This window comes from Anabrus simplex, chromosome 2, assembly GCF_040414725.1.
Source record: "Anabrus simplex isolate iqAnaSimp1 chromosome 2, ASM4041472v1, whole genome shotgun sequence".
Taxonomy (NCBI): Eukaryota; Metazoa; Arthropoda; class Insecta; order Orthoptera; family Tettigoniidae; genus Anabrus; species Anabrus simplex.
In genome coordinates, this window is record NC_090266.1 from 44,701,239 (window position 1) to 45,854,671 (window position 1,153,433).

The 1,153,433-nt window shown below is 40.3% G+C and overlaps 3 protein-coding genes across 17 annotated transcripts in view; 1 reads left to right on the forward strand and 2 right to left on the reverse strand.

The window, feature by feature from the left end:
- Window positions 1-16,470: 16,470 nt before the first annotated feature.
- DPCoAC (dephosphocoenzyme A carrier) lies at window positions 16,471-586,102 on the reverse strand. Of its 14 annotated transcripts, none has more exons than XM_067140249.2 (11): window positions 586,085-586,102; window positions 547,623-547,671; window positions 228,746-228,794; window positions 187,107-187,414; window positions 159,236-159,349; window positions 153,806-153,999; window positions 129,377-129,509; window positions 104,287-104,419; window positions 66,315-66,492; window positions 42,175-42,327; window positions 16,471-19,661 (listed from the first exon to the last, which is right to left on the reverse strand). In XM_067140249.2, exons 4-10 carry the CDS (start codon window positions 187,398-187,400, stop codon window positions 42,186-42,188), a joined length of 1,188 nt encoding a protein of 395 aa, XP_066996350.1. In that variant the 5' UTR covers window positions 187,401-187,414; window positions 228,746-228,794; window positions 547,623-547,671; window positions 586,085-586,102; the 3' UTR covers window positions 16,471-19,661; window positions 42,175-42,185. The 14 variants fall into 14 exon arrangements, with proteins under 14 accessions (XP_066996350.1, XP_066996345.1, XP_066996356.1 ...); XM_067140244.2 differs by lacking the exons at window positions 547,623-547,671; window positions 586,085-586,102 and adding exons at window positions 563,760-563,804; window positions 585,833-586,068; XM_067140255.2 differs by lacking the exon at window positions 586,085-586,102 and adding an exon at window positions 585,833-585,988 and having other exon boundaries at window positions 187,107-187,403.
- A 20,047-nt stretch (window positions 586,103-606,149) lies between these two features.
- On the forward strand, window positions 606,150-655,891 carry LOC136863877 (calmodulin-like protein 4). 2 transcript variants are annotated; one of them, XM_067140258.1, is made up of 5 exons: window positions 606,150-606,335; window positions 606,587-606,617; window positions 626,156-626,287; window positions 638,816-638,998; window positions 655,623-655,891. In XM_067140258.1, exons 1-5 carry the CDS (start codon window positions 606,165-606,167, stop codon window positions 655,721-655,723), a joined length of 618 nt encoding a protein of 205 aa, XP_066996359.1. In that variant the 5' UTR covers window positions 606,150-606,164; the 3' UTR covers window positions 655,724-655,891. The 2 variants fall into 2 exon arrangements, with proteins under 2 accessions (XP_066996359.1, XP_066996360.1); XM_067140259.1 differs by having other exon boundaries at window positions 606,233-606,366.
- A 46,726-nt stretch (window positions 655,892-702,617) lies between these two features.
- The window catches only part of LOC136864935 (neuronal acetylcholine receptor subunit alpha-7), a 1,331,175-nt gene continuing 880,359 nt past the window's right edge, over window positions 702,618-1,153,433 (reverse strand). The window contains exons 4-9 of the mRNA XM_067142346.2: window positions 857,055-857,238; window positions 855,365-855,581; window positions 801,154-801,288; window positions 763,530-763,726; window positions 720,319-720,460; window positions 702,618-702,917 (exon numbers count right to left, since the gene is read on the reverse strand). Of these exons, the coding sequence (XP_066998447.1) occupies window positions 702,700-702,917; window positions 720,319-720,460; window positions 763,530-763,726; window positions 801,154-801,288; window positions 855,365-855,581; window positions 857,055-857,238 (1,093 nt within the window). The 3' untranslated portion in view covers window positions 702,618-702,699. The remainder of the gene's footprint in view (window positions 702,918-720,318; window positions 720,461-763,529; window positions 763,727-801,153; window positions 801,289-855,364; window positions 855,582-857,054; window positions 857,239-1,153,433) is intronic.

A 1,153,433-nucleotide genomic window follows, 5' to 3' on the forward strand; every position in this document is an offset into this window, starting at 1 on the left:
CGCACGCCACGTCAACCGCCATTCTTCAGCATGTGCAAGACACCCTGGCTGTTCCAATATCGACCAGAACAATTTCCCATCGATTGGTTGAAGGAGGCCTGCACTCCCGGCGTCCGCTCAGAAGACTACCATTGACTCCACAGCATAGACGTGCACGCCTGGCATGGTGCCGGGCTAGAGCGATTTGGATGAGGGAATGGTGGAACGTCGTGTTCTCCGATGAGTCACGCTTCTGTTCTGTCAGTGATAGTCACCGCAGACGAGTGTGGCGTCGGCGTGGAGAAAGGTCAAATCCGGCAGTAAATGTGGAGCGCCCTACCGCTAGACAACGCGACATCATGGTTTGGGGCGCTATTGCGTATGATTCCACGTCACCTCCAGTGCGTATTCAAGGCACGTTAAATGCCCACCGCTACGTGCAGCATGTGCTGTGGCCGGTGGCACTCCCGTACCTTCAGGGGCTGCCCAATGCTCTGTTTCAACAGGATAATGCCCGCCCACACACTGCTCGCATCTCCCAACAGGCTCTACGAGGTGTACAGATGCTTCCGTGGCCAGCGTACTCTCCGGATCTCTCACCAATCGAACACGTGTGGGATCTCATTGGACGCCGTTTGCAAACTCTGACCCAGCCTCGTACGGACGGCCAACTGTGGCAAATGGTTGACAGAGAATGGAGAACCATCCCTCAGGACACCATCCGCACTCTTATTGACTCTGTACCTCGACGTGTTTCTCCGTGCATCGCCGCTCGCGGTGGTCCTACATCTTATTGAGTCGATGCCGTGCGCATTGTGTAACCTGCATATCGGTTTGAAATAAACATCAATTATTCGTCCGTGCCGTCTCTGTTTTTCCCTCAATTTTCATCCCTTTCAAACCACTCCTTCTTGGTGTTGCATTTGCTCTGTCAGTCAGTATATAATACTCATAATATATTTTGATGTAGAATATTAACTATACAAATACGGAATATGTGGACAATAGGATTGCCCCACTTCCCTGACCACAATGAGTCCAGTTCTAAGCCCCTGCTCCTATGGCATCGCAAATGTGCAGTATAGCAAAACAGGCTTCCATCTCCTCAATTTTTAGAGACCATTCATCTGACATCAGTACACATTGATGTACATTACCCTGCATATTTTTTATTTGTGAGAATGGCACTTCACACAATGCACACGTTGAGAATACATAATATTTCTTCGCTGTACACATGCCACAAATATTTATTTTCCTTTTTGCAGCAGATAGGGAACAAAGAAATAACAGCTGGGTTACAAATGACCCAGCCCCGGTTCGAGTGTTAAACAATACTGGTACATGAATGAGCACGACTTGGTTATCTCTTCCTGCCACATTTAAAGACTTAGCTACTCCAGCAAATAAACTATGCATGTACTTTTGTGATCTTGCTTCTTGAGTCGATTCAATTTCTAACAACTTTTACTTCTCAGGACCAAATTTTGTTAATAATTTATTAATGTATGTACAAACACCAACAGTTATTCTAAGGACAACAGTGATGAAAAAGGAGAACAGAGCCTGAGAATTTCCTATGTTCTTATGCCTTCACTTACAGAAAAGTAAAATCGCAATAATGTACTGTACTAGGAACGCTGGTCCAAGATAGTCCCCGCACTTCGAACTTGAATTACGTGCTGCACGCCGACTCAGCAGGCTACAGTATGAAGTTCGTATGCGACGTGGAGCTTATGACGTCACAGCCTATCAACCCTTGCGACAGAAAGATTGCATCAGCCAGATAACATTCTAAATGTTCTACGCCTAATAACTTTCCTTAGGATAAGAATTAAATTATGAGAACATCATCATCGTGTTAACAAATATTTTGTCTTCATTTCCACCAAGTTTGGTGCAAATCCGATGAAAACTACAACAAATATTCAATGAAATAAAATTACTGCTATCTTGTCCGGCTCCATGGCTAAATGGTTAGCGTGCTGGCCTTTGGTCACAGGGGTCCCGGGTTCGATTCCCGGCAGAGTCGGGAATTTTAACCTTAATTGGTTAATTTCGCTGGCACCGGGGCTGGGTGTCTGTGTCGTCTTCATCATCATTTCATCCTCATCACGACGCGCAGGTCACCTACGGGTGTCAAATCAAAAGACCTGCATCTGGCGAGCCGAACATGTCCTCGGACACTCCCGGCACTAAAAGCCATACGCCATTTCACTGGTATCTTCACGATTTGCGTACCGTATATAAGGAGGGCTAATTCCCAAGGCAGATCAGTGTATCTATTACCACGGTCGAACCTGGTTGGTCGCCTCGTGGCAATCGCGATGGAGCATCGAGTGACAGTTTAATTTCTACGGTGTTGAGAAGTAGAACTTACAAATTTCCTCTTGTTCGAGAGTGACTGAATATAACTTGTGCTTCGCCGACTTTAACATTTACAAGTGATTGATTATTTAGGACGACTGTTTATGAGACTTGTGTTAATTTCCTGAGTGCTCATATTTGAAAGTAAATGACACGTTCTAATCAGTGATAGATTTGTATTTTGTCAAGTGATTGAAATATTCCGAGAGTTTTCATTGCCATAATGGTGCATTAAGACTTAGAATTTCTCATATGTTGAACATTGACAAGTGATTGAATATAACGTTAACTTAAACTCGCTATCTACGTCACCAGACTTGCAATTTTCCCGTGTTTAAATAATTCTCAAACACTTAGAAATAATTTTGTAGGTGATAGGCTGCGACTGTATATTGGAACTTGTATCCACCAATTTTATGAGTGATCGAATCAAGGACTGTTAATGAACAGAGCCAGGTTCAGTTTATTTTCAATTGACACGTGTGAACAGGAATAATTTCACGAGTGAAACATTTTGTTTCCTTCCGATCAAAGTGATTACTTTCAAAACTGTGTAAAAACTTAGAAATATTTCTCAAGTGAGAAAACTTAAACTTATGCCAAGTGTCACATTCTTCGAACTTACTAAGTCGATTTCATTGACATTCGACAATGTGAAGTTACATTACCATATAATTCCAAGTGGCTATTTATTTCGCGAGTTCGCTTTTATTGACATTCGACTCCGCTTACTTATCTTTCAAGTGTTAAGACTGAAATGCGTGTTCGATTTTATTGACATTCGGCCGCATTAAACGATTAGTGTTGGAACACGGAGTAGATTCCAGTACAATCTACCGTGTGACACACCGAAGAAAATGGAAATTGCAACACTCAGAAGGAGTGGTGCTACATTGCTGCAATTGAATATGCAGGACGTGTTCGGTTGTGATTCGATGATTACACTTTCAGGTCCCTCTGACCGCAAGTTTGGACAACAATCAATACAAGATGTGCCCACCACGAGCTGCAATACATTGATGAATTCGTCGAGGCATGGAGTCAATAAGGCCCTGGATCGCTTCCTGAGGAATTGTTTCCCATGCTTGCTGCACTGCACGGGTCACTTGTTCCAGAGTTGTGGATGGCTGAGGGACGGTTGGCCAGTTGTCGACCCATCATGTCCCACACATGCTCAATAGGACTGAGGTCCGGGGATCTGGCGGGCCATTCTAAGGTTGTGATGTCGTGGAGAGCTTCTCTGAAGATGCGTGCAGTGTGAACCCGGGCATTGTCCTGCTGAAACATCCCATTAGCAATTTTCGCCATCATAGGGACAACCACTGGTTTGAGTACCCTATCAACGTACTGTCGAACAGTCATAGTGCCCTCAACAAGCACTAATGGTGATTTCACATTAAAGCCAATAGCTCCCCAGACCATAATGCTTGGTGTTGGCCCTGTGTGCCTCTCGACAATAAGATCTGGGCGGCCCCTCTCCCCGGTACGTCGGCGCACACGATTCCGACGATCACTGCGGGCAATGCAGAAGCCCGATTCATCACTAAAGACGACCCACGTCGATCTTTCTCGACACCAGGCTAGCCTTACACGTCGCTGTTGTGGGGTCAATAGAACACCTTCTGCAGGGACAAGGGCTCGTAAGCCAGCTGCACGCAGGCGATTACCAACTGTTTGTTGTGTAACGTGGGGTGCCACAGCTGCTCGAATTTGCGCTGCTGTTGCATGGGGTTCCATCCGGGGCATCCGAATGATGCGGCGATCCTCTCTCACAGTTGTCTGTCGCGCTGGGCCTGTGCCAGGTCTACGAGTGTGGGTACCTCCATTTGACCACTGCTGCCATACACGTTGTATCGTAGATGCCTGTCGGCCAACATGTGCAGCATCAGTCCTTAGCGATAATCCAGCCTCACACAGCCCAATTATCCGAGCCCTCTCAAACGGCGACAGTTGTTGATAGCGTGCTCTTCTCTGTCGTCGAGGCATGTTTGACGGGGAACACTTCACTGCATAGACTGCAAATCAACTACGCTACATCAGAGTCCCTATACTGGAGTTGATTCCTCCGCGACTAATCACGTGGAGAGACCTGTAGCAACAATCCAATGGGTCTGAAACTTTGATCGTTTACATACCTATATGGCATCGTTCCATATCTTGAAAATCAACACAAACGACCAAATGCCTTCATGGTGTTGCAATTTCCATTTTCTTAAGTGTAGTTATTGATTCAATCTTTTGAGTACATGATTTCTACGTGCTATAAACTTTGTTTAAGATCATTATTATATCTCTTTCTCATCTGTGCAGAAGCCGCGTTCCAAATTAAGACGTCCAGGGCATAAGTGCTTGTATTCATGTTCGTCCTATACGTGACCGATATGGACGCCCATTCTACTAGAACGCCCAGACCGGCTCGAACTTCTAGAAATTCCAGAACGTCTAGAATTTCCATTGAGAGAGGAATCATGGTTCCATGGTGCAGAGAGGAGACCCAGGGTAGAACGAGAGTAACAGCCGGACTTCACAGAACATCGCCAGCCGTAGGATAAAAAAACACTTACCAGTATTTCTTCTGTACAGAGGTGATATGGAATTTGAACTTTTGATAATAAACTCGGTTTTCTTTGAATCAGACATGATTTCGACAAACCTCTCTCCCTCTGTAGCACTCCATTTCTGTACCTACACGCCCTGCGTTGAATCTTATGCTCTTCTGGCACAAGTACGGCATTTACGTTTACAGCACACAGAGTGAAACAGGTCCATCAAACCCACAAATTTTAAAATGCTTTTCCTTAAATACCTGAGACAGGACCAATGAATGAATCAATCAATCAATCAATCACTACTGATCTGCATTTAGGGCAGGCGCTCAGGTAGCAGATTCCCTGTCTGTTTATTTCCTAGCCTTTTCCTAAATGATTTCAAAGAAATTGGAAATTTATCGAACATCTCTCTTGGCAAGTTATTCCAATACCTAACGTCCCTTCCTATAAACGAATATTTGCCCTAATTTGTCCTCTCTAATTCCAAATTTATCTTCATATTGTGATCTTTGCTACTTTTAAAGACACCACTCAAAATTATTCGTCTACTGATGTCATTCCATGCCATCTCTCCACTGACAGCTCAGAACATACCACTTAGTCGAGCAGATCGTCTCCTTTCTCCCAAGTCTTCCAAGCTCAAATTTTGCAACATTTTTGTAACACTACTCTTTTGTCAGAAATCACCCAGAACAAATCGAGCTGCTTTTCTTTGGATTTTTTCCAGTTCTTGAATTAAGTAATTCTGGTGAGGGTCCCATACACAGGAACCTTACTCTAGTTGTGGTCTTACCAGAGACTTATATGCCCTCTCCTTTACATCCTTCCCACAACCCCTAAATACCTTCATAACCATGTGCAGAGATCTGTACCCCTTATTTACAACCATATATTTGCGATTACCCCAATGAAGACCTTTCCTTATATTAAGCCCTAGGTACTTACAATGATCCTCAAAGGGAACTTTCACCCCATCAACACAGTAATTAAAACTGAGAGGACTTTTCCTATTTGTGAAACTCACAACCTGACTTTTAACCCCATTTATCATCATACCATTGCCTACTGTGCATCTCACAACATTATCGAGGTCAATTTGCAGTTGTTCACAATCTTGTAACTTATTTATTACTCTATAGAGAATAACATCATCCACAAAAAGCCTTACCTCTGATTCCACTCCTTTACTCAAATCATTTATATATATAAGAAAACATAAAGGTCCAATAATATTGCCTTGAGGAATTCCCCTCTTACTTATTACAGGGTCAGATAAAGCTTCACTTACTCTGATTCTCTGAGATCTATTTTCTAGAAATATAGCAACCCATTCAGTCACTCTTTTGTCTAGTCCAATTGCACTCATTTTTCCCAGTAGTCTCCCATGATCCATCCTATCAAATGCTTTAGACAGTTCAATAGCGATACAGTCCATTTGACCTCTATAATCCAAAATATCTGCTATATCTTGCTGGAATCCTGCAAGTTGATCTTCAGTGGAGTAACCTTTCCGAAAACTGAATTGGCTTCTATCGAACCAGTTATTAATATCGCAAACATGTCTAATGTAATCATAATGAAATCAGAAAGAATGCCTTCCCAAGGCTTACATGCAATGCATGTCAAACTAACTGGCCTGTAATTTTCAGCTTTATGTCTATCAGCCTTTCCTTTATACACAGGGGCTACTATAGCAACTCTCCTTTCATTTGGTACAGCTCCTTCAACCAAACAATAATCAAATAATTAACTTATTGTCAGTGGCGGCTCGTCTGGGAGGCGCTAAGGCGCGCGCCCCCCCACGGGGTTCCATTAAAATGGGGAATTTTAATCTTAAATGTTAACAAGGTAAATATTTTACTATAAGATTATTATCAAGGGCGCGAGTTGTACTGTACTGCGGCCTGATACGCTGCTGGCCCTGCGCAGGAGGGCGCTCTCTCATAGCGGACCAAAAGCTCCGAGTCTCGCTTGACTGGCCTTGAGGGAGCCAATCAGAGGCACGGTAGAGATGTGCTGTTCTAACGGAGAATCCGGCGCGTTTCTGCCGCGGCCCATCGTTGCAGCCAACCTACCCGAAGCATTGGTGATTTGATTTCTATTTAACAGGGGTCAATTTGTGTCATTTTTCTCCTAAAACTAGGAACTATTTTACTGAAGCACTTACCTGAGTTAAATATGCCGGTATATATTTAAAACAGTCTTGTAATTTTTAGGATTATTAACTAACGAAACGAGTAACGACTGTAACTACTGTCTCTTCGCACTTGACTCATGTTGGCCATACTCACTGGAGAGCGCGATGTTTAACTTTGTGTTGATGAATGATCTCGTGAGGTGACTGTGACAAGGTGAAATTAGGAGAAAGGTTGTGATTTATATGTATTATGTTTGCACTTCGTACAGTATGATTACCGTCGAACATATTAAAGAACTAACGTTTTCTTCTCTTTCTATCGAGAAGAAAGTCGAACTGAAGGAGTGTGGTAGGCCGACACCAGACTTCTCGTTGAAAAAATCGGAGACCAAGAAAAATGAAAATAGGGCTTTCTAAAGACAAATTAATTCTCCTGATGTATATAACAAGAACCCGTGGATATGTGGAAGTGATATCTCAGAAACCTTTTACTGCTTTCCTTGCCTGCTATTCTCCCACTCTAGGAAAGGAGATAAATGGATCACCACAGGGGTAAGTGATATCAAGCATATTAATGAGAAAATTGAAAAGCATGAAAGATCCCAAGAACATATCACTAGTACTATGGACTTTGAAATGCTTGGTAAAGTCAATGTCGTTTCTTGTTTAAGTGATCACTACAGTGAAACTATTCGTAAACATAATTCGATCGTGGACAAGAACAGGCAAATATTAAAGAGACTCATCACTTGCGTACGTTTTTGTGCGGAATTTGAATTGCCGCTCCGAGGCCACAATGAAGAAGATAATTCTTTAAATCCAGGTGTATTTAAGGGATTAGTTAACTTCACGGCTGACCTGGATAGCGTAATGAAGCAACACTTAGAAACAGCTAGTGTATTTAAGGAACGTCAAAGATGATTCAAAATGACATTTTAAGTTGCATGCTGGCAGTGTGTAGGGAGAAAATATCTCAACAGATTAAAGAGGCTGAATATTTTGGTATACAGTGTGATGAAACAACCGACATCTCGAACCATTGTCAGTTGGTCATTGTTTTAAGATACCTTCACGACGGCTCGGTACATGAAAGATTATGGGGATTCTTTTATCCATCTGACAAATCGGCGAATGGAATAACAGAAACTTTACTGGAACAGATTAATCCCCTGGTAGGCCATTCTCGCGATAAGTTGATTGCACAGAGCTATGATGGGGCCCATGTTTTTAGCGGCTCTCTTGGTGGAGTTCAGGCAAAGGTTCGTGAGCACTATCCGTACGCATATTATGTACATTGCTATGCCCATAAGCTTAATCTTATCATGGAACAATCAACAAATCATATTTCTAAAGTGAGGATTTTCTTTTCAAATTTATCAGCGATACCTGCATTCTTTTCGAATTCGTCTCAGAGATCGGATTTCCTCGAAAATATCGTTAAGAAGAAAATGCCGAAAGTTGTACCCACGCGCTGGAATTTTAACATAAGAACTGTGAACGTGGTGTACGAAAACAGAGAAAATCTAATAGATTGCCTTGAAGAAATTGGAGAGAAATGTACAAACAAGATCACATTAAATGAAGCAAGTGGCTTAAGACGTATTCTTTGTGATCCTGAATTTGTTTTCTAGCTATATGTGTTCCATAGTCTGTTTCCTCACGTTGATCTTCTATATAATCAAATTCAGTCCCAAAACAAAGACAGTGTTCAAATAAGAAATTACATTGATTCTTTCGATAAACACGTAATGAGAGAAAGAGCACAAGTTGATGTAATTCACAAGGAAATTGAACAAAACTTTCCAGAACCGGATCGAAAGAGGAAAAAGGATGATATTTTTCCACATTGTAGACGAATAGTGTCGGCCAAAGGAATATGCGACGTGGTTTCTATGCAAGTAAGAGAGAGATTTTCATTTACTGGCCATTTGAAAGTTTCTGTTTTATTGAATGATGTTCACTTCGAGGCACATTCTTCCAAGTTCCCACAGGAATCTTTTAACCATGTCTGTTCATTTTATCCCATGCTTGAAAGAGAAAACTCAAAACAGAACTTCAAGTTATGTACCGAAGAGAAGATTTCCGGAGTATTAGAGGAGCAATTAATTTGTTTCATTTTCTGAGGGAAAATAGATTGTCAATTGTTTTTAGTGAAGTTCATAAACTTGTCAAAATTATCATTACCAGACCCATGACAACGGCTGAATCAGAAAGATATTTCTCCACGTTGAAACGCATAAAATCGTTTCTTAGGAACACAATGAAAAACGAGAGGTTGAACGCTTTGGCAATGATGTCTATAAGCAAAGATATGATACAATCAACTCCAAACTTTGACAAGAAATTGTTGGACAAATTAGAGAAATTGAAAGAGCGGCGAATGGATTTTTCCTATAGAAATTAGGGTTAGAGAATTAGGTCTGTGTAAATAATTTAATTAAATCAACATCATCAACATCTGTTTACCCTCCAGGTTCGGTTTTTCCCTCGGACTGAGCGAGGGATCCCACCTCTACCGCCTCAAGGGCAGTGTCCTGGAGCTTCAGACTCTTGGTCGGGGATACAACTGGGGAGTGTGACCAGTACCTCGCCCAGGCGGCCTCACCTGCTATGCTGAACAGGGGCCTTGTGGAGGGATGGGAAGATTGGAAGGGATAGGCAAGGAAGAGAGAAGGAAGCGGCCGTGGCCTTATGTTAGGTACCATCCCGGCATTCGCCTGGAGGAGAAGTGGGAAACCACGGAAAACCACTTCCAGGATGGCTGAGGTGGGAATCGAACCCACCTCTACTCAGTTGACCTCCCGAGGCTGAGTGGACCCCGTTTCAGCCCTCGTACCACTTTTCAAATTTCGTGGCAGAGCCGGGAATCGAACCCGGGCCTCCGGGGGTGGCCGCTAATCACGCTAACCACTACACCACAGAGGCGGCAATATTTAATTAAATATCAAACCATATGTTCACGTTAATTATGTTAGGAAAAAGTGTTGTGATTTTATTGTGAAATTGTGAAATAGAAATAACCTCTTCGCGAGACGTTGGAAATTTCTCAGCAAGTATCTTCATACTGAGTGCCAGGAATCGGAACAAGAGACATGCAGAGAACAGGCATCCTGTGCAGGACTTTATTTGCGGCAGGGTGGTCAGTTCTTCTACGCTCTTCCACCCACAGCATTAGGTGATTTTCTACTTCTTATGTCGAGGATGGGGTAGCAGGAACTAAATGCTATCAATGCTTCATATTTCTCTGGCTGAGTTGGGCATCAAACCCGGGACCTCCTGTAGAGCAACCAAAAAACGGTAACCGCTGGACCAGAACGTGATCAGAGGATGAAGGTATGAACTATATTGTACTAAATTGCATTAATAATAATAATAATAATAATAATAATAATAATAATAATAATAATAATAATGCCTTTGCCAGCAGGACCTAGTGTTTACAGTGCACTATGTCTTCTGGTATGGGCTAGAGTAATTTTGTTACTTTCATTGATCTGTGTCTGTCTTGTCCTTGGCTTTGACAATATGAAAGTGACTGAGGTATGAGCGATGCTAGTAATGCCATTCCTTCTGCAGCCAGTACCTGCTATGAATGGTGTAAAAATGTTGCTCATAGGGTCGGTTGGTGCATGCATTTCAGTGGGCTTGGCAGACTGATATGTAATAGCAACTTCTGGCCCGGTGAGGAAAGCAACGGGAAACTACCTCACTCCTCATTTCCCTAGTACGCCTCTTCAGTGATGCCTAGGCCATCTGTGACAGCTGATGGTGGAGCTGTTGAGGATCCAACCAGCCTTAGGGCTGACGACTGAACATACGTACATACATACATACATACATACATACATACATACAATAATAATAATAATAATAATAATAATAATAATAATAATAATAATAATAATAATAATCAACATCATCATCATCATCATCATAATTGCATATGTGTTCGAAGTGTGTATCTTGATAAAATAGTGTGAAGAACTTGAGATATTTGTGGAATTATGAAACTAAGGCGCGCCCCCCACTGCTGATATCCACGAGCCGCCACTGCTTATTGTACTATATCCCAACCCATTGTCTTTAGTATATCCCCTGAAACCTTATCAATTCCAGCTGTTTTTCTAGTTTTCAACTTTTGTAGCATACTCTAAATGTCATTGTTGTCATAGGTAAATTTCAATACTTCTTTAGCATTAGTCACCTCCTCTATCTGGACATTATCCTTGTAACCAACAATATTTACTTACTGCTGGCTGAATACTTCTGCCTTTTGAAGATCTTTGCATACACACTCCCCTTGTTCATTAATGATTCCTGGAATATTCTTCTTGGTACCTGTTTCTGCCTTGAAGTACCTATACATACTCTTCTTAACACATGTGGAAAGCTGGGATTTGTCAGTCATAGTTTACAAACATTTTTATGACTTTTGACACTGTTGAATCCATTCATTTCATACCTCTGGGAGTTATCACAGCAGCAGTTTACATCACAAATGGACGTTGTGGTTGTTAAGGAAGCACTGTAAATTATGCACTTGATCCTCAAGATACAATGTGAATACAGGAAAAACTAATCTGTTACAAAAATTACAAGAAGCATTTGGATCTTGATGCAACAAAAAGATGAACTTATATTTCTGCAAATATTTTACTAGATTTCTCAAAACTGTAGTGACTATTATTGATCCTTATATGTTTTCATAAGCTAAGCAATTTCATTGCTGATTAATTAAGAGAAAGGACATTTAGCCAATATCTACTGCAGTTGTGCAAGTTTGGCACGATGCTAGTCGTATGGTGATCTCATCATGCAGAACCACAACAGCGAAGTTATCTGCAGCCTCAGGCTGACAGCTGATATGCAAGACTCATGAATTAAGTCACCGCATTGACAGGAGTTTAGTATCGTTGCTATTTTGGCCGTATAGTTTCTGTAAGAATGTTTTTAGTACACTGTTGGCAAAAAAAAAGTGATGTTCTAATGTAAACAACATGTTGTTATTGTAGAGTGCTATGCAAAGAATTCATCCATCAAGGAGAGCCAGTTTCAATTCATTTGCAGATTTCCTTATGTCCATCTTCCAAATGAAATACGGTACATAATTTAGTGAGAACTTCTGCACCACTGGATCTATTATAAAAATAAAAAAGATAAACTGAGTTAACAGAGGAGAAGCTCAATGAAATAGGTGCACTCTTGGAAAACAGCCGCTCTTTATCTGTCTAGTCCCAAGTACAGGCTGTTTGTCACAACCAAAATATTAAAAGCAAGACTGTATAAACTCACAGAGAGCTTGACAGTGGTGTAAGGATTTAGTTTTCTTACTGGTTTTTCAAGCAGAGTAGCATCCAAATACGGCCTCTAGATGAGTGTCAATGCGGCAACTTGCTGTGGCTTGAATGGAACTATTGCACAGTTATAAAATAAAGACCCTATAGATTTCCACAGCTCATGAAGTAAAAATGGTGATGGGTATTCACCCAGAAGTCAGGTTTGATCCTCCACAGCTCTGCCACCAGCTGTCATAGATAGCCTAGGAGTGACTGAAGAGGCATACTAGGGAAATGAGGAGGTAGTTTCCCGCTGTTTTCCTCAGAAGTAAGAATAGTGAGTTTAGAAAACTCAAATGACCTCTCGGCTCCAATTAAATGTATAACAATCACAACAGTTTCATTAACTTCATATCACTTCAAACTTGGCTACTTCCTCAAATAAAATGGTCATAAATGAAGTATTCTCAAATTTGGCAATGGTGTGCACCACTTCTTGGTGGAAAGGCTTCATTGTTACCTTGGTGTTAAAAGAGAAAAACCATATTGGTAGGTAATACATGGGAGGCATTTCTTTAGTAATACAATATTTCTTCATATAAAACCAGTAGCGGCGAAGGGGGGAAGTCGCCCCCAATTTTTTTAGAAAATATTACATTTTAATTTGCATTTTAGCTGGCTGGTACTAGGAATTATAAGAATTATTTAAAAAAAGCAATTTGTACAAGGCCTGTTTTCTTATTAGCTAATTCTTCCCTTTATTTTCTTTAATTATTAACAAAATCGTTAGCGGAAATACGCACAAAACGTCGTTTGTCCCGGCTAATGGATTTGTATAACACCACAGCAAGTAGTGGAGACTTTGCACATGCTTGTGAGGAAGGGTAGCAGGGGTATTTTCTTCTTTCGTTTCACCCTCTTTGGGGTACGTAGAATCGATCATTTCTGTGTGATGTTCTTTTCTTAGTGCCCAGTACTTCTTCATTCTTTCTTTCTGATTCTTACTTTCCCCTCATCTTACCAGATAATAGATTTGGTTTATGGAACCTTATGTTTCATCTTTAGTTACCGTATTACTTTAGCTGTTCGATCAAATAGTGAATTTTCTGTAATTTTTAATTCTACTAGTTCTTTTTCAGTTTCTTTGAACCAGTTGGGTTTTGCAGTTACGAAAAAATTAAAAAATCAGGGGTACAGTATCTATATATATAAAATAAGAGTTTTGTCTGTACATTGCTCAAAATTTGAAAGAATTGTATTTCTGTATCGGTCATGTCCATAGTAACAAGAAAATGTACTTTTTACTTTTCTGTAATTTCTGTCTGTCTGTATGTATGTACACGCATCACGAGAAAACGGCTGAAGAGAATTTAATGAAAATCGGTATGTAAAGTCGGGGGATGAGCCGCTACAATCTAGGCTATAAATCATTTTATTCACGCTGAGTGAAATGGTAGTTTAGGGGAAAGCCTTAAATTTAATTATCGAATATTTATATTATTAGCGGTCCTATCGATAAATACCATATAACTAAAGTTATATAGAATTACATTTCCAATCAATTATGTTCTTATGCATTTTTACCGTACTGGCTCTGATAACACAGATATTAATGAATTTGCATTTTTGTTGCTAAGTCCATATCAGCGCCGAGCCACAAGAAAATGCTTTAACAGAATTTAATGAAAACCGCTATATGGAGTCTAGGAATAAGAAACTACAGTCTAGGCTGTAAATAATTTTATTCACCCGAGATGAAATGGTAGTTTAGGGGAAGGCGCCTAAAATTTAATTTTTAAATACCGGTACCTATGTTATTGGTGATATTGAAAAGTACTACATAACAAAAGTTATAGACAATACAATTTCCGATCATTTATGTTTCATTCAGTTTTACTGTACCGACTATGATAAAAGTGGTATTTCAGAAGGCCTACAATATCGAAAGCGCATAACACTGATCAACAAACACTTTACATTGACCATTGTTTGTTACCGATAAATAATTACCTTCTCATTGACCATTGTTTGTTGTGATTTCTTCTTTTCTTATGGTGCCGCTCAACTGCGATAGATGGGATTACTAATGCGTACCGAGTATTACAGCCCGACTGAACATTGGCGGGAAATAGATGGGGAGTTGGAAAACTTTCTTCTTTAGCATGCCATTCTCTGGTTCATACATTTTCTGATACTGCAGGTACGTATTATAACACACTGGTTCATCATAGTACTCCAGCTATTCGGATCCCTACTCTGACGCGCTGTTTTGAATGAGCTGTGTTGCACACTTAGGCAGAGTCTCACTTAGTAGTAGTAGTAGTAGTAGTAGTAGTAGTAGTAGTAGTAGTAGTAGTAGCAGTAGCAGTATGACCTGGCCTAGAATTACAATTTAAGCTTATTTCAAATTATAGCACTACAATTCACTACATAACTCAAAAGTTAACCCTGAAAAGAGCCGTTTCTTAAGAAAAGCTTCTTCCTCTCCACTTCTATTAAATTCTACATTCATTTAATTCCAAATTACCAGTGAAGATGGGGCTTCCCCTCTGGCTTGGAGGAAAAAATTGCCTCCAAGTCATATAGATTTTTTCGTTACCAGTGTAGTAAATTGAGATTTTCCGACTTATCGGGTACTCCTAGGAAACAGGTTAGTAAAAGGGCATAGTTTTTTCCCTGGGACTCTCCACTATTCACCTCCCCCCCACTTCCTGCACCGCCGAAAAAAGACGAAGAGTGTACACGGATCACAGCTGTCTGCGGCTTGGTCATTCCAGCTCTGGAATTCCAGCATAGTACTTACTGTTCGTTAAAAGTGAGAAAGTATGTGGTCTTCCATTTGATGGAGTATTTCATATGAAAGCATTGCTTTTAATCGCGCCATTCCTACTGACATCATTGCAATGACCTATGTTCATTTCAGTTGGGAAAACCACTAAGACAGTCTTTCTGAGGATGTAAAATGGCTGGTGGAGAGTGAGTGTCTACAATTATAATGAAAACTCCCCAACCTGGTGGTGAAAGAATATGGTAGGCAAGCGGGCCTATCATTACAATGAAAATTCCCTAACACAGTATTCATATTAGAAAAGACGTTTGGTGATTTCTCCGTCGCGTTTCTAGGGTAACGTTAAGAGCTATGCAATTTAATACAATCTTGCTCACAACGTATACACTACCTAGCCTAGAATTCTGCATACAATGTAGAATTCCGTAGCGAAGCACTGGTACATCAGCTAGTATACACATATAATTATTTGCCAAGGTCATGGACACTGAGGTATGATTCACCCGCATGACGCGCGCATTCGTCAGTCTGACAGTTCCTTTAGTGTCTCTTAGATTTTTAGTGTGTAGTCAAATAGTAAATGATTTTAATTGTATAATCACGCCGTACTTCTATTTAATTGTAATAAATGCTTAATATTGTTCCTTTGGTGAAAGTTTTATTGTGTAGTATTGAATCAAAATCTTTAAAATATATTATAAACCACACTTAAATTGGTAAATTGTCAACCTTTACCTCTCTGTCGAAATTCGCTCAGAGAGCACCTAGAAACTTATAATGTTGTAGATTGCTTCTTCAGTTTTGATTTATATACCCCCCCCCGGCGCCGCTACATCCCACAAACCCGGGTACTGCTTGTTGTCTGTGTATTTGTTTGCCCCCGCACTTTTAATTCCCAATTGCCGCTACTGTATAAAACTACTAACCAAGGGAATCCTCAGTGAAATGTGGTGATGAAATTTTTCTCACTGAGTGTTAGCCTTTCAGATGAATATTTTGTTTCACTGCAAAATAGTGTAAATAAATATACAAGATCTGAGATGATTTTGTCGACCTAGAATATGCAATATATCTAATTCAATACTGTATATTACAACTGGATGGTGCAAGAATTCCCATGACTTGACAACACTAGCTTCTTCAGTAACATTTTGCCAGAAACCTAACATGCAGGAAATGTCTGTATCATGTGGCACTTTGAAGGAGTGTCTCTACTGCTTGTCAGTGCCACAAATGATATCCCAGATGCAGATGTGTTACATTCCATATCAAGGGATAAAACTGCAGCAATGTGGGTTTTTGGATAAATGAGATGTTTGGAGTTGGATAGTGGACACCTGGAGCAAATATTTTGATTGGTTGTTGAAGGTAACATATTTTTAAATTAATTTTTATTCCATTACTTCATTTTAAGTTATTCAGTGTACTTCATTTCTGGTCAAACTATATTTGATATTCAGTACAGATAATGAACAAAATAATTACTATAGCTAACTGAAGTCAGTACCAACTAATTTTTATAAACTTCACTAACAAACACTTTTTCCCAATTCTGCCACATTTTCATTTACACTGAGCAAATATTTTTAATAACTAAATCAAAAGCATGAAGCAATAACAACATAAAGTAACTTTTGAAAGTTCTGAAATGGCATACAAACAGTATTTATCTACCAAAGCGCAAGGTGCTCCATATATGCTGCAGTCAATTGCAAGTTTCAGCCTATGGCCTGCTTAGGAGCACACAAATGAAACCTCTTGTACATATTCATATAGCTAATAAATAAATATCAATTAATTTAGGAATAAATACCATTAAGCTTCTGTTACAACCATTCAGTCTCAGAGGTCAAAGAATTAAAATACTGGGCCTGTATTGTGAAAAAAAAAAAAGAGAACTACTCAAAAGGATATACATGTTATGTAGAAGAGGCTTCATTATTAAATGAAGTAAAAAGGCAAGTAAATTTCTGAGAACTCTTCAGGATCTCATAATAGTTTTATGTTGCATACATATTAACCTGAGGATACACAATGGCAGCAATTAACCTCTGGTTACATTCTCTAACAAAATTTTATTTACATGAATGAAAACAGTACTTCTTTTGGTTGTGACATTCACAGCCTGGAATACAAGACTTACATCAGAAACTGAAAAGGCCACCAAGGCCATAAAATTAAAGTACGGTTCTACAGAGATTATGACTTAACAGAAGTAGTAGGAACACAAATTCCTATTTTTAGTAGCAGGACACTAGGGTAAAGCGTTTACTACATACTTCTCCTAGGTCACCAATTATTGAGACTATGACATAATGAGTAAAATATCTTACACTAAATACTACAAACAAGTAATAAAGCAGTAATGACAGCATCTTCATAAGCCTTTGAATAGAAATGAATAAAATTGATCATTATTAAAATTAAATCTTTCTTTTTTTCAAGTAAAAAGTATTTCTTTCAATGAGCAGGGGGGGAAAAATCTTACACAAAGTTTTGTAAACATGTAGACTTTTTATCAACCTCACTGAAGAACAGAAAGCAGGCGTTCAATGAACATGTGGAAAGCTAAAATGGATTACACCCACTCATTGAGATACATAATGTAGCAACACATTTTTTAATAAATGATGACGATTCATTTGAATGTGCCATCCTGTGTGCTAGGAGATTAGTCTGAGATAACAGTTCTAATATTATATTTTTAAATGGAACTGCAGTATTTTCAACATCTATCAGAGAATTGAGCGTTGCAAATTCAGGGGTATAATTATTTTCAAAATTTGGTAAGTACTGAAGAAAATGAAATGTTTTAAAATGTCATGAAGCATAAGAAAGGTACTATTTTATGACAGTTTTTTAAGAAGAAGAAGAAAATTATCTGTAATTTCATCTAAGCAATGTTATGTAGATGTTCCTAAGGAATGAAACATGTCTACAAATAATTAATTTGCTTCAAGCGAATATACAGGGTGAACCAAAATTTGCACACTCGGGCATCACAGCGTGACTCCTTACATACCAGCAATAAAGAAATGTCTCTCACAAAAGTTCATCCTGCAAGTATATCCGGCAGAGAAAGAACGTTGAAGAGTGGCAATCTGGCAACACTGTAACCACATATAGGGTAACTACCTCTGTCAGCACATATTAGTCGTGCTGTACAGTTGGTGCAGTGGATAGAGTTCTGCGTTAGCATGCAGGAGGTCGTGGGGTCGATCCTGGGTTGAGGCGTATGTTTTTTATTTCATAAATGTAGTCCAGGTGGTATGGTATCTGGCGTCTTAATCATCAACAGTGAATAAATTCAGGTCCACGATGTGGAAAGGGCATCTTTAAAAGATGACCATTGGAAACAATTGTTCGTCCATTTCTAGGATCGTAGAATGTAAGTGCAAATGGTTTCTAGAGGACCCGCTACAATCACTGTTGATGATTAAGATGCCAGATACCATACCACCTGGACTACATTTATGAAATAAAAAACATACGCCTCAACCCAGGATCTACCCCTTGACCTCCTGCATCCTAACACGAAACTCTATCCACTGCACCAACTGTACAGCACGACTAATATGTGCTGATAGAGGTAGTTACCCTACATGTGGTTGCAGTGTTGCCAGATTGCCACTCTTCAACGTCCTTTTTCTGCCGGATATACTCGCAGGACGAACTTTTGTGAGAGACTTTTTTTGCTGCTGGCATGTGAGGAGTAGCGCTGCGACGTCCGAGTACGTGAATTTCGGTTCACTCTGTATAATATTGAACGGTGGAAGTTTACTTTTACTGATTTAATGTAAGTGGTATGTTCTGAGCTGTCGGTGGAGAGATGGCGTGGAATGACATCAGTAGATGAATAAGTTTGAGTGGTGTTTAAAAGTAAGAAAGATACAATATGAAGATAAAGTTGGAATTCAAGAGGGCAAATTGGGGCAAATATTCGTTTATAGGAAGGGAAGTTAGGGATTGGAATAATTTATCATGGGAGATGTTCAATGCATTTCCATACATACTCTCCTTCTATGTTTCACAATGAATGGGAAGAATCTTAAAGTACGTATGAATATAAAATTTCTCGCTTTCTAAACTGCATTGAGCTATTTGTGACCATCATTAAGAAATAAAATACCCCTATTAACTTTGATTTAGTCAAATTTACACAGTACCTGACATGATATAAAATAGGAAAAAAATACTTTCCTTATCAATACCTCATCAAGAAATATCAAGAAAAACTAAAGATGATTGAAAATCAAGCAAAAGGAAATCTACTTACTGCAAAATAAAATATATCATGCAATGAAAGTTATAGCTAAGAAAAGTATTCAAGAAAACATACTGAATATGACTAGGAATAGGGTCCAATTAAAAAATCAATGTTCATACAACTAAAAATTAATGCTAATTACCTCTATATAAGAAATTTCTAAAATTACAAAAATAGCTACCACATAAGCCAACTACATGGCAACAAGGATCACAGATATATCTTCAAAACGGGTGTCCATACATATGGCTCGCTGAAGAATAAAAGGTATTTTTTAGCACCAATACAGCTTAGGCACCTGAAAAAAAGAAATCCCCATTGTTAACACTTAATATATTTGAATTACTTTAATGTGAACATTACGTTGATGTTACAATCTACAGCAGTTATCATTTACAGTAGTCCCATCAAATGCGGTGAAGTTGGCTGATTTTACATTTCACATTTAAATATTTCTAGAAAGAAAAATGATAGGAACCTCATTTTCCTTTTAAAATTTATGTCTATGCCACTACTAAGAATATTCATGGTCTTTGCAAATGTTAAATGTCACAGATGAAGAGGAAACGGTCTAAGTGCCCTGGTCAAGTTAACCCTACTATTAGGTGAAGCTGACCGGCTATTTGTTTTGCATTAAATTTGGTTTTATAGTAATGTGGTATTAATGTGACTGGTCTAAATCTATGATAATCAATATGAAGAATATGAATAAACTTAAAACAAAGGTTTAATATGCATAAACAACCAACAAATACTACAAATAAAGAATTTTAACACAAGTTTTTACAAATAAAGCCTCCTGTTCTTTCACACTAAAAACAGTTTGACTGTGTTGATATATCTTCATTTCTGCTCGTTACACCGGTTTAGGTAATCGACTTATACCATAGAAACACCAGCTTCATTACACACATCTTTTTATTTCGAGCTGTTGACTACAACTGAGCATCACACACACAAAGCAGTCCAAATGTTCAAAGAACAAAAGCAAATGAAGATAAACCACTCCACTAAAATTATATGAGTTACCAACACATAACCTCAATGTTGTTTTCCTTAAGATATATACAAGATATGATACATGACATTTTATTTTTATGAGAAAACCACAAAATTCCAACACTCCCCCTTTTCTCAAAAAAATAAAAAACTACACTTCAATCAACTGTCCTCTCATTGCAAACCTATAAGCTTATACAAACTCTTAAGCATGTTGCTTGATAAATTCTTTGTGAACAAGTCTGCAGCATTTCTCTCTGATGCTACATATACAAACTCAATGAACCCCTTTTCTACTAGCTCTCTACATACATGGTACATGATGTCAATATGTTTTGTCCTTTCACTCACAATATCATTTTTACTCAATTTAATTGCTGCTGCATTGTCAGCACAAACATTACAATGTATATCCATAAACCTTTCCAGCCCTGTCTCTGATAGCAAATCTTTCATCCAAGTTACTTCTCAAGATACCTCTGCCATTGCCATGTATTCAGCATCCATGGTAGATCTAGCAATACAACTCTGTTTCGTACTATACCATGATACTGCTCCCCCTGCCATTATGGTTACATACTCACTCACTGATCTTCTAGACTCAATATCTCCTCCCCAATCTGCATCACAGAACACTTGTACTAACTCCTCACAATTTTTGAAACACAACTTTAAATCTCTAGTACCACATAGATATCTCATGATATGCTTCACTTCTTTCCAATCTTTAATCTTATGTTTTTGACAAATTTGACGAACTTTACTTATGGTACCGCAAATGCAATGTCAGGTCTAGTATTATTTGACAAATATAGTAAACTTCCTACTGCACTGCGATAAATAGTACAATCAAATTCCTGCTCATCATTTTCAGCTGCTGAATACCCCCTTGGTAAAATAGTCTGCTCAGTTTACAGTCACTCATGGAAAAATCAGCAAGTAATTTGTCAATGTACAAACTTTGACTGATCATAACCCCTTCATTTGTCTGTTCCATTTTTATTGACAGTAAGTTTGTTGCTTTCCCTACATCTTTAATCTCTAACTCATCAGCCAACCTTATCTTAACCAACTTAACAACCTCTTTGTGGTTTCCCATTTTCACACCAGGCAAATGCCGGGGCTGTACCTTAATTAACACCACGGCCGCTTCCTTCCAATTCCTAGGCCTTTCCTATCCCATCGTCACCGTAAGACATATCTGTGTCGGTGCGACGTTAAAAAAAAAAAAAAAAAAGCATTCGAATGTCTAACTTCCATCACTGCCTTACAATCGGCTTACCTTTCCTCAGTCTTACTGACCTCAGATCATTCCCTGGCTCTTGTATTGCTATAGACTCAACCTCTAGTTGTTCCTCTCCGGTCGTTGACTCAACAGCCAATGTTTCCTCTCTGTCCTCCTCTGTGTCTAACTCAGTCCCTAATTTTATCTCTGGATCTTCAGTGCACAGTATTTCAAAGTATGATCACTACCCTCTGCCTTTGGTACATTTATCTTTTCCATGATATCAATTCCAGGACTTTTCACCTTAAAGGGAAATATCTGCTCCTCAAATACCACACTTCTCCTCACTATTACCTTTTTCCTTTCAAGATTCCATAATCTATATCCATCTTTAGTACTTGCTTTGTACCTTATCATAACGCATGACTCTGCTTTGGGATCTAACTTCCTACTGTCTGCTCTCACAGCCCCCGCCTGACATCCAAATATTTTCAATCTACCTATTTCTTCCTCATCTAACTTCCTATTGAACCACAGTTCCTACGGTATCTGAAAATTGACTGCTGAGGATGGGCACCTATTTCTTAAGTACACTGCAGTCATTACCGCTTCTCCCCAGAATTCCTTTGGTAACCCTGACTGGATCAACAGACATCTAACAGTATCAAAAATCGTTCTATTCTGCCTCTCTGCTAATCCATTTTGTTGTGGAGTGTACAGTACAGACCTCCTATGAGTAATACCACATTTTTGCAATTGTGCTTGAAACCCGCTACATGTATACTCTGTACCATTGTCAGATTGCACTACCTTAATTCCTACACCCTGTAACTTTTCTGCCTTTGCCTGATACCTATTAAACACCTCCAATACTTCATCCTTATTTTACACACATACAGCCACATTATATCTGGAGTATTCGTCAATCATTGTTACAACATATTGAGCATTCCCAAGTGATGGTGAAGTAATTTTTCCAATTACATCAGCGTGCACAACATCAAGTGGTCTTTCTGCCTTACACTCACAAGACTTAGGTACTCTCTTGTTACTTAGTTTCCCCTGAATGCATACAGAACAAGTATTAACACGTTGAGTGCCAAGCGACCCCATATGGGTACGTGAGAGTGGTCAAGTTTTTGAACTTCACGTCCCCATATGGGGTCGTACATTCGTTCTAAATCGAGAACTGTGCGAACCCATTTGGGTGCGCAGTAAGTATGTGTTTCAAAGCTGCCTAAGTTCTCTTCCTGCCATCTGCTGGTCATCTATTTAAGTACGTGCATAGTTCACCTTCCATTCCTCAATTCCTGTTTTGGCGCGACCCATATGGGTACATCAAGAGTGCTTTGTAGGATGACAAAGTCATTGTTTATCTTGCACACGGATTGTTTATGTAAGTGTGCAGTGCTGTGAGTTTCCTTTTCATTTTTAAGTCGTTACTAGTAAATCGAGCAGTAAAATACTTAGTGCAGATAGTCTGGACGATATATCGAACAAGTCGGACAATGATGTAATCTAAGTATATAGTTACAGTGATTTTGAACCTAGTACAGAGCAAATAGCGATCTCGCACGTTCATCCATATTGATAAATTACAGTCTTCAGCATACACATCGCTGCTGTATTCCGGGTTTCCAAGCCAGCTATAGCAACAATTATGACCGTCTTCAACGATACAGTCACTGGTTTCACATGTTGCACAATCATCGCCGCTAGGTTCTCTTACTCAAATTAAAATGGTATACAAATAAAATTATATACTTATTCAATATTCCGTAACTACTAATTCTTCTTATAATAATATTCTCTTACATCCTAATTAACCAAATTTACATGAATTACATGAATTTATATAAGAATTATTTTCATATGAAAATTTCCTAACCTAAAATCGGAAGATCGTCATTTACAAACATTTCCTGACCTAAAATCGGGGATCGTACATTTTTATGGCTCCAATATGAACAAGCTAACACATCTCTCATTATCAACAGCATATAACGCGTTCCTGCAAAGGAAAAGGTAAGTATGACCGAGCGTCGGGACAGTAACTAATGTATAAGTGCGACCCCATATGGGGGTGCGTGTTCGTGTACAATTCGTAATGATCAATACGACCCCATATGGGGTCGCAATATTTTACCTAATATACATAATAAGTTGACCTAATATATCATAAATACAACGTCATTTCAGCGATCATTTGCTTGGTTAAGCCTGTGAACGTTTTGGCACCACGGAGTAACACGATGTTATTAGCTCACGGCACTAGACTGCAGTCCTATGAAATTCGGTCTGGCACTCAACGTGTTAATATCATTACTCCTTTTCAATTCTAACATAGGCAATTTAAACAATGCTTCAGAATGAACATGTCCATATCTCTCATGCCACAACCTAACCTGCCCAACACTTTTAAATGCTACATTGTCATTACATTCTTGATCTATTATTTGATCACAATCACTCACAGCTACAATATCATTTCTTCCCTCTATTTGTACTACATACACATCATTCCTCCTGTTTGCAACAAACAATGTTTCATCTCCATTCTTATCTACAACCACTGATTTCTCACCTGCAAATCCTACTTTGAAACCTTTGCTGGTTAACTTACCAACTGATATTAAATTCGCACCTAAGTTTTGTACATGTAAATGTAATTGTCCATCCTGTGGACATTTTTACTTTCACCTTACCTATATCATTGATATCCAGCTTACTGTTATCTCCTATTTCTACATTCCCGGTTACATTTGTGGACATGTATATAAACATCTCCTTTGTTGGACACATATGATGGGACGCACCTGAATCGAACAGCCAATCTCTAATTTTCTCAGTTCCTACAGAAACTACCATGCTCATTGCTTTATCTACTACATGTATAATTTCTGAGCTTACCACTTTTCCACTCGCATTCACTGATTAACTCTCCTGTGATGATTCGTCACTCTTCATTGTTGGAAATACTTCTGAATAATGTCCTGACTTACCACAATTGAAGCACTTTTGGGTACTGCGACAATATTTAGATACATGTCCCTGTTTACCGCAATTGTAGCAACTATATTTTCCTCGTCCCACATCTTCCTTCTTGATATCTCGCATATGTTGAACAACCATGGCTTGAGCTTCATCCTCCTCATGCTTTCCAGTGTTGTAAGCCTTTCCTCCATTTTGCTGAAGTTTCCTTCTGCTTTCCTCAGTGAGTAATCTCGCCTTCACCTTCAAGATGGTCAGTTTTGCCAAATCAGCTTCCAAGGAAGGTATACAAACTGGATATTCCTCTGTAAGATTTCCGATGATCATTCCTGCAACTTGTTGATTTGTGAACTCGTATCCAGCTTTGCTCGTTCTCCTCCACAGTTGGTTTATTCTTCCACAGTATTCTTGAACACTCATATCCATGGGCTTCACAAAATGAGTTAACTGTTTTAGGGTCATAGCACCATTCACTAGCCCTCCGTCATTACACAACTTGTCCAGTTTCTCCCATGCCTTTTTCGCTGATTTAGTATCTGCAATGTCACTTTCAAAATCTTCACCCACATATTTCAAAAGAACCGCTAACGCGATCACATTGTTTTGCGCTCGTCGTCTAGTTTCTATCTGAGACAGCTGACAACTTGGCATATCCTCATACCCTATTACTGATTTTCATACACCTTTCAACAACAGCTCTTGTTTCACCGTTAATGCCCACGAAAAATAGTTCTCCACTGTAAGCTTGGTTACATTCTTACTCAGTGTTTCTTCACCGGTCCAGGAGGTCGCCATTTTCCCCGTCAATAATGTCACAACTTGCTTCGTCTGTTAATTCTCGTTACTCCATTTCAACTCATATTGTCCGAAATTTACTGCGGCGTTTTGGTGCTCTGGAGCTCTGGGCATATAACCTGTTGATATATCTTCATTTCTGCTCGTTACACCAGTTTAGGTAATCGACTTATACCATAGAAACACCAGCTTCATTACACATATCCTTTTATTTCGAGCTGTTGACTACAACTGAGCATCACAAACACGAAGCAGTTCAAATGTTCAAAGAACAAAAGCAAACAAAGATAAACCACTCCACTAAAATTACATGAGTTACCAACACATAACCTCAATGTTGTTTTCCTTAAGATATATACAAGATATGATACATGACATTTTATTTTTATGAGAAAACCACAACATTCCAACAGACCACCTTGATTTCTACCACGGTGACTGTGAATTCGGTTCATGAGAGTTCGTTTAGGGATACTGTACACTTTGCTTCCTTTATTGATACTTACCGTATTAGTAGACCCCCCTTGCATATTAGACACCCGTTGGCTTTTCGAGATGAAGAAAATGAAAAAATAAATCTTGCGTACAAGACCCCCTAACATAATTCATCAAAGAAGAACAACAATTCCGCTTCAAGGCAGGTATAAGCCTTATTGCAGCTCTGATGACATCACACAAATTTGTGAACAGTTTCGTCTATACGAACCACACAATGAAAACACGAATCGAAGTCATGCGGTACATGCGTGTTTCATAGTTAACAAATTTCCGCCTCTATAGCGTAGGCCTACTGCAGCTCTGATGACGTCGCACAAATAGGTGAATAATTTTGTGTCCGACCCACGCATTGCAAGCATGCATCAGTCATGTACTGCATGTATGTCTGTGTTTTGTAGTTAAGAATGTCCACCAACGTAAGGGTTAGCACAATTAGCTACCGTTCTTGGGAACCTGAGTTCAATTCCCAGCACCGTATTGCCAGAGATTTACAAATGGCAGGAAGGTCGATATGCGGTAAAAATGGTACATGCAACTCCCTTCCACTGGGGGCCTGTCTAAAAAGATCTGCACTGCCTTGGAATAAAGAAAAGTTTATTTTAGTTAAGAAATATTCATGGTTGTTGCTATTAAAATAGCAGGCGAGATCATTAACAAAGTGAGAAGTAGGTTCAAAACATAATAAAACAATCCAATCATAACGATTGTCTTACTTGCCAAAGTATCTCATGAATAATAATACATACATACATACATACATACATACATTTTCATTATAGACTGTTATGCCTTTCAGCGTTCAGTCCGCAAGCCTCTGTGAATTTATTAAATGTCACCACAATCCTCAATTTGCAACGAGTGTTGTGGCCTCATTTAGTTCTATACCTCTTATCTTTAAATCATTAGAAACCGAGTCTAAACATCGTCGTCTTGGTCTACCTCTACTTCTCTTACCCTCCATAACAGAGTCCATTATACCCTTAGGTAACCTATCCTCCTCCATTCGCCTCACATGACCCCACCACCAAAGCCGGTTTGTGCGTACAGCTTCATCCATCAAGTTCATTCCTAAATTAGCCTTTATCTCCTCATTCCAAGTACCCTCCTGCCATTGTTCCTACCTGTTTGTACCAGCAATCATTCTAGCTACTTTCATGTCTGTTACTTCTAACTTATGAATAAGATATCCTGATTCCACCCAGCTTTCGCTCCTGTAAAGCAAAGTTAGTCTGAAAACAGATCGATGTAAAGATAGTTTTGTCTGAGAGCTGGCTTCCTTCTTACAGAATACTGTTGATTGCAACTACGACCTCACTGCATTAGCTTTATGACACCTTGATTCAATCTCACTTATTATATTACCATCCTGGGAGAACACACAACCTAAATACTTGAAATTATCTACCTGTTCTGGCTTTGTATCACCAATCTGACATTCAATTCTGTTGGATTTCTTACCTACTGACATCAATTTAGTCTTCGAGAGGCTAATTTTCATACCATACTCATTACACCTATTTTCAAGTTCCAAGATATTAGACTGCAGGCTTTCGGCACAATCTGCTATTAAGACCAAGTCATCAGCATAGGCTAGACTGCTTACTACATTTCCACCTAACTGAATCCCTCCCTGCCATTTTATACCTATCAGCAGATGATCCATGTAAACTACGAACAGCAAAGGTGAAAGATTACAGCCTTGTCTAACCCCTGTAAGTAACCTGAACCAAGAACTCATTCTAACATCAATTCTTACTGAAGCCCAATTGTCAACATAAATGCCTTTGATTGATTTTAATAATCTACCTTTAATTCCATAGTCCCCCAGTATAGCGAACACCTTTTCCCTCGGTACCCTGTCATATGTTTTCTCTAGATCTACGAAACATAAACACAACTGCCTGTTCCTCTCGTAGCATTTTTCAATTACCTGGCGCATACTGAAAAATCTGATTCTGACAGCCCCTCTGTGGTCTGAAACCACACTGGTTTTCATCCAACTTCCTTTCAATGACTGATCGCACCCTACCTTCCAAGATGCCAGTGAATACATTGCCTAGTATACTAATCAATGAGATACCTCGATAGTTGTTGTAATCCTTCCTATTCCCTTGCTTATACATAGGTGCAATGACTACTTTTGTCCAATCTGAAGGTATCTTACCAACACTCCATGCTTATCTTATTACTCTATGAAGCCATTTCATCCCTGCCTTCCCACTATATTTCACCATTTCAGGTCTAATTTCATCTATTCCTGCTGCTTCATGACAATGGAGTTTATTTACCATCCTTTCCACTTCCTCAAGCGTAATTTCACCAACATCACTTTCCTCCTCCCCTTGAGCTTGGCTGTTCGCAACACCACAAGGATGATTTCCTTTTACATTGAGAAGATGTTCAAAATATTCCCTCCACCTCTCCAGTGATTCCCTGGGATCTGTTATGAGTTCACCTGAATTACTCAAAACACTGTTCATTTCCTTTTTCCCTCCCTTCCTAAGATTCTTTATTACAGTCCAGAAAGGTTTCCCTGCTGTTTGACCTAGCCTTTCCAGGTTATTACCAAAATCTTCCCACGACTTATTTTTGAATTCAACAATTATTTGTTTCACTCTGTTTCTTTCATCTACGTACAAATCCCTGTCTGCCTCGGCCCTTGTTTGGAGCCATTTCTGATAAGCCTTCTTTTTACGTTTACAATCTGCTCTCACTTCATCATTCCACCAAGATGTTCGCCTTTTCCCATCTTTGCACACAGTTGTTCCTAGGCATTCCCTTGCTATTTCTACTACAGCATCCCTGTATGCCACCCATTCACATTCTATATCCTGAACCTGCTTACTGTCTACTGTTTGAAACTTCTCACTAATCATATCCATGTACTTCTGTCTAATTTCCTCATCCTGGAGATTTTCTACCCTTATTCGTTTGCAGACAGATTTCACTTTCTCTACGCTAGGCCTAGAGATACTTAGTTCACTACAGATCAGATAGTGGTCTGTATCATCGAAAAATCCCTGGAAAATGAGTACATTTCTAACAGATTTCCTAAATTCGAAGTCGGTTAAGATATAGTCTATTATGGATCTGGTACCCCTAGCCTCCCATGTGTAGCAGTGAATAGCCTTATGCTTGAAGAATGTATTCGTAACTGCTAAACCCATACTAGCACAGAAGCACAAACACTTCCCATTCCCATTAGCTTCCCATTCCCACATCGCCCATTAGCACTATTCTATCCTTGCAGTTGACCCTGACCACCATGTCACTCAATGCTTCATAAAACTTGTCAACTTCATCCTCATCTGCACCCTCACATGGTGAATACATGGAGACAATTCTAGTCCTAATTCCTCCAACTGACAGATCTACCCACATCATTCACTCATTTACGTGCCTAACAGAAACTATGTTGTGTGCAATGCAACGAGCTAGAAAGAGGACTATAGAGTGGCTAACATGGCTGCTACAGCGCTCTGGGTGGTGCCAAGGCGAAATAGCGACTCCATAGTTTAAGCGCCTTTCTTCCGCTTACGATGCGTTACTTTTAATAGATTAGATTGAATAAATTATGCTCTCTACGTGTGTGGCAAGCTAATGCATAAATTGTAGAAAAAACACGACGAATGTAATCATATTTCAAATAAGATTTTTTTTCACTAAAGTACACAGTTATGGGCGATTAGCAGAATTACGTTGCCTGTGTAGCACAATCCAGCACATGTAGGGTAGGCCTACTTTTATTTTCTTGTAGTAATAATAATGCTATTTGCTTTACGTCCCACTAACTACTTTTACGGTCTTCGGAGACGCCGCGGTGCCGGAATTTAGTCCCGCAGGAGTTCTTTTACTTGCCAGTAAATCTACCGACACGCGGCTGTCGTATTTGAGCACCTTCAAATACCACCGGACTGAGCCAGGATCGAACCTGCCAAGTTGGGGTTAGAAGGCCAGCGCCTTAACCGTCTGAGCCACTCAGCCCGGCAGTTATTTATTTTCTTGTAGGAACTGACCAGACAGCCAGACACGATAAACCGTATTCTGCCTGGCTGAGTGGCTCAGACGGTAGAGCGCTGGATTTCTGAGCTATGTTGCCATATTTGGTATTTGAAGGTGCTCAGATACGTCACCCTTCTATCAGTAGATTTACTAGCACGTAAGGGAACTCCGGCGGGACATATGTCCGCCACTTCAGCGTCTCCGAAAACCGTACGAAGTAGTTGGTAGGACGAAAAACTAATAACACTATTTATTATTACATTGTATCCTACAGAGCACATTTCCCCAGCATTTTGAAAAAGAAGTAATGTGAACAAATACTTATTTTTCGTAAATTATTATTAGTTTTACGTCCTACTAACTACTTTTTCTGATAAGCCGAGGTGCCTGAATGTAGTCCCGCAGGAGTTCTTTTGCGTGCCAGTAAATCTACTGACACGAGGCTGAGGGATTTGAGCACCGTCAGATACCATCGTATTGAGCTAGGCTCGAATCTGCCAAGTTGCTTTGTGTCCGGCTCCTTGGCTGAATGATCAGCGTGCTGGCCTTTGGTTCAGAGGATCCCGGATTCGACCGAGTTGAGGATTTTTACCGGGTAGTTGACAGTTAATTCCTCTGGATCGGCGACTGGAAAACCTTCTTAGTCTACACACAACAGAACATACTACAAACCACCACAGAAACACGTAATAGTAAATACATCACTCCACCTAGGGTTGGCGTCGTCGTCAGGAAGGGCATCCGGTCGTAGAATTAGGCTAAATCCATATAAATGCCAAATCCAGGTAACTGGCAAAATACCAGGATTTATTATTATTATTATTATTATTAAAGTTATAGGAGCCTCCGTGGCTCAGACGGCAGCGCGTCGGCCTCTCACCGCTGGATACCGTGGTTCAAATCCCGGTCACACCATGTGAGATTTGTGCTGGACAAAGCGGAGGCGGGACAGGTTTTTCTCCGGGTACTCCGGTTTTCCCTGTCATCTTTCATTCCAGCAACACTCTCCATTCTCATTTCATAGCATCCATCAGTCATTAATAAATCACTTTGGGAGTGGCGACCCCATCGCACTAACAGCCTACATCTGCTTCATTCATTACATTCCTGACCCGGTCTATGACTGGAAAACAGGTTGTAGGTTTTCATATTCATTAAAGTTATATGAATTATTTCTCGATGTTGTTATATTACTTTGTTCAAGGTTTTCTGTTCTATATTTTCATTCCCTGCATGTAGGTCTAAATTTGTTTAATAGCAATGTACTATTGTGATATGTTTTGTAATTAGGGCTACCGTACTGGAAATGCACTAATTTTCTTTCTTTATACAATATGTAAGACGGAGCTCGATAGCTGCAGTCGCTTAAGTGCTTCCAGTATCCAGTATTCGGGTGATAGTAGGTTAGAACCCCACTATCGGCAGCCCTGAAGAAGGTTTTCTGTAGTTTCCCATTTTCACACCAGGCAAATGCTGCGGTTGTACCTTAATTAAGGCCACGGGCGATTCCTTCCTATTCGTACCCCTTTCCTGTCCCATCGTCGCCATAAGACTTATCTGTGTCGATGCGTCGTAAAACCAATAGCAAAAAAAAAAAAAAATTGTAGGTATGTAGTCTGTACCTTGTATTTTTAATGTCCTTTTAAACAGGCATTATGCATCTTTGAGTGCTTCTCTAATAAAGAAAACTGTGAAACTTATTTATTCCCGCAGCGTCTGTACTTGCTTCATCACACGCGCACTCGATTTGATCGCTTACAATATGGTGGACGTGGCTTTCAAGTAGATTCAAATATGGCGGTCCAATAGCCACTCTATAGTCCTCTTTCTGGCTCGTTGGTGCAATGGTATTCCTCATAAAGAGTCCTACCCCAGACTCTGCCCTTCCCTTTCCATACTTGCCAACTTTTAGAAACCAAAAATAGGAAGATTTTTTAATTCCTGGATTTCATCACATATATTCCACCACGGTCTAGGTGAAAAAAGGTCAAGATAAAAGGCATACATATCTACAGTTACAATGCGAATTGACCGTCAAATTTCAAATCTTCAACTACCAAAACATAAAAATGGTTACAAGAAAATGTACCTTATCATTATCATTTATGACACTTAAACGAATAATAATATTTATGTCACACCGACACACGCAACAAAATGCATAATATCGTATTTTCTCGCGTAATTAACGCACTTTTTGACGAAAAATACAGGCGAAAACTTCGGATGCGTAAATTATTCAAGGAATTAAGATATTTACAATTCATTTACATTTAAAAGATACATCAAATATAATATAAAAACACAACTGGTTCAACTCGTTTGCGGTTATCGTCATTTGGCGTAAAATTCCGGAGTGAGATTTTTCCTGAAAATTCAAATAGGGTACATCAGGTAAGTTAGACACGTGGGATTGAAGTACCAACTGGAAAATATTCTTCCCATTACGAGCTGACAATACGACCTGGAGTGAAAACATGAACTAATAAAAGTACAATTCATGTAATGCCATAACAATGACATACCGGCAAAAATATTGTCCAACACGAGAAGGGCCGGGCATCGAAGGAGGGACCCTGCTACATTACTCCAAACCGTTCGTATCCAATCTTGTACGAGTGACGTGTCCATCCATCCTTCTTCTTGAATACGAACGTGGATCACTCGCGGAAATTTTGCTTTGGGCATTGTTTTTCGTTTTAGATCAATGTAAGGTGTAAGCTTTCTGAGATCAGCTGTTATAGCAAGCATTGCAGTACATCGTTGTTTTTTGCTTCCGGTAGCGCGTACGATAACACTGTATGATCCTTTCTTATCGATTGTTCGACTTTGTGGCATGTGGAAACTGATTGGCGTCTGATCTGCGGTTCCTATAAGGGAGATCAAATATTCCTCACTTTACGCTTCTCAATCACAAAACGATGAAAATGGTTTAAATAATTCGTCATTTTTTGGCATGATGATGTTCTTCGCCGAAGAGGAAGTCCATTTCTCTTCATAAAATTAATCAAGACTCGGCTAACCTTCAAATCCGGGACACTGATTCCATGTGCAGCGGTTATTTCACATTCTTTAAAATACAGCATTTCGTGAGAAACTGCTTATCCAACGTTGCGTCACAAAATCATATATTTAAGCAGATCCTTCTCTACTTGCGGAAACTTGCCGCTTTTTGGTCCGCGAAATGCTTTGCGAGACATGTTGGCCGCTTGACGTGCACATCTGTTACCGCGGAAGCGCAAGTTTTTCATTTGGGCATCGAATACTTGTTGCCCGCTGCCCTAGTCCCGTATGTTTCGGCGTAACTGATTACCGCGAGTTAGTAGGATGCAGTATTACTCGAATACTGTGAACTGACAAACAATTCTGAGCTCACAGAATTTCCCGTACCCGAAACACTCGTAAAACTAGTGCAGTGGGATTTCCTGCCCGCTAATAACAGCACGTTACCCTGTATTTAGAATGCCCGTTTTCGCAATAGGAAGGCTGCTACTTGAGTAGTTGACATCTTTATTTCGAAACGCATCCGGAGCTGCGTGATGGATGTTCGAAGTTGTGGGTGCGTCAAATACGTGAACATTTATTTTTCTCCACTTTGGACCCAAAAATATTGGGATGCGTAAATTATGCAAGGGCGTTAATTACGCGAAAGAATATGGTAGTTTCTTTATCAGACGGTAAAATGAACGGAAATTTATAGGTATCTCTGAACACTTGGAGATAACGTTTGTTATATTTTTGGCCTTAACGAGAAAATAAACTACCTGAAACTGTCACCGACACATCCCCCTTAAAAACATTCAACTCATTAAAATGATACACTTAAATACGCGAAACTACCACATACAAAACAATTCTGTATGTCCCATACATTATTAACATACGACTTTGGCAGTGGGGGAAAGCACACAAATGCAAGAAAAAAGGGGCCTAAAACTCCGACGAAACTACGCACAGAAACGATGTTAACAGCGCGCGAACAACAATAATAAACTCATTCTTTCATCCCGATTAACTGAGTCGCTAGCGCGCGCCAGCCTGTCTTGCTTGCAGGACAATATTGCCGCCCCGAATCCCCAGCTGTAAAAAGCGGACACGCTGCTGTGGTGAGCAGGAAACACGATACACGAAGGCGCAGGACGAAATACTCACGAAATAAAGCATCAAATAAATACTCTTGAAAATGAGGTTTCGTAAATTACACAAACACATAAGAATTTATCGTAGCGGAAGAGTACTGGCCGTACTAGAAGTTATATTGGTCAAAAATAGGAAGAAGTAAAAATAAATCGGAAAATCGGAAGACGAGTTAAAAACCGGAAAGTTTCCGGGTAAATCGGAAGGGTTGGCAGGTATGGCCTTTCTAACACCCGTCAAGTACACTTTATAATCTCCCATCTCTTCCTCGTTATCTCCCCTTACCCAAATATCACTTATTCCTTGCACATCTAGATGCATCCTCTTTGCTGACTCAGCCAGTTCTACTTTCTTTCTTCCATAAGCTCCATTAATATTGGTAGCTCCCCATGGAATTCCATTTTATTCGCCAAGTTGTTTCCAAGGAGTCCCTCGCGTGTCAAATGGGAGTGGGACTCAGTTACTCCCAAGGTCCGAGGCTGGCTTAAAATGTTCTGAGCTCGGTAAATTCATGAAGCAGGATGCTACCCTACTTGCACATAGTCCAAGTGAGGATCTCTCCTCTAACGGGTTATGGACCACTGGTGAATTGTATAGTCCTAGCCGCCTGAGCACAAGGAGGGCCATGACTCAGAATATGTCCGAGATGCCCACTCCCATTCCATAGCAACTGGTATCCCAACTCTCAGGACCACTTACTATGCCACTCAGCCGTTGCCCATGGTTCACGAACTAGGACGTGACTACAGTAACCCACACCATTAATAATAATAATAATAATAATAATAATAATAATAATAATAATAATAATAATAATAATAATAATAATTTTAAGTCCCCACTTAATGATTTTCGAAGACGCCAACAAAACATAGTATGGTAGGCGTTAATAAAAAAAATGGAGACAACGATCGTACGAAATTAAACATTATGATAATAAAACGCATTACTGCCACACCTGTAGATATCCATAAATGCAGCAAACTTTCCTGTTATGTACTTTTATCTTCCCTTCGTCGAACTTCTGGCACTTGATAGCATACCTAACCTAAACAGTGTGGTCTCTCTTATACCATTTACAGCAGCTTAGGTAAATCCTGATGTGATAAATGTGGAGAACAAGCATGAAACATACTCAAAAATAAGGGTTTGGCTTTCAACAGCAGCAGTTATCCGAAGAATGCTTCCAGTCACTATGTATTACATTCGGAAGAACAACTCGTAACATACGCTAGTTATCGGCTGTTGTTTGGCACGCTTTCTACCAAAGCACGGCTTTATTCAGAAGGAGTGGCTTCTGCTACACATACACCAAGCGGAAATATCAAAGACCATCTCCAGAAACCATTTCAGAATAGATTTTCACTGTTGGACTCTATAGTCGGGAACAAAGCTATTTTTAAAAGTTTCAAAAAAGACGGGAACCTCGAATGCTCTCGATCAATTGTCTCGATGCATGGCTGGGTGGCTGATGAGATAGCAGCGAAGATGGTGTCATTTGGAACGTCATGCCAGTAGCAGGGAAAATGATGGCACAAGATGATAATTCAAATGAAATCAGTGATTAGGTTTATTCAAGTTAACTGTGTGGTAGGCCTACTGCTCAACTGACAGAGACAAATGACTCGCCATTAAGTAGTTTTGTATCAATACTGCATAATATAATACAATACCCTTATCTGTTTTCTCTGCGGGGTCAAGTATGAAGTGAGATGAATTTTCGTAACTAGTTTTTACAACCGTATGCCCTTCCTATCAAAGGAATTAATAAGACGAAACAAATGACGTGATATATGAGTAACTAAAACTGACTATATTTATTTTATGTAGAGGCTTAAAAGTTGTGTTCACCATCTACTGTCTTTAAGTCTGTTAAAGAATAGTGCAGAATGTTTACATGTTGCCTAGAAGCCATGTGTTTGCTTAACATAATTTGAGGTTATCACATACTGGACCCCCCTTAATTTCTTGGGATGAAAAAAAGTGGAGAGAAAAGGGTCTAATACACGAGTAAATATGGTATTTTTCCTTCTAAGACTTCTTTTAAACACTTTTTCTAAAACATTATTTTATTACTTTTTCACTGTAGATTTTAGTTCATAAAAGTGGAATTTTCACACTCTGAATAGCTATGAACTAAACTGCACAAAAGAACACAAACAAATGCAACACTGACAGAAAATCACTACAGGTGCCAACTGAACCCGTCAAACAGGTTTTCCGCTTCCCACAGCAGATCCATTGTTGTGCTGATAGATCACTTGTGAAAATAATCATATTATTGTTGTTAAAATCAATCCTATTGCTACTTTCCTGACGAGTGGAAAATCGCTAACATCACTCCGGTATTTAAAAGTGGAAAAAGGTCTGATGTCAGAAACTATCACCTGATTTCTATAATACTCACCCTGTCACTCATCTGTCAAAAGATTATCCACCAGTGTCTTCTTTCTTTCACCTTTCCTTATATATCGTCCCAGCAGCATGGTTTTCTTCCTGGTAGCTCCTGCCTAACTAATCTGGCTGTTCTTCTCCATTGTGCAACATCTGCTCTTAAAGCCAGTTCTCAGCTGGATGTGTGCTACATTAATATTGTAAAGGCTTTTGATACCGTAGACCACGCACTTCTTTCCTATAAACTCTCAGAACATTTTAATATCCATGGTCGCTTCCTAACTCTCCTGCAGAGCTTCCTCAATACCAGAATCAGCGTGTGGTTCCTGAAGGGTTCAGTTAGACTCTTGTTATGGTATATTCTGGCGTCCCACAGAGCAGTCTCCTAGGTCCCCTTCTTTTTGTTCTATTTATTGACGATCTCATTAATACTATATCCTCCGTTTCTTGTAAAATTTGACTATTTGCAGATGACTGTAAAATGTTCAAACAAATAGATTATTTATCAGACGTAAACTCCTTACAGAGTGGGCTTAACTCACTCTCTGAATGGTGCTCCACATGGCATCTTAAGCCTAATCCTACCAAGTGCTCCTCTATTTTGATCATGCTTTGTAAATCCCCCATTCGTAGTAAATACTCCCTCCTCGGTAACCCGTTCCCAACTCTAACAATCTAAATGACTTAGGCGTGTTGTTTGATGGTAAATTCTTATTTGATCCCCATATACAAAACATAACCCCATGAGCAATGTCACTTCTCAGTTTGTTGTATAGATTTTCTGACATCACCAATACCCACACCCTCAGAGCCTACTATGTATCTTGCATCCTACCAATTATTGAATTCGCATCTCCCATTTGGTCTACTTCTTCACCCACTAACCTAAATCACACTGACCGTGTGCAGTCATTCTTCTGTGCCGTTGGTAGAGCCACAGTATCTGACTGTCAAAACATTTAACAGTAATCAGATACCGGATAAGTTAAACCTTCGCCCGTTATCTAGTTGCAGGAAAGTAGCAGACCTTAGATTCCTATATAACGCTGTTAACGGTTTATTTCGTTCTCCTGAACCTGCATCCTTCTTTTCCCTACATGTTCCAACTCGCAAAACCAGGATTAATTCACCCCTCCATATTCCGTATTCCCGCCTCTCTGTGTATGTAAATGGTGATGAGAATCTAATTGTGATGGGAGACTGGAATCCAGTGGTAGGCCCAGGAAGATAAGTTAATGCAGTAGGAAAATTCAGATTGGGGTAAAAGAATGGGGTCGATTGTGCTGATCACTACTGCTCATCTTATGTTTTTGTAGTGAAAAGTTTGAAGTGGTGGGGAAAATTGTACTTCTGGGTGTTGGAGGTAGCTTTGGTGAACAGTTTTCACCTATATAACTTGCAACAAATGGCAGAAAATAAGCCAGAGGTGAATCACAAGACTTTCAGGGACCGAGTTATTATGGGGCTTGTTGGGGATGTTAGGAACAAAAATGCCCGTAAGCGCGGCCAACGGAGCAGCTGTGATGAAGAACTTAGACTGAACGGGAAGCTACACATCATAGATGCTTGTCAGGACAAAAAAACCAAGGACTGTGCCGTGTGTTCCAACAGGAAAGTGAAAGGAGACATCATCTTTTTGTGAGACCTGTCCAGGGAACCCAGGACTACACCCGAACAAATGCTTCCAGAAGTACCATACTTTGAAAAAATATCGCTGATAATGTGGTTAACTTGACTGATAATAAATAAATTTGCAGTTTGTATTATTAATGTAAAAATTCAGCTTTTTACTTATGTGAGTACTTCAGTCCCATATTTGCCTAATGCCAAATTGAACCTGTGCAGAATGCAGGTGGGAAATCAATTGGACCCCAAAGGGTTAAGAGACATGGGGTGAAACAGACTATTTTGGCTAATAAATTAATTAGATATTTTACAATTTGATTTCAACAATAGATAGAATTGTATAAGTAATTCCTTAATTTATTTATTTATTTATTTATTTATTTATTTAAAACAGAGAGAAGCCAAATTACATAGTTCCACAATGATAAAGAAATTTACATTGGAGTAGCACAATGCAAACATTAAAAAATAAGTGGAAGAACAATGCGGAAAAAACATATGATAAAAATAGAGGAAAAATTTAAAAACTAACAAAATTACTATAGAGACAACAATTAACAACAAAACATAAAGGCAAAAGAAACAACGATGAAAATTATTGACGTAAAACAAAGAGAAAACATATAGCTAGGCACAGTATGATAAATACAGATATAACACATAAGTAATGGTATAGTAGAGTAAAAAATGAATAAATAAATATTACAATATGTACAAAAGATGGGACAGCAATGAGGAGAGAATAAAGGAATATGAGGAAAATGAACTAGGTTAAGGAAGAATCGATTAAAGGAGGCATACAAAGAAAAACCGTACAACTTTCTGTCAGAAGATAACGAGTTAAGGAGGTATGGTATGCGGATAAATATGCACTTTTCCTCAGACTTCAAAGTTTTCACCAAAACAAACGCAGAGTTCCCTATCATCAGATCACAATTGTCTTTTTGATTTGCTGGAGTATGACAATCTATATCAAGGAGAGAGGAGGACTTTTAATATGGTGTGGTTTCACAAACCTTGCCATCATATTCTTCAACATTTCCTCCAAAATTGACTTCAATAAGTGGATGTGCGGCATACTTGACTGAAGAGCTACGTTTGGATTCTGAAAGATGTCCATAAAACTTGAGAGAAAAAGGCAAAAAAATTTATGTAAATTTAATGAAAGGAACATGAACAGCCGTTCTTCACGTGATAAAGCATGGCTTTTAGTATCATCAGTAGCTTCATTTTTTAAAAGTGAAACTGATGACTGGGTTTTCCTTTTAACTGTGGAGTATGGTGAAATGTTATGAGAATGCTTCACCTTTTCAGACAAACAAGACACATCTGTACTTGGACTGTGCTTAGGAATTTTGTAAGTCTTCAAAGTTCCCATCTGAGAATCCGTACTCACAATTTCGCTCCTGAATAAAGTAACCAATGGGTCCCACTGCAGCAAAATCCTATCTAAACACCTTCTTAGTGATAACCATGGAGTAGGCACATGCTTCAGAATTTTCCTGATCTCTGTGTTGCGTAAAGCCTGATGTTCTCTGAACTTTTCTTTCCTCTTTGCACTCCTTTCCAGATAATAAAATACTGTATATCAGTTATATTTTCATCTCCATTTGCAGGCAAGCACGTCACACCCTTCTCTGCAGCAAGATTAATTAGGTGACAAGAGCAGCCTACGATGATTATATTACTATTTTCCTGCTTCAAACATCCTGCCACACCATTCTTTAATCCTACCATTACCGGAGCATTATCAGTTCCAAGAGCTAGGTGGTTCTTTAATGGAATCCGGAATTCCTGAAAACTTGAGAGCAAAAGATTGGGATTGCTAGCTCCAGTAGCATCCCCATCTAAATTGGACACAGAGAGTAGACAACTCTGAATTTCATCGAGTTCAGGCCTAAAAAATATTACAACAACAGGATATATTTTCAAGTTGTTTTTATTGCTACCATCAGTAGCAACAGAAAATGTATTTACTTGCAAATGTGATACAATTTTTGCCCTTCCTTTCATGAGCATTTCTGTAATGATAGCCGCTGTTTTCGTTCTAGCACACCCATATTGTTTAGCAATTTCCGAATCAGGAAGCATTTTTCGCGTGGTTGGCGAATTTTACAGGCAGGTTATGTTCTATGATGACGTAAATAAAGCCTCGGCATTCGTCACGATTTACATCTTGGTTTTTACATGAAAAGTTCAGTTTCTGGTTTCTTTCTACACACTGGACACTCTCCTTATGTTTTTTCATTTGCACGTGTTTGAGTATATTGCACTTCCCGCCATGCGCAACTGAAAAATCACACCTACATATAGTACAGAATGTGAACGTTAGTCCCTTCCTAGATTCACTGAAACAGGAAACTCGTCCCTATAAGCCCTTTTAAACATTGCATCATATTTTTTTTTTTTTTTTTTTTTAACATTTTGGCCAAAACAAATAGTAAGGCATACAACCAAGAAGCACTACTACGTGACATAACACGAGCACTTATGCAGGTCATGGCCCGGGTAGACGTCCATGCTGTACTACTTCTGAGGTTAGGTTACTCGCTTGCGATTTCTGCTTCATATTATTATTAAGCTATTTGAGTATTTGACTATATTATAGACCAAAGTGGAGCACATGGTTAGCCACCATACCCTGTACTGCCATCCGGTTGTGATTATTAGAACTACTATCGACCAGCCATACTCAGCCATATATCGATAAAACAAGGAAACGTGCGGGAGTTAAATATATTATGAAAATTACTGAAACAGCTCTGAAAATCAGGGGATCGGTCCTGGCGATCGGGAAGAATGATGAAAAACTGCGAGAGACGTCTGCATACTGTGTTATATCTTCTATTATCATCATCATTATTCACAATCATCATCAGTGTCCCACTCCGGTCGCCCGGGTGTGGTTTATATCTTCTATCTCTTCATATATTCTTTTGATTTCTTCACCATCTGCTTTACTAGTAAGCATACAGACCTGCACTATTGTGATGGCATTGGCCCGGTGTCTATCTTGACAACAATAATCCTTTCACTTTGCTGGTTGTAGTAGCTTACCTGCTGCCCTATCTTCTTATTTGTTATCAGGCCAACTCCTGCATTACCCGTTTGATTTTTGTCGATAATTTCCTTGAAATCATTTAGGAAAAGGCTAGGAAAGCAACAAATAGGGAATCTGCCACCTGGGCGACTGCCCTAAATACAGATCAATATTGATTGATTGATTGATTGATTGATTGATTGATTGATTGATTGATTGATTGATTCTGCAGTTGCCTGGCCAGATATCCTGGTGCTCCTGCCAATGTACTTCACTTATACCAACTATATCTAACTTTAGTCTAACTGTTTCCCTTTACAGACTCTCTAACCTACCACAACAATTCCAAGTTCTAACTTGCCATGCCCCAACTTGTCAGTATCCATCTTCCTGATGATTGCCCCCTCTCGTGTAGTCTCCACCCGGAGATCCGAATGGGGACCATTTTACCTCCAGAATATTTTACCCGGGAGGAAGCCTTCATCAGTATATCATTTGCACAGAGAGCTTCACATCCTCGGGAGTTAGTTACGGCTGTGTTTCCCGTTACTTTCAGCCGCGTAGCAGTATCAACACAGCTAAACAATGTTAAGTATTATTACAAGGCCACATCAGTCAATCATCTATACTGCCACCCTTGCAACTTCCAAAATGCTGCTACCACATTTTCGATGAACCATTCGTTAGCTTTTGTCTCTTGGCTCGGCTCTCTTCTTCACTGGGATGAACAAGCCTCCCCATTGCGCCAAGGTCACATGGTTCGGAGGGGTGGGATTATGTTATATATATATTAGATATATGGTATCCACTTTCTACAAACAAATCAGGAAAAGTTCGAACAATCTTGTTCTTAGGAATTTTTATAGAGAACTGGTGATGAAACATTTTATGTACTATCAGCAGGAAGAAAAGTGCTTGTTGCTGCTTGTTGTTTTACAGGGACTAACATCGAAGGTCATCGGCCCTGGGAGGAAGAAAAGTAAACACACTGAAGGACAGATAACAATACTGGACATAGTTAAAGCATCTTCATTATTTTCTATTTCTACAATATTTGGATCCATTTTAATTGAATGTTTATTATCAGAGCTGAAACACACTAACCTCCCTGGGGATCACTTGTGATGCAGAGCGATCAATTCCCTTAGGAAATGACGGATGTAGTCGTATGTTGCAAAGCTGATTCCTACAGCTACTGGACCCTTCACCCAATTCATACTGAGACCCTTGAAGAATCCTCGGCGAATCCCCTCTTCCCTGCAGAAGCACAGAAATTTCATTATCACATGATATATTGTACATCATTTGGAAGCACTAAGAATAAGACAGGTTCAGTAGCATTTATATATATTGCACACATTGTTTAAAATACACAGCACAAACAAACTGGCATTCAAAGGAGTATCATGAGTATCAGCAGAGCTCATGTAAGGAAGAGAGAAGTAGGGATTGAGTCAATAAATGGTACAGGCTTGAATGTGAGATGTTCAGGTTTGAGAAGAAAAACAACAAGGCAGTTGGGAATTGGAAGATACCACTTAACTGGTCTCCAAAGAGACAGTGCAGAGAGAGACTTTTCATTAGTAAAACAACAATTAGCAAGATACTGATACACAATCAATCACAAGTGTTCTGCATTTATAGGGCTGGGTCCCTATCAGTTGTTTACCTGAATTTTTCCTAAATTTTTTAAAAGAACATGGAAAATTATTGAACATCGCCCTTGGTAAATTATTCCACCCCTAATTCCCCTTCCCATAAACAAATACAGTCGAACCTCGATATCTCAAACCTCCATTACTCCAAGTAACTTAAGTAACTTCAATTTCCCAGCCGTTTGTCCTATTTTTCACGTGTATTTATTTCCCTATTACTCAAAATTCGGTTACATGAATTTCTCGATTTCTCAAAGCACACATTTCCTCCCTTGAAGCAAAATAAAGCCTGTAACTCGAAGCTTGTGCAACATTAACTATACAATACAGCATTTGTGGTATGTGAGGAACAGTTAACAAGTGAAGAAAAGTTTATAGTGATGCTGGGAGCTAATATGATGGGAACTAAAAAAGTAAAACTTCTAATGATCGAAAAATCGGCGAAGCCTCGCTGTTTCTCGGGTGCAAATTAATTACCAGTCATGTACAAAAGCAACCCCCAAAGTTGCGGATGAGAAGTTCCGTTTATGAATCTCGGCAGCGTCGTATTGACGAGAAGCTTCAACGCGAAGGAAGGAAAGGTTAACAGTAACAAATAGAAGAGACTAACGGATTTTTCTCAAAGGTGTTAACCGAGGTATGTTTCTTGTTACACTACTGTATGTACTGTATCCTGTCTTCTAAAAAGTTACCATAATAAGGGTTATAATTAAGTGATGCTGTAAAATAGAGTTTGTTTGTAGATTCTTAACTACTATTAAAAATAATGTATTCAGTACAAGCCCGTAGATACATATGATTCAAATATGTGCTATACATGCTCGACTCCTTCATGCAAACACTCATCAGATAAGTATTTCAGATAGGAGACTATACCCCAACCCAATTGCCTTTAGTATATCCCCAGAAATATTCTTAATTCCACTTGCTTTTCTAGTTTTTAACTTTTGTATCTTTCTGTAAATATCTTTGTTTTAGTAGGAAAATGTCAGTATTACATTAGTATTAGTTTCTTCCTCTTACTTATATCCAACTATCTTTACCTACTGCAGAATAAATACTCCTGCCTTCTGTAAATCCTCACATATGTACCCCTATTGTACTGAAGTACATTAATGATTCCTGAAATGTACTTCCTGGAACCTATTTCTGCCTGAAAGTATCTACACATACTGTACCATTATTTTTGTTTGTGCTAAAATTCATATGACTACCAATTGTGCTTGCCATCCGATTACCCTCAGCTGAATTCTTCACTATATTGAATTTCCTGGTAAGTTCCTTGCCCCATCACAATTTCCTAGAAGGAATGACTGAGCTCCCTGTCTGAGAGCATGTGATAACCTCTGCTTCTATTGTACTTTTTGTAATCTCCCCTTAATTTCACAACCACTCCTAACTCTATTTATTTTCAACCTGCACCTCACTTTTAATCTCTTTATTTCTGTATTATAATATGGTTCATGGTGTGGGTTACTGTAGTCACATCCTAGTTTATGAACCACGGGCAATGGCTGAGTGACCTTGTAAGTGGTCCTCGGAGTTGGGATACCAGTTGCTACGGAATGGGAGTGGGCATCTCAGACATATTCGGGGTCATGGACCTCTTTGCGCTCAGGCGGCTAGGACTATACAATCCACCGTGGTCTCTAACCCGTTAGAGAAGAGATCCCCAATTGGACTATGTGTAAGCAGAGTAGCATTCTGCTTCACAACTTTACCGAGCTCAGAATATTTTGAGCAAGGCTCGGACCTATAGGAGAAACGAGGTCCCATCCCATTTGACAGGCGAGGAACTCCTTGGAAACAACTTGGTGAACGAAGTGGAATTTGATTGGGATCTATCAACATTAATGGGGCTTATGGAAGAAAGAAAGTAAACCTGGCTTAGTCAGCAAATAGGATACATCCGGAAGTGCTAGGAGTTAATGACATTAGTGTGGGGTAGTGCTATTCATCAGGAATACATTTTCTGTTCTTTTTTTTTTTTTTTTTCAGTGGCTTTATGTCACACTGACACAGATAGGTCTTATGGCGATGGTGGAATGGGAAAGGCCTAGAAATGGGAAGGAAGCGGCCGTGGCCTCATAGTTTCTGTTAGGCAAGTAAATGAACAAATGATATGGGGTAGATTTGAGAGTTAGAGCAATTAGGATGAGAACTGTCTCAGTGTATTCATCATGTGAGGGTGCAGATGAGAACGAAGTTGATGAGTTTTATGAAACACTGAGTGACAAGTCAGGGTCAACAGCAAGGACAGGATAGAGCTAATGGGCAATAGAACTGAAGGATATGAAAGGATGATTGGTAAATGTGGGGAAGATATGGAAGCTAATAGGAATGGGAAGCATTTGCTGGACTTCTGTGCTGGTATGCGTTTAGCAGTTATGAATACATTCTTCAAGCATAAGGCTATTCACCGCTACACATGGGAGGGTAGGGGTACCAGATTCATAATAGACTGTATCTTAACCGACTTTGAATTCAGTAAATCTGTTAGGAATGAACAGGTTTTCTGGGGATTTTTCGATGATGCAGACCACTATCTGATCTGTAGTGAACTAAGCATATCTAGGCCTAAGACAGAGAAAGTGAAACCTGTTTGCAAATGAAAAAGGGTAGAAAACCTCCAGGATGAGGAAATTACACATAAGTACATGGATATGATTGGTGAGAAATTCTGAACAGTAGACAGTAAGCAGGTTCAAGAAAGAGAATGGGTGGCATACAGGGATGCTGTAATAGAAACAGCAAGGGAATGCCTAGGAATGACTGTGTGTAAAGACAGAAAAAAGCGAACATCTTGCTGAAATGATGAAATGAGAGCAGCTTGTAAACGTAAACAGAGGCCTATCAGAAATGGCTCCAAACAAGGGCTCATGCAGACAAGGAACTGTACGTACGTGAAAGAAACAGAGCAAAACAAAGAGTTATTGAATCCAAAAAGAGGTCATGAGAAGATTTTGGTAATAACCTGGAAAGGCTATGTCATGCAGCAGGGAAACCTTTTCTGGACAGTAATAAATAATCTTAGGAAAGGAGGCAAAAAGGAAATGAACGGTGTTTTGGGTGATTCCGGTGAACTCATAATAGATCCCAGAGAATCACTGGACAGGTGGAGGGGATAATTTGAAAATCTTCTCAACGTAAAAGGAAATCTTCCTGGTGGTGTCACCAAGAACCAAGCTCATGGGGAGGAGGAAAATGATGTTGATGTAATTACGCCTGAGGAAGTGTAAAGGATGGTAAATAAACTCCACTGTCATACAGCAGCAGGAATAGATGAAATTAGACCTGAAATGGTGAAGTATATTGGGAAGGCAGGGATGAGATGGCTTCACAGAATAATTTATTATTTATTTATTTATTCCTGACTTACATTTGTGGCGAAGTTAGGGCTCACGGCCCTCTCTTACACTTAACCTCCATAAACAATAAAATTTAAAAATGTAAACATAAAAGCAAGACATAGAAATTCTAAAAGGACATAATACTACGGACAGATAATTCTAAGACTAAGTTAGGCCTACATATCATTACGGCAATTAGTGTGACAATAATAATAATAATAATAATAATAATAATAATAATAATAATAAATGAAGAAAACCCATTCACAAAACAAACACATACTGATTCACACAACTCAGTTTTATGTTCCCAGGAAAAACTTTCGGCAGGCAGATTTGAATTTATGAGAGGAAGTAAGGTGCCAAATGTCCATTGGGAGTGCATTCCAGAGTCTCGATGCAGTAACTAAAAAGGAATGATTGTAGGAATTTGTTCGACTTAGTGGAATTTCAAGTAGGGAACCAGAATGGGTACTAATTTCATGGAATGAGGTAAGGAAACGAAAATTAGAAGAGAGGTAAGTAGGAGTGTTCGTCGAGAGCACTTGGTAAACAAGTGTCATTAGGTGAAAATTCCTTCGTTCATTTATGCGTAGCCATCCCAATGTTTTGAAATATGGTGTGACATGAGCGTCATGTCGCAGTTGGAAGGCATATCGTATGCATGAGTTTTGTGCTCGCTGAAGTCTCAAAGCTTGTTCAGCATTTAGATTGACTAGTACCATATCACAGTAGTCTAGAATTGGGAATAGTAGTGCTTGGATTAATTTTAATTTAAGTTTTTGAGGAAAAGAATTCTTGTGACATTTCAGGGCATATAGAGCTGCATGAACCTGTCTACATACATTTGTTACATGTTCATTCCAGGTCAGATTCTCATTCATGGAGATTCCAAGGTTAGTTACATTTTTTTAAAACGGTACAGCAATGTCATTGATTATGATTGGAGGAGGATTGATACTGCTTATTACATATAATAATTTAGAGTTTCCTATGATAATACTTTGTGTTTTACAAGGATTTAGGATTAAGTGGTTGTTTTTAGCATAGGTGGTAAGCCTTTCAATATCCGAATTAATACGCTGAACTGTTTCATGTAAATTGTTTGTAGTGGTGTGTTTGTATATCTGCAGATCATCAGCATATAAGTGGTAGTTGTAATACTGAAGTGTGGAAGATATGTCATTAATATGCAAGACGAACAGTAAAGGTCCTAGAACAGACCCTTGAGGGACACCGGATGATTTTACAGCCCATTGGGATCTTTGAGTGTTTACCACAATGCACTGACGACGATTTGTAAGGCACGACTTCCATTTCTGAAGCCAGATTGCAATGGGACAAAAAGAGAATGTCTGGTTAAGAATTCTACTAGCTGCTCGTGTACAACTCGTTCAAGAACTTTCGAGAGAGGGGTAAGAATCAAAAAAGGCAGGTAATCAGATGGCGCATTTGCAATGGTACCAGTATGCTTTAATATTGGGGTTACTAGAGCATCCTTCCATGCAGTTGGAAACGTCCCTGTGGTGAGACAGTGGTTTACAATGTGGCTAATAATTGGTAGGACCGCGCCAATAATATTTTTTATAAAGCCTATTGGGATGTTATCTGTTCCTTTAGCTTGTGACTTAATTGAATTCAAAATACGCTTTACATCATTTACACTGACATAGTGAAAAGATAAATTATGTTCGTTTTCTGTAGGGTCACTGTTTCTTTTATTTTGATTGATACGATTTTGAGGTTGAGATTCCTTTATTGGGTTAGTTACGAAGTGAGAGTTAAGTGTATCGAGAGATATAGTTGGCACATGTGGCTCTTCCAACTCCCATACCCAAAGTTCATTCCAGGTTTCACGTGCATTTAAGTTCCTTGTTACATTTTTAATGTGATTAAATTTGCTATTGCGAATTAATTGCTTTGTTCTGTTACGTAAAAGACGATACTGTTAAAAATCTAGTTCATTATTTGTTTCCTTGTATCGGCGAAACATAGCGTCACAGCGAGCCATTGTTGCTTTTATATCACTTGTTAACCACGATGCAGGTGAGCGAGTGACTCTAGCTTGCCTAACTGGAGCATGTTTGTCATATAGTCCTATGAGTAGAGAGTTAAATGTGTCATGCAACTGCTTTATATCTTCCCAAGGTAAAGTGTACGCATCGTTTTGGAGTTGTTGTAGATCAATATTTTTCAGATCCCTGTAACTAATGTATATAGCTTTGTATTTTGGTACACGTAGAGAGTAGCACAGGTAAATTAAGTCATGAGTTGAGATGCCAGGTACAGGAAATTGACCATACTTAAGAACTTTATGCTGGTTATTTTGTAATCAGGAGGTCAATTCCAGTATGGCTTGTATATCTAAGTGTATGAACGTTATTAGTTGCGTCCAGTGGTAAGATGGTCATGTCGATGGAGGTAAATAGGTTGCTGATTTGGTCTGATTTGCCAGTCGGGGCTAAGATATTTGAGTTAAAGTCACCAAGAAGTAGTATATGCTCGTAGGTTGGTACTAGTTTGAGAAGGTCAGATATGTTAGTATCATTCGGTGGTTTATAGACAACTCCTATCAATACTTTTTGACGGTTAATTATGGTGTCAGCAAACATATATTCCATATGTGGAGTGATGCCAGATGATGATTTGATAATAATTCTACATTTAATATCATCTCTACAATATACTACTACACCACCACCACGCCTGGCAGTGCGATCATGCTGATAGAGAGTATATCCTTCTAGTTTTACAAGGGTAGAGCTAATTTTATCGGACAACCAGGTTTCAGTAATACACATAATATGCATGTTACAGGTTGATATTATTGAATGAACTTCATCTATGTGACTGAGGAGTGAGAGAGAATTGATATGGCAACACGGCAGACTTCTCGAGAACTGAGAGAGAGATTGTTTCAATAGCAGTTCAGTAGGCTGAGGGTTGGGGACAGTTGGTGAAGGAGGTTTATTTTCGTCTTGGAATACACTCGGATCAATGACACTCAGGAATGCCTCATCTACTGTAACAGTAGTTTCAAGGACACCAGCTGCTGACATGTTTAAAGGGTAGGTAACAAATTCAATCAATCAATCAATCAATACTGATCTGCATTTAGGGCAGTCGCCCAGGTGGCAGATTCCCTATCTGTTGCTTTCCTAGCCTTATCCGAAATGATTTCAAAGAAATTGGTAATTTATTGAACATCTCCCTTGGTAAGTTATTCCAATCCCTAACTCCCCTTCCTATAAATGAATATTTGCCCCAGTTTGTCCTCTTGAATTCCAACTTTATCTTCATATTGTGATCTTTCCTATTTTTATAGACGCCATTCAAACCTATTCGTCTACTAATGTCATTCCACGCCATCTCTCCGCTGACAGCTCGGAACATACCACTTAGTCTAGCAGCTCTTCTTCTTTCTCTCAATTCTTCCCAACCCAAACATTGCAACATTTTTGTAACGCTACTCTTTTGTCGGAAATCACCCAGAACAAATCGAGCTGCTTTTCTTTGGATTTTTTCCAGTTCTTGAATCAGGTAATCCTGGTGAGGGTCCCATACACTGGAACCATACTCTAGTTGGGGTCTTACCAGAGACTTATATGCACTCTCCTTTACATCCTTACTACAACCCCTAAACACCCTCATAACCATGTGCAGAGATCGGTACCCTTTATTTACAATCCCATTTATGTGATTACCCCAGTGAAGATCTTTCCTTATATTAACACCTAGATACTTACAATGATCCCCAAAAGGAACTTTCACCCCATCAACGCAGTAATTAAAACTGAGAGGACTTTTCCTATTTGTGAAACTCACAACCTGACTTTTAGCCCCGTTTATCAACATACCATTGCCTGCTGTCCATCTCACAATATTTTCGAGGTCACGTTGCAGTTGCTGACAATCTTGTAACTTACTTATCACTCTATAGAGAATAACATCATCCGCAAAAAGCCTTACCTCCGATTCCACTCCTTTACTCATATCATTTATATATATAAGAAAACATAAAGGTCCGATAACACTGCCCTGAGGAACTCCCCTCTCAACTATTACAGGGTCAGACAAAGCTTCACCTACTCTAACTCTCTGAGATCTATTTTCTAGAAATATAGCAACCCATTCAGTCAATCTTTTGTCTAGTCCAATTGCACTCATTTTTGCCAGTAGTCTCCCATGATCCACCCTATCAAATGCTTTAGACATGTCAATCGCGATACAGTCCATTTGACCTCCAGAATCCAAGATATCTGCTATATCTTGCTGGAATCCTACAAGTTGAGCTTCAGTGGAATAACCTTTCCTAAAACCGAATTGCCTTCTATCGAACCAGTTATTAATTTCACAAACATGTCTAATATAATCAGAAAGAATGCCTTCCAAAAGCTTACATACAATGCATGTCAAACTTACTGGCCTGTAATTTTCAGCTTTATGTCTATCACCCTTTCCTTTATACACAGGAGCTGCTATAGCAACTCTCCATTCATCTGGTATAGCTCCTTCGGTCAAACAATAATCAAATAAGTACTTCAGATATGGTACTATATCCCAACCCATTGTCTTTACTATATCCCCAGAAATCTGATCAATTCCAGCCGCTTGTCTAGTTTTCAACTTTTGTATCTTATTGTAAATGTCATTGTTATCATATGTAAATTTTATTACTTCTTTGGCCTTAGTCTCTTCCTCTATCTCGACATTATCCTTGTAACCAACAATCTTTACATACTGCTGACTGAATACTTCTGCCTTTTGAAGATCCTCACATACACACTCCCCTTGTTCATTAATTATTCCTGGAATGTCCTTCTTGGAACCTGTTTCTGCCTTAAAATACCTATACATACCCTTCCATTTTTCACTGGAACAAACACTGATAATACACACACACTGACAGACACACGCAGATAATTACGTATACTTAGCATATGTTTGAACATTTATTTCTCTATTATAATAAGGTGGGTCTTTACCATTTCCTACCACCTTTAAAGGTACAAACCTGTTTTCACATTCCTCAATAATTGCTTTAAACCCATCCCAGAGTCTATTTACATTTTTATTTACCGTTTTCCACCGAACATAGTTACTTCTTAAAAACTGCCTCATGCCTGCTTTATCAGCCATATGGTACTGCCTAATAGTCCTACTTTTAAGACCTTCCTTTCTAACACATTTATTTTTAACTACGACAAAAACAGCTTCAAGATCACTAACACCATCTATTACTTCGGTTTCTCTACAGAGCTCATCTGGTTTTACCAGCACCACATCCAGGATATTTTTCCCTCTAGTTGGTTCCATCACTTTCTGAATCAGCTGTCCTTCCCATATTAGCTTATTTCCCATTTGTTGGTCATGATTCCTGTCGTTCGCATTTCCTTTCCAATTGACATTTGGTAAATTCAGATCCCCTTTCCCGAAGGTCTCACCACCTTGACGAAGGCAAAATATATTTTGCCGGGTGTTTATTGGAGGCTTGCATGGTCAAATGATCCTTAGAGCTATGCTGGCAGGAGCATCTGCTCCTGGTAGGGCCACCCAAGTTGGACAGGTCTAAGGTGATGATCCAGACTAAGAGTGATACCCTGGTCCGCCAGGTTGGGGGTTGAGCGTAGGGTTAACTCCCCTACCTCATAAAAAAACAACTGTTACGGATACCTTAAGAATGAATAAAGCAGCACTGGAAAATTGGTGATGAACCGGAGAGAAAAACGGCTAAAGAGAAGGAAAAAGGATATTATATTAGCAATGTGGAATGTTAAGACACGGAAGAGACCTGGCAAGTTGAAAGAATTAAGTAATGAAATGTATAAGTATGGAGTGAAAATAGCAGCTCTACAGGAACTAAGATGGAAAGGGCAAGGGATGATGATGTCTGGACAACATATCTTGATGTACAGTGGAGAAGAAGCAGGCAGTAATGGCACAGGATTCCTCACACATAAGTTGGTAAAGCAAAGCGTGATCAACTTTACTCCAATCAATGATAGGATGTGCTCTGTGAGAATTAGGGCAAAATTCTTGAACGTAACTGTGTTTTGTGTGTACGCCCCTACTGAGGAGGCAGAAGATGAGAAGAAAGATGCATTTTATACTAAATTGGAGGAAGAAATTAATAAAGTTCAAAGACATGATGTGAAAATTATCCTTGGAGATTTAAATGCAAAAATTGGAAGAGAGGAGGTGTACAAACACTTAGTAGGGAAAGAAAGCCTGCATGAAGTAAGTAATGATACCGGATTGAGATTGATTGATTTTGTGAGTGGAAAGCAGATGATAATTAAAAGTACTTGGCATCCTAAGAAAAACATTCACAATGAGACCTGGATTTCACCAGATGGTGTGACAAGAAATCAAATGGACCATGTTATCATAGACAGGCAACAAGCATCAGATATTATGGATGTTAGAAGCTGCAGAGGTGCTGATGCAGATACAGACCACTATCTTGTTAGAGTCAACTACAGACAAAAAATAGATTTGGCAAGAACGGAAAGTAAGAAGAAAGGCAAAGCACAATATTGAAGGTCTAAAAAATGAGGAATTGCAAGAGAAATACAAAAAGAAAATGGCTGAATCTTTGGAAATAAAAAGCGAATTATAGGAGAAAGGAGAAGTGGAAGATAAATGGGAGATACTGAAAACAACTATCAGTGAAGTTGCAGATAGTACCCTGGGAAAGAAGAAATTGGTAAAGAGAGCAGAATGGTTTGGTGAGGAATGTTCAACATTAATCCAAGAGAGGAATGATGCTAGGAACAGAATGCTTCAAAGGAGAACAAGACAAACAGTAGAAGAGTATAGAGAGAAATGAAGAAGAGCAGATAAGATATGCATATATAAGAAAAGAGCTTTTGAAAGAAAGAAAATTGAAGAACTGGATGAAATGAAGGATAGAAAGGAGGTTCGAAAGTTCTATGAAAGAACAAAAGACCTTAAGAGAGGATTTCAACCAAGAGCTGTTTTCTTCAAGGATAAAGATGGAAACCTTCTGGGTGATAAAAGCAAAGTGCTTGGAAGATGGGTTGAAGAAAATAATATGAAGGTTAATGGAGGCAAATCAACTGTTACAACTTTTACAAAAAGGAACTTTAAAACTGAATTTGAATATACTTTGGATGAGGTAGTTATCCCAAAAGATGGCAAGTGCAAATACTTAGGTGTGAGATTTGAAAGTAATTTGCACTGGAAGGGTCATATTGATGACATTGTTGGGAAAGCATACAGATCGTTACATGTCATAATGAGGCTACTTAAAAGATGCAACAAAGAATTAAAAGAAAAAAGTTACTTGAGTATGGTTCGTCCATTATTGGAATATGCAAACAGTGTTTGGGATCCTCACCAAGAATACCTAATAAAAGAAATAGATAGTATGCAGAGGAAAGCAGCAAGATTTGTAACAGGGGATTTCAGGAGAAAAAGTAGTGTATCAGAAATGTTAAAGGAACTTGGGTGGGAAACTTTAAGTAAGAGAAGGGAGAAAACTAGACTTATAGGATTATATAGAGCCTATACAGGAGAAGAAGCATGGGGAAATATCCGTGAGAGGCTTCAGTTGGAAAATAATTATATCGGCAGGACTGACCACAAATATAAAATTAGAAGGAATTTTAGCAGAAGCGATTGGGGTAAATTTTCATTCATTGGGAAGGGTGTGAAGGAGTGGAACAGTTTACCAGGGGTAGTGTTTGATCCTTTTCCAAAATCTGTACAGATATTCAAGAAGAGAATAAACAGCAACAGAGAAAATAAATGAAGTGTTAGAGGGCATTCGACCAGTGCAGGGTATTGTAAATAAAAAAAATGTGTGTGAATAAATTAATTCCATCCCCTGGTCTAAGGAGTTTGGACAGCCAAAGTAGGGGACTGCCTGTAGGGGTGAAGTACAGTGGGGACTTCGAGGGCCCTGGGACCGCTACGGTAGCTGTGAAGGCCCTTCAGGAACTCTGAAAAGTGGTGGCGAAAGGGGCTCTGGTTAAGACGCAGCAGGTCGTTATGCTACTTAGGATCCAAAACGGGTAAAAAAAAAAAAAAATAGTAAATAAATAAATGCAATGTAAATATTAATCTTATACCAGTTGTATAGTATCAATTAAAGTAATTCCACATACTGTATATCAGTTGACTATATTTGTAAGTAGTACAGGAGATATTATAAGTAGAATTTTGTAAACAATATAAATTTATTAAGGATGAGCTGCGTGTTTAATAGAAAACATTGTTAGCATAAATTGTATAATATTGTATTATAGGAAAATTTTCTTCTCTTGTTAATTTAATATTTAGTGCTTGACAATAATGTATTTTAGTGTACCATTTGCCACCGAGGTAGACACCTCATTTGCAAATAAAGAGATTTTGATTTTGATTTGATTTGAAAAGACTCTTAAGATAAGTGATGTAAGGATAGGTCCGCCGATCACTCAGGCTGCTCAAGGTTCCTCAACCCATATTGAAGTGGGAATTAATTCTTTGGATCTTACCAAGTTCATGTTTACGTTTATTTTCCGGAACCAAACTACAGAACACACATAGTGTCAACTTCATATGACAATAAACCTCACAGCATAATTTAACAGTTTTAGAAAACTAAAGTTATATATAAGCTGGACAAACCGCCATGGGTATACAACAATGGAGTCATCATTTTAACGGATTTTAAAATGGAATGCAACTTCATCTACCATATTTTATTTTATATTCACCTGTGCAAATGTTATAGTGTGTTTTTAAAGTTGTTTTAAAGTCATATTTCATATTCATCCATGCAGATGTTATAGTGTGTATAAAGTTGTTTTAGGGTTTTATTGTGTTTGCCCGATTTGACTTTGTGGCTGATGATGGCACATATCTGGTGCCGAAACTAGTACCTCATTTGAATGATATATGATTCTTTCACGTTAACAAATATCTTTGTATTGAATAGGAGGAACCCTCTTTTTAAATATTGTAACTATTTAGGTATCTGGAGAGTGCTACTTGTAATATAATCTTCCACCCATGTGCACCAAATGTCAGCCTGGATTCTGTTATACTGCTATACCAAGGAACTTACGATCCTTAAAAGACTCTGTTGTCATTGCTCCAAATGACGAACCGACCCCCCACTCACCCACCCACCCACCCACCACTGATCTGCATTTAGGTGCAAGAGTCTCTATCTGTTGTTTGCCTAGTCTTTTCTTAAATAACTGCAAAGAATTTGGAAATTTATTGAACATCTCCCTTGGTAAATTATTCCAATCCCTAACTCCTCTTCCTGTAAACGAAACTTGTGCCAATTTGTCCTCTTGAATTCCAACTTTATCTTCATATTGTGATCTTTCCTACTTTCAAAGACAGCACTCCCTTATTCATCTACTGCATGTCCTTGTTGAAATAATCTAGTGTTAGTTACAATAAAAACTACTTTCCCTCCTTACCGAATGACTGTTGGTTTGGACTGTTTTCCAACACTGACTTCTCTTCAGTATTGTGCCAATTTTTGCAGGATAGAGATTCAAGGCAGACATGGGAAAAAGGCTAGCATATATGAACAAAAGCGTGCTATGGCATGTGCTTACAAGATTTGCTTGGTCAAACCAGCAGCAAGCTGAAAAATTAGGAATTTCTGAATTTGGTGTTCGCTCTGCCTTGAAGTGAATACAACAGACAGGCACTCTCAAGGATAGAGTATGAGGTGAACATACTAGAAGAACATTTGCTGCTGAAGATAAATACATATTGATCTTAAACAAGCATTGCACGTTCCAATGAAGCAGATAGCCCAGCCAAAGGTACAACCATACTGGATGAGTATCTGTTGAGAGACCAGACTAATTAGTTGTTCATCGAAATGTGGGGGTAGCAGCCTTTGGGAAGTTGCAAGGGCAGCAGTTCGAACAATTGACTAATACGGCCTTGTAATTATATTTAACATGGTTTGGCTGCATTGATACTGATAAATGAATGAAAGCAATGGGAAACTACAGCTGTAACTAACTCCTGAGGACATGCAGCTCTCTCTGTATGAATGAATGATATACTGTTGATGGCTTCCTCCCAGGTAAAATATTACAGAGGTAAAACAGTCTCCAGTCAGGTCTCTGGGTGGGTTAGAAGTTTGAATTGTTGTGGTAGGTTAGAGAATCTGGAAAGGGAAATGGATAGACTAGAGTTAGATGTAATCAGTGTATGTTAAGTAGGTTGGCAGGAAGAGCAGGATTTTTCGTCAGACGACTACAGAATTATCAACACAAAATCAAACAGGGGAAACGCAGGTGTTGGTCTGATAACAAATTAAAAAAAAAAAATGGGCAACAGGTTTGCTACTATGACAAGCGTAGTGAACGAATTATTGTTATCAAGATATTGTAATATTCACCACAACAGTGCAGCTCTATATGCCTACTAGTTTAACAGTTGATAAAGAAATTGAAATAATATATCAAGAGATAGAAGATTTAATACAATACATAAAAGGAGACGATAATTTAATTGTGATTGGAGACTGGAATCTAGTGGTAGGCCAAGGAAGGGAATGCCGTAGGAGAATTTGGACTGGGACAAAGGAATGAAAGAGAAAGTCAGCTGGTTGAATTCAGCACTGATCTTAATTTAGTCCTTGCTAATACTGGTTCAAACACCACAAACAATGGCTGCATATGTGGACTAGACCTGGAGACACAGGAGGGTATTGAATAGACTTCATCATGAATTAGGCAGAGATTCAAAAACCAGGTTCTGGATTGCTAAACCTTTCCAGGAGCAGATGTGAACTCTGACCAATACTTGGTGGTCATGAAATGTCATCTGAAGTTGGAGAAATTGAAGAATGGAAGGAATACAAGAAGATGGGATCTAGATATTTTGAAAGAAGAAGGTGTGAGGGATTGTTTGGATCGTTTCAAAGAACATGTTGCACAAGGACTAAAAGAAAATGCTCAATGAAACACAATAGATGAAGAGTGGGCAGTCATGAAGAATGAGATCAGTAGGGCTGCTGAAGGCAAGTTAGGAAGAAAGGTAAGACCAAGTGAAGAATCAGTGATATCACATCTGACTGATGAATGGCAAAAATACAAGAATGCAAACAATGAGGAAGGCAGAAAAGAACACAGGAGATTAAACAATGAAGTAGATAGAAAGTGCAGGACAGCTAAGGAAGAATGGCTGAAGGAGAAGTGCAGGGATATTGATGGTTGCATGGTCCTAGGAAAGGTAGATGCTGCATACAGGGAATTCAAGGAAGTCTTTGGAGAAAGAAAAACTAGGTCTATGAATATTAAAGAGTACAGATGGAAAACCACTTCTAGGGAAAGAAGACATGGCAGAAAGGTGGCAGGAACATATTCAACAATTGTATAAGGTAAAGACATAGATGATACAGTTCTGAAACAAGAAGAGGCTGTTGATGCTGATGAACTGGGAGACCCAATTTTGAGGTCAGAATTCGACAGATCTTTGAGGGACCTAAATAGAAAAAAGGCACTGATGGCATATGCTGAGAATTACTGACTGCCTGAGGACAAACCAGCATGGCGAGGTTATACCATTTAGTGTGTAAGACGTATGAGAGAGGAGGTTTTTTGTTAAGGATTAAGCCATATTTTTCAGTGTCAACTTAGCTAAATACAACAAAAGCATAGTCAGTCAAACACACAGCAATTACAATATAAATTATAACATGATAAACATACAGTACCTGTAAAAATACACACTATTATACAAAGAATGACATGTTTCGTTCTATAAGAACAGCCTCAGATTCTATCAAATCACTTAAAACGTACTTATATACTATATTTACGTGAATAAGCCCCGCACCCTAACTTTAGGAAGGCTGATTTTGAAAAAAAAAAATGCCAACATTGACTGAAATAAAACCTGCACCCCAATTTCATGCCTCAATAAAATAAAAAATGTGGGTATTATTCACGTAAATACGGTATGTACAGTGCTGTTTACATTGTGTAAACTTGTCAATGATAGAGAGTTTAGTGATACCATGAAACATTAACGACAAAAAATAAATTTACAAGTATTAATATAATGAAAAACTTGCGTACTTATCTAGACTGCCGATGCTAAGACCATTGTCACCAAACACTATTTCAGGACTGTGGTCATGGAAAGTTTGGGGTAAAGCACACTGCTCGTGGAGAACGGAGGGGAAGCATGGGAGGGGCCTTGTGGAGCGTTGTGGATCTCTCATATTGGATGATGAAATCGAGTATACTGTGCCGTGGAGAGAGGAGGGGATGGGGTAGTAGGGCGAAGCAAGTGGAGCGCTTTGGAACCTTCTATCAAAACTGGAGAGGGGAGAGAAGGTTATTGACCTACTTTATGTTAAAATGTACTTTTATGAAATGGATGAATGCAAATTAATGATTTTAGGTGAATAAAGTAAGGAATTGAAATACAGACTAACTATTAAATGTTAAATATTATGATAAAAGCCAATTTAATGAGTAAGTGTTGACCGGATGTTATGTGAGTAGAGCGAAGAGGGGGTAATTTTTTAAGTGTGTATGGTCACTTAGTTTATTTACATTAGCATTTCTTGCGATGTTAATTTCTGTTGCTTCCTTTATTTTCAAAGATTTACTTTTATTATTGATGTGTAAAATTTTTAGATCTGTCTTGATGTCTGTGAAATGGTGTGAACAGTCGTATATGTGCTCCCTAAAGGCTGAATGCTGATTATATCTGATCGCGTTTTTTGTGTTCTTTGTGTCTTGTGTGGAAATTACGTTTTATTTGACCTATATATGAACTCAAGTGCCAAGAACCTAACTGCAATGCCACATGTATAGGTCAAACAGAACGTAATTCACACACAAGATACAAAGAACATCAAAATGCGATCAGATATAATCGGCATTCAGCCTTCGGGGAGCACAATTATGATTGTTCACACCATTTCACAGACATCAACACAGATCTAAAAATTTTACACATCGAAAATAAAAGTAAATCTGTGAATATAAAGTAAGCAATAGAAATTTACATCACAAAAAATGCTAATGTAACTAACCTAAATGAGCATACAAACTTAAAATATTCCTCCCCTCTTTGCTCTACTCACATAAGATCTGGACAACACTTACTTGTTAAATTAGCTTTTATCATAATACAGTAAAACCTGCCTTAACGGACACCTCTCACCGGTGGACACCCCTCATTGGCAGATGATTTTCTAGGTCTGTAATTAAATGCCATGTTGTGTATGAGTAATTTACCCCTCTTATACGGACACCCTATATTACGGACGCAGACATACCATAGCCACGAGAAACTCCAATTAAACCTCTCCTAACGGACACTTTCTTTTTTAAAAAATACTGTATTTGTGACCTGTACAGTATGTATTCACTTACTTTTTGCACAGGCGGTACTTCCAAGAATCGCAGACACCGTAACTTTTGATCCACACTGTACACATTCTTGGAAGGCAACACTAAGCTACGCTATCACTTCCGGAAGTTGTGTGATCTCTCATGCTCGACAGCGCTGGAATTCGTACCTTCGCTGTCAGGTTACCTTTCATTGACTCGTGGGCTTTTGATGTGTTCAATTTTATGTTAGTAAGTTGGTGTAAACATGGCACCGAGGAAGTTTTTAACTTTAAAAGAAAAGGCAGGCATAATAGACTATCATAAACGTGAGAAGTGTGGTGTGCATAAACTGTCCGAAGTGTTTAAGATTGGAAAGACACAGGCAGCTGAAATTGTGAAAAAGCAAGAGGAACTAGTGAAAGAATGGCATTTAAATGGCAACAAACAGCACATTAAACTGTTTCAAAGTGGTAGTGGAGCTCTCATTGACAGGGCAACGCTAGAGTGGTTTGCGAAAATAAGAAGTCAGAATGTCCCTGTGTCAGGACCAATGATACAAGCAAAAGTGTTAGAATTCGCGACAGAATTAGGTATTGGAGATTTCAAAGCCTCGAATGGCTGGCTAGAAAGATTCAGAAAGCGACATGGTATCAACTTCAGAGTGATTTGCGGAGAATCATCCAGTGTTAATACGGAGATTGTTGAAAACTGGCAAGAAAAAAACCTTCAATCATAGACGGGTATGCTCCGGAAAATATTTTGAATGCCGATGAAACTGGATTACTTTTTCCATGCTTTACCCGACAAAACTTTGTGTTTCAAAGGAGAACATTGTACTGGTGGAAAAGTTGTGAAAGAACGTCTTACGGTCTTGTTATGTGCAAGTATGAGGGAAGAACAGGAGGAGCCCCTTGTGATAGGAAAACCTGCAAAACCAAGGTGTTTTAAGAATGTGGACGTTAGAAGTTTGGCATTGAATGGAAAGCGAATACGGAAACAGAGATGACCAGAGAAATAATGAGAGAATGGCTAGAACAATTGGGCAGAAAAATTATATGCCAGGAGCGAAAAGTGTTATTATAATAAGAAATTATTATGTTAATAAAAACCACCTTTCCAATACTCAATGTCCTTTATATTAGGATAAAACCATTTAATTACAAGTAGACATGTTTCGCTCAATCATAGTGAGCATCATCAGCTATAGATAACATAAACCATGGTGGGTCAGGGCCCTGATCCTGGTATATATAACGAAAAAATGTCTAATATACATTGATAAAATATGAATTTTAACAATTTAAAAATAATCAATAAGATTATATTATGTCTATTAAAACAAATTGATCATTAAAATTACTTAAAATGTAAACTGGAATGAATGACTTAAAATGTTAATATAGTATGTAGTGATTAGATGATGGTTCATGTTTGTGGGTTACTGTAGTCACGTCCTAGTTCGTGAACCATGGGCAACGGCTGAGTGGCCTAGTAAGTGGTCCTGAGAGTCAGGATACCAGTTGCTATGGAATGGGAGTGGGCATCTCGGACATATTCTGAGTCCTGGCCCTCCTTATGCTCAGGCGGCTAGGACTACACAATCCACCGGTGGTCCATAACCTGTTAGAGGAGAGATCCTCACTTGGACTATGTGCAAGTAGGGTAGCATCCTGCTTCATGAATCTACCGAGCTCAGAACCTTTTAAGCAAGCCTCGGACCTATGGGAGTAACGGAGTCCCACACCCATTTGACAGGCGAGGGACTCCTTGGAAACAACTTGGCGAACGAAATGGAATTCGATGGGGAGCTATCAATATTAATGGGGCTTATGGAAGAAAGAAAGTAGAACTGGCTAAGTCAGCAAAGAGGATGCATCTGGATGTGCTAGGAGTAAGTGATATTCGGGTAAGGGGAGATAACGAGGAAGATATAGGAGATTATAAAGTGTACTTGACGGGTGTTAGAAAGGGAAGGGCAGAGTCTGGGGTAGGGCTCTTTATCAGGAATACCATTGCACGGAACATAGTTTCTGTTAGGCACGTAAATGAGCGAATGATGTGGGTAGATTTGTTATTTGGAGGAATTAGGACAAGAATTGTGTCCGTGTATTCACCATGTGAGGGTGCGGATGAGGATGAAGTTCACATGTTTTATGAAGCATTGAGTGACATCGTGGTCAGGGTCAACAGCAAGGATAGAATAGTGCAAATGGGCGATTTCAATGTGAGAGTTGGAAATAGAACTGAAGGATACGAAAGGGTGATTGGTAAATGTGGGGAAGATATGGAAGCTAATGGGAATGGGAAGCGTTTGCTGGACTTCTGTGCTAGTATGGGTTTAGCTGTTACAAATACATTCTTCAAGCATAAGGCTATTCACCGCTACACATGGGAGGCTAGGGGTACCAGATCCATAATAGACTATATCTTAACAGACTTCGAATTCAGGAAATCTGTTAGGAATGTACGAGTTTTTCGCGGATTTTTCGATGATACAGACCACTATCTGATCTGTAGTGAACTAAGTATCTCTAGGCCTAGGGTAGAGAAAATGAAATCTGTCTGCAAACGAATAAGGGTAGAAAATCTCCAGGATGAAGATAGACAGAAGTACATGGATATGATTAGTGAGAAGTTTCAAACAGTAGACAGTAAGCAGGTTCAGGATATAGAAAGTGAATGGGTGGCATACAGGGATGTTGTAGTAGAAACAGCAAGGGAATGCCTAGGAATAACTGTGTGTAAAGATGGGAAAAGGCGAACATCTTGGTCGAATGATGAAGTGAGAGCAGCTTGTAAACGTAAAAAGAAGGCTTATCAGAAACGGCTCCAAACAAGGGCCAAGGCAGACAGGGATTTGTACGTAGATGAAAGAAACAGAGCGAAACAAATAGTTGTTGAATACAAAAAGAAGTCCTGGGAAGATTTTGGTAACAACCTGGAAAGGCTAGGTCAAGCAGCAGGGAAACCTTTCTGGACAGTAATAAAGAATCTTAGGAAGGGAGGGAAAAAGGAAATGAACAGTTTTTTGAGTAATTCAGGTGAACTCATAATAGATCCAGGGGAATCACTGGAGAGGTGGAGGGAATATTTTGAACATCTTCTCAATGTAAAAGGAAATCATCCTGGTGGTGTTGTGAACAGCCAAGCTCATGGGGAGGAGGAAAATGATGTTGGTGAAATTATGCTTGAGGAAGTGGAAAGGATGGTAAATAAACTCCATTGTCATAAGGCAGCAGGAATAGATGAAATTAGACCTGAAATGGTGAAGTATAGTGGGAAGGCAGGGATGAAATGGCTTCATAGAGTAGTAAAATTAGCATGGAGTGTTGGTAAGGTACCTTCAGATTGGGCAAAAGCAGTAATTGCACCTATCTATAAGCAAGGGAATAGGAAGGATTGCAACAACTATCGAGGTATCTCATTGATTAGTATACCAGGCAAAGTATTCACTGGCATCTTGGAATGGAGGGTGCGATCCGTCGTTGAGAGGAAGTTGGATGAAAACCAGTGTGGTTTCAGACCACAGAGAGGCTGTCAGGATCTGATTTTCAGTATGTGCCAGGTAATTGAAAAATGCTACGAGAGGAATAGGCAGTTGTGTTTATGTTTCGTCGATCTAGAGAAAGCATATGACAGGGTACCGAGGGAAAAGATGTTCGTCATACTGGGGGACTATGGAATTAAAGGCAGATTATTAAAACAATCAAAGGCATTTATGTTGACAATTGGGCTTCAGTGAGAATTGATGGTAGAATGAGTTCTTGGTTCAGGGTACTTACAGGGGTTAGACAAGGCTGTAATCTTTCACCTTTGCTGTTCGTAGTTTACATGGATTATCTGCTGAAAGGTATAAAATGGCAGGGAGGGATTCAGTTAGGTAGAACTGTAGTAAGCAGTCTGGCCTATGCTGACGATTTGGTCTTAATGGCAGATTGTGCCGAAAGCCTACAGTCTAATATCTTGGAACTAGCAAATAGGTGCAATGAGTATGGTATGAAAATTAGCCTCTCGAAGACTAAATTGATGTCAGTAGGTAAGAAATTCAACAGAATTGAATGTCAGATTGGTGATACAATGCTAGAACAGGTTGATAATTTCAAGTATTTAGGTTGTGTGTTCTCCCAGGATGGTAATATAGTAAGTGAGATTGAATCAAGATGTCGTAAAGCTAATGCAGTGAGCTCGCAGCTGCGAATAACAGTATTCTGTAAGAAGGAAGTGAGCTCCCAGACGAAACTATCTTTACATCGGTCTGTTTTCAGACCAACTTTGCTTTACGGGAGCGAAAGCTGGGTGGACTCAGGATATCTTATTCATAAGTTAGAAGTAACAGACATGAAAGTAGCTAGAATGATTGCTGGGACAAACAGGTGGGAACAATGGCAGGAGGGTATTCGGAATGAGGAGATAAAGGCTAATTTAGGAATGAACTTGATGGATGAAGCTATACGCATAAACCGGCTTTGGTGGTGGGCTCATGTGAGGCGAATGGTGGAGGATAGGCTACCTAGGAGAATAATGGACTCCGCTATGGAAGGTAAAAGAAGTAGAGGTAGACCAAGACGACGATGGTTTGACTCGGTTTCTAACGATTTAAAGATAAGAGGTATAGAACTAAATGAGGCCACAACACTAGTTGGAAATCGAGGATTGTGGCGATGTTTAGTAAAATCACAGAGGCTTGTAGACTGAACGCTGAAAGGCATAACAGTCTATAATGATAATGTATGTATGTATGTATGTATGTATGTATGTATGTATGTATGTATGTATGTATGTATGTATGTATGTATGTATGTATGTATGTATGTGATTACATGTTCGTATAAATCGTTGACCATTATATGTTCGCTCAGTTGCATTAGACTGTTTATGGTAAACACAGTTATTCACATAAGGGTGACCTCTTGTAATAAACTATGATGTTGTTTTTTAAAAATAAACATGATGAGAAATACTAAAATCACATATAATGGTTGAAAAACAAACTTCACTGATGATAAAACGTCGTCTGGATCGGCGTAAATTAATCTTTATGGGACTTCCTTGCGTTGTGTTTCAAACATTTTTGTGTGTAGTAATGTGTCAATATTGGTCTCCTAATGGAGAACTACTGATCTCGTAGGTGAAATTTAAATCAGGTGTATCCTCTAAAAGAAGAAAAAGGGAGAATAGTATGTGTGTCAGCTGGTGGAATTTAAAGGCTGTATGTATGTATGTATGTGATTAGATGTTCGTATAAATCGTTGACCATTATATCTTCGCTCAGTTGCATTAGACTGTTTATGGTAAACACAGTTATTCACGTAAGGGTGACCTCTTGTAATAACAGAAAGTGCTTACCCGTGTGTGATTGATGAGAGATTAGTCCCATGGTTGTTTACTGAGGTTTGATGGTCACTGACTTGCTGCTACATGTGTTGTACAAATGCGGTCATGGAGGCGGGGAAGGTAGCGGGAAGGGGAAGGGAGGCAGGGCGTTACGCGAGTTGTCGGCCAATGGAGGGGATGCAGTGCTAGGAGGCGTTGTAGGAGTGGCTACTGTTGCTGTTGTTACTACAGGAGGATTGAAAGCATGTTTATAACGGAAAATCTTCATGAAATTATTAGCATTAATTCAAAATTTAGCAATTAGATTGGGGATTTGCTCAATTATGGGGCTGTTAATGTCCGAGACATCATTTAAATTACTATTTTTATTAAAGTACTGGTCCAAGGAAATGTAAGCATTTTCATACCCGGTCAGTAACAACAGCAACAGTAGCCACTCCTACCATGCCTCCTAGCACTGCATCCCCTCCATTGGCCGACAACTCGCGTAACGCCCCGCCTCCCTTCCCCGCCTTCACGACCGCATTCGTACAACACACGTAGCAGCAAGTCAGTGACCATCAAACCTCAGTAAACAACCAGGGACTAATCTCCCATCAATCACACATGGGTAAGCGCTTTCTGTTATTATTTCCTTACAGTGGTACAACGAACGATAGATGCGAGGAAATTTAACACTGGTTTATATGGAACATTTTTGGGACGAATAAATTGAACAGTAAATACGGGAAAACGACAGTTCCGGGAACGATGCATCGAGGTTCTACTGTAGTGTAATTATTTATATTTACTTGTGTGATTGACAGACTGAAAAGCTTTTAAGTTATATTTGATCTCTGACAATGCCTTTTGCAAGCTTGGGGAAATATAACCACCAAGATGTTGGAAAAATTAACCACAAGAATCCCACGTACTTGACAAGCAGTAATGAGAGCAAAAGGGGATCACATAGACGAGCATCGAGTTTGAACAGTGTAGCTTTTAAAGATATTGTTTTTTAATTATTTGAAGCACAAATTGCTTTATAGTGTGTCACTTTGTGTATGATGGATGTCTATGTTTGTATTTTGATTAAAAATATATGTCATTTGAAATATTACTAAACTGCTGCCTAATAAATAACAAGAACTGGTGTTTACTTAAGGGGAGTTTAAACTTTTTGACGCTAGTGTATGTTAGAGAAGATAAATATTAAGAAAAGAAGACAGAGACGAAAAATAAAGGTAGAAAAGTTGCAAGATAAAATGGAAAACAACTGACTAAGATTGATTGGACATATTAAATGGATGAGTCAGAAAAGAATGGCGAAAAAAAAAAGAGGTGAAGGAGAACCCAGTTATGATAGATGGCTCTAGTTAAGAATGACCTGAATCAGAACACAGTGGTGAATGAGGAACAGTGGAGATGGTACAATGGACAGGAACTGTATTTGCCTCGACTCCGCTGCTCTGGATGACAGGTAATGATGATAATGTTTCTCACATTTTTGCAGCCGTTTTCTTCAGTCTTATTAAACACAGTACACACATTTTCATTACTTTCAATTTTCAAACAAATGAGAAGAGCCTTACCGATATATCTTCGTAAGGGTCCCATATATTGTAGCATACTGTGTACCGGCCATAGGAGAAGTCTGCATGCGCCGCCGGACTATATCCAATGGATATGACGAAGACTGGCCAAGCATTCCAGCGGTGGCCCCAAAAACTAGATTAGCAACAGGATTGGGTGTTGACGTCCCTGTGTACTCTGGAATATAAAGAGAATTTAATTACTAAGAGCCTTTGTATTCAGTTGAACTTACTCTCCTCTGAATACCAGGAATCTACAGTAGGATACATCCAATAGGTACAATATACAGTACTTCAAAGATTACACTGAAAACAATACACACACACTGCCAATATGAAGCAAACAAAGCCTGTTCCATAGCACAGAGTGAAAGACAATGGAAATAACTAATTACAATATCCAGGCCATTAACTTGAACTACGGACTGATAATCTCATTAGTACAAGGTCATACCATCCTCAACGTGGAGACAAGGACGGGGAGGTAAATCACTGAAACAAATAATATGGTCTCTGTAGGAGAAATTGCATTTGCGCCCATGATCCCGATCACTACTGATCTGCATTTAGGGCAGTCGCCCAGGTGGCAGATTCCCAATCTGTTGTTTTCCTAGCCTTTTCTTAAATGATTTAAAAGAAATTGGAAATTTAATGAACATCTCCATTCGTAAGTTATTCCAATCGGTAACTCCCCTTCCTATAAATGAATATTTGCCCCAATTTGTCCTCTTGAATTCCAACTTTAAATGACCTTTCCTACTTTTAAAGACACCACGCAAACTTATTCGTCTACTAATGTCGTTCCACGCAATCTCCCCACTGACAGCTTGGAACATACCACTTACGATACAGATGTTGATTCCCATACGGAACCTGAAATATTTGTCCTGAATGAATAAATTTATAATACCAAAGTAGTTGGTCCATTATTGGACATTATAAATTTTCCAGCTAACTCATTCCTGGTTGCCAGCGTTTCGCCCCAGTATGCTAAATTGGGCTCATCAGTTGGTAAATAGTACACCTACCAAGACACATGGCTAGTGCATACCATGGAGGCTATTTACCAACTGATGAGCTCAATTTAGCACACTGGGGCAAAACGCTGGCAACCAGGAATGAGTTACCTGGAAAATTTATAATGTCCAATAATGGACCAACTTTATTGTTATTATTAACAAACCACTTAGATGAGCAGCTCGTCTCCTTTCTCCCAAGTCTTCCTGGCCCAAAATTTGCAACATTTTTGTAATGCTACTCTTTTGTCGGAAATCGCCCAGAACAAATCGAGCTGCTTTTCTTAGGATTTTCTCTAGTTCTCGAATCAAGTAATCCTGGTGAGGGTCCCATACACTGCAACCATGCTCTAGTTGGAATCTTACCAGAGATGTATATGCCCTCTCCTTTACATCCTTACTACAACCCCTCAACTCCCTCATAACAATGTGCAGAAATCTGTACGCTTTATTTACAATCCTATTTATGTGATTACCCCAATGAAGATCTTTCCGTATACAGTATTATCACCTAGGCACTAACAATGATTCCCATAAGTAACTTTCATCCCATGAACGCAGTAATTAAAACTGAGAGGACTCTTACTATTTATGATACTCACAACTTGACTTTTAACCCTGTTTATCATCACACCATTGCGTACTGTCCATCTCAGAACATTATCAAGGTCATTTTGCAGTTGCTCAAAATATTGTAATATATGTATTACTCTATACAGAATAACATCATCTGCAAAAAGCCTTATCTCTGATTCCACTTCTTTACTCATATCATTTATATATATAAGAAAACATAAAGGTCCAAAAATACTGCCTTGAGGAATTCCCCTCTTAATCATTACAGGGTCAGATAAAGCTTTGCCTACTCTAATTCTCTGAGATCAAAATATAGCCACCCATTCAGTCACTTTCTTGTCTAGTCCTATTGCACTCATTTTTGCCAGTAGTCTCCTATGTTCAACCCTATCAAATGCCTTAGACAGGTCAATCGCGATACAGTCCATTTGACCTCCTGAATCCACGATATCTGCTATATCTTGCTGGAATCCTACAAGTTGAGCTTCATTGGAATAACCTTTCCTAAACCTGAACTGCCTTCTATCAATTCAGCTATTAATTTCGTAAACATGTTTAATATAATCAGAAAGAATGTTTTCCCAAAGTTTACATGCAATGCATGTCAAACTGACTGGTCTGTAATTTTCAGCTTTATTTATGTCTATAAACCTTTCCTTTATACAGAGGTGCTACACACAAGGCACACAATAAACAACATTCTGTAATAACAAATTCTATAAATTAATAACATATTGCAATCACACACATTATGAATGACAATACCAGTAATATACCCTGCAGGTAAACATGTCTCCTCAATGATGACTTGTACATCTACATGAAGTTCAAATGACTATCATAAAATTTATTATATTATCAACAGATGGATTTTCTGAGAAATATATAATGTCAACAGTGTGAGAATTAAGACAAAAAGAATATTTTAAATATATGTTATTCCGAGTTCAAGTTCTGCACCTTGAATTCTAATAGCATAACATCCTGAATGGCAATCATGATGATTGACAATGATGGTTATGATGAGCTTCAACCATTCATCAAAAGAGCAGATCTTCAACCTCTAGTCCACAGAACATACTAAATGGCAGAACTAGGATCTGGTTTAGAGGAAGTCAGTTTCGGGTACTACAACCAATTCAACAACAATAAAGGTGTTTTAATTTAATCCACCTATTCAATACTTTTATTTTCACTTATAGTGGTTACATAAATAGACTATCAGTTAAATGGGACATGTTTCACCCTCAATTAAAGGCATCTTCAGCCTAAAAACAACCATCAAGAAAGAGTACAACTAATATTAAAAGTGGAAGCTAAAAGTTTAGCCAGTTATTAAAATTCGGGACATAAAAATGTGAAAAATGATACAATATATATTTTAATAACTGGCTAAACTTTTAGCTTCAACTTTTAATATTAGTTGTACTTTTTTTTTATGGTTGTTTTAGGCTGAAGATGCCCTTAATTAAGGGCGAAACATGTCCCATTTAACTGATAGTCTATTTATGTAACCACTATAAGTGAAAATAAAAGTATTGAATAGGTGGATTAAATTAAAACACCTTTATTGTTGTTAAACTGTAAATTTTCAATACGGACCAAAAATGAGATTTATAACATGTAATACTACAACCAAGGAGAAAATGTCAAAAAGTAAGGAGATACCTCAAATAATTTTGAGTCTAGTGGCTAAATAATTGAGGCTGTAAACCTATGCTGATTTCGAGGTTTAATCTATTCTAGAAAGCACTCACTGAAACCCTTGTTAGAAAGCCAGTTAGCACATTGGAGACGGCCATATTTGAATATGCTACCATTGAGAAATCGGAGGTTTTTTAAATGGTTTTTTGAAATTCATTCAAGGCTGAGGAAAGCAATGATTGTAAAAACTTTTGGAATATTTAAAAAAATCATACATCTCTCTACACAAGAATGAGTTTTAATTATCATTATAGTACAGCAATTTATTTTATATAAATCTATGAAGAAATAAGTTCTACTATTTCTGATGCAGCTATGGATGGCAGTCAGGTTAATATTTTGAAAGCTGACAAATACTGGGACACACCTACTAAAATATACTAATTAAATATACAGAGTCTAATCTAAATGGTCAATTGGCATGGGTATTCTTATTACTTGGCATGTAATTTTCATCCTCATCCTCAATTCTGAAAACAAGTTTTCCAAAAGAACTTTTGGTTTGGATTAATCATCTAAATTTCATGCACTTGAATTAGACATGCTAAATATTCACAAGAATGACACTTACAAGACTGCCTCTCGAACACACTCTCTTCCTCTTTACATGCAGGAACTTTGCCTCTCATTTCACAGCCAGGAACGAAAGATGATGCAGCCACAAATTATGTAGGAACGCAGCTGTGTTATCAATGCCTTGAAAAAAAGAGCTCTCGCCTTATGCTCGTAACTAGTACATCTTATGCTTACTAGAAGTATCCAACAATATTCCGGTGAAATCAAAGCTCACTGAAATGGCAGCTTATATTTTTAGCCACAGTGAAAACATGTGGCCGTAGATTCTCCGAGCTTCGTCAGCAGCAATGAAATAATGCGCCTGTAGTTTCAAGGGGCTGGCTGACCAACTTTTTCAATGCCATAGTTGACTCTGAGTCTGTTCCCAGTGATTGGGCTACAAGCATCACTGTGCCTATCTTTAAGCAAAAAGGTGACCCTGCAGAATGTGCAAATTACTATGCAATACGCCACCTGTTGCACACAATGAAAATTTTTGAGAGAATCCTCCATCAATGACTGTGTGACATTGTCAGCATTAGTACCAACCAGTGCGGCTTCATCAAGGGTACTGGAACAACTGACACCATCTGTACTGCCAGAATGCTAGTTGGAAAGCACCGAGAGAAACAATGGCCAATGCATATTGCCTTCCATTAACTCGAAAAGGCTTTCGACCGTGTTCCACATCATGTAATCTGGTATGCATTTTGTAACCATGGTGTACCAGAATTGCTTATCAATTGGATCAAGATGCTTTACATGAACACCACAAGTCGTGTACGTTGCACTGTCGGCATCTTGGAGAGCTTCCCAGTGAAAGTCGGTGTACACCAAGGCAGGTTATAAACTTCATTTTCCTTGTCCGTATTGAAGATCGACTTGTGATACAATTCCTTTAGTTTTGCCAATTGCCACCTGTTCAATACAATAAAAATATAGTACAAACTTACATATTTATTATGATGTTTATATGGTACATGTTTCGCGCCATTTCATGAGCATCATCAGCCAAACTATCATTAATCTAAGATTGTATAAGATCATAAAACAATTCTTTTGGTTCAAGATTGCTCCTATAAAACTAATTGATAATCTTATAACATTTTAAAAGTCACACAACAATAAAACTATGTCTTAAGTTAACACTTTTTGTCTAAAATCTTCTTCAGTCTAACATTTTATTGCTGAAACTCATCTGGTGAACATCTTTTAAAATTGTATAAAAATAAGAATAAAATAAAAAACTTTTGATATCTGGCTAGTTGTGTTGATTCCTGTTGCTTAACTTGTATAATTGTCATTAAAACTTCATAACAGTATTGAATATTTTCTGCAGTTGATAATTGTCATTATGGTCGATAGACTTGTTCTCGTTGCTGGAGTAACATTTATAAAATGTATTGGTATTAATTTATATTGTCAATGGGGTAAAACTGTTCGTGAACAAACTTGTTGATGAAACACTTTCTGATGTGATAATGGATTTAAAATGTTCTCGAACGTTCCATAATGGCTCGTTGGTATATTTTCCTCTCTGCTGCGTAATTGTTTGGTGTTACTCCTAGCCTCTATGGATGCTCATACAACACAAGAAGTGCAAACAGGACAACAAGTAGTTCTCAAGCCTAAGCCTGCACTTGCCCCTTCAAACAATCCCCCTCCCACATTAACATTGACATGTAAGACTCTGCCCACCTCCGCTTCCCCTCAGCATGCCCCTCTTCCTCTATCACATCGTTACAACACGCGAAATATGAACTCCAGACAGACGAACGCTGCTAATACAGTAAGAAAGATATATAAGGCATATGAGTAAGTACCCACTTTACATAATACACAATTCTTGGACATTAACATACGACATAAACACACACGTCAAACACGTCTTTTTGTTCTTTTGCAGTATAACCACATTCCATTCATCGATGTTCCACATCTTCTAGAAGGACTATATTTTCACATGAAAATCAAACATAACCTGTCAAATACTTTGAAGAAAAAAAAAAAACTCATCCCAAAGCAGCTTCAACCAGCACACTAACGTCTGTTTGCAACAGTTATATCAGATAATATTTTAGGCCAATCAACTTTATGAGGATAACATCATAACATTTGCCTTTTCTTTTAGCCAATCTTTTAATGTCGGAATGCAAAATATAAACAAAATTCACCCTCAAGTTCTCAACCATTTTAGTCTATTGAAAACTTACGTTGACAACTGCCCCAGCAAATGTATACTGACTTTTATAACGTAGAGGATCCACTCCAGTACCAGACATGTGCCATTTTTAGAACTTTATATTGACACAAAAAATTTTTTAGACAAGATTTTAAATTAGTTTACAATAATTTTAACATGTGTTGTACATGTCATGTCCCAACATCATATTTGATAACCACTATTCTGTAAAGTTAAAATCATAAGAAATCACAGTTCAATTTTTACAAATTATAAATGCCATTGTCCTCTAAACAAAATTTGTTTTAAGATTAAATTAATATGGCTGATGATGCCCAATAGAGAAGGGGAAAACATGTCCCCATAATATTTAGATTTTCTATGTCTAATTAACCACATAACGTGGTACTGATTGTATTGAATAGGTGGAAAAATAAATGTACTCCTTTTGTAAACTAAGTGAGATCGCTGTTTACAATATGCATCAAAAATGAGTGTGATGGTTTGTCGATATTCTGGAAGTGAAATGTTTTGTTTGTGATAACATGATTAAGGTTATGTGTGTGTTAATTTGTAAATACATGTGAATAAATAACTGTACTGACTGACAGTATTTCTTGTGCATCTTCGCGGATACATTAACTGGTGACCATGGGACAGGACGTAAAAAAATTTACGAGCAAATATGAGTGTAGCAGATCAAAATGCAAGTGATACTAGTGAATATGTCACAGAAACAGCTCAAAGACGACCATACCAAGAGGAATCTCCCTATGAACGGGAAGAAGAAATTGCTGCAGACGCGGCTACGATAAGATCTCATGGAAAAAGGAGAAGATCCCAAAAAGTTTTTCATCTAACTTGACAAAGATTCAGAGACAGAAGAAGAGGTAAATATAACCAAAATGTGTTCTAACCTAATGACCATGATGCAGGTACTAAATAACAAAATTTCAGGTGTAAATTATAAAATTTCATGTATCAATTCCGGCCTAACAGGAAAAATTACAGACGTAAATGACAAACTTTCAGGCAAAATTTCAGACGAAATTTCTCAAGCTAACTCAGTTTTAACCGGACAAATATCACGAGTGTATACGCAGGTTCACAAAATTGAACAGGACCTAGAATCGAAAATTTGAAGAGTAAATGATGAAATTTCATCCCAAATTAGCGACGTCACCAATAGATTAACACAGCAGATATCAGACATCAGGTCGAAATAGGACAGGTTGACCAAATCGATAGTAGAGTAAGCCAGCTGGAAGGGGATATCTTTCACCTCATGGAGGAGGTGTAAATCCAGGTTTCCGGCATAAAGTAACAGGTTGAAGGGAGAATCTCTACCGTTGAGGGAAATTTTGAAAGCCATATCTCTGCCGTCGATGGAAATTTTGGGAACCTTATTTCTGCTGTTGATGGAAGGATAGAAAACCAGATTTCGACCATCAAGGGAAATGTACAGAATATAAGGGAAAGCATCCTGCATGCAGTAGAAAGTAGATTAACTCGAGCAGGACGTACCGCCACACCTCTAATCCCCTCAAATCTAACCAGCAATATAGGACACCTAGACCCGAAGTTGATTATAGAAAACCTTCAGGAATTACACAGGCGACTGGAAGAGAACCCGACTAGCTTCACTGAGGAATCGGTCAGCCTATTACGAAGGACTAATTTACCAGAGGACATCTTCGTGCAACTAATCACACCACCATTAAAGGGGCAAGCCGCTACTTGGTGGAACAACCTAAAGGGTTTAAATCTAAACTGTATTGACTTCAAGAGGGAATTCATTGCGCGGTTTAATTCCGAAAGGGTGAAGAGCTTCGCGAAAAGGAAGCTACTGACTGAGGCGCAACCTACTGCCATGAGAGCTAGTGCCTTTGTCCTACAGAAGTACCAACTCATCAAGCTCTGCACCTGGAAGAAAGTAAAAACGAGATCTTACCAGATATCGCACAACTACTCCATGATAAGATTCGACCCCTAGTGAAAGTATCACAACCCAGATTCTTTGATGATCTACGCAGAATCATTGCCCAGCTGGAGGAGGAACACAAGAGCAAAGCTACGGAAGAGCCCAGCGCAGTTAGGAAGTGCTACCAGTGTGAAAGCACAAGGAACCTGAAGAACAAGTGCCCAACCTTGACGTCGGAGAAACTAGGTCCGGCCCATTCTGGATTAAGGGGGGGTGGGACCGAGAAGAGGAAGGTGCCTCAAGACCTGACAAACGAGCAAACCTGGTCAAGTAGGAGAGGGATTGGTCAGACTGTGAGTAGAATAGGCCAGCCCCGCCCAGCTATCATCTTAAGGATTGGCAACGAGAATTTTTCAGCCATACACGACAGCCAAGCAAGCCATTCATTTTGTCAATGGGACTGTTGCCAGATTACTACCATCTATGAAGTCTCACCACCTGGGAAGGGTAGTGGGAGGAGTGAACGGGGTAACCTATTCCATCCAAGGATGGACAAACCTAACTGCTAAATGCATGAACATGCCTATTGTAATTGATGTTGCAGTGATTCAGAACCTGATACCTGACATCATATTAGGTCATGACTTTCTGGTGGAATACAAGGTGATCCTAGGCTATGCAGCTCATGAAGACCTTTTGGGAAAAGACAGACATCTGAGGGTCGCCTTGCACGATGGTAATCTCCGGACTCGCAAGGATATGGAAGTTGACGTAAACCTGGGAGATATCCAGTTAACACATCTTCGACCGAGTGAAGAAGAGGAGCTGAAACACACCTTAAAGAACTTTCTGGAAGTCATCCCCAATAAAATAGGATGGACTACCATGGTAACGCACACCATTGAATGCAGTGCTTCATCACCCATCAAGCAACATCCACATCTAATCAACCCGGTAAGCGCAACTTCATCATCCAGAAGATTCAAGAGATGGAAGGGCAAGGTCTCATCAAACCGTCCACATCCTGTTGGGCTTAACCTATCGTCCTACCGAAGAAGGAGAAGAAGAAGAATTGGGAGTATCGACTGTGTGTGGACTCCGCAGGTTGAACAAGAAGACCGTCAGTGATGCCTACCCCATGCCTGACCTCAAAGACTGGCTGAAACAAGTAAGTGGGTCTAGGATTTTCAGTACGCTGGATCTCAGCTCTGGATACTGGCAAGTGGAGGTCGAGGAAAGTTCTAGATCACTGACCGCCTTCATGACACAGAGAGGATTGTACAGGTTTGCAGTAATGACCTTTGGATTGAAAAATGCTCCGGCCATCTTCATGCGACTGATGGATAAGGTATTATCAGGATATGTTGGAGATTTTTGCCAAATGTATCTCGACGAGATTTTAATTCACAGCAAGAATTTTCAAGAACACCTTGTACATCTGAGGAAAGTGCTGGAACGACGGAAGATTCATGGACTGACTTGCCAACTGGAGAAGTGCCACTTTGCCCAGTCCCATGTTGAATATTCTGGCCATGTCCTAACCTCTGAAGGCTTAGAAAGGCAACCGGAGGAGAACCGAGCTATCGAAGAAGCTGAACGCGTCAGTTCCTTGGCTTGTGTGGATGGTATAACAGCTTCGTGCCACACTTTGAAGAGAAGGCAATACCACTCACTGATCTACTCCATAACAACCACCCGCTCCGATGAAGAGGCAGCATTCCAAGGCATTAAGGCTGCGATATGCAATGCTCCCGGTCTAGCCCATCCCGACCCTCAATGGAAGATGTGCCTGCAGACGGATGCCAGCGACTCTGGTTTAGGAGCAGTGTTATTCCAGGAGAGGAGGAATGGTGGGAGGGACATAATCGGGTATGCCAGCAGGAAGCTATCTCCTACCGAACAACGCTAGTGCACTGCCGTGAAGGAAGCCTTAGCTGTGGTGTGGGCCATGGATGAATTCAGAGGCTACTTGGAGGGAGGGAAGATCCAACTCTACACCAATAATGCCGCTCTCAAATGGTTGAACTCTGTCTCTGCCTCAAAATCCAAATTGATGCGATGGGCTCTGTTAATAGTAGAATTTGATTTCGATGTGTGTCACATCCCAGGACCGATGAACATGGGAGCAGACAGCCTATCTAGGCACCCGGCGATGGAACCTGAAGCTAGGAGTACCATTGTCGAGAGGGAGTTCCCACAAAAACACCAGAGGGAGCCTAGGGAACCCGTCCTTATGACCATCAAGAAGGAACTTGATCTACGAGTGATCAAACAGTGGCAGGAACAAGACAAGCCCTGTAGAACCATGACGCAGTGGATTAGGAGGCAGAACACTGATAGTCGACTTGTCCCGAGGAAATTCAAGACGTGCTACAAGAATTTCTGGGTTGACATAGGACTCTTGATGTACAGGTCGCACCTCTCCAACACACCTGCAGTAGTGGTGATTCACAGAGAGCACACGACGGACATCCTCGAGAAGTTCCACGACAGCACTGAAGCCAGACATTCAGGAGGTGAAATGAAGAGACATATCAGTGTATCCGACGAAGATCCTTCTGGGTCAACATGTGGAAAGACATCCTGGACTACATGAAGGGGTGCTAACATCTGTGTGTGCACCAAGGCGAGCAACAGGAAGGCAGATTCCAGTCAAGGAAGATGGCCACAACGCCTGTGGTAGGTCATAGCCCTGGACTTGTTGGGTCCTTACCCTAGAACACCGAGGGGAAAATCAGAACTAATAATCACCGACCTCTTCACAAGATGGATTGAGGCCTTTCCGATACCTGAAGCCACGACGGGACGCATCACCAGCCTGCTACAAGAAGAGGTATTTAGCCGCTACGATCATCCACAGTGCATTCTGTCAGACAACAGGAGTCAGTTCACATCGAGGAAGTAGCAGCAAATGATGACAGAATGGGGTGTGGAGCACTGGACCACCCCTATCTACAATCCAAGGGCCAATCCAACGGAACGACGGAACCAGGAGCTGAAAAGGATGCTACGAGTCCACCTGATAGAAAAAGAACATAGACTGTGGGACCGTCAGATACCGCAGTCAATTTTTGCCCTGCGACGACGCATCAACCGTGACACTAGCTACTGCCCAGCGGAGCTGTTCCTTGGTCGACAGCTAAACGGCACAGGGGATTGGGAGATTCGTCCACCACCCACTTCAGGTCAAGATGATGCAGCTGTTTCCCTGGCAGAGTGGCAGCAGCAAAAGAACATCAAGGAGAAGCAAGCTTTGGCCGAGAAGAGATCCCTTACCCAGGCCAAGGCTCAAGATGTCGAAGAGATGCACATCTTCCTACCAGGCCAACAAGTACTGAGACGTAACCACCCAGTCAGTAATAAGATTGGAGGGTTTCACACACGTCTCGCACCTAAGTAGGTTGGTCCCATTGAGGTGGATAAACAGCTGGGCCATGGGGTCTACTTACTAAAGACAAACCCTCCAGTCATGGTCCATGCATCGGAGTTGCGGCGAGTCACCCAACCGCTGCGCATACAGAGTAAGCCTGGAGGAGAGGCAACTAATGACACAGCACCATCTGGTCATCGTGAGGAGAACACATCAACTATCATCGAGGAAGAGGCTGGCAGAGAGGCAACCCTGACCCCCGACACGGAACAAGCTGGTCAAGAGAAGGAGAGCACATCCAGCGACATCGAGGAAGAAAGGACATTTAATCTACATCCAAGGCAAAGTCGATGAGTGTGACAAAGTGTGGAAATTGTTTCAAGTTATAGGCGAGATATTGATGCAAGTGTGATAAACAGTTGAAAACAATATTCTCACCCATGGGTAAATAATACAAGTATTGAGCTTGAATTATTATTATTATTATTATTATTATTATTATTATTATTATTATTATTATTATTATTATTTACGTAGTCAAATGATCGTACTGTATGTGAGGTTATGCCATGAAACATGTGCTGTACATAAATATTTATATGAGTTCAGTTATTGTAATGTAAATAACTGTAAATTAGGATTATATAATTTATTCTTACCTGTATATATAATTTGTAATCCACTATGTAATTTTGAAACACACTGTAACTTCCAGAAAGGCACTAGATGATGGTAGAATATTCCGTACATTATAATCTATGTATTAGGCACTCTAGAATTTTTGGGTAGTTATTTTCTGTAATGTAGCTTTTTAGAAGCCTGGCCAGGCACGTACATAACGAGATGGTCTTGATGGTAATGATGAGTTATTATTTAGTAGAGTTATGGTGTAGCAGGAATATACGTGTGAACTTGTGTTGACATGCAGTAGTTGCAGTTTCCATGTTGAAGCGATAGGCCACTGTTTTAAAATGGTGGTTTTGTTGATATTTTCGAAGTGAAATGTTTTGTTTGTGATACTGTGATTAAGGTTGTGTGTTTGTGTGTTAATTTGTAAATACTTGTGAATAAATATCTGTACCAACTGACAGCATTTCTTGTGCATCTTTGTGGATACGTTAAGGGCTGCCAACAGTGGGATTTGAACCCACTATTTCCCGGATGCAAGCTCACAGCCACGCACCCCTAACCGCATGGCCAACTCGCCCTCAAGACCTGATAAATAGTGTGTGTTCATAAATGAAAAAATATCACTGAATTTTTGTTGTATGTATTCAGTGGTCCTGAAGTTGAATTCACCTCGGGCAAGAAAGATGTAATATCCTATTCAGTGCTCCATGAAGTACGCAGGTGGATCAAAAGGTTAGTTGCATTAACACGCCGCAACAGCGCGCTGTGTGTTGCAAACGTGGGCACAGTGGAGAAAGAGACAGACACTGCCCATATGTCTGTTAGGCAGGTCTCTGTGGTGTCTTGTCTAGTATTGTATGAATAGCGGTCAAATGCAATGGCGCGTCAACTGGACATTCACTCCAAATATGAGGTGCATGCAACAATCCGATTCCTATGGGTCAAAAGGAAGAATTGCACGGACATTCATCATGAAATTAGTGCTGTGTATGGGGAACGGGCCATCTCCCAGCAAGGTATCGTAATGTGGTGTCAGCAATTCGAAGCCAGATGCACGGATATCACGGACAACCATCGCGAAGGCAGGCCCGCAACGTCCAGGGCTTGTGCAAAGGTCAACAGTGTGAATGCGATCATTAGACAGAACCGGCGCATTAAACTGAGAGAAATCACGACGCACCTGAACATGTCATATGGCAGTGTGTTCGCCATTGTTCACGAGGACCTTGGATATCGTAAGCTGTGTCAAAGATGCGTCCCACGTCTTCTCACCGATGAGCACAAGGAACAACGTTTCCAATCCTCCCTGGCATTTTTGCAACGCTATACCCCAGACGGCAACAGGTTTCTGTGGCGAATCTTCACAGGGGACGAAACGTGGGTCCACCACTTCACCCCCGAAATGAAGCGAACATCAATGGAATGGGTGCACCCCTCATCACCACAACAAAAGAAGGCCAAGGTTCAACCTTCATCCAGTAAGGTTATGGTGAGAGTGTTCTTTGACATGGAGGGTTTGCTGCACATGGAATTCATGCCGAAAGGAACGACGATCAACGCGGTGTCGTATTGTTAAACGTTGCACCGGTTGTGTAAAGCGATTAAAGAGAAGCACCGGGGAAAATTGAGCGCTGGTGTGATTTTGTTGCACGATAACGCAACACCTCACAAGGCCCGCCAAAGATCTGGAAACATCCACCCTACAGTCCCGACCTAGCGCCATGTGACTTTCATCTGTTCGGTAAGCTCAAAACAGAGCTCGGTGGTCAACGTTCCCAGACCGATGAGAAGGTGAAGGCCGCTGTCTCCAAGTGGTTGCAGAACACTGGAGGAAATTTCTATGCATCCATCATCGACAAGTTGGTTGTGCGTTCACAGAAATGTTTGGAGTCTCTTGGAAACTATGTGGAAAAGTGACGTTACAGTGTATGTCATTATAGTCGTGTTGCTGTTGTATAGGTGGTGTAATAAGTGGCCATAACTGGGAAGTGCAACTTATTTTCTGATCTGTCCTCGTAACACTACGCAGATGGAAACGGTGGTGATTACTATTGTAAGGGGAAGTATAACTAGAGAACCACCCCTCAAATACTATACAGAGATGCTGTCTGTTTATAGCCACGTGATCATGAACAATGTCACTATATTGAAACTAAAAAGGTGAACCATTCAAACATATGTGTTTGTGAGCGTTCTCTATCATTTCTGAGATACCATTTGCAGATTTGTTGAGAAGCAAGCACAATATTAATTGCTGCATGCTGCACGAACTTTTAGTCCTCACTGTAAATATGTACAGTGAACATCAAAAAAATTGTACACGCCTCCCGAGTTACATGTGCACTTCAAATCAAATCAAATCAAAATCTCTTTATTTGCAAATGAGGTGTCTACCTCGGTGGCAAATGGTACACTAAAATACATTATTGTCAAGCACTAAATATTAAATTAACAACAGAAGAAAATTTTTCCTATAATACAATATTATTCAATTTACGCTAACAATGTTTTCTATTAAACACACAGCTCATCCTCAATCAATTTAGATTGTTTACAAAATTCTAATTATAATATCTCCTGTACTACTTACAAATATAGTCAACTGATATACAGTATGTGGAATTGCTTCAAATGATACTATAAAACTGGTATAACATTAATATTTACATTGCATTTATTTATTTACTTTTTTTTTTACCCGTTCTGGATCCTAAGTAGCATAACGACCTGCTGCGTCTTAACCAGAGCCCCTTTTGCCACCACTTTTCAGAGTTCCTGAAGGGCCTTCACAGCTACCGTAGCGCTCCCAGGGCCCTCGAAGTCCCCACTGTACTTCACCCCTACAGGCAGTCCCCTACTTTGGCTGTCCAAACTCCTTAGACCAGGGGATGGAATTAATTTATTCACACACATTTTTTTTTTTATTTACAATAACCTGCACCGGTCGAATGCCCTCTAACACTTCATTTATTTTCTCTGTTGCTGTTTATTCTCTTCTTGAATATCTGTACAGATTTTGGAAAAGGATCAAACACTACCCCTGGTAAACTGTTCCACTCCTTCACACCCTTCCCAATGAATGAAAATTTACCCCAATCGCTTCTGCTAAAATTCCTCCTAATTTTATATTTGTGGTCAGTCCTGCCGATATAATTATTTTCCATCTGAAGCCTCTCACGGATATCTCCCCATGCTTCTTCTCCTGTATAGGCTCTATATAATCCTGTAAGTCTAGTTTCCTCCCTTCTCTTACTTAAAGTTTCCCACCCAAGTTCCTTTAACATTTCTGATACACTACTCTTTCTCCTGAAATCCCCTGTTACAAATCTTGCTGCTTTCCTCTGCACACTATCTATTTCTTTTATTAGGTATTCTTGGTGAGGATCCCAAACACTGTTTGCATATTCCAATAATGGACGAACCATACTCAAGTAACTTTTTTCTTTTAATTCTTTGTTGCATCCTTTAAGTAGCCTCATTATGACATGTAATGATCTGTATGCTTTCCCAACAATGTCATCAATATGACCCTTCCAGTGCAAATTACTTTCAAATCTCACACCTAAGTATTTGCACTTGCCATCTTTTGGGATAACTACCTCATCCAAAGTATATCCAAATTCAGTTTTAAAGCTCCTGTTTGTAAAAGTTGTAACAGTTTATTTGCCTCCATTAACCTTCATATTATTTTCTTCAACCCATTGTTGGATACTTTCAAGGTCCCTTTGTAATTCTGAACAATCCTCAATGTTGTTTATTTCTCTATAAACAATTATGTCATCTGCATACAATCTTATTTTTGATGTTATATTGTTCCCTAAATCATTTGCGTATATTAAGAAAAGTAATGGACCGATTATACTACCCTGTGCAATTCCCTTCCAAACTTTCTCTTCCTGCGATACATTATTTCCTACTTTGACTTTCTGAACCCTTGAATTTAGAAATGCTTTTATCCAACGTGTAACCCTTACGTCCAATCCTATTCCCTCCAATTTCTTTAATAATATTCCATGTTCCACTCTATCAAAGGCTTTGGAAAGGTCTATGGCTATGCAATCTAACTGACCTCCTGAATCCAACTGATCTGATATGTCCTGCTGAAATCCCACCAGTTGTGCCTCACAAGAAAATTTCTTTCTAAATCCATACTGGCTCCTCATGAACCAATTTTTATCATCACATATCCCTCTGATGTACTTCGATATTAAACTCTCCAGAATTTTACAAACTATACTGGCCAGGCTGATTGGTCTGTAGTTCTCTGGTTTCCTTTTATCACCCTTTCCTTTATAAATTGGTATTATTATAGATTCCTTCCATTCCTTTGGTATTACACTATTATTTATGACATAGTCAAAGATAAATTTTAAATAAGGCACTATGTACCACCCCACTGTCTTTAATACCTCCCCAGTAATTTGATCACTTCCTGCAGCTTTTCCTTGCTGAAGCAGTTGGATTTCTCTGAAAATATCTTCGTTTGTGAATGAGAAGCTTCTTGTTTCCCTCTGTCTGTCTCCCTCTCTATCTTCTGTTTCGGTTTCCAACTCTTGACAATCATCTACTGAATCTCTAAATTCCCTACTAAATAGGTTTGCTTTCTCAGTATCTGTTAAATAGTGTTCACCCCCTTCTCCCACCATTGTAGGAATTTGGACACCTTTTCCTTTTTGATTCCTGATATATGAATACAGCTTTTTCCATTTCCCTTTGTGGTCATTACCCTCTTGAAGTATGCCATTCATATAATTCTCTTTTGCTTCCTTTTTCACTCTATTCAGTTCCCTCATTAGCTGTTTTCTAGTTTCTCTACTCTCCCTACCCTCTTTGATTTTCCTGTTTACTATTCTACATTTTCTTTTTAATTTTCTTATTTCCCTTGTATAATAAACAGGGTCTGAGGTCATTTTACCCTTCTTAACAGGTACAAATCTCTTCTCTCCTTCCCAAATAATTCCTTTAAGTTTAGCCCAAAGTGTATCCACGTTACTCCCTTCACTTATCCAACAACTGAATTGTGATTTAAGGTAAGTCCCAAATTCATCAACTTTAGTATTTCTGTACAATTTCTTGTCTTGTGTAACCCTCTTATTAAGCCTTTTTGGTACGAGTCCTACATCCATTATTACAGCCTTATGGTCTCCTATTCCTTCAATTACCTCAGTTTTATCAACAATTTCCCATGGTTTAACCAAGAATACATCTAGTAAGTTATTGAGACGAGTCGGTTCTTGTACTACTTGTGTAAATCCTCCCTCCCAAATTAACTTATTTGCCAGTTTCTGTTCATGGGCTTCACTTGCAGCTCCTTTCCATTCAACTTCAGGCAAATTTAGATCTCCCCCAATTATTACCATAGCATTAGTATTGTTTTTATGAGTATAATCTATTATTTTTTCAAAGATTTCCATGTCTCTTTCCTCTCTTCCAGGCCTGTATGTTCCTATAATTCCCACCTCCTTCATATTATCACAAACTAATTTTATCCCTATTCATAGAAACAGACAGACAATGCTAGTTGACATGTCATGGTGGTGAGCAAAGTTTCATAGTCTGTGTTCTACCACTACTAGACACGGTGTGGGTGCATCACACAAGAAAGAGTATCTAACAGGGTGTGAGCATAGCACAATTTTTAGTAGTACATTGATTCTTATTCTGCAACACTGACAGAGTTTCAAAGGGCAACATGCCATGAATGCTCTGTAAAAGGACGAATCAGCATTAAACATTCAGCAGCAAGGCACTCTCCAGTAGTAAAATGAAGGTAGTTGGAAGGGGCCAGAAATAATCCAGAAAAAGAGGATGGCAACAACTTCAAAAGTGTCTGGTAGTAATGACAGCATCCCTAACTGCTCGTCACTGTCTGTTAAATATTACCATAGGTTATGCCAGCAAAAGTTGGACAGGATTCTTTATTAAGAGATTTGAACAAGAAACATCACTTGTAATTTGCTAAGGGTATTTCAACTGGACCACTGAATAATAGAAGGAAGTCATAAGGTTTACACTCTACCATGCTGACAGGAGGCTACAAATGGCTAATAAAAAAATTAAAAAATAATTTTAAAAAAGGGCCACTTTGGTGTCATGCATCACATGCTGTGGGTGATGATGGAAGTGTTATGATGTAGATACTGTTTCCACTAAATACATACAGATACCAGTAGATATTTGTAACTTGTTGGTGACTACATATACTCATTGAAGCAAGTACCACTTCCAAATGAGTTTTTATGTCACGAGTATGAGAAGGAAAAGTTATCCTTTCTCCTGTTTAATTCCCTTTCTGCAAAATATATCATTGGTAAATCTATACAGTAGAAGTCCGCTATAGCGAGTACGGCATATAACGAGAACTCCGTTATAGCGACGCCTTTTTCTGTCCCTTCGAAAATCCTATATTAAACTGTGTATCGTCCTTCGGTTACAGCGAGAACCCTGTCACTGACGCATCCGTTATTACGAGTGCACCCCAGCGATGATATTGCATGCGATCGATTACCTTCGGCATCGTTTCCTCACTACGTGCACTAGCGATTTCTCTCGTCGACATTCGAAGGCGATGTCAGAGTCGATTAGTAATACCCATCGACAGCTGTTCCGTAAAGAAAATTTGAAATGAAAGAGAACATATTTTCGTAATAAATGCGTAAATAACGTGTCCGATAACGGTTGTTAACTCGTTAAAAATTAGGGCTGATTAAACGACCGCTTACTTTTGAGGCCAAATACTGCAATTAAGTAAGAATGGGATACACCTCGAGATATGGCAGAGTGCTTAATTGATTTCAGAGGTTAGTTTATATTTTGTCGCATCTGATTAAATTACGGAAAGGCTATTATGAAAATTTATAGCGAGAAAGTTATAATTTCTCTACTGGCGCTTGAAGTGTGTTTTCATCATACGTATAGTACGGTTAAGTTAGGATACGTGACGCTGTTTGAATAAGAAAACTGAAACGTTTGCAACAAAATGCGATCGATCATCTTCGGTACGGTATCGTTTTCTCACTTTGTGCATTTGCGAGCTCTCTCGTTGACATTCAAAGGTGATGTAGGAGTTGATTAATAATACCCATCGACTGCTGTTCTCTAGAGAAAATTCGAAATGAAAGAGGATAACACGTTTTTGTAATAAATGCGTAAATAACGTGGCCGATAGCAGCTGTTAACTCGTTAAAAGTAAAGACTGAAGTAAACGAGATCTCAATTTTAATGTTATTACGTAAATTAAGTAAGAATGTGATACATCTCAAGATATGGCAGAGTACATCACTGATTTCAGAGGATATTCCATATCTTCTCGCGTCTAGTTACGGCAATTTACATGTAAATTTTTCGCGAGGAGGTTATTTCTCTACATGCGTTTCAAATATGTTTTCATGATACATATACAGTTAGATAAGGTGACGCTGTTTGAAGAAGAAAGCTGAGGTGTTTGCCACAGAAATCTCTGGAGTGATACCATATTTCTCCGAATCCAAGACCTTTTTCCTCAGAATCTCATGCGAAAACACAAGGGTTGTTGCATTCGCGGCCTAACAGTAAGTTAATGGATACCACTGACAACTACCGCGGTATCCATGCTGCTTCTTTTCACACGCGCACAGAACTCATTGACAAGAAACGACCGCCTCTTTACTATACATCGCTAGTCGCAACAACCGGTTGTACAGTGCCTGAGTTTTTCTCAAATCTGCAGAATAGCATCAAAACATGCGACCCTTCAAATTCTTAGAAAAGCCATGGCTACTCAGTGGCAGAGTTATAACGCGTCTATTGTACTCGACGCATAGTAAAATTAATGTTTGTAGACAGCAGGAATATTTTCGTGATAGATAGTCGTATTGTAAAGATACGAGAAAAAGGTATTGCCGGCAAATTTTCAACGGGTTCTAGTCGATATTATGATGCCAATTTTAAGTTAATTGTTATTAAACACTCGGAAATGTAGAATAATTGTGTAGCCGCAAGAAAATACGGCATAGGCCTAACCAAAGCCAATATTTGATGTTAGTGTGAATACAAAGAGCTAAAAAATGCGTACTGTACAAAAAATGCATTCAGTGCTCCGCAACAAGGACGCTTTAAAGAAGTTGAAGATGAAATTGTGAGGTGTGTACACGAAAAACGCAAGGGCAAAATGGCCAAACCGTGGCGATATAAATTCGTTCGCTGACTTTCAACGTCCGCGATTAGGCCTATATATCGCTAGCCACTGAATTTGGCCGAACCCGGCAAGTGAGACGCGTGTGTAGCGGTAGCCGGTTATATCTGACGTTGCGTAAAAGTAATAGTTTTATAGACAGCAAGAATAATTTCCTGATGGATCATTGTATTGTAGAGACGCATGGAATAGGTATTGCCGGAAAATTTTCAACGGGTTCTATTCGGTATTATGAAGCCGAGGTTGATTTAATGGTCCTCAAACCTGCGGAAATGAAGAATAATTGTGCACCCGCATAAAAAAAGACGAAAATCAATGCTCGGTGTCTAAAAATGCGTAGGCCTACTGTACAACAAGGCATTCATATGATTTTACAAATTTCTTTTTGAGCCTGATTTAAATTTTGTGAAGGAAAGAGTGGGGTTCATCTTGGATTCGGAGAAATACGGTACTATATTTTATTCAGAATGAAATTAAACATACTTTCACGTAGTATCGGATTACGAAAAATAACAAACAAGTAAGCCGTAGTGTGGATATCATCTGCGGAAACACAAGTTTTGAACAAACTGATCGCTGTTTCATACTGATTTTAATGTGCATGGGGGGTTTTCCGACTTTTATTCAAAAATCGGATATAACGACAATCCGTTATAGCGAGCAATTTTTCTCTGTTATGAATTCTCACTATAACGGACTTCTACTGTATATATAAAATAAGAGTTTTGTCTGTACATTGCTCAGAATTTGAAAAGAATGGTATTTCTGTATCGATCATGTCCACAATAACAAGAAAATTCAGTTTTTACTTTTCCGTAATTTCTGTCTGTCTGTCTGTCTATATGTACACACATCATGAGAAAACGGCTGAAGAGAATTTAATAAAAATCGGTATGTAGAGTCGGGGCATGAGCCGCTACAATCTAGCCTATAAATTATTTTATTCACGCTGACTGAAATGGTAGTTTATGGGAAGGCCTAAAATTCAATTCTCAAATATTTATATTATTAGTGGTCATATCGATAAATACTACATAACCAAAGTTATCTACAATTAAATTTCTGATCATTTACGTCTGATGCATTTTTACTGTACCAGCTATGATAACAGATATTCATAAATTTGGATTTTTGTTGCTAAGTCCGTATCAACGCCGAGCCCCGACAAAATGGGTAAACAGAATTTAATGAAAATCGGTATATAGAGTCAGGGAATAAGAAACTACCCTGGGTGAAATGGTAGTTTAGGGGAAGGCACCTAAAATTTAATTTTTCAATACCTATGTTCTTGGTCCTATGGAAAATTACTACATAACAAAAGTTATAGAGAATATAATTTCCGATCATTTATGTTTTATTCAGTTTTACCGTACCGACTATGATAAGAGTGGTATGTCAGAACTGGAAGACAATTGTGTGAAGGCCTACAATATCGAAAGAGCGAACAGATCAACAATAACATTACACTGACCGTTGTTTGTTGTAATGTTCTTTGTCTCTTATGCTGACATTCAACTCCGATAGATGGGATTACTGCTGCATGCCGAGTATAACAGCCTAACTGAATATTGGCAGGAAATAGCTGAGGAATTAGATATCTTTCTTCTTTAGCATTCCAATCCTCTGGTTCATACATTTTCTGATACTGCTGGTACATAACACACTGGTTCATCATAGTATGCCAGCTATTCGATACCTACCCTGACGCGCTGTTTTGAATGAGCAGTGTGTGCACTTACGTCAGATGCTCAGTTAGTAGTAGTAGTAGTAGTAGTAGGAGTAGTATGAACTGGTCTGGAATTACAATTTAGCCCTATTCCAAATTATAGTACCACAATTCACTAAACAACTCAAAATTCAACCCTGAAAAGAGCCGTTTCTTAGGAAAAGCTTCTTCCTCTTCACTTTCATTAAATCTACATTAATTTAATTCCAAATTAGCAGGGAAGATGTGGTTTCTTCTCTGGCTTGGAGGAAAAATTGCCTCCACGTCAGATAGTACTTTCCGCCGCCAGTGTAGTGAATTGAGATTTACCGATTCATCGGGTACTCCCCAGAAACAGATAAGTAAATGGGCATAGTTTTTGCCCTGGGACTATCCACTATTTGAAACCCCCTCCCCCAGCCGAAAAAAAGGACGAAGTTTGTTCATGGAATACGGATGTCTGCGTCTTGGTCATTAAAGCTCTGTAGCTTTGGACTGTTAGTTCGGCAGCACAGTACTGTTCGTTAAAAGTGAGAAAATGGGTGGTTTTTCATTTGATCAAGTATTTCATATGAAGGCATTGCTTTTAATCGCGCCATTCCTACTGACGTCATTGTAATGACCCATGTTCATTTCAGTTGGGAAAACCACTAAGAGAGTCTTTTTGAGAATCTATAAAGTCAGGCGGAGAGTGAGTGTCTGCCATTATAATGAAAACTCCCCAACCTGATTGTGACTGACGATAGGCAAGCTGGCCTACCATTACAATGAAAATTCCCTAACCCAGTCTTCATATGAGAAAAGACGTTGGTGACTTGCCCGTCGTGCTTCTAGGGCAACTTTAAGAGCTATGCAACTTAATACAATCTTGCTCACAACATTTACACTACCTGACCCAGAATTCTGTATAAAATTTAGAATTCCGTAGCAAAGCACGGGTACATCAGCTAGTGACTGTATATGTGCAGAGTGCAGTCTGCTATGTACAAATGTGCTCGAAGTAGCAAATAAAAAGTGATTTGTAAGAATGCATATACTGACCCATTCTAATAATAATATTATTTGCTTTACATCCCACTAGATTTTGGTAATAAGCTGGAAAGGCTAGGTCAAGCAGGAGGGAAACCTTTCTGGACAGTAATAAAGAATCTTAGGAAGGGAGGGAAAAAGGAAATGAACAGTGTTTTGAGTAATTCAGGTGAACTCATTGAAATAAATGCGAACTAAGCTTTCCGACATCTTGTATTTTTAATAATGTACACATTTTTACACAGCTGCCAACCTACAAGACAAAGTATACAGTACTATAGTGATTAAATTTACCTAACATACCGCCCCACCAAAAGGCATTGGCCTTTTGCAGAAAAATAATAAAATGAAACATATGCACACAAAAATGCACTAGTCAAAAATAGGGCAAAGACGATTTTTATAACAATACGTTGATAATGTTCAAGCGTTTTGTAGTTTGATGATCAGTCCCAGCTCGTTTCTGGTAATATACACAACTTGTTGATAGGACGTATCAACAGCTTTATCTTGTTTGAGGCAGAGTCTCTTTGATAAGAGACCGATTGTACGATTTTGATACAGACCCTAAAGGCCTTATTTACCTCTTGAGGTTTCAGTGGTGATGTATCGCGCTCACTGCGAGTTTCCTTGCAGTTGGAAGAGAATCTGAGACACTGACCAACTGTTCTGAGTAATCTGTTTAAGGATGAAAATCTATTCAGGAATGTATCATCGTGTTTTATGACAATAAGTGATGTTATAATTCTTTGGTCAGGGATCTTCGAGGTGTCGCATCCTGATTGTGATGGCCATGATGCAGGGTCTAGACGCAGCCAGCTGGAGCCTTCCCACCATAGTGCACTGTATTGAAGAAGCAGTGGCTGTACTCCTCGTGATGCAAGATCTGCAGGCTTGTCCAGTGATCCAACATGACGCCAATGGCAGGCTGGTACAGTGTCTTGAATTTCTGCCACCCTGTTTGCCACGAATGTTTTCCATTTTGTAGGACATGCATATAACCAAGCTAATATGATTGCTGAATCAGTCCAAAGTAGTACACCATCGGGGGTAGTGCGTAGAGTTTCAAGCGTTTCCTTGATGAGGCGAGCCAAAATTAAGGCACCACATAATTCGAGACGGGGGATTGAAATCTGTTCTAGAGGTGTAACCCTTGATTTTGCACAAAGAAGTCTCGTGAGAACCTCGGCTTTGTGGTTGACAGAACTTATATATACGGTAGCTCCGTAAGCAGTCTTTGAAGCATTGCAGAAGCCATATATCTCACCATTCTTCCCTATTCCTTCACTGAGGGCCAGTCTTGGAATTTTGAAGTTATTAAGTAGTGATATTTGTTGACATAGGTCAGTCCAGGTATCGAGCAAATTCCCGAGCAGTTGATCATCCCATCCTGAACCTTCTTGCCACAGGCGTTGCATGAAGTATTTGAAGAGAACAACTACGGGAGTTATCAGCCATAGTGGGTCAAATATTAATGATATTATGGGCAGCACCATACGTTTTGAGCACTTGGATTCCCTTGAGATCGACTGATGTGGCTTCAGGCTACAGTTGATTTGAAATTGTTCCGTTGAAGGGTGCCAAGTTAAACCCAACATTTTTACTACGCTGCTCTCACCGTCAGTCAATGAATGTTTATATTCTCGTAAGTTCTCTGGGATTGATTCAAGGAGTTCTGGGCTATTTGTGCACCACTTTCTCAGCAGAAATCCAAGCTGAATAAGGTCTTGAAGTTCGATTCGCAACCTTAGAGCTTCATCCAAAGTATCTGTTCCTGAGATGCAATCATCCACATAAAAATCATGGCGAAGGACTGAAGCCGCTCAAGCGAATCTGGTTGCTTCATCCGTAGCCAGCTGCACCAGGCATCTTGTAGCTAAGTAAGCTGCTAATGATGTGCCATACGTGACGGTAGTGAGGGCGTAGGCTTTTAGTTCGTCCTGAGGGCTTTCTAGCCATAATACGCATTGCAGGGGTTGACGTTTTGGGTGCACTCTTACTTGTCGGTACATTTTCTCTGTGTCAGCTGTAAAGGCTATTCTATGCATACGAAACCTCATGACCAATGAGCATAAGTTGTCTTGTATTGTTGGTCCTACCATTAAAATGTCATTTAGTGCCGCGCCATTGTCGGTTCTTGTAGAGGCATCAAAAACCACCCTTGTCTTGGTAGTACTGCTCGAATGCTTCTGAACCGCGTGATGAGGAAGGTAATATTCTGTTTGTCTTAGTGTAGAATTTGGTTGAAGTTCGACCATGTGTCCAAATGCTTCATATTCCCTCATAAACTCGGCATAATCTTGATGAAGGTTGCTCTGCACTTGCGATTTTCCTTCCAGGAAATGAAAGCGTTGTCTTGCAATCTCCTTTGAGCTTCCTAGGTTAATTTCCTTTCTCATGGGTAGTTCTACTACATATCTTCCACTCTCATCGCTTAAGGTAGTATCGATGAATTTTTTATCACATTCCGCATGCTCTGGTGAACAAATTTCATGACTTATTTCCTCTATGGACCAGAATCGTTGTATTTCATTCTTAAGACTGAGGTCAGACCTAATGAAGAATGAATTAGATCTTTGTCCATTGTCCTTTCCTTCATTCATTTGCCGTGGATACTCCCCGCTTAGAATCCATCCTAGCTGAGTGTTCTGCAGTGTTGGGTATCCTGAGCGAAATTTCCTCCCCTCCTTCATGAGATGCAAAAGGAACTGAGCTCCGATTAGTAAGTGAATACCCTGAGGGAGGTGGAAATCTAGATCAGCGAGGATTATATCTTTTGGGATATTCCATTCCTTGAGGTCGATGTTTGATGCAGGGATATTGCCAGTTATCCTAGATAGTACTATACATTCCATATTGAAATGAAAGTCACTGATCGTCGAGTGCACTTCTACGTTTACTGATGAATCAGCTTCGGAAGTCAGTTCACCGAATGCTTTCAGGGATATAACGGTCGTTCTTTTATTCTTAAGTTTAAGTTGTTCTACTGCCTGCTCGGATATGAAGTTGCTTTGGGAGCCGCTGTCTAATACGCCTCGCATGCGATGATATCTTCCGTTTGAGTCCTTGATTTTAACCATGACTGTGCTTAGAAGAACCTGAGTGTTGGAGTACTTCTGAGAGATTGATATGACGATTGAAGTGTGTCGTTACCCTGTGGGTTTTGTGCCATAGTGTTCTTTATGTTAGTTTTTTCCTCATTCTGATCGTTTTGGTGTAGCAACGTGTGGTTGTATTACTTGCATACCTTACATGCGGTACTGCATCTGCATGCTTTCCAAGTGTGTGATGGACTAAGGCAGTTACTGCAGTGCTTGCTATCTTTGATCAATTTGAACCTTTCATCAAAACTCAAATTGAGGAAATCAGGGCATTTATACAGTCTGTGCTCTTCTGAGCAGATGTAACATCTCTCTGCTGTCGAGATGTTTGATTGTTGTTGTGTTATCAAGCGTGGCGCTGATTTTGGATAATTGTTAAGACTGACTGCAGGTGGTGGGGTAATAGAGCAGAGTTGTTGTGTCTGACAGCGTCTCTCCAAGAAGCTAATGAGCTCCTCGAATTTAACTGCATCAGAAAGAGAATGCTCCTTTTCAAATTCTAACCTTAGTTTTTTGTCTAGTCGAGAGAGTAGGAGTTCATTAAGAAGTAAATCTAGGATACTTGGTTGGGCGTTTAGGGCATTAAGAGCATCTATACTGCCCTTGAATACATTGATCAGCTTGCGTATTTCACTCTCCGTTGAACCTATTTTATGTGAAGTTTCCGTAATTTGCCTAATGTGTTCAGCTGCAATTAATTTGGGTGAATGATAACGATTGACCAGAATGTTGTAGGCTACTTGAAAGTTGGCGTCAGAAATGCTAATATTTCTTATGGTGTCCTTGGTTTCGCCTTTCAGAGAGGAGAGCAAATAGTGGAACTTCTCTATGTTTAATAGGTCATTATTGTTGACCACCAGGCCTTCAAACGTGTCTTTGAAATGCAGCCAGGTAATTAGAGACCCACTAAAGGTAGGGAGATTTATTTTCGGTAATTTGATATTTCTAGGCATATCATGTGATGACTGAGTGAGCACTTCAACATTACCTGACATGTTTTGTAGATTGATGGCCTTCCTTAATTTAGCCTCAAGCAAGTCGATTGTGTCTTCGAATTCTTCTCGGTAGATCGTGTTAGATTCGTCATTTTCTTGATCATACGACTCTAGTTGGCTTTGAATTCGCTTGAATTCTTCGTTGGTGGAGAGCAATCCGTTTAATTTAACCTGAATGAGGTTGATATCGGCAGAATTTATTTCTGACTCAACGAAGTGTTGAATGCGATTTACACAAGCCTTCAAGGTTGCTCTCCTTTTGGTTAATGTTCGTTTGTTGGAGTCTTCCATATTTATAGAATATCGTGGTGCTATAAATTGAGTAAGATTTCGATAAGTTATCACAGTGTAGCGGATAATAATTATTCCGAGGTAACACGTAACTTTCTGGATGAACGGAAGAGTAAGTAAGAACTAATTACAATATTTTATATAAAGGTTCGTGAATTTGTTAATAGATGGTACTAGCCAGGGTAGTTGTAGCAGTGGATGGTTGTGGACCTTGTAAGAAGTTATGACTTTGGGCGAAAGGTAGCGCTAGTTGTACCATAATCTAGCTGCAAGTTCCTTGATAAGTTGTGACTTTGGGCGAAGTTTGTGCTAGGTTAACTTGGTCAAGCATCTAATATTCGTTTGAATTCGATCAGAAACATGAAATTTTATACTTAAATGACTGTAATCAAATGGTTGCGTTAATTACCTTACATAGGATGGTGGATTGTAGGAGCTTGAGGCAAGTTCATCCGAGCTGCGAGGACCATGAAATAAATGCGAACTAAGCTTTCCGAAATCTTGTATTTTTAATAATGTACACATTTTTATACAGCTGCCAACCTACAAGACAAAGTATACTATAGTGATTAAATTTACCTACCACTCATAATATATCCCAGGGAATCACTGGAGAGGTGGAGGGAATATTTTGAACATCATCTCAATGTAAAAGGAAATCATCCTGGTGGTGTTGCAAACAGCCAAGCTCGTGGGGAGGAGGAAAATTATGTTGGTGAAATTATGCTTGAGGAAGTGGAGAGGATGGTAATAAAACTCCATTGTCATAAGGCAACAGGAACAGATGAAATTAGACCTGAAATGGTGAAGTATAGTGGGAAGGCAGGGATGAAATGGCTTCATAGAGTAGTAAAATTGGCGTGGAGTGTTGGTAAGGTACCTTCAGATTAGACAAAAGCAGTAATTGCACCTATCTATAAGCAAGGGAACAGGAAGGATTGCAACAACTATCGAGGTATCTCACTGATTAGTACACCAAGCAAAGTATTCACTGGCATCTTGGAATGGAGGGTGCGATCCGTCATTGAGAGGAAGTTGGATGAAAACCAGTGTGGTTTCAGACCACAGAGAGGCTGTCATGATCAGATTTTCAGTATGCGCCAGGTAACTGAAAAATGCTACGAGAAGAATAGGCAGTTGTGTTTATGTTTCGTAGATCTAGAGAAAGCATATGACAGGGTACCGAGGGAGAAGATGTTCACTATACTGGGGGACTATGGAATTAAAGGTAGATTATTAAAATCAATCAAAGGCATTTATGTTGACAATTGGGCTTCAGTGAGAATTGATGGTAGAATGAGTTCTTGGTTCAGGGTACTTACAGGGGTTAGACAAGGCTGTAATCTTTCACCTTTGCTGTTCGTAGTTTACATGGATCATCTGCTGAAAGGTATAAAATGGCAGGGAGGGATTCACTTAGGTGGAAATGTAGTAAGCAGTTTGGCCTATGCTGACGACTTGGTCTTAATAGTAGACTGTGCCGAAAGCCTGCAGTCTATCATCTTGGAACCTGAAAATAGGTGCAATTAGTATGGAATGAAAATTAGCCCCTCGAAGACTAAATTGATGTCAGTAGGTAAGAAATTCAACAGAATTGAATGTCAGATTGGTGATACAAAGCTAGAACAGGTTGATAATTTCAAATATTTAGATTGTATGTTCTCCCAGGATGGTAATATAGTAAGTGAGATTGAATCAAGGTGTAATAAAGCTAACGCAGTGAGCTCGCAGTTGCGATCAGCAGTATTCTGTAAGAAGGAAGTCAGCTCCCAGACGAAACTATCTTTACATTGGTCTGTTTTCAGACCAACTTTGCTTTACGGGAGCGAAAGCTGGGTGGACTCAGGATATCTTATTCATAAGTTAGAAGTAACAGACATGAAAGTAGCAAGAATGATTGCTGGTACAAACAGGTGGGAACAATGGCAGGAGGGCATTCGGAATGAGGAGATAAAGTCTAATTTAGGAATGAACTCGATGGATGAAGCTGTACGCATAAACCGGCTTCGGTGGTGGGGTCATGTGAGGCGAATGGAGGAGGATAGGTTACCTAGGAGAATAATGGACTCTGCTATGAATGGTAAGAGAAGTAGACGGAGACCAAGACTTCATCCATACCATTCAGCAACTTCTCGAGATCTTCTGCAGTCTCAGATAAAATAACAATATCATCGGCAAATCTCAAGGTTTTGATTTCCTCTCCTTGGACTGTGATTCCCTTTCCAAATTTCTCTTTGATTTCCTTTACTGCCTGTTCTATGTAAACATTGAAAAGGAGAGGGGACAAACTGCAGCCTTGCCTCACTCCTTTCTGGATTGCTGCTTCTTTTTCAAAGCCCTCGATTCTTATCACTGCAGACTGATTTTTATACAGGTTGTAGATAATTCTTCGTTCTCGGTATCTGATCCCTATCATCTTCAGAATCATAAATAGCCTGGTCCAATCAACATTATCGAATGCCTTTTCTAGATCTACGAATGCCATGTACGTGGGCTTGTCCTTCTTGATTCGATCCTCTAAGATCAGACGTAAAGTCAGGATTGCTTCACGTGTTCCTACATTTCTTCTGAAGCCAAATTGATCTTCCCCCAACTCAGCTTCAACTTGTTTTTCCATTCTTCTGTAAATAATACGTGTTAAAATTTTGCAGGCATGAGATACTAAACTAATAGTGCGGTAGTTTTCACACCTGTCAGCACCGGCTTTCTTGGGAATAGGTATAACAACATTCTGCTGAAAATCGGATGGGACTTCTCCTGTCTCATACATTTTGCACACTAAATGAAATAACCTTACCATGCTGGTTTCTCCTAAGGCAGTCAGTAATTCAGAGGGAATATCATCAATTCCAGGTGCCTTGTTCCTATTTAGGTCACTCACAGCTCTGTCAAACTCTGACCTCAAAATTGGGTCTCCCATTTCATCAGCATCAACAGCCTCTTCATGTTCCAAAACGAAATTATCTACATCGTTACCTTGATACAACTGTTGGATATGCTCCTGCCATCTTTCTGCTTTGTCTTTTTTCCCTAGAAGTGGCTTTCCATCTGAGCTCTTAATATTCATGCACCTAGATTTCCTTTCTCCAAAGGTTTCCTTGATTTTCCTGTATGCAGCATCTACCTTTCCCAGGACCATACAGCCTTCGACATCCTTGCACTTCTCCTTCAGCCATTCTTCCTTAGCTACCTTGCACTTTCTATCCACTTCATTCTTTAATTGCCTGTATTCTTTTCTGCCCTCTTCATTTCTAGCATTCTTGTATTTTTGTCGTTCATCAATCAGGTCTAGTATCTCCTGAGTTATCCACTGATTCTTAGTTGATTTTTTTTCCTTCCTAACATTTCTTCAGCAGCCCTACTGACTTCATTTTTCATGACTCTCCACTCTTCCTCTACTGTGTTTCCTTCGGCCTTTTCATTTAGTCCTTGTGCAACATGTTCCTTGAAACAATCCATCACACTCTTTTCTTTCAACTTGTCTAGATCCCATCTTTTTGCATTCTTTCCTTTCTTCAATTTCTTCAATTTCAGATGGCATTTCATGACCAACAAGTTGTGGTCAGAGTCCACGTCTGCTCCTGGGAAAGTTTTGCAATCCAACACCTGGTTTCTGAATCTCTGCCTAATCATAATGAAGTCTATTTGATACCTTCCAGTGTCTCCAGGTCTCGTCCACGTATACAGCCGTCGTTTGTGGTGTTTGAACCAAGTATTGACGAGGACTAAATTATGGTCAGTGCAGAATTCAACCAGCCGACTTCCTCTTTCGTTCCTTTGTCCCAATCCAAATTCTCCTACCGTGCTACCTTCTCTTCCTTGGCCTACCACTGCGTTCCAGTCTCCCATCACAATTAGATTCTCGTCACCTTTGACATATTGTATTAAATCTTCTATCTCCTCATATATTCTTTCAATTTCTTCATCATCCGTTGAACTAGTAGGCATATAGACCTGCACTATTGTGGTGGGCATTGGTTTGGTGTCTATCTTGGCGACAATAATTCTTTCACTATGCTGGTCGTAGTAGCTTATCCGCTGCCCTATTTTCTTATTCATTATTAAACCAACTCCTGCATTACCCCTGTTTGATTTCATGATAATTCGGTAGTCGCCTGACCAAAAATCCTGTTCTTCCTGCCAACGTACTTCACTTATTCCAACTACATCTAACTTTAGCCTATCCATCTCCCTTTTCAGATTCTCTAACCTACCACAACTATTCAAACTTCTAACATTCCACGCTCCGACTCGCAGAATGTCAGTATCCATCTTCCTGATGATCGCCCCCTCTCGTGTAGTCCCCACCCGGAGATCCGAATGGGGGACTAGTTTACCTCCGGAATATTTTACCCGGGAGGAATCCATCATCAGTACATCATTCATACAGAGAGAGCTGCATGTCCTCGGGAGGTGGTTACGGCTGTAGTTTCCCGTTGCTTTCAGCCGTGTAGCAGTATCAACACAGCTAAGCCATGTTGAGTATTATTACAAGGCCGTATCAGTCAATCATCTAGACTGCCGCCCTTGCAACTACCGAAAGGCTGCTACCCCCCTTTCGATGAACCATTCGTTAGTCTGGTCTCTCAACAGATACCCATCCGATATGGTTGCACCTGCGGCTCGGCTATCTGCATCATTGGGACACGCAAGCCTCCCCACCGCGGCAAGGTCACATGGTTCGCAGAGGAGAACATTTAATTTATCTGTTAATAAACGGATAACTACATTCTGTGCATGACCCTTACCACCACAATCATCTAACAAACCAGTATACAGGGTGATTTTTTCCACCGTGTGCAAACTCTAGGGATTGATCGAGGAGAAGATACAGAACAGAAATGGTCTAATGAATGTATGTCTGAAAATGCATGGTTTGTTTGTTAGGGACCATTTATTCAATCATCCTTTGTTACAGAGACGGCTGTCTTATACGTGTTGTACCATGCAGCCACTGTTACAGTATATGTAGAAAATGGTTTCCATGTGCCTCCACGCATGCGTGTACACGCCGTACCATGTTCTGTCTCACACATTCACATCGGCCAGGCTGCGTCCGAACAGTGTCAAAGGCAGCATGAATTCGCTGCTCCAGTGTCTTCCCATCTGGAATGGGCAATGCATACACGATAATTTGGAGATGGCCCCATAACCAGAAATCACACAGGTTGAGATCTGGTGAACGAGCAGGCCATGCAACTGGACCTCCCATCCGATCCATCGTCCAGGGAAGACACGGCTGAGATGCACCCGGACGTTCACGGCGAAGTGGGCTGGAACACCATCATGTAGCAGCCACATAACCCTGCGAATCATCAATGGTACTTCTTCTAGCAGGGGATGCAAAGTCACCCGCAAGAAAGGCTGATAGTTCCGGCCTATTAGGCAACGTGGAAGGAAGACCATTTCCAAAACAAGGTAGCCAATTATCCCATTCCACACATTCCGGCTGAACCGCTGCTGATGATTCGCTGGTATCAAGCCATGGGGGTTCTGCATACAATCCCACAGATGACTGTTACGAAAGTTGAAGATACCACTCCGCATAAAGGTGGCCTCATCTGCGAATAGGATGGATGCCACAAATCCCGGAATCGTGGTTGCCTGGTAAATAAACCAGTGACGAAACCACTCCCAATGTGGAAAGTCTGTCACTAGTAAGCCCTGCACACACTGTAAGTGATAACAGTAGAAACAATTGTCATGGGGAATGTTCCACATGGTCGTCTGGCTTAACCTGACTGGTGGGCTAACTGCCTGGTACTGACATGGTGGTTGCCTTCCACAGTGTTAATCACATTTTCCTCCACGGCTCGTGTCTGAATAGGGCAGGTATGTCCTTCATGAATTCCTGCTTCCTTAACCCTTTCCCGCCCACATTTTCATTCCACTTATCCCCAGGTTTCAACCTATAATTTAGGAAGAATTGAAGCAGAGCACATTGTTTCAGATAAAGTTAAATATAATAAAAGTAACTGATCACAATGCATTCAAATTTTCAATAATATTAGAAAAAATTATCATCACATCCATTTCTCTGTTCATTGAGCCGTAAGGTTGTTGGTTCAAACCTCTGCCCCCCTAATGGTGATACTCGACACAGAGGTAGGCTGTATTTATCACATTCTCATGTTGTCTGAATCCCTCTAAACCTATAACCACGTGGTTCTGGAAGTGGAATGATGCCCATATACTGTATATCAGCTTCTATTTACCCTGAGCAAGTGTCTTCCCATTCCATATCTATGTCGCCGGAATGTGCCTGTTTGAATGCCGCATTGATATATATATATATATATATATGCAAGTGGCTATGTCACTGAATTATTATTTATAAGTTTGCACGTATACAGACAAGAAATGTGTTCCACCTATCAATACTTTATTTATTATAAACGGATTCACATCAGTACAGGTTTCGGCCTTCCATGGCCTTAATCAGCTGGTATATTACAATATTGTAGCCATCAGACACATGTCACAAAGATGCTATTATGATTAGATTATCTGGATGTCTAATGGGGTTAAAAATAAAATATATTTTAGTAGTAATGTTTTGTCTATGTGGGATTAAAATAGTATCTATGATCAATGTGGCAGTGAAGGCTACAGTAAGCTAAAACTTATTAAGCGTACATTAGACATATTGAGCATATTAAACATATTAAAATACATAAAGCACTGTATAAAACACTTGTTAAAATTTGAGAGTTCGTGTTGTGTGGAGTTCCTTCTTCAAGCTTCCTTATAGTTCTTGCACTTCTATGTCTATGTTAATTTAGTTGCATAAAGTGATCTTCGAGAATATTCTATTTGGATAATATATGTCATGTTCATTCGTGGTGAACACTTTTGTCGTAAAAATTTTTCAAGTACTGTTGTGATTCAACCGTTGATATACTTCAGTAAGTTTTATGACAGACTGCAAAGTCTTGAGTTTAAAAAATTTTCATTATAGGAGCTGTTGGTAGCGACCTCGTCTCGTCTGTATTCGTGTTGTAGATATTGCTGTTATTGTTGTTGTTGTTGTGGAGGTCGTGTAGTGTTGTGTTAGGAAGCTTGCTGTACACAGCAGTACACAACACGATTGTGTGTTTTTCTCTTAGGCATGATGAACATTCTATGTTTCTTCACACTAGTTTTAAGCCTATTTGATTTTCTAAATGTAAATGTTGATTCTTAGGGTACCATATATTTTAAGGACACTAGGTTTGGGGCCCTGACCTAACTTTAGCCTAAGATTTATTTCGGCTGATGATGCTTACGACAGTTAAGCGAAACATGTCCCATCTTACAACGCCTGTTATGTTTATATCCTAAATATAAGGAAAGATAAGTATTGGAAAGGTGGTGTAAACTATTATTCTTATTTTAATGAAATAAATCTTCAATAAAAGACGGAAGTAGTCAATAGGCTGGTTACCGTCTGTGCAAATAAGAAGGAATTCTTAGTAAATGGGAAACAAGTCATTCCTATTGGATCATCTACACAATTAATTTCCTCTTCATTTGCAGATGTTGACTGCATATTTTCACAAACACTGTCGTCTTCATTTAGCGCCCTATTGTCAATTTCACTATCAGAATTCCTCCACTCATCGTCTTCACTGACTGACAATATATCAGATTCGCTGTCAGAAACCTCTAATATTTTAATTAAACCTTCATTTGTATAAAATTGTCTCTCATACTACTTCTTAGGATGAGACGGACTGAGCTCTGACCTGTTCTTCTCCATTTCAAAGCAATACTGATTGTCACCTTGTACCGGGCGGTACACCTCCGCTCCGCTAATTCGAACTTTGCGCCAGTTGAAACTCCTCTACTGGAGGAAGCCTGAACTCTAACAACCATGTTAATTCTCAAGTTTCTCAGAAGATGTCCCTACTTGTAAATTTTGAAGTGTTCTGAACTGTGTCGTTTTCGATGTATTTTTGTTTTCCCTGTAGCAAGAAGTGTGAACATTCTCTTCTAGATGGCACCTCTTAAAAACTACAATTGTGCACTCTAGTGCAAAGTGTAGGAACCTTTTTTTTTGAAGAAATTTAGTATTTATAAGTTGGTTCCTTATTCAATTTCTTTCTGCCATTGTTTAAGTTGGCAATGTTAACCCTTTCTTTCCGCCAGTTTTGAAATAGGCCAATCGCAAATTTCTGTAATTAATTTCCCACCAATCCCGGTTTTCTTCTTCAGTTTTGACATGTAATCTTTTGGCCGTCCAATAAAAAGCTTGTGGGCGGGTGTTCTTATTCTTGAAAGGTCTCGAATGTTCCACGAGGGTATATAAACTGCTGATTTTCGGGTCTCCGGGCCACTTCAGTAACATCTATCATAGTGTAAATTATGTAGCAGGGGGTGGGAAGCGCCTCTTTCGTCGGGCAGCAGTTCTTCAATAAGGTAATGGTCTTTTAATAACTTCTTTTCTTGCTAGCTCAGCAGTCTAACTCTAAGGGCAGGTTCGAAGCCTTTACCATGTAACTTTCCTCTAACATGTAAAAGACACTTGGTAAAAATTCTATCTCTTTAAACTACATATTGGGATAGAGAGTGATTAACCCTCTCGAGCTCCCACTCCTATTGCTTTGAGGTGAACTACCGTTTCTTCCCTTCCTAATGTAATATTATTTTTTTTATATAAGTCACCTCTGTAGTATGGGATTAGCCCTTGCATAAGCGGCCTAGAGCCAAATAGTTTTTAATAGAGTATATTCAGAGTGCAAGTTACGCCTCCACTCAAGTTTGTATTTTGGGGCCATGTAATTGTCCTGTTTCTTTGGTGAATAGGCCTCAGTAGGTTGGGTATTTTTACCCCTGTGTCTATGTCCTTGGAGGACAGCTTGAAGGTGGAATTTGGTGTGGCCTTTGATAGGCTGGAACTTTGAGAGCGGGTTGCTCTTCCCAAAAAATTTGTTTCCGCGTGCCTCGAGGAGGCTTTACTGTGTAATTGGGAGCAAGAGCTCCTGGGCATGATTGGGGTCTCCTGCCCCTTTGTTGAATCTTGTATATGGGTAAAGTTGGGCTTATAGCTCAAGAATTGTGTGTCTGGGTCTCGGAGCCCAAATCCTGTAACCACTGTAATTGTACATTCTCGATTTGTTGCTAGGCTACTAAGTACCTGTTATATTTGTTATTTCTTGATCTTGAAAAAAAAATATATAACCTTGTTAAATTTTAAATTAACTTTAATTTCGTAGATTGAGACCTATTCATCCCAGCACCTTCTTTCACCTCTGCTGATCCACCAAACCACGGTAACAACCTAATTGCTCAACAATGGAACTGCAGGCAGTAAATTGTTTTAAAGGTAACCTTCCTGCAGTGCCAGCATAACTACAAGCATAAATCGCCAAGCCAGCGCATCTCTATGTAGCTTTAGAAACATAGGGCTCTGTAACGCAGTGAACGTTAAGACATAAATCTTTCTTCCGAGAAAAGCAGCTTAGAAAGTTTTCAGTTTTTCATTACCAGCATCTGCTCTCAGAATAAGAATATTGCAATGGGTTTGTTCTAGAATAGTTCTGTGTAGGTGAAATTGCATGAATAATGTTACTGGTTTTTACATTTTTTGGAGATGCCAAGGTGCCGCAATTTTGTTCCGCAGGAGTTCTTTAATGTGCCAGTAAATCTGTCGACACAAGGCTGACATATTTGAGCACCTTCAAATACTAACGGACTGAGCCAGGATCGAACTTACCAAGTTGGGGTCAGAAGGCCAGTGCCTCAACCATCTGAGCCACTCAGCACAGCAGGTGAAATTGTATTAATGAATTTTACTTGAATTAAATTTAGAAAGCAACTCAGATGCCCTAATCAAATACTTTCAAACACGAGAGTGTAATGTGCCGAGCTGTAATCCTCAGTGAGTATCAACAGTTGTAAGTGGAGGTGACTGATGGTTTGTCTAATGCCACAATCTGTTTCATTTGCTCTGTTCCTAGTTCAAATTTCCAACAAATTCCTCACCCTGATGAAGAGCTGATGTCTTACAGTAATTGTAAATAAATTACAGTTATTTGGTGGCTCCTCTATTCACTGAACTTAATCCCCCTGAGAACTTATGGGATAAACGAGCACGTTTATAGTGCTATCTCCACCAACTAATCTGCAGAAACTGCTATGCGCTATCTCACTGGAGTTCTATAGTATTCCTTGAGATCGCCACACAGGACATGTAGAAACATTACCATAGAAAATCTAGATTGTTGTGAAATCCTGTAATAGTGCAACATAATACTAAGTAAATGTTTCTAATCCTTTTGATGTTCTGTATTTATGAGAACAGTAACCTCTTCCCACTGCAAAGTTTCAGATTAGTGATGCATACTGTACTGCCAGGTCAAACGTCTACATAACAGCAACTGAGAAATGCTACCACTCATACACTCAAAGGAAAACAAACAAGTCCCATTATTTTGTGACATACCCCCATAATGATTATTAATTTAAGTAAACAGGAGATGTCAATTTACTAGCCTATCTTTAGGAATGGAAGGTTTCACCCAGTTAATGTTTGAACATCTACATCCTGCACATCTACATACAAATGATGCAGAAGACAACACTTACAGCTAGTGATGACTGTATCACACGTGAAAGACCTGTCCAATTCAAAAACAAGGTCCAAATCAAATTTAGCTACAAACTTAACCAGCCATTCATAATACCAAAAGACTACTGTATATTATTTTCATAATGTGAAGTAACACACTATAAAAGATACCTACCTGAGTAGAACTTTTTCAAGGAGTCGTAGGTGAAAAAGCTCACTCCAGCATATGGAATCACTCCAAGGACAGTTGGCACGTATCCTCGGTAGAATGTTCGTGGCCCTTCTTCGGTCCATATCTTGACGAATACCTAAACAGTAAATTAAAGTTTTCCTATAGGATGCTTTAGAAAGAGGTATTCAAAACTAATGAAAAGTAAGTACAGAAAAGAAAGTTGCAGGAATATAACATATGGTACATGAGAACTACAGTACATCATAAGCAATAGTACACTTCCTTAGGAAAAAAACAAAAATGAAGCAGTGTCAAACTTCGAATACCTTGTCCTGTGCTCTTACTAAGGCCACAGTCGCTTTCTTCCAAGTCCTAGCCCATTCCTATGACAAAATAAAATCTGCCTGAATGGTGTGACGTCAAGCCACAAGCATAAATAAATAATGTCTTACTATGACTTACACATTTTGTCCAATATAGTGTTTGCCAATAAGCCTGCAGCATTCTGTTGTGTTAGGAAAGTGATAAGCACCATTTAGGGCAACTTGTAGGAAACGATACCATTAAACTAAGAGCAGAGAAGTGCGTGAAGGGTAAATGAATCTCCTTCACGCTATATGTCCCACTAACTACTTTTACGGTTTTCAGAGATGCCAAGGTGCCGGAATTTAGTCCCGCGGGAGTTCTTGAACGTGCCAGTAAATCTACCGACACGAGGCTGATGTATTTGAGCACCTTCAAATACCACTGCTTTGAGCTAGGATCGAACTTGCCAAGTTGGGGTCAGAAGGCCAGTGCCTGGTATTTTACATGTTGAATAATGTTTAGTGTAGCACTTTTTTCCTAATTACCATATTCACTCACGTATTAGACCCCTTTCTTCCCCACTTTTACAGCCAAAAATGGTAAAGGGGGTCCAATATGCGATAACCTCAAATTTTATGCAGTGAACACATGACCTCTAGGCTATAAAGAGCTATAAATTGTACATGTAAACATTCTACACTGTTCTTTAAGAAACTTAATGAAGTATTTGAGTTATACTGGCTATTTTTGTTGGAAGGCAGTAATTCTAAATATAAAAGTACATAAATAGTGAACATGACTTTTAGGCCTACATATAAAGTAAACGTAATCCATTTTATTTACTCATGTCACGTAATTCGTTTCATCTCATTAATTCCTCCGATGAGGTCGATGTGAGGAAGGGCATACAGTGGTAAAAACTTGCTATGAAAATTCGTCTCACTTCATACTCGACCCCAAAGAGAAAAGGGATAAGGGTATCATATTATCATATTACACAATGTTGATATAAAATAACTCAATGGCCAGTCATTTGTCCCTGTCAGTTTAGCAGTAGGCCTACCACACAGTAAACCTGATCACTGCTTTCATTTTAATTGTCTTGCACTGCTAACTTCCCTGCTATTGGCGTGTCGTCATTCCAAGTGACGTCATCTTCACTGCCATCTTGTCAGCTATGCAATGCAATCGAGACCGAGAGCATTCAAGGTCCCGTCTTTTTGAACCTTTTAAAAATAGTTTCGTTCCTAACTATGGAGTCCAAACTGTGTGAAGCTATTCCCAAATGGTTTCTGGAGATGGTCTCTGATATTCCCAGCTGGTGTATGTGTAGCAGAAGCCACTCCTTCTGAATAAAGCCATGTTGTTGAAAGCGTGCCAAACCACCAGCTGATAACTAGGGTATGTTACGAGTTGTATTTCCAAATGTAATACATAGTGACTGGAAGCATTCTTTTGATAACTGTTGCTGTTGAAAGCCAGACCCTTATTTTTAAATACATTTCATGCTCGTTCTCTACATTTATCGCATCAGGATTTACCTAAACATCTGTAAACGAGATAAGAGAGACCGAATTGTTTAGGTTAGGTATGCTATCGCCCGGATAGTGCCAAAAGTTCCACGATGGAAAGAATAAAAATAAATAACAGGAAAGTTTGCTGCATTTATGGATATTTACATGTATGGAGGTAATGCGTTTTATTATCATAATGTTTAATTTCATACGTTAGTTTTGTTCCACTTTTTATTAATGCATACCCTAGTATGTTTCTTTAGGCTTCTCTGAAAATTGTTGAAAGTAAGTAGGGACTGTACCGGTATGACCTGTACATGCCATATTTTTTGTACTTCATCATCACGCAAGACGTTCAGAGTGAACTTGGCTTGTTTACGTTCGGAGGAGCGAACAGGCGAGCCAGCGACAGCTGTGTGTGTGACATAGCTGCCGGGACAGGATAGACTACCTGCCTGACACCACGTGTAGCCTGCATGGCCTGGTATGTTCTGGATATGAACATCACGCCTTTGCGAACATTCATTTTAAAAAATTTAAAACTTCTGTAATAGTAATTGCAGCAACTTGAGCGATACGTCATTTTGAAGAGGATAACATAAACGTCTCAAATTGTGATTCTCAAGTATGTCCGTCGAGGGATTCGCGAGATAATCAGCCTCAAGAGATAACATCATCTGATGACGTAGGAGCCCCAAACTGAATATACAGTAAGGAGAGCTCACATTACCCAGATCAGACAGTCATAGCTGGTTGTCCAGCCTGAATCTCCACGCTGCAGTGTTCATCGAAGTGCTGATAGAGGCTGTCATCGAATATTAAAAGTATTCGTGTGGGACTTACACTCTGACAGTCCAGTTAAAATTATAAATTGTGCGCGTGTGACCTCTAATATATAACAAAGTCTTTATAATGAACAGTGAGTCTATCAGTTAAAATGAATTTGTAATTTTTGCAAGTGTTGAAGATCAAATTATTCAAAGTCTTTGTAGTAGACTTGGAATATATCCGTCAAGTTGAACTTATCATCTGTGCACGTCTTTGAACTCTGATTTTGACAAGTCGTGTATTGGACTTACGTGACAACAGTCAAGTCGAACTTATATTCTGCGCGCATGTAGAAACTTCTCGATATAACTTACTTTCGTTCTTGTGGAACTGAGTTTATTACCACGTTACCTGTGTGAAACTTAGCGTTTGAACAAACATGTCATTAATTACAATGTGACACTACTACGTTATACTATTAACTGTGATATTTTTGTTAAATCTCAGTCAGCATAATCTCCTTAATAAACAAGAGTGTTTATGAAAGTATTCTAACTTTCTCATGAATGTTAACACAAGTGATTACCATGATAAAATATAATCGTGTGCTACGACACGAGTGTTTCAAGAATGGATGTAGGACTGGTACCAAAAAGGCTTAATAAGAGGGTCACACAAGACAAGAAATTGTACAGAAAAACTAAAGTTGATGAATTTGGGACTTACCTTAAAACACAATTCAGTTGTTGGATAAGTGAAGGGAGTAATGTGGATACACTTTGGGCTAAATTTAAAGGAATCATTTGGGAAGGAGAGAAGAGATTTGTACCTGTTAAGAAGGGTAAAATGACCTCAGACCCTGTTTTTTATACAAGGGAGATAAGAAAATTAAAAAGAAAATGTAGAATAGTAAACAGGAAAATCAAAGAGGGTAGGGAGAGTACAGAAACTAGAAAACAGCTAATGAGGGAACTGAATAGAGTGAAAAAGGAAGCAAAAGAGAATTATATGAATGGCATACTTCAAGAGGGTAATGACCACAAAGGAAAATGGAAAAGGCTATATTCATATCAGGAATCAAAAAGGAAAAGGAATCCAAATTCCTACAATGGCGGGAGAAGGGGTTGAACACTATTTAACAGATACTGAGAACTACAATCTATTAGTTTCATGGTCCGTATTGATAGTTCAAGTACAAGTATGAAGGATGAGTTCTCCACCTAATCAATACTTCATTTTACATAGTGTCAATATTATTTACATAAAAAAACAGTACCGGTTTCGACCTGTAAATAGGTCATTCTAAAAAATACTTAATATTAAGATATATACGTATGGTACAGTTATGGGGTTGAAGGGTTTTACACTGGCCCCATGATTACCACATATTACAAAAGTTCCGTTTGCTGAGGTTGAAACTGGATACAATTCTTAGGGTTTATGGAGAATCATTGACATACTGGTGTCAGGCTCAGATATCCAATGTTAAATGCCAGTACCATGTCCAACATTTATTCAAGGTGCATTGTTAGAATAGTGGCACTCACTAACATATTTTTCAGCAGTGATATAGACTGAGTACAAGCTATGTGTCCGTGAACAGGTTGCTGTACCTCTTATTCTAAGGAACACAACACCCCCGAATATTTTCAGCACAAAAATGCACTTCAAGGATCTCATAAACCATTGGATATAACAGTGGCATTTAACACAGATAACTTGAAATCTGAATATCAGTGATTCTTGATTAACTCTAAGAACTGCATTCAGTTCCAGCCTCAGTAAATGTAATATTTGAAAATAACCCCCTTAACCCCAAAACTGTACCATATGTATATATCTTAACATTAAGTAATTTTAGAATAGTGGTATCATGTTTATTTAATGACATTCTTGTTTAATATTAATTTTACTAGTATTTATTCTGTACAGTCGCTATTAAGTAGGTCCTCTAGCAGCTGAAGATGACATATTTACGGGTCGAAACAGGTACTGTTTTTTTATGTAAATAATATTGACACTATGTAAAATAAAGTATGGATTAGGTGGAGAACTCATCCTTCATACTTGTAGATACTGAGAAAGCAAACCTCTTTAGTAGGGAATTCAGAGATTCAGTAGATGATTGTCAGGAGTTGGAAACCAAAACAGAAGATAGAGAGGGAGAGACACAGAGGGAAACAAGAAGCTTCTCATTCACAAATGAAGATATTTTCAGAGAAATCCAACTGCTTCAGCAAGGAAAAGCAGCAGGAAAAGATCAAATTACTGGGGAGGTGTTAAAGACAATGGGGGGTACATAGTGCCTTATTTAAAATTTCTCTTTGACTATGTCATAAATAATAGTGTAATACCAAAGGAATGGAAGGAATCTATAATAATACCAATATATAAAGGAAAGGGTGATAAAAGGAAACCAGAGAACTACAGACCAATTAGCCTGACCAGTATAGTTTGTAAAATACTGGAAAGTTTAATATCAAAGTACATCAGAGGGATATGTGATGATAAAAATTGGTTCATGAGGAGCCAGTATGGATTTAGAAAGAAATTTTCTTGTGAGGCACAACTGGTGGGATTTCAGCAGGACATATCAGATCAATTGGATTCAGGAGGCCAGTTAGATTGCATAGCCATAGATCTTTCCAAAGCCTTTGATAGAGTGGAACATGGAATATTATTAAAGAAATTGGAGGGAATAGGATTGGACGTAAGGGTTACACGTTGGATAAAAACAAATCTAAATTCAAGGGTTCAGAAAGTCAAAGTAGGAAATAATGTATCGCAGGAAGAGAAAGTTTGGAAGGGAATTGCACAGGGTAGTATAATCGGTCCGTTACTTTTCTTAATATACGTAAATGATTTAGGGAATAATATAACGTCAAAAATAAGATTGTATGCAGATGACATAATTGTTCATAGGGAAATAAATAACATTCAGGATTGTTCAGAATTACGAAGGGACCTTGAGAGTATCCAACGATGGGTTGAAGAGAATAATATGAAGGTTAATGGAGGCAAATCAACTGTTACAACATTTACAAACAGGAGTTTTAAAACTGAATTTGAATATACTTTGGATGAGGTAGTTATCCCAAAAGATGGCACGTGCAAATACTTAGATGTGAGATTTGAAAGTGATTTGCACTGAAAGGGTCATGTGGATGACATTGTTGGGAAAGCATACAGATCGTTACATGTCATAACGAGGCTACTTAAAGGATGCAACAAGGAATTAAAAGAGAAAAGTTACTTAAGTATGGTTCGTCCATTATTGGAATATGCAAACAGTGTTTGGGATCCTCACCAAGAATACCTAATAAAAGAAATAGATAGTGTGCAGAGGAAAGCAGCAATATTTGTAACAGGGGATTTCAGGAGAAAGAGTAGTGTATCTGAAATGTTAAAGGAACTTGGGTGGGAAACTTTAAGTAAGAGAAGGGAGAAAACTAGACTTATAGGATTATATAGAGCCTATACAGGAGAAGAAGCAGGGGGGGGGGGGATAACCGTGAGAGGTTTCAGTTGGAAAATAATTATACCAGCAGGACTGACCACAAATATAAAATTAGAAGGAATTTTAGCAGAAGCTATTGGGGTAAATTTTCATTCATTGGGAAGGGTGTGAGGGAGTGGAACAGTTTACCAGGGGTAGTGTTTGATCCTTTTCCAAAATCTGTACAGATATACAAGAAGAGAATAAACAGCAACAGAGAAAATAAATGAAATGTTAAAGGGCATTCGACCAGTGCAGGTTAATGTAAATAAAAAATGTGTGTGAATAAATTAATTCCATCCCCTGGTCTAAGGAGTTTGGATAGCCAAAGTAGGGGACTGCCTGTAGGGGTGAAGTACAGTGGGGAATTCGAGGGCCCTGGGACCTCTACGGTAGCTGTGAAGAACCTTCAGGCACTCTTAAAAGTGGTGGCAAAAGGGGCTCTGGTTAAGACGCAGCAGGTCGTTATGCTACTTAGATTCCAGACCGACCGACCGACCGACCGACCGACCGACCGACCGACCAACTAACTAACTAACTAACTAACTTTAATCTTATACCAGTTTTATAGTATCATTTGAAGTAATTCCACATACTGTACTGAGCCGTATCCTACCGGCCAATAATAATAATTAGAATATTATTTGACCCAATATGTAAAATTTATTCATAAAAGTTACAGTGTAACATGTTAAAGCATCGTACCCTAAGATAGTTGATACCGGTTGTTGAGCAAGACAGTGGCTCGCTGGATATTGCTACATATTTCCGTATGACCGTGAGAAAGGATAGCGTACCCAAGCGCTGGCAAGGATCGACACGTGTATTAGATGCTGACCAAGCAAGATATTTCAGCCAATGGAAACTTAAGGATTTGGCGAACCTGGAGGCCACGCCGCGCCAAATCTTAATTCCAGGATGACCAACGTGCTCAGTTGATAAAGTCAGTTTCTGTAGGAAATCGGTTTTCCACAGTTTCTGAAGTCAGATATATTTGGAAATGTATTATAAAAATTGGTGGAAGAGATTTGCTAGTGTTTGAGCTGTGTTTTGTAAATATATCACAATAAGTATTGTGTCATCATATATGACGAACTCTCTGATTGGTGGTTGGTTCAGACACCCGGGAACCCCAGCATTAATGGCGTCACCGAAGCCTCCTCAGTAACCTTAGCTCTGGAGAGCGTCACTCCGTGTCAAAGACTTGGATAGTGCGGCAGCACCAACTCTGTATCTCTGTGTTAAATGCTTGGATAGTGCGGAAGCACAAACTTTGATTGGTGATCGTGATTAACGTAGTGTTATTCCAGTAACAGTAACTGGTTCTCAATGATACTTTAAATTGTGCAGTTGCAATATTTTACAGTACTTGAGTAAATGGAATAGTAAATTTTGGCAGAGTTTACTTTCAATTGATAAAGACGGTGTTTAGTGACCGCTGAGTAACAAGTGTAGTGGAAACGTGTTATTGTTTCACTATTCCGCGACGGGCGCGTTTCGCGATGAACTTCCGTAGCGAACCGTGTGCTGCTTTTTAAACTGTATTTTTACCCTTTAAGTGAAGTGTGTAATATATATGTGAATCAGTGTGTTTAGCTGATCTTGTAAAGAGAAAGGGCATTTCAGCTCGCAGCATTAAGCAGCAAAGATATTATCAATTATAGTCTTCTGTGTTCCAGTGGATTAATTTCCAGCAAGATGATGGATATGCCTGCAGAGGAAGGAAGTGCATTCCCACATGTTAATGCTGTGATTAACATGGTGTAGATCCCTAAATCAGTGGGGATGTAAGCTGCTATCCTGGTATCTCGAGAGTCGTCATGTAAAATACAGTAAGGCGCATGTGTTATTTATGGCATGATATGTAAATTATGTTAAGGTATTAGGGCAGTGTAGATAGAATTTTTATTTTCATGTAAAGTAAGCCTGACGGCATGTGTTTGTTTTATTTTGTTATTATGATAGATTCGGATATGAGAATAATGCATGTTTATTTTATTTTCATTTTGCTTTATGATTAGATGTTTGGGAAAATGAGGGATTGATAGGATCAGTTGTTGTTTATTTGTGTATGTTACTTAGCGTAGGATATTCCGAGTTTTCCTAAATATATGCTAGAAGGGCTAGATGGACAGGTTCATTTTTATACAACGTTAAACACGTATTAGTTCATTTTATTTCGGTTATTCAGAGAGACGGGTATAGCTATTCTGCATGATGCATGACTTTACAGAAGCTGATTGAAGGAGCTGCAGAACGTCGTCGTTAAAATAAGATCTTTGAAGTTAAGTTGGATTCTGTTTGCCTGATGGTCTGCCAAGGACACGAACTGCGTCTCATTATGTGGAAAGGCCAGTGGGATTCATGAGAAATAATGAGATAAAAATTGCATGCTGAATTATAATGTATTGGTGCAGGCTGATTGTATGCCTGACAAGATAAAGAGTATTGTGCAGATGTGTGTGCCTGCCTAGTGTCTTCTGAGTGTATACTGTGATCAGAATGGACAGTGTTAATTCCAGACTAGTGAGTTTGATGTTGTTAAATGGCCCAAGCATGCTAAGAAGGAATGAATATACGTGAGTTTCTGTGTAGCCGATGAAAGGCGTTATCTCATGGCAAGCTGATTTCTGGCCTGTGTTTATCTGTAAGTGTGAAGGAGACAGTATTTCCTTGTGGCGGCCTCGGGAGACAAAATCCAACCTTTAGCATAGTGGAGTTCAACATTTCTTTTCAGCTCGTAATCTACCCGGAAGTACATGACGGATGACCGCGCTGTTGAGCGCTCAAGCGCAGCAGGAGGCAATGTTGCCCATTGCTTTCTTCGTGATATGAAGGGTTATTTATATGTTTTTCCCTTACAGGATGATATTTTACATCGTTATTTGTGATTGTATACCTTGTCTCGTTGTTTTTAAAGGGAACAGCCCGAGTGCTGAAATATTGTTGGTTTATCTAGTTCTGTCTAGATCTTTTGCAGTGAAACAGGATTCACATTAGAAGCAGTGTAGCATTTAAGATTTTACTCGATATCCGATGTATATATATGTTTAGTTTGATTATTTGAATTGTTGTAAATATAGTGTAGGATTTGCCCCTAGTATTTTGCATAACTTACATAGCGACCATTGCGTCTTAATTATTTTTCTTTCCGTCGTAATTTTTCTTTATTATGTAACTTTTATTTTACGGAAATAGTTTGATGACTCTCGGGATTAACTTAACTTTGAAACCGTATCGTTGGGATGCAATAGTGTGAAACTCCATACGGAAATACCACATGTCAGTGTTTGCGTACACTTGTTGCCATACAATATAAACATTGGACTATAATAAGAATCTCAATCTTGATTTATATAAATGTTCTTTGTTGAACTTGTTTTTTTTTAATGTCAAATTTGGTATAATCATTCAATTAACGTCTCTAATTTCGACTTATTTCAATACTTTGAGTTCATTTTTTTTACAAATCATTCTTATATTTTTCTTGATTTAATTATTTTCTTGTGATTTGATCGGGGATATTTATTAATAAATCCATTTTACCCCCTATAATTGTTTCTCATTCGTGTTATACCTCCATTTCCTGTCATTGATTGCTATTTTAGTGTAGAACTTCGACTTTTTATCCTGACCCAATCGACAACCAACCCACACTCTGCCCAACCCTGAGTTAGTCGGATGTTCATACAGGAATGGAGGCATCGTCCTAGAGGGTATTTACCCCTGGGTACGGTATATATATGTGGCGCCGCAAGTAAGGGCAAATAGACACTTTGGCGTATGTTCGTATCCTGCTGGGAGTATTTTTGTGTTACCCAAAGATGTCTAGGTTGTTCTTACAAACTTGGGCAGGTCAAATTAAGATTTACGAGAGTGAATGTGATTTGACAAGCTATTCCGAAGGCTAGATAGGATTAGGATCATGGTTCGAAAGCTGGAAGAGACCAATAATTGGTATCCAGATAATGATTAAATTTTAAGAATGGTAGATAGGTAATTTCGAACCATAGGCGCAATTTAGGAATCTGGCAACCTAACGTTCAGACAACTTGAGTCTAGAGTCCTATGTTCAGTACTACGAATGATAGTAGGCGGACATGAAAGGGCAAGATTTCATCGGAAATCATGTGTTTAGAAAATAGAGTAAAATCTAAATGCATTGCGTTAGGGACATCGGCAAAAAGTTTGATTTAAATCATGTTAGGAAGAATGAGAAACACATAGCCGATAAGTAAGGCGTGTCGTAGTAATAAAGGAACTATATTTGAGTCAGAGAACTATAAAAAGATTCCTCTAATGAGGTAGAGTGGTCAATGACGTGTCCTTCAGACATGTGTTGATCTTGACATAGCCTGGAATTTGTGTGCAGATCAAATTTCAATTGCCAGTAATGATAATTTTATTTGATTCAGAGTAAGGCTAGGAACTTAAGAGCGCCTCAGTCTGAAGAAAATGGTGGTGATATTTGCAATGAATGGTGATGATTCGAGACAGGTAAACCTATGCTGGAATATTAGTCTGGAGTCGGAGGTATTTATCGTAAATATGGTCCAGTACTGTTGTCTAGTACTTAGATTAGAGCCCAAAAGACAGGAAAATTAATAATGTTTGGATTAAAAGAATTTGGGGCCACAATATTAGTAATTTCTTTTTAAAGTTATGATAATGTGTTTGTTTGTTATGCGCGGTAGAAGATAAATATCCCAAATCATAGGAAGCTTCTATGTGGCGAATTTTGAGGCCATGTTTTCTTGGTATATGATTAACGTAAATCATAGAAGCTTTTCAGTAAAGTAAATGGTTTTCGTATGGAGTACACAAGATACGGTATAGGATACTAGGTAGTGGCGAGCATCCCTGCGTTTTCTTGAATACGTATTTGGTATGGCGTTGACGATGAAGGAGTTGTTGGAGGAGATGGACAAGAGGGCAGAGCAGGCCGAGATGAGGGAGCAGGAGCGTATGAATGAACTTTCGAGTAAGTTGGAGGAACAGTCCAGAGAGACTAGACAATTGTTTAAGCAGGAAGAAGATAGGACGGACGAACAATTTAAACAAGCTGCAGATAGGACTGAGGAACAATTAACACAGACGGCGGAGAACACTGAGGAGCAACTTAAGGTGGCGACCAATGAGTTACAGGGGAAAATTGACTTTGTTCGTACATGCTGTTTAGAAGGCATGGGAAAATGAGAGAAACAGCTAGAGACAGTAGAACTTAAAAAACAGACGCAAATTGAAAAGATTAGAGATTCTGTTGAGGAAATCGCCGATCGGGTGACAGAACACATGACTAGCACAGATAAGCGGCTGGGAGACTTATCGTATACATTAGAAGAAGCTACAGCAGAGATTACACTCCAGCGAGGCGCGACTGATAAGTTATGGATTGACACGGAGACGAGGTTGGAAGAGTTCACCGTGGACATCAGTAAACAAATTACTGAAGCTCAGCAGAAAACTGAAGACAAAATTGATCTGAAACTTAAGATGAAGCAAAAGGAGACTAAGGAAAGAATGAAGGAAATAGAAACTCAGATTCGATTGGAAATGAAGGAGGACATCACGGAGACAGGCAAAGAAGTCAAAGATATGATAATGGCTGATAGGGAAAGGAACAAGGAAGATCTACAGGTACTTGGTTCGAGTCTGGAGATGTGGACAGAAGCTTCACAGAAAAATCAAGTGAAGATAGAGGTTGTTGAGAAGGAAATCGCCTACATGAAGGATAAATTAGAATTGTTGGATTTACGAACAGACAAAGAACTTAGTAAATTGAAATGTTCAGTTCAACAAACCATAATAGAGAAGGCATCAAGTCAAGTTAGCGATAACGTTGCGTTCAGCGATCTTTTACAGTTACCGCATCAGGAGGTCCACTGTTCAACTCCAAATGAAACACATAACGTTCCTATTTACAATATCCTGCGGAGCAATGAAGAAAAACCACGGAAGTTTACAGGAAATGATGAGAGAACACCTAAAGCTTTTTTGCGTGAAATTGATGACTTCTTGGCAGATTACAAGGTACCACCGGAGCGTAAATTGAGGACAGTAGAAAGATTTCTAGGTGATTCAGTGGCTGAATGGGCGAATGCTTTTCGTTATACATTTACTACGTATGAGGAGTTTAAGGAGGCATTTCTTAAAAAGTTCTGGGACGTATCTACGCAGCAATCATTGAGAATGGAATTGTATTCACGTAGATATCCGGCCAGGACGCCAACAAAGTATTCTCCTTTTTTCATTTCTCAGATGCTCAAATTTCGGGACTTAGACATGCCCCCGAGTGAGAGCGAAATTATAGCAGCTATCTCTCGGCAACTACCTCTTGAAGTGCAGAGGACATTAATTGCGGCTAATGTCAAGACTGCAGCAGAGGCGGAATTGACTTTAAGACAGTTAGACTTAACGTCTAGTCAAAACCAGCCAAGGTTGAGGCATGTTGAGGCTATCCATACGGTAGGGGTGGAAGAAGGAAGCAATCCACCGAAAGTAAGGAAGCGAAATGATTATCAAAGCTTAGGGACTCAAACAGCGACACATGAGCAAACCAACAGGAGTGATGTACATCAGGATGGTAATTGGCAGCGGAGAGACAGAGGAGATCAGTTTCGAAGAAATAATTATCAAGGTAATAGCCTAAATCAGTGAGGATACAGCTATCCAAGCGGAAATAACGTGAGGACATATAGATACAAGTATCGAAATTATGGTGGACCCAGAAGACCATATTATCATTGGGACGAGAAAGAGCGAAACCCCAGAGGAGGAAGAGGCAATTACCAGGAGAACCATGACCAAAGAAGATAAGAGTCAAGACAGTACGTTGAAGAGTTGAGAGGAAAAAGGCAGGAGGAAGACCGGTAGAGAGGAGCCATACAAGCCAGTGGTAATGAAGAATGTCATGGGGCTGAAAGTGTTGCGTACAGGGAATACCGTGTAAGGCAACAGGAAAATAGGTTGAATCCCAATGCTCCTAATTATGAGAGTAGAGAAAATAGTGGAAGCAAAGCCCAATGACGATTACAGAAGAAGGAGAGATGGCAGAAGATGAGAGTGAAGATGATGGAGAAGAAGAGGAAAACCCGAATGATGAACCCGTGATGGTGGAAGCAGATGACCATGAACAAGACCCGGAGAATGTCAACTTTGCGCAGATGGAAAGAAATAATTATTCAGAGGAAGAAGATTGTGAAGAGTGTGGTGGTGTGCAGCGACGTTTTCACGCGTTACTTGATATCTACTACAACATTCGCCGAGATAATGATAGACTATGGGAAGAGAATACAAATTTGCGAGACGGCAAATAGTACTAAAGGAAAGAGATTGCATATATCCTGATGATAATAAATAGTCAAATAATACATTTAAAAAAAAAATACTACATATTCATTTTTTTTCCCTGGGTAAGAGAGGGATGAGCCGTATCCTGCCGGCCCATAATAATAATTAGAATATTATTTGACCCAATCTGTAAAATTTATTCATAAAAGTTACAGTCTAGCATGTTAAAGCATCGTACCCTAAGATAGTTAATACCGGATGTTGAGCAAGACAGTGGTTCGCTGGATATTGCTTCATATTTCCGTATGACCGTAAGAAAGGATAGCGTACCCAAGCGCTGGCAAGGATCGACACGTGTATTAGATGCTGACCAAGCAAGATATTTCAGCCAATGGGAACTTAAGGATTTGGCAAACCTGGAGGCCACACCGCGCCAAATCTTAATTCCAGGATGACCAACGTGCTCAGTTGATAAAAGTCAGTTTCTGTAGGAAATCGGTTTTCCACAGTTTCTGAAGTCAGATATATTTGGAAATGTATTATAAAAATTGGTGGAAGAGATTTGCTAGTGTTTGAGCTGTGTTTTGTAAATATATCACAATAAGTATTGTGTCATCATATATGACGAACTCTCTGATTGGTGGTTGGTTCAGACACCCGGGAACCCCAGCATTAATGGCGTCACCAAAGCCTCCTCAGTAACCTTAGCTCTGGAGAGCGTCACTCTGTGTTAAAGACTTGGATAGTGCGGAAGCACCAACTCTGTATCTCTGTGTTAAATGCTTGGATAGTGCGGAAGCACAAACTTTGATTGGTGATCGTGATTAACGTGGTGTTATTCCAGTAACAGTAACTGGTTCTCAATGATACTTTAAATTGTGCAGTTGCAATATTTTACAGTACTTGAGTAAATGGAATAGTAAATTTTGGCAGAGTTTACTTTCAATTGATAAAGACGGTGTTTAGTGACTGCTGAGTAACAAGTGTAGTGGAAACGTGTTATTGTTTCACTATTCCACGACGGGCGCGTTTCGCGATGAACTTCCGTAGCGAACCGTGTGCTGCTTTTTAAACTGTATTTTTACCCTTTAAGTGAAGTGTGTAATATATATGTGAATCAGTGTGTTTAGCTGATCTTGTAAAGAGAAAGGGCATTTCGGCTCGCAGCATTAAGCAGCGAAGATATTATCAACTATAGTCTTCTGTGTTCCAGTGGATTAATTTCCAGCAAGATGATGGATACGCCTGCAGAGGAAGGAAGTGCATTCCCACATGTTAATGCTGTGATTAACATGGTGTAGATCCCTAAATCAGTGGGGATGTAAGCTGCTATCCTGGTATCTCGAGAGTCGTCATGTAAAATACAGTAAGGCGCATGTGTTATTTATGGCATGATATGTAAATTATGTTAAGGTATTAGGGCAGTGTAGATAGAATTTTTATTTTCATGTAAAGTAAGCCTGACGGCATGTGTTTGTTTAATTTTATTATGATAGATTCGGATACGAGAATAATGCATGTTTATTTTATTTTCATTTTGCTTTATGATTAGATGTTTGGGAAAATGAGGGATTGATAGGATCAGTTGTTGTTTATTTGTGTATGTTACTTAGCGTAGGATATTCCGAGTTTTCCTAAATATATGCTAGAAGGGCTAGATGGACAGGTTCATTTTTATACAACGTTAAACACGTATTAGTTCATTTTATTTCGGTTATTCAGAGAGATGGGTATAGCTATTCTGCATGATGCATGATTTTACAGAAGCTGATTGAAGGAGCTGCAGAACGTCGTCGTTAAAATAAGATCTTTGAAGTTAAGTTGGATTCTGTTTGCCTGATGGTCTGCCAAGGACACGAACTGCATCTCATTATGTGGAAAGGCCAGTGGGATTCATGAGAAATAATGAGATAAAAATTGCATGCTGAATTATAATGTGTTGGTTCAGGCTGATTGTATGCCTGACAAGATAAAGTGTATTGTGCAGATGTGTGTGCCTGCCTAGTGTGTTCTGAGTGTATATTGTGATCAGAATGGACAGTGTTAATTCCAGACTAGTGAGGCTGATGTTGTTAAATGGCCCAAGCATGCTAAGAAGGAATGAATATACGTGAGTTTCCGTGTAGCCGATGAAAGGCGTTATCTCATGGCAAGCTGATTTCTGGCCTGTGTTTATCTGTAAGTGTGAAGGAGACAGTATTTCCTTGTGGCGGCCTCGGGAGACAAAATCCAATCTTTAGCATAGTGGAGTTCAACATTTCTTTTCAGCTCGTAATCTACCCGGAAGTACATGACGGATGACCGCGCTGTTGAGCGCTCAAACGTAGCAGGAGGAGGCAATGTTGCCCATTGCTTTCTTCGTGATATGAAGGGTTATTTATATGTTTTTCCCTTACAGGATGATATTTTACATCGTTATTTGTGATTGTATACCTTGTCTCGTTGTTTTTAAAGGGAACAGCCCGAGTGCTGAAATATTGTTGGTTTATCTAGTTCTGTCTAGATCTTTTGCAGTGAACCGGGATTCACATTAGAAGCAGTGTAGCATTTAAGATTTTACTCGATATCCGATGTATATATATGTTTAGTTTGATTATTTGAATTGTTGTAAATATAGTGTAGGATTTGCCCCTAGTATTTTGCATAACTTACATAGCGTCCATTGCGTCTTAATTATTTTTCTTTCCGTCGTAATTTTTCTTTATTATGTAACTTTTATTTTACGGAAATAGTTTGATGACTCTCGGGATTAACTTAACTTTGAAACCGTATCGTTGGGATGCGATAGTGTGAAACTCCATACGGAAATACCACATGTCAGTGTTGCGTACACTTGTTGCCATACAATATAAACATTGGACTATAAGAAGAATCTCAATCTTGATTTATATAAATGTTCTTTGTTGAACTTGTTTTTTTTTTTTTTTTAATGTCAAATTTGGTATAATCATTCAATTAACGTCTCTAATTTCGACTTATTTCAATACTTTGAGTTCATTTTTTTTACAAATCATTCTTATATTTTTCTTGATTTAATTATTTTCTTGTGATATGATCGGGGATATTTATTAATAAATCCATTTTACCCCCTATGATTGTTTCTCATTCGTGTTATACCTCCATTTCCTGTCATTGATTGCTATTTTAGTGTAGAACTTCGACTTTTTATCCTGACCCAATCGACAACCAACCCACACTCTGCCCAACTCTGAGTTAGTCGGATGTTCATACAGGAATGGAGGCATCGTCCTAGAGGGTATTTACCCCTGGGTACGATACAGTACATCAGTTGACTATATTTGTAAGTAGTACAGGAGATATTATAAGTAGTATTTTGTAAACAATATAAATTTATTAAGGATGAGCTGTGTGTTTAATAGAAAAAATGTTAGCATAAATTGTATAATAATGTATTATAGGAAAATTTTCTTCTCTTGTTAATTTAATATTTAGTGCTTGACAATAATGTATTTTTGTGTACCATTTGCCACCGGGGTAGACACCTCATTTGCAAATAAAGAGATTTTGATTTTGTTTTTTGATTTGTTTCACCCCGAATTCAAAATGTTTTTTTTTTTCAATTCAATTTGTGCATTATTTCTTCTGAACAGTGTATAAATTATTTGTATGTGACTGACAGTAGTGTCTTTGATACACTCTCGAACAGTCACCTATTTTATTTACTGTCAAGTGCGCCTAACAACGAACTGCGCTTTTCATTTCAACCTTATTTCTACGTCAAAGTGTTTAGTATTGTTTCATGACTGACAGCAGTGTCTTTGATAAACTCTAGAGCAGTCATACATTTCTTTCAATGTCAAGTGCTACTTTATTTACTGGAAAATAACCACAAACTGTGCCAAGTGTGTGAACAATTTTCAGTTTCGTTATTTTTATTCATGAACTGTTCTTTATTTTCTTCCAATATCGATGCTACTCGCATCTTCATCTTTAGTGAACTTATAAATTCTATCTACAAGATTAAGAGTGAATTCGGCGGTATACCCAACCATATTAAATGAAACAGTGCTGTTAAACTAAAGTGTCAGGGGACTGTGTAAATTCGGACACTCGTGTAAGTTATGTGATGAGTGATTACCCCGCAACATCGTTGGAGATCGTCGGAGACCGTCCTGAACGTTGAAAGTTCGAGACTCAAACCCATATCAAACCGACCTGGGTGTTCCGGCCTTACCTCAACGTAATATTGGCAACTTCCAGAACGTGTTCCAGTCCCATTCAGCCTGGTGAACTGGAAGCACGGTCATCAAAAGGCGATGCTGAAGACAGCGACTATCAACAGTAAGGTGATATGCACTTATGCATTTTATGAATAAAAAAACTACGATTTAATCTAATTAAAAATTTTCTTGTAGATAGGACCCTGCCTCCTGTACCAAGCCCTAGCTAGAAATTACCCAGTATTGCCCTGAGAACTACTTCGTGCTAACTTAAAAATTAATTCATAAAGTCGGGCTATTTTACTGGTACAGGACATAAAAATGCAATAATATTTTATTATTATTTGTTAGGTACGTTGGCGAGTAAAACAACTGTGACGATTGTTTTTTTTTATCACGTTTTGAATCTACTTCTCTCCCAAAAACCATATACTGGCCCGAGTCATGAGATATGAAATGACCACTTTGTTAATGATCTCGTCTGCCTATATTAATGGGCCTAGCAACAACCGTGAATATTTCACTAAAGTACACCCATTTTCTCATTCCCAGGTGGTGCAGCTCTTTTTCAGACAGGCCCCCAGTGGAAGCGAGTTGCATGTACCATTTTTACCGCATATCGACCTTCCTGCCATTCGTAAATCTCTGGCAATATGGTACCGGGAATCGAACTCAGGCTGACGAGAACGGCAGCTAATTGTGCTAACCATTATGCTGGCGGACATTCTTAACCACAAAACACAGACATATATACATGACTGATGCGTGCTTGCAATGTGCGGGTCGGACACAAAACTATTCACCTATTTGTACGATGTCACCAGAGCTGCAGTAGACCTACGCTACAGAGGCAGACATTTCTTAACTACGAAACACAGATGTACCGCATGACTTTGATGCGTGTTTTCACTGCGTGGGTCATACGGACGAAACTATTCACAAATTTATGTGATGTAATCAGAGCTGCATAAGGCTTGTACCCCTTTCGAAGCAGAATTGTTGTTCTTCTCTGACGAATTAAGGCATGTATGCAAGATTTATTTTTTACATTTTCTTCACCTCAAAAAGCCAAGGCATACACGAGTAAATATGGTAACTATAAAAGCAAAAAATGGATTTACTGTAAGAAAATTAAAAGCACTACATGCACTCTGTAATAACACCCTGAAACTAGATGTGTTGCTCTCACCAATTACTCATATAAAGACGGAAGTTTGGATTTGCCCAGCTGGCAGCTTTTTATCGCTTAATTTTTATTGCCTTAACTGTCCTCTGGCAATTATCAAACAATTTTCATGCTTCTTGGAGAGCCCATACTAGGTAGACCAATGACATGTTATACAAGTCAATAAATTGGCCAGATGTTCGCTGCCAGCTAATGACAAGTGGTGCTATAACGAGGACCAGCATAGTACCACGAACCCTTAACAGTTCTGTGTGCAAATTTAAAACTGCATGCATCAGCTCTATCTCCTGCTCCATTCACACAGAAAGAGAATTGAGGACAAGTTGGTGAAGGGCAAGTGATGTGTGAAAATGACAAGAATACCCCAGCGTCACATCATGAAACTTTGCTGAACTACAGATGTTTACTTGTTTGTGCGAGAATTTCAACAGGTTTTAATAACCTTTTCTGTTCTTTGGTTTAACAGAGAGAATAAACAGCTCAGCTGAACGAATGCAATGGTCGGCACAAACAGTGTAAGCAATGCACACATTAAATTCATGGAGGATCCATAGCCTGGCAGGAAAGTATTGTAATGAAGAGATACAGGTTAAGTTAGAATAATGATTTTGATTGGTGAAGTTATACACATGAACTGGAATTAGTGGTGTGGTTATGTGAAGCAAATGGAGGAGGATACATTACCCACTTGGCCATGTGGATAAGAGAAGCAAAGTGCAGTCACGGCAATTATGGTTAAACTCAGTTTTTAATTATGTAGACAAAGTTAAGAAGTGTGGAACTAAATTATGACACAGAACTAGTTGGTAACAAAGTAAGAAAATTTAGGTCATATAAATAAACATCTGTAAGGCTGCTAAAGAAAGGTTAGGAAGAAAGGAAAGATCAACTATGAAACAATGGATAACTCAGGAGATACTAGACCTAACTCATGAACGACGAAAGTACAAGAATGCAAAAAATGAGGAGGGCAGAAAAGAATACAGACAAATAAAGAATGAAGTAGATAGGAAGTGCAGGACAGCTAAGGATGAATGTATGATACAGGAGAAGTGCCATCTGATTTTCGACAGAATATTACTATATCTATTCCCAAGAAAGCCAGTGTTGACAAGTGTGGAAACTACTGCACCATTAGTTTAGTATTTCATGCCTGAAAAATTTTAACACGTATTATTTACAGAAGAATGGAAAGACAAGGTAAAAATGAGTTAGGCTTCCGAAGAAATCTAGGAACACATGAAGCAATCCTGACTTTACGTCTGATCTGAGAGAACTGAATTAAGAAAGATAAGCCCATGTACATGGCATTTGTAGAATTAGAAAAGGCATTTAGGGCGGAATTCATAGACAGCACTTATACATAAGTGCCCCTTATAAGCCAGGTTTCATTTCATATTACTTACTTAAGTGTCCCACTTATTACTATAAGTGGACCTCCCACACAACTTAAGTGACTCGCTTATGTTGCAGCAAGATGGAGGATGATTTTGCTGAATATGTTGCATTTCATTCACAGAATACTTTCCGTGCACACAGTAGAGATGGAAAATCCTGTTGAAATGTAATGTGACCAACAATTTAAAGAAGGTTTCGTTTTAGTAAAGTGAGAGTTATGAATATTCTTGTTCCTTTGATTGAGAGAGTGAACATAACCTCTAGAGGACTCACTATCTCACCATTAATGAAGATATTGTTTTGAGATTTTATGCCACCTCTCAATTTCAGGTTATTATTATTATTGATAATATCATCACCACCAACATCATTACCGGTATTTCGCTTAATTAACTGGAAATGTGTTACAAGTTGATAAGTTACCAAGGCTGTAGGGCTATGGAATAGTAAAGAACTATACTGAGTTATAAGAAAAATGAACGCGTTGCACTACTACCATTTATTTTAAGGTTGATTTGTGCTAATTAATCAGGTTGGTCAACCAATTGTTTGCCGGTATATATCAGAAGTTTCTGAAATTATGGCATTGCACATCAAAACATACTAATTACATTTTATTGGGGAAGTAATTAGGTCTATTACAACGTAACGGCTACGGATATATTTGTCAAATCATTAAAAGCGTTGTAAGGCTAGATATTCTACATTTGGATGAATATTTGTATCTGTTCAAGTGCCTGGATAACTATAAACATATTATATTAAGAAGAAAATTAGACTCTGAGCATTTTCGTAGTTTGCATTGTCCACAACAAGTTTTTCTCACGTCATTCATATTCTGATGAGAAACTGTGTTGGTCTACTTGTTCTATATTATGTGCATGTACTGTACTTCGACACAAGTTCTTGCAGGTGCCGTCTCAGCTCACTGTTTTGTTATCCATTCTGATAATCAAATCCAATATAGACGATCTTTTAACCTCAAAAATTTCGTGCACGTACGCGCGATGTCCTTCGATAAACAAAACACAATAGATCATCCCACTATTCGGTAGCCAGAACTACACGATCCAGGAAGCATGAGCATAATATACAGCATTGCCACATCTCCAGTGATACTTACTGTATCAATGAGTGTGCTCTATAAGTGCTGTCTATGAAATATAAACTCATATAAGTGATCCCTTATTACTTAAGGGTTCCACTTATATACAAGTGCTGACTATGAATTCGACCCTTGATAATGTTGATTGGACCAAGCTATGCGAGATTCTGAATATGATCGGGATCAGATACTGACAAAGGAAAATTATCTACTATCTGTACAAAAATCAGTCTGCAGTGATAAGAATCGAGGGCTTTGAAAAAGAGGCAGCAATCCACAAAGGAGTGAGGCAAGGCTGCAATTGGACCCTCTCCTCTTCAATGTTTACACAGAACAGGCAATAAAGGAAATCAAAGAGGAATTTGGAAAGGGAATCACAATCCAAGGAGAGGAAATCAAAACCCTGAGATTTGCCGACAATATTTTTATTTTATCTGAGACTGCAGAAGATCTGGTAAAACTGCTGAATGGTATGGACAGAGTTTTGGGGAAGGAGCACAAGATGAAAAGATATAAGTGAAAAACAAAAGTAATGGAGTGCAGTCAAACAAAGGTGATGAAGAAACTATTAGATTAGGAAATGAAGTCTTCAATGAAGTAGATGAATATTGACATGATATAGGCTTTTGGGCTTATTCTGGGTCAAGAAAATAAGGTGAAATTCGTTACATTTCGCAGAGTACTGTGCTCTGCATCACCTTCTTTTAAAGAAGCCTTTCTCGTGGACAGTCAAGATTTTCTTCTGATGATGCAGAGCACAGTTCTCTGCAAAACGTAAAGAATTTCACCTTATTTTCTTGACACGGCATAAGCACAAAAGCCTATATGAGGCGTCTAGTATCAAAACCGGCCAAGTCACAAAATTTACAAAAATGAGTTACGGTTATCAATTTGAAGTAGAAGTATAGCACTATCAGGTGAAACAAGAATATGCTTTAAGATCGTCCATGTCTTCATGTTACAGAGCACTGAATTCTCGGTCGTGCAACAGAATCGGCCAAGTCATGCAGCCAGTGAATTCAAAACTGGCCAAGTCAAGGAACGAGCGACAATCTTTATGATGCAGCATTATTGTCTGGAACCTTGTGTGATAATATCAGTAGGCAAAATCGTTCCTTGTAATGTATATTCTTTGAAGTCATAATATTTTGTCTTTTGTTCGTTTGCAACACTGATTTACATACTCGCGGGATTCTTACCGTCACTGGCGCCAAAGCAATCCTATTTCCGGTGTGTTCGTATTTTGTCATTATTGTGTGCTGTAACGTGGATATTGTTCCGAGTGGTGAACTGAAAAATGTACTTTCATACCTTGTGCCACATAATGGAAACATCAACAAATGAAACCCCCAGAAAGAGAACAAGAGATACGTCACAGTGGAAATCACAAGAACGAAAACGAGAGCAGTAAGAATAATATTTCATTTAATTTTACTACAGATTATCGAAGTTTCTCGTTCGATTCTTGAAGCAGTTAGGTTGATTTTAGGTTGATGTGTTTTCAGAAATTAGCCTCGCAGAACTGTCAAACCTAAAATATGGGTTTCTATGTTTCATTTTTCGAGATTAAAAAAGAATTCAAATGAGCACATTTGAGAAGAAAATAAGATGATCTAACTATGCATGTTTGTGTGAGTGTGTGTTCTAACTCACATTAAAAACCATACCAATAATAATAATAATAATAATAATAATAATAATAATAATAATAATAATAGTAATAATATAGCGTCAGAAATCTTCCAGCACTGCAGTTTTATAAAACTGTAATATTAGCAAGTGAAACAGCTTTCATTGGTCATGATAGTTCCAACACCATCTCTGAAGTCTGCATCAACAGTCCACGAGAAATGCCTGATATTGTATTATAAATGAGAGCAAATTGAAGACTTTCAACAACAATATTACTTAGTATGTTTGAACAGTACCTATCTTAATAATGATTCTATTAACATAAGTGACTATTATTGACGATCGTTTTACTTTACTGTGTTCAAGATCTAAGTAAACTATAAATTTTTAATGAGAGAAATCCTATTTTGTATTCTCCTCAGCTTTATGATGTTCTTCTTCGTTTATTATTATCTCATTTATGCTGAAATGCTTTTTTAAATTGCAATAAATAAAAGTAATTAAAATGTCAATTCATTTTCATTTAATTGCCTTTTTTCACAAGCATTTGGAATTTAAAAAGAATACAGTTTTACAAAAACAGACTGAAATTGTACAAAACTGCAACAAAAACGGCCAAGTCAAAATTTAAATTAACAAAAAAAATGGGTTAATTATGAGTTAGATTTCTCAAAACAGTGGAACTTAAATATTAAATCATTAAGGATATAACTGTGAAAAAAAATATTTTCTGACCATCATTGCTTTGTCTCTACAGGTTTTTCGTCCATATTGAAAAATATGCCTTGAGTGACTTGGCCGGTTTTGATACTAGACGCCTCATATCATGTCTATAAGCACAGGCTGTGAAAGCATCAATAGATGAATGTTGTTACTATGATAGTAATATAACTATCAATGGTAGAAGTAAGGAGGATATAAAATGCAGACTTGCATAAGCAAGAAAAGAAATTTGCTCACCTCGAACACTGATACAGGAATTAGAAAGATGTTTCTGAAGACTTTTGTCTGCAGCATGGCATTTGTATGGAAGTGAAACATGGATGATAACTAGCTCAGAAAGAAGAAAACAGAAGCTTTTGAAATGTGGTGCTAGAGAAGAATGCTGAAAGTCAGATGGGTAGATCGAATCACAAAAGAAGAGATACTAAATTGGATTGGTGATTTGGCTGAATTTGATGAGAAGAACAGCTAGTATGATAGGGCACATCTTAAGACACCCAAGACTTGTAGTTGGTTTTTGAGGGAAGTGTGGGCGTTAGGAACAGTACGGGTGGACCAAGGTAAGAATATGACAAGCAGATTAGAGCTGATGTATGATGCAGTAGTTAAGTAGAAATGAAAAGTTTGGCACAGGATAGGATGGCATGGAAGAATGCATCAAACCAGTCTATCGACTGACGATTCGAGCAACAACAAATAACGGTGGTGAAAGAGCAGAGGTGAATGTCCAATATTTTTCTCCAGAGAGACGTGTGCAGGTTAAGTACTGAAAGACTATTTAAAAAATGTTGTATGTATGTATGTATGTATGTATGTATGTATGTATGTATGTATGTAATCTGAATTCCTCAGACAGAGAGAACTTAATTATTTCTTCAAGAAAAGTTCTTCTATTAGTACGATGGCAACTAGTGGGACTTAAACTATGATGTCTTGCTGCTAGAAATATAAGTGCATGGCCTGAAAAGGGTATACCCATTTTTTCTACAGGAAATTCATTTTGACGATCATCATACAATTATAACTAAGTAAAATTTAGCATGTGCACTAAAATACCCATCTGCTTGATATACAGTACATAAATGGACCAAGTAAATACTAGTGTGATACATATTTGTTTATGCTCAACTTCAAATAAGAAATATCTTTATTAATGAAGGGTGATGTCTTCACAACTGATTTTGATGGCAAGCAAGTTGCCTCAAAGGAGTAGTTATGATCAATTCTGTTCAGTCGTATTTAGCTGCAGAAGGTTACTTGTTTGTTGATTCTTATTGTGACTTTTCTTGACGTTCCTACAAAAAGATTTATATAATTTTCTATAATTCTTTAGCAAGTATATATTTGAGAATATTCACTTGCACTTCACACATGCCTTTATCGGAAGAGATAATTTTGCATTCTTGAATAGCTATTTATCTAAGACAAGCAGGGAAGCATATAAGAGAAAACAGAGGGAACTTGTAAAATGCATGATGAAGCTAAATACTTTACCTGTCCCAACGTCCTGTACTGTTCCTTGTGAGTGACAGCCATACGAGCTCTCGCAAGATCCAGAGGGTAGGTGAGCGACTGTGATGTCACACCCGCAAGAGACCCAGACAGGAACCTTATGAATGGAGGTGTTCTAAGAAAACATGTAATCAGATATGAGTGAGACCAACATATTTTTAAAAAATAAAAAACATGCACCAAGTAGGAGTCACATGAAACTTAATAAGGGCGATGATAACATTGGGTAATATGATTACAACATCAGAGCAGAAAGGTAGTTTATTTGTGGAAAACTAAATACTTAATGGAAGACTCTAATAGGCCTACTGCCACTAGCTTGGATATAAGATGTGAAACAATTGGGCATACAGGCAAACAGTTTTCGTATCGTATCCAGTGGCATATCTGTCTGCAAACAGTCCTCTAGATCGGTGGTATTCAAAGTGTGGTACACGGAGTCATCCTGGCTTCTGTTTTCAGTGAGCAGTTGAGGCTGCTCACTTTCAATAAAATCTCGTTTTGATTTAGTGTTTTTGTTTACCACTGCACAGAGTCCCATGTGTCAGTTTATACCTCCCATTGACTAGTTATGTAAAATGCTTACTTATGCTGCACTGTCCATTTTTGTTTGTTTGTTGTAAAATCCACTCAATCACTTCAAATCTTTTCAGCAGCAATACAAAGATACAATAGTAATTGCTGCATTAATAATTATATTCATATATATATTTTGTATAAGATTAAAACAGAATTGATTATTTTAACCATGTTGGTTAATCCTGTCCGTATTGACTTATATTCAATTTCTATAGAACACTTTCCCGCCTTGTCAATACTTTACATACTTTATTCTACTTAATTGCCATACATGTCTCAAGAGCTAACTACTCTCTTCTTCGACAGTGTGCCAAAACATCAAAACACCAGGCGAGTTGACTGTGCAGTTAGGACCGCGAGCTGTGAGCTTGCATCCGGGAGACAGTGGGTTCGAATCCCACAGTCGGCAGCCCTGAAGATGGTTTTCTGTGGTTTCCCATTTTCACACCAGGCAAATGCTGGGGCTGTACCTTAATTAAGGCCACGGCTGCTTCCTTCCAACTCCTAGCCCTTTCCTGTCCCATCATCGCCAAAAGACCTATCTGTGTCGGTGCGACGTAAAGCCACTAGTCACAAAGAAATATTTTAACAATTTCAAGATTTATATATAATTGTTCTGTTGATAACTATATTTGTACAAATGTATCAAGTCCAAAGATTTAGTTTCGATGTTTTAGTACTGCTGAAGAAGAGAGTTGTTAGCTCTTGAAACATGTACAGTAATTAAGTATAATAAAATATGTAAAGTACTGACAAGGCAAGAAAGTGTTTGATAGAAATTTAAGATTAAAATAGTCGACCCTGAACCAGCAGGAAAACACCAGGAAGAAGAAACATCACTGCTAGACAATGAAAACCTCATGATTCCACTCACAAGAAAACAACGTTTTTACACCTTTCCTGTGAAAGGTTGCTGTGCTGCATGAGAAGGGAACAGAAGACTATTGGGCTATTGTTAAACAATGAAAATGTCAGGAACAGTTGTTCAGCCATTGCTGATTGCTCAGTTCTGTAAACTTTACTCCAAAGGAGTTAAGAGGTTACCTTTGCCCAGCGATGATATATATACATTATTCTCATTATTGGAGAACAGGGTGGTGTAGCAGCTTAGCTGCTTGCCTGTCATCCCGGCGACCATGGTTTGATTCTCAGTCTTCCTGGGGTGGGATTTTCAGTTGAAAATTCCGTGGTGTCAGGAAGGGGATGCGAACTTAAATCCCTGGCCACAACTCTTTGCAGGAACCCGAGCAAGTGGGATAAACTGCAGAAGACTATAACGATTATATCAAAAATGGCTTTCACGGCCGCAGATCTTACAATCACATGAAATGTTCATAGCTGATGGCTTTGCCACCTTTTTTGGATTGGTATATTCGAAACCTCCACCAACCTATGATATTCCTGATTCATCTGATGTATATGTTAATTATCCATTATCTTTAGAATTAGTGGATGAAAAGGAATATATGTTAGCTGTTAAAAAATTAAAACCTAAAAGGTCATGTGGTGTTGATGGTATACCGCCGTATGTACTGAAAGCTTGTTCTAATGTGTTGGATTTTCCCTTACGAGCCTTATATAACATTGTGGTAAAAACGCAAACCTTTCCAAAAGTATGGAAGATAGCGAAAGTGTGTCCAGTTTTTAAATGTGGGGACAGTAAAAATATTGAAAACTATCGCCCTGTTTGTATTTTATGTGCACCGGCTAAAGTATTTGAGCAAATAATGTACACACGTATATTTAATCATGTGAGGGTCGGTATCCATATCAATCAGCATGGTTTTATGCCAGGTAGATCAACTACGACTAATCTATTAAAATTTATACAATACGCATATGCCGTTTTGAATAATCAAGGACAGGTCGACGTAATATACACAGATTTTTCCAAAGCCTTCGACAAATTAGATCACGGCATTTTAATGAAAAAGTTGTCATGCTTTGGTCTAACACCTCCTTGGTTAAAACTGCTTGCATCTTATCTTAGTGCACGGAAACAATATGTTTACTATCATCAACATGAGTCTTTCGCATACAATGTTACTTCTGGTGTACCACAAGGGTCTAACCTTGGTCCTTTATTCTTTATTTTATATATTAATGATCTGCCCACTAGAATTAGGTTTTCTCAGTGTTTATTATATGTTGATGATGTCAAACTTTATAAAGAGATAAAAAATGATGACATGTTGAAATTACAATATGATTTGGATTACTTATACGCATGGAGTATTGAAAACTGTTTGCAACTTAATATAAATAAATTCTGTTTCCTTCAGATTTCAAATAAGAAAAATACATTGAATTATAAATATAAAATTAATAATGAAGAACTCAATGTTGTTCACTCTGTTAATGACTTAGGGGTAATTGTTACAAGAAATTTATCTTTCAAGGAGCATATTAATACAATGGTTAATGATTCCTATAAGAAATTTGGTTTTATAATTAGAAATTCAAGAGATTTTTCTAACACGTATGCACTCACCTTATTATTCAATAGTATTGTCCGATCAAAACTTGAGTATTCATGTATAATTTGGTCTCCATGTTATAAATCTTATCAAAATCAAATTGAAAGGGTGCAGAAATGCTTTTTAAGATATATTTATTATAAAAAATATAAGATATTCCCCTTTACAAATTATGTTTCATATGGATTTTTGTTGAATGAATTTAAATATGTATCGCTAGCCAGTAGGCGTGTAATAGCTCAACAAATTTATCTCTATAAGGTGGTTAATGCATTAATTGACGATAATAGTTCGCTTCACGAGTTATGCTTTAATGTTAGAAAAGGAAATTTAAGATTTCGGCAATTGTTTATTACTCCAGTCTCCAAAACTGTATTTTTTAAGAACTCTCCATTTATCAATATGTGTGAAACATAAAATAACTTAATTAATAAGTATCATATAGATCTTGACTTTGCTTATGAATATGACACATATGTAAATATATTAAAAGAATTTTTCTCGTCGAAGTGATTTGTTTATATGTATAATATTTACATGATTTTGTTACATTTTTTTGTTTGATTTATTAGCAGGCTTCTGTATATGATATATTGTTTCATCCATTTCATACAGAGCATTATCATCTCATTTACATAGAGTTTTCACATTTTCTTCTTTTTGGTATTTCTATGTTATTTGTTCAAATAATTTGTAAAAGCCACCTATAATTGGAGCGTGTCTCTGTTGGTGGCACATTTATTAAATAAATAAATAAATAAATAAATAAATAAATAAATAAATAAATAAATAAATAAATAAATAAGTAAATAAATAATGATTATGATTATAGTTAATATCATTTGCATTCCGGCAACAATTATTTTTTGTATAATCGCAATATACTCGTACTTCAGGGGTACAAAAGTAAAACCATTGGATTTTGGGGGTACGCCAACCAAAAAGTTTGAATACCACTGCCCTGGATCGTGTAAACTTCTAAGATGTTGAAATTGGCAGCCAGGTGGTCGCAAACGTGTTCTATGGGCGATAAATATGACAGGCTACGGAAGTGTGGCAATGTTGTGGAGGCCCACCCACGATACCCTTATTGCATGTGGCCAAGCATTATCCTGCTGGGAAATGGCTCTTGGAAGCCTTGCCATGAGATCGACAAGGCCGCAAGATCTCGTGTACATTACATGTGATAAATATCATTTTTGATCCGTATTGATGATATTGATTGAAAATAATAACAATAAGTTATTTTATTAATTTGGCCATCCAATCAATACACTAAATACCGAGCTCGATAGCTGCAGTCACTTAAGTGTGGCCAGTATCCAGTAATCGGGAGATAGTGGGTTCGAGCCCCACTGTCGGCAGCCCTGAAGATGGTTTTCCGTGGTTTCCCATTTTTACACCAGGCAAATGCCGGGGCTGTACCTTAATTAAGGCCACGGCTGCTTCCTTCCAATTCCTAGGCCTTTCCTATCCCATCGTCGCCATAAGACCTACAGTATCTGTGTCGGCGCGACGTAAAGCAAAAAAAATATATATATATATATACAATAAATCTTGTCTTTGTTGAATTTCATTGACATATTAATTAAAATGGTACATGTTTCGCCTTACATATAGGCATCATCAGCCATGGGTTTAACCTTGAATTAAAATCAGGCACCTGATTTACATATAAATAAAATAAAACTAATTTATAAAAAAACCTTGAAGAGACTTGAACGAAAATTAAGATATGGTAAGAGACTAGTACAAAGTTCGTTTTAAAGACTATGCTATGAGTGAGATGTTTACATTTGGTGAAAGTATTTGCAATAGTTACTTTGGATGACTACTATTATAAGTAAAATGAATAAAGCAACAGTTCGTTATAGATAAGTGGTAAAATTGCTACAAAATGAAGTTGACGGACTAACGGTTAGAACTAGAAAATAATGAGAAATGACGATCAAAATCGTATTTTTAAAACTTAATGTTGAATAAAATAATGTTGAAAAATGGTCAAGTGACCTGTAATTATTTGTTTATGTAAGATAAAAGTCAAAAGTCAATAGCATATGGTGATGTTGTGGTTCACTTTAAGGAAGGAAGTACGGGGTTGTAGCTGAAGGACCTCTATGGACCATCTCATTTGATATGATGCTATAACGTTGTTATGACATGTAGGTTTGTTGACATGCTGGTTAAAAAGGTAATGTGACAGTTGAATGTAGCTAACATGTTGAATGTTGGATCAAAAGTAGAATCTGTAAAAGGAAACCAGAAACGTGGTGTTAATTTTATGAAAAAAAATTGTAATAAATTTTAGGTGGAAATCGTGTACACTTACCATTTGATGATGGTGAGAGTAACTTGTTTTGTTATGTTATGAGCTAAAAGTTGTTGACGACTGTCGAGCTCTTACTACGTGTGTTATAGCTGAAGGTTTGTATTGGAGGGGGATCTGTTTGCAAAGGTGTGACTATGGGATTGTTTGTAATACTTGGAGGGGAGCTACTAGCGGTGGGGGAGAAGGAGGAATGTGTATTGCTGCGCATATTGTATCGGTGGACTGCCATTGGAAGGAGTGGTGTTAGAGTGAGTATGGCTATGGATCTATTGGTTGTACTTAAATCGGTGGTACTAGCAGCAGGGGGAAGGGAGGGGAGTGCATTACTTATAGAAGAGGTAGGAGTGCTTATTAATTTAAGGTTGAAAATTTTTAAGAATATATTGGTGAGGGGAAATTGATTCTTGTAATAGTAATAAAATCTGTTCGTACATGGGACTTTCTTCTATAACTCATACACTCCCCTCCCTTCCCCTGCTGTTAGTACCTCCCAATCAAGTACAACCAATAGATCCATAGCCACACCCACTCTAACACCGCTCCCTCCAACGGCATCCCACCAATACAATATGCACAGCAATACACTTTCCTCCTTCTCCCCCACCGCTAGTAGCTCCCCTCCAAGTATTACAAACAAGCCCATAGTCACACCTTTGCAAACAGATCCCCCTCCAATACAAACCTTCAGCTATAACACACGTAGTAAGAGCTCGACAGTCGTCAACAACTCTTAGCTCATAACATAACAAGTTACTCTCACCAACATCAAATGGTAAGTGTACACGATATCCACCTAAAATTTATTACGATTTTTTTTTTTTTTTCTTCATAAAATTAACACCACGTTTCTGGTTTCCTTTTACAGATTCTACTTTTGATCCAACATTCAACTGTCACATTGCCCTTTCGACCAGCATGTCAACAAACCTACATGTTATTACAATGTTATAGCATCATATCAAATGAGATGGTCTACAGAAGTCCAATACCAACATCGTATATTAACCTTCAGCTACAACCTCGTACTTCCTTCATTAAAGTGAACCACAACATCACCGTATGCTATTGACTTTTGACTTACGTAAACAAATAATTACAGGTCACTTGACCATCTTCCAACATTCTTTTATTCAACGTTAAGTTTCAAAAATACGATTTTGATCGTCATTTCTCATTATTTTCTAGTTCTAATTGCTAGTCAGTCAACTTCATTTTATAGCAATTTTACCACTTGTCTATAACAAACTGTTGCTTTATTCATTTTACTTATAATGGTAGTTGTTCAAAGTCACTATTGCAAATACTTTCACCAAATGTAAACTTCTCACTCATAGCATAGTCTTTAAAACCAACTTTGTACTAGTCTCTTACCATATGTTAAATTTCATTCAATTCTCTTCAAGGCTTTTTATAAATTAAACCGAGCTTGATAGCTGCAGTCGCTTAAGTGCGGCCAGTATCCAGTAATCGGGAGATAGTGGGTTCGAGCCCCACTGTCGGCAGCCCTGAAGATGGTTTTCCATGGTTTCCCATTTTCACACCAGGCAAATGCCGGGGCTGTACCTTAATTAAGGCTACAGCCACTTCCTTCCAATTCCTAAGCCTTTCCTATCCCATCGTCACCATAAGACGTATCTGTGTCGGTGCGACATAAAGCAAATAGCATTTATAAATTAGTTTTATTTTATTTATATGTAAATCAGGTGCCTGATTTTAATTCAAGGTTAAACCCATGGCTGATGATGCCTATATGTAAGGCGAAACATGTACCATTTTAATTAATATGTCAATGTAATTCAACAAAGACGAGATTTATTGTATTGATTGGGTGGCCAACTTAATCAAATAACTTATTATTATTTTCAATCTCGTGTACGTATCGCTGTGCTGTCAATGTCCCTCATGTCACTACTAAGGGTGACCAACCATTACATGCGATGGCCCCTCACATCAGCACACCAGCAGTGGGCACATCCTTACACAACCACTGGTCCCAGCACACACTAACAGTCTAATCAGAATGGCCTAGTTGATGGGTGATTTGTTGATATGACCTTCCAGCATCACGAATTCTTAAGATGACACATCTCAAACTCTGATAGCTTTGACTGCATCACAGAGACATGTCGAGCGGTTGAATAGCTATTGACAACCGGAAAGTGATCTACTGTGTACAAGTACCCTCTGCGAACCTTTACATAGGCCATGGGTGGCAGCAGGTTTAGAGCCTCTGGTGGCAAGACCATTCAACTAATCACATAACTATGCTAATCATTTGACTATCTGCATGCCAAGTTTGGCAGTAAAATGGCAACTCCTTGGTGAGTGACTTATATTTAAATGAGTGTAGGACTGAATGAGACACTAAATTTTAACTGTCACAGTACTAAAAGGGTTATATAGTGGTTTTTACAGATTATATAAGCTCTGTACTAAAAATCTGATTAACATGTACTCAATATACATTCATCATCATCATCATCATCATCATCATCATCATCATCATCATCATCATCATCATCATCAGGATTTCCTTCCAGCAAGCCGGGTACGAACTTTGTGAACGATATGCCTCCACTGAATTCTCTCCTGGTATAGTTTTTTCCTCTCAACTGCATCCCATGTTACTCCTCTCCTCTCGAGATCTTCATTAACCTGGTCTGTCCATCTATTTCTAGGCCGTCCAACAGGTCTTCTTCCAGGCACCGCCATCTCCAGATATAGGCATGTAGTTCAAGTTGGGTGCATTAGCTTAACATGACCTAACCTATTTAATCTCGCAGCACCTATCCTTTCCTCCATGGTCAAGTTTGCCTGCAGGTATCTCCTTACATATTCATTCTTGATGCTGCCTCTTCTGGTTTTTTGTAGAGCTGACCTAAGGAACTTCATTCCACATGCTTGCATTTGACTCACTTCTCTCTTATTTATGACACAGGTCTCCAGACTATACGTCATAATTGGCAGGAGATAGGCTTTATACATTGTCTGTTACAAGATATTAGAATCATTCTGTATTGACGGTTTTCACTTTACAAAGAAAAAATTTAATGTATCCTCCTATTCAATACATAATTCCATCATTAGATGGAGTAATAAAATTCAAAGGTTTTATATATTGTCTGTTACAAGATATTAGAATCATTCTCTATTGACGGTTTTCACTTTATGAAGAAAAAATTTAATGGATCCTCCCATTCAATACATGACATAATTCCACCATTAGATGGAGTAATAAAATTCAAACATGTTTCGACTCGTTTGAGCCATCTTCAGTGAAATGGGGGGGGGGGGTTAAAGTTGTTTACATAATACAAGCTTAAAATGTGCTAAAAACATAATGAAGGAACAAATGAAAAGCAAAAGAGACATTACAGAAATAGAAAACAATACAATATAGAACATTTCCATCATTAGATGGAGCAACAAATAACTCATTGAGACAAATTCAGTGAAAAAAAGGTTAATATTATACATAATTGAATCTAAAAAAGTGTGTTAAACCTAAGAAGAAAAGAAATGAAAACAAATGATACAGACGGAAACAAACAATAAGTGCTTATAATGAGGTTGCGGACCTCTTAGTCTAAACATTTTGCAGTTTGGTACAATTCAAAAACAGAACATGTTCACTGTGTTGAAAATTCAGAACTGACAGTCCGTCTTAGTAGTCACCATCACCACGAATGGCTAGGAGGGGAGAGAAAAAGCTTGAGAACCCAAGTTTGGGAGAAGACAATGTGCCGGTTGAAATGTATGTGACACGTGATGGAAAAGCGCCGATGAATTTCAAATTGTAGAATGCTCTTAGAGGGAATCCCTTGTCCCAGATTAGGTTTCGTACTTGGTGGAAGAAGCTGGATCCTTTTGCTACTCTGTTTAATCCAGTTGGTGGAATGATAGAGTAAAAGATACAATTGACCCGATGAGTGCTACGCCTGCCTATAGACGGGCTGGTGCGGCCGGTCCAGCAATGCTACACCCGTCTATAGACGGTGCATGAGAACTTTAATTTCTTTGAGTTTCCCAGTTCACTCTCAAGTACCGATTCGATCACTGGCATGTTCTGCCATCTATTGGGCATTATGTACAACTAACTGATCATGGCTTATAGCTTCGGGAAGTAACTTACAGAGCTTTTTGTAGACGTCTGCGGAATTCATCTATGATGTTAAAAAAACATGGCGGAACAACAAGCTACAGTTGCTCTTGGAGCAATGTTATTACGGATCAAATAATTTTTCAGTTATTAACCACAGCGGAAAGTGATGGTGAAGATGATGATTTTAATGAATTGTTAAGAGATTTTGAAAGTTAGAGTGATACACAGAGTGCTGAAAATATTTTAAGTGAGAAAGTAACAGAGCCTCCTTCTAAACAAAAGAAGAAAGCATGGCGAGTTAAAAAGCTATTTCATCACTATTTTCATGGTGGATTGATGATTTTTCTCCACCAGACTTTCAAGTAACTGTGACAGATTCTGGGAGCCAAGTAGTGTTTGATGACAACCCCAAAATCATTGATTATTCTAAAACTTTTCTGCCAGTGCAGTTGGTGCAGCTGGTTGAACAAATCGGTAATACAAACAACCGGTGGAAAACATGAGCTCTTACCACATTCCAGGTGTAGAAAGTATTTTAAAATATCAACGTATGTACTTCTATGGCGTTACATGTATTAGTTGCCTACAGATTTTAGGAAATCATTTTATTTTGGACTCTTTTACTGTGTATAAATGTGATGTACTCAAGGGCACAAAAAGTGTAAGTTTGTTTCTCTCAAAATGATATTGAACAAAAGGGTACGATCTTTCATTTGCATTTAGATTTATAAAGAACCAACATTTGTAAACATTTCAAGCTGATCACCCCACTGATAAGTTAAAAATTGAGGCTTCTACACACTTTTTTTACATAGGAAGAAAAAACTCAGCACTGAGGTACCAAACAGTCAACTGGTAACTCAGCACTTAAAAGGTTAAAAAATGTAATATAGCAAAGAACATGGAGGTTGAGAAGAGAAATCAGAAACAAGGGCTGGTACCAAAAGATGAACAAGGTGAAAACACTGGACCAGGAATACCGACTGAAGAAATTACGTACAAAGAGAGTAGTGAAAGAAGAAAAGGAGAAGAGTTAGGAAATATTCACCTAGAAAATAGAGGAAGACAACAAAGGGAATCCAAAACTGTTATATGGGTTGTTGAAAAGTAAGAGGTCTGATAGAGAAGATATAAAAGCAATTGAAACAAAGATGGGGATATTGTTAGGGACATGGAAGACATCAGGGAAGAGACGCAGAATTATTTTGAAAGCTTAATGAATGTTGAAAATGAACAAGAAAAAGACACTGAAGTCATTGAAGTAGAGGGAAAACAGTATCCAATTTCTTGGGCAGAAACTGAAAATGCCCTAAAACAGATGAAAGGTGGGAAGACGGCAAGAGTAAATGAGCTGACAGTGGATATGATTAAGGCAGCTGGAAACCATGGAATACAATGGTTGCATCGGATACTGGGGGTGATATGGAAAAAGAATAAAGTGCCGGATGAATGGAAAAAACCGAGCTCGATAGCTGCAGTCGCTTAAGTGCAGCCAGTATCCAGTATTCGGGAGATAGTAGGTTCGAACCCCACTATCGGCAGCCCTGAAGATGGTTTTCCGTGGTTTCCCATTTTCACACCAGGCAAATGCTGGGGCTGTACCTTAATTAAGGCCATAGCCACTCCCTTTCCACTCCTAGTCCTTTTCCTGTCCCATCATCGCCAAAAGACCTATCTGTGTCGGTGCGACGTAAAGCAACTAGCAAAAAAAAAAAAAAAAAAAAAAAAAAAAAATAGAAAAAGGGAATTATAATACCACTATTCAAGAAGGACGTAAAGAGAAGTACACCAACTGCCGAGGAATCACACTACCACACTACTATCACACTGCCTTAAGATAATGGAAAAGATAACAGAAAAGAGATTGAATAAAATACTAGAACACCAATTTGAGGAACAGCACAGATGCAGAAGTAATTCAGGAATGATAGACCTCAATTTTTTTCCTCTATCAGTTAATGGAGAAACATTGGGAGAAAAGAAAGGACTTGATAGTAGTGTACCTGGATTTGGAAAAGGCATATGACAGTGTGCCAAAGGATAAAATAGGGCAATGCTTGAGGAAGCATAATGTCCTGATTCATTAATAAAAAAGTTCAAATACTGTATGAAGGTTGTGAGACCAGTGTAGAAGTGGGAGGTGGAAGATCAAAATGGTTTAAGACAAAGAGGGGTGTTCAGCAAGGTTACTCAATATACGTTATGCAATCAAAGAGCCATAAAGCCCAACGTGAATGTTAGGAGGAAATCACAAGTACTCTACAACTAAAATAGACAATTCCATTGCTTAAATGAATTATTATGGGCAAATAGAGTGGAACCTCGATTCTTCGTTTTAGGAGGGACCACCGTAAAAAAAACATACAACACGGGAAAACGGAAAATCCGGGAATGAATGAACCATGAACAATTTGGCTAAATATTACAAAAAGAGATATATGTATACTTAAAATCTTACAAACACCCCTAAACCAAACCAAACTACACCCCCAATGGGCCTTCCGCCTACCAAGCGACCGCTGCTCGGTCTGAACGCCTGCAGAATACGAGGTGACGCATGGTAAGTGTGACGAATCCTCTCGGCCCTTATTCCTGGCTCTCTAGACCAGGGTCACCATCTCACCATTAAATACCCCCTTAATTAAAGGTAATCGTCGAATGAATGAACCTGGAACCAGCCCTCATATCCAGGTAAAAACGCCTGACCTAGCCGGGAATCGAACCTGGGTCCTCTATGTGAGAGGCAGGTAAGTTCGACCGTGGGGCCAGCTTCAAACATTAATTACCAGTACGCGACTTAAAAAGTTTCGCAACTTTACATTCAGTTTTACCGGGGAAACTTCGTCGGTTTCCTCTGAAAACTTCTTTCGGTTCAGCAACTCTGATCGGTCAAACTGTTCGAAAAACCAAATAACATCAAGCCAAACAATCGACCATAAGTATTTTTTTATTCTCTAATCTAATAAAATAAAGCACATTGGATACAAAAGCGCCCAACATGATGGCGAAATCCCTAATTCTTTAAACATTCAATTGTAATTTGATCACCGGTATACTGTTCATAGTCAGTGTGTGGAAATCTTGTACCATGTAAATTAGGCCTACGACCTACATCGACTTTTAAAGGTCGTGTTGAACTCAAGAACATTGTTTCAAATGTAAGTATCGATTCTCAAGTTTTCGAATTCATTATATTCAATTATGTCCGTCACTAATCACGATTAAATTGGAAAGAGAAAAGGTATCATCAAAACTTCTGAATTTATGGTTATTCGCGACGTTGAGCGCAGCTCAGAAACGCGCTCCGCTGTCCAAGTCGGTACGAGTGCGAAATGATGCAAAGGTTTTTACATGTAACATGCGCAAATAAAACGACTGCGGTTTTAACATTTTAACCCAATAACGTGGAATTCCTAGTCTTACATTAGAACCAAAACAGTAATAGGCAATCCCAAAACCTCCCATGGCTTTATGTATGTAAGGTGCAACATCTGTTCTGGTCTTGATAACGTAATCATATACAATAATATTAAAATACTAAATTTGTGTTACATAAGGAGAAGGAGTTTAGATTCCTGCCTGAAAGCTCAGTGACTATACAGTGCCCTGAGGGAAGTGCCGAAAACCTGTTCGGCGATACACTCGGAAAAAGCAAAAAAAGTAAACATCTAACCCTGGACATAATGTAGACGCTTTGCAAGTACGAACATTTGACGAAACTTGCTCCGTCTTCAAGTAGAGCTGTCGAAATACGCTCTGTCTCCTTCCAATTGTTGTGGACATCTCTGCTTCATGATTTCAATTCTCTAAACAATACTACGCGAATGTGATGCTAAGATGGTCCCTTATGGAAGTTCACCGCCGATCGTTTTTCCGCTTCCTCAAATTACCGCAGTGACTGGATGTTAACACCAAGATCCGCCAAGTATGCCGTAGCCGTCCTTTCGTGAGATACAGTTTCTTGAAAAACACGTGATTGAGGATTTAGCGTTGATAGGACTGAAATTTCTGAACGGTTGATACAGGAAATCGTTTCTTCGAGGAACAGATAATGCGGGATTTTTACAATTAGGATGCTCGTGGGACCATGTAATTTGAACAGATAATACGGTAAAACGTAGTTTCCGGGAACATATAATCGAGGTTCTACTGTAGACAAAAAAGCAAGAAATTACCAATTACAAATAATTTAATAAAATAAACTGATGATTCTTTTGCTAAATAGACTATATACCATGAAGTAGGATGGATTCTGCTTAAAACAAATCATTACGTCTGAGTTAATGAGTAGGAAAACTGCACGAGAGATTATCTCCCATAATTTAGTAGTTAGCATTGCATACTGTTGTCTGGAAGATGCAGGGTTTGACATCCTGCCCCGGCATGAATTTCAGGTAAATTTGAGAATCTGGAATAGGATTCACTAAGCTTTATGAAGACAACTGAGGAACTATCTAACCTGAAATGGTAGCAACTCCAGTCACAAAAAATGGCATTTACATCACAAGGGACCAGTGCATTGATGAAACATCATCCAGTTCTGCCCCAAGGGAGATAACCAGCAGCCAGATGCCAACGGACGTCTGAGGCATGTTAGGTTTATAGTGACATTTTAAATGTCACATTGGGCCGATGACCTTCGATGTTAGGCCCCTTTAAACAACAAGCAGTAAATGTCACATTTGGCACACTAACTTTACCATTGGACTCTCCTCTTCTATCCTACTACATCCTATGGATTACTGCACTTCATGTTATCTTTTGAAATTAAAATATATGAGAAGGCAGGATTATTAGGCATCACCATATGGTTTATAGGACAGGGATGAAAGAGTTTTTAAAAACTAATTATGATCAGTGGTAAATGAGTCTCCCAGAAGAACAACCCATTGTCCACGTCATGGAAAACAGGCAACGACATGAAATAGGAGATGGCCTGTAGGGGTGATGTACTTGTGTACCCTGGAACTGACACGGTAGCTGTGAAGGCTGTACAGGAACCCTGAAAACTGATGGCTAAAAGGGCTCTGATGAAGACCTCTACAGCAGGGATGGCAGAGAAAATAGGCTTTGGTATGGCATAACTGATGTTGGAGGCAAAACGCTGCCCTAACTAACGCAACTAACTCGTTCACATGAGTTGTCCCTTATTACAAGTGAAAAACCAAAATACACCCGCCAGGCTGAGTGGCTCAGACGGTTGAGGCGCCGGCCTTATGATCCCAACTTGGCAGCTTCGATCCTGGCACAGTCTGATGGTATTTGAAGGTGATTAAATACGTCAGCCTCGTTCCAGTAGATTTACTGGCACTTAAAAGAACCCTTGCAGGTCTAAATTCCGGCACCTCGGCGTCTCTGAAAACTGTCATAATTAGTTAGTGGGATGTAAAAAACAATAACATTACTATTAGACATACAACTGACAGATTCTACGATGATGAAACTGGCATGGATTGCTGGCTTCGAATTTTTGTACATGGAATGGTCGGAGTATAAGTGGAAAAGAGATCAAATTAGGAAATGCTGAAGACGAATGTGAAATATCTCGATGTGACTGAGACGGACAAGAAAAGCAAAGGAAGCGAGACATTGGAAAGTGGTGTCACTTTTCTGTACAGTGGAATACATATGGGTGAAACAACAGGAGTAGGTTGTTTTTTTTATTATCTATTAACTTCATTTTGCGTATTGATGATTCTAATGATCACAAATATAAAGATAGGAACTTTCCACCTAATCAATACAATTATTTATTATAAAGTACTTAAAATAATTAACATTGCAGTACTGGTTTTGACCCTATGTATGGATCTTCTTCACCTGCTGAAGAACATTAGTCTTATTAAAAACAACATATAATATTATAACACTACTTATACTAATTATAAATGACTAATGCTAAATTACAATGATGTACTGTGGTGTTAAAATATGCTTGGAAGAGTAGTTTGAAAGTCAAAATGTTCACCAGTCCGTTGATGTTCACTCACATACTCATTCATTTGATTGCAGTGTTACAATGTTGATACTCTTATTTTAAATTTCAAAAATGTCTTAATACCAAGTTAATAGGTACTGTGTTTTGTAAAATCTGCATCAACAGGAAATTTGGTAATAAATTATCATAGTCTTGATGAGTTTGTACAATGAGAAAGGCGTGAGTCGTATATTTTGAACAATAAATTTAAGATCTTCTTATGGTTTGCTCATGGTCAAGTTGTTCGGGTTTGATGTCAAATTAATTAAAGTGCGAATGTTCCCCTCTTCATAACTGCGATCTGTTGGACTGTGCCAGATTGTTTACTTGTTGTCTTGGCCTAACATTTGTGTGCTTGTCAGGAGCGTGCCGTTCAGTGTCTAAGTATTTACTTCCCATCTATACTTTCTGCGTGCGGTTTGTCAAAAATTCCCAGATCCACAGATGCACCCTTTTATCAATGTTTGTTTCCACCAATTTCACAACCCAGCATGATTTTTGCAGCAAAGCATAATCCTAAGTGATTTTAACTAAATAAGATCTGATGTCAGAAATGTCATTGCTTCTTTTGTAACATGTCTAGTTTTCTTGTTAATTGCCATTTACTCTCTGAAATTGGGTCATTGCATTTCAATGGTGCTTTGTGAAAACAGAGAATCACCTGCTGTTAGTGTGGCCGCAGTTTGCCTTTTTAATGTTGTGGTCGCTTGTCAATTCAAACATCCTTCACTGACTTTGTCACCTCCATTGAATTCGTCTGATAACAGAGTCTATTCTTAGCTCGTGGTAGCGGCAATGTGGTGATGTCCTGTGACAGTCGGTCGCGTCGTGTGTATGGTGGAAGTCTGACCTTATTTTATACTGTGTTGTGTCACAGAGAGTTACAATAATTAAAAATCTTCCACGTTTTTGATACTTTTTATTTGCCTTTTAGCAAATTTTTATTTGTAAACAGTACATGTTTCGTTCTCACTTGGGAACATCTTCAGCTGTTGTTAAAGCTTAGGTGAATCGCTAAGTTTTTAAAACATTATTTGCAAGTACATTGATTCTCTTAAAAACTACTAGAATACCAATAAATTAAATGATGTTAAAACAATGTGGGGGTTAATGAAATGGGAATGGATGATTACATAGTTGGTCAGCTTAAAAACTATATCTATTCATTGGAATAGTTGTTAAAAGTTTCACTTTGTTACATTAAAAATGTTTGTCTGTCTTCCGGTTAAAAGGTTTTAAAAATGATTGACATCATGACACTGTTCAAATTGTTGTTGAATGTTTTTTCTCTTTCACTCCTTCCAGGTAAGCTTTTATTTATTATGAGCTTGCTTAAAGTGCCCTAAATTGAGTCTAATTGGGAACTTTGAAGCTGATTGCTGGTCAATTTTTGGGAAGGGAGTTTCATCTCAATTTCTGAAATGAAATGAAATAAGGAAATAGGAATTTGTTTTTGTAATGAAAACATGTGTCTTTACATAATAACTTAATATATAAAATGGTTCTTTACCTTGCTGTTGTTAGACTCCAATTCTACTGTGACCCTGGAGGGACGTTCGATGCTGCTTTACGTCTAGTATAGTAATGGTGTGTGTGTTCCGTTGTTTGTTCCTCCTTTCGGGGAGGCAAGGCTGCGAAGAGGGGAGGAGGCGTGTCGCTTACTGTCACGGCTTCGCCTTTAGAAGTGATGGGGAGAGGGGATGTACAAAATGGCGGAGGCTCGGTCTTATTTATCCTTTTACTGTCTGTGTTGTGTCTTTTGCCTAAAGCTTCAAGACTTGATAATATCCCTTCAAATATAGGATTTCTATTGTCACTTGTTTCATTCAGGTTATTGTCCTGATTGCTTTTTTATTCTATATAAATATATAGATTTTCTAATGTATTTAGAAGAGCTCCTTTGTTTATTTTATGCAATATAGTTAAATCCTGCTCTATGGTTGTGAACTGATGTTCGGTTGAACTCATGTGTTGGTCCATCGCGGAAATTTTTTTATGACTTTCAGCATTGACATGCTCTAGGTATCTTACAGTAAAACTGCGCCCTGTTTGTCCGACATAACCTTTTCCACATTGATGACACTTCAATTTGGAAACTCCTGATACAGAATGTTTGTTTTTTCCTAGGGAATTAACACTATTGTAATTAAATAATTTTTGCTTTGTGTTATTGCTGGTTGAATACGCGATCTTATAGTTATATTTTCTAAACAATATAAGTTGGGGTTATTAAACGTCAACTTGGCGTATTTGTCTTTCTTTTTTGTTTCAGGTGTTAGATTAGTTTGTAATTTCTGTTTGAATTTACCGATTATTTTGTTTATTATTTTTAGTTCAAAACCGTTGTATTGGGCTTGTTTGCACATAAAGAGCAGTTCTTTTTCTCGTTCTGTGTGTGTAAGGGGTATATTAAATGCTCTATATATGTAACTGTAGTAAGCTGACCTTTTTTGTGATTCCGGGTGCAATGAGTAGTTTTTTATTGTAATGGGAGTAAAAGTGGGTTTTCTGTGTATCTGTGTATATAACACGGAAAAAGGAAAAGTTTGTCTTCAAGATACAAAGAAAACCCACTTTTACTCCCATTACAATAAAGAACTACTCATTGCACACGGAATCACAAAAAAGGCCAGCTTACTACAGTTACATATATAGAGCGTTTTTAATATACCCCTTACACACACAGAACGAGAAAAAGAACTGCTCTTTATGTGCAAACAAGCCCAATACAACGGTTTTGAACTAAAAATAATAAACAAAATAATCGGTAAATTCAAACAGAAATTACAAACTAATCTAACACCTGAAACAAAAAAGAAAGACAAATACGCCAAGTTGACGTTCAATAACCCCAACTTATATACAGTAGCCAATTTGTTTAGAAAATATAACTATAAGATCGCGTATTCAACCAGCAATAAGACAAAGCAAAAATTATTTAATTAAAATAGTGTTAATTCCCTAGGAAAAAACAAACATTCTGAATCAGGAGTTTACAAATTGAAGTGTCATCAATGTGAAAAAAGTTATGTCGGACAAACAGGGCGCAGTTTTACTGTAAGATACCTAGAGCATGTCAATGCTGAAAGACATAAAAAAAAAAATCCGTGATGGGCCAACACATGAGTTCAACCGGACATCAGTTCACAACCATAGAGCAGGATTTAACTATATTGCATAAAATAAACAAAGGAGCTCTTCTAAATACATTAGAAAATCTATATATTTATATAGAATAAAAAAGCAATCAGGACAATAACCTGAATGAAACAAGTGACAATAGAAATCCTATATTTGAAGGGATATTATCAAGTCTTGAAACTTTAGGCAAAAGACACAACACAGACAGTAAAAGGATAAATAAGATCGAGCCTCCGCCATTTTGTACATCCCCTCTCCCCACCACTTCTAAAGGCGAAGCCGTGACAGTAAGCGACACGCCTCCTCCCCTCTTCGCAGCCTTGCCTCCCCGAAAGGAGGAACAAACAACAGAACACACACACCATTACTATACTAGACGTAAAGCAGCATCGAACGTCCCTCCATGGTCACAGTAGAATTGGAGTCTAACAACAGCAAGGTAAAGAACCATTTTATACATTAAGTTATTATGTAAAGACACATGTTTTCATTACAAAAACAAATTCCTATTTCCTTATTTCATTTCATTTCATTTCAGAAATTGAGATGAAACTCCCTTCCCAAAAATTGACCAGCAATCAGCTTCAAAGTTCCCAATTAGACTCAATTTAGGGCACTTTAAGCAAGCTCATAATAAATAAAAGCTTACCTGGAAGGAGTGAAAGAGAAAAAACATTCAACAACAATTTGAACAGTGTCATGATGTCAATCATTTTTAAAACCTTTTAACCGGAAGAAAAACAGACATTTTTAATGTAACAAAGTGAAACTTTTAACAACTATTCCAATGAATAGATATAGTTTTTAAGCTGACCAACTATGTAATCATCCAGTCCCATTTCATTAACCCCCACATTGTTTTAATATCATTTAATTTATTGGTATTCTAGTAGTTTTTAAGAGAATCAATGTACTTGCAAATAATGTTTTAAAAACTTAGCGATTCACCTAAGCTTTAACAACAGCTGAAGATGTTCCCAAGTGAGAACGAAACATGTACTGTTTACAAATAAAAATTTGCTAAAAGGCAAATAAAAAGTATCAAAAACATGGAAGATTTTTAATTATTGTAACTCTCTGTGTTTAGATTTTGATACGGAAAATGAAGCTGATTACTTGCAAACTGTGTTGTGTTGCGAAAGTGGAAAGTGTGTAGGAATTAGAAGAAGATGAGTGAATAAGTCAGACTCATTCTGTTCCCTTTGTAGGTGTTATATTAGGAAGACACAGAGTAGTCCAATAACTGCATCGGTGAAATGTTGATATTATGCATATTTTAAAATTAGGAGACTTGGAAAAGTCATGGATTCCCCATGTCATTTTTAAAACGAGCCTAGAAAGCCTACGACAGTGGAGCACTGGGAAACGTAAGGCCCTTCCATTTGGGATAGGGATGGTCTAGCGCGAGGCCCAGGACCATAGCAGTGACTGTTACTTTTGCATGTGTAAAGTAGCAGGATTCAATAAGAGAAACAAGGACTGTATTGTATACCCAAATTTAAAGTCAGCGATGAGACCTGTTCCTCATGGACCGGAAATTCCAATACCTTCATCTCCCACCAGTTTACCTGACTGTGACTCTGAGGGTTCCTCAAATTCCAATGACAAGTTGATATGGCTTTTTCACCATCCGAAGATGCAAGAAGTCCACAATTGTTTAAACAGTCGGAGTTGAGTGACCTGGTATGAGACCTTTGTCTCAAGAAGGAAAAATGTGAACTGCTAGGGTCACGGTTGAAAGAAAAAATCTTCTTGTGCCTGGAACTACCTTTTCTTGGTATAGACATGAGAGATAAGGAGTTAAGGAAGTATTTCCAGACGGAACATTACCTGACCTACTACTGTGACATTCCAGGATATCTAGAACAGCTAAGGAGGGATTACAATCCTGAAGAATGCAGATTGTTTGTGGATTCATCTAAGAGGAGTTTAAAGGCTGTACTACTTCATAATACAAACATTCTAGCTTTGATTCCTGTGGCACATTTCGTTTCACTAAAAGAAATTTATATGACAGTGCAAACTGATTTAGAAAAATCAAATATCATGAGCACTGGTGGGATGTGTGTAGTGACTTGAAGGTGTGGGGTATTCTATTAGGACAACAAGCAGGCTTTACTAAATTCCCTTGTTATTTATCGCAATGGGACAGCAGGGCTAGGGACAAACATTGGTCTACACCTTTCTGGCCCAAGAGGCAAGTTTTTACACCTGCTGTTAAAAAAGGTTACAAATGTTGCCTTAGTTGACCCACAAAACCTTATTTTGCCACCGCTACACATCAAACTGGGAATCATGAATCATGAAGCAGTTTGTTAAGGCCTTAGACAAAAGTAACCTCTGTTTCAAGTACACTGCAGTCAATTTTCCACATTTATCTGATGCAAAGGTCAAGGAAGGCATTTTTAATCGACCATAAATTAGAAAGCTTCTGAAAGACAGAAACTTCGAACAGATGATGAATCCCGTGGAACTTGCTGCATGGATTTCAATAAAGGACATCATGATGAAGTTTCTAGGAAATGTAAAGGATGAACAGTATGAAATAACAGTGCAAATGATGTTGAATCACATGAAAGAGTTGGGGTGCAGAATGAGTCTGAAACTGCACTTCCTTCATTCTCATCTCGATCACTTTCTGGAAAATCTCGGGGCTGTTAGTGAAGAGATGAGAGAGAGGTTCCACTAGGACATCCAGGAGGCAGAAAGTAGATACCAGGGGAGGTGGGATGTACCAATGATGGCCGACAACGGTTTTTTTTTTTTTTTGCTAGGGGCTTTACGTCGCTCCGACACAGATAGGTCTTATGGCGACGATGGAATAGGAAAGGCCTAGGAGTTGGAAGGAAGTGGCCGTGGCCTTAATTAAGGTACAGCCCCAGCATTTGCCTGGTGTGAAAATGGGAAACCACGGAAAACCATCTTCAGGGCTGCCGATAGTGGGATTCGAACCTACTATCTCCCGGATGCAAGCTCACAGCCGCGCGCCTCAACGCGCACGGCCAACTCGCCCGGTCGACAACTGTTGGTGTTTGAAAAGAGAAGACAAACATGATGCAGTCAGACGCTGGGCAGCCAAGCGTTCATTCCGAGGGAACATCTAGGACCGCTAATTGTTTTTCACATTTATGAATTCATAAAGATACTGAATAAAAGTTATATTTTTCACTTGTAAATCACAATGAATTGTCAAAATAAATTGTTGAAGTGTCATTGCCTAAGAGTTGTTTATGTGTTTTTGTGCAAATCACTATTATATATAAAGGCTAAATACTTTGCTGTAATTTTATACTCAATAATTATTCATTGTATATAATAATTCAAGACAAAATTCAACTATTTCTAAATATAAATAATATAAAAAAATATAAATAAATATTTCCAAAATTATCAACATTTGTCAGTACTTTTTATATGCAATATTCAAGTCTATTTCTTATTTTGCTATACCTATTGTGAGAAAATGTGACATGATATGCAGAAATGGACAAAGAATTCGTGTTCAGTGACCCAAAATTAGTTAAGATCACCTATCACACCTCTTGCTCCAAAGAAAAAATTAAAATGCTGGGTTATGTTTTTGGACCAGAATGTCATATGGTACTACATCAAATGCTTAAGCAAAATCAATTACAATAGCATCAACTTGCACATCTTTATCCAATGACTCGCTAATCATTTGAACGAGTGACAACATCTGGCTATCACAGGAGAAACCTTTCCTAAAACCGTGTTGACGGCCATTAATCCATGAACTTTTCGGGGTGTGATATATGTACTATCACATAACGCCCCCTAGGTGAATCGATGATATCACGTATTATGACTTTCTCCCATTGTTTCTCTTATATATTCTGAAATGAGGTGATCCATTTGTTTGAATACAATGGACGTAAGGTTACTGGGTCTATAGTTGTCCATTAGCAGCCTGTTACCCCCTTTAAAAATTGGGACAATAGATGCTTTCTTCCAGTCATCTGGAATTTGCATATTGTTGTGAGACACGGTAAATAGTATTTCCAAATAGCGTACAATAGCTCTACCTCTCAGTTTCAGAATAACCCTAGCAATATCATCACGCCCTGTCGACTTAGTTTTCCTTAAGATCAATTCTTTCCTGAATTTTTCTACAGCTAATTTGGAAGAGAGAATAATCAGTGTTATTGATAACGTCTTTCACCAGGCTATTCTGCTCATTAAATATGAAGGTCAATCAAATATAAACAGAATTTTTGTTCCGAACACCAACAGTTGGTAGGACTGGCTACACACTTCTGCTATGATTAGGCGGAACCGTTAGGAATGGGGAGAGCATGCTGTTAAATATTTCCCGCCTTTCCATCAGTAACGCTCACGATGTCGGAGCAACAGGTGCACCCCTGCATTGTGCAACACATAATTATAAAATTTCTTGTTCAAGGAGTTACAGTGGCGGAAATTCGCCAGAGATTGACTACACAGTTCGGTCATCAAACACTGTCAAGGACGCGCGTTTGCCTGCCATAAAAAGTTCAAGGAAGGATGAGAACGTGTGGAAAATCAGCAACACAATCGCTGTCCTCAGACCAGCATTACAGATGAAAACATTTGTGCGGTTAAAGACATTATTGACAATTGATTTTTTGCATGAGCAACACACAATCAATGCTGCTTACTACTGCAAGCTTTTGAACAAGGCAAGGGTTGCATATCGCCAGAAAAGACGAGACCAACCAATTCAACAGCTCATCCTCCTCCACAACAATGCCCGGCTCCATTCTGCAGTTCTAACTCTCTCCAAGGTACAGGAAATGCACTGGATTACACTTGATCATCCTCCTTACAGCCCAGACTTATCGCCCTCCGATTTTCATTTGTTCGAACCACTTAAAGAAGATCTAGGAGGGCAACGATATGAAGATGACAAGTGTAGGAAGACTTTGTGCGCAACTGGCTGGTGACACGACCCTGTTCTTTTTATGATGAGGGCATCAGAAAGCTACCCATACGCTGGGACAAATGCATTTCCAAAGCAGTAAACTATGTGGGAAAAAAATTATAATTGCCTTGTGTTTTTCAATAAATGAATTTAAATACAAAAATAAAAACCTGTTTATATTTCATCCCCCCTCATACGTTCCCATACAATGATTTAATTCATTAGCTATTAGTAAATCGTCAGTAATTACCTCACCTTCTCTGGATATTATCACTGACACATCTTGAAGTCTAAAGGAAGTCGCTGAATATTGTTACGTGGATAGTAAAATTACTAACGATGGCAGAAGTGAGGACGACATAAACTGCAGACTAGCACAAGCAAGGAAGGACTTTCTTAAGGAAATAAATTTGCTCACTTCGAACACTGATATAGGAATTTGAAAGGTATTTTTTAAGACTTTCGTCTGGAGCGTGGCACTCTGACAAAGTGAAAGGAGAACAATCTGGCTAAATTTGACAAGAAGGAGAGATAGAATGGTAGGACATGTCTTAAAGACACCCAGGACTTGTTTACTTGGTTTTTGAGGGAAGTATGGGCAGTAAGAACAGTAGGAGTAGCCTAAGGTATGAATAAGACAAGCAGATTAGAGCAGTTGTAGGATGTAGTAGTTACATAGAAATGAAAATGTTAGCACAGGGCAGGGTGGCATGGAGAGCTGCATCAAACCAGTCTATAAACTGATGACTCAAACAATAACAATCTGTACTAGGAAGGATTATACTTTATATCAAGCTTCCTTGATTTAATTAAAACGGAAAGGATCTAACAAAGCAAGATGTAAAATAACAATTTATTTTGAAGTCATTCACATGCATGTGTTCTTACGTTTTGTTTTTGTCGGTGTCCACATGGAGTATTCTCTTCCACTGCTCATGTGCAGTGAACTGGATTGCTGCATAAGGCACGATACGTGCCATTGTGGCAGAGTTACCACGCCACAGACTAAGTAGCCCCTCCCTCTTGTAAGTGTTTTCTAGGAAACGCAAAGCCCCTCGAGCGGAATATGGACTATTTGAGATCTGGAAAACAAAATACACAATGTTAGATATGAACAAGAATTCACAATATGCATTGTTACATGCTCTCAAAACAAATGTGTTCTTTATTCTTTCCAAAAGTAGGTCTGCATACATAGTATTTGTGTTTCAGTTACCTGAAGGCACTTTAAGCAAAGTAGTTTCCAGGGTAAAGACACCCTCCAAGGAACATCCATTAACTGCACAACAGACGCCATGGCAGAAAAAGTGAGGTCTCCTCAAAGAGTTGATTGGTGTCTAAGCTTTATGTGGTTCAGGTGCTCTAATGTAATACGTAAAAGGAGAGAAAAATCTTAATTATAATGGGAGAGGAGAGTGAAGTGGTAGGCCAGAGAAGAGAAAGTAATATGGTGGGACAAGGTAATGAAAGAGGAAGCTGGCTGGTAGAATTCTGTACTGATCATAATTTAATCCTTGCTAACATTTGATTCAAAAACCACAAATGACGGCAAGTCTGAAATACAGGAAGATATCAAAATACGTTCCATTACAGTTAGGCAAAGATCAAGAAACCTGTTGTTGGACTGGAAGACCTCCCCAGAAGCAGATATGGACTTTGAACACAACTTGGTGGTCATGAACTGCCAAATGAAATTGAAGAAATTGATAGTAAAGTAAACTTGTGTCCTCGTCCTTAGATTGTGCACCCCCAATGGAGGTGCACTCCATGCATCATTTTAGACACATACCAGCCCTCCTGCCTTCCATAAATCTATATCTGTACCAGGAATTGAGCCCAGGCCACATAAGATGGCAGCTAATAGTACTAACCATCTCACCATTGAGGCAGACAAGGAAATGATGAAAGGAAGGAATGCAAAGAGACGGGAATCCGTCCGTCCGTCCATCCATCCATCCATCCATCCATCCATCCATCCATCCATCCTGATCTGCATTTAGGGCAGTCGCCCAGGTGGCAGATTCCCTATCTGTTGTTTTGCTAGCTTTTCCTTAAATGATTTCAAAGAAATTGGAAATTTATTGAACATCTCCCTTGGTAAGTTATTCCAATCCGTAACTCCCCTTCCTATAAATGAATATTTCCCCAATTTGTCCTCTTGAATTCCAACTTTATCTCATATTGTGATCTTTCCTATTTTTAAAGACGCCACTCAAACTTATTCGTCTTCTAATATCATTCCACGCCATCTCTCCGCTGACAGCTCGGAACATACCACTTATTACATGTAACTAATCTCATACCACTAAATGATATGAGTAATGAAGTGGAATCACAGGTTAGGCTTTTTGGGGATGATGTTATTCTGTATAGAGTAATAAATAAGTTACAAGATTCTGAGCAACTGCAACGTGACCTCGATAATGTTGTGAGATGGACAGCAGGCAGTGGTATGTTGATAAACAGGGTTAAAAGTCAGGTTGTGAGTTTCACAAGTAGGAAAAGTCTCTGGTAAGACCCCAACTAGAGTATGATTCCAGTGTATGGGAACCTCACCAGGATTACTTGATTCAACCTGACTTTTAACCCAGTTTATCAACATACCACTGCCTGCTGTCAATCTCACAACATTATCGAGGTCACGTTGCAGTTGCTCAGAATCTTGTAACTTATTTATTACTCTATACAGAATAACATCATCCCCGAAAAGCCTTACCTCTGATTCCACTTCATTACTCATATCATTTATATATATAAGAAAACAGAAAGGTCCAATAATACTGCCCTGAGGAATTCCCTTCTTAATTATTACAGTGTCAGATACGGCTTCGCCTATTCTAATTCTCTGAGATCCACTTTCTAGAAATAGAGCAACCCATTCAGTCACTCTTTTGTCTAGTCCAGTTGCACTCATTTTTGCCAGTAGTCTCCCATGAGTGAGTTTCACAAATAGGAAAAGTCCTCTCAGTTTTAATTACTGTGTTGATGGGGTGAAAGTTCCCTTTGGGGATCATTGTAAATACCTAGGTATTAATATAAGGAAAGATCTTCATTGGGAAAATCACATAAATGGAGTTGTAAATAAAGGGTACAGATCTCTGCACATGGTTATGAGAGTATTTAGGGGTTGTAGTAAGGATGTAAAGTAGAGAGCATATTTGTCTCTGGTGAGAACCCAACTGGAGTAGGGTTCTAGTGTATGGGACCCTTACCAGGATTACTTGATTCAGGAACTGGAAAAAATCCAAAGAAAAGCAGCTCGATTTGTTCTGGGCGATTTCCGACAAAAGAGTAGCGTTACAAAAATGTTGCAAAGTTTGGGCTGGGAAAACTTGGGAGAAAGGAGGCGAGCTGCTCGATTAAGTGGTATGTTCCGAGCTGTTAGTGGAGAGATACCGTGGGAGGACATCAGTAGACGAATAAGTTTGAATGGTGTCTTTAAAAGTAGGAAAGATCACAATATGAAGATAAAGTTGGAATTCAAGAGGACAAATTGGGGCAAATATTCGTTTATAGGAAGGGGAGTTAGTGATTGGAATAACTTACCAAGGGAGATGTTCAATAAATTTCCAATTTCTTTGGAATTATTTAAGAAAAGGCTAGGAAAACAACAGATGGGGAATCTGCCACCTGGGTGACTGCCCTAAATGCAGATCAGTAGTGATTGATTGATTGATCCACCCTATCAAATACTTTAGACAGGTCAATCACAATACAATCCATTTGACCTCCTAAATCCAAGAAATCTGCTATGTCTTGCAGGAATCCTACAAGTTGAGCTTCAGTGGAATAACCTTTCCTAAAACCGAACTGCCTTCTATGGAACCATTCATTAATTTTGCAAACATGTCTAATACACTGACTGACAGAGCAAATGCAACACCAAGAAGGAGTGGTCAGAACTTTATGCCAATTGCAGGGTAGACTGACGTCACTGAGGTATGCTCATGATGTGAAATGCACCGCTGTGCCGCGCACGTAGCGAACGATAAATGGGACACGGCGTTGGCGAATGGCCCACTTCGTACCGTGATTTCTCAGCCGACAGTCATTGTAGAACGTGTTGTCGTGTGCCACAGGACACGTGTATAGCTAAGAATGCCAGGCCGCCGTCAACGGAGGCATTTCCAGCAGACAGACGACTTTACGAGGGGTATGGTGATCGGGCAGAGAAGGGCAGGTTGGTCGCTTCGTCAAATCGCAGCCGATACCCATAGGGATGTGTCCACGGTGCAGCGCCTGTGGCGAAGATGGTTGGCGCAGGGACATGTGGCACGTGCGAGGGGTCCAGGCGCAGCCCGAGTGACGTCAGCACGCGAGGATCGGCGCATCCGCCGCCAAGCGGTGGCAGCCCCGCACGCCATGTCAACCGCCATTCTTCAGCATGTGCAAGACACCCTGGCTGTTCCAATATCGACCAGAACAATTTCCCGTCGATTGGTTGAAGGAGGCCTGCACTCCCGGCGTCCGCTCAGAAGACTACCATTGACTCCACAGCATAGACGTGCACGCCTGGCATGGTGCCGGGCTAGAGCGACTTGGATGAGGGAATGGCGGAACGTCGTGTTCTCCGATGAGTCACGCTTCTGTTCTGTCAGTGATAGTCACCGCAGACGAGCGTGGCGTCGGCGTGGAGAAAGGTCAAAACCGGCAGTAACTGTGGAGCGCCCTACCGCTAGACAACGCGGCATCATGGTTTGGGGCGCTATTGCGTATGATTCCACGTCACCTCTAGTGTGTATTCAAGGCACGTTAAATGCCCACCGCTACGTGCAGCATGTGCTGCGGCCGGTGGCACTCCCATACCTTCAGGGGCTGCCCAATGCTCTGTTTCAGCAGGATAATGCCCGCCCACACACTGCTCGCATCTCCCAACAGGCTCTACGAGGTGTACAGATGCTTCCGTGGCCAGCGTACTCTCCGGATCTCTCACCAATCGAACACGTGTGGGATCTCATTGGACGCCGTTTGCTAACTCTGCCCCAGCCTTGTATGGACGACCAACTGTGGCAAATGGTTGACAGAGAATGGAGAACCATCCCTCAGGACACCATCCGCACTCTTATTGACTCTGTACCTCGATGTGTTTCTGCGTGCATCGCTGCTCGTGGTGGTCCTACATCCTACTGAGTCGATGCCGTGCGCATTGTGTAACCTGCATATCGGTTTGAAATAAACATCAATTATTCTTCCGTGCCGACTCTGTTTTTTCCCCAACTTTCATCCCTTTCGAACCACTCCTCCTTGGTGTTGCATTGTCACTGTCAGTCAGTGTATAATCAGAAAGAATGCTTTCTCAAAGCTTACATGCAATGCATGTCAAACTGACTGACCTGTAACTTAAAGGTTTATGTCCATCACCCTTTTCTTTGTACACAGCGGCTACTATAGCAACTCTCCATTCATTTGGTATAGCTCCTTTGTGCAAACAATAATCAAATAAGTACTTCAGATATGGTACTATATCCCAACCCATTGTCATTAGTATATCTCCGGAAATCTTATTTCCAGCTGCTTTTCTAGTTTCAGTTCTAGTTTGATGTCTAGAAGAGAGAAGATTGATTGCAGCATTACCCAACCCAGAAATAGTTTGGATAAATGCTGGACTGCACCTGTACAAGCAGCATTGCATAACTACTAGCGGAGCACAGACAGGAAAACTGCAAACATTAGCACTGGTGCTATGCATATCAGCAGTAGAATGTACAGCTTCTGTTCAAGTCACATTCCTGTTGCATTCAATGAAACTGCCTGGATCATCACAGGATGCCTTAAACCAACACCTGTTCACAAACTCTACTCACTCATAGGAATCGCATCCCCCTGATGTCCGAAGGAAGATACTAACAGATGCTCAGCACAAATGCATATGGAAGTAAAACGCCACCCCACTGTATGGACTTCACAAACTTCACTGCTGCCTGAAGACTAGGAAGAGCTTCTTCACTATATCCCAGACTCTTCAAGAATCTCATGAAATCATTTCATTAAGTCGTGAAAGGAGAAGTTGAATGATCCAAAAATGTAGTTCAGAAAAGAGGAAAGCTCCCTTACACCATCTGGGGATATGTCAAGAGGCTGAGAACTGGTGTTTCAAGATGAAACGAAAAGTGGGGATTACTCCCAGCAGGAAGAACCACAAATTGTGAGTGTGGAGCCATTCAGGACCAACAGGACCAAGCACATCATCTGGTCTATGGGAGTCTTAGTGAGCACCGCCCAGCTTAAGATATCTTGGAAGTAAATGGTTAAGACCCAATCGATCACTGAATTCTGGAAACAATGCATTTGACCTAGATAAAGTAAGTAAGTACTCACCTGGAAATTAATTTTTGTCCGATCAAGAGGGGCTATTGTAGTCTTCGCAGCTGCACCAGCAATAGCTCCTGCCATCAGGCTTGTCAACACGATCTCCGTATTGGAGAAGTTGCGCTACAGAAGAAAAATATGACCATTTAATTGGTTTCCATTAGAACTATGGAGGGCTTGGGGGCATACATTCTAATGGTTTACAAAAAGAGCTTCAAAAAGCATAGAATAGGGAAAAAATATGTTTTTCCAAAATATTTGCATTACATAATCAACTTTTACCCTTTAAATTCACATATTGGCTACTCTGAGCATAACTGCAATTTACACATGTCAATATCACCCCCTCCTTTCCTGCTAAATTCTGAAAAAGAAAGATCTGAAGCACCAAAAATATTTCATTAGTTATTTTAACACATTAGCTTACTTTTCTCTTTTTGCATTGGGCCTGTTTCTGGTATTTTATCACCTTTATTCATCTTTTCCCTTTTGTCTCTTCTCTTTTGCTGTGTTTATACAGCTTTCTTCTTATCCCACACTTACCATACCAAGACAAGATCTGCCAAATGCACCCTCCTGGTGAAGCGAGGAAACGGGAATGAGCATATTGAGAGGCTGACAAGAAATGGATGGAGAAGAATTTGTGTTGATACGAAAGACAAGCTCAGAAACGTGGCATTCACAGATCTAAAAATGGCACTCTATGTTTATTGGACCAAGCTATTTGAGATTCTGAAAGTGATTGGGTTCAGATACCGAGAACAAAGAATTATCTGCAATCTCATTAAAAATCAGTCTGCAGTGATAAGAATTGAGGGCATTGAAAAAGAAGCAGGAATCCAGAAAGGAATGAGGCAAGGCTGCAGTTTGCCCTCCCCCCATGTTTTCAATATTAACATAGAACAGGCAGTAAAAGAAATCAAAGAGGGATTTGGAAAGGGAATCACAATCCAAGGAGAGGAAATGAAAACCCTGAGATTTGCCAATGATATTGTTATTTTATCTGAGACTGGAGAAGAACTCGAGAAGTTACTGAATGGTATAGATGGAGTCTTGGGTAAGGAGTACAACATGAAAATAAATAAGTCCAAAACAGAGGTAATGGAGTGCAGTCGAACAAAAGTAGATAATGCAGGTAATATTAGATTAGGAAACGAAGTAGATGAATATTGCTACCTGGGCTGTAAAATAACTCACAATGGTAGAAGTAATGAGGACATAAAATGCAGACTAGCACAAGCAAGGAAAAGCTTTCTTAAGAAAATAAATTTGCTTATTTCTAACATTTATATAGGAATTAGAAAGATGTTTCTGAAGACTTTCGTCTGGAATGTGGCATTGTATGGAAGTGAAACATGGACGATAACTAGCTCAGGAGGAAAGAGAATAGAAGCTTCTGAAATGTGGTGTTACAAAGAATGCTGAAGGTGAGATAGATACATCGAATCAAGAATGAAGGGATACTGAATTGAACAGGTGAAAGGAGATTGATATGGTTAAATTTGATAACAAGAAGGACACATCATAAGCCTTCATGGGTGATGCTCATTTATAGCCGTAGGTGGCAAAGAAAATAAAAATGCATGCAAAATTTTGGGGAATTTAATAAAACCATGAATATATGCCTAAATATACCACATACGTTGTTTAGGAGTGCAAACCCAAATTGGAAGCAGTTTGAAGGCAAAATAAAAATTGTAAAATCAGTTTTTCATTGAAAGAACGGCACAAGGCACACTCCACTTTATGATGTGAGAGTGGTTAACTTGAAGTACATTGTAGTCCGCTATTATGAAATATATGTACAAAAAGCTATTTTCAATGATATTTTGCTTTAATTTTCTGTCTTTGTCCATCAAAAAGTGAAAAAAATCTTTCAGAAAATAGTCATAGCAGTTGAACCTATGCTGTACACTAATAATACCCTGAATTTGTAAGTGTCAAGGTGATGGATCCTCTAAACTCCAATAAATGTCTTTATGTCATGCAATGTTGGGTGGTGCAAATTTCTCATTCTACTTTTTTTTTTTTTTTTTTTGTGGTTGATGTTGCCTGTATTTTCATTTTGTCCCCATGTAGTTTCACTGAGAATATCATCAAATATTTTGTCATCAAAAAATAGATGAAAAAATTCTACAGGGGGTGTATCGGTATCAAAGTGTGTTGGTAATATTGGCCTTTGATCAATATTACGAACGGGAATAATATTTGTTGGCCCAGGGTCGCTGTTACTCACGTCTGTCCGTCCAGTTGTCTGCTCTGTTGTTATCTGTGTCAGCATCACTTGTGTCGTTGCATTCAGACGAGCTGGAGAAAGAATTTTCGTCCTCAGACTCGCATTCACTAAAATCAGACACTTCTTAGTCCGTATCATTCAATATTGACACTATGTCTGTATCACTGATCAGTTTTTGCGATGCCATTTTACTGGAAAACCGTGAAAATACGAAAGAAGTATGCACACGAGAAAACTGTGTCACGCAAAGTACGTGTTATGTAACTCCCACAAACAGGAGAACAAATTCAGCAAGATACTGCGGGCATTTCCCTCACCAGAAGAGTTGAGAGAACAGCTCCTGCCATCTCTGAGCATATTTGGATACCTCTTCGGCTAATAAACCCGTGATTTTCGAATGGAACATGTATATATGTTTCCGCCCGGAGCGTAAGAAAAGTCGACCATAGTTAAGACACCCAGGACTTGTTCTGTTGGTTTTTGAAGGAAGTGTAGGCAGTAGGAATGGTAAGGGTAGACAAGGGTATGAATATGACAAGCAGATTAGAGCAGATGTAGGATGCGGAAGTTACATAGAAATGAAAATGTTAGCACCAGATAGGCTGGCATGGAGAGCTGCATCAAACCAGTCTATGGACTGATGACTCAAACAACAACAACAACAACAACAACAACAACAACAACAACAACAACAACAACAACAACAACAACAACAACAACAACAACAACAACAACAACAACAACAACAACAACAACAACAACAACAACAACAACAACAACAACAACAACAACAACAACAACAACAACAACAACAACAACAACAACAACAACAACAACAACAACAACAACAACAACAACAACAACAACAACAACAACAACAACAACAACAACAACAACAACACAACAAGGAGAGAGCCTTTGTATCTGCAGACAGCTGTGTAAAAAGATATACAGATTGTCCTTGTGCTTTTGTGTTTCCATGTTTGCCCTCATCTACCTTTCTATTGCTCCCTCTTCTGATGCTTACTCATTATTGTGTTTATCCTGTTATGTGTTCCTATCCTTCTCCTCTACGAACCATGTGACCTTGCCGCGGTGGGGAGGCTTGCGTGTCCCAATGATGCAGATAGCCGAGCCGCAGGTGCAACCATATCGGATGGGTATCTGTTGAGAGACCAGACTAACGAATGGTTCAACGAAAGGGGGGTAGCAGCCTTTCGGTAGTTACAAGGGCGGCAGTCTAGATGATTGACTGAGACGGCCTTGTAATAATACTCAACATGGCTTAGCTGTGTTGATACTGCTACACGGCTGAAAGCAACGGGAAACTACAGCCGTAACCACCTCCCGAGGACATGCAGCTCTCTCTGTATGAATGATGTACTGATGATGGCTTCCTCCCGGGTAAAATATTCCGGAGGTAAACTAGTCCCCCATTCGGATCTCCGGGTGGGGACTACACGAGAGGGGGCGATCATCAGGAAGATGGATACTGACATTCTGCGAGTCGGAGCGTGGAATGTTAGAAGTTTGAATCGTTGTGGTAGGTTAGAGAATCTGAAAAGGGAGATGGATAGGCTAAAGTTAGATGTAGTTGGTATAAGTGAAGTACGTTGGCAGGAAGAACAGGATTTTTGGTCAGGCGACTACCGAATTATCAACACGAAATCAAACAGGGGTAATGCAGGAGTTGGTTTAATAATGAATAAGAAAATAGGGCAGCGGATAAGCTACTACGACCAGCATAGTGAAAGAATTATTGTCGCCAAGATAGACACCAAACCAATGCCCACCACAATAGTGCAGGTCTATATGCCTACTAGTTCAGCGGATGATGAAGAAATTGAAAGAATATATGAGGAGATAGAAGATTTAATACAATATGTCAAAGGTGACGAGAATCTAATTGTGATGGGAGACTGGAACGCAGTGGTAGGCCAAGGAAGAGAAGGTAGCACAGTAGGAGAATTTGGATTGGGACAAAGGAACGAAAGAGGAAGTCGGCTGGTTGAATTCTGCACTGACCATAATTTAGTCCTCGTCAATACTTGGTTCAAACACCACAAACGACGGCTGTATACGTGGACGAGACCTGGAGACACTGGAAGGTATCAAATAGACTTCATTATGATTAGGCAGAGATTCAGAAACCAGGTGTTGGATTGCAAAACTTTCCCAGAAGCAGACGTGGACTCTGACCACAACTTGTTGGTCATGAAATGCCATCTGAAGTTGAAGAAATTGAAGAAAGGAAAGAATGCAAAAAGATGGGATCTAGACAAGTTGAAAGAAAAGAGTGTGATGGATTGTTTCAAGGAACATGTTGCACAAGGACTAAATGAAAAGGCTGAAGGAAACACAGTAGAGGAAGAGTGGAGAGTCATGAAAAATGAAGTCAGTAGGGCTGCTGAAGAAATGTTAGGAAGGAAGAAAAGATCAACTAAGAATCAGTGGATAACTCAGGAGATACTAGACCTGATTGATGAACGACGAAAATACAAGAATGCTAGAAATGAAGAGGGCAGAAAAGAATACAGGCGATTAAAGAATGAAGTGGATAGAAAGTGCAAGGTAGCTAAGGAAGAATGGCTGAAGGAGAAGTGCAAGGATGTCGAAGGCTGTATGGTCCTGGGAAAGGTAGATGCTGCATACAGGAAAATCAAGAAAACCTTTGGAGAAAGGAAATCTAGGTGCATGAATATTAAGAGCTCAGATGGAAAGCCACTTCTAGGGAAAGAAGACAAAGCAGAAAGATGGCAGGAGCATATCCAACAGTTGTATCAAGGTAACGATGTAGATAATTTCGTTCTGGAACATGAAGGGGCTGTTGATGCTGATGAAATGGGAGACCCAATTTTGAGGTCTGAGTTTGACAGAGCTGTGAGTGACCTAAATAGGAACAAGGCACCTGGAATTGATGATATTCCCTCTGAATTACTGACTGCCTTAGGAGAAACCAGCATGGTAAGGTTATTTCATTTAGTGTGCAAGATGTATGAGACAGGAGAAGTCCCATCCGATTTTCGGCAGAATGTTGTTATACCTATTCCCAAGAAAGCCGGTGCTGACAGGTGTGAAAACTACCGCACCATTAGTTTAGTATCTCATGCCTGCAAAATTTTAACACGTATTATTTACAGAAGAATGGAAAAACAAGTTGAAGCTGAGTTGGGGGAAGATCAATTTGGCTTCAGAAGAAATGTAGGAACACGTGAAGCAATCCTGACTTTACGTCTGATCTTAGAGGATCGAATCAAGAAGGATAAGCCCACGTACATGGCATTCGTAGATCTAGAAAAGGCATTCGATAATGTTGATTGGACCAGGCTATTTATGATTCTGAAGATGATAGGGATCAGATACCGAGAACAAAGAATTATCTACAACCTGTATAAAAATCAGTCTGCAGTGATAAGAATCAAGGGCTTTGAAAAAGAAGCAGCAATCCAGAAAGGAGTGAGACAAGGCTGCAGTTTGTCCCCTCTCCTTTTCAATGTTTACATAGAACAGGCAGTAAAGGAAATCAAAGAGAAATTTGGAAAGGGAATCACAGTCCAAGGAGAGAAAATCAAAACCTTGAGATTTGCCGATGATATTGTTATTTTATCTGAGACTGCAGAAGATCTCGAGAAGTTGCTGAATGGTATGGATGAAGTCTTAGGTAAGGAGTACAAGATGAAAATAAAGAAGTCCAAAACAAAAGTAATGGAGTGCAGTCGAACGAAGGCAGGTGATGTAGGAAATATTAGATTAGGAAACGAAGTCTTAAAGGAAGTAGATGAATATTGTTACTTGGGTAGTAAAATAACCAACGATGGCAGAAGTAAGGAGGACATAAAATGCAGACTAGCACAAGCAAGGAAGAGCTTTCTTAAGAAAAGAAATTTGCTCACTTCAAACATTGATATCGGAATTAGAAAGATGTTTTTGAAGAGTTTTGTCTGGAGCGTGGCATTGTATGGAAGTGAAACATGGACGATAACTAGCTCAGAAAGAAAGAGAATAGAAGCTTTTGAAATGTGGTGTTACAGAAGAATGCTGAAGGTGAGATGGATAGATCGAATCACGAATGAAGAGATACTGAATCGAATTGGTGAGAGGAGATCGATTTGGCTAAATTTGACGAGAAGAAGAGATAGAATGATAGGACACATCTTAAGACACCCAGGACTTGTTCAGTTAGTTTTTGAAGGAAGTGTAGGTGGCAAGAACGGTAGGGGTAGACCAAGGTATGAATATGACAAGCAGATTAGAGCAGATGTAGGATGCAGTAGTTACGTAGAAATGAAAAGGTTATCACAGGATAGGGTATCATGGAGAGCTGCATCAAACCAGTCTATGGACTGATGACTCAAACAACAACAACATCTTTCTTTATAAGAATTGATTGCATTTGTTTCTTCCTTTCCTTCACTAACTAAAGAAGACCGACCGACCGACTAATCAATGCTTTAAATTTAGGGCAGTGTCCCAGGTGGCAGATTTCCCGTCAGTTTACTTAGATTATCCTTAAATAATTTTGAAGAAGTTTGAAGTTTATAAAAAGTCTCTCTTGGTAAATTATTCCAATCCCCAAATCCTTTTCCAATAAACAAATATTTGTCCCAATTTGTCCTCTTCAGTTCCAAATTTACCTTCATATTTTGATCCTTTCTACTTCTAAAAACACCACTCAACCTTATTCATCTACTAATGTCATTCAATGCCATCTCTCCAATGACAGCTCAGAACATACCACTTAGTCAACCAGCTCGTCTCCTTTCTCTTAAAATCTTAAAACACAAAGTTGGCAATATTTTCGTAACGCTACTCTTTTGTTGTAAATCACCAAGAATAAATCACCTGAATAATCATTTTATCTCAATCCCTGCCACACTATCTTCAAATATTGTTCCACATCCTGAACATACTGCTACAATCAATAATCATCCTAATTCCCTTTTCCTAGAACCATGTTCTCCAGAAGAAGTGTCTGCAATAATCAATTCTCTCAAACATGCTCGCTCAGTTGCTAGTGATGGTATTTCCAGTAAACTTCTCAAAATCCGTAATCAAGCACTCTCTGGTCCAATATCTGAATTTATCAACTGCTCTTTGGCAAAAGGCATTGTCCCTGATTCGTTAAAGATCTCTAGAGTGGTTCCTATACACAAACAGAATGATAGATCCGACCCTGGAAACTACTGACCCATCTCAGTACCACCTGAATTATCTAAAATCTTAGAAACTGTTGTCAAAGTTAGGCTTATTAGTTACCTCGAAAAATGCAATTATTTTTATCCAGATTTCAATATGGCTTCAGAGAAAAGGCTGGGGTAAATCCTGCTTTAATGGACATTATAATTGAGCTTCAAAATTATATTGATAAAGGTTACAAGACTGCTGGGTTGTTTATTGACTTAAAAAATGCTTTTGATACTGTTAGCCATGAACTTATGATATACAAACTGGAAAAGGCAGGTGTGAGAGGTCCCTTGCTGCTCTGGCTTAAGGATTTCTTATCAAATCGACAACAATATGTTCAGATTGGCATGAATAAAAGCGAACTGCAAAAGATCTGCTTTGGTGTACCACAAGGTTCCATATTGGCTCCAATTTTGTTTCTCATATATATTAATGACATAGCCCTGTGTTCTTTTAAGGGTAAAATATCACTTTTGGCAGATGATACTTCACTGTTCTATTCATAAAATTCTGAAGATGAAATAGTTGCAGATATCCAGCATGACTGTCATATCTTAGATGAATGGCTGAGAAAAAATCTTCTAACAGCCAATTACTCGAAAACTGTCTGTATGATGTTCGATAAATCACAAAATGACCTAAATGCAACTACAAATATATTATTTGGGACTACGAAGTTGCAATGGGTTAAAGAAGTTAAATATCTTGGACTAATAATTGATAGCGCCCTCTCCTGGACACCGCATATATGAAATGTAAAAAATGAAATCTCTGTCTTGGTTATTATCATTGGCAAGATTAAGTACCTACTAACAATTGACACTCTTCGTCTAATTTATTTCACAATGATACAATCTCGACTTTCTTACTTGTGTTTCATTTGGGGCAAAGCAACCCAAAATAACTTAAATACTTTGGAGGTCTTACAAAACAGAGTTATTAGATTTATGTATGGATTTCATCAACTATATTCTCGAAATAAAATGTACGCTGAAACAAATATATTACCTCTTAAGAAATTAATCTCATTAAATTCATCACTTCTTATCCATAAAGTCTTGCATAATAAAATGTTCACCAACTCTGAATTTTCTAAAGTCACTGACATCCATTCATATAAGACAAGGCAAAAAAATAAATTACATATTCATCAAAATTATACAACAAGGTTTGGCACTAAGGGAGTGCAACACTTACTAATATCTGAATATAACAGCATTCCTGACAACATAGCAATCATCTCTAAAACTGTGCCATTTCGTAATAAGCTTAAGAAATACCTGTTAGGCACTATAAATGTGTAACAGTTATTTCTCTGATATTTCCATTTCCAAATCTTAAAAGTCAAAAAGTTGTTCCTCCTGTATTGTTACTCTTATAATAATCCATTTAATATAATCCTATCCATTAGGTAAATTGTGATACTTAAAGTATATGTAAAACCACTATAATTACTCTTTCACGTTTAGACCTTTTGCGTTAATCTGCCATTGTTGTGATTATCTATGTATTGTTCCTCTTGACAGAGCTCTTGCTCTCTGGAACCCTATTTATCAATAAATCAAATCAAATCAAATCAAAATCGAGCTGCTTTTCTTTGGATTTTTTGGAAGCTCTTGAATCAAGTAATCCTCTACTCCAATGAATACACTACATACACTAAATATATACATCATCATTACAGACCGTTATGCCTTTCAGCATTCAGTCTGCAAGCCTCTGTGAATTTACTAAATGTCACCACAATCCTCTATTTGCAACTAGTGCTGTGGCCTCATTTACTTCTATGCCTCTTATCTTTAAATTGTTAGAAAATGAGTCTAACCGTCATCGTCTTGGCCTCCCTCAATTTCTCTTACCCTCCATAACTGAGTCCATTATTCTCCTAGGTAGCCTATCCTCCTCCATTCGCCTCACATGACCCACCATCAAAGCCGGTTTATGCGTACAGCTTCATCCATTGAGTTCGTTCCTAACTTAGCATTTATCTCCTCATTCTGAGTACCCTACTGCCATTGTTCCCACTTGTTTGTACCAGCAATCATTCTCGCTACTTTCATGTCGGTTACTTCTAACTTATGAACAAGATACCCTGAGTCCACCCAGCTTTCGCTCCCGTAAAGCAAAGTTGGTCTGGTGTAAAGATAATTTCGTCCAGGAGCTGAATTCCTTCTTACAGGATACTGTTAATGCAACTGCGAGCTCACTGCATTAGCTTTAGTGCACCTTGATTCAATTTCACTTACTATATTACCATCCTGGGACAACACACAACCTAAATACTTGAAATTATCTACCACCATACTCTCTCTGGATCTGGCACCTGCTGACTTCATTTAGTTTCCCCTCATCAAGGGAATCCTGAAAGGCACACACTGTGCTGACATACCAGACATCCAAAGACGTACGACATCAGTGCATTGATGCCTTTGCAGCCAGTTTCCAGCAGCAGTATACAGGTGGCCAATGGAGAGTATTTTGCTTGCAAATTCTGTTTTCTTTCCATTATGGTATCACTCACCAAGATTTCTTTTTAGATTCACCTTGTATTAACACCATTGTACTTACCTAAACACTCTCTTCATTTTTTCACTAAAACTTCTACGACTGCCAATTATGTTTACTATCATGTTGCCATTACCTGAATTCTTTGTTAGATTCGATTTCCTAGCACTGAGCAAGTGGCTGCACGGTTAGCATGTATTCAGGAGATAGTGGTTTCAAACCGTGCGGATGGTTTTCCACGGTTTCCCATTTTCACACAAGGCAAATGCTGCGGCTGTATCTTAATTAAGGCCATAGCCATTTCCTTCCCACTCCCAGCACTTTCCTATCCCATCGTCACTATAACCTATCTGTGTTCTTTCAATTTCTCCTCATTTCCACAAGCATTCCTAATTAGAGAGGAACCTCAATTCTCAGTTTCTGGAGGGACCATGAAAAAAAAAAGTACAACACGGGAAAACGAAAAATCCAGGAACGAATGAACTATCAACAATTTGGCTAAACATCCCAAAAATGAAATATGTATACTTACAATCTTACAAACACCCCTAAACCAAACCAAACCAAACCACAGCTTCAATTGGCCTTCCGTCTGCCAAGCAACTGGAGCTCAGTCCAAAGGCCTGCAGATTACAACGTGATGCATAGTCAGTGTGACAAATCCTCTCGGCCGTTATTCCTGGCTCTCTAGATCAGGGTCGCCATCTCACCATTAAACAGCTCCTCAATTAAAGATAATCGTAGAATGAGTAAACCTGAATCCAGCCCTCATATCCAGGTAAAAATGCCTGACCTGGCGGGGAATCAAACCCGGGCCCTCTAGGTGAGAGGTAGGCAAGTTAGACTGAGGGGAGAGCTTCAAATATTAATTACCAGTACGCGACTTTAAAATCTCAAAAAATTACATTCAGTTTTACCGGGGAAACTTCATCAGTTTCCTCCGACAACTTCTTTCAGGTCAGCAACTTTGATCAGCTAAACTCTTCGAAAAATCTATTTTAAAAACTAATACCCGTAATGTCAAGCCAAACAACAATCAACACAAGTAGTTTTTCATTCTCTAATCTAATAAAATAAGAAACATTTAGATACAAAAGTGCCCAACTTGATGGCAAAATCCCTTTTTTTATCTTCCATTGTAATTTGGTACCGGTATACTGCTCGTTGTCAGTTTATGGAAATCTTGTACCACGTAAATTAGGCCTACATCGAGTTTTAAAGGTTATGTTGAATTCAAGAGTATGGTTTTGGATGTAAGTATCGATTCTCAAGTTCTCGAATGCATTATATTCAATTCTGCCCGTCACTAATCACAATCAAATGGAAGGAGAAAATATATCATTAACACTTTGGAAATTACGGTTATTCGCGACCTTGAGCTCAGCTGGAAAGCATGCTCATTGTACAAGTCGGTACGAGTGTGAAATGATACAAAATTTTTAAATGTAATGTGCACAAATAAAACGACTGCAGTTTCTATAACATTTCAACACAAAAACGTGAAATTCCCATTTTAATATTAGGACCAAAACAGCAATAGGCAATCCCAAAACCTCCCATGGCTTTATGTACCTTATGTAAGATGCAACATCTGTTCTGGTCTCGATAACATAATCGTATACGATAATATTGAAATACAGTGAAACCTCGGAATGCGAGTAACTTGGTCTACGAGTGTTTTGCAAGACGAGCAAACATTTTTTTTTTTTTTTTTTATTTTTTTTTTTTTTGCTATTTGCTTTACGTCGCACCGACACAGTAAGGTCTTATGGCGACGAGCAAACATTTTAAATAAACTGTAACTTGATAAGCGAGTAAGGTTCCACAATACGAGCGTCACGTGAGCCTATGTTTTCCCCCTCCCCTGTTCTTTTGTTGAATGGATGAACGATGCCGCTCAAAGTCTTGCTGGTTATACAATGCTCCTGCTCATCCTCCAGGCCTTGAGGCCTTGAGGATGACTTACTGGAGGAATTCAAGTTCGTTAAGGTTAATTTCATTCCTCCCAATATTACTCCACTACTCCAGCTTATGGATCAGCAAGTCATTTTGAACTTCAAGAAGCTATACACCAAAGCACTATTTGAGTGATGTTTCGAAGTGACCGAAGAAACAAACCTTACCCTCCGAGAGTTTGGGAGAAATCATTTCCCCATCGTGAACTGCCTGAAGATCATCGATAAAGCCTGGGATGGAGTCACCAAGAGAACTCTCAGTTCCGCTTGGGGAAAGCTGTGGTCTGACTGTGTTCTTGGACATGACTTTAAGGGGATTGTTGGTGACAATGAGCCGCCGATTGTCGATGAAGTTGTGTCCTGAGGGAAGACCCTGGGGCTGGAGGTGAATGACGTGGACATTCAAGAGCTGGTGGAAGAACATAGCCAGGAACTGACCACCAACGAACAGATGTACCTGCATCGTGAACAATAGGAGGAGTTGTGGAGATCTCGTCTGGAGAAGAGGAGGAGGAAAAGTCAATGGAATCTCTCACTTCAACTGAGATTAGGGAGAAGTGCAAACTGTGGGAAATGGTGCAAAATTTTGTAGAAAAACACCACTCGAATAAAGCTGTAGCAGTGCGAGCGATGAATCAGTTCAATGATAATGCAATGTCACATTTTTGGGAAATCCTCAAAAAGAGGCAAAAAGCAACAGTCAGTGGACAGCCTGGTTAAAGATGCACGAAAAGGAAACAATTCCAGTGAGCTAACAGACAGCAGTGATTCCGTTAATGAAATTCGCGCTACACAGTAACCCCTCTCATGTCATCTCTCGCCTCCCTCACACCAACAACGAGTCTATTGTAAGAAAGAGTGCACTTTCATTTGTTTTACGTTATATTTTGTTTTAGAAATGGTATGCGAATAAATATTTTTGTGTTGTGGACGAATCATCCGCGTTTCAATTGTTTCTTATGGGAAAACTTGCTTTGATATACGAGCGCTTTGGATTACAAGCATGTAATTGATTGGAATAATAACAATAAGCTATTTATTAAATAGACCACCTAATCAATACATGTAATAACAAGCATGTAGCCGGAACGAATTATGCTCGCAATCCAAGGTTCCACTGTACTAAATTTGTGTTGCTGGAGCAGTTTCGATTCCTGCCTGAGAGCCCAGTGACTATACAGTGCCCAAAGGGAAGTGCCGAAAACCTGTTCGGCAATACAGTAAAAAGAAGTAAAACAATAAAAAACTAACCCTGGACATAATGTAGACGTTTTGCAAGTATGAATATTTGAAGAAAACAATTGATTTAAAATCTTATAGGTGCCACCTTTTTCAATACAAATACAATGTTGTCAGATATTTTTTTCAACATATCTTTAATTACAGAACAGGTTTTGTCGTTCATGCCACCATCATCAGCTGCATAACAAGTGAAGAGAAACTTGGCGATACAAAAATATGAGTGAATAATACCGCATAACATAGTTTCCAGGAACATATAATCGAGGGTCTACTGTATTTCTTTCCAACTGGCACATCCTTCTTAGTCTCTTAATTTCTCTGTTATAATATAGCTGTTCTTTCCTCAACAGTTCCTTCAAACCCGTCCCATAAGCTGTTTACATTATCTCTTGCCATTTTCCACTTTCTAAGAACTCACTCATGCCATTCTTATAAAACATATAGTACTGCCTAATATTTCTACATTTACAACCCTTCTTTATATCACATTATTTTTAACTACTACAATGACAGCTTTGTGATCACTTATTTTATTGTTCATGCTTCCTGTCATTCGCATTACCCTCCCAAATTAACATTTGGTAAATTGAGATCACCCGCTACAATCACATTCCTTCTTTGTTGTTCCCCACATAGATGATTATCTCATCAAATAATTCTGCATCAGCATCAGCATCACACTTTCCAGGTCTGGGCACCTCAAAAACATCAAGCTACCTATTTTTCAAGATGAGCCTTACACCCAGAATTTCACATTCCTCATCTTTAACATTTTCATGGATTAAAAATCCTCCTTTCATCAGTGTGAATACATTCCTTGCTACCGTTCCTATCCTGTCTCTACAATAAACACTCCAGTTCGGTGAAAAATTTTTTGCATCCGTAATATCATTTCTCAGCCATTATTCAACTGTTATTACAATATTTGGTAAACATATACACAGCTCAAAAAAATTAGGGGAACATGTTTTGCAACATCTGGTATGTGAACGTTAATGTGGTAGATGGGGTTCCAATGGTCATACAGCATACCTTGAGACCTTCGCTACTCAGGGTATGTCAAATCGAAGTTATACTCCATCTGTAGGCATAGCCATACATTAAACTGTAAGGTGAACCCTCAAAACAAAGTGAATAGCGGTGCATCTGTATGTCGTTGCGAGGTACACAGACTACTGAGGTCATTTGAGCACATTGTACATAAATCAGAGCATCCCATGAGACATCTTAATGAAGTTCAAGTCGCAAGGGCTGTCACTTTGATCCAGGAAGGGTGGATTTTTCGTCGTGTTGCTGTGGATCTCAATGTCTCTCCGTTGGTTATTCAACGCTTGTGGAATCGCTACAGTGAGACAGGCCAGTTCACAAGCAGGGATGGACAAGGTCGTGGACGCATGACAACCCCACAGGATGACCGATATCTGACCATCTGTGTGTTGCAGTGACGTTCAGCAACTGCCAGAGAACTGCAACAAGACCTCAGGAGGGTCAATGGAGTCACAGTGTCTGACCAGACAGTAAGGAACAGGTTAAGAGAAGTGTCCTTATGACCCAGAAGTCCTGTTTGAGTGTGCCGTTTCATGCAACAACATCGCGCAGCTCGTCTTCTGTTTGCCCGTACCCATGTCAACTGGCAACTTCACCAATGGAGATCCGTGTTGTTCACAGATGAGTCCAGATTTGCCCTGACACAGCGTGATGGACATCAATGTGTATGGATACGTGGTGAGCAGTACATGCCAAATGTTGTCCAGGAAGGCGACTGATTCAGACAAGGTTCTGTGATGGTGTGGGATGGCATCGGTATTGATGGCCATATGGATCTTGTCGTCGTCCATGGTAATCTTACCGCTGTGGGGTACAACAAGCAGATACTGCTACAGCATGTGTTGGTTGCTGCATACGGTGTTACCCCTGCATTCATACTCATGCACGACAACACCAAGGCTAGAGGTGCCAACCTCTGAAGTGGCTTTTCAGTAATCCCCACCTCCCATCAGAAAGTTTTCGAGTCAAATTCAAACCATTCCTCGATAATGACACCCCTTCTTCCCTTCCCGACAGAAATCTATTCTAAATTATATCATAGTATACAATAAAAGTTGCACATTACAGTCAGTTCTGTCATAAAACATTCTTTACAGCTTTATTTTCACAAACAGCAGCTACTTTTCAATGTGGGTTTTCTAGATGCGTCCTTCCCCCTGTGATGACATTTTCGTCTTGTGAACAATAAGCGATTTCAATGTAGATGTTCTTAATGTAGGCCTGAAATCCTTTAGTTTTTCCTATTAACACTGAGGACTCATTCTGTGGGAGAGTTACTGTCAAGTACTCTTAATACTGAAATAATACAACATTACATTTCATAGTGGAGAAGAACAGAGTACAGCTCCTTCATTTACAATGAATGTCACAACGATCATGGGTAGCAATCTGAACTGATGACTGAAGTATTATTGCCAACTCACAAGCACTCAAACGAGGAGGATTGAGCAGTAATCCACGAAACGATGATTTTTTTTCCTTTTTCCCGTAGAAATTATTTTTTGTGACAATATGGCTTTTCTGTAATAATTTCCCCTTTGACCATAATACCGTAAATGTGAGGAGAAACTTGTAAAAATTACGGATAATCCATAATAGTTGGCACCTCTGCAGGGCTCATGTAGTGCGTATCACCAGAGCTGTTTTGCGAGAACAGGACGTTCAAGAAATGGAATGGCTAGCAGTGAATCCCGACCTTAATCCCATCGAGCATGTGTGGGATAGGCTTGACGGAAGTGTTTGTGGGCATCCTGTTCCACCACAGACTCTCCAAGACCTGGAACAGGCTCTCATTGAAGAATGGGACCCAATACCGCAACGTGACCTCCGTTGACTTATGCGGAGTATGCCACATAGGTGCCAAGCTGTGATAAATGCTCGTGGAGGACATACACCATACTGAAGCTCTCAAACTGTGATAAAAATCCACCCCAGAGGACTGTTATCACTTTGTTTTTTCGCCTATTTGGACACTTCTATTTGTGTTCTGAAAATGAATGTGAATCCATTGATGTTCTTTTATATACTACAACGGTAAAGAATAAAGGTTTAGTTGGTAATATACCTGGGTGTGAGGTATTGTTTTGTGGAGCATGGCATACGTTTAAAAACATGTTCCCCTAAATTTTTAACTGTGTATCTATTAAGTTACTTACATCTATTCCTTTCTTTATAATACTATCATTTAACACTATGGGTAATATCAAATGTTATAACCCAGAAATACAGAAAAAATGTTTATGTGAGTACCTTTGAATCAATGCTAAGAAGATGATTATTATTTAACTAAGATCAAACAAACAACATACACATTAGCAAACAGGAAGGTTCAAAGGACGTGAGCTTATGTGCAGCCATATTTGGGTGGTAGATTACAGTCCGCCACAACACTAACAACTTTATATTATATTATATTATATTATATTATATTATATTATATTATATTATATTATATTATTCTTACCTGACCTCTCTGTACTTTTTTTTGTAATATCTGAGGCCATCCCTTTTTTCAGTTTCAACTCAGTCTACCAAAACTAATTTTTTGAGTAATAAACGTATAAACTACCTAAGAAGGAAAAACATATGATAACAGTATTATACCTGAAAAAGAAACAACTTAAAACAGAATAACATCATCAGATTCTATCAAATTACATTCAAATATGAACTGTTATGTTTATTTTTGTTTTAATACTTATGAACTTTATATCTGGAAATTATCTTAATGAAGTCTCCTTTTGTCCCTACACAAGCATAGAATGCAAGCATATCTTAATTTCAACATGTTGACAGAAATGTAGTTAAAAATAAATACTTAGATTATTACAGTTGGTAGGCTAATAATAATAATAATAATAATAATAATAATAATAATAATAATAATAATAATAATATGTCCTATAGGTAGGGACACAGATGAAGAATACGACCACGGTACACTCTATTTGTCATAAGAGATTACTAAAAGGGGCCCCAGAGTCTCTTCTCAACTTGGGAGCGTGGGTTGGCAACCACGGGCTCCTTAGCTGACTCCTGACATTGCTTCCAATTACTTGTGCCTGGCTCCTCAGTTTCATCTATCCTGTCAGACCTCCCTTGGTCAACTCTTGTTCTTTTCTGACCCCGATGGTACTAGAGTCTCAATCAATCAATCAATCAATCAATCAATCAATCAATCAATCAATCAATCAATCAATCAATCAATCAATCAATCAATACTGATCTGCATTTAGGGCAGTCGCCCAGGTGGCAGATTCCCTATCTGTTGTTTTCCTAGCATTTTCTTAAAATGATTTCAGTGACATTGGAAATTTATTGAACATCTCCCTTGGTAAGTTATTCCAATCCCTAACTTCCCTTCCTATAAAATAATATTTGCCCCAATCTGTCCTCTTGAATTCCAACTTTATCTTCATATTGTGATCTTTCCTACATTTAAAGACACTATCCAAACTTATTCATCTACTGATGTCCTCCGACGCCATCTCTCTACTGACAGCTCGGAAGATACCATTTAGTCGAGCAGCACGTCTCCTTTCTACCAAGTCTTCCCAGCCCAAACTTTGCAACATTTTTGTAACGCTACTCTTTTGTCGGAAATCGCCCAGAACAAATCGAGCTGCTTTTCTTTGGATTTTTTCCAGTTCCTGAATCAAGTAATCCTGGTAAGGGTCCCATACACTAGAACCATACTCCAGTTGGGTTCTCACCAGAGACAAATATGCTCTCTACTTTACATCCTTACTACAACCCCTAAATACTCTCATAACCATGTGCAGAGATCTGTACCCTTTATTTACAATCATATTTATGTGATTACCCCAATGAAGATCTTTCCTTATATTTATACCTAGGTATTTACAATGATCTCCAAAGGGAACTTTCCCCCCATCAATGCAGTAATTAAAACTGAGAGGATTTTTCCTATTTGTGAAACTCACAACCTGACTTTTATCCCCATTTATCATCCTACCATTGCCTACTGCCCATCTCACAACATTATCGAGGTCATTTTGCAGGTGCTCACAATCTTGTAACTTATTTATTACTCTGTACAGAATAACATCATCTGCGTAAAGCCTTATCTCTGATTCCACTTCTTTACACATATCATTGATATATATAAGAAAACATAAAGGTCCAATAATACTGCCTTGAGGAATTCCCCTCTTAATTTTTACAGGGAGAGATAAAGCTTCACCTACTCTAATTCTCTGAGTTCTATTTTCTAGAAACAGAGCCACCCATTCAGTCACTCTTTTGTCAAGTCCAATTGCACTCATTTTGGGCAGTAGTTTCCCATGATCTACGCTATCAAATGCCTTAGATAAGTCAAACACAATACAGTCCAAATGACCTCCTGAATCCAGGATATCTGCTATATCTTGCTGGAATCCTACAAGTTGGGCTTCAGTGGAATAACCTTTCCTAAAACCAAACTGCCTTCTGTCAAACCAATTATTAATTTTGCAAACATGTCTTATATAATCAGAAAGAATGTTTTCCCAAAGCTTACATACAATGCATGTCAAACTGACTGGCCTGTAATTTTCAGCCTTATGCCTATCACCCTTTCCTTTATATACAGGGGCTACTATAGCATCTCTCCATTCATTTGGTAAAGTTCCTTCATGCAAACAAAAATCAAACAAGTACTTCAGATATGGTATTATATCCCAACCCATTGTCTTTAGTATATCGCCCGAAACCTTATCAATTCCAGCAGCTTTTGTATCTTACTGTAAATGTCATTGCTGTCATAAGTAAATTTTAATACTTCTTTAGTATTAGTCACCTCCTCTATCTGGACATTATCCTTGTAACCAACAATCTCTACATACTGCTGACTGAATACTTCTGCTTTTTGAAGATCCTCACATACACACTCCCCTTGTTCATTAATTATTCCTGGAATGTCCTTCTTGGAACCTGTTTCTGCCTTAAAGTACCTATACATACCCTTCCATTTTTCACTAAAATTAGTGTGGCCACCAATTATGCTTGCCATCATGTTATCCTTAGCTGACTTCTCTGCTAGATTCAATTTCCTAGTAAGTTCCTTCAATTTCTCCTTACTTACACAGCCATTTCTAACTCTTTTTCTTTCCAACCTGCACCTCCTTCTTAGTCTCTTTACTTCCCTGTTATAATATAGTGGATCTTTACCATTCCTTACCACCTTTAAGGGTACAAACCAATTTTCACATTCCTCAACAATAGCTTTAAACCCATCCCAGACTCTGTTTACATTTTTATTTACCGTTTTCCACCGATCATAGTTGCTTATTAAAAACTCCCTCATGCCTGTTTTATCAGCCATATGGTACTGCCTAACAGTCCTAATTTTAATCTCTTCCTTTCTTTCACATTTACTTTTAATTCCGATAAAAACAGCTTCGTGATCACTAATACCATCTATTACTTCGGTTTCTCTATACAATTCATCTGGTTTTACCAGCACCACATCCAGAATATTCTTCCCTCTAGTTGGTTCCATCACTTTCTGAATCAGGTGCCCTTCCCATATTAACTGATTTGCAATTTGTTGGTCATGCTTCCTGTCGTTCGCATTACCTTCCCAATTGACATTTGGTAATTTGAGATCACCCGCTACGATCACGTTCCTTTCCTTATAATTTCCCACATAGCTGATTATCTTGTCAAGTAATTCTGAATCAGCATCTGGGCTACCCTTTTCTGGTCTGTAAACTCCAAAGACATCTAGTTGCCTATTATCTTCAGAAATGAATCTTAACCCTAGAATTTCGTGCTTGTCATCTTTAACTTTTTTGTAGCTTACAAATTCTTCTTTCACGAGAATGAATACTCCCCCTCCTACCTTTCCTATCTCTACGATACACCCTCCAGTTCCGTGAGAAAATTTCTGCATCCATTATATCATTTCTCAGCCATGATTCAACTCCTATTACAATATCTGGTAAGTATATATCTATTAAATTACTTAATTCTATTCCTTTCTTTACAATACTTCTACAGTTGAGCACTAACAGTTTTATGTCATCCCTACTTGATTTCCAGTTCCCTGTTCCCTTAACACCGCTGCCTAGTGCACCCTGTTTCCCCAGGACCTAGGGAGTCTTTCATTTCCACACCCTTCATGGCCCTTGTCCTTCTTTGTCCTGTACTTCATTTTTCAAAGTGTCAGATCCCTTCCATCTTCTCTGACTCCCTGTGGGTGGGCGACACAAATGAAGAATAGACCCACAGTATACCCTGCCTGTTGTAAGAGATGACCAAAACGGGCAACCAAGGGATGACGTACTTAGAACAATGAGACTACTTGCAAATTAGTTCCATTACGTGAGGAACACCATAGGTCGACATTACTTGTGATTAGTACCACCATATCAGGAACACTCTTTCTAAAATTTGTTTTATGTCACAATAATGCAGATAGGCCTGGGAGTGGGAAAGAAGCGGCCATGCCCTAGTTTAGTACAACCCCAGCATTTGCCTGGTGTGAAAATGAGAAAACACAGAAAACCATCTTCAGGGCTGCTGACAGTGAGGTTGGAACCCACTATCTCCCGGATGCAAGCTCACAGCTGCACGCCTCTAACCGCATGGCCAGCTCATCCGGTGTGAGGAGCACTACGAGTCTACATTACCTAGGCGCAGTACCATTATGTGAGCAGCACCACGGTTCAGGCCATTGCCTGTGATTAGTACCATCATGTGTATTCCACCGAGGTGGGGGAGCGGGCATTATGTTGCATAGACAAGTATTTAGCACAAGTAGGTGCCGAGTGCTGTGCTTGAATGTGTTCATTCCATTGTGTTCAGAATGGGAGTAATACCAATATATGAGGAATACCATGGGTCTACCTTGCCTGTGATTAGTACCACTATGTGAGGAACACCATGGGTTTGAGCGTTGCCCATGATTAGTACCACTATGTAAGGAACACCATGGGTCTGCGTTGCCTGATAGTAGTACCATTATGGGAGGAACAACATGGGTCTGTATTGTCTGTGGGTGGTACCGTAATGTGTGATACACAGTGGGTATACATTGCCTGTGATTAGTTCCACTATGTGAGGAACACCATGGGAATACCAGTACCCGTGATTAGTCTCACTATATGAGGTACACCATGGGTCTGCATTGCTTGTGAGTAGTACCCTTATGTGCAAAACACCATGGGTTTGTGTAACTTGTAAGTGGTGAAATTATGTGTGACATACCAAGGGTCTACATTACCTGTGATTAGTACCACCATGCAAGGAACAGCATGAGTCTATGTTAACTTTGATTAGTAGCACTATACAAGGAACACCATGGTTCTGTTTTACCAGTGATTAGTACTATTATGAGGGGCCGGTGACCTGGATTTTGGACCCGTCTGGAACATAACCATCATCTCCGAAAATACAGAATTGTGATTGGATGCACTGATTGTTTTGGATTCATAGTCATTATGATCATTCGTTGAAGATCCTAGTGAGTGGATACATTTTGAAGTTTTAATTTTCATATCAGTTCGTTGCACCTCGTACCATTAGGGGCTGATGACCTAGCTGTTAGGTCCCTTTAAACAACAAACATCATCAATATTATTTTTGCCCTATTACATACATGCATAGATCCATCACAGATCATCATTATAGACTGTTATGCCTTTCAGCGTTCAGTCTGCAAGCCTCTGAGAATTTACTATATATCGCCACAATCCTATATATGCAATTAGTGCTGTGGCCTCATTTAGTTCTATACCTCTTATCTTTAAAATGTTAGGAACTAAGTCTAACCAACGTCGTCTTAGCTTCTCTCTACTTCTCTTACCCTCCATAACAGAGTCCATTATTTTCACCCTCCATATCAGAGTCCATTATTTTCCTAGGTAACCTATTCTTCTCCATTTGTCTCACATGGCCCCAACACCCAAGCCGGTTTCTGCGTACAGCTTCATCCATAGATTCATTCCTAACTAAGCCTTTATCTCCTCATTGTGAGTACCCTCCTGCCACTGTTCTCACCTGTTTGTAACAGCAATAGTTCTCGCTACTATCATGTCTGTTACTTCTAACTTACGAATAAGATATCCTGAGTCCATCCAGCTTTCACTCCAGTAAAGTAAAGTTGGTCTGAAAACACACCGATGTAAAGATAGTTTCGTCCGAGAGCTGATTTCCTACTTACAGAATACTGGTGATCGCAACTGCGAGCTCACTGCATTAGGTTTTTTGCGCCTTGATTCAATCTCACTTACTTTATTACCAACCTGGGAGAACACACATCCTAAATACTTGAAATTATCTACCTGTTCCAGCTTTGTATCACCAATCTGACATTCAATTCTGTTGAATTTCTTACCTACTGACATCAATTTAGTCTTCGAAAGGATAATTTTCATACCATACTCATTGCAACTATTTTCAAGTTGCAAGATATTACACTGCAGGCTTTCGGTATAATCTATTAAGACCAAATCGTCAGCATAGGACAGAGTGCTTACTACCTTTCCACCTAACTGAATCCCTCCCTGCCACTTTATACCTTTCAGCAGATGATCCATATAAACTACGAACAACATAGGTGAAAGATAACAGTCTTGTCTAACCTCTATATGTACCATGAACCAAGAACTCATTCTACTATCAATTCTCACTGCAGCCCAATTGTCAACATAAATGCCTTTGATTGATTTGAATAAACATAAAATACTCTTGATCCCATAGCCCCCTGTATGGTCAACATCTTTTCCCTCAGTATCCTGTCATATGCTTTCTCTATATCTACGAAACATAAACACAACTGTCTACTCCTCCCGTAACATCTTTCAGTTACCTGGCGCATACTGAAAATGTGATCCTGACAACCCCTATGTTGGAAGATAGGAAACTTAAAAGGGTCCACCTTTTCAATACAAAAATGTTATAGTTTATTTACAACATATATTTACACTTGGAACTAGTTTCGACGCTGTTTGGCGTCATCTTCAGCCAAAATAGACAATACACCACAAATACTGGCACAGTCAAGCTCCAAACTCTCAGAAAACGTATTCCTTAATGCCAATTTTATATGCTTGTCGAGCTGAATACCGGACCTGTGAAGATTACAAGATTATTTTGTGCATCTACAGAATGGTGGTGGTAATGAAGCTATGTAATACAGAGAGAGACTTTCAAAAGGTGGTTAAATGAAGAAGTTATATCATGTTCAAGATCATGCTTTCACGTCTCTGCACAGTATTTAAAATACAATTCACCGTTGGTCTTTATAGCTATTGTTGAGAGTGAAGGAGAATTTACTGTTGTGTATGTTTATCAGGAACTCAAGGGAGACTTCATTAGTTAGTCAGAACATAGAAAAAATGATGAACTCTTCTCAGAAGAACTCTTAAGGTTTCACCTTACTTTTTCCTGCCTGCTGGCTCTTCAGAAGTGTGTGCGCGTGCGTTTTGCATTCAGGAATCATTCAAGGCAAATATTATCGCACTGCAAGATGTGTGGTTAAGGTTATTTTTAATATTTATAACTTTTGCTTTATCAACGATTCATTTGTTTCTATATTCATCCTGTTTTTATCTCCTCGTAAGATGTGTATTGTTTAATGTAACACCTTGTGTAAAGAATTGGGTTAAATGAAGAAGTTATATCATGTTCAAGATCATGCTTTCACGTCTCTGCACAATATTTAAAATGCAATTTACCGTTGGTCTTTATAGCTATTGTTGAGAGTGAAGGAGAATTTCCTGTTGTGTATGTTTATCAGGAACTCAAGGGAGACTTCATTAGTTATTCGGAACATAGAAAAAATGATGAACTCTTCTCAAAAGAACTCTTAAGGTTTCACTTTACTTTTTCCTGCCTGCTGGCTCTTCAGAAATGTGTGCGCGTGCGTTTTGTATTCAGGAATCATTCAAGGCGAATATTTTCGCACTGCAAGATGTGTGGTTAAGGTCATTTTTAATATTTATAACTTTTGCTTTCTCAACGATTCATTTGTTTCTACATTCGTCCCTGTTTTTATCTCCTCGTAAGATGTGCATTGTTTAATGTAATGCCTTCTGTAATATAAATGTCTACATGCTAGCCTATTTCCCACATTTTGGCTGAAGATGACGCCAAACAGCGTCGAAACTAGTTCCAAGTGTAAATATATGTTGTAAATAAACTATAACATTTTTGTATTGAAAAGGTGGACCCTTTTAAGTTTCCTATCTTCCATTCTCAGTTCAATACGGACAAAAATGAAATTCTTAGATTTAAACCCCTACCGGTATGTTGTCTGAAAAACCACACTAGTTTTCATCCAACTTACTCTCAACCACTGATCGCACCCTCCCTTCCAAGATGCCAGTGAATACTTTGTTGGTATAATAATCAATGAGATACCTCGATAGTTGTTGCAATCCTTCCTGTTCCCTTGCTTATAGATAGGTGCAATTACTGCTTTTGTCCAATCTGAAGGTACCTTACCAACACTCCATTGTAATCTTACTACTCTATGAAGACATTTCATTCCTGCTTTCCCACTATAATTCACCACTTCAGGTCTAATTTCATCTATTCCTGCTGCTTTATGAAAATGGAGTTTATTTACCATCCTTCCACTTCTGCAAGTGTAATTTCACCAACATCATTTCCCTCCTACCCATAAGCCCAGTTGTTTGCGACAGTACCATGAAGATTTCCTTTTACATTGAGGAGATTTTCAAAATATTCTCTCCACCTGTCCAGAGATTCCCTGGGATCTATTATGAGTTCAACTGAATTACCCAAAACACTGTTCATTTTCTTTTTTCCTCCCTTCCAACGATTCTTTATTACTGTCCAGAAAGGTTTCGCTGCGGCTTGACCTAGCCTTTCCAGGTTATTACCAAAATCTTCCCAAGACTTCTTTTTGGATTCAACAACTATTCTGTTTTGCTCTGTTTCTTGCATCTACGTATAACTCACTGTCAGAATCGGCCGTTGTTTGGAGCCATTTCTGATAAGCCTACTTTTTAGGTTTACAGGCTGCTCTCACTTCATCATTAGACCAAGATGTTCGCTTTGTCACATCTTTACACAGAATTTTTCCTAGGCATTACCTTGCTGTTTCTACGACAGCATCCCTGTATGACACCCATTCTCTTTCTTTATTCTGAAAATGCTTACTGTCCACTGTTCGAAACTTCTCATTAATCATATCCATGTACTTCTGTCTAATTTCCTCGTCCTGGAGATTTTCTACCCTTATTCATTTGCAGACAGATTTCACTTTTTCTATCCTAGGCCTAGAGTTATTTTGTTTGCTACAGATCAGACAGTGGTCTGTATCATAGAAAAATCCCTGAAAAACATGTACATTCCTAACAGACTTCCTGAATTCAAAGTCGGTTGCAATATAGTCTATTAAGGATCTGGTTCCCCTAGCCTCCCAAGTGTAGCGGTGAACAAACTTATGCTTCAAGAATGTATTCGTAACAGCTAAACCCAAACTAGCACAGAAGTCCAGCAAACACTTCCCATTCCCATTGGCTTCTATATCCTCCCCACATTTACCTACCACTTTTTTGTATTCTTCAGTTCTATTTCCTACCCTCATATTGAAATCACCCATTAGCACTATCCTACCCTTGCTGTTGACCCTGACTATGATGTCACTCAATGCTTCATAAAACTTGTCAGTTTCATCCTCATTTTCACCCTCACATGGTGAATACACTGAGACAATTCTCATCCTAATTCCTCCAATTGGCAAATCTACCCATATCATTCGCTCATTGACGTGCCTAACAGAAACTATGTTGCGTGCAATGGTATTCCTGATAAACAGCCCTAGCCCAGACTCTGCCCTTCTCTTTTAAACACCCATCAAGTACACTTTATATCTCCTATCTCCTCTTTGTTATCTCCCCTTACCCAAATATCACTTACTCCTAGCACATCCAGATGCATCCTCTTTGTTGACTCAGCCAGTTCTACTTTCTTTCTTCCATAAGCCCCATTAATATCGATAGCTTCCCATCAAAATGCATTTTGTTCACCAAGTTGTTTCCAAGGAGTCCCTCGCCTGTCAAATGGGAGTGGGACTCCGTTACTCCCAAAGGTACGAGGCTTGCTTAAAATATTCTGAACACGGTAAATTCTTGACGCAGGATGCTACCCTACTTACACATAGTCCAAGTGAGGATCTCTCCTTTAATGGATGAGGGACCATTGTAGATTGTATTGTCCTAGCCGCCTGAGCAGAAGGAGGGCCATGACTCGGGACGTGTCCGAGATGCCCACTGCCATTCCATAGCAAGTGGTATCCCGAGGCTCAGGATCACTTACTAGGCCACTCAGCCATTGCCCATGGTTCACAAACTAGGACGTGACTACAGTAACCCACACCATGAACCATGCCCTACTACGCATGGCGTGCTCCTTTTTTTACAATTTGTTTTACGTCGCACCGACTCAGACAGGTCTTATGGTGATGATGTGATAGGAAAGGACTAGGAGTGGGAAGGAAGCGTCCATGGCCTTAATATTAATAAGGTACAGCATTTGCCTGGTGTGAAAAACGGAAATCATGGAAATCCATATTGAGGACTGCCAACAGTGGGACTCGAACCCACTATCTCCCGGATGCAAGCTCACAGCTCCGCACCCGTAACCGCACAGCCAACTCGCCCGCTTGATGGAAATTAAAACTGCCCTTAGGCTAAATGCTGGGGAAAAAAAGAAAAGGATGATGTCTAAAATAATTTATCAATAACTTCTCTAGAAACTACACCAGAGACTTGAAATAGAAATATCAGAGTATAGGAGTATAGGAATTAATTTTTACTTGACTGTGGGCTAACAGTGGTGTGTTTGAATATGAAGAGCAGCAATAGTCGACAACAATGCAATGTTACATGTAATTAATCTCATAATGGAACCGTATTGAAGTTCATATATTAAAATTATAAAATTTTATTTACAACCACCTATTCAATACATTACAATATACTCATTAAGATTAAGATACTTCATGATTATACTATAATCCAATGAGTATATTGTAATGTATTGAATAGGTGGTTGTAAATATTTCTTTTTTATAATTTTAATATAACAATACAAAGACTGTTAACTATCTTGTAATTTAATACCATATACTGTACTCTCTTGGCCTCTTTTTTAAAACAAAATTTAGGGGGCCGTTGTATTATTTTGTCAAGAAATTATCACCTTCATTACAGGTGCTATAGATCTTAAAGTGCTAAGTACTGTAGCCTATATGAAACACTGAATCTAGTACCAAGGCCTATATGAAAAACTGCAGAAGTCTAGCAACGACTTATCTTTGGATTTCTGAGAAGATAAATTGTCACACTCATTCTCAAAGTGTTGAATAATCTCATCTTCTTTGAGTGTTTTGAACTAACTCTTTGAACTAGACGCTACCATGTTTGATCTACTGCAGACAAGTAGCACCACCATGCTGTTGTAAAATAAAACAAATACGCTTTAAGAAGTATGAAATGTGCCATTTGCTGCCACCCTGCAGATAAAACCTCAATTAAGGGTACAATACACGATGCGGCAATGTAGCTCATCATACCCAGCAGATATTAATGGTAAACAATTGAGTACGTATATATATGCATTTGTCATGCCCACTAACCTGTAACATTCAGCACACAAAAATATACGTCATGCCCATTTCAGAGGTTAGGGCAAATCTCCATACACATACATATAGTGAGAAATATGTGACACCCACCTCGTCTACTCCTCCTTTTACTTTGTGATCCACTTCATCGACCTGGTCTACTGCGTGCCCGACCTTGGGATCCGTCTCACCGACCTGGTCAACTGCACTCTGAACTTCGGGACCTGCCTCACTGTCCTGGTCCACTGCACCTTTAACGTTGGGTTCTGCTTCACAGACCTTGTCCACTGCACCTTTAACGTTGGGATCCGCCTCACCGACCTGGTCCACTGCACCTTTTCCGTTGAAACCTGCCTCATCTTTACGTGACTTTGCCAAGGAGACTATATTGGAGGAGACACCCATACCCTGAAATGAATCTGAAATTTCACACCAATCATGAGAAACATTAACACTTACAGTTACAGATCATCTACACTGGTGTCCAAAAGTTAAGCATAAGTTATGAGTGAGAGGGCAACAGGAAGTAGACCGCAAATCGCACGACATATGCACCTGCCAACCTTACGTGTTTGCTCTGTATAGGAAAGGAGTGTTCCCTGCTTTGACTAGCGGCGTAACCGCAAGGTAAACACAGCCAGTGCCTGGGCCCCATATTCCCTCAGTCGTGTTTGCCATGTGATAGCGTGCGGAGTGTAGCCTTCTTGTGAACGTGACAACATAATGGCACAACGACACAATTTGGACCCCGTTTTGCAGGGTAGAATACTCGGCTGCCTGGAAGCAGGCCAGACACAGACCGAATTCGCCGTATCCTTGAATGTGCCACAAAGTGTCATTTCCAGGCTTTGGAGACGATTTCAAGACATACGAGATGTTAGTCGTAGGCCATTACCAGGTTGACCAAGGGTAACCATGCCACGGCAGGACCAATATCTGGCTTTAACCGCCTGACGAAATCGGAGTGCACCTGCAAGACAATTGTCGGCGGAGCTTGCAGCCGTCTCAGGGGTTGCCGTTTCCCGGCAAACTGTGTACTGAAGGCTCAGAAAAGCAGAGCTGTTTGCCCAAAGTCCAGCGGTATGCGTCCCGCTCACTCCAGCACAGAGACATCAACTTCGAAACTGGACCATGAATGAGTGTGGCATGTGCTCTTCACAGATGAATCCCACTTCAGTTTGCAGAATGATTCCCATCGCACATTAATCTGGAGAGAACTGGGTAGCCGATACAAACACAGGAACATCGTGGAACGGGACCAGTATGGTGGTGGTGGCGTCAGGGTGTGGAGCAGCATCATGTTGAATGACCGTACGGACCTGCACATCTTCATGGGTGGTCCGAGGAACACTGTTAACGCTCGGAGATACAGGGATGAGGTACTGAGACCACATGTTTGACTCTTCAGAGGTGCGGTTGGTCCAGACTTCCTCTTAATGGACGATAATGCCCGACTGCACCGCGCTGCTCTGGTGAATGAATTTCTGGTTGGGGAAGACATTCATCGCATGGACTGGCCAGCGAGGTCTGCAGATCTGAATCCTACAGAACATGCCTGGGATGCATTGGGGAGACAAACTACATCCCGTCAGCCTCCACCAAAGACCCTCCAAGACCTTCGCATTGCCCTTTCGGAGGAATGGGATCGACTGCCACAAGAGCTCTTGGACCATCTGATAGAGAGCATGTCACATCGTTGCGAAGCATGTGTGGCCATTAGGGGTAACCATACATCCTGTTAACAGCATATTTTGTTGTGGAAGACATTGCCAAGTTTTGTTAGTTGTTGTCAAAGCTATCAGAACCTTTCTGACTTTTTTTTGGACAAGTTGTGAGACATATGGTGTGTGATTCAGCTTCCGTTTGTTCAGCAATCCGCCTGACATTCTTATCGGGTGGTACGGCCTCGTTTAGTGATTATGCTTAACTTTTGGACATTAGTGTAGTCCTACAGAATATTAAAGAGGTCTGAGGTATCTGAAGCTTCTACTGTATAATAGCTCATACTAAACAGCTCATTATGCAAACAATGGTAAGGTCTACATTTTCTCTACAATTCGTTAACATTTTCTATGGTTCATAGACATTGTTAAGTATTTCAACAGGTGCTTTTCAGAAATTCATATTCTGCAGTAGTCCCTTATAACATTACTAAATAATATGTAGGAACAAACAAGTGACAAATCAAGTCATATATATAGAGATATAGGATGAACACAATGTCAGGTCAGTGTCAGAAGAAGAGACAACAAACATAAATATGCTTTTTCTGTTGGTTCCTCTCTTGATGCTGATCTATTGTTGTGATCAACATGTATGCTCTTTCTCATGTTCTTACCTTTCTACATATGACTAAATAATATGTTGGGCAAGATGATAATTGTAAGCCCCAGTTGCCTAGGATGGTTGGTTAAATTTATGTTATTGAATGTGCTGGTGTGGTTTGTGTGGCCAAAGTGACTGTGGTGTGCAGGAAGCAAAGTGAAAATGAAAGTTGAAACCTGACAGTCAAGATTACAAAGGATCGCCAGTTCTCAGGAAAGACCGCCAGTCGCAGACCCACTGAGAGGACAAGACACTTTTGTAAGTAGCCAGTTATTAGTGAGGTATTATCATTCCTTGTTGAGTATAACATTGTGTGTGCTTGTACTCAACTAAATTAGTTCATTAAAACAGTCAGAGTTTTATTCAAAACAAAAGTGGTGTCAGAAATTGTATAGCCATATAACATTTGCCCATCTTCGAGAGCACATTGTCCCGACCAGTTATCTTCAGCTGCTCCTCAGTAAGGTGCCGATCGGTCCAGAAAGAACCACCTCCATCTTTCATCTAGGGCTCCATTATATGAGATAGATTATGTAATTTATTCTCTTCACAACAAGGCAAGGGACTTCCCACACCTTCTCTAGCTTGGGAGACGGGCCTCTCCTCCTTATGGGATTATACAGCCATACCAAGTCGATCTCATGATACCTGGTAGTGTCCGTTCGGTTACATCGTGCCGTCATTTGGTCACTTTCCATCCTCAATCTCCTCCAGACAGCATATACATCCTCCAGTTTCCTTGCAAGATCCAGGCAGTACAGTACTGATCGGTCAGGGCAATATAGTCCTCAAGTCGGTCCACCGCAAAATCCACTGGGAGGCGCAGTTCTTTACCAAACAATATCCTTGCTGATGTACATCCCGTGAATTCATGTCCTGCAGACCAGTATGTCGAGAGGAATAGGGGAAGATGATGACCCCAGTACACCTGATGTTCGCTGATGTTCCCACTGAGGATGTAGAGGTGCAATTTTGGTTTTTCAGATAACCAACAGTCAGCACAGGTTTTGGAAGACTGGTGTCTCAAAGTTCCGTTCTTGGTCGGAATATAGCTCTAACAATACACCGTATGTGCTGACAAACTCATTCATGAGGGTTTCCACCACCGAAGTTGCCTCCTGGTTCGGGAGCGCACATGTCTCTGGCCACTTTGTAAAGTAGTTACCGACGACAAGTATACAGCAAATTCCTGTATCGCTACAAGGGAATGGTGTGGCCACATCAATTGTCACTCTCCACATTGTATGTCTGTATTTGACCTTTACATCTCTGGCTTGGCCCCTTGCTGGATGCATACTCGCATTTCATGCACAAGTCTTTCACATCCGTTTGGCATCCCACCCAGTAGAATCTCTCTCAAACTTTCTCCACGTTTTTTTGATCCCAAGGTGTCCTCTCAAAGCTCCACCACAAACTTCCTTCAAGTCTTCTGGCACCGTAGCTAATGGAATGTTCCTAGAACGTCTTCACATCGCTGCTTTCCAAAACATGCTTGAGCAATCCATCCGGGTCACCATTAAATTCCACTGTGGGGAGTACAACTTAGTCTTGGGAATTAGTTTAATGACGTGTCCTTCCAGGCCTCGGAACACAGGAACTCTTGAACTTGGCCAGTAGTCCAGTGGCCTCATCATCACTCTGTGCTTTCAGATAGCTGCTCCAAATCCAGTTTTCTTCAAAATCCATGGAGGTGCTTCAGCAAGGAACTTCGTGTTTGCCCTCCCTCTTGGAGCAGAACTTACAGTCTTCTGTACAAGATCATCAGGACAGTGTGTTGACCTGCAGAATATGTTTTATCTCATGGCGACCCTTCTTCTCAAGGTTTCTCTGTCTTCCACCTTCTTCTATCTCCTCCTCCATGAACATATAGTCTTCTTCTGCCTTCTTCATCATCATTATCATCATCATCATCATCATCATCATCTACTGGCCATCTTCTGGTCCTCTTCCATCTTCTTCTGGCATCTTTCATCTTCTTCATCATCTCAAAGAATGCATTTAACTGACCCTCCATTTTCACGTGGCTTCTGATTTCAATTGGAATGCAGTAAATTACCACAAGAGGATAGCTGAAGATTTATTTGTGTGTGTACAGAGTGAGTTGGGCATATGGTTAGGGGCATGCAGCTGTGAGCTTGCATTCAGAAGATAGTGGATTCGAAACCCACTGTCGGCAGCCCTGAATATGATTTTCTGTAGTTTCCCATCTTCACACCAGGTAAATGCTTGGGCTGTACCTTAATTAAGGCCATGGCTGCTTCCTTCCCACTCCCGGTCCTTTCCTATCCTATTTTCACCATAAGACCTATCTGTGTTGGTTTGATATGAAGCATATTGTAAATATATATATATATGTGTGTCCATATCCACCCATAAAACATTATTTTACGGTGGTCAGAGCATAGTGTCGACATACGATGGAAACCACAACAAGAGTAATGGACCCAGTCATTGAGAAATGGGAAAGGAGTTTCCTTACGAAAATCTCAGGTCCAAAGGTCACTAGATTCAAAACCCATGATTTGAATGAGATTGAATCGAGAACTTTATGAAAAAGTTGAGAAGATAACAACTACTATAAGGAAAAGAAGACTATCATTTTATGGGCACATTAAGTGGATGATTTCAAAGAGACTGCCAAACAGGATACTTAGTCTAGAAGAAAAATAGAAGGCACAACCTTTATGGCTTATTAAGGAAGTTCACAAGGACTTGGAAGAAGTGGGGATCCATGAGGCAGATATACAGGAAAGAACAAACCTTAAGAAGAAAATTGCGAGAATGAGGGATGCACTGGAGAAACTCTCCAAGTCATGCAACATTTCGGTAGAAGAGCGACAAAGGAGCGGTCAAAGGCTTTAGAATATCTGAAAGGAGTGCAAAGAAAAGGGACTAAATTTGAGAGACAGAAGATCTGGTGGATTGTGTAAATGTGGTTCATAGATGACTGTAACGAATGAAATAATGTGGGTGTTCCACTATGCACAGATGTTCTGGAATGCTACCCGACAGCAGTCAAAACCTGCAGTATCCGCTCTGCTGATTCACACCGATTTCAATGATGTGTTACACATGGGGTCTACCAGGAGTATGCATAAGTTTTTGCCAGTTTTTGTGGTAAAGAAAACATGTAATTTTCAAGGGAAATTCATTTCTTGCTTATTCAAAATATTGGCCATCGGCTTCTACACACTTCACCCATCCTTCAGGTAAGTTATGAATACCATGCCAGAAAAACTGCTTGTATTTTGCAGCAAACCATTCGTCAAGCCACTTTCCAACTTCCTCAAAATTGCTGAAGTGCTGCTTTGTAAGCGCGTGCCCCATTGATGCAAAGAGGTGATAGATGGCGCCAGGTCAGGGCAGTATGGCGGGTGTGGAAGGATGTCGCATCCAAGTGATTTCAACGTGTCTTTCACTGGTTTTACTGTGTGAGACGGTGGACTGTCATGTAACAAAATCACTTTGCCATGTCTTCTGGTCCATTCTGGTCATCTTTCGATCAATGCGTGATTAAAATTAATCATTTGTTGCCGATAGCGTTGTACATTATCGGTTTCGCCAGGCTTCAAGAATTCATAATACACAGTACCGCTCTGCTCCCATCAGATAAGTTTTGACAGTTCCACCTTTTCAATACAACATTTTATGCAGTGTGAAATACATTACAAGTTACTTTAACCTTTAATTACTCGCGCAGGGTCTTTGAGGCCCCACTCCCTTTTTAAATTGTTATATTTTCCCGAAGTGACTACGTGTGACATTGACACATGCAATAGCTTCATGTAGTGGGGAGGGGAGCTCAATTCAGTAGTTGTCTCATTGTTGCCAAGTAAGTTACTCAGTGGAGAGCACTGCCCAGGCCTGGAAGACCCCACGCGAGTAATTATGTATGAAAATAAACTAAGGTAACTCTTTTCATATTCTTGCACATATTGTGTATGACTAATTGTTTATTTAGTTCTGATGATGTGAACGTGTCATACACATATTTTGGCCAGCATCTGAACTTCGTGTGATGTCTGGGAATTGTTAATATACGAGAAGTAAGCCTATAACCTACTGTATAAGGCGCTTCTACTTTGACATGAGATACAGTGCAGCAAATAGAGCGACTTTCTCTCATATTTCTGGGTTACTTCTATTTGTATTCCGCTTGCAGATGAACATGTCTGGAAGGCACAGTCGTCAAGTACAGGATACTGAATAGTGGCTTTTAGAAGAAGAAGTAGTAGAAGAAGAAGACGGCGATGATGATGATGTCCCAGTTGCTTCTGATTCTGATCCAGACTGTGAAATATTCAGCATTCATAAAGCAGTAATACTGATGTCCAGCAAGCATCATGGTAGCTATTGAAGAGGATGGGAAAAAGAAATCGGAAATAGTTCATTTTTATAACAGCACGAAAGGTGGTGTAGACACAAATGACAAATTATGCCAAACTTACAACGTAGCACGACAAACCAACAGATGGACACTCTTTGTCTTCTATCATCTCTTCAATGTGGTTCGTATGAACACTTTCGTTGTATGGAAATTCAATTCCAGCCACGAGAAAAACATGCCAAGGAGAGTATTTTTGAAAGAGCTGGCGAAAGAACTCACGAAACCATGGCTGTTGGCGCGTGCTGCTATACCTAGCCTGCATAGGAATCTCAAGAAAAGAGTACGTACAGATTATGGTGACAGGGAAGATATAGAGGAGCCAGACAATTCAAGAAAGGGATGCGTGATTTGCCCTAGGTCAAAGGACAGGAGAATAAAAACTAGATGTGAAAAATGCAAGGAACATGTCTGTGGAGAACACATGAGGAAAATATGTGAGAATTGTGTGTAACGTGAAAAGAAAGAACACTGTCATGAACTTAATGATACTTAATGCGTATTGATTTCTTGTTAACATACTTTTTAATGTGGTGCAGTATTTGCAGTAGAATAAGGTGCAATTGTATTGTAATTAGGGTATTTTTTCAATGTATACACTCCTGGAGGCCTTAAAGACCCCACGCGAGTAATAAAGGGGGAAAACTGAGCGCGAGTATCTAAAGGTTAAAAAATGGTACTAGTTTCGACCTCATTCAAGGTCATCATCAGCCAACTCAAATTATACAAAACATCAAATAGATCAAAAACAATGTACGAGTACAATAATGTTAGATAAAACATGTGAGAATTAAAAGTTGAGCAGATTTTTAATTCTCGCATGTTTAGTATAATTTCAGTTATTGGCTGATGACCTTGTACGAGGTCGAAACTAATACCATTTTTTAAAGTAACTTGTAATGTAATTCACATTGCATAAAATGTTGTATTGAAAAGGTGGAACTGTCAAAACTTATTAATGTAACGTTAATGTCAGACGAACAAACTGACATACGTGTCAAATTCATGTGCTGCATACTGTTCGCTGGCGCATCTCTCACTGAAACCGAAAAGACTTATGTATACACCTGGTATTCTGATTTCTGACACCACTTGTGTTACGAATAAAACACTGACTGTTTTATTGAACTAATTTAATTCAGGATGACCCAATTAGTACACACACATACAATTATACTTGACAATGAATAACAACACTTCACTAATACTGACTCTTGTCTCTTGTCCTCACAGTGGGCTTTGGCCAGCAGTCTTTACCTGGAATGGGCGAGCCTCAGTAATCTTGACTGAGAGGTTCCAATTTTCACTTTCACTTTGCTTTGCATGCACTACAATCATTTTACACAGCAATTCTATGGGGTTGGGTTTGAACACAGTCTGTTCACCATCATGACGATGACTGTTGTGCTCACCACAACAACATGACACCTACAACTACTGTTTGCAGCAAGCCTGCTATTATACACCTGGTGATGAAGTTCTAGTATCTTCGGGGTGTGGCCACAGTGTGAGTGTTCTAGTTTCACCTTCCAGAAAATTAACAGAGACACCAGACAAAATGGACAAATTGGAATGTCTGCACATGGCAGCCGAGGCCATACGATTATTATTTTTACTTTAACAATGACTTTCCTGTGAATTCTGAACTAAGAAAACTCAAAAGTGAAAGACTTAAAATCTAAATTAGTATTGCAACAATGTGCATTTTAAGAGACCAGTTCAACAAATGTGTAACATGACAATAGCTTCTTACAAAGTTTGTTATGCCCTAGCTAAAAGGAATAAGTCTTTCAGTGAAGGGAAAATAAAAGAAGTGATGTTAAATGCTGCTGAATCTCTGTTTGATTCCTACAAAGATAAATCTGCACTTATACCTTCAATTAAAGGACTTCAGTTATCTCCGGGTTGAACAGATTTTTGGTAATATGGAATCTCAATTGCAATTGTCTGAATATTTTTCACTCCAATTTGATGAAAGCGCTGATATGTCTGATATTGCTAAGTTGTCATTGCTAGAATGGTTTTTAGTAATTTTACAGTAAAGGAGGAGTTTGTTAAACTACTGCCACTTCATGGATGTACTTGGAGGGGAAGACATATTTAATGAGTTCCTTAAATTTGCCACAAAGACAGTAACTTGCCACTTTCAAAGCTGGTTGCTATAACAACAGATGAGGCACCGCCTATGAGAGGTAAAAATAATGGATTTCTTTCTCTTTGTGCAAAGGATGAATCACTTCCAAAACTTCTTTCTTATAATTGCATTATTCACCAAGAAGCTTTATGCCCAAAGGTTTTAAAGCATAATAAGTAATAAATTTCATTGTAGTCCGTATTGATGAATGACCACTAACAAAGAGGGAAAAGGAAGGTAAACCTATTCAATACCAGGTGGACCTTGATGGACCTTCCTTCCCCCTCTTTGTCAGTGATCATTCATCAAGATGGACCTCAATGAAATTTATTACTAATGAATTAAAAGCCAACCAGGCTAAAAAGAAGGCTTATCTGTATTTAAGCCTAAAAACAAAGATTGCCAAAATTGGAAAACATATGTTTTCTTAAGCAATACAATAATCTAACACCTAATTTTCTCAAATACACCCTAAATAATCATAAATCTACAAATCAGACCAATAATACGAAAATTAAAAACCAATAAAATTTCACTTAATAGTGAAATAAAGCTTTTGTATAAGAAGAAAACATACTCAAATGAGATATTGTATCAGATTCACCTAGAGGAAGCCAAAAACTTCTCCAAACCCAAATGGGATTTTTTTCAGTTCTATGTTTATCAGAAATTAGAAGTCAGTTTACATCATAAGCAACAAGGTCTAGATAATAAATTAAATATACTGAAGAATTCAGCTCATAATTTTAGACAATATCTTCAAACTCACTACTCCAATACCAGCACTTTACCTGACTTTCATCCACCCATTAGTAATGTAACTGCCATATCACTAAATGAGGAGGAAAACAAGAGGTTGAACACAGGAAAAAAAAAAACGGGTATTGAATAGGTGGCCTTCGCCCCCTCCCTGACCTTTGATAGTAAGGTTTTAAAGTTTGATCATGTAATGAAAATTCGTGACTTTCATCTGTTGACGTTTGTGAGCTTGAGGAATTTTTGGAATATTTTCTCTAGCCAATTAAAATTGGTGGTATGTACAGGCATCCAGCCTCTCTGTAAAGAGTTCTGGAAACTCCCCCTCGAAATGCTATAAAAGCTAGGTGCTTTAAGGTCGTATTGTCATCTTCATTGCTCCTGTTGATTGTGTGCGGTGCATACTTGAGGCCGCAGGTTAGCATTCGGTGTTTGGAAGGCCCAACAACTCAAGGTAATGGTAGAATTTTCTTAACATGTAATAGCTCCAGCAGATAACTTGAGGGTAAGATTTCAAACTTCTTTTATTCATGTAAAGTTTTCATTTCATGGTTTAAATGTATATTTTTGGCAAGTCTGAGGACTCTGTTCAGATGGTGGCTGGGAAACATGCAAACTAAGGGAACAAAGTGTGATTACTCCAGGGTTAGGATTTTTAGGTGCGCACCTTTTTTGTTAGGGTAAATTAAAGCTGTTCGGAAAGATATCACAGTGTGAAATTTTGTTTCTAGTTGCAAAAAGAGACATTTTTCATGCACCTCTTTCCCTTTTTCGGACCTTTATCCTTTTTTCCCCTCAACCATGGCCATAATCCCCCTTTTCCCCCCTTTGTCTTTTAGGTTTATTTCCAATTTGTTCTATAAGATCTCTAATCAAAATATAATATATTTAACTTTCAATTAATGTCTCCTCAGCTTGCTGTGTACATGTGAATAGTAAGACTACCTCCTTCACTAAATACTGTGCGGGAGTTGAAAGCACACCTGCAACAATGGAAAATAATCGTGTGTTCGACAAAACATCTTTCTCTCACTTTACCGCTATAATGTGGCCCGCAATAATTCAAATGACAATGAGTGCTTCTATCCCACCAGAATCAGTAACCTGCTGTTCGTGAAAGTGAGTTTGTTACTGTGAGAGATGTCATCTGTTCGCATGGAGGCAGAGACTGGTGATGCAGAGATGTCAGCAACCGCACCAGCGTATTTCTGAGAATTGAGACTGGGTCCTGCTCAAAGCCACTAGAAATCGCTGAGACTGCAGTTCCAGCATGAATGAGAACATTCTAGTAATTGTCGCGGTCTTATAAGAGAGTGAGGACAGCAAGAGAGCAAGTGCAAGAGTGAGTTGTGTAACAGTCGCATTGAGTTAGAAAGTGAACTGGTGTTAGCACTTTGTTACATTACTAAAAGAGTGTACTACTAAATTTTACCATGCCAAAGGTGTACAGTGCCCGATTTATTGCTCTGGCTCAGGAATTCAAACAACATTTCATAGACACTGATGGAACTGTTATGCGATGTACTATTTGTGACCGAGCTCGATAGCTGCAGTCGCTTAAGTGCGGCCAGTATCCAGTATTCGGGAGGTCGTGGGTTCGAACCCCACTGTCGGCAGCCCTGAAAATGGTTTTCCATGGTTTCCCATTTTCACACCAGGCAAATGCTGGGGCTGTACCTTAATTAAGGCCACGGCTGCTTCCTTCCCACTCCTAGCCCTTCCCTGTCCCATCGTCGCCATAAGACCTATCTGTGTCGGTGCGACGTAAAGCAACTTGCACAAAAAAAAAAAAAAAATACAATTTGTGATTCTAGAATTTTGTTAGAAAAGAAACACCAGCAAGATCGCGTCAAACAACACATCTCCAGCTCTAAGCATCAAATAAATAAGACTCTCAAGCAAACAAATCACGGCAACCTCTATTACAAAATGCGTTTCAACAGAGTTCTTCAAAAAGCCAAAATATGAAGGAATTAGACATTGATTTATGTGCAGCTCTTACACAAGCAGGAATTCCACTCAATAAGTTGAACCATCCAGCCTTCAAGGGATTTCTTGAAAAATAAACAAAGATGTCAATGCCCAATGAGAGTACTTTAAGAAAAAACTACATGGAGCCTGTTTACCAAGAAACCATACAAAGAATCAAGGAAAAAGTGTCTGATTGCGATGTGGGAATCCTCAATGAAACGTTATGTTTTGAACATTTTAGTTTTCCCCTTAGCAACGGAGAACATTAAGCCCATGTTGTTAAAAATGTATGAACTGCAAAAAGCCAATGCCAGTACAGTAATGCAATCAATTATGGACTTGTGAAAAAAAATATGGCCTACTGGTATCGAGTTTGAAAAACTTCTTCTTGTGGTTACGGAACAAGCTCCATACATAGTTTCAGCTGTTAACAAACTGAAACCTTTATTTCCTAAGTTGAAGCATGTGACATGCTTGGTTCATGCCCTTCACAGGGTTTGTGAAACCATAAGGAACGAATACGACATCGCAAATCAATTCATCTCAGCCCTGAAGAAGATTCTACTGAAAGCTCCGAGTCATGTTGTTGCCTACAGGAAAACCCACTGGCCTGCCCCTTCCAAATTTCCCGGTCATTACTCGCTGGGGATCTAGGATTGAGTGTGCTGCTATGCTGTGTGAGAATTTTGACAAAATTAGAGAGTTTGTGCTTTCTTTGGATCCAGCTGATGCAGGTGCAATTTCCAAGGCACAGCAATTTCTGTTACTGGAGAAAATACATCATTTGCAGACAGAACTATATTGTGTCCATAGTTATAAGTACCTGACTGCAGTTATTAAACGATTGGAAGAACAAGGTCTGCGAAAGGAAAAACACTGGGATATTTTTACTTCCGTGAGGGAGCAGTTAGATGGCTTTCCCAAAGACAGACTTGAGTCTAGTCTTCAGAAGAATCCAGACATTGAGGAATTTGCCACATCTGTAGAGTTCCCATTCCGAGTGAGTACAAGGTTTTCCCCACTGGTTTCTGTGGATGTCGAAAGAAGCTTTAGCATCTACAAAGACATTCTACCTCCTAATAGAAACAGACTTACTTTTAAAAATGTAGATATGCTTAATGTCTTGAAGTACAACAGCTTCATGTTTTTTTCCTTCTTTTGATGAGTGGTAATTTGATGAACTTGTTTGTAATTCAATAAACTAGAATAGAGGCAAGAGAAATTGTTGAATTAGTTGAATAAACCAGCACTCTCTTGTCCCTCTTTTTACCTTATTTGAGCATTTTTTCGCTTCCTTTCTTCATCTAAAATTTGCACCTAAAAATCCTAACCCTGGTGATTACCCTCTGTTCATTCCCATTCAACTTGGTATGGTGTGATTATATTTTTTTTTGAACCTCTAAATTCTTAACACACTTTTGGCATTTAATATTTCTCATTGAGTCACCCCTCTGTAGAATAGGCTTAGCCTCTGCAACTTCGGGCCATAAGCCCACTTAGGGTTTTAAGAGTTTTCTAGAAGGAGGGCAAGTGTTTCACCTCCTAGCCTTTTGTTCATGGCCGATCATGTTAAACCTTTTCTTTTTACATTAAGGCCATTTAGAATGGGCACTCATTGCCCCTGTTTATTTTGTAATTGTTTATAGACCAATGTGTAACAAAAAATTGAACAGAAAATAAGAAACTTGTGCCTCTGAGAGGCTGGAGTATATTAACTTTTGGAGCTCAATAATAATGCTATTGGCTTTATGTCCCACTAGCTACTTTTTAGTTTTCCGAGACACCGAGGTGCCAGAATTTAGTCCCACAGGAGTTCTTTAACGTGCCAGTAATTCTACCGACACGAGGCTGGTGTATTTGAGCACCTTCAAATACCACTGGACTGAGCCAGGATCGAATCTGCCAAGTTGGGGTCAGAAGGCCAGCACCTCAACCGTCTGAGCCACTCAGCCCGGCATCTTTTAGAACTCAGACTCCTACGCTATGTATTTTTTTTTTCTAGTGGCTTTACGTCGCACCGATAAAGATAGGTTTTATGGCAACGATGGGATAGGAAAGGCCTAGGAGTTTGAAGGAAGTGGCCATGGCCTTAATTAAGGTACAGCTCCAGAATTTGCCTGGTGTGAAAATGGGAAACTATGGAAAACCATCTTCAGGGCTGCCGACAATGGAATTCGAACCCACTATCTCCCAGATGCAAGCTCACAGCCGCCCGTCCTTAACCACATGGCCAACTCACCCGGTGCTATGTAAATTAGTGGAGCGAACATGCTCTTATAAAATAGTGTACCTGTTCAGAGCTACAATGCTCATCCCTTGTATATTATCGTGTTGATAATTCTCTCTAGTTTTTGTACCTGATTTTTGGACTTATAGTCTGCTGTTGTTATCAGAGCTGACAAGCTCATTGTTATTCTATTTAACTATTATTTGTTCCAAATCTTCTATCAATCAAATTCTAAATTCTCTTAGAAGTATATTGTGCTGCGGGCATATTAGTGGGGAGGATGGTAGGAGCGAATAGAAGCAACAACAAAGCGATACCTATCTGCCTCTGCAGTGTAACGGTTAGTGTTATTAGCTGCCATCCTTGGCAGCCCAGGTTCGATTCCTGCTCCTGCCAGAAATTTAAGAATGGCATCAGGACTGGTATGTGGTTGAAATGGTACGTGCAGCTCACCTCCAATGGGGGGCTTGCCTGAAGGAGCTGCACTACCTCGGGATGAGGACACGAATTTACTTTACCTGAAAAAAGTATTCGGCCAATCAAGGCAGATGAAGAAACACTCTCAGCCATGCTCGTGGAAATAGAAGCAATAATGAACTCGAGGCCAGTCACTCAAGATTGTATAGTGCAGATTCCCAGACACTTCCTAATTGGCGAATGTCTAACTACAGTTCTCAGCGGTCCAGAACCCTAACATTCATGTCTACTTATGAAAGCAAACATCCCACAGAGAAAAAATTGCAATGCGATTTCTTCAAGAGATCGATGAAGGAATACTTACTTGAATTTTGTAGTTACTACGAGCTCCACAATGTCAGGAAGAATCGGATAAAATGTCAAGTGGTTGATGATGACATACTGGAAGAAAACCATCAACAAAGTCACAAGTGACCAGAGTAATCCAGACACTTCTGGAAAGAGGCAGGAAAATACACACTCTTATTCTGCGCACTTCCAGTGGATCTACCATCAGCCATCATATACTGCTGGTCATCCCTCTGGAGGTCAACCAGGGTGGGGAGGATATTGAGGAATGAACCAGTCACATCGAATTGCCTAACCAGTGAACGGAATAATTCCTTGCTTATTCCTTAAATTTACTCTTCAATTATATTTTCCTTGATGATGGTTTATTTTTGTACACTATTCTTTGACTTAGATAAAATGGTGATAGGTGAGAGAGTTACTTACTAAACTTCAGCTATCACCCATTTTCTACTTCTCAAATGTTCACCCCTCCACTGCGAACCATGTGACCTTGCCGCGGTGGGGAGGCTTGCGTGTCCCAATGAAGCAAATAGCCAAGCCGCAGCTGCAACCATACCGGATGGGTATCTGCTGAGAGACCAGATTCAGGAATGGTTCGTCAAAAGGGGGGTAGCAGGCTTTCGGAAGTTGCAAGGGTGGCAGTCTGGATGATTGACTGATATGGCCTTGTAATAATACTCAACATGGCTTAGCTGTGTTCATACTGCTACATGGCTGAAAGCAACAGGAAACTACAGCCGTAACTAACTCCCGAGGACATGCAGCTCTCTCTGTATGAATGATGTACTGATGATGGCTTCCTCCCGGGTAAAATATTCCGGACGTAAACTAGTCCCCCATTCGGATCTCCAGGTGGGGACTACACGAGAGGGGGCGATCATCAGAAAGATGGATACTGACATTCTGCGAGTCAGAGCAAGGAATGTTAGAAGTTTGAATCGTTGTGGTAGATTACAAAATCTGAAAAGGGAGATGGATAGACTAAAGTTAGATGTAGTTGGTGTAAGTGAAGTACGTCGGCAGGAAGAACAGGATTTTTGGTCAGGCGACTACCGAATTATCAACACAAAATCAAACAAGGGAAATGCAGGAGTTGGTTTAATAATGAATACGAAAATAGGGCAGCGAGTAAGCTACCATGACCAACATAGTGAAAGAATTATTGTTGTCAGGATAGACACCAAACCAATGCCCACCACAATAGTGCAGGTCTACATGCCCACTAGCTCAGCGGATGACGAAGAAATCGAAAGAATATATGAAGAGATAGAAGATTTAATACAATATGTAAAAGGTGACGAGAATCTGATTGTGATGGCAGACTGAAATGCAGTGGTAGGCCAAGGAAGAGAAGGTAATACAGTAGGAGAATTCGGATTGGGACAAAGGAACGAAAGAGGAAGTTGGCTGGTTGAATTCTGCACTGATCATAATTTAGTCCTTGCCAATACTTGGTGCAAACACCACAAATGATGACTTTATACATGGACAAGACCTGGTGACACTGGAAGGTACCAAGTAGACTTCATTATGATTAGGCAGAGATTCAGAAACCAGGTGTTGGATTGCAAAACTTTCCCAGGAGCAGACGTAGACTCTGACCACAACTTATTGGTCATGAAATGCCATCTGAAGCTGAAGAAATTGAAGAAACGAATGAAAGCAAAAAGATGGGATATAGACAAGTTGAAAGAAAAAAGTGTGAGGGATTGTTTCAAGGAACATGTTGCAAAAGGACTAAATGAAAAGGCAGAAGGAAACACAATAGAGGAAGAGTGGATAGTCATGAAAAATGAAGTCAATACGGCTGCTGAAGAAATGTTAGGAAGGAAGAAAAGATCAACTAAGAATCAGTGGATAACTCAGGAGATACTGGACCTGATTGATGAACGACGAAAATACAAAAATGCTAGAGATGAGGAGGGCTGAAAAGAATACAGACGATTAAAGAATCGAATGGATAGAAAGTGCAAGGTAGCTAAGGAAGACTGGCTGAAGGAGAAGTGCAAGAATGTCGAAGGTTGTATGGTCCTATGAAAGCTAGATGCTGCATACTGGAAAAAAAGGAAACCTTTGCAGAAAGTAAGTCTACGTGTACGATATTAAGAGCTCAGATGGAAAGCCAATTCTAGGGAAAGAAGACAAAGCAGAAAGATGGCAGGAACATATCCAACAGTTGTATCAAGGTGAAGGTGCAGATAATTTGGTTCTGGAACAAGAAGAGGCTGTTGATGCTGATGAAATGGGAGACCCAATTTTGAGGTCAGAGTTTGACAGAGCTGTGAGCGACCTAAATAGGAACAAGGTACCTGGAATTGATGACATTCCCTCTGAATTACTGACTGCCTTAGGAGAAACCAGCATGACAAGGCTATTCCATTTAGCGTGTAGGATGTATGAGACAGAAGTCCCATCTGATTTTTGGCAGAATGTTGTTATACCTATTCCCAAGAAAGCCGGTGCTGACAGGTGTGAAAACTATCGCACCATTAGCTTAGTATCTCATGCCTGCAAAATTTGAACACGTATTATTTACAGAACAGAAAAAGAAAGTTGAAGCTGAGTTGGGAAAAGATCAATTTGGCTTCAGAAGAAATGTAGGAACACGTGAAGCAATTCTGACTTTATGTGTGATCTTAGAGGACAGAATCAAGAAGGACAAGCCCACGTACATGGCATTCGTAGATCTAGAAAAGGCATTCGATAATGTTGATTGGACCAAGCTATTTAAGATTCTGAAGGTGAATGGGATCAGATACCGAGAACGAAGAATTATCTACAATCTGTATAAAAATCAGTCTGCAGTTATAAGAATCGAGGGCTTTGAAAAAGAAGCAGCAATCCAGAAAAGAGTAAGGCAAGGCTGTAGTTTGTCCCCCTCCTTTTCAATGTTTACATAGACCAGGTGGTAAAGGAAATCAAAGAGGAATTAGGAAAGGGAATAACAATCCAAGGAGAGGAAAACAAAATCTTTAGATTTGCTGATGATATTGTTATTTTATCTGAGACTGCAGAAGATCTCGAGAAGCTGCTGAATGGTATGGACGAAGTCTTGGGTAAGGAATACAAGATGAAAATAAATAAGTCCAAAACAAAAGTAATGGACTGCAGTCGAACGAAGGCAGGTGATGCAGGAAATATTAAATTAGGAAATTAAGTCTTAAAGGAAGTAGATGAATATTGTTACTTGGGTAGTAAAATAACTAACGATGGCAGAAGTAAGGAAGACATAAAATGCAGATTATCAATCAATCAATCAATCAATCAATCAATCAATCAATCAATCAATCAATCAATCAATCAATCAATCAATCAATCAATCAATCAATCAATCAATCAATACTGATCTGCATTTAGGGCAGTCGCCCAGGTGAAGATTCCCTACCTGTTGTTTTCCTAGCCTTTTCCTAAATGATTTCAAAGAAATTGGAAATTTATTTAACGTCTCCCTTGGTTATTCCAATCCCTAACTCCCCTTCCTATAAATGAATATTTGCCCCAGTTTGTCCTCTTGAATTCCAACTTTATCTTCATATTGTGATCATTCCTATTTTTATAAACGCCACTCAAACTTATTCGTCTACTAATGTCATTCCACGCCATCTCTCCGCTGACAGCTCGGAACATACCACTTAGTCGAGCAGCTCTTCTTCTTTCTCTCAATTCTTCCCAGCCCAAACTTTGCAACATTTTCTTAATGCTACTCTTTTGTCGGAAATCACCCAGAACAAATCGAGATGCTTTTCTTTGGATTTTTTCCAGTTCTTGAATCAGGTAATCCTGGTGAGGGTCCCATACACTGGAACCATACTCTTGTTGGGGTCTTACCAGAGACTTACATGCCCTCTCCTTTACATCCTTACTACAACCCCTAAACACCCTCATATCCATGTGCAGAGATCTGTACCCTTTATTTACAATCCCATTTATGTGATTTCCTCAATGAAGATCTTTCCTTATATTAACACCTAGATACTTACAATGATCCCCAAAAGGAACATTCACCCCATCAACGCAGTAATTAAAACTGAGAGGACTTTTCCTATTTGTGAAACTCACAACCTGTCTTTTAACCTCGTTTATCAACATACCATTGCCTGCTGTCCATCTCACAACATTTTTGAGGTCACGTTGCAGTTGCTCACAATCTTGTAACTTATTTATTACTCTATAGAGAATAACATCATCTGCAAAAAGCCTTACCTCTGATTCCACTTCTTTACTCATATCATTTATATATATAAGAAAACATAAAGGTCCGATAATAGTGCCTTGAGGAATTCTCCTCTTAATTATTACAGGGTCAGATAAAGCTTCACCTACTCTAATTCTCTCAGATCTATTTTCTAGAAATATAGCAACCCATTCAATCACCCTTTTGTCTAGTCCAATTGCACTCATTTTTGACAGTAGTCTCCCATGATCCACCCTACCAAATGCTTTAGACAGGTCACTCGCTATACAGTCCATTTGACCTCCAGAATCCAAGATATCTGCTATATCTTGCTGGAATCCTACAAGTTGAGCTTCAGTGGAATAACCTTTCTTAAAACCGAACTGCCTTCTACCGAACCAGTTATTAATTTCACAAACATGTCTAATATAATCAGAAAGTATTCCTTCCCAAAGCTTACATACAATGCATGTCAAACTTACTGGCCTGTAATTTTCAGGTTTATGTCTATCACCCTTTCCTTTATACACAGGGACTACTATAGCAACTCTCATTCATCAGGTATAGCTCCTCCAAACAAACAATAATCAAATAAGTACTTCAGATATGGTACTATATCCCAACCCATTGTCTTTAGTATATCCTCAGAAATCTTATCAATTCCAGCCGCTTTTCTAGTTTTCAACTTTTGTATCTTATTGTAAATGTCATTGTTATCATATGTAAATTTTAATACTTCTTTGGCCTTAGTCTCCTCCTCTATCTCGACATTATCCTTGTAACCAACAATCTTTACATACTGCTGACTGAATACTATGTCCTTCTTGGAACCTGTTTCTGCCTTAAAATACCTATACATACCCTTCCATTTTTCACTAAAACTTGTATGACTGCCAATTATGCTTGCCATCATGTTATCCTTAGCTGCCTTCTTTGCTAGATTCAATTTTCTAGTAAGTTCCTTCAATTTCTCCTTACTTCCACGGCCATTTCTAACTCTATTTCTTTCCAGTCTGCACCTTCTTCTTAGTCTCTTCATTTCTCCATTATAATAAGGTGGGTCTTTACCATTCCTTACCTCCCTTAAAGGTACAAACCTGTTTTCGCATTCCTCAACAATTTCTTTCAACCCATCCCAGAGTCTGTTTAATTTTTATTTACCGTTTTCCACCGATCATAGTTACTTTTTAGAAACTGCCTCATGCCTGCTTTATCAGCCATATGGTACTGCCTAATATTCCTACTTTTAAGACCTTCCTTTCTATCACATTTATATGTAACTACGACAAAAACAGCTTCATGATCACGAATACCATCTATTACTTCAGTTTCCCCATAGAGCTCATCTGGTTTTATCAGCACCACATCCGGGATATTTTTCCCTCTGGTTGGTTCCATCACTTTCTGGATCAGCTGTCCTTCCCATATTAACTTATTTGCCATTTGTTGGTCATGCTTCCTGTCATTCGCATTTCCTTCCCAATTGACATCTGGTAAATTGAGATCTCCCGCTACAATCACATTTCTTTCCTTGTCGTTTCCTACATAGCTTATTATCCTATGAAATAATTCTGAATCCATGTCAGTGCTACCCTTTCCCGGTCTGTACACTCCAAATATATCAAGTTGCCTATTATCTTTAGGAATGATCCTTACACCTAGAATTTCATGTGTCTCACCTTTAACTTTTTCGTAGCTTACAAATTCTTCTTTCATCAGAATGAACACTCCCCCTCCCACCATTCCTATCCTATTTCTACGATATAAACTCCAGTTCCGTGAGAAAATTTCTGCATCTATTATATCATTTTTCAGCCAGGATTCAACTCCTATTACAATATATGGTAAATATATATATCTATTAAATTACTTAATTCTATTCCTTTCTTTACAATACTTCTACAGTTCCACACTAACAATTTTATGTCATCCCTACTTGATTTCCAGTTCCCTGTTCCCTTATCACCGCTCCCTAGGCCACCCCGTTTCCCTGAATGTACCTCCCTATTACCCTTCCAAACAAATTTCTTAACTTATATGTACCACTGTGGTTTAAGTGAAGGCCATACGAGTGCAGATCCCTGTCTCCTACCCACCCATTAGGATCTAGAAATTTCACTCCGTTTCCCACATACCCACTCCATAGTCTCATTTAAATCCCCAATCACCCTCCAGTCAGTATCCCTCCTACACACTATGCCACTAATAACAATAGCACAATAGCACAAGCAAGGAAGAGCTTTCTTAAGAAAAGAAATTTGCTCACTTCAAACATTGATATAGGAATTAGAAATATGTTTTTGAAGACTTTCGTGTAGAGCATGGCATTGTATGGAAGCGAAACATGGACGATAACTAGCTCAGAAAGAAAGAGAATAGAAGCTTTTGAAATGTGGTGTTACAGAAGAATGCTGAAGGTGAGATGGAGAGATCGAATCACAAATGAAGAGATACTGAATCAAGTTGGCGAGAGGAGATTGATTTGGCTAAATTTGACGAGAAGAAGAGATAGAATGATAGGACACATCTTAAGACACTCAGGACTTGTTCAGTTGGTTTTTTAAGGAAGTGTAGGTGGTAAGAACGGTAGGGGTAGACCAAGGTATGAATATGACAAGCAGATTAGAGAAGATGTAGGATGCATTAGTTAGATAGAAATGAAAAGGTTAGCACAGGATAGGGTTGCATGGAGAGCTGCATCAAACCAGTCTATGGACTGATGACTCCAACACAAATGACTGTACTATGTAAGAAAATATCAGAATATATAACTAAAATGTGAATTCATTACTGATACAGCTCTGCGTGGATATTACCTATAATGACATATGCGGTAGAAACCTGGATAATGACTCAGAGATGAGAGTAGAGGAGTACAGGCAGTTGAAATTAAATTCCTGAGGAGTATGGTGCAGAAGATAAGGAGGGATAGAGTGAGAAATGAAGACATACAAACAGAGCTAAATGACAAACTGGAAAAGAATAGGTTGAGGTGGTTTGGACATGTCAAGCAGATGAAAATATGAAGACTGCCAAGACATCCACTGGAAAGACAGATTACAGGGAAGAGAGTATGAGGGAAACTAAGAATACGATGGATAGAGTCTGTGAAGAATAGTGTAGGACAACGGACCCTGGACTGGAACACAGCGTTGAATGAGGAATGGTCGAGGGAGAGGAAGAAGTGGAGAGAAACCATACTTGTCCCCATCCAGTGTCAGCTGGAAAAGGGGTATTGATAATGATGACAACTCTATAACCATTCTATCTAAGAAAATACCATAGCATATAACTAAAATGTGAAAATTTTACTGATACAACTCTCCTACCACACTATCTAAGAATATACCACATCTATTTGATGACAGGGCAGCCACAGCGGTTTTTTCTAACTGCTATGGTTGTCTTGAGTCTCATGTTCTTTGAACAGTAAACAACACAAGTCTAATAACACCACCTAGTTAGCATCTGTAGGCTTTTTTGAAGTAAGTGATCCATCTCCCAATCAACTTAAGAGAGTGCAGGCAAGATTGTTACATTTTTATAACAGGGTGAGCGATCTATTGTCTCTAAAATTAAAGGAAGATCATGCTAAGGAGGTGAGTAATTTAGTTGATCATCTATCAAAAATGTCCAATAAAGTTAGTCAATTGTTAACTGGTGCAGCTACTTTCAAAACCGACCAAGCCACTGACGTAAACATCGCGAGGAGGATTCTTCCAAGGGCAAAGAAAGCAGAAAATATGTAGCAGCGCAACAAACATCTGCCCCATTAGGAAATGAGTCTGATCGTCGGACATCCATTCCACCATTCTTTTTAAATAATGCTGTGTCTGAAGCTTCTCCACCCCCTAGGCCGTTACCTATTATGTCACCCGGGTTCAGTAGTTTGCCTCATCCTTTGGCTATGTTGCTTAGGGGAATTTCTAAGTTTTCTATTAATTCTACTACTGATGTCATTTCATTTTTAAGATTCTTAGTTGAATTTCAAGATCACGCTCTAGAGTTTTCTCTCTCACATTCTCAAATTCTTCAAATTATTTACCCTTACTCCACAGGTGTCTTCTCGGACAAAATAGTCAGAGCAATAGCTGAACAATCTTCTATAGAAGACTTCCACGCACATTTGCTGGTTAATTTCATTCCAGCTTGAGCCATGTCTTCCTTAATCCAAAAGACCTATTACAGAGTACAGCGACTGGATGAAAATTTTGCAGACTACATTCAGGACATTAAGTTCTACACCAGGGTATTCCCTCCTCTGCGAACCATGTGACCTTGCCGCGGTGGGGAGGCTTGCGTGACCCAATGATGTAGATAGCCGAGCCGCAGGTGCAACCATATCGGATGGGTATCTGTTGAGAGACCAGACTAACGAATGGTTCATCGAAAGGGCGGCAGCAGCCTTTCGGTAGTTGCAAGGGCGGCAGTCTGGATGATTGACTGATACGGCCTTGTAATAATACTCAACATGGCTTAGCTGTGCTGATACTGCTACACGGCTGAAAGCAACGGGAAACTACAGCCGTAAGTAACTCCCGAGGACATGCAGCTCTCTCTGTATGAATGATGTACTGATGATGGCTTCCTCCCGGGTAAAATATTCCGGACGTAAACTAGTCCCCCATTCGGATCTCCGGGTGGGGACTACACGAGAGGGGGCGATCATCAGGAAGATGGATACTGACATTCTGCGAGTCGGAGCGTGGAATGTTAGAAGTTTGAATCGTTGTGGTAGGTTAGAGAATCTGAAAAGGGAGATGGATAGGCTAAAGTTAGATGTAGTTGGCATAAGTGAAGTACGTTGGCAGGAAGAACAAGATTTTTGGTCAGGCGACTACCGAATTATCAACACAAAATAAAACAGAGGAAATGCAGGAGTTGGTTTAATAATGAATAAGAAAATAGGGCAGCGGGTAAGCTACTACGACCAGCATAGTGAAAAAATTATTGTCGTCAAGATAGACACCAAACCAATGCCCACCACAATAGTGCAGGTCTATATGCCTACTAGTTCAGCGGATGATGAAGAAATCGAAAGAATATATGAGGAGATAGAAGATTTAATACAATATGTAAAAGGTGACGAGAATCTAATTGTGATGGGAGACTGGAATGCAGTGGTAGGCCAAGGAAGAGAAGGTAGTACAGTAGGAGAATTTGGATTGGGACGAAGGAACGAAAGAGGAAGTCATCTGGTTGAATTCTGCACTGATCATAATTTAGTCCTTGCCAATACTTGGTTCAAACACCACAAACGACGGCTGTATACGTGGACGAGACCTGGAGACACTGGAAGGTATCAAATAGACTTCATTATGATTAGGCAGAGATTCAGAAACCAGGTGTTGGATTGAAAAACTTTCCCAGGAGCAGACGTGGACTCTGACCACAACTTGTTGGTCATGAAATGCCATCTGAAGTTGAAGAAATTGAAGAAAGGAAAGAATGCAAAAAGATGGGATCTGGACAAGTTGAAAGAAAAGAATGTGAGGGATTGTTTCAAGGAACATGTTGCACAAGGACTAAATGAAAAGGCTGAAGGAAACACTAAGAGGAAGAGTGGAGAGTCATGAAAAATGAAGTCAGTAGGGCTGCTGAAGAAATGTTAGGAAGGAAGAAAAGATCAACTAAGAATCAGTGGATAACTCAGGAGATACTAGACCTGATTGATGAACGACGAAAATACAAGAATGCTAGAAATGAAGAGGGCAGAAAAGAATACAGGCGATTAAAGAATCAAGTGGAGAGAATGTGCAAGGCAGCTAAGGAAGAATGGCTGAAGGAGAAATGCAAGGATGTCGAAGGCTGTATGGTCCTGGGAAAAGTAGATGCTGCATACAGGAAAATCAAGGAAACCTTTGGAGAAAGGAAATCTAGGTGTATGAATATTAAGAGCTCAGATGGAAAACCACTTCTAGGGAAAGAAGACAAAGCAGAAAGATGGCAGGAGCATATCCAACAGTTGTATCAAGGTAAAGATGTAGATAATTTGGTTCTGGAACATGAAGAGGCTGTTGATGCTGATGAAAAGGGAGACCCAATTTTGAGGTCAGAGTTTGACAGAGCTGTGAGTGACCTCAATAGGAACAAGGCACCTGGAATTGATGACATTCCCTCTGAATTACTGACTGCCTTAGGAGAAACCAGCATGGCAAGGTTATTTCATTTAGTCTGCAAGATGTATGAGATAGGAGATGTCCCATCCGATTTTCAGCAGAATGTTGTTATACCTATTCCCAAGAAAGCCGGTGCTGACAGGTGTGAAAACTACTGCACCATTAGTTTAGTATCTCATGCCTGCAAAATTTTAACACGTATTATTTACAGAAGAATGGAAAAACAAGTTGAAGCTGAGTTGGGAGAAGATCAATTTGGCTTCAGAAGAAATGTAGGAACACGTGAAGCTATCCTGACTTTACGTCTGATCTTAGAGGATCGAATCAAGAAGGACAAGCCCACGTACATGGCATTCGTAGATCTAGAAAAGGCATTCGATAATGTTGATTGGACCAAGCTATTTATGATTCTGAAGATGATAGGGATCAGATACCGAGAACGAAGAATTATCTACAATCTGTATAAAAATCAGTCTGCAGTGATAAGAATCGAGGGCTTTGAAAAAGAAGCAGCAATCCAGAAAGGAGTGAGGCAAGGCTGCAGTTTTTCCCCTCTCCTTTTCAATGTTTACATAGAACAGGCAGTAAAGGAAATCAAAGAGAAATTTGGAAAGGGAATCACAGTCCAAGGAGAGGAAATCAAAACCTTGAGATTTGCCGATGATATTGTTATTTTATCTGAGACTGCAGAAGATCTCGAGAAGTTGCTGAATGGTATGGATGAAGTCTTGGGTAAGGAGTACAAGATGAAAATAAATAAGTCCAAAACAAAAGTAATGGAGTGCAGTCGAACGAAGGCAGGTGATGCAGGAAATATTAGATTAGGAAATGAAGTCTTAAAGGAAGTAGATGAATATTGTTACTTGGGTAGTAAAATAACTAACGATGGCAGAAGTAAGGAGGACATAAAATGCAGACTAGCATAAGCAAGGAAGAGCTTTCTTAAGAAAAGAAATTTGCTCACTTCAAACATTGATATCGGAATTAGAAATATGTTTTTGAAGACTTTCGTGTGGAGCATGGCATTGTATGGAAGTGAAACATGGACGATAACTGGCTCAGAAAGAAAGAGAATAGAAGCTTTTGAAATGTGGTGTTACAGAAGAATGCTGAAAGTGAGATGGATAGATCGAATCACGAATGAAGAGATACTGAATCGAATTGGTGAGAGGAGATCGATTTGGCTAAATTTGATGAGAAGAAGAGATAGAATGATAGGACACATCTTAAGACACCCAGGACTTGTTCAGTTGGTTTTTGAAGGAAGTGTAGGGGGTAAGAACGGTAGGGGTAGACCAAGATATGAATATGACAAGCAGATTAGTGCAGATGTATGATGCAATAGTTACGTAGAAATGAAAATGTTAGCACAGGATAGGGTGGCATGGAGAGCTGCATCAAACCAGTCTATGGACTGATGACTCAAACAACAACAACCAGGGTATTCGCTCTTCATTTCCCTGAAGATCAAATCATGCAAACCATTGTTTAAGGCATTTCCCCACCGTATAAGTCATATCTGTGTTTCGCGTCGCATCCTCAAACCTTTGCTGAATTAGAGGCTATGGCAGTCTCATCCGAAGGAGTGTGGTATGCCGACACCTTGAGAGTCGCTAAGGAACCCCCTCCGTCTTTTAATAGTTTTCGGCCTTCACCTCGCCGAACATTCACCACCCGTAAATGCTATGTGTGTGGATGTACGGAACATCTCCGTAACAAGTGCCCTTTGATTAAATCCGGTGGGACAAAGAATGAGGCAGGGTCGTCACAAGGATGTTTCAAGTGTGGCTCCTTTAATCACCTCGCCAAGAATTGCCCCAATGCCAATAGCACCCCCTGCTGCTCAACTTCTGGTGCAACCCCCATGAACTCCAATAATCGAAAGTGACTAGTGTCATCGGCTGAGTCAGCAGGGTCTTTTTTCCAAGGCTCAGGCCCCGTTAAACCCAGCGAAAGCTCGGTTAAGGATAAGAGTTCTTCTAATGTATCATTTGATGGTCCTAAAGAATGCCTCAGGATTGCGGCAGAGACCCTAGCACTTGTACCTTTTCTCAAAATTGAGTTGAACAATGAACTGGTCATGACACTATTAGACTCTTGGAGTGTTTGTTCTATAATTTTGGCTGAGTGGTATTCCAAATTAAAGTGTGTCTGTAAGTTTTCTGATTATTGTTCATCTTCGGTTCAATGTGTTTCAGCTAATTCCTCTCCATTAGAAATTTTAGGTTTCATCTTTGCCAAAATTCGTATTTCTACATTCACCTGGAAGGTAAAACTGTTTGTAGCTAAGCACTTGTCTTGCCCCATAATATTAGGAGCAGACTTCATGTCTCATACCGGTCTAGCGCTCGACATTCAGAGCAAGTTGTGCACTTTCAAATTTGCTAGTAACTGTAAAATTCCCTTGCTTAAGTGTAATTCTGTGTCATGTTCATCTGTTTCGCCTACCCAGGATGAGATGTTGTTAGACCTTAGACATCTACCTGAGGAGCAGGCTGATAGTATTTGTCAATTGTGTCAGTCGTTTCCTGATGTGTTTTCCGATACTCTTGGTGTTACTGACCTTATTGAATACAAGATTGAGGTTACAGACTCAATCCCAGTGAGGTTTCCACCCTATAGGCTGTCTCTGCCTAAAATGAAGGCTCTTAAAGAGATCATCAACCAAATGTTAAAGGATGGTATTATTCAACCCTGCAAGTCGGCGTATTCATCGCTCATTTTTCTGGTGCCGAAATCCCAAGGTGGCTTCAGGCCTGTGATTGACTATAGGGCTTTAAATCGGAAGGTGGTGTTACAATCTGTGCCTCTTCCCGACCTTCATTCTTGCTTTTCATGGTTTCAGAAAGCTAAGTTCTTCACCATCTTAGACCTTAATCAGGCGTACAACCAGATCCCTCTAGCCGAAGAATCGAAACATCTAACAGCTTTTGCCACAGATTGGAACTTGTATGAGTACAACCGCATACCTTTCGTGCTCTCCACAGGGCAGCTGCACTCATGAGACTGCTAGGTAGGGTCTTCTCCGACATCACATTTGAATACTTGTACCATTATCTTGACGATGTAGTCGTATTTTCTGAGACCTTTGAAGGACACCTTGATCATCTAAAAGAGGTCCTTAATCGCCTTCGTAAGGCAGGGTCAACTGTGAAGTTATCTAAGGTAGCTTTTGCTAAACCTTCCATGTCATTCCTAGGGCATATCGCGTCGCCCGATGGTGTTTCGATCGATCATTCAAGAACACAGGCCATCCATGATTTCAAACCTACTAAGGACATCAAAGGTATTGTCAGGTTCATCGGCATGGTGAATTTCTTCAGGAAATTTATTCCCAACTTCGCTCTTGAACTTACTCCGTAGGAAAGGCATCAACAAGCTGCTTTCGAAGACCTGAAATTAGCTCTTTGCATAAGAACAGGCCATGGCAGATGCAGAGACATGCTGTTTAAATGGAACAAGTTGCCGACACCCGCGTGTGACTGTGGAGCTGCACGACAAACCGTACATCATATTGCCAGAGAGTGTGAAACGCGGGCATACGCAGGCAGCAAAGTGGATTTCCTGATGGCAAGTCCAGAAGCAATACAGTGGATCACTGATCTTGACATTCAGTTGTAGGAAACCTTTTCTTGTTCATTGTTTCCTTGTTATGTAAATATGTATATAATTTATATCAACTCAACTTGATTGTATGGGCCATACGCTAAATAAATAAATAAGCTCTTTGCAACGCCCCTGTCCTTGCTATGCCTAATTTCTCGAAGAAATACATCGTTCAATCCGACGCCTCATCGTCGGCGGTGACTGCTGTGCTTCTTCAAGAAACTGAACTCGGAAGGCGACCCATCGCCTATGCATCTAGGACAATATCGGCTCAAGAGGCCAAATATTCTATCTATGAACTTGAGGGGTTGGCAGTCTTATTTGCATTAGAGAAGTTCCGCCTCTATCTGGAACATGTCAAGTTCGACCTGGAAACATAACCAAGCCTTAAGTTGGGTCTTAGCTAGGCCGCGTCGTACTGGTCGTATAGCCCGTTGGGACATCAGGATTTCTGCTTTCCAATTTGATGTTAGGCATATCAGAGGATCCAAAAATGTTGTTGCGGACGGATTGAGCCACATGTTTGCTCATGATGTGGAGACCTCAGAACAGGAAGATAGTTCCTTTCTTCCCGCGCCCATACCTTCGGGTGATAATGCCATTCTAGCTGATGCCCCCATATTGTTTAGGGATACTGAAAAATATCAACGTGAAGATCCTGTGCTGGCCCCTATTGTGGAAACCCTTTCTTCTGGGGAACATGCCGTCCCTTATGTATTGAGGAACGGGGTTTTGTGTTGGCCGTCGAGGCATGACCAGAAGATGAAAGTTGTGGTTCCAGCTGTTCTTGTACCTATCATCTTCAAGTACTATCATGAGACCCCATTAGGGGGGCATTTAGTCATCTTCAAAACTCGGGAAAAGATCCGAGAAATGTTCATTTGGAAAGGTATGGACGGTGAAATTCGTAAATTTGTAAAATCTTGTAAATCTTGCTTGCTTAGTAAGCCCACCTTGTCCACTAAGCTAGGTCTATTATCTTCTCATCAAGCGTCGCGCCCCATTGAACGCCTCTATATAGACTATGTCAGACCTGTAATGGTTATAGCGTCCGCCATGCCAAGTTGCTACGCGCAGAGCACGTCACCCATCGCCCCACCCCTTTGGGCTCGAGCGCGCCAATCGCGAGCATCATTTAAGTGCTGGGTGGGCCCTTCTCTCTTCTGTCCGTGGTCGCGCCGCAGGGGATGACGGAAATTACTCAACAATTAATCTGGAGTCTTCCATCTCGCGAGGTTCCTGGATACATCTAGCATCCGGACTGTTCCAGAAGGGTCAGCGGAGATATATAAGAGATGAGTGACTTGCCTGCGAGTCAGTTGAGAATTGGGGAGTGAGAGTTAGACTTAGTTAGAGAGTGACTGAGCGGAGAGCGCAGCCAGCGGTAGCCTGGGCTGAGATGTCAGCCTGATCGAGTGTCTGTCTGTTGGAGCCGAGGACCCGTTTCTGTTCCCCTGACGTCGTGCGTGTGCGTCCCTTGTGGCTGGCTGCTGGAGAAGAACCTTGGGTGTTCTGGAGCGGCTAAGAAGGGAGCACTGGGTGACAACGTGGAAGACTGCGGGGTTCGACGGATTGAGTGAACAGCGAATACTATCCCGACCTGTGAGGCTGACGTGTAGGCTGTGGACCGTGACAGCGCTAACGAGTGTAACTGAGTGGCTGAGAGTAATCGATGACTCTGGGTATATGTGTGTGTGTCATTGTAGATAGGACATGAGAAACTAAGAGAGAGAGCGCGTGAAACGTAAGTGTGTAAGTGTACTTGTGTAACTTGTAAGCTCGGCTATCGTCTGTGTGTGTGTAAACCTGTAATTGTAGTGCTTAGTTAATAAATCTTAGAAATAGGATGCTACCAGGTGCGGTACGCATTTATTCATTTATTTACCCCGCCAACCAAAGGGGAACGCCAACAAATTCATTCTGGAGTGTATAGATGGTTTCAAAAGATTTTCCTGGCTATTTCCGACTAAGCTGGCAACCGCTCAGTACACCATTTCTTGTTTAAATACCATATTTGCTTCTTTTGGTCCTTGTCAATATATAGTTTCTGATAATGCTAAAGCCTTTACCTCCAACCTCTTCCATAAATTCGGTTTTGATCTGTCCATTTCACATGTAACTACTTCGGCGTATTATCCTCGACCAACTCTGGCTGAGCGGGTCAATCGTAATCTTAGATCAGCTCCCATCACTTTTCATCATGAAGATCATTTCAGGTGGGATACGTCTCTGCATTGGTTGGCCTTTGCTTCGAATTCGGCAGTTCATGAGTCCCATAAGTTCACTCCAGCTACTCTGATGTTTAAATTTGTGCCTAACACGCCGCTCTCTAACCTTTGGTCACTTAATGATATCCTTCCAGAGACAATAGATCCCGATAATATTAGAGATCTATGGAAAAAGGCTAAGCACAACCTGAAGGTTTCTCATGAAAAGTTTAGGGAAAGATATGACTGTGGACGGAGGCCCACCAATTTAAAAGTCGGAGATCAAGTCATGGTTAGGAATTTTGTTCCAGCGGGCAAGCTCGCCCCCCCCCCCCCCCCCCCACCACAGATTTCATGGGCCGTGCATTATATTGGATTTTCTGACTCCCGTTACATTATTAGTGAGTAATCCGGCCACAGAAAGGATCTTTAGAGTCCACCTCCCACAGGTTAAACCTGTATAATTGATTTGCTATCTTTGTTAGCTGCTAAATTTAGCAGCAGTTTGAAGGTTATATTTTTTCTTTATTTTTTTGAGGCCTTCTGCACTATTATTGTATGTAATTGACCTGTTATGTACGATCTTCCCCTCTGGTTTTCCTGCTGTCAATTCCTGAGTGGCCATTACCAAGCCCCCGTCTCCTGCATACCCAAAACATTGGCATACAAACACCTTCCACGCTGCCCACCCCTCAGCATCACCAATAAAGATCGTACTTTCAAGTCTCCAACAACACTTTTCTGTTGCCGAGATCTTACGGTTTCAGTGCCCCTCAGCTGGCTGCCGCCATATTTTAACATCTTGTGAGGGACACAAGAGAGAAGAAAGGGCCCTCTTCGCTCTAGTAAGGCCTCCTTCTGAATGGCGCGCTGGAGTGCATCTTCCCGGCAAAGGCTGAAGTGTGGTGACTTTACCACAAACTCATCTGGGGACTGGACATATACTTCTAATATGAGGCGACCATCTCCACGAACTACCCCTCTCATAGTAGCGGAAGAGGTGTATCTGAGGGTACTTGAGGGGTCCAGGTGACCTCAACTGGATATCGGCAGCGGCGGCAGGAATTGCTGTTAAATTTATCAACTTGTATTTCATATTCTACTACAACAAAGACACTCTAAAGCTGGAGTTAAACTGCCTTCTTCCTATCAACTTCAAAAATAACTTCGAATTTTTTTTCTCTTCAACTAAAAATGTTTTCTCAAAATTCTTCTGTGTCACCCCAAGGAAGGACATTTGGGGGGGGGGGGATCTGTACTGGGAGGTACACCTCAACGCCGCACATTCAAATTCAGTGCCTAAAGAACTTCTCTATTGGTAAAACAGTGAAACTGAAACTACACCTACTTAGAAATTTAATCAGAAGATGTCACCACGAAAATATCGAGTACTTTTGTTATTGTGCAGTTGCCTACACTGACTGAATTTATCAGTGTTTTCGTTGCCATTCATCAAGAAGTTTGGACGTTTTCCCACAGATGACACTACAAAAACTATGATCATGCACCCTGGTGCAAAGTAAAAGAACTTTTGATTTAAGGAAGTTTTGTATTCATAAGGTTTTTTTACTGATTTATGTTCATTTATTTTTTGGTTGGCAATATTTATCTTTTCTTTCTGCCAGTTTTGAGTCAACCAATCACTAATTTCTGTAATTAATTTTCCTCCTATCACAGGCTTCTTCTACGATTCTGAGTGTTACTTTTGAAATCTACCAATAAAATTCTGTGGGTGTGTCTTGATTATTCATGAATGATCTCGAACCTTCCCTAAGGGTTTATAAACTGCAGCTTTTCACGTCTCTTGGCCAACTGATCGTCATCTTACTAAGTGTGTGTGTGTCAAAGCAGGAGGCGGGCAAGCCTCTTTCATCAGGCAGCAGTACATCTACCAGGTAATGGCCACGTAACATCTTTCTTTCTTGCTAGCTCCGCAGTTTAACCCAAGGGAAAGGTCAGAATCATTAATTATGTAACCTTCTTTTCTAAAATGTAACTTCCGTCGGCTAATGTAAAAAGGTTCATAAAATCTTTGACTCTAAATCGGGGATAGAGAGTGATGTACCCTCTCGAGCTCCCCTTCATCTTGGTTTGAGGTGACTACGTTTTGTAACTGTTTGTCTTCCTTTCCGTGATGCATTAATTTATCCTTATACGAGTCACCTCAGTAGTTTGGAAATAGCCCGTTTCATCGGCCTAGTGCCCTTTAGGTTTTAAGAGTTAATATCTAGGAGCGCAAGCATACGCCTCCATTCGTTTTGTGTTCGGACCATTTATTTAACCGTTATTCCTTTTACATGAAGGCCCAGTTGGTTGGGTATTAAATACCCCTGTATAATCATTTTCCTATCGTAAGTTGTGCCTTGAATGGCCAGGAAGTGTAAGTTGATGTTGCCTTGAGTAGGCTTGGAAAACTGAGAGCCTGTTAGCTCTTTTTCAACGTAAGATTACTGAATGCCTTTTGAAGGCTAGATGTTGTAATTTTGGGAGCATGTGCTCTTTGAATTAGGGGATTTCTGCCCTTGTATAAATTTGTGCTCTTTTGTAAATTTGAGCTAGGAACTCAGAAAAAGTTAAGTGAGGGCTTGAAGCCCACGATCTCTTAAAACCACTAATTTTGTCATTCCTAGACTTGTTTTATGATTACTACTTGTACCTGTAATATTGTCATTAAAAAATTGTTAAGTTTGAAGTTCTAAAAGAAATATAACATTTGTTAATGTTTTAAATCTACTCTTAACATTGTAGTTAGGCCCATTCACCCCAGCACCTTCTTTAACCTCTTTCTGCTCCACGGGTAACCCCATAACATATCTGATGAAGGAACATAATGTTTAAAAATGCAAATTTCTGGTGGTATGAAAAATAAGTCTTTCAGATAGTATGTATTTTTAGATTAACATAATTAAAAAAGGGAATTTTGTGTTTGTTAAAAAATTACTTGCAGAATTTAGGATGAAATATTTTTTCCACCTGGAATGAATTCAGCAAACCTGCAATGGACATCCTGAAGAAAGAAATTGAAATTAGTATAACTGGAATCATATTTTGCTTAACCACACGAGGGTTACAGAAATTGAATTCGGAAACCTTACCTCAGCTCATTTTTGCAGTAAGTATCACAATCGTCATTTCCAGGTGTAAAGGATCGTTGGTCTTTAGACAGCATGTCACAAAACATCGAGAAACTTCTTTCTGCATCAACGGATGTCCAGGGTTCATACATGAAGCAAGTGACGTCTTCCTTTTCGAAAACACTTGCATCAAAATTTTCTCCTTTCAATATTTCACTTATCTTGCACATAATTTGATACCCCTATTTTTTTTCAAGCACTAGCTTCATTATTTCATTTTATTTTCTCTCTTGTCAGATATGGTTCAAATATATGTATTTACTAGAGAAAATATATACGAGGTAATGGATGAACGAATGGTTTGAATTGATAATGGGTAGTAGAAATGTAGTTGAAAGAAGGTGAAGTTGCAAAACAAGCAAAATAAAGCTAAAAAAAACAACTAATAAACGAACAAAAATTGCCAAGAAGGCAAAAAAGGACAAATAGAACCCACCATTTTCTGGCCTTCAATGATCCAGAATGAACATATATTATGTTGAGACTTGTCTTTGGACACTCGAGAAAAAAGGGATTTTTCCTCAAATTCCGAGCCCCAATTATTAGCAATAACACTGTATACGGTCGGCATGATCCCCCAGTTAAACCCCATATGGTTATTATCTCTAGGGAACATTAAAATAGGAAGTTTGCAAGACAAAACTGCACAATGAACATAAATATAATGGACAACTTCATAAACACAAGCGACAAATATGGAAGATGAAAACAGGTAATTTCAGCATCTCCTTGCATGACATGACATCTTGTTAACCCTAGAATCATAAACATTTGTCTCCCAGACTACGCACCCCTGTAGTTTCCGCGGGAATTTCCAGATGATAATGAACTGTGCCTTCCCCCTCCATCTATTCTTCCCCGGTATCAACAGTCAGTGCTGACGTTGGTTTCAAGCATAAAGGTCCAGTTGTTTGTTCGCTGCAATATGACTGTCTTCTGAGAGACAAAAGTTTATAATTTGTGAAAGTGTTCGTGATTTGTACACAGCTGTAAATAGTGTGAATATTTGGTTTATTACAGTAATGTTTTTTGTACGTAATATGTAAGCCTAATAGGATACTGAAATGGAAAATCTAGCACACGATGATGAATTGATAGAGGCAGTTCTTTCTGAATTAGACAGAGAACCACTCTCTTCAGGAGAGATTAGTGGTAATGAAAGTGATGTAAGTGAAGATGAAGATGTTGTAGAAGAATCATTGCATTGGTCAGACAGTGATGCCGACCCTACCTCATTGCTCAACAGCTCAGAAGATGAAAGCAACCAATCGGCAAGTGAAGAACTTCAAACTTCATCTCAGGGCACACATCAGGCAAGTAATAATAATAAACATTCGGAATCTGACAGTGATAACGATAATGATAGAAACAACAGTAGCCACCCAAATATAATTCTTCCAAGGAAAACGATTCTCAGAGGACGAGTGGTCCGCAAAAAAGCCACAAAGGGCTGGAAGCCGAACACCAGCTTGAAATATTATTTATACGAGACAAAGGCCAGTAAATGATGGAACAAAAGTGGAAAGCCCAATAGATGCTTTCATTTTATTTTTTTCTGATGATATGCTAAACCAAATAGTTACTCACACCAATACTGAAATCACTAATAAAAATAAAAAATACCGAAATATAACCTCAACCAATTGCACAACTAATTTAGTAGAAATTAAATCTCTCATGGGTCAGCTGCTCAGAAAAGTAACCATGTGAACTGTAAAGAATTATTTTACTCTAGTTTCAGTGGATCACGCTATGTATCTTGCATGTCAAAAGACCGTTTTGACTTTCTTATAAACAGTCTTAGATTTGACGACAAGACAACCAGACCTTTGCATCGTGAACATGATAAGTTTGCACCTATACGTGAGCTTTGGGGTCAGTTTGTTTCAGCTTGCACTTGTAACTATATTCCAGGAGGTTTCTTGACAGTCTGTGAACAGCTGATCGCATTTCGAGGCCGCTGCCCATTTCGCATGTATATGCCCAAAAAGCCCAATAAATATGGGATAAAAATCATTTTGTTATGTGATGTTAAAATGAAGTACATGCTTAATGAGATCCCATATCTTGGTAAAGGTACTAATCCAACAAACCTCCTTTTGGTCATGTATTTCGTGAATGAAATTACCCGGCCAATACATGGATCAAACAGAAATATTACGACCGACAATTGGTTCACCTCAATTCGTCTGGCTGATTCTCTGCATTGCGACCATAACCCAACAATCATTGGAACAATGAGAAAAGACAAGCCACAGATACCGCCAGAGATGAAAACAGTCAAAGGAAGAAAGCTTGGGTCATTCATGTTTTGGAAGTAAGATGGCGACTACTGTGTGTGAGTCTGTGATATCCGTAGTAGATAATGGTGTAAGAAGCAGTGAAAAATGTGGCAAATGCAGAAGAGTAGTTAAAAATGGGATTCTGTGTCGTAAGTGTGATGAATGGTACCATTTTCATTGTGCAAATATTGTAAATAGGACTGATATTGAAGAAAGTGAGTGGCTGTGTCCCGAGTGTAAACAAACCGATAGTGAGGCAGAACAACAAGAAAGAGAGACATACGAAACTATAATTAAGATTTTAGGAGTGCTACAAGAAGACTTATGCGCTCTGAAACGTGAAAATGAAAGCTTAAAGGACAGAATAAAGAAACTGGAAGATAAAGAAGACATTGGAGAAGAAAGATCGCCGTGGACGGAAGTGACGCGTAGCCATTTTAGGCCTAATGTTAAACATATGGGAGAAACTACGTACAACTTAAAACCGGGAAAAAACTCTTTGCAGTGCCAAAATAGATTTCAGTTACTTCAGCAAGTTCCAGAAGACACACCAAGTTTTCCAACTAATTTTAAATCCAGTGGAGGTAACCTAAAGAAGAAGAAAACCAACCGAAAGTCAAGATCGCCAAAGATTCATCTCTACGCAGACAGTCAAGGGCGGGGTATGGCAGAAGGCATCAAGGATGAGCTGCAGAATCCAGAAACTGAGGTTTTAGGACTAATAAAATCAGGTGCCAAAACTGAAGACGTCCTTTCAAGTTGTGATCCTGTGTTAGAGACGGACAATTATGTGGTGATTGTGAGTGGTACAAATGACATTGCTGCAAATGGAGGTGAGGAACTAATTACGACTCTCAGAGGTAAGATTTCCAAACTACCTGACTCAAAAGTAATTGTAGTTAATATGCCACCTAGGTATGACCTTTTAGAGGAGTCATGTGTGAACAAAGCTGTACATGATGTAAATATAAAAATCAAGAGATTATGCAAGAGTTTTAGAAATGTCTATGTAGTAGATACTTTAGGTCTTGGCAGGCAAATGTTCACTAGGCATGGGTTACATCTGAATGGTAATGGAAAAGCAAATCTCTTTAGACAAATTGCTACAATTATCAACAGAGATTTGCAAACTAATCTGTACTTAAGAAAACCCATACCACTAAACTGGAACATACAGGGAAACTTGCCAGAAAACCCAGACCCTTAAATCAAGATCTATGTACAAGGATCTGGGTTCCAGGGACGTTCTCAACTCATGAGTCAAACGTTACCCAATTGCAACAGTCAAGTTTTAGGGAGGAAGGAGGTCTGAGATTGCTCTTGGTAAACTGTCAGAGTGTAGTAAATAAACAATTAAAATTCGGTACATTGATGGAATCTTATGAGACTGATGTGGTGATAGGAGTAGAATCATGGTTGAGAGAAGGGGTGGGTAATAGAGAAGTATTTCCAGAAGGGTACACAGTCTATCGTAGAGACCGAGGAGATAAAAAGGGAGGGGGGGGTGTTTATTCTGGTGAAGGAAACTTATTGTTCTCATGAATGATTTACCGATGAAAGGGATGAAATATTAGGGATAAAATTAGTTTGTCATAATATGAAGGAGGTGGGAATTATAGGAATATACAGGCCTGGAAGAGAGGAAGGAGACATGGAAATATTTGAGAAAATAATAGATTATACTCATAAAAACAATAATAATGATATGGTAATAATTGGGGGAGATCTAAACTTGCCTGAAGTTGAATGGAATATAGCTGCAAGTGAAGCCCATGAACAGAAACTGGCAAATAAGTTAATTTGGGAGGGAGGATTCACACAAGTAGTACAAGAACCGACTCGTCTCAATAACTTACTATATGTATTCTTGGTTAAACCATGGGAAATTGTTGATAAAACTGAGGTAATTGAAGGAATAGGTGACCATAAGGCTGTAATAATGGATGTAGGACTGGTACCAAAAAGGCTTAATAAGAGGGTCACACAAGACAAGAAATTATACAGAAAAACTAAAGTTGATGAATTTGGGACTTACCTTAAATCACAATTCAGTTGTTGGAAAAGTGAAGGGAGTAATGTGGATACACTTTGGGCTAAATTTAAAGGAATCATTTGGGAAGGAGGGAAGAGATTTGTACTTGTTAAGAAGGGTAATATGACCTCAGACCCTGTTTATTATACAAGGGAAATAAGAAAATTAAAAAGAAAATATAGAATAGTAAACAGGAAAATCAAAGAGGGTAGGGAGAATAGAGAAACTAGAAAACAGCTAATGAGGGAACTGAATAGAGTGAAAAAAGGAAGCAAAAGAGAATTATATGAATGGCATTCTTCAGGAGGGTAATGACCACAAAGGGAAATGGAAAAAGCTGTATTCATATATTAGGAATCAAAAAGGAAAAGGAATCCAAATTCCTACAATGGTGGGAGAAGGGGGTGAACACTATTTAACAGCCACTGAGAAAGCAAACCTCTTTAGTAGGGAATTCAGAGATTCAGTAGAAGATTGTCAGGACTTGGAAACCATAACAGAAGATAGAGAGGGAGAGACACATAGGGAAACAAGAAGCTTCTCATTCACAAATGAAGATATTTTCAGAGAAATCCAACTGCTTCAGCAAGGAAAAGCAGCAGGAAGTGATCAAATTACTGGGGAGGTATTAAAGACAATGGGGTGGTATATAGTGCCTTATTTAAAATTTCTCTTTGACTATGTCATAAATAATAGTGTAATACCAAAGGAATGGAAGGAATCTATAATAATACCAATTTATAAAGGAAAGGGTGATAAAAGGTAACCAGGGAACTACAGACCAATCAGCCTGACCAGTATAGTTTGTAAAATACTGGAGAGTTTAATAGCAAAGTACATCAGAGGGATATGTGATGATAAAAATTGGTTCATGAGGAGCCAGTATGGATTTAGAAAGAAATTTTCTTGCGAGGCACAACTGGTGGGATTTCAGCAGGACATATCAGATCAGTTGGATTCAGGAGGCCAGTTAGATTGCATAGCCATAGATCTTTCCAAAGCCTTTGATAGAGTGGAACATGGAATATTATTAAGGAAATTGGAGGGAACAGGATTGGACGTAAGGGTTATATGTTGGATAAGAACATTTCTAAATTCAAGGGTTCAGAAAGTCAAAGTAGGAAATAATATGTCACAGGAAGAGGAAGTTTGGAAGGGAATTGCACAGGGTAGTATAATCGGTCCGTTACTTTTCTTAATATACGCAAATGATTTAAGGAACAATATAACATCGAAAATAAGATTGTATGCAGATGACATAATTGTTTATAGGGAAATAAATAACATTGAGGATTGCTCAGAATTACAAAGGGACCTTAAGAGTATCCAAGAATGGGTTGAAGAAAATATTATGAAGATTATTGGAGGCAAATCAACTGTTACAACATTTACAAACAGGAGCTTTAAAACTGAATTTGAATATACTTTGGATGAGGTAGTTATCCCTAAAGATGGCAAGTGCAAATACTTAGGTGTGAGATTTGAAAGTAATTTGCACTGGAAGGCTCATGTTGATGACATTGTTGGGAAAGCATACAGATCGTTACATGTCATAATGAGGCTACTTAAAGGATGCAACAAAGAATTAAAAGAAAAAAGTTACTTAAGTATGGTTCGTCCATTATTGCAATATGCAAACAGTGTTTGGGATCCTCACCAAGAATACCTAATAAAAGAACTAGATGGTGTGCAGAGGAAAGCAGCAAGGTTTGTAACAGGGGATTTCAGGAGAAAGAGTAGTGTATCAGAAATGTTAAAGGAACTTGGTTGGGAAACTTTAAGTAAGAGAAGGGAGAAAACTAGACTTATAGGATTATATAGAGCCTATACAGGAGAAGAAGCATTGAGAGATATCCGTGAGAGGAGAAGAAGCATTGAGAGATATCCGTGAGAGGCTTCAGTTGGAAAATAATTATATTGGTAGAACTGACCACAAGTACAAAATTAGAAGGAATTTTAGCAGAAGCGATTGGGGTAAATTTTCATTCATTGGGAAGGGCGTGAAGGAGTGGAACAGTTTACCAGGGGTAGTGTTTGATCCTTTTCCAAAATCTGTACAGATATTCAAGAAGAGAATAAACAACAACAGAGAAAATAAATGAAATGTTAGAGGGCATTCGACCAGTGCAGGATATTGTAAATAAAAAATGTGTGTGATTAAATTAATTCCATCCCCTGGTCTATGGAGTTTGGACAGCCCAAGTAGGGGACTGCCTGTAGGGGTGAAGTACAGTGGGGACTTCGAGGGCCCTGGGACCGCTACGGTAGATGTGAAGGCCCTTCAGGAACTCTGAAAAGTGGTGGCAAAAGGGGCTCTGGTTAAGACGCAGCAGGTCGTTATGCTACTTAGGTTCCAAAATGGGTAAAATATAAATATGTAAATAAATTCAATGTTAATTTTAATCTTATACCAGTTGTATATTATTATTAGAAGTAATTTCACATACTGTATATAAGTTGACTATGTTTGTAAGATATTATAAGTAGAATTTTGTAAACAATATAAATTTATTAAGGATGATGTGTGTGTTTAATAGAACAAATTATTAGCGTAAATTGTATAATATTGTATTCTAGGAAAATTTTCTTCATCTCTTGTTAATTTAAAATTTAGTGCTTGACAATAATGTATTTTAGTGTACCATTTGCCACCGAGGTAGACACCTCATTTGCAAATAAAGAAATTTTTATTTTTATTTTGGTTATGATGGTATTAAAACAATGGTATCCTATAAAGGAAAACCAAACAAGAATGTAATCCTCCTTTCTACATGCCATAAAGTAGGAACAATAGAAGCCAGTGGGAAACCAGATATGGCGGAAGACTACAATGGGATTAAAGGTGCCATGGACACTTTCGATGAAATGTCAACATTGATGTCCTCTTCAAGAAAAACGAGAAGATAGCCAATGTGTATCTTTTATAGTATGATTAATACATCACTTGTCAATGGATACATTATTTATGTGCATAAGATGGTTCAAAAAGGCCAAAAGCCACTTTCAAGGCGAGAGTTTGCAAAGGGTATATCCGAAATGCTAATGGCTCCAAAGCTGCAAGAGAGACTTCAGACACCAACTTTGAGGCTCAGCCTGAAGAGGAGCATCGCTGAAATTCTTGGAAAAGATGACATTCCTGAAGAGCCTCAATCAGGTAGTGCTGAAGGAAGAAAAATTTGTGCGTTTTGTCCATCAAAGTAAAGAGGAATGACCCGATTCTTTTGTAAAACATGCCGAAGGCACATTTGTCTTGATCACCAGGCAAAACAGTGCATTGAATGTGCCTATTGAGGAAAAACTGACCAAAGTGTATTGTCATCACTAAGTGTGGTAGTTTTAAGTATAATATTCTGTATTTTGTGTAAAATGTTTGGTTTATGCTTATTAAAGTGCTTTTCTTTTTGGTCTGACAGACGGAAGTTTATGAGTTGTGTTACGCTGGAGGGACTTAATGATTCTAGGGTTAAGTGCATTAGAACTTGTTAGACTGTTACTCGTGTTGCTATAGCACGAATAGCTGTGAGCGAAAGCTACTGACTGTTGACACAGTTCCCATGGTTGCCTCGTCATCAGATAACTGAATGACTCCATATTAGAACAGAATATCAATATTAAACAATAATTTACTCACCAACAGTGGAACACAGATGGCAGACAAGAGCTACAATGTCATCCTCATTCTGTGAACAGAAAGCATACAATTCATAACAATTTTCATCTTGATGATGTTCTAGAAGAGTCAATACTCATCACATTACAGAGGACATACTGGAATGGTAGACATGATAGATTTCTAGGTTTTAGCTGTGTGAAATGAGACAAATTGCTGTTAACCTCTAACTGGTACACCTATAAAAGTTACACTTTTCTATATTTTAGTATAAATGTAACAAAGGCTTTTCAGTCTGTCAAACACATAGCAAATACAATGTAAATTAAAACAGTATAAACATATCTGTAAAACACACACTAACATACAAAGAATGACATGTTTCGTTCTACAAGAACATCCTCAGATTCTATCAAATCACTTAAAAATAAGCTTATATATGTACAGTATTGTTTACGTAGCGTAAACTTGTCAATGATAGAGAGATTAGTGATAACATGAAACAGTAATGACATCCTCAGATTCTATCAAATCACTTAAAAAGAAGCTTATATATGTACAGTATTGTTTACGTAGCGTAAACTTGTCAATGATAGAGAGATTAGTGATAACATGAAACAGTAATGACAAAAAAAAATATATATATACAATTATTAATATAATGAAAAACTTATGTATTTATCTAGACTGCCGATGTTAAGTCTGTTGTCACCAAACACTATTTCAGGACTGTGGTCATGGAAAGTTTGTGGTGAGCCACGCTGCGCGTGGAGAGGGGAGGGCAAGACAGGGAGGGGCCTTGTAGATCGATGTGGACCTCTAGTATTGGATGATTAAGTCAAGTAGACTATAGAGTGGAGAGGGGAGGGAGATGTAGGGCGGAGCGGCTGGAGCGCTGTGGAACTTTCCATCAACATTGGAGGGGGGAAAGATGTTACTGACCTATTTCATGTTAATTGTACCTGTATGTAATATGGATGAATGCAAATTCAATTTTTTTAATAGGTGAATAAAGTAAGGAACGGTATTATTATTATTATTATTATTATTATTATTATTATTATTATTATTATTATTATTATTATTATTAACAAAGCAATTTACCTTCCATCAACATTGGAGAGGGGAGAGATGTTATTGACCTTTTCCATGTGAATGTACCTTTATGTAATATGGATGAACGCAAATTAATAATTTTTAGGTGAATAAAGTAAGGGATGTTATTATTATTATAATTATTATTATTATTCCCGTGTGGGGATTTACCGGTTACCTCCATCGGGCGAGTCCCATCGGAATTGGGGAAGCTCGCTGGCTCTGCCGCCAGCAGAGTCAGAGGGTAGTAGGGAAATAAAATACCACCGTGAAAAAAAAACTGGTCCCTTGCCAGGGTTACGGCGAAGACTGGTAAATGACCAGAAGCCAAAAAACATCTTGAGGCAACCTCTAGGGCTAACAACCCTAGTTGTAAAAGGATGGGTACCCGTCCAAAGCAAAGTCAAGTCAAAAAGCATGATGGCACAACATTTCAAGAAATATACCCCAGGGGGTAAATCTTCGGATAAATCCCTCGTCGTGAACGCCACGGCGCACGAGTCTCGTTCGGATTCTGGGGGAGACTCGACATCATGCAAGAGACGAGTCGGAGCGTCTCGGTGTACCCCGAAGAGTCAAAAACTCAGGCCAAAATCTAAAACCTTTCTAGCAACTTTCAACATAAATTCACTTACACAAACTGGCAAGCTGAAAACCCTCACCAAAGCTCTTCACGAAAATCAGATATCCATAATGGCCCTACAGGAAACAAGGTACCCAGATGAAGAGATTTTTGAATCCGAACGCTACCGATTTTTCAAGAGCAAAGCGCAAAGAGGAATCCTCAATAGAGCTGTGATGCTTGGAACCGCGTTTGCTGTTAGAACCAAGATCCTTAACTCGGTTGCAAATTTCGAACCTGTGAATGACAGTTTGTCTATACTCAACAATTAAATGCGCGAACAAGACCTACGTCCTAGTTAACGCACATGCTCCTACAAACGATAAGAACAAGTCTGATCCAGACGAAGTTGATAATTTCTGGGACCTACTGGATGAAAAATTAAACAAAATCCCCAAACACCATGTCAAGCTTCTTTTGGGTGACTTCAATGCCCAACTAGGTCGTGAACAGAAGTACAAGAGAGTTATAGGAAATTACCCTGCTCACAAAAGAACCAATCCCAACGGCAAAAGACTGGTGTCCATTTGCGAAAATCACAACCTGCAGGTCATGTCGACCCACTTTCGCCATCTACCCAGAAAGCAAATAACTTGGCGTTCTCTCGTCCAAGCTCTCGGAGAGTTCCAAATTGATCATGTTGCAATCTCCAGGAGAAACAGCCCTGAGATTATGAATGTCAAGGTAAAGAAAGGCATCAATGTGGCCTCAGATCATTATATGTCTCTTATCAAATTCAAACCAATTCCCGCAAACACAAGGAAGACAACCAAACAGATCACACGTTTCGACAATGATAAACTTCGGCAGAGGGTCGAGGAGTTCCAGGAGAAGGCTAGACCAAATGATACTGACTTTAACAATGCCAAAAGTCTCCTTGTTGAGGCCGCCAAAGACGTTGCAGAAATCAAGAGAGGCAAAAAGCATGCCTGGTGGAATGGTACCTGCGAATCAGTGCTCCAAGAAAGACTCAATGCGTGGAAACAGTACTACTCTATGAAATCAGAAAATGATTGGGAAACCTACAAAACCCAACGTGCCCAAGCAGCTAGGGTGTACAGAACTGAGAAACGTAAATACGAAAAATCTCTCATTGAAAAGATAGAACAAAACTTTAGGAAGAATGAAAGCAGAGAGTACTACAGAGCCTTCAAACGCAAACTCACTGGCTATAAACCACCATCTCTATGCTTTGAGCGAAAGGACGGCACACTGGCGACATCAAATGAAGAAAATTGCAGCATTCTGGCAGATTACTTCAAGAATTTACTTAATTGCTCTAAACCTCAAAGCGCCATTGAGACCAAGGAACCCTTACTCAGGTACCCAGATTCCAGACCACCCGACAGAGATGAAATCAAGCGCCACATTGCCCGTCTCAAAAATAACAAAGCGCCGGGGGAAGACTCAGTAGTAGCAGAACTATGGAAATATGCCCCAGAGGAATCACTTGATATCTTGCAAAAGCAAATAGAAGAAATTTGGAACAAGGAGACCCTACCCGACGATTGGAAAATAGCTTTGATCCATCCATTACACAAAAAAGGCAGCATGAAGAACATCAACAACTACAGAGGAATATCTTTGCTACCCGTGACTTACAAAATTCTATCACTTGCCATCCTGGAGCGTTTGGAAGCACAAGTCGAACATCAAATAGGTGAATACCAAGCAGGGTTCAGAAAAGGTCGCTCAACAGCTGAACAGATCCAAAATCTCAAAACGATCATCAGATATTGTACACTAAGGTCCAAGCAGTATGTGTCTGTCTTTGTGGACTTTAAGAAAGCGTACGACTCCATTGACCGGGGAGTCCTGCTAAACATCTTAAATGAATTTGGAGTTGATTTGAAACTGCTGGCATTAATTAGAGCTACCCTGACCGATACAAAATCCAAGGTGAAGTTCCACGGATGTCTCTCGCATTCCTTTGACATCAAAACAGGAGCCCGACAAGGTGATGGGCTATCCCCGATACTCTTCAACTGTGTTCTTGAAAAGATCATCAGAACCTGGCGGGTGAGATTACAGGAAACCAACTACAGTCCATTGAGAATAGGAACTAAATCCAAGGGGATCACAACAGACTGCTTAGCATTTGCCGATGATATTGCTGTTCTCTCAAACGACATAGAAACCGCTAGAGCTCAAGTTGAAATTTTAAAGGAAATTGCCGAACAAACTGGTTTGCAGATATCGTTTGAGAAAACAGAAGTAATGACTAACATCAAAGAGGCTCCACCAAAACTACATACAAAATACGGGGACATCACCCGAGTAGACAAATTCAAATACCTGGGTGAGATCATCATGAAAAATGGACTGGACAAAGAAGCACTTCAGGAGCGAGTACGTAAACTGGAAATAGCCTACCAAACATCCCGCACAATCTACAACAAAAAATGCCTTTCCCAAAACACCAAGATACATCACTATGAAACAGTTCTGAAGCCAGTAGTTCTATATGCAGCCGAAACCCTGTCTCTAAATGCCAACAAAAGACTCCTTGAAGAACTGGAGAAAAGAGAACGCAAAATTGTGAGAGGAATCTTGGGATCAAAGTACAGAAATGGAATCCATCAAAAGAGATCCAACAAGGAAGTCTACAGCAAAATAGAGAAAATTACCGACACGATCAGAAAAAGACGGGCACGATTTTACGGTCATCTGAAAAGAATGGACGGAAGAAAGTTAACTAAAGAAATCTTTCACTTTTTTGATTCAAACCCCAAAACCACAATTCCCTGGTTTAGAAATACCAAAGAAGACCTGCAAATGCTACATATCTCAGCTGAAGACGCCCTTAACAGAGATCTCTTCCGCAAGAAAATATTGACGAACGGGCTAAACCGAGACGAGCAGCCGAAGAGAAAACATGGTGCCCTTTGGACAGTGGAGCGTAAGCAGGCCCACTCGCAAAGAATGAGGGAAATTTGGGCTCTAAAGAAGGCCAAGTTCAGTGTCAAATGCAACAAGACTTAATGTGGTCCTTGATGGCCCCAGCGAATTATATATATTATTATTATTATTATTATTATTATTATTATTATTATGAAAAAAGCAATTTACCTTCCATCAACATTGGAGAGGGGAGAGATTTTAGTGACAAGAATGCTGCCTAAATTCTTTTTGCAATTTGCTTTACGTCGCACCATCACAGATAGACCCTATGCAACGATGGGACAGGAAAGGGCTAGGAATGGGAAGGAAGTGGCTGTGGGCTTAATTGAGGTACAGCCCCAGCATTTGCCTGGTGTGAAAATGGGAAACTATGGAAAACCATCTTCAGGGCTGTCAACAGTGAGGTTTGAACCCACTATCTCCCAAATACTGGACACTGGCCGCATTTAAGCAACTGCAGCTATTGAGCTCGGTCTGCCTAAATTCAGAGACGTTAGTGCAGATAAAAATATCCTAATCCACATGCAAGACGTTTAGCAACAGAGTAGCCTCCTGTGGGATTCATTTAAGTACTAATGCAAAAAGTGTGAAATGTTATTCAAAAAATGAATTAAGTAGTGTGAACAGTGGGAGGGGGGCGGGGCAAGTTTTTTTTTTTTTTTTTTAATGTGTGATGTGATCATTGCGGTTGGTTTAGTTGGCTTTTCCGTGATGTGAATTTCTACAACTTTAATGTTCAAAGATTTGCATGGATTTTCTATGTGTAAAATTTTAAACGCAAATCAATCAATCATCACTGATGTGAATTTAGGGCTGTTGCCCAGGTGACACATTCCTCATCAACTGTTTACCTAGTCTTTTCTTAAATGATTAAATGCCATGATAAAGAATGGTAAATACTCACTGTATTATAACACAGAAATAAAGAGATTTTGAAGGAGGTACAGGTTAGAAAGAAATAGAGTTAGGGATGGTACTGGAAGTAAGGAGGGATGGAAGGAACTTAATAATAGGAAATTGAATTTAGCAAAAATTTCAAACATAATTGGCAGTCATAGGAATTTTAGGGGAAAATACATTGGCAGAAAATGAACACCAAGAAGGAGCTGTGCCAGATATAAAAATTCACGAAGCATGTTTGTACATCTAAAGGAAGACGTCTATTCAAATTTGTGCGCTTGTCAATGATGAGTGGTGTCAGTAGGGAAGAAGACAGAATCAGGAGCTGCTGAGTTTGAACAAGGCTGTGTAAGAGATGGTGGATGTTCTTTCTGCAGTACTGCAGAAAGACTTTGGAGGGATGTATCTACAGTTCATCAGCATTGGCAATAATGGTCATGGGAAGGCACTGCCTCAAGAAGACTGGGGTCCAGTCAGAAACAGGCCACTAGAGACAGGGAAGACAACCCCACTATTTGCAGTATAGCTGTGGTGGTAGCTTTAACTTTGTTTTGGACCTAGCATCCGAGTCAAGCCGAGTTGAGCGGAGTTGGACCGATGCACTGTGCACAGAGCTCTTGCGCCTTGGTTTGCATGCGTGAGATTTTGGGAGTCTGAGAGGCCCTCGTTTAGACCACCTTCAGCTACAATGATAAACTTAAGAACCATACATTTAAAACTATAAACAATGATAACAATTCTATAATATATAAAGATTATGTTCTTTTCCTTAGTGCTGTCTTCAAGAAGTAAAAAACACAATTTAAATGTCTATTTTGAAACATTATAAATTATTTGCTGTTATCCTGTAAATTTGTGAAAAACACATTAAAATACAATGTAAAACCTTAATCTTCACTTAATGTTTTACACCAATTTTAGTCATAACTATTGTTTTGTGCTACTCGATTGTATCTTCAAATCAAATAAGCCTCTTATTTACACTATAATGTTGCCAATGGATAAGTGCGAATGTGTAAAAACAATTATCTAAAATATAAAATATGTAAGAGGCAACAATCACCCCTATATCCTTGTTTTGATTTGGATTTATTGGGCCAATTGCAGAAATGATAACTAGTTTTAAGCCTTAGGCAACGTCTACCTAGATGTCTTCGAAAACCGTAAAAGTAGTTAGTGGGCCGTAAAGCAAATAGCATTATTATTATTATTATTATTATTATTATTAGCAACGTCTACCTAAACAATGTCTAAATCAAGCACAATCTTCCATTGCATAAACAGTATTCAGCCGATTTTTAACTAGACATCGTTTAATTTTCAATATTGGTTTGAAAATGGAGATAAAAGTACCTTTCATGCAACTCGTTGCTTGTCGCAACCAATGAAATTCATCAGTGCGCACGCCGAACACAAGTCAGCTGTTTGTCTTCCTACACATTACTCAAATGTGACTAAGCATGAGCATGACTAGCCCGCAGATAAGAGTATCGCTTTTGGTGGAAATTAAATCTCAATATATAATATTATCGACACTAAAGCGATACACTACCGTACGGGGAACTGTATCTTTGATTATAGCGTTGTTACTCATAAATACGGTAACTTCGATGAAAGGAAGATGAAGCAATATTAATGTGTAACTGAGTGTGTTGTACAGGCCATACAGATGTAGCTTGCATTCTGGAGATTGTAGGCTCGAAACGTATCATCGGCAGCCCTGAAGATTGTTTTCCGTAGTTTCCCTATTTATACACCAGACAAACAATAGGACTGTTATTATGACCACGGCTCTTCTTCCCCTGTCCTCTTTAAACAATAATCACTACCATCACCATCACTTGCCATTTCCTATCTGATAGTTGCCGAAAACTTATACGATTATATACATAAAAACCACATACAACCTACTTTTTAGTTTTCACTATTATGTGTGTTTACTTGGCAGTAAATATAAGTGAATCCCTCCCAGTTGATGTATGTGACAGCCCTCTTACAATCGGGACACATAATTCTGATACGTATGTAGTCAAAGTGACCTATAATTCCATGGAAATTACCCCCCTGTATATAATAAAATATATCATTTGCCAAGAATTTTATTCAAGTTGACAGTTACCGGACTGTCTCTTTGTCAGTCTCAAGAAACAGGTCTCTTGAAATGCAAAGCCTTATTTTAAAATCTATCTCCCCGAACATGGCAAATGAATTGCTGCGATTTCGCAGCGGGCGACCCACAGAGAGGCCGCCGGACTAACCCTTCTTCCCGGAATCGTCTCAACATGATAATACAAATGACATGTTTCATGGTACATAACCTCGGACTGTGATTCACTCCTCTAATTTGAGGTTATACGTATCAATCAATCACTACTGATCTGCATTTAGGGCAGTCGCCCAGGTGGCAGATTCCCTATCTGTTGTTTCCCTAGCCTTTTCTTAAATGATTGCAAAGAAATTGGAAAATTATTGAACATTTCCCTTGGTAAGTTATTCCAATCCCTAACTCTCCTTCCCATAAACGAATATTTGCACCAATTTGTCCTCTTGAATTCCAACTTTATCTTCATACTGTGATCTTTCCTACTTTTAAAGACACCACTCAAACTTATTCGTCTACTGATGTCCTCCCATGCCATCTCTCCTCTGACAGCTCGGAACATACCATTTAATCGAGCAGCTCATCTCCTTTCTCCCAAATCTTCCCAGCCCAAACTTTGCAACATTTTTGTAACGCTACTCTTTTGTCGGAAATCACCCAGAACAAATCGAGCTGCTTTTCTTTGGATTTTTTCCAGTTCTTGAATCAAGTAATCCTGGTGAGGGTCCCATACACTGGAACCATACTCTAGTTGGGGTCTTACCAGACACTTATATGCCCTCTTCTTTACATCCTTACTACAACCCTTAAATACCCTCATAACCATGTGCAGAGATCTGTTCCCTTTATTAACAATCATATTTATGTGATTACCCCAATGAAGGTCTTTTCTTATATTAACACCTAGGTACTTACAATGATCCCCAAAAGGAACTTTCACCTCATCAACGCAGTAATTAAAACTGAGAGGATGTTTCCTATTTGTGAAACTCACAACCTGACTTTTAACCCTGTTTATCATCATACCATTGTCCACCGTCCATCTCACAACACTATCGAGGTCACCCTTGCAGCCGCTCACAATCTTGTAACTTATTTATTACTCTGTACAGAATAACATCATCTGCAAACAGCCTTATCTCTGATTCCACTTCTTTACACATATCATTTATATATATATATAAGAAAACATAAAGGTCCAATACTACTGCCTTGAGGAATTCCCCCTCTTAATTATTACAGGGTCAGATAAAGCTTCGCCTATTCTAATTCTCAGAGTTCTATTTTCTAGAAATATTGCCACCCATTCAGTCACTCTTTTTTCTAGTCCAATTGCACTCATTTTTGCCAGTAGTCTTCATTGATCTACCCTATCAAATGCCTTAGATAGGTCAATCACAATACAGTCCATTTGGCCTCTGAATCCAAGATATCTGCTACATCTTGCTGAAATCCTACAAGCTGAGCTTCAGTCGAATAACCTTTCCTAAACCCAAACTACCTTCTGTCAAAACAGTTATTAATTTCGCAAACATGTCTAATATAATCAGAAAGAATGCTTTCCCAAAGCTTACATACAATGCATGTCAAACTGACTGGCCTGTAATTTTCAGCTTTATGTCTATCACCCTTTCCTTTTTAAACAGGGGCTACTATAGCAACTCTCCATTCATTTGGTATAGCTCCTTCAACCAAACAATAATCAAATAAGTATTTCAGATATGGTACTATATCCCAACCTATTGCCTTTAGTATATCTCCAGAAATCTTATCAATTCCAGCTGCTCTTGACAGTGTTTAAACATGACCAGTTGAACATCGGTTTTAGACCATGTCTAAGTGATAAATAACACCCCTGCAATGCGGCAGCCATTTTAGGCACTGTTTAACTGTAGACTTGATTTTAAATGGTAGCAGTTGAGTGCTGTCAAAGGTCAAAATCCTCGAGAAATCTGTTGTTGTTTCATGAGTCAAATGTATCAGAATGAAAATGTTTTATCATTGGGTTTTCCCAAAATGAATTTTGTGAAAAGAACCTTGAATTAAACAAATACCAGACTATTGTATGTTGTGTGAAGAAATCTATATATCCTAAGCACAATACATGTACTGAATTTTTTACTTGCTCTTTCTTTCCCATTTTTTACTTGCTCTTTCTTTCTCGTATTGATCGTCTTGCCAGTGTATTACAAGATAACTGACTGCTTTCTGTTGTGTGAGGCTTGATTTTAAAGCTTCAGTTGGCACTGAAGTGATACAGTGAACTTCAGTATAACAAATTGATTACTTGAGAGATGGCTTCAAGCCAGACATCCTGTAGCCATTTATTTAACTAAAGATTTCAGATCACAGCCTCAAGAATGAGCAAGAAGACATGTGACATGGTGGTATATTAATAACATCATTATTCACCATGGTTTTGAATGTAAGCATGTAAATGTGCATGCGTTGTGTCATACAGGTGCCATATGTCATTTTATGGGATGAAGTTCCAGGCCTGGTTGCACTTGGTTATTAAAATCATTAACGGTTAATGCTGGTATTAGATGATGCTAGATTTGTTGTCCCATAATGTCCCATATGTGCTCAATGGGCGAAAGGCCTGATCTCACAAGCCAAGGTAACTGTTCGACACTCTGTAGAGCACGTTGAGTGACAGCAGTGGCATCAGGATGAGCATTATCCTGCTGGAATACAACCCCCGTCTGAATACTGTGAATGAATGGCAGCACACTGGTTTCAGTCACCAGTCTGACATACAAATCCACTGTCAAGTTTCCTGGGATAACGACACGAGTGCTCCCCAGACCATAACTTCTGTAGGTCCAGTGTGACAATGCTGCAGACAGTTTGCTTCCAAGCCTCCTTCTTACCAACCTACGGTCTCACTGGACCAAGACAGAAACGGCTCTCACCTGAGGACACAACTGATCTCCACTCCGCCCTCCAGTGAGCATTAACTTGACACCACTGAAGTCACAGATGGCAGTGATTCGGTGTTCATGGCGTGAATGTGATGCTTAATTTATCTTTAGATCAGTGAGCCTACTTCTGTGCCTAAATTTATGAATCTTCGTTAATGAGAACAGCTGTTTGCACATATATGTGGATCTAGTCATGCTTACCATATTTGCATTATGTTTATGCAATCGAGGGATTCTCTTTTGTGGGATATCAGTATAATAATCCGTGTGTTTATATTTACTTAACTATCATACTGTAACTCAAACAGCTCATGACTTCACGAACTTCTCCTCCGTTCCTCACTCAGTTGCCTCTACCCCTCCCAAGCACTGAGCAGACTGGCTCCAAAGGCATTTCGATCTGGGTTGACAAAGCCTGGCTTAGACCATCTTCAGCCACAATGATAAATTTAAGGACCATACATTACAAACTATAAACAATGATAACTATTCTGTATTATATAAAGTTTACATTCCTTTCCTTGGTGATGACTTCAAGGAAAAAACACACAACTTAAATGTCCATTTTCTACATTATAAAATCTTTATGCTGTCATGCAAATTTGTGAAAAATGCACTAATGCAATTTAAGACCTTAATCTTCACACAGTGTCTGACCTCCCTTGGTCAACTCTTGTTCTTTACTGACCTCAACAGTATTAGATCTGCGAGGCCCAGGGAGTCTTTTGTTTTCATGCTCTTCATGGTCTTCGCTTTCTTTTGTCGATACCTTCATTTTTTGAAGTATCGAACCTCTTCCATTTTCCTTCTGACCAGGCGAGTTGGCCGTGCGCGTACAGGCGCGCGGCTGTGAGCTTGCATCCGGGAGATAGTAGGTTCGAATCCCACTATCGGCAGCCCTGAAGATGGTTTTCCGTGGTTTCCCATTTTCACACCAGGCAAATGCTGGGGCTGTACCTTAATTAAGGCCACGGCCGCTTCCTTCCAACTCCTAGGCCTTTCCTATCCCATCGTCGCCATAAGACCTATCTGTGTTGGTGCGACGTAAAGCCCCTAAAAAAAAAAAAAAATTTTCCTCCTGATTAGTATTAGCAGAAAAATCAATCAATCAACATTGATCTGCATTTAGGGCAGTCGCCCAGCTGGCAGATGCCCTATCTGTTGTTTTCCTAGCCTTTTCTTAAATGATTGCAAAGAAATTGGAAATTTATTGAATATCTCCCTTGGTAAGTTATTCCAATCCCTAACTCCCCTTTTTATAAACAAATATTTGCCCAAATTTGTTCTCTTGAGGATGGTTACCATGTTGTACTTCTTCTTAAAATTATCACCACCAGCAGTTAATTTTACATAGCAAGGACAGGACCTGGTAACCCTCTATACCATTTGGCTTTTGGAGTTTTCAGTGAAGATTTGTGTAATATTAAAATATAATTTATATAAATGTTATTTCTTTATCTATTAAGTTAACATGAAGTTTTTTCTTTATTATTAATACAGTAAACTTACATTGAAATATTTTTTTTCTTTCCATTGATTAATTTTAATACATAAATAACAGCAGAAAATATCCACAACAACTTAAAAAGGCAAAAAAGGCATAAAACTATCAAACAGGTTACAGAAGCTAAATTAGGCAAATTAGTAACTTGTCCTACCGTTCCCAAACGTACGGAAACATGTTTGTCTCTATGTGAGACATCGATATACCCACCAAGATTTTAAAAAAGGCATTTTGCGTAACTTCCGGGCTCTAGTTATAACAAAATCTTGGACCAAGTGAAACCAAAAATCTGCTTGAAAAGGAGAATAATGGGACAAAAGCTACCAGTACCATACTTTGACCACATAACGAGGAGTACTTCTCTGGAAGAGGATATCATGCCCTAAAAGGAAGGCCAAGATCATGTTGGTTAGGCGGCATTAAAGGAGATGGATGAGGAATACTGAACCAAACAAAGCTACTCAGAACAGAGCTGAATCGAGACATAGGCCTATGATCCATAAGATGACCAACAAACGTACTCAACTGAACGAATGAAGAGAGAGAAGATAGAGGTGTTGTTCTACTACTCTGGATATCCTTGACCACTTGAGCCCGTTCCTTACTTAGAAGTAATTAGAAGCAAGTTATCTGTCATCATTAGTGTTTTTATCACTTTGAGTATCATTTTCACTATATGCAGAGTCACTGTCACTTCCACTTTATCACTGTGCACAGATTCATCAACAATGTCTATAATGTCTTTCTCATTAATATTTCTGCAAACTAATAGAACAAATTGAAAGTAATAAAACCAGTGTTCAGGCAAAATGTTTTCACTAAAGGTACTCCTGAGTCCTCGTGGTCCAACCACTATTACAGAAGCAAAACAAACACACCCAACAATATTTGCAGGCTAAAAGCTAACTGAGAGCTAGGAAACTACTGGACTAGACAAAAAAGTGATTGAATGGGTGCCTACATTTCTAGAAAAACCAGGTGAGTTCGCCATGCGGTTAGGGGCGCACTGTTGTGAGCTTGCATCCGGGAGATACTGCTACTAAAGAAGTATTAAAATTTACCTATGACAACAATGACATTTATAATAAGATACAAAAAGTTAAAAACTAGAAAAAATCTGGAATTGATAACATTTACGGGGATATACTAAAGAAAATGGGTTGGGATATAGTACCATATCTGAAGTACATATTAGATCATTGTGTGCATGAAGGAGCTATACCATATAAATGCAGAGTTGCTATAGTAGCCCCTGTGTATAAAGGAAAGGGTGATAGACATAAAGCTGAAAATTACAGGCCAGTCAGTTTGACATGCAATGCATGTAAGCTTTGGGAAAACATTCTTTCTGATAACATTAGACATGTTTGTGAAATTAATAACTGGTTCAATAGAAGGCAGTTCGGGTTTAGGAAAGGTTATTCCACTGAAGCTCAACTCGTGTAGGATTCCAGCAAGATAGAGCAGATATCTTGGATAAAGGTCAAATGGGCTGTATTGCGATTTACCTGTCTAAGGCATTCGATAGGGTGGATCATGGGAGACGACTGGCAAAAATGAGTGCAAATGGACCAGACAAAAGAGTGACTGAATGGGTGGCTATATTTCTAGAAAATAGAACTCAGAGAATTAGAGTAGGCAAATCTTTATCTGATCCTGCAATAATTAAGAGGGTATTCCTCAAGGCAGTATTATTGGACCTTTATGTTTTCTTATATATATAAATGATATGAGTAAAGAAGTGGAATCAGAGATAAAGCTTTTAGTGGATGATATTCTTCTGTATAGAGTAATAAATAAGTTACAAGATTGTAAGCAAGTGCAAAATGACCTTGATAATGTTGTGAGATGAACAGTAGGCAATGGTATGATGATAAACGGGGTTAAAAGTCAGTTCTGAGTTTCACAAATAGCAAAAATCCTCTCAGCTTTAATTATTGCATTGATGAGGTGAAAGTTCCTTTTCAATCAATCACTACAAATCACTACTGATCTGCATTTAGGGCAATCGCCGGGGTGGCAGATTCCATATCTGTTGTTTTCCTAGCCTTTTCTTGAATGATTTCAAAGAAATTGGCAATTTATTGAACATCTCCCTTGGTAACTTATTCCAATCCCTAACTCCCCTTCCTATAAACTAATATTTGCTCCAATTTGTCCCCTTGAATTCCAACTTTATCTTCATATTGTGATCTTTCCTACTTTTAAAGACACCACTCAAACTTATTCGTCCACTAATGTCATTCCACGCCATCTCTGCAATGACAGCTTGGAACATACCACTTAATTACAAGTGACTATTTTCATCTTTGTTCCATGTTGCACAGGTTATTGCATTTGAAGTGGGAGGACATATTTTCAAGCAAATGGTACAGCAGAACTGCACTACAACCATACTAAACATCACTAGCTTCTTCAGGAGAGACAAAACAATTGTCAAAAACATCTGCGAGAACTCTCTTAAATGAAGTCTAGACACATTCAACACTCCATTTTCATTTTAACCGTATTGAAATTCAATATATTAAAATTTTTACAATTAATTTGAATACTGAATCGGTGGTTCTCAATAAATTAATTATAAAAATTTTAACATACTGCTTAAGTCAAAAATTGTATTGAATGCTTATTGATAACCACCTATTCAATACAAAGTAAAGTTCTTACATCAAGATTTATATTTTGTCATAATAACTTTAGGGACATGTTTCACCCATTATATGGGCATCATCAGCCTTTATCGCATACCTTTTGATCATTGATCAGGATCCTGATTTTACCTTTTCCATGTATGTTATATAGATACTACTTTATACAAACTTAAAAAGTCTTAGTGCATGTTCTATTTGACAGTTTGATGATTTTCAAGGGTTATGAATTTCATGTTTTCATATTGTTTTCTAGAATTTGGGAAATCTTGTTCAAAGGTGATAAAGTTGAACTGTCAGTTGACAATACTTTATGACTTCAACCAGTTTTTAAAAAAAATTCTAACCAGATTCCATTTAACATGCTAAAAAAACACAAATGTGTTCAAGTAGAATTTTTAATATATAAACTAAGATCACAGTTTTAGCCATAGACACTCAAATCAACATTGAAAATACAGACACAACATTCAACTAGTACTTAAAAAGGTTTTTTATTCATAAGATTTCATCAACAACAATCATCTATCCCATCAACACTTTTAGATGCATTTTATTGTGCAAATCATTAACTGTCAAATAGAACATGCAAGAAGACTTTTTAACTTTGTATAAAGTAGTATCTATATAATATTCTTGGAAAAGGTAAAAATCAGGATCCTGATCAATGACCAAAAGGTATGAGATAAAGGCTGATGATGCCATATAATGGGCGAAACATGTCCCTAAAAGTTATTATGACAAAATATAAATCTTAATGTAAGAATTTTACTTTGTATTGAATAGGTGGTTATCAATAAACATTCAATACAATTTTTGACTTAAAGTGCAATTCAATACCGACCAACAATGAGAATTATTACATATAACAAAGCACTTAGACGAGCAGCTCGTCTTCTTTTTCCCACGTCTTCCCAGCCCAAAATTTGCAACATTTTTGTAATGCTACTCTTTTGTCGCAAATCACCCAGAACAAATTGAGCTACTTTTCTTTGCATTTTTTCCAGTTCTTGAATCAAGTAATCCTGGTGAGGGTCCTATACACTGAAACCATACTCTAGTTGGGGTCTTACCAGAGACTTGTATGCCCTCTCCTTTACATCCTTACTACAACCCCTAAACACCCACATAACCATGTGCAGAGATCTGTACCCTTTATTTACTATCATATTTATGTGATCACCCCAATGAAGATCATTCCTTATATTAACATCTAGATACTTACAGTGATCCCCATAAGGAACTTTCACCCTATCAATGCAGTAATTAAAACTGGAGGTACTGCATCTAGGTACTTACAGTGATCCCCATAAGGAACTTTCACCCTATCAATTCAGTAATTAAAACTGGAGGTATTTTCCTATTTGTGAAACTCACAACCTGACTTTTAACCCCATTTATCACCATACCATTGCCTGTTGACCATCTCATAACATTATCGAGATCATTTTACAGTTTCTCACAATCTCGTAACATTTATTACTCTATACAACATAACATCATCTGCAAAAAGCCTCATCTCTGATTCCACTTTTTTACTCATGTCATTTATATATTTAAGAAAACATCACAGTCCAATAATATTGCCTTGAGGAACACCCCTCCTAATTATTACAGGGTCTGATAAGATATCTTCTATGTCTTGCTGGAATCCTACAAGTTGAGCTTCAGTAGAATAACCTTTCGTAAATCCGAACTGCCTTCTATCGAACCAGTCATTATTTTTTTCAAACATGTCTAATATAATCAGACAGAATGCCTTCCCAAAGCTATCACCCTTTCCTTTACACACAGGGGCTACTATAGAAACTCTCCATTCTTTTGGTATAGTTCCTTCATGCAAACAATAATCATATAAGTACTTCAGATATGGTACTATATCCCAACCCATTTTCTTTAGTATATTTCAAGAAATGTTACAAATTCCAGCCGCTTTTCTAGTTTTCAACTTTTGTATCTTAATGTAAATGTCACTGTTATCATAGGTAAATTTTAATACTTCTTTAGCATTAGTCTTCTCCTTTATATGGACATTATGCTTGTAACCAACAATCTTTACATACTGCTGACTGAATGCTTCTGCCTTTGGAAGATCTTCACATACACACTCCCCTTGTTCATTAATGATTCCTGGAATGTCCTGCTTGGAACCTGTTTCTTCCTTAAAGTACCTATACATACTCTTCCTTTTTTTTCACTAAAATCTGTACGACTGTCAATTATGCTTGACATCTTGTTATCCTTAGCTGACTTCTTTGCTAAATTAAATTTCCTAGTAAGTTCCTTTGATTTCTCCTTACTTCCACAGCCATTTCCAAATCTATTTCTTTCTAATCTCCATCTCCTTCCTAGACTCTTAATTTCTCTATTATTATAAGGTGGATCTTTGCCATTCCTTACCACCTTTAAAGGTACAAACCTGTTTTCATATTCCTCAACAAATGCTTTAAACCCATCCCAGAGTCTGTTTACATTTTTATTTATTGTTTTCCACCGATCACAGTTACTTTTTTTTAAACTCCCTCATGCCTGCTTTATCTGCTATATCGTACTGCCTAATAGTCCTACTTTTAAGACCTTCCTTTCTATCACATTTATTTTTAACTACGACAAAAACAGCTTCATGACCACTAATACCATCTATTACTTCGGTTCCTCTATAGAGCTCATCTAGTTTTTCAGCACCATGTCCAGTATATTCTTCCCTCTAGTTGGTTCCATCACTTTCTAAATCAGTTGTCCTTCCCATATTAACTTATTTGCCATTTATTGGTCATGCTTCCTGTCATGGACATTAGCTTCCCCATTGACATTTGGAAAATTGAGATCTCCCACTACAATCACATTCCTTTCCATGTCGTTTCCCACATAGCTGATCATCTTTTGGGAATCATTTTAAGTATCTAGGTATTAAAATAAGGAAAGATCTTCATAGGGATAATCACATAAATGAAATTGTAAATAAAGGGTAAAGATCTCTGCACGTGGTTATGAGGGTAATTAGGGTTTGTAGTAAGGATGTAAAGGAGAGGGCATATAAGTCTCTGGTTAGACCGCAAGTAGAGTACAGTTCCACTGTATGGGACCCTCACCAGGATTACATGATTCAAGAACTGAACTGAAGAACTGAAAAATAAATCTAGGGAAAAGCAGATCGATTTGTTCTGGGTGATTTCCAACTAAACAGTAGCGTTAAAAAAATTTGGGCTGGGAAAACATGGGAGAAAGGAGATGAGCTGCTCGACTAAGTGGTATAATTGGGGCAAATACACTGCTGCACAAAACTTAAGGACGAGATAGACAATGCAACATAACTTATCAACTATTCAGTGGAAATGAATGAAAGTGCAGTAACATGTTCCCAGATGTCTTCCACGCGTGCATAGAAACCTGGTGTGAGGTCAGTGGGACTTAAACGCCAAATGGGTCTGGCCCCACAAAACGTGGCAGTTGAAGGAACGGGACAAGACAGTGCGAGTCAATCAACGAGCTGTTACTTTGCACTGTGGTGGTGTTATTCATTACAACATTTGTTTGACTTCACATGGGGAAGAATCATCAGGAAACTGGAGGGATGAAGTACGACGAGTGTAGCCCGGGAGTTTAGCATTGCTCACAGCATTGTTTCACATGCATGGAGAGCATTTTGAACCACAGGCACTGCTGATCTAAGGAGAAAAGGGGGTCGACCGTGGTCAACTACAGCAGCAGATGACCACTACATTGTGCAACATGCAAGAAGAGACTCGTGTCAAACAGCAAGTGCAATTGCAACCACATTTAACAGAACTGCAAGGCACCCAATTTGACGCTCCACAGTGGCACGGTGACTGCATGGGGTGGTCTGTTTGTCTGACGACCATTACACTGTGTTCCGTTGACACCCGCACATCGGCCGCACCACCAGCGATGGTGCCAAGAGCATCAGGTCTGGACCGATGAGGAGTGGGGTCGCGAGCTCATCTCAGATGAGAGCAGATTCAGTCTGAGTAGTGATTCTAGACTTACTCTTATTTGGCGAGAGGTAGGAATACATAATGCACCCAGGAACATTGTCTAACATGATCATTTTGGTGGTCCAAGTGTTATGGTGTGTGGAGGCATAATTTTGCATGGGTGTACCGACCCCCAAATCCATAAATGGGGTACACAGACTGCTCAACGTTATTATGACAGTGTAGTCCTTCCCATGTGTGACGTTCAGGGGGTGCATTCAGCCCTGACTACATTTTTGTCGATGACAATGCACAACCACATCAAACAACGCTGGTGGAGGAGCTCTTGGCACGAGAGGATATTTGGCGAATGAACTGGCCTGCCCGTTTCCCCGACTTAAATGCCATCGAGCACGTATGGGACATGCTGGGCAGACATATTGAAGCACGTCCACATGCACCAAGGACCATCCAGCAGTCGTCAACTACGCTGGTGGAGGAATGGAAAGCCCTTCCACAAGAACTCTTTACCAATCTTGTGGCCAGCATGGGAACACATTGCAGAGCATGCATCACTCTCTGTGGTGATCACACACCCCTTTAAGAACCATGTCTCTTCTTTTGTGATGTCCAGGGGGCCATCATGAGTTGCAGAGACTTACGTGTTATTTATTGTTTCTGTATAAAAGCGTAATTTCTGTTTGTCTCATCGCACATTCCTTTCAGTTGCCCACCGTACCATACTGTAGCAATTCTTCCTATGTAGGGTTCAAGTTTCATCGAGCTATGTTACTTGACAGTGACACAACATGCAAAAGTTACTTTCGTCCTTTAGTTTTGCACACCAGTATACTATGAACTATTAATGCTCATTCAAGGTCTTCATTTACATTTCATTTACAACACTTCTGTAACAGCACTCTTTTGTCAAAATTCACCCAGAACAAATCGTGCTGCTTCTCTTTGAACTTTTTCCATTTATCAAGTACCGGTAATCCTGGTGTGGGTCCCACACACTTGAACCATACTTTAATAAATTGTGGTCTCACCCATGACTTGTACGCCCTCTCTCTTACAGCCTTCCTGCAACCCTTAATTCCCCCACAACCATATGGAGAGATCTGGAATCATAGGTAAGGCTTTTTACAGATTATGTGTTTTTGTATAGAGTAATAAATAATTTACAGAATTGTGAGTGACTATAAAAAGATCTCAGCAATGCTGTGAGATGGCAAAAAAATGGTATGAAGGTAAATGGGGTGAAAAGTCAGGTTGTCTCACCAAGAAGAAAAGTCATTTCAGTTTTAATTACCATGTTGGAAATCACTCTAAATCTTCATTGGTGTAATAACATTAGCAAGGTTTTAAATAAAGAATTTGCCTGGTGTGAAAATGTAAAATCACCGAAAACCATCTTCAGGGATTCGAACCCACTAACTCTGGAATGCAAGTTCACAGCTGTGCGCCTCTAACCACACGGCCATGAGTCTCAAATCTAATCACAGGGTTATAAGGGTACTTAGGGGTTGTAGTATGGATGTAAAGGAGAGGGCATATAGACCCAAGTTATTGGTAAGACCCCAATTAGGGTACAGAACCCTCACCAAAGACTAGCATCACAATTTGTTCCGTCCAATTTTCCAAAAAAAGAAAATATATATAGTGTTACAAAAATGTTGTTAACTTTGGGCTGGGAATAATTGGGAGTACGGATACGAGCTGCTCAACTAAGCGGTATGTTCTTATCTCTCAATGAAATGGAGAGATGGTGTAATACGGTATGACATTAGTAGACAAATAGTCTTGAATGGAGTTTTTAAAAGTAGGAAAGATCATGATACGAGGATAAGGGAATTCAAGAGGACAAATTGGGGCAAATATTCGTTTGTAGGAAGAGGAGTTAGTAAATGGAATAATTTACCAAGGGAGACATTCAATAAATTTCTAGCTTGTTTGAAATCATTTAACATTATACTACGTAGACGACTGATAGGGTATCTGTCACCTGGGCGACAGCTCTAAATGCAGATCTGACGAGATTGATAATCAGATTTCTTTAGCTTTTTCCTTTAAAATACACCTTCTAGTGGATTCCTGATAAGGTATACGGGTGTGAAGGGTCAGCTACCTATGTACCGTAATTTGTAATATCTATGCATTACCGGTACTAAGAAAAAAGAATCTGGGAGGTTGCATTTAAAGAGCTGTTCCCAATATCTTGATCTTCTGCTTCAACAAACTTACCAATACGGTACCGGTACCTTAAAATGAGTTCATGTGATAAATATGAATTTCAAGGCATGCAAATTCAGGACGACTTTATAGCTTGTGATTTCTCGTACAGGTTTGCCAGCGTGTGGATTACTCAAGAAAGAGTCATTTGGAATCTTAACAGTAAAAGCACACTGAAATTACTTAAATTCTTAGGCAAGTTTACATCGCTGTAATAAATACACATACAGTGCCAATAAAAGAGATAGAAACTGTATTTGTACGTACCAAACACTGTCTTACCTGTGAGCCTATATGAAATGTTCGTAAAACGGCAGCGTCTCTATGTTAAAATGGCGGAGTACCGGTAGTCATCCAACTCTTCAGGCTCCAGTAAGTACTGCCAGGATCGAAGATTCAATCGAACAAATTCGACTAATTATCCTAGATTCTCTTAATATCCCAATATATCAATGATATAAATTTATGATTAATTATTATGAAATCGTTCTACTCATATCCACTTTTATTTCACGCCAAAATGTTAAGTTTTAGCTTATCAACTGATAATGAGTTACATTACCCCAATAACTAAAATGCCGGAAATACTGGTAAGACACACAGAAGGCTTGGGGTTCACAGTGACGAAATATTCAAAACTACGAACACTAAAATGCGGTTCCAATTCCAGAATATTTTGCCATCTCCGTGTCCGGTACCGGTAACCTTATAATGCATTTAGTTTTTCAATGCATAGGCCTAGGAAATTTACTCATACTGGTGCTTGATCCGCGTAGTACCTACCGCCTATTTAGCATACAGTTAAATTTATAATCGCAAATATATACTTTATGGATATAGGCCTAATTATTTTGTGTCAACTGTCTAGTATATGCAGCTTTCAATGTTTTTCTTTATTAAATATCCCTTTGATGTTTTGAATATAGTCGGTCTGTGGGATGGGAACGCCCCAATCGTACCAACTGTCGAAATGTGAGTTACTCACATGGAGTTGGACGACAAATGAAGATGTTGTCTTCGCCAGAATTTGAGTCATGGAATCCTTATTCCTCCAGTTCTAGTGCACTGTCATCTGAGAAATGTCACAAGTGTGAATTAAAACAATCATAATGTTTTTGTATGTATTCTCCACCTATTGGCATATTGCAGTGTCAGGTGCTGACAAAGCAGCATACCGTACCTAATACAAACATTTCGAAATTAGCCTATAGAAACATTCTGGTCAATCAATTTTATAACCGTCATACGTAAGGACTGCTACTGAAAACTAGTCGTCAGTATTCTGGTCATAAATCTGGTAGCTCTGATAAGAGTTTGCACATAGTGGTACTTGAAACGGGTAGTACCGCCTATTCTGAACAGTAGCGTAATGGAGGAGAATCAATCCAAGCTCCGTTCCCTGTAAGTGAATTCTGTACCTACCTATATCTTAGTATCATAGTAAGTTAAATGGTACTAATTCCAATTTCCATAGAATAATCTTGTTATTAGTACATGCAGCTTTCAATTTGTATCTTTAAACACACCTTTGCTCCTTTCACGAACTGTGGAGTAGGCCCTAAGGAATTGATACAACCGTATTATTCCCGCCTCTGAACCTCCCACGTGGATAGTTCGCTTGAAAAGCAGCCTAGCTATAGTGTCCATCCTGTTGATTTCGTTTGTAATTAAAGGGATCTAAATGGATAAAGTAAATTATCATGGCCGTTAGAAAGGTCCAATCTCAGCATGTTTAAGTTGAAAAAGAAAAATATTCGAAACCATTTCACGGATGCCTGGCAGGAATATTGGATATTCGCCACACTTACCGCAAATATACCGGGTACCACGTCAAACCATCCTAGATGGTATGATGGAACTAGGCCTACAGCTTTAAAAAAATATTTGTATGCCGGACACACACACACACACACATTCCTCAAGTGGTAAAATGTATATATAAAAATATGAGAATATGATTTACAAGCTCCCGATAACATATTGATGTGTGCAGTATTTTTACAGATGTCTCATATCAGAGAGTACGGTACTGGGGTTGAGTAATGACATGAGGCGTCATCTGCTACAGGCGAGACCTGTTGTCAGCACCTCGCCTCACAGATCAAGCCCCTTGCAATGAAAGTGTGGAGTTTCAATGGCACTGCTAGAGAAATTTATTAAAATGTAAAATGAGCGGCCCTGTTTCTGCCAATTAAAACATTAGGGATACGTGAAAAAAAATTAAATAAAGTAGGGCATACAATAACCTAGTTGAATGCGTGCCGGGAACCTTTCCTGACGCATATCATAGTTTTGTGAAGAAGAAATATTCGGAATTGAAAGAGCAGCTTCCGAAAAGAAACTAAGAAAATCGTATGCTCTGTGAGAAGTGGAGCGGGAACAGATGACGTCTACGAACCAAAATTATGGTGAGTATAAAAATACTGACTACATTATGGTGAGTATAAATACTGACTGCTACTGTCGAGGACACTTAAAACTGCACGATGTACGTACCGGTAGTTCTCTTTACAGAAAACAAGAAGCTATGATTTATCGGTTAATAATTATTGTACTACGTAGGTATTATGATCTACTTTTCACGAAAGATCAAGATCGTCCTCAGTGTAGCCTAAGCAACTTATCTGCTAATATTACTGAAAGTCAGTATGCAATGCTCGGGGATCGAACACAAGACGTACAGGAGCAGGAAGATGAGAGGGAGCGAGAACAAGACGACAACCTGGTGGGTGAAAATGTGTTATTTATTCGTGTTCGTGTCATGTATAAATAAAACATCACCATGAACATTGTAATCGTGACTTAGTTTAACATAATATTATATAGGCTACACAGCCTACGTATTACATTGTTTAACATCTTAACATAAAATTCCGGGTCTACTCGTGGTTTTATATAGAATTGCATAAAGTAAAAGCCCGAGTATACTCGGAAATGTCGCTTACTGATCGGTACCTGCTTTAAAAGCCCGAAAACTCGTTTCTTAATATGATTTTTATGAAATCATTCCTTTAGGTTCTTATTTTCGCCAACAGACGTGTGTTAAGACGTTAAGATTGTCATAATTCTGGTCCTTTGCCCTACACCAGTGTGCTTACAATAAGCCTTCCCAGTTTTTTAAATTTCACCCCGCCACGCTTCCCTATTTTGTTTTGCCTCTAAAAGAGTGTTCCAGACGGAGGTGCGCTGTAAAGTAACCATTTTACAATTCAAGCTATAATTTCTCCATAATCCTAATTCTGTTTCATGTGTTACCGCATTTTCTCTTTCAACGGTGGAGGAGTGAAGTACTTGGAACTTCAGCGCATTACGAAATTAAGAAGTACACACACCGCCAATATAAACATTATTAATATTTTGTGGCTGCATATTAATAATGGTTGTGTGTAAAACTCTGAATCTCGAACACATTCATATTCAGAATTTACAATAGCTACTAAAATTACACTGTAGAATTTCTTGTAATTATAACAGAGTGCTGGTGATTTTGTAAATCTAAAGCGCTTGCCGTCGATGCTTCCACCACAGTTAATAATTTGCCAATGGGTCTTGAATCCTAATGCCAGTTGTTTCCATTCTTCTTCAGTATTTGGCATCGACAACAACTACAACAAAATGATAAGAGATAAAAGTGCGCGGTTGTAGTTGTGTTGAATGATACGTCATCACTAGGGCTCGGATGTTTAAGATCTAATAATCGTCCAAATATGACCTTAGAATTAACAAAATGTGACCCAAAAATAACACTACATGACCCGTTCCGTTTAAAACAAAAACCACAACTGCAGAATTTCTTATGCTAATTTCCTGCCTTATTACTATTATTATTATTATTATTATTATTATTATTATTATTATTATTATTATTATTATTATTATTATTATTATTATTATTATATCGGATTTTGAAACATATTTATTTACCAGTACTTATTTATTTATTTTTTATTTCTTTCTTTATTTATTTATTTATTTAAATAGTGTTGTATACATTTGCCCTCTTCTCTATTGTTCTTAAATCCTCTCTTAGAATTATGTTGCGTTGGTCATCGTGTCATGACTAAAGATATTACTTATTCGGACCGGGACGAATGAAGAAATAATGTTGTAGAGCGGCTATTTATGTAAATGAGCCAGCGGCAAGGATTTTCTCTTTTCCTACATACAGCTACCACCAAACGGCCCAAATATGACTAAAATACGAAGATTTTACCGAAAATGCTAAAAATATTGCCTAATGGGAAAATAAGACCAAAATATGGATTTATATGACAAATAGAAAAACATTATTAGGGACGAGAATTACTGGATTTGCATCAAATACCCGTTAGAAATGCAAATAAATGTTGGGAATAAAAAATGACTTTCCATGTTGGCCTACATCCGAGCCCTAGCAATCACTTAAGAATGGAGGCCTAAACATATCTCGTAAGGGTAAATTTAAAATCTTACAAGAGCCAAATGCTTTTTGGGTATTTATTTATTTATTTATTTACTTTATGCCTTAGAAAGTGGCGAAGTTAGGTCTCTCGGGTCTCTCCGACACTTATCCATTTTTTTTCTTTTTGCTATTATTTTGTTTTACGTCGCACCGACACAGATAGATCTTATGGCGACGATGGGACAGGGAAGGGCCAGGAGTGGGAAGGAAGCGGCCGTGGCCTTAATTACGGTCCAGCCCCAGCATTTGCCTGGTGTGAAAATGGGAAACCACGGAAAACCATCTTCAGGGCTGCCAACAGTGGGGTTCGAACCTATTATCCAATTTAATCTATACCATGTAAATGACATTTCTTTTTTTCATTATCAACGAATTAGAGTCTTTTATGTCTTCTGTAAAACCAGATTTCGATTATATACGACGTCTCCATTCTTAAGCGATAATATACTACAGTATAAGATGTGGACATCAATTAATGTAGTCCACATCCTGTGTGGTCTTTCTTTTTCAGTTCTTGACGGAACCTCCATCTGTACCAAAGTAAAACCAACAACAACAAATGAAAACAGCCGGGAAGCTGGAGGTTGATATGGCAAGTTTTATTCAATCTTGCAGTGCCGTGCTGAATGAGAAGCCCAAGGAAAATGATGATTGTGATGCCCTTATAGGAAAGTACGTTTCCCGGAAACTGAGAAAAATGAATGGCACTCAGCAAATTCATACCGACACTCTCATCCAGAAAGTAATAACGAAAGGACTACTGGAGAAACTAAATGAAAATACGGACGTAGTAGATTTACTACCTCAACCAGGTTTTCATTCAACCCCAAACAATTCACAACAGGTTACCGATACTTTTATGCCAGTACAGTCCATGATGTCCGCCTCTGTGGTGTAGTGGTTAGTGTGATTAGCTACCACCCCCGAAGGCCAGGGTTCGATTCCCGGCTCTGCCACGAAATTTGAAAAGTTATATGGGGGCTGGAACGTTGTCCATTCAGCCTCGGAAGGTCAACTGAGTAGACGGGGAGTTCGATTCCCACCTCAGCCATCCTGGAAGTGGTTTTCCGTGGTTTCCCACTTCTCCTCCAGGCAAATGCCGCGATGGTACCTAACTTAAGATCACGGACGCTTCCTAGCGTCTTCCTTGTCTATCCCTTCCAGTCTTCCCCATCCCCCACAGAGGCCTCTGTTCAGCATAGGTGAGGCCGCCTGGACGAGGTACTGGTCCTCCTTCACATTTGTATCCCCCGACACAAAGTATCACACTCCAGGATAAATCCTTGCCGATTGGGTCTGCTTTACTTAGAACTATGCGATGGACATCGAAGCAGACAGCGTCCAGAGGAAAAGAAAATTTGCTGTTGCGCTTGGCGTCGCAGCTGATAGCGAGCATTGGCCGGGTCTCTGAAGGTCACGCCTGGCAGGCGGCCCGTCGGATCTGGCGAGGCCTCGCCAGCCAAAAGGTCTTTCCGTGCACGGCCAGCTATTGAGTTGTAGGATTGTGAGAGACTGCAGACAATGTCCGAATTTAAATAGGAGGAAAAGTCAAGTTGTATGTTTCATGAAGAGGAAAAGTCCTCTCAGTTTTAATTATTGTGTTGATGGGAGTGATAGTGCCACATGGAGTAAACTGTAAGTACCTAGGTGTTATACACAGTTCCAAAAAAGTAGGGGAACATGTTTTTGAACGTATGCCATGCTCCACAAAACAATACCTCACATCCAGGTATATTTCCAACTAAAGCTTTATACAAAAAAACATCGATGGATTCGCGTTCATTTTCAGAACACAAAGGTAAATGTCCAAATAGGGGTGAAAACAAACTGATAACAGTCCTCCAGGGAGGATTTTCATCACAATTGGACAGCTTTAGTATGGTGTATGTCCTCCAAGAGCAATTATCGCAGCTTGACACCTAGGTGGCATGCTCCGTATAAGTCGACGGAGGTCATGTTGCAGTATCAGGTCCCATTCTTCAATGAGAGCCTGTTCGAGGTCTTGGAGAGTCTCTGGTGGAACAGGACGCCCACGCACACTTCTGTCAAGCCTATCCCGCACATGCTCGATGGGATTAAGGTCGGAACTCACTGCTGGCCATTCCATTTCTTGAATGTCCAGTTCTCGCAAGACAGCTCTGGTGACGCGCGCTACATGAGCCCTGGCATTGTTGTGCATGAGTACGAATTCAGGGCCAACACCGTGTACCATTTCATTGCCCTGGTCATTTAGAATCGCGACATTGAAATCGTCATTTGCCGAGAATAGCGGTAAAGTTCCGTAAATCGTGCGGCAGAAAGTTCGAAGTAATGAAATACAGACTAATGGAATCCATGTGGCTGCTAACATAAGGGAAAATATACAGGCAAACGGAATCCAGGTAACCGTGATATAAGAAAAGTTCACTATAAACCAACAGTATAGTAATGGGAAGGAACAGTTCACCTGTGGGAACTAGTTCATTTATTCTCGCTCCCAAGAAAGAACTACTTCATGAACTACTTCAAAATGTTTAACTTTCCCGCTAGAGTAATCTGCAACCGCTGAAGTAGTTCGTCCGCGAACAAGTTCTTTCCCATTCCCTTCACACTCGTGAAGTTCTACAGTTCGAGAAGTGGTTCTCGAGAGACGGGTAAACACTTCACAGTTCGTGGGAGTGAAGTAGTTCACGAGAACTAGTTCGTTCGCGAACTACCCATCACTACAACAGTAGGAACATTCGAAGATCGTAAAAAGGAAGAATATACACAGAAGATTTCAAGAAGCTACTGTATAAAGAAATAGCAGATTTTGGAGAGAAGATACTAACATTATCGGAAGAATTAACAAAAATACGAAGTCCAAATGTTATATTTCTCGTAAAGATATAGGGTCATAGGCAAATTACACTGCAATTCGTGTTGTTAAAACTGCAATAGTTGAATTTACGTCATCATATTCTCCTCATAAGATCCTAAAGAATATAAGAAGGCTTTATAACTATGGAGACCGTGGAATTAATGTTATATTTATCTATGTTTTTCATGCATGTACGTGAAAACGCTGTGATGGCCTGCTAAATGGAGATGGGATTGGCGACAGACGGGAACCGAACCGGCCCTGCCCGACAACACAAGTCCAGCGATCAAGACTCGGAGATGCCGCAGATATAAACCAGAGATGATCGCCACATAAGAGGACGAAATTACAGCAGTCCCAGCCCAAAACACAGGAAGAATAAGATAAGTTTAAAAACTGTATTTTTTTTCTTTTCAAAAGTAGATATTTGTGTAGTATCATGTAGTAATTTGTTGGTTGTGTTGATGTAAGGAATGGATCGATGTATCTTCGAGAGATGACTTATAAAGATAGTTTCATCGCGAACGTATTGATAATGCTGTTCAGATGAAGGTGTTTGGTAATCTTCAAAAGCAGATAAGAACTTCCATATGTAGGAAATGTCGCATTCGCCAATGAAGCACTACAATAACGTCTTGTCAGTAAATTTTCAAGGAGTTATGCCATAATCAAGCCGTTCAAATGTACTTGGAGTAAGTAAATACCGGTAATGCAGATCGAATCGTAGGTTACCTAGATCATCATTAATACCAACTTACTGCCAAACGTGAATAAATATGGGTTATATTTATATATATATTTTGACAAATCAAGTGCATATTGTCAGAAATAGATGTTGGCGATCCATAATATTGTAATTTCATTGGGATATGGAATTATTCAAATCGAGCGTTACATTGAATAGATCAAATGAAGTTTATGTATGCGGTGATGTAAGGATATGATGGAAATATGAGATAGGGAGTGCGAATAATAAATAATAGATATCCTTGAATATTTGTTTGGGGAATGATAATAAATGGAAGGTCGTTTGAGGAAAGAATCTCACGTATAAGTAATTAATGAGAGTGTATGTAACGTAGTGTAGAATTAAGGTTTTATTTAATGCTTAAAGCGACGTAACCTCGAATAATCTATATGTGACGTATTGGCAAATTGAAGATGGGTTTACAGGATGTTAATGAAGTATGGTCATCGGAAATTAATCTCAATTAACCTACAACTCAGGCTATTATGGCAACTTCAAAGAAAATTTCCACATCCTATTTGATATTTAAGTTGATTTAAGCTGAAACACTAGATTAGTGTCGGCAGGTATGAAATTAGTGTCATCGTAATGTTAGCTAATCACTATTAATGGCTTAGGAACTGTCATCTAAGGTATTCCTTGACTTATTGCAAACATATAATTGAATTTATTAAGCGGTGCGACATATTATAACCTGAATGCAAATGTGTTGAGTCTATCTTGAAGACTTTACAGGTTTCGTAGGAATATTTTGATCACATCTAGTCATGAATAATGATATATATATATATGTGTGTGTGTGTGTGTTTATATATATATTAACGTAGGTAGCTATTACGAGCTACAATCATGAAACATTTCTTATTCTGCGTGTGTTTTCTGAAAGATAAAGTTAGTTGAAGAGCCCAGACAGATAATTAAGCTTACTTACCAAAAGTTAAAAAAAAAAAAAACCAGAAAAAAATATTCTCGGATTCTTAAGTTTGAAACTTGGTAAAATATCAATAACCGAAACAGGATGTATGTCAGAACTCGACATTCTGCTGGAGTTTAACAGTAGAATCTTATATTTCACGAGAATTCGACTTTATTCATAAAAGTTTCACTTTTATTTTACTCTTGTTGTGTCATTTACACAATTTCAAGCTAATTCATTAATCTAATTAATTTCTTAATGTCAATATAAAGAACTATACAATTATAATTTTTTTCAATAAGAGAATGAGAATATGAAGATAGATTGTAATTCATGAAAGGTCAGGATGAATTCATCAAACAATCGTAATCCATGAAAAATTTTAGGAGAAGAATTATTTGGTAGGATGAGACCATAGGCAATAATGAGGCAGTTTTTTTTATTAATTATCATGGACTTCAAGGACTAGTTCAAGATTTTTTTTTGTTTGGATGAAATACCAATGTACATACAAAATATTTAGAAAACATTTAGCTCATCTGAAAATATGATATAATTTTGAATAAATATTAATAATTTAGAATTTAAGTGATTTTATATTATTTATAGATTATAAGATTAATTTAAGGTAATATCTTACCTGATGATGGTAATTGAGTTTGAAACCGAGTCGTCATGACCAAATATTCCAATCGATGTTCGCATATAATGAAAGGTAGAGAGGGTAATCCCAGTCGGATTCACGGTAAAAAAAAAGAATGCTGATGTAACTTATTCCCTGAGATATTGTTCGAACATTGAATTTTCTTGATTGCTGAGTAGGACCGAAAGGTGGTATAGGCACTGTAGCACGGCTCTAGATAAATAGTCACCCATAACAACGGTGCAAGAAAGGAAATTGTTGCCCACTCGTAGAGCTTGAAAGGAGAAAGACGCCGCGGGACTAAGCGTTCGATTCAGGAGAAAGGTAGTCGCCCACTAATGGCAAGAAAATTTTTCCCTGCTTCGGCTCAACCGTATGCAGCAACCAACACATGCTGTAGTAGTATCTGCTCGATGTACCCGTAGCGGTAAGATTACTATGGACGACGACAAGATCCGTACGGCCATCAATTCTGATGCCACCCCACATCATCACAGAACCTTGTCCGAATCGGTCACCTTCCTGGACAAGATTTGCCATGTACTGCTCACCATGACATCTCCATACACTTTGACGTCTATCACGCTGTGCCAGGGGAAATCTGGACTCGTCTGTGAACAACACAGGTCTCCATTGGCGAAGTTGCCAGTTGACGTGGGTACGGGCAAACAGAAGGCGAGCTGCACGATGTTGCTACGTTAAACGGGGCACTCGAACAGGACGTCTGGGCTGTAAGGACGCTTCTCTTAACCTGCTCCTTACTGTCTGGTCAGACACCGAGACTCCAGTGACCCTCCTGAGGTCTTGTTGCAGTTCCCTGGCAGTTGCTGAATGACGCTGCAACGCATAGATGGTCAGATATCGGTCATCCTGTGGGGTTGTCATGCGTCCACGACCTTGTCCAACACTCCTTATGACCTGGCCTGTCTCACTGTAGCGGTTCCACAAGCAGTGAATAACTGACGGAGAGACATTGAGATCCACAGCAACACGACGAAAAGTCCATCCTTCCTGGATCAAAGTGACGGCGCTTGCGACTTGAACCTCGTTAAGATATCTCATGGGATGTGCTGGTTTACGTACAACGTGCTCAAATGACCGCAGTAGTCTGTGTACCTCACAACGACACACGGACGCACCGCTATTCACTTTGTTTTGAGGGTTCACCTGACAGTTTAATGCACAGCTACGCCTACAGATGGAGTATAACTTCGATTTGACATACCCTGATTATCTAAGGTCTCATGGTATGCTGTACGACCATTGGAACCCACCTGCCAAATTAACGTTCACATACCAGACGTTAACAAACATGTTCCCCTAAAATGTTTCAACTGTGTCTTCCTTGGGGAAATCATATTAACGAGATTGTTAAGAAAGGTTACAGATCTCTTCGCGTGGTTATGAGGGCATTTACGGGTTGTAATAAGGATTTAAAGGAGAGGGCACATAAATCTCTGGTGAGAGCGCAGTAGTATGGCTCCAATGTACTGGACCCTCATCAGGACTACTTAATACGAGAACTGGAAAAAATTCAAAGGAAAGCAGCACGATTTGTTCTAGGTGATTTCCGACAAAGGAGTAGTGTTACAAAAATGTTGTAAACTTTAGGCTGGGAAAACCTGGGAGTAAGAAGACGAAATGCTCGAGTATGTGGTATCTTTCAAACAGTCAGTGGAGATACCGTGTGGAATGACGTAAGTAGACGAATAAGCTTGAGTGGGGCTTTTAAAGGTAGGAAAGATCATAGTACGAAGATAATGTTGGAATTCAAGACGAGATATTGGGGCAAATATTCACTTATAGGACGAGAAGTAAGTTATTGGAATAAATTATCAAGGGAAATGTTCGATAAATTTCCAAGTTCTTTGAAAATGTTGAAGAAAAAGCTATGAAAATAATTTGATAGGGAATCTGTCATCTGGGCGACAGACCTCAATGCAGATCATTGACACAGACGACTGTTCATATAGGACGTTTATAATACACTTAAGAAAATGGAAATTGCAACACCATGAAGGCATTGGTCGTTTGTGTTGATTTTTAAGATATGGAACGATGCCATGTAGGTATGTAAACGATCAAAGTTTCAGACCCATTGGATTGTTCCTACAGGTCTCCCACGTGATTGGTCGCGGAGGAATCAACTCCAGTGTACGAACTCTGGTGTAGCGTAGTTGACTTGCAGTCTGTGCAGTGAAGTGTTCCCCGTCAAACATGTCTCGACGACAGAGAAGAGCACGCTATCAACACGCTATGAACAACTGTCGCCGTTTGAGAGGGCTCGGATAATTGGGCTGTGTGAGGCTGGATTATCGCTAAGGACTGTCGCTGCACGTGTTGGCCGACAGGCATCTACGGTACAACGTGTATGGCAGCAGTGGTCAAATGAAGGTACCCACACTCGTAGACCTGGCACAGGCCCAGCGCGACAGACAACTGTGAGAGAGGATCGCCGCATCATTCGGATGGCCCGGATGGAACGCCATGCAACATCAGCGCAAATTCGAGCAGCTGTGGCACCCCACGTTACACAACAAACAGTTGGTAATCGCCTGCGTGCAGCTGGCTTACGAGCCCGTGTCCCTGTAGAAGGTATTCCACTGACCCCACAAGAGCGACGTGTAAGGCTGGCCTGGTGGCGAGAAAGATCAACGTGGGTCGACGAATGGCATAGGGTCGTCTTTAGTGATGAATCGCGCTTCTGTCTTGCCCGCAGTGATCGCCGGAATCGTGTGCGCCGACGTACCGGGGAGAGGGGCCTCCCAGATCTTATTGTCGAGAGGCACACAGGGCCAACACCAAGCATTATGGTCTGGGGAGCTATTGGCTTTAATTTGAAATCACAATTAGTGCTTGTTAAGGGCACTATGACTGCTCGACAGTACGTTGATAGGGTACTCAATCCAGTGGTTGTCCCTATATGGCGAGCATTGCTAATGGGATATTTCAGCAGGACAATGCCCGGGTTCACACTGCACGCATCTCCAGAGAAGCTCTCCACGACATCACAACCTTAGAATGGCCCGCCAGATCCCAGGACCTCAGTTCTATTGAGCATGTGTGAGACATGATGGGTCGACAACTGGCCAACCGACCTCAGCCACCCACAACTCTGGAACAAGTGACCCGTGGAATGCTGCAAGCATGGGCCACAATTCCTCAGGAAGCGATCCAGGGCCTTATTGACTCCATGCCTCGACGAATTCATCAATGTATTGCAGCTCGTAGTGGGCACATCCTGCATTGATTGTTGTCCAAACTTGCGATCAGAAGAACCTGAAAATGTAATCATCGAATCACAACCGAACACTCGTCCTGCATGTTCAATTGCAGCAATGTAACACCACTCTTTCTGGGTGTTGCAATTTCCATTTTCTTCAGTGTAGCAAACCTATGCGTTCCTTGCCGGCATGTGCAAACTTTTTGGCAAACAGGGATTCGACGTTCTTCTTGATTCCCTCCATTGAGCTAGTGAAAATAAACACAATAAGGAAGTATAGAAGAGGTACTAAGAATATTAACTGATGCTGTTTGCTGCTTGTCCGTCTCCGTAGCGTAACGGTTAGCACTATAAGTAGGGGGTCACGTTCGATTCCCGGTACTGCCAGGAAGGATGGTATGTGGTTAAAATGCTACATACACCTCGCCTCCATTGTCTGAAAAGAGCTGCACTACCTCAGGACGAAGAAACGAGTTAGTCCGCCTCTGTAGCGTAGCGGTTTGTGTTATTAGCAGCCGTCCTCGGGGGCCCGGCTACTGTCAGAAATTAATAATGGAAGGAGGGCTGGTACATGCAACTCACCTCCACTGAGACAGTGCCTGAAAAGAGCTGCACACGAGTTCGATTCCCGGCCTTAACTGGTTGATTCCGATAGTTCGGTGGCTGGGTGCGTGTGCCGTCTTCAGCATTACAATTCATCAACGGCAGGGCTCCATTCTCATAGACGCGCAGGTCGCTTGTCAGGTGACAACTCGAAAGATCTGCACTAGGCCTTAAATTTTTATCTGTACTTCTATTGAGGGGCCATGATCAATTAGACGACTCTTCACACAAGGCAAATTACATGGAATCTATGGAGACACTCAGAGCTTACGATTCCGTTCTGGATGCTTAACATAAGGTTGTTTCAAAATTACGTTTTCTTCAAGTTTTGCGTCATCGAAAGTTTGATAACTACAAAGTAACATTTCCAGATGAACTAGTGGACTTCTTAAAGGACAGTGGGGTTCGAACCCGAATGCAAGCTGATAGCTACGTGAGCCAAACCGCGTAGCCACTTGCCCGGTACTAAAATGTGAACTAACAGTAATATAATATTCAAGTAAAGGATTCAAAGTTTACCTATAGGGCCTATATAAGTTGCTGAAGTCCACTAAGAACAATGACTCAATTTCGGGATTTAAAGAACTGAGCTGATTCGAACCATACCGAATACAACTATAGTTCTGTTAGCGCTCCGTCTCAGCTCTGAAAGGAATACACACTTATCGAAGGTACACACAAGGTCAGGATATACATATATATTTTACATTTGGATAAGAAAGGCCTAGGAGTGGTAAGGAAGCGGACGTGGTCTTAATTAAGGTACAGCCCCAACATATGCCTGTTGTGAAAATGGGAAACCACGGAAAACCATCTTCAGGGCTGCCGACAGTGGGGTTCGAACCCACTATCTCTCGGATGCCAGCTCACAACTGCGCGCCCCTAACCGCACAGCCAACCCCCCCGGTGGTCACGGCAAACTTAAAAATTTCAGGATCATACAGTAATTGAAAACGACGTGCTTCGAGAGCTAAGGCTCAAAGATTCATTTTATGACAAGATCATAGAAATGTTTTTGTTCAAAGAGAGATGACTTCAACGAATTCACAAATGAAATTGTAACCATCAAAGACACATTACAACTCCCAGTTCAAAAAAATAGGGGGAACATGTTTTGTAACGTCCGGTATGTGGACATTAATTTGGCAGGTGGGTTCCAATGGTCGTACAGCATACCATGAGACCTTAGCTACTCAGGGTATGTCAAATCGAAGTTATACTCCATCTGTAGGCGTAGCTATGCATTAAACTGTCAGGTGAACCCTCAAAACAAAGTGAATAGCGGTGCGTCCGTGTGTCGTTGTGAGGTACACAGACTACTGCGATCATTTGAGCACGTTGTACGTAAACCAGCACATCCCATGAGATATCTTAACGAGGTTCAAGTCGCAAGCGCCGTCACTTTGATCCAGGAAGGATGGACTTTTCGTCGTGTTGCTGTGGATCTCAATGTCTCTCCGTCAGTTATTCATCACTTGTGGAATCGCTACAGTGAGACAGGCCAGGTCATAAGGAGGGTTGGACAAGGTCGTGGACGCATGACAACCCCACAGGATGACCGATATCTGACCATCTGTGCGTTGCGGCGTCATTCAGCAACTGCCAGAGAACTGCAACAAGACCTCAGGAGGGTCACTGGAGTCTCGGTGTCTGACCAGACAGTAAGGAGCAGGTTAAGACAAGTGTCCTTATGACCCAGACGTCCTGTTCGAGTGCCCCGTTTAACACAGCAACAACGTGCAGCTCGCCTTCTGTTTGCCCGTACCCACGTCAACAGGAAACTTCGCCAATGGAGACCTGCGTTGTTCACAGACGAGTCCAGATTTCCCCTGATATAGCGTGACAGGCGTCAACGTGTATGGAGACGCCGTAGTGAGCAGTACATGGCAAATCTTGTCCAGGAAGGCGACCGATTCGGACAAGTTTCTGTGATGATGTGGGGTGGCATCAGTATTGATGGCCGTACGGATCTTGTCGTCGTCCATGGTAATCTTACCGCTGCGGGTACATCGAGCAGATACTACTACAGCATGTGTTGGTTGCTGCATACGGTGTTGGCCCTGAATTCGTGCTCATGCACGACAATGCCAGGGCTCATGTAGCGCGCATCACCAGAGCTGTCTTGCGAGAACTGGACATTCAAGAAATGGAATGGCCAGCAGTGAGTTCCGACCTTAATCCCGTCGAGCATGTGTGAGATAGGCTTGGCAGAAGTGTTCGTGGGCGTCCTGTTCCACCACAGGCTCTCCAAGACCTCGAACAGGCTCTCATTGAAGAATGGGACCTGATACTGCAACGTGACCTCCGTCGACTTACATGGAGTATGCCACGTAAATGCCAAGCACGTGGAGGACATACACCATACTGAAGCTCTCCAACTGTGATAAAAATCCACCCTGGAGGACTGTTATCACTTTGTTTTCGCCCTTATTTAGACATTTACGTTTGTGTTCTGAAAAATGAACGTGAATCCGTCGATGTTCTTTTGTATACTTCAACGGTAAAGAATAACGGTTTAGTTGGTAATATACCTGGGTGTGAGGTATTGTTTTGTGGAGCACGGCATACGTTCAAAAACATGTTCCCCTACATTTTTTGAACTGTGTAGCTGTTGTGTTGTACGTCACTGTTTTAATAATGTTATCTTTGCACTTTTCCTGTGGTTATATTGGATATTCATTTACAGGAAGGGGAATTAGGGATTGGAATAACTTACCAAGGGAGATGTTCAATAAATTTCCTATTTCTTTGAAATTATTTAAGAAAAGGGTAGGAAAAGAACAGATAGGGAATCACCACCTGGGCGACTGCCCTAAATGCAGAACAGTATTGATTGATACTCCTATAAGAATTGTATCAGTATGCACTGTGTGAAATTATTAGGCCTATGTGGATTAATTAATAATCGAATTATAGTAAAACGATTCAAAACCTACGTTGCAAAGACCAGTAGCAGCACACACCAACATTAGGGTTAAGATACGCCACTGAGTCCTTCATGGTGTCCGGACATTTCGTACCACGGACATTCAGTATCACTTGATTTTTGAGGACATTTCGTACCACCCAGGTCGTTATCTACCCGCGAACGGTTTTCTCATAATCCCCAAATATTTACGCCAGGACAATCCGTACCACTTGATGTCAAACTGGAATTCCATTTCTACGCCCGCGGGCGTAATAAGCCTGATACACTCACTTTAGAAATCAGAAACAAAAATAATTTACATTTGCTGAAGAAAACTTCCATATTATTTTAATAATTGCCTTTTAAATTATACTTAACACTCATATATGTTGGGTATCCAGCCCGAACGCTGGTTTGATCCTCCACAGCTCTGCCAACAGCGGTCATAATTATTATTATTATTATTATTATTATTATTATTATTATTATTATTGCTAACTGCTTTACGTCGCACCGACACATATACGTCTTATGGCGACGTTGGACAGGAAAGGGCTATGAGTGGGAAGGGTGCGGCCGTGGCCTTAATTAAGGTACAGCCCCGGCATTTGCCTGGTGTGAAAATGGGAAATCACGGAAAACCATTTTCAGGGCTGCCGACAGTGGGGGCGGTCATAAATAAGCCTAGGCGTCACTGAAGAGGCGTACTAGGGAAACGAGGAGTGAGGTAGTTTCCCGTTGCTTTCCTCGCCGGGCCAGAAGTTGCTATTACATATCAGTCTGCCAAGCCCACTGAAATGCATGCACCAACCGACCCCATGAGCGATATTTTCGCACCATTCATAAGAGGGACTGGCTGCGTAAGGAATGGTATTACTAGCATCACGCATACCACAGTCACTTTCATATTTTCAAAGCCAAGGATGAGACTGAGACATGTCAATGAAAGTAACACATTTATTCTCGCCCATACCAGAAGACAGATGTTTACATAAATATTATCATAAGAAAGTCACTTTTTTGAAGTATAAATCCTGAAACAATGCAATAGAAATATAGGACCTACATCGTGTTCGGGAGCAATGTGCTTGACGAGCATAACGATGGATAATATTATTGTGAATATTTATAAACTACTGCATTATTTCATGATCAAATAAGTAAACTAAAAGATTATGATTAACTGGTCGATATGGCTTGAAGGTCTCACGAAACAGGAAACTGCTGAAAGCTAGTTCCCCGCGAATGACGAGTACGAGATAAGAATTAAACACGTGTGCCAGTTCAGATTTAGGGATGGCCTTAGCAGTTATTTTTGGTTAACGGTTATAACTGAAGCGGTTACTCAAAAATACTCGTTAACGTTACCGGTTAAAAATAATTTGTATTACACGATCGGCCCGTTATTAAAGGTATATCATATTCACTATACTAGGGCAATATGGTGCAACCCCGTAGTCTCCGGGTAGCATGACGGCCAGGTCAGCGATTTTCAACTGCATCTAAAGGTTGGTTCGAGAGGTCCACGGCCTTACACTTTAGGAGCTATCTGGCGGTGAGATGACGGCCTCGGTCAAGAAAGCCGAGGATAACGGCCCAGAGAATTCGTCGCGCTGACCATGCGTCACATCATAATCTGCAGGCATTCGGGGTGAGGAGTGGTCGCTTTTAGTAGGCCAAAGGCCCTTCGGAGCAAGCAGCGCCAGAGGAGTAAGGAAGTATAGGATGTGTACCAACTGCAAAGTTGAAGTAAGCAGCCTAAATTATGAGTCATAATTGCAATTTTACAATTTGGTTTACGTCGCACCGAAACAAATACGTCTTATGGCGACGATGGGATAGCAAAGGGCTAGGAGTGGGAGGGAAGTGGACGTCGTCTTAATTAAGGTACAACCCCACCATTTGCCTGGTGTGAAAATAGGAAACCACGGAAAACTGTCTTCAGGGCTGCCGACGGTGGGGTTCAAATCCACCATCTCCCGGATGCAAACTCACAGCTGCGCGTCCCTAACCGCACGGTCAACTCGACCGGTAGTTTTAATTGCATTTTATGTAAATACCGCTCTACCGACAAATACACGAAGTCGGTCAGTTTTAGTGCCGGGAGATGTTGGAGGACTTAGGCTCGCCAAGCACAGGTCTGTTGATTTGACTCCCGTAGGTGACCTGCGCGTGGTGATCAGGATGAAATGATGATGAAGACGGCACATACACCTACTAGTCTCCGTGCCAGAGGAATTAACCAATTTTGGTTAAAATTCCCGATCCTGGCGGGAATCGAACCCGGGACCCCTGTAACCAAACGCCAGCACGCTAACCATTTAGCCATGGAGTCAGACGCCACGAAAAGTGTTAACAGGAACGTGAAAGAGAAATACAGCGAAAATTTAATCCATCATAACTTAAAAACAATGTTAATTACAAGCTGAAATAACTTACATAAATACTGGTTACTGAGGTGGTTACTGGTAGCCAGTACGGCGCGTGGCTCTGCGAGTGGTCGCTATTTGTATTGCAGTGGCGTGCATTGAATCCCATCTACCCCAGTGCTGCTGGGGTAAAGAACTTTGTATTAACATTTTCTAACTATACCTTAGAACGCTTTTTATAAAGTTTAAACACTGCGAACATCTAAGCCAAGCCAAGTATAGCTGTCCCGACAGACCTCTTGCACTACCGCAGATCAGCTTCTCCAGCGAGCTGAGTTTCTTTACCGCCGCAAAATAGAGCTACCCCAGCGAAATTTAAGGTCGCTTGGGTGACGCATGCACTTGAAGCTTCCCTGTCCTGGCAGCGGGGCGGAGCTGTAGGCCCACCCCGACAGCAATTTACGGCGACAGGCCAGCTAGCTTAGGTAAGGTAATGTTAGTTTTAATACTTGACACTCCAAGTCTTCAGCGCCACACACTAAAGACTACAAGAAAAATTTCAACAACTAACAGTATAGCCACTTGTACATCGCCTTACTAATAAAAATAGAGCCAGTATATGAAATCAATAGTAATGTAAAAGAATATATTTTAGTCTTAGGTTTCGGCATGTATACAGCTTTTTCGACTGTACTATCGATCACGAAGCGTCACCGGATGAAACTGTAAGTACATTGCTTAAAATCTGCTATAGATTAAGTTATGATGGTGTCGTCACTGCCGCGGATATAAATTTGGAAGTATGTGCAAGCGTGTGTTTGAAAATATTCTGGAAAGATCTTTCTCAGGTAGATCTTTCCACGAAAAAACGCAGCCTTATAAAATGGTAATGTTGACTTTAGAGAGTGTAGTGGGGCTACGATTGTTTATATTACATTTTTTTTTTTTTTTTTTTTTTGCAGTTGGGGTAATGCAATATGTTCACCACAAGCCACTGTTGGATTGTGAGTTTGCTTCTCAGTGATGCAAGGAGATGACTGTTCCCTCTGAATTGATGAATGTCGTGAGTAACGAGCTCGATAGCTGCAGTCGCTTAAGTGCGGCCAGTATCCATTAATCGGGAGATAGTGGGTTCGAGCCCCACTGTCGGCAGCCCTGAAGATGGTTTTCTGTGGTTTCCTATTTTCACAACAGGCCAATGCCGGGAATGTACCTTAACTAAGGCCACGGCCGCTTCCTTCCACTTCCTAGGCCTTTCCTATCCCATCGTCGCCGTAAGACAAATCTGTGTCGGTGCGACGTAAAGCAAACAGAAAAAAAACGAAATGTCGTGAGTAAGGCGATTCACATTTGAAGGATAAGCATCCGTTCGCGCGTCCTGTGTGAGAGGTTCTCTCATCGCGCGACCAGTATGCTCAAGACGAGAGGGAAACTTTCTCCTGCTGTAGACGTTAGTCGCGCGCGAGACGTTTTTCATTTGCAGTTACTCATAAATGAGTTAAAAAATTGAGTCGAGGAAGAATGCTGGGTAATAAGCGCTGTTACAAAATCCAGCTAACTCAAATTTTAGAGAGGTGACCTATTGTATTTTATTTTTGCATTCGTACTGCGTCTGTCAGAAAGCTCTATATCAATAACAATGTCCCCAGGAGTTCTTTTACATACAAGTAAATCTACGGCTGACCTATCTGAGCACCTGCCAACTTCGGCTCAGAGAACCAGCACCTTAACCGTTTGAGATATTCAGCCTGGCACTCTTGTGAATATTACGTACTGACATGTGACTGAACTAATGACTAATTTCCAATAAGTGGTGATTTTTTTTCTGTAATATACGACTAATCATTTCATTTTTAAATCTAAAATGTATAACGCAGACTTTGCGTCTTATTTCAGCAAATAATTTCACTCTTACTCCCCGCAAAATCGAGGAAGATATACAGGGTCTTTCTCATGGCTTGCTCCGTGTGTCAGGGCTTGCTCTGAGTGGTGCTGCGGAGCCAGCTAAAAAAAGACCCTGTATTTATTGTAAATGAAGTTTAATGTGAGAAAAAGTCTCACGTACGACCACTCGTGTTACAATTCGCCTAGCGACCACTCGCGGGTTAAAGATACTTGTTAAGTTATTTACCAGCCACCACATACATGGTTATAGTACCAGTTCCTGTCTGTTACGTCTTCAAGATGGACGCAAGTAGGATAAGTTAAGCTTCGTAACTTCCTCTTATGTAGTAGCCTGTCCATTGTACAACCGATATTCACGAAGAAATATATGAAGTTGATCATTTTAAAAAGGAACGGAACTACCAAAAAAAATCCTACTACTCTACATAAAAGAGATTCGTGTACTGTAAAATGAATTTAAAAGAGAAATTTAAATAACTATTAAGAGAAAAGCGTAGGTAAGTGCTAAATAGGAACTTTATGTTTTAACAATAATTTAAAAATACAACCGAATTTTACCCTAAATAATATAAGAGTAGATAGCGTACTGTAACTGAATACAAAACACAAGCTTAATAACTGTATAACCGAGCTCGATAGCTGCAGTCGCTTAAGTGCGGCCAGTATCCAGTATTCGGGAGATAGTGGGTTCGAACCCCACTGTCGACAGCCCTGAAGATGGTTTTCCGTGGTTTCCCATTTTCACAACAGGCAAATGCTGGGGCTGAACCTTAATTAAGGCCACGGCCGCTTCCTTCCCACTCCTAGCCCTTTTCTGTCCCATCGTCGCAATAAAACCTATCTGTGTCGGTGCGACGTAAAGCCAATAGCAAGAAAAATAAAAAGTAACTGTATGTCCGACGCTAGTCCCGCTTCTCTTCTCTACGGAGTCAGTTTTGCGGTGAGATGAAGCTTCCTAGCCAATTTTTACGATCGGATGCCCTTCCTGACGCCAAACTCATCAGAGGAGTTAATGTGATGAAATTAATTAAGGCCACGGTCGCTTCCTTCTCACTCTTATCCCTGTCCTACTCCACTGTCACAATAAGGCCTGTCTGTGTTGGTGCTTACTTGTGCCACTTGTGTCCTCACTTTCATCTATCCTATCCGACCCCCCTTGGTCAACTCTTGCTCTTTTCCGACCCCGGGAGTTTTTAATTTTCACGCCCTTCGTGGCTCTTGTCTTTTTTGGCCGATACCTTCATTTTTTGAAGTGTCAGATCCCTTCCTTCTAGTGTTATACAGTATAGAGCAGGGATGGCGAACCTATGACACGCGGACCACGACTTCTGTGGTACGTGCCCTGCACACTGACATATTTTAATAATTTTAATGTGTAATAAATAAGTCGAAAATCTAGCAACATAGTATAAGTATGTCACAATTAATTCTGTTGCCTAATATTTTACAAATTTTGTTAGGTTAAAGCAAAAATATATCTTATTCTTAAAATGTACCTGTTTTTTGTAATGCTTTTTACAGTGATTTTTGCAAAATAAATTCATGAAACATTTAGCCGAATAAATTTATATGTAATGCGATCTAATACCTAAATGAAATCAAATGAAAGGGTTTCATAATGGTGTTAAAGGAAAATAACCAGTGGCACACTAGACAATAAAAAGTAGTAAGCAAGACCTTAACTGACATGCTAGTATAGAGGATGGTTGCCTAGTTGTACTTCCTCTTAATACAATAATCACCACCACCACTACCACGATGTGTTTCCCTGCGACGTAAAGCAAGTATAATAACAATAATAATAATAATAATAATAATAATAATAATAATAATAATAATAATAATAATAATAATAATTCAACTGTTATAGGTTTCTGAAGAGACGCCAGAATGACGATATTTCGTCCTGAAAAGAGGTTCTTTAATTTATTGACATGAGTCTCTTAAATGCCAAATAACTGCGCCTGGTTTGGATCCTGCAACAATCAGCAAAAAGAGCGAATGAGTGACAAAACCCATAGGACATTTATTCAATTGCTCCCCTTTACTTTGCTTGCTTATATTAAGGAGTCGGAAGACAAAATATTACACACAAATTATATATTTACACGAAATTGGTTTACTTATAATACGTATCTCGACTACTGGCACTGCTATTTTTAAATTAGTTGTTGGATGAACCCTTCCCTCGAGTTTTTTATTTGATGTGAAAGACTTATAAGAGTACTTCTTCCCATTCATATAACAATTTGCGAGCTCGCTATCTAACACGGAAAAATATGACCACACAGAGCCTATCTTTGCCCTCTTTATAATTTCTGTGACGATACAAATACACAATAACAACTCAACACAATACTGGTTAGTAAAATACTGGTTAATAGAGGCGGTTGCTAGTAGCGAGTACGGCCGCGCGCTTTCGGTGTTAACAGAGTTCATCCGAGTATTGCCGAGCTGCTGTTAATTCAGTAACTGGATATATCCTGTGACCGTTACAAGAGCGTACTGGAAAAAATACTCATTACGTTATTTACCAGCCAACACTAGTCAGATCAGTTGCACCCGACGGAAGGTTAACATCAATAGTAGTCATTCCTTGCAGAGACTTATGCGCCAGTAGTGGATAATGGATATACAAATGAATACTTGCATTAGGAAATCGCTTTTTCTTCGCAATACTTCCCACTCCTTCAAGCGGTACGGAATGCCCTCTCCTAAATATTTTAAGCCTAGAAGTGCCGTGTGTTTTTCCCTACATGCCAGGCCATTTTCGCATGCATTGCATATTTATGTTCTTAACAAATTAAGCACGCTTAGATAGTTAAACGTTAGACATGCAGAAAGCTTTATTTAACATGCTTATATAAGTATTCGATAATTTACTTACTTATCTGGTGCGTTTTCAGGGATCAAAATTTTGGAAAACTAAAACTTTTTTAGTATATTTTCAAGTTCACTATTAGTAATAAAAACACTCATTCAAAAAATCACTATACACAAAACACGCGAAATTTCTTCTAGTTTTTAAAAATATTAAGTTCTCAAAAATAAACACAGAAATAAAAATCACAAAAGAATTTAAAAGTTCCGACCTGCACGCAGTTCCGTCAGCCGCCGAACACTACTGGGAGTCATTCTCGGAGAGTTTTCTTTTCCTGCCAGGCCTCATAAGCCTCCAGAAATGCTGTAATTTATTAAAACATTCACGGTGAACCCCACAATTACATTCGGAACACCAAAAATGACTTCCCCCTTCTTTTCACGTGACCACAAACAGCATACAACCTTTCCTTTCTTCCGGGTAGATGAGATAGTTCATGTTTGAGATCACCTTCTTCCGCTATATTCGCTGGTGAGTCTAGAAAAGGATTCTCCTCCATGACCTGAAATACATAATGGGTGTACTGTTTCGGGGCGGACAGTTCCTCCTTACGCGGAACTTCTCGGAAACATCGAACTCCTGTTTGGGTGCATAAACCCTGCACCACTATGGTGTTACGGAAACAGTATCATCCAATGAAACGTCGGCGAGACTGCTCTGTTCTTCGGAATCACTTTTAACTTCATATTCTGGAATATAACCTTCTCCGCTGTCAGAAGAATCATCAGCTAAAGAAAATACGTCATTGGAAGAGGAAGTATCCGAATCATCGTCAAGAACTTCGCGAATATCACTTGAATCACGTAGCTCATCATCCATGATGAAAGTTTGCACTTCACGAGAAACCGTTTAAAAATAAAATAAACTCAATAATCTGTTGAAAGGTAACGAAAGATATTCACAGAAACTAACAAGAACAGCGAACGAGCGCGAATTTACATAGCAACTGAGACGACAGGGAGATGAGGAAATAGTAGCTGAATTTTATACCTACCCTGTCCTTGACTGGGTCATTTCCGGCTAGTGAGGAATATGTGATGAAAGATTTCAAGCTTCCTCTTCAATGTCTTACTTGTTAAAATAGCGTCAGTGAACGACAAATGAATGCATGCGTGGGACGTTGGTATTCTACTGACATATTGAGCTGCAAGCGCGACGTTTGGCAGTTCTAGGGTTAAAGTCATTAGCTGACACTACGAAAGAAAACAATCGACCGATCCTGGCTACGCTACTGGTGGTACGAAACATCCTAGAACCGTCCTTCATGTGGCGACGAATAATTCTGCATTATAGGGAATACTTTTCGAGACGCAATAATACATTGCAGCAAGTAATACAAACTGAAATTTTTAACCACCTTTAAACGTTTGTAAGATCTGCTTTATTTCGTTACGTTCCATTCATACAGAATGGCACGCTCAGGTGCCGGGAAATCGTGGCGCCAATATGGAATTCAGTGTGACAGATGGACTCGCCGCCACTATAGTTATATGTATTGAACGATAAACATTTGATTGTATTAGTAACAATGGCATGAAATGCAAAGGAAATCAATGTCAAAGTTGAATGCGGTTCATATCACAGAAAGCTGTCACTATCTCACCAAAGATGGGGCGAACAAACAGATGTTGAACACGCGTACCACAATTCATTCTCAATTACATACAATTAAAATACAGCCTACAGTAAGTAAAAGTTGCATTCAGACAAAAAGTGAGACTGTTGCATATGATTAACAAACGGAGCTACAGTATATTTATTTGAAACCTAAGCTGCAGAGGTTAAGTTTCTACTAAGACCTCTTCAAAATATAATTCGCGGAAACGGTGTCTTGTCAACAGCAGGTTAGCACGTGACTAATTAGTTTTAGTATATCTGAATGATAACAGACTCAGTGCATAGTTCAAGTGCACCTCCTCTCGGCCCCTGAGTAACACAGTGGACTTATCGAAGATCTGGGCTTATCAGAATCGGAATCAATCACCACTGATCCGCAATTAGTGCTGTGCCCAGGTGGTAGAGTGTTTACCTACCGAGCGACTTGGCCGAGCGCAGCTGTGACCTTGCATTAGTGGGTTCGAATCCCACCGACGGCAGCCCTGAAGATGGTTTTCCGTTGTTTCCCATTTTCAAACTAGGCAAATGCAGGTGTACCTTAATTAACCATGAACTACTGCAATGTTTTTGGCTACACAATTACTAGGAACCCCAATTTCAGACGCTTCTGGCAACTGTGTGCATAGTTTTTAAAGGCTGTAACTGACTATAAACACCCCGTGCATATTTGTGATTATGAAAAAAGCAAGCAAAGTCACCTCCGTACAGGCCATGAATGCCCTTGGAGGAGTGGAAGGTAATGGCTTCCACCATTGTTAACCTCGGCACGTGATGGGGTAGAGTGGTTAGCTCTACGCCCGGCCGCCTTTGCCCCCAGGAATTAACCTGGTACTCATTTTTGGTGTAGGCTGAGTGAACCTCAGGGCCATATGCACCTACGGAAGTGGAAATCTCGTTTCTTAAATTTTACGACTTCCTGACGCGGATTCGAACCCACGTCCTTCCGGGCGAACCGAGCACGTCTTACCGCCTCGGCCAGGCAGCCCCTTTATGATTATGAAAAGACAGAAAAAATAATACATTTTTGAACTATCATGTAATTTTCAAACAAAATGTAAAAGATGTACATTTTTTGAAACAAGATCAACATTCTTATTTATCTGCTCCGAACACAGAGAGTATCTATAATGACTGTACACAATTACTGGAATAAATACACCAAACTTGCAATAAATGAGTAGTAATAACATAAGTAACAAATGGCAGGCATGTTTTAGACATGCGGCACTTGCAGCCCTTATCTTCACTCAAATTACAAGGAACCCAAATTCCTGCTTTTCAGAACAGTCCTCACATGTGAATATGGTATGAGAATGAGTTGGCCAGGGTATACACTTTCTGACGAAGCTCTCTCGGCAAGTTCTTACACTCCGCTCTTGTTTTGATGTGGTTTTGTATGAGCCCCATTCCAATGCTTTTTATTAAACTGCGGCGATTCAGTTTAACCCCTACATTAGAGTCCTTGAAGATGGCATGACTGTTATCGCACGAAATTTCTAGCAAACGATAAAATATGACCAATGGCCACCTCCGGCATCTTCTGCCTGCGGAATAAAGTTCACATTTCTGGTGAATGCCACCAACGCCTTCCTTTGATCCATTATAAAACTCATTCATTTCTGGTTTTCCACTTTCATGCTATACTTTTCCATCGTGGTGAATGCCTGAAACCAAGACAATTGACTTGTTTTTCTTGGGAACGTGAGACACAAGAGTTATATCACGTGTGTATTCGAATTTACTATCACCAACTCTCCTGTCCCTAGAAGGAAGAAATTTTGAAAGGATTTCCCGTTTATTCTTACGCACGGATCCAACATATGTTAAGGCCTAGTTTTTGAAGCTCAAGTACAAGCTCTATGGATGCCAACAAGTTATCAACAGTTATATTTCGATTTGCCTGTACTACAGGAGGCACGAGGGATAACGCTGTCACTGTAGGCACTGAAAGTTTTTGAGGATTTCGTTGAACATTCTTCCCTGTATTGCACCAATATCCCGAATGTGCAAAGGGTGCAGTATATATGAAAGCATTTACCACGTAATGGGGTTTTGCATCACAGAGGCACATTACCTTTATTTCGTATTTCTGTGGTTTACTTTTCATATAAATGTTAAAGAGCAACGGCCGCGGAAGCCAGTCAACATCTCATCTACCGTATAATATCCCGAACATGTAAACATGCAGTTGCTGATAAATAAATTAAACATTTCTGAAATAGCTGGTATACGGTCAGTTTGTCTTCTCGCATGTCTTGTTCGCAAATCATCGAACCGAACAGCTAACAGGAGGACAAGAAACCGTTCTTTAGTCATTGTTGTTCTAAACAATTCCCTTCCAGAACCGTCAGTTGCGAACAGAGACGTTGCATCTTCACGGCTAGATCTGAATATGGGACCGATGACCTTCGATGTTAGGCCCCTTAAAACAACAAGCATCATCATCATCATCAGATCTGAATACCTTTCATAGTAAAATAAGACCTAATAAAACCTTCAGTTCATCCCTCGTCACACGACCAGTAAATGTAGCTGTTGCTCCATAATTTACACTTAGGTTCGTTATCGTGATATTTGTTTATTCTAAAATAGTCTGGAGGATAGCGGCTGTGAACAATAGAGACCAAGCTTCCAGTGGAGTAGTGGGTGGATTCTGTCTTGCCGGTCCCTACAGTCAAGGAAGATGAGGGAGTAGGCGGGTATTTTGACCACCCGAAGCATTTTTTCTTTCATAAAAGTAGTTTGTACTGGTACTCACAAAGTCGTCACCCTCTTCAGAAGAACTTGATGATTGAAGTTCTGATCCTGTGTCATGCTCACTGTGTTCACTATCGTTATCGCGTTCTTCTGCACTGATATTTGTAAAATTTACTGCTTCTAATTCACTGTCACTTTCTTCACAATCTGATTGTTGCAGATAAGTCATAATGTCCTTGTCCGATAAGCGCCTGGACATGATTTCATATAAATCAACACAATGTTCACAAAATACCAGGGCAACACAACTACTATTGTGGGGTTAAGCGTGACCCCTTCTCTCGATTTTACCGCAACTGTTACCACTACCTTCACAGTTCAACTACACCCTCCAAGGTCACAGAAAGTACAAAGAATAGATGAATGCACGTGACAAACAGATGAATATCCTAGCGGCAAACAAGTAAAACACCTCGAGAAGGGTCGGCCTGGCCCAGCCATAATAGTTAGGGGTTAAGGCCACGGCCACTGCCTTCCCAATCCTAACCCTCCCTCACTGTTCCGTCGTCGAAAACCTTTCATGTATTAGTGTGACGTTAAACAAGTATCAAATACTGCCTGACAAAAAAGTTAAGCACCCATTTCGGAACACATGCATACCATTGATGTATTAGTAAATGATCAGATTTACAAGGATGTGTAATGCATATAACGCTCACTAGAGTGAGACATCGTCCTGTTGATAAGTCGTTACCAGTCAACTGCTGTGAGTCAGTCAGTTAAGCAAGACGTACAGAGAGGACTACGTACAATACGATGACTCGCAGACGCGTTAGACAGCCTATCCACCAACTGACAAAATTTGACAAGCGCCACACTGTGGGATGCATGAGGCTGGTAGGTCGTATCGTGGAACTGCCAGGCATGTGGGCCATTAAGATGTCCCAGTGGACCGATGTTCGACTCAACGGGTACATGAGGGCACCCAATCACGCCGTGGAGGTTCGGGTCGACCAAGAACACCACTCCGAGGTAGGATCGTCGTATGGTGCGCCAAGCATTAAGGGATCCCATAATGTCGGCACCCGCCATCCGCGAACATGTACTGGAGACTCTACAACATCCTGTGAGTTCCCGCACAGTGTCTCAGCTACTCACATCCGCCGGATTGGGGTCCTACCGCCTCATGCATCAGTTGTCATTGACACCAGAACATCAACGTCTGCGTTTGGAGTAGTGCCTTGCTCGGGAGGCATGGGCAGAGGACGACTGGCATCGCATCACGTTCAGTAATGAGTCCCGCTTCTCCATAACATCCGATGACCATCGTGTGCGGATTTGGCGGCGTCGAGGGCAGAGGGCAGATCCTGCCCATATTGTGGAAAGACGCACAGCCGTAATCCCTGGCATCATGGCGTGGGGAGCCATAGGATATGCGTTCAAGTCACCTCTAAGGCTGAGCGCACATTGAGAAGCAGTTGGCCGCAGAGCAGAGGAGAGCAGAGCAGGACAATGAGGGGCTAACAAAACAGCGAAATGCATGTGAGCGCACATTGCCACGCAGTCTTTCATCGGGTTTCAGAAAGAAAGGACATGTTTTCCCCAGACTCCATGATTTTGGGGCATCCAGTGTCAAGGGACTCATTTAATGACCCTCTTTTCTTATTCTTCAAGCGTTCGTCATTTTTAATAATTTTGATAGTCATCGTCACAATTTCCCTTGTGCTGATGAACATGCCGATTTTCACCTTAAGACAATCCGGGCAAAAACCACCACCATTGCCAGTTTACAAGACTGAACAATATTTCCACGTTAGCGATGCTCGGAGTTCGTATGGGCTAAGCAACAAAAGTCTAAATTAATTAATACCTATCTTTGTTATCATAGCCAGTACGGTAAAACAATAGAAGACATGCTGTAAATGATTGGGAATTGTATTCTTTTTAACTCTTGTTCGTCGTATTCATTAATGCGATCAAAGAGAGTGACAGGAAACATGTATTTAAAAATGTACTGCTAGATTTTCATATAGTTGCCACAAGACGCAGTATACTAAAATCAATCAACATGGACATTTGTTGTGAACACATTTTCATTTATATGTGATAAGACATGGTAAATTATTTTCGCTATTTATTTCTCCGTGGTTCATGGTGTGGGTTACTGTAGTCACGTCCTAGTTCGTGAACCATGGAAAACGGCTTAGTGGCCTAGTAAGTGGTCCTGAGAGTCGGGATACCAGTCACTAAAGAATGGGAGTGGGCATTTCGGACATATTCTGAGTCATGACCCTCCTTGTGCTCAGGCGGCTAGGACTTTTCAATCCGCGGGTGGTCCATAACCCGTTAGAGGAGAGATCCTCACTTGGACTGTGTGTAACTAGGGCAGCATCCTGCTTCATGAATTTACCGTGCTCAGAACACTTTAAGCAAGCCTCGGACCTTTGGGAGTAACGGAGTCCCACTCCCATTGGACAGGCGAGGGACTCTTGGAAACAACTTGGTGAACGAAACGATTCGATGGGGAGCTATCAATATTAATGGGGCTTATGGAAGAAAGAAAGTAGAACTGGCTGAGTCAGTAAAGAGGATGCACTGGATGTGCTAGGAGTAAGTGATATTCGGGTAAGGGGAAATACCGAGGAAGAGATAGGAGATCATAAAGTGTACTTGACGGTTGTTAGAGATGGAAGGGCAGAGTATGGGGTAGGGCTGTTTATCAGGAATACCACTGCACGGAACATAGTTTCATTTAGGCACGTAAATGAGCGAATGATGTGGGTAGATTTTTCAGAGGAATTAGGACGAGAATTGTCTCAGTGTATTCACCATGTGAGGGTGCAGATGAGGATGAAGTTGGCAAGTTTTATGAAGCATTGAGTGACACCGTGGTCAGGGTCAACAAGGATATAATAGTGCTAATGGGCGATTTCAATGCGAGAGTTGGAAACAGAACTGAAGGATACGAAAGGGTGATTGGTAAATGTGGAAAAGATATCGATGCTAATGGGAATGGGAAGCGTTTGCGGGACTTCTGTGCTAGTATGGGTTTAGCAGTTACGAACACATTCTTCAAGCATAAGGCTATTCACCGCTACACATGGGAGGCTAGGGGTAACGACTTCGAATTCAGGAAATCTGTTAGGTATGTACGAGTTTTCCGGGGATTTTTCAATGATACAGACCACTATCTGATCTGTAGTGAACGAAGTATCTCTAGGCCTAGGATAGAGAAAGTGAAATCTGTCTGCAAACGAATAAGGGTAGAAAATCTCCAGGACGAGGAAATTAGACAGAAGTACATGGATACGATTAGTGAGAAGTTGAGAACAGTAGACAGTAAGTAGGTTCAGGATATAGAAAGAGAATGGGTGGCATACAGGGATGCTGTAGTAGAAACAGCGAGGGAATGTCTAGGAACAACTGTGTGTAAAGATGGGAAAAGGCGAACATCTTGGTGGAATGATGAAGTGAGAGCAGCTTGCAAACGTAAAAAGAAGGCTTATCAGAAATGGCTCCAAACAAGGGCCGAGGCAGACAGGGAATTGTATGTAGATGAAAGAAACATAGCGAAACAAATAGTTGTTGAATCCAAAAAGAAGTCGTGGGAAGATTTTGGTAATAACCTGGAAAGGCTAGGTTTAGCAGCAGGGAGATCTTTCTGGACAGTAATAACGAATCTTAGGAAGGGAGGGAAAAAGGAAACGAAAAATGTTTTGAGTAATTCAGGTGAACTCATAATAGATCCCAGGGAATCACTGGAGGGGTGGAAGGAATATTTTGAGCATCTTCTCAACGTAAGGGGAAATCATCCTGGTGGTGTTGCGAACAGCCAAGCTCATGGGGAGGAGGAAAATGATGTTGGTGAAATTACGCTCGAGGAAGTGGAAAGGACGGTAAATAAACTCCATTGTCATAAAGCAGTAGGTATAGATGAAATTAGACCTGAAATGGTGAAGTATAGTGGGAAGGCAGGGATGAAATGTCTTCATAGAGTAGCAAGATTAGCATTGAGTGTTGGTAAGGCACATTCAGATTGGACAAAAGCAGTAATTGCACCTATCTAATAAGCAAGGGAACAGGAAGGATTGCAACAACTATCGAGGTATCTCATTGATTATTATAGCAGGCAAAGTATTCACTGGCATCTTGGAAGGGAGGGTGCGATCAGTGGTCGAGAGGAAGTTGGATTTAAATCAGTGTGGTTTCAGACCACAGAGAGGCTATCATGATCAGATTTTCAGTATGCGCCAGGTAATTGAAAAATGCTACGAGAGGAATACGCAGTTGTGTTCATGTTTCGGAGATCTAGAGAAAGCATATGACAGGATACCGTAGGAAAAGATGTTTTACCGAGCTCGATAGCTGCAGTCGCTTAAGTGCGGCCAGTATCCAGTATTCGGGAGATAGTAGGTTCGAACCCCACTGTCAGCAGCCCTGAAAATGGTTTTCCGTGGTTTCCCATTTTCACACCAGGCAAATGCTGGGGTTGTACCTTAATGAAGGCCACGGCCGCTTCCTTCCTACTCCTAGCCCTTCCCTGTCCCATCGTCGCCATGAAACCTATCTGTGTCGGTGCGACGTAAAGCAACTAGAAAAAAAAAGATGTTCGCCATACTGGGGGACCATGGAATTAAATGTAGATTATTAAAATCAATCAAAGGCATTTATGTTGACAATTGGGCTTCAGTGAGAATTGATGGTAGAATGAGGTCTTGGTTCAGGGTACTTACAGGTTAGACAAGGTTGTAATCTTTCACCTTTGCTGTTCGTAGTTTACATGGATCATCTGCTGAAAGGTATAAAATGGCAGCGAGGGATTCAGTTAGGTAGAAATATAGTAAGCAGTCTGGCCTATGCTGACGACTTGGTCTTTATGGCAGATTGTGCCAAAAGCCTGCAGTATAATATCTTGCAACTTGAAAATAGGTCCAATGAGTATGGTATGAAAATTAGCCTTTAGAAGACTAAACTGATGTCAGTTGGTAAGAAATTTAACAGAATTGAATGTCAGATTGGTGATACAAAGCTAGAACAGGTCGATAATTTCAAGTATTTAGGTTGTGTGTTCTCCCAGGATGGTAATATAGTAAGTGAAATTGAATCAAGGTACAGAAAAGCTAATGCAGTGAGCTCGCAGTTGCGATCAACAGTATTCTGTAAGAAGGAAGTCAGCTCCCGGACGAAGCTATCTTTACATCGGTCTGTTTTCAGACCAACTTTGCTTTACGGGAGCGAAAGCTGGGTGGACTCAGGGTATCTTATTCTTAAGATAGAAGTAACAGACATGAAAGTAGCGAGAATGGTTGCTGGTACAAACAGGTGGGAACAATGCTAGTTGCTTTACGTCGCACTGACACAGATAGGTCTTATGGCGACGATGGGAGAGGAAGGGGCTAGGAGTAGGAAGGAAGCGGCCGTGGCCTTAATTAAGGTACAGCCCCAAGCTTTTGCCTGGTGTGAAAATGGGAAATCAATCAATCAATCAATCAATCAATCAATCAATCAATCAATACTGATCTGCATTTAGAGCAGTCGCCCAGGTGGCAGATTCCCTATCTGTTGCTTTCCTAGCCTTTTCCTAAATGATTTCAAAGAAATTGGAAATTTATTGAACGTCTCCCTTGGTAAGTTATTCCAATCTCTAACTCCTATTCCTATAAATGAATATTTGCCCCAGTTTGTCCTCTTGAATTCCAACTTTATCTTCATATTGTGATCTTTCCTACTTTTATAAACGCCATTCAAACTTATTCGTCTACTAATGTCATTCCACGCCAACTCTCCCTTGACAGCTCGGAGCATACCACTTAGTCGAGCAGCTCTTCTTCTTTCTCTCAATTCTTCCCAACCCAAACATTGCAACATTTTTGTAACGCTACTCTTTTGTCGGAAATCACCCAGAACAAATCGAGCTGCTTTTCTTTGGATTTTTTCCAGTTCTTGAATCAAGTAATCCTGGTGAGGGTCCCTTACACTGGAACCATACTCTAGTTGGGGTCTTACCAGAGACTTATATGCCCTCTCCTTTACATCCTTACTACAACCCCTAAACACTCTCATAACCATGTGCAAAGATCTGTACCCTTTATTTACAATCCTATTTATGTGATTACCCCAATGAAGATCTTTGCTTATATTAACACCTAGATACTAACAATGATCCCCAAAAGGAACCATCACCCCATCAACGCAGTAATTAAAACTGAGAGGACTTTTCCTATTTGTGAAACTCACAACCTGACTTTTAACCCCGTTTTTCATCATACCATTGCCTGCTGTCCATCTCACAACATTTTCGAGGTCACGCTGCAGTTGCTCACAATCTTGTAACTTATTTATCACTCTATAGAGAATAACATCATCCGCAAAAAGCCTTACCTCCGATTCCACTCCTTTACTCATATCATTTATATATATAAGAGAACATAAAGGTCCGATAATACTGCCTTGAGGAATTCCCCTCTTAATTATTACAGGGTCAGATAAAGCTTCACCTACCCTAATTTTATGAGATCTATTTTCTAGAAATATAGCAACCCATTCAGTCACTCTTTTGTCTAGTCCAATTGCACTCATTTTTGCCAGTAGTCTCCCATGATCCACCCTATCAAATTCTTTAGACAGGTCAATCGCGATACAGTCCATCTGACCTCCAGAATCCAAGATATCTGCTATATCTTGTTGGAATCCTACAAGTTGAGCTTCAGTGGAATAAGCTTTCCTAAAACCGAATTGCCTTCTATCGAACCAGTTATTAATTTCGTAAACATGTCTAATATAATCAGAAAGAATGCCTTCCCAAAGCTTACATACAATGCTTGTCAAACTTACTGGCCTGTAATTTTCAGCTTTATGTCTATCACCCTTTCCTTTATACACAGGGGCTACTATAGCAACTCTCCATTCATCTGGTATAGCTCCTCCGACCAAGCAATAATCAAATAAGTACTTCAGATATGGTACTATATCCCAACCCCTTGTTTTTAGTATATCCCCAGAAATCTGATCAATTCCAGCCGCTTTTCTAGTTTTCAACTTTTGTATCTTATTGTAAATGTCATTGTTATCATATGTAAATTTTACACTGACTGACAGAGCAAATGCAACACCAAGAAGGAGTGGTCAGAACTTTATGCCAATTGCAGGGTAGACTGACGTCACTGAGGTATGCTCATGATGTGAAATGCGCCGCTGTGCTGCGCACGTAGCGAACGATAAATGGGACACGGCGTTGGCGAATGGCCCACTTCGTACCGTGATTTCTCAGCCGACAGTCATTGTAGAACGTGTTGTCGTGTGCCACAGAACACGTGTATAGCTAAGAATGCCAGGCCGCCGTCAGCGAAGGCATTTCCAGCAGACAGACGACTTTACGAGGGGTATGGTGATCGGGCTGAGAAGGGCAGGTTGGTCGCTTCGTCAAATCGCAGCCGATACCCATAGGGATGTGTCCACGGTGCAGCGCCTGTGGCGAAGATGGTTGGCGCAGGGACATGTGGCACGTGCGAGGGGTCCAGGCGCAGCCCGAGTGACGTCAGCACGCGAGGATCGGCGCATCCGCCGCCAAGCGGTGGCAGCCCCGCACGCCACGTCAACCGCCATTCTTCAGCATGTGCAAGACACCCTGGCTGTTCCAATATCGACCAGAACAATTTCCCGTCGATTGGTTGAAGGAGGCCTGCACTCCCGGCGTCCGCTCAGAAGACTACCATTGACTCCACAGCATAGACGTGCACGCCTGGCATGGTGCCGGGCTAGAGCGACTTGGATGAGGGAATGGCGGAACGTCGTGTTCTCCGATGAGTCACGCTTCTGTTCTGTCAGTGATAGTCACCGCAGACGAGTGTGGCGTCGGCGTGGAGAAAGGTCAAATCCGGCAGTAACTGTGGAGCGCCCTACCGCTAGACAACGCGGCATCATGGTTTGGGGCGCTATTGCGTATGATTCCACGTCACCTCTAGTGCGTATTCAAGGCACGTTAAATGCCCACCGCTACGTGCAGCATGTGCTGCGGCCGGTGGCACTCCCGTACTTTCAGGGGCTGTCCAATGCTCTGTTTCAGCAGGATAATGCCCGCCCACACACTGCTCGCATCTCCCAACAGGCTCTACGAGGTGTACAGATGCTTCCGTGGCCAGCGTACTCTCCGGATCTCTCACCAATCGAACACGTGTGGGATTTCATTGGACGCCGTTTGCAAACTCTGCCCCAGCCTCGTACGGACGACCAACTGTGGCAAATGGTTGACAGAGAATGGAGAACCATCCCTCAGGACACCATCCGCACTCTTATTGACTCTGTACCTCGACGTGTTTCTGCGTGCATCGCCGCTCGCGTTGGTCCTACATCCTACTGAGTCGATGCCGTGCGCATTGTGTAACCTGCATATCGGTTTGAAATAAACATCAATTATTCTTCCGTGCCGACTCTGTTTTTTCCCCAACTTTCATCCCTTTCGAACCACTCCTCCTTGGTGTTGCATTTGCTCTGTCAGTCAGTGTATTACTTCTTTGGCCTTAGTCTCCTCCTCTATCTCGACATTTTCCTTGTAACCAACAATCTTTACATACTGCTGACTGAATACTTCTGCCTTTTGAAGATCATCACATACACACTCCCCTTGTTCATTAATTATTCCTGGAATGTCCTTCTTGGAACCTGTTTCTGCCTTAAAATACCTATACATACCCTTCCATCTTTCACTAAAATTCGTGTGACTGCCAATTATGCTTGCCATCATGTTATCCTTAGCTGCCTTCTTTGCTAGATTCAATTTTCTAGTAAGTTCCTTCAATTTCTCCTTACTTCCACAGCCATTTCTATCTCTATTTCTTTCCAGTCTGCACCTCCTTCTTAGTCTCTTTATTTCTCTATTATAATAAGGTGGGTCTTTACCATTCCTTACCACCCTTAATGGTACAAACCTGTTTTCGCATTCCTCAACAATTTCTTTAAACCCATCCCAGAGTCTGTTTACATTTTTATTTACCGTTTTCCACCGATCATAATTACTTTTTAGAAACTGCCTTATGCCTGCTTTATCAGCCATATGGTACTGCCTAACAGTCCTACTTTTAAGACCTTTCTATCACAATTATTTTTAACTACCACAAAATCAGCTTCATGATCACTAATACCATCTATTACTTCAGTTTCCCTATAGAGCTCATCTGGTTTTATCAGCACGACATCCAGGATATTTTTCCCTCTGGTTGGTTCCATCACTTTCTGAATCAGCTGTCCTTCCCATATTAACTTATTTGCCATTTGTTGGTCATGCTTCCTGTTGTTCGCATTTCCTTCCTAATTGACATCGGGCAAATTCAGATCTCCCGCTACAATCACATTTCTTTCCATGTCGTTTCCCACATAGCTGACTATCCTATCAAATAATTCCGAATCCGCGTCAGTGCTACCCTTTCCCGATCTGTACACTCCAAATATATCAAGTTGCCTATTATCTTTAGAAATGAGCCTTACACCTAGAATTTCATGTGTCTCATCTTTAACTTTTTCGTAGCTTACAAATTCTTCTTTCACCAGAATGAACACTCCCCCTCCCACCCTTCCTATCCTATCTCTACGATACACACTCCAGCGCCGTGAGAAAATTTCTGCATCCATTATATCATTTCTCAGCCATGATTCAACTCCTATTACAATATCTGGTAAATATATATCTATTAAATTACTTAACTCTATTCCTTTCCTTACAATACTTCTACAGTTCAACACTAACAATTTTATGTCATCCCTACTTGATTTCCAGTTCCCTGTTCCCTTATCACCGCTCCCTAGGCCATCCCGTTTCCCTGAATGTACCTCCCTATTACCCTTCCAAACAAATTTCCTAACTTATAGGTACCACTGCGGTTTAAATGAAGCCCATCTGAGCGCAGATCCCTATCTCCTACCCACCCATTAGGATCTAGAAATTTCACTCCCAGTTTTCCACATACCCACTCCATAGTCTCATTTAAATCCCCAATCACCACGGAAAACCATATTCAGGGCTGCCGACAGTGGGGTTCGAACCTACTGTCTCCCGAATACTGGATACTGGCCGCACTTAAGCGACTGCAGCTATCGAGCTCGGTGTGGGAACAATGACAGGAGGGTACTCGGAATAAGGAGATAAAGGATAATTTAGGAATGAATTCGATGGATGAAGCTGTACGCATAAACTGGCTTCGGTGGTGGGGTCATGTGAGGCGAATGGAGGATGATAGGTTACCTAGGATAATAATGGACTCTGTTATGGAAGGTAAGAGAAGTAGAGGTAGACCAAGACGACGGTGGTTAGCCTCAGTTTCTAACAATTTAAAGATAAAAGGTACAGAGGATTGTGGCGACGGTTAGTAAATTCACAGAGGTTTGCAGACTGAACGCTGAAGGGCATAACAGTCTATAACGATTATGTATGTATGTATTTATTTCTTCACATAAATGGGATGGTGGATGACGGCCACGGAGTCGGCGATGATGCTCTCCATAATCAACGTAATATCTTAACGTGAAACACCGCATATTGCGAGAACTTGGACAACGATTGATACATAGATATTTGAGAATTACATTTTAGACCTTCACTTAAACTACCACTTTACCCAACGTGAATACAGTACAAGACTTAGTCCCTTATTCCGCGAATTTACATACCGATTTTCATTAAATTTTCTCGCGATGCGTGTACATACATACACATAACGGAAAAATAAAATTAAAAAACTGCATTGTAGTTCACATGATTCACACAGTACAAAACATGCGATTAAAAAGTAAACCCGTGCCCTCATCCCGAGGTGGTGCAGCTATTTCCAGACACACCCCCATTGGAGGTGAGCTGCATGTACCATTTCTACCACATACCAGTCCTGCCAGTTTTAAATTTCTGGCAGTACCGGGATTCGAACCCGGCAGCTAATAACACTAACCGTTACACTACGGAGGCAGACACAAAACATTCTGAAGCCGAACGACTGTGGCAATTTTCTCCTCCATTTCTCAACAAACTACGTGACACGTGCGCAGGGAACAGTGTTCGGAACAGTGCGTGGCGTAGGCGGAAGTAGGTTCAGAAATGTCCTGACGTGCATCTCACCGTGCGATGATGCACTGAATTGTGTGTATTGCAAAAACCTGCTCTGCGCTCCACTACGTAAGGGTACGAACATGCCGAGTGGATTACTCCTCACTCAGCGCTCATCACACAGGAAGCTGAGATAAGCAAAACAAAGCCATACGTTGCAATAGTAGCGTTCATGCCGGCAGTTCACTCATCCCTTCTTCTCTCCGCTCCTCCCTCAAGAATCAAATCTGTTTGATTTTGGAGCGATGTGCCTCTTGAGCACTGTTCTGTGATTGGTTGGCTCAAGGCCACGGCCGCCTACTCATAATATTATCGGCCTGCGTTCACTGAAGGTAAAATATCCATATTAAATTAGTACTGTAGGCTAGTTGTTGAATATTATCTTTATACTCTCTAAATTTAATCTTTCGATGAAGTACAGATTGCTTTATTGAAGTGGAGAATAATATTATATTACTACTGCTTACGTTATTGTAATGACCAGTTCTTCTTCAATGAAGATATGATTGACATGATAGTTGCTGTACTTCCGTGGTTTCATATTGCCTTCAATTCCTTTCAGCAAATATTGAAATGTCTGCATTCTTCTTCTTCTTTTTCTACCGCCTTTTGCCACACCTTGTGGGGCCGCGGATGCGAACCGTATTACACATGTTGACTGACCCTGTTTTACGGATGGATGCCTTTCCTGACGTCAACCCTATGTGGAGGGATGTAATTACTATTGCGTGTTTCGGTGGTAGTTTGTAGTATGGTGTGTTGTCTGAATATGAAGAGGAGAGTGTTGGGACAAACGCAAATAACCAGTCCCTGAGCCAGAAGAATTAATGCCGCCATTAAAATCTCCGACTCGGCCGAGAATCGAACCAGGGATTCACCGAACCGAAGGGATCAACGTTGGCCATTCAGCCAAGGAGTCGTACACTGAAATGTCTGCATTGACATTCTTCAATAGTCGTGAAATTTCTGTGGGTCTTTCTTCACTTCTTGGTATAAATGATGGAATTCACCCAATCTCTGCCTTCTCTTATTAATTGGATGTGCGGTGTATCTTCTGCCAGAACTTGAAATGAAGTACAGTTTGCTTGCTATCATAAGTTCATCATCACTTCTGCTACTATACTTAACTATTATGTACGCTATTTTGATTTACGTCGCACCGACACAGATAGGTCTTATGGCGACGATGGGATATGAGAGGCCTAGGAATGGGAAGGAAGCGGCCGTGGCCTTAATTAAGGTACAGCCTGGTGTGAAAATGGGAAACCACGGAAAACCATCTTCAGGGCTGCCGACAGTGGGATTCGCACCCACTATCTCCCGGATGCAAGCTCACAGCTGCGCGCTCCTAACCGCACGGCCAACTCGCCCAGTACTATTATGTATACAGAGGAGTATGAACATTTTCATGAAACAAAATTACATTTAAAGAACACAACGTTACCTTCTCGCGAATACTGCACAATCATAACTGGATGGAAAACGTTTCCTCATTAATGAAGAAAGAGCGAGCGTCTCCTACCCGGTATGTGCGCCTTTGAAAGATGAGTGATGAGTGAAGAGCACTGCAATGAGCACCGAGTGAGGAGTAATCCACTCGACATGTTCGTTTAGCTGCTTCGCCTGCGTCCCAATGTGCGCCCGGCCTAAAACTGTAGTGCTTCGGCAGACTTTGACGACACAGCGATACGTCACAAACAGCACCCTGGGACAGTATTCCAACAATATAATGCACGTCCACACAGCATGTTGGTGTCCTCCCATTGCCAGACCTCTCCGTTATTGAACATGTGTGGGATGATTCCGTCCCAGTACCAACCTGCGGGATACGGAGAGACACCTGCAACAACTGTGGACGAACTTGCCTCAGAAGAGGATCCAAAAGCTGCTGACACCCTACTGACCTGGCGCCAACATTCCACCTGTTACTGCCAACGGCCTTGTCTCTTTCATCCCATACTGTAATCAGTTCAATAAAGGCGCATGGGCTTTCAGCGTATGTAGTTTCATTCACTTTCAACCACTCCTTCTGGGTGCTTAACTTTTTTTGTCAGGCAGTAGGTGTATATATATCGTTTACCCAGTCTTTTCTTAAATACACTGACTGACAGAGCAAATGCAACACCAAGAAGGAGTGGTCAGAACTTTATGCCAATTGCAGGGTAGACTGACGTCACTGAGGTATGCTTAGGATGTGAAATGCGCCGCTGTGCTGCGCACTTAGCGAACGATAAATGGGACACGGCGTTGGCGAATGGCCCACTTCGTACCGTGATTTCTCAGCCGACAGTCATTGTAGAACGTGTTGTCGTGTGCCACAGGACAAGTGTATAGCTAAGAATGCCAGGCCGCCGTCAATGGAGGCATTTCCAGCAGACAGACGACTTTACGAGGGGTATGGTGATCGGGCTGAGAAGGGCAGGTTGGTCGCTTCGTCAAACCGCAGCCGATACCCATAGGGATGTGTCCACGGTGCAGCGCCTGTGGCGAAGATGGTTGGCGCAGGGACATGTGGCACGTGCGAGGGGTCCAGGCGCAGCCCGAGTGACGTCAGCAAGCGAGGATCGGCGTATCCGCCGCCAAGCGGTGGCAGCCCCGCACGCCACGTCAACCGCCATTCTTCAGCATGTGCAAGACACCCTGGCTGTTCCAATATCGACCAGAACAATTTCCCGTCGATTGGTTGAAGGAGGCCTGCACTCCCGGCGTCCGCTCAGAAGACTACCATTGACTACACAGCATAGACGTGCACGCCTGGCATGGTGCCGGGCTAGAGCGACTTGGATGAGGGAATGGCGGAACGTCGTGTTCTCCGATGAGTCACGCTTCTGTTCTGTCAGTGATAGTCACCGCAGACGAGTGTAACGTCGGCGTGGAGAAAGGTCAAATCCGGCAGTAACTGTGGAGCGCCCTACCGCTAGACAACGCGGCATCATGGTTTGGGGCGCTATTGCGTATGATTCCACGTCACCTCTAGTGCATATTCAAGGCACGTTAAATGCCCACCGCTACGTGCAGCATGTGCTGCGGCCGGTGGCACTCCCGTACCTTCAGGGGCTGCCCAATGCTCTGTTTCAGCAGGATAATGCCCGCCCACACACTGCTCGCATCTCCCAACAGGCTCTACGAGGTGTACAGATGCTTCCGTGGCCAGCGTACTCTCCGGATCTCTCACCAATCGAACACGTGTGGGATCTCATTGGACGCCGTTTGCAAACTCTGCCCCAGTCTCGTATGGACGACCAACTGTGGCAAATGGTTGACAGAGAATGGAGAACCATCCCTCAGGACACCATCCGCACTCTTATTGACTCTGTACCTCGACGTGTTTCTGCGTGCATCGCCGCTAACGGTGGTCCTACATCCTACTGAGTCGATGCCGTGCGCATTGTGTTACCTGCATATCGGTTTGAAATAAACATCAATTATTCGTCCGTGCCGTCTCTGTTTTTTCCCCAACTTTCATCCCTTTCGAACCACTCCTTCTTGGTGTTGCATTTGCTCTGTCAGTCAGTGTAATTTCAAAAAGCTTGGAAATGTATCGAACATTTCCCTTGATAAACTATTTCAATCCTTAATTACTCTTCCCATCAATGAAGATTTGCCCCAATTTGTCCTCTTGAATTCCAACTTTATCTTCATACTAGCTGATGTACCCGTGCTTCGCTACAGGATTGTACACTGTATACAGTATTCTAGGTGAAGTAGTGTACACGTTGTGAATAACATTTTATTAAATTACATACCTCTTAGGAGAAACACGACGGAAAGGTTTCTCGCGTGAAGACCGGGTTAGCGAATTTTCATTGTAATGGCAGGCCCTCTTGCCTACTGCCAGTCACAATGGAGTTGGGGAGTTTTCATTATGATGGCAGACCTCATTGCCTACTGCCAGTCACATTGGAGTTGGGCAGTTTTAATTATAATGACAGACACTCACTGTCTACCTGCCTTTTTATACCTCCATGGTTTTCCCAAAGTCTTTAAAGTCTTAAACTATCTGCCAATGGACAGAAAACCAACATGACAGGAATATTAATGTAAGAAAGCGACCTTTTCCTTATCTGTGTAAGTACAAATTCAAAGGACAGGTCGGCCATGCTGGTGGCTGAGGTAAATGGAGAAAATAATGTGATTCGCAGCAAGAGTGAAATTATGAATATGGCAGTCTGTTTGAAAAAGTACAGTCTTCTGTTAAGTAACGTATCCATCCAAAAATGAGGGTAGTGTAGAAAGAATGGAATACGTTATAGGTGGTATTGGGTACCTTGATATTCGTTCTGTTAGTGTAAGGCAGGGCCTCTCAAACGCTCAAAATCTCACGCGTGCAAATCGAGGCGCAGAGACTCCGTGCACTGTGCATCGTTCCGACTCGGCTCAACTCGGCTTGACTCGGATGGTGTAGTGCGCTGAGAGCGACGAAGCGTTCGGTGATAGACGGCTTGTTTATCAGTGAAATAGATAAGCGCAAGACAACAACATAATAATGGAGCAACCTGTTTCGAAGAAATCAAAGACTTCGGAAAGTCCATTTCAATCGAACTGGGAACTTTCGTATTTCTTTTGTCAGTCGTGACGATAAAGCCAAATGCTTAATCCGTGGGACAATAATTATGTGATAAGTTAATAAAAAAGATCTATTTTCCAATACAAAGGCTTTGCTCAAATTCTACGAGAATTTGTCGAAGGAAGATTTTCCTCCGCTCCGCTAGTTGCTTTACGTCGCACCGACACAGATAGGCCTTATGGCGACGATAGGACAGGAAAAGGCTAGGAGTGGGAAGGAAGCGGCCGTGGCCTTAATTAAGGTACAGCCCCAGCACTTGCCTGCTGTGAAAATGGGAAACCACGGAAAACCATCTTCAGGGCTGCCGACAGTGGGGTTCCAACCTACTATCTCCCGAATACTGGATACCGGCCGCACTTAAGCGACTGTAGCTATCGAGCTCGGTGAAGATTTTCCTAAGCTGCATCGAGAAGCAGCTAAGATTATTTCTATGTTTCGTTCTACATGCATATGTGAAAGGTATTTTTTCTTGCTTTGACTTGTACGAAAACTAGATTGCGTGCGAGTAGGCCTATTTCTTGTTGTAATTTAAAGAAGGCTCTCAAATTGTTGTCAGCCAGTCCCTTGTTCGAGGAATAACTGGTATCATTGCAAAGATAAAGGAAAAGAAGAGCTAGAGAAAAATTGTCTGCTCAAACCAAACTGATAGATGAATGTTTTAACACCGGTAACATTGTCCCATACAACAGTGTCACCGCTCACCGCACATAAACATTTCACAGTGAGGGGAGGATCAGCGGGGAAGGTGGAGAAGGCGAAGACAGGCCGAACGGGTGAGACAGGTGTAGGGGAAGTGGAGTGGGGGTTTGCACTCTGGTCAACCTAGTGAAGTCGTCTCCTGCACCTTGCGCCCGTGCACTGCACGGCGCATGCACCCTGAGAGGCCCTGGTGTAAGGGATACTATTCTATTGGAGGGCTTCGCCTCACCACCTGACGCATGTATAAAAAGAGATTTAGAAGAGGTACAGAAGAGACCAAGCACATCACAACAAACAATACAGTAGCCAATGTAATGTTATTGTTGATCAGTGTTAATGTGCTTTCGATATTGTAGGCCTTCATATGTTACTTTTCTTCCGACTCTCTGATATCAGGCATCCAATATAAAAGGAGTCCTTCATCCTTTCATGACTACCTCTTCTCTTATTCTTCAAACGATCATTCCTTCATGATTTGTTTTCCTGACGACCACGCGGCTTTCAACTTTAGCACAATAAGGCAGAAACCACCACCATCGCCAGTTAACACCATTAAACAATATTTCCATATTAACGGTGTTCGGTGTTCATGTGGACTAAGCAACAAAAATTCAAATTCATCAGAGAAATAAATGTCAGGTCTTTTCCTAAACTACCATTTCACCCATTTATAGCCTAGACTGTAATACCTTATTCCCGAATGAACATTTCGATTTTCATTAAATAATTTCAAGCCATCTGATACGGACTACGCATCAAAAGTGTAAATCATTAATAACTCGGTTAACATAGTCGGTGCGGCAAAACTGTATAAGATATAAACAATCGAAAAGTTCCGATAGTACCAATAACACAGTATCTAAAAGTTACATTTTAGGCGCATTCATCTAAACTACCATTTCGTCCAGCGTGAATAAAATTATTTATAGCCTAGACTGTATTGTCTTATTCCGTTACTTTACGTACCGATTTTCAGTAAATTCTGTTCACCTATTTTCTTATGGTTCGGCGTTGACATCGATATAACAGCAAAAATTGAAATTCATGAATATCACTGTTATCATAGCCGGTATGGTGAAAATGTATGACATAAATGATGGGAAATTTTGCCGTTGATGCTTTCACGGCCCGTACATATAGACATGATACAGTATAGGCTTTTGGGCTTATGCCGTGTCAAGAAAATAAGGTGGGAAATGTAATTCTATATAACCTCAGTTATGCAGTAGTTATCGATAGAAACAGTAATTATATAGATTTGAGAATTACATTTTAGACTGTAGTGCCCCATACCCCGACTTTACATACCTATTTTCATTAAATTCTCTTCAGCCATTTTCTCGTGATGCGGGCACGGACAGACAGCAGACAGAAATGACGGAAAATTAAAACGTGCTTTTCCTTGTTACTGCGGACGATAATAAATCGATACATAAATACCATTATTTTCAAATTCTGAGCAATGCACAGACGAAAAACTCTTATTTTCTATATACCAGGTGGCTCTCGAAAGCCGTACTTTCTAATTATAAATGCCCCGCATGCACAAATGATGCATGGGATGTCTACCAACTGATTTTCACAGGGGAACTACTGCCAGCGGGCAGGTTACGTCAGAATAAGAAGAGATAAGAAACGGAGTGTCGCTCGCTGCATGTTACTCAGCGCTGCCGGTCGAATGCACCCCTTGCATTATTAAACATCGTTTTCGACCGCATAGTTGTAGGCTGCTGTATGGTACAGCCGCACTATATTTGCTGCCTGCATATCGGCAATGGCAAATGAAATGGCGTATGGCTTTTAGTGCCGGGAGTGTCCGAGGACAAGTTCGGCTCGCCAGATGCAGGTCTTTTGATTTGACACCCGTAGGCGACCTGCGCGTAGTGATGAGGATGAAATGATGGTGAAGACGACACATACACCCAGCCCCTGTGCCAGCGAAAGTAACCAATTAAGGTTAAAATTCCTGACCCTGCCGGGAATCGAACCCGGGACCCCTGCGACCAAAGGCCAGCACGCTAACCATTTAGCCATGGAGCCGGACGCTAGTGTGATCAGCAGCGGTGAGTACATAGACATTATTTTAAGCTGGACAACCTGGTAAATATGACATTTTATTCCACTTTAGCCAGCTCGAACTAGGAATTATTTAAAAAAAGCTATTTGTACAAGCCTTGTTGTCTTATATGCTTAATCTTTCCTTTATTGTATAGCGCTACGGCAAGTAGTGGAGACTTTGCATGTGCTGTGAGGAAGGGTAGTAGGGGCACATATTGTTTTGCCGAGGTTGTGGCCACTGAGTTATAATTTACCCGCTTGCCGCGCGCATTCGTCAGTCCGGCAGTCTCTTTATTGTCTGTTAGTTGCTTAGTGTGTATTCAAATACTAAATGATTGTTAATTGCATAATCATGCCGTACATCTATGTAATTGTACCGGGCGATCTGACCGCGGGGTTACGGGCGCACAGCTGTGAGCTTGCACTCGGGAGATAGTGGTTTCGAATCCCATTGTCGACAGCACTGAAGATGGTTTTCAGTTGTATCCCATTTTAATACCAGGCAAATGCTGAGGCTGTACCTTAATTAAGGCCACGGTCGCTTCCTTCCCATAAGTTCTATCTGTGTCGGTGCGACGTAAAGTCAATTGTAAAAAAAGATATATTTAATTCTAATTGTAATTTCAACGCGAGAGAATACCAACTTTACTTTCACCGGACTAAATTGTTTCATTTAAAAAACCAAACCCCACGGCACTACAGCCCTTGAAGGGCCTGGGCCTACCAAGCGACCGCTGCTCAGCACGAAGGCCTGCAGATTACGAGGTGTCGTGTTGTCAGCACGACGAATCCTCTCGGCCGTTATTCTTGGCATTCTAGACCGGGACCGCTATCTCACCGTCAGTTAGCTCCTCAATTCTAATCACGTACGCTGAGTGGACCTCGAACCAGCCCTCAGGTCCAGGTAAAAATCCCTGACCTGGCCGGGAATCGAACCGGGGGCCTTCGGGTAAGAGGCAGACACGCTACGCCTACACCACGGGGACGGCTAATTATTTCGCTTGTATTATGTTATTTTATATGTAAATGCAATCAATTCGCCCTGTGGATTAGGCCTATTCGTAATCATAGTTTTTTTTGAGATTTTGATTCAATGCAGTATAATAAAATTTTCACCAGGTCTCACAAACGTGCTACGGGGCATTTACTTAATAAATAACATAACATAACACAAAGAAGTAATTTAGGAACGTTGGTATTAGCTCCCGTTGAAATACGATTACAACTGAAATTTTTTATTTTACAATTGGCTTTACGTCGCACCGACATAGATAGGACTTATGGCGACGATGAAACAGGAAAGGGCTACGCGTGGAAAGGAAGCGACCGTGGCCTTAAAAAAGGTACATTTGCCTGGTGTGAAAATAGGAAACCACGGAAGACAATCTTCAGGGATGCTGACAGTGGGATTCGAAACTACTATCTCCCGAGTGCAAACTCAGAGCTGCGCGCCCGTAACCCCACGGCCACTTCACCCGGTATAATTAAATAGAAGTACGGCATGATTGTATGTATGCTGGGTATTCAGCCCGAAGGCTGGTTTGATCCTCTGCAGCTCCGCCGACAGCTGTCATAAATAGCCTAGGCGTCACTGAAGAGGCGTACTAGGGAAATGAAGAGAGAGGTAGTTTCCCGTTGCTTTCCTCACCGAGCCAGCCGTTGCTATTACATATCAGTCTGCCAAGCCCACTGAAATGCATGCACCAACCGACCCTATGAGCGATATTTTCACACCATTCATAAAAGGGACTGGCTGCATAAGGAATGGTATTACTAACATCACTCATACCTCAGTCACTTTCATATTGTTAAAGCCAAGGATGAGACTGAGACAGGTCAATGAAAGTAACAAATTTGATATAGCCCATACCAGAAGACATAGTGCACTGTAAACACTACATCTCGCCAGCAAAGGCATGATTATGCAATTAAAAATCATTTAGTATTTGAATACTTACTAAGAAACTAACAGACACTAAAGAGACTGCCAGACTGATGAATGCGCGCGGCAAGTGGGTGAATTATAACTCAGTGGCCACGACCTGGGCAAAAAATATGTACCCCTACTACCCTTCCTCACAGCACATGCAAAGTCTCCATTACTTGCCGTAGTGCTATACAAATTGGTTAGCCGCGACGAACAGCATTTTGTGCGTATTTCCGTCAATAATTATGTTAACAATTAAAGAAAAATAACGAAGGAGTTAGCAGATAGGTAACAAAGTTTGTACAAACAGCTTTTTAAAAATAATTCCTAGTTCCGGCTGGCTAAAGTGGAATGAAAATGAAATGAAATGAAATGGCGTATGGCTTTTAGTACCGTGAGTGTCCGAGGACAAGTTCGGCTCATCAGATGCAGGTCTTTTGGATTTGACCCCAGTAGGCGACCTGCGCGTCGTGAATGAAAATGTAATGTTTACTCCACAAAGTGGGGGGCGGGGGGTTGACTGTCCCTCCTCGCCCCATCCCCTAATCGCCGCTACTGTTTGTAGACACGCCAAAGATACAGAAAAGGAAATTTAATAACTTATTAATTTATACACGTGTAGACATTCTACTCGATGGAAGAGTTGCTTGTATGAAACAAAAACTAATACTGTTCGGTGAAGTACGTGTGTAGAAGGCATACGTCTGTTTGGAGCTTGTGTTGTATTCCGACCAGATTGTCCAGATTAAAATAATGTCTGTGTATTCGTCGCTGTTGATCACACTAGCCATTGCTGATATGCAAACAGAAAATATAGTGCGGCTCTACCATACACCAGCCTAGAACTATGCGGTCGCAAACTATGTTTACTAATGCAAGGGGTGCATTAGACCCGCAGCCCTGAGTAACATGCTGCGAACGACACTCCGTTTCTTATCTCTTCATATTCTGACGTAACCTGCCCGCTGGCAGTAGTTCCCCTGTGAAAATCAGTTGGTAGACGTACCATTCATCATGTGTGCATGCGGGGCATTTATAAGTAGAAAGTACGGCGTTCGAGAGCCACCTGGTATATATCTTTCCTACTTTTAAAAGCTCCAATCAAGCTCATTCGTCTACTAATGGTCATTCCACGCCATCACTCCACTGACAGCTCGAAACACAGTGCTTAGTCGAGCAGCTCGGCTCCTTACTCCCAACTCTTCCCAGCCCAAAGTTTGTAACATTTTCTATAACACTACTCTTTTGTCGGAAATCATCCAGAACAAATCGTGCTGCTTTCCTTGGGACCATTTCCAGTTCACGTATCAAGTAATCCTGGAGTGGGGGCCATACACTGGTACCATACTAGTCTATTAGAGGACAGGTTGTCTTGTTCCGTGCGCATGCCTATCGCTCCCGTCAATGATAGGGTGACCAGACGTCTCTTATTTTACGGGATTGTCCCTTATTTCTCCGAAGTGTCCCATTGTCACAGCAAAAAATATATTGGTCGCATATTATCTCTCTTTTCGCGAAGCGTCCCGTATATTTTAAAATACTGTGTTTAAACTTCATTTATCACAAAGCTCTTGTGTATATTTCTCATCGTGTAAAGTAATTACAGTTTGTTTGGTTGGCACTACATGTAACAAACCAGGCAGACAGACGTATATAAAATGGTAACTTTTAATCCTGCATAGTGGACATGAATATGTCTTATGGCTGGGGATCATCCAAAAATTTGTGTGACAGAAGTTACGTCATATTAGTCGTTACCGTAGGCCTCGGACGCCAAAGATGCTCTGTAAAATGATGCGAATAAATCGTTCGTTATCAATAAGGCCGGGATGTTTATCACATGTCATATTTTTTCCTTTATATTATTTCCATGCAAAATATACGTTAAGCATGATATCTACGGTGACTAAAATTATGCAGTTTTTACGGGTCATACAAAGTCAATATTTTGGCTCTTTTAACCTTTCTTGCATTTTCAGGTAAATTTTCATATTAAGGTCATATTTCCTCCTGAAGTTTCATATTTTGTCATATTTTTATCTTTTTATTCCATTTTGCATATCTGCTTGCAGTCGCCTCAAAGACGGATTTTTCACATCTCCTAATTGTTGTCCGTAATATCTTACAATGATCTTTCTTAGAAATATATATTTATGTGAATTAGGAGCGTAAGTTGTATAGAAAGAGACAGACGCGTAGAAAACGACAGAAAGGTGAGCCTCAATTGAACTCTAATGATTTGATTTATTTCAAATATGCCCCAATAACATCCTGCAATGTTGAACGGTCTCTTTCCCCTTACAAGTCAATGTTGCGTTAAAACAGAAGATCGTTCCTATTCGAAAACTTTAAAATATATGTAATTTGCTATTGAAATTCTTTCTGATCGCCCATCAGAATGTGACATTTCATTCCGTGAAGAGTCGAGAGTTACCTCTTTCTTCTTCTTTTCTTCTTTTCCTACCGCTTTTTCCCACACCTGTGGGGTCGCGGGTGCGAACTGGGTCGCACATGTGGATTTGGCCCTGTTTTACGGCCGGATGCCCTTCCTGACGCCAACCCCATATGGAGGGATGTAATCACTATTGCGTGTTTCTGTGGTGGTTCGTTGTGTGGGATGTTGTCTGAATTTGAAGAGGAGAGTGTTGGGACGGACACAAACACCCAGTCCCCGAGTCAGAAGAATTAATCAGAAGCGATTAAAATCCCCGACCCGGCCGGGAATCGAACCCGGGACCCTCTGAACCGAAGGCCAGTACGCTGACCATTCAGCCAACGAGTCGGACCGAGAGTTACCTCTGGATTTAGTAATTAAATAAATTCGAAATATAATAATAAAATTTTTTATTTATTTATTTTTATTGAATGTTCTAGATTTTAGAAGTATATTTTCAATATCATGTTAATTTAAACAGCCGCAAGATTTTGAAGATTTCGAAAATGGGACCAAAAACTTTTAAGTCATATTTATTGTCATATTTTAATACATTTTAGGTCATAAAAGCTTGTATATTTCTAACATTTTTAGGTCATACACATCCGGACCCCAGTTATCAATATCTGAGTTTCATTTATTGAAGGACATATTCATGATCACTAGCTTTTCGCAAAGGAAAAAGTTTCTTTTTGCAACACTTTATGAACTGGAATTGGGACGCTTCCATTTAATAATAATAATAATAATAATAAATAATAATAATAATAATAATAATAATAATAATAATAATAATAATAATAATAAATGCTGTTAAGAAATTCTAATATTAATTACGTCCTAATAATCAACGGAAATCGAAGTGTCCCGTATTTTCACGCTTGCAATGTGGTCACCCTAGTCTCTAGTCTATGACGACATACTTGCAAGACCTACTGACAGCCTCGAGTCCGGCTGGCGACTCATGCGATAATGGGCAGTCGTGTTTTGTGATTGCATTCACTCTGTTCTCACATCAAGTTTCAATATTAGTGTATTATACAAGTAGCATATACCTACAATGTCTGGAACAAGATGCTCTACGGTTTTGTGCACAAACAGTCTCGTTAACGAAGAGATATTCGAAGAGTGTCTAGTTTCTTGATACGAGATCGGAGATGTAATGAGATGAATGTATATGACATGTTTATACGGCTGGATGCCCTTCTTGACGCCAAGCTTATTTGAGGAGCTAATGAAGATGAAATGAATGATGGTGTATGCAACTGTGTAAGGAGGTGGAAGGAATCAGCTGTGGCCTATGGATATGAACGGTCATGGCATTTGCCTGGAGAGCCAACGGCGGGGTTCGAACCCACGCTGCAGCGTTAACACGGTAGAGATTCCAAGAGAGCGCATATAAAATACCACATTTACCTTAAAGATATTTTAAATAGACAGAAATGTGTGCAGTGTTCTAGAAGAGATTGGGAGTGGAATCGTAGTTCTTCAAACACATGTTCAGAACGTTTTACTGAGGACGACTATGAGAGGAACCTTGTTGAAATTGGTTCCTAGGAGAAAACTGAAACAGACTGCTGTGCCTTCACTTAAATTAGGGAGAGAGATACCTGAAGAAACTGAGCTACTGAACTGTGAATGCGGTACACGAAATGAAGAGAGCAAAATAAATGATCATCAGTCTCCTTTTAGAAAATACGTCTTAGCCCATGAAGAGTGTGATAATTATCAAGCTACAATAGAGGCAAATGTAATGGATGTACTCGCGATAAGAAAGAAATCAACAGATTAAAGAGAGAAATTGTTGAACTGAAACGTAAAATGTCTGATGAAGCCTGAGAGTTTAAGAGTATCTGACGTAGGGTACCACAGTTTTCATCGAAAATAAGAAAAACATTCTTTTGTGTAAGAATAATAATAAGAAGAAGGATAAATGGACAGACGATGAAATGTATCTCTGAGATACATCAGCAAGCGTTCGTACGTATTTATCAAAAATAACATGAACATTACTTTGTCAGAACTATCTACACTGCAGAAGTACGCATCCTCGGTGGATATGAACCATGGAATCCTCCAAGATGTTATCAGATATTTGACTGTTGCTATAACATATGTCTTTTCACGAGAGTTTAATCCTGATGTAAACATGGTATGTCCACGCCTCCGCTTAACGTGATTTACCGACCTCCACCCCGTCAACGTCTCGTGTTCAGACGTACAGGGCTGCGCATCGCATACGACAGCAGTGCGAAGATCTGAACTTCTGAATAAACGGCTAAACCTGGATTCTGTTCACTTAGTTTATTGAACACATTCACAATGCACTGCCTATGGTCACTTCTGAGCGGTTTTCCCCTTTTGTGCTTCACTACACGCGATGGTCCTACCTCTTGCTCCATTTCTGTCACTATGAATACTGACACTGACTGCTGCTGCAAAATGCAACACCTTATCTCCACGCTGTGCAGCTTGGGACTTTCCCTCACTACGAGAAGACTTCCTGTATTACACCACGCCTTGCGCCTTCAATTCTCGTTATTTAATCACTATTTTATTAAAAAAACATATATATACCGGTATACATGAAACCCTATTTTAATTTGATTATTTACTCTTCCAAACTCTCTAAATGTAATAAACTAAAATAAAATAAAATTAATGCGACGTACTCCTTCTCTTCGAGCTCGCATACAGTCGAGTAAGTGCGACTGTTGCTTCTCCAATCAACTACGTGTATGCCCACGTGCAAAGGAAAGGTGCTCCGCCTATTTGTTTACATCAGGATTAAACTCTCGTGAAAAGCGGTATAGTTCATCTCTAAGCAGTAAAGAAATAATAGCTGTTCTTCTTTTTTGACGAAATGTAAGTAAGAAGTGTAATGAAACATTATTATCAACGAGATGAAGTAATCGGCCCATATTCGTATGTGCAAGTAATAACATTAGAAGTTCGACTGTTCCTATGTTTTGCTTTTATACTTTATTTCACGTTTTCTCCTCTGTTCAAACAAATAAATTGTTAACGTACCTCGAAACATGATACATGCCTGTCAACAATACACCTTCTTAGGTATAATTTGTCAGATTTGTGCAGCTGCAATGACATTTATTAATAGGGAAAAATATCCTGAGCCTGTTTCCAGTCATTCGACCGCATCAGGAATGGAATGGAATGAATAAATCCCCCTTCTAGCGGCGAGGATGGGAATTATGCCGGCTGCCGAAGACTGTCACACTCCTCTGGGGCAATGATTAATGACTGGCAGATAAAATGAAATTATACTGGAGAGTGTCCCTGGAAAGAAAGATGACAGGGAAAACCGCAGTACCCGGAGAAATACCTGTCCCGCCTCCACTTTGTCCAACACAAACCACGGAACCCAGCGGTGAGAGGCCGCCTGAGCCACGGAGGCGTACATAAGAGAACATAAGGGTCCAATAATATTGCTCTGCGGGACCCACACTTAATCGTTACAGGATCAGATACTGCCTCACCCATTCTATTCTCTTAGTTCAATTTTCTAGAAATTTAGCCACCCATCCAATCACTTCTTTATCTATTCCAACAGGCCTCACTTTGATCAGTATTCTGCCATGATCTATCCCATCAAAAACCTTGGATAGATCAACAGCTATAAAGTGTACCGGTATGTGATCTCCTGAATCTAATATATCTTCTATATCTTGCTGGAATCCTACAAGCTGAGCATCACTGGAATAACCTTTCCTAAACCCGAACTGCCTTCTATCAAACCAATTAGTAATTTCGTAAACGTATCTAATGTAATCAGAAATAATACTTTCCCAGAGCTTAGAAGCAACGCATGTGAAGCTGGCTGGAATGTAATTATCCGCTTTATATCTATCACCCTTTCCTTTCTACACTGGGGCCACTATTGCAACTCTCCATTCCTTCGGTATGGCTCCTTCAAGCAAAATGTAATGAACTAAATACTGCAGATATGGCACTATATGTCAACCCATTGCCATTAGTATATCCCCAGAAATCTTATCAACCTCAGTTGTACCGAGCTCGATAGCTGCAGTCGCTTAATTGCGGCCAGTGTCCAGTATTCGGGAGATAGTGTGTTCGAATCCCACTGTCGGCAGCCCTGAAGATGGTTTTCCGTGGTTTCCCATTTTCACACCAGGCAAATGCTGGGGCTGTACCTTAATTAAGGCCACGGCCGCTTCCTTCCCACTCTTAGCCCCTCCCTTTCCATTCGTCGCCATAAGACCTATCTGTGTCGGTGCGACGTAAAACAACTAGCAAAAAAAAACCCTCAGTTGCTTTTCTAGCTTTCAACTTTTGTATCTTTTTGTAAATATCTTTATTCTGAAAGGAGAATTAGTCAGTATTAGTCACCTCCTCAACCAGGACTTTATACCCAACTATCTTCACATAATGCTGACTGAATACTTCACTTTCTGTATGTAAATCCTCACATTTACGCTCGCCTTGTCCATTAATGATCCCTGGAATGTCCTTCCTGGAAACTTTTTCTTTCTTGAAGTTGTAGCGGTTCAAATCCCGCTACAAGCAGTCATCTGTATTATTATTATTATTATTGTACCGGGAGGTACACCTCTACGCCGCACATTTAAATCTTGCGCCAATAAGACCTCCTCTATAGGAGAAACACTGAACTTAAAACTAGACCTCCTTAAACTTTTGCTCAGAAGATGTCACTACCTTAATTTTGTGATTATGAAGTTGCCAGTACTGTGTGGATTTCAACTTGTTTTGTTTTCCGTTCTTCAAGAAGTGTAGACATTCTCTCATAGATGTCTCTACAAAAAAACTATGATCATGCACCCTGGTGCGAAGTGAAGAAACTTTTTTGAAGACATTTTGTACTCATAAGTTTTGTCTTTACTAAATTTTGTTCATTCTTTTGTGGGTTGGCAATATTTAGCTTTACCTTCCGCCAGTTTTGAATTTAGCTAATCCAGAATTTCTGTAATTAATTTCCTACCAATCACAGGCTTCTTCTTCGATCTCGTGTGTAACTTTAAGCTAGCCAATTAAATTGAGAGGGTGTGGCTGTTTTATTCATGAAAGGTCTCGAACTTTCCACGAGGGTTTATAAACTGCTGATTTTCACGTCTCTTGGCCACTTGATCAACATCTAACTAAGTGTGTGAATGTAAAGCAGGAGGCGGGAGGCGCCTCTTTCATCAGGCAGCAGGTCTTCAGCAAGGTAATGGCCTTTTAACATCTTTATTTCTTGCTAGCTCAGCAGTTTAACCCGCGGGAAAGGTCCGAAACCTCTACAACGTAACCTACTCTTCTAAACATGTAATTCTCTGCCGGTTTATGTAAAAACTTCATAAAATCTGTAACTGTAATTCGGGGATAGAGAGTGATTTACCCTCTTGAGCTCCCCTTCATTTTGGTTTGAGGTGACTACGTCTTGGTAACTGATTTTCTTCTCTTCCTTAATGTTTTAAAATTTCATTCTTATACGGGTCACCTCCATAGTTTGGGAATAGCCCCTGTTTCATCGACCTTTTGCCCGTTAGGTTTTAGGAAGCTACGGAGAGGAGTGCAATTATCCACCTCCTTCCTTTTTTGTTTGGGCCATTTATTTAACGGTTATTTCTTTTACTCGAAGGCCCTGTAGGTTGGGTACGAGATACTCCTGTTTCAATTTGTAAGCTGGGCCAAGGAAGGCCAGAAAGTGTAAGATATTTTTGGTGTTGCCTTGACTAGGCTTGAAAACTGAGAGCGTGTCTGCTCTTTTCAAGTATTGTAAAAGTGCCTCTAGGAGGCTTGACATTGTAAATTACGGAGCTAGTGCTCCATGTATTGAGGGGTGTTCTGCCCTTACATAATATGGTGATCTTTGTAAAAATTAGTGCGAAGCTCAGGAATTGTTAAATGAGGACTTAAAGCACAAGTTCTGTTTATACCAACAATCTTGTCATAACTAGACTTGTATTTTGCTACTAGTACCTGTGATTTTGTTACTTGTTGTAATTTTCACAAAAGAAAAAATATAACCTTTGTTAAAATTTTAAATTAACGTTGACTCTATAGTTAGACCCATTCATCCCGGCACCTTCTTTCACCTCTGCTGATCCACCAACCATGGCAACAATTATTATTATTACTATTATTATTATTACTATTACTATTATTATTATTATTCGCATTTCAATTATCGTTATTTGTATTATTTGTGTTATTTTATCTGTATTATTATTATTATTATTATACCTTTAGCTGATACCAACTCAAAGGAATACATCGTAATAACACTCAAAGTGTTCGAGGTACAGTCAAGCGAACAGTGAGGGATAAATTTCTTGTATAACTTTTAGATGTCCGGTCAAGAAGATTTCAAATTTAATGCCTACAGTTTCGTTCAGTTACAATGTCAGAGTTTTAAATTTTCTTTCGTATTATCGCAGTGAATCTCACTCGTTAAAGTCATTTTTTAAAGAATATATTTTGTTCATTACCAAATATAATTGATCGTTTCATTTCTATAGTAGCTCATATAACCTCAAATTTTAATGTAGAAACCGAACACCAATCTCCTTTTCCCAGAACCTGTATGTTACGTTGTCAAAAGTAAGCTTATTACCTCACACCCTACAGATATTCAAGACTCTCATTCTATTATCGCTACATCTATTTGTAGCTGGCGCCCATCAACAATTTTATGTGTAAGTAATCAGGTAAGAACTAAGTGTGAGTACATAGTCCGACGATTGAGTATTTTATTTCATGAATATTTTAATATTTTTAAAATTTATTTAATTTTATATTTTTAATCAGTGAGTAGTAGTCACAAAGTACCTATGCATATCCTTCTATTTATCCCTAAAATGCATATGGCTGTCAATTATACTTGCCATCATGTTATTGCTAGCTGACTTTTTTTATAGATTCAATTCCCTAGCAAGTTCCTTAAATTTCTCCTTACTTCCATAATCATTCCTAAATCTATTTCTTTCCAACGTGCACTCTTTCTTAATCTCTTTAGTTATCTGTTATAATATAGATCTTTACCATACCTTTAGCGCTACATGCCTGTCTTTACACTCCTTAACAATTGTTTTAAATCCATCCCAAGGCTACTTATATTTTATATACCACTAGCAAGATACCCGTGCTTCGCTACAGTATTGTACTGAAATTTGTAACTGAATGCTTAACGTTTTATGTATAATCAGCCGAAATTCGTGATCTGACTCGTTTTCTGAGAGAATCCGTCAAAACTCGCGATCTGACTCGTTTTCTGAGAGATTACGGAAAAATTCCTCCCATTTTTCCATCTTTATTTCCAGCAATCGATTTCGTACTTCCCGGGCTAGGTCCAGGTATTCCATCCGGTCAGTTGTGTCCCTAAATCTTTGCCATCTTTTCCTATAAGCATTTTCAATATGGATCAAATCCTTGAGGAGAACTGAACCCGCGGCCGGACTGCATTCGTAGTCATTACCCGGCCAGGACCCGTTTCCAGCGCGGTCCGCACATTTTGACAACGGTCCAGAACATTATTATTATTATTATTATTATTATTATTATTATTATTATTATTATTATTATTATTATTATTGTACCGGGCGGTACACCTCCACGCCGCTAATTTAAAAATTGCGCCAGGTGAAACTCCTCTGCTGGAGGAAGTCTGAACTTTATCTACGCTGTTAATTCTTTACCTTCTCAGAAGATGTCACCACGTGGAAAATTTTGAGTTTTTGAACTGTGTCATTTTTGATGTGTTTTTGTTTCGCTTGAAGTAAGAAGTGTGAACTTTCTCTTCTAGAGGACACTACTGAAGATCTACAATAGTGCAACCTAGTGCGGAGTCAAAGAACTATTTTTTTGGAGAAAATTTAATTTCAAGAGTTTGTTCTTTGTTAAATTTCTTTCTGTCATTGTTTAAGTTGGCAATATTTACCCCTTTCTTCCCCTTGTTATGAAGGTATCCAATCCCGAATTTCTTCTATTAATTTCTGACCAATCTGGTGTATCTTCCCCCAACTTGAATCTGTTGCGGGGTCCTACCCAATAAAGAGTTTGTGGGAGGGTGTTTTCTTTCCCCTAACGCCTAGAACCTTCCGCGAGAGGATATAAACTGCTGATTTTCGGGTCTCCGGGCCACTTCTGTTCCATCTTTCAGTGTGTTAAGTACATAGCAGGGGGCGGGAAGCGCCTCTTTCTTCGGCTGCGGTCAACAACAAGGTAATGGCCGATTAATAACTTCTTTCTTTGCTAGCTCAGCAGTTTAACTTTCGGGGCGGGTTCTAAGCGTTCAACCATGTAACCTTTTCCTAAAATGTAACTACTCTTTTCATATATTCTATTTTAAAACGACATATCGGGATAGAGAGTGCTTAACCCTCTCGAGCTCCCACTCACATCGTCTTGAGGTGAACTTATTTTTCTCAACCAATTCTTCCGTAATGTAATGTAAATTGCTATTAAGTCACCTCTGTAGTATGGGATTAGCCCTTGTATTAACGGCCTAGTGCCAAGTAGGTCTTAAGCAAAGTGTATTAGGAGTGCAAATTCGCCTCCTCTCAAATTGTATTTTAGAGGTCATGTATTAACCTTCTTGTCATTTAACAGACCTCAGTAGGTTGGGTATTTTACCCCTGTGTATACGTCCTTGGAGGACAGCTTAAAAGTGGAGTTCAGAGTGGCCTATGATAGGTTTGTATTTTAAGGGGAAGTTGCCCTTTATTGAAAATTGTGTCTCTGCCTCAAGGAGGCTTTTGGGTGTAATTGGAAGCAAATGTTTATTAACCTTCTTGTCATTTAACAGACCTCAGTAGGTTGGGTATTTTACCCCTGTGTATACGTCCTTGGAGGACAGCTTAAAAGTGGAGTTCGGAGTGGCCTATGATAGGTTTGTATTTTAAGGGGAAGTTGCCCTTTATTGAAAATTGTGTCTCTGCCTCAAGGAGGCTTTTGGGTGTAATTGGAAGCAAATGTTTCTGGCATGTTTGGGGGTTTTCGGCCCCTTTGTTGTATGGTGTTCATTGTAAGGTTGGGCTCATTGCTCAAGAATTATGTTTCTGACTTTTGAAGCCCCAAATGGGGAACCTATGTAAATGTATTTTTCAATCGTGTTTCGGCTACTAAGTACCTGTTCTATTTGTTGTTACCTAATTTTGAAAAGAAAATATAACCTTGTTAAATTTTAAAATTAATTTCACTTTAGTAGCTTGAGACCTATTCACCACCCAGCACCTTCTTTCATGCATAACTACCACCAAAACACGGTAACAAGTGGTAGCAGAGCGTGGTTGAATGGGTCTCAATTTAGCCCCTTTTGACGGCTAAATATTGTTTGTTCCGAACTCTAACTACTTTCCCAGTTGCTGGAATTTTTTGACTTTTTCAAAATTGTTCTGTCATCATGTCAGGCCCTCGCGATGTTCCCCATCTTAATTATTTGCGCAAAGAGGAGTTGATCTATGAATTAACTATCAGAAATGTGCAATCTGGAGGCACGGTTGCAGTAGACACTAACAAGCTTAGAGAGTCCCTAGATTTGCCCATTTCCATCCCCAATTTGGGAGAGAAAGAAATTGACGATTCTCTTTCCACGATCACGGAGAATATTACTGGGTTAGCTTCTGTAGTTAGTTTTTTTGATGAAAATGATCCGTCTCCCAATCAAATTAAGCGTGTGCAAGGCAGGCTATATCATTTTTCGAATAGGGTTAACGATCTGTTGTCTCTAAAACTGAATGACGTTCAGAGGAAGGAAGCTAGTACGCTCCTGGAAAATATTTCCGAATTATCTAGTAAGGTCACTCAATTGTTAACTGGGGAAGTTCCTCCCAAATCTGATCAGCCCACCATAGTGAATGTAGGTAGCGAGGAAGAACCTGCTAAGGGAGAAGTAAATAGGAAAACCATCGCTGCTCAAACTATCTCTGCCCCATTGGACAACGAATCTGAACGCCGTGCATCGCTGAGTAACATCCGTTCTGAATTAACTTCTTTGCCATTGAAACCTTTACCTACTATGTCACCCGGGTTTAGCAGCTTGCCTCATCCATTGGCAATGTTGCTCAGAGGTATCTCTAAGTTTTCGGTTAATACCACCGGTGAAATAATTTCATTTTTAAGATTTCTGGTTGAATTTCAGGATCATGCATTTGTGTTTTCTCTTTCTCCATGTCAAATTTTGCAAATTATCTATCCGTATGCTATTGGTATTCTCTCTGATAAAATCGTAAGAGCCATTGCCGAGCAATCATCTATTGAGGATTTCCATGCCCATTTGCTAGCTAATTTCATCCCGGCTAGGGCCAGGTCCTCCCTTATTCAGAAGTACTATTACCGTGTACAGCGCTTGGATGAAAACTTGGCAGACTTCATCCAAGATATTAAGTTTTATACTAGGGTGTTTGCCCTTCATTTTCCTGAAGATCAGATTGTACAGGCTATTGTGGAAGGCATTTCACCATCTTATAGGTCATACTTGTGTTTCGCGGCGTGCCCGCAAACTTTCTCTGAATTTGAAGCGTTGGCCGTCTCAGCGGAAGGAGTTAGATACGCCGATTCTTTGCGTGTAGCGAAAGAACCCCCGCCTTCCTTTAGTAACACTCGGCCTCCACCTCGCCGACCAGTCACACCCCGTAAATGTTATGCTTGCGGGTCGCCTGACCATCTTCGCAATAAATGTCCATTGGTCAAAACTAGTAGGGCAAATAATGGAGCTGGTTCAGCACAAGGCTGTTTTAAATGTGGGGCTTTCTCACATATCGCCAAGAATTGCCCAAACTCGAATAGCACCCCCTCCTGCTCAACTTCTGGTGCAAATTCTACCTATGCCAATAATAAAAAGTGACTAGTGGCTTCGGCTGAGTCAACTAATCCATCTTCCCGAGACTCAGCCCCTGGTAACAGGTTGTAAATTTAGAGAACGAGCAATTTTCAAATTTATCTTTTGAAGGTCCCAAAGAGTGTCTTAGGATTGCGGCGGATTCCCCCGCACCGGTTCCTTTTCTTAAGATTGAGTTAAATAACGAGCCTATTACAGCTCTCTTAGATTCAGGCAGTGTTTGTTCGATTATTTCGGCTGTATGGTATTCTAAATTGAAATCGGTTTGTAAACTTCCTGACTATGTATCTTCTCCTGTTCAATACGTTTCGGCTAATTCATCTCCATTAGAAATTCTAGGTTCCTTATTGGTCAAGATTCGTATTTTTAAGTTTACATGGAAAATTAAATTGTTTGTGGCAAAGCAATTGTCTTGCCCCATTATATTGGGAGCTGACTTTATTTCTCACACTGGTCTTGTGCTCGATCTCCAGTCTAGGTCGTGCACATTCAAATTTGCTTCTAGTTGTAAAATACCACTATTAAAGTGTAATTCTGTGTCATGTTATTCTATTTCGCCTACCCAGGATGAGATGTTGTTAGACCTTAGACATCTACCTGAGGAGCAGGCTGATAGTATTCGCAAAATGTGTCAGTCGTTTCCCGAGGTGTTCTCTGATACTCTTGGTGTTACTGACCTTATTGAATACAAAATTGAGGTCACGGATTCGATTCCTGTCCGTTTTCCACCTTATAGGCTATCTCCACCTAAAATGAAGGCTCTGAAAGAAATTATCGATCAGATGTTGAAGGATGGTATTATTAGGCCCTCTAAGTCGGCGTATTCATCGCCTATTTTCCTAGTCCCGAAACCCCAAGGCGGCTTCAGGCCTGTCATTGATTACAGGGCTCTCAATCGGAAGGTGGTGTTGCAATCTGTGCCCCTTCCTGACCTTCATTCTTGTTTTTCATGGTTTCGTAAGGCCAAGTTCTTCACCATCTTGGACTTAAATCAGGCCTACAATCAAATTCCCCTTGCCGAAGAGTCTAAACACCTTACAGCGTTTGCCACGGACTGGAATTTATATGAATACAACCGCGTGCCTTTCGGGCTCCCCACCGGAGCAGCTGTGCTCACTAGGCTACTAGATAGGGTCTTCTCCGACATCAAATTCGAATACTTATATCACTATTTAGATGATGTCGTCGTATTTTCAGAGACTTTTGAAGAACATCTAGATCATTTGCGAGAAGTTCTCGATCGCCTTCGTAAGGCTGGGTTAACTGTTAAGTTGTCCAAGGTTGCCTTTGCTAAGCCCTCTATGTCATTCCTAGGGCATATTGTGTCACCCGATGGTGTATCAGTCGATCATTCTAGAACACAGGCCATCCGTGATTTTAAACCTCCCAAGGACATTAAAGGTATCGCCAGGTTCATTGGTATGGTGAATTTCTTCAGAAAGTTCATTCCTAACTTTGCTAATAGAGCGGCGCCCTTAAACCTTCTTCGTAGGAAAGGCATCAAATTCGAGTGGGGACCTTCTCAACAAGCCGCTTTTGAAGACCTTAAATTAGCACTTTGTAATGCCCCTGTACTTGCTATGCCTGATTTCTCGAAGAAATTCATCGTCCAAACCGACGCGTCGTCGTCAGCGGTAGCTGCAGTCCTTCTTCAAGAGACTGAACTAGGGAGGCGCCCCATCGCCTATGCGTCTAGGACATTGTCGGCTCAAGAAGCCAAGTATTCCATCTATGAGCTCGAAGGGTTGGCAGTCTTATTTGCCTTAGAAAAGTTCCGTCTCTATCTGGAACATGTCAAATTCGACCTGGAGACAGATAATCAAGCCTTAAGCTGGGTCTTAGGTAGGCCGCGTCGTACTGGTCGTATAGCCCGCTGGGCTATTCGTATTTCCGCCTTCCAGTTTGATGTTAGACATATCAGAGGTACCGAAAATGTTGTTACTGATGGACTCAGCCGTATGTTTCATAACGACGTCGAGACCCACGAACCGGTCGACAGTTCATCACCTTCCGAGTCCATACTATCTGGTGTTAATGCCATCTTAACAGATGCTCCCATGCTTTTTAGGGATATTGAGAAATACCAACGTGAAGATCCGACGCTGGCTCCGATAATGGAAACCCTTTCTTCTGGGGAACATGCTGTCCCTTATGTTCTGAGGAATGGTGTTCTATGTTGCCCTTCGAGGCATGATAAGTTGATGAAAGTTGTTGTTCCAGCGGTTCTTGTACCTATGATCTTCAAGTATTATCATGAGACCCCATTAGGAGGGCATCTTGGAATCTTTAAAACCCGTGAAAAGATTCGTGAAATGTTCATCTGGAAAGGTATGGACGGCGAAATTCGTGAACTTGTAAAAGCTTGTAAATCTTGTTTGCTCAGTAAACCGACCATGTCCACCAAGGTAGGCATCTTGTCTTCTCAGCAAGCGTCGCGCCCCATGGAACGCCTGTATATTGATTATGTAGGACCCTTCCCCCAGTCAAAGGGGAATGCCAACAAGTTCATCTTTGTATGCGTAGATGGTTTTACAAGATTTTCGTGGTTATTTCCGACTAAGCTGGCTACCGCTCAGTCTACAATTACTTGCTTAAATTCTATTTTTGCTTCTTTTGGTCCGTGCCAATATATTGTATCTGATAATGCTAAGGCTTTTACATCTAATTTATTTCGTAAATTCTGTTTTGACTTATCCATCTCTCATGTAACTACTTCTGCTTATTACCCTCAACCATCCCTGGCTGAACGGGTTAACCGTAATCTCAGGTCCGCACTTATTGCCTATCATCATGAAGATCATTCCAGGTGGGACACGTCCCTGCATTGGATAGCTTTTGCTTTGAATTCGGCGGTTCATGAATCTCACAAGTTCACTCCAGCTTCTTTGATGTTTAAGTTTGTTCCCAACACGCCGCTCTCTAACCTCTGGTCTCTGAGTGACATTCTGCCCGAGACAATAGATCCGGACAACATTAAAGATCTTTGGAAGAAGGCTAAAGCTAATCTTAAAGTATCTCATGAAAAGGTTAGGGAAAGGTATGATCGTGGACGGAGACCCACCCCTTTAAAGGTAGGTGACCAAGTAATGGTCAAAAATTTTGTTCCCGCGGGCAAGCTTGCCCCCAGATTCCATGGGCCATGTGTTATTCTCGATTTCCTCACCCCGGTTACGTTGTTATTAAGCAATCCAGCCACCGAGAGGATATTTAGGGTTCACCTGTCACAGGTGAAACCAGTGTAAATTTTGTGTCAACTTGCTTCATATAATTTGAAAGGAATATGAAGGTTATATTTTTTTTGAGTTCAACTTTTAAGGCTTTCTGCCCCTTCTATAATATTTTGTCTTATATGTAAGCCTCTTGTAAAACCTTCCCCGATCCGTTAAACTGCCATTCTGTCCTTGCCTCGGCCATTACCACGCTCCCGTCTCCTGCTTCAATACACACTGTGGCTTGATTTGAGTAAATGCCATGGATATCTGCACGCCGCTGACCCCTCAACCTCCTCACCAAGCCTGTGCCCCTAAAAAAAAAAAGATGATGGTCCAACACAATTCTGCCGCCAAGCTTTAATGTTTCAGTGCCCCCGCAGCCGCGCGGCGCCGTGCAGCAACTGGAGCAGAGGACGGGCCCCCTCGGCCCCAGCGAGGACGACGTGTGCACGGCGAGCCGGAGCTCTCCTCCCGGCCAAGGCTGATGTGCGGCGCACGACCTGCTACTTGCCCGCAGCCTGTATATGTTCACCGCGGGCGCGGCGTGCTTCAACACCTCTGCTCCCCTCATAGTGCGGGCGAGCGGTATCTCAGGGTACTTGAGGGGTCCGAGCGGCCTCTTTTGGACGCAAGCCGCAACGGCCGGTCTGACCATCCCACTTCATCACCATCTACTACATGAACAGTTACTATAAGTAATGACTACACTTGGGAATTTAACTGCAATATTTGGTGGAGTATGCAAAATTTTTCATCACTTTTAAGTATTAAAAGTTTATCTTCAGAACTCAACTTCTACAAATATAAAGACTTTACTTCATCTGCAACAACAAAATTTTGAAACTAAATCAAACCAAATTAAGAAATCTTATAAAGGCTTCTGCAATCAATCTTCATATCCACAGCATAACTTGGACCTTGTTTCAAACAGATATCATGTGTCACCCCTGGAGGAACTTTTGGGGGGGGGGAGGTCTGTACCGGGCGGTACACCTCCACGCCGCTAATTTAAAAATTGCGCCAGGTGAAACTCCTCTGCTGGAGGAAGTCTGAACTTTATCTACGCTGTTAATTCTTTACCTTCTCAGAAGATGTCACCACGTGGAAAATTTTGAGTTTTTGAACTGTGTCATTTTTGATGTGTTTTTGTTTCGCTTGAAGTAAGAAGTGTGAACTTTCTCTTCTAGAGGACACTACTGAAGATCTACAATAGTGCAACCTAGTGCGGAGTCAAAGAACTATTTTTTTGGAGAAAATTTAATTTCAAGAGTTTGTTCTTTGTTAAATTTCTTTCTGTCATTGTTTAAGTTGGCAATATTTACCCCTTTCTTCCCCTTGTTATGAAGGTATCCAATCCCGAATTTCTTCTATTAATTTCTGACCAATCTGGTGTATCTTCCCCCAACTTGAATCTGTTGCGGGGTCCTACCCAATAAAGAGTTTGTGGGAGGGTGTTTTCTTTCCCCTAACGCCTAGAACCTTCCGCGAGAGGATATAAACTGCTGATTTTCGGGTCTCCGGGCCACTTCTGTTCCATCTTTCAGTGTGTTAAGTACATAGCAGGGGGCGGGAAGCGCCTCTTTCTTCGGCTGCGGTCAACAACAAGGTAATGGCCGATTAATAACTTCTTTCTTTGCTAGCTCAGCAGTTTAACTTTCGGGGCGGGTTCTAAGCGTTCAACCATGTAACCTTTTCCTAAAATGTAACTACTCTTTTCATATATTCTATTTTAAAACGACATATCGGGATAGAGAGTGCTTAACCCTCTCGAGCTCCCACTCACATCGTCTTGAGGTGAACTTATTTTTCTCAACCAATTCTTCCGTAATGTAATGTAAATTGCTATTAAGTCACCTCTGTAGTATGGGATTAGCCCTTGTATTAACGGCCTAGTGCCAAGTAGGTCTTAAGCAAAGTGTATTAGGAGTGCAAATTCGCCTCCTCTCAAATTGTATTTTAGAGGTCATGTATTAACCTTCTTGTCATTTAACAGACCTCAGTAGGTTGGGTATTTTACCCCTGTGTATACGTCCTTGGAGGACAGCTTAAAAGTGGAGTTCGGAGTGGCCTATGATAGGTTTGTATTTTAAGGGGAAGTTGCCCTTTATTGAAAATTGTGTCTCTGCCTCAAGGAGGCTTTTGGGTGTAATTGGAAGCAAATGTTTCTGGCATGTTTGGGGGTTTTCGGCCCCTTTGTTGTATGGTGTTCATTGTAAGGTTGGGCTCATTGCTCAAGAATTATGTTTCTGACTTTTGAAGCCCCAAATGGGGAACCTATGTAAATGTATTTTTCAATCGTGTTTCGGCTACTAAGTACCTGTTCTATTTGTTGTTACCTAATTTTGAAAAGAAAATATAACCTTGTTAAATTTTAAAATTAATTTCACTTTAGTAGCTTGAGACCTATTCACCACCCAGCACCTTCTTTCATGCATAACTACCACCAAAACACGGTAACAATTATTATTATTATTATTGATGTTCTGAACCCCACAGCAAGATGAAAGACCGCTACTTGGCGGTAAATTACATCTGCTGCAATTGTCATTGCTGACAACGTGACCAGCACCACCGTCGCGCGTAGGCAAGTGCGCGAGATTTCTGGCCACACGAATGTATTTAAATTTTTATTTATATGCCAAGACAATCTACTGTAATCTAACTTTATGTTCTCCAAAGGAAAAGATGGCTCTTGAAAACGAACCCAGGAGAGATTAAAAATGATCAGATTATGATCAGAATAAGTACATTATGAACAGCAAAATCAATTGGTCTCAACTCCTTTTTCACCCCACCGCCGTTAAGTTGATTACCCCCGCCAAAAAAAGAAGGCGTGTTACTTTATGTTTAAAGGAGATTCCAAATACCAATATTCACGTCTGTTACCTTCAGTTCTGAGATATAAGTATCCCCATAAAAAGAATTCACTTTTTTCACTTCCTTTCACACTCCCCCTCCTCCACAAGTGAATTTTCCGACAAGAAATACTTGTTTCTTTAATAGTATAGAATATTCTAAATACCAATTATCACGACTCTAACATCTTCAGTTTTTGAGAAATGTGTCCTCATAAAAGGAATTCAACTCCTTTTCACCCCCGCCCCCAAGATAATTTCCCCCAAAACGCTTTTTTATTTGTTCTTAAAGGAGATCCAAAACCAATTTTCACGTCTGTAACAACTTTAGTTTTTATTAGGTGTAAGTATCCTCATACAATTAATTTAATTAATTTTTCAATTCTTTCAACCCCCCCTTCATTGGATTTTCGAATAATACGTGTTTAATTTTACAGCAGATTCAGAAAACTAATTTTCACGTCTGCAAAATCTCTCGTTTTTGAGATAATACTATCATACAAATAATTCAACTAATTTTTCAATTCTCCCCCTCCCCACTTTAGGTGAATTTCCAAAAACTAAAAATACGAATTTCTTCATTCTTATAGGAGATTACATATACTAAATTTCACGTCTGTAACATCTTCAACTTTCAAGATATCAGTATCCTAATTAAAATAATGCAACCCCATTTTCAGTCACTTTTACTCTTCCAACCAAGTAGTTTTTCAGAAAACAAAAAATACATGTTTCTTTATTTTAATAGATATGAAAAATACTATTCTTTACTTCGGTAACATGTTCAGTTTTTGAGATATACTGTAGAAATGCTCATTTTAAAATTTCACCCCCCTTTTTAGTTCCCCTTAAGTGGAGTTTCCAAAAACAAATCACCTATGTTTCTTTACTTTTACAGGAGATTCCAAATACCAATTTTTACGTCTGCAACATTTTACGTTTCTGAGATATACTCTAGATATAGATTTTCTTAAAATTCACCCCAATTTGTCACTCCTGTTTAACTCCCATTAATTTGATTTTCCAAAAACAAAAAATACGTGTTTCCTTATTTTGTAAGGAGTTTCTAAATACTAATTTTCAGGTCTGCAATATCTTCTGTTTCTGAGATATAAGTATCCTCATTTAAGGCATTCAACCCCTTTTTCACCTCTCCTATTGGGATTTTACGAAAACAAAAAAATCTGTTTATTTTTAGAGGCGATTCTAAATACCAATTTTACATCTGTAAACTTTAAAAGATTTAGGATATAGATACACTCATTTTTTAAAATTCATCCCCCTTTCCACCCCCATTAATTGGATTTTCCAAACAAAAAAATGCGTGTTTCTTTAATTTTAAAGGAGAATCCAAATGCCAATTTTCAGGTCCGTAATATTTCAATTTCTGAGATATAAGTATCCTCATTAAAGGCATAGAACCCCTTTTTCACCCTTTTTCACCTTTCCTATTACAATTTTCCGAAAACAAAAAATTCGTGTTTCTTTATTTTTAACGGGGATTCTAAATACCAATTCTTACATCCGTAAACTTTAAAAGTTTTGAGATATAGATACACTCAGTTTTATAAATTCACCCCCTTAACATCGCCCCCCGCCCATTAATTGGATTTTCCAAAAACAAAAAAAATACATGTTTCTATATTTTAAGGGAGATCCCAAATACCAATATTCAGGTCTGTAATGTATTCAGTGTCTGAGATATGTGTCCTCATTAAAAGCATTCACCCCTTTTTCACCCCTTTAAACCCCTCCTATTGGAATTTTCCGAAAACAAAAAAACGCGTTTCTTTTTTAAAAGGAGATTCTAAATACCAATTTCTACACCTGTAATATTTTAAAAATTTGAGATGTAGATACAATCATTTAAAAAAACCCTATTTTACCCTCCCATTACTTGTATTTTCCAAAAACAAAAAAATACGTGTTTCTTTATTTTCGAAGGAGATCCCAAATACCAATTTTCAGGCCTGTAATATCTTCAGTTTCTGAGATATAAGTATCCTCATTAAAGGCATTCAACCCCTTTTTCACCCCTGCTGTTGGGATTTTCCGAAAACAAAAAATACGTGTTTCCTTGTTTTTAAAGGAGATTCTAAATACCCATTTTTACATCTGTAAACTTTTAATGTTTTGAGATATAGATACACTCATTTTAAAATTTCACCCCCTTAACGACGAAATATCCAAAAATCCTCCCCTAGCGAGCACCTACATTGCACTCTAAATGTATCCTCAACATTTCATTTCTTTATGTCCAGTAGTTTTGGTTCGGAGTCAGTCAGTCAGTCAGTCAGTCAGTCAGTCAGTCAGTCAGTCAGTCAGTCAGTCAGTCAGTCAGTCAGTCAGTCAGTCAGTCAGTCAGTCAGTCAGTCAGTCAGTCAGTCAGTCAGTCAGTCAGTCAGTCAGTCAGTCAGTCAGTCAGTCAGTCAGTCAGTCAGTCAGTCAGTCAGTCAGTCAGTCAGTCAGTCAGTCAGTCAGTCAGTCAGTCAGTCAGTCAGTCAGTCAGTCAGTCAGTCAGTCAGTCAGTCAGTCAGTCAGTCAGTCAGTCAGTCAGTCAGTCAGTCAGTCAGTCAGTCAGTCAGTCAGTCAGTCAGTCAGTCAGTCAGTCAGTCAGTCAGTCAGTCAGTCAGTCAGTCAGTCAGTCAGTCAGTCAGTCAGTCAGTCAGTCAGTCAGTCAGTCAGTCAGTCAGTCAGTCAGTCAGTCAGTCAGTCAGTCAGTCAGTCAGTCAGTCAGTCAGTCAGTCAGTCAGTCAGTCAGTCAGTCAGTCAGTCAGTCAGTCAGTCAGTCAGTCAGTCAGTCAGTCAGTCAGTCAGTCAGTCAGTCAGTCAGTCAGTCAGTCAGTCAGTCAGTCAGTCAGTCAGTCAGTCAGTCAGTCAGTCAGTCAGTCAGTCAGTCAGTCAGTCAGTCAGTCAGTCAGTCAGTCAGTCAGTCAGTCAGTCAGTCAGTCAGTCAGTCAGTCAGTCAGTCAGTCAGTCAGTCAGTCAGTCAGTCAGTCAGTCAGTCAGTCAGTCAGTCAGTCAGTCAGTCAGTCAGTCAGTCAGTCAGTCAGTCAGTCAGTCAGTCAGTCAGTCAGTCAGTCAGTCAGTCAGTCAGTCAGTCAGTCAGTCAGTCAGTCAGTCAGTCAGTCAGTCAGTCAGTCAGTCAGTCAGTCAGTCAGTCAGTCAGTCAGTCAGTCAGTCAGTCAGTCAGTCAGTCAGTCAGTCAGTCAGTCAGTCAGTCAGTCAGTCAGTCAGTCAGTCAGTCAGTCAGTCAGTCAGTCAGTCAGTCAGTCAGTCAGTCAGTCAGTCAGTCAGTCAGTCAGTCAGTCAGTCAGTCAGTCAGTCAGTCAGTCAGTCAGTCAGTCAGTCAGTCAGTCAGTCAGTCAGTCAGTCAGTCAGTCAGTCAGTCAGTCAGTCAGTCAGTCAGTCAGTCAGTCAGTCAGTCAGTCAGTCAGTCAGTCAGTCAGTCAGTCAGTCAGTCAGTCAGTCAGTCAGTCAGTCAGTCAGTCAGTCAGTCAGTCAGTCAGTCAGTCAGTCAGTCAGTCAGTCAGTCAGTCAGTCAGTCAGTCAGTCAGTCAGTCAGTCAGTCAGTCAGTCAGTCAGTCAGTCAGTCAGTCAGTCAGTCAGTCAGTCAGTCAGTCAGTCAGTCAGTCAGTCAGTCAGTCAGTCAGTCAGTCAGTCAGTCAGTCAGTCAGTCAGTCAGTCAGTCAGTCAGTCAGTCAGTCAGTCAGTCAGTCAGTCAGTCAGTCAGTCAGTCAGTCAGTCAGTCAGTCAGTCAGTCAGTCAGTCAGTCAGTCAGTCAGTCAGTCAGTCAGTCAGTCAGTCAGTCAGTCAGTCAGTCAGTCAGTCAGTCAGTCAGTCAGTCAGTCAGTCAGTCAGTCAGTCAGTCAGTCAGTCAGTCAGTCAGTCAGTCAGTCAGTCAGTCAGTCAGTCAGTCAGTCAGTCAGTCAGTCAGTCAGTCAGTCAGTCAGTCAGTCAGTCAGTCAGTCAGTCAGTCAGTCAGTCAGTCAGTCAGTCAGTCAGTCAGTCAGTCAGTCAGTCAGTCAGTCAGTCAGTCAGTCAGTCAGTCAGTCAGTCAGTCAGTCAGTCAGTCAGTCAGTCAGTCAGTCAGTCAGTCAGTCAGTCAGTCAGTCAGTCAGTCAGTCAGTCAGTCAGTCAGTCAGTCAGTCAGTCAGTCAGTCAGTCAGTCAGTCAGTCAGTCAGTCAGTCAGTCAGTCAGTCAGTCAGTCAGTCAGTCAGTCAGTCAGTCAGTCAGTCAGTCAGTCAGTCAGTCAGTCAGTCAGTCAGTCAGTCAGTCAGTCAGTCAGTCAGTCAGTCAGTCAGTCAGTCAGTCAGTCAGTCAGTCAGTCAGTCAGTCAGTCAGTCAGTCAGTCAGTCAGTCAGTCAGTCAGTCAGTCAGTCAGTCAGTCAGTCAGTCAGTCAGTCAGTCAGTCAGTCAGTCAGTCAGTCAGTCAGTCAGTCAGTCAGTCAGTCAGTCAGTCAGTCAGTCAGTCAGTCAGTCAGTCAGTCAGTCAGTCAGTCAGTCAGTCAGTCAGTCAGTCAGTCAGTCAGTCAGTCAGTCAGTCAGTCAGTCAGTCAGTCAGTCAGTCAGTCAGTCAGTCAGTCAGTCAGTCAGTCAGTCAGTCAGTCAGTCAGTCAGTCAGGACGGACAAGTTATTTTATATACAGTGGTGGTCAAAATAATAGAGCCACCTGGCAAAGGTTTGGAATAAAGTACAAATTTATTACTAGACATGTTTGTACTATGATGGAAACAAAATTTTTCGTTGCACAGGACCCATTACAACAGAGTCACATTGTACCACAGTCAGTTATATAGATAACACAACTCAAACTGATCCATAATATTCAAAAGAATACCAGACCACAGGGTCAAAAAAATAGAGCCAATTGACACAAATATTTTGTACTTGATCGCAGTCTTACGAAATTTACAGGAAAAGTTGTTTTTGCATCGGAGTGAATTAGTACTCCGTGGGGTAACCCGTATTTTTGACGATTGCCCTGCACCTCTTACCCACAGAGTCGGCTAAACGCCTGAATTCGTCGCTGCTGATCGCATACCAGGCTCTCTGGATTTCTTCCCAAAGTTTGTCTAAAGATGTAGCTTTTGAGCGGTCAATTTTCTTGTCTACGATCTCCCATGAGTTCTCAATGGGTGATGCGTCAGGGGACTGAGGTGGGCACTCTAATACTTCGATATGGTGGTCTTGAAAAAACTGCCTTATGATCCTTACAGTATGCTTTGGATCGTTATCGTGCTGAAATTTCCATTTCAGCGGCATTTCCTCTTCAGCATAAGGCAGCATAACATTTGCCAAGATGTCTTTGTACATTTCTGCGTTCCTTATACCATTGATACGGTGTATTGGGTCAATGCCGTACCATGAAAAGCATTCCCATACCGTAACACTTCCGCCACCGTATTTCGCAGTTTTTAAAGTGTACTTGGGATTAAATTCCTGCTTTGGTGGGCAGCGCACATAGACTTTTCCGTCTGAGGCAAACCTATTATACTTGGATTCATCGGACCAAAGGATGTTCCTCCACCAAATATTAGGCGTTTGTTCATTTCTCCGGGCGGAGGCCAACCTTTTCCGAACATTAGCTTTTGAAACATGTGGCTTCTGTCTCGCAATGCGCCCATTCAATTTTGCGGATCTCAGTCGTCTTTGAATCGTTTAGGTTGATGGTTGAACATCATTTTTGTCGCTAAATAAAATGGCGTTCAGTCGTGGTGTTGACAAAAATGGGTCTTTCTTTACTTCCCTGGTGATGAGTCTATCTACGCGAGAAGTTACACGAGGTCGCCCCCTGTTCTCCACCTGCGGCTGTGTTTGTTTTGCCAGTCTAATGGCGTTCCGGACTCGTTTTCACGAAACGTGTAAATCTTTGGCTGTTTGATTCATGGACATCCCACTTTTGAACATCCGGAACATTACTATACGCTCATCATCACTCGTACTCTTTGCTCTGCCCATCTAGAAGAATATAAATAAAACCAAACGTCAATTTACATACAAAATAATATTGAGTGGAGATTTTTTGACAAATAATATCGCTAGCCTCCAAAAGAACTGCAAAAAATCAATTTGAACGGGACTTCTGTAAAACGGCTCTATTATTTTGACCCATAAGATTCTTACCTTTATGCCTCTTTTCGCACGTCTACCTCAAACGCTCCCTTTCGCACGACTACAGATAGCAGCGACGTCTTCCCTGATGATGTCTAAAAGGGACTGACAACAGGGCACTCGTGGAGATTTTGCGAACTAATAGATAACCTAGTTCTTAATCCCCTCAATAGAGGTGGCTCTATTATTTTGACCGCCACTGTATATACATTTTTCATTGGTCATAATTACTTTAAAACAATTTCCCATGCCTCTCTTATGAACCGTATGGTATTGCCGAACAGTCCAGCTTTTACAACCTTCCTTTCTATCGCATTTATTTTTAACTATGACAAACACATCTTCGTGATCACTTACACTATCAATTACTTCAGTTTTCCCATAGAGCTCATCAGGTTTTATTAGCACCACGACTAGAATATTTTCCCCTCTACTTGGTTTCGTCACTTTCTGATTCAGATGCCCTCCCTAGATGAAATGAAATGGCGTAAAGCTTTTAGTGCCGGGAGATCCCGGGGCGAGTTCGGCTCGTCAAGTGCAGGTCTTTCGATTTGATGCCCGTAGGTGACCTGTGCGTCGTGATGAGGATGAAATGATGATGAAGACAACACATACACCCAGCCCCCGTGCCAGGGAAATTAACCAATGATGGTTAAAATTTCCGACCCTGCTGGGAATCGAACCCGTGACCCCTGTGACCAAAGGCCAGCACGCTATCCATGTAGCCATGGAGCCGGACCCCTCCCCAGATTAACTTATTCAACATTTGTAGGTCATTACCTTCCCATCAACTTTTGGTTAATTTACAAGGCGACGATGGGATAGGGAACGAGTAGGACTGGAAAGTAAGGGGCTGTGGCTTAACAGAGGTACAGAACATGCATTTCCCTTTTATGAAAACTGGAAACCATGGACAACCATCTTCAGGGCTGCCGATGGTCGATTTCCAGCTCAATGCCACACAATCAACTCGCTCAGTAAGCATAGTTGTTAAATTTATTATTATGTAAGGTCAGATTAGTACAGGATTATTCTATTAACTGTATTTGCAAGGAATGCACTCCAATCTTTTGATTACTAAATGTTTCAATGTGCATATTCAATATACACTTAAGAAAATGGAAATTGCAACACCATGAAGGCATTGGTCGTTTGTGTTAATTTTCAAGATATGGAACGATGCCATGTAGGTATGTAAACGATCAAAGTTTCAGACCCATTGGATTGTTGCTACAGGTTTCCCCACGTGATTGGTCGCGGAGGAATCAACTCCGGTATACGGACTCTGGTGTAGCGTAGTTGACTTGCAGTCTGTGCAGTAAAGTGTTCCCCGTCAAACATGCCTCGACGACAGAGAAGAGCACGCTATCAACACGCTATGAACAACTGTCGCCGTTTGAGAGGGCTCGGATAATTGGGCTGTGTGAGGCTGGATTATCGCTAAGGACTGTCGCTGCACGTGTTGGCCGACAGGCATCTACGGTACAACGTGTATGGCAGCAGTGGTCAAATGAATTTACCCACACTCGTAGACCTGGCACAGGCCCAGCGCTACAGACAACTGTGAGAGAGGATCGCCGCATCATTCGGATGGCCCGGATGGAACCCCATGCAACAGCAGCGCAAATTCAAGCAGCTGTGGCACCCCACGTTACACAACAAACAGTTGGTAATCGCCTGCGTGCAGCTGGCTTACGAGCCCGTGTCCCTGCAGAAGGTGTTCCATTGACCACACAAGAGCGACGTACAAGGCTGGCCTGGTGGCGAGAAAGATCAACGTGGGTCGACGAATGGCATAGGGTCGTCTTTAGTGATGAATCGCGCTTCTGTCTTGCCCGCAGTGATCGCCGGAATCGTGTGCGCCGACGTACCGGGGAGAGGGGCCGCCCAGATCTTATTGTCGAGAGGCACACAGGGCCAACACCAAGCATTGTGGTCTGGGGAGCTATTGGCTTTAATGTGAAATCACAATTAGTGCTTGTTGAGGGCATTATGACTGCTCGACAGTACCTTGATAGGGTACTCAATCCAGTGGTTGTCCCTACGATGGCGAACATTGCTAATGGGATGTTTCAGCAGGACAATGCCCGGGTTCACACTGCACGCATCTCCAGAGAAGCTCTCCACGACATCACAACCTTAGAATGGCCCGCCAGATCCTCGGACCTCAGTCCTATTGAGCATGTGTGGGACATGATGGGTCGACAACTGGCCAACCGTCCTCAGCCACCCACAACTCTGGAACAAGTGGCCCGTGCAGTGCAGCAAGCATGGGCCACAATTCCTCAGGAAGCGATCCAGGGCCTTATTGACTCCATGCCTCGACGAATTCATCAATGTATTGCAGCTCGTGGTGGGCACATCCTGTATTGATTGTTGTCCAAACTTGCGGTCAGAGGGACCTGAAAGTGTAATCATCGAATCACAAGCGAACATTCGTCCTGCATGTTCAATTGCAGCAACGTAGCACCACTCCTTCTGGGTGTTGCAATTTCCATTTTCTTCAGTGTAATTAGATAATGAAAACGAAAGGAAAGACAGAAGATGTGGAGCAATAAGATCAAATTTAGAGAAATAATGTATTTGTAACAGCCGGATTTCGTTAATATTAATGTATATTGTCAATATAGGCTATACTCTATTAAGTATCATATTTTGTATATTTTCATTTGTCTCATACATCATCATCGTGTCCACCATTTCTCTGTCTTAACATCAGTGACTGACCCGTATTTAACTCTAATGTATTTGCTACTTACTGTACGCGCAGGTATTCTTGAGCGATCGTCTCCCTAGTTCCCACTCGGCAAGATCCGATCACTTTCGTATGCGGAGCTATTAACATTGAAATATGGAATGGAATCTGACCACCCCAACTGTCGTATTTCTACTACTTGTCGTGCTTGCCATGCTACAGTGGTTATCTTCAGGAGCGAAGCGTGAGCTTTCATAATGGTTAGTCTGATCTGTGAAATTCTTTAACAAATTACAATATGAACTGGCAACAACTACATACATTTATATAATTACGAAATAATATTTCAACTATCATTTTTCTGACGCTTCGCTCCAGCTCAAAAGTCTACGGTGTAAGATAAAAGACTTCGTCCAGTGGAGCGTTATCCGGAAAAGTGCCCATAACGCTGACAGCATTTCCTTGCTGGATAGCAATTCCTATCCGCTCTCAGGAATTCTGTTGAAGGAGAGTCTCCAGTGATTGCAGATAACTGTTTGCCAATATCTGAAATCAGAGTTTTAGCCTCTTGACACCACGTTCCCATCGTTTCGACTGCGAATACCGCGAAGATGTAGTTGTCCATTACTGCTCTGTATTTCACCGTTTTATTGGGCACGGCCAATTCCGCAGCAGAACCAGCAGCCTTGCAAGTGTGAGGCAAATGAAATGGTGCTAAAGTATCGACACACGTGGCATCCCACAAGAGAGATCTGCCTTTGTTCCATGGGACTAAAGTCAGACCATCAGGGCGTTTTCCGGCTGTGCGACTAATTCCACTCGGTTCTAGGACAGAAGGGACATCGATAGATGTAAAAGCTCTTTTGATAATGTCATTAAGTGAACAGTGTCTTGAAAATCGTCCAGCACTCTTAGGGAAACTTACAGCATGGCGGCCATAAACGTCGACTTCCGCTCAACACATGCACTTATGTGACTGGCATATTTTGCAACCAAGACGTAAGCCGACTGCCATTTTAAACGACGTGTTATCCACAAGTGTGCCCACATTGGCCGACGGAAAAGCCTTAAGCTTGATGTCGTGCTCGATCAATTTCTGTTGGACATGACAGAATCAAATAATCGAAAATTCGACGGGTGTTTACCAAATCCCAACCTCTTTCTGAATACAGGGAAGCTGGAGGGCTAAAGTTATTGGTCATGGCATTCCAGTGATGTCTTGCGTCGGTCATGGCATATCTCGATATTATCACCGTAATCAGAGAACAGAGAGTTGATAAAGTCAGATTCTCCATAAGCGGAAGCAAGAAAATCGGGAATGGAAATATCAGTTACGGTAATCTACAAATTCCAAGGCCTTCAAATCGAATTGGCAAACTCGCTTGGATCCAGTTATTTTCCTCAAACGGTATATTTAGGCAACTTCTTGTCAACTCATCAGCTTGAGCGAGGAATGAAGGAAATAACCATAGAGGTGTGGTCCGCAGAAAGTAATTACATTTTGGAATAAATATACAGTTCTTCAATAAGAAGTATGCTATGTGAGAATTGATCACTCGTAGACCATCATACAGCCTCATTAATTCTGTTAGCATTTGCTTCGCAATTTCCTTCACGGCCTCAACTGTAAGCGGTGATCCAAGTAAGGATAGACTGGAATCTGTTGTAACATGAACGTTGGAAATGGAACTTTTTTGTTATTTGCTTTATGTCGCACCGACACGGATAGGTCTTATGGCGACGATGAGGGAGGAAGGGGCTAGGAGTGGGAAGGAAGTGGCCGTGGCCTTAATTAAGGTACAGCCCCAGCATTTGCCTGATGTGAAAATGGGAAACCACGGAAAACCATCTTCAGGGCTGCCGACAGTGGGGTTCGAACCCACGATCTCCCGAATACTGGATACTGGCCGCATTTAAGCGACTGCAGCTATCGAGCTCGGTGGAAATGGAACTGAAAGATACAAAAGAGTGACTGGTAAATATGGGGAAGATTTGGAAGCTAATGGGAATGGGAAGCGTTTGCTGGATTTCTGTGCTAGTACGGGTTTAGCAGTTACGAATACATTCTTCGCAAGCATAAGGCTATTCAGCGCTACACATGGGAGGCTAGGGGTACCAGATCCATAATAGACTATATCTTAACCAACTTCGAATTCAGGAAGCCTGTTAGGAATGTACGGGTTTTTCGGTATTTTTTTGATGATACAGACCACTCTCTGACCTGTAGTGAATTATGTATCTCTAGGCCTAGGACAGAGAAAGTGAAATCTGTCTGCAAACGAATAAGGGTAGAAAAACCCCAGGACGAGGAAATTAAGACAAAAGTACATGGATATGATTAGTGAGAAGTATCGAACAGTAGACAGTAAGCAGGTTCAGGATATAGAAAGATAATGGGTGGCATACAAGGACGCTGTAGTAGAAACAGCAAGGGAATGCCTAGGAAAAACAGTAGGGTAAAAATACCGGAGCTGGCCCAGGGTCTAATGGGCAAGATGGCCGCTATACATGGGCTCTTATGGGACTAACTCCCGGGTGCTGACCCAGGGGCTACTGCGCAAGATGGCGGCTATACATAGGCTCTTATGGACGAAGCTGGCTCAAGGAGACATAGGACTTAAGGAGACAACCTAGGGGCGATTGCGCAAGATGGCGGCCGTGAACAACTTCCTAGTGCTAGGGCCCCCGAGGCAAGACGGTTGCTATACATTGGTTATATGAGACAAAATTTAAGGAGATGGACCAGGAGCTAATGGCGATACATTGTTCTTATAGGCCTAACTCTACAGAGGTGCCTCAAGGGCTCACAACTTGTAACTTGTGACCTATTAAATTGATCAGCCTGACATTCGAGAAATGAGGCAAGGGCTACTATGCAAGATGACTGCTATACTCTATTCGTATAGACCTTAACAAGAGGGCTGCCTCAGGGGCTTACAACCTGTTACTTATGACCTATTAGTTTGATCGGTTTGACATTAGAGAAGTGAGGCAAGGGCTATTATGCAAGATGGCTGCTATACTGTATTCGTTTAGACTTAACTAGTGGGCTGCCGCAGGGACTCGCAACTCATAACTTATGACCTATTAGATTTATCAGCCTAACATTCAAGAACTGAGGCAAGGGCTGATATGCAAAATAGCTGCTACACTCTATTCATATAGACCTAACTAGGGAGCTGCCTCAGGGGTTCACAAGACAGCACTTCCGCCCAGCGTGCCAAGTAAGTACCACGAAACTTCTACTTCAAGTGAAAGGACAGCAATGATCACCAAGGCATATGTTAGCTTATTCCCATACAAATAAGCACCTCAGAGTAAAATATAGGACACCAAGGCCCATATAAATAACTATATAAGTAAGAGAGGAAGTACGTACTTCAAACATGCAGCCATTACTGACACTCGTAAAAACAAGACTCCTTTGTATGTAGCTATACAGTACCAATGAACACGGTACATGGACGAGCCCATGTTCATAGTTGTTCTGTGTTTGGTTTAAAGCACGTTTCGGAATTTCCACATAGCTGATGGGAGGGGAAGTATCGGTAAAGTCACGCAGCCTACACTACCGCTCAAAAGTACACTCCTCAACAAAAGTTTAGAATAGGTACCAGTTAAAGACAAGGGACTGCCTGGCCGAGGCGGTAAAGGCGTGCTCGGTTCTACTGGAAGGACGTGGGTTCGACCCCCGTCAGGAAGTCGTAAAATTTAAGAAACGAGATTTCCACTTCCGGAGGTGCACATGGCCCTACACCAGCCTACACCAAAAATGAGTACTAGGTTAATTGCTGGGGGCAAAGGCGGACGGGCCTAGAGCTAACCACTCTACCTCATCAAGTGCTGAGGTTACGGATAGTGGAAGCCTTTACCTTCCAACCCTCCAAGGGCCTTCATGGCCTGTACGGAGATGACTTTGCTTTTTGTTTACTAGTTAAAGAAAAGGATACATCAAATCAAGTCATATTTTGTTTATATAAAGAATAATTCATTCGAAATGTTAAATATATAGAGAGGGCTTGATCTTACTCCTGAAATTACAAATACCAAGTTCATTTATTCATGTGTTAACCCACAAAACATTTACTCCAATATTCCAAACTTTTGTTGAGGTATATATTTTGCAGGTAGCATTTTTTCGAAATTCTTTTAAGAAAACAGAAAGCAGTTTAAATTACTAAACATCAGTTACCAACATAAACACAAGTATACTTGAGACAGATCTAGTGTTTTCTTAAATGTTTAACTGAAGTTTTAAAGTTTCGGCGGACTGACGAACCTAACAATTATAAATTAACCGAGTCGAAACTGAAAAGAGATGGCCTTAGATATTTAAAAACAAAACAAAACAAATTTTGTATTAACACAACTATTATTTTGTAATTTCTGCAACATACACATCGGTTCAATTTCTCCTACAGATATCCAGTAAGGTTCATATCTGAGCTTTGGCTTGGCCAATCCAAAACTTTGACTTTATTCTTTGAACACAAATTCCTCACGTGGCCGGAGAAATGCACTGAATCACTGTTTTGCTGACATAATGGTTAGTACTTGGTCTTGTACAGTGTTTCTCTGGTTTGTTGATCGACGAATATACAGTACCTGATACCGTCCGATGAGATAAGGTTGAACGTTCTTTCATAGCTCAATAAGACCTTCGACCAATGTTTATTTTTTCACGTGACCTACCCCTTTCCAAACTCTAACCTGCCCCTTCTGTTCTTTGGACAGATCAGCACTTTTCTTGCAGCTCATCTACTATCTAAATCAGCAGCTGCTAAACGGCGTTTTTGCAGTGGAAACATGAATACCTAGTCCATGGTATTCTTGTAAACAATCCCTGATTTCCCTTGGAGATTTCTTGGGAACAGCAACTGATTGCTTCCGAATTATTCTATCCTTCAGTAAGGTTGTTTTCCGAGGCGTACACTTAACACTGGTGTACACTTCCTTCTTGCTGTTGACGTCGATTCCATACATTTACCAGCAGATAAATATTCTAAACACCCTACCAACACTAGATTGGCATTCTCTTCTTTTAAGACATACAAGGCAGCTTGTCTCATATCTACAGAATATTCCTTTTGTTTTGGTACGTTCAGAACCCTCCTCTGCGAACCATGTGACCTTGCCGCGGTGGGGAGGCTTGCGTGTCCCAATGATGCAGATAGCCGAGCCGCAGGTGCAACCATATCGGATGGGTATCTGTTGAGAGACCAGACTAACGAATGGTTCATCGAAAGGGGGGTAGCAGCCTTTCGGTAGTTGCAAGGGCGGCAGTCTAGATGAATAACTGATACGGCCTTGTAATAATACTCAACATGGCTAAGCTGTGTTGATACTGCTACACGGCTGAAAGCAACGGGAAACTACAGCCGTAACTACCTCCCGAGGACATGCAGCTCTCTCTGTATGAATGATGTACTGATGATGGCTTCCTCCCGGGTAAAATATTCCGGAGGTAAACTAGTCCCCCATTCGCATCTCCGGGTGGGGACTACACGAGAGGGGGCGATCATCAGGAAGATGGATACTGACATTCTGCGAATCGGAGCGTGGAATGTTAGAAGTTTGAATCGTTGTGGTAGGTTAGAGAATCTGAAAAGGGAGATGGATAGGCTAAAGTTAGATTTAGTTGGTATAAGTGAAGTACGTTGGCAGGAAGAACAAGATTTTTGGTCAGGCGACTACCGAATTATCAACACAAAATCAAACGGGGGAAATGCAGGAGTTGGTTTAATAATGAATAAGAAAATAGGGCAGCGGGTAAGCTACTACGACCAGCATAGTGAAAAAATTATTGTCGTCAAGATAGACACCAAACCAATGCCCACCACAATAGTGCAGGTCTATATGCCTACTAGTTCAGTGGATGATGAAGAAATCGAAAGAATATATGAGGAGATAGAAGATTTAATACAATATGTAAAAGGTGACGAGAATCTAATTGTGATGGGAGACCGGAATGCAGTGGTAGGCCAAGGAACAGAAGGTAGTACAGTTGGAGAATTTGGATTGGGACAAAGGAACGAAAGAGGAAGTCGGCTGGTTGAATTCTGCACTGATCATAATTTAGTCCTTGCCAATACTTGGTTCAAACACCACAAACGACGGCTGTATACGTGGACGAGACCTGGAGACACTGGAAGGTATCAAATAGACTTCATTATGATTAGGCAGAGAGTCTGAAACCAGGTGTTGGATTGCAAAACTTTCCCAGGAGCAGACGTGGACTCTGACCACAACTTGTTGGTAATGAAATACCATTTGAAGTTAAAGAAATTGAAGAAAGGAAAGAATGCAAAAAGATGGGATCTAGACAAGTTGAAAGAAAAGAGTGTGAGGGATTGTTTCAAGGAACATGTTGCAAAAGGACTAAATGAAAATGCTGAAGGAAACACTATAGAGGAAGAGTGGACAGTCATGAAAAATGAAGTCAGCAGGGCTGCTGAAGAAATGTTAGGAAGGAAGAAAAGATCAACTAAGAATCAGTGGATAACTCAGGAGATACTAGACCTGATTGATGAACGACGAAAATACAAGAATGCTAGAAATGAAGAGGGCAGAAAAGAATACAGGCGATTAAAGAATCAAGTGGAGAGAATGTGCAAGGTAGCTAAGGAAGAATGGCTGAAGGAGAAGTGCAAGGATGTCGAAGGCTGTATGGTCCTGGGAAAGGTAGTTGCTGCATACAGGAAAATCAAGGAAACCTTTGGAGAAAGGAAATCTAGGTGTATGAATATTAAGAGCTCAGATGGAAAGCCAATTCTAGGGAAAGAGGACAAAGCAGAAAGATGGCAGGAGCATTTCCAACAGTTGTATCAAGGTAAAGATATAGATAATTTGGCTCTGGAACATGAAGAGGCTGTTGATGCTGATGAAATGGGAGACCCAATTTTGAGGTCAGAGTTTGACAGAGCTGTGAGTGACCTAAATAGGAACAAGGCACCTGGAACTGATGACATTCCCTCTGAATTACTGACTGCCTTAGGAGAAACCAGCATGGCAAAGTTATTTCATTTAGTGTGTAAGATGTATGAGACAGGAGAAGTCCCATCCGATTTTCGGCAGAATGTTGTTATACCTATTCCCAAGAAAGCCGGTGCTGACAGGTGTGAAAACTACCGCACCATTAGTTTAGTATCTCATGCCTGAAAAATTTTAACACGTATTATTTACAGAAGAATGGAAAGACAAATTGAAGCTGAGTTGGGAAAAGATCAATTTGGCTTCAGAAGAAATGTAGGAACACGTGAGGCAATCCTGACTTTACGTCTGATCTTAGAGGATCGAATCAAGAAGGACAAGCCCACGTACATGGCATTCGCAGATCTAGAAAAGGCATTCGATAATGTTGATTGGACCAAGCTATTTATGATTCTGAAGATGATAGGGATCAGATACCGAGAACGAAGAATTATCTACAATCTGTATAAAAATCAGTCTGCAGTGATAAGAATCGAGGGCTTTGAAAAAGAAGCAGCAATCCAGAAAGGAGTGAGGCAAGGCTGCAGTTTGTCCCCTCTCCTTTTCAATGTTTACATAGAACAGGCAGTAAAGGAAATCAAAGAGAAATTTGGAAAGGGAATCACAGTTCAAGGAGTGGAAATCAAAACCTTGAGATTTACCGATGATATTGTTATTTTATCTGAGACAGCAGAAGATCTCGAGAAGTTGCTGAATGGTATGGATGAAGTCTTGGGTAAGGAGTACAAGATGAAAATAAATAAGTCCAAAACAAATGTAATGGAGTGCAGTCGAACGAAGGCAGGTGATGTAGGAAATATTAGATTATGAAAGGAAGTCTTAAAGGAAGTAGATGAATATTGTTACTTGGGTAGTAAAATAACTAACGATGGCAGAAGTAAGGAGGACATGAAATGCAGACTAGCACAAGCAAGGAAGAGCATTGTTAAGAAAAGAAATTTGCTCACTTCAAACATTGATATCGGAATTACAAAGATGATTTTGAAGACTTTCGTGCAGAGCGTGGCATTGTATGGAAGTGAAACATGGACGATAACTAGCTCAGAAAGAAAGAGAATAGAAGCTTTTGAAATGTGGTGTTACAGAAGAATGCAGAAGGTGAGATGGATAGATCGAATCACGAATGAAGAGATACTGATTCGAATTGGTGAGAATGGATCGATTTGGCTAAATTTGACGAGAAGAAGAGATAGAAGGATAGGACACATCTTAAGACACCCAGGACTTGTTCAGTTGGTTTTTGATGGAAGTGTAGGTGGTAAGAACGGTAGGGGTGGACCAAGGTATGAATATGACAAGCAGATTAGAGCAGATGTAGGATGCAATAGTTACGTAGAAATGAAAAGTTTAGCAGGGTTAGCACAGGACAGGGTGGCATGGAGAGCTGCATCAAACCAGTCTATGGACTGATGACTCAAACAACAACACGTTCAGAACAACACTTTTTTTGCTTCTTTTTTCAATTTGCTTTACGTCGCACCGACACAGATAAGTCTTATGGCGACGATGGGATAGGAAAGGGCTAGGAATAGGAAGGAAGCGACTATTGCCTTAAGGTACAGCCCCAGCATTCACTTGGTGTGAAAATGAGATTTCATGGAAAACCATCTTCAGGATTGCCGACAGTGGAATTCGAACCCACTATCTCCCGTATAGAAACTAACAGCTGCGCGACCCTAACCACGCGGCGACTTGCTCGTTATGCTACTTGTTCAACATCGCACTAACACATTGAAGGTTTTCGGCGACAGAATGATTAGGAAGGGCTGGGATTGGGAAGGAAGAGGCCGTGGCCTTAATTAAGGTACAGCCCCAGTATTTTCCTGGTGTAAACATGTGAAAGCATCTCCCGAATGCAAGCTCACAGCTGCGAGACCCTAACCGCACGACCAACTCGACCTTTAAAAATTGAAAAAAAAAAATTCACTCATGTTCAAAAACACCAGAACAGCTTGAAAGGCTAGAGATAGGAAGTTCATATTCACAGGATATATGCATTAGTATGTTTTGAAGAAATGATTAGCATTTGAACCATGTCGGCCCTCAGGTTCAAGGTCTACATCGATATCTCGGCGCACCACCACCGACTGTTAAAATGTGCCCACGGTTCTCGTTGTCGTTATAAACCGAATGTAATGGATCTGTGTGATTTGAGCAGATGAGCAGGATGCCTCGCAGACATATGCGAGAACTGTACCGTGAAATGAGTGATTTTGAAATAGGGCACATTATTGGCATGAGAGAACGTGAAATAGCTGCTCGTGTGGGACGAAGTGCGTCGGCAGTGCAACGGGTGTGTACAGAATTGTTCACAAAAGGCCCTAGAACACGACGAGATGGGCCTGGTCGCACCACCCAGACCCCCCCCCCCCCGAGAAGATCGACACCTCATGCGAATGGCATTACAGGACAGATCTGCGTCCTCTCGGCTCCGGCGCAACAGTGCAACAGAGTAACACATCGTACACTATCAGGAGTGACAGTCCGTCACCGTTTATTACGGTCAGGGTTACCGGCGCGTCGTCCACTTCTCCGCCTACCTTTGAATAATGTGCATAAACATGCTGGACTGCAGTGGTGTATGGAACGATATCACCAGGGACATGAATGACAGCAGATAGTGTTTTCGGACGAATCCAGGTTTTGTTTGTTTGTTTGTTTGTTTGTTTGTTTGTTTGTTTGTTTGTTTGAAAATAATTATGGCCGCATTTTGGTTCGCCGCACACAGGGGGAGAGTCATCATAGTGACTGCATTCGCATAAGATATACAGCGCCAACTCAAAGCCTTATGGTGTGGGGTGCTATTGGGTACAACCAAAAATCACAGTTGGTGCCTGTCCAGGGCACTGTGACCAGTTTGACCTAAGTGAATGACATCTTGCGACCCATAGCCACACCCTTTCTGCACGACACTCTAATCGCCATATTTCAGCAGGAAAATGTGCGACCACATGTTCCTGCACGAACACGTGCCTTCTTGTTGTCAAAGGATGTCATACTGTTGCCCTCTCCCACCCGATCACCGGATTTGTCGCCAACCGAAAATGTGTGGGATATGGTGAAACGACGGATGCGGCGCTGTGACCCAATGCCAACCACCAAAGATGCACTGTGGAACCAGGTGAATGCAGCATGGATGGCTATACCCAAGGATGCCATTCGCGCCTTATACGCGTCGATACCACCACGCGTAGAACAAGTTATCAGTGCCCATGGAAGACTCAGTGCCTACTAGGCAACAGGACACATGCTGAACCTGGGTGATTGAAACATTAATCGTTTCTGCAGAACATACTAATGCACATGTCCTGTGAATATGAACTTCCTATCTCTAGTCTTTCAAGGTGTTCTGTTTTTTATGAACATGAGTGTATATACATATAACGCACTCCCTTTTAATCGTACGATAAACTTCCCGGAATATTTCACGAAATACTTGTGAGCCAAAGTAAAATGTGTTTCTATGGATACTAGATAAATATACCGATATCTTAGGCACGGGACATTGGTAATATGCCGTTATACACTGCATGACTCAGCTCCGGGCTCTGCTCTGCTGGTGCCTACACATAAACAGTACTGACAACAGACAATACCTAGGAACCTACAATTTTATCATATAACGCTATGGAAATAAAACTGGATCAATTTGATACAATGGTAATTAACTATGTGCCGATAATTATGAGACAACGAAGCTGCGATGGACCTCATTATGATCTCCGGGTCACAGATGACATAAGACTAGCAACGGACAAACGGCAGGTGACGATACTGACACTCCTTGACTTTAGTAGTGCGTTCGACACGGTAAATATAGACATACTATTATCCAAGCTACGCTCTCTGCATATCGGCCCGATAGCCCTTAATTTTTTTAAGTCGTACCTTACAAATCGTCGCCAGTGCGTTGTGGTAAACAATCAAAGATCCCAATGGGCTGTAAAATCATCCGGTGTCCCTCAAGGGTCTGTTCTAGGGCCCTTACTGTTCGTCTTGCATATTAATGACATATCTTCCACACTTCAGTATTGCAACTACCACTTATATGCTGATGATATGCAGATATACAAACACACCACTACAAACAATTTACATGAAACAGTTCAGCACATTAATTCGGATATTGAAAGGCTTACCGCCTATGCTAAAAACAACCACTTACTCCTAAATCCTCGTAAAACACAAAGTATTATCATAGGAAACTCTAAATTATTACATGTAATAAGCAATATCAATCCTCCTCCAATCATAATCAATGACATTGCTGTACCGTACCTTAAAAATGTAACTAATCTTGGAATCTCCATCAATGAGAATCTGACCTGGAATGAACACGTAACAAATGTATGTAGAAAGGTTCATGCAGCTCTATATGCCCTGAAACGTCACAAGAATTCTTTTCCTCAAAAACTTAAATTAAAATTAATCCAAGCACTACTATTCCCAATTTTAGACTACTGTGATACAGTACTAGTCAATCTAAATGCTGAACAAGCTTTGAGACTTCAGCGAGCACAAAACTCATGCATACGATATGCCTTCCAACTGCGACATGACACTCATGTTACACCATATTTCAAAACATTGGAATGGCTACGCATAAATGAACGAAGGAATTATCACCTAATGACACTTGTTTACCAAATGCTCTCGACGAACACTCCTACTTACCTCTCTTCTAATTTTCGTTTTCTTTCCTCATTCCATGAAATTATTACCCGTTCTGGTTCCTTACTTGAAATTCCACTAAGTCGAACGAATTCTTACAATCATTCCTTTTTAGTTACCGCATCGAGACCCTGGAATACACTCCCAATGGACATTCGGCACCTTACTTCCTCTCATAAATTCAAATCTGCCTGCAGAAAGTGTTTCCTGGTAACATAAAACTGAGTTGTGTGAGTCATTGTGTGTATGTTGTGTGAATGGGTTTTCTTCATTTATTATTATTATTATTATTATTATTATTATTATTTTTGTTATTATTATTAATATTGTTATTATTATTATTATCACATTAATTGCTGTACTGATATGTAGGCCTAACTTACCGGTAGTCTTAGAATTATCTGTCTGTAGTATTATTTCTTTTTAGAATTTCTATATCTTACTTTTATGTTTACATTTTTAAATTCTGTTTATAGTGGTTAAGTGTAAGAGAGGGCCGTGAGCCCTAACTTCGCCACAAATGTAAGTCAGGAATAAATAAATAAATAAATAAATAAATAAATAAATAAATAAATAAATAAATAAATAAATAAATAAATAAATAAATAAATAAATAAATAAATAAATAAACGCATTGACCTGTACATATTTTTGGTAACTTAACTCTTGTATACAATATTTGGTCACGCCATAGGGTTAAGTTTTACGCATCTCCCTTTTAGTGACATAGAGGTACTTCTTATTTCACCCTACACGCAAGGATCGAAGCTGGTGAGTCATGAAAGATCAGAGACTGGTATTGCTTCCAGTTACTTGTGCCAATAAGCCTATCCTCCAAACAATCAATCAATCAATCAATGATCTGCCTTTCGGGTTGTCATTCATGCGGCAGACTCCCTATCTATAGGTTATCTAGCCTTCTCTTAAATGTTTTCAAGAAACGTGCAAATGTTTTGTCCCCGTGAATTACACCTTTATCTTCATATTATGATCTTTCCTACTTTCAAAAGCTACACTGAATCGTATTCGTCTACTAATGTCCTTCCATGCCAATTCCCCACTGACAGCACGGAACATACCGCATAGTCGAGCAGCTCGTCTCCTTACTCCCAAGTCTTACCAGCCCGAAGTTCGCAACATTTTCTTAACACTACTCTTTTGTCGGAAACCACCATAAATATATCGTGCTGTTTTCCTTTGCATCCTCTCCACTTCTCGTATCAAGTAATCCTGGTGTGGTTCCCATACACTGGAACCATTCTTTAATTGAGGTCTTAAGACATATTCGCCCCCTCCTTTACATCCTTACTACCAACCTTAAATACCCGCATAACAATGTGAAGAGATCTGTAACCTTTCTTTACAACCTCATTAATGTGACCACCCCAGTGAAGATCACTGAAGATAATTACAGTGATCCCCATGAGGCACTATCACCCCATCAACACAGTAAGTAACACGGAGAGGACTTTTCCTCGTACTGAAACTTATAACCTGACTTCACATCCCATTTATCATCATGCCATTGTCTGATATCCATCTCAGAACATTGCGAAGTACTTTTGTAGTCGCTCACAATAACTCTATACCAGAGGTGCTGAGCTGGGCGCCCGTCGAGGCTAGCCCAGTGCGGCCGGGCTGGCGTGACGTAACAGTGAAGCGAGAGAGCGAACACACTTTGCAGGGAAGCGAGGATGCATTATTACGTTCGGTTGTAATTATGAAGCTCTCCTCCACTACTCACCGAGGTTGTAAAATAAAAATATATAGTCGCAACAAAAACTGACCTTTTCAAGATGAAATGAAATGTCGTATGGCTTTTAGTGCTGGGATATCCCAGGACGGGTTCGGCTCGCCAGGTGCAGGTCTTTCTGCGCGTCGTGATGAGGATGAGATGATGATGAAGACAACACATACATCCAGTCCCCGCGCCATTGTAATTAACCAATTAAGGTTAAAATCCGCGACCCGGCCGGGAATCGAACCCGGGACCCTCTGAACCGAAGGCCAGTACGCTGACCGTTCAGCCAACGAGTCGGACACCTTTTCAAGATATTCCGGTTTGATTCATACTATGTTGGATATAAATAGTTTAATTTCCTTATATTGATACATTCAAAGAAAACTGATACGTTATAATGATTGTGTTACCATCTACAAAGGTACAGAGTTTAAGCTTACAAGCTACGATTTACAATTCCTTGCATGGGAATGACTATTTTCATTAAAAAAAGTAAAATTCCTTGTTATTCATTAAGCGAAAATTAATATAATTACGCAATGCAACAATTATTTTGCACAGTGCTATAGTGTTGAGTGAGTTTCCCTATTCAATGAATTTCTGAAAAATAGTAATTAAAATTTAACAGGCGTCCGATGACAGGGAGTTTCATCACGAGTGAGGACATAGATATTTACTATCCAAGATTAAAATACAACAACAACAAAAAAGTAGTCACCTCCGAACAGGCCATGAAGGCCCTTGGAGGAGTGGAAGGTAAAGGCTTCCACCATTGTTAACCTCGGCACGTGATGGGGTACAGTGGTTAGCTCTACGCCCGGCCGCCTTTGGTGTAGGTTGAGTGAACCTCAGGGCCATATGCTCCTCCGGAAGTGGAAACCTTAAATTTTATGACTTCCTGACGGGGATTAGAACCCACGTCCTTCCGGGCGAACCGAGCACGCCTTTACCGCCTCGGCCAGGCAGCCCCTAAAGTACAACAACGTAAATATATCTACCAGGTAGATGTACAGTATGCCTAGAAATAAATAACCTCGGTGATTTTATTCCCGGTAAGAATGATTGGATTGTTGGCGAGTTTATCAGATAATTTAAACTCAAATAACCACAAGCAACAGCTTATCCACCTTAACTCCGTATTATATTAAAAGTGTTTCTAAAGCGTCTCTTAAAATGTAATAGTGAACATTGTAATTCTTACGTACATTGTAAAAATATTTGAGGATGTAGGCCTAACTCCTTATTGTATCCGGTCAAAATACATAAACTGCAATGAACATAAATAACTTTTTCTTATAACGTAAATTGAAAATGACGTGGATTTCTGCCCTCTTTCTGTCCATTTCAAACTCGGGTATCGCAGCAGTGATCGAGAGTGACTGGGAGAAAGGACTGCCACCAGACAAAAAATTTCGTACTAAATCTTCCCCTAAAAAGGTACTAGATTATGAAGAAAAGTACTAAAGCTTGTTTTTGCGCTAAAGAGTGGGAATATTCATAAAGGCAGTATATAAAACAAAGTATGCTTATCACTTATCACAAATAACCATTGATTGAATTATAAAAATATACTTTTTTGCTATTTGCTTTACGTCGCACCGACACAGATAGGTCTTATGGCGACGATGGGACAGGAACGGTCTAGGAACGGGAAGGAAGCGGCCATGGCCTTAATTAAGGTACAGCCCCAGCATTTGCCTGGTGTGAAAATGGGAAACCACGGAAAACCATCTTCGGGGCTGCCGACAGTGGGATTTGAACACATGTTGCAATCTCTATCACCACCCTTCTAACACTTCCAGTTCTAAGCTAACTACTAGTTGACAGACATTTATTTATGTTAACCATATGAACACTATGAATATTCTCAAGCATTTCAGTTGAATATTCATACCACACGCACGCCTTTTGTCTTCATACCACTAATCAAATGTTGGCTGTCTTTTAGAATATGTTCTCACGCATTTTGCTCTTGTCTTAATCCTTGGAAGGCGTTGCCAAAGCAAGAAGCTGTTTTGAAATATGAACATTTTGTGCAGACGAATGTTTTTAGTTTCTCCATTCAACGTACTGAAATGGAGTTTGTTTCTCAATTTGGTCTTATTAATAGTAACAGACCCGTTCTGTTGTAGCAGAAGAATGTGGTTAACAGAGCATTGCCATCACAAATTTCGTTAAATTCGAAATATGTAATCACCTACAGGATTTTTCATTTCATCAACAGAGTTCCAAAATTTCATAAATTCTTGGTTTTCTTGTAGCGATTCCGTGGACTTAGTTAATTGCCATTCCCTATCTAACTCTTCATAAACACCTTCTGTAATTACATTAGGGAAATGTACAGCTAATAGGATTATACTGATGAAACTGCCATCTCTTTTGCAGTTTCTGGGTTCAACATGGACAAATTTCTTAAAACAGGATCACGAAAGTCCACGCTCTTAAAAACCTGTTTGCAGAATTCAACATAAAATGATAGGCACTTGACTTTGAAATTTCTTATACCTTTTTCCATTTCTTTCTTGTTCTGCTGCAATATAAGAACTTCTATTCTACCTCCTAAATATATTTTCTCAATAGGTAAGAAATGTCTATTATCTGCGAGATTTATATCTTGAATCGGTGTGTTATTTACATGTTCTGACTTCCATGTAATATTTCAAAATCATTTTCATTCCATCTCCTAAAGATGAAAGCAACTTGTGATGTCTATTTGAAGTACCCTGATACTCTAAATTGAGCTGGGTCACAGCTGGGAGGAAAAAAGCCAAGAATGAAAAATATCCCTTTATAATATCATCTTGCAGAGCGCTTAAAGTAGACCCCAGCCTATCGCTATCTCATCTTCTACAGCGCATAAACTAAAATAAGATAGTAATGCATTCCACTGTTCTACGATCCTTTGAACTACATCATTCATAGACAGCCATCGTGTGTGGCGTGTTTTGTTTAATCTCCCTAAATTCCCCTAAAGCTATTGAACCCATAATTCTACGGTGAGAAAAATTTTTATTTTTCCCAAATATTTATTTGGTATTCAGAAACTACTGTATGTTTGAGGGCAGCCATTTTGCGCTCCCAAGAGCCCGATGTTGCGTGGGAAGGTTCCCGCAAGGCGAGCTCGTGGATTGCCGGGACACCTCGGTGGAACTCGAGTGCCCGACAATTTTCTAAATTAATGAATTCTGCACAACGAGGGATTTTGACAAGATAGTAAAGGAAGAAATAAATAAGCAAAATTATTCATACACCCTCTGTGAAGGTAGTGACACCAGGGACAATTTTAGATGCAGTTAAGCCTAAGTGTGTGTTAGCGTGAGAACGGCGAGCTAGTTACACGTGCCAAGGTCGTGGGCAGAAGAAAACGCGCGAAACGCACGGGCAGAAACAATTTATTTCTCCTGTTGTGGGTGTAGGAAAATTATAAAATTAACATCGAACATAAGTGCAAGTCTGTCCGGAGTTCTGGGACAAATCTTATCGAAATTGGTCTATTAGAAGCAAATTTGGCAGATTTCACAACCAAGCCTCATAGAGGGGATAGCGTCCTTCTGGAAATTATAAAAGAAACCCCCCACCGTAGATTTTTCAGTGTCGATCTGGAACTTGAAGCCGCGGGAGCTCGTGCCCGTCGTCATTAGAAATTCGCGCCAGATTGACCGACAATAATTCAATACATGTTCGTGGCTAAAGTCCATATATTAGTTAAGAAGAAAAGTGATTGGAGAAACTGTGAACGTTTGCAGACGAACTGGGAAGGTGTAGGCTGGTTGAAAATTACACAGCAGATTTTATTTTTATCATTTCCTGTACTCTTGTAAGTGAAGAAGGTCTGGGGGAAGCGATTCAAAATAGTTCTACTCCCTTATCGGCCGAACACCTGTTCTTATTGAAACAACGGGGAGAGAAACCACTCTGGGAGGCGCATCAGACAGTTAGAGTCGACTGCAGAACGAGGGAAGTTCGTGGTGCAAGTTACAAAGAAAGTGCATTATTTATGGTAATTTTAATCTCGTGTGTGTGTGAAGGGTAGTGTTTGGATGAGTGAAATGTTGAAAATGAAAATGTTGTCTGTGAAAATGAGTGGCTAAGTGCGAGGTTGCTGGAGATGATGTAATCAGAATGCTGAGAATGTCACCAATGTGCAGGTCTGTCTATTTTATATTATGTAGTTAGCTAGTTAGTTACTGTCTGTCCTAAACAAATTTTCCAGATGATTGTCGGGTGATATGCGTAATTATCAGGCGAAAGGCGTTGTAAATTTTGGTCAGCGTGTGAAAATTTCAGTGTGTAAAGTTCATGTCAAGAACGGTAAAATGCGACGCTTAAAATTTTGTGTTGAGATGAGATATCATTCAAGTGCGGATTTGTGAACGTTATAAGTGTAAATTTGTCGTGGCGAATATTGTAATTTCAGGTGTCAGTTGCATTTAGAAACGCTGGTTAATAATAATAATAATAATAATAATAATAATAATAATAATAATAATAATAATAATAATAATGTTTACCGCGGGATAAGGAAATTCTTCTCTGTTAAATTACATTTAACCAGTTATTTCTACAAGGATCGTAGGCATATTTAGATAATGTCAAAAAAATTTGTTAGAGTCACAGTCATTAATGGGAAGGAAATTTTTGAGACATCGTGTATACTTGAATTGCGAAAGGTCGAGGTGTGCTCTTGGATTCTTGAGGTCTGAAAGTCTTAATAATAGTAAGGTAAGAGATGTGTTTAATGATGGTTATCGTTTTCACCAGGGGATCGAAGTATGAAAAAGGGTCGTGAAGGAAAAGGGATTGAAAGCGATGGATTTATACGTACGTGGAGATGAGATGGAAGTAATGCCGCTGGGATAAAGCGAGGAGAAAGTGTGTTGAGACAAGTTGTATTTTTGTAGAGGAAGTATTTAGAAACAGGCTGTGTGAAACAGGCTGTATTGTTTTCCGCAATCAATCCGAATTTGAGACGACTATGGTGTGAATTTATAGAAAGATTCCAAGTGAAAACGACTCTTGTAAAATGTTAAGTCTGGGTAGTAAACATCCAGTGATTTTTGTTACAAAAAGCCCGCATGGATGATAAGAGAATGAACGATCTTCAGGATCAGAGAGCACTTTGGACACACGGTTGGGTTATATTTAATTTGTTCATTGGGGAGGTCACGGATAAGATGGTTGGAATTGATGATAGGCGATTTGAGAATTTCGAATGCGATGGTGATGATTATTATTTTGAAAGCGTCCACTAAAAGGGTACCCGTGTGTTGGGAATTTTCATTTGCTTCCCTAATACTTCAGTGCACAGGCTGAGATTGTGTTCGAGGTGGAGAACCGTTCGTCACGTTTATTTTATTTTTTTGAGTTCACATATTATAATGAGGTAGACACTTACTGTATTTTTCGAGGGGTAGACACTTGCTGTATTTCGACTTGCATTCATTTGATAATAGAGACGTGGGTTCCGTCGTGCGTATTTGTTTGACGAAATCTAGTGTTAAATATCAGAGTTGTTTGAGAATCGCATTTCGCCTGATATGTTAAGGGAGACGCAGTACGACCCACTTTGACGCCCGATGATAGATTTAGGACGTCACGTGTTTATTCTTGGAGTCGTTGATGATGAGACGTCCTAGTTCACGCCCGACGATAGGACTTGGAAGGCATCATGTATATACTGATTAGGTTTAGGGTGTACAGATTTCAAGTGAGCCCGACGATAGGTCTGGGATGGTAGCTGTACACACTCAAGTCTCAGTTTAGATTTTTTCTTTTTCTTTTGTTTCTTTTGTGAAGTGGCCTGGTTGAAGGTAGCCATTACAGTGCGATATGATTTATTGTAGAGGGTCTATGCGAAGCTCTCATTGAGATAACGGGACTGCTGTTGACAAACGAGGGCTGTCCAAGTGTGGGACATCGACCCGATCTAGATTATATTTTTACTGTGTTTCTTCGTGCGTGTTAAGCTGTATGACTTCGAGATGTTAATTTATTTTTTTACGGACTTTATTGTTTCCTCGTCTTGACGTCCGTTTTCATTGATAGTGTGCATTATTGACACTCAGTGTTTTAGAATGAGACTTGAGTTGCGAATGCGGTTTCGATTCGTCAGCCAGTAATTTTATTTTATATTTTAATCTTGTCGTATTTTCATTCGTATTCATAGTTAGAATAAGTAAGTAATCACTTTACCAGTAGTGTGTTGGGACAGACAGTAAATAGAGAGATCTGTACTGGTAGCATTGTTTTTCAAGGGAAAGAATTCCTTAAAATTGTAGTAAATTTTAGCGTGGACTGGTAAATTTATTAAGCATAATAAACCCATTTCTAACCTGAAAATCGGTTCAATAATAATATTTTCAAGTGACTTTTCACTTTTTGATTAACTTCAGTGTTTGGCATTTCTTCTAAATGCATGATTAGTAAATGTTTCCTGCATTTCGCAGTTTTGTTCCTTTAGAACGACTTAACGTAAGATCCTCTCGGATCATGTTGTTGTTGGTTCCTTCCGAACAGCTGTTTGGGTGATGCACGTTTAGCATCGGGGGTACCTTATCACTTAAGGGTGTCATGAATGACAAATACATGGTGGAATTTTATTTCAATTGTGAATGATGCCATTAACTTGTAGTGAACACCATGCTTTCCTATAATATTTCGCAACCTATCCAAAGCAACTGATAGTCAGTTTGGTTCGATTAAGGGTCCATTCGGCGGATGTTCCGTATCCGTGAAGGGTATTTGACTGGTGGATAACCTTAATTAAGAGAAAATCAGGCGTTCTACTTGTTGAAAGTCAGATTTTCCACGGATCGTGTGGATTAACTCTCAGTTCTCGTTTGGAATGATAGGTGCCCGGTTTTCAGGTCTTCCCTTTTTCAGTTTTTCAGTTTCGCTGTCCACTAACATATTAGCTTCTCTGAAGCAACTCTTCGACATTGGAAGAAACGAAGTGACGTTATGTAATGTGACTGTGTTAGGAACTTTTCAAAAATCAATAATTAAATGTTTTTATGTTTTGTGGCAAGAATGCATATTAAATTAACGATGTTATCGTGCTCTTTCAGTTTAAATAAAAGTTAGTAAGCACATTTTTGCTCCTCATTTCAAGTAGTTAGGCTTTCTTCTGAACCCCATCGTTTGGTTAAGATCGTGACCGAATTTATTCCCGCAACGACCCAAGATTTAAGAGTTCTAAATTGTTCTACTATAGCAGCCGTGGCCGACCAACGATGGAATGGTAAGTTCAAGGGTTCAGTAGAAGTGGCGCCATCAACTTTGGGGCCTTAATGTCACGATAACGATGAGGAGCCCAAAGTCACGATAACGATACGATGCCACGATAACGATAATGAAATTATCCATTGAAATAAATGTTAGAAAATTATAAAATAATGTTGAGGCCTAAGCCACATTATAAATAATACAAGCGGGTGAGAACTATGGCTGAGCCACAGTTAAACGAATTATGCCCAATGAGAGTGCTAGATATTAACACGTTTAATGAGGAGCGTAACTACTTGGTAGATAATAATAATAATAACAGTCACAATGCATTTTTAGGAAACCAGTACTTAAAGCTGTATTGAAGCTTATGTCATGTTGCCAATATAAATTTTGGAAGTGGTAACGCTGAATTACATTCAAAGTTTATGCGTTAACATGTTCGTTATTTACTTAATTTACGGAAGCGAAACCATTTGGGATATTTATCCAGAGCAACTTATTAACTTTAGAATTTTCTTTTTATTAAACAAGTTTGTGATACCAGCCACCTAAACAAAATTTTATGAGACAACTGTTGGAATGTTGTCAGTTTCGGTATTAAATTATAATAGCGTTTGTATGTGAAAACGCAGTAGGTAGTGAATTCTTTCCCTAGTAGTTTGGAGTATTCTGGTTGCATCAACAGCCAGCGTACTCATTATTGTATTCTTTGTGGTATTGTGAGATGGAAGGTCAGGCGACCTTGGAGAAGTTAATGCAGATGATAGAGGACATGAAAGTCCAGAATGAGAGTTTAAATAGTAAGACAAATGAGAATTTGAATAGTTTGAGGGAGGACACGAAAGTCCAGAGTGACAGTTTGAATAGTTTGAGGGAGGACACGAAAGCCCAGAGTGATAGTTTGAATAGTTTAAGGGAGGACACGAAAGTCCAGAGTGAGAATTTGAGAGAGGACATGAAGGCTCATAATGAAAGTTTGGATGGTAAGATCGAGGAGTTACAGAGTAGTATCGAGGATACCCAGGCTAGGTGTAGAGAGTCTAGTGATGAGTTGAAGGCCGGATTGAAGAACGTAGTTCAGGAGACATACACTATTTGTACCGAACTTAAAGAGGAAGTTAGGGGTGAGATAGGTAAACTCAACCAGCGTTTTGATGATAGCCGAGTGGAAATTAGGGATGAAATTGACAAACAATTTGCGGAAGTGCAGGTCAATTTAAAGAACGATTTTGATAAACAATTTTCTAAAATCCATGACAGTTTAAAAACCGATATGGACAAGCGTTTTGACGAAAGCCACGACATGTACAGTAGGTTATGTGATAGTCAGGATGAGATGAGAAAGGAACTTGACAAGCATTTACTGGAGAGCCAGGCGGCGCATAAACAGCTGATTGACAGTCAGGTTGAATTTAAGGACGACATTACACAACAGGTCGTAGAGATGCGGATCTCCAGTGATAAGGAAAAGGGGAAAACGCTAACCATAATAGAGGAACAACGTCAAATATTATCTGCGGACATTCAGTCACTGAACAATAAGGTAGATAAAATTAGTGTGGAATTGGAGAGTCAGGTATTGTCAAAAACCGAAACCATGGAGAAGAAACTGTTGCAAGTTAATGAGGAAGCAATTAGTAAACTCCAAGCGGCTAATGAGGACTCCGAAATTTTAATTAAAGAAATTCAAGAGGAGCTAGTTGAAATGAAAACTGAACATACCAGGGAATTCAATGACAGGCAAATTAGTATAGAACAGGATTTAAGGGAAATCACGTCAGCCCAGGAAGAGACAGACAAGAAAGTTGGGTTCATTAAGAGCGAAGTGAGCAGTTGGATTAGCAGCGTGGTAGATATGCAGTCCCAGGTGGACAAAGTATTAAGTCAAACCTCGACAGCTGTTAACTCTGACCTCAGTGGTCAATTGCCAAATATCAGTCATGTGAATAGCAACGGTCAGAGCTCGAATATAGATACCAGTCGATCTCAAAGCTCAGGGGTCACCAACGTTATTAACATGATCAAGTTACATGAGGACCAGCCCAAGAAATTTAATGGAGGTCCACATACCACGCCGAAGGGGTTCCTTAAGGATCTCAGGGAGTACATCCGGGACGCCAAGATTCCTGAGGAACGTCAGTTGAGGGTAGCTGAAAGATATTTAGAGGGGGCACCACTTTTATGGTTTAAAGGCTTCCGATACCACTTTGATACCTTTGATGAATTCCAGAGGGCGTTTCTCAATAAATTTTGGAGTACGGAAATTCAGCAGAGTCTTAGATTAGAGCTATACTCACGTCGGTATAATGCAATAGGCCCTACAAAGTTCAGTGAATACTTTATTGCCCAAATGGTAAAGTTCAGAGAACTTGAGGCGCCGCCCTCGGAGCAAGAGTTGGTACAGGCCATCCAGAAGCAGTTACCTCCCGAAGTACAAAGGATGCTCATTGCATCAAAGGTAGAGACCCCCATGCAGGCAGAAATGATCCTTAGGCAATTGGATCATACCCATAATCAAATAGCACCCAGAGGGGGACGATCGCACGAGCAACATGTAAACACTGTTAGCCAGGTTCCAGAGGGAAGTCCAGAGGCACCCGAGCAGGGGAAACCACAGTCGACTGAGCGGAGGCGTGAGTTTCGCAATAACTGGGAACCCTCGCATCCACGAAATGAGGATTGGAAAAGGCGTAGGGGTAATTGGAATTATCCACAAAGGAGGAACCCTTACTGGAGGCGATACGATGGGGACAGAGAAAACCAGAGGACTTTCAGGAATGGACTTAATAACCGCAGGGACTGGGGAAATAATCGAACCCAGAACTTCCGCCGTGATGAGGATGAACGGTACCGTGAACGTGTTCAGTACACCGACGGGTTAAGGAAGGACCACGAAAGAAAAAAATGGCAGGGGGCTATACAGCGCCAGGACGTCAACACCGACTGTTTCGGGGCTGAAAGTTTGGAATTCCAGAAGGCACATAGGCAAGACCAACGAAACTCCGGTCTGAACCCGTTTGCGCCGAATTTCGAGCAAGAGTCAATGTCGACTCTTGATAGAAAAAAAAAACTTCAAATTCCCAGTAGGAGATTTTTCAGAGTCCCTCATCCCAGATTCTGAAGAAGAGACGTCAGATGAGTGGGTGGTCGCACAGATAGATTCGTGGATCATTACCTCTGATGACTTGGTGGAAGACCATTTAAAACAGGAGAGCAATCAAGTAAAGAAACTGCCTTTAATAAATGTCCGCATCTGTAATTTTCATGTCAAAAGTTTGGTAGATACCGGGGCCAGTATTAGCATCATCTCCCAAGCTCTTTTCGACGATTTGAGACAACGAAATAAACTGCCAATTATTCCGGTGTCAAATGTAAAAATTCGAGGGGTCATTCCTGACAAAATTGCTGTTTGTAAGGTACAAACTTATTTGGACGTACAAATTGGAAATTCAACTTTCGCTCATGCATTCGTAGTCATGTCCAAAATGCACTACAATGTAATTTTAGGGGCTGATTTTATCCGTGAGACCAACGCAGTCATTGACTTGAGCAGGAACCAGATAAAGTTCAGGAAAGAAGAGGGAGCAGAAGTCATTACACTAAACGAGGAATTGGGAGAAGATAGAACATTAGAATATGGCGAAGAGGAGGCCCAATGTGTAGACTTTGTAAATTCACTAGAGGGAGTCGCTGGCGAAATTAACAGTGTAGATGACGAAGGGATTCATCGTGAAGAGTTACATGACGTCTTGGAAGCTGAGGTTGACACTGATTACGAGGCCTTAATTGGGTTAAAGGTCGCGGAATGCCCTGGTACTGTAGAAGAGAAGGAAAAACTTAGAGCTCTCTTAATGGAATATATATCTGTGTTCGATTCCAAACCGGGTCTAATCCCTAATTTCACATATGCACTAGCTGTTACGGATTGGACACCGTTTAAGAGGAGACCGTACCCTATACCGGACAAGTATTATGCGCAAGCTGCAAAAATTATTAAGGAAATGGAGGAGAACGGGCTAATTTCCAAGCAGCCCACTCCATATTTGAATCCGTTGGTCGGGGTTCAAAAACCGGACGGGTCTCTGCGCGTGTGTTTGGACGCTCGTGCCCTCAACGAACGCCTAGTCCCCGAGCATGATCATGCCCCTCCTATTAAAGAGGTTATTAAACGTTTTAGAGGAAAATCACGTTTTATTAGCGTTGATTTGACGTCCTCATATCATCATATCGGTTTGGAACTCAAGTCTAAATTGTTTACTGGCTTCCTTTTTGACCAACAGACGTATGTCTTCAATCGTCTCCCATTCGGGTTGAAAACCGCCGGTGCAGCTCTCATACGCGCCCTAGATCGATGTCTAACTGATGAAGTTAAAGCCGCTACAACTCGGTATGTCGATGACATCTTGCTAGCTTCGTCCAGTTTTGAGGAAAATATCAGGGATTTGAGGAAACTCCTGGAGAATTTGAGGGCATCAGGTTTCAAAATCAATTTGAAGAAGTCACATTTTTGTCAAAAGGAAGTCCTATTTCTCGGCCATGTCATTGATGGTGAGGGAGTTCGCCCGAACCCGGTGAAGCTCCAAGCCATAGACAAGTTCCCAAGACCGCTCAAAATTAAGAACGTCAGGCAATTCCTTGGAATGTGCAACTTTTTTTCGGACCATTGCATGAATTATACGGAGGTTGTAGCCCCACTTCAGAGCTTGCTTCACAAGAACAACAGGTGGAAATGGAGTCCCGAGCACGAAGAGGCCTTCCGGAAGACCAAAGAGCTCTTGCTAAACAGCGTTAAGCTAGGGTATCCGGATTTTGAGAAACCCTTTATCGTACAGACTGATGCATCGACCGTAGGAATCGGGGCACTCCTATATCAGGAATGTTTGGACCAGCCTCATAATAGGAATTACTTATCCTTCTATAGCCGAAAGTTGAGATCACACGAAGTCAAATACAGCGTGACCGAATTGGAAATGTTGGCTATTGTTCAAGCATTGCAACATTGGAGGAAAATGATTTATGGTTTTCACATAATCATTAAAACCGACCACAAGGCGCTGACCTTTATAATGAAAACAGCTGTCGCTAGTGAACGAGTGGCTAGGTGGGCCTTGTTCATACAACAATTTGACTTCGAAATTGAGCACTGTTCCGGAAAATCGAACATCTTGGCAGACCTGTTAAGCAGAAATCCTAATGAGGAAGAACACGCCGTGAATCATTTGGACTTAGTTCAGGAAGACCACGATTTCCTATCAGAGTTGAGACAACTGGGAGACTTGCAATTGAGAGATCCTTTCTGCGGAAAAATGATTTCTTTCCTCCGAGGGACACTTCCGGCTGACGATCCACGGTACTTTGCCATCCAGAAATTGTCAAATAACTACTTGTACGTGAATAACATGTTGGTAAAATTCGTGGACAGCGATCACGTGAAATCCCGAATTTTGGTACCGCCGCAGCTTCGAAAGGGATTGATCTGGCACGTACACAGGGTTATTGGTCATGGAGGGATTGATAAGGTTGTGTCAACCATCCAAGAAACGTTCACCTGGGTAAATTTGAGGGAAAATGTCAGAGACATCATCATCACCTGTGATACATGCCAACGGGTTAAGGCAAACCCTTATCTGATCAGGCAGGCGCCTATTCCTCTCTTACCTTCACAACCTAAAGAGCTGTTCGCGATGGATATCTATGGGCCGCTCGTGAAAGGAAAGCGTGGGAACAAGTTCGTGTTGGTAACCATCGATGTTTTCTCCAAGTATACAACTCTGTTTCCCATGCAAAAAGCTAACACCAAGCTAGTCTTGAGGTGTATTTCCCGAAATATCATTCCGGAAATGGGCACACCGAAATTCCTTCTAACAGATCATGGTCCCCAGTTCACCTCTGCACAGTTCAAAACTGCCCTTCAGAATATGGAAATTCACCACATCCTGAGCAGCGTGAGACATCCTGAGGGAAATCCTAGCGAAAGGGTAATGCAAGTGATTGCAAAATTCTGTAGAATTTATTGCGCCCAAGAACATTTCAAGTGGGTTGATGTGCTACCCCTGATAGTGACTTGTGTAAACAACACCATACACGAATCTATTGGGAGGATTCCCTCTATCGTGCACTTCAATAGGTATCCTGTGAGATCCTGGCATGGTGTCATCCAGTGTCCCATCGATCCCCGCCCGTCACAGGAATTATGCATTCAAAGTACGGCAGAACATCTACGTCGGCAGGCAGACCGCCGGTTGCGCAGGGTGAGGAACCGGAGATTCCACCGTCCCTTAGAGGAAGGCGAATTGGTGCTAGTTAGGAGACCCATGATGTCAAAACCGCAGGAAAACATCTATGCTAAATTTGCTCCCTTGTATGTTGGGCCTTTCAAGGTGGTCAAAAGTTTCAGGAATAATTCCTACAGAATTCAGAGTCTGGATGGCAGCAGCGAAGCTATATTCAATGCAGCCAACTTAAAGGTTTATCATAGAGCCGAAGAAAGAATTCCACTACAGGATGACGCAGTCTTACCAGCTGGGGAAATGGTCACCGAAGAAGAAGAAGAAGAAGAAGTACAACCCGTAAATATGATCGTCACGTCGAGAGAAAGACAGGTCGAGGCACCACTCCAAGGACAGGCAAGCAGTGGGAGTAAAGAAGAGGAAGACGCTGAATGTTTACAATGTTCATTCTTAAGAGAAGACTTTGTTGATGACATCTGTAACGCAATTCTATTGTTGGAAGAAGAAAACAGGGAAATACGTGAAAGTAACAGAGCCCTACGTCAAGAGTGAGATCGGCTGGGAAATTTTACGTAGAATCATGGTTCATTTGTATCAAAATTCCCATGTATAATTTAGAATTTTGAAGGAATATATCTGTTTAAATATTTCCCCTTTCTGGGTAAATATTTCGTCGTTTGTAGGTGGATTATGAACCCATAATTCTACGGTGAGAAAAATTTTTATTTTTCCCAAATATTTATTTGGTATTCAGAAACTACTGTATGTTTGAGGGCAGCCATTTTGCGCTCCCAAGAGCCCGATGTTGCGTGGGAAGGTTCCCGCAAGGCGAGCTCGTGGATTGCCGGGACACCTCGGTGGAACTCGAGTGCCCGACAATTTTCTAAATTAATGAATTCTGCACAACGAGGGATTTTGACAAGATAGTAAAGGAAGAAATAAATAAGCAAAATTATTCATACACCCTCTGTGAAGGTAGTGACACCAGGGACAATTTTAGATGCAGTTAAGCCTAAGTGTGTGTTAGCGTGAGAACGGCGAGCTAGTTACACGTGCCAAGGTCGTGGGCAGAAGAAAACGCGCGAAACGCACGGGCAGAAACAATTTATTTCTCCTGTTGTGGGTGTAGGAAAATTATAAAATTAACATCGAACATAAGTGCAAGTCTGTCCGGAGTTCTGGGACAAATCTTATCGAAATTGGTCTATTAGAAGCAAATTTGGCAGATTTCACAACCAAGCCTCATAGAGGGGATAGCGTCCTTCTGGAAATTATAAAAGAAACCCCCCACCGTAGATTTTTCAGTGTCGATCTGGAACTTGAAGCCGCGGGAGCTCGTGCCCGTCGTCATTAGAAATTCGCGCCAGATTGACCGACAATAATTCAATACATGTTCGTGGCTAAAGTCCATATATTAGTTAAGAAGAAAAGTGATTGGAGAAACTGTGAACGTTTGCAGACGAACTGGGAAGGTGTAGGCTGGTTGAAAATTACACAGCAGATTTTATTTTTATCATTTCCTGTACTCTTGTAAGTGAAGAAGGTCTGGGGGAAGCGATTCAAAATAGTTCTACTCCCTTATCGGCCGAACACCTGTTCTTATTGAAACAACGGGGAGAGAAACCACTCTGGGAGGCGCATCAGACAGTTAGAGTCGACTGCAGAACGAGGGAAGTTCGTGGTGCAAGTTACAAAGAAAGTGCATTATTTATGGTAATTTTAATCTCGTGTGTGTGTGAAGGGTAGTGTTTGGATGAGTGAAATGTTGAAAATGAAAATGTTGTCTGTGAAAATGAGTGGCTAAGTGCGAGGTTGCTGGAGATGATGTAATCAGAATGCTGAGAATGTCACCAATGTGCAGGTCTGTCTATTTTATATTATGTAGTTAGCTAGTTAGTTACTGTCTGTCCTAAACAAATTTTCCAGATGATTGTCGGGTGATATGCGTAATTATCAGGCGAAAGGCGTTGTAAATTTTGGTCAGCGTGTGAAAATTTCAGTGTGTAAAGTTCATGTCAAGAACGGTAAAATGCGACGCTTAAAATTTTGTGTTGAGATGAGATATCATTCAAGTGCGGATTTGTGAACGTTATAAGTGTAAATTTGTCGTGGCGAATATTGTAATTTCAGGTGTCAGTTGCATTTAGAAACGCTGGTTAATAATAATAATAATAATAATAATAATAATAATAATAATAATAATAATAATAATAATAATGTTTACCGCGGGATAAGGAAATTCTTCTCTGTTAAATTACATTTAACCAGTTATTTCTACAAGGATCGTAGGCATATTTAGATAATGTCAAAAAAAATTTGTTAGAGTCACAGTCATTAATGGGAAGGAAATTTTTGAGACATCGTGTATACTTGAATTGCGAAAGGTCGAGGTGTGCTCTTGGATTCTTGAGGTCTGAAAGTCTTAATAATAGTAAGGTAAGAGATGTGTTTAATGATGGTTATCGTTTTCACCAGGGGATCGAAGTATGAAAAAGGGTCGTGAAGGAAAAGGGATTGAAAGCGATGGATTTATACGTACGTGGAGATGAGATGGAAGTAATGCCGCTGGGATAAAGCGAGGAGAAAGTGTGTTGAGACAAGTTGTATTTTTGTAGAGGAAGTATTTAGAAACAGGCTGTGTGAAACAGGCTGTATTGTTTTCCGCAATCAATCCGAATTTGAGACGACTATGGTGTGAATTTATAGAAAGATTCCAAGTGAAAACGACTCTTGTAAAATGTTAAGTCTGGGTAGTAAACATCCAGTGATTTTTGTTACAAAAAGCCCGCATGGATGATAAGAGAATGAACGATCTTCAGGATCAGAGAGCACTTTGGACACACGGTTGGGTTATATTTAATTTGTTCATTGGGGAGGTCACGGATAAGATGGTTGGAATTGATGATAGGCGATTTGAGAATTTCGAATGCGATGGTGATGATTATTATTTTGAAAGCGTCCACTAAAAGGGTACCCGTGTGTTGGGAATTTTCATTTGCTTCCCTAATACTTCAGTGCACAGGCTGAGATTGTGTTCGAGGTGGAGAACCGTTCGTCACGTTTATTTTATTTTTTTGAGTTCACATATTATAATGAGGTAGACACTTACTGTATTTTTCGAGGGGTAGACACTTGCTGTATTTCGACTTGCATTCATTTGATAATAGAGACGTGGGTTCCGTCGTGCGTATTTGTTTGACGAAATCTAGTGTTAAATATCAGAGTTGTTTGAGAATCGCATTTCGCCTGATATGTTAAGGGAGACGCAGTACGACCCACTTTGACGCCCGATGATAGATTTAGGACGTCACGTGTTTATTCTTGGAGTCGTTGATGATGAGACGTCCTAGTTCACGCCCGACGATAGGACTTGGAAGGCATCATGTATATACTGATTAGGTTTAGGGTGTACAGATTTCAAGTGAGCCCGACGATAGGTCTGGGATGGTAGCTGTACACACTCAAGTCTCAGTTTAGATTTTTTCTTTTTCTTTTGTTTCTTTTGTGAAGTGGCCTGGTTGAAGGTAGCCATTACAGTGCGATATGATTTATTGTAGAGGGTCTATGCGAAGCTCTCATTGAGATAACGGGACTGCTGTTGACAAACGAGGGCTGTCCAAGTGTGGGACATCGACCCGATCTAGATTATATTTTTACTGTGTTTCTTCGTGCGTGTTAAGCTGTATGACTTCGAGATGTTAATTTATTTTTTTACGGACTTTATTGTTTCCTCGTCTTGACGTCCGTTTTCATTGATAGTGTGCATTATTGACACTCAGTGTTTTAGAATGAGACTTGAGTTGCGAATGCGGTTTCGATTCGTCAGCCAGTAATTTTATTTTATATTTTAATCTTGTCGTATTTTCATTCGTATTCATAGTTAGAATAAGTAAGTAATCACTTTACCAGTAGTGTGTTGGGACAGACAGTAAATAGAGAGATCTGTACTGGTAGCATTGTTTTTCAAGGGAAAGAATTCCTTAAAATTGTAGTAAATTTTAGCGTGGACTGGTAAATTTATTAAGCATAATAAACCCATTTCTAACCTGAAAATCGGTTCAATAATAATATTTTCAAGTGACTTTTCACTTTTTGATTAACTTCAGTGTTTGGCATTTCTTCTAAATGCATGATTAGTAAATGTTTCCTGCATTTCGCAGTTTTGTTCCTTTAGAACGACTTAACGTAAGATCCTCTCGGATCATGTTGTTGTTGGTTCCTTCCGAACAGCTGTTTGGGTGATGCACGTTTAGCATCGGGGGTACCTTATCACTTAAGGGTGTCATGAATGACAAATACATGGTGGAATTTTATTTCAATTGTGAATGATGCCATTAACTTGTAGTGAACACCATGCTTTCCTATAATATTTCGCAACCTATCCAAAGCAACTGATAGTCAGTTTGGTTCGATTAAGGGTCCATTCGGCGGATGTTCCGTATCCGTGAAGGGTATTTGACTGGTGGATAACCTTAATTAAGAGAAAATCAGGCGTTCTACTTGTTGAAAGTCAGATTTTCCACGGATCGTGTGGATTAACTCTCAGTTCTCGTTTGGAATGATAGGTGCCCGGTTTTCAGGTCTTCCCTTTTTCAGTTTTTCAGTTTCGCTGTCCACTAACATATTAGCTTCTCTGAAGCAACTCTTCGACATTGGAAGAAACGAAGTGACGTTATGTAATGTGACTGTGTTAGGAACTTTTCAAAAATCAATAATTAAATGTTTTTATGTTTTGTGGCAAGAATGCATATTAAATTAACGATGTTATCGTGCTCTTTCAGTTTAAATAAAAGTTAGTAAGCACATTTTTGCTCCTCATTTCAAGTAGTTAGGCTTTCTTCTGAACCCCATCGTTTGGTTAAGATCGTGACCGAATTTATTCCCGCAACGACCCAAGATTTAAGAGTTCTAAATTGTTCTACTATAGCAGCCGTGGCCGACCAACGATGGAATGGTAAGTTCAAGGGTTCACTATGACATATGCATCTAGATAAAAAAATACTTATTCAGCTCGTTAAGCCTAGCTTTAATCCCCGTATGCTGTCCCATCATCACAGAAGCATTATCAGCTGCAAATCCTAACAAGTTTTTGAGAGGTATTTCTAATTCTTCAAAAAGCGAAACGATTGCTTGGAACAAAGATAAACAAGTGGCTTCAGTTACATCCATGACGCTTAGGAAAGAGTATTCTATCATTTTTGTCTCGTCATCATATCATCTAACCACAACACATATGTAATCACCTAAAGGATTTTTCATTTCATAAAAAAAAAGAAAATTACTAAGTAACACTATCGTCCGCACTATACACAACCATCAATGCAGCGACTGAAAATGGATCTGGATGTAACTAACGCGATGCAGGACGCAGCTAACTGCACTAGCATGAAAATTAAATGGCCGGGAACTCCTCCCAGCGGGGTATTCACTATGTGATTAAATATCCTCAAGCGGGAAGTGATGGAATTATCTGTACTTGTGTATCGTCAGAAGATGACATGAAGTGTTATAAACCATTCGAACGCTGAGAATCCATCTACAATACGGTGCGTGGTACATTCCATTCTGATGAATGTAATGCCTCTGCAAAAGGTATTAGATTTTCGTAAAAGGTACTAACGTACTAATGACTTCCATAAAGTACTAGAGGTGGCAACCCTGCTGGGAGAACTTCACTCATCCTTCAGTCGGGCAAGGGCATATTGACACGCAAGTAGTTTCCTGGGTGTGATTGCAGTCACAGAATGGATACCAGGCATGTAAGCATATCGTACACATGTGATGGGTTACAAAGTGTGTACGAAAGGCGAACTCATGACAGGACAGGGGGGGGGTTAATGTTTCTAAAAGGAATAAAATAACTACTTTGACTTGGTACCTTTGAGATAGGCCACGGACGACGTCCTTTCCAAATCCTTCCCATTCCCATCCGTGGGGAAAGACGCCAAACTGAGCGCAACCTGCTACACATGGATTTCAAAACAAAACAAAAAACTTTAATCTTCCTTCCCCGTTGTGTGTTCGCCAGTCATACAATAACGTTGCACACCCAGCGTATGTTACGGTACATCACATTATGTGTAGGATAGTTTACAGTACATGCCGGGTATCCGTTCTGTGGCTGGAATCAATGCCAGGAAACAGCTTGCGTGCCAATACAAAGTACGTCCTTGGTCGAACGTACGCTGTCTGATGCGGCACGCAAAAGCCCAAATGCGGTTTTTATTGATGTCTCAAAAGGTAACTGTCCGATTTTGAAAATACTTACATATTTGAACTTGTACGCAGTTGAACTTTTATGCCAGCTGTAGGTATTTGTGCCATTCCATTTAAAAATATCTCGGCTATTAATCACCCCATGAGAATAAGTAGCACGTTATTTTACAAGCCCCTGGGTATCATTTACGAATATGAAAACATAATACCGATATCTTTTTAATAGTTGTTTTTGCTATTGGCTTAACGTCGCACCGACACAGATATGTCTTATGGCTACGATGGGACAGGAAAGGGCTAGGACTGGGAAGGAAGCGGCCGTGGCCTTAATTAAGGAACAGCCCCAGCATTTGCCTGGTGTAAAATGGGAAACCACGGAAAACCATATTCAGGGCTGCCAACAGTGGGGTTCGAACCTACTATCTCCCGAATACTGGATACCGGCCGCACTTAAGCGACTGCAGCTATCGAGCTCGGTGTTTTAATAGTTTAGACGTTATTTCTGTGTAACATCTTAGGTGAATAACCCTGTATATACCAGGCGGCTCGCGACCGCTGTACTTTCTACTTACAAATGTCCCGCATGCAGTAGTGATGCATGGGATGCCTAATCACTTGTTCTCAAAGGAGCGACAACGCGCTGTATTTCGGATGTTGGGAAACAAACAGCAGTCATTTTACTGCACACGTTCTATAAGAGGGTGCATTTGTAAACAAGCCAAATATGCAGAAAATAAAGTGTAATAACTTATTACCAATACACGTGCAGACTTTCCACTCTATAAAAGAGTAGTTTGTATTAAACAAAAACTAATACATATTATTATAGCTTCAAGGCTCAGAAAATTAAAGTGTCACAGTTGGATCTGCCAGAAAGTTTCCTTCTAGAACTACTCGTAATAGATATGCTCAAAAACATGCCCCAGATGGCGCAGGCAGTGCTGAACACGTTTCGCATGGACAAGTCTCAATATTTCAGGAGTCACTGCAGCAAAGGCCTCACAAATTCGTTGTTGTAATTATTGTTCAGCATTTTCTGACTCAGTTTAGTACACTTTCGATTTGATATATATCCACAGAAAGAAGTCTAGGGAGTGAGGGCGCGGGTGAGATCAGGCGATCGTGGTAGCTACTACCAGGGTCCATCACGACATATACACCGTTGAGGATATCGTGCATCATGATGTTCCCTAACGGCCCGAAAATTTTTACAATTTGATTTACGTCGCACCGACACAGATAGTTCTTACGGCGACGATGGGATAGGAAAGGGCTAAGAGTGTTAAGGAAATGGCCGAGGCCTTAATTAAGATACCGTATTCAGGGCTGCCGACAGTAGGGTTCGAACCCACTATCCCCCCGGATGCAATCTCACAGTTTAGCGCCCCTAACTGCACGGCCAACTCGACCGGTCGGGCTCAAAAGTGGCGAAGTGGTGCACCATCATGCTGGAACCAATGTTGCAGTATTAGCTGCAGTGGAATATCTTCTAGAATGTTTTCTAGGGACAAGCCGATCTCTAAAAATTTCAAGTAACGCCTACCGGTGACCCTAGGTGCTATAACAACAGGCCCAGAATACCACACCACAAATTAATCTTAATCCCCCATTGGTGTTGCATACGCTGTGTTCGAACCCAGTGGAGGTTTGCCGGGGCCCAGTACAGGAGATTGTGAGTGTCGATGACTGAATCATTCTAAAAGTAACATTTATCGCTCCACAGGATATTCCTGATAAACTATGGACCTTGCTGTAATGCCGCAGCCATTCTTCGTCCATATGGGCGATCAAAATATCTCCATATAGCTGCTGATGTACGTGCGTCTTATACGGGTGCCATTTTCTTTCTTCCAGGAACCTTTGTATTGACGTTCGGGATACTCCTAACTAATCCGTCTGTGCCCTAAGTAACATTAAACATGTGAACGTTGTAACAATGATGGTTTGTATATTATTATTATTATTATTATTATTATTATTATTATTATTATTATTATTATTTTAGCATCAAGGTTATGTGAAGATCAACTTACCGTGTGAAGGATTGCGTTCGAAGTATTGCAGTACATTCTGCACAATGTCAACATTGTCACAGACGGATCTGTTCCTCAAGCTTCGGTTTCATTCCGATTAGATTTTGCATACATTAAAGTGATGTTTGTGTATTCGTCATTACTGAACACACTAGCAATTGCCAATATGCAGACAGCAAATGTAGTGCTGCCTAGTACTATGCGGTCGAAAACGAGATTTACCAATGCAAGGGGGCGCATCAGAGGGGTAGCCCTGAGGGACATGCTGCGAGCGACCCTCCAGCTGTTATCTCCCCATATTCTGACGTAACCTGGCTGCTGGCAGTAGTGCCCCTGTGAAAATCAGTTAGTAGACTTCCACTCATCAGTAGTGCATGCGGGACATTTATAAGTAGAATGTACGGCGCTCGCGAGCCACCTGGTATAAGTCCATTTGATTTCCTAAATCTAATATATAACCTTTCCTATCCCATTGTCGCCATAAGACCTATCTGTGTCGGTGCGACGTAAAGCCACTATCAATCCCTTTCCCAGTGTACCCCCATTCCTACCGTTTCCAAAATATCCGTTATTCCGTCCACCCAGTATCCTTGGTTCAGATATTTCATTTTGTGTTGGTAGGCTATCTATAACACTTCGCCTTCTGCTCCCAACTTCCGTCTTAACCAATACTTAATTATCTTGTTGTTTGAAGGGGCCTAACATCTTGGTCATCGGCCCATTATCTTTTTAAGAATATCTCCCTGTAGACTTACATCATTGCAAATCATTCTGTACAATTGGGTAGTCCCATTATTAATTTGGCAAATTTACTTGTGGGAACGTTTTCTTCAGTTCCCCAGATATCTGCTCCGTACAACACCTTTGATTTAACTACCGCATTAAATACATTTTATGCACCCTGTAATCTGTGTTTGGCATCTTGTTGTCTTAACATATTAATAGCTAACAGTGAACACATGCCCTTCATTTTGTCTTTTTATTTGTTCTGACAGTAGTATAATTGGACAGTTCGGCAGCCACCGCCACCGCGGGCTCCCAGAGGCCACCTCCACCGCCACCGCAGCCAGAGGCCTCCCAGAGGCCACCTCCACCGCCACCACAGCCAGAGGCCTCCCAGATGCCTCCTCCACCACCACCGCAGCCAGAGGCCTCCCAGAGGTCTCCTCCACCACCCGCGGGAAATTTGAATTTGTAAACAAAGCCACGTGCTTTTTGACAGCTATCATCGACAACAACGCATCGCTAACCTCAGTACTGCCATCTTGACGGGCCTAAACCTCAGTAGTGCCAACTTAACCTAACTAGCGCGAGGTAAACAAAGCCACGTGTTTTTTGACAGCCACGTGCTTTTTGACAGACAACAACGCATCGCTAACCTCAGTACTGCCATCTTGACGGGAATAAACCTCAGTAGTACAGAACTTAACCTAACTAGCGCGAGATTTGAATAGGTAAACAAATCCACGTGCTTTTTTGACAACTATCATCCGCCATCTTTAAACCACAGAGCACTGTGCTGCCCTCTTTAACGCAGTAGCTGCAAATTCGTCACCTGTCATCCGCAGTGCTGCCATCTTGGCGGGCCTAAACCTTAGTGCTACCAACTTAACCTCACTAGCGTGAGATAAACAAATCCACGTGCAGCTGTCATCCGCCATCTTTAATCTATAGAGCACAGTGCTGCCCTCTTTAGCTACTTACCTTTGATATGTGGTGGCGGATAATTTGAAAAATGCTTTTTGACAGCAGCCATCTTTGAGCACCGCGCTGCCCTCTTTAGCTAGATACCTTTGAAATGTGGTGGCAGGCAATTCCACATAACAGCAGCCATCTTTAATCCAGAGAGCACCGTGCTGCCCTCTATGTGGTGGCGGCAATTTGAAAAATTCTACATGCTCTCGTTTGGAAACAATCTCACGCGCTTGTTTGACAACCGTCATCCGCCATTTTTAATCAACAGAGCACAGTGCTGCCCTCTTTAGCTAGATACCTTTGAAATGTGGTGACAGCAAATTCCACGTGCTCTTGTTTGGAAACAAAGCCACGTGCTTTTTTGACAGCTGTCATCCGCCATCTTTAATCAACAGAGCACCGTGCTGCTATCATGCGGGCAATTTCATCAGCTGTCATCCGCCATCTTTAATCCACAGAACACCGTGCTGCCCTCTTTATGGCTACTACCTTAAGCATGTAGTAGCGGGCAATTTGAGAAGTTCTCTTAGCTATCATCCGCCATCTTTAATCAAGAGAGCACCGTGCTGCCATCTTTAGCTAGATACCTATGAAATGTGGTGGCGGATAATTTGAAAAATGCTTTTTGACAGCAGCCATCTTTGAGCACCGTGCTACCCTCTATGTGGTGGCGGCAAATTCTAAATGCTCTTCTTTGGAAACAAACCCTCGCGCTTTTTTTTGACAGCCATCATCCGCCATCTTTAATCTATAGAGCACAGTGCTGCCCTCATTAGCTACTTACCTTTGGAATGTGGTGGCGGATAATTTGAAAAATGCTTTTTGACAGCAGCCATCTTTAATCTGGAGAGCACCGTGCTGCCCTCTTAAACAAACTCACGTGCTTTTTTCTGACAGCTATCATCCGCCATCTTGCATCACAAACCTCAGTGCTGCACTCTTTAGCTAGATACCTTTGAAATGTGGTGGCGGCAATTTGAAAAATTCTACATTCTCTTGTTTGGAAACAAACCCATGCGCTTTTTTGACAGCTATCATCCGCCATCTTTAATCCAGAGAGCACCGTGCTGCCCTCTTTAGCTACTTACCTTTGAAATGTGGTGGCGGCAAATTCCACGTGCTCTTGTTTGGAAACAAGCTCACGTGCTTTTTTCTGACAGCTGTCATACGCCATCTTGCATCACAAACCTCAGTGCTGCAGTTTTTAGCTAGATACCTTTGAAATGTGGTGGCGGCAATTTGAAAAATTCTATGTGCTCTTGCTTGCAAACAAAGCCACGTGCTTTTTTGACAACTGTTATCCGCCATCTTTAATCAATAGAGCACTGTGCTGCTATTATGCGGGCAATTTCGTCAGCTGTCATCCGCCATCTTTCATCCACAGAACACCGTGCTGCCCTCTTTATGACATGTAGTAGCGGGCAATTTGAAAAGTTCTGTTAGCTGTCATCCGCCATCTTTAATCAAGAGAGCCCCGTGCTGCCATCTTTAGCTAGATACCTTTGAAATGTGGTGGCGGAAAATGGAAAAATTCCACATGCTCTTGTTTAGCAAACAAACTCACGCGCTTTTTGTCAGCTGTCATCCGCCATCTTACATCGCAAACCTCAGTGCTACACTCTTTAGGTACATACCTTTGAAATATGGTGGCGGATAATTTAAAAAGAAAAATTCTACAGCAGCCATCTCTCGACGCTAATTGCATAAGGTGGTGGCTATACATGACTCCTTAAGGGTGCTTACGCAAGATGACTGCTATACACAGGTTCTTATGAGACGCTCTTGGGATGCTTGCGCAAGATGGCAGTTATACATGGCTCCTTATGAGATGCCCTAGGGATGCTTGCGCAAGATAGCGGCTGCTCTTATGGGACGGCTTAAGGGTCCTTGCACAAGATGGCTTGAGACGCCCTAAGGATGCTTGCGCAAGATGGCGGACACCTGATGGCGGCTATACACAACTCCTTATGAGACGCTTTAAGGGTGCTTGCGCAAGATGGCTGCCGCTCTTATGAAGAAAGCTAGCTTAGAGGCTAACATGTCGTGCTAGTTCGATTCATTAAATTTCGGGCTTAAATGCAAAATGTTAAATATCTCGAAAACGGTGCACCGTAGAGCAAAACGGACAAAATGTTTCTGCCCAACACCCAGGTTCGCAGTATGAGGAACATGATAGCATAAGAAAAACATAGTCTATCAACGGTTCGGTTCCTACTTAAGCCCTTTGGCATTCGCTCTGTTTTAGCTTGTATTGAAGCGAGTCTTCATAACATGATCAGGTCTAGCTATGGTAGAGAGTATAACGTACCGTGCTGATTCGATTCATTAAATTTGGGGCTTAAATGCAAAATGTTAAATATCTCGAAAACGGTGCATCGTAGAGCAAAACGGATAAAATTTTTCTACCTGATACCTAGGTTTGCAGTATCAGGAACAAGAAAAAACATAGTCTAATGATGAGATCGACGGTTCAATCCCTATTTAGGCCCTTTAGCATTGGCAACTATCTAATTCTACAAGATGGCGGCTATACATAGCTTCTTATGAGGCAGCTTAACAGCGCTTGCACAAGATGGCTGCTGCTCTTATGAGACGCCCTAGGGGAGCTTGCGCAAGGTAGCAGCGACAAGACGGCGACTATACACAGCTTCTTATGATACGGCCTAGAGGTGCTCACACAAGATGGTGGCTACTCTGATGAAGAAAGCTAGCTTTGCATCGTGCAGGTATCTTTACAGCACTAAACCTCATACCTTTGAAATGTGTTGGCGGGTAATTTGAAAAATTCGACGTGCTTTTTCTTAACAGCAGCTATCTTTAAACAATAGCGGCTATGCATAAGCTGTTAAGGCCTCCTCTTATGTCAAGGCATAGCTCTATCGAACAAGTTTAAACCTGCATCGGGATAGCTAGAGTAAGCACGTGCTGCTGTGATGACGTCATTATGCATGTTTTGACTTGCAAATCACTAAAGAAACATAACAAGACTAGAATCGAACACTGCACTCTATGCTGTTAACTTTATCATGTGATCGGAACATTGATTGAAGTGTTTAGAACACTAAATAAGTGATCAAGACTAAAATAGAACACTGTACTAGATACAACATGTGTTTAGAACATGTCAGGGGATACCTTTGTTCTAAGAAGATTAGATTACCGCACATTCCTTGTAGGGCTAATAGGCTAAAGGGCTAATGGGCAAAAGGGCTAAAGGGCTAATGGGCAAAAGGGCTAATGGGCTAAAGGGCTAATGGGCTAAAGGTCTAAAGGTCTAGGGTGCCTCTCCTCTCTTTATCCGGGCTTGAGACCGGCTCTACAACTAGAGGCGGAGTTAACACCCTAAGGAAGGGAGAATGTTGGGAAATAATGTATACGAATATAGCTACTCGATCGACTATATACTACAGATGGATGACTTAGGTGAGGGTAAGCGCTTACTTAATAATACCTACACGACATAATTCATGCTCTATTTCAAAAATATCTTCCTTGTACTGTGTGTAACCAGCATCATGATAGGCTCTTAGCAGTTGTAAACGTTTTACCAGTACGTTGGGGTCTTTACAGTAGCTTATATCTACATAGGGTAACAGAGGCTCGTTGTGAACTTTGAGTCTATATGCAGACAGTTGATGTGTAGGGACTTGTTTTGATGTAATACGTGCTTCAGCAGTAGCGTTTCTAGGTACAAACTTAACTTGTTTCGATAGCGATGAAGCGTTGAAATTTCCTTCTTCTTTACCTTGCATCTCTTCTTGAGATGTTTGCACTGCGACAGAACGTGTAGTAGGCTTAGGAAATGAAGTAAAATCATCAAGCTGTAATGGCAATGAAACATTCAGATTTTCTTCTTCTACTTTCCCTTTACTACTGTTTTGATCAGCATCATTATCCTTATTATCATAATCATGATCTTGCCTCTCTTTATCTTGAAGTTTGTGCTTAGTAACAGAACTCGCAGCAGGTCTAGACAACAAGGGAGAATTAAAAATCTCTCGCAGAGGTGTACTTTTAAACATAAATCAGTGTTCGCTGGAATATGGTTGAGCTCTTTGTATTTTGTCCCCGATGAAGCTACATTACACGCGGCTTCATGACGTTGAGCGTTGTATGCGTTCTTGAACTCTCTTCTACAATGTTTGCATTAAAAAATTGTCCTACATGATATCTCATGACGTCTCCTGTGATAGCTTCGGGAAAATGCTTTTCCACACTCTTCGCAAATATACCTAGAAATAGGTTTTCCCATGACGGACTTTTACCTTCTGCTAACAGATTCTTCATTAAATCTACTTGACATTTGTTACTCTCTACTTCGATGATGCGAACAGCTTAGCGATTAACAGTAAACTAACACAAAAGCGTATAACCAAGGTAGCAATCGGGCCTTTGGGACGGCCATACCACATCTTTCAGTACTTTCTGTTTTTCCTTTGATGCAATGTAGTTTGTACAGTATTCTGACCGATGTTTTGGGTCATTATCCTGTTGTCAGGTGAACACTTTCCCTATTAAGCGCAATCCACTTGGTACTGCATGATACTGAAGTATGCAGTGGTACTGCTTCTGATTCATACATCCTTCTATTTTCATAACGTCGCCAACTCTATCTCCGGCAAAACATCCTCAAACCATAATAGAACCTCCGCCCTGTTTAACTGTAGGCAGAACACACTGCTGGGATAGCCTTTCCCCTACTAATCGGCGAACAAATATTCTCCTTGTGGTTCCAAAAATCTCGGACTTCGATTAATCGGTGAATAACACATTCGTCCACTTTTTCTATGTCCAATTACGATGTTTTCTAGCCCATTCAAGTCTCTTTTGTTTATTTATGGGCCTTAGAAGGGGTTTTCTTGCTATGACACATCCATTCAAGCCGGCGTCAATCAGTCTCCTTTTTACTGTTGCAACATATATTTTTGTCGTATTCATTTCTACCAATTCTGCACGAATTTGGGGCGCTGTTTGGAATCTATTTCTCTTACTGGTTATTCTGATATATTTATCATCACTTTTAGTTGTTTTACAAGGTCGTCGTGGTATGTCCTTATTGCTACACGTTGTCTTCTGGCGGTGAAGGGTGTGTAGGGTGTATTGCACTCTCCTATAGACGCACTACACGGTTTCGCAATTTGGCGAATAGATAAACCTGCTTGGCTAATTGCTACAATTGCAGCACGTTTTCCATTGGATATATCCACTCGTGGAGCCATATTGGCGATGTGCACACTTCAACTGTCACGAAGACACTGATATGCAGGAACCACATGTTATGTATCGTAGCAATGTTTGCCGTTCGCTGCAGATATCACATCACTACAGGGAACAATACAGACGCACCAAATGTGGCGTTCGTCGGCAAATAGGTAAACAAACATATCCGATAGGTACACAACGTTTATGTACACAACATTGGTTGTTGGGTACTATTGTATCTCGATGACCACAAACAAAAATCATGCCATGTGTACAACTGTTGCACTATTCCTTTGCTTCCTCAACCGTACCCACTGTATTAGACCTTATCTACAGAGAACGAGATGTCAATTATTGGGTGTATTGAAATTAATGAGCGGTAGTGTATATAAGAAAACATAAAGGTCCAATAATACTGCCTTGAGGAATTCCCCTCTTAATTATTACAGGGACAGATAAAGCTTCACCTACTCTAATTCTCCGAGTTCTATTTTCTACAAACAGAGCCACCCATTCAGTCACTCTTTTGTCAAGTCCAACTGCACTCATTTTTTCCAGCAGTCTCCCTTGATCTACCCTATCAAATGCCTTAGACAAGTCAATCGCGATACAATCCAACTGACCTCCTGAATCCAGGATATCTGCTATATCTTGCTGGAATCCTACAAGTTGGGCTTCAGTGGAATAAACTTTCCTCAACCCAAACCGCCTTCTATCTAATAATAATGTTATTTGCTTTACGTCCCACTAACTACTATTTTAAGGTCTTCGGAGACGCCGAGGTGTCGGAATGTAGTCCCGCGGTAGCTCTTTTACGTGCCAGTAAATCTACCGACACGAGACTGACGTATTTGAGCACCTTCAAATTCCACCGGACTGAGCCAGGATCGAACCTGCCAAATTGGGGTCAGAAGGCCAGCGCCTCAACCGTATGAGCCACTCAGCGCGGATGCCTTCTATCAAAGCAGTTATTAATTTCGCAAACATGTCTTATATAATCAGAAATAATGCTTTCCCAAAGCTTACATACAATGCATGTCAAACTGACTGGCCTGTAATTTTTAGCTTTATGTCTATCACCCTTTCCTTTATACACAGGGGCTACTATAGCAACTCTCCATTCATCTGGTATAGCTCCTCCGACCAAACAATAATCAAATAAGTACTTCAGATATGGTACTACATCCCAACCCATTGTCTTTAGTATTTCCCCCGAAACCTTATCAATTCCAGCTGCTTTTCTAGTTTTCGACTTTTGTATCTTACTGTAAATGTCATTGCTGTCATAGGTAAATGTTAATACTTCTTTAGTATTAGTCACCTCCTCTATCTGGACATTATCCTTGTAACCAACAATCTTTACATACTGCTGACTGAATACTTCTGCCTTTTGAAGATCCTCGCATACACACTCTCCTTGTTCATTAATGATTCCTGGAATGTCCTTCCTGCAACCTGTCTCTGCCTTAAAGTACCTATACATACTCTTCCATTTCTCACTAAACTTTGTATGCCCACCAATTATGCTTGCCATCATGTTATCCTTAGCTGACTTGTTTGCTAGATTCAATTTCCTAGTAAGTACCTTCAATTTCTCCTTACTTACACAGCCATTTCTAACTCTATTTCCTTCCAACCTGCACCTCCTTAGTCTCTTTACTTTCTGTTATAATATAGTGGATCTTTACCATTCCTTACCACCTTTAATGGTACAGACCTGTTATCACATTCCTCAACAATTGCTTTAAACCCATCCCAGAGTCTGTTTACATTTTTATTTACCGTTTTCCACCGATCATAGTTACTTACTAAAAACTCCCTCATGCCTGTTTTATGAGCCATATGGTACTGCCTAATAGTCCTAATTTTAATCTCTTCCTTTCTTTCACATTTATTTTTAATTAGCACAAAAACAGCTTCGTGATCACTAATACCATCTATTACTTCGGTTTCTCTATAGGGCGGTTCTGGTTTTACCAGCACCACATCCAGAATATTCTTCCGTCTAGTTGGTTCCATCACTTTCTGAATTAGGTGCCCTTCCCATATTAACTTATTTGCCATTTGTTGGTCATGCTTCCTGTCGTTCGCATTACCTTCCCAATTGACATTTGGTAAATTGAGATCACCCGCTACAATCACGTTCATTTCCTTATCGTTTCCCACATAGCTGATTATCTTATCAAATAATTCTGAATCCATGTCAGCGCTACCCCTTCCCGGTCTGTACACTCCAAAGAGATCAAGTTGCCTATTATCTTTAGAGATGAGCCTTACCCTACAGAATTTCATGTTTCTTTTAATTTTTTCGTGGCTTACAAATTCTTCTTTCACCAGAATTAATACTGCCCCTCCTACCATTCCTATCCTCTCTCTACGATACACACTCCAGTTCCGTGAGAAAATGTCTGCATCCATTATACCATTTCTCAGCCATGATTCAACTCCTATTACAATATCTGGTAAGTATATATCTATTAAATTACTTAATTCTAATCCTTTCTTTACAATACTTCTACAGTTGAGCACTAACATGTTCATGTCATCCCTATCTGATTTCCAATTCCTTGTTCTCTTATCACCGCTCCCTAGGTCACCCCGTTTCCCTGAATGTACCTCCCTATAACCCGTCTAAACAAATTTACTACCTTCTTGCATGTGCCACTACGGTTTAAGTGAAGGCCATCTCAGCACATATCCCTATATCCTACGCGCCCATTAGGATCTAGAAATCTCACTCCCAGTTTCCCACATACCCACTCCATAGTCTCATTTAAATCCCGAATCATCTTCCAGTCGGAATCCCTCCTACACAGTATTCCCCTGATAACAATCTCCGCTTCCTCAAACTTCGCCTATTCTATTTGAGTTCCATTTGAGACAGTGCAACAGTACTACAAGGCAACAATGCTGCTTCCTATTGTTGATATATATAAGTAAGATATAGAATCCTTACTTCAAAAAAATAACTCGGATGTTCTCAGCAATTTAAGTCAAGTTCTAAATGGAAGCAAAGTAAACGTGGTCAGAGTAAAATATAAGTGTAAATTTTACACTTTGGACAAGGGAATCATCCTGTCTGAGATGTAGTGTTTTTTTACGAAATAGATGAGTTTAAAAGTAATATATCTAAGAAAGAAGTGCCATTTTTGTAGAGAAGTATTTGAAAAGTGTGTTCAGTCGGAGTATTTTTCATGCTTGCGGTGTTTAAAAACATACTGCAGGACCACGAATGCTCATTTTGGCTATCAAAACGAGTAGCCTGCTGATGATACTTTTTCAAAATTATTGAATTACTTTAATTCAAATCGTAAGAGAAGACCTCATTTTGTGTAAAATTACGATGGGGTCAGATTATGTTAAATAAGAAAAGTTTTGTTGTCTGCTTGATTCTTACTTTTACTGATACAAAAAAGGCCATGTAAGAAATAAATTTGAATTAGGTCTACCGTTTAATTCTACGTGAATATCCTTTGCTTGACAGAGGTTTGGTTATTCAATTAAAGTAGAATATTAAAGGAAAGTTAGAGAATATTAGGAATAATTTTTTGGTCGCAAATGGCTCTCAAACGGCCCATGGACCCCCGCCCCCGGTAATCCTTGCCACCCCAATGAAAATGCTCAAATTACGCCCATGGTGGTATGCCTTTTCTGAGGTAAGATTAAAATATCAATAAAGTTCTCTTATCTCTAACATGCGGCTAAAACATATTCGATCACAGCTGTGTATTATCTCATACATAGGACAAGGCGCTGAGATGTCAGGGTTCCGATGACGTCACCGATGGCTAAGCGCGGTGGGGAGACGTGTGCATGATCCAGAGACTGTACTTGTGGAGTGTACTGAGACAGTGGACACGGGAAATTTCTGGGGTAGCTTGGATTGTGAGCATAAGACGGCATTAATGTTAATGTTGTCAATAACCTAACACCACAGACTGTTAACAAAATGCGCTACAAATTGTTACCAGATTACCACATTTAATATCAAAGCCTTACACGGCGCACACGAATCAATCACTACTGATCTGCATTTAGGGCAGTTGCCCAGGTGGCAGATTCCCTATCTATTGCTTTCCTAGCCTTTTCTTAAATGATCGCAAAGAAATTGGAAAATGATTGAACATTTCACTTGGTAAGTTATTCCAATCCCTAACTCCCCTTCCTATAAACGAATATTTGCACAAATTTGTCCTCCTGAATTCCAACTTTATCTTCATATTCTGATCTTTCCTACTTTTAAAGACACCACCCAAACTTATTCGTCTACTGATGTCCTCCCACGCCATCTCTCTACTGACAGCTCGGAACATACCACTTAGTCGAGCAGCTCGTCTTTTTTCTCCCAAGTCTTCCCAGCCCAAACTTTGCAACATAATTGTAACGCTACTCTTTTGTCGGAAATCGCCCAGAACAAATCGAACTGCTTTTCTTTGGATTTTTTCCAGTTCCTGATTCAAGTAATCCTGGTGAGTGTCCCATACACTGGAACCATACTCTAGTTGGGGTCTCACCAGAGACAAATATGCTCTATCCTGTACATCCTTACTACAACCCCTAAATACCCGCATAACCATGTGCAGAGATCTGTACCCTTTATTTACAAACCCATTTATGTAATTACCCCAATGAAGATCTTTCCTTATATTAATACCTTGGTATTTACAATGATCCCCAAAGGGAACTTTCACCCCATCAACGCAGTAATTAAAACTGAGAGGACTTTACCTATTTGTGAAACTCACAACCTGACTTTTATCCCCGTTTATCATCATACTGTTGCCCACTGTCCATCTCACAACACTAACGAGGTCACCCTGCAGCCGCTCACAATCTTGTAACTTATTTATTACTTCGTACAGAATAACATCATCTGCAAACAGCCTTTTCTCTGATTCCACTTCTTTACAAATATCATTGATATACCAGGTGGCTCCCGGACGCCGTACTTTCCACTTATAAATGTCCCGCATGTATAAGTGATGTGTGGGGTGTCTACCACCTACTTTTAACAGGGGAACGACTGCCAGCGGGCAGGTTTCGTCAGAATATGAAGAGATAAGAAACAGAGTCACACTCGCAGCATGTTACTCTGCGTTCCCGGTGGAATGCACCCCTTGCATTAGTAAACATCGTTTTCGACCGCATACTTATAGGCTGGTGTATGGTACAGCCGCACTATGTTTACTGTCTGCTTATCGACAATGGCTAGTGTGTTAAGCAGCGATGAATACACATACATTACTTTTAACTGGACTGCCAGGTCGGAATGCAACCGAAGCTCCAAATTGACATATGCCGTCTACACAAGTATTTCACCGAACAGTACCGTGTTTGTTTCATACAAGCAACTCTTTTATCGCGTGGAATGTCTACACGTGTATAAATTAACACGTTATTAAATTTCCTTTTCTGCATCTTTGGCGTGTTACCAAACAGTTGCGGCGATTAGGGGGTGGGGCGAGAAGGGAACGTCGCCCCCGCCCCTCGCCACTTTGTGGAGTAAACATTACATATTCACTTTAGCCACCTGGAACTAGGAATTATTTTATTTTTTTGCTAATTGCTTTACGTCGCACCGACACAGATAGGACTTATGGCGACGATGGGATAGGAAAGGCCTAGGAGTTGGAAGGAAGCGGCCGTGGACTTAATTAAGGTACAGCACCAGCATTTGCGTGGTGTGAAAATGGGAAACCACGGAAAACCATCTTCAGGGCTGCCCACAGTGGGATTCGAACCCACGATCTCCCGGATGCAAGCCCACAGCCAATTAGTTTTAAAAGAATCGTTATCTGTACAAGCCTTTGTGTCTTATCTGCTAATTCTTTCCTTTATTTTCTTTAATTTTATTAACATAATGTTTTGTCCGACTCGTTGGCTGAATGGTCAGCGTACTGGCCTTCGGTTCAGAGGGTCCCGGGTTCGATTCCTGGCCAGGTCGGCGATTTTAACCTTCATGCGTTAATTCCACTGTTCCGGGGGCTGGGTGTTTGTGCTGTCCCCAACATCCCTGCAACTCACACACCACACATAACACTATCCTCCACCACAAAAACACGCAGTTACCTACACATGGCAGATGCCGCCCACCCTCATCGGAGGGTCTGCCTTACAAGGGCCGCACTCGGCTAGAAATAGCCACAGGAAATTATTATTATTAACATAATGTTTGGCGGAAATGAGCACCAAAAGCCGTTCGTCCGGCTAACCGATTTGTATAGCGCTACGGCAAGTAGTGGAGACTTTGCATGTGCTGTGGGGAAGGGTAGTAGGGGTATAATGTTTTTGCCAAGGTCGTGGACACTGAGTTATAATTCACCCGTATGACGCACACATTCGTCACTCTGGCAGCCTCTTCAGTGTCTGTTAGTTCCTTAGTGTGTAGTAAAATAATAAATAACTTTTAATTGCATGATCATGCCGAACTTCTATTTAATTGTACCGGCTGAGCTAGCCGTGGAGTTAGGGCCGCGCAGCTGCGAGCTCGCACCCGGGTGATAGTGATTTCGAATCCCTACTGCCGGCAGCCCTGAAGACGGTTTTCCGTGGTTTCCCATTTTCACATCAGGCAAATGCCGGGCCTGCACCTTAATTAAGGCCACGGCCGCTTCCATCTCATTCCTAGACCATTCCCGTCCCATCGTCGCCATAAGACCTATCTGTGTCGGTGCGACGTAAAGCAAAATAGTAGAATTTGTTTTTACAATGGCTTCATAGAATAGTAAAATTAGCATAGGGTGTTGGTAAGGTACCTACAGATTGGACAAAAGCAGTAATTGCACTTATCTATAAGCAAGGGAACAGGAAGGATTGCAACAACTATCGAGGTATCTCATTGATTATTATACCAGGCAAAGTATTCACTGGCATCTTGGAAGGGCGGTTGCGATCAATCGTTGAGAGGAAGTTGGATGAAACCCAGTGTGGTTTCAGACCACAGAGAGGCTATCAGGATCAGATTTTCAGTATGCGCCAGGTAATTGAAAAATGCTACGAGAGGAACAGGCAGTTGTGTTTATGTTTCGTAGATCTAGAGAAAGCATATGACAGGGTACAGAGGGAAAAGATGTTCGCCATACTGGGGGACTATGGAATTAAAGGTAGATTATTAAAATCAATCAAAGGCATTTATGTTGACAATTGGGCTTCAATGAGAATTGATGGTAGAATGATTTTCTGGTTCAGGGTACTTACAGGGGTTAGACAAGGCTGTAATCTTTCACCTTTGCTGTTCGTAGTTTACATGGATCATCTGCTGAAAGGTATAAAATGGCAGGGAGGGATTCAGTTAGGTGGAAATGTAGTAAGCAGTTTGGCCTATGCTGACGACTTGGTCTTAATGGCAGATTGTGCCGAAAGCCTGCAGTGTAATATCCTGGAACTTGAAAATAGGAGCAATGAGTATGGTATGAAAAATAGCCTCTCGAAGACTAAATTGATCTCAGTAGGTAAGAAATTCAACAGAATTGAATGTCAGATTGGTGATACAAAGCTAGAACAGGGCGACAATTTCAAGTATTTAGGTTGTGTGTTCTCCCAGGTTGATAATATAGTGAGATTGACTCAAGGTGTCGTAAAGTCAGCTCCCAGACGAAACTATCTTTACATCGGTCTGTTTTCAGACCAACTTTGCTTTTCGGGAGCGAAAGCTGGGTGGACACAGATACCTTATTCATAAGTTAGAAGTAACAGACATGAAAGTAGCAAGAATGATTGCTGGTACAAACAGGTGGGAACAATGGCAGGAGGGTACTCGGAATGAAGAGATAAAGGATAATTTAGCAATGAACTCGATGGATGAAGCTGTACGCATAAACCGGCTTCGGTGGAGGGGTCATGTGAGGAGAATGGAGGAGGCTAGGTTACCTAGGAGAATAACGGACTCTGCTATGGAGGGTAAGAGAAGTAGAGGTAGACCAAGACAACGATGGTTAGACTCGGTTTCTAACGATTCAAAGATAGGAGGTATAGAACTAAATGAGGCCACAACACTAGTTGCAAATCGAGGATTGTGGCGACGTTTAGTAAATTCACAGAGGCTTGCAGAATGAACGCTGAAAGACACAACAGTCTATAATGATAATGTATGTATGTATGTATGTATGTATGTATGTATGTATGTATGTATGTATGTATGTATGTATGTATGTATGATATATCTGAAGTTTCATCTGCCTGAATGGCTACATATTTAGCTCTCTGTATTTCCTATACTATCGTCTCTCTATAGACCGCAAAGATAGAGTCCAGTAATTCATTCTGAATTGTTTTCGAGGTATTTTTGATACTGTAGAATTGAGAAGGTATAGCTTACCTAGGTAGAAGCTGTCTAATGCCCTTAGTTCCGACAACAGATCCAAGAATACCCCGCGATTTATGTGTGAATTGTCACCTTCGTTATGACTTCGAAGAGGTAGTTCGTGTGTTCTGCAAAACTTAATACAGTTAATTATCCTGTTTAAAATGTATCTGTTCTTATCTACAAGTTCGTTGTGACGCTGATTAGAAACACGGTATCCTTCATTTAATTGAGTCAAAGTAATTACGTTGTTTTCAATATGTGTTTCTGAAGTTTCGTGTTTCTTAACTCTTTCTAATAGGCGCTTAGGCGAAACTATAGTAAGTGGTACTCAAGGTTTAGTAACACGAGCCAGCGCTAGGTGGCGCACGCCAGTCCACTGTCGCACTAGTAGCGCTGAGAGGTGCGCCGAAGGAACGACAATGCTGCCAGCTGTTGGTTGTTGGTTTGAAATTGCTATACTTGTTTTTTTGCCGGGCGGACAGTATGCGCCGCGGCGATAGAAAAGAGCCTCTCGGGGCCACTGTTCTCATTACGGAGATTGGCCTCGAGGTGCAAATATACATTAAAGCTAATAAATGACCTTTATTTCTCGCGCCGTGACCCTTTTAAAATTCCCTGGCCGCTTAATATTTTCTTCTTCCGCAATGGTTGGTAACAAATTCTCGGCCTCATCCTAGGTGTCAGTCATGTCTTCCTCTTCCTTACGTTAAATACAGTAGAGACAATACGCGACACTCAGCGAGATATCGAGGGACAGTTATTAGAGCTCTCTCTAGCGGGTAGCCCTGAGAACTACTGATTCTGTCATAAGAGCACGTGTATTTGTGTGTGAAGTTTTTGGTGTTATTTATGCGTTTTCAGTGAGTTGACATAATTAAATAGTAGCGTGTGTCATTCCTAGATATCTCCTCTCAATATGAGGGGAGAGGTATGTGCTGTGTTTGGCTGCAGTAAGTATGAAGTAGAGAAGAATGCGCGGTCTTTCCTTCACTTCCCTCGTGACAAGAAAATGTAAGTAATATTGTGTTTGCATATATATTCTTCCAGTGACAAAGAGATTTGTATAGTACTTCATAATCTTCTGACCTGCTCGACCCATATTTTAACTGGCTTAAAATATAATACGCATATTTTACTGTATAGTGCAGCAGTTAACCTTCAATACCGATGTGGTGTTGTAGGCGTGATCTGTGGGTTTTGAAATGTCACAAAAGTGATTTGGATAAGGTGTACAAGAAAGAAGGGACGTTATAATTATAAGATCTGTTCAGATCATTTCCAGACCAGCGACTTTAAAAATCCTCGACTATACAGCCAAGGGTATGTTACATTTTTACTCTTATTGTAAGTCAATATTCCTCAAAGCATCACCATCGACAACATTTTCATACTTTTCTTTCTTTTATACCTCTTCTCAGATTAAACCCGGGATTTTATAGATTTTCTTTCGGTTAGTAGGCTTCATGTTAAGAGGAAAATTGTCCAGCTTTTAAATGTTAATTCATTGCATCATGTGTGTAAGGAATGTGCCGATATTTTTATTGACAAGTGTCTTAATGTGATGATACAATGTTTTTTAAATGAGGAAAAAGACAAATCTAATTGTAAAAGTTCAGGCAGGAATGCTAAAGCAAAAAAAGTAATGCATAAATGAAAGATCGAGCCATTTCATAGCAGTCCATTTCACATCTTGTTTATAAGTCTAATTTCGGTCTTTAAACAGTAACCTTTTAAATAATTCTTCATTCATTTATCCAGAATTGCTTTAGCAACTTCGAAGTTAATATCTCAATAATACTTTCTTTCCAGACGTAATTTATTTATCCATCTTCGTATATGCATTTCCACTGATATTTGAATTTAGCGCGACTTTTCGGCTCAAGTCACTAGGAGCGCCACCATCGAATTGTCTCCCATTTTAACAAGGCTAAATCCGTAAGTGTCGTGTATTGTCTCTACTGTATTTACTTACCTGAACCAATCACCGTTATAAGCAATGGTGTATGGCGTCTAAAACAGTATTTTTGGTTTGGCGGGCGGGATGGTCCCTGGCAAGCGTATAGAACACATCTCTCTTCCACGATCATTTTAAGGTAAGCTTGGAAGCATTTAAAGTAATATTCTATGTAATCCCTGAGCACCGGTTACTAGTCTATATTTTTACAGATGTTTAATATCACTTATGCCTGTCACAGTCCAACTAGTTTCCCCACCAAACAATAAGCACACGAAACAGAAAAGCGACGCGACTTCTTTTTTTTTACTCACAGTCAGCCAATTCTTGTCAAGCCACGATAACGCAAATGTTCTTTTCTGATTCTTGCAACTCTGGTGGAGCTTAAAATCTCTACGTTGGTGCGCGCCAAGTATTTTTACTTCTAATTTTTCTTCTAAATTTAATGATGAGAATGGAGATTTCACAAGAGAATCTACTCTATTCATATTAAAAGACACGTTATTAATAATTTCACTACCTACTATTCACTATTTTAAACACTACATACTAATCACTGTTGAACAAGAACTATCCAGACCTTATGCTCTCCACTCCGCAACTGCTAAAAGCGAACTGTAAAATAAAATTAGGAACGTGTGGAAAGCTTCACTCTGTGAATGGTCACAAGAACGTTACATGAGGTTAGAAGAACATAATTGAGTTTGCAATAACGTCGCCATAAAACCCGCCGCTACATCTTCGTCTATACTGTTCTTTTTTTATTGCGGGCAAGTCAAAGCTAGACTCTAGCTTGACATTTTAAAATACACTGACTGACAGAGCAAATGCAACACCAAGAAGGAGTGGTCAGAACTTTATGCCAATTGCAGGGTAGACTGACGTCACTGAGGTATGCTCATGATGTGAAATGCGCCGCTGTGCTGCGCACGTAGCGAACGATAAATGGGACACGGCGTTGGCGAATGGCCCACTTCGTACCGTGATTTCTCAGCCGACAGTCATTGTAGAACGTGTTGTCGTGTGCCACAGGACACGTGTATAGCTAAGAATGCCAGGCCGCCGTCAACGGAGGCATTTCCAGCAGACAGACGACTTTACGAGGGGTATGGTGATCGGGCTGAGAAGGGCAGGTTGGTCGCTTTGTCAAATCGCAGCCGATACCCATAGGGATGTGTCCACGGTGCAGCGCCTGTGGCGAAGATGGTTGGCGCAGGGACATGTGGCACGTGCGAGGGGTCCAGGCGCAGCCCGAGTGACGTCAGCACGCGAGGATCGGCGCATCCGCCGCCAAGCGGTGGCAGCCCCGCACGCCACGTCAACCGCCATTCTTCAGCATGTGCAAGACACCCTGGCTGTTCCAATATCGACCAGAACAATTTCCCGTCGATTGGTTGAAGGAGGCCTGCACTCCCGGCGTCCGCTCAGAAGACTACCATTGACTCCACAGCATAGACGTGCACGCCTAGCATGGTGCCGGGCTAGAGCGACTTGCATGAGGGAATGGCGGAACGTCGTGTTCTCCGATGAGTCACGCTTCTGTTCTCCGATGAGTCACGCTTCTGTTCTGTCAGTGATAGTCACCGCAGACGAGTGTGGCGTCGGCGTGGAGAAAGGTCAAATCCGGCAGTAGCTGTGGAGCGCCCTACCGCTAGACAACGCGGCATCATGATTTGGGGCGCTATTGCGTATGATTCCACGTCACCTCTAGTGCGTATTCAAGGCACGTTAAATGCCCACCGCTACGTGCAGCATGTGCTGCGACCGGTGGCACTCCCGTACCTTCAGGGGCTGCCCAATGCTCTGTTTCAGCAGGATAATGCCCGCCCACACACTGCTCGCATCTCCCAACAGGCTCTACGAGGTGTACAGATGCTTCCGTGGCCAGCGTACTCTCCGGATCTCTCACCAATCGAACACGTGTGGGATCTCATTGGACGCCGTTTGCAAACTCTGCCCCAGCCTCGTACGGACGACCAACTGTGGCAAATGGTTGACAGAGAATGGAGAACCATCCCTCAGGACACCATCCGCACTCTTATTGACTCTGTACCTCGACGTGTTTCTGCGTGCATCGCCGCTCGCGGTGGTCCTACATCCTACTGAGTCGATGCCGTGCGCATTGTGTAACCTGCATATCGGTTTGAAATAAACATCAATTATTCGTCCGTGCCGTCTCTGTTTTTTCCCCAACTTTCATCCCTTTCGAACCACTCCTTCTTGGTGTTGCATTTGCTCTGTCAGTCAGTGTACATTGAAACATTCACTCCCTCAAACGTTCCTAACCTTCAAAACAGTTACCAATACTCACTGTGAAGGCCGAGAGCGAATTAGCCCTTGTGTCAGGATAAACGCACGAAACATGTAATGCAATCATACTTTAAATTTCTCAATTCATTGATTACTTCAGGATAGTGGTCCTCAGAAATAAATTTGGTCTCATTAAATTAATTATCTAAAATACAGATAATATAACATTTCTAATTTCTTATGTCCAATAATCTGATGGGGCTAAGCCCGTAATGACGCACCAACCCTGGCAATAACTGCTCGCTATTTTCGCAGTATGGAGCGGATTAAGTTAGCCGTGGTGGAGGATGGAATTCTGTCCCATTCGTCTTGAATAGTTTGTTTCTCGTCGTTCTTGTTAGAAATTCGCCGTTTCCTGATACGTTCCACAGGTGTTCTACTGGATTCATATCGGGACACTGAGGGAGTGTACTGAGTTGTTATGGGATGTTATATAATAGCCACAGCTTAGTATTTAAAGCAGCGTGCTTCGGATCGTTGTCCTGTTGAAAGATGTACGTGCTTTGGAGACCCGATTTCTCGGCACTAGTGTTCAAATTTTCCTTTAAAATATTTATGTACATCTTGTGATCTATTGTTCCTTCTATGACATGTAATTATTCTACACCTGCTGCACTCATGCACCCCCGCGCCAAGAGGGAACCCCCATCGTGTTTCACTGTGGGCAAAAGGTTCTACGGCTGCACCTCTATATTTTTCTTCCGCCGAACCATTCGCCTACCATCTGACCCAAATACGTTGTATTTCCTTTCGTCCGAAAATATGACTATTCCAGAAGTCCTCGTCCTTAAATATATGTCCTTTGGCGAAAGCAAGCCGTTTCTTGCGATTCGTTGCACTCACCCAACATTTCCTACGAACTACCCGCCATTATACCCATTTTGTTTGCAGGTATATTCCTTACTGTGCTAACACTGTGCCGGATATCGACACAAAATTACTAATTGCCTTATGTACACAGTTCAGATCACTAAAACATAAACGGAGATGCTTCATCACAAAACATCGTAAACGACACAACGCGAATAAAAGGAAAAAGTTTGTAAATAATAACGAAATACGCAATTAGTCTGGATTAACCCAGTGACATAAGTATTCATACACCTAGTTTGCACTTCAAATGTACAGGCAGTGGATACATCCCCCCTCCGTACTCAGTGTCCAGCAGTTGTTAACAAGAAGTCGATGAGCAGTGCACAGCACCGGTACAGAGTACAAGCTGGTATTGTTACCCGAATGGTGCGCAAGACCAAGGAAACTACGGTTGCTGAGAGATATATTATGGAACGGCTTCATGTTCAAAGTAAATCATATTCTGAAATCGCAGATATAATATATACAAGCCGTGCTACAGTCCAAAGTGTCATGCGGCGATTTAAAACAAACAGAACCCTTGCAGGCAGCGAAAGATCAGGCCGACCACACAACCTGACGACACGAGATAGGAGGATGGTAATGAAGACAGTCACGAAGAGTCCGAAGATAAGTGCGACGTAAATAAAAGCCCATGTATAAGAATATTACGGTAAACAAGTCATAAGTATAACCATCAGAAAAATCCTTCATTGCGCATTGTGTAAAGGTAGTGTCCGCAGGAAAAAACCTGCATTAGGCAGAAAAATCAAGTAGCCAGATTGCAGTTTAACAATGAGTATTGTAACCGTTCATCACCATGTCATAGGCATGTTAGGAGGTTTGGTCAATTATATATGCCGTTTTCCGCAACATTCTATGACATATAATGTAGTAATTAGCAGTCTACATGCCGAACCGGGATGTGATTTACGATATCCCAGCCCGAAGGGAGCAGTTTTCTGCGTTGTAACGAGAAAGGGATAGCGCAGTACTGCTGAACCTTGAAATCGCGCTCTCTTATGGTGCCACTTCACCATAATTTACTAGAAAGAGGAAGAAGAAGAACACCTTCATCTGAAATATTTTTTGGAAATTTATGAGTCAGGCCTCATCGAACCGATGTATTTAATACTAATTATTGATGCATATAAATGCAATACTTTAATGGTGGATCAGTAATGACGCTTGTCATACAGTAGTACATAGATTAAAGATGACTGCTGAAATCTGACAAAATGTGGAAAAAAAAGTGGGAGATCTTGCGAGATGAACCATGACGCGTGATTTTCTAACAGGACGCTTTTGAGATTGTGAATGATCCACTGATCGCTTTAGTTTTATATGTGATCAGTAGAAAGTAGAGGTCACAAGCTATAATTTGAATGTTTTCACGTCGCTGAAAGATTCCGATTACCGGACCTTCATTTTCAGCAGGGGCATAATTTACCTCCCCCATGATCATTTTGTCCGGAGGCTATAAGTAGAGCCAGGACCTTGTGTAGCTGGAGTACTCACACGTTAGGAGTGAACTTGGATATCAGTGTATGAAGTGTTGTGTCACAGAAGAAAAACACATCAGTGCGATGTAAAATATCGCGAAATAAGCCGTGTGATACCAGATAATGTACTGTATTGATGAATAGAAGTCTTATCGCAACATTTTAAATAACAACAACAGTCAGTTGCGGCTCATGGTGCAATCATCAGTGAAAGGGCAAACGCGTCAGGTTGTTTAGAGGTAGTGAGACAGCTAATTACGTTCAGTAATTATTAGTGACCGATCTAAAGCATTTTAAGAGTGAGTGACATCCAATAAAATTAAAGAATTATTCCTGACAATATTAGCGTTTACATACTCCCTGGACACTCGTGATGATAGACTGTGTGATTAATGGGGAAATGAACAGTGATTTCTACAAATTAGCCACTATTTACATTAATCTATTTAAAGTTAGTGGTGGATCTTATCATCAGTAGATTCCTTTGAAAGTACATAAACAGTGTTTAATAACTGATTTCCCATTTTTGCCTTATGTTCGTGAGTGTTCGTCGAACCCCGAGATCTGGAGCCTACAAGAATCGCGCCTAAGTGCCTGCAGTCATTTCTACAGCGAACGTCCAGCGATTCAACTAAGAAGACCACAGTTCGAGACATGGATCGTGATAGTACGAAGAGGAACCAAGGACTATCAAAGAGAAGACCGCTCATCATGACGGAGTAAAAACCTTAGATGCACCGCGAGATGACGGCAAACCATACCCAGTATTTGACAAGTACAACTGATTTTGAATACATTAAACCACGAGATTTGCATGCCAGTAGCAATTTTTCTTTTTGTAAATATTAAAATGTTATAATTAACAACAATATTAAATGTAGGGAACACTATACGCGTGTGACTGGGAAAAGACTATTTATTATTTTAAATAGGGTTTTCAAGTGATTTAAGAATAATCGTTGATATTTAGCAGGCTTATTTGCATGAATTATTATATAGATCCCATAAATTCTTAGTGTAGATGAAGCACATATTTTAAGAAGAATGGCGCTTTAGCTAAACTTATAACTTCTTCGTAATGTTGCTATCTGGTAAAGATTTTCATAGTAGTTTGAATATAAACTATATGTTTGCTTCAAGGTGATTCAGGTATTTATAAATCCCGTATGATAATAGATGATCATTGAAGATGTCCCAAACCGAGGTATTATGAGAATTATATAGATATGCGAGAAGAATTAAATAACCTATAAGAATGGAGTCTTCTCTGTAAATTAATAGAACGGATTTGAGGTGCAGTGGTATGATAGGTAGGGTAAAGCTTGTGAATTTTTGAGACGTTGGAATGATAAAAGATTATAATACTTATGGCTGTTGTGATATATTGAATTAGGCTGAATATATAGCCAAATATGAATAATAAGAAGTAATGGCTGTCAAATGAATGCGTACTTGAGAACAAACCGAGATGATATATAAAAGAAAGAAAGAAAGAAAGAAAGAAAGAAAGAAAGAAAGAAAGAAAGAAAGAAATGGCGAGTTCAATGTGTTTTTGTAGCCACGGAGCTGGACACGGAGCTGGACACACAGCTGTTGTCATGATTGACAGTTTTACTACGTGAGGACTTGTAGGGTCTGAGGAAGATTCCGTTGTCCCAATAAACTTAATGTCTACCTGCTGGATCCCTCTCGTTCGCCAATGCAGTCTCAATTCCATTCTAATGATACGTTATGAGTAACGCGGATAATTTTCTGATTTTGGGAAGGATAGATCCTTTCCCATGTTTATGCATTAAATTAGCTCGTGATTGGAGTTTTAAACTTTTTACCTTGGAAGCTGGAGTACTTGAGTTCGACCCATGTTTGAGCGAAGAATTTAACCAGATACTATGGCTTGATTAAGCCATATCTTCAAGATGTATTGTATGATATATGTTTGATATTTTTCTATATAATGTGTTTACAAGTTTTATTATTCCCCAAAGTGTTCTATGGTGATGGGTTCGATTTCAGCGTTGGCTGATAAAAAATTTTTTTTAGGTAAACCCAGGATACACGTATGGGTTCAGTGTAATATATAATTGTCACGGTCAAATCGACCATGTGTTCGATATGCGGCGATGCAATCTCGTGTGTAAAGTAAATGTACTTATGATATAAATCCTTTCCAAATCATGATTAATAATTAATTAAAGACATGATTAATTATAATTTATGATAAATTAAATTATCAACAGGATAGATGGCATATAGCATCACTGTTATAGATAAATAAATCCACGTATCAGTGTGTATTAATCAAATGATTTGAGGTATGCCGAGGACCAACTACAACAATGAATAAACTACAAGGACATCAAGGCATACTATATAAATAATTTTTGCGTTATTCTCGATTGTTTCTTGTTTATGTGTTGTAGTATGGCACCATCTCGTGTGATTTTATCAGTATAATAAATGTTTAGCAAATATATTTTAACGAAGATTCTTCTCATTTAATAATATTAGTGTACTCCTCTCACATTATAGAGAATCCTACTTTCGTTATATTTTATGTAGCGCCTATTTTCTTTTTCGAACATTCCATTGCCCGTATGCTTTATGAGTTCAGCCGGCGATGCAATGAAAGTTGGGAGGACGAGACTTCAAACCTGGTAAGTGACTTCTGGAGTTTCTTATCCAACTATTCCATCTATAGATCTGTTTACATACATACATACATACATTATCATTATAGACCGTTATGCCTTTCAGCGTTCAGTCTGCAAGCCTCTGAGAATTTACTAAACGTCGCCACAATCCTCGATTTGCAACTAGTGTTGTGGCCTCATTTAGTTCTATACCTCTTATCTTTAAATCGTTAGAAACAGAGTCTAACCATCGCCGTCTCGGTCTCCCTCTACTTCTCTTACCCTCCATAACAGAGTCCATTATTCTCCAAGGTAACATATCCTCCTCCATTCGCCTCACATGACCCCACCACCGAAGCCAGTTTATGCGTACAGCTTCATCCATCGAGCTCATTGCTAAATTACCCTTTATCTCTTCATTCCGAGTTCCCTCCTGCCATTGTTCCCACCTGTTTGTACCAGCAATCATTCTTGCTACTTTCATGTCTGTTACTTCTAACTTATGAATAAGATAACCTGAGTCCACCCAGCTTTCGCTCCCGTAAAGCAAAGTTGGTCTGAAAACAGACCGATGTAAAGATAGTTTCGTCTGGGAGCTGACTTCCTTCTTACAGAATACTGCTGATCGCAACTGCGAGCTCACTGCATTAGCTTTACTACACCTTGATTCAACCTCTCTTACTATATTACCATCCTGGGAAAACACACAACCTAAATACTTAAAATTATCGACCTGTTCTAGCTTTGTATCACCAATCTGACATTCAGTTCTGTTGAATGTCTTACCTACTGACATCAATTTAGTCTTCGAGAGGCTAATTTTCATACCATACTCATTGCATCTATTTTCAAGTTCCAAGATGTTAGACTGCAGGCTTTCGGCACAGTCTGCCATTGAGACCAAGTCGTCAGCATAGGCCAAACTGCTTACTACATTTCCACCTAACTGAATCCCTCCCTGCCATTTTATACCTTTCAACATATGATCCATGTAAACTACAAACAGCAAAGGTGAAAGATTACAGCCTTGTCTAACACCTGTAAGTACCCTGAACCAAGAACTCATTCTACCATCAATTCTCACTGAAGCCCAATTGTCAACATAAATGCCTTTGATTGATTTTAGTAATCTACCTTTAATTCCATAGTCCCCCAGTATAGCGAACATCTTTTCCCTCGGTACCCTGTCATATGCTTTCTCTAGATCTACGAAACATAAACACAACTGCCTATTCCTCTCGTAGCATTTCTCAATTACCTGGCGCATACTGAAAATCTGATCCTGACAGCCTCTCTGTGGTCTGAAACCACACTGGTTTTCATCCAACTTCCTCTCAACGACTGATCGCACCCTCCTTTCCAAGATGCCAGTGAATACTTTGCCTGGTATACTAATCAATGAGATACCTCGATAGTTATTGCAATCCTTCCTGTTCCCTTGCTTATAGATAGGTGCAATTACTGCTTTTGTCCAATCTGAAGGTACCTTACCAAAACTCTACGCTAATTTTACTACCCTATGAAGCCATTTCATCCCTGCCTTCCCACTATACTTCACCATTTCAGGTCTAATTTCATCTATTCCTGCTGCCTTATGACAATGGAGTTTATTTACTATCCTTTCCACTTCCTCAAGCATAATTTCACCAACATCATTTTCATCCTCCCCATGAGCTTGGCTGTTTGCAACACCACCATGATGATTTCCTTTTACATTGAGAAGATGTTCAAAATATTCCCTCCACCTCTCCAGTGATTCCCTGGGATCTATTATGAGTTCTCCTGAATTACTCAAAACACTGTTCATTTCCTTTTTCCCTCCCTTCCTAAGATTCTTTATTACTGTCCAGAAAGGTTTCCCTGCTGCTTGACCTAGCCTTTCCAGGTTATTACCAAAATCTTCCCATGACTTCTTTTTGGATTCAACAACTATTTGTTTCGCTCTGTTTCTTTCATCTACGTACCAATCTCTGTCTGCCTCGGCCCTTGTTTGGAGCCATTTCTGATAAGCCTTCTTTTTACGTTTACAGGCTGCTCTCACTTCATCATTCCACCAAGATGTTCGCCTTTTCCCATCTTTACACACAGTTGTTCCTAGGCATTCCCTTGCTGTTTCTACTACAGCATCCCTGTATGCCACCCATTCACTTTCTATATCCTGAACCTGCTTACTGTCTACTGTTCGAAACTTCTCACTAATCATATCCATGTACTTCTGTCTAATTTCCTCGCCCTGGAGATTTTCTACCCTTATTCGTTTGCAGACAGATTTCACTTTCTCTACCCTAGGCCTAGAGATACTTAGTTCACTACAGATCAGATAGTGGTCTGTATCATCGAAAAATCCCCGAAAAACTCGTACATTCCTAAAAGATTTCCTGAATTCAAAGTGTGTTAAGATATAGTCTATTATGGATCTGGTACCCCTAGCCTCCCATGTGTAGCGGTGAATAGCCTTATGCTTGAAGAATGTATTCGTAACAGCTAAACCCATACTAGCACAGAAGTCCAGCAAACGCTTCCCGTTCCCATTAGCTTCCATATCTTCCCCACATTTACCAATCACCCTTTCGTATCCTTCAGTTCTATTCCCAACTCTCGCATTGAAATCGCCCATTAGCACTATTCTATCCTTGCTGTTGACCCTGACTACGATGTCACTCAATGCTTCATAAAACTTGTCAACTTCATCCTCATCTGCACCCTCACATGGTGAATACGCGGACACAATTCTTGTCCTAATTCCTCCCACTGACAAATCTACCCACATCATTCGCTCATTTACGTGCCTAACCGAAACTATGTTGCGTGCAATGGTATTCCTGATAAAGAGCCCTACCCCAGACTCTGCCCTTCCCTTTCTAACACCCGTCAAGTACACTTTATAATCTCCTATCTCTTCCTCATTATCTCCCCTTACCCGAATATCACTTACTCCTAGCACATCCAGATGCAGCCTCTTTGCTGACTCAGCCAGTTCTAATTTCTTTCTTCCATAAGCCCCATTAATATTGATAGCTCCCCATCGAATTCCATTTCGTTCGCCAAGTTGTTTCCAAGGAGTCCCTCGCCTGTCAAATGGGAGTGGGACTCCATTACTCCCATAGGTCCGAGGCTTGCTTAAAGTGTTCTGAGCTCGGTAAATTCATGAAGCAGGATGCTGCCCTACTTGCACATAGTCCATGTGAGGATCTCTCCTCTAACGGGTTATGGACCACCGGTGAATTGTATAGTCCTGGCCGCCTGAGCACAAGGAGGGCGACGACTCAGAATATGTCAGATCTGTTTGTGAAAACAAATTATGTAATAGTTGCCCTAAATTACCATGCATGGGTAGAGTATGAAGGAAAAGATAATGGATTTTGGGACCGATTTTTATTAGCAACGAAAGTAAATTTAATACATTTCACAATGATGGACGAGTGTTGGTCTGGATAAAGTCTAATACTGAGCTGGACATCAAAAATATCCAGGCTACTGCGAAGTATGGAGGAGGTGGAGCAATGGTAAGGAGCCCAATGGCAGGTTCAGGTGTATGAGAACTCTGTAATAATGGATAGATTTCGTTAGATGAATATATTGAAGGAAAATGTGCAGAAGAGTACCGACAAACTGGGCAAGGGGACAATTACTATTTCCAGCAAGATAATGATCCCAAACATACTGTAGAAATTGTCCATCTCTGGCTGCTCTATCATACACCACACACCCTGAAAACCTCAGTGCAGTTCCCAGACCTCAGTCCAATCGAGCATTTGTGGAACGAGCTGAAGACGAGAGTAAGGAAGCATGATATTACCAGCAAACAAAGGTTATTGCTGAACAAACGGAAACCGACTCACAGACCATACTGAACCCATAATTCTGCCTTGCTAAATATTCCAACTAATATTATTTGCTTTACGTCCCACTTACTACTCTTTTACGGTTTTCGGAGACGCCGAGGTGCCGGAATTTAGTCCCGCAGGAGTTCTTTCACGTGCCAGTAAATCTACCAACACGAGGCTGACGTATTTGAGCACCTTCAAATACCACCGTACTGAGCCAGGATCGAAACTGCCAAGTTGGGGTCAGAAGGCCAGCGCCACAACCGTCTGAGCCACTCAGCCTGGCAAATATTGCAACTAAAAAATTGCAACTACAAGGTGCAATTACGAGCGCAACCGTAATTCTTTCTTGCAAGCTGATCTCACGTTCCGTGGCAAGAGAACTCACCGTAGGGAGCAAGCGGCCCACCCACTCGGACGAGGTCGGAACACTTCGGCTGACCTATGGTAATTAATAATGAGCTTCTAGATAATAACCCTCGTTGCGAGAGATTTCGGCACTATCATTAACGAAGAAATAATTAAGAATTTAAGAAATATTTAATGAAGCTAAAGCTAAAGTATTTAATTAGGCCTGGAGAAAAATTGGCATCTATGTTGGCCGTGAAGGAAGCGCGTGTCAAGTTCGCGTAATCAAAATTCACGCGAAATCACCTGCACGAAATTAATTAATTACGCCCGTTAAAGGGACGGGAAAAATCAGCAAACACCACCATCCTGACTTGAAAATTTTGACTTGGAATTTTTGGAGTGAGTCTCGAATAAATCGGTCCAGTGGTTATCAAACTGTGTTATTACACCACAATACATCACGACCAAGAAAGTGTCCGTTGGAAGTCTTTAAATACCCCCACCTCAGGACAACACACACACACTTTGCTGTAGGCTAGTTCGCGAGGGTGAACCTCCATTGGGCAACATTAAGTACAGGTCTTGAACTGTTCCTTTAATAAACTTGTGAGATTTATTCAGGTAGTTGGCTCGAGGTAGAATATTTTTACCAAGTGGTAAATGACAAAATAAAATTATTAGTTGAATTGGTATAGGATTCCTTAACTACTCAAATGGAAACAGCGAATTCATAGATAGCTTTCGTTAAATTACTGTGAGACGGTGTATTTTTGTAATCTGCAAAGGGATCTGTAGAATGGCACAGATAACCTGCGAGCTTCATATCTTTTAAACACCTGGCGTAAGGGGAGTTGGAGGCTCTCACAGACGAGTGTTGGGTCCTCTGCACGAAACGGGGCAGTTGTACATATTGTGTGTGTCTAGAATAAGTTATTATTTACGCGTGTTAGATCAATTAAAGTGTAGAATCCGTGCAATAATAAATTATATAATAAGAGCAGAATATTTTCCCCAAATACGAAGGGCTAAGTGTTTGAGGCAAGCTGGCCCAAAATGGAGCCAAGATAGCTCCGTGCCCACGACGCAGTTACATGGTCTGTCTAATTTAAATACCATGCTATAGTTAGAAATGTAATGCTTGTCCCGTTAAATTAATATGTGGCGTGTGTAGAAATTAAGTGTATAATAATGTTCAGGCGAACTGTCTATTATTCATGTCAGTGCGCAAAATTTAAAATGCGTTTAAATTTCTTTAGAAAAATGTTAAAGGTGAAGTTTTAAATATTATAATGAAAATAGCCGTTGTGAACGTGATAAAGGCATGTGTCAAATTATCCAAAATAATAATAATCACGTCAGGATAAAATTGAGTTGATAAATTATGTGCTCAGCAGTAACGTCAAGCGAGATTTGCGATTTATATCGAAATCCAGTGAAGTCTGATAAATTTGGCATTTACTTTTGGAAAACTTAAATTTTGTGACACCGTGTATTTGTTATAAAGAAAATCACGGTATGCTATTTTTCTCTTGAGGTCAGGAAAATTTAGAGAAGTTAAGTGTGAGATCCTTATAAAGTTGTTGGTCATGGTATTACTTGTATTAAAACAAATTTCAAACAGGAGAAATGGATTGTAATGGAAATGAAATATTATGAGAATAGTTAGGAAGATGTTAAAGGCAGAGTAAGCCTGTACATTATGAGTGATGTATAATGAACAGGAGGCTGAGAACAAAAGGCCCTGTCTTTCGACGGAGAGGCATTTTGGTGACAGGGTGTATGTTAAGAGGTATAGGAGATATCATAAGTACAATTTTGTAAACAATATCAATTTATTAAGGATGATCTATTTGTTTAATAGAAAAAAATTGTTAGCATAAATTGTATATTATTGTATTCTAGAAAATTTGTATTTTCTTCTCTTGTTAATTTAAAATTTAGTGCTTGACAATAATGTATTTTAGTGTACCATTTGCCACCGAGGTAGACACCTCATTTGCAAATAAAGAGATTTGGATTTTATTTGATTTGATATTTCTGAGACAGGCTGTGTAAGATGACGATGTCCTGTAAGCAATCCAAGACAGCTGACGAATTTAAAGGTGGTCAAAACCAAGTTAGCGCGTTGTAACGACTATTTTAATTACAAGTTGATGTTCTCCCATGATTACTATTTATATGAGACAGTAGATTTTTTGCAATGAAGTCTAAGTGACGATTCTATGTGGTACCAGCAAAGTGCATTTTGTGATAGCCGACCTCACGAACAAAGTACATTCTGACACACGGTTAAGGTAATATTTGATTACTGCAAATCGTATTCTATTCTGTATTTTTACGAGACGAAATTATCGCTGACTAGAAACATTGCGGGTGTGAAAAATTAATTTTATTAGAATGATAGTTTAGCTTGAATAGATTGATGAAAAGTTACTTCACTGGATAGTTCACGGTGATGCATGTTTGGATAGGCCATTTGGAGCCTCACACTTGAGTTATGCCGTGGATATCGTGATGGTAGTGATTACCGTTTTCAGTGATATTACGTAAAATCATGCGAGAGTCGAGTTTGTTTTTATTTATCGAACTTCACTGCATGTGTTGAGAATGTAATAAGGAATAGAATAAACTATTCGGACATGTTTAATTTCTATTTCACGCTTTATTGTAAGAAATGGACATAGTTATATTTCCAGGTTCGAGTTCATTCTGTGGCGAATTTCATTTCAAGTGTTAAGAGGTTCAACGGGTATTATATTTAATTATCCGGGATTGTGATTAAAGTTTCGATTTCGCCTGACAGTGTACATGATGTGTAGATATCATAACGTTGGCTCAACGATAGATTTAGGATGCTGCGTGTATTATTAATTTAAGGATGAGTAGACATTGTAGTGTAGGCTCAACGACAGGATTAGGACGTCGTCTGTATGTAGTCAAGTCATATGTTAGTCATTTTTGCGAATCGACTTGAACGATGTTAGTGTTTGCAGTAGTGGATAAGAATGTGAAAGGATATTAGCAGGTACTATTCAGGCCAGGTTTCGGCATACCTTTTACTATCCAGAAGTTGCTCCCATGATAGCGTTGCATCAGTAGTGGCAAGAATGTGAGGGTTGTCGCACGTGGGAACCTGGCTAATGGAGACTGATCATTACTGTTTAGCAGCGCGTGTTCAAGTTCGATGAATTTTCGTTTTATATTTTAATCTTTCTTCACTTCTAGATTTATTGTTCGGATGTCCGGTATATATATTGATAATGCCGTGTGTTGACACTTAGTTGATTTATGCAGGATTTACACTACGAATGCGGTTTCGATTCGTCAGCTGTTAATATATATTTCATTTTAATTTTTCGTTATTCACTTTATTTTTGGTGAGACGTTGATCTACCGATTACTTGTAATTTAATGGGACAAGTGTAGGTAGACAGGTTTGTGATGGTAGTAGTAATTATAGAAAATTGGAAAGATTTCTTCATTTGTTTGGATTGTGGACTTGTATGTTGAGGAACTTAACGACATAATCGTTTTAGAACTTGAAAGTTGCTTTAGTAAGAACATTTTCAAGTAACTTATCACTTTTCTTTAGCTTCAGTGTTTGGCATTTCTTCTAAATGCATAATGAATAATTAATGTTTTCCTGCAATTTGCAGTATTGTTCCATCAGGACGACGGAAAGTAAGATCCCCTCGGATCAAGTATTGTTGGTTCCTTCTGAACATGTGTTTGGGGTGATACATGTTTCAGCATCGGAATTTTTCTGTAACTTAAAGGGTGTCATGAGATACAAGATATGTTGGAATTTTATTTTTGATTATGACAGTTGCTGTTAACTTGTAATGAACACCATGCTTTCTAGTAATATTTCGCAACCTATCCAAAGCAACTGATAGTCGATTTGGTTCGATTAGGGGTCCATTCGGGGGTTGTTCCAATATCCGATAGGATAACCTTAATTAAATATAAATCTAGAAATCTACTTGCTGAAGGTCAGATTTTCCATGGATCGTGTGGATTAACTCTCAGTTATCGTTTGGATCAAGGCTGCCCGATTGTCAGGTTTTATTCTCGTTTCTGGTATTTGCTGTCCACGAATTCTATAATACTTTTTCAGTCCTTGAAATATAATGTCAAGCAATAAACAATAATGAAAAAGGTAACACTCACGTTATGCATTGTGACTGCATTAAAACATATTATAAAATTATTAAGTGACTTTCCTGGCTAATTTAATATATTTTATCGTGATTTAATTTGAATAAATATTTTAGTAAGCACATTTGCGTTCCTCATTTAAAGTAGTTAGGCTCTCTTCTGAACCCTATCGTTTGGTCAATGTAGTGACAGAAAAACCAACTATGATAACAAGATCTAAGAATTCGATATTGCTCTACTGAGGCAGCCGGGGAGGACGACGACCAACGATGGAACTGTAAGCTTAAGGGTTCAATATATCACACTCAAATAGTCCAAAAATAGTATCAGAAAGTTTCTGATAGCTAAGGTACATATGCTATTATGGAGGAAATACAATCTGTACCGGGCGGTACACCGCTACGCCGCAATTTTAAATCTTGCGCCAATAAATCCTCCTCTACTGGAGAAACTCCGAACTTTAAAAACTGAACTAACTCATAAGTTTCTCAGAAGATGTCACTACAGTAAAATTTTGTGATTACCAAGTTGTCAATACTGGGTGGATTTCAACGTGTTTTGTTTTCTAATGATCAAGAAGTGTGGACTTTCTCTTATAGATGTCTCTACCAAAAAACTATGATCATGCACCCTGGTGCGAAGTGAAGGAACTTTATTTGAAGAAATTTTGTATTCATAAGTTTTTCACTTTACTAAATTTCGTTCTTTCATTTGTGGGTTGGCAGTAATAATCTTTTCTGTCTGTCGGTTTTGGTTTTAACCAATCAAGAATTTCTGTAATTAAATTTTGACCAATCATGTGGTTCTTCTTCGATTTTGTGTGTACCGTTTGATATCAACCAATAAAGAAAGAGGGTGTGGCGTGTTTATTCATGAAAGGTCTCGAATCTTCCCCGAGGGTTTAAAAACGGCTGAATTTCACGGCTCTTCGCCACTTCAACAACTTCTAGCTTAGTGTATGGACGTGTAGCAGGGGGCGGGTAGCGCCTCTTCCTTCGGGCAGCCGCTCTTCAACAAGGTAATGGCCGTTTAACATCTTTATTTCTTGCTAGCTCAGCAGTTTAACCCGCGGGACAGGTCCGAAACCTTTAATATGTAACCTATCTCTTGAAACATGTAGACCTTTTTCAGCCTTTGTAAAATTTAATTTATCTTTAACTGTAATTCGGCGATAGAGAGTGCTTTACCCTCTCGAGCTCCTAGCACATCCAGATGCAGCCTCTTTGCTGACTCAGCCAGTTCTAATTTCTTTCTTCCATAAGCCCCATTAATATTGATAGCTCCCCGTCGAATTCCTTTTCGTTCGCCAAGTTCTTTCCAAGGAGTCCCTCGCCTGTCAAATGGGAGCGGGACTCCGTTACTCCCATAGGTCCGAGGCTTACTTAAAAATGTTCTGAGCTCGGTAAATTCATGAAGCAGGATGCTACCCTAATTACACATAGTCCAAGTGAGGATCTCTCCTCTAAGGCGTTATGGACCACCGGTGGATTGAATAGTCCCAGCCGCCTGAGCACAAGGAGAGCCATGACTCAGAATATGTCCGAGATGCCCACTCCTATTCCATAGCAACTGGTATACCGACTCTCAGGACCACTTACTAGGCCACTCAACCGTTGCCCATGGTTCACGAACGATGACGTGTCCAATATCCCAATAATATTGCAGTTCAAGCCCCCGGCGTAGTTTTGACAGAAATTATTGTAGACAACACTTTTATTCTCCGTCCCGCGTAGTAGGGAAAAGAATAGTAAACAACCGGCGGTAAAAATTCATATAACCACATTTCAGCTGAGAATTGTAGTGTAGATATATTATATTTAGACAGTACAGTATTTCCTGCTAGATTCGTGTATATCTTTGAGTGTGTATCTATTACAGCATAGTACTAACAATAAACTGTCTAAGCACTTAGCTTTGTTGGTAATCTTTGAGTACAGTAGTTCTATCAAATTTCAAACTTGAAATTTTCAATTCTGTTTGTGCTTAGTAGTGACATACGGTACCGGTATTATAATTAGGATACGCCTGAACGTTGTTTAAAATTATTGTATTGTACTGTACAGTAGTATACGACTACTATCTTATTAGAAGTTAGCGTGCTTATTTTATTATTGTAAAATATTTTTGTGGTATAGTAGAGGTATCCGTAGAAACTATTACTAAAATTCTGTTGTTGGAATTGTAGTGTAATTGCAATTAGGAGAGGCTTAAATGCAGTTCAGATTTGTGTAATTCTTGTGTATTCCTTTCGGTATTCAGTAATTACAGCAATTTTTATCCTGTTAGGGTGTTGTAGGATAAAAATAGAGTACAACTAAGTAGTACTGTAGTGTAGTCGTGTATTAATTACCTTTTTGTCGTGTGATCTATAAGTACTATCCCAGACAATATTTCCCTCCGTTCATTGTTTGCACATAAGTTATTTTACTTTTCCTTTTGTTTTCATTTTTTCGTAAAGAATGGCTAAGGAGTGCAAAGGTAGGAACTGTGGGTGTGGCGAGCCATTGAGGGGAATGAGGGAGGAGTTGGAGAGTTTGAGGGAGATAATTAGTATTCTTACAAAAGACAGCAAGGGTAATAGGGTGGTACATTCAAGGAAACGATGTGGTCTAGGGGGCGGTGATAAGGGTACAGAGATCTGGAAGTCAAGTAGGGATGACATAAAAATGTCAGTGTTGAACTGTAGAAGTATTGTAAAGAAAGAATGGAATCAAGTAACTTAATAGATATATATTTACCAGATATTGTAATAGGAGTTGAATCATGGCTACGAAATGATATAATGGATGCAGACATTTTCTCACAGAACTGGGGTGTGTATCGTAGAGATAGGATAGGAATGGTAGGAGGGGGAGTATTAATTCTGGTGAAAGAAGAATTTGTAAGCTACGAAAAAGTTAAAGATAACAAACATGAAATTCTCAAACAATGTACAGATTACAGTAGGTGGAAAAGAGGGAGGGGAAGGAAAGGAGGGAACTGTAGAACACAGGTGGTCTAATATTCTAAGGGGAAGGAGATTGCAGGCTAAGGGCTCTATTCAGGATCAGAATACAGGACAGGTGCCTGTGAGAAATCGGCACGAGTCACTCCAGGTAGAACAAGAGTGGGAAGATGAGGAACATGCAACTGTTGCTGAGATGTGTGGAAGTAGGAGGAAGGGAAAAGGTAGGAAAGGGAAATGTAGAGGAGTGGATAGGAAAAGACAGGTGGAACAGGGTCATGGGAGGGAGAAAAGGGAGGAGGAAGTATCTTCTGCAGCTATAAGGAAAGATAGGGCTGACCAGGAGGGGAGAGGATCAAATTAGGTGGGCAGGGTTGAAGCTCTGGTCATGGGGGATTCCATCGTTAGACATGCGGAAAGTGTGTGGAGGAAAGGGAACCAGGGTAGAGTGTTATCCACGAATTAGGTTGAATCAGATGTTGAGGAAAGTAGAAGAGAAGAAGGGGAAGTAGAAGGTGGTAGTGTTTCACGTTGGTACCAACAACGTAAGGCAAGCTGGTATGAATACCAACATAGTTTGGGATGTGTGGGATCTGGTAAATGCAGCACGAGGAAGTTTAAGGAAGCGGAGATTGTTATCAGTGGAATACTGTGTGGGAGGGATACTGACTGGAGGGTGATTGGGGATTTAAATGAGACTATGGAGCGGGTATGTAGGAAACTGGGAGTGAAATTTCTAGATCCTAATGGGTGGGTAGGACATAGGGGTCTGCGCTCAGATGGCCTTCACTTAAACGACAGTGGTACGTATAAGTTAGGAAATTTGTTTGCAAGGGTAATAGGGTGGTACATTCAAGGAAACGATGTGGTCTAGGGGGCGGTGATAAGGGTACAGAGATCTGGAAGTCAAGTAGGGATGACATAAAAATGTCAGTGTTGAACTGTAGAAGTATTGTAAAGAAAGAATGGAATCAAGTAACTTAATAGATATATATTTACCAGATATTGTAATAGGAGTTGAATCATGGCTACGAAATGATATAATGGATGCAGACATTTTCTCACAGAACTGGGGTGTGTATCGTAGAGATAGGATAGGAATGGTAGGAGGGGGAGTATTAATTCTGGTGAAAGAAGAATTTGTAAGCTACGAAAAAGTTAAAGATAACAAACATGAAATTCTAGGTGTAAGGGTCATTTCTAAAGATAATAGGCAACTTGATATCTTTGGAGTGTACAGACCGGGAAGGGGTAGCGCTGACATGGATTCAGAATTATTTGATAAGATAATAAGCTATGTGGGAAACGACATGGAAAGGAATGTGATTGTAGCGGGAGACCCAAATTTACCAGATGTCGATTGGGAATGAAATGCGAACGACAGGAAGCATGACAACAAATTGCAAATAAGCTTATATGGGAAGGACAGCAGCGTCAGAAAGTGATGGAACCAAATAGAGGGAAAAATATTCTGGATGTGGTGCTGGTAAAATCAGATGAGCTCTATAGGGAAACCGAAGTAAGAGATGGTATTAGTGATCATGAAGCTGTTTTTGTCGTAGTTAAAAATAAATGTGATAGAAAGGAAAGTCTTAAAAGTAGGACTATTAGGCAGTACCATATGGCTGATAAAGCAGGCATGAGACAGTTTTTAAGAAGTAACTATTATCGGTGGAAAACGGTAAATAAAGATGTAAACAGACTCTGGGATGGTTTTAAAGCAACTGTTGAGGAATGTGAAAACAGGTTTGTACCTTTAAGGGTGGTAAGGAATGGTAAAAACCCACCTTATTATAATAGAGAAATAAAGAGGCTAAGAAGCAGGTGTAGATTGGAAAGAAATAGAGTAAGAAATGGCTGTGGACGTAAGGAGAAATTGAAGGAATTTACTAGGAAATTGAATCTAGCAAAGAAGGCAGCTAAGGATAACATGATGGCAAGCATATTTGGCAGTCATAGAAGGACATTCCAGGAATAATTAATGAAGAAGTGGAGTGTGTATGCGAGGATCTTCAAAAGGCAGAAGTATTTGGTTAGCGGTATGTAAAGAAAGTTTGTTACAAGGATAATGTCCAGATAGCGGAGAAGACTCATGTTAAAGAAGTATTAAAACTTACATATGATAACAATGACATTTACAGTAAGATACAAAAGTTGAAAACTAGAAAAGCGGCTGGAATTGATCTGATTTCTGGAGATATACTAAAGACAATGGGTTGGGATATAGTAGCATAAGTAAAGTAATTATTTGATTATTGTTTGGTTGAAGGAGCTATACCAAATGAGTGGAGAGTTGCTAAACTAGCCCCTGTGTATAAAAGAATGGGTGATAAACATAAAGCTGAAAATTACAGGCCGGTAAGTTTGACATGCGTTGCATGTAAGCTTTGGGAAGGCATTCCTTGTGATTATATTAGTGTAGACATGTTTGCGAAATTAATAACTGGTTCGATAGAAGATAGTTCGGTTTTAGGAAAGGGTATTCCACTGAAGCGTAACTTGTAGGATTCCAGCAAGATATATCAGATATCTTGGATTCAGAAGGTCAAATGGACTGTATCGCAACTCACCTGTCTAGAATTTGATAGGGTGGATCATGGGAGACTAATGGCAAAAATGAGTGCAATTCTACTAGACAAAAGAGTGACTGAATGGGTTACTATATTTCTAGTAAATATATCTCAGAGAATTAGAGTAGGCGAAGCTTTATCTGACCCTGTAATAATTAAGAGGGGAATTCCTCAAGGCTGTGTGATTGGACCTTTATGTTTTCTTATATATCTAAATGGTATGAGTAAACAAGTGGAATCAGAGGTAAGGCTGTTTGCGGATGATGTTAACCTGTATAGAGTAATAAATAAGTTACAAGATTGTGAGCAACTGCAAAATGACCTCGATAATGTTGTGAGATGGACAGCAGGCAATGGTATGTTGATAAACGGGGTTAAAAGTCAGGTTGTGAGTTTCACAAATAGGAAAAGTCCTCTGAGTTTTAATTACTGCGTTGATGGGGTGAAGTTCCTTTTGGGGACCATTGTAAGTATCTAGGTGTTAATATAAGGAAATATCTTCATTGGGGTAATCACATAAATGGGATTGTAAATAAAGGATACAGATTTCTGCACATGGTTATGAGGTTGTTTAGGGGTTGTAGTAAGGATGTATAGGAGAGGGCATATAAGTCTCTGGTAAGAGCCCAACTAGAGTATGGTTCGAGTGTATGGGACCCTCACCAGGATTACTTGTTTCAAGAACTGGAAAATATCCAAAGAAAAGCAGCTCGATTTGTTCTGGGTGATTTCCGACAAAAGAGTAGCGTTACAATAATGTTGCAAAGTTTGGGCTGGGAAGAATTGGGAGAAAGTAGACGAACTGCTCGACTGAGTGGTATGTTCCGAGCTGTCAGCGGAGAGATGGCGTGGAATGACATTAGTAGACGAATGAGTTTGAGTGGCGTAAGAGAAGGAAAGATGACAATATGAAGATAAAGTTGGAATTCAGGAGGACAAATTGGGGCAAATATTCATTTATAGAAAGGGGAGTTAGGTATTGGAATAACTAACCAAGGGGGATGTTCTATAAATTTCCAATTTCTTTGAAATCATTTAAGAAATGGCTACGAAAACAACAGATAGGGAATCTGCCACCTGGGCGACTGCCCTGAATGCAGATCAGTATTGATTTGTTGATATAGATCGGAGCTATGTGGTTGCCTGATAGAGCCGGAGTGAAAACGTACGGTATATCGACAGGACATCGCACGGTGCCCGAGATGTTCATGCAAGAAGTCCACAACAACATTTGCTGTCTGGGGATGAGTTCCATCTTTCATGGACCATTGTGTCTCTATTGAAAGTCTTGTGTACAGGAAGGAAACTTTTGCAACATGTCGATGTAACACACACTGTTCACAATGTAATTGAAAAATACTAGCTCAATAACTCTATGAATGGAAGATGCAGGCCGCACACTCACTTTCACACGATGACTTTCAACTTCGTGTACAATATCAGGCCGTTCTTTCACCCAAAACCGGACATTCTGTTTGTTCACAGCACCGTTGAGATCAAAGTACGCCTCATCACTGAACTATGTGTTGTGTAGTACGGGACCACCTCCTGCAATAGCCCACGCAGCAAACTGTACTCGCCGTTGCTTGCCAGGCACCGTTTGATTATGAGCTGTTGTCATTTTGTATGTAAAAGGTCAAGTTGAGACTGCAGTATGCTATAAATTGACTGACGAGAGATGCCTAGCTGAACTCAGGCAGTTCTGGTGAATTTTGAGGAGTCTCCGAGCCACCGCCGCTCTCACAGCAGCAAAATTCTCCGGTGAGCGGACCGGCTTGAGACAGGACCGTTTTCTCTCCATGATATCGCCTTCTGTTTAAAATTCGCTGGCTAGTCTATACACCGTCTGCCGGCAGGGAGCCCACCGGATAGCGAAATGAACACGAATACTTTCCTGAGTCCGAGCTACACTCCTTGTTTCCGCACAAAACAAACTGTTTTCACCTTCTGTTCACGCGTCAACCTCCCATTGTCCGTCATACTGTATAACTGGAAGCTGGTACGCATGTGCGGCATGTGGTGCCGTCTGTCGAATCATGCACGAAATAAGGTTTCATAGCCTAGATTTACACATTTTATAAACCATTTTCGATGTATGACATTTCGTGCGCCACGCTATATGTTGCGGTGAAAGGGGTACAGAGGGAGGGTGAGAGGTGTCTGTCTTACAGCTGAGTGAAAGGGATGAGGAAATGAGAGGGAATTTCAGTAGCACTTCTTAACTCAGGCATGCCCTGGTTATCCGTATGTGCCACCTAACTCCGGAGAGATACGTGGCTTGTGAGGTACCGATCCCGGTGCGCTTAATTGCGCTCCTCCGTCGGTCTGTAATCAGTGTGCTAAAGTTTTGGACTTTCATCGTTTAAGTTATTTTTTTATGTTATTTAGATCTGTGTGTGTGTGTGTGTGTGTGTGTGTGTGTGTGTGTGTGTGTGTGTGTGTGTGTGTGTGTGTGTGTGTATAACCAGGGTTACGGTCACTCTTGTGTTGGCTGACACAGTGATTTAATTTAATTATACGGTGTGGTTTACCCTGTATGGTTATCCATTAGTGTTTAGCCTAGCTAAATGTTGCTTTAAGTTTTGCAACGCTGCAACTCTAACTTATTTATAAATAAGTATGTGCGGATGGATTGAGTAGAAGTTTTGCAGCGATATTGGCAGTTATAGTAAATTGCAGGCAATAAGAAACGCCTCTCATAAAAAGGGGGCGAGAGGGGGTAGCGCAGAAGGTGCAAGGAACGGGCCTTATCGTTGTGTTGTTGTAGTCTGTATGTGGTTTTATTGTTGTTTATGGTGTGCGTTAAAGTTAGTGTTTTTTATTTTGTTTGGTAGTATTTGCACGTGTCCGCCTGTATGGTGTATGGTTAGTGTGATTAGCTGCCAGCCCCGGAGGACCGGGTTCGATTCCCGGCTCTGCCACGAAATTTTAACAGTGGTACGAGGGCTGGAACGGGATCCACTCAGCCTCGGGACCGGGTTGGATTCCCACCTCAGCCATCCTGGAAGTGGTTTTCCGTGGTTTTCCACTTCTCCTCCGGGCAAATGCCGGGATGGTACCTAACTTAAGGCCACGGTCGCATCCTTCCCTCTTCCTTGTCTATTCCTCCCAATCTTCCCATCCCCCGCAAGGCCCCTGTTCAGCACAGCAGGTGAGGCCGCCTGGGTGAGGAACTGGTCATCATCCCCAGTTGTATCCCCGACCTTGAGTCTGAAGCTCCAGGACACTGCCCTTGAGAGGTTAGAGTGGGATCCCTCGCTGAGTCCGGGAAAAATCGACCCTGGAGGGTAATCAGATTAAGAAGAAGAAGAAGAAGAAGAAGAAGTCTTTGCATGTGGTGGGCATTTAATCAGGGTTAATTAGAATGTCTTTATGTATTAATATGTATCTGGGTCGTCGGTGATATTTGTCTTTTCTATCTGGATCGTATTTGTCTTGGGTGTTAATTAGTGGGCTGTCGAGTATGTGGGCAGTATTATAAATATTTGTTGTTAGTGTATGTACGTAGTGTAAAGTGTAGGGTACTTTCGTTCTGTCGTGTAGTTGTACTGTGGGAATGGTATAATCCTTAAGAGCTAAGTGTAGTAACCAGTTTTGTATTTTCTGTAACCTCTGTATGTTTGTTATGGATATGAAGCCTACGGCTGGGTATGCGTATGTGAGGACAAGTTTTAAATTTTTCTATGATAGTGTGCTCTTTTTGTGTATTAGTGGGTAAAGCATTAGTAGATGCTGTCTAGCGCGTTGTATGGTGCTGTTTATGTGTTCTTGTAGGTTGAGTCTAGTATTACTCCTAAGTATTTATGGTTAGTGACTCTTTGTATTGGTTGGTTGTGTAGTGTAAGTTGTAGTTGCGTCGCCGTGTGAAATGTACTGCTTTTGTTTTTTGTAGATTGACTTGTATTTTCCACTTAGTGATCCAGGGTTCGAGTCTGTGTAAGTATGCGTGTACTGCTGCCGTGGTGTTATTAGTGCGAGGGATCTCGTTGATATACTGGAAAAACAGGATTGGTCCTAAAATATTACTTTGACTGTGGGATGCTAAAGGAATGTAAAACATGCGGCTTACCTTAGTTTCCTCGTACATACAATATCCATCTGATTCACCCAAACACATAATACACTCACAAATAAAAATCAATAAACTACATCGATTGTACATAGTTCACTTGTTGCCTTCACCATACTGTCTGATAATGAATGCATTTCCACGAGTGTGTCCACATGGAACTTCTTGCCGTCGGATACGTGTATTATTATTCTTCCATCTTCGATGTACGTACTGCGCAGTCCAAATGTGTCTCGCGCTTTGTTCAATATGCCCTTCCTCAGCCTAGTGATGGATTCAGTTATATGAAATTTGGTGACTTTCAGCTGTCGCTTAGCACGCCAAACTTGATCACGCTGGTGGTAGCGGAGGAATTTCACTATGATAGGCGTATTGCCAGAAGTTACTGTGTCAGCAGTCCATCTCCGTTGCCAATCCAGTCGATGACAGCGATCGATGGAGTCCATGGTCAGGTCGATTTTCAGATTATCGCGGATAGTTTCCGTCATCTTGCCGTAAATATATCGTTAGGCATCTCGCTCAGTCCATGCAGAAGAAGACAATTACACCTACTGTACTGCTCCAATTAATCGGCCCAATCCTCATCAATTTCAACTCGTTTCTCGATATCAGCGATGTCATCTTTTAAAACTGAGAGTTCTACACAGACAGAATTGTGAAAGTTTCGGAAGTCCGCTTCAAGCACAGAACATCGCTGGGGTTGGTGTTGGTAGCGCTGCTGGTGGAAGCAGACATGGCTTCCTCCAAGCGGACTTTGAATCGAGCCATTTTTTTCAAAGCCTGCAATTCTTTCCCTCACTGTTTTCAGGGTCATTGTTGCATACACGACATGTTTAAATCCTAAAATTTCATATGACACTCACTCGGGGTTAGGACTTGCCGATTTTCTGGCGATTTAGGCAGGTGAAATGCGGAGCACACTTACACGCGTATAGCTCTCAACGCCATTACTTGTTAGCCTTCAATTCTTACGACGCCAGGAACAATTCTAGGTAAGTCCCTACGGGACCGAAAGCCACGCTCTAAGGCCCTGAAACCATCCGTTTTCGAGTTATTGGCACAACATTGCCAACGGTCTTCAGTCTGAGTGCCGGAGAGCGCGAACGGCGTGAGCATTACAACTTCTGCTTGGGCAGATTGCGTAAGACATTTAGAAAGACTGCAGGAAGATTACGATATTCTGTAGAGAATTTTACGGTGTTCACTGTCAGTTGTCTCATATACAGAAACTAATAATAATACTGTTATTTGCTTTACGTCCCACTAACTATTCTTTTACGGTTTTGGGAGACGCCGAGGTGCCGGAATTTTGTCCCGCAGGAGTTCCTTTACGTGCCAGTAAATCTACCGACACGAGGCTGACGTATTGGAGCACCTTCAAATACCACCGGACTGAGCCAGAATCGAACCTGCCAAGTTGGGGTCAGAAGGATAGCACTTCAACCGTCTAAGCCACTCAGCCCAGTTCATATACAGAAACAAGATAACACGTGGTTTTGCGTGCTGCGGTCTCATTTATAGCTATACTATCAGACGTTCCTGCATTCTATCAGACAGCGTTAGACTGTTCGTTATACTACCTTTTATTCGTCATTCACATCTTCCTTTCTTTTCTATCAATCTTTTAATCTTAATATTTACCACCTTTTCCTTTTCAGATAAATTTTGGTCACAACGTTTGTTTTTGGTTTTTACAATTTGCTGTACGTTGCACCGACACAAATAGGTCTTATGGCGACGATGGGATAGGAAAGGGCTAGGAGCAGGAAGGAAACAACCGTGGCTTTAATTTACGTACAGCACAAGCATTTTCTTGCTGTGAAAATGTAAAACCACGGTAAAACATCTTCAGGGCCGCCGACAGCAGGTGTCGAACCCACTATCTCCCGAATACAAGCTGACAGCTCCGTGGCCCAAATCGCGCAGGCACTTGCTCGGTTACAACGTTTTAGTTGTTTTACCAGGCTTTCCTAGAGCTCCTGTATACACTGCAGTTCCTGTTACTCATAGCTGATTCTATTTTCCTTTCCTTTTCCAACTTTATCTTCTGTACCTGGAAAAGTACAGACGAGTTTCTGCGTACAGCTGTTTCATTTACAGTAGTATGATCAGACGTGATCCTGTGTTCTAATATACAGCTTCATACAGCTCAACGAAGTACCTTTAATTCATCATACACATCTTACCTTATTTTCTTTTATTCTTAATACTGTGGTGCGTTCCTTGTTTTGTAGAATGGGGCTATCGGGGGTGCGATCCATTGTGGCCTCGCCCCGTGTGACAACCAACCTGACTGGATGAGGGCAGATATCCATTGATCGGCCAACACTGGAACTGACGCATTGCCGCTAAGTCTCTGAGGCCTCGAGGGGTGCAAAGACGATTAGCCCCATTATATATATATATATAAGGCGACGGATAAGTGCGGAGTTGGGAGGAGCAACCTGGCAGCCAGAGCGGAAGAACGTACGAGCTTCCCGTTGAGTCACTCTCCTCGCCATGCTTATAAGAACTTCTAACTCAAGCAACCTGTAGTTGTTAGTACACTAGTGTCCAAAAGTTAAGCATAAGAGTAGTAGGGCAATGAGGATTCTAAAACCATAGTGTCAGCATTTTTTTCCGAGTCAGCACTGAGAAGTGTAACTATGCGGGTTCTGACCTGAGGTCAGTGACCCCTAGTAAAGTACGTGAGCAATGACGATTTGCGGATTTTCCATAAGAGAGAAAGCCTCACTTCACAGTCGCCATCTTGAGGGGGCGTAACCTCACTTTAACGGCTAGTTGCCTAAGAGAGCAAGCCTAACCTTATGGAGGGGCCTAACCTTAGTTTTACAGCTAGATGCCTTCTCGAAGTAGACAGTCGTTACCTTGGAGGGGCTTAACCTTACAGGACGTAGTTTTACGGCGGGATGCCCTTCCCGACACTATCTAGAGTAGTAGAACAATGATGATTCTCTCTTGACGTTGTTTTAAATAATAGGGCAATAGGGATTGACATACGTAAGCGCACGTAACCACATGGAGGAGTCTAACTACACAGAGCCGTAGCTTTACGGCAAGAAGTCATTCCCGACGACAATTGCCCAAGATGGCGGCTATACACAGCTCTTTACGAGACGGCTTCCTAACCTTATCTTAACGGCTAGCTGCCCTTCCCGATGCCTAAGAGAGCGAGCCTAACCTTACATCCGCCACCTTGAAGAGGGCTAGCCTTAGTTTTACGGCAAGATACGCTTCCCGACGCGAATGGCATAAGATGGCGACTATACATAGACTCTTATGGGACGGCCTAGGGCGCTTGCGTAAGATGGCTGCTATACACAAGCACTTATGAGTCGGCCGAGGGACGCTTGCGCAAGATGGCAGCTATCCAACGGTACAAGATGGCGAATATACACACCTTCTTATGAGACGGCTTAGGGGCGCTTGCGCAAGATGGCGGCTATACACAAGCTTATATGGAGAAAGATGACGGCTATGGGCTATTGCACAAGATGGCGGCTATACATGGGCTCTTAAGCAGAAAGATGACGGCTATGGGCGATTGTGCAAGATGGCGGCTATACATAGGCTCTTATGGCGAAAGATGCCGGCCATGGGCGATTGCGCAAGATGGCGGCTATACACAGGCTCTTATAAAGAAAGATGCCGGCTACTGGCGATTGCACAATATGGTGGCTATACATAGACCCTTATAGAGAAAGATGCAGGCCATAGGAGATTGCAAAAGATGGCGGCTATACACAAACTTATCTGGTAAAAACAAGCTTAGGCTATATATAGGCCCTTATGAGACAGCTTAAGGGGGCTTGCGCAAGATGGCGGCTATACATGGGCTCTTATCGAGAAAGATGTCTGACATGGGCGCTTGCGCAAGATGGCGGCTATACACAGGCTTATATGGAGAAGCTAGCTTAGAGGCTACTGCGCAAGATGGCGGCTATACATAGGCTCTTATGGGACGACTTAAGGGCGCCTGCGCAAGATGGCGGCTATACACAGGCTCTTATGGAGAAAGCTAGCGCAGAAGTTACTGCACAATATGGCGGCTATACATAGGCCCTTATGGCCTCTTATTCCTCCGTAGGGAACCAGCCGCCCCCCTCCTTCTCATCCGTATAGCAAAAGGGCAAGTGGGAAAAAAGGGCACCTTCTCCCCATCTGTAGGGCAAAAGGGCTACTCTTCCTGGCAAAAGGGCACATCCTCCTAGCAAAAGGGCAAAAGGGTTTAACTTCCAAGCCAACGGGCAAAAAGGCTCCTCCTTATCTGTATGGCAAAGAGCTCGTCCTCCTGGCAAAAGGGCTCCTCTTTCTCGAAAAAGGGCCCCTCGTGGCAAAAAAGACTCCCTCTTACAGTTACGGAGGTTAGCTCTATCCCTCCTCCTAAGGACAGATACCTTCCTGAATTGAACGTCACTTTACAAACAAATATACTTACTTTATGTAGCGTTGTCCTCGTCGCATAAGTTTTTCAATTGAGGAGGAAGCGGTAGGAGGATGAGGCGGTAAGTAGAAGGTGATACTTTTTTCAGCATTCAAAAATATTGTAGGTTTAGCAAATGCTGCATCCTACAAGACAAAACAGGTTCAGTCTAGTTACAGAATGCAATTGCAAAAATATAGAATTGCTGTATGTCTTTATCCAACAAGATAAAACATGTTGACTATTAAACGGAAAACTTTTATGGCTACTGTGCTGTATGTTTCTATTCGTCAAGACAAGTTACAATTAGCACACACTAGAATTGATTGCAGAACAAGACAAATTATGTTGGCTATTAGTGTTTAGAACAGAAAAACTTACAACGCAAAACATTATAAGATTAATCTCTCTGCTGATACAATCGCACTCCTATGCAATCAAGGCGCATACATAGAATTGCAAATGTTGTACATCTCTATCCGACATACTTCTTCTTAATCACTGCAGATAAAATGATTTTAGTTACTACTTACCAGAGGATATCTTTGTCCTAAGGAGATGGATTTTGCGCGATACGAACACATGCAACAGGAAAAAATTCTGTTTAGTTTCGTAACAGAATAAAAAATCATACTACTGTGCAGATAAAATGATTTTACTACCTAGCAGGGGATACCTTTGTCCTACATCATATTGTGTTAAGGAGAAAAATTATGGATTCAAACCCTGGTTAAACACAATAAAAAATAAAGTATTGAAACTTTGTTTACAAGGGAGAGGAGTAGAAGTGTACTTCCTCTTAAATCAATAATCACTACTATTATGCAGATAAAATGAGCTGTAAGAGGGATCGGAAATGTATATTGTTAACATACCTTGATTTTAGGGACGACTACTTACGCGACACTCTTTTTAAGTCGACAGATGTTTTGAATTGATGTAACGTCGAAAGGATATACTTCTACGAATCGAACCCTCAGCATTATAAACTACAGCATAGTAGGACGGAATGCTGACACTTACAACAGGTATTTTTGTGTTTACAACACTAATTGTGCGATTGAAACATTTTATGAATATAGGTGTAAACACTAGAGTTATTTTATGGTCTACTGTCATGTTTACAGGACGAGAAAAGAGCGAAACGACGAAAGGACTCTTCCTCCTCCTCCCTAACACAACTTCCTCCTAGGGATAAAGGGCTTATGGGCTAGGGATGCCTCTCCTCTCTTTATCCGGGCTTGAGACCGGTTCTACACCTAGAGGCGGAGTTAACAGCCTAAGGAAGGGAGAATGTTGAAAAATAATCTATTTTAATATGGCTACTCGAGTGACTATATACTACATAATGATGACTCAGGTGAGGGTAAATGCTGGGAATGAAGGAAGGTGTTTAGGCTGTTGTACTGTCGAGAGAGCTATTACTCAATAACATCTAAACGACGAAATTCTTGCTCTATTTCAAAAATATGTGCTTTATACTCTGTGTAACCAGCATCTAGATAGGCTCTTAGCAGTTGCAAACGCTTTACGAGTACGTTGGGGTCCTTACAATATCTTACGTCTACATAGGGTAACAAAGGCTTGTTGTGAACTTTGAGTCTATATGCAGACAGTTGATGTGTAGGGACTTGTTTTGGTGTAATACGTTCTTGAGCAGTAGCGTTTCCAGGTATAAACTTAACTTGTTTCGATAGCAACGAAGCGTTGACATTTTCTTCTTCAACTTGCATCTCTTCTTGAGATGTTTGCACGGCGACAGAACGTGTAGTAGGCTTAGAAAATTAAGTAAAATCATAAAGCTCTAATGGCAATGACACATTGAGATCTTCTTTTATTTCCTTTATTACTGTTATTATCAGCATCGTTATACTTACTATCATAATCGTGATCTTGTCTCTCTTTATCTTGAAATGTGTGCTTAGTAACAGAACTTGTATCAGGCCTAGATAACAAGGGATAATTAAAAATCTCTCGCAGAGGTGTATTTTTTAAAATAAATCAGTGTTTGCCTGACTACGGTTGAGCTCCTTGTATTTTCTTCTCGATGAAGCTACATTACACGCGGCTTCGTGACGTTGAGCGTTGTATGCGTACTTGAACTCTCTTCTACAATGTTTGCATTGAAAAATTTTCCTACATGATATCTTATTACGTCTCTTGTGATAGCCTCGGGAAAATGCTTTCCACACCCTTTGAAAATATAGTTAGAAATAGGTTTTTCTATGACGGCCTTTATCTTCTGCGAATAGATTCTTCTTTAAATCTCCTACACACTTGTTACTCTCTACTTCGATGATGCGAACAGCTTAACGATTAACAGTAAACTAACACAAAAGCGTATAACCGAGGTGGCAAGAGTGAGGTTTAAGCCCGTCAAGATGGCAGCGGTTAGGCTAGCGATGTTCTGTTGTTTAAAATTCCGCGCCCACGTGGTTAAAGATGGCAGTTGTTATTTTGACAGGTGTCAAAAAAGCACGTGGATTTTAAATTCCGCGCCACAACATGCATAAGGTGGCTGCAATGAGGTTTGGCGCCGTGAAGATGGCAGCAGTGAGGTTTGCGATGCTCTATTCTCCTTAAATGTGAGGTTAGGGTCCATCAAGGTGACAGCTGTGAAAAAAAGCACGTGGCCAAGCACATGGCTTGTTTACAAACAAGAGCACGTGGTCGTGACGTCACGGTCACGTGGTATGCTGCGTCAGCACCCGAAGTTCAAAATCCACGCCTATGTGGTTAGAACTTGCCAAGAAAGCACAAAGATTTTAAATTTCGTGCGAGTACGTCGTTAAGATGACAGCTGCTATCTTATGTTGTATGTGCACTAACTTAACGACGTAGAGCGCGGAATTTACAATCTACGTGCTTTTGACAAGTTCTAACTACGTGGGCGTAGATTTTAAACTTCGCGTGCTGGCGTAGCATACTACGTGACCGTGACGTCACGACGACGTGCTCTTGTTTATAAAAAAAGCCATGTTCTTGGCACGTGCCTTTCTGACAGCTGCCAAGCTGAAAGTTGTCATTTGATGGACCCTAACCTCACTTTTAAGGACAATAGAGCATCGCTAACATCACTGCTGCCCTCTTCACGGCGCTAAACCTCACTGCTGCCACCACATGCTTATCGTGGCGTGGAATTTAATATACACTTTTTCTTGACACCTGTCAAAATAACAACTGCCATCCTTAACCACGTGGGCGCGGAATTTGAACAACAGAACATCCCTAACCTCACCGCTGCCATTTGACGGGTTTAAACCTCAAGGTTGCCACCTTGGTTATACGCTTTTGTGTTAGTTTACTGTTAATCGTTAAGCTGTTCGCATCATCGAAGTAGAGAGTAAAAAGTGTGTAGTAGATTTTAAGAAGAATCTGATAGCAGAAGATAAAATCCGTCACAGAAAAACCTATTTCTAACCATATTTGCAAAGAGTGTGGTAAGCATTTCCCCGAGGCTATCACAAGGGACGATATGAGATATCATGTAGGACAATTTTTCAATGCAAACATTGTAGAAGAGTGTTCAAGAACGCATACAACGCTCAACGTCAAGAAGCCGCGTGTAATGTAGCTTCATCGAGAAGAAAATACAAGGAGCTAAACCGTAGTCAAACAAACACTGATTTATTTTTTAAAAGTACACCTCTGCGACAGATTTTAAATTCTCCCTTGTTGTCTATGCCTAATACAAGTTCTGTTACTAAGCACACATTTCAAGATAAAGAGAGACAAGATCACGATTATGATAGTAAGTATAACGATGCTGATAATAACAGTAATAAAGGAAAAAAAGAAGATCTCAATGTTTCATTGCCATTAGAGCTTTATGATTTTACTTAATTTTCTAAGCCTACTACACGTTCTGTCGCCATGCAAACATCTCAAGAAGAGATGCAAGTTGAAGAAGAAAATGTCAACGCTTCGTTGCTATCGAAATAAGTTAAGTTTATACCTGGAAACGCTACTGCTCAAGAACGTATTACACCAAAACAAGTCCCTACACATCAACTGTCTGCATATAGACTCAAAGTTCACAACAAGCCTTTGTTACCCTATGTAGACGTAAGATATTATAAGGACCCCAACGTACTCGTAAAGCGTTTACAACTGCTAAGAGCCTATCTAGATGCTGGTTACACAGAGTATAAAGCACATATTTTTGAAATAGAGTAAGAATTTCGTCGTTTAGATGTTATTGAGTAATAGCTCTCTCGACAGTACAACAGCCTAAACACTTTCCTACATTCCCAGCGCTTACCCGCACCTGATTCTTCCTTCTGTAGTATATAGTCAATCGAATAGCCATATTAGTATAGATTATTTTCCAACATTCTCCCTTCCTTATGCTGTTAACTCCGCCTCTAGGCGTAGAACCGGTCTCAAGCCCGGATAAAGAGAGGAGAGGCATCCCTAGCCCATTAGCCCTTTATACCTAGGAAGAAGGCGTGTTAAGGAGGAGGAGGAAGAGTCCTTTCGTCCTTTCGCTCTTTTCTAGTCTTGTAAACATTACAGTAGACCATAAAATAACTCTAGTGTTTAAATCTATATTCATAAAATGTTTCAATCACACAATTAATGTTGTAAACACAAAAATACCTGTTGTAAGTGTCAGCATTCCGTCCTACTATGCTGTAGTTTATAATGCTGAGGGTTCGTTTCGTAGAAGTATATCCTTTCGACGTTACAACAATTCAAAACATCTGTCGACTTAAAAAGAATGTCGCGTAAGTAGTCGTCCCTAAAATCAAGGTATGTTAACAATATACATTTCCGATCCCTCTTACAGCTCATTTTATCTGCATAATAGTAGTGATTATTGATTTAAGAGGAAGTACACTTCTACTCCTCTCCCTTGTAAACAAAGTTTCAATACTTTATTTTTTATTGTGTTTAACCAGGGTTTGAATCCATAATTTTTCTCCTTAACACAATATGATGTAGGACAAAGGTATCCCCTGCTAGGTAGTAAAATCATTTTTTCTGCACAGTAGTATGATTTTTTATTCTGTTACGGTAACTAAACAGAATTTTTTCCTGTTGCATGTGTTCGTATCGCGCAAAATCCATCTCCTTAAGACAAAGATATCCTCTGGTAAGTAGTAACTAAAATCATTTTATCTGCAGTGATTAAGAAGAAGTATGTCGGATAGAGATGTACAACATTTGCAATTCTATGTGTGTGCCTTGATTGCATAGGAGTGCGATTGTATCAGCAGAGAGATTAATCTTATAATGTTTTGCGTTGTAAGTTTTTCTGTTCTAAACACTAATAGCCAACATGATTTGTCTTGTTCTACAATCAATTCTAGTGTGTGCTAATGGTAACTTGTCTTGACGAATAGAAACATACAGCACAGGAGCGATAAAAGTTTTCTGTTTAATAGTCAACATGTTTTGTCTTGTCGGATAAAGACATACAGCATGCCAATTCTACATTTTTGCAATTGCATTCTGTAACTAGATTGAACCTGTTTTGTCTTGTCGGGTACAGCATTTGCTTATCCTACAATATTTTTGCATACTGAAAAAAAGTATTACCTTCTCCTTACCGCCTCCTCCTCCTTCCGCTCCCTCCTCAATCGAAAAACTTATGCGACGAGGACAACGCTACATAACGTAAGTATATTTGTTTGTAATGTGACGTTCAATTCAGGAAGGTATCTGTCCGTAAGAGGAGGGATAGAGCTAACCACCGTAACTGTGAAAAGGAGTCCTTTTGCCACGAGGAGCCCTTTTGCGAGGAAGAGGAGCCCTTTTCCCAGGAGGACGAGCTCTTTTGCCATACAGATAAGGAGGAGCCCTTTTGCCCTTTTACCCGGAAGAGAAGCACTTTTGCCCTTTTGCTCGGAGGTGCCCTTTTGCGAAACAGATAAAGAGGAGCCCTTTTGCATGGAAGAGTAGCCCTTTATCCTAGAGATGAGAAGGAGGTGTCATTTTTTCCCATTTGCCCTTTTGCTAGGTAGAGGAACCCTTTTGCCTTCTTGCTATACAGATGAGTAGGAGGGCGGCTGTGTCCCTTGGGAGGAGTAAGAGGCCATAAGAACCTATGTATAGCCACCATCTTGTGCAGTAGCCTCTGGGCTAGCTTTCTCCATAAGAGCCTGTGTATAGCCGCTATCTCACGCAAGCGACCATAAGCCGTCTCCTAAGAGCTTGTGTATAGCCACCATCTTGCACAGTAACCTCTGACCCAGGTTCTAGGAGTTAGTCTCATAGGAGCCTGTGTATAGCCGCCATCTTGTGCAAGCGTCCTTAAGTCGTACCATAAGAGCCTATTTATAGCCGCCATCTTGCCAGTAGCCTCTAACTTAGCTTCTCCATATGAGCCTGTGTACAGCCGCCATCTTGCGCAAGCGCCCATGTCCACCATCTTTCTCGATAAGAGCCCATGTGTAGCCGCCATCTTGTGCAATCGCCCATGTCCGGCACCTTTCTCCATAACAGCCTATGTACAGTCGCCATCTTGCGCAAGAGCCCTTAAGCTCTCATAAGAGCCTGTATATAGCCGCCATCTTGCGCAGTAGCCTCTAAGCTAGCATTCTCAGTATAAGCTTGTGTATAGCCGCAATCTTGTGCAATCGCCTATGGCCGGCATCTTTCTCTGTAAGAGTCGATGCATAGCCACTATCTTGTGCAATCGCGCATGGCCGGCATCTTTCTCCATAAGAGCCTATGTTTAGCCGCCATCTTGCGCAATCGCCCATAGCCGTCATCTTTCTGCATAAGAGCCCACGTATAGCCACCATCTTCTGCAATCGCCCATGCCCGTCATCTTTCTCCATATAAGGTTGTGTATAGCCACCATCTTGCGCAAGTGCCCCTACGCCGTCTCATAAGAAGCTGTGTATAGTCGCCAGCTTGTGCAAATGGATAGCCGCAATCTTGCGCAATAGTGATGGGACACTCGATTCATTTTAATCGATTCATTTGATTCCGTTCACGTTACTGAATCGTACAGTGATCCGATTCACGGCACATTAGTCACCGCTCCTACTGCATCTGTGTAGTATGTGCTGGTAAGACAGCAGCAACAGCATTCAGTGCTCGCAGCTGTCATCTGGTCTTCATACTATGAACTCACTTTTTAGAAAAAAATGCTAGTCACTCTAATACATCGAAGGTTTCCGGCGACGCAGGGTGGGAAAGGTTAGGATTAGGAAGGTAGCAGCCATGGCCTGAATTAATGTACAGTCCCAGCATTTCCTGGTGTGAAAATGGGGAAACTACGGAAAACCATCTTAACGGCTTCCGACGGTAGAGTTCGAACCCACCATTCTCCGAATGCAAGCGCATAGCTTCACGATACTAACCGCACGACAACTCGCTCAGACATTTTTGAAAATATGTATTTTTCTATCAGCTGAGGATTTTTTAACTCGTCATATTTTGTATAGCTTACCCGAGATGTACAGTAGCCCGCTGGTTTTCTGATTCAGCATACTGTTGGTGAAGTTATTGCGTCTGTCCACATATGATTGAAGTCTTGTGCAACGATGTGACATATGAACTGAGAGAATACAGAGCCGTTCTTCCCAATATAAAACAGGTACATTTGAGTGGTCATGAGCATGACTCATAGTCATAGGGCAGGCTAGAGTCGAGTTTAATTGTCAAATATCAACTAAGTTATAATACTAAGATTCATTAAACTAATAAATAGTATAACCTAATAGCCTATCTACTTACTAGCCACTTCAGAATTATGTTTTGACTACCTTTTTAACACTGCAAATAAATCTATCTATTATTTAAACCTCCCTGTAAGAAGAGGATAGTGAATCCAAATGGGTATTATTTTCAAATGAGCTGAGCTCGAGAGTCCATTATAACATACGATTCTTTCAATGTACCATGGTTCACTGTATGTCTCGGTGCAGCGGAAGATCGGCTCTCCGCCAGTGTCCAGTAAGCCGATAAGGACACGTGCGTATCTTGTGTCTCAATGAGCCGTGCTCGTTCACGATTCTTTCGGTGTACCATGGCTCACTGTATGTCTCGCTGCAACGGAAGCTCGGCTCTCCGCCAGTGTCCAGTGAGCCGATAAGGAGCCGTGTGTATCTTGTGTCTCACTGAGCCGCGCTCGTTCACGATTCTTTCGATGTGGCATGATTCACTGTCTCGCTGCAGCGGAAGCTCGGTTTCCCGTCAACGTCCAGTGGGGGCGCCACTCAGCATTGTCCGCTGGGAGTAAGCTGAATCGTGTGCAGTAAGTTCGCCGTTCCTGTGAATCGATTCACTCGGACACTTGAATGAATCGATACACTGCTTCAAATCACGCATTCAGTAGCCAACACTATTGCGCAAGCGTCCCTAGGCCGAATCATAAGAGCTTATGTATAGCAGCCATCTTGCGCAAATCGCATCGGGAAGGGTATCTTGCCGTAAAACTAAGGATAGCCCCCTTCAAGATGGCGGATGTAAGGTTAGGCTCACTCTCTTAGACGTCGGGAAGGGCAGCTAGCCGTTAAAGTAAGAATATAAATCCGTCTCAAAAAGAGCTTTGTATAGCCGATATCTTGTGCAATTGGCGTCGGGAAGGGCATCTTGCCGTAAAACTACGGACCTGTGTAGTTAGACTCCTCCATGTAGTTACGTGTGCTTACTTATGTCAATCCCCATTGCTCTACTACTTAAAACAACGTCAAGAGAGAATCATCACTGTTCTACTGCTACTACTCAAGATAGCGTCGGGAAGGTCAACTAGCCGTTAAAGTGACGTTACGTCCCTCAAGATGGCGACTGTGAGGTTAGTCTTGCTCTCTTATGCAAAATCAGCAAATCTTCATCGCTCAATGACCTCGTGTCAGAACTCGCATAGCTACACTACTCAGTACTGACTCAGCAAAAAATGCTGACCCGATGGATTTGGAATCCCCATTGCCCTTCTACTCACAAGTTATGAGTAAGCAGGGCAACAGGAAATAGGCCGCAAATCGCACGACATATGCACCTACCAATCTTATGCGTTCGCTCTGTACAGGAAAGGAGTGTTCCCTACGTTGACTAGAGGCGTAACCGCAAGGTAAACACAGCCAGTGCCTGCGCTCCACATTCCCTCAGTCATGTTGGCCTTGTTATAGTGTGCGGAGTGTAGCCTCCTGGTGAACGTGACATCATAATGGCACAACGACGCCATTTGGACCTCGTTTTGCAGTGTAGAATACTCGGCCGCCTGGAAGCAGGCCAGACAGAGACCGACGTCGCCGTATTCTTGAATGTGCCACAAAGTGTCATTTCCAGGCTTTGGAGACGATTTCTAGACACAGGAGATGTTAGTCGTAGGCTAGTAACAGGTCGACCAAGGGTAACCACCCCATAGCAGGACCGATATCTGGCTTTAACCGCCCGACGAAATCGGAGTGCACCTGCAAGACAATTGTCGGCGGAGCGTGCAGCCGTCTCAGGGGTTGCCGTTTCCCGGCAAACTGTATACCGGAGGCTCAGAACAGCAGGGCTGTTTGCCCGACGTCCAGCGGCGTGCGTCCCGCTTACTCCAGTACAGAGACGGGCCCGGTTACTGTGGGGTCGTCAACATCGAAACTGGACCATTAATGAATGGAGGCATGTGCTCTTCACAAATGAATCCCACTTCAGTTTGCAGAATGATTCCCGTCGCACAATAATCTGGAGGGAACCGGGTAGCCAATACAACCACAGGAACATCGTGGAACGGGACCAGTGTGGTGGTGGTGGCGTCATTGTGTGGGGCGGCATCATGTTGAATGGCCGTACGGAGCTGCACATGTTCATGGGTGGTCCGAGGAACACTGTTAACCTTCGGAGTTACAGAGATGAGGTACTGAGACCACATGTTCAACTCTTCAGAGGTACGGTTGGTCCAGACTTCCTCTTAATGGACGATAATGCCCGACCGCACCACGCTGCTCTGGTGGATGAATTTCTGGCTGGGGAAGACATTCATCGCATGGAATGGCCAGCGAGGTCTGCGGATCTGAATCCTTTAGAACATGCCTGGAATGCATTTGGGAAGCGAATTGCATCCCGTCAGCCTCCACCTAAGACCCTCCAAGGCCTTCGAATTGCCCTTTCGGAAGAATGGGATGGACTGCCACAGGAGCTCTTGGACCATCTGACAGAGAGCATGCCACGTCCCCGCGAAGCATGTGTGGCCGTTAGGGATAACCATACACGCTATTAACAGCATACTATTTTGTGGAAGACATTGCCAAGTTTTGTTAGTTGTTGTCAAATGTGTACCTTAGCTATCAGAACTTTTCTGATACTGTTATCTTGGACCAGCTGTGTCACATATGGTGTTTGATTCAGCCTCCGTTCGTTCAGCAATCCGTCTGACATTCCTGTCAGGAAGTATGGCCTCGTGTGGTGATTAGTCTTAACTTTTGGACACTAGTGTATATTTCCAAGAGAGCTGCCCCTATTATTGTACATTAAGTACACGCTAAAGAGTACCGTCTAGCAACAATTCTCAGTGCTCACTCTCTTCCAGGATATTTATTTCAGGAGGTCTACAAAAGAGATGGCAAACAACAGGTAGCCAGAGACGCCGGGGCCGGAGATCGTGATGGAGGAGGACGCTTACAGGTTTGGGTGTGACGTCCCTGGCACCGCAACTGTGCGAGCATGTCCCGTGGTCCCATTTCGAGACGTGGACGCAGGCCAAGGCGACCGACCAGGAATGTCCCCCACCTCTTCGGGCCACTCAAGACGGGCCTGTACCCGGGGCGCGGACATTGACGGTGACGGCATAATGCAGCACGGCATTGGAGGATTACGCCCTAGGGAATTTGGGGCTGCAACACAGACCACTCGCCCTGTGAGCACCACTTCCTCCAAGCAGACATCCTCCTGTGCCCTATAGGACAGGAAATACACCAGGACGCCCGCATACGCCATCGCCGCCAACCATGGAGGAGTAGCCGGCACTGCAGCGGGGCCACACGGTGCCCAGGCCGGGAGGAGGCCCAACACCAGGAAGAGACCGTCAGCAGGAAGCAGACACCGGCCCCGAACCAGGATGAAGAAGACGCTGAAGCACCAGGAGAGTACCACGTAGCCGCAAACCAGGACTGCATCCAGGATGGAAGCAGATCGAGGAGCCAATCAGGAGAGGACCTCAACTGGAAGCGGCAGTCAGGTGAGATCAAAAGGTACCTTCAGCAGCTCTTGCAGTGTTTCCGCTATCTGAGGTGGGGACGTCAGGCTAGCTGTGGGCTCTAAGTGATGTGCAACCACTGAGGTGGTGGTCACCACTGCAGGGCCTACGCGGCACTTAGAGAGGCGCCGGTGTGCGCCCACTGCGTGGGGGCCCTCCGGCCTCTCAACGCAGTTGCCCGGTGTAAAGGGCCATGGCCCGGACGGAGAGGAAGGAGGCCCGGCGTCATGTCCCACAACCACCCAGCAGGTCCCTGTCTCGGCGGGCTTGACCTCATTCTCCGGGATCGAAGCCAGGGTACCAGGGAGCCCAAGGGGGTTGGGCGGTACGGCAGGCCCTAGCGACTCTCGCCGCATGGCGCGGTAACCGTGAAGACCCGCGCTAGTCAAAGCAGTGCCCAGAAGGACAGATCCTCTGAATAACTAGACTGGCGAGGAACGGGCTAATGACTTGTGCATGATACCTGTTCCAAACTAACAATATTTCCTGATCTTTCCATAGCCATGTGCTAATTACAAAATGCCAGGTTTTATATGTAGGCATTTTTCTATTTATGCCTATGTGGTTTTGTCGTGCTACTTGATTTACGTCGCACCGACACAGATAGGTCTTACGGCGATGATGGGATAGGAAAGGCTAAGGAGTTGGAAGGTAGTGGCCGTGGCCTTAATTAAGATACAGCCCCAGCATTTGCTGGTGTGAAAATCGGAAACCACGGAAAACCATCTTCAGGGCTGCCGACAGTGGAATTCGAACCCACTATCTCCCGGATGCAAGCTCACAGCCGCGCGCCCCTAACCGCACGGCTAACTCGCCCGGTTGTGGTTTTGTCCTGACCCTTGCTCCCCGATTACACCGCAATGATATACCCTATCACCAGATCTTGGCTGGCAGCTTGCTGAGCATGGGGAGAGGCAGATACTTTCATAGTATCACATTTCCCAATCCATCCTGCTGTCCATTGTTAGAACTAACGGCATGTCGGAAGCGATGTACATTAAAGTCGATCGCCACGCGAGGGAGCGAATTTGCGGTCCCCCGAATAAAAAATGCTGAGCTGGTTCAGTTCAGTTTGAGTTCAGACAGTGAGCGAAGGGGAGCTACAGTCACGGGTGAGTTACAGCCTGAGCTGAATGTACCAGTCAATTGGAGTGTCCATCTGTAGAACTGTGGACACTTTCTGTATGCCTGTCGTGGTGAGTTGTGTCTCTGAGACTAGCTGCTGTGAGCGAGAATCGTATCTCTGCTGCAGCGTGGTAGAGAGCACTGGAATGTCGCCATGGGGCCGTGAACGAAGTTCTACCGGAGTGTATGGACCGCGGATACCAATCTGAACTGCGAGACTGACATGTGTAAGCTGTGAACTGTGGACCGTTACAGCGGCAACGAAGGAACGGTGAGACTGCAATATTAGAGCCCGGAGTCTGTGTGTATTAGTGTGATTGAACCGTGAGGAATCAATCAATCAATCAATCAATCAATCAATCAATCAATACTGATCTGCATTTAGGTTAGTCGCCCAGGTGGCAGATTCCCTATCTTTTGTTTTCCTAGCCTTTTCTCAAATGATTTCAATGAAATTGGAAATTTATTGAACATCTCCCTTGGTAAGATATTCCAATCCCTAACTCCCCAATTTGTCCTCTTGAATTCCAACTTTATCTTCATATTCTGATCTCTCCTACTTTTAAAGACGCCACTCAAATTTATTCGTCTACTAATGTCATTCCACGCCATCTCTTCGCTGACAGCTCGGAACATACCCCATAGTCGAGCAGCTCGTCTTTTTTCTCCCAATTCTTCCCAGCCCAAACTTTGCAACATTTTTGTAACGCTACTCTTTTGTCGGAAATCACCCAGAACAAATCGAGCTGCTTTTATTTGGATTTCTTCCAGTTCTTGAATCAGGTAATCCTGGTGAGGGTCCCATACACCGGAACCATACTCTAGTTGGAGTCTTACCAGACTCTTATATGCCCTCTCCTTTGCATTCTTACTACAACCCCTAAACACCCTCATAACCATGTGCAGAGATCTGTACCCTTTATTTACAATCCCATTTGTGTGATTACCCCAAAGAAGATCTTTACTTATATTAACACATAGACACTTACAATGATCCCCAAAAGGAACTTTCACCCAGGGTGCGAAATCGCGGGGGGGGGGGGGGGGGTGGAAGGGAGGGATTTTCCCCCCACCGACGATTTTATCTCAAAGGTTCCCCCCCCCCACTAAAATTGCCCGGGGAAGGATTCTTTCATTATAAAATAATGAGGAAAATGTAGAACACATCTAATTTATTACTGAAATTAATGATTTTACTGTCATATTTTCATAAAAACATCAGCAAAAATTCAAATGACTGCCAGACCTTGAGCAATAAAACAACTCAGCAGTGGCAATCCGAACCTGCAACCTGCTATGCATGTTTCACTCTGACAAGTCCATCTGAAATCCGGGAAAAACTGTAAATTACTTGAAGCTCTCCTCCTTTGTCATTTCTCTAAGTAGCTCGAGCTTACACCACTCCTGTACTTCTTGGAGAGGGTGTGTTTCCAATAGGTATCAATAGGACAATATTCACTTAAGCAGTGTATAAACCGACAAATTTGTTCAGTCAAAACTTAGCCCTGGTAGAGGAAGGTTCCACTAAGAAAGCAATAAATCAGGAAAAATCGCGCCTCGTTTGGCCTTTCTTAAGAAAGCGACAGTCTCTCAAAACGTCTCAGCTGATTGGAGTAATGTTCTAATGTTTATCATTCTCGTCATAACAAAAAATTCAAACAAAAAGATCTACAATTTGAATTCTTCTGGGGAGGGGGTAATTAAATTACAGGGAAATGTTATACCCCCTCCCCCGGCGGATACTGCCTGAAATAAACACTAGTAGCTAAGCCCTATGTTCGTTCTCCCCTCCCCCCCACTTCTTTCCGATTTCGCACCCTGCTTTCACCCCATCAATGCAGTAATTAAAAGTGAGAGGACTTTTCCTATTTGTGAAACTCACAACCTGACTTTAATCCCGTTTATCATCATACCATTGCCTGCTATCCATCTCACAACATTACCAAAGTCATTTTGCAGTTGCTCACAATCTTGTAACTTATTTACTTCTTTACACGTATCATTTATATATATAAGACAACATAAAGGGCCAATAATACTGCCTTGAGGAATTCCCCTCTTAATTATTACAGGGTCAGATCAAGCTTCGCCTAGTCTAATTCTCTATTACACTCTACGGGTGTAAGCGAGTTCTCGATAAGCCTCTATATTACCGTGTAGATTAAGTAAGTAGCTAATACATTTTAGAAATCGAACGCTACTACTTTCTGTCTTTTTTTCTCTACCCCGCCGGCACGTTACAACTGGTGTCAGGAGTGATGATGAGTAAATGTGATAAAAAGTGGATAAACAGGTGCGTTATAACTGGTGTCAGAATCGAGAATCTGGTAGCGTAATTCGTACTTTATGAAACTTCACAGAAAAGCTCTGTTTATTTGAGCGGCAGATTCGAAATAGAGTTTTAATGGTTTTCACTCGTCTTGCCTCTTTAAAAATGCCTCCTGAGACCTTTTTGGACAAGTACCACATCTAAAGAAGATCATGAGGCTTCTCCAGTCTTTTGAAATTAACGAGGTTCCAGAAGCTCGATGTCTGTGAAAAAGAAAAAAGAAATGCGATTATTCAGCACGCCTTTCTCAGTTACCCCTGATGACTACCCGTCGTCAATGTAGTTGGAAATAATTCTACCCTACTAAGAGACAGAATGCGCTGGATCTGTCACAATGGTAGGCCCTATCCGTTCACTGCACAAAGAAACAAAGAACGCAGCACAGCTCATGTAAATATTTAGGTCCACATACTTTTGCCAGCAACTTTTCTCGGCCATGAACCGAGTAACATCCTCGGAGAACCAACGTGAAGAATGCTCTGCGCATCATGTCAGCAAATACATTGACTCCAGATATACCAGGACTTGTGCCCGCAGTGAACCGTGTACCCTCCGATATTCAATAAACATATTGTATTCTGTATCTTGAACTTTTGTCTTATGAATATCGTCTGCATTCCCACCTCCACAGTCATGCAACACTATTTTACAGTATTCTCCGTCACAGGTCTCCGCCAGTATCCACCGCGCCGTGACGACAGCTTTTTTAAATGCACTTTATTCGGGGCGTCGACCGCTACTTTACACCATATGTTATGAACCTGCGTGTATTTAGAAATGGCAGAAGTGTAAAGTGTTCAATGTGAGGAAAGGAACATTAATGACGACATAAACACCCAGTTCCCAGACCAGGGATATTAATCATTTACAATTAAAAACCCCTGACCCGGCCGGGAATCGAATCCGGGGCCGGCGGGGGACAGGCGGACGCGTTGCCCCCTACACCGCGGGGCCGGATTGACGACAGCTTATCCCAGAGCAGACTGCATGCTGCAGGCTTACTCACGTAAGAAAGTGTGTAGGCTGTGGACCGTGACAGCAGCGACGAAGTTTTTTTTGCTAGTTGCTTTACGTCGCACCGACACAGATAGGTCTTATGGCGACGATGGGACAGGAGAGGGCTAGAAGTGGGAAGGAAGCGGCCGTGGCCTTAATTAGGTACAGCCCCAGCATTTGCCTGGTGTGAAATTTGGAAACCACGGAAAACCATCTTCATGGCTGCCGACAGCGAGGTTCGAACCCATTATCTCCCGAATACTTGATACTGGCCGCACTTACGCGACTTCAGCTATCGAGCTCGGTCAGCAACGAAGTAGAATGTCCTATGGGTGTAAGTGTGTTCTCGGTAAGCCTGTGTGTTAAGGTGTAGACTGAGTTCCAAAGAGTATTCACATTAACACTGATTTTGTCTTCTATGTTCTCTGTAGCCTATTTACATTATAAATACTATGTAATAAAGTACTGTGGGGAGATGGCTTCAACATCCCACACTCGTATGCTCCTTCCGGTCACCACGGCTGCGCCAGTGCTTCTTGGTACACGCACCGACGGTGTACTCCTCCCGACCACCGAATCGAATTGTTCCAGGAGGCCACGTACCGACGGGCTTACTGTATATAGTAAGGCGCTTGTAAAAGAAGTTGCGCGCCGGTACAAACATCGAGTTCGGCAACCCGAAAGAAGAGGAGAACCAGCGGGGCCACGTCTGGGATGAGCGAGCCAGTTCACGTCCATCTCACCGGAGGACTACGAAGGCGCTCAGGCCCCGTTAGTAGACGGCAGAGTGGATGAAGTGAAAGACACCAGATTTTCAGTTCCCACGCGAGGACCTGTGGATCGTCATCACCGGGAAAGGGGAATTGTCGACCGGACCCAGCGTATTCCCCCGATGGAAAGGCGACGGCCACCCGAACAGATCGTCCGGCGCCGTATTGTGAAACGAGACGAGCTGCCCTAAGGCCGCTATTAGCCGTGGGCCTATTAGCCATATAATGGATCAATGGTACTTGTAAATGTAAACGATTATAGAATTTATATGGGCATTACATACTGTATTTCCATATAAGAGTAGTAAGCGTAACTACTTGCGCCACTAGTTGCCAGTGGATTTAAGTACCGGGCGACCAGTGGCGCAACTTGTGAATACTTGCTCGGCTCATACCGGGGAATAGTCAGTTGAGAGAATGGCGTCCTGCGAAGAACTTCTTCTTCTTGCTCTTCTATTAAAATGGGAAAACCGAAGGGTTAGGAAATTGCGGGAACATCCTATATTTGTTTTTCGGCTGACTAGAGGATTATATTATACATTGTCTGACGATCTAAATGAGGATGAGAGTAAATTTTTCAATTACCTGCGCATGTCAAAGTCGTCATTTTGCGAACTGCTTGGCCACATAAAAGAAGAAATAACGGGAAACGACATAGGACTAAAGAAGTATTTCCCAGTTGAGCTGTAATTCACTAATAGAGCCATATAATGGATCAATGGTAATTGTAAATGTAAACGATTATAGAATTTATATGGGCATTACATACTGTATTTCCATATAAGAGTAGTAAGCGATTTATAATACTCACACACCGGGCGAGCTGGCTGTGCGGTTAGGAGCGCGCAGCTGTGAGCTTGCATCCGGGAGATAGTGGATTCGAATCCCACACTCGGCAGCCCTGAAGATGGTTTTCCGTGGTTTCCCATTTTCACACCAGCCAAATTCTGGGACTGTACCTTAATAAAGGCCACGGCCGCTTCCTATCCCCTCGTCCCCATAAGACCTATCTGTGTCGGTGCGACATAAAGCCACTAGCAAAAAAAATATATAATACTCACCAAAAGTTATTTAAAATGCTGTTCCAAGAATACAGTGTTTTTATTTTGTCAGTGTAGGCCTAAGCTTCAGTTCTGGATTCCCAAGTGACCGGTTTTCATTCTAAGTCAAAAATGGTCTTCATTATTTATTTGACTTTCAAATTATTTTGCCATCTCCTTCATTTGCTGTTGTAGTTTATTTGATGTCTCCATGTTCAATAAATAAACTATCACAATAAGTAAAATATTCACTCTGCCACAGCACGAGACCAAACAAGGTAATGAAGAAAGAAAATGGTTAGGTGGATCGCTGATTCAATTGCGTTCCATCGTCCGCATTACGTCAAGCTGGTGTGAGAACACGAACTTGAGTGACGTTTCCGTATGCGCGGGGAGGTACATCCGGCGACTAGTTGCGCCACTAGTCGCCCACGGCTAATAGGCTACATTTACTGTAATGCTCCGTCACGCAGTTGAGCAACTAAAAGTCGCCAGAGCAGTTGCCGGCTCAGATGACGGCCGGCAACTAGTTGCTCAGTTGCGCCACTAGTCGCCCGCGGCTAATAGGCTCCATTTGATCCAATGGTCCGTGACTCGCCAGAGCAACTAGTTGCGCCACTAGTCGCCCACGGCTAATAGCGGCCTAAGGAGGGAACAGTGTGGTGTGTTCGCAGTTTTATGAAGGGGACTGGAGGGGGAGAGATCTATTCTGTTTTGTGGAGGGGGACTGGAGGGGGAGCGATCTATTTTGGCCCCGCCCCGTGTGACGGCAACCAACCTGACTGGGGGGAGGGCAGGCGCCCATTGGTTGTGCACCAATGGAAGTGCAGCCATGGGCCGAGAAGTGCTGAGGCCTCGAGGCAGAAACGACTAGGCCCGCAGGCCGAGAGATGATGATGATCTTTGTTGTTTAAAAGGTCATCGGCGACTAATGGTACGAAGTGCAACGAATTGAAACGACAATTAAAACTTCAAAATGTATCCACTGACTAAAATCTTTAAAAAAATGATGAAAAAATGACCATGAATCCAAAACAATCAGTGGATCCAAATTCACAATGCCTTATTGTGAGATAATGCTTGTTGGCCAAAGGAGTCGAAATCCAGGTCACCGGCTCCTCATGATGGTACTGATCACCGGTAAAGTAGAACCATGGTGTTCCTCCTATAGTGGTAATAATCACAGGAAACGCAGCCTCCTGGTGTTCCTCGTATGATGGTACTAATAACCGGTAATGTAGACCCATGGTATGTCACACGTAATGGCACTACACACAGGTAACACAGACCCATAGCATTCCTCACATATTGGTACTACTCACAAACAACGGAGACCCATGGTGTTCCTCACATAGTGGAACTAATCACGGGTGCCGGCTAGACCGTGGTGTTCCTCACACGGTGGTACTAATAGCAGGCAACGTAGACCCATGGTGTTCCACACATCCTAGTACTAATCGCAAGTAACGTCCACCCATAGTGTTCCTCACGTAATAGTACTAATCGCAAGTAGTCTCATGGTTCAAACTCCATCATTCCGTGATGGCCCCTTTTAATCGCATCTTACGACAGGCAGGGGATACCGTAGGTGTATTCTTCGTCTGCGTCCCCCAACCACAGGGGGTGGGCAGAGAACCTTCTATATCTGGAGGCCTCCACAAGCTTCAAGAGGTCAATGTATCTCGAAGAGACGGTCCCATTACATAAGGCGACGGACAAGTGCGGAGTTGGTTCAGTTCAGTGTGAGCTCAACCAGTGAGTGAAGGAGAGCTACAGTCATGGGTTTAGTACGAGTGAGTTAAAGCCTGGACTGAGTGTACCAGTCTGTTGGAGTATTCGTCTGTTAGCGGTTAGCTAATAATAATAAAGTTCCTATATCCCAATAATTGCAATTCAACTCCCTGGAGTAGTAGGAGTAGTTTTGACAGAAATATTTTTGAGAAATTATCGTAGACAACCTCGTATTTTTCAGTAAGTAAGGACACTTTTATTCTCAGTCTCGGGGAGGAGGGAAAAATAATAGTAATCCACCAGCTGTAATAATAACATAACCACATTTCAATTGAGAATTGTAGTGAAGATACGGTATATTAGATAGTATCTTGCCTGTTTCATTCCTATTAGAGCACAGTAGGATAAAGTAGTACTAATAATAATCTTCTGTCTGTTGGTAATCCCTCAGTAGTTCCTGCGAATTTCAAACTTTAAGGCCTAATTGCAATTTTCATTTCTATTTGTTTTTCTTAAAATTATATTTATTTGTGGCGCCGACCTCTGTAATGATTTGAAGCTGCGTGCAATTGTAATTGCGGAAGTGTAGAGTGTTGAATGTGACGAAAGGAACGTTAAGGACGACACAAACACCCAGTCCCCAGGCCAGGGATATTAATCATTTACAATTAAAAACCCCTGACCCGGCCGGGAAAAGAACCCGGGGCCGCCGGGTGACAGATGGACGCTTTGCCCCCTACACCGCGGGGCCGGACTCTATTTGTGCTTAGTAATAAACTATTGTAATTTTGATACGTCTGAACGTAGTTTAAAAACTATTGTATTGTATTAGAGTAGGTATCTTATTATAAATTAGTGTGTTTATTATATTACTGTGAAATATTTGTGTAGTATAGTATATGTAGTATATATAGTACGTGTGGTATCTGTGCTCTCTTACTAAAATTCCGTTGCAGTAATTAGGGTAGACTTAACTGCAGTTTAGAATTGTGTAGGCCTAATTCTTGTGTCTTACTTTCGGTTTTTAGTAATTACCAGCAATTTTCATTCTGTTAGGGTGTAGTAGAAAAACATTCGTACAACTAAGTAAAATTGTAGTGTATCCTGGACAATATTTCCTTCCTTATATTTTATAGACAATATTTTTTTTCCTTTCATTTTTATTTTGCACAGAATAAGTTATTTTATTTTACCTTTTCTTCTCATTATTCCGTTAAAAATGGCTACGGAGAGCAAGTGTAGGAACTGTGGGTGTGGCCAGGCATTAAGGAGTATGAGGGAGGAGTTGGAGAGTTTGAGGAAGATAATTAGGATTCTCTCAGAGGACAGGAAGGAAAGTAGGCCCCCCTCAAATGATGTACAGAATACAGTAGGTGTAAAGTAGGGCTGGGAAGGAAATGGGGGAATTGTAGAAGACAGGTCGTCTTGTAACGGTTCAAATCCCGTTACAAGGTGATATATGTATTTTTATTATTGTATGATTTTATCTGTATTTTATTATTATTATTATTATTATTATTATTATTACTATGTCAGTATTATTATTATTTTATCTGTGATATTGTTACTATTATTGTAATTATCCGTTTTATTCAATTTTGCAATTGCCTGTTGCTTGCAAGATTGCACTTAGATGTATACATATATACGTATGTGTAGTATAACACTCAATACCTGTACAGTGAGAATTGTTGTATATATCAGAGATCGGATGTGACGTTGGTGCATTGTGCAATATTGTTGGCGATTCTGCCAAGTCATCGCCACTCCATGGCTATGTCATCGTATTTATTTAGATATGCGCGCACGGAGTCGATACCCGCGGGGCTATTTCACCACTGTGTGTAATATCTGTCGCGTAGGTGGGAGTATGTCATTGTTATTTCTGGAGATTACGTAGCTGTGTCAACCTACGTCTATATAAGGTAGCTCCATATTGTAGCGTCAGTCATTACTTATACGGATGCAGTACAGTGAAGTAGTCTACTAGATCAAGAGGCCTTAAGTGGTCAGCCAACCAGTGTGAACGAGAGATGGTGAAGACTCAGTGAGCCATTATTGGTCATTGAGAGAGTGAGACCAAATGGTTGGTCCGTCACTTAGTGGAAGACGCGGACGCAAGGCTTACCAAGGAGTCAGAGAGGGCAACCCTGGACCTACCAAGAGGTCATACCATATTGACTTACAAAGAAGTCAGATGATATGGAGAAGAAGCAGTCTCAAGGATGTATCACCACGTTAGGCGTGACACATCTACAGTAAACACCAGAGCAATGGATTACGTCGTAATTACACTCAAAGTGTTAAAGGTACAGTCAAGTGAATCAGTGAGGGAAATATTTCGTATAAATTGTTAAATGTCCGGTCAAGAAGAATTCAGATTCATGCCTAGTTTCTGTCAGTTGCAATGTCATAATTTCATATTCTCATCTGTTTTATCGCAACAAGACTCACTATTTTTTGATATATTATTTAAAGAATATATATTGTTCTATCAAACGAATTCAGAGTTTCATTTCATTGACAGTAAAATATCTTAACCTCAAAATTAATGGGGAAACCGAACGCCAATCTCCTTTTCCCAGAACTTATATGGTATGTTGTCAAAAGTAAGCTTATTACCCCACACCCTAGAGATAGTCAAGAGTCTCATTCTATTATTGCTGTACTGAGTGACAGCTGGCGCCCTTCAAATAACGTATGTGTAAGTAAGCAGGTAACAAGTAAGTGTCAGTACAGGGTTCGACGAGTGTGTATTTTATTTAATGAATGTTAATTTTCATATTTTCCATTATAAATGCAGATATTCAGATTTTCCAAGTTAAATATAATAATATGTTTGCAAAAGTTAGTCAGCGAGTCAGGAAAAACTCACAAAGTGTCGACGCAACGTGGGACTCGAATAAATTCAGAACTTGGGCTGAATGACAGCATATCATAGGTTCATTCTGGGAAGAGTATGCACAATTAAAGCCAACGGAAGTATTACCGGTAAATGTCAGGAGTATAATTTTGTGGTATATATTTGTATTTTGGGGATATGTCAAGGGATTTGAAGAGGGAAATTAATTTGAGATCGCGTACTATCACTAGTGAACCAAAGATGGACAAGGAAGACAATAACAAGTCATGTGACGACGAGGTCATTGCTTCGGCGGACATCCAAGGTGAAATTCAGAGTAGGGAGCAGGTGAAGACGATGGAAGCTTCTGAGGTAATTCAGGAAAGTGCAGAAATTGAGAAGCACACTGAAACTCAAAAGGAAGTCTCAGGGGCAATGACCTTACAACATTTTAACTTGCTGATGGCCAAAATGACCGAGCTCAACAATGAAAACTGTAAGAAAATGACTAGTAGTAGTGAAAATAGTCAGAAACGTATGGAGGAAAATAATAAAGAGATGAAAGAATTAATTAGTACTAGTAATGAAAACTGTAAAAAACTGATTGAAACTAATAATGAAAATTGTAATAAACAGATTAACTCTCTAAGTAATAAAATGGAACAAATAATTAGTAGTAACGAAAATAGTAAGGAAGAGATGAAAGAATTAATTAATACTAATAATGAAAATTGTAAGAAACTGATTGAAAATAGTAAGGAAGAGATGAAAGAGATGAAAGAATTCTTTAGTAGTAGTAGTGAAAATAATAAGAAAGAGATGAAAGAATTAATTAGTATTAATAATGAAAATTGTAATAAACAGATTAACTCTCTAAGTAGTAAAATGGAAGAATTAATTGGTAGTAATAAAGAGAATTTTGATGGGATTAATGAGAAAATAGATGGGTTAAGTGAATCACTAAATTCTAAAATAGATACATAGATAGTAGAGGTAACTAGTCAAATATCTAAGTTAGAAAATAAGGTAAATAAAGAGTGTGTTGACCTTAGAGGTGAAATGGAGTTGAATCGGAGCGATCTTCATACTCAAATTGAACATGTCAAAGGAACTTGTACAAAGATTATCAAAGAGTTAAGTAATAAGATTTCTAGTAATCAGGAAGAAATTCACGAGATCATAGATAAAAGACTAGACAAGATCCATAATGCAGTGGGGCAGGATATGAAGGAATGTGTCAGTAAGGTAGAAACGTTTGAAAAAGAGCTTGGGCAGGTCAGAGAACTAAAGAATAAACAAGAAACTTTGTCGCAGAAGGTTACCGAGAAAGAGGAAAAATTACAGGAAGAATTGAGAATGATGAAAGAGAATGCGGAGAAAGTGGCGGAAGAAAAAGTTTTGAATTGCCAGAGGGTACTACGGCAAGAAATGAGAGAAGGTCAGATTACAAGAGAAATAGTAGTAACGAGTGGTTTATACAATAGGGACCAAGATTTGCCTAAGTTTACTGGAAAACAATTTAATCCTATGGAATTTCTAACATTAGTTGAGAAAAGATTTGCAAATAAGTTGAGGGATAATATTATCGAATGGGAATACGTATTAGAGATCTTGCCGAATTCCTTCATTGGTGAAAGTAAAACCTGGTTTCAAGTGTACCGTAATAATATGTCTAATTTGGAAGAATTTAAAGAGAAGTTTATTAATAAGTTTTGGGATGATAATGTCCAGGGTCGTGAAAGAGAACGGATTATGTTTGGTAAATATAGACAACAGGAGGGGGTGTCTATGACAGAATACTTTCTGGCACACGTACTTATCTGGAAAAATCTTAATAGTATTGGTTCAGAAGTCGATATCGTAAGGATTATGTTAAAACATTATTCTGATAGGATTAGGGAAGCTGCGTGTATGCAGAAAGTCAGTACTATCAAAGAAATGGAGGTACTGCTAGATAGTTTTGAGGCTCTGAATAGTAGCATAGGTGGCAATCGACCACAAAGTAGAAATGTAGAGGGAGCGGGAAACAGGTCAGATAATTATCAGAGGAGAGTAAACAATTATGATCAGACGAGGGCTAATAGGAATTTTAATAGTGATAGAGGTCAGCAGAGTTACCCGAGACAATCCGACAATGGGAGGCGTGGGGATTTGAGTCATAGAGATGAAAATAGGCCTAACACGAGTGTTATTCAGGATCCATCATTGAGCCAGCGCAATTTAAACTCTCAGCGGACTGCATAAACAGGTCACGTGAACAGTCCGAAGGTAAAAGTTGTCAAAAACAGGTAGGTAGTGTAGATAATTTTGTAGTAAAAGTAGATTTAAGAGAACAACGTGATTGTGACCTAAGTAGTGATAAGTCAAATGTTTTAAGTGATGACGTAGTCATAGATAATAAAGTAAGAAATAGTAGTATTAATCTAGATATAAGGAGTGATCTATTAAGTGATATAAGTAGTTATAATACTGAGGATATAAGTAGTGAGGTAGTGACTCCGACGATAGAAATTATTATATGGAGAAGAAAAGTGAAGGTATTATTAGACTCTGGTAGTGAAAGGTCATGTATTAGCTCCAAGCTTTACGAGGAAATTCTGAAAGAAAGTCAGAATATAACAGAGATTCCTGTGAGGCAAACCTTCATTATAACAGCGGTGGGTAGCAAGTCACAGAGAGTAAATAAAATGATAGCGGTACCTATTACGATTGAAAATGAATGTAACTTTCAACCATGCCTTGTTGTGCCAAATCTGGTGTATTCAGTTATTTTAGGAGCTGACTGGCTTACAAATCATGGAGCTAGACTAGACTTTGATTCGGGTAGTGTGTGTTTGTCCTGGGGAAAAACTAGCAAACAAGTATGTGTGAATTATGAAGGGTCTGAGGTAAGTGTTGATAACGTGTGTTCTGGTAAAGGTATTAGGGAGGTGAGTGAAGGTGTTCCTAGTGAGAGGAGATGTTTTGACGTGTGTCACTTGTCTATACGACAGGATCCAAGGGATAGTCTGTATGAGACAGTGGCGAGAAGTAATTTGAGTGAATTACAGGAGGAGCAGTTGTGTTCGATGTTAGGTGAGCATCGAGATGTATTTAGTGATAAGCCAGGAAGAACACATGTATATGAACACAAGTTTGTTGTACATGATCATTCATCATTCGTAGGACCCAAGTACCCCATTCCACTTAAATATGCTAGTGCTGTCGAAGAACAGATAAACATTATGCTGGATTACGGAATAATTGAACCATCTTGTAGCCATAGTATTAATCCTTTAATTATCGTTGCCAAGAAGGATGGGTCAGTCAGGCTGTGTATTGACGCCAGGCTTATGAATCAGAGGATTGAGGTAGACCAACAGAGGCCTGAAACAGTGGAAGAGCTCATTCAGCGTTTTGAAGGGAAAACATGGTTTTCTATCATGGATTTGTCTTCTTCATTTTGGCAAATTCCCCTCAGAAGAGAGGATAGACCTCTCACTGCTTTCGCATATAAGAACTGTTTGTATCAATTTGCAAGAGTCCCGTTTGGTACAAAAACGTCTTCGGCAGCGTTGATTCGTGCTATGTCTAGAGTTTTAGGTCGGGATACAGGGGATTTTGTTACCATGTACATTGATGACGTAGTAATAGCATCTCACACTTTTGAAGAACACATGGAACATTTGAACATAGTCTTACAGAAAGTTAGAGAGGGAGGCTTCACATTAAAACTGGATAAGTCAACATTTTGCACACAACAGATTACATTTTTGGGGCACACTGTATCTGCACAGGGGGTAAAACCAGAACAAACGAGATTAGAGAAGATTAACAACACGAGCACTCCACGTAATAGTAAACAGTTAAAATCATTTTTAGGGGTTTGTAATTATTTTAGACGTTTTGTCAACCAATGATGAGGCATTTCTTAGGCTGAAGGAAGGTTTTAATGATGCCGTTATGTTAAAATACCCTATGCCTAATCGCGAGTTTGTACTCATGACCGATACGTCAGAAAAGGGCATTTCCGGATGTTTGTGTCAGAGGGATGACGAAGGAAATTTGGGTATTGTTTCTTTGGCGAGTCGGGGACTCAGCTTGACTGAAAAAAGGTATACCATCACGGAAATTGAGTTCTTGGCTATTATCTATTCATTAAGCAAATTTAGGATGTATGTATTAGGGAATAAGTTTGAGATATGGACAGATCATCAGGCATTAGTATTTATTAAAACATGTAAGTTAACAAGTAATAGAATGACAAGGTGGATTTTAGCTATCAGTGAATATGACTTCACTATTAGACATATTAAAGGTAAAGATAATGTCTTAGCCGATTTCCTCAGTAGGAATTTATCAGGCAATACTGAGTCAAGGTATGTAGATATACGAGAAGGCATACTGGTATGTGTGGGTAATGTGACGGACAACATGACAGAACGAGATCGATTACGTCATCTCATGGTGGAACAGGAGAGGGACGATGAGATGAATGTTATCCTGACCTGGTTAAGAGATAAGGAGGCAAATGTTCTTGTGAAGAAAGGTAAACATGAATATAAACTAAGTAGTGGTTTCCTGTCAAGGAAGTGTCATTCTGGGGAATTTAAAGTTTGTGTACCAAAGGCATTACAGGAAGACATGATTTGGTATTATCACAAAGAACTCGGTCATTTTGGGGCAAACAAGGTTCTTTATGCTATTCAAGGGAATTTTGTGTGGAAGAATATGGGAAGGAGTATTAGGAAATTACTTGCGACCTGTGATCTATGTCAACGTAGTAAGCATCCTAACAGGACGTTAGAGGGTCCACGGCAAGCAGTCATTGTAGACAAGCCAGGCCAACTTATATGCGTAGATCTGTTCGGGCAACTAGTAAAATCTCGGTATGGATACCGGTATGTGTTCGTTTTGATTGATGCCTTCAGCAAATATGTCAAAATGTATCCCCTGAGAAAAGCTACGGGAAGGGGTTGCCTAAAGCAGGTTATTGACAGATATATTCCTGAGTTTGGATGTCCACTCAGAATATTATCAGATCACGGCAGTCAGTTCAGTTCAAAGATATGGACTACCAAGTTGAATGAACTGGGTGTTAAGGCCATATATTCGTCTATTCGATACCCACAAGGTAATATGGTCGAGCGGGTCATGAGAGAGATCGGGAGAATATTCAGAGCATACGTACATGATAAGCACAGTTCGTGGTTTTCACGACTGGGTGATGTAGAACGATGGTGTAACACTACGTTACACGAGTCTACGGGATGTACGCCGTATGAAATTCATTTTGGTAGGAAGCCAACCGATCATATTGCAAGTATGCTAGGCTTAAACTTGGGAGAGGGAAAATCTAAGGATTATTATATCCAGCTGGCTAGGGAAAATTTAATCAAAGCAGGCAATAAACGCATTCGCCAGCAGAAAAGGGCAAAATTGGACGAATTCAGTTTGGGTGACAAGGTGCTACTTAGAGTTCCATTCCCATCATCTGCAGAGGCGGGAAATATGTCTAAATTCTTTCTTTTGTATCAGGGGTATTTCACTATTGTGAGCCGTATCGGGAAGTGTGCATATTCCTTAAAAGATCAGGAAGGGAAGATTGTCGGTACTTACAACATTAAGAACTTAAAGAAGTATTTCACGTGAGATTTGTTGAAATAAGAGTAAGATGATTATATTTTGTGAGAAACTGGCAAAATAAAACTAACATCTACGATTTGCGTGTGAACCAAGTGTCGTATTGGTGTATTGGAAGAATAAGTGCTACATTGTCATGTACTGTGTGACAAAAAAAAACGGAGAACAGGACATTGGACAGTTATCTGCGATAACAATATGCAAGAAAAGTTCTCATATAAGTGAATTTTCACAAAATATTTTGATATGTTAAAAAAAAGGAGAAGAATGTTGTACATTGATTGAAATTATTTGTGTGTGTTAAATTAAGGGCTATGCTCTTGTGAATTGTATGAGAATGGGACACTGGACAATTAACTGCGATGACAATGTGCGAGAAGAATTCTCATATATGTGATGTATTATAAAATGTATGGATGCTGAAAAAGAAAATTATTGTTGTATACTCATTTAAAGTGTTTATCTGTGTCAGTGTTACATATATAATTTTGTTCATAAATCAATCGATTCTTTGTTCTTCGATTTATTTATGAGGGAGGCGAATTGTAACGGTTCAAATCCCGTTACAAGGTGATATATGTATTTTTATTATTGTATGATTTTATCTGTATTTTATTATTATTATTATTATTATTATTACTATGTCAGTATTATTATTATTTTATCTGTGATATTGTTACTATTATTGTAATTATCCGTTTTATTCAATTTTGCAATTGCCTGTTGCTTGCAAGATTGCACTTAGATGTATACATATATACGTATGTGTAGTATAACACTCAATACCTGTACAGTGAGAATTGTTGTATATATCAGAGATCGGATGTGACGTTGGTGCATTGTGCAATATTGTTGGCGATTCTGCCAAGTCATCGCCACTCCATGGCTATGTCATCGTATTTATTTAGATATGCGCGCACGGAGTCGATCGCCGCGGGGCTATTTCACCACTGTGTGTAATATCTGTCGCGTAGGTGGGAATATGTCATTGTTATTTCTGGAGATTACGTAGCTGTGTCAACCTACGTCTATATAAGGTAGCTCCATATTGTAGCGTCAGTCATTACTTATACGGATGCAGTACAGTGAAGTAGTCTACTAGATCAAGAGGCCTTAAGTGGTCAGCCAACCAGTGTGAACGAGAGATGGTGAAGACTCAGTGAGCCATTATTGGTCATTGAGAGAGTGAGACCAAATGGTTGGTCCGTCACTTAGTGGAAGACGCGGACGCAAGGCTTACCAAGGAGTCAGAGAGGGCAACCCTGGACCTACCAAGAGGTCATACCATATTGACTTACAAAGAAGTCAGATGATATGGAGAAGAAGCAGTCTCAAGGATGTATCACCACGTTAGGCGTGACACATCTACAGTAAACACCAGAGCAATGGATTACGTCGTAATTACACTCAAAGTGTTAAAGGTACAGTCAAGTGAATCAGTGAGGGAAATATTTCGTACAAATTGTTAAATGTCCGGTCAAGAAGAATTCAGATTCATGCCTAGTTTCTGTCAGTTGCAATGTCATAATTTCATATTCTCATCTGTTTTATCGCAACAAGACTCACTATTTTTTGATATATTATTTAAAGAATATATTGTTCTATCAAACGAATTCAGAGTTTCATTTCATTGACAGTAAAATATCTTAACCTCAAAATTAATGGGGAAACCGAACGCCAATCTCCTTTTCCCAGAACTTATATGGTATGTTGTCAAAAGTAAGCTTATTACCCCACACCCTAGAGATAGTCAAGAGTCTCATTCTATTATTGCTGTACTGAGTGACAGCTGGCGCCCTTCAAATAACGTATGTGTAAGTAAGCAGGTAACAAGTAAGTGTCAGTACAGGGTTCGACGAGTGTGTATTTTATTTAATGAATGTTAATTTTCATATTTTCCATTATAAATGCAGATATTCAGATTTTCCAAGTTAAATATAATAATATGTTTGCAAAAGTTAGTCAGCGAGTCAGGAAAAACTCACAGTCTAATGTTTTAAGGGGAAGGAGATTGCAGTATAAAGGCTCTGTTCAGGATCAGAATTCAGGACAGGTGTCTGTGAGAAACAGGTACGAGTCACTGCAGGTAGAGCAACCGAGGGAAGATGAGGAACAGGGAACTGTTGCTCAGATGTGTGGAAGCAGGAGGAAGGGAAAAGGTAGGAAAGGGAAATGTAGAGGAGTGGATAGGAAAAGACACGTGGAACAGGGTCATGGGAGGGAGAAAAGGGAGGAGGAAGTAGCTCCTGCAGCAGTGAGAGAAGATAGGGCTGACCAGAAAATGAGGGGATCAAATGAGGTGGGTAGCAGTGAGGCTCTGGTCATGGAGGATTCCATGCTGAGACATGTGGGGAAAGTGCGTGGAGGAAGGGGGACCAGGGTGGAGTGTTATCCAAGAATTAGGTTGAGACAGATATTGAGGAAAGCAGAAGAGAAGGAAGAGGAAAAGAAGGAAGAGGGAAAGTAGAAGGTGGTAGTGTTTCACGTTGGTAGTAACAACGTAAGAAAAGCAGGTATCAGTACCAACATAGTTGGGGATGTGTGGGATCTGGTAAATGCAGCACGGGTGAAGTTTAAGGAGGCGGGGATTGTTATCAGTGGAATACTGTGTAGGAGGGATACTGAATGGAAGGCGATTGAGGATTTAAATGAGACTATGAATTGGGTATGTGGGAAACTGAGAGTGAGATTTCTAGATTCCAAAGGGTGGGTAGGAGATAGAGATATGCGCTCAGATGGCATTCACTTAAACCGCAGAGGTGCATATAGGTTAGCAAATTTGTTTAGAAGAGCTATAGGGAGGTACATTCAGGGAAATGGGGTGGCCTAGGGAGCGGTGATAAAGAGTACAGGAAAATCGAAGTCAAGTAGGGATGACATAAAAATGTTAGTGCTCAACTGTAGAAAGAGTGTAAAGAAAGGAATCGAATAAAGTAATTTAATAGATATATACTTACCAGACAGCCGGCCCCGTGGTGTAGGGGAAGCGTGCCTGCCTCTTACCCGGAGGCCCCGGGTTCGATTCCCGGCCAGGTCAGGGATTTTTACCTGGACCTGAGGGCTGGTTCGAGGTCCACTCAGCCTACGTGATTAGAATTGAGGAGCTATCTGACGGTGAGATAGCGGCCCAGATCTAGAAAGCCAAGAATAACGGCCGAGAGGATTCATCGTGCTGACCACACGACACCTCGTAATCTGCAGGCCTTCGGGCTGAGCAGCGGTCGCTTAGTAGGCCAAGGCCCTTCAAGGGCTGCAGTGCCATGACGTTTGGTTTGGTTTATACTTACCAGACATTGTAATAGGAGTTGAATCATGGCTGAGAAATGACATAATGGAAGCAGAAATATACTCACGGAACTGGAGTGTGTATCGTAGAGATAGAATATGAAAGTCTAGGTGTATATTTTTTTACAAGCTGCTTTACGTCACGCCGACACAGATAGGTCTTATGTCGCCGATGGGGTAAGAAAGGGCTAGGAGTGGGAAGGAAGCGGCCGTGGCCTTAGTTAAGGTACAGCCCCAGCCTTTGCCTGGTGTGAAAATGGGAAACCACGGTAAACCATCTTCAGGGCTGCCGACAGTGGAGTTCGAATCCACTGTCTCCCGAACACTAGATACTGGCCGCACTTAAGCGACTGCAGCTATCGAGCTCGGTAATTCTAAGTGTAAAGCTCACCTCTAAAGATAATAGGCAACTTGATGTCTTTGGAGTGTACAGACCGGGAAAGTGTAGCGTTGACGCTGATTCAGAATTATTTGATAATATAATCAGCTATGTTGGAAAAGATATGGAAAGGAATGTTATAGTAGCGAGTGATTTACCAAATGTCAATTGGGAAGGTAATGCGAACGACAGGAAGCATGGTCAACAAATGGCAAATAAGTTAATATGGGAAGGACAGCTGATTCAGAAAGTGATGGAACCAACTAGAGGGAAGAATATTTTGGATGTGGTGCTGGTAAAACCAGATGAACTCTATAGAGAAACCGAAGTAATAGATGGCATTAGTGATCACGAAGCTGTTTACGTCAAAGTTAAAAATAAATGTGAAAGAAAGGAAGGTTGTAAAATTAGGACTATTCGGCAGTAGACATGGCTGATAAAACAGGCATGAGGGAGTTTTAAAAAGTACCTATGGTCAGAGGAAAACGGTAAATAAAAATGTACACAGACTCTGGGATGGGTTTAACGCAATTGTTGAGGAATGTGAAAATAGGTTTGTACCATTAAAGGTTGTAAGGTATGGTAAAGATCCACTATATTATAACAGAAAAGTAAAGAGACCAAGAAGGGGGTGCAGGTTGGAAAGAAATAGAGTTAAAAATGGCTGTGGAAGTAAGGAGAAATTGAAGGAACTTAGCAGGAAATTGAATCTAGCAAAGAAGTCTGCTAAGGATAACATGATGGCGAGCACAATTGGTGGTTATACAAACTTTAGTGAAAAATGGAAAAGTATGTATAGGTAGGTACTTTAAGGCAGAAACAGGTTCCAAGAAGGACAGTCCAGGAATCATTAATGAACAAGGGGAGTGTGTATGCGAGGATCTTCAAAAGGCAGAAGTATTCAGTCAGCAGTATGTAAAGATTGTTGGTTACAAAGATTTTTCTGGGAATGAAAGATAATATCCAGACAGAGGAGGTGACTAATGCTAAAGAAGTATTAACATTTACATATGATAACAATGGCATTTACAATAAGACGCAAAAGTTGAAAACTAGAAAAGCGACTGGAATTCATAAGATTTCTGGGGATATACTAAAGACAATGGGTTGGGATATAGTAGCATATCTGAAGTAGTTATCTGATTATTGTTTGCATGAAGGAGCTATACCATATAAATGCAGAGTTGTTATAGTAGCCCCTGTGTATAAAGGAAAGCGTGATAGACATAAAGCAGAAAAATACAGGCCAGTCAGTTTGAAATGCGTTGCATGTAAGCTTTGGGAAAGCATTCTTTCTGATTATATTAGACGTGTTTGCAAAATGACTAACTGGTTTGAGAGAAGGCAGTTTGGATTTAGGAAAGGTTATTCCAATGAAGCTCAACTTGTATAATTCCAGCACGATATAGCAGATATCCTGGATTCAGGAGGTCAGATGCACTGTATTGCGATTGACCTTTCTAAGGCATTTGATAGGGCACGTCATGGGAGACTACTGGCAAAAATGAGTGCAATTACACCAGAAAAAGTGACAAATGGGTGGCTATATTTCTAGAAAATAGAACTCAGAGAATTAGAGTAGGCGAAGCTTTATCTGACCCTGTAATAATTAAGAGGGGAATTCCTCAAGGCAGTATTATTGGACCTTTATGTTTTCTTATATATATAATGATATGTGTAAAGAAGTGGAATCAGAGATAAGGCTGTTTGCAGATGATGTTATTCTGTACAGAGTATTAAATAAGTTACAAGATTGTGAGCAACTGCAAAATGACCTTGATGATGATGTGAGATGGACAGTAGACAATGGTATGATGATAAACGGAGTTAAAAGTCATGTTGTGAGTTTCACAAATAGGAAAAGTCCTTTCAGTTTTAATTACTGCGTTGATGATGGGGTGAAAGTTTTTAGGGATCATTGTAAGTACCTATGTGTTTAATATAAGGAAATATCTTCATAGGGGTAATCACATAAATATGATTGTTAATAAAGGGTACAGATCTCTGCACATGGGTGATGGTACTTAGGGGTTCTAGTAAGGATGTAAAAGAGAGGGCATATAAGTGTCTGGTAAGACCCCAACTTCTTTTTTTGCTAGTTGTTTTACGTCGCACTGACACAGATAATTCTTATTGCGACGATGGGACAGGAAAGGGCTAGGAGTGGGAAGGAAGCGGCCGTGGCCTTAATTAAGGTGCAGCCCCAGCATTTGCCTGGTGTGAACATGGGAAACCACGGAAAACCATCTTCAGGGCTGCCGACAGTGGGGTTCGAACCTCCTATCTCCCGAATACTGGATACTGCCCGCACTTAAGCGACTGCAGCTATCGAGCTCGGTGAAGACCCCAACTATAGTATGGTTCCAGTGTATGGGACCCTCATCAGGATTACTTGATTCAAGAACTGAATAAAATCCAAATAAAAGCAGTTCGATTTGTTCAGGATGATTTCCGACAAAAGAGTAGCGTTACAAAAATTTTGCAAAGTTTGGGCTGGGAAAATTGGGAGAAAGAAGACTAGCTGCTCAACTATGTGGTCTGTTCCGAGCTGTCAGTGGAGAGATGGCGTGGAATGTCATCAGTAGACAAATATGTTTGAGTGATGTCTTTAAAAGTAGGAAAGACCACAATTTGAAGATAAAGCTGGGATACAAGAGGACAAATAGGGGCAAATGTTGGTTTGTAGGTAGGGTAGTTAGGGATTGGAATAACTTACCAAGGGAGATGTTCAATAAATTTCCATTTTCTTTGCGATCATTTAACAAAAGTTTAGGAAAACAACAGATAGGGAATCTGCCACCTGGGCGACTGCCTAAAATGCAGATCAGTAGTGATTAATACAAACTGTGGACTTGTTCTCTATGCCTGTCGTCGTGAGTTGTCTCTCTGAGATTAGCTGTTGTGAGCGGGAGTGGTTTCTCTGTTGCAGCGTGGGAGAGAACTGGAATGTCGGCATGGGGCTGTGAACGGAGTTCTACCAGAGTGTGTGGACAGCGGATACCACCCTTAACTGCAAGACTGACATGTGTAGGCTGTGACCTGTGGATCGTGACAGCGCCAACGAAGTAACTGTGCGACTGAATGAGACTGTAATGTTAGTGACCGGAGACTGTATGTATTAGCGTGAACGAACAGCGAGTAATAAGAGAAGAGAGTGCGAGCTGTGTAATTGTGTAACATGTCCTATACGTGTGTGTTCTCGGTAAGTCTGTGTGTTAATGTGTAGGTTAAGTAAGTAGTTAATACATTTTAGAAGTAGAACGCTACCAGTTTCTGTCTTTACTTATTTACCCCGCCGGCAAGTTACAATACTTACCAACATTATAGACTCATTTTGGACACAACGTTATTGTTGTTTTACCAGTTTTCCTTTCTGTTTAAGTACTGCTCCTGTGTTCTCTAGTTCCTGTTTCTCAAGGCTGACTATTTTCATTTTCTTTTTCATAATAGGATTCGTTGGGCAGGGAGCTCTTTGTTATTAGCGGCGTTAATGTACCTCACACCGTTGTACCTACGAAGGGAGACAGTCCTGCTTTTCCTATTCCTTAATGTACGGCATTAACTCGTTGGCCAAACTGGTTTAAAGAGAGGGCTATTTTCACGCCTGAGAACGACACCGTAGCAAGCATCAATTATTCATAACCGAGCGAGTTGGCCGTGCTTTAGGGGCGTGAGCGTGCATTCGGTAGACTTTAGGTTCGAACCCCACTGTCGGCAGCCCTGAAGATATTTTTCCGTAGTTTCCCAATTTCACACCTGGTAAATGTTGGGACTGTACCTTCATTAAGGCCACGGCCGCTTTCTTCCCATTCCTAGACCTTTCCTATTCCATCGTCTCGCCATCGTCGGTACGACGTAAAGCAAATTGTAAATTACTCCTTGTTGTACAAACTTCCTACTAAGATGTTGAGATGTAAGTCTGGACTCTCAGGTGGAGAAAGAAGACGTGATACACTACCCTACGGAGTTCCTCCACACTTTAAATACATCTCAGTCTAAAAGTCTGCTACGGAGTCTGATATCTCGTAACCTTTGTAATGGCCCAGGGCTGCATGTAAAGTCTTTACATAGTAACGTGATCGAAGCAACCATATTCACGGGATGTGGTGTGGGAGAAACAGTCTTCATCTGCCGCATTCCTTAGATTCTCTCAGACTACAACTTCCTATTTAAACGACTGCAATTTCCCGTTAAACTGCGCTTCGCAATGACAATAAACAAAGCTCAGGGGCAGTATTGAAAAGTTGCTGGCGTCGACTTCAGGAATTATTGTTTTTTTCCGTGGCCAGTTGTACATAGCCTGTTGATGTGTAAGCTCTCCTGACATACTTCTCATTCTGTAGCCACAGAGGCGAACGAAAAATGTAGTTTACGAGGATGTTAGACAATATAATTTGAACAGCAGTAGAATTCAATTGTGACTGTCTGTGGACAAAGGAGACTGCCTTTAAAATGGTAACTCCCCAAACTGAGAGTGACCGACAGTAGGCAAAGTGGCTTGCCATTATGATGAAAACACCGCAACTAGATTGTGAGTAGCAGTACGCAAGGGGCATATCATTATAATGAAAACTCCCCAAATCGAATATGACTGGAACTAGGAAAGAGGGCCTGCTTCCAACTCGATTGTGACAGAGAGTAGGCGAGAGGGTCTGAGATTATAATGAAAACTCCCCAACTCCAATGTGACTGGAAGTAGGAAAGCGGCGTATCATTATAATCTAAACTCCCAAACTCGATTTTAACAGTCAATAGGAAATGTAGCCTGCCATTATGGTTTAAACGTCACGTTAAGAATTTTAAAAAATCAAGAAATTTTTTTGTAATTCAATCTAATAATTGAATAGTGCAGGCTAATAAACTTGGGCACTGTCAGTTATATGGTGGGACCCTGAAAAAAGTCAGTGTTTGTTAAAAGTGTCTCATTCACAAGGTGGGGTCTACCAGTCCGTCGAGTCCTCACTCGACATGGGCGATATCTGAATAGTGAGCAGTGTGGGTCGACCTAAACCCGAAACACGGTAACAGGCTGAGTATACCAAACCACTCAATTGTTCAGTCATTCAGTGGGTGATCAAACTGCCAGTTGTTGCCATGTTTCTGCTTCACGCGAGTGCGCTACGAGTGTTTTGTGCATTGGCTGTACTGAAATATGTTCGGAAACCAATGCATGTGGTAACAGTGTACCAGTGAATGGGTTACTCGAACTTTCGAGTTTCCGAGTTGCTCGATTTGCCCAGACTAGTTTCTGCTCATTACCATCAGACAACATGGACATTTCGGTAGTCTAGGGATGATTCATACTATGGGTACAGTCACGATACGGTATCGTTACAGTCACGATCCAGTCAGATATTACTGAACGGATTTGATGAGAACTGTACACACTAGCGCTCACGATACGGTCATTGTACTGCACGAGCACGTACACGCAACGATATTTTCAAAGAATGTTTGACTGGGGCGTGATCGTACCGTTCCATGACTGGACCGGCAATGTAAATACACCATGTGTAAGCGCCCTGCATAGCGCGCGTAGTGCCCGCGATTTTCAGCCCTCAACTCAGCTTTAAGTCGATTGCAAGACGTGCTTTAGTGCAGTTTCACCTTGATATTCGGTATTTTTCTGGATTTTTAAGAACACATGACAGACTTAAATTCGTTTCGTGTGTTGGATTAAAATAGTGACACGTTTTTCCAATCTTAAACGGCTGTACTGGTAAATCGCAATTTTTGAGTTTGTTTGAGATAACATAGACAATTTAAATAAAATAATCACTCGTTTAAGATTAATGTATGTGTGAACTATTCTATTGTCTCAAACACACAGCCAGTTTCTGCCTTAGAGTTGTGGCTTCTCTAAATGTTGAGGTTTCTTTCTGACGTTCAGGAACAATTTTTGACAGTATCATTTCAAAAGTACCAATGTTCATTCTAAGGTATTGTAAAATATCACTTTCATCGTCCATCAAATGAAGAAAGAAGGTATAAAATTCCCTTTCACTTTTCCTATTAATTAAGCTCGGATGTATCCAACATGTCCTCCACCCTTTTTTTAAACAATTATTCTCCTTTCTTTTTCCCCGTCATCCAGCGCAATCACAATAAATGTTATCTACCTCGCAGAGAACTCGACTGACATTATTAAAGCAACAGTGTCAAGACCGCAGCGTGGCTTAAGGCTGTTCGTGCTAATGTGAATACCTGCTGTCTGTGATCGGACCGTGACCGTGACCGTGGCGAGAGCGTACCGAGACGGTACCCATAGTGTGAATCATACCTAAAAACTCAATCATGCGATTCTGCACTCGGCTTCATTCGCTATAATGCACAGGCCCAGGACTAGTAAGTAGTAAGGTACAGCCTCGAAAGTTCCTTGCTGCATGGCCACATCTTGTGCAGCCTTATGAAAGCAGAAATATGGGGTATAATAATAATAAAACCGGTATAAGACCTTGAATAAACCGCAAACCTGCCTTAAGCGGACTTTATGTGTGGTCCTATGAAGCTATATGGCATGTAAGACGTACAATATAGTAGAATGGCAATCAAGGAATTCTACTATGCAACCAAGTTCTGTTGTTGTTATTCTTATACTGTAATTAATTTAAGAGCTTAGAACATTTACTGGAGCCAATAACATGATGGCGTTCATATTGCTGAACCACTTGCACATGTCTTGAGCGCTTATCCGCCCCCCAGGCGCTTGAAAGCTGGACTTCATTACAAGGGAACGCGTGAGCCTATCTCAGCATAGTAGTGCACTTTCAATTCAGTTGCCCTGCTTTTCTACCAGTGTAAGCATGCTTGTTTTGTAGTGCTAGCTGTACTTGTTATATTTCAGTTTGTAGTAAATATGGCTGGGAAGGAACTTAAAACTTTATCCCTTGACGAAAATGTTTAGTTCATACAAGCAAATTAAAACCACGAGCAGTCAGTTTCCCAAGTGTTATTCCAATGTGGGAAAACAGGTCTGAAGAGAACGTAAGAGAAAGGAAGAATGTGGAGAATACCTTAAAATGAAACTTAGTAGTACAGTAATTACATGCAGTGTAACATTTGCTCGTTTCAATGAAAATTCTACAAATTCTGTTTTTCGATATATGTAATGAAATAGGAACACAGTGACCTTAAAATATTAGTTTGCCTTGTATAAAACCGAAACCTCTCTAAAACGGAAATATTTTCTGGTCTCTAGCAATTCTGTTTGACAACCCGCAGCAAGGTTTGATGTACAGAAATTCACATAAATGAAATATGTCCAGAAACTAAGAGCTTTTGAAACATAAAGCCAATTTCCCCGCCTGTTTGTGTTAATGCATTTATCATCACGGTCTCTATATCAATGACAATGATATTAAATACATGTGTGAATAAATAAATTAGTACATGCATGAGATATTGTAGGCGAAACACTATAAATTACATGTTATTCCGGCCCCTGTATAAATGAATGCTCTTACATTTCTGAGGTAGAAATATTTCTCGACGATCGCTTACTTCGTTTTAAGTATGTAGTGTTTCTACACATTTTGATGCTCTATTACTATTACATTTAAAATTTTGTGCTGATGTGCTTGTATATAGAGTTTCTCTTTATTCTCTCCACTTTCTACGCTACTCCTTCAACAAGCACATTCCTCAAAAACTGGAGTTCAAAGTCTGAATTTCTCGCCAAAGAGGTCACTAGTGCGCCTGCATGCTGTTCCTCTACACCACGCTGAACGACGGTTAGCCAGGTGTAGAAGTGAGTGGAACTGCTCGGTTGCAACCGCTGAGCGACCTACCGAGAGTGCTGGGCCAAGACAGTGCATTCGGCCGCGTGTTCGGCTAATAAGTATAGTCAGCACTTGGCCTAGCAGTGAGCGAGTGATTCGGACGAGACAGTGGATAGAAACGTGTCCCAACCTCTCAGCCGAATAAGTACCCCTACCACCTGCCCACTCAACTCGGCGCTTCACTCGCTCTTTCCACGATCGGTGCGATCTGTCAAGTCAAGCGTATGCTGCTCTTGCGTTGTCTGGCGCTCACTGATTCGATTTCTTCAATAAAAATGGCTAAATGGAGTAGTAAAACAAGACACGAGTACAAAACACACGAATGTTTATTGGACTTCAAGTCTGCAGTGGACGAAGACAAATATGCGAGTTGCTGTTTGTCACAAGTTGATACAAGCTATGAATTTATCTTTCGTGTATCAGATCTAAACAATAAAATTTAAAACTTGCGATCGACATACAACCAAGAAAAGAAAAAGTCGAAGATTCTAAACAGTCTGGTTGCGGATAAAGTTCAGTTTATGAATCTAATGTAAAATTGCCGAAGGAACTGGAACCTACTGTGGACATTGGGCAGAAGAGGAAAACATATGATCACGTAAGTTATATTATTTATTACACACAATATCATTTCAAGTAAGTACTTTTAAGAACAGATTATTTATATTTTAAATATTTACACTTTTAGAGTTAATGAACCATTTCGTTCTGCGATGGCACTGCTCCAGATTTACTGAAAGAGTGGGTATACCTTTCTCTAAACTCTGTTTCTTGTCTTGATGTACGATTTGCCTCATTTCTACCAGTTATAATTGGCAATTGGTTGTTGACTTCTTGTCTCCATAAGCCAGGTGTTATTAATCCTTCATCCACATCTTCAACGTCTAAGCTGCCCTGTGGGAGATATGTATTAGTAATAGTCATTCTCAGCCAATTATGTAACGCACATACAGTGCGAATAATTTTATCGGTGACTTGTACAATTGTCATAATAGGTTTCTGAAATATCCTACATCTATCTGCAAGAATCCCGAAGGCTGTCGATAGCCTATAACTAAATACACTGACTGACAGAGCAAATGCAACACCAAGAAGGAGTGGTTCGAAAGGGATGGAAGTTGGGGAAAAAATAGAGACGGCACGGACGAATAATTGATGTTTATTTCAAACCGATATGCAGGTTACACAATGCGCACGGCATCGACTCAGTAGGATGTAGGACCACCGCGAGCGGCGATGCACGCAGAAACACGTCGAGGTACAGAGTCAATAAGAGTGCGGATGGTGTCCTGAGGGATGGTTCTCCATTCTCTGTCAACTATTTGCCACAGTTGGTCGTCCGTACGAGGCTGGGGCAGAGTTTGCAAACGGCGTCCAATGAGATCCCACACGTGTTCGATTGGTGAGAGATCCGGAGAGTACGCTGGCCACGGAAGCATCTGTACACCTCGTAGAGCCTGTTGGGAGATGCGAGCAGTGTGTGGGCGGGCATTATCCTGCTGAAACAGAGCATTGGGCAGCCCCTGAAGGTACGGGAGTGCCACCGGCCGCAGCACATGCTGCACGTAGCGGTGGGCATTTAACGTGCCTTGAATACGCACTAGAGGTGACGTGGAATCATACGCAATAGCGCCCCAAACCATGATGCCGCGTTGTCTAGCGGTAGGGCGCTCCACAGTTACTGCCGGATTTGACCTTTCTCCACGCCGACGCCACACTCGTCTGCGGTGACTATCACTGACAGAACAGAAGCGTGACTCATCGGAGAACACGACGTTCCGCCATTCCCTCATCCAAGTCGCTCTAGCCCGGCACCATGCCAGGCGTGCACGTCTATGTTGTGGAGTCAATGGTAGTCTTCTGAGCGGACGCCGGGAGTGCAGGCCTCCTTCAACCAATCGACGGGAAATTGTTCTGGTCGATATTGGAACAGCCAGGGTGTCTTGCACGTGCTGAAGAATGGCGGTTGACGTGGCTTGCGGGGCTGCCGCCGCTTGGCGGCGGATGTGCCGATCCTCGCGTGCTGACGTCACTCGGGCTGCGCCTGGACCCCTCGCACGTGCCACATGTCCCTGCGCCAACCATCTTCGCCAAAGGCGCTACACCGTGGACACATCCCTATGGGTATCGGCTGCGATTTGACGAAGCGACCAACCTGCCCTTCTCAGCCCGATCACCATACCCCTCGTAAAGTCGTCTGTCTGCTGGAAATGCCTCCGTTGACGGCGGCCTGGCATTCTTAGCTATACACGTATCCTGTGGCACACGACAACACGTTCTACAATGACTGTCGGCTGAGAAATCACGGTACGAAGTGGGCCATTCGCCAACGCCGTGTCCCATTTATCGTTCGCTACGTGCGCAGCACAGCGGCGCATTTAACATCATGAGCATACCTCAGTGACGTTAGTCTACCCTGCAATTGGCATAAAGTTCTGACCACTCCTTCTTGGTGTTGCATTTGCTCTGTCAGTCAGTGTATTTATGGTGTAGCGTTAAAGGCTTATGTGAATATGGTTTCAATAAGTAAGTGTTTAAAGAACAAGTGTCATCCTCATCACTATAGTTCATTCCATGTTAAGAAAACAGTATCGCTCTTATGACAACAGGATTGCCATATCGAACTGCTCTGCTCAACACCATCACGGGAAAACGGCCGCACTTGTGAAATTCAGTATTTAAGTTCAAGAGAAAAAGCGGAAGAAATTAAGCTGCAAATTATTGTTATGAACTAAAGAGGACGGGGTGTTTACAGGGACTATTTTTGGTTTGTACAGAATCAGAGGTAAACTACGGCACATAAAAATCCTTCAGAATTGAAGTGTAAGGCAAACTGGGGGAGAAAAAGTAATACTGCCTTTATAGGCTCGAGAGGTGAGGGATGCATTTAATTGCATTTAATAAATTTCCTCAGGGAATGCGGGGTACTAATGTGCTGTCGTATCACTCACAGAACAACAGTAAAAATTAAATGCGGTAGTAAAAAAGAGTGGTAAAATTATGCGCTAAAGAAAGAACAGCTAATTAACAAAATCAAGCACAAATAAAACACACGGCAATTTTTCTTTTATCAGCACAAGTTATGCCATGACGTATCGCTGCACACCATAACACCAAACATCTTCAGAAACAACTGTACAGTACGAAAACAATAGAACACACAAAAATACTGTGCAATAGAGAGCCAACTCTCACTCAACATGCACTGATTTAAAGCCTAAAATCACGTACACGCAACAAATAAATACTGTACATCACTTCACTACATAAATGAGCTGCCGAAGGTTCACAGAGTGAGGGACTACACGATGTTTCTACCAGAAGGAAAATGAAGGAAGGCAACGAAGCGATGGCTGTTCCTGCCATTGTACTTCCTCCCTACGAATATATTTATGAAAAAGAAAATGTTATGTAGTTATTTTAATAACTCACGGGCAAAAATGTCTCATTCTTTTTATCTGTCTTTCATAATACGGTACATTACAAAGTACAGTATAATATGCCTTAATCACGAGGAATAATGGGTGTCTCAGAGGGGGTGTGTTCACTCGTTGTAGGTCCATAAGAGCAATACTGTTTTCTTAACATTGTACCAGGAAGGCATAGGCCCTGGCACATACGAGTTATAAATTTTATTCATGAGCGTACAGTTAAGTTCCGATGCACGAACAGCTGTGTGAGAGAATGTTCTCGTTCTCACTGCGCTGCATGAGGGAGACCGCAAGTCGAGCAAGTGACGTCACCACTGCCTGTAGCTTCCCTCCCTTCAGAATTCTCTCGAAATTATTTTATGAACTTTTTAACGCCTGGATCAATTAACATGAGACCAATACTCAATTGTAGCCAATATTCTGAAAGTGAAACCCTGCAGATTTGAGATCAATCCATCCAGTGGTTTCCACAAGTTAAAGTTTGGAAAGTATTATCACCCTTTCATCACCTGATTCCGAGCGCTGCTCGCAGGCAGGTATAAATAGGTCAGTGAACCAAGGTTATAGCCAGTGTGTTCTGCAATTATGACAGAAGGACAGTATGCTTCGTCGCGATCCGCGAGGACGTAGTGGTCACACTCGAATACTTTGAAATAGTGCGAAGACGTCGCAAGTCAAGTTTCTGCCGCGTCGCGACGAAGGAAATATTCTAAAAGTATCTCCGACTAAATCGTCGTTAGAAGTGTGTTAACTGAGTGAAGTTATGATAGAAATAGTGAATTGAATTGTCAAGTATTTCATCTGTCAGTAAACGACATTGTGAACTTTGCCATTATCACGTAATTCTGAACTGTATCACTGAACTGTGACAATGTTCTAAGTCATTGCGTGTGATTAACTAAACTCCTAATTTGTGACCATTTTTATGATTCTGAGACGTATTTCTCCTACAATCGTACAATTGTGAACTGTGTGAGACATTATTCCACTAGACATTCACCAATAACAAGGCTAGAATTGACTATATTTTCGTGCATTTTCTCGATATTTCGATCGCCACTATGAGAAACTAAGTGAACATTAAGAACTTTTTATGACAATATCAAGCAGTTCAGACTCATGTTGTGTAAATCCAGTCACAAAATCGTCTTAATCTATGAACAGTATTATTTCAGAGACTGTTGTTAATAACATTTTTTCAAGTGTTTTATGGACTGTGATTATTATTCTACGGTCGAACCTCAGACATAATTAGTGTCTATTATGAACTGTGACAGTGATAAATCATAATTCCATAAACTGTGTGTGTATAAGAACTGTTTTCCGTGGTGAAAACGAGTTTAAGTCCTTACTCCATTAACCTGACTTACAAATCATACTGTAGCATGAACTGTGATATTCTAAGTCACACATTCAACACCGGAAACTAACATGAGTATAGAACTGTGCATTAAAACTTGTGTCGGTGTATTATATAAATTCTAGTGATAATTGAGAGCCCTATAATGCCAATTGAACTTTCCGTGTTCCGACATTATCTCTATAAGAACAGCGGAAATCTTGGCTAAGTGTTGCGAGATTCTGCTGCATCGAACGTCGTTTCCAACGTGGGATTAACGTGGTTTCTTCAATTATAGTACCCATTGAGGGACGTCGACGAGGGATATTAACGTGGTATCTTCACTGAACGGACTTGTCACGTCGACGAGTTCGAGCCTTGGCTGCACGCTGCGGAATGTTCCAGGCACCAAGCCGCACGACAGCACCACACCAACATTTGTAAGCAGATTCTAGGTGATCTCATAATCTGAATGAGTAATCCTACGGACTGACTTTCAACAAAGCACTCAGTTAATTACAGTGCTCCAACAAGTGCTTCATGTGGATATCAGCCTGCAATTATAATAATTCAAGAAAGCTTTATATCTGACTTTTGAACTGTAAATTCCTTTTTTAAATCATTTACTACTTGAAGTAATTTCACATAGATGAACTTTAGGATTTGCAAGTGCACTACTTTATTTTTTAAACTGCAGAAGCATACAGCAAGTGATCAAATATTTTATTTAAACTATCAACTTATGCATGAAAGTGTGTGTCAATTTTATGTTCAAAATATTAGAAAGACTGTAGGTCTGCACCATAAGTGATGAACTTGATGAAATTCAAGGTGAAAAGTGATATTTTGGTATTTGAATCCATATTAGATGAACTGTAGGGTGTACATGGTCTATAAAAGAGTGATATTTATTTTGGACATTCTTAAGCAAGTAGACGTCTCAGAAGACAACAGCATCGATTTTTATTTTGCATTTTTGGATATATTGGCTGGAAATTTGAGTTCAAAGTTTCAACTGCAGGGTGCTTTTTTCATGAATATTTTTAATAAATATTATCAAAAGATTTTTCCATCTATTATTCGCCCTGCGATACTATCCATCTCTGTACCTGCTCCAATCAGAAACCGAACACTACCTGAGATCCTTCCCATGCTCTGACCCCTTAATCATTTCCTGGTACAGTATGGAATGAGCTATAACAAGAAAGCCACCAAATGGCAACAAACCATTTTCATGTTTTTCATTTCTCAGAGAGTCCCTGAAAATACCGCAATCTTTCTTCCATTTCATCCGACGCTAATATAACCAAGAGTAATCGTGGTCAACAATAGCAAGTAATACAACCCCATTGGAGCCGTTTACAGTGACTATAGTGACATATAGAGTAACTGTAGAGCCGTTGTAGTTATAACCCCACCGAAGCGAGTAGATCCACGGAAGGTATGTGAACTAGCGCGGTGACGTAAGCGCAATGCACGGAAATACCGTAGCGATAGGTCGAACCAGTTCATTCCTATGAACTACTTCACTCATCCACACTCTTTACTGTGAATCGTTCAAATGAAATAGTTCGTTCATGAAGTAGTTCATGAAGTAATGAAGCCTCACGAAGCTGCTGAGTATGTCATTCAGGAGCGGCTTCGTTCACAGTGTCTCACTCACTCAATAAAGCTTCATAATACTTAATAATATTACCAACAGGTGGCAGAGCTATGCAATTATGGACCAAATGGCTTGCCTGCTTACAGCATCTAGATGATGGTTGATATCCAGGGACAAGCAAAAGATAAACAGAGAAACCTATCTCATATAAAAAAAGGAATACATTTAATTAGGCTCGTCTTAATTCGCATAAAGCACTGAACAGTGTCTTTATCTGCCACCGTGATAACTTTATTAGCTGTACTCTGGGAGAAAACATCAGGGTTACCAACGTTATTCATCATATTATAACATATTTTAATCTCTTAAAATTCAATCCGAAATAGAATGAATATGATTACCACTGCCATAAATGTCTATTTATCTACGGTACCTTAATGAAGCTTTCATTAATTTTATTTTTGATTTTATTTTTGTCAGGAATAATAATCCTTGAAATTCAAAAAGTAAATTGTCATGTTAGGCCATTGGTACCATTTGAAGTAAAATCCCTCTTTCTTGTATTTTGAAAGCAATTTATGTATCTTTTCACTGTTATACAATGGATAGCAACTCGCGATCTCGGAAAAGTTTCTTCGCCGATTTAGGTGATGGGAAATCTAAGTGTAACTTTTGTTCGAAACAAATTTCGTACAAAGGAGGAAATACATTTAATCTCGCTCGTCATGTTCGCATGTTGCACCCAACAGTGTTTTTATCTGCCAGGCGTTTAGCGCCTCCTAGTACTGCACCTGTCGGTATCTCTCCGGAAGATAACCAGGATGATCCACGCCCGGCAACATCAATTGCCAGCACAGAACAGCAGTCAGTGCCACTTCAACAACAGTAATCTATCCCCAGAATCAAGTAACAGTAATTTATCCCCAGAATCAATGAACACTCTCCATGTATTTTTGAAAGCCTCTGTCAAACATAAGAAATCAGGAGACAGATTTCGCACTTCTGGAGACTGTGGTAAAAGATTATTATTGCCGTTCAGCATAGTTGAGAGCAAACATTTTCAAAATTTCATGGGTAAACTGAATGGGGCTTATAGAATGCCTGCGCGGAAGACCCTTTCCAACACACTTCTCAACAACAATACGCCATGACGAAGGAAGTGGTGAAAACCAAAATTCAGTCTGCAGAAGCGGATGTATTGAAAATGGATGGGTGGACTTCAGTTAAAAATGAGAGCTACTTGTCAGTGACAGCACACTATATTAAAGAGCTGAAGCTGGAATCGTCCCTTCTAGAGTGCTTTAAGTACGACGAAAGACACACGTCAGAAACCTCGCCGAAGAACTGCAACGTGTTACTTTGGAATGGGGCATTGAAGAAAACGTCGTGCGTGTAGTTAGTGACAATGCTCCTAATATTATGGCAGCAATACGACTCACAGCTTGGAAACACATCCCCTGTTTAGCACACACCCTAAATTTGATTGTTCAGAATGGGTTGAAGTACATCCAACCCATTCTGAACAAAGTGAAAAAAAATGTTGAATTTTTTAAAAGAAGTTCGCAGGCCAGCATGAAGCTCAATAAGATGCAGGAACAGTTGAAAGAGCCGGTCCTAACGTTTAAAACAGGATACTATCACAAGGTGGAATTCAACCTTTGATATGCTACAAAGAATAGTTGATGTCAAGAACTCACTGATGTCGGTTATAACCATAAATTACCCTGATCTTCCAAATTTGACCACAGACAACATTGCAAGCATAACACAAGCCTGCGAAGTGTTGAAAGTTTTCAAAGATTGTAATGAGGAAATGAGCAGTGATTGGTCACTGCGCCAAACGTTATACTCCTCAGTCGGGCGTTGAAAAGATGGTGTTTCAGATTTGCCAATAACCCTGAAATTCGTGGTGATGTGAAGCAGATGGCCGAGAAGCTGGTGGAAGAGCTACATCGACGATGTCGCAATATATAAGAAAATACCATTTTCACAGAAGCAACATTATTGGCCCCCGGTTCAAATTACATGGAATTTCTGACAAAAACTCTGCTGAGAAAGCAAAAAATAAACCTGATAGGGTACTGTGAGAGATATGTGTCGGACAAATCCACTGCCACTGCAGAAAATCCAGTTTCACTCGCCGAATCTACTTCTTGTCTCTGGGTTGAATTCGATGAGATTGTTTCCAGGCTGCAGAATAATCCACATCCCAAAGCTGCTGCCATAGTGGAAGTGGATAAATATTTGCAGGAACCCCTATTACAGAGGCAAGGAAATCCACTTCAGCGGTGGTCTGAACGGCAGTCAGTGTACCCAGCACTCTTTGAACTGGCTAAAATTCGGCTGTGTGTTGTTGCAACCCCCACGCCATGTGAAAGGGTGTTCTCGTATGCCGGACACCTTATAACAGACAGAAGGAATCGCCTGACTGGGAAAAGAGTGGAACAAATAATGTTTTTCAATGTAAATCTCTAAACATTTGCTTAAGAAGTGATATGAAGTCCGTTAATTTTAATTTTTTATTTAATTAATCTCTTCCCTAAAGTGAAATTTTGTTTAATTATTTAAGTGTTGTGTATGTGATAAACATTCCTACAAGGAAGATACTCTTTCTGTTGTGAATTCTACGCATTCTTTACTTTTAAAAAGTGATACAAAGTCCGTTCATTTTTATATTTTTATTTAATTAGTTTATTCCCCAAGTGCAGGTTTGTTTTATTAATTAAGTGTTGTGTATGAGATAAACACTCGTGCAAGGAAGATACTCTTTTGGCTGTGCATTCAACGCATGTTTTACTTCCAGATTCACAAAGTAAGCATTTTATTTGCATATCTGTTCTGCTTACTCTGTCTTCGTATATATTTTTAATAGTGTAATAACACAGTTGACAGGTGGGATGGGTCTGGGAGTGAAGGAGGAAATGAATGACGTAGATAGTCAGAGCGGGGAAGAGAGAGATTGAGCAAGCGACAGACGAATCGAATGAGTTGTGAATAATATGAAGTTTGTGAACTGTGAATGATATGAAGTGTGAGAACTGTGAAGTGTTTGAACTACCAGTTCATTGAGAATGAGTGGTTAGTTCACACTTCATAGGAGTGAAGCGTTCATTTTGAACGACTCATTCACGAGCTACCCATCACTCAAGACCATCTACAATAATATCAGACCTTAAAACAGAAACAACATGGCCGACGCATCGGTTCAATGTAAACATGCCTGTCATACGTAAACATAACATTTTGATTATCGTATTGAATTGCTAAGCTGTCAATAATAACGAACAGAATACTTTACTTTGGGTAATAGACCAATGCTATCTAGAAGTACTCTATATTTTGATAAGCAATATGGGATAATTCAATATATAAATAATTTCTATGAACTACTATGGTAAAGGAAATAGGTAATATAGGGTTGCATTCTAAAATAACAATCCTGGGGGAATATTTGATGCGTTTCAATTCAGTCAATTAATTAATCAATCAATCACCGATGATCTGAATTTAGGGCTGTCGTCCAAGTGGCAGATTACGTATCAATAGTCTACGTAGTCTTTCCTTGTGATTTCAAAGAAGTTGGAAATGTATCTAATTGGTGTAGACATAGTAGGGGAACCCTTGGTAAATTATTGCAGACCATAATTCTTCTTCCTCTAAATCAATACTTGTTTTGGAAATACATTTATTTGAATGACCTTTCCATTGCCATACGTTTTTAAATATAATAGCCTATCTCGTTCAAGAAATTTGTTAGAAACATAACCTTGCCGCGAATTTCAATTCTCTCATAACAATGATTCTAATAATGATTCACCAAACTGCTACATCTGTTTCATTTCAGATAATCAATGGGAGAATCAGTTTGAAGCGCTCTGGTGGCATATGCATTTTCGTATAAAGCACTTTAACACCCAAATCGTTGGCAACGTAATTAAGTACTGTAAGATATCACTCAATACCTCGACCTCTAATTTAACAAAGATAATATAATCTTCACTCACAGATAAATAAATAGCTTTATAACTTTTTATAACCTCACTTTTAAAATCCTCAAAGGGTATAGTAATTCAGAAACGTACTAGAATTGGCACAAACACAGAATTTTGGCTTTGTCCGAAAAAACCCAGTTCATCAAGTACACGGAACACATCCTCTCTATTGACAAATTTATCCTCGAGTGTTTTAATGCACCCTAATAAATTACTTGTAACTTCGAAATCGTCACGATCCATTAAGTACACTTGATCTGAATGTAAGTGCATCTGCTGTAATATGAATCGCACCCAAGCATACAACACGATCGACACATCGTAATATATCAAAATAGTTTTAAAACCAAAATTTCAATAAAAGCATCACTACACTAACGTTTCCTAATCAAACCAAACCAATAGAAATAACTAAACAGGTGCTTCGCACATGCTCATGTTTACATTTGAGCAAACCGATCGGGGCGCCATTTTAGCTAATATCGATAGCTGCATTAAGGTCTGATATATTGTAGTTGGTCTTGCATCAATACATATAGTCCAGTTCAGTTCAGTTCAGTTCAGTTGTCGGGAAGGTCGCATAGCTTGTACACGTTCTCTCAATTTCCTCGTTAACGATCCGCGACTCTAACGTTAAGCTTCATGACTCTCTACACTCGCCTCTGTTGTGACCAATAGCATGCTTGCTTTGTCAGTGACAGTCCACGTAGAGTACTTGAAATGCGTGCCGGTCCTGAAGCCAGCTCGCTAGTCAGGTCTCCAGTGTTGCACAGCTTCACGTAGTTCTATCCAGTCGCGCTGCTCGCTCTCAGGGGCTAAGTACTTAAAACAAAGAGTTGATAACGCTGTGTCTCGATTTGGGGAAATACTGGCACCACACGGACAAGGAATCTGAACACAGCCGGACAGCTAGGCTTCAAAAACTTGCCGGTCGTTAACGAGGAAATTACAAGAATTATACTGTGTCAGTAATGGACCGTAAATGGAGCGAAGTTATACACGAACAAACTCGGCTTTTTATTTAAAATATCCGTAAGTTTTTCGATCAAGAGAAAAAAAAAAGAAGTTATGAAAATACCGGTTAGAAATGCAACTGAACGTGATATTGCCTCTAGTGCAGGGATGGCGAACCTATGCCACGCGTGTCATTAGGTGACACGCGAACACGATTTCGGTGGCACACCACATGCACATATTAAAAATTGCATGTACGTTTTGTACTATAGACTATACATATCTCGTGCATCGTATAGTTATAGTGTTTCAGGTTTAAGAAATAAATACAGAATATCTAAATTATAGTTCAATTAGAAAGTGCATTATGGCAACACTACAACACCCATAGGTCCGGAAGTCAAGGAAATAAATGTCAGATGCAGCCGACGAGCCATTCGCTTACCCATATCAGTGAATTAGTGAAGTTTGGCTTGTGTGTGGTTGTCAGCATCGCGTAATTATTCCTAGCGAGTAACTGTTTATTGTTGTGAATTTTGTAAGACAAATAGTTGCCAAGAAATTATCCCAATTTCGAGATATGGAGAAAGTATCGCACTTTATTTCAAAACCTCATATTGCACAAATGAGTGTTTAGATATGGACAGTTTAGAAATGGAGTTGACGGAATTTTAAGAAAGCATGTATGGGTGCAAAAGTTCGTACAACTTGATGAAGCATTAGTGAAAATCGAGTGTGCTGTTGATGGTGAATACTCTCCCGAGAAGCCGCTGAACTTAATACTTGAATAGTAGAACCGTCTCCCACAAAAGTTTTCGGCCATGAAGAAACTTGCTACAGCGCTACGTACTTTGTTTGGGTCATCATACGCCTGCAAGCAGATATTGTCTACAGTGAACGTTGTGAAGACAAGTTATGAACCTAACATACATGACAGAGCTACTAAGTATTTTTGCGGTATTGCAAAATACGACCATGAAACATGCAATCACATGTATTTTGTATTTTACAATATATATATGTAATATCATATTATGAAACACAATTTGGAATTAGGGATGGAAGTCAGTGGTGGCGGTGGTGAGTAGGGGGCGGGGGTTGTATCCATTACAAACGAAAATAACAAGTGGCACAGTAAAAAGTTGAGAATAATAATCCAGACCTAAAATGGCACAGTAGCTGGAAAAGGTTCGCCATCCCTGCTCTAGTGGCTGTAGTAAAAAACAATAGAGCCTATGTAAAATACGAAAATATTAAAAAAGAAGTTCCAACATAACGGAAACTATTAAAATTTTGCAAGTAAGGAATCAATTTCACAGGAGGCAGAGAAAACCTCACGAAATATAGTGAAGTCAAATGGATTTAAATTTAAAAAGTGTAAGAATAAAATGTATTTGTGTGAACGCGCTGATACTAGCTCAAAGGGCATTCTTTCTCAGAACACGAAAAAGAAATGAAACGGAAGAAAATAAATTGGTTGTATACATGGATAAAACGTGGATTCACACGCATTATACTCTCTCCAAGTGTTGGCAGAGCGATGATGTGCCAGGAGTATGGGCAAATAACAGTCCTGGACAGCGCCTAATTACTGTCCATGTTGGTAGGGAGATGGGATTTATTCCGGGTGGTTGTCTCATGTATGATTCTAAATCAAACACATCTGACTGCCATAAAGATATTTTTCTTACAAATGGTTTTACGTCGCACAGTCTTATGGCGACGATGGCATGGGGGAGAAGCGACCGTGGCCTTACTTAAGGTACAATCCAAGCTTTTACCTGGTGTGAAAATGGGAAACCACGGAAAACCAGCTTCAGGTCTGCCGACAGTAGGGTTCTAACCCACAATCTCCCGAATGGAAGCTCACAGCTGCACGCCCCTAACCGCACGGCCAACTTGCTCGGTATTGCCATGAAGAAATGAAGTATGAAAACTATTGAAAATGGGTTAAAACTCGCCTGATACCTGGATTACCCCAGATAAGCACTGTTGTCCTCGACAATGCTTCCTACCACAACAGATAAGACAATAAAATGCCCTTAACCAACAACTCGAATTCATACATATTTTTTTTACAATTTGTTTTACGTCGCACAGACACAGATACGTCTTATGGCGACGGTGGGATATGAAAGGCTTAGGAATGGGAAGGAAGAGGCCGTGGCCTTAATTAAGGTACAGCCCCAGCATTTTCCTGGTGTGAAAAATAGGAAACCACGAAAAACCAGCTTCAGGGATGTCGACAGTCGGGCTCGAACCCACTCCCTCCCGGATGCAAGCTCACAGCTGCGCGCCCCTAACCGCACGGCCAACTCGCTCAGTGAATTACATACACGGCTGCGAGATAACAATTTACCACTTGACCAAGAAATAACAAAATCAGAACTTCTCGTTCCTGCAAGGAAGTGTAGACTGAAAATAACATACTGCAACGACATATTTGAATATGCTGGTTTCACACAGCTGAGATTACCAGCTTATCATCCGGGCCTAAATCACTTCGATTTCTTCTGGGACAAGATAAATGGTAAAATTGCTGCTATAATATATATCACGTTTCTCTGTCAACACCGAAAATATTGACAAGAGAAAGGATTGAATCTATAACAGTGGATGACTGGAATCAATCAGTTCTAAAGGCGAAAGAAATACAAGAAATGTACTGGAAATGGGATGCACTGCTGGAAGAACATCCAGCGCATAAAAATTAACTCCGGATTAGACCGCAGCAGCGATGAATGAGAAGAGAGGGAACAGCTGATTCGGAGACACACAGCAAGCGAAGTGGAACACGATTAAGCAGAAAATTACAAAACTTGGCCCCAGGCAACAAGAGAGACTAGGGAAAAAACTCAACCCAACCTCCTCGTCTAAGCCCCATTTACCAGAACAGGAAATAAATAGTGTGTGTGTATGTGTGTGTGTGTGTTTGTGTGTGTAATTTAAATGTAAATCACAAGTTTGTCTGAAGGGTAATACATAAATATGTTACAGATGTGTTGAAGACGAATGAAATCAAGTCAGTGAGGATCTTCAGTGCCGGAATTATGCGATCCCAACCTGTGCTGCAAATTTATGTACATCAGTTTCCTTCTTAATTTGTTATTTTTATGTTCCATTTCTTTGTGTAATATAGAACCAGTGAACAGTCATTTTTTTGTGTTTGTATTAGCCTATATTCATGTAATTTAAGATAAGATCAACAATCTGAAATGTATACACACTGTAAGTAAAACATGAAAAATATTAATCTGTGAATTATTACGTCTTCCAGATATAAATACCCTGAACGATCATGGAATATTTACATCTGATACAAAGCATGTCATGATTTACATAATGGCAATGTTCCTGGACTTACCTACATGATATTAGTGCTTCAGTTGTGGTTCTCGGCTGACTGTACAGCGATGTCGTCATGTTCGTTATTATTATACAGGGTGGTTCACAAGCCCCTTATTTTTTAGAGGTAGGTAACCCAACTAACGCGTATATCATAGTCATCCGAAAAACATCAGTACCTGCTTATTTATGGCCTTCGTACAACTATACCGTTTAAATAATGCTCGCGGATATGGTAAAAATCATTAGCGGCAGTGTTATTTCTGTTATCTAAACTAGAATGAATGTGTAAAACGATCACAGCTGCGAATAACACTATCTTACGTTTGGACAGGAAGTGTCTATAAGGACTACAACGTGCTAGCTATGTACTACGGCTCGCGGTAGCTAAGGTGGCTAAATCACGCATCGCTGCTATTGTATCAGCGAACCGGTCGAGTTGTAGGTTCGATTCACACGGTGGTACACTTTTCTTTTTTCGATTATCGCCGTTTACAGTGACTGCCATATGGCCACATACAACCTGTGACAATAAAGTTCGGTGAATGAAGTCAGAACGGTCGATCCGGCAACACTGGCGACACACAACGCTGCACCTGCGTAGCAGCAGCTTTTGACCACCTGCTCCCAACGTTGTCCAGTTGAGCAACGTGTGTGTGCGCCGTGTAAGACCTGTTTGACACAGTGCGTGTTTACAGCGTTGGTTCTGAACTGCGAACAGGAACATGAACGACCAAAAGATCAATGTACAGCTTTGTTTTAAGCTTGGCAAGACACCGAAAAAAACGCATGCGATGCTGGTACGTGTTTATGAAGATCAAGCACTGTCCTTGAAGTGTGTGTACGAGTGGTGCGCCCGTTTTCGAGGAGGCCGGGAAAGTGTTTCTGACAACCCCCGTAGCGGAAGACCGGCGACCGCCGTCAGTGACTAAAACATTGAGAAGGTGAAGACAATAATCACGAACGATCGGCGATTAACTGTGTGCATGATAGCGGATGAACTGCAGATTAACCGTGAATCCGCGCGACAAATCGTTACCCAGAAGTTAGGGAAGAGGAAAAGGTGTTCTCGTCTTGTGTCACATCATTTGACTGACGATCAGAAGCAGGCACGTTTAGAAGCTTCACAGGATTTTGTCGAAACGGCGGATGCGACACCAAATTTCTTGAACTGTATTGTCACTGAGGATGAAACCTGGTGACTCAGGTACAACCTTGAAACGAAACGGCAAAGCATGGAAAGGCGTCCTCTGGGATCCCCTCGTCGGAAAAAGGTCAGAGCCGAAAATATATGACGATATTCCTGACATCCAACGAACCGTGACGAGGCTTTTGAACACCATCCAAAAGGAAGCCTTCTTGCAAAGTTTCCAGGACATGTATCTAGATCTCAGCAATGCACAGTTACGGAAGGGGACTATTTCGAAGGACAGTAAGGTCACTGTCGTGCATTGTTCATCTATGTTGACAGTAGAGGACTATTCACCGAACTTTATTGTCACAGGTTGTATTATCCTGTTTCAGACCGCCTTGGTGGTGTAGTGGTAAGTGTGATTAGTTGCCCGAGGCCCGGGTTCGATACCCGAGTCTGCCACGAAATTTGAAAAGTGGCACGAGGGCTGGAACGGGGTCCCCTCAGGTTCGGGAGGTCAGCTGAGTAGAGGGGGATTCGATTCCCACCTCAGCCATATCCGAAATGGTTTTCCGTGGATTCTCACTTCTCCTCTAGGCAAATGTCGGGATGGTACCTAACTTAAGGCCACGGCCACTATCCCTTCTAATCTTCTCGTCTCCACACAAGGCCCCTGTTCATCATAGCAGGTGAGGCCGCCTGGGCGAGGTACTGGTCGTCTTACCAAGTGGTATCCCCGACCCAAAGTCCCACGCTCCAGGGCACTGTCCTTGAGGAGGCAGAGGTGGCATCCCTCGCCGAGTCCGAGGGAAAAGCCAACCCTGGAGGGTAAACGGATTAAGAAAGGAAGAAAGAATTACTGTTCCAAATAGTGACTTTTTATTTGGTCCTGAAAAGGACCGTTTTTATCCGATGATACGTAGCCAGGTTGAATTAAGACATGACGGTCTTTAGGTAGGACGTAGGGTACCCTGCAAATTCATTGTAACAAGTGTTTGAAATTTGACCACCTTGGTTTATACACATTTCAGCACGACGTTTTAAAGACATTTTACACGTTCTAACACGTCAGGTGTAACAGCTTGACATGCCTCGGTGATCAGTTGCCGAAAGAGACCAAGTATTCAGGCTCCTGTGCTATACTAACTGCTTTAAGTGACCCCACAGGAATAAGTCAAGTGGCGTTAGATCGGGTGATCTGGCTGGCCAGTTAAAGGGTCCGTTCTTTCTTATACATTTATTTGGATATGAAGCATGAAGATGGTACCAGACTACTGATCTGAGGTGGAGCCCAGTCGTGTTGAAACCACATTCGTAATCGCTCGCGCAGTGGCACGTTCCCCAGGAAATGTGGGAGTTCATTTTGAAGAAAATGAAGGTAGCGTGCTCCCGTTAGATGTTCGTCGAAGAAATATAGTCGATGAGATAGTCTCCCAAAATCCCACACCAGACACTTATTCCCCACTGCACTTGAAATAGGCCCTGCCCTACCCAACGGGGATTCTCCGCGCTCCAATAATGCATATTGTGCCGATTAACGGCGCCATTGTTGTAAAATTGTGATCCGTCTGAAAACAGGACTCTTGACATGTAGTGTAGCAAGGGGGTTTGAGAAACAATAGGTGCTGAATCAATATTTTTCCACGAGATCATTGACCCCTAGTAGTATACCTATGCGGGTTCTAACCCGAGGTCATTCACCCCTAATTGAGTAGGAGTGCAAAGTCGATCGACGAATTTTGCGTAAGAGAGCAAGCCCAACCTCACACACGCCATCTTGGACGGACCCAACCTCGCTTTCACGGCTAGATGCCCTTCACGACGCAGAATTTGCAAAGAGAGCAAGCTTAACCTCACAGTCGCCATCTTGGAGGGGCCTGTCCTCACTTTTACGGTTAGATGCCTTCCCAACGCCAACAGTCGCCACCTTTGGAGGGGCCTAACATCACTTCTACGGATAGGTGCCGTTCCCAACGCACCTTCAGTAGTAGGGCAATGGGGATTCGCGTAAGGGAGCAAGCGTAACCTCATGGAGGGCCTTCCCTCATTTTTACGGCCAGATGCCCTTCCCGACGCCATCTTGAGTGGTACGACAATGGGGATTCACGGATTTTGCGGACGCCATCTTGAGTGATAGAGCAATGGGGACTCGCATAAGAGAACACGCCTAACCTCATGGAGGGGCCTAATTATACACAGCCTAGTTTTACGGTCAGATGCCCTTCTCGGCGCCATTTTCGAGGGGCTTAACTACGCCGTCGCCATCTTGGGTCAAGTTTTACATGGGGATTCGCGTAAGAGAGCGAGCCTAACCTCATGAAGGGGCGTAACCTGAATTTACGGCCAGTTGCCCTTCCCGACGCCATCTTGCGTAGTAGTACAATGGGGATTCGGGGAATTTTGCCGAAGCCATGTTGAGTAGTGGGGCAATTGGATTCGCATAAGAGAGCATGTCTAACTTCATGGAGGGGCCTAACTACACAGAGCCTAACTTTACGGTCAGATGCACTTCCCGACGTCATCTTGGAGGGGCCTAACTACACATGGCTAAGTTTTACGGTGAGATACCTTCGCGTCGCAATTTTGGAGGGGCCTAACTACACAGGGCCCAGTTATACGGTCAGATGCCCTTCCCGCCGCAATCACTGAGAGGCCTAATTATACAGAGCGTCCGGCCCCGCGGTGTAGGAGGCAACGCGGTCCACCTGTCACCCGGCGCCCCCGGGTTCGATTCCCGGCCGGGTCAGGGTTCTTTAATTGTACATGATCAATATCTCTGGCCTGGGGACTGGGTGTTTGTGTCGTCCGTAATGTTCCTTTCCTCACATTCAACACTTTACACTTCCGCAATTTCCAAATACCCACGCAGGTTCATCCTATATGGTGCAAAGTAGGGGCACAAGATGTTCTTAGATCGACGCCCCGAATAAATAGCATTAGAAAACTACACAGAGCCCAGTTTTACAAACAGATGTCCTTCTCGTCGCAATTTTGGAGGGGCCTAACCACACAGTCGCCATCTTGGGCCCAGGTTTACGGGTAGATAGCCTTCCCTCCTCACAGACGCCATTTTGGAGGGTCTAACTACACCGTCGCCATATTCGGCCCAGTTTTAAGAACATATACACTTCCCTCCTTAGACGCCATTTTGGAGGGACCTAACTACACCGTCATCATCTCGGGTCCCGTTTCACGGTCAGATGTCCTTCCCTCCTCCTCATCTGGCCTAGACCCCCTTGGAGTAGTGGCAGAGCTGTGACGTAATAAGCGCGTGATTTAAAAATTCCGTTTTTACATGCGGAGATTACGTCGACATGGTTATGCATTTTTAGACTTGTTTGTTATAAAGGTCACTCTGCAGTAAACTGATGCCTTTATATATGGTATACGTGTGAGTTTTTCTTTAGTCTCTGAGATACAGTGATAGAGAGTAGAGCGCTTTATTCAGTCACGACAAGAACATCAATAGTTGATGTACAAGGCTTTAAAGTGAACGGCAACAAATTTGTGTTCAAGAAGGTGGCTGTGTTGGATTGCACTGTGTTGTGGGCGCCAAAACTCGTCAGTTTAGTATTCAGCCCAACTTTCCCTTACTGTTTGCAAACAGATGACGGCAAAAAAGCAGACATAATGGATAGAAAAATTTAGGTCTGCATTCGTAAGAAAAATGAATACCTTGTCGCTTTCTATCTATGATCATGAACGCTCATTTGTCAAGAGCAGATCTTTTGGCAGATCTTGTTTTTTAAAGGGTTCTGAAAAGGACTGGTTGCGTATCTACCATCAACATGTGACATTATCGACATGCATGAATTAGGATGTTTACCATTTAAAACTATACTTAAGGAGCATAGTGGAGAAACAAACAGTCTTTACGACATGTGTGCATGCTCTTTGATTGGTTGTGCCGCAGTGCATGCCGGGAGCTGAACAACATATCTAAATTGCAGTGTCGAAATGACGTCAGTGTGAAAGAAACATTTGTAGAGTAAAGACACCATGTCATTTCTATCTGATACTAAGTGTAACGCAGTTGAAAAGGAAATCGTAAAGTTTTATGCTTACAAAAAGAAACTACACTTTTACTGAAGAAGAGTTGAATGCATTGCCAAAGGCAGTTGTTTTGGTCAATGTAGCTGTGAATGCTGTAAAGAAGATCTAGGATACGGTACCTCGTGAGTGGACTCAAGATCCTCTTTTGTCAGAGCTTCAAGCGAGTAGTTTACATCACGAACAATTGACTTTAGCTAGGAGACCTTCAGTGAGACAGTATGTCAACTCATTGAACTGTATCACGGACCTAATACTAACACGTTATCTTCGCTTATAAACACTTATCATGGCTGCGAAAAGAGTAAGTAAGTTGTCGCAGAAAAAGGTGAACAAACGTGCAGGGAGAAAGGCGAGGAAGCAAGCTGGGCATGGACTCATCAATAAAGTAATTGATCTTCTTCCTTTTGAGCATCATCTTCCTAGTTACCAGTACTGTGGCCCTGGAACACGACTTGACGTCCGCTTGGCACGTGGTGATCCTGATATTAATATGTTAGATGCTGCCTGTAAAGAGCATGACATTGCTTATCGACCAAACAATCCTGAACTAAGACGTGTAGCTGATGAAAACCTGCTTCGTAAAGCTATGCGCTTCAGTTTCTGAGAAGATAGCAACATTTGTTGCCGGTACAATCAAAGGAAAACTGTTACTGAGTGGTGGTATTAAACAGCGAAGACAGTAGAAATAATCTATGGAAGAAAGGACCGAGCAGATTTCCTTGCAGAAAGGAAAATGTATATATTCTAAAATATTCGTAAATACGAATTGTGAAACATATTGCAGGTGTTATTTAATTTTTAATATTAATCCTATCCTACAGCATGTCGTAAATTAACTAGTAGTAATAATATTGACTTGAAAGTTTCATCTTGTCTTACGACGAAGAAAAAAGGAGGGGTAGAGGGCCGAGAATTAAAAAACCTTTTAAAGCACAGTTGACATCCAGTTTATTTCCACAACATCGAATAACACGTTCGATTAAATAGTGATCAGGATATTTTGTTTTCTGGAGTTCTTCGATGTAGAATCCTCATTCAATAGGCAGTCCTGTGAGATCGCGAAGTAAATACGTAACTGGATTAGTGAGCTTAACACTCCTGATTTGAAAAAAATCTGTGTTCCAGTTAGGGGGGTATACTTTTGCAAAGATAGACTTGTGTTTGCTGATGCGAACGAAATCACCTTTTTTAAAGTGATGGCGGCATGGATCATCCGTTTTGATTACAAGATGAATAGCATGTAAGCGTGGTGTATTCTTAGTAACGAGACGTGGCCTTGTGCCGATAGTGCGATGAGGTGTATCGCTGTAGGTACACACAAGTATAGGTAGCAGTTCAATCCAACGATAAGGAATTTGAGCTGTAAATTCTCGCCACATCATTATTTTGAGTGTACAACACTTGCCTTGATATTGCTGTACGTAGAGTAGTGAAGAATGCCAAGTAACTTGAGGAAAGGAGAAAAATCCTTGTTGTAAAACTCTTCACCTTGATAGGTTTGAAGAAGCCTTGGGCAGCGTTTCGATTGTTGAACAATATGTTTAAATGCGTTTTTGACTTGAACTGCCGTCTTAGAACGCACAGGTTGTGCAAAAGCAAACTTAGTGTACACATCGATGGCAGTAAGTAGATACTTATACCCCTTATTGCTAGAGGCATATGGAATCATTTCTACTAAGTCTGCTTGCCAGAGAAACTATTCCGCGTGTAATAACGCGTCTGCGACAGAAGGTGCGACGTGCTGGTTTATGTAACTCGTGTGCGATGTGTATCTTTACAGGCGAGATCTTATCTTGACGAGCCATTACTGAATAATACCCGCAAGACGTAATTCTCTCTCTATTTCTAGAATTTCTGATTCGTGACCTGTCTGACAAGCATCTTGCGAAGCTCTTAGAAGTTGCAATCGTTCAACGAGTAAGTTAGGATCATTTCACTATCTTCCTTTTCCATACGGCAACAAAGGCTTGTAGATAACATTAAGACAACTTGCAGTTGGTTCATGTGACGGAAACAGCTTAGAAATAAACTCTCGATACTCGTGACTCACTTACAGCTTCTGTTCTCATGTAATTACGTCGTGTTGCGTCAGTAGAAAAAGTACTGCTTTATATTTTTTAAGATCATCTTGTAAAATTATATCCTTGTCAGGTATTCGCGAGAAAAGAAGTTCTAAGAGTCCTTTAGTAGGTTTGTAGGTAACACCTTTTACGATGAGTCTGTTGCTATTAATCTTAACATTTCCATTACCTATCCAAAAACAGTCGTCTTCATAGCGAATAACTTAGGTTGTGTCAGTTTGAACCGTAAAGAGCTTTTCTACATAAGGAGTAAAGAGAGATCCATAGTAGGGTTGGGCAGACCGGAACATTCAGTTGTTCCGCAACATTAGGACCTTGAGGCGGAGTGTTTCGGTACAGAGTGCCGGCACATGGGACTGTAACTCCGTAGTAGTGAGAACTTCGAGAGGCAAGATGACATGCTCCGCGTCAGCTGGAATGTGCCTGTACCGAACGTGCTGTGTCGAAGGCCGTACTAGTTGACAGACTAGTTGGCCTCGGCTGTGTCTGACTGTCAATACTGGCTGTGTGCCGCCTTGTGCTGGAGTGTAAACATTTTTTCATCCAGTTATATCTTTAATTCCAAAGCAGTGACCTATTTTTTTCTTGGGCTTAAAAGTTTCCTGAAAATCTAAATTAATTTTTAACGCCAATCCCCGAGAAAGTGTTGAGGGAAATTTTCGAGATATTAAAGAAGGTAAATGGAAGCTAAGAGAAATGAACGGCGATAAGCAGGGAGCATAACACCACGAAAGTACAACGTTTTCATCCAGTTATATTTTAATTCCAAAGCGATGACCTATATTTGTCTTGGGCTTAAAAGTTTCCTGAAAATCTAAATTAATTTTTAATATCAAACCTCGAGAAGGTGTTGAGGGAATTTTTCGAGATATTAAAGAAGGTAATGGAAGGTGAGAGGGAAGGAATTCGAAGTGCAAATAGCATACAGCACGAAAGTAAGACGGTAAACATTGCATAATGTCGCATCAGAGTCCTATTCAGTGTTCAGGAATGTTTTACTAGAAGAAAACCGGACAGAGTGAAATGCAATAATGTTCTATTTTGTCTGCAAAGGGATCTTCAACCGGCACAATGACAACACATTTCAAACTTAAACATCCCACAGTTTTTATTTTCGTGTTCTGCGTATATATTGTGTTTAAGTTTTGTTTTCATGTTCTGCTTGTATAGTTTTATTTTTAATCTGTGTATACCGGGCGAGTTGGCCGTGCGTGTAGAGGCGCGCGGCTGTGAGCTTGCATCCGGGAGATAGTAGGTTCGAATCCCACTATCGGCAGCCCTGAAGATGGTTTTCCGTGGTTTCCCACTTTCACACCAGGCAAATGCTGGGGCTGTACCTTAATTAAGGCCACGGCCGCTTCCTTCCAACTCCTAGGCCTTTCCTATCCCATCGTCGCCATAAGACCTATCTGTGTCGGTGCGACGGTAAAGCCCCTAGCAAAAAAATCTGTGTATATAGTGTTTAACTCTTATCTTCGTGTTTCGCTTGTATGGGTTAATTATTATTTTCGTGTTCCGTTTGTATATTGTGTACGTCAATAGAGTACTGACGAATGTTTCTTCAACTGTGCGAGTATACTTTTCATTGGTGAAAATAACATTGTGACATTTGTAAACACATGTACTGCCAGTGTAATTGTGACAGGTGTATTTCAGAATGAATGAAAACATTCTTATCCTAAAAAGAAAATTTAGACATGATTTTTTGGGTGGGTATTTCATTCGGAGTTCCGACTGCTTTCTCACGCGCCGTAAAGTTTTATCCTGGCCCTAATTACGCACAATACAGATTCAACTGGTGAAAATATGATTGAATTAATACTTTTAAACACCGGTACTGTCATGTAACCGTGTTGTGTATATTTCATATTGACCGGAAAAATCTTAACCTAAAAGCAGCCTTTAAACGTTATTATTGCGCGCGAATTTTAGTGTTCCGACTTTTCGTTCACGTTCCGTGCAGCTTTATGCTGGACTTGACCATAACTAGACACAGGCACACACCAACCACACAGCACGTTCGTTACAGGCACATTCCCGCTGGCGCGGAGCTTGTAATGTTGCCCCTCGAAGTTCTCTCTACTGCGCAGTTACAATCCCGCGTCCCGTGCGCCCACTGCACAGTCAGCTAGTAGGCGAAGGGCAGTGCATAGTGGCGCTTCTGACGAGACAGCGAGTCAGTATCTCCGCCTCGCTTGAGAATGTTCCGGAACAATTGACGCTCAGTGTTCCGGAATAGCGGAACATAACTGTGCACCGGCACAGTGTTCCGAAACAGGGACATAGTGCCCAACCCTAATCCATAAAACTGACTACGATACTCTGGCGTGATCATAACCTCAGACAGAGAAGGTAGATCTTGTGTTGATATAGTAGGTGTTTAAGAAATAACATCTGTATTTAAAAACTTAACACGCTTAGATGGTGAAATATCGATAAGTTCTTCCTCATCCTCTTCTTCTTCTTTTTCCCTATCCTGCTTCTCCTCTTCCCCATCCTGCTTCTCTTCTTCCTTATGCTTTTCTTGTTCATGCTTCGCATTATTATATGATGACTGCATAGGAACAAAACTTATGGTAGACTGGGGCAATGAAGTAGAATTAAAAATTTATTTCTGTGGTGTACCTAGTTGCAATTTCAAAAATAAATCACTGTCTGCTTCAATACGTTTAAGCTCTTTAAATTTTCATCGAATATTGTTTCGAGCATGGATTATATGTTTTGTAATCTATTTGCTGGATGTTGATATGAGGGCGGTTTTTGATCATGTGGTGACTAATTCTGTGTTGATGCACATAAAATGATCAAAACGCATGCGATGTAGTCCATAATGTGCATCACATTCTTTATCAATAACTAAAAAGCCGTAACGATGTGATGACCAGCATGTAGCACACATACGTTTGAAAGTCATATCGGTGTTAACATGGTAAACACACACATATCGCATGTTGCGCTCGTCTTGCCAAAAAAGCACAATAATATTTGCGTTGTCGCATTCAACTGCTTAGGCACACGAGAATAGGTTTGACAAATAGATGCAGTCTACACATTTATGTCGTCCCATACTCAAGTATGCATGAATAACGTTTTGCTGTTCTGTTGCGACATCGTCAAAAATAACAAGAGAATTGGGAAGCACCTCATCCGGTGATGGTACTTGCTCATGAGAATTAAATTGAAAATTCAATCCACCGTTAACCAGATCATGCATAACAATTTGTAGAATAGTATCTGGCGGTTGATAGAGTGACTTTGCGAAAACGTAAGTATTCTCGAAGCGTATGTCATTTAAAGAGGTAATGAAAGTGAGTAAAAGATTTGTCTTGCCGCATCCCTTAGGCCAGATATACACCATCGAATAGTAAAAGGAAACAACGTTCCATGTCGCCTTTTTGAAGTTGTATCAGAACTAGGTAAGAGATGTGGCACTATGCCATTAACAGGTAGTGTGCCTTGCTGCATTATAATCTTCATGGTACCTAAATAATAAAGTAGGCAATAGTAATATATATCAAACGAAACAACAGGTAACTGTCAGTTCATAATTCGCTCTTGACGAGTAAAGTCTGTAGAGAATGGTGAAACAACGATATCCATACATTATGAAGAAGAAAACTAAAACAGTTGGATGGGAAGAAGTTGTAAATGCTGCCCGAAAAGCTACATGAGGAGAATACAATCCGCGTGTAGGTATTCCTAAGGCACTACGCGCAGCAAGAGGGAGAATTTCTCCAAAGTGCAGAGTAATGTCTTGTAAACGTGCACGAATTATTCCAGTACCAAAACGAGAAGGATTTCTTCCTGCGCTGTTTTCCTGGACTATCAGTTTTAGGGTCTTTGCTGGGTGGTGCTAGTGCTGTAGCAAGAACTGTTACGGCTGTAGAAGAAGCTAAGCAACAGTTGAATGACAATGGAGGCAACAGCATTTCGAGGCAATGGCGTACACATGAAGCTAGCGCCATACAAGAAAGGGCTTGGCATCTAGATATCCCCAAGAAACGTCGACTGAATGCACTGACATATCGAGCTCTAACCCAAGAAGAAGGTTTTACTTTGGCTAAACAACTAGGAATTCATTATTTTCGAGGTGCATATGTATATGCGCGATTAACTATCAGCATGCCCACGTGAACGTGAGAGTGCTGAAATTAACTCAAGACAACAGTCGCGGACCTGGAACTCATTACGTTGCCTACGTAGAATGTAAATCTAAAGTATGGTATTTCGATAGCTATGGAGACTTACCTCCTCCATTTGAGCTCATACTGTACGTTATTTCGGAAGCAGTGCAGACACTGTTTAAATGAAAACTGTGTGCAAAAATGCAGTACACGCATGTGCGGGCGATTATGTCTTATGTTCTTATATCAAACCCCGACAGTAGAGAAAGAGCAACAGTGTACACGTGATGACTAACACTGAAAGAACGTTCGCTGTACGTGGAGAAGGACCTGAAACAACCGTCTACTTTAATTCAACGATCGAACTCGGTTGTCAGCCACATACAATTTATAATGTGCGTGATGGCGTAAACAAGTACTATTACGATGAGTACATGCTAACTCTACCATCAGACAGTTATTCAGTAGACGATATTCATGACTACATTGAAAGTACGTTAATTGAACAGTGTGCTGTTGAGAGTAATAATAATTACAAGTTCTCTATTACTGTAAGCATTACTATTACTGTGTTATTGAGTCATCATTCGAGATTGACTTCAAATCACAACCTGGTTCAACTGGACCATTGCTTGGATTTTCACCAAGAGAGCTAATACCAAATGTACGTTACGAGTCTGATCAACCTATAACACTCTTCGATGATCATTATGTAAACATCACTTGTAATATAATTACAGACTTCGATAGTAATCAACAACCTTCACACGTCCTGCACGACTTTCTTGTTACAGAGAAAAGTGGTTATGATATTCGTGAGAAACCGTCAGTAGTTCATCCTGTGTCTGTAAAACACATTAGTAACATCACTCTTAGGCTTGTGAATAAACATAATCAGCTTATTAATTTAGATCGGAACACGTACGTAGCTTACAAACTTAATCTTAAACCAGTATGAAAAATTTATAAAACAAGGCGTAGAAGCCTCCGTGGCTCAGACGACGGCGCTCGGCCTCTCACCGCTGGATACCGTGGTTCAAATCCCGGTTACTGTATGTAAGATTTGTGCTGGACAAAGCGGAGGCGGGACAGGATTTTCCCCGGGTACTCTGGTTTTCCCTGTCATCATTCATTCCAGCAACACTCTCCATTATCACTTCATAGCATCTATCAGTCATTAACAAATCACTTGGGGAGTGGCGACCCCAACGTACTGATAGCCTACATACGATTCATTCATCACATCCCTGACCCGGTCAAAGACTGGAGAACAGATCGTACGTTTTCAAAACAAGGTGTACATTCCGAAGACATACAGGTTTGCGAAGACTCAACGAGTTAACATGACCATAAGCAGATTCTGCAAGATTTAGGTTATACGCTACTACAACAAAATGGAAGAAATGCTAGATATTATGAACACAGTAGAAGCTCATGAAGGTGTAGTACGAAGTGAGCTTCATTCTTATCAACCTTTTACGTTTGGATTCAATAACAATGATGAAATTTGCTTTATAATTAATCAGCAAGATGTATACACCCTACCACACGAAAGCTACCTCTATATTGAAGAACGACTAGATAAGGCAGATGGAAGTGGACCAAGCACACCGCAACTAAACAACCATGGTCTAGCATGTCTCTTTTCTGAAGCGCGTTATGAAGTAAATAATGTGGACATAGATCGAAGAATGTTGGTATTACAAGTGCAATGAAACTACCTTTCTTATAGTGATGAAGAAAGTAATCCTTTACGGATGGCAGGATGATGTCCGAAAGCTAATAACAACTGGATGATAAATCAGGACGGTACTCTTTCTGGTATGATACCATTAAAACATACTCTCGGCTTTGCATATGATTTTAGACGTACTATAACCAACGCAAAAAAAGAAATAATTCTGATCCGTGATCGAAGTGATAACAATTCTCTTAAAGCAGCAGAAACACCAGTAGACTCGAAAATTATACTTCATCATATATTGTGGAGGACTCCACATGTAACATTATCTGATCGAGAAAAACTTCAATTGCTCAAGATTCTAGAAAATGATACACCATTACCAATACGTTTTCGAAGTTGGCAGCTGCATGAATATCCTGTGTTACCACCTACAAACCAGCAAAGCTGGGCTGTCAAAACGTCACGCTTTACTGAAAAGCTTTTGAATATTATTTTTTGATTTCAAACCCATCGTAAATTCAACCATAAAAAATAGCTCACAGTTTGATCACTGTAAATTAATAAATATTAGACTATATCTCAACAGAATTACGTATCCCTACGAAAACATGAGCATTAATTATGAGAAAAATTTGGGTTGCTCTATGACATGTTTTGTAAATTACAATCATCGTATTATCAGAAAGACTGCTCTTATCATGGAGAATCTATAAAAGAATCTCTTGTTGACATTCGTTTAGAATTTGAAACATCTGAAAATATTCCTGCTAACACAACAGCCTATTGTCTTATTATTCATATGAGTGATGCCACTTACCAACCGCTAACTAATATTGTTACAAGATTATAAATATGGATAGCCCTTTATTATGAACATTAGTGTGTGCTTCTACATCGTACACTATGGAACATAAAGAAGAAAAAGACTACACGATGACACCATCGTCTTGATAACAATCAAAACTGTGAATGTGCATGCTGTTCGCCTACCGGTGTAAATAATACGCAACATCTTATTTATCTCACACAAGTAAGTGAGGCTATGAAGATGTTCTATAAACATAGAACCTTATATCAGATGCCAAAAAATCTGATTCTATGTTTACCACCAGAATTTTTATCTACGTACGCTGCTCCTTTCGTAGATGCTTTTTGGGACATCCATCCTCTCCATAGTAAGATGTCAATCGATGTAGCTTTATGCAGACCATGTCGACGTCATTACAAGCATCGGGGAAAAATGATTCGGATGTTTGGGATGCACCTAATCCGAAGATTGTAGACTGTACACAGTGTATGGTTGAACTTTTTCCCTTCATTACAGTACCTGATAATAATTCAGAAATGAACAAAATACATGAATAACAACAACAACGTAAGAACTGCATTAACTGCTTTGTAAGGCATAACATTCATAGTATAAAATATTTTAAAATATTAATGTCATAAACAATAAATGTTTTGTTTAAACTGAATGTTGCAGGGGGCATAACAATTATGGAAGCATGCTACCTCATCGCAGTAAGCTGTTAAGGAGTATTGCAACCTTGTCGACAGCATAACCAAGACTGTTGTATAACCGGTAGTAGTTTGTTTAATTTTGTAAATAATTACACAATAAATATTTCATTAGATTCAAAATATTTTACTTATTACATTCCCTTTGCCTCCTTACACCTATCGAAAATATTCACGCTTTTACCATCTATAAAGGCTTCAGTTTACTAGAGAGTAACCTTGACAACGAACAAGTCTAATCATGCATAACCATGTCGACGTAATCGCTGCATGTTAAAACGGAATAACCTTAGTAGGGCACGTGCTCATTCCCGTCAGAGACAATATTGGCACAGGTAGGCAACTAAGTAGAAATGCGTTTTAGGAGGAGGAGAGTCTTGTATGAGGGAAGGCAAAAGTTTGCGACGGAAAGGCCAGCGTCTCAATCGTCTGTGCCATTCGGCCTAGCAGGGTAAGGTAGGTCGTAGTACACAATTTCTAATTACTAGATTGTGTGTCCCAAAAAGCCTTCTAATAGTCTCTGCAGTGAGGGCATATAATGCTGTTGTTGTTGGTTATTTGACCGTCGGATAGAGACGTAAAACCTTGCTTTTTTTGCTAGTTGCTTTACGTCGCACCGACACAGATAGGTCTTATGGCGGCGATGGGACAGGGAAGGGGTAGGAGTGGGAAGGAAGCGGTCGTGGCCTTAATTAAAGTACAGCCCCAGCATTTGCCTGGTGTGAAAATGGGGAAACCACGGAAAACCATCTTCATGGGTGCCAACAGTGGGGTTCGAATCTACTATATCCCGAATACTGGATACTGGCCTCACTTAAGCGACTGCAGCTATCGAGCTCGGTCGTAAAACCTTGAGCAGACCTCTCGATGCTACTCGACAGGAGAAGGCTATGTGCCACAACCGGGTTTTACCCTCTCTCCATATATCATGACATCATGCCATTCATTTTATCTTCCCTGACGTTAGGAAGAGCATCCGGTAATCGATCTTACAGATTCATCTCATTACAGAAAACGACACCGTAGAGAAATGAGACAAGGAATGGACACAAGTCATGCACTCTTAGCCATCAGTCCGCATTTCAGATCACTCACGCTGTGACGTCACAGCTCTGTGAGAAGGCGGCCTGCGCGTATTACGTCACAGCTCTGTCACTACTCCAAGGAGGACTAGGCCAGATGAGGAGGAGGGAATGACATCTGACCATAAAACTTGGCCCAAGATGGCGACGGTGTAGTTAGGTCCCCAAAATGGCACCGGGAAGGCCACCAGTCCATAAAACTAGGCCATGTGTAGTTAGGCCCAACCAAAATGGCTATGAGAAAGGCATCTGTCCGTAAAACTGGGCTCTGTGTAGTTAGGCCCCTCCAAAATGGCAACGAGAAGGGCGTCTGGCCGTAAAGCCGGGCCCTGCATAGTTAGGCCCCTCGAAAATGGCGTCGGGTAGGGCATCTGAGCGTAAAATTAGACTCTGTGTAGTTAGGGCCTTCCGCGAAGTTAGGCATGCTCTCTTATGCGAATCCCCATTGCCCTACTACTGAAGATGGAGACGGGAAAATCAATCAATCAATCAATCAATCAATACTGATCTGCATTTAGGGCAGTCGCCCAGATGGCAGATTCCCTATCTTTTGCTTTCCTAGCCTTTTCCTAAATGATTTCAAAGAAATTGGAAATTTATTGAACGTCTCCCTTGGTAAGTTATTCCAATTCCTAACTCCCCTTCCTATAAATGAATATTTGCCCCAGTTTGTCCTCTTGAATTCCAACTTTATCTTCATATTGTGATCTTTCCTGCTTTTATAAACGCCATTCAAACTTATTCGTCTACTAATGTCATTCCACGCCAACTCTCCGCTGACAGCTCGGAACATACCACTTAGTCGAGCAGCTCTTCTTCTTTCTCTCAATTCTTCCCAACCCAAACATTGTAACATTTTTGTAACGCTACTCTTTTGTCGGAAATAACCCAGAACAAATCGAGCTGCTTTTCTTTGGATTTCTTCCAGTTCATGAATCAGGTAATCCTGGTGAGGGTCCCTTACACTGGAACCATACTCTAGTTGGGGTCTCCTTTACATCCTTACTACAACCCCTAAACACCCTCATAACCATGTGCAGAGATCTGTACCCTTTATTTACAATCCCATTTATGTGATTACCCCAATGAAGATCTTTCCTTATATTAACACGTAGATACTTACAATGATCCCCAAAAGGAACTTTCACCCCATCAACGCAGTAATTAAAACTGAGAGGACTTTTCCTATTTGTGAAACTCACAACCTGACTTTTAACCCCGTTTATCATCATACCATTGCCTGCTGTCCATCTCACAACATTTTCGAGGTCACGCTGCAGTTGCTCACAATCTTGTAACTTATTTATCACTCTATAGAGAATAACATCATCCGCAAAAAGCCTTACCTCCGATTCCACTCCTTTACTCATATCATTTATATATATAAGAAAACATAAAGGTCCGATAACACTGCCCTGAGGAACTCCCCTCTCAACTATTACAGGGTCAGACAAAGCTTCACCTACCCTAATTCTCTGAGATCTATTTTCTAGAAATATAGCAACCCATTCAGTCACTCTTTTGTCTAGTCCAATTGCACTCATTTTTGCCAGTAGTCTCCCATGATCCACCCTATCAAATGCTTTAGACAGGTCAATCGCGATACAGGCCATTTGACCTCCAGAATCCAAGATATCTGCTATATCTTGCTGGAATCCTACAAGGTGAGCTTCAGTGGAATAACCTTTCCTAAAACCGAATTGCCTTCCATCGAACCAGTTATTAATTTCGCAAACATGTCTAATATAATCAGAAAGAATGCCTTCCCAAACCTTACATACAATGCATGTCAAACTTACTGGCCTGTAATTTTCAGCTTTATGTCTATCACCCTTTCCTTTATACACAGGGGCTACTATAGCAACTCTCCATTCATCTGGTATAGCTCCTCCGACCAAACAATAATCAAATAAGTACTTCAGATATGGTACTATATCCCAACCCATTGTCTTTAGTATATCCCCAGAAATCTGATCAATTCCAGCCGCTTTTCTAGTTTTCAACTTTTGTATCTTATTGTAAACGTCTTTGTTATCATATGTAAATTTTATTACTTCTTTGGCCTTAGTCTCCTCCTCTATCTCGACATTTTCCTTGTAACCAACAATCTTTACATACTGCTGACTGAATACTTCTGCCTTTTGGAGATCCTCACATACACACTCCCCTTGTTCATTAATTATTCCTGGAATGTCCTTCTTGGAACCTGTTTCTGCCTTAAAATACCTATACATACCCTTCCATTTTTCACTAAAATTCGTATGACTGCCAATTATGCTTGCCATCATGTTATCCTTAGCTACCTTCTTTGCTAGATTCAATTTTCTAGTAAGTTCCCTCAATTTCTCCTTACTTCCACAGCCATTTCTAACTATTGCTTTCCAGTCTGCACCTCCTTCTTAGTCTCTTTATTTCTCTATTATAATAAGGCAGGTCTTTACCATTCCTTACCACCCTTAATGGTACAAACCTGTTTTCGCATTCCTCAACAATTTCTTCAAACCCATCCCAGAGTCTGTTTACATTTTTATTTACCGTTTTCCACCGATCATAATTACTTTTTCGAAACTGCCTCATGCCTGCTTTATCAGCCATATGGTACTGCCTAACAGTCCTACTTTTAAGACCTTCCTTTCTATCACATTTATTTTTAACTACCACAAAAACAGCTTCATGATCACTAATACCATCTATTACTTCAGTTTCCCTATAGAGCTCATCTGGTTTTATCAGCACATCCAGGATATTTTTCCCTCCGGTTGGTTCCATCACTTTCTGAATCAGCTGTCCTTCCCATATTAACTTATTTGCCATTTGTTGGTCATGCTTCCTGTCGTTCGCATTTCCTTCCCAATTGACATCTGGCAAATTCAGATCTCCCGCTACAATCACATTTCTTTCCATGTCGTTTCCCACATAGCTGACTATCCTATCAAATAATTCCGAATCCGCGTCAGTGCTACCCTTTCCCGATCTGTACACTCCAAATATATCAAGTTGCCTATTATCTTTAGAAATGAGCCTTACACCTAGAATTTCATGTGTCTCATCTTTAACTTTTCCGTAGCTTACAAATTCTTCTTTCACCAGAATGAACACTCCCCCTCCCATCCTTCCTATCCTATCTCTACGATACGCACTCCAGTGCCGTGAGAAAATTTCTGCATCCATTATATCATTTCTCAGCCATGATTCAACTCCTATTACAATATCTGGTAAATATATATCTATTAAATTACTTAATTCTATTCCTTTCTTTACAATACTTCTACAGTTCAACACTAACAATTTTATGGCATCCCTACTTGATTTCCAGTTCCCTCTTCCCTTATCACCGCTCCCTAGGCCATCCCGTTTCCCTGAATGTACCTCCCTATTACCCTTCCAAACAAATTTCCTAACTTATACGTACCACTGCGGTTTAAATGAAGGCCATCTGAGCGCAGATCCCTATCTGCTACCCACCCATTAGGATCTAGAAATTTCACTCCCAGTTTCCCACATACCCACTCCATAGTCTCATTTAAATCCCAAATCACCCTCCAGTCAGTATCCCTTCTACACAGTATTCCACTAATAACAATCTCCGCTTTCTTAAACTTCACCCGTGCTGCATTTACCAGATCCCACACATCTCCAACTATGTTGGTACTTATAACAGCTTGCCTTACGTTGTTGGTACCAACGTGAAACACTACCACCTTCTCCTTCCCCTCCTCCCTCTCTTTTACTTTCCTCAACATCTGCCTCAACCTAATTCCTGGATAACACTCTACCCTGGTACCCTTTCCTCCACACACTTTCCCCACGTGTCTAACGATGGAATCCTCCATCACCAGAGCCACAACCCTACCCACCACATTTGATCCCCTCCCCTCCTGGTCAGCCCTATCTTTCCTGATAGCTGCAGAAGCTACTTCCTCCTCCCTTTTCTCCTTCCCATGACCCTGTTCCACCTGTCTTTTCCTATCCTCTACTCTACGTTTTCCTTTCCTACCTCTTCCCTTCCTCCTACTTCCACACATCTCACCAACAGTTCCCTGTCCCTCATCTTCCCTCTGTTGTTCTACCTGGAGTGACTCGTACCGATTTCGCACAGACACCTGTCCTGAATTCTGATCCTGAATAGAGCCCTTAGCCTGCAATCTCCTTCCCCTTAGAACATTAGACCACCTATCTTCTACAACTCCTCCCTTTCCTTCCCCTCCCTCTTGTACACCTACTGTAACCTGTACATTGTTTGAGGGAGTCCTATCTTCCTTCCTGTCTTCTGTGAGAATCCTAATTATCTCCCTCAAACTTTCCAACTCCTCCCTCATACCCCTCAATGCCTCGCTACACCCACAGTAAGTACACTCGCGCTCCTTAGCCATTCTTTACGGGGAAAAATGAAATTAAAAGTAAAATAACGTATTTGCAAAAAAATAAATGAACGGAGGGATATATTGTCTGGGATAGTACACAACAATAAGGTAACTAATATACGACTACACTACAATATTACTTAGTCGTGCTCTATTTTTTTTATCCTGCAACCCCTGACAGGATAAAAACTGCTGTTAATTACTGAATATCGAAAGCAATAGCCTTCACAAGAACTACACAATTCCAAACTGGAATTAAGCCTATTCTAATTACAACGACGGTATTTTAGTAAGAATTTCTACGGATACCTCTTACCAGTACTACACAAATCTTTTACAATAATAAAATAATCACACTAATTTCTAATAGGATATTACTCGTATACTACTGTACAGTACACTACAGTAATTTTAAACTACTTTTAGACGTATCCTAATTACGATACCGGTACTGAAACGTATGTCACTAAAGTAAGCACAACAGAAATGAAATTTGCAAGGCTACTGTACTCAAAAATTACCAACGAAGCTAAATGCTTAGACAAATTATTATTAGTATTACGGTCTAATAGATACACACGAAAAATAACACACGAATATAGCAGGCAGGATACGGCACTATCTAAATGTACTGTATCTATACTACAATGTAACTACACTACACTGCGTTTGGTTAAATGCTTAAGTATCGAAAGGATTGCCGTACACGAAGAAAAACACGAATATAACTGGCAAGATACTATCTAATATATTATACCTTATCTTCACTACAATTCTACTGAAATGTGGTTATGTTATTATTACAGCTGGTGGATTATTATTATTATTATTATTATTATTATTATTATTATTATTATTATTATTATTTTCCCTACTCCACGGGACGGAGAATAAAAGTGTCCTTAATTAGGCCTACTGAAAAATACGAGGTTGTCTACAGTAATTTCTCAAATATTTTTATCAAAACTACTACTACTACTACTCCAGGGACTTGAACTACAATTACTGGGATATATGAACTTTATTATTATTAGCTAACCGCTCATAAATACTGAAAGATCGAGGGAGCGAAATATAAATTACGGATACTTTAACTACCTACTCAGAAGTACAAATGAATGGAATACAAGGTCAGCTGATTTTTAGTTATATTTACATGACTACACTACACCTTTTGTTCACGACTGTAGCCAACAATGCAATATTTCAATATGAGGAGCGACAATAATCAATAACAATACAACGACTGTTAACTATACCGTGTAATCTCTTTAACTTCTTTTTAAATGGAAGTTTACAGGCGTATCGTGTTTTTTTTGGTTACTGTAGACACGTCCTAGTTCGTGAACCATGGGCAACGGCTGAGTGGCCTAGTAAGTGGTCCTGAGAGTCGGGATACCAGTTGCTATGGAATGGGAGTGGGCATCTCGGACATATTCTGAGTCGTGGCCCTCCTTGTGCTCTGGCGGCTAGGACTACACAATTCACCGGTGGTCCATAACCCGTTAGAGGAGAGATCCTCACATGGACTATGTGCAAGTAGGGCAGCATCCTGCTTCATGAATTCACCGAGCTCAGAACACTTTAAGCAAGCCTCGGACCTATGGGAGTAATGGAGTCCCACTCCCATTTGACAGGCGAGGGACTCCTTGGAAACAACTTGGCGAACGAAATGGAATTCGATGGGGAGCTATCAATATAAATGGGGCTTATGGAAGAAAGAAGGTAGAACTTGCTGAGTCAGCAAAGAGGATGCATCTGGATGTGCTAGGAGTAAGTGATATTCGGGTAAGGGGAGATAACGAGGAAGAGATAGGAGATTATAAAGTGTACTTGACGGGTGTTAGAAAGGGAAGGGCAGAGTCTGGGGTACGGCCCTTTATCAGGAATACCATTGCACGCAACATAGTTTCTGTTAGGCACGTAAGTGAGCGAATGAAGTGGGTAGATTTGTCAGTGGGAGGAATTAGGACAAGAATTGTGTCCGTGTATTCACCATGTGAGGGTGCAGATGAGGATGAAGTTGACAAGTTTTATGAAGCATTGAGTGACATCGTGGTCAGGGTCAACAGCAAGGATAGAATAGTGCTAATGGGCGATTTCAATGCGAGAGTTGGGAATAGAACTGAAGGATACGAAAGGGTGATTGGTAAATGTGGGGAAGATATGTAAGCTAATGGGAATGGGAAACGTTTGCTGGACTTCTGTGCTAGTATGGGTTTAGCTGTTACGAATACACTCTTCAAGCATAAGGCTATTCACCGCTACACATGGGAGGCTAGGGGTACCAGATCCATAATAGACTATATCTTAACAGACTTTGAATTCAGGAAATCTTTTAGGAATGTACGAGTTTTTCGGGGATTTTTCGATGATACAGACCATTATCTGATCTGTAGTGAACTAAGTATCTCTAGGCCTAGGGTAGAGAAAGTGAAATCTGTCTGCAAACGAATAAGGGTAGAAAATCTCCAGGACGAGGAAATTAGACAGAAGTACATGGATATGATTAGTGAGAAGTTTCGAACAGTAGACAGTAAGCAGGTTCAGGATATAGAAAGTGAATGGGTGGCATACAGGGATGCTGTAGTAGAAACAGCAAGGGAATGCCTAGGAACAACTGTGTGTAAAGATGGGAAAAGGCGAACATCTTGGTGGAATGATGAAGTGAGAGCAGCCTGTAAACGTAAAAAAAGAAGGCTTATCAGAAATGGCTCCAAACAAGGGCCGAGTCAGACAGGGATTTGCACGTAGATGAAAGAAACAGAGTGAAACAAATAGTTGTTGAATCCAAAAAGAAGTCATGGGAACATTTTGGTAATTCCCTGGAAAGGCTAGGTCAAGCAGCAGGGAAACCTTTCTGGACAGTAATAAAGAATCTTAGGAAGGGAGGGAAAAAGGAAATGAACAGTGTTTTGAGTAATTCAGGTGAACTCATAACAGATCCCAGGGAATCACTGGAGAGGTGGAGGGAATATTTTGAACATCTTCTCAATGTAAAAGGAAGTCATCATGGTGGTGTTGCAAACAGTCAACCTCACGGGGAGGAGGAAAATGATGTTGGTGAAATTATGCTTGAGGAAGTGGAAAGGATAGTAAATAAACTCCATTGTCATAAGGCAGCAGGAATAGATGAAATTAGACCTGAAATGGTGAAGTATAGTGGGAAGGCAGGGATGAAATGGCTTCATAGAGTAGTCAAATTAACGTTTAGTATTGGTAAGGTACCTTCAGATTGGACAAAAGCAGTAATTGCACCTATCTATAAGCAAGGGAATTGGAAAGATTGCAACAACTATCGAGGTATCTCATTGATTAGTATACCAGGCAAAGTATTCACAGGCATCTTGGAAGGGAGGGTGCGATCAGTCGTTGAGAGGAAGTTGGATGAAAACCAGTGTGGTTTCAGACCACAGAGAGGCTGTCAGGATCAGATTTTCAGTATGCGCCAGGTAACTGAAAAATGCTACGAGAGGAATAGGCAGTTGTGTTTATGTTTCGTAGATCTAGAGAAAGCATATGACAGGGTACCGAGGGAAAAGATGTTCGCTATACTGGGGCACTATGGAATTAAAGGTAGATTATTAAAATCAATCAAAAGCATTTATTTTGACAATTGGGCTTCAGTGAGAATTGATGGTAGAATGAGTTCTTGGTTCAGGGTACTTACAGGAGTTAGACAAGGCTGTAATCTTTCACCTTTGCTGTTTGTAGTTTACCTGGATCATATGCTGAAAGGTATAAAATGGCAGGGAGGGATTCAGTTAGGTGGAAATGTAGTAAGCAGCCTGGCCTATGCTGACGATTTGGTCTTAATGGCAGACTGTGCCGAAAGCCTGCAGTCTAATATCTTGGAACTTGAAAATAGGTGCAATGAGTATGGTATGAAAATTAGCCTCTCGAAGACTAAATTGATGTCAGTAGGTAAGAAATCCAACAGAATTGAATGTCAGATTGGTGATACAATGCTAGAACAGGTCGATAATTTCAAGTATTTAGGTTGTGTGTTCTCCCAGGATGGTAATATAGTAAGTGAGATTGAATCAAGGTGTAGTAAAGCTAATGCAGTGAGCTCGCAGTTGCGATCAGCAGTATTCTGTAAGAAGGAAGACAGCTCCCAGACGAAACTATCTTTACATCGGCCTATTTTCAGACCAACTTTGCTTTATGGGAGCGAAAGCTGGGTGGACTCAGGATATCTTATTCATAAGTTAGAAGTAACAGACATGAAAGTAGCAAGAATGATTGCTGGTACAAACAGGTGGGAACAATGGCAGGAGGGAACTCGGAATGAGGAGATAAAGGCTAATTTAGAAATGAAGTCGATGGATGAAGCTGTAAGCATAAACCGGCTTCGGTGGTGGGGTCATGTGAGGCGAATGGAGGAGGATAGGTTACCTAGGAGAATAATGGACTCTGTTATGGAGGGTAAGAGAAGTAGAGGGAGACCAAGACGACGATGGTTACACTCTGTTTCTAACGATTTAGAGATAAGAGGTATAGAACTAAATGAGGCCACAACACTAGTTGCAAATCGAGGATTGTGGCGACGTTTAGTAAATTCTCAGAGGCTTGCAGACTGAACGCTGAAAGGCATTACAGTCTATAATGATAATGTATGTATGTATGTATGTATGTAATTATTACCTTCGCGATAGTTTCAACGGATATCTATACGAAATACCGGAGAAGTTGCTGCAGAAGTTACGGTTCTATTCCTTATGATAATCTGCGTTTGTAAGTATAACCAACGAACCTACAGATATTTACAAATATTTTTAAAGTTAATGTTATTACCTAAAGTATTTCCTAAATCTAAATTCGAAACAAGGTACACTTAGCTAGCCTACTTAACCTAGAAAACGTAATTTACTGAAGACCACCTGAATTACTTGTTACAAAATTTAAATAAAGATCACTACTCCCAATTTCTACCAACAAGCACTAAACACCACTATATAAACAGCACTAAATGAATCAGATATACACAAAATTTAGCTATTTCAATAGGTTTTCACTACTTTATCACTACAATAATGCAAGAGCTCTCTCAACAACCGACCGTTCTCAAGCGCATCCAACAATGCAAATCCGCGAATACCCGTTGCCCTACTATTCAAGATGGCCCCGGGAAGGGCTCCCAGCCGTAAAAGTGAGGTTAGGCCCCTCCAAGATGGCGACTGTTGGCGTCGGGAGGGAATTTGACCGTATAAGTGAGGTTAGGCCCCTCCGAGATGGCGACGGTGAGGTTAGCCTTGCTCTCCTATGCAAAATCCGTGCCGGGAAGGGCATCTAGCCGTAAAAGTGAGGTTAGGGCCCTCCAAAATGGCATCTGTGAGGTTAGGCTTGCTCTCTTACGCAAAATCCGCGAATCGACATTGCACCACTATTCAACTAGGGGTCAATGACCTTGGGTTAGAACCCGCATAGGTACACTACTAAGGGTCAATGATACCGTGGGAAAATGTTGATTCAGCAACCATTTTTTCTCAATCCCTCTTGCTACAATACTTTGACAAAAAGGCTGCATTATTGGTATGAACCCATAATTCTACAGAGAGAAAAATACTTTTTTCTCAATATTTATTTGTATCAAGAAACTACTTTTATGTTTGAGGGCAGCCATGTTGCGCTCCTAAGAGCCCCGATGTCACGTGGGAAGGATCTCATTCACGGCAAGCTCGTGAAATACCGGGACACCTCGGCGGAACTCGAGTGCCCGACAATTCTTTAAATTCATGGAATTCTACATAACGAGGGATTTTGGCAATACAGCAAATAAAGAAATAAATAAGTTAAATTATTCGTACACCCTACGTGAAGACAGAGCCCCCAGGGAAAAACATAAATGCAGTTAAGCCTAAGTACATGTTAGCGTCAGATCAGTGAACCAGCTACACGTGCCAAGGTCAGGGGATGAAGAAAACGCGCGAAACGCACGGGCAGAAATAATTTATTTCCCCTGTTGTGAGTGCGGTAAAATTATAAGATTAACATCTAAAATAAGTGCAAGCCTGTCCCGAAGTCTGGGACAAGTCTCATCAAAATCGGTCTATTGGACGCAAAATTGGCAGATTACACAATCACGCTTAATAGTGGGGATAGCGTCCCTTCTGAGATTATAAAAGAAACCCCCCACCGTATATTTTTTCAGTGTCAATCTGGAACTTGAAGCCGCTGGAGCTTGTGCCCGTCGTCATTGGAAATTCGCGCCAGATTAATCGACAAATAACTAAATACATGTCCGTGGCTCAGGTCCACATACTCGGTTAAGAAGAGAAGGTGATTGAAAAAGTTCTGAACGTTTGCCGACGAACTAGGAAAGTGTAGGCATTGGTTAAAATATACACAGCAGATTTTATTTATATCATCTCATGTACGTTTGAAAGTGAAGAGGGTTTGGGGAAGCTATTCAGAGTAGTTCTGCTCCCTTTATCTGTTGAACACCAGTTTTATTGGAGTAACGGAGAGAGACAACTCTGGGAACGAACAGACAGTCGCAGCCGACTGCAGAACGAGGGGAGTTCGTGGTGCAAATTACAGAGAAAAGTGCGAGATTTATGTGGTAATTTTAATATCGTGTGTGAGAAGGGTCGTATTTGTAAGAGTGAGATGTTGGAAATGATAATGTCCTTTGTGAAAATGTACGGCTAAGGAGCGAGGTCAGCTGGTGACGATGCAACCAGAATACTGGGAATGGTGCCATGTGCAGGTCTGTCTATTTTTATATTATGTTGTAGTTAGTTTTATTTGTTCTGTCCCAACAAATTTTTCAAGATGATTGTCGGGTTGATATTCGTAATTATCAGGCGAAAGGTGTTGTAATTTTTGGTCAGCGTGTGAAACTTTCAGTGTGTAAATTTCATGTCAAGAAATGGTAAAATGCGACGCTTAAAATTTGGTGTTAATGTTCGATGAGATATTGTCCAAAGCGTGGAATTTTGGGAAGTTATAAGTTATAAATTAGTCGTGGCGAATACCTAAATTTCAAATATCAGTTGAATTCGGAAATGTTTGTCAATGATAATAATAATAATAATAATAATAATGTCTAGCGCGGTATAAAGAAATTTTTCTATGTTAAAAGTGCATTTAACCAGTATATTTTTACAAGTATCGCAGGCATATTTAGGTAATTTCAATGAAATTTGATAGAGTTACAGTTATTCATGGGAAGGAAAATTTTGAGACATCGTGTATATCAATGATACGAAAAGTCGCGGTGTGCTCTTGGATTCTTGAGGTCCGAAAGTCGTAATAACAGTAAAGTAAGAGCTGTGTTTTACAGTGGTTGTTATTTTCACCAGGGGATTGAATTATGAAAAAGGGTCTTGGAAATATAAGAAAAAGGGATTGAGAGCGACGAATTTATATGTATGTGGAGATGAGAAAGATGGATGAAATGAAGCCTGGATTTTAAGTGATACCGCTGGAATAAAGCAAGGAGAATGAGTTTGAGACAGGCTATATTTTTGAAGAGGAAGTATTTAGGAAACAGGCTGTGTTGAGGCAGGCTGTATTGTTTTCCGCTACCAATCCGAAATTTGAGACGACTACTGTGTGAAGCACCGTAGATTTCTAGTAAAATCCCAAGTGAAACAACTCTAGTAAAATGTTAAAATCTTGGTAGTAAACGTCCAACGATTTGTTACTTCAGGCCCGTATGAATAGTAAGATAATGCCACCTCAAGGATAAAAGAGCATTTTGGACACATGGTTGGGGTGTATTGAATTTGTTCACTGGATATGTCATTGATATAAATAGTTGGAATTGACGATAGGCGATTTGTGAGTTTCGAATGCGGTAGTGATGATTATTATTTTGAAGGCATCCATTAAATGGTAAACGTGTGTTGGGAATTATCATTGCTTCCCTAAAACTTCAGTGCACAGGCTGAGATTGTGTTTGGGGTGGAGAATCGTTCGTCACGTATATTTATTTTTGAGTTCACGTATTGTAACGAGGTAGAGACTTACTGTATTTTTTTGACTTGCATTCGTTTGATAGTAAGAGAGGTGGTTCCGTCGTGCGTTATTTGTCTGACCAGGTCTAGTATTGAAAGTCGGAGTTGTTTGAAATTGCTAGTTCGCTTGATATGTTAAGGGAGGCGTAGTACGACCCACTTTGACGCCCGACGATAGGATTAGGACGTCACATGTTATCCTTGGAGTCGCTGATGATGAGACGTCCTAGTTCACGCCCGACGATAGAATTTGGAAGGTATCATGTATATAGTGATTAGTGTTAGGATGTACAGATTTCAAGTGAGCCCGACGATAGGTCAGGGATGGTAGCTGTACACACTCAAGTCTCAGTTTAGATGTTTCTTTGTTTTTTTGTTGAAGTGGCCTGGACGAAGGTAGCATCTACAGTATGATATGATTTATGAAGAGGGTCAATGCGTAGCTCTCCTTGAGATAACGGGACCGCTAGTGAGTGAGGGTTGCCCAAATGTTGGATATCGGCCCGATATAGATTAAATATTTTACTGTAATTCTCCGCGCGTGTTGAGCTTTAATGACTTCGATATGTTAATTTATTTTACGGGCTTTATTGTTTTATCGTTTTGACGTCCGTTTCGTTTGATAGTGTGCATATTGACACTCAGTGTATTAGTGTGAGACTTGAGTTGCGAATGCGGTTTCGATTCGTCAGCCAGTGACAATATTTTATTTTCAATCTTGTCGTACTTTCATTTTTATTCATAGTTGAAAGTAATTAAGTAATCACTTTATAAGTAGTGTGTTGGGACAGACAATAAATAGATAGATCTGTACTGGTAGCATTGTTTTTCAAGGGAAAGAAGTCCTTAAAGTTGTAGTAAATTTTAACGTGGACTGGTAATTTTATTAAGCATAACAAACCCATTTCTAACCTGAAAATCGGTTCGATAATAATACTTTTCAAGTGACTTTCCACTTTTTAATTAACTTCAGTGTTTGGCATTTCTTCTAAATGCATGATGAATAAGTGTTTCCTGCATTTCGCAGTTTTGTTCCTTTAGAACGACATAACGTAAGATCCTCACGGATCATGTTGTTGTTGGTTCCTTCCGAACAGCTGTTTTGGGTGATGCACATTTAGCATCGGGATTACCTTATCCCTTAAGGGTGTCATGAATGACAAATACATGGTGGGATTTTATTTCAATTGTGAATGATGCTGTCAACTCGTAGTGAACACCATGCTTTCCCATAATATTTCGCAACCTATCCAAAGCAACTGATAGTCAGTTTGGTTCGATTAAGGGTCCATTCGGCGGGTGTTCCGTATCCGTAAAGGGTATTCGACTGGTGGATAACCTTAATTGAGAGAAAATCAGGCGTTCTACTTGTTGAAAGTCAGATTTTCCACGGATCGTGTGGATTAACTCTCAGTTCTCGTTTGGAATAATAGGTGCCCGGTTTTCAGGTCTTCCCTTTTTCAGTTTTCAGTTTCGCTGTCCACTAATATATTAACTTCTCCGAAGCAACTCTTCGATATTGTAAGAAACAAATCAACGTTATGTAATGTGACTGTGTTTGAGACATTCAAAATCAATAATTTATAAATTTTTTTATGTTTCAAGAATGCATATTAAATTAATAATGTTATCGTGCTATTTCAATTTAATAAAAGTTAGTAAGCACATTTTGCTCCTCATTTCAAGTAGTTAGGCTCTCTTCTGAACCCCATCGTTTGGTTAAGATCGTGACCGAATTTATTCCCGCAACGACCCAGGATTTAAGAGTTCTAGATTGTTCTACTGTAGCAGCCGTGGCCGACCAACGATGGAATGGTAAGTTCAAGGGTTCAATATGCATGACTGATGACCGGCAGATGTTAGTCTGTTGTGCAGGTATCTGACCACATACCGGTTATGAATCTATTCGAGTGCCGTATAAACCCTGGAAAGTGTAACTTACAAGGGGATCATTGTAAGTATCTAGATGTTAATATAAGGAAAGATCTTCATTGGGGTAATCACATAAATGGGATTGTAAATAGGGTACAGATCTCTGCACATGGTTATGAGGGTGTTTAGGGGTTGCAGTAAGGATGTAAAGGAGAGGGCATATAAGTCTCTGGTAAAACCCCAACTAGAGTATGGTTCCAGTGTATGGGACCCTCACCAGGATTACCCGATTCAAGAACTGGAAGAAATACAAAGAAAAGCAGCCCGATTTGTTCCGGGTGATTTCCGACAAAAGAGTAGCGTTACAAAAATGTTGCAAAGTTTGGGCTGGGAAGAATTGGCAGAAAGACGAGGAGCTGCTCGACTAAGTGGTATGTTCCGAGCTGTCAGCGGAGAGATGGCGTGGAATGATATTAGTAGACTAATAAGTTTGAGTGGCGTTTATAAAAGTAGGAGAGATCACAATAAAGTTGGAATTCAAGAGGACAAACTGGGGCAAATATTTATTTATAGGAAGTGGAGTTAGGGATTAGAATAACTTACCAAGGGAGATGTTCAATAAATTTCCAATTTCTTTGAAATCATTTAGGAAAAGGCTAGGAAAACAACAGATAGGTAATCTGCCACCTGGGCGATTGCACTAAAGGCAGATCAGTAGGCCTATTGATTGATTGATTGATTGATTGAAGGGAGTTAGCACAACAAGCGACCGCAATTGCAGGTGATTTGTGGTTTGTATGAATATGTTTGAGGTGCTGATTACAACACTGTATAACATAAGTGCCATCGCCAATTACACTGTAAGTAACGAAGATTCACTATTCCGCTCAAAGTAGACCATATCTAACATGATATCGTGGATTTAGTAACTTTAGACAACATAAACGTTTTCTCTAGCTACTTTAGTTATTTTAGAAGCAACATCAGCAATCATCTTATTAGTGACATCACGATTGCAACAGCACACCTGATAACTTGCTATATAACCAGTAAGTACACAACAACAGTCCTACACACACGTTAATACATACAGCCGAAGGAAGTAATAACTCGGATATGAATATGAATACTGGTTGTGAAGAAAATTTAAAAACGCATAACAAATACATAGGCACCATTAGGGAGGTCTCACTGACTTCCCTGCCCTGTTACTTGACTGAATGGTGAGCGTAGTCGTGTTCGGTTCAGAGGGCCCTGGGTCCAATTCCCGACCGGGTTGGGGATGCTAACCTTAATGGTTTATATCCCTGGCTCGGCGAATAGACCTTTGTGCTGTCCCCAATATTCCTACAACCCATGCAGCACATACAACACTACCATCCAAAACAATGACACTCAATTTCCTACACACGGCATACGCCCCCCACTCTCGTAGGGTGGTCTGCCTTCCAAGGACTGTACCAGGCTATCAACAGCCACACGGAATTTTTACATTATTACCGACTTCCGTGTACGATGGGTAGTGCGCAATTTAACTACCTCGACCCAGCCAAACACAATTCAGCACCAGACCAACCCAAACATTGTTGCTGAAATAGAAAAGCTGCAAAGTGAGAGTCCCATGGTTACCGACATTCGTATGTATGGAATAACGTCTCTGTTATAAACTATTAGCACAAGAGCATTACCTGAAGTCATCCTTATAACAGAATTCTGAATTTCTACCCTGTTTCCAGATTACTTCTAATGTTATTTACTTTACGTTCCACTAACTACTTTTACGGTTTTCGGAGACGCCGAGGTGCCGGAATTTAGTCCCACAGGAGTTATTTGACGTGCCAGTAAATCTACCGACACAAGGCTGACGTATTTGAGCACCTTCAAATACCACCGGACTGAGCCAGGATCGAACCTGCCACTCACTGAGCCACTCAGCCCGGCACTTTTACTTCAGCTCCTTAATAAGCGATTTTCGTGCTACTTTGTCCTAATGGACATTTCAAACTTGGGTTTCTGTGACTAGCCTGAGGTGTATATATATAGGAGTGGCAGTGTTCTTCATGCGCTAGATGGAACACATATGCAGCGCCATAACGTAAATTCAAAGCCACTCTGTGACAGTATGCACTGAAGTGTTGACAATGGAACCTGTGCGTTGTGCGTCAAGTATTTTACTAAACACACATTTATAAAAACAGTAATATCGTCAGCCTCAACATACAGACATTGGTTCTATTGAGCAGGCTTATCAGTGAAAAGCAAGTAACAATAAAATTGTCTTTTTAATGGTAGCGGTACACGAAGGTTCACACCGTTTAACATTAAGCACTCATCATCAAAAATCTTCGGATAAACATTATTTCAAGAACACATGGACAACGAAATACTCGTTGCGCATCTGGGAAATGAATTGAGAACTCATGCAGTTTCAATTTCCTTCTCCTCCTCCTCCTCACCACCACCATAATAATAATAATAATAATAATAATAATAATAATAATAATAATAATAATATGGAGTCGAGCAAGTGGCTGCGCGGTTTGGTTAACGTAGCTATCAGCTTACATTCGATGAGAGTGGGTTCAAACCCCACCTGAAGATGGTTTTCCGTGGTTTTCAATTTTCACACCAGGGGCTGTACCTTAATTAAGGCCACGGTCGCTTCCTTCGCATCACCACCATAAGACCTAACTATGTCGGTGCGACGTAAAGCAAATTGTAAAAGAAGAAAAAAGAAATAACTTATTGAGCCGCACATAACATAACCAACAAGGACAAGTCAAGACAGCAACATCACTGAGGCAAAATGACTTCGATGAGGCGTTGACAGCATTTGGGCTCGATTGAGGCAAGTTAATCTATTCCTCTCATAACACTTTGGTTTTTTCTTACACAACTTACACGTCTCTTTTTATCTTTGTAGCATTTAAAACTGTGCTAACGTCACCTATGCGATATCGCTCATTTCTAAGAGTGGCATTTTTAAAATCCCGGCTTTTCCCAGTTTGTTGTACGTCGCACCGATACAGATAGGTCTTATGCTGACGATGGGATAGGAAAGTGGTAGGAATGGGAAGCGACCGCGGCCTCAGTTAAGGCGGAGCCCCAGCATTTGCTTGGTGTGAAAATGGTTTAAAAAAAGCGCTGCCGACAATAGGGTTCAAACCCATTCTATCTCGAACGCAAGCTGACACCTACATGACACAAACCGCGAAGTCACTGGCTCAGTCAGTGACTCATTTAGAACGCAACTTACTTACATTCAAATTTTTTTAGAGACCGTATCACAGCGTTTTAATGAAAATTAACAGTTATCACATATACAAACTATAGACTCAGGCGAGTACACGAAACGGGCTGGGGACATTTTGTCAAAAAAAAAAAAAGAATGCACTGTTCACCTCGGGATCTATCTGAGAAGGAACTCGACAATTTTTGTGCAAGTGGTAATGAGTTTTAAGAATAATAAATTACCATGCAGGGTGGTTCTCTTCACGTTATAACGGGCAGCGAAACGTCTTTAGTTCTTAATCTTTCACAACTCGACGCATCTCGCGACAAATTGTTACATTCAAATCAGTAGTGTCTGTGATTCTAAACTTCTACTAGCAATTCGCTAGCGAAAGTAATTCAAAATCTAGAAATTTCAGCAGAAAAATCACGACACATACTGGAAATTCCTCGAAGAATGTTATGAGAACCAACTCATATTAAGAGAATACTGTCGGCGTAAAAATGGAGGGACTTGAGACCCTGGTGGCGATATCAACAGTCACGTAAAACCACAAGCCGGCTGGCTACATAAAGATGGAACGCTGAGATTTTGTGGTCGTCTCAGACAGCCAAATTACGAATTGAATAAACGACATCCAATAATGTTTTCATCAGATCATCACTTGACTACAGCCACTACCGCTGTGCATAAGTGAAAATGACAAGCTAATATCAGGCAGAAATGTCCATAAGACGGTCTATAACAGTATATGGGCTTTCGGGCTAATCCAAAATTCAACCCATTAATGGGAAACTTTACCAAGCATTGTATGAAGTCTACACCGGTGTTTCATACAACTGGTGTTGACTGCACTGAACCGTTTGCAATCAATACAACTTACACTTTTTCAGTCTGACGTAAACACGAAATGTAACACTATAATATACCTGTAAAAAATGGGCCGACACTGAAAGATAATGTCTTCCTTCTTACTCTGTAGTCAAGGACAAAGTGGGGAGAGGAAACCGAACGATGAAGTGCTAGATTGTCTTGTTTGCATGTCTCGTGACCAGGGCCAACCATCTGGAAATCACTTCAGTTTTACGACTGAATGCTTTGTTTTGGCTTTACGTCAGTTTGGTTTTCGTTGGGGAATGCCTAAACATATATTAATTAATTTCGTTGGAGTTTATTCCAAATTGAAAGAACTAGATACATTTCTCACACAAAATCTAAATTACATAGGTTGGATAAAAAATCATGGCAACATTGACTGCCGGAGGAAACATCATCTCCATTCCTTCAATGTACTCTCCTCTCATGTCTATCATATTCCACTACACTTGGGGAAAGAGCCGTACACCTTCAGTGCGTCCACGTCTGGCGATATCGTTCGCTGACTGACCTACGGGACGGGTGATGGCTTCCCTTGTGCCGTAATGCCTCTGCGATGGGGTTCTGTCATTTTTACGAAGATTATATAATCGCACGGACTAATACAAAGTAATACGGTGGATTGTTACAGTTAACTCCCAGAGGCAGTCACGCAGGAGATCCATTACGGCGTTAGCAGTATGATACCGTGCATTGTCTTGAAGGCGTCCTTGACAACAACACCAGTCCTTTTCTCTTGAGTGCAGGATGACGATGGTGTTCCAGAAAACGGCAGTAGTTGGTTGCATCAACCGTCTGCCTATGGTGGCGTGAAGGTGACAATTGTGTGATAAAGACATCCACAGGGTCATAATGTACAATGTTCACAAGATGTAGAAGCCGTGCAATCAGCCACTGCTGTCCTTGTAGTGCATTAATAATGAAGGGTATATGGGAATATTCCATTCATCACTATTACCAACACCGAAACAGCACCGACGCGACAATTCAATTTTGTGCGACCGCCCTCCGATAAGACCATCCAGACACTCGAGGGTTTGTACATGGCCTTTCTCTAACTGCACAGAAGTAAAAACGTTCTCGTAACACACAATCAGTTATACAGAGTCCGGCTCCATGGCTAAATAGTTAGCGTGCTGGCCATCATTGGTTTATTTCGCTGGCACGGGGACTGAGTGTATGTGTCGTCTTCATCACCATTTCATCCTCATCACGACGCGCAGATCGCCGACGGGCATCAAATCAAAAGACTGCCTGGCGAACCGAACATATCCTCGGACACTCCCGGCACTAAGAGCCACACGCCATTTCATTTCAGTTATAAAGAAATACGAGTTCCTAACCGACACCCAGGCAATCAGCGAATCAGTATGGGTGGTACTACGTCATGCGACGAGCGATGACTTTATAACTTAAATATCTCTAGTGGCGGCTTTCCGCCATCAGACTGGGAGGACTACAAGTTTAGGTGACAGATAAGAGTGTTGAAGCTAGTCGTACAATTGCACCACATAGCCAACACTGTCCCACTGGGAACCATTGAGTATCTCCTACCAGTCAATATGCATATCCCTGAAACAAGTAACTTGACAGCGTATTTCAGAGTGCTTCATTCACTTCAGTTATCAGTAGAAATGAAAAATCACAAGTAAACTGAAGTAATTTCAAGCAAGTCGCGATATTAACGTCCAAAATTCTATCAAAAGACATGCCGATAATAGCTGAGAAAGGAAACAATGCGCACTAAGGTGTGTTATATAAACTCGAAATTTGCTGGTCATATGTCGAAATGCCTCCCCTGCGAACCATGTGACCTTGCCGCGGTGGAGAGGCTTGCGTGTCCCAATGAAGCAGATAGCCGAGCCGCAGGTGCAACCATATCGGAAGGGTATCTGTAGAGAGACCAGACTAAGGAATGGTTCATCGAAAGGGGTGTAGCAGCCTTTTGGAAGTTGCAAGGGCGGCAGTCTAGGTGATTGACTGATATGGCCTTGTAATAATACTCAACATGGCTTAGCTGTGTTGATACTGCTGCACGGCTGAAAGTAACGGTAAACTACAGCCGTAACTAACTCTCAAGGACATGCAGCTCTCTCTGTATGAATGATGTACTGATAATGGCTTCCTCCCGGGTAAAATATTCCGGAGGTAAACTAGTCCCCCATTTGGATCTCCGGGTGGGGACTACACGAGAGGGGGTGATCATCAGGAAGATGGATACTGACATTCTGCGAGACGGAGCGTGGAATGTTAGAAGTTTGAATCGTTGTGGTAGATTAGAGAATCTGAAAAGGGAGATGGATAGACTAAAGTTAGATGTAGTTGGTGTAAGTGAAGTACGTTGGCAGGAAGAACAGGATTTTTGGTCGGACGACTACCGAATTATCAACACAAAATCCAACAGAGGAAATGCAGGAGTTGGTTTAATAATGAATAAGAAAATAGGGCAGCGAGTAAGCTACTACGACCAGCATAGTGAAAGAATTATTGTCGTCAAGATAGACACCAAACCAATGCCCACCACAATAGTACAAGCCTATATGCCTAATAGCTCAGCGGATGATGAGGAAATCGAAAGAATATATGAAGACATAGAAGATTTAATACAATACGTAAAAGGCGACGAGAATCTAATTGTGATGGGAGACTGGAATGCAGTGGTAGGACAAGGAAGAGAAGGTAATGCGGTATGAGAATTCGGATTGGGACAAAGGAATGAAAGAGGAAGTCGGCTGGTTGAATTCTGCACTGATCATAATTTAGTCCTTGCCAATACTTGGTTCAAACACCACAAATGACGGCTTTATACGTGAACGAGATCTGGAGACACTGGAAGGTATCAAATAGACTTCATTATGATTAGGCAGAGATTCAGAAACCACGTGTTGGATTGCAAAACTTTCCCAGGAGCAGATGTGGACTCTGACCACAACTTGTTGGTCATGAAATGCCATCTGAAGCTGAAGAAATTGAAGAAAGAAAAGAATGGAAAAAGATCGGATATACATAAGTTGAAAGAAAAGAGCGTGAGGGATTGTTTCAAGGAACATGTTGCAAAAGGACTAAATGAAAAGTTTGAAGGAAACACAATAGAGGAAGAGTGCATAGTCACGAAAAATGAAGTCAGCAGGGCTGCTGAAGAAATGTTAGGAAGGAAGAAAAGAACAACTAAGAATCAATCGATAACTCAGGAGATACTAGACCTGATTGATGAACGACGAAAATACAAGAATGCTAGAAATGAAGAGGGCAGAAAAGAATACAGGCGATTAAAGAATGAAGTGGATAGAAAGTGCAAGGTAGGTAAGGAAGACTGTCTGAAGGAGAAGTGCAAGGATGTCGAAGGTTGTATGGTCCTAGGAAAGGTAGATGCTGCATACAGGAAAATCAAGGAAACCTTTGGAGAAAGGAAATCTAGGTGTATGAATATTAAGAGCTCAGATGGAAAGCCACTTCTAGGGAAAGAAGACAAAGCAGAAAGATGGCAGGAACATATCCAACAGTTGTATCAAGGTACGGATGCAGATAATTTGGTTCTGGAACAAGAAGAGGCTGGTGATGCTGATGAAATGGGAGGCTCAATTTTGAGGTCAGAGTTTGACAGAGCTGTGAGCGACCTAAATAGGAACATGGCACCTGGAATTGATGACATTCCCTCTGAATTACTGACTGCCTTAGGAGAAACCAGCAAGGCTATTCCATTTAGTGTGTAAGATGTATGAGACAGGAGAAGTGCCAACCGATTTTCCGCAGAATGTTGTTATACCTATCCCCAAGAAAGCCGGTGCTAACAGGTGTGAAAACTATCGCACCATTAGTTTAGTATCTCATGCCTGCAAAATTTCAACACGTATTATTTACAGAAGAATGGAGAAGCAAGTTGAAGCTGAGTTGGGAGAAGATTGGTTTGGCTTCAGAAGAAATGTAGGAACACGTGAAGCAATCCTGACTTTACGTCTGCTCTTAGAGGATCGAATCAAGAAGGACAAGCCCACGTATATGGCATTCGTAGATATAGAAAAGGCATTCGGTAATGTTCATTGGACCAAGCTATTTAAGATTCTGTAGATGATTGGGATCAGATACCAAGAACGAAGAATTATCTACAATCTGTATAAAAATCAGTCTGCAGTGATAAGAATAGAGGGCTTTGAAAAAGAAGCAGCAATCCAGAAAGGAGTGAGGCAAGGCTGTACTCTGCCCCTCCCCCTCCTTTTCAATGTTTACATAGAACAGGCAGTAAAGGAAATCAAAGAGAAATTTGGAAAGGGAATCACAGTTCAAGGAGTGGAAATCAAAACCTTGAGATTTACCGATGATATTGTTATTTTATCTGAGACTGCAGAAGATCTCAAGAAGTTGCTGAATGGTATGGATGAAGTCTTGGGCAAGGAGTACAAGATGAAAATAAATAAGTCCAAAACAAAAGTAATGGAGTGCAGTCGAACGAAGGCAGATGATGTAGGAAATATTAGATTAGGAAAGGAAGTCTTAAAGGAAGTAGATGAATATTGTTACTTGGGTAGTAAAATAACTAACGATGGCAGAAGTAAGGAGGACATAAAATGAAGACTAGCACAAGCAAGGAAGTGTTTTCTTACGAAAAGAAATTTGCTCACTTCAAACATTGATATAGGAATTAGAGAGATGTTTTTGAAGACTTTCATGTCTAGCGTGACATTGTATGGAAGTGAAACATGGACGATAACTAGCTCAGAAAGAAAGAGAATAGAAGCTTTTGAAATGTGGAGTTACAGAAGAATGTTGAAGATGAAATGGATAGATCAAATCACAAATGAAGAGATAGTGAATCGAATTGGCGAGAGGAGATCGATTTGGCTAAATTTGACGAGAAGAAGAGATAGAATGATAGGACACATCTTAAGACACCCAGGACTTGTTCAGTTGGTTTTTGAAGGAAGTGTAGGTGGTAAGAACGGTTGGGGTAGACCAAGGTATGAATATGACAAGCAGATTGGAGCAGATGTAGGATGCAGTAGTTAGCCTACGTAGAAATGAAAAGGTTAGCACAGGATAGGGTGGCATGGAGGGCTGCATCAAACTAGTCTATGGACTGATGACTTAAACAACAACATGTCGAAATGAGCTATAAATGTAAGCAAAAAAATCTCTAAACTTCTGCACATTGAATACTCACTCACTCGCACGCAACAGCTAGTTGACAACTATTTAGTCAAGGTTAGAGTTCAGCTGGTGAGAGACGAATTGACTTGTTCTTTAATTCGTCCGCTGCTAGAAACGGAGAGGGCAGTAAACATGTTAATTGAAGACAACGAATCACTCTACAAACAATCCAAGCTGACAAGCTACAGAGAAACTGGCACAATTTTAACACAAAATAATCAAGATATGATTAAACTTACGTGTTTTAGTATGTAAATGATTCGTTTTCCATTCAGTCTAAGGCGTATAACTGAGAACAACACGTAGATAAAAATATAGCTTTAAGTCATCCTAGAAGTGGAAACTAGATTAGAAGTAAACCTCAACCTAGGATACAATAAAGCGGCTGCCCAACCCAGGTGGTGAAGGCGAGCTCTGTTCACTCGGAAGGACGTGGGTTCGATTCCTTGTCAGGAAATTGAAATATTTAGCAAGGAGAAATTGTGCCCGGGGGCAAAGGCAGCCGGGCAGAGCTAACCAGCCCATCTCATTTGATGCCGAGGTTACAAATAGTGCAAGCCTTTACTTTCTCCTCCTCCAAGAGCCTTCATGGCCTCTAAGGAACTTGCTTTGGTTTTACTTGGCAGGCCGTACGGTGCTCAATTTTTTCCAACTTCTAGCTCATTGTACTGCGTATCCAGGTACACTTTTCGCAGAAACAACTGAACCTACATACCGCGTGGTTCACCCGCCCCTTGCGATCTACATTTATGGAACCCACCGAGTTACAACTCTGAAATACATCGGTCCCTCTCCCTAAACTGGGATAATATAACAAGATGTGTGGTTACTGGCTAAAAAGGAGTACGAATCGTGAACGCAACCATTAATTCACTATGAGTACCCCGAATGAACCCATAAAACTAGCACAGATATGAAGAACATGTACCTTACAACACGAGGTGCACACACTGTAGGCTGGGAACTGCACATTGCATGTCAAGCCGCGCAATACTCACTTGACAGAGGCACGGTCAGAGATCCGAAAGTGAACACTCTTCGAGGGTTAACAATCTCACGTAAGTATATTGTTTTACAGCCAGCTGCGTGGGATGTGGCATGGTTGCACATAATATAATAGTTTCCACAGAGTGACTTGTTTATTTGGCCCTGAAAAGGGCCGTTTGTATGGTATGGAGCTGGGTTGGAAAAGGCTACGAAGTCCGGGCGAGTTGGACGTGCAGTTAGGGGCGCGCAGCTGTGAGCTTGCATCCGGGAGATAGTGGGTTCGAACCCCACTGTCGGCAGCCCTGAAGATGGTTTTCCATGGTTTCCCATTTTAACACCAAGCAAATGCTGCGGCTGTACCTCAATGAAGGCCACGGCTGCTTCCTTCACACTCCTAGCCTTTCCCATCCCATTGTCACCATAAGACCTATCTGTGTCGATGTGACGTAAAAACAAATTGTAAGAGGCTAGGAAACATGTGACAGGATTTCAGTTACTTACGTCGTTTAACGCATCACCTATTCGAACTGACGGCCTCCGTGGTCGACACAGAGCAGCGCGCGATGTTGTAAGGACCGTCAGACACGGTGCAACGTCTCCGGCGTAACGGATGGGCATGCCTCAGTGATGAGCTGTCTAAGGTGACCAGGACTGACCGGATCCTGTGCATACACCAATTGTCTTACTTCGCCCCACAGAAAAAAATCCAGAAGTGTAAGATCGAGCGATCTGGCGGACCAGGGGACAGGTCCTCTCATTCTTATCCATTTAGCAGGATACGTTGCATAGAGATGGTTACGGATGACCACCGCCGCATGCAGTGGAACCACGTCCTGCAGCGACCAACTAGTCGCACATGTTCTAAGAACAGTGGTAGTTCAGCTTGGAGAAACCGCAGACAGCGTTCTCACGTCAGAGGTCCCTCAAAGAAATGGGGACCAAGACTTTTGCCTGCCCATACCATAACAGACCCACTTTCATAAGCAAAGATACATTGTAAAGCTGTCAGATATAATCGCTCTCCACGTCTTCTCCAGACTCACGGACTACCCTTTGAACCACATAATGCGAAACGCGGTTCATCCGAGAACAGGACAGTACGTCAGCGTCTTAGTTGCAAGTGCAAATTATCTCCAACAAATTGCAGCCTCCCGCCACGATGTCGTATGTCCAGTACAGGTACTTGAGCGGGTCGTCAGGAACTTAAACTGGCCAGTCGAAGTCTGATTCTAACTGTATGGTCACTAGCTCGTATTCCAGAAGCCTGCGGCTATGAAACAATAGCTCAGTGATGAGCAAAGGGTGTACCGGCTTGCGTTTCACGAGTACAACGTGCTACGTGTTAGGTCGAATGTCATTCTCCAACGAAGTACGAATTCCTCGGCGAACGATGGGCCGGTACGTATTCTTCGCCCATTCGTTACCCGACACAATCCGGCATACGTGGCCGAGCATCGGCGCTCTGGCCGTGTATCTGTTGCGTGCTGGGGTTGGATAAGCCCTCGCGGGGTAGAAATGTTGCACAGAATCGAGCAACGTCTCACCGCCGGGAAATACTCGAACATTTTAGGGAATACTATGATCCCCTCCATGCGAGTGCTTCGTCCCGAAGGTGTTGTACAATTTCTCCAATTCACACGTCCCAATTAGTTCAGGAATGGTGCGCAATCCGAGGTCAGGTCGAGTTTATTGACTGGCCTCCGTGTGGGGAAGACATGAATCCCATTCAGAACGTATGGGCCGAAACGAAGAGAGTAATGGTTGAGACCTGGCCCAATCCCGCGCCAAATACGAACGACGCTCTATGGGATGCTCTCATTGCGGCCTGGGACGAAGTGGCAGGTGGCAATAATACGTATGCTTCTGCCCTAATGAGAGGACCACCGAACGGCCCTTTTCAGGACAATAAATAAGCCCTCTCTCTGTCAATAATGGCATGATAAAACTAAGGAAATTACGTGAATCGCCACGTACGTCAGTGTAGGAATAAAAAATATATACCCTACCGAGAATCGAACTTTTGACATCGGTCGCTTAACTAAGTTTGAACGAGGCCGTGTGATAGGGCTACGAGAAGGTGGAGGTCATTTCCGCGATATTGCAGAATAGGCTCTGTCTCAAGAAGACCGGGGTCCGGGCGCAGCCGTATTTGCCGCTTGGCTGTGGTGGATCGTACTGTCTCTGCAGCAGCCATTAGAGCTTCAGTTTTCACCAGAGTGACACAGCGAACTGTAACAAATCGACTGAGGTACAGCGCTGAGCCAGACATCCTGTAGCGTTCACGCCGCTAACTCCGAATCACTGACGTCCTCGACTTCAGTGGTGTCAAACTCCAGCTCACTAGAGTGCGGAGTGGAGATCTGTTGTGTTCTCACATGAAAGCCGTTTCTGTCTTGATGCCAGTGATGGAGGCCAGGTGATCGCTTGGAACAAAGCTGCCTGTGATGTTGACACACAGGGCCTACACCAGGAGTATAGGGGAGCAGGAGCACTCTCGCCGTTATCCTAAGAACTTTCACAGTGGATTTGTACGTCAGACTGGTGAGTGAACAGGTTGTGCTGCCATTCATTCCCAGTATTCAAAGGGGATGGAGCCGTGTTCCAACGGGAACGTGCACGTGTGGGAATTATGGGACAAAAAATCCAGCATCATACAATACCTGCATTAAACGTTGCCCATTTGACTGATCAAGTGCAGTGCCCAGAAAATGGCATACGGCACCTGTACGACACAATGAAAACATCATGCATTCAAAACTGTGGCATCAACAGCGGTTATTGATATACCACAATGCCACATGTCTTCTCACGCATACTAGAGCCTGGAAACTTTAATCAAAATTAATATGTACCTAGAAAACTGCTTAGCCTAAATTGCATTCCTCTATTGTCTTCCTGGTGCTGTCAGTGTATTTCATATAAATCAGATCTAATCTAATTCAGGGGGCAATTTACGGAACTGATTTCAAATAAATACATAAAAAGGAATACAGAATTGCTGTAAGCTTGAAAGCTTATTGATTAGTACTGAACTTTAAATTCCGTACTGCATAGAAACCATTATATACAAATAATCTCACACAACTGTAACCATAAAATAAAATATAAAATACTTGAATAAAAGGTGATAATATATTAAAAACGTGTTACTTCACAAACAGAATCATAAAATTACAAGCACTGGTATATAAGCAGATGAAAATATGAAAATACCTGCAGGTTCCTAGGACATTCCAGGAATCATTGATGAACAAGGGCAGTGTACATGTGAGGATCTACAGAAACGAGGTTGTAAAGAAAGGTTACAGATCTCTTCACGCAGTGGTGGCGATTGGGAATCAGAAGTGGGGCGGGGCACAAAATTACAGAAAACAAAAGAATACAGGGAGCCTGTGGAATATAGTGGGGTGCAGACAACTAAATTGAAACAAAATAGCTACAAAATGGTAAATTTTTAATGCTCTCTGAGCAAATATCGATAAAGCAATGAAGGTTGACAATTTACCAACATAACTGCAGTAATGGGCCTAATGGTTTTTTGAGATTTTGATTCGATACTACAGTATACCATAAAAAAACTTCACTGAAGGAACTTATTACATATATGCGGAACTAAGATTTTGTGCCATCAGATAGAAATCGTGGTTCTACACGCTACTAAGCAGTGGCGGTTTCTGGTATAGCGCAATGGAGCAATGCACCTCCAGTTTATATCAAATTGTACTCAGCTACTTAATTTTCACGATTCCCTTGTCATTCTCAAAGCTCGTGCTAAGCCCATCTGTCCGTAGTATACTCGTACTGGCTTTTAATTCATTTGAGCTGCGCATAGTCTGTGGCTGGAGACTCGTCTGGAATGAACCCCCATACAAGGCGGCATCTCCGTCCGTACTTAGGCGAAGGGACCAGTGAGGTGCGGGGGGAAGTCTGTCAGCATTAAGGCAAGACCTGGATGTCGCAGAAAAGAATATCCGTGGTGTAGGCATGCGCAGTATGCCACTCTCTCAAGTCTGTCGCAAGTCGTGTTGTTGGGGTAAGAAAACTGTAATAGTATGTGCCTGCCATCTGTTGCCCTTACAGGAATTTAACCAGGCAGCAGAGAATAGTGCACATAATTAGCGCTAGTGTTGAACAGCATCATTACTACCAAAAGTCATATTAAATTGCCAAATTCCAATTAATACCTTGTCCCAAATATATCAATACTTACTAAACATCTATTCATTTGCCTTCTTTGGAATAATTACTTTTTTGGAGAGAAACATAGCTTAAAAATCATTGAGGCAAAGAATAGCGGGAAGGTAATACCAATGAAAACGCTAATTGACCAGCTCACACTAGTTCTTAAAATTAAGTTACCAACATTGTGAAAAGTGCGAACATTAATTCCTATAGTTTCCTCGTGTTTTTCAAGTGTGAAACTAGTGTTTGTAAACGTTTGTACTTAGCAATTATCATAATTCGTAACATTATTGTACGCTGTGCAAGCGTGTGAGTGTTTTTCTGCATCGTTGTGCCGTTCTGAAACTTAATTTTTAGGATATAAAGAAGTTACAATCTTTTGTCCGTGTGCGTGTGTGTGTATGTTTTTGTGCGTTGTAGTTACGTCCACAATCTTTGTGCCCCGGAAAGGTAAGGAGCTACATAATGAGTTTGAACAGTGTCCAGATACTTAAGAAGACAAACTTTTCTTGTCTCTCTCTTGAGCGAAAACTTGATATTAAGAATGCCGGGCGCCCAATGCCTGATCTTGTTATAACGAGGCAGACTAAAAGTAACAGTAAAGAAATCGTGCATAAATTCAGAATGGATATATACAAAAGAACCGAGTGGATCTGTGGGTGCGAAGTTACTAACAGGTTGTTTTGTTTTCCGTGTTTATGCTTCGTGAGTAATGAAAGCGAAGGGACTTGGACCAATGTCGGAGTGGTAGATTTAGGACATTTGTCCCAAAAAATAAAGAAACACGAAAGTTCTAAATCTCATATGCTTGCTCAGTTAGAATTCGATCTTCTGGGAAAACACAATATCCGGCAGCAACTTGATTGTGCTTACAGGCAGTCTGTCGAAAGACACAACGATCAAGTACGGAAAAATCGTTATGTGCTGTCAAAAATTATCGACTGTGTAAAGTTCTGTGGCGCGTTTGAGTTGGCATTGCGCGGGCATGACGAAACAAGTGAATCGTCGAATCCTGGCATATTCCGAGGCCTCGTTAATTTTAGTTCTGAAATTGACGTTGCATTACAGGACCATCTGTCCAAAGCTACTGTTTTCAAAGGCACCTCGAAAGACATTCAGAATGAACTGCTTTCGTGCATGTTTGAAATCTGTCGCAAGAAAATAAAGAAAGAAATCACAACTGCGCCCTTCATTTCGGTAATTGCAGACGAGACCACCGATATATCAACTACAGCACAATTAGTTATTGTACTGCGCTACGTTCTTCCCAACGGTAAGCCAGTTGAAAGATTTTGGGGTTTCCTCTCACCCGCTAGTCATGATGCTAAGACAATAGCAGAGTGTTTAAAATCTTCTTTGAGCGATGTTGTTGATAGCCCAGATAAGTTAATTTCACAAAGTTACGATGGGGCGAATGTAATGAGTGGTCGCCATTCAGGAGTGCAAGCTCTCATCAGGGAAGATTTTAAGCATGCACATTATGTTCACTGTTATGCCCATTCTTTGAACTTAGTCATGGCACAAGCGACAAGCCAGAATACGGATGTCCGTATATTTTTTTGCAGATTTAAGTGAAATCCCCAGCTTCTTTAATAACTCCCCGCAGCGATCAGGTGTATTGACCGAAGTAGTTGGTAGAAGAGTACCTCATGCTTCAAACACAAGGTGGAATTTTAAATCAAGGACCGTTGAAGTAGTTTACGAGAACAGAGATGCCCTCATCGAATGCCTGGATCAACTGGAAACTACCTCTCGACAGCCTAACACCATATCGCAAGCAAGAGGTTTGCGTTTAAAATTGGAGCACCCGTTATTTCAGTTCTGGTTGGATATTTTCCATCAGATAATGCCTCATGTGGACATTTTATACAGTCAGCTACAAAATCGAAATTCAGATCCGTTGGAAGTCAAATGCGCACTTTCAGGTTTCGAGGCTGCTATAAAAATGGTTCGGGAAAATAAAATTGACCACATCGCTGACGAACATGATATACTGCCCCCGCCAGTGAAGGTATCACGAGGGCCGCTGCGTACCTCGAAACGAGTTGCGGCAAAAGAAGTTTGTGACACAGTCATTCTTCAAGCAAAGGAACGGTTTCAATTCACAAACCACCTTCTTGCAGCAAACTTGTTTCAAGCTGAAAATTTCGGCAGCTTTGAGAAGCAGTTTCCCCACTCACTTCTGTACAAAGCGTGTGAGGCCTACCCATTTCTCGACAAACCGAAACTGAGAACCGAACTTGAAATATTATACATGAGAAATGATTTTCGAACTGTTTCTGGGGCTACGACTTTGTTGCAGTTTCTTTTAGAAAATAATTTGCAGAGTGTCTTTGGTGAAAGCATAAAACTTTTAAATATAGTTATTACTATTCCCATGACGACATCTGAAGCAGAAAGGTGCTTCTCAACCCTGAAAAGAATAAAGACTTTCTTGCGCAGCACAATGACCGAGGATAGACTTAATGCTCCTGCTACGCTGTCAATTGAAAAGGACTTGGTTCGAGACTCTGTGGACTTCAACTAAGCAGTTATAGATAAATTTGCATCCCTCAAGGAGCGCAGGATCGATTTTTTGTATAAGCTGTCTACATAGGGTAAGTCGATTGTGAAACATTTCTAATTTTGCATGTGGTAAATATCGGCATGTATTGTCTGCTTCTCTCGTATTCGATCACATTTTCAAAACTTCTATCATCTTATTTTGGGAGGTTACGGCCCACGACGGGGGAGGTGGAGGGGGGGTGCAATGTTTTTCTTCTGTTGAACCCCCAGTGACGAAAGTCACGCGCCGCCACTGCTACTAAGCAAGTCTCCGCTACTTGCTGTAGCACTGAAAAATCACTTAGCTATGTTGAATATTTTGTGTGTATTTCTGCAAAGCATTCTTTTAATGTTGAAATAAATAAATGGAAATAATTAGGTAATAGACAATAGGACATGTGTAAATTGCTTTTTAAAATTATTTCTAGTTTTTGCTAGTTGCTTTACGTCGCACCGACACAGATAGGTCTTATGGCGACGATGGGACAGGAAAGGCCTAGGAGTTGGAAGGAAGCGGCCGTGGCCTTAATTAAGGTACAGCCCCAGCATTTGCCTGGTGTGAAAATGGGAAACCACGGAAAACCATCTTCAGGGCTGCCGATCGTGGGGCTCGAACCCACGATCTCCCGGATGCAAGCTCACAGCCGCGCGCCTCTACGCGCACGGCCAACTCGCCCGGTATATTTCTAGTTTAAGATGGCTAAAATAGAATAAAAATTTATTTTCTCCACAAAGTGGTGGGGGCAATGGCTTCCCCTCATCACTGCCACTATCTTCACGTGGTCATTAGGGTATTTATGGGGGTATGTAAAAGCCTCCATGGCTCAGACGGCAGCGCGTCGGCCTCTCACCGCTGGATACCGTGGTTCAAATCCCGGTCGCTCCATGTGAGATTTGTGCTGGACAAAGCGGAGGCGGGACAGGTTTTTCTCCGGGTACTCCGGTTTTCCCTGTCATCTTTCATTCCAGCAACACTCTCCATTCTCATTTCATAGCATCTATCAGTCATTAATAAATCACTTTGGGAGTGGCGACCCCATCATACTAATAGCCTATATCTGCATCATTCATTCCATACCTTTTTGCTAGGGGCTTTACGTCGCACCGACACAGATAGGTCTTATTGCGACGATGGGATAGGAAAGGCCTAGGAGTTGGAAGGAAGCGGCCGTGGCCTTAATTAAGGTACAGCCCCAGCATTTGCCTGGTGTGAAAATGGGAAACCACGGAAAACCATCTTCAGGGCTGCCGATAGTGGGATTCGAACCTACTATCTCCCGGATGCAAGCACACAGCCGCGCGCCTCTACGCGCACGGCCAACTCGCCCGGTCATTCCATACCTAACCCGGTCAATGACTGGTAAAGAGGTTGTAGGTTTTCATTTTTTCATTCAGTAAGGATGTAAAGGAGAGGATATAACTGGTATGGTAGGTATGATTCCAGTGTATGGGACCAACACCAGGACTACCTGATTCAAGAACTAGGAAAGATCCAAAGGAAAGCAGCATGATTGTTCTTAGTGATTTCCAACATGAGAGTAGTGTTACAAAAATGTTGCAAATTTTGGGCTGGGAAGACTGGGAGAAAGGAGACGGGCTGCTTGACTAAACGGTATGTTCTGTGCTGTCAGTGGAAAGATTGTGTGGAATGACATTAGCAGATGAATAATCTTGAGTGGAGCTTTGAAAAGTAGTACAGATCATAATATAAAGTTGGAATTCAAGAGGACAAATTGGAGCAAATTTTCACATACAGGATCATGAGAGGGATGGGAATAATTTGTCAAGCGAAATGTTTGATAAATTTCCAAATTCTTTGAGAACATGTAAGAAAAGACTAGTTAAACAACTGATAGGGAATCTGCCACCTGGGTGACAGTCCTAAATGAAGATCACTGATTGATTTTACAGTGCAAAGATTTTCAAAATATTCCTTTCATCACTCCAGTGATTTCCCAGGAACTACAATGACTTCATCTGATTTACCCAGAACACTATTCATTTCAATATTTCCCTCCCTTTCTCTATGTTTCTTTATTTTATTTTTTTTGCTAGGGGCTTTACGTCGCACCGACACAGATAGGTCTTATGGCGACGATGGGATAGGAAAGGCCTAGGAGTTGGAAGGAAGCGGCCGTGGCCTTAATTAAGGTACAGCCCCAGCATTTGCCTGGTGTGAAAATGGGAAACCACGGAAAACCATCTTCAGGGCTGCCGATAGTGGGATTCGAACCTACTATCTCCCGGATGCAAGCTCACAGCCGCGCGCCTCTACGCGCACGGCCAACTCGCCCGGTGTTGTTGTTTCTTTATTACAGATCAGAAATGTTTATCTGCTAGTTGACCTAGCGTTTGCAGATTATTTTATATTATAAACAGTTATTTATTTTGCTCTATTTTCTATCACCTTTGTATAATTCCCCATCGAAATCAGTTCTTGTTTGGAGTTATTTTTGATGTCTTCATTTTTACATTTACAAGCAGCCCTGACTTCATCACTCCGTCAAGAAAATCACTTTTCTCTATCCTTACACACAGTTGTTCCTCTACATTTGATTGATGTTTCTACTACAGCATTGCTATGTGCCATCCATTTTCTTCCAATATCCTGAAGCTGCTTACTATAATACTTTGGAAATTTTTACCAGTTGCATCATGTGCTGTTTCCTCATTCTGGAGATTTTCTACCCTGAACTATTGGCAAAGAGAATTTTTTCTTTATCATAGGCTCAGTGATACCTAGTTTACTAAAGATCAGACAGCTGTATTATTGAAAAATCCTCAGAATACAATACATTCCTAATAGATTTTCTGAATTCAGTAAGTTATGTAGTAATTTATGGATCTGGTACCGTTATCTTCCTATGTGCACGTGCCTGAAGAATGAATGCACAACCGCTAACCCCGTACTAAAAATGAAGTCCAGAAAACACTTCCCATTCCTATAAGATGATGTATTTTCCTCACATTTACCCATTACCTTCTTGTATCCTTCAGCTCTATTTTCAATTCATGTGAATACACATGGAAAATTCTCATCGTAAATCTATCCACACCATTCATTCATTTACAAGTCTCACGGGTACTATGGTATCCCTTGCTCCAGATTATTGAAGAACTCAGAACCAATAAAATATTATTTTAAAAACACACCTGATGCATCTAGGGTTTCAAAGAAATATCTTTACAGGTGAGAAATACAGTAGATAAATAGTTAGGCCTATACTGGATGCATATATTAATTTACCTTCTGAAATTAGTAATATTCTCATAGAAACACAAATATTTTGAAAAATCATGAACTCATTCAGTCCAATTAAGGAACTGACAACTAAAATTAGTCAAAAGAAAATAGGATAATACTTTTTGAAGTAATATACACAAAGCCATAAACAAATTAGACCCTATCATTCAGAAAAAATTGAAAGTAATTTTCCTGACGTCTATGAACCTTGTCATTCCTATGTTGTAGATATCTTTAATATTTCAATGTAACAGTTCAATCCTCACTCCCATTATGTCCAGCTCCTTGGTTGAATGGTCAGCATAGTCACCAGCGATTCAGAGGGCCCTGGGTTTGATTCCCGGCCAGGTCGGATTTTTTAACCTCAAATGGTTAAATGATATGGCTCGGGGACTGGGTGTCTGTAATGTTCCCATCTTCGCCTTGACAATATAAATACTTATATTTCTAGTTTTGTTTTTAATGTCCACTAAATAATAATAATAATAATAATAATAATAATAATAATAATAATAATAGTAATAATATGTGGATAACCCTTATGATGAATTTTGTTGTTGGAAACACAATAAATTCAAACATTTCCATATGTGGTAATACTGTGGAAAGGGTGTGTGTGTGTGTGTGTGTGTGTGTGTGTGTGTGTGTGTGTGTGTGTGTGTGTGTGTGTGTGTGTGTGTTAATGAATCAAAAGCCAAAAGAATCAGCCTTCAGAACATGAACAATACTACATCAGTCAGCACTGATCTTTATTTAGGGCTGTCGCCAAGGTGCAAATATACAAATACACAAAACAAAAGAGTTAAAATACGTGGTCAAATTGAAGGCAATACAGATTAAGATATCTTGACATGCTGGGTATAAACCATAGTATGATGAGAAATGTTTATGTTTTTTTTAAACAGATCTCAACTTCAGCATATATATATTATATCACACTATTCCTATTCATTGAAGCCTTGGGTTCGATTCTGGTCCCCAAGCATTTCATGTTGTTCAAGCTTTTGCGAAAAGGATCCATTTCAGAATCAGACATGAATTATTTTTAAGAAATAATATGACGCAAAATTCTTTTAGACAAACATTTTAATTTTCAAAGTGAATTTATGTGTACATGTTTGATCTAATATCTTTGTTATGTAAATTTAATGAATACACAGTGTCAACATTAAGAGTTCGTCAATGCAATTTATGTAAATTTGATAAGGTCTTCCGACAAAATTTTGTTTTTAGGATTAAATAAGGCTGATAATGCCCTAAAAAAGAGGGGCGAAACAGGTTGTGTAATAAAATATTCCTCATGTAAATTTAGTGATATCTCCACTGACAACTCGGAACTTAATGTTTATCAATCAATCAACCAACCAATCAATCACTAATGATCTGCATTTAAAGCAGTCACCCAGGTGGCAGATTCCCTATCTGTTCAATCAATCAATCAATCAATCAATCAATCAATCAATCAATCAATCAATCAATCAATCAATACTGATCTGCATTTAGGGCAGTTGCCCAGCTGGCAGATTCCCTATCTGTTGTTTTCCTAGCATTTTCTTAAACAATTTCAAAGAAAATGGAAATTTATTGAACATCTCCCTTGGTAAGTTATTCCAATCCCTAACTCCCCTTCCTATAAATGAATATTTGCCCCAATTTGTCCTCATGAATTCCAACTGTATCTTCATATTGTGAACTTTCCTACTTTTAAAGACGCCACTCAAACTTATTCGTCTACTAATGTCATTTAACGCTCTCTCTCCGCTGGCAGCTCGGAACATACCACTTATTACATGTTATAAATAGGGAGCGGATTTTTATGTGCTAAAAATGTGAAAAATATTAATTTTTTTATGTGCTGAAAACCTTTAAAATATGTGATAAAATTGAAATTATTTTCCTTTAAATATCACATAACTACTCGCGCTCAAGAAGTAAATAAGTATAATGTTTTGTATTAGAATATGGTGCTACCAAACGTGCTCCTTAAGGCAAATTGGTGTCTGTGTATGGAAACGTGCTGTATGGTATATTCATTTTTGATATGCCAGAGTAGATACTATGAATGGTTATTTTTTTAAAGGTAATGTTTTGTTTAAATATGGCAAAAGCAACCTATCATCTTTGAAAAAATAGTACCAGTTCGTACTCACCCATCACACGCTGGAATATTAGTTGCTAGAAGTAGTCTCAGAATTGCAGTGAACAACAAAGGTCATCTCCAAATTGTCCATCACAAATGCATGCCGTTTATCTCTAAAGAACGCCTTATACTGCGAAAACGATCGCTCCATATCACAGGAAATCAGACGAGCATAGTTAAAGAGAGGAATGTCACCAAAAATTTCGCCAACATGAGCACCCTCTAATACATTAGAAATTTGGCACATTGTTTGAAATCCTCTGTTTTTCCTGAACAAATTTTGATATTTGACCTTTAACAGTCCCTGTACCTGCAAAGCCGGGAGTGAATCTAATTTATTTTCAACAGCGCGCACTTCCTTCACTGTTTCGGACAACAGGTTAGTGGATTTTTCAAGTATGTCTATAGTTTTACACAAGAAGCTTAGATTGGCAGATATAAACGCCAAATCATTTTTCAAAGAGCTGTCTTTTAGTACCTCTTGAAGAATCTCAATTGACGATGCGTCGTTTTTATCTAGCACGTTCACAACGGATGCAACACTTTCGAAATTGTCTGCGTTGTATACCACAGTGCTAAGCCAGGTACCCCACCGCGTAACAATAGGCAGAGGAGGAAGCGCAAGATCCGGGTTTTTCTCTTTAAAGAGATCGATTCTTGAGGGTGCTTTTACGAAGACTTTTTTGCCATTAGACACTAATTTATCCACTTGAGGATACTGAGCCCGCACAGTTTCACATAACCTGCGTAGAGCATGAACAACGCAAGTTACGTGTATCATTTTCGGAAAGCTCACAGAAGGCCTTCGGCTGCCTTTTTCATGTAAGCTCCACTGTCAGTAAGGAAAAGCAATACATGGTCGTATTTTATAACTTTTGGCCAAAGTAAGTGCATGGCTTCATTGAATAACCTAGCTACAGTGACATGGTTTGCAGCAAGCATTTCTCTACACGCTAGCAAATAAGAATGTTCGCAAGCAGTTTTCTCATTCTTCAACACACCAACTATAACATTTCCTACTTTTCTGCCACTTGAATCAGTGGTTTCGTCAATGCTCACCCACAGTTTTTCGCTATCACATACTGCCCGAATTCTCTGTAAAGTTTCTTCGTAACATTTTGGGAGATAGTTTTTCCTTAATGTGGATTCGTCTGGAGGCTCAAAATTAGTGTACTTTGTTAGGAAATTTCTCAGTCCCGGTTTATTTATTTTACCAAGAGGAATGTAGGCGCAAACAAATGCTCTGCACACATCTAAATCATACTGGGAATATTTAGATGGGCCTGCATTTGAAGTAGCTGGTTCAGCTATTAGTAATTGTCGCGAACGCACACGCGAAGCAGCCGCAGTATGCTTATATCCAGACAAATGCTGGATTACTTGAGAACGTTGATCTGCACGTACTGTTTTACCACACGGTTGGCAAAATAATACTTTTCCATCGGTAGTGAAAATGCTTTTAAATTCCACTACATATTGTTGAAGACGCGACCTTGTACTCGACTTCTCTTTTGGTATTATTTTGCAGGTTACGACACATGCATTTACGGTGAATCACTGTTTCAATAAAAAGAATAGCAGCGGACACTGAAGGAAATATTTCTCATAAATCCATACAAAATCACACGACCACGGGAATGATATATGGACCCGAACAGCTAACCTTACTCTTAGGAGTGATGAAATTCCACTACCTAATGGTGGGGCAATATTCTTCCGAGTCTCCCATGTCGTAACGGAATTACGTCACCTTATCTCTCCGTGATTGCCTTTCGCTGATATTCTATAAACAAAACCCGAGAGGGCTGACTCATAAAGAGTTGGAATGACATCATGCAAGGAAACATCTTGTGCAGCAAATCAATCGCTGTCTAAATGTAACGACGTAGCCAGTGACCAGCAAGTTTTAGAACTTATGGAGGGAAGTCCATAAATAGCCGAAACATCCAGATACATTATGTTAAATACACTCTTAAAACAATACCGTAATCGTAAAATGAAAATATAAGCATTGTTTTATAACACAGAAGCATTTTAAATTTTATTGATCAACAAATATTGCCGATTTATGTGCTTATTATAGATCTTCTTAAAATATGTATTTACATAAAAATAATGTGAAAATACGTGTTTTTATGTGAAATAAGATTCAGTTTTTACACTTGGGGATGCACAATAGGAATAATGAATTTCGTAACTTGCGTTAAAACTTACGCAAAAAAATGTGTAATTACATAAAAATCCGCTCCCTAGTTATAAACCTCATTTTTGGTCCGTATTGAAATTTTACAGTTCAAAAATAATAAAGGTGTTCATTAATCCACCTATTCAATACTTTATTTCCACTTATAGTGGTTATATAAACACAATAACACTTATTTGGGACATGTTTTGCCCTCAGTTCAGGGCATCTTAAGCCTAAAACAATCTTCAAAAGTACATATAATATTACAAATAGAAGCTAAAAGATCAGCTAGTTATTAAAATTTGGTACATGTAATGTGATTATTGATACATTAATAAAAACATGTTAATGGAACACTGTCAATGATCATACTGAAACTATCTTGTCAGAGACTAAAACTTCTACCAATTAAAAATACTTAGTTCTAATTAAAATGGTTCAAATAAAATTGTTTGTGGATTACCAATGTGATAATGCGTAATGCCAACAAAATGAGGGCGTAAACATAAGCACAAAAACGTATGTCATATACACAATATGTTCAAGGCCGCTGCTAATGTCATAAGCATGAAAGTATTGAAACATTCAAAGGCAAAATTTAAGCATCATTTTAATTATTGTAGAAGAAGTGGCCCTTTGTACAAGTAGGAAATATTGTCAGAGACCATTGTCAAGAAATGTCGGTAGATTCTGGAATAATGTTCACTGTTATATTAATAGAGAAATGTACACTCAAGTTTGAGCATTAAATAAATATCACATTTCAGTCTTTGCTATAGTCTGTAATTGTCCTGGTTCTTTTCGTGCATGTTATGATGTGATATCTACTACACTTCTCTCCACACAAAGTGCACTTACAATCTTCGTCTGGCTCATGAAACTTCTGGTTTACGCATATCTTGTGGTGAAACCCATGTATGGAGAGTTGTGTTATCACATGGCGCTGTGTGTGGCACACTCTAGTCCATCTGTCGTCCGTCATCGCTGGTGAGGCGTAGAAGTCGAGGTCAATTTCACTTTTCTTCCTTTCCCTGATGTTTACTAGTGCCCTGCTTGCTTCCGTTGATTGTAGGTAGAATTGTAATCGTATGAAATACGTCTCCCGCATCATTTCGTATACCATCCAGGATGGCGCTGTCTTTCCAACTCGGGTAATCCTCTTCATGAACATTGCTTTTATTCTTTCTATTCTCATCAGGTCTCCGATCTTCAGTTTTTCCCACATGATCTCAATTCCATATGTTATCACTGGCACTACTGTTGTCTTGAAAAGTCTCATCGCCGTGCCGATTGATAGGTTTGAAATGTTTTGGATGCTGTATGAGGCTCTGATTACTGCTGCTGTTTCTTCTTGAATATGTATACCAAAGGACGCCGCTGTTGTCTGTAGTGTTATTCCCAAATATTTGTAATTTCGTACCTTTTGTAATGGGTTTTGGTGTAATGTTATGTTGTCTTTGGGCGTTGATTTCCCACCTTTTCTGAAGGTCATTTGTACTGTCTTTTCTTCATTTATCTGTAGGCTGTTTTCCTCCGCCCAGGTCTCTAGTCTGCGGACTGCCCTTTGCACCTCGTCCTTTTCTTTCGCTCCGATCAACATGTCATCTGCGTATAGGATCAGCTCTGCTTTTGATCCTTCCTCTACTATGCGGTTCACATCTGCCGTATAAATCTAGAAAAGTATGGGACTCATGGGGTTCCCTTGCATAACTCCGTTTGTCTATATTATGTCTTCAGAAATTTCTACGTTGTTGTTTATTCGGATTATGTTCCTCTGTAGACATGCTTCAACTATTCTCACTAGTGGGTCTCTCTCGCCGATTGTCAATTTCATTTTCTCGATTAGCTTTCGCCTGTTGATTGAGTCAAATGCCTTCTTGAAATCAACAAATACTGCGTGATATTTCCCTCCTTTGTGTCTTAAGGCTTCTTCTGCCTGATTTATTAGGCATTTCACTGCCTGGACCGTGCTCCTGCCTTTCATAAAACCGAATTGATTTTCTGGAATGTACCCACTGAAGGCTTCTAGTAATCTTTCATTTAGTATCTTCGTGAAAACTTTAAAGGATGCATTTTCTAGTGCTACTCCTCTAAATGAGTCTAATGATGTTCTGCTCCCTTTTCCTTTGAACAGTATCTTTAGAGTCTCTGTGTCCCATACCTCTGGCATTTTCCCAGTCTGTATACATTTGTTCATTGGGTCTTTCCATAGTTCTTCCATCTCACCAAGTGAGTCTTTTAAGTGTTCCATGTAAATTTTGTCTGGTCCTGCAGATTTCTTGTTTCTCCCTCCTAATTTCCTAATTTCATGCGTTGTTATTGGCTCCAGAGCATGTGTGGGTTCTGCTGTTTCTATGTCATATGCTTGCTTCAGCCCTTCCTTATTCAGTATGTTCAAGAAATGGTGTTCCCAGTTCTCCATATGAATTTCTCCTGTTGCAATTGACGTCTTCTTTTTCAGCGCTAGGTATGGGTCTGATTTTGCTTCCTCGGCTTGTTTCCTTCCTTGTTTCTCTGTATATTCTTCTTTTTTCTTTTTTATTAGTTCTTTATATTTTTCCCTTTTCTCCGTATATGCTGTTAGGTCGTCTGGGCGTCTGTATAATTTTGCTGCATTCAGGGCTTTTAGAGTTGCTTTTCTTTCCTTGTAACACTCTTGGTCAAACCAAGCTTGTGCATGTCTTCTTTCCTTTACAATTACAGCTTTCGTTATTACTTTGGTGGCTGTTTCTAGGGCTTCTTTTAGTCTTTCTTCTTCTATTAGGTTTCTCGCTTTCCCGATGTTTTCCTTGCTTTCTTCCATTGTTTCCTGCTGGATTTGTCTGGTATTTATACTTGGTGTTTTTGCTTCCTTCCTCTTTTGTTGGATTTCCATGCGTAGGCATGTCATTATAGGTGTTTCCTTATTGGTGCTGCCGATGAGTTTCATAGGCCTTCTTGTTTACACAATTGTAGTTGTACTCCTCTAAAAAATAGGTCGATGGCGCTATGACCGTTCTGTGCAAAGTAGGTTGGTGTTTAATTTTTGTTCGCTATTTTGAAGCCTTCTTCTTCCAGTGTCTCAAGAAGGATGCAAGTTTTGGTATTTTCTTTGTCTATCCTGCAGTTAAAATCTCCGGCAAGTATTACGTTCCTTTCTGCTTTTGTTTGTTCTATGGCTATAGAAATTTTATCCATTATGTTTTCTATAGGTGTATTTGGCTGAATATAAATTCCTATTACCGTAATTTCTGATGTGATTATTGTGACCATGTTTTCCTCCTTGATGATTCGCTTGATATCTCCCAGTTTCCCTTTTATGAAGATTGTGACTCCCCATGCTGGTCTTCCTTCCGTCGGGGTCGCTAGCGTGTGTATACCATAGTAACCTTGCAAGTCCATAGGTTCCGTGAGGAATGTCTCTGTCAGTATCATAACATCTATGTCGTCTATTGTCTTCTGCAGTATGTGGGGTATTGCGTTTCTTATTCCCTCTATGTTCCATAATACACTTATTTCCGTGCTTGACCGAGGTTCCTTCTTCTTTGGCAATTGGGTGAGATGTTTACTGAAGTTCCACCCCTCGTTCTCCCTTCGGTCTCCCATCATATCTCCGAAAGCGAAATCTTCCGACTTTTATTCCCTGTGGCCAGAAATCCGCGCTCTGTGCATCTTCCAGATAGATATATGGGAAACCGACCTTAAAAGCTTTTCTGTCTCCCAGTGTATGAAGTTCTTCACATTCTATGTGTACTATAATGCCATTCCTTTCCAAGAATTTTCTAATATTTGTTGCAGTGGTGCTCTGTTTAAGCCGACCTACGTGCAGCCATGCCATTTTTTCTGGCGCTTCTAATTCACCCTCATCCTTTTGTCTTTGGTTGGTTAAGGGCGATCTGTTATTCCATTTGTTTCTCGTTTCCCTTATTATGTCTCTCTGGCGATTTTGATTCTTTTCTTCGCATGTACCGGTGCTTGTTTCATCGAATGCATTTTGTGCTGTCCTGACTGTGTGGTTTATTTCTGTTGCAGTTTTGCTTTTTAGTCTGGTTAATTTTTTGCTCGATTATTTGATCTAGCTTGTTTTCCAGGAATTCCATTATGTTTTCTAATTTCTCATTTACTGTCTCGACATTTATTGCCGTCTGCTTGACTATAGCGTTATTACGTTTCTTGCCTTGTGTTATTGGGAATGTAGGATTTGCTGCGTGTTTTATTCTTCCTTGGTGGTTTTCCTCGTCATCGGCAGATGGTGTACTATTCTGATTCTCAGTTGCAATTTCATTTATGCGGCCGAGAGATGTCCTCATGTTATTTGTTTCCCCGAATGTTTTCTGGGAACGATCTATACCCTCTATATCTATACCATCCGGATTGCTGCTCTCTCCAGTAGTTGGCGCCTTTGCCTGGTTGTCTTCCCCTCTTCTGTTGTTGCATCTATAGTTGGCGCCACCTGTCTCGCGCTGCAGCTTTCGTCCCCTTCTTCTTCTTATTCCAAGTCAATGCGATGTTTTGTAGCCTCTACTGTTGTGTTTGCTTCGAAAATGTCCACACTATATCCAGGCTTCACTTTTTCCTCTATTGCTTTGATATATTCTGTTACAGTATTCACTGCGTTCAGAAGGTTGTCTTTGGTGTCATCCTTCATATATCCTCCTGTTTCAGCTATATTTCTTAATTTTTGTAGAGCGCTTTTTGCTTGCACTTCCATTACTTCCGCCATGACTGCTGCTGTCGCATTTGTAGCATGAGATGGGAGTATCTCTTCTGTGTGGTGTTAAATGTCTAGTCGCATTTGTTGCATTTCAAAAAGACTGAGTATACTACATTCACTTGTAACAATCTAGCTATACAACAGATTATTAACGTATTCAAAGAACATAATTTTAATATAGCATTTAGAACTACTAATACTAACCAATCCATATTCTTTAATCATAAAAAAATTATGACAAAAATCGTTATTTGGGATCGGGAGTATACAGACTCAAACGTACACAGTGTAATTTTTCAAGTGTCGGACAAACTGGGAGAAGCTTTATGACAAGATACATGGAACATGTTAATGCGGAAAAACATAGAAAATACTCAGCAATGAGTTTGCATATGAGGGAGACTGGTCACCGATTTGATCCATACAGGAAGATCTAGCAATAATTAGAAATATAGAAAAAGGAAGAATGTTGAACGAACTAGAAAGTTTATATATCTATTTAGACCAGACGTATAAGAAGGAGCAGAATCTTAATGACATCACGGACAGTAAAAGCATGTTACATGAATTGTTTTTTTTTTTTTTTTTTTTTTTTTTTTTTTTGCTTTACTGTGTGCTTTACGTCGCACCGACACAGATAGGTCTTATGGCGACGATGGGATAGGAAAGGCTTAGGAGTTGGAAGGGAGCGGCCGTGGCCTTAAGGTACAGCCCCAGCATTTGCCTGGTGTGAAAATGGGAAACCACGGAAAACCATTTTCAGGGCTGCCGATAGTGGGATTCAAACCTACTATCTCCCGGATGCAAGCGCACGGCCAACTCGCCCGGTGTTACATGAATTAACGCCTAAATTATTAGACAGTTAGTTCAAATAAAGTTAGGACACCTAATATATTTAATTCTTCATACTCTAATACTCCACCCATACCTACGGATAACAGGCCTACTTCCAGCAAAATTGATAACTCTGCCCCTTCGTCAGCCTCGTCAGTTAACTCCACCCATCCTCTCCTCCCTTCGACACTCCTCCATCCCTTCCCCTCCGAGTTTACTACCGCCTCTGCAGAACAGTTACAATACGAGACTCAGAGCCAACAGAAGGGCAGTTACCAACACAACGGTAGATAACACGCAACAACTTTCAAAAATCACGTAAGTCCTCATCTGCTCTAAGCAACGTAAAAAGAATTCTCTCCTTGTGTTCACCATCTTAAGACTTCCTTTCCTTCTCTTACAGTGAACATTATTCCAGAATCTACGACATTTCTCGACAATGGTCTCTGACAATATTTCGACCTGTACAATGGGCCACTTCTTTGAATGTTTTAATACCTTCATGCTTACGACTTTAGCAGTGGCCTTGAACATATTGTGTATATGACATACGTTTTTGTGCTTATGTTTACACCCTCATTTCGTTGGGATTACGCATTATCACATTGGTAATCCACGAACAATTTTATTTGAACCATTTTAATTAGAACTAAGTACTTTTAATAGAAGAAGTCTTAGTCTCTGACAAGATAGTTTCAGTATGATCATTGACAGTTTTATGTTTTTATTAATGTATCAACATTCACATTATATTAGCCAAATTTTAATAACTAGCTAATCTTTTAGCTTCTATTTGTAATATTATATGTACTTTTGAAGATTATTTTAGGCTGAAGATGGCCTAAACTGAGGGCGAAACATGTCCCAAATAAGTGTTATTGTGTTTATGTAACCACTATAAGTGGAAATAAAGTATTGATAGGTGGATTAATGAACACCTTTATTATTTTTTAACATACCACTTAGTCGAGCAGCTCGTCTTCTTTCTCTCAGTTCTTCCCAGCCTAAACTTTGAAATATTTTTGTAATGCTACTCTTTTGTCGGAAATAACCCAGAAAAAAATCGAGCTGCTTTTCTTTGGATTTTTTCCAGTTCTTGAATCAAGTAATCCTGATGAGGGTCCCATACACTGGAACCATACTCTAGTTGGGGTCTTATATGCCCTCTTCTTTACATCCCTACTAAAACCCCTTAACACCCTCATAACCATGTGCAGAGGTCTGTACCCTTTATTTACAATCCCATTTATGTGATTACCCCAATGAAGATCTTTCCTTATATTAACACCTAGACCCTTACGATGATTCCCAAAAGGAACATTCACCCCATCAATGCAGTAATTAAAACTGAGAGGACTTTTCCTATTTGTGAAACTCATAACCTGACTTTTAACCCCGTTTATCAACATACCATTGCCTGCTGCCCATCTCACAACCTTATCGTGGTCACATTGCAGTTGCACACAATCTTCTAACTTATTTATTACTCTATACAGAATAATATCATCTGCAAAAAGCCTTACCTCTGATTCCACTTCCTTACTCATATCATTTATATATATAAGAAGACATAAAGGTCCAGTAATACTGCCTTGAGGAATTCCCCTCTTAATTATTACAGGGTCAGATAAAGCTTCGCCTATTCCAATTATCTGAGATCTATTTTCTAGAAATATAGCAATCCATTCAGTCACTCTTTTGTCTAGTCCAATTGCACTCATTTTTGCCAGTAGTCTCCCATGATCCACCCTATCAAATGCTTTAGACAGGTCAATCGGGACACAGTCCATTTGACCTCCTGAATCCAAGATATCTGCTATATCTTATGGAATCTTACAAGGTGAGCTTCAGTGGAATAACCTTTCCTAAAACCTGCCCTCTATTGAACCAGTTATTAATTTTGCAAACATGTCTAATATAATCAGAAAGAATGCCTTCCCAAAGCTTACATGCAATGCATGTCAAACTTACTGGCCTGAAAATTTCTGCTTTATGTCTATCACCCTTTCCTTTATATACAGGGTCTACTATAGCAACTCGCCATTCATTTGGTGTAGCTTCCTCAACCAAACAATAATCAAATAAGTACTTCAGATATGGTACTATATCCCAACCCATTGTCCTTAGTATATCCCCAGAAATCATATAAATTCCAGCCGCTTTTCGAGTTTTCAACTTTTGTATTTTATTGTAAATGTCATTGTTATCATATGTAAATGTTAATACTTCTGCCTTTTGAAGATCTTCACATACACACTCTCTTTGTTCATTAATTATTGGTGTAATGTCCTTCTTGGAACCTGTTTCTGCCTTAAAATACCTATACATACCCTTCTATTTTTTACTCATATTTGTATGAATGCCAATTATGCTTGCCATCATGTTATGCTTAGCTGCATTCTTTGCTAGATTCAATTTCCTAGTAAGTTCCTTCAATTTCTCCGTACTTTCACAGCCATTTCTAACTCTATTTCTTTCCAATCTGCACCTCCTTCTTAGTCTCTTTATTTCTCTATTATAATAAGGTGGGTCTTTACCATTCCCTACCACCATTAAAGGTACAAACCTGTTTTCACATTCCTCAACAATATTGCTTTAAACCCATCCCAGAGTCTGTTTAAATCTTTTTATTTACCATTTTCCACTGATCATAGTTACTTCTTAAAAACTGCCTCATGCCTACTTTATCAGCCATATGGTACTGCCTAACAATCCTACTTTTAAGACCTTTCTTTCTATCACATTTATAATTAACCATGTCATAATCTTCAAAAACTGTTAATTCACAGTATTTTTAACATACTTTCTGTGCAATATCCCTATTTTAGATGTTATAGTTTAACATTTTATGAGATCATTGTCCAACATTTTACTATAGTTTATAAGATTAGAAAGATCCCATATCCATTAATTTTTAAGATTGATATAGGCTGATGATGACCGTAAAAAAAGTGTGAAACATGTACCTATGAGTTTTATGTATTATGTATAAATTTTAACCACATGAAATAGTGGATTATATTGTATCGAACAGGTGGATCTATAAATATTATTTTAATAATTGCGATATACACTCTCCAGTTCCGTGGGAAAATTTCTGCATCCATTACACCAGGTGGCTCTTGTCTAACAAACCTGGCCACTCTGCATAGCTTTGCATCACACGCCATTGCAGCTAAATCACAGCTGGACATCTGCTACGTAGACATTTCGAAAGCTTTCGATTCTGTTGACCATACTCTGTTGCTCCATAAACTCTCCGAACGATTTAATATACATGGCAGTCTTCTGACCCTTCTTGCTGGCTTCCTACATAACCGTTGGCAGAGTGTGGTAATATCAGGCACTTCATCCTCATGGTTACCAGTCACCTCCGGTGTCCCGCAGGGCAGTACTCTTGGCCCCTTGCTGTTTTCCTTGTTTATGGACGATCTGCCGTCCGAACTCAACGAAACAGCGAATACCCCACTCTTTGCTGACGACTGCAAGATATTTAGGGAGATCAGGAATCCAGCAGATACAGCTCTGCTACAGTCCTCACTTAATGCCCTCTCGAACTGGTGCCGTACTTGGAAACTTATCCCCAATCCACAAAAATGCAGCCACATGACCATAACACTGCGTAAATCTCCTCTACCGACATCATATTACCTACTCGACAAGCCCATCACAGTGGTTACGCAACAGCGTGACCTAGGTGTAATATTCGATACAAAATTACAATTTAAGACCCATATAGAAACATATACAACCAAGGCTATGAAATTACTAGGTATTCTCTATCGCTGCACAGAAATTTCTGACCCCATTGCTCTTCGTCACTTCTTCCTCACGATCGTTCAACCTCTCTTAAACTACTGCTCTCCGATTTGGACAACAGCCGCCCCCTCCAATACTAAGCAGTTAGACAGAGCAGTGTCCTTCTTTGCTGCAATTGTAAGGAACAGAAACCCCAAGCTCAGAAATCTGTCTACGCAGCAGGTATTAATGGCAATTAATGTGTCACCGCTGCACATCAGGCGACAGGTAGCTGACCTGAGTTTCCTCCACAAGATCTTAAATGGACATTACCGCTCGGAACATCTTGTTTCTCTCTTCTCTCTCCGCGTTCCTTCCCGTTCCACCAGAACCAAAGACCTTCTCCACATTCCCCACACTCAGCACTCAATACTTCAACGATCTTTCCTAATCCGCCTCCCAACACTCTTTAACAATATTAATAGGAGACAAGAGCTTGATATAGCATCAAATAAAAGTGAATTCGAGAGGTGTGTAAATAGTATCTTAAAGATAAGTTGATGTGAAGGGATTATACCGCCATCTTGACCCACGACGACTTGGCTATGAACATGGACATTCTATGGTTTTCGATTTGGACAGTTATTAGTAGGATGTGTACCTGATCTTGTTATATTTTGTTATGTTTATTATATTTTATTATGAAAGTTTACGTTTGTTAAATAGTCTGTTGACAGTGCAAGTGAAATTTGCTCAGTGTAGCTGTAACTTGTGCTTCGTGAATAAATAAATAAATAAATAAATTTCTCAGCCATGATTCAACTCCTATTACAATATCTGGTAAATATATATCTATTAAATTACTTAATTCTATTCCATTCTTTACAATATTTCTACAGTTCAACACTAACATTTTTCACATGACTACCAATTATGTTTGCCATCGTATTATCTTCAGCTGATTTTTTTAAAAATTTGTTTTCCTAGTAAGTTCCTTGAATCTGTCCTCACTTCCTCAACCTTTCTCAACTATTTGTTTCTAACATGCACCTCCTTCTTAATCTCTTTATTGCTCCGTTATAATATAGTGAGTCTTTACCATTCTTTACCACCATAAAAGGTACATGCCCGTTTCCACACTCCTTCACAATCGCTTTATACCCATCTCATAGGCTGTTTATTTTTTATTTACTATTTTCCACTGATGATAATTACTTTTCTTAAACTCCTCCAGGCCTCTCTTATCAACCATTTGTACGGCACACATAAGCGAAATGGAAGGCCGCCTGTGAAGCTGCAGGTGGACATCAAAACTGGATATCAATCTGATCTGTACTGACAACCATACGAATCACACTACTTTGAATTGGGCCACACACTGCAAGAATTCCTTTTTCAATAAGACATCCACCTCCACCAGATATTACAAGATGACGTCATGAATTATTACAACTTTTTCTATTTAATCAACACACAATCACTATGGACATTTTCCAAGAACCAAACATGAACATAGGCTTATATCTTCATACCCAAGTTAACATTCAATCTCTGACAAGATTTTTATAAACTTTTATCAACACAGTTTAAGTGCATGTAAATCATTCATATTGTAGTCCTTGTAGTCCAGTCAGTTTGACATGCATTGTATGTAAGCTATGGGAAAGCATTCTTTCCGATTATATTAGACATGTTTGAAAAATTAATAACTGGTTTGATAGAAGGTAGTTTGGGTTTAGGAAAGGTTATTCCACTGAAGCCCAACTTGTAGGATTCCAGCAAGATATAGCAGATATCCTGGATTCAGGAGGTCAATTGGACTGTATCACGATTAACCTGTCTAAGGCATTTGATAGGGTAGATCATGGAAGACTACTGGCAAAAATGAGTGCAATTGGACTTGAAAAAAGAGTGACTGAATGGGTGGCTCTGTTTCTAGAAAATAGAACTCAGAGAATTAGAATAGGTGAAGCTTTATCTGCCCCTGTAACAATTAGGAGGGGAATTCCTCAAGGCAGTATTATTGGACCTTTTTGTTTTTTTTACATATATCTATGATATGTGTAAAGAAGTGGAATCAGAGATAAGGCTTTACGCAGATGATGTTATTCTGTACAGAGTAATAAATAAGTTACAAGATTGTGAGCACCTGCAAAATGACCTCGATAATGTTGTGAGATGGACGGTAGGCAATGGTATGATGATAAATGGGGATAAAAGTCAGGTTGTGAGTTTCACAAATAGGAAAAGTCCTCTCAGTTTTAATTACTGCGTTGATGGGGTGAAAGTTCCCTTTGGGTATCATTGTAAATACCTAGGTATTAATATAAGGAAAGATCTTCATTGGGGTAATCACATAAATATGATTGTAAATAAGGGGTACAGTTCTCTGCATATGGTTATGAGAGTATTTAGGGGTTGTAGTAAGGATGTAAAGGTTGATGATGCTTGTTGTTTTAAGGGGCCTAACATCGAAGGTTATTGGCCCAGGATGTAAAGGAGAGAGCTTATTTGTTTCTGGTGAGACCCCAACTAGAGTATGGTTCCAGTGTATGGGACCCTTACCAGGATTACTTGATTCAGGAACTGGAAAAAATCCAAAGAAAAGCAGCTCGATTTGTTCTGGACGATTTCCGACAAAAGAGTAGCGTTACAAAAATGTTGCAAAGTTTGGGCTGGGTAGACTTGGGAGAAAGGAGACGAGCTGCTCGACTAAGTGGTAGGTTACAAGTCATTACTTTCATTTTTGGTCCATATTGAAAATAGCGATCTCACTTAATTTACAAAAGGTATACATTTATTATTCAACCTATTCCATACATACAGTACCACGTTATGTGGTTAAAGAGACATAAAAGATCTGAATATTATGGACATGTTTCGCCCTTCTTATTGGGCATCATCAGCATATTAACTAATCTTAAAACAAACATTTTTCAAAAGATGATAACATTTATAGTTTATAAGAATTGAGCTAAGATTTGTTATGATATTAAAATTTATGGAACAGTGGTTAAAAAATATGATATTGGGAAGTACAAGCACATGTTAAAATTATTGTAGAGTAATTTCAAATCTTGTCTAAGAAAGTATTTGTATCGATATAAAGTTCTAAAAACGGCGTATGTCTGGAACTGAAATGGATCCTCTTCGTTGTGAAAATCAGCATATATTTGCTGCGGTAGCTGCTAACGTAGGTCAGAGGGTGAATTTTATTTATATTATACGTTCCAACATTATAAGATAGGTTAAGAAAAGGCGAATGTTATGATGTATCTTCAGTAAGTTGATTGGTTTAAGATACTCTCTGATATAACCGCTGCGAAAGTGTACTAGTTGAAGCTGCTATGATGAGAGATTATATCAGTATCTGAAGGTATACTTGAATTTTCACATAAAAGTGTAGTCTTCTAGAAAGGTGTAGGTGCTTTTCGTTGCTCAAGATGTCTGTGTGTTGTAGCCGTCCGCCTAGTCGGAGGATACCATGTTGTAGAAATGGATTGTAGCGAAAGATCTTCGACGCTCGTACTAGTGGAAGATTATTCTTCAGAAGCAAAGCATTCCTGTATGTTCTTGCTTCTTCCATTTCTGAGGCTGTGAAGTTGTGAAAATACTTGGTTTTCTTCTTCAAGCATTTCACGAATCGTAGAATCCACGCAGTAACTCGTAAAAGTTTCCAGTATGTACTAAATCGTGAGGCAGCAAACAATGGTTCTGGAGTGGTGGTTGCAAGAACTTGAGTGGTCTTCCTTTCCTCAGGTAGACTCATATTACTGGGGGTGACACCTCTGGGCCATGAGTGGGAAGGTCCATTCAACCACGAAGGTCCGTGCCACCATGAGTTCAAGGTCTCTAGTTGGTGTGCTTGAAGTCCTCTAGAAAGGTGGTCAGCTGGGTTGTTGATTCCTGGACAGTGTCTCCACTGACTGGATGTGATATGAGTCAAAATTTCAGTCACCCGGTTACAGACAAATGTCTTCCAACGGTTCGGATTACTTCTTATCCACCCAAGTGTGACTGTAGAATCGCTCCATAATGTGGCAGGGATGGACGTTACTACAGTGGCTTCATAAAAATAATGTAGAAGTCGGATCCGACCAAGGCTGCTAACAATTCGAGTCTGGGAAGGGTCACTTTCTTCACAGGAGACAGTCTGGCCTTGCTGCAGACTAAACGAACAGGGTAAGAGTCGTCGACAAGTGACCGGACGTACAATGCGGCGCCGTATGCTATTTCAGAGGCGTCGCAAAACACGTGCAGTGATAAGTCTGTGCCAGAATTTGAAATGGCAATCCATTGTGGTATCCGAATTGGAGAGAGGTACTGTAGGTGTAAGAGCCAATTGTTCCATTGATGGGCGAGATTAGGTGGTAAAATTTCTTCCCATGCCATTCCTTGGCACCAAGTGTCTTGGAAAAGGATTTTTTGCAGTGATCGACAGGGTGAAAATAATCCAAGTGGATCGTAGAAGCGTGCGGTGGCTTGTAGTAACTGTCATTTAGTTGCTGGCTGTGTGGATAGTTTTGCAGTGACGTCACCTGGCGTTGTAAAGAGTTGGCCTGATTCCGCATACCAGTCAATACCTAATACTCGTGTCGCCAGTACGACTTCTTGAGTTTCTGCTTTCCAAATGTTCATTAATGGCAAGGAATTCGTGACCCATTTGGAGAGTGGGAGTTGAATGTGGCGCAGGTGGGCCGTCAGTTCATAATAAACAGTAACGGCTGTATTGTCGTCTTCTACGCTGGCAGTGAAATCATCCATAAATGTGCAACATCTAGGAGATGCGCTGCCATGGGATACGTGTTGTGGTGTAGGGTAGCTAGTTCATGTAGAGTAGCTGAGAGGAGGAACATGTGAGGCCAAAGGATAGGTGGGTGAATCGGTAAGTTACGGCATCCTCTGTTGTCGTGTAGGTTCCATCTGTAGTCGTGTCGATGCGGTACCAAAGAAATCTGGTGAGATCTCTATCTTTTTCGTCGAGGGCTAGCTGGAGGAACGCCTGGGTACCATAACATGCGATGGCCTTTCGATTCAATTGAAACCTTAAGAGGGTGGCAAAAATTTTGGGTAGGAGATTTGGACCCATGTGGAGGGCATCGTTGAGGGATGGGAATCCTGGTTCATGAGAGGAAGCATCGTACACTATTCTCCATTTAGTGGCATCTCGTTTCTCCTTCTTGACGACATAGTGTGGCAGATAAAACATATTTCCAGGGATTGCGGTATCGGGGGCTAGTTCCACTTGCTCTCGAAGCATGTAGTCCAACATTAGCATGTGATACACGTTCTTGAAAGATGCATCTTGATGTAACCGTCTCTGTAGTGTTCGAAACCTTGCCTCGGTTGTTGCCAAATTATCGGATAAGACTGTATCCCGTTTACAAGGAAGTGACACAACTCTTCGTCCGCCATGGATGCGGTAATTGTCATGGAACTCTTGAAGAATAGCAGTGTCGTTTAGCTGTCTGTGTTTCGTCTCTCGAATGCCGATTGTCTCGACGTCCCAAAAAGTCACATGGAGTCATCAGATATCTCGTCATTATTGTTGTGGTTTGTCATGACATGATTGACAGTCGTACTAGAACGGTTGCCTGTGAGGACCCAACCGAATATTGTTGGAAGTAGGACTAAGGAGGGTGTGACGGGCTGTGGTGGATCTAATTTCATGACTTTCCAATAATTGTCTACACCAATACGGATTTCAATCTGCGTCATTGGTTTTTGGATCAGCGAGTGTCAGATTGCTGTGGTTAAGAGTAACTGCTAGGTGAGATGAATAAGTGTTGGCACTTTCGAAAGCTGTGATAGTGATGGCGGTTTTTGTCGAAAATCCGATCATTTCAAACTGGGTGAGTCGACTTGGCTGAAAGCTATTGCTAGTTGTTTTGAAGGTTGTGACTGCTAGGTCTTGAGTATAGATTACTGGTAGCTGTATAGTGTCCAATAATGATGCAACAGTAAAGTTGTTCGCATTTAGAACATGACACTCTTCCCTTCTTGTTGCAGTTCTGGACGTTGTGACCTCGACTGATGCAGAGAAAGCATCTTTTGGAGAGTTTCAGCTTCTCCACCCTAGTTGGAGTAGGACTACTTGTGTGCATCCCTGTGCCCAGTGACCCTGCTTTTGCAGAAGGCACAGAATGGTGTTTTTCCGGGCTTGCTGTGCTCCCTCCTAAACTTTTGTGGCCTAGTACCGACTTGGAGAGCAGCTGCTGTAGGTGGGTAAAATGGTGGAAGTGCGATGCTGGTCTCTCCCCTGAGTTTCTGAGTGCTAAGGGCCGCTTCTACCTCCTCACGAAGAAATTCTATCAGACATATCATATGACCTTCGGGGATTTTGTTGCGCTTTGCATGAATTAGCGAATGTGCAGATTGCCAGTGGAAAAGCTCGTAAAATCTTCGGGGCAATCGCGCGTCCGTAAACATTAATGTCTTCGCCGAGCGCCTTGAGGGCTTGAACTCTACGGTAGCACTCCAGTTATGTCATGTTGAGATCATCGGGGTTCTCTGATAAGGTGGATGGTAAATTCTCCAGGTAGTTCAGATGAGCCTGAATTATTTTATCCTTGTCGCCATAACATTCAGTACGTAGAGTCTTAATCTGTGCGTACGTTTCTGAACTAAGTGCTGTACCATCGATGAGTTGCTTGGGTTCCCCTCGTAGATATCCGCATAATAACATATGCTTGCTAATATCTGGAATCGTGGTGTTGTTGTCAACTGCTGTCTCGAACTGTTCCCAGAAACGAGACCAGGACTTGATGTCACCTGAAAATGGCTCGATGTGTATTGTCGGGAGTTTAACTTCTGGAACAACTGGGGGCGGAACATAATGACTAGAACTGCGAATGGATGTTGACGGATTTGTCTCTGCTGGTTTCCATGTAAGAATTTTGTTGGCATGCTGTATAGCTCTTGTTGCACTATCGACAAATTTTTACATGCCTGTACATCTGTTTCATAATTTGTGTCGGGTAACTGGTCGTGTACAACATCGTCTGAGGAAACTAATAATTGCAAAGTGTTCTAAAGGCTATCACAAAGATATTCTATTTCGCCATAGTCTGGTGTATTTGTTTTGTATTTAAAAGATTGACAAAGCGCGTTAAATTTGCTCGCAGAGTAGTTCGCTTTTTCTTCAAAAGGGACAGGTCTTGTATAAACATCGCTGAAGGTGTGACAGACGGGCGAGCTCGAAGAAAGTGATTTATGACGGCTGAGTAGCGGGTGCAGATGAACGTGCTGCAGGCAGTGCTTTGTTCTCATTTCAGTAGGTATGCTACGTTAGTGATTCAGTTCATTGTATCTCAGAAGAAACAACTGTTCTACTCATCGTGATCCTGAGTTGAGTAGCATGATGAAACATTCCTTTTACAGGAGATCCATAGTTACTTGGTGTGAAAGTTCTCTAAATCGTGAAAGTTCATGATGAAATGTATCGTAACTTGAACAAATGGGTTATTTCGGCACCATAAATGTTGGGGATATCACTAGCAAATAAAACACTGAATCACTTCACTTCGTCACGGCTGCCATCTTTATTCTTACTTACCACAACCCAGTACAAAACAGAAGTATAACTACAAGCAACATGGCAGTTCCCAGAAGCTCCGCTAGATAGCAGGAGCTCATACTTGAATACTAAACTATGTACAAAGGATTACAGATTCTAATACACATATTTCCCGTTAGAGTGTGCACGAGTCCTTTTCTATGAATCTCCAACACTGACATTCAATTCTTATTTGATTTCTTACCTACTGACATCAATTTAGTCCTCGAAAGGCAAATTTTCATACCATACTCATTGCACCTATTTTCAAGTTGCAAAATATTAGACTGCAGGCTTTCAGCACAATCTGCCATTAAGACCAAGCCGTCAACATAGGCCAGACTGCTTACTACATTTCCACCTAACTGAATCCCTCCCTGCCACTTTATACCTTTCAGCAGAAGATCCAGGAGATACTAGACCTGATTGATGAACGACAAAAATACAAGAATGCTAGACATGAAGAGGGCAGAAAAGAATACGGGCGATTAAAGAATGAAGTGGACAGAAAATGCAAGGTAGCTAAGGAAGACTGGCTGGAGGAGAAATGCAAGGATGTCGAAGGTTGTATGGTCCTAGGAAAGGTAGATGCTGCATACAGGAAAATCAAGGAAACCTTTGGAGAAAGGAAATCTAGGTGTATGAATATTAAGAGCTCAGATGAAAAGCCACTTCTAGGGAAAGAAGACAAAGCAGAAAGATGGCAGGAACATATCCAACAGTTGTATCAAGGTACGGATGCAGAGGCTGTTGGTACTGATGAAATGGGAGGCCCAATTTTTGAGGTCAGAGTTTGACAGAGCTGTGAGCGACCTAAATAGGAACAAGGCACCTGGAATTGATGACATTCCCTCTGAATTACTGACTGCCTTAGGAGGAACCAGCATGGCAAGGTTATTCCATTTAGTGTGTAAGATGTATGAGACAGGAGCAGTCCCATCCAATTTTCAGCAGAATGTTGTTATACCTATTCCCAAGAAAACCGGTGCTAACAGGTGTGAAAACTATCGCACCATTAGTTTAGTATCTCATGCCTGCAAAATTTTAACACGCATTATTTACAGAGGAATGGAAAAACAAATTGAAGCTGAGTTGGGAGATCGGTTTGGCTTCAGATGAAATGTAGGAACATGTGAAGCAACTCTGACTTTACATCTGATCTTAGAGGATCGAATCAAGAAGGACAAGCCCACGTACATGGCATTCATAGATCTAGAAAGGGCATTCGATAATGTTCATTGGACCAAGCTATTTAAGATTCTGAAGGTGATTGGGATCAGATACGGAGAACGAAGAATTATCTACAATCTGTATAAAAATCAGTCTGCAGTGATAAGAATCAAGGGCTTTGAAAAAGAAGCAGCAATCCAGAAATGAGTGAGGCAAGGCTGCAATTTCTCCCCCCTTCCTTTCAATGTTTACATAGAACAGGCAGTAAAGGAACTCAAAGAGGAATTTGGAAAGGGAATCACAATCCAAGGAGAGGAAATCAAAACCCTGAGATTTTCTGATGATATTGTTATTTTATCTGAGATCTCGAGAAGCTGCTGAATGGTATGGATGAAGTCTTGGGTAAGGACTACAAGATGAAAATAAGTAAGTCCAAAACAAAAGTAATGGAGTGCAGTCAAATGAAGGCAGATGATGCAGGAAATATTAAATTAGGAAATGAAGTCTTAAAGCAAGTAGATGAATATTGTTACTTGGGTAGTAAAATAACTAACAATGGCAGAAGTAAGGAGGACATAAAATGCAGATTAGCACAAGTAAGGAAGAGCTTTCTTAAGAAAAGAAATATGCTCACTTCCAACATTGATATAGGAATTAGAAAGATGTTTTTGAAGACTTTCGCGTGGAGCGTGGCATTGTATGGAAGTGAAACATGGACGATAACTAACTCAGAAAGAAAGAGAATGGAAGCTTTTGAAATGTGGTGTTACAGAAGAATGCTGAAGTTGAGATGGATAGATCGAATCACAAATGAAGAGACAGTGAATCGAATTGGTGAGAGGAGATCGATTTCGCTAAATTTACATGTAACTATAATTACGACTCGAATTTTAACATGTAAGTCAAATTACAATTGTTTTTAATAACTAGAACTTTGAGAAAACAATTTTAGCCAAATTTTCAACATTTGAAGATACTGTGTTTTGGACGTCAATATCTTTAGAATTAACTGTTATTCCAATTTTAGTATAGTCATTCATATTGTTAAACTATTAATGTGTTCACAAATTCCTATGTTTATATATGTTATTACTTAATTTTAGAATTATAATTAAGCACAAATTTGTCAAAGCAAATTAAATATGACAGGTCTTAACCCTGAGATGATTATATAGGCTGAGGATGCTTGAAATTCAAGCAAAGCATGTCCCTATAAAATAGTGTTGTAGCATTACGATCTAACAACATAAAACCAATTGTATTGAAAAGGCGGGCATTAATTCCATTGTGGAGTTTTATCTCCCGTATGCAGTTATCAGACTGTGCCTGTTAAATAGGCTACTGATAAGTTCACCTGCATACACCCCAGCGTCAGTGGGTGGGGTCTGACACATCTCACTCTGAAGAGTCTAGTGTCAGACCTAAGACGAAATGCTGGTTAATAGAGCAAACACCTGAAAAGCCAAACATCTCAATTTTGATCTTATTCCTACAAGAGACAGAAATCGTCACTTTGGACTTGATAACACAAAGCCCCAATCTAAACCCCACTGAGGATGTGAAACCAACTTAAGCTTTGAGTCCGTCAACCCTAACCAAGCTGCAGAAGGTTACTCTTCAAAAATGGGTCACTATACCACAAAATGATCTTGATTGCTAGAAATTCATTTATTATTCTTCAGCAATGTAGGTAATATTTTGTTCACTGCATCAAGATCTTAGAAAGAGCACAATATATATGGTTGAAGCTTATGACACAATGTGCTTACTGAAGAGAAAACTGGAACAAAGAAAAGAAGATCAGTACTTCAGAATTGCAGTTAAGAATGCCAAGGGAGCTTTATCTTCTTTAGAAAGAACCAAACTGGAGAGAAGTTTTATGCAGTTCTATCAAGAAGCCTTAAACTACTTTCAATAATTGTACGATTTCTCGGAGGAGAATGTTGCAGCGAAGGCACAAGTTTTTGGTTCAATCAGAAGCATAGATTTTTCTTCCCTTGAAGCTGCAGTGAAAATCCTCCAATTAACTGAAATAAGTGATATGGAGGAACTGTATCAAGAGTTTTGTCTTGTTAAAAACATTCCTGCCAGTATTTTGGAGAGTACAGAAGATGCCTCAAACAAGTGGTTTACTAGTTTTACTAGTAGCTTTACTACAGGTTTACTAGTCATAAAGGACAACACAAATGAACAGAATTAGAAAAATTTGTGTCTTCTGCAATGAGTGTTCTTGGGTCAAATGCGTTTGTTGAATGCATTTTCTCCTTAATGTCTAACAAGTGGTCAGACAGTAGAAACAGGTCTTCAGTAGATCTGATTAAAAGTAAACTACCGTACTAATTACTGTAAACATGAACATGTCTTGCAGAGAATTTCATGGTATGGTACTGTTAGACAGTGCAATTTTAAAGTCAGTTAAGTCAAATCTGAAGTACAGATAGAGAAAATAAGGCAGTTCTAATAATGTATTTTCTGCATGTTTTGTCATACTTAATGCATTGTATTGTATGTACTGTTAAGAGGGTGTAAGTTAGTTTCTTTTATGAATTTCAATAATTATCTTAATCTGTTAATGAATCTAATTATAATCTAAATGAAATTGGTACCTAACTTTTGATTTTCAAGTACAGTATTTATGAACTGTCCCTCATTTCTTATATCAAAAAGTGGCAATCCTACATAATATGCATCCAGTATAACTACTTTAATCTGGGTTCTGAACACCCAAAAACAATAACAGATGAAGTACAAATATTTTGTTATGCAATCTTTATGTTTTCCAGTCTGTCAACACTAATGTTAGAAATACACTAGAAAATACCTGGAGGGAACACTGTTATTACAAAACATTTTATTAACTATAGAATGACCCGTTTCATTACTAAAGGATAAATGTCAGATTCTATCAACCACCTTTTTATCATGCGTGCATACATTCTGTATTGTTTATGTTCTGTACACGTTGCTAAGAATTGGAGACTATTATGAATAGTAAGTGTAAAACCATTTCATCTTAAAATTCTGCAAAATGCCTTGATAAACTTGAAATTTTTTTCTGAAGTTATCTCATCGTACTCTGTCTGCTGCACATCTGCTTCTCTCAGCTGTTAATAGTGGACTGCATTGTGCATCATGCCTCGTGCTAGGATGTTGGTTTTGCTGGCAATTTCCCAGTAACTTGCATCAGTGATGTCCCCGGTTTTAGTGTGCAGTGTGAGAATGTTAGCGAGAAATTGCTTTGGAACGTCTTACTGTGCATTAGTGGATTAATAGTGTGATTGTGTGTAAGTTCATGTTTACTGATAATATAATAATGTAAGATCCTGACTATCAGCCCTCAGCTTAAATTCAAAGAATAAATTACCAGTAGGTATAACTTCACTCATACACTCATAAGTCAGAAAGCAAAAATACTAGAAAGGGTAACAGGAAAGAGAATGAGAAGAAAGGTGGAAGGACAATTACAAGAAGAGCAATACGGCTTTCAAAATGGAAGATCAACACTACACCCCATCTTCAGCATGAGACAGTTAATGCAAAAACATTGGGAATACAGCCAAGATAGGGTGATGACATACCTCAATTTACAACAGGCTTATGACAGAGTACTCAGAGCAAAGGTATGGAAAGTAATGCAACGGGGAAGATTTTTTTTTTTTTGCTATTTGCTTTACGTCGCACTGACACGGATATGTCTTATGGCGACGATGGGATGAGAAAGGCCTAAGAATGGGAAGGAAATGGCCGTGGCCTTAATTAGATACAGCCCCAGCATTTGCCTGGTGTGAAAATGGGAAACCACGGAAAACCATCTTCAGGACTGCCGACAGTGAGGTTCGAACCCACTATCTCCCGATTACTGGATACTGGCCATACTTAAGCGACTGCAGCTATCGAGCTCGGTGACGGGAAGGATTTGGAAAACAAATAATAGAATATGTACAGGCAACGTACAAAAATTTTTCCAGCACTGTCCCGACATGTGGACTGGACTATGACACAGAAGTGTGCTGTAACCACTGTTATTCATAATGGTCATGGACAAAACTGTGAAGGAGACAAATTTTAAAAATATGGGGACAGAGAGATGAAAGTAATGCAGTTTTTAGATGATACTATGGTAAGGGGAACAGAGAGGAAATACAAGGGCAACTCGACATACAAAGCGAGACCGTTAAAAATTATGGAATGAAAATCAGTTTGGAAAAGGCAGGACAATAATGCTGATAACAAGACAAAGGGAAGGGAATTAAAAAATAAAGGGACAAAACCTTGACATTTTGGGAGTTTCAAGTATTTGGAAAGCGAACTGTTGCATAATAATAATAATAATAATAATAATAATAATAATAATAATAATAATAATGTTATTTAATTTATGTCCCACTAACCACTTTTATGGTTTCCGAAGATGCAAACGTGCCAGGATTTAGTCCAGCAGGAGTTCTTTTACGTACCAGTAAATCTACCAACATAAGGCTGACATATTTGAGCACCTTCAAATACCACCAAACTGATCCAGGATTGAACCTGCCAAGTTGGGGTCAGAAGGCCAGTGCCTCAACCGTCTGAGCCACTCAGCCCAGCAAACTGATGGAAGATGCACGGCTGGACATGGAGATCAGTAAAATGATTCAACATGGAAATGCATTCCATCAGAGTGAGAGTCGAACCTGGTGTGGAGGAAGGAAGTACCAATTAAGTGTAAAGAGATGATTAAGAAATTCAACACCTGGACACTGACAAAGAGAAAGGAGAATAAAATCAAGGCCATTAAAATGAAATATTTAAGAAGAATGATAGGAAAGACAAAGGAAAGAATGAGAAATGAGGGGGCAGAATAGGAAATAGGATGTCAGGAAGGAAATCAGAGTCGAGAGAGGGATAAACTTGGATCTGGAGACCTTGACTAAGGTAGTTAAAAATGATCAAGAATACTATAATTAGAAGAAACCTGGATTTGGACACAGTTAAGGAGGAATAATAGTGGCCTGATAGAGGAAGATAGAAAGGTGCCGTTACCATCGCAAATTAGTGGGAGCTGGATGAGGGAAATGGATGATGATCAAATAATATTATTTGCTTTACGTCCCACTAACTACTTTTGCGGCTTTCGGAGATGCTGAGGTGCCGGAATTTAATCCCACAGGAGTTCCTTTATGTGCCAGTAAATCTACCGACATGAGGCTGATGTATTTAAAGATAAAAATTTCGTGATGTTCCGTATTGAACTATATCACAATTAAATTGAATAGGTTAAACTACGTTCTTTGTTATATCAATTTAATTATGAGGCTGATGTATTGGAGCATCTTCAAAAACCACCAGACCGAGCCAGGATCGAACCTGCCTAGTTGGAGTCAGAAGGCCACTGCCTCAACCATCTGTCTCAGCCACTCAGGGATGATGACGACGACCCATTCCAACTCTATGTTTGACGGATAGGGAGCCCTGACGCAGCCCTAAGTCTGTGCATGGCTGATCTTTACTACTCTCTCTCACACTGTGGCGATATAAAAACACACAAGTCGCATTACTGACCTAGCATTTTAGCTGACATTACAAATCATTTGAGTGATTTAAATATTTATTTGTAAGGCAAAAATCTAGTGACTAATGGCTCTGTCAAATAGAATTAATGTTTTTAGATGGAAATTCAACTGTTCACAGAACAAGATAGGAGAGAGATTCTGAAGAACTCCCATCTTTAGTTGGTTTAAGTGGTAGTTTATCATGTTGGTACCAACAATATAAGGCAAGCCTGTATAGATACCAACATAGTTCAAGACGTCTGAGATCTGGTTAATGCAGCATGGAAGAATTTTATTGTAGTAGAGACTATCATCATCAGTGGAGTACTGTGTAGGAAGGATACTGGCTAGAAGGTGATCGGGGAAGAGACTATAGAGTGGTATGTGGGAAACTGCAAGTGAGATTTGTAGATACTACTGGGTGGGTAAGAGAAAGAGATCTGCTCTCAGATGGCCTTCACTTGAACTGCAGTGGTACATATAACTAAGACAGTTTGTTTAGAAGGGTTATAAGGAGGTACTAGCCGGGCTGAGTGGCTCAGACAGTTGAGGCACTGACCTTCTGACCCCAACTTGGAAGGTTCAATCCTGGCTCAGTCCAGGGGTATTTGAAGGTGCTCAAATACGTCAGCCTCATGTTGGTAGATTTACTGGCACGTAAAAGGGCTCCCGCGGGACAAAATTCCGGCACCTAGGCATCTCCGAAAGGCGTAAAAGGGAGGTACTTCCAGGAAAACTGGGTAGACTAGAAAGCAGTATAGGGGAGCTGGAAGACGAGTTCGGATGACATTGTGATAGTACATATATCACACCCCCGAATTATATGTAGAAGTTAGAGATATTATTGTCAGTATTTGATTTATTATTATTATTATTATTATTATTATTATTATTATTATTATTATTATTATTATTATTATCGGTATTTCATTTGTATGTTTTGTCATTTATATTTATAAGCTGGAAGATATCCACATATGTAGGTATGAGTAATTTGTTTTGCATGAGTGGGAAAACATTGCTTTAATAACTCTGGTAATTTGAATGAGTCATATGGCTGCCCCAGTGCTTGTTGTGATGTACTTGTGTCGGGAAATTCATGAGTCATGTATATATCCCAGCCTGATGAGATGAGCTTGTTGTTGTATTAGGAAAATTTGGTGATTCATGTAAAACTCCCAAGAGTTTGTTACTGTCTTGGGAGGAAGAAGTAGTTCAGGGCTTGGTCTTGACAAGAGGTTCACTCATGATTGGTGGGCAAGCACCAATCAAGACGTCTCATCTGAGAGGAGGGGGATGTTGATGTCTATAAAGGTTGATCATACGGCGGCAACCAGGACATTGTATGGAACATTGTAAGGGTGATTGTAGAGGTGATTGTAAAGGAACGAGAAGGAATATCACTACAACTACAACTACAACTGAGGCACTGTACGGGAAGGAAGTGGTGCTAATACACGGTACTGGAGTGACACGGCTGCAATGGACTGGACTTCAAACGTTCGTGGAGCGTAGTCTTGTTATGTTTGTGGAAAGTGACTGATTGTGGAGAGTGCTTGCGCATTAAGTATTGTAGCACTTGTGGCGGCCTAGCATTATATGTTGGTGAAAGCTATCTCAGACTTTCCATAAATTTATATGTTGAGGATCGACAGACGTGTGTGTATATATCTTTACAACAAGTGTTAAAATATGTGAACACAGTAGTACAAGGTACAGTATCTGTGTGATGTGATAACAGCCGATTATGAGAATCGGTAAGTTGAATTGATATAGAGACAGTGAAGGGTATTTATCTTCATACATGTACATTGTTCATCGGACTATTTACAAATGGTAACTTAGTTCTCGCTTTCGTTTTCCCACTGTTTTCATTATTATTATTGTTGTTGTTGTAAATATGGAGTCTTCCAGCAATATTTTATGTGTGTATTATATGTATAATGTTGTATGTTGATGAGGTGCTCATGCACGGAATTTGTTAAGAATATAGGTAGCTATTTTAGAATCAGTGTTATTGATGAACCTAGGTGCAGTTCCTACCTAATTAGTCGTTTTCAGGAGGTTAGGTAAGGCCTGCAGCAGATGTACCAGTACGCAGCATTATGTACACGCCCTGGGATATACAGTTTATCATGCTCTTATCTAAATTCGAGGGATCCATTCTGGTGAACTCTGGCGCCCACACTACGGACATTTCGGATAATTATGCTTATTAATTTTATTATTTTTTTATAAATATCTTATTTATGATATATTTTATATTTATTATTATTTGTTAGTATTCATAAAAAATTGTTACAACATTTAAAAAAAGTTAGTGTTAAACTGTAGAGGTATTGTAAAGAAAGGAAGAGAATTAATTAATTTAATAGATATACATTTAACAGATATTGTAATAGGAGTTTAATCATGGCAGAGAAGTGATATTATGGATGCAGGAATATAGAGACAGGATAGGAACAGTACGAGGGGGAGTAATAATACTGGTGGAAGAAGAATTTTGGGGTGTACATACCGGGAAGGGTGGCACCAGCACTATTGTGAAATTATTTGATAAGATAATCAGTTGTGTGGGAAATGACATGGAAAGGAACATACTGTAGCGCGTGATCTCAATTTACCAACTATCAATTGGGATTTTAATGCGATAGGAAGCAAGACCAACAAATCGTATATAAGTTGCCAGGCTGAGTGGCTCAGACAGTTGAGGCGCTGGCCCTCTGACCCCAACTTGGCAGGTTCGATCCTGGCTCAGTCCGGTGGTATTTTAAGGTGCTCAAAAACGTCAGCCTCGTGTCGGTAGATTTACTGGCACGTAAAAGAACTCCTGCTGGACTATCCGGCACCTCGGCATCTCCAAAAGCCATAAAAGTAGATAGTGGGACATAAAGCAAATAATAATATTATAATTACGTATATAAGTTAATCTGGGAAGGACAGCTGAGTAAGAACGTGATGGAACCATCTAGAGGGAAGAATAATCTGGATGTGATGCTGGTAAAACCACGAGCTATATAGAGAAACTGAAGTGATAGATGGTATAAGTGATCACGAAGCTGTTTACGTCATAGTTAAAAATAAATGTGATAGAAAGGAAGATAGTAAAAGTAGGACTATTAGTCAGTACCATATGGTTGGTAAGACAGGCATGATGGAGTTTAAAAAAAGTAATTATGAACAGTGGAAAATGTAACCAGTCTGTGGTATTGGTTTAAAGCAATTGTTCAGAAATGGGAAAACAGGTATGTACCTCTAATGACAGTAAGGTAAGGGTGCATTGCCCGAAGGCAGGTCTGAACCTCCGCAGAGGCGTGCCCGAGCCGGAGTATATGTATGGTAGGGTGGCCAGTTTCTTTCTGCTCCTCCATTCCCTTACGCCCCAACAACAGCGCGTGGCAACCCAACCAAATCTTGACCACGCCCAATGTTGCTTAACTTCAGAGATCTCACGGGAACTGGTGTTTCAACACGGCTACGGCCGTTGGCTCTAATGATAGTAAGGGATGGTAAAGATCCACTATATTATAACAGAGAGGTAAAGAGGTTACGGAAAAACTGAAGGAACCTACTAGGAAATTGAATCTAGAGAAGAAATCAGCTAAGGGTAACATGATGGCAAGCATAATTGGCAGTCATACAAATTTTAAGGTAGAAACAGGTTTGAAGAAGGACATTCCAGGAATCATTAATGAACAAGGAGGGTGTATATGTCAGAACTGACATAAAGCAGAAGTATTCAGTAAGCAGTGCGTCAAGATTTACGTCGCACCAACAGAGGCACAAGTAGTTATGGCGATGATGGGATAGGAAAGAGATAGGAGTGAGAAGGAGGTGGCCATGAACTTAATTAAGGTTTTATCCCAACATTTGCCCGGTTTGAAAGGCTGCTGATAGTGAGGTTCAAACCTACTATCTACAGAATGCAAGCTGACAGCTACATGACCCAAACCATGCAGCCACTTGCTTGGGTAAAGACTGCTGGTTATAAGAATAATATCCAGGTAGAAGAAGTGACTAATACAATGAAATATTGACATTTGCCTACAATAACAAAGATATTTATAAGAAGATACAAAAGTTGAAAATAAGGAAAGCAGCTGGAATTGAAAAGTGCTCTGGGGATATACTAAAGGCAATAGGTAATAGTACTGTTACATATCGGCCTTGTTCGGTACTTCCTGAAAGGGGCTAGTGAGGCAACTGGGAGCTCCCAGCCCAAGGGCATGGCCGGCCTCCCCCTGTTTTGTTCTCTTTGTCTGCTTTTACCCTGTACCTTCTGGAACAAGAAATGGGAATGTTCTGTCTCTAGCTCAGCCCTGAATATTCTAGTAACCCATCAATGAGATACAAATATATGGCCGCCATGAACTGGGAGTGTTTGTAGTGTTGGAGGGTCAAGTATGTGGTGTGGATTCCACCAATCAGCTTTGGAGTTCAGTCGCTGAACTGGGGCGGCAGCAGTGTTGGCTGCCACCAGTGTCCGAGTACCTGAGCTGAGTACGACTGCCTTGGAGTACTGACTGGAGTGCTGTATGTGTACCAACATGGAGTGATCAATTGGAGCTTGACAGCAGAAGTGCTGGTTTTTGTCTGTGCCTCGCCGAGTCAGAATATCAACGTATATTCAGCAGAATGGTGGTGGCGCACTGCCTTGGAGTAATGTGTGTGTACTACCGTGGACTGAGGACTGTTATGGAGTCTGCTTGCGGAACAGCTGCCGCGAGTGTAATTGGAACTGTGTTAATGGTCATTGCCCAGCTGGTTAGCACTGTTGAGCTGTTGCTGTTCAGTTGTCAGTGTTAAATAGTTCACTGCGTTTGACTGTGTGAATTACTGGACTTTCTCAGAAGTCGAACCATGGAACTGTCACTGTGTGTTGTTGGGGTCAGCAGCCCTGGTTCGTGTATGTCCATCTGCAGCTAGTGTGCAGGGTGACTAGACTTGCGAGCGAAAGGCCTATCAACCAGGATTACCGTCCCCAGGTAATACTAATGAGCTGGACACCTGCTATATGAAGAGGACAGTGACTTGTAAATAAGCAGCAATTAGTGAGTGTTGTCATTCAGATAGTTGAAGAGGTAGAGAGAGAGAGAGAGAGAGAGAGAGAGAGAGAGAGAGAGAGAGAGGAGGGGGGGGAGAGAGAGAGAGAGCATGTGTGTGTGTATGTGTGTGTGTGTGTACAATTACTGGGTCATCCTGAAATAAATTAGAGATATACAACAGACTGTGTTTTATTCATAACAAAAGTTATGTGTGATACACTACTGTAATCAGCATGAATCAGCAGATCTGTTACTACAGGTTTCAAATTCCATCGGGAGCATTCTGGAACATCTGTATACAGTGAGTACACATACATATATTTCTGAAGTTTTATTCTTGTGTTAATCTCTACATGTCAGTTGAACCCACAGGCTTCACAAAAATGGAGGCTCAGTTAAATGTGCTCTTCGGTATGATGAAGAAGATGGAGGAGAAGATTGAAGAAAGTCAAACAATGACAAAGAAGAAGGCCAAAAGGTGATGATGAAACCCAGAAGATGGAAGAAAGCCCAAGAAAGATGGAAGACAGCCAGATGAAGGTGGAAGTCAGCCAGAAGATGATGAGAGATAGCTGGGAGACTGAAGATAGACAGGAGATGGAGGATAGCCAGAAGAAGTCGGAACACAACCAGAAGAAGATAGAAGATGGCCAGAAGATGAATGGAAGTAGAAGGAAGACAGCCAGAAGACAAACGGAGGCAGTCAGAAGACTGCCATAAGATGATGGAAGACGGCCAGAAGAAGATGGAGGGAGGTCAGATGATGACGGAAGACGGCCAGAAGGAGATGGAAACTCAGAAGGGAAAGACGGCTAGAGAAATATCGAGGAGGGTCCCCATGACATAAAGCATGTTCTGCAGGTCCTGAAGATCTCGTCCAGAAGAGAGTAAGTTCTGTTCCAGATGAGAGGAAGTACCAAAGGGCGCTACGACAGGGCTGCCACGTAACAGTACCATATCTCAAGTACTTATTTGATTACTGTTTGCATAAGGGAGCTATACTAATTGTATGGGGAGTTGCTATATTAGCCACTGTGTATAAAGGAAAAAGTGATAACCATAAAGTGGTTGATTACAGGCCATTCAGCTTGATACGTATTGCATGTAAGCTTTGGGAAAATATTACTTCTGATTATATTAGACATGTTTACAAAATTACTAACTGGCTTGATAAGAAGAAGTTTGGGTTTTAGAAAGGTTATTTCAGAGAGGCTCAAATTGCAGGATTCCAGCCAGACATAGGAGATATTTTAGATTCAGGATGTCAAATGGACTGTATCGTGACTGACCTATGTCTTTTGATAGGTCATGGGAGACTACCGACAAAAATGAGTGCAATTTGACTAGACAAAAGAGTGACTGAATGGTTGGCTATAGTTTCTAGATAACACAAGTCAGATAATTAGGGTAAGTGAAGGATTATCTGATCCTGTAATCATTAAGAGGGAATTCCTCAAGGCAGTAATATTGGACCATTGTGTTTTCTTTATATATATATAACTGATATGGGTAAAGAACTGGAATCACAGATCAGGCTTTTTGCAGATGATGTTATATTGTATAGAGTAATACATAAGTTACAAGATTGTGAAGAACTGCAAGAAAACCTCCATAATGATGTAAAATGAACAGCAAACAATGATATGATGGTAAATGAGGTGAAAAATCAGGTTTATGTCCTCTCATTACAAGTAAGTAGGTGTTAATAGATGGAAAGTTCTTAATTGGGGTAGTCACATGAACAGGATTGTAAATAAAGGTTACAGATCTCTTTACATCGTTATGAGGGTACTTGAAGGTTGTAGTAAAGATTTAACCGGGCGAGTTGGCCGTGCGCATAGAGGCGCACGGTTGTGAGCTTGCATCCGGGAGATAGTAGGTTCGAATCCCACTATCGGCAGCCCTGAAGATGGTTTTCCATGGTTTCCCATTTTCACACCAGGCAAATGCTGGGGCTGTACCTTAATTAAGGCCATGGCCGCTTCCTTCCAACTCCTAGGCCTTCCCTATCCCATCGTCGCCATAAGACCTATCTGTGTCGGTGCGACGTAAAGCCCATAGCAAAAAAAAAAAAGTAAAGATTTAAAAGAGAGGGCATGTTAGTCGCTGGTACGACCACTATTAGAGTAAGGTTCCAGTGTATGTGTTCCTCACCAGGATTAAATGATTCAAGAACTGAAAAATAGAAATAAAAAGAAAAATAAGAAAAGCAGTTCTAGATGATTTCAGACAAAAGAGTAGCATTACGAATATGCTGTGAAGTTTAGGCTGGGAAGACCTGAGAGAAAGAAGATGAACTACTCAACTTCAATTAAGCGGTAGGTTCTGAGCTGTCAGTGGAATAGACCAATCAAGTTGGAATTCAAGGGGACAAATTGGGGCAGATATTAGTTTATACAAAGAGGAGTTGGGATTGGAATAATTTTACCAAATGAGATGTTTGATATCATTATGCAGTTGGGAGTGTTGAGTCATGAATTTACATGCTTCTTGTTGGTGTCCTCCGCCTTGCAGGTATGCAACCCGCTCCCGCATCGAATCTCTGAGAATGCGCGTGGTGTATCCAACTAGCACGCTGACTCATGGTGTGTGATGTCAGCCAGCCCATATAAATAAGAGGCGAACTCAGCGGCAGTAGGCAGTCAGCTGTGTCCAACGATCAGCTCTATGCCGTAAGTCAGACACGGAGGTACCCCTCTTAAAAATGTGGGCTGAATAGGCGGACTGAACTCTGATCGGGAGGTTTCACCTCTGGACTCACTACTGTCTCCCTATTTCCGCCTTCCTGGTAGCCTCGTCCCACTTCTAGCATTCTCATAATTCTCAATTCCACATCAAGCCAACTCATTATAACATTTAGCATGCTCCAAATAAGAAGCAAGTCAACAGATAATTTATTTCTAAGTATCTTGTAAAAAATCTCACTAAAATAAACTATTTAGTTGTGTTATATATTGTTTGCTTCTTGTATACAACACAGCACTTCTGGAGTCATATTTTATATATATAGTGTCTTTCTTTTCACATTTGTCATCAAATGAGGCTTCAAGCAAGCCTGGGTTATTGTTGAACACTGTACAAAACAGCTTTTAATTTCTGTAGGTTAACACAACTTTAAACATTTTTGATCATTTTGTGCAATTTGATATTTAATATTCCTAGCAGAAGTCACGCTGAATCCAACCTACAGCATATAACTTACCCATATTGGGAGTAGTCATCTGTCCTCGGTCATCAATCCAGGAAGTGCCCTGAACCAGTATAATAGGGAGAATTAGACGTGATTTCAATATAAATAATGCAAAATATACTCAGCAGATATTACTAAAATACAAGCCCTGAAGAGAAAAACAAATGCTGAACTGAGTGAAATTAAAACAAGGCAAAATTCAACAGTCAAACAGTCCTTTAGGAATGATCACTGTTCAACAGATTTACAGGAAGTATTGCAAATATTTAATATCCAATCAGGAGCTTGGTATGCATGTGAATGTAGGAACTGCCTAACAAAAAATGTAATTGTGAAATGACTATGATGATGATTGTTGTTTAAAGGGGCCTAACATCTACGTCATCGTCCCCTATAATTGTGAAGTGTTTACTAGTACATACTGTACTTAATTGGGCCTAGGAATGAAATAGGTGCTCCCAGTATTTACATGGCTGGTGAAAAGTAAAGTGTTATCAGCTGTATCATGGAGTGTGACTTAACACTAGGACCACCAGAGCGGTCAAAATGGCCGCTACCTGTTCTCCCTATTCTAGTTTCATTACAGATTTTAACATAGGATAATGAGCTGCTGTAACTTTTCCTGATTAGTGGTCATTAACTTTGCATCATTGAATAGGGTGTTAGTAACAAGTACACCTACAACTGCCAGAGCAGTGATTTTGACTGCTGTATTAATTATCATAATAAAATGTATTGTAACACAGGTCTTCAGCTCTCGTAGAGATATAATCATCTGCTCATAATTATTCTATCAACAACAGTAATGTTCAATAACACAACAGTTGAACTCTAATACATTACAAACTGTACAAGAATTGTTTCCCCTGTGTCTCCAGTAGTGTCTTCATTCATCATCTTGTCACAGTAAAATAAACATGTCTCGTAGACCACCACCTCTTACTAATGAAGAGTTTCTGAGTCTAATGCACAACATTCCAGAAGGTAATGCCTAATGTGTGTTGTCCAGATATAGAGGACCTAAAAGCAGAAGCTGCAGACGAAGATTACTGCCAATCAAGTGATCACGCTGAAAGCAGTGATTCAGATCATGCTGAAAATTGGATTGTTCAGGCTGAAGGTACATTGTTATGATTACGTCTGCCTCCATAGCATAACAGTTAGCGCTATTAGCTGCAGTGTTCTCCCCAGAAATTTTCGTCAGCTGGGTGGCAGGAATGAGTAACCGAGCGGGGAATACTACATAAAAAATGAATATGATAAAATTTAAATTTATTCCCCTCAGTTCATTAATAATATTATACAGGTAAATACAAGGTGTATGCGTAAGTTTTTGCCGGTTTTTGTGGTGAAGAAAACAGGTAATTTTCAAGGGAAATTCATTTTTTGTTTATTCAAAATGTTGGTCGCTGGCTTCTACACACTTCGCCCATCTCCCAGGTAAGTTATGAATACTATGCCAGAAAAACTCCTTGTCTTTTGCGGCAAACCATTCGTCGAGCCATTTTCCAACTTCCTCGAAATTGCTGAAGTCCTGTCCTGCGAGCGTGTGTCCCATTGATGCGAAGAGTTGATAGTCAGATGGCGCTACATCAGGTGGGGGGGTACGGCATGTGCGGAAGAATCTTCATCCAAGTGATTTCAAGGTGTCTTCCACTGGTTTTGCTGTGTGAGATGGCGCATTGCCGTGGAAAAAAAACACTTTGCCATGTCTTCTGGCCCATTCCGGTCATCTTTCGATCAATGCGTGATTTAAATTAATCATTTGTTGGCGATAGCGTTGTGCATTAACGGTTTCGCCGGAGCTTCAAGTTCATAATACCGCTCTGGTCCCACCAGACACAAAGTATGGTCTTTCACATCGAAATCACCACGTTTAAATTGTCGAAACCATGTCTCATATGTTCTAATCGATGAAGCATGTTTACCATATGTTTCTACCATCAAATGATGAGTTTCCACAGCCTTTTTCTTTTGATTAAATAAGAAAAGCAATGTGTGCCGCAAATGTTCTTTTTCAGGCACAAAAGTCGACATCATCACTGAACAATACAACACAGATGCTAGTGTTTGGCATACTCACTTGCGTGTGTTGGTAGGTCAATGTTAGATGAACAAACTGACGTATGTGTCAAATTCATACATTATGTACTGCTCGCTGGCGCCATCTCTTAGTGAAACCGGAAAAGACTTATGCACACACCTGGTATTAACTGCAAAACTGAACTAGTTTAGTGTTATTATCAAGAACAAGACATAACTTCTAGTATTCTACTGTTCGTTCATAATCATGTAACGCTAGGACTTAGCATTCGGTTGCTGTGGAGTGCCATACAGGTTTGTGACGATATGTGTTATTGAGTGCTCGCATGCGATTCCATGCTAATCCTGACACCTCTCACACATGACATTACGTGATAGTCAAGCTAAATATTTAAACTACGATGTAATCGATGCAATTGTGCTAATATTAATGTTGATTTATCATTTAAATAAACAGTTTTACTGTATATACACTTTAATTTGGAGCACCCAGTGACTTAAATATGTATTAATATTATGTAAATAGCACATATCTAGGTTATGTTAGCTGGGCAGTCTGTAAAAACTGCAGGGCAGTGCGACCAGTAAAAAGGTCCTAGGGAGAACACTGAGCTACTGTCCTCTGAGGTTTGGGTTCGATTACCAGCTTTGCCAGAGATTTAAGAATGGCAAGAGCGCTGGCATGTGGTTAAAACGGTAAATGCAGCTAACCTCCATTGGGGGTGTAACTGATAAGAACTGCACCACATAAGGATTAGGACACGAGTTTACTTTTATGACTATATTGTTGTTGTTGTTATTATAACAATCAGCGTAAAAACTTTGATGAAATTCCTTGATTTATACTATATTCAAATTGTAATGATGCCTCATATGAGCCAAGTACCAACGAGTTTTCAATTATTCTACTGCAGCTGTAAAAACTATAACGTATAATGCAAGGTATCAGAGAGGATGCGTCAACCAATATTTTGTAAACTAAGAGGTCCGCAACCTCACTATGTGCACTTATTGTTCATTTCCATCTGTATCACTTGTTTTCATTATTTTCTTCTTAGGTTAACACAGTTTTTAGTTTCAATTATGTTTTATATTAACCCCTGTTTCACTGAATTTTGTTGCACTGAGTTGTTTTTTGCTCCACATGGTGATGTAAATATTGTATATTGTGCTAATTTTGTTTCCATCTAGGCTCTCTTATGTTTTTTCATTTGTTCCTTCATTATGCTTTTTTGCATTTTTAGCTTTTACTATGTATGTTATTTCAACCCCCCCTCCCCTTTTTCCACTGAAGATGGCTCAAACAAACCGAAACATGCTTGAATTTGATTACTCCGGCTAATGATGGAATATATGATGTATTGAATTAGGATACACTCATTTTTTCACCTTTGTAAAGTGAAAACCGTCAATACGAAATGATTCTATTATCTCGTAATAAGATACCCCCTATTATCTAGCGGGTAATTAAACCCACAGGACTACATGCAAGGCCATCTAGTGATTACCAACGTTTTATAAACTACGGCTTAACTACAGACACCCACATCATATACATGATTTAACCAGGCATTAACTTCTCTCAATCATCTTCATGGACATATACATGCTCCCCTATTTACTGCTAGCATTGCTTCCTGGCCCAATTCCAGAAAGGAATGAAGGTCTTCTTTTTCTTCAATATAACTGTCTGACCAAGGCTAGCACAATTCTTCACAGAAGTTTTGTTCGAATATTTATGCTGATCAACTAGTGTGCAAAATAACAAGCACCACTGACACATTCCATTCTTTGTAGAATTCTTTCTGTGATGATTTTGTTTCTCCATAAGAGTTTGTTCTGAATACTGAGATGAAATTTGTAATAATTATGGGTAGTCCATAAACGTTAGCATCTCTAAGTTATGTAAATTACATGGAGTTATTTTCTTTTTAATTTATAATACAAGGTAGAACTTACCATAAAGTGCTAACCAGCATTGACAATTTAAATGCTGAAGGAAGTTAAAATTAATCAGTTCTTGCTAAAAGTGAATCATGTATAATTAGTATGACAAATTATTATTATTATTATTATTATGGAAAGCTTCCATTCTAATTAGTTCAGTGCTAATTCTCTCATCCTGAAACACCTAGTAGATAACAATGGACTCCCGCATCTAGTAATGAATCTCATGTGAATCAAAGGCAGAACACAGGCAACTAATCGAACTAAATAAGAAGAGTACCTTTCCTAAGCAGCATACCCACTAGTAATTTAAGTCTCTTTTCCCTGCATTAAATTTACTGGGACATGGTAGGTACATAAGAGTGATGCTCAAGTATGTTTATCATACTCTGGAATTATCATCTTGGAACATATTTTGCATGTAATCTTACAATGGCATAAAGAACTTGAAGTAAATGTACCATAAGTTAAACAAGCTACAAGTTATCATAAAGTGCCAATCTGTGAAGTAGGTTATCAATAATCCCATCATATATAGCCACTACACTACAAGAAAGACCACAACCAACGAAAATGAACTACATTGCTCACAGCAAGCAATCAGTCAATCACTCTTCAAACTAATGCTTGTATTCAACAGGGACCTTATTCTTGAAATTGGCGTAAGTAAGCTTGCCAGTTTCTATACACGCTAGTAACAGAAATGTATGGGTTAGTTTTCAGAAACTCAGCAATAAAGTTCCCAGTGTCTTTACTAAATGGAAGTGTAACAAAAACTTTTTAGTCTGTCAAACACACTGCAATTACAATATAAATTATAACACTATAACACTATAAACATACCTGAGAAAATACACACTACTATACAAAGAATGACATGTTTCATTCTGATACAATTATTCTTATAGGAGTATCAATCAATACTGATCTGCACTTAGGGCAGTTGCCCAGGTGACAGATTCCCTATCTGTTGTTTTCCTAGCCTTTTCTTAAATGATTTCAAAGAAATAGGAAATACTTATTCCAATCCCCATCTCCCCTTCCTATAAATGAATATCCAATATAACCAGAGGAAAAGCGAAAAGATAATATTATTAAAACATTGCCATACATCACAACAGCTACACAGATCAAAAAAGGTAGGGGAACATGTTTTTGAACTATGCCATACTCCACAAACAACAGATCACACCCAGGTATATTACCAACTAAACCTTTATTCTTCACCGTTGAAGTATACAAAAGAACATTGATGGATTCACGTTCATTTTCAGAACACAAACGGAAATGTCCAAATAGGGGCGAAAACAAAGTGATAATAGTCCCCCAGGATGGATTTTTATCACAGTTGGAGAGCTTCAGTATATGGTGTATGTCCTCCACGTGCTTGGCATTTACGTGGCATGCTCCGTATAAGTTGACAGAGGTCATGTCGCGGTATCAGGTCCCATTCTTCAATGAGAGCCTGTTCGAGGTCTTGGAGAGTCCGTGGTGGAACAGGACGCCCACGAACACTTCTGTCAAGCCTATTCCACACATGCTCGATGGGATTAAGTTTGGAACTCACTGCCGGCCATCCCATTTCTTGAATGTCCAGTTCTCGCACGACAGCTCTGGTGATGCGCACTACATGAGTCCTGGCATTGTCGCGCATGAGTACGAATTCAGGCAAACACCGTATGCAGCAAGCAACACATGCTGTAGCAGTATATGCTCGATGTACTCCACAACGGTAAGATTACCACGGACGACGACAAGATCCATCCGGCCATCAATACTGATGCCACCCCACATCATCACAGAAACTTGTCCGCATCGGTCGCCTTCCTGGATAACATTTGGCATGTACTGCTCACCATGGCGTCTCCATACACGCTGACGCCCATCAGGGGAAATCTGGACTTGTCTGTGAACAACACAGGTCTCCATTGGCGAAGTTGCCTGTTGACGTGGGTACGGGCAAACAGAAGGCGAGCTGCGCGATGTTGCTGCGTTAAACGGGGCAATCGAACAGGACGTCTGGGTCGTAAGGACACTTCTCTTAACCTGTTCCTTACTGTCTGCTCAGACACTGTGACTCCAGTGACCCTTCTGAGGTCTTGTTGCAGTTCTCTGGCAGTTGCTGAACGACGCCGCAACGCACAGATGGTCAGATATCGGTCATCCTGTGGGGTTGTCATGCGTCCCCGACCTTGTCCAACCTTCCTTATGACCTGGCCTGTCTCACTGTCGTTGTACAAGAACATCCTCAGATTCTATCAAATCACTTAAAACATGCTTATATATGTACAGTATTGTTTACGTTTCGTAAACTTGTCAATGATAGAGAGTTTAGTGATAACATGAATTATTAAACGAAACGTGCCAAGAACCTAACTGCAGTACCACATATATAGGTCAAAGAAAACATAATTTCCTCACAAGATACAAAGAACACAAAAACGCGGTGAGATTAAATCGGCATTCAGCCTTCGGGAAGCACATATACGATTGTTCACACCATTTCACAGAAATCAACACAGATCTAAAAAGTTTACACATCCAAAATAAAAGTAAATCTTTAAATATAAAGGAAGCAATCAAAATTTACATAGCAAAAAATGTAACCAACCTAAATGACCACACACACTTAAAAAATTCCCCCTCTTCGCTCTACTCACGTAACATCTGGACAACACTCACTCACTAAATTAACTTTTATCATAATAATAACATTTAATAGTTAGTTTCTATTTGAATTACTTACTTTATTCACCTAAAATCATTAACTTGCAATAATCCATATCACATAGAAGTACATTTTAACATGAAGTCGGTTAATAACCTTCTCTCCCTTCTCCAGTGTTGACAGAACGTTCCACAGCGCTCCACTCGCTCTGTTCTACTTCCCCCTCCTTTCTCCACACTACAGTATACTAGATTTTAACATCCAATAGGATAGATCCACAACGCTCCACATGGCTCCTCCCATGCTTCCCCTCCCCCCTCCGCGAGCAGTGTGCTTTACCCAAAACTTTCCATGACCACAGTCCTAAAATAGTGTTTGGTGACAACAGACTTAGCATCGGCAGTCTAGATAAGTACGTAAGTTTTTTCATTATATTAATACTTGTAAATTTATTTTTTGTCATTACTGGTTCATGCTGAAGCCTCCATGGCTCAGGCGGCAGCTCGCCAGCCTCTCACCACTGGATACCGTGGTTCAAATCCCGGTCACTCCATGTTAGATTTGTGCTGGACAAAACGGAGGCAGGACAGCTTTTTCTCCGGGTACTCTGGTTTTCCCTGTCATCTTTCATTCCAGCAACACTCTCCACTATCATTTTATTTCATCTGTCAATCATTTATCATTGCCTCAGAGGAGTGCGACATGCTTCGGCAGCCGGCACATTTCCTATCCTCGCCGCTAGATGGGGGCTTCATTCATTCCATCCCTGACCCGGTCAGATGACTGGAAACAGGCTGTGGATTTTCATTCACTGGTTCATGCTATCACTAAACTCTTTATCATTGACAAGTTTACACTATGTAAACAATATTGTACATATATTAGCATGTTTTAATTGATTTTATAGAATCTGAGGATATTCTTGTAGAACAAAACATGTCATTCTTTGTATAATAGTGTGTATTTACTCAGGTATGTTTATAGTGTTATAATTTATATTGTAACTGCAGTGTGCTTGACAGACTGAAAAGTTTTTGTTACATTTAACTAAGCTGACACTGAAAAGTATGGCTTCATTCTTAACAAATGGAAGTGTAGTTCAAATATGCTGGTCAACTAGTGTGCAAAATAACAAGCACCACTGACACATTCCATTCTTTGCAGAATATTCTTTTCTGTAATGATTTCATTTCTCCATAAGAGTTTCTCCTGAATACTGAGGTGAAATCCATAACAATACCACAAGAAATAAATTTCATAATTAATCCGTATTGTCAGCCTCAACAAGATACAATTTTTTTTTCCCTAGTGGCTTTATGTCGCACTGACACAGATAGGTCTTACGGCGGATATTATACGTATATGAAAGGTTTTCTCTGCCCTGTTTCTCTCTCTCTTGTCCGGCCGGCTCGTGTGCAGTTCTGTGTGGGACTGCTGCTTTCATATACCAATAATATATGTATCGCACGAATTGTCCGGCTACATAACCAGCATATTGAGTAATTCTATCTAGAAAAACAAGCCCTGTTTAGCTAGACAAATACATACTCAAGCTTCCAACTTGAGGTGACATTGAACCTAATTCAAGATTTATTACGATTTTAGAACACTGTGATATCACATTAATTTTTATTTTGAGTATCAAAACTCAATGGGACTTTCATCACCAAATAATTTGGTCTTACGGCAATTTTTTAACAACATGAACTGTTTTTAAAACTGTGTTTACATATGACAGATTGAGTCATCTTGACTCTTAAAAATTTAAGGTTAAGTCATTGTCTTTTAGTGCTATTAAGAATATCACGTGTTTATTATAATAATATTTTTAGGCTGAAGATGTCTCACAAGGAAGAGACGAAACATGTCCCTTTTTAAAATAAAACAAAAAGGAATAACGTTGTACTCTACTGTAAAGGTGGAGTCACTCAAATATTAAGACCTTGTATCATATCCATAATAATTATGGGCAGTCCATAATAGTTAGCACCTCAAGTTATGTATATTACATAAAGTTATTGTCTTTTTAATTTATAATACACACCTCAAAAAAAGTTTTGCACCACCTGTTTTTTGTGTTCATGAAGGATGTTCGCTCTAAGAGTTGTTGCATGATGAACAGACATCTGAATGACGTTTAACACTACCTGTTAGTGGACGTGGAGGTAATAAAAGCAGTCCCGGAACAGTCCAGAGGGTTGCATTCTTACTGTCACCAGTGGACACAACATGACTAGCACATTTGTGTCCTGTGCAGTATACAGACATGCCTCTACAAGTCATTACCGCTTTTGACCATACACACATAGTGACATTGAGTCGGCAAGGCCTCTTTGAGGCAATTGCCGACCTGGTTGGTGTACAATATAGCGATGTTGACAGGACGTACAGACGCTTTCATGAAATATAAAATGTTGAAGATCCTCCTCGGTTGTCCGAGGTCAACAACAGCAGCTGATGACCATTACATGTGAATCCTGGCACACACTGCAACAGAACTGCGTAATGCCTTACAGCAGGCAACTGGTAAGGATGTGTCTACACAGACAATCAGATATAGTCTACATAGGGATCATCTACACTCGAGAGTTCCTTGGCGAGCACCTGCACGTACACCACAACACTGTGGCACCAGGTACAGAATAGGCAAGGGAGCATTTGGACTGCCAAATGTGTGACGCTGGAGGAGGGTTTGGAGAGAGCAAGGTAACGCCAGATGAGTCCTGTGCGCCACCCAACATGCCCATCAGGGAGGCAGATCCATCGTGTTTTGGGGCGGCATTATATATGGATGTTGGACGCCACTCATTCTCGTAGAGAGCAATATGACTGGTACACAATATTGGAACAGAATCCTTGGGCAAATTGTTCAACTCTATTGACAACATTTTGCAGAGACTCATTCTGCAAGATGACAACGCGCACCCACACCACTCCAATATTGTGAACCTCTTCCTCAGGAAGGCCCACATTCATCGGATGGACTGGCCTGCAGTGTCTCTGGACATAAATCCCATTAAATGTGCCAGGCATATGCTGAGACAAACAGTGTGACAATGAACGAATCCACCTCTCACCTGACCAGAGGGCTATTATCAAAAAGTGGGACAGGATCGACCAGGACAGCCTCAACCGCCTTGTGGGCAGGACGGGTCCGATCATGCTTCACTGCATGGGGTGGAGTAACACCATACTGAGAGGCACAATCAGATTCCCATGTTCGATAGGCAGATGCATGTTACTGAAGAATACTGTTTGTGTTGCGCATGTCGTTGGATTTTCTCTAAACCAATTGTGTTATGCTTGACATAAAGTGTGTATTTGCATCCCATACATTACCTGGGGTCATCAGCAACCTACAAACCCTGAAATCCAGGCAGTGCAAAACATTTTTGAGGTGTGTATTATTATAATTCTGTAAAATGGACATATGCCCTTTTGCTTCTCAGGTATGGAATTTTAGTTTTTGTTTAATGAAAACAAAGCAATTACAAATTTATTATCTACGAACATTTAATATTACTACGAAAGTAAAGACCTGGAATGAAGTTATCTTGAACAGTGAAATGAAAGCTACACCACACTTGACCTAATGCAATATAGATGCATCGCACGCCTCATGTACTGCTCCCTTTCAGCAGTTAGCACAAGTATGCCTTCATTCACTCTCTTTCACTACCAGGAACGCTCATTCTATCCGTCCCTCTGTATTTTTCTCTCAAAGTACTACACGCTGTGTACAAATCTAGTAGTGTCTACATATTAGTCTCGTTTGATCATTCCATTTGGATCAAATCTTAGATCAAAAGCTTAATTTTGATGTGACAAGTCATGTCCCTGAGTTTTCCCTGTATATTTTCTGCATTTTTATTTCCCTGTGCTTTTCCAGTTTCCCTGTTTTTTTCCAGAAAATGGGTACCTTGCTATGTGTCAATGCTAAAGAAGTGTATAGCACTGTAGATATGTCAACTCCAAAAGGAATCTTCTTCCTATCGCTCTGAAGAGATTATTTCCATTTCCTTGTCTACATAAATATAAGACAGATGGAGAGATTATGTTGGACAACAAACCCATCTAATTGATACAAACTATTTCAGTTATGCTAGCTGGGGCACAATGAGAGGACATGCAACAAGAAGTGCAGAATAAGCTAAGTACCTCAACAACCTACAGTACACACTAGCACATTCACAAAGCTTACAATCATTTCAAGTCTGAACACTTCAAATGTGATTTTTCCATTTATTTATTTATTTATTTTTCCAATTTTGCTTTACATCGCACCAACATAGACAGGTCTTATGACAACGATGCAACAGGAAAAGGTTAGGAGTAGGAAGAAAGTGGCCGTGGCCTTAATTAAGGTACAGCCCCAGCATTTGCCTGATGTGAAAATGGGAAACCACAGAAAAACATCTTCAGGGCAGCCGACAGCGAGTTTTCCATTTTTAATTGTGATCTGAGAAATCTCCACTAAATTGGATGAAACATGTCCTCCTGTGTTTAATAATAGCTTTTATTTCAGCTCTTAGGTCTTAATATCTTGTATTACAAATTTTGCTGACTGACAATTTTTCACACTGAACTCTTAACAAGTGGTGGTGGTGATTACCGTTTCAAGGGGAAGTGCAACGAAGCAACCCTACTCTCTCTCAAGAAGTCAACATTGGAAATCATGGCTTCAAATAAATCAGATATGTGAAGGTACATTGTTTTAAATAATAAATTACAAAGGAGATCACTTGCAAAATCAAGTGGGAAGAACATAATTCAAGCAAGCTCTTACACAGAACACGATGAAAGATTTTGTAATGTGAGGAAAGTCCACGTTTGTCCAAATGAATAAACATTTACTGCACCATGGTAGACAAAATACTCGGGAAAGACAGAGACTGAGAGCAAAATGATCAGATGACACTAACACTTCTGTTACTTCACACAGAGTATTATTAATTATTTTTTTAAGCAGGAAACCTAAGTCAACCCCTTGCTGAGAAACTTCAGATTCGATGGGGGTTAAACTTTCAGATTGTCTTAAAAATGAAGAAAGTTTCTTCATTAATACAAATCCTGAATCAGAGGTCACAGCTAGCTGGCTTACATTGAAGTTGCCACAAACGCAAGATAATGTTTCATTTTGCTACAAGATAGATTTGATCCAGGATTGTTTGGAACTCCATGACTCTAACTTTCATTTCATCCACAGACAGGTGTAAAGAAAATTACCTGACAGGACCAAAAGTGTAAGTTTTTTCATTACCAAAGAAAGAACAATTATTAGAAAAATGGATACAGGCTATCCTGAAGGAAAATTTAACTATCAGCAAAACAATAAAGGTGTAAGTTCTTTTATGATTATAATAACGCAAAGCATAACCTTATGTTTGCACATAACTTAGCATAAGAAAATAACTGTGTTACTCTTTTGACAGTTTTGTATTATTATTATTAATAATAATTCATAATATATTGTTGAAAGGAACGTTGAAATCCTGAAATGTATCATCGGGAAAAATAACTTAATTAGCCCTATACACATTTTTGTAACTATACATGTGTACTAGACTGGTTCTCAAGCTAGATGAAACCAATGTACTTCTCAATAATTACACTAGAAAAGAAAAATCAAAGCATTGTGAAGGATACTGTCCCTAGAAAGAGAAACATATTCTGTAAAATTAAGTGAAGCCTGATTTGAATTTTAATTGTACACACTGTCCTGGATTTATGCGGTGGAATGTGGTTGCAATACATACTGTACAGATAAGTTTAATTATTTTTATTCATCACTACTCTATATTCATCATTACTAATATGATTATCAAAGCTATCACTTATAAAAGATGTATTAATGTTTTCATTATTAAATATACTAATTTGGATATAGTTCAAAACATGTGTATAGACCTGATTGTCATCTTTCCCTTTATAATTTTCTGGATTTTCAGTGTCAAAACAGGTAAGTTACAGTGTATTAGTGTATGAAACAATGGATATAAACCAGATTTTATTAAATTAGCGATGTATGTCAATAGAAATATAATATTTATTTATTGTAATCCAGAAAGAAAAAAAAAATTTCTACAAGTGCCCACCAGTAGAATCTGCTCTCGGGTGGACAGGACTTGTACGACTACTCTTGGCAGAAGTATTGCTCAGCGCACAAGCCTTATAATATAGGCGGTGTTGGTCAAAGTGCAGATGCAATTTCTGAATGCATCTTAAATGAACTAAATCCTGTTTGACAATAAACCTCACAAACTAATTGCGCAATCATTTGATGGATGTTACAAGATGAGTTGCGCAAGAGGGAGAGTTCAAGCAAAAGATTCATTATCCTAGTGCACACTTCATACATTGCTATGCTCATCAATAGAGCTTAATGATGGAAAAAGCTGCTTCACAAAACAAATCTCTAAGGGTGCTTTTCCTTGATTTATCACCTTTCCCCACATACTTTCCAAGGTCACCACAATGCTAGGCTGTATTGCAATCAATGGTGGCTCGTCAAATTCCGAGCTGTCCTGTGACTCGGAGGAACTTTAAATCTAGAACTGTGAATGTAATATTTCAAAACAAGGAAAGTTTTAAAGAATGAATGCTAGAATGGGAAAAAAAATGCCACATGACAAAACTTGCCACAGAGCAATTAGTTTGCAGCATTATTTGAATAATGAAGAATTTATTTACTGGTTAACTTTTTTAGCAAAATAATACAACATGTAAACTTTTTATACAAACAGTTACAATCAAGATCGATAGATGCGATTAAAGCAAGGAATGCAGTGTCTAATATCATAGGTGTTGTGGTGCAGATTGCATAGGTCAGAGCTGCCAGGCTGAAACAAAATCTTCCTTAATTTGTAAGGGAAGGAAAATGGAAGAAGGCAGATTGACACAACTGAAGTGTGTGAGAAAGAATGACACAAAAGGCTCACCAGCACTTTAGTTCATTAAATCATCTTGATGAAGCAAATTTATTTAACTCTTTATTAACTTCTGTGACGTCTCAGGAAACTTTCCAGAAGGGGAACTTGAAGCAGCTGTTCAATATTACTCAGTTCTGGACAAGAGCAAGCTGAAGACAAAACTATGCATTTTGTATGAGAGGGAAGGACTTTAAAAACCCTGAAGGCGCTGTTCCACTGCTTCAGCATATACTATCACACAATCTACAGGACACATTCTGGGAAGTGACAAAGTTACTCAAGATTCCAATCACAGCTCCAATTATGACAGCAGAACCCGAGAGATGCTTTTCATCATTGACAAAGGTAGAAACATTCTTAAGGAACACTTTATCCCAGGAATGCCTCAATGCACTTACCACATTATCCATCAGAAATAAGATTGTGTCATGCATAGAAGGCTTCAACACCGAAGTGTTGGAAGTTCTGCAATGAGTAGTGCCACATGGATTTCATTTTTTGGCATTAGGCGAGTTTCTGTTATTTTTTTTCCCACTGTAGCACATTGAGCACGTTTTTCACTGGCCACCACTGGTTCTACACCAATATCCTACTGGCTGGACAAATTCCACTAGAGTTCAAAAAGACAAAAGTTATTTTTACTTCGTATCTTGGCAGACCTAACAAGGTGGAAAGTTATTGTCCCATAGTTCTCCTCAACTGCTGCTACAAGCTTTTCGATAGGCTTTCATTAACAGAATAAGCAGTTCCATTTTAGAGCATATTTCTGTGAACCAGGCAAGCTTTGGACCAAGCCATGGCTATTGCGATCAACTGCCATCGCAACCTCTCTACACTGACGATCTACCATTAGCAGTACAGTTTAAGGAACAGAAGAAGGCTGAAAAATGCTGGAAAGATGTTTTTTCATACAGGAGACATATTTCAAGAACTGAAGACTCCATCCAAGGGGGTAAAAAAAAAAAAAGTCTTGATTTCATTTAAATATTCATTCGGCGAATGAGAAAATGAATGCACTTTCCGCAGCAGAATTTTTCACCATAACTAGAACAAAGTACCTTAGAGTGACCTTGGACGGAACACTGTCCTTAAAGCAGCATCGCCAGAACTATGCTCAGAATCTGAGAACTCTTAATATCCTCCACAAGCAGTGTTGAACCACCTGGAGATCTCTAGCAAACACCTTACAATAAATAATAATAATTTTCTTCTGAAGATATACTGCTCAGACTTATGAAGCGACCACAGACTGACCTGAGAGAAGATAATATGTTTGCATTTTGTGCTTATCTCCTTTGTTATGACCTATTTTATATATACAGTACATAGAAGGCTGAATTCACTAACACACTCATTAACACACAGTCCAAATCACAGCACCTAGAAATGTGAAATTTTAAGATTGTACTTAATTTCATTTTATGTAGGCGAGGTTATGAAACCATTTTTGAAAATATGATCATGAATGGTTGAAAAGGAATCACGTTATTTTCCCTAAAGAATACCTATATCCCAGGAGTTGTTAAGGTTGAAGATGTAATGTTTGGTAGACTATATAAACTCTTCATTTAAAGTAAACAAAAATGAGCATTTAAAAAAATTCAACCCATATAGGGGGTGAAAGGTTTTTTAAAATGTTACTTGTCTAAAACAACTGATAGATGGTACTGATATTATTATTATTATTATTATTATTATTATTATTATTATTATTAACACCCATGCATGACAATTTTACTCAGTTCGATAATGCAAAACTGTTTTATAAGAAAATGATCCAGGTCATATTATTCTCAAGCTGATGGCTTACACGAGAGCACCATTAACTCGTTAGCTGTTGTATTGAGGAAATCCTAATGCAATGAAGTCATCTGTCTATAAAAAGCAGCAACAAAAATTATGGTAACTATCGACAATTGTATATGTCAATAATCACAGATAACAGAGTCCTTACTGAACCTTCAGATTAGCAAGATATTTTATTGGTTGGTGACTTTTATCACCACCATCTTCATCCATCTTCATTTTATTCATACTCCAATCTTTGAATTAAATGCATAGAAACTTAACACGTCATAACATAGTAACTGCAGTTCGTGTTCCATAAAACAATGATAAAAACTGAATGTTTCAAGTGATAAGGACCTACCAGTCAAGGGCTGAAAAGTTTCGAGCTCTTTCTGTAAATGATGGCAAAGTAATCATTTTCAATGTATTTTTAATAATTGAATCAACAAAACAAAATATCACTTTTCTGAGTAATCAATTTAGTTGGAGTTTAAATAGGGATACTTGCACTAACTGCATAAGGTGCCAATCAAATTGGCAAATGGCATTTCAGTTTGAGCTGGTTAGCTATAATGGATTATTGCACGCACAAAAAATATAACAGAACTGCCATAGGGATCCGTCCACTAACAATGCACTCCCATGGATTCTTCCCATTTATAATTTACTTTTCTTAACTCTTTCACAAGAAGCACATGGACTTGAGTGATAACAGATCCAAAAGGAAAAAGTCTACTCGGACAGAAAGAGGCAGTGTGTGTTCATTTACTGTACCTGGGTAGCTGGAGTTCGATGATGGTGGCGATCTCTTTCAGAGTTCTAAAAACATCCAAAATGCTAATAGTATCTTAAACATTTGAAACTCTACATGGTAGCTATTTGAACACAATTCGACTATATTATCTGCTGCAATGAAGGGGGAAGAAAGAAGAAAAAACCCATCTGAATGGATAGGAAAATAATGACTAGGTATTTTCTAATATTATCTTTATTACATCAACACCCTGAAGCAAAAAAAAATTGAGGTACTATAATAATGAAACCACAAATTACAGCAAGCAAAAAATACACAGAAAACAGATGATTCTGAGTAAAATGTTAACATGGCTTTTTGGTTTTGCAAGACTTTTACTGCGTAGGCATGACCAGCACCCAGATAGTTCGAACATTTGGCACAATCAGGGAGTAGTAAATTAAAAGCTGCTGTACAAGGGGCTCATCACACGAGACCACTATGAATTACTGTCAGATGCGAGTTTTAGGGATATCCTAGTAAATGGTCTATAATGGGAAGAATAAACCCCTATTGTGACTAAAGTGTTAAGAAAGTATGTGAGGTAGCTTTCCAAAAGGAAATTTGCAGTTATCGGAAAGTTACTTCACATACCGATATAAACTCATTACCACTTAAAATGCATTTCGGTATAGAGCAAGTGAGATATTGTTATTTCCTGCCACCATCTATAGATGCAAGACACTAACTTTGTAACTTTACTTTTTTTTTTTTTTTAATTGATACAAAAAGGCTTCAACTAGAAGCACTTGGCTCATTCCACAGATTTTGAAACCAAGGTCCAAAAATTCTTTGTCTTCAGTATTGTTACCAAGCATTTACTTTTCAGTTAAACCCATGTGACTTTCTTTGTAGTGGATTTTATTTTTTCTCAAAAGTTGAGATATTGAGATAAATTACATCATTCAAATGTTGTACATACACTCCGAAATAAATTTTAAACACAGGTCAGTCAGTGTAACTCTGTTCCATCGGATCTTTATTTAAAGTGACTACTGTTTATTGCTGACTATATCCAGTCTTTTTATACCCCCAGGCCATAATATTTGAATGACAATTTCCAATTTTTTTTTTTTCAAAATTAAAATGAATTAATTTGTTAATTTATAGAAAAATATTTTAATGCCATTTATTATTGCACATTTATGGTCAAGTATGCTACTATATGGTCACATTTATGACTTAAGGAGGAGTCTCGTATGTTACAGAAGCCCACCGGACAAAAAATTAGTCACTCTAGTGCGCACGCACAGATGGATGGCTAAGAATGTACAGATGGCACAGTGAACGAGTCCCATGATCAACTGCACGCACACTGCCTCTATGTGAGCATAAAGCAGTAGCGATCAGAAAGACGATGTTTCAAGCAGACAGTGTACTTCAACATGGGTAAATGTAAGGATGCGACAGAGTGGCAAAGATGGGCAATCATATCTGGCCGTGTGAAGTTGCTAGTTTCGTTGGCGTTTCGCAGCGGGCTGTGCAAAAATGTGGCTACAAGCAGTGGTGTACTACGCATGGCCACGAAACACGAAGTCAGAACTGTGGTCTGAAAAAGATCCTGACTGAGAGAGACCAGAAGCGCGTTTCAATCACTACTGATCTGCATTTAGGGCAGTCAGCCAGGTGGCAGATTCCCTATCTGTTGTTTTCCTAGCCTTTTCTTAAATGATTGCAAAGAAATTGGAAATTTATTGAAGATCTCCCTTGGTAAGTTATTCCAATCCCTAACTCCCCTTCCTGAAAACGAATATTTGCCATAATTTGTCCTCACAGATTCCAGCTTTATCTTCACACTGGGATCGTTCCTACTTTTAAAGACACCACTCAAACTTATTCGTCAACTGATGTCATTCCACACCATCTCTCCACTGACAGCTCGGAATATACCACTTATGACATAGACATTGATTCCCAAAGGGAACCTGAAATATTTGTCCCAAATGTGCAGCTCGTCTCCTTTTTCCCAAGTCTTCCTAGCCCAAACTTTGCAACATTTTTGTAACGCTCTTTTTTCGGAAATCATCAAGAACAAATTGAGCTGCTTTTCTTTGGATTTTTTCAAGTTCTTGAATCAAGTAATCCTGGTGAGGTTCCCATATTCTAGTTGGGATCTTACCAGAGACGTATATGCCCTCTCCTTTAGATCCTTACTACAACCCCTAAACACTCTCATAACCATGGGCAGAGATCTGTACCCTTTATTTACAATTATATTTATGTGATTATCCCAATGAAGATCTTTCCTTATATTAACGCCTAGATACTTACAATGATCCCCAAAAGGCACTTTAACCCCCTCAACGCAGCAATTCCTTTAGATTTGGGCTAGAAGTCATCAAACGGGGGCAGTAGCTGACTGGTGGAATGTAATGTTGTCTGACAGATCATGTTTTTGCCTGTATTCCAATGACACATGTCGTCAAGTGCACCGGGGCCAAATTAAGCATTTCCTCCTGGATGTGTGCAAGGTCAGGTTCAAGCCGGAGGTGGGTCTGTGATGTTTTGGGGATGTTTTTCGTATAATAGATTGGGCTCGCTCACTGAGGTGACCACTAACATGAACCAGCATGTTTATTTAAACATTCTGGATGATCACGTGTTGCCTTTCAGTCAACATCTGCATGATGAGTATGTTACTGATATCCCAATTTTTAAAAATGTCAACAGCAAAGTTCTTTGGGCTGGACACATATGTGACTAGTTTTATGAACACTTCCCCACCCTAGTACATTTCAATTTGCCTGCAAAATCACCCCATTGTGTGGGACATGTTTGAACAGCAGGTAAAACGCCAACATAAGTATCCCCGCAATTTGGTGGAATTGCGCGATCAAATCCTTGCTTGCTTGTTGTTTTAAGGGGCCTAACATCAAAGGTCATCGGCCCGATCAAATCCTTACCAAGTTGCTTAACCTGGATGCGATGTACCTGCACAACCTCGTGGACTCTCTTCCTAATCAAATCCAGGCGGTTATCAAGTCCAGAGGTGGAGTTACATGGTATTAAATGACGCTTGTAATGATTTCTCCAGGGGTGACTAATTTTTTGTCCAGTGAAATATAAATTAGAAAGCTATTCTATTACCTAAAAATTCTCACTAGATGGCAACAATATGCACTTTCTTTTGGATACTACATTATGATTATTATTATTATTATTATTATTATTATGAGACTCCACTTCCTGTGCTATGGTGTGTCTCAAAGTATGTAGATTATACACTCTCTACCTGCAAACATCTATGACCACTTTCCAAGTTCAAACCTAAAATATGGACAATGATCAGAGAACAAAGAAAGCTACCAACCAGATAAGGTACTACTCAAAAAAAGAAACGATGCTAGTTTTATGGAGTGAGACATTGACAGGAAATATTACAACAAATAAAGGCATCAACTATGACAAAGAGACTAAGAAACATGCTAAAGCAAAGGGGAACAACAGAGGAAATGCAGAGCTGCCAAGAGAAGAAGAATCCAGATGTGGAACTACCAAACACCTCTGCCCCTTAGACTTCTCCCTACAGGACTCCACAAACTTGTCGAAAGGCAGTGAAGAAAACTTTGAGAGCAATGCTAGAATCATCACATAAACAGTTGCCAGTTGTGAATGATTTAGTGGAAAAGGCAGGTTTAAACTGCAGAAAGAAAATAAACCCAGTTTCAGTGACAGTAGCAAGCATAGGAATTGGTGATACCATTCTTGTGTCGATTAGAACATTGTATAGGCCTATACTGCACCACGTATCCAAGATGAAATGACTATACGGGAAAATGGAATTATGAAACATGTTCGAAAGTACCATCTTACAGCGCACATGCTTTATTCAAAGAAGAATACCTTAATGCGTACATAGGCTACTCGAAATGATGTAGTCTTAGACCTCTGTAAACTTTTAAGTTTTGAGATATAGATCTCCACATTTTAAAAATTCACCCCCCCCCCCCTTCACCCCCTTAGCAATGGAATATCCAAAAATCCTCCCTTAGCGAGCATCTACATGTTAGACCTCAAAATTGTATTCTCATTAAAGACATTCCCAGCAAGCAATACAAATGTTAGACACAAGGATATTTCATTTTGATATTGGAGGGGTAAGGAATTTCACATAAGAATAGTTCCAGGGTAAAGGTATTATGAAAAATATTCACTTTTTTCACCCCGCCCCCCCCCCGTTAAGTGCTTTTTCCGAAAACAAAAAGTATGCGTTCTTGTATTTTTAAAGGACTTTCCAAATACCAAGTTTCATGTCTGTAACATGTTAAATTTTTGACATATACTGTAGATATGCCGGTACGCATTTTCAAAATTCACCCACTTTTTCAATTCTTTGCAACCCTTTAAGTGGATTTTCCGAAAACAAAAAGTACGCGTTTCTTCATTTCCTATCCCATCATCGCCGTAAGACCCATCTATGTCGGTGTGACGTAAAGCAAATAGTATTGTTTTTCTATCCGTTTACCAATTCATTCATCGAAATTGACAGATTTTCTACAGGTGTAAGGGAATGGTGTGACGGCAACCGCACTCTCGTTTAGTGACACTCGGTATGCAGGAAGAACGGCAACCCTTGTTGGACTCGCCCTGTACCTCGGGAGCGATGTGGCTGTCATACAACAAGTCGATATAATTCAGACACTGCCAACACGTGCAATAATAGTGGAATTTCTATGCCCACTCAAACAGATGAACACCACGAGTTTGTAAAATATTCACACTATGCCACATACGCGATTGCCTGTCACATACATGACTAGTTCGACTTTAGAATAAAGAATTTGTTAATTAATCTTACCAATAATAATAATAATAATAATAATAATAATAATAATAAAATTAATAATAATAATAATAATAATAATAATAATAATAATAATAATAATAATAATAATAATAATAATAATGTTATTTGCTTTATGTTCACTAACTATTTATACGGTTTTTGGAGATGTTGAGGTGCTAGAATTCAGTCCTGCAGGAGTTCTTTTACATGCCAGTAAATCTACCGACATGAGGCTGACATATCAGAGCCCCTTCAAATACCACCGGACTGAGCCAGGTTCGAACCTGCCAAGTTGGAGTCAAAAGGCCAGCGCCTCAACCAAGAGCTCATTCTACCATTTATTCTCACTGAAGCCCAATTGTCAACATAAATGCCTTTGATTGATGTTAATAATCTACCTTTAATTCCATAGTCCCCCAGTATAGCAAACATCTTTTCCCCTCTGTACCCTGCCATATGCTTTCTCTAGATCTACGAAACAAACACAACTGCCTATTCCTCTCGTAGCATTTTTCAATTACCTGGCGCATACTGAAAATCTGATCCTGACAGCCTCTCTGTGGTCTGAAACCACACTGGTTTTCATCCAACTTCCTCTCAACGACTGATCGCATCCTCCCTTCCAAGATGCCCGTGAATACTTTGCCTGATATATTAATCAATGAGATAGCTGTTGCAATCCTTCCTGTTCCGTTGCTTATAGATAGGTGCAATTACTGCTTTTGTCCAATCTGAAGGTACCTTACCAACACTCAATGCTAATCTTACTACTCTATGAAGCCATTTCATCCCTGCCTTCCCACTATATTTCACCATTTCAGGTCTAATTTAATCTATTCCTGCTGCTTTACGACAATGGCGTTTATTTACCACTTCATCAAGCGTAATATCATTTTCCTCCTCCCCATGAGCTTGGCTGTTCGCAACACCATCAGGATGATTTCCTTTTACATTGAGAAGATATTCAAAATATTCCCTCCACCTCTCCAGTGATTAATACCTGGGATCTATTATGAGTTCACCTGAATTAGTCAAAACACTGTTCATTTCCTTTTCCCTCCCTTCCTAAGAGTCTTTATTACTGTCCAGAAATTCCCTGCTGCTTGACCTAGCCTTTCCAGCTTATTACCAAAATCTACTTCTTGGATTCAAGAACTATTTGTTTCGCTCTGTTTCTTTCATCTACGTACAAATCCCTGTCTGCCTCGGCCCTTGTTTGGAGCCATTTCTGATAAGCCTTCTTTTTACGTTTACACGCTGCTCTCACTTCATCATTTCACCAAGATGTTTGCCTTTTCCCATCTTTACACACAGATGTTCTTAGGCATTCCCTTGCTGTTTCTACTACAGCATCCCTGTATGCCACCCATTCACTTTCTATATCCTGAACCTGCTTACTGTCTACTGTTCAAAACTTCTCACTAATCATATCCATGTACTTCTGTCTAATTTCCTCGTCCTGGAGATTTTCTACCCTTATTCGTTTGCAGACAGATTTCACTTTCTCTACCCTAAGCCTAGAGATATTTAGTTCACTACAGATCAGATAGTGGTCTGTATCATCGAAAAATCCTTGGAAAACTCGTATATTCCTAACAGATTTCCTGAATTCAAAGTCGGTTAAGATATAGTCTATTATGGATCTGGTCCCGGGATGGTAATATAGTAGGTGAGATTGAATCAAGGTATCGTAAAGCTAATGCAGTGAGCTCACAGTTGCGATCAACAGTATTCTGTAAGAAGGAAGTCAGCTCCCAGACGAAAGTATCTCTACACCGGTCTGTTTTCAGACCAACTTTGCTTTACGGGAGCGAAAGCTGGGTGGACTCAGGATATCTTATTCATAAGTTAGAAGTAACAGACATGAAAGTAGCAAGAATGATTGCTGGTACAAACAGGTGGGAACAACGGCAGGAGGGTACTCGGAATGAGGAGATAAAGGCTAATTTAGGAATGAACTCGATTGATGAAGCTGTCCACACAAACCGGCTTCAGTGGTGGGGTCATGTGAGGTGAATGGAGGAGGGTAGGTTACCTAGGAGAATAATGGAACTCTGTTATGGAGGGTAAGAGAAGTAGAGGTAGACCAAGACGGCGACGGTTAGACTCAGTTTCTAACGATTTAAAGATGAGAGGTATAGAACTAAATGAGGCCACAACACGTTGCAAATCGAGGATTGTGGCGACGTTTAGTAAATTCACAGAGGCTTGCAGACTGAATGCTGAAAGGCATTACAGTCTATAATGATAATGTAATGTATGTATGTACAATATCATCACAAAATATAACTTAACATTACATGAAAGTATGGGGAATACCGGTATTTTATTGAATCTACCTAAATCTTTACAATTTCATTTGGATATAGGAGTATGTTTGTCATACAAGTGACTGTGGAATGAGCCATTTGTGCAATTTGGATAAGTTTATAGTGCACAGACTCTATTCACAATCTATAGAAAGATTTCATTACCTAACACGTGAACTATGCTACTGGCAGTCAGGTTGATTACCATGCAAAGACAACATGGTTATTAAGAAAGTATGTAATTAGGATAATTCTAAACAACTTGCCCTTTTTAGCTGGCCAATGTGCTATTTATGACATCCACCTGCTTCGAGCAGGAAATTCAGTCATAAAAAACTTGTTACTATGAATTTAAAAAAAAAACAGCCTAAAGGAGTATTTTGTAGAATAAGTTAATAGGCCCTACTAGAGTAACAGATAGTGCTTATCTTTGTAATGACAATTGCAATAAAAGAAAAGAGAGATAGCAACAGAAAAATCTACACGGGATAGCTGCCCTAGAACATGAGGTATTATATGGTAACAGCATCAAGTTCATAGTAATATACTGTAATGCGATTCAAATATTCCCTACAGCATTTACAGGAAGGAACGAACTAATGTATTTTGAATTCTAAAATTCCCCTGTATTCAGCTATCCCTGAAGGGGAACACAATTTTTTTTTTCCCTTGCAATACCATATAAATGGTGGTTTACAATTGACTGAATTACATAACACATCAGTGGCGTATACTGAGGGCTACCAAGGCTATCAGTGAAGCCCAAACCTCAAACGCGTACGATGGAAATCTAACACATACATACATTACATACATTATCATTATAGACTGTTATGCCTTTCAGCGTTCAGTCTGCAAGCCTCTGTGAATTTACTAAACGTCGCCACAATCCTCGATTTGCAACTAGTGTTGTGGCCTCATTTAGTTCTATACCTCTTATCTTTAAATCGTTAGAAACCGAGTCTAACCATCGTCGTCTTGGTCTACCTCTACTTCTCTTACCCTCCATAGCAGAGTCCATTATTCTCCTAGGTAACCTATCCTCCTCCATTCGCCTCACATGACCCCACCACCGAAGCCGGTTTATGCGTACAGCCTCATCCATCGAGTTCATTCCCAAATTAGCCTTTATTTCCTCATTCCGAGTGCCCTCCTGCCATTGTTCCCACCTGTTTGTACCAGCAATCATTCTTGCTACTTTCATGTCTGTTACTTCTAACTTATGAATAAGATATCCTGAGTCCACCCAGCTTTCGCTCCCGTAAAGCAAAGTTGGTCTGAAAACAGACCGATGTAAAGATAGTTTCGTCTGGGAGCTGACTTCCTTCTTACAGAATACAGTCGATCGCAGCTGCGAGCTCACTTCATTAGCTTTACGGCACCTTGATTCAATCTCACTTACTATATTACCATCCTGGGAGAACACACAACCTAAATACTTGAAATTATCGACCTGTTCTAGCTTTGTATCACCAATCTGACATTCAATTCTGTTGAATTTCTTACCTACTGACATCAATTTAGTCTTCGAGAGGCCAATTTTCATACCATACTCATTGCACCTATTTTCAAGTTCCACGATATTAGACTGTAGGCTTTCGGCACAATCTGCCATTAAGACCAAGTCGTCAGCATAGGCCAGACTGCTTACTACATTTCCACCTAATTGAATCCCTCCCAGCCATTTTATACCTTTCAGCAGATGATCCATGTAAACTACAAACAGCAAAGGTGAAAGATTACAGCCTTGTCTAACTCCTGTAAGTACCCTGAACCAAGAACTCATTTTGCCATCAATTCTCACTGAAGCCCAATTGTCAACATAAATGCCTTTGATTGCTTTTAATAATCTGCCTTTAATTCCATAGTCCCCCAGTATGGCGAACATCTTTTCCCTCGGTACCCTGTCATATGCTTTCTCTAGATCTACGAAACATAAACACAACTGCCTATTCCTCTCGTAGCATTTTTCAATTACCTGGCGCATACTGAAAATCTGATCCTGACAGCCTCTCTGTGGTCTGAAACCACACTGGTTTTCATCCAACTTCCTTTCAACGACTGATCGCACCCTCCCTTCCAAGATGCCAGTGAATACTTTGCCTGGTATACTAATCAGTGAGATACCTCGATAGTTGTTGCAATCCTTCCTGTTCCCTTGCTTATGGATAGGGGCAATTACTGCTTTTGCCCAATCTGAAGGTACCTTACCAACACTCCACGCTAATTTTACTACTCTATGAAGCCATTTCATCCCTGCCTTCCCACTATACTTCACCATTTCAGGTCTAATTTCATCTATTCCTGCTGCTTTATGACAATGGAGTTTATTTATCATCCTTTCCACTTCCTCAAGCATAATTTCACCAACATCATTTTCCTCCTCCCCTTGAGCCTCGCTGTTCACACCACCACCAGGATGATTTCCTTTTACATTGAGAAGATGTTCAAAATATTCCCTCCACCTCTGCAGTGATTCCCTGGGATCTATTATGAGTTCACCTGAATTACTCAAAACACTGTTCATTTCCTTTTTCCCTCCCTTCCTAAGATTCTTTATTACTGTCCAGAAAGGTTTCCCTGCTGCTGGACCTAGCCTTTCCAGGTTGTTACCAAAATCTTCCCATGACTTCTTTTTGGATTCAACAATTATTTGTTTCGCTCTGTTTCTTTCATCTACATACAACTCCCTATCTGCCTCGGCCCTTGTTTGGAGCCATTTCTTATAAGCCTTCTTTTTACGTTTACAAGCTGCTCTCACTTCATCATTCCACCAAGATGTTCGCCTTTTCCCGTCTTTACACACAGTTGTTCCAAGACATTCCCTGGCTGTTTCTACTACAGCATCCCTATATGCCACCCATTCACTTTCTATATCCTGAACCTGCTTAATGTCTACTGTTCGAAACTTCTCACTAATCATATCCATGTACTTCCGTCTAATTTCCTCGTCCTGGAGATTTTCTACCCTTATTCGTTTGCAGACAGATTTCACTTTCTCTACCTTAGGCCTAGAGATACTTAGTTCACTACAGATCAGATAGTGGTCTGTATCATCGAAAAATCCCCGGAAAACTCGTACATTCCTAACAGATTTCCTGAATTCGAAGTCTGTTAAGATATAGTCTATTATGGATCTGGTACCCCTAGCCTCCCACGTGTAGCGGTGAATAGCCTTATGCTTGAAGAATGTATTTGTAACAGCTAAACCCATACTAGCACAGAAGTCCAGCAAACGCTTCCCATTCCCATTAGCTTCCATATCTTCCCCACATTTACCAATCACCCTTTCGTATCCTTCAGTTCTATTCCCAACTCTCGCATTGAAATCGCCCATTAGCACTATTCTATCCTTGCTGTTTACCCTGACTACGATGTCACTCAATGCTTCATAAAACTTGTCAACTTCATCCTCATCTGCACCCTCACATGGTGAATACACGGACACAATTCTGGTCCTAATTCCTCCAACTGACAAATCTACCCACATCATTCGCTCATTTACGTGCCTAACAGAAACTATGTTCCATGCAATGGTATTCCTGATAAAGAGCCCTACCCCAGACTCTGCCCTTCCCTTTCTAACACCCGTCAAGTACACTTTATAATCTCCTATCTCTTCCTCGTTATCTCCCCTTACCCGAATATCACTTACTCCGAGTACATCCAGATGCATCCTCTTTGCTGACTCAGCCAGTTCTACTTTCTTTCTTCCATAAGCCCCATTAATATTGATAGCTCCCCATCGAATTCCATTTCGTTTGCCAAGTTGTTTCCAAGGAGTCCCTCGCCTGTCAAATGGGAGTGGGACTCCGTTACTCCCATAGGTCCGAGGCTTGCTTAAAATGTTCTGAGCTCGGTCGATTCATGAAGCAGGATGCTGCCCTACTTGCACATAGTCCAAGTGAGGATCTCTCCTCTAACGGGTTATGGACCACCGGTGGATTGTATAATCCTAGCCGCCTGAGCACAAGGAGGACCACGACTCAGAATATGTCCGAGATGCCCACTCCCATTCCATAGCAACTGGTATCCCGACTCTCAGGACCACTTACTAGGCCACTCAGCCGTTGCCCATGGTTCACGAACTAGGACGTGACTACAGTAACCCACATACATGAACATTATAATGTAAGGATCTGACACATTGTTCCATTTACAAACCTTGAAGGCAATGAAAGAAAACGCTGCACGTATTTCTAAGAACAAGGCTTTGGAGACCGCACGCGGCTTGCTGCCATATGCCTGATAGGCACAGGGACCGGAGAGGATAGCTGTGCTAGGCTACGGTCCGTCAGATCGCCACTGCTATCAACCGTGCGTTACTCATTGTATATACTTCCTCATCTCATCCTTCTGACTTAATTATATAGATAACAGAGTGCTGGTATTTCACTCCCGTTTACTTCTACATCCTTGTAGGAAGACACTGCAAGGCTGCTGATATAGGAGAAATATAGTCTTATTTTTATAGGTAGATCTGCTAAAATGGAATGCAATCTTTCAGGTTTAGTGTTTTCTTTTGTTGGTTGGAATCGAACCAATGATCATGGGTCAGACACCACCACTGATCTACTGAGGAAGCCAATTAACCAGTGAACGATGGGTACGACCGCTGTAAAATTCAACATTTTTATTTAATAATAATAATAATAATAATAATAGTGCATGACATCTGTATAGGCTTGGTGGTGACCTAATGAGGATAAAAAGAATGGCGAAGACGTCATAAACACCCAGTCCCCAAGCCAGGAGAATTAACAGTATGAAGGGGTTGATTCTGAAAATTGAACGGCGGCCATCGGACCAAAGGCAAGTATTCTATCCATTTAGCCACAAAGCCGGACTTCAATTTGCTAAACCTTAGGCTACCATCTCCACTGATAAGGTGTTCAGTATTGGCAATGGCAGAGGCTAGGGCAATAGCTTGTGAAGCAGCCTTGGCAACACAGCAGGCTTCTCTGTTGGCTTTTGGCTGCAGCTCAAAACGCTTAAGGTTTGACGTTCACTAAACCAACTATCGAAAAGGGGTAACGTAAGTCTACTGGTAGCCCATGTCTTGGACTCAGCATACGCCACTGTAACACATCTAAACAAATATTTTTTTTACCGTGGACCGAAGAGCAACACAATCACCTCCCAGCAACTGGTGGGTATGTGATACTTTTCTTCAAAGTATTTAAAACAGAGTTAATACTGTCTCTTCTCTTCAGAATCAACTTCCTTGGCCTGAGAATTGTTACCCTCAAACCTTATCATTGGATCAATAACAAAGCCGGTGTTTCGCTTCCTGTCAAATTGCGACAATGTCTGCCTGCTTATTGGATCCACCGGTAGTGATACAGTGCACTTCTTCATAGAATTCAAATCTCTCATATTTTTTGAGAAGTTCTGCTATACTACTCCTGACCCTGTGGTGCCTGTTATTTCTGAATAGTTCCCCCTTCAGGCTGAAACCAAGAACATGAGGGAGGGTTTCTATCTCGCTGTGTTGACAGTGAAGATTTTCCTGGCTTCTGCCGTGAACTCTTCAGACTGTTACAGTTCATTTTGATGGCATCAGTCCAATGGAAAGTTGAAATTCCTTTCTTGATTGTAAACCAGGGGTTTAATTGTGGCCATTCTGAAAAATGCGAGACACGTTTCCGATGATGAGGTAAATGCATGACATTCCTAACAGATTTTCTCACAAGTTATAGAACCACTCTCCATGAAAAATCCTGGCATTATGGCATCTCCACAACCATCATTTCAAAATATTATTAATTATTATTAAAAGCTGAACTGTAAACACTACATGATTTTTACACACAAAATAACCACAAGCGGATGAAATATTTAACATCCATTGTCAGCAAATGAGACAACTTTCCAATTACCAGTTACTGAAAGAACATAATGGAATGTGCTGCAACCAGTATGCTTTCGAAGTAAAAGGTGTGATGCAAACTTTTACACACTATTAATAGTCAAGTGTTTTAATTTCATTTTACCACAGCTGCTGTGTATCATACACTTTTATTTCATTCTCTGCCACAAGACGCATAAAAAAGACAATGTTTGTTTATTCTTTATTACATGCTGTAAATTTTTATGTAAACTATTTTCTCTCGGTTGCTATATCGTAGTTTTGCTTATCAGTATATTTTTATTTCTCGCCTCTACCTCTGCACTATGTGGCTTCTTTGCTATCCTTGCCCCATGTTCTATATGAACATACCTTTCTCAGAACGTCTGGGATTAGCAAAACTTTACCTATCCTTTATTACACTGTTTCGGTGCTTGTCCCTGTTTGTTAGTGCTTTTTCATTACTTTCTTCCTACACTGAGTATCCACCCATGGTTGGACTTCTCTCTGAAGAGAATTGGTCATGCGTCTTGCAATTATTTCACTCCTATCAAGAGTTGTGCTCTGAAGTATTAAAAAAATTGTGATTGCTGGTCAGCATTATTATTATTTTATATTATTATTATTTAGACTGTTTAAGTTTTTTCAAGATGGACAAATTCCTTATACAGTATGTTCCATCTATGAGTACAAGTAGCGAAAGCATTAAGCCCGAAAGAAAGAAACAAATTAGTACACCGGCAGTACAGTGATAATTATGTATCTTATGGGTTCTTCTTTTTCGCTAGTGGATTTACGTCGCACCGAAACAGATAGGTCTTATGGCAACGATGGTATAGGAAAGGCCTAGGAGTTGGAAGGAAGCGGCCGTGGCCTTAATTAAGGTACAGCCCCAACATTTGCCTGGTGTGAAAATGGGAAACCACAGAAAACCATATTCAGGGCTGCCGACAGTGGGATTCAAACCCACCATCTCCCGGATGCAAGCTCAGACACACACACTCCTAACCACACGGCCCACACGCCCGGTATGGGTTCTTTTAGAGTGGTGATAAAACATGCCCAATCGCTGAGTGTATCATTTGTGGTGAAAAGCTCAGTAATGCTGCTATGGTTCCCAGTAAATTACAACAACATTTGTCAACAAAACAGTTTTCTCTGTAAAGCAAATACAGTGGAACCTCAGATTGTGAGTAACTTGGTCTACGAGTGTTTTGCAAGACAAGCAAATATTTTAAATAAATTGTGACTTGATAAGCGAGTGAGGTTTCGCAATTCGAGCGTCACGATTACGCACGTTTTCACCTCCCCTGTGCCTTTGTTTTCCTCTCCCCCTGCCACTCTCTTTCCTGGGAAAGTGTGTGTAACCATTTCCCGCGCTGGACTTCAGTTGGCGTGCCTCGCTCGCATAGTCAACACCGTACGAGTGTACATGTTTTGTTTCTGTCATCTGTGATATAACTGTTCTGCAACGATGGGCCCTGTGAACGAAAAGTCTAAAAAGGATTCGGTCGGAAGAAGGAGATGATTACAGTGGATGAATCTGTTCAATGACAATGCAATGTCACATTTTCGTGAAATCCTCAAAAAGAGGCAAAAGCAACAGTCATTGGACAGGTTCCTCCTCAAAGCTGCACGAAAAGAAACCACTTCCAATGAGCCAACCGATAGCAGTGATTCCGTTAGTGAAATTCGTGCTACACAGTAACTCTTCTCATGTCATCTCTCGTCTCCCTCACACCAACAATGATTCTATTGTAAGGTAAAGTGCAGTTTAATTGTTTTACATTATATTTTGTTTTAGAAATGTTATGCGAATAAATGTTTTTGTGTTGTGTACGAATCATCCGAGTTTCAATAGTTTCTTATGGGAAAATTTGCTTTGATATACGAGCAATTTGGATTACGAGCATGTTGCCGGAACGAATTACGCTCGCAATCCAAGGTTCCACTGTATGTCAATTATTTTTGTCAGTTGGAACAAAATAACAAACAAAGAACGTTCATGACTAGAAGAGTGTATTCTGGAAGAAGTACAGGAAACCACTTACAACAGATGAAATGTTATTAATGTCTGCTTGCAAGGAGATGGTGAAAATAGTTCTGGGTTCAAAAACTGCAAGCAAAATGTCAAAAATTCCTCTCTCTGTTAACACAATAATTCACAGAGTTATTAACATGTCCAGTGATAATGAAGCCATTATGAAGGAGAAAGTCAACAGCAATCAGAAGTTCTCACTTCAGATAGATGAGTCCACCAATATTAGCGACCATACACGACTTCTTGCTTTTATTCAATAGATCTATAGGAATTTAACTTAATTGCAACTAGTTTCCTTCTTCTTTGTGCAAAAAAGTTCCAAGCAAGCCATGATGACTCATGAATGTGCATTTCAAAATGAATTAAAATAGAAGGAATGTGTTCGTGTTTGCACACACTGAACTGCACATCATCTTGTTTTTATCCGGTACATCGATGGAGATGCAACGGCAACCAATTTCCTTTTATCGGAAAGAACCTCCCAAGTGAGCCACAGTGAAGAAATAATTTGTGCGACTAATGAATATGTGAATTGTGTTAGTATTTGTACATATGGAGCTGCTTCTATAACAGGCCAAGTAAAAGGATTTGTAGCTCAAATTCACGAAGTTAATCCTAACATATGATGCGATTACTGTCTCATTCACTGTATAGGAATTGTTGCTAAATTTTTGCCACCATCTCTGAAAGTTGTGCTAGATGAAGTAGTAAAAGTCATGAGCAATGTCAAATCGCTACCCCAAAATTAATAGTTATTTTTAGTTTTGTGTCAGGAAATGAGATATGAACATACTACACTCCTGCTACATACATAAGCATGTGTCTTTCACGAGGAAAAGAGATAATGCGAATATGGGAACTGACAGTCTAAGTACGTGTATTTTTGACTATTGAGGGGGATGATTTTTTTTTTTTTTTACAATATGCTTAACATCGCACCAACAGAGATAGATCTTATGGTGATGATGGTATTGGAAAGGGCTAGGGGTGGGAAAAAACCAACCATGGCCTTAATTAAGTTACAATCCCGACATTTACCTGGTGTGAAAATTGGAAACCACAGAAATCCATATTTGGAGCTTCTGACAGTGAGGTTCGAACCCACTATCCCCCAAATACAAGCTGATCGCTGATTGTGCAGCCACTTGCTTGGTACCATTATTATTATTATTATTATTATTATTATTATTATTATTATTATTATTATTATTATTATTATTAAACAGAAACTGACTTGTGCATTTATTAAAATTTGTGAACTTCAATTCACTATAGTGTGTAGAGTGTGCAGTACAAGATGCAAGAAAATACACTCTTCTGTTACTATTTAAATAATTCTAATCATACTCTTTCAATATGATAAATGTGCCTGCTTAGCTGCACACAGGTGATTGATCCATGGTGGAATCGTTCTTCATTGACGGAGTCGAGTGTCTCCAACTTTGATGATTTAATTTTAGTAAACATTGAGATGCACAATTCACACAAATATGTAGAAAAAAATGGGAAAAACATTAACTACCATCTTGCAGATAGCCGAGTATTCACTCCGTACTGCCAACTTCAAGGAGCTTTAAATTCAATATTCTGTCACTTCTAAATTCTGCAAGTTCCTCTTGTATATTAATCAGAAGTTATTCCGAATTCGCAATGACTGGATCACGATGTCCAGTTTAAATCTTGAACACTATTTCCAATATACTTCTTGAACTTCTGGTGCTGGATTTCTAGGAGTAAGTTATTTATTTATTTCCAAAAGTTATTTCCTATACCATCGTCGTCATAAGATCTATCCGTGTCGGTGTGACGTAAAGCAAATTATATGTATAAAGTAATACCAATAATAATAATAGGTTGGTGACATTTTGTGTATCTATATATAAATACGGTAGCTTCCTATCATACACTTAAAGATAGGAATAACATTTTGATGAGCTGTGTCGAGTTATGGATGCGCCGTGAGTAGAGAAAGGTTGTTGAACACAGATATAATGCTATCTATTGGTAATCCAAGTATAAAAAGAATTGACCAGAAACTACTCTTGACATCCATCCTACATTAGCACTTCTTTTAACTGCAATTGTAAACTTCCGTTAACAGAACTATAATTTATTTATTAAGTAATTTTTTCATCATTTTTTAAAGTATTTGATTATTAGGTCATTTTTTTGTTTTTTGCATCATTATTTTGTCATTTTTAATTATTTTATTTTTCTTAATGGTTATTTTTAAATAAGAATCCACGTTTTACGTCATTAACCAACCAGTTCCTATATCTTGACGTACTTGAAGGTTTACGTGAAGGTTCATCTTCGAAAGTTTCTGCACTCAGTTGTGAGCTGAGTACGTAGCTTTGTACATCCCTCAACTTTGTGTCTTAACAGAGGGTGAGAGCTAAGCTATTCTTGGGTGACTTTCAGACGAGGGCTAAGCCTTTATCAGTTCACCAGGGAAGTGTGTTCACAGTGTGAAGTCAGCAGTGAGGTACTTCTGCAAGTGTACTCTATTTCCTTTAGGTCAGTTTTAGTTGTACAGTTTGTAGATGTCAGTTGTGTGTAACCATTTCGAGTGAGTGTTAAAATGCCAAAGGTAAAACCATCCAAGGCAGGTCATTTGAGACAAATTGTCTCTGAATTTGGGGAAGATACCTTTTCTACAGATGTGTGAAGTGAAAGTGGCAACAGCATAAAGATTCACTGTTCAACAGCACGTCAGTCGCGACAAACATGTGCATGGTATTCAGAATATCAACAGAAAGAAAAGTACTCAACAGTTATTCATGGAAAACACATCATCAAGCAGAGGTACAACCTCAGCCTTTTTTAATGGACTGTGTTAAGTTTTTGTCACAGCAAATATTCCTCTTCATTAACTATTCCTAAATTAAGGCAGTTCCTAGCACGGTATACAGGTCATTCCATTCAGGACGAATCTATGCTAAGGAAAAATTACATACCGCTCTGCTATGAAAAAACACTTCAAAGAATACAGGAAAGAACAAGCGGAAAGAAGATTATTGTCTCAGTAGACGAAACTACTGATGTTGAAGGTCCTTATGTAGCTAATGTAATTGTAGGAACTCTGAAAATAGATAATCCCGGAGAAATATTTTTGCTAACTTCTGAAGTCCTGGAATCTGTCAATCATTCTACAATATGTCGAATATTTGACAGGGCCGTAGTTCTGCTGTGGCCTGATGGTGTGAGGTACGATGATGTTTTACTTTTCATGACCGATGCCGCGCCTTACATAGTTAAAGCTGGTAAAGCTATCAAAGCTTTTTATTCAAGAATGGTGCATGTAACTTGTCTAGCTCATGCTTTCCACAGAGTGCAGAAGATGTGAGGGAGAATTTTCCTGACATTAATATACTTGTGTCGCAGGTAAAAAAGGTATTTATCAAGGCCCCAACGCGCAGGAAACTCTAAGTCACTAGCTCCCGATATCCCACTACAACAGCAGCCTGTAGTCACACATTGGCGTACGTGGACCAATGCGTGAGAGTACTACAGCGACAACTTTTTAGCAGTGAAATTAGTGATAAACTCTCTAGAAGCCCAAGACGCCAGGGCTATCAAAATCGTCCAAGAGATGTTTTCAGCTGACGATGTGCAGGGTAAGTTGGCATACATTAAGGCAAATTTTAGCTCCCTGCCATCAGCTATTACACGACTTCAGGAGAGAGGTGTGACAATCGAACAAGCAACAACTTTGGTGAAAGCAACACAGGAAGCTTTGGAAAATGTGCGTGGTGAAGTTGGCGAGATGGTATTTCGGAAACTAAAATCTGTTGATGAAAACACAGGATACAAGGTTTTGTGCTCAGTCGCCCGGGTACTCACTGGGGAAGATTTCAGTGTAGTGGATATTGAAGAAGAGCTGTCACCAAGTGATTTAGCGCAGTTCAAGTACGCACCGCTCACATCTGTGGACGTTGAAAGGAGCTTTTCAATGTACAAGAACGTTTTGGCTGACAATCGACGTTTTTTTTACCTTCGAGAATCTACGGATGGTCACAGTTAGCTACTGCAACACGGTCTGAGGTAAATATTAAAACCAACATAATATGGCATTATATATAGCTTTACAGTTAAATCTGCAACCGACGGCGATTACGATTATCTTTATAGGAACGTTGTTTTCCTTTTCAGATCTCCTTACGGAGTACCTGGTGTCAGAAGATCTTCGTACCAGTTCATTTTGTTTCTAAGGACAACCGAGATTCCAAAACAAAGAACTGACATATTGCTAAGTAAAAATTAGAGAAAATATCAATTATCAATATTATTCATATCTAGAAATGTATATAATTTAGTTTCAAACAATAAAAACTTAGGATTTTTAGGTCTTTTTTGTTCGTTTTTAGGGTATTATTTGATCATTTTAAGGTCATTTTAAAGGTCAGTAGGATGTAAAACCAACAACATTATCCAACGGAACAACTGGAATTAATTTATTTAGAATAAGACAAACCACACACGTGCAGTATTTTAAGTTGAATATAAGAAAAGTTTTAACAAATTACAATTAGTTACATATATACATGAAAAATTAAATTATAAGAATAAAAATATCAATATCTCACGATTCTTACTTGTGCCTCCAAATATGTTTTACTACTCATACAAAGATGTCTGCTTTCTTTGTTTGATTTATTATTATAACAATGTTATTGGTTTTACATCTCACTAACTACATTTATGGTTTTCAGAAAGGCCGAGGTGCCAGAATTTAGTCCCACAGGAGTTCAGGAGTAAATCTACACACACAAGGCTGACTTATTTGAGCACCTTCAAATACCACTCAACTGAACCAGAATCAAACCTGCCAAGTTGGGGTTAGAAACCCAGCGCCCCAACAGTCTAAACCACTCAGCCCGGCTGATTTTTTATTAATGTACAGGGACATCATTTTATCTATCCAGGAGGTTCTCACTCGCCCGGTCAACTGAGCTGCGAGCCTGTCTCCCACCAAGCATTTTGCCATAATGCAGGCAGCGCGTGTTTTCGCACAAGATTTCCTATACTTTATGAAGGTATTATGTATATACACACGCGCTCACGTAGTGAAAATGGCATTGGAACAATACACTGAGCACAAAACACATGAACACTTAAACTAAACTTAACCTTACACTGATGAAGCTCTCAGCAGACTGCAGAGGGTAACTTGTGGCGCTGAAAAGCGAATTACATCAAATTGCTTGGCAGGAGACAGACTCGCAGCGCACAGGTGACCGGGCGAGTGAGAATCCCCAGAATAGACAAAATAATGTCCCTGTATATAAAGTGTACATAAACATTAATTCATTCCTTCTTCAATGCCCCATCCAATATTTTGCTATTCATTTTTGGTAGATAATTGGCTGAGATGCAAATGGTACATGGCAGCAGCAAGAGGATCTAATGAACGAGGCTACTTTCCCCTCATAACCATCAACGAAAGCCAAATTTGACAAGTAACGTACAGCTATATTTACAGGATTCAATTTAAAGGGCATTTAAAACATCAAGTCTATCAGCCCCTGACAATTTAGGCTACAAAAAGGATTTGTTGCTGGTATCCACAGATTACACTTTTCAGTTACCCAATAATTATTAACTTCCTCATTACTGACCAACACTTAGGAATGTTAGCTTGTATTACTGTTGTTCATTAGTACTATCGGTGATATGTTAAACTGTAATCTGCTGCAATTTAATATTCAAGATAAAAGTGTGTTTCTGCCATTCTACTACCAATAATGTGCCTTAAAAAAATGTATCTTTTTCAAAAGCAATGTGATGATAAAACATGATTTCCTTCATGTTACACTAAATGTGTCTCTGAAGACACATTCACAGAACTAGTCTTGATCTTAAAATATTACCGGACTGAGCCCAGCAACTGGTTACACTTTTAGTTCTAGACTAGTTCTGTTAATGGTGTATTCAGAGACCAAACCTTCATTACCTAGGTTTACAACTGCAGTACAGAAACTTTTTCTAAAATGCTACCATAGAACGGATAGCCTATAACTGATGTCAAGAGTAGTTTCTTGATGGTTATTTACATATATGGATCACCAAGGGATTGCATTATGTTCTCCCAGTAACTGGATAGCTAGATAGCTTCAAAATAAGGATGACCTCATTTATACACCTTCTAATACACAGGGTGAGGGGATGTTTACCAGTACAATTGAATTTGACGAGGTATCATGAGCTAAACTGGATCTCTGCTCTTGAGATACTTTCTAGTGTTGTAACCCACTGTCTTTTTGTCATTCACACAATGGACTGAATCGATAAGTCATAAGGCATGTGTGAATAATTTCTATACACTATACAAAAAATTCAGAATTTCCAAGCAAAGGCTGGAATAACTTACTTAAAATATGATTCTGTCAGAATGTTGCAGAGTGATTAGTATAATACGGGTCACATAAAGTAGGACAATATTTTTACACATTTCATTCATGAGCTACGAATGGACACAGATAATTAAACAAATAATCTAGCTGAAATTTTAGGGGGCTTAACATGGTCCTCAGCCTTACATGATCTTTTTTAAATTTTAAACTGAGCATCTCATTAAAAAAAAGGTCTTTGAATACCTCCCTGCTAACCCGAAACACTACCTCGCATGTTCGCCTTACGCGGCTCTTATGTAACTAAGTTCAATGAAACTATAATGTTGATGAGACCTGGAACGTACAGACCAGACACTACCGAAGTTAACCAACTCATGCTACGGGTCAAATTCTTTTGACGTACACGACATTTAGATTTTAGTAACCAATGGTCAGTAGCCTATAAACCACGTACAACCAGCGTATAACTAACGAACACTCGACCGATTGATCTTCAAAAATTTTTACTTCTGCAAAATTAAGTGAATACGCTAATAACGAACCGTCATGAAAATTTAAATAATTAACTAATTAATTCCGTGCTGGGCTGCGTAAGAGCAAGCTACAGAATTAAAGCAGCACGAAATAACATTTCGCAACATAACCAATTCCGCTAAAATGCCAACGGGTGTACATACAGTATTGCTTCATCATAATGTATCAGTGAGAGAAGCATACCTTTCCATGCAGCCTCGCACGCCTCTCGACGGACTTGAATGTTATCCAACTTGGGATTTCGCAATGAATTCTAACATTCAACTGCATGCATATAGACATGTACCCAGAAAGATACGGACGTATCGTGTTTAGTTATATATTCGAAAGTCGGCCAATTTCGATGATCATCAGGGAGTCCGTCCACTGATAGAAAATAAACCATCCATACTATTAAACACGACACACTACATAGGCTAGTAACCTTTACGCTACTTCTAAGATAAACGCCCCCATCGCATTCGTCGATTAATTTCCATATCACTTAAAAGTAACAAAGATGTTGTACAGCATCCTTCAAAGAAAATCCTCCACGGTTTTACATCCCATCAGGTGGCAACACCAAAGATTAGCAAATGATCACAATCAATGAGCTCTTTGCTCTGGAGAAACAAAACAAACGCGATATCCCTACTTGGAAGAAGTATGACAAATTCTTGAACCATTATGTAATTCACAAACTGAACCATCCGCTTTAGGAATATTTGAACTTATTCCCTCTCCAACTAATCAGAGGTGTGATTTATTTTATACGCTGTGCTCACGGCCTATGTTGTGCTACCCGTTCAGTAGACAATTTTAAAGATCCAATTGTTAGTTTCAGGGAAGACAGTGTTGGAGTCTATGATAAAAGAAAAAGAAAAAAAAAACAGTTGCCAGAAAAATCAAAAATATTCTTAAGGAAGTATAGTTATTACTCGGGCCAGTTATTCACCCGGGCAGTAATGTTAGGCCCCTAACTGTCATTTTGCAAAGTATGTTCGTTCTTTACATTGTCATGCGTGCGGCGGCCACATGCGAGGCGATTTCATTTGACCGGTTCGGAACGTTATTATTATTATTATTATTATTATTATTTTGTTTTATGTCGTATCGACACTCAGGTCTTATGGCGACGATGGGATAGGAAAGGGCTAGGAGTGAGAAGGAAGCGACCGTGGCCTTAATTAGGGAACATATGAAATCCTTTAGGCCTATCCAGGGTCCAAAATCAGAAAGAAATGGTTCACCCAGAAAAAAGTAAATTTTAAATCTCTTTGTTTGAATTCTGTTGTTATAAGAAGAATAATGAACATTGAAAATTATTTCCAGGTTTCAGATGGACTTGCCAGATTGAAATATAAAATTAAAAAAGACTGCTTTTGTGGAGTTGCCACCGCTACATTGCTTTATTGCTCAAGGTCTGGAAGTCATTCCATTGTTCCTATATTATGTGTGTTTTTGCTGATGTTTTTATGAAAACATGCACAGTAAAAAACATTAATTTCTGTAATATGTGTGTTATACATTTTCCTAATTATTTTATAATGAATAAATTTTATTGGGGAGGATCCTTTGATATAAAATCTCTGATGGGGGGAAACTTGAAAAGCCGAATATGGAGCTGGGAAATTTCCCGTCTTTACTTTTCACGATAAAAATTCCGGAATCTCCTTCTTGTTTTTACGTATTGTTTCTTACAGTGTAAGGTTTTTTTCCAAGAGGCTCTCCGCCAGTCGAACAGATGTGAAAAGGTTATCACAGGTAATGTTACGTCCAGTATTTTCCAAGTGTTCGACCATCCAGTGCACCACAGCATGGAATGGACCTGGAGGCTGGTTTCTCATGAACATTTCCATGTTAGAGGTATAAAATGTCTTTGCATCAGAGCAAGCCCAAATTTTTATGCCATATTTTCCCAGTTTGTTTGGTATAAACACCCGAAAGCTGCAATGGCCTCTGAAATTTGCTAAGATCTCATCTACAGTCACAAAAGCACTGTGGCTATAGTTAGATTTACATTTATTCACAAAATCTTCAAACACATCTCTCAGACAGAACAGTTTGTCAACTACTTTTCTTTGTGGCCTGTTATGATCGGACGTATCATCAAAGGGAATCATTTGCAGTAAGAATCTGAATCGATTTACTCCCATAACTAAACGAAATAATTCAATTCCAAGTCCATCTTTCCTCCATAAATCCTGTAGGTTTTGGCGGGATGATTGTGAAACTCTTGCAAAAGACCTAGGAAGGCCGTCATTTCAGTGAAGTCCATCTCCTTTGCATCTCTTTCCTGAACGTAGGATCTCTGAACAGATCTTATTTTGATATTAGTATACTCTACTATCTTGTTCACCATATTACCTGGCAAAAATAATTTAAAGCATTCTAACACACTTATAACATTCTGTGCCCCTCGAATTGCCCCTGGTAATTTTGTAACAATGTTACACTGCCTGATTCGAACTTTGCCTTTCACCGGTACATAACTCCATGGAGTGATATCTTTCTCCAAGTATGTGGGAGCGTCACCCAAATTATAAGTTTTGCCATCACTACAAAGGCTCTCCTCCGAGTCGCTGCCCTGTGCTACATTATTTCTCACTCCTCATCTACATCACTGGCTTCAGAATTTTCTCCTTCAAATGTTGGATGTAACACAATCAGTCCATCTTCATCACCATCTAAATCAGCTAGCAAGTCCCTGATGTGTTGTTCTTCCTTTCAAAATCCATCATATGCCTAAAGCGTACCATTCCTAAAAGGGAATATAAAAGTGAACAATGAGTAATAGGTGAAGGTATAACAAGAGCAACACCAACGAAAATCAAGAATATAATTTACAATAGTCACATGGTCACACGCACAGGCAGGAACTCGCCGACCGGGAGAAGAATAACAAACGCCTACTTGTATACATGCCTCGCCAGTGACTAACAATGACTGCACTCTATGCAGACAATGTGCGCGGTTGATGTCCTGGAGAAGAACCCTTCACGCATCTCGATAAAAATCAAAATTCACGAAAACGTTTAAACAGCAGGAAATCTCCGCCCTGCGTGTAACGGAGTGTTAATGAACAAGTGGAGTTTATAAGTATTCAGTGAGCAGTATGTAAAGATAGTTGGATAAGAATAATCTTACCAAGCTCGATAGCTGCAGCGCGTAAGTGCGACCAATATCCAGAATTCAGGAGATAGTGGGTTTGAACCCCACTGTCGGCAGCTCTGAAGATGCTTTTCCGTGGTTTCCCTTAATTAAGGCCACACCGCTTCCTTCCAAATCCTAGGCCTTACCTATCCAATCGTCGTCATAAGACCTATCTGTGTCAGTGCGACGTAAATCAAGTTGTAAAAAGAATAATAATAATAATAATAATAATAATAATGTCCAGGTAAAGAAGGTGACTAATAGGCTACTAATGAAGTATTGAAATTTACTTATGATTGCAAAGATATTTACAATACAAGATGCAATAAAATTTGAAAACTAAGAAAGGAACAGGAATTGATAAGATTTCTGGGGATATACTGAAGGTAATGGATTGGGATGTCATATCATATCTGAAGTAATTATTTGTTTACTGTTTGCATGAAGGAACTATACCAAATCAATGGAGACTTGCTATAGTGGTCCAAGTGTACAAAGGAAAGAGTGATAAACATAAAGCGGATAATTACACACCGTTCAGCATGACATGAGTTGCGAGTGAGCTGTGGGAAAGCATTCTTTCTGATTTTATTATACACATTTGCAAAATTACTAACTGATTTGATAGAAGGCAGTTCAGGTTTACGAAAAGTTCTTCCACTGATGCTCAACTTGTAGGATTCCAGCAAGATATAGCAGATATAAAGGTCATAAAAGTACAATTATTGGGCAGTTCCATATGGCTGATAAGAGAGGCATGTGGGAGTTTAAAAAAAGTAATTACAATTAGCAGAAAACAGTAAATAAAAATGTAAACAGACTGTGGGTTGGGTTTAGAGCAGTTGTTGAGGAATGTGAAAACAGGTATTTACCTTTAAAGGTAGTAAGGAATAGTAAAGACCTGCTTTATTATAACACAGAAGTAAAGAGACTGACAAGGTTCAGGTTAGAAAGAAATAGAGTTAGAAATGGTTGTGGAAGTACGGAGAAATTGAAGGAACTTACTAGGAAATTGAATCTAGCAAAGAAGTCGGAAGGCAGAAGTATTCAGTGAGCAGAAAGTGAAGATTGTTGGTTACAAGGATAATGTCCACATAGCAGAGATGACTAATACTAACAAAGTATTGACATTTACCTACGATGACAAAGACATTTACAATAAGATACAAAACTTAAAAACTAGAAAAGCTGCTCGAATTGATATGATTTCTGGGGATATACTAAAGACAATGAGTTGGGATATAGTACCATATCTGAAGTACTTACATGATTACTAATTGCATCGAGCCATACCAAATGAATGGAGAGTTTCTATAGTAGCTCCTGTGTATAAAGGAGGGTGATAAAGATAAAGCTGAAAATTACAGACCAGTCATCTTGACATGCATTGCATGTAAGCTTTGGGAAAACATTATTTCTGATTATACTAAATTATGCAGGTCAGGGAAATTACGCTGTTGCCAAGGTTATGTAGCAACTGGCGAAGAAATGTCTAACTGAACACATCATTTCGGAGCGTGAGGCAGTTTTTTCCTCCCAAGCCTCTGATGTTACTTCATACAGTGTTCCAGAACAAATTATACTACAAGCTTTAGAAAAGACTGCTGATTTCAGCACTATAAGTATTTTCCATATAAATAATTTTAAATAATTATTAAGAATTAAAACCTCAACAAGTAAATTAAAATCCATAGAATCATGTATTGAAAATTTCAGTAAGCGGCCAAGTTTTTCTGTTTTGAGCCAATAAAATTTTGTCTGCGGAAAAAATGTAGAAAACTGTCATACTTAATTTTTTTATCTGAAACATGTTTCCGTGCATCTTTTAGTTTACCAACATAAATGGTCCGTTATTGGACATTATAAATTTTCCAGCTAACTCATTCCTGGTTGCCAGCATTTTGCCCCAGTGTGCTAAGTAGGGCTCATCAGTTGGTAAATAGCATACCCACCAAGACGCATGGCTAGTGCATACCGTGGAGGCCACTGCATAGGCCACTTGAGCCACCGGCAGTGCCAATGCACTATGAGAGACTTTGTCTCATTACCAAAATTTGATGCTTGCCTGGCCATCAGAAGATTTAGATGTTGATTTCCATAGGGAATCTGATATATTTGTCCCAAACGAGTAAATTTATAATACCAATATAAATGGTCCGTTATTGGACATTATGAATTTTCCAGCTAACTCATTCCAGGTTGCCAGTGTTTTGCCCCAATGTGCTAAGTTGGGCTCATCAGTTGGTAAATACCACATCCACCAATATGCATGGGTAGTGCATACCGCGGAGGCCACTGCGTAGGCCACTTGAGCCACCGGCAGTGACAATGCACTATGAGAGACTTTGTCTCATTACCAAAATTTGATGCCTGCCTGGCCATCAGATGATATAGATGTTGATTCCCACAGGGAATCTGAAATATTTGTCCCGAATGAGTAAATTTACAATACCAATATAAATGGTCTGTTATTGGACATTATAAATTTACCAGCTAAATCATTCCTGGTTGCCAGTGTTTCGCCCCAGTGTGGTAAGTTGGGCTCCTCAGTTGGTAAACAGCACACCCACCAAGACGCATGGCTAGTGCATACCATGGAGGTCACTGCGTAGGCCACTTGAGCCACCGGCAGTGCCAATGCATGGACCATTTATATTGGTATTATAAATTTACTCATTCGGGACAAATATTTCAGATTCCGTATATGAATCAACATCTATATCATCTGATGGGCAGGCAGGCATCAATTTCTGGTAATGAGACAAAGTCATAATGCATTGGCACTGACGGTGGCTCAAGTGGCCTATGCAGTGGCCTCCACGGTATGCACTAGCCATGCGTCTTGGTGGGTTTGCTGTTTACCAACTGATGAGCCCAACTTAGCACACTGAGGCGAAACGCTGGCAACCAGGAATGAGTTAGCTGGAAAATTTATAATATCCAATAACGGACCATTTATATTGGTATTATAAATTTACTCATTTGGGAGAAATGTTTCAGATTTCCAATGGGAATCAAAATCTATAACATCTTTTACTTTTTCTGGAAACTGGCCCAGGAAGCGATCATATAAATGTACCTAGCCGAGGTCGTTCGGGTCGCATGCGCCAGTGCAGGACAGGACACGGAAATACTTTCGGGATACATATTAATCTGTATCAATTGTATTAAAATATTTGTGTGTGATTTACAATATAACTTCAAATATTTGAATACTGGACTCTGTGATATAGAAAAATAACTACTTTAAAGGATAAGTTTACTTTCATTTACAATGTATTAAGAATCTGTTCCTGGTTTCAAGGCAGTCTAAGATTTCTTCGTGATAATGAATGGCTTCATCCTTTTGTCTCTTACTATTTCCTTGGCCCAATCGTCTACTTGAAGATTTTTTCTGTGTGATTAAAGCACTTTTCCTAATCTGCAGCAGGCACACGGTCAATTGCTTCTGACGTGAGTTTTTCTACATCTTTTATTTCGAAGGTTTTGTTCCTGTGTGCCACTTCTCTCATGACTTGAGCCCAGATCAATTCAGTTGGGTTGTATTGGCAGTGGTAGGGTGACAACATTACTACCTCATGGCCCCATGAGAGTGTACTTTTTTTCTACTTTGAAGGGAGTAACTTTTTCCAAAAGTTCAGCTCAAGTTTCTTGTTCACTAAAAGGTTTATTTCTCTTCAGCAGCCACTCTTGAGTTTCTTTCTTCTTCCAGCTTGTATTGGGTACTTTTTCAAGTAAGGTTGAATGATACGGAGCATTATTCATAACTATTTAGGAAAGGTTCTTCCAGACTTAATAGAAGGTCTTCTATAAACCAGATTTTGAAAGATGCCCGGTTCATTTCCGTGTGGTAGTCCGCACCATTCTTCTTGGACTGGAGCACCCACTTACACTGGGGTGTAAAACCTTCAATACCACCTGCGTGGCACACAATCAGTCTTCCACTTTTGCCAGTGGGCACCTTCAATCCACCGCTCTTATCTGAATATTGCCAAATGAACTGTTTACTGTGCATCTGATTAACCCAAGTCTCGTCTACATAAATACATTGCCTCGGGTATTGTTCATGTTTCAGGACATGCATTTTTCTAAAACATCATGCATAAGCTATGGCAATATCCTGTTTTTCTAGCAGAAATTTTCTTCCATTGTTAACCACCTTATATCTGAAGCCTAAATTGAGCAGTACTTGTCGCACTGAACATACACTTCTGCTATATCTAAATTTCCCTCTTAGCTTTATACACACTTTTTCCTCTGTAAGAAATTTACCTCGGTCATAAAATTCTAGCACAGTTTGCCTAGCTACATAGCAGTTAAAATCACTGAGCATACTAAGAATTTTCTCCCTTACATAGTTTTTCATTGGAGATTAAAATACTTTCTGATTGGACCAAATGAAGGCTAACATTACACATTACTGCAATTAATGGCTTTTTAAAAAATTCATAGTGTGCAAAAATGTGAGTCGGCCAACTTCTGCATGTATTGCCATATATTCAAAATTACTGATTTTGTTTGGCTGGCTAAATCCTTCCTTCTTAATCCATTCCAGCTGATGATGTTTCAGAGGAATTTCTTGTTTCTTTCTCACATTTACTTCATCCTCTTCGGTTAATAGACCCAAAGAAACACCAGGCTGACCACATCCATCTTTACTTGCATTCACAGAGCGAGCTCAACAGATGCATGACAGGAAATGACTCAGGTAAGGTGGCCCGGAGCAGACTGGCTTCAACTAGACAGCACTGCATGATCAGCGTTGCCAATCCATGCTCGGAGTTAAGTGACTCTCGACCATCTGTCGCTTCACCGTTCCCATATCTGACGACAGAGCAGTTCTCTTCACCCGCCTAATTTGGTGGCCACGACTATAGACGTGTTCGCAAGGAGCCTCCATGGCTCAGGCGGCAGCGCTGTGTCCTAAAGTTCGACTGCATGGGAATGCAAACGCAGGCATCCTGGCCATCAAGGTTCTGATCGACTGGGTCTGACCACCACAAGATAGGATCACTGTATTGTCTACCAAGTACATCATAATCCCTTCACATCTGCGTCTGCCATCCGAGAACAGTTAATGGATTCTGTGTCATTTTGCACCATTGGAAGGAGACTAGCAGCAGCTGGACTAGAGAATTACTGTCCCATGCGTAGGCTGTCATTAACATCACAACACAAATGGCTGCATTTGGAGAGGTGCCATGACCAGGAAGGAGGGACTGCTAATAAATGGCATTGCATTGTATTCAGCAATGAATCGTGGTTCCACATTACCATGGATGACGATAGCTGCGAGTATGGCGGCAACCTGGAGAGAGGTCCCATTCTTCCAATAGTTTGGAGAAGCACAGTGTTACTCCTGACGTCATGCTGTGGGATCCATCCGGTATGACTTCAGGAAACAGCTGGAAGTGATCGAGGGAACTCTGACGGCACAATGGTACATCGCAAACATCCTATCTCCTCATGTGTTACCTCTCGTGCCAAATTATCATGGTGCCATTTTTCAAGAGGACAATGCTTGTCCACACATGGCACATGAACTGTCTGCATGATGTTGAGCTACTCCTGTGGCCAGTAAGATCCCCAGATCTGTCCCTAATAGAACATGTGTGGGGACCAGCTCAGACGTCAACTCCATCCCAGTGCCTGTATCCAGGATATAAAGAACCAGTTAGAACAGTTGTGGGACAGCTTGCCTCAGGACAGGATACAATGTCCTTATGACACCTTTCCCAATTGGATCAGTGCATGCATCCAGACCAGAAGGGTGCAACGTCATACTGATAAGTGGGCTCGTACTGCCAAGTTCTTTGTAAATTTGACTCGATTTTGTAATCACTGAAAAACATCACATACCCTCTCAACACATGAAGTTTTATTTTGTTTCCTCCTTTCCTTCTGGAAGCTTCATTTTTTTTTTTTTTTCAAGCAGTTGATATGATATGGGTACGGAACGAGAATCATAAATAAGACTCTTTGTTGATCAAGTTATACTGTATAGAATATAAATAATTTACAGGATTGTGAGTGACTGTAAAAAGACCTCAACAATGTTATGAGATTGACATCAGACAATGGTATGGTGTTAAATGAGGTGAAAAGTCGAGTTGTGAGTTTAACCAAGGGGAAACATTGTAGTAAGGATGTAAAAGAAAAGGCATGTAAGTCACCTGTAAGAGCACAATTAGTTTATGGTTCCATTTTATGGGACACTCACCAGGATTACCTGATTCCAGGAGTCAGTTTCCACCCAATCGCCCATTTCTGGTACCTGTTTCATCCTTATTATAGGACAATCAGCCACTACACTTGATAAAACATATAGATATATTATTAAGAATATTTTTTAAACTTTGGACAATGCACTTAAAACATTTCAATACTGTTTGTTCATTATGTTAAAAAAACAAATGTTCATTTAGAAAAGCATAATACATAAAATAGTCTTCTTGGACTAAACTGTCCCAAATAAAATATTGACTAGATGGATGAAGAACATACAGAGATATGAAGCATGTTTTTTAAGTAAGTACCATTTCTAAATATGGCTGCTGCAGCGCTTCGATTGTCATTCAGAGCATGCGCGCTTGATGGGTAAATCTGTAGGCTAGCCACAAACGCCATTACAGAAGCATTCACCCGTATTTACATTTGTTTGTGTGTATTGAATATGCCTCTGACAATTAATGGTTTCGCCGAGTGTGAAGTATGTGCTGTGATTCGATTTTTAAATGGAAAAGGCGTGAAAGCTGTTGAAATTCATCAGCAGATTAGTGAAGTGTATGGAGAACACACTATGAGCAATGGAACGGTAAGAAAATGGGTAAGAGCATTGAAAGAAGGCCGTACTAACATCCACGACGAGAAGCGTAGTGGGCGACCGTCTGTCAGTACTGAAGACTTGGTGCAAAAAGTTGATGCAAAGGTTTGAGAAAACAGATGCTTTACGACTTCGTAATTTCAGTGCGGCCAGTATCCAGTATTCGGGAGATAGTAGGTTCGAACCCCACTGTCGGCAGCCCTGAAAATGGTTTTCGTGGTTTCCCATTTTCACACCAGGCAAATGCTGGGGCTGTACCTTAATTAAGTCCACAGCCGCTTCCTTCCCACTCCTAGCCCTTCCCTGTCCCATCGTTGCCATAAGACCTATCTGTGTCGGTGCGACGTAAAGCAACTAGCAAAAAAAAAAAAAAGTTACAGTTACTGGCCCAAAAACCAAAATGGTGAGGAGGCGAACACTTGCACTCCTTAAAATTTACATTAAATGCATAAAACCCTATTTGGGCTCATGGCCCGACATTACAGAGGCTAAACCTATACTACAGAGGTGACTAGATGGAGAAAAATATTAAGGTTACAGAAATTCAAGATAGAAAAGGTTACAAAATCATAGTCACCTCAAAATCAAGTTGAGAGGGAATAAGAGAGGGTACCTCACTCTCTATTCCCTGATTTCGGTTAAGTTCTTTTGGTGTTTGAAATTTATATTTAAAGGTTTAAATTTACATTTTAGAAAATAAAGTTACATTACTAAAGCTTTGAAACCTTCCCCTCGAGCTAGCTTTGAAAGGCAATTACACTTTAAGCTGGATCTGCCACTACCTCGAGCTGGTGGACCTCCCGAAGATGGATCAGGTGGCCCCCGCCTCTGTTACGAACACACTCTAGACTGGAGCGATCACTAAGCCAATCTGGTCCAAAAAGTGCCAGCTTTTATAGCAGAGGGGAAGGTTTCAGAAAACTCTGGGCCAAGGGCCCGACACACCCCCAATTCTCTTTGGATAAAAAAAATAAAAACAAACATTTTGTCATTGGTGAATAAATAAATGTAAATAAATTAGTGAATATTCAAGATAAACTTAAATATAACTAAGTGGTCCACCTGTTCAATACAATATATAATTTATTACATTTAGTACATGTTTTGTCTCCTAAGGGACATCATTATCTAACAATAAATTAACATTAATATATCAGAAGTACAAAATAGATATTATTAAAACTGGAAAGACACATTAAAATATTGATGTATGGTTATGGCATTTAAAATAAGATCTTCAAAATGTTGTTAAAATTGTGAGTCATATGATAGATAAAACAGTTGAATTGTCCACTTTACTCTTGATGATATTCTTGGAAAATACCAGTTTTGCTTTATAAAATCTTAAATGATGAATCGTTGTAAATAGCACACTTGATTTGTATATCTTGATGAAAGATTTGTTAAAACTTTGATATGCATTCCTTAGATAGTATAATATATTGAATGCTTCAGAATTTAAAGTCAAACTCGGGGCCGTAGTGGCAAAGTTCTTTGTAGTAATGGATATAATTTTATCTGAAATAAAATGAAAAACTAAGTGTAAGTAACGTGAAATGGAAGATGAAATGAATATAATGTAATAAAATTGTATTACTTACTCCTTATTATTGGCCCCGATGTCCGACTCGTTGGCTGAATGATCAGCGTATTGGCCTTCGGTTCAGAGGGTCCCGGGTTCGATTCCCGGTCGGGTCGCGGCTTTTAATCTTCATTGGTTAATTCCAATGGCCCGGGGGCTGGGTGTTTGTACTGTCCCCAACATCCCTGCAACTCACACACCACACATAACACTATCCTCCACCACAATAACACGCAGTTACCTACATATGGCAGATGCCGCCCACCCTCACCAGAGGGTCTGCCTTACAAGGGCTGCACTCGGCTAGAAATAGCCACACAATATTATTATTATTGGCCCCGATGTGCATAGAAGGACTCACTTCTACCGAAGTAAGTGTGCATCTGCTTTAAAACAAGTACTGGTAGTTACTACGCTGAGCGGGGAGTGTGGAGGGGAAGTAGGAGGGTGTGTCCTAACGATCTGAGTGTCACCAAGCGTGTGACGTGTTAGAGTCTGACGTTTCTTCCTAACTCTCGCTTTTATTAGTTCTTCATATAAAATGTTATACTTCTCAGAAAGCTCATTGATATTATTTGTTGGATTGTTCCTTTGGTCTAGATAAATGTAAATTTCCTCACATATGTTTAATAAATGTCTTTTATCTATGGTTTTCAGTATTTTAAGGTCATTATCTATGTTTGTAAACATGTGATTGGAGTCTGTTATGTGTTCGCTCATGGCCGAGTATCTGTTGTATTTCTTGGCCCTGGTGTGTTCCCGATTTCTTATAATGAAGTTTCTACCTGTTTGTCTAATATAACTTTAAACAATTAACGTATTTCAGTTTGTGAACACCCGAATTTTGGAATTTATTATTATTATTATTAACGATATGAGTGTTATAAAATAAGATCGAGTTTGTGTTGTTAGTCCTAAAAACAATTCTTAAATTACGTCTTTTGAATAGATTCGTAATACTATATATTTTACTGCTATTATATATAAATACAGCAAATTTCTTATACTCTGTTTCTTTTCGTTCTTGTTCTAACGTAGTCATAGGCTTATTTTTTACTTTATTTATAATCCTGTTTACAAATTCTTTATTGTAGCCATTCTTATATGCTAAATAGTATATAGCATTAATTTCTTTTTCTAATTCCTGGGTTGAAAGCAGAATATTAAAAGCTCTGTAAATCATACTAAAGAAACCGGCTCTTTTATGAGCTCCCGGGTGTAAAGAGTCATTTTTGATCATGTTGACGGTCTGCGTTGATTTTCTAAAAATATTAAATGAAAGGTTTTGATTATTTCTAGTAATTTTCAAGTCTAAATAATTTGAAGTGTTATTTATTTTAGAGTCAAGTGTGAATTTGATATATGGATCATGAGAGTTAAGTTGGTTTAAAAAGGTCTGGCCATTAGTAATTCTTTCATCTTTTTTTTTTTTTTTTTTTTTTTTTTTGCTAGGGGCTTTACGTCGCACCGACACAGATAGGTCTTATGGCGACGATGGGAGAGGAAAGGCCTAGGAGTTGGAAGGAAGCGGCCGTGGCCTTAATTAAGGTACAGCCCCAGCATTTGCCTGGTGTGAAAATGGGAAACCACGGAAAACCATCTTCAGGGCTGCCGATAGTGGGATTCGAACCTACTATCTCCCGGATGCAAGCTCACAGCCGCGCGCCTCTACGCGCACGGCCAACTCGCCCGGTAATTCTTTCATCTAGTATTACAAAGGTGTCATTTACAAATCTAGATCAATGGTACAAATCTTCAAGTTTATCGATAATTTTAGTTTTTTCCATGTGATAAATTTAAATTTTGGCTAGGATGCCTGATGCTGGGGCGCCCATCTGAAGTCCTTTTTGTTCATAGATTTTGTTGTTAAACATAAAATAGTTATTGTTTTAGACAAAGTCTAGGATGATTAAAAATTCATTTATTTCTTGTAGGCTCAAGTGGCTAAATTGGATCAAATTCTCTTTGATATTGTTGATGGTTTCTTTTATTGGAATACTAGGATACATATTTTTAATATCATACGAGTTTATTGTGTGATTGGAATTTAATTCTAAATTTTTAGTAGCATTACAGAATTCGACAGAGTTCTTTACAGATTTATTGTTGTGAAATTTGAAATGTGTTTGAAGAAATTTATGTACATATTGTGAAATTTTATATGTTGGACTAGTCCTGTAATTAATAATAGGTCTGATTGGTACCCCAGGTTTATGTATTTTTGGCATCACTCTAGCAGTAGGAAGGCTCGGATTCATATTAAGCAGCTTTTTAGTTTCCTGTTCATTCATCAGAAATATGTTATTTTTCAAAATTTGTTTTAACTTTTTTTGGAGTCCATTAGTGGGATCCTTTTTAACTATTGTAATATTGCTTTCTGTGAAGAATTGTTCAGTTTTTTCAACATACTGAGTTTTGTCCATAATGACTGTATACCTTTATCGGCTTTAGTAATTATAAGATTATTATCTTGAATATTTCGTTTATAAGTTCTTTTAATTGTCTATTATTAGTATGTTTAGGTTCAATTTTGCTATCAGGATTGACTAAAATATCCTTTAGTTTCTTTTTGATTTCATATTGTGTTTCTTCTTGTTGATCTAAGGGTAATTTTTGTATTGAGTGTTCTATTTTTGCAACTGTATCTAATCTTTTAATTTATTAGAGTGGGGCCAATTATTTTTGGGTCCATTACTAAGGATAGTTTCTTCTGTTGTACTGAAGGATATATCAGATAAATTCTTGATGGGTGGATGGAATTGCATGTCTATTATTATGTCCTCCCTTGGTTTTGGGGAAATGTCGGGAGAGACTTCACGTTGTGTAAATAATGCTCTTAAATTCTTATCCAAATTACTTTGTTTTAATTTTAAAATATGGTTGAGTTTAATGTTTAAATGTTTTTGGTAAGAGTCCCATTCAATCAGGCCCAATGATAATGGGGCTTTGAGGTGTGCCTGACATAAAGCTTTGAGTTTAAATGAGCTTTTTTCTCATAGAGAAATTTGATTTCACTTTTAATCCAAATTTCATTAGTTTTCTTTGAGTTTTGAGGATTCTTTCAGGCTTTTTGAATTTCATCTTCCTATGTCTCAAAAAGTTGGGGGTGAGATTGTGAGTTAGACATTGTTTTAAAAAGGTTATGTCTTTACCAATTTTGCCAATCTTGACCTTTAAATTCTGATATATGTGAGCGTATTTATATGCTTGGCTAGCATCTACATTACAAGTGATAAGCTTTAACAGCCTCATTTCAAGTAATACTAATCCCGTATTGACTATAATCAATTAGTGAATATTCAAGATAAACTTAAATATTATAACTATTACAACTATATTATAACTAAGTGGTCCGCCTGTTCAATACAATATATAACCATGAGTTCACGCAGAAACTACAATCTGTGGATGCAGAGAACTGGGAACAACTGCGCGAGGCCCAGGTCGAAATTTTTCATCTATATGGACACCTAAAAATTTTGTGGTGAACGTATTTTCAATTGCATTTGCATTTAATGTAAGGTTGTATTTTTTTGGAGTTTTGTCATGGGAGTTAGATGCCTTGAATTCCATGTATTGGTTTTTTTTCAAGTTCAATGTAAATTTGTTTTTCCTGAACCATGATTCTAACCTGGGCAGGACTGTATTTGCTGCAGTTTCTATAGATATAGGGTCAGGATTATTAATAATTTTGTTTGTATCATCAACATACAGAACTGCTGTTTCTACTTGATTATTGCGAGGAAGATCATTCACATAGATCAAGAAAAGAACAGGCCCCAAAATACTACCCTGCAGAATACCTGAGTCTATGTTTTTTATCTCATTATGTCCTTTACTGTTACACTGTATAATTTCAACAAACTGGGACCATTTATCCAGGTATAATATTAACCAATCATTAACAATTCCTCTAACTCCAGTCTGATATAATTTGTGCAACAATATTTCATGATCAACAGTATCAAATGCCTTTGAAAGGTCAAGAAATAGTCCTATCACAGTTTCATCATTATCAAGAGCATTTATGACCAACTGTGTAAAATGTGATAAAGCAGACAAAGTACTTCTGCCAGCTCTGAACCCATGTTGTGCATTATTTAACAAGTTATATTTGATTAAAAATTTAGTAAGCCAATCTTTCATAACACATTCAAATATTTTTTAAATAACAGTAAGTATTGATATTGGTCTGGAGTTATGTAAATCGTGTAAGTTTCCACTTTTAAAGACTGGGGTAACTTTAGCTATTTTTAGGTGATTAGGAAACTGACCACTAGAAAATGATTTATTGATGAGATAAGTTAAAGGCTGTACCAGATAAGGAGCACATTTTTTAATGAGTTTTGTGGGAACTTCATCTACACCTGTGGAAGTTTTGTTCTTCAAAGACTGTATGATTTTAAGAACTTCCAATTCTGTTACTGGAGTTAACTGCATAGAGTTTTGCACAAAGGTTGCGAGTTCTGGTAATACATCTGATTTATTTGCATTTTCAAGTTTGTACGATAGGGATAGAAAGAAATCATTTATAGATATTCATTATGATTACCTCGAATGAACCCGTAAAACGAGCACAGATATGAAGAACACATACTTTACCATAGGAGGTGCACACACAGACCAGGAGCAGGTGTTGTATAGGAATATACAGTAGATGGGAACTGCATGCTGCATGTCAAGCCTTGCAGTAACTCATATGGTAAGGGCGTCATGGAGATGGGATAGTGGACATTGCTCGAAGGTCTGAATCTCATGCAAGTGTTTTTTTTACTGCGAATTGCCTGGGATGTTGTAAGGTTGTATACTTGATAGCTTCCACAGACTAATTTGTTTATTTGGCTCTGCAAAGGGCTGTATGTATCGTGGCATATGGTATGGAGCTGGTTGGATGAAAATGAGGAGATGATGGTCTGTGACTAGGTCATAGGCAACCAGTTAGCTATGGTGTACATATTCCAAGCTTCGTAGACCACAGGTGGGCAAAGTCTGCCCCATTGGAAGGATAACAACATGTGATGGCAGGTAGGTATGTAGTTGCACAAACTCCCCTCCTTCGAGACAAGTCACAACACAACACAAAGCTTATTCACTGCCTCGTGATGTATTCCAGTAATGGAGAGTGTTGGTGTCTTATCTATGGAGAAGCCAGTCAGAATGCATACCAAGCACAACACCTGTATTAGGAGCGCTATCCGGATAGACGACAACCGACAGGCATGGCATTTCAGAGTGTGGAAAGACATCTGAGGGCTACTGCGTCCCTGGAAAGGACACGGCCTGTTGGAGATCATCTTGTGATGTCTGCTCACAATGAACAGGTTGCCTTGGATGCCATTGCACAGGAGATGAACATCAGCCAGGTGTCCGTTCTGTGGATATTGCATACCCAGCAGTTTTACCTGTACCATCTGCACTTACACTAGGAACTCCATGGACATGATTTTTTCAATCAATAATCTGCATTTAGGGCAATCGCCCAGGTGGCAGATTCCCTATCTGTTGTTTGTCAATGGGCCCTACAGCATGTGAATGTTGATCCTGCCTTTTTAGCGACCATCTTATTTGCAGATGAAGCATGGTTTCACGACAATGGAACTATTAATCACCTAATATGCCTTAGTGGAGTGTGAATAATCCCTATTGGGTATGAAAGGCAGCTTTGCAGGTACAGTGGCATTGTGGGTGATCACCTCATTGGTCCCCATTTATTTGAGGGACCTCTGATGGGAGAATGCTATCTGTGGTTTCTTCAAGATGAAGTACCACTGTTCTTGGGACATGTGCCATTCCATGACCGCTGCAGGATGTGGTTTCAACATGATAGAGCTCCACCGCATGTGGCAGTGGTCGTCCGGAACCATCTCCATGCAATGTATCCTGATAAATGGATAGGAAGGGGAGGACCTGTTCCCTAGCCCACCAGATCGCTCGATCTTATGCCCCTGGATTTTTTTCTGTGGGAACCATACCAGTATGAAGCATGACAGTCCTAAAGAATGAGATTGGTAGGACTGCTGTTGCATTGACACAGAGAGGTGTTGTAATGACGATGGGAAAGCGGAAGTGACTGTGGCCTTAATTAAGGTGCAGCCCCAGCATTCGCCTAGTGTGAAAATGGGAAACCATGGAAAACCACCTTCAGGGATGCCGACTGTGGGGCTGGAACCCACTGTCTCCCAAATTCAAGCTGATAACTCTGATAGCTATGTGACCCAAATTGAGTAGCCACCCACTCAGTATAACAAGGTATTAGTGGATAACTCATGAGGTACTAGACCTAACTGATGAATGGCGGAAATACAAAAATGTGTAAAATGAAGGAACAAAGAGGAATATTGGCAAATGAAGAATGATGTATCTAGAAAGTGTAAAGCAGCTAAGGAGGAAGGGCACAAGAAGTGTACAGAGGTTGAAGGTCATATTGTTGTTGGAATTGCAGATGCCTCATATAGGAAATTCAAAGGAACTGTTGTAGAGAGGAAAGCTAGATGCATAGATATAAAGAGCTTAGATGGAAAAACCACTTCTAGGGAAAGAAGAGAAGGCAGAAAGATGGCAAGAACATATTCAAGGGAAAGCAGAAAGAAAGATAATGTAAAAAAAAAAAAGAAGAGACACTAGATGCTGACAAAATGGGAGATACAATTCTGAAGTAAGATTAACAGAGCACTGAGAGCCTTAACTACAAACAAGTTACCTGGAATTCATGATACACCCTCTGAATTACTGACTGTTTTGGGAGAAATCAGAATGGCAAAGCTATTCCAATTAGTGTGTAAGGTGTAATGATATGCTACCAGTTGCGGCTTCATAATACAATCTGCAGAGCTGCAATACACAGCAATTAGCGATCCCGTCCTTCATACTGAGTGTTGATATTGAGCCAAAGATCGATATCTATAAAGATACTGGTGATCTGGCAACCCTGTTTAGATCTGTAAACGACAGAACATTAGGAGAGCACACTTGACTACAATTTTCTTCCGATAGGTAGCTAAGAATTGCCCATAAGATTCTATATGAACTGCAGGCCTTGCAGAACGGCTGGCCAATTCGCACGTGTGTCGCTGAGACCACAGAGTTAGTAAATAATTCACTAGAGGTAGCACCAATGCTACCATCTGTGAGAGAATCACTGCAACGAGTGAGGATGTTGAAATCTCAGCTGTTTTGCAAAAAGCTCCTTCCGCTGTACTCATCAGCGTAAATAGAGAACTTTTAAAACTGTGTGGATATTGAAATGGTTTAAAATTCTTACATGTCAACATTCTCAGATACTACAGTATAGTTGTGATTCTTCTGTTCAGGAGAAAGAAAGCCCATATAGCTTAAATACAGGAGAAATGAGCGATATAAGATGGTTATGATTAAATGACACAAAATCAATTTACTATTCATGTTAAGTCTTCAAACAACATACTTTAAGATTGGTGGTAAGTATATTTCTGCATCTTTTGCGTAAATGGCCAGTACTCAAGAATAATTCTATCAAACGACCGAAAACATTTTCTCTCGTACGAAGCGAATGAGCGAGTTTTTAAGCCTATAAGTAATCATGAATATGTTTCTTCGTAATGGTAGTGAATTCTTCCGAGTTGGGTAGTCATGAAAATAAAAAGAGGAATGTTAGTACCATCAGACGATGTTCCCCCTCCATTAAGAAAGACTGCTCCCAAAGATGTTTGCAGGTCTCGGAACCTCTGTAAATATGATTGTGTAGATACTAGATCAACATTTTTTCGATAAGCAGAAGAGAGCCTTTATTTTTTGTAACTTTTCATTTTTTTTATTACTTTGTACAAGTCAGTTATTTATATCGTCGATGTCGCCCGAAATCGGGGTTTTACAAATTGAGATGTACGTCTACCTGTATTTATTCTGTATAGTTTCAAGAACTTCGCACTGGTAGGACATAGAGTAAAGCGTTTCCGCGGAGTTGGAGGACGGATGCACATGAGCTCATCTGGGACTTCCTGTGTGCAATACGAAGTTAGATGTGTCTATTACACTTATTGCAATGGAGTAGGCGTCACAGAGCAGAACCATCAACATAATTCAGCATGAGCCGCCACTGTATGCTACAGGAGTGCCATATGATTTTTAAAAAGAATGTAGTTACTGTATGACTATTTGTAAGAAGACAGATTCCGACAAGCGTGAAAACTACCACACTATTACCGGTAGTTTTGTATCTCACACTTGCAAACATTTTTGACACCTATTAATTGCAGAAGAATTGAGACACATATTGAAGCTGAGTTGGGAGATCAGTTTGCCTTCCAAAACATGCAAACATGCAAAACAATACTCACTGAATACTGAAGGACAAAGCCACATGCATGGCACTTATAAATCTAGGAAAGGCACTTGATTGGACCAAGCTCTTTAGATTCTGGAAGTAATTAGGATTGAATACTGAGAAAGCAGTGTTACCTATACAAAAATCAGGCTGCAGCGATGGGAACTGAGGACTATGAAACAGAAGCAGCTAACCAGAAAGGAGTGAGGCAAGGTTGCCATCTGATCCCACTTCACCATGGCATAATATGCATATTAGAAAGCTGTTCTTGAATATTTTGTAGAGTTTGGCATTTTATGGGAAGGAAACATGGCTAATAACCAGCAAAGAAGAAAGAGTACAGAAGCGTTTGAATAACTACGCCTTCAAACAAATTGTTATTTTTGTTACTTTGCTTGCCTCTTTCATCCTCCCAAAATCTAACAGTTTTGCTCAAAAAATGATTTAAGACATCTTAAGATATCCATTTCTAGACAAATATAGCAATCATTCGACTCGCATTGTCTAAGCGATTACAGGATTACACCGGCTCGATTCCATAATACGGTGAAACAAAAGTTATGTCACGGCAAAACACTAGTTTCTAGTGGCAATTTAGTTTTTTCGATAACACGCTTCATTTTCCAGTTTATGGTGATCCAAAACCAAAGGGACATACTCTATTGTCCAAAACAACATGGGATCCAACAATCCGCGAAATTATACAAATCACCTGACATCCCGTTTGACATCACGAATCAAAGGTAGTAGCCAGCTGATAACGACAGGTGGCGAGAGACCGCTAGCGCAGTGTTGCTTTGAGTTGGCTCCGATTTGGTTTCAAATTCAGGAAAGAAAGATAAATAGGGTAGACGCGACTAGCACTTCTTTATAGAATGGTTGTTATACTTTCTTATTTGCGTGTTCTCAGACAAATTGTTTACGGTGCTGTAATTGCATTACGTATATTGAATTAACAGTTCTTTTAGTTCGTAATGTGGCATTGTTTTGAATACCAAGATGTCACTTTTCTTTGCTGTTTAATTACATTACTTTTACCAGTCATTAACCTGATTAGAAATTATTTTAATTGTTCAAATGTTTATTTTTTTGTTGCAGGCACGTTATTTTCGAGAGCAAGATATAGATGGTAAGTTAGATCAATCCTTATGAATTTTGATTTGTGAACTTTCATTTTGGAATGATTTCTTGCATACCTTCGCTTTTTTTCTGGGATCGAAAAACCTGCTGGCAGTATTTAAGTTATCTTACGTTCAAGGTCCAAGGGAGTGCTTTGTAACCGTGTACGTCACTCATTTTGACATGTCAGATTAGGTTAGGTTTCAAAGTTAAGATAAGGTTTGTTTGTACAAACAGTCGTCGGTTTCGAAGTAATAGCATAGGCAAGGTTCATACCGGTACCTTGGCAGTGCTTACTTTTGATTGTTCCTTTATTCCCGAATTAACATTTCCACTTCTGAATAATAAAAATTAAGTGATGAAATCTTGTAGTAATTCAGAAGTGATTTACCATTTTCTCTTCCCTAAAAGGTTTGAAATATGGTAAAATCAACACAGTCTAACTCCAAGGAGTGGACTGATTAGCTCAAGACGAGGTAGTGATTTCTTTAGTGATGCTACTCTAGATTTTGTCCTCTGCAGACTCACTTGTATTTAATTTTCATCTGTTGTAGTTAGTGGTTCGTAACACAACTTTATTATTATTATTATTATTATTATTATTATTATTATTATTATTATTATTATCATCATCTTCATCATTTGCTGTTATCGACAATATGAAACATTCAAAAGCCTCTTTTACTAGCATCAACAAACATGTGTTAATAGGCCCATCATTGCAGAAAATCCTCTGAGGTGTCTAACAATCATCAAGGTAGGCCTAAAGCAACTGCTGTCTCCACTTGCTTAATTTATCAGATATTTCTTCCTGTAGAACTCGTTCGATGCTGGGATCCATCACGAGGCAGTGAATAAGCTTTGTGTTGTGTTGTGACTTGCCTCGAAGGAGGGGAGTTAGCGTCCTGTCTATTTTAGCCATGTCTTCTGCAAAGGGATCTTGGGTATGAGACTTGCTGTAGCCAAAATTCCTATTGGATCAAATATCATCAGCATGTTGGATAGTACCATTCTTCTGGTCACTAAGCCTGTAACCAGAGTGAAGTTGCATTCAAGTTCATCCACATGACAGAACCAGTGAAGTCCCAAAATATTTTCAGTCATACCATCTAAGATTTACCATCATTCCATCAGAGAAATTCTAACATATTCGTTAGATTCATTGGAACTAGGTCAGTGAGAATAGGCCCAGGCTCAAGACAGTCATTCAAAGAATTTCCGTTCCTATCCTTTCAGGAAGCGTACAGCACTATGAGTCACATAGTGTATGGGTGTTTTAGTAGCATCATCATCTTCAACATGTCCGACTCGTTGGCTGAATGACCAGCGTACTGGCCTTCTGTTCAGAGGGACCTGGGTTCGATTCCCGGCAGGGTCGGAGATTTTAACCTTCATTAGTCAATTCCAGTGACCTGGGGAATGGGTGTTTGTGCTGTCCCCAACATCTCTGCAACTCACGCACCACACATAACACTATTCTTCCCCACAATAACATGCAGTTCCCTACACATGGCAGATGCTACCCACCCTCATCGGAGGGTCTGCCTTACAAGGGCTGCACTCTGCTAGAAATAGTCACACGAAATTATTGTATATCTTCAGCATTTTCAATTGGCCCCTTGTTCATCCATTCTTGGAAAAAACAACAAAAAACAAGTCCTCTCCGTACAGACCATGGAGGTCCTGGGAGTCGTGGAAGGTAAAGGCTTCCACTATCCGTAACATCAGCACTTGGCAGGGTAGAGTGGTTAGCTCTGCGCACAACCGCCTTTGCCCTGCAGAAATTAACCTGGTATTCATTTTTGGTGTAGGCTGAGTGATCCTCAGAGGCATGTGTAACTCTGAAAATTTCTTCATTCTTGAAACACTTTGTCATAACATATTGAATCTCTTTGTCCCTTGAAGTTTCCTTGAAGTTTTCTGTAGTCGTTTCTGTGTAACTTCATAATTTGTTTCCAGAGGAGGACAGCAATCTATCCAGTGCTGTCTGATGATGTGACTCTATGACTCTTCTTTCTTCAGATTATCAAAGAAAATTATGGTTTGTTCATTTTCTTTCTTTTTTTTATAGTCTTCTCTCCAGGATTCTTTATGCCCATCACTTCAAATTTACAGAAATCTGACTGAGTCAATGTAAGAAAGTTAGAAGAAGAGACAGTTTGATGGTTCAAAGCAGTACTATCATAACTATCATATTTTGACAGCCATATGTCTCCGTTTAATGTCAAGAATTTCATTTTTGGTCCGTATTGAATCAAGTTTTACCTTAAGAAATATGGGTAAGTGGTTCCACCTATTCAGTACTAACTTCACAACTTTGTAGTATTGAATAGGTGGAACCACTTACCCATATTTCTTAATGTAAATACATGTCTCCATGGCAATTTCTGGCATAGACGGGAACTTTTAATTTACTTTAATGCAAGATGTGAAAAATGATATTTACAATAGTATTGTTCTGAATTTTCAACTTGCTGGAGACACATCACAAGAGCCCATAACCGTCCTTGTTACCACCAAATTGTCTTTCAAGTCTTTGAAATCCAGTGTGATGCATCAGTTCCCAACAAATTATGTGTCTCACCAGTATTGTTCACACTGTCACATTTTAGAAAATAAGTAAGTTCAGTTCTCTTGTCCCTAAGAAATTAATACAAATTAACATTAACAATGTGAGCATACAACCAGAAGCAAGCACTGTAACCTTACATCTGTCTCCTTTTTTCACACACTTTGAAGCCAGTTGATAGGTCTCATAGTACGCAGGTGCCATCTTCCTCTAAATAAATCTTAACCTAGTGTTACCCATCCTGTGTATTTCAAATTTAAATTCTTAGCACTTGACATTGTGATGTAGCTTTGCTGTGATCCACTGTCACAGAGAACAGAAATAAGGCTTTTTGTGGATGATGTTATTCTGTATAGAGCACCGTAAAAATATGTTACAAGATTGTGAGAAACTGCAAAATGACCCTGATAATGTTGCGAGATTAACAGTAGGCAATGGTATGATGATAAACGGGGTTGAAAGTCAGGTTGTGAGTTTCACGGTAAAGTCCTCTGTTTTAATTACTGTGTTTATGGGGTGAAAGTTCCTTGTGGGGATCATTATAAGTACCTAGGTGTTAATATAAGGAAAGATCTTCATTGGGGTAACCACATACATGGGATAGTAAATAAAGGGTACAGACCTCTGCATATGGTTATGAGGGTGTTTAGGGGTTGTAGTAAGGATGTAAAGGAGAGGGCACGTAAGTCTCTGGTAAGACTCCATCTAGAGTACGGTTCCTGTGTATGGGACCCTCACCAAGATTACTTGATTCAGGAACTGGAAAAAGTCTCTAGAAAAGCAGCTTGATTTGTTCTGGGTGATTTCCAACAAAAGAGTAGCGTTTGCAAAATGTTTCAAAGTTTGGGCTGGGAAGACTTGGGAGAAAGAAAGCGAGCTGCTCGACTCAGTGGTATGTTACATGTAATTAATCTCATAATAGAACCGTATTGAGGATAATATATTAAAATTATAAAATTCTTTTATTAACAACCACCTACTGAATACAATACAATACACTCATTGAATTATAAAATAATCATGAGGTGTCTTAAATAACGGAACATGTTTCGTTCGGCATAGCGAACATCATCAGCCGTTAATGTACAAAGACTAGGTCAGGGCCCTGAACTTAAGTGATCAAAATTGTTAAAAGAATAACAGTGTCGTAATAAAAAGTAATATGATAACATTAGACTTAATTTGTAACAGTATGTACAGATCAACAGCGAGAATTTGTGGTGAAATACATTGAACGATGGAAGTCTGTGAAGTTAAAAACAATCATGGGGTTATTATAGTAAAAAAGTAGATATTGTAGACATTTAAAATATACGTCAATGCGTGAAGCACAGATTAATTATTGACAATGGAGTTCTTTCAATTGTGCAAAAACAAAAGTTGAAATAGAGTTAATTGAATAGTACGAGTCAAATTGAACCAGTCAAAAGGCGCATGACGACGTAATTAAGGTTGATATGACGTGATCTCCGGTAGTTGCGAATTCTGTAGGAGAGACGATCACAATGCCAGAAGGAAATACAAGTTGAACTAGTCCACATTCACGCGCTAGCAATAAAATTAAAATCGTATGCAACGTAGAACATCAATGATGAACTCATTAAAGAATAACTGCGATCTTGAATATAGGGAGAGTTCCGGCAATCCGTAGATCAATGAAGCAGATTATGGCACAATTGGAGTTTGAAATCCGGAATGAAAGAAAAGGGAGGAAAATGAAGTCATATTATAACGGAAAATGAAGGAGAAAAGAAAAATTGAAAGAGGGGGCTTACCCTTGGGACTAGTGTGAGGTGTCCGCTAGCGTTGGCTGCGTGAAGCAAACTGGCGAGTAGCTTTATTGCTGCTTCTAGTGTTGTATGTATGTATACGTAGAGGCGGGGAGTGAGTCGTGTGAGGTGGAGGGGCGACCGATTCTTTGGGCGGGTCGGATGTTCGTGGAGGGAGTGTCGCATGAAAGGGCGGTAGAGCAGTAGCTGTTGTTACAGAGGAAATATTATTAGCGGTTGTATAATTAAAAATTCTCATAAAGTTATTATTATTTATATTGAAAAGAGAGAGTAGTTCTGGAATTTTTTCGATTATTGGACTTTTAATTTCTGAAGTATCATTTAAATTTTGATTTCCGTTAAAATACTGGTCTAAGAATATGTAAATGTTCTCAAACTCTGTCATAAGTTTACTTTTATTGACGTATTTCAAGATTTGATGGTCTTTTTCAATTGTCGTAAAACGGTGACCAGTTTCTTCCATATGGGTGCTCATGGCGGAATACTTTTTATGTTTCGAAGCGTTGTAGTGTTCAAGGTATCTGGTCAAAAAGCTACGTCCAGTCTGTCCGATATAAGAAAAACCACAATGGGTGCATTTAAACCTATAGATACCAGAGTTCGAGAATTTATTGTGATTAATGTTAACTATATTTGAATTGAAGAATATATTACGGTTCGTATATCGGGTTCTATAAGCGATATTAATATCGTATTTCTTTAGAGGGTTAGTAACTTGAAATAGGCCTGGGTTTGTGTAGGTAAAGGGAGCATATTTCGTTTCTTTAGGCTTGTCCGGAATCAGTTTCGTTGTGGTTTTTAATTTTATCTTGTTAATCATCAAGGGGTTATAGCCATTAATTCTGGCCAAATCCTTGATATAGTTTAGTTCTTTTTTGCGATTTTCAGTTGTGGGCGGGATTTTTAATGCTCTATGGACAAGACTAAAAAATGCAGCTTGTTTATGAGATTGCGGATGTAAGGAATCGTTTCTTATAGTGAAGAAGGCTTTCTAAATATTTGAAAAATGAATTTATTATTCTCTCTTGAAACGTTTAAAACCAAAACGTTTAGAGAACCGTTGATCTCGTCTTCCTTAGTGAATCTGACATCATTGTCAAGCTCATTAAGGGATGTTAGCACGCTGCGACTATCATTTTTCTGTGTATCTATAATGGTAAAAGTGTCATCAACATACCTTAACCATAATTGAAGACCGTTGATATTATTGATTATTTTGTTATTTTCCAAATCATCCATAAAGATATTACCAATATGTATTCCAATATTCCGGTAAGTAAAATGGTCAAGATTATTAAAACAAACCTTTTAAACCACAGTAACCTTAGCAAATGCGAAATAGATAATTTCATCAGTTTGTTAGAATTTGTACTTAATAACTATTTCACCTTCAGTAATAGAATATATCATCAGAAGGGCCTAGCAATGGGTGACCCGATCTCGGGCATTCTAGCTAATATCTGTATGGATGATTTGGAAAATAACAAAATAATCCGTAATATCAATGGTCTTCAATTATGGTTAAGGTATGTTGATGACACTTTTGCCATTATAGATACACAGAAAAATGATAATCACAGCGTGCTAACATTCCTTAATGAGCTTGACAATGATGTCATATTCACTAAGGAAGACGAGATAAACGGTTCTCTAAACGTTTTGGATTTAAACATTTCAAGAGAGAATAATAAATTCATTTTTCAAATATTTAGAAAGCCTTCTTCACTATAAGAAACGATTCCTTACATCCGCAATTTCATAAACAAGCTGCATTTTTTAGTCTTGTCTAAAGAGCATTAAAAATCCCGCTCACAACTGAAAATCACAAAAAAGAACTAAACTATATCAAGGATTTGACCAGAATTAATGGCTATAATCCCTTCATGCTTAATAAAATCATCAACAAGATAAAATTAAAAACCACAACAAAACTGATTCCGGACAAGCCTAAAAAAAACGAAATATGCTGCCTTACCTACACGAACCCAGGCCTATTTCAAGTTACTAACCCTCTAAAGAAATACGATATTAATATCGCTTATAGAACCCGATATACGAACCGTAATATATTCTTCAATTCAAATATAGTTAACATTAATCACAATAAATTCTCGAACTCTGGTATCTATAGGCTTAAATGCACCCATTGTGGTTTTTCTTATATCGGACAGACTGGACGTAGCTTTTTGACCAGATACCTTGAACACTACAACGCTTTGAAACATAAAAAGTATTCCGCCATGAGCACCCATATGGAAGAAACTGGTCACCGTTTTACGACAATTGAAAAAAGACCTTCAAATCTTGAAATACGTCAATAAAAGTAAACTTATGACAGAGTTTGAGAACATTTACATATTCTTAGACCAGTATTTTAACGGAAATCAAAATTTAATTGATACTTCAGAAATTAAAAGTCCAATAATCGAAAAAATTCCAGAACTACTCTCTTTTCAATATAAATAATAACTTTATGAGAATTTTTAATTATACAACCGCTAATAATATTTCCTCTGTAACAACAGCTACTGCTCTACCGCCCTTTCATGCGACACCCCCTCCACGAACATCCGACCCGCCCAAAGAATCGGTCGCCCCTCCACCTCACATGACTCACTCCCCGCCTCTACGTATATATACATACAACACTAGAAGCAGCAATAAAGCTACTCGCCAGTTTGCTTCACGCAGCCAACGCTAGCGGACACCTCACACTAGTCCCAAGGGTAAGCCTCCTCTTTCAATTTTTCTTTTCTCCTTCTTCATTTTCCGTTATAATATGACTTCATTTTCCTCCCTTTTCTTTCATTCCGGATTTCAAACTCCAATTGTGCCATAATCTGCTTCATTGATCTACGGATTGCCAGAACTCTCCCTATATTCAAGATCACAGTTATTCTTTAATGAGTTCATCATTGATGTTCTACATTGTATACGATTTTAATTTTATTGCTAGCGCGTGAATGTGGACTAGTTCAACTTGTATTTCCTTCTGGCATTGTGATCGTCTCTCCTACAGAATTCGCAACTACCGGAGATCACGTCATATCAATCTTAGTTACGTCGTCATGCGCCTTTTGACTGATTCAATTTGACTCGTACTATTCAATTAACTCTACTTCAACTTTTGTTTTTGCACAATTGAAAGAACTCCATTGTCAATAATTAATCTGTGCTTCACGCATTGATGTATATTTTAAATGTCTACAATATCTATTTTTTTACTTTAACAACCCCATGATTGTTTTTAACTTCACAGACTTCCATCGTTCAATGTATTTCACCACAAATTCTCGCTGTTGATCTGTACATACTGTTACAAATTAAGTCTAATGTTATCATATTACTTTTTATTACGACATTGTTATTCTTTTAACAATTTTGATCACTTAAGTTCAGGGCCCTGACCTAGTCTTTGTACATTAACGGCTGACGATGTTCGCTATGCCGAACGAAACATGTTCCGTTATTTAAGCCATTATTTAAGGCACCTCATGATTATGAGTGTATTGTATTGAGTAGGTGGTTGTTAATAAAAGAATTTTATAATTTTAATAAGTGGTATGTGTTGCAGTTTACAAACTTCATCATCATATAGATCCGTATTGATACAGCTTAATTGAGAACTAGTATCAAATACTTTAATATGATAATACCGGACAGCTTGCGTTTTTCAGCGAGAAAGTCGATAGTGCTGCTACCTGCATGGCTTGGTGTGACCAATTCTTCAATAACATATTGCCATCTGTATGATTCTTGGCGCACTGGCATGTTGTTTATAATGTATCAGTGTTTGTCACTAAATAATCTTACATTGCAGTTATATTCCAAGAAACGCGTTATGCGCTGAACAAATTTACGAAGAAGATAATGGCATTGGAACTGATAAGGACCGAAATATTAGAAAAAGTAATGACCTCGCATCTATGTCGAGGTTACATTCTATGCCCCTTACATTAAGAAATCAATCAGATACTCTACTGAAATATTGGTGGGACGTAAAACCAATAACGTTTACAAATATGGAACTCTAGTATACTCAAATTTGAGCGTCCACATTGTTAAATAGTACCATAAATTTCACAATTGGAAACTTGTGGGCCTGTAGCGTAGTGGTTATTGTGGTAGTCTTGAAATTGAAAATTGAAGGCAATGAGTTTCGGTTCCAGTCAGCTCGTTTTACTATAAGATAGTAGTAATAATAATAATTTTCTTTATGCCCCACTAACCACTTTTACGGTTTTGGGATACGCCGACGTGCCGGAAATCCATCCTGAAAGAATTGTTTTACGAGGCAGTAAATCTACCTGCACGACGCTAACATATTTGAGCTCCTTCAAATACCAGCGGACTGAGCCAGGATCGAACCTACCAAATTTGGATCAGAAGGCCAGCACCTCAACCGTCTGAGTCACTTAGCCCGGCGTAAGAAAATTATTTCAGTGTATTGTTTGCATAGGCTTGAGCACCAGTCCATGTTAGGCACATCGTAGTTCACTCACGTAACCCCAATATGTGTTATATGTATGCAGATTAGTGTGTCTGTCTTCAGAGGTAAAACAGAACATTTAAAGTACGGCAAAAGCGAGATAGCACCCTGTGTTGAGTTCATCTGTAGAGTTCGGGAAGATCGGCCGGGTACCGAAGGAGATGATGAAGAAAAGGAGAAGAGGAAGAAGAATAAGAAATGATGGACCAAAACTCCTGTTCCTTAATTACACCTTCTCTTTCCCAAAATCTTAAGAAAACCATGGATATTGTTAAGGTATCTGCTCCCTATGGCACTTTGATTGAATGGTTAGCGCTTCGTGGCCCTTCTTTTCCTTTTGATGATACCTTCATTCTTCGGAGTTTTGGTCCTCTTCCATTTCCCTTCTGAGAGGATGGTTGGGCAGTTATACTTCCTCTTAGAGTAATAATCACCACCATGGAATGGTCAGCGCACTGGTCTTCGGTTCAGAGGGCCCTGGTACGATTCCCGGCTGAGTCGGAGATTTAAATCTCGTCTGTTAATTCGTGTATATCGAGGACTATGGATTTGTGTTCGTATTCATATGCATCTTCAAATAATACAACATATCACACGAAAAACAACCACAGAAACACGCAATAGTAAATACATATTGTAACCGTCCAGGCTTCTCCAGCCAGACTAATTTAATATACTATCATTTTACGCGATATCATTTGATATCAAGTTTATCCGCCGTGGGGAATTATTCGTAATAACATATTTATTCTACGTCAATCATTTGTAAACAAGGAATCATATTATATAGTTATAACATCATTTATTATTTAAATTATTATGTTAGGTAGGATTGGAATTCATTATGTACTGTAAATATGGTCAATATGTTGAGACATAGTTGTAGTCATTTCATCTCATGCTTGTGTATACGGAAAAGGTTATTCTTATAGCGGGGGAAAATTACATGAGTCGTTGGGTTAAACTCATGAGCCAAGGCAGTAAGCAGCGACCCGCGCGCGAGGCTTGCATACCAGCAGACTACATCATCGCCACGCCTACGGGACTTGTCAAGAAGGGAGAAGAGAGGGAGATGATAATGCGATCTACGAATCAGAGGCTTCGTTATATAGAGAATTGATATTGAGCTGTTATCAAGAGTGGGGAGAGCCCGGTGATATATTATGTAGTGCGGGGCAACCCTCGAGATACAATACGGAGTTACGGACTCACGGAGTCATGGATACTCACTCACATCGCTACTTCTGCTGAGAACATAACTACTATTAGAACTTCTACTGTGAACATCTACTTTGAACAACATTATTGATTTTGAGACAGTGTGTGGTCTCTCCGAGTCATAGTTATTTTTGTACAGTGTGTTATCGCTTCGATACAGTACTTAGCTACGGTTATGTTATCGGATCTGCGTGAGACGAAACAAGCTTACGGCTTGTGTGTATTCAGTAAATCTTCTGGACGAAGAACTATGTTTAGTTCAAGTCCATGGAATTTGGTACAAGTCTGTACCGTATAAATAGTATAGCTCAGTTGGATTGAGATTTCTTCTAACATGGAAAAATTCGTATCTCTGAATTTTCTCCTCACACGGTCAACGCTGATCAGTTTTTACAAGTATAGGGCCAATGTCTAATTTAAAGACTAGGCAGTTAGGGAGTGCTAGTCCAGATAGCCCGTACCACATCAGAGAAGGAAGGATGTCCATTGAGCCAATTCTACATCGAGAAGAAGAGAACGAGTAACCACGGATACCAGATGACTTCAACGGAAACTGCAGTTGGCGAGCTTCAATTAGATAAAGCAAGCAATAGTAATTTGAGTAACGTAAATTCTAAATCCCTCCACGCTTTAAGGAACTTTTCCGATTCATCTCATTTTTTTTGTATAATAAATTCATTTGTATTTTATATTGCGTTAATTTTCTTTCTCAAACGATACTTAATGGTTAATTATTTAAAATCCTACCCCTGTGATTTAAGTATAAGTCTCTCTGCTAGTAAATATAAATTTTGCTTTACAGTTTTATTTTGTTTAAAACTGTAACGCTGGCGTCCATACATCACATAGAGAAATGGGAAACCATGGAATGTTAATTGTTTCTCTTTGCGTGGCAATTTGCGGGCAAGCCACATATAGTTTATTTGATATTCATGTGTCCCAAGGTATTAACTTTCGTCTCCTCTGGTGAGAAGCTTAGGGTCGAACGGTTACAATATATACCTCCACATAGGGTTGGTGTTAGGAAAGGCATCCGGCCAGAAAACTAGGCTAAGTCTACACAAGTGCTGCCTGAGATAACTGGGAAAAGTCTAGAAAGAAGAGAAGAGCGTAGTAGGTTAATATTCCTTCCAGAGGATGGGTGGATCCTCAAACAAATTCTGCTTTTAATTTTAAAGACATAGCGAAATGCACGGCTAACACAGTGTTCGTTTGGAGGTTTATGAAATTTAATTCTTAATTATTATGATTGTTCAATTATTTTAACAAAAATATTTCCAATGAGTGTAGATGCATTCCTCTCAAACTGTAACATAGACAAGTTCCTGTGCTTGTCACACCTGCATGCTAGATGTCACCACCGTCGCTGTTCGCACTCCACTCAATGCTGTTGAGATAGAGCTGTGCGGTATTGGTGTGTTAAAGTATTTGCTAGTATTAGGTCAGAGCTAGGCTCAGATGAGAACTGGCTATAGAGAGGTACACCAATTTTGAGGACCTTGTCTTTTGAAAGGAATTTTCTGTAGAATTTAAGCTTTCATTATTCTTCAGTTGATGATAGGGTCCCATTTTTGGGGTTAAAGTTCAAATCTCCCTCAGTCAGTACAATGAAGCTACCAGCACTGTATGTCAAATATCAAGAAATATAATGTAGAATTAAATTTTAACATGTGAAGAATTTTTATAAGAAAGTGATGGACAGTTTTATGGAAAAATAGTGTGTATTGTTTTTAGTGTATTTTCAAACCTTTCAGAAAGTACATGCGTTTATCCATTTTATATTATTAGACAGTAATAATCATGTATATTAATTAGTTATGAGACGCTATGGCTGAAGAAGTCTTAAATTAGACGAAATGTACCAAAGAATGTATAACGTATTTTTGTGTTCTCACTTGTAAAGAGAAGTGTATTGATTGGGTGGACCATTAAACCTAACATAGTTCTCAATTAAGTGGTATGTTCCAAACCATCAGTGGAGAGATGGCGTGGAATGACATTAGTAGATGAATAAGTTGGAGTGGTGTCTTTAAAAGTAGGAAAGATCACAATATGAAGATAAAGTTTAAATTCAAGTGGACAAACTGGGGCAAATATTCATATATAGGAAGGGGAGTTAGTGATTGGAATAACTTACCAAGAGAGATGATCATTAAATTTTCAATTTCATTGCAATCATTTAAGAAATGGCTAGAAAAACAAGAGATAGATAATCTGCCGCCTGGGCAACTCCCCTAAATGCAGATCAGTGATTGATTGTATAATTTATAAATTTATATATTCAAAATTAAATTCGGTAGATTTTAGAACCTGACAGTTATCTCTCCATTGACAGCTTGGAACATATCTCTTAATCAAGCAGTTTGAGTCCAAGGTTAGCAATATTTTTGAAACACTACTCTCTTGCAAGAAATTAGCTACATTTCCCATATCAAATCCTATTTGCATAGAATCAATAAAAGTAAACTTCCGCCTGTTTGATACTATACTGTATATTTGCTTTAAGCAAAGACGAAAGCCACATCAGCTGCCGCTGGTCCCCTCCAAGGTCCCAGTAGGTTGATGACATATCAAGACTTTGGGGAAGACAGCAATCGGTTTCAGAGGATCCCTTAATAAACAAAAATTCAAGAGACCCAATTTCACCAAGTTAAATCAAACGACAACACTCGTTTTGGAAAAGAAGAGCAGCTGAAGAGAACAGTTTTTTTTTTTTTTTTTTTTTTTTTACAATATCTTTAGGAAAGGCCTAGGAGTGAGAAGGAGCGACCATGGCCTTAATTAAGGTACAGCCGCAGCATTTGTTGGTGAGAAAATGGGAAACCACTGAAAACTATCTTCAGGGCTGCCAACATTGGGTTTGAACCCACTATCTCCCGGATGCAAGTTCACAGCTGCGCGCCCCTAAGCGCACAGCCTACTCGCCTAGTAACAGATTTTAAATTAAGATTTAACATCGACACCAAAAACTCTTTTTCAAAAACTTAAAAAAAAAACCCAACAAAGATAAACATAACACATCAGCTATGAACAAAAGTGCTGTATACTTAACAATTTTAACTTCCATTTAAGTGAATAGGAAATTGCTCTAAGTTAGGGTAGACCATAAGCGGAACGATCTTCCCTTCCCACTACGTCACCACATTCAACCCTCCCCACCTATTTTCACATATTTTAATTATTTTTATACTTTAAATTAGTTTTGTTGTAAGCATAACAAAAGTACTATTTAGGTGCTTTTCACCTAAGCAATGTTGTGTAGCTGATGATGTTCCAAAGGAATGAATCATACATACATACATACATACATACATACATACATACATACATACATACATACATCATCATTATAGACAGTTATGCCTTTCAGCATTCAGTCTGCAAATCTCTGTGAATTTACTAAACGTCACCACAATCCCCTATTTGCAACTAGTGCTGTGGCCTCATTTAGTTCTATACCTCTTTTTTTTTTTTTTTAATCATTAGAAACTGAATCTAACCATCATCGTGTTGGTCTCCCCCTACTTCTCTTACCCTCCATAAGAGCCCATTATTCTCCTAGGTAACCTATCCTCCTCCATTCGCCTCACATGATCCCACCACCAAAGCTGGTTTATGCATACCGCTTCATCCATAGAGTTCATTGCTAATTTAGCCTTTATCTCCTCATTCCGAGTACTCTTTTGCAATTGTTCCCATCTGTTTGTACCAGCAATCATTCTTACTTCTAACTTATGAATAAGATATCCTTAGTCCACCCAGCTTTCGCTCCTGTAAAGCAAAGTTGGTCTGAAAACAGACCGATTTATAGTTCCATCTGGGAGTTGACTTCCTTCTTACAGAATACTGTTGCATTCAAAATTGAATAGGTGGATCCCCATCCTAACAATTTTGAATTTAAATCTCTATTCAATACGGAAGCTAAAAATGAAATTTTTGACACTAGAATAATGTTGATCACAACTGCGAGCTCACTGCATTAGCTTTACTGCACCTTGATTCAGTTTCACTTACTGTACTGTACTGTACTGTACTGTCCTGGGAGAACACACATCCTAAATACTTGAAATTATCTACCTGTTCTAGCTTTGAATCACCAGTCTGACAATCAGTTCTACTGGATTTCTTACCTACTGACATCAATTTAGTTTTCGAAAGGCTAATTTTCATACCATTCTCATTGCACCTATTTTCAGGTTCTAAGATATTAGACTTTATGCTTTAGGCACAATCTTCCATTAAAACCAAGTCGTCGTCATAGGCCAGACTGCTTACTACTTTTCCACTTAACTGAATTCTTCCCTAGCACTAGTATTTTCCGTGTTCTTTTACGGTTGTGAGACATGGACCATCAAGGACGAAGACCACATCGATGCCTTTGAGATGTGATGTTGGCGTAGGATGCTACGTGTAGCTTGGACCGAAAGGAGAACAAGTGAGTCCATCATTAAAGAACTGAAGATAGTGAAATGTCTCTCTACACGTGTCAGTGAAGGAATGCTTCAGTTCCTTGGATATATCTTAAGGAAGGATGGAGACAACCTGGAAAAGTCTATTACAGAAGGCAAAATAAAAGGCAAAAGACCACGAGGAAGGGCGGCAAGCAGGTGGCTAGATCAGGCTAGGAAGATAACTGGCCTTCCTCTTCAGAACGTCCTAAGAAAAGCTGAAGATCGAGTTGGATGGCGACACTTTGTGAAGCATGTAACTCTCCAGAAACAAAACAATGGGGTCATGACACTCAGTAATGGGTAATACGACTGATGATGATGAATCCCTCCCTGCCACTTTACACCTTTCAGCAGATGATCCATGTAAACTACAAACAACAAAGGTGAAAGCCTTGTCTAACCCCTGTGAATACCCTGAACCAAGAACACATTCTACCATCAATACTCACTGCAGCCCAAAAGACTTTGATTGGTTTTAATAATCTACCCTTAATCCCATAGTTCCCCAGTATGCTGAACATCTTTTCCGTCGGTACCCTGTCATATGCTTTCTTTAGATCTACGAAACATAAACATAATTGTTTATTCCTCTCATAGCATTTTTCAGTTATCTGCCGCATCTGATCCTGACAGCCCCTCTGTGGTCGGAAACCACACTGCTTTTCATCCAATTTCCTTTCAACAGCCGATCGCACCATCCCTTCTAGGAGGCCGGTGAATACTTTGCATGGTATACTAATCACTGACTGAGCTCGATAGCTGCAGTCACTTAAGTGCGGCCAGTATCCAGTGTTCGGGAGATTGTGGATTCGAACCCCACTGTCGGCGGCCCTGAAGATGGTTTTCCGTGGTTTCCCCATTTTCACACCAGGCAAATGCTGGGACTGTACCTTAATTAAGACCATGGCCGCTTCCTTTCCACTCCTAGCCCTTTCCTATCCCGTCTTTGCCATAAGACCTATCTGTGTCAGTGCGATGTAAAGCACCTTAAACAACTAATCAGTGAGATACCTTGATAGTTATTGCAGTCCTTCCTCTTCCCTTGCTTATAGATGGATGTAATTACTGCTTTTGTCCAATCTGAAGGTACCTTACCAACACCCCATGCTAATCCTATTACTCTACCAAGCCATTTTATCGCTGCCTTCCCACTGTACTTTACCATTTCAGGTCTAATTTCATCTATTCCTGCTGCTTTATTTCAGTGGAGATTATTTACCATCCTTTCCACTTGCTCGAGCGTAATTTCAGCAGAATCATTTTCCTCCTCCTCCTCCTCCTCATGGGCTCGGTTGTTCGCGACTCCACCAGGAAGATTTCCTTTTACGTTGAGAAGATTTTCAAAATATTCCCTCCATCTGTCCAGTGATTCCCTGGGATCTGTTATTAGTTCACCTGAATTACCCAATACACTGTTCATTTTCTTTTTCCCTCCCTTCCTAAGATTCTTTATTACTGTCCAGAAAGGTTTCCCTGCTGCTTGACCTATCCTTTCCAGATTATTGCCAAAATGACTTCTTTTTGGATTCAACAACTATTTGTTTTGCTCTGTTACTTTCATTTACGTACAATTCCCTGTTTGCATCAGCCCTTGTTTGGAGCCAGTTGTGATAAGCCTTCTTTTTACATTTATAAGCTGCTCTCACTTCTTCATTCCACCAAGATGTTCGCTTTTTCCCATCTTTACACACAGTTTTCTCAAGGCATTCTCTTGCTGTTTCTACTACAGCATCCCTGTATGCCACCCATTCTCTTCTATGTCCTGAACCTGCTTACTGTCCAATGTTCGGAACTTCACATGTTCTACAAGTAATTAATTTGCTTAAAGCAAATGTGTAGAATCAAACGGGTGGAAGTTTAATTATATTGATTTCATTTACACTACTCTTTTGTAGGTAATCACTCAGAACAAATTGCTGCTTTTCTTTGGATTTTTTTCCAGTTCTCATATCAAGTAATCCTGGTGAGGGTCCCATATATTAAGACTATCCTCTAATTTATTGCAGTCTTACCAGTGACTTAAATGCCCTCTCCTTTACATCCTTACTATATCCCTTAAATACCATAATAAACATATGAAGAGATCTGTACCCATTGTTACAATCCTGTGAATGTTATTACTGTTGTGGCAAAGATCTTTCTTTGTATTAACACCTAGGTACTTACAATGATCACTGGGGAAGTTGGCCATGCGGTTAGGGGTGCGCTGCTGTGGGCTTGCATGTGGGAGATAGTGGGTTCGAATCCCACTATCAGCAGCCCTGAAGGTGGTTTTCCGTGGTTTCCCGTTTTCTTACCAGGTAAATGCTGGGTCTGTACCTTAATTAAGGCCACGGCCGTTTCCTTTCAACTCCTAGCCCTTTCCTATCCCATCGTCGCCATAAGACTTATCTATGTTGGTGCGACGTAAAGCCACTAGCAAACTTAGTGATCCCCTTGAGGTACTGTCACTTCATCAACACAGTAATTAAAAATGTGACGACTTCTCCTCCTGGTGAAGCTCTCAACCTTACTTTTCACCTCATTTACTATCATTATATTGTCTGTTGTCCATCTCACAGTATTGTCGAGGCTGTTTTTTAAAAAGTCTTTCACAATCATTTAAGTGACGTCTTTAAAAGTAGGAAAGATCACGATATGAAGATAAAGTTAGAATTCAAGAGGACAAATTGGGGCAAATGTTCATTTATAGGAAGGGGATTAAGGGATTGGAATAACTTAACAAGGGAGATGTTCAATAAATTTCCATTTTCTTTGAAATCATTTAAGAAAAGGCTAGGAAAACAACTGATAGGGAATCTGCCACCTGGGCAACTGCCCTAAATGCAGATCAGTATTGATTGATTGAATCTTGTAGATTATTTATTACTGTACACAGTATAACATCACCCGCAAAAGCCTTATTTCTGATTCCAGTTCTTTACTCATATTGTTAATATATATGAGGTGGAAAGTAATTGGATCTTTGTTTCCTTACATATGTAATTAAATGATATGAGTAAAGAACTGAAATCAGAGTTGATGCATTTTGCAGATGGCATTATACTGAGTAGAGTAACAATTGCAAAAACACCTTGACAATGTAATGAAATGGGCAGCAGGCAACAGTATGATGGTATGTGGGGTGCAAAGTCACGCTGTAAGTTTCACCATGAGGAAAGGTCCTCTTGGTTTTAATTATTGTGTTGATAGGGTGATAGTACCTCATGGGAATGTTAATATAAGGAAAACTTGGCGAGTTGGCCGTGCGGTTAGGGGCGCGCAGCTGTGAGCTAGCATCTTGGAGATAGTGGGTTTGAACCCCACTGTCAGCAGCCCTGAATATGGCTTTCCGTGGTTTCCCATTTTCACACCAGGCAAATGTTGGGGCTCTACCTTAAGGCCATGGCCGCTTCCTTCCCATTGCTAGGCCTTTCCTATCCCATCGTCGCCTTAAGACCTATCTGTGTCGGTGCAACTTAAAACACACACAAAAAAAAAGGAAAGATCTTCATTGGGGTAAGAACATTAAGAGGGTTGTAAATACATTTTACAGATCTCATTATATGGTTATGAGGGTATTTACAGGTTGTAATAAGGGTGTAAAGGTTGGGGCATTTAAGTCACTGGTAAGACCCCAATGAGAGCATGGTTCCAGTTATGGGACCCACACCAGGATTACTTGGTACAAGAACTGGAAAAGATCAAAAGGAAAGCAGCACAGTTTGATTTCCGTCAAAAGAGTAATGTTATGAAAACTGTTGCCAACTTTGGTTTGGGAAGACTTGGGAGTAAGGAGACGAGCTACTCGACTATGCAGTATGGTCTGAACAGTCAGTGGAGAGATGGCGTTGAATGACTAGTAGACAAATAAGCTTGAGTGGAACTTTCAAGAAAGATCATAATCTGAAGATAATGTTGGAATTCAAGAGGACAAGTTTGACCGGGCGAGTTGGCCGAGCGCGTAGAGGCGTGCGGCTGTGAGCTTGCATCCGGGAGATAGTAGGTTCGAATCCCACTATCGGTAGCCCTGAAAATGGTTTTCCGTGGTTTCCCATTTTCACACCAGGCAAATGCTGGGGCTGTACCTTAATTAAGGCCACGGCCGCTTCCTTCCAACTCCTAGGACAAGTTTGGGCAAATATGCATTTATAGGAAGAGGAATTAGGGATTGGAATAATTTACCAAGGGGAATATTTGATAAAATTCCAAGTTCTTTGAAGTCACTTCTGAAAAGCCTAGTAGAATAATTGATAGGTAATTTGGCTACCTGGGTGACAGCCTTAAGTACAGATCACTTCTGATTGATTGATCAACATTCAGAATAGAAACTGCTGTAGTCCTGGACTTACGTACTTTCCAAAATTATTACAAAATAAAATTCCAAATTTATGAATGAAAGCATTAGACTGTCACAGTTTCTATGCTGAAGTGTGTGGGATGACAAAAATAGAATTACATTGTTTCTAAAATGAATGATTCATTTATTGTACAAAGCTTTGAATGAGTGTAATGTGGTGTATGATAAAATATCAAACTCATAAGAAACACATTGTGTATGTTGAGTGATCAACGTGAAAGATGGTGATCCCCCAACATTTCCACCACCATCTGTCATAGAAAGCCTTGGAATTACTGAAGTGGTGACTAAGGAATTGAGGAGTTACGTTTTTTCATCAGTGAGCCTGATGGTGCTATTATGTATCAGTCTGCCAAGCCTACTGAATGAACACACAAACTGACCTTACATTCACACCCTTTGCCTCAGGGGCTGGCTACATAAGAAATGGTTTTACTGGCGTTACTCATACCTCAGTCCCTTTCATATAGTTAGTCGAAGGTCAGAATTACACAGGTCAATGAAAGTAACAGACTTGTTCTAGTTCATCCCACAACGTGTCATGTGGAAATAATCTGGGCAAGAAACTTGTATTGTCTATGGTAAAATGTTTTGTGCTTTCTGATATATGTAATAAATTACTTGAGCTGTTCTCCAGCAGCCATCAGTATAGCCTGTATTGCTTTACATGGGAATGGACTTCTCTTTTCCAGAATTTCGAGAATGTTTCTACTTGTTTGCTCGTAGTGGTCAAATTCGGACTCTAGATGAGTTGACAATCATCATGAGATCCCTTGGCATGAGTCCTACCATACAGGAACTGAAGAAGTATATGAAAGATAAAGGCAAGTAGACTGTATTTTAAAATAATTCCTGTTTATCGGTGAATCTCCACTTATCTGTATTTAGCATTGTCACCCAAGTGGCAGATTCCCATTCAGTTGTTTACCTAGCCGTTTCTAAAATGATTTCAAAGAAATTTGAACTTTAATGATTAACTGCCTTGGTAAATTATTCCAATCGCTAACTCCTCTTCTTATAAATTCATATTTGCCCCAATTTGTCCTTATGAATTCCAACTTTATCTCCAAATTATGCTCCTTTTTAGTTTTACAAACTCCATTCAAGATTATTCATCTACTAGAGTCTTTCCACTGACAACTTGGAAGGTACTGCTTACATGTAATAAATTTCATGCTTGGTCCATATTGAGTGTTTATATATAAAGTTAAAACAAATCAATTTTTTTTATATAGTCAACCTTTTCAATACATTACACTGACCATATAATAAACTTGATTTGTTTTAACTTAATAGATACCGCTTAGTCGAGCAACTTGTCTCCTTACTCCGAAGTCGTTTCAGCCCAAATTTTCCAACATTTTCATACGACGACTCTTCAATTAGAAATCGCCCAGAACTGCTTTTCTTTGGATCATTTCCAGTTCTCAAATCAAGTAATCCTGATGAGGGTCCCGTGCACTGGAACCGTACTCTAATTGGAGTTTTACCAGAGGCTTACACGTCCTTTCTTTTACATCCTTACTGCAACCCCTGAATACCCTCATTACTGCAGACCCTAAATACCCTCATAACTGTACAAAATGATCTGTAACCTTTAATTGCAATCCTGTTAAATGTAATTATCCCAGAGAAGATCTTTTGTTATATTAACAGCTAGGTACTTACAGTGATCCCCGTGAGTTACTTTCACTCCATCACCATTGTAATTAAAACTCAGTGGTCTTTTCCTCTTGGCAAAACTTAACCTGACTTTTCATCCTGTTTACCACCATATCATTGTCTACTGTCCATCTCACAATCCTGTACCTTATTTACTACTCTGTACAGGATAAAATCAATCTAAGAAAGCTTTATCTAGGCTTCCAGTTCCTTATTTGTATCAGTTATATGCATAAGAAAATATAAATGTCTAATAATACTGCCTTGCAAGAACCCCCTCTTAATCATTACGTTAGTCTAATTATAATTAGATAATTATCTGCATTCTGTTTTCTAGAAATTTAGCCACCCATTCAGCCACTCTTATGCTTAGTTCAATAGCAGTCATTCTTGTCAGCAGTCTGGTGATCTACCCTATCAAATCCTTGGGTAGATTATTAGCTTCCTGAAGTTAGACTATCTGCTAAATCTTGTTGGAATACTACATGTAGAACCTCGCTGGAATAATCTTTCTGAAAAGTGAACTGCCTTCTTTCAAACTACTTGGTATTTTTGCAGACCTATCTAATATAATCAGAAATAATGATTTTCCACAGAGTACATGCAACACATAGCAAGCTGACTGGTGTGTAATTATTGGCGTTATGTTTTGCATCCTTTCTTGTGTACGCAGATGCTACTATAACAATTCTCCATTCATTTAGTGTAGCTCCTTCATGCAAATAGTAATCAAATAAGTACGGTATTTCAGGTATGGAACTATATCCCAACCCATTGCCTTTAATATGTATGTATGTATGTATGTATGTTTGTTGAGTGCTCAGCCCAGAGGCTGGTTTGGACCTCAATAGCTCCGCCATCAGCCGTCATAGGTGGCCCAAGTGTCGCTGAAGAGGCGTACTAGGGAAATGTGGAGTGAGGTAGTTTCCCGTTGCTTTCTTAACTGGGCCAGAAGTTGCTATTACATCTCATTCTCTCTTCTCGCTGTTTTGGTTTTCCCAAATAAATAAATGCCCGAACCAGATATCGTATCAATCCCAATTGCTTTCCTAGCTTTCATCTTAAAAAAAAATTCATTACTATCATAGATACATCTCAGTACTTCACCATTATTAGTCATCTCTTCAACATGGACATTTTCCTTATATCCAAATATGAAATGAAATGTCGTGTGGCTTTTAGTGCCGGTATATCCCAGGACGGGTTCGGCTCGCCAGGTGCAGGTCTTTATATTTGATGCCTGTAGGCGACCTGCGCGTTGTGATGAGGATGAAATGATAATGAAGACAGCATATACACCCAGCCCCCGTGCCATTGGAATTAACCAATTAAGGTTAAAATCCCTGACCCGGCCGGGAATCAAACCCGGGACCCTCTGAACCGAAGGCCAGTACGCTGACCGTTCAGCCAATGAGTCGGACATATCCAACTATACTTACATAGTGCTGACTGAATACCTGTCTTCTGTGACACTCACCTTATACATTAATGATCCCTGGAATCTGTTCCTGCTTAAAATACCTATACATGACCTTCCATTTTCACTAAAATTTACCCTACTGCAGTTTATATTTACCATTTACCTGGCTGCCTTTGCTAAGTTCGATGTTATTAACAGAAAAAAAGAGTTATAGATTCACCTAATCAATACATCATATATTCATTCAAATTCTTAGATAAGAACTTTGAATGATTACATGAGTGAATTTTTATTAAAATTAGGCTTATTTCAACTATATCAATTATTATTATTATTATTATTATTATTATTATTATTATTATTATTATTATTATTATTATTATTATTATTGTTGTTATTATTATTATTATTATTATTATTATTATTATTATTATTATTATTATTATTATTATTATTATTTGAATTATTTCAATTCAGATGTTTTGATTAGGTGGATCTATAACTCTTATTTCTGTTAACAGTCATATCCATTAATACGTGCCATAACATCAGAATCATTGCTTGTAAGTTCAGTTTCCCAGTAAGCTCCTTCTGTCTGTCCTTACTTCCACAATTATTCCTAGCTCTGCTTCTTTCTAACCTTTAAGCCGTTCCTTATCTCCTTTTTTCTTATTAATAGAGCAAGTGGCTGTGCAGTTTAGGTCATGTAGCTATCAGCAGCCCAGAAAATGTTTTTTCATGGTTTCCCATTTTCACTTAAGGCCACAGCTGCTTCCTTCCCACTCCTAGTCCTTTCCTATCCCATCGTCCCCATAAGACCTTTCTGTGTTGGTGCGACGTGAAGCAGATTGTAAAAAAAATAATGTATTTCTCATTATGGTAGAGTGAGTCTCTATCACGCCTTACCACCTTCAAAGGTACATACTTGTTTCCATACTCTTCAACAATTGGTGTAAACCCATTCCATAAGATGGGTGGGGTTTTTTTTTTTTTTTTTTTTTTTTTTTTTTTTTTTTTTTTTTTTCCACTGATCATAATTACTTTTTAAACATTTCCCCATGCTGCTGTTTTCAACCAAATGGTACTTCTTTTACAACCTTCATTTCTATTGCTTCATAGCTTCATAATCATGTACAGGGTGGTGCACAAAATGTCATACATAGAAAATGGTTTATAAAATGTGTAAATCTGGGTTCAGAACCATGTCCTTTTGTGGACAAAAACCTTATGCCATGCGTGCAGGCGTACCGTGTTCCATTTATACAGCATGGCGGGCAAAGGACTTGTGAACAGAAGGTGAAAACGTTGTTTTATGCAGAAATAAAGAGTGTAGCTTGGACTCAGGAAAGGTTTTATGTTCATTTTGGTACCCAGTGGGCTCCGGCGGTGTATATACTGACCATACAATTTTAAACCGAAGGCAATATTATGGAGAGAAAATGGCCCCGTCTCAAGCTGGTCTACTCACCGGAGAATATTGCTGCTGTGAGAGCGGCCATGGCTCGGAGCCCCTCCAAATCTACCAGAACTGTCTGTATTTAGCTGGGAATCTCTTGTCGGTCAATTCAGAGAACACTACTGTCTGAACTTGACCTTTTCCCATACAAAATGACATCACATAACGTTGCATGACAAGCAATGGTGAGTACAGTTTGCTGTGTGGGCTATTGCAGAGTGTGATCCTGTACTGCACAATACATGGCTCAGTGATGAGGCATATGCTTATCTCAACGGTGCTGTGAAAAAACAGAAATGTCCAGTTTTGGGCTAAAGACTGGCCTGATCATGTGCTCGAGGTTGAAAGTAATGTGTTGCGAGGGCTGAAATTTCCAATCATGGAATTATTGGGCCAATCTTTTTCAATAACACAGTCAACAGTGTGCGTTACAGGGACGTGTTGCAGAACACTTTCCTTCCACAGATCTTTGTAACAAAACTACCAATATAGACACAAGGTTCATGCAAGATAGAGCTTATTTGCACACAGCAAATGCTGTTTTGGACTTCTTGCATGAAATTTTCGGGCACTGTGTGATGTTCCATCGATATCCCAAACGGTTTCAGTGCAGTTTAATCTGGCCACCACATAGCCCTGATCTTAATCCTTATGACTTCTTCTTATGGGGATATTTAAAGGAGATAATTTACAGACACAAACCAGAAAATGCACTCCAATCTCAAACGGTCATTCTGACTTTTTCTCGAGGGTTGTGTGAGGACGTATCCTACTGGTCACAAACGTGCAGGTTTGTCTCGAAGCTGTTATACGCCGAGAAGGTGGGCTTATTGAACATGTCCATGCACATTTTAGGGAGTGTTGTAGTGTCATTTTTTATTAAATATGTTATGTATTACCGGGCGAGTTGGCCGTGCGTGTAGAGGCGCGTGGCTGTGAGCTTGCATCCGGGAGATAGTAGGTTCGAATCCCACTATCGGCAGCCCTGAAAATGGTTTTCCGTGGTTTCCCATTTTCAGACCAGGCAAATGCTGGGGCTGAGGTCACGGCCGCTTCCTATCCTATCCCATCGTCGCCATAAGACCTATCTGTGTCGGTGCGACGTAAAGCCCCTAGCAAAAAAAAAAAAAAAGAGTTATGTATTAAATATTGTATGAACGGTTGCCAGTATATGACGTTTTGTGCGCCATGCTGTATATCATCTATCACTTCAATTTTTCTATAAAGCTCATCTGGTTTTATGAGCATGATGTCTAGCTTATTTTTCCCTTTAGTAGGTTCCATCACTTTCTGATTTAGCTCTCCTTCCCAGATTGACTTCTTTACCATTTGTTAGTCATGCTTTGTCATTCGCATAAACTTCCCAGTTAACATTTGGTAAATTGAGATCACATGCTACAATCATGCTCCTTTTTGTTCCATTTCCCACATAACTAGTTATCTTATCAAATGAATCAGCATCATCGCCACCCTTTGCAGGTCTGTACACCCCAAAAACATAAAGTTGCCTGTTATCTTTAGAGATGAGCCTTCCACCTGGAATTTCATTTTTCTAATCCTTAACTTTTTCATTTGTAGCATACTAATTCTTCTTTCATAAGATGAGTATTTTCCCTCCTGTCAGATCTATCCTGTCTCTACAATAGACATTCCAGTTCGAGGGGAAATTTTCCACATCCTTAATATCACTTCTTAGCCATGATTCAACTCCTAATACAATTTCTGTTCCTTTCCTTACAATACTCCTACAGCTTAACACTGAAAACTTTTTTCATCTTGATTTGACTTTCAGCTCCCTGTACTCTCATTAGCGCTTCCTAGTCAACCCTGTTTTCTTGAATATACCTCCATATAATCCTTTGAAATGAACTTCCGAACTTAAATGTACCACTGTGGTTGAAGTGAATGCCTTATCTCTGAGACTCCGAAGTTCATGCCCTAAAAAACTAAGAAATATGCATGCAAATATGCTGTTAAAAACTTGAAAATATGCCACTAAAAATGCACTATTAAAATGAAAAAATGGCAGTAGACAAGTCAGGTTAGTATTGATGATAATAATAAACTTACATTTATTCCTTCGAGGTTGAAGCAGAAATGGTCCCACTTTCAATGCTGAGTGATGAATTGCAGTTCACAGCCATCGCTTTGCACAACGGAAAAACATCGTCTGTTGTCTCTCAAAACACTTCTGTAACATGAAAAACTTCTTTCCACATCACAAGATGTTATTGGGGCATATTTAAATGATAACTGTTCCACAGAAAGAGGCAAGTCTCTTGGTGTGACAGACGGTTTTCCTTCGAGAATGCCTCGAATATCGCACAACTGTTTATATCCAAGATTTTTGAAGTTGCATAATTTAATTTTTCTTTCACTTTTTGTCCTATACTACCAGGAACAGAATTTAGATTTGATATAGTTTTTTCAAAAACAGTAAATATTCCTTTAAGGGAGATCCTGCAGCTTCCAGTGACGTTATGGCGGTTGACAAAAAAGAAAAATGGGCATTATAAAAACAAGATTCTCTTCTAACTCAATGCCTGACAGAATATTTTGCACTGTTTGTATTGATGCAGCTTCATGTGAGTCCAATGAATTAACAACCTCTTTGAATACTTCTATGTGCTGAGCATAATACAAAGCTGCATACATCTGTTCCCCATCGTGTTAACACTGGCGCAGGAGGAAGTGGAATATTGGGTGCTGTTGATCTAAACAACTTGACTCTTGAAGGAGATTTAACAAAAAATTTCTTTGAACAGGCCACAAATCGATCTACCAACGGGAAAGAATTGCGTATTGTCTCAACAATGCGTTTAAGAGCATGTGCCAAAAAAGTTATGAATTAAGTTAGGAAAAATGCCTTTCTGTGATTGTCCTGATTTTACCATATAAGTACCTGCGTCGGTAACAGATAAAAGTAGCCGGTCGTATTTCATTTTGATGTTTGGTGACAGATGAGGCGTTCAAAGGTAGTTTAGTTATGTGTGACACACATTTCATTTGCCTGTAAAGAAAAGAATAGTTATACATGTGTAAAACATGAACGTCAGCAATTCACAGAGGTTATGTTGTAGAATTATGTTTCACTGTGTTATAAGAAGTGTAATATAGCTTATATAAATGTATTCGGTTAGTCTTTTGTGTATTTTCTTTTGATTTATTGTAACAACACAGGTAATATTATGTTCACAATCAGCTGTTCTTGTATCTTGAATAGAAAACAACTCCTTGAACTGAGATCAAAGATTTTAATCAGAGAAATTTCTCCATTCACGTTCATACAACAAAAAACCCGAGTTTGGCGTGAACAGAGATGAATTTAGTTTCTAAGATCAAAGGGTTTATGCAATCGGCCCTAGTATCAACAAATCTCACACATACTTTCCCATATATTCATTCCATAGTCTCGTTTTAATTCCCAATTACCCTCCAGTCAGTATACAGATTTTTATTGCAACTACTTGCAGACAGAAAAAGCAAGCAAGATATTGTCTAATAAGAATAGTTATGCTACAGTTATAAACTGCAGTTAAACTTATCAAACACTCGATTCTACTTACGGTGCTAATACTACATTCAATTGCTCACACACATCAACCCGTACACAACAAAACATTCTTCAAGGAGTGCAAGATGTGCACTCGTCATGCCCTCTAGGGACGTAGGCCCTACCTAGGTGATTACTCTTAGAATGGAGTTTCATAACTGATCTGGGAGCCATTTTTGCGCTCGTGTTATTCATCTCAGCGACACCGAAAACGATGGATTCTACATTAATATTTCACACCCCTTTCAACCCCACTCTTAGGGGTGCTATTCGGGATGAACTTGACTTAAACAGCATTTTGAGTGTCATGGTTCATCTCAGTGATCCCGAAAACTATGGATACGACACTAGTATCGGTCATTTTCAATTACTTTTACATTTTATCCTCTCCCCTTGGGCTGGGAAGGATGTCCTGCCCCCACACTATTTGATAAAAGTAGAAATAAGTTTTAAGGAACACATCATAATCTTCACATACTGTTGGGTAGGCAACCCGCTGTTCGGACTTGTCTTCCGGTTTGCTTATCTTCCCCTATTTGATTTTTCACCCCTTAGTGCTGAACTACCAATCAGATTTGGTTCAAACTACTTCATAATCCCTTTCACATGTAATAAGAACAAACTGAAAATTTCAGCAAACTCGGTCCAGTAGTTTTTGAGTCTATTAGCTTCAAACATACCAACATCCTATTTTATATATATAGAAGAAGAAAACATAAAGGTCCAGTAATACTGCCTTGAGGAATTCTCCTATTAATTATTACAGGGTCAGATAAAGCTTAGCCTACTCTAATTCTCTGAGATCTATTTTCTAGAAATATAGCCACCCATTCAGTCACTCTTTTGTCTAGTCCAATTCCACTTATTTTTGCCAGTAGTCTCCCATGATCCACCCTATCAAATGCTTTAGCCAGGTCAATCGCAATACAGTCCATTTGACCTCTTGAATGCAAGATATCTGCTGTATCTTGGTGGAATCCTACAAGTTGAGCTTCAGTGGAATAACCGTTCCTAAACCCGAACTGCCTTCTATCGAACCAGTTATTAATTTCGCAAACATGTTTAATGTAATCAGAAAGAATGCTTTCCCAAAGCTTACATGCAATACATATCAAACTTACTGGCCTGTAATTTTCAGCTTTATGTCTATCACCCTTTCCTTTATACACAGGGGCTACTATAGCAACACTGCATTCATTTGGTATAGCTCCTTCATGCAAACAGTAATCAAGTACTTTCTTCAGATATGGTACTATATCCCAACCCATTGTCTTTAGTATATCCCCAGAAATCTCATCAGTTCCAGCCGCTTTTCTAGTTTTCAAATTTTGTATCTTATTGTAAATGTCATTGTTATCATATTTAAATTTGAATACTACTTCAGTATTAGTCACCTCCTCTAGGTGGACATCCTTGTAACCAACAATCTTTACATACTGCTGACTGAATATTTCTGCCTTTTGAAGATCCTCACATACAAACTCCCCTTGTTCATTTATGATTCCAGAAATGTCCTTGGAACCTGTTTCTGCCTTAAAGTACCTATACATACCCTTCCATTTTCCACTAAAATTTGTATGACCTCCAATTATGCTTGGCATCATGTTATCTTTAACTGACTTCTTTGCTAGATTGTTTCCTGGTAAGTTCCTTCAATTTCTCCTTCCACAGCCATTTCTAACTCTATTTCTTTCCAGTGTGCACTTCCTTCTTAGTCTCTTTATTCTCTATTATAATAAGGTGGGTCTTTTCCATTCCTTACCACCTTTAAAGGTACAAACCTTTTTTTCACATTCCTCAACAATTGCTTTAAACCCTTCCCAGAGTCTGTTTACATTTTTATTTACTGTTTTCCACCATCATAGTTACTGTTTTAAACTCCGTCATTGCTGCTTTATCAGCCATATGGTACTGTCTAATAGTCCTACTTTTAAGACCTTCCTTTCTATCACATTTATTTTTAACTACAACAAAAACAGCTTCATGATCACTGATATCATCTATTACTTCGGTTTCTCTAACGAGCTCATCTGGTTTTACCAGCACCATGTCCAGGATATTCTTCCCTCTTGTTGGTTCTATCAAAGAGTGTTGTTTGACAGCAAATTGTTATTTGTCCCCCATATACAAAAGATAACTTCATGAGCAATGTCACTTCTCGGTTTGTTGTATAGATTTTCTGACATCACCGATGTCCACGCCCTCCGAGCCTACTATGTATCTTGCATCCTACCGATTATTGAATTCGCATCTCCTATTTGGTCTACCTCTTCACTCACTAATCTGAATCACATAGACCGTGTGCAGTCATTCTTCTGTGCCATTGTTAGAGCCAGAGTATCTGATTGTCGAAACTTGAGCAGTAATCAGATGCTAGATAAGTTAAACCTTCGCCCGTTATCTAATCGCAGGAAACTAGCCGACCTTAGATTACTATATAACGCTTTTAACGGTTTATTTCTTTCTCCTTAACTGCATCCTTCTTTTCCTTACGTTCCAACTTGCAAACCAGGACTAATCCGCCCCTTCATATTCTGCATTCCCGCCTCTCTCTCTCGTTCAAAGAAGTTTATTTATCCGCATACCAACCCTCCTTAACTCTTTATCTTCTGACAGGAACTTGGACGTTTTTTCATCGTATGCCTCCTTTAATCGATTCTTCCTTAACTTAACCTAGTTTATATTCTCTCTTCTCATTGCTGTCTTCTCTTTTGTACACAATGTAATATTTATTTTTTGTTGTACTATACCATTAGTTATGTGTTATATCTGTATTTATCTTACTGTGCTTAGCTATAAGTTCTTCTCTTCATTTTACGTTCAATCTTCAATTTTCCTCGTTGTTTCTTTTGCCTTTATGTTGTGTTCTTAATTGTTGTGTCTCTATTGTTATTTTGTTAGTTTTTAATCTTTTCCTCTATTTTTATCATTAGATGCTTTTTCCTCATTGTTCTTCCACTTATTTTTTTATGTTTGCCTTGTGCTACTCCACTGTAAATATATTTTTCCTTTGCCGAACTCTGTAATTCGGCTTCTCGCTGTTTTGGTTTCCCCCCACCCCCCACAAAAAAAAGATTCGGCTATCCTTCCCATATTAACTTATTTGCCATTTGTTGGTCATGTTTCCTGTTGTTCGCATTACCTTCCCAATTGACATTTGGTAAATTGAGATCTCCCGCTACAATCACGTTCCTTTCCTTGTCATTTCCCACATACCTGATTATCTTATCAAATAATTCTGAATCAGCGTCAGCGCTACCCTTTCCCGGTCTGTACACTCCATAGACATCAAGTAGCCTAATATCTTTAGAAATGAGCCTTACACCTAGAATTTCATGTTTCTTGTCTTTAAATTTTTCGTAGCTTACAAATTCTTCTTTCACCATTCCTATCCTGTCTCTACGATATACACTCCAGTTAAGTGAGAAAATTTCTGCATCCATTAATCATTTCTCAGCCATAATTCAACTCCTATTACGATATCTGATAAGTATATATCTATTAAATTACTTAATTCTATTCCTTTCTTCACAATACTTCTACAGTTCAACACTAACATTTTTATGTCATCCCTAATTGACTTCCATATCCCTATACCCTTATCACTGCTCCCTAGACCACCCTGTTTTCCCAAATGTACCTCCCTTATCTTTTTTATTTTTTTATTTTGCTAATGGTTTTACTTCGCACCGACACAGATAGGTTTCATGGCGACGCCCTTATCTTTGGTATGCTCATTTTTGTATCTTTCTTTAAACTTTGTATATGCAGTAGAGTTATTCATTCAGCTTACAAGTTAAAATTAATTTGAACAACTCTATATAAAGAATTCTGTGGCAACAATTGTGGTTTAAGTGACATTATCAAGCTTGGTGCAAATTACATTTCTGAGTGGGTTTATTTTTCCTAAGGTTTCTGCAAAAAGTGTGGTCAATATCTTTTTAAGTATATGTCTTTTCACGAGAGTTTAATTCTTATGTAAACATGGTATGTCCACGCCTCCACCATGTAAAGTGTTGCGATTCGCTGAGCGTGTAGTACCGACCTCCACCCCGTCAACGCCTCGCGTTCGGATGTACGGGGCTGCGCATCGCATATGATAATAGTGCGAATATCTGAACTTCTGTTCACTTAGTTTATTGAACACATTCACAGTGCACTGCCTATGGTCACTTCTGAGCGGTTTTCCTCTTTTGTGCTTCACTACACACGATGGTCCTCCCTCTTGCTCCATTTCTCTCAACTGACACTGACTGCTGCTGCAAGATGCAACACCTTATCTCCACGCTGTACAGCTTGGGACTTTCGCTCACTACGAGAAGACATCCTGTATTACACCATGCCTTGTGCCTTCATTTCTCGTTATTTAATCACTATTTTATATTTTTATAAAAAACATCTATGTACCGGTATATATGACTACCATATTTTTATTTGATTATGTACTCTTCCAAACTCTCTAAATGTAATAAACTAAAATAAAATAAAATTAATTCCACGTTCTACTTTTCTTTGAGCTCGCATACAGTCGAGTGAGTGCGACGGTTGCTTCTCCAATCAACTACGTCTCTGTCTACATGCAAAGGCAATGTGCTCCGCCTATTTGTTTACATCAGGATTAAACTCTCGTGAAAAGCGGTATAGCTGTATTTTTATTCATAATTCTTGCTTCGAATGCTTTCGCTGGGTAGATTTTAAAAATTAATGTTACAAGTGAACTAGTACAAGGAAATGAAGCTCACCTGAATTAATAACATCTGAACTCAAGATTACTATGAACTTTGCTATGTCTTGCAAGGAAGTGTGTGGAAGTGTGAAAAAGGACCTATTAAAAGATGCTGAAGATTTAGCAAAGTGCTAGTAAAATGCAGTTGATTAGTTCATTTCAAATTGTATTGTTTCACTTTTTGAGTTCCCATTCTTTGTATGTTAGAATGGTTGGTATTAAAAACAGTTGTTCTGTTGCATTATGTGCTAGGCCTTCAGATTTCATATTCTCTGATTTCTGTAACTGAATGCATATAACTGAAAAATGTTCCTTTTCATTCTGCAAGAAAACTGTCAACTCTCATCTTATGTGTTCTGTATTAGTTGTAAGTTATATAATATCTTTGCCACATTCAGTGGAATCATTTGTAATTTTTAGAAAATATACACAAGCTTAGCATTCCTGTTGATTATATGAAGTATCATTAAGCTTTTAAAAAAAATGAAAAATCTTAGTTTAATGAAATCTTGTGTATTGTTTGGTGGATGTACAGGTGGAAAAATGTCTTTTGCTGATTTCCTGGAGGTGATGCATGTCCACAGTCAGGCGGAAGACCTACCACAGGAGGTAGTTGATGCATTTCGAGCAGCTGACCCTGGAAAAAAAGGAGTAATTCCTGCTAGACAGTTGCGGCACATGCTGCTGCATTGGGGAGAACAGCTGAGTGTAAAGGAAGGTAAGTTTTACAGCATATCTACTCTCTGTCTCATAGATTTGAGACTCGACATGAACAGCCTATCCACATGTGTATAGTGCTCCTGACGTTTGCAGAAACATTTGCTACCTCGTCCTCCACTGCATTACAGAACATTAAACTATTACAAGATCACTTTGTAAAAATACATCTGAAAAAAGATACTACACATTAAAAGAAATCTGCACCACCCCTGTGTGTCATTTAACTGTTTTGCTATCTTGGCCTGTTCTACGCAGACCAGACATACAACACTTATGACGTTAGTAAACGTACTTACAACTGCACGTACCCCAACTCACAGGCACAATGCCGCACTGAAATGGGAAGCAGTTGTAGTACTAGTGTGGAAGCATTAGAGGAGTGTTTTAAGGAGTGTAGTGTGCGGGTACAATGGCACGACATGCAGTGTCAACATGTAAATGTGTACTCATAATCTCATTATGTCAAGAAGGATGATCAATGAGGGCAGTTGCTAGACATGATGTGGTTCGAGCATGGAAGTGGCACAAGGAGACGGGAACTGTTGATGACTTGACTCACTTAGGTTGTTCAAGGGCTATGACTGCAGTGGTTGACCGTTACCTTTGAATTTCATCTCGGAGGAACCCTGAATGCAATGCCACCATGCTGAGTAATGATCTTGAGGCAGCCACAGGTCACTGCGTTTCAACTTAAACGGTGAGAAACTGGTTCCCTGAGGCACAACTTCACTCTTGATGCCCATGACGAGGCCCCGCTCTGGGACATCATGGGGCATGGTACATATGGGCCTAATACTGTGTTGTATGCTCTCTCCAGAATTGGCATAAATTTCTTTTCACCCATCGGTGCCACATAGCCTTGTTCCTAACGATTGTTGGCAGTGTGTAGGAATCATTCTGGTCGACTTCACGTGTCAGACACATTGTAGAGCACGTGCATCAAGTTGGTGGTTCCCTTAAGGTTTTCAGGTGGCATTATGTGGGGCCACGTCATGTCATACGTCATACAGAGTAATGTTACAGCTGTACGACATGAACGATGTCCTCTGACCCACAGTGACACCGTATCACTTGCATTTTGGAGGAGAATTTGTCTTAATGGATGATAATGCACTCATCCCTTGTGCGATTCGTGTTAATGACTTCCTTCATGATCACAATATTGCTAGACTAGAATGGCCGCTGTGTTACCCAGACATGAGCCCTTTTGAAAATGCCCGGGTTGAATTAAAGAAGGCTTTTTTTTTTTTTCCTTTCCTAGTTGCTTTACATCGCACCGACACAGATAGGTCTTAAGGTGAAGAAGGCAGTTTATGGACATCACATCCCACTATCCATTCAGTGAGATCTATGCTGAATCACCACTGTGGAGTGGGACAATTTGAATCAACATTACCTTGGTGAACAAGTGGACAGTATGTCAAGTCGAATTCAGGCATGCATGAATGCAAGGGGATGTGTTAACAATATTAAAGGTGCTGATATGAGCTGCATTTGGTAACTCAAATTGAGAAAGCAGAGCTGTATTGTTGTAGAGGCTCTCATTTCTTGTTTTGTTGGGTGACAAATCACACTTGTACAGTACATCTGTATGTCTCTCCTTTCATTTTCTTTTTTTGTAAAGAGTCAGGAACTCTTTGGTCTGAGGTGATGCAAAACTTTTTTGGTGTGTGTGTGTGTTTTTTTTTCCAGAGAGACTCCAATAATGCACAAGCACACAAATTGATCAGTCATAACAGTGCTACTCTTGAGGAAATACTTGTCAATACTGCAACTTGACAGCACTTGGTGGGGGTTGTTCTAACTCGTTAACAGTCCCCCCCATCTCCCGCAGTTTTTTGTTACTATAACTACAGTAGAGTTCGATTATTCGACCTAAATGGGACCTGGAGTACGACGAATCACCGAAAATGTTGGATAATCTATATAAATAAAATTGTTCGTGTCTGTTTGTTTGTCTGTTTGTCTGTTCCACCATCACGTCGAAATGGCTGGATAGATCTCAACCAAACTTCATATTTAGAGTATACTCATCCCGGGGAAGGTTTCGATATGCATATCATTTTAAAATCTTTGAATACACGGGGGGTTTATAGGAAAACCAGAATGGTTTTTCCACCATCACGTCGAAACGGCTGGATAGATCTCGACCAAACTTCATATTTAGAGTATACTCCTCCCGGGGAAGGTTTCGATATGCATATCATTTTAAAATCTTTGAATACACGGGGGGTTTATAGGAAAACCAGAATGGTTTTTCCACCATCACGTCGAAACGGCTGGATAGATCTCAACCAAACTTCATATTTAGAGTATACTCCTCCCGGGGAAGGTTTCGATATGCATATCATTTTAACATCTTTGAATACACGGGGGGTTTATAGGAAAACCAGAATGGTTTTTCCACCATCACGTCGAAACGGCTGGATAGATCTCAACCAAAATTCATATTTAGAGTATACTCATCCCGGGGAAGCTTTCGATATGCATATCATTTTAAAATCTTTGAATAGACGGGGGTTTATAGGAAAACCAGAATGGTTTTTCCACCATCACGTCGAAACGGCTCGATAGATCTCAACCAAATTTCATATTTAGAGTATACTCATCCCGGTGAAGGTTTCAATATGCATATCATTTTAAAATCTTTGAATAGACCACAATGGTTTTCCTCCATTTTCTCTTATGCTATTGATTTTCTGTAAACTTCGTTTACCGTACGTGAAACGTCTCTTCATTATAAACAACGTTCGTTATGTTCATAATTTACCTTACTCTTTACATGACGGAGAAATTTACAATTTTCTGCTGGTACCATGCTCTGCATTGAGTGACCGACAGACCGACAACGAACCTACAGGTTACCATGGCAACGTCTCTGACTGCATGCCAGCAAGGAGGTAACGCATTGCCATCGTTGGATGTTATAACCGCCTTCGAATAGATTAAGTAATAACACCATTAGTCATCTTCTTCTTATTTGTTTACCTAGGAATCAATGGACCTAAATTTCTCCTCTGTTACCGCTTTATTATATCCATAACTCACACTAGCATAATTTATTGAGGGGCATTTGATTTTCCAATACATTAACTTGGCATTTACATATTTGTCGTTATCCGGCTGTCCTCAGTTATAATCCATTTTCTATTACTTTCAACTTTCTTAACTGTATTATTTTCTTCCTTAATTACGCCGTATGTACGCGAGTGCTACAAACTACTGGATGTATTTCCACCAAGACTCATATTTAGAATACACCTGTCCTTGATAGGTTTTAGGGCAAATATTGTTTCTAAATCCCTGAACTGACTGGGGGTTTATACGAAACCGAAACAGTGATTTTGCACTTCCACAAAATATACACAACCAACTTTAATTTATATCTACCTGCCTTGGTAGAAATTAATTTCTAAACCTTTTTTCTCATGTGCATCATTTCGATACGAGGATTAATAAGGGAGATATCATTAACGGACCGTTTTTTTTTGTACAAGTCCCATCGGACTTAACTCACAAGCGGGTGCGTGTAAAGCGTATTCTTTACAACTTGAAAACTACTGAAGACATTTGAACCAAAATTCATATTTAGCATCCACCTGTCCAAAGGTAGGTTTTAAACGTAAATAACATTTCATGTTCCGGAATGGACTGGCGGTTTATAGGGAACCGAAATGGTTATTTTACTCTTCCACAATATATACAGAACAAGACCAACCTGACTGGAAATCGACCAAACGTGATGGAATTCCACCTCTAAACCTTTTTTTCATGTGCATTTTTTCGTCAGGAGGATTAATAAGGGAGATATCATGAATGGTCAGTTTTGCAGGTTAAGTCCAGCGGACATAGCCAAAAAGGTGTTTTACATGGAGCAGATTCCTTATCTATATAAATCAAATCGTAACGACTGTCTGCCTCTACACTGACTATTTTGGCGAAATTTTCGTACAGCTTTCCGTTTAAGGGGTAATAATGACCATCTGCATAATTTTTGGTTTAGTTTCCTGAAAGTCCTAATTTTTACCCGCCTCGCCCAAAATCCAGATTGCGGCATAATCTGCCAGAAGAAAAAGAAGATAATTGAAATTTGACAAAATTATACGTTTTAGCCTGTAACGAACGGAAAACATCCAAGATCATTAAATTTTTCACTTTTTATCCCCGAAGAATATCGAAATATGCAGGCAATTTTAATGATGGTGCAGAGCTTCGGAAATTCCTATCACATAACAGATTGCACAATCTCCGTTCAATTTGGAATGATCTACAACCTTGGTCTTATGACTTTTTGCCGTATCTGTATCCCTTTTACGTTTGGTTTTTCTCTATTAATGGATGTTAAGTCAATTTGGAATTTTCACATGCATAATTCATACCTTCGATTACTTATATGAAATACAGAATCATCAAACTCTTCACGAAAATTGGCCCACCCAGTAGCCATATATGAGCCAAATGCTATGTATGTAGCTGTCACATAATTATCCGAAAATTAATGTAATGTGAGATAATCTTACAAGAACGTTACCCTGTTCCACGTTTCTAACTCAATCTGACCCAAGAATAGATGACATATCATAGGACCAGCCATTTAGGCCACTAAATCTGGCGTGTCTTATGGTATAATCCTTTGTCGATATGACATACGTTTAGTAGCAGTTAATCTGTAAATGAAGGTCTTCAATATTGTAAACACGCATATACTTTCGTATGTCGATCTATATATATTCACTGATGTCGATTTGTAGCGATCGAGAAAGGGTGGGTCTGCTATTGTAATCAGTACTCCCCACACCGACTTTGACTGGCGGTATGAAAGGGTTCCTTCTCCAACTCCTGTGTAACTGTCATTAGTAAGGAAGGTCTACAATTGTAATGAATAGTTCACTTCTCGATTTGACTTGCAGAAGGCAAGTGAGCATGCAGTTTTGTTTAAAACTCCCCTACCCGATTGTGTTTGGCAGTAGGCAAGGGTGCCCGCCATTATAAAGAAATGTCCTCATCTAAAATGTGACCGGCATTAGGCATAGTGGCCTGCTATTTTGATGGAAACTCACCAACTTGGTGTGACTGGCAGTAAGCTGGCTGGAAGTAGGACAATGGGCCTGGCATTATAATGATAACTGCACAACTCAATTTCGAGTGATAGTAGGGTAATTGCCTGCCATTATAATAAAAACTGTTATCTGTCTGGAAGTAGGAAAGGGGGGCTGCCATTTTAACGAAAACTCCCCAAATCTATTCTGTCCGCATAGTAGGCAATGGGGCCTGCAATTATAATGTAAACTTCCCAACTCAATTGTGAATGGCAGTAGGCAAGTGAGCCTGCCGTTATATCACAAATCCATAACAAACACTTTACATTGGAAACAACGTATGGGGACCTCCCCATGCTCTTTCTCGGATAACGCTAAGAGACATGCAATTTTAAAACAATCTTATTTACTGCATGCACACTATTTACTTCGATATTCGAATACAATGTAGAATACCGTAGCGAAGCACGGGTACATTCGCTAGTAGAGAATAACTTTGAAAATGAACTAAAACAAACCGGACCGGGCGAGTTGGCCATGTGGTTAGGAGCGCGCAGCTGTGAGCTTGCATCTGGGAGATAGTGAGTTCGAACCCCACTGTCAGCAGCCCTGAAGATGGTTTTCCGTGGTTTCCCATTTTCACACCAGGCAAATGCTGGGGCTGTACCTTAATTAAGGCCACGGCCGCTTCCTTCCCATTCCTAGGCCTTTCCTCTCCCATCGTTGCCATAAGACCTATATGTGTCAGTGTGACGTAAAGCAAAATAGCAAAAAAATTAAAACATACAGAAAGGCTATACTGTATTACTATGTTTTACGGTACTCTACTTATTGACTTAACAGTTCAATTGTACAGTAGATGCAGTATTGAACGAAAACATTCCAAATGTCTTACGAAGAGAAACTTGTCAGCAATGTCTGCTGATTCACGTTTTCTTGGTGCGAGATACCGCCATCGATGATAATCCTTCACTATGAGCCATCGTTTTCTCCTTTTATTCTACAATGGCTCGTTCTTCTACTTCTTCATCCTCATTTTCGTTAGCATTCACAAAACCAATAATATCAGGGTCAGTTAGTTCAAACAGCTGATCTTGTGCACACCACTTACATCTGGAGTCGTAGCATCCTCACAGCCAGGATTGCAATTCAGTAAGGGAACAATGTTTTCCATGTCGTCTTGTACCATTTCCTCTCGATGTTCAACCTCACTCAACAATATGTTTCAACTTCTTCCCAAGACTGCGCTATCCAGTATGCCACATATTTCATGTTGTTTCGTTTTAACTTTTCTATCATGTCGTTGCCATTGTCCATTTTCTTTATCAGGGATGAAAGGACTTTACAAAAGAAAATATTTATAAAATCCTCCTATTGATAGGAGGATTTTATAAATATTTTCTTTTGTAAAGTGATAACCGTCAATACGGAATGAGATTCATAACTTGCAAGGGATGAAAGGAGTTTCCGCTGATATTTCCTCTTCATTGTTTCCAGCACACCTTGGTCCATTGGCGGCATAATTACGGCACTTTAGGAGGGAGGAACATGAACAGGAACATTAACAGAAATGTTTTTAAATGTCCTAAGCTTCTTTGCTTTACTGATCTTAAGCAATATTGATTTTAAGTTCCCAGTAATATTACTACAGGCAAGAACAGTAACTCTTTCCTTACTACACTTGTAGCCAAGTGCAGACGTCTTGGCATGGGCTGCAAGAGTTTTGATGGCAGTATCTTGAAATTCAGCTCAGTCTCATTGCAATTAAAAATCTGATCACCGGTTAATCCTTCAGCAAGGATTATTTCTTGAAATTCCCTTTTAAATTTCACAATCTCATCGGATTTAGCTGACAGTTTTTCTCCACAGATATTAAGCTGCCCAATGCCATATCGTTTTTTCCACCGATCAAGTCACCCTGCACTTGCAGTAAAATTAGGGTCCCCTTCATTAAAATCCTTCTGGAAATACACCACCATTTATTGCAGATTGCGGCCAGATATTGACGGGCCTTTTTCCCGGTTTCAAGTGAACCAAAGAAATAGTGCTTCACTTACTTTTTCGTACTCACATTTTTCATTGTTTTTCTAATTTTCAGTGCATCGCTTGTTGCTCTGTTAGAACACCACTTTTCAATTTCTTCCCTCTTATGTTTCCACTCTCCCACTGTAACACTTCCAATATCATAATCTGAAGCCACTTGAAGAGTTTCCCCTTTGTCCAGTCTCTTTAACCCACTCAACTTGTCTTCCACAGAAACAATCACTTTCTTCCGTTTACTCGCCATACGCACAGAGGATATGAAAACAATAACATCTGCACCCAACCAATACTACACTGAACCATGACTGAAAACTCGCTGCAACTGTCCTTGAGAAAAACCCGGTCCTACCGCATGACTGCCAGTGCTTGTCCCACGGTCGCACCCTCCACACCGGGTGTCCCAGAATTGCCTCCACCTAAAGTTCAAATTAAGCCTACCAGTGTTGGATAACACGGAATGTTGGATAAGTGAAGGTCGGTTGGGTGAGACTCTATTGTAACAAATTTCTTAATGAGCACAAATTTGTTTAAATAAATATTACTTGATCATTAAACTAAAAGGGAGGAAATATTCTATGTACACATTATTTGCACTCAATACAAAGTACATTCAAATGAAACTATTTCAGTTTTTTTAATTGAAAGGGTATTTCATTGGCAACAAACCCTCTGTCCCTGTTCCTCAGTCTGTCTTCCTCACTTCAGCATGTCTCAAGCTCTCTTTCTCTGTAAAGTTCCTTACTGGATAGTCATAAAAAAGTTTCCACCAGATAATATGTTGCTTCTCTGTTACTAAGTTCTACAATAATAGAACTTTATTCTGTATCTATAGTTTTTTTTAGAACAAGGTTACCTTTTATAAACTTATTTTTTTTTGACCAAGGGTATACAGAATTATTAGTACATGTTATGTCCGACTCGTTGGCTGACTGGTCAGCGTACTGGCCTTCGGTTCAGAGGGTCCCGGGTTCGATTCCTGGCCGGGTCAGGGATTTTAACCTTCATTGGTTAATTCCAATGGCCTGGGGGCTGGGTGTTTGTGCTTTCCCCAACATCCCTGCAACTCACACACCACACATAACACTATCCTCCACCACAATAACACGCAGTTACCTACACATGGCAGATGCCGCCCACCCTCATCGGAGGGTCTGCCTTACAAGGGCTGCACTCGGCTAGAAATAGCCACACGAAATTATGTTATGAGTGTAACAAACTACTTCAAGTATGATATTTCAATTATATTATTATTATTTTCTACAAACAACTGAAAATACAACTAGTTAAAGATATAGTGAACATACATTTCAGAAAATGTTCATTATCTCTGCAACTATTTGAGGGTTGTAGACATAATAGTAAGCTTCTAGGCTTTTGCTGTGTCAAGAAAACAAGGTCAATCTTTACGTTTCGCAGTGGACTTTGCTTCGCGTCTTCAGGATAAAATCTTGTCTGTTCACGAGGAATACTTCCCTAATAATGAAGGCTTGAATTTAAGAATGCTTTACCATTGGTCCATTGTAGGTGGTACTCTCGTTCGTCACCAGATGCCTCACTGTGCGCAGTGTGGGTGCATAATACATTTTGTACATTATCTCTTTACACTCCATTGATACTTATTCCAGGTATGGTTTCTTACACTCTGGTAGAATGAATTACCCTGTTGCACCCTCTTGCTAATCTCCATGTACAGCCTTGTATTTTGCATTAATTCTCTTCCTAGGTATTTGAAACTGTCAACAATTTCAAGACTTTGACCACCAATTTACACAATGCCTTTCCCATGTCTTTCTCTTCTTGATATCGGCATGGTCTTGCTTTTTTCTGCGCTGCTTTTCATACCATACCTTTTTCAGTTTTCTCATTCAGTGCAGCAAATTTTTTTTGTACTTCTTTTCTCTTTGTTCCCCAGACCACAGTATCATCTGCAGATAGTAATAACTTCTCTCTCTTCCCATATGCTTTGTCTCCTTTACAATTTCATCCAAAACCATCAGAAACAAAAGAGTTGACAGCACACTCCACTGTCTCAGTCCAGTTTAATTTCTTAGCTATTCCGTCTCCCCAGCCGTAGCCTGTACATTGCTCACGCAGTTGTTATACATTGCTTGCACCATTTCTACAGTTTATGTACCCAGTCTCTTTTTGACCATGGTTTATCAGACCTTCTCTTTGGGAACACTATTGTATGCCTTTGTTAGATCTATGAATGTCATGATCAGATCCTTTTCATATTTCCAATTATTTTCCATTAATTGCCTCGTGCTGCAGATTGGATCCACTTCTAAAGCCATAATGTTCTTCTTGCAACTCTCCTACCTTGTTGCCATTGATAGACATGATATAAGCTTTTGGGCTTGTGCTGTGTCAAGAAAATAAGAAAATAAAATAAAATGGTGTATGTAGTGTTATTTATAAATTTTCTACCTTGTGTTCGACAGACTGAAATATTTTGGAAAGGTTTCATTAACAAAGTCAACACTGAAAATCATGGCTTCTCAAGCCTTTCTCGTGAACAGTCGAGGTTTTCTTCTGAAGATGCACAGCAAATTTTTCTGCGAAACTTAAAGAATTTCACCTTATTTTCTTGACACTGCATAAGCTCGAAAGCCTATATCATGTCTCCTACCTTCCTTCTTATTCTCCTCTCTAATACCCTTTCTAGTATTTTTGCCACTTGTGATAAGAGCAGTGATTCCTCTATAGTTATCACGCACATTTTTGTTCTTCTTAAAGACTGGTATTATTATTCCCTTTCCCCAGTCTTCTGGCACACCTTTGTGTTTCCATATGCACTTTAATAAACTACACCCATGTGGTCCAACAGGTCCAGCAGCCTTTATCATTTCCACACTAATTTCATCCATCACTGGTGCCTTCCCCATTTTCATTTTATGGACTGCTAATTCGACCTGTAACATTGTTATATCATCCTTTACTGTTGGGTCATTACACCATATTACTACAGTCTCCCCTGCACAATTTCTCACATTCAGCAGTTTATCAAAATACTCCTTCCCCATTTTCTATTTATTTCTGGATGTGTTGTCAACTCTCGATCTTCCTCTTTTATTAGCTGTGTATAAATGCTTTCTTTCCTATTTATTCATATTGTTCTGTACAGTACCAGTATTCTTTTACTGCCAGCTCGATCCGTTTTGATCCCATGTGTATATTCTCCCCAACTTTTCTTTGCTTACCAATTTCTTCCATTTCCTTTTATTATCAAGATACTTCCTTTTGCTTTCTTCTTTATTTTTAAAAATCTTTGTTCCATTCTTGCCATGCTTTCTTCTTTTCTTTTACTGATTCTCTCACCTTCTCATTTCACCACGGTGTCTCCTTTTCTTTCACTCTCAACGATGTTCTATCACAGGGACTCTCTGTCCCACTTACAAATGTTTTTTTGAAGTTGGACCATTCAGCTTCCTCACTTCCTACTTCATTAACTGTAATTTGTTGTTTCAGCCTCTCCAGACATTTTTTCTTTACATTCTTATCTTTTAAATTCCATACTTTTATTTTACTATCTCTTATCTCCTTTAATTTTTCCATTTTGCCCACTCTGATTTTTGCTACCACAAGTCTGTGGTCTCCATCAAATGCTTCTCCTGGTAAAGCTGTTAGATTCATAAAGTATCTGCGATTTGTCATTTCCACCAGAAAGTAATCAATTTCTGATTTTATTCTTCTGTCACCCTAGCCATATCTTGTAATTTTCCTTCTGTTTTTCTTCCGAAGTCATGTGTTGCCCACAATCATTCCATTCCTCTTGCAAAACTCAAGTAGTTTCTCTCCTTCATTTCCCATATCCATATGGTCCGATTACTACTTCCTTTCCTTGTCTTTCATTTCCCACTAGTGCATTTAAGTCCCCCTTTATAATCACTTCCATATCAGTTATTTCCTTTTCTAGTTTTTCAAGAATTCCTCAATATCTTCTTCTTTGTTCTCTGTCTGTGGTGCCTACATTTGTCAAATCTTGCATGTATTCTTCCCAGCTTTTCTTCACTTAGTACCTTTTTGCACCTTTTCTTTTCCTAATACTTTCTTCTACTTTCCATTTTATTCCTATTCCATAATTACTATGCTTCCTTATTTTTCACTGCTTCTTTGACCCTTGCATTCCACTATGGGGTATCTAGTGTTATATATAAATTTTCTTCCTTGTGTTCGACAGACTGAAATATTTTTGAAAGGTTTCGTCAACAAAGAAAGAATCTTGGACCCCCTCTGCAATAATTGAAAATGGGGCCCCTCGTTTCCTGATAAGGAAAGTTTGAAGTTTATTTCGTAGTACAGGGTTGTACGAGGACGGTTTGAAAAGTTCTCGGAATCACCGCCAGATGTCGGTGCTAGAGCAACGAGGTTCCCGCGCAATAATCACACATCCTTTGTGAGTGAACACGTGGTGCGTCAGTGCTCTAGCTGCAGGAGTGTGGTAGTGATGACTCTTTGTTGTTGTTCCCGCGTAGTGATTTGTGACAGTGGAAAAAACTGAGATTCGAGCAGTGATTGAGTACTTTGTAAAGAAAGGTATGAAAGCAAAGAAAATTCATGCCAACTTTCAGAACACACTGGGGGACTCTGCTCCTTCATTTTCAACTGTTGCCAAGTGGACCAGCGAGCTTAAATTTGGTCGGGAGAGCTTGGATGATGATCCGCGTATTGGGCGGCCAAAAAGTGTTACGACCCCAGAATTTATCGCAAAAGTGCATAAAATGGTCATGGAGGATCATCGACTGAAAGTGCGGGAGATTGCTGAAGCTGTAGGGATGTCTTCTGAATGGGTATATTATATTTTAACCGAAGAATTGGATATGAAATAATTATCAGCAAGATGGGTGCCGCAGCTCTTGATATTGGACAATAAACGCACCAGATTGGAGATGTCCGAACAAAGTCTGGCCTGTTTTCAGTGCAACCAACAAGATTTTTGGGCTGGTTTGTGACTACAGATGAAACTTGGGTCCACTACTATACCCCAGAGACAATACAGCAGTCAAAGCAGTGGAAACATGCTGATTCACAACCACCAAAGAAAGCAAAGGCAGTGCGTTCGGCCGGAAAGGTCATGGCCTCAGTTTTCTGGGATGCAAAAGGCATTCTGCTGATAGATTATCTTCCTACTGGCCAAACAATTACGGGGCAATACTATGCAAACCTCCTGGACCAACTACAGGAAAAGATAAGCGAAACAAGGCCTGGTTTGGGAAGGAAAAAGGTCATCTTTCATCAGGACAATGCTCCGCCGCACACAAGTGTTATTGCCATGGAAAAACTTCATGAACTGGGGTATGAATTGTTGCCACATCCACCTTATCTGATTTGGCACCATCAGACTTTCATCTATTCCCTAAGCTGAAAATTTTCCTCGGTGGATGGAGATTTTCTACAAGGGAAGAACTGACAGCTGAACTGGAGAGGTATTTTGCAGGTCTGGAGGAATCTCATTTTCGAGATGGGTTCAAGGCATTGGAACATCGCTGGACCAAATGCATTAGTCTACAGGGAGACTACGTTGAAGAATAAAAGCAGTTCCACCAAGGTAAGATACTTAATTCTAGTACATTCCGAGAACTTTTCAAAGCACCTACGTATATTATTACAGGGAACGACGACGCAATGATAAAAATAATTACATAATTCAGTTTTGAAATCTGAAGGAATTAAAATTAATACACTTAAATGGTATTATAGTAACCAAAACACACTGATCGTCACAATATTAAGAAATAATCTCATTCCTAGGACCAAATAATTTACAGCTCAACCGTCCATCAAAAGCCTACTTAGCCACACTGACTGTCGAGGGTTATAATCAGGTTCGAAACTTCAGTATTTGGAGTTTTGAGATAAGCAGGATGTCCTTATCTCATATTCGCTGACTACTGGGTTCTCAGAACTGGCTAATTACTTCAAAAGCGTTGTTGAATGGAGTGGCAGCAAGGGATGGTTATTATTGGAACAGGTTGGGAAACCCACATTATTTTAGAAATAACTACCGTACTCCTATTGATGAGAAAGCTCTGCACTACGATGGCTTAAGTTTGGAATAACCCTCTGTAATACAAATAATACTGTGTTGTGTGCCGTAGCTTTATCATTATGTAAAATCACTCTTCATGTACTGAATTAAGAAACAGTCATTGCCTCCCCCGCCCTGCGGGGTATGCGGGGTCCTTATCAGCGCCACTGGTTGGAGGAGCTGCAGTATTTTGGAATACAAGTACCCATTACAGTAAACATGCAAACTGCAGGGAAGTACTTGGTACTTGAAAACTGCTGTGGGGACAAAGTACTTTAATGTTGCAGTTCATTTTACTTTTGTCAATGGCATTATGTCCTTTAGACATATTGAAATTGTACATATTAGTAAAATGGAACTGTTACATACTACCAATCACATGTTGGATCCATATTAACAGTTGAACTTCTTACAGAATTGTACAGAATTATTTGGATTATCCTCATAGTCAATACTACAATATTTACATCCAATTAAGAGAAAACTTTACATAGACATGTTTCGACCCCGTATAGGGTGATCCTCAGTAGGACGTATATAATAAATTAAAAACAACAGACGTGCAATATAAAGTGTTAAAAAGTTTTTCTTAAAAAACGTGATGAAAATTAAAACTGTGAGGTGATGATCGTAAAAACAGTCTTGAGGTGGATGCCTTTTTTTTCAATGTTTTCACTGTTCCCTGATGTAGTTCAACTGATTTCTGTACACTGTTGGCTTAGTTGTTATGTTCAGTCATATGCTGATATACGTAAGTTTTGTCTTAATTGGATGTAAATATTCTAGCATTGACTAGGAGGATAATCCAAACAATTTTACAAGAAGCTGGAACTGAGCGAGTTGGCCAACTTGTTTTAGTCAGTTAGCTGTGAGCTTGCATTCAGAAGATAGGAAGTTCAAACACTTTTACCGGGTGAGTTGGCTGTGCAGTTAGAGGCGCACAGCTGTGAGCTTGCACCCGGGAGATAGTGGGTTCGAACCCCACTGACGGCAGCCCTGAAGATGGTTTTCTGTGGTTTCCCATTTCCACACCAGGCAAATGCTGGGGCTGTACCTTAATTAAGGCCACAGCCGCTTCCTTCCCATTCCTAAGCCTTTCCTATCCCATCATTGCCATAAGGCCTATCTGTGTCGGTGCAAATAAAGCAGATAGCAAACACTGTTGTTGGCAGTCCTGAAGGAGGTTTTCTGTGGTTCCCATTTTCACACCAGACAAATTCTGGGGCTCTACCTTAAGACCACTGTCCATAGTCACTTCTTTCCCATTCTTAGGCCTGTCCTATCCCACTGTTGCCGTAAGTAGCAGAGGGAATGGAAATGAGAGAGATACAAAGAAGCGAGTATTGTATAAGAGAATGTTTATTGAAGAATAGAAGATAATATGGACACTGTTCACCCAGAAAGTAAGAGAAGATATGAACAGTAGAAAGAAGCCATTATACAGGTTAATAAAAAGACAGGAAGTGACAATTTTAACACTAGATAGCCTATTGACCAACTAGCAGAAATAAAAAAAGCAGGGGAGAATAATAAATTCATTGTTTGTTAAATGTTAAGAGCATGCAGTAATAACAACCGAGAATATTCGTTGTGCTGACCACATGACACCTCATAATCTTCAGGCCTTTGGGTTGAGCAGCGGTCGCATGGTAGGCCATGGCCCTTCGGGGCTGTTGCGCCATGGATATAGAAAAAAGAGCATGCAGTAATCAAACAAAGGATATCTAGTGAACAATAGAAGTGGAAAGAGATGCTGCTGTTGCAGAGGTGAAACTGGCAATAAATTTTAAAAGAAATGGAAGCAGAATGGAAATTGTTTAAGTTGCAGAAGACATACTGACTGGAAAGAGAAATAGCTCCCAGAAGACTGTCAAAGAGAATTATTATAATACCGATTTTCAAGAAGAGGACTTGAGAAGTCTTATAATAAGTACAGAGGAATCACACTTGTTTCCTATGTTGCCAAAATTGTGTAAAGAATGCTGGAAAGAAGAATTAGTCATTGAAGAGGGACAGTGTTGTTTCAGAAGTGGAGGATCAACAACGGTGTCTCTTTTTGATATCAGGCAAAATATAGGATCATACCAGGTGTATGGGAAGGATATGACAATTATTGATTTATAAAAGTCCTTTGTTATAGTTCCATTGAACATTTAACTATTAAATAATTATTTCTTTTGCCAGCTGAAGATATAGGCCTGAGGAATTCATGATTTTGTCAGACATATCTTCAGAACTTCTTAAACAGAGTTCCAGGATAACCTGTTCATCACCAAACTAAATTGTGTTGATTGCAATAGTCTTTGAAAAAAAAAAAAAAAAAAAAAAAAAAAAACCCTTCAAAATACCCTATTCAATCAGTGGCTACTGATCTGCATTTAGGGCAGTCGCCCAGGTGGCAGATTCCCTATCTGTTGTTTTCCTAGCCTTTTCTTAAATTATTTCAAAGAAAATGGAAATTTACTGAACATCTCCCTTGGTATGTTATTCTGATCCCTAACTCCCCCTTTTCACTGCATAATAGTCTCCACCACGTAATCATTGCAACCTTTATTTTCAGCACAAAAATCTGATTTTAAAGTTTCATCGCATAACCGTAGCATGTTCAAATTTTGTTTCCCAATCCCCTTACAAGATAAATGGAACTGCTATGCAAATTGCATATGAAACCGCAATTTAAATACATATATGGTTGATGGGGAGTTCAGCAACATGGTCAAGTTTGCGAGATGTCAGTACAACTTTCCCCGAATACATCGGCATCGATAATGCGAAGACTACTTCAGAGGAACGGGTCCTGCTATGTTGATCAGCTGTGCTTATGTGATGTTAGAAGACAAAGGTGCTGCTCCAGCTGACGAACGCGCGTCTAGAATAGTTTGTGTTTCTTTAGCCTGTCTTTTAATTTCCGCCTGTCACGCACCAACTTTTCACTCATTGAAAATTTTCTTTCCTCAGCTCTATTTCTGAGCTGTTCAGTGAAGACAATTACATTTAACATGAAGCCCGCAGAATAGTTAAATTACCCATGTTTACAGATAAATGCTTCACATTTTAATTTGTTGCTATGTAAATTACTATTGGTAACTCTTCAGTATTATTGTATTAAAAAAATTTATTTGGACCAACATGCCAAAAACAAAATAAAACTTAAATCCTCACCCAACACATGTCTACCATACACACGGGTGCGTCCGCGCACACACCCACTCTACATTCCAGAGCAGTTGATACTTCCGTGCTTCTGTACAGCATGTTTATTCAGTAGCTCTCTGTCAGTTGAGGAGTTGGTGCCCTGCATAATATTTTCAAAATATTGCAACATATTCAAACTGTTTGTCACATTTACAGTCGTGGTTTCAGTGAAACTGCAAGATGTAGCATCATTCAGTGACCTGAAGGACTATTACATTTTAATTTAAATCTCAATTATATGGTTGTTTGAAATTACCACTGTTTACTTTTCCTGTTTTGTAAATTTCACTATACCACTGTTCTTTTCTTAATTTTAGTGGAGCAGATATTTCGTGAAGCAAATGTTTCCCCCAATGGTCAGGTGCAGTATCAAGATTTTGTCAAGATCGCCTGTGCTCCAGTTCCTGATTATTACTAATTAAGTTACTTAAATGAAAGGAGGACAAGAAAATTATGAGAATTATTGAATGTATGTTTATAAGGATACTATTTTAATAATTACAATAATTTTATATGTTTGATTGTAAGGAGATGGAACAGTATTAGTTCGATTCTAATTACATTCCAATAAAATAGATTCAAAGAATTTCTGTTCATTGGTTACTCCTCAATGTCTCCTGGTGGATGATTCAATTCTTAATTACAATTAGAAGCTGTGCCTTGACAGGTAAGAAAGCAGGCAAGATCACATTCGGAAGAAGGAAAAACACATGAATCTAAATTTTTGGTACATCCTCTGTTGGTGATCATGTAGATACGATGCTGCTTGTTGTTAATAATAATGATATTTGCTTTACGTCCCACTAACTACTTTTTCGGTCTTCGGAGATGCCGAGGTGCCGGAATTTAGTCCGGCGGGGGTTCTTTTACGTGCCAGTAAATCTACCAACACGAGGCTGACGTATTTGAGCACCTTCAAATACCACCGGACTGAGCCAGGATCGAACGTGCCACGTTGGGGTCAGAAGGCCAGCGCCTCAACCGTCTGAGCCACTCAGCCCGGCTGCTGCTTGTTGTTTAAAGGGGCCTGACATGTAGGCCATTGGCCCCTAATGGAATGAGAGAACTGTTTCACATGGAGGTTTGACCCTTCAAGGAATGAAGGTGTTGGCAAATGAAAGGGAGGGGCCATGTTAGACTCCATAGACCTTGCAAACATTTGGGTCAGAAGACGACAGGAGTTGACCAGGGAAAGCTGTATGGAAGAGATGATGATGGATGATTATTGTATGACCTTAGCTACCTTGTACTGGCATTTTGATTTAACACCATTTAGCCTGAATTTTAATTTTAATGTTCAATTTTGCTCTACGAGAGGGCAGACACTCGGGTGAAAACTAGGAGCCTGATGCAAGTAATGACACACTCTGCTAGGGGCTTCACTTCCAAGTTAGACTCTGCATACTGTGAAGTCAACATTAATTTATTTGAAGATCTTGGGCTTTTGACAGATAATAATGTCGATACTGTCTTACAATGTGTAGGGGAAAGTGGGAAAGCAATGTGCTATTTTTGGGGGGGCTGTTTGCTGTGAGTTAGTTTGCAATGAATAATGTGGAGTGTTTCTGTTATTTCATTTATGAGGGGGTAATGAGGAGCCCGTGGAATACCTGTCTTGGCTCCGTACTTCCTAGTAGGCCCATAGTAGCCTACATGTTGTCAATCAACCAATCAATCAATCAGTGATGTGCATTTTGGGCTGTTGCTCATGTGGCAGATTCCCTATCAGTTGTTTACCCAGCCTTTCCTTAAATGTTTTCAAAGAACTTGGCAATTTATCATTCATTTCTTTCGATAAGTTATTTCAGTCCATTACTCTTCTTCCTATGTATGAGTATATGCTCCAATTTGTCCTCGTGAAATCCAACTTTATCTTAATATTATGATCATCCTTACCTATCTTAGAAGTGAAGCTTCCACGGTGTGAAGAATTATTTAATTTAATTTCCGGGTTGAACCGTGTTGTACGCACATCACGTACATTTTGCCGACGTTTCGAATACATTGCAGTATTCTTTGTCAAAGCGACTGAAATACCCCTACTCGATCCGAGGTAATCAGTCTCCCAGGCAGAAATTACACTTCTAGAGTGGCCTTGATCTTGGTCTTTTATATCCTAGCCTTTCTGGCTGACGTAAGCCCTGGCTGTCTCGTGAGAATTCTGGAAAGTATGTGTCACAGCCAGGTAGTGGGGGCTTGCCCGCGCTGTTATGTAATGGGGTTGTGGCCCGTGTGTTTATGTTGTGGCCTGTATGTCTTAAACTATGAATGATAGGCATCCAAGAATTACTGATTTTATATCCTTCTTCTAAATTTATTGTTGTTCGGATGTTTCTTGATTTCGATAGCCTCGCGGATTTTCCTTTCCAGATTCCAAGGGATAGCTGCTAGGATCTTGGTCTTGTCAAATTATATTCCGTGCTTAGTTTCATAGGAATGCTTGGCTACTGCGGAAATATGTGTTTTGGTTCTTGGTGTGACGGATATGTTCTTTAAGGCGGGTGGAGATCAGACGTTTTGTAGGTAAAGGAAAGGAAAATCCGCGAGGCTATCGAAATCAAGAAACATCCGAACAACATAAATTTAGAAGAAGGATATAAAATCGGTAATTCTTGGATGCCTATCATTCATAGTTTGACATACAGACCACAACATAAACACACGGGCCGCAACCCCATTACATAACAGCGCGGGCAAGCCCCCACTACCTGGCTGTGAAACATACTTTCCAGAATTCTCATGAGACAGCCAGGGCTTACGTCAGCCAGAAAGGCTAGCATATAAAAGGCCAAGATCAAGGCCACTCTAGTAGTGTAATTTCTGCCTGGGAGACTGATTACCTCGGATCGAGTAGGGGTATTTCAGTCGCCTTGACAAAGAATACTGCAATGTATTCGAAACGTCGACAAACTGTACGTGATGTGCATACAAGTACAACATGGTTCAACCCGGAAATTAAATTAAATAATCTTCCTTACCTTTAAAAGCTTCACTCAAGCTTAATTGTCAACTAATATACCACATAAACCTATAAAAAACTATTTAAAATAGTGTTATGGTTGAATCCACCTTGAGTTGGCGAAGAGAATGTATATTGTTTCTCGAAACATGTTCGATGAATAAATAGTTTCATTAATGAAAAATGTATTGACAAGGTGGATTCAAACCATAATACTATTTTAAATAGTTTTTAATAAGTTTAGGGCCGGTTCTACCACCCACGGGTAAAATTGCTCTCTGCGTAAAGGGATATTTCCGTTCGACCACTCCCGGGTACTGCAGTCGGCAGCATAAATTGTAGTTACCCGGCGCGTAATTTATCGGCCACTTCGAGGGTCCGATAAGACTTTATCTGCCGGGCAAGTTTTGAGAGCTGAACATTATTAGCTGAATTTTTAGTTACATACAGCTTAAATTAGCTTAGTATGTTCATAAAAGTATGATACCGTAATAGTGATCGGTATTGTACAGCAAGATTTTGAATATGATTGCTTCCCTTGAGTTGCAGTGGTCACACCAGCCTCTTGCATCTACAACGTCGGGGGCTTTCGCGAAGAAACTTTACAAGAATACAAAATAAACACCTAATTGGAATTCATCTCAAACGAGCTTTAATTTTCCAGTTTTTATTTGTCAGCTTTCAGACACCAGGTACAACTTAGTATATGTATCTGAGTTACCAGAAGCGTTCTTGTAGCATAGTGGCTAAGGCGCTCGCTTTGTATTAGGAGGTACGAAGGTTCGAGTCCTCATTATGCTGATTTTCAAAATTTTCATAATTAGCTGCTGTTTTCATCTGCATGCATCTTTTCATACATTCTTATCTTGTTTATATATTTCATTGAAATGTTTAATCACAGTATTATGTAAAGCAGCATGAAAGATTGTGGAGATACTTCATCAATTCACAGAAGCCTGCAGATAGAATGCTCAAAGGCAATAAGACCATAAGGAAGATGTGTGTATATACGGATATCGAAGCACGTAAAAGAGAGTTAAGAACAACAACAGGGAACAAAACTAAATTTGAATTAAAAAAAGACAAACGGAATCTGTGTACCTTGTATTTTGGAGCGAGCGCCTTGAACACACTACTGCGAGAAAACTTTCCGAAATTCTGCCTTACATGATAGCTTATAACTGGCGTAAGAAAGCATTAAAATCTCGAGATTTAAAGCCCAGTTAGGTATTGATTTTGAACCTCATAAATTAACCTCACGAAAGCGTGACATAAATAACTCTTCAGACTCCCCTTATTTTTTAAAAAAATAGACTTGTTGGTGATCATCAGCAGATGCAAATACAGGAAAATAAGACAATCAAAATGAGTTTCATAGTCTCTCAAAAGAGAGAAGTCATTGAAAATCAGTCTAGCCGACCCCGCATATCTGTGTCTAGCTCTGGGTAGCTACCTAGCGCTTACGCAGAGGTGGTTGCATGCAAGTCAAAGTACCAGCTGGTTTACACTCCCGGGAAGTTTACCTCCCGCGTAACGGCCATCTAGTTCACCAGCAGATCGTTGAACTGGCCCTTAGACAAGTCAATATAGGAATAAATACAGCGCATATTATGGTGAAGTTTATCAACTTACCACATACTTGAGCATCTCGTCTCCTTACTCCCAAGTCATCCCAACCCAAAGTTTGCAACACTTTTATGACACTACTCCTTTGTCGGAAATCGCCTAGAAAAAATCTTGTTGCTTTCTTTTGGATCTTTTCCAGTTTGCATATTAGGTAGTCCTAGTGTGGGTTTCATATACTGCAACCGTACTCTAATTCGGGTCTTACCAGAGACTTGTATGTCTGCTCCTTTACATCCTTACTACAACCCCTAAATATCATAACCATGGGAAGAGATCTGTAACCTTTCTTTACAACATTGTTAATGTGAATAAACCAATGAAGATAATTCCTTATATTAATACCTAGATACTTAGTGATCCCCGTGAGGTATTATCATCCCTTCAACACAGTAATTACTGAGAGGACTTTTTCTCTTGGTGAAACTTAGTCTGACTTTTGATCATGTTTACCATCATACTCTAACATGCTGGTGGGGTAGATAAATGAATACAGAAACTGGTAGCGTTAAACTTCTAAAAATTATGAACTAATTGCTTATTGTACACGTTAACACTTGCAGACAGATCAAGCTCGCTCTCCTATTTCTCACTATTCATTCACACTAATTCACTTGGTCTTCATTCAGTAGCACTCCAGTCTCACTCAGTTACACAGTTACTTTGTGGCTGCTGTTACAGTCCACATTTCAAATCCCGAACACGATCCGCCTCGCAGTTCAGGATGATACACGTTGTTCACTCCTGTAGAACTCCATTCACAGCCCATGCTGGTACCCAGTGTTCTCTTCCATGTTGATCCAGAACATGCAATGTCCTACCACAACAGCTGGCCTAAAGAGAGACTCGCACTACGACAGGCATACAGAACAGTTCCTCAGTTCTAACAGTTGGACACTCCCAACTGACTAGTACACTGCTCACGCTGTAATTCATGCTCAGACTGACTGCACTCTTTGCACTGTCTCAGCTCAACTAACTCACACTGAACTCGCCACACCAACTGAACCCGTAGGTCGCTCCTGACTTAGATATTTCTGTGCCAGTCGTTCCAGAATAGTCCAGAGGTTGGATGCATCCAGAACCCTCGCGATGTGGATTTCCATTTGACGATCGTGCCACCATGAACATATAAAGAGGGGCAGATGGAACCAATGGTGATGTCACGGCTTACGCACGCTGGCCCAGCCCAAAGTCGGAGGTTGATATGGCGGATGTATAGGCCATGTGCGTTGCACTGCTTCCCCCTAACTTCAAGGCTTGTTTCATGATATGGCGCCGGACAGTTTGATCATGTGGCCACCAAATTCCCGTAGGGGATCCGCTGAGTCTGGTCAACGGGGTTCTCGTTCAAAGTGATGTGATCTGCAGGTCTTTGCGTAGCAGCCGAAACTCTGGCGGCTTTCCCTTTGTCCACTCCCTCGTCTACTTCTAGGGCCTGAGCGCCTTTGTAGTCTTTCGTAGCTTCGTGCTGGGATGAGTGTCTTAGTCAGGTGGCACCCTCATTCATTGGTCGTGTGTTCGGACTCCTTTGATGCTCCGTTTCCAAGTGGGGGGGCCTCTCCAGCCGTATCGATGCCATTGCTGCCTCCATCCCCGGGGATATCGTTAGACTCCTCTTAAGGTTCTGCTTACCACCGAGCATCCTCCCTAGATGGATCTCTGCGCCACTGAGCTTATGGCAATTTGAGCCACCTTGCGCTTGGTGTCACTTTGGCGCGGCTCGTCCATAATCTCGTCGCCTGGTTGCTCGATCTCGGTGTTGAATGCCCGTGGCTTTCTGTCGGTGCTCTAAGTCCTCTCCATCGTTGGGCATCTGTTGAGACTCCTTTGGTGCTCTGTCTCCTAATGGGGGTCCCTCTAGCTGTATCGATGGCATTACCGCCTCCATCTCCGGGGATATCGTCAGAGTCCCCTCAAGAGTCTGTTTACCGGGAGAGTTGGCCGTGCGCGTAGGGGCGCGCGGCTGTGAGCTGGCATCCGGGAGATAGTAGGTTCGAGCCTCACTATCGGCAGCCCTGAAGGTGGTTTTCCGTGGTTTCCCATTTTCACACCAGGCAAATGCTGGGGCTGTACCTTATTCAAGGCCACGGCCGCTTCCTTCCAACTCCTGGGCCTTTCCTATCCCATCGTCGCCATAAGACCTATCTGTGTCGGTGCGACGTAAAGCCCCTAGCAAAAAAAATCTGCTTACTGCCGAGCATCCTCCCTAGATGGATCTTGGCGCCACAGAGCTTATTGGAGGTGTGAGCCACCTCGCACTTGGTGTCACCTCGGGCGGTTCGTCCACAATCTCGTCACCTGGTTGCTTGATCTCAGCAATGAATACCCGCGGCTTTCTATTGACACACTGAGTGCTCTCCTGCAGCTGGACTTGGTAGGTGGCTCTGGGTTGGTGGACACCGCAGCACCCGTAGAGTAGTGATGGGCAGTCTGAGACGAGGTCTCGAGAGCGTAGTCCCCGCATTGTGCAGCGAGCAGTGGGTCGTAGGTCTACAGGTAGTCGGAGCTGAATGTTGTTTGTGCCGAGTATGCGAATAGCCAACCACGGGCTTTCTCAATTTCGTACATACGTGTCAACAAGCGATTAGGGCGTTCATTTCTACCCAGGTCTATTTTGACGCAGTATAACATAATTATAAAGTATACGAATTCTGGCATTGTGTGCACTGATAGGTATACGAATGAGTGGTTTAAGTACAGAACCTGACGGCTGCTGTAGGTAGTGATGGGCAACGCTCTCGCTCGAGACTCTCGAGACTGACGTCGCAGATCTCGAGACTCTCGCGAGAATCTCGAGACCGATCCTCCTGTAGTGCAAGCTGTGCGACGTACCAGTAACTATGACTGTAAACTTGATAGTATATCATGGGCAGTTATTGCGCGAAATAACGTTCTCATATGAAAACGTGTGAGCCAATACATATTGTCAAAAGCCTGGAAAAAGTACTGCATGTTCAACTATGAACCCCGTAATACCATTAACGAAAGTGAAAACAGAATGTCAGTATCTTAAACTGTTCACGATTTATTTGGGGTGGACGTCTTAGCTGAATAACAATGCAAAATTTGTGAATAACTGTAGATAGGATGTACATCTACTTGGATACTAGAGGCGTGCATTATTCGAACTTGAGACGGGGAAGATGTACTTTGCTACATATGCAACCCCCATTACACATGAGTGGAACGTGTAATCTAAAACGCCCGACTTTGCTCCAATTCTTTCAGCAGATGTGATGGGTAACGCTCTCGAGAACGATTCTCGTGTGCTGCGTCCCAGTTACTACGAGTGTAAGCTTGATAGTTATCATCAGCAGGTCTCATATAGAAACATGTGTGATGACAAATTTTGTCAAAAGCATAGGAAAGCACTGCATGTTGAACTACGAGCTCCTTAATAGCATTAACGAAAGTTAAAACAGAATACCAGTATCTTTAACTGTTCACGAGTTATTTCAGGTGGACTTCTTAGCTGAATTACCCGTATAATTCGTTAATAACTGTTATTAGGATGTAAACCCACCTGGGTGCCTCGCAATCTTTGTCGGCAGGGTAGCTTCCTGTGATGCAGGCCGGGCCAGAGGTGTTCTCTGAATATTCCTCTTCATCTATAGTATGTGTTTTTAAGTGTCAGATCATCCCAGAAGTATTTCTGTCGACGTACTTTACTTATTTTGAATAAACAACACAGCGGGCTGTGCTATGTGGCATCTCTTCAAAATAACCGACATCCACGACTTATGTTGCATTTCGGACATTGTCCTCAAGTTGTCGCGTACAACTAGACACAATTACATATTGCACTGTCATATACCGAAGCACCTAATTATTATTATTATTATTATTATTATTATTATTATTATTATTATTATTATTATTATTATTAACAAATACATCGCAAGTGGGAAATATCCCGGTAGCAATGGTCACTTACGTAGTGTAGTAATAACCAGCATACTGATGTGGGCAAGTTTTCCTTCGTAAACAGGACCATAAGGGATTGGAACAAATAGCCTGCAGCAGTCTTTGATAGATTCTCTTCCGGTATCATATCGTTTAAGAAAATGATTAGCGCTGGTGTAAAGAGGAATGTAAAAGATGTAAACGACGGACACTAAATTGGTGATTTTCAGCTGGATTTAGAGTGTTAAACTAGTAGTATCTCTTCTAATATTTTCTCTCCATGGAATTGCTTGTTGTACTCTTGTTGTTGTTGGGTAATTATGCTAACTTTACATATGACGCGAATACTCCATAACATTTTAAGGAATGATTTCCTTCGTCACCAAAATATCGGTAAATAAAAGCAGTGGTCATAATATGATATTGAATGTGGGATCTGATAACTATAACCTGTCGAAAGAATTGGAGCAAACTCGCGTTTTAGACTACACATTCCACTCATACGTAATGGTGGTTGCATAGACAGCAGGGCGCATCTTGCCTCGTCTCGAGTTCGAATAATGCACGCCCCTAGTATCCAGGTCGGTATACCTACAGTAGCCGTCAGTTTCTGTACTTAGCCTATTCATTCGTATACTTACAATACCACTGCATACAATGCCAGAATGTGTAAGCTTTATACTTATGTTATACTGCGTCAAAATAGACTTGGATAAAAATGAGAGAAATGAACGCCCTAGTCGCTTGTTGACACGTATTTACGAAATGGATTAGGTCCGTGGTTGGCTATTCGCGTACTCGGCACAAACAACATTCAGCTCAGACTACCTGTAGGCCTACGACACGCTGCTCACCGCACAACGCTCTCGAGATCTCTCGAAATTTCTCGCGAGAAATAGTGCCTGCGCTAGTCTCGAGAAATCCCGAGAAATCTCGAGACCTCGTCTCAGACTGCCCATCACTAGCTGTAGGTACACGTACCTGGATACTAGAGGTGAGTATTAGTCGAACTCGAGACGAGGCAAGATGCGCCTTGCTACATATGCAACCACCATTACGTATGAGTGGAATGTGTAATCTAAAATGCTTCAGTTTGCTCCAATTCTTTCGACAGGTGTACATCGTTATCAGACCCCACATTCAATAACACATGAACACTGCTTGTTTAGCGATATTTTGGTGACGAAGGACTTACAGTGTTATCGAGTATTCGCGTCATAATTAGGTACTTCGATATATGACGGTGCAATGTGAAATTGTGTCTAGTTGTACGCGAAAACTTCAAGACGATGTCCGAAACGCAACATAAGTCGTGGATGTCTGTTATTTTGAAGAGATGTCACATAGCACAGCCCGCTGTGTTGCTTATTCAAAAGAAGTAAAATACGTCGGCAGAAATACTTCTGGGATGATCCGGCACTTACAAACGCATAATATAAATGAAGAGGAATCGTCAAAGAACACCGCCGGCCCGGTCTGCATCACAAGAAGCTACTCTGCCGACAACGATTGTGAGGCATCCAGGTAGGTTTACATTCTATAACAGTTATTAACAAATTATACGGGTTATTCAGCTAAGAAGTCCACCTGACATAACTCGTGAACAGTTTAAGATACTGGCATTCTGTCTTCACTTTCGTTAATGGTATTAAGGAGCTCAGAGTTCAACATGCAGTGCTTTCCTAGGCTTCTGACAAAATTTATCGTAACACACGTTTCCATATGAGAACTGATGATGATAACTATCAAGGTTACACACGTCGCACAGCTCGCAGCACACGAGAATCGGTCTCGAGAGCGTTGCCCATCACCCTTGCTGAAAGAATTGGAACAAAGTCAGGTATTTTAGATTACATGTTCCACTCAAGTGTAATGGGGGTTGCGTATGTAGCAAAGCACATCTTCCCCGTCTCAGGTTCGAATAATGCAAGCCTCTAGTATCCAAGTAGGTGTACATCCTATCTACAGTGTTATTCACAAATTATGCATGGTTATTCAGCTAAGATGTCCACCACAAATAAGTCGTGAGCAGTTTAAGATACTGACATTTTGTTTTCTCTTTCGTTAATGGTATTAAGGGGTTCGTAGTTGAACATGCAGTACTTTTCCAGGCTTTTGACAAAATGTAGGCCTATTGGTTCACACGTTTTCATATGAGAACGTTATTTCACGCAAAAACTGCCAATGATACACTATCAAGTTTACAGACGTAGTTACTGGTACGTCGCACAGCTTGCACTTCAGGAGGATCGGTCTCGAGATTTTCGCGAGAGTCTCGAGATCTGCGACGTCAGTCTCGAGAGTCTCGAGCGAGAGCGTAGCCCATCACTGCCGTAGAGTATTCCCACAACCTGTTCGCAGGTCAAACATGGCTGGGGGCTGCGTCGCATAACAGTATTCTGATGACGTAGTCCGGCGATCAGGTATTTTGCTTCCTCTTCTGACGTCAGTCCGATCTCGAACTGAGTTAAGCATGTTCCCAAGACAGTGATCCCGCCTTCCAGTGGAGTTTCCACCTTCATAATGCCGGAGCCGCTATCACTGATAGTAGGCTTCATTCATGTCTCCATGGCCGTCGTACTCTCACACACGGCACTCATTTCCTCCACTGGGCCTCAAATTGGGGACTCAGCAACAGCGAGCATCACTTCGGACTGCTTCTAATCAAGTTCATAGTCGCCCTGCATGACACCACTGTTCAGTTCGGATTCGAGGGAGCGCACTGTTTTTCCGACTTAAACTCTCCGCCCTTCAGTTGGCTTAAATCGGACTTAAGTTCACACATAATCTTAAGTTGAGTTGGTCACAGCTCGTAACTGTACCAAGGTATGAGCCCTTGGTTACTATAAGACGAGAACTCCACTAAAATCATCATCATCATCATCATCATCATCATCATCATCATCATCATCAATGTCCCATTCCAGTCACCTGGGTGTGGCTAACAAGCCTCCTTCACTCCTTTCTGTCCTTCCACTTTTCCTGCTCCATTTCTTCCGCTACATCCAATCCAGCTTCTCTAATGTCCTTCCAAATCTGATCCATCCACCTTCTTCTCAGTCTTCCAACTGGCCTTTTTCCCTTAACTTCTCTCTCCAATTCCCTTCTTGCTACCTGTTCCTTTCCCATTCTTTTTACATGTCTGAACCATCTCAGTCTTACTTTCTGTATGTTCTGTACTAACGGTTCTATATTTACCTCTTCTCTGATTTTAATATTCTGAATTCTCTTTCTTCTCGTCTTTTTAACCAATGTTCTTAAAAATTTCATTTCTACTGCTTGGATCTTACTATCTTGTCTCTTATTAGTTACCAGTGTTCCTAGTCCCTATGTTACAATTGGTATGAAATACTGTTTATATAATATTAATTTTGTTCTCTTGGGTACTTTGTCATCCTACAAAAGCTCTCTGACTTGATGATAAAATATTATACCTTTACTTAGTCTGTTTTTATTTTCAGGATTGATTTCATTACTTCCATTAATGTAAACTGTTCTACATTCTCTAACCGTTTTCCGTCTGTGTTCACTTGGCTTCTCTTTTTCTCTTTTCCACAGTGCATGAATACAGTTTTCTTTTACTAATTACCATTCCAAACTCCTTCAGATTTTCATTCCTGATGTCCAGTCTCCTTTGTACTTCCTTTTCTTCCTTTCCTCGAATCACCACATCATCTGCGAATACCAAAGCATTCACTTCATCACTACTGATATTCTGTTTTACACATTTTATGATTTCATCCATCAATATAATAAACAATAATGGCGACAGTGCACTTCCTTGCATGAGACTTTTTTTGTATAAAATGTTTCAGAGTCACCACTCCCTACTTGTACACTGCTTTTACTCTTATGACACAACATTTTTATCTTGTTAATTAGTGACTTTGGTATATTCCTTTTCAGTAGGCATTCCCATACATGTTTTCTTTTAACTGTATCATAGGCTTTCTCCAAATCCAAAAATACGAAAATGATATCCTTGGTCCTTTCCAGATGTTTTTCGATTATCGTTCGCACTGTAAATATCAAGTCTATTGTTGATCTATTTGGTCTAAAGCCATATTTTTCTTCCTCTAAGTGTGTTTCTATTATATCCCTCAGTCTTTTGTTTATGACTTTCTCCATTATTTTTAGCCGGTGTAATAATAGGGTTATACCTCTATAATTTTCACATTTCTTCCTATTTCCTTTTTTGAACAATGGTACAATGCTTCCTTGTTGCCAATCTTCAAGTATCCTTTCATCCTTCCATATGGCATTGAGGGCTCGGTATAGCCACTATAGTCCAATGCTTCCTGCTGCCTTAATCATATCAGCATTGAATTTGTCTTTTCCACTTGCTTTACCTTTGGTCATTGCTTTCACTGCCCTTTCAAGTTCCAACCATGTTATCAGGTTCTCTTCTTTTTCTCTATCTATTATTTCCATTTTCTTATCTTCTTCTTCCTCCTCGTTATAAAGTTTTTCAAAATACTTTGCCATCACCTTCCGAAGACCCTTTTCGCCGTATACTGTGGATCCATTTTCCCTCTCTAATGCCTTGATTTTTTCTTGATTTATTCTTTTTTTGATTTTATTACTTTGTATAATAGTTTCTGATTTCCTTGACTATCTTGCTCAATTTGGTTGGTAAACTCTCCCCAACATTTCTCCTTTTCATCCTTGATACTCCTCTTTACTTGTAGTTTCAATCTTTTGTATTCCACATGTAACCTTTCTATCTTATTCTCATCCCTCTGATATGTTTTTTGCTTTTCCTTATCCATTTCTTTATTCACCTTGCTTCTTTCTCTTATTTCTTTTTCTATTTTGTCTGTCCACCTCCATGTCTCTTTTCCCTTAACCTTTGCTTCTGTTTTCCCGCATACCTCAATTGCTGCTTCCACAAAAGTCTATCTTAAATTGTCCCACTCTTCTTCTCCACTTGTATTTCTGTGTTAAGCATCTTCCTTTTTATACAATCTTGGAATGCAATTCTTTTATCCTCCTCCTTCAATTCCCAGGAATGAGTTACCTGGAAAATTTATAATGTCCAATAACAGACCAACTATATTGGTATTATAAATTTATTCATTCGGAACAAATATTTCAGGTTCCCTATGGGAATCAACATCTTTATCATAATTTGTAAAGGCGATGGTTATGTTGTTTGAAGGAGTTGGTCGATTTTGGAGAGTGAAGTGTGAGATGAGTGTACAGGACATTCGTAAATAGTGATGAAGGGTTATGAGTTGTCTGTAGGAAGACTGTGGAGTGGGATAAGAGAAGTTGTTTGAGTTGGAGAGCAGGAGAAATGTTTTTAGCTGAAATTATTGTGTAAATTGTTTAGTTGAAACTTTTTCCTTTTGTGGAGGTTTATCTGGCATACTACCAAATTTTCTTTCAAGTGTTAATAGGTGTCAGGTAAGGTTTACATTCTGCTTTGCCTATACACTCAACTCTCGATTAACCAAGATAATGTAGGGTTAAGACATCCCGGATAAGTAAAATTGTGGTTAAAATGATAATAAATTATACTACTGTATTGTTTTTTATTAACTTACCAATACATTGCAGTAAAAGTAGCACCTACCACAATTAAATGGAAAAATAAACAGCACTTTTCATTGAAACTAATAAGGCAAAGAAAGATATACAGACTACCTAACTTTACTGTTTCTGAAAATAGTCAGTCATGGTTTTCTGCTTTTGTGCTGAAAAACACTATTTTCTTTATTTTGCTTCTCGAGTTTCTCAAAACAAGTTTTTCGGTGATGAGAGCATCATCCTGGCCCTCAATGTACTCCAGCAGCGACTCGACATTTGCCAAGGCAGCCTTATGCATAACTGTTTGTTGTGCTGGTGCGGCGCGAGCAGCTGTTTCCCCCTCCTCATCTCTTTCACTTCCCGCTCCCTCCCTTCCCTTTACATTGTCAACAATCTGTTCGTCTGTCAGCTCTTTTTAGCCTTGGTCGTTCTGTTCACAATAGAACCACTGACGAATATTGTCTTCAGTCAACCTTCAGTCACTACTGATCTGCATTTAGGGCAGTCGCCCAGGTGGCAGATTCCCTGTCTGTTGTTTTCCTAGCCTTTTCATAAATGACCGCAAAGAAATTGGAAAATTATTGAACGTCTCCCTTGGTAAGTTATTCCAATCCCTAACTCCCCTTCCTATAAATGAATATTTGCCCCAGTTTGTCCTCTTGAATTCCAACTTTATCTTCATATTGTGATCTTTCCTACTTTTATAAACGCCATTCAAACTTATTCGTCTACTAATGTCATTCCACGCCAACTCTCCGCTGACAGCTCGGAACATACCACTTAGTCGAGCAGCTCTTCTTCTTTCTCTCAATTCTTCCCAACCCAAACATTGTAACATTTTTGTAACGCTACTCTTTTGTCGGAAATCACCCAGAACAAATCGAGCTGCTTTTCTTTGGATTTTTTCCAGTTCTTGAATCAAGTAATCCTGGTGAGGGTCCCATACACTGGAACCATACTCTAGTTGGGGTCTTACCAGACACTTATATGCCCTCTCCTTTACATCCTTACTACAACCCTTAAATACCCTCATAACCATGTGCAGAGATCTGTTCCCTTTATTAACAATCATATTTATGTGATTACCCCAATGAAGTTCTTTTCTTATATTAACACCTAGGTACTTACAATGATCCCCAAAAGGAACTTTCACCCCATCAACGCAGTTATTAAAACTGAGAGGACTTTTCCTATTTGTGAAACTCACAACCTGACTTTTAACCCCGTTTATCATCATACCATTGCCTATCGTCCATCTCACAACACTATCGAGATCACCCTGCAGCCGCTCACAATCTTGTAACTTATTTATTACTCTGTACAGAATAACATCATCTGCAAACAGCCTTATCTCTGATTCCACTTCTTTACACACATCATTGATATATATAAGAAAACATAAAGGTCCAATAATACTGCCTTGAGGAATTCCCCTCTTAATATTACAGGGTCAGATAAAGCTTCGCCTACTCTAATTCTCTGAGTTCTGTTTTCTAGAAATATAGCCACCCATTCAGTCACTCTTTTTTCTAGTCTAATTGCACTCATTTTTGCCAGTAGTCTTCCATGATCTACCCTATCAAATGCCTTAGATAGGTCAATTGCAATAGAGTACATTTGGCCTCCTGAATCCAGGATATCTGCTATATCTTGCTGAAAACCTAAAAGTTGAGCTTCAGTCGAATAACCTTTCCTAAACCCAAACTGCCTTCTGTCAGACCAGTTATTAATTTTGCAAACATGTGTAATATAATCAGAAAGAATGCTTTCCCAAAGCTTACATACAATGCATGTCAAACTGACTGGCCTGTAATTTTCAGCTTTATGTCATCACCCTTTCCTTTATACACAGGGGCTACTCTAGCAACTCTCCATTCATTTGGTATAGCTCCTTCAACCCAGCAATAATCAGATAAGTATTTCAGATGTGGTACTATATCCCAACCCATTGCCTTTATTATGTCCCCAGAAATCTTATCAATTCCAGCTGCTTTTCTAGTTTTCAACTTTTGTATCTAACTATAAATGTCATTGTTATCATAGGTAAATTTTAATACTTCTTTGGTATTACTCACATCCTCTATCTGGACATTATCCTTGTAAAAAACAATCTTTACGTACTGCTGACTGAATACTTCTGCCCTTTGAAGATCCTCGCATACACACTCCCCTTGTTCATTAATGATTCCTGGAATGTCCTTTGAACCTGTTTCTGCCTTAAAGTACCTATACATACCCTTCCACTTTTCACTAAAATTTGTATGACCACCAACCTCCTCTCCACCTGAGACAGTTTTTACGGCTTCGGTCACTGTACTAACTGTATCGGCTTCATCAAATCTGAGAAACCCATCGTCTTCAGAAATATCTGGGATGATTTTTTTCCAAGACAGCACATTTGTCAATGGTTTTGTTTTTCCTAAGCCGAATGAGCCTTATAAATAGCGTCGAGAATTGCAAATTCTTTCCAAAAAGTTTTGAGATCATTGCCCTCTTCAATCCACTTTTGAAGACGAGATGACCGATAATTTCTTTTAAGTGCATATATTATGCCATGGTCCATATGCTGGATTATTGCAGTGAAATTAGGAGGCAAATATTTTGCACAAATGTTGCCATCAGCTGATTTTAAAACTGTTTAATTTGGGTGTGAGGGCACATTATCCATCAAAAGAACGACTTTTTCCGAGAGTCCATTTGTCTTCAAATATTAACGATCTTCGGGGATGAAGTTATTGTCGAACCACAGTTTAAAAAGCTCACTGTTCATCCAAGCAGACTTTTGGTTCTTATACACAACAGGCAAAGTTTTGGCCTCTGTACCTTTGAAAGAGCGAGGGTTTTTTTGTCTTGCTTTTTCAATGACGAGTAAAAGTAATTTATGAATGCTTGTTGCGTTCGCGCTGGTCATAATCGTCATCCTTTCTTTAGATGCTTTATAGCCTGGTGCATAATGCTCCTGTTTGAAAGTAAGAGTACGGGTTGGTAGGCATTTCCAATACAGGCCAGATTCATCCACATTGTAAATTTCTTCTGGGACCAAACCCTCATCCAGAAAATTTTTTTCAAAATCTGAATTGAACTGTTAAGGAGCTTCTGTATTTCCACTTACCAACTAACCTTTTACACTGACGTCATGGATGCCATGTCTCTGTTTAAAGCGTGTAATCCATCCGGATGACGCATCAAAATCACCCTCCATCCCAAGAGTTTTGAAGAAAATTTTTGCTTTAGTCATACATATCGGTCACGATACTGGAGTCCCTTGAGCTCGCTGTTGTGAAAACCACTTCAACATGCATGGGTCAGGCTCCTCAAACGTAGATTTTTCATAGTTTTTCGGTTTTCCATACCACTGTTTGCAACGGACGAACAAGTAAATGACAGAAGTTTGTCTTTGTTGCGTAAAATATCCTGCACGGTAGAATTACCAACGTTGTATTCGACACACACATGTTTATAATACCAATATAAATGGTCCGTTATTGGACATTATAAATTTTCCAGCCAACTCATTCCTGTTTGCCAGCGTTTCGCCCCCGTGTGCTAGGCTGGGCTCATCAGTTGGTACCTAGCACACCTACCAAGACGCTGGCTAGTGCATACCGTGGAGGCCACTGCGTAGGCTAATTGTAGCCACCGGCAGTGCCAATGCATTACGAGAGACTTTGTCCCACTACCAAAAATTGATGCCTGCTAGGCCATCAGATGATATAGATGTTGATTCCCATAGGAAATCAGAAATATTTGTTCCGAATGAGTAAATTTATAATACCAATATAAATGGTCCGTTATTGGACATTATAAATTTTCCAGCTAACTCATTCCTGTTTGCCAGCGTTTCGCCCCCATGTGCTAGGCTGGGCTCATCAGTTGGTACCTAGCACACCTACCAAGACGCTGGCTAGTGCATACCGTGGAGGCCACTGCGTAGGCTAATTGTAGCCACCGGCAGTGCCAATGCACTACGAGAGACTTTGTCCCACTACCAAAAATTGATGCCTGCTTGGCCATCAGATGATATAGATGTTGATTCCCATAGGGAATCAGAAATATTTGTTCCGAATGAGTAAATTTATAATACCAATATAAATGGTCCGTTATTGGACATTATGAATTTTCCAGCTAACTCATTCCTGTTTGCCAGCGTTTCGCCCCGTGTGCTAGGCTGGGCTCATCAGTTGGTACCTAGCACACCTACCAAGACGCTGGCTAGTGTATACCGTGGAGGCCACTGCATAGGCTAATTGTAGCCACCGGCAGTGCCTATGCACTACGAGAGACTTTGTCCCACTACCAAAAATTGATGCCTGCTTGACCATCAGATTATATGGGTGTTGATTCCCATAGGGAATCAGAAATATTTGTTCCGAATGAGTAAATTTATAATACCAGTATAAATGGTCTGACACAGTCAGTCAGTCAGTCAGTCAGTCAGTCAGTCAGTCAGTCAGTCAGTCAGTCAGTCAGTCAGTCAGTCAGTCAGTCAGTCAGTCAGTCAGTCAGTCAGTCAGTCAGTCAGTCAGTCAGTCAGTCAGTCAGTCAGTCAGTCAGTCAGTCAGTCAGTCAGTCAGTCAGTCAGTCAGTCAGTCAGTCAGTCAGTCAGTCAGTCAGTCAGTCAGTCAGTCAGTCAGTCAGTCAGTCAGTCAGTCAGTCAGTCAGTCAGTCAGTCAGTCAGTCAGTCAGTCAGTCAGTCAGTCAGTCAGTCAGTCAGTCAGTCAGTCAGTCAGTCAGTCAGTCAGTCAGTCAGTCAGTCAGTCAGTCAGTCAGTCAGTCAGTCAGTCAGTCAGTCAGTCAGTCAGTCAGTCAGTCAGTCAGTCAGTCAGTCAGTCAGTCAGTCAGTCAGTCAGTCAGTCAGTCAGTCAGTCAGTCAGTCAGTCAGTCAGTCAGTCAGTCAGTCAGTCAGTCAGTCAGTCAGTCAGTCAGTCAGTCAGTCAGTCAGTCAGTCAGTCAGTCAGTCAGTCAGTCAGTCAGTCAGTCAGTCAGTCAGTCAGTCAGTCAGTCAGTCAGTCAGTCAGTCAGTCAGTCAGTCAGTCAGTCAGTCAGTCAGTCAGTCAGTCAGTCAGTCAGTCAGTCAGTCAGTCAGTCAGTCAGTCAGTCAGTCAGTCAGTCAGTCAGTCAGTCAGTCAGTCAGTCAGTCAGTCAGTCAGTCAGTCAGTCAGTCAGTCAGTCAGTCAGTCAGTCAGTCAGTCAGTCAGTCAGTCAGTCAGTCAGTCAGTCAGTCAGTCAGTCAGTCAGTCAGTCAGTCAGTCAGTCAGTCAGTCAGTCAGTCAGTCAGTCAGTCAGTCAGTCAGTCAGTCAGTCAGTCAGTCAGTCAGTCAGTCAGTCAGTCAGTCAGTCAGTCAGTCAGTCAGTCAGTCAGTCAGTCAGTCAGTCAGTCAGTCAGTCAGTCAGTCAGTCAGTCAGTCAGTCAGTCAGTCAGTCAGTCAGTCAGTCAGTCAGTCAGTCAGTCAGTCAGTCAGTCAGTCAGTCAGTCAGTCAGTCAGTCAGTCAGTCAGTCAGTCAGTCAGTCAGTCAGTCAGTCAGTCAGTCAGTCAGTCAGTCAGTCAGTCAGTCAGTCAGTCAGTCAGTCAGTCAGTCAGTCAGTCAGTCAGTCAGTCAGTCAGTCAGTCAGTCAGTCAGTCAGTCAGTCAGTCAGTCAGTCAGTCAGTCAGTCAGTCAGTCAGTCAGTCAGTCAGTCAGTCAGTCAGTCAGTCAGTCAGTCAGTCAGTCAGTCAGTCAGTCAGTCAGTCAGTCAGTCAGTCAGTCAGTCAGTCAGTCAGTCAGTCAGTCAGTCAGTCAGTCAGTCAGTCAGTCAGTCAGTCAGTCAGTCAGTCAGTCAGTCAGTCAGTCAGTCAGTCAGTCAGTCAGTCAGTCAGTCTCGATCTGCATTTAGGGCATTTAGTGGCAGTAATTTAACATGATACATGTAATATCATGGGCAAAACCACTGTTGCACATACGAAAACACATTGGCAACAAACTGCCCATCACATATAATCAACTAAAAGCACAGGTATTCTACTACAATAAACGGGTAACCCCAAAGTGAAAAGGAACAGCAAGCTGATTATTTAGAAATTTTGCTTTGTCAAATAACATTCTCTTTTCAATTTCACTTCACAGGATAATGGAAAGAGATGATAAAACTCTTAAAATATCTATATATATAAAATAGCTTGTCCTGACTGACTGACTGACTGACTGACTGACTCATCATCGCCGAGCCAAAACTACTGGACATAAAGAAATGACATTTTGGGGATAAATTCACATTATGATGTAGGTGCTCGCTAAGACAGGATTTTTGGATATTCCTTCGGTAAGGGGGTGAAAAGGGGGGGTGTGAAATTTTAAAACGAGTGTATCTCTATCTCAAAACTTTAAACGTTTATAGATGTAAAAATTGGTATTTAGAATCTTCTTTAAAAATAAGGAAACACGTATTTTGTTGTTTTCAGAAAATCCCAATAGGAGGGGTGAAAAAGGGTGAAAATGGGGGAAAATGTGTTGAATACCTTTAATCAGGATACCGGTACCTACTGTATATATCAGAAACTGAAGATATTACAGACCTCAAAATTGGTACTTTTGATCTCTTTTAAAAATAAAGATACACGTATTTTTTTTGTTTTTGGAAAATCCAATTAATGGGAGGGTGAACAGGGGGTGAATTTTTAAAATGAGTGAATCTATATCTCGAAACTTTTAAAGTTTGCTGATGTAAAAATTGGTATTTAGAATCTTCATTAAAAATAAAGAAACACGTATTTTTTTGTTTTCGGAAAATCGCAATAGGAGTGAAAAGGGGGTGAAAGTGGGTTGAATGCCTTTAATGAGGCTACTTATATCTCAGAAACTGAAGATATTACAGACCTGAAAATTGGTGTTTGGGGTCTCCTTTAAAAATAAAGGAGCATTTATTTTTTTGTTTCTGGAAAACCCAATTAAGGGAGGGGTGAAAACGGGGGTTATATTTTAAAATGAGTGTATCTATATCTCAAAACTTTTAAAGGTTATAGATGTAAAAATTGGTATTTAGAATCTTCATTAAAAATAAAGAAACACGTATTTTTTTGTTTTCGGAAAATCGCAATAGGAGGAGTGAAAAGGGGTGAAAAATGGGTTGAATGCCTTTAATGAGGCTACTTATATTTCAGAACCTGAAGATATTACAGACCTGAAAATTGGTGTTTGGGATCTCCTTTAAACATAAAGAAACACGTATTTTTTTGTTTGTGGAAAATCCAATTAATGGGGGGGGGGGGGGGGGTGAAAAGGGGGTGATTTTTTAAAATGAGTGTATCTATATCTCAAATCTTTTAAAGTTTATAGATGTAAAAATTGGTATTTAGAATCTCCTGTAAAAATAAAGAAACACGTATTCTTTTGTTTTCGGAAAATCCCAATAGGAAGGGTGTAAAAGGGTGAAAAATGGGTTGAATGCCTTTAATGAGGCTACTTATATTTCAGAACCTGAAGATATTACAGACCTGAAAATTGGTATTTTGGATCTACTTTAAAAGTGAAGAAACACGTATTTTTTTCGTTTTTGGAAAATCCAAATATTGTGGGGTGAAAAGGTGGAGGTGAATTTTTTAAAAGGAGTGCGTCTACATCTTAAAACTTTAAAATTTACAGATGTAAAAATTGGTAGTTTGAATCTCCTCTAAAAATAAAGGAACACGTATTTTTTTGTTTCCTGTAAATCCCAATAGGAGGGGCGTAAAAGGGTGAAAAATGGGCTGAATGCCTTTAATGGGGATACATATATCTCGGAAACGAAAGATATTACAGAACTGAAAATTTGTATGTGGGATCTCCTTTAAACATAAAGAAACACGTAATTCTTAGTTTTTGGGAAATCCAATTAATGGCGGTTAATCAGGAGTGACAAATTGGGGTGAATTTTTTGAAAGACTATATCTACAGAATATCTTGGAGACGTAAAATGTTACAGACGTAAAAAGTGGGTGTTTGGAATCTCCTGTAAATGTAAATAAACATAGGTGATTTGTTTTTGGAAACTCCACTTAAGGGGAACTCAAAAGGGGTGAAATTTTAAAATGAGAATTTTTACAGTATATCTAAAAAAAACTTAACATGTTACAGAAGTGAAGGTAATTTTTATCTCTATTAAACATAAAGAAACGTGTGTTTTTAGTTTTCGGAAATACCACTTGGGTGGAGGGGGGTGATAAAAGTGATTGAAAATGGTGTTGAATTCTTTTAATTAGGCTACTGATATCACAAAAATGAAGACGTTACAGACGTGAAATTTGATATTTGCAATCTGCTTTAAAAGTAAAGAAACACGTATTCTCGGAAAATCCAATGAAGGGGGGGGGGGAAGACTTGAAAAATTAATTGGCTTAATTGTATGAGAATACATACATCTAATAAAAACTAAAGTTGTTACAGACGTGAACATTCGTACTTGGATCTCCTTTAAAAACAAAGAAAAGCGCGTTTTGGTGGGGAAACCATCTTGGAGGGCGGGAGTGTAAAGGAGTTGAATTCCTTTCACGAGGACACATAAATCAAAAACTGAAGAAGTTAGAGTCGTGATCATTGGTATTTAAGAAGATCCTTTACTATTAAAGAAACAAGTATTTTTTGCGGGAAAATTCACTTGGGGGGGGGGGGGAGTATTGTGATATGAAGTGCAGAAAGTAAATTATTTTTATTGGGATACTTATATCTCAAAACTGAAGGTAATAGACGTGAACATTGGTGTTTGGAATCTCCCTTAAACATAAAGAAACAAGCATTCTTTTAATTTTGGGGGGTGGCGGTAAATAAACTTAACGGCGGTGGGGTGTAGAAGTAGGTGAGACCAATTGATTTTAGCTGTTATTAATGTACTTATAAGGATCCTCCGTTGCTCAGGTGGCAGCGCGCCGGCCTCTCACAGCTGGGTTCCGTGGTTCAAATCCCGATCACTCCATGTGACATTCGTGCTGGACAAAACGGTGGCGGGACAGGTTTTTCTCCAGATACTCCGGTTTTCCCTGTCATCAGCCATTCCAGCAACACATAATAGTAATAATAATAATAATATTCCGGACCGTCGTCAAATGTGCGGACCGCGCTGGAAACGGCTCATGGACGGGTAATGACTAAGAATGCAGTCCGGCCGCGGGTTCAGTGCCGCCAAGGCACCCAATATGACACCACGCCGGATCTCCTGAAGGATTTTATCGATATTAAAAATTATTATAGGAAAACATGGCAAAGATTTACGGATCCATCTGACCGGGAGGAATACCTGAGCCTAGCCCGGCAAGTACGAAATCGATTGCTGGAAAGGAAGATTGAAAAATGGGAGGCAAACGTGCCGTAAAATAATAGAAAACCAGTTAGATCGGGAATTTTGGTGGATTCTCGCAGAAAACGAGTCAGATCGCGAATTTCGTCGGATTATATATCTAAAACAATAAGCATTCAATTATAAATTTCAGTATAATACCATAGCGAAGCACGAGTATCTTGCTAGTATTTTATAAAATCACATTGAATGATTAAAAATAAATAATGGTGTAAAATTTCTCAACTTGTTCATACTCATGAGAGCTGTGAAGCATAACCCTGCTCCGAGGGATTCAAACATTTTAAGAAGTATAATACAGAGCAGGAGGTGGAGCTAGAATATTCCTTGAATGAGTCAAGTTAAGGTTTGAAGATGAATGGAGGTAATCAGGCCAGCCAAGGGAAATGGGTGCAAATGCTACAGAACAATAAATGAATGTAAAACATGATATAGGCCTAGTTTACTTACTGCTGAGTTTTAACACCTTACGTTTGTTCACCTTAACTCCAACATCCTCAGTAAGTTTCCTGGTTCACAATTTTCTTTGACAATTCCCTGCACACATTTTTATCATGCAGCACTTTTGAATAATAATTAACAAACACTTTCACACATTTCTTAAGAATTTTTATCTAAGGCTCACCATACCTGCATTCCTTACCCATAGTGTTTATGTTACTCTCTATAAACCGAATCCCTAACCGAATCACGGCATCCCTCTGATTTTGCAACTTTAAAAATTCAGGTTCGGACTTGCTACTAATGAGTACCTGAACAAGTCTATAAATGTCACAACACCGAGCTCGATAGCTGCAGTTGCTTGAGTGCGGCCAGTATCCAGTAATCGGGAGATAGTGGGTTCGAGCCCCACTGTCGGCAGCCCTGAGGATGGTTTTCCGTGGTTTCCCATTTTCACACCAGGCAAATGCTGGGGCTGTACCTTAATTAAGGCCATGGCCACTTCCTTCCCATTCCTAGGCCTTTCCCATCCCATCGTCGCCATAAGACATACGACATACCTGTGTCGGTGCGACGTAAAGCAAATAGCAAAAAAAAAAAAAAAGGTCACAACATAAACACATAAAAAAAGACGGACACATTCACAGTTTCTGCTTGTCACAATTGATTATTAAGTTGTCTTCAGATTGTAACACTTGGTTACACTGTGTGCACTTTACACTTTTCTCTTACTTTAACAAAACCTTCATGATTATGTAACTAGTAATGCATACAGTTATTTTTAGCATCTCAAGCGAAATCGGCAATAATGGTGTTTCATCCAATTTGTCCATGTTCTCGACTACTTTACCTTGGATGAAAGTAACTCTCAGATCCCTCGGAGCAAAATCCTCCAACTTTGCAGAATGAAGTTTTAACAAATTTAACACCTTGAGACTGGGTGGAAGTTGAATAGGTGGAAATCTAAGTTTTTATTATTCTCCTTTTAATAGGCTTTCAATATGGGGGGGAATGAGGATAGTCTCTTGCAACAAAACTGGACAGTCCAATCAGAAATAGCAACACCCTCACTTTTAAGCATATCCAATGCCACAATATTTATGGTATAAAGTATACCCATAGCAAGGGCAACATTTTGTCTCTGTCTAGCAGTGGGATACAGTGACTTTCTTGATCGGTTTGGAGCCAGTTTTAATATCATTCTTTTGTCAGAATGGAATAGGTCTCTAATATCAGATAACTTTGCTTCAACATCTGCGTACTGAAAAGTAGATTGGTTTGCAGTAGAATGTAGAATTGTCTGCTCAGTGTTAGGAATAACAAATGTTTGACTGGGTTGATTTAACCAGTTGTTTCTTACATATTTCAGCAAATGTACACTGTCGAACAGATGAAATAGTGACCTGGAGTGTTTGCAATGCAGGCTTTAAGAGTACCACCACCCAAGTGCTTAAACATCTTGTGATTCATTCTATGGTTATCTGATATTAAGCAGACTACATCAAATTGAAGCTCGTCCATCAATAGTTACGATTCAATAGAGATTTTGCATTCATGCTTCTCACAGGGAAAAAGACCTGTTATATCTTTAGTGTCTGAATGTAAAGAGGAAAACATGGAGGCCTGAATGGTAGTGGCAGAGTCTCCTCCTGGGCCATTTTTAGGCATCTTTGGTATTTTCCCTGCTTTATAAATGAGTTTGGAATTAACATAGATCTCATCCACCAAAACAGTGACAAGTTTCTCATCATTCAGGAGCTTACTTTTTTCTCCTAGAAATTATATTTGCGAAGGGCCGATATCAGAACTATTTGGGCCTATTTTGGACAAGAATTGTCTCAGATAAACATGGTGAGGTAGTGTCATTTTGTTTGTTCTTTTCGAAGATTGATAAGCCTCTGGATGTGATTGAGAAATACATGCAGCCCATATTAAAAGATCTGCTGAATATTTAATTTGACAAGCAAAAGCAAGTTCCAAATGTTCTAATGCAAATTTTATCTTTCCAGCCTTCTCTACATTCATATCAGCATCAAGTAGCAAGCCCTCCTTTGTAACATTTATTAATGAAGTTATTCTTTCAGAGATATACATTCTTTCAGAGAGATACATTTTCCTCGTTATAATTAGCAAGACAACTCGCCAGATTCTCCAGTTTGCTCCATCTATCACACTTCTAGGTATTGTTTCAATTACACCCCAAGATCCAGTCAAAAGTTTCCACAGGCAAGCACAGATTCTTGTAAAACACACTTATATCTAAATCACTGTACACTTTGAAGAACATGGACACTGATGGAAGATCTCAATATCCATTATCATTTATTTTAATGAAACTTATGTAGTCTTCCTTCACAATCATTGTGAATGGATTTACCTGTGCCTATTCTTAATTTTTGCATATGAAAGAGACAAAATTTGCAATAGTATCCTGTTCACACCATTCATTAAAATTCTCCTCATCTCTCTGTAATGTCTGCTGCACACGTTCTTCAGGATCTTTCCTTCCTTTACTAAGCATCACTGTTAGATATGATGGTTGATTAGGGAAAATTGTGGGGTAAGCATCATTACTTAGTTTTGGATATTTTTGAGGAACACAAATAGGTTCTCCATTTTGAAGTGGAAAAACATCTTCCCTAACCACAAATTTATCCTCAAAATGGTGTATGCACACTACTGTTTTTTTTATTGACTTCAGAATTTTCACGGTGTATACTCCTGATCCACTTTTCTCTTAATGGATTTCCCTTAGGAAACTTAAAAAGAGGCATTGGTGTAGCTTGATTTACAACCCGGCATACAGCATGAACGACCCATATCAAAATAAACATATTTTCACATTACTGTGTATAATTACACATCCTAAATATCCACTGACTCATAAATACACTCCCATTTATTGTAAATTATTTTGTTATTTGTTAACTCCTTTCAGTGATTCAATTTAGAGAATATTTATTGTATATTAATTAATACATTATTGACTAAAATATTTGTTGAGTTTCTTCCCTCCTAATTTCTCCTTCTAGGTTTGCCTTCAGTCCTTCCATCAATTATTCTAACCCATCTATTCATAAGCTTTTAGCTTTACCACTCCTATCCCATCTTCCGGAAACAGATAAAATTCCAACTCTGAATCTTATCATAGTTTTCTCCATACTACTGGTGCCGGAACCCAGGATAGAAACCCAAATTTCAATAATATTTTCTTCTAATAGACCATGGACTTATGTTTCAGCTCACATTTTCGAGTCTGTCTTTTTTTTTGTCCCGGTTGAACGGGACACTGCAGAATGCTGACAGATATATGAAACTTTTAAAATCAAGAGCCATGTACAAGGGTAAGGTGAACAGATTCTGCAAATTTGTCACTGATTCTTCAGAATATTCCAGTGATATTGTACAATCTTCCTAGTAGGCTTAATGCTTATGAAGCTGCATTCAAGTATTATGATGAAGTGTACACTGAACTTGAAATCCAAAGTTGTGACCAGGCAAAAGGTAGGGAAGAAATGGAAGACTTACATTTTAAAGGGCATGCTAAAGCAATGCGAATTTTATGTGCACTTCAGAGTACTCAAAAGCAGAGTCACAGTCAGTTTACTTAAACTCTTCTGGTAATAGTGAAGAGCCCTCCTCTAGGGCACTTCTTCCTAAAATTGAATTGCCAATCTTTAAGGGTGAGGAAGATAAATGGGAAAGTTTCTCTGAGGTTTTCCAATCACTGGTTCATTGCAATACGTCCTGACCCGACGTTCAAAAGTTTCATTATCTCTGTGCCTATTTGCAAAGTACAGAATTAAAACTCATTCAACCTATACAAGACTGCTATTGAGTTATTGCTCGAAAGATATGGCAATGATATGGATGTTGATTCCCATAGGGAAGTTGAGATATTTCTCCCGAATGAGTAAATTTATAATACCAATATAAATGGTCCGTATGCACTAGCCATGTATCTTGGTGGGTGTGCTATGTACCAACTGATGAGCCCATCTTAGCACACTGGGGCGAAACGCTGGCAACCAGGATTGAGTTAGCTGGAAAATTTATAATGTCCAATAACGGACCATTTATATTGGTATTTCTTTAATGTCAGGTTAAAAAGTCAACGTCATTCCAGGCTCTATTTAACCTGCCAGTTACCAGGTCAGATAAACTCCAAACTTTAAGATCTCTTTTGGACTTAGTAGAGTTATATGTTAAAGCTTTAGCTAATCTCCAACAGCCTGTTAACTACTGGGATACAGTCCTGATCTATCTCATTTCATCAAAGTTTGACTCAGCCACATTAAAAGCCTGGGAAATTGAGGTCTCTAATCAAATTGCCTTAACTTATAAATCTATTACTGATTTTATTAAGAGACGATGTCAGGTTCTATCTGCAGTAGCTTCGCAAAATCTTTCGAATAGTACCTCTCCGAATTCTCAGTCCACTAAAACTAGTTCCCGATTTTATGGCAAAACTCAAGCTTTCAACATCCAAGCTAAGTTACCTCAATGTGTCTTATGTTCATATAACCATCTTTTATATTTTTGTCCCAAATTTACGTCTCTCTCAGTAGATGATTGGAGAAAAATTATTCAACAATATAAGCGTTGATTCAACTGTCTTTCTGGCAAACATCTTTTGAATGATTGTCCTACTTCTCGTTATTGTACTCATTGTACTTTCAAACATCATTCTTTGTTGCATCACTACAAATCCAAAAAAATCAGATCTGCCGAAAGAAGCTTGAGGATAACTAGCCTACTGTCAGTGCTCAAACCTTCAATCAAGTTTTGCTATCCACCACAGTGGTTCAAGTTCAAGATTTTCAGGGACACTGGAGTAGTGTGCGATGCCTTTTAGAGAATTCCGCTACTCATGACTTCATTAGTGAAAGCTTATTTGAAAGATTAGGTCTCCTAAGAAATCCTACCTCAGTGGAAATTGTTGGCATCTATAAAAGCAGGATTAAATATTCTAGTTTTGTGAGAGTTTGTCTCAGAGACACTTCCAACACCATAAACTTTAACTTGAACCGTCTAGCTGTTGCTATTATTTGTAATAATACTCCTTCCATTTCCTTTGATGTTAAAGATTGGAAAATTTCATACAGTTAGCAGATCCTTCTTTTAACGAAAGCTCTCCTGTGTAACTTCTTATTAGAAATGATGCTTTTTGAAAGATGTTACTCTCCAAAAAAGTCAAAATTGGTTTTGGATTGTACGTTCACCAAACCAAATTAGGTTGGATATTTACTGGTCAAATTCCAAGATCATCAGCACAAATTGAATCTCAATGTCATCTGATCACCAGTGGTGTTCACTACGATGTGGAAAGATTTTGGAACATCGAAACTTGTGCCTCCTAAAACTCAAACTTCACTTCTGAAGATGAAGTTTGTGAACAGGTTTTCGTTCAAATTACTGCCAGGACTAAGGAGGGTCATTTTGTAGTACATTTCCCTCGTATTTCAAATCCTCCTTTGTTACAAGATTCTAGGCCTAAGGCTTTAAAAGTCTTTCTTATAGAGAACAAGATTAAGAAGGATGATTTCCTTAGAGAACAGTACACTAAGTTTCTAGAAGTTTCTGCCCCACTGTCGGGCAGTCCTGAAGGTGGTTTTCCGTGGATTTCCATTTTCACACCAGGAAAATGCTGGGGCTGTACCTTAATTAAGGCCATGGCTACTTCCTTCCCACTTCTAGTCCTTGTCTTGTCCCATCGTCGCCATAAGACCTGTCTGTCTTCAAACCCTATCTACCTAAATTCTGTTCCTAGAATTTTGTTAGGTAAGGGTTATTCTGCCCGAAGGCAGGTCCGAACCTCCGTAGAGGTGTTCCTGAGCCGGAGTTTACGTACGGTTGGGTGGCCAGTTCCTTTCCGCTCCTCCATTCCCTTCCCCCCCACCAAAAGCGCGTGGCAACCCATCCAACTCCTGACCACGCCAAATGTTGCTTAACTTCGGAGATCTCACGGGATCCGGTGTTTCAACACGGCTACGGCCATTGGTTGAATTTTATTACAAACTTTAATTTATGACCAATGTCCAAGTTCATACTTTTTCAGATAGTTCTGAGAAAACATATGGTGGTTGTTCTATCTAACTTACTGTGATGATACTGGGATATCTCAAACCAATCTCATATCTACAAAGTCTAAGGTGGCTCCTCTAAAAGCTGTTTCTTTGACTGATTGGAACTTTGCGCAGTTCTTTTGGTAGTAGAGTTATTGGCCAAACTAATGGAAAATCTGAAATTTAGTGTTAAGGATATTTTTTTCTGGACTGACTTTACTATCATGTTAACTTGGGTTGCCAAGCCTTCATTTTGCTGGCAAACTTTTGTCGCAAATCGTGTTTCCAAAATCCAAGAACTTACTTCCATTCAGCAATGGCGGCATGCCTCGGTAAGAAAATCCTGTTACAATTGACAAATTTCATTGTCTGTGTTGATATAATTTGATTATGAACTTTATTTTATTTAGAGTATCCACCTCATCAATACACATCACTTCACAAATGAAAACACATGCAATTTCAGTCTCCAAGTGTAATACGACACATGTTTCGTCTTACTGGAGGACTTATTATTAAAAATAATAACTTGAAAGTAAAATCACGTTGAATGTCACTCTTGAATACATTGAATACTATTGAATATATCAACGTGTCTTCTGAGGAATCTTTAAAAAACGTCTGTGCGACAGTTTGTTTTGGTTACATTCTACAAAATTTGTTAAGAATATTTTAAAATACACACTTGAAAGAACAACTAGAGTACAATCAGCCTCTATAAAAACGTTGTTAAAAACAGTTAGCACCGGGCTCGATAGCTGCAGTCGCTTAAGTGCGTCCATTATCCAGTATACGGGGGATAGTGGGTTCGAACCCCACTGTGGGGCAGTCCTGAAGATGGTTTCGTGTGGTTTCCCATTTTCACACCTGGCAAATGCTGGGGCTATACCTTAATTAAGGCCACGGCTGCTTCCTTCCCACTGCTAGCCCTTCCCTGTCCCATCGTTGCCGTAAGACCTATCTGTGTCGGTGCGACGTAAAGCAACTTGTAAAAATAAAGAAAACAGCAGCTGATTGTAACTTGATTAGAGTTTCAGTGCACTGATTTTGTATTTATTGAGCTATAGTTCAGGAGGTGGAAGAGAAAAGGGACCTCGCTGACAGTTGGTTTTGTCAATTTGTCTAAGCACTGGCAGCTTTCGAACAGAAGTCTGGTCATCGCATTTTTTCTTGTTGAGATGACCTAAAATCTTTATGTAAGGGAATTTATTTACCCAAGAGTAGTAAATTGATTACCTTATCTCCCTTTATTGACTCAGATGGTCTTCTAAAGTTAGGAGGCAGGCTTTCTTCTTCGAACTGATCTGAAGAAAAGAAACATCCTGACATTCTTCACGCAGGTGTTCGTACCTTGCTTTATTTGATTTGTGAGAGCATTATTGGATTATTAATGGAATCCATGAAGTTAATTTTGTGGTTCGTAAATGCATACCTTGCATTCATTCCAAGCCTCCACCTACATCTCAAATTAAGGGATTTTCTCCTCCTTTTAGCCCAAGTGTTCAACGACCTTTTGCTCTCACTAGTATTGATTACGCTGGTCCTTTTTCTTATTCACTCAATCAAACCTTCGAGTTCTAAACATAAAGTTCTAGGCATAGCTTATGTTATTCTTTTAGTGTGTATGGTTCCTGGGGCCATTTATCTGGAACTAGTGACTAATGATTCTGCCTCTTATGTCTTAGTGGCCTTTTCTAGGTTTACTTCATGCTGAGGCTTTCCTTCTGATGTATTTTCAGATAACACCAAAACCTTTGTTGGCACTTCTGATGAACTCAAAAGGGCTCTTACCTCTCCTAAGCTAAAGCATTTTTTCTGCGCTAAAGGTTTTAAATGTTACGTTAACCCCCCTTATGCCCCTTATGCCCCTCATCATCGTGGTAGATGATGTCTTTTCCAAAAGACATTTAAAGGAAACCGCTCTTTCTGCATTTTTTTTCTTATTAAGAATTTAATTCTTTGCTAATTCAAATAGAAGGAATTGTTAATTCTAGGCCATTAACTCCCGTCTCTTAAGATCCCCAGGATCTTCTTCGTTTGTCTCCTGTACATTTTTTGATCAGGGGGACTCGAGCTTCTCTTCCTTTGCTTGATTGCACTTCATCGCTTCCCATAATTCGGAGAAAGGTCGAAACATTGCGCAATATGTTTTGGCATCGCTGGAAGTTGGAGTACCTCGGCTGACTTCAAAGTAAGGCAAAGTGGCATCTTGCCACCCCCAATTGTAAGGTGGGTGACTTGGTCCTACTTAAGGATGCAAGTCCTCCTTTTGTATGGCAGTGCAGTAGAGTTGTTCATTTTCACTTTGGGTGTGATGAAAGGGTACGAGTTGTAAAGATTAACACTAAATTCAATCAATACTGATCTGCATTTAGGGCACAGTCCTATGACCAATATCCATGGTGTGTCATTTACTGCTTGAATTCTAACTTTCTTAATTTGTAAAGAAATTGTGAGCCTAAGGTCACAGTGGTTCTCCCTCCCAGTATGTTTGCGTATTGGGAATATGTTCAAGTTTCTTGTTATTATTGTTAAATCATTATTTGTTTACTATTCCCTTCTTTAGCTTAAATTAAAGTCACAGTACCTTTTCTCTTGTTGTTATCGTATTATTTCTAAATTTATATTCTGCTTTGCCCATATATTGTCCTGCGTCTGCACTTCACTCTACTATTTAATGTACTGATCGCCTTTCTTGCTTGAAAATTGTTCTGATCTCAAGCTTTCCAAACTTTAAATTTCACTGGTTAATGGACTTATACACTGTGACGTTTCTCACTACGTCATTCAGTCATTTTTCTTACTTGCTGTTTTCTGGCTTATTCCTTACCAATTTATAACAACCACTGTAACCTTATTATATTTCTCATATTTTAGTGTATAGTATTTGTTTATCACTTTCTATTCGTAATTCGCTTCTGTAACCCACACAGTCTTAGTTTCTTGTCATAGCTCTAACCACCCCACTGGGTATAAATATAGCGCTTCACTCTCTTCCTGTGTCATTCAGCCACAACGCACTGGTTGTTGCCTTTCACCTTGTCTCTCGCCAATGTCCATGACAAGCTGGTTGGGACTCGCTCATCAGACGAAACGCTGGCTGTGCTAATTTGTCTTTGCTCTTCAAGAATCTGGCCATGATAGAACTCTACGCTATTCATAGCTAACACGCAGGACGTGTTGGGGCTGTCTGCTCGCCAACTTCGGTCAACCTTGACCATAACTCTACATGCTGTCCAGCTGTTTGCAATTTAAACAATGGCTGTAACCTACCCTTCAAGGCCATGCTAGTAGCTTCCTGGTCAACACGCAGCGACCTGATTGTTTTTAACCTCGCCTTTCTCTCCGCTGGGCGTTGGGGTTTTACTTTTATTATCTACAAGATCGTCGCAGACGTCTGTCAATTGCTACTATGAAAATTTTGACCGCACTTCTCAAGATGCTGTGTGGTTCCTTTTAATCCATTTTATGTCATGCTGTTCACCAAGGGAGAGTGTAAAGTTAACACATTGCGGACGTTACTCGTAGAAATTACGGGCACGCTCTTGTATTGCTGCTGATGGAGCTTGGAGAATCCACGGACACGTTTTCACTGTAGCTAAAAAATAGTAGCTGCCGTTTCAGTGAGGTGTGACTTCACTAGGATAATGTTTAATGCTTCTATAAACATAAAATATAGGTACTAGTTATGAGCATAAGTCGAGAGTAATTCTTTCAAGGCATTGATAAACCGCCATGTTCCTAGATAACCTGGGACTGCGTCATCGTTGGCTCTCAGCTGTGAAATGGGCGGGAAAGTACGTACGGTACATGCGGACAGGAAGAGAGAGTGTGTGTGTTCGAGGGGCAGGCTTGTTTGTGTAATTCTTGTGAATATTTAGCATGTCTAATTCAAGTGTACGAAATTTCAGCAATGAATCCATAATGGATGTTCTTATGGAAGACATGAGTTCTGAAAGTGAGGTTGAGGATAACAGTTACACACTAAGTAAACATGATGATTCTAGCGCTTCAAGCAAGTAAATGTAGATAATGAGCTAATTTCAAATTGGTGTGAAGTGTAACGTAGTTTTATACTGCTTCCTGAAGTGGGTTCTGTAATACTGTTTTATGCCACTTCCTAAAAATGTAGGTGTTTCCCGTGTACAGATGGCAACCTGCAGCAAGTCGATGCAATCCCGTCGTCAAACAACGAACACTGGGAAAGCTAATTACTGGTTGTAAACAAGGATACCAGTGCCAATTGACCAATTAGGTCAGAATCTGTGTTAGTGTGTTTCAGTAGATGTGTCCACAATATTGGAAAGATTTCAATATATTAACCAGACTGGCATCCATAGCTGCGTTAGATTTTTTTCCGTTTATAAAACCTATTATCTTCAAAAATTTATATGCAGTGGCGGCTCGTTTGGGAGGCGCTAAGGCGCGCGCCCCCCACGGGGTTCCATTAAATTCGGGAATTTTAATCTTAAATGTTAACAAGGGAAATATTTACTATAAGATTATTATCAAGGGCACGAGTGGTACTGTACTGCGGCCCGATGCGCTGCTGGCCCCGCGCAGGAGGGCGCTCTCTCATAGCGGACCAAATACTCCGAGTCTCGCTTGACTGGCCTTGAGGGAGCCAATCAGAGGCGTAGTAGAGATGTGCTGTTCTACGGAGATTCCGGCGTGTTTCTGCCGCGGCCTATTGTTGCAGCCAACCTACCCGAAACATTGGTGATCTGATTTCTATTTAATAGGGGTCAGTTTATGCCATTTCTCTCCTAAAACTAGGAACTATTTTACTGAGGCACTTACCTGAGTTAAATGTGCCGGTATATATTTAAAATAGTCTTGTAATTTTTAGGATTATTAACTAACGAAACGAGTAACGACTGTAACTACTGTCTCCTCGCACTTGACTCATGTTGGCCATACTCACTGGAGAGCGCGATGTTTAGCTGTGTGTTGATGAATGATCTCGTGAGGTGACTGTGACAAGGTGAAATTAGGAGAAAGGTTGTGATTTATATGTAGGCGTAGTGTTATGTTTGCACTTCGTGCGGTATGATTACCGTCGAACATATTAAAGTACTAACGTTTTCTTCTCTTTCTATCGAGAAGAAAGTCGAACTGAAGGAGTGTTTTAGGCCGACACCAGACTTCTTGTTGAAAAAATCGGAGACCAAGAAAAATGAAAATAGGGCTTTCCAAAGACAAATTAATTCTCCTGACGTACATAACAAGAACTCGCGGATATGTGGAAGTGATATTTCAGAAACCTTTTACTGCTTTCCTTGCCTGCTATTCTCCCGTTCTAGGAAAGGAGATAAATGGGTCACCACAGGGGTGATATCAATAGTACCATGGACTTTGAAATGCTTGGAGAAGTCAATGTCGTGTCTTGTTTAAGTGATCACTACAGTGAAACTATTCGTAAACATAACTCGATCGTGGACAAGAACAGGCAAATATTATTATTATTATTATTATTATTATTATTATTATTATTATTATTATTATTATTATTATTATTATTATTATTATTATTCAATAATAATAATAATGTATGTGTATATATGTTCAGTGGTGGTGGTGGTGATTATTGTTTTAAGAGGAAGTACGACTAGGCAACCATCTATATATACCGGTATAAAAATAAGAGTTTTGTCTGTACATTGCTCAGAATTTGAAAAGAATGGTATTTCTGTATCGGTCATGTCCACAGTAACAAGGAAATGCGTTTTTCTTTTCCGTAATGTCTGTCTGTCTGTCTGTCTGTCTGTCTGTCTGTCTGTCTGTACACGCATCACGAGAAAACGGCTGAAGAGAATTTAGTGAAAATCGGAATGTAAACTCGGGTGATGAACCGCTACAATCTAGGCTATAAATTATTTTATTCACGCCGAGTGAAATGGTAGTTTAGGGGAAGGCCTGAAATTTAATTCTCAAATATTTATGTTATTAGTGGCCGTGTCTTAATGAAAATCGGTATGCAAGGTCGGGGTAATAAGTCGATATAATCTAGGCCATAAATAATTGTATTCATGCTGAGAAAAATGGTAGTTTAGGGGAAGGCCTAAAATTTAATTCTCAAATATTTATTATATTAGTGGTCGTATCTTCACGAAAATTGGTATGCAAAGTCGGGGAATAAGTCGCTATAATCTAGGCCATCAATAATTTTATTCACTCTGATTAAAATGGTAGTTTAGGGGAAGGCCTGAAATGTAATCTATATATATAAAATATGAGTTTTGTCTGTACATTGCTCAGAATTTGAAAAGAATGGTATTTCTGTATCTGTCATGTCCACAGTAACAATGAAATGCATTTTTACTTTTCCGTAATTTCTGTCTGTCTGTGCGTCTGTGTGTATGTACACGCATCACGAGAAAACGGCTGAAGGGAATTTAATGAAAATCTGTATGTAAAGTTGGGCGATGAACCACTACAATCTAGGCTATAAATTATTTTATTCACGCTGAGTGAAATGGTAGTTTAGGGGAAGGCCTGAAATGTAATTCTCAAATAAGTTATTTATCTTATTTATTTCTCAAATAACGTTCTCAAGGGATACCTGGTAGGAAGGTATCGATAAATACTACATAACTAACATAATTTTAGTTATGTCGTAATTTAGTAGTAGTTATGTAAGAAGTTATGAAATTTCCGATCACTGATGTCTTATACATTGTTACCGTACCGCATATAATCACAGAGATATTTAATGAATTTGAATTTTTGTTACTAAGTCATATCAACGCTGAGTCACGAGAAAATGGGTCAAACAGAATTTAGTGAAAATAAGTATGTAAAGTCTGAGAATAAGTAACTACAGTCTACGATATAAATAATTTTGTTAGACACCCTAATATCACAGAGTCGAAAGAAAACTAATGTGAAGGCCTGCAATATAGAAAGCTCATAAACTTTATCAACAATAACATTACATTGACCATTGTTGTGATGTGCTTTTTGTCTTCTGTTTCCACTCATCGCCGATAGATAGGATTACTGCAGCGTACCGAGGTTTTTTAAATTTGATTTACGTCGCACCGACACAGGTAGGTCTTATGGGCGACGATGGGATAGGAAAGGAATAGGGGTGTGAAAGAAGCGGCCTAGGCTTTAATTAAGGTACAGTCTGGTGTGACTGGTGTGAAATGGGAAACCACGGAATACCATCTCAGGGATGCCGGCAGTGGGGTTCGAATCCACTAACTCCCGGATGCAAGCTCACAGCTGCGCGCCTCTAACTACTCGGCCAACTCGCCTGGTCGTACCGAGTGTAACAGCCTGCCTGTATATTGGCGGGAAGTAGCTGGGAAGTTAGATAACTTTCTTCTTTAGCATGCCATTCCTCTGGTTCATACATTTTCTGATATTACTGGTACGTAATACACTGATGACCACGTTTTTATAACCGTTTCTTCTCTTCCTTAATGTATTAAAGTTTTCTCATACGGGTCACCTCCCTAGCTTGGGACTAGCCCCTGTGTATCGGCCTAGAGCCACTTAGGTTTTAAAAAGTGTATTTGGAGTGCAAGTTCTCGCCTCCAGTCCTCTCTGTACTTTGGGCCAGTAACGTAACCTGTTGTTTTATTTTCATTGCGAAGGCCCTGTAGGTTGGGTATTAAATACTTCTGTTTCTTTGTGTGCCTTGAGGGCAGATAGAAGTGAAATTCGTTGTGGCCTTTGATAGGCTTGAACTTTGAGAGCAGGTCTGCTCTTTCCTAAATTTGATTTTTGTGTGCCTCTAGGAGGCTTAACATTGTAATTGGGAGCAAGTGCTCCTTGGAATGATGGGGTTTTCTGCCCCTTTGTTCGAATTTGGTACCTTGGTAAAGTTGGGCTAATAGCTCAAGGATTGTGATTGTGGGGCTCGAAGCCCAGACCTTGTAATAATCCTCTAACACTTGTAATTTCTTTGTATCTGATTTTGGCTTGTTGTTGACTTGTTAAGTTTTCAGATTCTATGTTACCCATTGCCTCAACACTGGAAGGATGGCCTAATTTATTGGCATATACCAGCTGTGTTGGTATTTAACTCGCGATATTTTTATTTTACGAACTTATTCAAAATTTTAATAATAATAATAATAATAATAATAATAATAATAATAATAATAATAATAATAATAATAATAATAATAATAATAATAATAATAATAATGCTAGGCTACCTATTTGAACATTTTGTGATGAAAGGTACGCTTGATAAAGTACACTGTTGGGCAATTTTGAGATAGCTGTATTCAGGCTATACATTTAATTCAAGTCAGATTGTTGTGAACATTTTTTGATTTTGGATTAAGGTAACCCTGAATTGATTTCATTTTCAAGTTGATTGTTCCTAATCCGAGGTTCGAGTTGAGGGGGCTCACATTAATAAAAAATTGTGTAAAATGGATGTAGAAGCCCTGTGGGCTCTGATAGAGGACATTAAAGAAGACATTAAAATATGATAGGACAGAGCAATGAAAACAATAGGAAGGAATGGAAGGAAGAGAGTGAAAACCTTAAGAACATGATTGATCAGAAGATAGATCAGAGTAGTGAAAACGTCGAGGACATGAAAAAGGACGTTAAAAACATGATTGATCAGAAGATATGTAATATTAGTTAGGACATTAAAGTGATTGATCAGAAAATAGATCAGAGTAGTGAAAAGGTTAAGGACATGATTGATCGGAAAATAGATCAGGTTAACGAACATATGGAGAGAATACAGAAGGAGTGTATGGAAGGGAGAGATGAAATTAACAGACAAATGGGGAATCTTAATGTACGGCTGGAGAAAACAATTGAACGTTATGACGAACTGGTAGGACAGATAACGGTGTACCAGACACATGTGAAAGGGACACAGCACAGTTAGAAAAACGACTGGATAATACGCATGAAAAACAGGAACGGCTAGAAAACTCGTTAGGCACGGTAATTGAGCGCGTCGAACGTGTTGAGGCTCGGACTTTAAGTATGACGGAATAAATCGATGTTCATATTCAAACGGTGACAGTTCACCAGGAAACCACAGATAAGATAATAGAAGATGTTCAGAAGGAGGTCCATCAGACTCAGGTCGATATGCATGAAATTCCGAACCAAACCAGCGCGTTGAAACAGGAAATTGTTACCAACGTGGATAAGCGAATATCTGAGGTCAGAAAGCAGGCATTCGATGGAATAGCCGCGATCCAAGAGGAGGTACGGAAGAGTGAGGATAGGACGTCAGATAGGATCGAGGACTGGTCGCACAAGGTGCAAAAGGCGAAGATAAACGTAGATATACATTACGACCTCATACATGAGTTGAGAGAAAAGTTTGTGAAATTGGAATTAGAGGATGACTTTCAGAAACCGGGAATAAAAACAGATCCGATAAAAAAAGAGCTACGTTAATCCTTATGATCTTAAGATAGAAGGTGAAGGAATGGGTTTATTCAAGGGTTTGAATAACAGTGCAGATCAGATATCGGCGGCACAGGTGCATAACTCCACAACCTTGCCAATTGAATCCATACCGTTTTATAATGTAATTCGGATGAATGAAGATAAACCAAAGCGATTCAAACCAGGAGGTAATGTGACACCAAAGAAAGTTTTGGCTGAGATGGGCGGTTACATGCAGTTCTCTTACGACCTTTGAATAGCTCATCCGGCTGTATCACCCACGTGTCGATCGTTAAGATAGTCCATGTATAGGTTTGAGGATTAATAGCCTCTGAAACTCCGACTATCTCCTCGCTTAGCAATCGCGCTTTTTTTAGGATGAATTTCCTCGTTAGCCTCATATTCAGGGGCACGAGGATTTTAACTGTTCTGATTAGCTTTATGGTTCTGTAACGCGAGGCTCTCGGCTCCTTGGCATTCCGCCGTTTGCGTCAGCAGCCGTATGGGTTGTTCCCATATGTCTTTCCCTGGTCTCGACCCATTCAAGTCTCTAACGTATTGCTGAGACTCCCTCTTTCTATCTTCGAGATCCCCTCGGTAGTATTCTTTCTGCTGCCTGAAATTTTGGTTATTCTGGCGTGGCCACCTAGAATATGGTCGACGATCTCTATTATACCCCTTTTGCCTTTACTGCTGTCCGCCATATTACCGTTTAGGTTCTCCCCAAGAACGAAAATTCCATTGGGTGTCCCTAATATTTCGATTACCAACATATGCCTGAGTGGTATTCGTACTACTATTGTACTTTGTTTATCTTGATAATCCAATGTATTAACCATTTCCGATTGTCTGGCCCTAGGTTGATGTCCACTCGATGTTTGATCGAGGTGTCGTAAGACGTGTTCTGCCTCCACAGCCGTCTTTACATTCGCTGCGATCAAGATTCGTTGAACATCAGCTGGTAACTGTTTAGTAATGGCCGATATGAGTTCTACTTCAGCCGGAGGGTTATCAAGCTCCCTCATTTTCACTAAATTCCCGGTGAAAAATTCACAAAATCGCGTTGGGCCGGTCATGGATAACGACGTAAATATATTTCTGTTCTTTTAAAAAAAATTGTACCAATTATTTAATGTAATACTTATTGTCATGTCAAAGAGTGAATGGAACAAACAATTTCGATATTTAGTCGATAAATATTAACAACATATCAATTCATTAATTTTATCAATGAAAGGAGTGACATCTCCAAATTTGTATTTAGTCCATCGGACATTGTATATTTTATTTTCATTATATTGTAATTATTCAGGGTTAATTTCAATTAATCGTGATTTTATCGAGGAGTAATAAATAGGTTTTAAAAACTTTTTGTTTGCCTGTCATTTTGCCGGAAAAACATTGCATCCTAAATTTCCCTCCGTTCATTTATGCCTTTAAGTTAGTTATGTGTTATATTTTGGTCTTTTGTCGCGAACGCACCGTGGCCCTGGGAGGCGTTGGTTTAATTCTTTGGAACGGAGGAGTGCAGTTGATCCTTGCACGGTCGAAAGAGCTTTTGCTCACCCATCATTTTTGAAGTTTGTTTTTCTTCGTTTTCCTAGATGAGGTGGCATTTGACTCTAGACTAAAAAGGTCCCATACCATTGAACGCCTTGGCGTATGGTCCTACATGGCGGTAGCCCGATATTATGGAGACTATGTTGCTGTCATGCGGTTCTATGGGGCAATGGCATGTGTAGTAAGATTGCAGCAATACAGACCTCTTTAATACATACATTATCACTATAGACCGGTCTACCTTTCAGCGTTGTCTGCAAGCCTCTGTGAATTTACCAAACGTCGCCACAATCCTCTATTTTGCAACTAGTGCTGTGGCCTCATTTAGTTCTGTTTCTCTGATCTCTAAATCATTAGAAACTGAGTCTAACAATCGTCGTCGTGGTCTCCCTCTACTCCTCTTACCCTCTATAACAGCGTCCATTATTCTTCCAGGTAACTTATCCTCCTCCATTCGTATCACCTGACCCCACGCCTGAAGCCGGTTTGTGCGTACAGCTTTATCCATCGAGTTCATTCCTAACTTAGCCTTTATCTCCTCGTTCCGAGTACCCTCCTGCCATTTTCCCACCTGTTTGTAGCATACTTTCTTTCTTCCATAAGCCCAATTAATATTGACAGCTCCCCACCGAATTCCATTTCGTTTGCCAAGTTGTTTCCAAGGAGTCCTCTGCCTCTTAAATGAGAGTGGGACTACGTTACTCCCATAGGTCCGAGGTTTGCTTAATATGTTCTGAGTTTGGTAAATTCATGAAGCAGGATGCTACCTTACTTACACATAGTCCAAGTGAGGATCTCTCCTCTAACGGGTTGTGGACCACCGGTGGATTGTATAGTCCTAGCCGCCTGAGCACAAGGAGGTCCACGACTCCGAATATGTCCGAGATGCCCACTCCCGTTCCATAGCAACTGGTATCCCGACTCTCAGGACCACTTAATAAGCCACTCAGCCGTTGCCCATGGTTCACAAACTAGGACGTGACAACAGTAACCCACACCTTTCACTTCTCGTATTACAAACTTCAGTGAACTTTTGCTTTCTTGTCTTGTTAATATCAAATTATAAATTTTTTTCTATTGAGTCATGAAGTTGCTCTTTTCTTGTTAATTGTTAACTCATTTCAGCGATTGAGTTTAGAGAATATTGATTGTAAATTATTTTGTTATTTGTTAATTCCTTTCAATGATTCAATGTAGAGAATATTTATTGTAAATTTCTTAATTAATACAGCAATTACTAAAATATTTGTTGGGTTTCTTCCCTGCTAATTTCTCCTTCTATATTTGCCTTCAGTCCTTCCATCAATTATTTTACCCCATCTGTTGGTAAGCTTTTACCTTTACCACTCCTATCCCATATTCCGGAAACAGATAAAATTCCAACCCTGGATCTTACCACAGTTTTTTCCACCATGGGAAGAGTAAGAGGACATCATGCTAAATTTTATAGTATTTCTATACTCATTTAGTGTGGTGGCATCACAACTGTCGCCTTGTGCGCATTTTAGACCTTTCAGAACGTGTACGCACAATAGTGCGGGGTCGTATTTTGTTTATGTCTGAGCTTATTTGACGTTTTCCTGGCGCTAGACCGGACTGCAGTGATTGTGCGTTACACATAGCATGTACTTCAGTTGTTTTTATTTAGCGCTTAGGCACCAGGGGCAGGAAGAAAAGTTTAAAAATGCAGTTCATTGGCAAGGTGGCGGGAAGCAGTAAAGCCTAAAGTAAGTATTTATTCACTGCATTCATATTAATCTAGAAGCTTCACTGAATATCAGAATATAATATATGAAGAGTGTAAATTGTTTAGCATACGTAAAATTGTGAACATATAGCACCGTACGTAATATCATGCGGTTTGAATGTTGATGTACACAATTGTGCGGGCTAGGTTTTCCTACAGGCAATGCATGCGGGATTGGTGGGTGCTGCCACAAGAAGCACTGTGAAAGCAGAATTCGTATTCTACGTGAGAAATGTAATGTATAAGATTTTAATTGTTTTAAATCGTTTTACACTGTAAAATAGAACATCTGATCATGTACATGTGTATATTTACATGTGCTGAGCTGAATTTTAAAAATGTTTCTCTTTTGTAAGTAGTGAATAACGTCCTAACACGCACAATTGTGTGGGTGCTGTTTTTCAGACGATAGTTCTTATTTTGTAAAATAAACTGTAAACACGTGTATTTGAGAGCATTTTAGTAAAAACTCGTCCTCAGTGTAGAAAATATAATGTATTCTTGTGCTTGAACAAAATTTTAATTGTTCCACACTGTAAAATAGAACATCTGATCATGTACATATGTATATTCACATGCAATGAGGTATTTTGTTTTTGTAAGTAGTGAATTAAGTCCTGACACGCACAATTGTTTGGGTGCTTTTTCTCAGATGTTAATTTTCATTTTGCAGAATAAACTAAAGGTATATAGTTAAGAGCATTTTAGTCAGTTTTTGACGTATAAACAAAAATTCACACAGCCAGTTTTCTTTCAGGTCTGAAAGGGTTATGTTACAAATGGCATATTTTACTTCATGTATTTACATAGTTAGCAGTTACAATTGTTGCCAAGTTCGTGGCAGGTATTTGTGCTTTATGTAATTACAATCATTACAAGCTGGATGAGAGTTTACTTTCAATTTGGTCATAGCTAGATTTAATTTTGTCTAACTTATTTAGAAGAAGAGACTGAAACTGTTCGGTATTCATTTTGTCATTCAGTAGTGATTTCAGTAAGATCCGAAATACGCTACCAGATTGTTGATTTTGACACCAGTTTATCCCACTAGTTTATCACACTTGTTCATCCCACTTCGTGACATCAGTTGTAATGTGTTGGCAGGGTAGATAATTGAATATAGAAACTGGTAGTTTTACACTTGTACATTTTATATCTAATTGCTTATTGTACATGTTAACACTCACAGGCATTCTGAGATCACAGCGTACACTCATTAGAACTGGACACACAGTTACACATTTCGCACTCTCTCTCTCTCTTGTTCGTTCGCACTAATTCACTTGGTTTTCGTTCACTAGCTCTACAGCTTCACACAGTTACTTCGTTCACAGCCCAAACATGACCGTCTTGATGTTCAGGATGATACACGTTGTCCACTCACTCCGGTAGAACTCCACTCATAGCCCATGCCAATACCCAGTGTTCTCTTCCACGCTGCACCGGAGCACTTTATGTCCTCCCACAACAGCTGGCTCAAGAGACACACACACAATGACGGGCATACAGAACAAGTCCTCAGTTCTAACAGGTGTACACTCCAACATTCAGCTCAGGCCGTAACTCATGCTCAGACTGACTGCACTCTTTGCGCCATCTCGTCTCGACTAACTCCCACTGAACTCACCACACCAACTGAACCCGCAGGTTGCTCCTGACTTATATACACCTGGGCCAGTCGTTTCAGAACAGTCTGGAGGTGGGATGCATTTAGAAACCTCATGATGATGTGGAAGACGCTTACGTTAATCGTTCTCGTAAAATCTGTTTGACCGTTGCGCCATCCCGGACGGATAGAGAGGGCGCCGGCCTTGCGGCTATAAGCTTGAAGGTGTGAACGGGCCTGCTTACGCGTGCTGGCCCTCCCCAATGTCGTAGGTTGAAATGGCGGTTGTAGAGCCCGCGCGTGCTGCAATATCATTGTCTGCTGTACATCTGGCAACATTGTCCAGTTCTTTTTGTAGTTTACATGATCCTATAACTATTTTATTTCTCTGTACAGTACATCATAATCTGCAAATAGCCTTAGCTGTGATTCTAGTTCTTTACTCATATTATATATATATATATAAGAAGACATACATGTCCAATAATACTGACCACTGGAGCCCCGCTCTTAATCCCGCCGTGAGTGAGATCATTTGAGTGTCGTTTTGCCCAGCGGTCGGAGGTGATTCATATGTGAGCACTGAGAAAGTGTAGCGATCCCTTTAAAAATACACTGTTGCAAGTTTAGCTGAGATTATTTTTGAATGTTTACAGTAGAGACTCAAAAGAATGTAGTTTACTCTCATTCATTTTATATTTAACTTATAGTGTAGTAATGGAGAAGAGACCTTCGACATTTTGTACGGAATGAAATGACGTTGTTGTATTTGCCTGGGTTATTTCACAATGCAATGGAAACTGGGGTAATCGTTGCCTTGGGAACTTTGAGCAGAAGAACTGGGAAAAACAGTTCAAAGATTTATTTAGCACAAATCGCAGATTAATGGAAGGAAGATGGCATATACTTAGGCGCATTTTGTCATCCATACATGGCCATACCCTTCCGTTCCTTATTATGCATCCACTCTCGCTTTGCTCAGTTCAGTCTGGTGTAGTGCAGTTATCGTCAGATTTATTAAAACAGAATTATAGTACTTCTTTTCATTCAAACTGCACTGTGCCATGCAATATCATATTTCAAAGTGACAGCAAGTCAAGTAATTATAAGTTGCAGGTGGTTTCAAATTGTTGAAAGAATTTACAAATTCTCACCAGATGATGTCAACATTCATATCAGTGAAGAGATGGGGATTTATACTATCAATCTACATAAAGAAACATCCTGTAATGAAACACACATCTGCTAGAATGCAGCAGAAATGTAAGCCTATATGCTCTCAAGGAGAAAGAGGTTAGATTATTTCAAATGGTTTAGAAAGAAAAAAGAAGCACTGATTCATACATTCAAGGAAGGCAGAGTTCTTCACCTTAAGAGATTTACCATCTTCATCTCGACAACTTCAAACTTTACAAGCTAGAATTCCAAAAAATGGCTTTCACGACTGCAGATCTTAAAATCTTGAGGGGTGTGCCAGTCCAAACGATGAGACCAAATGTCACGTCTGGGTGAAACTCTGCAAATGCACATGGCCTAACCACCCAGAAACTAGTTCTATTCCCAAGATTTTTACAAGCTAGAACAAAATGAAGTTAGGCCTACAGGTATCTATACCACGCATGGAGGTCAGTAGCATGTGAAAAAGAGGGGGTCTATTTGATGTATGGAGGTCGGTGTCAAGTGGTTTATCATTACAGGATCAGATAACACTTCGCCTACTCTAATTCTCTGAGTTCTGTTTTCTAGAAATTTAGCCACCAACTCAACCATTTATGCCTTGTGCAGTAGCCCTCATTTTTGTCAGTAATCCCCCATGATTTACCCTATCAAAAGCCTTAGAAAGGTCAACAGCGATACAGTCCATTTGACCTCCTGAATCTAAAATATCTTGCTAGAATCCTACAACTTGAGCCTAACTGAAATAACCTTTCCTAAACACCAACTGCCTTCTATTAAACTATTTAGTCATTTTGCATACGTGTCTGAAATAATCAGAAAGAATGCTTTCCCTGAGCTTACAAACAACACGTCAAGCTGACTTCACTGTAATTATCCTCTTGATGTTAATCACCCTTTGCCTTGTACACTGGGAGTAATATTGCAACACTCCATTCATTTGGTATCTCCTTCATGCAAACAGTAATCAAGTATTTCAGATATGGCACTATATCATAAATCCCAACCCATAGCCTTTAATATATCCCCAGAAATCCTATCAATCCTAGCTGTTTTTCTAGCTTTCAACTTTTGTACCTTTTTGTGAATGTCTTTGTTATCATAGGTAAATTTCAGTAGTTTCCAGTATTAGTGGCCTCCTGTATCTGGACATAATCCTTATATCCAACTACCTTTCCATACTGCTGACTGAATACTTTTGCCTTCTCTACGTCCTAGCATATACACTCCCTTTGTTCATTAATGATCCCTCCAATGTCTTTCCTGGAACCTGTTTCGGCCTTAAAGTATCTATAGATATACCAATCCCCACCACAGTAGTGCAGGTCTATATGCCTACTAATTCAGCGGATGATGAAGAAATCAAAAGAATATATGAAAAGATAGATTTAATACAATATGTCAAAGGTGACGAGAATGTAATTGTGGTGGGAGACTGGATAGACCAAGGAAGAGTAGGTAATACAGTTGGAGAATTTGGATTTGGATCGAGGAATGAGAGAGGAAGTTGGCTGGTTGAGTTCTGCACTGATCATAATTTAGTGCTTGCTAATACTTGGTTCAAACACCGCAAACGACGGCTGTACACGTGGATGAGACCTGGAGACACTGGAAGGTATCAAATAGACTTCATTATGATTAGGCAGAGAGATTCAGACACCAGGTGTTGGATTGCAAATTTTTTTCAGGAGCAGATGTGGACTCTGACCACAACTTGTTAGTCATGAAATGCCATCCCAGCTGAAGAAATTGAAAAAAGGAAGGAATGCAACGAGATGGGATATCCCACATTGCCTCTGTTGAGGGAATCCTGGTTTAGTGACAGTGCAAGCAAGATAGCCAAATCTGCCCAGTCAAGGATAAGTTCAGGGTATTTTTTTATCTCCTTTAGGAATGTGATAAATGAAATAAAAATCGTTTTTAAAATGGCCGATAATTTTATTAATATACCGCCTGTTCACAATAGAAAGTTAATTAGAACCTCCAGAATGTCATTAAAATTTATCTCTAATAGACATTGAGCATTGTGTTCAGTTCACGGTAACAATACACAGGGAACAACACCAGTCCCACTACATCATAGCAGGTGTTCAAGCATCATGGTCCATATGGTGAGCCACACAATATGACAGTAGTGGTTATGGCAGTTGTCAATAGAAATACCCAGAGCAAGAAACGGTCGCACACTAAGGCAACTTGTTTCCATTCGATCTCCGTAACATCTCTTCTCTCTTGTTCTGCCAGTCGCAGTTCGTTGCGCTCGATGGTGTTGTTCACTTTCTGCAACACTCGGAGGAACTGTCTCTCGAAACTATCTGAGAACAAAATATGCAAATATTAGAAATAATCTTTATTATGACTACACATGAATTGAAGTGTCTGTCATCCGATGGCTGGCATGAAACAGTAAAGAATGACAGTAAATCTGCTCTTGAAATTAGTCAAAATAAGAGTGGCCTCATAGTGAAAGTTAATAACCTCAAAATAAGCCCTGTGATAGGTATTCCTTAACCTACACCTAAAGATATGCTGAACTCTAGGAATGGAAATTATTCTTGCTTGAGTGTCTTGAGACTGCATCCAAAGTATCGAGAATAGTGTAAAATCTCTCTAGTGAGAGAATAGCGAATATTGCTGTGCGTTCTCTGCATGTGTATGCGCAAACCATAACATCTAGTGAACATTCCTCTCGTGAAGCATGGGACTGCACATGTTTCTATTTTAATCAAAATGGTCATAATTCATAAGTATCTTTTCACTGCAAAAAACAGTTAATGGTCAGCTTCTGTCTACCAATAATACAAATAAAATATAAGTTCGAGAAACAAAGTAGTGACTGGATGTAGCGCTGTGCAAAGTTCAAGAGAATATGAAGTAGTAGAAAAGATCACATTTTGTTTAAACGGTCATAATACAATGTGTAACATCTTTCTGGAATTTCTTTCCTACACAGCGCCCCATGTATTGGGTCTTCTTTGTTAATATTAACATAACTGCTTATTTACTAGAGTAAATGAAATAGAACAGAGCCCTGTTTAGGAATTCTACAAAACCAGATGAAATATTACTATTATTCGCAGTTATAAAAAATGAGTAAGTAAGTAAGTAAGTAATTCGTCCTTATTCGTGGCGAAGTTAGGGTTCAAGGCCCTCTCTTACACTTTACCATAATATTTAAAATAATTAACATACATATAATATTTAAATGCAACACATCTTTTTAAAATAATATAGTACTAATAGAAAATATGGAGATTGTAATAAAAACGATTATAGAATGTACAACATGACAATCTAAATGTACATTATAATAAATATAAAACTAACACTAGTGATAATAAGAGACGGAAACACAGTACAAACCTATAACTAGCAAATATATTTCAAATTTTAATGAAAATATGCTCATTCACGCACTCATTCACACTACACACATCGAAAAGTAAGCTAGAAGTATTCAGAAAGTGATTTCGGCAATCCATCTTAAATCTCCTACGAGAACGCAAATTCCTAATGGTAGCAGGTAGGGTATTCCACAGCCTCGCGGCAGTAACTACAAAGGAGCGGTTGTATTGTTCTTTGTTTCATTATGTCACGTGTAGAGATAGATCGGAACTTGAGAAGGAGAATATAAGAGGATGAACAAAGTGTAAAGTTAGTGTGGGAAGAAGGAATAATAGAACGAGGAGGCAAGGACGAACATGAACATAGAAAAGGACAAGGACACCTCCACATCTTCATTCACTGCTGTCTCTCCTCAGCAATACCAGTTTTACATCCTTTCCTGTGAAGATGTGAAGATTGTCCTTGTAATTTTGTATTTTCATGTTTGTCCATGTCGTCTCTTCCTATAACTCCCACTTCCTCCACCGGCCTGCCATTATTTTCATCCTATTGTGTGTTCCTTTTCACGTTCCTGTCTTTCACTCTTGATTTAACACTTCGTCATTCTTTCCAGTATTTCTGTTGAGATCCTTTTCTCCTTTATGTTTGTCCTGTGTTCCTAATATTTTACCACCTGTATTTTTGTTTTTTCCCTTTTACTGTATTCGTCTGGCTTTCTTCACACTTCTTGTGTCAATTTGCCCTCTCAGTGAGAGTTGAAGCCTGCCACGCTGATAATGCTGGGAAGCAGAAACGGCCTCGTTGGGGGTTGAGAAGAGTTGGATGCGGAAGAACTTGGATTGATGTGGAGAGAGCCTATCTATTTGAAGACGGTGATGTAAATAGATATGGTGATTGCCGTAGCATCTTGTGTACCAAATCACAGGAACACGTGAACACTCACATGTTTTTGGTGACATTACACTTAATAATTATTTTGCAAAAGCAACTAATAAATATTGTTGTGGTGATCCAGTTGTTAGTTTTAAATGTCCATTTCATCTGTGTAAACACTGAAATGTAGTGCTCCTGAAAGACAGTCACAAGCGAGTTAAGTCTACAAAGTTTGGAGTATGCATAACTGGGATGTGTAGGGACAAATGCTCCAAGTTTTGGAATTCGGGTCACAGATTTTTTGATTCTTCAGAGGTAGACATTGTCATGAACCCCTAAAGAGGGTAACAGTTGTCAAGGTTTCTGCCACGAACTATGTGACCAGACTTGTGAGTCAAACTTTCCGCTGTCTCCTGACACTAAGAGAATGCAATGTACCCAAACGATGAGTACATACTGGTAGTTGCAGGAGATGGGATATTTTAAATCATTCATTTCCATTTCAAATCATTCACTATAGAATCTGTCACATTATTTTCCTTATCCTACTCTTTCAGCAACTGCGTTTATTTTACTACACTTGGATATAAGGTATTTTGTTCTTCATTGGTTAAATTTATAAATAGTTGTCATTGCATATAATGCAGGGTGTTCCCAACCATTACAGTTTTCCACCAAATATCACATTGGCACTGTTGCTGGTGAATTGTGCAATTTAGAAGGAAAATATGCTGCTGATTTTGTGAAATAATCTGTTGAACTATATGAATATAAAGGATTCCTGTTGCTCAGAAATTGATAGGTTAACACGTGTGCAATTACTCTTTAGTGACATGGTACTTGCAGACATCATGAACACTTGTCAAACATTTATTATGTAGTACCGATTGTGTTTACTTCTTATTTCTTTATTTCCTTAGAACTGTGGGTGTGGCAAGGCATTGAGGGGTATGAGGGAGCAGTTGGAGAGTTTGAGGGAGATAATTAGGATTCTCACAGAAGACAGGAAGGAAGATAGGACTCCCTCAAACAATGTACAGGTTACAGTAGTTGTACAAGAGGGAGGGGAAGGAAAGGGAGGAGTTGTAGAAGACAGGTGGTCTAATGTTCTAACGGGAAGGAGATTGCAGGCTAAGGTCTCTATTCAGGATCAGAATTCAGGACAGGTGTCTGTGCGAAATCGGTACGAGTCACTCCAGGTAGAACAACAGAGGGAAGATGAGGGACAGGGAACTGTTGCTGAGATGTGTGGAAGTAGGAGGAAGGGAAATGTAGAGTAGAGGATAGGAAAAGACAGGTGGAACAGGGTCACGGGAAGGAGAAAAGGGAGGAGGAAGTAGCTTCTGCAGCTATCAGGAAAGATAGGGTTGACCAGGAGGGGAGGGGATCAAATGAGGTGGGTAGGGTTGAGGCTCTGGTCATGGGGGATTCCATCGTTAGACACGTGGGGAAAGTGTGTGGAGGAAAGGGAACCAGGGTAGAATGTTAACCAGGAATTAGGTTGAGGCAGATGTTGAGGAAATTAGAAGAGAGGGAGGAGGGGAAGAAGAAGGTGGTAGTGTTTCACGTTGGTACCAACAACGTAAGGCAAGCTGATATAAGTACCAACATAGCTGGAGATGTGTGGGATCTGGTAAATGCAGCACGGATGAAGTTTAAGAAAGCGGAGATTGTTATTAGTGGAATACTGTGTAGGAGGGATACTGACTGGAGGGTGATTGGGGATTTAAATGAGACTATGGAGTGGATATGTGGGAAACTGGGAGTGAAATTTCTAGATCCTAATGGGTGGATAGGAGATAGGGATCTGCGCTCAGTTGGCCTTCACATAAACCGCAGTGGTACGTATAAGTTAGGAAATTTGTTTGCAAGGGTAATAGGGAGGTACATTCAGGGAAACGGGATGGCCTAGGGAGCGGTGATAAGGGAACAGGGAACTGGAAATCAAGTAGGGATGACATAAAATTGTTAGTGTTGAACTGTAGAAGTATTGTAAAGAAAGGAATAGAACTAAGTAACTTAATAGATATATATTTACCAGATATTGTAATAGGAGTTGAATCATGGCTGAGAAATGATGTAATGGATGCAGAAATTTTCTCACGGCACTGGAGTGTGTATCGTAGAGATAGGATAGGAAGGGTGGGAGGGGGAGTATTCCTTCTGGTGAAAGAAGAATTTGTAAGCTACGAAAAAGTTAAAGATGAGACACATGAAATTCTAGGTGTAAGGCTGATTTCTAAAGATAATAGGCAACTTGATATATTTGGAGTGTACAGACCGCGAAAGGGTAGCACTGACGCGGATTCGGAATTATTTGTTAGGATAGTCAGCTATGTGGGAAACGACACGGAGAGAAATGTGATTGTAGCAGGAGATCTGAATTTGCCAGATGTCGATTGGGAAGGAAGTGCGAACGACAGGAAGCATGACCAACAAATGGCAAATAAGTTAATATGGGAAGGACAACTGATTCAGAAAGTGATGGAACCAACCACAGGGAAAAATATCCTAGATGTGGTGCTGATAAAACCAGATGAGCTCTACAGGGAAACTGAAGTAATAGATGGTATTAGTGATCATGAAGCTGTTTTTGTCGTAGTTAAAAATAAATGTGACAGAAAGGAAGGTCTTAAAAGTAGGACTATTAGGCAGTACCATTTGCCTGATAAAGCAGGCATGAGGCAGTTTCTAAAAAGTAACTATGATCGGTGGAAAACGGTAAATAAAATGTAAACCGAGTCTGGGATTGGTTTAAAGAAAATGTTGAGGAATGCGAAAAGAGGTTTGTACCTTTAAGGGTCGTAAGGAATGGTAAAGACCCACCTTATTATACTAGAGAAATAAACAGACTAAGAAGGAGGTGCACACTGGAAAGAAATAGATTTAGAAATGGCTGTGGAAGTGAGGGGAAATTGAAGGAACTTACTAGAACATTGAATCTAGCAAAGAAGGCAGCTAAGGATAACATGATGGCAAGCATAATTGGCAGTCATACAAATTTTAGTGAAAAATGGAAGGGTGTGTATAGGTATTTTAAGGCAGAAACAGGTTCCAAGAAGGACAGTCCAGGAATAAATAATGAACAAGGAGAGTGTGTATGTGAGGATCTTCAAAAGGCAGAAGTATTCAGTCAGCAGTATGTAAAGATTCTTGATTACAAGGATAATGTCCAGATAGAGGAGGAGACTAAGACCAAAGAAGTATTAAAATTTACGTATGATAACAATGACATTTACAATAAGATACAAAAGTTGAAAACTAGTAAAGCAGCTGGAATTGATCAGATTTCTGGGGATATAGTAAATACAATGGGTTGGAATATAGTACCATATCTGAAGTACTTATTTGATTATTGTTTGGTCATGGGAGCTATACCAGATGAATGGAGAGTTGCTATAGTAAGCCCTGTGTATAAAGGAAAGGGTGATAGACATAAAGCTGAAAATTACAGGCCAGTAAGTTTGACGTGCATTGTATGTAAGCTTTGGGAACGCATTCTTTCTGATTATATTAGATATGTTCTTGAAATTAATAACTGGTTCGATAGAAGGCAGTTCGGTTTTAGGAAGTGTTATTGCACTGAAGCTCAACTTGTAGGATTCCAGCAAGATATGGCAGATATCTTGGATTCAGGAGGTCAAATGGACTGTATAGCGATTGACTTGTCTAAAGCATTTGATAGGGTGGATCATGGGAGGCTACTGGCAAAAATGAGTGCAATTGGACTAGACAAAAGAGTGACTGAATGGGTTGCTATATTTCTAGAAAATAGATCTCAGAGAATTAGAGTAGGTAAAGCTTTATCTGACCCTGCAATAATTAAGAGGAGAATTCCTCAAGGCAGTATTATCGGACCTTTATGTTTTCTTATATATATATAAATGATATGAGTAAAGGAGTGGAATCGGAGGTAAGGTTTTTTGCGGATGATGTTATTCTCTATAGAGTAATAAATAAGTTACAAAATTGTGAGCAACTGCAGAGTGACCTCGAAAATGTTGTGAGATGGACTGCAGGCAATGGTATGTTGATAAACGGGGTTAAAAGTCAGGTTGTGAGTTTCACAAAGAGGAAAGGTCCTCTCAGTTTTAATTACTGCTTTGATGGGGTAAAAGTTCATTTTGGGGATTATTGTAAGTATCTAGGTGTTAATATAAGGAAAGATCTTCATTGGGGTAATCACATAAATGGGATTGTAAATAAAGGGTACAGATCTCTGCACATGGTTATGAGGGTGTTTAGGGGTTGTAGTAAGGATGTAAAGGAGAGAGCATATAAGTCTCTGGTAAGACCCCAACTAGAGTATGATTCCAGTGTATGGGACCCTCACCAGGATTACCTGATTCAAGAACTGGAAAAAATCCAACGAAAAGCAGCTCGATTTGTTCTGGGTGATTTCCGACAAAAGAGTAGCGTTACAAAAATGTTGCAAAGTGTGGGTTGGGAGGAATTGAGAGAAAGAAGAAGAGCTGCTCGACTAAGTGGTATGTACGGAGCTGTCAGCGGAGAGATGGCGTGGAATGACATTAGTAGACGAATAAGTTTGAATGGCGTTTATAAAAGTAGGGAAGATCACAATATGAAGATAAAGTTGGAATTCAAGAGGGCAAATTGGGGCATATATTCATTTATAGGGAGGGGAGTTAGGGATTGGAATAACTTACCAAGGGAGACGTTCAATAAATTTCTAATTTCTTTGAAATCATTTAGAAGAAGGCTAGGAAAACAACAGATAGGGAATCTGCCACCTGGGCGACTGCCCTAAATGCAGATCAGTATTGATTGATTGAGGATACTGTTGGAGTTTACGTGTACCCGCCTGTGTTCGTGATTTGAAAGTTGCATTATAATTATCTTCTTACTCTAATTTTGTTTTGTGTGTGTGTGTGCGCGCGCGTGCGTGCGTGTGTGTATGTGTGTGCTTTTTGTGACTAGGTCATGGCTATACGAGAGCTGTAAATAAAATAGTGGCAACGTAGTCCAAACACTGGCAGGAGATTGCTCAAGCACAAATAGGATATGGGAGTGTCAGGTGGCGCTGTTGTCGATGTGTAGTATGCATTTGACAGGCATTCCAGTTTTGAGTGTTTTTTCTGTGTGGCGTTGAAGTGGCAAGTGTCGATTTCACCGCTCTAAAGCATGTTTTCAAAAGGTGATCAGCATTCGTGGATTAAAATCAAGGTTGCCTGTGGCAAAAATGTTTCAGAATGTAAAACCCTTGACAAGATTGCATTATCGTATAGGACGGTTGCACTATGGGTCAAGGTGTTTCATGTGGATCAGAAAGAGACTGCAGGTTTGCACCGCACAGGTCGACCATTTCATTCCTCAAGGTCAGATTGACATTCGAGTGGTCTCGTTTCTGTAGACCATCGATAGACTGTCCAGAAATCATCCATAGAGTTTGGTCTGAGCCATCAAACATTGTGGCATATACTGACGAAATGTTTTAACATGAGGAAAATTGTGTGCTGTTGGGTTCCACACCAACTCACCGACGTACAGAAATGGCACCGGTATGCATTGGTTGGCATCTCCCTGGGCATATACCGCAACTAAAGAGATGCATTTCTGCAGTGTATTGTCGCCATTGATGAGACGTGGGCACGAGCGTACGAGCTTGAATTAATGCATCAGTCGAATGAATAGAGTCGTTCAGGCTCACCACGTTCACAGAAATTTCGACAGGAACCCTGTCGGTTGAAACTTATGCTGATTGTGGCATACGACTACGAGGGTGCCTGAGGGACAAACCGTCATCAGTGACAAATATTGCCGATTTCTGGAGCAACAACTGCGTCCGGCTTTGCTTAACATGAAGAAAAGTGTGTGCTGTTGGGTTCCATACCAACTCACCGACGTACAGAAATGGCACCGATATGCACTGGCTGGCATCTGATTGCCCTATCGTTGTGCATGGCAATGCACATTGTCATGTCACAGACAAGGTCAAGCACTTATTGAAATGGTGGCATGGGAGGTCTTGGAGCTCCCTCCGTACTCACCAGACATGAGTCCTTGCGACTTTGACCTGTTTCCAAAGTTGGAGTAACCTTTCCGAGGCTGACGATTTTCTGACGTAACACTTTGCCAACGGACCCCAACGGCTTCCTGACATTTCGCAAAAGGTAATGGACTTTGCGGGTGACTACACTGAAGGAATGTAATTCAATTGAACCTGTTAGTTAATTAAATATTCCGTTCTATCAATATTGCCACTATTTTATTTACAGCCCTCGTAATTATCGAGTGATTCAGTGGGATTTTTGAAACAGATAATGTAAGTTCCTTACTTTTCTGTCTGTTTTCAGCCAGTGTGCACACCCAGCTACTTTGTCCATGAGTCACTAGTGGGAAATCGCCATTGTCGTTTTGTGTTTTCATGTTTGTCCTTATCTCTTCTTTCTATAACGTTTTCTGTTAAAAACCCCTTTGTATTAAGCTGTAAAATTATACTGCTCATTGACAAAGAAGGAATGAAGAAGAACGGAACATAGCTACCAAAGCACCCTGTTGTGCAATGCTTGACTGCCTCGACGTGTCTCATGATTCTTTGAATGGCGAATCATGACCATTGTGTTAGTACTTTGGAATGTAATATACTGTAAACAAATATTATAGCACATTTTATTTTCTGGAACTTCTGTGAAATACTCCAAAGCTTGTGATTTTCTTATGGTCAGTATAACCTAAAAGTATTTCATTCAGTAAATTATGAGCTGAAGGGCACAGGTCTTTCCCATCCACAATAAATTGAAGATTCAGACTCAAAAATAAATGACAGATTGTTATCCTTCCTCGTGTGTTGACTGGAGTAAATCAGATCTTGTACCACCTTTTCCCACTACTTGCACATACAGAAGGACTTGTCCAGCTGACCATGATGTCAGTTGCGTTATTGCTCTCAGTGTACTGCACCATATCGGAGAGTATCATCGGATGTTTGGCATGAGAAAGAGATCGAAAAGTTCTTGAGCTTCTTGTAACATGCTCTCTCGTTTCCCATCTCTACTGACATCTTGCCTAATAAATAAGGCTGAAATGTCTTTAACAATTGATTATATTCATCAGATGTGAGTGTGGCACTATTATGTGAGAAACAAACCTGTGCGACATACAATACTTGTGAGTAGTACCATAACGTGTGGAACACCGTGAGTTTACGATACTTTTGATTAGTACTGTAACATGACAAATACAATGGTTCTACTTTACTAGCGATAAGTATCATTACGAGGGGCCGTTGACCTGGATTTAGGATCACTTTGGACAACAAGGATCCTCGATTCAGGATTGTGCTTTAGAAGCAGGTCGTTGGTCAGTAATACTATTGTTTATGATAGTTTCTGGGTCGGATCCACTGATTGTTTTAAATTTATATCCATCCTTTCATTGTTCATCACATTTTTAAATTCTGGTCAGTGAACTTTTAAATTGTCATTACATTTCGTAGGTACCGTTAGGGGCCGATAACCTAGATGTTAGGCCCCTTTATACAACAAGCATCGTCGTTATCGTCACGAGATGTGAAATCTGTCGCCTGATTTGAAAATAGATTTAGAAATGAATACCGTATTTACCCATGTAATTTCCCCCTCACATAAATTGCATAATTTTCCTACTATGAATACGGTTTAAGTTTTCCATCATCAGCGTTTCTTCTGTTGATATTTTTGTGAAATATGCGGTTGTGAAACCATCTATTGTTTTAACTGCCGGTTATCAGTTTGTAGGCGGCGACTGAGTAGCGCAAGCAGCACCAATGCAGTAAGAGGAATCCTCAACAAGCTACGTGTAGTGTTGGACTCTGTATGTATCGCTAATACGCTTGTAGTAACCACATGGGGGGTGTGCACTTGGTCTATAACACAGATTGGTCTCTGTGCTAATTATGTTTATGTACGTAATTGAATAGAGGTTAGAGATGGGTAGGAAAAATGATGACAATTGTGCTGCATCAGGAGTTTTACGGAGAGCCATAATGTGCAGTACTGGCATAAACAAGAACAGTCGCAGCCTTTTCATTTCACAGACCAAAATCAGGCCAGCATCTGGAAATGAAAAGGAACTGTTAAAATACGTAGCTGGATTGTGAAAAGACAGCTGTTAAGTTTCACGTAAAATTATACAGTTAAAGGGGTGGAGATTGCAAACAAAAATAATGTGGAAATCTCACAGTTTAAAGTAAGTAGAGGATGGCAGTGTAGTATCATGCAGAGATGCTAACTTTTTCTTTGAAGTAGGACATTTCTGTGCCAGCGATTGCCGAAGGACCATACCGAAAATGTGGAATTCCATCAGTATTTTAGATTCAGAATTAAACTTTTATAATTTTGCCTTCTCCCTATTTTTGATATTAATAATAATAATGATAATAATAATAATAATAATAATAATAATAATAATAATAATAATGTTTGTGGGTTACTGTAGTCACGTCCTAGTTCGTGAACCATGGGCAATGGCTGAATGGCCTAGTAAGTGGTCCTGAGAGTCGGGATACCAGTTGCTATGGAATGGGAGTGGGCATCTCGGACATATTCTGAGTCGTGGCCCTCCTTGTGCTCAGGCGGCTAGGACTATACAATCCACCGGTGGTCCATAACCCGTTAGAGGAGAGATCCTCACTTGGACTATGTGCAAGTAGGGCAGCATCCTGCTTCATGAATTTACCGAGCTCAGAACACTTTAAGCAAGCCTAGGACCTATGGGAGTAATGGAGTCCCACTCCCATTTGACAGGCGAGGGACTCCTTGGAAACAACTTGGCGAACGAAATGGAATTCGATGGGGAGCTATCAATATTAATGGGGCTTATGGAAGAAAGAAGGTAGAACTTGCTGAGTCAGCAAAGAGGATGCATCTGGATGTGCTAGGAGTAAGTGATATTCGGGTAAGGGGAGATAAGGAGGAAGAGATGGGAGATTTTAAAGTGTATTTGACGGGTGTTAGAAAAGGAAGGGCAGAGTCTGGGGTAGGGCTCTTTATCAGGAATACCATTGCACGCAACATAGTTTCTGTTAGGCACGTAAGTGAGCGAATGATGTGGGTAGATTTGTCAGTGGGAGGAATTAGGACAAGAATTGTGTCCGTGTATTCACCATGTGAGGGTGCAGATGAGGATGAAGTTGACAAGTTTTATGAAGCATTGAGTGACATCGTGGTCAGGAACAGCAGCAAGGATAGAATAGTGCTAATGGGCGATTTCAATGCGAGAGTTGGGAATAGAACTGAAGGATACGAAAGGGTGATTGGTAAATGTGGGGAAGATATGGAAGCTAATGGGAATGGGAAGCGTTTGCTTGACTTCTGTGCTAGTATGGGTTTAGCTGTTACGAATACATTCTTCAAGCATAAGGCTATTCACCGCTACACATGGGAGGCTAGGGGTACCAGATCCATAATAGACTATATCTTAACAGACTTTGAATTCAGGAAATCTTTTAGGAATGTACGAGTTTTTCGGGGATTTTTCGATGATACAGACCATTATCTGATCTGTAGTGAACTAAGTATCTCTAGGCCTAGGGTTGAGAAAGTGAAATCTGTCTGCAAACGAATAAGGGTAGAAAATCTCCAGGACGAGTAAATTAGACAGAAGTACATGGATATGATTAGTGAGAAGTTTCGAACAGTAGACAGTAAGCAGGTTCAGGATATAGAAAGTGAATGGGTGGCATACAGGGATGCTGTAGTAGAAACAGCTAGGGAATGCCTAGGAACAACTGTGTGTAAAGATGGGAAAAGGCGAACATCTTGGTGGAATGATGAAGTGAGAGCAGCCTGTAAACGTAAAAAGAAGGCTTATCAGAAATGGCTCCAAACAAGAGCCGAGGCAGACAGGGATTTGTACGTAGATGAAAGAAACAGAGCGAAACAAATAGTTGTAGAATCCAAAAAGAAGTCGTGGGAAGATTTTGGTAATAACCTGGAAAGGCTAGGTCAAGCAGCAGGGAAACCTTTCTGGACAGTAATAAAGAATCTTAGGAAGGGAGGGAAAAAGAAAATGAACAGTGTTTTGAGTAATTCAGGTGAACTCATAACAGATCCCAGGGAATCACTGGAGAGGTGGAGGGAATATTTTGAACATCTTCTCAATGTAAAAGGAAATCATCATGGTGGTGTTGCAAACAGTCAACCTCACGGGGAGGAGGAAAATGATGTTGGTGAAATTATGCTTGAGGAAGTGGAAAGGATAGTAAATAAACTCCATTGTCATAAGGCAGCAGGAATAGATGAAATTAGACCTGAAATGGTGAAGTATAGTGGGAAGGCAGGGATGAAATGGCTTCATAGAGTAGTCAAATTAGCGTGGAGTGTTGGTAAGGTTCCTTCAGATTGGACAAAAGCAGTAATTGCACCTATCTATAAGCAAGGGAATTGGAAAGATTGCAACAACTATCGAGGTATCTCATTGATTAGTATACCAGGCAAAGTATTCACAGGCATCTTGGAAGGGAGGGTGCGATCAGTCGTTGAGAGGAAGTTGGATGAAAACCAGTGTGGTTTCAGACCACAGAGAGGCTGTCAGGATCAGATTTTCAGTATGCGCCAGGTAATTGAAAAATGCTACGAGAGGAATAGGCAGTTGTGTTTATGTTTCGTAGATCTAGAGAAAGCATATGACAGGGTACCGAGGGAAAAGATGTTCGCTATACTGGGGGACTATGGAATTAAAGGTAGATTATTAAAATCAATCAAAGGCATTTATGTTGACAATTGGGCTTCAGTGAGAATTGATGGTAGAATGAGTTCATGGTTCAGGGTACTTACAGGAGTTAGACAAGGCTGTAATCTTTCACCTTTGCTGTTTGTAGTTTATATGGATCATATGCTGAAAGGTATAAAATGGCAGGGAGGGATTCAGTTAGGTGGAAATGTAGTAAGCAGCCTGGCCTATGCTGACGACTTGGTCTTAATGGCAGACTGTGCCGAAAGCCTGCAGTCTAACATCTTGGAACTTGAAAATAGGTGCAATGAGTATGGTATGAAAATTAGCCTCTCGAAGACTAAATTGATGTCAGTAGGTAAGAAATCCAACAGAACTGAATGTCAGATTGGTGATACAAAGCTAGAACAGGTCGATAATTTCAAGTATTTAGGTTGTGTGTTTTCCCAGGAAGGTAATATAGTAAGTGAGATTGAATCAAGGTGTAGTAAAGCTAATGCAGTGAGCTCGCAGTTGCGATCAGCAGTATTCTGTAAGAAGGAAGTCAGCTCCCAGACGAAACTGTCTTTACATCGGTCTGTTTTCAGACCAACTTTGCTTTATGGGAGCGAAAGCTGGGTGGACTCAGGATATCTTATTCATAAGTTAGAAGTAACAGACATGAAAGTAGCAAGAATGATTGCTGGTACAAACAGGTGGGAACAATGGCAGGAGGGAACTCGGAATGAGGAGATAAAGGCTAATTTAGGAATGAACTCGATGGATGAAGCTGTACGCATAAACCGGCTTCGGTGGTGGGGTCATGTGAGGCGAATGGAGGAGGATAGGTTACCTAGGAGAATAATGGACTCTGTTATGGAGGGTAAGAGAAGTAGAGGGAGACCAAGACGACGATGGTTAGACTCTGTTTCTAACGATTTAAAGATAAGAGGTATAGAACTAAATGAGGCCACAACACTAGTTGCAAATCGAGGATTGTGGCGACGTTTAGTAAATTCTCAGAGGCTTGCAGACTGAACGCTGAAAGGCATAACAGTCTATAATGATAATGTATGTAATGTATGTATGTATGTATGTAATAATAATAATAGTAATAATAATAATAATAATAATAATAATAATAATAATAATAATAATAATAATAATAATAATAATAATAATAATAATCGGAGCATCACATAAATTTAAGAGTTCGAATCTTGTACAATTTATAACAGTTCTTGCTTTGAGTTTTTATTTTGCAAGCTGTTACGAATGAGTAATAATGTAGTTTGGCTTACAAGGGAACTATTTGTGTTGGTCCTATTAAAATGTGGGTGAATCATCTTACTGAAAAATAGCAGGGTGTCTCGGAACAGTTAACTGATGATGATTTTGAATGACGTTGTGTATGCATTGTAGAAATACACTGCTAGTTTTATTTTAAATTTACTTAAAACACTTTAAATGCTCTTTTGAGGCCATAAAAAGAATTTCACGCTGTACAAACCTATTTTACTGACACGTACTGTACCGATGTATGAATATATAAAATTTATTAGAGTTTTAATACTCCTGTATCATTTATAATGGAAACTAAAAAAATAATATGTAGTATGAAATCTTGGCCATCAAAGTACAAGGGTAATCCCAAAAATAAGGTCTCCATTTTTTTTATAAATCAGAACTCTGTTCCTGTGGCTGTTGGTCACAATATTGTGAAGAGTGTTTCCCGCGCTCACATAAAAACATGCGCACGCCGCGCTGAGGCACTCAGTCTTCGCTTGGCAGCCGTTGAGAATGGAGCTCCCGTTGGATGTTACTGCCGAGTGCGAAGTGTGCGCGGTTATTCGGTTTTGAACGCAAAATGTACTGAACCGATTGAAATCCATCGCCAATTGACAGAAGCCGTGCATGGATGTCAAAAATGTTCGTAAGTGGTGTAAAGAGTTTGTAGCCAGTCGGACTGAAACTCACGACGAACAAAGGAGCGGGAGACCGTCAATTTCCTTCGAGACAGTCTTGAAGGTTGAGCAAATCATGCGTGAAGATCGGCGGAATCACCCTGGATGATCTCTGCACTTTGGTTCCTGAGGTATCCCGAAGCGCCGCTTGCAGAATTTTAAGGGAATAGTTGAAATACCGGAAGGTGTGCGCAAGATGGGTGCCACACATGCTGACTGAAGACCACATGCAGCAACGAGTTGATTCTTCCCGCGCATTTCTTCAACGCTTTGCAGCCGAAGAGGATTCCACTTTACACCTGAGACCAAGCAACAATCACGCCAGTGGCGGCATCCCTCTTCGCCAAAGCCGCGAAAATTCAAGCAAACACATTTGGCTGGAAAGCGATTCAGCACCGACGAAGAGCTGAAATATGAGGTTCACAACTTCCTGAACAGCATGGCGGCGAGCTGGTATGACATGGGCATAAAAAAACTGTCACAGCGTCTACAAAGTGCATCGACCATAATGGTTATAATGTAGAAAAATAGCTGAATGTTCAGGCTGTAAAATGATGTAAACGCTTGTAGAAATAAACAGGTCTATGTATTTATAAAAAATAGGAGACCTTACTTTTGGGATTACCTTCGTATAAACATGCATGCTATTAATATTATATTTTATGAGCACAAACAAGGAAACTGCCAGATCCCTGTTCAGAAACGTCATTTTGTCATGCGCGTGGACATTCTGTGTAACAATGGCAGGCTTGCAGTGATGTTTTGATGTGTTAATTGATCACTCTACCAAGTTTCATTGCAGTTAATGCCTTTGATACACCAGGTTTCATTTGAAACAGTTCACATCACGACTAACAAGTCGCACTGAACTCCGCATAGCCATCTGATGTACTCACTCCATGCTGAAAGGACTCGTTATGAACTCGCAACTGTCTCATAAAGGCACGCGTTGACTCGCAACTGACTCACTCATGACTGACTGTGTGTCGCTGTCTACATAGGCCAACGGGAGATTCTAGTAGTTTCCACTTCCAGATCATTCTGGGTGCCTGCTCTTTTCTTAAAAAGCTTCCAGCTTCTTCTAGGAGCTTCCTTACTACGAACCTCAAAAATTCGCCGGCGCCATTGTTTTTCTGGCTACTTGCCAACCCACACCGAAGCCACTCTGTCGATTTTGTCTTCTCTCGCCCGTTCTCCTGTAACATCATTGTTACAATATATTTGGGCAATCAAGGCTTACAGAAGTTGAGACGTATAGACGTTTAAGGTATCCTCTACGGGCAACTCGACCAATACCCGCTGCAGCAAATCCGTCAGTTGGTGCATGTACTTTCTATGGATGAGTAGAAGTGGATATCACAGCTCATTCCATCATATCCAAAACATGTTGAATGTGGTCACATTTTGGTTTGTTCTGAGGTCAGGGCATTGTAGAGAATTCCTTGGTTTGTTCCTTTAACCACTCTTTAGTGATGCGAGCCTGGTGGCATGGTTCACTGTCCTGGTGAAACATGGCGCGGTAGTCAGGATTGATGGCCTGAAATTTAATGATGCAGAAGGTCAGATAATGTATTTCTGTAGCGTTCGCTATTCAAGGATTGTGGCACGATGAGAAACGGTCCAATAGAGAACTAGGAGATCGTTCCTCGGACACTGCCACTGAACATCGATGGTGCATCCTGAGGATGCGTCTTCATGTGGTTTATGCCGGATGTAGATCCGACCATACACATACTTCAGCAAGAAATGGGACCTGTTACTCGAGACAACCTTCTTCGATGCGTCCAAGGTCCATTAATGCTTGTGTGAGGCGTTGTTTGCTAAAATGGAGAGTCAGCGGGGTCAGTATGGTTGTCTATAGGTACGGAATGACATTCAACGCAAGGTAAGAGTATATTGCATAGTTACTGTCAACATTTCTGGTATTTGCCCGCTGTTGTAATTGTGAGTCATGTTTTCAACTATGGTACATCAATGCTGAGAAATCAGATGGAATATTTGACACTGGCCTTTCGAATCAACCACACGTTACCGGTGCTGTGTGATCTTGTACAGGATGTCCTCCCATGGTAACCCCACTCTTGGAAAACTTTTGTGCGGCTGTTTCTTAGATAATGGCATTACACATCTGGCCCAACTATGTGTCACCGAGCTCAATAGCTACAGTCGCTTAAGTGCGGCCAGTATCCAGTATTCGGGAGAGAGTGGGTTCGAACCCCACTGTCATCTGCCCTTAAGATGGTTTTACGTGGTTTCCTATTTTCGCACCGGGCAAATGCTGGTGATGTACCTTAATTAAGGCCACGGACGCTTCCTTCTGACTTCTAGCCCTTACCTATCCCATTGTCGCAGTATGACCTATCTGTGTTGGTGCGACGTAAAGCAACTTGTAAAAAAAGCCCTATCTGTCCACGGTTAAATTCGCTGAAGTCACCCTATTTACCAATGATTGACAAATGTTACTTTCTGCTATGCAGAGGAGCGATCCGCACGCTAGTAGTATGATCACCATGGGGTATCGTGTCATAACTCATAAGATGTCACGCATCAGGTGTTCCTTATGCGCTGTGTTGGTGGTGCACCTGGGTACATTCATCGGCTACAATATTGCAGCCGTGATTTTGTACATAACTCATTTTTGTATAGATTTCTATTAAAGTTACATTCTTATGAATTAAGTTGCTGTAGGAATATAATCACTAAATAAAATCGTTTATATTTTGAGTACCGGTGACTAAAGTTCATGGCGTCCTTTTCAAGGTCATTGGCTCCTGCGCTTAAGTGATTCTAGCACCAACCCTCCAAAAATAGATAAATAATACAGTATTTATCAAAAACACACAAATGAATACGGGAGTAAATTAACAATTCTAAATAGATTTACCTGGTGTGGAATCAGTTCTGCAGCGACGTGGAAGAAATCGAGGTGACATTTGTTGAGGTTCTGGGAAGTCGTTGTCATCTATCGTCCATTTATCGGGAGGCCGGAGACAGTCAAGTCTTGTACCTGTCCGTGGATTGACATCCTAAAATAAATACAGATAACATACAAGAATACTGAATTATGAGGAGTGTTAGGAGAAAAGGGTAACTGTATATTTGTGGTCATTGAGAATTACTTATGTTCAAGTAGGCTTACTGTGTTGACAACAAATGAAGCGAAGACGAATTACTGTACTTTATTCACCAGTAACTCTCGAGGAATGAATTATATCTCTAGAAACGGTTTAACCCCTGTACAAGGTTACTTCCTAAGAGTTAACACGAGGTACCGGTAATTGATATTGCTGCTTATAAATCTCGTATTTTGTCCCGTATTGTCTCAACGCAACTAAGATTAAGTTATAAGGAGATTCCCACTTTCCAATACTTGTCAATTTCTTATAAGAGTTTTATTGTTTACATGGAATAATCTAGCTTAATCTCTAGGTGTATACTAAGTAGATAGAACATGTTTCGTTCCGATTATGGAACACCTTCAGCTAAAAGAATAAACAAAATGGCAAGACAATTAAAACACATATAATGATTATGGTGATGAAATAAAATGTTCATTCATGTTGGGTAAAATTTCCAACAAGTCAATGTCCAAGTAATGAAGTAAAATCGGCGTAAGGGGTCTTCTTTATGCTGGAGACGTGTATACTTGTTGATCTTGAAGATAAAATTAGTAATATAAAATATTTTGTTAGAGTATGGTTGTCGGGGAACTCTTGTAAACAACCGTAGTTGAAGTTGAGTTTTGGAGTTAGACTGTTAAAATGTGTCTGAAACAAGAAGAAATTAAGTAAGGAGGGAGATATTTTAAATAAGAAAACCTTGTAAGAATGTATGTTAGTGAGGTATAAAAGGATATATGAAACTGTTTTTACCTCACAGTCGGTCGTATTTTATTTAGCGTCCTCCCTTACGTCGTAACGTCAACTGACTGAGTTCTATGAGTGTGTGAGGAGCTTGCAGTAAGCGAGGAGAAGCGGAAGGAGAGGTAGGGGAAGTGGGAGAAGCAGGGAGAATGTTGTGTAAGGTGAAGCTAACTGAGAAGTGGTGTTGTTGATAGGGAGAGGAAACGGAAGGAGAAGGGAATGTTGTGTAGGTTGGAGCTAACATTAACATCGAACCCAATTCAACTTTTCACCTTCCAACTAAGAATCTGACGTTGTTTTTGAGGACAAAGAGTTACAGATCATCAACAAAGGACCCAAACATAATTGGTCTAGTCCATATAATCAAAAGCAATACATAACAACCATTGCCGAAGTGGAACGAGTCATAGCTCAGCTCCCAGTAGACCAACAACTTGAAACTAAATTCGAACTCAAAAAGAAACTTCCAGAATTATTTAAAGATCAGAAAGATAACATGCTCCATTTACCTTCTAAAGACATTAAAGACTTAAAAAATAAAAGATAATGACCTTATAATCACAAAGGCGGATAAAGGTAATGTAATACCAATATAAATGGTCCGTTATTGGGCATTATAAATTTTCCAGCTAACTCATTCCAGGTTGCAATCGCTTCGCCCTCGTGTGCTAGGTTGGGCTCATCAGTTGGTACGTAGCACACCTACCAAGACGCTGGCTAGTGCATACCGTGGAGGCCACAGTGTAGGCTACTTGGAGCCACCGGCAGTGCCTATGCACTATGAGAGACTTTGTCTCTTTACCAAAAATTGATGCCTGCTTGGCTATCAGATGGTACAGATGTTGATTCCCACAGGGAATCTGAAATATTTGTCCCGAATGAGTAAATTTATAATACCAATATAAATGGTCCGTTATTGGACATTATAAATTTTCCAGCTAACTCATTCCAGGTTGCCAGCGCTTCGCCCTCGTGTGCTAGGTTGGGCTCATCAGTTGGTACCTAGCCCACCTACCAAGACGCTGGCTAGTGCATACCATGGGGGCCACTGAGTAGACTACTTGGAGCCACCGGCAGTGCCTATGCACTGTGAGAGACTTTGTCTCTTTACTAAAAATTGATGCCTGCTTGGCTATCAGATGATATAGATGTTGATTCCCATAGGGAATCTGAAATATTTGTCCCGAATGAGTAAATTTATAATACCAATATAAATGGCCTGTTATTGGACATTATAAATTTTCCAGCTAACTCATTCCACCCAGCGGTTTGGTAGGTGTGCTAGTTACCAACTGATGAACCCAACCTAGCACACGAGGGCGAAGCGCTGGCAACCTGGAATGAGTTAGCTGGAAAATTTATAATGTCCAATAACGGACCATTTATATTGGTATTATAAATTTACTCATTCGGGACAAATATTTCAGATTCCCTATGGGAATCAACATCTATACCATCTGATAGCCAAGCAGGCATCAATTTTTGGTAAGGAGACAAAGTCTCTCATAGTGCATAGGCACTGCCGGTGGCTCCAAGTAGCCTACACAGTGGCCTCCACGGTATGCACTAGCCAGCGTATTGGTAGGTGTGCTACATACCAACTGATGAGCCCAACCTAGCACACGAGGGCGAAGCGATAGCAACCTGGAATGAGTTAGCTGGAAAATTAATAATGCCCAATAACGGTCCATTTATATTGGTATTATAAATTTACTCATTCGGGACAAATATTTCGGATTCCCTATGGGAATCAACATCTATATCAAAAAGATAATGTGTCGGTTATCATGCACAAAAAAGAGTACATAGAAAAAATCAAAGCATTTTCTCTGATAATACTTTAACTAAAATGAAGAAAGACCCGACTAACTCTGTCCAAAGAAAATTAAAACAAATACTTAAAAACATTAATTTCATCTTTAATGAGAATGAAATATCAAGCTTAATTAACACGACACCAAGACTACCGACAGCAAGAGCTTTGCCTAAGATACACCAACCTGACACGCCCACAAGACCAATTATTAACTTTAAAAACAGCCCCACCTACAAAACCTCTTAAACATATGAATAGTTTTCTAAAAACGTACTATACTTTCCAAAGTGGAACCACAATCAGTAATTCAATAGAAATTTGTAAAATGGTTAAGAACACTAAATTAAAACAATCTTTCACCTTGAACTCCTTCGACGTTACTAATATTTATTCTATCATCCCCACAAAAGAATAGATATAATTAAGAACAACTTAAGGACACATAAGAAACTTGGTAACCATGAAATAGAAGAATTTATGCTGCTCCTAGAATTTACCCTTAACAATAATCACTTTTCCTTCAATAACACAGTATAATCAACAGAGAGGTCTCCCAATAGGATCCTCAGCGTCAGGCATCCTTGCTGAAATATACTTAAATATACATGGATTATTTAGAAAAACAAAAAATATTAAATGAAGGAAAAGGTATTATTATCTGGCTACGGTTTGTTGATGACATTTTTGTAATTATAGATGAACAAATCAATACTAACGCTAATTTAATAGACGAAATCAACAATTTAGACCCTTTCATAAAATTCACATTAGAAACGGAGAACAATAAAGAACTAAATTTCCTGTATTTAACAGTCGAAAGAAAAGAAGAAAATTTATCCTTTTCAATTTTTAGAAAACCGACCCAAACTATAAATACCATACGAAAAGATTCATACCATCCTGAGGCATATAAAAGGAGATCCTTTTCAAGCATGTTAAATAGAGCCTTTAACATTCCCTTGTCAATTAACGATCTCCGAAAGAAATTAATCTCATTCACAAAATAGCGATAAGAAACGGACACACAAAACATTACGTAGATAGATTAATAAATAAAATGAAGAATAAACCTCAAACGCAGCTGATAAAAGAACATAAAAAACTTTGCCACTTTCACTTATAATAATGGGAACATTTACCAGATTACTAATATTTTTAAGAAACTTAATTTCAAAATTGCTTTTCGCACCAATAATAAAAATCAACGTTTAATTTTCAATCACCGAAGCATTACAAGTAATAACAGATATTTAAATTCGGTGATATAATAAACTTAAATGTGCAAATTGTGCCAATTCATACATTGGACAAACAGGACGTAACTTCTTAGTAATATACCAGGAACATATTAATGCTGAGAAACACAGGAAATACTCGGCCATGAGCCTTCATATAACTGGATATAGACATAATTTTACGACAATAGAAAGGGACTTGACCATTCTGCGAACGTTAAACAAATGTAAATTTATGAGTATTTTGGAGAATATCTATATTGAGATTGATCAGAAACAAAACCCCAGCCAGAACATTAACGAAATAATGGAGAATATCAATATATTGCTAGAAGAGGCTACCGAATTAGACTCATCTAGAAAAGCCATAAAAAGGATCCGGAAAATATCCCACACATCTCCTTTCAGTTAGCTCCACATTACACAACATTCCCCCTACTTCTCCTTACGTTTTCCCTCGCCTATCACAACACCACTTCTCAGTTAACTCCACTCTACACAACATTCCCCCCTGTTTCCCCCACTTCCCCTACCTCTCCTTCCGCTTCTCCTCGCTTACCGTAAGCTCCTCACCCACTCATAGAACTCAGTCAGTTGACGTTACGACGTAAGGGAGGACGCTAAATACAATACGACCGACTGTGTGGTGAAAACAATTTCATATATCCTTTTATACATCACTAACATACATTCTTACAAGGTTTTCTCATTTAAAATATCTCCCTCCTTACTTAATTTCTTCTTGTTACAGACACATTTTAACGGTCTAACTCCAAAACTCAACTTCAACTACGGTTGTTTACAAGAGTTCCACGACAACCATACTCTAAGAAAATATTTTATATTACTAATTTTACCTTCAAGATCAATAAGTATACACGTCTCCAGCATAAAGAAGACCCCTTACGCCGATTTCACTTCGTTACTTGGACACTGACTTGTTGGAAATTTTACCCAACATGAACGAACATTTTATTTCATCACCATAATCATTATATGTGTTTTAATTGTCTTGCCATTTTTGTTTAATCTTTTAGCTGAAGATGTTCCATAATTGGAACGAAACATGTTCTATCAACTTAGTATACACCTAGAGATTAAGCTAGATTATGTCATGTAAACAATAAAACTGTTATAAGAAATGCATTGTATTGGAAGGTGGGAATCTCCTTATAACTTAACCTTAATTGATACTGCTGTTAATGTAGTTTCTGATTTATTGACTTCAAAGGCCCAAGGAACCAAATCATATCAGGGACCTGCATATTATTACATCAGTATTACTTCTGCACATTAATTAATTAAATTCACTGAACACATTACATGGAGAATAGATTTAGAGTAATTCTGACTGTTAAATAGAAATAACAAACAATATTGGTAAATTATTCCAATCCTTAAATTCTCTTATGATAAAAAACACTTGCCCCAATTTGTAGCCCTAAATTGCTACTTTATTTTCATATTGTGATCTTTCCTACTTTAAAAAACACCACTCATCGTTATTCATCTACAAATGTCATTCCACATCATCTCTCTACTGATAGCTTGGAACATACAGCTTATCATAATCGATCATTTTCATGTGCATATTGATACTTGTATTCACAATTACAAAGAATGGGTACTGTCCACCTAATCAGTACTTTATTATGTCTTATTAATATGCAGTACCAGTTTCGACCTTCACAGAGGTCATCTTCAGCTGGTCATGAAATCCAAAGTTAACTTGACGTATAATTTAAAAACTTTACTAAATCTAATGAAGAAAGTCACATGATATGAGTGATGATATTAAAATATACAATGATATTATGTGTCCTTTGGTTTAAAAAAATAAGTGTCGATATTTTATGACATGCACTGTTACTTAAAATTCTGGTGTATACTGTTCGTGAGTATTGTGATAATATAATCTATCAGCTTCATTGTCCGTACTGATAATTTGAGAACACAAGATGAAGGATGAGTTTTCCACCTGATCAATACTTTATTTACAAAATATTTAAAATTATCTACATTAAAACAGTACCGGTTTCGACCCGTAAATAGGTCATCATCAACTGTTGGTGAACCTGCTTAATAGCGATTGTACATAAAACATTACCAAAAACGAATTTAACAAGAATGCCTTATTCTAATATAATACTACTTTTAAGATATATACATGTGGTACAATGAAGTGCTTTGACTATTTGGAGTTCCATTCAAAATCCTATACTGTTGCCAACATTACGTCAAGCAAGATTATATACATATGGTTCAATGAAGTGCTTTGACATGCTGGAGTCCCTTGAATGCCACATATTCCAAAAATTGTATAGCTGATGTTGAAAGTATAGTTCTTATACGAGTGGCGTTTGAAAAGTCCGTGCGAAAATAAAAACTACTTACGAGTTTGGGGTAAACCTTTTTATTTTTAGACATAGTCTCCTTTTAATCTTATAGACTTCGTCCAATGATGTTATAGTTTGTTGATCCCTTCCGAATAATAGGATTTGTCCAAGTATGCAAAATATCCATTAGTGTTTGCAATCACCTCCTCGTTTGAATAAAATCTTTGTCCCGCCAGCCATTTCTTCAAATTGGGGAAGCCAAGTCTGGAGAATAGGTGGGATGTGAAACGAGTTGGAATCCTATTTCCATTAATTTTGCGACCACAACTGCTGAGGTGTGTGCTGGTGCGTTGTCGTAATGGAAAAGGACTTTCTTGTGGGCAAATCGCGGGAGTTTTTCTTGCAGCTCGGTTTTCAAACGGTCCAATAACGATGAATAATATGCACCTGTAATAGTTTTACCCTTTTCCAGGTAGTCGATGAGGATTATCCCTTGCGATTCCCAAAAGACAGTTGCCATAACCTTTCCGGCCGAAGGAGCGGTCTTCACCTTTTTTGTGCAGATTACCCCTTGGTAACCCATTGTTTAGATTGTTGTTTGGTCTCAGGAGTATAGTAATGTATCCGTTTCATCCACAGTGACGAAACGACGCCTAAAGTCCTCCAGATTCTTCTAGAATAGCTGCAAACCATCCTTGCAACACTTCACACGATTCCGTTTTTGGTCAAGCGTGAGCAGTCCCGGCACCCATTTTGCGGATAACTTTCTCATGTCCAAATGTTTATGCAAAATATTATGTACCCGTTCATCGAGATACCCACAGTACTAGCAATCTCACGCACCTTAACTCTTCTGTCATCCATCACCATATCATGGATTTGATCAATAATTTCGGGATTCGTAACCTCCACAGGCCGTCCAGAACGTTCAGAGTCTTGTGCCCATATGGCCAGTCCGAAAATTTTGAAACCACTTATGAACTGTTCTAATAGAAGGTACAGAGTCACCATAATGTTTATCAAGCTTCTCTTTAGTTTCCTGGGGCGTTTGCCTTTCATAAAGTAATTTTTAATCACCACGCGAAATTCTTTTTCGTCCATTTCTTGAAAATCACTCGACTTCCTTGATTCACACGAACGCCAAACACAAGAAAATAGACCAATATGGCTGAAACTTGGTGTGCATTCAATCAAGAGATGCTACTAACTAGACATGACCTCGATATTCACCGGTGGTGCCATCTCTCGGACTTTGCACGGACTTTTCAAACCAATTTCGTAGAATAAAGGATCACTGAGGTTTTGGTGTCAAGTTCAAATATCTATGCAGTATGCCGGCAATATGTCCAACTGTTGTCTAGATACAATCAAGGTGCTTTGTTGGGCTGCAATTTTGCGGGGAACGTAGTAGACTGAGGTTCAGTAGTTTGTTTAACAGGTACTTTTTTGCTAGTTGGTTTACGTCGCACCGACACAGATGCATCTTATGGTGACGATGGGACAGGGAAGGGTTAGGAGTGGGAAGGAAGCGGTCGTGGCCTTAATTAAGGTACAGCCCCAGCATTTTCCTTGTGTGAAAATGGTAAACCACGGAAATTTTACAATGCTTGGTAAAGCTTAAAGTTCCACCTATTCAATACATTATCATAATGGTCTGTTTAGAACATCACATATTTATTTAACTTATTGTAAAATACATCTTTGGGACCGGTTTCGGCAATCCACTATGCCATCATCAGCCATTGAAAGTTTAATAGCAAGGAATATTCCAAAAAGTAAAAATATGCTATAGAATCAGTATAGAATGTATGCTTGGCATACTTTTAACAGCAAGTCCTATTCTACATGAAAAGCATTAAAAATAGCTAGATAACATTGACCCATTGTACTATACAAATAACATGTCGTTTTTGAATACAGTATTATTTGGTGCGTCTAAAATTATTTTTGTATATGATTAAAAAAGTCTATGATTTGGTGTAGCTTATGTAGAAGAAATTTTATATGAAATTGATAAGTGATTCTACAAAGCATTTGCCATTTTAAACCACAGTTTTTTAACAGCAAGTCCTATTCTACATGAAAAACGTTATAAATGGCTAGATAACATTGACCCATTGTATTATACAGGTACATGTCTTTTTTAAAAATACAGTATTATTTGGTGCGTCTAAAATTGTTTTTTAGGTGATTGAAAAAGTCTATAATTTGGTGTAGTTGATGTACAGGAAGTTCATATAAAATTGATAAATGATTCTACAAAACATCTGCCATTATTAAAGCACAGTTTTTGGTTCCTCATGATATGTGACTTATACTGTTTGATAATATATACAGGTTCCTCTTTCTTAAAAATTATTGACAAAACAGTCTATGTTTGACTAATGTAAGGAGTAGCAGGTTTCTGATATGTTTAATCTTATTTTAGTATTTGAACCTTGCTTCATAGTCCAGACATTCAGCATTTGTTCCTCACTCTCTCTACACGCTGTTACATTCAACCTGAGGTCCGTGCTGGTTCGAGATTAATACTAATTACTGCCCACTTCCACCTGGCATATAAAATAATATTCAAGATCTCAACCATAGTTTCGGCCTCAGCCATACAGTTATTTATCTTGAAAAAATACTACGAAGCAAGGTTCAGATACTAAAATAAGGTTAAACATATCAGAAATCTGCTACTCCTTATATTAGTCAAACATAGACTGTTTTGTCAATAATTTTTAAGAAAGAAGAACCTGTATATATTATCAAACAGTATAAGTCGCATATCATGAGGAACCAAAAAACTGTGCTTTAATAATGGCAGATGTTTTGTAGAATAATTTATCAATTTTATATGAACTTCCTGTACATCAACTACACCAAATTATAGACCTTTTCAATCACCTAAAAACAATTTTAGACGCACCAAATAATACTGTATTTTTAAAAAGACATGTACCTGTATAATACAATGGGTCAATGTTATCTAGCCATTTATAATGTTTTTCATGTAGAATAGGACTTGCTGTTAAAAAACTGTGGTTTAAAATGGCAAATGCTTTGTAGAATCACTTATCAATTTCATATAAAATTCCTTGTAGATAAGCTACACCAAATCATAGACTTTTTTATTCATATACAAAAATAATTTTAGACGCACCAAATAATACTGTATTCAAAAACGACATGTTATTTGTATAGTACAATGGGTCAATGTTATCTAGCTATTTTTAATGTTTTCATGTAGAATAGGACTTGCTGTTAAAAGTATGCCAAGCATACATTCTATACTGATTATATAGCATATTTTTACTTTTTTGAATGTTCCTTGCTATTAAACTTGCAATGGCTGATGATGGCATAGTGGATTGCCGAAACCGGCCCCTAAGATGTATTTTACAATAAGTGAAATAAATATGTGATGTTCTAAACAGACCATTATGATAATGTATTGAATAGGTGGAACCTTTAGCTTTACCAAGGAGTGTAAAATCTTGAGTCAATAGGACAAAAAATGAAGTTTTTAATACTAAATAAACCACGGAAAACCATTTTCAGGGCTTCCGGCAGTGGGGTTCGAACCTACTATCTCCCGAATACTAGATACTGGCCGAACTTAAGCGATTAACAGGTAGTATGTTCATTCTTATTGTATGTTGTTGCTGATACAAACCTAAGAAAGACTACGCACTTTTTACCTTTAATAACACCCACATCCACCCCATAACTAATATTTTCAAAAGACACAATCAAAGAATAGCTTGCAGAACCACACGTAACAATGCTTCCATTTTACATAACACTAAATCTGTCAACGTAAACAACAAATACAGCCACTCAGGAGTGTGCCGCATAAAATGTAACGATTGTGAAGCCAGCTACATTGGACGCACCGGCAGATGTTTTCCTATTCGGTACAGCGAACACGTCAAAGCCACTAAATATAATCGTTTTTCATCCATAGGGCAACATGTTGACGAGCACAAGCATAGGTTAACTAATATCGAGAATGATATGGAAGTTTTAAACATTAACCTCACAGGCCCATTACTCAATATAATGGAAGATTCTTATATCAATATGGACCAATACGCTAATCCCAACCTCAACTTAAATGAAATCACAGATATAACAAAAATTCTCTTCAACACAGCCATTCCCATTCTAAAAGACACATTTTTAAAAAGAATCAACAGACACAAACCCACACACAACCCAAAAGACACACCCTACTCCACCCCACCCCCTCCCCACCACCTCTCAATCTGAACACTCCGACAGCCACATGACGTACACGCAAGAGTGTGCAGCACACTCCCGACTATACTTGAAGACATATCCAGCTCACACGTAAGTAACACACACTCTATAGCACACAAATCATTTAGCAGGCACTCTCTATCAGTTATTCTAATTCTTACTTCCTTTTTCTTTCTCAGATTTTTGAATTTACCTGAGCATAAATTGCACGTTATAAATTTCATATTAGAGCCCGTATTGTCAAAGTATCAACTTGTGAAAATTTAGATTTTGTAATTCCACCTTTACAATACAGTAATTGTCTTTATTAAAAAGACTACATTAAATTTCACAAGCTGAGCATAAATGCAAGTATGAAGAGGGGAGCTCTATCAACCTACTTTATTTAATTTCAAAATTTCATCCATAGCATGATATGCCTCAACAAGGATCCTGAAAGCTTGCATGTATCAGCAACAACATGCACTAAGTATGAACATAGTACCTGTTAAACAAACTACTGAACCTCAGTCTACTACATTCCCCGCAAAATTGCGGCCCAACAATGCACCATGATTGTATCTATACAACAGTTGGACATAATGCTGGCATACTGCATAGACATTAGAACTTGACACCAAAACCTCAGTGATCCTTTATTCTATAAAAACTATATTTTCAACCTCAGCTATTCAATTTTTGGAATATGTGGCATTCGAAGGACTCCAGCATGCCAAAGCACTTCATTGTACCATATGTATATAATCTTGTTTGACGTAATGTTGGCAACAGTATAGATTTTTGAATGGAACTCCAACTAGTCAAAGCCTTATATTTGTACCATATGTATATATCTCAACAGTAGTATTATATTAGAATAAGGCATTCTTGTTAAATTAGTTTTTAGTAATGTTTTATGTACAATCGCTATTAAGCAGCTTCACCAATAGCTGATGATGACCTATTTACGGGTCGAAATCGGTACTGTTTAATGTAGATAATTTTAAACATTTTGTAAATAAAGTATTGATTAGGTGAAAAATTCATCTTTCATACTTGTGTTAGTAACAGATAATTTGTTAAAATACAATTTTACACTTAAAATGTTTATAGCATTCTTGATGTACACTTTGGAGTTTAATTCATGTTGGTAAATCGTTGCATACGTTCATGGATATGTTTGTACCAAGCATTCTACAATATTCCAACATATGGATGTGATAAAAACTACTAACATATAGTACATTAAAATACGATGTTCTATAACATAAAATGTTCACAGTATTCTTGCAGTACACTTTGGAGTTATATTAATGTTGGTAAAGCATGCGTACGTTTACAGATATGTTTGTACCAAGCATTCTAGAATGTTCAATGTTGTGAATTGTTTATACTGCACGTTCATACAGTTGAGAATGTTGGATGATTTACATCGAAATATTGTGGTGTGTCATTAGTTTCCTTGGTACCAATTTCGTTATAAAATATTGAATAGGTGCAGATGCTACGACCTTGTAGTTGTGTTGTTGGACATGCTAGTAATATAGTACTGTTGACTGGTTGATGTGTACAGTTAGGGAGCACGTCGTGCTATATTACTAGCATGTCTAACAACGCAACTACAAGGAGGGAGTATCTGCACATATTCAATATCTTATAACGAGATTGGTACCAATCAATCAATCAATCAATCAATCAATCAATCAATCAATCAATCAATCAATCAATCAATCAATCAATCAATCAATCAATCAATCAATCAATCAATCAATCAATCAATCAATCAATCAATCAATCAATCAATCAATCAATCAATCAATCAATCAATCAATCAATCAATCAATCAATCAATCAATCAATCAATCAATCAATCAATCAATCAATCAATCAATCAATCAATCAATCAATCAATCAATCAATCAATCAATCAATCAATCAATCAATCAATCAATCAATCAATCAATCAATCAATCAATCAATCAATCAATCAATCAATCAATCAATCAATCAATCAATCAATCAATCAATCAATCAATCAATCAATCAATCAATCAATCAATCAATCAATCAATCAATCAATCAATCAATCAATCAATCAATCAATCAATCAATCAATCAATCAATCAATCAATCAATCTCTGCATTTAGGGCAGGTGCCCAGGTGGCAGATTCCTTATCTGTTGTTTTCCTAGACTTTTCTTAAATGATTTCAAATAAATTGGAAATTTATTGGACATCTCCCTTGGTAAGTTATTCCAATCCTTAACTCCCTTTCCTATAAATGAATATTTGCCCCAATTTGTCCTCTTGAATTCCAACTTTATCTTCATATTGTGATCTTTCCTACTTTTAAAGACGCCACTCAAACTTATTCGCCTACTAATGTCATTCCACGCCATCTCTCCGCTGACAGCTCTGAACATACCACTAACAAGTAACAAGTAACAAGTCTCATTATTTTTCCGTATTGAATATGACATTAGGCATAGGATTTCAAGGATAATTTAATAAAAACCACCTATTCAATACTTTCCACGTTTAATGTGGTTTGAATCTACATGAATTTATGTAGACTTATACATTCATGCATATTTAAACCACATATAAATTCATGTAGATTCAAACCACATTAAACGTGGAAAGTATTGAATATGTGGTTTTTATTAAACTATCTTTTAAATCCTATGCCTTACATATCACTTAGTCAAGCAGCTCATCTTCTTTCTCCCAATTCTTCCCAGCCCAAGCTTTGCAGAGTTTTTGTAATGCTACTCTTTTGTCGGAAGTCACCCAGAAAAAATCAAGCTGCTTTTCTTTTGATTTTTTCCAGTTCTTGAATCAGGTAATCCTGGTGAGGGTCCCATACACTGGAATCATATTCTAGTTGGGGTCTTACCAGAGACTTATATGCCCTCTCCTTTACATCCTTACTACAACCCCTAAACACCCTCATAACCATGTGCAGAGATTTGTACCCTTTATTTACAATCCTATTTATGTGATTACCCCAATGAAGATCTTTCCTTATATTAAGACCTGGACACTTACAATGATCCCCAAAAGGAACTTCACCCCATTAACGCAGTAATTAAAACTGAGAGGACTTTTCCTATTTGTGAAACTCACAACCTGATTTTTAACCCCGTTTATGAACATATCATTGCCTGCTGTACATCTCACAACATTATCGAGGTCATTTTGCAGTTGCTCACAATCTTGTAACTTATTTATTACTCTATACAGAATAACATCATCTGCAAAAAGCTTTACCTCTGATTCCACTGCTTTACTCATATCATTTATATATATAAGAAAACATAAAGGTCCAATAATACTGCCCTGAGGAATTCCGCTCTTAATTATTAGAGGGTCAGATAAAGCTTTGCCTACTCTAATTCTCTGAGATCTATTTTCTAGAAGTATAGCCACCCATTCATTCATTTGTCTAGTCCAATTGCACTCATTTTTGCCAGTAGTCTTCCATGATCCACCCTATGAAATGCTTCAGACAGGCCAATCGCAATATAGTCCATTTGACCTCCTGAATCCAAGATATCTGCTATATCTTGCTGGAATCCTACAAGTTGAGCTTCAGTGGAATAACCTTTCCTAAAACCGAACTGCCTTCTATCGAACCGGTTATTAATTTCACAAACATGTCTAATATAATCATAAAGAATGCCTTCCCAAAGCTTACATGCAATGCATGTCAAACTTACAGGCCTGTAATTTTCAGCTTTATGTCTATCACCCTTTCCGTTATACACAGAGGCTGCAATAGCAACTCGCCATTCATTTGGTATAGCTCCTTTGACCAAACAATAATCAAATAAGTACTTCAGATATGGTACTATATTCCAACCCATTGTCTTTAGTATATCCCTAGAAATCTTATCAATTCCAGTCGGTTTTCTAGTTTTCAACTTTTGTATCTTATAGTAAATGTCATTGGTATCATATGTAAATTTTAATACTTCTTTAGCATTGGTCTCTTCCTCTATCTGGACATTATCCTTGTAACCAACAATCTTCACATACTGCTGACTGAATACTTCTGCCTTTTGAAGATCCTCATATACACACTCTCCTTTTCATGAATTATTCCCGGAATGTCCTTCTTGGAACCTGTTTCTGCCTTAAAATATGTATACATACCCTTCCATTTATCACTAAAATTTGTCTGACTGCCAAGTATGCCTGCCATCATGTTATCCTTAGCTGACTTCTTTGCTAGATTCAATTTCTTAGAAAATTCCTTCAATTTCTCCTTACTTCTACAGCAATACCTAACTCTGTTTTCTTCCAACCTGCACCACCTTCTTAGTCTGTTTATTTCTCTGTTATAATAAGGTGGGTCTTTACCATTTTTTTCCACCCTTAAAGATACGAACCTGTTTTCACATTCCTCAACAATTGCTTTAATCCCATCCCAGAGCCTGTTTACATTTTTATTTACCTTTTTCCATCGATCATTGTTACCTTTTAAAAACTGCCTCATGTCTGCTTTATCAGCCATATGGTACTGCCTAATAGTCCTACTTTTAAGACCTTCCTTTCTAACACATTTATTTTTAACTACGTCAAAAACAGCTTCATGATCACTAATACCATCTATTACTTCGGTTTCTCTATAGAGCTCATCTGGTTTTACCATCACCACATCCAATATATTTTCCCGTCTAGTTGGTTCCATCACTTTCTGAATCAGCTGTCAATGACACACCACAATATTTCGATGTAAATCATCCAACATTCTCAACTGTATGAACGCACAAGATAAACAATTCCATCATTGAACATTCTAGAATGCTTGGTACAAACATATCTGTGAACGTACACATGCTTTACCAACATTAATATAAATCCAAATTGTACCGCAAGAATGCTGTGAACATTTTATGTTATCGAACATATATTTTAATGTACTATATTTTACTAGTTTTTATCACATCCATGTCCTGGAATATTCTAGAATGCTTGGTACAGATATATCCATGAACGTATGCAACGATTTACCAACATGAGTTAAACTCCAAATTGTACATCAAGAATGCTATAAACATTTTAAGTGTAAAATTGTATTTTAACAAATTATCTGTTACTCACGAACAGTACACCAGAATTTTATGTAAGATCTGCATGCCATAGAATATCGACGCTTGTTTTTAAAACCAGAGGACACATTATATCGTTGTATATTTTAATATTATCACTCATGTCATGTGACTTTCTTCATCAGATTTAGTAATGTTTTTTAAATTATATGTTAAGTTAACTTTGGTGTTCATGACAAGCTGAAGATGACCTCTTTGAAGGCCGAAACTGTTACTGCATAGTAATAAGGCATAATAAAGTATTGATTTTGTGGACGGTACCCATTCTTTGTAATTGTGACATACCTCTTAGTCGCGTAGCTTGTCTTCTTAGACCCACGTCTTCCCAGTCTGAAGTTTGCAACATTACTCTTTTCACGGAAATCACCCGGAAAAATGCATACTGCTTTCCTTTGGATTTTGTAGTTCTCGAATCAAGAAATCCCGGTGAGGATTTCATATATTGGAACACACTTTTTAATTGTGGTTTTACCTGTGCGTTATATGCCTTCTCCTTTATATCCTTACTACAGCCCCTAAATACCCTCATAACCATATGAAGGGATGTATAAATTTTCGTTACAGTCACATTGATGTAATTACCCTAGCGAAGATCTTTCCTTATATTAATAACGAGGTGATTCCCACGAGGTACGTTCACACCTTCAACACAATAAATACAACTGAAGGGTCGTCTTGGTGGAACTTGCAACCTGAATTTTCATCCCGATTACCATCATAGCGTTGTTAGCTCTCCATCTCACAACAAGATATTTTTGCAGTCACTTGCAGTCCTGTAACTGATTATTACATCACCCCCAAAATGCCTTATCTCTGATTCCAGTTCTTTACTCGTACCACATATGTTTTATATATATGTACTAACAACATACCCGTGCTTCGCTACGGAATTATACCGAAATTTATAATTTAATGCTTAACGTTTTATATATAATCCGCCGAAATTCGCGATTGCACTCGTTTTCTGAGAGAATCCGCAAAAATCCGTGATCTGACTCGTTTTCTGAGAGATTACGAAAAAAAGTTCCCCCCATTTTTCAATCTTTCTTTCCAGCAATCGATTTCGTACTTCCCGGGCTAGGTACAGGTATGCCACCAGGTCAGTTGGGTCCCTAAATCTTTGCCATCTTTTCATATAAGCATTTTTAATATGGATCAAATCCTTGAGGAGATCCGGCGTGGTGTCGTCTTGGGTGCCTTGGCAGTACTGAACCCGCGGCCGGACTGCAATTGTAGTCATTACCCGGCCAGGACCGGTTTCCAGCACGGTCCACACATTTAGACGACGGTCCAGAACATTATTATTATTATTATTATTATTATTATTATTATTATTATTATTATTATTATTATTATTATTATTGATGTTATGGACCCCACAGCAAGATGCAAGACCGCTACTTGGCGGTAAATTACATCTGCTGCCATTGTCATTGCTGACAATGTGACCAGCACCATCGTCGCGCGTAGGCAAGTGCGCGAGTTTTCTGGCGACACGAGTGATATACTTCCGTGCATTATTGACCTTATTATAGAGGTAAACAATTGCATGGTCACTATCATTCCTATCGTTTATTTTAAATGTGTTTACATTTTTATTTATATGCCAGGAGAATCTACAGTAATCTAACATTTTGTTCTCCAAAGGAAAAGATAGGTCTTGAAAACGAAACTACGAAAGATTAAAAATGATCAGTTTATGATCAGAAAAAGGACATTATGAACAGTAAAATCAATTGGTCTCAACTCGTTTTTCACCCCACTGCCGTTAAGTTGATTTCCCCACCCCCCGCCGCTCCCCCAAGAAAGGCGTATTTCTCTATGTTTAAAGGAGATTTCAAATACCAATACTCACGTCTGTTACCTTCAGTTCCGAGATATAAGTATCCCCATAAAAAAATCACTTTTTCACTTCCTTTCACACTCTCCCCCCCTTAAGTGAATTTTCCGGCAAGAAATACTTGTTTCCTTAATAGTAAAGGATCTTTTAAATCCCAATTATCACGACTCTAACATCTTCAGTTTTTGAGAAATGTGTCCTCATAAAAGGAATTCAACTCCCTTTCACCCCCGCCCCTAAGATGATTTTCCCCCCAAAACGCTTTTATCTTTGTTCTTAAAGGAGATCCAAAACCAATTTTCACGTCTGTAAAAACTTTAGTTTTTATTAGGTGTAAGTAACCTTACACAATTAATTCAATTAATTTTTTAATTCATTCACCTCCCCCCTTCATTGGATTTTCTGAGAATACGTGTTTCTTTAATTTTAAAGCAGATTCCAAATACCAAATTTCACGTCTGCAAAGTCTTTCGTTTTTGAGATAATAGTATCCTCATACAAATAATTCAAATAATTTTTCTATTCCCCCACTTTTAGGTGGATTTTCGAAAACAAAAATACGTATTTCTTTATTTTTAAAGGAGATTTCAAATACAAAATTTCACTTCTGTAACACCTTCAGCTTTTGAGATATCAGTATCATAATTAAAATAATTCTACCCCATTTTCTGTCACTTTTACCCCTCCAGCCAAGTGGTTTTCCAGAAAACAAAAAGACATGTTTCTATGTTTTTAACAGAGATAAAAATACTATTTTTCACTTCGGTAACATGTTAAGTTTTTGAGACGTACTGTAGAAATGCTCATTTTAATATTTCACCCTCTTTATAGTTCCCCTTAAGTGGAGTTTATAAAAGCAAATCACATGTTTCTTTACTTTTACAGGAGATTCCAAAATACCAATTTTTACGTCTGTAACATTTTACGTTTCTGAGATATACTGTAGATATAGTCTTTCTAAAATTTCACTCCAATTTGTCACTCCTGTAACCCCCATTAGTTGGATTTTCCAAAAACAAAAAAATACGTGTTTACTTCCAAAGGCGATCCCAAATACCAATTTTCAGGTCTTTAATATCTTCTGTTTCTGTGATATAAGTATCCTAATTTAAGGCATTCAACCCCTTTTTCACCCTTTTTCATCCCTTCTATTGGGTTTTCGGAAAACAAAAAATGTGTTTCATTATTTTTAAATGGGATTCTAAATACCAATTTTTACGTCTGTAAACTTTTAAAGTTTTGAGATATAGATACACTCATTTTAAAATTTCACCCTCTTTGCGACGGAATATCCAAAAATTCTCCCTTAGCAAGCACCTACATTGTACTATAAATGTATCCTAAAAATGTCATTTCATTATGTCCAGTAGTTTTGGCTCGGCGATGATGAATCTGTCAGTCAGTCAGTCAGTCAGTCAGTCAGTCAGTCAGTCAGTCAGTCAGGACAAGTAAATATATATATAATGAACCAATAACACTGCCTTGAGGAACTCCCCTTTTAATTATAATCGTCCATAATATTACTTAGCAGCCATGATTCAACTTCTATTGCAATTTATCTATTGCAATCATCTATTAAATTATTTAATTCTATTTCTTTCTTTAGAGCACTTCTACAGTTAAACACTAACAACTTTATGTCATCTTTTCTTGACTTCTAACTCCCTGTACTTTCATCGCCACTCCCTAGTCCACCCTGTTTCCCTGAATATCCAGCGATACAAATCCCCAAACCAAACCTCCTACTTATAGATAGCAATAGATATGCACTTATGGTACTTTATTTGCGTATTTAAGCTCATTTGGCCTTCTGTTACACTAAACAAATTAGTATACATTAGAGTCATTATTAATACTAAAGTAATTAATACTAGATAAAGCACAATTAAACACAATCAAAATATAACTGAAATAAAATTCCACACCAGTGAGACATACAACAATAATTATATTAATAATTGTACCAGGGTTACTCTTTCCCCGGCTATTTAAATTGCGCGTCTTTTCTAAGGCTATTTATACCAACGGACTTGAACTTGTGAAGTTCCAAAGAATTTCATCTTCTACAGTTAGATAGTTCCATCATCGATTTGTTTTCTCCCTCTCGCGGGCTAAACTCTAATTATTTCATAGAGTAATGTTTATTTTAGAAGTTGGTAAACTTTTTCTCAGGATTGTTTTTTTAATGTGCAGAAGTTGTCAGCACTTCAGCTGGTTCCTCCTAGATTGTAATCAACCTATCAGATGCTGGTAAATATGTTCACAAGCCAATTAAAACCGGGGATGTATACAGGAATCCAGCCTATCAGTAAAGAGTTCTGGAAGCTTCCCCCTTATGGTACTGTAAAAGCAGGGCACTTTAGGGGCGTCTTGTCTGAATTGCTCCACTGCTTGGGAGTGGGACTTGACCTACGGGAGGCACAGCCGAGGCCAGCGTGAGGAAGATCCAACTGCACAAGGTAATTCATGGCAGAAATTACCTAGACATGTGATAGCTCCTGCGTGTAGTTTGAGGGGAAGGTTTCAACCTCTTTTCTTTTAATGTAATTTTGTAAACTGGTGGTTTCAGTGTAGAATTTTTGGCAAGTCTGAGGACTTTGGCTCTATTCCCTACCGGGAAATATGTAATGTAAGGGAACAAAGAGTGAGATCCCCCTGTTGTTTCCCATTCAGCCTTGCATTGGGTAACTAAAGCTTTCAACCTCTAAATTGCGTAAATCTGGTCTTGGAATTAATGTTTTCTCCTTTACCCAGCCCCCCGTAGCCTCTCTATCTTCGGGCCATAAGCCCACTTAGGGTTTTAACAATTTCTATAAAGGAGTGCTGGTGTTTTGCCTCCTTGCCTTTTGTTTATGGCCGGTTATGTGCAACTTGTTCTTTTAGCACTAAGGCCATGTAGTATAGGCAATTGTGCCCCTGTTTATTTATTTCAGAGTGTAAAGATTTCCTTGTGTTAGTTCCCTTTGGGAACAGTGACTAATGCAACTGTTGAGCAAGAGATAAGCCCACAACGGGGCAACTGTGTATGAATACTTTAATCTGAGGCCAACCGATAGGTTGTCAGGGGGAATTTTAGTGTGCCATAAGAAACTGATGCCTCTGCGAGGCTAGACTATGGTATATTTTGAGTGCAGACTCCTATGTAGTGTAAATGATCAGAGCAACTCGTGCTCTTGTAAAATACTGTACCTGTCAAGAGCAATAATGATTTTTTCTATGTAAATTGACTGCCTAGTAATTATCTCAAGTTTTGTACCTGATCTTCGAACTTCTAAGTTCCTGATATTGTTAGAGCTGACGAGGTCATTAATAATCTGTTCTATTTATTTGTTATTCACTCAGATTTTCCAGCTCTAAATTTTAACAAAAGGAAAGAAATGACATTTCCAAATTTGTTGTGTTAAGTTCTGCTCTGGTTACTTATTTCTCCAGCCATTCAACCCAGGTGCTTCTTATCCCTCTGTGAACCACGGAAGCCCCGTAACAACAACAACAACAACAACAACAACAACAACAGTACAGTAGCAGAATTGGAAAGTGTTATACCATGATGTACCGCTCCGGTATTGATCAAACTTTGTGGAGATGTTCATCACATAAGAGGTATTAAATGATTAAACTTTCAGTCCATTCGAAACTATCCATCATTGTCAGTATGGGTATGACCGCATGGGAACGAATACACTCTTTTATTTGGTGTGCCATTGAAGTAAACAGTCTCCGAATGTCATTTTGAGGGATTTCTTGCCATGCTTGAAGCACTTGCTGTGTCAGTTCATGAAGATTGCTGGCTGGAGGCTGGTATTACTGTATGCGTCTTCCCATCACATCCCAGACATGCTGTATGGGTGACAAATCAGGGGACCGGGTGGGCCTGTCAAGGATCCGTACATTCATCAAGGCGTTTCTGGTGTGAACTAGTGTGGGCTCTTGCATTATCCTGCTAGAATATACCATTTGGAACCCTCGTCATAAATGGTATGACAACAGGGTTTACCACTCTTGCCACATACTGGCGAGCATGTAGTCTCCCTTCAACAAGTACCAAATTCACCCTGTTCTCATATCCAATTGCTCCCCATACCACGATTTTAGGAGTTGGATGGGTATGCCCCTCTATAGTCGCTGCTTCCTGTGACCTTTCACCAGGTTGTCTACGGACATGTTCATATCGATCTGATCGCCACAAACAGAAGCGAGACTCTGACTATACACTGTGCAAGTCTCCGTTGGCTGTGGTTTGGTGTCAGCTGTAAACAGCGCATGGCAATTCGAGATCGCAACCCAGCTTCCAGTAATCTGTTCCCGACGGTTCGTGGTGACACTCATCCTGTAACCTCTGCCTGGATTTCTGCTGTTGTCATCGTTCTGTTTGTCAGAGCCAGCCGACGAATCCTATGATCTTCTCGTACTTCGTGCCACACTGTTGTCCTGAGTCCATGTCATCACTACTCGTTCTGCAGTCATTGCACTACAGCCAACTGTCTGCGCAATCTGCCGGTATGATGCACCCATATCTTCCATGCCAGTGATTCGACCTTTCACAAAGTTCGAAAGATGGCGATAAACTTCCCGTGCTATTCTTGTAGGCATGCTGTGTTGCGATCCCTACTTGAAAATAGCCAGTAACGTTAGACACACCCAACAGCAATCATGTACACACACCAGCCGCCATCTTCAGGAATGGCGTTTTCCTGTACTAAGAATTAGGTCGCATGAGGTTGAAATTTTATTCAACTTATCTCACAAGCATTGAAATACTGGGGTATCAGTTTGATGGCGTTCGGTCAAGGTGTTCATGGTGTAACACTTTCCATTTCTGCTAGTGTAATAATAATTAAAACAGCTAGTAATGATATCATAAGAGCACAATCAGTGAAAGACCAGCAATGCACAGTTCACTTGTATCCGGCTATTCAAGTTAAGGCCGCCTGGCTGCGGGTCCTTATCTCGCACAGACCGACCCATCCATTACGATGTGGATATGTTATTCTCAGTTTCCCACATACCCTCTCCCTAGACTAACTTAAATCCCCGATCACCTCCAGTCATTATCCCTCCTACACCGTATCCTACTGATTACTGTCTCTGCTCCCTTAAACTGCTTTCGTGCTGAATTAATCAGATCCCTCACATCCCCAGCCATGTTAATACATATTCCTGCTTGCCTTACATTGTCGTATCAACATGAGAAACTACCACCTTCTCCTTATCTTCCTCCTTCCCTTCTGCTTTCTTCAACATCCGCCTTAACTTAATTCCTGGATAACACTCTACTCTGGTTCCCTTTCCTCCGTACACTTTCACCACATGTCTAACAGTGGAGTAAGCGGCACGAGTCCCCTATGTCCAGAGCCTCAACAGCACCCACTTCATTTGATCCCCTCCCCTCCTGGTTTCCCCTATCTTTCCTGATGTCTGCAGAACATATTTCTTCCTTCCTTTTCTTCCTCCCATGACGCTGTTCCACCTTTCTTTTCCTATCCTTCCCTGTACATTTCCCTTTCCCAACTTTTCCTTTCTTCCTCCTGTGCAACACTTCCCTGTTTCTCATCTCTTCTCTACTGTTCTACCTGCAGTGACTCATACCAATTTCTCAACGATACCTGTCCTGAATTCTACCCTTGAATAGATGTTGATATATCTTCATTTCTGCTCACTACACCGGTTTAGGTAATCAAATTATACCATAGAAACACCAGCTTCATCACACACATCCTTTTATTACGAGCTGTTATCAACACACAAACCAAGCAGTTGCAACGTTCAAAGAACAAAAACAAACGAAGATAAACCACTGGACTAAATTTACCGGAGTTAACAACACACAATCTTAATGTTGTTTTCCTATAACTAATACAAGATATGATACATGACATTTTATTTTTATGAAAAAACCACAACATTCCAACAGTAGACCTTTGTTTCTCCACTTCCTGCCCCTCAAAACATGATCCCATCTGTCTTTTGCATTTTGCCCCTTTCCTTCCATTCCCACGTCTATACTTACGGTACATTATTTGAGAGAGAGATCTACCTTCATTGCTGTCTTCCGTGAGAATCCTAATTATATACTTCAATCTCTCCAATTTCTTCATGGAAAATATGAAAAATAAAATATCGTATTCTGTGAATAAAAGTAAATGAAGGAAGAAAAACCTGGCGAGTCTATTACACAAGGGTCAGGCGACAATAAAGTAAGCAACATGTAACTAATAAAATAATGACTACAATACTAATTAGGCATATATTATTATTATTATTATTATTATTATTATTATTATTATTATTATTATTATTATTATTATTATTATTATTATTATTATTATTAACATGAAAATGAAAACCTACAACCCGTTTTCCAGTCATTGACCGGGCCAGGGATGTAATGAACGAAACATATATAGGCTATTAGTACGATGGGGTCGCCACTCCCAAAGTGATTTATCAATGATTGATAGATGCTATGAAATGAGAATGGGGAGTGTTGCTGGAATGAAAGATGACAGGGAAAACCGGAGTACCAGGAGAAAAACCTGTCCCGTCTCGGCTTGGCCCAGCACAAATCTCACATGGAGTGACCGGGATTTGAACCACGGTATCCAGCGGTGAGAGGCCGACGCGCTGTCGTCTGAGCCACGGAGGCTCCCTAATGTTATTATATCTTACTTCATTGTGATAGAAATGGAAACTGTTGTCAATTATTGAATATCGGAAGGATACGCAAGTATTAGGAAAAAATGAAGCAAGCAAGGTACTGTCTAATAGAATAACTACACTACTATTCTAAACTGCGCTTAAGATTATAGTAATTTCAACAAGTTGACGGAAATAATATACATGTATTTAAAACTTAGATGAGCTATTACGGCTGGTGGAGTATTATTATTATTATTATTATTATTATTATTGTTATTACTACCGGGCGAGCTGGCCGTACGGTTAGGGGCGCGCATCCATGAGCTTGCATTTGGGAGATAGGGGGTTCGAACCCCAATGTCGGCAGCCCTGACGATGGTTTTCCGTGGTTTCCCATATTCACACCAGACAAATGCTGGGGCTGTACCTCAATTAAAGCCACGGCCACTTCCTACCCACTCCTAGACCTTTCGTGTATCCCATCGTCGCCATAACACCTATCTGTGTCGATGCGACGTAAAGCAAATTAAAATATGGTATTATTATTTCCTACCATGACGGAAATTAGAACTGCCCTTAAATGCTGAAATAGAAAAAGGAAGATGTTTAAAACATTTTCTCTCGAATCCACGCCGGAGACTTGAAGTACACATATCGGAGAACAGGAATTGGTTTATTAATTCTTTACTCAACCGAATTCCAACAGTGGTAGGAGTAACAATAATCAACAATACAAAGACCGTTAACTATCTTGACAGTGAAATTCCTTATATTCGCTTGTACTCATTTTTAAAAACAAAATTTAAAAGGCGATCGTATTTATGTCAACATTACAGGTACTGCGGATCTTCAAGTAGTATGTACTGTATATGAAATGCTGAGTTTAGTAAGATTATCAAATATGAATGTGAAAACTTTGGAATGTGCAACGCCGTATAATGAACTGTCTTCAAAAGTACCCTAGCAACACAAATCTACAGATATTTAAACACTATAAAGGAAATATTATTTTATATTTCCCCTAACTCAAAGTCGAAACAAAGTAATCCTAAGCTACAGCACGAAACCTACCAACACAACAGAACCAATCAATGTAAATTTAATTTACCCTATATATCACTAATCTTGATTGCTTCTACTGTCACCAAACGTACAATATATACACTATCCAAATCAGACACATAATGACACAGTTTTACTATTAATTTCTACTTTATCACAACAATACAGAACACCATCAATAGCTGACTGTTCAAAGCGCACCAACAATGGCGACTCGTGTTAAGTGAAGACGGGGCCTTTGGGATACGGACGAAGGAATGTAACCCAAGAGACTACAAGACTCAGATGTAAAATAAGAAGAAAGATAACAAGCTGTGACTTGATATCTAGTGATTTCAGGACAGGCAGTGTGGAAGCAGAAGATGTCATGGCTGTGGATAAGATGCTTGTCGACTGGACGCTCAAACGAAGAACAGTCAGTCAGTATTTATGTCGTCAGTCCTATGTTATTGTGATAATAATAATAATAATAATAATAATAATAATAATAATAATAATAATAATAATAATAATAATAATAATAATAATAATAATAATAATAATAATAATAATAATAATAATACAGTTAAACCTCCCTATAACAGACACCTTCGGGACAGAAAAAAATGTCCGTTATGAAGGGGTGACAGCCCGAGATAGGTTATGAAACCGGTACCAATAAACATAAGTTGGAACACAATAACCCATGTATAGTCAGTGTTAACAATTCTCGCAAATGTACATTTAATTGTATACTGTATACAGTATTGTACAATATACTGCACTGTACTCACATGAGAAAGTTGTAGATGGGCTGCTGCAGCTGCGATGTACTGTATTAAAGAGACAAAAACACTTCTATGGAAACCTCTATTGAGCACACTGTACATTATTGCCGTTCACCATATTAAAATTAAGAAGAACATATGAGTTTTTGAAACTTTAAATCAGTATGTAGATGTAGCAATCTCTAGCACAGTAAAGTAAAACATTAGCACTAGAAAAAAATTTTCTTAATGTTCGTTTGTTTTGTCCATTTCGGTTTAGCAATGATATTTTCCGTGTGCAATTAAATCCTGGGTCAAATTTACGCCTTTTTCATCATTTTATTTATAATAGAATTCTTTCAGTCGCTTAACAAAGTCAAGAGCCTTACTGTACGAGGTTATTGGCAGCACATTAATTTCCATATTTTCTTCAAAGTTGTCATTAGCATCACCTTCACTCCCGCTTTCGTCAGAATCTTAATTTTCATCCTTCTTCCCTTGGATTGACTGAAGAATCGTTTTCATGTCTCCACTCTCACACTCTGTTGGAATATCTGCATCAATTTCGATATAGGTGTTTACTTGTACACTGTAACCTGCTGCATTAATCAACTGTTCTGTCGTTTCCATGCTCTTAGGAAGGATATCCGATTCTATTTCGGGATGTCCACCACTAGTGAAAAACCCAGCTTTCAGAAGCAGTTACGATTTGTTGAGGCGTAACGTTTTTCCGTGCATTGGTCAAGCGGCTGAGAAACTTATGTTACATTTGGTGGGAAAAAGACGATCTTCACATTTTGCAAATTAATTGTATCCGGATGCGATGCTGCATTATTGAGGAAGAATAACACTTTTCGCTCCTGGCGTATCATTTTTCTGTCCAATTGTCCTGGCTACTCTCATTATTTCTCTGGTCATCCATGCTTTCCTATTCGCTTTCCATTCAGTGCCAAACTTCGTAACGTCCATGTTCTTAAAACACCTTGGTTTTGCAGCTTTTCCTATCACAAGGGGCTTCTCCCGTTCTCCACTCATACTTGCACATAACAAGACTGTAAGACGTTTTTTCCCAACTTTTCCACCAATACAACGATTTCCTTTGAAACACAAAGTTTTGTTGGGTAAAGCATGGAAAATAATCCAGTTTCATCGGCATTCAAAATATTTTCCGGAGCATTCCCGTCTATGATTGAAGGTATTTTTTCTTGCCAGTTTTCAACAATGTTCATATTAACACTGGATGATTTTCCGCAAATCACTCTGAAGTTGATACCATATCGCTTTCTGAATCTTTCTAGCCAGCCATTCGAGGCTTTGAAATCTCCAATACCTAATTCTGCCGCGAATTCTAACGCTTTTGCTTGTATCATTGGTCCTGACACAGGGACATTCTGACTTCTTATTTTAGCGAACCACTTTAGCATTGCCTCATCAATGAGAGCTCCACTACCATTTTGAAACAGTTTATCGTTGCCATTTAAATGCCATTCTTTCACTAGCTCCTCTTGCTTTTTCACAATTTCAGCTGCCTGTGTCTTTCCAATCTTGAACACTTTAGACAGTTTACGCACACCACTCTTCTCACATTTATTATAGTCTATTATGCCTAACCTTTTCTTTTAGAGTTAAAAACTTCTTCGGAGCCATGTTTACACCAACTTACTAACGTAAAACTGAACACATCGAAAGCCCATGAGTCAATGAAAAGTAACCTGACAGTGAAGGTACGAATTCCAGCACTGTCGAGCATGTCAGATTACACAACTTCGGAAAGTGATAGCGTAGCTTGAGTGTTGCCTTCCAAGAATGTGTACAGCCTGGACCAAAAGTCACGGTGTCTGCGAGTCTTGGAAGTACCGCCTGTGCAAAAAGTAAGCGAATATATACTGTGCAGGACACAAATACAGTATTTTTGAAAAAGAAAGTGTCCGTTAGGAAAGGTTTAATTGGAGTTTCTTGTGGTTATGCTGTATCCGCGTCCGTAATAAAGGGAGTCCGTATAAGAGGGGTAAATTACTCATACACAACGTGGTCTTTAATTACGGACCTAGAAAATCGTCCGCCAATGAGGGGTGTCTGCCGGGGAGAGGTGTCCGTTAAGGCAGGTTTTACTGTATTTGTTTTATGTCTCACTAACTACCTTTACGATTTACGGAGAAGCCGAGGTGCCGGAAGTTTGTTCCATGGTGATTCCTTTTCGTGTCGGAATACCTACCAAATTGAGGCTGGCGTACTTTAGCACTTTCAAATAACTGGAGCTAACCAGTGCTGTACCGTCCAAGAACTACATCTGCCAGTTACATGTCTGCTTCTTACTTGGAAGCACTACATTCGATTCCCAGCCAGACCGAATATTTTAATTCTGCATTTAGGGCAGGATCAGATTTCACTCGGCATCCTGGACACCAACTAAATGCTGTGTGACATGAGAGGCAGTGGACCTGATAACCAAGCAGTATGGCTAAGGATGTCGTTGTATGGGCATGGTGGCACTCCAATATTCAACTGGGCAGCAGTCGTCGTGGTAAGTCGAATCATTTAACGGGCTATGCATTGTGTCACAAACTTAGTTTCTGATGATGTGGATCACTTCAGCTTATCAGGCCTGGCTTAGCACGCTACAGACGCGAGAGTTCCCGAGATGCTCCTGCCCGGGAGTGGTGTGGGATGGTGACAGCAGTGATGTGGATCACTTCAGCTTATCAGGCATGGCCAAGCACGCTACAGGCGCGAGAGTTCCCGACATGCTCCTGCCCGGGAGTGGTGTGGGATAATGACAGCAGTGATGTGGATCACCTCAGCTTATCAGGTATGGCCAAGCACGCTACAGGCGCGAGAGTTCCCGACATGCTCCTGCCCGGGAGTGGTGTGGGATGGTGACAGCAGTGATGTGGATCACCTCAGCTTATCAGGCATGGCTAAGCACACTACAGGCGCGAGAGTTCCCGACATGCTCCTGCCCGGGAGTGGTGTGGGATGGTGACAGCAGTGATGTGGATCACTTCAGCTTATCAGGCATGGCCAAGCACACTACAGGCGCGAGAGTTCCCGAGATGCTCCTGCCCGGGAGTGGTGTGGGATGGTGACAGCAGTGATGTGGATCACTTCAGCTTATCAGGCCTGGCTTAGCACGCTACAGGCGCGAGAGTTCCCGAGATGCTCCTGCCCGGGAGTGGTGTGGGATGGTGACAGCAGTGATGTGGATCACTTCAGCTTATCAGGCCTGGCTTAGCACGCTACAGGCGCGAGAGTTCCCGACATGCTCCTGCCCGGGAGTGGTGTGGGATGGTGACAGCAGTGATGTGGATCACTTCAGCTTATCAGGCATGGCCAAGCACACTACAGGCGCGAGAGTTCCCGACATGGTCCTGCCCGGGAGTGGTCTGGGATGATGACAGCAGTGATGTGGATCACTTCAGCTTATCAGGCATGGCCAAGCACACTACAGGCGCGAGAGTTCCCGAGATGCTCCTGCCCGGGAGTGGTGTGGGATGGTGACAGCAGTGATGTGGATCACTTCAGCTTATCAGGCATGGCCAAGCACGCTACAGGCGCGAGAGTTCCCGACATGCTCCTGCCCGGGAGTGGTGTGGGATGGTGACAGCAGTGATGTGGATCACTTCAGCTTATCAGGCATGGCCAAGCACACTACAGGCGCGAGGGTTCCCGACATGCTCCTGCCCGGGAGTGGTGTGGGATGGTGACAGCAGTTCAGTCGCCTTGAGAGCTTTCCAGCGTCTGGTTTCGAAAAGGTTTCAAGAATTGTAACGACTCAAGACTGACTTTGGTTTACTTATCAGACCTTTCTCGCTGAGATTGTTCCCCATTACTCCCCCACTTTAGTCGATAGATCTACTGTGAGCACCCCCCTCAAGGACATATTTCTGGAATCCAGAAATTTGTACTTCTTAGTGGGTTTGTACTTCTTAGTGGGTTTAGGAAAGGTTATTCCACTGAAGCCCAACTTGTAGGATTCCAGCAAGATATAGCAGACATCCTGGATTCAGGAGGTCAATTGGACTGTATTGCGATTGACCTGTCTAAGGCATTTGATAGGGTAGATCATGGGAGACTACTGGCAAAAATGAGTGCAATTGGACTTAACAAAAGAGTGACTGAATGGGTATCTATTTTTCTAGAAAATAGAACCCAGAGAATTAGAGTAGGTGAAGCTTTATCTGTCCCTGTAATAATTAAGATGGGAATTCGTCGAGGCAGTATTATTGGACCTTTATGTTTTCTTATATATATATATCAATGATATGTGTAAAGAAGTGGAATCAGATGATCGCAGATGATGTTATTCTGTACAGAGTAATAAATAAGTTACAATATTGTGAGCAACTGCAAAATGACCTCGATAATGTTGTGAGATGGACAGTAAGCAATGGTATGATGATAAACGGGGTTAAAAGTCAGGTTGTGAGTTTCACAAACAGGAAAACTCCTCTCAGTTTCAATTACTGCGTTGCTGGGGCGAAAGTTCCCTTTGGGAATCATTTTAAATACCTAGGTATTAATATAAGGAAAGATCTTCATTGGGATAATCACATAAATATGATTGTAAATAAAGGGTACAGATCTCTGCACATGGTTATGAGAGTATTTAGGGGTTGTAGTAAGGATGTAAAGGAGAGAGCATATTTGTCTCTGGTGAGACCCCAACTAGAGTATGGTTCCAGTGTATGGGACCCTTACCAGGATTACTTGATTCAGGAACTGGAAAAAATCCAAAGAAAAGCAGCTCGATTTGTTCTGGGCGATTTCCGACAAAAGAGTAGCGTTACAAAAATGCTGCAAAGTTTGGGCTGGGAAGACTTGGGAGAAAGGAGACGAGCTGTTCGACTAAGTGGTATGTTCCGAGCTGTCAGTGGAGAGATGGCGTGGGAGGACATCCGTAGACGAATAAGTTTGGATGGTGTCTTTGAAAGTAGGAATGATCACAATATGAAGATAAAGTTGGAATTCAAGAGGACAAATTGGGGCAAATATTCGTTTATAGGAAGGGGAGTTAGGAATTGGAATAACTTACGCGGGAGATGTTCAATAAATTTCCAATTTCTTTGCAATCATTTAAGAAAAGGCTAGGAAAACAACAGGTAGGGAATCTGCCACCTGGGCGACTGCCCTAAATGCAGATCAGTAGTGATTGATTGATTGAAGCCCTAGCTTCCGCTGCACTACTTTTCTCTATTATCTTAATATTCACATTTTCTCACAACCCTTTTATTATAAGTTCCGAAATCTTTTCAACCCTAATATGTTCAGCATTGTTACTAAAAATGGGAGCCGCCCCCTTCCATTTTTGGTTTCCAGCAACAATAGAAGGATTAAGATGAAAACTGTTTTATCTTAATAACCTGACAAATAATTGCCCCTTAATACTTTTGGCCTACATTATTGAAATAAACATTTTCATTAGAACGATTATCCTCACTTCAGTATTAATTGGGTCTTTAGGGGGGCTCAACCAAAGTTCCTTACGAAAATTAATAGCTTATTCTTTTATTAATCACATTGGTTGAATAATTGCCGCCATAGTGGTAGGAGAAGACTTATGAGAATTATATTTCACTGTCTATTCATTCCTCAGTTTATCCATCATTTTAGTATTTAATATACATCACATTTATCATGTTAACCAAAAGTTTCTAACAATAACCACCGACCGGATTACAAAATCTTGTTAATTCCTTCTTCTGTTGTCTCTTGGTGGATTGCCTCCTTTTCTAGGGTTCTCACCTAAATGATTGATTATTCAAAGCTTAACTGATTTAAACTATCAATTTATTTTAACCATCATGGTAATTATAACTCTCGTAACATTATTTTATTACCTCCAATTAACATTTCTCGCATTCCTGTTCTCCTATACTGAGCTAAAGCTAGCATTAGCTGGTTCCCTTAATCGTACCCTTTTCCCAATTGTACTTACCCTTACAGGAATTTCAACATTAGGATTACCTTTTAGATCCGTCATCTATTTTATGCTTCAAAGACTTCAAAGCTATAAATAAAGACAGAAAATTTTTAAGCCTTAATAGTTATATCTACTCCTTTTGAATTGCAGTCTAACGTCATTATTGACTACAAAGCCTGGTAGGGGAGAAAATTCTCCTAAGTAAATTTACAGTTTACCTCCTATAATCTCAGCCACATTACCGCAACGATGACATTTTTCAACTAATCATAACTAAGTTACATTGGAACATTATAATTTAATTTTTTTGTCTGAGCAGGAATGGTGGGTGCGTCTCTCAGATTATTAATTCGAGCAAAACTAGGATAACCAGGCTACTTAATTGGTGATGACCAAATTTATAATGTAATCGTCACCGACCACGCATTTGTAATAATTTTCTTCATGGTGATACCTATTATAATTGGGGGTTTCGGAAATTGATTAGTTCCACTTATACTTGGAGCTCCTGATATAGCCTTCCCCCGAATAAACAATGCAAGTTTTTGATTACTTCCTCTCTCATAAACCTTGTTACTTAGAAGTAGTTTAATGGAAAGCGGTGCAGGTATTGGTTGAACCGTATATCCTCCCCTCTCTTCAGGAATCGCTCATGCTGGAGCCTCCGTTGATTTAGCAGTTTTCTCTCTCCATTTAGCAGGGGTTTCATTCTTTTTAGGTGCTGTTAATTTTAATAGCACAAAATTAGAAATTATTACAAAATCTTGTTAATTCCTTCTTCTGTTGTCTCTTGGTGGATTGCCTCCTTTTCTAGGGTTCTCACCTAAATGATTGATTATTCAAAGCTTAACTGATTTAAACTATCAATTTATTTTAACCATCATGGTAATTATAACTCTCGTAACATTATTTTATTACCTCCAATTAACATTTCTCGCATTCCTGTTCTCCTATACTGAGCTAAAGCTAGCTTTAGCTGGTTCCCTTAATCGTACCCTTTTCCCAATTGTACTTACCCTTACCGGAATTTCAACATTAGGATTACCTTTTAGATCCGTCATCTATTTTAACTACGAGCTACTGGGATGTCACTACATCAAACGCCTTTATTCGTATGGGCCGTAGCTATTACCGCTCTTCTTCTCCTTCTCTCTTTACCCGTACTAGCAGGTGCCATCACCATGCTACTTACTGACGGAACATTAAATACCTCATTTTTCGATCCCGCCGGTGGAGGAGATCTCTATCAACACCTTTTTTGATTCTTTGGACACCCTGAAGTATACATTTTAATTCTTCCAGGGTTTGGTATAGTCTCACATATTATTAGCCAGGAAAGAGGAAAAAAGGAAGCCTTCGGTACTTTAGGTATAGGTAATTTACGCAATAATAGCAATTGGGCTTTTAGGATTTGTTGTATGGGCACACCATATATTTATTGTAGGAATAGACGTAGACACATGGGCCTATTTTACTTCTGCCACTATAATCATTGCTGTTCCTACGGAAATTAAAATGTTTAGTTGAGTTGCCACTCTACACGGAACTCAATTGACTTATAGCCCAGCCTTACTTTGAATGCTAGGGTTTGTCTTCCTCTTTACTATTGGTGGATTGACAGAGTTGTATTAGCTAATTTCTCAATTGACATTATTTTACATGACACATATTATGTTGTTGCCCACTTCCATTATGTTCTATCCATGGGAGCAGTATTCGCAATCATAGCTGGATTTATTATTTATTCTATGATACCCTTTATTTACAGGATTAACACTGAACCCTAAGTGATTAAAAATTCAATTTACATCTATATTTGTAGGAGTAAAATTAACATTCTTCCCTCAACACTTTTTAGGATTAGCTGGTATACCACGTCGCTATTCCGACTACCCAGATAGTTATATGTCTTGAAATATTGTTTCAATATCTCATTTATTGGCATTATCTTCCTTATTTTCATTATCTGAGAAAGTATAATTTCAAACCGAACTGTATTATTCCCTATATATATAGTAAGTTCATTAGAATGATATCAATCCCATCCACCAGCTGAACATTCATACTCTGAATTGCCTATACTAACTAACTTCTAATATGGCAGAATAGTGCGGTAGATTTAAGCTCTACATATAAAGTTCACCCTTTTATTAGAACATGGCAACCTGATCGATTTTAAATCTACAAAACAGTGCCTCCCTTTTAATAGAACAATTAATTTTTTCATGATCATACACTCTTTATTTTATTAATAATTACTATTCTAGTGGCCTATATTATAGGAAGCTTGTTATTTAATAAATTCACCCATCGTTATTTACTTGAAGGACAAACAATTGAAGTAATTTGAACAATTCTCCCTGCAATTACACTAATTTTTATTGCTCTACCATCCCTCCGACTTCTTTATCTTCTTGATGAATCTATAGTTCAATTCATCACAGTAAAGACTGTCGGATACCAATGGTATTGAAGTTATGAATATACAGACTTTACCACTCCTTATGAATTTGACTCATATATACTCCCTTATAACGAAACACCTGTGGACGGTTTTCGACTATTAGTTGTACATAACCGAACTGTCCTCCCTATAAGCACACTTATTCCAGTAAAAGGAGTAAAAGATGATGCTATCCAGGTCGATTAAATCAAACAAGTTTTTTATAAACCGACCAGGCTTATTTTGTGGTCTATGCTCAGAAATTTGTGGAGCCAACCATAGATTTATACCTATCATAATTGAAAGAATTAATATTAACTCATTCACTAAATGAATTAATAATATAATAAACTCATCATCAGATGACTGAAAGTAAGTACTGGACTCTTAAACCATTTTATTGTAATTAACACCTACTTCTGACGAAGAAATTAGTTAATTCATAACATTAGTATGTCATGCTAAAATAATTAAAAACTTTAATATTTCTTTATTCCTCAGATTTAATTAATTTCGTGTGGCTATTTCTAGCCGAGTGCAGCCCTTGTAAGGCAGACCCTCCGACGAGGGTGGGCGGCATCTGCCATTTGTAGGTAACTGCGTGTTATTGTGGTGGAGGATAGTGTTATGTGTGGTGTGTGAGTTGCAGGGATGTTGGGGACAGCACAAACACCCAGCCCCCGGGCCATTCCTCAGATAATACCTATAAAGTGATTAATTTTATTATTTTAATTCTCAACCACCCTTATTTTATTTGCAATTATAAACTATTATATTTTTACATACAATATTCCCACACCAACTGATAAAATTTCATTAACTACAAACTCTATGATTTGAAAATGATAAATAACCTCTTCTCAATTTTTGACCCTACATCTAGTATTATAAATTTATCACTCAATTGACTAAGAACATTTCTTGGGCTTCTAATACTTCCCCTCCTTTACTGACTAATCTCGTCACGTATTACTATAACCTGATTTTCTATTACATACACATTCCATAATGAATTTAAAACCATTATTGGACCAACTAGTCATAACGGAAGAACTTTAATCTTTATTTCACTATTCTCACTTATTCTGTTCAATAATATTTTAGGACTATTTTCTAATATTTTCACAAGCTCCAAACATTTGGTATTAACACTCGCATTAGCACTACCTTTGTGATTATCTTTCATAATATATGGGTGAATCAACCATACAACTCATATGTTCGCTCATATAGTTCCACAAGGAACACCTCCAGTCCTCATACCTTTCATAATTTGTATTAAAACGATTAGAAATATCATTCGTCCGGGGATGTTAGCTGTTCGTCTAGCCGCTAATATAATTGCGGGTCACCTTCTCTTAACTCTACCAGGGAATACCGGACCTTCTTTGGTACTCTCAACACTCTCTATCCTACTTATCGCCCAAATACTTTTAATAACATTAGAATCAGCTGTAGCAATTATTCTCAACAACAATATCCTCCACTGCGCAGGCTAGCTGCTATGTTCGGTTCCATATTATGTGTGCGTGTGTGAGCGTTTTTCCTTTCTATTATGACACTTACTGAGTCCGGACACAACTACGTGCGGCTGACTGTATCGCGAACATCGAAAATGTATAGTCCAAATGTAAATAAACTAACACACTTCCCATCTCAGGTCACAGAATTCCTTGCTTTCCAAAAAAAAAAAAGAGTGAATACACATGCCTGTATGCAAAGTGTTGTTATACATAATCTTGTTTTTATCATCATATTACATTTGATTGCGAAGGCAGTAAACACGAATTTTTCTTCACTGGTCCGATTTCACCACAAACACACCTTCCGGTTACCCTCGCCTGCTACGACTGTCAGCATACATTCGTTTCTCTCGCACACTTCCGCCAATATCACAGAGGTGGATAGCCGGAGCACTGTCCAGACGTGGTCGCACTCCTGGGGGTGCAAGTCTCGGTCACAGCTGCTCTACCTTACACTGTCTGGAGCTATTCTGACTTATTCTGTCTGGAGCTACCCTGGTTTATCCAAGCTGTAGCAACTGTGACTCACCCTGTCTGGAGCCACTATGGTTTATCCTAGCTGTAGCTACTCTGACTTACCCTGTCTGGAGCTACCCTAGTTTATCCAAGCTGTAGGTACTCTGACTTACTCTGTCTGGAGCCACCCTGGTTTATCCAAGCTGTAGCTACTGTGACTCACCCTGTCTGGAGCCACTATGGTTTATCCTAGCTGTAGCTACTCTGACTTACCCTGTCTGGAGCTACCCTAGTTTATCCAAGCTGTAGGTACTCTGACTTACTCTGTCTGGAGCCACTCTAGTTTATCCAAGCTGTAGCTACTCCAACTTACTCTGTCTGTAACCACTCTGGTTTATCCAAGCTGTAGCTAATTTGACTTACCCTGTCTGGAGCCACTCTGATTTATCCTAGCTGTAGCTACTCTGACTTACCCTGTATGGAGCTACCCTGGTTTATCCAAGCTGTAGTTTATCTGACTTACCCTGTCTGGAGCCACCCTGGTTTATCCAAGCTGTAGGCACTCTGACTTACTCTGTCTAGAGCCACTCTGGTTTATCCTAGCTGTAGCTACTCTGACTTATCCTGTCTGGAGCCACCCTGGTTTATCCAAGCTGTAGGTACTCTGACTTACTCTGTCTGGAGCCACTCTGGTTTATCCAAGCTGTAGCTACTCTGACTTACTATGTCTGGAGCCACCCTGGTTTATCCAAGCTGTAGCTACTCTGACTTACTCTCGAGCCACTCTGGTTTATCCAAGTTGTAGCTACTCTGACTTACTCTGTCTGGAGCTACTCTGGTTATTCCAAGTTCTAGCTACTCTGACTTACTCTGGAGCCACTCTGGTTTATCCAAGTTGTAGCTACTCTGGTTTATCCTAGCTGTAGCTACTCTGACTTACTCTGTCTGGAGAATATCTGGTTTATCCAAGCTGTAGCTACTCTGACTTACTCTGTCTGGAGCCACTCTGGTTTATCCAAGTTGTAGCTACTCTGGTTTATCCTAGCTGTAGCTACTCTGACTTACTCTGTCTGGAGAATATCTGGTTTATCCTAGCTGTAGCTACTCTGACTTACTCTGTCTGGAGCCACTCTGGTTTATCCAAGCTGCAGCTACTCTGGTTTATCCTAGCTGTAGCTACTCTGTCTTACCCCATCTGGAGTTACTCTTGTTTATCCTAGCTGTAGCTACTCAGACTTACTCTGTCTGGAGCCACTCTGGTTTATCCTAGCTGTAGCTACTCTGACTTACTCTGGAGCCACTCTGGTTTATCCTAGCTGTAGCTACTCTGACTTACTCTGTCTGGAGCCACTCTGGTTTATCCAAACTGCAGCTGCTCTGGTTTATCCTAGCTGTAGCTACTCTGCCTTATCCCATCTGGAGTTGCTCTGGTTTATCCTAGCTGTAGCTACTCAGACTTACTCTGTCTGGAGCCACTCTGGTTTATCCTAGCTGTAGCCCCTGTGACTTATTCCAGATAAAGCTTCTTTGACTTATCCTGTCTGAAGCTACTCTGACTAATCCTAACTGGAGCTACCATGACTTACCAAAGTTGTAGCCATTCTGTATTACCCAGTCTGGAGCCAATCTGACTTTTCCTAGTCTTAACCACTCTGACTTACCATATCTGGAGGCACTCTGACTTACAAGGTGTATGCATAAGTTTTTGCTGGTTTTCTTGGTAAAAAAGCACGTAATTTTCAAGGAAAATTCATTTTTTGTTTACTCAAAATATTGGCCATCAGATTCTACACACTTCGCCCATCTGTCCGGTAAGTTATCAATACCATGCCAGAAAAACTGCTTGTCTTTTGCGGCATCCATTTGATATAGATGTTGATTCCCATAGGGAACCTGAAATATTTGTCCCGAATGAGTAAAGTTATAATACCAATATAAATGATCAGTTATTAGACGTTATACATTTTCCAGCTAACTCATTCCTAGTTGCAAGCATTACGAACCAGTGTGCTATTTGGGCTCATCCGTTGGTAAATAGAACACCCACCAAGACGCATGGCTAGTGCAAACCCTGGAGGCCACTGCGTAGGCTACTTGGAGCCACAGGCACTGCCAGTGCACTTCTGTATGAGAGACTATGTCTCATTACCAAATATTGATGCCTGCGTGGCCATCAGATGATATAGATGTTACCGAGCTCGATAGCTGCAGTCGCTTAAGTGCGGCCAGTATCCAGTAATCGGGAGATAGTGGGTTCGAGCCCCACTGTCGGCAGCCCTGAAGATGGTTTTCTGTGGTTTCCTATTTTCACACCAGGCAAATGCTGGCGCTGTACCTTAATTAAGGCCACGGCCGCTTCCTTCCACTTCCTAAGCCTTTCCTATCCCATCGTCGCCATAAGACCTATCTGTGTCGGTGCGACGTAAAACAAATAGCAAAATACAGATATGGATGTTGATTCCCATAGGGAACCTGAAATATTTGTCCCGAATGAGTAAATTCATAATACCAATATAAATGGTCCGTTATTGGACAATACAAATTTTCCAGCTAACTCACTCCTGGTTGCCAGCGTTTCGCCCCAGTGTGCTAGGTTGGGCTCATCAGTTGGTAAATAGCACACCCACCAAGACGCATGGCTAGTGCATACTGTGGAGGCCACTGCGTAGGCTACTTGGAGCCACCGGCAGTGCCAATGCACTATCAGAGACTTTGTCTCATTACCACAAATTGATGCCTGCGTGGCCATCAGATGATGTAGATGTTGATTCCCATAGGGAACCTGAAATATTTGTCCCGAATGAGTAAATTCATAATACCAATATAAATGGTCCGTTATTGGACAATACAAATTTTCCAGCTAACTCACTCCTGGTTGCCAGCGTTTCGCCCCAGTGTGCTAGGTTAGGCTCATCAGTTGGTTAATAGCACACCCACCAAGACGCATGGCTATTGCATACCGTGGAGGTCACTGCGTAGGCTACTTGGAGTCACCGGCAGTGCCAATGCACTATCAAAGACTTTGTCTCATTACCACAAATTGATGCCTGCGTGGCCATCAGATGATGTGGATGTTGATTCCCTTAGGGAAACTGAAATATTTGTCCCGAATGGGTAAATTTATAATAACGGTATAAACGGTCCATTATTGGACATTGTAAATTTTCCAGCTAACTAATTCCTAGTTGCCAGTGTTTAGCCCCATTGTGCTAAGTTGGGCTCATCAGTTGATAAATAGCACACCCACCAAGACGCATGGCTAGTGCATACCGTGGTGGCCACTGCGTACCCTACTTGGAGCCACTGGCAGTGCCAATGCACTATGAGAGACTTTATCTCATTACCAAAAATTGATGCCTGCGTGCCCAGCAATTGATATAGATGTTGATTCCCATAGGGAACCAGAAATATTTGTCCCGAATGAGTAAATTTGTAATATCAATATAAATGGTCCGTTATTGGACAATACAAATTTTCCAGCTAACTCAGTCCTGGTTGCCAGCGTTTCGCCCCAGTGTGCTAGGTTGGGCTCATCAGTTGGTAAATATCACACCCGCCAAGACGCATGGCTAGTGCATACCATGGATTCCACTTCGCAGGTTGCTTCGAGCCACCGGCAGTGCCGATGCACTAAGAGAGAACTTGTCTCATTAACAAAAATTGATGTCTGCGTGGCCATCAGATGATATAGATGTTGATTCTCATAGGGAACCTGAAATAGTTGTACCGAATGAGTAAATTTATAATACCAATGTAAATGGTCCGTTATTGGAGATAAATTTTCCAGCTAACTCATTCCTGGTTGCCAATGTCCTGCTCCAGTGTGCTAAGTTGGGCTCATCCGTTGGTAAATAGCACACCCACCAAGACGCATGGCTAATGCGTACCGTGGAGGCCACTGCGTAGGCTACTTGGAGCCACCGGCAGTGCCAATGCACTATGAGAGACTTTGTCTCATTACCAAAAATTGATGCATGTGTGGACATCAGATGATATAGATTTTGAATCCCATAGGGAACCTGAAATAATTGTCCCAAGTGAGTAAATTTATAATACCAGTATAAATGATCCGTTATTGGACATTATAAATTTTCCAGCTAACTCATTCCTGGTTGCCAGCGATTATAAATTTACTAATTCGGGACAAATATTTCAGGTTTCCTCTTTGAATCAACATCTCTATCACCCGATGGCCATGCAGGCATCAATTTTTGCTAATGAGACAAACTTTCTCATAGTTCATTAACACTGCCAGTGGCTCCAAGTAGCCTACGCAGTGGCCATGACGGTATGCACTAGCCATGCGTCTTGGTGGATGTGCTATTTACCAACTGATGGGCCCAACTTAGCACACTGGGGCGAAACGCTGGCAACTAGGAATGAGTTACGGTAGCGGGAAAATTTATAATGTCCAATAACGGACCATTTATATTGGTATTGCAAACCATTTGTCGAACCATTTGTCGAACCATTTTTCAACTTCCTCGAAGTTGCTGAAGTGCTGATCTGCAGTACGGCTGGTGCAGATGGATGTCCCACCCAAGAGATTTCAAGGTGTCCTTCACTGGTTTTGCTGTGAGATGACGGATCGTCATGTAACAAAATCGCTTTGCCATTACTTCTGGCCCGTTCCGGTCGTCTTTTGATCAATGCGTGATTTAAATTAATATTTTTGTTGGAGGTATCATTGTGCATTAATTGTTTCGCCAGGCTTCAAGGGTAATGGCTCGTCTTTGCACTATTGTGGTCTACCAGAGCGCGCACTATCTTTCACATTGAAATCACCACGTTTAATTTGTTGAAACCATGTCTGACATGTTCTAATCGATGGATCGTGTTCACCATATGTTTCTACCAGCAAACGATGACTTTCCACAGCCTTTTTCTTTTGATTTAATAAGAAGAGCAATGTGTGCTGCAAATGCTCTTTTTCAGGCACGAACGTCGACATTATCACTGAACGATACAACACAGATGCTAGTGTTTGGCGGACTCAACTTGTGTGTATTGGCAGGTTAATGTCAGGCGAAGAACCTGACATATATGTCAAATTCATACGCTGCGTACTGTTCGCTGGTGCTATCTCTTAGTGAAACCGGAAAAGACTTATGCATAGCTGTAGCTACTCTAACTTATGAGGTCTAGAACCACTTTGACTTATCCTAGCTGTAAGCACTCTGTCCTACCCTATCTATAGCTACTGTGAATTATTCTAGTTGTAACCACTCCGACTTACCCTGTCTGGAGTCATCCTGAGCTAGAGCTACTGTGACTTATTCTATCTGCAACCACTCTGACTTGCCCTATCTGGAGCTACTGTGACTTATTGTAGCTGTAGCCACTCGTAAATTTTCCTAGCTAGAGTCACTTTTAGCTGTAGCCTAGTCGCCTAGGTTCAGCATGTGTCCTGTTGCCTACTAAGCACTGGGTCTTCCACGGGTACTAATAACTTGTTACTTGCCTGATGACATCGACACGTATAAGGCGCGAATGGCGTTGTGGGATATAGCCATCCATGCTGCATTCACGTGGTTCCACAGTTCATCTTTGATGGTTGGCATTGGGTCACAGCGCCGCACCCGTCGTTTCACCATATCCCACACATTTTCGGTTGACAAGTCCGGTCATCGGGCGGGCCAAGGCAACAGCCTGACATTCTGTGACTACAAGAAGGCACGTGTTCATGCAGCAACATGTGGTCGCGCATTGTCCGGCTGAAATATGGCGTCTGGGGTGTCGTGCAGAAAGGGTATGGCTACGGGTCGCAGGATGTCATTCACGTAGGTTAAGCTGGTCACAGTGCCCTGGACACGTACCAACTGCGATTTGTGCTTGTACCCAATAGCACCCTACACCATAAAGCCTTGAGTTGGTGTTTTATGTCTTGTGCGAATGCAGTCAATTTGATGGCTCTTCCCTTGTCTGTGGCGAACCAAAATGCGGCCATTATTTTCAAACAAATAGAACCTGGATTCGTCCATAAACACTATTTGCTGCCATTCCTGTCCCCAGTGACGCCATTTCATACACCAGTGCAGTATAGCATATTTATGCACATTATTCAAAGGTAGGCGGAGAAGTGGACGACGCGCCGGTAACCCAGACTGTAATAAACGGCGATGGACTGTCACTTCTGATAGTGTACGATGTGTTACATTGTTCCACTGTTGCACCAGAGCCGAGGAGGATGCAGATCTGTCCTGCAATGCCATTCGGTGAGGTGTCGATCTTCTCGGGGTTAGTCTGGCTGGTGTGACCAGAACCATCTCGTCGTGTTCTACGGTCTTCTGTGAACCATTCTGTACACACCTGTTGCATTGTCGATACACTTCGTCCCACACGAGCAGCGATTTCCCAGATTGCTGCATTACGTACTCTCATGGCAATAATGAGCCCTCTTTCAAACTCACTCATTTGACGGTACGGTTCTCGCATGCATCTGCGAGGCATTCTGCATGTCTGTTGAAGTCACATTGATCCATTACCGTAGGTTTATAGTTCAACGAGAGCCACAGGCATATTTTATCAGTCGGTGGTGGTGCGCCGAGGTATCGATGTGGACCTTGAACCTGGGGGCCGACATGGTTCAAACACTAATCATTTCCTAAGAACATATAATGCACATGTTATGTGAATATTAACTTCCTATCTCTAGTCTTTTAAGGTGTTCTGGTTTTTAATCAACATGAGTGTATATACAGATGGAGTCAATTCTCCATATGAACTAAATGAGCTCACTCCAATGATAACACTATATGCACCTCAAAATATCTTACATACCAATGGATACACTGCTGTACAATATAAATGTATGCTCTGTAAAATCTACACAATTATACTCGAGTTAATTGACAGATATGCCATGTTTTACCCACGTGGTACGGTGCTGAAGTTTGCTTGTCTCGAGGTTCAAACTGGAGGAACACAAGTCGGGCTAATTTCCCCAGTATCAGGGATTTGATAATGTGTGGTACACCGGTACCCCTCACTCCTCGATGATACACGTTGAGCGTCACCACTGAAAGACCTGAGGCGAAGGACACCAAGCAAATGCTCACTCCATAATACATACCTGGAACAAGAAACACGCACAACATTAGGGAGCATAGTATCAATCATATAACAGCGGTAATGAACTTCTCTAGAGTGAGACTGAGTCGCTTCTTTTGCTCTTTCTTTTACGTCAACAGTTGAGAAGTAATTGGGTAAAAGTAATCAGATTACTTGTAACGATTACATTCTTAGTAACTTTTTACTTGTAATCGTTACATTTTGCAAAAAGTAATCTTTACTTATAATATACTTCTTGAAATAAAGTTGTAATCCTTACATTCTAGTAATTATTAGTAATTGATATACATCGTACGGAAACAGGAACGGGGAATAATTAAATGATGATGAAGATAACTTCACAGCTTCTCCAATTCTGGATGAGGTACTTTCTTATCTCTCCAAATACATCCTACTTATCCCATCGGCGTTTTTAAAATTAAACACAGGTATTCCATCAAGTGCTCCTGTAAGGCGTCCTTTTACTAAATGCAAAGATGTACTTACACCCAAGGAGGTGCCCGGTTCCATGGCTGCCCTTTAATGCAAGGGGTCCCGGGTTCAATTCTTGGCCAGGTCGGGGATTTTAACACTCGTTGGTTAATTCCGATGGTTAGGTGTATGTGCCGTCTTCAACATTTTTTTTTGCTAGGGGCTTTACGTCGCACCGACACAGATAGGTCTTATGGCGACGATGGGAGAGGAAAGGCCTAGGAGTTGGAAGGAAGCGGCCGTGGCCTTAATTAAGGTACAGCCCCAGCATTTGCCTGGTGTGAAAATGGGAAACCACGGAAAACCATCTTCAGGGCTGCCGATAGTGGGATTCGAACCTACTATCTCCCGGATGCAAGCTCACAGCCGCGCGCCTCTACGCGCACGGCCAACTCGCCCGGTCGTCTTCAACATTAGGAACCCATTTTCATAGATGTGCAGGTCGCCTGTTAGACGTCAACTCAAAAGACCTGCACCAGACTTCTCCGGAAGACACACCATTATTAACCCAAAGAGGTCGAGCCTTACCGATGAAAATTTTAAGTACCATTTATTTTATGTGTAAAATATGGAAAATTATTTGAAACGGTGCAAGTCATTAACTAAAATAAAAATTGTACCTCTCCGTCTATTTAAATTTCCTCTCAGTGCTGGTACCTATGTAAAGTATATTGAACTATCCGGTACTCTAGTAGTTTGACTGTCTGGGACTAGATGTCTTTAGCATTGATTTCAGACTGCACCCTTGTGTTCAGGTATAATATTAACCTGTAAGAATGCTGATGTTTTGAATTTGGGCAAACTGTTTACATTCATTTATTCGCTTTTAATTATTCAGAAGTTTTCAATACTGTAACAATTTTATCCTATCAAATATAATAAAAGCAAATTGATTACCAAGTCAGTTTCTCCCTATTTAATATCCTGTTGTCCAGTCAAAAAAGATGTAACTATATCATTATGGAAACATCATTTGAGCCTCTATTTATGAGCAAGGTTGTCTTGTGTGGATTGACTTGTGTGTGAGAATAATCTAAAAGAGAGCTCAGGGCGACTCTCAAGTGTGAATGGAGGCAGGGGAAGCAGCATGGACTCTATATAACTAATCAGGTATGGCACTGACGTACAATTTTAAGTGAACAGCTTGCATGTGAAGCTCGGAATTTTTGCAAGGTTCTTTGTTAGCATGTTACTGTCGTCCGTCTCTTTTCTAAATTCATGTGGGGCTTTAAAATTCAAAAATGTTAATTCATGTAGGTAGTCTGCAGGTCGTGAAGTTCACTCCCAAATGGGAACTTGTAATATATAAGGAAGCACAGATGAGGTACCCTGGTTAATCTTTCTATCTACTTAAAACTTGGTGACTAAGTTTTTTATAATTCGAATATAAATGGTCCAGGAATACAGCCAGGAATGAGTTTACTGGAAAATTTATAATGTCCAATAACGGACCATTTATATTGGCATTATAAATTTAATCATTCGGGACAAATATTTCAGATTCCCTATGGGAAGCAACATCTATATCATCAGTTTCTTTTAACCATTACATTTTTGTATCTCTCTTTCGACCTTTAATTTTCCACCATCTCTTAGTCACAGACAGCATGGATTAGCCTCTGCTTTGTGGGGCCTTAAGTGTAATTAGGTAAAGTAAAATTTTTTTCCTGGCGTGCTTATATTTTGCCTAGGTTCTTCTTGTTTTTCGGCCTTGTAAATTGAACTTCCATTAACTTTAGTGATCTTGCGGCCGTGTAATGTGGGGATCCCCTGTATTTTGGGGACCTGTTGATCCTATTTAGGTAAATAACGAGTGTACGAACTCATTTTAGAGCAACTGTTGTTGTTTTTTATGAATAGTAACATACCAATTCAATTTCTCTTTATGGCCTAGTTATGATCAGGTTGTAAATCTTGTTAAATAGATTCCGGGGTTCTAGCCCCTTGCCTTTACAATTTTTCGCCTGGGTCTATGACTTGAAAGGCATTGTGTAAAATGAACTATTGGGTTCATGACCCGTTCTCTAATTGTATAACTGTATCAGAAGCTACGGCTTTTTTCATTAATGATATTTTACATACCTTACCTGATAGTACAGTCTGAACTAATTACATATACGGTATAACAAAGCCTAAGAGTCAGAGTTTACTTTGTATAATTTTGAAATAGGTTTGAGCTCCGGTGCTCATCTAGTGTAAAGTACTTGGAGCCGTAGTGTTCTTTCCTATTGGTGAGCTTTCGAGCTCCGAGCTCCCGTGTAAAATTAATTAAGAGCTATCAAGCTCCCACCCTTGGGTTTTATCTGTATTATTAATGAGCTTTGTCCTTTATTGTTGTTGGATACTCTTGTTTCCTTACTATTGCTATGTTCTTTTGTTATCTCGTGGTGAAAAGGAAGAAAATACAGTATTCTCAAATTTTAGCAGATTTTCTTGAACTACAACCCCTAAATACCCTCATAACCACATGAAGAGATCTCTAACCTATATTAAAATCCTAAAATCCCGTTAATATGACATCCCAATGAAGATGTTACCTTATATTAAAACCTATATAGGTATAGTGAACTCCATAAGGCACCTCCACTCAATCATCCTAGTAATTAAAACTGAGAGGACTTTTCCTCTTCGTGATATTTACAAACTTAACTTTTCTCTCCATTTACCATCATACCATTGTCTGCTGTCTATCGCAAAACAGTGTCGAGGGCATTTTGCAGTAGCTCACAGTCCGGAATCTAATTTAATTCTCTATACAGTATAACGCCATCTGTAGAATGCCGTATTGTGATTCCATTTATTAACTTATATATAAGCACACAGGTCCAGTAATACTGCCTTGCTCAATCCCCTCTTAATCAGTTGGTAAGATCAAACATTAGTAGCTGCTCTGAAACCGTTCCTGCTTTGCATAACCCTTACATTCTCAGGAATTTTGTTCCGTTCACGAGAGACAAAAGCTGTAAAGGATTTGTTGAACGTAGTGATTCTCTAGGTCAGCAACGGAAGAAGGGTGCTGTTATGTGCTCAGGTATTTCTGTCATGGTGTGAGGAGAGGTAACTGAGGGAATTTCTCAGATACATAGTTGTGAAGACCCAGTGACTTATGAATGGTGCTTAGGGTGTGGTAAGTGCGTCGCACGCTTTTATTTGGCCAGGATAGGTGAGTACATGATGGCGAACATGGTCAATGTACCTCTGCTCGGTATCGTGCAAATGCGTTCTGTCCCAGTAGCGGCAATTGGGAGTTAGATGTAGGAGGGGGGGCACAAACATTTATAGTCAGCAAAGGTACTGAAAGGGGGGAAGGATATAAAAATTGAAAAATTTAGGTACAAAATGGTAACATTTATTAATGCTCTCTGAGCGAATTTCCATAGAGACGTAAAGGTTGAGTCTGCCAACTTCAGTGTGGTAATAATAGTGCTATACATTAAAACTTTCACCAAAGGGGCTGTTAAGAATGTAATTTAGTATTTAACTACACACTAACAAAGTAAAACACATTTGATAGAACTACACAAACATATTTATTGAGTGAGACTGCCAGAATGACGAATGCGCGCGGCAAAACGGTGAATCATACCTGACTGCGTCCATGACCTTGGAGACAAAATATACCCTTGCTATCCTGCGTCGCAGCACGTGCTACACGCTGTTGCGCTGTAAGGATCGGTTAGCCACAACGAACGACATTTTGTTCCGCTAAGTATTTGTCTTAATAATGAAAGAAATTAAAGGAAGGAATTAGCTGAAGAAGCAATAGGGATTGTACAAATAGCTTGTTTTTTATCATTTCTAGTTTCAGGTGATTTTTTAAATAACTCAGGTTCTTCAGTCTGTCAAAACTTAAAAAAGGTCAGGTGGCTAAAAGGGAATAAACATTTCTTTTCTCCCCCCTCCCTCCGACCCCCCTAATCGCCGCTACTGTTCTGTCCTCACTGTGTGCGATTTTAAAGCCTCACTCACACGTCATTGTACGCAGAGTCACAGTAATCAGATTGAGGCAGTACATGTGCTTCCACCATTGCTAGTTTTAGTTTCTACTGAGAAATATATTTTAGCCTGTTTAGAGAGTGAAAAGGAGAAAACACTCGTTTGATTAAGGATGAAACATGAGCAGTCCAAGACAGGTTTTTATGCAGAATAGTGCAAAGGCAATTCACTATGCATGTACGTTGTATTCTATTCCCACAAATGATAATGGGAGGAACATGAACTTAGTTAATTTCTGATAGGAGCCTGGAATATCCAAGAAGTATTATTTGTGCTTTAGCGTGGTTAATTTTAAAACTGCACGATGAAGACCACGGTGCTATGGATAGGAGGTCATCAGCATTTATATGATGTTCGCATTACTACAATTTCCGCAAGATATCGTTGATATACATAGAAGTGGACCAAGAACACAGCTCTGTGTTGCAGCATTTTTCAGTGTGCGCCATTACGATATACTCTGAAAATCAGAAATATGCTGCCTTTTGCATTAAGAACACATACACGATAATGCATTATCTGAGAAGTGAACAGGATACACTTTAGGCGGTAAGATATCGAAGTATACAAATGCTTTAGATAAGTTCAGCATTACAAGAATAGTTGTCTGTCTCGTGTCCATTGCCTTACATGCTTTACATAAGTTCAGCATTACAAGAATAGTTGTCTCTCTCGTGTCCATTGCCTTACGTACGTTGTAGGTAACTTTTAGCATAGCTGAGATGGTTCTGTGTCCTGGTCTGAAGCGTGACTGTAGAGGATCCTGTGGATTATAGTTGTTCTAGTAATAGGCTATTGTTACATTAACAGTTTATTTATATTCTTTAGAAAAACGAGATAGATTACCAACAGGTCGATAGTCTGAAGCTGTAAGGGGAGCTGAAGTTTTTTTGAACGCCGTACGTTTGCTTCTGCTCAGATAGTAGAAAATGTGTCGTCGAGAATAGATGAATTAAAAAGTTCGGTTTACTACAGGAAGTACAGTATTGTGTCAGGAGTTACGTCAATCACGTCAGTTACAATATTATCAGGTATTTGGATTTGTGCATTTTATTGCGTTTCTAACTTGAGATATACACGAAGCATGACCAACAAATGGCAAATAAGTTAATATGGGAAGGACAGCTGATTCAGAAAGTGATGGAACCAACCAGAGGGAAGAATATTCTGGATGTGGTGCTGGTGAAACCAAATGAGCTCTATAGATAAACCGAAGTAATAGACGGTATTAGTGAGGCGCACGGCTGTGAGCTTGCATCCGGGAGATAGTGGGTTCGAATCCCACTGTCGACAGCCCTGAAGATGTTTTCCGTAGTTTCCCATTTTCACACCAGGCAAATGCTGGGGCTTACATTAATTAAGGCCACGGCTGCTTCCTTCCAACTCTTAGGCCTTTCCCATCCCATTGTCGCTATAAGACCTATCTGTGTCGGTGCGATGTAAAGCCACTAGCAAAAAAATTGTTGTAGTTAGAAATTAAAGTGATAGAAAGAAATGTCATAAAAGTAGGACAGTTAGGCAGTACCATATGGCTGATGAAACAGGCATCAGGGAATTTAAAAAAAAGGAACTATGATAGGTGGGAAATGATAAATAAAAATGTGAACAGACTCTGGAATGGGTTTAAAGCATTTGTTGAGGAATGTGAAAAAATATTTTTACCTTTAAAGGCGGTAAGGAATGGTATAGACCCATTATATTATAACAGAGTAGTAAAGAGACTAAGAAGTATGTGGAGGTTGGAAAGAAAAAGAGTTATAAGTGGCTGTGGAAGTAAGGAGAAATTGAAAAAACTTACTAGGAAATTGAATCTAGCAAAGAAGTCATAACATTATGTCAAACATAATTGGCAGTCATACATATTTTAGTGAAAAAGGGAAGGGTATGTATAGGTACTTGTAGGCAGAAACAGGTTCCAAGAAGGACCTTCCAGGTATCATAATGAACAAGGGGAGTGTGAATGTGAGGATCTTCAAAAGGCAGAAGTATTCGTAAGCAGTATGTAAAGATTGTTACTTATAAAGATGATGTCCAGATAGAGGAGAAGTATAAAATTGTACCTATGATAACAACGACATTTACAGTAAGATACAAAAGTTGAAAACTAGAAAAGCGGCTGGAATTGATATGATTTCTGGGGATGTACTAAAGACAATGGGTTGGGATATCTGATGTATTTATTTATTTATTTATTTATTGTTTGCATGAAGGAGCTACACCAAATTAATGGAGAGTTGATAGTAGCCAATGTGTATAAAGGGAAGAGTGATAGATATAGAGCTGAAAATTACAGGCCAGTTAGTTTGACATCTTCTTCTTCTGCTTCTTCTCTTCATGGGGCCTCTAAATATTGGTTCCAAATTAGCGTCGACCTCTAAGATCTTTTGCTACAATGTTTTTCCTTCATTCCCACCTAGATATACCTGTTCCCTTCACAAAGTGGCAGGTTGTTCTTATTGGGTCTTCTTGGATTTTCTCTCTCTATTCACCTGGTAGTCCTAAAGTGGAGAGTCTGATTCTACCCAGCACATTCGAAAAGTATGTGTTCAGCTGATTCCTTTGCTTCATTGCATTTCCTACATATTGAAACCGTACAGTGTCCTGTACAGCTCATTGAAATCATAGGTGCCTTTCTACCTTATTAAAATCACTTTAAAAGTCGCGCCATTGGCAGTAGTATGGGCGATGGGGATCGAGCAGCGTCCGGAAAACAAAGGGAAGGCTGAACAGGAGCCAAGCCCCCGCGAAAAGGCCCTCTCAACTTGCAGAGCGAGTTGGAGATATGACGCGACGCTGGAGTAGTCAAACACGCCCAGAGGTGTGGCTTATTTTACCAGGGATCCAAACTAACAGAAGGAACTTCCAGTTTTTATGCACGTTTCACGGGTGCCAACGTCGAATTTTGGCGCGTAAAAATTTTGTTCCAGACGGGGGAAAATTATGAGAGGCACACCAATGATTAGAGCTGAATTTTCTGCGTATCCCAGACTAAAATATGGAATACTTTATTCAGGGAGCGAAAGGAGGTCACCAGATGTCCAGCCGTGACATATCGCAAACACATGTGAACGAGAAAGCGTCCCCCAAGCTAAGAGTCGCGCTCAAAATGACTCCACCCCCCAAGTGCTCGAGCTGCCGAGGCCAGCACCGAAAGTAGGAAGGGGATCGGTTCGAAGCTCGTTAAGTAAGTCGAGCCGCTCCTTACTCTAGCCTCATCCGTGGGTGTTTACCCTGTTATGTGGAGGCATTCTTATGCGCGGGTCTTCCATTCGAGGCCCGGAAGGGCGTATACTTGGCGCCCAACGTGGGGCGAGTGGTGGAGTGTTACCAACTTGGATTACTCTAAGATTTCAGCTGTGGACGGGCTATCCAGGATGTCGGACTTGTGCGGCCCAGGGTTGAAGGACAACACGCCCGTTTCCAGCGCCGAGGTCATGCAGCAGTAAGCACCGACGTGGGTCTCCCGTGGAAGGTAAAACCACGGCCACCAAACAGATGAGTGATGTCAAATAATCTCTTAGCACGTTAAAGTAGAACCGGTAGTAGGATGAGCTTTCCTTTGTAATACCTAAATGTTGTAAAATAATGCATGTCCTAATATGGAAATTTTATTGTTCTTGATCATGTTAACCCCTCAGCGCCGACCTCTATACGTGGTATAGACCCCCTTTTCCTCCGTAGCCGCCGACCTCTATACGTGGTATAGACCCATACATGGTTTCGCATTTACGGCTATAGCGCGAAGAATTTTGGTGTTATGGATATGCAAATTGTTTTGTTTCCAAGAAGACATTTTCGGGTTTATCAGTGTTCTAAATAAGAATTGAAAATCGTTAAAGTGTAGTTGCTTTTGCAAGGATAAGTATTTGTCAATTATGTCTGAGCACCAATCCCTGCTTTTTTAATAGTCCGTTTGCTTCATTCATTCCCACAGAATAAAATAAAGAAATGATGATCTGAGAAGTTTGTCTTTTCGTGTGATGTTCTTTGCTCTAATTTTGTATTAAGAGTGCGGTTTATTTATTATATTTGTCTTTATTTCTCAGCTTGTAGTCTTTTCGTAACTCTCCACGAGTGCTCTGTGCAGGCATCAGTTAGTGCTGCTTTCTGTCATACGACACGAGAAGCACTTGTGCATGGTATATATCTCGTTTGAAAGACGATGTATCGACCTTTTAATCTGAAATATGTATCGAGTTGGTTTGATTCGTCATAAATGTTATTCCCCTCATTCAGTTTCGTCCTGCCGCTTTCGGTACCGCTGCAGCTTCATCAGCTTGTGTGACGCACCGCGCTCAATGGCTGGCTCCTGCTGAGAGTAACATGCTTGAAATATAGTATAATTCAAATGAAAGTTTGGTCGGAAGTAGTAGTGGCAGTATTAGCAGTAGTGATAATGAAATAGATGATGTGGCTGTGGCCGATGCAGTGGTAAATAATGAGAGTGACGATGAGGAGGAACCAGTACTTGGAAATTTCGTGTAGGAGACTATAGATACGCATACATGTCAAAGGGAAGTTTTCAACAGTGAATTATGATTCCTAGATTCTCCAATAATATTTAGACAAGTCACGGGGACAAACATTCAGCAGTTATCTTATCAGTTTGAGCTGATGGAAGGTTTGTTTACGTAGTACAAAATACGCTTCTCGGGCGGGAAACGAAATATTCAAGGCCGGCGCGCATCAGATAATACAGTTCCAGGAAATACGTTTTATCAGGAAATTAGCACCCAAGAGTGAGAAATCCAAACCTCAGAGACGTTGTATCGCGTGTTCAAAACACGGTGAAAAGAAGACGTCGGTGTACTGCTGCCAAGAGTGTGCCTTGGGTCTCTGTCTCGAAGAGTGCTTCGAACTCTATCACATGGAACTAAATTACTAAGGAAATGTGAAACAATTATGTAATTATCTTCATGTACATAGTTCTACCATAAGGAATTCCAAATTTCGTGAATATCGGGCCACTCTGATACTAGTAGTAAAGCTTTAAGTGAATCAATGTATTTCAGTCGCGCGTAGTTGAAATCTCATCCGGCCGCGGGATAGGAAGCTCTTTAAACGGCTGCGACGCTGAGGGGTTAACGTAAAATTCAAGGGGACGACCCATTTGTTTTCTTCTTAATGATTAGTTTATCGTGAGGGGATATTCTTGGTAATATGTAGAGTATCCTAGCAAGTAAGGGAGACAAGGATAGGAGAATATTTGAGTTCCCCTAGGGGTGGCTGGAACAATATGGTATGAGCAGGGAAATCCATGTCCAATGGTTGTTAGTTAACGTCCAAGGTGGCTAGCGTATATGCTGGGGCAACTCATGGGTCAATCAGACGATGCATGCGTAATTTACACATATAATAAGTGCATGTACAACAAGAGAGAAGAAATCCTGACCGAGAGAGGTACATAAATATGTTATTTAGGTACAATAGTGAGGGACAGTTCGCGAGTTTCCCGTGATTCTTGATTATTTAACCAGAAATGTATGGATTTTTTTTGTCTGCAACCGGCTGAGATCCAGGGAAGCCAGAGTCGTATGTATGGTAGAAATATAAATATATCCATAACATTGGGCGGTGAGCAAAAATGATGAGGAGCGTGGAATTGAGGAATCATGAGAGTCCTATGCCCAAGGAAAGAAGATACGCGATATGAGACGTAATGAGAGGGCCGAATGCCCAGATAGTTCTATGATGAGATGATTCGGAAGTGATGGTGCCCATAGTCGGCGCTCTACGAGAATGAGAATGTATGGAATAAATGAGTATTTCTTGGGAATTCTGCGGTAAGATGAATAAACAAATGAAGTAGGCAGAGATATGTGCCTTCGAAAAGGAGGGTTGGCCATTGTAATTGAGAGGAGTCAAGAATCCGGCGTAGCTAATGAATGAGTGATGGTTGCAGGACAGCGAGTGACCTTCCCTTTTTTGTTCTCCTTTTTTTTGTGTTTGCTCCTCGCAACAGAGCGGTCCCGCTGGGCTATTATAGTTAAGGCTTGAGGCTGTGGTTCTCCCCCGTAATTGCTTGTTGTTTTTAACTAGTTCAGCTAAGACACTTCTGTCAACGATAATATCACGGTGATATAGCAGGTAATTAATGAATGAGTAGGGATCTCCCCCAATATCCGGTAATATGAGACCGTAGCTAGTGTAGGGACTTTTCAGGAATGTACCTCTCAGTCGGAGTCATATGTTCGAGCCCAGGTCAGATGGGCTGAGGCAGAAGATACTAATGACCATGTTTTTCTTACAGGAATAGCCTCCTTTATGCATAGAGTGTATATATCTGTGTGTGTTTAGTATTTTATGTGCATTTATTTTGAGTTCAAACAGAACTGATGTTCAACGTTGTTTTGTCTTGGTGACAGGTAAGGGACGTCCGGGGATTTTAGCTAATGGTATGTGTGTTTTGTCTATGTATTATGTAAATATATCTTTTAATATGGTAATCATGTAGTGCAGGAACCGGTTAGTTACGTGCTAAGAACAGGAAATACTATGTGTAGGGACATCAGCTCATCTCACAGTGTGATCGACAGAATATAAAAAAAATGTCATGAACGGTTTGAACTAGTGAGGGAAAGATGAACGATAGCAATCGCAAAACCTCAATTATACCGTTGTGCAGAAGACTCCCATAGGCGAGTCAAATTTTAAAGTGTTAATTATTTTCTTTTCCTCCCGCACGCGGAGAATTCGTTGTATAGGGTTGTATCTATTTTTTATGTCATATTCTGAATAAATTAGCCTTTGTAGCTCCCCTTATGTGATTCTTGTCATTTGTAGCAGTGCTAAGCAGTATCCATTAGACAGTTGAACCCAGAGAATCCTACTTTCAGATTACATAAGGCTCCATCTTAAGTATTAGTATTTTTTTTCAAACATACCACCCCCCCCCCCAAGTGCTCGAGCTGCCGAGGCCAGCACAGAAAGTAGGAAGGGGAGCGGTTCGAAGCTCGTTAGGCAATTCGATCCGCTCTTCGCTCTAGTCTCATCCGTGGGTGTTTACCCTGTTATGTTGAGGCATTCTTATGCGCGGGTCATCCATTCGAGGCCCGGAAGGGTGTAGTATATTGTCTCTTATTACTCCAATTCTATGTAGGTGTTTTTTCAGATGGCAGTGTCCTGTCAACGGTCCTACTAACCATCTTATTTTTTCTCTGCTGAGTTTCAACAGTTCAACAGTTCTTTAGTATGCTTCTTTTTTGGTCCTTTTATCAGTTCTTTTGCAAGCGTACATCCTGGAGTGTTTTTCCAGTTCGCCATTTATTTCTTTTGTACCCATTTTCCTATCTAGTGTCGCGCTTGTCCATAGGAACTCCCGGATACAGGGTTTTGGGCTTACAAAATGTGTTTCTGCCCCTTTCCTAGCCAGTTTATCTGCCTTTTCATTTACTTCTATACCTACATGCCCTGGTACCCATATTATTTTGACAATGTTGTACTTGGAGAGCTTCAGGAGAAGTGAATGGCAATACCAGACAATTCTGGATATTACTCGTACTGCTTCTAGTGCCCTAATGGCCGCTTGGCTGTCCGTATAAATGAAAATGTTCTTATTCGTATAGTTCATTTTCAGATTTTCTTCAAGACATGTTGTGATAGCTCACACTTCAGCTTGAAAGACTATAGTGTGTTTGCCCAGGCTCATCTGGATTGACCTCTCAGGTCTTACCCCGTTGATCCCTCCTCCTGTGTCATCCCGAGTCTTTGAGCCATCAGTTCACCACACTATACCTTCTTTTTCAGTATTCCATTTTCTGATATCCCAGTCTTTTTTAATTATCTGGGTCTCAAACTGTTTTTCAAAGTTGTACTTTGGTATCATATGATCAGAAGGAAAGTGTAGAACTTCCTCTGTTATTACTCTGTTAATTTTATAGTGTCCTAGATTGGGTCTTTGTGCATCCCAGCACTCTGATTGTGCTAATCTATATGAACTCATTTTAGCCTGTCCTTTTATGAAATTGCATAGTGATGGGAGGTCTAGTAAACGATTCAAGGCTTCTGTCGGCGTAGTTCTCGCAGCCCCGGTTATGGCTATGCGTATGCCATTCTCTGTAGGCTATCCAATCTACTGCTGACTTTTCCTTGAGTTACTTTCTGCCACCAGATGATTGCAGCATAGACCATCTATGGTCTAATGATCATTGCATATATCCATATTACCACTGATGGTCTTAGGCGCCATGACTTCCCGACGGCTCTTTTATATGCATTCAGCAAGTTCTTGGCCCAGGTTATGTCCCTTTCTATATGTGGATTTTTATCTAACACTACACCCAGATGCAGTACCTGTTCTTCCATATATACCATGTGGCTCCCGACCGCCGTACTTTCTACTTACAAATGTCCTGCGTGCATAAATGATGAATGGGATGTCTACCAACTGATTATCACAGGGGTACTACTGCGAGCGGGCAGGTTACGTCAGAATACGAAGAGATAAGAAACGGCGTTTCGCTCGCAGCATGTTACTCAGTGCTACCAGTCTAATGCACCCCTTGCATTAGCAAACCTCATTTTCCACCACACAGTTCTAGGCTGGTGTATGGTACAGCCGCACTGTATTTGTTGCCTGCATTTTGGCAATGGCTAGTGTGTTCAGCAGCGACGAATACACAGACATCATTTTGATCCACGGAGAATCTGGTCGAAATGCTGCCGAAGCTCGCAGACGGTATGCACAGCAGTTTGCAAACAGACGTCTGCCTTCTGTACACGTATGTCGCCGAGTAGAGTTGCAGTTAAGAACTAATGGATCGTTTAAGGTACGTAGAAGCAGGAACAGACCCGTCTGCGACAATGCTGGCGTTGTGCAGAATGTACTGCAATTCTTTGAACGCAATCCTTCACACGGTAAGTAGAACTTCACCTTACTCTGATGATATAATAATAATAATAGTAATAATAATAATAATAATAATAATAATAATAATAATAATAATAATAATAATAATGATGAAATGAAATGGCGTATGGCTTTTAGTGCCGGGAGATCCCTGGACGGGTTCGGCTCATCAGGTGCAGGCCTTTTGATTTGACTCCCGTAGGCGACCTGTGCGTCGTGATGAAGGTGAAATGATGATGAAGACAACACATACACCCAGCCCCCGTGCCAGGGAAATTAACCAATGATGGTTAAAATTCCCAACCCTGCCGGGAATCGAACCCGGAAAACCTGTGACCTAAGGCCACAAAGGCTAACCATTTAGCCATGGAGCCGGACAATAATAATAATAATAATAATAATAATAATAATAATAATATTAATAAAATACAAACCATCATTGTTACAAACATGCACATGTTTAATGTTACTTAGGTCAAAGACGAGCTACAGATGAACTAGGAGTATCCCGAGCATCAATACAAAGGATACTGAAGGAGAGAAAATGGCACCATTACAAGGCGTACCTACATGATGCTTATTTTGATAGCAGAGTAACATGTTGCAGAAGAATAGCCGCAGCATCACAGCAAGATCCACATTTTATCAGGCGTATTCTATGCAGCCATGAATGGTACTTGTCGCATGATTCCATCGTCAACACTCACAGTCTCCATTATTGGGCTCCAGCAAACACCCGCTGGGTTCGAGCACAGCCAATGCAACTCCAGTACTGGGTTACTGTGTGGTGTGGTATTCTGGGAGACTACATCAATAGGCCTGTTTTTATAGCCCCTAGGCTCACTGGTAGGCGTTATCTGGAATTTTTAGATACCGAATTGTCTCTGGAAAACCTAGAAGATATTCCATTGCAGCCGGTACTGCAACATTAGTTTCAGTATGATGGTGCACCACCTCTCTACTTTCAAGCCATGAGGGAACATCTGTATGTACAATATCCTGAACGATGGATAGATCGTGGTAGACCCTGGCAGTGGCCACCACGATCGCCTGATCTCACGCCTCTGGACTTTTTTCTATGGGGATATATCAAATCGAAAGTATACAAAACTGAGCCAGAAAATGCTGAACAATAAAAAAAAAAATTAATTTGTGAGGCCTGTGCTGTAATGACACTTGAAATATTGAGACGTGTCCATGCAGACACTGCGAGACGTGTTCAGCACTGCCTGCACCATCAGGAACATGTTTTTCAGCATATCTATTATGAATAGTTGTAGAAGGAAACGTTCTGGTAGATCCAAGTGTGACATTTTAATTTTCTCACCTTTAAAGCTATAATAATATGTAGAGTTTTTGTTTCATACAAACAAGTTCTTTTACTAGAGTAGAATGTCTGCAGCTGTATACATTAATAAGTTATTAAAATGTCTTTTCTGAATCTTTGGCGTGTTTACACACAGTAGCGGCGATTAGGGGGTGGGGCAGCCCCCCCCTCACTTTGTGGAGTGAACATTACATTTTTATTCCTTTTTAGCAATCTGGAACTAGGAATTATTTAAAAAAAGGGTATTTGTACAAGCCTTGTCGTCTTATCTCCTAGTTGCTTCCTTTATCTTCTTTATACAAAATGCCGTTCGTCGCGGCAAACCGATTTGCATAGCACTACGGCAAGTAGTAGAGACATCGCGTGTGCTGCGAGGAAGGGTAGTAAGGGTACATATTTTTTGCCAAAGTCGTGGACACTGAGGTATAATTCACCCGCTTGCCGCGTTCTTTCGTCAGTCTGGCAGTCTCTTTAGTGTCTGTTAGTTTCTTAGTGTGTAGTCAAATACTATATGATGTTAATTGCATAATCATACCGTACTTCTATTTAATTGTACCGGGCGAGTTGGCCGTGGAGTTAGGGGCGCGCAGCTGTGAGTTTGCACCCGAGAGATAGTGGTTTCGAATCCCACTGTCGGCAGCCCGAAAGATGGTTTTTCGTGGTTTCCCATTTTCACACTGGGCAAGTGCTGGGGTTGTACCTTAATTAAGGCCACGGCCGCTTCCTTTCTACGCGTAGCCCTTTTCTTTCTCACCGTCCCCATTAGTCCTATCTGTGTCGGTGCGACGGGAGATAATACTAACGTTCCTTTCACTGGGCTAAATTAATTCTTTTGTGTTATGTTATTTATTAGGTAAGTGTATTTAACGTGCCCCGTGGTTTGCTCGTGTGACCTGGTGAAAATTTTACTATATAACATTGAATCAAAATCTAAAAAAAAAGAACTATTATCACAAATGATTCCTCCAGCACCTTCCAGTCTTTAAAATTTTTTGCAAATATGCGTCGTGCTTAGTGTAATGCAGTTTGACATACTATATTATATTCGACGTGTTTGCGAAATTAATAACTGGTTCGATGGAAGGCAGATCGGGTTTTCAAAATGTTATTCCACTGAAGCTCAACTTGTAGGATTTCAGCAAGATATAGCAGATATCTTTGGATTCAGAAGATCAAATGGACTGTATCGCGATTGAGTTGTCTATGGCATTTGATAGGGTGGATCATGGGAGACTACTGGCAAGAATGATGGCAATTGGACTTGACAAAAGAGTGACCGAATGGATGGCTGTATTTCTAGAAAATAGATCTCAGAAAATTAGATTAGGTGAAGCTTTATCTGACCCTGTAATAATTGAGAGGGCAGTTTCTCTAGCCAGTATAATTGGACCTTTATATTTTACTAGCAAGATACCCGTGCTTCGCTACGGTATTATACTGAAATTTATAATTGAATGCTTATTGTTTTATATAAAATCCGCCGAAATTCGCGACGTGACTCGTTTTCTGAGATAATCCGCCAAAATTCGCGATCTGACTCGTTTTCTAATAGATTACGGCAAGTTTCCTCCCATTTTTTAATCTTTTTTTCCTATAAGCATTTTTAATATGGATCAAATCCTTCAGGAGATCCGGCGTGGTGTCGTCTTGGGTGCCTTGGCGATACTGAACCCGCGGTCGGACTGCAATTGTAATCATTACCCGGCCAGGACCGGTTTCCAGCACGGTCCACACATTTAGACGACGGTCCAGATTATTATTATTATTATTATTATTATTATTATTATTATTATTATTATTATTATTATTATTATTATTATTATTATTATTATTATTATTATTATTATTATTATTATTAGATGTTCTGGACCACACAGCAAGATGCAAGACCGCTACTTGTCGGTAAATTACATCTGCTGCCATTGTCATTGTTTCCAGTCATTCGACAGGGTCAGGAATGGAATGAATAAAGCCCTATATAGCGGCGACAATAGGAATTATGCCGGCTGCCGAAGTACTCCTCTGGGACAAGGATCGATGAATGAAAAATGAAATGAAATATTGGACAGTGTTGCTGGAATGAATGATGACAGGGAAAACCGGAGTATCCGGAGAAAGACCTGTCCCGCATCCGTTTTGTCCAGCACGAAAGTCACATGGAGTGACCGGGATTTGAACCACGGAACCAAGCTGTGAGAGGCCGGCGCGTTGCCGCCTGAGCAACGGAGGCTCCTTATAAGTACATTATGAAGAGTAAAGTCAATTGGTCTCACCTCCTTTTACACCCCACCGCCGTTAAATTTATTTACCCACGCCCCCCAAAAAATTTAAAAGAAGGCGTGTTTCTTCATGTTTAAAGGAGATTCCAAAAACCAATGTTCACGTCTATTACCTTCAGTTTTGAGATATAAGTATCCCCATAAATCAATTCACTTTTTTTACTTCCTTTCACACTCCTCCCCCCGTAAGTGAATTTTCCGGCAAAAAATACTTGTTTCTTTAATAGTAAAGGATCTTCTAAATACCAATTATCACGACTATAACTTCTTCAATTTTTGATTTATGTGTCCTCATGAAAGGAATTCACCTCCTTTTCACTCCCGCCCCCCAGGATGGTCCCCCCAAAACGCGTTTTTCTTTGTTTTTAAAGGAGGTCCAAATACCAATTTTCACGTCTGTAACAACTTTAATTTTTATTAGATGTATGTATTCTCATACAATTAAGTAAATTAATTTTTCAATTCTTTCAACCCCTCCCCCTTCATTGGATTTTCCGAGAATACGTCTTTTTTACTTTTAAAGCAGATTCCAAATATCAAAATTCACGTCTGTAACATATTCATTTTTGAGATATCAGTAGCCTAATTAAAGGAATTCAACACCATTTTCAGTCACTTTTACCCCCCTCCACCCAAGTGGTATTTCCGAAAACTAAAAATACACGTCTCTTTATTTTTAACAGAGATAAAAAATACCATTTTCACTTCTGTAACTTGTTAAGTTTTTTTGAGATATAGCCTACTGTAGAAATTCTCATTTTGAAATTTCACCCCTTTTTAGTTCCCCTTAAGTGGAGTTTTCAAAACAAATCACCTATGTTTCTTTACATTTACAGGAGATTCAAAATACCCACTTTTTATGTCTGTAACATTTTACGTTTCTCAGATATTCTGTAGATATAGTCTTTCAAAAAATTCACCCCAATTTGTCACTCCTGTTTAACCGCCATTTGTTGGATTTTCCAAAAACAAAAAATACATGTTTCTTTATTTTTAAAGGAGATCCCATATACAAATTTTCAGTTCTGTAATATCTTCAGTTTCTGAGATATATGTATCCTCATTAAAGGCATTCAACCCATTTTCACCCTTTTACACCCCTCCTATTGGGATTTACAGAAAACAAAGAAATACGTGTTCCTAAATACCAATTTTTACATCTGTAACCGTTTAGAGTTTTAAGTTGTAGATACACTCATTTTAAAAATTCACCCCCTATTCACCCCCCATTATTTGGATTTTCCAAAAACGAAAAATACCTATTTCTTTATTTTTAAAGTAGGTGCCAAATACCAATTTTCAGGTCTGTAATATCTTCAGGTTCTGAAATATAAGTAGCCTCATTAAAGGCATTCAACACGTTTTTCACCCTTTTCCACCCTTCCTATTGGGATTTTTCGAAAACAAAAAATACGTGTTCCTTTATTTTTAAAGGACATTCTAAATACCAATTTTTACATCTATAAACTTTAAAAGTTCTGAGATATAGATACACTCATTTTAAAAATTCACCTCCCTTTCACCCCCCCATTAATTGGATTTTCAAAAAACAAAAATACATGTTTCTTTATTTTTAAAGTAGATCCCAAATACCAATTTTCAGGTCTGTAATATATGCAGGTTCTGAAATGTAAGTAGCCTCATTAAAGGCATTCAACCCATTTTTCACCCTTTTCCACCCTTTTCCACCCTTCCTATTGGGATTTTTCGAAAACAAAATATACGTGTTTCTTTATTTTTAAAGGAGATTCTAAATACCAATTTTTACATCTATAAACTTTAAAAGATTTGCGGTATAGATACACTCATTTTAAAAATTCACCCCCTTTTCACCACCATTAATTGGATTTTCAAAAAACAAAAAAATTAGAGGAGATTCCAAACACCAATTTTCAGGTCTGTGTAATATCTTCATTTTCTGAGAGAAATATCCTCATTAAAGGCATTCATCCTTTTTTCTTCCCTTTTCACCCCTCCTAATGGGATTTTCCGAAAACAAAAAAATACGTGTTTCTTTATTTTTAATGGAAATTCTAAATACCAATTTTTACATGTGTAAACTTTGAAAGTTTTGAGATATAGATGCACTCATTTTAAAAATTCACCCCCTTTTCACGTGTCTATTAATTGGATTTTGCAAAAACAAAAAAATACGTGTTTCTTTATTTTTAAAAGAGATCAAACATACCAATTTTCAGGTCTGTAATATCTTCAGTTTCTGAGATATAAGTACCGGCATCCTGATTAAAGGCATTCGGCCCCCTTTTCACCCTTTTTTACCCCTCCTCTTGGGATTTTCTGAAAACAAAAAAATACGTGTTTTCTTATTTTTAAAGAAGATTCTAAATACCAATTATTACATCTGTAAACTTTTAAAGTTTTGAGATATAGATACACTCATTTTAAAATTTCACCCCCCTTTTCACCCCTTTAGCGACGGAATATCCAAAAATCCTCTCTTAGCGAGCACCTACGTCTTAATATGAATAAATTCCCAAAATTTCATTTCCTTATGTCCAGTAGTTTTGGCTCGGCGATGATGAATCAGTCAGTCAGTCAGTCAGTCAGTCAGTCAGTCAGTCAGTCAGTCAGTCAGTCAGTCAGTCAGTCAGTCAGTCAGTCAGTCAGTCAGTCAGTCAGTCAGTCAGTCAGTCAGTCAGTCAGTCAGTCAGGACAAGTTATTTTATACACATAGATTATATATAAGCGATAAGTGGAATCAAAGATAATGCTTTTTGCGGATGATGTTATTCTGTATAGTGTAATAAATAAGTTACAAGATTGTGAGTAACTGCAACGTGACATCGATAATATTGTGAGATAGACAGTAGGCAATGGTATGCTGATAAACGGGGTTAAAGGTCAGGTTGTGAGTTTCACAAATAGGAAAAGTCCTCTCAGTTTTAATTACTGCGTTGCTGGGGTGAAAGTTCATTTTTGAGGATCGTTGTAAGTACCTAGGTGTTAATATGAGGAAAGATCTTCATTGGGGTAATCACATAAATGGAATTGTAAATAAAGCGTACAGATCTCTGACATGGATATGTGGGTATTTAAGGGTTGTAGTAAAGATGTAAATGAGAAGGCATATAAGAGTCTGGTAGGACCCCAACTAGAGTATGGTTCCAGTGTATGGGACCCTCACCAGGATTACTTGATTCAAGAACCGGAAGCAATCCAAATAAAAGCAATTTCATTTGTTCTGGGTTGTATCCGACAAAAACATACTGATACAAAAAATGTTGCAATATTTTGGGCTGGGAAGACTTGGGAGAAAGGAGACGAGCTGCTCGATTAAATGGCATGTTCCGAGCTGTCAGTGGACCTGTGGCGTGGAAAGGCACAAGTAGACAAATTAGTTTGAGAGGTGTTTTTAAAATTAGGAAAGATCACAATATGAAGATAAAGGTGGAATTGAGGAGAACGAATTGGGGCAAATATTCGTTTATAGGGAGGGAAACGGAGTATTTTACCAAGGGAGATGTTCAATAAATTTCTACTTTCTTTGCAATCATTTAAGAAAAGGCGGGGAAAACAACCATAGAGTCTTGCTACATGGGCGACTGCCCTAAATGCAGATCAGTAGTGACTGAAAAAGATTCCCTCTACTCTATCATGGAATTAAGGTAAAATTTCTCTCTGTCGTTTTTTTATATAACACCTCTTTAAGTGTCGGAGTGGGTGGCGCATGGAGTGTTGTAAGCGATCGTTGAGTTCATCCAGAGGGATGATGCCAGGAGAAGAGTGTGGTTAAGTTAAACCAAATTCTTTCACCATGAGTTACAGTGTCGCTGTTGACACATCTTCGTAATTTAGAGTTTCTGATCTGTTGCGTCATGGTGTTTCCGTAAATAGCACGATTGTCTAAAGAATAATGTTTCTTAAACTGTCGGTGTGCTACGTCACGTTACGTACATAGGCTCTTCAATACAGACTGGCTCTATTACTCCCAACACTTCATTTCAAAATATTACATATTTAAACACCCCCTCCCTCAAAATACTCTTACCCAATGCGATACACTTCTGATGGGCAGTCTGAGATGGGATCTCGAGAATTCTCGAGACTAGCGCAAGCACCTGTTTCTCGCGAGAACTGTCGAGAGATCTCGAGAGTGTTGTACCCGCATTATGCAGCGAGCAGCGTATCGTACAACTACAGGTACATGGACCTGAATGTTGTTTGTGCCGAGTATGCGAATAGCCAACCACGGGTTTTCTCCGTCCCGTAAATACATGTCAACAAGTGGCTTGGCCGTTTATTTCTACCGAGGTCTGTTATTGACGCAGCACAACATAAGTATAATGGAATTTGCTTTCTGGCATTGTTTGCAATGTGTAGGCTAAGTACAGAAACTGACGGCTATTGTACGTGTACATCGTTATCACTCAAAATCTATCAGACCCCCACATTCAGTATCCATTTGAACAATGCTCGTGTTTATCGGCATTATGGTGACGAAGGAAACTCTTTCTTACAGTGTAATAGAATACTCGCGTCATTTTTTTTGCTATTGGCCTTACGTCGCACCGACACAGATAGGCCTTATGGCGACGATGGAACAGGAAAGGGCTAGGACTGGGAAGGAAGCGGCCGTGGCCTTAATTAAGGTACAGCCCCAGCATTTGCCTGGTGTGAAAATGGGAAACCACGGAAAACCATTTTCAGGGCTGCCGACAGTGGGGTTTGAACGCAGATCTCCCGAATACTGGATACTGGCCGCACTTAAGCGACTGGAGCTATCGAGCTCGGTACTCGCGTCATAATTAGGTAGTTCGGTATATAGCGGTGCAATGTGTAATTGTGTCTAATTGTATGGGACAACTTTTAGACGATGTCCGAAACGCGACCTAAGTCGTGGACATGGGATTATTTTGAAGATGTGGCACATAGCAGAGTCCGCTGTGTTGTTTGTTCAAAAGAAGTAAAGTACCTCAGCAGAAATAATTCTGGGATGATCCTGCACTTAAAAACAAATAGTATCTCTGAAGGAGAATCTTTACAGAGGATACCTCCGGCCCTGTCTGCATCACAAGAAGCTACCCTGTCGACAAATATTGTGAGGTATCCATGTAGGTGTACATCTTATCTACAGTTATCAACTAATTATTCAGGGATATTTAGCTAAGGTGTCCACTTGAAATAACTCGTGAACAGTTTAAGATACGGATATTTTGTTTACACTTTCGTTAATCTTATTGAGGGGCTCATACTGAACATATAGTACTTTTCCGGGGTTTTGACAAAATTATCGGCACACACGTTCCCTTCTGAGAACGTTATTTCACGCAATAGCTGCTGATGAAATACGATCAAGCTTACGCTCGTAGTTACTGAGAGGTCGCACATATCGCAACACAGGAGAATCGGTCTCGATCTTCTCGCGAGGGTCTCGACATCTGGGACGTCAGTCTCGAGAGTCTCGAGCGAAAGCATTCCCCATCACTACTATTCACTTGTCCCACCGCTTTTGCCATTCCTAGAAGACGTGCAGCAGGCCATTGTTCGACAACTGCTTCAGAACCGCCTCTTCAGGGCCAGCCTTGCAGTTTTTTCACCCCAGAAACATCAAGTTACCATCTTTAGAGATAAGTCTTATACCCAGAATTTCATGTTTCTCATCCGTACATTTTTCGTTGTTTACAAATTCGTCCTTCAGAGTATGAATACTCCCCCACCCATTATTCCTAAGCTGTTTATACGATAAACACTCCATAGTCTCATTTAAATCCCCAATCACCTTCCAGTGAGTATGCCTCCTACACAGCCATGACTTGGTAAGAGTCGAATCCGGAGCCCCTGAACCGAAGGCCAGTCTGCTGACCATTCAACCAAGGAACACGCACGTCATTCCTCATTGGCGGTGCCATCCTCGTGTGAGATCAATGAAACCTTTCCTCAACTAATACCAAACAACTTATAACATAAAGGAGCAAAGTATTTTTACGGAAGCTGTAGTGCTTAGTCTCGCTTTCAAACCAACATTTCTTTGCAAAGCTTGTCGCAGAGATCTTATTAGAAAGAACTCGTTATAAGTCCGCTGTTGGCTCAGACGGCTGCTTATTTCTTGTGAAAGAGCGAGTGGTGAATAGGGAGTTGGGACTTACAAAGCGTGGAGTCTTAAGCCAAATGTAATTAGCCTGCTCCCCACAACACTGAACTCGTACTAGTAGAGACGACGGTCTTTACTCGTTTAATACAATAACTTCAGGTTGCGTATAATGGAAATACTGAAGTATTTCTTATTATCTTTTAAGAATCATCATTGAGATTGGCTCCCGGTCTCTACTCCTTCACAAGCTGTTACTCGTTCAATGACTGACCAAGTCATTGTAGGTGAATTCAGAAAATGAAATGGCGTATGGCTTTTAGTGTCGGGAGTGTCCGAGGACAAGTTCGGCTCGCCAGATGCAGGTCTTTTGATTTGACACCCGTAGGTGACCTGCGCGTCATGATGAGGATGAAATGATGATGAAGACAACACATAAAAACCAGCCCCCGTGCCAGCGAAATTAAACAATTAAGGTTAAAATTCCCGACCCTGCCGGGAATTGAACCCGGGACCCCTGCGACCAAAGGCCAGCACGCTAACCATTTAGCCATGGAGCCGGACAGGTGAATTCAGAGATTGTGATGTGTTCCAACTTGTCTAGTTCTGTGGCCTCTTTTTAGTTGTATACCTCTCATCTTTAAATCGTTAGAAACTGAGTCTAACCATCGTCGTCCTGGTCTCTCTCTACTTCTCTTACCCTACATAAAGAGTCCATTGTTCTCCTAGCTAACCTATCCTCCTCAATTCACCTCATACTTTGTATGACTCCGCCACCGAAGCTGGTTCATGCGTACAGCTTCCTCCATCGAGTTCATTCCTAACTTAGCCTTTATCTCCTCATTCCAAGTCCTGCCATTGTTCCAACCTGTTTGTACCAGCAATCATCCTCGCTACTTTCATGTCTGTTACTTCTAACGTATGAATAAGATATCCTGAGTCCACCCAGCCTTCACCTTCGTAAAGCAAAGTTGTTTCCACCTGTCTGTACCATTTTTTACAACTAGTTTACGTTGCACCGACACAGATAGGTTTTATGGCGACGATGGGATAGGAAAGGGCTAGGAGTGGGCAGGAAGCGGCCGTGGCCTTAATTAAGGTACAGCCCCAGCATTTTCCTGGTGTGAAAATGGGAAACTACGGAAAACCATCTTCAGGACTGCCGACAGTGGGGTTCGAACCCACTATCTCTCGAATACTTGATACTGGCCGCACTTAAGCGACTGCAGCTATCGAGCTCGGTCCTGTTTGTACCAGCAATCATTCTCGTTACTTTCACCTCTGTTACTTCTAATTTATGAATAACATATCCTGAGTCCACCCAACTTTCACTCCCGTAAAGCAAAGTTGTTCGGAAAGCACACCGATGTAAACACAGTCTCGTTTGAGTGCTGACTTCCTTCTTACAGAATACTGTTGATCGCAACTGCGAGCTCACTGCATTAGCTTTACTGCTCATTGATTCAATCTCTCTTATTATACTACCACCCTGGGAGAACGCACATGCTAAATACTTGAAATTACCCACCTGTTCCAGCTTTGTATCCCAATCTGACATTCAGTTCTCTTGGATTTCTTACCTCCTGACATCAGTTTAGTCTTCATCATCATCATCATCATCTGTTTACCCTCCAGGTTCGGTTTTTCCCTCGGACTTAGCGAGGGATCCCACCTCTACCGCCTCAAGGGCAGTGTCCTGGAGCTTCAGACTCGTGGTCGGGGATACAACTGGGGAGTATGACCAGTACCTCGCCCAGGCGGCCTCACCTGCTATGCTGAACAGGGGCCTTGTGGAGGGATGGGAAGATTGGAAGGGATAGGCAAGGAAGAGGGAAGGAAGCGGCCGTGGCCTTAAGTTAGGTACCATCCCGGCATTCGCCTGGAGGAGAAGTGGGAAACCACGGAAAACCACTTCCAGGATGGCTGAGGTGGGAATCGAACCCACCTCTACTCAGTTGACCTCCCGAGGCTGAGTGGACCCCGTTCCAGCCCTCGTACCACTTTTCAAATTTCGTGGCAGAGCCGGGAATCGAACCCGGGCCTCCGGGGGTGGCAGCTAATCACGCTAACCACTACACCACAGAGGCGGCTAGTTTAGTCTTGGTAAGGCTAATTTTCATATCATACTCATTGCACCTATTTTCCAGTTCCAAGATATTAGACTGCAGGCTTTCGGCACAATCTGCCATTAAGACTAAGTCGTCAGCATCGGCCAGACTGCTTACTATATTTATTTATTTATTTATTTATTTATTTATTTATTTATTTATTTATTTATTTATTTATTTAGGCCAGTTTTACGACCACATGCCCCTCCTGACGCCAACCATATGTTTAGGGATGTATTTACTACTGCGTGTTTCTGCAGCAGTTTGTGGTGCAATGTGTGTGTATGTAGAGGAACACAAACATCCAGTGCCGAGATAGAAGAATTAATCAAAGCTGTTGTGCCTGACTTTCTTGGGGATCGACTCCAGTGCCTACTGAACTGATGGCTACTACGCTGACCAATCAGACAAGGAACCGGACCTTGACCATGTATAATAATAATAATAATAATAATAATAATAATAATAATAATAATAATAATAATAATAATAATAATAATAACAAACACAGCCAGGTCATTGAACTCAGTGTATAAACAAATAGTGATAGTCTTCCTTACGAACTCCCTGACGGGTAACACACCTCTCTCCTCTTTCCACTGACTGCAGCTTAATTAACACTGTGTTAAGGAGTTACTCTTGTCCCCACCTCGTCAGAACAGCCTCACATACGCTGGTAGTGCTCGGCTATGGAATCTTGTACCATCAGAAGTAAAACTGTTACCTTGTCTTCTTCACTTCCTTCGCGCAGTAAAGGAAACGTATATGTAAATAGAAACCCATATGTGATGGAAACGTATATAACTTTTATAAATTAGTATTTCAAGAATGACGTGTGACGCACTGATGTCTACACTCCAATCGAATGAGGTATCTCTGTATTTTCATCTTACCAACCTCAGTCGGAGGGTGCAGGACGGGGTGGCTCAACAGCTCTGCATTCCCCACCGTTGTCTGTCCCGAGAATGAATTTCCCCTGCTTTCCCAGAGCTTAAACACTCGTCAAGATGACTGGCTTGTAATCATCTGCTTTATGTGTACTGCCCTTTACTTTGTACACTGAGACCCAGTTTCTTCAACGAATGTTAAGTGTTAACATAGCACGTTAGATAGACTTAACTCGCAATTTAACAAAATAACAGTCTGATCAAGAATAATTAACACCAATAAATTGTTAAACACTTGAGTAAAATTAACATCACACCAGCGCTGTGTTAAACCTCTTAACAGCTGTTAAAATTTCAAAATGGCTGCATCTAGAAGACGTAAGTTTGAAGCTGTACTGCTGTATGAATGTTATCTATAAACTGAAAAATGTAGAGGAAGGCACATACTAAGAAAAAAATACCTTTCTAGAGTTGTTAGAAGAACGTTATCTACAAAGATAGGTACCTAATTACCAAAGCCATAACAGACAAGATAATAGAAGAAATTGAAAATAGGTTAGAGTTTCCTACAGATTGAAAATTATTAATGTCTCTAGAGCCCTGTTTCATAAAACTAACTAATTAAATTACCTAATTGTATTAGAACTCATAAAAATAATTATTAGTTAACCAAATTCCGTTTCATAAAGATTTACACAATGACTACGAAAATATCTTCACTCATAATATCAGTTCATTAGTCAGCTGATACAAATAGAGGTTAGAATCAGTCTGTTGGTTCTTGCTTTGTGTTTGTTCCTAGCAGTAGGCTAGTGCTTTACTACAACTGGCTATTAATCCATATGTTCGATAGGCTCACTTGATATTTTCGTTGTTGTGACGTTGATACATATGAGAATAGATAAAGGAAGTGAAAATAATGTGAAAGAAGAAAACTTCTTTGCGGAAAGTGATTGAGTTAATGCGTCAACTATTCGCAGCTTTTTACACACTATAACCCTCCTTGTAATTTTTACGTTTTAATTTTATGTGCTCTTAAAATTTCTGTTGAGATGGACTAGCAAAATCTTGGTTTACTACCCCCTGTGGGTGGGCGGTAGAATAACACCAACGGTATCTCATGCCTATCGTAAGAGGCAACTGAAAGGGGCCCTATGGGCTCTCAACTTGGGAACGTGTGTTGGCGACCAGGGGCCCTGAGCTGAGACCCGGTATTGCTTCCCCTCACTTTTGCCAGGTTCCTCACGTTCATCTATCCTATCCGAACTCTTTTGTTCAACTCTTTTCCTTTTCCGACCCTGACTGTATTAGATTGTGGGACCTAGAGAGTCATTTTCACGCCCTTTCTGGCCCGTCTCTTTCTTTGGCTGATACCTTCATTTTTCGAAGTGTCGTATCCCTTCCATTTTCTTATCTGATAAATGTTATATAGAAGATGGTTGCCTAATTGTAGTTCCTCTTAAAACACTAAACATCACCATCTTGGTTTACTGGTGCTATAAACCAAAATTTTGAAGGATAGATGGAGCCTCCGAGCAGAACTGCACTAGAGAAACACAATGATACTGTGTATCACTACCAACCCGTGGATTGCAATGAGAAGCTGCTGTTTTGAGGTTATGCTTCATTCCTTGCAATTTGACTTTCTGTTACCAATCCTATCAAGCAGATACTCAAAAGCCGGGCTGAGTGTCTCAAACGGTTGAGGCGCTGACCTTCTGACCCCAACTTGGCAGCTTCGATCCTGGCTCAGTCCGATGGTATTTGAAGGTGCTCAAATACGTCAGCCTCGTGTCGGTAGATTTACTGCCACGTAAAAGAACTCCTGCGGGACTAAATTCCGGCACCTCGGCGTCTTCGGAAACCGTAAAAGTAGTTAGTGGGACGTAAAGCAAATAACATTATTATTTTAAATACTAAAAAGTTCTGTAATCTAACCTAAATCTCTCATTGTATTCATATGTTTGTTACATGCCAGTACAGGCTGCTTTTGGCTTAACATTTATTGAACGGTGAATACCTACACTCGTTCCCCAACACTATTTGAATCAGAGTCGTCCATTTCGCTGATCTTCACGATTTTATACCAAAATATTAAAATACCACTCATTTTGGTTTCACCAATAATATTGCACCCTCTACCCTTCCAGCCTTTGATATTGTGCGCCAGCTATTATCCCAGGGTCGTACACGGGTGACCCCCAGTGATATCTTCGAATACACTAACTGATTTTAAATTACTAAGCAGGAAGAATAAGAGAGAGAATAAAATATGAATGGTAACCTTTTTTTGCAAACAAATTTATTGGAAAAGGAAAAACTCGAGCAAAGTAAAAATACGGAAAAAATATAAAAAATGATAACACTTCACTGTAACAATTATCACTCACCCTCTAGGTAAACTGAAACCCTTAACAACTGATTAATATTAAAAAACCTATTTGATCCATTTAATATTTGTTTGAATTATACCCAATGCTTTATTTGTTGCATGAAAGAAGTCGGTCTAATTCCAAGTTAATCCAATTCCACTCATATTTAATTATTAACATAAAATCAATCTTCTTTATAAACTTCAAATCCAAAATAAATGCGTATTGAGTGGTTGAAATATTATTACATCATTCAATAAATTCATATTAACGACTTCGTTACAACAAGATACTGCCGATATCAACTTAATTAATTGAAAAATAAAATACACAGCCTGTTTCCAGTCATTCTACCGGGTCAGGGATGGAATGAATGAAGCTCCCGTCTAGCGGCAAGGGTAGGAATCATGCCAGCTGACGAAGCCTGTCGCACTCCTCTGGGGCAAATTAATTTGAGTGACGTTTCAATCAAACATATAATTACATTTCTTACTGTACATTAATTCATTAATCATTATTATATCATCTTCTCTATTGTGGCCTATTACATCCCATCTACAAACAACTATCATGAAACGAACCCAGACTGACGAGTACATCGGACACGACTACTACCTACAGTAATACTATCTGATTTTAAATAAGAAATGCTAACTCCACACATGCACAATCAGCTGTCTTATACTTCACACTAAGTAAACACACACTTGTAGCGAAGGGCCCTACGAATAACACAAAATCCCCAAAACTTATATCTACACTGAACCTACTGCAGCGGAAACAAACCCCTGCTTCTAACATGACAACATATGGGAATTAAATCCACAAATGAAGAATCATTACAACCACAAATCTAAATTTGCGTTGCCAAAATGTACAATAAACACAATTCACATATAGAAACAGACCAAATCCATCAATAATAACCATCAAGAAATCCTACGTCCATCGACCTGGTCGAGAGTCGAAGTGACATCCATCGAGATTTTACATTACAGTGACCTGAAAAATCCCTACCTTTAATTAGAGTATTACAAATGACGTTAAATCTTTAAATATTTATGTGCTGTAGCCTAACTGATCAATTTGAATTAAATAATACATGACATCGTAACTATCCTTTGATGAGCCTATTTCAACGGCGTTTATTCTTTAACACGAAACTCAGAGCAGTGGAGAAATCTCATCTTGGAACATAAACGCATCTATTTCCTTCGCGCCTCAGCAGTATAGTTGTCAACACACGCCAATATCTCCGTGTTCTCGGCAAGCTCATATAATCTCTCCCAAATAGTACTCCATATAATTCAGCCTTCACTGGGCTTATCATCACAATAATTGTTCCTTGCATTCTACATTTCAAAATACACAATGTCTTGCCTACAATCATCATATCCACTGATTCCAATCTCACCAGGATTCACACTATTATTAATCGAGAACACATCATTTCTTTACATTCAATATACTTAACGATATTCCGTTCCAAATTATCGTTGGTTCACTGCCTCTCATTAGCGTTCTGAGTGTTAAAGTATACACTCTCGAACAAGGCTCAAGAATGAACTCAGGATGAAGTATAAAAAAATATAAAGTAACTCACAGAACATATCACTAGCCTGACAAAATCAAATCACACATCGATGAACAAACTCTAAATATTCACTGTAATGTTCGTCGATGGTCGCTGGTTCATATCCGCAGCACAGCATCAATTAACTTTCACAAAGATTATGAATACTCATGCAACATGCCATTACTACACCTAACATACCCCAAGATTTACTAAAAAGTACTAAAAGGCATCTATCCTTATTAAAATATTAACACGCACGGATATTATTGCAGAAGGTCAATATCACACGCTTATATCATTTCAGAAGATCGTATAACACAACACACGCTCAGTAGAATACTTTAAAGATCACTATAACATTAACACACGCAGATTACACATACAAAATACACACCCCCAAGGCATTAGTACTAAAAATTTAACAATCTGAACCGAGCTGACCTTTGCTACGTTTAAAATCAAATGAAACTTAACAATCACACGCAAGAAGTTATTATTTACAAACTTACACAACAAGCTGACCATGCATATTGGGATTAGATAAAATCAGATGTACTCATCTTGGTCCGGTTCGCTCCATGTTCAGCCACGCACCACCTCGACCATCAGGTCGCCCCACCGATGCGGTGCTCACTCCATCATGACGGAATCACTGCCGTCTGTGAAAATTCTCCTCTTGAAGTCCATATTCTTGACACAGTTTGCGTACGGCACAATCGGTACACACGTGTCCACACACATTTGATACACTGAGCATACAAAAGAATACAAATTAATTATGGTACAGTTTATACACACAAAATACAGTCTTCTCACTCGCGTTCAATTCCCAGAACAGTTTAATTAATATTTTATCTCAGAAAGAATCCGCGATTCAATGGCAATCTACACTCTAACGTGCCCCGCAACTTCATCTATAACCATGCTTACTGCTGCTTGAAGAACAAGTTTATTGGCACTTAATACTTAAAATCTAAGACAATTTGAATATAATTGATTTCTTTATGGGAGTAATCCCTGCGGATTAAGTTCTACATGAAACCAGTTATTATTTCTCTACGTCGATAAATGCTCAGTCCACGTTTTTCCGGCGACGATCACCATACACGTCCGAACCATTCCGTCCCGTAGTTAAGAGAGTAGTGAGTTTGCTCTTCGTCGTTTGGCGTCCTTCCGTCCGCGTGCCTCGTGGTACAGCGTCTGTGGAATCCCCTGACCCGTTTCATCATATCCTGCTTCCGTTAGCCACATATTTAATTTGAAAGGTTTGTCAGGATATTTCAATTTCATTTTTCTAATTATGTGAAAGACTTATTTATCTGTGATAATCTATTCTTGTGGATTTGAACGAATATCGCAGCGCATTCATATTGGTATCCCTGCTACTGCTTCATTTCTTTCTTTGCGCGATATCTTGTGATTCACTGGTTCGGAAGTTCTGCCAACTTAATTTTGATATCTCTGTCGCATATTGGTTTCACATCTCTCTCTAGAATGGACTATTTCATTGCCTTCTCTCTGATGCAATATCCGCAGTCCTCGACAAGTGCACTGTTTGAAGATATATTAACAAGCTGGATTACGACATACATCTTGCTTCCCATGTTGACTTTGCCTCATATAATATTACTTCTATTCAACTTCAACAGTTATATGACAATGACATGAACCAATTGGGTTCAATATGGATGAGTCAAAATACACTCATGGAAATAATCTCAATAATATGAGTAACTTCCTTTTGTCATGTTGTCTATGAAACAATTTGCTAATATTAATAGGAATATCTAATAATCAGTTTGTCTCATAAAGTAATTACTAATATTATTAGCTAATAACTCTCTGAAACATAATACTAACATTATTAGTTAATATTATTGGTTTATTACTAATAATTTAGTGATAATATTAGTGAAAGATGTTTTATGAAACAGGGCCAAGTGCACGAGTAATTTATAAGTCTTAGATATTCTTAGCATGAAAATGTAGTCGACTACCCTCGTGAGTGCAAGACAAGAACGTTTAGAATTGGACAAAGAGTTTCTGCTGCACTAGCAAGGCATTGTTAAGGCATTACATTACTTTCTCCGCAGTGAAATAATGCCCGAAAATCATTCAAGATGTATATCAATTATCACACATTCCCGGTGTTGTAGGAGCCTTAGATTGCGCTCATATAAGGATATACTGAATGTAGTGATATAAACGTCCGTTCTTTTATTTTTTAAAGCACACCTGCATACATTCAAATTAAATCTATAATAACATTTTACTCGTATTCTTTATAATAACGCTCCTGTTGCCTCTTACTGCACATGTTTACGTTTTCGATGTCCTCGCTAACCAAAACAGATAATAATGTCAACCATGTGTGACAAAATACAATTCCAATTTGTTTCGTGACAAATGTTAGAAATGTGCTCATGAAACAGAGGACTTCTAACCGAAGTGTTAATTAATAACAATTGTTAGTTAAGATTTGTTAAGTAAAATTAACACAGAGTGAAAGAAACCGTGTACGGGATTACTATAGCAACTCAACATATGTTTGGTGTAGGTCCTTCATGCAAACAGATATGTACTTCAGATACCGGTATGATACTATATCCTAAACCATAGCCTTTCATTTTGTACCAGGAATGCCCGTACTTATGGATTTACGCAAGGCGTGTACGGTCCATACTTGGAAAGCGTACAGAGGTAGAGGTTTTCGAAATAAACTTTTAAATTGGACTGTTTGTTTATTCATAAAAGAAGACAAGTTGCTTATCACCTTTAATACAGCCGGAGTTGGAAAAGATCAGTCACTACTGATCTGCATTTAGGGCAGTCGCCCAGGTGGTAGATTCCCTATCTGTTGTTTTCCTAGCATTTTCTTAAATGATTTCAAAGAAATTGGAAATTTATTGAACATTTCCCCAGGTAAGTTCTTCCAATCCCTAACTCCCCTTCCTATAAATGAATATTTCCCCCAATTTGTCCTCTTGAATTTGCGGATGATGTTATTCTGTAAAGAGTAATAAATAAGTTACAAGATTGTGAGCAACTGCAATGTGACCTCGATAATGTTGTGAGATGGACAGCAGGCAATGGTATGTTGATAAACGGGGTTAAAAGTCAGTTTGTGAGTTTCACAAGTAGGGTAAGTACTCTCAGTTTTTTTGCTAGTGGTTTTACGTCGCACAGATAGGTCTTATGGCGACGATGGGATAGGAAACGCCTAGGAGTTGGAAGGAAGCGGCCGTGGCCTTAATAAGATACAGCCCCAGCATTTGCCTGGTGTGAAAATGGGAAACCACGGAAAACCATCTTCAGTGCTGGCGACAGTTGGATTCGAACCCACTCTCTCCCGGATGCAAGTTCACCGCTGCGCGGCTCTACCCGCACGACCAACTCGCCCGGTGCTCTTAGTTTTAATTACAGCGTTGATGGGGTGAAAGTTCCTTCTGGGGATCTTTGTAAGTATTTAGGTGTTAATATAAGGAACGATCTTCCTTGGGGTAATCACATAAATGGGATTGTAAATAAAGGGCACAGATCTCTGCACATGGTTATGATTGTGTTCAGGGGTTGTAGTAAAGATATAAAGGAGAGGGCATATAAGTCTCTGGTAAGAACCTAACTAGAGCATAGTTCCAGTGTATGGGACCCTTACCAGGATTACCTCATTCAAGAACTGGAGAAAATTCAAAGAAAAGCAGCTCGATTTTTTCTGGGTGATTTGCGACAAGAGAGTAGCGTTACAAAAGTGTTGCAAAGTTTGGGCTGGGAAGACTTGGGAGAAAGGAGACGAGCTGCTCGACTAAGTGGTATGTTCCGAGCTGTCAGTGGAGAGATGGCGTGGAATGACGTTAGTAGACGAATAAGTTTGAGTGGCGTCTTTAAAAGTAGGAAAGATCACAATATGAAGATAAAGTTGGAATTCAAGAGGACAAATTGGGGCTAATATTCATTTATAGGGAGGGGAGTTTGTGATTGGAATAACTTACCAAGGGAGATGTTCAATAAATTTGCGGTTTCTTTGAAATCATTTAAGAAAAGGCTAGGATAACAACAGATAGGGAATCTGTCACCTGGACGACTGCCCTGAATGCAGATCAGTATTGACTGATTGATTGATTATACTTGAAAAATGCAAGTCTGTTGTACACTACTCGGAATGTGAACTGATAGAAAATATTCAGTCACCTTTATACGATGGATGTCTGTAATACACGTCGCAGACCGTCCTACAGTCAGTCAGCACGGCTAGGCTGTGGTATCGTGTCACCCGGTCCTTAATTTATACGAAATCAGCTGGTCGCATCACGAGATTTCCCTAATACTTCAACTTGCAATAACTTCATCAATTTTCCATGGATTTGCTTGAGACATGGTAATTGTGTATCGTTTAGCATTGGCTACACGATGATGTAGTCCAAATACTAATACTAATTTTATTTATTGAGTTTTCAGGCGTGGGAGTGTAGAACGTTCTATATAACGCAGCTTGTCCTTGACCGAGCAGCACCGAGCTCGAGATGGGGCGCTGTATCAGCGTTCCTTGTCCAGTAGATACCCAGAAATCTGATCAATTCCAGTTGCCTTTCTAATTTTCATCTGTTTTATCTTTTTATTTTTGTTATCATAGGTAAATTTTAGTAGCTCGCTCGTATCAGTCGCCTCCTCTATCTGGAAATTATCCTTATATACTGCATTATGTAGATATGACAGTCAACTCTCTTTATATAGATATAACAGTCACTTGTTTTTACATTAGATAAAGCAGTCACGTGCAGCAGTTATATGGATTTTCTGACACGAAGTGGATGGTACGATTTCCACTTCACCATTAGTAATCTCTCTCTTATTCCCTTGTCTTGGTCGTATGTCCGAGCGTGTATTGAACGTGCATGTTTCGCATTATACAGTGTCTTCTACCGGAAGGAGAATGTAGAGTTAGACGTATAGTACTGTGGCATATCGTGCCCTAATCACCTATACGTGTCTTCACTTCTTCATTCACTGTTACGATTAGAGGCACAAGAGAGGAAAATGCCTTCCCAGAGAAGTGGACGTTGATCAAATAGTTATTAATACCTACGGTATAGAAATACAGAGAAGGAAATTCATATTTCTAACATCAATGTTTTATTTAAAACGTTTGTTGCAATGACTATGATGATTTCCCCTTTTATATTAGCTGTGGCGGACCCTAGTGACTTTTTTGTATATTGACTAGATTATAATTTTTGAAATCAACTCTTTGGATCTTTAATTGTTTTTCTATGAAAGCTTTGTTCGCAATCTTAGCCGTAAGTTTTCATGCTTTATAAGAAGTAAGTTGCAAGAAACAGTGCTTTATTTTGTGGATTTTCCAAAAAACATCCGTAATTTTCACCCCAAAGTTACTTTAAAAAACTAAGGGGTGCATCATCCGTAAGTACGGTGTAAATATGACAGAGAGAAGCAAAAGTTATTCGCAACTAACCCCACCCATGTACGAAGCGGAGTTTGCACGTCTTTCGGTGAAACTCCAACATTTATTCGTGTTGTTGCATCATTGGAGGCGGATGACAGATTCGATAGACATCTTCGCGATATTCGAAGGTGCATTAATGACGGAATATCTAAGAGGACTACCTATTCTTCCAATACAACTGTTAATTTTTTAAGATGTTGTGTTACGCGTAAGTGTGAATTACTATATTTATTAATTTATACATAATTAATCTCCAAATACGATTTTTAATTTTAAGGTTGATTTTTACTGTTAATTTTAAAAAACTTATTGAGGACAATCTTTTACAGAGAGGTATATGCTGTCGTGGACGTTTTCGTAAATAATTCTTGCACTCACAGGCTACTGTACTTTGGGTTGTATTCAAGAACAAGGCTTTGAGGCAAACTCAACTTTGCACCCACCAAAGCCACCATTTTCTCATTCATAGTCGAGACTTTGCGGAAAGTAGACTTTGGCCGAAACTTTTCTTCAAAGTTGCCAATGGCCCGTACTTTGACGTCACAAAGTGCACTGTGGAAGATAATACAATGACGGACATTCCAAACATAATCCAGTTTGTGAAAGATTTTGAATACTCCTCGTCGAGTTATACGAGATTCGAGATTCGCAAAACCCGATTGAGTTCTACAGGGATAACGAATTAAAAATTAGGTACGGATTCGATAAACAAACTGTTTTAGACGTCTTCGCGATGTTCGAAGGCGCATTAATGTTGGAATATCATGGAGGACTACTTATTCTTCCAGTACAACTGTTAATTTCTTAAGATGTTATGTTACGCGTAAGTGTGAATCACTATACTATTAATTTATTATTTATTTTAATGCTTTTACAGGTAACGTACTGAGGTTATTTTACATGAATAAACGCAATGTTGTAGTTATAGGTCTAATTTATTAATTCCTTATAGGCAATTTTCAACTAGTTTCGTCTGGCTTACACTTCTTAAGTCAGCAAATTGTCAACAGAATAATTGTAAGGGTATTTGTTCTGATTGTCAAGAAAATACCTCAGTTTTCAGGTTTTCAGAAGCTGTAGATCTTTTTTTCTTGTATGGTTAAGAAAATGAAAACACGAAAAATTACGAAAAGCTAGGCCTGATCAGAAATAACTAAAAACCGAGCAAGCTGGCCGTGTGGTTAGGGGCGCGCAGCTGTGAGTTTTCATTCGGTAGATAGTGGGTTCGAACCCCACTGTCGGCAGCCCTGAAGATGGTTTTCCGTGGTTTCCCATTTTCACACCAGGCACACTTTAATTAGGACACGGTCACTTCCTTCCCACTCCTAGCCCTTTCCTATTACATCGTCACCATAAAACCTATCTACCTCTTTCGGTGCAACGTAAAGCAACATATAAAAATAAGGAAAAGAAATAACTAAAATTTCTTGACGAAGCCGCTCTTCTCTTGTTTTCTATTATTATTACAAACATTGCCATTGCCAACCTGAAATGCAGTTCTTAAAATCTCGACATTGCAAAGTCCACTTCAACCAAGTCGACTTTCGAGAAAGTAGCGTCTATGATACAGACTTACAGTAGAGCAAATTTAGACTTTGTAAAGTATCCGTTCAATGTCTTGTTCTTGAATACGACACTTAGGGTTAAGGCTACGTAAGCCAAGAAAATGCTCGGATGACTGTTTCTTTCATTGATACCCTTCACTACAATCGCCATTGCTTGGCTCCTGTTTATCATAGATTTATATTTCATGTACTTGCACCGTACTGGTTGAATTCTCTATACAACGGTGAACACCTTTGGGTAGTTCTCTAGATTAGCTGGTGCAAACACTTGATTTTATAATATATCTAGATGATGTGGTTAGAATTATAATTAAAGTTAGCACTGTGAAGTCAATATGTTCCACTGATCGAGATAATTCTGCCCGATACGCACCAGAATTTTTAAAGGTATACATACATTTGTGATCTAGATTATAATATACTAACAGTATGTCTAAAATCGTGCTTCTGGACTACATTTTGTTTGGGGTGATGATATTAAGTTCTTACTGATCAATGGTGTCTTCTCGGTTGGAGGAAGGCTCTCCCTGATAGTCATGAGGAACACCGTCATAGAAAGAAGAGCGCTGATTCCTAGAGTTACCTTCTCTCCAGACTCAGAAGGCACGTAGAACACCAAGAGAGCTGCTCGTAACATAAGGAAAAAATCACAATTAATTTCACACTTAACAACGAAGTCAGTGATAAAATGTTACAGAAATACATTTCCGTTAAGCGTCTAAAAGGATAAATATATTTCAAGCGATTAATAGGTACCTTAGAAATTTTGGGAATAATTCTGGACGTCAGACATTTTACTAACATTACAGGAGAGCAGAAAGAAACTGCTGACGTGCACATTTTGTTACCTTTAAGGCAGTTCTGACCGTGGCAACCATGGTAAAGAGTGCGGCGGAGGGCGTAAGGCTGGACTGTTGTATGAATATTTACCACTGTTTATCGCTGAGTTCTCCTTGCACATACGATAGTGTCATATACGTTATTTTAATTACTGCGAAACATACAATAGTGTAGATTACCCATAAGAAGACACGATCAAAACAAGTCACAAACGTTAAAAACCCCAAAATCGTGCTTTTCTTTGCATTAACGATATTTTACCTCTGACGTCCGGAATTAAGGGTCATCTCTATATATAAAATACAGCTAAGAGTTTTGTCTGTACATTGCTCATAATTTAAAAAGAATGGCATTTCTGTATCGGTCGTGTCCAGAGAAACAAAGAACTGCATTTTTAAATGTTTCGTCATTTCTGTCTGTATGTACGAGCATCACGAGAAGATGGCTGAAAATAATTTAATGAAGATCGGTATATAAAATCGGGGAATGATGCTCTACAATCTAGGCTGTACATAATTTCATTCACGCTGAGAGAAATGGTAGTTTAGGGAAAGGCCTTAAATTTAATTCTCAAATAACTTATTCATGTTATTCATTGTCCTATCGATGAATACTACACAACTAAAGTTATACAGAATTAAATTTACGATCATTTATGTCTTATACATTTTTACCGTACCAGCTATGATAACAGAGATATTCATGAATTTCGATTTCCACAATGCCGAACCACAATCGGAATTAAATGAAAATCGATATGTACAGTATGGGAATAAGGTGCTACAGTCTAGGTTATAAATAATTTTTATTCACCCTGGATGAGATTGTAGTTTAGGGGAAGGTGCCTAAAATTTAATTTTTAAATACCTTTCTTATTGGTCCCATCGAAAATTATTACATACCGTAACAAAATTTATAGAAAATACAAGTTCCAAGTTTTACCGTACGAACTGTGATAATGGAATAATGAATTTAGACTTTTGTTGCTTAGTTCATATCAACGCCGAGCATTGTTAACTGATGACGGTTTTTGTCATTATCGTCTTAAGGTGTAAGACCACGTGGTCATCGGTCCGTATCAACAAGGAAAAATGTGAAGATGATTATAAAACATGAGAAGAAACCATAAAGGAACGATCGCTTCAAGAATAAGACAAGAGGGAAGGAAGGACACTCTTTACATTAGATGCTCTAATATCCCAGAGTGGGAAAAAACTAAACGTGAAGGGCTACAATATCGAAAGTTCATAAAACTGATCAACAGTAACATAACATTGACCATTGTTGCGATGTGATTTGTCTCTTCTGCTGCCACTCATCTCCGATCGATGGCATTACTGCTGCGTCCCAAGTAAAAGAGCCTGTCTGAATATTGGCGAAAAGTAGCTGGGGAGTTGCACATTCTGTATGATTGTCCCGTCAACAACAGGTACTGAAGCTAGTGTTCAAGAAATTTCCAACTTCTTCGAAATCAATATATCAATATTCTAGGTCAGGGCCTCTGTGCACGGTGCAAAAGACGACTTCACTTGGTTGACCAGAGTGCAGACCCACACTCCTCGATTTGGAGCAATAGCGCTGTCTCTCTCTTTCCCCACGCCTGTTTCGCTCGCTCCGCCTGTCTCCCTCTTACTCACTTGCTCCGTAGTGCTCCAAATCCGAGCCAAATAGCCCAGAGGCGAAGCGTTGGTCCGAGCCGAGCCGAGCCGAATGGGGCCGATGCACTGTGTACAGGAACTCTGCGCCTCAATTTGCATGCGTGAGATTCTAGACGTTTGAAAGGCCCTGGTCTAGGTAAACAGCTGACAGGGAATCTTTTATCTGGATGACAGCACTAAATCAGATCAGTGGCGATCGATAGCCGCGTTGTCGGCAACATGTACAGTACTGCTGCGCCGCTCTGCTTGGTTTCTACTCGCTGAAACTGTTTTTTTAGGGGCTGCCTGGCCAAGGCGGTAAAGGCGTGCTCGGCTCGCCCGGAAGGACGTGGATTCGATTCCCCTTCAGAAAGTCGTAAAATTTCCACTTCCGGAGGTGCACATGGCCCTGAGGTTCACTCAGCCTACACCAAAAACGAGTACCAGGTTAATTTCTGGGGCCATCAAGTGCCGAGGTTACGGGTAGTGGATACCTTTACCTTCCACTCCTCCAAGGGCCTTCATGGCCTGTAAGGGGATGACTTTGCTTTGCTTTGCTTTTTTGAAACATTTTTATTAAGTCATCTGCCCTCAACTTTGACGCTTGCGCTCTATGCGTTCTGGTGGCATTCGAGTTTGTCATACCTGATCTGGACGGACGGATGGTAAAGCGGTGAGCGGTACCTTGCGACAGCGACATCAGGACAGTTAAGCGAGTTGGTTGCGCAGTTCTGGTCGTGTAGCTGTGAGATTGCATTCTGGAGAAGGACGGTTCGAATTCCACCGTGGGCAGCCGTGAGTATGGTTTTCCATAGTTTCCGATCATCACCCCAAGCAAATGCTTGGGCTTTGCCTTAATTAAGGACACGGCCGCTACCTTCCGTGTTCTAACCCTTTCCACTTTTGTTTCGTCGAAGGAGAGAATTGTATGTTGATGATAACGATTGTTGTTTAAAGGGGTCATAGGCCCAATTGTACGTTAGTGTCACGTTAAACCACATGCAAATCTTGCAAATAAAAAATTAAGCAAACAAAAATACAGCAAACAATCCCTCTTGGTGTCGCATACTTTCAAATTATGCCAGGTGCCCGTCAGCGCCGTACTTTCTACTAACAAATGTCCCGCATGCAGTAGTGATGCATGGGATGCCTAATCACTTGTTTTCGAAGGAGCGCTACAAACTGCTGAATTTCGGATGTTGTGAAACAAAATAGCAATCATTTTACTAACACGTTCTGTAACAGGGTGCATTTGTCAATACGCCAAGGATACAAACAATAAAAGTTAATAAACTTTTAGTTTATACACGCGGAGACATTCCGTTCTATAAAAGAGTTATTTGTATGAAACAAAAATTAATACATATTATTACTCTCCAACGCTCAGAAAATTAAAATGTCTCACTTTGAGCTACTAAAACGTTTTTTACAAGTTGATTTACCTCGCACCGGCACAGACAGGTCTTATGGGTGACACTCCGGAACGTTTCCTTTTACAAGTACTCATAATAAATATGCTCAAGAACATGTCCCTGATGGTGCAAGCAGTATTGAACACGTCTCGCAGTGTCTGTTACGGACACATCTCAACATTTCAGGTGTCACTGCTGCATAGGCCTCACGAACTCGTTGTTGTAATTGTTCAGCATTTTCTGGCTCAGAAAAAAGTCCAGAGCAGTGAGATCAGGCGATCGTGGTGGCCATTGCCAGGGTTCCCCACGACCTATCAACCGTTCAGGATATCGTGCATCAAGGCGTTCCCTAACCAATGAAAAGTCGGTCTCTAAAAATTCCAGATAACGCCTGCCGGTGAACCTAGGTGCTATAAAAGCAGGCCCAATGATGTAGTCTTCCAGAATACCGCACCACACATTAACACCCCACTGGAGTTGCATATGCTGTGCTCGAACCCAGTGTGGGCTTTCTGGAGTCCAATAATGGAGATTGTGAGTCTTGACGATGGAATAATTCGTAAACATTCATCGCTCCACGGGATATTCCTCACGAAATGTGGATCTTACTGTAATGCGACGGCCAATCTTCGGCAATATGTTACCCTGGGATCAAAATCATCCCCATAGATTTGCTGATGTAGGTGCGCCTTATATGTGTGCCATTTTCTCTCCTTAGGGATCCTAAGTATTGACGTTCGGGATACTCCTAGTTCATCTGCAGCTCGTCTTTACCCTATGTAATATTAAACATGTGCACTTTGTAAAAATAATAGTTTTGTATATTATTATTTTATTATTTTATTATCACAGTAAGGTGAAGTTCAACTTACCGTGTGAATGATTGCTTTCAAAGTATTGCAGTACATTCTGCATGTGAGCATGGTCGCAGACAGGTCTGTTCCTACTGATGTGTGTCTTGAACCATCCATTAGCTCTTCATTACCGCTATGTTCGGCGAAATACGTGTATAGAAGGCAGACGTCTGTTTGGAAACTCCTGTGCATTCCGTCTGCGAGCTTCGGCTGCATTCCGACCAGATAAAATGATGTCTGTGTAGTTGTCGTTGCTGAACACACTAGATATTGCCGATATGCAGACAGCAAAAGTAGTGCTGCTGTTTCATATAGCAGCCTAGTACTATGCGGCAGAAAACGAAGCTTACTAATGAAAGGGAGCGCATTGGACGGGTAGCGCTGAGGAACATTCTGCTAGCGACCGTCCGGTTGTTCTGTCTTCATAATCCGACGTAATCTGTCTGTTGGCAACAGTGCTCTGCGAAAATCAGTTAATAGACTTCCCATTCATCATTAGTGCAAGCGGGACACTTACAAGTAGAAAGTATGACGCTGGCGGGTCGCCTGATTTAATAACTTGAGGTTTTCAAGTGTTCAAGACGAGGTAAAGTTTCAAAGCACCTGAGTGCATAGTCAATTTCGAAAATGTACTATAAGAGGTGGTTAGGCACAAGACACGCGTAAATTATCCATAGCAGTTATGTAGGATATTGAAATGAAAATCGTACTAGATTAAATAAATAACACAAAAATGACAGGCCAAGCATGACATGCCCTGATTGCAGTTGAATCTCACACCCTCTCTCACGACAGCGCCTTTTAACCGTACACGGGTCTCATGCGACATCACTGACTTATTGCTGTCCAGCGCTATCTAACGGTAATTTTGTGGACTTTACTTTGGTGTAAAATATTAACGAACTTTTGAGTCACTCTGTGCATTAGCTGATCTACTTTCTAAACCCACGTCTTTGTCAATGCAGTGCATGGTTGTGGCCATGTAGTGTGGTTTCTTATGATTATCATTCCACAGTGTGGTAGTAAGTGAATTACAATTATCGCTTGCAGCCTCCCGAGAAACTGGCAGGATTTTGAAGCTTAATATTATCTGGAGCACCTGTAATATGACGCGAGATGTTGAGGGCGGGGGAGAAATACCTTCAGTGTTTACATTTCCAAAAGTTGCTCCGCTATCTATAACCTATTTTCTCAACTGAAGAAATCGCTCTGCTGAAATTTTATTATAGCGCTGATAATATTTGGCACACATTGGTACAAATCCTTTTAGTAAGATCATTCTGCACGTAGGCTGGGACATTTGGACCGACTGACGTACAGACAGGCTTCAATACATATTGATGTCTCAATGAGCTACTTGTCCCTGAACGAAATATCAAAACTATACCACGTGATATATATATTTACAAATCCCATCTAAACATTTGTGGCTGAATTGCGAATTACAGGGAATCTTCTGCCACACAGCATTTTTGGTCCGCATTTATGGACAAACATATAATCCCCACTCTTGAATGTTTCAGTTACTTCGTTCGCCAATAACGCCGGTTCCTTAGCCATTTTATGACAGCAGCGCTCGCGGTGTCCGGTTCAAATTGTATGGAGCGAGTACCAGCGTTGCTCCCTCCCCACTCATCACGCAGCCTAACGTCAGGTCCGGTGCTCTGTACTGGTACTTTCAGTATTTGGCGGTAGGGGGCACGTGGCCAGTGAGTGACTTAGATTCTTCATGGCACTAGTTTTCACTGTCTTCATTTCAATGAATATATACTGCCTGAGTTGTTGAAGGAGGTTCTTCTCCATATGGTTTCAACATGCCAGTGCATCTCCCCGTAACACCCGCCGTGTTCGCCAATGCCTGAACTCGAACTGACGAAAAAGAAGCCTTGATTTAACCCGTTTCGATTTATTTCTGTGGCGCTATATGAAGGAAACGTTCGTTCCCGCGAAGATCTCCTCAAGTGCATACGGAAAGCTGCTGATAGAGGTAGATGATGGCACAAATGAGCTTGGAGGAGGAAGGTAATGGAGAGGGTAACTACCGCTGAGCTGCTCACCTGAGATCTTAACCCACAATACAGTTACAATTACAAGGAGCCGACGTGAACACTTCCGTAGCAACTAGCGAAGTGAACGTTCCCCTCCTCTCACTCAAGCCAGCATACGAAACTCACTTCCTGCGCAGCCAAGGTTTTGTGCCATCAGATAGTAATCTACCTCTAAAGTTAGACGCCAGCCTTTGCTGGTAAACAATGTTGTCTGCTGTGAAGCTTGCCTGTGTATCGACGGAAGTCACGATCAATCAATCAATCAATCAATCAATCAATCAATCAATCAATCAATCAATCAATCAATCAATCAATCAATCAATCAATCAATCAATCAATCAATCAATCAATCAATCAATCAATCAATCAATCAATCAATCAATCAATCAATCAATCAATCAATCAATCAATCAATCAATCAATCAATCAATCAATCAATCAATCAATCAATCAATCAATCAATCAATCAATCAATCAATCAATCAATCAATCAATCAATCAATCAATCAATCAATCAATCAATCAATCAATCAATCATTTAGGACAGTCGCCCAGGTGGCAGATTCCCTATCTGTTGTTTTCCTAGCCTTTTCTTAAATGATTTCAAAGAAATTGGATATTTATTGAACATCTCCCAAGGTAAGTTGTACCAATCCCTAACTCCCTTTCCTATAAACGAATATTTGCCCCAATTTGTCCTCTTGAATTCCAACTTTATCTTCATATTGTGATCTTTACTACTTTTAAAGACACCCCTCAAAATTACTCATCTACTAATGCCATTCCACGCCATCTCTCCACTGACAGCTCGGAACATACAATTTAGACGAACTGTTCGTCTTCTTTCTCCCAAGTCATCCCAGCCCAAACTTTGCAACATTTTTTGTCACGCTACTCTTTTATCAGAAATCACCCAGAACAAATCGAGCTGCTTTTCTTTGGATTTTTTCCAGTTCTTGAATGAAGTAATCCTGGTGAGAGTTCCATACACTGGAAGCATACTCTAGTTGGTGAGTTACCAGAGACTTATATGCCCTCTCCTTTACATCTTTACAAAAACCCCTAAACACCCTGATATCCATGTGAAGAGATCTGTAACCTTTATTTAAAAATCCCATTTATGTGATTACCCGAATGGAGATCTTTCCTTATATTAACACCTAGATACTTACAGTGATCTCCATAAGGAACTTTCACCCCATAAACGCAGTAATTGAAACTGAGAGGCCTTTTACTATTTGTGAGACTCACAAACTGACTTTTAACCCCGTTTATCATCATGCCATTCCCTGGTGTCCATTTTACATTCGAGCAACCTCTGTGACACTGTTTTTTTGCCCGTTCCATCGCAGACCATGTTACACGAGGTGCGCTCATCAAGAGTCTGCCCACAAGTTGAAGTAAGGAAGGGTCTCGTACGCATTCGCTATTCACAGTTACGCTTGAATTGTGTATGTTATGGGTATTACTTTGGAATGAGTGTTTTCTTTAGTGTCATCAGATGCAGGCCTGTCTCAGAAGCATACAGCTGTAGTAGAGAAACGATAGTGTACAACTTCGTTATCATCTCACGAATCACCCCTTTACTTTTTGCGGTAGAGGAGAGCCTCACCCTGCAAATCGTTGCGGAAACCCTGTAACCTTCACTAGACTCTTTCCATTCCCTTCATCACCGCGGAAAGGAGCATTATAACTGATGCTCCCTTATGGGGTAAGACGTAAAATATTAACTCAAATAGTTTAGAACGATATTATTGTATTTGCTTTAAATATGAAATTAAATGAGATAACCAAGTGAAGTGGCCGCGCTGGGGTTACACTGCATTCGGAAGGTGAGTGGGTTCGAAGCTCACTGTCGGCTGTTCTGATAATGGTTTTCTGTGGTTTTTCGTTTTCACATTCAGGCAAATGCTGGGATAGTTGTTATTCATAGGCCACAATCGATTCTTTCTCCTCCTTAATTCACCATTATTAATTTCATCTTCATTGCCTCCTCAGCTGAAGTTGATGTCAGCAAGGCCCTATAATTTCATCTCTCCTCTTCCCTGACCCCGTATCTGTAAAAAGGGACTAAGGGATGTGTAAAAAACCCAGCGAGTGGCTGCGCGGTTTGCGTCACGTAGCTATCAGCTTGCAGTCGGGAGATAGTGGGTTTGAAACCCACTGTCGGCAGCCGTCAAGATGGTTTTCAGTGGTTTCCCATTTTCACACCAGGCAAATGCTGGGGCTGTACCTTAATTAAGGCCACGGCCGCTTCGTTCCGACTCCTAGGCCATTCCTATCTCATCGTCGCCATAAGACCTATCTGTGTCGGTGCGACGTAAAGTCCCTAGCAAAAAAAACTTCCTTTCTTTTCCTAGACCTTTATTATTCCATCGTCGTCATAAGACGTATCTGTGTCGGTGCGACGTAAAGTCAAATTGTGAACAAAATAATAACTATTCCTTTCATTTAAATCTACTTTTGTTAATTTCTACGTTCAAGAAACCTAAAACGAAAAGAAACCCTATTATTTTGAACGATTAATTTAATCCTATAGATGTCTATGTGTAGACCGTTTAACTCTCCCGTCCTAATTCACAGCTGAGCTTTAGAAATTAAAAGGGGGAGCAGCATTATTTGTATCACTATCTTCTCGGTTGTTTGCCTCTATGGTGTAGTGGTTAGTGTGATTAGCTGCCAACCTCGGAGGCCCGGGTTCGATTCCCGACTCTGCCACGAAATTTGAAAAGTGGTACGAGATCTGGAACGGGGTCCGCTCAGCCTAGCGGGGAGGGGGGGGGGGGGTGGTCAACTGAGTAGAGGGGCGTTTGATTCCCATGTCAGCCATCGTCGAAGTTGTTTTCCTTGGTTTCCCACTTCTCTTCCAGGCAAATGCCGGGATGGTACCTAACTTAAGGCATGACCACCTTCTTCCCTCTTCCTTGTCTACCCCTTCCAATCTTCCTGTCCCCCACAAGGCCCCTGTTCAGCATAGCAGGTGAAGCCGGCTGAGCGTGTTACTGCTCCTCCTCCACAGTTGTATCCCGGACTCTAATTTTGACGCTCCACGACATTGCTCTTGAGGCGGTAGAGGTGGGATCTCTCGCTGAGTCTGAGGGAGAAACCAATCCTGGAGGGTAAGAAAGAAAGAAAGAAAGAAAGAAAGAAAGAAAGAAAGAAAGAAAGAAAGAAAGAAAGACATATATTCTTTGTTACTTTGTTATAGTTCATTACTAATTAGAGAGTTATTACCGAGCGGAGTGGCCGCGCGTGTTAACGTACTGTGGCTATGGGGCCAAGCTCTGCATTTGGGAGACGCGTGGGTTTAAACCCCACCGTCGGCTGTCCTGGTCACTGAGAATGGTTTTCTGTGGTTTTCCATTTTTACTTCCGGGACAGTTCCTAATCATACGCCGCAGCCGATTCCTTCCATCTCCTCATCTTCATTCGTCTTCATTAGCTCCTCGACTTATTTTGGCGTCAGGGAGGGCATCCAGCTGTAAAAATATACCGCATAAGTTTACTTGACGTCACTCCCGACCCCGTGCCAGGAAACGGGAGGGAGTATGCGGTAGATATATAAATATGAGAGTTATAGCGCTTCTCTGTGTAACATATTTTAGTATCTGAAAATCTTACAGTAAATTAAATTAAAATTCTTTCAAAGGTGAATAGGTGGACCTTGAAAGAATTTTAATTTAATTTACTGTAATCCCACTTCAATACGGAACCCATGGAGATCCATAACTATAAATCTGAAAATCTTAACCGTCAATATCTCTATTTCATGTTCTTAGGGTTACGGGGTTATTGCAGAGAACTTCTCAACTATACAAGAGTATATCGCGTGGGAAAAATAAAACTGGCCCGGATAAAACTGACGCGGGATTGACCTTCTTAAGATGATGGAAATGGTCTCATCTGAAGGAATGACAAAGTGAGGCTCGAAAAGTCCTGACTCCTCTTCACTCAGGAACCACCGGCAGAACTCAACACGCGAAGGTTCGTCTGGAAGCTTTAACGCAAGCACAACAGTAAATTCCTTTTTGGTAATGTTTCTAGACGACGATCTCTTTAAGTCCCACTTGCACAGATAATCGCCCCAGACTTTCCCTCACTCGAGCAATGATCTTTGGTGTTCGAACTCTTTTCGGATAGTTACTGTTTTTATTCGCTGTTGTTCCACTAACTTTTGCATCGCAGACTTTGCTGGAGGTTTTGCCAAAACACTTCCATAAACAGTTTCTCACAGGTTTTCCACGAAACGTGCTTTGCATAACACTCGACAATGAACGCGCGCTGTTTTATCGTGAGAACCATTTAGTGTTGCTTTCAACTGGTCACTGAATACATCCGCTCCCCTCACTCACACAGCGACGCGCATGTGCAGACATATCGCAGCAACCGATTGCTTCATCGACATCACGGCTTCCAGCATTTCCTGTGATGGGCAGTTCTCCTGTTCGTTAGGTAAGGTAAGGGTTGTTCTGCCTGAAGGCAGGTCCGAACCTCCGCAGAGGTGTTCCTGAGCCGGAGTTTACGTGCGGTAGGGTGGCCAGTTCCTTTCCGCTCCTCCATTCCCTTACCCCCCACCAACAGCGCTTGGCAACCCATCCAACTCCTGACCACGCCCAATGTTGCTTAACTTCGGAGATCTCACGGGATCCGGTGTTTCAACACGGCTACGGCCGTTGGCCCTGTTCATTAACAAGGGCTAATTTTCCGCCGGTCTTATAAATATTTTCTGGACCATTTTATTTTGTTCACCCTGCAGACACATACATCCTTGTCCAGGCCTGGTCTCGAACCCACTCACCGTGAGTTACGTCACCAGGTCATTTCACAGTTGATTGGAACCATTCCGACTCTCTAATGGGAACCTAGCCCTTGGGCTTCATCGTGGCCAATAAGAAGCAGGAACCTCTCAAGTTCGTCGCCCAGTGGTGTCTGAGTTCGGTGATGTCCGTGCGTCTCTACCTTAAAAGAGAGGGTGGAGTTAGATGTACTATTTTCCTCTCAACCGCACTCGCATGTCCTGCGATTAGTTTCGTCCTTTTCTACCGCCATGATGATGTTTCCTATTTTCGGATAATCCGAAGTGATACATCTAATAAAATTTTTGCTTGGGCTTGTATAGAGAACTTTTCGCTTTTCCTGATGATGTCAAATTTAAATTCATAAATAAATAATGCAAGGACTATATTTCACAATTTATTACGTTACTTTGGCGCGAATTAATCCACATTTTTTCAGATAAATAACATATCACGCGATGGATAAAAAACAAGGATAAAATAGTTAAATATTTATCTTTGGATTGTCTGATATTGATAGAAAATACTCTCTTACCGAGAAAGTGACCGTGCGGTTAGGGTCACGGAGCTGTAAGCTTGCATTCGGGAGATAGTGGGGTTGAATACCCCTGACGGTAACCCTGAAGATGGTTTTCCGAGTTTTCCCATTTTCACACCAGGCGAGTGCTGGGGCTGTATCTTATTTAAGTCCACGGCCGCTTACTTTCCACTTCTTGCCCTTTCCTATCCCATCGTCGCCATAACACCTATTTGTGTCGGTGCGACGTAAAGCTAATAATAATAATAATAATAATAATAATAATAATAATAATAATAATAATAATAATAATAATAATAAGGAGGTTTCAGGAAAGGACGGTCATGTGTGGAGCAGATTATGAATCTGAAATCTGTCCTTTCATATCTTAAACTAAGGAGCAAGCCTTTTGTAGTAACGTTCATCGACTTTAAGAAGGCCTATGATTCAATTGATAGAAATACCCTACTTCAGATCTTAAAGGAATTTGGCTTGGACGGTAAAACAAGAGTGATCTTCGAACAGACTCTCACCAACACCATCTCAAAAGTGAAGTTTAGAGGAGAGATTTCAGAGGCCTTTGAAATACGGACAGGAGTTAGGCAAGGAGATGGTCTCTCGCCTCTGTTATTCAACTGCGTTCTTGAGAAAGTGATCCGTGAATGGCGCAGAGAAATGAGTTATGAAGGAGTCGAAAGCGGAGTCAGACTAGGCCACAAGAACAAGAACCTTTCAATTGACTGTCTAGCATTTGCAGATTATCTCGCGGTTTTCGCTGATTCCTTGAATGTGGCCACGAAGCAGATCAACCAGCTTCAAACACAAGCTGCAAAGGCGGGCCTCCAAATCTCCTTTGAGAAAACGACATTCATTACAAACATCAAACTGGCGCCAAGTGAGCTAGAAGGGACTCACGGAAAAGTCAAGCGAGTTGAAAAATTTAAGTATCTTGGTGAATGGATAGAACCTAACTTGTCCGAAAAAGAAGCCTTTTCTTCACGCATGAATAAAATGGAAATGGCTTACCATCTGACTAAAAATGTCTATAACAAAAGATTTATATCTCTGAATGCGAAAATCAAACACTATTGCACTGTTATCCGGCCAGAGGCTCTATATGCTGCGGAATGTTTTGCCATGAACAAAAAAGGCATGATGGAGAAATTGGAGGCCAAGGAAAGAAAGATTTTGAGAAAAATCTTAGGTCCAGTCAAAGGCAACGGCGAGTTTAGGAGACGGCACAACCAGGATTTGTACTCGCATGTGGAGAAAATAACTGATGTGATGCGAAAAAGGAGGATTACTTTTTATGGACACATGGCTCGAATGAATTCAACACGGTTAACCAACCGCATTTTCACTTTCCTCCAAGAGAAAAAGGCAAAGGGGGCATGGTTCAGTGAGGTACAGAAAGATCTGCAGGAGATTGGGATCTCATTTGAAGATATCCAGGAGCGAGTCCCACTTAAGAAAAAACTACAAGAACAGCCGAGTTTCCTACCAAAGCCGAAGATGAAAACTGGAAAGGCATGGACGGAAGAACGAAAGGAGCAACACCGTATACGAATGAAGGAGTACTGGACCAATATTAAAGCTCAAGGGAAACAGTTGAAATGACGTGGTCCTTAGTTGGCCGAAACGAAACAAGAATAATAATAATAATAACAATAATAATCTCCTTCTCTGGGCAATAAATTTTACATAAGAAAACAGTTATATTTTTAATAATTAAATATTACTTGGAAGTTCTCGGATGGCAAAGCAGGTAAGTTAGGTAGCGAGTAACCTATTATGATGTTGATTGTACGTTGGTGGCTAAGCGAGGAGAAATGTTAATACAAACCTAAAATAGTTTTTAAAACAAATCAAAGCTCGGTAACTGATCACATGACACCTCATAATCTGCAGCCCTTCGGACTGAGCAGCGGTCCCTTAACAGGCCATGGCCCTTCGGGGCTGTTGCGCCATGGGGTTTGTTTGGTTTATTATTATTATTATTATTATTATTATTATTATTATTATTATTATTATTATTATTATTATTATTATTATTATTATTCACAATTTTATTTCTTTTTTACAATTTGATTTACATCGCACCGACACAGACAGGTCTTGTGGCGAGGATGGGATAGCAAAGGGCTAGGAGTGGGAAGGAAGTGCCCATGATCTTAATTGAGGTACAGCCCCAGCATTTGCCCTGTGTTAAAATCGGAGACCACGGAAAACAATCTTCAGGCTTCCGACAGTGGGGTTCGAACCCACTCCAGTCCGGTTTCCGACAAGGACATAAGTACAACTACAGCCTTACTTAAAGTGAGTGAGGATGTTAGACAAGCAATAGACAGAGGACGATTCACAGTTCTGGTACTACTGGATTACAGTAAAGCTTTCGACAGCGTAGACATTGACATTTTACTTGTAAAACTGAAGGCTCTTCATTTTTCTCAGAGTACGATTGCTTGGATGCATTATCTTCAGGGACGTCAACAATGTGTGAAAGGTAATAATGGAATCGTTTCCTCGTGGCGCCACGTGAACCTAGGAGTCCCTCAAGGCTCTGTACTTGGTCCTCTTCTTTTCACACTCTTTGTGAATGTATTATCATCGAATTTAAGACACTGCAAATATTATATGTACGCTGACGATCTTCAACTCTACACAGACTCTACAGCACGAGACGTTTAGGAAAAATCGACTTACTAAACACTGCCTTACAGGCTGTTAGTGATTGGTCTGCTGCGTACGGCCTGTAATTGAACCCTACAAAGTCGCAAGTAATCCTTCTTGGCCATCAAAGTCAAATAACAAGTATAACTAAACGTCCGTTGCCAAGAGTAATCCTGCAGGATGTTCCAATTTCGTTTGTATCACAAGTGAAGAATCTCGGTGTTACCATGGACGAACACATGACTTGGTCTGCACATGTCTTACATATCTTTCAAAAAGCTTACTCAGCTTTACATTATTTATATAAATATAAACATATATTTCCAATAAAGCTTAAAAAGAAATTAACTGAAGCTCTTGTAATGCCACATTTTGACTAATGTGATGTTTTCAATGACGTGAGGCCGTAATTTTCCCTAAGGCTACAGCGCGCTCAAAATGCATGTGTGAGATATATATGCAGTTTGAGAAAATATGACCACGTCTCACCATCTTTCCTGAAATTAGAGTGGTCGTGACTCCATGTTCGTCGGAACCATACACTTTGTCTCTCCTCCACTGAGTTCTTACTACATCTTCCCCATCTTAGACTTCTTCGCGTTTCCATTACTTCTCAAATGTTCGTGACAGACATACACGGGCTAAAACATCCAACCTGCTCATGATCCCTCACCATCGGACTGCCGCATATAACAGCTCACTCTTGGTGTTTGCCGCACGAGAATGGAATCGTTTACCGGATGACGTCAGAGGAATACCAACTACAGTGTCATGTAAAAGAGCGTTAAGAGGTACAGCAGGATGCGAGTGACCTGTGCATTTTTGGCCTTTCAGTGATCGTGCTACTACAATATCATTACTAGCTATTATTATTATTATTATTATTATTATTATTATTATTATTATTATTATTATTATTTCTTTTTTGCTGGCGGCTTTACGTCGCACCGACACAGATAGGTCTTATGGCGACAATGGGATAGGAAAGGACTAGGAGTTGGAAGGAAGCGGCCGTGGCCTTAATTAAGGTCTGGTGTGAAAATGACAAACCACGGAAAACCATCTTCAGGGCTGCCGACAGTGGGATTCGAACCCACTATCTCCCGGATGCAAGCTCACAGCTGCGCGCCCCTAATCGCACGGCCATCGCGCCCGGTGCTATTATTATTATTATTATTATTATTATTATTGCTGTTGTATATATGTCTCACTGTGGTGGAATTTTATTTCAGTTATACTTCGATTGCGTTTAAATTGTGTCTTCTAGTATTAATTACGGTAGTATTACTTATTACTTTAATGTACACTAATTGGTTTAGTGTAAAAGAAGGCCCAACGGCCTTAACTACGCCAATAAAGACATCTATCTATCTATCTATCTATCTATCTATCTATCTATCTATCTATCTATCTATCTATCTATCTATCTATCTATTTCCCGAATGCAAGTTGATAGCTACGTGACACAAACCACGCGGCCATTTGCTCTGTTTTAAATGTTACAAATGATTAAAATGTTTGCATTTAAATCGAACTCGGAACTTTGCCGTATATACGTAAATAATAATACTATTGTTCTGTGGGGCATGGGGTACAGTTACACGCACCGAACATATACATCATAAATTTCGACGTTTTTCACCAAAAACTCGCCTGTATAAGAGTTTTGTCACGTCATGTGCCTGGCCTTGCACAGCGTTGTATGTGCAGTCGATCTGGCATCAGTGCGCCCCATTTAACGCGTACTGTCTTTTAAGGTAGACACGCATTTAGCTCGTTCTTAATTAGACGAGATGTGAATACTTCTGGACAGGATTGTGAGAAATAGTAGTGTTTACTAGACTGTGCTAAACGAATTTTTAATTATTGCTTCAGATTCAAGAGAGGAGAAATTCTGCAGTTTGCATTTCAACACCTCATTGCGTGTATATTGATTAAATAAAGTGAAAAGAACGCCGGGGAGGCTGGGGTTCGGCTGTTTTATAGAATTGTAGAGAAGATGAAGAATGGAGGAACGGTCTACGTCGAGAATTTTCAATCAACAGTGAGAAGATGAAAAAACACGAAGATAAAACAGGAAGAAAAGACAGAACAACGAAACAGTCATAAAGTAGAATGATGGGGAGCGTTATTATAACATTAGAAATATTGCCTGTAAGGAGAGTCGATAAGAGAAGTGTAAAAACCCACAACATTTTATCGTTCTTGAGAAATATGGTAAAGCTGTAAAAGTGGGAAATGTGTGTTCTTAAGTTCTGAGGAGAAGCCAAGGGAACTTGGGAAGATACATACTACATGAGAGGACTTCAAGGCATTTTTAATTTATGGTTCTTACAACGACGAGAACAAAAACAGTAATATCACTACCACCATCGTCGTCGTCATCTTCATCATCAACATCATATTATTATCATTATTATTATTAACTAATGGCCAAAGGTCATGGGAAGAGACTAAATATGGTGTTAATAACGAGTTGCTCCTCCGCGAGCCCTCAAAACGGCAGTAATACGGCGAGCCATCGAATCTACAACGGTTGGAATCGTTCTGGAGGGATCTGGACCCAAGCATCTTGCACTGCTACTCACGATATTGGTCTTGTGTAGTTGGTGCGAGGTTCATGGAGCGTAAATCAGCATCGACACCATTCCATAAATGATCGTATGGATTGAGATCGGGGGATCTGGAGGGCCAATCCATGGTCCTAACTTCACTGGAGTGCTCCTATAACCACCTGTGTGCCACCACAGAGCGATGACATGGCGCATTGTCCTGTTGAAACATGGCATCTCCATCAGAGTACTATAGGGCTAGAAAGGGATGTAGAAGGTCTGAAAGAATGTCCACATAACGCACACCTGTCAGCGCTGCCTACAGCTGGACAATGGGGCCTAGTTGTGACCATGAGAACGCCGCCCAGACCAGAACTGAGCCACCTCCCGCCTGGACACAACCTTGTTGACACGCAGGGTCCATATCTTCACGGGGAATACGCCACACTCTCACGCGCCCATAAGCTACAGCTGGAACCGGGATTCATCGGATCATAACATACGCCTCCATTATTCCATGGACCGCTGCCGATGTTCGCGGGCGCATGCACGTCGTTGAGCTCTGTGTCGAGGTGTCAGCAAAGGGACACGAGTTGGTTGTCGGCTGGTGAAGCCTATGCGGCGCAGTTGCCTCCTTACTGTCCTTGTAGAAATGGGTACCTGACCCCCAGCTTACAACTTTGCGGTGATCTGACTCACAGTAGCCCGTTGAGCGCCCAGTATGGTTCTGCGAGGTGACGTGATGTCCGTTCGTTAAACACCTGTGGTCTTTCCGTGCGGTGGATTACGCGGTTGGTAACATTATCTCTGCGATGTTAAAGATCCAGCCTCGACACTGTTGACCTCGGAAACCCGAAATCGCGTGTAATCTCCGCAATGCTATGACCCATGCGCCATGCACCGATGATAATCCCATGTTCAAAGTCTGTTAACTCGCCACGTGTTTGCCATCTCCACGACACTGGTGTCTGTGACAGACTGCTCAGCTACGCCGCAGCTAGCCGCAACGCTCAGGGGGCATACACGGCACGTTTTCTGAACGGACACCTCTTCCCGTGACGTTTGGCCAATCAGTTTATTTGTACTTATTCGTAGTGGCGAAGTTAGGACTCGTGGTCCTCTCTTACACTTAACCACACTTCTTTAACATTGTACATATGAGAAAAATATTCATGATCTTATCTTACAAACTGGAAGTAACATTACACAAAATAATATGAGCACAGTAAATGCACATTCACACACACATTCACTCCGCAATATGCATTCAACCTGGCGACACACATCAAGGAAATGCTCACGGCAAGAAGACTTAAAGGAATTTAAGATTTTTATGGCACTTATTATTATTATTATTATTATTATTATTATTATTATTATTATTATCATCGCCGTTGTCGAAATTGCTACTTGATGGCAGGAAGCAGAAACTTGTGAAGTCTCCCTCAGTGTACACCTCCATGCGATAGTGCACCTCTTCATTACTCCCGCCGTATTCGTCCATGGCTCATCACGAAGTAACTCGCAAGATAATTATTAATGATTTTATTTTTGGTCCCACTAACTACATTTTTGACGGTTTTCAGAGACATTTATGAGTCGAACGTTTTGTTCTGTACCTTTTTGCGCAGGTATATCTACTAGCAGAGCTTGGCATAATTTAAACACAAACAGACTTATCTGTAATGGAACAAACCACCTTCAGTTCAGAGGACCAGCGCTCTGCCGTCTGAGCAACTCTGTCCGAAAGTTTCTCTTCTTAAGATACAATGAATTTGCGTAGAATGGTTGAGGTTAAACGTTTGAAGCAAAAACATATTGTTTTATTCAAGCATCTCACTCTACGAGTGTGGATAGTGGTTATGCACTTCGTACGTATACATACACACATACATCTCCATTATACCGGGTGAGTCAGCCGCGCCTGACTTTTTATGCTGTTAGGCATCCCACCGAACGTCAGTGGGGTGATGGTCGATTTTCCTTTGCCATAAACCAAGCTACAACCACCTTTAAAGCACTTACTGCGCCATCACTGCACGATGTTTGCAAAAACATGTATGCGACAGTTATTTACACAACTGCCATACGATTATGTAAAATGTACCTGCCAATTATAAGCTTTCGATTGGGTATGAAATTATCGCTATAAACGATGGCATAATGATAGAAAACGTGTGTGAGTTTGTGAAGCGGGACATAGTTTTACAGCAAGTAAACTTTCTGATATAGTGGAGGCAACAGTCACCGTGGTGTGTTGGACTAACCACAGACGTGTTGAGGCATGTTGCGTCGGTAGGTGGGTTCGAATCCCATGACCGATACATCTGTTTATTCACATTTTAAACTTTGAGGATCAAATAAGAGGCTTTTCGTGCCACATTCGACCAATAGCATGCATGTTGAATGTGTAGGGGCCTGACACATGGCGTAGCCTAGCAGCCTTGGTCATTTCTTCGCTATGTATTCAACAGATGAGTATGTTGACATACTCCTCATCTACGGTGAAGCAAGACAGAACGCACAGGAAGCACAGCGCCTGTACCAGGCAACAACCAAACGCGAATACGTGTGGGAGGGTGGAGCGTACAAGTTCGTCACTTTCCCGAACAGGTCCTGTGCGAGAGGCACCAGTTACGTCCGGTGAAACTGCTGAGAAGTTTTCGGACACTTTCCGGGAGAATCCTCACACGAATACCCGGGCAGTAGCACAACAGACCAACATCAGCCAGTCGTCTGTTGTAAAGATATTGCGCCGGGCTGAGTGGCTCAGATTGTTAAGGCGCTGGCCTTCTAACACCAACTTGTCAGGTTCGAGCCTGGCTCAGTCCGGTGGTATTTGAAGGTGCTCAAATACGACAGCCCCGTGTCGGTAGATTTACTGGCACGTAAAAGAACTCCTGCGGGACTAAATTCAGGCACCTCGGCGTCTCCGAAGACCGTAAAAGTAGTTAGTGGGACGTAAAGCAAATAACATTATTATTATTACAGTCTTGCCTAAGCCACGGACGAAGGAGATCGCAGTGAGCTGTGGGTCCCGGGAGGGGAGTGGAGTTCGAGAGTGTGGAGTGTTGGAAGGTCGCCGAGAAGTGGGCCGACAATGATTGGTATAGAACAGTACAGAGTGACGATAGGAAGATGGCAGAGGAAAATGAAGAAAGAAGAAAAGAAGCCAGGTGGGTGTGAAATGGATATGGAGAGGAAAGGAGAACTATTGTTATCGGCAGCAGTGATTATAATTTTACTATGTATTGGGGGGGGGTCGAGTTGAACCCAGGCCCGTCATCTAGTAGAAATGAGGAAAGGGAAAATATGGACGCTATCAAAAGAGCTGTAAGAGAGGTGTTGACAGAAGTTTGCCCTTTCGGGCAAATAAAAGAGATGATTGAAGAACAAACCAGTAAGATTGAAAAAATGGAAGTATGGATAAGAGAAAAAACGGACGACATGGCTGCACAGGCGAGAAATAACACCGAGGAAGTGGTAACATTAAGGGAAAAAGTAGGACGACTTGAAGAGGAGAATTGCAAGCTGAAAGTAGAAGTGGAAGCAAATACTTTATACAGAAGGAAGAAGTGCTTGTTTATTTATGGAGTGCCTGAGGAGTCGAGAGAAGGCAAAGTACTTACGACTTATAAAGTAGTGGGTCTAATACAGGGAAAAATGAAAATAAACTTTAGTGAAGTAGATATTGATGACGTGCAGAGAGTGGGGAGAACTAGAGGCAACAGGCCTATAAAGTTACAATTGTTTTCAACGTTGATGGCAGATGTGTTAACAAATGCGGGAAACGTACAGAGGGAGAAAATATGGATAAAGAGAGACGTGGGAAGTGACGCGATCAAAAACGAGAGGATACTCAGAAAACACAGGATACTGGCTGTAAAACAGGGGCTGAAGGCGACTATTAGAGGTCAAAATCTAGTGGTGTCAGACAGAAGCTGGAAGAGGATCTGGTCTGTGGATAGATTGATGGATTTAGAATTGAAGTTAAAACAAGATGAGGAAAAGGAGAGTAGTGCAATAAACTGTAGGCAAATGAGGCGAAATACAAATAAAAGAGTGCTGAGGATGGACGTAGGGATGAAGTCAAAGCAGGCCGAAGAAAAAGAGAGTAGTGCAGCGATTAGTGGAGATGATAGGCAAAATACCAGAAGTATCAGTGTACGGTGTGAAGAGAGGCAGGAAGAAGTGCCAAGTGCTAAAGTGACCAATAACAGTGTTCGGTGTGAAGTAGTGCTGGGAGAGAGGCGAAGTGAGAAAGAACAAATGGGTGATGGGGGCAAGGAGAGTGAGCAACAAGAAGCTGAGAGAGCCGAGTGTAGTGGTGTAGTAAGGCAAGATCAGGGTAAAAAGTAAGGCCAGAGTTAACCCGTGAGATTTTTGAACAGAACCAGAGTTTTAGCGGAGGGAGAAATAGAAACTTAACGGACATGTGGAGAGTTGCGAGAAGTAATGAGGGTATTGTAACAAGAAGCAAAAAACAATAATATAGCGAGTAAGTAAGTAATTCAGGGCATGATTGTAGAAGAGGTAAGAGATGGAGGTGGCGTTAGTTGAGTTGAAAGTTATGATGGTATTTATTGGTGGAGGCTGAAATGTTGTGATGGAGAAGTGTATATAAGTTATGATATGTTATAGGGTTGAAATGTGGTGTGGGAGAAGTGGTGGTATAAGATGGTGGATGGCAGAAGGTGAGTGTATTTGTAGAAGAAGTAGAGGTGGTATATGACGGGGGGTTGGTGTTGTATTGCTGACATATGTGGTGTTGGAAGTATTGAAGGCTTAGTATTTATGATTAGGTGATGTATGGTTTGGTATTGAGATGGTTTATATATTGCTGTAATGTGGTGTTGGAAGTATTGAAGGCTTAGCATTTATGATTAGGTGATGTATGGTTTGGTATTGAGATGGTTTATTTACGGCTAATTTGTGGGATTTGGGAGGTGGTATTATTGTATTTGTGTCTGGTATGAGAGGTGTTGGTATATGCGTGATTGGTATTTGTTATTCATTGCTGAAATTTTTGGGAGATGGAGAGGTAAATTTTATTATGGAGTGTTATGGCGGAATAAAATGAAAGGAAGCAAAGTTAACGTGGATTGGTAAAAGCTGTGGTGTGATGGATTGGAATGTAATGACGGAATATTGTTGTTATAATTTTCCTTTACTATAGGAGGTGGAATCTGAAAGATTGAAAGCAATGTTAGTGTTGTATTGGTGTCGGGTATAAATGCTGAGTGGTGTTGTTTGCAGTAGTGATTAGGTGTAGGTCAGTAACAATAAAGTGACGAAAGCGCAGAACGAAATAAGGACACTTGAGGGGCATTCTTGAATATTGAGCAAGAGACTGCTACAGCAAATGACTGTTACGAATAATACTCTGATATATAGATTATTATTATTACTATTATTATTACTTTCATTATTATTATTACTATGATTCTCTTTTTTTAGTTCTACTCTATTGATTCTGGGGGGTTAATTCTACGGAATGAGGGGCATGGCACGAGGCTCTGAGGATGACTGCTGTGGTGGCTCTACTTTAGGGGTTTCACGTTTCCGGAGTGTCCAAACGAGCCTTATGACATGCCCAGGCGATACGATTTTTTTTCTTTTTCGTTTTCTTTTTTTGGTGATCTGAGTGGTTTATTATTATTATTATTATTATTATTATTATTATTATTATTATTATTATTATTATTATTATTATTATTATTATTATTATTATTATTATTATTATTACTATTATTAGGGTATTTATTTGTGGAGGCTGAAATGTTGTGATGATGGGGTATTCATTGTTAAAATGTGGTGAGAGTAGAAGTATGTCTGTTAACTAGATTGTAATTAGAGAAGTTGGCATAGCGGTCTATGTGTATGTGTTAGAGTAAGCAAAATCTGAAAGATGGCTGGTTTGGTATGCAATCGTGTAATGTTGCTGTTGTAGCTTATTTTGGAGTAGGTCAGGGAACAATAAAGGTGATGAAAATGCTGAAGCATGAAGGTTTGCGTGATGAGTGGGTACGTGTGAATGATAATAAGCAGAGAGTTGCAACACCAGCAATAGAATGTAAATATAGGCCCGGCTGAGGAGGTCTGGTCTATAACTGTAGCGTTAGGTCTTTTTGTTTTATTGTTCATTTTATATTGTATATGGTGGAGAGGGGTGGCTTAGGTTGGACTACGTTTATTAATTTTATTAATTTTATTAGTTATTGATGTTTTAAGTGTGAATTTAGAATTAGACAGGGGAGTAGCTGGACGTGGCATGAAGAGACGGAGGTTGACTACCGTGGTGACCTAAATTTTGAGGTCACGTTTCCGGAGTATCTGACAGGCTTCATGGCACGGCCAAGGTGTACAGTAGCAGTATTTAGTATTTATTTATTTATTTATTATTATTGTGAACGTGTACTCGGGGCTGAACGCCTGGTTTGTTCATTAATAAACATACATACATTATTATTATTTAAAGATATTGCATTCCAGCTTTTTTCGTCCGTATTGCCTACAACTGCATCAGGAACTTCACGGACGAGATTTCGAAACTCGTGTTGATTTCTGTGTGTGGATACTGTCGCAAGTGGCAAATGATCCAGTGTTTGTATCTCATATTTTATTTTCGGACTAGGCAAAATTTCATAATAATGGCTCTGTGAATCGTCATAATATGCACTGCTGGAGTGTTTAAAATCCCCACTGGGCAAGGCAGGCAGCATTTCAGGCACGTTGGAGAGTAAATGCCTGGTGTGGTATACTGGGTGATCACCTAATTGGACCGTATTTCTTTGAGGATAATTTGATAGCAGCCCGGTACCTGCAGTTTCTTCAAGATCAACTACCATTGCTGATAGAGGATGTTCCTCTGAGTGAGCGTGTAACCATGTGGTATCAACACAACACAGCTCCCCCTCACATGTCAGCAGATGTTCGCAACAACCTCAATGTTACACATCCCGGTCGATGGATAGGAAGGGAAGGACCTGTCACCTGGCCTGCTTGATCGCCCGATTGGTCACCACTGGACTTCTTCCTATGGGGCTATTTCAAGGATGTAGTGTACGCTCAGGAGCTGACAGATCCTGAAAGCCTTCGAAACCTTATTACGGAAGCCTGTGAATCCGTAACACCTACAATGCTACAAAGGGCTCGAATGGCAGTTCAACGGCGTGCTGAAACGTGCATTACTGCAGAAGGCCATCTTTTCGAACACTTACTGTGTTAACAGGCTGTTGCTCAGTTAAGCGGATTCAAACTCCCAACCATTCTATCCTCGTCCAGCTCCGTCGTGTTGATACCACATGGTTACGCGCTCACACAGGGGCACATCCTCTAGCAGCAATGGTAGTTGGTCTTGACGAAACGGTAGGTACCGGGCTCCTGTATTGCGATTGACCTGTCTAAAGCATTTGTTAGGGTGGATCATGGGAGACTACTGGCAAAAATGAGTGCATTTGGACTAGACAAAAGAGTGACTGAATGGATTGCTATATTTCTAGAAAATAGACCTCAGAGAATTAGAGTAGGCGAAGCTTTACCTGACCCTGTAATAATTAAGAGTGGATTTCCTCAAGGCAGTATTATTGGACATTTATGTTGTCTTATATATATAAATGATTTGAGTAAAGGAGTGGAATCGGAGGTAAGGCTGTTTGCGTATGGTGTTATTCTCTATAGAGTAATAAATAAGTTAAAATATTGTGAGCAACTGCAACGTCACCTCGATAATGTTGTGAGATGGACGGCAGGCAATGGTATGATGATAAACGGGGCTAAAAGTCAGGTTGTGAGTTTCACAAATAGGAAAAGTCCTCTCAGTTTTAATTACTGTGTTGATGGGGTGAAAGTTCCTTTTGGGTATCATTGTAAGTATCTGGTTGTTAATATAAGGAAAGATCTTCATTGGGGTAATCACATAAATGGGATTGTATATAAAGGGTACAGATCCCTGCACATGGTTATGAGGGTGTTTAGGGGTTGTAGTAAGGATGTAAAGGAGGGGGCATATAAGTCTCCGGTAAGATCCCAACTAGAGTATGGTTCCAGTATATGGGACCCTCACCAGGATTACCTGATTCAAGAACTGGAAAAAATCCAAAGAAAAGCAGCTTGATTTGTTCTGGGTGATTTCCGACAAAAGAGTAGCGTTACAAAAATGTTGCAAAGTTTGGGCTGGGAAGAACTGGGAAAAAGAAGAAGAGCTGCTCGACCAAGTGGTATGTTCCAAGCTGTCAGCGGAGAGATGGCGCGGAATGACATTAGTAGACGAATAAATTTGAGTGGCGTTTATAAAAGTAAGAAAGATCACAATATGAAATTAAAGTTGGAATTCAAGAGGAAAAACTGGGGCAAATATTCATTTATAGGAAGGGGAGTTAGAGATTGGAATAACTTATCAAGGGAGATGTTCAATAAATTTCCAATTTCTTTGAAATAATTTAGGAAAAGGCTAGGAAAACAAAAGATAGGGAATCTGCCACCTGGGCGACTGCCCTAAATGCAGATCAGTATTGATTGATATTGATGATCCTCAAAGAAATATGGTCCAATTAGGTGATCTCCCGGTATACCCCACCAGACATTTACTTCTCATCGTGCTTGAAATGCTGCCTGCTTTACCCAGTGGGGATTTTCAACACTCCAGTAGTGCATATCATGACGATTCACAGAGCCATTATTATAAAATATTGCCTCGTCCGAAAATAAAACGTGAGTTACAAACGCTGGATCATTTGCCACTTACATCAGTATACACGCGCAGAAATCAACACGAGTTTCGAAATCTCGTCCGTGGAGTTCTTGATGTAGTCGCAGGTGATACGGACGAAAAAAGAACTGGAATGCAATATCCTTACAACAGATGATTGGCGGATGTTGGTCTGTTGTGCTACTGCCCGGTTACTCGTGTGAGGATTCTCCCGGAAAGCGTGCAAAACCATCTCAGCGGTTTCACCGGATGTAACTGGTGCCTGTCGCACAGGACCTGTTCGGGAAAGTGACGAAGTTGTAAGCAAACGTCGCTCCACCCTCCCACACGTATTTGCGTTTGGTTGTTGTCTGTGTGGAAATCTTTCCTGGTACAGGCGCTGTGCATCCTGTGCGTTCTGTCTTGCTTCACTGTAGATGAGGAGCATGTCAACATACTCGTCTGTTGAATTCATAGCGAAGAAATGACCAGGACTGCTAGGCTACACCAAGTGTCAGGCCCCTACACATTCAACATGCATGCTATTGGTCGAATGTGGCACGAAAAGCCTCTTATTTGATCGTCAAAGTTTAAGTTTATAATGTGAATAAAAAACTATCGCTCCTGGGATTCGCACCCACCCACTAACGTAACATGCTCCAACACGTCTGTGGTCAGTCCAATACACCACGGTGACTGTTGCCTCCAGTTTATCAGAACGGGTACTTAGTGTAAAACTACGTCCCGCCTCACAAACACACACGCGTTTTCTATTATTATGCTTTTAGCGATAATTTCATAAACAATCGAAAGCGTATAATTGGTACGTACATTTTACATAACCGTATGACAGTTGTGTAAATACCTGTCGCATACATGTTTTTGCATATGTCATGCAGTGATGACGCAGTAAGTGCTTTAATGGCGACTGTAGCTTGGTAAACTTCAAATGTTCGGTGGGATGTCTAAAAGCAGGAACGTCAGGCGCAGCGGACTCACCCGGTATTTTCAAACCCGTGTCTCTCAAAAGTCCACCTCTGTGGTGTAGTGGTTAGTCTGATTAGCTGCCATCCCCGTAGGCCCAGGTTCGATTCCCGGTTCTGCCACGAAATTTGAAAAGTGGTACGAGGGCTGGAACGGGATGTCATCTGAGTAGAGGTGAGTTCAATTCCCACCTAAGCCACCCTGGAAGTGGTTTTCCGTGGTTTCCCACTTCTCCTCCAGGCAAATGTCGGGATGGTACCTAACTAAAGGACACGGCCGCTTCCTTCCCTCTTCCTTGTCTATCCCTTCCAATCTTCCCATCCCCCCCGCAAGGCCTCTGTTCAGCATAGCAGATGAGGCCGCCTGGGCGAGGTAGTGATCATCCTCCCCAGTTGTATCCCCCGACCCAGAGTCTGATTATCCAGGACACTGCCCTTGGGGTGGTAGAGGTGGGATCCCTTGCTGATTCCGAGGGAAAAACCGACCGTGGAGGGTAAACAGAAGAAGAGGAAGAAGAAGAAGAAGAAGAAGAAGAAGAAGAAGAAGGAGGAATATCTCATACAGGGTTGCAAATTGTCACCAATATAATTTTTAAAATTATTTATTGATATTTTCCAATCAGAAGGATTCGAGACACGATCCTCTCGATGTCTCGAGAACCAAGATATTCCGGGCCTGATTTTCGCGGACGATATCTTCTGCTCACATTAATACGTGTAAAAATAGCAGACTAGAGACTAGTATGAGATAGTAAAATACTGAAAAGATTGGAAACTAAAAATTAATCCACAGATAACCAAGTTATGGTGTGTAATAGGGGTCCAAAACATTAAAAAAGTGAGCAGTGTTGGATGAGTGAGACAAATTTAAGAGTTAAAAAAAATTGAATACCTAGGGACTATGATAAGCAGCAATGGAAGATGGACAGAACAGATAAAAAGGAGCAGAAATGAAGGAAGTAAGCGTTCTGGGTAGTATAAATATACTAGCTTGAAAGATGCCGAACCTCGAATGTCAAATTCAGGAAAATATGTTTAATTCAATAATGAAAACGAAATCTGCCTCTGTGGTCTAGTGGTTAGTGTGATTAGCCGCCAACGCCTGAGGCCCGGGTTCGAAATTTGAAAAGTGTTGCGAGGGCTGGAACGGGGTCCACTCAGCCGCGGGAGGTCGAATGTATAGAGGTGGGTTCGATTCCCACCTCAGCCAGCCTGGAAGTGGTTTTCCGCGGTTTCCCCACTTCTCCCCCAGGCAAATGCTGGGATGGTACCTAACTTAAGGCCAAGGCCGCTTCCTTCCCTCTTCCTTGTCTATCCCTTCTTATCTTCTCATCCCCCCATAAGGCCCCTGTTCAGCATAGCAGTTGAGTTCGCCTGGGCGAGGTACTTGTCATTCTCCCCAGTTGTATCCCCCACCCAATGTCTCACGCTCCAGGACACTGCCCTTGAGGCGGTAGAGGTGGGATCCCTCGCTGAGTTCGAGGGAAAACCAACCCTGGAGGGAAAGCGGATTTAGCAAGCAAGCAAGCAAGCTTATTGTATTGAGCAGAAATGTATAAGAAGTTAGTGGGACGTCAACTAAGTAATAAAGACGGGGCAAGATGTGAAATTCGAAGGATAGCATATCAACACCAAATGAAACATCCAAATGAGGGTTATTGAGTGGATGGGATGAAGAAACTATTGGATGATATAGGAATGGGATAATATTGAGAAATACATTTATCAAGGGATGGTATGGGATTGTGTAAGAAGGTGGTCTAAAGAGTGAAATACACTGAAAGACAAACAATACAGACAGAATGTAATAGCAAGAGAACTATTATTGTATGTTGTAAAATAATTAAAAATATGGCAGTAAGGAATGAAATATTAACAAAAAGGGAAATGAAATGGATAGTGTGGTTACTGGTTGCTGATGGGAGTACAAAATAATACAACTTTAAGACAATCATTTGAAGAAAATAGATTCATTTTATGCAATAAAAATAGGGAAATAACACACCTATTAAAAGTTTGTAATGAAACAAGAACAAGAAATATCGGAGAGAACCGTACAGTGCACCCTTGTAAGGTGCAGAGCTTCGCGGTGACTGGTGGTGGGTCTTGCCTCTGTGTCAAAAGAATACTTACCGCGTGGAGACTCTCTTCTCAGGCGCGATCAGTTCGTCGTCTTCTTGAATGCATTTTAGGATTACCTTAACGAGGGCTATGCTATTCTACGAAGTAATAATGCTCAGACACAGATTGATAGTTTTCTTATATAAAATTTATGACTGAAATTAAACATTACCTCACCGTGTATCACGTGACATGAATTGATAACCAGCAAAGCTTCAAAATGGATTAAAATAGTCAATTAATAATAATTCCAGTAATTCACCAATTAATTGCAAATTACCTGGTATTATATGGGTGTATAACTATTATACCTCACAACATTTAAGGTGATGAAGTCATTGCTTCTATTATGATTTTTATTACATTAAACGTCATTAAAATTGAGTTATTAATATAACTTTTGTATAGCTCAGCTGCACCATCTTACAACATGAACACCCATGACAATTTATCATATTAATTGACAACTAGGTTTCTTTGACATCATGTCACCACTTAAATACTGTCACCACTGCATACACCCAGTGCACGGAGATTTCAATTCGTCTCATATATTAATTTTATACATCGGTCAGCTGAACAGATATAATTGACATTGGCAAGTGACATGAGTTGGCCCTATCGTTCTACCTTATAAATTTAATTACACATTTCCTGTTTAGCGACATTTTACTGTTGTGGTTGTTCCTTGAGCATCATCAATGAATCTAAGAAATTGTTTACCTGATTTTACGTGAGCTGTCATCTTTCCTAACACTAAATGAAATACTATGGGCTACTCTCTCACTAGAAAAAGGAAACAAACTATATTACACTGAGAGTCGCAGTTAAACTCCTTCTACACTAGCTACTAAAAATACAAACAAAACACGGTTGAAATAAAAGGATATCCTATTTCTAATGCTACGCCATTTTATTTACATACTGATTCACGCACTTGTCTGTACATAAACACCCTAGTATCCAATTGTTTAAATATCTGATTCTGCGACGTTTGTTAATTTCAGTGTCCATGGAGTTCTTACCACTGAAATTAGCGCCTGCCATGACTAGGAATATTGTTTCATGGCTTTTCTCTGAGGTTGCGTGAGGTAAAATGTTGCGTTTTTACACTGAAATGAAATAGACTTGTTTACGACATAAAATATACAAAACTGATATGTCAACATAATTTCACATGGTAACATAATACCATGGTCATGATTATTATAAAATATCCATTCTCAAAATATCCTAGTAAACTCAACTGGGTATTTCGAGTAACTGAAGAATGTTACCGTGATTGTTAATATCTGTAGTCCGTCTAGGTTTGTAGTCATAATAACTTGCGATGTTGTGTTGCATCAGTTTTGTCTTTGTCATATGGTCCTTATAATTATAGGTCATCACTTTCCATATTTTCTTACTTGTATCATTTCCATCAGCTTATCCGCTGGCTTAGAAATTCATCTTCTCTCATTAACTTCATTATTTCCATCAGCTTGTCCCCTGGCATAGAAATTCGCCTTTCTTCTTTCATTGAATTAATTGTTTCTATCAGCTTACCCACTGGCATAGAAATTCACTTTCCTTCTCTCATTTACTTCATTATTCTCATCGAGAAGACTTAACTAGAATACTCTGTAAATCAACTTATTTTGACCTCTTTCACATTCACACCAAACCTTCTGCCACTCAACACTGCACAGTAGGGTATTTTAGACAGTTCGGCTGCCGCCACCTCCACCCGCCCCTGGAGGAAGCCTGATCCTGTTGGTGACGTCACAGGACGGCGTGGGGCTGCTAGCTAAGAACGCGCCCTTAATCTCACATGACCTTACGCTGGCTACGTGTCCAGGCTTAACTTTACAGACCCCCGGGTTAGACCCCAGGCCTAAGGGCGTTAACCGACGAGCTCGGTTTTAATCTCTAAATTATGTCAAAAATATTGTAAGCTACTACAAGTCAGTAGAGTTGAGTTGAAATCTATAAGCGCGAAATGTTAAAATCAAGAAATCAGTGTTCCAAACACTGAAAACCAATAGTGCGTTACGCATCAGTTCACACACTAGCGTATTGGACTCCGCAGTCGCTTAGCTTCGAGCCTCTAGGGTGCTTCCCAATATTACGCCTCTATGAATGAAGCATATGTATTACGCGTTACACCATCTCCCTAGTCCCATTAATGCAATGTGTGTAGCCGCCATCTTGTTCCAAGTTCAGCTGCAAGCCCTGGAGGTTGTCATCAAGTGTTACGCTCCTATGATTAAAGCATATATTTATTAAGACTTACACCATCTCCCCAGTCCTATTAGTACAACGTGTAGCCGCTAAGCTCGTGTAGGGAAGGGCAACCGGTTAGGTTAACGGCTGGTCAGCGTAAGATTAAGCCTGGACTTTTAGCCATTAACATAATGTAAGGTTAAGCCTACACTGTTATGCTGTTAGCCTCGGCATCGAACTTAAGTCAGTAATGTTAACGCCCTTAGACCTGGGGTCTAACCCCGTGGGTCTGTAAGGTTAAGCCTGGACACGTAGCCAACGTAACGTCATGTGAGGTTAAGGGCGCGCTCTTAGCTGGCAGCCCCGCACCGCGCTTTGACGTCACCAACCGGATCAGGCTTTGTCCAGGGGCGAGTGGAGCTGGCGGTTGCCGAACTGTCCAAAATACCCTACTCCGCACCTATAAGCAAATTAAGTGACTCTTCCATTTCATAAACTTAAACAAATCCCAATTGGTTTTCCCGGATTTTCCTCAAAGATAATCCCATGAAAATTTTACTAGAGACTCTACTGTTATCTGTTCCTCACTGGTGGGATTATGAATCATCATCTGCTTGGACTGTTCCATATTATTTTAAGCATCTGATTATGTCATTATTACAATTATGAAATATTTAATTGCTACTTTATCACGACTGTTGCCGTCGATCCAGTATTATTATAACCGTCACTAGCTCCATTTACCTGCCTACATCGCTCAGTTAATCTCCTTGAACACATTGGTGTGATTATATTTTCAATAATTAACTATTATTATTATTTTTATCATTATTTTCTATAACGCAACTCACTTGGTTTAGCCCTCTACACCACATTTATATTTAATTTTAAAGCAAACGTTATTCATCTATACAACATTGCCAATTTAAACATTTACAGCACATATTCAGATTTAAATGCAGGCCTATACATTAACTCTTAAATTTTGTGTTATTATTATGACTGTGATTATGGTTATGATGGTTCTTACTATTATTGTCCGTGAATAGGGAAACATAACTGCGCTCCTAACTATGATACAAATATAGGATTGATTAATCATTACTACCGACAACTCACGTGATGATAATGCACATTTAGTATAAAATACTCTACTGTATACGACTTACTCGTAGGTTGCAATCCTGTTCCATCCTTGGTCCGCTAGCTTCCGTACTGCTTATTTAGAACATGTTCACCTGGGTGTAGGACATTTCAGTAATCTTGCTGTATCCACAAATGGCCTTCATTGAATTGACTGAACACTAGCTACCAGTGGCGGTTTCTGGTATAGCGCAATGGAGCAATGAACCTCCGGTTTATATCAAATTTTATTCAACTACTTAATATTCATAACTCCCTTGTCAATCTCGAAGCTCTTGCTTAGCCCATCTATCCGTAATATACTCGTACTGGCTTTCAGTTCATGTGAACCACGCACGTTCCGTGGCTGGATACTTGTCTGGAATGAACCCCCTTGGAAGGAAATCTCTCCGTCCGTACCTGGGCGAAGGGAGTGGCGAGGTGCAGGGGAACATCGGCCGGCACGTAGACAAGACCAGGATATCGCAGAAACAGATATCCGTGGTTTACGCATGCGCAATATGCCACTCTTTCTAGTCATGTTGTCGGAAGGGGGGGGGGGCGGTGAGGGGGTGTTGGGGCGGTCTGTCTAGACTGACTTTGTGTTGGGGTAAGTATGTGCCTGCCATCTGTTGCCCTTACAGGAATTCAACTACGTAGCAGAAAATAGTGCACATAATTAATGCTAGTGTCGAAGAGCATCATTACTGCCAGCAGTCACATTAAACTGCCAAATTCCAATTGATGTCTTTTCCCAAATACATCAATATTTACTAAACATCTGTTCATTTGCCTTCTTTGGAATAATTCCTTTTTTTGAGAGAAAATTAACTAAAAAATCACCGAGGCAAAGAGTAGCGGGAATGTAATACCAAAGAAAACGCTAACTGCCTAGCCACAGGAGTTCTTAAAATTAACTTACCAACATTGCGAACATACATCCCTAAAGTTCGCTCTGTTTTTCAAGTGTGATGCTAGTGTTTACAACAGTTTGCAATAGTTATCATAATTCGTAATATTATTGTACGCTGTGCAAGCGTGTGAGTGTCTTTCTGCACTGTTGTGCCGTTCAGAAACTTAATTTTTAGGACATAAAGAAGTTACAATATTTTCTCCGTGTGTGTATTTTTGTGCACTGTAGTTGCGTCCATAATTTTTGTTCCCGGGAAAGGTAAGGAGCTACATAATGAGTTTGAACAGTAATATGATACTTAAAACTTAAGAAGACAAACTTTTCTTCTTCTCTCTCCCTCTCCCTCTCTCTCTTGAGCGTAAACTTAAGATTAAGATTAAGGATGCCGGACACCCAATGCCTGATCTTGATATAACGAGACATCCTAAAAGTAAAAGTAATGAAATCGTGCGTAAATTCAGAATGGATTTATACCGTATAAAAGAATCGAGTGGATCTGTGGGTGCGAAATTACTAACATGTTGATTTGTTTTCCTTTTTTATGATTCATGAGTGATGAAAGCGAAGGGACTTGGACCAAAGTCGGAGTGGTAGATATAGGATACTTGTCCAAAAAAATAATAAAGAAACATAGAAGTTCTAAATCTCATATGCTTGCCCAGTTACAATTCGATCTCCTGGGAAGACGCGATAACCGTCAGTAATTTGACTGCTTACAGGCAGTCTGTGGAAAGAGACAACGACCAAGTACGGAAAATTCGTTATATGCTGTGTGAAGTTCTGTGGCGCGTTTGAGATGACATTGCGTGGGCATGACGAAACAAGCGAATCATCGAATCCTGGCATATTTCGAGGCCTCGTCAATTTTAGTTCTGAAATTGACGTTGCATTAAGAGACCATCTGTCCAAAGCTACTGGTTTCAAAGGCACCTCGAAAGACATTCAGAATGATTTGCTTTCGTGCATGTATGAAATCTGTGGTGAGAAAAAAAGAAATCACTACAGCGCACTTCATTTCGGTAATCGCAGATGAGACCACCGATATATCATCTGCAGCACAATTTGTTATCATTCTTCCCAGCGGTAAGCCAGTTGAAAGATTCTGGGGTTTCCTCTACCTTCTAGTCATGATGCTAAGACAATAGCAGAGTGTTTAAAATTTTCTTTGAGCGAGGTTGTGGATAATAGAGATAAGTTGATTTCACAAGGTTACGATGGAGCAAATGTAATGAGTGGTCACCATTTATGGTGCAAGTTATCATCAGGGAAGATTTTAGGCATGCACATTATGTGCACCGTTATGCCCATTCTCTGAACTTAGTCATGGTACAGGTGACAGGGGGAGGGAGGGGAGATATTGAGGTGGGGATTTTTCCTTCTGTTGAACCCCCAGTGACGAAAGTCACGCGCCACCACTGCTAGCTACACATGTCTTGACGTAATAATTCTAAACTCATCGTATGATACACGATACTAATACACTTACATTCTCTAACATACTTAAATCTACACTCGGATAACTTTCCGTTTCCAAGTTACTAACTTGAACATGTTCTTTGTGAGCTGCTGTTGTGTCAGCTGACTTACTACAACTTCCTCCCATGGTTGTGAGTCGGCCTTATTAGCGCGCTTCCACTGCAAGGTCGACTCGTAATGTTTATGTTGGGTGTCTGGTCGGTAACCAGTCGCTTCTGGGAATGCCTCTACCTGTGGGCTTACTTCGGTTCCTCTGAGCAATGTTAGAAACAGTTTGTACAATTGTTAGCACGACATTCCTTACTTCGTTCCTTCTCCAATGAATGAAATGAAAAGTCTTTGCCTACTATAGGCTGGCTAATACCAAACATGTGTCCCGTCTACCGAGTAAACTTTATGAGGCGAGATTATAACATAGCTGAATATTGAAATAAGACTTGAAGTGTCAATTCCTCCTACAAAATCTCCTATTTAGAATAACTTAGTTACTAGAAATCTTCCCTTGGATCATTAGGATGGTTGTTTTAAAGTCAGCAGAGCCGTACCAAAGTCAAAATTACTGAACATTGTCCTGTGTCTAACCCCACAACATTTTCAAAGAATAAGAGAGCTCACTCATTGGTGGAGACCAATCGCAATTGACGTCTTAACAGAGTGACGACTCGGAGCACAACTGAACTCTCAAGACGCAGACCTTCTCGATAATATACTCGGCTTATGGCGAAAGGCTACTACTGCACACTGTGGATTGAGCTACTCCGAGCATTCACTTTCCATACCAGGAATTGTATCAGTTCACATTTTTGCCTTGCCTAAATCACTGCGTTTTGCTTGATATATCTTGATTCAGAAATCGATCACCTATTTTTAGATGGCTTTGATGGCTGGGGTGGTCATAAGTTTCTTGGCGCAGTTGTTGATGTCGGTATCCCGCGCCAAGGTGCGGGGTTAGCCTCCAAACCTACGCGTCGCTACTACGCGCTTTTTAGTTAGTAATTAGCCGTTAAAAATTAAAAGTTGCCACTTGCACCTAAATTATATTTTAACCTGATGTTAGGACCACACAATAACTTCTTTAATTTCGGTCACATTTCACAGATCAACTAAATATTCCTGCCTGCTAGTTTTAAAACTGAAAAAATGGAGAGCATTCATTGGCTCAGAGGTTTTCAATGTTCCTATGTCTGGACGATTCCAAGATGAATAAGGGGTGCTGGATATGCTTGTTTTGATCAGCTTTCTCTGCCTAATTCCTGCTCCTTTATCAACCGTTCACGGGGATGTTCCCACGTTTGCTTCATTGTCATAGCTTGCACATGCTAGTGCACCGGATGTCGAATGCTATCTTTCCAAGTAAAACACTTTTATGATAAAAACAAACGTGACATTGAGACTTTGCTAGCTTAAAAGCACTACCAGGGAGGTCTTTGAAGTTTGGACGCTGAACTTGGACTCAGATCTGCTGTACTGGCTGCAATACCATTTAATATGTATTGAAACCAAGGTTTTATTCTAATCGGACTCGATCAGATGAGTGAAATAGATGGGAAGGAGGTAAGCAAAGTCGACAATGAACCTAAACTTTACGTTCCTGTTACGTTATTACGCAGAGAATAGAAGACACTAGGGAGAAGAGCAAAACTATGTAATAGGAAAATAATATAAGAGAAACGTGTGAAAAAGAAATCGAAAGAGGAGGAAAACGGTGAAGACGCATTTTAGTTCCAGGATTCTATGACTAGTCAAAATCAAGGAAGTATCACAAAGCTAAGTTTATACAATCACTACTGTATATATGTATTACAATTTGCTTTACGTCGGATAGGTCTTATGACGAAGATGGGATAGGATAGGACTAGGAGTGGGAAGGAAGCGGCCGCGGCCATAATTAAAGTACAGACCCAACATTTGTCTGGTGTGAAAATTGCAAACCACGGAAAACCATCTTCAGGGCTGCCGACAGTGGGTTTCGAACTCACTACCTTCATTAATAAATTAGTGTCCAAAAGTTAAGCATAATCACTAAACGAGGCCATACCGCTGATAGGAATGTCAGACGGATTGCTGAACAAACGGAGTCACACACCATATGTCACACAACTTGTCTAAAAACAGTGTCAGAAAGGTTTAGATAGCTGATAGCTAAGGTACAACTTTGACAACAACTAACAAAACTTGGCAATGTCTTCCACAACAAAATATGCTGTTAATAAGGTGTATAGTTACCCCCTACGGCCACACATGCTTTGCAGCAACGTGGCATTCTCTCTATCAGATGGTCCAAGGGCTCTTGTGTGAGTCGATCCCATTCCTCCGAAAGGGCAATGCGAAGGTCTTGGAGGGTCCTTTCTGGAGGCTGATGGGATGCAATTCGCCTCCGCGATTCATCCCAGGCATGTTCTATAAGATTCTGATACGCAGACCTCGCTGGCCATTCCATGCGATGAATGTCTTCCCCAGCCAGAAATTCATCCACCAGAGCAGCGCGGTGCAGTTAGGCATTATCGTCCATTAAGAGGATGTCTAGACCAACCGCACCTCTGAAGAGTCGAACATGTGGTCTCAGTACCTCATCTCTGTATCTCCGAGCATTAACAGTGTTCCTCGGACCACCCATGAAGATGTGCAGGTCCGTACGGTCATTCAACATGATGCCGCTCCACACCATGACGCCACCACCACCATACTGGTCCCGTTCCACGATGTTCCTGTGGTTGTATCGGCCAACCGGTTCTCTCCAGATTAATGTGCGACGAGAATCGTTCAGCAAACTGAAGCGGGATTCATCTGTGAAGAGCACATGCCTCCATTAATTCATGGTCCAGTTTCGATGTTGATGGCTACACAGTAAACGGGCCCGTCTCTGTGCTGGAGTAAGCGGGGGGCACACTGATTGACGTCGGGCAAACGGCCCTGCTGTTCTGAGCCTACGGTACACAGTTTGCCGGGAAAAGCCTATCCCTGAGACGGCTGCAAGCTCCACCGACAATTGTCTTGCAGGTGCACTCCGATTCCTTCGGGCAGTTGAGGCTAGATATTGGTCCTGCTGTGGGGTGGTTACCCTTGGTCGACCCGGTAGGCCTACGACTAACATCTCCTGTGTCTCGAAATCGTCTTCAAAGCCTGGAAATGACACTTTGTGACATATTCAAGAAACGGCGACTTCGGTCTGTGTCTGGTCTGCTTCCAGGCGGCCGAGTATTCTACCATGCAAAACGGGATCCAAATGGCGTCGTTATGGCATTATGTTGTCACGTTCACCACGAGGCTACACTCCGCACACTATAACAAGGCAAACACGACTGAGAGAATATGGGGCGCAGGCATTGGCTGTGTTTACCTTGCGGTTACGCCGCTAGTCAAAGTAGGGAACACTCCTTTCCTATACAGAGCGAACACGTAAGGTTGGTAGGTGCATATGTCATGCGATTTGCGGTCTATTTCCTGTTGCCCTGCTTACTCGTAACTTATGCTTAACTTCTGGACACTAGTATAATTATAGATACATAATGTATAATGTATAATGTATATTAGTAAGTGTAGTTAAATAATTTTTTAACGTTTTTATTGGTTGGATTATCTTTAATATTGTGTATTGTACTGTAAAAACTATCTGCATGTATTAATTATGTTTACAATAAATGACTACGTTCTTCCCAGTTGGTAATGAAATGTCGTATGGCTTTTAGTGCCGGGATATCCCAGAACGGGTTCGGCTCACCAGGTGCAGGTCTTTCTATTTGACACCCGTAGGTGACCTGGGCGTCATGATGAGGATGAAATGATGATGAAGACAACACATACACCCAGCCCCCGTGACATTGGAATTAACCAATTACGGTTAAAATCCCCGACCCGGCCGGGAATCGAACCCGGGGCCCTCTGAACCGAAGGCCAGTACGCTGACCGTTCAGCCAACGAGTCGGACTTCCCAGTTGGTGATCATTTGTGACTGGGAGAGAAGAGTATTCTGCTCGTTCATTCAGTGCTCACACCTGTTTGTATCAGCAATCAACAATTAACTTTACGTCGCATCGACACAGTTAGGTCTTATGACGACAATCGGATAGGAAAGGGCTAAGAGTGGGAGGAATCGGCCGTGGCCTTAATTAAGGTACAGCCATTTGCCTGGTGTGGAAATGGGAAACAAAGGGGAACCATCTTCCGGGCTGCCGACAGTGGGGTTCGAACGCATTATCTCCTGAATGCAAGCTCACAGCTGCGCGCCCCTAAACGCAGGACCAACTCGCTCGGTATATCAGCAATCATTCTCACTACTTTCATGTTTATTATTTTCAACTTATGAAGGAAATATCCCATCTTGACTTCCGTCCAGCAAAGTTGGTATGGAGACAGACCGATATAAAGATAGTTTAATTTAAGAACTCACGTCTTTCTTACAGAATACAGTTGATAGCAACTGCGAGCTCTCTGTGTTAGCTTTACTACGCCTTGATTCATTTAAACTTACTATGCTTCCATCCTGGGGAAATACACACCCTATATTGGTACTTGAAATTATTCCCCGTTTGTTTATTCTGGTCGCATAATGTCAATGAAATAATTTCGACAAATTGGTACATTTCCAATGGGTAAAAGGGATGAGTTTAATTGTGTAATGTTTAGTACAAGCTGCTCACCACATTTTATAACCTTTAAATCCTTGTCTAAAGATACGATGGTCCTGTATATAGCATTCTCGTTTGTTCCCTTTGAGTTGTGGCTCCTCATAAAGGCTTACGACCACCAAACTCTCTTTAGACCGAGAATGGTCATTGGGCTGTGAATTGAATGCCTGACGCAAGTTTGGCTCAAAGCAGAATCTCTCCACGGAGTTACGCAAGAAAATCATTTATAATACCAGGTAGATGAGGAAACCGAACAGCGAGTAAATTATTGAAATGCTTTCAGCCTCAGAGTGCGTTGTGTTCTACTCAAGTGTGAAGCACTTTAGAGACTGTCTAATGGAAGATTCATGTATTGAGGACTTGACAACTTCACTTCGACCGGTCGCGGTCAGATAAGTAAGGCATTAATGTGGTAATACTACGATTCTGCATATTCTGTGATAACAGAGGCCAATCTTATAATTTGCTTCTATTTTCACTAATGGAGTTCCATTCTGTTCCGAGGTCCCAGATTACAACTCGGCCCGTGACACAGATACACTTACTAAATGTTTGTCCTGTGTTTCAAGTCCTTTCCCGCCTATGTACATTTTTACCTTTTACCTCTTTTTACTCCCCATAACAACACTGAATATCTGTCAAGCTGACCCTCCAGTGAGTGTTGAAGCTCCCTTCGGGTGAAACAGGGAAGTAGTAACGATCTTGTCGGGGATGAGAAGAAATGGATGTAAAAGAGTTAGTATTGACGAAGGGAGAGACTGCTGTTCGCAAAATTAATGGAGAGTTACTATAGGAGCCCTAGTGTATAAAGGAATGGATGATAAATATAAAGCGGATAATTATAGGCCAGTCAGATTGATATGTGTTGCATGTTAGCTCTGGGGAAGCATTCTTTATTGTTATTATTAACAAATACATCGTAATTGGGAATGCCCCGGTGGCAATGATCACTTACAGTAGTGCGATATTAAAGTAAAGTAAAAACATAATTACTCAACACCAACAATAACTACAACAACAAGAGTACAACAAACAATTCCATGGAAAGAAAATATTACAAGAAATACTACTAGTTTAACATTTAAATCCAGCATACACAAATTTACATACAACTTAAGTATTTCCAGTGCTTAACACTACGGCTTACAACACAATTTGTTGAGCTTACTACTAGCTTAACATTACAACACCGTCATATACTAATTCACACGTACCTTAAGTATTTCAAACTTTTACGCTATGATGTCAAGGTGATTATGATTATATGAGACACGTTTGGGATAGTATTAACTGGTTTCGTAGAAAGCAGTTCGGGGTTCGGAAAGGTTATTCCAATGAGAGTCAACTTTTGTGATTCCAGAAAGATGTAGCAGGTATTTTAGATTCAGGTCAAATGGACTCTATCATTATTGACTGATGAGAATGTGGGCTATTGGATTAGACAATATAATGGTTGAATGGGCCACTAAATTTCTAGAAAATAGACCTCAGAGAACAACAGTACGTGAAAATATTATCTGATCCTGTGTTGATTAAGAGGGAGGTTCCACAGAGCAGTGTTACTGCACCTTCATATTTAAGTATATAAATGGCATTAATAAAGAACTGGGCTTTTCTCAGATGATGTTATACTGTGTAGAGTAGTAAATAAGTTACAAGATTGTGAGCGATTGGAAAAATCTCGACAATGCTGTGGGATAGACAGCAGACAATGGTATGATGGTAAACTGGATGAAAAGTTAGGTTGTAACTTTCACCAAATGAAAAGTCTTCTCAGTTGTAATTACTGTGTTGATGGGGTGAGAGTACATCACGGGGATAATTGTAAATACTTGGATGATAATATAAAGAAAGATCTTCATTGGGGTAATCACATTAACTAGGTAATATATAGAACTTAGAGATCTCTTCATATGGTTATAAGGGCATGTAAGGGCTGTAATAAGGATGTAAAGGAGAGGGCTTATTTTTCTCCAGTATGAACTCAAACTGAGTATGGATCAAATTTGTGGAAACCACATCAGGGTTACTTGATACGAGAACGGGAAAAGATCCAAAGGAAAGCAGCACGATTTGTTGTGAGTCATTTCCGACACATACGTAGTATTTCGAAAGTGTTGCAAACTTTGAGTCGGAGAGGCTTGGGCGTAAACAGACGAGCTGCTCTACTAAGCGGTGTGTTCCGAGTTGTAAGTGGGGAAATGATAGCTTCGAATATCATTAGCAGACGAATAAGTTTGTCTGGAACTTTAAAGGTAGAAAAGATCATAATATGCAGATAATGGTGAAATTCAAGAGGACAAATTGTTGCAAACATTCATTTTTAGGAAGAGAAATTAGGGATTGGAATTATTTGTCAAGGAAAATGTTCGATCAATTTCCAAGTTCCTTGAAAAGAAAAAGCTAGGTAAACAATTGATAGGAAATCTGCCACCTGGACGACAGTCCTAAGTGCTGATGAAGTATAATTGATTGATTGATTGAATGATTGATTGATTGATTGATTGATTGACTGACGTATTTGAAGACGGCAATGAAGATGCTTTTTCTGACCCGGCAATTTGCTTATTTCTTTACATATTCCTGTCTCTCAAAATGTGAATCGATCCACACTTGTTAGTTCCCTTCCTTTACGATCTGAATACACATCTGACCAAGACGTCCTTCGCTCATGAAATTAAACAACACAATTCATTTACCATTGGGCTTCCTACAGTCACGATCTTCTTCGAGAAAAGTGGGCAATCTTGAGTTATGCAGGAATCAGAGTGATACGCTCGAGTTTGTTGGTTCTCATAGGATACAGCCCATCAGTTGATCTTCGAACCGTTACCTGTAGGATTTTGGTACTGAATATTCCTTCATAGAATTTCTTCCCGATTTTGCTAAACCATTGTAAGGAATCATCGCATCTATGGGAGTGATGTAATTTCATTTCATTTTGAGACGTAGTTTACTTGACTAACAAAGAAACAAACAAACAAATAAAAACTAGAGGAAGTAGTTTACTTGTTTCTACACTCATGTTCATAAAAACAGATAACCTTGAATGACTAGAGATAGGAAGATCATATTTACAGGACATGATAATTAGTATGTTCTGCAGAAACGATTAGCATTTAGTCACCTAGGTTCAGCATATGTCTTTTTGCCTGGTATGCACTGAGTCCTCCATGGGCACTGATAACTTGTTCCATGCGTGATGGCATCGACACGTACAAGGCGTGAATGTTGTCCTGGGGCATAGCCATCCATGCTGCATTCACCTGGTTCCACAGTTCATCTTTGGTGGTTGGCATTCGATCACAGCGCCGCACCCGTCTTTTCACCATATCCCACACATTTTCGATCGGTCGAGCCAGAGAAAAAGTCGAGACATCCTGTGAGAACAAGAAGGCACATGTTCGTGCAGCAACATGTGGTCGCGCAGTGTCCTGCTGAAATATGGCTTCTGAGGTGTCGTGCAGAAAGGGTATGGCTACGGGTTGCAGCATGTCAATCACATAGGTCAAACTGGTCATAGTGCCCTGGACACGCACTTACTGTAATTTGTGGTTTACCCAATAGCACCATACACCATACGGCCTTGAGTTGGCGCTGTATGTCTTGTGCGAATGCAGTGGCATCCGAATGGCATTGCAGGACAGATCTGCGTCCTCCTCCGTTCTCTCGCAACAGCGGAACAGTGTAACACATCGTACACTATCAGGAGTGACAGTCCGTCGTTGTTTATTATGGTCTGGATTACCTCTACCCCTGCCTCTACCTTTGTCTGAGGCAAACGAAAATGTGGCCATCATTTTCAAAGAAACAGAACTTGGATTCGTCCAAAACACTACCTGCTGCCATTCCTGTCCCAAGTGACGTCTTTCCATACACCATTGCTGTCTAGTATGTTTATGCACATTAGTCAAGGTAGGCGGAGAAGTGGCCTTTGCGCCGGTAACCCAGACCGTAATAAAAGGCGACGGACTGTCACTCCTGATAGTGTACGATGTGTTACAATGTTACACTGTTGCGCCAGAGCCGAGAGCGACGCAGATCTGTCCTGCAATGCCATTCGGATGAGGTGTCGATCTTCGCGAGGTGTGGTCTGGGTGGTGCGACCAAGCCCATCTCGTCGTGTTCTACGGCCTTCTGTGAACCATTCTGTACACATCCTTTGTACTGCCAACACACTTCGTCCCACACGAGCAGCAATTTCCCGGATGGATGCATCACGTTCTGTCATGCCCTTTTTCAAACTCACTGATTTGACGGCGCGGTTCTCGCAAACGCCTGCGAGGCATCCTGCACGTCTGATCAAGTCACACAGAGCCATTACCTTCGGTTGATAGCGACAACGAGAGCCGCAGTCGGTGGTGGTGCGCCGAGATATCGATGTGGACCTTGAACCTGGGGTCGAGATGGTTCTAATGCTAATCATTTCTTCAGAACATACTAATGCTCGTGCTATGTGAATATGAGCTTCCTATATGTAGTCCTTCAAGGTGTTTTGGTTTTTATGAACATGAGAGTATTTGGTGACTGGTTACACCAAAAAGAGTGATATTGGAACTGTAGTTCTTATCAGATTGGAAATGCTTAAAGAAATCACGCGAAATGATCCGCTCTCAGAGCATAATAGTCATATATGAAAAATGAAAATCCACAGCCTGTTTCTTGTTTCAACTGGGTCAGGAATGGAATTAATGAAGCCCATATCTAGCGGCGAGGATAGGAATTGTGCTGGCTGCCGAAGCCTGTTGCACTCTTCTGGGGCAATGATTAATGACTTACCGATGCAATTAAATGATATTAGAGAGTGTTGCTAGAATGACAGACGACAGGGAAAACCGGAGTACCCGGAGAAAAACCTGTCTCGCCTCTACTTTGTCCAGCACAATTCTCACATGGAGTGACCGGGATTTGAACCACGCAACCTAGCAATGAGAGGCCGAGAAGAAGACTGGTTGGATCCTTAACAGCTCCACCATTAGCTGTCATAAATGGCCTAGGCATCATTGAAGAGGCGTACTAGGGAAATGAGGAGTGAGGTAGTTTCCTGTTTTTTCCTTACTGAACCAGAGGTTGCTATTATATATCAGCCTGCTAAGCCCACTGGAATGCATGCATCAACCGACCCCATGAGCAACATTTGCACACCGTTCATAGCATGGACTGGCTGTATAAGGAATGACATGACTAGCATCGCTCATACCTCAGTCACTTTCATATTGTCAAAGCCAAGGATAAGACTGACACAGGTCAATGAAAGTAACAACATTATTCAAGCCCACAGCAGAAGATTGTAAACACTAGGTCTAGCCAGAATTTGCTTTAAGTTTCTCTAAAGGGGAAAAGAAGAAAATTCTCCCAAACTGTGAAAAGACTGTAGATGGAAGTGAGAATTCAGTACGTGACAATGCAATGTAGCGTGAAACAGTGGCTAAGGACAGCAGTCGAATCTGAACTCCAGGTAAACGTCGATCCTTTCCGATGGAAAGAGAACTTGTCGTTATGTGATAAAAGTGTTGTACGCATAGCCTCCCTGGAGCATTTTGAAGTAGGGGAAGAAATTATTAACGCATTGTGACGCACTAATAGAGCAGGAACTCGAGAGGATTTGCAAACTGTGATCAAAGTGAAGAGGAAGCTCACTTTATCTATGTCGCAGCCACCAATTTTATGGTGGGTCATCAGAAAGAGTTCATGAGTAAGCAGACGTGAAATGTAGATCAGGTACTGTAGGACCTGCTGCTTGAGTATGCATGAAGTTGTATATTTCAAAATAAAATATTACTATCAGAAGCATAATAGTGTGCAATATGGAATCTGTATTGTCCCAATTCTACCATCAAGGTTATTTTCCCCAGACTAGTCAGCCGCTCAGTTCGAACTATGATAAAATAATGAATTAAAAATAAGTACACCTTGGATTTTGATGGGGAACAGAAAACTAATAACTTATGGACACGGTGAGGTCAACTAAAAGCAATAAACAAAGTAAGGCATGCATGACGTGAGTTTAGAGGAAAAATCGGTTTATTAAAAATAAACAAAAATATGACAAATAGCAAAAAGTATCAGAATGGTAACAAAATTTACAAGACTCAGAATTAGTCTCTCAGCTTGATAAAGTGCATCTTCAGAATCAAAAATAAAATCATACAAATATACCACTGTATGCCGACACACATACTTAGCATTACAAAGCAAATTTCTTGAATTTTTGTTAATGTTACTCTTTTGCTAGCGTGCTCGCACCACGCACCTGGCTTTATTTTCGTTAACACTTTCAACTATAGATGAGTACGTTTCCCCTTTCCTGCACACTTGACATTGCAGTGGGGACTCCTAACCTTAAAAGAAGACGTGATTTAATGCGCAAAATGGAGACAAAAACTAATATAACTGTACAATATATAACACGCTGAGTGGTAAAACATCCTGCGCACAAATATATACACCTCAATCATGAGAAACCTCATGAGCACCACCAAACACTGTGGATCGCACCACAAACAAAATAAAATAACATAAATGGCAAATATATACAATTAAAAAAAAACACATGAGGTCATATTTTCCAGGGCTCACCAAGAAAGGCATGATGCATTTACGCAATTCTCATTCACTCAAAGTCTCGATGGAATATATAAGGAAATAAATTTACAGTTTAAGCAACACTTACTATTCAACGTAGGTTCGTGAAATAAATTACATGACACAAATTCATAAAAATACCAGATTAGGCTTTAACTTTCAACATATACTTAAACGTTGGTCCCTGGAAAAGAATACATGACACACATATTCCTTAGAGGGGTTATATCATAAAAGAAAACCCAAACTAAACGTCGCGACAATCCGGCCCCGTGGTGTAGGGGGCAACGCGTCCGCCTGTCACCTGGCGGCTCTAGGTTCGATTCCAGGCTGGGTCAGGGGTTTTCAATTGTAAATGATTAAAATCCCTGGTCTGGGGACTGGGTGTTTGCGTCGTCCTTAACGTTCCTTTCCTCGCATTCAACAGTCTACACTACCTCCACTCCAATTACATGCAGGTTCATATCACATGGTGCAAGTAGGGGCAAAAGATCTCTATAGGTCAACGCCCCGAACAAATAGCATTAAAAACGTCGCGATATAAAAATCTCGTCTACCGCAACAACCCAAGCAACATGGACAAAACCAAGTAAAACATCACGCAATGTAGGCCGCTAAAATAAAACTCTCCTCGGTAGACACATATATCACCCTCGCCGACACACGGCGGAATGACTCAGAATCAGTCTCCCGAAATAATGCAGCAAATATCAAAACACACAGGGTCCAACCCTTAACACACGCTGCTCACAAGGTCTACCCGAGGTAAGTCACACAGTCATGAAAATGCAGGCCTTTCAAATGAGGAACGCGTCCTCTTACTCATAATCACAAAAGATATCACATGTCCAAAAGTTGCCAAAAACGGATACCAATATAAATGACGTCGTCTAACATTTACTCGCATTAAAAAACAAGACCGCGCTGGTCACAAATCAAATCACTCGAGCTCGTAAAGTTAAACTTGAATAATTAAGTGGCCAACTCTATAATAATACCACAACATGAAACTAAGAAAATGCCACATAGACAATCGATCATGTCTGAACATCTGAAAGTTATTGAAATATCTCAGTCATCAACTCGAGAAACTCGCATTAATAATAATAACAAATGTACAGAAACTTGATTCTAAATATTCGGAACTTGGAAAACGAAAGTGCGTTCGATGAACTCATGAATCAATCACTAATTTACACTCATCGTGATATTCAAATAATCATGAAGATGACACTACCAAATTTGTGGATCAAAACTCCACCATCTTACACATTTCCGTTCACACATCATGCATTAAATCCTGGAAAACGTGACGGCATGTTTCCGTTCACTTTGAGCTCCCATTAATAATACCTTATTGTAGTCCTTCCTGACTTTAATTTTGTACCGGGAGGTACACCCCCAACGCTGCGCATTCAAATTCAGCGCCTAAATGAACTCCTCTATTGGTAAAACAGTGAAACTGAAACTACACCAACTTGGAACATTACTCAGAAGATGTCACTACAGAAATATGATGTAATTTTGTTATTGTGCAGTTTCCTAACCTGTGTGAATTTCTACTTGTTTTGTTTGCCATTCATCAAGAAGTTTGGACATTCACCCATAGATGACACTACCAAAAACTGTGATCATGCACCCTGGCGCGAAGTGAAAGAACTTATGATTTATGGAAGTTTTGTATTTATAAGTTTTTGTAACTGATTGATTCTCATTTTTGGGTTGGCAATTCTTCTTTTTCTTTCCGCCAGTTTTGAATCTAGCCAATCCCTAATTTTTGTAATTAATTTCCAACCAATCCCGTATTTCTTCTCCACTTTGTATCTGCCAATAAAAGGTAAGTGGGCGTGTCCTGATTCATCTTGAATGATCTCGATCCTTCCCTGAGGGTTTATAAACTGCGGCTTTTCACGTCTCTTGGCCAATGGATCGTCATCTTATTGAGTGTGTGTGTGTCAAAGTAGGAGGCGGGCAGCCTCTTTCTTCGGTCAGCTGTACATCTACAAGGTAATGGCCACATAACATCTTTCTTTCTTTCTTTCTTGCTAACTCCGCAGTTTAACCCGAGGGAAAGGTCCGAATCGTTAACTATGTAACCTACTTTTCTAAAAATGTAACTTTCTGCCGGCTAATGTAAAAACTTCATAAAATCTTTAACTGTAAATCGGGGGTGGAGAGTGATGTACCCTCTCGAGCTCCCCTTCATCTCCGTTTGAGGTGACTACGTTTTTATAACTGTTTTCCATTCTGTAATGTGGTAAAGTAATTTCTATACGAGTCACCTCAGTAGTTTGGGAATAGCCCCTGTTTCATCGGCCTAGTGCCCCTTAGGTTGTTTTAGTGTTCATATCCAGGAGTGCAAGTATTGGCCTCCATTCAGGTTGTATTTCGGGCCATTTATTTAACCTGTTATTCTTATTCCCCGAAGGTCAAATAGGTTGGGTACAAGTTTCCCCTGTTTCAAATTGTAAGTTGGGCCTTGAAAGGCCAGAAATTGATGTAATGTTGCTTTGAATAAGCTAGAAAATACTGAGAGCCTGTTGCTCTTTTTCAATTTTTTGTAAGATTAAAGAGTGCCTCTGGAAGGCTAGATATTGTGATTTAGGGAGCAAGTGCTCTTGGATTGGGGGATTTCTGCCCCTCATTATATAATACCTCTTCCTTTTGTAAAATTGTAAACCTAGGGTTTTAAAACCCAAAGAGTTAATGTTCTGAATCTTGGATTTTTCCCTATCTTGTTTAATGTTTGCTACTTGGACCTGCAATATTGTCATGAAAAAATTGTTAAGTTTGAAATTCTGAAACTATGACCTTCAGTTTAAGTTTTAAATTCAATTCTTGACATTGTAGTTAGATCCATTCACCCCAGCACCTTCTTTAACCTCTTTCTGCTCCACGGGTATCCCCATAATAAATTTAAATCCTTATTTACATTTCTCTTTAAGCCCCAAGTCGTACATTGCATTCTCAAACACCAAAGAAAGACAAATCAAAAGTATATGAGGCTAAAACAAGAAACTTACTCGTAAAAAGAGAAAAGTTAACCACTCAGCTAGAAATCTGAATAAAATGGAAAGAAAGCAACTTGTGACCTCATGCGACATTTACGTTTCAATAATATTTACATTTACAAGCTTCCTAACATTTACTTTAATAGGACGTAGTCCTTCCAAACAAAAGCTAAATCTACTGAAATTAAATATCAAAAGTAACCTATCCCCTTTTGGAACATCAAAACACGTGCACACATACAGAATTAGATTGAAAAGTTAGTACTCGTCTATTTCGTTGACTCTTGCCGCCTGCCTTCTAGACAGCCGGATCCTCATCGTGTTAACCAGCCATATAGAATGTGATGCCTTCAGAATGGAACTGGGGCAGTCCTTGGCTCTCCATCCTCCTGGCGTAGAAATGTGATTTCTTAGTCTCCGTCGCTGCTTCTGGATGTTGTCTAAAACATCCCCTCGTTCACGCTGTAGAAAAGTGGGTGAAGATTAACCTGACAGTTACCAGAATACTACTGCTTTGGTAATTTCCACTGACCGTGAAAAGCCAGTTCCCATTCAGTCACGGAACAACTGTTATCTAACCCCGTAACTAGATCAAATATTTCCCATTTAAATGCTGGACTGGAAATTACTGAAGTTTATGTCCTGGAATTATCTACAGTATTTAAACAGGCAAGCTACTATGCATTGAAATGATTATCTGAAACTGTTCTTTCCCTCTGGAAACCGAAAGAAAAATGCCATTCTCCCACAGTTTAAAATCCTGAATAGATTAATTGCAGACTGATCGTCTTAGACAAAAGTTCAAGTCCCCACACGATCAAGATACATAAGTCCTGACCCGCACTCGAGTAAATAATTCTTCTCCTCACGACGTTACCTGCGAAGAATCTTGCCGAATAACGGATAGCTAGCGCACGCGCTAGTCGCTTTTATTTATTTGTCCTCTCAGATGCTGCTGTATAATCGTTTGGGGCCATCACTTAAATAGACCAATGCCTAGTCAAAATGACAGTGACGCTATCATTTCATTGGTTCAACACATCGCGTACCTGACGCTTGCTTCAAACTATCTTGCTAGCTTCTCTAGCCTCTCGCCGGGCTTCCGAAATGTTTTCCGTTGGTTCTGGCCGTTGGAGTTCCATTGTTACCTTGTTCTGCTTTGTGTAAGTCATGTCGAAATTCCTCTTTCTAAACATAGCCGGCGAGCAAATAGACCAGGACTCCAAGCTTTCTGTAGAAATTACGACATGTATTGATGAATGTAGATGTTCCCTGCCAGTTACCAAGACTCAATAAAAATGAAATATTCCCTATACTTTTAAATAAATGACTGATTAATTAAATGAGCACTTCAATTAGGGCTCCGTATTCCTAGTCTGGTAAAAAAATTTTAATAGCCTTTTGAAGTGAGCCTACGTGCTGGCTCCGTTGCTTCACAAGCCGCTCGCGCGCCTGCGCTGCGTCAGCGAGCTCACTCGCTACAGATAATTACTGATCAGACAAGTAATAACTGATCTTAGTGGTTGAAGGGGTTAAGTGACAATTCTGAAAATAAAATATGATTTTCTTGAGGAAGAACATGTCCTGCCCTGATTTCACCAATCCTTCAAAGACTATTTTAAGTGGAAAAATGTGGTATGTATACGGCTTGGTGCTGTTTAATTAAAGGAAGGACGTGTCATGATCGTAGTGACATGTGACATCTCCATCCATTTGATATGTATCGACCTTGAGCAGCATGCCATGTTCTTCCACTAAACGAAAAGTAACTTGGTGGTGCCATAAGACTCGTCTTGGTTGAAGAAGTTGATTTGAAAAGGACTACCGACACCGGTGTAAAATTAACACTGGAAAGATTGAAATCTCGCAACAACAAAGTCCTGATATAAAAATCGAGTATCTTTCTTATGAATTAGTAATTGAACACACAAAAGAAACAGGAGCAACATTAATTCTTTAGTAATTTCGGCTTGATATTGTACACTTACCTCTGAAATGAGCGCTCATTTGCGAGAAAGCTGTTGCATATGTATTATTCACAAAAAAGAAAAGAAAATAATTCTAGCACCTTTGAATTTCCACTCAAGCTGTCATAAATGCATAAAGCTTTTATACTGTATCTGTATGACTTCAATTCATTTCAGTGCCTTATGTGTAAATTCTTCAACCGATTAAGTGATTAACCCAGTAATGTGGGTTTTTTCGCGAATCACAAAACGTAGTTCCGAAACATGTCATTGGATGAAGATCTGGGGGCTCCTAATAGCATCCGCCTCAATGTACCATTTCTAATTTTTTTCAATCACCTTTCAAACCCATTTTAAGAATATTCATTATGATTTTCAACACTGCTGATATTGTATACTTTGCCATATTCGGCAAACTAAAGATTGGGGATAAATAAATAAATAAATAAATAAATAAATAAATAAATAAATAAATAAATAAATAAATAAATAAATAAATAAATAAATAAATAAATAAATAAATACGTATGCGATTAATTTTGTAAATTCTCCTACATATGACAAAAACGCATCTACGTCAATAAAATCGCAACATTTTGAATACTAAGACGACAAGAAAGGAAGGACAATCTGCTTTACGTCGCACTGACAAGTTAGGTGTTATGGCGACGATGAAATAGGAAAGGGCTAGTAGTGGGAAGGAAGCGACCGTAGTCTTAATTAAGTTACAGCCCCAGTGTTTACCTGGTGTGAAAATAGGAAAGCACGGTGTACCATCTCCAGGGTTGCCGACAGTGGGGTTCGAACCCACTACCTCCCGAATGCAAGCTGATAGTTATGTGACCCAAATTGCGCAGCCACTTGATCGGGGTCAAACACTGACTGAGAGAACACCTGAAAAACTTTAAAGCTGACATTTTCCAACAAATACCAACAACAAATAACAACATCTGCTGAGCTTTTCACCTGGTGTCATGCATAACAGGATACGTTGCATGGTTGAATCCTTTAACCGGTGGAAGTTCTAGAAGAAATATGCGGGTGGGTCCTAACTTAAATTTACTAGCATGTTCATTTCCGAACAAATTCGAAGGACTCGTAATATACAAAATGTCATTCGTACGGTCAGGTTATCTGAATATTTAACAGAATGATTCTCATTGTTTCGAGGGAATGCACTGCCTAATTTTTAGAAAATCTAAAAAGTAACATTGTTATGTTATACAGTACACTCCCTCTGGTACATCTCGGCACCATGTCCTAGGCCGGACCAACCGATAATATGCTATAAATACGGATTTATTTATTTAACGAAACCGTTTCAGGTTTTCTGAAACATTCTCATTTTCCTCAAACACTTAGACCCTGAAATGCAGGAAATTGCGCTATTATTCATACCATTTACTCAAAACGTTGTTTGTTCTAAACAGTTTCAATCATGCAGAAGTTGTGATGATTCTACTTGTTTGAATCAAACACTCGGAATCTAGGGCAACTCTCTATTATTTGGAACATCTTTATTATACAAAGTATCAAGGAAACAACTAAAATAATAATAGAAATAATAAAAATCATGGTAAGAAATATATAATAATAATTAAGGATTATTAATTTATAATTATTTATCATTACTAGGTTAATATGGTATTATGGTAATATGGTAGTACTGGTACAGTAGAGTTCAGATTATTCATATTAAATGTTCAAAATAGCCTCTTTCGCCCTCAGTACGCATTGTTAACGATCCCATGAAGTATTCACGCAATCGAGAAACGTTTCTGGAGTTACTAATTCAAATGCAACTCTAATTCTGTTAATCGGATTATTTCTGTCCACTGGAAGATCTTGATAGACACGATCTCGTACAAACTCCCATAAGAAGTAGTACGTTGGAGTCATGTCAGGAGATCATGGAGGCCATTCTTGTTGGTATGGAGACCAATCCATCTATATTGTTACAGTTGCTCGAGGGCTGCGTGGGGAACAAGAGATGTGTATGAAAAATATCCATCCTGTTCGTACCACAAATTACGGCGTCCTGCCAATGGAACATCTTCCAATAGAACAAGGAGTCTCTCTTCAAGGAAGTGAGTATAAAAATATCCAATGACGTTTCCTTCGATGACCTCGGGGCTTAGTATCCTATTTACTATGATACCACCCTACACATTCACTGTAGACCCGTTCTGGACATGTACCTCTTTCCTGCTCTGCTGATTATGTGGTGCATAATGGTATTCATTAAGTCTATTTATGCACCCATGACTATGTTAAGTGCACTCATCCGTCCGTAGTATGTTCTTGAGAATCTGCACGTTATTTACAGCGAAATGATCGAATATCCAATCACAGAATGCCAACCGACCGGTTGGATCTCCAGGATTCAGATGTTATGTGGTATGTCGTGTGTATGGATGCCACTGCAGGGTATGTTTAATTATTCTATATACGTTCGACTGCGAAAGACGTGTTGCTGTTACAATTTGTCTTGTGCTCGTAGGCCCCATGTGGGTTTTGTTCTAACGCTTCCCGCACAGCCGCCATTTCCAGAGGTGATCTTCATCTTTGCCGAAGCTGTCTAGTCGTATTGTGTAAATTTCCAATATTACGCAGTCATGCACATACTACTTGTAAATGCCCATGATGTCGATATTCTATCGGGAAAGCGTTGAGCATATAACTGTGCTGCTTTTCTTTGATTACAACGACATTCGCCATACATTAGGATCATGTCTGTAAGTTCCGCATTCGAATACCTATGCCTCTCCATTGCAATCAGTTTATGTGGGTGTACTAAAACGTATTCTCTACGAACTCAGGTAGGGAAACGTAAACGAAGTCATAACAGCAATATTTGTCTCCACGAGAGAAGTGACTGATCAGACGAGAAATATTTGGATGTCAGATTCTGTTGTGTGAGGACCACGGTGTGTTTACAATGCAAAGAAGACGATAGGAATCACCTATTGTGCATCTGAGCGACTTTGAACGTGGATATGTAGTGATCCTGCACGAGATCGTCTGAGCGTTCCACAGAATTTCAACTCGCGTGGATACGACATATCGTTAGTCCACGAGTGGTAGAGACGGTGAGATGTAGATGTGTCATCTCGAAGTGTAGACAGAAGGATCGTTTAAGCCACCCTGACTCACAAGAAGGCGACCACCAGTGCATTCAGAACCATCGCAGCCCTCCCCATCTGTGTCAGTATGAACAATAAAGAATGGCACATTAACCTCTGACGCCTGGTCATCTTCAGTGGAAAGTATATTGGCAAGGCGAATGTAGATCGGTGGTATTCAGCGATGTGAGTCGTTTCTAAATTGCACGGCCTTTTTCGCGTTTGTAGACTTGCGATGAGCGAGAAAATCCATGGCAAGCAATCTTCCAGCAAGAGAATGCGCGTCTCCATTTCACAAGAACAACACACCTCCTACCTCGGCCTGTTTGGAATCCGGACTGAGCGGCATCGACCACAGGATGGTGCTTAAAATTCAGCCCATATTTTGACAGATACCATCTCATTCTTCTGTATTAACTAGGGGACAAACAAGCCAGTTTTTCAATGCACCAAATAAAAAGCATGAAGTGCTTTCTCGAAAAATTCTGGTCATAAAATGAAATGGTTCCGAACTTGTCAGCTATTCAGCATCTTGTTCAGTTTTATGTGACTTACCTATTCCGTTAATGAGGATGCAGGGTAAGATGAGATTGAATACGTAGAACATAGGACGACGACGCAATCTGATGACGTATGTGATGTCTGGGTAGGGCTCGGGACAGCATGAGTAGTACTCCACGTGTCTCACGGCGTCGAAACTCACTAGGTCGAACTCCCCATTGGCTTGGTAGTTGCTCACATCGCCATCCTCTGTTTGCTTAGCGAGGTCCAGCTGGAAGAAATACGATCTTTAGACTCTGACATTCTATTTGTAGTCATTAGAAGAACAATGGAAATTATTGTGAACGAAAATATTATTTTACATTCTAATTGTATGTTTTCCATAATTCTTAAGTGACAGTAAAAATACATTGAAATGCAAAGGTGAAGTACAAGGAGTTACTGCGTGCAGTTGTGTGCAACAGTACACTAGAGAAGAGAAGAGAAGAGAAGAGAAGAGAAGAGAAGAGAAGAGAAGAGAAGAGAAGACAAGACCGGGTACTGAAAGCACAAGGTCATGCACAAAGGACAGCGAGCCGTGCAGTGATGTGTCTTGATTGTAATTTGTTTCTTTCCAGTCTGTCGTTACAGCTCCAGATATTTTTCTGTTTCTGTTTCGTTTAGCACCTTCGACGAGATTCTGATAGATGACTTTATTCTGAGGTCCTCTGTCAGAAAGAAAATGGTCCTGGAATGTGATCGGAATTAAAATGTGCTCAGACCCTAAGAGATGAAGAAAGATCACACTATGAACGTACAGTTGGAATTCAATTGGGGCAAATATTCGTTCATAGGAAGAGGCGTTAGGGATTGCAATAATTTTCCAAGGAAGATCTTCGATACATTTCTAACTTCTTTGAAATCATTTGAGAAAAGACTAGCTAAACAACTGATAGGGAATCTGCCACCTGGCCGACTGCCTTAAATGCAGATCATTGGTGACTGATTGATATCACGGCATACTGTTCTTGGTGCTCGTTTACTTCCCTTTTTACTACAAATCACAACTTACAAATCTTACAAATGTTTATTTTTAAGGACCATTTTTTACAATATTCTGTCTCTACACTGATACTCTTTTGTTTGCCTTCGGCCGTTAATGTTATCAGAAGGATATCGTCTGCAAATTTAGGCCTGGTATTTCATGATTTACTAAAACTGGACTCACCCACTTAGCTCCTCCACGACCAATTAATATAATATCCTTGATAGATGACAAATGTAAAATAGGAGATCGCTTACACCCGTGTTTCAGACCCAGGCAGGGAAGTTATCCAGATTTTCGGTAACGGCGGGATGGACAAGGATAGCGGTCGTGGCCTCAATAAGGAGTGAAAGCGAGGAAACATGGTTAACTCTGGGGTTTGAACCTGCCATCTACTGAACGTAAGGTTACAGTTACAAGTTAGGAAGACACTAGAATACCGAGCTCGATAGCTGCAGTCGCTTAAGTGCGGCCAATATCCAGTATTTGGGAGATAGTAGGTTCGAACCCCACTGTCGGCAGCCCTGAAAATGGTTTTCCGTGATTTCCCTTTGTTCACACCAGGCAAATGCTGGGGCTGTACCTTAATTAAGGCCACGGTCGCTTCCTTCCCACTCCTAACCCCTTCCTGTCCCATCGTCGCCATAAGACCTATCTGTGTTGATGCGACGTAAAACAACTAGCAAAAAAATACACTAGAATCATGAATATAGTTGGAACCTGGTAGCCATCGTAAGTCCAGGAAGCCCACTTCATGTTACAGCTCTGGATGTCGAAGGGGAAGTATTCGACATTGATGTCACAAGAACTACGGAAGATCCCATGACTCAGCCACACAACTTCCCCTGTATGTGACACGATCACGTTGGTGTTGATAACTGCTGAGTTGTACTGCGAATCAGCGCTGAAACAAGGAAGCAACTTTCAATGAAAATTTCATAAACCTTCTATTGGGGATTACATACTTCAAATTTGCATGGAAATTGAAGATACTGGTGTTCATATCAAGTTGTAGTAATTTTTCATGATTTACTAAAACTGGATTCGCCCACTTAGCTCGTTCATAACCAATTAATATATCACTGATAAATCACAAATATAAAATAGGATATAGCTTACAACACAGACTCTGTAGATTTCTGAACCTCACTACATACATACATACATACATACATACATACATACATACATACATACATACATACATACATACATATATACATACATACATACATACATACATACATACATACATACATACATACATACATACATACATACATACATACATAAGGTCCTAGGGAAGAATTTTGGATGAAACTCGAGTATACCCGTGGCTAATCTCCAAAATAGAGTGATTATCCGGATGTAAAACAAAACTTGGAATGGCACAGTGGAACGCCCAGTAAATTGGAAGGAATTGTCATGTTCTGGCCAAAGAGGGAAAGATTGTGCAGAACCGTGGGAAAATTCTGACCGACCATAAGCCACACGTGTATGTCGTCATAGTGGGGGGGGAGTTATTTATCCGGCCCACTCTTCAGCACTTAAGACCGTTACGAGGCAAAATAAAATTATGACATCAGAAAATCAGTAATCCTTGATTTTTTCTGATCGTTACAGATACTAAGTACAGAAATGAGACCTACAAGACGACAAATTTGGCAAATGTTACGCAGTAAATTTCGTCACTCCTCGCGCCATAACTGGGTGCATATACAGAAGGACAGATCAGTAGCCATTCATTCTAAAACCGGCGGTTCACCAGTTGGGATCTGCGTTCACCTATGAGCAATAATTATTGTGCGCTAGTGAGGAAATGCATATCGAGTACTGGTGAAAGGGTGATATTAATCCTGGGTGCAGACTAAGAGCCCGGTCTGTTTTCAAGTAACAGAAAAGAATATGGTTTTCATGATAATTCTAAGTCACCGCGTGTAAACCATAAGATGTGTAAAATAAAATCTATGTTGCGAAGTGCCAAATAAAATAAGAAACAGTGATATACAATAGCATCACAGGAAAAAATATTTTGTTTGTAATATGTAATAAAAATTATTAACAAGTGTGATACAAATTAAGAGGAAGAATTTTTAATTTTTAATTATGTTGTCGATGTGCAGTGCTATGGCTGGGTAAAGCGAACTGTCTCGCCTGATGACGTCCACCGATCAACAAACAGGATTAGTGTCACTAATTGTATTATTTAAGTGTATTCTGCGTCGTCATGTTTCATATAATAAAACGTCGAACTTTCAGGCCGATATCTTGTTTTTTCTTTGTGTGTTTTATGAGGCAGGATGTTGCTCGTGTGGTCCGATGTCCAAATCTCAGGTTTTTGCTTAAGGTTTGTAAATATTATTCGTGAAGGTATCGGGTAAAGGTCGGCTATAGTCCGTTGTTTTGTTGAAAGAGAGTTTATGTATTGAGATTTTTGTAGGTAAAATAAATAATATATATTTCGAGTGTGGGAAAATGTTTCCTTTTGTCAATATCAGTTAAAACTTTTGTCACGCCAAAATTTTATTAGGAATCAGGGTCGTGTCGTATTTTCTATGGGACAGTGAGAAGTTCCAGGTACTTGAAATAAGCCATGATATTAAATATAATATGTGAAATTAATGCAGGTCATGTAAGGCAGCATAAGAAACTGAGGTCGATTAGTTAAGTTTGAAGCCAATGGAGTCGAATTGAAGAAAGCGAATCGCTGGAATATATAGGCTACATGAGAAAATAACTAGAGTGGAATTTATGGCTTAATTATTCCGGCAGTGCTGACAGGAGTGCCCCCTGATATGATTTTGAAATCCGGGAAGTAGTGTGATGTTTGGGACACCACTGCATGTTTTCAATTATTGAACTATATAATTAATTGATAAGATATATATATTTAATCACTGATAGGTCATTTTAAAATTAATGTATATATATATATATAGGGTTTTTATCATCCATTTCAATCATTATTTCAATTCTTTGTATCGCGGCTATAACGTATTCTGAACGAACAAATTATTGGGTAAAGTATTTCAACATCATTCATATTAATAACTTGCAGTAAATTTTCCAATAGCCGTTGTGAGGTGACCAGAGTCATCAGGCTAATTTCAGCCCATTTCCAGGAAAAGTACGTCATCTAGGTTACGAGAGACCTCACCCTCTCTACCTCATGAAGAGACAGTTGATACATTATAAACGCCCACTTTTCGAACTTCGCTATCTGACGCTTTATTTCAGCGGGGAAGTTCAGCCTATGTGAATGAACGTAATGAAGCAACGTGATGGATTCACAGCAATACATAGGAGAAGGGATGAGACCTCGAATCTTACTGGACCATGTAATATCGCTGATGGAAGGAGACTGTTGAACCGATATATACCCGCCGACAAGAGCTGGAGAGGACATTCTTATTCTTACTCGTGAGCAGCTTGTCACTCGTATTCGGGCATTCTTATTCTCACTCTTAGACACTGAGACACTCTTACTACGATTCTACGTCTGCACATCGGAGAAGATTTTAACTTAGTTCACTTCGCATCTGAGTAGTACCGTAGGACACAACTCAAAAGTTATTCTCATTGGGACTTGTTATCTCAATGACGAGAGGTATAGTCAACGGGAGACCGGTTTTGACTAGTACAGGGAAGGAGAGCTTTTATTATGAATTTAGGTACGCTACTGTTCCGTATTACGGAAGAATACAAGTGTATTCTCTCCATGAACATAACCCATGGTGGTTTTGCATTTAAAATTAGGACTCATTACGACTTTATGTAAGGAGTACAGTAGGAAGTGTTAAAGGCAGGAAAAGCATAAGTAGGACTGGAATCCAACAACAGATGAGGCAGCCGGTACGAGAGATCCACACATCATCAGCTTCAAGACAACAGAGTCTACATATGGTGAGCTTATGGCATAAGTTACTGCAAGTCTTCGCGCAACAGTTCATTTTCTTAGAGTTAATTTCATTCAATTTTTCTTTTGCTTCCGTAAGTTCAGATTTCGTTAATACGCCGTTACGTCACGTTTTTCATCCTAATAAATAGCTGTTTTAATTTGTATGTTCTGAAATTATTATTAATGATCCTTAAATTCTAAGTTAGTGTACTTAATGATTTGTGTCCCATCACCCTACCCCTGGGAGTTTTTTGAGTCTCATTACGTATTGTTATTATTATTATTATTATTATTATTATTATTAATTATCAAATTTCGTTTTCAAGCCATAAGCTTGAAGGCTGGCGCCCATGGGATATTGTTTATGGAGAAACAATGAGATATTATTTATTTGTTTTAATAGTAAAGTGACCCGGCATGTTATAATTTTGTCTAACATCAGTGGGCCGAGTGGGTACGCCACAGTAGTGCCCCGTGTAAATATGTAGTGAGATGCCAGAGGTGGCATTTATGATACATAAGGCTTGGATTCCGAGCGTAAATTGTTTTGTTTGCTTGAGAGGAAAGGCAATTAACACTATGCGATCTCAGATATTTAGTGGTCACGAAATTTATTGGGAGAATTATTCCACCATCAGGTGAAGGAGAGAAATATGGATTGTTTCAAGAGGATTTTCATGTTATTAAAAGTTACCGTAGACAAGCAAGCAAGAACAAGTGTGTGTTCGGCAGATCAAAGATTCACTGACAAGGGGAGCGAAAAGGCATCAGTCTGGTATTCTGAAATACAATATTGTTCCGTAAGTTTGTTGGAAACAGACGCAAAGTTTTAATATTACATTTTAGCATTCTGTAAATGTAGCACTTTCATTTTGGGATTTAAATAAGATTAAAGGATAATCGAGCTGTGGCATTTATTGAGGAAAGTAGGTGAAGCAGTAGGGCTATGAGAGTTCTAAATCCTCTGAGTCAGCACTCTTTTCGCTGAGTCAGCACCCGAGGTCTAGTAGTGTAGCAATGCAGGTTCCATTGCAAGGTCATTGAACCCTCGTGTAGTAGGTGAGCAATGTCGATTTGCGGCATTTGCATAAGAGAGCGAGCCTAACCTCACAGTCGCAATTTTGAGGGGCCTAACCTTACTTTAACGGCTAGTTGCCCTTCTCGACGCGTAAGAGAGCGAGTCTAATTTCACATCCGCCGTCTTGAAGGGACTATCCTTAGTTTTACGGCAAAATGCACTTTCCGACGCCAATTGCACAAGATGGTGGCTATACACAGCTCCTTATAAGACGGCCTAGGGGCGCTTGCACAAGATGGCGGCTGCTCTTATGAGACGGCCTAGGGGCGCTTGCGCAAGATGGCGGCTGCTATTATGAGACGGCCTAAGGGCGTTTGCGCAAGATGGCGGCTGTACATAGACTCTTATGAGACCGCCTAGCGGCGCTTGCGCAAGACGGTGGCTGCTCTTATGAGATGGCCCAGGGGCCTACTGCGCAAGATGGCGGCTATACAAAGACGGCCTAAGGGAGCTTGCCTAGGGGCGCTTGCGCAATATGGCGGCTGCTCTTATGAGATGGCCCAGGGGCCTCTGCGCATGATGGCGGCTATACAAAGACGGCCTAAGGGCGCTTGCTCAAGATGGCGGCTATACACAATCTCTTATAGAGAAAGCTAGCCGAGGGTCCTACTGCGCAAGATGGCGGCTATACACAGGCTCTCATGAGACGGCCTAGGGGCGCTTGTGCAAGATGGCGGCTATACACGGGCTCTTATAGAGAAAGATGACGGCCAAGGGCGATTGCACAAGATGACGGCTATACGCGGACTTTTATGGAGAAAGATGACGGCCATGGGTGATTGCACAGGATGGCGGCTATACATGGGCTCTTATAGAGAAAGATGCTGGCTATAAGCGATTGCACAAGATGGTGGCTATACACGGGCTATTATGGAGAAAGATAAAGGCTATGGGCGACTGCACAAGATAGCGGCTATACATGGACGGCTTAAGGACGCTTGCGCAAGATGGCAGCCATACACAGGCTCTTATGGAGACAGCTAGCTTAGAGGCTACTGCGCAAGATGGCAGCTATACATACGCTTATGGCCTACTCCTCTTCTTCTTTGTTTGTCGTCGGGTCGTAGCTTTATGTCTCTCTCCAACAAGTTTAGTTATGCATTACTATAAAGACGCATTCTTTCTATCCGATAAGTCTAAACATGCGTAACTATAACGACGCGATCTTATGCTTAAGGCTAGAGTGAGCATGTGCTATCATTCTGTTTTTAACTTTTAGTGATGACGATATTATTGTTATGCATGTTTAGACTTGTTCGTTATCAAGGTCACTCACTCAAACGTTTGTAGATAGAATGAGTAGGTGTAAGGAGGCAAAGGAATGCAATAAGTACAACATTTTGAATGCAATGAAATATTTATTTACAAAATTAAAACAATGTACTACAACAGTTTTCGTTTTGCTGCTGACAAGGTTGCTAGGCTCCTTAACAGCTTTCTGCGAAGAGATAGCATGCTTCCGAAATTGTAAAGCCTCCTGCAACATTCAAATTAAACAAAACATTTAGTGTTTATGAAATATATTATGCTAAGTATGTTATTCTTCCTCCTCTGCGAACCATGTGACATTGCCGCGGTGGGGAGGCTTGCGTGTCCCAATGATGCAGATAGCCGAGCCGCAGGTGCAACCATATCGGATGGGTATCTGTTGAGAGACCAGACTAACGAATGGTTCATCGAAAGGGGGGTAGCAGCCTTTCGGTAGTTACAAGTCTAGATGATTGACTGATACGGCCTTGTAATAATACTCAACATGGCTTAGCTGTGTTGATACTGCTACACGGCTGAAAGCAACGGGAAACTACAGCCGTAACTACCTCCCGAGGACATGCAGCTCTCTCTGTATGAATGATGTACTGATGATGGCTTCCTCTCGGGTAAAATATTCCGGAGGTAAACTAGTCCCCCATTCGGATCTCCGGGAGGGGACTACACGAGAGGGGGCGATCATCAGGAAGATGGATACTGACATTCTGCGAGTCGGAGCGTGGAATGTTAGAAGTTTGAATCGTTGTGGTAGGTTAGAGAATCTGAAAAGGGAGATGGATAGGCTAAAGTTAGATGTAGTTGGTATAAGTGAAGTACGTTGGCAGGAAGAACAGGATTTTTGGTCAGGCGACTACCGAATTATCAACACGAAATCAAACAGGGGAAATGCAGGAGTTGGTTTAATAATGAATAAGAAAATAGGGCAGCGGATAAGCTACTACGACCAGCATAGTGAAAGAATTATTGTCGCCAAGATAGACACCAAACCAATGCCCACCACAATAGTGCAGGTCTATATGCCTACTAGTTCAGCGGATGATGAAGAAATTGAAATAATATATGAGGAGATGGAAGATTTAATACAATATGTCAAAGGTGACGAGAATTTAATTGTGATGGGAGACTGGAATGCAGTGGTAGGCCAAGGAAGAGAAGGTAGCACAGTAGGAGAATTTGGATTGGGACAAAGAAACGAAAGAGGAAGTCGGATGGTTGAATTCTGCACTGATCATAATTTATTCCTCTCCAATACTTGGTTCAAACACCACAAACGACGGCTGTATACGTGTCCGAGACCTGGAGACACTGGAAGGTATCAAATAGACTTCATTATGATTAGGCAGAGATTCAGAAACCAGGTGTTGGATTGCAAAACTTTCCCAGGAGCAGACGTGGACTCTGACCACAACTTGTTGGTCATGAAATGCCATCTGAAGTTGAAGAAATTGAAGAAAGGAAAGAATGCAAAAAGATGGGATCTAGACAAGTTGAAAGAAAATAGTGTGAGGGATTGTTTCAAGGAACATGTTGCACAAGGACTAAATGAAAAGGCCGAAGGAAACACAGTAGAGGAAGAGTGGAGAGTCATGAAAAATGAAGTCAGTAGGGCTGCTGAAGAAATGTTAGGAAGGAAGAAAAGATCAACTAAGAATCAGTGGATAACTCAGGAGATACTAGACCTGATTGATGAACGACGAAAATACAAGAATGCTAGAAATGAAGAGGGCAGAAAAGAATACAGGCGATTAAAGAATGAAGTGGATAGAAAGTGCACGGTAGCTAAGGAAGAATGGCTGAAGGAGAAGTGCAAGGATGCCGAAGGCTGTATGGTCCTGGGAAAGGTAGATGCTGCGTACAGGAAAATCAAGGAAACATTTGGAGAAAGGAAATCTAGGTGCATGAATATTAAGAGCTCAGATGGAAAGCCACTTCTAGGGAAAGAAGACAAAGCAGAAAGATGGCAGGAGCATATCCAACAGTTGTATCAAGGTAACGATGTAGATAATTTGGTTCTGGAACGTGAAGAGGCTGTTGATGCTGATAAAATGGGAGACCCAATTTTGAGGTCAGAGTTTGACAGAGCTGTGAGTGACCTAAATAGGAACAAGGCACCTGGAATTTATGATATTCCCTCTGAATTACTGACTGCCTTAGGAGAAACCAGCATGGTAAGGTTATTTCATTTAGTGTGCAAGATGTATGAGACAGGTGAAGTCCCATCCGATATTCGGCAGAATGTTGTTATACCTATTCCCAAGAAAGCCGGTGCTGACAGGTGGGAAAACTACCGCACCATTAGTTTAGTATCTCATGCCTGCAAAATTTTAACACGTATTATTTACAGAAGAATGGAGAAACAAGTTGAAGCTGACTTGGGGGAAGATCAATTTGGCTTCAGAAGAAATGTAGGCAAACGTGAAGCAATCCTGACTTTACGTCTGATCTTAGAGGATCGAATCAAGAAGGACAAGCCCACGTACATGGCATTCGTAGATCTAGAAAAGGCATTCGATAATGTTGATTGGACCAGGCTATTTATGATTCTGAAGATGATAGGGATCAGATACCGAGAATGAAGAATTATCTACAACCTGTATAAAAATCAGTTTGCAGTGATAAGAATCGAGAGCTTTGGAAAAGAAGCAGCAATACAGAAAGGAGTGAGGCAAGGCTGCAGTTTGTCCCCTCTCCTTTTCAATGTTTACATAGAACAGGCAGTAAAGGAAATCAAAGAGAAATTTGGAAAGGGAATCACAGTCCAAGGAGAGGAAATCAAAACCTTGAGATTTGCCGATGATATTGTTATTTTATCTGAGACTGCAGAAGATCTCGAGAAGTTGCTGAATGGTATGGATGACGTCTTAGGTAAGGAGTACAAGATGAAAATAAATAAGTCCAAAACAAATGTAATGGAGTGCAGTCGAACGAAGGCAGGTGATGTAGGAAACATTAGATTAGGAAACGAAGTCTTAAAGGAAGTAGATGAATATTGTTACTTGGGTAGTAAAATAAGTAACGATGGAAGAAGTAAGGAGGACATAAAATGCAGACTAGCGCAAGCAAGGGAGAGCTTTCTTAAGAAAAGAAATTTGCTCACTTCAAACATTGATATCGGAATTAGAAAGATGTTTTTGAAGACTTTTGTGTGGAGCGTGGCATTGTATGGAAGTGAAACATGGACGATAACTAGCTCAGAAAGAAAGAGAAAAGAAGCTTTTGAAATGTGGTGTTACAGAAGAATGCTGAAGGTGAGATGGATAGATCGAATCACGAATGAAGAGATACTGAATCGAATTGGTGAGAGGAGATCGATTTGGCTAAATTTGACGAGAAGAAGGGATAGAATGATAGGACACATATTAAGACACCCAGGACTTGTTCAGTTGGTTTTTGAAGGAAGTGTAGGTGACAAGAACGGTAGGGGTAGACCAAGGTATGAATATGACATACAGATTAGAGCAGATGTAGGATGCAGTAGTTAGCCTACGTAGAAATGAAAAGGTTAGCACAGGATAGGGTGGCATGGAGGGCTGCATCCAACAAGTCTATGGACTGATGACTCAAACACACATGTTATTCTTTACGAAGAAGATAATGCAGTTCATACCTTGTTATTCATGTAGTTTGTTCCTTTTCTGAATTATCATCATCATGTACTGAAATGAATGGAAAAAAGTTCATCCATACACTGTGTACAGTGTTCAATCCTCGGATTTGGTCCATCCCATTCCCATCACCATTTTTACCTCGATGATTGTAATGACGTTGATAGGTTCTGCATAAAGCTACGTCGATTGCCATCTTACTGTATAGAGGAAAGGTGTCCCAAAATCTTTTACGTAAGGGGCAGCGTACGTAGATAAAAATCCTGGCGGTAAATATTGAATGAGAGGCATCTCACATAAGGTTCTATGTTTATAGAACATCTTAATAGCCTTACTTACTCGTGTGAGATAAATAATATGTTGCGTATGAGCATGCGAACAGCATACACATTCACAATTTTGTTTGTTACTAACCGTAACCGAGTTCATGGCTGATATGGATAATAAGACAATAAGCTGTTGTGTTAGCAGGAATGTTTTCAGATGTTTCAAATTCTAAACGAATATCGACAGGCGGTTCTTTTATAGATTGTTCATGATAAGAGCAGTCTATAACTACAATCTGTGCTTTATTTTTACATTCTTGTGGCGAAAATAGCGGAGGATATTCTTTCTGATAGTACGATGATAGGAATTTACAAAACATGTCATAGAGCATCCCCAATTTATTTTTCTCAAAATTAATGTCCATGTTTCCGTAGGGATACGTAATTCCGTTGAGATATAGTCTAATATTTCTTAATTTACAGTGATCGAACTGTGAGCTATCTTTTTCGTAACTGAATTTACGATGGGTTAGAAATTCAAGAATAACATACAAGGACTTCTCAGTAAAACGTGACGTTTTAACAGCCCAGCTATGCTTGTTTGTAGGTGTTAAAAAAAGATATTCATGCACCTCCCAACTTCGAAGACGTATAGGTAATGGTGTATCATTCTCTAGAATCTTGAGCAATCGAAGTTTTTCACTATCAGATAATGTTACGTGTGAAATCCTCCACAATATACGTTGAAGTGTAATTTTCGAGTCTACTGGTGTTTCTGCTGCTTTAAGAGAATTGTAATCAGTTCGATCACGGATCAGAATAAGCTCTTGTTTTGCGTTGATTATAATACATGTAAAGTATTCTGCGAAGCTAAGAATATGTTTCAATGATAACATACCTCTAAAAGTTCCGTCCTCATTAATCATCCAGTTGTTACTAGCTTTTGGACATCATCCTGCCATCCGCAAAAAATACTTTCTTCACCACAGAAAGAAGGGTAGAGTTTCATTACACTTGTAATACCAACATTCTTCGTTCTATCTATTTCAACATTATTTACTTCATATAGCGCTTCAGAAAAGATAAAAACTAGAGCATGGTTGTTTAGTTGCGATGTGATCGGTCCACTTCTATCTGACTTATCTAGTCGTCCTTCAATATAGAGGTAGCTTTCGTGCGGTGCTGATTAATAATGAAGCGAATTTTATCGTTGTTATTTAGTCCAAACGTACAATGTTGATAAGAGTGAAGCTCACTGCGTACTACACTTGACGAGTTTCTACTGTATTCATAATGTCTAGCATTTCCTCCATTTTCAATCAATCACTACTGATGTGCATTCAGGGCAGTCGCCCAGGTGGCAGATTCCCTATCTGTTGTTTTCCTAGCCTTCTCTTAAATGATCGCAAAGAAATTGAGAAGTTATTGAACATCGCCATTGGTAAGTTAATCCAATCCCTAACTCCCCTTCCTATAAACGAATATTTGCCCCAATTTGTCCCCCTGCATTCCAACTTTATCTTCATACTGTGATCTTTCCTACTTTTAAAGACACCACTCAAACTTATTCGTCTTCTGAAGTCCTCCCACGCCATCTCTCTACTGACAGCTCGGAACATACCACTTAGTCGAACAGCTCGTCTCCTTTCTCCCAAGTCTTTCCTGTCCAAACTTTACAATATTTTTGTAAGGCTACTCTTTTGTCGGAAATCACCCAGAACAAATCGAGCTGCTTTTCTTTGGATTTTTCCAGTTCTTCAATCAAGTAATCCTGGCAAGGGTCCCATACACTGGAACCATACTCTACTTGGGGTCTTACCAGAGAATTATACTCCCTCTCCTTTACATCCTTACTACAGCCCCTACATACCATCATAACCATGAGCAGAGTTCTGTACCCTTTATTATCAATTATATTTATGTGGTTACCCCAATGAAGGTCTTTTCTTATATTAACACCTAGGTACTTACAATGATCCCCAAAATGATCTTTCACCCCAACAACGCAGTAATTAAAACTGAGCGGACTTTTCCTATTTGCGAAACTCACAACCTGACTTTTAACCCCGTTTATCATCATACCATTGTCCACCGTCCATCTCACAACACTATCGAGGTCACCCTGCAGCCGCTCACAATCTTGTAACATATTTATTACTCTGTACAGAATAACATAATCTGCAAACAGCCTTATCTCTGATTCCACTTCTTTACACATATCATTGATATATATATATATATATAATAAAACATAAAGGTCCAATAATTCTGCCTTGAGGAATTCCCGTCTTAATTTTTACAGGGTCAGATAAAGCTTCGCCTACTCTAATTTTCTGAGTTCTGTTTTCTAGAAACAGAGCCACCCATTCAGTTACTCTTTTTTCTAGTCGAATAGCACTCATTTTTGCCAGTAGTCTTCCATGATCTACCCTATCAAATGCCTTAGATAGGTCAATCGCAAAGCAGTCCATTTGGCCTCCTGAATCCAGAATACCTGCTATATCTTGCTGGAATCCTACAAGCTGAGATTTAGTGGAATAACCTTTCCTAAACCCAAACTGCCTTCTGTCGAACCAGTTATTAATTTCGCAAACATGTCTAATATAATCAGAAGGAATGCTTTCCCAAAGCTTACATGCAAAGCATGTCAAACTGACTGGCCTGTAATTTTCAGCTTTATTTTTAGCACACTTTCCTGTATACACAGGGGCTACTATAGCATCTATCCATTCATTTGGTGTAGCTCCTTCACCTAAACAATAATCAGATATGTATTCCAGATATGGTACTATATCCCTACCCATTGCCTTTAGTATATCCCCAGAAATCTTATCAAGTCCATCTGCTTTTCTAGTTTTTAACTTTTGTATCTTACTGTAAATGTCACTGTTATCACAGGTAAATTTTAATAGTTCATTAGTATTACTCATCTCCCCTATCAGGACATTATCCTTGTAACCAACAATCTTTACATACTGCTGACTGAATACTTCTGCTTTTCGAATATTCTTGCATACACACTCCCCTTGTTCATTAATGATTCCTGGAATGTCCTTATTTGAACCTGTTTCTGCCTTAAAGTACATTTACATACCCTTCCATTTTTAACTAAAATTTGTATGACCACCAATTATGCTTGCCATCATGTTATCCTTAGCTGACTTCTTGGCTAGATACAATTTCCTAGTAGGTTCCTTCAATTTCTCCTAACTTCCATAACCATTTCTAACTCTATTTTGTTCCAACCTGCACCTCCTTCTTAGTCTCTTTATTACTTCTCTGTTACGATATAGTGGATCCTTACCATTTCTTATCACCTTTAAAGGTACAAACCTATTTTCACATTCCTCAACAATTGCTTTAAACCCATCCCAGAGTCTATTTACATTTTTATTTACCATTTCCTGCGTTCATAGTTACTTTTTAAAAAATTCCTCATGCCTGTTTTATCAGCCATATGGTACTGCCTAATAGTCATAATTTTAATACCCCCGTTTCTTTCCCATTTACTTTTAACTTTGACAAAAACAGCTTCGTGATCACTAAAACCATGTATTTCTTCGGTTTCTCTATAGAGCTCATCGGGTTTTATCAGCGCCACATCCAAAATACTCTTCCCTCTAGTTGGTTCCATCACTTTCTGAATCAGCTGCCCTTCCCATATTACCTTATTTACCATTTGTTGATGGCGTTCGTATTACCTTCCCAATTGACATTTAGTAAATTGAGATCACCTGCTACTATCACATTCCTTTCCATATCATTTCCAACAAAGCTGACTATCTTATCAAATAATTCTGAATCAGCGTCAGCGCTACCCTTTCCCGGTCTGTACACTCCAAAGACATAAAGTTGCCTATTATCTTTAGAGATGAGCCTTATACCCAGAATTTCATGTTTTCATACTTAACTTTTTCGTAGTTAACAAATTCTTCTTTCGTTAGAATGAATACTCACCCTCCCACCATTCCTATCCTATCTCTACGATACACACTCCAGTTCCGTGAGAATATTTCTGCATCCATTATATCATTTCTCAGCTATGATTCAACTCCTATTACATTATCTGGTAAGTATATATCTATTAAATTACTTAATTCGGTTCCTTTGTTTACAATGCTTGTACAGTTGAGCACTAACATTTTTATGTCATCCCCACTTGATTTCCAGTTCCCTGTTCGCTTAACACCGCTCCCTAGGACACCCCGTTTCCCTGAATTTTGTTGTAGTGGCGTATAACCTAAATCCTGGAGTATCTGCTTATGGTTATCTGTTAACTCGATGAGTCTTCGCAAACATGTAGTATTTCTACGGAATGTACACCGTGTTTTATAGATGTTTTTCATACTGGTTTAAGATGAAGTTTGTAAGCTACGTACGTGTGCCTATCTAAATTAAGAAGCTGATTTTATTTATTTTTCAAGCCTAAGGGTGATATTACTAATGTGTTTTACAGACAGAGGAATATAAAGAACTACTGCCGGTTTCTCACGAATAGTATATCCACGTTCCTGTCTAGTAATGAAGTCGTGCAAGACGTGCGAATGTTGTTGATTACTATTGAAGTCTGTAATAATATTACAAGTAATGCTTACATTATAACATCGAAGTGTGTCATAGGTTATTCTGACTCGTAACGTAAGTTCGGTAGGAGCTCCCTTGGTGAAAATCCAAGCAATGGACCAATCGAATCAGGTTGAGATTTGAAGTCAATCTTAAATGATGATTCAATAACACATTTATGTGTAATGTTGCTTACAGTAATTGAGAACTTTTAATTATGATTACTAAAACTCACTTCTTTGAACTGTTCAATTAATGCACTTTAAACATAGTCATGATTATAGTCTACTGAATAACTGCCTGATGGTGGCGTTAGAACATACTGATCGTAATAGAACTTGTTTACACCATCACGCACATTATAGTTTTTATTGTAGCTTTCAAACGATACTAGTCCAAGACTGTGTAGCTGCTAACCAAGTTCGATCGGTGGATTAAAATAGACGGTTGTTTCAGGTCCTTCTCCACGTACAGCGAACGTTCTTTCACTGTTTGTCATCACGTGCACACTAATGCTCTTTCTCTACTGTCTGGGTTTGATATAAGAACATAAGATATAATTGTCCGCACATGCGAGTAGTGAATTTTTGCACACGGTTTTTATTGTAAATAATGTCTGCACTTCTTCCGAAATAACGTATGAATTCAAATGGAGGAGGCAAGTCTGCCTAGCTATAAAAATACCATACTTTAGATTTACATATTGCATAGGCAACGTAATGAGTTCCAGGTTCGCGACTGTTGTCTAAGTTAATTAAAGCCCTCTCACGTTCATGTGGGCATGCTGGTAATTGACCTCGAAAATAATGAATTCCTTGTTGTTTAGCGAACGTAAAAACGTCTTCGTGAGTCAGAGCTCGACGTGGCAGTGCATTCAGTAGACGTTTTTGGAGATATGTAGATGCCAAGCCCTTTTTTGTATAGCGCTAGCTTCATGTGTACGCCTTTGCCTCGTAATGCGGTTGCCTCCAACGTCTTGTTATGACGTTCAGTCTCTTTTAATTGTTGTTTTGCTTCTTCTACAGACTTAACAGTTCTTACTACAGCACTAGCACCACCCAGCAATGACCCTAAAGCTGCTAGTCCAGCAAACAGCGCAGGAAGAAGTCCTCCTCGTTTTGGTACAGGAATAATTCGTGCACGTTTACTAAACATTGCTCTGCACTTTGGAGAAATTCTCGCTCTTGCTGCGCGTAGTGCCTTAGTAATAGCTACACGTGGATTGTATTCCCCTCGAATAGCTTTTTGTGCAGCCTTTACAACATCATTCCATTCAATAGTTTTAACTTTTTTCTTCTTCATATCGTTTGGATATCGTTGTTTCACCATTCTGTACACGACTTTGCTCGTCAAGAGCAAATTATAAACGGTTACCTCTTGCTTCGTTTAATATGTATATTAATATTGCCTACTTTATTATTGAGTTATCATGAAGATTATAAAGCAGCTAGACACACTACCTCTCAGTAACATTGTGTCACATCTCTTACATAGTTCTAGTACAACTACAAAAAGACATCATGGAACGTATTTTAATTTTACTGTTCGATGTATTATGTCAGGCCCATCGGGATGTGGAAAGACACATCTTACACTTACACTTATTACTTGTTTAAATGGTATATGTTTTGAGAACATTTACGTTTTTACAATGTCACTCTATCAACCGCCATATACTATTCTACAAATTGTAATGCACGATCTCGTTAAAGATGGAAAAAAATACTTTGAATTTAATTCACATGAGCAAGTACCATCACCGGATGATGTGACGATGTCGCAACAGAACAGCAAAACGTTATTCGTGCATACTTTAGTATGGGGCTACATAAATATGTTTATTGCATCTATTTATGCCAAACCTATTCTCGTGTGCCTAAGCAGTTGATACGCGACAGCGCAAATATTATTGTGCGTTTTCGGCAAGATGATCGCAACGTGCGGCATCTGTATGATGATCATGTTAACACTGATATAACATTCAATGACTTTAAACGTATGAGTGCACCTTGTTGGTCATCACATCGTTACGGCTTTTAAATTATTGATAAAGAAAGTGATGTTCAGCATGGACGATATTGCATGGGTTTCGATCATTTTATATGCATTAACACGGAAGTACATTGACTAATTGATCAAAAACCATCATCATGTTAACATCTAAGAAGGAGATAACAAAACATATAATCCATTCAAATATTAAGATAAATAGTGTCATGTCCAGGGACACGAACCTTCATCAAGTAGCAGTACATAAGTAATACATAGTGATTACTTTGGTAACTCAATCCATTGGCCGTGCTGTCTGAGCAGCCAAGTGTTGGGATGATATAGAATGACAGTTAAAAACAGAGTTGTGTGAGGTCAAGAGGTCTCACGAGGAAGTCGATGCGGACAAATCTAAATAGTCACGTCCTGTCGTCTGGAGATGGCAAGAAAAGGGGGTAGTTTGAAGGATACCATACTTAAAATTAATGGCGACCCAACTAAGTGAAACGGGACGCAGAGTCATGTTTATGATGACAAGTATTAGAAATTGGAGGATTATTTTATGACCATAGGTTTAAGGGCGAGAAATCAAGTTCATGTTAATAAATATCGCCACGTGCATAGCTTGGAATTTTGTGATACATGGGGGAGGTGGTAGTGCGCCCTGGTGGGGGTGTGATAAGCGTCATGCAATTATGATGAATTATTGAGGAATATATATATTTCATTTTCAGAATAAAGAATATCTTACTGTACATACAGTAAGAGCAGGCCAGGCCGAGATGGTATGGTGAAACATGCACAGACTATTGTCTCCACTGAGATTAACAAACACAATGAACGGCAGAATTAGAATTCTCAGAAATTGTGACGAAGGGGGAAAGAGAAAGGCACGAGTTGTTGACAAGTTGCGGAAAGTTTTCATAGCCCTGGGCAGAATATGTAGTGGCCACAGCGCAGAGTGCCGGGTGCAGATTTCTAAGAAATGAGGCAGGGTATCTCCATGTACTAGCGGGAGTTGAACGCGGGGTTGGCACTGGAAGAAAAAAATATGAGCCTGCCCGGTCCCGTGGTTTATATGGACCAATATAAATTTTCATCGACCAGTCGCAGGTACGCTAACTTCGTATTGTAAGAAGCGCTAGCGAGGCTAACTCCGCGGATTAAATTGATAGAAGGAAGTGAGATATCAATTTAGAATAAGGTGGAATTTAGGAGCCTTACTATATTGTAAAACTTATAAAAGGTTAATAATTGCGGGAGATTGCATGGTGTAATTCTGAGAATTCATGAATGCTATCCGATGATTGGCTGGAGGCAAAGGACGCCACAATAGAGCGCGAAATCCCAGGCCGGGATACGGCAGCTAAATTCGCAAATATATCCATTACCAGCGAACGATAATAGTTGAGAATTAGTATAGAGCCTTTGAGAACATAATTACATCATTGGATATCATATTTAAGCCGCGGGCCGAACCGCAAATTGTCGTATAAAGATATCGGGACTGCGCGTCCCAAGATGAACTCCGATGAACCCGGAAGAGAAGGGATACAGGTATAAATATGAGGTCGTGGACAAGGACTGACAACTGCTTTTGACAAAGTGTCGGAGCTGATACCACGCCTGGGGTGCGTGACAACTTCTGATATTTTGTTCGAGCCGTGATTACGCCAGGGGTGCGTGTGTGTACTTACTCGTGGAGTAGGGTTCGAAGTGTTATATTGTTATATAGTACAGTGATTCATGACTTGATGTAGCTCATATTACAGTCTTGAGCAGTATACTAGTAAAAGTGTTTCAAATAGACAGGGCTCAGTAAAGCATAACTTACGGAGTGTGAGATTCTACCAACAGATTAGGAAGTGCGTTACGTGAGAACGGTCAAGAGTGTTTATGTCATCTAGTAAACAGTCGATTCTAAACTGATACCTGGTCAGCTACACGAACGTGAGACGGGAAATTCAAGTGCGCGCACGGGCCGTTGTAAAGGGGATCCCGAGGTATCCCATGTTCCTAGTGTCCGGGAAAGGAATGAAGAATGTATATCTACATTAAGTGGGCTAGATACAAGGCCCAGAGTGTAAAATTTGTGAGTAGAATTTAGGGTGGAAATTATTCCAGAGTGCAACAGTTATTTTATTTGTTTTTATTCAAGATGTGTAAAGTTGAAAAGGGTCAAGGATTAATTCTTCAAGCTGGCATGAATACCAGTGGAATGCAGGGCTAAGACTGGACGGGGCCTGTGCTTCTTGTCCGGCTTAGCAGACTACAAAAAAGAGATGAGTAACCTTTTCAAATATTTGTAGATTGCTATCGTTAGGGGGAGGAAATCATATTATTTTATCATGGTAACTTGATTGTGAAACGAGCCGTTTCCGGCTCGTATAAATTCAAAGATAGATAGACAAAGGGACAAATTAATATGTACATGATTAGATCGAGCACTCATCATAATTTTGATTATTAAGTAGAGTATAGTAGGGTTGAGTTGTTCATTCAAGTGGTTGAGTTGTTTGATATGATATGGAGCACGTTTCACGTAAAGATAATGTTAATATTCATTTAGAAGTGCTTCCAAAGTGTTTTTCCAGTATCGGAACGTTTATAGGTATTAAGGCATGTTGTTAAGATAATCCAGAGGTAGGGTTGCCAAGTGATATCAATTGTTGTGGGACGGAATGAAGCCCATTGATTTGTTTGTAAATATCGCGAAGTTCGCCAATGGACAAAATAATAATAATCTGTAGAAGTGTCGGAATAATAAATTAATATTGGGTAATGTGTAAAGGCGTGTTTAATAATAATCTTTGAGAATAAAGGCACGGGCCTAGTTGGATAGAATGATTGCAAATTAAAGTAATTTAAATGTGGAGATATTATGTGGCATGAATATTTTATTTGGACAGTGAATCCGATTTTAACACTAATTGTTGAGTTAACGTTTTTTTGACTCCATAATAATCATAAATAAATTTGGTAGAAACGAGATAGGCATGTTTGATAATATGGTCACGCTATGTTTGAGGCCTAGAGTGATTTGAGCCAAAAGTTGAGATTTGGAGTTTTGTGGGACAGAAATCCGGCCCGAAATGAAAGTGAACTGATGTTGATGAAGAAATAGATGGATCTTAAGGCCTACTTGGAGGTTGTAATTTCTATACCGGTGATATGAGTGGCAGAAGAGAGTCCACACACCGAGGGTTAATTAATGAAAATGTTTTGAAGGGTTCCGATGGATAAATGGACTTCAAAATGGAAGGAATAATTTAACACTTGCAGAGATTGGAGGTATTTGCCCAACTGCGAGGTGTTATGGGATTTGAGAATTGTCTTAGGAGCATATGGTCTCCATGAATTAACGACAGTACGAAAATAAGGGTGCGGGTTCGAACACTATTATGTCCCGACCGATGTGAATTCGGATCTTGGTGATTTCTGTTTGGGAGAGAACGTATGTGACTAAATTATAAAGATGGGGAATAAAAATAAAGATTCTCGAAAGAATAATAATATTAATAATAATAATCCTAGTAAATCATGTCTGGATTGATTAGTGCCAAAATAGATTGGAATTGTAAAAGGGGTTATGCGTTAAACATATTAAGAGTGGACTACCGTATAACAAGCGAAATTAATTTTTTTAAAAAATAATAGATATTTGAAGAAGAAGAAGAATTTTTTAAAATTTTATTTATGAACACAATAATGATGGTGGGAATTTAATTGAAAATATTGAAATTTTCAAACCACTTTAATAATGATAATATTTGAAGTAAAAGAACTACTTTTTTGAAGAAGAAGAATTTACTTTTTTATATTTTGGACATAATAATGATGTTGGGAGTTGAAATGAAAAATTTGAGATTTTTAACTAATAATAATAATAATGATGAGAATATTTGAAGAAGGAGAAGAAGAATAAAAAAGGAAGCTACTTTTTTATTTTTATTTTTTAGATGAGAATAATAAGAGCGAGAAGTTGAAGTATTATAGCGAGGATGATTACGGGTTACGATAATCACGATTTCCACTGATAATAATAATAATAATAATAATAATAATAATAATAATAATATTTTTTAAATATTTTTATTTTATTTTATTATTTCGGACACTGATGATGAATGATACTAGGGAAGTCAGCTGGCGAATTAACGTAATAATGTCAAGTGTTGTGAATAATAAGTTAAGTTAATAGTTGTAAAATGAAGGCAAATCCCTACATCTGGACCATTAGGTTATAGTCGCTGTGTCGTTTCCTTCAACTAACGATTAGCAGATCTTGGTTAGGAACCCGGGGAGAGTTTGTAGTTTCCCGGATTGGTCTCATCTCAATCAAAGTGGAGGCGATAACATAGTTCATGTGATCGCGCCCACTTAGCCAACAGGTAATTGGTCCATGACCAAATATGGTCATGGTGTTAACGAAGGTAAATCTGATACTTTCAGATATCAACGGTTCCACCACCCAAATGGAAGGGTGGTCAAAAGTGATAAATATTATGTAATCATTTTTCAGGAATAATTTGTCAAATTACCGGCAAATCAAGGGTCAACAGATTTTGATTGTGTGTAAAAATTATTTTGTTTATTTAAATAAAATCCTCCTTCAGCATTTGCAAGGAAACAGTTCCAGGTTCTTGTTCTTGTAGAATAGTAAACCCTTGGTGACCGTTTAAATATCCGTTCCCATTCCTAGGACGGAGCCTTCATAATTTCCCTTTGATCTGAATATATATATAATTTGTGTGTTTTATGATGAGCCTTAAAGTTAAATATTAGAGTGTCCCGTTCAACCCTGTAGTACTGATTGGATGGCGCCCTTACATTTAGTTTGAGATCTTACATCTCAAAATATTTTTTAATTGTGTATTAGTTGCGATAGATTCGGACCGTAACACTCCCTGAGATAAATGCTGGTTGGGACTCAGGCTTCGAGCGGGTACAGTATCACCAATGGTAAGCCAGTAAGGCTTTATCTAAGTGGAGGGGAGACACTCATATCATATTGCTAGTCCCTTTAAATACGTATGTAATTGAAGGAACGAGCGTCTTATTGCATTAGTCTTCGCTTTGGAAGCTTTGTCTTCCGCTCACGTTAGGGAATCACGATTGATTCTCCAAGCGGTCTCGCTACTTAGAATATTTCTTAGTAGATCAGGTTGAACGGTGGTGCTAACACTTGGTATTCACCATTCATACTTTGATTCTCGACTTAAGCCCTAGTTCTTCTGGGTTTTATCGTAGTTGGCAACTTAAAGCTGAGGAATCTCTGTGAGACTCCACGATACTCTGTTTTTAACATCGCTTAGCATTTCAGTGGCACTCTAATGTCGACTTGCATTTACTTGGAGTAGCCGTTCTGAGGAAGGCTAGTTCCAGTACGTCACATTACGTGACCGACTTCAATTGTACGTGTATATTCTTTGTACATCATCTGTTAATATACGCACATATATAGGAAATCATATGAGTTTCAACTCTTAACAGTCAACTTACCTGACGCATATAAATTACCATCTTATATCCCTTTCGTTTTTAGTACTGTTGTTAGCCATCAGATGATTCCACTCACCGCTCGGCGTCTCACCTGTTGGCCGGAATACGACAATAGCAACAAACTTATTGTGAAAGGTGTTACCTATAAACCAACGAAAGGACTCTTAGAAATTCTTTTCTCACGAATACCTGACAAGGATATAATTTTACAAGATGATCTTAAAAATATAAAGCAATGCTTTTTGCTACTGATGCAATACGACTTAATTACGAGAGAACCGAAGCTGTAAACGCAAACAAGATTTACAAGAATCGTGAGTTTATTTCTAAGCTGTTTCCGACTGAACATGGTCTTAATGTTATCTACAAGCCATTCTTGCCGTATGTAGACGTAAGATACTGGAATGACCCAAATTTATTCGTTGAGAGATTATAACTTCTAAGAATATCGCAAGATGCTGGTCACACAGGTCACGAATCAGAAATTCTAGAAATAGAGAGAGAATTACAACATGCCGGTATTATTCTGTAATGGCTCGTCAAGGTAAGATCTCACCTGTAAAGGCAAACATCGCACATGAGTTACATAAACCAGCACGTCACTCCTACTGCCGCAGACGCGTTATTACACGTGGAAAAGATGATCTATGGCAAGCAGACTTAGTAGAAATGATTCCAGATGACTCTAGCAATAAGGTGTATAAGTATCTACTTACTGTTATCGATGTGCACTCGAAGTTTGCTTTTGCACAAACTGTACGTTCTAAGACAGCAACTCAAGTCAAAAACACATTTAAAGATTTTGTTGAAGAATCGAAACGCTGCCCAAGGCTTCTTCAAACCTCAAGTTATGTGGCATTCAACACTACTCTATGTTCAGCAATCTCAAGGCAAGTGTTGTAGAACGCTTTAATCGTACACTCAAAACAATGATGTGGTGAGAATTACAGCACAGTGTTCATATCGTTGGATTAATCTGCTACCTAGACTTGTGTCTACTTACAACGATTCACCTTATCGCACTATCGGGACAAAGCCACGTCTTGTTACAAGGAATACACCACACCTAGATGCTATTCTTCTTGTAATTAAAACAGCTGATCCGCGCCGCCATCGCTTTAAGGTGATTTCGTTCGCATCAGTAAACACAAGTCTATCTTTATAAAAGGATACACCCCCACCCGGAGAACTGAAACTTTTGAAATTAGAAGTGTTAAGCTTACTAATTCAGTTACGTGTTTACTTCGCGATCTCAGAGGACAGCCTATTGAAGGAGGATTCTATATCGAATAACTGCAAAAAACAAAATATCCTGATCACTATTTAATTGAACGTGTTATTCGACGCCGTGGAAATATTTATTTTGCTATTTGCTTTACGTCGCACCGACACAGATATGTCTTATGGCGACGATGGGATAGGAAATGTCTAGGAAGTGGAAGGGAGCGGCCGTGGGCTTAATTCAAGTACAGCCCCGGCATTTGCTGGTGTGAAAATGGGAAACCACGGAAAACCATCTTCAGGGCCGCCGACAATGACGCTCGAACCCACTATCTCCCGATTACCGGATACTGACTGTACTTAAGCGACTGCAGCTATCGAGCTCGGTGTCGTGGTAATAAACTATATGTTAAATGGCTTGGTTTTAATAACAGCTTCAATTCATGGATTAATAAAGAGGATGTACTTTAAATCTTGTGTTTTTTATTCTCGAACCTCTACCTTTCCTTTCTTCTGAGTTAATACACATCAACATTATTACTACTAGATAATTTAGGACATGCTGTAGGATAGGATTAATATTAAACAACACTTGTAATATGTTTTACAATTTATATTTATTTTAGAATATATACTTTTTAGATTTTTTCTTGAAGTAAATCTGTTTTATCCTTTCCTTATTTTACTGTCTTCGCTGTTTAATGCCACTACCTAGTAACAGTCTTCCGTTTATTACACCGGCAACGGCAAGTGCTGCTATCTCCTCAGCAACTGAAGCACTAGGTGACGATACATGCAGCATAGCTTTACGAAGCAGATTTTCATCAGCTACACGTCTTACTTCAGGATTGCTTTTTTTCGATAAGCAATGTCATGCTCTTTGCAGGCAGCATCTAACATATTAATACCAGGATCACTACATGCCAAGAGGACGTCAAGTCGTGTTCTAGGGCCCCAGTACTGGTAACTAGGAAGATGAAGCTCGAATGGGAGCAGATCAATCACTTTACTGATGAGCCCATGCCCAGCATGCTTCCTCACCTTTTCCCAGCACGTTTCTTTACCTTTTCTGCGACAACTTTTTACTCTTTCTGCAAACATGATAAGTGTTTATAAGCGATGACAACTCGTTAGTTTTAGGTCCATGATACAGTTTAATGAGTTCGTATGTACGACACTGTCTCGCTGAAGGTCTCCTACCTAAACTCACTTGTTCATGATGTAAACTACACGTTTGAAGCTCTGACAAAACAGGATCTTGAGTCTACTCACGAGGCACCTTATCCCAGACCTTCTTTACAACATTCGCAGCTACATTAACCAAAAATGCCTTTTTCCTTTTGGCATGCACAAAACCTTACGATTGCCTTTTCAACTGCGTTACAGTTAGTATCAGATAGAAATGACATGATGTCTTTACAAGTGTTTCTTTTGCACTGACGTCAGTTCGACACGGCAATTTACATATGTTATTCACCTCCCGACATACACTGCAACACAACCAATCAGAAAGCATGCACACATGTTGTAGAGACTGTTTAATTGTTTCTCTACAATGCTCCTTCAGAAGTGTTTTAAACGATGGACACCCTAATTCATGCATGTCGATAATTTCACACGATGACGGTAGATACTCATGCAGCAATTCCTTCTTTTCACAACCCTTTAAAAAACAAGATCTGCTCTTGACAAATGTGCGTTCATTATTACAGTTTTTTTGCTAGGGTCTTTACGTCGCACCGACACAGTTAGGTATTATGGCGACGATTTATTAAGGATTGAAAACGATAAGGTATTCCTTTTTCTTCCCACTGCAAACTTATTTTTTTCGATCCATTGAGTGTAATTTTTATCTTCATCTGTTCGCAAACAGTAAGGGAAAGGTGGACTAAATACTAAAATAACAAGTTTTGATGCCCACAACTCACTGCAATCCAACACAGCCACCTCTTTAAACACAAATTTGTTGCCGTTTACTGTAAAGCCTTGTACATCAACTATTAATGTTCTCGTCATGTTAGAATAAAGCGCATTCTCCAGTATCTCGGAGACTAAACATAAATTCTTACTTATATTATCTATGAAGCCTTCAGTTAGTAAGTAGCATTCATAACGAACAAGTCTAAACATGCATAACTATGATGACGTCATCGCTGCATTTTAAACAGAATAATAGCACGTTCCCACTCTGGCCTTAAACATAAGATTGCGTCGTTATAGTAATGCATGTTTAAACTTGGCGGATAGATACATAAAGCTATGCCCCGACAGAGAAAGAGGAGGAGGAGGAAGAGAAGGATATAACAGCCTACGTATAGCCGCTACCTTGTGCAGTATCCTCTAAAGTAGCTTTCTCTATAAGAGCCTGTGTATAACCGCCATCTTGCGCAGTAGGTCCCTGAGCCAGCTTTCTCCATAAGCGTCTTAGGCCGTCCATGTTTAGCCGCCATCTTGTGCAATCGCCCATGGCCATAATCTTTCTCCATAAAAACCCGTGTATAGCTGCCATCTTGCGCAAGCGCCCCTAGGCCGCTTCATAAGAGCCACAGTATATACGCCATCTTGCGCAGTAGGCCCCTCGCCTAGCTTTCTCTGTGAGAGCTTGTGTATAGCCGCCATCTTGCGCAAGCGCCGCAAGGCAGTCTTTGTATAGACGCCATCTTGCGCAGTAGGCCCCTGGGCCATCTCATAAGAGCAGCCGCCATCTTGTGCAAGCGCCCCTAGGCAAGCGCCCTTAGGCCGTCTTTTTATAGCCGCCATCTTGCGCAGTAGGCCGCTGGGCCATCTCATAAGAGCTGCCGCCATCTTGCGCAAGCGCCCCTAGGCCGTCTCATAAGCGCAGCCGCCATCTTGCTCAAGCGCCCCTAGGCCGTCTCATGAGGAGCTGTGTATAGCAGCCATCTTGGCCATTTGGCGTCGGGAAGTTCATCTTGGCGTAAAACTGAGGATAGTCCCTTCAAGATGGAGGATGTGAGGTTAGGCTCGCTTTCATAGGCGTCAGGAAGGGCAACTAGCCGTTAAAGTGAGGTTAGGCCCCTCAAGATAGCGACTGTGAAGTTAGGCTCGCTCTCTTATGCAAAATTCGCAAATCGACATTGCTCACCTTCTATACTAGGGGTTAATGACCTTGTATTGGAACCTGCATTGCTACACTATTAGACCTCGGGTGCTGATTCAGCAAAATAATGCTGAGATTGGGAAGAAGATGTGCATATTGTTGAGATTGGAATAAATATTTGGATTTCGTTAGCTATCGAATCGGTCCGATTCTCATTTGGTTTCGTGTATTCGTTATATTCGTTGTGAGATTTAATTGGTATAATTTTGCTAGTGTTCGTTTCATTACGTGTGATAGTGAGTGTGGCTATGACTCACACGGATTTTATATGAAGATGGTTAGGTGATAGGCGATCACACGGGATAATTTATTGTAAATAATATTATAATAATGTAGGCTTAGGAGACATGACGACGCAGGAATGATTTATCATGCCATTATTCCATGTTTTATGAACAGCAATGAATTAAAATCCAACATTGGAACACTAGTTTACAAAGTTAGTTTATTTTTGATGATAGTTGTTACCAAGTTTAGACAGCTCAGTCGTCAATGATCAGTACTCAGTTTATTTTCAGTGTTAATCATTAGTCAAGTTTGGTGGTCAGCTCAATCTGTAATGAACAGTGCTCAGTTTATTTTCAGTGTTATTATTTATTATTATTATTATTATTATTATTATTATTATTATTATTTAGCGTATGGCAATACATTAGAATATAGAACAATATATAAATGACATACTGAAATAACTAGACCGTTATTACTAATAGACATGAAACAGAGTATACAATGACAATGTATGCACTTATATAGTGATAGTCAATTTGTCTATCCAGTTAACAGCATCTGGAGTCAGCGATAGAAAGTCCTTCAAATCATCCGAGTATGACGTAATACTACACTGCTGCACAATGGTTTGGATGGTCTGGGGAGTCGCTCTACAAACAAAAGATGGATCAGAAATTTTGTTCCATTTGTCCCCTGGGTGGTGCTAAGCGAGCAACAATAATTCATTGGTGGCCAAACTATCAACAGTTGTTGATTTTCTGACCATAATGCACATGGATAATTTTTAGTGTTAATCATTAGCCAAGTTAGATGGTCAGCTCAGTCTGAAATGATCAGTACTCAGTTTATTTTCAGCGTTAATCATTAGTGAGCTTAGATGGTCAGCTCAGTCTGCAATGATCATTACTTAGTTTATTTCCAGGGTTAATCATTAGTCAAGTTAGATGGTCAGCTCAGTCTGCAATGATCAGTAGTTAGTTTGTTTCCATGGATCATTGTTGGTCAAATTAGACATTCAGCTCAGTATGCAATGATCAGTGTGTAGTTGTTTTAGTGACAATCACGACTCCTATTAGATGGTTAACTCTGTCTGCAAGGGCCAGTGGTTAGTTTACTCCCGTGATAGTTTACATTTTGTGAATGACCATTACACGTTCAGTTTAGTCTGCATTGATAGTGCGTTAGCTATTTTATTGGTGTTGATCACTGAAGTGAAATGTTCAAGGTATAATCTTTTTTATGATAACACTGATCATAGTTTTCGATAAATACATTTCTCCAATGGTCATGATGATGGCGGTGATTACTGAACCAAACAACAAATCTTCATTTTATATGAGAGAGATCTTTCCTACCACTATGTTTTTCCACATTTCCACATTTTGGTGAAGATCATTTGTTTAATATACGTTCACGTTAGTTGCTATTGATAACCTGGTGATGTTTATTATCACACCATCCATTCACGTTACTCTTGTCGTTTATTTTTCTTTGTTGGTACCGTTCATAAACTGTCGGATTAAGAAATTCGACGTAAAATTATTTCAAGTTATGAAAGATTTTAAAAGTTCAAATAGCAAGACACGAAGCCTTCTTGAATTATTAGAAATAGCGGGCTGAAATTCACACGAAGCACTCTTCTGTTGTTGGATGGAACACTATGATTAATTGAGTGCTTTGTTAAAAGTCAGTTAGTGGAATTACTCACTCAGAATAGAAGAAAATCACCTGCAATCTACTTGTAAGGGTTGGTGAAGTAGCAGTTGTTGTAGTGATCATGTCTTGTAGATATTTGATATTAGTAGAATTTCAGATCTTTGGAGGAAAACCTATGGACGGATCCAGATGCTGTGGTCTCTTAATAATCTCAAATCATGATTGTTTATGATGGTATTATGTAATTTTGAATGTATACTTTATTTAAGTTGCAGCGATTTGAGGACACCAGGAGTATGTTATTCTTTATTTCACAGTTATGGCGATTATTTATCTCAGATTAGCTGCTAATCTTTTGAATGTCCATGATTGTTTTATATTAGGTTCCACGACGTTGCACACATTTACGTAGTGAACAGCCAAGTTGTTAGAATTCGTTGATCTACGCGAGGATTATAATAATACATTAATGGAATATTAAAGGACAAGGTTTTAAGTTATCAACGAATAGATATGAACGAATACATATTTTCTTTATTTTTTTGCGGCGGACAAAATAAATAATTTAAATAATTATACTGTCAATTGTACATAATTATAAGCCTTCAGCAATTTTCATGTTGGAAATAACGATTCGTTTGCTGTGTTTAACTTAATATTAGATTGGTTTGCCAACACATTTCTTTTGATTATATAAAATTATAGCGCCTTACGAGCGAGAAATGACAACCAACAAAAGTACATTAGTATTTATTTTTTAACTGCGTTGATTACTATATTCAACATTTGACTTATCCATCCATGTTGCAAGATTTCATTATTATTAATTATATTTTATCAATGAATTGATTTGATTATAGCAGAACAACCTTCCAATTAAAATCGATTCTTAGTATTGTCATTTATAGATTGAGAGTTAGAATAGCCTCAGATAATTATAAAATACAGATTCTCATAATGACGATGATGACGTGCTAATGATTGCCATGAATTTAACCGGTGCCTGATTGAACCTGTACGCCCACGAGTGGAATTTCGTGGATCACCGTTGAGTAAGGCCGAGACACATCTACCACATTTTTTCGAACCCCAAATTATACTCATACTTGAGCGGTCACAATATTCAGTATAAACTGTCATGTCTTTCATCGTTCAGTCTGCAAGCTTCTGTGAATGAAATGCGCGCCTAAACAATCGTCTGTTTGCATTTAGTTTTGTAGCCTCGTTTAGTTCACAGCTCTGACATTTGATGCTTTAGAACTCAGTTTTACCATCATCACCCAGGGCTCCCTCTGCTTCTCTTGCCCTCAATGGCAGGTACCATTATTCTCCTAGGTCCTCTTATTTTCATCTCCCATGACCCCACCGTCGAAGTCATTTTATACCTACAGCTTCATCTATCGAGTTCATCCCTAACTGTGATATGATTGCGAATATCTCCTTCCTCTGTTTTTGCCAGCAATCATTATCACTAATTTTTTGCCCTTTACTTCTAACATATGAAAAGTATATCCTGAGTCCACGCAGCTTTCACTTCCGTACAGGAAAGTCTATCTGAAAACAGACTGATGTAAAGATATTTTTTTCTGAGAGCTCAAATAAAAGTAAATGCAAACATTATAGTGACGGGAGACTGGAATAGAAGCAAGGAAGTTAGCCAACTTGCAGCCTAAAGTAATTGTGGATATCGTGATCGTAGCTACAAAACTGTCAGTTTTACATGGAATTCGAACAAAAATGAAGTGACTGCTAAACTAAATATGAATGAGGCTAGAATGTAGTGCTCAAGGAAGAGGAAGGCCGTAACAGAATACAAACCGGAAAAGCGGAAGCCAACTTATACTTAGGTTGGTTTTAAAGTTGTCTTCACAGCCGTGCAATGGTCTCCGGCTCTGTTATTTTTATCAAAGTTTGCTGAACTCCGTCCCCTTCCCCAGAGTACATGACCTCACACTTCCCCCTCCACGTCCGTTTACAGTGGCCAGGTGAAGATGAGCAGTTGTGAGCATGAGCAAGCACTCGCGAAAGACAGTCGCCATGTTTTCAAATCATGAGCAGAGAAGCTGGTTAAAATCCAGTGTGCTAAATTTCGATCGACACAACAGTCTCACCAAGGACTTGAACTTGTGTTGAACATGTCTCGATCTGGTCACCCACCAGTAGGTGACGAATATGTACAGTCTGTGTCCGCACTAGGGGAGATGCATCGGATCTGGTCTTAACGCATACCGTTCCCCCACGGCATACCGTTAATGCTGCATACTAATGGTCATTTTTGCAAAACAATGTGCGAACAGCTCTGAGAGGAAATCGGTGATACTTCATGGATAACCCACCTATCGTTCTGCATGACAATGCTACGGCACACACAGCAGGAGTTGTGACTTAATTATTCAATCGTTGTTGGGGGGGGGGGGCTCTATCAACCCCCATACATTCCGGATTTAAGTCCCTGTGACTTCGATCTAATCCCTAATATGAAGGAGCTACTGTGCGAGAAGAGCTTTCGTACAATTGAAGACGTTTTGCAGGCCACCGACCGTTCTCTTCGCGCCATTGAGAGACTGGGCAGAGTCAACGGGATCCAATTACTTTCGCATCGCTGGGAACGCGTTTTTACGCAATGCTTGTGACTATATAGAAGGCCTATGTAACTTAAAAACATGTATGTAGCTATATATCAAAGTAGTTGCGAAACTTAAAAACCAACCCTGTAGGAGTCTGCACTAGTTATAAATGGCCCCTTGCTTGCACTTGGGTCTAACTTCCATAAAATAAGACTATGTATGAATGAAACACGTGATACCGAAGGAAATACAATATATTTCATCATCATGGTTAGGTAGAGATTTATACGCCAGCTCTTGGATGGCAAAAACTTCATATGGTAACTAATAAATTAGTAGTATAAAAAGTCAGTTGAGGAATTGAACTGACATACGTGGCGAGGCAAGGAGGTAGCGGTAATGTGAGGAAAGATGAAGTTGGGGGACATTTCGTGGAATATACTGAAGGAGGACTAATCGTAAATGGAGAGGTGAGACAAATGCAATAAGATTGTAGGTAGGAAAAAGGGAGATCTAGTAGAAAATTAAAGATCTATGGAGAGACTACCTAACGGTGGAAATACCAGAATGCAACAAAGTAAGAGGGGCAATAAGGAGCACAGGTGAATAATGAGTGAGGTAGTTTGAACAGACAAGGAATCTGGAAACAAATGGGTGAAGGAAAAGTGTTTAGAGGATTGTATGGTAGTAGTGAAGATGGATGTTGCATAGGCAATCCAAAGAAACAAGGAGACAAGAAAAGCAGTTGCATGACTGGAAAGAACTCAGGTGAGAAATTATATAAAGACGAAAATAAAAGACAGAAAATGCTCGGATATGAGGAGCAAATGTTTCAGGGATGAAAACCCGCTGATGATGTACTCAAAAGGGATGTTGATGTTGATAAACTGGGAGAATTTGTTGCACTAGTGAGGGACTCAGGAAAGAACGAAGCGCCTGGAATTCAGATGCCTTTATTCCATTTAGAATCTAAAATATGTGAGCCAGGAGGTATTAAAATTATGTTATCTCTGATCCTAATAACGTAGGAACTTAAAAGTGTGAAAACTATTGCATCATTTTCTTGTATCTCATATGTGTACAGTTTTAAGGGTAACTATTTAGAGAAGAATTGCGTTTCTGAAGAAACGTAGGAGCACATGGAACAGTACTGTTTCTACGGCTGATATAAAAGAACGAATGAAAAGCCAACGTATAGACAATGACCGCCGATATACCAAATGTGGAACCCGACGCGTTCTCCTAGGCTCTCGTGAAATTACTACCAGCCGGCCCAATCAGCAGACCCTTCCCCCATTCAGCAAGTGTGCGAACAAGCGTGTGCAAATGTCTGACCTAGTTTTCGAAACAGGTGAACATTTTTGCTCAACTGGGCCATCATGTGGTATGTGCATAGAACTTCATTTCATAGGAGGAAATTCACTATCTCTACGATGTCAGGTTCTATGGCTGACTGGTCAGCGTTCTAGTATTCGGTCATCGGGGTCCTGGGTTTGATACGCGGTCGGGTCAAGGCATTTCAATCTTTAATTGTTCATTTCCTTAGCTGGGGGACTGGGTGTTAATTATGTACCCACAACCGGACGAGTTGGCCATGCGGTTAGGGGCGCGTAGCTGTGAGTTTGCATTCGGGAGATAGTGGGTTTGAATCCCACTTTCGGCAGCCCTGAAGATGGTTTTCCGTTGTTTTCCATTTTCACACCAGGCAAATGCTGGGCTGTACATTAATTACGGCCACGGCCGCTTCCTTCCAACTCCTAGGCTTTTCCTATCACATCGTCGCCATAAGACCTATCTGTGTCCGTGCGACGTAAAGCCACTATCAAATTATGTCCCCGGACGCTTCTGTAACTCACAAATCTCATACAACACTACTCATCACCGCATTAAAAACCACCCTCGTTGGAAGGAGTGCCTTACAAGGGCTGGATAAAGCTAATAATACTCACATTAAATAATAATAATAATAATAATAATAATAATAATAATAATAATAATAATAATAATAATAATAATAATAATAATAATAATAATAATAAGCGTTTCTATACAAAAGATGCGGCCAGGATTATTACTAAAGGAGTAAAGGAGCCGACGAGCTAGAGAAAGGTACGAACACACTAAAGGCATGGCCTATGTAATTTTAAAATATTTCTTACAACGTATGCTACTGCACAGCCCGAACAATAGCAACAAGCTCATGGCCAGGGAACGGATTTATATGTACTAATAATTATTGAAATATGTACATATATATTTAGTTATTTTTATTGAAATATGGAATTATATATGGACTTAAAATTACACATACAGTATAACATTAATTTCTATTAAATATCAAAGTTCAAAGAAGCTAAACAAAGTAGATCTACATGCAACATAATGCTGCATTCCTCATTTTAATATATTTGAAGAACACACAATCTTTTATTCTCTGTTACCAAAACAATGGATTAGAAAATGTTCTTTTAAGTGCTGGAAAGTGAATCTTCTCCTATTATCTCTATGGACAGATTTATATTGACTGAAACTGCGTTCAACATCGGAAGAGGTAATGGGGGCATAATTGAACTTCACAATATCTACTGGGGTTAACTCCAATGTTAATTTTACACTTAAATCTCCACACAGCATTGCAGCAACTTTTGTCATTTCTTCATATCCAGGGTTCTTTGAAAGTACAGTGACCACCTTTATGTTTGATAGATCTGCAACTTTACCTGTACCACGATTTAGTTGTTCCACAGTTTTATTCACAATTTAACAACTTTCAGAAAGTGAGAGGTGCGAGTTTTGGAGCCTTTTCAGTGCTTTTGTGATGCATGAAAAATTATGCTGAATGTAACATGAGTCATTTCTCACACTTGTATAGCAGACAATTCTTTTCGCGGCTTCAATTGAGGCTGCATCTGCAGAGTCCATGGCATGCAGAACGTTCTTAATACAGTTTATATATTCAACATAATATTCAACCGTTTGCAGCCACGTACCCCGCCTAGTTAGAATCGGCTTAGGCGGCAATGGAGTCTCTGGGTACATTTCTTTCAAAAGATGAACTCTTCTGTGGGCTTAGAGAACAACTTTTTTTTACTGAGGAAATCAATAAATCTACTTTGGGGTAACTGCCTCTTACCACTTCTGCCACACGATGAAAGGCATGTGCTACACGTGTTAAATGAGTCATCTTATGCTATACAACACATAATGCTTCTCCAGCTTTTATCATATAAGATGCGGCATTGCTAATAAAAAGTAACAATTTATTATACTTAACGCCCTGTGGCCAGAGGATACCCATATCCTCATTGAACAGTTTTGCTATAGTTTTGTTATCGCATTTCTCTAGAACATCACAGTGTAAGAGAATCCGTTTACAATAATCTTCGCTTAACACACCAATGATTACGTTGCCAATTAGCCTGCCTTCTTTGTCTGTTGTCTCATCAATGGAAACCCAAATTGGACCGTCTTTAATCTCTTGCCTTATCTTCCGAACAGTTTCATCGTATATGGCTGAACAGTACGTTTTTCTGAACGTTGACTCATCCGGGATGGATCGTTTAGTATATTTGTCAGGAATTCCCTGAAGCACTAAATATTCAGTTTGAAGAGAGGTATGTCAGCAGAGATGAGAGCACGGCAGAGATCGGTGTTGAACTCGGACGTTAAACTGGAAGTTGCTGGTTGTGTCAGAAACAACTGTCTCTGCTTGGAATCTCGTTGTTTGTTAGCCTGGTGTTTACTGGTTGAAACGTGCTGTTGCACAAGGAACCTTTGAGTAGATGTCACTGTACAATGACACAAATTACAAAATAATATCTTACTGTCAGTTGATAAACCATCTTCTTTAAATTCTGATACGTAACTTTTCAATTTTTAAACTGGTTGACTGAGCTACTTTAGGTTTATTGTAACGACGTGAATGTCTTCAATGAATATAAATATACAACTACACACACTGAACGTACAAGAACACTATGATCTGTCTCACTGCTAATTCAAACCATGAATGACTGGTAGAGAACTAGATGGAGTTATGAAGCAATCAAAGTCAATTCCCGAATTACGAACTAATCCGGAAACCACTAGCACATCGTCGATGAATGAGATTTCCCTAGTTACGAAATTATGGCACAGGCACAGTCGATGTTATGTAATGCCGCTTTTCAGTGATGTAAGTGTGATTCAGATAGTCACGGTACTGACCGGCTGATCTCCAGCACTTCCGGGCTCAACCTCTCTCTTTCTTCGCACCGCTTATCAGCTTATTTTATCCGCCCATACGTGGACAGGCGTGATAATGACCTGCACACCAGTTAAAATATTAATTTTTCGAATATAGACATTTAATTTATTTCTCCATTATTGCGAGGACTGTTAATTTAATATATTTTAATACTTTTAAGCCGAAATATGGACTGTATTGATCTTAATGACGAAGAATATGGAACATATGTGCTAAACTCCAAAATATGGAAAAATATGGAAAATGAATACTCCATTTTCATCTCCACACGTCATGATTCGTAAAGTTAATGCAAAATATAATTAATTTTAGCTTCCTAAAGAGATATGTATTTGCATATAAATCCGTTCCCTGCTCATGGCATATGACATTCTTTATGATGGCCGCCTAACTCAAGTTGCATTCGCCCGGAGTGCTTATATGCGGTTGCTTGCCACTATTATACTTTTCTCTAGTTCGTTGAAGGAAGCAGTATTTCGACATAACCTTCAGCCTGTCTACACACGGCTTTTATGTATATAGTGGTCCATTTCCCGTGACGAGGGCTTCATGCTGTTCTCTCAACATCTTCCGTTACTGTAGGTGGTTTGGCCACGAATAGCGGGAAGTTAAGAGTCTGATGGCCGGTTTCTGGTACACCACAGTTACCTGTGAGTTACCTAAAACCGCTTGTAGCTTTAACTGTGCTGTTAACTTCAATGGGTTTCCGGAAACTTAAATCCAGATTTATAAGCCCTGGTGATACACAGTACAGTTATCGTCATGTTTAGTATCTCTCGTCCTCTAATAGACGTCCCTAAGCAAATGTTTTTAGGGTTATTTTGGTAATATCTAGTTACTTTTACTAGCATAAGTTTTCTACAACGAAAAATGGTTGGCAAATACGTACACAGTCATCTCAAACAATCTGATTCAGCATGTAATAATCTCTCATAATATGAAAATATGTACGATCTAATGATGCAAAAATTAGGTATACATTATTTCCCCTTCTTTCTTATTCACAGTATGCAGACATCGTCTTAAATTTCACTTTGATCGTTGTTGTCAGTAAAATTATTAAAATACACCGCAATTACCAAACAGATCACTTTTCACTGATCCAGAACACAACAAGCGTAAACGAAAATAATCACATAAATGAAAACGTGCCGCACACATTGGAACCTATCATTCCGGCACTGAAGTTCTGCACTGATGGTGCGATATCCATCTGTTCTCGCTGCAACTGTCGCAGATTTTTTTACACTGACCACGCAACATGCATTGACAAAAATACTCTCGTAACTGCTGACGTGAAGTCCACTTGAGAATTTCAATCGAACGTAGCGATCTAACCCTGATTCAGGGTGTGAAGTGTGTTGAAACAGATAAGAAGGTAACATAAACAACAGCTCCCTGCAAGATTTTTAATGAAAGAAGTCCAGATGTTTTATGTTTATTGGGAGTCTATGAGACCTCACGTCACCGGTTAAAGGATATAACAGCATTAAAAACAGCAATGAAAAATCGATATTTATTATTCAGCAGGTTTATATTAAATGCATACCGGTACCTAAGATATTTATTATTTAGTACAAATGTAAATATTAATAGTGTATACTCCATAATTTCAGACTGTGTTCACTAACCGTTGGTGGGACTCATGATTCAAAGCCTGACGAAAGAGAACATTATAGCTGCACTGAAAGATCAATTAGAGCCTGATTAAAATCCGTTTGACTCGAGTTCTATTTTATTTGACGATTCATTTCACGTATTGGAAGATATATCTACAGTAGCGGCGTCATGCTCCGAGGAGATTGTAACCTAAACAGCTGGGACAGATGGCACCATATAAGTGGAATTAGTGACTAAACCCAGTGGTAACATGGAAGTAAACGTACTAACCGAAATATTGTCGAGTCCAGCACACCCAAGCGCTTTAAAACTACAATGAATGGCTGTAAATATATTGTAACCAGTTCATTATCACTTTCTAATGTTTACGAAACTATTATAAGACCTTGTACGAAACGGTATGTAGTGGCGCCTCACAGCGGTATTTGTTGGAATCAGTTCTAACATAGTGGTAACTACAGCTCTAGCTGCAGTTACAAGTCGTTGCGGAGATAACTGTGAAGAAGCCGATAACTGTTGTTTCGGAAACTCATTTTAAACGTATCACCATGTTAAGTCACTGATAACTACGCACCTACAGATAACTGTCATTCCAGAAACCGGCCATGAATGTAACAAACCGATTACAGCAGATATATGCTGAAAATACAGTATTAACGTAGGACAGAATTGTATCAAATCAATGTATGGGCTGATGAGCTAATACTGTATATTTCGTATCATACAACTTATGAGCAATCTTTCTTGATGCATTGCTTCCACGGACATGGCAATAGTTGATAAATAAATATAACCATCATGCTACTTGCCAGCTCGCTTCCTACGCCCAAGATTACGCGATCGAAACAAGTGTGCATACATTCGTGGGACAAGATCTCTTAAATTGAAATATATTGCTTTCTCTACGTGCGTGTGTGTGTTAACTTTTCTCTTGGGAAACGTGGGATTCAATCAATCAATCAATCAATCAATCAATCAATCAATCAATCAATCAATCAATCAATCAATCAATCAATCAATCAATCAATCAATCAATCAATCAATCAATCAATCAATCAATCAATCAATCAATCAATCAATCAATCAATCAATCAATCAATCAATCAATCAATCAATCAATCAATCAATCAATCAATCAATCAATCAATCAATCAATCAATCAATCAATCAATCAATCAATCAATTAATTTTACATGGACTTCTCTTGAATATTTCGAAGAACTTGGAAATACTGTATATCGAACATTTCCCTTGACAGATTATTCCAACGCTTTATTCCTCGTCCTATAAATGATTATTTGCCTAAATTTGTCCTCTTCCTACTTTTAATAGCGCCACTCAAGTTCACTCGTCTACCAGTGCCATTCCACGCTATCTCTCCACTGACAGCTCCCAACATACCATTTACTCGATCAGTTCGTCTCCTTATTCCCAAATCTTCCCAGCCCAAAATTTGAAACATTTCCGTAATACTATATTTATTGGTGTCAAAAATTACCATGAACTAACTGTGCTGCTTCCTTTGGATCTTTTCCAGTTCATCTTACTGGGAAATTGAATTTAGCAAAAGAGTGAACTAACGACAACATGATGGCAAACACAATTGGCAGCCATATGAATTTTAGTGAACAATGGAAGGAAATGCATAGGTACTTTAAACAGAAACGTGTTCCAATAAGGGCATTCCAGGAGTCATTAATGAACAAGGCGAGTGTATAGGTGAGGACTCACAGAAGGCAGAACTATTCAATCAGCAATATGTAAAGTTTATTGGGTATGAGGATAATGATCAAGTAGAGGAAGACAGTAATACTGGTGAATTACTGAGATTTACCTTTAAATTTAAAAATGTACAAAAGTTGAAAGCTAGGAAAGCAGTTGAGATTGACAAAATTGCTGCGGATATACTGATGGCCATAGTTTGGGATATAGTGCCATACCTGAATTATTTATTTGATTACTGTTTGCATGAAGGAGCGATGTCGAATGAATGGAGAGTTTCAATAGTATTCTCAGTGTACAAGTGGACAATTACAGGGCAGTTAATTTGATAAGTGCTGTTCGTTAGAATATATTAGACACGTTTGCGAAATTACTAACTGGTTTCTTAGAATGCAGTTCGGGTTGAGGAAAGGTTATTCCAGTAAGGGTCATCTTTTAGGGTTCCAGCAAGATATAGCAGATATTTTTGATTCAGGTGGTTAAATGGTCTGTGTCGCTACTGACCTATTGAAGGCCTTTGATAGCGTAGATCATGGGAGGCTACTGACGAAAATGAGACAAAACAGTTAAATGTCTAGAAAATCGTTATGATTAAAGACTGGAATCACAGACAAGGCTATTTACGGAAGAAGTTATACTGTGTAGAGTAGTAAATGAGTTACAGGTTTTTGAGCGATTACAAAATGACCTCGACTATGTTGAGATGGACATTAGATATGTGGTGATTTAAGTACATCTAGTATTTCATATGTCTCATCTAAAAAATTTTCGTAGCTAACGAATTCCTCTCCTAACCTCCCTCTACAGTAAACACTCGTAACATTCGTAAATCTAGTGAGAGTGATTATCATTATTCAATTTCTCACGTCAAGAACAGTTAACAGTGGTCTTCCATCTACCAGTAAATAAAACCCAATGTAATACGCTCAAAGAACAATATAGCAACTGGACGTAGCGCTGTGCGAAGTTCAAGAAAGTATGAAAAAGAAAGATTTGTTTAAACTGACGTTACACGTACGCAACATCATTTTAGAATTTCTCGACTACAGAGTAACGCGTATTGGATTTCATTTGTTAATATTAACGTAACTACTTGTTTGCAGAAATAAATCAAATAGAAAAAAATGGTTTAGTACATTTACAATGTTTTAATATAGGTAACTCCAAAGTCCTTTGTACGGAACCTTAAGAAATTGCTGTTTGCTGAGAAAGACGGCTAAGAGATTCCTTAGGAGAATTTTTCAGGCGTTGTCCAATGTGTTCAAGGTTTTCTCCTTTTAGCACTGTCCGTCACCTTCTTCGTTTATTTTCATTAACATTTCCCGTTTCACGAAATTTATTCACAATTAACTACTAATCGAGTGCTGTTATTCCTTTGAATTATGCTTACTTTCTTTCGAATAACTTAGTATTTAACTGTAAAATTGTAAGAGGAATAAAGAAAAATCAAAACGCATTTTTAGTTACAAACGCACCTTGCAAAGTACGGGGTCATCGAATTAATGCAGAACCGCAGCTGAGGCGAGGCTGAGGCTTTGGCCGGGCAATGCAAGAGCAAGCTAGAGTGACTGCCCGATAAATTCTAATGCACTTTAAAAGTACTCACCCCTAATTTCTCATCATGAAGAGGCTTGGCACGGTGCAGATTAGGTTTCCCAGTCCAGTACTCTAATATCGGCTGGTTAGAGAATTTACGTACCACCATAAATGAAACCACGCTTCGTCTGAGAAGAGAATGGGATTGTGATCAATTTCTCCGTTATGCAATTTATTCAAAATCCATTCACTATACTTAGTCCTACACACAGGATCACTCGGCTTAAGTTCTTGCACCTCAGTACCTTTATAGCGTTTTAATTTAAGTAACTGCATAGTCCTTTGTAAGGAACCTTAAGAAATTGCCGTTTGCTGAGAAAAGTGGCTAAGAGATTTCTTGGGAGATTTTTTTTAGGCGTTGTCCAATGTATTCAAAGTTTTCTTCTTTTAGCATTATCCGTCGCTTTCTTCGTTTCTTATCATTAACATTTCCCGTTTCACGAAATTTATTAACTAATCTATGAATCGTTCTACGGCTCGATCACCTGGGAACTTCTTTCGAAATATTACCCTAACAGCACGAGCGGATTCCGTACGGACATACGAATCGTAAATCAACATTACGTGGAATATAGTACTTAAGCCTATTCTTCTTCTTATTATTATTATTATTTTCTATTTGCTCTCCCTTCACCTTGCACCCAGGTGTTGCTTTCACTGAAACAAGAAACAGACTGCGTTGTGAGACAAAGCCAGAATAGGTAGTCCTCGCAGGCTCTCCTCCACCCCACGCAGTCACTGGCAGCCACCGCTCCGGTTTCAAGATAATTGGATGACCAAGTAGAAAAGCTACAGCCGATTATAGACTGCCCTAAAATGCCTCACGAATTTCAAAATGGCGAATCGTGTGCGATATATTTTCCCTTTTATCTTAATACACACGATATAAATACTACTGTTGTGAAAAACTCTCAGTCTTATGATTTTCTTTTGGTAGCCATCATGTACGCTAATAACGAGCAGAAAGGCGTAGATCTTTCCCATTCATCATAAATTGAAGGTTCAGGCTCAAATGTAATGATAGATTCTGTCATCCACCTCGTGTGTTCATTGGGGGCAAGTCAGACTTTGCGCCATCTTTTCTGTTCCCCGCTTCGCGATAAACAGAAGGGCAAACCATCTCCTGACTCGTCCGGTTCACTGTGACGTCACAGTGTGTTGTCGCTCTCATTGTCAGTGTACCGCGTGACGTCAGAAGTCGTCGTCAGCAAGACATCGATTAGTTCTCGAACTTCTCGTTCCATATCTCTACTCTTCAACCTAATACTGCTGCAAGATATTTCCTTCGATTGCGAAATATTTTTTTTGTTAAATGTACTGACTTACATTTGTAACTAAGTCATGTTAAAGCTAAATGATTAGTCGTTTAGCTAGAATACTAAAATGATTCTCACAATATAGATGATGATGATGATGATCTCTCAAGCCACGTGCTGATTTAGCAACTCCGCCTCGCAGCGCCCATTTGAATTCCCCCACGAAGTGCTCTAATTCGCTAACGTCAGCAGTTGATAAAATGGCAACGGCGAGGGATGTCGAATTATTTCTTCCAAATTATTTATCAGTATGACCAACTCTCCGCCTCTGTGGTGTAGTGGTTAGTGTGATTAGCTGCCACCCCCTGAACCACGGATTCGATTCTCGGCTCTGCTCCGAAATTGGAAAAGTGGCACGATGACTGGAACGGGCTCCACGCAGCCTCGAGAGGTCAACTGAGTGGAGGAGGGTTCGATTCCCTCCTCAGCTATCCTCGAGGTGCTTTTCCGTGGTTTCCCACTTCTCCTCCAGGCGAATGCCCGGATGGTACCTTATTTAAGACCACCGCCGCTTCCTTCCCTATTCCTTGTCTATTCCTTCCAATCGTACCATCCTTCCTAAAGGGACCCTGTTCGCAGCCTATGCGAGGTACTGGTCCTCTTTCTCAGTTGTATCCCCACCCAAAGTTTCACGCTCCAGGACACTGTCCGTGAGACGGTAGAGGTGGGATCCCCCGTTGGGTCGGGAAAAACCAACCCTGCAGGGTAAACGGTTTAAATAAATAAAAAAATAAAAATATTACCATCCCTTTAACGCTCATAAAGGCGGTTCACGTTGTTTCATCCTCCTGGAGGCTGGCTGAGGACGTTCTACCCATAGGTTTTTAAATATATTTTTTACAAGTTGCTTTACGTTATTATTATTATTATTATTATTATTATTATTATTATTATTATTAATTATTATTATTATAAATATAAATAAAAGGATCCTCCGGTGACCTCTACCGCTCATTTAACTGTAGTTCTGACAAGTTATAAATTATAATTTATTTACTTTGTTTCTGCTTTTTATTTTGTTACATTGGTAGTCGCCAAGTTATAATTAACATTCGATTGTGGTACAAATATTAATCGAATTATTATTACTATTATTATTTTAATCATCGTCACTTTCTAGTGATATTTCAATTGGCACCTCCGGCGATGAGGCAAATATTAATTAATATTTCAAGATGTAATTTCTCTATAATCGTAATGCTTCGAATGTGGGACAAGCATTCCGTTATGTAACAAATGGCTTGTAAGCGTGGGGCTAATGCATTTTTTGCTAATTGCTTTACGTCGCACCGACACAGATGGGTCTTATGGCGACGATGGGAGAGGAAGGGCCTAGGAATGGGAAGGAAGCGGCTATGGTCTTAATTAAGGTACAGCCCCAGCATTTGTCTGGTGTGAAAATGGGAAACCACGTAAAACCATCTTCAGGGCTGCCGACAGTGATCTACCGGATGAGGGCTAACAGCTGCGTGCTCCTAACCGCACGGCCAAATCGCCTGGTGCTAATAAATTTAGTACTGTGACAGATTTGCTACAAGGCTAGCAACATCTAAACGATATTATTATAACTCGATACACACACGTGTCCGACTCCTCTGCTAAATGGTCAGCGTACTACTCTTCGGGTCAGAGGTTCCCGGGAAGTAGTATAATACAGGGATTCTGGCGCCACCACCCCCACCGGCTCCCAGAGGCCACCTCCACCACCACCACAGCCAGAGGCCTCCCAGAGGCCTCCTCCACCACCACCACAGCCAGAGGCCCCCCAGAGGCCTCCTCCACCACCCGCGGGAAATTTGAATTTGTAAACAAAGCCACGTGCTTTTTGACAGCTGTATTCGACAACAACGCATCGCTAACCTCAGTACTGCCATCTTGACGGGCCTAAACCTCAGTAGTGCCAACTTAACCTAACTAGGTCGAGATAAACAAAGCCACGTGTTTTTTGACAGCCACGTGCTTTTTGACATACAACAACGCATCGCTAACCTCAGTACTGCCATCTTGACGGGCCTAAACCTCAGTAGTACCAACTTAACCTAACTAGCGCGAGGTAAACAAAGCCACGTGCTTTTTGACAGCCACGTGCTTTTTTGATAGCTGTCATCCGCCATCTTTAAACTACAGAGCACTGTGCTGCCCTCTTTATCGTAGTAGATGTAAAATTCGTCACCTGTCATCGGCAGTGCCGCCATCTTGGCGGGCCTAAACCTTAGTGCTACCAACTTAACCTCACTAGCGTGAGATAAACAAATCCACGTGCATTTTTGACAGCTGTCATCCGCCATCTTTAATCCAGAGAGCACCGTGCTGCCCTCTTTAGCTACTTACCTTTGAAATGTGGTACGTCACAGCTGTCATCCGCCATCTTGCATCCGAAACCTCAGTGATGCACTCTTTAGCTAGATACCTTTGAAATGTAGTGGTGGCAAATTCTTTATGCTCTTGTTTGGAAACAAAGCCACGTGCAGCTGTCATCCGCCATCTTTAATCCATAGAGCAGCGTGCTGCCCTCTTTAGCTACTTACCCTTGAAATGTGGTACGTCACAGCTGTCATCCGCCATCTTGCATCGCAAACCTCAGTGCTGCACTCTTTAGTTAGATACCTTTGAAATGTAGTGGCGGCAAATTCCACGTGCTCTTGTTTGGAAACCAAGCAACGTGCAGCTGTCATCCGCCATCTTTAATCCATAGAGCACCGTGCTGCCATCTTTAGCTACTTACCTTTGAAATGTGGTACGTCACAGCTGTCATCCGCCATCTTGCATCGCAAACCTCAGTGCTGCACTCTTTAGCTAGATACCTTTGAAATGTAGTGGTGGCAAATTCTTTATGCTCTTGTTTGGAAACAAAGCCACGTGCAGCTGTCATCCGCCATCTTTAATCCATAGAGCAGCATGCTGCCCTCTTTAGCTACTTACCTTTGAATTGTGGTACGTCACAGCTGTCATCCGCCATCTTGCATCGCAAACCTCAGTGCTGCACTCTTTAGCTAGATACCTTTGAAATGTAGTGGCGGCAAATTCCACGTGCTCTTGTTTGGAAACAAAGCCATGTGCAGCTGTCATCCGCCATCTTTAATCCATAGAGCACCGTGCTGCCCTTTTTAGCTACTTACCTTTGAAATGTGGTACGTCACAGCTGTCATCCGCCATCTTGCATCGCAAACCTCAGTGCTGCACTCTTTAGCTAGATACCTTTGAAATGTAGTGGCGGCAAATTCCACGTGCTCTTGTTTGGAAACAAAACCACGCGCAGCTGTCAACCGCCATCTTTAATTCAGAGAGCACCGTGCTGCCCTCTTTAGCTACTTACCTTTGAAATGTGGTACGTCACAGCTGTCATCCGCCATCTTGCATCGCAAACCTCAGTGCTGCACTCTTTAGCTAGATACCTTTGAAATGTAGTGGCGGCAAATTCTTTATGCTCCTGTTTGGAAACAAACCTATGCGCTTTTTTGTCAGCTATCATACGCCATCTTTAATCTAGAGAGCACCGTGCTGCCCTCTATGTGGTGGTGGTAAATTCTACACGCTCTTGTTTGGAAACAAACCTATGTGCTTTTCTGACAGCTGTCAACCGCCAGAGAGCACCGTGCTGCCCTCTTTATGCCGGTGGCAAATTCTACGTGCTTTTTGACAGCTGTCATCCGCCATCTTTAATCAAGAGAGCACCGTGCTGCCATCTTTAGCTAGATACCTTTGAAATATGGTGGCGGCAAATTCCACGTGCTCTTGTTTAGTAAACAAAGCCACGTGCTTTTTTGACAGCTATCATCCGCCAACTTTAATCAATAGAGCACTGTGCTGCTATCATGCGGGTAATTTCGTCAGCTGTCATCCACCATCTTTAATCTACAGAGCGCCGTGCTGCTCTCTGTAGTAGCGGGCAATTTGAAAAGTTCTGTTACTTGTCATCCGTCATCTTTAATCAACAAAGCTTCGTACTGCTATCTCTAGCTACATACATTTAACATGTGGTGACGGCAATTTGAAATTCTATCTAGATGCCATCTTTAATCAACAGAGCACCGTGCTGCTATCCCTTTGAATTGTGGTGACGGATAATTTGAAATTCCGTTAGCTATCATCATTAAACATTAGTGCATTCGCTAACCTAACCTCTCATCTACTATCTTGAAGGAGATTATACGACACCTCCTCTACCTCCTGCTCTTCCTCCTCCTCCTCCCCTACCACCTCCGCCCCCTCCTCCTCCTCTGTCAAGGCATAACTTTATCGAACACGCATCGCGAAGGCAAGAGTGTGCAGCGATATGCATGTTTAGACTTGCGGATTACGGAAGAAAGATAACAAGACTTGAATCGAACACTGCACTCGATGTCGTCAACTTCAACATGTGATTAAAACATTGTCTGGTGTGTTCAGAACACTACATAAGTAGAAACGAACGCTGTACAACATGTTAGGGGATACCTTTGTTCTAAGAAGATCAGATTGAAACATAACAAGACTAGAATTGAACACTGCACTCGATGTCGTTAACCTTAACATGTGATCAGAACATTGATTGATGTGTTCAGATCACTAAACAAGTAGAACCGAACACTGTACAACATGTTAGGGGATACCTTTGTTCTAAGAAAATTAGATTGCAAAATAACAAGACTAGAATCGAACACTACACTCGATGTCGTTAACCTTAACATGTAATCAGAACATTGATCGATGTGTTCAGATCACTAAACAAGTAGAACCGAACACTGTACAACATGTCAGGGGATACCTTTGTTCTAAGAAAATTAGATTGAAACATAACAAGACTAGAACCGAACACTGTACAACATGTTAGGGGATACCTTTGTTCTAAGAAGATCAGATTGAAACATAACAAGACTAGAATTGAACACTGCACTCGATACAACATGTGATCAGAACATTGATTGATGTGTTCAGATCACTAAACAAGTAGAACCGAACACTGTACAACATGTTAGGGGATACCTTTGTTCTAAGAAGATCAGATTGAAACATAACAAGACTAGAATCGAACACTGTAAGAACATTGTTTGATGTGTTCAGAGCAAAAGTACAACTTCAATGATTTACCTAGTGTAAAAATCAAAAACACACGCTGTGCACATATCGCATAGCTATCTCGCCTATCACTTACCTAGTATGAAAATCAAAAACACACTGTGCACATATCGCATAGCTAACTCGGCAACACTTCAAATGATTTGCCTAGTACGAAAATAAAAAATCTATACCGCGTAGCTAACTCGTTCATCACACTGCTAAGACGCTTAGTAATTGCAAATACACTGATATATGTCATACGAAATCAAGAAAGCACACTGCGTAGCCAACTCGCTCGGGTCACTCGCTTAGTAATTGCAACAAGACTAGAACACTGATACACGTTACTCTTTTTTTTCTCGAAAAACACACACACACACACACACACACACACACACACACACACACACACACACACACACGGATAAGAATGTTCCGAGATACTACATACTTACATGTTTTTTTTAAAAAATAGGGGGGTGAAACATCAGTCACTGAATTCTGCTGCCTCAAAGTATTTGATTATTTTCTGCATCACCTTCCTATTAGCTGCGTGTAGAGACTGATTACCTCGGATTGAGAAGTGCTGCATAATTTGCCTAAACGACATGTCAAAACTGGACAAAGAACGCAGGAGGAGTTTAACACAGCGTTGTCGAAAACGTCCTCTGGTGCTTCTGCTCTCATTTTGACATAAACCTGTGCCCATAGCTCTTTGTGCCCAGAACTCAAAAGTGAGCCCACAGCACGCCAGTTGGCAGTGAGTGAAAGTTGACACTACGTGAATAATTGCTACGTCTCAACGTGTGATTGTGAGACGAGGGAACTTCCTATTTAATTCTCAACTCTATTTGTTTTTCAACCACAAAGGATATGGTTTACCTTTATTATTATTATTATTATTATTATTATTATTATTATTATTATTATTATTATTATTATTATTATTATTATTATTATTGGATGTTCTGGACCCCACAGCAAGATGCAAGACCGCTACTTGGCGGTAAATTACATCTGCTGCCATTGTCATTGTTGACAATATGACCAGCACCATTGTCGCGCGTAGGCAAGTGTGCGGGATTTCTGGCGATACGAATGACTTACTTCCGTGCATTATTCACCTTATTATAGAGGTGAAAAATTTGACGGTCAATCTCATTCCTATAGTTTATTTCAAATGTGTTTAAATTTTTATTTATATGCCAGGAGAGTCTACTGTAATCTAAGAACGTTCTCCGAAGGAAAAGATGGCTGTTGAAAACGAACCCAGGAAAGATAAAAAATAATCGGTTTGTGATCAGAATAAGTGCATCGAAAATCTACAGCCTGTTTCCAGTCATTCGACAGGGCCAGGAATTGAATGAATAAAGCTCCATCTAGCGGCGACAATAGAAGTTGTGCCGGCTGCCAAAGCACTCCTCTGGGGCAATGATCGATGAATGACAAATGAAATGAAATATTGGACAGTGTTGATGGAATGAATGATGACACGTAAAACCGGAGTATCCGGAGAGAACCTGTCCCGCATCCGTTTTGAACAGCACGAATGTCACATGGAGTGACCGGGATTTGAACCACGGAACCCAGCTGTGAGAGGCTAGCGAGCTGCCGCCTGAGCAACGGAGGCTCCTTATAAGTACATTATGAACAGTAAAATCAATTGGTCTCACCTCCTTTTACACCCCACCACCGTTAAGTTTATTTACCCCCCCCCCCACCAAAAATTAAAATAAGGCGTGTTTCTTTATGTTTAAAGGACCTTCCAAACACCAATGTTCACGTCTATTACCTTCAGTTTTGAGATATAAGTATCCCCATAAAATTAATTCACTTTTTTTCACTTCCTTTCACACTTCCCCAAGTGAATTTTCCGGCAAAAAATACTTGTTTCTTTAATAGTAAAGGATCTTCTAAATACCAATTATCACGACTCTAACTTCTCCAGTTTTTGATTTATGTGTCCTCATGAAAGGAATTCAATTCTTTTTCACTCCCGCCCCCCAAAATGGTTCCCCTCCAAAACGCGTTTTTCTTTGTTTTTAAAGAAGATCCAAATACCAATTTTCACGTCTGTAACAACTTTAGTTTTTATTAGATTGGATTTTCATTGGATTTTCCGAGAATACGTGTTTCTTTACTTTCAAAGCAGATTCCAAATATCAAATTTCACGTCTGTAACATCTTCATTTTTGAGATATCAGTAGCCTAATTAAAACAATTCAACACCCTTTTCAGTCACTTTTACCCCCCCCTCCAACCAAGTGTTATTTCCGAAAACTAAAAATACACGTTTCTTTCTTTTTAATAGAGATAAAAAATACCATTTTTCACTTCTGTAACATGTTAAGTTTTTGAGATATACTGTAGAAATTCTCATTTTAAAATTTCACCCCTTTTTAGGGACCCAACTGACCAGCCGGAATACCTGGACCTAGCCCGGGAATTACGAAATCGATTGCTGGAAAGAAAGATCGAAAAAAGGGAGGAACATTGCCATAATCTCTCAGAAAATGAGCCAGATCGCGAATTTTGGCGGAGTCTCTCAGAAAATGAGTCAGACCGCGAATTTCGGCGGATTATATATAAAACGCCAAGCATTCAATTAGGATACGTCTGAACGTAGTTTTAACATTATTGTCGTGTAGTATAGTAACTTATTAAAATTAGAGAGCCTATTCTATAATTTTGAGTAGTTTTGCGAATTTCGAAATTTAATGGTAATTTTCTTTTCTGTTTTTGCTTGGTAATAACCTGTTGTAATTAGAATACGTCTGAACGTACTTTAAAATTATTGTAGTGTATTATAGCATCTTATTAGAAAGTAGTGTGTTTATTCTATTACTGTGAAATATTTGTATAGTATAGTACCGTTTCTGTGGTATCTGTAGTAACTCTCTTACTGAAAATTCTGTTGTTGTAATTAGGGTAGGCTTAACTGCAGTTAAGAATTGTGTAATTCTTGTGTATTATTCTCTGTTTCCAGTAATTAACCGCAATTTTCATCGTGTTAGCGTGTTGTAGGAATAAAAATAGTACAATTAAGTAGTATTGTAGTGTAGTAGTAGCCTAATATTAAATAACTTACTGTCGTGTGATCTTTGTGAACTAACCTAGACAATATTTATTTCCTTTCATTTTTATTTTGCACAGAATAAGTTATCTTATTTTTCCTTTTATTTTCATTATTTAGTAAAAATGACTAAGCAGTGCGAGTGTAGGAACTGTGGGTGTGGCCAGGCATTAAGGAGTATGAGGGAGGAGTTGGAGAGCTTGAGGGAGATAATTAGGATTCTCTCATACGACAGGAAGGAAAGTAGGCCTCCAAACAATGTACAGGATACAGTAGGTGTAATAGAGGGATTGGAAGAAAAGGGGGGGAATTGTGGAAGACAGGTGGTCTAATGTTTTAAGGGGAAGGAGATTGCAGGCTAAGGGCTCCATTCAGGATCAAAATTCAGGACAGGTGTCGGTGAGAAATCGGTACGAGTCACTGCAGGTAGAAAAACCGAGGGAAGATGAGGAACAGGCAATTGTTGCCGAGATGTTTGGAAGTAGGAGAAAGGGAAGAGGTAGAAAAGAGAAATGTGGAGTAGTGGATAGGAAAAGACAGGTGGAACAGGGTCATGGGATGGAGAAAAGGGAGCAGGAAGTAGCTTCTGCAGCTGTCAGGAAAGATAGGAGTGACCAGGAGGGAGGGGATCAAATGAGGTTGGTAGGGTTGAGGCTCTGGTCATGGGGAATTCTATCGTTAGACATGTCGGGAAAGTGTGTGGAGGAAAGGGTACCATAGTAGAGTGTTATCCAGGAATTAGGTTAAGGCAGATGTTGAGGAAAGTAGAAGAGAAGGAGGAGAGAAAGGAGAAAGTGGTGGTGTTTCACGTTGGTGTACTAACAACGTAAGACAAGCAGGTATAAGTACCAACATTGTTGTGGATGTATAGGATCTGGTAAATGCAGCACGGGTGAGGTTTAAGGAAGTGGAGATTGTTATCAGTGGAATACTGTGTAGGAGGGATACTGACTGGAAAGTGATTGGGGATTTAAATGAGACTATGGAGTGCGTATGTGGGAAGCTGGGAGTGATATTTCTAGATCCTAATGGGTGGGTAGGAGATAGGGATCTGCGCTCAGATGGCCTTCTCTTAAACCGCAGTGGTACATATAAGTTAGGAAATTTGTTTAGAAGGGTTATAGGGAGGTACATTCAGGCAAACAGGGTGGCCTAGGGAGCGGTGTTAAGGGAACAGGAAACTGGAAATGTTAATGCTCAACTGTAGAAGTATTGTAAAGAAAGGAATAGAATTAAGTAATTTAATAGATATATACTTACCGGATATTGTAATAGGAGTTGAATCATGGCTGAGAAATGATATAATGGATGCAGAAATTTTCTTACGGAACTGGAGGGTGTATCGTTGAGATATGATAGGAATGGTAGGAGGGGGAGTATTCATTCTCGTGAAAGAAGAATTTGTAAGCTTCCAAAAAATTAAAGATGACAAGCACGAAATTCTAGGGGTAAGGCTCATTTCTAAAGATAATAGGCAACTTGATGTCTTTGGAGTGTACAGGCCAGGAAAGGGTAGCACAGATGGTGATTCAGAATTATTTGATAAGATAATCAACTACGTGGGAAACGATAAGAAAAGGAACCTGATCGTAGCAGGTGATCTCAATTTACCAAAGGTCAATTGGGAAGGTAATGCGAACGACAGGAAGCATGATCAACAAATGGCAAATAAGGTAATATGGGAAGGGCAGCTGATTCAGAAAGTGATGGAACCAACTAGAGGGAAGAGTATTTTGGATGTGGTGCTGGTAAAACCAGATGAGCTCTATAGAGAAACCGAAGTAGTAGATGGTATTAGTGATCACGAAGCTGATTTTGTGGTAATTAAAAATAAATGTAAAAGAAAGGAAGAGATTACCATATGGCTGATAAAACAGACGTGACTGAGTTTTTAATAAGTAACTATGATCAGTAGAAAACGGTAAATAAAAATGTAAACAGACTCTGGGATGGGTTTAAAGCAATTGTTGAGGAATGCGAAAATATGTTTGTACGTTTAAAGGTGGTAAGGAATGGTAAAGATCCACTATATTATAACAAAGAAGTAAAGAGACTAAGAAGGAGGTGCAGACTGAAAAGAAATAGAGTTAGAAATGGCTGTGGAAGTAAGGAGAAATTGAAGGAAATTACTAGGAAATTGAATCTAACAAAGAAGTCAGCTAAGGATAATATGATGGCAAGTATAATTGGTGGCCACACTAATTTTATTGAAAAGTGGAATAGTATGTATAGGTACATTAAGGCAGAAACAGGTTCCAAGAAGGACATTCCAGGAATCATTAATGAACAAGGGGAGTGTGTATGCGAGGATCTTCAAAAGGCAGAAGTATTCAGTCAGCAGTATGTAAAGATTGTTGGTTACAAGGATAATGTCCAGATAGACGAGGTGACTAATACTAAAGAAGTATTAAAATTTACCTATGGCAGAAATGACATTTACAGTAAGATACAAAAGTTGAAAACTAGAAAAGCAGCTGGAATTGATAAGGTTTCTGGGGATGTGCTAAAGACAATGGGTTGGGATATAGTACCATATTTGAAGTGCTTGTTTGATTTTTGTTTGCATGAAGGAACTTTACCAAATGAATGGAGAGTTGATATAGTAGCCCCTGTATATAAAGGAAAGGGTGATAGACATAAAGCTGAAAATTACAGGCCAGTCAGTTTGACATGCATTGTATGTAAGCTTTGGGAAAGCCTTCTTTCTGATTATATAAGACATGTTTGCAAAATTAATAACTGGTTTGATAGAAGGCATTTTGTGTTTAGGAAAGGTTATTCCACTGAAGCCCAACTTGTAGGATTCCAGCAAAATATAGCAGATATCCTGGATTCAGGAGGTCAATTGGACTGTATCGCGATTGACCTGTCTAAGGCATTTGATAGGGTAGATCATGGGAGACTACTTGCAAAAATGAGTGCAATTGGACTTGACAAAAGAGTGAGTGAATGGGTGGCTCTGTTTCTAGAAAGTAGAACTCAGAGAATTAGAGTAGGTGAAGCTTTATCTGTCCCTGTAAGAATTAAGAGGGGTATTACTCTAGGCAGTATTATTGGACCTTTATGGTTTCTTATATATATCAATGATATGTGTAAAGAAGTGGAATCAGAGATAAGGCTTTTCGCAGATGATGTTATTCTGTATAGAGTGATAAGTTACAAGATTGTGAGCAACTGAAAAATGACCTCGATAATGTTGTGAGATGGACAGTAGGCAATGGTATGTTGATAAACGGGGATAAAAGTCAGGTTGTGAGTTTCACAAATAGGAAAAGTCCTCTCAGTTTCAATTACTGCGTTGATGGGGTGAAAGTTGCCTTTGGGGATCATTGTAAGTACCTAGGTAGTAATATAAGGAAAGATCTTTATTGGGGTAATCACATAAATATGATTGTAAATGAAGGGTACAGATCTCTGCACATGGTTATGAGTATTTAGGGGTTGTGGTAAGGATGTAAATGAGAGAGCATATTTGTCTCTGGTGAGACCCCAACTAGAGTATGGTTCCAGTGTATGGGAGCCTTACCAGGATTACTTGATTCAGGAACTGGAAAAAATCCAAAGAAAAGCAGTTCGTTTTGTTCTGGGCGATTTCCGAAAAAAGAGTAGCGTTACAAAAATTTTGCAAAGTTTGGGCTGGGAAAACTTGGGTGAAAGGAGACGAGCTGCTCGACAAAGTGGTATGTTCCGAGCTGTCAATGGAAAGATGGCGTGGGAGCACATCAATAGACGAATAAGTTTGGATGGTGTCTTTAAAAGTAGGAAAGATCACAATCTATATAAATAAAATTGTTCGTGTCTGTTTGTTTGTCTGTCTGTTTGTCTGTTCCACCATCACGTCGAAACGGCTTGATAGATCTCAACCAAACTTCATATTTAGAGTATACTCCTCCCGGGGAAGGTTTCGATATGCATATCGTTTTAAAATATTTGAATACACGGGGGGTTTATAGGAAAACCAGAATGGTTCTTCCACCATCACGTCGAAACGGCTGGATAGATCTCAACCAAATTTCATATTTAGAGTATACTCCTCCCGGGGAAGGTTTCGATATGCATATCATTTGAAAATCTTTGAATAGACGGGGGGTTTATATGAAAACCAGAATGGTTTTTCCACCATCACGTCGAAACGGCTGGATTGATCTCAACCAAACTTCATATTTAGAGTATACTCCTCCCGGGGAAGGTTTCGATATGCATATTATTTGAAAATCTTTGAATAGACGGGGGGTTTATAGGAAAACCAGAATGGTTTTTCCACCATCACGTCGAAACGGCTGGATTGATCTCAACCAAACTTCATATTTAGAGTATCCTCCTCCCGGGGAAGGTTTCGATATGCATATCATTTTAAAATCTTTGAATACACGGGGGTTTATAGGAAAACCAGAATGGTTTTTCCACCATCACGTCGAAACGGCTGGATAGATCTCAACCAAATTTCATATTTAGAGTATACTCATCCCGGGGAAGGTTTCGATATGCATATCATTTTAAAATCTTTGAATAGACGGGGGTTTATAGGAAAACCAGAATGGTTTTTCCACCATCACGTCGAAACGGCTCGATAGATCTCAACTAAACTTCATATTTAGAGTATACTCCTCCCGGGGAAGGTTTCGATATGCATATCATTTTAAAATCTTTGAATACACGGGGGTTTATAGGGAAACCAGAATGGTTTATCCACCATCACGTCGAAACGGCTGGATAGATCTCAACCAAACTTCATATTTAGAGTATACTCCTCCCGGGGAAGGTTTCGATATGCATATCATTTTAAAATCTTTGAATACACGGGGGGTTTATAGGAAAACAAGAATGGTTTTTCCACCATCACGTCGAAACGGCTGGATAGATCTCAACCAATTTTCATATTTAGAGTATACTCATCCCGGGGAAGGTTTCGATATGCATATCATTTTAAAATCTTTGAATACACGGGGGTTTATAGGAAAACCAGAATGGTTTTTCCACCATCACGTCGAAACGGCTGGATTGATCTCAACCAAACTTCATATTTAGAGTATACTCATCCCGGGGAAGGTTTCGATATGCATATCATTTTAAAATATTTGAATACACGGGGGTTTATAGGAAAACCAGAATGGTTTTTCCACCATCACGTCGAAACGGCTGGATTGATCTCAACCAAACTTCATATTTAGAGTATACTCCTCCCGGGGAAGGTTTCGATATGCATATCATTTTAAAATCTTTGAATACACGGGGGGTTTATAGGAAAACCAGAATGGTTTTTCCACCATCACGTCGAACCGGCTGGATAGATCTCAACCAAACTTCATATTTAGAGTATACTCCTCCCGGGGAAGGTTTCGATATGCATATCATTTTAAAATCTTTGAATACACGGGGGGTTTATAGGAAAACCAGAATGGTTTTCCACCATCACGTCGAAACGGCTGGATAGATCTCAACCAAATTTCATATTTAGAGTATACTCATCCCTGGGAAGGTTTCGATAAGCATATCACTTTAAAATCTTTGAATACACGGGGAGTTTATAGGAAAACCACTATGGTTTTTCCACCATCACGTCGAAACGGCTGGATAGATCTCAACCAAATTTCATATTTAGAGTATACTCATCCCGGGGAAGTTTTCGATATGCATATCATTTGAAAATCTTTGAATAGACGGGGGTTTATAGGAAAACCAGAATGGTTTTCCTCCATTTTCTCTTATACTATTGATTTTCTGTAAGCTTCGTTTACCGTACGTGAAACATCTCTTCATTATAAACAACTTTCGTTATGTTCATAATTTACCTTACTCTTTACATGACGGAGAAATTTACAATTTTCTGCTGGTACCATGCTCTGCATTGAGTGACCGACAGACCGACAACGAACCTACAGGTTACCATGGCAACGTCTCTGACTGCATGCCAGCAGCGAAGTAACGTATTGCCATTTTCCTCATCATGCTTTTAAATTCGTGGTTGTTCCTTAGGTAGAAGGCAAGAGAGGCGTCAATCGGCCTATCTGCGGGATATTGGCGGAATATCGTTGGATGTTATAACCGCCTTCGAATAGATTAAGTAATAACACCATTAGTCATCTTCTTATTATTTGTTTACCTAGGAATTAATGGACCTAAATTTCTCCTCTGTTACCGCTTTATTATATCCATAACTCACACTAGCATAATTTATTGAGGGGCATTTGATTTTCCAATACATTAACTTGGCATTTACATATTTGTCGTTATCCGGCTGTCCTCAGTTATAATCCATTTTCTATTACTTTCAACTTTCTTAACTGTATTATTTTCTTCCTTAATTACGCCGTATGTACGCGAGTGTTACAAACTACTGGATGTATTTCCACCAATACTCATATTTAGAATACACCTGTCCTTGATAGGTTTTAGGGCAAATATTGTTTCTAAATCCCTGAACTGACTGGGGGTTTATACGAAACCGAAACAGTGATTTTGCACTTCCACAAAATATACACAACCAACGTTAATTTAAATCTACCTGCCTTGGTAGAAATTTTTTTCTAAACCTTTTTTCTCATGTGCATCATTTCGATACGAGGATTAATAAGGGAGATATCATTAACGGACCGTTTTTTTTGTACAAGTCCCATCGGACTTAACTCACGAGCGGGTGCGTGTAAAGCGTATTCCTTACAACTTGAAAACTACTGAAGACATTCGAACCAAAATTCATATTTAGCATCCACCTGTCCAAAGGTAGGTTTTAAACGTAAATAACATTTCATGTTCCGGAATGGACTGGCGGTTTATAGGGAACCGAAATGGTGATTTTACTCTTCCACAATATATACAGAACAAGACCAACCTGACTGGAAATCGACCAAACGTGATGGAATTCCACCTCTAAACCTTTTTTTCACGTGCATTTTTTCGTCAGGAGGATTAATAAGGGAGATATCATGAATGGTCAGTTTTGCAGGTTAAGTCCAGCGGACATAGCCAAAAAGGTGTTTTACATGGAGCAGATTCCTTATCTATATAAATCAAATCGTAACGACTGTGTGCCTCTACACTGACTATTTTGGCGAAATTTTCGTACAGCTTTCCGTTTAAGGGGTAATAATGACCATCTGCATAATTTTTGGTTTAGTTTCCTGAAAGTCCTAATTTTTACCCGCCTCGCCCAAAATCCAGATTGCGGCATAATCTGCCAGAAGAAAAAGAAGATAATTGAAATTTGACAACATTATACGTCTTAGCCTGTAACGAACGGAAAACATCCAAGATCATTAAATTTTTCACTTTTTATCCCCGAAGAATATCGAAATATGCAGGCAATTTTAATGATGGAGCAGACCTTCGGAAATTCCTATCACATAACAGATTGCACAATCTCCGTTCAATTTGGAATGATCTACAACCTTGGTCTTATGACTTTTTGCCGTATCTGTATCCCTTTTACGTTTGATTTTTCTCTATTAATGGATGTTAAGTCAATTTGGAATTTTCACATGCATAATTCATACCTTCGATTACTTATATGAAATACAGAATCATCAAACTCTTCACGAAAATTGGCCCACCCAGTAGCCATATATGAGCCAAATGCTATGTATGTAGCTGTCACATAATTATCCGAAAATTAATGTAATGTGAGGTAATCTTACAAGAACGTTACCCTGTTCCACGTTTCTAACTCAATCTGACCCAAGAATAGATGACATATCATAGGACCAGCCATTTAGGCCACTAAATCCGGCGTGTCTTATGGTATAATCCTTTGTCGATATGACGTACTGAACCCTTGAACTTACCATTCCATCGTTGGTCGGCCACGGCTGCTATAGTAGAACAATTTAGAACTCTTAAATCTTGGGTCGTTGCGGGAATAAATTCGGTCACGATCTTAACCAAACGATGGGGTTCAGAAGAAAGCCTAACTACTTGAAATGAGGAGCAAAAATGTGCTTACTAACTTTTATTTAAACTGAAAGAGCACGATAACATCGTTAATTTAATATGCATTCTTGCCACAAAAATATAAAAAAATTTAATTATTGATTTTTGAAAAGTTCCAAACACAGTCACATTACATACCGTCACTTCGTTTCTTCCAATGTCGAAGAGTTGCTTCAGAGAAGCTAATATGTTAGTGGACAGCGAAACTGAAAAACTGAAAAAGGGAAGACCTGAAAACCGGGCACCTATCATTCCAAACGAGAACTGAGAGTTAATCCACACGATCCGTGGAAAATCTGACTTTCAACAAGTAGAACGCCTGATTTTCTCTTAATTAAGGTTATCCACCAGTCAAATACCCTTCACGGATACGGAACATCCGCCGAATGGACCCTTAATCGAACCAAACTGACTATCAGTTGCTTTGGATAGGTTGCGAAATATTATAGGAAAGCATGGTGTTCACTACAAGTTAATGGCATCATTCACAATTGAAATAAAATTCCACCATATATTTGTCATTCATGACACCCTTAAGTGATAAGGTAGTCCCGATGCTAAACGTGCATCACCCCAAACAACTGTTCGGAAGGAACCAACAACAACATGATCCGGGAGGATCTTACGTTAAGTCGTTCTAAAGGAACAAAACTGCGAAATGCAGGAAACACTTACTAATCATGCATTTGGAAGAAATGCCAAACACTGAAGTTAATCAAAAAGTGAAAAGTCACTTGAAAATATTATTATTGAACCGATTTTCAGGTTAGAAATGGGTTTATTATGCTTAATAAATTTACCAGTCCACGCTAAAATTTACTACAAATTTAAGGAATTCTTTCCCTTGACAACAATGCTACCAGTACAGATCTCTCTATTTACTGTCTGTCCCAACACACTACTGGTAAAGTGATTACTTACTTATTCTAACTATGAATACGAATGAAAATACGACAAGATTAAAATATAAAATAAAATTACTGGCTGACGAATCGAAACCGCATTCGCAACTCAAGTCTCATTCTAAAACACTGAGTGTCAATAATGCACACTATCAATGAAAACGGACGTCAAGACAAGGAAACAATAAAGTCCGTAAAAATAAATTAACATCACGAAGTCATACAGCTTAACACGCACGAAGAAACACAGTAAAAATATAATCTAGATCGGGTCGATGTCCCACACTTGGACAGCCCTCGTTTGTCAACAGCAGTCCCGTTATCTCAATGAGAGCTTCGCATGGACCCTCTACAATAAATCATATCGCACTGTAATGGCTACCTTCAACCAGGCCACTTCACAAAAGAAACAAAAGAAAAAGAAATCTAAACTGAGACTCGAGTGTGTACAGCTACCATCCCAGACCTATCGTCGGGCTCACTTGAAATCTGTACAACCTAAACCTAATCATTATGTACATGATGCCTTCCAAGTCCTATCGTCGGGCGTGACCTAGGACGTCTCATCATCAATGACTCCAAGAATAAACACGTGACGTCCTAAATCTATCGTCGGGCGTCAAAGTGGGTCGTACTACGTCTCCCTTAACATATCAGGCGAAATGCAATTCTCAAACAACTCTGATATTTAACACTAGATTTCGTCAAACAAATACGCACGACGGAACCCACGTCTCTATTATCAAATGAATGCAAGTCGAAATACAGCAAGTGTCTACCTCTCGAAAAAATACAGTAAGTGTCTACATCATTATAATATGTGAACTCAAAAAATAAATAGACGTGACGAACGGTTCTCCACCTCGAACGCAATCTCAGCCTGTGCACTGACGTGTTAGGGAAGCAAATGAAAATTCCCAACACACGGGTACCCTTTTAGTGGACGCCTTCAAAATAATAATCATCACCATCGCATTCGAAATTCTCAGATCGCCTATCATCAACTCCAACCATCTTATCCATGACCTCTCCAATGAACAAATTAAATATAACCCAACCGTGTGTCCAGAGTGCTCCTTGATCCTGAAGATCGTTCATTCTCTTATCATCCATGCGGGCTTTTCGTAACAAAAATCACTGGATGTGTACTGCCCAGACTTAACATTTACCAGAGTCGTTTTTCACTTGGAATCTTTCTATAAATTCACACCATAGTCGTCTCAAATTCGGATTGATTGCGGAAAACAATACAGCCTGTTTCACACAGCCTGTTTCTAAATAGCCTACTTCCTCTACAAAAATACAACTTGTCTCAACACACTTTCTCCTCGCTTTATTTCAGCGGTACTACTTCTCTCTCATCTCCACGTACATATCAATCCATCGCTCTCAATCCCCCTTTCCTTCACGACCCTTTTTCATACTTCGATCCCCTGGTGAAAATGACAAACATTATTAAACACATCTCTTACTTTACTATTATTAAGGCTTTCAGACCTCAAGAATCCAAGAGCACACCTCGACCTTTCGCAATTCCAGTATACACGATGTCTCAAAATTTCCTTCCCATTAACGACTGAGACTCTAACAAATTTTATTGACATTATCTAAATATGCCTACGATCCTTGTAGAAATAACTGGTTAAATGTAATTTAACAGAGAAGAATTTCCTTATCTCGCGGTAAACATTATTATTATTATTATTATTATTATTATTATTATTATTATTATTATTATTATTATTATTATTATTATTATTATTGACCAACATTTCTGAATGCAACTGACACCTGAAATTACAATATTCGCCACGACAAATTTACACTTATAACGTTCACAAATCCGCACTTTGAATGATATCTCATCTCAACACAAAATTTTAAGCGTCGCATTTTACCGTTCTTGACATGAACTTTACACACTGAAATTTTCACACGCTGACCAAAATTTACAACGCCTTTCGCCTGATAATTACGCATATCACCCGACAATCATCTGGAAATTTTGTTAGGACAGACAGGAACTAACTAACTAACTACATAATATAAAATAGACAGACCTGCACATTGGTGACATTCTCAGCATTCTGATTACATCATCTCCAGCAACCTCGCACTTAACCACTCATTTTCACAGACAACATTTTCATTTTCAACATTTCACTCATCCAAACACTACCCTTCACACACACACGAGATTAAAATTACCATAAATAATGCACTTTCTTTGTAACTTGCACCACGAACTTCCCTCGTTCTGCAGTCGACTCTAACTGTCTGATGCGCTTCCCAGAGTGGTTTCTCTCCCCGTTGTTTCAACAAGAACAGGTGTTCGGCCGATAAGGGAGTAGAACTATTTTGAATCGCTTCCCCCAGACCTTCTTCACTTACAAGAGTACAGGAAATGATAAAAATAAAATCTGCTGTGTAATTTTCAACCAGCCTACACCTTCCCAGTTCGTCTGCAAACGTTCACAGTTTCTCCAATCACTTTTCTTCTTAACTAATATATGGACTTTAGCCACGAACATGTATTGAATTATTGTCGGTCAATCTGGCGCGAATTTCTAATGACGACGGGCACGAGCTCCCGCGGCTTCAAGTTCCAGATCGACACTGAAAAATCTACGGTGGGGGGTTTCTTTTATAATTTCCGGAAGGACGCTATCCCCTCTATGAGGCTTGGTTGTGAAATCTGCCAAATTTGCTTCTAATAGACCAATTTTGATAAGATTTGTCCCAGAACTCCGGACAGACTTGCACTTATGTTAGGTGTTAATTTTATAATTTTCCTACACCCACAACAGGAGAAATAAATTGTTTCTGCCCGTGCGTTTCGCGCGTTTTCTTCTGCCCACGACCTTGGCACGTGTAACTAGCTCGCTGTTCTCACGCTAACACACACTTAGGCTTAACTGCATCTAAAATTGTCCCTGGTGTCACTACCTTCACAGAGGGTGTATGAATAATTTTGCTTATTTATTTCTTCCTTTACTATCTTGTCAAAATCCCTCGTTGTGCAGAATTCATTAATTTAGAAAATTGTCGGGCACTCGAGTTCCACCGAGGTGTCCCGGCAATCCACGAGCTCGCCTTGCGGGAACCTTCCCACGCAACATCGGGCTCTTGGGAGCGCAAAATGGCTGCCCTCAAACATACAGTAGTTTCTGAATACCAAATAAATATTTGGGAAAAATGAAAAATTTTTCTCACCGTAGAATTATGGGTTCATAATTCACCTACAAACGACGAAATATTTACCCAGAAAGGGGAAATATTTAAACAGATATATTCCTTCAAAATTCTAAATTGTACATGGGAATTTTGATATAAATGAACCATGATTCTACGTAAAATTTCCCAGCCGATCTCACTCTTGACGTAGGGCTCTGTTACTTTCACGTATTTCCCTGTTTTCTTCTTCCAACAATAGAATTGCGTTACAGATGTCATCAACAAAGTCTTCTCTTAAGAATGAACATTGTAAACATTCAGCGTCTTCCTCTTCTTTACTCCCACTGCTTGCCTGTCCTTGGAGTGGTGCCTCGACCTGTCTTTCTCTCGACGTGACGATCATATTTACGGGTTGTACTTCTTCTTCTTCTTCTTCGGTGACCATTTCCCCAGCTGGTAAGACTGCGTCATCCTGTAGTGGAATTCTTTCTTCGGCTCTATGATAAACCTTTAAGTTGGCTGCATTGAATATAGCTTCGCTGCTGCCATCCAGACTCTGAATTCTGTAGGAATTATTCCTGAAACTTTTGACCACCTTGAAAGGCCCAACATATAAGGGAGCAAATTTAGCATAGATGTTCTCCTGCGGTTTTGACATCATGGGTCTCCTAACAAGCACCAATTCGCCTTCCTCTAAGGGACGGTGGAATCTCCGGTTCCTAACCCTGCGCAACCGGCGGTCTGCCTGCCGACGTAGATGTTCTGCCGTACTTTGAATGCATAATTCCTGTGACGGGCGGGGATCGATGGGACACTGGATGACACTATGCCAGGATCTCACAGGATACCTATTGAAGTGCACGATAGATGGAATCCTCCCAATAGATTCGTGTATGGTGTTATTTACACAAGTTACTATCAGGGGTAGCACATCAACCCACTTGAAATGCTCTTGGGCGCAATAAATTCTACAGAATTTTGCAATTACTTGCATTACCCTTTCGCTAGGATTTCCCTCAGGATGTCTCACGCTGCTCAGGATGTGGTGAATTTCCATATTCTGAAGGGCAGTTTTGAACTGTGCAGAGGTGAACTGGGGACCATGATCTGTTAGAAGGAATTTCGGTGTGCCCATTTCCGGAATGATATTTCGGGAAATACACCTCAAGACTAGCTTGGTGTTAGCTTTTTGCATGGGAAACAGAGTCGTATACTTGGAGAAAACATCGATGGTTACCAGCACGAACTTGTTCCCACGCTTTCCTTTCACGAGCGGCCCATAGATATCCATCGCGAACAGCTCTTTAGGTTGTGAAGGTAAGAGAGGAATAGGCGCCTGCCTGATCAGATAAGGGTTTGCCTTAACCCGTTGGCATGTATCACAGGTGATGATGATGTCTCTGACATTTTCCCTTAAATTTACCCAGGTGAACGTTTCTTGGATGGTTGACACAACCTTATCAATCCCTCCATGACCAATAACCCTGTGTACGTGCCAGATCAATCCCTTTCGAAGCGGCGGTGGTACCAAAATTCGGGATTTCACGTGATCGCTGTCCACGAATTTTACCAACATGTTATTCACGTACAAGTAGTTATTTGACAATTTCTGGATGGCAAAGTTCCGTGGATCGTCAGCCGGAAGTGTCCCTCGGAGGAAAGAAATCATTTTTCCGCAGAAAGGATCTCTCAATTGCAAGTCTCCCAGTTGTCTCAACTCTGATAGGAAATCGTGGTCTTCCTGAACTAAGTCCAAATGATTCACGGCGTGTTCTTCCTCATTAGGATTTCTGCTTAACAGGTCTGCCAAGATGTTTGACTTTCCGGAACAGTGCTCAATTTCGAAGTCAAATTGTTGTATGAACAAGGCCCACCTAGCCACTCGTTCACTAGCGACAGCTGTTTTCATTATAAAGGTCAGCGCCTTGTGGTCGGTTTTAATGATTATGTGAAAACCATAAATCATTTTCCTCCAATGTTGCAATGCCTGAACAATAGCCAACATTTCCAATTCGGTCACACTGTATTTGACTTCGTGTGATCTCAACTTTCGGCTATAGAAGGATAAGTAATTTCTATTATGAGGCTGGTCCAAACATTCCTGATATAGGAGTGCCCCGATTCCTACGGTCGATGCATCAGTCTGCACAATAAAGGGTTTCTCGAAATCCGGATACCCTAGCTTAACGCTGTTTAGCAAGAGCTCTTTGGTCTTCCTGAAGGCCTCTTCGTGCTCGGGGCTCCATTTCCACCTGTTATTCTTGTGAAGCAAGCTCTGCAGTGGGGCTACAACCTCCGTGTAATTCATGCAGTGGTCCGAAAAAAAATTGCACATTCCAAGGAATTGCCTGACATTCTTAATTTTGAGCGGTCTTGGGAACTTGTCTATGGCTTGGAGCTTCACCGGGTTCGGGCGAACTCCCTCACCATCAATGACATGGCCGAGAAATAGGACTTCCTTTTGACAAAAATGTGATTTCTTCAAGTTGATTTTGAAACCTGATGCCCTCAAATTCTCCAGGAGTTTCCTCAAATCCCTGATATTTTCCTCAAAACTGGATGAAGCTAGCAAGATGTCATCGACATACCGAGTTGTAGCGGCTTTAACTTCATCAGTTAGACATCGATCTAGGGCGCGTATGAGAGCTGCACCGGCATTTTTCAACCCGAATGGGAGACGATTGAAGACATACGTCTGTTGGTCAAAAAGGAAGCCAGTAAACAATTTAGACTTGAGTTCCAAACCGATATGATGATATGAGGACGTCAAATCAACGCTAATAAAACGTGATTTTCCTCTAAAACGTTTAATAACCTCTTTAATAGGAGGGGCATGATCATGCTCGGGGACTAGGCGTTCGTTGAGGGCACGAGCGTCCAAACACACGCGCAGAGACCCGTCCGGTTTTTGAACCCCGACCAACGGATTCAAATATGGAGTGGGCTGCTTGGAAATTAGCCCGTTCTCCTCCATTTCCTTAATAATTTTTGCAGCTTGCGCATAATACTTGTCCGGTATAGGGTACGGTCTCCTCTTAAACGGTGTCCAATCCGTAACAGCTAGTGCATATGTGAAATTAGGGATTAGACCCGGTTTGGAATCGAACACAGATATATATTCCATTAAGAGAGCTCTAAGTTTTTCCTTCTCTTCTACAGTACCAGGGCATTCCGCGACCTTTAACCCAATTAAGGCCTCGTAATCAGTGTCAACCTCAGCTTCCAAGACGTCATGTAACTCTTCATGATGAATCCCTTCGTCATCTACACTGTCAATTTCACCAGCGACTCCCTCTAATGAATTTACAAAGTCTACACATTGGGCCTCCTCTTCGCCATATTCTAATGTTCTATCTTCTCCCAATTCCTCATTTAGTGTAATGACTTCTGCTCCCTCTTCTTTCCTGAACTTTATCTGGTTCCTGCTCAAGTCAATGACTGCGTTGGTCTCACGGATAAAATCAGCCCCTAAAATTACATTGTAGTGCATTTTGGACATGACTACGAATGCATGAGCGAAAGTTGAATTTCCAATTTGTACGTCCAAATAAGTTTGTACCTTACAAACCGCAATTTTGTCAGGAATGACCCCTCGAATTTTTACATTTGACACCGGAATAATTGGCAATTTATTTCGTTGTCTCAAATCGTCGAAGAGAGCTTGGGAGATGATGCTAATACTGGCCCCGGTATCTACCAAACTTTTGACATGAAAATTACAGATGCGGACATTTATTAAAGGCAGTTTCTTTACTTGATTGCTCTCCTGTTTTAAGTGGTCTTCCACCAAGTCATCAGAGGTAATGATCCACGAATCTATCTGTGCGACCACCCACTCATCTGACGTCTCTTCTTCAGAATCTGGGATGAGAGACTCTGAAAAATCTCCTACTGGGAATTTGAAGTTTTTTTTTCTATCAAGAGTCGACATTGACTCTTGCTCGAAATTCGGCGCAAACGGGTTCAGACCGGAGTTTCGTTGGTCTTGCCTATGTGCCTTCTGGAATTCCAGACTTTCAGCCCCGAAACAGTCGGTGTTGACGTCCTGGCGCTGTATAGCCCCCTGCCATTTTTTTCTTTCGTGGTCCTTCCTTAACCCGTCGGTGTACTGAACACGTTCACGGTACCGTTCATCCTCATCACGGCGGAAGTTCTGGGTTCGATTATTTCCCCAGTCCCTGCGGTTATTAAGTCCATTCCTGAAATTCCTCTGGTTTTCTCTGTCCCCATCGTATCGCCTCCAGTAAGGGTTCCTCCTTTGTGGATAATTCCAATTACCCCTACGCCTTTTCCAATCCTCATTTCGTGGATGCGAGGGTTCCCAGTTATTGCGAAACTCACGCCTCCGCTCAGTCGGCTGTGGTTTCCCCTGCTCGGGTGCCTCTGGACTTCCCTCTGGAACCTGGCTAACAGTGTTTACATGTTGCTCGTGCGATCGTCCCCCTCTGGGTGCTATTTGATTATGGGTATGATCCAATTGCCTAAGGATCATTTCTGCCTGCATGGGGGTCTCTACCTTTGATGCAATGAGCATCCTTTGCACTTCGGGAGATAACTGCTTCTGGATGGCCTGTACCAACTCTTGCTCCGAGGGCGGTGCCTCAAGTTCTCTGAACTTTACCATTTGGGCAATAAAGTATTCACTGAACTTTGTAGGGCCTATTGCATTATACCGACGTGAGTATAGCTCTAATCTAAGACTCTGCTGAATTTCCGTACTCCAAAATTTATTGAGAAACGCCCTATGGAATTCATCAAAGGTATCAAAGTGGTATCGGAAGCCTTTAAACCATAAAAGTGGTGCCCCCTCTAAATATCTTTCAGCTACCCTCAACTGACGTTCCTCAGGAATCTTGGCGTCCCGGATGTACTCCCTGAGATCCTTAAGGAACCCCTTCGGCGTGGTATGTGGACCTCCATTAAATTTCTTGGGCTGGTCCTCATGTAACTTGATCATGTTAATAACGTTTGTGACCCCTGAGCCTTGAGATCGACTGGTATCTACATTTGAGCTCTGACCGTTATTATTCACATGACTGATATTTGGCAATTGACCACTGAGGTCAGAATTAACAGCTGTCGAGGTTTGACTTAATACTTTGTCCACCTTGGACTGCATATCTACCACGCTGCTAATCCAACTGCTCACTTCGCTCTTAATGAACCCAACTTTCTTGTCTGTCTCTTCCTGGGCTGACGTGATTTCCCTTAAGTCCTGTTCTATACTAATTTGCCTGTCATTGAATTCCCTGGTATGTTCATTTTTCATTTCAACTAACTCCTCTTGAATTTCTTTAATTAAAGTTTCGGAGTCCTCATTAGCCGCTTTGAGTTTACTAATTGCTTCCTCATTAACTTGCAACAGTTTCTTCTCCATGGTTTCGGTTTTTGACAATACCTGACTCTCCAATTCCACACTAATTTTATCTACCTTGTTGTTCAGTGACTGAATGTCCGCAGATAATATTTGACGTTGTTCCTCTATTATGGTTAGCGTTTTCCCCTTTTCCTTATCACTGGAGATCCGCATCTCTACGACCTGTTGTGTAATGTCGTCCTTAAATTCAACCTGACTGTCGATCAGCTGCTTATGCGCCGCCTGGCTTTCCAGTAAATGCTTGTCAAGTTCCTTTCTCATCTCATCCTGACTATCACATAACCTACTGTACATGTCGTGGCTTTCGTCAAAACGCTTGTCCATATCGGTTTTTAAACTGTCATGGATTTTAGAAAATTGTTTATCAAAATCGTTCTTTAAATTGACCTGCACTTCCGCAAATTGTTTGTCAATTTCATCCCTAATTTCCACTCGGCTATCATCAAAACGCTGGTTGAGTTTACCTATCTCACCCCTAACTTCCTCTTTAAGTTCGGTGCACATAGTGTATGTCTCACGAACTACGTTCTTCAATCCAGCCTTCAACTCATCACTAGACTCTTTACACCTAGCCTGGGTATCCTCAATACTACTCTTTAACTCGTCACTAGTGTCTTTCAAACTAGACTGTAACTCCTCCCGAGTGTCTTTCAAACTCGACTGCAACTCCTCAATCTTACCATCCAAACTTTCATTATGAGCCTTCATGTCCTCTCTCAAATTCTCACTCTGGACTTTCGCGTCCTCCATCTTACTATCAAAACTTTCTAACATTTGCCCTTTCGTATCCTCCATCTTACTATTTAAATTCTCATTATGAACTTTCATATCCTCCCTTAAATTCTCATTCTGGACTTTCATGTCCTCTATCATCTGCATTAACTTCTCCAAGGTCGCCTGACCTTCCATCTCACAATACCACAAAGAATACAATAATGAGTACGCTGGCTGTTGATGCAACCAGAATACTCCAAACTACTAGGGAAAGAATTCACTATCTACTGCGTTTTCACATACAAACGCTATTATAATTTAATACCGAAACTGACAACATTCCAACAGTTGTCTCATAAAATTTTGTTTAGGTGGCTGGTATCACAAACTTGTTTAATAAAAAGAAAATTCTAAAGTTAATAATTTACTCTGGATAAATATCCCAAATGTTTTCGCTTCCGTAAATTAATTAAACAAAGAACATGTTAACGCATAAACTTTGAATGTAATTCAGCGTTACCACTTCCAAAATTTATATTGGCAACATGACATAAGCTTCAATACAGCTTTAAGTACTGGTTTCCTAAAAATGCATTGTGACTGTTATTATTATTATTATCTACCAAGTAGTTACGCTCCTCATTAAACGTGTTAATATCTAGCACTCTCATTGGGCATAATTCGTTTAACTGTGGCTCAGCCATAGTTCTCACCCGCTTGTATTATTTATAATGTGGCTTAGGCCTCAACATTATTTTATATTTTTCTAACATTTATTTTCAATGGATAATTTCATTATCGTTATCGTGGCATCGTATCGTTATCGTGACTTTGGGCTCCTCATCGTTATCGTGACATTAAGGCCCCAAAGTTGATGGCGCCACTTCTACTGATCCACCAACGTATAACACTCCTACAATTGGTCATCGTTTCACTGATGTCAACCAACTTAACTTGTAGTTCTTCTCTCGATGTACTTAGGCCCTGTCTTAAGTGACTGAAGCCACCACGTTGGAAGCCACTTCTACTGAACCCTTGAACTTACCATTCCATCGTTGGTCGGCCACGGCTGCTATAGTAGAACAATTTAGAACTCTTAAATCTTGGGTCGTTGCGGGAATAAATTCGGTCACGATCTTAACCAAACGATGGGGTTCAGAAGAAAGCCTAACTACTTGAAATGAGGAGCAAAAATGTGCTTACTAACTTTTATTTAAACTGAAAGAGCACGATAACATCGTTAATTTAATATGCATTCTTGCCACAAAAATATAAAAAAATTTAATTATTGATTTTTGAAAAGTTCCAAACACAGTCACATTACATACCGTCACTTCGTTTCTTCCAATGTCGAAGAGTTGCTTCAGAGAAGCTAATATGTTAGTGGACAGCGAAACTGAAAAACTGAAAAAGGGAAGACCTGAAAACCGGGCACCTATCATTCCAAACGAGAACTGAGAGTTAATCCACACGATCCGTGGAAAATCTGACTTTCAACAAGTAGAACGCCTGATTTTCTCTTAATTAAGATTATCCACCAGTCAAATACCCTTCACGGATACGGAACATCCGCCGAATGGACCCTTAATCGAACCAAACTGACTATCAGTTGCTTTGGATAGGTTGCGAAATATTATAGGAAAGCATGGTGTTCACTACAAGTTAATGGCATCATTCACAATTGAAATAAAATTCCACCATATATTTGTCATTCATGACACCCTTAAGTGATAAGGTAGTCCCGATGCTAAACGTGCATCACCCCAAACAACTGTTCGGAAGGAACCAACAACAACATGATCCGGGAGGATCTTACGTTAAGTCGTTCTAAAGGAACAAAACTGCGAAATGCAGGAAACACTTACTAATCATGCATTTGGAAGAAATGCCAAACACTGAAGTTAATCAAAAAGTGAAAAGTCACTTGAAAATATTATTATTGAACCGATTTTCAGGTTAGAAATGGGTTTATTATGCTTAATAAATTTACCAGTCCACGCTAAAATTTACTACAAATTTAAGGAATTCTTTCCCTTGACAACAATGCTACCAGTACAGATCTCTCTATTTACTGTCTGTCCCAACACACTACTGGTAAAGTGATTACTTACTTATTCTAACTATGAATACGAATGAAAATACGACAAGATTAAAATATAAAATAAAATTACTGGCTGACGAATCGAAACCGCATTCGCAACTCAAGTCTCATTCTAAAACACTGAGTGTCAATAATGCACACTATCAATGAAAACGGACGTCAAGACAAGGAAACAATAAAGTCCGTAAAAATAAATTAACATCACGAAGTCATACAGCTTAACACGCACGAAGAAACACAGTAAAAATATAATCTAGATCGGGTCGATGTCCCACACTTGGACAGCCCTCGTTTGTCAACAGCAGTCCCGTTATCTCAATGAGAGCTTCGCATGGACCCTCTACAATAAATCATATCGCACTGTAATGGCTACCTTCAACCAGGCCACTTCACAAAAGAAACAAAAGAAAAAGAAATCTAAACTGAGACTCGAGTGTGTACAGCTACCATCCCAGACCTATCGTCGGGCTCACTTGAAATCTGTACAACCTAAACCTAATCATTATGTACATGATGCCTTCCAAGTCCTATCGTCGGGCGTGACCTAGGACGTCTCATCATCAATGACTCCAAGAATAAACACGTGACGTCCTAAATCTATCGTCGGGCGTCAAAGTGGGTCGTACTACGTCTCCCTTAACATATCAGGCGAAATGCAATTCTCAAACAACTCTGATATTTAACACTAGATTTCGTCAAACAAATACGCACGACGGAACCCACGTCTCTATTATCAAATGAATGCAAGTCGAAATACAGCAAGTGTCTACCTCTCGAAAAAATACAGTAAGTGTCTACATCATTATAATATGTGAACTCAAAAAATAAATAGACGTGACGAACGGTTCTCCACCTCGAACGCAATCTCAGCCTGTGCACTGACGTGTTAGGGAAGCAAATGAAAATTCCCAACACACGGGTACCCTTTTAGTGGACGCCTTCAAAATAATAATCATCACCATCGCATTCGAAATTCTCAGATCGCCTATCATCAACTCCAACCATCTTATCCATGACCTCTCCAATGAACAAATTAAATATAACCCAACCGTGTGTCCAGAGTGCTCCTTGATCCTGAAGATCGTTCATTCTCTTATCATCCATGCGGGCTTTTCGTAACAAAAATCACTGGATGTGTACTGCCCAGACTTAACATTTACCAGAGTCGTTTTTCACTTGGAATCTTTCTATAAATTCACACCATAGTCGTCTCAAATTCGGATTGATTGCGGAAAACAATACAGCCTGTTTCACACAGCCTGTTTCTAAATACTTCCTCTACAAAAATACAACTTGTCTCAACACACTTTCTCCTCGCTTTATTTCAGCGGTACTACTTCTCTCTCATCTCCACGTACATATCAATCCATCGCTCTCAATCCCCCTTTCCTTCACGACCCTTTTTCATACTTCGATCCCCTGGTGAAAATGACAAACATTATTAAACACATCTCTTACTTTACTATTATTAAGGCTTTCAGACCTCAAGAATCCAAGAGCACACCTCGACCTTTCGCAATTCCAGTATACACGATGTCTCAAAATTTCCTTCCCATTAACGACTGAGACTCTAACAAATTTTATTGACATTATCTAAATATGCCTACGATCCTTGTAGAAATAACTGGTTAAATGTAATTTAACAGAGAAGAATTTCCTTATCTCGCGGTAAACATTATTATTATTATTATTATTATTATTATTATTATTATTATTATTATTATTATTATTATTATTATTATTATTATTATTATTATTATTGACCAACATTTCTGAATGCAACTGACACCTGAAATTACAATATTCGCCACGACAAATTTACACTTATAACGTTCACAAATCCGCACTTTGAATGATATCTCATCTCAACACAAAATTTTAAGCGTCGCATTTTACCGTTCTTGACATGAACTTTACACACTGAAATTTTCACACGCTGACCAAAATTTACAACGCCTTTCGCCTGATAATTACGCATATCACCCGACAATCATCTGGAAATTTTGTTAGGACAGACAGGAACTAACTAACTAACTACATAATATAAAATAGACAGACCTGCACATTGGTGACATTCTCAGCATTCTGATTACATCATCTCCAGCAACCTCGCACTTAACCACTCATTTTCACAGACAACATTTTCATTTTCAACATTTCACTCATCCAAACACTACCCTTCACACACACACGAGATTAAAATTACCATAAATAATGCACTTTCTTTGTAACTTGCACCACGAACTTCCCTCGTTCTGCAGTCGACTCTAACTGTCTGATGCGCTTCCCAGAGTGGTTTCTCTCCCCGTTGTTTCAACAAGAACAGGTGTTCGGCCGATAAGGGAGTAGAACTATTTTGAATCGCTTCCCCCAGACCTTCTTCACTTACAAGAGTACAGGAAATGATAAAAATAAAATCTGCTGTGTAATTTTCAACCAGCCTACACCTTCCCAGTTCGTCTGCAAACGTTCACAGTTTCTCCAATCACTTTTCTTCTTAACTAATATATGGACTTTAGCCACGAACATGTATTGAATTATTGTCGGTCAATCTGGCGCGAATTTCTAATGACGACGGGCACGAGCTCCCGCGGCTTCAAGTTCCAGATCGACACTGAAAAATCTACGGTGGGGGGTTTCTTTTATAATTTCCGGAAGGACGCTATCCCCTCTATGAGGCTTGGTTGTGAAATCTGCCAAATTTGCTTCTAATAGACCAATTTTGATAAGATTTGTCCCAGAACTCCGGACAGACTTGCACTTATGTTAGGTGTTAATTTTATAATTTTCCTACACCCACAACAGGAGAAATAAATTGTTTCTGCCCGTGCGTTTCGCGCGTTTTCTTCTGCCCACGACCTTGGCACGTGTAACTAGCTCGCTGTTCTCACGCTAACACACACTTAGGCTTAACTGCATCTAAAATTGTCCCTGGTGTCACTACCTTCACAGAGGGTGTATGAATAATTTTGCTTATTTATTTCTTCCTTTACTATCTTGTCAAAATCCCTCGTTGTGCAGAATTCATTAATTTAGAAAATTGTCGGGCACTCGAGTTCCACCGAGGTGTCCCGGCAATCCACGAGCTCGCCTTGCGGGAACCTTCCCACGCAACATCGGGCTCTTGGGAGCGCAAAATGGCTGCCCTCAAACATACAGTAGTTTCTGAATACCAAATAAATATTTGGGAAAAATGAAAAATTTTTCTCACCGTAGAATTATGGGTTCAGTACGTTTAGTAGCAGTTAATCTGTAAATGAAGGTCTTCAATATTGTAAACACGCATATACTTTCGTATGTCGATCTATATATATTCACTGATGTCGATTTGTAGCGATCGAGAAAGGGTGGGTCTGCTATTGTAATCAGTACTCCCCACACCGACTTTGACTGGCAGTATGAAAGGGTTCCTTCTCCAACTCCTGTGTAACTGTCATTAGTAAGGAAGGTCTACAATTGTAATGAATAGTTCACTTCTCGATTTGACTTGCAGAAGGCAAGTGAGCATGCAGTTTTGTTTAAAACTCCCCTACCCGATTGTGTTTGGCAGTAGGCAAGGGTGCCCGCCATTATAAAGAAATGTCCTCATCTAAAATGTGACTGGCATTAGGTATAGTGGCCTGCTATTTTGATGGAAACTCACCAACTTGGTGTGACTGGCAGTAAGCTGGCTGGAAGTAGGAAAATGGGCCTGGCGTTATAAAGATAACTGCACAACTCAATTTCGAGTGATAGTAGGGTAATTGCCTGCCATTATAATAAAAACTGTAATCTGTTCGGAAGTAGGAAAGGGGGGCTGCCATTTTAACGAAAACTCCCCAAATCGATTCTGTCCGCATAGTAGGCAATGGGGCTTGCAATTATAATGTAAACTTCCCAACTCGATTGTGAATGGCAGTAGGCAAGTGAGCCTGCCGTTATGTCACAAATCCATAACAAACACTTTGCATTGGAAACAACGTACGGGAACCTCCCCATGCACTTTCTCGGATAACGCTAAGAGACATGCAATTTTAAAACAATCTTATTTACTGCATGCACATTATTTACTTCGATATTCGAATACAATGTAGAATACCGTAGCGAAGCACGGGTACATTCGCTAGTATGAAGATAAAGTTGGAATTCAAGAGGACAAATTGGGGCAAATATTCTTTTATAGGAAGGGGAGTTAGGGATTGGAATAACTTACCAAGGGAGATGCTCAATAAATTTCCAATTTCTTTGCGATCATTTAAGAAAAGGCTAGGAAAACAACAGATAAGGAATCTGCCACCTGGGCGACTGCCCTAAATGCAGATCAGTAGTGACTTATTGAAATTACAGTATAATATCGTAGCGAAGCGCGGGAATCTTGCTATAAACATTACCCGACAGAGGAAAGCTTTATCTATTACAAATAGCGATGGTTCGAACCAGTTCATTCCTATGAACTACTTGCCTCATTCACACTCTTTACTGTGAACCGTTCAAATGAACTAGTTCGTTCATGAAGTAGTTCGTCCATGAAGTATTCAAGCCTGATGAAGCTGCTGAGTATGTCGTTCAGCAGCGACTTCGGTCACAGTATCTCACTCACTCATTAAAGCTTCATAATACTTAATAATATTACCAACAGATGGCAGAGCTATGTAATTATGGACCAAATGGCTTACCTGCTTACAGCATCTAGATGATGGTTGATAAGGACAGGGAAAAGATAAATAGGGAGACCTGTCTTATATCACGAAGGAAGTACATTTAATCTAGGGTCATCTTATTCGCATGATGCATTCAACTGTGTCTTTATCTGCCACGTGATAGGTTTTTTAGCTGTGCCCTGGCAGAAAACACCAGGCTTACCAACGTTATTCTTCATATCATAACATTTTTCCTCTTAAAAATTCAATCCGAAATAGAATGAAAATGACTATCACTGCCATAAATGTCTATTTATCTACCTTGATGAATCTTCTGTGGGCGGGGGAGGTAGAATAACACCCACGGTATCCCCTGCCTGTCGTTAGAAGGGGAGTTAGGGATTGGAATAACTTACCAAGGGAGATGTTCAATAAATTTCCAATTTCTTTGAAATCATTTAGGAAAAGTCTAGGAAAACAACAGATAGGGAATCCGCCACCTGGGCGACTTCCTAAATGCAGATCAGTATTGATTGATTGATTGATTGATTGATTGATTGATTGATTGATTGATTGATGTATTGATAAGAGGTGACTATAGGGGGCCCAGGGGCTCTGAACTTTGGAGCGTGGATTGGTGATTACGGGGCCATTAACTGAGTCCTGGCATTGCTTCCACTTGTGCCAGGTTCCTCACTTTCATCTATCCTATTCTACCTCCCTTGCTCAGCTCGTGTTCTTTTCCAACTCCGACGATATTAGAGCATTCGAGGCCTGGGGAGTCTCATTTCCACGCCCTTCGTGGCCCTTGTCTTCCTCTGGCCGATACCTTCATTTTTCGGAATGTGGGATCACTTCAGTTTTTGCTCTCTGATTAGTTTTAATTGAGGACGGTTGCCTAGTTGTACTTTCTTTTAAAACAATAATCACCACCACCACCACCTTTCATATAGTGTGCTCTCACTAACAAGTAGCTCTCATTTTTAATTGAAGTCCATTCACCCATTGTCAGTACAACCGCTTCTGCAGACGACATTGCAAGCATAACACAAGTCTGCGAAGTGGTGCAAGTTTTCAAAGATTGTACTGAGGAAATGAGCAATGAAATACTGGTCACTGCGCCAAAAGTTATACTCCTCATTCGATCATTGAGAAGATGGTATTGCAGATTTGCCAATAACTCTCATATTCGTGATGATGTGAATGAGATGGCCGAGAAGCTAGTGGAAGAGCTAAATCATAGTAACTTAAAGCACTCTAGGAGAGACGATTCCAGCTTCAGGTTTTTAAAAGTGATATAAAGTCCGTTCATTTTGATTATTTTATTTAATTAGTCTATTCTCCAAAGTTTTAATTTCGTGTGGCTATTTCTGGTCGAGTGCAGCCCTTGTAAGGCAGCCCCTCCGTTGAGGGTGGGCGGCGTCTTCCATGTGTAGGAAACTGGGTGTTATTGTGGTGGAGGATAGTGTGATGTGTGGTGTGTGTGAGTTGCAGGGATGTTGGGGACAGCACAAACACCCAGCCCCCGGGCCACTGGAATTAACCAATGAAGGTTAAAATCCTCGACCCTGCCCGGAATCGAACCCGAGACCCTCTGAACCGAAGACCAGTACACTGACCATTCAGCCAACGAGTCGGACATTCTCCAAAGTGAAATTTTGTTTATGTGATAAACATTCCTACAAGGATGATACTCTTTAGGCTGTGGATTCAAAGCATTCTTTACTTATAAGAAGTGATACAAAGTACGTTCATTTTTATATTTTTACTAGCGAATGTACCCGTGCTTCGCTACGGTATTCTACATTGTATTCGAATATCGAAGTAAATAGTGTACATGCAGTAAATAAGATTGTTTTAAAATTGCATGTCTCTTAGCGTTATCCGAGAAAGTGCATGGGGAGGTCCCCGTACGTTGTTTCCAATGTAAAGTGTTTGTTATGGATTTGTGATATAACGGCAGGCTCACTTGCCTACTGCCATTCACAATCGAGTTGGGAAGTTTACATTATAATTGCAGGCCCCATTGCCTACTATGCGGACAGAATAGATTTGGGGAGTTTTCGTTAAAATGGCAGCCCCCCTTTCCTACTTCCAGACAGATTACAGTTTTTATTATAATGGCAGGCAATTACCCTACTATCACTCGAAATTGAGTTGTGCAGTTATCATTATAATGCCAGGCCCATTGTCCTACTTCCAGCCAGCTTACTGCCAGTCACACCAAGTTGGTGAGTTTCCATCAAAATAGCAGGCCACTATGCCTAATGCCAGTCACATTTTAGATGAGGACATTTCTTTATACTGGCGGGCACCCTTGCCTAATGCCAAACACAATCGGGTAGGGGAGTTTTAAACAAAACTGCATGCTCACTTGCCTTCTGCGAGTCAAATCGAGAAGTGAACTATTCATTACAATTGTAGGCCTTCCTTACTAATGACAGTTACACAGGAGTTGGAGAAGGAACCCTTTCATACTGCCAGTCAAAGTCGGTGTGGGGAGTACTGATTACAATAGCAGACCCACCCTTTCTCGATCGCTACAAATCGACATCAGTGAATATATATAGATCGACATACGAAAGTATATGCGTGTTTACAATATTGAAGACCTTCATTTACAGATTAACTGCTATTAAACGTACGTCATATCGACAAAGGATTATACCATAAGACACGCCGGATTTAGTGACCTAAATGGCTGGTCCTATGATATGTCATCTATTCTTGGGTCAGATTGAGTTAGAAACGTGGAACAGGGTAAAGGTTTTGTAAGATTATCTCACATTACATTACTTTTCGGATAATTATGTGACAGCTACATACATAGCATTTGGCTCGCATATGGCTACTGGGTGGGCCAATTTTCGTGAAGAGTTTGATGATTCTGTATTTCTTATAAGTAATCGAAAGTATGAATTATGCATGCGAAAATTCCAAATTGACTTAACATCGATTAATAGAGAAAATTCAAACGTAAAAGGGATACAGATACAGCAAAAAGTCATAAGACCAAGGTTGTAGATCATTCCAAATTGAACGGAGATTGTGCAATCCGTTATGTGATAGGAATTTCCGAAGGTCTGCACCATCATGAAAATTGCCTGCATATTTCGATATTCTTCGGGGATAAAAATGAAAAATTTAATGATCTTGGATGTTTTCCGTTCGTTACAGGCTAAAACGTATAATTTTGTCAAATTTCAATTATCTTCTTTTTCTTCTGGCAGATTATGCCGCAATCTGGATTTTGGGCGAGGCGGGTAATAATTAGGACTTTCAGGAAACTAAACCAAAAATTATGCAGATGGTCATTATTACCCCTTAAACGGAAAGCTGTACGAAAATTTCGCCAAAATAGTCAGTGTAGAGGCACACAGTCGTTACGATTTGATTTATATAGATAAGGAATCTGCTCCATGTAAAACACCTTTTGGGCTATGTCCGCTGGACTTAACCTGCAAAAGTGACCATTCATGATATCTCACTTATTAATCCTCCTGACGAAAAAATGCTCATGAAAAAAAAGCTTTAGAGGTGGAATTCCATCACGTTTGGTCGATTTCCAGTCAGGTTGGTCTTGTTCTGTATATATTGTGGAAGAGTAAAATCACCATTTCGGTTCCCTATAAACCGCCAGTCCATTCCGGAACATGAAATGTTATTTACGTTTAAAACCTACCTTTGGACAGGTGGATGCTAAATATAAATTTTGGTTCGAATGTCTTCAGTAGTTTTCAAGTTGTAAGGAATACGCTTTACACGCACCCGCTCGTGAGTTAAGTCCGATGGGACTTGTACAGAAAAACGGTCCGTTATTGATATATCCCGTATTAATCCTCGTATCGAAATGATGCACATGAGGAAAAAAGGTTTAGAAATTAATTTCTACCATGGCAGGTAGATTTAAATTAACGTTGGTTGTGTATATTTTGTGGAAGTGCAAAATCACCGTTTCGGTTTCGTATAAACCCCAGTCAGTTCAGGGATATTAGAAACAATATTTGCCCTAAAACCTATCAAGGACAGGTGTATTCTAAATATGAGTCCTGGTGGAAATACATCCAGTAGTTTGTAGCACTCGCGTACATCGGCGTAATTAAGGAAGAAAATAATACAGTTAAGAAAGTTGAAAGTAATAGAAAATGGATTATAACTGAGGACAGCCGGATAACGACAAATATGTAAATGCCAAGTTAATGTATTGGAAAATCAAATGCCCCTCAATAAATTATGCTAGTGTGAGTTATGGATATAATAAAGCGGTAGCAGAGGAGAAATTTAGGTCCAGTGATTCCTAGGTAAACAAATAATAAGAAGATGACTTATGGTGTTATTATTTAATCTATTCGAGGGCGGTTATAACATCCAACGATATTCCGCCAATATCCCGCAGATAGGCCGATTGACGCCTCCGTTTCCTTCTACCCAAGGAACAACCACGAATTTAAAAGCATGATGAGGAAAATGGCAATACGTTACTTCGCTGCTGGCATGCAGTCAGAGACGTTGCCATGGTAACCTGTAGGTTCGTTGTCGGTCTGTCGGTCACTCAATGCAGAGCATGATACCAGCGGAAAATTGTAAATTTCTCTGTCATGTGAAGAGTAAGGTAAATTATGAACATAACGAAAGTTGTTTATAATGAAGAGGCGTTTCACGTACGGTAAATGAAGTTTACAGAAAATCAATAGTATAAGAGAAAATGGAGGAAAACCATTCTAGTTTTCCTATAAACCCCCGTCTATTCAAAGATTTTAAAATGATGTGCATATTGGAACCTTCCCCGGTATGAGTATACTCCAAATATGACGTTTGGTTGAGATCTATCCAGCCGTTTCGACGTGATGGCGGAAAAACCATTCTGGTTTTCCCATAAACCCCCCGTGTATTCAAAGATTTTAAAATGATATGCATATCAAAACCTTTCCCGGGATGAGTATACTCTAAATATGAAGTTTGGTTGAGATCTATCTAGCCGTTTCGACGTGATGGTGGAAAAACCATTCTGGTTTTCCTATAAACCCCCCGTCTATTCAAAGATTTTAAAATGATATATATATCGAAACCTTCCCCGGGATGAGTATACTCTAAATATGAAGTTTGGTTGAGATCTATCCAGCCGTTTCGACGTGATGTTGGAACAGACAAACAGACAGACAAACAGACAAACAGACAGACACGAAACGTAAAAACCACCGATACGGTCTTGAGTTGACCTAAAACGGATAAATATCTGAAAAATTGGCAAAACAAAAGAAATTACAGACAGCGGACCTCCTACAATTTTATTTATATAGATTTAATTAGTCTGCAGTTTTGTTTAATTAATTACCATAAGTGTTGTGTGAGATGAACACTCCTGCAAGGAAGATACTCTTTCGACTGTGGATTCAGCCCTTTTTTTACTTCCAGATTCACAAGGTAAGCATTTTATTTGCATGTCTGCTGTGGTCACTCTGTCGGGTTATCAGTGTCTTCGTATATTATCATTAATGGTTTAATAACACAGTTGACAGGTAGGATGGGACTGGGAGTAAAGGAGGAAATGAATTACGTAGCTAGTCAGAGGAGGGAAGAGAGAGAGGGAGTGAGCGAGCTACAGACGAATCGAATGAGTTGTGAGTGATATGAAATTTGAGAACTGTGAATGATATGAAGTGTGAGAACTGTGAAGTGTTTGAACTACCAGTTCATTGAAAATGAGTGGTTAGTTCACACTTCATAGGAGTGAAGCGTTCATTTTGAACGACTCATTAATGAGCTAGCCATCACTTTACAAACGACTACAGTACGTAATAAAACGACTCAGGCAGTAAGAAACGCTCGACCTTATAAAACCTGACGTAAGACCCGTTACTTTATGGAAGTCAATCCACCAATTTGGACTAAATGAACCGGACAAGGTAAACGATTTGGAAATTTCTCTTGATGAATTGAATAATTACTTCGTGTCCTCCCATGTACAATTATCGAAAAATAAAAATAAAATCTTTTGAGTGCAAATTACAACACACCACCCGCAGGCAAAGACAAATTTTATTTTAGTTGTGTCTCTCCCCTGCAAGTGAAAGCGTCTATCTTGCGAATTAAAACGAATCACTTCGTATCCTCCCATGTACAATTATCGAAAAATCAAAAGAAAATCTCTTGAGTGCAAATTACAACACACCACCCGCAGGCAAAGACAAATTTTATTTTAGTTGTGTCTCTCCTCTGCAAGTGAAAGCGGCTATTTGCGAATTAAAACTAAATCCACGGGGGTGGACAATATATGTATTATAATGCTAAAGGAAATTATCGACGCTATTATTCCAGTACTGACATTCATATACAACTTATCCCTTCAAAACAGTGTATTTGCAACTGTCTGGAAAATGGCCCTGGTACATCTTTTACCGAAGACAAAATCTCCAAGACTAAACAGTGACTGCAGACCTATTAATATACTGTCTATAGTAGCCAAGGGACTCGAACACATTTTGCATAGTCAAATCACGAGCTATCTCAACGATCACAACATACTAGACCGACACCAGTCAGGTTTCCGACGCAATCACAGCACGTATACTGCCTTACTAAGCGTGACTGACGATATAAGACAGGCTATTGATGAGCAAAAACTGACAATTCTAGTATTATTGAACTTCAGCAAAGCATTTGACTCTGTAGACTATGAGTTGCTCATATCCAAACTTTATCACCTAGGGTTCTCCTACAGTACTCTGAGATGGATGGGAGCTTATTTACACGAACGTCAACAACGTGTCATCAATCAAGGTACATTTTCTTCGTGGCAGTATGTGAAAACAGGTGTCCCTCAAGGGTCAACCCTACCTCCTTTACTATTTTCTGTCTATACCAACAACCTAGCTAAACAGCTGACACATTGTAAACGTCACATTTATGCTGACGACGTACAATTGTACATCCATGCGAAACCAACAGACGTTTCGGCAGGAATCGAGCAAATTAACATGGATCTAGAGGCCATAAGTAAATGGTCTTCCAAGCATGGACTTATTTTAAACCCGAAAAAACCCCAAACCATAGCAATTGCCCACCCAAGACTTATTTCCAGTTATTACTGCATGTCCATTCCTGACGTCCGACTTCAAAATCAAACTTTGCCCTTTTGGAAGAGCGTAAAATATCTCGGAGTAACCATTGACCAGCACCTCTAGTTGACGAATCAGGCAATATCTGTGAGTAGACGAGTTTTTGCTATGTTGCACACATTAAACAATTTCAAATTTACTTTTCCGTTCAGTTTAAAGAAGGAACTAGTTGATACCCTCGATCTTCCAATATTCGATTATTGTGACGTAGTTTACAAAGACACGAAAACCGAGCTTCGAGGTAAACTACAACGTGCACAGAATGCCTGTGTAAGATTTATATGTAATCTGAAATTTTCAGATCATGTTACCCAGTCTTACGTCGTTCTCGGATGGCTACGTCTTGAAGAGAGACGCAGGCTGCATACCCTGACTTCATTGCACCGAATTCTTACCTTACAATTTCCAACTTACCTGTATGAACGATTTCATAGCCCATGTGAACACCATAATATGAACAACAGAGCGCTGAGCTTGACATTGCTCGCTATATCTAAACATAAATCCTCAACATACAACAATTCCTTCACTGTTGTGGCCAGCCGTGAATGGAACTTCCTTCCGCAGGAGGTCAGAGGAATATCAAACCACAGAAGATTTAAAAGTAGGTGCTCAAAATATATCTATGAAACGAGGTCGTAGCGCAGCAGTCTTCTTCTTCTTCTTTTTATTATATCATTTATTAATAGTGTTAGAGAGTACTCAGCTGTGGTTTCCTGCATAGTTATCCTTATCCCGATCCTCATTTCGTAATGTTTTTCACCCACAGTAAACACACGAAAAAGGCAACATTCGCCAATATGATATATTTCTGGAATTTGACAATTTAATTGTAAATATTAGTAGGTTTATCTATATTATTATTCTTATTCTTATTGTAATTCGTTGTATGTTAATTTCTTCGTAGGTATTATATTATCGTACTTAGGAAGCGAAATGTTAATTTATATTGTGTATTATAATAGGCATTTTTTATGTAAAGTGGGATAGCATAGTAGCATAGTAATTTGTTTCAGTCTCTTTTTCATTTCTTCAGTATTTTATATTTTTATTTTATGTTATAAGTTATATGTATTTCACTGGTTAAGTGTTAGACAGGGACACGTGTCCCTAACCTTGCCAGTTAAAATAAACCATATCTATCTATCTATCTATCTATCTATCTATCTATCTATCTATCTATCTATCTATCTATCTATCTATATATCTATCTATCTATCTATCTATCTATCTCTTGAACCCATGACCTTTGTGCCCTAAGAACATTATGCATAATGTAACAATTAAACTAAAAGTTGGATTCTTGATAGCATGGATTTGACACGTGACGAGGGGGTGATTACCTTCGGTCCCACGCTCTGGGGTACGTGACGTCAGCCACACGTGTCAACGGCGGAAGAATCTCAAGTCATTTTTGTGAACTATTTCAAAGCGCGTGTACAAGGCGTGACCAAGCCAAGTCAAAAAAATATAGTGCCTATCAAAGGGGGTCAATCATCTCACAAATCGAACCCGTAAAATTTTTAAATGTCCATGAACACTACCGCCAGAAATGTAGCAAGCATGTAGTCACTTTCAAAACTCTTGAAATTACAGTTTAGGTAAGTCAGAAAATTTATAGAAATTTTCTTGGCGGCAAAGGGAGATATCCGAAGAGAGGGGGTAACTGCTATAAATATGAAGGGACGCCATGACGAACTCTCCTTCTCCGGCATTTGTGATACAAAGCGGACGAAAAATTGTTGAGCTGCTCTGCGAAATCAAACCAACGAAAGTAGACTGAGTTCAACTGCAGATTTCAGCCAGTGTGGCTAGGTCTTGAGTCCATGAGGGGATAGTTTTCTTGAGTGAAATAATTGTACCAGATAGGACGGTCAAAGTACTGAATAAATTCTAATGTGATTAATTAATTCGTGTGCGGAAACAATTATAGTCCATCGTGTGCGCTCAACAAACAAGTGAAGGGTATTTTCTTTTTTTAATGCTTTATTCCAGGAAACCTGAAGAAAATAATAATAAACTGTGAAGCCATGAATGTAAAAATGGCTAAATAAAGTGCCAGGGTCGTAGGTGAGCCCTATGACGAACACTGGCGTGACGACATGAGGTAGGTGACTTTCCATCTTACTACCTCTTATATCTTGTCTCGTGATCCCTAAAAGTGTATTTGAATGGGGATATACGACGCAGTGGTCACCCCTACTAAGTTTTGTAAATGTGAGAGTACGACTAAAAGAGTCATTTGTTTTATTTTCCACTTGGATAAAATTTTGAAGTCTTGCGAGTGCCGTATAATGTTGTAAAAAGTTATTGAATAGGGTTCCGAAGTGATATCACGTCCAATGTAGATCGTCATCCGTGTGAGTGTACTGCCTATATTTTGTGATGTCAAATTAAGATGTTCATTCGACGTAAAATTTTTCTGTCTGCAATTTGACGTTAATAATAATAATCCATGGTTACTCATTTTCAATCGAGTGGAAGCGCTGTCGGGTGAGAACCTAGGGTGATGAATTTGGTCACGGAGAGAAACGTTTTTCTAGGCCCATTTTAAACTGTGTCTGACTGACAATAAAAAAGATCTAGTAGAATGTTTCAGTCACTTTGTTCATAAAAAAAATCAAGTTAATAAATACGATATCATTTATGCGAAGTTATTCCTGATTAATGCATTGTGCGATATTAGACGTCGAGATTTCTAGTAAGGATTTTATTCCAGTTCTTTGTCGATGATAATTGTGGAGCTGGGAAACAGAGGTTAGTTTGTTGATATGAGATTTGTGAATCAGGTTGGACCTGTCATTGAAGCCGGGACACGGAAGCCCGAGGAATGTTTTATATGAGTTGAGATGAGATGTGCGAATCAGGTTAGAGTCCTGTCATTTGAAGCCGGGACATGATAGCCCGAGGAATATTTTATAATGTTGAGAATGGAAAGAAATTCATAGAAATCCATAGCGGTAATAATTGGCGACGCGTATAATTAGTGTGGGCATCTTGAAGCATAACCTGTGCATTTTGTTGGTTAGAATATCGTATTTGTTTAATTATGTCGGCAGAGTTTAAAGGGAGCATTTTGAGAAGCCAGTCAACTGTGAATAAACCAGGTGTTTCGTGTAACTGCCAAGCGAACTCGGGGGATGAGAGACCTCAGCTATGATAACGGGACAGGCGTGGAGTTGAAATTGTACTGTATTCTCGGCCAGGGAAACGTTAAAATGCTGGATTTAGTTGAAATTCATAGCCGGTAATGATCTGAGTATTGTGAAATACTGTAATTGGGGACGTAATGAACATTTGAAACCACGAACTTGGAGTATAAGGAACAGAGTAACCAAATTCAGGGTTGTCCAAAATATAGAGCGATTGTCGTGATGATCGGTTTGTATGTGAGGGGTGTGCAAAATTCATAATGGTATGACGAGATATGACATCGTAATTATATGGCGAGTTGTTTGGTTTGTACGTAGATTCATAGGATATCCAAGTTTTGATAATGGTTAGGACTAGATTAGACTTTAAAGTGTGAAATCACGAGACAGGATATATAGCTGGACATGAATTATGTAACAATTCTTTTCCAGCCAGATAAACATCGCAATATTGAATTCACATCACAGCTGCGTAGAAATTTGTGAAGAAACCAGAGTCCGCGGAGATAAAATTTGTTGTTCGTTAACATTTCGTTCAATCATTTAAATTTATTTAATTATTAAATTCAGTGAAACCGCATTTAAAATAACTTTAATCAAGCGAATAACTTGGAGATGCATTCTGGAAATTTTAGTTTGTTTTTCAAAACTCTTGAAACTACAGTTTAGTTAAGTCAGAAAATTTATAGACATTTTCTGGGCGGCAAAGGGAGAGATTCGAAGAGAGGGGGTAACTGCTATAAATACGAAGGGACGCCATGACGAAGTCTCCTTCTCCGGCATTTGTGATACAAAGCGGACGAAAAGTTGTTGAGCTGCTCTGCGAAATCCAACCAACGAAAGTAGACTGAGTTCAACTGCAGATTTTAGCCATTGTGGCTAGGTCTTGTCTCCATGAGGAGATAGTTTTCTTGAGTGAAATAATTGTACCAGATAGGACGGTCAAAGTACTGAATAAATTCTAATGTGATTAAGTAATTCGTGTGCGGAAATAATTATAGTCCATCGTGTGCGCTCAACAAACAAGTGAAGGGTATTTTCTTTTTTTATGCTTTATTCCAGGAAACCTGAAGAAAATTAGTAATGAACTGTGAAGCCATGAATGTAAAAATGGCTAAATAAAATGCCAGGGTCGCAGGTGAGCCCTATGACGAACAATGGTGTGACTACATGAGGTAGGTGACTTTCCATCTTACTACCTCTTATATCTTGTCTCATGATCTCTAAAAGTGTATTTGTATGGGGATATACGACGCAGTAGTCACCCCTACTAAGTTTGTAAATGTGAGAATAAGACTAAAAGAGTCATTTGTTTTATTTTCCACTTGGATAAAAATTTTGAAGTCTTGCGAGTGCCGTATAATGTTGTAAAAAGTTATTGAATAGGGTTTCGAAGTGATATCACGTCCAATGTAGATCGTCATCCGTGTGAGTGTACTGCCTATATTTTGTGATGTCAAATTAAGATGTTCATTCGACGTAAATTTTTCCTGTCTGCAATTTGAGTTAATAATGTAGAAATCCATGGTTACTCATTTTCAATCGAGTGGAAGCGCGCTGTCGGGTGAGAACCTAGGGTGATGAATTTGGTCACGGAGAGAAACGTTTTTCTAGGCCCATTTTAAACTGTGTCTGACTGACAATAAAAAGATCTAGTAGAATGTTTCAGTCATTTCTCGTAAAAATCAAGTTATTAAATACGATATCCTTTATGCGAAGTTACGCATGATTAATGCATTGTGCGATATTAGACGTCGAGATTTCTAGTGAGGATTTTATTCCAGTTCTTTGTCGGTGATAATTGTGGAACTGGGAAACAGAGGTTAGTTTTGTTGATATGAGATTTTGTGATTCAGGTTGGACCTGTCATTGAAGCCGGGACATGGAAGCCCGAGGAATGTTTTATATGAGTTGAGATGAGATGTACGAATCAGGTTAGAGTCCTGTCATTGAAGCCGGGGCACGATAGCCCGAGGTATATTTTATAATGTTGGGAATGGAAAGAAATTCATAGAAATCCATAGCGGTATTAATTGGCGACGCGTATAATTAGTGTGGGCATCTTGAAGCATAATCTGTGCATTTTGTTGGTTAGAATATCGTATTTGTTTAATTATGGCGGCAGAGTTTAAAGGGAGCATTTTGAGAAGTCAGTCAGGTAGAACGAACCGGGTGTTTCATGTAACTGCCAAGCGAACTTGGGGGTGAGAGGCCTCAACTGTGATAACGGAACAGGCGTGGATTTGAGATTGTACTGTATTCTCGGCCAGTAAAACGTTAAAATGCTGGATTTAGTTGAAATTCATAGCGGGTAATGATCTGAGTATTGTGAAATACTGTAATTGGGGACGTAATGAACATTTGAAATCACGAACTTTGAGTATAAGGAACAGAGTAACCAAATTCAGGGTTGTCCAAAATATAGAGCGATGGCTGTGATGATCGGTTTGTATGTGAGGGGTGTGCAAAATTCATAAATGGTAATGACGAGATATGACATCGTAATTATATGGCGAGTTGTTTGGTTTGTACGTAGATTCATAGGATATCCAAGTTTTGATAATGGTTAGGACTAGATTAGACTTTAAAGTGTGAAATCACGAGACAGGATATATAGCTGGACATGAATTATGTAACAATTCTTTTCCAGCCAGATAAACATCGCAATATTGAATTCACATCACAGCTGCGTAGAAATTTGTGAAGAAACCAGAGTCCGCGGAGATAAAATTTGTTGTTCGTTAACATTTCGTTCAATCATTTAAATTTATTTACTTATTAAATTCAGTGAAACCGCATTTAAAATAACTTTAATCAAGCGAATAACTTGGAGATGCATTCTGGAAATTTTAGTTTGTTTTTCGGGGTGAATATTTAAATATAATGTAACGATTAAAGGGACATATCCGAAGGAAATGGATTTTACTGCCACAAAGTTTGTGAGCATTGCTATTGTTGTAATTATTGAACTTTGATTGATTGAGCAGTGAATGTGCTGGGGATAGTAAAGTGGAACTTTGGTCATCAACCGATGTAACTTAATTGTGTTTAGCCTTCAGCCTAGAAACTTGGATGGTCAGGGGGTCTTCAACCTCAGTGATTTAGATTAGGGCCATATGCCATTGTAGCATCATTTCCTTGCGGTCATCATCCACAATGACTTTAAAGTAACTTAGAAGAGTAGATGTCGGTCCATGACATAGACGCAGGTCACATCGATTCAATTAAGGGTCCATGCCGTAGAACCACTGTGTGGCACACACCGATTGGACGGCCTTAATTATAACCGGAGTCCAGAGTTCGTGTTACGAGGGCTGGACCATAACGAATCACTATGATGGTACATGTGGTCTCACGTGGAAGCCGAATTTAAGGATTTCCAGGCTTTCCTTTCTTAAATGATTAATAATTGAGACAATGGTTTCTAGTAAGAATGCCCGTCAGGCAGTTACGTTAAAGTCTCACACCAGTGTTCTGACGTTTATGTAAAAATGATTGTGGTGTCCAGTGGACACAGTTGACTTCTATGATACCATTGACCGATTGCTTCAGAATTTTCCTGAATAAATAGGAATCTTTTAAATAGACCTTTCATTCCAGTAGATAGATTAGAATTACTGAACCCTACCTTTACCTCAGCAAGTGACGAAGAACCCGATACGACCCAAGAGACAGATCTCATGAACTTTGCTGATAGGTAAGAAAGGTAGGTATCCCTCAATATGGACCTAAAGGGTTCACTATCTATCTATCTCAATATAACATATTTCTTTCCTCTATGTGCGAGAAATTTGTCTTGAATGTTTGGTCTACCTTATTATTAAACTCTGTACACAGCGTTTCTTGTAATTTTCTGCAATTAGCCTACATTAAGTTCCATAATTTGTGTAACTAAATGTAAAATTGTAAAGATTCTTTTTTTTTACCATATTGAGCAGATCAAATCGTATTATGTTCGACGAGTTTTTCTGGTGTTCGTAAAATCCTATTCTGATACGATTTCATCGTCTGTAGTTGTTGGGTGCATGTATAACGTGGAACAACTACACTTTTACGGCATCGCGATTACTTGACTGGTGTGACTCTACTATTTTTATTTCTCTTGTAAAATTCCGTCCAGCGGACATCATACCCTTCAGCTAACGTGAAACAGGCTACCACTTACGTGACACTATCACAGTTTCTCAATTCGCCTCCCCTACTCATAATGGTATTTGTTTAAGGGGACGATGGTTTAGGAAAGGGCTAGGACTGAGAAAGAAGCGACATTGTCCTTAATTAAGGTACACCCACAGTATTTGTCTGATGTGAAAATGGGAAACCACGGGAAACCACCACCTTGAGGGCTGCCGACAGTGGGGCTCGAATCCACTGTATCCCGAACGCAAGCTGACAACTACGTGGCCAACTCACTCGGCTACAAATAATTCGCTCAAGAACTGAGGGAATGACTCCAACATTATTTACTAATTCTCAAGAAGGTCCAATTCATGAACAATAAAAGGCAATTATGCGATAACTTCTCAGACGTTCAATGAATATCAGTTGAGAAAAAAAAGTCAAATGGAAAACCTATTACCTAGCTGGGTAGCTCAATGGATGGCTTTCTGATCTGAAGGTGCCTGGTTTCGTCCAGGTTCAGGGTCATGGTGTTGGAAGATGTTGAAATTTGCACCTTCGTGTCAACATATTTACCAGCAAGTAACTCCCAAAGGGACACCCCAGTGTCTCCTAAAGCCGTAAACGTAGTTAGTGGAACGTAGAAGCTGTAATATTTCTTATCACGGTAGTCTACAGTATAGTGTATTTGTGTATTCGTCACTGAACAAATTCGAACCTATTTTTAAGTGTTTTTACATACAAAATCCATTGAGCTAGTTGTTAATATGATTCCTAGAGAAATTTATATGGCCCCCGCCATTACAGTCTACGAACGCCCCCCCTCCCGTGCCCATGGCACTACAGCCCTTGAAGGGCCTTGGCCTACCAAGCGACAGCTGCTCAGCCCGAAGACCTGCAGATTACGAGGTGTCGTGTGGTCAGCACGAAGAATCCCCTCGGCCGTTATTCTTGGCTTTCTAGACCGGATTACAGTCTACGGCCAATGAATAATTAATAGAGAACCAATACTCTTCCAGGTTTAAACTCATTTGCAGAAGTAATGCGCACGTTGAATGAGCCATCACATTGACAAGTAAGTGGGTGCAGTCACTGGATAAGATAGTATAAATGTTGTACTACAGGGTGACACACACTTGCAGAATGCACGTAGTACGATTTTGAACCACCTGTAGCACGGTCACAGGTCGGACATGGAGGCTTACGGACTCTGGATATTCTTGCCACAGCTGACGCAACTGACCCTCCAAACCTGCCGTAGTTGCTCCTGGCCGAATTTGCCAGCGAATCTGGTCACAAACGTTCTCGATGAGCGAGAGGTATGGAGACCTTGCTGACCGAAGAAGCGTGTCGACATTACGAAGGCAGGCCACGGATACCCGTCCTGAGCGTTGCCGGGCATCATTCTGCTGGGAAATGGGCTTGTCGACCTTTACCCAGGGTAGAAGAACCTTCCGGACGTACCAACGCACTGTCAGGGTTCCTTCAGTCACCATCAGTGCGGAGTGAGAATCGTAGGAAATGGCACCCAACACCATGCCACCTCTCATTCGAGCGGTGTGCCACTCTGAAGCAAGTTGTATTCACAAAGACGCACAAACGAAATGTTATCAATTGTGTACACTGTTTTTATTTACAAATTATATACACATTATACACAACCACTAATAACTGCCCTCTTGAACAAAACATTGCTAAGAAGAAGTTGAAGAAGAAGAAGAAGAAGACTGCAACACTTGCATGTCAATCAACTACCAACCAAAGAAAATCACAACATGGGTTCACACACTCGGTTAACGACTTCCACTACAAGTCTCGCTAAACAGTCCAACTCCCAAGACTGCCTCTTTATATACGTTGCCTGGCCAGGCTTCTAGAAGAATATGACACAACATGTTTTCTCGCAATTTCGAGAGTATCCAATAGCTTATTTACAATGAAAGGAATTTTCTATACAATTCTAGTTACAAGGTGCGTTGTTCTGGACTATTACCGTGTGTTGCACAACATTGCATTGGCTTTATACATCATTTATAAGGTAATAATGAATTATATACTATTGATTACGTGTTATTACATTAAATAAACCCATATTAATATACATACAGCAGACGTGTCGTAACATAACCTCACATACAACACACAAATAATAAGACAACGATTTATACCGAATAAAGTCCGTACATAACATCGTAACTAATAAACGTAAACAACTTCATAGCCACGCCTCACAAGTAATAATAATAATAATAATAATAATAATAATAATAATAATAATAATAATAATAATAATAATAATAATAATAATAATAATCGAGCTCGATATTTTCATTGTTTACCGGTGGGTTAGAGAATTATTTCCAAGTTATACCAGTCCGTTACACTTGCATCAAGCGTGGATCACTGCACTGGACAGGACATCTCCAGACTGCAATTCGGTGGTCTTCTGTATTTAGACAGAATCGTGATTCGTCGCTCAACATCACTCGTCGTCAATCCGCAAGTTGCCTTGCTGCCCGTTCTGGGTGGAAGTTCAAACGTGCTCGGCGGTGCTCAGGTCGCAAGGGATGCCGCGATAACAGATCCTAATCTGCTAGCCCCCTGGATATGGTTCTGGTGGACAGAGACATAGCTGGCCCTGCGGTGTAGAGGTAGCGTGCCTGCCTCTTACCCGGAGGCCCCGGGTTCGATTTTCGGCCAGGTCACGGATTTTTACCTGCATCTGAGGGCTGGTACTAGGTCCACTCAGCCTACGTGATTACAATTGAGGAGCTACCGGACGGTGAGATGGCGCCCCTGGTCTAGAAAGCCAAGAATAACGGCGGAGAGGATTCATCGTGCTGACCACACGACATCTCCTAATCTACAGGCCGTCGGGCTGAGCAGCGGTCGCTTGGTAGGCCATGGCCCTTCGGGGCAGTTGCGCCATGGGGTTTGGTTTGGTACAGAGGCATATTCCCAGTGGCTGCAATATGTGTCTGAGTGGTGTGCAGCGACGCTCGTGGCGTGCTTATAGCCTGTCAAACGATGAAACGATCCTCCCTACTGTGGTCCGTCGGGGTCAATTCGAGCCTTCTCAACGCGTGTGTGTACCTTGACGTTGTCTCTGCGTCCAGCACTGACGTAGAGTGTAGTCAGATCGGTTCACGCGGCGAGCACGATGTGGCCACTCTCAAACTCATCTAGCTGGTCATGGATTTCTCGAGTGTGCAGTCAGTACAACCTGCGTGTTCACTCAACTTAGCTCTGTGGCTCACAATGCTACTAAGGTCTTGCATCTCTGAACGAGGGAGGTACATGTACTATCTGCGCACTTTTTAGCGATAGATTTGTGTACGTGTTTGAGGAGTAAGGAGAAAGCACTTCCGGTTCCGTTAGTACTGCCAACTGAATGGAAATGAAATCTGGAATGAATCGATAATATGATCGATCGATATGAATTTTCTTAATCTTTGTTATTTTAAGCCAACAACTGTGTCACACACACATTATATAACATTATATAACATTTCTCGATGCTAATCTTATTCCTAAAGTGAATTCTATAGTTTGGCTTTGCTGTGTAAATAACAACAGTACTAATACTTGCATAGATACATACATACATACATACATACATACATACATACATATCTTTATTGCCCACCCTAGTGTACACCATCGGCTTACAGGCAATAAAGACAGACAGAGCGAAACAAAGGAAAACAAGCAATAATAGCAACTACATCTCTCTTAAAATTACTTAACTACATTAACTACCTCTACATCTACTCAGTATCATCCCACACGTACGCGGATAGCCAGCACACATGCAGGACGATACCGCACTACTAACTACCCTAAGCCCAACCCCTGACTACCACCTAAAAAAATTAATTAGATTGGTCGCTGCAACAGCCCTGGTATGGAACACACGCCCACAAACCCGTCCACAGCAGCCACCAGCCTTGCCACGTGAGAACTGGTATCGTATCTCACCGACACTCGCTGACAAACACTGTGTTCCTTCCCTTATCATGTGTTACAAGCCACCCTGGCTGAAACCAGACCCAACAGGTGGCCTGGCACACACTTCCGCTATGTACGTCACACATACTCTTGTCCATTGTCAGCACACTACCTTCCCTTTCCTTTTCCTTTCCGTGCAGACATGCTCAAGTCTAACTTCTTTGGAGTGGGGTCAAGTCCCCACCCCTCCCTCTTCCCTTGATACGTCACCCTCACCTTTCACGCACTACTCCCGCTCACTACATCTCACCTTATAAAACTTAAGACTTAAACATCAGGTAACAACCATTTAACATTCCTCATCAACGCACCTAAAACAATTAACATTTTTTTTTATACACAGACACACAGTTTTCATTCGTAGTCCATTAGTTCACTCAGTCTTCTCCACCTACCGCACCACACTTCACATATCAAACCGTCTCCAACAGTACTAATACGTAAAGTGTACGCCAGACGTCGCACAGCGATGCATAAGCGATTCATAGTTTGTGTTTCAAAGATTGCCAGTACGAATCTCGAAGATTGCCGAGGTCGACCGCTTCAGCACTAGGGTGTAAATCTATCGCTAAAAAGTGCGCAGATAGTACATGGTACTTCCGTGCAAGCAATCAGCATTCAACTCCTGCGTATGACGATACTTCGTGGCAACCTTCCTTGTACTCGCCGGGTTCGTTCATAGTGCGCAGTTTGTTGTTGTTGTTGTTGGCAAATAAGTGTTTTTCGTGTATCTGTTTCGTGAACTGGCCTTTAGTACAACATAGTGTTAAAGCTACTGGCTCTGGGTGTTTTAATTCGGGTAGGCTTCAAGAAGGGTTACGTACTTCACCTTTTTCTATCTTACAGCCGTCCATCAAGACAGTTTCCAAATTCCGGATATCTCTGCTAGCTCAAAGTGGTCACCGCTAAGTACAGAATTTAAAAGTCAAGTGTATACCCGGGAAAAATATACCTTTCCACTAATATTCGGTGAATGCTTCGCTCGTGCATATATTCTTAATAATGTCTATAGTTCTCTTATCATAAGCTCTTGCCTACGTTTTATTACAAAGGGGTAAAGACTGGTATTTTCTTAGTCTAACAAGCATAGAGAACAGTTGAGTTCTTTCTGTGTTAGTGTACAACTTCAGCCCTGCAATGAGATGTTGAGGTTTCCCTTTAACCTCGTAATTTACGATGGCGCTATACCTGGCTGGTGACTTCATATCTCTCTAACATATGGAAGATTTTCAGCGACGCAAGGATGGAAAAGTGCTAGGATTGTATAGGTAGTGACCGTCGCCACAGTCCCAGAATGTGCCTGGTTTGAAAATGGCAAACGATGGAAGACCATCTTCAAGACTGTCGAGGGTGGAATTCGAACTCACCGTCTCACAGTAATCCACTCACATGATATAGAACATCTTGGGTTCAACTCACTATTAAAAGAAATTAAAGTAACATTTACTATTCTGTAATTTTTTTTTGTTGAAGATCTTCTGCCGCACATTTCCGATCGCCCACGAGTAAATCTACTTTCCTCCCCTCCTGTCTTTTTAGTGTGTGTGTGTGTGTGTGTGTGTGAGAGAGAGAGAGGGGGGGGAGGTACTGTGACCTCACTGCTGTCAGAATTCACACACCGCCATTGTTTAGCTCCTTGGTTTAATGAAGGAAGATAGTTAAAAATTCTTTCTGCGTCTCATAAGCTATACAATCTGCTTTCTGTTGCACCGACACTGGAATGCTTAAGGCGACGATGGGATAGGAGAGGGTTAGCAGTGGGAAGGAAGCGACAGTGGGTTTAATTAAGGTACAAGGTGGTGTGAAAATGGGAAACCACGGAGACCATCTTCAGGGCTGTCGACAGTGGAGTTCGAACTATCTGATAGCTACGTGACCCAGACCGCGCAGCCACGTGCTCGGCCTGAAAGATATCACTGCTAAAAACTGTTTAGGTTGAAAGGTATCGGTGACGGGTCATTACCCAGGCTGAAGTTCTCTCAGCCTACATTCACTGACGACGTAAACCTGCTATAGAGGCTTCTTTATGCAGATCAAATGAGCATGTACTCATGTATCACTGGGTATCTTCATTCCCTCCGATGGATGTTGCTCTGATTCTTTTTTCCAATAAAACAAGATGAAAGCGGGAAATTAATGAACGATGTTTACAATTTGTATCCGTAAGCCGGCCAGCAATATCCGGGCGTTGTAACCGCTATTGAAGGGAATAAATTTATAGTACGGAGTTAGCCAGGCAGGGAAACATGGGCTTTGGCCCGAGGAACAAAGAATTCTATAACAAGAGGAAGGTAATTAAAAATATCGATGTTTCTCTAATATTGAGAGCCCTCGTACTTAACAAGCCCTGCTTACTTCTTGTTTGATATTGTTGTACGAGGAATCACTGCGATAAACTCAGTGACCTTGCTGGTTGCATGGGTCATAATCCATAGACTTTATGATTCACACACACACACACACACACACACACACACACACACACACACACACACACACAGAGAGAGAGAGAGAGAGAGAGAGAGAGAGAGAGAGAGAGAGAGAGAGAGTCCGACTAGTTGCCTGAATGGTCAGCGTACTGGCCTTCGGTTCAGAGGGTCCCGGGTTCGATTCACGGCCGGGTCTGGGATTTTAACCTTAATTGGTTAATTCCAATGGCACGGGGGCTGGGTGTATGTGTTGTCTTTATCATCATTTCAACCTCATCACGACGCGCAGGTCGCCTGCGGGTGTCAAATAGAAAGACCTGCACCTGGCGAGCCAAACCCGTCCTGGGATATCCCGGCACTAAAAGCCATACATTTCATTTCATTTTACACACACACACACACACACACACACACACACACACACACACACACACACACACACACACGCACGCACGCGCACACACACACATTTTTTTTTGCTAGGGGCTTTACGTCGCACCGACACAGATAGGTCTTATGGCGACGATGGGATAGGAAATGGCTAGGAGTTGGAAGGAAGCGGCCGTGGCCTTAATTAAGGTACAGCCCCAGCATTTGCCTGGTGTGAAAATGGGAAACCACGGAAAACCATTTTCAGGGTTGCCGATAGTCGGATTCGAACCTACTATTTCCCGGATGCAAGCTCACAGCCGCGCGCCTCTACGCGCATGGCCAACTCGCCCGGTCACACACACACACACACACACACACACACACACACTCTCTCTCTCTCTCTCTCTCTTTTTCTCTCTCGCGCACCTGTCCGGTTACTTTCCTACTTTCCACTCGGGAGGTGGTGGGTTTAAACCCCACTATCAACAGTCCTGTGGTTTCCCAATTTCACACAAAGCATTAATTAAGCCCGCGGACGTTTATTTCCCACTCGTAGACTTTTTTCTCTCCCATCATCGCTCAAAGCTTCTCCGTTTTCTTGCTACATTAAGGCCCGGTTGTATAAAACATTTGATCTCAGTTTAACGAGGAAAAATGTCTGCCAGTCAAGTTGAACTTTGATTTTCCGTTGTATAAACGCTAATCTAAGATCATCTCGTCTCGATCTAAGTTCAGATTTGACTGCCGAATATTCGTCGGTTAATCTCCTTGAAACTAGATCATTATCATTCATATGAAACATTGACCTACGCCTGAAGACTTGAGAAGTGTTTCCTTGTATCGTGTCTGGGTAAGAATACCGCACCTTTATAATATCGAGGTGAGTTATAAATATCTTGAATGCTAGTAGTTAAATCATATTGCCAAAGATCGCTTGATTTTTTCAGAAGTGAGGTTATATGAATATCATATAAACAATAGCCTACTGCAATACCAACACGTTGTTGTTACTTAATTTTATGATACTGCTTAAATAATAAATTATTTTAAAATATGTTTCAAGTTTACAAAACAAAGCAATTGTGTTATATATATATATATATATCTTCTTTAACAGGGATGTCAGGTTATTCCGACTGATTTTACGACGAGCTCCTTGTGTCTTTCGGCACAGACGGAATCCGATGATTGAAATGAGTGATCAAATGTTCAAAATGAGATTTCGTTTATCGAAAGATGTTGTGGAACGACTGGAAATGAAGTTAAGGGACACACTACAAAAACCTTCTCAAAGAAATTATCCCCTGTCACCCATGTGTATGTTACTAATAATTCTTAGGTTTTATGCTACAGGAAGTTTTCAAATGGCTGTTGGAGATCTCTTTAAATTGACAAGTCAACGGCTTTCTCTTTCAACTTTGATGTCACCATATCGGTTCTTTTATTTTCTATTAAATGTTTGTACCTTGATAGTACAATATCCACCAGATCGTTCTTTTATTTCGGTGTGAAATTCGCAGAACAGTCCTTTGAAGTTCCTTCCATGTTTACTTCGCGAGTTTGCAATATTATCTTCTTCTCCTTCTTCGACAGTCACGGCAATTTCGTATTTCATTTGCTGACAATCACGGCCAGGTCAATCCCACCATTAAAGTATTATCCAACTGGCCGAGCTATTTCGTATTTAATTTGTTTTGCGGTGTTGTTACGTCCACTTTTTTGAACTCCGATTACATTTGAACTACACATGTGTAAACCGAGTTCAGTTGTATACAACGAGATGAAGTCATAATATCAGTTCATTTTCAGAACTAAGTTCTTAATTGATCTCCAGTCAGATGTCTTTATACAACCGGGCCTAAGAACAAGAAGAAAAAATATTCACATAACATATTATGCCATTTGCATCAGTATCTTATTTAAATCTCAGATCCTTCTCTGATGGTGGTGATTACTATTTTATGATAGTGCATCTATCACAACATTTTTTTACAAGTTGCTTTCCGTCGCTCCGACACAGACACGGCGAGGGTGGAACAGGAAAGAGCTAGGAACGGGAGGTAAGCGATCGTGGCCTTAATTAACGTACAGCCCTAGCATTTGCCTGGTGTGAAAATGGGAAACCACGGAAAACCATCTTCAGGGCTGACGGCAGTGGGATTCGAACCCATTATCTCCCGCATGCGATCTCACAGCTGCGCGCCCCTAACCGCACGGCCAGTACACCCGATCACAACTTCTTGAGACGTTTATCACAACCCCTTAAGTTGTATGTTGTTGTTCGGTCATCAGTCCATAAACTGGTTTGGTGCAGTTCTCCATGCCACCCTATTGTGTGTTAAAGTTTTCATTTCTACGTAACTACTACATTCTACATCTACTCTAATCTGCTGGTCTTGGTCTTCCCTGCAGGTCTTACCGCCTACATTTCCCTCAAAAACTAACTGGACAAGTCTTAAGATCATTCTGTCCCTTCTTCTGGTCATGATACATTTGGCCAAATCGTTCTCCTCTCACCAATTCGATTCAGTATCTCTTCATTCGTGATTCGATCTACCAATCTCACCTTCGGCATTTTTCTGTAACATCACATTTCAAAAGCTTCTATTCTCTTTCTTTCTGAGCTAGTTATCGTCCATGTTTCACTTCTATCCATACAATGCCACGCTCCAGACGAAAGTCTTCGAAACGTGTTTTTAATTCCTTTATCAATGTTCGATGTGAGCAAATCTGGTTCCTTGAGAAATACCTTCCTTGCTTGTGCTAGTCCTTACTTCTGCCATTATTAGTTATTGTACTACGCAAGTAACAATATTCATCTACTTCCTTTAAGACTTCATTTCCTAATCTAATATTTTCTGCATCACCTGACTTCATTCGACTGCACTCCATTACTTTTGTTTTGGACTTATTTATTTTCACCTTGCACTCCTTTTCCAAGACTCTGTCCATACCATTCAGCAATTTCTACAGATCATCTTTAAAAGTTTATTGAGTATTACTTCATTGCATATTATGTATAACCAGGTAGGATCTCCATAGTGAATTTTGCCCGTTAGATATTGTGTACAGTGATTGGAAAATCACAGCTCTTTCAGGGCGTTAAACAATAACATTGGAAACATTTGGATGAGTCCCAGGCTGTTCGAATCAGTGCAGGAACACTACAAGGTGTGACAGTTCGTCGGATGATTTCGACGAGGTTTGGAGAGGATCGCCAAGTCAGCGCTAGAAATCACTCTTCTCATTGGCCGGCCTGGACGTGGTTAAATGCATAGGGCATAGGCCTTTGGTCCGAGGGGACTAGGGCTCGATTCCTTGCCGATTCAGCGATGTTAAATTTCATTGGTTAATTAATCCGGCTCGGGGACTGTATGTGTCTTCTTCATCATTAGGATTCATAGTAGAGCGGGGGGCATCCTCAGTGACGCGCAGGTGGCCTGTAGTGTCAGTTCGAAAGACCTCCAGCAGGTCTCTCCGAAGACCATACGCCGGACACGCTCCAAGGAAGTTGTCTGTCGGCAGCAGCAAGGATGTCAACATGCAGGGTGGTCGGTACATGAGCGCCGGAGGGTTGGTCGTTTTGATAAATAATTTGACAATAACATTTCGAGATCCCGCGCAGTTGTTATTTTATCAGCTGCTGAAGTTAGCCAAACAGATCACCTGGGCCGCGAATTCAAATGGGCTTTGCAAGGTGGTGTTGCTAAATCAGCACGTGGCTTCACTCGCGGAAATAAGCTACTCCAGGGGAGGGATTCCGACACGGACTTCCGTGCCGAAAGGATCGCGCTACGGTGAAATCGGCTGGTGTATTTCGGTTTTATGCTGACTTCTCGTCATAGTTAGTAGTATAAGGCCCGGTTGTATAAAACATTTGATCGGAGTTTAACGAGGAAAAATGGCTGCCAGTCAAGTTGAACTTTGATTTTTCGTTGTATAAACGCTAACCTACGATCATCTCTTCTCGATCTAAGTTCAGATTTGACTGCCGAATATTCGTCGGTTAATCTCCTTGAACTCAGTTCATTACCCTTCATATTAAACATTGAACTAGACCTGAAGACTTGAGGAGTGTTTCCTTGTATCGTACCTGCGTAAGAATACCGTACCGTAATAATATCGAGGTGAGTTATAAATATTTGAATGCTAGTAGTTAAATAATAATGCGCTGAAGATCGCTTGATTTTTTTCAGAAGTGAGGTTATGTGAATAGCCTACTGCAATACAAACACGTTGCTATTACTTAGTTTTATGATACTGCTTCAATAATTAATTATTTTAAATTATGTTTCAAGTTTACAAAACAAAGCAATTTTGTAATATATATATATATATATATATTTCTTTTCTTTAGCAGGGATGTCAGATTATTCCGACTTTTCGTCCGATGAAGAAGAATTGATTTTACGACGAGCTCCTCGCGTCTTTCGGCACAGACGGAATCCGATGATTGAAATGGGTGATCAAATGTTCAAAATGAGATTTCGTTTATCGAAAGATGTTGTGGAACGGCTGGAATTAAAGTTAAGGGACACATTACAAAAACCTACTCAAAGAAATTATCCCCTGTCACCCATGTGTATGTTACTAATAACTCTTAGGTTTTATGCCACGGGAAGTTTTCAAATGGTTGTTGGAGATCTCTTTAATATTGACAAGTCAACGGCTTCCACAACAATTCATAAAGTGACCAGGCAAATTGCTTCATGGAGACCTGAATTCATAACCATGCCTACAGAACGTCATGAAGCAGTTCAGGTAATGAGAGACTTACACGAAATCGGCAATTTTCCCTGCATTTTGGGGGCAATAGACTGTACTCATGTGGCCATAATATCTCCTGGTGGTAATGATGCTGAAATTTTTCGGAATCGTCATGGGTGGTTTTCTCTAAACGTACAAGCCATCTGTGACTCAAAGTTACGATTCAGGATTGTAGTTGCGAGATGGCCAGGTTCGGCCCATGATAGTAACATTTTTAAGAATTCCAGAATTCGTGCACAGTTTGAGGTTGGAGAATTTCAACAGGGCCTACTGTTAGGCGATAGTGGATACAGTTGTTGTCGCTATCTACTGACTGCTGTTTTACATGAGGAAACAGATGCCGAACGTGCTTACAACCGTGCACATAGAAGAACTAGATCTGCAATTGAAAGGGCCTTCGGAATGGTTAAGAGAAGATTTCCATGCCTGAGGATGAAGCTTCAAGTCAAACTACCTCGAGTTCCTCCAATTATTGTAGCTACATTTGTATTAAGCAATGTGGCTATAAGTGCAAATGATGATCAGCATGCTGCAAGAGAGGAAATGCCTTACATAGACCTCCCAGAAGTGACTGCAAATGAAGGACGGAGGGGAGAAAATACTGCAGTGCGAACTGCAATTATTAACAACTTATTCACGTAATACTATGTACGTAGGTTACTCACTGTTTGTGTTGTGTGCTCTGAATTAATACCATGATTTGAACTAGATTTGCTGATACGTAAACACCAAAGTAACTTACTCAGAAGGAATTTTCTCTGCAGTTCTACTTTTGTAGTCATTTTGTTAATATTGTTTTGAGTGGAGATGTCTTTTTTTTTCAATGAAGTTTTATTTTGAAATGCTGAAGATCCCATACATTTTTTAGCTCAAAGGATTTGATGTTATTTCACAGTTGTTGGAGAAATATAAAGTTTCAGTTATATTTAGCAAATGTATATCCATTGGCGTGGAGTTATTAGCGTTGATTTTTCCCTTCAGAACTTATTGTAACAGTGTACAGAAAATTGTTTTGGTACCGTAAATATTCTCCCTTCGAAGTCTATGTCGGTGAATGCTGAATGAAAGCTGATAGTCGTTCCTTCTGCATATGGACGGCTGTTTATTTACTGTGCTTGTTTTTATATTTTGTGACCTCCTGCAAAGTTTACATGTGTTACCGGTTAGTGACATTATTTCATAAGCCTATTGCAATTGGCCAACACCGATACTTAAGTGATTACTCTTTTTAAAATATATTGTTTACTCAGAAGATCATGAGTGAGAAATGCCTAAAATTGACATTAATTATGCGTTGCACAGCATGGCAGTGGCACAGTTAATGTGTAGCACCTCTGCATGGAAATGATAAATAACATATGGATGGCTGTATATTTACTGTACTTGTTTTTATATTTTGTGACCTCTGCAAAGTTTTGTGTTACCGGTTAGTGACATTATTTCATAAGCCTGTTGTAATTGGCGAACATTGATGTATTTTGTGACCTCTGCAAAGTTTCATGTTACCAGTTAGTGACATTATTTCATAAGCCTCTTGTAATCGGCGAACATTGATGTAACAATACTTAAGCAATTACTCTTTTTAAAATATATTGTTTAACTCAGGCCATGAGTGAGACACGCCTAAAATTATTGACGTTAATTATGCGTTGTACAGCATGACAATGACACGGTTATAATGTGTAGCTCCTCAGCACGGAAAGAAAAACATAAAATATGAATGGCTGTTTATTTACTGTGCTCGTTTTCATATTTTGTGTGATCTCCTGCAAAGTTTACATGTGTTACTGGTTAGTGACATTATTTCATACGCCTATTGTAATTGGCCAACATCGATTTCACGATACTTAAGTAGTTACTCTTTTAATATTGTTCATTCAGAAGGCCACGAGTGAGAAATGCCTAAAATTATTGACATTATGCGTTGTATAGTATGACAATGGCACAGTTAATGTGTAACACCTCTTCATGGAAAGGATAATAATATATGGATGGCTGTATATTTTCTGTGCTTGTTTTTATATTTTGTGACCTCTGCAAAATTTACATGTGTTACCGGTTAGTGACATGATTTCATAAGCCCATTGCAATTGGCGAACATCGATACTTAAGTGATTACTCTTTTTAAAATATATTGTTTACTCAGAAGGCCATGAGTGAGAAGCCTAAAATTATTGACGTTAATTATGCATTGTACAGCATGACAATGACACGGTTATAATGTGTAGCACCTCAGCACGGAAAGGATAATAATATATGGATGGCTGTTTATTTACTGTGCTTGTTTTTATATTTTGTGACCTCCTGCAAAGTTTACATTTGTTACGGGTTAGTGACATGATTTCATAAGCCTATTGTAATTGATTGGCCAACCTCAATTTAATGATACTTAAGTAGTTACTCTTTTTAAAATATATTGTTTACTCAGAAGGCCATGAGTGAGACACGGCAAAAATTATTGACATTAATTATGCGATGTACAGCATGACAATGGCACAGTTAATGTGAGCACCTCAGCACGGAAAAAATAAATAACATAGTAATCATGTGGGCAAATGGACATGGACTCTGCCATTGGTTGAAGAATACGCCATTGAAATGTCGTTCCCATAATTCAAGGCAGAACATCTCACTGTCTTGAATTATGGGAGTGACGTTTCAAAGAGTAAATCTTCAGCTAGTGGCAAAATAAATGCATGCCACCGCCAGCCATGATTTTACAATCTTGGAATAATGCGACTTATGGTGTAATTTGAATTTTTTATTTTTTCGGTTAGTGGCTTTACGTCGCACTGACACAGATAGGTCTTATGGCGACGATGGGATAGGAAAGGCCTAGGAGTTGGGAGGAAACGGCTGTGGCCTTAATTAAGGTACACCGAGCTTGATAGCTGCAGCCGCTTCCTTCCTACTCCCAGCCCTTTCCTGTCCCATCGTCGCCATAAGACCTATTGTGTCGGTGCGACGTAAAGCAACTAGCAAAAAAATAATTAAGGTACAGCCCCAGCATTTGCGTGGTGTGAAAGTGGGAAACGGAAAACCATCTTCAGGGCTGCCGACAGTGGGATTCGAACCCAATGGGTGATATGAATGAACCGGAGACGTATCTCTTGTCTCAAAAATATGAAAACATGTCTCGAATGTATATGAACCTTAAATTCTTAACATTACATTCCTGCAACTCACACACAACACTATCCTCCACTACAATAACACGGCAGATGACACCCATCCTCGTCGGAGGGTCTGCCTTACAAGGGCGGTTCCAGGCTAGAAATAGCCACATGAAATTATTACCTATTATTATTATTCACATTTTGATATCTGGAAGGATATTTCTTCAAGTCTGAAAATTATCGCTCTCTATCACATGTTGGCCAAATGGTATTGAACGAATGTGTGAGTATCTTTGGTCCTGGTGTAAGCTATCCCATTTATGTTTACTTCAAGTGCCGTAGAATTCCCTGCCCATGCTTTTTTCGATAGCACTGTTTCTAAATTTATTTAAAAGTTTCAACCGGCAGCTCGGGCCCTTGAGAAAAATATGCTGTAACTGGTTTCACAACAGTAACAGATTCGCATAATGACATTATTCGGCCAACGATTTGCTGCCTCTATGAGTGCTGTTCTTTCTCAACCATCGTACCAAAATCTCACTTGTGTCGAATACTACAAGTGAAACATTTGGTTTGGATCAGACAGATTTCGATGAAACTTCGATGAATTGTCAATCCACCTGTATTAAATTTATTGCTGATATTTACTTTGTCATAAAATCAATGACATTGTTATAATTAATTGCTAAAGAACAGCTGGGTGTTTTGCAGCTGTATCGACCTCACGTATGCACTGTAGAAATGCACCGATAGTTCTATTTTAAAGTTACATTAAACAGTGCACTTTAGAGTGAAAATGAGATTTTGACAACATGAACAGAATGTCTTGCTCGTCAAACCCATTTTACTAACGTGCACAGTATATGAATATTTCAAAATATTAGGCTTTTAATACTTCTTTGTCGTTTACAATTGAAACTAAAATGTGCAATATGAAATCCTCGTCATTTGTATATAAACTTGCATGCTATGAATAGCCTTAAACTTTTGGATTCTTGTTGAGTCTCATTTTGTCTCACTGCGAATAACCTATATAACGATGTCGATCATGCAGCAATGTTCTGATGTCTTAATTGATCATCCTACCATATTTCATTGAAATCGCTGCCATCTACACACCACGTTCCATTTAAAACTGGAGCAAGAATTTACTGTCAATAAATACCGGTACAAAAGTATTATTTCACGGCAGAACAGTTATCACCATTGAGTTCCGGATATCTTAGCTCATAATGTTACTAAGTTTCATTGCAATTCGTCCGGTCCAAATCAAACAACTCCCTTGTTAGTTATATTCGTTAATGAATATGGATAGCATTTTGTATTATTTCTATAATATTTTAAGTTTAAAATTTAGACAGTTTATGCAACAGTATATAGGTATTGGTTGTATATTATATACCAGGTGAGTTGGCTGTGCGGTTAGGGGTGTGCGGCTGTGAGCTTACATTCGGGAGGTAGTGGGTTCAAGCCCCACTGTCGGCAACTCTGAATATCGTTTTCCGTGGTTTCCCATTTTCACACCCGGCAAATGCTGAGACTGTACCTTAATTAAGGCCACGCTCGCTTCCATCCCACTCCTAAACCTATCCCATCGTCGCTGTAAGACCTATCTGTGTCGGTGCGATGTAAAACAAATTGTAGAAAAAGTACATTATATGCAGAAACACCCCTCGCTATGCACAGGTATGATCAATAAACTCTTCATATTCATGAAGAATGAAGTACGAAGCGTGTTTAAAAAGTGTTTCAGTGACATTCAATGATCGCAGAAAATTATGCATTTGAATGTGGATCCTAAATGTGATGACAAATACAATGTAACTTCTTACATAATATCTTGAAGGAAACTTACAAAAAAATAAACCTTAAATCAGTCGCTAACAAGCTGGGGTGCAAGTATACCAAGTGTACAAGCCATTACGTTTATGTAAGCCTAGAAAGAATTGAAATAATAACTGTAGTGATTATTGAATATTAATTAATAAGAAAGGTATAGTTTGCAGAATAGGCTCCCAAGTGAAACACAACTGAAGAAGAAAAAGCTGTCAAGAAGGAATCTAAATGAAAAAAATATCGGTGGGTGTTCCATTTCGGTTGTACTTGTTTGTCTGCTCTTTTCTCCCTTTCATGTAAAATATTTTCCATTTGCAGTTGCAAAACCTGTTTTGGCACTGAAATGAGTTGTTCTGTTTTATCGAGAACACACTGTCGCTTTTCAATCTTTTTCGCTTGTAAATCTAAAAATTTTATCTGTTCCAACATAACCACTCTTTGTAGCTCTCCGATTGTTAATTCACTCGTCAGCTGACAGATACCAGAGCCAGTGTGCGAGACTCATCTCAAGCGGAAGGAGACAAGTCTCGTTAGCGAGAAACAAACTTTATTCATATACTAGCTGATGTACCCGTGCTTCGCTACGGGATTCTCAGAAAGACTGACTTTGTGGTTTTCCTAACCGAAATCAACATAGGTCATTACAAAAACGTAAGTATGAATGTAGCGATTAAAAGCAATGCTATCATATAAAATACTCGATCAAATGGGAAAGCCGCACGTTTTATCACTTTTAACGAACGGTGCTGCGGTTAGATTGCGTTGCCAATCTAATAGTCCAAAGTTCCAGAGCTGGGATGACCAGGCCTCAGATTGCCATGAACACTCATCTGCCATTATTCCGTTAAATATGCACACTGTTCATTCCAATCAGTGCCTCAGAGTAGGGATTGAATAGCCCGAATGCTATGATGATCCAGTGTGTTACGTACCAGTAGTATCAGAAGAATCAGGAGAATGGCATGCTAAAGAAGAAAGTTATCTAACTCCCCAGCTACTTCCCATTAATATTCAGGCAGGCTGTTACACTCTGTACGACTCGGCAAGTTGACCGTGTGGTTAGCGGTGCGCAGCTGTGAGCCTGCATCCGAGAGATAGTGGATTCGAACCCCATTGTCGGCAGTGCTGAAGATGGTATTCTGTGGTTTCCCACTTTCACACCAGTCAATTAAGGCCTAAGACACTCCTAGCCCTTTCCTATCCCATCGTCGCCATAAAAGCTATCTATGTTGGTGCGACGTAAATCAAATAAAAATACTCTGTACGCAGCAGTAATCCTATCTACCAGAGATGAGGGGCAACAGGAGACACAAAGCACATCACGACAAACAATGGTCAATGTAATGGTATTGTTGATCAATGTTATGAGCTTTCTATATTGTAGGCCTTCACATTTAGTTTTCTTTCAACTCTGTGATTTGTAAAATATTTTATACCCTAAACTGTAGTTTCTTATTCTCCGACTTTACACACCGATTTTCATTAAATACTGTTTACCCATTTTCTTGTTACTTGGTGCTGGTATGGACTTGGTGACAAAAATCCAAATTCATGAATATCTTTGTGATCATAGCCAGTACGGTAACAATGTATAAGACATGAATAATAGGAGATTTAATATTATGTAACCTTAGTTATGGAGCATTCATCAATTACACCTCTAATAAGAAATATTTGAGAATTACATTTTAGGCCTTCCCCTAAACTACCATTTCACTCAGCGTGAATAAAATAATTTACAGCCTAGACTATAGCGACTTATTTCTTGACTTTACATACCGATTTTCATCAGGATAGGACTACTAATAACAATATTTGAGATTTAAATTTTAGGCCTTCCCCTAAACTACCATTTTTCTCAGCGTGAATACAATTATTGATAGCCTAGATTGTAGCACCTTATTCCCCAACTTTGAATACCCATTTTCTTTAAAATACGACCACTAATAACATAATTGTTGAGAATTCAATTTTAGGCCTTCCGCTAAACTACCATTTCACTCAGCGTGAGTAAAATGATTTATAGCCTAGATTGTAGAGGCTCATCCCCCGACTTCACATACCGATTTTCATTAGACCACTAATAATATAAATAGTTGAGAATTCAATTTTAGGCCTTCCCCTAAACTACCATTTCACTCAGCGTGAGTAAAATGATTTATAGCTTAGATTGTAGAGGCTCATCCCCCGACTTCACATACCGATTTTCATTAAATTCTCTTCAACCGTTTTCTCGTGATGCGTGTACATACATACATACAGACAGACAGACAGACAGACAGACAGACAGACAGACAGACAGACAGACAGACAGACAGACAGACAGACAGACAGACAGACAGACAGACAGACAGACAGACAGACAGACAGACAGACAGACAGACAGAAATTACGGAAAAGCAAAAAGTGCATTTTCTTGTTACTATGGACATGACCGATAAAGAAATACCATTATTTTCAAATTCTGAGCAATGTACAGACAAAACTCTTATTTTATATATAGATATATGACAAGTTCTGTCTCGCAAGTGACTTCAGTCTCAATCCTCCTTCGAGACTTGTCTCCGAGTTACACCTCATTTTTATTCATATCACCCATTATCTCCCGGATGCAAGCTCACAGCTGCACACTCCTAACCACACGGCCAACTCGCCCGGTTGTAATATGAATAAGAAATGGAGGCCTAAAGCCGCTTCTAACCTGGGGGCTTATGCCCCCAGACCCCCTTTCCTTGATCACATATCAATGGTTTTGTCACTAGCCAGACCTAACGTATCGAGACCAATGGCTCTGTCACTAGAAAAATTATTTCATACACACAAAGGATACAGAAAAAAGAAACTTTTATACCAACATAGAACACACCTTAATTGCGATCTCCACAAACACCAATGTCCATTTTCAACAGTAACTTGATTACCATAGCAACGAATACATTGGTACGTCATACTAGAAACTAATCAGTGACAAGTGAACATTAAACAGCGGTACTGCGCTGGTGAGTCTTAGATAAAGTTGTACCAATTTGACATCGCATTTCACAAGCTTAAATGCTTAAATTTAATTCTGAAGACGTTTGAACTGAAGTTATTTTATTTTGTAATCTATTTCTAAATTTGCTGTTATTAACAACTTATTCACGTAATACTGTGCGTATTGTGATTTTTACAATTAAAGCGAGAATTAAGTCGTTTTTAAAGTAATTAAGTGATTAGGTTTAAAGTTCGATAAGGTGAGGTGTAGCCTCTGTATTTAAAATACTGGTTGTTAGATCAATAGATATTAGATCTATATTTTTGGTAAACATATTTCCGAAGTATGGATCTATAATTGATGAAATCATGAGCTTACCATGTTTATAGGGAATAATACAGTTCAGTTTGAAATTAATACTTCTCACATAATAAAAAAGGAAAATAATTCCAATAACTGAGATTGTTGATCAATCTTGAAACAATATTTCTTTGAAGTATAACTATTTGGATAATCAGAGTAACGTCGTGCTATACCAGCTAATCCTAAGAAATGTTGGGGGAAAGAACGTTAAGTTTACACCTACAAATATAGTTGTAAATTGGAATTTTAATCATATGGGTTTAATGTCAATCCTGTAAATAAAGGATATCATTGAATAAATCCGGCTATAATTGCAAGTACTGCTCCTACAGATAGAACACAGTGGAAGTGAGCAACAACGTAATATGTATCATGTAAATGAATATCAACTGAGGAATTAGCTAATAATCTTAACATTTTAATTTTTACATATTTTACAACCTGAAATGCTTTTGAAGACTTCCTTCACAACCTGATAAGCTTAATTCTGAAGACTTTTAAATTGAAGTTCTTTTATTTTATAATCCATTTCTAAATTCCGCACTTTAAGTTCATGTTCACGTTCTAGACACTTTAACCTTTTAGCATAAAATTCTTGTTTCAACTGGTACAAGCTGTCGCCTCTCTTGCTTCCGGACGCTGAACTAGATGCTTCATGCCGGGCCACACTTTCTTTTGGAGGAAGCGCACTGTTTACAACAGGAATTTCCTTTATTACAGCTTCCTCATCCACTTCCACATCCTCTACCACCTCTACTAACACTTCAGGTTGCTGCCTGCCCGAGTCGTCTACCGCAGCATGGAAATTGTGGTCGTCATCAAAAGGATTTGATAACGGTAAAAACTGCTGCTGTAGTGCACCAATTAACTTTTCTTCCGTGCTACTCAGTGTGGAAATAACAGCACTGCCTCCGCCTGTTTTATGTAGTTCAGTCTGAAAACATAAAACAAGCTCGTTACAATGAGTACCATATTAATGTACGTTGATTAGATGACATGAATTATTATAAATATAAACTACTCTACCCACAAAATAAAAAAAAGGTACTTGATACTTACCTTTTCATTTGCGAGTGATTTCTTGGTCCTTTTCTTTATGTTCTCATAACATAACCTAAGACTTTTCCAGTCCCTCTGGACACCCATACTACTGGAATTGAACTCGGTTTCAATTTCTTTCCAGGCCTTCTCTTTCAATTTCGAAGTCACCATATCGGTTCTTTTATTCTCTATTATATTTTTGTACCTCGATAATACAATATCAACAAGATCATCCTTTTCCTTCGCTGTGAAATTCACAGAACGCTTCTTTGAAGTTCCTTCCATGTTTACTGAAGAGAATATGTTTACTTCGCGAGATCACAATATTTTTTTCTTCTACCTCTTCAGCAGTCACGGCCAGGTCAATCCCAACATTTAAGTATTATCCAACGGGCCGAGTTATTTCGTATTTCATTTGTCTTGCGGTGTTGACACGTCCACTTTTTTGAACTCCGGTTACATTTGAACTTCACATGTGTGAACCGAGTTCAGTTTTATACAACGCGATGAAGTCGTAATCTCAGTTCATTTTCAGAACTAAGTTCTTAATTGATCTCCAGTTAGATGTCTTTATACAACCGGGCCTAAGTGGAGAGTTCGGCCGCCACCTACACCTCTGGCTCTCCGGCCGCCACCTCCACCTCCACACGCTCTCGGGAGAGGCTTCCACCTCATTGACTGCGCTGCCTAAGACTGCATGCTTAACCTCACATCCGCTATCTCGGAGGGGCTTAACCTAACTTTTTACGCGTAAGAGAGCAAGCCTAACCTCATGGAGGGGGTCTAACCTCAGTTTTACGGCCGGGTGCCCTTCCCGACACCAATTGCACAAAATGGCGGCTATACACAGCTGCTTGTGAGACGGCTAAAGGGCGCTTGCGCAAGATGGCTGCTATACATAGACTCTTATGAGACTCCCTAGGGACGCTTGCGCAAGATGGCGGCTATCTAATTCTACAAGATGGGGCTATACATAGCTCCTTATGAGACGGCTTAAGGGCGCTTGCGCTCGATGGCGGCCGCAAGATGGCTGCTATACAAAAGCTCTTATGAGATGCCCTAGGGACGCTAGCGCAAGATGGCGGCTATCTAATTCTACAAGATGTGGGGCTATACACAGCTCCTTATGAGACGGCTTAAGGGCGGCTATCTAATTGTAAAAGATGGCTGCTATACATAGGCTCTTATGAGACTCCCTTGGGTCGCTTGCGCAAGATGGCGGCTATACGCAGGCTCTTATGAAGAAAGCTAGCTTACAGGCTTCTGCAAAAGATGGCGGCTGCTGTTATGAAGATCCTTATGCATGCGGCGGAGGGCAATTTTAAATTCCCCGTGCTCTTGTTTTTGTAAACAAAGCCACGTGTTTTTTGACAGCGGCCATCTTTAATCAACAGAGCATCGTGCTGCCATCTTTAGCTAACACCTTTGAAATGCGGTGGCGGGCAATTTGAAAAAATTCTACGTGCTTTCTTGACAGCGGCCATCTTTAATCAACAGAGCATCGTGCTGCTATCTTTTGCTACTACCTTTGAAATGTGGTGGCGGGCAATTTGAAAAATTCCACGTGCTTTTTTGACAGCTGTCAGCCACTATCTTTAACTACATGCACATGGCTTACTACTACTATCTTGACGGAAGTAAACTTTATAGCGTGGAATTTAACAGGACAAGCAAGCAAGCTGCGCTTCTTACGATCATAATTATAAAGCAAGCTGCCCTTCTCAGCATACTTACCGAGCTGCCCTTTTCAACATACTATTATCTCAGTTTCTAAACCAAGATGCTGTTAGAGATGCCGGCTATGGGTGATTGCACAGGATGGTGGCAACGGCCTAGGGGGCGATTGCGCAGGATTTTGGCTATACACGGGCTCTTATGGAGAAAGCTAGCTTAGAGGCTGCTGCACAAGATGCCGGCTGCTGTTATGAAGAAAGCTAGCTTAGAGGCTACTACACAAGATGGCGGCTATACATGGGCTGTTATGGCCTTCTCCTCTGTTAAGGCATATCTCTATCGAACAAGTTTAAACATGCTTCGCGAAGGCTAGAGTGAGCACGTGCTATTAACCTGCAGCGATGACGTCATCATAGTTGTGCATGTTTAGACGTGATCTTTTTCTCAATAATGAGTAGGTGTAAGGAGGCAATAAGTACAACATTTTGGATGCAATAACATATTTATTTACAATGTACTACAACGGTTTTCGTTTTGCTGCTGACAAGGTTGGTATGCTTCTTAACAGCTTTCTGCGAAGAGGTAGCATGCTTCCGAAATTTTAATGCCTCCTGCAACATTGAAATTAAACAAAACATTTAGAAATATATTATACTAAGTATGTTATGTTTTACAAAGAAGATCAAATACTTCTTACCTTGTTGTTATTCATGTGGTTTGTTCCTTTTCATCATCATCATGTTCTAGGAAACATTTATTCATACACTGTGTGCAGTGTTAAATCCTCGGATTTGGTCCATCCAAATCATCATCACCATTTTCCTCTCGTAGCTTGTAATCACGTTGACAGGTTCTGCATAAAGCTACAGAGGAAGGATGTCTCGAAAATCATGTACGAAAGGAGCAGCGTACGTAGATAAAAATCCTGGCGGTAAATATTGAACGAGATGTTTTGGCATCTGAGATATGGTTCCGGTTCCATGTTTATAGAACATCTTAATAGCCTCACTTACTCGTGTGAGATAAATAAGATGTTGCGTATGAGCATTAATGTTGGCTACTGAATTCATGATTCGAAGCAGTGTATCTATTCATTCAAGTGTCATAGTGAATCGATTCACAAGAACGGCGAGCTCACGGCGCACGATTCACCTTACTCCCAGCGGACAGTGCTGAGTGGCGCACTCACTGGACGTTGACGGGGAGCCGAGCTCACGCTGCAGCGAAACAGTGAATCATGGCACATCGAAAGAATCGTTAACGAGCACGGCTCAGTGAGACGCAAGATACACACGGCTCCTTCTCGGCACACTGGACACTGGCGGAGAGCCGAGCTTCCGCAGCAGCGAGACATACAGTGAGCCATGGTACACTGAAAGAATCGTATGCTAAAATGGACTCTCGAGCTCAGCTCATTTGAAAATAATACCCACTTGCATTCACTGTCCTCTTCTTACAGGGAGATTTAAATCATAGATGGATTTATTTGCAGTTTCCCAATTTCACACCTGTAAGTTATTAAGGCCACGGCCACTTCCTTCAAACTCCTATCCCGTCGTTGCCATAAGACCTATTTGTGTCGACGCGGCGTAAAGCAAATTGTAACGAATTCCCTCGTGTTATATTTCTGAACTCTTCGTGAAGTTTATGGACATTAGTTGCAACCTCACGATAATTTAAAACCACAATGCGACGAGCAGTGATTTAATAGTTTTCGAGGGTAATGTATCTTTATGTACTGTGTGAGTTTCTTCATTGGTTGATCAATGTGTGTTTGTATTTCATAGGATTCATTTCGTTATTATATTTACCATCATGTGCGTCTTGTGATAGTTCAAACAAGTGACGACGTTTTTAACGCAGTAAAAATCCACTAATACTTGTCGCTAGATATGTTAGCCTGTAGACAAACCGTATTAAGCTTCTGAGTAAACCCTTGCGGTAAGGGGCGCGCAGCTGTGAGCTTGCATTCGGGAGATAGTGGGTTCGAAACCCACTGTCGGCAGCCCTGAAGATGGTTTTCCCACGCTACTTCCTGACCAGTCCTAGCCCTTCCCTATACCATCGTATCCATAAGATCTATCTGTGTTGATGCGATGTTAAGCAGTTTGTTAAAACAAAAACAAACTCTTCCGAGTAAATTAGTTCCAAGATATTTGACCCAATTTGCGACGTGTAAATTAACAATAATTATCTGGGTGACGTAAATAACATCATGTTTCCCCTTTCGTGTACTGAATGATATTTATTCTTGTATCTATATTTTTGTTGGACCCAGTTGGTTTGTTTCTTTTGTAGCTTGTGTTATTCGGTTATCATCCACGTCAGTGTTGATGATGGTTTTTCATTGTTGAATTTGAATCTCATACCAGCGATGTTGAGATTTTGGTTCAGCGTTGCTGGGGGAGGATATTTATTTTGTCAGAGAAGACAAATAATAATTTATTGTGAAAACATACGTAAAATCATATTTTAGTGGACTTCTTAAACTTTAAAAGGATGATCCTGTAAACCTAAATCATTTAAACGAAAAATATTATTGTCAATTTTAGCTAATCCCAATAGAAATAATTTAAATTGTTAATTAACTTTACTTCAAGATTTTGAACTTCAACTGTATTTTCATATTTTCCACTCAAGAGCATTTCACTGTTAAGTTAACGACTAAATGATACATTTTCGAACTAGGTGACTGGAGAATTAATTTATTATAAATTTTTAAGAATTATTTCCTAAATTGCATGATTACCGAGCTCGATAGATGCAGTCGCTTAAGTGCGGCCAGTATCCAGTATTCGGGAGATAGTAGGTTCGAACCCCACTGTCGGCAGCCCTGAAAATGGTTTTCCGTGGTTTCCCATTTTCACACCAGGCAAATGCTGGGGTTGTACCTTAATTAAGGCCACGGCCGCTTCCTTCCCACTCCTAGCCCTTCCCTGTCCCATCGTCGCCATAAGACCTATCTGTGTCGGTGCGACGTAAAGCAACTAGCAAAAAAAAAAATTGCATGAGTTTTTTGTTATATTTGGGTGTGATTTAATTATTTCGCTAACGAAATGGTCATTTCCACAACCGTAGTTATTCATGATGGTCAATTTTTTAATAAATCTGATATCTGTATATTTTTAACCACGAGGTATAATTTCGTGACTTTATTATTATGTTCTTCGATTCAACATGGGGCTCGGACGCACATAACATTAATAAGTCGCGTCCGTAAAGTTTTATTTCAATCAATCGCTACTGATTTGCAGTGAGGGCAGCCGCCCAGCTGGCAGACTACCTATAGTTGTTTACCTAGACTTTTCTTAAATGATTTCGGAGAATTTGGAAATTTATCGAACATCTCCCTTGGTAAATTATTCCAATCACTAATTCCTCTTAGTATAAATGATATTTGGCCCAATATGCCCTCTTGAATTCTAACTTTATCTTCATATTGTGATATTTCCTACTTTTAAAGACACCACTCAAACCTATTCGTCTACTAATGTCATTCAACGCCATCCCTTCCCTTACAGCTCGGAACATACCACCTAGTCGAGCAGCAAGTCTTCCCAACTTAAACTTTGCAACATTTTGGTAAGGCTCTTTTGTCGGAAATAATTCAGAACAAATCGAGCTGCGTTTCTTCGGATTTTTCCAATTCTTAAATCAAGTAATCCTGGTGAGGGTCCCATATGCTGGATTCATACTCTAGTTAGGGTCTTAACAGAGACTTACATGGCAGTTCCTTTACATCCTTACTAACCAAACCCCATGGCACTACAGCCCTTGAAGGGCCTTGGCCTACCAAGCGACCGCTGCTCAGCCCGAAAGCCTGCAGATTACGAGGTGTCGTGTGGTCAACACGACGAATCCTCTCGGCCGTTATTGTTGGCTTTCTAGACCGGGGCCGCTATCTCACCGTCAGATAGCTCCACAATTCTAATCACGTAGGCTGAGTAGACCTCGAACCAGCCCTCAGGTCCAGGTAAAAATCCCTGACCTGGCCGGGAATCGAACCCGGGGCCTCCGGGTAAGAGGCAGGCACGCTACCCCTACACCACGGGGGCCGGCTTTACATCCTTACTACAACCCCTAAATACTGTGATAACCATGTGCAGAGCTCTCTACACTTTATTTACAATACCGTTTATGTGATAACCCCAGTGAAGATATTAACACCTAGGTACGAGTACTTACAGTGATCCCTATGAGGAGATTTCACCCCATCAATGCAATAATTAAAACTGAGAGGACTTTTCCTCTTGATGAAAGTTAAACCTAACTTTTCATCCCGCTTACCATCATACCATTGTCTGCTGTCCACCTCACAACACTGTCGAGGTCTTTTTGCAGTCGTTCACAGTCTTGTATCTTAACAATATATCGTGTAGCTTTATCCGCAAAAAGCCTTACCTCTGATTCCATATTATTTATATTAAAAAACATAAAGGTCCATTAATACTGGCTTGAGGAATTTCCGTCTTAATGGTTACAAGATCAGATAATGCTTCACCTACTCTACTTCTCAGAGTTCACTTTTCTAGAAATATAGCTACCCATTCAGTCACTCTTCTGTCTCGTTCAATTGCACTTAATTTCGCAAGTAGTCTCTCATGATATACACTATATACACTATGCGATGCAGTCCATTTGACCTCGTGAATCCAAGATGTGTGCTGTACCTTGCTGGAATACTACAAGTTGAGCTTCAGTGGAATATCTTTTCCTAAACTTGAACTGCCGTCTATGAAACCAGTCAGTTACTTCGTTAACATGTCTAATATAATCAGAAAGAATGCTTTCCTAAAGCTTACATACAATACATATCAAGCTGACTGACCTGTAATTAACGGCTTTAGGTTTATCATCCTTTCCTTGATACACAGGATCTACTACAGCAACGTAAGTTAACCGAGCACCTCTCAGATGTTTCAGCGCTCAACGAATGTCCCAAACGGGCACAATATGCACAGCTTCATCTGTCGAGTTCATTCCTAACTCAGCCTGCAGTTAAATCAATGTACGTTTTTGGGATGACAAAAGAGGAATCTTACTTTTGGCTGATGGCAGAGATGAGGGAAGATATTTTTCACGTATTTATATACCACGAACAGCTCGTGAAATATATTTTAACGTTCATTACTAATGGATCTGTGAGTAAGAATTCTGAATTCAAGTTATTCACACAATATATGCAAGTAGGATGGAAGAATATTACGAATTTTTTGTTAAATGATGTGAGGATCTAGGAAACTTCTTGTTCTGCAAACAAGAATAGTCCTCTCTGTGTAGAAATAAATATTGGAGACATGAACTCATTTTTTCGACTTCGTCATCCATTATGCGGATTGATACCGGGAATATCAGTCGCCTGGACACGCAGCACTCTGTGTCTCGTATCCTCTATTGTGTTTGAGCGTTGAAAAACAAGCTGTCAGCAGTGGAAGGTGTGGGAGGAGACAGAGCATTAGACGGAGTGAGATAAGACTGTGGTATAACATGCGGAGATCTTCACGACGAAACAAACACACTTAGTAGGACACTAAATAGAAATAATGGGGAAACGTCAAGCGTTTACAACTTCAATGGTCCAAACTACGAGGTTATCTGTCACAATTATCTTCAGTATCAGCCGGGCTGAGTAACTCGGACGGTAGAGCGCTGGCCTTCTGAGCTCGAGATGGTGGGTTCGATACCTACTCAGTCCGGTGGTATTTGAAGGTGCTCAAATATGCCAGACTCGTGTTTGTAGATTTACTACCGGGCGAGTTGGCCGTGCGCGTAGAGGCGCGCGGCTCTGAGCTTGCATCCGGGAGATAGTAGGTTCGAATCCCACTATCGGCAACCCTGAAGATGGTTTTCCGTGGTTTCCCATTTTCACACCAGGCAAATGCTGGGGCTGTACCTTAATTAAGGCCACGGCCGCTTCCTTCCAGCTCCTTTCCTACCCCATCGTCGCCATAAGACCTATCTGTGTCGGTGCGACGTAAAGCCCCTAGCAAGAAGAATGTAGATTTACTGTTGGTTAACAAATACTTACGGATCAAAATTCGGGCACAATGTGTATTTGAAAACCGAAATAAGTAGTTAGTGGGACGTAAAATCAATACTGTAATATTATTATTATTATTATTATTATTATTATTATTATAATTATTATTATTATTATTATTATTATTACCGCGATTCCGTGGCTCACGGAGGAATAGGAAGCGCCTGGGTTGAATGTCAGGACAGGGGTTTACTTAGAGCAAACATTTCTTTCTTTTCTTTCTTAATCTGTTTACCCTCCAGGGTTGGTTTTTACTCAGCGATGGATCCCACCTCTACCGCCTCAAGGACAGTGTCCTGGAGCGTGAGTCTTTGGGTCAGGGGATACAACTGGGGAGGATGACCAGTACCTCGCCCAGGTGGCCTCACCTGCTATGCAGAACAGGGGCCTTGTAGGGGATGGGAAGATTGGAAGGGATAGACAAGGAAGAGAGAAGGAAGCGGCTGTGGCTTTAAGTTATGTACCATCCCGGCATTTGCCTGGAGGAGAAGTGGTAAGCCACGGAAAACCACTTCCAGGATTGCAGAGGTGGGAATCGAACCCACCTCTACTCAGTTGACCTCCCGGGGCTGACTGGACCCCGTTCCAGCCCTCGTACCACTTTTAAAAGTTCGTGATAGAGCCGGGAATCGAACCCGGGCCTCCGGGGGTGGCAGCTAATCACACTAACCACAACACCACAGAGGCGGACAGAGCAAACATTTACTTTTAAAAAATTGGAAATTTTATTTCTTTCCTTTTTTAAAATTCAGAGGAACATAACAGAGAACAGTTGAAACATAGCTTGGGAATATTTACATAACAACGAGCTCGTCAGCTCCAACAATGCCTTGGACTTAGAAGTCCTTAATCAGGTACATAATTAATTGGGAGAACTTCCCGTCGTTAACTTACATATGAAAGAGCATAATGTCTCCTGACAGGTACAATATTATAGGAGTCTCAGCTCCCAGATGCAGTAGAGGCTAGCCTTGCTGTTTACAATCTCAGTTACACTAGGTAACCCCTAGGGTGACCCCACTTCAAAGTGTTCATACACTGGTTGCCTTATGGTGGGCTTATCTATTACAAAGTTCCACAATTAGCTTAAGTACTGTTGCCAAAGGGAACCAAAACCTAGTCACGGTTACCCTAAGAACTATAAAGAATAAACAGGGGAATAATTACCCATACTACACGACCTTGAAGACAAAACAGGCCAGGAGGCGAAACAGCGGCACTCCAGCACAGGATTCTTTCTACGAGTAGAGAACTCGAGTCGGTAACGAGGACGTCGCAGTCTCCTTCTCCAACCGAGACCTGTTTTGAAACGCGGAGTCCATCCAGTCTTCAAACGGATTGCCCCTGTCTCTTTCTCTGTGTTCATCATCCTCAAGGTAGTCTATATACAGTGTATACCAAAACTCGACGGTAAGAATTTAGGAATGGATTCCTCACATAGAAAGAAGAAAAAAGCTTATGACAACATTTGTCCGGAGACGTATACTTACATATTTATTCATACTTTTGTACATTTATACCTTACGTCTGCAACGGCAGCTGAAATACTTTGAGCGTATATCAGAGGCAATGTGCAAAGTGACGACCTTCAGCTTGATTACAAGCCTCGGCTCGTCGTCGCATGGAGTTAAGCATGCGATCAAAATTGCCTGGTGTAGCGAGTACAGCCTGAGAGGTTGTCACAATGCGCTCACATAAAGTTGCTTCATCAGGAACAGGAGTCGCACACACGAGAGACTTAAAGTGTCCCCACCGGTAAACTTCCAGGGGTTCAAGTCAGGAGAGCGTGGTGGTGACCAAGCAATCGGTCCTCCTCTACCTATCCAGCGCTCAGGAAAATGGGAATTCTGGTAGCTGCGGGCAGCAGACTGAAACGTGCGGGAGCACCATCATCCATGAAAAACATTTGTCGACGGGATGCAAGTGGCATGTCTTCCAAGTTATCAGGCAACGCAAAAAATTCGTGTAGTTCTGTCCAGTAAGCCTATTCGGAAGAACGTAGGGTCCCAAAAAGGAATCACCAACAATGCCTGCCCAGATGTTAATGGCGAACCTCTGTTGATGAGACGATTGGATGATTGCACGAGGACATGTAAATTATTACTAAAATTAATTTGTGTCACAAAGTTTGAACAAATCTGTAAGTATACGTTTCCGGACCCCTGTTGTCATAACCTTTTTTTTTCTCTTTCAATATTATAGGAGTCTCAGCTCCCAGATGCAGTAGATGCTAGCCTTGCTGTTTACAATCTCAGTTACACTAGGTAACCCCTAGGGTGACCCCATTTCAAAGTGTTCATACACTGGTTGCCTTATGGTGCCAAAATTTTTGCCGTCAAGTTTTGGTACATCCTGTATATACGATATGTGATACCAAATCAATTTTAACGATAGGATGGCGGCACTCTGGATGCTCGCGATGTGAAATTATATCGCGCACTCACGACCGGTAAACTTTTAAATCGATCATGACACTTTCGATGCTCGCAGTATAAAACGTTCGCGTGAAGCTATGTAGAGTACGTATGCCTTAAAGCCTCGGTTAGCTGCTTAACCGCTCACTCACTTTTAACCGTGGTATAACGTCAACAATTTCAAAACTGGGCTTGATGCAACAGAAAATCATTTGACCAAGGTTAAGTCGTAACCGAGGTTAACACACCCGTGTATGAGAATTAAAATGCAGTATTAATGGGTTGTTTTTCATATTATTTATGTGGTGCATAGTTTGAATTTGTGTTAGTGCAGTGTCAAACAAAATGCCATACACAGGTTGTAAATGAAATTACCCTACAGGACTAAATGTTCAATAATTAGAAACATGGAAACGAGCTCAAGAGGTTAGGAATTGCAGATGAAGAATGTCGTGATAGAGACCAATTCAGGAAAAGACTTTCCAACATAAAAGTTCTGGTTGAAGAAAAGAAAGAGCGCAGAGGGGGAAGATGGACTGAAGAGAGAAGAGCGCAACATTCTGAAAGAATGAAGGCACTGTGGAGAAAGAGGAAGGAAGAAGGGATGATTAGAAGGAAGTGAAGTGGTATTGGCGTGGCCCTAAGTTTGGCCGGTTCGCAAGAAAGAAAGAAAGAATAATAATTTCGTGTGGCTATTTCTAGCCGAGTGCAGCCCTTGTAAGGCAGACCCTCCGATGAGGGTGGGCGGCATCTGCCATGTGTAGGTAACTGCGTGTTATTGTGGTGGAGGATAGTGTTATGTGTGGTGTGTGAGTTGCAGGGATGTTGGGGACAGCACAAACACCCAGCCCCCGGGCCATTGGAATTAACCAGTGAAGGTTAAAATCCCCGACCCGGCCGGGAATCGAACCCGGGACTCTCTGAACGGAAGGCCAGTACGCTGACCATTCAGCCAACGAGTCGGACAGTTAATAATGTAAAGCATAGGTAGCCGCAAATCAGAACATCTGAACTGTTTTGACAGTTTTGTATTAATAATTATCATCATTATTGTTACTATAGCATTACCAATATCAGGAATATTGGGATTCCATCTACGTTAAAATGAGGTTATGTTCGTTTCTTCATTCTGTTGACTTGTTTACAGAAAATGAATTCCTTTATATGAATGGGGCATGGAAAAAATCCAAGAATTGTAAATTGCGATCTGCAGACACCACAAGTAGTGCATGAACTAGCTTAATTAATGTAAAATTTAACAGGCTGCTTGGGCGAGGTACTGGTCCTCCTCCACAGTTACATCCCCGACTTAAAGTCTCACGTTCCAGGACACTGCCCTTGATGCGGTAGAAACCAACGCTGGATGGTAAATGGATTAAGAAAGAAAGAAAGAAAGAAAGAAAGAATATTATTTTTTCACTCTAATAGGAGGAAGCACTGTACCTCATGCCACTACTGATAGTGATGATCGTGGTACGATTCTGCGGCAAACAAAACAATTACCCACAGCGACAAAGTTGAACATAATGAGACTCGGCCGGGTTGGTTGTGCTGTACAGTGCTGCCGATATGGCCGTGCGTCAGACTGTGGTCAAGCTGGGAGACCCAGAGACGACAGGGTTGCTCTATGTGAGGTCGGAACGCTAGGCATTGTTTCAAAAGTCTCGCTAATGGGCCGAGTCATTTAAATAATCTGCTCGCCTTTGAATTTCTGGCCAACTGTATGGGTAATATAAATCCCCTCAATACTACCAGACAGCAAAGTTTTATATAAAACATTCTTTCGAGCTCCGTGTGTTATTTAGTAATTAAGCTCCTGGGACTCCTAACGATTTATGGGCCGAGGTTATTGAAAAACTGTTTTGCAGGTTCTATTGTGTTCCTCTCCCTCTTCTGTACGGTTTAATTATAACTTAATAATATTAATGTTCTGTGCTTCACGTCTTCCTTCTACTCGTGTCACTAATCTACACAACCTTGATCATCTGTACCGATACGACAGCCTGCACAATTTTGTTTCTTATGATAGGTTCATTAGTGATATAAAATGTAAAAGCTGACTTGCAATCGATCTAGAAAAACGTTCATGAGTTACAAATCATGTCATCGGTTATCCGCAGGATAAGGAAATTAATGAACTCGAAGCTCGCTCCCGCAGATCATGATTTACTGCTCCCTCTCATCCCATGGGAACTTGCCAAGTGACAGGGAGTTAGTAAGTTACTTAGTCAAATACCGCAAATGACAACTCGAGCGGCGTGGCGCCATATTGCTGAAACAGCACGCGGCAGGATTGTTCTCAGTTTACTGGCATCATACGTATTGGGATGCAACCAGAATTTAGGAGCAGACTGAAAGGCGAGCTGCAAGATGGAAAGAAAGTTCAATCAATCATTTAGAGCTATTGTCCAAGTGGCAGATTCCCTATGAAGCTTTCCCTTAAACATTTTTAAAGAACTTGGGAATGTGTCGAGTATTTCTTTTGATAATGTCCTCCAATCCCTTCACGTCGCACCGACACAGATAGGTCTTATGGCGACGATGGCATAGGAAAGGCCTAGGAGTTGGAAGGAAGTAGTCGTGGCTTTAATTAAGGTAGGGCCCCAGCATTAGGCTGGTGTGAAAATGGGAAACCACGGAAAACAATCTTCAGGGCTGCCGACAGTGGGATTCGAACCCACTATCTTCCAGATGCAAGCTCACAGCCGCGCGCTCCTTACCGCACGGTCAACTCGCCCGGTTCCAATCCCTTATTCCTCGTCGTATAAATGAATTTTTGCCCCAATCTGTCCTCTTGAATTCTAACTTTATCTTCATATTCTGATCTTTCCTACTTCTAAATGCACCACTCAAACGTATTCGTCTACTGATGTCGTTCCACGTCATCTCTCCACTGACAGCTTGAAACATACCACATAGTCGAGCAGCTCGTCTCCTTACTCCCAAGTCTTCCCGGCTCAACGTTTGCAATAATTCGGTAACTTACCGAGCGAGTTGGCTATGTGCTTAGGGTCACGCAGCTTTGAACTTGAATTCGGAAGATAGTGGGTTCGAACCCCACTGTCAGCATCCCTGAAGTTGGTTTTGTGTGATTTCCCATTTTCACACTAGGCAAAAGTTCAAATTCGCTTCCTCCCCACTCCTAGCCCTTTCCTATCTGTGTCAGTGAGACGTATAGCAAAGTGTAAATATTTTCGTAACACTACTATTTTGTCGGAGATCATCGAGAACAAATTGTGCATCTTTGCTTTTTATCTTTTCCAGTTCTCATATCACGTACCCGGTGTAGGTCCCATACACTGGAGCTATACTCTAATTGGGGTCTCACCAGATAGGCTACTTATACAGCCTCTCCTTTGCATTTGAAAAGATCTGTAACCTTTGTTAACAACACCGTTAATACGATTACCCCAATGAAGGTCATTACTAACAGTGTTATCCATGAGGTACTTTCTCCCTATCAAGACAATAATTAAAACTGAGAGAACTTCCTCTTGGTGAAGCTTTCAACTTGACTTTTCACCCCATTTCCCGTCATACTATTGTCCGGCTTCCATCTCACAACATTTTCTAGGCCCCCTGCAGTCTCTCACAATCCTGCAACTCATTTACTACCCTATAGAGTACAACACCATCCACAAATATCCTTATCTGTGATTCTAGATCTTTATTCATATAACTTTTTTTAAATATGTAAGAAAACAAAGGTTCAATGATACTGCCCTGCGGGTCTCCCCGTCTTAATCGTTACAGGGTAGTTGAAGATGGTATTGCGGTTACAGAGTTACTGGCAAAGAAACAAACAAAATGCCCATCGTGCAAGACGATACTGTATGTTCCCTGCTCGTTGCGATTACACAGGGAGGTTTCCAGCCACGGGACTCTTTCTACTCTCGGCCATTAATATAACTTTACCGTATTGTCATGCTGGATATAACAAAAAATACTGTGCGTTCTTTAGTAGACAGCGCTAACAGTGTATTTTAAGGATGCGCCAGTGGGCCCACACGATAGCAGGGCTTGTACTACCAATGGTACACACGCTATCTAAAGGCTACTTCCAGTGATAGTCCAGTTCAATTTATTAATTCATCCGATAATCATTCAGCGAGTTGGTCACGAGGTTCTCATCGTGCAGGTGTGGGCTTCCACTCGGGAGATAATGGGTTCGAATCCCACCATCGGCAGCCATGAAGATAGTTTTCCGTTGTTTCCCATTTCCACACGGCCGCTACCTTCTCCCATCCCTATGTCGTTGAAAACCTTAGATGTGCTAGGACGACTTTAAACGCCTAACAAAAGAACAAAGAAGCTGGTAGTTATTGATACAATACGCAAGGCTGAACTCTTCAAGTTTCCTCCTTGTACGTCCCGTTATTTGTCAGAGATAGTGGCGTCATACACTACGACTTCTTCTGCAATAATGTGAGCAAGAATGATTGAATTCGCAGCTAGTCCCCTCAGAAGGCGGAGAAAAGAGTGACATGCTCACCCCACCGGCGGTACGGACGTGTTAAGGCAAAGCTGAAGCATTCTTTTGGTATGAGCTGGGTTGAGTGGCTCAGACGGTTGAGGCGCTGGCCTTCCGACTCCATCTTGGTAGGGTCGATCCTGGTTCAGTCCGGCGGTATTTAAGATGCTCAAATGCGCCAGCCTCGTGTCGGTAGATTAGATTTACTGGCACGTAAAACAACTCCTGCGGGACTAAATTCCGGCAAATCGGCGTCTCCGAAAACCGTAAACAGTAGTTAGTGGGACATAATGCCAGTGACATTATTATTACCTCTTGGTATGGAAATGGGAAATCATGAAAAATCATCTTCAGGTCTACCGACGATGAGGTTCAAACCCATCACATTTTAGTATTGTGTGAAGCTACACGACACGTACCGTGTAGCCAGCTAGTTCCGTTCCTGAATAATATAATCGACCAAAATGCGCAGGTCATTTGACGGAAGGCACAGTAGGTCGGTGTATTCTCCCTCAAAGTCTGGCCGCTGGAAGCTACAAAACAATAATTGTACTTCATAATCCTGTATTGTGCGACGTTGAATGAAAATTTATATTTAAACATCGTTGTTACGGAGTCTAGAATTTAGAATTTACGTCTAGCTGATGTCCGGAACTCTAGGACAATGATAAAATTAAATAATTGACGCCAAAATTTCCCCCTGAATACCACTTACAGTTTCGTGTGACTGGCCGTGTGTGGTACGATGTGTGATGAGATTACTTAGTACCCACGTTGGCCCGCTCAGCCTACTTGAGTACAATTCAGGAGCTATCTGGTGGTGAGAATTTGAGCCGAAGTCTACAAAGCCAAAAATAACGCCAGCGAGGTTTCGTCTCGCTGACTACGCAAGTTTCCGCAATGAGCAGTGGTCGTTTCGCAGACTAAGGTCCACCAGGTAAGTTGCACCATTGAGGTGGGGGGTCGCGTTCCTATCTTATCAACTTCTTATGTATGAATGAGAGTTGTGCTTTTCTTTTTCGTTATTAAATAGCTCTATTATGTTCCTGTAATTTGCATGGCTAAGTGTAGGACATGACCATGGATCCCGATTTCGTTACTGCTAGAGTAATAAATAAATAAATAAATAAATAAATATATAAATAAATAAATAAATAAATAAATAAATAAATAAATAAATAAATAAATAAATAAATAAATAAATAAATAAATAAATAAATAAGGCCAATCGTTTTTGGAGAGCTCCTGGCGTGTCATATGGAAGTGAAGCTCTATCATTCCCATAGGCTCAATGCTTGCTAGAAACTTGTGAGTGTTACCGGTAAATGTCGGTGAGGTAAAGCACTGGATTTAATTGCGTATATTCCTATTCTCCCTGTAACAGATTAAGGACCTTGACTCAGAGTACATAGTTGATGCACCTGTCATGTTCCACAATAATAATAATAATAATAATAATAATAATAATAATAATAATAATAATAATAATAATAATAATAATAATAATAATAATAATAGTGACTTTACTGAACCCATAATTCTACGATGAAATAGTTTCCAAATATTTATTTCAGCTACAAACAACTTTTTGAGAGCAGCCATGTTTTCATTCCAAGAGCCTCTCTCTCTCGTGGGAACGAACTCACCGTGACGAGCGAGCCGTGAGCTCGTGAAATGCCGGGACACTTCGGTTGACCTCGATCAGTGAATAATTTGTCAATTTCGAAAAATCCTTCATAACGAGAGATTTTGGCGTCATGGTAAATTCAGGAATAAAGGATCTAATTTATTTATAAACCGTATGTGAAGATGGAATCCCCAGGGTAAATATAAATGCAGTTAAGCCTGGAGGAAACTTTGCGTCCTGCTCCCGGATCGACAACCCGTGGCGAGGTCATTTTCCTAAAGAGAAGCCGCGAAACTCCAGGGCAGAAATAATTCACTACGCCAGTTGGATATGGGAAAAATATGAAATTAACACCATGGTGAATTATGAGCCTGCCTGAATTTATGGAATAAATGTCAAGAAAATTGGTCCGGTGGATGTGGAATTAGCAGATTGCATAATCGAGCCTCGTGGAGAGGGTGGCGTCCCTCCCAGAGGGTATAAAAGAAACCCCCCTCCGCCTATTTTACACATTCTGTCTGATGGTTTGAACGGTGAAACCCACGTCACTCGTCTGCAAGAAAGTGCGGGGTTTTGTTCTCAAAGTAACTTGTTATATGTTCGTGTCAATGGTTCAAGTAGAATATTAATGTTAGGAAGGTGATATAAATTTTCCAGCTGCAGTCGCTTAAGTGCGGCCAGTATCCAGTAATCGGGAGATAGTGGGTTCGAGCCCCACTATCGGCAGCCCTGAAGATGTTTTCCCGTGGTTTCCCATTTTCACACCAGGCAAATGCCGGGGCTGTACCTTAATTAAGGCCATAAGACATATCTGTGTCGGTGCGACGTAAAGCAAATAGCAAAAAAAATCCTAAATTGCCGCCGATTAAAACTTTGAAGGTTTCGATATTTATTTAAAATACGTAGCTGAGTTTCTCTCCGTATTACAAGTGCATGTGTGTTTGATATTTGTAAAAGGGAAGTCTGGAGGCCAGCAGTGAGGTCTTATTTTGTTATCTGTTTGGAACACCTGGCCAGCAGTAGTGTGAACGGAAGCAGGGTCCTGGGGAAACTGTGGCAGTCGCCATTTGAGAAGCGTGCTCGTCGCATGTTAAACGCGAAGAAAGTGCGGTATTTGCAGTGTTAATCGACACCTATTGTAAAAATCTGTGTAGCTTAAGTTATATATATAACTTTTTCGTGGGAAGTTAAATTTTGCGACATCGTGTATGTCGGTGGTATAGGAAATCACGGTGTGTTGTATTCCTGAGGTCCGAAAGTTATACAAAGATAAATTAAAAAGGATTCTTATAAAAGTTGTTTGTCACGGGAGGATTGAAGTGAAAAGTCTTGAAACAGGAAGAAATGGATTGTGCCGAATTGATATGTTGAGATAAGAGTTGTATAGATGTTGAAGGCAGAGGAAGCCTGTATTTCATGTGTAATGCCGCCGTGAGAGGCGATGAGGATGAATTTTTGAGACAGGTTGTATTTGTTGATGGCGAAGAATTTTGAGACAGGCTGTATTTTAGATGTGCTATTTCTGAGGCAGGCTGTAGTATATTCCGCTAACAATCCGGAACACCTGACCGGGTGAAGGTTGGTTCGAAATGAGTGCTCTCTGACGCACATTAAGTTTTCAAGTTAAGATCCCCAGTGAAAAACAATTTTTGTTGAAGATTGTAGCTCTTGGCAGTTTTTTTTTGCTAGGGGCTTTACGTCGCACCGACACAGATAGGTCTTGCGGCGACGATGGGATAGGAAAGGCCTAGGAGTTGGAAGGAAGCGGCCGTGGCCTTAATTAAGGTACAGCCCCAGCATTTGCCTGGCGTGAAAATGGGAAACCACGGAAAACCATCTTCAGGGCTGCCGACAGTGGGATTCGAACCCCCTATCTCCCGGATGCGAGCTCACAGCCGCGCGCCTCTACGCGCACGACCAACTCGCCCGGTCTCTTGGCAGTTAAGTCCAAGTGACGAGTTTACGTAAAGTCACCATAATGAATATTATATTGTACGACCTCAAGGGTAGAAGAGCATTCTGGATACACGGTTGACCTATCTGTGTCGGTGCGACGTAAAGCAACTAGCAAAAAAAAAAAAAAAAAAAGATACACCGTTGGTGTGATTTGACTGTTATAACAAATTTCCACTCAGTACATTTCATAAATTACGAGACGATAATTCATCATTAAATCGGAAACATTGTGGGATGAGATATTGGACGTTCTTTAAGCGATAGTTTGGCTGTGTAGATTCATTGAATTTCGCTTCACTGGATAGTTTATGGATATGGATGTTTGGAATAGTGAGATGGTTGGCGATTTGTGGGCCTCACCCCAGAATTATAGTGTGGATTTTTACGGTGGTGATGATTACTGTTTTGGCGATATTCACGTAATGTTAGACGTGTGTTGAAAGTCATTATTAATTTTCCAAACTTCATTGCGTATGTCGAGATCGTGTTTGAGTTGTGGATTGCTTGCCACGCATTATTTATGTTCAATTTCACGTTTTATTAACAAGATAGGGACTTAGTTGCATTTCCCGACTCGCGTTCATTCTGTGGCAAGATTTATTTCATTGTGTGCTATTAGTTTCAACAAGGTTTACAGCTAAAATATCTAAGAGTGTTTTAGAAGTTACGATTTCGCCTGACATTCTAGAGGAAGCGTAGACAACTCATTTTCCGCTCGACAATAGATTTAGGACGTCACATGTTATCCTAGGAGTATACTGATGATAAGACTTCCCAGTTTACACTCGACGATAGGTTAAGGAAGGTTTGTATATGTGCATAGAGGTTAGTGTTAGGGTGTGTATATATTAGGTAGGCCCGACGATAGGTTTAGAGTGTCGGCTGTATATATTCAGGTCTTAGATTAGGTGTTTTTGCGAAGTGACTTGAGCGATGGTAGTGTCTGCAGTAGTGTATGCTATGCGAAGAGTGTTAGCTAAGTAACATTGAGGCCATGTTTTGCGCACAGCCCTTACCAGCTGGAAGGTGTTTACCTACGATAATGGAACCACTAGTGGCCTGAACGTGAGGGTTGTCCAATATTGGGTACTGAGCTAACGGTGATTATATTTACTGCGGTGTGCCATGCGTGTTTGAGTTCATTGACCTTCAGTATTTTATTTTATTTATGGACTTAATTGTTTTGTCGTTCTGACGTCTGACTGCTTTGCTAGTATGCGTGTTGACACTCAGCTTATTTGTGTAAGACTTGAGTTACGAATGCGGGTTCGATTCGTCATCCGGGAATACATTTTATTTTCAAATTTTCGTTCTTTCATTGTTATACGTAATTGATTGTGGTCGATCAATAACTTTGTAGTTAGTTTGTTGGGACAAACAATAAGTAGATGGATCTGTAATGGTGGTCGTTGTTGTAAAGGAAAGAATTCCTAGATGTTTTATTTTACCATGTGGACTTGTAATTTTATTAAGCTTAACGTAACCATTTATAACCCGAAAGTTGGTTTTGTAAGAATATTTTTTCAAGTGATTTACCACTTTTTCTTTAACTTCAGTGTTTGGCATTTTTTCTAAATGCGTGATGAATAAGTGTTTCCTGCATTTGGCAGTTTTGTTCCTTCAGAACGACGTAACGTAAGATCCTCTCGGATCGAGTTGTTGTTGGTTTCTTCTGAACAGCTGTTTGGGTGATGCACGTTTCAGCATCGGGATTATTCTATAACTTAAGGGTGTCACGAGATGACAATACAGGGTGGAATTTTATTTTCAATTATGAATGCTGCTGTTAACTTGTAGTGAACACCATGCTTTCCAGTATTATTTCGCAACCTATCCAAAGCAACTGATAGTCAATTTGGTTCGATTAAGGGTCCATTCGGTGGGTGTTCCCATATCCGACAGGGTATTTGACCTTAATTAAGAGTAAATCTGGAATTCTATTTGTTGAAGGTTAGATTTTCCACGGATCGTGTGGATTAATTCTCAGTTATGTTTTGGATCAATAGGTGTCCGATTTTCAGGTTTTCTTTTCATTTTTCTCGTTTCGCTGTCCACTAATCTGATAATTCTACTTTTCTCCGAAGAAAATTCTTCGATTTTGTAACTAATAAAACTAACGCCATGCAATGAGTCTGCGTTTAAAACATTACATAATTAAATTTTTTCTTGATCAATGATTTTATATAATTTTCTTTCATTTAATTGACTCAATAAAAGTTAGTAAGCACATATTTGCTCCTCATTTCAAGTAGTTAGGCTCTCTTCTGAACCCCATCGTTTGGTTAAGATCGTGACCGAATTATTCCTGCTACGACCCCAAGATTTAAGAGTTCGACAATGTTCTACTGCAGCAGCTGTGGCCGACCAACGATGGAAAGGTAAGTTCAAGGGTTCATTACGTCCCACTAACTAATTTTACGGTTTCCGGTGACGCCGAGGTGCCTGAATTTAGCCCCTCAGGAGTTCCTTTACGTGTCAGTAAATCTACCGACACGAGGCTGACGTATTTGAGCACCTTCAAATACCACCGGACTGAGCCAGGATCTAACCTGCCAATTTGGGGTCAGGAGGCCAGAGCCACTCAGCCCGGCCCGTCTTGTTCCAAAGTAACTGTTGAGCAGACTTATACCGAGCAAGTTAGCCATGCGGTTAGGCGCGCGCAGCTGCGAGATAATAGGTTCGAATCCCACTCTCGGCTGCCTTGAAGATGTATTTCCGCGGTTTCCCATGTTCAGAAAAGACTGTACCATGATGAAGGCCACGGCCGTTTCCTTATCGTCACCATAAAACCTATCTATTCAATCAATCACTAGTGATCTTCATTTAGGACTGTCGCCCAGGTGGCAGATTCCCTATCTGTTGTTTTCCTAGCCTTTTCTTAAACGATAGCAGAGAAATTGGAGATTTATTGAACATCTCCCTTGGTAAGTTATTCCAATCCCTGATTCCCCTTCCTATAAACGGATATTCACCCCAATTTGTCCTCTTGAATTCCAACTTTATCGCCATATTGTAATTTTCCGTACTTATAAAGACACCACTCAAACTTATTCGTCTACCAATGTCATTCCAAAAATGAGTGCAATTGGACTAGACAAAAGAGTGACTGAATGGGTTGCTATATTTCTAGAAAATAGATCCCAGAGAGTTAGAGTAGGTGAAGCTTTGTCTGACCCTGTAATAGTTGAGAGGGGAGTTCCTCAGGGCAGTGTTATCGGACCTTTATGTTTTCTTATATATAGAAATGATATGAGTAAAGGAGTGGAATCGGAGGTAAGGCTTTTTGCGGATGATGTTATTTTCTATAGAGTGATAAATAAGTTACAAGATTGTGAGCAACTGCAACGTGACATCGAAAATGTTGTGAGATGGACAGCAGGCAATGGTATGTTGATAAATGGACCTAAAAGTCAGGTTGTGAGTTTCACAAATAGGAAAAGAGTAGTATAATGGGAGAGTTCGGCGGCCACCGCCACCTCCGGCTCCCAGTGGCCACCTCCACCTCCACCTCAGCCAGAGGCCTCCCAGTGGCCACCTCCACCTCAGCCAGAGGCCTCTTCCAGTGCTGCCAACTTAACCTAACTAGCGCGAAATTTGAATTTGTAAACAAAGCCACGTGCTTTTTGACAGCTGACATCGACAACAACGCATCGCTAACCTCAGTACTGCCATCTTGACGGGCCTAAACCTCAGTAGTGCCAACTTAACCTAACTAGCTCGAGATAAACAAAGCCACGTGTTTTTTGACAGCCACGTGCTTTTTGACAGATTTGTAAACAAAGCCACGTGCTTTTTGACAGACAACAACGCATCGCTAACCTCAGTACTGCCATCTTGACGGGCCTAAACCTCAGTAGTGCCAACTTAACCTAACTAGCATGAGGTAAACAAAGCCACGTGTTTTTTGACAGCCACGTGCTTTTTGACAGATTTGTAAACAAAGCCACGTGCTTTTTTGACAGACAACAACGCATCGCTAACCTCAGTACTGCCATCTTGACGGACCTAAACCTTAGTGGTACCAACTTAACCTCACTAGCGAGAGGTAAACAAAGCCACGTGCTTTTTGACAACCACGTGCTTTTTGACAGCTGTCATCCGCCATCTTTGAGCACCGTGCTGCCCTCTTTCGTCACCTGTCATCGGCAGTGCTGCCATCTTGACGGGTCTAAGCCTTAGTGCTACCAACTTAACCTAACTAGCGCGAGGTAAACAAAGCCACGTGCAGCTGTCATCCGCCATCTTTGAGCACAGTGCTGCCCTCTTTAGCTACTTACCTTTGAAATGTGGTGGCGGATAATTTGAAAAATGCTTTTTTTGACAGCAGCCATCTTGCATCGCAAACCTCAGTGCTGCCCTCTTTAGCTAGATACCTGTGGTGGCAGGCAATTCCACGTGACAGCAGCCATCTTTAATCAAGAGAGCACCGTGCTGCCCTCTATGTGGTGGCGGCAAATTCCACGTGCTCTTGTTTGAAAACAAACTCACGTGCTTTTTTGACAGCTGTCATCCGCCATCTTTAATCCAGAGAGAACAGTGCTGCCCTCTATGTGGTGGCGGCAAATTGAAAAATTCCACGTGCTCTTGTTTGAAAACATACTCACGTGCTTTTTTTGACAGCTGTCATCCGCCATCTTTAATCCAGAGAGAACAGTGCTGCACTCTATGTGGTGGCGGCAAATTCCACGTGCTCTTGTTTGAAAACATACTCACGTGCTTTTTTGACAGCTGTCATCCGCCATCTTTGAGAACAGTGCTGCCCTCTATGTGGTGGCGGCAAATTGAAAAATTCCACGTGCTCTTGTTTGAAAACATACTCACGTGCTTTTTTGACAGCTGTCATCCGCCATCTTTGAGAACAGTGCTGCCCTCGGCGGCAAATTCCACGTGCTCTTGTTTGGAAACAAAGCTTTTAATCCAGAGAGAACAGTGCTGCCCCGGTGGTGGCAAATTCTACGTGCTTTACAAAGCCATGTGCTTTTTTGACAAAAAAAAAATTCTGCTCTCGAGATACTTACCGAACTATACTCACGAAACTGCTCATCACCTTCTTTCTTCTATGAGTAATAAACAAAAACTCTATCTTGCAAATAAGGAGTGGGAGGAAGGTAATACCTAACCTAAAATAAAAGAATATGCCAATTCTACATTATTTATTTACATCTTGTATGTACAAGTTTTATCTCGAATCATTTCACCCTAGCGTACTTCTCGATGCAATTCTTGAATGTACAAGTTTAGACTTGCCGTACCAGCGTTCCTCTCCTGAATTGTGATGTAAGACAGCGTAACGTAAGTACACACACCTCTAGCATAATGTTTATGTAAAGTAGTACTTATCAATACTACTATGCCCCCAGGCTAGCGTGTTGGTAGAATTTGGAATGACAAACCGTTTACAATCATCGCTATTAAGGGCTACCTTACTAATTAAATGAGTGTACAACTGATGCTTCTTGCTTCTAATGACAGACATTTGCTTATGCAAAACAGGTGGATTACTTTTAATGCAATTGTTATAGTTTTCAAAACTTAGCTGATTCTGAACGACATTCTTTTTAACCCCCTTCAATCTCTTTATTTGTAATTCATTTAAGAGTTTTATGCAATATGACTTGGATTTAGTACCTACAAATGAATCGATAATATTCCCAGCACATTCATCTTTCATTTTACCTAGAACCTTTTTGTTCACTAGCGGTAGATGATATTGATTATCTGCAGGATAGTTACTCGTATCAAACCTACCCAAGTCAGGCTTTATATCATTGTAATAGTCATCAGTTTTGATTTGATAAATAAACGAATCGGTATCTGTGTAGAGCAATTGCGCATTATGCGCGTACTTCTTCATCATATAATCGTAATGGAATTCATACATGAGTGTTTTAGCCAATTCAAGTACTGTGAAGCCGACGTAGGTAGGTTTGTCATACTTAACCTTGACACGATTCATCTGTATAATAACTAAATTCTCATGTATGATGGTGCAGCTGTGGAAATTTGGTTTACTTATTAAATAGTTAGCACCATACCTTTTCTTAATATTATCCCAGTTTGTAATCAATTTTACATCAACGCGTTTGTCAACATTCTCCATAGTCTTGCCAAACACACTATTATTCATGAGCTTGTAGAAATCTTTTTCAAACTCGTTAACCGCATTCGTTCTTAAATTATTGTTCAGATCGATATATGGCTTTAGCCACGGTGACTGATTAAATTCTAGTACGCGATGAATTTTGGATAACTTCAAACCATGCTGCAAACACTGTTTTAAATTTCGGTAATGAATGATATACTTAGATTTATCACATAAATTAGCAATGAGCATTTTCGTCGTTGATGCAATGTACGGGGACTTCATATTTTCAGGGCAGAACGGTATGTCATTATGAGAAGTGTGTAACTCTTTAGGATACTGTAAGTCAACTTCGAGGAAATAACCTTTATCAGCTTCATCACCTAGGGCGTGTAGCTGTAAAGCATCAATTTCGCACTGCGTCAGCCAGCGGAAACCACTCACCGGTAGATGCTGACTCATCGCCCACCCATACTGATTATTAGCATCGAGGTAAACGATATACCGAGATTCCTGACTGGAATCGAAACTCGGCATGTACTTATTATTAGCACTCGAATACCGGCCGCTGCACTGACTCAGACCGCCTCGAATGGATGCTTTTATAAAGTGCACCATATCAATATCAGTTAGCAGCTCCAAATTCACACGCGTGTATTTTAACATCGCGTCCCAACTTAACCCAGGTGCAGTAAAATACTGACATGGGTCAAGGCTGTAGGTGTTCATGCAAACACAGCGAAAATTTTCAAAAACATCAGCTAACAAAAGTACATCTGTCTTTAAATATAAATCGGAGTATTCACCTAGCGTTTGAATGTGGAACTGCTCCCAGATATGTTGTGCATGTAAATAGTCATCATCACTAATATCTGCTGAATTCAGCGAGCTGTAAAAGGATTGTTTCGATGGTAAGGCACGTTCTTCGAGGCGGTCTAAGCAGTCGAGATATTCGTAACAAAAAACACCCTTACGCCGAAGTAAATTAAACTGCGCTTCTTCAGGGAAAACGCGTCGAATTTCTGTAAATTGTTCAGGCTGTAAATGACTAGAAAGTTTATCGAGGCTACTCGCCATAAAGCGAAACGAGTCAAGGAATCTCAGTTTTATAGAATGCTCAGCATCTACTTTTACAGACTTTGCAAACGCAATGTACCGCTCTTTATTCTGAGGGATTATATCTACTTTTTCATCCGAAGCTCCAAATTGTGAAATGATGAAATGAGAGTCGTAACCAGATAAGTTATGAAAAATTACAGGGATAAATTTAGGAACTCTATACTTAAGATTACAGCTATAATGAGCGGCACATCTGTAGAAACCAGTTAAATGATCATGATCAAAAACTTTAGGGTCATTTTCGGAAAATTCCCCATCACAAATGCTACACTTTGTAGCACGTTCATGATCATTTAACTGAATGTCGGTGAGTGGCTTCATAGGAATATTACTATTCAGAATACGACCGAGACGAACTGCATCACTTTCAAGTCTTTCTAAAAATACTTTAGCAGCATCATGTCCTCGATACAGCTCTAACTTGTTAAGCGTACTATCGTAACTACACTTGATGTAATACGCGAAGCTATACGGGACATGCATGTGCGTAGTATTAGTGAAAGAGTTGTCAGGATTAGGTGAGCATGTGTTGCATGGCGTGAGGATGGCTTCAAAGTCTGCATAAATCGCGAACGGTACCCACATCTGCTTATGAAAATTTGTAAATTTTAAAACATTATTGCCTGTAGTAGGTATCTCCGTACGTACATGATTGCAGTCATTCTTGGAATGCTTCGTTAACTGATCTTCATTTCTGAAATACTGCAAGCACCCATCACATAGCCACTTTTTACCATTACGTTTTGACAACTGACTGCCAACAAGTCTACTCAGATTTTTAATCCAGCAAAAGTGGCTATTCTCACTGTTCTCAATATAGAGTAAATTAACGTGAGTACTCTTCTTATGACATGTATAATACAGAGGACCTACTACAGACTTTTTCTCTACACCATACACATTGATACTAATGTTATTTAGTTCCTCAAAGCGCTTAATATCCTTTATCTGCACAGGAAATTCTACACTATCGAAATTTAGCCGCGTTGAATAGTGTGGATAGGATGATGTTCACTTAGCTACGTCTGATTTCGCAGGATTTAAAGCCGACATCACCGCCCATGCGAAACATGCTTCGTCATTGTTTTGGATGTTTACAACAGCTTCTTTTCGCTGAATCCATGCCGGCAGCTCGATGTACGATGAACCTCGCATGGGATTGTACTTATTGATGTTAACTTCTAGATACATTATCTCAACTAAAGCCCACCCTGATTCCTTTTCCTGAAATTCCTCGCTCTTAGTTGAAATAATGTTAGAGACATCCCTAAGTACATCACCAAAATTAGTCGACTCACTTATGACAAAATTCTTCGTATTAAATGATTTAATGTCCGTTATTTCGGATTCATCCGTGCTTTTAATGTACAAGGCGAAAAGTTCAAAATTAACTTTAAATAAACTACGATTGGACAAAGATTTAGCAAGAAGCTGTTGTACATCCGGTTGAACGCAATTTAAAAAGTTTGAAGTGCTCTGAAACTTTTGACTGGTGCGAATTCGGTAACTAGCAATCCTACTTTTAAATGCTGTATTAATTTCCTCGATGTTTGCATTACTACCACTTCTACACGCATTATTTTTATGCGCATTACTCCGTAAGTGTCCCTGAAAATGCGAAGATGGTACATCAGTGTTACAGTGCTCGCAGTGAATAGTTTGAAGTTCATTTTTCCTAGGTTTTTACTACTAGTACTTTCTACAGCTACATCAGTAGCTGCACGCTTTTTCCCTACTACTACCTGAGGGCGAGTAGATATTTGATGTACCTCTGCTAAGTGAGCCTGGTATTGCTCTACATTAGCGAAGTACAGCCCGCAAACATCACATAAAGCAGATGTTATGCTAGGGTGTTTTGCTTTTATATGACGTGCGAGGTTATCCCGTCTTGCGAACGTTGTCTTACACTGTTCGCAGGGGAACATAGTAGGGTTATAGTCGCAAGCAGATAGCTGATGATGTTTTGTTTTTACATGGCGTGTAAGGCTGTCACGTCTTGTGAACATTGCCCTACACAGCTCGCATGGGAACATAGTGTCTTCTCTTTCTTCGAATAAAGTGCTTAGGTGAACAGCGTATGCAACAAGTTCTGAAAAGAGAACAACCAATAGAGATTAGCCTAAAGTTGCGATGTTCAACCTATAGAGGTTGGACATGGCTGTGAGTTAGGCCTATAGCATGAGGATTGAAGAGAACGACTAAAGTTACGATGTTCGGAAGAAACCAAGTTTCAACCTGTTGAGGACAGACATAGCTACGTGTGCGTGTTTGAAATTATACTACGTCTATAGTATGTAGATTAAAGAGAACAACTATTTATCAATAGACTAAAGTTACGGAAGAAACCAAGTTTAAGCCTGTTGAGGACGGACATAGCTATGTACGCACCTCGTCTATAGTATATAGATTAAAGAGAACAACTATTTATGATTAGCTTAAAGTTACGGAAGAAACCAAGTTTCAGCCTGTTGAGGGCAGACATAGCTATGTACGCACCTCGTCTATAGTATGTAGATTAAAGAGAACAACTATTTATCAATAGACTAAAGTTACAGAAGAAACCAAGTTTCAGCCCGTTGAAGGCAGACATAGCTATGTACGCACCACGTCTATAGTATGTTGATTAAAGAGAACAACTATTTATGATTAGCTTAAAGTTACGATGTTCGGAAGAAACCAAGTTTCAGCCCGTTGAGGGCAGACATAGCTATGTGTACGTGTTTGAAATTATACCACGTCTATAGTATGTTGATTAAAGAGAACAACTATTTATCAATAGACTAAAGTTACGATGTTCGGAAGAAACCAAGTTTCAGCCCGTTGAGGGCAGACATAGCTATGTGTACGTGTTTGAAATTATACCACGTCTATAGTATGTTGATTAAAGAGAACAACTATTTATGATTAGCTTAAAGTTACGATGTTCGGAAGAAACCAACTTTCAACCTGTTGAGGGCAGACATAGCTATGTGTGCGTGTTTGAAATTATACTACGTCTATAGTATGTAGATTAAAGAGAACAACTATTTATCAATAGACTAAAGTTACGATGTTCGGAAGAAACCAAGTTTAAGCCTGTTGAGGACGGACATAGTTATGTACGCACCTCGTCTATAGTATGTAGGTTGAAGAGAACAATTATTTATGAATAGCTTAAAGTTACGGAAGAAACCAAGTTTAAGCCTGTTGAGGACGGACATAGCTATGTGTGCGTGTTTGAAATTATACCACGTCTATAGTATGTAGATTAAAGAGAACAACTATTTATCAATAGACTAAAGTTACAGAAGAAACCAAGTTTAAGCCTGTTGAGGACGGATATAGCTATGTGTACGTGTTTGAAATTATACCACGTCTATAGTATGTGGATTAAAGAGAACAACTATTTATGAATAGCTTAAAGTTACAGAAGAAACCAAGTTTCAGCCCGTTGAGGGCAGACATAGCTATGTGTACGTGTTTGAAATCATACCACGTCTATAGTATGTTGATTAAAGAGAACAACTATTTATGATTAGCTTAAAGTTACGATGTTCGGAAGAAACCAACTTTCAACCTGTTGAGGGAAGACATAGCTATGTGTGCGTGTTTGAAATTATACTACGTCTATAGTATGTAGATTAAAGAGAACAACTATTTACCAATAGACTAAAGTTACGGAAGAAACCAAGTTTAAGCCTGTTGAGGATGGACATAGCTATGTGTGCGTGTTTGAAATTATACCACGTCTATAGTATGTAGATTAAAGAGAACAACTATTTATGATTAGCTTAAAGTTACAGAAGAAACCAAGTTTCAGCCTGTTGAGGGCAGACATAGCTATGTACGTACCCCGCGTGAGGATTAAAGAGAACAACTATTTATCAATAGACTAAAGTTACGATGTTTTAGAAGAAACCAAGTTTCAAAGAATAGAGGTCAGACATACCTTAAAATCTTCGCGCTGCAAACTGTTACTCGGATGTATAAAATGCGTGCGTTCAAGCCTGAAACTCGAATGATAATATTCTGGTCGTACCTAAAAAAAAAGAAGAAACATATATGAATGTAGTGTAGGGTGCATCATCTAACCTAATTATCTTTACAACTCAAAGTTCGAAAACATACCTTAAAAATGCACGTGCTGCAGACTGTTACTCGGATGAATAAAATTGCGTACTTTCGAACGGTACCTAAAAAAGAACAAACATATATGAATGTAGATGTCTAGCGTAGAAGTTGCTTTGCAAATAAAAAAAGTAACTAACAGTTCTAGCTTACCTTAAGATAAAGGCTGAAGAATAATATTCACAGCAGACGGGAGATGTGTGTGTACGTAATAAACGCATACAGAGAACTGTGAGCACTTCGCGCAGACTGCAGCGGCTAAATATTCTGCTTGTTACCAACCGGATGTGAAAAAATCGCTGACAAACTGCGGGTACAGTCGGGACGAATGCAAACAAGAGCTCCTACCTGCAGGCTGACGTATTCGAACCTCCTGTTGATGCCGAGGTGTCAGAATTTAAGAGTTCGAGCCTTGGAAAGTTAGCGTGTGATCCTCGACTTCTCGAGGGTACATACGCGGTATTCCTTGCCTGTAGGTATTGAGCTAAAGTTAGATCATGTAATGACGATCGCGCAGACCCCTCGCCTAGCATTTACGGCTTCTAGTTCGAACCCGCTATCTTCTGAAGTAGCGAGAATGATTGGAGAGTGTTGAGGGTGATTCATTCGTCGGATGGAGGCGTTAAGCTATGCGCAGGCTTCTTCTAGTCGGGGTACGCGATTCAAATCCTGGAACTTATGCCGTCGGGAAGGGCATCTAGCTAGATCATGTTATGACGATCGCGCAGGTCCCTCATCTAGCATTTACGGCTTCCAGTTCGAACCCGCTATCTTCCGAAGTAGCGAAAATGATTGAAGAGTGTTTGAGTGTGATTCATTTGTTGGATGGAGGCGTTAAGCTGCCTTCTTCGGTAGGAGTAGGCTATGTCGGGATATCGATTTAAAATCCTAGTCAGGAAGGGCAGCCGGTCGTATAAAACTATGGTGTGAGGCGGGGCGTGCAAAAAAAAGCTAGCAATAAGTAAGGGCTGTTGATGGGGACGTTAAACCTTGTGCAGACTCCTTCGAAAATGATTTTTTGAGTACAAGAGTGTTGATGCTGATTGATTTGTCGGATGGAGGCAATAAGCCTTGTGCAGGCTTCTTCAGTGGAGTAGGCTATGTATCGGTACCGGGATATCTAGTTATAAAACCCGCTACAACAAATTTATCACGTATACTGCGATTTAAAATCCTAGTCAGGAAGGGCAGCCGGTCGTAAAACTATGGTGTAGGGCGGGGTGTGCAAAAAAGCCAGCATTAAGTAAGGGCTGTTGATAGGAGGCGTTAAACCATGTGCAAGCTCCTTCACCAGGAGAAGCCTACATGCCGGTACCGTGCAGGTTCTTTCGATAGGAGTAGGCACTGTGTGTGTTTTAACCTCTCCGTACAATCATGATATTTTACGTTAGGAACTTACATAGGCTAAATGCTACACATTCCGTAGCAGAGCCAGGAATCGAACTCGGACCTCCGAGGGTAGCAGCTAACTACTGCACTACAGAGGAGGACTATTTCAGAATATTTTACAACCTTAATTAGTACTGTGTTTTAAGAGCTTGAATGGTACTCAGCTAAGAAGACGTTCGCGAGTTACAAGCCGCTTGTCAGCATGTAGTGTCCTCGCTCAAGGTCGAGCCGGAAGATACGTGTACAATTTCAGCTAACACGCGCATTCCACACAACTCGCTCAGAATGACTGTGCCGATACTGAGGACTGTAGAACAAATCTATAGCCTACAGTATGCATGCCTCTCAACCGGTAGTCTCGGGTTCGATTCTCTTGGGAATAAAAATGTGTTTAAATCACATGAATGTGTTGAGTTGTCCTTCCTGATGCAAAACTAGCAGTATCTAACCTCATACACTATAGTTTTACGACCGGTTGCCCTTCCTGACAACTCGGATTAAGAATCTGTTTTACAACGTCTAACACGGGAATCGGGGATTTACAGCTAGATCCACTTCTTAGATTTTAAATCACGAACTATTGTTTTACGGCCGGATGCCCTTCCTGACGCAAGTTCCCAACAAGAGCACGTGGAATTTGCCGTCACCCGGCAGCACGGTGATTAAAGATGGCGGATGACAGCTGTCAGAAAAGCGCATAGGTTTGTAAAGCACGTGGAATTTACCACCACCACATAGAGGGCAGCACTGTTCTCAAAGATGGCGGATGACAGCTGTCAAAAAAGCACGTGAGTATGTTTTCAAACAAGAGCACGTGGAATTTTTCAATTTGCCGCCACCACATAGAGGGCAGCACTGTTCTCAAAGATGGCGGATGACAGCTGTCAAAAAAGCACGTGAGTATGTTTTCAAACAAGAGCACGTGGAATTTGCCGCCACCACATAGAGTGCAGCACTGTTCTCTCTGGATTAAAGATGGCGGATGACAGCTGTCAAAAAAAGCACGTGAGTATGTTTTCAAACAAGAGCACGTGGAATTTTTCAATTTGCCGCCACCACATAGAGGGCAGCACTGTTCTCTCTGGATTAAAGATAGCGGATGACAGCTGTCAAAAAAGCACGTGAGTTTGTTTTCAAACAAGAGCACGTGGAATTTGCCGCCACCACATAGAGGGCAGCACGGTGCTCTCTTGATTAAAGATGGCTGCTGTCACGTGGAATTGCCTGCCACCACAGGTATCTAGCTAAAGAGGGCAGCACTGAGGTTTGCGATGCAAGATGGCTGCTGTCAAAAAAAAAGCATTTTTCAAATTATCCGCCACCACATTTCAAAGGTAAGTAGCTAAAGAGGGCAGCACTGTGCTCAAAGATGGCGGATGACAGCTGCACGTGGCTTTGTTTACCTCGCGCTAGTTAGGTTAAGTTGGTAGCACTAAGGCTTAGACCCGTCAAGATGGCAGCACTGCCGATGACAGGTGACGAAAGAGGGCAGCACGGTGCTCAAAGATGGCGGATGGCAGCTGTCAAAAAGCACGTGGTTGTCAAAAAGCACGTGGCTTTGTTTACCTCTCGCTAGTGAGGTTAAGTTGGTACCACTAAGGTTTAGGTCCGTCAAGATGGCAGTACTGAGGTTAGCGATGCGTTGTTGTCTGTCAAAAAAGCACGTGGCTTTGTTTACAAATCTGTCAAAAAGCACGTGGCTGTCAAAAAACACGTGGCTTTGTTTACCTCATGCTAGTTAGGTTAAGTTGGCACTACTGAGGTTTAGGCCCGTCAAGATGGCAGTACTGAGGTTAGCGATGCGTTGTTGTCTGTCAAAAAGCACGTGGCTTTGTTTACAAATCTGTCAAAAAGCACGTGGTTGTCAAAAAACACGTGGCTTTGTTTATCTCGAGCTAGTTAGGTTAAGTTGGCACTACTGAGGTTTAGGTCCGTCAAGATGGCAGTACTGAGGTTAGCGATGCGTTGTTGTCGATGTCAGCTGTCAAAAAGCACGTGGCTTTGTTTACAAATTCAAATTTCGCGCTAGTTAGGTTAAGTTGGCAGCACTGGAAGAGGCCTCTGGCTGAGGTGGAGGTGGCCACTGGGAGGCCTCTGGCTGAGGTGGAGGTGGAGGTGGCCACTGGGAGCCGGAGGTGGCGGTGGCCGCCGAACTCTCCCATTATACTACTGAAAAGTCCTCTCAGTTTTAATTACTGCGTTGATGGGGTGAAAGTTCCTTTTGGGGATCATTGTAAGTATCTAGGTGTTAATATAAGGAAAGATCTTCATTGGGGTAATCACATAAATGGGATTGTAAATAAAGGGTACCGATCTCTGCACATGGTTATGAGGGTGTTTGGGGGTTGTAGTAAGGATGTAAAGGAGAGTGCATATAAGTCTCTGGTAAGACCCCAACTAGAGTACGGTTCCAGTGTATGGGACCCTCACCAGGATTACCTGATTCAAGAACTGGAAAAATCCAAAGAAAAGCAGCTCGATTTGTTCTGGGTGATTTCCGACAAAAGAGTAGCGTTACAAAAATGTTGCAATGTTTGGGTTGGGAGGAATTCAGAGAAAGAAGAAGAGCTGCTCGACTAAGTGGTATGTTCCGAGTTGTCAGCGGAGAGATGGCGTGGAATGACATTAGTAGACGAATAAGTTTGAACGGCGTTTATAAAAGTAGGAAAGATCACAATATGAAGATAAAGTTGGAATTCAAGAGGACAAACTGGGGGCAAATATTCATTTATAGGAAGGGGAGTTAGGGATTGGAATAACCTACCAAAGGAGATGGTCACTTAAATTTCCAATTTCTTTTAAATCATTTCGGAAAAGGTTAGGAAAGCAACAGATAGGGAATCTGCCACCTGGGCGACTGGCCTAAATGCAGATCAGACTTGATTGTTGTTGTTTTCCACGCCATCTCTCCGTTGACATCTCGGATCGTACCACTTAGTCGAGCAGCTCGTCTCCTTTCTCCCAAGACTTCCCAGCCCAAATTTTCCAACATTTCTGTAACGGTACTCTTTTGTCGGAAATCACCCAGAACATATCGAGCTGCTTTTCTTTGGAATTTTTCCATTTCTTGAATCAAATAATCCTGGTGAGGGTCCCATACACTGGAACCATACTCTAGTTGGAGTCTTACCAGAGACGTATGTGCCCTCCCCTTTACATCCTTACTATAATCCATAAATACCCTCATAACCATGTGCAGAGATCGGTAACTTTTATTTACAGTCCCATTTATGTGATAACCCCAATGAAGATCTTTCCTTATATTAACACGTAAACACTTACTGTGATCCCCATACGGAACTTCCATCCCATCAAACTGAGAGAACTTTCCGTATATGTGAAACTCACAACCTGACTTTTAACCTCATTTATCATCGTACCATTGCGTACTGTCCATCTCACAACATTATCGACGTCATTGTGCAATTGCTCACATTCTTGTAAATTATTTATTACTCTATACAGAATAACATCATCCGCAAAAAGCCTTACCTCTGATTACACTTCTTTACTGATATCATATATATATATATATATATATATATATATATATATATATATATATATATAAAACAAAACATAAAGGTGCAATAATACTGCTTTGAGGAATTCCCCTCTTTATTACTGCAGGGCCGAATAAAGCTTCGCCTACTCTAATTCTCTGAGATCTATATTCTAGAAATGTACCAACCCATCCAGTCACCCTTTTCTTCTAGTCCGATTGCACTCACTTTTGCCAGTTGTCTCTTATGATCTATCAAATGCTTTAGATACGTCAATCGCGACACAGTCCAATTTGACCTCCTGAATCCAAGGTATCTGATATATCTTGCTGGAATCCTACAAGTTGAGCTTCGATGGAATAACCTTTCCTAAAACAGAACTGCCTTCTATCGAACCAGTAATTAATTTCGCAAACATGTCTAATATAATCGGAAAGAATGCTTTCCCAAGGCTTACATGCAATGCATGTCAATCATACTAGCCTGTGATTTTCAGCTTTATGTCTATTACCCTTTCCTTTATACACAAGGGCTACTATAGCAACTCTCCATCATTTGGTATCTGTGTCGGTGAGACGTAAAGCCAATTGAAATTTTTTATTTAATTTTAATTTTTAATTTTTAATTGTAGGGCCACTCAGTAGGCCAGTCAATCATTATGCGTATCTTAGGAGCCAGGGGATGAGAATAAACCACATATCTACTGCTTACAAAAGAAATTATTGAATATTGAACGAGGAATATACTGTCGGACTTTATGAAAATTGTGCTGTGTGCCACCGAAATAATTGTGGCCTAGATTATTTTTAGAAATGTATTGCTATGGTACCTTGTATAATCACATTATTCTTCTTAATCTGCTTACCCTCCAGGGTTGGATTTCCCTGGGACTCAGCGAGGGATCCCACCCCTACCTCAAGCCCAGTGTTCTGGAGCGTGAGACATTGGGTCGGGGGATATAACTGGGGAGAATGACCAGTACCTCGCCCAGGTGGCCTCACCTGCTATGCTGAACAGGGGCCTTGTGGGGATGGGAAGATTGGAAGGGATAGACAAGGAAAAGGAAAGGAAGCGGCCGTGGCCTTAAGTTAGGTACCATCCCGGCATTTGCCTGGAGGAGAAGTGGGAAACCACGGAAAACCACTTCCAGGATGGCTGAGGTGGGAATCGAACCCACCTCTATTCATTTGACCTCCCGAGGCTGCGTAGACCCCGTTCCACCCCTCGTACCACTTTTCAAATTTCGTGACAGAGCCGGGAATCGAACCCGGGCCTCCGGGGGTGGCAGCTAATCACACTAACCACTACACCACAGAGGCGGACGTATAATCGTATTTTTTCACAAAATACAATTCCGCATGTCCAAGCTGTCATTTTAATTAATTAAACGGTTACATGTCAATTGAAAGTAGCTTGATATAATCAAGATCGGGCGAGTTTGCCGTGCGGTCATGGGCACGCGGCTGTGAGCTTGCATCCGGGAGATAGTGGGTTCGAATCCCACTGTCGGCAGCCCTGAAGATGGTTTTCCGTTGTTTCCCATTTTCACACCAGGCGAATTCTGGGGCTGTACCTTAATTAAGGCCATGGCCGCTTCCTTCCAACTCCTAGACCTTCCCTATCCCCTCGTCGCCATAAGACCTATCTGTGTCGGTGCGACGTAAAGCAAACAGCATGAAAAAAGATTTCATCAAGTTGTAATACAGTAAAACCTTGGATTGCGAGCAACTTGGTCTGCGAGTATTTTGTAAGACGAGCAAAAGTTTTAAACACATTCTGACTAGAAAAAACGAGTGAGGTATGGCACTACGAGTAGCTGTGATCTGTCCGTCGGGCCGATGACCTTAGATGTTAGGCCCCTTTAAACAACAAACAAGCAGGATCTGTCCGTTGAGTGTCAACGTGTCTCGCTCATACGATCAACATACATACGAGCGTATACGTACTCTACTGCAGTGTGGTACGCGAGATATATTCCTTACCTGTCTCTAATATTCCTTGTAATTCACAGGAGTATTCATTTTAATGTATTGTATGAAAGGTGCCAAACTGTAAGATCTGTGTTTATTAATCATAAGACATATTTCACAAATAAGGTGACTCTCCCTGTGAGTCAGCACAAGCTTTGTAAAGGCCAGTGATGAGGTGGTTACTCACTGGGGAACCAACATTATGACTCGCACTGACCATTGTACCCCATGCGTATATTAGTCATGAGGGCTGTTGGTCATAACAGCCTAACACTATTAAGATAATATAAAAGAAGGAAGGAATCTCTACTCGAGGTTCATTCTCTTCACCACTGTTCTGTACACAAGACGGTCACAAACGTGACACGCTGCAACCAGACATTTCTATTTGTAATAAAAAGTTATTCTACAAAGAACGTCTTCATTCCTTTCTGACTTAAGGAACACGCAGACACGGTCTGAATTCGAGGGACCGTTAGCCGTAAAAAGCTAAAAACTGAACTGGGGGCCTGTCCGGGATAAGCAAGCCGTCCATCCTAGCCAGATCGACTACAAAGCTGTTGGAGGTGAGTGACAACTTCCACGAGAAGCCTTTCCAACTACCTGCCGACACGCCTATTGCCTGTCCGTTCTACTGCTGCTGTACCCGACTCACCAAGGACAAGACGCCAGGACAGGAGGATGCTGAAATCGCTGTTCATCTTTTCCAGTCTGTAAGTGAAACATCAGCCACACAAAGTAAAGGAGTGCATTAGTGAGATCTATCAATTAGGTTAATCGCTTTCCTCTTTCTGTGAACCCAAGTTAGATAATCTGGTTCAATTAAAAATAATAATAATAGTAATAATAATAATAATAATAATAATAATAATAATAATAATAATACTAATAATAATAATAATAATAATAATAATAATAATAAAATCCGTGCCTGGTTAGCTTATGTGGGTGTTTGGCTCTGAACTGAGTAGGGGCAAAATGTAACCCTGCATAAGACACTGGGATGGGGGAACTCAACCCCGACACGGCGCGTCCCATTGGCTGATAGGGGAAGTTCCTGTAGATATGCAGGACAGGTGTGAATAAGGCAATGCCAAATAAGCACCCGCGGATCAACTGAGGTCAAGAGAAAAACGGTCAACGGTCTCAACGGTGGAAGAAGAATCTCATTTCTCAACGGCTGAGAGGGCGGAAGAACCTAGTGGAGTCAACCACGGAAAACAATCATTTCAGACTAACAGTCTGATCTTACTTTGGAATGTTATTCCTACCGTTGAAACATACAATTTCAATTGCAGAATGGAAACGCCGCTGAAAGAAAGCACTACTCCAGGTGGCAGCTCGGAAGAGAAATCCACCATTGCGTTAAGCAATGCATCGGGACCTAGGGTTCTGGGGAGTTCCAACCTCTGTAATAAGGACGAGTCGGAGCATCCTTGGAATCCGTCCAGACTTAAGTTTAAACAGAAGTTATTTTGCAGGCACTTTGAATGTAAATTCTTTGTTGAAGGTTGGTAATCGGAAGGAATTAGAACTACTTCTAGATAGAAACGAAATTCAAATCTTAGCAGTACAAGAGACGAGATTTTTGGATGAGCATGTGACGGGAACAAAAGATTACACTGTGTTACAAAATAATTTTTTCAAGGCTTTTAGTTTTGATGGGTGATTGTAATGTAGTTTTGCCTCCTGTTTATGAATCTGAAATCAAACTTTATGAATCACGTAAGGATTTTACAGAATTTCAAAATAAGTATTTACTTAACCTATAATATCACTTACAGCGAAGTTTGGGAATTAAACACCAGTAAAGTAACTATAACTAACTTAAAATGAAAAGAATACAGAAAATATCATTATTTACCTTGTTTATGAACATATAAAATTAAGTTCTACAAATGACAAGTCCAGGATACAATTTTCATGACTTAAACTCTCTTCCTTTTGCTGTGAAAGTGTGATCTTCGTGATCGTCTGATGTGTTGCAACTCCGGATTGTCCCTCTTCATAGACCAGCAATAGTCAGCTGACATCACAGCATTCCACCTGCCTTGAAAACGTGTTTCTATCTCTTTCATGTCCTGGTGGAACCGCTCCCCATGTTCTTCACTAATATCTCCTAAGTTTTCGGGGAAAAAGTCGAGGTGACTATGAAGGAAATGTAGCTTGATACTGATATTACAACCTAAATTTTTCATAGCCATCAACATATCTTCTACGATTTTCTTGTAATCCGGGTGCTTCCTGTTCCCTAGGAAGCCGTTTATCACATTCTTGAAACCTATCCAAGCCAATATTTCCACAAAGGTCATCAACGCCTCAAATTGTTCATCTGTCGTAAGGCTCCGTATCTGTGGCCCCACAAAGATTCCTTCTTTTAGTTTCGCATCAGACAGGAAGGAGAATTTCTGACAGATGTACTTAAAACAGTCAAGATCTTTATTCAATCCCTTTACGAACTGTTTCATGATCCCTAGTTTAATATGGAGAGGTGGCAGAATGATTTTTTCTCGTTTCACCAAACATGATCTTATTATATTCTTGTCTCCTGGATCCATTGTTGTTCTAGATGGCCCTTCCTTTCTAACCCAGTTTGCATCACGACTACGGCTGCCCCACAGGCAGAGGAAACATGGATGGATGATTTTTAGATCACCACATACAATCCATTCGTGCTCTGAATATTTAATTGCCGTTAATAACATTGCAAGGATTTCATAGTTTTCCTTCAAGACGTAAGAATTCGCTACAGGTATCGAACCGTACTTATTGGTGATGTGTAAGAGTACAGCTTTGATATTGTTTACGGTTCCATCGATAAATAACCTCCATTCATTCTTGTTGTATGTAATTCCGTATTTTGATACTACTCCCTCAATGTTCTTACAGTAAACAAGAGGACCCTCTTCAGTGAAGTACTCACGCAATTCTTCTTCTCTAGTTCGGTACCAGGAAAATGTTGTACCTGGAGCTAGCAGTATTTCCTCCTTTGAACGAGAACCCAGCATTTGTGTCAATTCCTTTGAGAGACCCAGATCTCTTACCAAGTCGTTTAGTTCACATTGAGTAAACAACTCTGGTTGTAGCTCTTCTGTGGTTAACAAGATTTCATCGCTGTCAATAGAACCAGACGATGATGACTGCAGGGTTGCTGGTGGGTTACGCACAGGAATGTCAGGTCCATGTGGTACAGGGCTGATTGCTGATTTCAGGTTTGGATATGCAATGCTTTTAATACTTTTCTTGTTATGGCCTTCAACTTTTACCATACAAAAATAACAATCATCGGTGTGATTTGTTTGCTCTCTCCACACCATCGGAATTCCAAAAGGTAAGGACTTTTGCTTCCACTGAGTCCATTTTTTAATCCCGTAATACACGTATGACACACGCTGTGCGGCGCAAACCTTTTATCTTGGTCGCCTAACTTGACACCGAAATATGCCAGGTAAGCTTTCTTTACGAATGAGGTTATGTTCTCCCTTCTCGATTTCAAAGTCAGTGAGCCGCAAATGAAACAAAAGGAGTTGAGATTGTTTACACACTGTCGTCTTGAGGAACTCGCCATTCGTAGACAGATTTGCTCTTGTAATATGTATTAAATAGCTATTTAGAACACGTTTCCAAACGAAACGAAACCAGTTGCAGACTTCCTCTGTAAACATAGACATCAGACTATCGATTTTACCGCAAATGATCGTTTTCGATTACTCTAATGTACATATTTTATCGATCAGTGCACATTGTTACGCGCGAATTTAGAAAAGGACAATTACGTAATTACATAAAACTGTGGACGTTACAGGAAATCTGATACCATATTTGTAAACAGCTCTAAAAAGTGATCTAAATACACCCATTTTCATGTGGAGCCCGAAAATGATGTTACCCAGTGTTATGGAATCTTTAAAGGTAAACCTGCGATTAAAATTATGAAAGGGATGCCACTCTTTGGAACAGCCTTTTATGTCCATAAAAGATTATTAGACAATGTAATTGAATTCAAATCCCGCTCAGAACGGATATCTCTTTTAACAATGAACTGCAAAAAAAACTTTTATTAACTGTCATGCACCAATAAATGAAGACAACAAAAAGAACTCAAATAAAGTAGAGGAATTCTCGACACTCCTGGATGATGAATTATCTAAAATTCCAAAATCAAATGTGGTGATATTAATTGGCGATTTCAATGCCCAGGTAGGAAGATTTTTTGATCAATAGTGGGAGAATATGCCGCACACCAAAGAACAAACATCAATGGAATGAGATTAATTACCATCTGTAAAAAGTTTCAGCTGAAGTTAATGTCAACTTTCTTCAAGAAATTGCAAAAGAAAGCTAAAACATGGATTTCTCCAAATCTAATTCTAGGTGAATTTCAACTGGATCATGTAGCTGTATCCATAAGAAACATGAAAGAAATTATGAATATCAAGGTAGTAAAAAGCAGAGAATTTGATTCCGATCACTACTTGTCTAAAATCTAACTAAAATTCTTACCCAACAGAAATCACAGAAGAAGGGAAAGAGTAAACAAATATAACACAAGCAGACTTCAAATTACACAAGAAACATTGGAAACATTTCAGGAAGAATAAAAGTATCTCATCATGGGAAGTGGCACGATTTATCTAAAGAAATAACCAATGCAGCCAAGAAAACATTTGGGCTAGTCAAATCTAAAAAGAAACCTTGGTGGAATCAAATATGTGAAGATGCGTTACAAGAGAGAATAAAACAATGGAAAAAGTTTAAATCCTCTGAAAAGACTGAGTACTATGACCAATTCAAACAGCAAAGGAAAGACACTGCTAGAATAATAAGGGGAGTTAAAAGAACTTTCGAAGAATCACAACTTATTGACCTGCAAGACAGTTTTGTTAAAAATAACTCTCGAAACTTCTACCGGTACCAGACTTTTAAGAGTCAGTTGAAGGGGTATCAAACACCTAGCTTATGCTTCAAAGATGAAAATGGTAGACTTGGCCTAAGCAATGCTGAGAATTGTGAAATACTTGCGAAGCACTTTGATAAACTTTCAAACCGCCCCGAACCCGACCATAAGTTGGAATTCTCTCAAACAACTGAAAATCTGTAAGAAGATATACCACCCACTGCTGAAGAAATTAAGGAAGTAATTAACAATCTGAAAAATAATAAAGCTAGTGTAGAAGACTCTATAACAGCTGAACTTTTGAAATGGTCTCAGTCAAAAATAATTGGAGAGCTGCAATTAATCTTTGAAGACATTTGGAGAACAGAGAGGATTCCAGAAGAATGGGAAGTGGCTCTAATACACCCATTGCATAAAAAAGGGGACAAACAAAAGTTTGATAACTACAGAGGCATCTCTCTTCTGCAAATTGCATAAAAGGTATTCTCAAAAATATTGCTGAATAGAGTAGAAACATCACTTGACAAGCAACTGGGTGAGTGTCAAGCTGGATTTCGAAAAGGTAGATCTTGTTCAGAACAAATATTAAACTTAAAATCGTGAAACCCTTACTGACACAATTTCAAAGGTGAAATTTATGGGTGAGATATCCAAACCTATTATGATAAATACAGGGGTACTGAAAGGTGACGGTCTGTCACCCCTTCTATTCAACTCTGTAATAGAGAAAATTGTAAGAATTTGGAATGTAAAGCTTAAATAGCATAACATTTTGCCGGTAACTTTGTCGAGAAAAAACGAAGGTATTGAAATAAATTGCCTAGCATATGCAGACGATTTCGTTATATTGTCAGATAACCTAACAACAGCAACAACACAAATCAATCTCTTGGAAGAAATTGCCAACAAGACAGGTTTGAGAATCTCCGTAGGAAAAACAAAATTTATTACAAACATCAAGAATGCTCCAAAATTTTTGGCAAGAGATGTTGGTCCAGTAGAAAGAGTAACGAAATTCAAATATCTGGGAGAAATAATTCATGAAAATGGTTTACACAAATCTGCAGTAGAAGAAAGCGTACACAAGATGGAAAGAGCATATGGTATCACAAAGCATTTTTATAACAAAAAGTGTCTATCTAAAAATCTTAAAATAAGACACTACACTACAGTGGTGAAACCGGAAAGCTTATATGCAAGTGAATGCCTGGTACTAAACTATAGATTAGAGAAACTTGAGGTACTAGAAAGGAGAATCATGAGAACAATCTTAGGCCCTGAGAAAATCAGAAGTACGGAAATTAAGATCTAATGATGAAATATACAGGAACACAGAAAACATAACAGAATCCATAAGAAAAAAAGAGATTGCAATTTTTCAGACATATTTACAAAATGGATGATTCCGGATTAACAAAAAGGATTTTCAAGTACCTTTGGGACAAGAAGGCAACAACTAGCTGGATTCGAGAAGTAAGGAAAGATTTAGAAAGAAATAATACAAGAGAAGAAGAAATTATGGACAGAGAAATTTTTAGAAAGAGGGTAGTAAGTATGGAGGGATCCCAAGGAAGATTGTACAAGAATCCTGGTGCGAAGCGGTCCGAGGACAGAAGGAAACAGCATGGTGAAAGGATGAAAGAATATTGGAAGGAGCGGAAGAGAAAACAACACAGTATGAAGAACTGAATTGAAATTTGCACGTGGTCCTTAGCAGGTCTCATCGGAAATAATAATAATAATAATAATAATAATAATAATAATAATAATAATAATAATAATAATAATAATAATAATAATAATAATAATAATACAATTTTTTGCCTTTCAATTTAATGCGAACTAGTAAGATCCAATAGATTCGTTGCCTTTCACCATCAATTGAATTAAACTGATAATTTATTAGCTTATAAATTTATTTTATCTCGTTTACATATTATTAATAATTCAATATGTCTGAGCAGGAAGTTCTTTCAAAATTTGAATATGCTCATATACAACTATTACCTGAATTTAATGGAAGTTCTTCCTGTAGCTTAGATTATTTTCTTGCAAGGTGCGACTCTTTCTTAAATAATTTTAAGAGAGCTGCTACAGTCCCACATGCAGACCTCATTAATAACTTCCTATTCAATGTGGTAAAATCTAAATTGAAAGGAGACGCATGTAGCATTTTGGATTTAGATGCCAACACTAGTTACGAGAGATTTAAAGAGAAGTTAGTAAGAAAATATGGAGATGTTAGGGACGAACGTCTCTTAATACAGGAAATCTCGAAATGTTTGCAGAAAACTAATGAATCCTACACTGATTACCTTGAGCGCTTAGATTCGCTAACCCTTCGGTACAAAAGTCTCTGTAAAATCAACTATAAGGACGAGATATTAGAACTAAAACTAAGAGAGTTAGAAGAAATAAGCTTACACACATTTAAAGCTGGTATATTAGGGCCATATCGCTCATACCTACGCTACGCTCAAATCACAGACTTCAGCCAAGCTCTTAGAACCTGTAGATCATATGACAATGACAGATCACACGAAAAGTACATGGATCAATTAAAAGGAACACGGGTGACAAAATAAATTCATGAGTAGTAAACCGCTCTCACACTACCCAAGTCATAATCCATTCACGTTTTCAAGACCCTTCTCACACGGAAGACTACAGAATACATTTAATAATCCAATCCCAGCCGTACACCATGTACCGAATCAATCAAGCCGATCTCACTGGACTCCTAACACAGTTCAACAAACTCCACAGCCTTAGCCCAGAGAAACTTACAGCCTTCGAGACTGGCTATTCCAACGAATCGTCCCTACCCAACGCCCAGCCATATTGGTAGACATTTCTCTCCTCACCAATCGCACCCACCAACAATTTCCAAAACCCATGTCAGGTGTTTCCACGATGCGAGGAAATTTGAACTCTCACGCGGAACAATCGAAGACCCACTGTCTGAAAACTCTTTTAGCGAAGAAAGTTTCCAGATGGAAAATGTATACGACACTCAGGTCGACTCAATCTACTTTCCAAATGAGTATTTTGAGATCGAAAGCAAGGTCTGCACTCAGGATTTTCGTTTAAACCCAGTACCACGGCTGAAGACCTGAATAACATTTACATTGCTCCTCAGCTGCCTTTCATCACGCTGTGCGGATTTAAGAATCTCATTGATAGTGGCTTTTGTAACTCCATTACGAATCCCTCTATAGCATATTCGCTCTTTCCGGATTTCATTTTCAAAGAACCGTTTTGCATTCAGTCTGTTCACTCTGAGACCATAGGTAATGATAACGTTCAGTACCCTATTTTTCACGATCATGACATAAAAATTCCTGTGAATTTTAGAGTAATGCAATGGCATAACTGTTTTGACGCTTTGATTGGCATTGTCGATTTTACCAAGCTAGATGAAAAAACTGACTATGGTTTAAAGAAAGTCACCTTAGCAGGTACATACCTTTCAACTACCACTCACCTAACAAGCAAAAAGGCTTTCAACTCGCTTCATACTCTCGGTTTACCGCAATTCCGGTTAACGTCCAGCAAGACGATGTAGGCCAATATACTCGTACGTTCGAATATAAGGGCATGCATTCCCCTGAGGCAATGTTACACGCGGAAGATAACCAAGTGTTATATCCTAACAAAAACAGTTGAAACAACAGTTCGACGAACCCATACTTGTCGAACCCCTGGAAAACATATATATTCAACCCTTGGAAACAAATTCCATTTCAGATAAAGACAAAAAAGATCACCTTCGTACAGAACTCACGAACGACTTAGAAAGTAAGGCTATTCAGAAAATCAGAGAGGTAAATCTCAAGATACCACTAAAAATAGAGTTTCTCCACAAGGAGGTCACTTTTCTTGGTCACGTTGTATCGCAAGACGGAGTGAAGCCCAATCCTGACAAAATAGCGTCAATAAAGAGATACCCCATACCGAAAACCACCAAGGAAATCAAGCAATTTCTTAGTTTGGCGGGATTCAATAGGAAATTCATTAACGCTCAACCTATGACTCGCTGTCTGAAGAAGGGATCAAAAATTGATACTGAGAATGCCGAATACCAGTGCGCATTCGATACTCTCCAATACCCTTCTAATTAACTCTCCTGCGTTAGCCTACCCTGACTTTGGGGAAACTTTTTTCCTCACTACAGACAGTTCAGTGTCCTATCACAGAAGGGGCATCCCATTGCATACTATTCTAGGACACTAAACCCTGCCGAGAGGGAGTATTCTACCAGCGAGAGAGAGAGAGAGTTACTTGCAATTGTAGAAAGCTGCAGGCATTTCAAATCCTACTTATGGGGCCAGCACTTTCAAGTAGAGTGTGACCACCGTCCACTGCAGTGGCTCTTCACGTTGAAGGACCCTAGTTCTACACTTTACCGATGGAAAGTAAAACTAGGAGAATTTGACTTTGATATTAAATACATTAAAGGTAATTCGAACTGCGTAGCAGACGCGCTCTCGCGAGTAGAGATGAACTTGAATGACGAAACAACGTCAAATGTAGCCATCCTTGGAGATGACAAATACCAGGATGAGATTGATAACGAAACGGTGCATTCAAACCAAGAAGACCCCATTTTTATTTTGAAATTATCTGGAAGGAGTTTGTGCCCGTTCGCATCTCGTAGACCAGTTACAAAATGGCGGCGTAGGAAGGTATGGCCCATGCTATCTACTAAGGCAATGAACTTCTTATTAATACAGCGTATAGGAGGCTATGTACGTCACGGAACGGACTAATTTGGAAGACACTGCAGAACAGTAGAGGCTCATTTTGAATTGTTTAAAAAAATGTAGCAGCGGAAGGATTGTTTAAGAATATACTCAAAAAGTTACATTCGCAAAAGTAAGACGCAGATACGAGCGAAGCTACACATTTGAAGAATATTCTAAACTACTAAGGAGGATATTAACCATTTACAAACGGCGATAGCATACGATTAAATTATTCACCGGTGTATGCTAAGAAAAGAGGCGAAAAATTATATAAATAAATAATTTGTGGTGAGATACGTCGGACTTGGATTCGTGAACAGCCACTCTACGATCGAAGGAAAAGGAATTCTCCATATTACTGAACTGATAAGTTCATACGAGAAGATAGTTACTACTGTGGCAGTAAACTTAATATCTATTTACGAAGAAATTTTTCCAATCAAAGAAAACTTCGTTGTTTACTATAAATAATAGAAATATGGAATATATCATGACTAATTGCTCCGCAAAAGGAATTTTCTTCGTTGTCTACAGATTCGAAATGATGACTGTCTGCTAAATCAACATGATGGACTGAACTGGGGATATGCACCATCGAGCCAGAGGACCAGCTGATGATGATTGGACCGGCCAACCAGTGGACATGATGACGTGGATGAGCACCGGCCAGCCAAAAGACCGGACGATAAGGAGTGGACCGGCGAGCCATGTGACCAGCTGATGACCAGGAACATGCAATCCAACCAGAGATACAGATCCGATCGGAGGGTCTAACTACAACCGAGGAATGGAGCAACAACCAGACCAAACGTAGCAACTGACGAGCTAAGTCCATACATTTCTTTAGTAGAGTAGTTTCTTGTAATCTGCACCCTCAATCTAACTCGGCATGTGCTGAATATTTGGTGATATTTATGAATTGATTAAGAACGCGTGTGAAATATAAAGTGATGTGTGAGATATTTAAGGCTATAAGATAAGATGGAAGTGTAGAATTAGAATGCTATTATGGCATATACAGGCTACCGCACTTGCATACATACAGTGGAAACTAGCTTGGATAAAAGAAAGAGGTGTTACTTGAGAAGACCTAGTAGCAATGAGTCTATTTAACTAGTGAAATTTCGATTAATCTCGCTTACCTGTACATAGATTACGTCACGAATTACCTGCGCGATACGATGAATATTGTCAAGTTAAGTATTCCTTTCTTCATAGAAAGAGGGCATTGAACTCGTACTACAGTTTTTAAGATAAAGGTTATTAAATGCGTATTTTACAAGGCAATTCTAGAATGTTTAGCATATAGTTTTGGGAGTAATGGCTATATGCATACGGCTATATGTAAGCCGGTGTTATGTTAATGTATGTTGGAATGGCGTTGAAATGTGATTATTTATTAGAGTATATTGATGAATAGTGAAACATAGAGGTTTGTTTATGTTCTACGGAAAGAGTAAGAATTGCCATTCGATGAGGAAACGTGTATTAGAATTAAAAGGTGAGTTTCTGTGCTATATTGGAGAAAATATGTCAAAGTGTGAACATCGCGCAGATGACCATTTTAAGGTAAGATTGACATGTATTATGGTAGAATTGTGTATCGTGACAGTTATATTTATGTCTGACATTGGTGAATAACAGGTACTTAGTATAAGAGAGTACTTTAATATACAGTTCACTAGATTCATGACTTAGTATACATCGGATATTCTTTAGTGCGGTGACGTTACAGTATAATACGTAATAATTTCATTCTATACTATCCATACGAGTTGAGTAGCTCGTATACATATGAAATATTGAGAAAGAGCAGATTGCTAGAGCACATTGAGCCGTTGATAGAGGAGTGTGTGGATTGGAAACTACTTGAATAGTTAGATAGATGTTTATTTCTTTTAATGCAGTAATGATTTCAATTGGAGTATTTTAAATATGAAGAATATGATAATGGTTAGTTAGGAGCCATATGTCGTAGGCTTTAGGGAGGTATTGTCTTAGCCCGTAAGTTGTTATTTGTGCGTACTCGAAATATGTGACCAAATAATCAGAGTTCAGATTTATGAATGATTATAATTTATGAATGGAAAGTTGGAGAACACTTTACAATTTAATACTCACGCAAGAGTTTGTTTGGAAAATAATTACGTGAAAATATGAGCAGATTTACGTTTACAATCTAACTTTTTCCCATGTAATTTTATTACGTTTCAAGTTAGCAAACCGTTCATTTTATCTCAGCGAGACGACTTAAATGTTGTGAGAATAATTTAAATAATTAACGTGACAGTATTCACAATGTGTATTTTTTATTGATTCCGTGATTGCTCAGTGATCTCTTGAATATAATTGGAGAAAATGAAATACTTTTCGGAACATGGCTACGAATATTGAGATATATATATTAATATGAATTTGAACATTAATTAAGAAAGAATGTAAACATTTTAAGCTTTAATTATTTTATTTTATTTGAGCCAGCGCTGACTCTAATCCTTCATGTTTAAATATTACTCAAATAATACTACCCAGATTTCACTTTATTTTACATCGAACATTATTTATTCAATAAATAATCTTATATTTTTCTTTTAGTAAGTGACTGTGTCTTAATTTCTGTTTGGGTGACGGCTAGTTTGTAAGTTAGTTAATAAGTTTTGTAGATATAAGCAACTGATTAGTTCTACAAGCGAAAAGAGATTCCTTTGAAGTTATCGGCCACAGGTTCGTACTTGTGCGTGTAGGTACTCCCGTGATGCGTATCCCAGCGGATTGATTTTCATCCGAAACCACGTAAAATAACTATATATAAAATCACAGATTTTATGAGCGGAAATGGAATACCCTGAGAAGAAATCAAGAGCTACCGGGATAACTAGGCACTGACCGCTACATGGGCGGGTGCAAGTTTATATCAGAACCGAAACCAGATCATGGTTAAATATGGTAATATTCCGAAAGTCCTTGAACAAAAGCTATTCAAGAGTCATACACGACACATCATGTTGGTTACACACGAAAACCTCTATCAAGATCTAAATGATATTTTACTCCGAACAATCATCACGTCTAACAGATATTCTGTCTACTTTAATGATCAAACATTAGAGATCCCGTTTATTAGGACTTCAGAATTAATAATCATAAAAACATCCAAGTTTCTGGAAGATATCGAAGCTCATGACAAACAGAAACAATTAATCCTACAGTATCACTCTACAAACCACAATGGAATTACAGAGACTGTCGAACACCTACAAAGGAAATACTATTGGCCACATCTGAAGGAACACGTTCGAAACCTAATAAACCAGTGTAACCTCTGTCAACGGAACGAACGCCACCCGAACCACGTATCGTACCAAGGTTCGATCACGGCTGATCACTCCTTTGCTCAGATACACGCGGATACGTTTCACTTCGAACAAAATCGTGTCTTGACACTTTTGGATGTATTTTCGAAGTGTGAACATGCCCATGTACTGCCCATTGGCACAGCACTTGCCGTACTGAACCAAATCGAAGTGTATTTCTCACACCATGGATTTCCCAAACAAATCACCCATAACCAAGGCGGAGAGTTCGAGAATAACTTCATTAAGGAGTACTGCAAAGCTACTAATATCGGATATCATGCTACAATTACACTAAATTCTTCGTCGAACTCCCCAGTAGAGATCCTAAATTCCATCCTGTTAGAGAAATTGGGTATTTCAAGAGATCACGTCAAGTTTACCCCTCTCACGCAACTCTTAACTATTACCATCACGTACTATAATTCCTCAGTACATTCAAGCAATCCCCATTCAATATAATCTATGGCCCATACTATAAAGCTCTAGATAATATTTATTCCCCTTCTCCTCAAATCAATGAATATATCCAATGACAAAGCAAGCAGTTACAAGTTTCAAGAAGTAGTAACATTCAACCTAACTCCTCTACCTTTTCTCACACGTACAAAATCGGAGAAACTGTCTATGTACTAGACCCTTTAACCCGAAATAAGAAATCCATAAACCTCTATAACAAGGGTATCATTACTAATATTAAGAATAACAGGGTTTATTGCAAGATGAAAAATGGTAAGACCCACGTCAGAAATTTCAAGGATATCAAATCTAAGAGAGAAATCCTTTCCTTTTCAGGTTATTCCCAGAACACTGCTTCATTAACACCGAAAGAGTAAAGTCTCAGGGATTCTATGCCGATCCACTGGGGCCCGCAGTCATAATGACTAATTATTACAAATTTATGTTCAGCTTTAATCTAACCAGTCTACTCGACTCGTACAACAATATTCACGAAACCACTTGTCACCTTTTATCACATGCCAACAACACCTTCCCTTATTTAATGTATGAACTAACGGGAAGTTTAAAAAACACAAGGAAAGCGTTAAATAAACTATTACCCAGTACACCCAGGTACAAGAGAGGATTAATCAATGGATTAGGAAGTGTAATTAAATTCAATTTTGGTAATCTGGACCAGGAAGATTTGGATCACCTACAGAATCAAATAAATGCTTTAAGAAAGAGCCGTACGGATGAAATTCAGCACATTAATAAACTTGCCTCATTAAGCAATACTGTCGCTAAGAAATCTTTCAATGAAATGAAATGAAATGAATATGAGGCTGATCCAAAGTATGTTACGGAAAGAGAATTTTGAAATAAGTATACTAGAACATTACCAATATATTTTACTTTGCGTGGATAAATTCAACAAGATAGTGCGCACTCTGGAAGATACCATCAGCTTTTCCTTCAGTAATATGACATGAACATTATAAAACATTTACAATGTCTACCCAACAAAATCTATAATTCATACGGACTCCAATCACTCGTATGAAAACCTTACTTTTACTACAACCGAAGTTCTTATGTTGGACTCAGAATTAATTGTAGAGTTGTCAGTACCTGTCGCAGATACAAACCAGTACTAACTATATGAAGTCTCTCCGTAACCTAGTATGGATAAAATTATCCCTTCAGAAAAATATTACTTGCAAGGACTAGCATTAAAATGTTCGAGTGTCTCATGTAAAAAAGGTACTCAATCTTATGTATGTGTTTATTATAATACTAGAATAATCACATGTAATTTAACTCTGAAACCACAGGATGTGAGTTTGCAGTTGTGAAAAATGATGTGAAACTATTCCAACCCTTAAATGTTGAACACATCCTTTTTATAGTGTAAAATCTACCATGTTATTACAAACATGCCCTAATTCTAAAAAAATCTGTGTATATATCTCAGGGCCTTGTATTGCATATTCTAATATTTCATGCTCCATATCAGCTATGGGAGTTACTCTTGAACAAAAACGAAGGAAATATGTCCACAACTTCCCATTCCTCTTCGCTCAAAAGGAACCCTTCACAAGGAATGAAATCCTTTTCCATTATTCCCAACTTGGTGTGAATAAATTAAAACTGGACCTACAACCTCTAACTCCCAAATATACTGTAATGAAAGAGGTTACTCCTTTTAGTATGAACATTGTGATAATCATACTATGTACAGTACTGTCAACTTTTAGAAAAAATCTGTATCAAAAATACGTATGTAATCTGTAGAACTAGAAAGCCAAATGCTGCTGAGGACAGTAACAATAGACAAAGAGGGGAGGAGTTATATTCCTTACCCGAAATATCACCTGTATCTAATATTCCTGCTAATTCACAGGAATATGCATTTGAATGTATTGTATGAAAGGTGCCAAACTGTAAGATCTGTGTTTATTAATCATAAGACATATTTCACAAATAAGGTGACTCTCCCTGTGAGTCAGCACAAGCTTTGTAAAGGCCAGTGATGAGGTGGTTACTCACTGGGGAACCAACGTTATGACTCGCACTGACCATTGTACCCCATGCGTATATTAGTCATGAGGGCTGTTGGTCATAACAGCCTAACACTATTAAGATAATATAAAAGAAGGAAGGAATCTCTGCTCGAGGTTCATTCTCTTCACCACTGTTCTGTACACAAGACGGTCACAAACGTGACACGCTGCTGGTCTTATGCTATAAGCAGACCATTTGAGCAACTTTGTACTTAGTAACCAGACCTTTCTACTTGTAATAAAACGTTATTCTGCAAAAAACGTCTTTAATACTTTCTGAGTTAACGAACACGCAGACGAGTTCTGAATTCGAAGGGACCGTTAGCCGAAACTCGCGTACCACTAGAGCTGTGCGGGTTCGTAGCTCCTTACTGTTTTCGGTAAGCGGTTGAGCCAGCTCATTTTCAGTAAAATCTTTAGATTTAGTGTTTTTGTCCACCTCTACACAGATTCCCATGTCTGAACTATTAATTGACTAGGTATCTAAAACTGCTTACTTATACTGCATTGCTCTTTAAAAACTATTTTATTTCGAAATCCACCAATATTCAGGGTGTATCCGTGGTGATGTTTCAAACTTCCGGAGATTATGGAGGAGGGAAAATGGATCAATTGAAGATAAACTGTATTCCGGAAACGATTGAGTCAAAAGTTGAGCAAAATTCTACTCTTTTAAGTCCGTTTACCTGTACAAGTTTCAAAAGCTGCTCCATTTACAAAAATATTCGAAATGGCGGCCCCCTGCGTAAAGGCATGCATGGCATCGTCGCACAAAGTTCTATCGTACCCGCTCGAATATCCCCGGTGTCTCATGCCCAAGGCTTTTTACATGGCCCCAGAAGAAGAAATCAAGTGGTGTGACTACTGCGGAACGAAGTTCCGACACCCAGGCGTCTGTTAAGAATTGGAAGGACGTTAAACAACTCGGTATTATTAATAACGTTTGACTCGGACTACGGTTCCTTACCTCAAGTTCATCCATTTCCCGTCCTCCATCATCCCTGAAAGTTTGTAACATCATCACGGATACACTCTTATATCGTCGCTAGGCAGTGAAAACTCATGAGAAAGCCACGTTTCTCCACCTGCCTTCTGGAGGCTTGCCCCGTTGCCTGAGAGGGGACAAAGAAGGAAGGTGTGAATGTACTCATTGAAACTCAAATCAACACTGGAACGAGTGGCGGAAGCAACTGGCGCATCGGTTTTTCTTTTCTCCGTCGGACGTCAGGAGTGTCCAAGCAAGTGATTCCTCGTAATTTTTCAACACCTCACAAGGCAAGGCCCAAAAGATCTTGGAAGGCCACTTTAGACGATTTTAATGAGCAAGTCGTTTGTCCCATGGTAAATAATTGTCTATGTGGACGAGACTTACATTCACACTTCTCACACGGCATCATACGGATGGAGTGCAGGGGTAGTTTATACCTGTTTCGAAAGGAAACAGAATTATCATCATCCTTGCTGGCGGGGAAGACGGTTTTGTACCGAATGCTTACGTAAAATCTAAATCTGGCCAGAAGGACTTCACAAATTATGAAAAGTGACTCGGAGAGATTAACATGAAATTCATTACCTCATACTGTCCTCACACGGTCCTTACCGCAACAAGCAGCCAACTCCTGCTCACAGCCCAGTACATTTATAAAACAGACCGTATTTTAGCTAAACATGGTCAAACTCGTTTTCATGCTCTCTTCTTCCACCGCATCGCTCTTCCGGGTCGTGCTATTCCCCTCCTGCGCATTTGCACGAACCGTATGAAGGATCTATGTCAACCTATTCAGGATTCATACGTAACACGTGGTTAGTGGTTCATTCGATTAGGACGGCCCACGGTTGTTGGTTGAAGCACGTTAGAGTGTGGTTAGTATCTGACGGTGGAAAACCGCGCTAGGCCTCGAGTTTGGAGGGGAAAGAAGTGGAAGGAAGGTAATGGAGGAGGTAACTACTGCTGTGCTACTAGGAGTGAAATGAAGCCTTGTCACACTAACGTAGTCACCAGCTGTCCTGCTGACAGCAGAAGGAGAAGGGCGGACGACGACATTCAACTATCATGAGCCGTTGTGAACACTTCCGCAGCAACCAGCGAAGTGAACATTTATCTCCTCTCCATTACGCTGCAACAGATGGACTCGACCGCATATAAAAGTCAGTGCCATTCGACAGTAATCACGCTCTACAAATTGGAAAGTAATCACACTTCTGACTTTAAAATATCCACTAATTTAACGTTACGTCCAAAAAATAATTTATTTATTTATTTATTTATTTATTTATTTATTTATTTATTTATATTTTTATTTATTATGCCTGTGTAGGTGGCGAATTTAGGGCTCTTGGCCCTCTCTTGCCATTGCACCATTGCAGTGATATATCACATTGGGAGCATAGCCTAGGAGTATATAATAATCTACACAATAATACAATACACTTTTCTAACTCACAGTCATTCGCTCTTCCAGTCATACAAATTAGTCAGCTGCATTCAGCAGGTAGTCTCGGCAAGCAGTCTTGAAATTAAGTAATGCAGTGGTATTTCTGACACTGACATGCAGGGAATTCCAACGGCTGGAACCCGTCACAACAAAATAATTGTTATACATAGAGGATCGGTGAACAGGAATAGAAAGGGAGGAATCAGACCGGATATTATTGCTGTGAAAGGAGGGCAAATACTGTACTTCTATAAAAAAAGCAAAGTGTATGTCATTATCTCGGCAGATACTGACACACTGCAAATTTGATTGTGATCCCCTTGGTAACATTAATATGAGTTAGAACTGATTTTGGATCTTTTAAACGGTTTGTGAGTTATTTGGCCTGTTCTGAGTCGGGATCGAACCCTCAGCTAGGGCTCAAAAGGCCATCGCTCCACCATCTGAGCCTCTCAGCCCGGCAGTATTTACTGTATGTTGTACATCCATTGCTTTCTTGGCGCTAATCATCACGATGTTCCTGTGGGTGATCATCGTGATATTCGCATTGTGTAATACGACACTGCGAGAGGTAAGGAGAAATGAGGGAGTACTTAAGTAAACCGTATTCCAATAACAAAGCAACCACTGACGTTGCTTACCCTTGACTGAAACATTTCTCATTAATATTTCTAAAACAATCTGTAGGGAGACGGATGATAAATTTGTAATACGATTACGTTTCATTCTTACCCTGTCAAAGAAGGATAAAACCATTCCAACCATGATTGACAAGGAAGAAAAAGCGAAAGTAAACCATTTTCTGATAAGACCCCGCACACGAGATGAAAGTCAATATACAACTGACAAAGCCCAATTAGTCATATTTATTGGAACAGAGAGCGAGGATTTATCTGACCATGAATAACTGCTTGACGTAATTGCATTGAAAGGAAACAGAAGTACGTTTTATAAGCATTGAGAGGTTAAGAAAGGGAAGATGGAGTGAGAGGTGAACACGAATCTAAAACAATTCTCGGAAGTCTTGTAAATATATGATAAAACCGACTTATTGTCATTGTCTTTTTCGAAACAAAATAAAGTGGAGCTAGCTATCAAAGGTATTAAAAGTGCACTCGATTTTCCCAGAAGAACGTGAATTTGATTCCTCGTCACGAAGCCGAAAAAGAAGTAAAATAGAAAAGACTCTCACTTCTATCCCGCTCTAGCCCTAATTTATTTGACACATGGGAAAGAAAACTCTTGAAAGTCCCCTTCAAATAGGTATGAATAAAGTTTCTGTGCAAACATTCGTACGATTTTTTGCAGAAATAAGGAAAATGGAACAGTGATTACAAATGGAATAATTGAGGAATATGAAAGAGTTACTTAGAATGCTTACAGAAAACATGGAATTTCGTGATTCCAATTGGAATCAATCATTGGCCTAGAGAGGGCTATATAGATGTACATGAGCCTACGTCAAAAATGAGTATGAAGTTAATTCCCGGGGGCAAAGACCTAACCGGACCGATGACCTAGATATTAGGCCCCTTTAAACAACAAACAACATGCAAAGGCCTAACCTACCTACTGAAGAGTGGAAACATTAAAGCCTTTATCTCTCGCTCCTTCAAATGCCTTTAGAGCCTGTGCCTAGGTAAAGGTCAGCGTGTTCTTGAAACTAAATTACAAAAATATCTGAAACGGTGTAAGGTTGGGGAACCGATGAAAGACTCAAGATATACACGGAGATGAAGATCTTCCATTATACCAGGTGGCCGGCCAGCCCCGTACTTTCTACATATGCACTGGCGAAAAAATATCCAAACACCATGAAAACAACGAATGTAGAATACGGAAATTTTGGCAATATATTTATCGAGGTAACATATTTAAATGATAAAAGGTACAAGACTACAGGTTAATATCCGGGCAAGAAGAGCCATCGCAAATGTACCGTGCTGGTTCATTAATAACCGGTGTAATCGCCTGAATGTTGAATGCAGGCATGCAAACGTGCGTGCATTATGTCGTACAGGTGCCGGATGCCAGCTTGTGGGATGGAGTTCCGTGCCTGTTGCACTTGGTCGGTCAATACAGGGACGATAAATGTCGGTTGTGGATAACGCTAGAGTTGTCGTCCAATGATATCTCATACGTGCTCGACTGGGGACAGATCGGGGGATCGAGCAGACCAAGGCAACATGTCGACACTTTGTAGAGCACGTTGGGTTACAACAGTGGCATGCAGGTGTGCATTATCCTGCTGGAAAACACCCCAGGAATGCTGTTCATGAATGGCAGCACAACAGGGCGAATCACCAGACGGACGTACACATCTGCAGTCAGGGTGCGTGGGATAACCATGAGAGTGATCCTGCTGTCGTAGGATATTGTTCCCCAGACCAGAACCCCCGGTGTAGGTCCAGTCAGTCGACGCCGCAGACAGGTGGAATGCAGGCACTCACCTGGCCTCCTCCTGACTAACACACGGCCATCACTGGCACCGAGGCAGAACCGGCTTTCATCGGGAAACGCAATGGACCTCCACTCCATTCTCCAGTGAGCTCTCGCTCGACCCCACTGAAGTCGCAGATGGCGATGGTTTGGTGCAAGTGGAATGCTCGCTGCAGGGCGTCTGGCTCGGAGCTGTCCTTCAAGTAACCGATGTCGAACAGTTCGTTGCGTCACTGTGGCGCCAACTGCCCCTCGAATTTCTGCTGCAGATGCAGTCCGCAGCGCCAAAGCCATACGCCGAATATTGCGATCCTCCCTCTCGGTGGTGCCACGGGGACGTCCGGAGCCCGGTCTTCTTGCGAGTGTACCTTCTCGTGTCTACTGCTTCCAGCAAGCAAGCACAGTGGAGACATTTCTGCCAAGTCGTTCTGCAATAGCGCTGAAGAAAAATTCACCTTCACGTAGCCCTATTATACGGCCTCCTTTAACCACAGAAAGCTGTTGATACTGGCCTCTTCGCCGTCGTAAATTAATTCTCGACCCACTCACAGTCACTCCGTCCAGTCTCACAGGTAACTAACTCTCTCGCACAGTACAGCCCGTATTTACAGCAAACCTGATGTGCAACGTTATGAGGCCGTTACTAGCGCCACGCTTATGCGATCTTCGGAAAATTTGAATCAACGTCATCTTTCAGATGTATAAAGACGCCTACCAACGTTCGTTTATCTAGCGCAAACTCTTCTTGATATTGTAACTACTCCCACCACTACTATTACTTTCCTTCACACAATATACTTTAAATTAATTGAGCGCCAGTTGCTCTAATAAGCAACAAAATTCGGAGAGCATGCCTCTTATCTCAATTATTCTCAAGGCGTGAGGTGATAAACTCACACAACTGGAAATATACAGGAATATGGATAAGGACAATTATAGATTACGATTGCATTTCCACAACTGAGGATTGTACTTGGAAATAGAATCATTACTATTAAAGGAAAACTGAATTTATGACTATAATTTACGTCACAATGAACAAGCATGGCCGTACTTTAATTTAACACTAAAAATATACCCTGTGACATTTGTTGTTACATATACAGAAAATTTGATCTAAATAAAGAAAGCTATTGCATGAGCTTGAATTGAACTATGATATCCCCGCTGATTACATTCTTCTTTATGTTATTTATGCATAACATCTCTGATGCTATAATTACCTGATGTGTTCACACACCACTGTTGAACTTGAAATTCCTGGAAGCACCATTGGGTTGAAGTCGGAAGCCGTCTGCTATTATCTGATCTTCTTATGTAACCTGGAGTTGACCTACATTCCCTCTCCGAGTGTAGTAAGTTCCAATGAGGTTACGTCCACTAAATATCTATTGTTGGATATTGAAAAACTTTACTGAAAGAACCTGTAATATCCAGGCATACTATCTAGTTTCACACGTCCTGACAGCTAATATAGAGACTGTTGAAATACACACAACAGTTCTATGCGATGTTAGATGTATCTACGTTAGATTCAATTCTCAAACCAAATTCGCGAATTGCATAGTAGAATTCAATAAAGAATTCGAAGTACCATGACGACTGTTAACTGCATATGTCCGTTAAATTCGATATATATATATATATATATATTGAAACAGGAACGCCCGTACTTCAGTTTATCGGAGAGCATGAGGAACGACAAGGCGTGTACGGCCCATGCTAAGAGAGTGAGAGAGAGAAGGGTAGTGAAAAAAAATTTATGATTAAGTGGATCCTTCAGTTTATTCAATAGATATGCAAAGAATTATGTCACCTTTTACAGCTGAATCGTGGAGTTGTCCCTGAAGGCGTGGAGGGGACGTCGTCCTGCGGCGGCTGCGTCGTCTTGCGGTCGGCCTCGGCGTTGTCTTCCGTCGTTGGTGTTTTCTCTGTATTAGTGTTGATGACTCGAACCTGAGGCAGGAACGGGGAAATGTGGAGCTACCACATCGGATGTCATGGGACACTGGTGTGACACCTCTCTAAGGCGAAGCACGCCGAAATAGTTCCCACAGTCAATGATGTTGAACGCACTTTAGCAGCAAGGATAAAGTTAGAGTCACAGTTCCACGAGGATAAGATGGAAGGAATTATCGTATTTGGAATAATAAACAAACGAAAACAATCTAGGACCTTCCGAGGTGCAGTGATTAAGCACTTCATAAAGAAAATTAAATTCACCGGGTACAGTCTCTGCACTGTACTCCATGAGCACAATATTCATACACTTGTTGAAATAAACGACAGTCCAAGTTCTGTTACGTCGTAATTTTCAGAAGATTATCACTGGCACTTAAGATCATACGTGATTCTGAACAGGTTATGATGGGAATTGGCATGGTTCCTCGGGAAGAAATCACGATACTGTATTCCACAAGTTAATACTGTCTTTAAGAGGGAATGTTGGCACAGTTTTTTACGAACACAGTTCAACGGATAGACACAGTCTTTAAATGAAATGAAGGTCGGCACAGTTTTATTACGAACACAGTTCCGAAAAATGGATAAACACAGTCTTTAAATGAAATGCAGGCTGGCACAGTCTATGCTAGAAACACTATCGCTGTTTTCACACAGTCTTTAAATGAAATCGAGGCTGGCACAGTTTATGCTAGAAACACAGTCTTTAAATGAAATCAAGGCTGGCTAGAAACACTATCGCTGTTTTCACACAGTCTTTAAATGAAACCAAGGCTGGCTAGAAACACTATCGCTGTTTTCACACAGTCTTTAAATGAAATCAAGGTTGGCTAGAAACACTATCGCTGTTTTCACACAGTCTTTAAATGAAATCAAGGCTGGCACAGTTTATACGAGAAACACAGTCTTTAAATGAAATCAGGGTTGGCTAGAAACACTATCGCTGTTTTCACACAGTCTTTAAATGAAATCGAGGTTGGCACAGTTTATGCGAGAAACACAGTCTTTAAATGAAATCAAGGCTGGCACAGTTTATGCTAGAAACACAGTCTTTAAATGAAATCAAGGCTGGCACAGTTTATGCGAGAAACACAGTCTTTAAATGAAATGAAGCCCACGGAGAAAGCTTCTAACACTAACGTTTCTGAACTCAAGTATACAGCCGGACCGAGTGACGAATTATATCGCGACGTGCTTACTTGCACACACACTGAACTCACTGCTTACTGCCGACTCCCCTCACTCTCTGCCTACGGCACACTGCAGCTGCACACTGCACACTCTCTGCTTTACCCCAGGCTGGCGACTCGCTTATATTGCCGAAGGTTGGTGGGCGTGGCTACACATGTGGGCCCCAAGAAAATTTTATATCTTGGCCATCTTTACACCGATTGACACGAAATTTCGGCTAGCAGCGTTCATTATTCCTGCCTGCAAGGTGACGTTATTGAAATATTGATATTACATTTCGTTCATGCAGTAATGCTATGGAACACGAAAGAACCTTCTGCGTGACGTCGCTTGTCCTTGGCCGGTGTTCTAGAACATCGCGAGCTTGCTTGCAGTTCCCATTATGCCTGTGCGCTCGGCGCAAGTTTTAAATGCTTACGGCCGGGTGTTAGCGAGCTCCTCTTAACAAAAGAATGAAACGTGAATGCTCGTAGGGCGTTCCCGTTTCAATATATATATATATATATATATATATATATATATATATATTATACCTCTTCAGACCACGGCACTAAATCTTTGGTGAATCTGCTGAAATAAACTTACATTGCGATGTTCTATCTGCTATATCACTATCAGCCCAATACAAGTCACTACTCAGATCAGATCACTCCTCTTAGACTTCTTCGACGTGAACACCACTCTTAGACCACCGCTTAGCTCTGACCACCACTCTTACATCGACTTACATAAACTCGTGATGACCACTCATATCCTTACTACCTGGGCATTCCTTCCACATCGACACACGGTAGCTGGCGAATAAGGACATACTATCGAAACCACGTGGCCACGCACTATTCAAAAGTAGTCATGTGTCTTAATAGATTCCCCACGCGTCCAAACGATGACTACAAAGATCTGTCAGTGGAAAATTTACTTGCCTAATACAGCCTCGGTTAAACATAGCCTCGGTAGCAAAATATCACGCTAGCTCACCTACCCACAGTTACAAGTCACAGCATGACCATTTCAAATCATCAAATCTCATTTATTTATGTACAGAATAATTTAAAAAATTCCCTTATCCTATGATTAAATGACACAATATGCGTGATACCTAATTTTATTACAGTCTAAATGATGAAAATTAGAATATAAAATCTAATGAATCGGGTCAATTAATAATAATAATAATAATAATAATAATAATAATAATAATAATAATAAATTCTGAATGAAATCTGTAACCCTGTTCTATGGTTACAGAACTCCTCCCTCATGAAATAATCGATGAAATGAATGGATTGATTCATGAAATATTTACGTTTTCATCTGAAATCGGATACACACTATTGATACATGTATAAAATCACCCCTTACAAATTGGATACATAATATCATCCATCTGGATGTTCATTTTTACACATATTGTAACGTTCCATTGTTCTGTTTGCGAATACACGGAGATAAAATACACGCGATTACCGCGAACGAAATTAATCAGTACGCACTAGAAGTCAATAACGTTCGAAAAAGATTAACTTTTGAGATACAGGTACAATCTGAATCATGGTGACCGTGAGCGAGACAAATGTAAAATTCAAATTGTTAGAAGACAACACTTGGAACAAGAGAATCGAACTGCAAACTTGCAAGCAATTCAGCACGCAGTACTTCAAGAAAAGAAGATGTATTGGGAAGAAGTCCAGATATTAAATTTAAATAATTCAGAAGGCGATATTATACGTTAATACATACAAACATGCATAATTTTATTATAAAACCCGGCGAATTTCGTAAAATACGAAGTACGGCGTTGAACTTCGCAGAGAAGAAAGAGGAAGGCGATGAATAAGCCTAGTCCGCAAAAGAAAAGGAATTTCATTAGCAGACAGATCTTAAAGAAAGCATTCATATATCAGAGTATAATGACAAAAGCTATATAAAGCCAAAATCTATATTTTTGTAGTATGTTCAATAGCCAAATAGAAACAATTATCTAAACCGATATATATATATATATATATATAGACAGCACTGCTAATATAAGAAGGCTTCGCATTTGGAAATATGTATGCAGTAATTTCTTGTTCTTTTAATTTATATTCCTGTAATGTTCAAGAGAACTTCATGATGGACCTGTAAATTTCGAGATGGGGATGACTACCGGAGGAACCCAGCCGACAATCACCGGCAGACGAGAGATTGACTGCCGAGAAGCAGATGCCAGATAACCGATCCATGTGATTCATAGAGGACTGATGTAGCTGATGAATGAGACCAACCAACCCAAATCCCGGCAGGCAAAGTGCAGAATGAGATAAGTTTGGCAGTATAATTTCATTTTAGTAGCTTTTTAGGCAATGTAGATTGTGTATTCTTGAATTAAAATGTGATGTGTCGTAATATCTTCGAGATATGTTCAATATATGGTACATTCTTGCGAGAAATCTTACAGTGTGACGTATTTATAAAGGTTTCTAGATAGTCTTCATAAAAGCTTAAGCTATATCAAAGTAGGAAAGTTACTGTATGATATGATAGTGAATTTCCGTTAACAACATTCCGTTTCTATAAATCATGCCATAACCAAGACGAAAAGTTTTGTGAATAGGATGCTGTAGGTAATGTTACGTATGCTGGAGTATTTTTTATATGGAGATAGATTGCTTATTGCCATGATTGAAACAGTTGAGGTTAAATATGGATACAAATACATACCAGGTGGCTCCCGAACGCCGTACTTTCTACTTATAAAAGTCCCGCATGCATAAATGATGAATGGGATATCTACCAACTGATTTTCACTGGGGCACTACTGCCAGCGGGCATGTTACGTCAAAACATGAAGAGATAAGAATCGGACTGTCGCTCCCAGCATGTTACTCAGCGCTACAGGTCTAATGCACCCATTGCATTAGTAAGCCTCGTTTTCCACCGCACAGTTCTGGGCTGCTGTACGGTACAGCTGCACTATATTTGCTGTCTGCATTTCGGCAAAGGCTAGTGCGTTCGGCAGCGATGAATACATAGACATTATTTTGATATACGGAGAATGTGGTCGAAATGCTGCCGAAGCTCGCAGACGGTATGCACAGCAGTTTCCATACAGACGTCTCCCTTCTCTACATGTATTTCGCCGAACAGAACTGCAGTTAAGCACTAGTGGATCATTCAAGGTACATAGGAGCAGGGACAGACCCGTCTGCGACAATGTACAATGTGCAGAATGTACTGCAATACTTTGAACGCAATCCTTCACGCTGTACGGTTAACTTCACCTTACTCTAATGATAATAATACCAAAACTTAAAAAAATGTTCGTGGCGTCGACCTATGAAGATCTTTTGCCACTACTTTCACCATTTGTGAGGAACCTGCGTGTAAGTGGAAATACGGAAGTGTAGAGTGTTGAATGCGAGGGAAGAAACGTTAAGGGCGACACAAACACCCAGCCCCAGGCCAGAGATATTCATCAATTACAATTAAAACCCTTGACCCGGCCAGGAATCGAACCCGGGGCCACCGGGTGAGAGGCGGACGCTTTGTCCGTTACATCGCAATACTACTACTACTAATAATATACAAACCATCATTGTTACAGACGTGCGCATGTTTAATGTTACTTAGGGCAAAGACGAGCTGCGGATGAGCTGGGAGTATCCCCAGCATCAATACAAAATGTCCTGAAGGAGAGAAAATGGCACCCATACAAGGCGCACCTACATCTGCAACTATATGAGGATGATTTTGATCGCAGGGTAACATATTGCAGAAGAATGGCCGCGGCATCACAGCAAGATCCACATTTTATCAGGAATATCCTGTGGAGCGATGAATGTTACTTTCGAATGATTCCATTGTCAACAAGCACAATCTCCATTATTGGGCTCCAGCAAACCCCCACTGGGTTCCAGCACAGCATATGCAGCTCCAGTGGGGGGTTAATGTGTGGTGCGGTATTCTGGGAGACTACATCATTGGGCCTCTTTTCATAGCCCCTAGGCTCACTGATAGGCGTTATCTGGAATTTTAGAGACAGAATTGTCTCTACAGAACCTTCTAGAAGATATTCTACTGCAGCTAGTACTGCCACATTGGTTTCAGCATGATATTGCACCACCTCACTACTGTCGAGCCGTGAGGGAACATCTAGATGTACGATATCCTGAACGGTGGACAGGTCGTAGTGGACCCTGACAGTGGCAACCATGATCGCCTGATCTCACCACTCTGGACTTTTTTTCTGTGGGGATATGTCAAACCGAAAGCATACGAAACTGAGCCAGAAAATGCTGAAGAATTAAAACAACGAATTCGTGAGGCCTGTGCCGCAGTGACACCTGAAAAGTTGAGACGTGTCCATGCAGACAATGCGAGAAGTGTCCAGCACTGCCTGCATTATCAGGGATATGTTTTTGAGCATGTCTATTATGAATAGTTGTAGAAGGAAACGTTCTGGTAGATCCAAGTGCGACATTTTAATTTTCTCACCATGGAAGCTATAATAATATGTATAGTTTTTGTTTCATACAAGCAAGTTTTTTATAGGGTAGAATGTCTGCACCTGTATACATTAATCAGTTATTAAATTGTCTTTTCTGAATCTTTGGCGTGTTTACACACCGTAGCGCCGATTAGGGGGTGGGGCGAGAGGAGACAGTCGCCCCCCACTTTGTGGAGTAAACACTACATTTTTATTCCACTTTAGCCAGCTAGAACTAGGAATTATTTTAAAAAAGCTATTTGTACAAGCCTTGTTGTCTTATCTGCTAATTATTTTCTTTAATTATTAACATAATTATTGGCGGAAATACGCACAAAATGTCGTTCGTCGCGGCTAACCGATTTGTATAGCACTACGGCAAGTAGTGGGGAATTTGCATGAGCTGTGAAGAAGGGAAGTAGGTGTACATATTTTTTTTTTGCCGAGGTCATGGACACTGAGGTATCACCCGCTTGCCACGCGCATTCGTCGGTCTGGCAGTCTCTTTAGTGTCTGTTAGTTTCTTAGTTTGTACTCAAATACTAAATGATTTTTAATTGTATAATCATGCCGTACTTCTATTTAATTGTACCGGGCGAGCTGACCGTGGTGTTAGGGGCACGCAGCTGTGAGCTTGCACCCGAGAGATAGTGGTTTCGAATCCCACTGTCGGCAGCCCTGAAGATGGTTTTCCGTGGTTTACAGTATTCACACTAGGCAAGTGCTGGGGCTGTACCTTAATTAGGGCTACTGTCCCTTCCTTTCCACGCGTGGCCCTTTCCTGTGTCATCGTCGCCATAAGTCCTATCTGTATCGGTGCGACGAACGGCATTTTGTGCGTATTTCAGCCAATAATTATGTTAATAATTACAGAAAATAAAGGAACGAATTAGCGTATAAGACAACAAGGCTTGTACAAATAGCTTTTTAAATAATTCCTCGTTCCAGCTGGCTAAAGTGGAATAAAAATGTTATGTTTACTCCACAAAGTGGGGCGGGTGGGGGGCGAGTGTCCCTCCTCGACTCACACACTAACCGCCGCTACTGTTTGTAAACACGCCAAAGATGCAGAAAAGGAAATTTAATAACTTATTAATTTATACACGTGTACACATTCCACTCGATAAAAGCGCTGCTTGTAGGGAACAAAAACTAATACTGTTCGGTGAAATACGTGTGCAGAAGGCATACGTCTGTTTGGAGCTTCGGCTGCATTCCGACCAGGTTGTCCAGATTAACATAATATCTGTCTGTGTATTCGTCGCTGCTGAACACACTAGCCATTGCCAATTTGCAGACAGCAAATATAGTGCGGCTGTACCATACACCAGCGTAGAACTATGCGGTGGAAAACGAGGTTTACTAATGCAAGGGGTGCGTTAGGTCAGTAGCGCCGAGTAACATGCTGCGAGTGACAGTCCGGTTCTTATCTCTTCATATTGTGATGTAACCTGCCCGCTGGCAGTAATGCCCCTGTGAATAACAATTGGCAGACATTCCATTCATCATTTGCGGATGCGGGATATTTATAAGTAGAAAGTACGGCGTTCGGGAGCCACCTGGTATATACGGAATACGTAACTGATATTGAAAGAATAGATATTGATCCGCAGGTTGAATTTATTGAAAGACTAGCTGATGTACCCGTGCTTCGCTACGGGATTCTCAGAAAGACTGACTTTGTGGTTTTCCTAACCTGAAATCAACATAGGCCATTACAAAAACGTAAGTATGAATGTAGCGATTAAAAGCAATGCTATCATATAAAATACTCGATCAAATGGAAAGCCACACATTTTATCACTTTTAACGAACAATGCTGCGGTTAGATTGCGGTGCCAATCTAATAGTCCAAAGTTCCAGAGATGGGATGACCAGGCCGCAGATTGCCATGAACACTCATCTGCCATTATTCCGCTAAATATGCACACTGTTCATTCCAATCAGTGCCTCAGAGTAGGGATTGATTAGCCCAAATGCTATGATGATCCAGTGTGTTACGTACCAGTAGTATCAGAAAATTTATAAACCAAGGGAATGGCATGCTAAAGAAGAAAGCTATCTAACTCCCCAGCTACTTCCCATCAATATTCAGGCAGGCTGTTACACTCTGTACGACTGGGCGAGTTGACCGTGTGGTTAGCGGTGCGCAGCTGTGAACTTGCATCCGAGAGATAGTGGATTCGAACCCCATTGTCGGCAGCCCTGAAGATGGTATTCCGTGCTTTCCCACTTTCACCCCAGTTAAATGCTGGGCCTGTACCTTAATTAAGGCCTAGGGCACTCCTAGCCCTTTCCTATCCCATCGTCGCCATAAAACCTATCTATGTCGGTGCGACGTATATCAAATAAAAATACTCTGTACGCAGCAGTAATCCTATCTACCGGAGATGAGGGGCAACAGAAGACACAAAACACATCACGACAAACAATGGTCAATGTAATGTTATTGTTGATCAATGTTATGAGCTTTCTATATTGTAGGCCTTCAGATTTAGTTTTCTTTCGACTCTGTGATTTGTAAAATATTTTATACCATAAACTGTAGTTTCTTATTCTCCGACTTTACATACCGATTTTCATTAAATACTGTTTACCCATTTTCTCGTTACTCTGCGCTGATATGGACTTAGTAACAAAAATCCAGATTCATGAATATCTTTGTGATCATAGCCAGTACGGTAACAATGCGTAAGACATGAATAATAGGAAATTTAATAACTTACTATAAAACGTGTGGGATGCAGTTACAATATCGTCTATGTACATGGTCGCAAAACTATCCGTGTCTCTCCCTTATACTTTATTCATGGTCCTAATTAACGCCACATATGAAGTACGCGTCCCAAAAGGGACCCTGGCGAACTGATACAAGCAATTCTGTACGCAAAAGCAGTAAGTGGATAATCGCTTTTTCTAAGTGGAATCTGCCGGAGAGATGACGAAAAATCAAAAGTGGAAAACCATTTTCTACCTTCAAATCGTTGAATGAGTTCCTCTACCGTCTCCGCCCTTTGCTGATCGGCTTCAATTCTCATATTCATTAATGTGGCATCAATGCAAAGACGTACGTGTTATCTTTCTTAAGTATAATTACAAGTGGATTTAAATTAGGACTACATGACGGGTCAAATATATTGTAATCTAGCAAAATGCTAATCTGCTCTTCTACAGCGCTAGCGTATTTCAGAGGAATGGGATATTTCGGTCCTACAAAAGTTGAGTTGTCATGAACATTGAATTTGTGTCCGTAAAGGTGTGTTCTACCAGGCCGGTCACAAACAACATCACGATGTGATATCGACAATTCACACAATTCGTCCTTCTTACTTTCCACTAAATTACATTTCTCCACTGTCTCATACAATTCATCTCTAGAATCTCACTGTATAGACACATGGCCATTGGAATTAACCAGTGAAGGTTAAAATCCCTGACCAGGCCGGGAATCGAACCCAGGACCCTCTGAACCGAAGGTCAGTACGCTGAGCATTCAGCCAACGAGTCGGATAATTTTCCTACTAATGATTTTATTCTGCTCATTCATTTTGAACATCAGCAAATTAAATAAAGCAATGTCCATCCCCCATTTGCTTTGATCTTGCGTGACAGCGTTTTCCTCATTTTCTACTATTTTCTGGCTCTTAGTCACCAACTCCATATTCATGTTATCACTTTGGATTTCCTTGGACACAATAACATCAGCCTCATCACCTGACTGCATATTGCTATCCTTGTCCATTTTTGGTTTCCTACAAATGTCTCGCTATCTGAAAGCTATTTTCCTCATATTAGGAATTTCATTAGACCCTTCGGTACTAGAACACACTTTATTCGCACTTATTTCTGACACAACATTGTACGGTGACCTGACTTCCTTGCTAATCTTTCCCCAAATAAGACCGAAATTACCTAGATCAAAATTTAATTTAGCCTTATGACACGTTAACCAGTAGGTGCCAAAAATAACAGCAGTAGTATAATACAGGGATTCGGCCGCCTCCTCCCGCGGGAAATTTGAATTCTGGCGGGAAATTTGAATTTTGGCGGGAAATTTGTATTTTGGCGGGAGATATGAATTTTGGCGGGAGATTTGAATTTTGGCGCGAGATTTGAATTTGTAAACAAAGCCACGTGCTTTTTGACAGCTGTCATCGACAACAACGCATCGCTAACCTCACTGCTGCCATCTTGACGGGCCTAAACCTCAGTGGTACCAACTTAACCTAACTAGCGCGAGGTAAACAATGCCACGTGTTTTTTTGACAGCCACGTGCTTTTTGACAGACAACAACGCATCGCTAACCTCAGTACTGCCATCTTGACGGGCCTAAACCTCAGTAGTACCAACTTAACCTAACTAGCGCGAGGTAAACAAAGCCACGTGCTTTTTGACAGACAACAACGCATCGCTAAACTCAGTACTGCCATCTTGACGGGCCTAAACCTTAGTGGTACCAACTTAACCTAACTAGCGTGTGGTAAACAAAGCCACGTGCTTTTTGACAGCTGTCATCCGCCATCTTTAAACCACAGAGCACTGTGCTTCCCTCTTTATCGTAGTAGATGTAAATTAGTCACCTGTCATCAGCAGTGCTGCCATCTTGGCGGGCCTAAACCTTAGTGCTACCAACTTAACCTCACTAGCGTGAGATAAACAAATCCACGTGCAGCTGTCATCCGCCATCTTTAATCGATAGAGCACCGTGCTGCCCTCTTTGTGGTGGCGGATAATTTGAAAAATGCTTTTTGATAGCAGCCATCTGTGAGCACCATGCTGCCCTCTTTAGCTACTTACTTTTGAAATGTGGTGCGGTAAATTCCACGTGCTTTACAAACCTATATGCTTTTCTGACAGCTGTCATCCGCCATCTTTAATCCAGAGAGAACAGTGATGCCCTCTATGTGGTGGCGGCAAATTCCACGTGCTCTTGTTTGGAAACAAATCAACATGCTTTTTTTTGACAGCTGTCAACCGCCATCTTTAATCACCGTGCTGCCCTCTTTAGCTACTTACCTTTGGCAGCTGTCATCCGCTATCTTTAATCCAGAGAGAACAGTGCTGCCCTCTATGTGGTGGCGGCAAATTCCACGTGCTCTTGTTTGGAAACAAATCAACATGCTTTTTTTTGACAGCTGTCAACCGCCATCTTTAATCACCGTGCTGCCCCCTTTTTAGCTACTCACCTTTGAAATGTGGTGGCGGTAAATTCTACATGCTTTACAAACCTATATGCTTTTCTGACAGCTGTCATACGCCATCTTTAAGCTGTAAATCCCCGATTCTCATGTTAAAAGAGCATCTAGTTGTAAAACAGATTCTTAATCCGAGTTCTTTGACGTCAGGAAGGGCAACTGGTCGAAAACAATAGTCTATGATGTAAGAGGCTAGATACTGCTAGTTTTGCGTCAGGAAGAGCAACTCAACAAATTCTAGCGATTTAAAAATCTTAGTTTTGCGTCAGGAAGGGCATCCAGCTGTAAAACAATAGTTCGTGATACAGCGATTTAAAATCTAAGAAGAGCATCTAGCTATAAATCCCCGATTCTCGTGTTAGAAGTTGTAAAACAGATTCGTAATCCGAGTTCTTTGACGTCAGGAAGGGCAACCGGTCGAAAACAATAGTGTATGATGTAAGAGGCTAGATACTGCCAGTTTTGCGTCAGGAAGGGTAACTAGTCTTAAAACAAATTCTTGCGATTTAAAATCTTAGTTTTGCGTCAGGAAGGGCATCCGGCTGTAAAACAATAGTTCGTGATACAGCGATTTAAAATCTAAGAAGAGCATCTAGCTGTAAATCCCCGATTCTCGTGTTAGAAGTTGTAAAACAGATTCTTAATCCGAGTTCTTTGACGTCAGGAAGGGCAACCGGTCGAAAACAATAGTGTATGATGTAAGAGGCTAGATACTGCCAGTTTTGCGTTAGGAAGGGCAACTAGTCTTAAAACAAATTCTTGCGATTTAAAATCTTAGTTTTGCGTCAGGAAGGGCATCCGGCTGTAAAACAATAGTTCGTGATACAGCGATTTAAAATCTAAGAAGAGCATCTAGCTGTAAATCAACGATTCTCATGTTAGAAGTTGTAAAACAGATTCTTAATCCAAGTTCTTTGACGTCAGGAAGGGCAACCGGTCAAAAACAATAGTGTATGATGTAAGAGGCTAGATACTGCTAGTTTTGCGTCAGGAAGGGCAACTAGTCTTAAAACAAATTCTTGCGATTTAAAATCTTAGTTTTGCGTCAGGAAGGGCATCCGGCTGTAAAACAATAGTTCGTGATACAGCGATTTAAAATCTAAGATGTGCATCTAGATTTATATCCCCGATTCTCGTGTTAGAAGTTGTAAAACAGTTTCTTAATTCGAGTTCTTTGACGTCAGGAAGGGCAACCGGTCGAAAACAATAGTGTATGATGTAAGAGGCTAGATACCGCTAGTTTTGCGTCAGGAAGGGCAACTAGTCTTAAAAAATTCTTGCGATTTAAAATCTTAGTTTTGCGTCAGGAAGGGCATCCGGCTGTAAAACAATGGTTCGTGATACAGCGATTTAAAATCTAAGAAGTGCATCTAGCTGTAAAACCCCGATTCTCGTGTTAGAAGTTGTAAAACAGATTCTTAATCCGAGTTCTTTGACGTCAGGAAGGGCAACCGGTCGAAAACAATAGTGTATGATGTAAGATGCTAGATACTGCAATTTAAAATCCTAGGAGGGTATCCATTTGTAAAACGGATTCTTATGATTTAAAATCTCGCGTGAGGAAGGGCAACCGGTCGTAAAACGAATTCTTGCGATTTAAACTCATGCGTCAGGAGGAGGCAATCGGCTTTAAAACATATTTTTAATCCCGGCCCTGCTACGTTATTAGCCACATCTAGCTGTAAAAACGGGAGCTTCAAACATTTACAGTTTTAAGCTTTAGGAACGGGTTACGAGTTACATTTTTTGTTCTACTGCATAGAACACTATCTTTGAAGTTGTATCGGCGCAGTCTGAAGCGAGGTATGGAATGTATGTGTTAGCTGAAGTTGTACACTCGGCTTCCGGCAGCACTCACCTTGAACGAAGACACTGCATGCTGATAAGCAACTTGTAACTCATACAACGTCTTATTGCTAGATTATAAGCGTATTAAGGTTGTAAAATATTCTGTTCTGTAAAACTGAAATAGTCCTCCTCTGTGGTGTAGTAGTTAGTGTGATTAGCTGCTACCCCCGGAGGCCCGAGTTCGATTCCCGGCTCTGCCACGGAATGTGTAGCATTTAGCCCATGTAAGTTCCTAACTTAAAATATCATGATTGTACGGAGAGGTTAAAACACAGTGCCAGCATATAGCCCACTCCTATCGAAAGAGCCTGCACGGCGCCGGCATGTGGGCTTCTCCTGTTGAAGGAGCCTGTACAAGGTTTAACACCCCTCCATCAACAGCCCTTGCTTAACGCTGGCTTTCTTGCACGCCCTCGAAACTTCCTAAGAATGTAATATACTACCGTAGGGAGAGGGTAAAACCCGGTGCCGGCACATAGCCTACTCCTACCGAAGAAGCCTGCACACAGCTTAACGCCTCCATCCGACAAATGAATCACCCTCAACACTCTTGTACTCACAATCATTTTCGAAGGAGTCTGCATAAGGTTTAACGTCCCCATCAACAGCCCTTACTTAATGCTAGCTTTTTTTGCACACCCCGCCTCTTAGATCATACACCATAGTTTTACGACCGGTTGCCCTTCCTGACTAGGATTTTAAGTCGCAGTATACGCGATAAATTTGTTATAGCGGGTTTTATAACTAGATATCCCGGTAACGGCACATAGCCTACTCCTACCGAAGAAGCCTGCACAAGGCTTGTTGTCTCCATCCGACAAATAAATCACCATCAACGTCTTGTACTCAAAATCATTTTCGAAGGAGTCTGCATAAGGTTTAACGCCCCCTATCAACAGCCCTTACTTAATGCCAGCTTTTTTGCACACCCCCTCTTAGATCATACACCATAGTTTTACGACCGGTTGCCCTTTCTGACTAGGATTTTAAATCGCAGTATACGCGATAAATTTGTTATAGCGGGTTTTATAACTAGATATCCCGGTACCGGCACATAGCCTACTCCTACCGAAGAAGCCTGCACAAGGCCTATTGCCTCCATCCGACAGATGAATCACCATCAACGTCTTGTACTCAAAATCATTTTCGAAGGAGCCTGCACAAGGTTTAACGCCCCCTATCAACAGCCCTTACTTAATGCCAGCTTTTTGCACACACCGCCTCTTAGATCATACAACATAGTTTTACGACCGGTTACCCTTCCTGACTAGGATTTTAAATCGACAACTAGATGTCCCGGTACCGGTACATAGCCTACTCCTACCGAAGAAGCCTGCACACAGCTTAACGCCTCCATCCGACAAATGAATCACCCTCAACACTCTTCAATCATTCTCGCTACTTCGGAAGATAGCGGGTTCGAACTCCTACTGTTGGAAGCCGTAAAAATAGCAAATGCTAGGCGAGGGGCCTGCGCGATCGTCATAACGTGTAATTACATGATCTATCTAAATGTAATTTTAGCTCAATACCTTTAAGTGCCTACAGGTAAGGAATACCGCGGATGTAGCTTAGTACCCTCCCGTTTAAGTCCAGAAGTCGAGGATCGCGCGCTAACTTTCCAAGGCTCGATCCGCTGCAGAACTCTTAAATTCTGACACCTCGGCATCAACAGGAGGTTCGATTCCGGCTTAAATACGTCAGCCTGCAGAACTCAGCGTAAGACCCTCAGGAGAGCTCTTGTTGCATAAACATTTCGTTCCCACTGTACTGCAAACGTCTGCAATTCTTGATATCCGCTTGGTAACAAGGAGCATATTTACTCGCTGCAGTCTGCGTGAAGCGCTCACAGTTCTCTGTATGCGTTTATCACGTACACATCTCCCGTCTAAGTACTGTCTGCTGTGAATATTATTCTTCAGCTTTTAGCTTAAGGTAAGCTAGAACTGTTAGTTACTGTTTGCAAAGCAACTTCTACGCTAGGTAATAGACATCTACATTCATATATGTTTGTTCTTTTCTTTTTTTTTTGCTAGGGGCTTTACGTCGCACCGACACAGATAGGTCTTATGGCGACCTTTTCTTTTTTAGTTACCGTTCGAGTTACAGGCTTGAAAGTACGCATTTTATTCATCCGAGTAACAGTCTGCAGCACATGCATTTTTAAGGTATGTTTTCGAACTTTGAGTTGTAAAGACAGCTAGGTTAACTGATGTACCCTACACTACATTCATATATGTTTGTTCTTTTCTTTTTAGATTCGACCAGAATATTATCATTCGAGTTTCAGGCTTGAACGTACGCATTTTATTTATCCGAGTAACAGTCTTCAGCACGTGCATTTTTTTAAGGTATTTTCGAACTTTGAGTTGTAAAGATAGCTAGGCTAACTGATGTACCCTACACTACATTCATATATGTTTGTTCTTTTCTTTTAGGTACAACCAGAATATTATCATTCGAGTTACAGGCTTGAAAGTACGCATTTTATTCATCCGAGTAACAGTCTGCAGTGCGAAGATTTTAAGGTATGTCTGACCTCTATTCGTTGAAACTTGGTTTCTTCCGAACATCGTAACTTTAAGCTAATCATAAATAGTTGTTCTCTTCAATCCTCATGCTATAGACGAGGTTAATCTTATAATTTCAAACACGCACACATAGCTATGTCCGACCTCTATACATTGAAACTTGATTTCTTCCGAACATCGTAACTTTAAGCTAATCATAAATAGTTGTTCTCTTCAATCCTCATGCTATAGACGAGGTTAATCTTATAATTTCAAACACGCACACATAGCTATGTCTGTCCTCAACAGGCTGAAACTTGGTTTCTTCTAAAACATCGTAACTTTAGTCTATTGATAAATAGTCGTTCTCTTCAATCCTCATGCTATAGACGAGGTTAATCTTATAATTTCAAACACGCACACATAGCTATGTCTGTCCTCAACAGGCTGAAACTTGGTTCCTTCTAAAACATCGTAACTTTAAGCTAATCGTAAATAGTTGTTCTCTTCAATCCTCATGCTATAGACAAGGTTAATCTTATAATTTCAAACACGCACACATAGCTATGTCTGTCCTCAACAGGCTGAAACTTGGTTTCTTCTAAAACATCGTAACTTTAGACTATTGATAAATAGTCGTTCTCTTCAATCCTCATACTATAGACGATGTTAATTTTATAATTTCAAACACACACATAGCTATGTCTGTCCTCAACAGGCCGAAACTTGGTTTCTTCCGAACATCGTAACTTTAAGCTAAACATAAATAGTCGTTCTCTTCAATCCTCAAGCTATAGGCCTGGTTAATTTCATAATTTCAAACACACATAGCTATGTCTGACCTCAACAGGCTGAAACTTGGTTTCTTCTAAAACATCGTAACTTTAGTCTATTCATAAATAGTCGTTCTCTTCAATCCTCATGCTATAGAAGAGGTTAATCTTATAATTTCAAACTCACAGCCATGTCCGACCTCTATACGTTGAAACTTGGTTTCTTCCGAACATCGTAACTTTCGCCTAATCTCTATCGGTCGTTCTCTTTTCAGATGTTCCCCTGCTGCGAGGAATGTAATGTAACGTTTGCAAGGCGAGATAACTTCATGCGCCATATGAAATCAAAACACCCTAATATAACATCTGCTTTATGTAAAGTTGGTAGTGTGTATTTCGCTAACGTAGAGCGATACGAGGCTCACTTAGTAGAGGTACATCAAATATCTACTTGCCCTCAGGTAGTAGTAGGGAAAAAGCGTGCAGCTACTGATGTAGCTGTAGAAAGTACTAGGAGTTAAAAACCTAGGAAAAATGAACTTCAAACTATTCACTGCGAGCACTGTAACACTGATGTACCATCTTCGCATTGTCAGGGAAACTTACGGAGTAATGCACATAAAAATAATGCATGTAGGAGTGGTAGTAACGCAAACATCGAGGAAATTAATACAGCATTTAAAAGTAGGATTGCTAGTTACAGAATTCGCACCAGTCAAAAGTTTCAGAGCACTTCAAACTTTATAAATTACGTTCAACCGGATGTACAACAGCTTCTTGCTAAATCTTTGTCCAATCATAATTTATTTAAAGTTAATTTTGAACTTTTCGCCTTGTACATTAAAAGCACGGATGAATCCGAAATAACGGACATTAAATCATTTAATACGAAGAATTTTGTCATAAGTGAGTCGACTAATTTTGGTGATGTACTTAGGGATGTCTCTAACATTATTTCAACTAAGAGCGAGGAATTTCAGGAAAAGGAATCAGGGTGGGCTTTAGTTGAAATAATGTATCTAGAAGTTAACATCAATAAGAACAATCCCAAGCGAGGTTCAACGTACATCGAGCTGCCGACATGGATTCAGCGAAAAGAAGCTGTTGTAAACATCCAAAACAATGACGAAGCATGTTTTGCATGGGCGGTGATGTCGGCTTTAAATCCTGCTAAATCGAATGTAGCGAATAGAACATCATCGTATCCACACTATTCAATGCAGCTAAATTTCGATAGTATAGAATTTCCTGTGCAGATAAAGGATATTAAGCACTTTGAGGAACTAAATAACATTAGCATTAATGTGTATGGTGTAGAGAAAAAGTCTGTAGTAGGTCCTCTGTATTATACATGTCATAAGAAGAGTACTCACGTTAATTTACTCTATATTGAAAACAGTGAGAATAGCCACTTTTGCTGGAATAAAAATCTGAGTAGACTTGTTGGTAGTCAGTTGTCCAAAGAAAGGTGTAAAACGTGGCTATGTGATGGATGCTTGCAGTATTTTAGAACTGAAGATCAGTTAACGAAGCATTCTAAGAATGACTGCAATCATGTACGTACAGAGATACCTACTACAGGCAATAATGTTTTAAAATTTACAAATTTTCACAAGCAGATGTGGGTACCGTTCGTGATTTATGCAGACTTTGAAGCCATCCTCACGCCATGCAACACATGCTTACCTAATCCTGACAACTCTTTCACTAATACTACGCACATGCATGTCCCGTATAGCTTCGCGTATTACATCAAGTGTAGTTATGATAGTACGCTTAACAAGTTAGAGCTGTATCGAGGACCTGATGCTGCTAAAGTATTTTTAGAAAGACTTGAAAGTGATGCAGTTCGTCTTGGTCGTATTCTAAATAGTAATATTCCTATGAAGCCACTCACCGAAATTCAGTTAAATGATCATGAACGTGCTACAAAGTGTAGCATTTGTGATGGGGAATTTTCCGAAAATGACCCTAAAGTTTTTGATCATGATCATTTAACTGGTTTCTACAGATGTGCCGCTCATTATAGCTGTAATCTTCGGTATAGAGTTCCTAAATTTATCCCTGTAATTTTTCATAACTTATCTGGTTACGACTCTCATTTCATCATTTCACAATTTGGAGCTTCAGATGAAAAAGTAGATATAATCCCTCAGAATAAAGAGCGGTACATTGCGTTTGCAAAGTCTGTAAAAGTAGATGCAGAGCATTCTATAAAATTGAGATTCCTTGACACGTTTCGCTTTATGGCGAGTAGCCTCGATAAACTTTCTAGTCATTTACAACCTGAACAATTTACGGAAATTCGACGCGTTTTTCCCGAAGAAGCGCAGTTTAATTTACTTCGGCGTAAGGGTGTTTTTTGTTATGAATATCTCGACTGCTTAGAACGCCTCGAAGAACGTGCCTTACCATCGAAACAATCCTTTTACAGCTCGCTGAATTCAGCAGATATTAGTGATGATGACTATTTACATGCACAACATATCTGGGAGCAGTTCCACATTCAAACGCTGGGTGAATATTCCGATTTATATTTAAAGACGGATGTACTTTTGTTAGCTGATGTTTTTGAAAATTTTCGCTGTGTTTGCATGAAAACCTACAGCCTTGACCCATGTCAGTATTTTACTGCGCCTGGGTTAAGTTGGGACGCGATGTTAAAACACACGCAGGTGAATTTTGAACTGCTAACTGATATTGATATGGTGCACTTTATAAAATCATCTATTCGAGGTGGTCTAAGTCAGTGCAGCGGGCGGTATTCCAAGGCAAATAATAAGTACATGCCGAGTTTCGATTCTAGTCAGGAATCTCAGTATATCGTTTACCTCGATGCTAATAATCAGTATGGGTGGGCGATGAGTCAGCATCTACCGGTGAGTGGTTTCCGCTGGCTAACGCAGTGCGAAATTGATGCTTTACAGCTACACGCCCTAGGTGATGAAGCTGATAAATGCTATTTCCTCGAAGTTGACTTACAGTATCCTAAAGAGTTACACACTTCTCATAATGACCTACCGTTCTGCCCTGAAAATATGAAGCCCCCGTATATCGCATCAACGACGAAAATGCTCATTGCTAATTTGTGCGATAAATCTAATTATATCATTCATTACCGAAATTTAAAACAGTGTTTGCAGCATTGTTTGAAGTTATCCAAAATTCATCGCGTACTAGAATTTAATCAGTCACCGTGGCTAAAGCCATATATCGATCTGAACAATAATTTAAGAACGAATGCGGTTAACGAGTTTGAAAAAGATTTCTACAAGCTCATGAATAACAGTGTGTTTGGTAAGACTATGGAAAATGTTGACAAACGCGTTGATGTAAAATTGATTACAAACTGGGATAATATTAAGAAAAGGTATGGTGCTAACTATTTAATAAGTAAACCAAATTTCCACAGCTGTGCCATCATACATGAGAATTTAGTTATTATACAGATGAATCGTGTTAAGGTTAAGTATGACAAACCTACCTACGTCGGCTTTGCAGTACTTGAATTGGCTAAAACACTCATGTATGAATTCCATTACAATTATATGATGAAGAAGTACGCGCGTAATGCGCAATTGCTCTACACAGATACCGATTCGTTTATTTATCAAATCAAAACTGATGACTATTACAATTATATAAAGCCAGACTTGGGTAGGTTTGATACAAGTAACTATCCTGCAAATAATCAATATCATCTACCGCTAGTGAACAAAAAGGTTCTAGGTAAAATGAAAGATGAATGTGCTGGGAATATTATCGATTCATTTGTAGGTACTAAATACAAGTCATATTGCATAAAACTCTGAAATGAATTACAAATAAAGAGATTGAAGGGGGTTAAAAAGAATGTCGTTCAGAATCAGCTAAGTTTTGAAAACTATAACAATTGCATTAAAAGTAATCCACCTGTATTGCATAAACAAATGTCTGTCATTAGAAGCAAGAAGCACCAGTTGTACACTCATTTAATTAGTAAGGTAGCCCTTAATAATGTTGATTGCAAACGGTTTGTCATTCCAAATTCTACCAACACGCTAGCCTGGGGGCATAGTAGTATTGATAGGTACTACTTTACATAAAGCAGATGTGTGTGTAAACATTATGTTAGAGGTGTGTACTTACGTTACGCTGTCTTACATCACAATTCACTGTACATATTGTATAAAGATAGGGAGAGGTACGCTGAGAGCGTAGTTCGGCAAGTTTAAACTTGTACATTCAAGAATTGCGTCGAGAAGTATGCAAACATCACTAGGGTAAAATGATTCGAGATAAAACTTGTACATACAAGATGTAAATAAATAATGTAGAATTCTCATATTCTTTTATTTTAGGTTAGGTATTACCTTCCTCCCGCTCCTTATTTGCAAGATAGAGTTTTTGTTTATTACTCAAAGAAGAAAAGCAAGAAAGAAGGTGATGAGCATATTCGTAAGTATGTTATTGTCTAGCTCATGTTGAGAAGAGATTTTGTTTCTAAACAGTGTTTGATTGCAATGCAGTGCCAAACAAGAGCACGTGGAATTTGCCGCCACCACATAGAGGGCAGCACTGTTCTCTCTGGATTAAAGATAGCGGATGACAGCTGCCAAAGGTAAGTAGCTAAAGAGGGCAGCACTGTGATTAAAGATGGCGGTTGACAGCTGTCAAAAAAAAGCATGTTGATTTGTTTCCAAACAAGAGCACGTGGAATTTGCCGCCACCACATAGAGGGCAGCACTGTTCTCTCTGGATTAAAGATGGCGTATGACAGCTGTCAGAAAAGCATATAGGTTTGTAAAGCACGTGGAATTTACCGCCACCACATTTCAAAGGTAAGTAGCTAAAGAGGGCAGCATGGTGCTCAAAGATAGCTGCTATCAAAAAGCATTTTTCAAATTATCCGCCACCACAAAGAGGGCAGCACGGTGCTCTATCGATTAAAGATGGCGGATGACAGCTGCACGTGGATTTGTTTATCTCACGCTAGTGAGGTTAAGTTGGTAGCACTAAGGTTTAGGCCCGCCAAGATGGCAGCACTGCTGATGACAGATGACGAATTTACATCTACTACGATAAAGAGGGCAGCACACTGCTCTGTGGTTTAAAGATGGCGGATGACAGCTGTCAAAAAGCACGTGGCTTTGTTTACCACACGCTAGTTAGGTTAAGTTGGTACCACTAAGGTTTAGGCCCGTCAGGTTGGCAGTACTGAGGTTAGCGATGCGTTGTTGTCGATGACAGCTGTCAAAAAGCACGTGGCTTTGTTTACAAATTCGAATCTCGCGCCAAAATTCAAATCTCCCGCCAAAATTCAAATTTCCCGCCAGAATTCAAATTTCTCGCCAGAATTCAAATTTCTCGCCAGAATTCAAATTTCCCGCGGGAGGAGGCGGCCGAATCCCTGTATTATACTACTAACAGCATAAACTAGATTAGGTACAACTAAACATGGTTCGTGCTGTCCCCAACATCCCTGCAACTCACACACCACACAAAACACTTTCCTCCACCACAATAACACGCAGTTATCTGCGCATGGCAGGTGCCGCCCACACTCATCGGAGGGTCTGCCTTACACGGGCTGCACTCAGCTAGAAATAGCCACACGAAATTATTATTATTATAATGGGAAAATTCAATCTCAGAATAATATCATTAGCGAGAAACTTGAATCTCAGAATAATGCTATGACTGAAAAAATTGAAGCGGTCATTAGTGACAGGGTCATAAAATGCCGGCTGATTTTCAGACTGAAAAATGAAGAAACGCAAAGATGGGTTGTAGATAAGTGGAGGAAACAGAAGTTAGTAGAAGTACCAAGCAAGTGGCGCGCGGATTGGGTCATGTAGCTATCAACTTGCATTCGGGAGATAGTGGGTTCGAACTCCACTATCGGCAGCTCTGAAGATAGTTTCTGTGGCGGCTGGTGCAGAAAATCAGTTGTGTGCTGTAACCCATCCCGCGTCCAAAAATAAAGATATTTAGAAATATATGCGGTTTTCAAGAGGCTCTCCACTGAGTTTTTCATACTGAACAAACACGCAAACAACCCCAACACATATACATATTCCTCATACAAAATCAATTAAACACACAATAACCCCTTCAATCGCAAAACATTCACGAACTCAGAAACACTTTGTGTGAGCGCGCGGAAACAGAATTCGCAACGTTATAAAATTCATTGAAATAAAATCAGCAACATCGTAATGCAAAAGTACATGTTATGTTGTTATAGTAAAATGTATGTCCGCCTCCGTAGTGTAACGGTTAGTGTTATTAGCTGCCGTCCTCGGGGGCCCGGGTTCGATTCCCGGTACTGACAGTAATTTAAGAATGGCAGGAGGGCTGGTATGTGGTCGACATGCAGCTCACCTCCATTGGGGCTGTGCCTGAAAAGAGCTGCACCACCTCGGGATGAGGACACGAGTTTACTTAGTGAAATTCATTTTTTTTTTGCTAGGGGCTTTACGTCGCACCGACACAGATAGGTCTTATGGCGACGATGGGATAGGAAAGGACAAGGAGTTGGAAGGAAGCGGCCGTGGCCTTAATTAAGGTACAGCCCCAGCATTTGCCTGGTGTGAAAATGGGAAACCACGGAAAACCATTTTCAGGGCTGCCGATAGTGGGATTCGAACCTACTATCTCCCGGATGCAAGCTCACAGCCGCGCGCCTCTACGCGCACGCCAACTCGCCCGGTAGTGAAATTCATAAACTAGACATTTTGTAAGTAAAGGACATCACAATATCATGTCCTTACTTTGACAACATACAAAGTACAATTTTTATCGTTCATCGATTTACAAATGTGGCTATGGAGTAGGCAAGTTGGGAGTATTAAAAGACCTGCAGCGGATGGCTTTCTCTACAGTATTCTGTTTCCCGTTTGCTTTGAGCGATCCACTCTTAAATGCTACCGCTGAGTCTCTTGCCACGTTCTCATTTCGGTCGAACGAAGACTCGCTGTGAAGTGATATCTTGGCTTTTCTTTCCACAGCCTATCGAAGAAGTTAGGCACGCATGCGCAAAAGGCGGAGTTCCTGCTTTGTGGCAAGAGGCTTAGAAATTCTCGGTGAGCCACGCTGAGCTGTGATCTGCACAGCCAGCACCCGGCGTGGAGCGCACGACTAACGTGGTTGTGAGGGGAGTTGAATGATTTGTTATTCTTTGGCTGGCGTCTTTTTCATTGCACTGTATTTGAATGTAGATAATATTGTTAAAATAATTTATTTTTCAAATAGACAATGTGCTGCAGTACTTCAGCACATAAGCTACGGCCGCCCGTGGATGGTTTCCCATTTTCACACAAGGAAAATGCAAATTAAGGCCACGGCCCATTCCTTCCTAGTCCTTTCCTATCCCATCGCCACTATAAGACCTAACAGTGTCGGTGTGACGCAAAGCAAAATTGTAAAAAAAGTAAAAAGGAATACTTGACCGTGAAGACTGGATAACAATTCGTTATTATCAGCTGCCTGCCTTAATCACATTTGTGTTTGAACTATACTGGACTTGTGCATTTCAATTTTATTTTGACTCGAAAATGCTACTGCTCGTATTGAACCGTTAAGTGGCCCGTTAGCACATAAAATCCTTCTCGGGCTACGTCGGTGGCATTTCTGAGCAGTCATACCTTCTCCGGGGATTCTTCTCGTTCTTCGTCACTTGCTGACATGTCTACGTGAACAGTTAAGTATCTAACTACGTAAAATTAAAGGTTTGTAGAAGATTAAAATATTATTTATTAAAAAATAAAATCGAAGAATTAAACTCGTAAAGTCATCAGTATTGATAATCACACTGGTTAAAATTTTGTTCAATATTTCAGTGTCGCATGGCCATGTTTTCTTACAGTGCCACCTGAAGGGTTGAATAAAAAGGAAAAACATCGTGAGTTAACCACGATATCCTAAAAACAACAATAATAACATGGAATTCCACTTGCATCCGTGGATTGTTCCATAAGGTCCTGAAAAGCATAGCTCCCTAGGCTCGAGCTCCAGATTTTCTCTTAAATGGTTAAAGCAGTTGAATAACTTCAACATCGCACACGAGTATTGGTAGTCACCTGAGTCCTTAATCGAATCGGATTGATCTCCGATGTCCTTGTGGATCGACTGTCATAATTAATGAATTTAAGTTACCAGGGCTGATGGCCAAACGATAAGTCGAATCGACCGGTTGTTGGATTGAAGATCCCAAAATAAAAATCGAATGCATTATCATGTCAGAAATCAAAGTTAAACAATGAAACATGAATTATTAAATAAATGTTCAAATGCAGTTGTCGACAACAAAACTCGACACTTGCGTTTAAGTTAACTATCATCATTATGCTTGACAATATCTAATTAATAAATGTAGAATGTTAAACTGATATTCATGTCCTCAATAAGCAAAATATTAAAGGAAAGAAAGACGGTTTTACAAAAAATCCATTACAAGGAAAAGTTTTACTCGTTCTGGTTTAGTAATTTCATTGACTGGTCGTTCGTATGACCGATACTCTCGTCTGCAGCTTCCTGAAAGAAATACATATGCTTCTAAACATCTCTTACCATACTAATTGTTTCCCTACATTACAACGTCAACTAAACTTCCTTACACTATGCATAATTTAACTTGTGGATAACGTCGAGCTAATGCCCCGAACGTAAATGTAAAAACCTCAATAAATGTAACATGCTATAGTGCCCACGCGTGACATCGACCTAGATTCCAATGCGCAGACCGGCGCTCTATAATGTAATACGATCTCGCGCGATAACCACTTTGCTAAACTGAAGCGGTTCTCAATTCGCACGCTCAGTCGCATCAAACACCACATAAGGTATCGTTGAAACTTACTCCCGCCTGCCAATGGGCCCAACAGCTCCTGTCGATTGATGATCGCTGCCCTGTCACTAAATTGCTACCCGAAAAACAACAACAACAACAACAACAAACTAAAATACACATCATCTTCCAAACCACACAATATCTACACGTTTACTGTCACCGATACTGATTTGTAAAGAGGCTTGGATACGTAATAGCAAGGCTTTGAATCTTCTAGGTAATCGTCTATTTCTAGCATTAAAAGAATGAAATATTCTAACCAGTACAAGTGACAGAATGGACACAATTTATCGCCTCATCACCTCTTCACTGGCCTCACTGAGTTTGATGGTTGTGGTTCTCAAAGTTATTCTAGTTACTTATAGTAACTGGATAGACCTTCACAGATGAATGAGATAAATATTCCTTACATGAAAGCAATCCAGTATTTGACACTACTCTTCTTCTGATTAAGATCAGTGATTAATTCCTATCACTACTGAACTATCAGGTTTTCGGCTAAGTCCGAACATTGTTGGAAACTATGTCCCGGCGCATGCGCACCGTCCCACATCTAACAGATGTGCGTGTTGTGCGATGCTGTCGTGCCTGGTAAGCTGAGACTCAACGTTTCGACAAAGCACTGACGCGAAGTACACAAAACATGTAGGATCTTTCAAAATTCCAATAGGTAATTCGAACAAAGTACCAAATCTTCAACAAATTTAGGGCGATTCCAATAATGGCCTTCGTTTCCTTGCTTCGACCCAATTACTCTCTGGAACTTGACATTTTGATCGCAGTATTCACCACTATGTATTCGTGCGCGCTCCTTTCTACAACACGTGTGTGTCTCTATATTGTGAAATTTCGGCTTTATATTTCCAAACAAAATTGGCCATAATATTACTATAAAAATTCAATTCATCATTTTCTTCTTTTATTCTTTTTTTTACCGCTTTCCCCACACCTGTGGGGTCGCGGATGCGAACTGTATCGCACATGTGGATTTGGCCCCCTTTTACGACCGGATGCCCTTGCTGATGCCAACCCTATACATGGGGGGATGTAATCACTATTGCTTGCTTCTGTGGTGGTTGGTAGTGTGTTGTCTGAATGTAAAGAGGAAAGTGTTGGGACAAACTCAAACACTCAGTCCCAGGGCCAGAAGAATTAATCAGGGGCAAGTAAAATCACCGACGCGGCCGGGAATCGAACCCGGGACTCTCTGAACTGAAGGTCTCAACGCTGACCGTTCAGCGTATGAATGGACATAAAATTCCATTCATCATAATATCCAAATATGAAGTATAACCATGCCGCAAGAGCTCAATTGTAATTGGAGACACTTCTGGGCCGTGTGGCGCTCAGCCTTGACTCCTACCGCGCGTGTAAAGGACACATGTGCCGATAACAACTTAACTCGGCTAACTCTCCACGTGGCAGTTGACTTCAGAATGGCGCGTCCTTTCTGACTCCCAAGATGATGGGATCAGTATAGCACAGCGTCTTCTTCTGTCTTTTCTGTGCTAGTGGCTTTTCGTCCCACCGACACGGATAGGTCTTATGGCGACGATGGGATAGGAAAGGGCTAGAAGTTGGAAGGAAGTGTCCGTGGCCTTAATTAAGGTACAGCCCCTGCATTTGCATGGTGTGAAAATGGGAAACCACGGAAAACCATCTTCAGGGCTGCCGACAGTGGGATTCGAAGACGCTATTTCCCGGATGCAAGCTCACAGCCGCGCGCCCCTATTGTAATGGTTCAAATCCCGTTACAAGCAGTCATCTGTATTCTTCCTCCTATTCTTTTTTATCGGTTTACCTTCCAGGGTCGGTTTTTCCCTCGGACTCAGCGAGGGATCCCACCTCTTCCGCCTCAAGGGCAGTGTCCTGGACGTTCAGACTCTGGGTCGGGGGACATAACTGGGGAGGATGACCAGTACCTCTCCAGGCGGCCTCACCTGCTATGCTGAACAAGGGTCTTGCGGGGGTATGGGAAGATTGGAAGGGACAGATAAGGAAGAGGGAAGGAAGCGGCCGTGGCCTTAAGTTAGGTACCATCCCGGCATTTGCGTGGAAAAGTGGGAAACCACGGAAACCACTTCCAGGATGGCTGAGGTGGGAATCGAACCCAACTTTGCTCAGTTGTCCTCCCGAGACTGAGAGTGGACCCCGTTCCAGCCCTCGTACCACTTTTGAAATTTCCTGGCAGAGTCGGTAATCGAACCCGGGCCTCCGGGGGTGGCAGCTAATCACACTAACCACTACACCACAGATGCGGACATTATTATTATTATTATTATTATTATTATTATTATTATTATTATTATTATTATTATTATTATTATTATTATTATTATTATCATTATTGTTTGTGTTATTATTATTACTATTATTGTAACTGTTATTATTGTTTGATTCAATTCTATAATCTAATTTCGCTATGTATTAATTAATTATCGCTTCCTTTATTGTATTTAATTTATTGTGTATATACATGTTTGTGTATATTATCATTAAAACCACGTAGAGTGAGAGTTGCTGCCTAACATAAGTTATGGATATATTATTTGTGATTCTACCTTTTAAAACATTGCAACACATGGTTTAATACTGTTACAGTAACTGTCGAGTCATCGCTCTGTCATTATATGCTTTTAGCGATGAGATAATATTTAGGGAGTTCCAAATTTGCCTCAGGCTATTTCAACACAGTATATAACATCTGTAGCTGGGTGGGAGTAACATCATGTCTGTGTTTAGAAATGACGTGTGTGTGACAACTTATGTCTATATATAGGGCCGTATCCTAGTTGGAGGGTTCACTTGGAGAAATCAGTTGGGGAGTTCAGATGGTTGGAAGCATTTGGTTGGATGGAGTTGAATGGATAGACTAGCCATGAAGTCAATTGGAGTCAATTGGAAGGAGACGGATAGTGTGTCACTGAGATGAGGAAGAAGCAGTCGCATGGGTACGTAATCGTCAGTGACCAAGTGGATTATATGTTCGGAGTGTGTTTCGTGTATCTGTTCGGTCAAGTTCTTATGTCAGTTCGGTGACAGCCGAATATTGAGTCGTCATAATGCAGACTAACAGTTATCAGTGAATCTATACATATATATAAAATTGGATGTTGGTATGTTTGAAGCTAATAGACTTAAAAACTACTGGACCGATTTCGCTGAAATGTTCACAGTTTGTTCTTATTACATCTGAGAGGGATTATGAAGTGGTTTGAACGAAATCTGATTGGTAGTTCGGCACTAAGGGGTGAAAAATGAAATAGTTGAAGATAAGCAAACCGCAAGGCAATTCCGATCAGCGGGTTGCCTACCCAACAGTATGTGAAGATTATGATGTGTTCCTTAACAGTTATTTCTGCTTTTATCTGGAAAAATTACTGTAGGGGCAAGTAACCCCTAGCACTCCTAAAGGAAGGAGGTGAAACTTAAAAATCCGAAAATGACGATATTAGTGACTAATTCACAGTCTTTGGGGTAGCTGATATGAACTGTGACACTGCGAATACCTTTTAAGTCAAAGTTCGTTCCCAATCGGTATGGTAAACATGTTATGACTTACTGTTTGGGAAAGAAGACTGTAGGGTAAGACACACATACGAGCGGGATCGTACAGCTGAAGATGTTACAGACGTTAAAATTGGTATTTGTAATCTTCTTTAAAAATAAACACATTTTTTTATTATTGGAAAATCCATAAACTATATTATCGGTATTAAATGTTCATAAAATTATTGAAATGGGCAGGAAATACAATATGACATATCAAGATGAGTTATCTGATCTGATGTATTTATAAGGAATGCTGTGGAGCAGCGCACGGGTTCACTAGTTAATTATAAAGTTGATTGTGAAGTGTGAATATAATTTCAAGTCATGCTATACCTCATTTGTGAAACTAAAAGGATATCACCGAATTAGGTTTGAGATACCTACAGCTGATACAAACTGAAAGGAATACGTCGTAATAATACTCAAAGTGCTGAAGGTACTGTTACGTGAACCATTGAGGGATAAATTTCTTGTGCAACTTTTAAATGTCCGGTCAAGAGGATTTCAAATTTAACACCTAGAGTTTCTTTCAGTTGTTACTTAAGAGTTTTATATTATCATCGATATTATCGCAGCAGGTCTCACCGGTTAAAGTCAATATTTAAAGAATGTATTTAGCTTAGTATCAAATACAATTAATTGTTTCATTTCAATAGTAGATCAGATAACCTCACATTTTTTCTAGTTGCTTTACGTCGCACCAACACAGATAGGTCTTATGGCGACGATGGAACAGGAAAGGGCTAGGAGTGGGAAGGAAGTGGCTGTGGCCTTAATTAAGTTACAGTCCCACCATTTGCCTGGTGTGAAAATGGGAAAACACGGAAAACCATCTTTAGGGTGCTGACGGTGGGGTGCGAACCCACTATCTCCCGGATGCAAGCTTACAACTGCGCGCCCCTCACCGCACAGCCAACTCGCCCGGTCCCTCACATCTGAATGGGGAAAATCAAACTTCAATGTCCTTTTCCCATACCGGTACCTAACCTATATGTTATGTTGTCAAAGTAAGCTTATTACCTCACACCCTAGAGATATTCGCACCGAGCTCGATAGTTGCAGTTGCTTATGTGCGGAAAGTATCCAGTAATCGGGAGATAGTGGGGTCGAACCCCACTGTCGGCAGCCCTGAAGATGGTTTTCCGTGGTTTCCCATTTTCACACCAGGTAAATGCTGGCTGGGGATGTACCTTAATTAAGGCTACGGCAACTTCCTTCCCACTCCTAGCCCCTTCCTGTCCCTTCGTCGCCATAAGACCTGTCTGAGTCGGTGCGACGTAAAGCAAACTGAAAAAAAAGAGATATTCAAGACTCTCATTCTATTATCGTTACATTGATTTGTTGCTGGCGCCCATCAACAATTGTATGTGTAAGTAATCAGGTAAGTAGGAAGTGTGAGTACATAGTCCGACTATTGAGTATTTTATTTCATGAATATTTTAATTCAGTTTCATATTTACCAATCAGTGAGTTATCCGCATGGCCAACTCGCCCGGTCTTCTGTTTTCTTCCAAGTCTGTGTTACCTGCAACTTTAATAGTGTTACGAATAAGACTCTGTCTGTTATATGGACCTAATTTAATTCAGGATGACCCAGTTGGCACACACACACACACACACACACACACACACACACACACACACACACAGAGTCATGAATTATGTTATCGTTGTAGACAGACAACCAGGGTCTCTCTTATAAACCCAGACAGAACGCACGGTGTTTGTATTCTGGGCTGCGGCAGCTACAGAATGCGACGCGGGAGCATAGTTCTCGACCTGGCAAGCATGAGTCGCCAGTCTGAATGTCGGCTGTTAACATGGTGAGACAGTTAACATTGCAACACCGTATTTTCGGAGGTAACAGTTCTGGTTTCATCGTAATGGTCATGTGAACAGTCATTACTCCCCTATTGGTGTGCAGGAAAACTTAATGGTGTTTATGAAGTCCTTCATTATGATAAGAAAATTAGTGTTTGGTGTGCTGTCTGACTCATTGGCTGAATGGTCAGCGTTGAGGCCTTCGGTTCAGAGGGTCCCGGGATCGATTCCGGCAGTATCGGGGATTTTAATCGCCTCTGATTAATTCTTCTGGCCCGGAGACTGGGTGTTTGTGTTTGTCCCAACACTTTCCTCTTCATATTCACACAACACACTACGCTACCTACCACCACAGGAACACGCAATAGTGATTACGTCCTCCATATAGGGTTGGCGTCAGAAAGGGTATCGGGCCGTCAAACAGGGCCAAATCCACATGTGCGACATAGTTCGCACCCGCGACCCCACAGGTGTGGGAAAATCGGCAGAAAAAGAAGAAGATTGGTGTTTGGTGTGCTGTTAGTGCAAGACGAATAATTGGGCCTATTTTTTTCCAGACGACAGTAAATGTAGAGAGCTACAAGATGACAGTTTGACGCCTTTTTTCCATCAGTTAACGGAAGAAGGAAAATCGCATGGGTGGTTGCAACATGATTCAGACTCTGCTCATACAGCAGAAGATTCCTTTCTTACATTCTCTATAGTGTTTGCAGACAGAATGATCTGAGCTGGTATATTTCCTCCTCGTTCTCCAGACCTAACAGATTGTGATTTTTACTTGTGGGGTAAACTGAAAGAAAGAGTATATAGAACAAATCCTCACACATTGGAGGAAATGAAAGAAAATATTACGGATGAAATCAGAAACATTACAGTGGCAAAACTCACTCGCATCAGCCAGGATGTGGTTACCATATACAATGCCTGTATAAATCAGGAAGGATGACACTTCCAGAATCTTTTATAAGGTACGATTCCATATAAGATTGGATATACACGTTTAAAGCTGGGCGGCCTGAGGCAGCTGCTGTAGCGCAGAGTACAAACACCGTGCGTTCGGTCTGGATTTATAAGAGAGACCGTGTATGTGATGGAAAACTCATTTTTAAGATTTTATTATCAATGGATCCGGAATTCCCATTTCTATACAACGGAGAATACCTGCTATGTGAGGAACAATTGGGTGAGCGATGTCTATGAACTTAAAAATACTCTTACGTGTCACTGTATTTTAGGGGCTGCCTGGCCGAGGCGGTAAAAGCATGCTCGGTTTGCTCGGAAGGATGTGGGTTCGATTCCCCGTCAGGAAGTCGTATAATTTAAGAAACGAGATTTCCACTTCCAGAGAGGCACATGACCCTGTGGTTCACTCAGTCTACATCAAAAAGGAGTACCAGGTTAATTCCTGGAGACAAAGGCGGCTGGGCGTAGAGCTAACCACTCTACCCCACCAAGTGCGGAGGTTACGGATGGTGGATGCCTTTACCTTCCACCCCTCCAGGGGCTTTCATGGCCTGTTCGGAGATAACTCCGCTTTGCTTTGCTTTTGTCACTGTCTTTTCTTGATAAGAGAACACCTCTCATATGCTAATCTCGACATAGCAGGTTTCCGAAAAGCGGATTATGTTGCTCGAATGAGAAGAGCAAGGCCATAAAACCCATACAAAATTATAGATTACTCATTCGTCTTGAATTTTGAAAAATGATCTACAAACATTGAGTCTCTCAGATCTGGAACCAAATCTGGAGGTCACGTTGTGGCAGATATTCGAGCTTTGAAATCTCTCTCAGTTGGAACTATTCTGCTTAAAAGTGACCATGTAGAGAACTATGCTGTATTGCCGCAGAGAAGACGGCATAGCACGGGTGTTTCAACAGTTCCTATGCGTCTGAGGTACCAATTACAGAACGTAAAGATAAACATCGCCAAGATATGAAGAAGATTACCATGTCATTTATGATAATCATAAGTTGAAACCATACAGGAAAAATCAGTAAAGCGATTACTGGAGGTACCCATTCTACATTGTAGTGAATTATTATTGAATGTAAGATTTTATTCCCTTTTACGAGTAATAAAGGTTGCAAGGCGTATTATTCATCAACCTGTATTGAAACACGAATGAAATTCTCCTATGTGCTATTTTACAACAATGTAAAAAACCCTATCTGGTGTTTCGATGAGTCTGTTATATATCGCGCAAACGAGAACCAGAACCCGAAAGTAAAAATATAATTGTATACTAAATGTTAATACACCCTGTGCTAAAAACTTGAAGACCAAGCAAATGTACGATGATTACTTAATTATATTGTTTTTCTATCTTACTGTGAAACTAGTCTTTTGTCACATAGGCAGTTGGTTGTCATCAACGACGATATTGAACCATGAATCACCACGCTTCACTAATTGGAGTCTATTTACAAGATTCTAGACCTCCCATAGCGGGTGGCCACTTAAAGTCGTTAAGTCTCATTCTAGTCGCTATACAACCTGCACACAGTCGTCGGATCAAGGACGTACACGAGTTCGTGACAGTGTCTTTATATCGTCTTTCGAGTTTCAGATAATCTTGCAGAACTTTATATTGCTGCAAGTAAGAACATTGTCCACGCCTGACAGCAACTGGTCTATTACAGCAAACGTACAACTTCTATCATTTGCTACGTGCGAAAATTAGAAACCACAGAAACACATACCACATAGCCAAATCGCTCGGTAAACGCTAATTTACAAAATATGAATACAGCTAACGTACAACTTCTATCATATGCAAAGTGCGAAAATCAGAAAACTGCGGAAACACATACCGCGTAGCTATCGCGCTAGGTAAACGCTAATTTGCAAAATATGAATAGAGCAAACGTACAAATTCCATAATTTGTCAAGTGCGAAAATAAGAAACTACGAAAACATACCGTGTAGCCAACTCGCTCCGCAAACGCAAATTTACAAAATATGAATACAGCTAACGTACAACTTCTATCATTTGCCAAGTGCGAAAATCAGAAAACTGCGGAAATACATACCACGCAGCTAACACGCTCGGTGATTGTACAAAATATGAATACATCACAACACGGGTTAACGTGCAGAACACTGATATACGCACACACATCACTTCTTTTTCGAAAAACAGAACACACGGACAATAATGTTGTGACATAGCTCTTACACACACACGCGCGCGCGCGCGCGCACTTACACACGATTTTTAATTTACTCTACACACTGATATACGAATTACCTAAGATACTTGTATAAAAAGGGGGAAAAGATGAAATCAATTTTTTTGTATGTATGCATGTAGTCTGGGCCAAGTCATAAGAGTAAATGAGAGCGAATACTGTGAGGTTCTGCTACTGCTTGCAAACGTGAACGGAAGTCACATGACAACTCAGCAAAATACACATGACTTTGTTCGGACATAGACAAGTAAGACCCACATTTAGTTTGAAATAAAATGATGGATATTGCGGTTCAAATCCCGGTGACATTATGTCCTGTTTCTTGATAAACCTAGTAATTACATCTTAGCGTTAGGAAGGGTATCTGGCCGTAAAACCGATTCTTGTGTTTGTTCCTGTTCTCTGTTACTTGATAGACTTAGTTTCTAGTAATTACATCTTAGCGTTATCCTCAGGAAGGCTATCCGGCGGTAAATCAGTATCTTTGATTCCGGCTTGCGACCTAAAAGCTCATACAACAAACAGGGCACACTATCTTTGTTATTCAACTACTATGTTATATACACACGTCTGTTAATGCCTCTTACTTGAAATCGCCGAATTTGATTCTAGAGGACTAAGTGCACACCTCACGGCCCTAGGGTCGCCAACTCACGCTTCCAAGATAAGAGCCCCTGGCGCCCTCTTAGTCACCTCCTACGACAGGCAGGGGATACCGTGGGTGTTATTCTACCGCCCCTACCCACAGGGGGATGTGTTTGTGTATTTCTCCATCAACAAGGTTGATGGAATGTGCATCTATCATAGCACCCTAGGCCTCTATACGTAATACTGTCGGGGTTGGAAAGGAAGAAGAGCTGAACAAGGGAGGTGGGATAGGTTAGATGAAAGCCTGTTACAAGTAAGTGGAAGCAATGCGAGGACTCAGCTCAGGGCCATAGGGTCGCCAACTCACGCTACCAAGTTAAGAGCCCCTGGGGCCCCCCTTAGTCACCTCTTACAGCAGGCAGGAGATACCGTGGTTTTGTTAAGACTCCCTGGAGCCCCTCTTACGACAGGCAGGGGATACGTTGGTGTTATTCTACCGCGCCTACCGATAGAGGGATCTTCATTAAGACTCTAATATATACATACTTTTTATTTTTGTTCTGCATTAGTTAAATCATTATTTTAAGTAATTATTTATTTTCCTGATACACGGTGATTGCATAGCATGTTAGCGATGGTGGTGGTGATTATTGTTTTAAGAGATAGTACAACTAGGCAACTATCCTCTATATAACACTAGTCAGAGGGAAAAATAGAAGGGGTCAGTTACTTTGAAAAAATAAATATGTCGACCAAAGGAAGTCAACGGCTGCGAAGGACGTGAAAAATGAAGGATTCCCTAGGTTTCGCAACCTAATATCATCGGAGTTGAAAAGAACAAGAGTTGACCAAGGGAGGAAGCAATGCTGGGACTCAGCTAAGGGCCCCGTGGTCGCTAACTCACGCTCTCTAGTTCAGAGCCCTGCGGCCCCTTTCTTACTTAAACGGCTAGGTGCCCTTCCTGACGTGGCTAGCTCTACACATCCCTTAAGGCAGGCCGCAAAATGAGACGCAGGTCCGTGAGGAGACGCAGGGTGACTCACGTCGAATTCTTCACGGCAGAGTGAGTCACGGCGACAATCGTTGCAAGTTGGATCGCAGTTTCAGTATGCAGTTTACCACGGAACTTCAGCTCTGGCTCACTAAAAGTAACTTTTTGTGTATGGAAATAAGTTGTTTTCAATTTGTATATCTCAGTTTAGCCATTAAAAATAATTTATATTTGTCACATGAGTTTATTGTTAGAATTTCTCATTTCAAAATTATTTTTGCATTCGTCAATAGATAAAACACTTAACTGCAATAAATTGGTATTTTGTTGCTTTATATTGTGCATTATTTCTTCCTCAAAACGCCATATATAGTTTATGGCGGTTTAGACAAAAAATACATTTAATATGATTTTTCAAAAAGAATTCCTGAGTCAGCAAAATGGTTTAGCAACGGGAGTTTTATTTTTTATTTGCTAGTTGCTTTACGTCGCACCGACACACATAGGTATTATGGCGACGATGGGATCGGATAGGCCTAGGAAGTGGAAGGAAGCGGCCGTGGCCTTGATTAAGGTACAGTCCCGGCATTTGCCTGGTGTGAAAATGGGAAACCACGGAAACCATCTTCAGGTCTGCCGACAGTGGGGCTCGAACCCACTATCTCCCGATTACTGGATACTGGCCGCACTTAAGCGACTGCAGCTATCGACGGGAGTTTTAATAACAACCAAAATAAAGGTTAACAAAGAGTCCCCCTGTTGGTGGGGGCCGTAGAATAACACCCACGGCATCCCCTCCCTGTCATAAGAGGCGACTAAAGGGGGCCCTAGGGGCTCTTAACTTGGGAGCGTGGGTTGGCGATCATGCCGCCCTTAGCTGAGTCCTGGCACTGTTTCCACTTATTTGTGTCAGGCTCCTCACTTTTATCTTATCCGACCTCCTTGGTTAACTCATGTTCTTTTCCGACCCCGACGGTATTACAGCACCCGAGGCCTAGGGAGTCTTTCATTTTCACGTCCTTCGTGGCCCTTGTCTTCCTTTGGCTAATACCTTCATTCTTCGAAGTGTTGGATTCCTTCCATGTTTTCCTTCTGATTAGTGTTATATAGAGGATGGCTGCCTTCAGCTTCGTTTTCAAGTAATCGTCGTGGCTTGTATCATACAGAACTTCGCGAACACGCACGGCTTCAATGAGTTTTTCTTCCATTTCGAATTACAAAACACAATATGAACAACCAAAATCACCGTGAGTCTTGCAGGAAACTGCGGTCCGCAGGGTCACCACGGGCAGCAACTGCGTCACGTCACCCTGCGCCGTAACATGCGGGTCCAGTCAGTTCTGTGAGTCACCCTGCGTCACCTCACGGACCTGCGTCTCATTTTGCGGCCGGCCTTAACAGTCGTGAATTCGGTTAAGTGATCACTGCTCAGACTGTAGGCCTGCACGAACTAGCGCTTAGGTAAAAATCTCTGTCCTTTCTGCGAATCGAACCTGCGTCACCGGGGTAAAGAGGCAGGCAACGCATAAAATTCCCTATCCTTACTAGGAGAATCGAACTTGGGTTGCGTTATGTTGTATTAAAAATGTTAAAACATTACTGCCTATGTGCCTCTAACGACTGCATATGTGTACAAGGTCACACTGAGTTGAGTGAAATTAGACGCATCACTTCCTTCTTGACTGGGCTTGCCTGTTCGCAAGAAGTATACAATACTGTATGCATCTATGAGCTCTTATATTAAAAGCACCTACAGTGTCTTCTACTGGTTGTAAGAAGCGACAAAAAAGAGACACCTATAGGCTATAAACTTTGAGTATCCCTTGCTTGTTGTAAGAGGCGGATACCTCATAGGCTTACATCTAGTTTGTAAGGTTACAGTTCGATTCCTAGCTAGGTAAATTTTTCAAGCTTTCACTAACTACATATAATCGTATCATTCAATAACATTTTGAATTATCACTTGGTAGGTGCGATAACTGCTTTTTTACCCCTGTGACCCAAGTTCGATTCTCGGAAAGGACAGAGATTTTTACCTAAGCGCTAGTTCGCGCAGGCTTTCGGGCTGAGCAGTGGTCACTTGGTAGGCCAAGGCCCTTCCCCGGCAAAGAGGTAGTTCGCGCAGGCTTTCGGGCTGAGCAGCGATCACTTAACCGAATTCACGACTGTAAGGGTTGTATATAGCTAGCCACGTCAGAAAGGGCATCTAGCCGTTTAAGTAAGAAAGGGGCTGTAGGGCTCTGAACTAGAGAGCGTGAGTTAGCGACCACGGGACCCTTATCTGAGTCCTAGCATTTCTTCCTCCCTTGGTCAACTTTTGTTCTTTTCGACTCCTAGGGAGTCCTTCATTCTCACGCCCTTTGGAGCCCTTGTCTTCATTTAGTTGATATCTTCATTTTTTCAAAGTAACTGATCCCTTCTATTTTTTCCCTCTGACTAGTGTTATATAGAAGATAGTTGCCTAGTTGTACTTCCTCTTAAAACAATAATCACCAGCACCACCATCACTAACGTGCTATGCAATCACCATGTATCAGCAAAAATAAAAAGCATTTATATATTAGAGTCTTAATGAAGATCCATCTATCGGTATGGGTGGTAGAATAACACCCACGGTATCCCCTGCCTGTCGTAAGAGGTGACTAAGAGGGGCCCCAGGGGCTCTTAACTTGGGAGCGTGAGTTAGTGAACCTGGGGCCCTGAGGTGGGTCCTGGAATTGATTCCACTTACTTGCATCAGTCTCCTCACTTTCATCTAACCTATCCTACCTCCCTTGGTCAGCTCTTGGTCCTTTCCAACCCCGACGGTATTACGTATAGAGGCCTAGGGGTATGTAGGTTACTGTATGTTAGACCGTGTTATGATAGCTGCATCTTCAAGCAACTTTGCTGATAGAGAGTTACACAAACACATCCCTCTGTGGGTAGGGGCGGCAGAATAACACCCACGGTATCCCCTGCCTGCCGTAAAAGGTGACTAAGGGGGACCCCAGGGGCTCTGAACTTGAGAGCGTGAGTTAGCGACCCTAGGGCCCTGAGCTGGGCGCTTGGTCCTGTAGATTCAAACTCGGCGCTTTCGAGTAAGAGACATTTACATACGTGTGTATACATTGACTGAGCAAATGTCATGGGATAGCGGAGCACTGATGCGCCGGTATGTTGTTCTCGTACCACACGCTCCCTGTGCCAGCGGCAGTTGTATAGGAGACCTTGTGAGCAGTGGCTGTGCATGTGACAGGTGTAACATGGAACGTAGTCGTGACCTGACACCGTTCGAACGGGGTATAGTGGTCGGTGCCCGACGGATTGGAAGTGCGATTTTGGGTGTGGTGCGGGAATTCGGCTTCACACGGTTAACCGTGTCCAGGGTGTATCGTGAATGGTTGAATGCGGGTGTCACCGTCCACAACAAACGAACGACCGGCCGTCCAGCCACCCTCGATGACCGTGACCGGCGACATCTGAGACGGATTTTCAATAGTGACAGATGGGCAACCGTGCAACAAATCACGGCTCAATTCAACACAGGCCATGCTAGACACGTCTCCCAGTGGACAATCCGTAGGAACATGGGTTCTGTGGGGTATGGGACCCAGCGCCACACACAGGTGCCACTGTTACCCAACGTCATCGGGCAAAACGAGGCGCATTTGTCGCCAGTCACCAGGGATGGGCACTGGAACAATGGCGTAACGTTATATGGTCGGACGAATCACAATTTCAACAGCACCATGCCGATGGGAGACACCGTGTATGGCGCAGACCACATGAAGCGATGGATCCCGCCTGCCTCGAAGGTGTGGTCAAGGGCGCTGGTGTCTCTGTTGTGGACTGGGGTGCATTTTCCTGGTATGGAATGGGCCCCCTAAGTTGTTCTGGAAGAGACTTTGAATGGTACGCGGTATGTTGAGCTGCTCGGAGACCATCTCCGCCAATTTGTGGCCTTCCAGAGCCCAGACGGTTCTGCGGTGTTTCAAGATGATAACGCGCCGGCACATCGCTGCCACGTCGCCCGGGAATGGTTCCAGGAACATGCAGCGGAGGTCTAACGACTGCCATGGCAACCCAGGAGCCCCGATATGAACCCATCGAGCATATCTGGGATGTAATGGAACGCAAGCTCCGCGCCATGGATCCTGCACCCACGAACAGACCAGCATTGGCGGCTGCTCTGCAAACGATATGGTGTCAGCTACGTCCAGAGGAATACCCGGAACTTGTCGACTCACTTTCACGGCATCTCACTGCAGTTCGCAGGGCCAGAGGAGGCCCCACACGCTATTAGGTGACTATCCCATGACATTTGGTAGGTCAGTGTATAACATAGTAGTTGAATAACAAACATAATGTGTCTTGTTTGTTGTATGAGCTTTTAGTTCCCAAGCCGGAATCAAAGATGCTGATTTACCGCCGGATAGCCTTCCTGAGGATAACGCTAAGATGTAATTACTAGAAACTAAGTCTGTCAAGTAACAGAGAACAGAAACAAACACAAGAATCTGTTTTACGGCCGGATACCCTTCCTAACGCTAAGATGTTGTAACCGTACAACAGGGTTACAGATTCCATTCAGTATTTATTATTATTATTATTATTATTATTATTATTATTATTATGAACCCGATTCATTAGATTTTATATATTCTGTTTCTCATCATTTAGACTGTAATAATTAGGTATCACGTATATTATTGTATTTAATCATAGGTTAAGTGAAATTTGTTTGTAATTATTCTGTATTGTAGTATGTGAGATTTGTTGGTTTCATATTGTCATGCTGTGGCTTGTAACTCTGGCTAGATGAGCTGGCATAGTATTTTGCAATCGAGGCTATGTTTAACTGAGAATGTTATGTGCAAGTAGATTTCCCGGTGACGCATGGAACTTAGTCATCTGCAATCCGCTTGGGCACGCTTAGACAACACTTGACTGATGACATCAGTGCGTGGGCACGTGGTTGCGACCAAGTGTCAGTATTCGCCAACTACTGTATGTTGAAGTGGAAGGGATGAACAGAGAGTAGGGAGATGAGTCGTCATCGCGAGGTTATAAAAGTCGATGCAACGGTGGTGAGAGGTATTCAGATCATATCTATCAGATAATATGTATCAGTCAGATGTATCAAATGGAAGAAGTGGTCTTCGAGTGATGGTCGGAGCTAAGAGTTGTGTTTTCAAGAGGTCTTGTAATAATCGAGGAGGTCTACAAGTGGTGGTTGTATCCGAGCAGAGACGGGTACCATGCTGATAAAGAAACATCATCTTCTTGTGAGGATGGACTTCACAAGATGTTTCAATAATATTTTCCAATTTCTTATAATATATTGAGTGGACGTATTTACATTGGAGCTCCCTACACGCGTACATGGTATGTAGGCCAACTCCTTGTTATATAAGAAGATAACAGCAGACGGCTCCCGACTTCAGCTCATAGGTTTTCCCAAGAATTTCAAGTTCAACAGCGGTGTATGCAGACATCAGGTAATTAAAGCATCAGACATGTTATGCATTCATAACATGAAGAAGAATGTAATCAGCTGAGATATCACATCTCACTTCAAGTTCATGCCAATAGTTTTTTTTGTTTAGATTAAATTTTCTTTTTATTAGTAGCGCAAATCTCACTATATATTTTTTTTTGTTGTTAAATTAAAAGACGTCAATGATTGTTCATTGTGACGTAAATTATAGTCATAAACTCAGTTTTATTTTAATTATAATAAGTGATTCCAGCTCCATGTACAATCCTCAATTGTGGAAATGCAACAGTAATTTAATATTGTCCTGATCCATATCCCTGTATATTGCCAGATATGTGAGTTTATCACCTCACGCCTTGAGATAATTGATATAAGAAGTATGCTCTACCGAATTTTGTTGTTTTTCTTAAAAAAGCAACTGGCGCTCAAACAAATGTTATTTATATTGTGTGGAAGATATGAAGGTATAAGAGTAGTGGTTGGAGTAGCCACAATGTAATTACTAGGTCTATCAAGGAGCAGGACATAATGTCACCGGGATTTGAACCGCAATATCCATCATTTTATTTCAAACTAAATGTGGGTCTTACTTGTCTATGTCCGAACAAAGTCATGTGTATTTTGCTGAGTTGTCATGTGACTTCCGTTCACGTTTGCAAGCAGTAGCAGAACCTCACAGTATTCGCTCTCATTTACTCTTATGACTTGGCCCAGACTACATGCATACATACAAAAAAAAAATGATTTCATCTTTTCCCCCTTTTTATACAAGTATCTTAGGTAATTCGTATATCAGTGTGTAGAGTAAATTAAAAATCGTGTGTAAGTGCGCGCGCGTGTCTGTGTAAGAGCTATGTCACAACATTATTGTCCGTGTGTTCTGTTTTTCGAAAAAGAAGTGATGTGTGTGCGTATATCAGTGTTCTGCACGTTAACCCGTGTTGTGATGTATTTATATTTTGTACAATCACCGAGCGTGTTAGCTGCGTGGTATGTGTTTCCGCACTTTCTGATTTTCGCACTAGGCAAATGAAAAAGATGAACGTTACCTGTATTCATATTTTGTAAATTATCGTTTACCGAGCAAGTTGGCTAGGCGGTATGTGTTTCCGTATTTTCTGATTTTCGCACTTAGCAAATGATGGTAGTTGTACGTTAGCTGTATTCATATTTTGTAAATTATCGTTTACCGAGCGAGTTGGCTGCGCATTATTTGTTTCCGTAGTTTTTGATTTTCGCACTTAGTAAATGATAGAAGTTGTGCGTTAGCTGTATTCATATTTTGTAAATTAGCGTTTACCGAGCGAGTTGGCTGCGCGGTATGTGTTTCTGGGGTTTCTGATTTTAACACTTGGCAACTGATAGATGTTCTACGTTTGCTTTATTCATATTTTGTAAATTATCATTTACCGAGGGAGTTGGCTGCGCGGTATGTGTTTCCGTAGTTTCTTGTTTTCGCACTTGGCAAATGATGGAAGTTGTACTTGTGCTGTATTCATATTTTGTAAATTAGCGTTTACCGAGCGAGATAGCTACGCGGTATGTGTTTCCGCGGTTTCTAATTTTCCCACTAGCAAATGATAGAAGTTGTACGTTTTCTGTGTTCATATTTTGTATATTATCGTTTACCGAGCGAGTTGGCTACGCGGTATGTGTTTCTGTGGTTTCTGATTTTCACACTTGGCAAATGATAGAAGTTGTACGTTTGCTGTATTCATATTTTGTAAATTATCGTTTACCGAGCGAGTTGGCTACGCAGTATGTGTTTCCGTAGTTTCTAATTTTCGCACTTGGCAAATTATAGAAGTTGTACGTTAGATATATTCGTATTTTGTAAATTATCGTTTACGGAGCGAGTTGGCTACGCGGTATGTATTTCCGTAGTTTCTGATTTTCGCACTTGGCAAATGATAGAAGTTGTACGTTAGCTGTATTCATATTTTGTAAATTAGCGTAACCAAGCGAGTTGGCTACGCGGTATGTGTTTCCGCGGTTTCTGATTTTTCGCACTTACCAAATGATAGAAGTTGTACGTTCGCTGTATTTGTATTTTGTAAATTGGCGTTTACATTCATAACAATAACGTCTAAACATGCATAACTATGATGACGTCATCGCTCCAGGTTATAAACAGAATAGCAGCACGTGCTCACTCTAGCTTTATGCATAAAATCGCGTCGTTATAGTATTCCATGTTTAAACCTGCGCGATGGAGACATAAAGCTATGTCTTAACAGAGCGGGAAGAGGAGGAGGAAGAGGACATAGCCTAAGTATAGCCGCTATCTTGCGCAGCTCTTCAGAATTCTAGTCTTGTTACCATTGCAGTAGGCGGTATATTTCTTTCTCTGTTCGAATCAATCTACAAAAGTATCTCCTGCTATGCAATTAACATGTTCTGAACACAGCAATCAGTGTTCACAGCACCTGTAACAGCAGCTTCGTTTAAGATAGTAAGTATGTGAACAAAATCTTAGAGTGTTGAAAACACCAGCTTGGTTGAAAACTAGGTTCTCTAAGGTAATAGTATACTGAGAGGGGCAGCTCGCTATAAGATGGTAAGTATGTGTCAACAAGGGCAGTTTGCTTTATAACTAAAGATAAGAAGGCAGCTTGCTTGTCCGCAGCGTAGCTATGTCCTGTCAAGATCAATTTAAATTCTGCGCTATAAAGTTTACTTCCTTCAAGGTAGCAGCACTCAAGTAAGCCATGTGCACGTGGTTCAAGATGGCGGCTGTTATTTCGACAGATGTCTAAAAAAAGTATGTGGAATTTAAATTGCCCGCTACCACTTGCATAAGGTAGCAACCATGTGGATTTAGCCTCGTCAAGATGTCAGCACTGAAGTTTGTGATAGTCTGTTGCTTAAAGATGGCAGCTGACAGCTGTCAAAAAGCACGTGGCTTTGTTTACAAACAACTGCAGGTGGCTTGTCAAAAAGCACGTGGAATTTCAAATTTCGCGCACGCACGCGCATAAAGTGGTAGACATGAGGTTTCAAGCACGTCAAGATGCCAGCACTGTTGTTTGCGATAGTCTGTTTTTTAAAAATGGCAGCTATCACCTTGACAGCTGTCAAAACAGAACGTGGAATTTCAGATTGCCTGACACCACGTGTGTAAGTTAGTAGCCATGAGGTTTAGTGCCGTAAGGATGGCAGCACTGAAGTGAGCGATGCGCTCTTGTTTAAAGATGACAGCTCTCAGCTGTCAAAAAAGCACGTGGCTTTGTTTACAAACATAATAAATTGGCTTTGTTTACAAATTCAAATTTTGCGCGCGCCGAATTCAAATTTCCCGCGCTGCTGACGTCAGCAGTCACGTGACCCGCTCCGCGGCCTCTGATTGGCCCGCTGTGGGAGCCTCACTGCTCCACTACTAATGAGCTGCTTTCCTTTGCCAGTTCTCGAATCAAGTATTCCTTATGTGGGTCCCTTACACTGGAGTCAAACTCTAACTGGGGACTTACCAGAGACTTACAATCCCTCTCCTTTACATCCTTACTACAACTTCTACATACGCTCATAGCCATGTACAGGAATTTGTACCCTTTACTGACAACCTCGTTAATGTGATTACCCCAATGAAGATCATTCCTTATATTAACATCTAGGAACCTACAGGGTTCCCCATGAGCATAGGCTAGTAATTAAAACAGAGAGGACTTTTAGTCCTTGGTGAAACTTAGAACCTCACTTTCCATCCCGTATCTCATCATACAATTGTCTCCTGTCCATCTCACGGCGTTGTCTTGGTCATTTTTAGTCGCTCAAACGTTAGAAAAGTATGCGAATTAGAAGACACCTTACACCTTCAAAGGAAAATACCTGGCACCTATGAAAATACAAAGATTTTCAAATCTTCATTCGTAACGGTGTCATTGATAATCAGTACTACTTCATTGACGCTGACAATAGCACATCTTATTATGTGTGAAAGACCTCTTCTTTCATTCTTTGTTAATCCGTTTACTCTCGAGGGTTGGTTTTCCCCTTGGACTCAGTGAGGGATCCCACCTCTGCCGCACTCAAGGGCAATATCCTGGAGCGTAAGACTTTGAGTCGGGGATACAGCTGGTAAGAAGGACCAGTACCTCGCCCAGATGGCCTCTCCTGCTCTGCTGAACAGGGGCCTTCTAGGGAGATGGGAAGATAGGAAGGGTGAGCCAAGGAAGAGGGAAGGAAGCGGCCTTGGCCTTAAGTTAGGTTCCATCTTGTAATTTGCCTGAAGGAGAAGTGGTAAACCTTGCAAAACGACTTGGAGGATGGCTAAAGTGGGAATCGAACCCCCTCCCCTCTCTACTCTGTTGACCTCCCGAGGCTGAGTGAGCCCAGTTCCTGCCCTCGTACCATATTTCAAATTTCGTGGCAGAGCCGGGAATCAAACCCGGGCCTCCGGGGGTGGCAGCTAATCACACTAACCACTACACCACAGAGGCGGCATGGAAGGTCTGACAATATAAATAACTGAATATGTTTTCGCGATGAAATAAGGTGACGAAAAGTGAATATTTAATTAGAGTGAGTGACAGCTGGCGACTAGCGCACCGTATAGTTATGCTGCAGGTAGCTGAAATCCTAGCCAACAGAGTACATAGAGTACGTCAAGACCACCGCAGCTCGGCCGCGAAAGTCATAGACTGGGCGTTCGAGTCACGCTGATACACATGGTGCCAGTTTTATCTTGTATTTAACATTCCGCTGGCATATAGCCTACTACATTTTCTCGATACGGTCTTAGAGCTAAAAACCGGATTTACACGTAATTAATGTTCTGACTCACTCTTGCCCGCCTCTGTGGTGTATAGTGTGATTAGCTGCCACCGTCGGGGGCTCGCGATCGTTTCCCGGCTCTACCACGAATTTTGAAAAGTTGTTCGAGGGCTTGGAGGTCAAGTGAATAGAGGAGGGGAGTGTTGGTTGATTTCCTCCTTAGCCATTCCTCGAAGTGGTTTTCCGTGGTTTCCTATTTCTCCTCCAGGCAAACTTAAGGCGCTGCCGCTTCCTTCCATCTTCCTTGCCTACCCCTTCTAATCTTCCCATCCCCCACACAGGATCCCTGTTCAGCATAGTAGGTAAGGCAGCTTGGGTGTGGTACTGGTCCTTCTGTCCAGTTATATCCCTCCGATCGAAAGTCTGACGCTCCACGCCACTGCCCTCGAGGTGGTAGAGGTGGGATCCCTCGCTCAGTCCGAGGGAAAAGACAACTCTGGACGGAAAACGGATTAAGAAAGAAGAAAAGTAAATAAAGAAGACGCACTCCTACATCGGAAGCAGTATTTTGAAATATTGTTTGAATATTTCAGTTGAACGTACAACGTAAGTTTGCTTTATTTTTCGTGCCTCACCGTACAGTTGCGAGAGGTTGGCTTGTGGAATAAGACATAACTGTGATATTCTATAACAGGTGATAGTGCGGCTTTCCTGCTGAAGACAAGGGCCGAAAGGGGGTTAAAACAATTTTGGATTGCGGTATGCAAAGGAGAATGGAACGGGTTGAATATTGGTTACATTCCTGTGCTAACTTCTATCCACTGACATATGCTTTCCTGTCCGATACTCGCATGGTTTACGCTTTTAGAGAAACAGCTTTGTGGAGAATTATTAATGCCTGCATGACTTTCGTAAACGAGCTGCTCATACAGAACCAAAGTTCCCGCAGTGGAACAATCATTGTACACTTCCTGATACCAAAATATATCGACTAAACCGAGGTCGATAGCTGGAGTCGCTTAAGTGCGGCCATTACCTAGTATTCGGGAGATAGTGGGTCCGAACCTCACTGTCGGCAGCCCTGAAGTAGTTTTTCAGTGGTTTCCTACTTTTACACCAGAAAATACACCATAATAATGGCCACGGTCGCTTCCTTCCCAATGCTAGCACTTTCCCTACCCCACTCTCCCTGTAGTAATTATCTGTGACGGTGCGACGCAAAAACAAATAGTTTATATATATACTTTGCCAATAAAGGAGTAGACTTCTTTGCTTTATAGTTGAAATGACAACATTCACTTAAATTTCCCTTGACCCTGCATGTCACACGTTTATTGGACATAGACAAGACGGGCACCAGGTTTACAAAGTGTGTCGGGGAGTCCTCCACTTTATCTGTCCCTGTAAAAATTAAGAGGGGAATTCCTCAAGGCAGTTTCATTGGACCTTTATGTTTTCTTACATATATCAATGATATCTGTAAATAATTGGAATCAGAGATAAGGCTTTTCGCAGATGATGTTATTCTGCACAGAGTAATAAATAAGTTACAAGATTGTGAGCAACTGAAAAATGACCCCGATAATGTTGTGAGATGGACAGTAGGCAATGGTATGGTGATAAACGGGGATAAAAGTCAGGTTGTGAGTTTCGCAAATTGAAAAAGACCTCTCAGATATAATTACTGCTTTGATGGGGTGAAAGTTCCTTTTGGGAATCATTGTAAATACCTAGGTATTAATATAAGGAAAGATCTTCATTCGGGTATTCACATAAATATGATTGTAAATAAAAGGTACAGATCTCTGCACATGGTTATGAGAGTATTTAGGGGATGTAGTAAGGATGTAAAGGAGAGAGCATATTTGTCTCTGGTGAGACCCCAACTAGAGTATGGTTCCTGTGTATGGGACCCTTACCAGGATTACTTGATTCAGGAACTGGAAAAAATCCAAAGAAAAACAGCTCGATTTCTTCTGGGCGATTTCTGACAAAAGAGTAGCGTTGCAAAGTTTGGGCTGGGAAGACTTGGGAGAAAGGAGACGAGCTGCTCGACTAAGTGGTATGTTCCGAGCTGTCAGTGGAGAGATGGCGTGGGAGGACATCAGTAGACGAATACGTTTGGATGGTGTCTTTAAAAGTAGGAAAGATCACAATATGAAGATAAAGTTGGAATTCAAGAGGACATATTGGGGCAAATATTCGTTTAGAGGAAGGGGAGTTAGGGATTTGAATAAATTACCAAGGGAGACGTTCAATAAATTTCCAATTTCTTTGCAATCATTTAAGAAAAGGCCAGGAAAACAACAGATAGGGAATCTGGGACCTGGACGACTGCCCTAAATGCAGATCAGTAGTGATTGATTGATGATCGTCAGCAGAGCGTGTGTTGATCTTGAATGAGCTCATGAAAACGAAGTTAACACTCATAACATCAACGAACATGTCGCCGATCTCCGTGGTACAGCGAGTGTGATCCCGGTGGCACTCAACTCAACACCCCGCCGTCTCTCGCAATCTATAGCAAATGGAAGGACGATTAATATATACGGCAACGTTATTATTTTAAACATATTTTAATTCTTGTATCTCCAACATCTGAGGAACGTCGGTCCTACTCACTCCATCACTAAAGATCGTACGCTAAAGACCTTATTTTTTCTAGTAAAACAACAATGTGGTGCAATTTAAGGTAAGTGTTGTTTAACTTTAGTTGAATGGCATTCAAAATATTTCATACTTTCATATAACTTCTGCAGCTAGAGGCTTTAACAAAAAATTTAAAGTTATTTCAAGTAACAACGTCCACCCTTAGGATAAACTTAAATTTGTACTTTCAAAATAATTCGAATCGCACGAACATCCTCCCAGTGTAAATGAAATGCTTCACTTTAATCTTTATTTTGCATTCTAGAAACACTTTCCAGTACATCTTCTATGGTACGACTTATCTCACCTCAGTAAAGAGAGCGACGGGCGATGTGTGCATGTTTTAGAGCTAAAATCATACTGGCATAATATAATAATACTACCTTCGAATCGAGGAATCTGCCACCTGGCTGACTGTCCTAAATGCAGATCAGTAGTGATTGATTGATTGATTGACCTTCAGATGCACCTTTCCATGCAAGATCCATTTAATTCTTTTGTTGTAATCCACCCCTTACTTAACCATAAGCTACACCTTGAGTTGATATAAATTCTAATGTAAAATTAAGAAAATTATCATTCTAAAAATAATCTTACAAGGACAGTACACGAACTGAAGACAAAACTAACTCGAATATAGCGTGTAATATCGATTCAGGACAGATTCCTCTGAAAAGACTAAAACACCTCCAAATCCTTTGAGTTTCAAGAGTTTAACTATTACTACTAAAGTAACATTTTTACATTTAAAATAATTGGATATCTAATCTTAGTTTATAATTTATATTTCAAAGCTTCGTGTTATTATTAACAAAACCTTACATAGCTTTAACATTCTACCTTAGGAATCTACTTTTAAACTTATAAAAATCTATTGACTTTTATACTAATAATGTTCATTTTAGCCCTACGTATAACCGCGGCGTCTGGCAGGAGTTTGGTCGGCCACATATCATATTGCTAATTCCAAGCTTCCCCTGTCGTAAGATGGCGGCCGGTGCAGTGCGAGTGTTAAGTGCTCTCTGTTATATCCTGCGAAAACAGCAAGAACAACCGCATCTAGGTACCAACTCTGTCACTGAAAACATATGTACAGTGCTCTAGTCGAAATATATCACTAAAACATGACACTTAAAGAAGTTAATCAAAGAATAACTGTGTTTGAAAGTCAACTGAGTGACTTCCAAGCTCGCCTAGCAGCAGCGACCACCTGTGCTGGCGACACTACTACCAACCCACGACAAGAAATACAGAGCCTGGCTGCCGACTTTGAAACCTTCAAGGACCAAGTGACCACTGAAATTGCCGAACTAAGGACTAAGATATCTACGATGGACGGGACACTAACCCGTCATGAAGAAACGATTGACGATTTGGCTCAGTATAACCTCCTACTGCACGGTGTTACCGAGGAACCTGATAAAGACGTGTATAAAAACATTACGGACTTCATCAGGGATAAGCTACAACTGGACATCTCACTAGGAGACATTGACTGCTGCCACAGGCTTGGTGAGCGGAAACGTACAACAGCTGAAGCCGTAGTGACGGGAAGACGACCGATCATCGTGAAGTTCCTTAGGTTTCAAGATCGTAACCGGGTTTGGAGAGTTAAAAAATTTCTCAAAGGATCTAAATTTCTAATAACTAAATCGCTTACGAGTATCCGGAAACAGATTCTAAACCGAGCTAAGGATATCTTAGGGCATAAGCGGGTATGGACAGTCCAAGGACGCATAGTAGTGTTACTAAATAATGGAAGGAAAGATTATATTAGTACTGTAGGTGACTTGACCAGAACTCTAAATTCAGCAGGTGTAACAGTGAATTAAGGTTTAAGTCTTAAAACGTTCAGTAGTTTTCATGTGTACATATTTGTGTGTGTGTCTGAGTGTGTGCGAATTGAGTCAGCGAATGTGCCTGGGAAATTCTCGGTAAGTGTTTCTTTAGTTATGCATGATAATGGCTAAGACTAATGAGCCTGTGCTTGTAGCAGATGAGGAATTCCTGCATGCCATTGACCCGGACGTATTCCAAGACAATGACAACCCTCTTTCACAATCACCAGTATCTCCCCTACCCCAACCCGAGCCCACAGGAATCCTATTGAAACGTGCCTTGTCGCAGTTTCCTAGAACCCTCCAATGTTGCACATTAACTGTTTATCACTCTTAAGTCACTTTGACGAAGTCCGTTCTATAATTACTGATACAAATATGCATTTAATCGGCCTGAGTGAAAGTTGATTGACTAACAGTATCAGTTCCGCGCTTGTAAAAATTGATGGGTATACTTTATTCAGGAATGACCGCGCAGGTAAACGAGGCGATGGTGTTTCAGTGTACTGTAGAGACGACATTAAGAGCAAAATAATCTGTAAATCTTCCCCCAATGACACTCCGCATACTGAATATATGTTCCTTGAGGCGATTGTCAACAGCCAGAAAGTGTTAATAGTAGTAGTATATAAGCCACCCAAGGTAAGTAATATAGACGCACTTGAAGCGGATCTACTGAAAATTATACCAGGTTACGAACACATCATAATCCTCGGTGATTTTAACATAAATCTCCTGACCCAGACTAGTGACTCGGACCGAATTCGCAGGCTGTTCATGTCAATGGACATGACCATCTTACCGTTAGACGCAACTAACCACGTACACACACGTAACGGCTCAACCCACACTCTAATTGACTACTTAGTGACAAAGAATCCCCATAAGGCTGTCAAGCACGGACAGATTTCTGTCCCTGGTATCTCTACACACGATCTTCTCTATCTGTGCTACTCACTGAGGGTGCCGAAGTGTAAAGGTAAGTATGTAAACTACAGAGACATGAAAAATATAGACTTAACTCTACTACAATATGACGCATATAATTTACCTTGGGACGACATACGACAATTGCACGACGTGAATTTGAAAGTACAACGATTTAACTCCTTAATGTTAGGATTCTATGACAAGCATGCTCCCATTCTGCAGGCAAGGGTTACTCGCCCTCCTGCTCCGTGGTTAAACACTGAGATAAAAGCAACAATGGCCCGCCGTGATGCTTTGTTTCGCCGGTACAGCGCAACAAAAGAGCACACGGATTTCGAACCATACTGTCGTCTACGGAACAAAACGAAACAATTAATTAGAAATAGTAAATTTAAATATATCAGAAATCAAACCAAACATCTCAATACAGTTAATGCGTGGAATCAGTTACGTTCAATAGGAATAGGAAAAATTAAAGAACCTCATATACCAACAATATCGTTGGACTCACTTAACTCTCATTTCACTGGTAATCAAATCAAAGAAACTCGATCCCAATCCGGAATCCCGTTACACGAAGATGGCAATTACTTGAATATTGAACCAACATTCTCATTGCGAACTGTCAATATAAACGAAGTAAAACGAGTCTTCAATTCCATTAAATCTCAAGCGAAAGGAGCAGATCATATTCCAATAGGCTTCATAAAAAATGTCATCGGCGCAGTATTACCGATCATTACTCATATCTTCAAATACTGTATAAACTCAGGAACTTTTCCAGACATTTGGAAGGATGCTCTAGTGATTCCAGTATTAAAGAACACCACATCAAATTATCCATCAGACTACCGCCCTATATCAATACTCCCTCCGCTTGCGAAAGCCCTTGAACGACTTATTCACGAGCAACTAACTGAATATCTCACAAATCATTCACTACTAGACCAGTTGCAATCTGGCTTCAGGAAGGGCCACAGTACGACGACAGCACTCCTTCGGGTAACAGATGATATCAGGCTTGCTATGGATAAGCGACAGGTGACGGTACTCACGCTCCTTGATTTTAGCAGTGCATTTGATACAGTCAACACACAACTACTCCTTTCAAAATTTCGCTCCCTTGGCGTTGACCAGAATGCGCTCAATTTCTTTATATCCTACCTCACAAATCGTCGTCAGTGTGTCTCAGTAAACGATGTTACGTCCAAATGGGCTATCGGATTATCTGGCGTGCCTCAAGGATCTATGCTTGGACCTTTATTATTCAGCCTGCATATCAATGATATTTCATCCCCACTTGTCCACTGTAAATACCATCTGTATGCTGATGACCTACAGGTATATTACCATACCAGTGTAGATAGTATATGCGAAGCGATCCAGCATATGAATACAGACCTACAACGACTCACACCGTATGCCAGGAACAACGCCTTACTCATCAACCCACGAAAGACCCAAAGCATAATAATTGGACAAAAAAAATTACTATGTGCTCTAAATAGTAATCACAATTCTCCTCCAACTGCCATTGATGATACCGAAGTGCCATACTCCAAGATTGTTACAAAACTTGGGGTCACCTTAAATGAGACTCTGACCTGGAACGAGCATATAACCAATGTGTGCAGAAAAGTACACGCATCTATTTATCCTGTGAAGCGTCATAAAAATGTTCTCCCACAGGACCTTAAATTAAAACTCATACAAACACTTCTATTTCCAATCTTTGACTACTGTAACAGTTTATTGACTGATCTAACCTGTGAACAAGCAACAAAGCTACAACGTGTACAGAACTCTCGCATTCGATATGCCTTCCAGCTCTGACATGATGCTCATATAACACCATACTACAAAAAGTTGGGATGGCTACGTTTAAATGACCGTAGAAAAATGCACCAAATGTCCCTCGTCTATCAGTTGCTTTATTCAAACAGCCTCACCTACCTATCATCCAATTTTAGGCTATTTCTTCGTTCCACGAAATTAACACTCGTTCCGGATCACTACTTGAAATAGCACCGCATCGAACGAATACCTACAGCCATTCATTTCTGGTCTCTGCTACGAGGTTATGGAATACGATCCCGGATGATATTAAAAAGTCTTGCTCGTCTAGGACATTTAGAACAGCCTACCGTAAATTCCTCCAGAGTACATACAGTTGACTCGAATGAATGTAAGAGTGAATGACGTGTGAATGAAACAAAAAATGACGTACTAGATTTAAGTTCTTAGGCTATCCCATTTACGTTCTTACTACTCTCATTTAAGGCTATAGACTGTTCATAGAAATAGACTACATAGTAACATCGATTTTAGTACACTCAGATCGTAACATACTAGTTAATTTATTTTAGCCTTATATTTGAATAAGTTTTTCTTTAAGCTAGTTGTAGATATATTCTTTAGGTTATAAATTGATATTTTTTAGGTTATTATCCACTCTCAATTTATCCTCTAATTTTTCATCAGTAGTAACCTTAATTAATTGTTTTATTGTAATTCCTTATCTGACATATCTCAATAACAGTAATTGATTACAATGATACTTTAGATTAATACTGTAAAAATAAAAATATGTATGTGATTAAGTGTAAGAGAGTTCCAAGAGCCCTAACTTCGCCACTTAATAAAGAGACAAATAAATAAATAAATAAATAAATAAATAAATAAATAAATAAATAAATAAATAAATAAATAAATAAATAAATAAATAAATAAATAAATAAATAAATAAATAAATAAAAGGGAACATGTTTTATAACGTCTGGTACGTGAACTTTAATTTGGTAGATAGGGTTCCAATGGTCGTACAGCATACCTTGAGACCTTTGCTACTCAGGGTATGCCAAATCGAAGTTATACTCCATATGTAGGCGTAGCCATGCATTGAAATATCAGGTGACTCCTCAAAACAAAGTGAATAGCGGTGCTTCCGTGTTAAGATGTTAAGATGTCTCATGGTATGTGCTGGTTTACGTACAACGTGCTCAAATGACCGCAGTTGTGTGTGCACCTCACAACGACAGATTTCCCCTGACATTGCGTGATGGATGTCAACGTGTATGGAAGCAGTACATGCCAAATGTTGTCCAGGAAGGCGATCGATTCGGACAACGTTCTGTGATGGTGTGGGGTCGCATCAGTATTAATAACCGTACGGATCTTGTCGTCGTCCGTGGTAATCTTACCGCTGCGGGGTACATCGAGCAGATACTGCTACAGCATGTGTTGGTTGCTGCATACAGTGTTGTTCCTGAATTCGTACTCATGCACGACAATGCCAGGGCTCATGTAGCGCGCATCACCAGAGCTGTATTGCGAGAACTGGATATTCAAGAGATGGAATGGCCTGCAGTGGGTCCCGACCTTAAAACGCATCGAGCATGTGTGAGACAGGCTTGGCAGAAGTGTTCGTTAGCGTCCTGTTACACTACAGACTCTCCAAGACCTCGAGCAGGTTCTCATTGAGGAATTGGACCTGACACCGCAACGCGACTTATACGGAGCATGCCACGTAGGTGCACAGCTGTCATAAATGCTCGTGGAGGACATGCACCATACTGAATCTCTCCAACTGTGATAAAAATCCAACCTGGAGGACTGTTATCACTTTGTTTTCGCCACTATTTGGACATGTACGTTTGTGTTCTGAAAACGAACGAGAATCTATCGATGGTCTTTTGTATACTTCAACGGTAAAGAATAAAGGTTTAGTTAGTAATATACCGGATGTGAGGCATTGTCTTTTGGAGCATGGCATACGTTCAAAAACATGTTCCCCTATTTTTTGAACTGTGTATTAAATACTGTAAACCACACTACACTTTGTAAGTATCAATGTGTTCCAAAAAATTAACTTGTAAAATATATAAAAAGTAAACAGCTAAATAAAACTTTAAAATACCAGAAATAAATCGTGGGTCAACGCTCAAGCCTTCACGCCACTAAAAAATGAACTTAGTCCAGGAATCACCAAGCCTCAACCCCTCCCCACGTAGTAAATATTTAATCTAATCACAATGTTATTTCTTTAAATGGACAATTCCATCAGACCACGCGGGGATGCCAGAACAAAATTTTGAGTATGCGTCAAGTAACTTAAAAAGAAACTCTGCGGGGAATACAGAGTTAGACACAGTAGTACGGGCCACGGTGAGGGATTTCTGGGGTCAGGGATAATCTGATACTGACAATTTAACGCTTTTATTTGCCAAGCAGTCAGTGTGAATTAATAGTAGAAGGATATGTTTGTTCAAAGTTTTAACAGGACTTGTACAAGACTGTAATTTTTCACCTGATTTGCCGATTGTTTATGTGGGTCATTTAATGAAATGTGTAAAAATGCCGGGTTTATCAGAACTATACCGACACAATAATCAAGGATGCCCTTCGTGTTATGTTAAGAACAAAGGTGCAATAGGATCGGCGGAAAAAAGTTCTTTTCAAGAAAGTGAGGTTACTTTGTTAATTCCGAGTGCGCGATTCAAATTGTCGAACTTGTCGTATTTATTATGCCAGAGAACGGAAGGTAGGGGGAGACAGAGGTAATGCTCCTCGGTGCGAATACACAAATTTCTCGTTCGTTCCGCATAATCGTTTCTCCCCCCTCTGCGAACCATGTGACCTTCCCGCGGTGGGGAGGCTTGCGTGTCCCAATGATGCAGGTAGCCGAGCCGCAGGTGCAACCATATCGGATGGGTATCTGTTGAGAGACCAGACTAACGAATGGTTCATCGAAAGGGGGGTAGCAGCCTTTCGGTTGTTGCAAGGGTGGCAGTCTAGATGAGTGACTGATACGGCCTTGTAATAATACTCAACATAGCTTAGTTGTGTTGATACTGCTACACGGCTGAAAGCAACGGGAAACTACAGCCGTAACTAACTCCCGAGGACATGCAACTCTCTCTGTATAAATGATGTACTGATGATGGCTTCCTCCCGGGTAAAATATTCCGGAGGTAAACTAGTCCCCCATTCGGATCTCCGGGTGGGGACTACACGAGAGGGGGCGATCATCAGGAAGATGGATACTGACATTCTGCGAGTCGGAGCGTGGAATGTTAGAAGTTTGAATCGTTGTGGTAGGTTAGAAAATCTGAAAAGGGAGATAGATAGGCTAAAGTTAGATGTAGTTGGTATAAGTGAAGTACGTTGGCAGGAAGAACAAGATTTTTGGTCAGGCGACCACCGAATTATCAACACAAAATCAAACAGGGGAAATGCAGGAGTTGGTTTAACAATGAATAAGAAAATAGGGCAGCGGGTAAGCTACTACGACCAGCACTGTGAAAGAATTATTGTCGTCAAGATAGACACCAAACCAATGCCCACCACAATATTGCAGGTCTACATGCCTACTAGTTCAGCGGATGATGAAGAAATCGAAAGAATATATGAGGAGATACAAGATTTAATACAATATGTAAAAGGTGAGGAGAATCTAATTGTGACGGGAGACTGGAAGAGAAGGTAGTACAGTAGGAGAATTTGGATTGGGACAAAGGAACGAAAGAGGAAGTCGGCTGGTTGAATTCTGCACTGATCATAATTTAGTCCTTGCCAATACTTGGTTCAAACACCACAAACGACGGCTGTATACGTGGACGAGACCTAGAGACACTGGAAGGTATCAAATAGACTTCATTATGATTAGGCAGAGATTCAGAAACCAGGTGTTGGATTGCAAAACTTTCCCAGGAGCAGACGTGGACTCCGACCACAACTTGTTGGTCATGAAATGCCATCTGAAGTTGAAGAAATTGAAGAAAGGATGGAATGCAAAAAGACAAGTTGAAAGAAAAGAGTGTGAGGGATTGTTTCAAGGAACATGTTGCACAAGGCCTAAATGTAAAGGCTGAAGGAAACACTATAGAGGAAGAGTGGAGAGTCATGAAAAATGAAGTCAGTAGGGCTGCTGAAGAAATGTTAGGAAGGAAGAAAAGATCAACTAAGAATCAGTGGATAACTCAGGAGATACTAGACCTGATTGATGAACGACGAAAATACAAGAATGCTAGAAATGAAGAGGGCAGAAGAGAATACAGGCGATTAAAGAATGAAGTGGATAGAAAGTGCAAGGTAGCTAAGGAAGAATGGCTGAAGGAGAAGTGCAAAGATGTCGAAGGCTGTATGGTCCTGGGAAAGTTAGATGCTGCATACAGGAAAATCAAGGAAACCTTTGGAGAAAGGAAATCTAGGTGTATGAATATTAAGAGCTCAGGTGGAAAGCCACGTCTAGGGAAAGAAGACAAAGCAGAAAGATTGCAGGAGCATATCCAACAGTTGTATCAAGGTAAAGATGTAGATAATTTGATTCTGGAACATGAAGAGGCTGTTGATGCTGATGAAATGGGAGACCCAATTTTGAGGTCAGAGTTTGACAGAGCTGTGAGTCACCTCAATAGGAACAAGGCACCTGGAATTGATAACATTCCCTCTGAATTACTGACTGCCGTAGGAGAAACCAGCATGGCAAGGTTATTTCATTTTGTGTGCAAGATATATGAGACAGGAGAAATTCCATCCGATTTTCGGCAGAATGTTGTTATACCTATTCCCAAGAAAGCCGGTGCTGACAGGTGTGAAAACTACCGCACCATTTGTTTAGTATCTCATGCCTGCAAGATTTTAACACATATTATTTACAGAAGAATGGAAAAACAATTTGAAGCTGAGTTGGGAGAAGATCAATTTGGCTTCAGAAGAAATGTAGGAACACGTGAAGCAATCCTGACTTTACGTCTGATCTTAGAGGATCGAATCAAGAAGGACAAGCCCACGTACATGGCATTCGTAGATGTAGAAAAGGCATTCGATAATGTTGATTGGACCAAGCTATTTATGATTCTGAAGATGATAAGGATCAGATATCGAGAACGGAGAATTATCTACAATCTGTATAAAAATCAGTCTGCAGTGTTAAGAATCGAGGGCTTTGAAAAAGAAGCAGCAATCCACAAAGGAGTGAGGCAAGGCTGCAGTTTGTCCCCTCTCCTTTTCAATGCTTACATAGAACAGGTAGTAAAGGAAATCAAAGAGAAATTTGGAAAGGGAATCACAGTCCAAGGAGAGGAAATCAAAACCTTGAGATTTGCCGATGATATTGTTATTTTATCTGAGACTGCAGCAGATCTCGAGAAGTTGCTGAATGGTATGGATGAAGTCTTGGGTAAGGAGTACAAGATGAAAATAAAGAAGTCCAAAACAAAAGTAATGGAGTGCAGTCGAACGAAGGGAGGTGATGTAGGAAATATTAGATTAAGAAATGAAGTCTTAAAGGAAGTAGATGAATATTGTTACTTGGGTAGTAAAATAACTAACGATAGCAGAAGTAAGGAGGACATAAAATGCAGACTAGCACAAGCAAGGAAGAGCTTTCTTAAGAAAAGAAATTTGCTCACTTCAAACATTGATATCGGAATTAGAAAGATGTTTTTGAAGACTTTCGTGTGGAGCGTGGCATTGTATGGAAGTGAAACATGGACGATAACTAGCTCAGAAAGAAAGAGAATAGAAGCTTTTGAAATGTGGTGTTACATAAGAATGCTGAAGGTGAGATGGATAGATCGAATCACGAATGAAGAGATACTGAATCGAATTGGTGAGAGGAGATCGATTTGGCTAAATTTGACGAGAAGAAGAGATAGAATGATATTACACATCTTAAGACACCCAGGACTTGCTCGATTGGTTTTTGAAGGAAGTGTAGGTGGTAAAAACGGTAGGGGTAGACCAAGGTATGAATATGACTAGCAGATTAGAGCAGATGTACGATGCAATAGTTAAGTAGAAATGAAAAGGTTAGCGCAGAATAGGGTGGCATGGAAGCTGCATCAAACCAGTCTATGGACTGATGACTCAAACAACAACAACAATCGTTTCTCAGCCCCAGCTGGCAGTGTACAGTTTGTTCTGCACAAATTGACTACTATACGAACCCTATGGAAAGAGAAGGTGAACTTGTACCAAGAATACAGACACCTTTTCAGGTCGTTCGCGACACACCACACATCCTAAACAGAGTTGTGAGCGATTGGGCGTTTTGTACTGTGTGTGAAGTTACGGCTGTTTAATAAAACAACTGTGGATGTTTGCTGTAAGAGACAGGGACAGTCCTGTGCGAGTCATACACTCCACTTCTTTTCCACCAAGCACGGCAACTGCTTGTGTTCTGGCACAGTAAATGACAAGTTCGGGCTCCCGGAGGTAAAAACAAACCTCATTTTCCCGAAAAGAAAAAACTCTCCCCCAATCCGATTGCACCTACATTCTAAACATAATACGAAGAGCAGCCGTGATTTTTTGTCGGTATAATTCTGATACACCGTGTGAAGCAGGAGGAAATAATTTAATTTTACTTTGTCGGTGCGTCGTAAAGCAAATAGTCGGTGTTAAGGCAACGATGGAATAGGAAAAAGCTGTAGGTGGGAAGGAAGCGGGCGTGGCCTATAATTAAGGTACAGCCGCAGCACTTATCTGGGAAACCGCGGAAAACCGCGGAAAACCGCGGAAAACCATCTTCCCACTGTCTACCGAATGCGCTATTCTAACCGCATGGTCACTTGCTCGGTGAGGAAAGAATTAAACTGAGTGGACATGTAGTGAGCTGTTTGGCTTACGCCGACGACTTGATGTTAACCGCAGACTGTGCTGAAAAATTGCTATCCAGTATCCTCGAGCTTGACAAGAAATTAGCTTTTCAAAATGAAAGTGGTAGCAGTTGGTATGAATTCCTAGATAACCGAGTGTCATTTATGAAGAACGAAACTGGAAGAGGAGGATCTTTTTAAATACTTACGATGCGTTCCTCGCAGGATGACAGTGTAGTAATTGAAATAGAATCAAGGTGTAACAAAGCTAATGCTGTGAACAGGCACATGCACTGCGCTCTCAGAATATATTTTCCTTACGTCGCGCTTTCATTGCCCCCACCCCAGACCGAGCGAGTAGACCGTGCGCTTAGGAGCGCGCAACTGTGAGCTAGCAATTGGGATATAGTGGGTTCGAACCCCACTGCCGGCAGCCCTGAAGATGGTTTTCTGTGGTTTCCAATTTTCACACCAGGAAAATGCTGTGGCTATACCTTACTTAAGGTCATCGTCACTATAAGACCTATCTGTGGCGGTGCGACGTAGAACCAATTGTAAAAAAGTTTGCCTAATGTTTTTGATATGTTTTACCCCACCTTGTCCCATTGAATTATTTTCATATTATGATCTTTCCTACCTTTGAAAGCTAGACTGAAACGTATTCGCCTACTGATGCCATTCCATGCCATCTCTCCACTGACAGCCCGGAATATGCCGCTTAGTCGAGCAGCTCGTCTCCATACTCCCAAGTCTTCCAAGCCCAAGGATTGCAACATTTCCCTAACACTGCTGTTTAGTCGGAAATCATCCAGAACAAATCACGCTGAATTCCTTGGAATCTCTTCCACTTCTCGTATTAAATTGTCTTGGAGAGGGTCCCTTACACTGGAACAACCCCTGAGTACCCTCAAACCATAAGAAGGGATCTGTAACCCGATGCATGAAGCTGTGCCTAATGACTGACTTCGGTTGTGGGGTCATGTGAGGCGAATGAAGGCGTAACGTTAAGGCCCGGGCCTAATGTCACTCTGCACCGAAATGATCAGGGCAATTTTGTAGAATTAGTCGATTAAAAAAATGTGCGTTAAAGAATTGCCACTTGGTTGCACCCAGCAGCAGTTTTATTGTATTGTGTGTAACACAGCACATCTGTAAACGTCTGTATCTCTCGCAACAACGCGACATGCTCCTTACAAAGACCTGCACCACATTATTGAGAAATAACTACAGCAATGAAAATTGATCATCATCATCATCATCATCATCATCATCATCATCTGTTTACCCTCCAGGGTCGGCTTTTCCCTCGGACACAGCGAGGGATCCCACCTCTACCGCCTCAAGGGCAGTGTCCTGGAGCTTCAGACTCTTGGTCGGGGATGTAACTGGGGAGAATGAACAGTACCTCGCCCAGGCGGCCTCACCTGCTATGCTGAACAGGGGCCTTGTGGAGGGATGGGAAGATTGGAAGGGATAGGCAAGGAAGAGGGAAGGAAGCGGCCGTGGCCTTATGTTAGGTACCATCCCGGCATTCGCCTGGAGGGGAAGTGGGAAACCACGGAAAACTACTTCCAGGATGGCTGAGGTGGGAATCGAACCCACCTCTACAATGAAAATTGATCTTATCTTATCTTATCTTATCTTATCTTATCTTATCTTATCTTATCTTATCTTAATCTGTTTACCCTCCAGGTTCAGTTTTTCCCTCGGACTCAGCGAGGGATCCCACCTCTATCGCCTCAAGGGCAGTGTCCTGGAGCTTCAGACTTTGGGTCATGGGATACAACTGGGGAGAATGACCAGTACCTCGCCCAGGCGGCCTCACCTGCTATGCTGAACAGGGGCCTTGTAGAGGGATGGGGAGACTGGATGGGACAGGCAAGGAAGAGGGAAGGAAGCGGCCGTGGCCTTAAGTGAGGTACCATCCCGGCATTTGCTTGGAGGAGAAGTAGGAAACCACGGAAAACCACTTCCAGGATGGCTGAGGTGGGAATCGAACCCACCTCTACTCAGTTGACCTCCCTAGGCTGAGTGGACCCCGTTCCAGCCCTCGTACCACTTTTCAAATTTCGTGGCAGAGCCGGGAATCGAACCCGGACCTCCGGGGGTGGCAGCTAATTACGCTAACCACTACACCACAGAGGCGACATGAAAATTGATACCAGAATATATTTCAGTTAGAAAATGATACATTGTTGATGTGTTGTGCACCTGAGATTGTATTATGCACACATTTTCCTGAACATTTAACTTCTGACACACATTTATTGGACAACAATGAAAAAAACGAAATGGCGTATGGCTTATAGTGCCGGGAGTGTCCGAGGACAAGTTCGGCTCGCCAGATGCAGGTCTTTTGATGTGACACCCGTAGGCGACCTGCGCGTCTTGATGAGGATGAAACGATGATGAAGATGGCACATACACCCAGTCCCCGTGCCAGCGAAATTAACCAATTGAGGTTAAAATTCCCGACCCTGCCGGGAATCGAACCCGGGACCCCTGTGATCAAAGCCCAGCACGCTAACCATTTAGCCATGCAGCCGGACACAACAATATATAACGCCATGCAATCAATCAACTCTGTTCTAACGAGGTGTCTCTGCACGAAGTAAGTTTTATCAGTTGTGCAGTTCGGTATTTTTCAAACTTTATTTGAACAGTTTTTGATTTAATTTTGTTCTTTTTCTTTCTTTGTAATGGAATAAATTATTATAACCGAGACTTCGGTATCAGTTACAGAGTATAGTTCTGAAGTTAGCTTACTGAAAAATGAAATGAATTAAAGTTAACTACGAACATGGTGGTTAGCAGTTTAGCAGCTCAGCGGTTAAACCACGGAGTCAGTCAAAAAGGACCTATTAAACAGTATTTTTTAATACTCGGCCTGAATACCAAACATACCCAGTAAGATATAACTTGACAATATGTTGCACTACTTCTACCTGCTGTATTTATGTTACTTATTCATAGGTTTTCACATTTTATTTGAGTGAAGCTATTTTTTTACTTTGGGAGTTGGGACCGTATCGCATTTGTTACGTCCCTGCGGAGAACAATCATCTCGTCTGTAGAAGATAAGAGATGTAGAGGGGGAACATGGTGACATTGAAGGAGTACTGCAATCATAATTTGTCCCCCTTGTTCATAACATCACCAATTCACAATGCATTGACAATTTATGTAACGTAAACAATACTGTACATATTTACGCACAATGGAAATGATTTTGATAGAATCTGAGGATGCTCTTATAGAATGAAGCATGCTGTTACAGGCGAGCCCCTTGGTAGCTCCTTTCGGTACTTCGAGAAAGGGGGTGGTGACTCAGACGACCTGGAATCTCGCAGCCGGCCTGTGGGGTGTGGCCGGCCTTTCCCTGTATTGTTCTCGGCGGCCGGCTTACCTGTGAGTTCCTTGGAGATTCAATGGAATGTTCTGCCTGTAGTGACATCGTGAAATTTCTGGATCAAATCACGCGAGCTATAAAAAGGGAGCCTAACCGCGGACAGTCAGTGAGTGTTGGACTCCGTGTGGGAGTCAGTGTTAGTGTGAGTGACAGTTGGGCTCCGAGGTGGAGCCAGTGTGACACTCAGTAAGTTGGGGTTCGGTGGCTGGGCTGAGGGCTGTCGCTAGTGTCCCACTGAGGTTTGAACCATTAGTTGTTGTTGTGGTGTCGGAGAGACCAGTGAATGTGCAACTGGAGGCGACAGAACGAAGGACTGTATTGTGTGATTCTGTTAATGTTCGCTGTCGTGAGTATCGTCCTGCTGTTGAATCCTGTTGAGCTCTTTGGTTGTTCACTGCATGGGAATGTGTGAAGTGTGGAGTTGAACCAACCAACAGTCGTCGTGTGTTGTACAGCCAGGGGCACTGAGTTCAAGTCCAGCTGTCTACGCACGGTGGCTGTAGGAGGTGACTGGACTTGGGGGAAAGTGAAAGTAAGGTTTAGTGTCCCAGGTAAAGGAACGGGCTGGACCCTTGCTGCGCCATAAGGTGGAGAGACTTGTGAATAGACTTGCAATTAGCGTGGCCATTCTAAACTGGTTGGAATTGCGTGTTTTTAAATATATGTGTGTGTGTGAATTTATGAGGCCATCCTGAAATAAATTAGACTAATGAAACAGATGGAGTTGTATTCGTTTATTAGTGCGTGTTTTGTACACGGAGGTCTGAAACAACGTGAACCGGGTATATGAACGTTAGAGTGTTGATCATACTGATACATAATTTGAAAAATAATTCGATATCTCGTGCTGTTGTCATTTTATCAGCTGCTAAAATCAGCCAGTCAGCCCGAGGCGGTGTTGCTAAATCTACGTGGCTTACATGCCGAGAAATCAGCATCGAACACAAAGTACCGTTATGGAGCTGGGGGTTCGTGTTCTCTTTCACTTGAGTTCTCAAGCCGGTCTTTATCAATGCCGCCTCGCAAAGGCCATTCGAATTCTCCCGCGAAGCGATCTTATTGTCTAATTTCAGCACCTGATCAAGTGACAACGGCCCGAGATATCGAATTACTTTAATTTTTTATCAGTATGAATAACACTCCACCGCTCATACCCCGGTTCACGCTGTTTCGGAACACCCTGCATGTGTTATAATGAGTGTTATCGATGGACTAAAAAGCTTTAAAGTTACATTAACTGAGTCGGCACTGGAAAGTATCGCTTCCTTCTTAAACTAGCATAATGTGCATGCGTTTATAACACTCTGTCCGGCTTCATGGCTGGACGATTAGCGTGCTGGTTTTGGTCACAGGGGTCCCGGGTTCGATTCCCGGCAGGATCAGGAATTTTAATCATCATTGCTTAATTTCGCTGGCACGCGGGTTGGGTGCTTGTTGTCTTCATCATCATTTCATCCTCATCACCATGCGCAGGTCACCTACGGGAGTCATATCAAAAGACTGCACCTGGCGAGCCGAACATGGTGTCGGACACTCCCGGCACTAAAAGCCGTGTGCCCTAAACTTTGTAATCTGCTCTAAACCACGTGCAACACTCAAACCTTTGTGGCAGATGTCACACTTCTCACGTAGTTGTTCAGTGCACGAAACTTCTTCATTGATATAAGACTAACTTTTGTGGGATAGGAAACTGAAATGTTTTTTAAGCTCGAAATTCAATTTTCTTATAAGACTGCTTTCCATGAGAAGAAATCTGATTTTCTACATCAATACCTTGTCTACATCTCTGCGAGGAAGTACGGTTCACCGTATAAGAGAATTGATTCTTGTTTGTTTGACCAGCGTTTGAAGTTCCTGCATACATCTTGATGAGATCTTGATGATAGACACAGAATAAGCTACTAGAAGCTGGAGATAAATGGAGGGAGCTTGTTGGGGAATATCCACAGTAATAAATCGGCATTCTGAGAAGTTTTCGTATTTTAGCGAGGCTAGCGGCTACTACTAGAAGGGAATAACGCATATCTTCTCTTACTATGTGTTTAACGTCGCATTAACTTTTATAGGTTTCTGGCGACGATGGGTTAGAAGAGGGCTAGGACTGGGAAGTACAGCCCTGACGTCTGCGTACTCAGAAATTGGGAAATAGCGGAAAGCGGCTGCCATCGAAACGGTTCGAACCCATCATCTTCTGAATGTAAACTTCCAACTATACAACACATTCCACTCAGATAATTTGCTCGATAAGGAAAACGAATTAATAGCTAATTTCTTATTAATACATTTGTATGTAACTAATCAGTACGTGGGTCATTGAAAATTTAATATTCTGCGGGCGGGAAAACGTGTGTATTACACGCATAGAAACACGCTGGTGGTTGTACGTGATTGTTAATACTGTTACGCACCAGTCCTGTCGCAGTCCCCTTCAGCATTTCCTGGAAGGGATGAGTAGGTCAGACCGGGGACCTCTCGGCCGTCCCGAGGATATGCCGCAGCCTCTCGTTCTATTGCGCCTTCGTCTGCTTTCCCCGTGTGCCTTCTCGAAGACGAAACGAGAAAGTTCATTCTCTATCCTGAGACCAGAATATTCTACAACTCCTTCACCCGGATATAAAAAAGAGGCTAGCCGCGAACAATCAGTCAGTAGAGAGAGTGGCGACTTTTCTGTCTGCGTGCAGCTGTTGTACAGGTGAAGTGACTGAGCGTATACAGCGAAAGTGAAAGGTGAAATCGGTCAGTAATGATTATAACCCGTTCCAGGCAAAGACTGCCCAGCTGGAGTCATGCTGTACGAGACTTCGTAAATAGACAGCAATTAGTAGAGTGTGGTCATTTGTGGTTTAATGTAATTGTGTGTGTACTAGCTGGGCCATAAATAATTAAATTAGATCGATAAAACAGACAATGTATACAATCAAAGGGACGTTTGCTGTGGCGTCATTTTCCTACAGCTAAGAAACCAGCGTGTGAATACAGTAAAATGCTCGTGATACGGGCTAGCGAGTAACTGTGCGGTAGACAAGCAGCTGATGTTTGAGTGTGCACTATGCTTATTCCAGGGCGCTCTACAAAGACATGTGGCCCCGAGCTGAGAATCGAATGCTGTACAAATTTTGAACCTTCCTGTATCGAATGCTTTGCATAATGCGTTTCTGTCTTTTGTAGTTTGTTTGATATAAATATTTCAAATCTGCTCTTCCTTTTTGAATAAACCTTTTATATATACGAGTCATCCAGCATTCAGCATAGATGGTCTTAAAGCATCGAAGTAAGGTGAACTTCGCCTACAAGCTTAAAATTGCTCTTATAATATAAAATTGTGTTGATCATTGCTACAGCTTAATTGCATTTCTCTCCCAATAGCATAGTTCTGGGATAATATAACAATATCCTGGTAAAGCTTCAGTTGAGCCTTGGCGAAAGACAGGTTACATATCCAACATGGCGCGGCTCGAACGACGTCACAACGCACTATACAAGGCTCCACAAGGTTGCCAACTTAGGAACTTATGCCTAGGTTTTTTACAATGTTGCTTTACGTCGTACCGGCACAGATAGGTCTTATGGACACGATGTGATAGAGAAGGCCTAGGAGTGGGAAGGAAGTGGCCGTGGCATCAATTATGGTACAGCCCCAGCATTTGCCTGGTGTGAAAGTGGGAAATCACCGAAAACCAACTTCAGGGCTACCAACAGTGGGGGTTCGAACCCACTATCTCCCGGAATCAAGCTCACAGCTGCGCCCCTCTAACCGCACGGCCAACTCGCCCGGTATATGCCTAGCTTACATGATGCCAGTTGATGAGACAATTGTCAGAAGACAGTTGACTGGCTTACAATTATTGGCTACATGTGAACACTTCAGTACAGTTGTCCAAACAATAGCGCTCACCATTGTCCAGGGAATCGATTGTCTCCAGGTGTAGACGAGGACAACCAACTGGGCCCAGCTGCGACCTCCACAACCCGGAGTTCAGAGAGAGAGAGAGGCAGAGTTGGCGCCGTGTGAACGTGACAGGTCAGTAGCTGTATATTTATTTTGAGCCAGTTCACTCCTGTCAACCGAGAGGTGTAGCCGCCTTCGTGGTCTTGATCATTTAAATACTTTCATTTTAAAATTATTTGGAGGCTGTTCGCGTAAATATGGCTCCAAAGTGGGGTGACGTTACTATCGTAAAATTCGTTGAGTTGCAAAAGTAACGGTGATGTTTGTGGGACCACCACGAAGACCTGTACAAAGACAAAAATGCTTATCCAACGGCACTTTCTTAGTTTACCGATACAATTAACTTTCGAGGATTCGATGTGATTGACGTCAAAACTTTGCTTGACTCAGCAATGAATTCCCGGCACATATCATTACAAAATAAATGTAATTCCTCACGGGACACAACAGACGCTGTGCACTCAGCCATTTCTCATCATCCACTGCCGTGTGAACAGGTTCTCGTTCATCAGTGGTAATCCCGCATTAATTAGAGGACAACTGTCGCCAACAACTGGCATCGTGTAAACTAGGCATTAGGTCCGGCTAGTGACAAGACCATTGGGCTGGGAACAAGCGAAAGGGCTTCTAGCATCCCTTGGAGTCCTGCTAAAATGTGACATAACTGACGAAGTGGCGAAGGGTACGCCATGACAATTTGAAGCTGCGTGGTGTCAGCCTTGTGAGTACACATGATGTGAACTCTACGGAGGCAATAGGAAACTAGTCTTCATGACAGCTAACCCAAGCCAGCCAATAGCAACACAAAGGTTATGGTTGCAAATCTGAGATTTACAGTGGCTCCGCTTTAATTTTTTGACCGCGTTCGTGGTTCTCCGGCAAGCATAAAGGAAGGTCTTTCCTGTACGCTATTTCAGGTATCCTTTCACGTATATGCTTTTTCACCACGTTTCACCCGGGAAGGCTCTGGGAATTACCACCCACATCTAAGAACTCGAACTCCCTAATAGACTTCACATCTAAGATTTCTTCTCAACTAACATAACTTTATCTTAGGAAAATGAAAAATATTCCACAGTCTGTTTCCAGTCATTGGACCGGGTCAGGAATGGAATGACTGAAGCCCCATCTAGCGGCGAGGATAGGAAATGTGCCGGCTGCCGAAGCCTGTCGCACTCTTCTGGGGCAAAGATAAATACCTGATAGATTAAATGTTAATAGAGAGTGTTGCTGGAATGAAATATGACAGGGAAAACCGGAGTATCCGGAGAAAAACGTGTCCTGCCTCCGCTTTGTCCAGCACAAATCTCACACGGAGTGACCGGGATTTGAATCACGGTATCCAGCGGTGAGAGGCCGGCGTGCTGCCGCCTGAGCCAAGAAAGCTTCTTTATCTTAGGGTATATTTATTATTATTATTATTGTATAACTCACTACGTTTCTTATCAAGTTCTTATCGAATGTTTCCGCCGTCTATAAGCAATCAAGCAGTTTTTCGTAAATTCATATAATTTTTCATTTCAAAACTTGCACGTGCCACCGTGGCTTTTATTATTAATATTATTATTATTATTATTACTATTGTGACAGTCCGACTCCTTGGATGAATGGTCAGCATTGAGGCCTTCGGTTCAGGGAGTCCAGGGTTCGATTTCGAGCCGGGTCGGGGATTTTAAACGCGTTTGATTAATTCTTCTGGCTTGGAGACTGGGTGTTTGTCCCAACACTCTCCTCTTCAAATTGAGACAACACATCACACCACCAACCACCATAGAAACACGCAATAGTGATTACACCCCTACACATAGGGTTGTCGTCAGGAAGGGCACCCAGCCGTAAAACAGGACCAAAACCATATTTGATGCCTGATTCGCACCCGGCCCCACGGGCGTGGGAAAAGCGGTAGAAGAAGAAGAAGACGAAGAAGAAGAAGGGCAGGGGCTGACAAGGCTACAATGTGTGTCGGGCCTGCAGTGAGCAGCACAATACCGTCGGTGAATTGCTGAGGCTGGCGAAAACGAGCTCCATGCAGCTGATTAAGGGACCCAGAATGATCTGGAAGTAGAAAGGAGGAGAATCTTCATCAGGCCTAAATAAAGAACGTAGTCTTGAACCAGACGCGAGTGAACGCAAGCAGTTACCGAATTTGTGACGAGGAGTGAGTCCGTCAGACGGCTTCGCGGAGTTCAACGAAACTTATTATTACCGGTAGTTGTGAAGTGTACTGTTCTAGAACGACACTAAGGTGTGGTCCGGCTCCATGGCTAAATGGTTAGCGTGCTGGCCTTTGGTCACAGGAGTCCCGGGTTCGATTTCCGGCGGGGGCGGGAATTTTAACCATAATTGATTAATTTTGCTGACACTGGGTCTGGTTGTATGTGTCGTCTTCATCATCATTTCAACCTCATCACGACGTGCAGGTCGCCTACGGGGTCAAATACAAAGACCTGCATCTGGCGAGCCGAACTTGTCCTCGGACACTCCCGGTACTAAAAGCTATGGAAGCCATGTTGAGGACAGGCGTTCGATGCTCTTAAGGACTGTGCGTTGGATTACGTTCGTAAGTAGGGACGGTGTCGTGTGGAAAACTCAAACGTGAGTGAACTTGTGAAAAACTATACATAGCAAGTTAATACATTGAGTGGTCGGAGAAGCACGCTACCACTTTCAGTAATGACTTTAGTTTTAGGAACCCTGATAACCCATTACATTATTATTATTATTATTATTATTATTATTATTATTATTATTATTGTTATTATTATTATTTGCTATTTGCTTTACGTCACACCAACACAGATAGGTCTTATGGCAACGATGGGATAGGGAAGGTCTAGGAGTGGGAAGGAAGAGGCCGTGGCCTCAATTGAGGAACAGCCCAGCATATGCAAGGTGTGAACATGAGAAACCACGGAAAACCATCTTCAGGGCTGCCGACAGTGGGATTCGAACTGTAACGGTTCAAATCCCGTTACAAGGTGATATCTGTATTTTTATTATTTTATTATTTTATCTGTGTTATTATTATTATTATTATTATTATTATTATTATTATTATTATTATTATTATTATTTTATCTGTGTTATTATTATTATTATTATTATTATTATTATTATTATTATTATTATTATTATTATTATGTCAGTATTATTATTATTTTATCTGTGATATTATTACTATTATTGCAATTATCATTCTTATTCAATTCAATTCTGCAATGCTTGTCGCTTGCATGATTGTAGTTAAATGTATGCATATCTATTTGTGTGTAGATTAACATTAAAGACATGCACAGTGAGAATTGTTATATATCAGATGTTGGATGTGACATCGTTACATTGTGCAATACTGCTGGGATTTCTGTCAAGTCATCGCCACGTCATGGCTACGTCATCGTGCGTATTTAGCATTGAGCTCAGTTCCTTTGATTTTCCTAGGGAGCCCCAGGATATTTCACGATTGCATGTAATATTTGTCGCGAGGTGGGAGGAAATTATGGTTATTTCTGGAGGTTACGTAGGTGCGTCAACCAACGTCTATAAAAGGTGGCTGCATCATATAGCGTCAGTCATTATTCAATTGGAAGGAGAGGCGACAGTTGGTCGGAGTGTGAACGAGATGCAGAGACCTCAGTCGGTCAGTCAGTCATTATTCTACTGGAAGGAGAGGCACAGTTGGCCATTAAGTGAACGAAGATGGAGTGGCCTCAGTCAGTCAACGGGAGTCATTATTCAATTGGAAGCAGAGGCCTAAGTCGGTCAGTTAACGACAGTCAACGAGTGTGAACGAGATGGAGAAGGCTCAGTGAACCATTAGTCTTTGGTCATTGAGAGAGTGAGGCCAAAGTTGGTCGGTCACTTAGTTGAAGATACGGACGGGAAGGCTTACAACGAAGTCATAGAAGGATAGACCTGCAATGAGGTGATACAGTGCAGACTTACCAATAAGTCATATCATATGGAGAAGAAGCAGTCACAAGGATGCATCACCAAGTTAGGCGTGACACATCTACAGTAAACACTAGATCTTAGGAATACGCCGTAATTACACTCAAAGTGTTGAAGGTACAGCCAAGTGAAACAACGAGGGATATATTTCTTATAAATTGTTATATGTCCGGTCAAGAAGAATTCAAATTCATGCCTAGTTTCTTTCAGTTGCAATGTCATAATTTCATATTCTCATCTGTTTCAATCGCAGCATTTCTCACTAATTTATATATTGTTTCAAGAATATATTTTGTTCTATTAAATTACTTTAGCATTTCATTTCTACAGTAAAATTACTTAACCTTAAATTTAATGGGCGAACCGAACGCCAATCTCCTTTTCCCAGAACTTATATGGTATGTTGTCAAAAGTAAGCTTATTACCCCACACCCTAGAGATAGTGAAGATTCTCATCCTATTATTGCTGCACTGAGTGGTAGCTGGCGCCCATCAAATAACGAATGTGTAAGTAAGCAGGTAAGAAGTAAGTGTGAGTACAAGGTTCGACGATTGTGTATTTTATTTAATGGATATTAATTTTCATATTTTCCATTTTAAATCCAGATATTTCATAATTTTCAAGTTAAATGCAGATTTATATGTTTGTAAATTCAGTAACGAAGTTAGGAACTTTTCAGAACCCACTATCTCCCGGATGCAAGTTCACAGCTGCGCGACTCTAACCGAACGGCTAACTCACCCGGTATTATTATTATTATTATTACTACAATAGAACCTCTATTATCTGAAACATTTTCCAGCGAAACGACCGATTTGTTTGGGGGGTTTAAACAAATTACTGGAACATCGTTCTTGATGTTATCACGAGGACGAGTAACGCAGTACGTGGACTATGACCTGGACTGCCCCCTTCCCTTCTCTATCACCAGGTCAGTTGTTTTAGTGCGCTAGTAACTGTTCGTGCAGGGGTGATTGCACCTTTTCTGCGACGGGCAATTGCGCGTCATGTCAAGAAACCGGAAACGGGCCATGATGAAGACAGAACCAAAAAAAGTAGCAGCTGTTACAATAGCCTAATTAACAATGGTTAATATGACCTCCTGCACTCTCGCTGAGGACCAGCAACATGTTGCAAGGAAGAATGTGGCTCGTGGTCTGGATGATTTTTCTGATCATGCTAATATTCCTTCTTCACACCCTCTGTTCTAAACCGCACTGGCACGCAATTTCCTTTCCAAGGCGAACGTTGCCCAACCTCATCCGAGAATCTCTCCTAGAAGAGGTTCATCAGGCCCTAATATCAACGTGGATTATTATTATTATTATTATTATCATCCTCGAAGTGGTTTTCCGTGGTTTTCCACTTCTCCTCCAGGCAAACGCCGGGATTGTACCTAACTTGAGACCAAGGCCGCTTCCTTCCATCTTCCTTGTCTATCCCTTCCAATCTTCCCATCCTCCCCCAAGGACCCTGTTCAGCATAGCAGGTGAGGCCGCCTGGGCGAAGTACTGGTCATCCTCCCCAGTTATATCCTCCGACCTAAAGTCTCACGCTCCAGGACACTGCCCTTGAGGCGGTGGATGTAGGATCCCTCGCTGAGTCCGAGGGATAAACCAACCCTGGATGGTGAACAGATTAAGAAAAGAAGAAAGGAAGATTATTATTATTATTATTATTATTATTATTATTATTATTATTATTATTACGGCACTGGTGAATTAGCACAGAAATTGCACACTCACAAAATGCAAGTGTGAGGTACATCTTCAATAACGTGACATCATCCTACACATAACACGGCTCGCTCCGTCTCCACGACAGACGTAATCTTCCTGCCTAACCTTACTGCAACGAAGTCACTTCTTCTTATTACCTTAAATAACGTTTCTATAATAACGAAAAAGAAACCACAAGAGCACAGAACATGCATATTCTTACCATACCTAATCCCAAGTCCTCAGTATATGGCAATTCCTTCACAGATGCTGCAGTTTGTGAATGAAACAATCTGCCGCAAGACATCAGGGAAATTTAAACGTAGGTGCCCACGCTATTTGATGGAAAGACAAAAATAGCAAGGCGGCAATACATAGTCTCCTACTTCCTAGGCCTTCTTTTTTTAAAATCCTCGTCACCCCGTCTTCTTTATCTTTCCCCTGTACGTTTCTCAGCTCGGGTTGAAACTCACAGTACAAGAGTAAATTTTATTTCACATACCGTTCCACTTTGTTTCATGATTCTTCTGTTTACACCTTTAGTGTTCATGTATCTCTTCAAAACTGTATTATATTTCTGTAGGATTGTGCTCTTTCTCCTTGACTTTTACAACTTTTAAAGCAAAGTAGCTACTGTCAGCTAATGTTCAGTAAGCATTCGTAGTCCAAGTTTGTGAATGGTTACGTTTGTGGATTTATAGTTACTTAATTATCAATCTAATTCTGTTATTGGTTTTCTATAGGTTTTCTGACATTACACATGTAAATGCCCTCAGAGCATTCTACGTTTCCTGTATATTACCAGTCCAGTCTTACCAGTCTGGTCCATTTCTGCTTCTTCATACCTCAGCCACCCTAACTTTCTGTGCAATCGTCAGAGCCAGTGTCCCTGCCTGTCGCAACTTGAGCACTAATCAAGTGCTTGGGAAACTCAAACTCAGAACTCTTTCTGCTCGGAGGAACGTAGCCGACCTAAAGCTGCTATACAAAGCAGCTAATGGTCTCCAGAATTAGTTTAATTATTTCTCCTCCACGCCCCATCCCTTAGTACCAGAATGAAGACCTTCTTCCATATTTCTTAATACCGGCTTTCACTTACCCAAAGGCACTTTTCTGTACGTTTTCCAACCATGTTTAAAATTATCGATCAACGAGAACCTCTATGCCTTCCTATCGTATCTTTCCATCTGTCATGATATTTCTCACATAACTTAGTTTTCTTTGTTGTTCCTTCCTGTCATTTATCTTGTATTTAAGTGTATTTTACTGTGTTTATGTCGTTGTTCATGTAAACATATAGGATTGAACAGTTTTATTGAGTATATTTATGTCCTTTGTAAATGTTTGTATATTTTTCATTTTAGATTATTAACTATTGTACATATCTCGGATCTTTGTATTTCGGCGTTATGCTGTTGCTGATCATAAATAAATAAATAAATAAATAAATAAATAAATAAATAAATAAATAAATAAATAAATAAATAAATAAATAAATAAACAAATAAAGTGTAAGACAGGGACAGATGTATCCAACTTTATCAGAATAAATACATTATCATGTCTCTATTATATTACATAGCTATTACGACTATCCAATGTTTATGCAACTAGTTTTTTTTTTCAAATATACATACAAATATGAATTTTAAATTTGAAAAAATATGAAAAATGAAAAATAAAAAAATGCACTTACGACTATCTTCTAACGGTTGATTCATCTGTAATCTTCTGGTGTAAGTAACATTTATTCTGAAATGATGGCCGAACTGGGTAATTAAATTTATTCCATGGAATGTTGGTACATAATAAACTCTTACAAACGTCGGCTGAAAATTTTTTAACAGAAGACTCGGGTTTGGCTTGTGTCACAGGAAGTTGTGTAATATCCTTTTTCACCTCCCTTGCCACATGCGGTTGTTCTTGAATATTCTTCAAGTTAAAATTTCCTTTCATATTTTTCATTTCTTGAAGAAACTCGACAGTTCACGAGGACACCATGTGTTGAATAGTCACTATTACTCTACACACGCTGATTTAATAAATGTCCCCTGCTGCTCTTTTCCTTATGAATCTTCAGGAAATGGACACTTAAAATAAGTTGCGGAGTTCTAAGGAGAAGAATAACGTAGTAACCGTTGAGACGGGGCGAGAGGAATGTGCGCTGTCTGCGTGTTTTGTAACAGTTATCAGTAGCGCTCGGAAATTGAGGAAAAGTCCTTTTTTTCTCGACTGTCCGAAGACGCTAATTTTTTTGCTAGTGGCTTTACGGCGCACCGACAGAGACAGGTCTTATGGCGACGATGGGATAGGAAAGGCCTAGGATTTGGAAGGAAGTGACCTTAATTATGGTACCGTACAGCCCCAGCATTTGCCTGGTGTGAAAAGGGGGAAGCACGGAAAGCCATTTTCAGGGCTGCCGAGAGTAGGATTCGAACCCACTATCTCTCGGATACAAGCTCACAGCCGCGCGCCGCTAACCGCACGGCCAACTCGCCCGCTGTCTGAAGACGAAGCCCAACACAATATATGTTCATTCTGGGTCATTGTAGGCCAGAAAATGGTCGGTTTTGTTTGTCCTTTTTGCCTTTTTTATATCTTAACTGCTTTTTTTTGCAACTTCACCATCTTTCGACTATATTTGTGCTGCCCATTCACGATTCGCCCATCCATCACCCCTGTAGCAAGAGAGAAACTGAAATGAAAGTGAAAATGAAATGAAACGAAATGAAACTAAAGCTTGAAAAACCAGGCGTATCAAATTGTGTGCAAGATGATTGAAATATCAAAAGAGAACGTTTTGATGCGAGTGTTTTTGAAGAGAAAGATCTCACTTATTTCAAATATGAACCCTCAACATCCGAGAGAGGTTTCTCGATGTTTCGCAACGTGCTGATGAAAACCGACGATCCCTTACAGCTAAGAACCTGGAGATGACCACTGTGATATACTGCAAAGCCAGCTGAGGTAAGGTTTACGAATTCGAATTTATATATCCCTAGTGTCGTTAAGCCAAATATGATTCCAGTTATACCAATTTCAATATCTTTCTCCAGGAGGTCGCTGAATTCATTCTTAGTGGAAAAACCATTTCATTCTAAATTCTTCAATCACTTTTTTAAGTAACACGGAATTCCTTTTCTTAATTTTTAATGTAAAATATATATAATGTCTGAAAGAAGTGTTTCACTCATATATATTTGCACTGTATGTTGCATACCACCAGAATTTTGCATTTTAAAACATCATATTCCTTCATTAAATATGTAATTAGAACTAAAATTTTGAATTAATGTGGATCACATTTTTACGTCCTTTTTCCAGTTACAGGTCCTTTTTTAAGATATTTTAGCTCTTTGTAGAGGTCATTTTTAGGCAATTTGTTAGTCTTCAACTTCCGAGTCCTAGTCATAAGTAAAGCGCTGTAAATCGAAGTTGGAAATAGCGTGTATTTTCCTGTTGGGAAGGGGTGTCCAAATCAAGATAAAACCGACTTTGTACGAGATATTAAACATATGCTTAATTTCAGGCGGATATTCTGAAATATATTGTTACGTTTAGAATATGCAATAACGTCCAAACCCCTCGAAATATTCGTTTACATATGCCCACGTGCGTTTCCAAAAATTCGGTTCCTAGTTGTGACGTGTAAAGCTGAAACGTAGTTAGTAAGATAGTAGTATAATAAGCGGGTTCTGCCGCCGCCTCCGCCTCCGGGCTCCCAGGGGCCCCTCCGCCTCCGCCTCACGGGAGGCCCTCCCAGAGGCCTCCTGCGCCTCCGCCTCCCGAGGGGCCTTCCCAGAGCCCTCTTCCGCCTCCCGCGGGAAATTTGAATTTGTAAACAAAGCCACGTGCTTTTTGACAGCTGTCATCGACAACAACGCATCGCTAACCTCACTGCTGCCATCTTGACGGGCCTAAACCTCAGTGGTACCAACTTAACATAACTAGCGCGAGGAAAACAAATCCACGTGTTTTTTGACAGCCACGTGCTTTTTGACAGACAACAACGCATCGCTAACCTCAGTACTGCCATCTTGACGGGCCTAAACCTCAGTAGTACCAACTTAACCTCACAAGCGTGAGATAAACAAAGTCACGTGCTTTTTGACAGCTGTCATCCGCCATCTTTAAACTACAGAGCAACGTGCTGCCCTCTTTATCGCAGTAGCTGTAAATTCGTCACCTGTCATCGGCAGTACTGCCATCTTGGCGGGCCTAAACCTTAGTGCTACCAACTTAACCTCACTAGCGCGAGATAAACAAATCCACGTGCTTTTTTGACAGCTGACATCCGCCATCATTTATCAACAGAGCACAGTGCTGCCCTCTTTAGCTACTTACCTTTGAAATGTGGTGGCGGATAATTTGAAAAATGCTTTTTGACAGCAGCCATCTTGCATCGCAAACCTCATTGCTGCCCTCTTTAGCTAGATACCTTTGATGGCAGACAATTCCACGTGACAGCAGCCATCTTTGAGCACCGTGCTGCCCTCTTTGTGGTGGCGGGTAATTTTTACGTCACAGCTGTCATCCGCCATCTTGCATCGCAAACCTCAGTGCTGCACTCTTTAGCTAGATACCTTTGAAATATAGTGGCGGCAATTTGAAAAATTCTTTATGCTCTTGTTTGGAAACAAAGCCACGTGCTTTTTTGACAGCTGTCATCCGCCATCTTTAATCAACTGAGCACCGTGCTGCTATCATGCGGGAAATTTCGTCAGCTGTCATCCGCCATCTTTAAACTACAGAGCACCGTGCCGCACTCTTGCGTCAGCTGTCATCCACCATCATTAAACTACAGAGCACCGTACCGCACTCTTGCGCGTAATTCCGTCAACTGTCATCCGCCATCTTTAATCAAGAGAGCGCAGTGTCGCACTCTATGTGGTGGTGACAAATTCCACATTCGCCATCTTTAATCTACAGAGCGCCGCGCTGCACTCTGTGGTGGCGGATAATTTGAAAAGCTGCCAAGAAAGCATCGTGTTTGCATCTTTATTCTTTGACATGTGGTGGCGGCAAATTCCACATCCGCCATATGAGAGCACCGTGCTGCGCTCTTGATCGTAGTAGCGGACAAATTAAAAAGAACATGTCAAGGAATACCTTTATTCTAGGAGAAGAAAAGACTACAGTTCTGAACGGCTTGCCTAAGACAGCGATTGTGATAACCTCCTTTTCCCTGCTCTGTTAAGGCATAGCTTTATCGAACATACAACGCGATCTTACACATAAGACAGCATGAATATCGCGTACCTGCAAGTTTAGACTTGAACACATAATACTGCTTATAGTTCGACGTTGTTGAACACTGCATTGCATGACTAGAATCGAGCACTGTTTAGAAAGAAAAAAATTATCTTCTCAATATACTTACTAAGCTGCTCTTCCTCCTCTATCAAGCTACATTTCTATCGAACGTGCATTGCAAAAGCAAGAGTGTGCAAGTTTAGACTTGAACACATACTACCGTTTATAGTTCGATGTTGTTGAACACTGCATTGCAATCAAACACTGTTAAGAAAAAGAAAAAAAGTCTCTTCTCAACATGAGCTAGACAATAACATACTTACGAATCTGCTCATCAGCTTCTTTTTTGCTTTTCTTCTTTGAGTAATAAACGAAACTCTATCTTGCAAATAAGGAGCGGGAGGAAGGTAATACCTAACCTAAAATAAAAGAATATGCAAATTCTACATTATTTATTTACATCTTGTATGTACAAGTTTTATCTCGAATCTTTTTACCCTTGTGATGTTTGCATACTTCTCCCATTCTCGACACAATTCTTGTATGTACAAGTTTAAACTTGCCGTACTACGCTCTCAGCGTACCTCTCCCTATCTTTATACAATATGTACAGTGAATTGTGATGTAAGACAGCTTAACGTATATATTTGCAAAGTACACACCTCTAGCATAATGTTTAGACACATCTGCTTTATGTAAAGTAGTACTATCAGTACTAACATACCCCCAGGCTAGAGTGTTGGTAGAATTTGGGATGATAAACCGTTTGCAATCATCATTATTAAGGGCTACCTTACTAATTAAATGAGTGTACAACTGGTACTTCTTGCTTCTAATGACAGACATTTGCTTATGCAAAACAGGAGGATTACTTTTAATGCAATTGTTATAGTTTTCAAAACTTAGCTGATTCTGAACGACATTCTTTTTAACCCCTTCAATCTGTTTATTTGTAGTTCATTTATGAGTTTTATGTAATATGACTTGGATTTAGTACCTACAAATGAATCGATAATATTCCCAGCACATTCATCTTTCATTTTACCTAGAACCTTTTTGTTCACTAGCGGTAGATGATATTGATTATTTGCAGGATAGTTACTTGTATCAAACCTACCCAAGTCTGGCTTTATATAATTGTAATAGTCATCAGTTTTGATTTGATAAATAAACGAATCGGTATCTGTGTAGAGCAATTGCGCATTACGCGCGTACTTCTTCATCATATAATTGTAATGGAATTCATACATGAGTGTTTTAGCCAATTCAAGTACTGCAAAGCCGACGTAGGTAGGTTTGTCATACTTAACCTTAACAAGATTCATCTGTATAATAACTAAATTCTCATGTATGATGGCACAGCTGTGGAAATTTGGTTTACTTATTAAATAGTTAGCACCATACCTTTTCTTAATATTTTCCCAGTTTGTAATCAATTTTACATCAACGCGTTTGTCAACATTTTCCATAGTCTTACCAAACACACTGTTATTCATGAGCTTGTAGAAATCTTTTTCAAACTCGTTAACCGCATTCGTTCTTAAATTATTGTTCAGATCGATATATGGCTTTAGCCACGGTGACTGATTAAATTCTAGTACGCGATGAATTTTGGATAACTTCAAACCATGCTGCAAACACTGTTTTAAATTTCGGTAATGAATGATATACTTAGATTTATCACACAAATTAGCAATTAGCATTTTCGTCGTTGATGCGATGTACGGGGACTTCACATTTTCAGGGCAGAACGGTAAGTCATTATGAGAAGTGTGTAACTCTTTAGGATACAGTAAGTCAACTTCGAGGAAATAGCCTTTATCAGCTTCATCGCCTAGGGCGTGCAGCTATAAAGCATCAATTTGGCTCTGCGTTAGCCAGCGGAAACCACTCACCGGTAGATGCTGACTCATTGCCCACCCATACTGATTATTAGCATCGAGATAAACGATATACTGAGATTCCTGATTAGAATCGAAACTCGGCATGTACTTATTATTGGCCTTAGAATACCGCCCACTGCACTGACTTAGACCGCCTCGAATAGACGATTTTATAAAGTGCACCATATCAATATCGGTTAGCAGTTCCAAATTCACCTGCGTGTATTTTAACATGGCATCCCAACTTAACCAAGGCGCAGTAAAATACTGACATGGGTCAAGGCTGTAGGTTTTCTTGCAAACACATCGAAAATTTTCTAAAACATCAGCTAACAAAAGTACATCCGTCTTTAAATATAAGTCGGAGTATTCACCTAGCGTTTGAATGTGGAACTGCTCCCAGATATGTTGTGCATGTAAATAGTCATCATCACTAATATCTGCTGAATTCAGCGAGCTGTAAAAGGATTGTTTCGATGGTAAAGCACGTTCTTCGAGGCGTTCTAAGCAGTCAAGATATTCATAACAAAAAACACCCTTTCGCCGAAGTAAATTAAACTGCGCTTCTTTGGGAAAAACGCGTCGAATTTCCGTAAATTGTTCTGGCTGTAAATGACTAGAAAGTTTATCGAGGCTACTCGCCATAAAGCGAAACGAGTCAAGGAATCTCAGTTTTATAGAATGCTCCGCATCTACTTTTACAGACTTCGCAAACGCAATGTACCGCTCTTTATTCTGAGGGATTATATCTACTTTTTCATCTGAAGCTCCAAATTGTGAAATGATGAAATGTGAGTCGTAACCAAATAAGTTATGAAAAATTACAGGGATAAATTTAGGAACTCTGTACTTAAGATTACAGCTATAATGAGCGGCACATCTGTAGAAACCAGTTAAATGATCATGATCAAAACCTTTAGGGTTATTTTCGGAAAATTCCCCATCACAAATGCTGCACTTTGTAGCACGTTCATGATCATTTAACTGAATTTCGGTGAGTGGCTTCATAGGAATATTACTATTTAGAATACGACCAAGACGAACTGCATCACTTTCAAGTCTTTCTAAAAATACTTTAGCAGCATCAGGTCGTCGATACAGCTCTAACTTGTTAAGCGTACTATCATAACTACACTTGATGTAATACGCGAAGCTATACGGGACATGCATGTGCGTAGTATTAGTGAAAGAGTTGTCAGGATTAGGTAAGCATGTGTTGCATGGCGTGAGGATAGCTTCAAAGTCTGCAAAAAATCACGAAAGGTACCCACATCTGCTTGTGAAAATTTGTAAATTTTAAAACATTATTGCCTGTAGTAGGTATCTCTGTACGTACATGATTGCAGTCGTTCTTGGAATGCTTCGTTAACTGATCTTCAGTTCTTAAATACTGCAAACATCCATCACATAGCCACTTTTTACACCTATCTTTTGACAACTGACTACTAACAAGTCTACTCAGATTTTTAATCCAGCAAAAGTGGCTATTTTCACTGTTTTCGATATAGAGTAAGTTAACATGAGTACTCTTCTTATGACATGCATAATACAGAGGACCTACTACAGACTTTTTCTCTACACTATACACATTAATGCTAATGTTATTTATTTCCTCAAAGCGCTTAATATCTTTTAACTGCACAGGAAATTCTATACTATCGAAATTTAGTTGCGTTGAATAGTGTGGATACGATGATGTTCTATTCGCTACATTCGATTTCGCAGGATTTAAAGCCGACATCACCGCCCATGCAAAACATGCTTCGTCATTGTTTTGAATGTTTACAACAGCTTTTCTTTGCTGAATCCATGTCGGCAGCTCGATGTGCGAAGATCCACGCATAGGATTGTACTTATTGATGTTAACTTCTAGATGCATTATTTCAACTAAAGCCCACCCTGATTCCTTTTCCTGAAATTCCTCGCTCTTAGTTGAAATAATGTTAGAGACATCCCTAAGTACATCACCAAAATTAGTCGACTCACTTATGACAAAATTCTTCGTATTAAATGATTTAATGTCCGTTATTTCGGATTCATCCGTGCTTTTAATGTACAAGGCGAAAAGTTCAAAATTAACTTTAAATAAATTATGATTGGACAAAGATTTAGCAAGAAGCTGTTGTACATCCGGTTGAACACAATTTAAAAAGTTTGAAGTGCTCTGAAACTTTTGACTGGTGCGAATTCTGTAACTAGAAATCCTACTTTTAAATGCTGTATTAATTTCCTCGACGTTTGCGTTACTACCACTTCTACACGCATTATTTTTATGCGCATTTTTATCCGTAAGTGTCCCTGAAAATGTGAAGATGGTACATCAGTGTTACAGTGCTCGCAGTGAATAGTTTGAAGTTCATGATTTCTTCTAGGTTTTTTACTACTAGTACTTTCTACAGCTACATCCGTTTTTTAACGCTTTTCTCCTATTACCTGAGGGCAAGTAGATACCTGATGCGCTTCTACTAAGTGAGCCTCGTATCGCTCTACGTTAGCGAAATACACACCACAAACTTCACATAAAGCAGATGTTATGCTAGGGTGTTTTGATTTTATATGGCGCATAAAGTTATCTCGCCTTGCGAACGTAACGTTGCACTGCCTGCAGGAAAACGTATCAGGCGCATTGTTTCGATTTTACATGACGTGTGAGGATGTCACGTCTTCTGAACGTTTCATTACACTGCGAGCAGGGAAACATCTGAAAAGAGAACAACCAGTAGAGATTAGCCTAAAGTTGCGATGTTCGGAAGAAACCAAGTTTCAACCTATAGAGGTCAGACATGGTTGTGAGTTTGAAATTATAAGATTAACCTCTTCTACAGCATGTAGATTGAAGAGAACAACTATTTATCAATAGATTAAAGTTGCGATGTTCGGAAGAAACCAAGTTTGAACCTGTACAGGTCAGACATGGCTGTGAGTTTGAAATAATAAGATTAACCTCTTCTAAAGCATAAAACATTGAAGAGAACAACTATTTATCAATAGACTAAAGTTGCTATGTTCGGAAGAAACCAAGTTTGAACCTGTAGAGGTTAGACATTTGCTGTGAGTTTGAAATTATAAGATTAACCTCTTCTACAGCATAAAACATTGAAGAGAACAACTATTTATCATTAGACTAATGTTACGATGTTCGGAAGAAACCAAGTTTCAACGTATAGAGGTCGGACATGGCTGTGAGTTTGAAATTATAAGATTAACCTCTTCTACAGCATAAAACATTGAAGAGAACAACTATTTATCAATAGACTAAAGTTGCTATGTTCGGAAGAAACCAAGTTTGAACCTGTACAGGTCAGATATTGCTGTGAGTTTGAAATTATAAGATTAACATCTTCTATGACATGCAGATTAAAGAAAATATCTATTTATCAATAGACTAAAGTTACGATGTTCGGAAGAAACCAAGTTTCAACCTATAGAGGTCAGACATGGCTGTGAGTTTGAAATTATAAAATTAACCTCGTCTATAGCATGAGGATTGAAGAGAAATTATAAGATTAACCTCGTCTATAGCATGAGGATTGAATAGAACAACTATTTTCGATTAGCTTAAAGTTACGATGTTCGGAAGAAACCAAGTTTCAACGTATAGAGGTCAGACATACCTTAAAATCTTCGCGCTGCAATCTGTTACTCGGATGAATAAAATGCGTGCGTTCAAGTCTGAAACTCGAATGATAATATTCTATTTGTACCTAAAAAGAAGAAACATATATGAATGTAGTGTAGGGTACATCAGCTAGCCTAGCTATCTTTACAACTCAAAGTTCAAAAACATACCTTAAAAATGCACGTGCTGCAGACTGTTACTCGGATAAATAAAATGCGTACTTTCAAGCCTGTAACTCGAATGATAATATTCTAGTTGTACCTAAAAAGAAAAGAACAAACGTATATGAATGTAGTGTAGGGTACATCAGCTAGCCTAGCTATCTTTACAACTCAAAGTTCGAAAACATACCTTAAAAATGCACGTGCTGCAGACTGTTACTCGGATGAATAAAATGCGTACTTTCAAGCCTGTAACTCGAATGATAATATTCTAGTTGTACCTAAAAGAAAAGAACAAACATATATGAATGTAGTGTAGGGTACATCAGCTAGCCTGGCTATCTTTACAACTCAAAGTTAGAAAACATACCTTAAAAATGGACGTGCTGCAGACTGTTACTCGGATGAATAAAATGCGTACTTTCAAGCCTGTAACTCGAACGGTACCTAAAAAAGAAAAGAACAAACATATATGAATGTAGATGTTTATTACCTAGCGTAGAAGTTGCTTTGCAAAGAGTAACTACCAGTTCAGGCTTACCTTAAGTTGAAGGCTGAAGAATAATATTCACAGCGGACAGTACTTAGACGGGAGATGTGTACGTAATAGACACACACAAAGAACTGTGAGCGCTTCACGCAGACTGCAGCGAGTAAATATGCTCCTTGTTACCAAGCGGATATCAAGAATTGCAGACGTTTGCAGTACAGTTGGAACGAAATGTTTATGCAACAAGAGCTCTCCTGAGGGTCTTACGCTGAGTTCTGCAGGCTGACGTATTTAAGCCGGGATCGAACCTGCTGTTGATGCCGAGGTGTCAGAATTTAAGAGTTCTGCAGCGGGCCTTGGAATGTTAGCGCGCGATCCTCGACCTCTGGACTTAAACGGGATGGTACTAAGCTACATCCGCGGTATTCCTTACCTGTAGGCACTTAGAGGTATTGAGCTAAAACCGCATCTAGCTAGATCATGTAATCACACGTTATGACGATCGCGCAGGTCCCTCGCCTAGCATTTGCTTTTTTACGGCTTCCGACAATAGGGGTTCGAACCCGCTATCTCTCGAAGTAGCGAGAATGATTGCGGGCACACGAGTGTTGAGGGTGATTCATTTGTCGGATGGAGGCGATCCTACTGTTGCATATTACATTCTCAGGTAGTTTCGAGGGCGTGCAAAAAATTAAGTAAGGGCTGTTGATGGGGGCGTTAAACCTTGTGCAGACTCCTTCGAAAATGATTGTGAGTAAAAGATGTTGATGGTGATTCATCTGTCGGATGGAGGTGATAAGCTGTATGCAGGCTCTTTCGGCAGGAGTAGGCTATGTGCCGGCACCGGGTTTTACCCTCTCCCTACTGTAGTATATTACATTCTTAGGTAGTTTCGAGGGCGTGAAAAAAGCCAGCATTAAGTAAGGGCTGTTGATAGGGACGTTAAACCTTGTGTAGGCTTTCCCGAAACTGATTGTGAGTACAAGATGTTGATGGTGATTCATCAGTCGGATGGAGGCGATAAGCCTTGTGCAGGCTCTTTCGGCAGGAGTAGGCTATGTGCCGGCACCGTGTTTTACCCTCTCCCTACTGTAGTATATTACATTCTTAGGTAGTTTCGAGGGCGTGCAAAAAGCCAGCATTAAGTAAGGGCTGTTGATGGGGACGTTAAACCTTGTGCAGACTCCTTCGAAAATGATTGTGAGTACAAGATGTTGATGGCGATTCATCTGTCGGATGGAGGCGATTCTACTGTTGCATATTACATTCTCAGGTAGTTTCGAGGGCGTGCAAAAAATTAAGTAAGGGCTGTTGATGGGGACGTTAAACCTTGTGCAGACTCCTTCGAAAATGATTGTGAGTACAAGATGTTGATGGTGATTCATCTGTCGGATGGAGGTGATAAGCTGTATGCAGGCTCTTTCGACAGGAGTAGGCTATGTGCCGGCACCGGGTTTTACCCTCTCCCTACTGTAGTATATTACATTCTTAGGTAGTTTCGAGGGCGTGCAAAAAGCCAGCATTAAGTAAGGGCTGTTGATGGGGACGTTAAAACTTGTGCAGGCTTCCCCGAAACTGATTGTGAGTACAAGATGTTGATGGTGATTCATCAGTCGGATGGAGGCGATAAGCCTTGTGCAGGCTCTTTCGGCAGGAGTAGGCTATGTGCCGGCACCGGGTTTTACCCTCTCCCTACTGTAGTATATTAATTCTTAGGTACTTTCGAGGGCGTGCAAAAAGCCAGCATTAAGTAAGGGCTGTTGATGGGGACGTTAAACCTTGTGCAGGCTTCCCCGAAACTGATTGTGAGTACAAGATGTTGATGGTGATTCATCAGTCGGATGGAGGCGATAAGCCTTGTGCAGGCTTCTTCGGTAGGAGTAGGCTATGTGCCGGCACTGGGTTTTACCCTCTCCCTAGTCTAGTATATTACATTCTTAGGTAGTTTCGAGGGCATGCAAAAAGCCAGCATGAAGTAAGGGCTGTTGATGGGGGTGTTAAACCTTGTGCAGACTCCTTCAGCAGGAGTGGCCTATATGCCGGCACCGTGCAGGCTCTTTCGATAGGGGTAGGCTATGTGCTGGCACTGTGTTTTAACCTCTCCGTACAATCATAATATTTTATGTTAGGAACTTACACCAGCTAAATGTTACACGGCTAAGAAAACGTTCCGTGAGTTACAAGTAGCTTATCAGCACGCAGTGTCCTCGTTCAAGGTTACTACAGCCGGAAGATGAGTGTACAATTTCAGTCAACGCATGCATTCCGCACCTCGCTCTGACTGACTGCGCCGATACAACTTCAAAGATAGTGTTCTATGTGGTAGAACAAAAAATGTAACCCATAGCCTGTTCCTAAAGCTTAACACTGTAAATGTTTGGAGCTCCTTTTTTACAGCTAGATGTGGTTCCTAACGTGGCAGGGCCGGGATTAAAAATATGTTTTACAGACGAGTGCCCCTTCCTAACATGAGATTTTAAATCGCAAGAATCTGTTTAACAGCCGGTTGCCCTTCCTGACGCTAAAAGACCAGGATTTAGCCAGTTACCTTTCCTGATGTAACAAGACTAGGATTTATTTTTAGACTGCACTTGTCTAGAAATAGCTACACGAAATTATTATATAGAAAGAGAATTGCCGGCTCCTACAGTTTGGTTTAGTGTGCTTGCCTCTCACCCGGCAGTCTCGGGTTCGATTCTCTTGGGATTAAAACTATGTTTTACAGCCGAGTGCCCCCTCCTGACGCAAGAGTTTAAATCGCAAGAATCTGTTTTACAGCCGATTGCCCTTCCTGACGCTGAAAGACCAGGATTTAGCTAGTTACCCTTCCTGAAGCAACAAGACTAGGATTTATTTTTAGACTGCACTTGGCTAGAAATAACCACACGAAATTATTATATAGAAAGAGAATTGCCGGCTCCTACAGTTTGGTTTAGTGTGCTTGCCTCTCACCCGGCAGTCTCGGGTTCGATTCTCTTGGGATTAAAAATATGTTTTACAGCCGAGTGCCCCCTCCTGATGCAAGAGTTTAATTCGCAAGAAGCTGTTTTACGGCCGGTTGCCCTTCCTGACGCTGAAAGACCAGGATTTAGCCAGTTACCCTTCCTGATACAACAAGACTAGGATTTATTTTTAGATTGCACTTGACTAGAAATAGCCACACGAAATTATTATATAGAAAGAGAATTGCCGGCTCCTACGGTTTGGTTTAGTGTGCTTGCCTCTCACCCGGCAGTCTCGGGTTCGATTCTCTTAGAACGAAGGTGCACCCCAAACACATCATTCAATGTTCTGATCATATGTTGTATCGATTATATTTTTAATCACTTCTTTTGTTATATAATCTTCATGTATTCGATAGAGCTATGCCTTAACAGAGCAGGGAAAAGGAGGTTAACACAATCGCTATCTTAGGCAAGCCGTTCAGAACTGTAGTCTTTTCTTCTCCTAGAACAAAGGTATTCCTTGACATGTTCTTTTTAAATTGTCCGCCACTACGATCAAGAGCGCAGCACGGTGCTCTCAGATGGCGGATGTGGATTTTGCCGCCACCACATGTGAAAGAATAAAGATGCCAACACGATGCTCTCTTGGCAGCTTTTCAAATTATCCGCCACCACAGAGTGCAGCGCGGCGCTCTGTAGATTTAAGATGGCGAATGTGGAATTTGTCACCACCACGTAGAGTGCGGCACTGCGCTCTCTTAATTAAAGATGGCGGATGACAGCTGACGGAATTACCCGCAAGAGTGCGGTACGGTGCTCTGTAGTTTAATTATGGTGGATGACAGCTGACGCAAGAGTGCGGCACGGTGCTCTGTAGTTTAAAGATGGCGGATGACAGCTGACGAAATTTCCCGCATGATAGCAGCACGGTGCTCTGTTGATTAAAGATGGCGGATGACAGCTGTCAAAAAAGCACGTGGCTTTGTTTCCAAACAAGAGCATAAAGAATTTTTCAAATTGCCGCCACTATATTTCAAAGGTATCTAGCTAAAGAGTGCAGCACTGAGGTGTGCGATGCAAGATGGCGGATGACAGCTGTGACGTAAAAATTACCCGCCACCACAAAGAGGGCAGCACGGTGCTCAAAGATGGCTGCTGTCACGTGGAATTGTCTGCCATCAAAGGTATCTAGCTAAAGAGGGCAGCACTGAGGTTTGCGATGCAAGATGGCTGCTGTCAAAAAGCGTTTTTCAAATTATCCGCCACCACATTTCAAAGGTAAGTAGCTAAAGACGGCAGCACTGTGCTCTGTTGATAAATGATGGCGGATGTCAGCTGTCAAAAAAGCACGTGGATTTGTTTATCTCGCGCTAGTGAGGTTAAGTTGGTAGCACTAAGGTTTAGGCCCGCCAAGATGGCAGCACTACTGATGACAGGTGACGAATTTACAGCTACTGCGATAAAGAGGGCAGCACGTTGCTCTGGAGTTTAAAGATGGCGGCTGACAGCTGTCAAAAAGCACTTGGCTTTGTTTATCTCACGCTTGTGAGGTTAAGTTGGTACTACTGAGGTTTAGGCCCGTCAAGATGGCAGTACTGAGGTTAGCGATGCGTTGTTGTCTGTCAAAAGCACGTGGCTGTCAAAAAACACGTGGATTTGTTTACCTCGCGCTAGTTAGGTTAAGTTGGTACCACTGAGGTTTAGGCCCGTCAAGATGGCAGCAGTGAGGTTAGCGATGCGTTGTTGTCGATGACAGCTGTCAAAAAGCACGTGGCTTTGTTTACAACTTCAAATTTCCCGCGGGAGGCGGAGGAGGGCTCTGGGAAGGCCCCTCGGGAGGCGCAGGCGGAGGAGGCCTCTGGGAGGGCCTCCCGTGAGGCGGAGGTGGAGGGGCCCCTGGGAGCCCTGAGGCGGAGGCGGCGGCAGAACCCGCTTATTATACTACTTAAGATAGATTGAAAATCGGAAATGAAATCAGAAATGTTACTGAAGAAGGGGGGAGAAAGTGAGAAATTGAGACATTAGGAGAGAAATTAAGGTAAATGAGATGACACGAGCGGCCAAATGGAAAAGAAATGGACTGGGGTGGTTTGGGCGTGTTAAGGGAATGAACCAAGAAGGAATTAGAAAACGAACCAAGGAAATGTGAACGATAGAAGGGAGATGACGAGAAAGATCCTGTGTCTGCGTAAGGGCAAATAATGACCATGGTGATGCTGATGATAGCGACACTACACAGAGGTAGCTCTGTAATTTTTTAACATGATTATAATTAACTCCTTCAAGACCTCGCTGGGATATTGACATTCATAACTTGGCTGTAGATGTAACAAATATTCCTGATTTATGATAAAATATTTCAAACATCAGGTAACACTAAGTAACTGCCGTAATTCGACGCGAGTTTATATAATGTTATGACTTTTATTAAAAATTCAGTTGAAATGTTTGAGCTAAGAATAATGACAATATTCCAGTGCTGTAAATATTGTTATTATGTCGTTTTACCTCATAGCTTTCAACAAATTTATGGTTAAAACTTAATCACAATTTCTGCTTGTCAGCATTATTAAAAGTCCTTTTAATATTTTGCAGTAATATACCAAGTATGAAACTAGGTATTAAATGAAGAAGTCCTCAATTAAAAACTAACAAAGAATGGAAGCACGGTTCTCTCAAAACAGGGAGGAGGTGCAGAGAGGTAAGGGACGGGAAGGCTTTGCACTGCCTTCCAAAAGAATTTAGTCTCTTCCTCCGCGACAAAAGGAATAAAGTACAGCTCTAATGGTGGAATTCATTCTGCTGTACTTGAGAAAATAAATGACTAGTATATTTAAAAGCATCATTTTAGATTACTTTCATTTCGAAATGAGTTCTCATGTTCTGACTGTAATTGAGTGTAAGCACATAGCCATAAAGTGAATATTTAGTTATGTTCATATACATTTTTGAAAAGACATTCCTTTTACAAATGCCATGCTGCATTCCGGCTCAGAAACATTGTTTTATCCTGAGATTGGTAGTATAAATGGCGTAACACGTACTAAATATAGGTGTTTGGCAGTTGACTGATTTGATTGTGGAAATGCGAATGTTTTGTTATGAAGACTTCAACCTTTTCAGTTTTCTTATATCCACCGTTGTGGAATATGTGTTAGCAAGAATTTTAGCGGCCTATTGGCCCAAGTTAGTTCCATAGCTCTGCCGCTAATTTAAGACTGTTTTCACGGTCTGCGACGGAGTCAGTCAGTCTCGTGAATATTACTGAGTTAAAATACTTCCTTCTCCCTTCGGCCATTCTAGAAGACATGTCCTTCTGTGCTCAACCATTTTAATAATAATAATAATAATAATAATAATAATAAAAGTAATAATAATAATAATAATAATAATAATAATAATAATAATAATAATAATAATAATAATAATAATAATAATAATAATAATAATAATAATGTTATTGTTCTTACGTCCCAATAACTACCTATACGGTTTCGGAGACGCCGAGGTGTCGGAATTTAGTACCGCAGGAGTTCTTTAACATGCGAGTAAATCTACCTACACGAGGGTGACGTATTTGATCATCTTAAAACATCACCGGACTGAGCCAGGATCGAACCTGCCAAGTTGGGGTCAGAAGGCCAGCGCCTCAATCGTCTGAACCACTCAGCTCGGAGGTAAATTTACCGAAACCAAACTTGGCATATTTGAGCACCGGACCGAGCCGGGGTGGAACCCGTCACTTTGGGCACGGAAGGCCAGCGCTCTACCCTCTGAACCACTCAGTCCAGCATTTTACCTCTGTAATTCCAGACGATTTTCGCTATGTCGTCACTGTCACTTCCTATACAAGTTTGAAACACGTACATCAGTATATTTACCACTCACCAACGAGGCGGTACTTCAAATCGTACGATGTCTAATCGTGGTTCGTGCTCAATTATGTTGGCGGTTCTGCACTGTGACGCCCAGTCCATTGCAGTAAACTCGTATTGGATCCATCCACCAACCCCGTCAAAACACTTAATGTGTCCCTCTCCCTCTCTACACGTTGTATCTGCTTTGAAGTTCACGAAAATTTACAGAAAAAGTACAAGAAGTCAATATTATCAATTTACAAGCCTTCCTGATTTCGAGTAACTTCGACGATATGAACAATTGACTTCTACAAAGAGTGTCGGTTAAAAAATCATTTCTTCCCATTATTGAAAATAATGCCGATGTAGTATGTACACACTCATATTTACTAAGTTCCGAGACCTGCATGCACATTTCGGAGCCGGATTTCTCAATAGAGGGGGAAATCCTCATCTCATGATTCTAACGTTCATATTTCGTTTTCATGACTTCGACGAATAATTCACCTTCATTCATACCATTGCGGAGAAACGTCTTAATGATTTTTTTTGCTAGTGGCTTTACATCGCACCGACACAGATAGGTCTCATGGCGACGATGGGATAGGAAAGGCCTAGGAGATGGAAGGAAGCGGCCGTGGCCTTAATTAGGGTACAGCCCCAGCATTTACCTGGTGTAAAAATGGGAAACCACGGAAACCCATCTTCAGGGCTGCTGACAATGGGATTCGAGCCCACTATCTCCCGGATGCAAGCTCACAGCTGCGCGCCCCTAACCGCAAGGCCAACTCACCCGGTCGTCTTCATGATTATCTGCAGAATGTTCATTCAGGAGTTGACGTAGTTTGTCTCATTTTTCCAGCCGTGTTACGAAGAGAGAAAGACCTTTGTCGAAACCCCTGAAATAATTCTTCGCCACTGCGCGATCTCATAGGAAAATGTCATGTCATTTCAATACAAATAGTCAAGCCTAAAGGCCTTTCTTTCCCTTCACATCGTGCAAGACAAGTTCGTCCCAGAGAGGGCGATAGTCCAAGAGAGGCCAGGGCATGGGAAAAAGTGTCGATTCCAAGAATTGAGACGTCTCAGCGACACAGCTCCTTCAGTACACACGAATAAGCCGTTCAGATCACACAGAATCTTAAATACGTCTTTCTCCGATAGGTGACTAAGTGTAGACCTGTACTTTCGTCCTAATGGGATGTCGCTTTCAGATCCAAGCAAGGTTGCCAGATCACCAGCAAAAGAAAGGGTATCAATCTTTGGCTCGATAACATCAAATGCAGTAGAGACAATACGCGACACTCAGCGAGATATCGAGGGACAGCTATTAGAGCTCTCTGTAGCGGGTAGACCTGAGAACTACTGATTCTGTCATAAGAGCACGTGTATTTGTGTGTGAAGTTTTTGGTGTTATTTATGCGTTTTTAGTGAGTTGACATAATTAAATAGTAGCGTGTGTCATTCCTTGATATCTCCTCTCAACATGAGGGGGAAAGGTATGTGCTGTGTTTGGCTGCAGTAACTATGAAGTAGAGAAGAATGCGCGGTCTTTCTTTCGCTTCGTTCGTGACAAGAAAATGTAAGTAATATTGTGTTTGCATATATATTCTTCCAGTGACAAAGAGATTTTTATAGTACTTCATAATCTTCTGACCTGCTCGACCCATATTTTAACTGGCTTAAAATATAATACGCATATTTTATTGTATAATGCAGCAGTTAACCTTCAATACCGATGTGTTGTTGTAAGTGTGATCTGTGGGTTTTGATTTAATTCTAGAAAATGCATACGCATATGTGTGTGGCTGGTTGTGTTTCAAGTTACCCCATTTGGAATGTCGTAATGTGCTGTCGAGCACTGAAAAAAATATGGGTGACTTAAGAAATGTACACATTTTGTTGAAGCAGTATGATGATGCAAATTTGCTTTACCCTAATGTAATAGCAAGTATTGATTATAGGGAAGTTTTGAAAGTTTTTAGGCTAATTTTATAGATTTTCTTTCTGTTAGTAGGCTTCATGTTAAGAGGAAAATTGTCCAGCTTTTAAATGTTAATTAATTGCATCATGTGTGTAAGTAATGTGTCGATATTTTTATTGGCAAGTGTCTTAATGTGATAAAATGTTATTTAAATGAGGAAAAAGACAAATTTAACTGTAAAAGTTCAGGCAGGAATGCTAAAGCAAAAAAAGTAATGCATAAATGAAAGCTCAAGCCATTTCACAGCAGTGATGAACATTAAAACAAGAATAATAGTTAACACCACCTTTCCAATACTTATCTTTCCTATATTTAGGAAATAAACATTACAAAAGGCGTTGTAAGATGGGACATGTTTCGCTTAACAGTCGTAAGCATCATCAGCCAAAAATAAATCTTAGCCTAAAGTTAGGTCAGGGCCCTGAACGTAGTGTCCTTAACATATATGGCACCCTAAGAATCAACATTTATATTTATAAAATGAAAATAGGCTTAAAACTAGTGTGAAAAACATGGAATGTTACAACATGGCTAAGAGAAAAACACAATCGAGTTGAGACAGAGGATAAGAACAGAACGTAGGCTACAATACAGAGCTGGTAGTGAAATAATTAAAATCATTAGGATATCATTGTTACCAGTCAGTCAATTAGAATGTTCAAACATAAAAACAAGAGTGAAAATATATAAGAGTGTTCATCATGGCTGAGTTAGAAAAAATACGTAATCGTGTTGCCAGAGGTTAAAAACATAAGGTACAACACAGAGCTGGCAGTGTAATATCAAACTCATGGCTGGCAGTCAGTTAATAAGGATGTTCATATATAACAAAACATGATGGTTATATTCTTTTAAGTGAAGAAATAATTAAATCCCACTCTTGTATAGATACGTGAGAACGGGCGAGAGAAGTCATATGTTGTAGCAGACATGGAGTAGTAACACTTCAAACAGGATTGATCACGCCTGAAGCTGCTTCATTTTTGCTGGGAGTTCAAGACCAAAACAGAAAAAATAAGATGCCAAGTGCGTGAACTGAAATCTGAAAATGGAAAAAGATGTATTGGGGCCTTGAAGATAGGGTGTTCAGAATGGAAGACTAAGATCGCTTACCTCTTATGTTGGATGAGGGTTGAGCGGAGACATTGCCTTTCAAGGGGGTCTGTTAAATTTATGCCCGTTGCTGCGTGTGTTGTATCTGTGTGCTTGCCTAGGCAAAGAGTAAGTTGGGACGGGAGGGGTAGGCGCAACAATGAGAGTGCTGGAAGCTGGCGGCGGAGCTGTATTATGGGGAGGGGGTAAGGTGGAATCTGTTATGACGACTGGAGGGTTATTTAAAGGTTTATAATTGAAGATTTTTGTGAAATAGTTATGATTTATGTTAAGATTAGTGAGTAAATTGGGGACTTGTTCAATGAATGGGCAGTTGTTCTCAGGGATATCATTCAAATTATTATTATTATAATTAAAATGTTGATCCAAGAAAATGTATGCATTTTCCAATTCAGTAATTAAGCTGCTTTTATTTACATATTTTATAATGTGGAGGTCCTGATCAATTGTAGAATAATTGTGGCCGGAATCCCTCATGTGGTTGCTCATGGCAGAGTACTTTTTATGCTATAAGGCATTATAATGTTCCAAGTATCTAGTTCTAAAACTGCGGCCAGTTTGTCCGATGTAAGAAAATTCACACTGGGGGCATTTGAGTCTGTAAATAACAGAGTTTGAAAATTTGTCTTGAGAAGTATTTACCAAGTTGGAATTAAAGAATATATTCCGATTAGTGTTGCGAGTTCGGTAGGCAATTCTGATGTTATGCTTCTTAAATGGGTTAGTAATGCTGTGTATGGCGGTGTTAGTGAAGGTGAAAGTGGCAGTGTTTATTCTTTTGGGCTTATCTGGAATTAAATTTGTAGTATTTTTTGATTGTATTTTACCAATAACCTTTTCGATCAGGTTAGGTTTATAGCCGTTAAGTTTTACAAGTTCTTTTATATATTCGAACTCTTTGTTCTGGTTAGAAGGGGATAGTGGAATATTTAATGCTCGATGAACTAAACTGTAGAAAGTTGCTTGTTTATGAGATTGAGGGTGTAACGACTCATTCTTTATTGTCTAAGGAGCAGCGGAGGGCTTTCTGTAAATTTGGAAAATAAAATTATCACTGGCTCTGGTCAAGGTTAAGTCCAGGAAGTTTAAAGACCTGTTGACTTCGTCTTCTTTAGTGAACCTGATATTGTGGTCAAGGACATTAAGGGTCTTCAAAATGTTATCACTATTATTGCGATGTGTGTCGATGATGGCAAATGTGTCATCGATGTATCTTAGCCAAAGCTGTAGACCATTGATTTTATTGATTATCTTGTTAGTCTCGAGGTGATCCATAAACATGTTAGCAAGGATTCCAGATATCGGGTCGCCCATCGCTAGTCCCTCCTGTTGGTAAATTTTGTTATTGAATGTAAAGAAGTTGTTGTTTACTACAAATTTTAGCAAGTTGATCAGTTCATCTATTTCACATTTGCTTATAGTGTTATGTTTCAAAAGGTTAGTTTCTATTAAACTAATGGTTTCTTTTACTGGTATACTAGTATACATATTGGTGACATCATACGAAACCATGACGTGATTGTCATGTAACCTGAATTTAGAAAGTTTATTACAAAAATCAACTGGATTTTTGACATAGGCTTCATTATTGAACTTATAATGGCTATTTAAAAATGGTGTAAAAATTTAGAAACCTTGTAGGTGGGACTATTTCGACAGTTTATAATAGGGCGCATTGGCACATCTATTTTATGTATTTTTGGTAAGGCTTTAGCAGTAGGTAACCTGGGATTCATAATGGCGAGTTTTTGTTGTTCATGCTCTTGAAAGAGAAAAGATGAATTTTTCAGCAAGTTCTTTAAACCACGCTGGATTTTTTAAGTGGGATCCTTGTCAATTAGTTTGTAGTTATTGGCGGAAAAGAAATCTTCAGTTTTACTAATATATTCATTTTTGTTCAATAATACAGTAGTAGAGCCTTTGTCGGCTTTTGTGACTATTACATTATTGTTCCTGATTTTGTTCTTTACTTCAATTATTTTCTCGTTAAGATTTAAAGAAGGCTTGGAATTTATTTCACTGGTTAGTAACGTGATCTTCTTTTTAATTTCATATTTAACATCATTACGGTGTTCTATAGGAAGTTTTGAAATATTTGATTCGATTTCGGCAATGTTGGTCACCAGATCGTCAATTATATTGGGGTTGGGCCAGTTGAATATGAAACCCTTGTTCAAAAGATCCATTTCACTGTTTGAAAAGTTAGTGTTGGATAAATTTACAGTGTTTGGAACAACTTTGATTTGAGGAGAGGGTGTTCCCGTGGTTTTGAAAGATTTGACGGATTTAGTTTTTGATTCTTTAAGAAAAGTCAATTTTTTGTCTAAAACTTCTTGTTTTTTATTTGCCGCGATTGACACCTTGTCGTTAGCAAATTTAGAAAAGGAGTCCCATTCTAAAGACGACATGTTGGACGAAGTTTTTAGATGAACTTTGTAAAGCTGCAATTTCAGGAGTATTTTTTTCCTGTAGAGTGTTTGATTTCATTTTTCAGCCAAATGGAATTAACTTTTTCTTGGGCGGGTTGTACATTTGGGGATGGAATGTTCTTTCGTTGTAAATGTTGCAAGAATCTGGGAACCAATCCATATCTTAAGCACTCCTTTAAAAACGTAATGTCCCTGGAAATTCTAGTGACCTTAACTTTGAGGTTAAGATATATAGTCTTTGCTTTTGCCTGGTTGGCGGTTACATTAGAAGTAATAAATCTCATTGTAGACCGTATTGGACATCAGATATGAACATTAAAACAAGAATAATAGTTAACATCACCTTTCCAATACTTATCTTTCCTATATTTAGGAAATAAACATTACAACAGGCGTTGTAAGATGGGACATGTTTCGCTTAACAGTCGTAAGCATCATCAGCCAAAAGTAAATCTTAGCCTAAAGTTAGGTCAGGGCCCTGAACCTAGTGTCCTTAACATATTTAATTATTTCACTACCAGCTCTGTATTGTAGCCTACTTTCTGTTCTTATCCTCTGTCTCAACTCGATTGTTTTTTTCTCTTAGCCATGTTGTAACATTCCATGTTTTTTCACACTAGTTTTAAGCCTATTTTCATTTTACAAATATAAATGTTGATTCTTAGGGTGCCATATATGTTAAGGACACTAGATTCAGGGCCCTGACATAACTTTAGGCTAATATTTATTTTTGGCTGATGATGCTTACGACTGTTAAGCGAAACATGTCCCATCTTACAACGCCTGTTGTAATGTTTATTTCCTAAATATAGGAAAGATAAGTATTGGAAAGGTGGTGTTAACTATTATTCTTGTTTTGATGTTCGTATCTGATGTCCAATACGGTCTACAATGAGATTTATTACTTGTAATTTCACAGCAGTCCATTTCACATCTTGTTTATATGTCTAATTTCAGTCTTTAAATGATAACCTTTTAAATAATTCTTCATTCATTTATCCAGAATTGCTATAGCAACTTCGAAGTTAATATCTCAATAACACTTTCTATCTAGACGTAATTTATTTATCCATTTTCGCATATGCATTTCCATTGATATTTGAATTTAGCGCGACTTTTCAGACAACTGTCTCCCATTTTAACAAGGCTAAATCCATAAGTGTCGCGTATTGTCTCTACTGTACTTAAATAACATCACACAGTATGAAGGATGGGATCGCTCATTGCTGGTGTTTATCCAGCTCTGGAGATTGTATCAAGAAGCCGCTCCTGACGAAGTCCCAACTCAGGAAAACAGACTACTTCCGATATCACCAGCACAGTCAAAGGCAACTGATAATAGGACAGGTAGAAGGGTGGAGAATTCAGAACCTCGACAGTGGCTGGAAATCCAAAATGCATTAAGCGTAAAATAGGAATAATAACTCCGCGAAAGTGATGAACTGTCTGCGTGAAGAAGAAACACACCACAGGCTTTCATGCAGACATCATACTTCGCGATTTACATCCTCTGAACCCCGCGATTTCTTCTGCAACTACTCTGAGGTATGTGTAACGCAGGGGTATCGCTGCGAGCTTGTGTTTGATATGTACAGTTCAAAACAAACACAATTTGCCTCTATAATATTTTGGAACATTCAGTTTTGTGACGTATTCATACGTCGCACTTTCAGATATAAGCATTTCTATGTTGATTTGTATTTTAGGATTCGTTTGAGATAATAGACACGAGTGGTAGTTTTTTGTATGGGCGACATGATCTTTTCATTGCTTTTTGTGAAGGAATGACGATTAACATAGTAAGTCAATTACACGAACTGAAATAATTGTTAGGATTTCAGGAGGTCATCGAGCTTCCCGCCAGAGAAAACTACAGCATGGATGTTTCTACGCAAGCACTTGGTAGAATTGCTTCTATATTATTTGCTGGCAGGACTTAGTGTTTACAGTGAACTATGTCTTCTGGTATAGGCTAGAGCAATTTTATTACTTTCATTGATCTATCTCTGTCTTATCCTTGGCTTTGACAATATGAAAGTGACTGAGGTATGAGTGATGCTAGTAATGCCATTCCTTCTGCAGCCAGACCCTGCTATGAAAGGTGTGGAAATGTTGCTCATGCAGTCGGTTGGTGCACGCATTTCAGTGGACTTGGCAGACTGATATGTAATAGCAACGTCTGGCTCGGTGAGGAAAGCAACGGGATACTACCTTACTCCTCATTTCCCTAGTACGCCTCTTCAGTGATGCCTAGGCCATCTGTGACAGCTGATGGTGGACCTGTTTAGGATCCAACCAGCCTTAGGGCTGATGACTGAACATACCTACATTCTTTTCGAATATTCACTTGTGTTACGTATTTACGCGTCGTATTTTCGGATATTAGCATTTCTACTTTTATTTGTATTTGAGCATTCTTTCGTGTATAACGAGACGAGTGGTAATTTGTTGCATCAAAAATACTTTTAGGTAGCATAGCAGTTATTGTAATGATTCTATCTTAAACGACGAGAAGAAAATAAAAACCATACATATTTCTTCTTTATACAAGAAATATTTTCGTACAAAATAATGAATAATAGAATTTACAACTAGTCAGCTATAATTATCAATGCTGTAAGTCCCCGCGATATGAAAATATGGTCGAGTATGCAACTTAAAGGTCGGAACATTCAATTAATCCACCCGACTGGTGTGGAAAGATGCGGAAATGTAAAACCATGGAGAACGATACTCAGATGCTCGACCTCAGTACCTTACGGATTCCCTGCGGTATCACATAAAACACTATCGACATATTGATCTCTGAGGTGTACTAAGACGTAGTAGCACGCAGCATCTCGTTCTTCTCGGATATTTTTAAACTATACATTCAAATCTTGTCGAGCAATAAAACAGCCTACATAGCACTTTGAGATAAGTGGACGTATTGCCTTAGGAGGGTTTTTGTGGTAAGTAATGAGCTCCTTTTGGAGGATAAAACGGTGTAGCCTAAGTCTTGCCGTGGGTGTCGAGCACAACATCAAAGCCATCTCTGGTGTTTGAACGGAACATCCATTCACGTACACTGTCCTTCCTTTGTATACCTGAGTGTTTCTCTTTACCGACCACGTTTCAGAAGCCAAGGGTTTGCATCCCAATGTCGGCTACTAAACCCAGTTGAGGCATGGTCCGCGATGAGTTCTTGGCTGTGTAGACCGGGGCCGCTATCTCACCGTAAGATTGCTCATTAAGTTTTTTTTACCGCAGGCTGAGTGGACCTCGAAATCAGTTCTCACATTCGGGTAAAAATTCCTGAAGTGACGGGATATTGAGCTCAGGACCTCCGTGTAAGGGGCAGCTAACCCCAGATCGTGGTGCCTGAACTATCACCGTTCAGTCTGCAATATTATGTCCGAATTGTACTTCACTTCTAACGGCTGCATTTACTCCTAATGGATTGCACTAGTTTTGGTCCAAAGAGAACTTGTAAGGTGCTAAGCACTTTCTGCTAGAGGATTAAAGGAGACGATACGAGCCCGCCTGCACTGTGCCCCCTCAGAGAACTTGAATAACACCCGGCGATAACCAAGAGATTTTTGAAAAATGAGATTTCAGTGGAAACACGCCTCTGTGATGTCGTGTCACCTTGTGTCTTACATTTGGTTTACAGCAAGCAGAACGTGATGTAAGGACGGATCATGGGACAGTGTTCGTGTTGGTACATCACCAGGTATAATAGATCATTTAAATAAATTCCACAGTCGAAATCACATCTATCTTTTGAAATAACATCTTGACTGTTTTGTAATTGTTATTTTTATAATTACGCTAATATTATTGGCTGTAATTTTTGTTCCAAATGCATATACAGGATTCATTATCTGTTATATACAACCGTAAGACATACTTGCGGATTGTTTTCCATTGTATCACTTAATTCATGCATTATTTCTAAAGCCACAATATATAAGAATAGATGAACTCACTTGTACACTTCCATATACATTTAGTTCAAGTAGTGTATACCATGAAATGAAGCCCAAAATTAATTCTACCCTCTCCTGAAAAATTACTGATTTGTTCGTTACATCCATATTCCGGGGAGCTCTTCAATTGTAAAAAATGTATTAATCACACCCACTTTTAATTGCAACAGATATTATAATTCAATAATTCAATTTATTACACCAAACGAATTAATTAAATAAGAAATAACCGAGCGACTGGCTGTACAGCTGTGAGCTTGCATTCGGGAGATAGTGGGTTCGAACCACACTGTCAGCAGCCCTGAAGATGGTTTCCGGTGGTGCTGGGGAATTGATAAGTTTTCTGGGGATATACTAAAGACAATGGGTTGGGATATAGTACCATATCTGAAATACTTATTTGATTATTGTTTGGTCGAAGGAGCTATACCAGATGAATGGAGAGTTGCTATAGTAGCCCCTGTGTATAAAGGAAAGGGTGATAGACATAAAGCTGAAAATTACAGGCCAGTAAGTTTGACATGCATTGTATGTAAGCTTTGAGAAAGCATTCTTTCTGATTATATTAGACATGTTTGTGAAATTAATAACTGGTTCGATTGAAGGCAGTTCGGCTTTAGGAAAGGTTATTCCACTGAAGCTCAACTTGTAGGATTCCAGCAAGATATAGCAGATATCTTGGATTCTGGAGGTCAAATGGACTGTATAGCGATTGACCTGTCTAAAAAATTTAATAGGGTGGATCATGGGAGACTACTAGCAAAAATGAGTGCAATAGGACTAGACAAAAGAGTGACTGAATGGGTTGCTATATTTCTAGCAAATAGATCTCAGAAAATTAGAGTAGGTGAAGCTTTATCTGACCCTGTAATAATTAAGAGGGGAATTCCTCAAGGCAGTATTATCGGACATTTATGTTTTCTTATATATATATATATATAAATGATATGAGTAAAGAAGTGGAATCAGAGGTAAGGTTTTTGCAGATGATGTTATTCTCTATAGAGTAATAAATAAGTTACAAGATTGTGAGCAACTGCAACGTGACCTCGAAAATGTTGTGAGATGGACAGCAGGCAATGGTATGTTGATAAACGGGGTTAAAAGTCAGGTTGTGAGTTTCACAAATAGGAAAAGTCCTCTCAGTTTTAATTACTGCGTTGATGGGGTGAAAGTTCCTTTGGGGATCATTGTAAGTATCTAGGTGTTAATATAAGGAAAGATCTTCATTGGGGAAATCACATAAATGGGATTGTAAATAAAGGGTACAGATCTCTGCACATGGTTATGAGGGTGTTTAGGGGTTGTAGTAAGGATGTAAAGGAGAGGGCATATAAGTCTCTGGTAAGACCCCAACTAGAGTATGGTTCCAGTGTATGGGACACTCACCAGGATTACCTGATTCAAGAACTGGAAAAAATCCAAAGAAAAGCAGCTCGATTTGTTCTGGGTGATTTCCGACAAAAGAGTAGCGTTACAAAAATGTTGCAAAGTTTGGGCTGGGGAGAACTGAAAGAAGAAGAGCTGCTCGACTAAGTGGTATGTTCCGAGCTGTCAGCGGAGAGATGGCGTGGAATGACGTTAGTAGACGAATAAGTTTGAGTGGCGTTTATAAAAGTAGGAAAGATCACAATATGAGGATGAAGTTGGAATTCAAGAGGACAAATTGGGGCAAATATTCATTTATAGGAAGGGGAGTTAGGGATTGGAATAACTTACCAAGGGAGACGTTCAATAAATTTCCAAATTCTTTGAAATCATTTAGGAAAAGGCTAGGAAAACAACAGATAGGGAATCTGCCACCTGGGCGACTGCCCTAAAAGCAGATCAGTATTGATTGATTTGATTTTACCTTAATGAAGGCCACGGCCGTTCCCTTCCCACTCCTAACCCTTTCTTATCCCATTGTCGACATAAGACGTAAAGCAAATTGTAGAAATAAGTAAATAAAATATTCTACGTTTTAAGTTAAATATGTTGTAGCGATTGCAATACAGCATAAATACATATAGCCTATATTTCTATCTTTTGTTTTTACATGCTTATTATGATTTTTAGGTTGACGTCGGAACGACACAGATAGGTCTTATGGCGACGATGGGAGAGGAAAGGCCTAGGAATGGGAAAGAAGCGGCCGTGGCCTTAATTAAGGTGCAGCCCCAGCATTTGCCTGGTGTGAAAATGGGAAACCAAGGTAAACCATCTCCACGGCTACCGACAGTGGGGTTCGAATCCACTATTCCCCAGATGCGAGCTCACAGCTGCGCTCCCCTAACCACATGGCCAACTCGCCCGGTTTTACATGTTTAAAACTGTACTCACATTTGATTGTAAAGTAACAGGTACATTCGGGGATGCAAAGGCATTGATGATGGATGGCATATTCCACGTTCTGTCTTGGGTCATGCCGTTTCGTAGGTAGTCCTTTATAAGTTTTATTCTCGAAAATGATCGTTTTGCGGGAGAAAGAGCAGCGGGAATAATTAAGTCTAAACTTTGATATTTTAGTACCAGCTTCCACTGTTTCTTTAATAATAACATGATTCAGATATTTGTGAGAGAATGTGCCGCTTTTGTTAAGAGAGAGAGCTGCCTTAGACTCAACACAGTAACAATAATTGTCAGGCAGATGCAACCATCCAACAATTACTCTACATACGCACAGTAAAAACTAACTTTTTGGTCCATTACGATGTTACCTTTACCGTACAGTGTGAAGTTCGAGTAGAGTTATATATCCATTAATTTACTTATGGTTAAGAGGAAGATGGATGAAATCCAGTGTGGTTACAGACCACAGAGGGGCTGTCAGGATCAGATTTTCAGTACGCACCTACGCGCCAGATAATTGAAAAATGCTACGAAAGGACAGTTTGGCAGATCTAGAGAAATCATATGACAGAGTACCGAGGGAAAATATGTTAGCCGTACTGCGAGACTGTGGGATTAAGGGTAGATTATTGAAATCAATGTCCGACTCGTTGGCTGAACGGTCAGCGTACTGGCCTTCGGTTCAGAGGGTCCCGGGTTCGATTCCCGGCCGGGTCGGGGATTTTAACCTTAATTGGTTAATTCCAATGGCACGGGGGCTGGGTGTGTGTGCTGTCTTCATCATCATTTCATCCTCATCACGACGCGCAGGTCACCTACGGGTGTAAAATAGAAAGACCTGCACCTGGCGAGCCGAACCCGTCCTGGGATATCCCGGCACTAAAAGCCATACGACATTTCATTTCATTGAAATCAATCACAAACATTTATGGTGAAAATTGGGCTGCAGTAAGAATTGATGGTAGAATGAGTTCTTGGTTCAAGGTACTTACAGGGGTTAAGCAAGGCTGTTTGGCCTATGTTGACGACTTGGTCTTAATGGCAGATTGTGCCGAAAACCTGCAGTCTAATATCTTAGAACTTGAAGATAGGTGCAATGAGTATGGTACGAAAATTAGCCTTTCGAAAACAAATTTGATGTCAGTAGGTAAGATATCCAAGAAAATTGAATGTCAGATTGGGGATACAAAGGTGGAACAGGTAGATACTTTCAAATATTTAGGATGTGTGTTCTCCCAGAATGGTAGTATAATAAGTGAGACTGAATAAAGCTAATGCAGTGAGCTCACTGTTGCGATCAACAGTATTCTGTAAGAAGGAAGTCAGCTCCCGGACTGCTTTCAGACCACCTTTGCTTTATGGGAGTGAAAGCTGGGTGGATTCAGAATATCTTATTAATAAGTTAGACGTAACAGACATGAACGTATCGAGGATGATTGCTGGCACAAACAGGTGGGAAGAATGGCAGGAGGGTCCTCTGAATGAGGATATAAAGTTTAAGGTAGGAATGAACTCGATAATTGAAGCTCTGCGGATAAACCGGCATCGGTGGTGGAGTCGTGTGAGACGAATGGAAGAGGATAGGCTGTTGTTCTTGTTGTTTGAGTCCTCACATAGACTGGTTTGATGCAGCCCTGCATGCCACCCTATCCTGTACTATCCTTTTCATTTCTACGTAACTATTGGATCCTACATCTGCTCTAATCTGCTTGTCATATTCGTACCTTGGTCTGACCCTACTGTTCTTACCGCCCACACTTCCTTCAAAAAACTAACTGAACAAATCGAGGATGTCTTATGCTGTGGTGCCCTATCATTCTGTCTCTTCTTCTTATCAAATTTAGCCCTGTCACCCAGTCGATTCAGTATCTCTTCCTTGGTGATTTGATCTATCCGTCTCACTTTCAGCATTCTTCTGAAACACCATATTTCAAAAGCTTCTATTCTCTTTCTTTCTGAGCTAGTTATCGTCCATATTTCACTTCCATACAATGCCACACTCCAGATGAAAGTTTTCAGAAACATCTTTCTAATTCCTGTATCAGTGTTCAAGGTGAGCAAATTTCTTTTCTTAAGAAAGCTCTTCCTTACTTGTGCTAGTCTACATTTTATGTTCTCCTTACTTTTGCCATTGTTAGTTATTTTACTACCCAAGAAACAATATTCATCTACTTCCTGCAAGACTTCATTTCCTAGTCTAATATTTCCTGCATCACCTGACTTTGTTCGACCGCACTCCATTACTTTTGTTTTGAACTTATTTATTTTCATCTTGTATTCCTTCTCCAAGACTCTCTCCATACCATTAAGCAATTTCTCCAGATCTTTTGCTGAGTCAGATAAAAGAACAATATCATCGACAAATCTCAAGGTTTTGATTTCCTCTCCTTGAATTTTGATTCCCTTTCCAAATTCCTCTTTGATTTCCTGTACTACCTGTTCTATGGAAACACTGAAAAGGAGGGGTGGGGGTGGGGGCGGCAAACTGTAGCCTTACCTCACTCCTTTTTGGATTGCTGCTTCTTTTTCACACCACTTGATTCTTATCATTGCAGACTGATTTTTATGCAGATTGTAGGTAATTCATCGTTCTCGGTATCTGATCCCAATCACCTTCAGAATCTCAAATTGCTTGGTCCAATCAACATTATCGGATGCCTTTCCTAGTTCTACGAACGCCGTGTACGTGGGCTTGTCCTTCTGAATTCAATCCTTTAAAATCGGTCGTAAAGTAACGATTGTTTCTCGAGTTCCTACATTTCGTCTGAAGCCAAACTGATCTTCTCCTAACTCAGCTTCCACTTGTCTTTCCATTCTTCAGTAAATATGTGTTAAAATTTTGCGAAGATAGGTTACCTAGGAGAATAACTGGCTCTGCTATGGAGGGTAAGAAAAGTAGAGGGAGAGCAAGCGATCGTTAGACTCAATTTGTAACGATTTAAAGATGAAATGAAATGTCGTATGGCTTTTAGTGCCGGGATATCCCAGGAAGGGTTCGGCTCGCCAGGTGCAGGTCTTTCTATTTGACACCCGTAGGTGACCTGCGCGTCTTGATGAGGATGAAATGATGATGAATACAACACATACACCCAGCCCCCGTGCCATTGGAATTAACCAATTAATGTTAAATCCCCAACCCGGACGGAAATCGAACCCGGGATCCTCTGAACCGAAGGCCAGTACGCTGACCGTTCAGCCAACGAGCCGGACGATTTAAAGATAAGAGGTATATAAATAAACGGGGCTACAGAACTAGTTACAAATGGAGAATTTTGGCGGCGTTTGGTAAATTCACAGAGGCTTGCAGACTGAACGCTGAAAGGCATAACGCACTATAATGAAGATGTATGTATATTTATTTATCTACTTTTTCTGGGAAGTTGCAGGTTCCTTACGCCAGCATTGCAGGCCCTGGTGTTACGCCACTGATTTCTGCTTCGTCGATCACATATTTAGATTAAACCACGAGGATTGAGACTCCCATATGAAACAATGTATACCGTAGTGCTCAGCTAATGATAGGATGAAGACTGGATGGTGGGGAGCCACTTCTAAAATGGCTCGGGAAGCAATAGAAGCAGACAGCTCGTTGCGGCCGTGTCATTAATTCCTGAATGTCACGTAAATTTGTGTGAGACGAGAAGAAATTCTCCCAAACATGGCGAAGGCGGTTCTAGGAGAGCTGCAGCTGCTGCTGTATTTCAGGATATCAAAACCTGTGTGTAAGTGGCTTTACACTACTTCTTATACTCCCCGCTGTGACCGACAAAATCAATACGCGGATTTCGCTCATCCTTCAAGAAATCTAAAATCGCTGGTAGGAAATAAGCTCCTACGTCCTTCCTCTGAAAGCTGGCCTTGCGAAGTTCTATTTCGATACAGAATGTTGCTCTTAGGTCGGAGTCGGACTATACAGTCAGGCGACGACGGGATGGGAAGGAAGCGGCCGTGGCCTTAAATAAGTTCAAGTAGGGACTGATGTCAAAAAGGGGATCTACGGAGTACCGCTATCAGAGTCGGCCACCGCAGAATTCGAACCCACCACCTCCCAAATACAAGCTCACAGCTCCGTGACACAATCCGCGCAGCCAACTTGCTCGGTGATGTAGAAAATAACTATCATGAACTGTTCAATTTCTTTCGATCGCTTACAGTACATGCCAAAAACATATGAAGTAAAATATAAGAAGTGGGACTGATAGACAAGCGGCATATCCGAAAAGAACGAGATGTTGTGTATAGTTTCAGAGTTTAATATATATTCTAAAAGCCCGTCATCCTCGGGTCGTGGTAGCTGAGTGTGAGATTTTGAAATTATTATTATTATTATTATTATTATTATTATTATTATTATTATTATTATTAAGAAATACATTGCAATTGGGAAATATCCCGGTGGCGATGGTCAATCAATCAATCAATCAATCAATCAATCAATCAATCAATCAATCAATCAATCAATCAATCAATCAATCAATCAATCAATCAATCAATCAATCAATCAATCAATCAATCAATCAATCAATCAATCAATACTGATCCGCATTTAGGGCTGTCGCCCAGGTGGCAGATTCCCTATCTGTTGTTTTCCTAGCCTTTCTCTTACAGTAGTGTGATAAAAAAGTAAAGTTAAAATATAATTAGCCCACAACAACAACAAGAGTACAACAATCACTTTCATGGAAAGAAAATATTACAAGAAATCCTGCCAGAATCATCGTACAGAGTTTTATCTTCTACTTCTTATCTTAATCTGTTTACCCTCCGGGTTCGGTTTTTCCCTCGGACTCAGCGAGGGATCCCACCTCTACCGCCTTAAGGGCAGTGCACTGGAGCGTGAGACATTGGGTCGGGGGATACAACTGGAGAGGGGACTAGTACCTCGCCCAAGCATCCTCACCTGCTAAGCTGAACAGGGGCCTTGTTGGGGGATGGGAAGACTGGGAGGGATAGACATGGAAGAGGGAAGGAACCGGCCGTGGCCTTAAGTTATGTACCATCCCGGCATTTGACTGGAGGAGAAGTGGGAAACCACGGAAAACCACTTCGAGGATGGCTGAAAAGGGAAACGAACCCCCTCTACTCAGTTGACGTCCCAAGGTTGAGTGGACTCCATTGAAGCCCTCTTACCACTTTCAAATTTCATAGCAGAGCCGGGAATCGAATCTGGGCCTCCGGGGGTGGCAGCTAATCACACTAACCACTACTCTACAGAGGCGGACTTACAATTTTATACACAACTTAAATATTTCCAGTGCTTAACCCACGGCTTACATTACTGTAGGTTGAGCTTACTACTAGCTTAACATTACAAGTGATAATAAAGTGAAGTTTAAATATAATTACCCAACTACAATGGAATGGACAGCTAGGTTCCTGTGAGTTGCGTTCCGCGTTAATCTGTACCTCCCGTGGCCATGATCACGAGATCAACATTCAGACTAACAAGCTTTCTCGCCATCTCTGCACAGGTCATGGAGGAATTAGCCAGCTACTCATTTCTGGTGCAGGCTGAGTAAACCTCAAGGCTATATGCCTCTCCAGAAATGGAAAGTTCCTTTTTAGATTCCAGATCAGTTTGTCCACTTTCACAAAGTATACCTCATTTGGAACACAGATATTTTGTCCACGATTCTTATCTATACAGAATTTTCTCATTTTGATTACTGTCCATTAGGATCTTAGGTTTGTTTTGTCCGCATATCATTATTGATTTTTCATTTCTCGAGAGTAGGGTCTACATTAATTCAGCTCCCACATCGGTCTGTTTTCAGACCAACTTTGCTTTACGGGAGTGAAAACTGGGTGGACACAGGATATCTTGTGCATAGGTTAGAAGTAACAGAAATATTTAATTTATTTTCCGGGTTGAACCGTGTTGTGCTTGTACGCATATCACGTACAGTTTGCCGACGTTTCGAATACATTGCAGTATTCATTGTCAAGGCGACTGAAATACCCCTACTCGATCCGAGGTAATCAGTCTCCCAGGCAGAGTTACACTACTAGAGTGGCCTTGATCTTGGCCTTTTATATCCTAGCCTATCTGGCTGGCGTAAGCCCTGGCTGTCTCGCGAGGCTTCTGGAAAGTTTATGTCACAGCCAGGCACGGAATATCATTTGACAAGACCAAGATCCTAGCAGCTATCCCTTGGAATCTGGAAAGAAAAATCCGCGAGGCTATCGAAATCAAGAAACATCCGAATAACATAAATTTAGAAGAAGGATACAAAATCAGTAATTCTTGGATGCCCATCATTCATAGCTTAAGACATACAGACCACAACATAAACACACGGGCCGCAACCCCATTACATAACAGCGCGGGCAAGCCCCCACTACCTGGCTATTATTATTATTATTATTATTATTATTATTAAGAAATACATTGCAATTGGGAAATATCCCGGTGGCGATGGTCAATCAATCAATCAATCAATCAATCAATCAATCAATCAATCAATCAATCAATCAATCAATCAATCAATCAATCAATCAATCAATCAATCAATCAATCAATCAATCAATCAATCAATCAATCAATCAATCAATCAATCAATCAATCAATCAATCAATACTGATCTGCATTTAGGGCAGTCGCCCAGGTGGCAGATTCCCTATCTGTTGTTTTCCTAGCCTTTTCCTAAATGATTTCAAAGAATTTGGAAATTTATTGAACGTCTCCCTTGGTAAGTTATTCCAATCTCTAACTCCCCTTCCTATAAATGAATATTTGCCCCAATTTGTCCTCTTGAATTCCAACAACCACATGGGATTGCATATACGGCCGGTGTTTCAAGATTTGGTTGTGGCTGTTCATATGTTAGCATGACAAAAAGGCTTATTAGCACCAGGCTGAAAGAGCACATCAGGTCGGTAAAGAATGTCGCTTTTTCATCCTCCACGGAGAACGCTATAAGCCAGTCTGCCATAGCAGAACATTTCTACAGTACAGACCATTAAATCCTCTTTGACCAGGCGAAGTTCATCGCGCCTGCAAAAGACTTCTATGCTCGTCTTGTGAGGGAAGCCATAGAGATAGATCTGCGCCCAAATAACATCAACAGGGAAGACGGCTTCAAGTTATCTAATACATGGAGACCTGTACTGCAGAAATACATGCATAACACCACCATGGCACAGCGGGACGCACTCAAGCTGTCGACAGAGTGCGGTGAATCAGTAACTTCCCTCCCAACCACCACAGTACAGCGCCACGATCCTTGAGTCCAGTTAGTGCGGTAGGCCGTGGATAGTACGGGCATGACTTCCACGTTCCTTCGGACAATTTCTTTGCTCACTGTCGGAGGCAAAATTTCACATGCCCTGATGGAGGCAATGCAATTTGGCTGAAAGCTTGGCTTTATTATGAAATAAATATATATACAGTGGCTTTAACCCAGTTCATCTATTTCTTTATGTTAATACAATGAGCCACGGAAACCCACGTTCTTTAATATAACAAGGAGTTTGTATTATGGCGGCGATTTTATCTTACTGGCAGGCTATGCTGGAAGCCTGAATCTTGGAGCTTGAAAATAAGTGCAATGGTATGAAATGATATGATATGATATTAAAATTAGCCTTTCCAGAATAAAGTGATGTCGTAAGGTAAGAATTCAAAGAAAACTGAATGCCAGGTTGGGAATAGAAAACTGGAAATATTTAGGATTGTATTCTGCCAGGATGGTGGTATGGCAAGTGAGACTAAATAAATGTGCTTTATAGCTAATGCAGTGAGATCACAGTTGCGAGGAGGAAATCAGCTCCCGGATGAAACTATATTTACACAGGTCTATTTTCAAACCAACTTTGCTGTACGGGCTGTGAAAAGTGGCTGGACTCAGGGTATCTTCTTCATGTGTTAGAAGTAACGGGTATGAAAGTAGTGAGAATGATCCCTGGTACAAACAGATGGGAACAGTGGTAGAAGAATACTCGGACGGAGGATATAAACTTTAAGATAGGGTTGAACGTGGCTGATTAAACTGGACGCATAAATCGGCTTCAGTGGTGGGGTCATATGAGATGAGATAAGAAGGATAGTTTACCTAGGAGAACAATGGTCTGAGTCAAGGTGGATAAGAGAAGTAGAGGGAGACAAGACGACGATGGTTAGACTCGGTTTCTAATAATTTAAAGATGAGTGGTGTAGAACTCAGTGAAACCACAGTGCTAGTTACAAGTGAAGGATTGTGGAGGGGTTTTGTAAATCCACAGAGGCTAGCAGAGTGAACGCTGAAAGATATGACAGTCTATAATTAAGATGAATTAATTGCTATGAATGTAATAATAATAATAATAATAATAATAATAATAATAATAATAATAATAATAATAATAATACTAATTGTGCCGTATGTCTTAGGAAATTCCCCCGCCTCCTTTGGGCTTTGTTGGCTGCCTGGTTACGCCCTTAAGATTGACGTTAGTTTTTCAATTATCATTATTTTTATGTTCGGCCTTTTATGGCTTATTATTTATATGAAATTCAGTTTTCTTTGGATTCTTACCTTCCGACATCACTTTATTCTGGAAAGGCTAATTTTCATATCATATCATATCATATCATATCATATCATATCATATCATATCATATCATATCATATCATATCATATCATATCATATCATATCATATCATATCATATCATATCATATCATATCATATCATATCATATCATATCATATCATATCATATCATATCATATCATATCATATCATATCATATCATATCATATCATATCATATCATATCATATCATATCATATCATATCATATCATATCACTTATTTTCAAGCTCCAAGATTCAGGCTTCCAGCATAGTCTGCCAGTAAGATAAACCAACTTTGCTGTACGGGCTGTGAAAAGTGGCTGGACTCAGGGTATCTTCTTCATGTGTTAGATGTAACGGGTATGAAAGTAGTGAGAATGATCCCTGGTACAAACAGATGGGAACAGTGGTAGAAGGGTACTCGGACGGAGGATATAAACTTTAAGATAGGATTGAACGTGGCTGATGAAACTGTACGCATAAATCGGCTTCGGTGGTGGGGTCATATGAGGTGAGATAAGGAGGATTCGAGTATTATTCCGTTTACCTTTGAGTGTACTCTTGGAATTCTTTCGACCTGTGGGTCTAACAGTGTTAGAACATTATGGAGGCTCGAGATGTCCTTTATCCGGGGTCCTTGCGAAAGGAAGAGTTATTGTATGAACTGGTCATTAGGAACTTGGAGTCAAAAGGAACTGCGAAAAGCGATGAGAATTTATTAAGGTCGAACCTTGATAAACCTATTACTGTGCCTGTTTATACTGATAGCGAGGTCAGTGGGGCGACGTACTTGATCCGGGCAAACTTAACAGAGATCATCTCAGTTATGGATTTTTTGGAAACTGATATTGCTTCGGTCATCAGTTAAAGAGGGTCCAAGGTCGTCTGAAACACTATTTACATAGGATCGAAGATTTGCACTCTTTAGAACTTATGGATGACCTCAAGGGTCAGGTTGAGGCATTACAATTGGAAACCTCCACATTATTGGAGAAGATTGATTCATGGTTTGTGAGGTTGTCAGCTAAACCTAAGAACACTTGCTTTTCCGTTACTCAGGCTGAAGGTGAGTCGAATAAGGCAGTTGACGGAGTTGAGTTAAATGGGCAGTCGGCCCCTTTGTCTATGCCGCCATTAAGAAATCGTGACGGCCTTTCATGCAAGGATCAGCAGTCTACTTCGGTGCTCTCTAACGCAGGGTTTTCCAGTCTTCCTCACCCCTTAAATCTTGTGTTGAAAAAGGCTTCTTCTTATTCGGTCAGCTCGGCGAGCGAGGTTGTGTTGTTCCTTCGATTTGGTCAAATTCCAGGACCATGCCTTGGTCTTTGGAATGTCGGACGTACAGGTCCTCCAAATTATTTACCCCTATGCCACCGGTGTGTTAGCTGATAACATTGTTGTTGCCATAGCGGCCCAAACTTCCTTGCACGAGATCCATGCGAACTTTTTGACCTATTTTATTCCGGCACGTGCACTTATTTCCTTAATTCAGAAACATTATTTTAGAGTGCTGCGTTTAGGTGAGAGCTTGTCTGATTTTATTTTGGATATTAAATTTTATGCTCGGGTGTTCGCACTTGGTTACTCTGAAGAGAAAATGGTGTCTACGATCGTGGAGGGCATCTCCCCTAATTATCAGTCTTATCTGCGCTTTGCTACTCGCCCTCGTACATTTATCGAACTCGAGGCTGTGGTGGTATCTGCCGAGGGAGTTCGGCATGCCGACTCTCTCCGCGAGTCGAATGTAGCTTTGTCAGACCAACGGACTCAGCCACCCTCGTCTGGGAAACCTGCTCTTGTTAGGAAGTTTTACGCCTGTGGGGCAATTTATCATTTGCGTAATCGATGTCCTTCTCGTACTTCTGCCAATTCCTCGCCTAGTGCCGGTGGTAGTGAGGGGAATAACACGGGGTTATCGGGAGTCGTCTGCTTTCGATGTGTATTAAGGGGACACATGGCGGGGCGGTGCCCTAATCGTTCCGCAGAGCTCTGACTAGGCCAGGAGTCAGTTTCCATTCGAGCCGACCCTTCTTCCTTTGTTGTTGAGGGACGTGATTCCCATCTTCGCCCTTCAGTCAGGGTTTCATTGCCCGCTCGAGTGCTTGAAAATATCGGATGATGTCAAGGGTTTCGCTCCTTTTATTTCGATCGAGTTAAATAATGAACCTGCCCAAGCCCTCTTGGACTCGGGAAGTGTCCTTTCTCTCGTGAGTGAATTTTGGGTTATTTCACACAAGGCCCTCTATAAAATTGGTAATATTCAGCCTGTATCCTTTTCGTGTATTTCGGCCAACCTCTCTAAACTTCAAGTAATTGGTTTAATCAAATGTAAGGTTCGCATTTCAAATTTCACATGGAAGTATTGCTTTTATGTGGCCAAGGATTTATGGTGTCCTATGGTTCAAGGGGCCAATTTTTATGCTTTTGCTGGACTCGTCTTAGACATGCAAAATAGCCATTGCTGGTTCAAGTTTGCCGAACGGGAAAAATGAGTTTGTCTTTGCGTAATTCTGCTTTAGCTTCACGTGTCGCGCCTCCTCAAGGCGAAATGGTCTCCGACCTTAGCCATTTACCGGAGGACAACACGCAGTGCACTGGGGAGATATGTAGTGCGTTTCCTGACTTTCTCACTGAAAAATTGGGAGTTACTAACATACTTGAGTATAAGATCAAAGCCAATGATTCCGTCCCTGTGAGGATTCCGCCTTATAGGCTTTCGCCCCCCAAAATGCAGGCGTTGAAGAAAATTATTAACAAAATGCTGGATGAAGGAATCATACGTCTTTCTACTTCGTCATACTCCTCTCCCATTTTTCTAGTACCAAAACCGCAAGGCGGCTTTCGCCCTGTTCTTGATTACAGGTGTTAAATAAGAAGATCGTATTACAATCGGTTCCTCTCCCAGATCTGCACTCGTGTTTTCCGTGGTTCAAACAGGCCAAGTATTTTACTGCCTTGGATTTGAACCAAGCTTATTATCAAATCCCTTTGGCCTAAGAATCTCGTCACTTAACTGTATTTGCGACCAATTGGAACCTGTACGAATTTTGCCGCGTGCCCTTTGTCATTTCTACGGGGGCTGCCGTGATGACTAGGCTCCTTGATCACTTGTTTTCGGATATCAAATTCAGTTATTTGTACCATTATTTGGATGACGTCGTCGTATACTCCGGAACCTTTGAAGATCATCTTCAGCATCTCAAGGAAGTCGTAACTCGCTTGCGTCAAGCCGGGTTGACGGTTAACCTCTCTAAGGTCTCTTTCGCTAGGCCTCAGATATCCTTTCTTTGTCATATCGTTTCCTCTAGGGGGTCTCGGTTGACCAATCTAGCACCCAGGCTATTAACCAGTTCCGGCCCCCGACGGATGTTAAAGGCGTCGCTCGGTTTGTGGGGATGATCAATTTCTTTCGCAAGTTCATCTCAAACTTCGCTAAACGTGTTGCCCCGCATAAGTCGCTTCGTCGTAAGGGAGTTAAGTTTGAAGGGGGGTCTTCGCAGCAGGCGGCCTTTGAGGACTTGAAAATGGCTATAGCTAACGCCCCGATGCTGGCTATGCCAGATTTTAGCAAGCCTTTTGTAGTTCAAACCGACGCCTCCTCGTCCGCTGTCACGGCGGTTTTGTTACAAGATTGGGAAGTGGGTAGGCGTCCCATTGCGTACACCTCTAGGACTCTGTCCTCGCTCGAGTCGAAGTATTCGGTTTATGAGCTTGAGGGTTTAGCGGTTTTATTCGCCCTAGAGAAGTTTAAGATATATCTGGAGCATGTTAAGTTCCGGCTCGAAACTGATAATCAGGCGCTTAGCTGGGTACTTGGTAAGCCTAGAAGGACAGGTCGCTTAGCCAGATAGGCTATTCGCATTTCCGCTTTCCAATTCGATGTCCACCATATCCGATGGACGGAAAATGTCGTCGCCGATTCCTTAAGTCGAATGTTCTCTGATTACGACGTTAGTCCTTCTGATTCCCCAGATTCTGAAACCGTGCTCTCGTTACCTCTCTCCGGTGGTATCCTATCGGATACCCCTTTGTTGTTCCACCAGATTGTTAAAATTAAGGGTAAGGATCCGGTGTTGGGCCCTATTATTCAGGAATTCGGGCAGAATATTTCCCCCTACGTCCTGATAAACTATGTTCTGTGTTGTCCTTCCCGGTCCGATAAGAAAATGAAAGTGGTTATCCCCTCGGTCTTGGTTCCGGTGATTTTTAAATATTATCACGAAACTCCTTTAGGTGGTCATCTAGGATTGTTCAAGACGAGGGAGGAGATTCGGGAGAATTTCTTCTGGAAAGGCCAAGATGGAGAAGTTCGTGAGAGGGTTAAGGCCCGTAAGGTGTGTGGCCTTAGGAAGCCTACTGTGAATTCGAGAATGGGTCTCTTATCGTCCCACCAAGCTACTCGTCCCATGGAGCAGATGTATATTGATTACGTGGGACCCCTCCCTCGGTCAAAGGGCGATGGGAATAAATTTATTCTGGACTGTGTGGACGAGTTTACCCGTTTTTCTTGGTTTTCCCACCAGACTTGCTACAGCCGAAACTACTATTAGATGCCTTAATTCCATCCTTCCATCCTTTGGGCCGTGTCAATTTTTGGTGTCCGACAATGCTAGGGCATTTACCTCCTATTTGTTTACAAGGTTTTGTTTCAATCTTTCGATTTCCCACGTCACGACTTCCCCGTGTTACCCACAGCCTTCGTATGCTGAAAGGGTCGATCGCAACCTTCGTTCGGCCCTCATATCTTTCCACCATCAGGATGTGTCGAGATGGGATACCTCCCTTCCTTGGCTCACCTTCGCCTTCATCTCCGCGGTCCATGAAGCTCACACATTTCCTCCAGTTTCCCTGATGTTTTCTTTCGTGCCAAATTCTCCTATTTCGAACTTATGGAATATTAATGAGTTGCTTCACGAGAATATTGATCCTCATAACATTAGTGAAATTTGGAAGAAAGCCAAACATAACCTTAAGATGTCATACGAGCAGAAGCGTGCCCGCTACGATCAAGACCGCCGACCTACCGACTTGGTTGTCGGTGACAAGGTGTTTATTAAAAACTTTGTGCCATCTGGGAAATAACTCCCCGTTTCAGAGGCCCCTGTACTATTCGCGATTTCCTCACACCCGTCAACTTGCTATTTAGTGACCCGGAGACCGAGAGAGTTTTGAGAGTGCACCTGTCCCAGGTTAAACCCGCTTGAGAGTTGGTCTTCAAGGCCACGGCCGCTTCCTTCCAACTCCTAGGCCTTTCCTATCCCACCGTCGCCATTGAACCTATCTGTGCCGGTGTGACTTAAAGCCACTAGCAAAAATAATAATAATTTGGCTGTTTTCCCGCTCTCTTGTTGCGTCGCTGGTGCGAACTGTGTCACACAAGTGAACTTGGCCCTGTTTTGCGGCCGGATGGCCTTCTGATGCCAACCCACTAAGGAAGGATAAACTTATTATTGTGTGTTTCTCTGGTGCTTTGTAGTGTGAGCTGTTATTGTTTTTAAGGGACGCCAGAACGCGATTAAATTTTTTTTAATACGTGCCAATCATTCTGCGGACACGGGCTTTTCACTCTAAAATATTCAACAACGGTATCGGTATTTGATCTCGGGGTTATGCTACCAATCACTGCTGATGTTAATGTGCATTACTCGTGAAATATGATCCCAATAGTGAAGGAGAATTATGAGGTTCGCTGAGTGCTCTGCGACTATAATTCCCAGTGTGTTTTACAGGAAAAATGAAACTTGAAACGCAGTGAAACATCGATTTTCTTGAACCAGTATATGGTTCTCATGTGTTACTGGCATTGCTTTCCCAGTGAGTACTGACTGCACTGAAAACTAATAGAAATATCTCCCGATCAGTAGGTAAACCACACTGCACTGAAAACTAATAAAAATATCTCCTGATCAGCAGGTAAACCGCACTGCACTGAAAACTAACAGAAATATCTCCTGATCGGAAGGCAAACCGCACTGCATTGAAAACTAATAGGAATATCTCCTGATCATCAGGTAAACCGCACTGCACTGAAAACTAGTAGAAATATCTCCTGATCAACAGGTAACCACACTGCACTGAAAACTAATAGACATATCTCCTGATGAGCAGGTAAACCGCACTGCACTGAAAAGTAATAGAAATATCTAATCAGCAGGTATACCGCACTGCACTGAAAACTAATAGAAATATCTCCTGATCAGCAGGTAAACCGCACTGCACTTAAAACTAACAGAAGTATATCCTGATCGTAAGGTAAATCACACTGCACTGAAAACTAATAGAAATATATCCTGATCAACAGGTAAACCGCACTGCGCTAAAAACTAATAGAAATATCTCTTGATCAGCAGGAGATATGGCATTAAAGTAGCCACGAGCACAACGTAAGAAATTTATTACAGTATCAGACCTGATGAATTGCAAAGTAATTTACACTGTAATAATGTCCTTTATAAGCACTGCACTGAAAAATAATAGAAATACCTTCTGCTCAGCAGTTAAACCACACTGTACTGAAAACGAATAGAAATATCTCCTGATCATCAGGTAAACCGCACTGCACTGAGCTGATATTTGTCATTCGAGTCAAATTTGTAGTGATTTACAACGTTAAGGTAAGGCAGGATTATTTTCACATGTGCGGAATATACTCAATTGCAAGACCAACTGCGCATTCTCTCACAATTGCATTAAAGTGGCCACGAGCACAACGTAAGAAATTTATTACAGTATTAGACTTGATGAATTGCAAATAAATTTACACTTTAAGAATGTCCTGTATATGCAGTCATTCTGTGCCTAATACGGTTTCGTAAATCGTGGAGGCACAGAAAAGTCGGATATCTTCATGCCACAGCCGTTGTAATTGACTCTTCAGGTTCTTCCTATTCGACGAAGGCTGAAGTTGAGGTCTCATGCATGTTTAGTAGGTGTTTGGTTTAGGAAATGTGTTAGCAACATGGGGGTTGCTGAGACACACGTGTTGTATGTGGGTGGGCATTGGCCTGTTGAATATGGAATTCTGGTGTTACTTCAGGAAGGGAAGCAGCGCGGAAGAGGGCCATATAGCTGAGAGCTTGCATTTGGGAGGTGGTGGTCTTTAAGAAGGTTTTCCGTGATTTTCCATTTTCACACCAGGCGAATTCTTATGATGTACCTTATTAAGGCCACGGCACTTCCTCCTTAATCATAGCTAGTTACTATCCTGTTATCGCGAAGTGGATGATAAACTGTTATTAAAGAAGATAATTTCCTAGACGAGTCGTCAGTGTATCGTCGATGAAATTAGAGCAGAGCACCATGACACCATTTATTCTGAACACTATCCAGGACATGTCGACAGTTAGATTCGGTGGTCATTGCTAATCTCTATTCCTTGCACAAGACAACTTTGTGCCATTCTAAAAGCGGCCTTGCCACATGTTAACGAGAAAAACGCTACGGACCTGTCGCTATCGAGGTGTTACTGTATTACATCTAGGACAAATAGAAAGAAAAGGTGGGGGGGGGGGGGTAGGTGATAACTTGGGGAGTGGATATAATTACTAAAAACAAAACCAAACCAAACCAAACCAAACCAAACCCCATGGCACTACAGCCCTTGAAGAGCCTTGGCCTACCAAGCGACCGCTGCTCAGCCCGAAGGCCTGCAGATTACGAGGTGTCGTGTGGTCAGCACGCCGAATCATCTCGGCCGTTATTCTTGGGTTTCTAGACCGTGGCCGCTATCTCACAGTCAGATAGCTCCTCAATTCTAATCACGTAGGCTGAGTGGACCTCAAACCAGCCCTCAGGTCCAAGTAAAAATCCCTGACCTGGACGGGAATCGAACCCGGGGCCTCCGGGTAAGTGGCAAGCACGCTACCCCTACACCACGGGGCCGACGGATATAATTACTAGTTGATTTAAATATAATATTCTCCTTTCCTTCTTAATCCGTTTACCCTCCAGGGTTGGTTTTTTCCCTCAGACTCAGAGAGGGATCACACCTCTACCTCCTCAAGGACAGTGTCCTGGAGCTTGAGACTTTTGGTCGGGGGATAAACTGGGGAAGAGGATCAGTACATCGCCCAGGCGGCCACACCTTCTAAGCCGAACAGGGGCCTTGTGGGGGGGGGGGGAGATTGGAAAGGATAGGCAAGGAAGGGTGAAGGAAGCAGCCGTGGTGTTAGGTTAGGTACCATCCCGGCATTTGCCTGGAGGAGAAGTGGGAAAGCACGGAAAACCACTTTCAGGATGGCTGAGGTGGGAATCCCCTCTACTCAGTTGACCTTTCGAGGCTGAGTGGACCCCATTCCAGCGCTTATACCACTTTTAAAATTTCTTGGCAGGGCCGAGAATCGAACCCGGGCCTGTGGGGGTGGCAGCTAATCACACTAACCAGTACACCACAGAGGCGGCTAAATATAATGTTAATTGTAGCAGTAGATAAATTGTTATACTGCCATGTCGTTATTTTTTTCCTTAATTTAATTATTAAAATGCAGGGGAATGGAATGAGAACATTAATTAATTAAATTCGCTCCCCAGTTGGTGGTTATCCGTGACTGGAAGAGAGGAATGTTCTCCCTTCATGCAGAAATCCAGTTCATTCATTCATTCATTCATTCAGAATGGAATGTTCTCACCTTGACTGCGGCTTCCACATCGGTGGACTGAGAGCATTATGTGCGGCTCCATGGCTAAATGGTTAGTATGCTGGCCTGTGGTTCAAGGGGTCCCGGGTTCGATTCCCGGTCAGTTTGGGGATTTTACAAATATTCGTTAGTTAATTCCTATGGCTCGGGGACTGGGTGTTTGTGATGTCCTCTGCATTAGATGTCATCATAGGTAGGGCCGCATCCTCACAGACGCGCAGGTCCCCTAGGCCTAGACGACGTCAACTCACCAACTGCACCAGACCTCTCCGGAAGCCACTCGTAATTTATTTATTTTATTTCATTCTTTCAATCAATCACTCATTAATTAATTAATTAATGCTCTCACCCCAGTTGGTGGCTATCCGTGAGTGGGTGACTAGTGTTTTTACTCATTCATTGATGCACGAACACAATTCATGCGGTCATTCATAATTCAGTTCATTCATAATGTATATTGTAATAGTGGGATGACTCCATAAAGACTTGTGACACAAAAGTAAGCAACTTAGGAATGGTAAAGTACTACCTAACACTGTTAAGGTCTAGGACAGAAATAAATGAAATAAATACATTAAAAGAGTAAAATTTAGAAATTGGATGAAAATAGTAAAAAGTTTAAGTGTTATGTTCAATGTAGTAATACGAAGTTGCTAAACTAATAGTACTAAGGAAAATAATTGATGTAACGAAACACATTTTGGATAATAGTCAATGATCCGAAACTGGGGGATGGTGGTGTTCTATTCTATTCTATTGAGGTGTTAGCTGAAGACGACGCAGGTGCGTAGAAGAAACAGATCCTGATCTGCAAGACACTCTGTCATCATAGTGATCGCCAGGGTTTATTCAGCGATGGTGAGTGACGATGTCCGTAGATTGGGTACAGCTCTTTGGACTGCTAGTCAGTGCTCGTACCCGACGACTTCCTGCGAATCCCTTGCAAGTAGGCATACCTCAATGATCCTTCGATGCTTCTCACGACACGCATACGAGTCCCGTATCTGTATGGTCTCCGCCTGGTACGGATAGGAGCAAGAGTAGAATAAACCATCAGCTGAAACACCCCCTTTTCCCGAGAATTGAAACTCGTTTTGATTCGAAGTTCATACATAGCTAACAGTAAAGGAAACTCTCAATCGAAAATTGTGTAAGTAAAAGAACTACATTAAACACGCATCTTTGTAGGAAATTGACTGTTCCTAACCCCGTGAGCCACTTCCAATAGTTCCATCAAACAATATCCACAGCTCATTTGGAGTGGCCACCTTATGTCTGAACTAAGCTTGGATTACATTAAAGAGATGAGTTTGAACTGTTTGTTAACTTAGAAATTAGTGTCGTAATCGCCTACGAAGTCATTGCTTTCTTCATTGTTTTCTATTTAGCACTGCCTATTCCGTTGTAAAGGAAACATTTTCCACAACTTGCCTTTTTCTAAACATTAGAAACCATATCGTGAATACCTTAACATACATTATTCTCGAAATGAATTCATAAGATTTTATACTCTACCCTCTCTAGTTATTCCTTTGTTAACTGAATGTAATCTACTAAGCGAGTGTGATTAAACCGTACTCCCCGTCTGCCTGTTAAGTTTCGCCTGGTTCGAGTGTGTGAGTGCGTCTAGCTGTACTCGCCGACCGAGCGGGTCAGGCGGGATCTTCACCTGCAGTCCATTGGTGTCCTTCACAGTCTTGCATGTGTATTCCATGCTCTCAGTAATATCGTATAGCGTTGTCGGAACGGCCAAATGTCAGTTAATTCGCAGGCTGGTTTCCCCAGTCCAACGATACGGCCTCTTCCAACACTGCTAATACTCAACGACGTTTTCCAATGTGCCTTTACGGAATATGACTTAAGAGCTTTCCAGTCTGCCGAACACACTAATTCAAAACGTAATATACAACAAAGCCGAAAAAAGAATACCATATTAAACAAAGAATGACATGTATCATTCCTCAGATTCTGTCAAATAATCAAAATAATGTCTTACCAGATACTCCTTTAATCCCATTAATTACTTTTACTTGATCTTAACTTTACTCCTCAATACAAAAAATAAGATGAAGAAGTAGCACTCCCCCTCCCCTCTCCAATGTACAGATTCCATGCACAAATATTTCCGTCACCCCACCTACTTCCCCTCCCCACTTCACGAAACGAAGTTATTGCCTACAGAATTTCTCCCCACCTCCCCGTACTTAGCTACCAACATCACGTCTGGAGTTAGAGAACTGGCGTCAGTCCAAACACAGTTGTTGAAGGCAATAGATGATAGCAGCTGGGGTAAGTGCAGAAAATTTCCATGATTTACTAAAGTATCAGTAGAGTACTAAAGCATTCATTATTTGTTCATAACATATAACTGTACAAATGTACTATCTCCAAATTTTTAGATTAGGAAATTTTCGTAATATAGTTCGTAATATTGAAGTCATGAAAATCGTGTCATTTTGTTCATTTATATGTAAAAACATAATATTACAAGTATTTGTAGTAGGGAATTTTGTATATGTGTAACTTTAATTTGTGTAAGTGTCTGCACATGGCATGCCAGTGTAGGTTGCTCAAGAATTGTGCAACATGGAAAATAGTGGCTATATCGGGAAAGACGGTTGAAGTCAGTTGAAAGTGGCTTGGAAACCCCGGGTACGGCAGGTAGTATAGGCTGAAGGTTGGAGTTGATCAATGTGGATTTACATGAGTGGACGTTCTGTCACATCAGACCCACGATAGCCAATACGAGAGCTTTGTTTTAAGCGAGGTTGGGTTGACTGAGTGACGCGTGAAGAAGTGTTTGAGAGAGCGTTGCTACCAGTAAACCACATGTAGCAAGCCTATATAAGTATGTACGCGTGTGCGGTAAGTCATTCTGATTCTGATTCTGTTTATGGTGTTTCTTATTCGGACCGGTGCGCGGGAGCTACGGTACATACTTTGCGCAGTTTCCTATGCGACGTTCTATTGTTCTTGAATATCCATTACGGAGTGAGCACTGTATAATAACAGATGCTAACGAATTTCCGGCTTTCCGGTGGCCGTTCTGTAAAAGACGCTACTAAGTGTTTGTTACTCAAACTCTGTATAATAATTAGGCCTATACTGTAATTCTTCTATAAGATAATGTACAGTGAATGTGGTGGTGCATACTGAATCTACGTTTCTCGGTAAATAAAATCATCGGCCGAGTATGCAGCTTCTCCGTTGGGGAAACGTGAGGCGTCACACTAACCTGTGCGGCAACCGGGAATGACTCAAGACATCAATGAAGAAGAGTGTAAACAAGGTTAGGGATGCTGTTCGTAAAGAAGGGTGTATCCGTACGTAGAGAAAGTCGTCGTACTTTTCTTTACTAGTTTAGGATTTTCTTCTGTAGCAGTGGGGAGTGCCGTAAGACTGTTACATGGAGGTATGATGTGAAATGTACATAGTGAAAATAATTTTGTTGGTGGTTTTTAGTGGTTTGTATATTTGCCCTTTGTAAACGGCAAACCCGAGTTGGTCTCATCAAGAGATGATTTCTTTTTTGAGTTGTTTGTCGATTTGCCTTTTGTGAACGGCAAACACGAGTGGGTCACATCAAGTGATGATTATTGTTGGTGGGTGTCATATATTTTTCTTATTTTGGGAGTAAAGTCATGGAATGAAACTTGCAGTGAATCTTTTATCAGTGGAGTAAGGATGAACCTGGCATGCTGCCCAAATTTAATTTCAGGGGTGAACAGCAACAGGTAAGTTTGTAAAGTAAGTCTGGAGCTTCGTCAGCCTGATGACCGTCGCCTTGGGAGAGGGAGTTGCTCGTTGCTCTACAGAGTTAATTATTCCTGCAATTGTTTTGCAGGTGGCATCCAATCTTGTTATTTATACTTGTCTAAGTCACCATTAATCAATTTGTTATTTTCAATAGCTTTTAGATGTTACAATTGGCGCCTTACTACTCAACTATGGGTCAATGACCTCACGGGAAAATGCTGACTCAGCGCTGACTAGGTTTTTTAGCATCGGCTTTGCCCTACTACTAGTGTTCACTAGTATCAGTCGCTTCCTCTTCCTGGACATTATCATTATGCCCAACAATATATACATAATAATTCTAAATAATTGTGCATCTTGAAAATCCTCACATACACACTTCCCTTGTTTATTAATCATTCCAGGAACTTGTTTCTGCCTTGAAGTATCATGTTGTCACTATAATGCATATAACTGCCAATTATTTATGCCGCAATGTTATCCTTAGATATCTTCTTCACTAAATTCAATCGCTTGGTGGTTTCCTTCAATTTCTTCTTATTTCCGCAGCCATTCCTAAATCTGTTTCTTTCTAACTTGCGCTTCTTTCTGAATCACTTTATTTATCTGTTACAATACAGTGGGCATTCTTTACAAGTCTTTACTACCTTTAAGAGTAACCACCCGTTTTCCTATCTCAGTAACTGCTTTAAACCCATACCATAGGCTGTTTGCATTTTTATTTACCTTCCATATTATAATTGCTTTTTTAATACTCGCTCATCCTGGTCTTATCATCCATATGGTCCTTCCTAATAGTCTTAGTCTTACAGCCTTCCATTCAACCCCCTTTATTTTGAACTACGACAAATGTAGCTTCCCAATCACTAGGGCTAGGATTTCGATGTAAACGCATGTTTGTTTTACAATAGTTAAGAATACATTTTAGTTATATCTTTACGAATTAGGATATTCGGTGTGGTATAAGATATATTTCATTTTACACATTTGTCCATATTTAGAGGTATAGTACATGCTCTTACATATTTTAGAAAAACTCGTGTGTCGTTACATAAAATTGTAAGTTTTGTTTCGAATATGTTTCTTATTTTATGAGTTCAAATTTATTCTTGTCAGATAATCACTTAGAATTTATTTTACTAGCATATGTATTTCAAAGCTGGAGTCTTGAATTTCTATGGAATATTGAATACAAGTTTTGTGATGTGCACATACTTCTGTTTATTGCGGGGCTTCGGCTTTGACCTTGTTAGGGAATTAGCAGAGAATTTGCGCCATTTAGATTAATCTGTTCCATTCAGTACTTCACGAGCCCCCAACAGTCGTGTATGAGTTTTGAGTGCAAATTCAGTGTGATTTACGTATTTGTTCATTCGTTGTATTAAATCGTTGAAATGCCACCAGATCGTAGTCTTCATCTGTAAAATTATGACCGTATGTAGGTCGAAATGATTTTCCGAACGAAGGAGTATCAATAAATGGCAAAGTAAATTTAAATAAAGCCTGCCAGGAACAGTGTCTAGTTTCGAGCGATTTCTGGGGCAACAACCACCCACAGGGATCAAGAAGACTTCATGAGAGTATGCTCATGGCACTGAAGTCCTGTTACCGTCCACGTCAAGGGTACTTCAGAACACGTTTTTCGAACGATGGGGTACAGATGTATCCCAAATAATATTCCAGAGCTAATCACTTACGAACATCTACAAGAGGTATATTTTAAGCCGCATTGCAATTCAGTAAACTAGTTTCAGTACAGTGTTTGGGTAAGACAAATTTCACGTGAGAGGTACTACAACATAGTGAAAGGATGTATACGTTACGTAGTTCTCGCGTAGAACAGGCAAAGAAGGAAATCAAGGAAGAATTTGGAAAAGGAATCAAAATCGAAGGAGAGGGAATAAAAACTGCGAGATTTGCCGATGATATTGTTATTTTATCTGAGTCTGCAGAAGATCTGGAGACATTGCTGAAAGGTACCGGTACAGTCTTGGAGTAGGAGTACAATATGAAAATAAATCCAATAAAAAGTAATGGAGTGTACTGTAGTCGAGTGAAGTCAGGTGATGTAGGAAATATTCGATTAGCAAATGAAGTCCTAAAAGAAGTGGATGATTATCGTCAATCAATACTGATCTGCACTTAGGGCAGTCGCCCAGGTGGCGTTACTTGGAAAGTAGAATAACTAATGATGGCAGAAGTAAGGCGCACATAACATGCAGATAGCAAAAGCCAGGAATTCCTTTTTTAAGAGAAGAAATTTGCTCACTTCGAACATTGATATAGGAATTAGAAAGACGTTTTAGAGGACTTTTATCTGGCGCGTGGTAATGGAAGTGAAACATGGACGATAGCTAGCTCAGAAAGAAAGAGAGTAGAAGATTTCGAAATGTGGTGTTACAGAAGAATATGGCTGGATCGAATCACAGATGAAGAGATACTGAATCGAAGTGGTGAGAGGAGAACGATTTGGCGAATCATGACCAGAAGAAGAGACAGAATGACAGGACACAACTTAAGACACCCAGGACTTGTTCAGTTAGTTGTTGAGGGAAGTGTAGGTGGTAAAAACGGGAGGGGTAGACTAAGTTATGAATATGACAAAGAGATTAGAGTGGATGCAGGATGTAGTAGTTAGGTAGGCATGAAAAGCTTAGCACAGTCTAGGGTGGTATGGAGGGCTGCATCGAAACAGTCTATGGACTGATGACCCAAACAACATCAATGCTCATACAGGACATGAAAAGTCCCTCATGTCACATGCCAAAGGTATTTTCAATCGGTTTATGGTGTGGTCACAGATAGAGCATTCTGGCATCAATTACTAGCCAAGTCTGGAACCAAACTAGTGACCCCAAGTTAAGGATGGAGAGCTTGGTGAACTGTTGTTTGTGTCCTATTGGAAATTTTCAATATCAACCCTGTTCTCTTGAATGATGAAGTTTCCTGTGACGTGCGAGGTAATGGTGTCTCTTTTAGCTGTGGTAAATATATTTGTGAGTCATTGAGGCGGCGCGTTATTGGCTGTCTTTTGCAAGGATCTCCGCATTCAGCTTCAACTTAAGAATAAATATCCAGCTCTTATGATGTGATGAAGAGACTTTTCATGAATTGTTTATATAAACGAAATCGGGAGCTGTTATAAAAAAGTCATGGTAACCGAGGACTTATTCAGACTTCCTCAGTTCTACCTCCAACTTATAATGAGGGATCGACCCTTTGCGAGCATCATTACCGTTAAAAGGGTGCCTTACTGGGAGATCTCGCTGTGATTTTCAGCTTGAGAAATTATTTTCTATACAACTTTTTTGATGGTTATTTCTTGTCTCTTGAGATCATGTAGTTTAACACAGCGTATTGTACTCTTTACCGTTCTTTATCGCAAGCATCAGCACCCATTGTTATGGTACTCTCTAGTAATGTTGCAACAATACGACTCTTTTACGAATTAATTGGTTATCGGACACATTTACTGTTTTCAAGTCGACTTTGGTGTACAGTAGGAAACAATCTCACCGGACCAAAAATTAGTTATCCTAGTGTGCACACACAGATTGATCGTTAAGCCTGTACAGCGAACGATTCCCGTGCTCAACCGCACGCGCACTGCCTCTACGTGAGCGTAAGGCAGTAGCGATCAGTGAGACATTGATGTTTCCACCGGACAGTGTACATCAACTTGGGTAGATGTAAGGATGTGACAGAGTGGCAAAAGCGGGCAATCGTGTTTGGCGGTGCCCATGGCCATACGGTGCATGAAGTTGCTGGATTTGTTGGTGTTTCGCAGCGGACTGTACAATGTGTCTACAACTGGTGGTGTACTACAATTGGCCACGAAACACGACGTCAGGATTTGGGTGTTGAAAAGATCCTGACTGAAAGGAACCGGAGACGCGCTTCACGGCTTGTGAATCAAAACCTCATCCAAACCCGGCAGGAATTGTTGCAGCCAATGAATGAAGGTCCATCCCAACCTGTTAGCGAGAGAACATTGTGACAGGAACTGCATGCAATGAACATTTGGAGTCGGACTCCACGTAAGACACCATTACTCACACAGGCAACTAAATTTGCGCGTTTTCAATGGGCTAGAAATCATCGAACGTTGGCAGTAGCTGACTGTCGGAACGTAATATGGTCTGAAAAATCACGTTTCTGAGTGTATTCCCGTCATGCAACGAGGCCATATGAAGCATTTCATCCCGGATGTGTGCAAGGTAAGGTTCAAGCCGGAGGTTGGTTTGTGAAGTTTTAGGGGTGCTTTTTGTATCATGGATTGGGCTCGCTCACTGAGCTGATCACTAACATGAACCAGCATGTTTATTTAAACATTCTGGATGATCAGGTGTTGCCTTTCAGTCAACGTCTGCAGGATTAGTATGCTATTGATACCCCGATTTTTCAAGATGACAAGAACCAAGTTCATTGGGTTTGGACGCATATCTGACTGGTTCTATGAACTGTCCCCCACCCCACTACATCTCAGTTGGCCTGAAAAATCACCTGAGTTGAACTGACTTGTGGGACATGTTGGAACAGCGGATAACGCACCGACATCAGCATCCCGGCAATTTGCTCGAATTGTGCGATCAAATCCTCAGCGGATGGCTTAACCTGGATGCGACGTACCTGACTTCCTAGCTGAATCTGGGCGTGACGGCTGTCAAGTCCAGAGGCGGAGTTACACGGTATTAAATGACGCTTGTAATGATTTCTCCAGGGGTGACTCATGTTTTATCCGGTGAGCTTAGAATGATCAACATATCCAAAGATACTGGCTACTCCTGAGTATATTAGGTACAGTACATTACAGTATATTAAGCCTTTTCTCCTATCACGTTATAATGGCGTATGACTACCGGAGAGGCCTGCTGGAGGTATATTTAATTGACGCTCGCGCGCCTATGAATATCGAGCCCTACCTAGGATGAATTCTAATGTTGAAGACGGCACACCCACAAAGCGCCTGAGACAGAACACTGTCGGGAATCGAACCCAGGAATCTTTGTACCAAAGACCAGCATGCTAACCATTTAGCAATGGAGCGGAACCCTTTCTTACGTTAATGCTATGGCTGAGAATTTTATAACATGTAATCAGCAGCTTTTTCTGAGTTGACTCATAACCGTGGTACAGTATGCTGCTGTATTTACTACTGTAATTTTTACAAAAAACTACAAGAATCAAATCCAAAACCCTTGGCGCAACAGATCCGAAGGATCATAGCTTACCAAGCGACCGCTGCGCAGCCCGAAGGCTGCGAGGTGTCGTGTGGTCGGTACGACGAATCCTCTCGGCCGTTATTCTTAGCCTTTAGATCGGAGCCACCATCTCGGTGTCAGATAGCTCCTCAGTTGTAATCTCATAGGCTGAGTGGACCTCGAACCATCCCTCAGATCCAGGTAACAGTCCCCGACCTGCAAAGGAATAGAACCCGGGACCTCCGGGCAAGAGGCCGGCACTCCACCCCGACAACGCGGGGCCTCCACACACTACAAATTAATTTTTAAAAAATTAGAGAAAAAGTCACATTGGTTTATTCAGGTGAATTTATTTTAATTGC

Coding starts and splice junctions, on each gene's coding strand:
- DPCoAC (XM_067140244.2), bottom strand. CDS start 585,931: ATGTCTATATGCATGCAGTTGAATGTTAGAATTCATTGCGAAATCCCA. Junction 154,000..159,235: donor GGACAAAAATTAATTTCCAG/GTGAGTACTTAC, acceptor TTTGTTTTCCAG/ATCTCAAATAGTCCATATTC. Junction 129,510..153,805: donor GACACCGACAAAAACAAAAC/GTAAGAACACAT, acceptor ATGTTTTCTTAG/AACACCTCCATTCATAAGGT.
- LOC136863877 (XM_067140258.1), top strand. CDS start 606,165: ATGGGATCCAACAATCCGCGAAATTATACAAATCACCTGACATCCCGT. Junction 606,336..606,586: donor AGGAAAGAAAGATAAATAGG/GTAGACGCGACT, acceptor TTTTTGTTGCAG/GCACGTTATTTTCGAGAGCA. Junction 626,288..638,815: donor GAAGTATATGAAAGATAAAG/GCAAGTAGACTG, acceptor GTGGATGTACAG/GTGGAAAAATGTCTTTTGCT.